A 1,153,433-nucleotide genomic window follows, 5' to 3' on the forward strand; every position below is an offset into this window, starting at 1 on the left:
AATCAAAATCTAAAGAGAATGCAAGCTCCTCTGAGATGGGTTGGTTCCTGATAAAAGAGACCAACATTCAGGCATATTGAAGAGTCAGAACAGTAAGTGATATTGCGAGCTGGTTTGACTTTTGGGAGTTGGTCCCCTGACAAATAAGGAACTAGGTCTCTTGACAAATTCAAGTGCACATTTGTGAGTCAGACCATGAAACAAAGATAAATACATTCACTCTTAGTTCTAACAGGAGCACATAAAAATTCAATTGGATATCTTAGGATATATTTTTGCCTACAGTTACTCAATGAACAATCATGGGTAACATGTATATTGAATGTACGTATTTTCCTCCCATTCTACCATTGCAATGTGCATTTCAGGTAAAATTTTCCTATAGATGTTCCTCAAATGTTTTGGGTGCTGCTTAACTCAATATGATCAGTTACAGTCTCTTTGGGTTAGACCTGAAGTGTAAAATGGGTGAAAGTTTTGAGAGCTGATGTGAACAATTTATATAAATACGACAATTGGCTCACTTTGCTTCTAAACCACTGATAAATATAATGCCAAAGTCCCATCTTTAAACTATTTATTTATTGTGCTTACATTTTTATTCTAAAATTCCTCTTGGTTGTGTTTACTATATAATCATTGAGCAATACAAATTCATGATTTGATTTATATACTATTTGTGTACTCCCACATAGTTTTGCTAGCCAATTGCAGATCATGTGTTAACAAACCACCTGTAATACTCCCATTTAAACCTTTATATGAAAAAAAAAACGGATTCTTATCTTAAATAGCTAAGCGTGGATGTTTTATTGATATTTGAGGGAATCAGAGTAACATGGCAAAAACTGGTGTCAAGATAAGAGAAGCATGCAAACTCATCACAAAATGGCCTGAGCTGGCAATCAAACGGAAAGACAGACACACTAAACATCAATTCTATCTTAATGCATACACATTATTAACCGGGAAATAAAAAAGAAACAACTCATTATAGGAGAAGTGCAATACTGCCAATGTAATAGGTTCTTCCAGTGGCCTTTTGTATAGTTGCCAGCATCTAGGGCAGGGGTAGGGAACCTATGGCTCGGGAGCCACATGTGGCTCTTTTGATGGGTGCATCTGGCCCTTTGCTAACCTGTGAGCTAAAAAAAAATGGAAATTGCTGGTGACAGAACTGAGATATTACATCTAGAACTGCTTTAATCTTCTTTTTTTTGCTTTAATCTTCTTTTTTTTTGCAGTAGTAGCAGAGTGGAATGCATCCTCTCCTTGATTAGCAACAGTATAAGAATCTTTTTAAAAATATTCCTTATTTTCCACTTTAAAAATGGTGAAATTACCCCAAAAAAATGAAAAGGCACTCGTTTACATGTATGTATTTTGACTTTTAAATTTGTAGTATGGCTCACAAGGAATAACATTTGAAAATATGAATTGTTTGTGGCTCTCTTCGTCAAAAAGGTTCCCGACCCCTGATCTAGGGCCAAATGATAGTTTAAGCCAGGGGTAGGGAACCTATGGCTCGGGAGCCACATGTGGCTCTTTTGATGGGTGCATATGGCTCTGAGCTAAAATATGGAAACCGGTGGTGAGGGAGCCGAGTCCCAAACGGACCAATAGGAACGTCACGTCGGAACTGTGGCATTGATTTGAGTCTTCTGCATTCATTCTCTCATTGATACTCATTGACTTCATTGATTAGCAATAGCGTAATAATGTTGTCAAAAGAATTCAGAGACTTTTTGTACTTTAAAAGTGGGAAAATGACTAAAAAAAATCGCACATTTTCATGTATTTTGACTTTTAAATTGGGAGTATGGCTCTCAAGGAATAACATTTGAAAATGGGAATTGTTTATGGCTCTCTCTTTCAAAAAGATTCCCGACCCCTGGTTTAAGCAATTAACTGTTTTCAAACTTTGTTCGAGTTAGCAGCGTATATCCTCGAGATGCTTGCATTTCAGGAAGAATTATGAAAGATGAAACGTGGGAAGGAATGAGTGCTTATACAGTACAAAGTAAGTCCCTCTTGTTAGAGATAACCATGTTTTTGGGAGGCAAAACAGTGCACTAGATACAAAGGTGTTAAACTCATCTTTGTCTTGGGCCACATCGTATTTATCGTTGCCTTTGGAAGTTCATTAAATCTGCCAATTAGGGCTGCCACAATTTAACTAGCAACTCATTGATTATCATCAAATCAAGCAACAACTATTTTGACCATATGGTCATTGCTAAGAGACATCATTGATCTAGAAAATGTCCAAATTCTCTTTTTCAAGCCATGCAATAGAAAATAGCTTGTTATCTAAGTTTCATTTGATTTTTTTAATTTAATTATTTATATCGGTTTAATTATAATAACCAATAAGGATACCCGATCGTTAAATTTAGTTTTTGTTATTCATTGAAAAAGGGAAATTTGTAAATATTCTGATTTTAATTGTTAAATATTTTAATTTATTTAGAATATTCCAATTAGATTCATAAGTCACTCACATGATTCCAATGAAAATAAAAAGTGGAAAAAACAGTACATATTCTTTTTAAAATTGTTTTTTTATATTAAAAACAACCCAAAAGAAATGTATTTTCTTTTTCCATTTATTATTAGTTTTTAAAATGTTTACACATTTTTGAAATTCATATTACATTAAAACGTATTTTATTTATTGAGGACAAGTATTTAAAAAATATTTATATCATTAAACATTTTACTTGAGAATGTCACGTAAAATGTTCACAGGGGGTGCTGGAGCCTATCCCAGCTGAGGCGGGGATACCCTGAATTGGTGGCCAGCCAGTCGCAAGAGCACAGGGAGACGTACAACCATTCACACTCCCACTCATACATACCTAAGGGGAACTTAGAGTTTTCAACCAGCCTAATTGCAGCTTTAAAAAAACAAAAAACTGGAGTACCCGGAGAAAACCCATCCAGGCCCGGGAAAGAATTTATATATATATATATATATATATATAAATATATATATATATATATATATATATATATATATATATATATATATATATATATATATATATATATATATATATATATATATATATATATATATATATTTATATTCTGTTGAAATATTTGGTAAATGCGGCAAGTATAGTCTATATAAAAATGTCTATATGAAATGCTAATCGGCGTCATCCGATGCGATGACGTAGGAATCCGTTTTGACAGCACTTCCTGGAGTGATGTTTGTTGTGGGAAATAAGCACGGTGGTGCACTCCTGGGACTGGGCCCACGTTAACGGAACAAGGGCAAAGCAGACACCGTTCCCCTCTTTTCCCGTGGAGATGTGACAGCTTTCTGCAGCGACCAGATAACCAAAAGCGATCCGGGACCGGAATCGGGACCGGGACAATTGTCGGATTGCCGAGAAGCAGAGAAGCGGCGACAAGACAGCAGCACGGAGCTGTCGCGATGCGGTAGCTAAAACATGGACAGCAGAGTCAAGTAAGGCGTTCTCATTTTTTTTTACAAAGTGAAATAGACGTGTGCCTTGACATAGATCGTGGAGAAGAAGTGCCGAGGAGGAGGAAATGCTAGCCTATGCCCCGTTACTTGAGCCTTTTCCACTAGTGGAATTAAGACCAGCTGGCTCGACAGCTTTTTGGGTCAGTCTGCTGCTCTGTCTGCTTGTTAGCAGCCCTGCTAACCTCTTCAAAGATTTGACAACATGTGCCCGATGTCCTGTTTTAACCATATGTCTGTCTGTCTGTCTGTCTCCATTGCATCAGAGCAGCATTCTGCCATTGACTTCACGAAGATCAGTGGCCACTTGTTACTACCAGAAATTACTATTCAATTACAGCAAGTGGTTGTGTGAGCTGATAATGACAGCTATTCTGTTTCAACATTTATGGCTCCATCCTGTCTTTTTAGGGAGAACCCAGACCGAACATTTGATCTGGTAGTGCGTGTGGAATCTTCAGCCACTAGAAATGGGGGTAAGCGATGTCGTTTTCATCACTGATAATCTCCTTTTCTCATCTCTGACCTCATTTTGTGTTTAAAACTTGCCTGTTCCTATCAAGCTGTTAATTCTGTTCTGCTGAATTATATTGAGCAAACACGAGTTAGAAGTATTAAGATTACTGAAGTATTAATGTAATCACTGCTCATAGTTTTATATTACTGGCCTGCTTACTGCTGTTGGGACATGACGACAACCACTGCATAATAAGACTAGCAAGGGTTTATTACTGAGTTAAGAACAAACCATTTTGATAGGCTATTATCAATTCAAGCACTTATTGCCAATCAGGATGCCCTGCAAAGTCATCAGAAGTACTGTGAGAATGTGACCTGAATTCACTACACTTGTATGAAAATTGCCATTTGTGTATAGTCAAAGGCAAAAGGTACAATAAACTTCCATATCCAATTATAGTCATTCATACCATAAAATGAGTCATGGCTTAAGCCAAGGGTGTCAGACTCTGGTTGGTTCGCGGGCCGCTTTAACGTCAACTTGATTTCACGTGGGCCGGACCATTTTAGATATAATATTTAGATTTTTTAAATGAATGGATTAAAAGAACTGGATTAAAAGCCGTGAATATTCATTTTTTTTATAGATCTAAAACAATTTTTATTTTAGCTTTTTTATATATATTTTTAGATTTTCATACCTGTCAACCTCTGCCGATAACTGCCCTTATAAATGAGGGCAAAGGTTTTTTGGGGGTTTGTAAGGGGAATCATAATCATTTATAAGGGCAGTTATCGGCAGAGGTTGACAGGTATGGATTTTACAAAAATATTTTTGAACTAAACACAGAAAAAAATGATTGAAAAATTACAATTATTGATTTAAAAGGGGGAAAATCAGGAAATTTAATATACATCTATACTCTTCATTTTAATTTGATCCTAAAACAGAAAGTCGGCACTCATGATTTACTTTCCCGGGCCACACAAAATGATGCGGCGGGCCAGATTTGGCCCCCGAGCCGCCACTTTGACACCTGTGCTGTAGTCAATTTGCATTTCCCAGATTTCACGGAATGTACTGTAAATACATTTGGCAGTACATTTAGATAAGATCAGTATTTAATTACACATCATTTTTATTACATTTTTGGTGTGCTATTCGATATTCCCAGTATAAAATGAGTTGCTCAGTTTAGTAATGAATCGTAATTATTGTGTTATCATGTCAGTGGATGCCATATCAGCCCCATGTTGCCTGTGAATTTTATATCAATGCATTCTCACCGCTTGTGATTAGAAGAGAAAAAGCAGAGGGGTCCGGCTTCGCCCGTCCCACCTGCTTGGGCGACAAAGCCTCTCCACTTGGAATCTTCATGGTGCTTTAAATAAACAAACTAATTTTTCTCTAAAAGTGTCACATGTACCAAAAAATGAGCCCAAAGTCACACTTTTTTACCTTAAAAATGTGACTCCCAGTTAGAAAAATTGATTAAAAAAAAAAAACTGGGGCCCAAATTCAAAAATTGAGCGTGGTAACATCCTAAGTCGTACATTTTCAATTTTTAGTTCAAAACCGCATTCAAATAGGATGTACAGTGTCCATTTTGTCCGATGTTAACGGACAAACACACTAACGCACGCACACACACATATTCTCAGAAATAGTAATATGTATATGTGAATGTTTTTGTTATTACCAAACTAAGTAATAGCTTAGTAATTAACACAAATCGTAAATAACATCCATAACCTCTGACTCTTTTGTAAAAAATGTACTCATTTGGGCAACTTAACTTAATATTGCTTACTTAAAATAAGTTTTTGTGTTTTTATTCTCTCTTTTTTTATGGCTCAGGAATTTCTTTGCTTGTAAAGAGTAACGGCTTACTGTGTAATTACAGGGATTGTAAGATACTGCAGACAGGTTGTTGTAATAGTTATAATGTTGGCAGCAGTGTGCACCAGAATGAAAACACAGAATTTACGCCACTTAGACGTACACTCCCTATTGGGTGGCGTGTGCACAAAGACAAGCAATCATGTTTTCGCCATCGTTTTCTGTGCGTCTTGCTTGAGTTTTTCTTGAAAGCAAGGTCAGGAGTAAGTCAGCTGAAACTCAGCTGCAATGCTTCAGTTAGATATTAGTGCCATTCATTCTCCGTCTGTTCGACTGCCCTCCCAGTCTGCATTTTTCCGCTGCTGTTCAGTTTGTAAGATAACCACCGTTCTCGTTGCACCCTGACCCCTCAAAGATTGTTTTGGAAAGATCACGCTTGGATCAGCAAGTTGTATTAACTGTTGTACTATTTGCCATGGTCAAACATTCCTGCGGTCACCGAATGGACAAAAGATGGCGAGGCAGGCCTGGAAAGGGACTGCTGGCTGCATTATATCCTTGTATTTGTGAAAACTGAAAATAAATTTGGCCATATCTTACAACAGTACCTGGTGTCACCACAAAGTCAAAAATCACAGGCAAACATTTTCACTACATTTTACACTGGTTAACTTATTTTGTGCACTCTCCCCTTTGACATTTAGGAGGTGTTATGTAGACTTGTTGTACTGCTACTTTGTTGAAGTAAAGAGTAGACCGAAAGTGGTCTTTGGATCTACTTCTGATATTGAATTTTTAAGCTAACTCATAAACCACCAGCTTGTGGAGTAATAACCCACTTCCTCCACATATGATTCAGGGTCAGGCTCATATCCGGACTCGTGCTCCCTAGAGCACAGCTTCACAGCACTGTTTGCACACTCTGCGGGTCAGACATATGCATTTAGCTGAGTCATTTTACTCAAGGCTGTGGACTTAGACCTGATTGATATATATACGCATATAAAAAAGGCCCCATTACAGTGTTCCCCCCCATTTTAATACTCTACAAGCAAGGCCCAATTGCTGTCATATACTCATTTTGAAGTTAGTTCATATTAGTAAATAAATGAAGGCTGCTCCTCATTATGCTTTACATATTTGTGTTACTGATAATCTTATGGAAGCTGAATAATTGGCTAATCTTGGAATACTACACATTAATTAAGCACTACAGTTGCACTCACTGGTGTGGAGGGCTCATCATATTGTCATAGAAAGGGTTAAAGCTGTGAGTCGAAGTAGAAAGGCTTTGGCCATGATCTGAAACCTCGTCACTTATGGCAATCTGCTTCTTACTCGAAAAGGCATCGCATCAGTTTTGCATGTTCTCCACCCATGACCTTACTCAAGCAGACGTGGCTATAATTAATGTATGATTCACTTATTTGGTTTTTTCGCGATATAGCAGAATAATTCACCTTTTCTATATTCTTATGTGACTTTAGTTTACTGGAAAGAATTTAAAGGGTTAGGGTTGCAAGTGTTTCTTAATTTTTTCCTTCTTCTGTTTCTACCCTACATAGAAATTCAGGTTATAAAGCATACTTAACAGTTACGCCTGAGTCGATGAAAATCTTATGTGGTTTTGCTGATGTTGCTAACAGTTTTTCTGCCTCCCTCGCCACATCCTTGTGCTGCAGTTGCAGTCCCTGTAACTAGATCCACCTATGACACTATCACATGACCAGTCTGATGTACAGGTTAACACCAAAAGGCACAAGGCTGCCGTTTGAGTTGTCAAAGAAAATAACTCTTTTTAAGATGGTCAGGCCTCTCCCTTGACTTCCTGTGTTAACTGGCTTTCACACTTTCTGTAATCAGAACTGTTGTGGCAGACCTCTAGTGACATTATTCTCTATTTAAGAGAAATGACAGCACAGACAGCAGCCTTTCTTTTTGGGCTCTAAAAGGAGCATAACCATGAAATAATTTCTTAGTCATTGTAAATAAGCAGTGTCCATTGGTTATGAGTCTTGTTCTCATTATGTAATATAACCTGGTGAGTAATTCTGAAATAGTTGAAAAGAATGCCCTGCATTTTTTTGTTAATGACCTAATTTCTCTTAATATAGTAAAAAAATGTTAAACACTGCGCACAATCCTTCGTGGGTAGGTGTATTGTATAAACTACACAGTATAACCCCAGCCATCCAAATGTAGACGTCTCCTTAGATCAGGGGTGCCCAAACTTTTTTCTCCGCAGGCCATTTTCAGAAAAAAAAATCAAAGGATACAAGAGCCGACTTGAATCCTCCCACTTTCATTTGTTAAACTGAGGATATATATATATATATATATATATATATATATATATATATATATATATATATATATATATATATATATATATATATATATATACATACACATATATATATAGTGTAACTATACATTTCAATGTAATTGTGTAAATGCTCATGTGGATGATGGATTGAAATGTTTCAATGTTGTATGTTTGGTTCGGTTCACTTGACATTGGTTTTGTCTTATGCCTTCATAAGATTTATTATTAGCGCAAGTTAAGGTCTGCATGGGGAAGTGAAGTCCTGTGGGAGTTTCCGCATAGAAACCGTGTCAAACACTCAGAATCGAATAAGTAGTGTTTGCAGGCACGACAAAAGGTATCTTGGCAAATGCAAGCAAAAAAAATGATCTAGACCTCTTTCTTCACTACTTGCATTCCAAAAAAATTGTAAAAAGGAAAAAAATATGTTCAGACTTTAATGCTTGGAGGAGCTGTATTTTTGTGAGATTATCGATAAAACGAAAATGAGACTTATTTATGTAAATGAGTTATTGAAAAGGCTCTTCGGATAAACAGTGACATTACATCACAAGCCACATACTAAAAAAAAAAGAAAAAAAAGGGAAATAGCACCGCACCATGAACCATGCAAGATATACACTGTTATGTTCAAATGTTCTTTGTTGCATGATGCGCATCTCCAATCTGTGCAGGATGAAAAGAAAATTTAAATACATTAATGGCAAATTTTGCTAGTGTCAGAAATGTTGGTCTCAACTGCAGCTAAGATAATAAGATAATGACCCAATCCAAAACAAGTCAGAAAACATCCAACAAATGACCGAGACAAAGACACAGGAGTATGTTTTTCTTTCTTTATAGTTTATTTGAGCCAACCAAATCTTATGAATTGCCAGTAATGTCCTTTTGATTAAACATTGTTCACATTGGTGAAGAGGCTATCGTCAAGCACAAATGTAATTTCCCAATTTCCCAATGTAAATAGCACCGTTCAGACAGTCGCTAAATGTGAATCCACTGAAATGATCTGTTGTTTTCAGTTTACATTGGACAGAACAACTGTGTAGGAGGATCTCATGAGACCTCTGTGGGTCTCTGATGTTATGCCAACGAGGCTATTGAACCACTCTGAATGCTATAAGTCCTGTACCTAATGATGCGTGACCTTTATGGTTTAAAGTTTTTGTCATGTGTTAGGTTTATGTGCTTTTGGTGTTTTTTTGTTGATTAGAGTCCTCTCTGGTTTTGTGAACAAGTTTTCGTAATTAAAGTTTACGTTAGTTCACCCACATTCCCCATGTCCATTTGCTTCGCGGCAATTGGGTTCAACTGCGGTCTCCGCACGCCTCAAACATAACATGTTTCTGTGAATATAATGCAATTGTTAACGTGAAACATTTAAAGCATGCCATTCAGGAAATTTTGTTTCTGTTAAGTCATGTGGGTGTGTTTGGTCCTTTCCATCCACCTGCCACTTAATTACAGTGGTGTGGTGATGTTATCATTTCTGTGATTTAAATAACTATAGGGTTCCTTGTGGCCTACCAGCAATCGTTCTTTATAAAAATTAATTGACTCGCTAGGATAGTATCAGGCATCCCAGATTCCGATAAGTAATTTCAGGGCGTTTCTCGACCCTATCCAAAACACATTTCAAACCCATCCCACCGTGCCCATACATATAAAAATATACATAAGAACTATTACTTTCACCAACTTTCAATTAGTAATAAATTATTTATTCATTCATTTTCTGTACTGCTTATTATTACAAGGTGCTGGAGCCTATCCTAGACAACAATGGGCACCAGGCCGGGGACACCCTGAATTGGTGGCCAGCCAATGGCAGTGCACAAGAAGACTGACAACAATTCATGCTCACACTTGTACCTTTTGGGCAATTATTATATAAACTATTATTAAGCCTACTGTGCGCAATGCTGAAGTCAGTGTTTAACAGTGCAATTTGGTATGGTGTCGTTATTCTTCATGTTAACTGGACAGGGATATACTTGAAAATATTGTGCTGTAAAGTGAGTTGTATGTTTTCGTTTCTTACTGGAGTGCTTGCCCTGTGGCGTCTCGTGCTGTCCTAACTGGCGCTTCGATGATGGTTGGAGAGGGCCTGTACGCTCCGGAAAAAAAAACACTCAGGGAGTTCTGTTGCTGTCTCCATTCTGGGAGATTTAGGATGTTTGTAGCATGCATCTCTCGATGTATTCATTATTGCAGAAAAAGCATGAAAATAAATCTCAAAACAACAGAAGGAGTGTACATGTGTGGACTTTGCTCTACACTTCTAACCGGGCTTGTGTGAATAGATGACAGACACCGGCCCTTTTCCCCCATGCAGGTCCAGGGAGACTTGGCCTCCCTGTTCAATGCGAGCTCAGTTACGCTTAGCTCTGTTGGCTCAGTGCTCTTTGGATGCTCAGGCTGTGTGCGCGCGTGTTGGTTGAAAGCGTGACTGGCATGCTAGCTACTAGCGGTCCTGGCTACATAGAGCCATATTGATGTGGTTCCAAGATGCTGCCAAAGCTAGCAGATGATGCAAAAGCTGCCAAGGCAGTAGGTGGGGACAGATGCTACCTGTTCTCACCCGTTCCTTTTAGACAGATTGTTTTTCCAGTAATAAAGCAATAGACTTAAGAGATCACCATACCAGTTTACAACTACATTCATGCTGCAATTATGGAGATGGTTTATTCTTTCAAAAAACGCACCTCAGGGAGCGTAGACACCTCATATGACAAGTTATTGCCCGTGTGATTCATTTTGCATGTTCACCCCCCTACCGTGTCAATTAATAGGATGTAAAAAAATTGCAGAGAAACATGAAACATTCACAAATCCTTAAAACTTAATCAACTATGTATGTTTAAACTAAAACGCACTGTTATTCAGTTATACCATGAGATATACATCGGAAGATCTAGAACAGGGGTGGGCAAACCGGTCCTTGAGGGCCGCTGTGGGTGCAGGTTTTGGTTTCAACCGATCCAGCAAAGGCACGTTAACCAATGAGATTTCTGCAGAAAACAAGCTTCTTGTTTTCTGCAGAAATCTTCTGACTGCAATCCACCTATTGCACTTGCAATATTTTTGTGGAATAGTATGCCCACCCCTGATATAGAACTAGGAATTCCCAAATCTTTTCAAACACACCAATATTTCTGTTGTATTTGAAGTCCAGGCCCCAATGATGGACCTATTCATGCATAAAAAATAATATTTTTTATAATATTTTTTGAGTGCAGATCAAACCTTGGAAAACAGAAATTGGCGGTGTAATTCCCACTTATAATCATTTTTTTCACATCACCAAAAATATGCATTTTCAGATACCATCAATTAATTAATGAGTTTTGGTGTGCTCTAGTGTAATGGGAAACTTCTAGTTTCCTAATCACTTTGCATATAACATATATTCTCAATTTATTCTTGATCATGGCACTATTTCTGATTTATAAGATTCATCAATTTGAGGATACATACTGATGATAGAAGTTATTTCACCAAATGTCTATCAACCATAATTTAGGAAAGTAGGAAACTTAGATAACAAGATGTAGCACAAAATAAATTTAAACACAGCATAACAAAATGTTGGCGGTCAGAATGAAAAAAAATAAAAAAGACAACTCGCAGGCCGAGGAGAACTATGAAAAACGTGCAAATTATAGTCCAGAAAATACGATTAGTGTTTAAACGTGCAGACCGGCACTCTTTTATCTGGAAGTCTAAAATTGAAGTGTATAGCATTCTTAATTTGGCCTTTAATCCACATGGCATTTTAGCTTGACTTTGTCCAATTATGAAATGTCTCTTTTGTACTGGGTGTATCCTTAGAGATCTGGAGGTCTCAAAGTGTCACCTACTGTTCGCTAGTTCAATTGCCACCTGCTAGTTTCTATGCTGTAGCCCCTCAAGCAAAACAGTATTTTTATCCTTTCTGTTTTTCACCTTTTGTAATCGTAGAGCAAAATTTCTCTGTAGTAGAACTTTTGGAAAAGGTTGAATGTTGACATTTTTTTAATGGCAGAAGTAGTTCTTGACCCAAAGCACGCTTATTCCTCGGTGTGATTTGATCTTAGCAGCACTTTGAGTTCATGGAAAAATCGCACTTAAATCGGAGGCCATTGACTAACAGATGCCAAGGCACGAAGGAGGGTGTTGATTGGTCATTAGAGAAGCCGCACTCTTTCACTTACACTTTTGAGAAGGCCCCTGGGTCTTACATATTGTTTATCTCACAACCCTTTCCCTTTCTAGTTTGGCTCAACTGTGTGACATTACTAAATTAACTCCTTTACAGGAGATGAATATATTATCAAACACTTAGTTTTCTTTCCTCTAAGTCAAACCATGCATGTTTCCTTGCTCTTCCCGCTGTGTTAATATTGTCTGTAGATGGTTAGCCTGGTTGATCAATTCTGACAGATTAGCAGTATTTTTAAGAGTACATGTGAAATATGGTAAAACATACAGCCTTGCATGCTCTTTAAACCAAACTTTAATTACTCAGCCCATGCTCCATCTGCTACTTCATATTTCTTTCCAAAAGGGAAACTGAACTTTTGAATTAATTTAATAATCTTGAAAAATCCTACTCAGGTCCTTAATACCGATCCCTACTGCATGGACAGTCAAATAGTAAGACCTCACTTTAGCATAACAGCGTAACAGCTTCTCCCCGTGCTCTCTATCATCACTCTTTTGTTCTTGTCTGGAATCCTTTGTACCTCCCCACTGAGAGTCACTCATCCATTCACGAGTGTGTCGGAACCTGCTGTTTGCTGGTTTGAGTTCTTGATTGCCTTACCTAAAAAGATGGGAATGCCTCTCTTTGTATCGAACTACATTAACTCTAAAGGTATTCACTTATCTGCACGGTTAGGAGTTTACAACTCCATTTTTTTTTTTAAAGATTCCCGTTTTATTTTTTTCTTGACACAATTGCCACTGCCATTGCCCTTTTTTTCTTCCTTCACTTCTCTCTGAAAACTGGTGTACTTACTGAAACACATCCAACTCCCTCTGGACAGCGATGTTTTCTACTCTTTATTGGCCTAAGCATATAACGCTAGGCCTGAATGAGAGTGGTTGCATTTTGATGATTTCTGTTCATTCAATAAAAGTTATTTTGTGCATCAATACATTGTGTAACATAATGTAAATGGTCTTGCATATGCCGATTAAACCATGTTTATTCTCCATTTTTCATTTGTATTAACAGCCTCAACTGAACGGGGAAAATATGGAAATAGTTCGAGGCATGGATTATGCTGGCTATTTATAGACGTTTATTCTTTAGTTTGAAAACTGGGGAAATGTAGGGCTTAATCAATAATTTAAAATATGGAGATTATGACGAATGCACGAGCGTTTCATTGCGTCACATTCACTCACAGCTTTACAGAGATGGCAGTTGTTTTTACTGGCTGTTGTTTGTGTGCGTTCATGGTAATAGACCTGAGTGAATATATACCCTTGTGACTGATCATTCTTCATTCTCTGGATAGCTGTTGTCTTATTTATGGTAAAACATGAAATCAATGAAGCAAACGCGAAATGAGGAACTAGCTCAAAGTCTAAGTTCTTCACAAATATGTCAAGAGATGACAGAAATATGTGTAGCACAATAGATGGCATTTGTAATACAGATGACCATAAATGCCTAAATATACACACAATATATCATCGGAAGTCTTCCGAAAAATGAGTGGCTCGTTCTTTTTCATGTTTTATCAAGATGGCCTAGTTCCAAATGAACTGGATTAGTTCATTACGTACTGCGTTAATTGTTCTCTGGTGCTGTGAGTTGGATTTAGTAATAAATAAGCTTTCTTTTTTTGTCGTGATCAAAACAGATTAAAACAAGAATAAAACAGATCAAAGGTGTCACTTCTTAAGGCTACATCTTGAAAGCCTCATCTTATGATATTGGTTTGTAAATCTGGTGATAGACAAATGGCAGGGAAATGTGACAAAAGGCGCAAAAGAAACCTTTCCTCTTGGTAACAATGGCCTGTGGGTCAGATATTAGAAATTACTGACTTTTTAAACAGTAAACTGCTTTTCATAATTAAAGTGTCATGGAATAACTTCAATAACTAAAGGAAATAAATAAATAAAAAGCAACTCAACTTTATTTCTATTGCAATTTAACATCAAACATAGGTGTAAAAAGTGCTGCTGTCGTACACAAATATCGATTGCAGTTATTTAGATAATATTTGTGAAATGTGCCAACCATTCAGGCTGCGTCTGTGCTGAAGCCTATTGGCTGACTTTAGCCAACAATACAATCATTCATTCATTGAATTTCTGTACTGCTTAACCTCACAGGGATCGTGGGGGGAGCTGGAGCCTATCCCAGCTAACTACAGGCACCATGCGGGGGATGCCCTGAATTGGTGGCCAGCCAATTGCAAGGCACAAGGAGACGGACAACCATTCATGCTCACACAAATACCTTGGGGCAATTTAGAGTGTTCAACTACTCCACCATGCATGTTTTTGGGGTGCGGAAGATAAATGGAGTTCCCTGAGAAAAGCCAATAAACCCGGGGAGAATATGCAAACTCCACATAGGAAAATCCGAATCTGGGATTGAATCCTTGATTTCAAAAAGTGAGGCTGACGCACTGGGCCGCCTAAAACAATCATAACTAAGTATATAAAACATTTTTAGAATGTAAATGAATAAAGTTCACTATCTCCAATATCTCCATTGACATTGTAATGTAGACTAGAGGTGGTGCAGTATATTCTGTCTATACTTGCAAGCTATGTAATACAAATAGTACTACTAAATCCCTCGACGACTTGAGCTTTCCCCCCAAATGATATAAGACCAAATAGTGAAATGTTATGCTTTATCATTCTGGTCAGCTGTGAAAGGTAACATACCACTTTGTAGTATTCCAAATCTTCAGAGCTATTTCTTGTAAGGTGACGGAAAATGATCTCAAAGCCACATGATCTAAAAGACAGATATGTACCTTTTTTGGTAATTAAGAAAATCAACCTACTTATTGACATGATATGAGTACTGGTATTCTGACATCCAGACTCTTAATTTAGGCACCAAGACCAAATCCAAGTCATGCAGAACTAGTGGTAGAAGGCTGCTGTCTGTGCTGTCATTTCAGCTTCAGTCCTCACTATTTACATGTCAACAGCTATGCCTCCAGGGTATGTCTCTGTGTTCAAGGCTACCCCAATGTTGCCTAACACCCCACAATTACTGTGAACATGACGGCGTTTACATGCACGTTGTAGCCCTACTGGCCTTTAATTTGGGCTTTGGCCTATTTTTCAGGACAGAAAATATAGGTCAAGCTTGATGCTTTTGTAAATGTCTTATATCATTTATCACTGGAAATCCTGCTATTTGTTCACAGATAGACAGTCTGTGTGAGCATGCGATATTCACATTTAGAAACGTGACAATCAGTGTTGGAGCTCAGTTACTTCAAGTTTTAAATGCATCATGGGTATTGATTGCCTGATTTTATTACCAAGAAAAATGCATTCTTTGGTCATCTTTCTCAGGTTGTGCTTAGTAATTCTCAGGGTTTCAAGTTGGATGCCATTTTAAAAAATGAATAGTTCAAATATATATTAGACCCCAGACCTCTTCCCTAGATCTTGAGTCAATATTTCGGTTGATAGTACTGAAGTACATTCGAATGAAAACTAATAGTTTCCACTTGTACATTTCTGACATCAATCAGTCTAACAAATTTAAAATCCATCCAAATTGACTGCACTCATACTGTATAGTTTTTTTGTCATCAGACAGTACTTAACAGAGCCTCATATTCACTTAAACCTTATCTATGGATCCAGGCGGTACACTGGTGTGTTTTTTCTCCTTCTCCTTTTTAGTAGAAAATGACTTGCTTCAAGCCATCCTGTACATTAATTTCCTAACTTTCTCTTCAACCTTTTTTCATTGACAAGTAGAACTTTTTTAATGTCTCTGCAATTGTCTCTCGGTATTGGACTGTATATACAGTTGAGAGTTTGTTGTGATTCCTCTTGCAGTACAATGTATCACTAGATAATGTCACATAATTGGAAACATTTTCACAGCTTTGACAAGATCAGTGCCCGGAAAACAGGCAACTACGTTCAACACTTCATTCACACCATTGATGGTGCATTTTTGAGTAGAAGCATTAAAGAACGAGGTATATGACCGAATACTATTTTTTCAGCTCGTCTGCTAGCACAAAACCCTAGAGTGCTCGGTGATAGATAATACAGATGATACTTGATAACACCATTGTGTCTTGCAATTGTGATGAAAATGTGTTTCATCCTAACACAAGCATTTAAGGTATGCGGTATCAAAGTCTGGAAATTTGGTGGAAGAATGTAAAAGCACTATATGTTTGACAAGAAAACTCAGCATTATATTATGCCTTGTAAATCTCATCTCATTTTCTGAAACGTTTTATCCTCATTAGGGTCACGGGGGTGCTGGAGCCTATCTCAGCTGACTCTGGGCCAAAGGCGGCTCAATCGGTGGCTAGCCGATCACAGTGCCTTGTAGATATACAAGTAAAAATAATGATCCAATTTTACATTACTGCTGAACAATAGCTACAAAACAAGTTAAAACAAATGCAGTTGCCGCCTGAGCTTACTTCACCATAGGCAAAATTTGCAGTTCTATGTGACTTCATGTCAGTCAGAGAAAATTAAAGACATTTTCTTCTGAGATTTTATTTTATAAATAGGTAATTGTACCATTTCTGCAGCATTTGACATTAGATGCCTCATTGAAATTATTCATTTCTTTTACGACAGGTGAATGAATACTGGTAATTTGTGTTCTACGTTTGTATTGCGTATTAACATTTTACCCACCAGTCCTGCAGAATTTTGAGACTGTTTGTTCCACTGTGTGCTTTTAACGGGTTCAGATGTTTTGTCTTCCCTGTGGGAAGACTGTCTGACTGACTGAAAGTTGGAATGCCTGACTGAGAGCTGTCTTTCTGTCAGCGTTTGCATGTGAACTTCAAATCACAGCTCAGCAGCAGCGTGCATGTAGCCGCCAAAGGCAAGGCTTTTCACTGTCATCAGCACCATGCTGCTGCCTCTGGGTGCTGAGCCATATGACATTAACAGAGATCGATCCGCTCCACACCTCAAGGAGCTACCGTGCGACACAGTGTTTTCTGTGATGCTGCTACCCACCACCTCAAAAAGTAAAAAGAAACCCTACCCTAAGAATCTGCTGCTTGCTGGCAATCACTTGATCGCAGGCTTCCTTAACATTATATGTATCGAAAAACTACAATTTGTTGCACTTCTCAAAATAGAATTCAGTCTGTCTGTTTGTCGTAACCAAGACTGTACAAGCAATCACCAACCCTCTTAAAGGTAATGCAACAAGGCCTCAACGGATTATGATTGCTTACCTGGAAAATTGAGGACATTTTATCTGGAAGCATGTTTAATAATAGAATTGTATGCATACTATTGTTTGTGATTACTACCGGCCAACAGTGTCTCTCCTGATTGGAACCAAGTTATGCAGCCAAATGGCCAAATAGATTTTTGGCTCCAGTTGTGTTAGAAAGAATAAATCAAATGTTTTCAATGTCTTGAATTTCCTGAGTAAAAAGCATCACCCAACTCAAGTGAGCGGGACAGTCCTAAATTGTAAAACGTTCATAAAATCCAAAATGTTGGGGAAATCACTGTGATGTTTTCAGTGTTTGAAGTGGGCTTGAGTGGATATGTCCATGAGTAGTTTTGGTTATGTTTGAAAAGTGGTTCAGTCATTCTGGCATGTGTCATAATGATAGATATCAACATTTTCACACATGCTCACACAAACAGACAGTTGCACGCAATGCCATAATTCAAATTAAGGAGGAAAACTGTTATTACAAATATTTGTTACATATTATTAAAATTAAAATACACCTTTAAAAAGACATCTATACAATATGACGATTTCTCTTCAATTTGATTAGGAGTAACATATAGCGCACCCCCCGTATTGTGCTGATTTTATTTCCAAATGGCTGAGAAATTAGTTTTAGAAATATTCATTGTTAGTTTGGATTGTCCGCCTCAATTACACTGTTCACAGATTTTCTTGGCTATTTCCAGACGGGAAGTTGGCATTTTAGATGTAAATTGTTCAAATATGAATTCAGTACTTTACTTCTCCCTGCTGTTTTTCGTTGCGGTTGTTCTGATGTAGTCAGCGACTGCCTTGTGTCTTACAATTTTGCTGAACGTGGTTTTCTGCTGATACTTTGGCTGCGTAAGGCTTGCCATGGATAGCTGACTCGTATAGCTTTAATGTCTATGATGTTAGTTCTTGAGATGTTGAAACAACTTTGTCCTCAGGCTTTCTTTATTCTCAGCCTTTTCCTACAAGGCTTGCAGATTATGGTTTTGTATCCATGCAAAATCCCATTTTTCCCTTTTGAGTGAACGATCCACAACTGATAGCATGGCTTTTGACTCTGTTCTCTTCATTACTGCCTCCATACCATACTTGTTTATTATGTTATTTCTTGTTTTTTTTTGCATTCTTGCCATCCTCGCGCAATCTTGTGCGGTTCAATGCTCTCTTTGGAAGGAACCGTTAGAGTTACTGTATATTGCCAACCATCATAGGTTTTGTTTAGTGGGAGAAGTTTTGCTGCAGGCGATAATAGTTACGTCCTTCTAAGCTAGCCAAATAAATGCTGTGTTGTGTTGGCAATGCAGTTATGCAGAGGCCCCATTTGATGTAATGTTGGACTAGTATGGAATCTGACTGAAAATATCAGCGCTGATATGTGATGATATGCAGGGCTGTCACAAAGGTTGCGTCCATATGCTGTGCCACTCATTCGTGAAGCTGCGAAATTGGGTTGCATCCCAACTAGCCTGAAGACAGTATCACTTTCACTTCTCTCTTTCCATCTCTGTCTGTGCATTGCTCCGTTTCACCCGCCCCCTCTCCCTTCCTCAGCTCGTCCCACTGAAGCAGTTTTCTCACATCGCTGGGAAAATGAAACAACTAATGTGGCATTATTAGGGTCACATCATCTCAATGCAGCTCTTTCTTTCGTCTTCTTCCAGCGAGACCGAGGCTGAGGCTGTTGTTTATTTTCTTCAGATATACATGAAGAAGTGGATTAGAAAATCCCTCCGGCCATGATCTTCTGCATGGGAAGCTTGCCAGTTGTTGATTTTTTTTCTTCCATTTTCTGTCTAGAAAAGCAACTGCAATCCTTTGAAATCTTTTGCGATTCAATTGTAAATGGTTAACATGTTCACACCTTCATATCTATTTTAACCTAGTATTGGTTTTGAAATGTTATTTGGTCATGTTCTGCTTAGACTGGAGCAGTTTGATTGCAATTACCGGTTAAAAAAATAGTCATCTTAATTTTGAGTCAAATTGAATGAAAGTAGTTTTCACGTTAGTTACCTCAGCTTTTGACAATTTTTTCCAGTTCCTTTCCTTGCCCTCATTTGTTATTTAGCCAGTGTGACCAATCAGTTTTTAATGAATTTAAGGACCATATAATCTTTATTAGAAACCTCTGCCCACTAAATCAGCATGAAATGTAATGCCATTTACTGCGTGCAGGACTGGTTGATTGGCGAAAGCCCCCCAAAATGTTGTAAACGTCCAAGTGTGTTTTCCTTCGGCAGGCCTTTTGAAAAATGCCCGTTAATCTGCTTACTCCTTTGACTGCATGTGGAGGAGTTGGGCCTCCTTCCAGCCAGAATAAGTGTACTGATCCAAAAGTAAAGCGATGACCACCACAGTTATTCCTTCCTTTAGGTTGCACCCCCGCCCCCTGATCTTCTTTAGCCACCCTCTGAGGGAAGAAAGCATCTTCTTCTGACAATGGACATTTTTTGCCATATGTTGGCTTGACATCTTCATCAGGTTCACAGCAGGGTATCTTAGTTAACTTTCACTCCACTGCCTGATGGGATTTTCTCCCTCTTTTTTCCAATCGGTGCAGGCTCAAAGTCTAGACAGCCTCTGGTGCAGGGTCCCTCCAGCCCTATGTCCACAATGACCATATTGTGGATGCTTACCAGCAGCAGCTTCCTCCTGTTACAGCGTCCTGGCTGCTGCTAAAACAATGCTTTTGTACGGGGGCATGCGAATGAAGCCTAATCCACTACATACTGTGAAATAAATCTCTCTCACAGATGAGGAAGCATGCAAGAAAAATGGAGTGAATGAAATTACTGCCAGGGAGGTTAGAGTGCAGCAGTTTAACCCCTGGCCAAGAATAAGGGAGGAAAGCAGGCAAAGGGAGTGAGAGAAAGGAGGAACAAGGAGAGGCAGGCGCTACATCCCTTCATCTTTGGAGTATGGATGGAGAGAGGCTGCCGTTGGCTTTCAGAGCCTGTCTTCTCACTGGAGGAGCTGGTGTTCACCATATGGGATTCAGCCTCCCTTAACAAACAGGCCCCCTATTCACACACAACACATATTCAGTCGTTTGTGGAATGAGGTGAAAAAAGTGCTTTAAAAAAATGTCTTTACAGCAGCGGTTGGCCATAAGGGTTCCATATCTGTATTTGATTCCCACAGAATAGACGATGATAAAGTAGAGGCTTTTATCTTTATATGTATTCACACTGGGTTTGCGGTTAGGTATTTTTCTTGATTTTGACAGAACTTTAAATTCAGGTCATTCAACAGTTGAGATGATCCTCTAGAGATACACTGTGGGTGCATTTCATATTTATCGTTTTTTTTTTCACCAGCAAGAATATGACATTCGTATAACCAACCTTATATCATGTTGAGACTTGCTCTTAGTTTATTCACACCATAGCTTTGGTTTAATATTTTGCATGGAATCTTGTTGGCCAGTGTGAGCTTTCTGACACATGGCATCTTGTGCCAAATTTTTCAACCAGCCAACAGCATTAGGAATGCCATTCTCTTCTGCCAATATCTCCTTTTTTGCCTTGCTTGGAAATCCCAAGAAGCATAAATGTATGCCAAGATGAAGATGCCAGCACTTTTCATTTTTAGCCTACTTGGACGTGCCAATACGCATAAAATTATGAACACAATTGTCAAAGAGGGATTAAAGAAAAGCACAGTTTTCAATTCCCAGTGCAGATATAAAAAAGTGTAATTTTATCATTTGTTTTTTCTAATGATCCACCTGAGTTAGGTGTAATGAGGCATCGTCATCGGCGCACGTACGAGCTTCATCTCACATATTGTTTGGCCTCTCTCACCCTGCTCTACACTCCCAATCCCCATCACCTATTAACCTTGCTCTCACCTAGCTCACTTTCGACCTTTGACTTTAAAGACATGTGTCTCAGGAATAGACAAAGCATTGATTTATTTTATTTTTTTATTTTATTTTAAAAACCATCCTCACCGCCCTTTCCCCCCTAAATGTGCCATTGCTAGAGGCTGGTTACACATTGCCTCCTTGCTAACTCTTGGAGGTCAGCCATGCTTGAAGGCCCCAGGGATTATTGGACATGCTACTGTACATAAAACAATCTGTCATGATCTTGCAGTCTCACTGTAAACTGTTTATATGGACACGTGCACATGGCAAGGTCCGATGGTCACTTATCGCTACATTTGCCCATCGCCATATTCTAGGGTGTGAATGTAGTAATCCAACTGTAGATAGGTGATTTCAATTCAATTCACACCTAACAGGCCTGTTTAGGTTGTTTTCTCCTATCACATAAGCTTCCACCAATACCACTACCAACAGACATCTGTTTTAAAATCAAGGCATTTTTGTCGATTGCTAGCATTTGTGTGGATGTAATTTTCTTTTTGTGTTATTACATACAAAACATATCACATATTACATAAAAAAAATAAACCACTGCCGTGCCACTAAACAACATTTAGTCTCTTTCAGACCATTTTTTTAAATGAAGAAAATAAAATTATTGTAATTCACCCAATTTCCTCCCAAAAGATTCGATTGGGACAAATATTTGCCAATAATTGCATGAAGTTTCACGCTACTCTTAGAGATTTAATATTCCTTTCAACTCTTTATTGTCAGGCCCTTTCAAGTATAGCTACAGTAAATTGCAAACATAGTCAACGGTGACAGTACATGAATTTGTGAATATAAACAGTAAATTAATTTTTTTTATGAGATTACTAAAAAAATATTTTCATATTTCACATCCACAATACTCTTCAACTGTGTTCCATATTTATGCATGCATAATAAAACATTGTACCTCCTTAATTATAGAGACCATCTTTTTATTTATTCAGTCAAGAATTCTGAATATGTAATGCAATGAAATGTGAGCTGAAGCGTTGTAATCAATTCAGATATGAGTGTGTGGTTTGTGAGGAGGTGAGGATGAATTACCCGTTCCAGGATCTGTCATGGTGACATTTGTGTCCCCGGGCCGAGCAACAGGGGTCCTCTTCACCCTCGTAACCTTCAACTTTCAGCCTTAACCCCCTTCAGGCCCCCTCTTGCGCCCTTCACACACCCAGCAAGAGAGTGAGAGAATAATGCGGGAAGAGCAAGGGGGGTTTTACGTTCCACCGGAGAAAGTAAGGTTAGGAAATGCAAAACAATCAGGAGGACCCAAAATTGGGAAAGAATTTGGGGTCTATCTGTCTCAGTGCAATAAAGACAATATATCTTTTAATTTCAGGTCACATTTAAATACAACTTTAGGTGACTCATTATTTTGTTTTTAATTCCAAGTTACTCCCATGATAAACTGTTACTGATCATTGTACTTTTAATGGGTTAATCCACAGTGTCAAAGTGGCGGCCCATGGGCCAAATCTGGCCCACCGCATCATTCTGTGTGGCCCGAGAAAGTAAATGATGAGTGCCAACTTTCTGTTTTATGATGAAATTCAAATGAAGATTGTAGATTATTTCCTGTCTCCTCATTTTAAATCCATAATTGCAAACAATTTGTACTAATTTGAATGTCCAAAAATGATCTATCGATTAGCACAATCGAGAAAGCTGTCAATTTATTAATCGATTAATTTTGGCAGCCTAGTTGGAAGACATAACGGCCCTCCGGATGTAATCAAAACTACCACGTGGCCCTCGACAAAAAATGAGTTTGACACCCCTGGGTTAATCCATAACATTTTGAAATAATTAATTATTTCAGCTCTTAAGATCACTGGGTCCAGGGAAAGGTAGAATTTTTCAAGACAAGGGCATGAACTAATGTATTATGTAAGAAATAATGGATTTCGATGCAAACAGTCATCAATTCTTTCCTTCCTTTGTGCTTTCTTTCAAGTAATAATCCTGACACCATCTGTATTGTTTTACAACCTGCTTGCTTTCTGATTTTTAAATTTATTTATAAGAATGTTAAGCAGCATCCTATTCTTCTTTTCGCTTTGGAAATATGTTTCCTTAATGTCTAGAGCGGCCCGCCAGATGAGTGGTTAGCGCGTTGGGGTCCTGGGTTCAAATCCAGGTCGGTACACCTGTGTGGAGTTTGCATGTTCTCTCCGGGCCTACGTGGGATTCCTCCGGGTACTCTGATTTCCTCCCACATTCCAAAAAAGCATGCATGGTAGGCTGATTGGACACTCTAAATTGGCCCTAGGTATGGGTGTGAGTGTGCATGGTTGTCCGTCTCCTTGTGCCCTGCAACCGGCTGGCCACCGATTCAGGGTGTCCCCCGCCTCAGCTGGGATAGGCTCCAGCGACCCTGAGAATAAAGAGGTTCAGAAAATAAATGAATGAATGTCTAGAGCAGGGGTGCAATCTGCTGGTAGACCGCCAAGGAACTATTGGTAGATCGGTAAAATAGTCATGTCCTCAATAAGCTTTAGCCTGAATCGTTAGTGCATTTTCACCCCCGTTTCTTACTGCTCCCATACATGTTGATAGTGTCTAATGGAAGGTATATTAATTGTTAAGCTTTGAACGTTGGCCTGGAAAAAAGGTAGATTGTAAAAGGTTAACTCCTTGAAAAATAGATCTTACAGCAAAAAAGTTGGACCACCCCTGCTCTAGAGCGAAAGATGGTTAAATGTAATGTGGCGACAGAGTGGAATTTTACAGGATATGGCTCATAACTTTGACCTTACCATGAGTTTGTCTCCTCTAATGTAGGCTTCTGGTGCTAAGATGGTGACTTTAGCACTGTTTACCCCTTTGTTCAGAGATTACCTTTCAGTCACTTTGGCAAGGTCAAGGATCATCCTCAAGGATAATTTGCCACATCAAAGTTCTACTATCACACAATTTTACACACTTATTAAATAATAGCAAAGAGTATTAAAGAAATAATCAAGACTGACACAGATCCATAACTACTGAAATGGTGCAATAATTATTTCCGTTTGCCTTTGCATGGGAGCTCAAGCACCTAATGGATGGTAAACATCTTATATTTACGCCTCTCGACTCTACACAACTACAAGCATAGCAATTTAAAAACTAATCATTTATCCAAGATTTGTGGGCAATTTTAGGAATGCCACAGCCAACAACCCCAGCAAAAGCCTTCTTGTCATTGTTAACAACTTTTCATTGGCAACACGTTTTTTTCACTTGTTCGCGTTGGAGCAATTTCCTACAGAACACCTATTAACCATTGTTTTGTACACCACACGTACAAACCAAACTCCTTTTCCTGGATTTCCTGGTAAAGTACAACTAAAACACAAAAATAATGAAACTAAACGGATGAGGAGGGAGCTAACCGATATCACTAACCGACTCTGGCCATCAGTAAAATTGGATTAAAACAGTATTTTGCACTTTTTTGGTTCACTTAACAAAGAAAAGGACTACGAATTGTGGATCAAGGAAGTTCAGTCTGTTGAATTCAGTCAAGTACCTCCTCAAATGATTACGGGACTTTAAGACAGATGTTTTTATATTGAGTATGGATATTGAGAAGACTGTCAGCTGGTGAAAACGCTGTGGGGATAATGTTAGATGTTAAATACTCTGTATTCCTTTATCTATCTTAATTTTAGCCAAATACTTTATATTTGAAGTTGAAATTACGCTCTCCATCAAGTATTGTAACATTTGGAAGCATGATAACACAACCTTAGCTGTAAAATACGGGTAGAAACATCATGATTTCCAAACAAGAATAAAGTCAATGTTTTTGAGTGGACAACACAAAACTTATATTGAAAATTCATGAGCAGATCTGAAAAAACACGTACAAGCAAGGTGATCTCTGTGTCTTTTAATGCAGTAATGCACTGGCAAATGTCTGGTTTCAACTCAATGCAAGTGTTGTTTAGTACTTGCACTGTAGTTTCATATTTTAAGTGTGAATGCCTTTGAAGCAAATATTTATTATTCAAATTAATTCACGCTAATTAATCCTTCTTGTTGATTATTTAGTTAGTATGTATTTGATTAAATATCAAAGTTTCTGAAATTTGTCAAAGAGAATGTCAAATGACCAATTACCAATTCACTTTGATCAGTGGCCAGGGGTGTCATCACTTATTCTAATATTAAATCGATATAATGAAGACAATAACATTTATAAAATAATCCTCCAGTGGGACAGAAATATACCAATTTATCATTAATTAAACAAAGTGGAATATGTTTTGGCAGAATTGTTTATAAACGTGGATCATTGGGTGTATTTTGGAAAACTATCATATCTACACTGAGAATATATATTTGCATCTTTACGTCACAAACAGCCTCAACACATTTTCTCTTTCACTATGTTCGGCTGCTGCTGTGTGAGTATAAGGTGTGTGTAGGGGTGTGTATGCATGCGTGTGTGTGTTCGTCCGTGTGCGTGTGTCTACAGAGGCAGCAGCCACCCTTGCCCCCACCCATCTCATTAATATGTATGTGTTCTGAGGCAGCTAGCAAAGTCTATGTGTTTCTCACCCGCTGATTAATGCTGTCTGTCAATTACCTCTAGATCCAACCGTGCTGTGGAGCTTCCCCCAGGACTACACCGACCAGGTTGGAACACACTCCGTTTTTTTCATTCTCTCGCTCGCTCTCTCACTCACTTGCTCTTTCGCTCTCTCTTTCTTACTTTCTCTTGCCCTCTTGCTCTCTTCCCTCCTTCCTTACTTACTTCTTGCTCTATGCCTATCTCGCTTTTCTCTCACATCTCTTCCTTCTCTAATTCTCTCACCCTTCCATCCAGTGGACCCCCCATCACCACTGCTCTCCTCATCATCATCACTGCTCCCATTTCCTCTCACTCTCCCTTTCTTACTCTGTCTCCCTTTCTCATTGCACGTCTGTTGCTGGTAATGAAAAGCAGTGAGCGGCTCTTCAATAACCGAGGAATCACTAATTATCATGCAACCGTGACAGGAATGCACACCTTTATCTTCAGCTTCCCGCTTTTATTGTTTTGCTATGTCTGCTGGATTTTTTTCACGAATACAGCATTATTAGGTTAATGCCATTCCTAAAGTAGCTGTTTTGAAGTACAATTTTGGCAGTTTGTCCCTATTAACCAGTAGGAAGTGTTTTGCAGTGTTGAAAAATTTCAACTACATTTAAACATCCCCTCCCTATTATTAATCTGTATAAGGTGAAGCTAGCATATTTTATTACATTACATTTTCAAACTAATATCATACAACAGATACCTGAGACAACTTATAACTTTGCTTTGGCAACTTTTAAAATTCTTAACCCTTTCCAAAAGGCTGATTGGCTGTAGCAACATTCTAATTTGAAACTAGGCAGAGAGGACTGTATCAGATTATATGGGTCCAATAATCGTGAGCAAAAAAGGTATGGTATTATTTTTCTATCTTTGTGTAAACCATTTTCTGTCCAGTTTTCTCACAATTTTTTGTTTGCATTTTAAACAAAATAAAAAATGGTAGAGCAAATATGCTAAATGAAAATATATTTCAAAAAATGTTCATATAAAAAAAATAAATCAAATGAATATTGAATAAAGCAGTGCCACTCACACTGTTATGTGCCAACGCAAGGCTTCCACTGGTCAATGTAGCAGCGGTCGAGGTAGTGTTATGAACACTGATGTGCCTATGGTGCGTCCAGGACTAAGCTCTCATACATGCTCTCTCACAAGCGGGTTCCACATTTTAGCTTACAGGTTACTAGAGGGCCATATGCACCCATCAAAAGTGACATATGTGGCTCGCGAATCATACATTCCCCCCGCTTTTCTGAGCTACGACAATGTGTTATAAATCTGATATGACATGTAGGATATATAAACTATGCCACACCTGTAAGACTAATTTGAATGACATGCTGTATAGAAAAGGGATTGAGTGGGGATTCAGCTGCACACTATTTAATATACACATTTTCTCAAGACGTACTTAAAACGACACAACAAATGACTAGTCTGGAAATAGTGACTTGCACATGCAGCACTGCATCTTTTTCCCCAAAAATGTTTTTGCATCATTTTTTTTCCCAAGGAACATTCCAAATCAAATTTTAAGTATACTAACCATGTAAGTTCAAAAGTTTAAGTGCAAATTTGGAAAAATCTAGCCTGTACCTCAACCACAGTTAAAATTGGGTTTGGACTTGCTGGATTGCTCTACCTCTTAATGGAATGCTAATTAAAAGTATGAATAGTTAAGCTTTTACGTGATGATTTAAGCAAAAACGGCGGTACGGTACGGTGTCTGAGTAGTTGGCATGTCTGACTCACGGTTCTGACAAGAGGAGTTCAATCACGGGCTCTGGCCTTCCTGTGTGGGGTTTGCCCGTTCTGGCTGTGCCTGCGTGGTTTTTCTCTGGTTTCCTCCCACAACCCAGAAACATGTATGGTAGGCTTAATGGACAACTCTAAATTCCTCATAGGTATGATGGCTAGTGTGAAAGGTTGTTTGTCTATACCTGCGCTATGATTGGTTGGCAACCGGTTAAGGGTGATAGAACCATGCACCCCTGCTACCCTGTGAGGATTTTTGATACGGGAGATGAATAAAGCAAAATGATTCAATCAATATTTACACAAGCCTTGAGCAGGAAGCTTGATGCAGACACTGAATATGCTTGCAAGACAAAAAAAAATAGACAGTGATAGTTTGTGTCTGGACCAATGCCCAGACTTCATCTCCTTTTCCAATGTCTCTTTAGTTCAGCTGCCATAAGAGTAAAGTTTTGGTCAACCTTAATTTTCATTCATTCTGTTGTTGATCAGATTGTTTGTGTGGATAAGATGGCCCTTAAGACAGCTAGTTAGTACGCTGTGTACAGAGGGATTGTCCCTTTCCCCTGTATACATAAAGGCTGTATTCACTGGCCTCATTACCAGGATTAAGGCTCTTTTCCTCCTTTGTGGGGCTTGAGCCTGGAGTCCTCTGTACCCAGACTTCGTCTCTTTCTGTGGCTCGTGCTGGCCAGCATATGGCAGCAGCAGCCAACAGTCTCTGCAGAGGGGCTCAGAGCAAGGCCTCCTTTTGTTTCGACCGTTATTGTTGCTCAGCGTAATGACATTTGTAGGCCGTAGGATCGGGGTGGAGGGGTTAGTCCACCCCAGGGGAGAAGGAAGAGATGGAGAAAGAGATGGACAGGGATGGAAGGAGGGGTAGCGGCAAAGACATGCAGACAGACAGGAGTGTGGATTATGGAAATATGAATTGATTTTTTTTCCTGTTCTGTAGTAGAATAGAAAGCTCAAAGGAGAACAGACTGCAGGCTGCCTGGCACGCTGGGGTGTGCTGAGGAAACCTGACTCCGAGAGGCGCTTGCTCCCTCTTTCTTTTGCAAGCTGCCCTTTTTCTTCTCCCCTCCTGCTATCATATTTCTCCCTGAGATCCAAAGTCTTTTAGCGTCCTGGTCAGCTGCAGATGCTACTTGGTTCTCGAAGGAGGAAAGGGATGTGAAAAGGAGAATGAGGGAAAGATGGCTTAAAATGTATTTATAGATCAGATTCACAGATTCCTGCATGTTGAAGCAGACAGATGGAAATCCATCCATTCGCTCTCAGATGTCAGCCCAAAGTTGTAGAGAAAAATGTGCAGACTGAGCATGCACTTATAGTCAAAGAAGCATACAGCACACAGAGAAGTTAATTATAGCTTACCACAGTATGGTGTGACTTCTAGATGGCCCACTCATATGTTCAGAGTGAAGAATAATCTAATTGAGAACCTCAGCAGCCCAGTACTGGTAATGGCAGTCATGAAGTTAACGCTTCAGAATTTCTAGAATTGTCGTGAGTTTTTGCTGAAACAAAAATACAATTGAATGAATTTACAATTGGAAACCTGTGAATATGTGATGTTGCAGGTACAGGTAGTGAAACAGACATTAAGCAGTGTCAGGCCTATGATCCAAGACCTTTGGCACAGAATGATACTATAACTGTATCTGGAGATGGAAGTGACACGGAATATGAATGCCGCCTCAAAATACATAGGATAATATAGTATATTAATATGCAGGAAATCCATTTTTTAATAATCCATCCAGTGGTGTCAAAGACATAAAGTAAAGGAAGGGTCCCCAAACACTTCAAGTCCCCAAAAAGGGGTTCACCCTCCCCACCCTCATTAAAGGTCTTCGTATGTAGATACAAACACACAAACATGTATGGGGTGCTGGAGTCTACCCAACTAACTATTAGCAATCAAAATCGCATAGCACAACGTGAGTTCTGCTTGCTTAAGATGCTCTGAGTCCAGTTTACTTAGAATGGTGAGCTCTACTTGACATATGTTCAACTTACTTAAAAGGTAATGTTTTTGATGATAACTTTTAAATGTAAGTTAAAAAGGTTGACTTGAAATTTCAATTTCTTCTTTTGTACAACCTAAGATTTAGTGCAAAATACCTAAACAAAAAAAATATCAAGAATAATTTAATGTAGGTAGGATTAGGTTGTTGATGTTGATGTGATTGTCACTGCAGCGTTCCACAGGGAGTTTGTGTGGTCTCATTGTGGTTGACAGTCAAAGGATGCTTAACAAGGCAAAAGATGACTCTTGAGCATATGAGGCACCTTTGTCAGACCAATGGAAGGAAAAAGCCAACTTTCTCACCCATCTTCTGACTTTCTAAAAGCCAAATAAAAACACAGAGTAGTAGTGTTTTGTCAAACTTTAACAACACGCAGATATAGTGCAAGTGTTTTATTAAAATTTTCATTACTTAACCAATTTTTGCCAAGATTTAACTGTTTATTAAATAAGAGGAAATACGAGAAAAAAAAACTATTTCTCTAGCATAACCAGAATTATGTATTTGCATGTATTTGTGTCGGTGTATGTTGTCAGTGTCACAGGGTTTTGTCTTTCCCCTTCACTGCACCCTGACAGCAGTGTCAAACAAGGCCTCATATGATCTGTGTTTGCCTTTGAGAATATGTGTGTTTATGTGTCAGGGTTGATAGTGTTTTATTCTTCTTTCTACCCTTATCACCCCCAGATCCCTGGGGTGTTCCAGGGTCTTGACTAATGGACAGTCTTGCCCCACTAAGCTGGCCTTTGGCTCCGGCACTGAGCTAGATGCCTAACTAGAACCTTTTGTTGCTTGTGGGTCCTGATAGCGCTGATCTCTGGGCTAGCTTCCTGGGAGATGAACCATAGAAGAAAGTAAAGAAAAACGAAAAAAAAATATTTAGTAAACTGTCCTTTTTATATCATTTGTGGCCTTCCAAAAAAAGGAGGTGGTAAACTTTTGGCAAAGCAGAAAATTGCAGTTGAACTGCCAGCAGCAACAGTACTGATTACAACTACAGATGAAGCAATTAAAGCTGATTCACAAACGGGATGCTGGCCCTACTGCATTACTAATGCTAAGAAGGATTTTATAAGAAAATGTCCGTCTGATATTCTTGCTCAGTCAAAACATCATATTTTAACTCGGAGGGACAAACTTATCTTTTATGCCAATTAAGATACCAATGTTGACCAGCACAGCCATTATGAGAATAAAATTACAAGTAGACGTTCAAGTTTATGACTATGATTATCTGCAGTAGCAGGAAAGTTAGTATAATCTCATCCAATTTTCAAATCTATTTATCTGTACACTGGGCAGAGGGTGGAGTTAGGGAATAACCATGGATTTTTTGTGCAGATGGAGGAATTTATTTTCACATTTAGAGGTTTCATTCCTTTGTTCTTTTGTGCCAAATGGAGCGGGGAGACATTACAATGAGCAGATAAAGCTAAGGTGGACAAAAAAGCTAGTTAGTTAGTTGCCACTCTTTTTGAAATGTGCATGAGTTAAACATACAGGTTAAATGGTATCACCCAGGAGATAAGTGGTAGATTTTTTTTAGTTGAGTTAATTAGGCAGATATGGTTTTAGGGTTGTCAGTTTTTTTTTCACTTGTGGTCACAATTAAGAAATTACTGTAATTGATTATGAAGTCTGTCTTCAATGCAGGTAGTGTGGGTTCAGTTGATTAGGAGTCAGGTGCAAAAAAATGTGATTGGGACATCCCTAGTATCATTTTAATCTTGAATTTTAACGTTGACCCCCACACGACCCCTTCTCTGTTCATTCAAATGTTTAGAAGCGAGGCTTCCACCATTGCTCCATTCCTGAGCCAACTGTATACATTCAGTATCTAGATAGGTGTGAGGTGGCATGTGTGTCTTACGCCATGTGTTAGAGGCAGACCCACATCAGGGTTCTTACGGTCAAGCTATGCCCAGTGGGAGCTGAAAGCTTAAAGAGGAAAATCCCTCCCGGCTGCTTCGTTTGCGTGCACGCTTGTGCTTCCTCTCTATCCCTCTTCCTCTTTTCCTGGCACTTCATTAATGAAGCCCATGCTTGTATGTTTGGGCATATGCAGTTCTCTTGGCCCAACACTTCCAACTGTATGTGAATGCGTGTGCACATGAGTGTGGCAAGGAGTGAGACATCTCCCCATATCATTTGCTAATATATTCAGAGGAAGATCTCGGCAGAGGCATAATATTGCTGCTCTTCCCTCTCTGAGCCCATCTGTGATGCGTATAAAGGACATAAGCAGGACAGGGTATTAGCACTGAAATCATGCACACTGTTGTTGTTGATGCCATTTATTTATTCTCTAAGCTTCTGCCCCTTCCCCCAACAGCATTAATGCTGTATTATATCCATTGCAGTGTCTGAAATGTAATTATTTCAATGCAATGGTTGCAATCTCGACTACTTCAGCAGAGTTTTGTGTATAAGTCGTACAAGAATTTTTGCACTCATTTTTATAGATATTCAGTAAAATGTTCATTTCAAGCTTTTCCTAAAAAAAATGGCCAATTTACCCTGGCTGGTTGTGGTTTTATTGTAGCTTTACTTAAACCTGTAGCTATCTTTAAAATTGAATTTTTGTAGTCGACTATATAATAAACATAGAAATAGATGAATAATTGTTTATGGATCTTGAAATCAATATGTATATGTACCCTATCTACAGTCCATAGTCAGGTGGAATAGGCTCCATTACCCTGGTAACCGTTTTACTCTTATCTAAGGTCCCTAGGTGCACCACAATGGCCCTAACTGGGCCCTGAGGTGTGCAGAGCAGCAACAGTATATTCAACAAAGGACGGCCAATGTAATAATTGCCAGCACCTTTAATTTCCATTGATTTCCTCAAGTTTGTTATTTCACCACTCTTATTGGTAAAGGCCCGGAAGTACAGGTTTGAAATTGATTGTATAGCCATGGGTGTCTCTATGAGACACAGATGCACACTTACTGTGTTCCTGACAAGTGTTGGCAAAGTGTTTGAAGAGGCCAGGAGATCAATCTGCCACCTTCAACACCTACTGAAGAATGATATTGGCAACATGGGATGCTGTTAACCAAAATAACTTTAGTCACTGCAGACTCCCCACACCAGAGGGGTCACTGATGGAGGGATTTCATCAACTCAAGAAAGACAAAATGCCCTCTTTCCCCCCTCTTCGCTCCCTGAGCAGCTTGGTTGGAATGAGCGAGAATGTGAAAATGTAACACCCCCGCCCCGTGTCAATTTGAAAGTGCACCACATCAGCTCATGCTCATGCACCCCTCATCTTTCTTCCATCTCCCCCTACACCACCACCCCCATCTCAAGCAGCTCTGTTGCTTTGGTCCGGCTCTGAAGGCCGTTCTTATTACCGGCACATAGTGCAGGTCAGAATGGCAAGCCGGCAGCATAATATTAAAGCCTAATGAAAGGAATCTCTGCAGGGCCTGTGGTCGGCAGCGGACAGAGGAGACTTTGCTTCTCTGCCTATTGTTTTTCTGCTCCTTTTATTCTGCATTCTCTGCTATATTCACTGTCGGTGCCTGTAACTATCTGGCTTTTTCCTGCACTTTTTAGCTTAAATATGGTTTTATTTAATCATAGCTAAGGCTCCAATAAAATATGATTAATCAGGAGTAAAGGGTCTTCGGTGTCTGACCGTTTTATTCCCATAGAACTGATGTGATCCTCATTTATACATGACTGAACACAATGTAGTCTATCGTCAACTACTCTAACTAATTCAGAAGGCATGTCATAACAGTAATTACTGTGTAATGACTCTACTTTGAGACCATAAATATGAAGAATCCATCCATCCGTTTTCAACACCCTTTATCCTGCTCAGGTGCCAGAGCACCGTGCTGGATCTCAGTTGATGTTGCGCAAAAGATGGATTACACCCAGAACTGGTTGCCACCTTGTCAAGGGGCACATACAAAGCATTTGTTTTTTTCAAAGTTCATATTCATCCTTAAATCGCCAGCTTTCAAGTTGTAACCAATGTGCATGTGGAAGAATCTACATGTAAAGTCATAATTTCAAATAAAGGGTGAGTCATGTTTTCCCCGTCAAAATCCACCACACACCCTAAATTATATGCCATCATGAATCTGGAATACAAATTACAAAAAAAATAATGTTTAAATAATATTTTATCTGATTTCCTTTTCAAACCTCACACTTGAGGATGTTTGGCAGACAAGCTACTATTGGTTAATGGGTACAATGTATGAGCATAGGTGGCTCTTTTTCGCTTTTCCGTAGTGTTCCTACGCCATAGCTGCTTTTTTAATATGGGTGAATATTAACTAACAGTCGTAGCAGCTGGGGTTCTTTAACAAAGAAACTAGCCATTCATTACAAGGAAACACACAATACTGCAATATAAAATTTATTTATATTGGAATATAAAGTTTTGTCAATATTGCACATCAGCAGTATGAATTGTCATTTCGTCTTTTCCAATGTGGTTTTAATGTACCAGCCCGACCCATCAAGATTTCATGCAATCATACATTTTAACTATGCATTATTTATTTTTTCAGTCTCTTGAAAACCAAAGCTCAGCTGTCCTTGTGCCTTTACACACTGCAAATGAATGCATATCCATGCAAATTCTTAAAAAAGGAAGGCTGAGAATTTGAATATTTTGCTTAAAGCTGCACCCAGGTCGACCCTACCATTCGACATTTTAAAGCAGTGTGTCTTTTTGAATACTGAGTCTCTCTCTTTGTCATGTTAGCCAGAGGGGCTTGAGGAGCGGACCAGTACCGGCAGGATGGGCAGGCATCGGATGGGTTGCTGCGCACAGACAGACTAATTGGGAAAAGGGGGGGTCAAAGGAAGACAACGGGTGTTGGTGAGGGTGAGGAAAAAGGTGGCGTCTCTAGAAAGGGGGGAATTTAAGAAGATACCCTTGGGTTTAGCAGGATGGTGAGAGAGAATAGTGAGCAAGGGAGAGAAAGTGGAGAGGTGAAGGTAGCGTGATTTGAAACTGTGGTTTGATGTGAGAATGTGAGTGTTATGCCGACTGTCATTAATTTAATAGACAATGGCTAGATTTGGCATTGTGGCCAAATTGTTACATTTGTATGAGTTTTCAGGCCAATACTTTAAAAAAATGTTCTTGTGTCCAAGTCCAAAGATAATAATCAGGGTTAATAACTTTTTACCGCTATTGAATACGCGGGGTAACTTTAAATTCTAAATTGTAATCATTTCAATATATGGATATATAATGATAAATATTTTTGCTTTGAGTTTTTCCCACTGCAGTGCAACATAGATCGATACATCACTCGAAGCCCCCTTTGTGGAATGAAATCGTAGCAGACTTCATATTGCATATTGTTGTCCAAAACTTGCAAAAACATTGATCAACATCATCAAGTTTTAGCATTATTTTGTTCAAAATAATGATTTAACATTTCAGCAACAAAAAATAATCAGTATGTTTTTATTGCTTTCAATGAAATGTAACTTATTCTGTTGAATGCATACAGATCTTATAAAATCAATAATGGATCTTTTTGTGACTGACATTGTACTATGAGAAAATATATTACTGGTGTCCAAATATATATGTAATATTTTATATATTTGTTGCCTGTAATATTGGTAAACCAATTATTTTTTCCAAATTTGCCTACTGCTATTCTTCCATGAACCAACTTCCTTGTAGAAGGCTCTAGAGGCCGAACTGTCCTGAAGTAGGTTGAGTAACTTTGGTCAGGCAGCAAGACTGATCTGGCTGCAGTAGCCAGGGGAATATAAAGCAGAGCAAAGGCTTAAAGTCTGATTCCCTCAAGGGAAGAGTCCTTGCTGCAAGGGGAGAAGGGCATGAACTGAGTTCCTTCTATCTTCCTCCTCTGGCCGCTGTATCTGCACACTGAATAACTTTCCATCACTTCTGTGGTAACTTATGACATTCACTTTGTCTCTGTTTCTGTTTCAGCCTTCCCCATCTTCTGTCCTTTCCCTTCGTGCTTGATTATTTTCAGCATGTTTCAGCTCACACTCATTCTTTTTCCACACCCGCCTTGGATTCACAATTCTTTACCATTCTCTTCTGCTTCCCTATGGGGTATTTGAAAGCTCATGGGCGAGTGCATATTGCTCATGAAGTTCACACTCAAAATGAAACACCAAGTCAAATGTGTTGGCTATGAAAAATGTTTATATGAAGCAGTTCAAAATCTTTTAAAGCTGCTTTTTGCCATTTTATTCCCATTTTAAGTAGCAAAGAGCCGGGCTGAATCTGTTGAAGGAACAGCAGGCAAATTGGGCTCACATTGTTGTAGCCATCAAATCCCCCAGAGTAGTTTCTGTATACAATGTTAATTTTTACAGACCACAATCTCTCCTAAAATAGTGGGTATTTACAGATAATGTAACAATTTAAGTTTAGACCCATTTTTAGATGAAATAAGGCAACCTCCCTTTGCTGAATGGTTTTAGCACCTCCCTGTTGTACCATGTTATTTTGCACAGGGCTGCTGTTGTAGTGTTGCGGTGCGGTGATAGCAGGCTGGTCCACTGGGGAAACCCAGATCATTCTGTCTCACTGAGTGATACCCCTGTCACCACTCACGATAAACAGCACACACGCATACCAGCGTCTGCCAACCTAGCAGCACTTTCCTCCCTCACTGCCCCGCCACCCTTCTTGCACATCTACAAATATACTATCTGCTTCTTTCTTTTATTGTCTTGGGAAAATAGCAAACAGGGGGGTATGCATTTGCGAGTGCTGTTATTGTGAGGAGCTTTGGGCTCTGCACAAAACTGGGAAGGAAAACCCTTTGTGCATTTCATATATTGTCATCACAGTGGGGCCAGGTATAGAAGGGAAGACCCTTAAACTGAGTTTGCTCCAATGTACGTGTAATTTAGTAAATTTGCAAAGCAGATGAGGACAGTTAGATTTATTCGCTTGGGCTTTTCAGACAAAACTCCCCAAAGCAGGACATTGCTGTACCAGAAGTACATCAAGAATTATCAGAAAATAAGAGAGGGGCATCAGTGATAGAGCTAAAATTGGATTAAATATAAAGGGGTATGACCAGTGATAATTGGTTTTCAACATCACACGCTGGGCGATGCTGGTGGCTTTCCGCAATGTAAAAGCTCTCATTTGACATCACAAGCTGTCAGTTCAGACCTATGGATTACCCACCAAAACTATCAAATGACATTTAATTGATGATTAAAAATGTGTCAATCATACGGATTTCAATGTTATTTGTTTCATGTTCATATCAATTAACAATAATAATAGTAAGATATCATAGTTCAGTACATCTTGAAGTTTTTGGGGATAATAGCTTTTAGTATGTGGTAACAATTAGATAACGCAGATTGCAGGAGTATTTTTTTCCTCAATGACAGCTGCTGTGTAGGAAGCACACTATAAGTAGACATAATGTTGGAATGTTGGTACATTTCATGAAGATGTAGATCACCAGTGACGATACAATACAATATCAAGTCTTTTGCCAAAGATACAATATTTGCACAAAGGCTGTTATGATTCGATTGAAGGTCCTATAATTCAATTTAATAGAGTATTACTTACACGTACATGTCCGCTAAACCAATCTAACATGCAATGTTATTTTGACGTTTACAACCATTTTGTTGTTGAGGCATTTAAGACATTTCAATCTAAATCCTTCTTTTTAACAAAACTGGATTCTAAAATCTGTTATTACGATATTTATTGATTTCAATTTGATTGTGCTTAACAAATCAATATATTGATCACATTGTTAGATTATTATGTCCACTTCTATTGCTTAAATAACTTGTTTCATTGTAAAATGTGAGCACATAAAAATGTAAATGATTTTTGTTGTCTCCCGATGAGTTGAGTAAGTTCTGAAGCCGTTAATTCCTTGAACTGGTAAAGATGGACGTAAGTGAAACTAGAAATACTCTACATTTGAATCCTTGAATAGACATTGGTGGATAAAAAAGAAGGCGTTGTAAGATCTTTCCCGCTGACGTAAGATAGCATTTTTTTTAACTGTTTAAGACAGAGGATTGTAAATATATGATGTCAATATTCTTGAGGATGGCAATCTTATATGTTGTTTAGCCCTTAGAAATATATATATAGCACACATCTGCTGTTTCTATGTCACATTATTCACACGTACAAACGCGCACATTCCCGATGGTCCTGTATGAGATCAGAGTCTCGGCAGTCCCTCGACTGTCACTCAAGAGCAGCTTACCTGATGGGGGCGGGGCTGTGACAACTCTCAAATCTGGCAAGTCAAATGTTTTTATTTGCAGGCAAAGCGAGTCCCAGTGTGTGTGTGTTTGGATATGTGTACCATATGCAGTGCGCCAAGGAGGGCTCTCTGGAACATATTGGTGCTTGTACATGGTGGTTAATAATAGTAGCAAACGCACACAGCGATGGCAGCTCTGATGTGTGTGACAGTTTTTCAGCCGCACACGCCAAGACACCTACACACCCACACACACCCATGCCTGCCCGCACACACAGACCTTCCCACCACCCAGCTCTCTGTATTTGTTGACTTCTCAATTCTATCACAAATTCTGAAAAAACACCGACCTCCCCTCCCCTTACCCTATGCTTCATTTTGGAGCCCATGCAAACAAAATATATTGGCGAGTTGAGTCCAACCACCCGTAAACCAAAACATGTATACTGTGACAAATGCACATGCTTAACCCCCTCCATCCATAAAAAGGGAAAAGTCCTTGAGGCAGGCAGAAATGCACATACATCATACACAATACGCTCTAACTCCCCCTCTGTCATAGGACATTGTTGCTTTTGCTTGCGTGTCTGTGACAATGCTTGTGTTGTACTGGAGTGACAGATTTATGGTTTGTTAAGGTGGGTGGGGGGCAGCTTGGGATGAGGATCAGTGATTGCTCCCCATGGTGAGGTCTTAGCAACAGTAGGAGCAGCAGACACTCAACCTGCCTTCCGGATCAGTTTATTTGGGCTGGCACAGGGAGAGACCAAGTGAGAGATGGCTCAAGTCTGGGCTGGGACATCTCTCATCAGAAACAAAAAGGAGACAGACCTTGGACTCGGTAGCCAGGCTTTGGCAGACATGGTAAGATAAAGAAAGACGAGTGAAGCCAGAGCATTGAGAGTCACCAGGATTAGTTTCTGGGCTTGGCGGCAGCTAAAAGAAAGGTTAGACAAGCTGTGACACAGACTGTATAAAGGACTCCACCGTCCCCGTACCTTTTAGGAGCCAGGATAGTCAAGAGAAAGGGGCAGACGCATAGACACACAGAGTTTGAACCCGGTGCTGGGCGGCTGTGTGGCTGTTTTGGTGTGGTTCACCCCATATGGTGCTCTGCTCTGTTGCTGCTCCCTGTCTAAATCCATATGCTGGGGCTGAAAAAGGTGCCCCCCACACACGTCCCCCCCTCCCACTTTACTTGAAGAGCACAGATACCCTCCCTTCCTCCTCCTATAAGCCACAAGGGAGGTGTTGGGAGGTAAAGCCCTGAAGGCTTGTACTCCCCACCACCCCCCTTACCTCTTAACCCTTCTGAGCTGCTTAGCCCATTGTCGCTACAATCTGCCACCACCGTCGCTTCAGCCCACTGTTCTCTCTTTTTCTCTCTCTTTCTACATCCTTTCATCTCCCCTTGGCACCCCATAATCGATGAACTTATTAACTGCTAATTATTCAAGCTGTGGACTGAGAATCCCTGCCTATCTGTGGAGAAAGGGACCATTACCACTTTGTTTAGCCACGTGAAGTCGTTGATATGGCCCATTCATTTGGATTAACTGCATTTAGGAGCTACTGTTTAGTACTTGTCTGATTGTAATCAGAAGTGATTAACATTAATCCTCATTTTGTTCAACCACTTGATAGTGCCCAAGAGAGTTTTATGATAAAATACTCTGTGAGTATTTGTATTCTCTTTTTGATGTGTGTTTCTCTAAACTGTGTGTCTGTTTCGCTCTCTCTCAGGAGGTGCTTCAGACGATACCAAAGTTCTGCTTTCCCTTTGACATGGAAAGGTATGATTCCACTCTCTCTTGCTTTTTCTCCAACCCCCCCCCCCCGTGCCGCCGCATCTCGGTTTCAAACCACTTTTACTCTCATAAACACAAGTACATACGCTCACTCACCCCAAAAAACATGATTTGCCTTATGATCACTTCTACGAAAAACCTCAGGATTTGTTTCATACAATATACATACAAAAACACGTTTAGCCTATGATCACTTCTCCAAATTACCGCAGCATCTGTCTCATACAACTGCATTGTAAAATATATTTCTTATAGAATAACATAAAAATGAGTTTAACTCAATTCTGGTGCTATTTAATGAGTAATGTGTAAATTCTTCTAACTGGCTGAATCAAAATGTTAAATACAACTATTTATGCTGAATCAAAATGTTAAATACAACTCTTTATAATTAAGTGCAATTATACACAACTGCAAACTAAACCCATAGTTTAATTTATACGTGGAAAAATTAGGCCTTTTAGGTTAATTTTTGAATATTGGGACACATCGATTTTATAAGTAAGTAAGTGGTCATAATGTTATGACTCTATAATGCTCTCTTCACACAAAGCAGCGCACCCATTAAAAAGGAAATTAAAAGAAACTATTTTGACATGTTTAAGTTTGCTTTACAATTTTCTGAAAGTTACATTGTAATGGATATAGGAATGATTTTCCCAGTTATAAATAAATAAATAAAAGAAAAGAAACGATACTTGGCATTTTCTTGTAAACACACACTATATAATTGCTGTTTTAATGCATTGCCAAAACGTGAACATTTATGGGCAGACATTTTCAGACACATGAAACATTCAGGCCAGCATTTAACCTGAAGGCAGTAGGCTTTAATTTTTGGCTTGGGAAAAGGCAGCATAACCATTCCCATTACCAAAACAGTGAGTGAGACTGTGTTACAGTGTGGAATCGCTTTTTCCACTGAAGCTGAGTTGCTGCCATCTACTGGTACTCGGTTCCTGTGGCATTTATTTTGTGTGCTCTCGCTGTTTTCAGTTTTTCAACGTACCATATATAAGATATTAGGTGAACAAGATCATCATTATTTATAATCTTTGCATTATTCTCAAGATTGCATGTGCCCATTTGTTTTGAGGTTGTTCCTCTTTTATGCATGATTGTCCCTCTTTCAGATTATCCCAGAGTCACATTGGCCAGAACTTCACTTTTGTGCTGACCGATATAAATGGCAAGCAGAGGTTCGGGTTCTGTCGACTAACTCAAGGTTGTCGGGTCTGCATATGTCTACTCAGGTAATGCACTCACTCAACCTCCCAACACACACTTAAAAATAAAGATCTTTGCTCATTTGCAGCATTGAGATTGATATTTATTTAATAAAACCTTTTTTATTTTGTTTGTAGCTAAGTTTTTTAGATTTAGCTTCTCTCATATACAAAACTAGTTAAAGAAAAAACTAATATTGGAACACCAGAGTATGATACACATGTTTACCTCAACAATAGTACACAGTAATTGCATTGATATCTTCCTCGGAAAGTACTTTTTTTTTTTTTGCATTTTTATCAACAAGGCTAAGTTTTTAAAGTAACTCTTTGTACAGGTGTGCCTATTGTTGTGGCCAGTTGATGGAGTTTTCATTGATGAGTGTGAGCTTGTGATGTAATGATGTCTAATGGCGACAAGAAAAAACAATAAAAATGAATTCATAGTTTATTGTTCAAATAACCCATTTTAAATGTGCAGGATGAGAAATCGGTTCCTCATTAATTCAAATATCTGTGCTGAATTTCTTGTACATACCAGGTGTATATAAAATGTTAAAATGACATCATTAAATCCAAGTTTTGTCATAATGTCCAGAAATATGTAATTAGCCAGGTAAACTGTAATTGATATGGGCCACTGATTTCTTGTGTTATTTTCCCCTGCATTTATAAATCTCATGAGAAGAAAAATCTGAGAAGCACATATTTTTAGACAGTTTATTTCTTATCCTTAGGGTTCATTCTGAGCTGAACGTAGGCAAATTAGGCAGTTTATACCCACACAAATGTCCTTGTGGTTTCTGCACGATTATCCAAGAGTTGAACTGTTTTTGATATTGTAAAAGTGGAATTATTCTATCACAGCAGTCATAAAAGAGAACATCAAACTCTGCAAAACTTTAGATTCTTTGCAATTAGGGTTATTATTTAATCCGCATGTAATAGCATGTTAATAGTGTTTTGTGTGTGTGTTTTTTTAAAACATATCTTCAATGACAACTAAGAAACAACACTTTGGTGCAAATTTCAATGCACTTACAAATAAGCTTGAAAATCAACCCATTTTTAACTTGAGCATGAAACAGATAAACTACTAAATGGCGAAAATAGCACAGCTTGTGTGTGTGTGTGTGTCTGTGTGTGTGTGTCTGTGTGTATTTTGGGTGGACAGTCGTGATTTTGTCGCTGTTATGATGAGCTGCTGTGAAAAAATAGTGTCCAGCCATCATACACCCCCCCCCCAAATACCCCCCCACACACATACATACATAGACACACGCACACACACAGACTCCATGTCTTTTGTTCCCCCCACCCATCTTTCCCTTATAGTCTCTCTTTCTCTCGCTCCTCGTTATTCCGCTACTGCCACGGTGCGACAGCAAAGACGCTCTCGGTCCATAATTATGCATGAAGCTTTGCTGCCAATTAGCAGAGGCTTCCCTGTCCCTCTCGCTGAGTTAGACATGCTAATTCGTTTGACATATGATGTATGAAATTCATTATGCATTCGGAGGATTTTCATGACTTTTTAACAAAATTATGTATAGGCATCTTATTTTTAGTTTTTATTGGATTGCATCATGACAGCTTTTTAAGTGAAAATATTGAAAGGGCAGCAGTTTTTTTGAGGGGAGGGTCTATATTTTCGGTCTAATGTCAAGCAACAAATATATTATCTTCTCTTTGATTTTTATTGAACGGTTTGATTTCACAAATTTAAACCAGCATTTAAAATAAAAACTTTAATGTGTCTAAAGAACTGAGACTATTGGACCTAAATGAATATGTTTTATTTGAGGAGCTCCCGTAGATTTGAAATTAAAGTGATGAGGAGTGTTCGTGCCTCTTAGATTGTTCAAGTGCTGGGACAATAAAATTGTCACCTCTGCTCGCATGAGGAAGTGGCTTAATGAGGAGGGCAGTTTTATTTGGGGGGTAGCGGTGCTTTTAAGCTTGTGAAAGCTTTACTAACAAAAGCGTCATAGTGTCGTTTCAGGTAGCTCAAACGCAAAAAAAAAGTTATTTTTATTACTCCAAAACACGATCATATATGACTCTAAATGGAATATTTGTTGGCACCGATTGGATTATTTTATTGATGGCGGGCAGGGATAGGCGGGAATTGGATTCCTGCATTTTATTTGATACCGCAGCCGGTAGGATACAATTTAGCGATGGCACTGCACTGTTTAGTGGCCATTTTAACGGGTTCCTGGGAGGGCGGCAAGTACCGCTTCCTCCCCAGTGTGTAACCTTCGACCTGCAAACGTGAAGGTGATATGAAATCTTCCACTGAGCTGTTTCCAAAGTGTAGAATAACTCACAATGTTGGGTGCCTGTTTGCTTAGGGAGATTTAAAACTGCAATAAAAGTCAGCACCCCACAGGTGATTGAAAACTATTACAAGGACTAAAAAGACTATAGCATTAATCAGAAGGTTGCATACGCACAGGAAATGCTGTATATTCTTACAAAAATTAGAACATATCAAAGATATTATTTCTTTACAAGATAATTTGTGAATGCTCTGTAATTTAATTGTTTTTATCAAGGGACTGGTTGCTCTCTACTTTTTGATGCATTGCTTTTTTAGCCTAGGCCGGATGGATATGGCAGGGCACTTTGACAAGACATGTTTCAAAAGGCATGGGTTGTGGGGCGGGGGTAGGGGGGGGCAGTTAGGTGATGAATGACTCTCACCCTATCAGAGGATTTGCCTTGCACAAACACATCTATCTGAAGAATGAACTGTGACGAGTAGGAGTATATCTCTGAGCGTTCCTAACTTAAACTTTGCTATAACAAAAGAATTAAGTCGGAGAATAACCAGAACAAATGATTTCATTAACAGCTTGTGTTTGCGATACAACTTGAATTTTGAAAAATAGGTTGGGTTCTTTCACCAGTAATCATGTTTTACTGTAAACCAAAGATTATGTAGTGCGGCGTAATGATTGTCATTTTTGGGAGGGTTGACCTCTGCTCGGCAGGCTTTTATTTTTATTTTTTTTGAGTTTCAAATGCAAAATAAAAAAGAGAAAAATATGATGGATTAATGTCTGGAAGCCAGAAATTTAAAGCAGGAGTTGTGAAGGAGTCAAACAACAAACGCTGTGTTTGCCTCCTTAGTTTGTGACATCAGTGTGAAGTTTTATTTCTGCATGGCTTAAATGTAAACTGACCTCATACGCAAACATTTGCGCTGTATGTTGTTTGACATGGCAGAAATAGGCTGATATGCAGTCAGCATGTGAATGAATCAAAGCGTGTTTGATTTGGTCACCCCTGCAAGTGTGACCCGATTGCAGTAAATCTTCATGCAGATGTCAAAATATAGGCATGCTAAGAGGCTGATTGTTTCAGACTAATGGTCACTCAGCCCCTCTGATTGGTGCGCTTGGCTGCACTTACCCAGGAACCCGGCCTGTCATTGGCCCCTCACGGATTTAGCGATATAAAAATTTGCATTCGCTTCACTTTATTGTTTTCTTGTTGTGTGTTAATTCCAGTCTACAGAGCAGCCAGTGACCCATGGTCTGGAAACCCTTCAGTCTTCAGCCAACTGCCAGAGCAGGACTTGACTCAGACTCAATGATAATTATTATTATTTTGATTACAAACACTTTTAATATGAACTTAAAGGGTACAGTGTCCACTTTTGATCCATAGGCCCAGTTAACCTACTACTATATTTTCAAATGATTTTTTAAACCTCTTGCATCAAGGCACATTAATAAGGCATTAATGGGAATTTGTGTTTATTTAATGAAAGGATGTCCTTATTGGGAATAATTATTCATGCAGTTAAATCCATGTTAAAGCAAAAGCGAAAAGAAATTCAATATCTTGATGGAACATCATGTTTTTACAATATGGTAGTTGCATAATATTAAATCATCAGAGGCTTCAGGGCCAAAAGAAAGTGTTGGCCTTCTTCCACCCAGAAAGCGACTTGGCCAAGAAAATGTCAGCTTGCTAAAGAGACCCATACTGTAGATGCTTTAAGCTTATGGTGGCTGTACCTAATGATACACTTCAACATAAAAACCAAGGCACACTATATTATGCTGGTTAATTAATTCATTTTTTTGCCTATTAATTATAAAAGGTAACATAGTTGTATTGTTTCAAGGGCATGAAAATGGGGAGCATGTTGGAAATTAGGAAAAGGCAGGAAGCATCTGGCAAAAGCATTCTTGTGAACTAGCATTTTACCTCACATGAACATTTTAGTGTTTTATTTCTTTTTCTTTTTTCATATTGAAACCTCAGGAAGAGTGGTTAGCACGTAAGACTCACAGTTCTGGGATCAAGGGTTCAATACCTACTACTCTGGTTTCCTCCCACATCCCAATAAACATGCATGGTAGGTTGGTTGGAGACTAAATTTTCCTTAGGTATGAGTTTAAATGTGAATGGCTGTTCATCTCCCTGGGTTCTGCGATTGACTGGAAACCAATTTAGGGAGTCCCCTGATTAACTGTTTTTAAAAGTTGTCAACTGAGAGAGGCTCCAGGATCCCCCTAACCCCTGTGAGGATAAGCTGTATGAAAAATGGATGAATACTAACTAGAACCAATGTTCCCTCTGTCTGGGCATACAGACAACTTCCCCTGAGCACACTGAGGACCACTGTGAGCAACATCAAAAGTGCTCTTAATGGCCACACACCAGTATTACACCTCCTATCAGCAGATGCATTTCTGCTACCCATGAATGATCCAGTCATAATAAAATTTAATGATAAATATTCATAAACAAAACATCTTAGCACATATATACATACATACACATAAATATACATGCATGCATGTATATTTATGTGTATGTATGTATATATGTGCTAAGCAACACGCTTATTTATATATTTTATATATATTTATATTTATATATATTTATGTATTACATATTTATATATTTATTCATGTATTTATTCATTAACTTACTTTTACCTATCTATTTGTCTAAAATGCCTTTCCTATTCCTGCATCCTCACCCTGTTGCTACTGTGACAACAAAATTTCCCGAATACGGGATGAATAAAGTTATCCAATCCAATCCAATCTTAATGTCACTTAAATTTTACCTTATTTTTCATGTCTGTCCTTCTTACTTTTTATTTTCGTTTTTGTTCATTTGAATGACTTTTCTGCTGAATGTGTCTCTTGAGTTGGTCTAGCTTCCATTTAGTCCATATGTTTCCATCGGAAAACTCGCTCACAACTTTAGCTTCGCTGCATGTTTTGCAGAGCGGACCTTTCTCACTCGATAAAGAAAAGATCAAACCCAGTTTCACTGCTTGTTCTTCTATTTGCACATATTCCGACAGCCATTTCAAGTAAAAAGAACCACAGTTGTTTTTTTACTTTGGTTTGGGGAGTCGACGTACAGCATTCACTTCACCAGAGTTAGAATTAGGCTCACTTAACGCCGTACTGTCAATGCCGCGATTGGCTGCGTAGCATAATTGCATCGTATCTGATGATTGGTTGGACACCTGTCATTCACTGAATTACACAGCAAAATGATACAGTAAAAAGTTAAATATATATATTTAATTCATTTGCAGCGCGTTCACTGCACTGGATAGCTTTTCTTGCCATATTTTTGGGGTTCCCCTTACAGGCTTGTTATCATACAATTTTTTTGGGTGCGTGTTTATCTTATTGTATTTCATTATTACATTCAATCATGACCTAACCCTTACTTTTCTATTTCTAAAACCAACATTTTGGGAGGTATTTTTTACATGGAAGGTGACGAACTTTGCACATGACCCTCATTCAGGCAAAGTGGAGTCAATGCTTTTTATATTGCTAATCAAGTTGCTGAACTTTTCATGATTTTTTGGGGGGTAAATTCCTTTAGAAACATTTTGAATTGTTTCACTTATATATGTGCCATTCTTTTTGAATTGCAGTTATCTTCCATGGTTTGAGATCTACTACAAGCTGCTGAACACCCTTGCAGATTACCTTACACGACATCTGGTAATGACCTCGTTTGCACATTACCTAACCCATTGTTATCTGATGATGTACAGGTAGTGATTGACAAGTGCAAACAAGGAAAACAAGAAGGTGGTAATGAAAGCACAGCCCCCTTGAATGAAAAATACATTTAAACAGCAGGAGATTTTTTTTTCGCACTCACTGGTGTATTGCTTGCCATCTTGGGCTCAGCTGTGTATATTTTCCTTGTTATTTCATAGACCAAACACTGATCTGAAAATGGAAGTTATTCCTGATGATTTACTGCAAAACAAATCTTTACCACACAAATGTGCACGCAATCGTTCACCACTCACTTAAGTCTTTTCCCCTGACTATTCCCTGCAAAATATCAGCAAAGGGAGGGAAAATGTAAAATATGCAACAAAATGGAGAAATATGCAACATGTAGCGCAGAGAGGGCTTAGGTGAAAGGAAGAGGGAGGGAGAGACATCACGCTGTGGGACTGCCTTCACTTGTCATGTAGTTGGTGTTTCTTCTGAGAAAGTCTTGTTAAAGGAGCCCAATCAGGAATGCATGCGCCTTGCGTCCGCGTTTTAAAATAAACCGTCTCTGATTGAAACTGACTCACTCGCATAGTGCATTAAATAGGGAGGCAGCCAAGTCAAAGCGGATAGTTTGTGTGTGAGGACTTGCTGGCAATTCTGGACGCCTTATCTGTTAGTGTGCATCATTTGGTTCCTATTTACCCCGTTGTCCGTTCCAGGCGAGAGGGAGATGTTGACAGACAAGGGAAGACAGAAGAGCAATGAGGGTTTTACGGCGAGGGCTAAATGAACTGTTTCCTCAGGCCTTGTTGCTGACCATGCGTGTGAGCATTGAGCCTCTCATGACAGGAGGCTGGTCGATTGCACACACCCGTACACAGAATTCACCCCCCCCCCCCCCCCCCCCTTACACACCTCCGCACTTAATGTATATTGGCTCACTAGTGCAGTCACATACAGTAAATACATTTACGCATTCCCCAAAGAAGCAAAGGCTCGCAGCCAAAACCGAAGTAAAGTCCACTGAGACGAAAGCATATCAAATGAAGAAGAATCCCAGTGTTCATAGCAGTTAAACTGCAAATGGCAAAGTGTTGTCCTCTTCTGATCTCCAGCAAGAGACCCAGCAGTATAAATAGCAGTCTTGTCATGGAGCTCATAAATGCCGCTGGAATAATTCCTGAGCCTGTTTTGTGGTCAAATAAGCTCTGAAGGTTTCTTAAAGCCCTTGTCATTGAAGTGTGGGTGGAGGGGGAAACCCTTGCTTAATTATTGACAGCCCCCTTTTGCCTGTTAGTCAGCAGTGGTGGAAAATGGGCATCTGCAGCCTGAAATCCAGCCTCTTTTAGCCTTGCCGATGCTCATTACGCTGATGCTGTTGGTTGAAAAGTATTTAGATGCCCGGCAATTGCACTTTCATTAATATAGTAGAAACTATAGTGTTGTTGTTTGTTGTTGAATGTCATGGTTCTCTTGAGTTTCTCTAAACTTATATTTTCTCTGGGAGCATATTAGAACAGATACATTTGTCACACACAATAACTAAATAAATGAATAAAAGCCTGAAGGGTGGGTTTGTCCTCAGTTAGGTGTTCCACCAGCAAGGATAATGGCTCCAAACACACATCATAAGTTGTATTGGAATAGTGATTTATTTAGCCATTAGATAGAATCAAGGTTTTAGAATGGCCTTTCCAAAGTTCATGTATATTTCGACTCCTCTGATTTGGTCACATTTTCTGTTAACCCCATGAACCAAACTTCATGAATGCTTTTTGTGACAAATAAATATTTGTTCCACTCTCTCTCCAGATAAAAATTGAAATTGTAGAAATAACTGGAAACCAAAAGACTGATGACATGAAAATGTATTAAACGTTTGATAACAACTGTACACTAACAGTGGCATCTACCAAATAAGTACACAATTCTCATTTATCTGTCTACCTCCCACACAGAACAATGACCTGAATGATTTGCTGAACTCTCTGTACGATCTTCCTGTGCCAAAGCCCTTCACGCCAGTCAATCTGAGTGTGGTAAGAAAAATAAATTCAATATATCTTCTACCTTCCCTAAGATTGAAAGATGGATCGATTGGATTTGAACATTGAATATTGTTTACAGATAGTGATTAAACAGTGAACCTATTTAAAATTCCTGGACTTCCAATTCTAATCCCAATTCGTGCAAGCATCGTTTTGAATTTACTCTGTACAGTTCCAATTTTTCCCCACGCATGCATCCCATTACATACTGTATAAGTGTCAAGTGGCACCAGCTACTTTGTCATGTATGATTTCCCAAAAGGTCTCTCTACCCCAGGGATACAGTGGAAATGCTCACGCAAATACTGAACCTTGTTGAAATGTGCCGTTGGGTTATTCAGTGACACCACATTAACACAGGCACAGCATTATGTTGAATCCACAATTTTAGAATGATTAAAATACTGAGACTCTTAATTCAGTAGCCCTCAAATGAACAGATCTCTATCAAGCAACAGCAAACATATCAGATCATGTCATTTAACCAAATATTCAATTCTCCCATCAAAGACAAGGCCATCACATTACAGAACATTCATCAGTGCCTCATTTCTCAACTGAGATTCTTGAAGTTTACTTTTTCCCAATGTCAAAGCATGTGCTCTTACAGAATAATTAAAAAAACAAACTTATTTATATATATATTTTTTTACATATGGAAGGTATAATCCTAGTGCACCCTTACAAGTATATTAAAAGCAGCTGCTGACTGGTGTGGTATTCCTCAATTTACGTTTAATCAGATTAGACGATTGAGTATTTACCAAATATTCAAAATACAAAGTATTTGGTGAATAGTGAATATAAAAATGGGGCAACATTATTTTTATATAAAAGTCCTTTCCCTGTAGTTATCCAGTAACTCTGGGAAACTACCGGGTTTCAACTAATGGTAGTTGCCATATTTGCCAATGAGCACCAAAGGTAAATGTCAACAAAATGGAATTAGATACTCCATATCTTAAACAGATTTTTTTCAAATGTTGTATAACTTGTGCATGTATATAGATGAGTACTGTACAAGCAGGCAAAAAAAACATGAATATAAAGTTTACCGAATTATAAGGTGCCCTCGAATGCACAAGTTTATTTTCTTACATTAGGCGCATGTGATTATAATGCACATTAGGGCATTATTGCACTGCATTTGTGTTATTTATTTTTGCCATTGCAGTTATTGTATTATTCACAAATCTATCATTTGTTTGTTTTGTTCGTGGGTTTTTGGAAAAATGAAAATATCTTTTGATCACTGGATCAGTATAAAACAGTTATAATCCAACAAAATAGGTTTGGGGTTTTTATGCAGGACAGGAATTCATACATAAGGAGCATTGTCAATTTTGAGCCAAAATAAAGGATTTCAACTGTGCTTTATAGTCCAAAAAATATGGTAACCGGCCGGGGCTGGCAAGTAACCATCTGTTGCATCAACATTGGATTGGATAACTTTATTCATCCCTATTCGGGAAATTTCATTGAGGCAGTAGCAAGAGGGTGATTAGACAGAACAACAAAGCAAAAAGTACAAAGCAAATCAAAGTAAATGGGATCATTAAGAATCACCAAATCAAATCATTAAGACAGAAAAGCAGCAAAAACACAAAACGAGCAAGCGTGGACGGAACTACCGCCGCCGGCTGCCACTTGAACGGCGCCATCTTGGTTGCGGTAGCTAAATGGTGAGAACAGTTGACTTATACAGTTGAGCAGCAAAGACAGGCAATGACAAAATATATCACAGGAAAAGAAAGTAAGTAATGAGAATAAAAACTAAAAAAAAGAAGCTAAAAGAACATGACACAAAAAAGTACATGGGTGAAAGATGGCATGGAGACAAATGGGCAGAAAATAGTGGCTAAATGAGGAGAGTTGCAAACTAGGAGTGAGAGGACAGGGACGGCAACGTAGGAGTAAAATAGAGAACAACAGGAGAATTAAGATAAAAGACAAGAAAGGCCCCAGACTCTAGTTTGGAACAAATATCTCTACCAAATTTTGGTGCGATGACCAGTTCCAAAATTGACAACATATCTTGTCTCCTACTTCTCAAAAAGAGAAACGGTTTAACAAAGCTAAACTCTTCAAAATCAAAGTGTTTTTTGTCAACTATTGAGATAATCTCCCCTCCTGTGTTTCCATCTCATGCATGAACACACGTTCTCAAACAGGTGACATTAACGTAATGGTTTCCAGTGAGCATTTTGTGCACTATTGTGTTAAGCTTGCTCATCCCCCATTCTACTGTATAAAAGCATCACCCACGTTCATTGTTTTTAGCCTTTGTTCTTGGGGACTTCTCCTCCTTTTATAGCCAATTAAACAAAAACACTCCAGGTCCCCTCAAGGATAAGCATCTAATTATAAAGATAGATTTACAAAATAATGACTCAAATATGATACAATCAACATAACTATATGGGACGTATCAAGTTCAGTTAATATTCCTTTTGATTTAGTCTTTATGTCAGCGCTACAAATATCTTTTCTTATGAATCTCAGGGCGTCATAGGGAAAGACGCCACAAGAACAGAGGTGATAGATTCATCTTTTTTTTTTCTAGAGAAGCCACTTGTTTGATAATTAATTGATGAAGCGAGTTATTCCCTAAAAGTGTGATATTTTTTTTTTTTCATAGCTCATGCTAGCCAAGAAAAGGCACCCTGTCCCCTTTCATGTATGAACCCTCTTTTGCTTTTTTCTCTCCCTCTCTCAATTGTGCAAGAATGAGCAGTTGTATATTGCCACTGGGCAAGTACTGAGAGATCAGCGAAGCAAGGAACCGGTGAGTGAATGGCAGAAAGGGAGGCGGAGGAGGAGGAAAGGAGGCTGCTGTGAAATGTGAAACCGCGGCTGTACTAACCACTTGGGAGCTACAGCTTTCCAATCTGGCCAAATAAGCCGCGCTATCTTTTTAAACATAACAAAAACAAACTATCCTGGGCCTTGGTGTGTGCTGCTTCTTCTCTGGAAAACAATCAAACTTTGTGAATGATTAATGCCTTTCCACATTGCCATACTCTCACCATGAATATCAAAAGTTTTTTTTTCTTTTTAACATTTTATGTTTAAAGCAAAGGCAATTGTGCTCTAAAAATCTCCTTGATGCTCATCCAGTTAACCCACTTTCAATGTTTTCGTATAAACATATCTTAGAAAGAAGAAGAAGAAAGCAGACAAGTGAGCAAGCAGCCGTTAAAAGCTTGGTTTGAGTTTCGCAACTTGGTTTGTTATTTCCATAATGCTATGGATTTGTAGACCAATGGGAAAACCTAATCTAGCACATAGAACACATGAACAGAAAGAAGGGATGCATAATAAAGTGTTTGTTCTCTACATATCTTGTTGTAGGACAGTTAATAGTAGGTGCCTTTTATCTGTGAAGGTTTTTGATTGGTTTGGCTTAGTCGATATAATTTTTTAAATTAATATGAAATGCCACTTGATGATGTTAGAATTTGTATATTTGATCAAATTTGGTAAAAACATTCACCATTATTGCTATCAGCTACAACTATCTGGTATTGACACTCCTAGAAAGTGTAGGGAAATAGAAGTAGTCACACAGTCATCATATAGAAATTGATTTTAGATATCTGTTCCAGTACAATACAAGTCATATTTAGTTAAGATGAGAAATTAACTCATCTAAATGAGAGTTGGGATTTTTCCACATTTTATTGTTGTGCTGCATCTTTTTGCTTTATGCAACAACAATGACGCTCCCTATTGGGAAAATAGCAATTTTAACAATACTATGTTAATAATTGTTTTGTCAGTAATATACTGTACTGTAGAAACACAAGGGAGAGGAATATTTTAGGCTGTTTACCTTTGCATTTTCCTGCGTAATTACGCAGATTTGCACAATCTTTTACACTGTCTCCTATGAATGTTTATTACCCCGTTGGTAGCCTTTCGACTAAAGCTAATGAAAAATGGAACATTTGGATACATTGTAAGTATGTTAATAGAGATGATGAGTTTCTCTGGAATTGACTATTCGTTGTCCTCAATCCCAAAACACACATTACTAACATAATGTTGACTTCCTCCCTCTTAAACTATTGGCTTTTCGGGGGTGACTCAAATTTCTTACATAAAACTTACCGTATTTTCTCGCATATATGCCATACTTGTCGCAAAAAAATGATGACTGAATCAAGGGTACAGCTTAAATACGCACATGTTCGACTTGACATGCACGAAACTGCATACGATCATTTATTTCAAAATAGAGAAAAGGTAAACATTAAACGCTAAGCAAAATTTATTTTGGCGTCTATGAATGAAATGCAAGAAAAAATAAACCGTATCTTGCATAAAATGTGAAAAAACTCAATTATTTGTGCCTGCCATTGCTTGCTCATTGTGCCGCCATCTTACCTAGACCTAAACTAGACCGCTACGGATACACTTCCTGGTTAGTACTGCTCACGTGGCTTCCCTTTGGAATTTGTTTATGTGCAGGCAACACCCTTTAGGAATGTGCAATCCAGCAGACAATTCATGCAGTATCTCAGAAATACCACGTGCGATTTTTCTCAAGATTTTCCCTTCAAAGTAACACATTTGTACTCCCTATTAAAACCATGAATTTGGAATTGCAAATTGTGAATCAGGGGCCATTTTATATGAGAGAAATTGTAAAATTCAACGATTTTAAGGCAATTTTCAGGGTGCCGATTATACACGGAGGCGGCTAATATGCGAGAAAACACGGTACTTACTGCTCATTAATACTTATGACTAAGCTCTCTATAAACATGCATTTTGACTCTTCAATACCTTTCATATGCCTAAGCATAATTGTATTTTATTTATATTCATTCCATGAAATATTACTAACTCCTGATATAGTGTGTTTAAAAAACTGTGGCTTTCTTACAGCTTTTCAAATGAGGTTGAGGTATTTCTCATACTAGATCATTCAAGTGTGCAACAGAAGGGTGATTTAATTTTGTCATTTAAAAATACCAATAGGAAAGACTAATAATATTAATTGTAAATAAAAAATGAATGACTTGAATGAATAATGGCCTGATAATGACATATACAATTGTTTATGATTTTTTTTATTCAATAGTTTGATGGGTTTATTGGATTAATCGATGGAATAATCAATTTATTAAATTATTTTGAATATATTCAATAGTGACCACTCTAAAAATATAATTTCAGTCTTTTTAATACTCCAAGCATGATGGGAAGGATGTTTACATTAGTGTGCTGTTATTATTGTGGTGTTCACATTTTTTTGTTCAATTATCTCTGCCAAGGTTAGAATAGAAATTCTAATAGCAAACATTAAACATTTTAAAGTGTATTTTGATATGATAGTTACTGTTGATTGTGCGATTCAAATGATATTGCCAAAGTTCCAGTTTGTCCTGGGTTTAAAGGACTTTCTGGCAACAGATGGTTTAGCGAGGTGGAGAGTGCGGTTCAGTTGGTGCTTTACCTACCCGTCTCCAGACAGAAACACTCTCCGGCCTCTTTGATCGGAACACCAAAACTGCCCTGCTCTGCCAAAGTGAGACAGGCAGCTCTGTGATCCTCTAAACAACCTGTATTTGTGTGCGCGCAGACTGGCACACACAAGTGTTTGCCGTTCCACAAGCTTTTCTAATGCTTAAATAAAGACTCCGTTTTCCACCAGAGACATCACCCCAGTATGCTTCTGTGGGGAGATGAGGTTCTATTGAGCTTTCTCTGTTCTGTACGCCCGATAAAAGCAGTGCCACAGTTCAGACACCAGCTCAGCAATTCATATAGACAGAACTGAAGATGAGCTATAAATCATAGAACAAAGTCAACCCCCTCTTCCCTCATTTTCTTCTATGTGAGTGGTATGCTTCACTTGTGACCTTCTCTCTTCTTTCTCCTGCATGTTTGTGTTTTCCGCAGCATTCCTACTTCATCGCCCCGGATATCAATGGACTGCCAACTATCCCAGAGAGTGTAAGTATTTGTGGAAAACCAGACAGAGAGAGATAAAATGAGCACTCTCTTCTGGAAACATCTCTGCCTCTAATCGTGTTTAACCAGATACACTTGTCATCTTTTGAAATTATTGCATCATGCTCTTGTTTCAGTTTTGTCTCCTGGTGCTGATACATTTCATGTTGAAGTTCAGTGACTTCCATGGGTATTACACCCTTCATATTTTGCACTTTTCCCTGTTGATTTTTATATTTAAAGTGGTTCTCTGTTAGGCATCTGTGCATGCACTCATCTTAAACTCTTTTATTCTGTGTTGGCTTTTACAACAAAGTAATAGGTGCAAGGTTGTAGCCGGGTACAGTATGTCTCTGCTGAGCACACCTTCTAAGCATCTGAAGCCGTGACACTTTTCTGTAACATGTTGTACAGGGACTTTTTGTTATGTACCTGCATATATCCCTCCTTTTTTGCTTCTTTGCAGAGAAACCTGACAGAATACTTTGTGGCTGTGGATGTCAACAACATGCTGCAACTCTACGGCAGTATGCTTCATGAGCGGCGCATCATCATTACCTCAAGCAAGCTGAGCACTGTGAGTCCACTATCTGGGATCAGCTACTAGAAGAAAAAAAAGAATAAGAATAAAAAGTGTGGCACAAATTGCCAGTTACTCATCATGCGACCGAATCAATTGGGCAAGGATTATTCCAATTTGAGGCCATTGAGATTATGCAGTTTGAATTACCTTTCCATTTCATCTAATTCATCCCCAGGTAGCACAGTTGGTTGTATATTCCAAAGACTTAGTTTTAGTGTTGGGTGTTGAGTCCTACAGTTATGATGTCCTTGACCTAAGACATTTCGGCTTTACGGCCATCCACTGCCATCTAGTCCCCAGCACCAGTTTTTCTTCTTAACTAGTACATAAGGCTTGTCTGCTTCTGTGCACCGGGAGTATATTTTCTTTTCTCGCCCTCCTTTTTTCACATTATGACCCAAAATACTAAAGTTGGGTGTCATACTAATCCTGGTGCAGCAAAGAGAAAAGCAATTAACATGGAATCGAAGATTAACATCATTAAAAAGAACTTAAAAAAATAAGCGACACTGATGAGCATCAGTAAAAATGTATGCTGCGTTCAGACCAAAATTAAACCGATGCGTGAAAACGCTATGCTTGAACTATACTAGACGTCGCCAAAAGCAGTTTTGTGTTCACACAGACCTTATGTCGCCAAAGTTGGCGAACATATTCATGCTCCCTCAGCAATAGCTCTAACAGCCTCCCTTCCTTCTTTTAATCTACTTCCCAGCAGTACTGGTAGGTATAGCATTTTTTTTCCATTTTAATGTACTGTAGCGTCTACAAGGACATCACCAACTTTGTTAGTTTCCTATGGTTTATTTGCAACTGAAAGCCATAGCTGACACAAACAAAAACAAAACAGCCTTCACACTCTCGCCCAGCCCTCCCCCACACTCTCCTGTCAGTCATACAGTCCTTTAAGGGACAGAATTTAAAACACCATACTCCTCACATTGACATTGCAACCTGAATAATACATGCAACTGAATCATTACAATATATATTTTTTTCTAAATACAAAATATTTTGACATACATTTCACTGTAGTGATGAAATCCTACTTGCGTGGATTTTTGGGTTACGTACCCAGCGTAGGACCTGAACTGGTGCCTGGAGGGCTCCCTGTTTTTGATCTTACACCCAGAGCTCAAATACAGTTAGGGCCACCATGCTTTGCTCGGCAGTATATCGGCAGTGTTTGAACTTAAACTAATTTCTGACTCCAATCCCTGTTAAAGAAAAAAAATAAGCGCCATGACATGAGTAAGAAATACCATTCTCCACTTTCTCACCCTCAATATATGGCTATGTTCTAATTGACCAACCAACTTTACAACAGCCCCAGTTCTGGAAATCTGCCAGTTGCTCTAGTTTGTCACAAATAAGAGAATGAGAAAAGCTTTACTCACATAATATCCATTAAGGAAACCAAAAAAATGTAATCATACATTTACTATCTGAAAACAAACTCTGTAACTACATAGTATTCGTTTGCACCCAAATATTTTCTTGTCATTGATCAGCCGTGGTTAAGGGTTTTTCTTGTTTATTTATTTATTTATTTATTACAAATCAGTACCCCCCTCTCAATGGAATAAACTAAAAGACACAGATTAGTGATCTTTCAGAAAATTTCAATTGGGAAAATTATGTTAATACCTATGAATGACGTTGCCACCTTGGTTACGGAACAAATTAAATGTGTAAGTCAAAATGCCCCCTTTTTCATTAATTTACAGCTTCTGTGGCTCAATTTCTTTGACATCATATGGAATTCACTTATTAATTCAGCTGGAATGTCTATTTGATAGAATGTGAAACTTCATCAATATTCCAGCAGAATATCAAAACCCTAAAAAGTAGGATGAGACTATTACTCTGACATGCAATGCTGCTTGTGCAGAAAGTTGAACACCACCCTGCAGTCAAACAGTTCTGTAAGTAGCAAGCTCTGATAGTCACTCCTAAGATGGATTATGTTTGACTGTTTTTCAACTCCCAAATATTACTGGACCAAAAGCCTTAAATTAGTACTTATTGCCTGTCTTAACTTCCATTTAAATCTAACATTTAGAGCTACTTCTGTCTGTGTCTATAAGAGAAGAAATGTTTCTAATTCTTCCCCCCTTTTGTCCCCGCCTCTGTACTTCATTCCGTCCCTCCCAGCCTTATCTTTATGTTTGGCAAGGCAGAACTGAATGTTTATGACAGATGAGATGGAGAAGGGAAGTGATGTCATCTCAGTCCTATCTGTATCTCTAATGTTGTTGATCCTGCCTGAATATCAACATTAAACAGCCGCAGAGCCCCGCAGTGTTGATGGGTGCTGGCAGCACCCAAGGTCTTCCATAGGAGACGAAACTGTAAAATTCAGCCAGCCGTCCTAGGTTTTCACCTGTCTCCCACCAGCCCCAAAACAGGAACACCTCCCCACACCACGGTTACACAATGAATATTGTCAGTTTCAAGAGTGAAAGTTCTTTTTCTGCTCTCTCCACCTGAAAGGGTGTCTTTTTAAATTGCTCAAATTTAATTTATAATGTTCTGTAACCTCAAGACAAATTTGGCTTTTATTTTCGGGATAAAATATGCCAATAGGATATTTTAAGAGATTCCTCGTCAGACCTTTACACCTCTCTCAGCCTTTTATCCTTTGCAATCCATCATCCACCCATCTGTCTATCCATCTTGTCTTCCTCTGGGAGAGCTGTTTTGGTTTGGTAGCGGTATGTCAGGGACTGTAATATAAAGGTATTTTCACATCCCCGCTGGGATTACTTGCAGGCCCTTGCATTATTGCTGCTTCTGTGATGCGTTAGTATTTTTTATTTTTTTGCTGTTGAGAAGAATGACCTCCAAATACAGGAGGAAAGACTTTCCACAATAATGCACACTTAACTGTAAAGAATGCAGCTCATTATCCAGCCCATTGCCTGGTGATCAAATACCTTAACAGGTGAAATATATATAATTCATGTCAGTTTGTCACAATGTTTCTGAAGTGACTGTTGACAGTCACTCGATGGACAGTTATTTTTCAAAGTCTGTTGTCTAGAGCGAGGATTGTTATGTCAGTGCTGAAAGACGAACGCTCACACGAATAGCACTGGGTGTAAAAGATACTTTCTTATTCATTTTTTTATTGTGATCAATTACAACGCCATTGCTCATCACATCAAACATACAACATAAATGGTGATGCTCATTAGGGATAGGTGAGGTGAACTAGACTCAAATCAAGCTGGAATCGTTCCTAAAAAGTGTTTCGTAGGCATGGATCTCTATATGTTTAGTTTCCAAAGGTGGACACTGAAGACACTAATGTATAGACCAAGCCTGAAGGGTTGCTGTAATACAGCGAGAGAATATCACACGAACACAAAAGATCTTCCAGCATAGAAAAGAAGCAACAATTTATTTATGTCCAACTATTGCTACCAGAAGCTCTGGAGAAGAAAAAATCTTGACACCCTGAATCGGTGGCCAGCCAATAGGTCACAAGGAGACAGGCAACCATGCACACTCACACAAATACCTGGGGGCAATTTAGAGTGTTCAATCAGCCTACCATGCATGTTTTTGGAATGTGGGAGGAAACCGGAGTATCCGGAGAAAACCCACACAGGCCCAAGGAGAACATGCAATCTTCACACAGGTGGACTGACCTGGATTTGAACCCAGGACCCCAGAGCTGTGAGGCTGACATGCTAACCACTCAGTTGCTGGGCCGCTTAAGCAATGAAAATAATTGTAAGATGCTGTTTTTGACAGTTTTTTAGCTAAAACAATTCACACATTTGAATGAAAAGCATTCGGTGTAACAGAATGGCATTTCTTAAAGATTACAATGTTGATGGATATTAAGTATTTTGATTGATTTGGAGTTGGTTGGCCATGACCACTCGGTTTACTGTGCAGAAAAGGTTTAAAAAAAAACATGTCAGAAACACTTCGCTGTCTTTTCTTCTTTGTAAAACTTTGATCTACGCACTTCCACTTCTAGACCCTGACTGCAATTTCTGTAATAGCCTGTAAGGCCTTCTCTGAGGGCCAAAATCAGAGACCTCTGCTATTCACATATTTTTCTTCTCGATGAAGCAAAAATTCCCATACACACACTCTCCCTGTCATTAGTCTTTGCAGATGAGTGGTATCTTTGCTAGTTGGCAAGGTTTGAGCAGCTCTATATTTTTTGAATTTCACTTTGTGTAGAAGCATTGACCATACTGTAGCACAATACTTAATGTGGAAGTGTATGTCAATCCAGTTGGGCTAGCACATCACAGAGAAATAGTTGGGTAGAAGGTCACATACACACACACACTTAAACAAACGTACTGCATTTATTCTTTCTGCTCCGGGTGATGCCTGTCTTAAAGCCTCTGCTGAAGCCAGCGTGTCAGTCTGTCGGTACATGGCCAGTGCAGCTTGCGAGCAGCCAACAGCAAAGGAATAAATCATTATTGTACAACAATGCATCAGTTGACTTTTTGCTGTTTCTTGACCAGAGGTGAACACCACTGTTCTTTTAAAAGGCTGGTCAGCAGTGGCGCAAGGGGCGGGAGCCAACAGAGCATGCGGCCTTGTCATAGTGCCGTATAATGGGGCCGCATCAGCTTTTCCTCTAACTAGTCAGCTGGGAGCCCCCCCTACCCTCTCCCCTTCTATCCATCACCACTACTGCCCCACCACCTTCCACGTCTTTCATCTGCTGAGGCCCCCCCAGTTCGCAAGCCCATTCTCTGCCATGCCTATCGCCCAAACTCACAGAGCCCAACCCCAGCATGGTCTGACAGCAGCCTTCTCATCAGCCTGTCAGGTCTATGCTAACAAGGCGCTATCCGTCCAGCCTGCCCTAGAGTGCCAGCTGTCTCTCTGTTTCCTGCCTTTTCCTCTGTTCTTCCTCTCCTCTCCTTGCCTGCCTTAACTGTCTCCCGACTTATGCTATCTTGGTCCTCTCTGACATATCTTTTTTTTTTACCCATCTGTCTCTTTTTCTCTCTGACTACACCTCTTTTACACCCGCTCCCTGTGTGTCTTTTCCCTCAATAGATTCATCTCAACCTCAAGCCATGTGCTGTGAGTTGCCATGTGTGCTTTTATTGCCGTAGCCACAAATATACCGATTTGCATGTAGTAGGTGTTTGTGTTTTCTTGCATCCATACATCTGTTTGTATGTGCAGGCACTTGGAACCTGCACCTTTTGTCTTTGTGACGGAACCTTTGTCACTTTGTGTGGGAGGCCTGGCGTTAGCTGTTGCCCATGGCAACACGTTTGCCCTAGCCCTGTCTTTCTGTGCCACCTACTTGTTGCAAGGCACACTAGTGTCTTGCTAGGGCTGACCTCTGGGTAAGAAAGTAGACTGATTAATTAGAAACTGAGTTGGTAGAATGAAAGGCCCATATATCAATAAAACTAACAGTCAAAGAAGGTTGGAGCAGGCAGAAAAAAAAAATAGAAAACGGAAAGATAGCAGATAGGAGTTTCTTTAAAAATGAGTATGTGGCAAGAAAATGTGTTACTTTTAATAGGATTAACTCTTTGTCTCTGAATCATCATGAACAAAAAGTTGTTTTTGGTAGTGATTTTTAGATTCATTCTTTTGGTGTGGTTGTTCTTTCTTATTTGTTAATGTATTCAGCTTCCCTGTCCATCGGTATTGCTAACAGAAATCGGGCTATAAATGAGTAGAATTTTTGTCAACAAAAAACTTTTCTTTCATAAATTTGACAAAATTTAAATGTTAGCGTTTCAATAAATACAGCCTTATTTGGCATTTTAAAGATGTCTCATCCAAAAAGCCTATGTAAATATCAGATTGGAATACACAGAAACAGTCTAGTGCAAAGAAACTAAAGTCAAAGGTATCACACTGAGTAAATTCCAATTTAGTTCAATTAAAAACATCTTTAGGTGCATTTGGTAGCCCATGATTTGGACTAAAATGTTGAAATAGGACGTGTTGCTCATCAGGTGCAAGACCTCTTCTCTATAAGAATATGCAATTATGGATGTATGAACTCTCCCCTGACCACCTTAACTCAAGTCTTGCTAAAATAAATTAATAAACCCTTTACAGTTTTTTAAATCAATGAAAATAGAAATTAAAAAGTTTCTTATTTTTATGACTTAACTGTCTGAGTAGTGTTGTAGGTGATGATGAGGGTGAAATTGCTTTTTCTTGTTAATCACATCTGTTTATTCTCAGAAATGTTATTTTAATTCTTTTTTAAGTCCCATTTAATTTTTTGAATGAAAAGAAAATACTTTATTTTACTACCACTCTTCAAATTTTCTTTTTGTTTCTTTATGTTTTTAACCTTTCGTGAAGTCTTTCAGTAAAGACATGGATTTAAGCTTTGCCATTCATGGACAGCTTTTTGGTTGTGGCATTTTAGCCAGCTGTAATACACTTATAAGCTCTTGTATTCCTCCATTTTTTTTAGTATTCTAATCTCACTGCTGTTCAGTATCCATTTATTTCTGTCCGTTAGTCCGATTGTGAATGGGTCGGCAAGTACCAAGTCTTTATGTTTGGGCTTCAAGTGTACTAAAAAGCTCTCGGGGCACAACCAAAGACCTTGACTGCTTTTGAAGCAGTCTGTCGCTGTATAATCGCTTAGCTTCTCACAGCGGATAGGCCAGCACACATACGCACCCGCGTGCGCGCAGTGTGAGAGGCAGGCAGCTCCTCATTACCGGGCTGAGCCCCGGTCCCCGAGGACTGGACCCAGCACCTAATCCTGTATTTGTTCTTGAGGACTGTATCTGTGATTCTCTATTGAATGGAATATTAAGCACCCAGGTCTTTTGTGGAGCGTGTAAGCCATTTGGCTCCACTCATCTATTATTTATCAGACTGGCAAATATTTTATCAGCCTTAGCCTCTTATGGCCTACTGTCACGTGCGCCCCCAATCCTCTGACCCTCCCATAAATAACTCCTTGAATGAAGAAAAAAAGTGTACATTTTATTTTATTTTTTATTTTTTTTTGTTCAAGCTGTTGTTGTAGTCAATCAACAAGTTTTAGTAATTCCAAAAGAAAGATTGACATCATTTTTCTAGAATTGCTTTCAAGGTCACTTATCGCAGTCACAGCAAATGAAATAAATACAAGTATCTCAGAATCTCTAACCTCCTCCATACTCGGGTAACTCCCCTAAAAGATCCAGTGGGTGTTGGGAGAAGAAGAGTGAGAGACTCCTTTTTTCTCTTTCAACCTGCAAGTAAATCAAGCCAGTTGGGGGGCTCACCTTGAGGCCTGGTGTAGATAATTGGAGTTGGTTAGTGAGGTGTTCTGTGCCATTACCTCCTGGTACCAGTGAATGGCTGGGGCTTGTCTCACACTCCCAGAGGAGGAATATTCTTGCCTGTTGGATCTCCACTTTGTGTGTGTGGATGTGTGTGTGTGTGTGTGTGTGTGTGTGTAAGCCCAGTCAGACTGCTGACCTCTCTTTATCACAAATTAATGGCCCTTTATCATCACTTGGTGGAGGAAAAAAAAGAATGTGAGGATTTTGATAGCGACTCCTCCACCAAGCGCTTCACTTTCCCACATTAATATTCATAGGATTGATTTACTCACAGAATTAACAAAAGAAGCCAAACTGTTTGCGAGGGAATTAATTTTGACAGGAGCGTGGCATTGTTGTGTTGCGTCTGAAGATGGCGGGTAGAGGAAATATGCATATTCAGATACACAGAGCAAGACACCAATTAAATGTTGATTAAGTCTTAACTATTGTGGGACGGCTGGGTGAGAGATTGCACCGAGACAACAAATAGTGATTTTTCTCCCCAGTCGATGGGAAAAACGAATGCAGTTTAAAATAAACATGGAAGGAGTGTGGCACATTTATACACATACACACAGCACACATACAAAAATTTAAATAAAAAAGACAACAACAATGTACATGCACTCACACAGAGACACTTAGATGTTCTGGCTTGATTTGAGGTTCCATTGCATGGTGTGGGCGGGTTGCACTCTGTTTCTGGCAGCGGTGGTTTTGGCTCTTGGCCGGTCAATTGTGACACTTTGTGTGTCAGTGAGCAGAGGGTCTCCTGATAGTTGGGTGTGTAGGTGTGTGACAGTGTGTGTCCGCTTCACACATTGACTGTGAAGCTGTAGCAGTGTAACAGCGGTTGCTGCTCCGGGGTCCCCGTGGTATTGGCCTAGCCCGCAGTCTCTCTTGGCTAACTCATGTTTCATTCTTTGGCAATTTGCCCTAATGAAGTCCCGCAGGAGCCCCTCAGACCTCTGTTCTCTTTCCATATTTAATCATGTTATTTTAATCTGGGGGATGAGCTAACGCCTCGTTCCCCCGCCGTGCCTGCGTGTGTGTTGCAGGTCATTACTTTTAGCTCGTTTTTTTAAGAGTCTCGGTGTCAAGCGTGGGTGAGGGAGCTAGGAGGTCTTGGCACTAAGACAATGGGAGACAATGATTTACATTTTCTGTGCGCTTTGGTTGAATGTATAGCGAGTTGAGCGTCTTTGAAGAGCAATGTCATCTTCATTTTATTGAACCATGTCTCTCTCTAAAAAAAGTTGACTTCTTTGGTTATTTGGATTCTTCAGAAGTGTGTTCAGATCCTATTGTTGTGGTATTAAGGTGAGAAACACTTGATTAAACGGCATGCTATATTCTTCCACGGAGAAGTATTGGTGCCTCACACACAAAAAATAATAATACTGATAGAATGGAACAATAAAGCATTAAAAGAATGAACATTAAATTCAGAGTTTTGAATTAAAAAAAATGAAAAGATCAGATAACTGTTTAGATTTTTTTAAGGTCTGATTTTTTGCCCTGTTGCACTTTGATTTGTGTGAAAATTTAATGTCACGAAGTTAGTCAAAAGGACCACAAACACTTTTATTATTTTAACCCTAGCGAAAGAATCATGATTCCTTAATTGAAAAAAACTGATGTTTATTAGTTGAGAAAAATGTGTGCCAGTATGATTTCAGCCAATCAAGTGAGTATCTTAGATTGCCTGCCTTCCTAGTGACATCAGTTGATACCCATTGTTTCATGTGTTAGAGGCAATGAGTGTACTATACAGTGGTACCTCGAGATACGAGCTTAATCCGTTCCGGGACTGAGCTCGTATGACAAGATTCTCGTAACTCGAGCGGAAGTTTCCCATTGAAATGAACGGGAAACCAATTAATTCGTTCCAACTCTCTGAAAAAAACACTAAAAACAGGATATTGGATTGAAAAAAATGTTTTATTTCTTATAATTCGCCATATATTGACAAAGTAATAAATAACGAGTGGTTTAATAGAAATAAAGTGTTTAATCTAACTAAAATTGGGCGGATTTCGTCGAGGGGAGAGGGGCACAAAAGGGGCGGGGGGCTTCGTTTTTTTTTTCCACACAACGCACTCGTAAACGGAACAAACACTCCACCCTCACGTTCGCTATCGATGGGCTGTTTGCTGTCGTACTATTCCCTTCAAAATATTCCGAAAATGATGCACACAAATGTCCTCACAATTGGATAACGCATGACCACTTGCCAACGAGCAGCAGTCTTTTATCAGCGATCGCGCCGCTGCTCATGGGAGCTTCGGGGGCGCTGGCTAGCGGCTCCTTTTAGCTTGTAGCATCTGTGTTCGCATCCCCTCGAACGGCGCCTATGATAGAGTGCCATTGCCTGTCGGCGTTGTGCGCACGAGTGTACTTCATTACCCAGAAAGCCCTCTTTTCCCTGCACATGCGCGTTGTGCGTTTCCTGGTCTGAATAACTCATCCGGTGCTCGTAAATATTGTTATACACGAAAGATATGCAAAAAAAAAATGCCATGGCCACCTGGCTTGGTCGCATCACGAAATTTTGACCGCATCACCGGCGAATTATTCGATCGAAATTTCCCCCGTAAGACGAGCATTTTGTATGATGAGCGGTCGTATGATGAGGTACCACTGTATTGTGTGTGCATTATATATTGATGTCAAAATGCATACACTAACTAATTTGGGACATTTTGAACAGTCCCTCAAAAAGACTCCAATCTTTTATCAGCTTTAATTTGTTTATTACAATTGGTTCATTCCAACCCAATGTCAAAAATAAAACTAAACCCCCAAATTTTACATAAAGAAATATCTTATTTTATCTTCAAGTGGCTGCACTCGGAAGCGGTGTCAATTCTTTGTGTTTAAACATTGAACATTTTCTGCATTATCAGATTGACGATTTTTACGCTTAGATAATTCGAGCAATTGTCTATCACATGAAGGTAATTTATACTAGGTGATGCCTGTCCCTTTAATAAGTTAATTCAGTAAGTAAAAGCAGCTAATTTACATTTCAACAACCATGGAGCACATAATTGTTTTAATTGACACAGTAGGGGAGCTATTAACGGTATGATTCATTGCAATCGTAATATCACTTTATTAAGTAGTGGTATTGGCTTACCACTTAGCAAAATTTAAACATTTTCAATAATAAACATTGTGAAATGTTCAGACATCGTCATCAAAACAGGTGGTCTTATCTTTGCAGATCTCTTAATCTGTGGTTTTGGATTTAAGTGTTTTGTTCATTGTACAACAGGGCTTTGAAAATATCACAATATTCACTGTTCTTATTTAGGGTTGAATGAATTACTTTGTCCTTTCTCCTTTTTTCTGTAGTTAACTGCATGTGTCCACGGTGCAGCTGCTCTGCTCTTTCCAATGTACTGGCAGCATATCTTCATCCCTGTGCTGCCCCCGCATCTTCTGGACTATTGTTGGTAGGTTGTTGCTTCCATACACACATGCAGACTCAAACACATTTACATACTGAACATATAGCGTGATTCACCTGGTACCCTAACTCATTAGTCTGACTTTGTTTTTTCCCAGACTTTTAGGGAATTCTTAATGCCACCCCCTATATTTTAAATTTTTAGGTCAACTTTGGTCATCAGCCGTAAAATGTTGAATAAAATATGATATTGTCCTGCTGGACACTGACGAATTATCCAATGTTTATGGGGTTTAATTGGTTTATTTACAATCAAATCAATGTCAATTGTAACACTAAACACACCAAAGGAATCAAATGTTACATGCAGTGCATTAAAAGAGAAAATACATGGAGCCTCTCCCAGCTAACTAAGAGCACCAGGCGGGGGAAACACTGAATTGGTGGCCAGCCCATCGCAGGGCACAAGGAGACCATTCATGCTCACACTCATAACTAGAGGCAATTTAGAGTGCCCAACCAGCCTACTATGGATGTTTTTGGGATGTGAGAGGAAACTGGAGTACTTGGAGAACATGCAAACTGCACATACAAAGGTCCAAATTTGGGATTAAACCCTCAATCTCAGAACTGAGAGGCTAACGTGCTAACCACTCCTCCACTAGGCCCATGGTTAGCTGCAATAGGCTCCAGCACCCCCGTGAGCCTTGTGAGGCGAAGCGGTTTGGAAAATGATTGAATGGATCTATGACACAATAAGAACAATTAAGGCTTACCTGGCACAATTCTTTAAACTAAAATGTCCTGCAACACTAAAATCGAGGAATGGAACTGAACTGTATTATTTTCTGCCACCTAATTGAATGGACTGAGAGAATTTAACATCTGTTACTCTGCAGTTCTGCCATGTGGATTTCAAAACCACATATTTTTTTAATAGAATCAGGTATGATTGGTGATAGCATGCACTGTGAGTACAGCATCTGCCTTTAGCAGCTCTTCATCACAGACTGTAAAATGTGATTTTCAACACTCTGGGAAGACTCAGCAGCAGTTGATTCAATCACAGGGGTGTCCTATGAGCACTAATTACAAAAATAAAATTGTATTAGATGACGAGCATGTACCCACAGTACTATGTTCCTGGATGTACTGGTGCGCGCATATGAATGTTTTTTGATGGACGATAGTGTCATAGCTTAGTCTATTAGACTGCAGAGCTACGATCCTGCTGTGTGTTGCTGGGTTGCATTAGGCTTATTATGAGCATGCAGTCCCTGAATCCTCTTGGGCAGAGGTGATCTGACACAACACTATTTAATAAGTGTGTCTGTATTATAGTGGTAAAATGTGTTTGTGTATTTATATGGTGGTTTTGGATGACAGCCATTGCTCAATGATTCAACATGTTCTTTTCAAATTTAATAAAAACTTGACACATTCATGCCAGAAGTATTTGGTTATTGATAAAGGACATTGATAGACACCAGACTTAAGACAGGCATTGACTTTAACCTTTAAAATATACATATTGTTGTGGTTATGTTAATTATCATCCACCAATTAGCACCATTACTTAATTCATTCACTTGTAACAACGTTTATCCTGGTTGGGGTTGTGCGATGCTGGGGCCTATCCCAGCGTATTCTCTGTGCTTAATTTGCTCTTTTCGCTCAAATACAAGCACTTTCTCGTCGTTGTGTGATATGCACTCCTTTTGCAATTTATCTAATGTTACAAGTCTTATACAATTCTCAACCAATTGGGAGTAGTAATGCACGGAAAATTATGATTGGCTGCTTGCTGTCCAATCATAACAAGAGATGGGAACAGCTGAGAGCAATTAATGACAAAAACTAAACTTTTGTAAACCAATTTCAAAAAAAATTGCTAGCCAAATTTCTCATGATTCAACTGGTTACATTCGTAAACCAGGAAGTGACTCCCAACCTTCCAGGACATCGTAGTTATGTTGACGTAGAATGTGATTGGACAAAAAGCAGCCAATCAGAATTCGCCCTGCTTCCCTATTCCTAATTGCTTGAGATTAGTGTCGGATTTGTAACATGTAATGAATCGAAGTGCGTGTCAGACACGGGAAAACCTGCTTGTATATGTCCAAGAGGGGCAAAGCAAGCACCGAAAATAACGTTTTGCAGAGAATTTATACAAAAACATGCTCTCAATCACATGAAACACATCCTAGTGCGGACAGAACACGCAATAGGGCGCTTCAAACAGATTTTATTTCGAGTATTTCGAATAATCCATTTGTAATTGTGGCATGAAACTAACGTCATACAGTCAGAGAATGTCCTACTTATCATATCCATTTCGTACCTACTGTAACTTGAGTCTCATGACACAGAATCCGAATGAGTTTCAATGTGAATTTTTTGTTCCAACTTGACCCTCTGATGTTGAGTGCTAAAAATTGTTTTCCTCTCCATCTGCAGTGCCCCCATGCCATACTTTGTAGGAGTTCATCTTAGTCTGCTGGAGGTATGTTTGTTCATTCTTTACTAAGAGTACGCACAAAAGTGCATGCAAAAATATGGACATGATTATGTTTATGTAGGATTGTGCACAGCTGGATAAAGTTTGCAAAGCAAGCAAATATATGCAATCGCTTCCACGTTTCAATTTACCTTTAATTCACTGTTAATCAAGTAAGAGGCTATTTCTGGGTGAAAGTAAATGTGGTCCATTTTACAAATCTACTATAATTTAAAAGGCTTTTTATCATGGGCGGGAGTGCTTTAATGAATTCGATAGATTGGATTTTGTTAATTCAAAACCCATAGTTCTTTTCTTTGACTTGAAAGAAAACTATACATAATCGTTTTCCTCATCGTCTCTGTGGGTGTGCTTGTTTTTAAATCTTAAATTTACAAGGAAGGGCAAAAAACAGAAAATGCAAATAAACTCCATTGTTCCAAAAATGTTTATTTGGTATGGCAGGCCATCCCCACTGCTATTGTTTGTGAGCTCCTATCGCAAGCATGTTTGCATGTGCATGTGTGTGTGAGGGGGTGTGCGTGCGCATGTGTGTGATATTTGTCTGACAGTTGTGGCAGTGGCAGTATTTATCACACTCTGCATCCATGACAGACCCCCTTTCTTGCCACTCCATAATTAGTCCAGATCAGCATGTGAGCTTCCACTGCACAGCCTGTCACAAAAGTGACAAACTAGAAAATTCACACAATAACCACACACACACCAACCCCGAAACACATAGGCACTCACACATACACCTGCTTGTATCCTGCATCACAGTGAAATAATTGTTGCGTTTGTCGCCATCAGGATGCATGCAGTGTTGCGCGGAATCACTGTGTTGTTGATGCATGAGATTCTAGTGCTGAGGAGAATGTACAATTCAAATATCCTTTCTCAGTGCTATTCTTCATGCAGTGTGTGTGTGTGTGTTTGTGTTACAGAGATTATCTTCCATGGCACTTGTTTTTAGTTTTTTAATATAGCATTGTATTTTTCTCCTTGGCATGCTCGAGAATAGCACAACAGATTGTGTATACGTAACATGTAACTTAAATAACCAATTCATCAAAAACTTGTGGAAATTATCAAATCAACGTATAGTAAAAACAAACTAATAAGTAATTAACCAGAGCTGTACAGTAAAGCATATTTTATCGAGCGTACCACAAGGTAAACGCCGAATAATCTTATATTTAAATTGCTAAACACTACCAACTTTAAATTCAGATTGCCTACATAGTATGGCAATGCCAATACAGATGGTTACAGAAATGTGCTTTGCAATGGTATCGATTTGACATATTCAAGCCTTAAATATCTACATTTATATTACTTTTTATTTTATCTATTAAATTAAATACATCCCAAAGGGAAAATTACATTGGTTGAGTGACCAGTGCACATCATTTTATCTTGAATAAATGCATTTGTGGGCTGGAAACTTTTGTTGCCCCATTGAAATGCAAGTTATGCCATTTTTTAAAAGAAAATAAATAATCAAATAGAAATGACTAATGCAAGTAATAAATAATAATAATAATAATAATAATAATAATCGGACATAGGCCCTGTCGTCATTATCACAACACAAAAGCCTACTTGTCATCACACGCAGAAACTGCGTGTGACGAAATTGATGGTGCTTCTCCATAAGCTACGTTTAATCGGCAAAAGACCTAATAAGTGTAAGTTACGGACGTGTAATTTGTCATTCCGCTGTTGAGGATACAGGTCGCTTACCTCTCGCTTACCTTTCACTGTCTTCCACTTACCTTTCCTCAGTCAGCTAGTAGGAGGCAGATCACCAACCAAACATCTGTGCGTCATTTATTTTTCTTCATCACATTTTCCAACAAGAGAGCGTATAAGTTATGCTGTACTGTAATTGTGTGTTTAAATATAATATATATCTCATTCCTTTCTTTGGCACTTCATTTATTATACTTACAAATGCACATGGTCACACACTGCTGTACCACCAAAAATTAAAAAGCATTTTCAGAAAGGTTTTTAGTTTTTCTGGACCTAGGAGACCTTGCAGTTACAGCTGACAGATGTTTTTGTTTTATTTAGTTTTGTTATCCAAATTCAGAAAAGTGTAAATTTGAGTTGACTGGGGGAAATATTTTGCTAAATGTCACATTCTCAGCACAGACAAACTCCACTTACTGTGTAAAATTAGCCTTTTGGATAAGAGAGGCAAGACAAGCAGTTAGAAGAAAATTAAATTCCCATTTACTAGATTTTTTTGCTGATTTTTTTTGTAGCTATATTGTGCAGACTTTAATTGAAACATGAGCACTTTTTGTTTGTTCTGTAATTGTGAATATGCTACAAAAGAGCACTTGAATTTTCCAACGTTGTCTATTTGGTAATATGGCTGTTAATTCCTTCCTGTACATGCCAGGGTTAGTTTGTCCATTTTGTATGATTTGTGTTGGATTGTTGACAGACACGTCATTTCTCTGATATGCAGCTGGCTGAGCATTTTTCTTGGCAGATGTATTGTCATTAGAAATTCAGAATGGAAATGACTTATGTGATCCCAAAATGTAGTTGTTTCCCTCACATATCCCGATGATGTGCAATCATTAGTTTTTCTTTTGTAGAGAGTACGCAGTCGGTCCCTGGAGGATGTGGTCATCCTGAACGTGGACACCAACACACTGGAAAGTCCTTTTGATGATCTCCATAACCTTCCCAGTGACGTGGTAAGAGCTTATTTTGTGCAATCAGCTTTTGTTATATTTTGTTGTTGTTGTTGTTGTTGTAGTACAGTAACAAGAGTGGAGGCACTTTTTTTTTTTAAATCTCCACTTCTCCCTAACACTGACTTATTCATAGTGCCAGAAGTTGTCATTGCATTATTCCGTCCCCTTCCCCGCATCATTAATAACTGCAGTACTGGCCCCTCAGTTTGCGGCTGTCTTAAGTAAACTCCCGTCGCGCTGTTCAACGCTTGAAGGCAAACATCATTCCCTGACCATCAGAGGCTTATGGGAAAACTTGCAACTCCCTTCCCCTTCATCTTTATCCATTCATATCATTATTTTACCAAGTCTTGCCTTGCTGCCTGCCCACTGGCACGTTTCTGAGAGCGAGGGGTAGGAGGTGGGAATGAGGCAGGGGGAAGAGGCGATGGCTGATTTTCAAGGGGGAGAGAGTGGGAAGAAGGGGGCCAATTACCAGTGTGGGCCGTGAAGCCACCTGCCAGCCCGTCGTCTCTTTAATTAATGGAGCAATGATACTGTGGAGATGCTTCCTGCAACGGTGACCAGCTCCAGGGTCACTCACGCATTTATACTCACACATAGGTATATACACACCCCCACAGACAAATACATACTCTATGAAAACAATACACAACTTGTCTTGCCTTATCTCTGTCAAAGCAGGATTGTTTGTTTTTCTGTTTCCAGCCGGTGCGTATTAAAGCCGGGCATGGGTACACCCTGCTGCGGCTGCACACACACTATTAGAGCGCAGTGCTAACAGTATAGACTCTGATTCCACTGCATCCCGTTGTCCGGTCACAATAACTGTATATAATTTAGTCGGCTACTGAACCAGATAACAAACCCTCACATCTTTCACAGTTTCAATCATTTCTTACTCTGCTTACTTGCTTATGGATTTTTTTTTCTTTACTCCACCTCACTCTTAGCAATGAATTTATTAATAATAATTACTGTATTAGTATTGCAGATTTTTACGGCGTGATGACGAATTGAAACAAACATCTGATCCAGGTTTAAAATACATAATTTTCTTTTTGAAGGAGGGCTGGGCCTTATGGCCTAAAAATAAAATCTCAGATTTATTTTCACCGATGTTTGATTTGAGATTTTAGACTCCCTTTCACTTTAAGGAGATGATAAGAGAAAGTACAAAGAAATCTCAAAAACAAAAAAGTTAAACCAAAGTCATGTATATACCGTGCAAACCTTCTGTGTTGATTATCTCCTTCTCTCCTCTTATTTTGCTGTCAGTCCCCAAATACAAAGTAATAATTACTCAAAGTAACAAGCTCTTATGGAATAATCTATTGAAGAATAGTGGCTAAAGTTCCATTATTTATATATATATATATATATATATATATATATATATATATATATATATATATATATATATATATATAACTCTGAAATTAATTGTAATTAATTAATTATTTTTCAAGAAAACCTATTCATAATAAATATATCAATTATCTCAGAAAGCTACTATTGTTAATTTGGATGGGAAATGGTTTCCACAACCTCAGAAAAGTATGCAAAAGGAAATACAACCATCACATATTATTAGTAAAATGCAATTTTACTGAAGCATAAATCCTCCCAGCATTGGGCAGCTAATGGGTTAAAGTTACTTGAAAAGACTTGCAATGCCTGACGCTAAGGATATCATTAGTAATCATTTAAGGCTAGATTTCAGACATAAAAGGAGAGCTGCCATCCAATCATAAATGTAGAAATTCCCCAAATGAAGGGCCTTGTTGTTTCTGCTAAGGCACAGTTGTGTTGGAACGGTAATGGGCCTTCCCTGTTCACGCATGATTTGCAGAATAAAATTGTCGGAAAGAATAATGAAAAAGAGAACGCAGTCCTGACTACGTTGGCTGCCGTGTGTTTCTTGTCCTGCTGCACTGGCTACCTCTCACTTCTACCTGGCACCCCGTAGTATTCTGCAGTGAGGGAATGGGGCCAAAATTATTTGCAAAGTGAGTTTGTCATTAAAAAAAAAAAAATAGTCCTGATTTTTGATAAGCGACAGAAGCCAAGAGGGAAGTCTTTGTCTTTGCCGTGTGATAAATTAAGTGGCAGACTCTGAGGCTGTTTTGCTTTGATCCAGTGCTCACTGTTTTTCCTGACTAATGACAGAACATAGCCCGCACGTCATGTCAAATTACACCACCTAAAATGGAGAGTACACCGCCATTAATATATTTAACACTGCAAACGACTGTTGTTGTTTTCAATCCTATTCTTTGCTTTTTACTGCCTGCTCTCATCTTTTCATCCGAGCTGCCGGATTAATAAGCAAGCGAGCAGGTACTAATTAAGTGGAATTCCAGGTCTCTTGTTAGTCAGCTTGTTAGCGATGAGGACATGCCACGTGGCATTTGATGTTTGTGTTTACACACGGGGGGGATGTTTGAGGCATTGTGTAGTCAAACAGAGGCCTACAGTCTTGATTAATGCTGAGTGATTCTCTGCCTGAGCTTTGCAGCCACGCATTGTTTGCGAGCCACTGAAGCCACTCTTCATTTCTCTCCAAAGCCTGCTGTATTATTCCCACTTTAAAGGCCCAGTGTCACTTTGTGTAAATGTATAAATCGAGTGAAAGAGATTCAAAGTGCAAGGCCACAGGCAGGATTTTATGTCTTATTCCGAGTGTAAATAAGAGCGAAAACGAAGCACTCAGATGTTGATTTAAGCAAACCTTATGAGATCCTGCTAATTAAAGCGGTACAGGCTGTGAGCACATGTGGACTGTATTACGCCAGCCGACTGACCAGTGGTCGTGCTTTTAGCAGGTTCAGAGTTCACAGTTGTACCGAATTAGCCGTCCTTCCTCAGACGGGACCCCTACACCGGCTCCACGACTGCCCGCCCCCTTAATAGTCTTTCCCCACAACTTCACACATAATATTTTAGATTTATTGACTTTCACAAATGCTACCATGCCAGTAGCAGTTCCGTTTGCTTAACAAAAAGCAGAACGATCTAAATGATGGAATATTGGTAATAGGACTCACAAGGCTCTATTTTTTCCATTTTTAACCAAACCAGTCTTTTTTTGGTGTGTTTGTTTGTTTGTTTGTTGCTATTTTCTATAGTTTTACTTTTGCTAATTTACTTTTCTTTTCCTGAGTTCAGATTATATCTGAAAACAAAGGATATTTCTAGAGTTTGCCAAGAATTGAAGTTTGAGTATTTCCTATGCATAAATAAACAATATTAATTGCACTGAAACCGTGCTTATGTCAGTAAAATCAATGTGTTGACAAGCATCCTGAAGAGAAAAATAGTAAATATCTGCGTGTAGATCAAGGTATTTTGGTTTCTTCTTCTTCTTCTTCTGAGACACACCGCTTCTCCTCTGTATAGACATTGTGCTGATAACATTATAATTGGCTTTTGGTTGGTTGGGCTGTTTACCCCACTAGTCATTAAAAGTATCCAAGAATAGCAGATTAGGAGTCTGTTAATTCTGAAAACAAACAGCGTGTGACTGAATCGGATTCTTATTTGATCCCAGCAACTGATCTGCTACCAATTTTTCATGTATTATTCTTTCTGTGCCTGGTATTCAAGGTGAGGTGCTACAAGGCAGCTTTGCATCCCTCTTTTTCAGATGCTCCCTCACATCACAGCCTAATTCCTTCTATTCTCCTACTTGCTGCCTCTCGCTACTTTGCTTGACACCGTGTACCCATACACTCGTGCATTTGATCATCTGTATTCCCAATCAAGGGGTAAATATACAGCATACACTCCCACTTCCTGTATTTCAAGCCTGTGTTTGGAGGTTGACAAATGAATGAGGGGGCTGAGGTTTGTCTGCACACCTCTCTTGAGATCACCTGGCACACTTGATCAAACATTGCACTTTCAATTTGCTGTTCGCTTCCCAAAACACATCTACATCATCTGAATTGGGCGGCCGGCAGACTGACTGGGAATATTTACATTCGCAAACACAGACGTCCTCTTAAGTCCGAAACTTGCTCACATTTCCTTACGTGTAAATGTTTTTTTTACTCTAGTATTACCCTTGTTTCTTTTAAAATAACTTTGCCATTTAGGATTTGAAATGGGTGTGAATCAGATACACGTACACATGCACACACACACGCGTGCGTGTTTGTTACTCACATGCCTTCATTATGAAATCACGGTTTTGTAGGCTAGAATTAAAAAAGGGACTCTTCCATCACCCACTGCGTTGTTTCGACAATTCTAGAGATGACATTTAGCCATAGTTAATTATGTATGCAAAACTCCACTGCTCAGCTGCTATAAGAGGTCAGCTTGACAAAATAGCAACATATTAGGGAAAGTCTCATGGCAATGCCTATTAAAACAGTCCTCTCTGATTTATTTTTATGTATTATTTACTGCTCTTGTGCATCATAACGCCTGTACTACATGCTGTGAAACTACGAATTAGACCTCTCACTGCTCCTTAATTGCATCTAATCGTGGTATTATTTTAACCTGTCATTCATCAAACCCTAACAAAGGCCTGCTTAAAAACGTGGAATTTAAAATGATTTCAAATGAGGAGATTTTATTTGTGCACATATGTGAGAGGACATGCCTGTTCAGCGTGTCTTTGTTCATATTTGTGTGCACGCATACAGTTCAAACTGCAGCACATCAAAAGAAAGTGGGAGATTTTCATAGCTATTTTTTTTCTTTGTAGTTCTTTAATTGCGTCCCCATGGCTTTCTTTCCATGGACAGAATCTTAAACAAAACATTCAGAGGGTTTTTTGTCTGGATTTTTTGGGGAGGAGGAGAAGAAAACCCAACTTTTTTTAAAACAACACACAAGAATTGGAGCTGAAGCCTCATGCTTTGAGATTCATTTTTAAGATTTGATGCACATGGTACTTTATTTTACTGTAGTTTTATAGCAACATAAAAAATAATTTAAATGATTTATTTTTCTTTAGGCTTACCATATTACCATTTTGAACTAAGTCCTTTTATAGTGAATTCATATTTTTTTTACATTCAAATTTGATTCATCTTACATGGCATCTCGGAAAAATCTAAAAATCAATCAAGTATCATTGCCAACCAGTGAAGCAATATTTTTGCTCAGGGATGTAAGTAAACAATGTTTTGTGATTTTATGCAAGAAATTGTGATTAGCTTTACATTTTTTTCCCACAGAAGAAATACAATTTTGTTAGTTTCTAACACATACATACACAGAAATGGAACTTTTTTTTGTAATGACTTAAAAGACAAACTAAGCCAAAGCATGGATCTTATACAGTTTTGAGTGATGATGTTTTAAGCACTAGCTTAATTTAATAGGAAATGTCAATGTCCAACTTTTAACAGTAAATGACCATTTAACAGAGTGTATGAAAAATATATTTTTAAGCATCGCCTGGGCTTCATAATGTGTTGCATTTATTTCAACAAGTTATGATAAATTTTTCAGCCATTGCAGGCATTCTAAGGATTTGTTTTAAAAATTCCCCTGAATGCCAGCATCTCTCAGGAATCGGAGTACTTGTTTGGTATCCATATTAATGCATTTCATCGCACGCACACAGATGTCTGATAGGACGGTATTCTCCCTTACAGTCAGGCAGCGACCATGATTGCACCTGCTAATTACCGTCTCCAGCTGGAGAGTTAAATGGAGATCTGTTCGTCGTCTGACCTTTGACCCCCTGCTCTTTATGCGACGCACTTCAAACCCTGTTTGGGGCTAGCTGGGCCGGGCCTTAATGAGGCCTCGTGTCTGCCCTCTGTGGGCTGCGCGCCTCGGATGCTCCTCTTTCATCCACGACCATCCTCCCTTGATGTAAATTGAAAAGATCACAGCTATGGGGAGAAGACCTGGGCTGGAAAAGCCTCTCTGCATAGATTATGAATATCATAACTCAACAGTTTTCTTTAGCTCCCCCAGCCGCCCACTCCCCCTCTCCCGCCGCCACCTCTTCCCTGCACAATGCAATAGTTCTAATTGGACCCAATGGGGGACTCTCTGGCTTTGATCTCATCACCGCCACAGTGACTTTACACTAAAAATGTCACTGCCAAATAGGGTTATCACCTGTAGAGCCTGGCCTTCCTCTGATGCCGCTACGCGTCTCGTTAGTTTCACTCAAACTGGAGAAGTTAATTAGTTTGACAGCACCATTACCGTGGAGACGCACCTGATGATTGCGGCGTGGGCTTCGCAGTCAAACTCCAATTACCAAACACACTTATTTTCATGCGATATGCAAAAGGTACATACCAGTAGGGCGGCTTGGCTTTCGTTTGACGACCTACCGATATATTTGCGAGTGTTCATTGATCACTCACATGTGACACAGGAGGAATTTTCATTCCCATTAAACTTTTGAAATTCTACTTTTTCACCCCTAACAATGAGAAAAAAGAACACAACTGATTGTGTCCCCACCTCATTAAAAAGTGTTTGCCAGCACGATGCTCTCAGCCGTTCAAAGCTGCTGCACACAACTAACTCTGTGTGCGTCGTAAACTCAGCTAGCCCGTCTTGTCTGACAGTCTTTGGGGTATGCCTCCCCCACTTAGACTGACATTGTGTTCACTTTGATTCACCCCCCCACCACCAAATAAAGGAGGAGGGGGGGAGACATTTTAATGAATTGCAAGGGTGGAAAAAATCTCTGAAAATGCACATAAACATGAAATATTAATTCTAGAAAGAGCTTTACACAAACATAAAAGCATTTAGCACAATGAGTGAATCTGGAGATGACGCTTGTTAATTTAACTGTGATAAACTTTCTGTTTGATGCCTGGGAGCATTCGCAATGGCAGCACGGGGATGCTGTGGAGAGTAAGAAAACCCAGGAGAGATGAATCGACGCTGCTCATTTTGTTTCTGTCCCAGTTTAAGACTGACATTCTCTCCATCTCTCTGTTGCCTTCTTTCTTCTCTGTTCCTTTCCGCCTGTCCCCCGCCTGAGCTCTCTGAACACTTTGCTTCTCCTCCCTGAAGTTTTCCCAATCGGCTGATTGCAGATACAGCATTGTCTCGGGATCGCTGCCGCTTCACAGCGTAATCATTTGACCGTCTCTCATAACAATTGTCCCAAAACAGATGAAACTCGGGGTCGTTTAGGGACGGACACAAAGTCCTGTTGCTGGCATTTTGCTTTGCTGCTTTTAGAAAGGCGATGTTATCTAGACTCTCAGTCTGGAACGAACAGCAGGGTGTACGAATTGAACTGACTGTATATTTTTTCAATTGTTCTTAAACACTTCTATTAAAAGAGTGTTCATATGTGACACTAATTCAAATGCTTTAGATTAAAAGATGCATTGAAGAGTGCCGTGTAGGAAGGCATAGTTTTAAAAATTTGCTGGCTTTTACACAGGCTCTGTAAGACTTACTTCTAGTGGTCACATATTGGAGTTATTGTGTTTAACGAATTATCTAATCATGTTATGTCATTTCTTTAAGGCTGAGCTACGTTCTCTTCAGCAATCAGCAGCCATTTTTTTTCACTGTAGTCTGAACCTTAGGCTGGTCTTTGGTTCCCTAATGTAATCTGGACAAATAATCTTTCTTTTGTTATGTGACCTGAAGAAACAGGATTTGCCACTTTAGGAGCCCAGAGTTCCTTACCATAGGGAATCGTTGTGAGGTCTCCAAAAAGACCGAGTGTCCCCTGAGTGTTTTTTTTCTTTTTATAGCAAGTATATGTAGGCAAGTTAGGTGTAAATACGCCTGACTTGCACTTTAACAGCACCCTTATACCTTATAGCTGTCTATACTTATTTTCCCTGACATCATACCGTGAAAAATACCTGCTTGGGAATCATTTAAAATAACAATTTAAAAAGTGTCCCTTGTTAAATGGGTAAACCCTGTCATCGAGATTCCTTTTTGTACTTCTGTCAAGGAAAATCAGAAGCGGATCAAATGTTTAAGCTCATAAAAAGATGTGCAGTGTGCAATCCTGACAAGGCCCACACAGAGAGTCGTAGTCCTTCTCTACCTCCTCTTCCCCGCTCAGTCAGACTGCAGCTGAGGAGTGAGGAGAGACTCTTGACAACTTCTTTCCCAGACTCCCCGGGGACCGTGGCCAGGGTGAATCTTTTGTCATCCTAAAACAAGCTCGGGCCTGCTGCTCCTCTCCTCTCGCCTGGAGTCTCAGAGCCGGGGTTCGGAGAGGAGAAAATAATTAAAGACATTTTATGTCAAGAGGCCCTTTCTGGAGGGAACTGGAAGAACCAGCGAGGGGAAGGGAACACAGTGGAAGTAGAAGAGTAAGAAATAGAAGAACTAAAAAAAAAAAGCAAAAAGGTGATGGAGAGGAGTGTAGCTACGGGAGGAAGCGCATGGATGTGAGTTTCCATTTCCCCTCGCACCCCTTCCCTTCCCCTGCTCAATTAGCAAAGCAGCAGGTGCTCTCAGCAGCACAACTCCGAGGCATGGTGGAAAGGCTTGAGCGTTCCTTTTTCTTTTCTCCCGTTTTCCTTTTTTATGATGCCCTGCAAATGTGATATTTCACACTCTGAATGGGCTAGCTGCTTTCCCCCACCAATTTCAGAGGTGATAATTTAACTTTTACCCCTCCGTATCCTTACTTCTCTCACTGTGTTTCTTCCATCATGTTTTCCACCAGGTGTCCTCTTTGAAGAGCAAGCTTAAGAAGCAGTCAACAGCAACAGGAAGTGGCGTGGCGAGGGCCTTCCTGAGAACGCAGGCAGCTCTTTTTGGCTCCTACCGGGACGCCCTTCGGTATAAACCGGTAAGAGTCGATCCACATTAACAACCTGCCTTCCCGGGTGGTGTCACAACAGCTGGACTTGTTGACGGGTCTAACATTGTTAAAATGCTCTATTTAATTAGTAGCTAAAATAGACGAGTGCTTAAATTCTTCTGCGAGCATCTTGAGTATGCAAATAGCTTTGCTAGTTTTGATGTTAAGAACTTCTTCAGCTTATTCCTTAATTATTCACAAATCTGCGAGAATTGTTCTTCAGGGATGAAACTACAACATTGGACAGATGAATTGCAGCCCTGCTGAATATAGGCGTGCTAAATTGAAATTTAATGTGACATACATCACCATACAAAGACACGAGTTAAATTCTCAATAAGTATACTGAAGTAGAGACAGACTCATGAATACCAAAGAAATGTTGAACTGGATTGGATGGAAATAAGATATTTATGGAATTTATGGATGACAAATTTCATTCCTACTTACGCTTATGTGTAATCATAAACCGATGAAATTGCAAATAAAAAGTGCTCGTTTAGAAAATTGGGGTTTTGATCATTACAATTATTTAAGGAATTACTGTCAAAAAACAAAAGTAAAAAACAACCAATCATTTGGACAGCGGCAAAAGATCCCGTGAAGAAAGTAACTTCAAATACCTCCGTATAGTTTTTTTTGTTTTTGTTTTAACAACCCTGCCTAACTTGAATGGCTAAAAGTTACCTTGCGTTGAATTTCTTTTCTTTTTTTGTTAGAATTGTGAGATCTTTTTTATAGATGAAACTGCAAGTTAAGGCACCCCAATGTCTTTTTGACCCTAGAGATGTAGGCTACATATCGCATACATTGGCAGTCACAGTTATGGTGAATTGAGTCAAATGTCAGATTTGAAACAAGCCCGTTTAGATTGCAGGTATGAGGTGAGTTTGCAGGCAGAGTGCAAGTTTAAGGTGGGCCTGTCTGAAACCGAAACATTTCAACAGATCTGAAAAGACTCATGACGTTTCTTTTGAAAATCTCTTTTAGCCACCTTTGGAGTTTGACTTTTCTGTGCTAAGCCCTGCTAACATCATTTTACAGAATCTTTTCAGTGGATCAGGTCTGAGTCGGAGCTGCGCGTACTACAGAGCATGTCCTGTTTGACAAATAGCGAAGCCTTTGTTCCTTTTAGCTTTGAAACTAATTGGACTTTGTGGACTCCCACTCGCCAAGATGCTACATTATTGATGCTGTCTTGCTTTTCTGCGAATACAGACGGTACATGAACAAACTGCCTCCCCTCTGACACAAGCTCTCACAGTCAATGTTTTGGGTTTGTGTACATGTACATGCAGTGATTTCTCACTGGTCTCTTACAGACAGCATTCTTGCCAAAACCTCTGTTAACATACAGTATGTGTACACGAACTGTTCAACCTTGTAGTAGGCATTTGTGGAGTAATTCTTAACAGATGCGACTGGGTTCATAGCTGAGATACACGGCCCCATATGCCTTGACAGAAGGAAGGGTGTGGAAACTTGGCGTGAAACTTGCAGAATTGGAAATGAAACACCGGCGGAAAATGTTAATGCGAGTCCAAAAGCAATGTGATGATGAGATTTTCATAGGTAAATCATTTGCGTGTTCTATAAAATGTCCATCACTTGCTAAAAGCAGCATAGGAGCTAAAGAACATTTCAAATGGTGGGTTGGTGCTTCCCTTGTTTCTTGCGTCCCCGGACGTTTCGTCGAATGGACGCTTCGTCGCCGGACAGTTCGTCGACCGGACACTTCGTCGACGGACAATTCGTTGCCAGACAGTTCGCCTAACCTTAACCACTAACCTTAACCACTATTAAAGAAGACAAAGGAAATTCACATATTCTTTATTAAAGAAAATAAAACAGCAAAAACTTGCTCGAGGTTGGCATAACAAATTTTTTTACATAGAAGAATACATTTCTTACTGTTTAAGATAAGTAATATTTCACTTTAGTAATAAGCATGAATTCAAATAAGTTCTCCAGGAGACATCATTTCAGGCATCGGTAAAATAATACGGTTTAATGTTTAAATCATTAGCCGCTGATGAAATTGATTGACAAAAAGATTGGCTCTAAAAGTGAACTGTTATTACATTGATCAGAAGTTAACTTTTAACTTATAACACTGAAACAAAGAAAACACATCAATAATTTGATTGTAAATGACTTCATAACATCAGTCATTTAAGCATCCACTAGAGACACAAAACATACATGTTAGTTGCTCACGCAATTGCTAAGAACAAATTTGAATACAGAACTTTTCAACATTGAAGCAAACCTGCTCGCAAGAACATCAAAAACAGAAAAAAAGGTGCCGGTGTGGACATTTAATTGCAACTGTCCACCATACCTAACAAATGTGCACAATATCATATTATTTTTATTACTAAAGAACACATGTCAAATTTTAATCAGCTCAAATAAATAAAATTTTATCAAGTGAGATGTGGTACTGCCAAGTTGTTAACATCATAAACTTATTTTTCGTAATAGATGCTCAGCTTCACTTGTTAAGTGTCGACATACCTCATAAGAATTTCCCAGCATGCTGTTGAGTTTTGTTTTGCTCATTTAGGCCCAAGGCAGCAGCAGCCAGATAGGGCCTGGAAAAATGATTAAACTCTACTTTATGAGAGAATGAGCCTTGAAAACTTTTTTGTGACTTAAGTGGAGCATTATTCCTGTGATGTAATGTGGGCCACTGCTATCATCCGCCCATCCCTGAAACGGGGTTAGTCTCCAAGTGTTGTTGTTTTTTTTCTGTGTCACATTGCGCTAACAGCCAGACCACCAGACAACACGCATTGTTTTACAGCCAAAGAATTTAGAGCATCGTTGCAGTATGTGAGAATTATGTTAATTATCAGAAAGCATGTGTTGAAAAATGACTTGGGGCTGCGTGTGATTGGCCTGCAGTGGATTTGTTGTCATCCTCTGTGTCTACAGCTCACAGGCCAACAGACATGATGTAAGGAATCGTAATAACGTGTTCATGTGGAACACTGTGGAATTTACTGGGACTGTGTACCACTCTGCCAAGGGATCTTTTTTTTCTTCCTTCCTCTTTCCGTCACGTCCCCGCTCAGACATTTATTTCTCAACGCATTAATGAAGAAATTTGTTGAAATTCTTACTTATTGAGGAAGTTTTTAAGCTTATAACTTCATCACAAAAGCTGTACTCTCAAGTTTTCTAACACCTATTCTACTCCCTATTTGGTTTGTTTTTCAATAATGCATTTGGATTCAAATAAAAGAAAAGGTGTAAAAATGAATTATATTGCCATTTTTGAAGGGAAAAAATGTCAATACTGTCTGTGTACTCTTCAGGGTGAGCCAATAACATTCAGCGAGGAGAGCTTTGTGAGTCATCGCTCAAGCACAATGAGGAACTTTTTGTCCATGGCTGTCAACCTGCAGCTCTTCAAACAGGTACTAAAAGCTGTCTGCATGTGTCTGTAGCAATTGGATTACTGTATTAATAAGTTACACAATTATGTTGGCCGCCTTGTGGTGTAGGGGTTCACTCGCCTGACTTCGGTGCGGGCAGGCGCGGGCTTGATTCCCGCTGGTGCTGGTATGATTGTGAGTGCGAGTGGTCGTCTGTCTCTGTGTGCCCCATGGCTCACTGGCAACCAGTCTAGGGTGTAGTCTGCTTTTCGACCAAAGTCAACTAAGATAGGCTCCAGCAGCGCCCGCAACCCTTGGAAGATAAATGAATGAATATACAATTATGTTGTTATATTTGTACATTAAACGTAACTTATCCCTTTCTACAATTATCGTTGTTTTATGAGCTCTACAATATATATAGAAAAAAAATGGAAATTTACAAATTTATATAATAATAATTTTTCAGTTAGAGCACGTATGTCAAAGTGGCAGCCCGGGGGCCGAATCTGGCCCGCCGCATCATTTTTTGTGGCCCGGGAAAATAAATCATGAGTGCCGACTTTCTGTTTTAGGATCAAATTAAAATGAAGAGTATAGATGTATATTAAATTTCCTGATTTTCCCCCTTTTAAATCAATAATTGTAATTTTTTAATCCATTTTTTCTGTGTTTTTAGTTCAAAAATCATTTTGTAGAATCTAAAAATATATCAAAAATGCTAAAATAAAGATTGTTTTAGATCTATAAAATAACTGAATATTCAGGGATTTTAATCCAGTTCTTTTAATCCATTTATTTAAAAAAATCTAAATATTATATCTAAAATGGTCTGGCCCACATGAAATCGAGTTGACGTTAACGCGGCCCGCGAACCAACCAGAGTCTGACACCCCTGAGTTAGAGCTACAAAGTAATTTAACAAGGAAAATCTCATGTAAAATAATATACATAAATCATTAATGAATAATTTTATTTGACTTGATTTAATTTTTAGAAGATATTCTAATTTCTGTTCTTTAACTTCATGAATGCCAGTGATGGTGAGCAAAACCGTAAGGCAATCCTCAACCATTGCCACAAATAGGTGATGGCTGAGACCTAGTATTTCCCAAACATTGTGACGTGACCGTGTGTTACAGTGCATGTATGTAATGTCATGGATGCATTTTCTACACATTGCGAGTTGCATATGTCTTTTCATTATGAACAGCTACACACACACACACAGACAAATCGAAAATTGGAATTATGAAAGGGAAAAAAAATCTGAGTTAGCCTTTTCGCCCTGCGGTTTGAATGTGGCCCTAGCTTTCAGGAGACTTTACTTTGTCTCATTACCATCATCTCTGTCTGCCTTTCTTTTTATGTGTTAAATATTTTTTCATGTTGTCTCTTGAGGGTTTGTTCACTGCAGTTTATATCTCTGGCCCTGTGCTTTTTTTGCACAAGGTCGGTGCATAAAATACTCCACGTGGACACTTTGATGAGGAGAGCGTCACTGTAAGCTCCTGTAATGGATGTGCAATTACACTTGATTCTGTTTAATAAGAAACAAAAGTTTTCTGAGGTCATGCATGCAAATGCATTCAACCCACTTTTTGACAAGTGTGTCAGATCAGCAAGTTGAAAGAAGGGTTTAAAAAACAAAGAGGGGGAAAAAAACTAAACACTGAAGTTTTTCTGCATTGATGACTATCCCTCCCAAAATTAAAATAGCATTTTATAGACGATATTCTACCAAATAATATGCAATATTTTGAGTTGTGCTGATCAGTTCGGCATGTAGAATTTTTTTTTCCTCCCCCAAGTGATGACATTGAAATCAGAACCCTGGGCTTTTTGATGGTTACTGACCTCATGAAAATGTTTACAGTGCTTATCTCGGCATGCTCTCTTGCCAGTGGAAGAATTTTATCTAAGGTAATTAGTAATAAACAGCTGAAAAGCCATATTCCTCTGTGGCTTTGACCATATTCGTGTTTAAGTACTTTTTGTCTATGTAGCTGTCCTTTATTCTCCCAATCACTCATGTATACTTTATAGTAGTTTGTCCCCTCTACTATGCTAAACAGAGGCATGTCAGAGTCAAGTGGAAAGACACCCCTGCAAAAGAGAACATTTTTCTTCACCCTATGAACTTTTCTTTGTGATCTCTGACCCATGATAGTAGTGTGATTTACCCCCTAGAGATCAGCATAGGGCCCCTCAATCAGCCTTTTGTTTCTTTGGACACTCCGCTCCATCTATAATTTTCCCAGAGCAAAGCAGATAGTGAGCAGTAGTTCAAAGCCTCCTCCCGACCGGCTCCTGCCTCCGCGCTAACGTTGGGAAACGGGCCCTTATCTTCACTCCAGCACGGGGGATGGGGATGGTCTTATCTCCCCCACTCCTATTTTGACCGAGATGCCAGTGGCGTGCGGGAGCTCTGCACTGACCATGACCCATATCTGCTCCAACAACACAAAAACATTCATTAAGTGGAACACTCAACTAGCGTAGCTTGGCTGCTTTATATTACTATTAATTCTATAAATTGTACTACTTCTGGGTTCTGGTATCTCATTTCACAATATGGGCCACTTTATATCATGATAGCAATTTGCCACGATTTAGTATATTTGGATTGGATTGGATAACTTTATTCATCCCGTATTCGGGAAATTTTGTTGTCACTGTAGCAAGAGGGTGAGGATGCAGGAATAGGAAAGGCATTTTAGACATAAATAGATAGGTAAAAGTAAGTTAATAAATAAATACATGAATAAATATGTAAATAAATAAGCGTGTTGCTTAGCACATATACATACATACACATAAATATACATGCATGCATACGGTAGGTCTCAACACAGCCATTTTTTTGTTAAAGAGCCTGACAGCTGATGGGAGGAAAGATCTGCGGAAGCGCTCCTTCCTGCAATGAGGGTGCCGCAGTCTATTGCTAAAGGAGCTTCGGAGGGACTCCACAGACTCATGCAGGGGGTGAGAGGTGCTGTCCATGATGGACATCATCCTGGTCAGCATTCTCCGCTCTCCCAGTTACTAAGTTTAAGTTATTAAAAGAGGAAGCACTTATGAAAAAGTACTTGTTTGATTTTATTGATGGCTAATTCTTCCCCCCTATAGTTGTATTTGCCATGTTTGTTCTCTATATTTTACTCATTCCGTGTCGTTGCTAGAGAGAGAATTCCAATCCATTTCACTTGGGACCTGGTTGGGAGTTCATGGCTTAACTTTTTGAGTTATTTACGCACCTTATGTTTGTGTTGTGTAGTGATTTATCAAACTCCATGTTGGCTAGTATGTATATAGTCATCTACTGGACATGTCAGCAATGCAGAGATGAGAAGAATGTCTTCCTACATATTTGATTAAAATGATAGTTATTAGAGATGATAGAAGGAAGATTTCAGGTTACACGGTTTACCATAGTTTCGGAGATATATATTGTTTTTTCAGCTCACTCTGTCGACTTCTCTAAGAAATTCGACAGTGAAGCTTAGTAAAAAATAAGTTAAATTTACTAACTATCTGGAAATTTAATGATTTCACCCCTGCAGATTCTTTAGCAATTTTTTATGCCAATTTTGTCCATTAATTTTTTCGATGAAGTCATTGCTATTAAATGATCATACAATATTCAAATGCCTAAAGTACCATTTGAATTTTGCCCTTGTCCCCTTTCTTTCCACAAATGCTAGAATTTTCCTCATCCTAACCGGCCATCGCTTTTTAGCAAAAATAAAGAATGCGGGGGAAAGGTCAATGGCATTAAACTGCTTTCCATCAGCCATCCATATCCCCATCAAACATGCACACACACACGCAAAGATACAAATTCTGCTAGCGGAGTTTGAGTCAATGAACTCTCTTCCTGAGCATGATAAATCTAAACCGCACACAGTTAATTTGAGTGTGTGAGGGACCATTGTCAAGAGCTTCTCTTCACACAACTTATGACCCATCAGCCATTAATCATCCATCAGCCTTAGAGTCCACCTCTTTTCTTTTTTCAGAAGTATTTTATGTCTCTTCACAAGTGAATTACTTGGGAAAATTTATGTACAATGGATGGAATCAAAGAAATGGATGAAGCAGTTAAAAGGGAAATACAACTGACATGAAAAGCAAATGTCCTGGATGGAGAGCAGCCTGATTTTAAGATGGAGTTTTTGGTTTAAAAAAAAAAGAGAAAAAAAAGTGGTCAATTTTAATGAGTGATTAAAACGGTGGAAATGCAGACTAAGTATAGTTTGACAGATGTCCAATGTTGATGGTTTTCAAATGCTTGATTACACTCTAGGCGAGGTAAATTATAAATGAAATGAATGCATGCAATGAAATGAAACACATAATAAAGAAAATTAGACATACTGTGAATTAAAATACATTTCACATTTATTTGTTCCCAAACTACCATTAGCTTAACGATACAATAGAAGACACATTGTTGCACTCATCAAAATTAGTATTGTATCACTGTATTTAATCCTAAAAACAATTTCCGTATTTTTCGGACTATAAGTCGCAGTTTTCACACAATGTGATATCATTCCACCTGTTATTTTACACTGAACCGCATGATATTAATTGAAGTTGAAATGATTAAATTATGTCACTGTTTACTTTTTCTTAACTGGAAAAAGCCTATATGTTTAGTAATTATTTTTATATTAAGAAAATAGTTATCCTCTAGTTAAAAAATGTGTGCTGTTAGAGTAGACTAAGATCAGTTTTGAATTCCACAACCGAAAATTTGTTAAAACAGCTGTTCGATCTAATTCGAGGAAAAAATTGCGTTCCCCTGTGTAATGATTACTCAGTGACAAAAGCATTCGGATTATCCCTTTATTCATTTTACAATTTCTTTTAAATTTCCATTACTCTGTTTTTTTATTTTGCACTAACCTGCTCACAAGGTTATACTGGATACCTTGTTGATGCACATCAAGACTGACAAATATTTTGACAAACTTGTCAATTGTCCAATCTCATTTTCTTTGTTAGTTAGTTAGTGGAGGATTGGTTTTGTACTGACCAGTGTGTCTAATTAATCCCAACAGTGATTCAGGTAATCACCCCGAGTGAAATAAGTGGCAGCTTTGCCCGGTGATGATTGGGGTTGATTATGTGTGCTAATTGGAGCAGCCAAGTAGCCGAGTAGTCTCTCACCTCTCATTAAAACGATCTAATGATGAGTTTCCAGCCCATCTGACCACTGAAGCCGGTGGCTTGCTAGTTAGCAGGCAGTCCCAGAGGACACATGGCCAAAAACAACCTATGCTCCTGTTGCATGTTGGACACACTTGCAAAGATGAACAAATTAGGCCCAGACTATCGTTGGGCAATATGGCCTTAAAATAGACCTTCACCCTACACACACATACAGACAGACAAATCATTAAAGAATGACTTTTGGTTTTTATTGGGAAAAGTAGTGATAATATTATTTTTATAATGGAAACAATGGGCATTTAAACACAACCTTTGGACATAATTAAACATCCTTTAATAACCATTTAAGTTTCTGCCATCTCTCCCTTTTATAAAGATTATGGTCTATAAATACTCATGTTAGGCATGCATACACTTTAATGGTGAATTTGTCTTTATTTGCATATCACATGCACTTGTGGGGTTTCCTGTAGTGTGTACTGTCATGGCTGTTGACTTCATGTTTACGACGTTGTGTTTTACATATTCTAAAGAGCGGAAATGAAACTTCCTTGTGTCTCAGACACTATTCTGCATGCAATCTGATGTACTGACGCCTCACCTGCTCTACATTACCCGAACCCTATTACCTGAAACCACCTAGTCTTTAGTTTGCGGTTCTGTCCGCCAAGATTAATAACGAGCCGGTGCTGCCCCAATGATTGACTCTGCGTGCACGTGTCTGTAATTCACTTTAAGTGTGTACTACTCGCCCCTCCTCCTCCTCTCCCTTAATAAAGCAGTTGTAATTTATGTTTGTAGTTCATCGACGGACGGCTGGCCAAATTGAATGCAGGCCGCGGCTTCACTGACGTGTTTGAAGAAGAGATCACAGAAGGGGGGTTCTGTGGAAGTAAGTTGTGGCAGACTTGTCTATCAATTAGTCACTAGATTAACTTGCCATATTTCAGGCAATGCATAAGGTATTGTCGTCAACTAAAAGGGTCCTCAATGAAGCTACGCGTCTTAAAGTCATTCAAGTGACATGAAAACGTGAAACACTGCATTCTATGAACAGATATGATCCCAAACTGTTGGATTGTAATTATTATTGACATAAGGGACAACATTGAGCTTTGAATAATGCCATGAAGTGACACAGAAAAACTCCCAAGTTTGAAACAAAGCAGCTCCTTTTTAAAATGTGTAACAATTACAATTCTCACATACAGAGGCAATAGATATCTTAAATTGAAGCATATACCTAAAATAAAATAAAAATGAAATATGTAAATATGTTTCTTCATTGTAGAGGTGCATTAAATATAATTTAAAATAGAAATTGTATTACATCTGTGTAAATAATGACTTATGAGAAAGAACACTCCTATCAATGGCTGATTCATCCATCAGATCTATTCATTTATTTTTTCCATTCCTTTATTACTTCCATATTTAGTTAGCAATTAGAGAAAAATAGCATTTATTGATTGTATGCAACTGTCTGAATGTATTAACTACATATGCACCATTATTATGAAATCCACAATGGCTCATTCATATATCTTTACTATCTCTTCAGGTAATGCAAAGTCCTATCAGCAGTGGATGCACACAGTAAAGGTATTTGAACTTGCTCTTCATACCATATCTGTCAATATATTGTATTTATACAAAGTTAAAGCTCACTTTTCACTCCGTTTTCTTCAACGATAATTAAGAGTGTGACTGACACAACTCTGGACTCTTAGAAAACGGGCAGCTGCATTGCATTTAGGGTGCGCGAAGTGACGTGTGCAGCCGGACAGTGGAGACAGAAGTGATTTGACATGACAAGTTGATCTGGCAGCAAACATTGGCGTTACTGCGTTAAACCAAGGCGGGAACATAGATCCCCTTCCTTCTTCATCGCTCTTTTTCTCGCTGTCTGTCTCTCTTTATCTCGCTCCGTCGTTTCATCTCTGTCACAGACCCCCCCACGCACACACACACACACACATACACACCTCCCAATTCAAGCTCTGTCTCTTCCTCTCACTCACTACACTGACTGTCTCTAACTCTCCCCCCGCTGTCAGCTGAGGCTGAATTAGTTCTCTAGAGTGCTCTTCAAAGGTTTGTTAAAGTTCACATTTCCTGACTGACAGGGATCTATAAGAGAGGCCTTCACCTCAGCCCCCCTCCTCGCCATCTCCATCTCTGCCGACTTCTGAAACACTTCCACTTTCTCTATTTAGCTGTTTAGCCAGCGCTTTGTGCTTTTACTTGAGACCTAAAGGGAGCACCAACGAGACGACAAAGGAATTAGGAATGGCGCAGCGGAAGACGGGTTAAGAAAGATATTGGCTTCCAAAATGTCAGTCTGCTGGCCTCAAAGTGAATATCAATCAAGTGATGTCCCTTCCATCCACAGCTTCTAAATAAAAACCACCATAATGCCTTGAAACGTGAGCTTTATGCAGTGATTGGTACTTTGCCAAGTGTCACCAATGCTACTCTCAAGTTGTACCGCAATGCTATTTACAGCTGCTCACTGGTGACTGTGATATTGAGAATCACAGGATGAAAAGAAATGATTTGTTTTTTAATAACGGGAATAAATGCGTGTCAAAACATGGCATGAACCTTACAAATATTTTGTTCGACTGGAAGTTCAGTAAAACTTTGGCACATCACCATAAATGTATGTCTTAGGACAAATATATATTGTCCTGGCTCCTCTGCCGTTATTATAGGAGACTACAGTCCCCATGGCAACACCGGAGACATATGTGCAGCTTAATGCAAGCTGGTATCGTCCAGTTTGGCTTCAGAGTTTTTCTATTCTGAACATTCTGAAATCACATTATATAAATTATATATATATATATATATATATATATATATATATATATATATATATATATATATATATAGTTTGTGTTTTACTACACATTTCATATATCACTATCATTACATTCTAGAGCAAGGGTGTCAGACTCGGGTTGGTTCGCGGGCCACGTTAACGTCAACTCGATTTCATGTGGGCCGGACCATTTTAGATATAATATTTCGATTTTTTTAAATAAATGGATTAAAAGAACTGGATTAGAAGCCCTGAATATTCAGTTTTTTATAGATCTAAAACAATGTTTATTTTAGCTCTTTCATATATATTTTAGATTTTACAAAATGATTTTTGAACAAAAAACAGAAAAAATTTGATTAAAAAATTACAATTATTGATTTAAAAGGGGGAAAATCAGGAAATTTAATATACATCTATACTCTTCATTTTAATTTGATCCTAAAACAGAAAGTCGGCACTCATGATTTACTTTCCCGGGCCACAAAAAATGATGCGGGGGCCAGATTTGGCCCCCGGGCCGCCACTTTGACACATGTTTTCTAGAGTCTAGAACCTAGACCATGGGTCTATATATAAATATTTATAGGCGGCCGAGGGGTTAGCGCATCCGCCTCACAGTTCTGGGCTTGTGGGTTCAAATCCAGGTCGGTCCTCCTGTGTGGACTTTGCATGTCCTCCCTGGGCCTGCGTGGGTTTTCTCCAGGTACTCCGGTTTCCCCAAAAACGCATGGTAGGCTGTTTGGACACTCTAAATTGCCCCTAGGTATGAATGCGAACGTGTATGGTTGCCCATCTCCTCGGGCCCTGCAATTGGCTGGCCACCAATTCATGATTTCCCCCGCCTTGTGCCCACAGTCAGCTGGGATAGGTTCCAGCACGCCTCCGCGAACCTTGTGAGGAGAAGCGGTTCAGAAAATGAATGAACGTGTTTGGCTAGGGTCAGATGTGTGTGTATACTGTCTTCTGACAATTTAATTGTTTTTTTCTTTCTACAGAGAGGTGGAGCACTCCTTAATACAGCAGTGACAAAGGTACATTTCTTGCAAAAATCAGTTTATTATGCGCATACACTTACTATATCACCTACAGCAGTAGTTCTATCAGTGTGGTCCATAAGTGGTAGCCAGGCTCTCTCTTGTTCGTGAAAGATTGCCTGAATTAAATTTTCACATTTTTTTTAAATCCAGAACAGCGCATTTATTAAGTACAGTTCAAACTGTATTCAACTTACAATACAGAACAGTGGCCTCCAAACTATTCCACAAAAGACAACAGAGGGTGCAGGATTTCAATCTAACTAAAGAGGACACTTTTCATCAGTTCTTACGAGTGAAATCAGTTGATCGCAGTCAGGTGCTGTTTTTTTTTTAGCAGAAACCTCATTGGTTGAACTCTTTTTGTTGGATAAGTTGTAACAAAATTCAGAATCTACAGCAGTCTTTGAGGACTGGTTTGGGGACACATTTTTAGATCATGGGTGTCCAAACCAGGTCCGCAGTGGGTGCAGGTTTTCATTCCAACCATTGAAGAGGATACATTTTCATCAATCTGGTGTCCTAAAAGTGGAATCAGTTGCTTGCAGTCGGGTGTCTCTTGTTTCAGAAGAATCCTTATTAGTTAAATTGTAACTGCTAGATCAGTGGGAACAAAAACCTTCACCCATAGCGGCGCTTTGTGGAATAGTTTGGAAACCACTGTTTTAGATGGTGTTACACTGAACCCATTTTATGCTGATGACCATTGTAGATACAACCTCTAAGGGTAGGCTTAAAACTGAGTAAATTGTTAATGTTGAACCTGTGGGTTAATACATATTAATTAATTCTACTCGGAAAGCCAAGTACTTTTTAAAATGGTACTTGCTGTACAATGTTTGAAAACTTTGGACCTACATTGAATTAAAGTTAATGGCAGATGAAAACATTTTGGACAAGAAAAGTAGCTGCTATTTCGGTATTTAGAACAAATTTGACCAGTGTTGTCCAAAAACTGTAAAGATGTGTTAGCTAAAAAGGTTGTTTAAAACGTTTAAAATATCTTACGTGATCCTGATAAGATATTACCAAAGAAATCACTCCATTCTGTTTATTTTTTTCTATTCATAATTAAAGTGTATGTGTGTTTTCTCTTAGGCCAAAAGTCATGCCAAGAGAGGCATCCGAGATATTAAGGGACGACTTAAAGCACGGGTGAGCAGCGCCACTGACCTTCGCATTGACCTGTAGAATGCATACACACCCATACACACGAGGTTGTTATGAGGCAGCCGGGCATAGGGTGCGACCCTCATAGCATCAGGCAGGAAGGCTGCTTTACATGGAGTATGTGATTCCTGTGCAGGACTTCTTAATGACTGTTGAAGCCCGCGCAGCGCTTTGTTCATGCCTGTACATTTTTAACCAACGCCCCTCTGGCTATGGCTTGTCATGTCACCCCAGCCCTTCTTTCTCCTTTATTGTCTGCATATTTCATCAGTGAGTCTGTGATTTCCTCAAAGCTAATGTAACAAGGTGTATGTTTCCATAAGGCTTCAGGATTTGATGAGGCAAAAGCAGTTTGATCTGTCAATGGAGCACTGATTATGAGTCGTAACATGAGCCAGATGCAGCCCTCACTAATATGCTCACATAGTCATCATGACAAATACAAATACAGAAAGCTCTTTAATTTCTTAGATTTATGGAGAATATATTTGCTCTGTTGTTAAAAGACAATCAGGAATTCAGTTTTCTTTTGAATTTTGTGTCAGCTGCAAATGGACAATAAGCTTAGTGAAATTTAAACTGGGGAACCATAATTTAAAAGGAATTTAGACCAGTTTTATGATTGTATCATAATTTTAAGAATACAGTAGTAAATTTACTTGCGAAATCAATTTGTTTCAGAAGTGGTTTTGTAACTTGGATTTTTTTCATAAGTATGTATTTTACATTGGATTGGCATAATTTGTTAACGATCTTTAATATTATCCCGTCAAAACCCTTTAAAAATGATAAAAAGTATATCATTTTTTGCATGAAGGGGTTAAATCTAATATTCTATTATCTAAATCTAAGTAATCTAGTATCTAATATTAATTATAAATTCTTCCCTCTCACTGTCTACAATTGCATGTCAGTACTAGATGCCTATATTATAAAGAACTTGTGTAACTGTTGGTATGCAGCTGACTATACTTAATATGTACATACAAAGAATATAACCACAAATTATATTATGCACACACTGCACACCATCCTACTGTAGGAATACGTACAAAATTTGGTTTGATTATAATCAAGCTTGAAATTTATTATTTTTCTGAAAACTTTAACTAGTTATGTTGAATGTTTTCTATATGTGACCAACAAATGAGATTTTCAATATATTCCCTTTCTCTCGCACCTTCACAGGAGGAAGAGGAGGAAGGGATAACTATCCGTGCAGGGTCTCCCACTAGTACCAAGAGCTTGTCTCCAAGGCGACTGCAAAGGATGAGAATGGTATGACACGCACACGCATACATGCGCCCGCGCACACACACACACACACACACACACACGTAAGTAAATTATTTAACTACCACTCCGCTGGTCATACCATCTTGACTACTGAAGATGCAGCATTTCACCTCTGCTATCCTTTCGCTCTCCTTTCTTCATGCTCACAATCATCTTACCTAGCCGTCTGCTCTGTAGAAGCTCTCAGTAGTTCTTCACTTTGTCAGAGTGCCAAAAGTAACGATAAGCATTTTATTTTCTATCAACGTGCTACTGTTGCAAAAGCTACTCCTATGCAGTTCAGCATTTCCTATGAAAAAAAACTTGCTTGTCCACTGTGTGCATTTTCTCTTTCTCTCTGTGTCTACATACAAACACATTCACTTTTCAGATGATAATATTAGGTCTCCTAGTCACGCCTCCTAAGGGATACATAAGTTTTCTTAAACATCGTTCTATTAAAACACGCCGATTTCCATTTTCAACACAATGCCTGCATGTACATAGTGACATTTAGGTCCCACTCGCGTAAGAATGTAATTAGGGGAGATTGTGGGGTCCTTAATTAGCATTGTGTGTCCATTGTGTGTGACCGGGCTGGAAATTCTTTACACACAAGAAGGTGCGAAGGCCTGAGGGGGGAAGCAAGGGAAGGGCAATTAGGGATTTTTTTCCCTAAGACCTTCTCTGGGTGCATACAAAGGATGCTCGCAGATGAACAGTTAACATGCAATATATGTGTGTACGCTCCTACCAACACACGCATGCCATATTAAGGATACACACTCTCTCACCCTCCTGTCCTTGCTATTAAGAGCTGCTCATTGCCACGGTAACGGGCCCCTGGAGACCAATGGAGAAGGGTCACTTGGGACTCAGGCTTGTATGTCCCACAGCTGTGTTTATTAATCACTGTCCAGCAGTACATCCTCACTATGTAGATATTCGGTCTCGTACCTGAACCCCGAGCTATATAACAATCAAAATGGCTAATGGTAAATTGAGTGAACTGGAGTATTTTATTGTCATCACCCAGTTTTAAAAACCTATATATTTAATTATTTGAAAGCTTTTTTGAATGCAGGCATGATTCACCAGCCCCTTTTAACCTATGAATATTATTAGAGTTCCTTTACTATCACCTGCTATGGACTTATATATTCATCCTCGTTATTCTTAAACTAGTAACAACTGCTGCATTGTTGGGAGAGTGAGTTGAACTATGCCCAGTAAGGAGAATTCTCAAATTGACAAAATCCCTGTTTGTTGTGATGACGTCGTTAGACGCCAAAAGCAAACTATCGACACAATTATTGACAATGTGCTGAGATGGCCTTTATTGACCCACTGCCAGATTCATTTTATGCTTACTAGCTGGCTAACTATCCTCGCTAATCATTATTTTTTGCACTGCTGGTGTTACAAATTGCCACGTGAATTTTGCTGTTCAGGGATCACATAATTTAACATTTGAAAAAAGTCAAATGCAGGTTTCATTCAATAAGACATTGGTAAACAAATCTCACCCTCTAAAACAAAAGAAAAGTTTTGCAACTTGTATCAAACTGAACTGTGTCATGCCCATAGGAAGTGTGTAGGAATCCAATGTCTGACAAGGGGTGACCATTCAGACTCATGAATTCAATCATTTTTGGGTTGTTTTTCTTTCAACTAATCTCGTGCGGAAACTCTTGCCTTGAAAACTCGATACGTTGCCAAGTCTTTGTTCTTTAAATCTTAAATAAAATTAGTTGTGTTGAAGCTTTTTGACGTGCTTCCCTGTGAGGTATCTTTTCCTGACGTGCCGGAGGCTTGACATCAGTCTCAGAAATATTGTAGAAGTTCCACAAAGCAGTTTTGTTTGTTTGTCTTTATTCTCCTGAGTTGTGTGATGCAAGGGAGGCAAGGGTGTGGTGTCTCCCAGAACTGGGTTTCAGCCTCACTAGCTGCCATTTGTGCCTAACGAGAGAGGTGAGAGTGTACTATCCCTGAAAGATTATTAGTAGGCTTGCTGACCTGCATGAAAGATACCAGTGATTGTGGTTTGATTGTAAATAAAACGCTTGAATTGTCAATCACCTGGAAATCAGCCGATAATGATCAGAGGCAGATCGATTGAAACCCCCTAATATACAGTAGGTTGTATACAGTAGATGTAGATACTGTATTTTAATTAAAATTTTGAGTCTGTATGCTTCCCCATAGTGCCCAAAGCACCTAGGTTTTTAATTTAGGGAGGGGGTATCCAAACTGGTCCTCAAGGTCTGCTCTGGGTCCTGTTATTTTTTGTCCTTCCGATCCAATCAGGTTTCTGCTAAAACAAGCAGCACCAACTGATTACACTCGTAAGACTCCACATTGGTCTCGTCTTGTTTGATCGGATTGAAATCCTGGTTCCACTGCGGCCCTTTGTGAAATTGTTTAGAGACCCCTGGTTTAGGGTGTAAAACAGCCTTTGTTGCTCATCCATCTTATCTGTTTGGCTCTTCCTGCTGTGTTATTCCCCTCCACAATCCACCATGTGAAATTGTGATAGTATTGTTTGATCTAAACCAGGTGTTCATTGCAACACAAACTGACTTCATTGGGAATTCTGCGTATATTCATTTATTATTTATAGGATGAAAGAGACCTATCCCCAATACAGCCCCAATTCCAGTGAACTTGGGATGTTGTGTTCAACATGAATTTAAAAAAAAATACAGTGATTTGCAAATCATGTTCAACCTATACTAATGCTCACCAAACACCCATTTGGAACATCCCACAGGTGAACAGGCTGATGGGATTAGGTGGGTGCTATGATTGGGTACAAAGGAGGTTCCCTGAATTGCTCAGTCATTCACAAGCAAAGATGGAGCAAGTTCCTTTCTTTGTCAACAAATATGTGAGAAAATAATCATCAAAACCGTTAAAGAGCTCTGTTCCTCAACGTGCAATTGCTAGGAATTTTGTGATTTCATCAACTACAGTTCATAATATCATTCAAAGTTTCAGAAAATTGAGAGGAAAAGAACCATCCATGCTGTTATTGACACAGTTAAAAAACCATTAACAAGTGATGGTATGGGTCTGTATTAGTGCTAATAACGTACACATCGTTTAAGGCACCATTAATGCTGATATGTTCGTAAAGGTTTTGGAGAAACAAAGCTTGCATAAATCTTTTTCGTGGACACCAAACCCCTGCTTATATCAGCCAGATAATGGCATACCAGATACTACCTGTGTTCTACTAGACTAGTTTAGCCCTATCTACCATTGAAAATGTACGTATGACGCGTAATAAAGCGTAAAATATGTGTTGGAATAATGATTCAAACCTTTTAAATCATTATTAGTAATATTTAATTAAAAAAGGAAAAACATCTTTCAACAAACTCTGCTTACAACTTGCAAGGAAAATGCGATGCGACGCCGTCTTAGTCCACAGTGCATTCTAAATTCTAGTAACTGAATCATTGTATTTAATCGCGACATTCGAAAAACATGGTTATGTAATCAGTACAATAACACCCTCGCTGGTAAGAAAACAACAGTGTGAGGAATGCTTTCAAGGTAAACAAAGCAAAGCCGTATTTTCAAACAATAATGCGATTATCGCCATCTTCTGCTGGAGTCCCGTCAAAACAGTCCCGTTGTGTTCTGCCGAAAAGCGTGTGTGAAAACAATGTGTCCTCGAGCTGTGGGGCCTTGAGAAGACGATGTGGAGGAAAAGTGTCCATGGTTCCATGAATTGGTTTATAGCCTTATTACTTATTGAAAAATGCTTACAACACATATAGAATATTCATAATAATTCTAACATTCCCTCCTTTTACTATATGTTTGTTATTCATTTTATGACAAATTCAAAATAGAGGGATATCACCGTTGGCTGTTTTAATTTTACCCGCTTAGGCTCTACTCGTTCGGCAGAAAATAAGATCATTTTCGTCCAATCCATCCTCGTAATTACCATGCTCTTGGAATTCACTGTTAGTGTCAGCACTTCAGTAGGAGATATAATTCATGCAATTTGGAATTTGTAGGGGCAATCGCAGTGGTTATAAGTCGGCTCATCAAAGATCTTAAGCAGGGAATAATACAACACCCACATAATGTCAAAATCGTAGCAAAAAGGGCTACCACAAATTAGGCCAAATCATTATTAGTGAGGCCACAAATCTGTCAGCGGACATTATTCTACTCCAGGATGCTTTTTCATCTTGCGGTTTAGGGTCTGCAGGCCATCGTTGGCCCTGGTGTGGGACCCAGTGGGGGGCGTGTTGTTGAGTGCAACATTTTCAAACGTTGCATACGCCCCCTGCTCCTTCAAGAAGCATTTCAACCGCTGCACGATCCTGGAACGCCGTCAGACTAGTGGCTGCCAGTTGTTCCTTTATCGCCACAAATCCCTGTTCAGTATAATTTCCAAGTTTTTGGACATTGTGATGCAGGTAATTTATCCAATCAACATTTTTGTTTGGAGTAATTAAAAGAAAAATATACTCCCAACCTGCTGCGATCTGATTAGCCAACTTATACTCATCCTCGTGGATGCCAATCGCATCAATGTATGTCGGATCACCCTCTCTCCATGCGACGCCGTCGCGAGGGGCCCGCCATCATACCTGATTTCTGTGCGGCCAATTGTATCTCCTCTACTGTAGATGGAAAAACAGACACTGGTAATAGCAGTGAGACCAAGGCCCAAAGTCCTGCTGTCATTTTGGCAGGAGTCGTATAATTTGTTTTGACCCCACCACCACCATAGGTCAGAACGTGGAATCAGGGGTGTAGTCTGTTTTAGGACGTGGGCACACCACGTCACATTTATCGCTCCCAGTGCCGGTCCGTGCCCTGTGAGGACTAAGCAGGTAAAATGATTAAACGCGACATGTGTTGAAAAGTTAGGCTTGTCCTTTGCTGCCGTTGTAACTGGGTAGACATTATTCCATTTCATACATTTTGGGCTTACATCTTTTGTCAATATCAATTCTTTGAAAAACGATACAGTATGTACAGATATTACAGTCTGGCAAAATTCGATTCAATCCAAGATCAATATATGAGTACAGTTCAATGAGCCTTTATGCCACAATAATTGGTATAAATTATTGTAATAAATATTGGTATAATTCTAATTATAAATTATTTCCTCTTTTGTGTAACACTTCTAAACAGAACTTGTAGTATGAGACCTTTATATAACACTAAAAATTTTGCATTATCTCCTTTACACAATCAGGGGTAATTTGCGCGGGTACTACTCTTAAGAGAGGTCGGCCCCCCATACATGTTATACAGGTTTGATACAGGTTTGATACAGGTTTGATTTATAATAGCTGCATTTTTCATCAACAATAACCAATTATTTCTTACCGCCTCCCGTTTGGGAACTCCCCGTTGCAGAAATGAATTCTCTGGTCATCTCAGATTTTAATTTTACTATGGCGGATCCGGGTGTTTCCATCTCCGACGACCTTCTTACCCATGGACTTAGGAAAAACGTCAGACAAAGATTCACAAGTTAATTTGTCAGTCTGAATTATGATTTGTAATGCCCCACCGTATGGGTTAATTTTATCGAAGGCCTGATGGTTTTTGCACACGTGTGTCATCCAAGCTTGCCAATCTAGACCAGTTTCTGCAACAAGGTTTCCCCAATCTGTTTTAGGATTATGTACCACACATATTCCATGTGTATCCCTTGAAATGGATACGTAGCTTTTGTAGCTTGACATAAGGGGGAATCGCCCGTGTTTTTGCCATATATCTGCATATAGATTGAATATATAACCTCCCCCTTTTTTGAGGCATGAAATTTACCATGACTCAAAATGGCAGCCCTCCCAGATAAGTCTTTTGTTTTTGTTTAGTCCCCCAGGTTCCCAAAATTCCCCATTGCAGAAATCAAAAAATTTCATTTGGCGAAATTCTTTTCTTTTTGTTTCTGTCCTACTCTGCCACCGCCGTCCTTGAAAGGCTTATCAGCGATTTCAGAAATATTCCACCTTGATATTAGAATATTGATATATCTTGGTGGCCAGCCAATTAAAACACAAAAGACAGACACTCATCCACGCTCGCACTCATAATCAAGGAATTTGCCTTGAGTGCTCCCCCAATCATCCACAATTTTGGTTTGTTGGAGTAAAACTGGAGTACCCAGAGAAAACCTACGAATTCTTGAGGACACCAGGAATACTCCACACTCCGGAAGGTCTGGATCCACTCCGCATTAGTAGATCCTCGAACCGCAAGATTGATGCCTGAAGAAACTAGATAATTAATGTATTAGATTCACATGCCACATATCTAAAAATAGAAATTTGTTCAATTGCCACCGCCCCTTACCCCATTCAGTCAGCATGTAGATTGCCATGCGAGTGGCTGTGATTAACTATCTATTCGCCAATAAGGCAATAACGGAAAAGTTGTGACACATTGAAACACACACACACCCCCTTTTTGTATTTTAACCGTTTGTAAAAACTTTATCTCACCCCCTTTCAATGTTATCGAATTTTGCCCATTCTAATCAACCCATCTACTTAAAGCATTTCCCCAAGGTTGATATTTTATAATTTGGAGATGTTATTTTTAAAACATAGACATTATTTCATCACTTGTTTCACACCATGGAAGGCCCTACCTGAATTTAGATTTTTTTGTTTGTTTGTAGATATTCCCCTTTATCTAAGCTTGTTATTGCCCATCGTTATCACCGTAACATTCAGTTGTATTAACCCCATAATTGCAATGCAGTAAGTTTTGGCTAAATTCTTAATTTGTATGCCCCTAAAGCAATAGACAGTAATAACGTCCCAATAGTCATCAATATGACCTACCAAAGCATACGCCCCCTTCAGGTCAAACAAGGAAAGTCTTTTGTGCACCTAAAGACGCTCCATGTTTCTTCTAGGGAAACTATGCCTATCCTTAACCAATTATCTTATCTACCCCAGCCAGGTTCAATTTACCTAACAATTTGGACGAATGCCATGAAATTTCTCATTTCCGCATTGTTAATTTCATGTCTGATTTCTTTAACAACCAAATAACCCTTAATACCTAAGACATAAATTGCACCCCATATTATGTTTACTTAAGATAAGAGCCATTTCTTATAGCTCCCTGTTACCACAAGAAAAATCTACAATAATTAAATTAGTGAAATCCACCTTTTACTAGGCATTTCCTAATTACAATTTTCAATGCTTAATAAAGGACCCACAAATTGTAACCAATATGCCATAATATTGTAAAAAAATCCATTCATTTTTCTTTAACCAGCCAATCTCCTATATTAAAGTAAAAAGAAACCAATAATAACAGTATTATTCCCAATTCCAAAGCCAAACAGATCTTCTATCACCTTGAAAGACATTTCTGATTAAATCCCAAAAATAAATGCGAAGATAATCGCGGAACTCTGCATCCCTTGCAGACCATGTTTTGTTCTTATTCTGAAATGTTTAAACGGAAGCGCGCCCTTACCCGCTGACTGTGACCTTCACGCTCGCTGCAGAAGCAGCTTATCAATGTTGACATTCCTAAGTGCTCTCTTTTCTTTGTGCCCAATCCTTCCCCTCTTGTGCCTCCTGTGAGCAATTATTTTTTTAGAGAAGACTAAATTACAATATGCTGCAAGCACAACTATATCATAGCAAAACCCATTTCTGCCCTCAAGTTTGCTTCAGCACCCCCAAGGCCAATTATTGTAACATTCAGCCGCATCAAAACAGAGCGCTCCCCCCGCAATCAAAGCATTATTCGGCAAGTTTAGAGTCTGACCAAAACGCAGTTTTGGCAACCCCGCTAAACATTTAATTTGCTGTTTTGTATTTCTGTTAACCAAAATATTCCCGCTAGCAGACGGGAACGAAACCAGGATAAGCCACAATAAGCCATTTCATTCCAGTACATTGACAGTACATTTAGTTACTATTAACAAGTATGCCTAGCAGCATCACACAAAAATTTTAATTGCATCCCATTCACGAACAGTGTGATTTCAGGTTTAATTGTATCAAGTGCCAATATCTCCGCTAAATTTAGTTCCACTTCCCTCTGCTCAAATCCATTTCTCGTTTTGAGCAGGCCCCCCGACTAGTCATGCCGATTTGCCTTCACTTTTAGAGGCCCTGTTATTTGGGCAATCGCGGGATATATGACCTATTTTCCCACAGATCCAACAGATTTTCTCTCTGTTACCTCGATTTCTGTTGAACTTCCCTGCGTATTTTTTTTCATTATCCCTGTTAAAAGGTTTACGTTCACACCCCTTATTTTGGTCAAAAATCCCGTCCTCGTTAGAGGGTGCCCCCCCCTTTCTTTTCCCTTTCTTTTTTAAAACCTCTTCAGCCTGGACCGCCTGATTTACGTATTGTTCAAGCGTGCCCGTAGGCCTGTCTATCATCCAAATTTGCTGCGTTTCCACCCCATTCAGGTGATAAAATCTAATGTCCTCTTTTCTGTGGAATAACACAGCCTCTGTGTTTCCAGTCCCACCGTTATCAACCGATTTAACGCATCCATCACTCCGTTCCCTTGCCATCATAAACCAATAATAGGTATCATTATATCCCTCCTGCTCCATTTTGCTAAGGTTTCCCCCATGCTTAGCACGTATTTTATCCTGCAGTATCAATATCTTATGCATATTAAGCTGGCCAGCAAATCCATATTTATTTATCCATAAGTTTAGGTGTTTAACCCTTGTAGCGCTTTGATTTTCAACAAATTTCCAATCTTTACACGGCAGACGCATCTTTGGATCGTCAATAGCCGCTTTACTGTCTCCACTACCCATTTTTGGAGTGGATTTGTGTGCCCCCGTAGTACCTTTTTTTTTTTTTTTACACGGCAGACGTTTATAGACCACACCGTGTCTACCTGCTAGTGACTAGTATCCACAGGGTTTTTTAAAATCGCTAATCCCCAGGACGCGAGCCTTACTTCTCAAAATAAGGCCTTCGCGTGTGATGCCCTTCACGCACTCGGAACCCGTCAACAATATGCAGCCATCACACGCGGACTCGGCAGAAATGTCGAAAGATGCTTACCAAGAGGATAGTCGTCAACCGATTAGAAAACAGGCGCTGCTGAGAAATAGTCCGGCCTGGAAAAGGGATTCTCGCCGTGCACGGTCACTCCAGATATTAAACCGCAGCGTCTGGATTCCCTATCGGTGTGTTGACCCCGGCTACTCGAAGGACCAAATGTTGGAATAATGATTCAAACCTTTTAAATCATTATTAGTAATATTTAATTAAAAAAGGAAAAACATCTTTCAACAAACTCTGCTTACAACTTGCAAGGAAAATGCGATGCGACGCCGTCTTAGTCCACAGTGCATTCTAAATTCTAGTAACTGAATCATTGTATTTAATCGCGACATTCGAAAAACATGGTTATGTAATCAGTACAATAACACCCTCGCTGGTAAGAAAACAACAGTGTGAGGAATGCTTTCAAGGTAAACAAAGCAAAGCCGTATTTTCAAACAATAATGCGATTATCGCCATCTTCTGCTGGAGTCCCGTCAAAACAGTCCCGTTGTGTTCTGCCGAAAAGCGTGTGTGAAAACAATGTGTCCTCGAGCTGTGGGGCCTTGAGAAGACGATGTGGAGGAAAAGTGTCCATGGTTCCATGAATTGGTTTATAGCCTTATTACTTATTGAAAAATGCTTACAACACATATAGAATATTCATAATAATTCTAACATATGACTACAGATACACTGGATTGTTGAGCAACTGAAGCTTTGCATTAACAATCAATGTCCTCAGTTCCTAAACATGAATTGAATGTTGTTTTATTTCAAAAAAATAAAAGGGGAATGAAACTCAGTGGTAAACACGGCCCTGTCATGTGTTTCTGCCATAAAATTCTGAGTTACGTTCATGATTATTTGCTAAAAACAAAGTTTACCAGTTTAAACATTGTAAGTTCTATCTTTAGAATAAATTCAATTAAAAATAGTAGTTAGAACAGGATTTGGAAATAATTGTATTGTCTCTATTTACCAGTGTGTATAACACAATGTCCAGACTTCATTGGAATTGCTGTTGTACATTTGAAGCAGCAAAAATTGCATTCCAGGTACACAATCCAAATTATTTACAAATATTTTGTTGATCCGATTTTTTTCTTTATTCTCTGCTGGCTTTGCCATCTTTGTGACCTGAGAAGCATCCAGTAGCAACAGGACTTATACAATTTTGGTTTGATGAAAAACATTCCAATCTGCTCACTTTTAAACAACACTCTGCTCTGGGAAGGAATGAGATGAATGAAGTTCACACTGTAATGTATGTGTGTTTTTCTGTCAGATTTGTGCACAGTCCAGCCATGTGCAGTGTGTGTGTGTGTATGTGTGTGTGATTTGGAGCGTTTTGGAAAGTTTGTTGATTAGGAATGTAGGAGGAATCCTTTGGTTTGATGAACAAAAAAAAAATGTTGGCTTCAAACAGAAGCTTCTGTTTTGACTCCTGTGTGAGTGTTTTCTTTTATTGAATGTCCATTGAGAACGGACCCTGAATATTGGTATTGTGCTGGCAACCTTTCTGTCTTGTTGGTCAGGCTATCTGGCTGTGACATACATATGTACGTACATATGCTGTACACAAGCTAGTCAGTCAGAGGGAACAAAGTGACAGCTGTATAAAGAGCAGCGGTGACTTGAGACCCAGTCACGGACAGGTCTCCTCCTCACTCAGAACATAGTTTTATAAAATGCACTCAGTCAGAGAGGCAACTCAGTATGTCTATTATACATGCGTGTCTGGGAGTGTGTGAATTGAATAAATGCATGCTTGGAGATGTGTGTGGATTCTATCAGTAAGAGACTGCTCATATATTCATGGTGAGTGGACGCAGTCACGATATAATATGTACACATAACTTGACACCCGCTCTAATGTGGAAAATGTTGTGTACACACAAACACACGCTTATTGTACATCATTTATACCATGCATGCATACAATAGTATTTGGGTGTTGATACACTGTGTGTATGTTTTGTGTTTTTTTAAATATGTGTGAGGATGTGTATATAAAAGAGAGGGAGATAAAAAGAGTTGATCTATTTTAGTAACATAACCAATTGAAATATACTGGTAAATTGAGTTTGAGTTTGATTTATTTAATAAAGGGATAATACATATTAATTAACATATACATGTAAATATATAAGATTATATCCAAAGGCTAATTTTCATCTTTATTCCCTTGTGCAGGTTGATGTTAAAAATACAAAATAAAATCAATAAGGCAATAGTAGGGAGGAAGAGAATTTAAAAAAAAAAACAGGACAAAAGACTAGAAAGCAGCATAGAAACGATGAGACATACACAATTGGCACAGGTCTAGGCAGTGTTGTAATGTATGTGTAAATTTCTTGTGTCATAGTATCTGAAAAGGGTACAAAGTAGTGTTTTATTGTTCACCATTATGTGATTAAAAAAATATATATTTTATGTAATAAAACAAGATATTATCGAATCATTTGCAAACATTCTTTCACAAGTATGGCCAACAGATACTATGATTATAGCCAACCAAGAAAGAAACAAGGACTTAAAAACAAATGCAAAATGGAGCAAGTTATGCCCCAAAGGCATCAATTTAAATCAAGTATATAGCCTTGCCCGAAAAAAAGTTAGAAAAAAATTCATAAATCATACATCTCAAATATGGGCCCCGAACAGTTCCTGATACGCTGTCCCTTTTTATCATCAGGAGAATCTTTGGTTTTAACTTTTACATAGCTATTGACTACTTTTTTGTCGTCCTGTTTTGGATCGATCATAATTCACGGGATAAATGGGTGTTTTGTTGCTGCAGAGCTCTCGTATTCCCTACCCTAAAATGTAACACGTAATTGTATTTAGAATGCATGAAATAGGATTTGAAGCAAAAGTACATTATGGAACAGTTAGTCTTGTGTTCAGCTGTGTCACTGGTTGGATTTCCTTTCTGAAACCAAAGTGCCATCTGCAGGCGATGACCGTGCACTGCACTGCTGCTTTTCTCACTCAGCTGGGTGAGACTTTAGGTACAATAGAATACTTTAGGTATAATAGTTTACGCTTTTTATATATAGCTATTGCTTTCAGCGATAGCCAGTTGGATGGACGAGCACTGGAGCTTGTCTCAAACAGTGTTTTTCTCCTCCTCTTTGGAGCGTGCTGTTCTTAAACAGGCAGACTTGGCCGGCCTTCTGCAGAGTCTCTGCAGAGTTTGTTTGCATTTTACCGGCATCATTTTACATATACTGCCAAGTTGTGAGATCAGTGGGCACTCAGAAATACCTTATGAAATATATAATGTAAAGAGGGCTTTTAAGGCCTGCTAGTCTGGACCCGCCACAGAGAATGTTGTTTTGCATAAGTGGTCGTGCAGGGGGAAGGTTTGGGACTTCAAATGCTCTTGCTTAAATGGATGCTGAAGATGTGGTTTTCCTCTTTAACGTCTTGCATTGGGGCTGTGAACGTGGTGAGGACAAGGTTAGAGTGTTTAGTTCATAATTTACTCATTCGTCCACATGCAGTGCTGAAGGATGCCAATCATTTTTGCGCTTTCGCCAAGCACGCTGGAAATGGGATCAAAGCGCCGAAATGATAACGAAAAAAAGAAATGTTCCTGTCAGAGAGACAAAAAAAGTCAGCATAAAAGCTCAGATATTAATCATTCTTCTCGATGGATAACGGACTCCCATTCGAAATGCAGGCTGGGGGTAATTTTGGTTAAAGGGTTACACATTTGGGTTGCACTTTTCCTGGTGACGCTACGCAGTCGAAGACAAAAGTGACGACGACAGAGTGACAGAGGGAGAAAATGTGAAACAGGGACCCAATGGAGGAAGATGATTTTTTCATTTGCACCTTTCAGCTTCTTATTAGCCCACAGCAAGGAGCTAATGGAGCAGCAGTATGATAATCGGTTGTTGTTCTGTTCTTTGCCGTCAGGCCTGGGGCTTGACTATATTTGACTCCTGGGTGCCTCCAATCTTAAACATGCTTTTGTTCTTTACATTGGTGCAAAGTGTAGCAGAGTTCACCAGTCAGACAAATAGCTGCTGTTGAGGAACTCTTGGCAGAAAAGTTGTTGGGAACACTCTAATTGGATTGGGCTTCGCCGCCAAGGGAAGCAATGACAAGTTGATGAAGCCGCGAAGCAATGGGGCTGTCGTCCTTTTACGGCTCCCCCGTGCAACTTCCTCTTCGGACAGACGGGACTAGAGTTGTAACCGAGATCACAGCGGCAAGCGGGCCTTGTGACCTGTGTCTGATTGTGTTTGGCTTCGCCTTGCTTTAATAAACACCTAGCTTTGCGGAGAGGCCCCGCTTGGCTGAGCGTGCTCAAACGAACAGCCTGGTACACACAGTACACGCGTGTGTGCGTGTATCACAGGTGCATCTACGCTCTAGTCGGCGGCCGCGTCGGACTGGACCCAGATTTACTACCCTGACACAGGAATCCATTAAATGCTGTTTAGGGATCCCGGGCCGGAGCCCCCCTCAAATCTCTTTCATTATAGCTGCAAGCTACCATGGAAGGGCAGCAAGATGCCCAATCAGCGCTGGCGCCACATGTGTTCCTGTTTAGGACCACGACTTGAGAGGCTTAAGGGACTACTGCACACATTTTAACTTGTTGTGTGCGCGCATATGCTGCGTGTTTTTATCCCAAATGAGGCCACGCCAGCCACACGTCACATTTCGTCCATCTGGCTAGCACTGTGTCCACTAATGAAGGCCAGCTCGTTACATGTATCCGAAGCTGTCCTTCCTGTCAGCCTTTGAGGAACCCTCACCTCAAATTATTTTACCTCTTATTTCTTTTGTGTGTTTGCATCCTATCCCCCTGTCTTAATGGTTTCTGTGCAGTAAATGTACCAACACTCCAAAGCACCTTCTGTGCTCCTCTCACTTTTGGTTTTAGAGGGCCTTTGATAGCAGAAGAATAAGGAAAGTGTGTGAGCATTTGTTCCTTATCCTTTCTTCTGTAAATTATGGCAATTTTTCAAGACATATTCACGATTTAGGCAAAAACTGTGCTTTTACGGTTGCTCTCACAATTTTCACACTAAGTACTAAGTGCCATCTAAATATATTAAGAACAAACTTGATCAATTCAAATACACTACCCCCAAAAGTCGCCCATATTTCCATCCACAGTGGATCCAAATAAATCTTTTGACATTGCAGAATCTTATCAAAACAATGTCAATCAATGCCTGCCTGCCGCAATCAAAGATGAAGGTGGACCAACCAAATATTAGAATGCCCTCTTATGGGGTGAGGGTAGGGTGTCTGTAATGATGTTCAATATTATTCAACACATACTATCGGATGATGTTGTAGCAAGTCTGACATCCCCCCCCCCCCCCCCATCTCATTCATAAATGAAGATCAAATAAGAAGTCATCATTTATACAATAAAATACATAAATGTTATATTATAACCCTCAAAAGTAGGAGGGTGGGAATAATTTTGAATTGATGTGTACAACAGCAAACACAACAGAGCCCTTGGTTAAAAAATTAAATAGATACACGTCTCCTACAAGGAATGTCAATGGGAAGGTGAGCCGTGATGGTGCAAGAAGAGCGCCTACACTGGCGGGGATGCAGGAACATGTGCATAGTGGTGGAGGCCATGTTAATAAGTGGCCCGCGGCAGATGGAGAGTGCCCCGTGTTGCTGTGTAAAGCTGCTGTCTCTTCTTGAACCTGCACATTAAACATGTTACACAGGTGGCTTATTAGACCCGCTGTGTCACTAAACGGCACCACATACTGATCATTCAGCACTTTGCTCTGACAAATACCATGTGCATAGATGTTACGACGCAATCGTTAATGCGCTTAAACGGGCTTGCTCTCTCAACAACATGGTGCTTAATTTGATAAAATACTTCTAAACATTCTCATCTCCGGACCCCAGTGTGACTAATAAAGTCCAAACTCTTAGGGTTCTGGTCCAATATAACACAAATTGTCCGATTTCTTCCTCTAATCGTCCTCTATTTTATGCTGTTGCATTTCTCTTTCTTTTTTTTCATCCATAGCAAAATTTCAACAAGTCTCCTATGAATACGGGCCCTCGAGAGCTCAGCTATGGGCTGGATGATGACGAACTGGACACTGCGAGCAAGTAAGTGCTTTAAGAGGGGAAAAGATGCTCAGGGTAAGTTATATTTTTTAAGTCGTGGGCACACTGCCTCCAAGCGGACATTATTGGTAAAACTAAAGTCACCTGAACATATCACAGTAATAAATTAATACATTTTTTTGCGAGTTAAAACTAAAATTGGCATGCTGATTCATAATTTAAATAGCTTTTTTTCTAGTATTCTGCAGCTTACCTCCTTGCAAACTTGTTACTACCTGGAAACAACTCGATTACATATTTCTATTAAAAAAATACAAAAAATGATCTTCCCCAATACTAGTTCTAGGCTATTTAGTGCTTAGTTAATGTCTTTTCTTACTGATATTTTACATGCAAAACTTGTTTATCTAGATGTCCATTCAAGTAATACTGAGTGGTTCATCTAAAAAAATGTTAAATCAAGTCTATTTCAGGAGTTCAATTGAACACTGAAATTCAAATATTTTGATCTGTAGGATGAATACTTTTAACAAAGCCAATGTCTACCTCATTTTCATGCTAAAAAGTATTTTGATTGTTTTTCATGTTACATTTTCCTGAGAATGAGGTCTGGCTTTTCATTAGTCGTTAGCTATCATCCAAATGCTGAAAAGTTAATTTAAGCACAAAATGTTATTGACCGTTTCAATTTCTGAAAAGTTGATTGACTGATTAATATTTGTATCTCGTGTTTCCAATGTAGGATCTCGTCAGAGGACAGTGGCGATGCTCCCTCCTACGCGGAGGACAGCGATGACTCCTATTCTTTAGAGTTGGACATGGATTCGTCCCAGTCAGGCAAGATGAACCTGCTGGAGGAGATCTTGGACTCGTTGAACACCAGCACGATAGAGCAAGGCAAGCTCAGTGCTGCAAAGAGCCTCGACTTCTTCAGATCCTTGGAAGACCTGGACTACCAGGCCCCGGTATGAGACACATGGTACTCGCTCGTTTGGTCGCCCGGAAGGTTATTGATAATTACCATTTAAATCATTGCTCAAATTCCCTAAATACAAACTGTGAATTATTATTTAGTCATACTTAATGCCCTATTAATTATTAGGCTGAAGAAAAGCTCCAAATTTCCCGTACTTTTATTGTGTTTTGTTGGAGAACTTGTTAAGACCCTGACTAGCGTCCCTTCCTAAGGGGACAACTTATGCACATACAAACTCTTATACACTCACATGTCAGCTCAGTGAAACTGCTAAGGGCCATTGTTGGCTTTTATTGATGCGTAGACCGTGTTGTTTTACCTTGTTTTGTCGCCGGACTTTTGGTCGCCAGACTTTTGGTCGCCGGATGTTTGGTCGCCGGTTGTTTGGGTCCGGGCGACCAAACGTCCGGCGACCAAAAGTCCGGTGACCAAAAGTCCGGCGACCAAAAGTCCGGCGACCAAAAGACCGGCGACCAAACGACCGCACACGGAGACACATTGTGTATCGCAGTGGATTAAGTGTGTAGTAATGTATCTACAGTAGATATAAAGTATAATACACCTCCCTGTCTACAAAACAAAATCATCGTGGAATTGAGAATCATCTGTGCTAAAATGCCAAATTCTTGTTTCAAATTTAAAGGATGGATGGTGATTTCTCATTTGCTTTTGTCTATTAATTTTCAGAGCAAGGGCAAAGCCACGGTTGACTTTCAGCCGTCACAGGAAAGCAGTTGTGGTGGAGGGGGGGACCAGGGGGGCTGGAACATGGGTCAGGATGACAGCGCGGTCCACGGTAAACACCTCCCACCCTCCCCACGCAGGCAGCCCAACAAGAGCAGCCTAAAGAAACATCCCGTGCTCGCTGTGACAGATGAGCAGGACGTTGCAAATCCTCTACCTCCAAGGAGCAAGCAAGCGGTAGACCGCTTCTCCTACTCTCCCTCGACGTCTCACCGAACAACACCCACGACGCCATCTCCGACTTTATCTCACGCGGCTTCGCTCCCCAACTATTCTCCACTGCTGGCGGCCCGCGCTCGGACCGTTTCCGAGCCCCGGGCGTGCCCCGAGTCCCCTCCCGCCCAGAACCCGACAGGCTCCACCGGCATCTTGAGGAGGAAAGTGCTGTCCAAGGAGACGGTGAGGCACTACAAGGAGAAGTCTATGCAGAGGCAGGGAAGTAAGGAGGCCAAAGCCAGGAATAGCCATTCTGTGCAGATTCCCTGGGAGAAGGATTACAAGGAGGGTCTACCCGTTGTGGGTCACCCTATGCAGGATCAAAGCCTCTTGGAGGAGATTGAGACCATGTGCTGCGTCGGGCCGGTCCTCCACACTGGCCTGCAGCTGTCGCAGGTTCACTGCAACAACCACAGCAAAGCTACAGAGCACTCTTAACCTTCTACCAGATGGTGTTAGTCTCAAAATCTGCAAAACCTGCAAAAACCTGCCACAGATCCATTCCATGTGAACACCAAGAAGACTTAAAAGGAGAAAATGTGAGGACCTGCAGGTAGACTCATGTAAGAAGATATTGGTTATGCACTTTTCAGATGCATCTAAATAAATAGAAATAAACATTTATTCCAGTAGCTCAATTCAAAAAGAATTTTTAAAATGGAGTGTGAGCGTGAATGGTTGTCCCCCCGCCTGGTGCCCCTAGTTAGCTGCGATAGGCTCAAGCACCCCCTGTGACCATGAGGATAAGCGGTTCAGAAAATGAATGAATGAAACTACCATTGTCAGTGGCTTCGAATTAGGTCATTGTAAATTTCACTCCTATCCTTTTGGAATCCTGAAAATATTGCAATATTGTTGGTACCAAAAATTGTGGTGGATGTGAGTTGAGGAGCTTTTTTCGGATATCCGGATGTCTTAACAGACATCTTGTTGCCAAAGAACTGTAGAAGTGAGTTTAGGAGTTTCATTTGGAAAAACAATTTTCCACCGTTGTATGACATTTCTAAACACAACTTTTTTTCGGTTCGTGGAGAGCTTTAGTTCCTATCTGGAATGAAAGTTGGCATTCACTTTATTCTCTAAGAATATGATTTTTAATATTGAAATTACGTTACTGTAAATTCCACACTATACGCTGCACCTCTCAATAAGCTACAAAACCAAAATGTAATACAATTTTACACAAAGAAAGAAAGATGAAAGATTTAATTGAACTCTTCATGAACTTAATTAACACCATCAACATTTTGAGTTGCATCTGCCTCATTTATATGCAACGGACTTTCAGGGCATCAAACTCTGTTACAGTCCTACTGGTGTGTGCAAAGTCTGTTTGAATCAACAAAACCAGTTAACTTGAAACACCAAGCCACTTTTACAAATAAAATCCAGTTTATTTTTTTACCTTTTAATGCTTGCAGACTTTCCTCATCTCATCTCATTTTCTGAACCGCTTTATCCTCATTAGGGTCACGGGGGGTGCTGGAGCCTATCCCAGCTGACTCAGATCGCAGGGCACAAGGACATGCACACTCACACCCATACCTAGGGGCAATTTAGAGTGTCCAATCAGCCTAAAATGCATGTTTTTGGAATCTGGGAGGAAACTGGAGTACCCGGAGGAAACCTACACAGGCTCGGGGAGAACATGCAAACTCCACACAGTTGTACGTGACCTGGATTTGAACCCAGGACCCCAGAGCTGTGAAGCCGACAAGCTAACCACTCACAGACCTTTTTATGTCCCGATAATAACTTGGGCATAACGGTTGTCTGCAGTGCACGCCAGCTTCTCCATAGAATGCTAATTTTGTCTGTTCTTTTCAAAACTGTTCAAAAACGAATCAGTAATGTGTGTAAACGACTAACCACTACTTGACTACTACAACCCCGGTTTCCTCCCACATCCCAAAAACATGCATGGTGGCTGGTTGAACACTATAAATTGTCCTTAGGTATGACTGTGAGCGTGAATGGTTGTGCCCTGTGATTGGCTGGCCATCACTTTAGGGTGTCCCCCATTTGCTGCCCATAGTTGGCTGGAATAGGCTCCAGTCACCCTGAGAAGAGAAAATGAATGAATGAACTTTTTGAATTGATCTACTGTGTTTAAACAAAACAAGCATTTTTGTGAAATTATAAATGATTGAGATGCACCGTTTATTGCACAGAAGGTACACCAATAGATGTAAAGGAAATAGGAGAAGGTACACGATAGCCAATCCCTACCTACTTCTATGAAACTATGTATTAACGGCATTCACTCTGATGGGAAGACTGCAAGCTGAAGTGTCTGTAACAACTTCTGTTTATTCATCCATAAGAACATCCCATAGGTGTTTCCTGCCAGTTTCTGTCTCATCAAACGCATCCCAGTCTTGCTGAAAACAAACCTTTCGGAAGAAGAAAATGTCATTGGCGGACCGGCGTCTCTGGTTGTGTCGGTTTTGGAATGTTTTTTTTGGTCTTTTTTTATTTCTGTTTAATAGAAGAAACATCTCATTTCATCGTCATGTCAGGTCCTCACATTTCATCAAAGCAAAATACATGTTGTGAAGGTAAGCCCTTTGTGTACAAGTTTTTTTTTTAAATATCGAAGTAAAGAAACAACAGTTCTCATGAACCTTTAGAAGTGATTTGATGCCGTTTCTATCACCATGCCTTAAAAGGACATGCTATTTGTTCAGTTGTATCTGTTAGAAAGCAGACGTGAACGGTACTTGATCTGTAGTTGTGCCCAGTACGTCATGACCATGTGTTACACATAATTAACTGTCCATTGTTTTTTTTGTCTTTCCCCCCTCATTCCATATGATGGCTTTTGATTGTTCTTTCTCTCTCTATAGAAAACTGCGTGAGCACTTATACAACATCTTTAAGATTCAGATTAAGGTACGCGCACTAGTTTGTACTGTTCTATTATTATGAGAACAAAGACCATACCGTACTAGTGCATGAACTTTACACCGGATATCAAAGATATGGAATAAATGCCACAACGACGTTCCTAATCTCTCAGTTTCCAGTCCCACACTGATACTGGCGTGTATGATTGTAATATAGCTCAGACTGTAAACACACAGGTGACGCGTTAAGTCCGACTCTCCTGTGGAGAGTAATGCTGCGTGCAGATGCCTAAACAGAAAAGAAAAGAAGAAAAAGCTTTTTTTTCCCCCTTTGCTGGGTTTGGTGCTATGCCCGTTATTGTCGTGATTTAGAGCAGACGCCAGTCAGCCTGGCACTTTAACAGCAGCCGTTTCTCTGTTTGCTGCCACAGCCCCGTTTATGCTATGCTCGTAAAGTGGTTGGTGAGCATTGAAACCGGCAGGCGTCGGTAGTCGTAACTCCCCAAAAAAGGAAAACTCTGGAACCGCCTCTGCGCCGGCCCTACTCATTGATGCGCATTGAAACACATTGTGACTATGCAAACTTTTCCAGCTCAAAAAGTAATACGTTGAATTGCTTGAAATTAAATTAACAATCAAATGGGTTTCTAACGGGAATAAGCCACATGTCGAGTGTGTCTGTTTGTGTGTTCAAAAGTGTGCGGTGTGCCTTATGAGGTAGGTACAGTATAGGAGAAAGGAGTATGCAATGTGAAGTCAATGTGGTCCTTTGAATGTTTCATGAGTAAAAAAAAATAATAATAATAATAATAAGCGTGTTTGTGACCAAATGACGTGAAGTGAACTCAGGCAATGTTTTTGTGCTTTTTCATCTTTGGTTATGTCTTCATATAGGTAGACACTTTTTTTTCATTATTCCATTAGTTGAAGACTTTTGTTTTAATTACTTTGATCAAAACTTTTAAAAGGCATTAACATGCTTTCTCAGAGGAGCTCAGAATGAAAAAAAAAACTGAAAAATCAAATATTTTGAGCTGACTAGACGTATTTTCTTGGATATATTTTACATGAAAAATATATATAATTGGTGTTGTGTATTGTAAATGACACCCAATTTGAATGTTATAAACATTATTTTTGTGGGACTAATCCATTGAAAAGACAATGCAATTATAGAAAAATGTATGGCCTACAGTCGAGTGCTCACTCTTGTTTCTGCATGAATGTTTAGTACCTTTGTCCAAGCAGACTTTGCTCTTAAAATTTTGACAGACATGCTTCATTCATAATTATTGCTAGTTAGCATTCGAAAAAATATAAGAAGAATAATGCAAATATTTGGCTTGGCCTTGAGTTGAATTGCGATGTATTTAAAAATGTCATCTGCCTTGTTGGAGAGTATTTTTTTTACATTTATTGGCTGCTGTAAATAAACCATGGAGAAGAAATAACAGGGCGGACAAGTACTGCTGTGAATAACGTAAAAGCAATGGTGATTGTTTACACTAACGCTGTACGATGATGACGACAGTAGAGTGAGGGAATCCACATTTACAAATGGATTAGAACAGACCTTTTGGTGCTTGTTGTTATTCTGCCAGTAGCCGAAAGTGCTAATGTGGTATTACAGAGCGCAGACAGACATATTTTCCTAACTGTATTTTAACGCCAATTTCCATAAGTTGGGAACCAGCCCAAACTGTTCTGAAATGCAACATCTGTGTAGCAGTATAGACATGAATCAACTCTTGATGGGTATTGTAGCAATTACGTTTTCCGGTACACGCTTGCATGTTCTGGTCAAGCTCATGAGGTGTTGATGACAAACGTGGTACAACTGCACATCTTGTATGCACTGTGAACTCAAATAAATACTATTTCATGCATTTTTTTTCTTCTTAACATTACAAATATGGTCATCGTGATTTCCAGGGAAAGACAAATGCTCGTCCTTGCTTTCTCAAGCTGCTGCCACAATATATTTCAGCTGCTTTTTATCCTTTCTGCTAATTTATGTGCCACTCGCTGTCTGCTTTCCAACATTGCCATGTGACAGACTTGCTTTGTAGTTGTTCCTCCAAATGACACTGTCCTCGTCTGACTGAATGCTTTCATGTTTTTCAAACTTGCTTACTGCTGTATGCCAGTTTTTAAAGCCACCATTCATTTAAACGACATATTTCAGCTTTTTGCCAAATGCCTAACTAGCAAAGAGGAAAGCATATTTTCACAAAGAACGTTATATCTAAAGTTTTTGAAAGTTTTCTTTAAATCACTGTTTTTTGTGTGCCGAGTCGAGTCACTGTTTAGTGCACACATTTCTCTTTTTCTCACAAAATAGGAGAAATATCTTGAGATGTGACTGCTTTGATTTGGTGGCCGGTCTTCTTTTCTTCAATGCTCTCCCTGGACTGCTCTCTTATCTCTTTTTTCTTGTATTGTCTGTTATCATTTCATCTGTTTCATATTACAAACTGCAATTTGCTGCTGCAAATTTTGATCATCCCTTTATTCATTCTTGAATTATCTTTAACACAAACAAGCAGACATTCAGAACCGAATATACACAACATCCTTTCAATTTGATCATAGCATATTATGATAATTATGTAATATGTAAAGTGACTCATACCTTAACCTGGCTCATTATTGTTGGATTTTTTTTAGTACAACATCCAAGCGGCTGTATTTTTTCCCCTCTAGTGTTTGTCTGTCTTCAAAATCCCTAATACCGCCCTAAAAAGCCACTAGATTTGTTTCCAGGCTCTTTGTTTGTTTATGTTCACTTAGTAGAGAGGTCAGAAATATAGCTTGATACAGTAGCAACTTTGGCACTAACTCTTTTGCCTTACAATTGTGTGAACAGAGGATATTAAGTATGATTTTATTGTATGGATGTATGTAATGCTTTGCATTTCATAAAGAAAGGTCGACAACAGGACTAGCCTTTTACTACAGTATTTTATTGGAACATAAACGGAAGAAAATCACAACAAATCAGTCAAAGGCTATATTGCCACTAAATTACAATGAAATAAATAAAAATGCACCAGCAGATGTTACAATGACATACCTCACATTGTAAACAAGCAAAGACACGAAGCATGATGTATATACATGTGACACCACAGTTCAGACTCATTTTGATGGAGTCAGCTCAAAAACAAACATACTAATGTTGCCCCATTTATTGACGAGCGACTAGTCCAATATGTCGTCTGGTTTTGTCAGCTTTCCCCGACCCCCAAACTACATACGGAAAGAGTTTAGACAAAATTCAGATACCTCTCTGATTAAACAGATCCCCCTTTTTATGAGGGAGTAGTGGTAATTACTTGTACTAACAAAAACAAAAAAAAATGTATTTTTATACACATGATCACTGTCCACAATGTTTTCGAATATTTTACACATACAGTCTAGTAAACGCTTAAGGTGTTTGGCACATGGAATTCAAAATTACGTCCCACTACTTTTTCTGTGGGACGACTTTGAGCGTTACCATTCAAGACTGGAAATAAATAATGACATCAGCACTTGATTAACGTGTATGTTGCAAATATAGATTACCGTATTTTCACGACTATACAGCGCATCGTATTTTTAGCCGCAGTATCAGTAACGAGTGCTATTTCTGTATTTTAAACACAAAGGACGCACCGTTTTTATAGACGCAGCCAGGCATGGCAAAACATACACCAGCTTAAACATGCACGCTACACCCACAGGCTAAAAACACGTTTTTAAAAAGGCAACGGGAGCAAAACTGAGTTCGGTTGTACTTTATTTAGCCATTTTACAATGTACTCACGTCATCATCACCCACAAATCCATCAAAGTCCTCATTTTCTGTGTCCGAATTGAACAATTATCCAATTGAGTCTTCCAAAACGCCGGGTACCAACATCTAGCGGCAGGATTTCTTTTGTAAATCCAGTCGGAATGACGGCGAGCACCAAATTAGTGTGCTCGCTGTCACACTGTGTGTATTGACAAAAGAACTATATATACCAGCAGTCACTGCGCAGTACTTTTTCTACGGGAAAAATAGTAGAGTCGGGGGCTGCTTGCCGTAGTTGTGAGAGCGGTAGAGGATGGTGTACCCTATCGACTGATTTATTTTATTTTATCGTGATAACAATTTTAGTATTGGTCCATATATAAAGCGCACTGGATTATAAGGCACTCTGTCTATTTTGGAGAAAATTTAAGACTTTTATGTGCGCCTTATAGTCGTGAAAATACGGTATGCCAAAAAACTATATATTGTGAGCACAAATCTATTTCAGATGAAGGATACCTAGTCCGGCAGGTGCTGCGACTCCAAGCAAGATGGATGACTAACGTTGCCCTACAGTTTTCCAGCACGTGCATATGCAAATGTGAAGGCCTCCTTCACATGTGGTACGTTCCCAAATGACGCTGGATGATTTCCACAGCTCAGATGAGCCTCTCCATCGGCGGAGGCAGGCTGATGCTCCACATCTCCACCCGAGAGCCGTCCTTTTCCTGCCGGCTGGGGCTGTAGGTGCCGCGGGTGGCTCGTCGGTTGAGCGCGAGCGCCAGTCCAGCCGAGGCCAGGATGAGAACCAGCAGCAGGATGACGGAAACCAGACTGATGGCCAGAAGAAGGTCAGGGGTCACGCCTTCAGAGGTCAACTACAAATGAGAGGTAAACGGGTTAGCGTGACACCCGGCGTTCCCTCACCGTACCGAGAGTCGCCGTTTGGCCCCACTCACACACACTAGCAAAATCTCCCGCCGACTCCCACCCCCGCGGCTAGACCAGGCGTTCCACGCGTGCGGCCAAAGTGCCGATGGACGTGTCCCAAGGCTCGGCGGGTGGGCTGCGACCCGCGGAAGCCTGGAGTCGCCTGAGACTCAACACTGTCACCGTCTGCCGCCTCCCTCTCAGTTTGGCGCAGGCCAGAGCCAGCGCCAGGCCGAACAGACACGGCGCCAGCACGGTGGCCACCCGAGAGCCGTGTGGAGCACGCGCCGTCTGTGGAAGATCACACACAAGAGGCTGCCTGATGAAGCCATCGGTGTTCACTCTATAAAACACCATCAGATGTGAAGCGCAAAACAGCTCACCAGTGGCTCATTCGTGCGGAAAATCCAAATCACAAATGCGCTCTTGTTTTAAAAGTTTAGGGAATCTGAAGCCAATCCTTTGTTCCTTCTAAGATCAACAACCAAACAGCTTCGCCGAGGCCCGTGGGACAGTTATGGTAAGTAATAAAGAACAAAAGGGTCATTCTGGAATTGGAACACATTTTGGCTTTTATTTGATAGTTAGTACTATATTTGGAATAATGATTGGTTGCAAAACCGTGCTAATATCTTTTTCTCAGGAGTAAAGGATTTTTTTTACATGTTGTTAATGCTGATCCAGAGGACCCACTTACATATAGTTAGTATTATATTTGGAATGATGATAGGTTGCAAAACCGTGCTAATATCTTTTTCTCAGGAGTAAAGGATTTTTTTTTACATGTTGTTAATGCTGATCCAGAGGACACACTTATGTATACAAGTGGATATTTTTTGTAATTGTCTTATTCTCATATGTATGAAGTAGAGTGAGGCATTTAATCAATTGTATTAATACATAAAAAATAGAGGCGGGGACATTGTCTCATTTTGGGGGAAAACTGCCTAATGGTGTCAAGTTTCTATGTTATGTTACTCATAGTAGAAGGGAGTCCTCATCATTATTTTTTTTGTTTTTATTTGTTTGTTTTTATCTTAAATATTCACTTGTTTTCTCAGGTTCAGCAAAAGTTAAGCAATTGTTTTTAAATGTTAATTTTCAATAATGGGGAGATGTCAATGATGTTTTAATATTCAGTTTACTTTTAAAAACACTGACACTGATATCCGACAGGCTATATCAATAATGTACCACATATAGATAGATAGCTTCAATATCAAAAGTTAAGAACCTTTTTAAAATCCTATACCTATTTAAATTGTTGTATCGGCTGCAATTTTGGACATTAAGAAAATGACATGGAAAATCTGTTTCACTAAATTATGAATATTTTCGGGTAGTAAATTTAAGAGCCATATGTAATCTTGATGGCAAGAAAGAAGAAATTCCATCCGGGGTTTGGCGCCGCAATAATCTCTTAAGGGATGTTTGGCTTGGCGTCAAATGTCCCCACATTCTTAATCCAGGTAGTGTATATAAAAAGGTAGAAAAAAAGCTTTGTTTCAATTGTTCTTGTGTCCAATTCCGAAAACTACTCAACATCAATTCCAAGCAGTGGCTAAGCATTAACACCAAACTGGGCCTTAAACTCAGACGAGATCCAGTTCATCTGAATCACAGCTTTTGTGTAACCATCACCAATAAAGCAAACAATAACTTGCAAGATGAAACACAAGAAATAACTGCACTTTGTATGTGGCAATTGCAACTATCTTAACCACTCTTATTACACTTGGCAATCAACAATCCCGGTGAAAACACAATTAGCAAAGACAACATTTAACTCCTGCCACTATGACACCTTTCTCTCCTGCACACAGGTTCTTTGGGAAAGCGCTTACCTGTCACTGCAGCACAGTTTGCTGTCAGAGTGAGTGCGAAACAAGCAACAGCCGGCAGCCAGGACCCACCATCAGTCACCCACCGGTACACACACACACACACACACACACACACACACACACACACACACACACACACGCACACGCACACGTCACAGAGATGTCTAACTAACCAGTCTCCGAGGTACGCGGCAAGGCCACCGTGAAGCCTCGAAGCAGAGGCAGCAGCAGTGCCACCCTGCTGTCAGCATTAGCAACCTGCTTTGTGTGTGTCTGTGTGTGTGCCAGATAAGTTGCCCTCATATGTTTTGCGAAGCAGGCAAACTTCTGTGAAAGCCACCAGCTTACTGCTGAAACTGCACTATGGCGGCCGATGCTGATTTTTCACCGTCAAAGCACATTTCTCCTTCCTCTCAAAGGATGGCCACATTAGTGCAGACCCCCCAATCCTTCCCAACTGCCTGGGACAAGAGCCACCTACATGCAAAAATAAAAGTAGGATGGAAGTGTAGAAGTAGGGACCGGGGCCCATAAATGGCCCACTCTTTTCTTCAATCAGGCCCAGAGAGTATTTGCATTGCTAAGCTTTAACATGCTGGCATTTTTGAGTATAATTGTAATTAATTGTTGGTATAGTTTGTATTTGTAAGGAAGACCTTCACAAAAAAATCTCCATAGATTTTTTTACTTTTTTTTTATAACGATAAATCAACAATTGGCCTTAAATCTGCAAAGGTCTTGATTTTCCCCAAAATCATCAAGAAGGGTGCCAAAATTGCCCCAAAATATTAGGAAGTGACCCGGAATTCCGCTCAAATTAATAGGAAGTGACCAGGAAATGTCCTCAAATCCACAGGAAGCCACAAAAAGTGATCTAGAATTGCCCTAATATCAACAGGAAAATGAACAGTCAACCTGTATTGAAGCAGTACTTTGTTCTAACACCCCTGCAGTAGGTGTACCTTCCCACAAATGTATGCTAGAAGTACAATCAGAGGATTGCAGTCAGGTGCTTCTCATTTCAGCACAACCTCCATAGGTTAAAGTGTCTGTGGAGCAAAAAGCTGCACCCGTAGTGGTCCTCCAGGATCGTTTTGCCCATCCCTGAATTCTAACCCTAAAAGCAAAGTAGCTTGCGGGAGGTTGGCTCATTGAAAAGTATAGTTCTTGGAGCAAAAAAAGTGTGAGCGCCCCTGGCCTATAGGTTAGGAATTAGCCTTTAATCTGTATAGTGATGTAACAAAATCCTATTTCTTTAAAGTGTTGCTCATTATCAGCAAATGGTTGCTTGTTGTGAAGTGAGTTAGGCAAAATGCTATCATTTATCACAAATAATCTCTCCAAAGTCAAAAATTAACTATTGTATTAATGCCTAATATCTCAAGACAATATTGTAACTGGCCAGATGGCAACTACTTTTTATTGTACACACTATGACAATGTCAATCAATGGTAATGTTGCTGGAAGGTTTCAGATTTTTGATCCACGTGTGTGCACAGGAGCTTTCATTATTTTGGGATACAATCGCTCCATCTTGTTAAAGGAGATTACGTGGCTATTTAAGGTGATGGAGCAGTCTGATTTACAAAACACACACATCCAATTGACCGTCAGGTGAGACGTAAAAGAGTGATTCAAAGAGGACAGACATCAAAGTCAACTAATTAAGGAGTTTGTTTTTATTAGTAGACAAGACAAAGACAGACAGTGAGTCACATAAAGACAGTTTTGATGGGGCAGACGGAAAAAAGACAACACACATATGAGCATGTAGTAGTGTTATCATATGGACAAAAGCACACAAATGAGGAAGAAAATGATGGGGATGGAGAAATATTTGAGGCTATAAACGGGTGACCACTATGGCCCAGGAAATATTTTGTCTGAACAGCGTGGCAGAGAATTTGGGTTTAAAATACCTCAGGCAGAAACATTTCCAGACAAGAAAAGAGCAAAACAAAACATTGTGCAGCTGTCAGTCAATCATTCGCTGACGCGAATCACATCAACAACAAAGTGGGACGTCATGTTGTCTTCTCACACTTGTCACTGCCTTCAGATCTAAAATATGTCTTTACACCTACGCTGCTTGAAGCGTCCCAAAATTCCAATACAAAAGACTGACAGGATATCCTAAATGGAAAAACATTCCAAGACACCTTAACCGCCAAAAAGGATGTTATGTTGGTTGGTTGTGGATCCTCTTTTTGGGTGACATGGTGACATTTGTGTCATGCTGATGCAAGTTATTTGTTTTATTTTTTCTTAATTTCCCAAAACACTCCATAGGAGGTTTAACAGGGAGCTTTTTAGGATATATTTGGCAATATGAGGGAAACACAGTATTTGGTATTTTTCTTTCATATCTACAAATGGATAGGTATCATTTTTTTCACGGTTTGGAGGGCCTTATTGTGTTTATTTCTGAAAAACTCAACCATGTCAAATAAATATAAACACCCCTGTAATAACAGCAGCATAAAATGGTTGGGCTATGTACGTACTATGCTGTCAAAATTCTCGCAAATTAAGCTCCTCTCAAACAGTATAATGCTGCAAAATGTTTTAAAACTACATTCAGGGTCATCAACTAGCTATTCTTGTACGAATATTCTGTCTATTAATTCACGTTCACTCATTCGATAAATGTATGCGTGTTTAAAACTGCATTATGACATCTTGGCGCCCCTTTGCACTCACAGATTTGTAATTGGTGCATACAAAATTGCTTGCCTGATGATTGCAAGACGTGCTCGCATGTATTTAAGATATCAGCATATTCACCTAAAGTCAGAATTCAGACTTTATTCCAAGTATTCCCACTTTAAAGTAAAAATTTGGACTTTCTAAGACTTTAAAGTCAAAAGTCTCATTTTATAAGTGAGAATCCTACCAAATATTTTTTCCCTCATCCTCCTCCATATGTCGGCGGGGCGTATTTCCACAAATTGTGCCAGATTCATAGTCAGTCTGTTGACAACTACGTTCACACTGCAGGAAATGATGCCCAGTTTGTATCTTCTGTTCATTCCAATTTTTCTTGTGTAATTGTTTCTATTGTAAATTGTAAAAATGCAACTTGAAAGTTCCAACCACACAAAACATAACGTGTCAGCTGCTGATAACGTTAAGATTCAATTTGCATGGCTAATTGCATTGCTTGCATATCGGATTCATATCCACATACAAAAGGGGCCCACATCAGGTTTGAAAATATTAGAAATGGACCGTTCACAGTGCATGACAAAATATACAAATATAAAACAAATCAAATAAAAACAAATAAACCATCCTACGTGTAACAAAGAAAATAGGCAAAAAAATGGAACTGATCTGCAGTGAGTGTATCCTGAAGCCTAAAAGAATCCCTTCTTATATCTTTTGGGTGCAAGTGAAATTATCCATTTGTGAAAGAAAAAATAAGTATTGTGTTAAAAAGCTCCACCTGTGGGGATTTGACTGGACAATAAATAATGCTCAACCAATGTATTAGTGCATCTGTCATAAACAGAGACCAAATCACATCTAATATTGTGAATGAAATGCCATTTTAGCATCTTAAATGGCAACTGATACATTTGGGGCATCGCATTGGGCTACTCAGAGAATTTAATTGAGCAAAAATCCAAAAGTGTTGTGCACTGTTGTGTATCTTACTTTTAGTAATATTTATCACATTACATGAGGTGCTTGAGATAAGGCACAAAAACATAAACCAATGTCACTCGGCGAGACATAAACATGCCCCCTCAGTTGTTTTCCCCCCATTCCACCTCGGGCTCGTCGTCCAATCTTAGGATGAGGTAGGAAAGGAGCTGAAAGAGGTTCTGCCACAATAACACAGCCACGTAAAAGTAAATGTCGCTTACGTCCGTCTGGCACATATCTCCGGCGTAGCTCATGTCACAGACGCAGAGGAATTTGTTGACCAGGTTGCGGCAGTAGCCTCCGTTCAGACACGGGTTGGATTTGCACTCATCCACCTCCTGCTCACACCTGCAGCCACATACAATAATGGAGTGACACTCTACATCCACTGGATAGCATTTCTTCATCATTTATACTGATTGTTCTGCATCGGATAGTTACTATTTCAAGTTTTCATTCAATGTATACACAATACTTTGAGCCAAGTATTGACATTACTGCTGCTGAGTATTGCCTCTTTTTGCATTTTTACACCCGAAATGCGTCATATGCAACGTAAAGTATTGATAGTATTAATGAGATTATGTGAAGGTGGTGTTCAATTTATTTTCATCAATTCAGTAATGGACAAAAATGCTCCTCAGATGCATTTGCATGTGTTTATAGTTTCTAATAAATAGATAGGTTAGCGTTCTTATTTGCATTATTTGGATTTATTATTCATGTACAGATGTAGTAGCTGTGTATACACGCAATGCCGCTCTCATATCTGCTTAGTTTTATTTTATGATATTGGAAATGTAAGTAAGAAATGTGTGCATATGTCGCTATAATGCAAACTTTATTTTGAATGACTGGAAAAAGCTTTTCATATGATCAAAAGCAGTTCTATTGTAAAAGTGAAAGTGATAGAGAATCACTCCACATGGAGAGAAATATTTATGTTATTCTATTTTTTTAAATGATTTTGGCTGTTTTGGGCTGTTTTGCCCACAGCTTGTTGTGCCTGTACGGAATTCGATCCTACGGTTCTGCAAGCCCCCCAAACTGACCTCACAATATGTTTAAGTGGCAAAAGTCAGGGCAACCAATCTTATTGTCCCATCATTTTGATAGCAACTGTGATAACGTAAAAAAGGTGTTCATAAAAATCATCCCCTCAAATCATGTTTGGAGGCTTGCCAGCCAATAAAAGATATCTCCCCAGCCATTCAGGCAGAAGTTTCCTTTATGTAATTTATTTGCCTATTTCCAGCCAAAAACCACCACTATGAGACAGAATTATTCTGTTGTCATGCCTGATTGATAGCCAGTGTTGCTGTAAAACTATTTGTTCCCTATATTAGAGATGTACCCTGTTTTCGACCATGTTTTACCATAATGTGTAATTTATTGTGATTGGTACCTATATTTAAATATATATATATATGTATATATGTGTATATATATATATATATATATATATATATATATATATATATATATATATATATATATCAACTTCAGTGATAAACAAGTGCCCTCTCTTCATCAAAGTTAAGCAACTTCTAATGCTGAATGGTCTTTTTGTGATAGGTGACCTCAAGTCAGCAACATTAACAATCAAACTGTTGTAAAAATAATAATAATTTTACCAACGATTAACAGAGCAGTTTATAATTTCATTGTAAACTTATTCAATAACTTTTCAATAACCCTTCAATTTCCACCACAATTCTAAGCTGCGGTTAATCATACCGGTGTCCGGTGAAGCCAGGCGGGCAGTCACATGACAATTCACGGTCACTGCAGTTGCCACCATTGAAACAAGTGTAGTTTTTGAAGTAATCTCCACATACAGACACAGGAAGCTTCGGCCGCCTGGGAAAAGACATGCAGGTTAAAAATATCAACACGTATCAATCACTTTCATATCCAAAGTTTCAGATGGAGCAGCAACCACTGGGGACTTCTTAAATATGCTGAGGAATAAGAATCTTAATAAACTGTCTAGTATTTCAGATTACTTACCTATGACAGAAATATAATCCCATGTATAGGAAAGAAAATACCATAAATTTCCTTGTTGGAGTAGTCAAAAAGTCTCTTGGCAATGGCGAATTCTTCCTTAAATAGTTACAAAATGCAAGTATTTCTTTCTCTCTGGTACAAGTTTGGGACAATAATCATTTTGGAACCACATCTGTCAATCATTCTTGACAGGTGGAATGTGTTCTCTAAACAAACACTGGTGGAGGCAGCGTTAATATTAGCTTTGCTTGGAAAAATAAGATGTTGTGCATGACACTTGTAAAACAAAACAGGAAACAAACAGAGAGCGCTTGACTAAAATGTGGAGGAAAAAATACTTACACATTCCTGACAACAATGTACCAAGGAATTTCTTCAACCCGTTCACTGGAGAGGAGCACGAGGAGAGATGGGGGAAGGAGGTAGAAAGCAACACAAACATAGCAAAGTCATTTTGATGAAAACTTTACAGCAGTGAAGGGAGACGTGCGGCTTCACTTGTCGGGTGGCTTGCTTGCAAAGGTTCCAGTGCAGTTAGAAAAAAAAAATATGCAAGGAGCTGCATGTTTATGGGATAAATGGTTGGCGGCGTTCCCCTGCCTCTTCTCTGAGGCAAACAGGAGATGAGAGGGAACGAAAGTGGCGCCGAACCAGTGAGACGACACAGCAGACAGAGGCCTTTTCTCGCTGACACTAGAATAGAAATTCATCTTCAGACGAGCTTACTGCGGCGTAGGCAGCGATGGAGGAACATTAAGAAGTCTGCCATCTCGTCTGTCTTATGGTGCGGTCCCTCCTCTCAGCAATTTAGCATCATTTATTTGTGTTTGCTAACCAAGCACGCTGATCAAGCTGTTAGTGACATAAATTACCTGCACAGGACCTATTGTCTCCTCTGCCAATGCCAGCCACATGATAAGTGATTAGCATCGTATGAGCATGATGTAACAATCCACGGGTTGCAATAAAAAAAATAAAAAAATGAATATATATATGTATATATATATATATATATATATATATATATATATATATATATATATATATATATATATATATGTATGTGTATATATATGTATGTATATATCTATGTATGTATATATCTATGTATGTATATATCTATGTATGTATATGTATATATGTATGTATATATATATGTATGTATATATGTATATATATGTATGTATATATATGTATGTATATATCCATGTATGTATATGTATAAATATGTATGTATATATGTGTATGTTAATATATATGTGTATATGTATGTATGCATATATGTATGTATACATGTGTATATATATAGTATGTATATATATACTATATATATAGTACATATATACATATAGTATGTGTATATATAGTATATATAGTATATATACACATACTATATGTATACTATATTTATAGTATGTGTATATATATACTATATACATATACGTATACATATAGATTTAGATCTGAAACAATAGTGCTAGTATACCTAACTAGATTTACTGTATTACTTACTTGCAGAGAGGTCCAGTGTAATTCTCAGGGCACAGACAGGCATATCTGTCAGGGCCATGCAAACAGGTTCCTCCATGGGCACACAGATGGTTTTCACATATGTCCACCTCCTCTTCACAGTCAACTCCTTCGTATCCAAGTTCACAAGAGCACTCGTAGGCCAGCCCATTGACGCTGCAGTTTCCGTGGACACAAGGGTTGGAGGCGCACGTGTTGGCGAAGAAGCCACAGTGCCTCCCCACCCAGCCTTCTGGACAACTGCAATTGTAGTAGTTAAATAAATCTTGGCAATCCCCTCCGTTCAAGCATGGATCGGGTGTACACACTGTCGCCCCGCTGCAACCAACTAGAGGAGGATTGAGTGACGTCTGGATGAATTGTTCCTCTTGCAAACGTGGAAGGTTCACCTGGGACGAGCTCAAGTAAGGTAGAGCAATAGCGCCTATCTCCACTGTGCTCAAGCAACCGGCTAGGGACCACCCAGCATCTGAGCCCAAACCTCCAAGGAAGATATCAACTCCTTTCCTGAGGAAGTCTAGGTTGCCCCCTTGAATGCTGGAGGTGATGGCGTCATCTACTTCATCATCCAAGACCAGAGTCCAGTGAGACCCATTAGACCACGGTGCAGTCATGAACAAGTGGACACTGTGCCACTCGCCATCACTGATTGATCTCATGCTGTTGAGGCTGACTGTGGATGGCGCTCGCTTGTCTCCCTCCACCCCTTCTCCATCACTGATGGAGCTTTGAAGCTCCATGAAGAGGAAACCATCCTGGACAGAGACCGTGACAAAGGCCGAGCCCTGCTCAGCGTGCAAGATAGCTGCGCTACGTTTGCGGGTTCGCACATTGACAGAGATGTTAGTTAGGTTGCGGGATACGTGTCCATTTCCTCTATAGACCAGCACAGTGCTGTCATTCAGGAAAGTGCTATTGGAGTAACCTGGAAAAGCAAAAAAACACACGTGAGCTTTGAGTAGGGAGTCCATATTTGTATTGCGCAGGACATTTAAATGTCGCTTTCTGCATCCTGTGCAGCCTAAAGCAGGACACTTTTTCCTTTTTGTCCCGTCTTCTTTTTAGGAGCTGGACATGAACGCAACATGCTAACAATTAGATTAATATATATCTTATCTCACATATTAAATATATATATATATTTTTGACTTTTTTGAATGAGTAGTTTATGCCTTTATTTGCTTGCCGTATTATAGTAGTGTTTGATAAAATGGTTCAAATCTGTCTATGGGAGGGAGTATTGTTTGTTTGTGACAATGAGAGTGAGAGCGAGCAGGCGAAATAATAACTCTTACACCATGTGTTTTAATAGCCTACTTCAATCAGATTATGCAGGCACGCAAGGGACATGGAAGGAGAGAGCTGTGCATGGTGCGTGTCTGTCAACAGGCAGGGCAGCTTGCGTGATGGTAGCGTACACATCTACCAGTAATAAACCAAAATAATAAACTCACATTATAGAATAATCTAACTAGAGTATTTTCCTGCTTAGTTAAGATGAAGAATGATGACACCATGACGAGTTGCACTGTGTGCAACAATGACTTCACTATTACCCACTGGGGAATTAATGATTAGGAATTAATTAATGAGGTAGGATGAATTTTCGCATACCATTACGGAATTTTTATTTCATTCAGTTAAAGGCTGTTATTATAAAATGTTATTACAATAATAATAAAACATGTTATTTTAAAGCGCCTTTCAGGACACTCAAGGACACTTTACAACCAAATATACGAAGAGATACAAAACAAAACACTCATTAAACGCAAAATCACTGTAATAGGAGTTATAACAAAAACGAAATGGAGGATCAAGCTGGGTATGATAATTAAAGCAGGTACCTTTGTGAGGATAAACAATTTTGAAAATGAATGAATGAATGTAGGTTAATAATTGGACCTGGAATTTATAAGAGGTCTGTACCAGATGGCAGATTTTATCCCACTTTTTTCCCCAATATTGTGGCCTTTGAGTACATGCAACCATTGTTTATTCACACTTGAGTAGTGGGAATGCCAGGCCCCATCTTATTTTGTACACCCTGAACTAGTTGCCAGCCAATTGCAGTGTATTAAGAGCACACTTTCATGTACAGTAAATAAAAGTGGAATGAACCTCAGCAAAGGACTGATGACATTACTTACATTCATATCCTTGATGGAGCATCTTGCACTCAGTGTCGGCAGGACACGGAGACAATTCGCACCATCTGACCTCTTCACAGTGGCGCCCTGCCGTGCTGGGTGGGCACGTGCAGGTGAAATCGTCCCACATGGAATAACACATTCCGCCGTTTAAACAAGGGTTTCTCTGCAGAGGAAATAAAGAAAAGTGAGCTGCTGTATTCTCACTTCGAAACCATGATGTAAATAATGTAATGTAACTGACATTCTTGTCCACTTACATCACAGGTATTGTCTCCAGAGCAGCCAGCAGTCACGTTCTCCATGACTTCCAAAGGAAACGTTCTCATTGATGAGTCTAGACCAAAAAACTGCAACCTCCTCTCGTTTATCTGCAGGTCTTGGATGCATCCTTTGAAATGACCCCCATAAAGTGCAGTGGAATCGCTTTCCAGCAAACCTCCAACATAGACAGTGTCTCCTGCTAGAACCCCATCAGTGCTGACCTCTATCTCAGCTTGTTTTTGAGCAGCCACGTTCAAAGTCATGCGCCCGTTGGACACCTCCACATTTACAAAGTGAACCTCCCCGTTATTGACTGCGCTTTCTCCCGTCAGGCTCTCGAAGTCCCGGAACTGAGCTGTGACCACGCCGTTATCCAGCCACACGTGCAGGAACTGCCAACTGCTGTTGCCCACAGCTAGCAGGAGGCCGCCAGGCTTCCGTGTGCGCAAGAAGAGAGAGATTGAGAGGTCCTGACCTGAGTCGTCCGTGACATTGAAGGCAGCGTAGCTGAGTGAGTCCTCGCTCCCGAAGCGTGCGGTCACATGTTCTGAAGGTAAGGACAAAGACAAATACTCCTATAGCAATGGTGAGCCAACACATTATTCGTGGGTTCTCTGGCACTACGTCCATGTCTAGAATAGTCTACTTGATCAGGCTTAATATGCTGACATGTTAATCATATTTCTATTGTCCTTTCCATTCTTCTCACAATGTAGACATTCCACTCATATGAAATACTTGAAATAAATGTTAAGATAAGTATGTGAATGTGGGCTTTCCAGTCAGACAGTGTGATCACTAATCTAATCAAGCAACTATAGATATCCTCTGAGGTACAGCACAAGTAAAATAGTTGAATACATTTTCCTATTGTGAGGTACCAGATCAGTGGTTCTTTACCTGGGTTCGGTGGAGTCTCATCATTGTTTTTTATCTAGTCCAGTAATTCTTGTATGTTGACTACCATTTATGGTACATGGGCTCCCATACATGGTGTGCAAAGAAAGTCCAAAATCTATTAACTATATAAAATGTGCAGTACATAAGTGTTTTTTTTACTTTTCTTTAAATATCTAATTAAATGCATTTGTTAATTTCACTCCAGATGTATTTAAATTAGAAGTAAAATACATCTGCAATATATATTTTTGAATGGTTTCTATTCAAACACAATTTGTATATTTATTTTATCTGAAATACATTTAGTTAAGCATTGTTTTTCTTTTCATATACAGAATTAACAGATAAAAGTATTTAAGTAGTATTTGAGTAGATCACCTGCGATTGGCTGGCAGCCAATTAAGAGGGCACCCCACCTACTGCCCATATTTGGCTGGAATAGGGTTCAGCACCCTTGTGAGTATAAGTGGTAAGGAAAATAAATGAATGAATTACAAAAATTAAGCCCTACAAAGAAATCGTAGTTTAATCTTGGTAGTTCTGATTATACATACATATTTTTGGAGGTGATGTCAAAAGTTAGAGAACAACCTATTTAATCTAATTCTTGCATGCAAATTAAAAATAATGTTTCAGCAATTAAAAAGTAGGTCAAAGAACTATTATTGCCAACAACCGTCTGTTGTAAAGTTGACATAAATATATTTATAATAAATCCTAAAAGCTCGCTAATGAAATTAATTCAGAGGTACGATAGAATTGAAGGACATTTTTGCCACAATTATTTAGTTTTAGTTCTTTTCGTGCCATTTAAATGTAGTTTTAGTTGTGTTTTTTTAACATTATTTTTAGAGGATTTTTTTTCCATCTCAATTTTAACTTGAATGTTTCGCTTGGTTTTGATCTCCTCTATATATGATGACTACGGTGAGAGTTAATCCCAAATTACCCTCTCACAGCCCCTCATAAGAAAACATACCCTCCTCACAGTCTTGGCCATCGTAAGGTCTTGGACACTGGCACTGGTAGCTCTGCCACAGGTTGACACACAGCCCATTGTTTTGGCAAGGTTCATCCAAGCACCGATCCCGGTGGCTGCAGCCAGGGGAAACATTGACAGCAGAGTCGCTCAGCCACTCCTCAGGGACGATCAGTTGCCAGTCCACCAAGACATCCCTCATGCACCCAATGAAAGCTGGACTAGAGGGCTCTCCTCTCGAGTCTTTTAGTACTCCGCCAATGAAAGTGTTCTGAGGAGGTGACACTTGACCATTCATGTTACTTTGGACTGCAGCCACCTTGTAACAAAGCTGCCTGTCGCATTTGTCTGCATCATCCAAGAGTCTCAGACTGAGTACCCAGTTTGTGAGTACGGCCTCTATAGTGTGCCACTCTCCGTCTGTGACCACGTGTGACAGCTCCAAAGCACCGATTCGACTCGGTACTTGGAGCCCAGTGGAAGCTTGTCTTCTCAGTGTGAGGTGAAGCATCCCTTCTTGCAGCTCCAGGCACAACAGCAGCCCCCCGATGGTCCGATGGAACAATATACCCCTTGGCAGTGCAGTCTTGAAACTGAGGGTGATGTTACAAGAGATCTCAGCATCCACAAAGGGGCTCTGTAGCAGAAGGTAGCCACTACGTTCAAATGAGAAGGTGGTAGGCGTCTTGCAGAGGGGGCCGGTAAACCCGGGTGAGCAGGAGCAGGTGTAGCCGTGAGTTCCGTCCAGCAGGAAGGGATTGCAGCAGCCTCGGTTCTGGCACTCGTGGCTGTCACAGCCCACCAGCTTCACGTCACAGGTTGCGCCTCCATAAAGGTGGCCATTCCTATGCTGTTTATTGCAGTGACACGTGTAGCCCCCATCATGGCTCTCACACCGCCCTCCATTCTGGCAGGGGCTAGGATCGCAGTGATCCATTAGCTCCTGACAGAGGGAACCTGTGAAAAATAATTAAAATCACTGGAATATAACCGTACAAAAGATTTTAAATGACATTTTAACTGCTTATTCTCACAAGGGTTGCGGGGGTTGCTGGAGCTTATCCCAGCAAACTATGGGCAGCAGGTGGGGAACACCCTGAATTGGTTGCCAGCCAATCACAGGGCATGGGTAAAAACAAAGATACTAAATTATATGATTTTTAAATATATTCAGTCCAACCAGGTGCAACACAAGAATATTTAAATATTGCGACCTTTTTTGATGACTATAAAAACATAAAATAGAATATAAACACACAAATATATATAGTGTGTATGTCTGCGTGTATGATGCAAAGGACTTTTCTTTCATGATTAACATTTAAAGATGTTACATGAGATGGAAAGTACTATAATTGAAATTGTAAATATTTCCCTCCCATAGTAGGTCACACATTTGAAATCGTTGCTCCTATAGGTTACAGTACACAAATAGGTAAAATACATGAAGAATAGACTTACTTTTTGACCAATCACACTATTTATTCACTATTGATGACTTAAAAGTCATTCTAGGGATTAAACCAATATTAGTGATACAAAACAATACCACCAAACTCAAAACTAGTTATGAGAATTAGTGTTACTTTCTTTACAAGACCTACGATAGCCAGTTAACTTGCCCGTGTAGTTTCTTATCCCTCCTGTGGTCTGTATTATCCTCTTAACATTCTTGCTCTCAAACATGTTTACTATAGACTTATGACAATATAAAGGGTAATTACCCGCAGTCACAGACCATGCTAGAGAGAAAATAAATAAGTTAAATAGATTCTACACTACACCACACTTTACCCACTATACTTAATTATCATTACCTGTTCCAAGCAACAGAGCCGCCCATATCCATGGTGTGTGTGTCCGCATCATGCCGTCACTCTTTACCCCAGAGATGCCTAAACATGTCTAAGTGCACCATATTAATGTGAGTGGGCACAGGCTATTGCAACGGAGGTCTGCTCCTTGCCCTTTTCAGTGCAGCCGTGCTAGGGCTGACTAGGTGGGGACCAGCAAAGCCAGATCCTGAGGATTACACTAATGCTATTTGTCCACCTTACTGAGTCAGTGCTGCTGGCAGGGAGCTCATTTTCGAGCAACGCTAACCACAGACTCATTTACCTTCATTGCAAAACAAGTCTTGTGTAAAGTAGAATAAAAACAATCAGCTTTTGTAACCAGGAGTAAACAAGTCTGAGAACAATGCACCAAGAATGTAATGTTAGTGTTTATCAAACCATTGCGGGTACTATTGTCCATTGCCATCACATGCGGTGTAAAAATTTGATTTATGATGTTATTAAGTTTTCCATTATTTGAGCTTTCCTTAATGTGCATTCAAAGTAACATTTCAGTGTTCGGATTCATCAGGATGGATTACCTGTTGTTCCTGAAGGGCAGCTGCAGATGTAACCTGCAGCGTTTTGAGGGTCGTAGTGTTCGGGTAGCAGTGGCTCAATGCCAAAAAGAACCTGCCACGACCTCTCAATGCAGCGGCCCTCATTTAAACATGGATTACTGCCGCATTCATTGATGTCTAGTTCGCAGAGTTGGCCCTCAAATCCTGAAATGAAGATGCAAAACAAGGGTTTAATTAGGTTTAACAATGCACTAAATGGAATGACCAAACTAAAGCAACAACACAATATAACATTGTTGATTATTGATGGCCCTGTATGTATTATAATTACTTTAAATGATCTGAAAAGAGGATTATAAAATGGCAAAAATCAAAAATGTTTTTTTTTTATGTTTGAGAGCTGTTTTAACTAAAACTGATTATTTTTCTCTAAATGTTTTTCTCCACAACTCACCAATTTACAATTTTGTTACTTCATGCAGATATTGAGCCATATTCTTTGTAAAAACCTAATGGTGTCTGTTTCTTTCACATCCAATTGTTTTCCAAATAAGCACATATTTGTGAATAAAATGTTTTTCACATTTTTAAAACAATGTTACAATAGTTCAAAAACTTTGACCTAAAAAAAAGCTGAGGTCAGTTCTAGATTCCACACCCATTGTTTAATAACAGCTGCTAGTTCTAAACCAATAAAAAGTCAAATTGCCCAATGTAACATAATAATAGTCACACACTAAAAAGTGCAACTTGTTGAGGAAATTTCCATTTATTGCAATATCCATGCAGTTACGATAAATTCAACCCATGTACGTAATAGACTCAATATTCAAGCAAAGTTTACCTGGCAAGCATTGACAGGTGTAATGACCCTGAATCTCCACACAGGTGGCGCTGTTAAAGCAGGGCTGAGAGTGACAGCGCTCCCTCCCACATAGTCTACAAGTAAAAGTAGCAAACACAGTTTATGAGCCGTCACGGCCGACCTGCGACACACTCAACATATAAAACCATCTTTGCATAGTAATCACGTTTGTGCAATATGATTATAATACCTCAGAAGGCTCCTCTTACCCATTCACTCCATTTGAACACGGAGCTCCATTTGGGCAAGGCTCGTCTTGACACTCATTGATGTTGATTTCGCACCGGTGTCCTTGGAAACCGGCCAGGCAGGTGCAAATGAAGCCATCAGCGTTGTCGTGGCAACTGCCACCATTGAGACACAGCTGTGATTGACACTCATCAATCTGTACCCCACAAGTGGCCCCTTAGACACAATGAGCAACGCGAATGTCAGACTACAAAATAATAGAGGCTTTTATGTGGATTGCCTGTGATCATCCATGCTTTTACGCTACAGAAGTCTGCAGCAACAACAAACAATATTGTCAATGTTATGGTGTCACTTCACTTGATGATGAATGCCTTCATTGTGCTCCATGCTATAATCAAAGCTTTGGAAATGTTTGGCCCATGTTTTTGGCTGATAAAATTGAACAAGCTCATTCTGATGTTGTCAATAGAAGCTCTCTGTGGACTATGGCTCATGTTTTAAGATATGCAGAAGCGGTTCTTGACACAGGTGCAGTGGGTTGTTGTCCACGGCCCCAATTTGAGTTGTTTTGAGCGAATTTCGTAATTGAACTTTGTATATACAGTCATACCTCGTTTATCGCGATTACTAGCTCCCAAGACCTTGCGCAATAGGTGAATAACTGCGATGTAGTGACAGTGTTTTATGGTGTCTATTTAATATTATTCCCACTTTTTAAAGCTTCTCTGTACTATTATTTAACTCCTGAAGGTAGACACTGCCCATAGTGCCCAGTGAAACACTCTCCAATTTTGTCTTTTTGACTCATTTCATGTTCCTACACTATCAACTTTATACATATATTTGGCGGATCTAAGCTGTGATGTGGTAACTAAAGTCAATCTGCGAAGTGGCTGAGGTATTAGTGAATGTGGGGTTATTGAAAAGTAACTACCTATTTTAAAAGGTGTAACTTTCATATTTCAATATTTTCCTAACTTGTGTATGTATGAAGAAATATAGGTATTGCATTTATGTTATTTAGTTTTCATTTATGTTTCTTTTTTTTGTTTAAAATTTAAAACCCAAGCAATTGGTCGGTCATCCTATTGTACAAGAACAGCATAAGTCGAGGCATGTTGCAAAGTTTGACGTTGTTAAGGTGCAAAGATGTTAAAGAAAGACATGCTTAAGTTAATCCTAAGGCGATCAAAAAACCCTTCACTACAGAATCTGTGGCTAATAGTTGGCAGTGATATATCCATGTACATCATCGAACATAGACAAAAAAATGGAAACATATCTGGATATATAAATATACTAAGTAGTATTTGAAAATCACCTTGTTTATGAAAGGAAGTAAAAAAAAACATCCTTTGTGTACATAGATATTAACATATAGGTATTATATTCTTTATTATCTATAGACAATACAATTTGATGTCCACAGACATCAAATGCATTCATAATCAATACTATTAATACTGTCCTGAAGAAGTTTGTACTCTATATGTTGCTTACCAGTAAACCCAGGGGGACACAGACAATAGTAGTGTCCCACTTTGTCCATACAGGAGCCTCCGTTTATGCAGGGCTGGGAAATACATTCATTGACATCAATGTGACAGTGGGCACCCTGGAAACCTGGCACACAGAAGCATGCATAGCCACGCTCACGCCTTTCACACAAAGCTTGGTTTTGGCAAGGATTTGGCGTGCAGGGGTCCACAGCAGGAGGAAGCCCTAAAAGCGTTGTACCTATAAACAAATTATATATCATTACTGAATATTTTTTTTCAATTAGTATCACCTCTACCATAGTACATATATCATCTATATAAATAAATATAGAGAAATACCATATTTTTGGGCCATGCTGGAAACAAAAGATGGTTAAATCAAAGTCAATCAGTCCCCTCGCCACACATTAAATAATTTGTTTTCTATTTTGATTTCATTGCCCCTGGCACAATGAATCTTTCATCTTTCCAGAGGTTTATGAAGTGATGTTTCTTGGCAAAGCAAGGTCTATAAATATAAAGCCCTTAACAACTTGTGATTTCAGGCTTTTCCACTTTTTTATGTTAATTTTCCAGTGAAAGTGGCCTGGAGCTCTTCACCTAAGTCAACCCTCCCCTGAAATACTAATTAGAGGATCACCAGACAATTTTCTTCAGGTCGGTTAGTTGAATAGTAAATAAATTCATTTATCCTCACAGAGTCACGGGGGTGCTTTTAATTTTTCTCTCATAGATTTAGAAAAATTACCCAAAATAATTAAAATACAATATTAATTGCATTGTGATTGGCTAGCCACCAATTCAGGGTATCCCCCCACCTGTTGCCCGAAGACCCCTGGGATAGGCTCCTGCACCCCCCACGACCCTTGGGAGGATAAGCTGTTCAGAAAATGAATGAATGAGTGTTCATTACACATTGAAAAACTGCTCTGAAAAACATTGACAACACAGTTGTTGCATATTCAAATCCCATTTAATGACCACATGGAAATCGGTTTACCGTCGAGAAAATAGTTTTGAATATATTTTCAGGATCCAAAATAAAGTAAATAGCAGAATGTAAATAGAAGAAAAGAACTGAACTAACTGGAAACATGGAGGAATTTTGGTTTTATCTATTCCACACTGAATAGCACAGTTGAAACTGATTGAAGTCGCCTTTAGTTATAAATAATAATAATAATAAATGAATACACTTGCTGTTGTTGTTGATTTGCTGTGTACCAAGTTCTTTAAGTGAGCAGTTGAGGGCTTTGGGATGCAAAAATGGTGCCTGTATTGTAGTTCCTACTATGCCCCCATCAAATGCGTATAATGAATTCATTAATCCTCTATATTGCCTAGACAAACTCAAGGGTGTTGGAGCCTATCTCTGCTGACTATGGGCAGGAGGCAAGATATACCCTGAACTGGTTCCTAGCTTATTACAAGGCACAGAATGTGTTTCATGCAGATAAAATTGAATAAAACAGAATAAATGCTCGTCATGACACATTTAGGACCCAAAGGGACCCAGAATCAAGTAAGGTAGTATTGCATACAAATAGATAAACACTGTTGACTATTTCCTTTGATTGTTGAGGGCAGCAAAGTGGTTGTTGCATAGATATGAAGTGTGTCTTGCATGACAAGTATGATCGAATTTGCTCCATAATGACGAAGCTCCGGCGTGCAAGTGTAGGCACAGTAATCCTACTTCAAGTGTCCAATCAGGTTGAGTGCAAAACAAGAGGCACGTGTGCCTCATGATTAGTGAAGGATGGGCAGATTTAAAGAGCTTGCAATGGTCACCAAGAGCAGCTCTGTCTCGACATGATGAAGAAAATGAGGGAAATATATATTTGTTCTATTTAACGACGTGTTTTGTTGTAGTTGTTGTTTCTTTCATCATTAAATAACATACTATTTGGTGTGGTATATCCTGTGTTATGACAGAATTAATATCCATTGAGTGGAGGTTAAGGGTATCTTCAAAAGGTGATATGTTAAATTATGACTTATGTGAGCGAATGATGTATATTGAATTACAATTGCTTATTGTGACTAAACTTCTTTCTTTGCTTATGTGTAATATCTAGTGAGGAAATGAGTTGTGTAGCCTGCAAAGCTAATAGCCAGTAGAAATGATCAGTAATTTATATCAGAGGAGCTTGAAACAGGTGGTCAAGTGGCCTTTCACAATCCCCCAGGAGCAGATTTCACTGGATTCAAAGATCAGAGACAGTTCCAACCAGTGACACATCTCCTGCCACAGCACGTCTTTTTAAATGTAAATTGACTCTAGGGTCTTTGTTTGGCCCTATCTTGAGACCCTCAAATGCCACATATGGGGCACCGGACATCTCTTTCAGCCTGTTGCGTAAATGCTGACGTATCAGCTTGTCATCTTGTGTGGTTCAGGGATGATAAGAACATGGGTGGATTGCAGTGTTTCAAAGATGTATAGTGTCTGCCTTCTGTCCCTGCCTTTTACCCATGCATGAGCCGCCCCACCTCCTCCGTCATTAATTGTCAGTGTTGTTTCAGTCATCATCACTGTTGACAATGTCAACTCACAGCCTTGCAATAGATATTCTAATCAAGCATTTGCAGCAGCTAATAAATGAAAGCCACAATAATATTTTGAAACAAAGACACTTAGAAGTTTGCATGTACTTTATATTCCTTGTACAAAGTGTGGGAGTAGTAGCCTAGTTTTTTAAGGAAAAATCATCCAAAATATCTCATTGCATCCTTATATTTGTTATAATGCAATGCATCGTTAGACACATTTCCTGTAAGCTGATAAACATCTCAATTAATAAGAAAACATTGCTGATGCGTCACTCCAAGCTGAAAATGCTTGGTTGTTACGCACATTTTTGTTGACACGCAGCATGTGTAAACACGGGTTCTTGTGGACAACAAACAGGTTGAATAAGACAGAGAAATCCCTTACCATGGATCAAAATCAGTGAAGAGATCAAAATTTTCCAGGTAAGTGATTTGAAACTGAAATGATAAAGTACATCCATACTCAGGACAGGGAACCATCCTGCTTGTCTTGAGCCTCAGTGTGCTGTGATACAGGAGATTTATCTGATGATGCTGCTGCCTGCAGTGTCTCATGTGGTGTCACCTCCAGAACCACTTCAACACGCTTTTCTTCCACGCTAAAGGACCAACAGGACCCTCCATCTGGCAAGGAATAAAGAGTGTGGTGGGTAAGGAGGTGTGGTTCTTCCTTAAGGGAGGGGTTTTAAGTCATTCAGTGAAATAATTAATAGTTCATTTTATAAAAATACTAAAAAGGCACAATAAAAGTTAAAAAAAGAAACACGTTAAAAGAAAAAAAATCACACTGAGTACCGTATATTTTATATATTTATTTTTTATTTTGTTATTTAAAAAAAATAAAAAAAATATTTAATTAGATTTTTTTTAAATTACAACTAACTAGACTTCTAGACTGGGTGGGGGGTGTTTGGTCATTCTGGTGAAAACAAAATGAGGGCCCTGACTTCAAGCCTTTTACTTTACTTTTATGGTAAAGAAGGACATTATATTCTGGCGTATGATTTTAATCAATTGAGTTTGATGATCTATCTTCAGATGCACTTTGAACTGAGAACTTAATCTTTTGCTGGATCTCCAGTAAAGCTGGTGGTCGAACTTACCAGCAGCAATGATCAACAGCCTCCAGCAGAGGTCGCTAAGATCTTGTTAAGTCTTTTGTATTATAGAATGCATATAGTAACTGGGCACGAGTCAGTATATATTGGATTTCCATTTTTATGTTTTTTTTTATTGTTTGTTTTACCAGAGGAATAAAAATGAGTCAGAACATGTATTATTGAATTTATAGTACACCTGTTGAGTGTTTTCATTTAAGTTAAATGCTTTTCCAACTACAAAAGACCTTTACACCTAATTATTCCATAACATTCACAAGTTAGTTGTGAATGATGATCAATTAAATATATCACAGCTACTTACAATATATTATTCATGATATTGAAATCACCAGGTTTGTAAATCTATAGTGTTTTGGTTAATATTGAACACGTTTTAGCTGGCTAATGAAGTGCCAGAGACGAATGATTGTTATTCTAATCAGGCACTTTAGGCCAGCTAAATTGATACCTTCAGCAATCTTTGCACACGCACCTGTACATTTTCAATTTTCTCGGCGAGCTCTTCAATAAAATCTCACCCCATCATCAACCTAAGGTAAGCAAAGAGCATCGTTCACAATTACATCTTTGTGAACAAAGGATGACTTGCCTAAAATGAATATACAAATTTAAAAAATGGACTCACTGGTGCCAAACTGTTCCCAATTAAAGGATTTGGGGAGTCAACGTCTATTCAGACACGATGCGTTCGCCACAAGTTGTCTTAGTTGTCGTAGAAGACCTCATATGTAATTGTAGCACATTTGTTACATATCTTTTTAACTATACATTTTATCATTTGTCACCATAGAAAGGCGCCCATGCGTTTGCTAACTATAAGCGCGTGTGATCATTTGTATGTGAGCATGCAATGAATTTCCACTAACTACAACGTGTACATTTGAGGATGTAATTGTAACTATATTCGAATTAAACCGTGCTCATAAAATATGAATGCCGTTTACCAGTGGATTTTGATGAAGCAAGAAGTGTTCCCCAAGTCGTATTTTGGTCGCGCATGAATAACGAAGGCCTCAGATCTTGCTAAAAAAAAAGTTCAAGTTTGTCCGATCCGATCCGTGTATTCAACTTGTATCGGAATCCTTCACTATAATCGCTTTGTGTCACTATCCTCGGACAGGCATGTTGGAAAACACCGTTGATGTGTGTGGTGCTCACACTTAGAAAAATTTCTGGAGCTCGGGAACTCAGCGGGGGCTTCAGCAACCCATATCCGCTCATGTGAGCCTATCCTCGGATAGGCTCGGGGAAAACCCCCGCCGAAGTGTGTGGTGCTCACACTTAGAAAAATTTCTGGAGCTCAGAAATTCAGCGGTGCATTTGGCTCTGCTGTTAGACTCGTCGGTATAAGAAAATACTCAACTAAATAGTACACAATGTATATTCATCGATATACTGTCATCCGTAAATTGCACGTGTAAATGAAACCAGTTTATAATATTGAGAAACTTCACTTATTTCTGTTCCAAAAAGTTGAGAATTCAAATTATTTGATAGAAGCATTGTATGAGATAAAAACCCCAATATTTTCCAGACAAACCTCCAATAAATTGCAGCATAAAATGTAGAAAATCTTAAATCGTTTGGATCTAGAATCAAAGCAAGGAACTGGAAATCCAGTCATTGCAAGATGATAAACTTGCTTGGTACTATTTTGCACAGTCTGGTCATGTTTTCCTGTCCTGCTCTAAATGTCTCCAGGCAAGATGAACCACGACAGCATGTTGGAAAAGCTGAGGAAGAATATCCACTCTTTACTCATTTCCTCTGGAGTGGATATGGACGCTGACATGTTAAGAAGAGACTACGAAACTATGATTGGCCATCCTCTGCCTCTGAAACCTCTGGGCTTCCGAAATGTCATGGACATGGTATATGAGATGCCTGATGTGGTGTCAGTTCATTTGAAAGAGGATGGGAGGACAATATTGAAAGGTAAATAAGAGTTGGAAAGTCCGTATTTACTGTTTGTACGTGTGAATATTTTGAAGGCTATCTTTCTGTTGGCAGCTGTTGGCCACGAGTCCACGCGGCATATTGAGAAGCTGGTATCAAAGCAGCGTACATCCGTTGCAGGCAACAGACGGAAATTCCGCAACAGTCACCAGTCAAAAGTGGTTCCTCCCAGGCGAGGTGCTGCTCCTCTGGCGATTCCTCCCCAGTTTAGGGCACAGCTACGCCTCCTCCTCTCACAGGTATAACCACAGCAAACTAAATTACGTAACATTTAAACTCTTAAATTCACGGTATCAGGCCACAAATAATGAAGTATGTCCAGACATTTATTCGAAATACTGTTCTAGGGTCCTTTACGGTTATCAGAACTAGAGACCAGCTTTCGTCAACGCTTTGGATCCATGTTGCTTGTGCATGATTTGGGATTCCACTCTATTGGAGAGATGCTGGAAGCTGCTACAGATCTAGTCACGATTCAACAGGGCAGATATGGCTCCATTCTGACTCTACGAGAGCAAATGATGCCCAGACCATTTAACATGCAGCAGAGCCACAGGGCAGTACCGACCACAATGAATGCAAGTGTGGAGATCCCAAGAAAATTCCAAGGTATAAAATATATTCTTGGAAATATTGCTCATCTCTTTGTTTTGCCATTGACAGCAATCATTTGCATTGAAGATTATTTTACTTGCCCTTAGAGCAGTGGTCTCAAACCGGTCCTCAAAGGGCCGCAGTGGGTACAGGTTTTCATTCCAACTCAACAAGAAGATACCTTTTGCAAGTGTAATCAGTTAATTATTTGATTGCAGCCAGGTGCTACTTATTTTAGAAGACACCTGATTGGTTAAAATATCGGCACTGGATCGGTTGGAACAAAAACCAGGACCCACTGCGGCCCTTGGCGGAATCAGTTTGAGACACCGGCCTTAGAGGGTAGTGTCTAACTTAGGGAGTTAAATAAGAGCACAGAGACGGTTTAACAGTGCAAATAATGTTGACTAGCCACCATAAAATCACGGTCCCTACATTGCGGATATTCACCTATTGCGGCAGGTCTTCAGACCTATTAAACGCGATAAACTAAGTATTAGGAGATATATGTAATCGAGACCTGGTGCTTTAATCATTGTTCAGACTAGAAATCAAAATCTGATTTTTAGCCCATCCAGATTGAAACTTAAAGGCTCTTTTGTAGTTCGAATAGTCACAAAAATCAGAGACCACATACGGAAGGTAGTTTCATATCTGATATGGACAAGATGCCTCTCCCTCTGAACAGCTCCGACACTACACTGGACGATGCCTTATTTTCCCCCCCAAAAAATACACCTCTGTTTTCCTCTTTTGGATCAGTAGCCGCTGGAAGTTCTGGCAATGAATGTTCATCAGAATTCAATGATAATCTGCAATTGACAGACAGGAATCCGGAACCTCAAGCTCTGCTTTGCCCTAAAGGCCAACACTTCCATGAGAGATCCCTAAAGGTCTGTTTCTGAATCAATCGTGAGTTAGAATGTGCGTGAGGATTTCTGATGGATGTTTTGCTAATTATGTTTTTTTTCATTGTTATAAGCGGCAAGAACAGTTCCGTCTGAAGATTGTTGAAAATGGACTTGCTGCCGCCATTTGTCACAAGTTTAAAGAGAAACTGCTCAAGGTCAGACAACATTCTTGATGCCAAACATTTGTACACTTGGCTAATCACTATAACATCAAAATATTATATACAAACCCAAAATGGTTGATATTTGTATTAATTAATTGATAAATACAACATTTTGAGATGTATAACTTAGACTTCATTAACAATGAAAATAAACAAGATTATCCCTTTCCAAAATGGCATAAACTTACCGTTATGGTATGTAGCTTCGATATGAGTTATGTACTACCAGTGATTGATCACGCAAGCAGCACAGATTACCACTTTTAACTTGGCCAAATATATGAAAATTTCACAGATAAATAGTAAGTTTTATGGTTTCTCAGTGATTGTATTAAATTGGTTTCTTACTGTTTAACCTAGTGACAGAAGGAATAAGAGATGAAAATTAAATTCGATTTATTAAAGGGTAAACATCATATGGATGTCATCTTAGGTTTGTTAAATGAGCAGTAAATAATGTATGAAAAAAATACATATAGACCTCCTTTCTGAGATTTCAATTCTGTGTACGTGGAAAGTATGTACTATTTGACTTTACTGTATATTTCTTTGTTAAATGTGAAGTCTTGTATGAATTTTTTTTTGCTGTCAGGTCATCAGTCAAAGTAGCTGTGAAATATCAGTCTCCAATCTCTCGGAAGAGTACAAAGTAAGATAATAGTTTACCAGTGCATACGAACATGTTTGAAAAATCCATTAAGTTGTGCGTATCCAAGATTTTCATCCCAACCAGTAAATTTCAATCGTTTGCATGTTTTTAAGTAGAATAGCGCTGTCCATTTTGGAATTGTCTTAAATATATTCACAGAGGTTCTGGGATGAGGAGTTACCACTGAAAAAAAACGGCTACGTCAGTGTCACTGAGCTGGTTGACTCCATCAGTGACATTGTCGATATACGATGCGTAGACGAGGACGGTAAACTCAATTGGACCGTTAACAACATTCAGGTCTCTGCCCCATTACACTCAGGTAGGTTAGTTATTGGGCAGTTGCAATTTTTTCTACTTGAATATTTAATTTTGGTTCATGCTGGGAGTAAGAAAAACACATTTGTTTAAATTTGAAGATGATCCCGTTGCAAACCAGCCGGAGACTGGTTTTTCCACTACAGAGTCTCTTTGGGAATGTGGAAGTGACGATGGGCACAGCGAATCACAGGATGAGAATAAAGATGACGAACAATTGACAATGGCGCATCAGGTGAAGCAAGAAGAGGTAAATGTTACCTTTTCAAAGTGCTTTATAAATTTTATTTTATTTATACCATTTGATTAAAAGTATATTTAGTGATATCCTGGTCACTGATGGGATAGTGGTATGTTCGCGTGACTGGCATAGGATCAAATCCCACTCAGAAGCAGTGTAATTGTGGGTAAGAATGGTTGTGTCTAATCCACAACTGACTGGGGACCAGTTTCGGCTGTAGACCTCCTTTTGTCCGCGCTCAGCTGAGATAGGATCCAGCACCCCCATGTCCCGAAAGATTGTTAAAATGTTGGCTGTGACAAATGTGCATGCTAGAAAAAAATATGAAATAAATTTAGAAAATTTCTCCTTTCTGTAATTTGCTACAAATGTGTTTGTGTCTTTATTCAGATATTTGAACTGTGCGCATCTATCTCCGTGTGTCACACCACCGTGCCTCTGGACGCTCTGCAGAATCAACATCTTAAACGGCCGACAACACATGATGCTTTTGAGGTGTCACCAGTCCGAGTGGTACACGTGGAGTCCCCAGCACTCTTCTACATCGCCTTCATCGAAGGCTGGGAGACCCGAACATTTGAGAACATGAAGGTAGAGATGAGGTAAGATCATGTTAGTGACAGATTCCATTTTCCCATTTGCAGAATTTGATGTGTGCACCAATCTTGTCTCCGTCCAGAGAATGTTACTCCTCCCCTGACGTGTCAGAGCGATACCGCCTCCCCAAAGAATTTGTTCGGCGAGGGCAAGTCTGCTGCGCTTCATCCAAGGGCATGTTGTTTTCCCGAGGGGTGATTCACCAGGTCATCAGTCCCACCAGCGTTGAGGTGTACCATGTGGACTTTGGCATGGTCACCACTGTGCACACCGCTCACCTGATGTTCCTGAAGTAGAGACCTTATCACAATACTCATGATCATACAGTGCAGGTTTTACAGCTGAACTGGATGTTTTTGTCTTAGGGCATACTTTAACATTCTTCCAGCACAAGCTGTTCCATCATCACTTTTCGGAATCAAACCGACCAGTGTAAGTCTTCAGTTTGGGAAGTTTTACTTTGAAGTATCATAAGTCAACCTCGGCCAATTGCTCCCCTTATTATTGATTGCAATTCGCCTTATTAAGTGATAATAAACCGTACAAATACAACACGGCACATATTTAATCACTTAACTGGCATGATTTTTTTTAGTACAATGAATAGATATTTTCCATTCTGTAGGCATCAGTTGATTAGTTAATTAAATACGATTTTCGTCCATAAGGGCTTTGCTTTTATATTGTTCAAAGATAAATTCAAAATACACACAACACGATTCAAACAAAAATATAATAATATAAAAAGTGTCAAGCTGCAGGTGGCTAACCTCTACTCGGATTTGTGATTCCCAGGGTACCTGGACTTCCGAGGCTATTTCTTCGTTTGTTAGTCTTTGCTGTAATCATTCCCTCATGGCCGGTGTGGTCTGCTATGCTGGAGACGTGCTCCTACTCTACCTTTCTGATACCCACACTGAAGAGGATATCTTCATCCATCGTGTCCTTATCAACCAAGACTATGGGGAGGCCTGCAGCCCCTCTGCCAGTAAAGTAGTAAGTATTACAATGATGCAGTATCAATGTGGCATCAAAGTATTTTTCCTCTTTTTCTCAAAGGTATGCTGTAGGAAAAGAAATTAAGTGTCAGGATATAGATTATTATTATTATTTTTACTTTGACCCTATTTTTTCAAGTATCATATTTTGGTGATGACAACCTAATAGCTATATTTTTAGACAATTTAAAAATAACTCAAAAGTAATGCAGCCAGGAAATGATTAAAGCAGGCCCAGCTGGTACCTTCTGGAGAAATATTATTTACAAATATTACGCGATATTTTTGTAGTATCTTTGATTTCTAAAGAGACTTAGGACCACTCAGGAATTTACAATAGCCGAAAAGCGTGACGGTGCCAAAAACACATGAAGATGTGATCGGATTTGAGCTCTGAAAATATTATTGTTCGCAAATACCTGGTACTGTATACCTGGCCCGGACAACTCAAGGCAAAAACAAAGTATATAATGTAGACTGCAACACTTAAAAAAAAATTACCTGTCAATCATGTTGCACCTTTAAAAATGTCTAAATGTCTTTTTGTACCATGGTATTATAACACTTAACCTGCTTATATACTCACAACTTTCTTTTTTTTTTCCAGATGTGTGACCATATCAACCCTTTAAGTCTGTACTTAGGGGAGGGCACATTTTACTTGCCAGAAGTTAAAGAGGAGACCACTCAATCAGTTAAAACATCTAATCAGTCATTGCCAATCACAGTGGAGGAAATCTTTATTCAGCACACATTTTTTGATGTAAATCTTTTGTAATTATTTTAGCTTTCCTGAGACTGAATGTTTTTTGTTTGTTTGTTATAATCACCTTATCTCAATCTTAATTGTTTTGTAGGTTGAAGACAATGAAATGCCAGCCTTAGAGTTGATTGAAAACCAAAGCATCAGCGTAAATTACCAGGTACTATTCACTATTTTTATTATTCCTGTGAGCAAAAGTTGAAATCTAGCATGATTTTGAGCAGTGTTCCTCATTTTTCACGGGCTGGGCGAGGGCATGACTAAATACTAAAGCTGGCAAACGGATACCGATTGGGAAAAATGTTTTAGAAGAAATGTAATTATTTTGATGCTCTTTAGAATCCTTCACATATGGAAGAAAAACTGGAGTTTATTGGGATGGGGCCACATGAGAAAATCAATGACCCAGTCTTTCAGGGTAGGTAAAAACGGTACTCGGACGATTCGCCGAAAGACGTTTCGCCGACGTTCTCTCTCTCTCTCTCTCTCTCTCTCTCTCTCTCTCTCTCTCTCTCTCTCTCTCTCTCTCTCTCTCTCTCTCTCTCTCTCATGATTATAATTTTGAGAGCGAGAGATTACCTGGTTGCTCGCTTTCAACAGTAAACTCTCTGTCTCTCTCTCATAATATGACAGCGAGCGAACCTGGCGACCAAACGTCCGGTCGACGGCCCGTCCGTTCTACCAAATGTCCGGTCGACGCCCATCCATTCTACCAAACATCCGGTCGACCAAACATCCAGTCGACCAAACGTCCGGTCGACGCCCATCCGTTCTACCAAACAGCCGGTCGACCAAACATCCAGTCGACCAAACGTCCGGTCGACGCCCATCCCTTCTACCAAACATCCGGTCGACCAAACATCCAGTCGACCAAACGTCCGGTCGACGCCCATCCGTTCTACCAAACAGCCGGTCGACCAAACATCCAGTCGACCAAACGTCCGGTCGACGCCCATCCGTTCTACCAAACAGCCGGTCGACCAAACATCCAGTCGACCAAACGTCCGGTCGACGCCCATCCCTTCTACCAAACATCCGGTCGACCAAACATCCAGTCGACCAAACGTCCGGTCGACGCCCATCCGTTCTACCAAACAGCCGGTCGACCAAACATCCAGTCGACCAAACGTCCGGTCGACGCCCATCCGTTCTACCAAATATCCGGTCGATCAAACATCCAGTCGACCAAACGTCCGGTCGACGCCCATCCGTTCTACCAAACAGCCGGTCGACCAAACATCCAGTCGACCAAACGTCTTTCGACGAAACGTCCGGTGACGAGAGAGAATATGTAAAATTCAGGTGTGGAAGGTAAGTGCCTTACATACAGCAGTTGCACCAATTGTAAAAGTTAAAGTAATGTAAACACAACCAAATTTACTAAAGCATTGGTCATTTACTGTGCATTAACAGGTTGGGAACATGAAGAAGAGGAGAGAGGAGCTCGTTGCAATGTGACGACATGTTAAGTTTGACTCGTTTTAGTAATGCTACTGCACATCTTTTTCTATTTGGATTTTGCATTGAAGCAGAATGTTTTTTTAATCAGTTCACCACGGCACATGGTAGGTATAAAAAGTCAAACAATAAGTTTAAAAAAGAGGCCAAGTTCAACAGTTTGCTAACATTGATATGTACAACGTCAACTTATTGAGTTATTTTTTTTTAGATGATTAATAGCAAAATTGGAATGCGTATTGTAAAATTCCACCTAGTTTTTATTGGCACATAATTTAACTACAGCATTGGTCAGACAATAAGCCACACCCAACAATTTGTTGATAAATAGGCCCCACTGGACAATGAACCAAAAGTTTCCTATAGTGTTGCACCAAATTCCGATTTAAACATTTGACTGCACCATACATCGTAAATTTAAAAAGAAAAGAAAAAGTTTTTATTCATTCATTAATTTTCTGTACCGCTTATCTTTACAAGGGTTGCACGGGATGCTGGAGCCTATCCTAGCCAACTACCGGCACCTAGCAGGGGACCCCCTGAATTAATGGCCATGCCAATCGCAAAATTAATGAATGAAAAGTTTTCAATTAATACTAAATTACTGCAAAGTCACTGCAGTGTCAAGTAATGGTACCCGGACGTTTGGTCGTCGGACACTTGGTCAAACGTCCGTTTGACGAAACGTCCGGGGACCAAGTGTCCGTCGACCAAACGTCCGTCGACCAAACATCCGGTCACGCAAGTAATTATTATAATGACTTGGTCAGACTTAACTCGATGTTTGCCATTGAAGGTGCTCGACGTCTATTCAAATTGAATTGAGGGGTGTGTCTAGATTTGTGCTGCACAGGAAAATGAGTCCCCAGTATGCTTACAAACCCATGCTCACAAAGAAGGTGTTAATCCCGAATGCATAGTTTTGAATGTTGATCTTTCAGTCCTGCCTGGAAAAAATCTTTGTGTTGTACAATTTGTTTACTGGCGAAAGGTAAATTCTGATCATGCTGTTTTGAGTGATTCTTTCTATTTTTCCTCTTGAAAAAGATCTTTATCGAGTTGTTCTAGATAGTTTACTGGTAGAAAGGCTTTTACACATAATAGATTGGTCACATTTATGCACATGACAAACCACGTGCTACAAAAACTTTCCGTATGAACAGAAGTGTGTAGATGTTCATTGTATGTTTAAAGGATATCAAAATAAAAAAACGCATGTTGGACTGCACGTAGTTTGTGTGTATATAATGGTTGCTCAGTTATTGCATCCAACGTTAGATTTATGACATCCGTGTACTTAATTGTAGCAGTATGCTAATAAACAATTTCGTGATAAAAGATCCGTAAGGTAATGTAGTGAGTTGGGCACCCCTACAGTACCCAGTCAATTAATACTCTGCATCACTGCTTCCTTCTATCAATTAGCTTATTAAATGGGTCATTATAATCACCTGTACTGGGAAAAAAAATTAAAAATACCTACCGTATTTTTCGGATTATAAGTCGCAGTTTTTTTTCCATAGTTTGCCCGGGGGTGCGACTTATACTGTGGTGCGACAAATATGTATGTGAAATTATTAACACATTATAATATCATTTCACATGTTATTTTCAAAGAGTGAAATATGCAGCTGAAAACGGTACTCGAGCAGCAGAAAGAAAGTTTGGAGTTAGCGAGAAACTTGTAAGGGACTGCCGAAAAGCAGAGGTTACTCTTACTGAAATGAAGAAAACAAAAAAAAAAGTTAATTGCGTCTACCTCCCGAGTTGGAGTTGTTTAAAAGTGACACTGAGGATGAATATTTCATTGGATTTAGTGATTTGGAGTGAAACTGATAGTTTGGTAAACTTGTTAGCATGGTCTTTATGCTAGAGTTATCTGAAGAACTCTTAATATGTTACGTCGTTACTAACATTACCAGGCATGTCAGTCATGTAACGTTAGTATACCGTACACTTATTCAGCCTGTTGTTCTCAATTTTATTTTAATTTTAAATTACCTTTCAAAATGACATGTTTTTGGTGTTGGATTTTATCAAGTACATTTCCCCCAAAAATGTGACTAATACTTCAGTGCGACTTATGTATGTTTTTTCCTTATTAATTACGCATTTTTGACTGGTGCGACTTATACTCAGGTGCGACTTATACTCCCGAAAATACGGTATATAAAGTGGTGTGCAAAAGTTTTGGGACCTCTAATGATTTTCAAGACTATCCTTTTTAAATCATCGGTTGTATGGATCAGCAATTTCTGTGATATATATATATATATAAATTAAACAGTACACAAACTGTTATTTTAGAAGTGAACAAATTTATAAACCATTAATAAAGGGAACATGTTAAATCATTGGGATCCCCAAACGTTTTCATATCATTGTAATGTTCCACACATGTTGTTTAGGTATCATCTTTACTGGTGATGCATGTAGTCAACAATCACAGAATGTACATGGGCCGCTATTTGCGCACCAATGTGCAAGATTTCATTTGTCATTGTACATGGAGGAAGGGCCTGGTCAGGCAGACGCACACTTAACCATATTAAAGTGAGAGAAGTAATGTAGTTGCAGGGCAATTAGCGTGTGTGCTGAATGAAACAGCGAGATGTGATTGCTTTGAGTTAGTCTCAAAACCCGAGGAAGAAGGCCCTCTCACGTTTTTTCCAGCAAATCTATTTTGTTTCCTTGGCATCAATCAAAGCTGCATGCACATCCTGTTTTGTGTTTTTTGTTTAACTAAATTGTACTGAATTTATTCCACTTGGCTGTATTTGTTCTGGTTTTATTTGTAGTATTTAATGCAGGTACAGTACTGTTTTTACAATAGTATTTTTAGTCTCAAACAAACATTTGATGCACTTTAGTAAATGTGCAAACTCCTTTTTTCAAGAGGTTCTTATGATCAGAAAGCTTGCTAAATATACACTAGACTGCATTTAAAAATATTCTGGAGAATTTTGAATTAATTCCAAAGTTATATTACAGTCACAAACAAATATAGAAATACATTTGGTTTCCAGAATGAACACATTGTAAGTTGCCAAAATATGTGGTAAATAAAAATAACATCTCACAATGACTGCCAATCTTAAAGTCACAGAAAAAAATTGGACCCTTGTTGGTCCAATGTAAATTTTCTAAAAAGTTATTCAAAATTTGTAGTAACTGTAGGTTGTCTGACATTTCTGGAATTATCGGAACCAATTCACTAAGGCTAGAAGAGGTTGCTGCATTGCATTATGCAAACTATGTAAACATAATACATGCTGAAAGGTCGCCATGCATGCTGCTGACATTTTGTCCTCTGAGGCTCTGTGGACATTGACAATGCAGACGAGTGCTGCTGCCTCTTTCTTTAAGACCAGCTGTGAATCTGTTCTAGCCTGATATGATGTATGGCTGACTTTTTTTTGGTGGGCTAATCCTACAGTGTTATACAAAACTGCAGATTGACTACAACAAAAATCGAGACATAACAATACTCATCATTGGTTGGATTGGTTGGAACATTTATTTCTTACCGTATTCGGAAAATTTCTTGATTGCAGTAGCAAGACACACAAGACATTGTAGACCTAGGTAAAAAACTGGAGCCACACACAGGAAGTCCACAAGGCGGGGACCTTCTGCAGACTGAGACTCAGGTTTCCCTCAGTAGTCTTGAGGTTTTAAAGATCATCTTGACACCATAACGTACAATCTACAAAGGTTTGCCGTCGTTTTACTGTGTATTGTATGAAAATTGCTATTACGCAAATATTTTGTCAATAATGGCCTTTTTCTATCGATTGATGTGCTGGAGATCTCACGATCTGAGCTCACCAGAAATAACAGACCAAGATGATGGGTGGTCAAGTCCAGGACGACACTAACACCTTCAAAATGTCAACTGAACCAAAATTGTTCTCAGGTAAACAACCCTACTAGATATATAATATGTATTTGTATTTATTAAATAAATATATAATATTTCCAAATATAAAATTCAATTACCCTGGTGGGTTCCAACTTTTCTGTGTGGTGTTTGCATGTTCATTCCGAACCTGCGTGGGTTTTCTCCGGGTACTCTGACTCCCACATGCCAATACCATGCATGCCAAGATGGTTGAACACTTTAGATTGTCCTTGGGTATGTGTCTGAGCATTAATGCTTGTTTATCTGTTTGTGACCTGCATTTGGCTGGCAACCATATCAGGGTGTATCCCGCCTATTGCCCCTAGTTAGCTGGGATAAGCTCCAGCACCCCTCAGGTCCCCCGTGAGGATAAGCGGAACGGAAAATGATTAATTATTGGGCCAGAAAAAAATACTGAAAGTTAAAATTTGAGTCTCTTTGTCACATTTGCATGGTTAAAATGCATTTGAGATCCATTACTGTCAACGGCAGAAAATGTATCAATTTTGAGAAACAATTGAGACAGTACTGTATGATGAAAGTGACAATGCTTACAGTCTGTACTGTGACTGCACATTGCGCTAGGATGCATAACGGGGACCTGCCGTCATATCTGCATATCGATTATTTGCGGCTGCCATAAATACACTTTAATGGAAGTGTCAGAGTGTGCGATTGCATATTAACTGGGGTGGGGGCTCAGCTGTAGCTGCAAAAGAACACAGACCACATGTGAGAGAAAACAGGTACCAACTGCATACTTGATGAAGATGGACATCGTTTGTCTCTTTAAATTTTATTTTTTTTCTAGTTCGTTCCATTTCCAGGTATTATCTGAGTTTCTTTCACACGTGTGAAGAAAACAACCTCAAAACAATGATTAAGTTATTTTATATGCTTATTTGTAGTGTAAACATATGTAGAGTGGTGAAAAACTATACCAAACTAATACAGCCTGCCTTTTTCAAATTTGTACAGTTTTTCAATCATTCACCTGTGATATATATATCCATGGTCATGGTATAATTTATATCAATTATTATGAAGTTTATTTGTGTTCTTTGAAGAACCATTTTTTTCCTGGTCATTTACACTAAACCTTGTCTTTGGGCTTTGTCAGGGAATGGACAACACCTAGTATAAATTACCTTCCTTTCGAAGACGGTTGCACAGTTGTTTTTATATTGTATGCAATATCACGTTGCATCAAATGGCTAGAGAATATGTATGTCTTCAATTTTGCATTCACTTATCCTCACAAGGGTTTGGGGTTTGCTGTAGCCTATCCTTGCTTGTATGTTTTTTATTCTCATTCATGGTCACTCAAAGTGGAAATAATTAGTCATAGGATCCTAATTCATAAATAAAACCAATCAAGGTATGCATCCTGTTTGTGTGTTTTTGCAACAGGACCATCGTGAGGACCAATTCCATTTTGACCCTAGTGCAGGGGTGGGCATACCTGTCCTCGAGGGCTGCTGTGGGTGCAGATTTTTGTTCCAACCAATCCAGCACAGACACTTTGACCAATGAGATTTCTGCAGAAAACAAGAAGCACTTGACTGCAATCCACTGATTGCACTTGTAGGACACCAGATGTGTGAAAAGGTGTCCTCTTTATGGGTTGTAATGAAAACCCACACCCACTGCGGCCCTTTGTGGAATAGTTTGCCCACCCGTGCCCTAGTGTCTGGTTTCGATGGAAGGGTTCTTGTTTGGGTTCAATGCTGCAGCCACTGCGGCCCTTTTTGGAATAGTTTGGAAACCCCTTGCACTAAACCCTATTGAGCACAAAATGTACATGGATTGATATTCTCATCAACCCTACTCTGCCTTGTTTGGACTGCCAGGTCCACTCTGTCGATATCTGCACTGACTTGCTTGTAACAGTAAGTAGATTAAGAGAGCTGTGATTGAGGGCAAATCAATTACTATAGCTCAGTGGTCTGTTAGGGTTGGCCGACTGTAGTCTGTATCATTGCATTGCAGTTACACTACATTCTTTGTTGAAATGACGTACCCTGAACAAACGTCATTACCCTGAAAGTCATTGTGTTCTCTCATTGAGCTGATTAGTCTACTGATTATTTTCAAATATTGCCCGTACTAATCAACATGTCACTGGTAATGGATCTATATTGAGCCACATTCATTCTGGCTGGGAGCCGCATGCGGCTCGAGAGCCGCGTGTTGGCCACCCCTGCCCTACCATTACCCAGCCTCGTTTACAAACGCAAACTGGCACCCCTAGAGCCCAGGGAATTGTCACCCCAAGATCCAACCCTGAGTATTGAATTGAATTGAATGCTTTTATTGTCGTTATACAAGAATAATGAGATTTAAAGCCTGTGTGGAGTTTGCATGTTCTCCCGACCCTGTGTGGGTTTCCTCCCACATCCAAAAAAAACCAAATTGCCCCTAGGTATGAGTCTGATTGAGGGTGTCCCCCACCTATGGCCCGAAGTCAGCTGGGATCGGCTCCAGCACCCCCCGCGACCCTAGTGAGGATGAAGCGGTCCAGAAAATGAATGAATTATAATTGATAAATAAATAAACAAACAATAAATAAGTAATACATAATGCAAAAGCACATAATATTAATGAAAATAGTGAATTTGGAGGACACAAGCAGATTAATTTGATTTGAATTCATCGCAGCGGAGAAAAATTGGTTAAGTAGACACGAAAATTGAGCTTAGTTCAGTTCAACTTGTAAATCAAAGCCCTCTTGAAGTATTTGGAATTTATCGGCAGCTGGAGGCAGGCGCGGAGGTGAATAGAAGTGAATTGAAGAAGGCGGCTCTTGTCTTTTTTCACTGCGCTGCCTCTTTCGCCATCGTCATCACTTGCATACGTTTCCACTTGCGATTTTCTCCAGTACAAGGGTCCGTCCCCCCGGCACCTCTTCATCCTCTTGGAGACCCTCCGAAGTCGCGTTGTCTTCATTCCAACCCGCGTCAAAGCTCTTCTTCGTGTCGCTCCTCTTTTTTTTTTCTTCATAGGACGATTTTTCTGCCTTTGACTTTTTTTGTAGTCGCCCAGGTTGGACGTGATTCCCGGTTGCGACTGGTGCTTATTCGCCGAGGAGAATGCTGCCTTGACTCGATCAAGACAACCGAGCAGAAGCGAGTGCGCCATGTAAAGAACGGAAGGTAGGAATAAAACTATTGTTTGTCATGGGGGAAAATGTCTAATTGTCTTAGTTTGGGAGTGTTGCTTGAATTTAGTCATTTGGGCGATTTGGTTTCTAGTTTGTGGAAGTTAATGTGTATTGCAGAATTTTTTTTCTTGAGTCAATATACAGTTCATTGAGTTAGGGAATTACTGAGGCCATCTGAAAAGGTTTCCTGTTTTGAAGGAATATTCCACCCTTTTATCACATTAGGGAGGGCGTGATATGATGGCCCTTCAAATATGTCTTTAATATGGACATCTTGGTTTGTCATTCTCTGGCTTGCAAGAAATGTGGGAGGTTAATTGATTACTTTCATGCAGCTTTAGCCCTTCCGGTATTTTTTTCATTTCTCCCCATCTTCCCAGTCTTGATTGGTCTGATCTGACATTTTTAATACATTGCTGCCATCAAATTAAAAATGTATTCATCCATTTTCTGAACTGCTTATCCTCACAAGGGTCACAGGGGGTGCTGGAGCCTATCCCAGCTAAGCCAGGCGGGGGATACCCTGAATCAGTGGCCAGCCAATCGCAGGGCACAGGGAGACGGGCAACCATTCACGCTAGCACTCATACCGACGGGCAATTTAAAGTGATTGACCGTGCCTATTCTGCATGTTTTGGGGATGTGGGAGGAAACCGGAGTATCCGGAGAAAACCCACACAAGCCCGGGGAGAACATGCAAACTCCACACAGTGAGGACCTGGAATTTAACCCTCAACCCCAAACCTGTGAGGCTGACGCACTAACCACTCGCTCACCTAATTTAAAAATGTGTTTAAAAATTAGCAGTAAAAAAAATCCCCTAAAAACATTCAGTAGATTAAACATAAGATTTATTTTCCTTGAAGTGCAATTAAACATAAAAGAATAAATATTATAAATTTCTGGATTTCCATTTTATTTTCATTCTACTCAATGTCCCAATTAAATTTGACAACATTTACCAACATCTGCCACCAAAAATCACAGTGTAAATGAGTGTAGATTATACCCACTTGCTCCCTTAAGAGTTGACAGAAAATATATTAATAGAATGAATAACCTGCGTCATTTTTTTTTGTTTAAAGTGACGGTGCGTGTCTTTTCTTGCCCCCTAGCCTGAAATTTTGAATTGCGAGAACGCACAGTAGTTGGGTCTTGATTTGGCGTAGGTTTTGCCACAATACGGAATCTTTCGTTTATTCTGTTTGCAAGCACAACCAGTCACTTAAACAGATTACTATTTGGAAAAGGGCATTGTTGTTGCGTTGTTATTTTCTGCAACAGAAATGCATAATATTTTTCAACCGCTGGATCCCACTCCTTTTCCCATAAAGCCCCTGATAATGCTGAGTTTTGATTGATTAATTGATATGTCAGAGATGCCTTAGAATTGTGCATTTAACATTGTTTCTTATGGTACACCACATCATATTGAAATGTTTTTCTCACATTTGGCTTAAACTATTTCATGTCAAGTGGGTTACACCTTCGAAGGTCTTGATATGATCATTTTTCAACCCGCTCATCAACATCAGGGTCATGGGGTGCTGGAGCCTCTCCCTGCTGACTTCGGGCGAAATACTGACTACAGCCTAGAATGGTCGTCAGCTACTCTTAGGACACACATAGAGACAGACAACCATTCGCACTCATGATCACACCTCCACCGAGCAGGAATTGAGCCCACACTGCCCGCACCAAAAAAGGCGAATCAACTACTACACTGATAGTATTTTTATTTTATTTGATACTGATCATTTATTACGGTTGCAAACTCTTGTCATTTTTATTGTAGTGGGTAACTCGGGAGGCATGTCATACAAACAATCAACACAACCACTTGTGCTTAGGTTTGTGTCTGGCAACCACACAAGGTCATTTTCTAGTTGACTATCATTCTGTTACATGTCAAAATTGCCACAAACTGGTACAGATAGTACCGTATTTTCACGACTATTTGGCGCATCGTATTTTACGCCGCAGTGTCAGTAACGAGTGCTATTCTGTATTTTAGACACACAAAGCACGCACCATTTCATTAGACGCATATATATTATATATTATCTATGGATGAACATCGAAACGCAATAGCGCTGGCTACCGGAAGCAGCTTATTTCCGGGTTCCGGTGCGCAGTGACTGCTGGGAAATATAGTTCTTGCGCGCAACACCCACACGCTAAAAACACGCTTTAAAAAGGCAACGGAAGCAAAACTGAGTTCGGTTGTAGTTTATTTAGACATTTTACAACTTACTCACGTCATCATCACCCACAAATCCATCAAAGTCCTAATTTTCTGTGTCCGAATTAAACAATTGCCCAAATGAGTCTTCCAAAACGCTGGGTCCCACGGTTCTAGTTCTTAAGCCTCCGGGAATGACGGCAAGCTCCGAGTTATTATATATAATATATATACATAGTTCACAGTCTAGCTTTGAATGCTCTGTTGACGCCAACATTTAGCGGCAGGATTGCTTTTGTAAATACAGCCGAAATGACGGCCAGCACCAAATTAGTGTGGTTGCCATCATACTAACTGTATTGAAGAACTGGGTGTATTAAGAACTCTATATCCCAGCAGTCACTGTGCAGTACTTTATCTACGGGAAAATAGTAGAGTCGGGGGCTGGTTTCCGTAGTTGTCCTATCGACGGATTTATTTTATTTTATCGTGATAACAATTTTAGTATCGGTCCATATATAAAGCGCATTGGATTATACGGCTCCCTGTCTATTTTGGAGATTTTTTTTTACTTTTATGCGCGCCTTATAGTCGTGAAAATACGGTATTTCAAAAAGACCCTTTATTCACATATTACATGTTCAGTAATTGACAGCTGGTTGAAACTTAAATGAAAGTACTTTTAGTACTTATTCAAATATCAGTATGCAGTATATGTATACATGGATGGAAGCAACCTGAAATTTCGTGACATGTACACTGACCTACTTTTGACTAAACAAAAATTCAGCTAAATTAAATGAATGTTTTTCACAGCAAACATACCTCCCAACACACGCACACACATACACACCACACAATTTAAATCCTCTGCCCCTGGTAGATGTGATACAACAGGAAATTGGATGATTTCCCAGAGGTGTCTCCAGTCAAGCCAATTGCATGCGACAATGGAGCCATGGAAAATGTATGTTGAAGCAAAACTTTGGAAAGGATATTTTTGTGTCTTGATCAAGCCCACTCAGGCACAAACGAATGAGTAAACACTCAGCTCATCAGTGAAGTCTTCTTTTATGACTTAATTTAATAATGTTAGTCAGAGAAAGGAAGCCCATACAGTATACAATATGAAAAAGTTCATCATTTTATCATTTTCAACACCTGCTTTATAAATCATTGTTTGTATTATTCTGCAATTCCAGGTAAATAATATCATATAGCAGAAAAGCAGTAATATTTGTGAAGTGAAAAAAATAGGAGTTAGGAAAGTGTGCAATAATTATTTAAAGAAAAGAAGCCAAGTGGCTGGCACTGTATCCGAGTGGTTAGCGCATCGGCCTCACATTTATGAGATCACGGGTTCAATTCCAGGTGAGTACAAAACTTCCTGTGTAGAGTTTGTATGATCCCTCAGTACCTTACTTATTCCAGAATGAAGATGGCTACAAATGTGCTTCGGATTAAAAAAGTAGCTCTGTTTGCAGCATGTGGACAAAGTAGGCAACGTCTCGTTAGGTCTTTGGAGCTCCTTTGTGGGTCGAGTTTGACTGTTCTCACCATCCCTCGCCCCTGCTTATCTCTGATTTTTCTTAGCCTGGTAGTCAGGAAGTCCACCCAAATTTGTGGTCATACTTTTCCTCACTATGTTCCTCACAGTGGAAACAGACAGCTGAAATCTCTGCTTGCTGTTTGTATCATTTCCCAGAAATCGTTGTTTTCAAGAATTACAGAAATTAACCAGGGCTTAGTCTAAAAAAAATCAACATATGGACAGTAAAAATAAGTAAATGATCACATCAGATGAAGGTGAGGACAACATGCCTGATTAAAATAATGTTTTGGGCACTTTGTGCCACAATTGTTTTCAACATTGCACTTTTGAGACAGTACCACAAACATGAAATAAAGATTGAACAGATGGAATTGGCACTAGTACTGTAAGAAAAACAAACTATTGTGGAGTGTTATAGAGAAGAATTATATTACATCCATAATTTGGTGGTTGCAAAAATCCCATCTAAGTCATGTTATTTTGTTTTAGCTCTGTCAAGTTTGTGACAGTAGATATAACGTGTTCACTCTGCATTAAAAGTTGTGACACCACACTTAAAATACTGCGCTAGGTGGAAGTAAACAAGGTCCTTTGTGTAGTGGTGTGCGAGTGCGGATGGTTGTTTAGGGTTAGTGTGTAGAAAACAAGCTAGAGAGAGGGAACGGTTTCTGAAGTGCTAGATAAATTATTGAAGACCCCGCAGAATGGCTCGTTTGCGGCCTTCTTGCCATGCATTTGCCGTTGCGCCTTGTCACACAATGAATAGGGCAGGAAAGAATGGCGTTTAACTCTATTTTCCAACTGGCAGCCTCATTGGCAGGAGAATTTCTGGTTAAGAAAAAATGAAATCAGAAATTTCAGTTAAAATGAACTCGTTTAAAGAATAGCTACTACCATTTTTGGTTGGATCCAAGAATGAAGACTATGGATGAAGCAGACTACATTTCACAATTGAGATTACGACATCCAAATCCGTAACCTTGACAAGAGACGATGTAGCTGGTCCAAAATTGGAGACTTCTAAAAGTTATGTAGGTTCCTTGACACTTCTCCTCAATTGTTTTGCTAATGTCATTTTAATGTCAAATTCCAACAATTGTATTGGGAGTTATTTTGTGATTGTAGCTGCCCTTTTTCTTACAACACAAGCTATTCAAGAACAGTACTCTGCCCTGAGCATCCTTCCGACAATAATTCATCCGCTTTCGGTGGATGTGTGTGTGTCTGTAAAGCAAAATAAGTCGGGGTGAAAGGGAGGTCAGTGAGAGCACTGCATGTGGGTGGAGCTCAAGGCCATTGGAGCACAGAAATCTGCAAGTATTAAGTAGCTTTACTGCATCATGCACACACATTTAGGACATTTGTGGGCATAAAACGACTCTCTGTACGCTGTAGTATATTCAGAGGCTTTCACTATCTGTTAAGAACTTATGTAAATAAAGAATTCACTTAGTTGAATCAAAGCTGTATAATGTCAGAGTTTAAAACAAATGTATCAAATATTTACTTGTAGCCTTTGGGTACAATGTGTAAGACATTTCCTCTGGATTCCCAGGCACGAAATCTACTTAGTCGGAATTCAACCACATGAGAATAGAAAAGGAAAACAACTTGCTACTCGGAGATGGGATGAAGTCTCTTTGCCCCCCGAGGTTACTGAAGTTGTTACTATATTGAAGCTCCTTAACTTTATTTGACTTCATCAGCACCGATCTTGTAATAGTTGTCTTATGCAAGCTTTGTTTGAAGCTAAGACAAGAGAATTTTTTCCCCGCCGCTAATTGCCGGAGTGGTTCTGAACCACAGTCCACTGATCAGTTATGGATGTGGCAAAAGAAACACGTGGGAAGAAATCACCAAGATTAATTCAGAATGTATTCAACATGAATGAAAGTGTTGCAACACGATCCCAGTGTGACCATCAGACTCGATCGTTATTCACAAACCCTAAATTTCCATCAATTTCCATCAATATTGTCATCTTTTAGTTAAGCCGTTTTGTGAAAAATATTAGTTCTTTCAAATGGTTGATAAGTTTTAGCATCATAATTGCAAATATATATATATATATATATATATATATATATATATATATATATATATATATATACATATTTGTGTGTGTGTGTGTGTGTGTTTATTGGTACTTCATATCAAATTAGATTGATCGAAAGCCTTTAAATGATATTTATGGAATCATGGCAGACTATGTAATAATGTATGAATGGTCCAAACAATTGATATCGTATGACGTAATTTATCACGCTAGTCATTTGTTGTCTTTGTAATATTTGCATTGCATGACATGGTCACTGACAATTCAGAAAAATAATATATATTTCCCCCATTGTATGAGTAAACCACTCTCCTGTTTTTCTATCAACATAATGTTTTCTAGATAAACACAGAATTCTGGATTCTTTGGAATGACCGACCGATATGGGATTTTCAGGACTAATACTGATTATTAGTAGTTAGAAGGATACCGATAACTGATGTTTGGAGCCGATATTCAGTCTAAAAATTGGTGTAAAAAATAATAATGCAAGCCCTGAACTTGATAGAACGTTATTAAATGTAGATCTATTCTACCCCTATATTTATTAAGAAATATATTGAGGATTCTTACAATTTATATTGATGTATGTTATTGAATGTACAATTCAAGAACGTCCTAAATTCAGCCTTGGATAATGACTAATAAGCTATCAGCATCATGTCTAAAGACAAATCCTGTGTTATCTGATTGTCGGATCGACGAAATTTCCATTGCTCGCTGTGATACATCACACTTATGATAAAGTATTGCATCACTATGCCTTTCTTAATCTATTCTCTGTTTAATAATCTCATTAATGCCGCCATTTTCTATGCCACGTATCTTCATTAGGGTCATGCGTGCAAGTTAACCGGGAGAGAGCAATATTATTATGGCTGTTATGGTAAAATACTGGCAGGTGCGGATGCCAGAATTTGTCATCAATGTCCTATTGAGCTGAGTATCATTTGTTACTCTGCATACAGTACATTTTACAGTTGTTTGCTGTAAAACAAATGTACATAGTTCTTTTTACAGTACTTTGTTGTTCATTTGGCCGTATTATTTTACAGTTATTCCGTTTATGGCTACTAAAGCTGCCTTTATTTTATTGTAAGTTTTAAATTTTCTTAAATCATGTACCCAGAGAAAACACGGACAAGCAATGGGAAACCACATAATGGGATTTAAACCCAGAACCTCACAACTGTGATGCCAATGTACTGTCAAGCTAACTACTAGTCCACCATGGTGTGCATAATATTATTAATTTTAACAATGAGTGCGATTGAGTTTTAGAACAGCTATTGTTGATTTGGAATTGGAACCTAAACTACATATTTTAACTGAGATTTCTTTCTACTGATCATTTATGGATGACTGGTACTTTCAAGAAGGGGAACACACTGTCACGGTTTGCAAAGACATTATAAGGAAAGAGAAATATATTGACTGCAGATATCATAAAGAAATGCCCTACAATGATGCATTACTATTTACATATATTGAATACCTTCCCTGAAATGAGTTTTAGTGTCTAATGTCTGAGCAATCCTGTTTTCTTTTCTCAGCCTTTCTTCCTTTTGCAGTCAACCTTTCACTCACTGTCACACACGAGATGTCCAATGAAAAGTATGCTAATGAAATAGTGGTAGTGGTACATTACTCCCTCAAAGATAGAAGCTGGACCATTTAATTTGCTTTTATGGGGCAATGGTGCTGACCAGCAGAAAGGAAGAACAATAATTATACAGCATCCTGCTGTCAGCTTCACTTTTTTTAAATTTCATTCTGGTTGTGCGTGAAGTGATGCAGCTAAGTGTTGAAGAGACGTTGGTGTAACAACTGTAACCCTCATAAAGCAGAGTAAAGCACAGTTGTCTGCAGAACCCGTTTCCTCACTAGTCTTGCAACACAAGGCGAAGAAATAAATCAATGCTTTCAGTTTGAAGCATGAGCAAGATATAGATTATGATAATTTCATTTTAAAGAAGCTGAACTAGCCCTGTGCTAATTTGAGAGAATTATATTCGTGCCAGTGTGCTTTAAGCCTACCAATTGCTTCAGGTGCTCTTCACATATGCACACACCCCCACGGCCGCCAATGGTTTTTTTATGTCTCATAAATATATATTCCAACTTCATTTCTTTTCCAACTTGGCCCTGCACGGTTTTGCTCTGGATTCGTTGCTATTTCTAGTGACTGTAGTCAGCGGACTTTTCCGCTACATAGAAAATTGAGAGGGTTTTCCAGAAGAAAGGCTGCCCAAGCAAGGTTGAATTTGCAAATGCAGAGCTGCCAACCTCCATCAACCCCATTTCAGGAGTATCCTTGTCCCATTTCCGGAGTTTATCCGGAGTAAATCTGAGATTCACGCAAAATCGATATGCGCTGAAGTCGCAGAAGACAAATCATTCGTCAGTACTTGTAACTCGGATGATTCACAATGCACTCTTGTTACCGAATTCTTCCGGTTTACAGTGCAGTTGAATCAAGATGGCGGAAGCTGTAGCGATGGTGTGAATTTTGAGGCTTTTGAATTGGAAAATTAGTACTTTTCTGACGTGACTGGACGTTTCGTCGAAAGACGTTTGCTCCCCGGACGTTTGGTCGACCAAACGTCCGGTCGACCAAACGTCCGGGGACCAAACGTCTTTCGACGAAACGTCCGAGTACCCTTTTCTGAAATGGTTGCTTCAAAAAAATGTAGGTGACAATTTTTGGGGGATTTCCGGAGTTTAGGGAGGTTGTCCGTATTCCCGGAGTTTGCGTTGTAAACTCCTGAAATTCCGGAGTAGTTGGCAGCTCTGCAAATGCTATTCGCATTGTGTACGGTCTCATTCATTTTCTGAACTGCTTATCCTCACAAGGGTCAGCTAACTATGGGCAATCGCAGGGCACAAGGTGAGGACAATCATTCACATGTCTATGATGGAAAAGGCTCCAGTACGCTGTGAGCATGACAATGACGAGCAGTGTTGAAAATGAATAAATATCATATAGAATTACTCTTTAATTTCAAATAAGATGCTAGTGAATTTAAACATGCGGCCCGGCGGATAAGAGGTTCGCGTGTCGGCCTCACAGTTCTGGGGTCTTGAGTTCAAATCCACCTCGGTCCACGTGTGTGGAGTTTGCATGTTCTCCCTTGGCCTGAGTGGGTTTTCTCCGGGTACTCCGGCTTCCTCCCACCTTCCAAAAACATGCATGGTTGGGGGTTAGTTGTGCGCTCTAAATTTCCCCTAGGTTTGTGTGTGAGGGGGAATGGTTGTCTGCCTCCTTGTGACCCCGCCTCGTGCCCGAAGTCTGATAGGATAGGTTCCGGAACCCCTTGCAACCCTATTGTGGATAAAGCGTTTCAGAAAATTTATGTATTTAAACAGTATTCATGTCAAAATTGTATTGTTTTGAACAAATTATCATTTTTTTAAATTACCACCATTCATTTAATCTTCCATGGACTTGTTCATTATTATTTGCTATGAAATGCAATGATTTTTTACTGCGTGTGCCAACTGAAACGTTTTGTCTGTTGAAATGGATGCTTTGTGATTCCCTAATTCAACATTAGTGCATGTTTGTGAATGTGTCATGAGTCATGAGTCATATCAGCATCCAGGCAATATGTGGGACCGAGGGGCTCTGTAATCTAGACCATGGCAGTGACTGATCCAGCCCTTCTGGTTTTGCTCAAAATGCATGCATGCGTGTGCAAACTGTACACGTGCCTGCTGGCTCATGGAACGTCCCCTATCTCCTATCAAAAGTGATGCAAACATAAAAATGAATTTAGGTCTCTCTCTGTGTAAATTATGAACCTAAATTCAAAATGCATCCATTAATTCTGACAGGCTACAGGGTGTGTTGGCTCAGAGATTGCAGCCTCTGCAGAAAGTTCTGATGCCGAATGATCTTGAGGGGAATCTGCTATTTGTTCTCCACAAATAATTGAAGGTAAAAGTGCCATGTGACAGCAACATTAGCAGAGCGCCCGTGGTGTGGTGCAGCAGATCAGAGGCTGTGGTGCATGCGTTTATTTATGGATTTTTTTTTTTTGTCTCGGCAGGCTGTTTGAATCTCTTTGCTGTTATTGTGTTTTAATAAGCAAATTCACTTTAATAATCATCAGGCAGATGTTTGCAAGACTTTCTGTAAGTGTAGGATTAGATAACCAATTTAAAATGACAGGCATCACATTGGAAAATCCAAAAAGCGAATCACTTTCAAGAGCTTGCATGCTATCAGCAGAACAAATTTTTTCTTAAAAGATGTGGAATTTGTGCTTGTGCGAACGCTTGGAAGTTACTCTATTATATGTGTACTTGTATTATCTAGTGCAAGGGTGTCAGACTCGGGTTGGTTCGCGGGCCGCATTAACGTCAACTTGATTTCATGTGGGCCGGACCATTTTAGATATAATATTTAGATTTATTTTTTATAAATGGATTAAAAGAACTGGATTAAAAGCCCTGAATATATCATTTTTTATAGATCTAAAACAATGTTTATTTGAGCTTTTTTTTCTTAGTAAAGGAAAATCTCTTTTAATCATGATGTTCCATATTAAAGTGGAAAACAGAAAATATTTGTATATATTTTTAGATTTTACAAAAAGATTTTTGAACTAAAAACACAGAAAAAAAAGATTAAAAAATTAGAATTATTGATTTAAAAGGGGAAAAATCAGGAAATATAATATACATCTATAATCTTCATTTTAATTTGATCCTAAAAGAGAAAGTCGGCACTCATGATTTACTTTCCCGGGCCACACAAAATGATGTGGCGGGCCAGATTTGGCCCCCGGGCCACCACTTTGACATCTGTGATCTAGTGTATTCGTGCTTTTGATGTTTGGAATATTTTTCCCCGAACCTGTCAATGCACTTTCTTTGAAGGGGGCTGGAAGGTTAGTTGTTGCCCTCTATTTCAGTGGTCCCCAACCTCCGGTCCGCGGACCGGTACCGGTCTGCGAGCTACATAGTGTCGGTCCGTTAGAGTAAAAAATATTAACATTTTCAATCTCGCCCTGCTACTTGAAATGTTAAGTTGTTTTAATAATAATGATAATAAAGAATTGCTAAAAAAAAAAAACAAGCCCCAAGCATGGGGCTTGTTCTTTGTTTATTTTTGCCGCTGTGGGTGTTGTTCGTGCACCGACCCCACACCCACACAATTTTGTCTTAAGTTGTCGCCCTGCTCTATTTTACATTAAATATTGTGTTAAAATTTAATTAAAGAAATTATGAACTGTAAAAAAAGCTACATTAATGTTTATTTCAATCACACACACACTTCTAAATATGTACGGGTTTGGTTTGGGCCGAGGTTGGTAGGTAAAAATTAAGTTTTCTTTAAATGATGTTTTTTGACTATTCACGTTATATCCGAAAAAATAATTTCTATTTTACCCAATGCATTTTTTCATATTTCACATCCTTTGGTCTGAATGTGCATGGTAATGCAGAGAGATTTCATCTTTCTTTGTTATCTTGCATCATTATTATCTTTTGGTGATCCTCTTGTGCTCTTGGTCTACCAGAGGCACTAAATGATCAATTTAGGTCCTTCACTGCCACCTTCTGGGAATTTGGCTAGTGGAAGGAACTAGGGTTAACACTAGCAGATTGAAATGACTTCAAGTGACATTGGAATGTTTGTTATGTCCACAGAGATGTATCTATTCTTCTTCATCCAGTGATGGAACCACATCACTGACCTCTGATCTGGCTTTAATTAACCATTCAGTTACCCAGGGACAATCTTTTGATGTAAGTACTTTGAATATTTGTTGATTATTTATTATTTATCATTATTGTTAATTGCCTTTTTATTTTTGCACTTCATGGGGAAGCTTTAAATCTTCATTTACTTGTAAAATGACAATAAAAGCATTCAATTCAATTTAACTATGACTGCTTTGAATTGAATTGTTTGACGAGACGTCAGATCTAGGTTATGCTATATAGAACCTTTTTGACGGAGAGAGCCATAAACAATTCATATTTTCAAATGTTATTCCTTGAGAGCCATACTCAAAATGTAAAAGTAAAAATACACTAAAATGTGTGCTATTTGTAGTCATGTCACCACTTTTAAAGTACAAACGTTCTGAGATCTTTTGACAACATTGCCGCGCTGTTGCTAATCAATGATAATCAATGGGAGAATGCATGCAGAAGAATCTAATGGAAAAAAAAATGTTTAAAGCCGCACTAGCGGTAGTGTCGGCGCCACAATGATCACGTAATGCTACTTTTGATCCATTCAGGGCTGAGCTCTCTTAACAGCGGTTACCATATTTTACCTCACAGGTTAGCGGAGAGCCATATGCACCTATCAAAAGAGCCACTTATGGCTCCCGAGCCATAGTTTCCCTACCCCTGCTATATAGGAAAGAATAGAACGTGAGGCAAAAGTACTTGAATAATACATAGGTGTGTATGTGTGTGTGTGTGTGTGTGTGTGTGTGTGTGTGTGTGTGTGTGTGAATTTCAAATAGCACATGAATAAATAATACATTAAGACTAAGGAACACCATACTATGCGTATGTCTTCATCCGGTTTGTGGGTCATCCCAGCTAGAATACTCACACAGGCACAGTGAGCAGAGAACATGTAAAACTCTACTCAGAAAGACATACTGTAAGTCAGGTTTTAACTCAAAACAGTGAAGTATATATGCATACTATAATGATTTGAAGATGTCTTTCTTGTACTTTGTCACAGTTTGATGGAGAGCTGGTCGGATGACAGCTGGAACTGTTGTCATAACTGGAGGAATACTGGCCACAGTGATACTTCTGTGTATCATAACTGTGCTCTGTTACTGTAGACTCCAGGTACACTTCCTTTTTATGTTTTAGTAACTCTGACCAATTTCAAAAGGAGAACAAAGTGGGACATATTAGATCCTGACTTGATGAAAAGTGTAAAAATCTATTTTTTTTAACATTAGTTGCTTTTGAGAATGAGTTGCAGGCTCTTCAAAGTATGAAAAAAGGTACAACTTATACTCTGTAAAATGTGGCACAGCCATTTCTCATATCACTATCTATGCGATTTAATACACTGCTACCCAAAATGGGATGTGGAATTATGTTGAATGGACATGCTATAACAAACAGCGTGACCGGACATTTCGTCGACGGACAATTCGTCGCCGGACATTTCGTCGACCCACAATTCGTCGTGGGCTAAACGTATACTAAGACTTTTATTTGTTTAATAAAAATGACCATGTAAAGTATTTCAACACCTTGCTGTATTGCAAGTTCTCTCACTTAGAAATGTACATCATAGGTGCATGGCCACTGTGAGAGAGGTAATCCAAAAAGGAAAAATGTATGACTTTTTAGCGATTTATTTGCGTGATACCGCTGCAAATCAGTATTTGCACACCTGTCTATCAGTTAGAATTCCTCAAAATAAATGACCATAGATAGTAAGGCTTTTTTTCTTTAAATCGTCGCGGACTAGGGGATAGTGGTTAAGGTTAGTGGTTAGAATTAGGGTTAGAGGATAGTGGTTAAGGTTAGGTTGAGTATAATTTTGAGAGAGAGAGAGAGATTACCTGGTTGATCGCTTTCAACAAATTATTTATGCAACAAAACAATCGTTCGCGGGGAAGCAACCATTTGACAAAAACGCTCTTCGACTAAATATCCATTCGATATATAGTCCAGCGACATGTCTGTTCGACGAACTGTCTGGCGATGAAGTGTCCGGCGACAAATTGTCCGTCGACGAAATGTCCAGTCGACGAAGTGTCCGGCGACAAAGTGTCCGGCGAAGAATTGTCCGTCGACGAAATGTCCGGGTACCACAAACAGATATCAATATGGCCGTTCACCCAAGGCCCCTCAGTGAAGTGGAACAATTGTTATTGTCTCATCTCATTTTCTGAACCGCTTCATCCTCATTAGGGTCGCGGGGGGTGCTGGAGCTTATCCCAGCTGTCTCTAGGCCAGAGGCAGGGGAAACCCTGAACCGGTGGCCAGTCGATCGCAGGGCACGAGTAGATGGACAACCGTGCACACTCACACCCATACCTAGGGGCAATTAAGAGTGTTCAATCAGCCTACCATGAATGTTTTTGGAATGTGGGAGGAAACCGGAGTACCCGGAGGAAACCCACAGAGGCCCGGGGAGAACATGCAAACTCCACACAGGTGGACGTGACCTGGATTTGAACCCAGGAACACAGAGCTGTAAGGCTGACACACTAACCACTCACCCCACCGGGCCGCCCAATTGTTATTGTATTTCTAATATATTTCATATTCAAATGAACGTCACATTAATCTTTAGACAATTGTCTTAAAGGCTTGTGAACCTTTTTCACAACCTTATAAATCCATTAATTCATTTATCTTCCATACTGCGCATCCTTGTAAAGGTTGCGGGGGTTGCTGTAGCCTATCCCGGCTGACTTATATGACTAGTACACCCCAGACTGGTCACCAGTTAGCTGTAGGGCACACAGAGAGACAAACGACCATCCACACTCTCAATCATACTGCCTCCAATGGGAATCGAGCCCGCGCCTGCCCACACCGAAGTCAGGCGAGTGAACCTCTACACCCTGAGCCGGTCTTATAAAACCATAATCTGAAAAATGCATAATATGCATATTAAATTAATAATAACGCTGACAAAAAAGAGTATTACACACAAGAATTAGCGTACTACTTGTTAATAGATTTTAAAGACCAAAAAACTGTTTGCCCCTGCAAGTGATTTTGCCCCTTTTTATATGTAGTGAATAAAATTGAATTTATCCTTAATATTATGCACTGCAGCTTTATGCTCCAGAATCCAACCACAATAATTACCCTTTTCTGTCAGTGAAAAACTGAATTAAAATGTCTACAGCTCTAATTAGATTTCGCTGGTAAAAGGAATGCCATGGTAAAAGTATTCTTGCAAATGGTTGAAATGCCAGTTGATAATTCAATGTTTCTGTCACATGTTGATACTTGTTTTCTGTTCAGTACTACTGCTGTAAGAAGAATGGCTCTGACAGTGGTTCCAATTCTCTGCAACACTTTGAATGCAACACCTGCAGTGTGTCTGGCCTGGACGGGACCATCGGCACCTCATTGTCACTTTCACCCCCAGAGCCAACTGCACCCTCCAAAGCCAGGAAAGCCACAGTGGAACGTCGCCGCTTCTGCCCCAGCTGCTCCCCGCATGACTCGCCCTTCTTCCTCCGTACGGCTGATGAGGTGCGCAATGGCGGCGAGCGCATCACTTACATGCCCACGCACTACGAAAATCAGGCGTTGGCCATGCCGCTGCCCGCCTTACAGGGATCCCTGCTGAGGGACGCATCACGGAGCAGAGCACCCGAATTCTACACCAACACCCGAGCCATCAGCACACAAGTGTGACACTGCAAATACCAGTGTTGAAGTTATGGACACTTTACTATGGCGGATTTAGACACGGTAATAATTTATTTGACTTTTTTTTTAATGTGCAGTATATGCAGTGTATGTTTGTAAACTACACTGTAATTTGACTGTTAATTGATTTTATAGACTGAGGGCTATCTGACCTAAATTATTGTTTACATATCTTCCCAAAAAAAAAAAAAAAAGTAATGTTGTAAAGAATGAAGTGAGAGGCTGCTGTCTCATCCTACCTATATAAAGTTATGGATGTTATTAGTGCATGTTTTAGTTTGAAGGAGGTTCTGTCTCTATGCAAGATGTTTTACAATTACATTTCAATCCACTTTTGTTAGGTTTGAGCGCTTGCAACCTCATTCGATGATCATTGCAATATGCAGTTGATGGTTGTAGATATACGTACATGTAAACAAATATAAGGAATCACAGGTTATTTTAAAGCCCTCTGGTTTGGTCGGTCACTTTATTGAGTTTCCATTTTGTGTCCTTAAATGTGCATTTTGAAGAAAATCCTCATATCTTCATCAGTGTTCTTTTTATATGTCCACATAAGTGGAGTAAGCAGCCACATTGGTAAATAAGAAACTAGAGACAACGACAATGTCTCTCTCACGTACAGTGTGTTTCTCTTGCAGGATGTAACCTGCCATTATTCTTTACTGACATTGATGCAAAAAATTTCACCACAAAGATATGATTAGTAATAATTTGTGTTTTGTTTGGAAATATGCAGTGTTTACATGCATGTGTGTATGAGTGTATGTTTTGCTGGGAAGGTTTATTTTTCTCCTTTGCTATTAAATGTTGAGTCAACAAATGCCTCTCTATATATTGAGATTAAATCCACTTTTGCATAGTAAAAGAAAAGTCATCTATGTTCGTGAACGTTTTTGTGATGATCCTGATTTTAATATTTAGGTATAGTTCTCTCAGAATCCATTACTGTTTACATATTGACACCGTTATTAGCAGCAGGTTTATTTTGCATGCATTTTTCATCCGTATGCTCGGCAATGTTTTGTATTTGTTTTATGTGAGTGGGAGCAGATGCAAATAAACTTGTATAAAGTTATTACTCAAATCAACAAGAAACGTGTCACGTGTTTATAAAAGTACAAAATATCAGGACAAACTGTTACAAATAATCCTATCCTGTCATCACTTATTGTGTTCATACTAAACTATTTCATTAAAAAATAAACCGATTGAAAAATTATTTGACAGTGGCAGGGATACATTTTGACAAATAAAGGTTTGTAATTGCTTGGAATAAATGTGTCGGGTTATTATTTGTATTATTATTTTTAAACAAAGTGGTTGGTTCAGGGTGTCCCCTGCCTCTGGCCCCTAAGTCAGCTGAAATAGGCTCCAGCACCCCCCGCGACCTTTGAAATGATAAAGAAAATGAGATGAGATGAGAATGCAACACAAAAGTTTACAGCAATGTGGGCTCAATTTCCTCTGGGAATCCATGTCATTTTATTAAATTAATTAGAATATTAATAGCACACATTAAAATAAATGTAAATAAACAATTCTTTATTTTCATCCTTTTTCCATGTTATTTTGTTGAACCTTATCTCGGGAACGGAAGCATGTGCGCATCCGTGGCATCACGTGATCGCAACAAAACCGGAAAACGTGCAGTTTAGGAGTCGAGTGATGCGTCCTGTTCATATTGACGATCTTCGTGGAACTCTTGACAGCTAGCGGCCAGGGAACTCCGTCCTCGGCGCTCCGAGCAAGTAAGTTGACAGCTTGTTTGTCAACAAATTGTGCGGATTCCAGTGACACTGGGACGTTTTGACGCTGCGGGCTTATGGAATTGCATTTGTTTTCAAATGGAGGGCGATTCGGGTGTCGCCGCCGTGTCGCTCCTCCAAATAAGGAGCCAATGTTTTGGACTTCGTGCTTCTTGGCGCTAGCAAAAACGTTAGCATCGGTAAAAGCTAGCGCCCCCGAGCCTGGCACTGCTTGGAACTTCCTGATTAACTCGCACTCATCTTTTTCTGACATCATGCTGCACGATTGCATGTCGACTTGCTTTTAAAAACGTCTGCAACTTTCCCTCACTCATTTTTTTCTAATGCCTAAATTGTTTGCCCCGAGGACGTTGCCGCTCCCTGTTTGGTCTGTCCTGAATTCACTATTTGCTAGTTTGCCTTACGTCATCTAATTGCCACGATGATGACAATAATCATCATGATGCAGGGAGAAGTTTGGTCAAGTTGTGCAGAACATCGGGAATCTGTAATAAATCATCGGAAGAAATTTAATTCTATATTAGAAATAAAAAAATAGACATTTTCTCTTGGGAAAGACTTCAGATCCTTTTAATGAATTTATATAGTGAAAGTATATGGTTGACCTTTCCGGATTTCGATCAATAGTGTTTGCTGACAGGAGGAAACAGTTTTAATGTTGTTGATGATAAATGTTTAGTGCAGTGGTTCTTAACCTGGGTTCGGTGAGTCGGTCTCAGGGGTTCGGTGGACCCTCACAGTCAAGACACATCGACTCATCATGTATATTCACAATAACATGCCCCGCTTAACCATCACTGGCTGCAGATGATCACGCAACATTGTTTGGCCATTCAGTACTCCGAGTAATTTATATATCTTGAATTTGAAAAAAAAAATCCTATTTTATTTTACATTAAAGTAGGGTTCAGTGAATGTGCATATGAAATTAGTGGGGTTCGGTAGCTGCAGCAAGGTTAAGAACCACTGGTTTAGTGTAATCTGTGTAGAATGCTTTTTGTTTTTAAAAATGAAAATGATGTGTAATGATCTAAAGCACTGGTAGCCAAGTCCGGTCCTCGAGAGCCCCGATCCAGTCTGTTTTCCATATCGCCCTCCTCTACCACACCTGAATCAAATGAACAACTCATCAGCAAGCTTTCCAGAAGCTTCATACCGATCCCGATTATTTGATTCAGGTGTGCTGGTGAAGGCAGACAAGGAAAACAGACTGGATAGGGGCTCTTGAGGACCGGACTTGGCCACCCCTGATCTAAAGATAAACATTGTGTTCTCTTATTTTCTGGATTTTCTAGTTGTCTTTGCACATGGTTTTGGTTCACTGCCCAATACAGGTTATCACAACAATGTCATTCATTCATTGTATGTGGGTAGTCATTCATCTACTGTAGATAGGCATACATTTGTTTTCTATGGTGTATTTTCTGTGGTATATTTGCCCAAGCAAATGTGATTTATTACAGGAGGATCAAAAGAAAACTGCCTTTACAAAGATAATGGACCCTTTTGATTGCAACTGTAAGAGCACTACTAATGGCAAGATTGTAAAAATACAAACAATAGATGTTGGTGTTTTGTTTGCTAGGAGGGGTTTTTTTTCATAGGGAAATGTTATCTTAAGTTGCAGACCTGGATTAATGATTGATTTAGTAACAGTTCCAAGAAAGGTTTTAACATACTAAATCTGGACACTTACAATTGAGTAAATAAGTGAAGCTTACAAAACATTGTTTGTCTTGAGATTTGCCTGCAATGAACAAAACTCCCTTAATGTGAGTTTGGCAATGCTCCAGTTTACATGAGAGGATCATGCACTCACCATTAGGCAAGTGATGGATGCGTTTTAAGTTCTTCTATCAGATGTACACATTATGGATTTCACTGTTGTGTGGGGTAGCGCGGTGCAGTGAGTGGTTAGCGCGTCGGCCTCACAGCTCTGAGGTCCTGGGTTCAAATCCAGGTCACGTCCGACTGTGTGGAGTTTGCATGTTTTCTCCGGGCCTGCGTGGGTTTCCTCTGGGGACTCCGGTTTCCTCTCACATTCCAAAAAACATGCACGGTAGGCTGACTGGACACTGTAAATTGCCCCTAGGTGTGGGTGTGCGTGGTTGTCCGTTCTCCTTGTGCCCTGCGATCGGCTGGCCACCGATTCAGGGTGTCCCTCGCCTCTGGCCCGGAGTCAGCTGGAATAGGCTCCAGCACCCCCTGCGACGTTAGTGAGGATAAAGCAGTTCAGAAAATGAGGTGAGATTAGATGTTATTGTGTGTTTTTTAAATCTCAAAGTAACTGGAGAATTTATCCCACAGACTCCCCAGTACACACGCCCTACCTGATGCAATGCAGCTTGTTAGGTTTGTGTATTTGGCCGTTGTCTAGCTGCCTAGCTTTGAATCACGTATTACTACTCAATGTTTCCACTTAAAATGTAAGTGGTGGTTGGGTTGCACTGCTGCCAACTGCGCTTGACTAACTGATGACGTTTGCAGACGGGTGCTAATTTAGATAATTTTCCACCAAGAAGTTTTGTTCAGTTCACTTCAGATTAGTTTGGTAGTCTCCCATTATGAGTGCATAATGCTAAATATTATGTTATGGGCTATTACCATAAGACTTTTGTGACTGAACCAGAATATTTTGTAAACATGGAAATCAGCGGGATCACATTATGATGTTAAATGTGCTCTATACATTGATGCTTAAAATCATGTTAAGTGTGACATACTTCTATGTAAACCATTTGGCTGAACCCAGACAATTAGAAGATTGAATACATTTTTTCACTTGTTGTGTTGTTTCCTCATGTCGGTTCCTTTAGAAAGTAACCCATTATTCGCCAGGGTTATTAATGCTCTAATTGAATGAGTATAATTGGAGCACATGGTCCAGTTTCTATCCTAGTGTCTGTGTGAATGTCTTATTATCACTCGTCATGTTGTTCGCTAATCAAATCATGTGTTTAGCACGAATAAAAGCATCCTTTTATGTGTTGCTTCTGATACAAATTGGATTATTCATGCAGATTGCTACAAATTCCTTCAATCCAGAACGTTGTGCAGTACAGCTGCTTGGTTGGTCCATCTTTTTTCCTTAATTTATTAAGATTGTGACATTGCCCTGATTATACAATAGACCAGATTTGTGCACTGAATTGTTGAACAATGCACAGTGACACCATAGATCTCCACCAAAATGATGTTACTGTTTCTTGATGGTAGTCTGTGGGTTTTTTATGAGAATTCACGTCATCCTTCACCTTGGAATCTCTGATACCTCTCTTGTCTTGCTACTTCTGGCCTTGAAAAATGTGTTTTGGGTCTTCCATTTATCATTCTGTTCCACGCAGTGGAAGTTGAAATGTCAGAGGTACCTTTTCACTAATTTGACTGCTATTTCGAGCCGCTTAAGGTGTATTGGTTGGTATTTGGCAATACAATTCGTATCACGTTTCACACAATCCGGATTTATCTAGATTCTACACTTTAAGAGGATTATTATAACTCAAAATGGACATGGGTACATTTATATCAATTTATTTCTGAAACCTCATTCAGCACTAGAGTAAACATTTTTATGTTTGAACAACATTTGGCCTTCATTGTATCATTTTTTCAGTTTTTAACAGTCTGAATGTGTTGTAATATAAGATTATTTTGTGTCCAGAGCTGGCTAACCAAGGGAGGAAAGGCAAGGGGGTCAAAACTGGTGTCCCCTGCATTTCCTGAGAAGAAAGCAGACCATGGAGGACAATTCCTCTCTGTGCAAAGTCAGCAGTTCCACGGAGTCCGTGGCCACCGTCACCAGTGAGGAGTTTGTTTTGGTACAAACCAGTTCCACTGGGTCACCTCAAGGCTCCGAGCAAAAACCGAAGCTCAAGGTCAGACCACCTCACTGACAGAAATAACATCTAATCAATGCTTTGTCTTAGCCAAAATAATGATGGTGACTATTTTAAAATGATCTTTGGCATGTATACATGCATTTACTTTGCTAACAGATAAATAGTGGCACAGTTGGCATATACAGTAGTACCTCGTCATACGACCGCTCGTCATACAATATTCTCGTCTTACGACGGAAATTTCGATCGAATAATTCGCCCGTCATGCGATCAAAATTTCGTGATGCGACCAAGCCAGGTGGCCATGGCACTGTCTTTTTTGCATATCTTTCGTGTATAACAATATCTACGAGCACCGAATGAGTTATTCAGACTAGGAAACGCACAACGCTCATGTGCGGGAAAAAGAGGGCTTTCTGGGTAATGAAGTATACTCTTGCACACAACGCCGACAGGCAATGGGACTCTTCCTCAGAATAAAACTTTACCCACAATCAATACGTGGGTAAGCTCAGCTGCTGCATTTCCTGTTATCTAATACGAGGAGTATTATATTACTTCTCGTTCGCTGCTCATAAGAACATCAGGGGCACTGGCTCGCAACTCCCCGCAATAGCATCCCCGGTAGCAACTCTATCATAGGCGCCGATTGTGAGGACATATGTGTGCATCATTTTCGGAATATTTTGAAGGGAATAGTACAACAGCAAACTGCCCATCGATAGCGAACGTGAGGGTGGAGTGTTTGTTCCGTTTACGAGTGCGTTGTGTGGGGGAAAAAAAACGAAGCCCCCCACGACTTTTGTGCGTCTCTCCCTCTCCCATCGGCGAAATCCGCCCAATTTTAGTTAGATTAAACACATTTTATTTCTATTAAACCACTAGTTATGTGTTACTTTGTTAATAGATGGAGAATTAGAAGAAATAAAACATTTTTTCCAATCCAATATCCTGTTTTTGGTGTTTTTTCAGAGGGTTGGAATGAATTAATTTGTCTTCCATTCAATTCAATGGGAAACGTCCGCTCGAGTTACGAGAACCTCGTCATACGATCTCAGTCTCGGAACGGATTACGATCGAATGTCGAGGTACCACTGTATAGCATCCATCTTTTTAGTGGACCAAACTAAAGTATTCTAGTTTTCTACGGTCAGTTGGGGATGTTTGGCTGCCAACTGAACTGCTGGCAGTTGCTTTGTATTTTTTTTAATAATGCGGCTGCTCATACATGCAACGTGACAAATACTGAATTGGTTTGGGCTTTTTGTCTGCTTACATTCAGCCAAATGCTTCACAACATGTTGAATGGTAGTTCATGTATTTCACATTGACCTAAAGTATCCTGTGAAGAAGTGCTATAGAGCTATAATCCTGAAATGAATAAACTTTAAAACTACATGACATTATCCTTAAAGCTTTGTAGTTTGTTAGTCCCATTTTTTTTATTTCATTTTTTCCCTAAATAAATTTACACTTGTGCTCAAAGGTAGTACAGCAATGTTAAAACCTTGTGTTCACAGACATGTGCACTGTGTCCTTGCTGTGAAACCTCAAAACCTGTTAATTTGTTGCAACTCGCAGTATCAATGTATTACAAAAATGTGCTAATGTGCTGAACTAAACCAATGCAAATAATATTCCACTTTTTAAAAATAAGTCACATTTAGGTGACAGCTATAATGTAAATGATTATGGTTTATTATATCATATACGGTGATATATTCACACACTGTATGACCTAGTCCTTTTCTCTTTACCCATCACCTCAGTAAATATGATCTTTCCTCCATCAGATGACTTTGAATGGTAGTGAGCAGCTGGAAAAAGCCATGGAGGAGGTGCTGGATGATGATGACGACCACAACGACGTAAAGGTGGAGAAGTGTAGCTTGGAAATGATGGAGAAGCACAGCAACTCAGAAGTTCTCGAGCCCCAACCGCCAGGTAGTTTTCAGCGGAAGTTGTCCTGACCAGTTGTCTTGGATTAGTTTGGAAAGCTCTGGTCCAGACGGTTTATCGAGAACCTTCACGATCTGAGATACACATCTAACAGCATAATTACCATCGCTGCTTCTTTCCTGCTGAGTGAAATAAGAGGAAATGGAAAGCATATTGTCAAATAAAAGCCAGTCAGCAGTGGGAGTTCTACTGCTGTGCTCATTGTTCTGTTTCCTGTTTTGGAAATTAAACATTGTAGGTCATTATAAAGAACTCCCAACATTATTTGGCAATCAGGGACTTAAAAAAAAATTACTTACGTTTTTACCTTGAACTCTCATCTGTCAGTGGTGTGAACTCGATAAAATGACCCCAAAAATGTCATTTTATGTCTCATCACCCTATACAGCACCAGTTAGCCCCACGCGACAAGAGGAGGACAGTGTCCAGTTCAACAAGCTGTCCTATCTGGGCTGTACTTGGGTCAAAGCCCCTCGTAATGAAGCAGAAGCACAAAGGGCGATGGCTACCTTGCGGGATGAGAGTGCCATCCCCATCCCTATCACACTACATGTTCCCTGTGGGCCAGAAGGCTCTGTGAGGTAAGGGATTTTGTGAAAGGAAAACATGTTTTTGACAAAAGTTTCAGGATGATTTTGAGAGATGATGATGGATGATGGTTAGCATCTGATCCATACAGTGGTACCTCGTGGTACGACATGCTCGTGGTACGACGAAAATTTCGATCGAATAATTCGTCCGCGATACGATCAAAATTTCGAGATACGACCAAGCCAGGTGGCCATGACATGAGAGGCTGTTTATCATTGTAGCGCAATGTCTTTTTTTGCCGCATCTCTTTCGTGTATTACAACATCTACGAGCACTGAACGATTTATTCAGACGAGTTTCGACCAGGAGACGCACAATGAGCATGCGCGGGCAAAAAGAGGGCTTTCTGGGTAATGAAGTATACTCGTGCACACAACACCCATAGGCAATGGCACCCTTTCTCAGAATAAAACTTCATTATCCACAATCAATACGTGGGTAAGCTCAGCTATTGCATTTCCTGTTATTCTTTCTAAGAAAAGAAGCTCCCGCGATTGCTCATTCAAGACTATTACTCGTTGGCAAGTGGTCGTGCTTTATCCTATTGTGAGGACATTTGTGTGCATCATTTTCAGAATATTCTGAAGGGAATACAACAGCAAACAGCCCATCGATAGCGAAGGTGAGGGTGGAGGCGTGGCAAACCGCTAACCCGGAAAACGAAGCTAACAAAAGATTAAAACAAAATTAGAATTCAGTTTTGGTAAAGTTACATTAAACGTATGTTTGAGTGTGTCTGTATATATTTATCCAAGTTCATTTAAATTTGTTCGTTTACGAGTGCCGTGGATACAGTCCCCCCGAACACCCCCCGCCTCCGTGTGTGTCATTGTCTCTACCCTCCGCAAAATGTGTCTAATTTTACTTCTATTAAACACATTTTATTACTATTAAACCACTCGTTATTTTATTACTTTGTCAATATATGGCAAATTAGAAGAAATAAAACATTTTTTTCCAATCCAATATCCTGTTTTTGGTGTTTTTTCAGAGGGTTGGAACAAATAATTTTTTTTTCAATTCATTTCAATGGGAAACGTTCGCTCGAGTTACGAAAAGCTCGACATACGATCTCAGTCTCGGAACGGATTACGATCGTATATCGAGGTACCACTGTATTTGGATCATGTCACTCGTGTAGATTCGATTAAACTTTATTCATCCCGTACTCGGGAAATTCATGTAGGGCTTGTCTGTAAAAACATTTTATAAAATCTTTCCGCAGGGTTGTGGACCAAGCATCCGGAACTGAGATTTGTTCTTTCCCCATTTACAAAGTCTTGTTTTGTGCTCGTGGACGTGAGGGTTCAGTGGAAAGCGACTGCTTTTGCTTCACAGAAAGTTATCGGAGTTCTGAAGACTTCCAAATTCACGTCTTTTCCTGTCACATCAAAGAGGCGGTAAATATGAATGATGCACACTGCAGCCAAAGCACTGTTTTTTTCACTTCACCTTCATGCAGAGTTTCACTTTGACTCCGAGCTGAATTTCCTATAATGCAAACAAACCTAGTCCAACCTGTTAGCCCCATTGCAACAAGCTGATACAAAGAATAAAGTGTGATGTTCCTCAAAATTTTTAGAATAATCTTCAAATATATGCAAAAAATGAAGCCCATTAGATACATAGTTTTTAAATGTCATCTACCAGAGCAACATTTAACCCATTTACAAAGCAAGCAGCGAAGGCCACACATTCTCTTTCGCCTTCTCACTTGTTATTCAATGCTTTATTTCATTTTTATTGATGCTAAATAACATTTATCACATGCAGTAGTTGTTCTCAGTTTTCATAATATTTTTTGCTGTCATGTAATTCCCGTTTTACTTCTCTCTTTCAATCTACCTAACAAACAAATTGGTGTTGTTATGGTTTTGTCCATAAAAATCTAACTTAGGTGTAATATTCTTTTGTGTTTTTCCGTGTAGGTCAGTAGAATATTATACAGTTTCTCCACAGCCTTTCGCCGCTCTTCACGGCCAGCTGAAATTAGAGACACACCACTCTTGAGTCCACTTGACAGTAATCTCTTTATTTTTACTGTCACTCTGGAGGTTAAGGAAGATGATGGCAAGGGAAACTTCAGGTATTTGGGCAACACATACATATTCATATGCATTTGTCCAGCCCTCCACCCCTAAAATAATATAATAAAGTAGCCCCAACTCATTTTGATAATGAATTAGCATGATTTGATTCCTTTACCATCTTGTAATGATTCATATCATAAAAAAAATCCTATAAGAGTTGAATACAATTTATCCTTTGTTTAATAACCTAGTCTTTCTTTCTTCATTTTTGCAGTCCAGTCCCAAAGGACAGAGAAAAATTGTACTTCAAACTGCGACAAAGTACTCAGAAGAAAGTTGTAATTACAGTACAACAGATTAGCAACAAAGAGCTCATAATTGAGAGGTGAGATGCAGTCTCATGATCCAATATGTCATTTTTAAAGGCAGAAGGTGAGGCAATTAACCAACTCAGTTTATTTGCATGATATTTGATTTGATAAACCCTCTGCTATTTTTAAATGTCAGACAACTGGGCTAATATACATAATACCTTAGGTGTGTGTGAGTGATTTTTTTTTTTATTGTCTTCCTAAATGTCAATGACTAATAAATAAAACTGCCTTGCTTAATAAAATCCTATCAAAATAAATGATGCGTGACCAAAGCCTATCTCATAGAGAAATTTGTGACCATTTCGCTGTCCCTGTGCGTGAACAACAATAAAAAGGACAAGTTCGGCCTGTAAAAATGCCATCATCAGAAATGATTCCACAACAGTATAGTGTTGTGTGCTTGAACCACTTCCTTCAGTTTGCTACATCCCTTCCTTATTGTGCTCATACATTGAGACTGCATGCCTGCACCAAATAACTAGGTCATCTTCACCCCCATTTTTTGACTTCCCAGTCACTCACCTGCAATTTCCCTCATCATGACAGACACCTGACTTTTTATTTTCTGAGGCACTGTACATTTCTTTTTGCTTGTATTTTTTTGCATCACCCCTACACAGTTTGTTCATTTTATCACTGATTTTATCATCAATCTCTTACTAATCCGTGTACTAGGAATCCAACAAAAATATTCTCCAATATGCTTGAATCATGCTTTGGTCACTAGATGAGTAGTATCTTATAATTTTTGGAATGTTTCTAAATATTTGTTGTTATTCCCGTGCTAACCACTGGATGGCAGTCTGAACATTCAAACACATTCCTGTACCTTGTAGAAATAGCTGCTTAAATGTTTGAAATGGTTTTTGAGTAGGATATAATAGAATGAAATATAGAATCAAATAGAAAAGAAAAAAGCTAAGGTGTCCATTTTAAATACAGCTTACTTTGCTTTAACTGAAATATTGTGGATGCAATGCAATATTGAAAATACAGTAGTTGATCCAAATGCAAATACCTAAACAATAATAGAATAAGAGTTATTGTCTTTTAACTATTTCAACTTGAGTACAGTTTCTGTGTCATCTCTTTAGGTGCTTCGGAATGCTTCTAAGTCCAGGTCAGAAGGTTTGCAATGGTGACATGCATCTTCTTGACATGGTGAGCATCGGAGAGTCATGTACTGGATCTGTGAAATTTAAGTGGATGATGATCGTGTGTCTGCATAGGATTAGACTGCCCACATCAGCTGCTTACTGGTTTTACTCTGAATTTGGCAGTGTGAAATATTTTAATCTATTAACATTACAATAATCATACAGTTTGTATTATTCTGATATTGATATTTCAATATACATTCTATCATCAGGAGTCAATGGGGAAGAGTTCTGATGGAAAGGCATATGTGATCACAGGAACATGGAATCCTAATTTAGCAGTCTTCCAGCCTCTTAATGAAGACACACCTAAAGGTTTGAATGAGTTTTGTTCCAAATAGAATGAGTGTTTAATGCAAGGGTGTCAAACTCGGGTTGGTTCGCGGGCCGCATTATGGTCAACTCCATTTCATGTGGGCTGGACCATTTTAGATCTAATATTTAGATATTAATAAATGAATAGAGATGGATAAAAAGCCCTAAATAGTCTATTTTTTTAAGATCTAAATGTTTATTTGAGCTTTTTTTTCTTAGTAAGGGAAAACTCTTTAAAAAAAAAAAATCATTCCAAAAGGAACCAAAATAATTTTTAAATTATGTTCAATATTAAAGTGGAAAACGGAAAATATTTTTATAGATTTATTTTTAGATTTTACAAAAGGCTTTTTGAACTAAAAATAAAGAAAAAAAATTTGATTAAAATTGCGATTATTGATTTTAAAAAGTGGAAAATCAGGAAATATAATATACATCTATAATCTTCATGATCCTAAAACAGAAAGTCGGCACTCATGATTTACTTTCTCGGGCCGCACAAAATGATGTGGCGGGCCAGATTTGGCCCCCGGGCCGCCACTTTGACACATGTGGTTTAATGCATCGCATGGTTTCCAAAAATATTCAAATGAACTTAAAAAAAAAGAAAGGAAAAATACCGAAAAAGTTAAGGAAACATGCTGCAAGGTTGCTACCGACTTGGGTTTGATTGGTCGAGACAAATTTCCCAACATCCCTTTTTGTGAAACGCAGCTAGTGGTCAGATAATTTATGATTCCAAGTTCTTTATGGAAAACTGCCATGTCATCCGAACCAAAGAGAACAAGAACAGCCCAAGTTGTAAAGAGCACTCATGTTAAAATCCTGCACGTGTGAATCTGTGTGGAATGGGAAGCTTGCACATCTAGAAATGCACAGTCACTGGAGAAAAGGTGTATTCGGTTTCTAGAACAACATATCCTCCCATCCAGACGTTGTCTCTTTCAGAGAAGACTTTGAATTTTTCAAAATGATAATGCCAGTAAAGATGCAGCAATAATTACATCGTACACACACGTACACGTACGCACACGCACACGCACACGCACACGCACACGCACACACACACACACACACATTCAATCTTGTTTTTCAGTTCTATCTAAAATGATATTAAACATCTAATTCAAAAATTATGATAAAATATTTTGTTTTTGTAAGCAATAGTAACAGTAAGGTGCGAGGAAGGTTTTAACCAATAAAAGACCAAAGAGTCATTGAAGATATGCATTGTCGTTTTCGTACACTTTTTAACCTCCCGGTCTCTAACCAACTGTATCTGTTGGGCTGGTGTGTAGAAACAGACCAAACAGTTCAACGGGGGAAAAAAAAGACAAAAACACAGGAAATCAGCCAGTCAATTGAAAATTATCATTTAATTTGAGCCAAAAACATTGCAGTTTTCATATTGGATTTTATAATGATTGGATTTTCTAGTTAATGGGGGAATAGTTGCACATTATGACCCAGTGCTTGGCACAGCATGGCTGCCATATTGAAAGCTTGCCTCACTGAATCCATTAAAGCTAACAAATTATAGAATGTGGCAATTTTCTGGCTGGAAGGCTCATAGAGTTTGAAGTCCCAGAAGTGGCTGGTCAGTCAAAGTCATCTACTGAGGTGCTAATGTGTACTGTATATTCTATTGCACAAACACATACAAACTGGAGGCAGCATACAATAAGGACACAATGTCTTTATTATGTGATTTAAAAATGGTTGGATCAAGGATAATATTGATCTGTTTTACTCCCTTTTAACATTTTTTCTAAAATCTCATAGTAAATGCCTGACCCACATTATCTCATGCAGATAAGCAAGTCTACATGACAGTTGCAGTGGACCTGGTAGTTACTGAAGTGGTGGAGCCTGTTAGGTTCCTGCTCGAAACTTTGGTCAGAGTTTATCCATCAAATGAACGTTTCTGGTACTTCAGCCGCAAGACCTTCAGCGAGACTTTCTACCTCAAACTCGGACAGGTATATTAACTCTTTACATTTGTCAATATAGAATTACAAAACTCTGCCTTGTCTTATGTTGAGTGAAATGATGACAGAGAACATGAATTCTATGAGATTAGAGTTGTAACCAAAGCCTTTGTTTTAACTAAAGGCGGCCCAGTGGACAAGGTGATAATGCGTTTTTCAATTTTGGATTCTGACTTATTAACGAGTCTTGACTTCTGTTTACCACTCACTCATATGTCTCTTGCTGGAATCCATTCCTTTTGTTACGTCTTCAGTTTGAACTATGGCGAGGTTTTCAACTTTGGATGGGAAATCGTCTCCACAATATCAAAAAATTATGCAAAGGAAGGAAATAGAATCTTCCTATATTATAATTAAATGCAATTTTTCAGTAGCATAAATCCTCCTAGTATCGGGCAGCCCAAGGGTTAAACTGTGCTCAGAGACAAAAAAATTACTAACTAGCTTCTTCTGCCTTAGTATGGGGATAAAAACAAAATTCAGCTCTACTCAAGTGAGCCATCCGGGACCTGGCAAGGCAGTAGACTGTGGGGAAGCTTTGCATTGTAGCAGGCTAATATGTGGCTCTGTCTCATTATTGATGTGTTGGTAATTAACGGTGGCAGGCTGACTTGTACGCCTGATTGCCTATGGAGTTATCTCCTTAGTAAGTGGAAGACTGGTGCACTGGTTAAGAGCTAATTAAAAGATAATATTGCATGTTTTTTAATTTTTTTAAGAAAGATGTATATCAGGAGCTACACACTTGTGTGTAAAATATTGTTCGTTATCTCCTTAAAATAGTAATACTTTTATACAAATACTCCTGATTCTTAAACTAGTATGTTACACAGGAATTGTGTAGTGCAACTCATTTTTTGTGCTTGAATATGCCTTCCAGATGATTGGGCTTGCAATGCAATAGTTCACAGTATATATCAGTGGTCCCAAATGTTTTTGTCAAGGGGCCCAATCCAGTCCATATAGCATGTTCTGCCTTTCAGGCAAGTTTGAATTCATTTCTATGTACAGACAGTATTTTGAAAGTAATGCATTTGTGCTGTGATATATACCCTGTGGGAGAAAAAAACATTTCCAATTAACTTATGCAGCGAGAATCTTACTCCTGAGGCAATAACATAAGGAGGCACTAAAGCAATATTTCCAATCTTTCAAACAGTTTCAAAATATACAAAAGTCTAAATTGGAGTGTGACCTGGTTGAAGTGTGTAAGATCTGTGTCGTTGTTTATTTGATTGCAGTGTGTTTGCAATTTAAATCAATCTGCATGCAAAACTTTTGAAATTGCTTTTGGTGTGATGTCACAGAGTGGCTTCTTCTGCAAGTATATGCCCTCTTCGTTCTTTCTCTACGGCCACTAATACCGTGACCCGGGAGAACTAAGAAAAGCTGTCTGTAGGTTGCCATGTCCTGCTTCTAAAACCCGAGTTTCAAACTGCTGGCCCAGAGGCCAGATCTGACCTACCACATCACATTTTGTAGTCAGTGACAGTAACTCATGTATCAACTTTGTACATGTTTCATGCTAAAATTCAAATGAAGAATATGGAGTTAGAAAAATATTTACTCTTTTCCCTCTTTTAAAATAACTTACATTTCCATTTTTCCCAGTTTATTTTTAATCACTAAAAGCATTTGTAAAAATCTAAAAATTAAAAATAAATTAAATACACTGAATATTTTCTCTGTTCCACTTTTGAAAATGAAAATACATTTAAAAATAATAAAAAAAGAAAAGATTTAATATTTCCCCCTTGTTTTATTAAAAAATGAAATACAGACGCTCCCCTACTTACGAACATTCGAGTTACGAACAACGGTACATACAAACATGTCTGCAAATTGCGTTTATGTCGAAAAATGTTCGTAAGTTCGATTTTGTATTGCGCGCCTTTTTCCAAGTAGTGCTTCTTTCCGGCGCTAATACCGACGCCTGGCGCTGTGAGAGCTCAGCTCACCTAGCATCCACCTTCCTCTGCCCAGTTCGTTGCAATGTGGAAGTGCGTGAACGTATCTCCAGTGCGCAAAGAACCTTTTTCATTTGTATCATTAAATATCTCGTACATCCATTATTGAATATGGTTGGTGAAAAGCGAAAGGCTTCTATTGAGGGAGGTGCAAGGAAGATGCAAGTCATTTCATTTGAAATGAGTGGCAATAATAACGAAGCTTGATGCGCCTCAGAAAGTGGTGAGCGTTGCACGTAAATACAACTTGAATCGTTCGACCGTCAGTACCATCTATAAACATAAAGATCGAACAGCAGGACCCAAATATTGAATGTTGCACAAAGTTTGCAAATCAATTGAATGATGCCATACAGTGCTACCGCATCATTTATGATGAAAAAAACAAAACTGCAATCGTCATTAGATAGCTTCTTTCGGCCAGTTTCTAGTAAATCTCTCTTTCTAATGTATGTATACAGTACTGTATGTATTCTCTCCATTTTATTAAATGTTTTTTTCAGTACAAACCAGTGTGTGTTACTTATACAAGCCGTAAACATACAAATGCACGTATATAAACCTTCAATATACTTATATAGGCCTTAAACATACATTATAATACAAAATATAGCACTGAGCAACTTATGAACAAATTCAACTTATGAACAATCGCTCGGAACCTAACTCGTTCGTAAGTAGGGGAGCGTCTGTATAAGTGATTATTTGCTATTAAGAGCCTCAAAAAGAGGAGTTGGACCAATTCCATGTCTATTATTGATCTATTCACAGTCCGCAAGCTGTCAATTCATTAGTCACTCAATTATGGCAGCCTACTTGCCAGACATAATGCCCCTCCAAATAAAACCGTACGATGTGGCCCTTTGACAAAGCGGAGTTTTACACCCCTGTTCTAAAATATGCCGTATTAGGCATCCAGTATTCCGTTGCACCACATGATTAGAACTTCATTCACACTCTGACAGACAGTTTTCTCGTCCTTGAGCTCTACTAAAAGTTGGCCTCCTTGCATGGACCTCAATCGATGTATTATTTTAATATACGTATATAACCTGTGGGTCCCCTGTATATGCCTGCAAGGAAACAATGACCTCCAGCCTTGACACACCGTGTGAGTGTGCTGGCATCACGCGAGTGTTTAAGGAGAAATATTAAAGGAATATCTGAGACTTTTGGAACCAGAAATTTCTACTATAATCTTTCTTCCTGACTGATATACTCCTCTCTGTACAGAAGCGTGCAAAGAACCCTGATGAGAAGTGGTAGGCTGGTTGAACACTCTAAATTGTCTGTAGGTATTCGATGTATGTGTGAAGGGTTGTTTGGCTCTTAGTTCCATGTGACTGGTTGGTAACCAATTCAGGGTGTCCCCCGCGGTACTCGGCCGTTTGGTTGCCCAGAAGGTTATTGATAATTACCATTTAAAATTGTTGCTCAAATTCCCTCAATACAAAATGTGAATTATTATTTAGTCATACTTAATGCCCTATTAATTATTAGGCTAAAGAAAAGCTCAAAATTTCCGGTACTTTTATTGTGTTTTGTTGGCTTCTTAAAGGGACAACTCATGTACATACAAACTCTTATACACACACGTCCGCTCAGTGAAACCACTCAGGGCCATTGTTGGCTTTTATTGATGCGTAGACCGTGTTGTTTTACCTTGTTTTGTCGCCGGACGTTTGGTCGCCGGACGTTTGGTCGCCGGACGTTTGGTCGCCGGACGTTTGGTCGCCGGACGTTTGGTCGCCGGACGTTTGGTCGCCGGACGTTTGGTCGCCGGACGTTTGGTCGCCGGACGTTTGGTTGCCCGGACGTTTGGTCGCCCGGACCCAAACAACCGGCGACCAAACGTCCGGCGACCAAACGTCCGGCGACCAAACGTCCGGCGACCAAAAGTCCGGCGACCAAACGTCCAGTCACGGTGCCCCGCCTACTGCCCAAACATGGCTGGAATAGGAACCATATCTTGAGATAACCGTTGTTTATACACCTACAGCATTTAATATATTTATGCGATCGTCAGGCTCCGCCACCCTTGCAACTCTTGTGACAGTCAGCGGTTCATAAAATTAAATGACAAAAAAGGGTAGTGTTTAACAACAAACAGCCTGTTTTGTGTGAGATCATTTCCATTAGCAATTTAACTTGAAGTTTTATTGAAGGAAATCCTTCCTGTCATTTCTGTCTCTTTGGAAGTTTTGTTCTAAAAACTGAACTTATGATATATTTTTTGTTCTCCTCTGTGACTTGAATAAGGCATTCAATCCTACGGGGTGGGCGGATCAATATCGCATCAAAGCTCATTGATCCACGTTATTAGCTGCAGGCAAGGGGCTAAAGCATTACAGTTAGTGACTTGACTCAAAATTAACATCACCTGTTTGTAACACTCAAGGGCATGTGACTTTTGTTATATTTGATGTTAGACTTTCTTACGTTTGTTTCAGACATTTTCATTACTGTACAGTATATGCTTAGTATGAAATCCAGAATACTGCCCATTGCGGCTTTTCTTGCATATAAAAAAAAAGAAATAAAAATGCATATTTTACTGTTTTATCGGGTGCTGTAACCCATTAAGCACTCTACATTTCAATTGATTTTAATGGGGAAGAATTATTAGAAATTTGAATGAATGAATGAACACGATGATAGAACAGCAGATTTATGTAGTAGTTTAAAATGTTATACTTTGGGATTCCCGGATAATGATAGTAGTATTTTTGTCCATACAGCATACACAAGAGAGGACCGGTCAAAGTGATGCTCTGTATGAGGTTGTAAGTCTTCAGAGGGAGGCAGAGAGACGCAATGAAGGGAAAGGACAATTGGTCTCACCCACGGAAGAGGAGGAGGCTGATGACGGTAAGAGTAACCACTTACAACTCCTACTTACTTTGTTTGGATACGCTGGTTTCTTTTCAGCTTGTTCTGCATTCAGAAATTGTATTAATGTTTTACATTTCACAATATAGCTAAATCTCCAACTTTTGGATTTTACAGCTCCACTGTCTTAAAAAAATCACTTGGTAATACTGAGAAACAAAGTTCTCTTCAATTTTCATTATCGATATTTACTTTTAAGAATTCAGTTAAAAAATATAATATTGAGAAACGATGTTTAACGATCCAGCACATCACTCATTAGCAACTGAAGGGTAAGCAGGAACCCTGTCAACATCTTAGCGTCACATCCTTTTCTAATGTGGCAGGATGCATGACCAATAACTGATCGGCATCATTTTGCCTAATAACAATACTAGAAGAATTATCACACCAAATATTCATCAAACTGTACCATTTTTCCACAGGAAACATTTTTTTACTGTAATCTGAGGCACGCTTAAAATCCCTTAAATTTTAAATTGCGCTCCATTGCGTGGAATAGCCTGCAAAATGTTTTGACACATTTTTTTGCAGATTTTATTGCTGAGGTTGGCTGTGAAAATCCATATTTCTGGCTTTAAAATGTGTTTCAGGTGGTCTCGCAAAGGTATTAAAAAGCCTCAAATTTCATTTGTTGAAACTTGCAAAAAAACGAAGTAAAAACCCTGACAAATTCAAATGCATAAAAAATGAATCAGTCATGTAATAAGGTTTGAAAATCAACAAAAACGGCTTGCCTTCTCAGTGCTTGGATTCTGTGGGCGTGCCCGTTACTATCGGCATTTCCTAGTGTTGATGCTCATGCAACGGTTAGCATCTTTTCTCTTTCAACATCTGCATGTTTGAAGAGGTGCTTTAGTAGGGCATCCGTACCCCTTTGTTACAGTTGGTATGTCAATGTTACTAAAGCTTAAGAATGGGAGAAATAAAAACATTTTCATGTTTGTCCTTTTGCAGTTGCGAATGTCTTTATCCCACTTGTGACAAATCTGTTGTATAATAGAGCAAACGGAGCATACCAATATTATAGGTCTCCATCTGCGTGGCTCCTAATGAAGTTTTTTCTTTCTTTCTTAGTGATCTTTCAGTAGTTTAAATGATGTCATCATTTTGCTTAGTGAATTTTGGATTACAGGAAATGTGCATATTAAAGGCAATGTGGTATTGGTCTTGGCAAAAATGGAAAACCAACTGATATATTAGTGGCAGGGAGCCAGTAAGCTCTGCCAAGACTCTGCTTGGGTATTGTGACAAAAACAATGTGTCTTTTAAACATAAACTGGCAATATCGGATCAAAACATTCGGTATATAACGCACTGATTCAGAACTCACTTGTTCTCAGCTTGTGCCGATGTTGTCAGCACTTAATTTCAAACTCATTAGGTGTATTTAAAAGAAAATTATTAAAATGACTTTACGGCACCTTTAATAAAAAATAATCTAATTAAATGCGTGGCTGAATAATCCATCAATTGTCTCAATTGTTTCATATACTTCTTGTGTTTAACATATTTCTTACAAAAGGTCAAAGAAGCTGTAAATTAATACCACTGGGAATTACCCAACTATTTTCTTGGCAATGCAACAATACAGTATTTGATTCTACAGGAGCATTTGAAACTTTGGCTTTGAGTAGAGCTCATTGTTTTCATTGCCAGTCTTCTCGAAATGATCACCTCGTATTAACGGAGAAGGAAGACATAAAAAATCCCCATCCGTAATTATTGACACACTCAAAGCCACTCTTTTGCCAGAGCTGATGGTTTTCAACTGTCACTGTGGGAGCAATTCAGTAGGCTTTTCTGTACCCTCCTTCCTCCCCATGAGACAAGAAAATAGAGACACATTCAGTGCAAGGGACATGGAGTTGGAGGTCAGCCTCTTGTGAATAGAATTGAATATCTGCAGATCGAAGAAGCTTTTTTCACACTTAATTTTCTTCTTCTTTGAGGCTTCAGAACCTGAAAGGGACATATTTATTCTTTCTCAGTGCAATTCCATCCACAGCACTATCATTGTTGTCGAGTGTGTTGTTGTCACCCTTCCTACACGCACATAAAAAAGTTACTTTTTTGTATGCATCTGCCTTGCTAAAGTTGAACAGATCTATGTGATACAACACAATAAGTATGCCTTTGATTGAAATACTATATCAATACAGATTTGCGTTCAAAACCTTTCAAAAAGGGAGTAAACTCATTGAATTACTTGTTATAAGAACAACATTAAGATGGGTTCCCTATACTGTCATGCATGTAACATACACTGCACATTTGCCACTGAAATATACAAAACACTTTTTGACTTCTCCCTAATTTGTGCCAATACAGCAAAGAAAGAAAGAAGATGATGAAAACCATAGAAGAAAATTAAGAAGAAAAAAAGGACAACATTTAAAGACTTTTGGGTTACTAAAATCTTAATTCAAACTTACTGTCGTTATCTGCAATGAAATTGCACCAATTCACTTATTTAAATAGATCGCTTTCGTCGTTGTCAGCTTAAATACATTTTATGAGGTCTTGCGTGCATGAAAATTTAATTTTGTTATTGCTGTTTACAATTTGAAAATATTTGTACTTGATTGATTTATAATATTTTGTATTCAAAATAAATCTTTTTGCAATGCTTTCAGTGTGTTTGTATATGTTCACTGCCACAATATCCAGATGGAGAAAATGTATCTATGAATGGCATCATAGAACATATTGTGGTGAATATTGTTCAGCTTTTTCGTCTACCGTTTAATCTTACGATTTTGTATTAAAATAACTATGTACTAACCCTGACCCTAATTTGATTCACAGAAGGCCTGGGCTATCCTGACAAACAGTCTGTTACTTTACCCCCATGAAATCATACATCTTGAAAAAATTCAACTCCCTCCATGATTTCTAAGTGGAGGAATTTGTAGCCCCTCAATCTTGCAATATTTTCAGAAAGGGCCAGCTCACAACATATTTACCCTGTTTGTTTTTTTTAGTTCTTCTCCTAATGGGCAATTAAGCACTTTCAAGAAACCATTTTGTATTGAAGCAGTTAAAAGGCAAATATTCCAAGATATTGATTTAAAAAAAAGTATTTAGCAGCATCTTGCTGAACTAGCCTTCTCCTTTAAACATGAGTAGTAGGTAAATCAATATGAATTAGGAAGTGAACACATTAAAGGGAACCACAACACTTGTGAAAGAAGCAAACGGCACATTTCTTAAACCACTCATAATGGAGAGAATAATATTTGAACCACCCAAAAATGACACCACTTACTAGCGCAGCTATTTTGTGATATCATTTACAGTAATCCATCGAATATCGCGGTTAATGTAGACCAGACATGGTGCGATAATCGAAAAATCGCAAAGTAGGGTGACCCCTATTATAACTTTTTTTTCTTCAGTACTGAGTCCTAGTAGCAAGCGAGGCTTCTGCTTACGACTTTCAGCATGGATTTTCACCTTTTCATGAACTTAAAAAAAATTTAAAAAATTCATAATACCGGAAAAAAATCACAGTAGTGAAGATGCGATATTCGAGGGATTACTGTATTCTAATACACAATGATATGTGATGATTTATTGACTAAAATTGCTGCCCCTACGTCGGGGGGCTCTACCTGGAAATACTGGCTTTTATTTGCTTTGTCTACTATTACAGATAAATAAATAAATAAAGAAATAAATCAGTTTTTTTTCCTATTTATTAAATCCAGATATTTTTTGCTGGCATGCACAAGATAAAGGAGCTGTCTTTCCCTTTAAAATTGCATTTTTTTACTGCCATGTTCATCCCAAGGTCTATAAACCTCTACATGGTGAGCATAGATTAGACTGGACTGTCTGTTTGTTCTTGTGGGTGGCTTATGTGTGGGAATCAGACTCTTCAGCAGCAGAGCAGGGGGCTAGACAGGCAGTTAATGTTGCTGCATCCACGCACAAATGTTTTGCTGTGCTGATTGCATCGCGTTTGCCTTGCAAACTGCCAGATGGAGAAACATTACAATAATGGAATGTGTAGGCCCAGTAGAAACTCTCCAACTCCTATTAGATTGTGTGCTTGGCACATAAAGGCACAATTTAAATGCTTAGCACGAGATCTTAGATTGAGTTTTGTGTTCTCATTTGGCCAAACGTCACAGACATCAAGGTCACTCTTGGAGACGAATGTCTAATAAATGTTCTGTGGTCCATTTGTGTTGTATGTAGATAGTGACAGTGAAATCTCCAGTGGGACCGGAGATGTTTCAAAAGATTGTCCGGAGAAAATTCTGGAATTATGGGGAGCAATTCTCAACAGATGGTAAGAGCCAAAACCTCAAGATTTAATCATGTATTTTTAAAATAATATACTGCATTTAAACTAGTACGTCTTTTACACATTCCGTTTCATGCGTTAGTTGCCTTTGCATGATATTAGGTAATTTATTTAATTTCTAGTCATATCAAGATACTGTATCTGTGTAGCTACTTGTGCTCAAATATATTGCTAACATTTCCTCCATCCATATAAAAAGTAAAATCCAGTTCTACAGAAACAATACTGTTTAAATATACGTTTCAGCAATACATATTGATTTGCTACTACAGATCAATGTTAAGTCTCTGTAATATACATAAAAAATGATTATAATATGATGGTTCATTGTATTTTTTTTAAAGTAATATATTGTGTGTATGGGTGTATTTTAGGCATGGAAACCTGTCCAGTCGTCCAAAAGGTTTGCACCCATTGGTCCGTAGTGGCATTCCAGAGCCACTGAGAGCTGAAGTATGGCAGCTGCTGGCCGGTTGCCACGACAACCATGACCTGCTTGAACACTATCGTATCCTCATCACCAAGGTAAATAAATGACACACCACTTTGAGTAAATTCCTGTTAAAAATGTCATTTTAGCTACAAAAAATAAATAATTGGTCTAGCCCAAATCAATAAAAATGGATCAAAACGTAAAACATTAGCCAGATTCACATGCAACCTTTTTCCATTCTGATTGTAGATCTATTTACATGATCTAACTTGATCTGGTGTTTACATATGGCAAACATTTAATCAGAACAGCTTTTTTACAAACCTGTGATTCATGCAGCTCTATTAAACGGCTCATGATTTATCAAAGATAGAAGTATTTTTTTTAGTAAACAAATTAGGAGTCAATGTTTTTCTCCTTTACTAAAACAACAGCTTGCTTCTAACGTGCTTTTACTGGAAACATTGAACTCTGGCCTGTCTAGAACATGACAATAAATAACATTACATAACATCGGAGCAGAACGACACAGTATGTTTAAAGGATAAATTCAATATTTCCGGGCCCCTTCCAAGACTAGCACTGGTGCCACAAATGTGTATATAATGTATGTTCCCAGGTCCATTTTTAATTTACACTCAAGTATGGTATTCTATATAGTATTTTTGCTATTTTCTAAACTACAAAGTATTTTCATAGTCTTGAGTTAGACCATTATGTAGCATTTTTGTTTGATAGCACTGTTTCTGTTGTTTTTTTCTTTTTTATTAATAGAGGATCTCAAATCTCTCAAAAGTTAGTTGAGAATCATCTTTGTTTTTGAGTGGGATATTTGTTAATCAGGGGGCAGAATGACAATGCCTACTGTGAGAGGTAGCAGCAACTAGGAGGTGATGGGGTGATATAAACATTCAAACAGGACAAAGATCTTGGCTTTATGAGAAATACAATACTCTTTCTCAGCTGCAGACCAATAAGTAAATCTACCAACATTCAAAAGGCACAAAGGATGAAGTCAGGATAGTCTGGTGAAAAAGATGGAGTGAGAGAATAAAAATGGACCCATAAATGTTGTCACTGAGAAAAGGATTAGAGGGTGGGAACTCATGTAAACAACCCACAGTCTGTCAGATTTGTCTCTTTTCTGTTTCACTTTTATACTGGTATCACCTGTGTATGTTTAGGTTGCTATCTTTCTAAAGCTATTTCTCTTTTCAAGGCTATACAATTCTGCCTTTCTCTTTCTTAATAATTCACCCCCCTGCACCAGAATCTTGAAATATTTTCCACCATCACAAAGACAGCCGTCTTTTCTGTAGGCCGCTCCATTCTTGTTTTGTTTCAAGAGAGAGTTTTTGTCCCTCCCTCCTTACATAAAACCAAGCCCTTTTCTCCCTCCGATGATTTATTCTCAAGTCACTGACTGGTGCACACCCACCTCCTGTCTTGCTGTAGTATGGTATTGATAGGCGGGTGGTAGGGCTATTAATAGCAGCACAGAATGAATGGATGGAACTGAGGGAATATAAAGGAGAGAGGCAATGAGGGAACACTGCTTGTCATGGCGAGGTTGATGTGGAGCATTTTAATGTCGATCCTATGGGCTCAGTGACAACATTAATGATAATTGAGTTCTAAGTAATTGAACTGTTGTCTTTATTGGAAAGGTTTAAGCGTTAATAATAACAAGTTCCAGATAGATATCCCGAGATGGCTTTTGTTTGTGGCTATTGTACATCGCATGAATGGTAATTAATTTATAAATTCATTCATTCCTTTTTTTTAATTATAATTGGTATTTTTCATGAGATACAAAGTTTCTCTGTGTTGACCATAGAATGGAAGCAATTATAAGACACAAACAACCACAATGAAAATAAGCAAAGCAAAAAGCAGAACATTTCTAATAAAAATAAATACATAAGAAGACAGTCTATTCAGATTGACACAAGATAGCGTGGATCATGCTTATGATAACATTACTCGTACAGCCACAGATACACGATTTGTTACAACTGCAACCCCCCTTCCCTCCTCACACACACACACACACACACACACACACACACACACACACCATGGCTGTAGGGTATCTGATACATTTTCAAATAACTCTGTTGTATCAGCACTATATTTGTAGTAGGGTTTGGTGTTGGCTGGTGACATTTTAACAACCTTTTCATTTTTCTCAAGCTGAACAAGCCCAAATTCTGCTAGTGCAGTTGAACCACATCTTAAAAAGCTTGGCCACCTATTTGTTGGCTTGCTTTTCCAAAGCCCAATGACACAAACCTACTCCATCAGATGGCAACCAACAGTTTCATAATGAGGATTTCTATAGGCTTTACAAAATCAGGACATTTAGTTCCAATTTAAAACAAAACAAACACATCTATCTGGTTGCTTTTTGATTCTCCTTTTGCCAATGTACTTCTCTGTAAAACAAATTGACTCGTGGAACAAACAGCCTATGCTTAATGTAGTATACAGTAAATAGCAGAAGTCTTGGAAATTTGTATGTGGCCTTCAAGGTTTAAATTCTCATCATTTCCACACAGCCTCTCAAAGAGTACAGCACTCTACCCCCCTCACACAGTTTAGCCACACAACAACCATCTTCCCCACTTTGCAGCATCGTTCTATTCACAGCCCCCTTCCCTATTATAGCTTTCTGTGTGTCTCTTTAATGTTGCCCTCCAGCTCCTATTCCTATATCTATTGCATGAACCAGTAAACACCATAAAAGGAATTCCTACTCTCCCTTTACAACCATAAAAGAATTCATCTTTTTTATCAGACGCATCCCAGCAAAAACAAAAGAAAAGAAACAACATTTTTTGCTATGTGACAGTGGAGAAAATTGTTAAAACTGTTAAAATAAATTAAAATCGTCAGCATGCTGAGTTACATCCTATTCATTATTTTGCACCTGGCTGTAAGTGTAGTCTAACTAACCCGCTGTCACCCCACTTCACTTACAAATAAATCCACTTTACATTTACATCTGAGCTTTCAGAGGATGGAATCCTTAAAATACCAAAGGTGCTTGATAAAAGTTGTCAGTGCTGGCATAGTAGTTTGTTCGTTGCACACTGGCTATCAAATCAAAGGCTTCCTTTGCAATAATATCCCTGAGTCCTCGTTGAAAATTGCTAGCCGTGTGTCGGTACTCAAGTAGCATGGAGCAATGCCCTTTTTCTGAATTTATTTATTATATATTATATATAATACATTATATTATATATTATTATATATCATATTATAATTAATTAATTTATATATCTAATTTATTTACTTATTTATTAACGTATTTATTACCTATTTGTTTATATTTCAAATGTATTTTCCCGTGTCTCTATTCTCACCCTCTTGCTACTTTGCGAGTGAAATTTCCCCGAGTACGGGATGAATAAAGTTATCTAATCTAAATAGACTTTGTCACTATAAGAAGTTCACCAAAATTAAAATGCAACATATTTAGGGAGTTCACACATTTTAAATATCAAATGCACACTCAATTTCACAATTATTAGATTCCTGCTCTACCTGCATGGTAGATCTTGGAAGAGGGAGTGTCTGGGATGGCTGCGGTCTTTCACCATTCTTTCATTTTGAGGCAGCGGATGTAGTGGAGGAGAGGGCAACCAATGATTCTTTTTTTTCTGGGCTGTGTTGTTGGATTCTGTTTCACCACCCATGGTTAGTCTTAAATCATTGTTCTGTAGCGACGTCACGCATTTGAAGGAGCCTTATCTCAATAAAATCCCCAGAGTGTTTGAAGTGCGACAAAGCGACTGGCTAGCTTTTTCAGCTCTACCAGCCAAGGGTCATTCAAGGCAAACACTGTGTATCCATTCTTTAAAAATATTTCTAACCACCTTTGGATAGCCTTGTAATCAATCTTCTGTAGTGACGCCAAGAGTCTACTCATTATAACAAGTTGACATGTACCTGTAATAACCTCACCTTCTTACAAACGGAGCCTTCTTTTCTTTGGGTCTCCATTTGACAGTGGACTCCCTCTGTGCACTGCTATACTCACTGTGGTTGGATCATAGAAGTTACCCTCACTATAAGGTCCAGGCTTGAAAGCAAACTTGGATAATTGAAAAGATTTGCTTTGTGATTGAAAAGATTTGCTTTGTGACAGGGAAGCATGAACCTTGTTATCCCATAAAATACATAAATTAGAGACTTCATTATTAAAGCCTTTGCTTTCAAAGGGAGAGAAAAATTGGGCTTCTAGTAAGAAAAAAACAATTCATATGAATATTACATTATGTTAGGTTGATATCCATTAGTCAGTATTCTTATTGTGGTTGAATGATAAGGGGTATTTAAGGTGGAGGCAGAGGATATAACACAATTCTGTCCTAAAACTGTTAGTGTGTGTGCACATGTGGTTCTTCATGTGTGATAGCATAGCCTTCTAGCTATTCTGACACTGATATGACAGCTCGGATTAAGGAGATTCAGCCCAAAACATCTTCTGTGGTCACAGGATTTCTGTGTCATATTTCCCCGCTGAGTATAGTAGCAAAATGGTATACAGTATCTGTCTCTTCCTCAGAGTTTTATTGAAATACAATGTTTAAAATACCTCAAGTGTGCGTTTTGTTCTCAGTGATTTCAGAAGATTGAACCGTTAAACCTTGACCATTGCTCAGCCCTAGTTTTATCGTGATATGAACTGAACCTACAAACACTGGGTAAATTGTTGCATATTTGAGTTTTTAAAAGACCAATCAATCAAAAGCAAATATTCAACTATTTGTTTCTCTTGGATAAAATATTTACACCTAACCTTTACATATGAATAAGAGATGCTTCATGACCTACATGCAGCAAGGACAAGATGAGTGAGAGTGCGAGTGAGAGAATAATGAATATAAATATCTATACCTGAGTGGTCAGAAGGATTTTTACCACAGTGTGGTGGTTAACTGTTACGGATTATGATTTCAGCAAATTGTCAGTTTTTATTCATATTAATCACCAATTTCTTGAAGAGATTCTTTGAAGAACAATACAATATTGGCTGAAATTTTTAAGTCTGTCATGAATCGATTTAACAGGCTTTGATTGACTTCTATTTATGTCCATTGTTCACAGATATAACACAATTACTTATATTTCTCCCAAATTAATAAAAATACAAAATAATATGGAAAAATTTGAAAGTCTTAACATTTTAGGCATTTCAGTGAAAGCGCTCGTAACAAAACTGCATAACAAAAAGATGATAATACTGATTGATGTTTTGTGTTTCGATTCAATTGTATAAGGCACATCATATTTTAAGCCGCAGTGTCAGTAACGAGTGCTATTTCTGTATTTGACACAAACAAAGGACGCACGGTTTTTAAAGACGCAGCCAGGCATGGCAAAACATACACCAGCTTAAACATACGGACACACACTAAAAACACATTTTTAAAAAGGCAACGGAAGCAAAACTGAGTTCGGTTGTACTTTATTTAGCCATTTTACAATGTACTCACGTCATCATCACAAATACATCAAAGTCCTCATTTTCTCTGTCCGAATTGAACAATTGTCCAAATCAGTCATCGAAAACGCTGATTTTTATACGTTCGTCCAGGCGGCCACAATCCATTCGCAAATAGTAGCTAGCTAGTACCTAGTGTAACTATTCCGGCGCTGCCTGCCACGCTTCGTAAAGCTGTGTTGATGTCGATGTCCAGGCCACAATCCATTCGCAAATAGTAGCTAGCTAATAGCTAGTGTAACTATTTCGGCGCTGCCTGCCACGCTTCTTAAAGCTGTGTTGATGTCGATATCCAGGCCACAGTCCATTGGGTGTATTGACAAAATAACTATATATCCAGGCAGTCACTGCGCAGTACTTTTTCCACAGGGAAAATAGTAGAGTCGGGGGCTACTTGCCGTAGTTGTGAGAGCTGTAGAGGATGGTCTACCCTATCGACTGATTTATTTTATTTTATCGTCATAACAATTTTAGTATTGGTCCATATATAAAGCGCACTGGATTATAAGGCGCACTGTTTATTTTGGAGAAAATTTAAGACTTAAGTGTGCCTTATAGTTGTGAAAATACGGTACGTTCATAAACAGCATGCAATATCCTGAGTACTCTGCCTCACAAATGAGCAGCAAAAAAGCGTTAATTCTTCAGAGAACAATCCTGATTCTGTGGACATCCATTTTTGATTCTCAACCTTGAAAGTTGTTTTTCCACAGGAAATAAAAACAACAATTTATAAGGCAAATTATTTAAATAGTGATTTAAACTATATATATATATATATATATATATATATATATATATATATATATATATATATATATATATATATATATAATGAAAACATTCGTAATACCAAAACAATGCAAAACATTATGGTTATGAATTAATAAACATGAGCTTAGTCTTGGGCACTCTTTCTTGCATTATGTATCAAGTGTAAACAAATAAAAAAGATGCAAGTAAAGTACTAGCTATCCACTTGAGATTGACATTGTAAACGTACTGCATGAGAATATATGTTTGTAACATCCATCACTTGTTACACTATTCATACTTGATCTTTAAGATTTATCTATATCATCTCCAAGGAACTAAATTGAATTATATATATATAACTCTCGAATAGAATGTATTGCTTTTGTTCACTTTTTATTGTCTTAACCTTCATACAACAAACTAAAGCTAATTTTACACAAAATATTAAAGTTTTTGCCTGTGAGTCTTAATAAGAAAGGATACAATAACTGCAAGTTCGATCTTGTATTGAATAGTTTTTCTTTTCTTTTCTTTTTTTTCTTCTCTCTCTCCCCAAGTGGCCACACTGGCTCAGTTTGTCAGAAGAATGAATAATTAACAGTTGCCTTCTGGTCATGTTTTTCATCAGTGTCCACATCCAAAGGTGAACAGCTCTGTGTTGAGGACTCCATTCACAAGCTCTTTTCAGAGAGAGCTGTTCCATTTCTATTTGACTGACCAAATTATTCAAAATGCTAGCTATCTTAAGAAAAGATATCCAAACTAACTGAATCTGATGAGAAACAGTACAGATAATTCAGATTTTTTTTTTAATGTGTGTTATTTAAAAAACGTTCATGACTGGTATAAATCAATGTCTAGATTAAGTCTTCTGCATACTAAGCAATCTGGCAAAACCTGATTATAGTCTTTATAAGTTAGTTTTCATTAATGGCCAATTGCCCAACTACTGCTGTGATGTGATTCAAAACCTGAATTGCAGTTATCCAATGTTGCAACTATCCATTAAAACTGCAGAGTATATACCTTTCCGGGTTTTATGGTGCCTGCTGTCCAAGACCAGGAAACACAATCTACACTATAGCTTCTAAAATATTTGTTCAAAGGCTATGTATGCCTTTCACGTGACATCCCATTTATAATCCATAGGGTTTATTACCACTTGTGTCCACCTTCTGCAGCTATAACATGTTCAACTCTTCTGGGAAAGATTCTCGCATGAATTAGCACTGTTTTTCAGAATCTTTTACAGTTGCATTTAATTGACCGGTTTAAATGATATGGCGTTAACCTTTTTAGTTATCTTAAAGGTGTTCTGGTGGTTAGATGTCAAGGACTTAAAAAAAAGAAAAAACAATATAGTTAATTTAAACAAAACTTAACCATGTCTCTAACTGACATTGTACACTAATGCAAAGTCATGCTGGAACAGGCTATACCAAGTTCGCACAAAGTTGTACTCTCTTGATTTCATCAAAATATTGCCCCAGTAAAATAATTCCATGCTTCTGCACCTTTGTTGGTAACAGTTTGGTGATAGCACGCTGACCGCACCAGTGCTATGCTTGTCTTCATCTTGTCTTCCCCTCAGCTGGTCTTGGTCTCGGCTCTCTAAAGTACTGGTCCCACACCTTTTTATCCCCGCTAACTGGTCAGCACATGATCATTTTCCCCTACGGCCTATGCAACATTAAGGCAAAAGACTTCAGCAAGCATCAGTTTTTCATTGATGCACAAGAAAGCTGCCACTTATTTTATTTCAAGGATGGAGGCATAATTATGAATGCTGTGGAAATGGCTTTATTCATTGTGGCAAGAACATGAAGATGTGAGAGACACTTTTGGAGTTTCCCATTGCCATTGGCATTGCACCATCTGCACAGTATACAGTGCTGTTTACAGCACACAAAGCTCGGTTAGGACTGCTATGAAATACACGAGTTTCTGAAACGTGCCCACAGTACGCTCGCTGCCATATTTGTTGTATGAACAGGGCTTGCACAGTGAGTCTGTAGGTGAAACAGTGTTGCCAGATTGGGTGAGTTGTTGTTGCTCTGTCTTTTTAATCTGGCGACCCTAAAGTGCAGCGCGCCATTTGTTTCTGATCCTTACACTTGAGTGTCAGTGGCGGCAGGTGTGCGCCGGGCTTAAAACCAAAACACTTACCAAGGCGCACTTAAAAGTCTTAAATTTTCTCTACTCTCTCTCTACTTCATATATGGGGGAAAAAAATTAAAATGTGTCATTCATTGAGGGTGCGCCTTATAATGCGGTGCGCCTTATAATGCGGTGCGCCTTATAGTCATGAAAATACGGTATTTATTTTACGGCCTAGTATCTATACGTAGCCCGTTGGTTGGGGAACCATACCCTAAAGTCTTGTTTTGGTGTCAGTGAGCTCAGGTCTCAGGCAACGTCTTGGTCCTATATAGTTTGATCTTAAGCACAACATTGGTTTACATAAAGATGCATGTACAAAATAACACCATTGCACACAAGTGTTGTGGTAGGAATACAGTTAAATGAATGCATCCCAAGGTAAGAAACAGATTGTATGTGGGATGAAAAGGTTTTCAGAATGAAACTAACTAAAGTGAATAATAGAGAGCTGTGGTTTGTTATTAAAATAAAAGTTTAGCGATATTGTTAATATTTATCATAAGTGCATGTGTACCTACCACTAAGAAAAGGTTTTTGTGATGGACAAAATAATAGCATTGAGCCTCAGGTAAAGCTGTGAGTAGAGGAGTTCGTCAGTATAAGCAAAAGGCGGGTGGGTGAGTGCACTTGCGTGTGCGCGTCTGTGTGCGTGCATGTACAGAGAGAGATTGAGTGTGCGAGCTAAAAAGAGAGGGAGGGAGGTAGGGAAGTGTAAGCCAGTCACAGCATCTCTCTTTCTTACTGCACCAGGGCTGAGGGACTCTTCATCCCATTGTTTCGCTAGCTGCAGAAATAGCACAATTCCATCTGCGCAGTCATCATTTTTTAATTTGCTTTTTACTTACTGTATTCCGCTTCATCTCCGTCTTAGTGCCAACTACAAAGGATTTACACATGAGTTATCCTGCTACGGAATTACTGGGTACGTTTTCCAGAGGGCAGTGCTTAAAACTGGGATCGTGATTGGGACTTTTTCTTTTTGTTTTTTACCTTTTTTATGTTTGTATGTGGAACACCCCAGCAAGTATTTTTTTTTTCTCCGTACTGAGACAAGAGTTAAAGGAAAGCCTCTGCTGGACTCCATCCCGCTACAACTAGCATAAGGTTACAAGATTCCTGGTCACAATGATAACTGGAAGAAAATGGGCCAAATCTTTGATTTTCCGTGCATCAAATTTCAACAGGAAAAAATGCAAATCAAGAGTTTGTGAGATGAAAAACGTGGTTGGCAGATTGTCCTTACACCTGCTCTCTGTGTGACACTGAATTGCTGAGGAGTCAAAGTGAGTGGAGCACTGAGTTATTCAGCTGGCCTCTCATTGCTCCTAGAGTCTGCTCACCTGTCTGCATGGGAGTCTAACATTTCATGCCCTACAATCTTTTTGCTTAATTTTTTTTTCTAACTTCAAAGTCCATAATTTCATAAGAACATTTTGGACTCTTGGATTACCACTCAAAAGTTGAATTCCTGGAACCCTTGTGTGAAAAAAACATTGTAGTATATATCGGACTTCCTTTTTTTAAACACATGGATACCTTGACACTGCCCTCCAATACGCTGTGTGTGCTGAGAGACTTGTGACATTATCTTCTGTGGAGATCCCCATGTTTTTTTTAGCCTGTGTCTGTGTTTTGACTCTCACAATGGTTAGACATACATGAGCTCCAGACACTGACAAGAGGACCACCAAAATAAGAGAAGCTTGCTGTTAAATGACAAACACAGCAACGCCTTTATACAGTAAAACTTGTGAGTTTATTCAAGATGTGAGTGACATGTGAATGTTGTTTGAGAACTAAGACAGCCAGGAAAGGATATCCACTCACCAAGAAATTACAACGGCAGCTACAGTTAGCATTTTTATTATCTCTGTATTAAATATCAGTCAATATGTTGCTCACATATTTAATTTCTTCTGGGAACCAGTCAACCCTAACAAATATTTTGTTTAATACATTAAGCAATTGATAAGACTTCTTCCCTTCGGAACTTCTTATCTCCTTCTTTGTGCAAACAGCTTATAATCACAGCCTCTTGGTGTTAGCCCTTTTAAAACTGGACGATAAAGCCCACAAGCTGGCAAGCAAAGCTGCTCACCTTGATGACAGATGCTCACTTCAGCTAAAATTCTGTGCTGCTAACGGTGTGAGAACCCCCCACCCCCCGACTCCAAAAAGCAACACAATCTTTCATAAGCCATGCTGTGCCAGTGGAAAACAAGGGCATCGTCCTATCCCTTCGAAAGCCCTAACGATTTTTCTCCTGTCAGTGTTCCCTTGATTGAGACTCATCAATGTGAGAGTCAGGCAAAAGAGAGCAAGGATAGTGTATTAAGTTCTATTAAGTGAAGGTGGCTACAGGGACCTGGAGAAGAGTGGGAGAGGAAAAGGCAATTTGCAGTTTTATGCTGTTGCCTTATGGACGTTGCACCATTAACCTGTCCCACTTGGATTTCAACCGCGAACAATGAATCTGTCTGACACGACGACTGACCCGATGCTCACTCTAAATAGCAGTCATGGAGACGTATTTTCCGTCCGTGCTTCGAACCACTCCTGTCCCTTAGGCTGGGGGCTAAAAGAAGGCTTGGAGGCTTGCATCCTAGAGACTGCTGTTGTTGTACTCCTGACAGTGCTGATTATAGCTGGTAACTTAACGGTGATCTTCGTATTCCACTGTGCCCCGTTGTTGCATCACTACAACACCAGCTACTTCATTCAGACCATGGCTTATGCAGATCTTCTGGTAGGTCTCAGCTGCCTGGTGCCCACATTGTCTCTGCTCCACTACCCGCCAAGTGTCCAGGAGCCGATCACCTGTCAGGTCTTCAGCTATGTCATCTCTGTTCTCAAAAGTGTTTCGATGGCCTGTTTGGCATGTATCAGTGTGGACCGCTATCTGGCTATAACTAAACCGCTATCCTACAACCAACTGGTAACGCCGTGCCGGCTACGAGGCTGCATCACCCTCATTTGGGTTTACTCTAGCCTGGTCTTCTTGCCCTCTTTTTTTGGGTGGGGCAAGCCTGGCTACCACGGGGACATTTTTGAATGGTGTGCACGTTCTTGGCCAACCTCAGCCCTCTTTACGGGGTTTGTTGTCTGTTTGCTATATGCACCTGCTGCACTTGTGGTCTGTTTTACCTACTACCACATCTTTCGGATTTGCCAGCAGCACAATAGGGAGATCAATGAACGACGGGCACGTTTTCCAAGCCAAGAGATGGAAACTGTCGAAGGAGATCGGGATGGCCATCAAGGAGGACATGGACCTGATCGACGCTATGCGATGGTGCTCTTCCGAATTACAAGCGTTTTCTATATGCTCTGGCTACCCTACATCATATACTTTGTGTTGGAAAGTTCCCATGTCCTGGACAGCCCAGCGCTTTCCTTCATTACCACTTGGCTAGCAATTAGCAACAGTTTTTGCAACTGTCTCATCTACAGCCTGTCCAACAGTGTGTTTCGCTTAGGCATGCGCAGGCTCTCACAGACACTTTGCTCCTTCAGCCACTGTGCTGCTGATGACCGGGACCTTGGAAAGCCAAAACCAAGAAAACGGGCGAACTCCTGCTCCATCTGAATTTGTGACTTTTTAAAAGTATCACGAAATGGACTGGACATTACAAACCACGTACATCACATCATTATTTAATTCAGAGTAAAAACAAAACAAAGTAAGGTATGTTTTTAACTTGATACTAGTGTTATTCCTCTGGGCAAGATGCTTTAAATTTTGAGTACAAGTGTGAATTATTTACATTGAAAACATTTTCAATTAAAGAGTCAAAAATTGGGAATTCTTGCACTCGATCACATAGGATGGCTTCTTTGACATCAGGCCTGGCCATGCCACTGATTTATTTCCAGATTTTTTTTTTAGAATGTAGCATCAAATGAATATTTTGGTTGAAATTAGCTCTGCAAAATCCCCTCCCAACATGCCTATGTATAGATGTATTTGGAGGTTGTTAATGACTATTAATCTGTTGACAGCCGTGATGCTGTTTTAGCTTTTGAAATCCATTTAAGATTATAAGGAACATCACGATATCTGCCACGTCTCAATCCACATTTTTAATTGGTTGTCATTAGCTACAGGATATTTAGCAATTTAAAAATTCAGCTGTTTATTCAAACTGAAACAGAAAAGACCTTCAAACAACACAGTGACAACAATGTGATCGGATATACACTTCAGTATTAGCAAAACAAAATAATTGGTTTTAGGACTTTAATGAATAGGCTCCTGACATATTTCCTCTTTGTTGTAATTTTTCAAATTATATTCTTTAACAGTATAAACCCTTTATTCTTATTTTGATTACTGAAGATGAGCATTCCATAACATTTGGCAATTGATAGACAAGAGTTGTCATGTTTTATATTTATATAACAGGTAAACTGAAGGTCAATCAGAATTTTTGAAATGCTTTTTAAATATTAAAAACAATTAAAATATTTCAGAGCAATTGCTTTCTTGGTATTTAAACATTCAAATCCCTGTATCAATCCATTTGATATAAAACCTATCTTCACTAGTGTTGTGGGGACATATCTACTGATTCTGAGACCGTTGTCTAAATTTCTTTGTCCTCAGAAGCCAGAACCAGCTGTAGTAAATTAAAATAGTCAAGATTATTGTTTGGAATTATTAATATTTCAACATTTGAACACAGTTACACCGTCTCCTGTTATGCAGAAGCTGTACATACAGTATGCACCAATCTGTCTTGTCTTTACACACTTTTGAACATGAGCTTTCTTATTTTCTTTTTTCTTTTATCAAAATGGTTCTGGGCCCAATTTAGTTTCTCTTAATTTATCGTTAAAGAGACATTTTCATCTCGGTACCTAATTGGGAAATTCATTCTCTATTCATGTAGGTTTTTTTTCTGTTGTTGTCAGGTTCGTAAAGAGCGGTCGTTGAAGGCAAAATACATGAACATGTGATCATTGTCTACTAGTTTCATGCACTATGAATGCTGCATTGGTTTTTGTTTTTGTCTGGTTATCATGAAATAATTTTGCGAAAATAGGACTATTGCATAATTATGTTTAATAGCATATTGTGGATTTCTTCTGTTTTGCCCAAAACCTGTGTTTGGTGAGAAGTATCTTTGACATTTCCCAATTTTGCGTGTTAAACAATTGAAGGCGTATCCCAATTCTATGTGAGGTTTATTATATTAAACTTTACACTACATTCTGCTGTGCCCAAAGCCATGACAATACTGTTAACTTCATATTGACCAAAACATATATGATGTGTTTTTACAGATTAGTTTCCTAGTCGTATATTAGTTTGAAAATCTCAAAAATGTAACTGTCAGACCAACTTATCATAGAAGCCTAAACAATAGTAAGATTCCTATTTGGCACACAGGAGATTTAAATGCTGTAGTTCCTTCAAGTGGACATATGGAAAACTGTCTGATGTCAGAACTGTTTCTTAAAAATAAATAAATAAACTTAGTCTAGATTCTGTGGCAACATGACATATATGAGGAATACCAATTGATTAACACAGAATAGCTGTGTTAAATGCTATCTGTTCTGTTAATGAATTTTTATGAAATGTGCTCTGAAAACGGTACTCGTGCTTTGGAGTAGATCATTGATGGAGCCTGAATATTTGTATACTCGTACGGTAACAACAATGTAACGTTAGTGCAAAACTTTTAGATTTGGTACCAAAATATCATCCAATTCAAAACGTAGTGGGTTTATAGTATTGGGTCAGACGTTTCCAAAATCCTTATTGTTTTGTTGTGTTTTTTTTTTAAAGCTAATTTCAATTTGTGTTTGGCTATCTGTCTCCAAGGCCCATTAAATTCATAGTCAGGAGCAATGTCTGGAAGAAGAAAAAAATCACATTGGAAATTTTGGGAAATAAAGGTGCAGTTAAAAATGTTTTTGAATTAAACTATTACAGTATTTATTGAAAATACTGTGTGTAAACCTTTGCACAATCTGTAAATGCCTAAAGTCTATGTGTGTTTAAAACCTATTGTACAGCAAATAAATTAAAAAAAAAGATATTGTATGGAAGTAATAGGCTACTGATGTTTTGACTATAAGAAACAGTGTGTTGTTAGGACAGTATCTATTTTTTTATTTTGGAAATGTTGTCAAAGGGATCTGTTTTGCTGTTGCTGCCAACCAAATAAAGGTGACAATAACAGTAACTGGATTTGAGTTACTTGGGTGCTCATTATATTTGAAATAATATAGTGCAGTGAACCAACCTTCCGCCTACGCACAATTGACAGTGTTCCCAACAATCCACATAGCATTGTAAACTCCCCAAAGGAAGGTCACATCCTGGGTGTGAACCCCTGATTTCATAACTGAGGCAAATGGGGCAAATTAACAATCATGAATCCAACTTTAACATTTTAGTACTGGGTTGCAAATCCTTTGTTGTCAATTTAAGCATGGAGTGTACAATGCACAGACCAGATGTTAGATTTCACCACTGGTGCTTTTACGCTCCTCCAGGCTTAAGGCTGTCTTCAGTTCCTCATTATTCTTGGGGAATTTTTCCTTGAGTTTTATCTTTTAAGAGTAAAATGCATGCTTAATAAGATCCAAGTCAGCTGATTGACTTGGCCATTCTCCGACATTCAAATTCTTTGATTTCTCTCTTGTTACGCTTTTTGTCTTTATCCATCTGCAAAAAGCTCACTCTAATGAGTTCTGAAGCATTTGGCTGATATTTGTTTATTATACTGCCCAGAATGCTTTAGAATCCACCCTGCTGCTTTTGTTAGCAGTCACATCAAGAAATACAGTAAAATACAGGGAACACGTTATATTGATAGCTACTGTATATACATGCCCACCTGCCCATGTCTAACCCAGTTATGTTCAAAAAAAATATTTACCCTAGCAGTGTGTAGCAGTCTTGTAAATAAGATTTAAATATTTATTTTTTTAGAATATTTTAATTTCATTCATTCAAAATGGTTTAATCTTTTCATTTTCAACTCTGAAAGATTGTATTTTATGCTAAGAATAGGGAAACAAAATCCCTGCTCATATTATTCAAGCAAATCAACAGTAGCTCTCCAAGCTGAGATGTGCTCAGTATTCATGACCTCGATCATATAAGGAATTCCCTTTTATATCCAAAATTGGCTTACGTGCACTGCTTCCTGCAGCTTTTGCTCATCTTTCCGTTTTTAATTGAACGAGACCATCTGACCTTCTTTGAGGTGGGGAAGTCATAATTTAGGGGAAGCCACTTCTTTTGTGCATGTGATTGCCACTTGGTGGTTGCACTGCAACATTTTTTTTTCAAAACTAGATGTTCAGTTTAACAAAAATCCAAATAATTGCAAGAATTTAAATATGTGCTAGTTGCGAGCCGCCTCGTGGTCTTAAAGTTCACTCGCTTGACTTCGGTGCGGGCAGGCAAGGGCTCGATTTCCGCTGGTGGCGGTATGATTGTGAGTTCGTATAGTCGTTTGTCTCTCTCTCTGTGCCCTACGGCTGACTGGCGACCAGTCTAGGGTGTAGTCTGCCTTTCGCCCAAAGTCAGCTGGGTTAGGTTCCAGCAACCCCTGCAACCATTTCCAGGATGCGCGGTATGGAAGATGAATGAATGAATGTGCTAGTTGCAACCCCCAAAAAAGCGGCGTTTCTGATTGTCACTTTGCACTATGACACACATCAGTTTCTTTGGCCTATTTACACAAAAACAACTACTCCTGTTCCCACGAAAAGTCGTGCATAAGTCTCTAAAAAATCTCAAGATTATGTTACATTTAGATTTTAGACCAATCACAAATAGTTGCTTTCCGGAATATTTGTTGTGGTTTGGCACATCCTATTATATTATAAGCATAAATGCACTGGTATACACAGTTGAAAATGACAAGCACAACATATCTATTACAAGGCCAGTAGTTGTTCTTAAGCATTAGCTTTTTCTATCTTGGTTCACAGTTCAGTGGTTACTCATAGAGATACCAGATATGCCAACTTCCATGTTCACCATTTTCCATTGCCTGCTCCTTTTTGGCTTGGCTCCAATACTAAGTGAGACCTGCCTGTGTTGTTGAGCTTGGGGTGCCAATAACAGCCACCTGTACTTTTACTTTCCCACTGTGTATGACACAATACACATTTTTGACTCTCATGCCAATTGGATGTGACAACAACATTCACCAGTTAAAGTATTTTTTTATAAATACATAATGCCTGTCCCCGAAAAATACCTTGACTTCAGTTCACTTCTACTTACAGTATATCAATAAATTCACAATAGTTTTTTTTCTATAATTATCTGCGGGTTCCTCTAAATACCTTTTTGTTACTGCTCAAACATTTCACATTTCGATTACAAAAGGATCACCTTGGCAAACACTGGCAGATGACTCAGAAGCGTAGTGTTTACCTTATACACTTGGGTACTAGCTCGCTGCTGTGGATTTCTCAATTTCTCTCTCGGGATAATTTAATTTCATCATTTGACATAAAGCAATGAAACGACTCCCCTGGTCACAGAACCTTTGCAATTCCTTAAATTGTAAAAGATGTTTAAAAAAAATAGTCGCTCCTTTCCTTATCACTTTCATAACATGGAGAATACCAACTTTAGGGTTATCAGCATAAAGATGACCTTTTGCTAATTTCATACCCATTTTAATAAATCTAGGACAATGCGTCAGGATTTTCCAAAATATTCCCATCTACTCAAGCCGGCATGTTGCATTCCAAAGATTTTGGCATCTGATTGCTTTACGTTCGTATACAACCAAATCTATTGGGCGCTGATTAGATTATTTTTTACCCATAATCCATTTTGCCATATCTGGTTGTAAAACACTATGTGACTCTAAACTGACTTCACGGGTAGGGCAAACTACATGCTTGAAAGGCATTTAAGTGGCCTCGGATGTGCCGAATCTGAAATGCCAGGACAAATAATTACCTTATGAATACCTTGAGTAGTAATACTCAACGAACTTTAAAAGTGTAGAAAAGCCTTGAAGCTTACAAGTACTTTGTGGTAGAACTCATAAAAGAGGCTTTATTGATGAAAAACCCCTCAGACTCATTGCTCTCATTTTAATATAGCTAGTGCCATATGGCATAATATTTCTAGAATAATAAAAAGCTATCCGTGTACATTAACTCCACTTGTGTGACTGAATATATTCAGAAATTAACTACCTCCTCTGTACATCATTGTCCATAGGCCAGTACATGATGGATGCACATTACACAGAGCAATGTACTCATTAAACAGCACTTGTACAAAAAAAAATCTCTCCATCAACCTTGGGGAAGGACAATAAATATTCATACCTGACGTGAAATGTGTGATTTGGAACAAAGTTTTCCCTTTCATTTGCAGCAAGCTGCCTGACACCGCTCATCCTCAAGGGATATTCAATATATTTTATGACTCCATTTTTTTGCACCCAAATGCAACACGGTTCTTCTGACTGATCCATTGTTTGTTGGAATAAAAAGTCAAGATCCACTAGAGATGATTGACATTTGAAAAATGATGTAAACGTAAAGCGGCGTGTGTTTGTGTGTACATCTACAATCTTTGGTAGATGGCAAGAATGGCGGCCCATTAGTTAGGCGAAAGTGTAGTAACGTCAAATGTAAAAACTCAATTTATATTGGGACAACATTTGTACAAAATATTTTTAGCATCGGTCTGAAATAGTTAGTATTCTTGTATTTAGCTTATTCATTTTGAATTTTCATTAGCTTTCACACTATCTTTACTATTGTTGGTTTGGATGTCACAAACATGGGGTTCTCCAGAAAATTGTTTTTCCATCTGCTGATTTGAATTACTCAAATGTTTCTACTTACGCTCACAGACTGACAATGTATCTCTCTTACACTACTACTGTAGGGTACACGGTCGATTGGTCGCCGGTCTTTTGGTCGCCCGGAAGGTTATTGATAATTACCATTTAAATCGTTGCTCAAATTCCCTAAATACAAACTGCAAATTACTATTTAGTCATACTTACTGCCCTATTAATTATTAGGCTAAAGAAAAGCTCAAAATTTCCCGTACTTTTATTGTTTTTTGTTGGAGAACTTGTTAAGACCCTGACTGACGTACCTTCCTAAGGGTACAACTCATGTACATACAAACTCTTATACACTCACACGTCGGCTCAGTGAAACTGCTCAGGACCATTGTTGGCTTTTATTGATGCATAGACCGTGTTGTTTTACCTTGTTTGGTCGTCGGTCTTTTGGTCACCGGTCTTTTGGGCGTCGGTCTTTTGGTCACCGGTCTTTTGGTCGTCGGTCTTTTGGTCACCGGTCTTTTGGTCGTCGGTCTTTTGGTCACCGGTCTTTTGGTCGCCCGTTGTCGCGGTCCGGGCGACCAAATGACCGGCGACCAAATGGCCGGTGACCAAAAGGCCGGCGACCAATCGACCAGCGACCAATCGACCACATACGCTACTGTAGATAATGTTTCATATGTAGTTTGTCCTAATGCTCCCAGAAATGTACAGAGCAAACCATGCCTTTTTCAATAGTTGAATTTTACAATTTGGATAGCAGTTAATGAGACCATTGATAGACAGGTAGTGAAACAAACAAAAGGCTTGAAACCTGAAGTAATGAATAAAATTGGAGTTAATGTATTTTACCTTTCCCCGTAATGAGCAGAAAGTGGTGAGTATGGCTCAAATTCAAATGTCTAGTTACTGATGGCAAAGTAGACTGAGGCAGGTGTTAGATTATAAAAAAAGTGTTCCTCCCAAATCTGATGTCCCTTCATTTGATTTAATGTTCCATGAAAGTATTCTGTTCATCCTCTGATTTGTATATTCTTTCTTGCTTATGTTGTGTCCTTGTATCAGTTATTTTCTGAGATGAAAACTCATCATCCATTTTATGCTACTCATTATTCATATTTGTAGATTTTACACGTTTTCACATTGTTGAAGACGCCAGCACTTTGCCAATTTAATTAGCCATTAAAAGATACAGCTTGTAGTAGATTAATGATACCACATGGAAACATGCCTAAGGCTGATTGAAAATTAATGCAGCTGCTCTTCATTGGTGTTTAGATTGTTCTGTGTATTGAATTTGGTGCATTTAGCCTTGTGAAACAAAACTATATTGTAGAATATAGGAAAATATCATCCATTCCATTAAATGAATGAGATTTAGTATTTGTGTTATACAAATCATGAATGTTTGTGTGCAATTGACAAAATATTTAATGTGGTGAAATTCATAAGAATCAATACAGTAATCCCTCGAATATCGCGGTTAATGTAGACCAGACAATCGATAATCGAAAAACTAGGGTCACCCCTATTATAACTACCTTTTTTTCCCCCTCCAGTGCTGAGTCCTCGTAGCAAGAGGGGCTTCCACTTACGAGTTTCAGCGTCGATTTTCACATTTTTATGAACTTAAGAAAAAATATATTTTTTAAAATAATTAATAGCAGAAAAAAATCGTGAAGAATTTAATTCGCGATAAGTGAAGTTGCGATAATCAAGGGAAGACTGTAGTTCAACGAGGCTGACCAAACCATTATCTTGAGGTCTTATCACATAATCATCTATATTCATCTACAATTGCCAAAACAAAATGTTTTCGATCAATAAACCGTGAAATTGCTGTCAATTTACGAATACTTTGGAGAGGACCATATATTTTGAAAATAACATTTTATGACTAATTTACTATATATAATTTAAAACTGTTGTCGTCCTTTAATAACGTATGTGAGTCCAAAAAGAAAATAAACACAGGTTGCTTAATATCAGTCATTTTGAAATGTCAGGGTTTTTGGGAGGGGTTCAATGAAAATTACTAATGCTGAGATAACCTGCAGTAGCAATATAGCCATCATTTTCATTAAAACGATGAGTTTTATTCTAGTGCACAGCTATCAAACTCAAGGTCGGAGGGTCAGATTCACCACAACACATTGTTTTGTGTGGCCCCCAAAAGCAAATTCTGTAATTGCCGCACTATAGCGCACAGCTGACTATAAAATGTAAAAACCTAAGAAAAACAATCCATTCATGTATATTAACTAAATTAACATGAACATGCCAAGAGTGTCCTCTGCATACAGTGGCTTGTAGAAGGAGCCACAGATCACAAGTCCCACTAGTCAAAGACAGTCCCCTAAAACAGTTAACTAAAAACAATAAGTCACTATATTTCTAAAGGCAACAAAATAAAATCCCCATGGCAGGCTACTTGGTTAACTATTGACTAATCCCTGTCAGCGCTAACATAGCTGCTTTATTGCCTACTGTTGACATCTGTCTTTTTTAAATTTGTCACAACACCCATGACTAGACTTAAAATATTCTTCTGTGATGGCATTAAGCATCGGGCAGAGCCTTCGTTGTCAATAATGTCCTCTGGGTGCTGGTTGAAAACAGCTAATCTGCACCAGCACAACATCCTCTTACCTTAGCCAACAGTGGATATCATTCCTTTAAAAGTATTCTTCCATTCTGTATACACAAACTCACGTCCATAGAATATTTGTATCAGAATTATTTCATGTATTTCCATTTTTTGCTCTAACAGAAGTGCATTTCATCACATTTTGTACAATGTATAGTCATGGGAACCTGAGACTTAACCTTGAAGCGTACTCATTTGCAAAACGTAATTTAATCAAAAATATGCAAACCTCGATTAGTTCAAATGAGTTTTTATAACGCTGCATTCTTGCCTGCTGTTAGCTGTAAGCGAAATCATAACTCACATTTCTGTTCACATCATTCCCAACATAGCGTAATGAAATGTAGAACCAGCCTGACCATTAAAATGCCATGGCATAGTTACAAAGGCAGATGAATTAGCAATCTGCTCAGTGGGCCAGATGTTGCCACCCCCTCTAAAGCCTCGAGGGAAGCAGCTTGAAAGTTCCTTGCCAACAACCAAGGATAAAGGTCTCAGGAGTGCTGTTTTTTAATTACCGTACTGCTGTCCTCTTGAATATCGTAGCAATAGCTTATCTCTAAAAGTCCTGTGAAGTAAAGAGACATGAGACGATTGAATCAGGTGTTGCAATAGTGGTCTGCATATGTATAGTGGACCTAACAAGCTTCACTGCACAGTTTTCCACATTTCCCGAAAATGAATAATCTCAAAACAACAGTGGTATTTGAATAAGGAGTGAGTACTTTTTCTACCGACTGTATGTTAAACTTTAGCCTGCAAACTGACTGAGAATGCAGTCTGTATAAATATCAAATGTGTGGAAAGTACATATTGCTCATACATTAGCGCTTACTCTGCATTGTTCATAATATCCTCTGTGTTGCTCAAGCCTTCAAACTATTGTATTGAAAAAACAAAAAAGGTGCCTCTCCATAAAACAAATGGCCTTTGACTTGCCAGGAAAGCACTTTTGTTTGACCTGAGCTTTCCAATGTGTGCTGAGCACACAGTTATTCTCATAACACCCATCTTCATGTCCTAAATATTCCACTCATTGACAATAGATTGGATACCTTTAACCTACTTCCAGTATTCACTATCATAGCCAAAGATGATTTATTGAGGTTAAGGAGGGTGTTTGACATGCCAACATGAGATGATTTTTTTTTTCTTAATTTGTATCTACAGGTTTTTTTTAAAATTTGGTATGGAGTAAATTTTTAGGACTCTTAAAACAATAGAACAACTGCTAAACATTAACAGTTTAGATTGACTCTAGTAAAAAGTGATGGCCATTTGAGGGCAAAAAGAAGTGGTCAGGATGTAATCTACCCGGTACACGGTCGATTGGTCCCCGGCCTTTTGGTCGCCGGCCTTTTGGTCGCCAGCCTTTTGATCGCCGGCCTTTAAATACAAACTGCGAATTACTATTTAGTCATACTTAATGCCCTATTAATTATTAGGCTAAAGAAAAGCTCCAAATTTCTCGTACTTTTATTGTTTTTTTGTTGGAGAACTTGTTAAGACCCTGACTGACTAGCTTCTTAAAGGGAACACGCATGTACATACAAACTCTTATACACTCACACATCGGCTCAGTGAAACTGCTCATGGCCATTGTTGGCTTTTATTGATGCGTAGACCGTGTTGTTTTACCTTGTTTTGTTGTCGGTCTTTTGGTCGCCGGTCTTTAGGTCGCCCATTGTCGGGGCGACCAAAAGAGCGGCGACCAATCGACCGCACACGAATCTACCCATAATGTCTAGTACCTACTATACAATACAAGCCAGTGGGACTAATATTATGGACTTGCTACTGTGAACCAGTTACAGTAACTACCTGACTACTGAAAGTGTCCATTTTACATTTCTTCTTTAAATGCACAGATGTGTTCCTTAACATTCTAAAGGACTTATTATTTAAGATTCAAACAGCGGTCTAACTCTATATGAGAAAAATCAAAAGTCTGGATGAATGACATTGCAAATGAAACCTTTGACTGATTATACTGCCAATATAAGTGATTTTTAACATTTTCTGTTTGTCGCGTCATTTTTTACTTGTGAAATATTGCCATATTGGTTGCCATGGTTATACCATGAGCAGAAACATTTCTGATTTGTGCTACTCTCACTGATGGACTTTATGAGATATGAATGTTCAGCTGTCTGCACCCGGCATCAATCAGTTTGGTCTTGTTGACTTAGCAAAGCGTGCCGCCTCACATCATCTGGTTCCCAGGGGCCCCTTCCCCTCTTGAGAGTTATGTAATATTATCAAATGAGCATGATGGAGTTCTTGCTTCTGTTCATACAACAGAATAATGAGAAAGATGAATTCATGTTGCATTTTATCCCCTGAGTATCAAATGACATTCAAAATATGAGTGCAGATTAGTGGCCTTTGTTCTTTCACGGCACAATATTGGTCAGGAAATGGGCAGACACATTCTTAAAAAGCAAGTATACTTGATTTTTACTCCATACCCAATATTAATCATATTGACTATAAATGGAGCGTCAATACAAACTCTGAATTATTGTTACATTGTCTTTAAAACCAAAAGCTGCATGATCCATACTCTTAGTCCAAAAAACAGCTTTAAATGTTTTTTTTTCTTATGAATTCCCATGGTCTCTTACTCAGATGTGGGTGGTAATGAGTTACATTTATTCGAGTAATTTTTTGAGAAGAAACGGTTTCCTCCCATGTTCCAAAAACATGCACGGTAGGCTGATTGGACACTCTAAATTGCCCCTAGGTTGGAGTGTGAGCGTGAATGTTTGTTTGTCTCCTTGTGCTCTGTGATTGGCTGGCCACCAATTCAGGGTGTCTCCCGCCTCTGGCCCGAAGTCAGCTGAGATAGGCTCCAGCACCCCCCACGACCCTAGTGAGGATAAAGCGGTTTAGAAAATGAGATGAGATGATTAATTACATTAATGAATTGGTGATGTAAAATTGCTACTCCTCTGTTATTGGCAGATCCATCAGCATTAAATTTCATTGGTACATTGTAGAAATGTATACATATCCGATCCTCGGAGACATTTCTATTTTTTTGTCTGCAGACGGATTAATTAGATAATTATAGACGTATTAGTTTCCGGGGTGATTAATTACATTAATTAATTGGGGACTTACCTTTGCCTGTCAGTTCTGACTTAGCCAGTATGGTCAGCCGCGTGGTCGTAGTTCATTTTAAATTTGTTTAGGGAACATTTTTGTTGACCTCAACTTGAACAGGTTGCTGTAGTTGTGATTAATTGAATGCGCTCAGATCAAATGAGCTGAATGAATAAAAGTACACACTAGCACCCAAAATTATGGTATAAAACAATGTTAAGATGGGCAGCAGGTTTGGAAATATCAACAATCTTTGTTTTTAGTCCAAGGAGCCTGAATAATAATCTATTTTTTTACTGAGATGAATGCAGGTTACAATTAGAGCAAGCTTTTGATTCATCTCACTCTCACTCTCTCACGTACCCCCTATTTGTTTCGCCATGTCATTTCCTCTGTCCATTCTCAGTTTTTCTCTTCTCAGCCATTCCTCTCATTCCCTCTTTGTTTCCATCTGTCGTGTTTATGGCCTTCTGTCAATCAGTTTAAATCAAATGCTTGCCAGCCCTCCTAGCCTAAATTGATGTCTAGCACAATCAGTGGAAATTAAAGAGTTAAAGGGAACGTCCAGTTTTAGTCCAGGCCTTTTTTTTATTTCAATGCATATTGCATGTATGCATTCTGTCAATAGGTGGGATCATATCTATACAAGTATAAGGTCACTTCTTAGACTAGTTTGAACTTTTTGTCTTGCTAATATTTGGCTGAAATAAAGATATAATGGCCTATTAATTCTTTATGTAGGACTTTTTTTTGTTTTGTTTTAACCTTTTTTGTTGAGCAAACTAAAAACAATGAATATGGCCCTCAGGCAAGATCAGCCTTTTTATTTTTATTCAGTACTACATCTACTGGCTGCTCTTATCGCAGTCAGTGATTCACTGTCACTCTGTTGCCCTAATCCTAGAATGGAACAAACACACTGCCTACTGCCCTCTAGATCCCCTTGAACATCCCGTCTACTGAATCACCTGTGGCAGCGGTGGATGGATCAGTCACATGGAAGGTCCTTTGGATAGTAGTGATAATAGCGATGATGCTGAGCTACTAGCTTCGTTCTGCCACAGCAGCAGCTTTCAGATTATTCTCCATCTGACTTCAGAATATATTCTTAGCATGCCTCCTTCCTATGGTGCAGTAGGTTCCAAGGAAACCTGCTAGAAGAAAAAACAAACCTTTTAAAAAGTTGTTTAGTTGTTGTTTTTTCTTTTCCCCATTCCTTTTGACTCCCGTGACAGAAAGACATTTTAGAGTCTCACAGGGGTTCCCAGTTAAAATACCAGGATATACATTAGGATACACTAAAATCTTAAAGTGGTTAAATGTGCCCCAATTCTGGAATTACACAAATAGATTAAATTAGATCAGATTAGATTAGATTAGCTAACTTTATTCATCCCGTATTTGGGAAATTTCACTGTCACAGTATATATACAAACACACATACACACACATACGCACACGCACATGCACATGCACACACACATACACACACACACACACACATACACATACAGACACAGACGCACACACCACACACATACGCATAGATGTACATGTATACATACTCTCAACATTCAGACATTTCTTTTGTTAAAGAGCCTGGCAGGTATTTTTTTTTTTGATTGATCAGTTGAAAACAAACTCGCAAGACAAAAACTATGAGTATCGATTGTGTATATCAACAAATTAAATCTAACCAGTGCAAACTCTTGCACATTAAATTGGAATCTGCTTTGTCAAGCACATACAGTATTGAGAATTTCAGAATGTCAGGTGAGATACAAAATAATCATCTCAATTATTCCAACCAAAATGTGATCAGAAATATACACCATTTAGTTATTGTTTTGTGTTGTTTTGCTAGAACTAGCTTTTGTCATTTGATTTGTTTTGTGTTAGTAGAACAGAACTGGGGTGCTGTGACAGAGAATTGATGGTGCTGATGAGGTTGCAATTCCTACTGAACACCTCAGCCCCCCTGCTGAGATTAAAGAGCTGCTGGCATCAGCATTTGCATGTTTCACGTTGACACATTCATCTAAATGAGCAGCACTGAACTCGTGTTTGGATAGAACTTGCCTTTATCATAGTACTTGCCTTCATCTTGGAGACCAAAATATTAGAAACAGGTCTCAAAATGATGCAGTGCATTTCTTCGGCACTGTAAACTATAACTATGAGAACAATGTGATAATATATGTATCCGTCACAGTATTAATGAGACAGGATTTTTTTTAAACAGATCAGTGTTGAAGTCAAAGGTACTTATAAGGGTCAGAAAATTAAAGGCGAAATACATATGTTAATACATAGTGGATGGTCTATGTATGTATATACAGTGAAGCAATCTCAAAACACGTAAAGAAAATTTATTTTCCACTTGTGGAGTTTTTGAGTAATGAAGCGCTTAATTAGCAGTGACATGCATGGTGTATTAAATCAAAAGTGTTTACGACTTTCAATGTCAAACAGATTTGTGTTAATCCTCATTGATATCAGCATACTAACTGCAGAAAAGACTTGTCATTGGTTATATTTCTCTTAAAGAAATTAGTTTTCTAAGACTAAAATTTATGTATGATTTTCATTGGATAAAGTACCTTAAATGTGACTCAGCAAAACAGCCTGCTAGACAATGTTTTTAATGCTTTACATTAAGTTTTCCCATACTCATTTAAGCACAACACACGACCAGACAAAAATACATATATACATCAATATAACGATCTAATTTTAATATACACAGAAAAGCATTTACACACTGGAAAGTCACTTTAGTTGAAGAGGCTTGTCAAGGATTTAAACCTGGTACCTCATGTGGTATTTTTGTTTAAAAGTGTTTTCCATCAACTAGACCAGTCTGGAACCATGTTTGCTAGGTCTTTTGACTAGATCTACGCAAGTTAATTTGCATTTGTTAAAGGATAGAATCGTAATTTGAAAAGCTTTGTTTTCTACCACAACTCATGTCATGCATTTCTTTGAGGGGCTTTCCATTACAGTATAATTTTCTCCGACATTTAAACCCACTCAGTTGGCGGTTAGAAAGTAGTTAATATGCAGGAACACTTTTAGGTTAGTGTGCTCTCTTTACCAAGCTGTCTTAACATGGTATATTTAAAGAGCGGTGCATATTTAGTGTATGTATATATATATATATATATATATATATATATATATATATATATATATATACATATATATATATACATATATATATACATATATATATACATATATATATATATATATATACATATACATATATATACATATATATACATATATATACATATATATATATACATATATATACATATATATACATATATATATACATATATATACATATATATACATATATATACATATGTATGCGAAAAGAATATATACGAATGTTGTGGTGTACTTTCAAAAGCTGAGAAGTGGCTGCTTTTGAATTTTTTCTTTTTTTAAAAGTGCTTGTTATAAATGAAAGACAATTAACGGCGCCAATTTAAAAGTGCCATTGTATTAATTTGTCAAATTATGTTAAGTAAATGCAAGAAAATCCAAAAAAAAAAAAACATATATATATACATATGTATGCGAAAAGAATATATACGAATGTTGTGGTGTACTTTCAAAAGCTGAGAAGTGGCTGCTTTTGAATTTTTTCTTTTTTTAAAAGTGCTTGTTATAAATGAAAGACAATTAACGGCGCCAATTTAAAAGTGCCATTGTATTAATTTGTCAAATTATGTTAAGTAAATGCAAGAAAATCCAAAATACCCTCCTAGTTACATATAATGTTTTGTTTTGAATATCTTTGAGGGAAAAAATTGACAAACGTGCTGTACTTTGTAGTCCAATGCTCTTTTTCAATCTGTTGGTCCTTCACTGTTTTATACAGTTATGGTAGCCTGTGTTGCTTCTAATATATATATATATATATATATATATATATATATATATATATATATATATATATATATATATATATATATATATATATATATATATATATATATATATATATATATATATATATATATATAAATAGTTATATTTCTGTGAGATTAAAACTACGAAAAGAGCCACAGCCTTCTATATATAAAGCATGTTTGTTTGTTTACCTGGCCTTGTGAATTCAATGTACAGTACTTTGTAGCTTTTCTACTCTTCCTAACCCATAATGCACATAAGGACCAACACCATGCTGCAAATCTCATTATAACATTACACGCTAGCTTGCCTACAGCAGGCATTGGAACTAATTGGCATGTAACTCACTATGAAGACATTTAATTTGTATGAAACTTCTGACATTTACAGACGTGTACTGTGTAACTTCCTCAGCATTTTTCTGGTACCTTATTATTCCAACAACAAAGTACAGTACATATTGGGATGTAGTATATTATCCCCCTATATTCACAATGAAGAAAATGAACGATACAAATCAGTAGTCACGTGTATGAAATTTCCCTATTTAGCTCTTCTACTATGACATTTTCCATCCATTCATCCATTTTCGATAGTGCTCTTCTCATGGGATCATGGTTGAGCCAATCTTAGCTGACATGGAGCTTTTCGAATATTTTAAAGTAAAGCTTTCCTCACTGTTCATGTGTGCATACAGCTTGTTTTCTGTCGCCCGGAACACATGGTAGGCGTTTAACATTAATGCTGCCGCATATCGATGACCACAGACGTACAGTACATCCAGAGTGATAAATAAATATCGCCAGTAACATGTAAAGCAAAGTCCTGCAACAGATGGTATGGCCCCAGCAGTGGCCCAGACTAAACATAATCTAGTCAGTTTGTGATTTTATGATTAGATGGATGTGGGCAGCCAAAATCCATAGTAATTTCTGGCAAGAACGTTCCGTTTCAAAAGGAAAGGTGATACAATACAAGTTGGTTGAACTAAAATACCTATGTAAGATCATGTTTTTACTCATAAAGTAGGAATTGGGATGACTTTTGCCTTTTCTACCTCTTGTGTCAGATGTTCTTGGCCTTCATTTTTCTTTGATATACACATCAAGGCTAGTCAAGCTCAGGGTTGGCTTTAGGTGTGGGGGAAAAATAAGTCTGTCTGAGAGAAAATATCAGTGTGTTTGAATATGTTGGAGAGTGAGAGGTGCGAGTAAGTGTTTGGAAACAGGACATGCACAAGAGAAAATGGAGCTAAAAACATGTTTTTGTTCCACTGATGGTAAATAATTTGTTCATACTTTATTTCTCACCAAATTTACACCATAACCAGACGAATTTATAATGATATTACAACACATTTTGTAAATGTTTAATACAGGTTTAAAGCATTTGACTGTAAATTGGCTTTCAGTGTTTGTCTCAATTGTAATACTGTACTGAATTGCATTACACATTTCAGGATTCTGCTCAGGAGGGTGTAATCACTCGAGACATCCACCGCACATTCCCTGCACACGACTACTTCAAGGACTCTGATGGAGATGGACAGGATTCGCTCTACAAGATCTGCAAGGTATGAGGAAAATGTGAAACTTAATTTAAAAGAATGTCAATCAAAAAAATGACTGCCGCAGTTAAATGCTGACTTTCAAATAGACTTAAAGACCCGAACTTCAGATCTAAGGCTTTGAAATTCCTTGGACTGTAGAAGTAACCTGTAATGTAGTGGTTCACTTGCCTGACTTCGGTGCGGTCAAGGGTGGGATTGATTCCGGCTCGTTGACGGTATGATTGTGAGTGTGAATGTTTGCCTGTCTCTCTGGGTGCTCTTTTGCTGACTGGCGACCAGTCCAGGGTGTAGTGTGCCTTTCACCTGAAGTTGGTTGGGTACGGCTCTAGCAACCCCGGAAGCCCTTATATTGTCCTAGGTAAATGCTAGAGACTCAGGTAGATTTTTTTTTGAACTGCCCATTTCATTTTTTGTCATTTTGGAAAAACTGCGTAAAGAATATATACCAAAAATAAATGTTAACTGAATAACAATGGCACAGTGGGCAGCGAGCGGTTTGAATGTGCCGGCCGAGTGATTCCATACCGTGAAATAAAGTAGTTCTGTGCATTCTATCTAGAATGCCTGCAATATTAAAGGAAAAATACAGCACCGGCATGAAGGTTCAGGGGCATATCATGGCGGGCTTGTTTAGTTTAGAGATCATGAGTGGCTGTAAAGAGTTGAATAAATGCCAATCATGAGTTTTTTATGGTGCCAATATTTGCCTTATGTCAAGATCAACTTTTGCTGGATCTTCTGTCTTTGCTTTTTGTTATTTTCTTGTTGGAATATATAAAGGATCGTCTATGTTCCACTACTAGCCACAAACTTTAACGACATTCCACTTTAAATAACAACAATCACTTCAACGCAAGGAAGAATATTCATAGTATTGTTGACGTGTGCTGCTGGTGTTGACCACATTTAACATTAATAAGTCAGGATATTATCCTTGTGACTTGACTGGATTTGTCTTGTCTTTATCAAAATATTCCATGATGAAATTGGTTCATTCTTTTTGAATATATCTTGCATGAAAACTTAGTAAATTGCTAATCTTTAATATCTGTATTACATCATGTGACCATATCTTCACCTTGAATCCATGTTTGAAGGAAGTATTTGGAGAGGGCCAACTACTTAACATAACAACATAAAAAATATTATCTCTTGAAGTTTCACAATTTGTTACTTTACAAGTTTGTTAAGTTCATACAGAATGCCCTACAAGGTTAATTCTTAATGACTCATGATTCAAAAATTGAACTATTTAATGCCAGGACAATTGAATTTTAAGTCAAACACATTTTTTGTGTTGTTTTATCGATAAGCAGAACGCCACACCTTTGTATATTTTGGGCTATCAGCACAGTGGGAGGACCTGTCAGAATGGGTTTACATCCTCCCTGAACCCAAGTAGGTCAGTGGTGAGCTAGCCTTCATTTGTATGCAAATTCATGTAGATTTGCTGCTGATAAGGTTGGCTGGATCTTGAGGCATGAGTGGGTTACAGCACACAGGATCCAGAACCCATTGGAAATTCATCTTCACAGGAATCGACTCGCTAATATGCATGGGGTCCTTAATTTTCTAACCTTTCTTCTCTGAGAAAGGTCAATTGAGCTGTGTGAACTTTGCTTGTGACTTTCTGTTTCATTTTGTGGACGTTCCATTCAAGTGCATTTACATCTAACCTGTGCAAGCCTGACTGACCATTCTTTAGGCCTTCTGCAGCGGTCAGGGTTAAATGTCTCTCTCCTACACATTTTGACAGTGAGTTTATGAGAAAAAGAGAACATTTATTCTTCCTGAATTTCTTTAAAATTGTGTAAGCTCTTGGTTGACTAATTTGGATGACTTTCCAAAACATTTGCCTGGAGAAGAAAATTTAAAAATAACGCAAATGCTTAAATCCGATACTGTCTGTCTGACTGATCACAAATGAGAATACATTAAATCTTTATTGAGACGATCATTTCTTATCCGTTTAACTGTTACCATTCCTCATTTCTCCTTTGAAATATGGTGGAGTCATCTTACGTTACCGCAGTTTCTGGGGCTTATCCTCCTTGGAAGATTGTTCTTCCCACACTTTCCGAGGTGGTATAGTGTAAAAATAGACATTACTTTTAAATAAAACAAAAGTGTATCATTTATAGTTTAAGAGACAACCAGCACTTAATATGTTCCACACATTAGTATTTAAATTTTGCCAAAAGAGTTGCTTTTACCACTTTCATTTACAGCTAATCCTTGTCAGAATAAATGGTTTACTTGGTACTTAGATAAGGCCCACCACCAGCTTGTTTTAATTCCTCAAGTTTATTTAATGACATAAAATGTTGACAGTTTAAAAAGAGCATTAGACCTGTTATGAAATAGGTGTCTGCTTTATATTATATGGTAATACTTCACCCCGCTGCGGCTGTTATGTACTCTGGGTAACAAATTTAGATTTCTCACCCCAGGACCTCCCCCTTCCATCTGTCAACCGACATGTCACCTTGTTGAGTTGGGAATGTGTGAATAGCGCACTCCATCAAGCATGTCAGGATGACTGTTGTAGCCCAGACAATTCCATAAAACATAATCATTACCTGCACATCAAACCTCAAATTAGGCAAAATAATAAAGATAGATTTTTACTCTGATAGGGGAATGCAATGATTATCTGATTGCTCATTCAGTCAAGAACCCAATATCAAAAATATATTGGAATATTTGGACTATAATGCAAACTTTACTATAAGAAGCACACACAAACTTTGACAATAAAATTATATTTATATACACATAAACCACACTGGCATATAAACCACAGGGATATTCTCAATAAAAGTCTTGCAGCTCGTTAGGATTGTAAAAGCCTATATGCAATACAAGCCGCACTGGACCATAAAACGCAGTATTCAAAGCAGAACAGTATATAGTCCAAAAATTACGATAGATTAAAATGTGTGATCATGCCTATTTCTGAATAATAATAATAATCGGACATAGGCTTTGTCATCATCATTGACTCGACAAAAGCCTAATTGTCATCATAACCAGCAATTGCATATGACGAAATTGATAGTGCTTCTCCACAAGGTGCGCTTTCCCAGCAAAAGGCCCAAATAAGTGATAATTTCAGACTCGTTGGCGTTCTGCCGTGATGGATACATCGCATCACCCCTCGAGCGCAACCAAACCCCGGCGACTGCAGAAAAAGTTTGCCTCGCAGATGCCAACAAAGAAAAAAAAACGGATCACTTACCTCCCACTGTCTCCTCGCTTACCTTCAGTCAGCCAGTAGGAGGCAGATCACCGCCCAACGTCCTTCATGTTACGTGTGTCGTACTACCGCAAGTTCAGAGTCCAATTCAAGAACAATACACAACTTCATTTTTTACATCTACACAACTTCACATCATGATAATTTCACATAAATGTATATTTTGTCCTGTTTTTTTAAATATATTATTCGTATCAGAATATTTTCTTATCGGTATTTGTATACACTGTACAAGTATAAGTAATACACAGAGTGTGCATGTCATTGTCTGGTGCAGGGACCATCCAAATAATATTTCTTGTCCTTTTCAAGGAAAAATGACGATGATAAAATATGGAATATTAGTGCAAACGGAAACATTGACAATCTTGCTTACTAGAAGAAAATTGCATCGCTCGTTTGGTGTTTTATGTTTCTTTGACAAATTATTCTGTCATCTTTTTTTATTTCCTGTCTTTAAGGCTTATGCTGTCTACGATGAGGAGATTGGTTACTGTCAGGGTCAATCATTTCTTGCTGCTGTCCTGCTGCTGCATGTAAGTTAAAATTTAAATATGCATACATTTTAACGTGTGCGTGTATTGTAATTATTTCTTTGCAGTTGCATCCCTTGACCACATTCTTTGCTGAAAACATTCAATATCTTTAAAGATCACCAAACTATGTGAAACTATGCATCAGACCATTTTCATTTGAGAATAATTTGGGATTTACCATTTCACAGCAATGTATATTATTATACATCCTTCCTGTGTTCATGTTTTTATTAAATTAGATACTACATTCTATTCAAAGAAACCAGTTGGAGACACGTGTTGGAAGAAAGGCCTACTTGATATCAGTTTTTAGTGATTTTATTGAAACAGTGGTGGAAATTTGGCTTGGGTCTAAAAGACGAGCATCCAAGGTTAAAGAGGAGAAAGGTTGTGGGAGACAGGAGATGTCAACAGGGGGCCCCATCAGGAAAGACAGTTGGGCAATAAGTGAAAAGATGAAGTGATGGCAGTGAGCTGTCATTGGAGCCACATCAGGTACAGGTGCCAGCAAAATGAATGTGGAAAAATGGAGCACGAGTGCAATATAGCCAGTTAGGTTGGGTGGAGGAAGAAGGAAGACAGGTTAAAGGGAAGAAAGAGGCAGAGGTTACAGAAACCGATCTCAAGAATATTAATCGCCGCTCAGGTTCACCTGCAGCACATTCAGCCCCAAACACACGCAGTCACAGATAAAATGCAATCTCATACCCTCTGTGTGCCAAGGTGTGTGTGTATGTGTGTTTGCAACTGCTGGGGTGTGTACATGAAATTGAGAAATATTGGCTGTCTGTGAGACGCACCAAGCTTCACATTTTCATCCAGCAACAACAACAACGCAGTTTTGTCTTCATGACTTCATATCAGAAAGTTATAGCATTTTTTTGTTAAAAATAAACATTGTCTGGAACCTTATGTAACAAATATACAGACACAAATTTCAGCAATAAAAGCATCACTATACGTATTACTGTTGTTTCAGATGCCTGAAGAACAGGCCTTTTGTGTGTTGGTGAAAATCATGTTTCAGTATGGCCTGAGAGCTCTCTACAAAAACAACTTTGAAGATCTTCACTGCAAGTTCCATCAGCTTGAGAAGCTTATGCAGGTAAACAGGGTTACAATTTTTTTGTACACGTGTGAAATCTAGAGTCTGATTTAATGCTTGGTCATATTTAAATGTTTAGGTGTATAGCTCCCATAATACTCTTTAGACAGCAGCCATATATAGTCCAGTGCGCATTTTTCCAGATGAATAAGCAAAGTTGAGGAAAAATAGTTTTCAAAAATTTGGTATAACAAATGTGTGTATATATATATATGTGTATGTGTGAATATATATGTATGTATTTGTGTATATATATATATACACATGTACATCTGTGTATGTATGTATATATATACATGTACATCTGTGTATGTATGTGTATATATATTTATATATATGCATGTATGCGTATACTGTGACAACGAAATTTCCCGAATACGGGATGAATAAAGTTATCCAATCCAATATATATATATATATATATATATATATATATATATATATATATATATATATATATATATATATATATATATATATATATATAAATATATGTGTACGTATGTGTACGTATACGTATATGTATACGTACACATACGTATATGTGTATGTATACGTATACGTATATGTATATGTATATGTATACGTATACATATATAAATAATTTTCCCATACTCTTGTTGCTTTTTTTTCTAGGAACAACTACCTGATTTGTGGGTTCATTTCCAAGAACTAAACCTGGAGGCACACATGTATGCCTCACAGTGGTTTCTCACCCTCTTCACAGCCAAGTTCCCTCTTTGCATGGTTTTCCACATCACTGATCTCCTGCTTTGTGAGGTACAGTTGTAATCAGTGTAATATATTGTCCCCTAATTCCTAGGATAGGTTGTGGGGAAAGAACCCAATTTAAGTCAGGGGAAATAGTGTCCACCAGAGAAATAAATTTTAACGTTTTAAACCTCACGCACGAGGTACTGTAGCCCCTCAAGTTTGGCGATCATGAGCCAATGGCGCACTGCACCTCAGAAAAGAAAAATATGTTTTGCATTGATTCCTTAATCATCATTTTTGAAATCATCAATATCATTTAAAATCCTTAGAAATATTCAAAGCTTTAATTAGTACATATACACTGCCTCACCTTTTAAAATTAAAATATCGGTCCCGCCCTGTCATTCAGCGTTGGTTTCTATATTTTCTCATTTACTCTTCTTCTGTTCCTCCCACTCTTCCTGCTCTCCCACTGGCCTCAAGCAGAACAATAAGACGCGTCCCAGGTTTTTCTCAGCCAATGAACCGCATGATAAGAATCTGTTCGTAAAACATCCATTTTCTTCTCCTGCTACTCCGACAGCTGGTCTTCTTATGTATCATTTTCTTTCCCCCATCACCGTTGCCTTCACTTTTCCTTGCGAGTTATCCTGCCTAGGAAATAATTAGGTACAGGTCAAATTGTTAGAAAATCTAAATTGCCCTTAAGTATGAGTAAGTGTAAATTGCCCTTAGGTATAATTGTGCGCGTGAATTGTTGTCCATCTCCTTGTGCCCTGTGATTGGCTGGCCACTGATTCAGGGTGTTCCCTCCCTGGTGCCCATCGTTATCTAGGATAGGCTCTAGCACCCCCCGCGATCCTTGTGAGGATAAGTGGGTCGTAAAATGAATGAAATACTCACACACAGCCAGTTGTCCAGACCCTGAAGTAGCAAAGCGGCCTTCTTTTTCCGGTAATGTCATTTGTTTTATGTTAAACATATTTCTGTAAAAGACATGGGAATGGGGTGCCTGACTGGTTTTGCGGGTTGTAAACATCTCACCTGACTTATATACACGAGACAAATTCAGTTAATCCATCTGGAAATTACAAAGACATCAGTAGGTGTGGCGTATTACAGTAATCAGGTGTCAGACCAGCAGAATAGACACACAATCCAGTTCTGTCAATCTATTACAGAAAAAAAATACACTTGTGGAATTCCTTCTTTTGGAAGCGCACTAGGTTGGGTGGTCCATTGTGATAGATCTACTGTGACAGATTTCATTGCTAAAGTTTGAAATATGATCAAGCAAAGCTCAGAGTTTTAGCATCCTAATAGCATCTTCGATTAAACACATGCATTTTACATTCATTACATTAAGCACATTAGGAGATGTTTAGAACACTAAATCCAGATTGTTTGATTACTCTCAACATTGAAAATATTTTCCTTTGGACTTTATTTTACCTTTACTCCTGTTAAACTGCTCTGTCTCATTCCTAGGTTATATTTTACGATTACTAATCTCGACCAGCCACCTGAGGGTGCAGGTGCCTTTCGCCCGATATCAGCTGGGATAGGCTCCAGCACCCCGCAGCCCTGACAAGGACAAGCTGTTGAAAATGAATGAATGAATGAATGAATTAATAATCTTGACCACAGTTTCTGTTTCTGTATCCTTCCCTTCCATAGTATAAATCAATTTAATTCTCTCACGCATTCATAGGCTGTAAAAACCAAAAGTACCTCCGGAACCTCTTTGATCTTGACTTTGCATTGTAGCGCCATCTTGAGGGAAAAGAGCGTGTGCTCCCCCTCGCTTTCCTTATTTTTAGGCATGTCTGGTTATTTTTAGCTCTGTGTTGCCATGTGAACTCAATCACAGAGACCAGGGAGATGAGGTCTTCCCGCAGAGCTGCCAGCTCTACATCATCTGCATGTTTCACAGTCACGGTTGATGATGAGAGACAATCATCTCTAAACATTAATCTGAAAATCTGCTTTTATTTTGTATTCCTGATTTTAATGTGACAGTACATAAAATGCATTTAGTTGATTCTATGACCTCTATATTATAATGCTGTATTAATATTTTTCTACTTTTTTTTTTTACATTGCAGGGGCTCAATATCATCTTTAATGTTGCCTTGGCTCTGCTTAAGGTTTGTAGCTCAATTCATTCATGAACACTTCTCTTGTTTTAAAGGAACTGATTTTTTTTTTTAACCACCTAAATGCAAAGTTGCATCTATCAACCATTAGTCATGGGAATATGTAATACTCAATACAGTGATATAATGATGCTTTTGTTTAATTGAACTGCATCAGTTTCATTTGGTATCTGTCACCACCTCGTGTCCGGTTATCGGAGCTACAGCTGATAGTTAGGGGCTATTTGTGTTCTTTTCTTTCCTTTTTTGCACTTTTAATTATACCAAGGGGACATTAGTATACTCTTAACTTCCTTTTTTTAAAGAACACTTATTGGGTCATTTGATTGCCTCAGCAAGCAATATGTACCTCATTGATCACCTCACAGTTGCTAGCGTGCACATTTTGGGGTCTGTACATTATTGTGGAAAAAAAACAATAGTATAGGTAGACAAAAACAAAAGCCACAACTTTATATAAGTGTACGTACGCTGTTTTTCTGAACCCCTTTGCATTTGTCTTAGTGGTGTGGAATTCCTGTTTGTTGTGCTACAAGATCTCCTTGAGGTTGCTTGTATCGATTCGTTCAGCACAGTCATCTTGCATGTGGATGCTTCATTGTGCTCTGTCGTCAATCATCTCTGCTAATGCATTGTAGGCGTGTTAAAAGCAATGGAGATCAAGCCATGCGCTGTCATATTGAACCTTTTCTCGCTATCTGATGTCAATTAATTCTTGAAGAACGCATTTGTTATTTAGGATAATGAGTGTGTGCTCATAAATTGCAATCTTTTTCCTCATGTACACTGTTTTATTGCACATATGGTTGTTGGACATTGTCCAAAATATTCAAAATCCTTTTTTTTAAATCTAAAATCTTAAGTGTTTTCGGGAATTCTGATGGGCTCAATAAATAGACCCTTCCTAGTTTCAATTAAATAGATTTTCAGTGAGAGCCTAATTGAAAATGAATTTATTAAACTTTATTATAATTAAATTAAACATTTGACCATCTCAATTTGAGGAAAATGAATTTCGATACAGGAATGCAAGAAGGTTCATTTATCCACAAATAATTCTCAATTATTTTCAACTATAATTCGCATACCATTAAAAAGAATAGAGCTGCGCAGCTCAACACACAATTGCATTAAAAATAAATAGAAACTTCTATATTCCACGTATACCATTTTTCTAATACACTTTTTACATAATCATAATAAAACCATTTGAAATTTCTGTTCAATAGCTCAGCAATAATATTTTCTGTACCAGAAAGATGCATACAAAGTGGATGCATTACTGAAGATGGGAAACAAATGAGGATGTGAGGTGTGTGAAACAAGCTTCCGTTCACAGCCTCCAATTGGCCAACTATGACGACATTCTATCCCCAGAACCCCCTCCATCCCGTTCTCCTCCACTCTCATCCCCCTCCCGCCATCTGGGTCCACCTCCCTCCCTTTCCTGCTTTACACTCATCACCCACATCCCTCTTCACTCCCAGAATGTAAGGTGTACTGTTAGCTCTCTGAACGTGCAGGAATTAAGCTTTTTGTTTTCCCGACATTCTTTTCTTCTTTACCAATACACATGCCCGTGTGTGTGTTTTAATTCTATTTTTATATTTTGAACCGCAGCTTCTACCTCCACTTCTTTAGTCATGTGTTGGAAATATATTCGTTTGCCGCACGCTACCTCGGACTACATACTGGATGGCAATAGAGATGCCCAGCAAGCTGCTAGCCAATAGCGGTTAGCATCACAAGAGAGAGGGACAGTGGTCTGGAAAACAGTGTGTGTTTTGATGGGGTTTTTTTCCCCTCTTGATTTGCCTCGCCCCAGTTGCTGACCAGAACAATTGCTCAGGGTGGCACAAGCCTATTCACGACTCACAGATGCATCCATTTTAGCCTGTGTTGTTGAGAATCAAGTGGTTTTCCATTTAAAGAAGCCGCCTTCCATCTACACGATCTTCTGACTGCTACAGATCTGCTAATGATCTGTTTTCTGGAACTGTATTTATTTTACTTAGATGATCTCTCTCTAAAGAAGTGCCACAATATCATGCTTCTTCCTTGAAAGGATTCCGATTTTTACATTTTTTGCTGATTTTCCATTTTGAAGAAATTGAACTTTAAAATTCCAACAGAGTCTAGAGCATTTTCAGCTTTTCCGTCATATTTGCTCAAAAGGCTTCCCCCCTGTTTGAAGTCTGCTAAAGGAAAAAAATAAACAAGAAAAAGGTGGACTACTTGCTCATCACTGCCATTTGTTGGAGCAGAACCCACGTGTTGAGCCTTCTTTGTTGCTTAGCAACGACACACTGGATTGCCATTACTAGTGCAGCAAGTTAAGAGCGCTTTGCAGGTAGAAGACATTAAGGCGTTATGCAACAAACAGCAGCATCCCTTGCTAAGTTTTGGACTGGAACAATCACACAACGAGTGGTCACTTCTGGGCTCTGACGGCGGTGGGATGAAGACTCAGTCTTCTTATTCCTATTATTAGTAATAATAATAAGGCTGTGACAGTGGATGTGTTCATACTGTCTTCTGACCTAATAGAGTCTTCATCAAACAGTCTGTATTGCCACCAATTTACTTGCCCCTCCCACTTCTCAAGACCAAGTGTGGAATTTCTAACGACACGCTGGAGTCATACGCCACCTTAACCCCAAAGAGGGATAGCCCCTCTCCCTTGCCCTCTCCGACCCCACCGCTATCTCCTCTACCATCCCCTTTGCCCTCTCCGCCTCCTCTTTCAAACCTGAGACCTCCTCTGCAACTTCCAGCAGTGCGAAGGGCAGTGGAGGATGGCGACGCAACGGCAGAAGAAAATGGCCAAAGCAGTCAGGCCACAGCGGATTCCTTTTGCAAAGTGATGGATCTCCTTGGAATGGGACATCGCCTCTTTGTCCCCAAGCTGCTGGCGGTGAGAGTGGGCAATGTTCATAGTTGGGAAGCAATAGGGAAATGGACTTTTGCATTAGTGCAGTCGACATCTCTGCGTCCACCTTATATTGTAATATAGTATGTATCTGATTCCAAAACTAATATGTTGTAAGTCTGGTTGTTGGAATGTGTCCTTTAAAGTTAGTTGTCTAAGATAGGCACACGCTAGATATAGTGTTCCCCCACAAGATGGTGGTACTGATGTGTTTCATTTGGCACTTGCCATATTGTTATCATTATTTCAAATAACTTTATACTCCTAAGACCCAGACTCTTGCAAGGCATGCATTTTTATTTTCTCTTTGATATTTAGGCAAATGAGTGTAAAAACAAAGAATTATCTTTTTACATGATGTCGTTTTTGAGAAAAAGGATCATTATGACATCATAAGTGGACGCTTGGCCCATGTAGTCCAAAATTTAACATTGTAGTCTTTGACAACCAAAAATGTGATGTCCACAAATGTGGACGCCAGGTCATAGGAGGTTAAAAATTAATATAATCCAAATGAAAACAAAATACAAATACAGGCATAAATAATACTCTAAAGGTGTTGTTTTTTTCATAGTGTTTTTTTACTCATTCCACGACATTGACAGCGATCGATGTTGAATCCATTTTGGCTTCAAGGGGCAGAGGAACAGTCCATTCGCCCCTCCCCGATAAAATAGAATGGACTTCTAATGCTGTCATTGGCAGCCAGCGGGAGTTCCACGTAAGGTTAAAAATATCATAATTTGTGCATGAAAAGGTTAAGTTTGATTTTTCAACCATTGCACATTACATTGTTATTGATTGTCCATGTGCTAGTGTGATCTTAATTGCATTTTATTTGTTTCTTGTATTATTAGTTTGAGATTGCCATGCCAATATAGTGTTTTAAATTCTTACATTTACTAATCTTCATGAAGCGTCTTAAGTATTGGGTTTTTTTTCTGGTAGGTCTAAATTCTTCAAATTGTAAAATGGTTTTAAAAAGCTTTATATGTAACCTGTAGGAAACCTACTCTAAATGATATGATTATTTTTTTGTCACGTTCAGAGATCACCGATGTCAGCTATTTAGCTCAATATTGCTATTTTCCATTAGGAACTTATCTTTAAAATCATCAACGAAACGTGAAGAGCACCTGGGAAATGGCAGCACGCTAAATATGCTCTTGCCCGCCTCCTCCACATTCTAACATTAAATTGAAAACTGTTCATGAAGCTCACTTTTCATAGTAAGTAGGTGATGGTTTGCTTAGCTGACAGTTGGACAGTTACACTGGTGATAATGTTACGTAAGATGTGTGAATGTATGCCAGTAAAACCCTCCACCTCTGAGCTTTCCAAAGAGGGTGCTCTCGATGCAGTTAGCTCCCAGGGCACAAAGTGGTTGGAAATCTGGGCTTTCCTGCATTAACCTACTTCAGTTTGCAACCAGACTCATGATACGAAGAAGCAAATTGATGGATGGAATTTCACCCAGTGGAGTGAGGTTTTCCTTACAGAGGAATAAAATCCAAGGTTTTTATTTATTAATTTGTTTATTTTTGCTAATGCTGATTATTGGAAGTTATTAAATCCCTCAACTTTGACTAAAGCACTGAAGCAAGCAAAGGCATAGATGGAAGTAAAGTACACCAATGTGATTCATATCAGTCCACATTGATATCGATATTGCAATATTTTAAAATTTACCTTGCCAGGATGTGACTCATTATATTTTTATATTACTTATGTTTTTTTTTTTTTACTGGGAAAACGCACTTTGTGGAGTAGCACCACCAATTTCGTCATATGCAGCTGTGTATGATGACAATAAAGGCTTTTGATTTTTGATTTGATTGATTCTATTCAAAGAAAATGACCAGTAGCTCGGTGAAATTTTACAAAAACCTACCGTTCCCTGTGAATTCAAGGTTTCCATATTGGGGGGGGAATGTTGATGTTTTTTTCACCTATCGAACCTATAGAAGTAGTCAGCTTTTACACTTGGTGAAATTATTGTCATTTATAATGTTAAGGGTTAATTTACATTGAAGTTAAATACATAAGTAAATGGTACTAAAATTCAATAAAAATTGGCTTAATTAACATTTGCGCTTCTATCTCCACCTGACCCCACTCGTTTCTCCGCAGACTTCGAAAGAGGACCTCTTGCAAGCAGACTTTGAAGGAGCGCTCAAGTTCTTCAGAGTTCAACTCCCTAAACGTTACAGAGCTGCAGAGAATGCAAGAAGACTGATGGAACAAGCTTGCAACATAAAGGTTTGGCAGAATTCTAAACGTGTGCAAAAACCACTTGTTTGTTAACCAAGCAATGACTTCAGCCTGGAATGTGTTTAACTATTAACAAGGAATATAAGGGTTACACCCTTATTAATTTCAAAGCGATTCAGCACTGTTGCGTATTCATTCACGTGCCTGGTACAATCTGATTCATGAGAAGCTCAACAAGTTATATCCAGTTTGTTTTTGACACTACAATTACTGTAGATCTTCAAGAAAACAAGTTAGTTTGCTGTTTGTGCGGAATTTTGTTCATTTTCTCAGTTTATTAGTATATGTTGAGGAATAGCATTCATCGTTACTGACTTTGTTGCAGTTTTATCAGCTAGCGGCTTGCATGGATAGTGGTTAGAATGGTTTCTCATTGATTTTTCTCTTTGACCCTCACACAAACACAAACCTTATCATCATCATTCTCCTGGCTTTTAGAACACTTTTGGCATTTAGGGAATTTGCTGAGGTCACTTGAGACCCAAACTGCTACACAGTGAAATACATTTAATTTTGTCCTTGTACGTGTGTGTGCATTTGTGCGTGTACATGCGTGTGTGTGCGTGTGTGTGTGTGTAAGAGACGGGCATGACAGATATCTTGTTAGGGAAAGATATAGAATAGATAACCCCACCGCATTTCTTGTCTTTTATCCAAAGGCAAAGGTGATTTACTAAAATGTTTGGGTTACTTGTTTATATGTTGGGAAACGTCCGTTTTGGGCGTGCTTCTAGAAAGGTCAAGTTTATTGCTGCTAAAGATTCATTTTCATCTCCTATGCAATAGAGTACTGGGAGTCCTTGCGTTACCAGCGACTTCCATTCCTACACTGGCGTTGTAACTCCAATTTCCACGTAATTCGGATTGCACTGTTAAAGTAGATATTTACAACACACAAAGTAAAAAATAGCAAAAATATTTTACAGAGTTATTACATGTGCATTCGCACCGACTTTTGTCGACATAAGGTCTGTTTGAATACAACATTGCTTTTGGTGTAATAATAGTAAATGTAAGATTGAAATAGTTGTAATGTGAACTGTGAATTGTTTGGGTTTTACGGACTTTTGGTCAATACAAAAATGTTTTGTTGTCAGGTTTCCCGTGAGCAAGGCGTTTTCAGGCTACGCTGAGAAGTGTCTCCCTTTTTCCGATCTTTTTATGATGTTTTACTTCGTTTCCATGATCATTGCTTTCCTGTTGGCTGGACCAACATCGCTAGAAGACATGGCTTTCTTCTTTGGGGCCATAATGTGACAAAAGAAAGGATAAATAGCAAAGATAATCTTGGCCCAAAAACAAACAAGCACTACGCAATAGCTAAGCACAAACACTGGTGGATTCGAAGGTGAATGAGGCACGGGTGTCGTAAAGTAAAAAATTCATGGGTCGAGGACTTCGTAACCCGAGGACTCCCTGTTTCGAGCAACATCCATCTCATTCTTTCCTTTAACATTTAACTTCCACTCCCAAAAGAAAACATTATTAAACATTTTATGTTACTAGCTAGCGAGAACACTCTTGTATCCTTCGTTTCACGTCCATACTTTGTGAGCTTGAGTTATTTCAAAGCATTGTTGTGTAATACGAAGCACTAATTAGCCGCTGGAAACCTTCTTTTGTTCCAGGTAAAACCTGTTGTCCAACCTTTTACTTTAAAAAATAGATTTGGGGGTGATAACGCTGTATCTGGTTTGTCAAGGTGCATTTTTGTAAGCTTCTATCCCTCTCTACTTTTGGACAAGTCACACTTGCACTTGTGAAATAAATTATTTCCTGTGGGCAATTCTATAGCAAGTTGTTAGGAGACATCCATTTTTATGTGACAAATGACAAGAAAGATCAGAGAGAAGGTGTATTTATGTGGTGATGGAACAATGAGTGTTAGAAAGGGGGACATAGGTTGACATTGAAAAGTTTAATACAATGTGGCAATCCCTAAGAGACAAGGTAATGAAGTCGATTAAGATTAATTACCCCACTGTTCCAACGATCTGTTTTTCCATTGAGGAAAATGCGTGTGGAGTTAATACGTTGTTTGTTTGTGAAAAAAAAAAAACCCTTAAGGATTCCACTGTATTTTCAAGAAAACTCTTGGCAACCTTACCATGTCTAAAACCTTTTCTCTCTTCAGGACCCAATCTTTTTATGTTTTTCTCTGCCAACGTATAAAGCGGATCAGCATAACCCTGTAAGCTGCTTAAAATAGCGAACACATTCCTTACCACCCTGGCTTGATCAGAACGAGGAGTATACTGGCTTAGTTTTTTTTGGGAGGATTACTGCAAGAATCTGAATTTCTCAGCATCTTAGGCATCTTTTGGACTGAAGCTCAGGCAGTGACTTATGTTTCAAAAGTTACATACTTAAGGGTTGGTGACTGGGAACCGATAAATTTGCTACTGGTTCTGAAACAACACGTGGTAACTGTAACAAATACATTCCAACATTTTGGTGCGTTAGTTGTATTTTTTTTTTAAATCAGCTTGCTTGCAAGCAACAAGCGTGACCTCAATGACGCTATTTACAAGCTACTGAGTCAGACAGCGTAACGTCAGTGGCGCTAGTATATTTACAAGCTACAGAGTCAGACGACATATATTTGTGTGTGTGTGTGTATGTGCATATATTATACATATATTGCTCTGTTTTCAGTTATGTTGAAGATAGAATACATTTCTTTTATTATTCCAGCTCAACAGAGAATACCTACTTTACCGTATTTTCATGACTATACGGCGCATCGTATTTTTAGCCGCAGTGTCAGTAACGAGTGCTATTTCTGTGTTTTACACACACAAGGGACGCACCGTTTTTATAGACGCAGCCAGGCATGGCAAAACATACACCAGCTTAAACATACACGCTACACCCACACACTAAAAACACGTTTTTAAAAAGGCAACGGAAGCAAAACTGAGTTCGGTTGTACTTTATTTAGCCATTTTACAATGTACTAATTTTCTGTGTCCGAATTGAACAAATGTCCAAATGAGTCATCGAAAACGCTGAGTTTTATACGTTCGTCCAGGCGGCCACAATCCATTCGCAAATAGTAGCTAGCTAGTAGCTAGCGTAACTATTCCAGCGCTGCCTTCCACGCTTCGTAAAGCTGTGTTGATGTCGATGTCCAGGCCACAATCCATTGGGTGTATTGACAAAATAACTATATATCCCAGCAGTCACTGCACAGTACTTTTTCTACGGGGAAAATAGTAGAGTCGGCGGCTGCTTGCCGTAGTTGTGAGAGCTGTAGAGGATGGTGTACCCTATCGACTGATTTATTTTATTTTATCGTGAAAACAATTTTAGTATTGGTCCATATATAAAGCGCACTGGATTATAAGGTGCCCTGTCTATTTTGGAGAAAATTTAAGACTTATGTGCGCCTTATAGTCGTGAAAATACGGTAATTTGTATTTAAGTGGTGTCACTTTTGTAAGATACTGTAGGTACTTGTTAGTATCAATTCTTAATATTATTTGAAAGATTTATCCTAAATTGTGATGAATTTGACACTGTAAAGTAGGTGGTAGGTTTTTTTGGGGGGGGGGATGTATTTGAGGACTATAGTGTGTTTTTTGGGGGGGTGTATTTGAGGACGATTGTGTGTGTTTTTTTTGTTGTTGTTAGAATCAGTTCAAGAACTGTTGAAGCACTGGAACGGTTTTAAAAACTACTAAGTAGTAAACAATATCAAGTAAAACTCATTCATTACACAACCCTATTCACATGTACTGAATCTTTTGGAATGCTGATTAATCTTTTACTCAAAATACGGACAACGACTATTTTCAGAGTCGTGCTGATTTAAATTTTTGTTTTGAAATTGTTCTGATGGGTTAATAAACATTTATTAATTATGTATTTGTTTATCACACACCAAAATAATGTACATTCTATTCTGTAACATCCTAAAAGCAATGTCCAGTCAACGTAATTATTAAATTGTTTTGTAAGGCGAAAGTAAAGACTTTTGTGAATAAGCCTCCCAAGGTTACATAAATGAAAAACAATACAACAAAATGTGTATATGTAAGAAGGCTTTAAAAATAAAGAAAGCTTCGCCTGGTAATGCTGAAATTCTGGGGAATGGCTCATATCACTTCCACCAGCAGAGCATACCAATTGTTCCCAAGAGTAAATGGGGGCTTTCCATCCTACGAGCTTTTTTTGGTAGTTTAAAAAACGTCACTACGTTGTTTCGTGCAATTTGGAATCCAGCAAATGTGGATATTAAAAGCATTTTGGTATTGGTCATTTCTAAAATGGAAAACCAATGCACGAAAAATCAGGAAAAGCCACCAACTGCATGCTAAGGCTTGTCTAAGGCTAGGAGCAAGCCAGAAAGCAGGACATGTGGATACCGATTTCAATTTTAGACGCACCTAAAAAATCATGGCAAAAATCCAGACTAAAAAAATTCTGGCTACAACACAGAGATTCACCACTCAAATTTTCTCAACTTTTAGCACGGCGCTTGTTTTCAAATATATATTTCATGTATTTCAAGAAAATCATCCAAATGACTGTACAGTGCCTTTAAAAATTATACAGACGCTCCCCTACTTACGAACATTCAACTTACGAACAACGGTACATACGAACATGTCTGCAAATTGCGTTTAAGTCCAAAAATGTTCGCAAGTCCAATTTTGTATTTCGCGCCTTTTTCGGAGTAGTACTTCTTTTCGCCGCTAATACCGACGCCTGGCGCTGTGAGAGCTCAGCTCACCCAGCATCTACCTTCTTCTTCGTTGCAATGCGGAAGTGCGTGAATGTATCTCCAGTGTGCAAAGAACCTTTTTCATTTGTATCATTAAATATCTCATGCATCCAATATTGAATATGGTTGGTAAAAAGCTAAAGGCTTCTATTGAGGGAGTTGCAAGGAAGAGGCAAGCCATTTCATTTGAAACGAGTGGCAATAATAACGAAGCTTGATGCGCGTGAGAGTGGTGAGCGTTTCACGGGCATTGAATCGTTCGACCGTCAGTACCATTTATAAACAGAAAGATCGAGCAGCAGGACCCAAATATTGAACGTTGCACAAAGTTTGCAAATCAATTGAATGATGCCATACAGTGCTACCGCATCATTTATGATGAAAAAAAGAAGAAAACTGTGCAATTGTCATTAGGTCGCTTCTTTTGGCCAGTTTCTAATACATAAATCTCTCTCTCTCTCTACAGTACTGTACATATTCTCTCCATTCTATTTTTTTTTTTCAGTACAAACCAATGCGTGTTACTTATACAAGCCTTAAACATACAAATGCACTTATATAAACCTTCAATATACTTATATCGGCCTTAAACATAAATTATAATACAAAATATAGCACTGAATCAACTTACAAACAAATTCAACTTATGAACAATCGCTCGGAACCAATTGCGTTCGTAAGTAGGGGAGCGTCTGTAGTTGGCATTTATCACTGTCAATCATTACAGCAACAAAAAAGTTAATTGTTCACAGTAGTTAATTCATTGCAACACCCAGACTAACTAACATGGGATACAGGTTGCACTTGCTTGATGTGTCAGACAATTCAGCTTACCTCTTCAAAAGATGCAGCATTTAATCCATTTTTTTATTTAAAAAATCTGAAACTGGAATTTAATCGGCAATATTTATGTCACAGTGGAGAGAAGACCCGTTGTCAGGTTGTTTTGACATCTAGCACCTATCATGTGTAGAAAGGAACAACAAATAATTTCTCTTGACAACTTCCTTGTCTCTTCTATTTGTGTTAAGAAAGCGTTTGAAAATACTCTGGTGGTATTTGTTTGAAGTAAATACATTTTTCAGACTGCTTAGAAAGAAGAGAAAAAGAGGAGGAATCGGTCAGTGGGAAATAAGAAGGACAAAAGTGGTCATCATTCTTTTGTCATGCACTGCTAGTGTTTCATGGAGTGAATGGGGGGGCGGCTGAGAAACAAACAGGTGTGTTGTACTGTTCCCTCACTTCCCCCGCCACCCTCCGCTCAGTGGGCAGGGCTCCACTCCTGAGACTCTTGAAAGCAACCAGTCGCCTCCTCTTTTATCAGAGAGAAGCAAAAGCTGTCAGCCGCACTCCTCTCTAGTCGCTCTCTGACGCGTTCTTCCTCATCTTCGCTCATTTCAACCGCTTCCTCCTCGCTGCCGCTTACAAACGAGCAGGAAGCAAGATGATGCAGGAGGTGTCCATCGTGGTGGCTTACGACGCTCATGTTGTCGAGCGGCCGGGTGAAGATACCCTGGCCCGTTTGGTTGCCCACTCCAGACCTGTCAAAGCTCCTCGGCCTGTGGTATGTTTGCTCTCTACCGATTCTACTTGGCTTCATTCACTTTTAATTGCTCTCCAATTGCATTTCCACTGTTCATAAGAATTCTAGGCCAAAAGGGAAACAGTTGTTTATCTATCTGGTTGTGTGTCGGCTGTAGTTTGCAGTGGCAAAGCTATGACAGTGAGTCCTATTCGAAAGGGAAGTTTGTTTCAATTACAATTAATTACATATGAATTGGAATCAATGGAGGCCTTGTACGTGCATGTGTGTGTACGTGGGAGCTGGTTTGTTTGCCTCACGTGGCTAATTGAATTCCATGCCCTAGTTTTTCCGGGATGTCCACTTGCCTTTGTCCTTATTTCAATATTCAAACTATTCTGGACTGCCACAGGGCCGAGGCCTCATCACCATATGTACACGCACGCGGACCCGTGCCAGCGCACACAACTTTAGGATAAATAAAAACCAGTATGGCACCACTGCTACAGCATGTGATCTCATCTTAGTGATTTGGGACTCACTCCATTTTCAGTTGGAAGAATCCAGGTCATCTCAAAGTGAGCCTGGGACCATCAAACACAACATATAGAGAATCCCTTTTCCACAGTCTTGATCCATTTTTAATAGATATCGCAGTAGTGTGAGAGTGGCCAGTTCTAGGACTCGTTTATTTAACGGTAACGCAAGAATGAGTTTCAATGCTTACACCAGCAGTTGCTATATCACTCTATCGAAACTGGGGGGTGCGTGGGAAGCCCTATCAACCTGACGTCACATCCGTTCCTAATGTAGCGATGTACATGAAAATAAACCAGGGGGAGTCATTTAGGGACACACTAGACTAGGCACAAATATTCTAAAATCGGATATCTATCAAATTGTACAATATTGCTCCAGGAATCATTTATGGTTTTTCAGCTGACCACTGAAGGTACGCATTAAACAGAGACTACCGTTTTTGGGGGGGCTTTTTTTTTTACTATAAGCTGGTATTGACCCTAAACTATGTGGTAAGCCATAGTAGTTGGATGTCAGCTTTAGTAGTTTGTCTCCAAAAAGTTTAGTGGATATCCGCCTTTACATGAAACTCATCTACTTTGGTTACTAAGTTCTACTTGTGACTGGATCTACTGGATCAAACTACCATTGGACAAAAAAAACGGATGTAAACCGAAGTAAATTGTTTACTTTCTTTGGTAAGAGCACTTTTTCAGTGGGTATAAGATGATACGTTGACAAGTTGCTAGAGCAACACCAGCAAGAGCCCGCGATAGGATACCCTGATAACCCAAACTTTGAACTTGTGAATTAGACTACTACTGCATTGGTCCAAAATGTATGTCATTCATTCAGCCAGGTATTTTTTATTTTATTAAAAAAAATGCTCTCAACACAACGAAAAGTGATGTGTTTTGTTTTAAATCCTCAGTTGCAAATAGTGACTTTAGATGATGTAAAAACATCTCCACCTCTTTTTCCACAGCTATACTCGGCTCTACTTGCTGCTTTTTTTGGAAGTCTGTCTTGCACTTTAAAGTCGCATCGCTTCAGCAATCATGAGAAACTAAAACGAAAAAAAACACTGGGCTGAATCAGTCAGAAAAAGACATTCTTCGCATGTGTGTAGGCCATGAAGGGAAAACAGAGTAGCACGAAAACAAACACTGCAACAAAACACCAGTGTAAGATAAGATTCTCCTGTATTCATTGGTATAATTTCTTTGCTATCTATACTAACATCTTACATACTGATGACAAAATTCTTTGCTCAAGCTCAAGTGGTGTATTAATATGTGCATGTACTGTTTGGGTCACTGTGAGATTTGTCAAGCACATTGGAGACTGTGATATTTAAAAATATATATATATTTATATTATAAAACGGAGTGTCCAAACTATTCCAGAAAGGCCCACAGTTACTGTAAATGTTCATTCCAACTGGTCTGGTGTTTTACCAGTGTCATAAGTCGATTACAGTCAACTGATGCTTATTTCAGCAGATACCTCATTTGTTTACTTGTCTATGCTGTATTGGTTGGAAGAAAGCCCTTGAGGACAAGTTTGGACATCCCTGCTGTTAATCATGTATAGGTGTAGATAGAAATGTTAGATATAGTGTCTTATTTGAATGAATTTTGAGTCAACCCAATGAAATTACATAATGAACAGATCAATTCCATTTCCAGTTCTGAGCTCAGCTCTGAACATTTGCTGTACAAGAAACACCCTCAATAACAACATAACTTGTTGTGGAGGTGAGGCAGATGCTTAGCACAAAAAATGGGCACGAAGCAACAACCTACTTTCAGAAATAGACCAATTTTTTTTCTGCAGGCTTGATGTTCCTTTGTGTGCACCTGTGAGAGAAAGTTTGTATTTTGTCAACGTACAAATACTCTACCCATCCCTTTGTCTATCAGCAGCTTTGAAAACATACATTTCCGATGGTCCATTCAAATGTTATTCATAGAGAAGATCATAAAGGCTTAGTTGGCTGTCATATATAATGGAGATTTCTCCTGAAAAAATATTTGATGATGATGATTATTAATGACTTTAAAATTTTGATGGGTTCATCAAATAATCATGACATAGCTACTCGAATCATGTACTCATTTTTACTACTGTATTAGTATTACTACACTTTCAGCTTTCTCTTTCTCGTGTGTTTTGACCCTCTTTTAAATATTTATGATACAATATGCAATATTCCCTCTCTTTGTTACCTTGTTAGGCTTCTTAACCCATGAAAATTTGGTTAAAAAATATTTTTCTTGTGCTCATTGAGGGATTTTCCTATGATGGCATACTCCTTTTAAATATTAATCATGTTTTTTGTATCACTATTCCCGCTGTTATTGTCTGTTCTCTCTGTCTGTCCCACATAACCACGTCTATCCAGTTCCTTTCTCTGAATATTCAACAAAAGATATCAACTCTAACACCAAAATGCAAGGTGGCTCATTAAAACTGCTCACCCTATAAAGACTGTGAAGCAGCTCAACGGAACTGATTGAAAATTAGGGAATTATCATAAATTAATTAACAGATTAATGTTGTAAGTTGTGGGCCCACTGTACTCTTCTGCAAGTCCACACAGTTGATCTGGACATCTTTTTGTCTTTAATGTTTTTTAATGACTACAACATGCAGAGAAACATCCAATTCAATTAGAAGCTCAACTCATTTTGGATTGTCTAAAAAAATAGAAGCGCCTTTTTCTGAGATATCATGTTAACCACTGAGCCGTTGCGGTATCTTCATGTGATATTACATAATATGTGATCTTGGTTTTTGCCAATTCATTTCCCTTAACCTTTATATGTGAGCTAAAAGCTAGATGCATTATTTGTTTGTAGTTGTGTGAATGTGTATGTGCTATTTCCACTTAAAACTTCAAGTCCACCTGCATAGTTTGCAGGTATATATGTAGTGCACAGTAAAACAATCTTTTGACTTGATAACACAAACAACACAAGTTGGCAGAGGAAGAGTGCAGGACCACAATCCCCAGATGTGACTGTTGGCACTATGGCAGTTTCGTTTCCACACAAGGGAGATCAAATTACCGCCCACTTGAAACACGCATGTAGAAACAGCTCAATTTTAGGTCAATCTATAGGGTTGTCTCAAATGCTTCCTGGGTGATTTTGGTGAAACGGCTCGGTTCAGTTCAAATAATGACATATACAGGTTTATATGTTCCATATTTTCCAGACTATAAGTCAGACTTTTTTCATACTTTGGCTGGGATTGCGACTAATCCTCAGGTGCGACTTATATAGTATGCGTATCTAACATAAAATCCTATCATAATTTAATATTGTATTCAAACCTATCCACTACTTAAGCATGTTCTAACATTACCTTGAATGGCTTCTGGTAGTAAGCTTTGAAGATATTTTGCAAAATTCAAGACTAGAAACTGCAGCACAAACTGTTGCTTGCGGTGATATTTGAACATTGCCACAAGCAACAGTCAGTGGTATCAGTTTGTTTTAAAATATTTTTCATTTCACTTTATTTTTGTTTATCGCAGGTGTCAAAGTGGTGGCCCGGGGGCCAAATCTGGCCCGCCGCATCATTTTGTGCAGCCCGGGAAAGTAAATCATGAGTGCCGACTTTCTATTTTAGGATCTAATTAAAATGAAGAGTATAGATGTATATTAAATTTCCTGATTTTCCCCCTTTTGAATCAATAATTGTAATTTTTTAATCAATTTTTTCTGTGTTTTTAGTTCAAAAATCATTTTGTAAAATCTAAAAATATATTTAAAAAAAGCTAAAATAAACATTGTTTTAGATCTATTAAAAAAAATGAATATTCAGGGCTTTTAATCCAGTTCTTTTAATCAATTTATTTAAAAAAAATCTAAATATTATATCTAAAATGGTCCGTCCCACGTGAAATCAAGTTGACGTTAAAGCGGCCCACGAACCAACCCAAGTCTGACACCCCTGGTTTATCGTATTACTCTGGTGTTTAGTGGTATTACTGTAACCAGGCTCTATTGAGCTCATTATCGAAACTGATGATACTGCTCAGTTTCGGTTGGCAGAATCAGAGTGATGATATGTTTTTGACATTGGTATTTTGGGGGGAAGTGGACTGAGATTTTTCTAATAATTTTCTCCTCTTGTCTTCACCTTTATAGTAGTATGCAGTGCTTCTTTTTTTAATTTTACTCTGAACATTGTTTTGTGTTTCTGGTATGCTAATATTTTGCCTATAAAAATACACCGCATTTTCTACAAAATTGAAATATCTAGAAATGGCTTCATATATCAAATTAATTACTATTTAAATTATGTAATCATTTGTTTTTAAGTTAAATTACGCCAGCCTTGTGTGTACATTCATTGTGCATTTATGTTTTTAGGTTCCAACCAAGAAGCTCAAGAAGTTTGAGAAAGAATATCAGACATTGAGAGAAAGCCAACTCCAGCAAGAAGACCCCATTGACCGATACCAGGTACAAATACACACACAAACACACACACACACACACTGACACCCAGGTAAATTCTGCATATTTCTACTGGCTAAAGGCCTATCAATTTCCACTCTGTAGTTATTGGGGTTTTTCTTTTTGTTCTTGTGCAATCTGTTATACATGAACCAATCATCTTGAAACTTGGTAACCATCAAGCATGTGTCAATTTAGCCGCCATCAGAGCTCGAGTTTCTTTCTATCAGGGCTGATTAATTATGGAATTTGTGCTGCCTGTACGATGCAAGTTAACCAGTAGAGGGCATGTTTCCTGTTTATCCGTAGTGTGCTGTAGCACCCTCGTTCTTGTTTCCCCAAGTAATCACCCTATCAGGTTTAAGGGTGAAATATTTTCTTGTTTCTTCTGCTGAAATAAGGTTATTCCCCAGCATCGTTTTAAAGTGTATTTATCAAAGTTATAATTAGCATCGATGCTAAGATTAGAATTACTCCAGTCCTGTTTTATTTATTTATATTCTTGTTTTTTTTTTTTGCCAAACATTTATCTCATCTATTTTTGGCACTGTCAGAGCTTTTCTCCACTTTAAAATGTTCCGACTGAAAGCGCTGCCATTGTGTGCCACTTAATCTCAGTTGAGCAGTTTTATTGGACGGTTTTATATTTTAGTCGTTTCTAGATCCGTCATCATAAGAGGCGGTTAAAGCCAATTCATTGTTTTACTTGGTGATAGTGTTTTCCTAGAGGCCCAGTGGACGGGTAGTTAGAGTGTCAGCCTTATACAATTCTGAGATTGAGGGTTCAATGCCAGGTTCGAACCTTCCCGTGTGGAGTTTGCATGTTCTCCTTGGGCTTGCGTGCATTTTCTCCGGGTACTCTGGTTTCCTCCCATATCCCAAAGACATGCATTGTAGCCTGGTTGATCACTCTATATTAGGTATGAGTGTTCGCGTGAATGGTTGTCCGTGTCTTGTGCCCTGTGATTAGCTAGCCCCCCAGTCCCCCAGGCTCCAGCACCCCCCACGACTCTTGTGAGGACTAGCGGGACAGAAAATTAATGCAAGAATAGTCTTTTCCACAGTCGTCACAATAGTTCAATTTCAAAATTCAATGTGTTCTTTATCATTTCTTAAATTATGTACCCTTTCTTACCACTGTTATTTGGTCTTCCAGTACAATGTTCTTGCTTTTGGATTAACGAAAACGTGACAAAAAATATCTTATACTTGTGAATCCTCTTAAAAGTGCTGAATACATGCATATAAAAGAGTAGAAACGTAAAGCTGCTGTTTTTGGAAAGAAGGAAGGAAACGTTTACAACTGATAAGATGTTGAAGAAACTCATTTCCTCATCTGCCAATAGAATGTTTTTTTAAGCAAGAAGGGGGTTTCTTTTTGTCGACCACCACTTTGTGGTGGGCGGGAGGCATACAATTTAAAGCATTGTTCTTTAGTTTAGCAACTCTTTCTGTCTTGTTGTCATTGTGATATTTTACTTAACGGTTTGACTTTGCTTATCTTGAGTCTTATAAGTGAGAAAAACCAGAGGGGAGAGAGCAGGGGAGATAGAAAGGGAGGCTGGAACTTGTTGGAGCGAGAAGGGAAACTCCTATCAAGATCTTGTGTTAAAGTTTAGTTTGTGGTGCTGCAGCCTTGATAGGAAGATTCTCGATTGCATATTGGGGTAAGATTTTTCTACTCTCTTTAAAAAGTAAGATAAATCAAACTATTGCATAGTTTTCTGAAGTTATCAGCACAATATGTGGGACTGGTGTGCTAATTTCTTCCAATTAAATTGTAAAAAGTTAAAGGAATTGTAAACAACTTGTAGTATTGGAAGAGATAAAAAGTCACATGCTGGCATCTAGTATAATATAGCAACAGGACCTCGCTTTCACTGTAATTGCCTTAATTAGATGTGGTTGTTGACAGGAAGCAACAAATTGGACCACACGAGTTATATTCAAGTACCTCCGTTACTTCTAGGGACTGATGGTTTTGTGAGCTAAATGTATGCAAGGAATGCACCTCGAACTCAGTATCAATCCATAAGAAGTTATTTCAACTCCTGGAAAATGAGTGTTTTTGTTGAAAACTTATGGGCATCATGTGATTTTGACAACAATCGTGTCTTTATTAAGTCAATGGTGTCACGTGAGGGACTTTTTAAAGAAGTCATGAGATTCCAGTGATGGCTAAAATTGTCATGGCAACTTGGTGTTGCTGTTGCCTTTTAATTGTGACTGAGATATTTGTGTGTTTTGGGGGGTGGAGATTCTATTTAATATTTTCTGTTGTGTGCCTTTTTAGTTTCTAGTGGATTTTAATTATGTTGGAAATTAAAGGACACAGATTATAAGGCGCATCTTCAATAAACAAGTTAATTTTCATATATGAGGTCCGCCTGATTATTAGACACATAGGTGCACCAATCTACTGCATATGTAATTTGTTTTTCCTTAAACTCTAACACTTAACATTATGATTTTTGTTTTATTGATTATTTATTTGTTTTATTTATGTAATATTTATTTTGGCTGGGGTATGATCCAGCACCCCATCAACCCTTGTGAGGATAATGAAATGGAAAATGAAAATTTAGTGAACTGAACCTTCTCACATTGTATATTTATTCATCTTTGTAGAGGGAGAACCGGCGTCTTCAGGAGGCCAGTATGCGGTTAGAACAAGAAAATGACGACTTGGCCCATGAACTGGTCACCAGTAAGATTGCATTAAGAAATGACCTTGACCAGGTAATTACAATTATAAGACATTCACTAGTATCCCGAGACCCATGTAGGGTTGACTGGATGTTTGTGTGTTTATGTGCATTCAGGCGGAAGACAAGGCCGATGTTCTGAACAAGGAGTTGCTCAGCACAAAGCAGCGTCTGGTAGAGACGGAGGAAGAGAAGAGACAACAAGAGGAGGAGACTGCCCAGGTAACACTGCCTCTCTCGCTGAATTGGCACACCCAAGCGTTTACTGTCGAACTAGCATTTGTGCGCGTGCATCCTTAAACGTCCTGTAAGGTTGAATTCAAATGAATATATTGTTGGCTTGAGCTAAGGTAAAGACTGTTGTTAAAATTTGAATGAATACAAAATAATGAGCACATGTTATAAGGCTTTAAAGGTCCTGATAAGTCGAAATTAAAAAATTCTGGCCCGCCCATCCCACTATTTAAGTCGGTCGGCTTTCCATTTTAGCTAGGAACAATAGCACATTGCCTTCTAACGTGCATATTTCCTGGTTGCCACAATGCAGTAAACAACAGGGTGACATTATTTAAAATACTGAAAAATGTGGGGATAAAAAAAGACTTGAGACCCATACAAATTCTACAAATCCCCCCCCTACCACCACCGCCAAATGCATACCTAATAGTTTTCCTTTTAGCAGCAGTGTTTCTTGTTTCAACGAGTCACACAGTGAGATTTTTCTTAATTTAGATTTTTAACTTCGGACATCTCAAAGAGCAAAGATGAGCTGAGAAAGAACCTTTAATGTTACACGTTAAATGAGAAGATACAGAGTATTGTATAGAGTTCTTGCCTAGTAGCTTCCCATGATGAATTGCGCTTTGGTCGTCATGGGCACAAGAATGGGAGGGGAGATGGAGATTAATTGTTCTTACCAGTGTTTTATTTTGCCATAAATATTTCTTTTGCTATTGTTCACCTCCTAAGCTAAAGGAAGTGTTCCGGCGAGAGTTGGAGAAAGCCGAGTTGGAAATCAAGAAAACCACTGCCATCATAGCTGAGTATAAACAGGTCAGATATTGCACTTTGCAACTTTCAACACATTAAACAATTGTATCGAGCGAAATCAAGGCCATTGAAGCTGTTGCGTCCGTGCTGTTTGGATTTTGGATACATGGTTTCTTTTCTCTAGATAAAGGTCAACAATCTGGCAAATTCACCAATGTGTATGCATCTCTAGAATGCCGAGCAAATGTCATGTTTTGTTGCAGTTTGTTGGGGTTGGTATGTTTTTCCTTGTGTGTCCTGCCCACGTGATTGTTCATCAGTGTCACCTGCCGCGTCTTTTCTGGCTCTCATGTGACCCTGGTGTTTGTGATTGTCATCAACCCATGTCTGTGTATTTAAACTCCGTGTTTTTGTTCATTGGTATGCAATTATTTTTCTATGTACCATTATGCTGCCTTTCGTTGGTGTGCGTCTCCTCGTCTTTAGGCTTCCCCGTTTAGTTTTTTCCTTTCCCCCCCTCTTTTCTTTTCTCTAAAGTTTATTCTGTTGGCCTCTTTGAATTATACCTTACATTTGTAAAATTTAAACCTGAAAATCTCTACTGTGTGACCAAAGAAAAATATTCTGTTTTAGTGTTTTAAAAAATTCAAGAACAATCAATCTTTAAACTTTCATCATTTTTTTTCAATCTTTCCTGTTTTTTTTTTCTTCAAATTACAATACATTTGGCCTTGATTTAGCTCCATACAATTATAGCATCATCACTGCTTTTCTCAGGCAAGGTCCAACACTTTAATGATACTGCATCGGTTATCTAAAACATTCTGTTTTTTTTAGATCTGTTCTCAGCTTAGCACAAGGTTAGAAAAGCAGCAGGCAGCATCAAAAGAGGAGATGGACCTTGTGAAGGTGAGATTTTTTTTAAACTCTCAGGGCACTTATAATGTATTGTTATCTTGAACTGGAGCGGGCCTGAAAATATTTAGAATACCTAATAAAGGCATGGTCAGAAACGTGTGATGGTAATGTGGTAAGTAGATTTTACAGACACTTTACCTGCAAAAACATTGTTGTCCTCTAACCTGTTAATGTTTTTTTCTGTGCAGAGTAAGGTTACAGGTTGTGACCACTGCAGAGACCTGTTCAGCACCCTGGGGTCCCTCCAAGTGTCATCCCCGAGCCGTGACAACGCCACCTCTGAGCCGCCGGACGAGGAGAAGGACGGACTGAAGGAGCAGCTTCGGCAGATGGAACTGGATCTGGCACAGACCAAATTGCAGCTTGTGGAAGCTAAGTGTCGCATTCAGGTGAGCGTTATGGCAATCGATCTTGATGGTGGGGATCCTCCCCCATACATGGCCGGGGCTTAAGTGCATGCTGTCACTGTGGCAGCCAATCGTGCTGACTGCTGAGCTAAAAGCAGTAGCTAGCAGCACGTCATCTTGAAGGGATCTTGAGTGTTGTTTCACCTACTTACACTTGTTACATTAGAGCTATACTAAATAAAACTGACTTGAGTAGTCTTGAGATCATACAAAACACAGCTGCTGCTTCTTTTGCCCACGCAGGAGCTGGAACACCAGCGAGGAGTCCTGATGAATGAGATCCAGGCGGCCAAGAACTCTTGGTTCAGTAAAACCTTGAGCTCCCTCAAGAGCTCTGCGTCCTCTTCAACCACCTCGTCATCCCCAAGCCCATCTTGCTCAAAGGAAGGCCCGCCAACTTAGAGGACTCTGTCTTCGTGGCCTGAGCAAATCATTGCAAAGAGGAGGAATGCAGTGTTCCTTTTCCCAGTAGGGTAAGGTAGAGAAAAGTGGAAGACTGGACTCAGCCTGATTATATCCAGACAATGTTAAGGCCACCTTTGCACGTGATGCACTTTCACTTCTGTTTGGCCCATGACAGCCCACTAAGGAGTTGAATGACCTGTTGGTGATCTTAGACTGCACAATTATAGTGATTTCAGTTCAAATATATGGCGGTTTAAGTAGCTAATGCTAGTCTCCAAACATTCTTATTGTTGTCTTTGGTGACACAATGGTTTTGGATGTACAGCAAATCTCCTCTGAAAAGGAATACTGCATTGAACTATAACCAAGAACAACACAACATTTGTGTTTGTTCTTGATAGAATTCTAACTTAAACAATGTCCTAACAAAAGTTTAAAACTATTGTTTTTTTTTATTAATCCTGTACAGTTCTTTTATAGTTTGAAACGGGAAAGATTTCGTTTTTTTTCTAATATTTGAAATTTTATTGTTATCTTTGTAAGCACAGCGTGCCATTGTGTAATTCAGTCGAATCGCTGGCAAGCCAAAACCACATGCACGAACCCTCTTGCGTCTGTTTCACTTTCGAACCGCCTCGTTTCTCACCGTGGGTTTTCCTGGACTCCAATCCTACATTTAATTCATGATCCACACATTCACTTGGTGCCTGCCGGTATTCCATCAGTGTGCTTCATGAAAGCAAATTCTTAATCAAGCCGTCACTCACGTGCTTTGTTCCAAACACCATAAAATATGTCCTGGCTGTCCTTTTGATACCTTAATTCCATTATACACTGCCTGGCTAAAAAGAAAAAAAAGGTCATAAGCTCTAATAATTCATTGGACCGCCTTTAGCTTTGATTATGGCACCAATTCGCTGTAGTATTTTTCTCGATAAGCCTCTGCCATTTGCAATAAGAAGGCTTTTCACAGCGGTCCGACAAACATCACATTGCAAGATTTTGGTGAAAATTGGTGCGACACTGGATGGAAATAAATCTTATGATAAAAGCATGTCAAAACATTTCCACAACAAAGTTTTTAACAGTGTAAATTCCATAAATCATAAATTGACTAAAGCTTCACCATTTTACTGCAACTTTTTAAATTCTGAACTTTTAATTTTATCCTCCACTTTCTATAATGTCAAGATTCCTGCTTCCATTTCAGCAAATTAAACAGTCCAAAACAGCAGACAACAGTATATATATGTATCTTAGGTGCTCAACTACTCAGTATACCAGTGGCGGGCGGTGCATTTTCTGGTAGCGCCTTCAACGTATCAATCCAACCCTCAAAAACTATTTTATGGCTATAAAACCTCTACTGCAGCTACAGCTGCGACACATAAAAAAAAATCAATAAATTAATGCACAAAAATGGGGTAAAATCCACTTCCTAGCAGCATTTCATGATTAAATACAAATACTGGAGCTTTTTAGACATTAAAAACAGGCCAGGGGGTGATTTTCCCGGGAAAAGACAGCGATGAACATCAATGGCGTATGGGCAAACATTGCCCGAAAATGGGGTAAAATCCAGCCAAAAACAGCATTTATTGATTAAATACAAATACTGGAGCTTTTTAGACATCAGAACCGGGCCCGGAGTATCATTTCCCCGGTAAAAGACAGCGATGAACGTCGATACGTCCATACGTGAAATGACAAAAAATGCACTAAAATACTAAAATTAGGTAAAATCCACTTCCTAGCATCATTTATTGATTGAATACAAATACTGGAGCTTTTGAGACATTACAACCAGGCCAGGGGGGTGATTTTTCCCGGGAAAAGACAGCGATGGACGTCAATGGTGAAACGCCAAAAATTAAACCTGGGTAAAATCCACTTCCTAGCAGCATTTTGTGATTAAATACAAACACTGGAGCTTAAATACAAAAACTGGAGCTTTTCAGATATCAGAACTTGGCCTACAATTGAAATATTATTTAGGAATATAGCCATATTTGTAATTTTACTCACCAAAAATCCTTTTTACACAATATCCATCCTCCTTTCTTTCTTCCTTCTTTCCTATCGCCATCGAAGCTAATGATGAAAGTCGAGCCTGTCCTGTCATATTTCCGGCATAGTCCGTTTTGAAAATGGCATTAAATCAACACAACAATATACTATTTGCTTGTGGAGCTAAGTTAGCGCGCTGAAAGTGCCCCACACACCATTTTCCCGGCTGTAACAGGCTTGCTTGCTTCGGAGTTGACCGCCCTTTCTTAATGATGTCCATTTTTTTCCTTAAGAAGTCCGTCTAGAACAGAGGTCTCCAAACCGGTACTCGAGGGCCGCAGTGGGTGCAGGTTTTTGTTCCAACCGATCCAACACAAACAGTTTAACCAATGAGGATTCTGCTGAAAAAAGAAGCACCTGACTGCAATCCACTGATTGCACTTCTAGGATACCAGATTGGTGGAAAGGTTTCCTCTTACAGGTTGGAACGAAAACCCGCACCCACTGCGGCCCTTTCTGGAATAGTTTGGGGACCACTGGTCTAGAAAATAGCTTTGTGAGCAAACAGAATCTATTTGTTTTTGCTTCTGTCGGCCATAGTGGGTGGAGTTTGCGATCTCGGCTGCCTCGGTACTGCTTTGGCCCGCCTACTAGCCAATCATAGTTTGTGAAAGCAATGACATGTCCCAGCCAGCAAAATGCGAACGCCTATGAAAAATCATTGTGGGGTTGCCAACTCGAAATCTGATTGGTTAAAAGCAACAGTCTAGTTTAATGCAGCAGAGCCCGCAAGGACTGATTGTGCAGGCTTTGAGGCAGATCTGATCTGGCAACAAATAATGGCTGAAATGTGATTGGTTAAATGCTTCAATATGAAAACACACATCTGGAAGCAGTGCAACCAGGGGGAAAAGCGATGAAAGGAAGCTAACAGACCATTTGGAATAATAAGTACGTATTGATGGACAAAATATAATATGATTCAGATATTTCTTAGGCCAGCAGAGAAGGCCTTGAAGGCCCTGACGGCCCGCCACTGCAGTATACACATTTAACTCATTGGTTGCCATTGACAGTGTTAGAAAACATATCAGCTCTAAAATGAATGTTTGTACATTGAACACACAGTATCATTGGCATATTACTATTTACACCACTGAACCTAGAGAACCAAATCAACAACCTTGTCCCTCTTGTTACTTCTCATTGGCTGCCATTGACAGGGATCGAGGTCCAATTTATTTAGACTAAAAGGGCTACCAGCGACATCTATTGCCGCCAAATGGCACTGAAACAAGATAATTCAATGCCAACCGTCCCAGTCCAAATGTCTTCGATGTCTGTAGCTGTCAATGGCAGTGAATGCGTTAATATACCAAATACAGAATTTGTTTTGTTTTTTATTTAAAATCAAAATATTTGCTTGGTGGCGTGCTTGTTTAGCATGGCTGCCTCTGAGATTTATTGTTCCAATATGAACCCCTGCCTTACTGTGTAGAATTTGCATGTTGTCCCCCTTTTCTGTTCGGTTCTTTTTCCAAAAGCAAGCATGTTGGCTTCATCTTTATTGCAGGAATCAACAAATGGGGGAAAGAAAACTCAAGCTCGAGGTATAGCAGGCTGACTATTAAATGTTTGTGCCAACATAAGCATCTTATCCTGATGACATTGTGATGGATGCGCGTGTGAACCCACAGTATGTATGTTTAGGTGGTTTCAATTCATTGCCTTTTTGTTTCTGACTGAAGTAGTCAGTCGTGCCATAGCAATCTCCCTGGTCTCCTTTGTACGCTCGTAGTATCCAGTAGCCATCGAGGGGTCAAACTGGACCAGACGCACCAAAGGGAGCCCCTGACGTTTCCGTTCACATTCCTTGTGTCCATCCCGACAACAAGTGCAGTCATGTAAATGTTAGCCAAGACAAACTCTCATCATTTACATGCACTCGCTCTAATGCCATTTGAAGATGTCATTTGGTTTCTAAGTTCTATGAAGCACAGAGCATATACATATTTTAATGTTCCAGACAGGAATTTTATAATTCATTCTAACTGTTCACTTTAAGAGACTGTTGTTGTTTGCTGTTAAGTCGCGGTCTGATCTGCGTTAATAAATGTCAGTGCTTCTATTCATTTGTGCGCTTTCATTGAAGGTTTTGTTCGTGTTTTGATTGTTTCTGAGCGGTGTGAATCAGAAAAAATGCCTTACTAAACATGGTCATTTTTGCAAAAAAAAAAGCCTTACTATACATGGTGATTTTTGCAAGAAAAAAAGCCTTACTATACATGGTCATTTTTGCAAGAAAAAAGCCTTACTATACATGGTCATCATAAATATTCATGGATGAAATATAATAAACATCAATCTGTGTTTCAGATACTATTTGCCTTTCGGACGCTGACGGTCGACGAGCACGCCAACGAGGTAAGGAATAGAGCAAGCAATTCACTGGCCGAAATGCGTTTTTATCACGCTATCGGGAGATTTTTCAGCAATCAATTGAGCCCAAAACACCAACAAATATCTTAGTTTAATGCCAGGTTTAGCACACCGTCGACAATTTATGTTTGCGCTTCTTTTCCTCACCGGCTGTGTGCCGTATGTTACTAGTTAACATTAGCGTTAGTGTCACGATTTGACTTCAAAAGTATGTTGTCCGTTTTCTCTCCATTATTGAGTCGTGTGGCAAGACGTTAAATTTAATCAAACAACGCCGAGTCATCAACCGACAGTTTGCTGGGTAAATGCTCAGTGTTGTATGTAATGATAGTTTTCATTGCGAGTGCTAAACACCCGTTGCCGATTTGTAATTGCTCTGTTTTTACAAAAAAGATCACTTATACAAAACTGTTAAGCCAACTTTCTCCTAGCTGTTAACGTCAGTCTGTATATTTAATCGCCATATACAAAACTATTGAGCCAATTTTCTCCTAGCTCACTGGTGTCAAAGTGGCGGCCCGGGGGCCAAATATGTCCCGCCGTGTCATTTTGTGCGGCCCAAGAAAGTAAATCGTGAGTGCCAACTTTCTGTTAGGATCAAATTCAAATGAAGATTATACATGTATATTATATTTCCTAATTTTCCCCTTTTAAATCAATAATTGTAGTTTTTTAATCCATTTTTTTCCTTTTTGTGTTTTTAGTTCAAAAGGCATTTAGTAAAATCTAAAAATGAATATATTTTAAAAAAATCTGTTTTCCACTCTAATATTGAACATATTCCCAAAAATATTTTGTTTCCTTTTGAAATGAAAAACAAATTATTATAAGATATTTTCCCTCATGAAGAAAAAAAAAGTACAAAAACATTTTTTTAGATCTATAAAAACTGAATATTTAGGGATTTTGATAGTTTTTTAATCCAATTTAAATAGAAAAAAATATCAAAATATTATTTCAAAAATGGTCCGGCCCATGTGAAATCGAGTTGACGTTATTGCGACCCGCGAACCAACCTGAGTTTGACACCCTTGTCCTAGCTGTTAACGTCAGTCTATATTTAATTGCCTTGTCTGGAAAAGGAAAAATAGCACTTGGCACTCGCCAACTAATTTTCATTCTTTATCTTGATTGTTTATTAAATTTCTTGTAAGATTTCTCTATCCCGTAATTGTTTGGCAACCCCCAAATACCTTGGTTAAATCAAGTTTTCCCTGTTTAGCATCAAGATAAAACTACTTCCCCCAAAAAACAACTAAGCCTATCTGTTATGCTTTTTTGTGTGCAAATTTTCCCTGTTTAGCACCAAGATGCAGCTCTTCTAGCATGCCTAGAGCACTATTGAGGTTATAGAAGAGACTGTGCCAGATCAAGGTAAAACTACACCCCCCCCCCCCCCCCAAAAGTTGAATCTCCATTCTATATATTCAAACTTTTGCATGCAACAGGCCTGAGAGATCTTCCTCGCAAGTTGCCCACTTGAATCATATGGTGTCTCTGTACTTCTGAAAATACAAAATCATCATGGTGATGTTTCACTGGCCATTCATTTCCACAGCTCTTTGACTAAATCATTAAGGAAAGAAGAATCTCAGTTAATGTTAGAGCAGGAATTCTAAGTATTTATTCCCAATTTTATTTTCTGTGTTTATTCCCCAGCTTTTTTTCCTAATTTTTTTTTTCCAAGTGTATAATTGTTTTGTGAACCTTTAACTAAAATCTTGTCTTATGTCTACAGGTGGACAAACTGGCTACACCAATGAACACTTCAATGTAATGCCAACTAAGTACTATGTTAAAGTTGAAATGTTTACCTGTAATTTTTTTTTTTTAACTTGGATTGTTACTTGCATTTTTTGTTAGATAAAGACAAACATGTATACAGTTAACTTTTATTTTGACATAGAAAAACAGGCTCGAGAGGTTCGCGCAGGCCCTCCAGCATTTTTAAAAATCAGTTTTGCCTTCATCCATTTTCAAATGGACAAAGAAACTCCCCTTGGCACCAGGTGGAATTCTGGAGAAAAAAGGGGTCAATACACAAAGTTAAGTAAAACACCATTCGCAAGGTCTTACCTTTTATTTTGAAAAAGTTTGGAGATAGGTTCTGGCGTAACACCGAGAAATGAGGGGGTGCATCAGCCTATCTCAACATAGGCAGGAAACCTTGGGTGGAACTCTGGAAAACAAAAAGGGGTCAAGGCACAATAGATTAAGTTACATAAAAAAAGAAATACAGACTAGGGCCTAATTAAGTCAAATTAACTAAAAAAAACTCTTGCATTTAGCTTTTTTCTATAAAACATCAAGTACCCATTATTCAGACACTGCAAAAGAGGGCAATATTATTTCTTTGTCTGCTGCAGAGAGACAAAATGATCTGAGTCTTTAAAGGCTCCTATCAGTCTATTTTTCATGTTTTCCTCCACAAACAAATAATCAGGATATTGATGTGGTGGGAAATATAGAAAACACAGTAGTGCAGGGGTCGGGAACCTTTTTGAAAGAGAGAGCCATAAACAATTCCTATTTTCAAATATTATTCCTTGAGAGCCATACACACAATTTAAAAGTCAAAATACATGAAAATGTGCCAATTCTTTAGTCATATTACTACTTTAAAGTACAAAAAGTATTTGAATTCTTTTGACAACATTGCCCTGACCTTCAATTGCACAAGGATTATCACTTTTGCTCATTGCCTTCAGAATCATTATCTTCAGAGAATATTTAAGTGTCTCCATTGAGTAGGATGTATTTTCTTAAATGTATTTTTTTTTCATGTAGCTAATCCTGTCATTCCTCCTTTTAATATAGGTATAGGTTTAATGGCGAATTATGTTATGCATTATGCACTCATGAGGAAAGTCAGCCCAAGTGCTGATGAGCAATACACAGAAGGGATGGATGAGGTACTGTATTTCCACTAGAGGGAGGTCTATTATCAAGATAACATTTGCAGACATCTAAAACATCCACTTCTGAATAAGGTGAATGGTTTATTCGGAAATGAAGAAATGGTCGTTAAATAATTTTAGTCCTTTCATCTCCTTTATTGAACAGATAGATTCTGAGTGTCAAAGTTCATTTTATCAAGAAGTGTCTAACTTGCTTATTTTAAGAGCAAAAGGCCTTTGCCAACAAAAGGCTCAAATTGATCTGAGCATTATATTTATTAGACCTGTTCATTGGTTATAATGACAATAAGAAAATCACAATCAACATTGCGACAAAATGTGACTTCCAGAGAATTGGGAGTCCTCAAAATGGATAACAAACATGACATTTACATGTGATAATATCTAATATTCATCATTTTGTCATTTTGTGGGTGGGAAAAGGCACGGTAAAACCTTATCTTACATTACAAATATCAAAGACTGATTGAGACAATATTAATGTATACTCCCAGTCATGATGTTAGCAGTCTAATCACCTATTTATATCCATTTTAGTTCCTCATTAAATATAACACTGCAATGCTATCATGCCACAACTTTCTTACATCAATTTAGCATAACATGAACTCGGTCCTCATTGTCTGGAGTTTGCATGTTCTCCTCGGGCTTGCGTGGGTTTTCGCTGGATATTATGGTTTCCTCCCACATCCCAAAAACGTGGAGGGTAGGTAGGCTTCAATAAATTCAGATGAGATTGGAAACAACACCAGAGATGTCCAAATATTGTCCAAAAAATTACAAGGGTCAACTCAGAATCTTTGCACTTTTATTTGTTGTATAGATTGGAATCCGGTCAAAAAAAAAGTGTTTAAGTCAAATTTATTTTAAGTTTTTACTCCTTGGTTACCATTAATGGTGATGTATGTTTTCATTTGGATTAGGAGGACAATAGAAGTTATTTTGCAAACACTTGAGATATGGAATCTCCCGTTTTGTGCCTGAATTTTTTAACATTCATTTTGTTGATAACAAATATTGTTTTCCAAATTTAGTTCAGCAATGAGTTCCTTACACAATAACAACATGATGACCTACTTTCATCCAGACAACTCCCCCTTTGTCATGTTTCAGCAAATTGTTTTGCACTACCAGACACGCCAAGTCAAGTAAGTCTTTTATGATGCATTCTCTCATTTAACTTCCAAAAAAAACACATAAAAGAATTCATAGTAAAGTTCCAAATTTAAAATCTGCTGCCCCTCTCACAAGATGCTAAAATTTGTGTAACCAGAGTGCAAAAGGGTCAAAAGAAAATGGAAAATGTTTGTCTTCACTAGAACATGCAAAAAAAGCAAACATGCAAACATTTATATGCATGGTTTTGAAGGAGAACTCCTATAAGAGCTCCCCAAACTGGGTCAAATCTTGAAATCATTCACACACAGACCAATAAAATGTTTAACTATATTTTGTACAAATGTGTAATTATCCAACCATCCCTTTCTGCCACAGCAAAGAGTAAATTTGGATGTTAGAGTTAGCTCACACACTCTTACGGGCCCGGTGGGGCGAGTGGTTAGGGCGTCTGCCTCACAGCTCTAGGGTCCTGGGCTCAAATCCATGTCATGTCCATCTGTGTGGAGTTTGCATGTTCTCCCTGGGCCTGTGTGGGTTTTCTCTGGGTACCCCAGTTTCCTCCCACATTCCAAAAACATGCATGGTAGGCTGATTGGACACTAAATTGCCCCTAGATATGTGTGTGAGTGTGCATGGTTGTCTGTCTGTGTCGCTGTTATCTGAACATTTTAACATATCAACCAAGCAAATATTAAAAACTTTTTTTTTGTGCGTAGGCATGAAACATCATCTTACGATAAAAATGTGTGGACTTTAAATTCCCCTGAGGTTATTGTTAGCGTGCCTGAGTCACGTTAGTCCATATAGTAGTAGTCCAGAACATCGAAAAAGCAGACAACAAATGAAACCCTTGTGCTTAGATTGTGGCAGCTGCAGGGTGAGCAGTACATGATGTTCTCTGCTAGTGATCAGGTTCACAGCCCTGTCATGTGAAGACCACCGATACAACAGACTGTGCATGCTGCTATCTAACGGTCACCATTCCTCCTTGCCAGACTTAAATGGGCCAGGATGGAAAATATTCATGAATAAATAAATATTTCCTGAGAATGTAAAATTGCATAGCTGCACACATTTGAAAAAAAAGATGTTTATGCATATGATTTCATCTGTGCTTCTTCCGCTGAGCTCATTTTTTTTACACTTCTGCCAGACAGTCTAGTTCCATTTTACAACAGTAACCAGATCCTATACATGTGTCCAAGCTCAGGACCGCTTGAGTCTGTCTCCCAGCCATTGAAATACCACTTTGCATACCCGAGTCAATGGAAACAGATGCGTGCACAGTCCAGTCCATGCTTACTGACTTCTGCACTCCACCTCCACATAGCAACTTCCTGACTCAGCAGGAAGTTGGACATCCTGATTTACAGCTGCTGCGCACGTGACGCCCACTGCTGAAGTAGCCCCAAACACAACTGAGCAAAAACAAGTCGTAACATAGAAACATCAAGATAAACAATAGTTGCACAACAGAAGTTGTTGGCCGCCCAAGAAACCATAAAACTCCCACAATTTCTCACCGATGGTAAACAAGCCTTAATAAGAAAATGGGGCTGTTAGATTTGGAGCTGACATCTGAGCTCCGTGTTTGTGCACATGACCGTGGCCACGAGAGCCTTCAAATAACGACCAGAAAAAGCATTGGATTGAATGTGTTTGCGCTGGATATTTAAGCACATGAGAAGCGTTACGTAGCTGAGCCTGAGAGCTGCAGGGGCTGAAAAGGGAAGTTTGAGTAGGTCATTGTGCACGTGCAATGTAGACACTTGTGATTCTCACTTTGCTGATGCAGTTTTGATGCTTGCTTCGAATGTTAGTCTGTCAAAGTTGAGTTGCAGCACAGTCTGTTGTTGCTGCTTGCAGCTTAGGGGTGCAAACTTTTTTTCAACCAATGAATATTGACATCTACAACCTCCATAAGGTGAACAAACCTGCCACTTTTTTGCTATATTCATTCATTCATTCCTTTTTTGTACCGCTTATCCTCACAAGGGTCGCGGGGGGTGCTGGAGCCTATCCCAGCAAACTATAGGGACCAGACGAGGGACACTGAATTGGAGGCCAGCCAATTGCAAAGCACATGGAAATGGACAACCATTCAAGCTCACATTCATACCTGGGGGCAGTTTAGAGCACGTGTCTAAGTGGCGGCCCGGGGGCCAAATCTGGCCCGCCGCATCATTTTGTGTGGCCTGGGAAAGTAAATCATGAGTGCCGACTTTCTGTTTAAGGATCAAATTAAAATGAAGAGTATAGATGTATATTAAATTTCCTGATTTTCCCCCTTTTAAATCAATAACTGTAATTTTTAATCATTTTTTTCTGTGTTTTTAGTTCAAAAATCATTTTGTAAAATCTAAAAATATATTTTAAAAAAAGCTAAAATAAACATTGTTTTAGATCTATAAAAACTGAATATTCAGGGCATTTAATCCAGTTCTTTTAATCCATTTATATAAAAAAATCTAAATATTAAATCTAAAATGGTCGAACGTGAAATCAAGTTGACGTTAAAGTGGCCCGCGAACCAACCCGAGTCTGACACCCTTGGTTTAGAGCAGGGGTGTCAAACATACGGCCCGCGGGCCGGAACCGGCCCCCAAGGAGGTTCGATCAGGCCCGCAGGATAATTTGAAAGTGGAAAAAAATGCATAAAAGACATGGAATTAATATTTTTAATTTGTTTTGTAAAAGGATAGTTCATTCAATTTCAATATTTTCCTAGTGTTCTTGTGCTTCTTTACACCAAAACAAAGGAAAGACATGATATTTTGGTTATTTATAGCAGAGCATGGTATAATTTTAATGGTCCGGCGCACTTGACATCTCCCTAGGCCGTATGTGGCCCACGATGCGAAATGAGTTTGACACCCCTGGTATATAGTAAGGCTTTTTTTCTTTAAAAAACGACATAGTATAGTAAGGCTTTTTTTCTTAAAAAACGACATAGTATAGTAAGGCTTTTTTTCCTAAAAAACGACATAGTATAGTAAGGCTTTTTTCGTAAAAAAACGACATAGTATAGTAAGGTTTTTTTTCTAAAAAACGACAGTGTATATAGTAAGGCTTTTTCTCTTTAAAAAAAACGACATAGTATAGTAAGGCTTTTTTTCTTAAAATAAGACATAGTATATAGTAAGGCTTTTTAATTTGTAAAAAATGACCATGCAAAGTAAGGCTTTTTATATAAAAAAAAAAAAAACGAACACACTCTTTTACAGCATCAAGACTACAAAAATGGCGACTATAGTACGTCATCTTCCAAACATTGTCATTGAGTCGGGAGGACAAATCACCTCCTATGGGCGTGGTTACGCCCATTGGTGACGCAGGTGCTTAAATTATGCACCTGCGCAGCAGCTCGCCCTTTGGCGCAGCCAGGTCCATGCCGTCGGTCGAACGACTAGCACCCAAACGAGGTAAGCCCTAGACTAGAGCAATTTACTGGCCTATGTGCATTTTTAACACCCTACCGGGAGATTTTTTTAGGAATCAATTGAGCCAAAACGCCAACAAATCTGTTAGTTTATTGCCAGGTCGAACACACCGTCGACATTTGAAGTATGGGCTCCATGGCATGTCACTAGCTAACTTAGCATTAGCCTCACGACATTTGACTTCAAAAGTATTTTGTCCGTATTCTCTCCATTATTGAGTCGTGGGGGAAGACTTCATTTTATCAAACAAAGCCGAGATATCAACGGTCAGTTTGCCAGGTGAAGGTGTGTTGAATGTAATGATAGTTTTCACTGTGATTGCTAAACGCCCTTTTCCAATTTGTAATTCTTTTTTAAACAAAAATCATTGATACCAAAATGGTTAAGCCGACTTTCTCCTAATTTTTGACATCAGTCTGTATATTGAATCGCTTTGTCTGGAAAGGGGAAATTAGCACCGAGCACTCACTAACTTATTTTCATTCTTTATCTTGATCATTTACTTTAAGATTTCTCTTTCCTGTAATAATTGTTTGCACTTCCCAAATATCTTGGTTAAATCAAGATGAAGCTGTTCCCGTGTGTCCAGAACCATGCACACCCTTGAGGGGAGAGGAGACTGGGCCAAGGTATCAAGGTAATACTAATGACCAAAAAAACCCACCTAAACACATTTGTTGAATCTCTGTATATAACTTTTGCTCTATTTTTTTGCATGCACCAGGTCCATGGTGATGTCCAGACCCTGGAGGACCAGGTGATCTTCCCAGGTTGCCCACTTGAAGATGATGCATCGTCTCTGAACTCTGCTCTGAGGTTAATACCGTATTTTCACGCCTATTTGGCGCATCGTCAGTAACGAGTGCTATTTCTGTATTTTAGAGACACAAAGCACGCACTATTTCGTCAGAATTAAGATCGAAATGCGATAGCGCTGGCTACCGGAAGCAGCTTATTTCCGGGTTATATTGTAATGTATCCAAGTCAAAACATTCCAATCTCACATTACTTTATTGACTAGAGTTGCAATTTACTAACCCCCTCTTATTTTATAGGTGATGTCCCGATCCCTAAGGTGAGGAGGATTTCCTTTTTTTTTTTTCCAATCAGAAATTTTAATAAAAGAGATTTGAGTGTCATTTGTCTTTGTTAAAACACTTGGAGAAAAAAAGACCCAAGACCCTTAATGGTCTTTTTTTTTTTGGTGTTTATTCTAAATGTTTCTTGTCTACAGGTGGAGTGTTCCAATGTATTTCTTTGAATAAAAAAATTCTAAAATGTCATGTTGCTTGCATTCCTTTGCTATTTCTATGAAGAAAAATACATGAGTATATTTCAAAGGTTTTATTTTCACACAAAGGGGTAATTAAGAAGTTCACAAGTCTTCCAGCATTTAAAGATGAGGTGGTGTTTCCATTGATGAATCTTCTTGGCACTGGATGGAATTCTGGGGAGGAAAAAAAAAGAGGGTCAAAGCACAATAGACTAAGTCCAACATTAAAAAAAAATAGACTGGGGGCCAGTTAGGTCAAAAGATTTGACCAAAAAACAATAACACTAAGTTAGGTTTTACCAACATCAGATGTGGTGGGAGATATGGAAAACATACTGGATAGGGGCTCTCAAGATGTTGGTGTCAAAGGCTGTGCCACACTCCAAAGTCACCTTTCTTAAGTGTTGATTTGGTAAACTTGGGTGGACCTTGAAGAGAAGCAAAATAGAGTATTTTTAGTACACATGACATGAAAATAATAAATCAAATAACCTGAAAAACAGGTCTTACGTCATACACGACTTCTTTGGTCTTGTAGATTTGGACAGCTTCCACCATCTCCGTGGCTTTAAACCTCTGCAAAACACCACAGCATGATTATGTCATTGTTTATTTAACCATTTTGATGCACAAATGACTCCCATTCAATCAAAAAAATTAAGATACGTCTCACAAAGCTCTTAGACGGAGGAAAAATGGTTGTTTAAACGAGTCAAAAATGACCCCTGCGCTACGGTTGAATGAATGTCTCGCTTAGGTTTTGTCAAAACCACAATTAAAAATCAAAAGGTTCAAGCCCTGAAGTCTTCCTTTAGGAAAGGGAAGGGCAAAGGTATATACGTATTCTAGAAGTGTACTGTTTATTCCTTAAACCTCCACTTGATGGCACTAGTGTGAGTGTGAGTTACCCACACAGGAACTTGCTATTAAAAATCAACGCCAACCCAGTTTAAGTGTCTTCATTCAAAATTGGAGTGTATCATGATGCTAAACAAGCTAATTCAGGAAAGCCGTGAACACTGGTCGCTGATATCTAAACATTACTGTGAAAACAAAATTTCCCGAATACGGGATGAATAAAGTTATCCAATCCAATTACACGGGTAGAGGAATTAGAAGCTATTAAAAAAAGACTCACTTTGCCGACAAACTGCTCCTTTTTGGCCGTTATGGCCACATTCTTGATGTTTCCCAGCAGTCTGTCCTCGTTGAGGGACTGAAACACACAATGGAAGGGTTTCTTTTTAAACATTAAGAGCAATAGGTGATGCAATGTAGCCAACTTGCTAGCAAACATTTGTGTTTGCATCCACGTCGGGGCTACATCACGCCAATGAAGCACGTTCCCGTCAAAAAGCACTCTTGAAATGAGAACGGGGGCTACGAAATCCCCAAAAGACAAAGTACCGAACGCGCTGCATTGTCCTAGAAGAAGTTTGTCGGGTCTTTCTTCGGGAAATCGTCAATTCTGAGCGGCTCAGCAGTCCAACGCGCCCAGCCTCCGGCTCATCCGCCATTTTGAAAAATGGCGACGTGGCGGCGGGTCTTTTGAACTCTGACCACAGCCGCGCCTCGGCCACGCCTATTACACATAGACACAAAAAAAGAGATCGTTTTCATCATAGAGTGCATTAGTCAGGGGACTGGGGCTGCAAATACTTTTAGGTTGGGCATTAATACTTCAAAACAAATACATTGTTTTCATAATAACGTACTGTAAATACTTTTTGGTTGGGCTTTAATACTTTTAAGATACAATATTGCACATTATGAACATTGCGGTGACATGCACTTCAGTGTTTGTTTTTGACTTCTAAGGTTACATGCTTGGATATGCTTTTTCAATTGGGATTCATTTGGCTAAAGCAGGGGTGTCAAACATGCGGCCCGCGGGCCGGAACCGGCCCCCAAGGAGGTTCGATCAGGCCCGCAAGATAATTTGAAAGTGGAAAAAATGCATAAAAGACATGGAATTAATATTTTTAATTCGCTACAATTCATGGATTATCCGCTAAGGGGCGCACTCTTTCCATCAGAGTAGAAGACAAGCCGCATCACTGAGACAGACTGAAAACAGCAGCAATTCCATAAATTTTCAGTATGTATTGTATGTGTATGTATGTTTCATGTATGAAGTTTACAGATTTACAGGACAGGCGAACACTTTCTTCATTACACATTTAAAATCACTCTCCTTAGTTTGTAAGGTGCACGCAGGGATTACATTTAGATTTTATATGCGTATGTGTAAGTGGTTTAAAAATTCCTTTCTTTAAAAGTCTCATTTAATCTTAAAGTGCATGATTATATTTTTCAGTACCAATTAAAGTTTTGTGCCTTTGTACAATCAGTGGGATCAGTTGCAATGCATATTTGTGAATGATAAAAGTCAATTGCACATTTGTCTAAGGTAATATGAGGTGTTTCATGAAATGTTTTGAAAAAGGATAGTTCATTCAATTTCAATATTTTCCTAATGTTCTTGTGCTTCTTTACACCAAAACAAAGGAAAGACATGATATTTGGGTTATTTATAGCAGAGCATGGTATAATTTTAATGGTCCGGCCCACTTGACATCTCCCTAGGCCGTATGTGGCCCACGATGCGAAATGAGTTTGACACCCCTGGTTTAGAGAATTCAACCAGCCTCCCCTGCATGTTTTGGGGGTGTGGAAGGAAACCAGCGTACCCAGAGAAAACTCACGTCAACCCAGGAAGAATATGCAAACTACTTATAGGAAGGTCGAAACCTGGGATTGAACCCTCAATCTCAAAACTGTGAGGCCGACGCTCTAACCACTCAAGCCGCCCAGCCTTTGTTTCAATAATTCTAGTTTCAATATCCATGTCCATTGAGTTCAAGTTTTCTGCAAAGAGCATGTTTTTCTGTACACAAGAATTATAAAACAAGTCATGATCACTTATCTCATGATCTATTGGGCTGCTGAGACAATGGCATGAAGACAGGAAACTAGAGACAAGAAAGAAGGAGGGTAGGGGTGGCACTGAATAGTAGCAGAACCGGTCTGATCCAGTGTGGGCTGCGTCAACTCCCCCCGACCAAGTTGCTTACTCGGGTTATGATACTGCCTCCTCCCTCGGCCATCATGTACTAATGGTCACCAGAAACATGTTGGACACATTCCCAACAAGTGGAAGAGGAACGGGAAAGTATTTGACTTGCCGTTACGTAAAGGTGACATCTGTAATTCATACCAAATGTATTGATGATCTTACATACATGCCCCACATAGCTCTACATGGACCCTGTGGTACTTACTATGAGCCTATTTAGTTTGCACTTATATCTATTTATACACTGTGTGCTTACTAGAAAGTTACAGGGGGTTCATACCTGCTAGGGAAAACAGGCATGTGGGAAGGTCAGAGATGAGATTTAAACCCAGAACCTCAGAACTGTGAGGCCAATGTGATCACTACACTGGACAGCAATGAGGGGGGAAAATATTGTTGTGCTAGCTCTTACAGCTGTTTTTAACTATTTTTTTATGTGCAAAATCCAAAACTGATCTCATTTTTTTTCCTTATGTTGTCAAGTTTTTTTCTCTCTTCACAACATACCAACTATGTTGTTATTTGCTTCATGCACGCAATAAGCATTCTAAGAACCTTTTATGTTGTATGTTTCTTATAAAAAGAAAACATCTGTTACATACATTTTTTTTCTTTTTTTTTTTTTTTTAAAGAAAACAGGGATCATTAAGTTCAGAAAAAAACTAACATGATGGATAAAAACTAAGACCAGGTCTGGATTACATTTAAAAAAATCCATAAAAAGATTTTTTTTTTAATTCATTCCTTTTCTGAACCGCTTTTCCTCATCATGGGTCATGGGGGGTGCTGGAGCCTATCCCAGCTGACTTCGGGCCAGAGGCAGGGTACACCCTGAATCAGTGGCCAGCCAATCGCAGGGCACGAGGAGACGGACAACCATTCACACCCACATTCATACCTTGGGGCAACTCAGGAAGGCAATCGGAGTACCCGGAGAAAACCCACGCAGGCCGGGGAGAACATATAAACTCCACCCAGGAGGAACGACGTGGATTTGAACCCAGGACCCCAGAACTATGAGGCCGATGTCCCACTGGGCCAATCAAATTAACAAATTAAATGAATAAAATAGAAAAACAAATAGATGTATTTTATCCAACCAACTAAAAGCTTATTTTCATGCCCATACGCAAGTTTGTGGACTGATTGAAACACCCACACAATGGGATAAACTCCAGATTCCTGTAATGCTGAATTGAATAAACACTAGTATAGGTAATGGTCACTTTCACAGACAAAAAGATTTATTGGCCTGATGGTGGTGCACCGTGACACATCATAAACGAGGCTAGTAGCAGGTTGGCGAGGTCGCGCTGGCTGCGCTGCCTTGACATCATGAGAACTGATACTATTACGGGACAGCTCAGCCAGCTGCCAGATCCTAAAATTATTTTTATACTAACCCTTCTTCTACTTTCAGCCAAGATCAGACGCACATACGCTATAAATATGTAGTTTACAGTTCCAGTCATCTTTACCATTACAGCAAATAGGGATGAGCATCTCCTATTGTCAACAAGTGGGGCCTATGTCCAAAAATGTGGCTTTGTTTATTACCTAACAAGTATCGGTAGAAAACTTTTGTCTGATAAATTTGCCAAATGTGACTTTTTTTCATTTAGAAACAAAGCATTTGTGCAATGACCCTTTAATAACTCTTTGAGAAAGCAAAGTGAGAAGGAAGCTGGTTTCCGAGCAAAGGTCTTGAGTGTGCGTGGACATGAAACAGCTCACATGACTCATTGATGAATACTCGTAAAAATCAAGTGCTCATTCTTAAATTACAAATCTGCCTAGTTGCCTGATTCAAGTTGTGATTTTTTTGTGAAAACCTCCCCCTCAAACATGGCTAAAAAGTCACTTGCACCTGGACAAGGATGAGGTGGTACCACTGATTTTTTCCATTGCAAAACATGCCGCTGTGTTTACATCATTTTTCCGGACAATTAAAATATCGCCATTTCCTCTAGACCAGCCAAGTATATTTTATGTTGGCTCCACATCCAGCGAGAAATGTTTTAAAATATTAATGTTTTTTTGTATTTTGCTGTCAAAGCTTGAATAGAGCCTTCAAGGCAGGGCCTTATGTTGTATTTGTCTTGGATTGACTGTAGCATTTCGAATAAGTCCATTAGCTGCGACATGACTAACTTTTTTGTGTTCGTCCGACCGGTGCCATCAAAATATTGTCATGGCTTAGCAATGTTTGACTAATTCAATGTGGATGCTTGGAATGGACAAAGGTATTTAAACACAAAACTGCAACACTTACAGGTAGAAAAATATTTTTGTACATGGTCAAAGTTTACAATAAAACAATTTCAGGGCACCCAATCCCTAAAAAATGTACTGTTTAGTAAACGTACTAAAAGAAAAATGAATGTATTCTACTCACATTGGGATGGGCCAAGTGAAAAATGTGGGCTTGTTTAGTTAAATTAAAGTGACCATTTACCGTAGATGAAATAAATGAAAATAACTCCCACCGCTCAGCTTTTGCAGCAGCGTTTGACAATCACGGCCCTCAATAATACTTTCAGTAGAGAATGTCAAATGGCCCTCCAGTACATTTGAAACTGTGCTTCTTCTGGCACAACAAAACCGGTATAGATGTAAACCTTCCTGTTTACCAATTCACCAGGTATACACAACTTGAGTGGAAAATGACGGCACTGAATGATTTATCTGCGGTACTCTTAAAACCAAAACTTTGCAACAAGTACATCGTGGGTGCTCTGGGAGAAGCTCGTGTAAACAATTGCTGTGTTGATTCACAGATTGAATATCTGCATCACCTTTTCCATTGGAGTGGTTTTTGCATATCCACAAAGGTCCAGCGGTCACAGTGAGACTAAATCGGACGTAGTTGAACTCATCTCTGCATAGTGCATAGATTGTAGTTGACAAATGTTACTAGAGCAGGACATCGCTGAGTTATCAACTGGCTCGTGTGGATGTTCTAGCAGTGACTTTTTCTAAAATATCCTCAGTTTTCACCAGTCAGTACGTGCATGTCTCCTATTAGGAACAATATGGGCTATTTTAAAAGTCTTATCATGACTGCCGAATCTTTCGACATAGTTTCTTGTCCAGCACGGCGCATTTTTCCTCTCTAAAAAGGGGAAGTGGCATAAAGAATGACACTATAGGTCAGAGTAGAATCACTGTAAAAGTGGGTGAAGTTTTATTTGCTCCAACAAAAACATTGCCAGCAACTAAGCCAGCAGAGCTTTGCTCCAATTGACCAAAAGCTGGTTTTTCGATTGGAGCTATTTTTCATTAATAGTCATCAAGACCTATTTTGGTTATCAGTGACACAGCCTTTAATATTTAGTTTTGTCGCTAATGGGGTAGCGGTTTACGTGTCAAAATTCAGAGCAGACAATATGAATTCTGCTCGGTAATGATGTGAATCTACTCAAAGCCAATCAAATGTATGTATACATGTGCATCTATGTGTATGTATGTATATGTATATTTATATATATGTATGTATATATGCGTATGTATATTTATATATATGTATATATGCGTATATATATATATGTATATATGCGTATATATATATATATATATATATATATATATATATATATATATATATATGCATATATGTGTGTATGTATATGTATATTTATATATATATATATATATATATATATATATATGTATGTTTATGTGTATGTATGTATATATATATATGTCTATGTGTATATATATATATATATATATATATATATATATATATATATATATGTGTATGTATATTTAGATGTATGTATATATATATATATACACACACACATATATATATATATATATATATATATATATATATATACACATATATATATATATATATATATATATATATATATATATATATATATAAAATGACTGTGTCTGTATTCTCACCCTCTTGGTACTGTGACAGTGAAATTTCCCGAATACGGTATGAATAAAGTTATCTAATCTTGTCTAAAACCAAGGAATGCAGGGATATAATGTTTATCCAAGGTCTTCCAAAATGACATATCCAGATGAAGGTTGGCACAATAGACCTATCTCCAAAGAGTCCATTGCTTACCAAGCAACCTCAATTAAGTGTGAATATTTTTTTAATAGGTCCAAGTCCCGCAGTACCCCAATAAACTTTCAAGGGTTACATGGCTCCCCTGGACTGTGAACCTCTTACGGTTGCCCAGAAGGGGTTGGAAGGGATTTCTGCAGAAAGCATGCCAATACGACCCACATGGTGCCACTTGCTTCTACAACCTAGATACTTCAAATTGTCAGCTGGAAAGACAGCCAATGGGAAAGAAACAACATATGCTCGCTTGATGCTGACCGCTTATTATGGCAACGATGCATGAGCCAAGGTTGTGAAAACTTTATGGGATAATTGGGCCTTGAAACTTATTCTCCTCCTAACTCGCAGCCGAACTTAGGCTGGCCGAGCCAGAGCGAAGCAGCGCAAACCGGCGTGAGCCAGTGCTGGTGACTGCATCTCTTCCGACACCTCCTTCTTCCTCTTACTTCTTTTCTCCCATACATGCACGCAGGCACGTGCTCATAAAAGCTCACCATTGTTTCTTGTGTAATGTCCACTTTGACATTTTTCGCTGAATACATTCCTTCATTTCAAAGTATGGACATGAAAAGGGTTTTTCTGACTCTCTGAGCCTGACTTGTCATACATTCAAGCCTTTGTTCATCACTTGTGCTCTGACTTGACTTTTGTCAAGAAATTGTCTGGGTTTTAAAATACGTTGTGTTTACATGCTGTTACAAGAAATTGAATTATACGGTTATCCGGACTCCAAAATGTTCTAAATTAAATTTCTCATAGTTGAGCTCGCTCACAAAACGGGATAATGTGATTAGAAGTCAAACTACTAAAGCACATGGACAGCAAACTAGGAACCAGCCTGATTCCCCTTCCTGCTCAAAGTCAGCAAAGGCCTGATGTAAAGTGGGTGAGGTGTTCAAATTGTCATTTTGTACATCCCTGCTGCACTCGGGTAACGGACGCAGATGTTAAATATTCCACATTTATAAAGTCGACCGATCCAAGTACACTCTTATCTCGGGTACTCAATCAAAATGAGAACACACTGCCCCATGTTTTGCAAAGAACGCGACAATTCCTCTCTTCAGTTAAGACTTGGCCATAAACCAAGGGGAGCCCCGCACTACAAGATCATTTGACCTTTGAACTCTTGCATAGCATTACCCACTACAGCAGGGTACAGGGTCGATTGGTCGCCGGTCTTTTGGTCGCCGATCTTTCGGTCGCCGGTCTTTTGGTCGCCCGGAAGGTTATTGATAATTACCATTTAAATCGTTGCTCAAATTCCCCAATTACAAACTGCGAATTACTATTTAATCATACTTAATGCCCTATTAATTATTAGGCTAAAGAAACAAAAAAGACCGGCGACCAAAAGACCGGCGACCAAAAGACGGTGACCAAAAGACTGGCGACCAATCGACCGCACACGCTACAGCAGTGGTCCCCAAAGTATTCCAGAAAGGGCCGCAGTGGGTGCGGGTTTTCGTTCCAACCGGTGAGATTAAACCACCAATCTGGTATCATAGGAGTGTACTTAGTGGATTGCAGTCAGATGCTTCTTTTTTCAGCAGAAACCTCATTGGTTAAACTGTTTGTGTTGGATGAACTGGAACAAAAACCTGCACCTACAGCGGCACTCGAGGACCGGTTTGGAGACCTCTGCACTACAGGATTATCATTTGAGATTCTCTTGTCAGAAAAAAATCTTGGTTACTCTACATAACAGGATTCCGGATTAAGTTGGGGCAAAAAAACATAATGATGCAGATCCACGCAGTGAAAAAAAAATCCTTTAAAGGTATTTGTTTTTAAGTAGAATGCTTAGAACTACTTTCTTTCCCAGCGTGGAATCACTTCACCTGCATGTGCAGTGTCTCTAAGCACTAACAACATTTATCCAAAAGGTTGAGCTCGATAAAAATCCAATATTTTAAGTAGAGTTTAATTGTAAATGCAACAATAAAGCGTAGTTCTCCACATCCATTGCAATGCATGGGACGTTTTATACTTTGCTCTCTATATAGATATAAAATTAGTACTATAAAATGAGCATCTGCACAATCACTGCACAAAGCGAGAGGTATGAATTGCAGTGATGAAACTGGATTTTTTTTTTTAACAAGGATTGAAAGAAAAACTTAGCAAATCAGAGATCAGGGAAATTCTACCAGATAATAAGACAAAGTAATGTCTACCAAAACATAAAACGAGGGAGTTACTCATGATGACTATTTATTTATTTTTTAAGTGTGCTGGCAACAGTTCTATCAACCAAAAAAAAGATTTCTGCTTACCTAAGATTATCCACAGGTGAGTGTAACATCTTCTTCTTCTTCTTGATATCATTGACTCTTGACACCACTCAAAAATCTGCACAAGCGCCATCTGCAGGATTTGTGTGGAAAATCACAAGTTTAGGCTTTCAATTGGGCCATCCAATAAGAGTATTAGTACATGGTTTTCAACTTATGAGAACTCACAAGAGTGAAACAGTTAATTCTGCGTGATATATTTACACCAGGATGCCTTTCCTGACTCAACCCACACGAGCGGGAATCGAACTCGGGGGCCCCCACGACACCAGCGGGGTACTTTGACCACCGGTACTTTTGTTTTCCATTTATGAACAATACTTATAAGTGACAAATGTTTGCTCATCTTCAGTGAAATGGCTGTGAATGGAAATTTGTGGTTGGTCTGTGTCCTACTAGGGAAATGTAAAAATGTTTTCACAGGCAAACAGACTTCAGGAACTCAACAACTTACATTACACAATTATATACACATAGAACACAGGAAGCACTTTTGTACCACTTTTGTACTACACTCATCAATTTGCAGCATTCAGGCAGCCACTGATGTTATCACCACTTAAACATAACTAACCCTGAGAACAGCAACGTGACATGAATGTTTTGGTTTGCTAAATATAACTCAAGAACTAAAAACCACATGAATGCACCTAAGGTACAAATTCTTTCTCAAAAACAGAATAAAATATTGGGATGCAATTGAGATACAAAATTCAAATTCAACTTACTTTTGATTTAGTTAAAAATCTCATAGTGTATCCTCTTGTATTTTTTGTAATAGTTTTCCCAGAGGTGCGACTAATAGTCCAGTGCGACTTATGTGTAAAATTATGCACACATTATTATATGACTTCACATTATATTTACACCGAACCGTAAGAGGAAGCTCTACGCCTGTGTTGTTAATTTCAACATTGGCGGTTGGTGGACTTTTGGCTTATCCCCTCGGGGGTCACCACGGCAAACCTGTAGAATTGCCTGTAACTTATAAAAACAACTGAGAAGGGCTTACCAAAAAAATTTAATCACTTATTTTTTTAATTCCTTTATGTAATATAAAATATATTCAGCCTGTTGTTTCCTCTGTTCTTATTTCATGATTGTTTTTCTTTCAAAATGGCATGTCTGTTCTTTCTTTTGTATTTAATCAAATAAAACTCCTCCAAAATGTGACTTATACTCTAGTGCAACTTTTTTTTTTCTTTCATTGCGCATTTTTTGGCTTGTGCAATTTATACTCAGGTGCAACTTATAGTTAAAAAAATATGTTATGTAGGTCAGACTCCAAATAATGTGTATGGTCTTGTTGCATACTGCTCTATCCATTAGAAACTGCATTCTGTAAAAAAAAAAATCATTCGCAATCTGTCTGTGGTCATAAAACTATTTTGATTTAGTATTACTATAATTATCATTTAACCATATCTTTCCTTTTATGGTTTTTACTTTGCAGGGAACTTAGACTTAACTTAGACAACATACTATAGCATACGGCAAACATTCCTGCACTCATTGCACTTTTATTAATGTTTGTAAAGAAGAAGTCTTCTTTTGCTTTGAAGGTGGCAATGGAAAATTTCAGTTGTAAACAACTTAATATGTATCCGGGACATGAAAGAAGCAGAACTGGCTGGAGGAGTCTCAACTTTCAATTACCACACCGTATTTAATTACCTATGTTGATTCAAAAGCTGGGTGGCCCGGTGGAGCGAGTGATTAGCGCATCGACCTCACAGCTCCGGGTTCCTGGGTTCAAATCCAGGTCCGTCCACCTGTGTGGAGTTTGCATGTTCTCCCTGGGCCTGTGTGGGTTTCCTCCGGGTACTCCAGTTTCCTCCCACATTCTAAAAACATGCACAGTAGGCTGATTGGACACTCTAAATTGCCCCTAGGTATGAGTGTGAGCTTCTCCTCATGCCCTGCGATTGGCTGGCCACCGATTCAGGGTGTCCACCGCCTCTGGCCCGGCGTCAACTGGGATTGGCTCCAGCACCCCCCGTGACCCTAATGAGGATAAAATGGTTCAGAAAATGAGATGAGATGAGATGAGACTCAAAAGCTTGATGGCAGTTTTCTAAACAGTCAATGATAAGACATTGTGTTTTTTAAAATGTTTTTTTCTGTATCGTTTTGGCTGTTCCTCTTGACGTCAACACTGTCATAACAGATAAGGTGTTGTGACAAAGGCCGAGGGAACTTCTAGCTTTGCCCTCATTGGTTCAACACCCAGTCGTGGTTTTCATTAAATTCGCATGACAACAGCTTGGCCAATGAGAAGTGCGTAGACATTCAACAGCTGTCTTGCCAGCAGACGTGCGTGCACACGCCAACACTTTGGGGTTTCATTTCCTTTTCATTGTTCAACCTCAAAACCAGTTGGTCCACTCTTGGCAAAGCTCAAGTGAGGGGAGGAGAGAAACAACCGCTAGAAATAATTATCAAAGAAAAACATCTTTCATTTGTGTCTTTTTTAAAGAGAGATCATTTAAAACACTACTATAAAATATGTATGAATTCTCTGCAAAAGAAGCATTTCAGTTTATTTTCCCTTTGTTTGAATGATTATTAATCGTGCTATTTTTTTCAACAAATTACATTTATTTCTGTATAGTGTTATCATTTTCCTAGTCGTTATCGATATATATATATATATATATATATATATATATATATATATATATATATATATATATATATATATCACAAGTGATGATATGAAATGAAATGCAATTGTGCCAGTAAACATAAAGGTTGGTATTTAAAGAGCAATTGACACTCACTGTTACAGTCCTGCATATTTAAGTTGACACAGTGTGTATCTGACAGTCCTTTATGCATAAAGTACATTTGCTATTAATATGCATCCAACATGCATGCAAGGCACCTCTTCTATTTGAATGTTTACTTGGGTTGAAGATAAAGATATCTTTCATCATAAATCATTCTGTTTGTCGAATTTATAGTTGTAGTATAAACACTAGAAATGATAACAATATAAAGTTAACAGTACTTGAAGTTTCATGTCAACCGAGTTCACTGGCATACACAAGATTTGATGGAAAATTGCTTAAATAGTTTGCTGTACTTATGTGAAGTAAGCAAAGCAAAAAAATATTAAATAAAAGTCAATTGGATTTGAGTTTAGGTACATGTGCTGTATATTAGAGTCATCCAAAGCTGTATTTTAATAATGTTCCATTTGATTGACAATATCAGACGTATGAATATAACACTGCGCTCTAATAAGGATGTGATTGATCTGTTAATATTTCAATCCCACCATTTTTATTTTGTTGCAAATGTGCGTTTGGCTATTTTTTGAGGGGGTGCAGTGAGGGATTACATACAAATTTTCGTTTGAGTTCAACCATCTTGATATCTGTGGATACTTTCGTTTTCTTTAAGATAACTTCTATTTCCCAATAGATATTCTTCTGCTTTGAAGCATCACACTAAATGCAAATGTCTAATTTCCAAATCAAATGTGGATCTGAATGAAATACATTCACATTCAACTGCATACATTGAATTCCTTGACAGAAAGTCCGTGCGGGTGGGACGTTCCTCTGAGCACAAGTACATCATGTTCTTATTGTGGCTCAAATGATTTTTCTCTCGTCTGCTTGTCCGTTTAACCCGACTCAGATCGGAGCCGATCAAATACTTCTTGTGGAGTGGAAGATGAATCACTGAACTACTCACGGTGAAAAAATTCCTCATGCTTCGGTGCCATATGTAACTTTGCAGACACAACAAGTACAAGACTAAACAAACAACACCGATTTCTTTGTTTGCCAACAGCTTTCTTTTTCTAGTTGTACTTGTTAACCATCATCCCGTGTTATATCCCCAGAGGTTGTTTTTTTGCTGGAGGAGCCATGGGTTTCATAATTTCTCTCTTCTCCACATCACTTTTCTCATGTTACAGTGTTGCGTGACCTCAGACTTGTTGCGTAATTCCTCAGGGCTGTTTTTGAAAGCTTTGTATTTCCTATGTTTTTCTGTGCATTTGACGGGCAAATGAGCGAGGAGCGCTTTGTGTGTAATGCAACGCAGACACAACTTTGCTTAACTCACTGCAGCTTGTATGGAGCCCTCACAAATTAATGACAATAATATTAACCCTATTCTGATGGTGATGATTAAGTCTCATGTCCTGGTCACATCAACACAGGTTATTAGGAAAGGCATTGATCATTGACATTGCATTGAATGTTTTTATTCAATATTCAATGGGTTATTAGGAAAGGCCAGGGGCTGTCAATGTTTTTACTGTTAAGCCTTATTTTGGGTTTTGTTTTCCAAGAAAAAGTCACAGAAACAAACCATTCACCAGACTATATTCAACTGAATTCCATTTGAACAAACAATTCTCGAAAAACAAATTTTAGAACAACCTCAACATAGGAAAATGGCTTTTTTTTCATAGCATTGATCGTTGAATAAAAGCATTCAATTCAATGATTAATGCATTGATCATTGAATAAAAAGCATTCAATTCAATGATTAATGTATTGATCATTGAATGAAAGCATTCAATTCAATGATCAATTCTATGAAAAAAGCCATTCTTCTAAAATTTGCAAACACTTCTCGAATTTCTTTTAGACGAACCTCAACATGTGAAAATGGCTTTTTTTCATAGCATTGATCATTGAATAAAAACATTCTATTCATTGATCATTGAATAAAAGCATTCAATTCAACGATCAATGCTATGAAAAAAGCCATTTTCACATGTTGTGGTTCTTCTAAAATGTGTTTTTCTAGAATTGTTTGTTCAAATGGAATTCAGTTGAACATAGTCTGGGGAATGGTTGGTTTCTGCGACTTTTTCTAGGGAAAAAAAATACGGCTTAACAGTAAAAACATCGACGGCCCCTGGCCTTTCCTAATAACCTGTGTGGATGTGACCAGGACATGAGACTCAATCAGCTGGGTGACCGTATGATCTCCCCAGCTGTTCCACAGAATTCAGATTCAAGAAAATTGAAGGAGGGGGCCGGGAGGGGGGTTTTCCCATGGGTCTCCCATGCACGAGTGCCGGCCGGGTCAAATCTGTTTTTCACAAAAAGTCATCAGTCTAGCATACCTTTTGCCCGCCCACTCAGACTTAAAGTACATTGAATATCAAAACAATCCAAACATGTGATGATTCATAACTCATTCTATTTGTTGACTTTCTTACATTTAAAACTATGCAAGACCCTTCCTGCCATCTCCTTCATTCTACTGTTGAACTTAAGAGCACCGTTTTCCCTTTTATAAATAATAGAGAAGTGTGATAAGAGATTGAGGTGTTTTTTCAGTAAATAGTAAAGTTATTTCCCCAATGTTGTTTTGGGGTTCCTTTAGGTAGAAATATATTCTCTGTGTGTGTATGTGTGTGTGTGTGAGACAAAGAGTTGAATTTCACCTTGAGATATAGAATGCCAGTGTAAGGATTTTGAGGAATACTGTACTACATTTTACATTCTGGATGGCACAGCACATGGTTGGTTGGCATCTCTTCCTCACAGTTAAGAGGTCGTGGGTTCAAACTCAGTCTTCCTGTTTGAAATTTGTATGCCTACGTAGATTTTCTACAGGTACTTCGGTTTCATTCCATGTGACCAAAAACATGCATGATAGGTTGATTGGAGACTGTGTGTGTGTGTGTGTGTGCGTGCGTGCGTGCGTGCGTGCATGCGTGCATGCGTGCATGCGTGTATGCGTGTATGTATGTATGTATGTATGTATTTTTTGTATGTATGTATGTATTTTTTGTATGTATGTATGTATGTATTTTTTGTATGTATGTATGTATTTTTTGTATGTATGTATGTATTTTTTGTATGTATGTATATGTATATGTATATATATATATATGTATATATATGTATGTATGTATATATATGTGTATATATATATGTATGTATACATATATACGTATGTATATATGTGTATATATATGTATGTATGTATGTATGTATATATGTGTATATATATATGTATATATGTGTATATATATGTATGTATATATGTATGTGTATATGTATACATATATATATATATTTCAGCAACACACTTATTTATGTATTTATTTATTTATATATTTATTAATTAATGTATTTATATATTAACTTATTTATTACCGATATTTTTATGTCTAAAATGTCTTTTCCTGTGTCTGTATTCTCACCCTCTTGCTACTGTGACAATGAAACTTCCCGAATATGGGATGAATACATTTATCTAATCTAATGTGTTTTTCTTTACACTCTGGCTTGCAATTGGTTGGCGACCAGTTATCAGTGTATCCCGCACCCAGTCCTAAGTCAACTGATAGGTCTTCAGCGCACGATTAGAAAAATAAGGTGTGCTTAAGCCTATTAAGTTTTATGCCGTAAGTAAGATGCTCTCAATGGCATGACAAAAGTTTCCTTTAAAGATCCCTTGGAATTACAAAACATGATGTTTCTTCTATATTGCTCAATAGGAACGAGTGCACCAGTAATTCCAATATTTTTACTTTTAGGTGTCCTTTGACACAATTTAATAACAGCTCATGAGAAAACTAAAGCCTAAACGACACATGTTGTTTACTAAACTTTCCAGCTCACTCCAAATCACTACCAAATACAATATATGTCTTCCAAAAACAATTCTACCAACTCTGGAAATGGAGCCAGTTTATGAATAATATGATACATTTTGAGAAAAAGCAGAAATACAATTCTGAAGTTCAGAGTTTAAATCTTGGCTCATAGTCGATAAATTTATTAAAGATTGGTCGTATACTGTAATACTAAGAAATACTGTGTTTACAGCAAACGCTGACGAATCAAATGCGTCATCGCAGTAGAACGTGTTTTTGCCCTTTTAACAAGCAGCTTGCTCAACTGGTTTCAAAGCTGAAAAACAGACAAAGGTTGCACCTCAGTCTTTTTTTTTTTGAGGAAGGACTCCCTATGGCCCACTCAATCAGGAATGGGAGAAAAACAGGCTCATCATATTTTGGTTTCTCTCTCAGGATAGAGAAGGAGAGGACTGAGGGATGGGCTGCTGAGGGAAAAGCCTGTTTTGTTGCCCTCTGACATGGAAGCAGCATGAACTTCTCTGAAGTAGCACGATGCTGTGAGACAGTGGGTGGATGCGGCCCTCACCATTGCACCAATTCACATCCACTTGCCAAATGTCTGAAAGTCTACACGCCAAGACAAGCATCAAATCCACACGTGCCAAAACACCTGAGGCGTACCTGAGCTAAATGTTGAATCTTCGTGATATTTCGTCTTCACATTTTAACATTACACCTCATATTCAATTTAATCCTTTGATGACATGTATATGACTAATACATAATTGAATTGAATGCTATTATTGTCATTATACAAGTAGAAAGAGATTTAAAGCTTCACCACAAATTGCACAAATAACAACAACAAACAAACAGACAAATAAATAAATAATAAATAAATAATAACAATAAATAATAAAAGAGTAATTTATAAGTAAAAAGAAAATAATAAATAAATAGGTACTCGTATAATAAGTAGTCAACAACATAAATAAGTGGGGAAGTGCACAAAGAACAACAACAAACAAACAGACAAATAAAAAAATAATCAATAAATAATAAAATAGTAATGAATAAGTTAAAAAAAAAAGGTACTCGTATAATAAGTAGTCAACAACATAAATAAGTGGGGAAGTGCACAAAGAACAACAACAAACAAACAGACAAATGAAAAAATAATCAATAAATAATAACAATAAATAATAAAATAGTAATGAATAAGTAAAAAGAAAATAATAAATAAATAGGTACTCGTATAATAAGTAGTCAACAACATAAATAAGTGGGGAAGTGCATAAAGAACAAAAACAAAGAAACAGACAAATAAATAATCAATAAATAATAAATAAGTAAAAAGAAAATAATAAATAAGTACTCACATAATAAGTAGTCAACAACATAAATAAGTGGGGAAGTGCACAAATAACAACAACAAACAAAAAGACAAATAAATAATAACAATAAATAATGAATACGTAATGAATAAGTAAAAATAATAATAATAAATACTCAACAAAATAAATAAGTGGGGAAGGGCACAAATAACAACAACAAACAAACAGACAAATAAATAATCAATAAATAATAAGAATAAATAATAAATAAGTAAAAAGAAAATAATAAATAAATAAGTACTGGCATAATAAGAACTCAACAACATAAGTGGGGAAGTGCACAAATAACAACAACAAACAAACAATAAATAAATAAGTTGTAGTCAACATAGATTAGTAGTCAACATGAATAAGTGGTCACATAAATAAGTAGGCATAAAAGTGACTAAAGTGGTTAGCAGTGGTGTAGGGGTAGGTGTAGGGAACCTGTGGCTTGGGAGCCATGTGTGGCTCTTTTGATGGTTGCACATCATGAGTGAATGAATGACTAATAAATAGAAATAAATACAAAAATATCAAGAAAATACTTCGCTTGAGTTTAGTTCATTTGTATTTTTTTCTGATATTTGGTAAATAATCAGCCATTGACAATGATAAAAAAAATCTGGCCATTCAAGAGAAGCATTACTGTTGATTTCATCAGATTTTCAATGTGCAGATTGCTCAACCCTGAAGGGGATTTCCAGCAATGGCTGGTCTCATGCAGTACTCCATCTTTTTTTCAGGTAAGAGACAGCAGTTAACATGTATTAATAAAGATAGATGATGAAAGTGTTGGTGGTAAAATGTCAGCACATGAAATAAAAAGGCTGTTGCGTGTTTCAAATGAAAGCCCCGCAGGCAATGTTTCCACTGGCATCAGCAAGTTCAACTTAAAAATAGCAACTTAGATCTTTGTTGTGTCAATTTGACATTGTTCAAACAATGTTATGTAGCTCGATACTTGTTTTTGTCTAATTTACTTGTACTGAAACATCTCAAATAGAATAGTTGATTTTAATGTCAAGGCACAATTTCTCAGATCCTTGTGGGCGGCATCTAATATAGTAATACAATAAGGTTTTATAATACAAAATCCTGTAACAATGAACTAGAACACAGATTCTGTGTGTTTTAGGCTGTTGTGTGCTAATTATACGATGTATAAAATGTGTGTTTTTACATTCTATAATTAAATAATAGAATGTTGTCAGCGTGTTGGAAAAATAAACTAGCCTAAAGACACAGACAAATCCATAGCTATTAAACTAAATATCGAACTAAAAAATGTGTGTAACGATGTCGATTAGCGTTTAAAAACCGACATAACAGGAGGACAAGTTCCAGCAGAGGCTGTATGACTTAATGGAAAAAGTTTAAGTAGATGAGTAATTGTTTTTCTCACGCAACAAGATCGAATATGAAATTGAAAGTGAGTCACAGTAGGTAATTAGCCCTGATGAACTTGGGATTTTACCACTCAAGTTGAAACCGAAGGCAGAATCACTATAACTATATCACGGAAGCTTATTGGGAGGCTTCATTAACATTGGACCTACTGAATGGTAACTATCTTACATTTATAACCTTGCCCCATCAAGCAGCCATGGGAATTGAAAAAACAATCATTCATCATCTGAAATTAAATATTTCTAGTGCTCTTTTAGCCAATTGCCATTTCATTGTCAACTTTGGCACGTAGCCCACATGGCAACCATCACCGTATTTTACGACATATTTTACTGCTGTTTAGCCCAAAAACAGCCCAATTGATTGCCCACATGTCATTTGTCATATGGTCAAAGCCGTCTTGAGTAAAATGTTTGGATATAAACAAGATAATAGGTTATTTAGCAGCTGCTCCACTTCCTTCTTTGTGCTTAACTCACCGCTCTCTACAATTTTTCCTACATAACATGTTTTAACCATTTTCAAATAGAGTGATTGCATTTTTGGGGAAAACCAAAATAAATCAAAAGTGTTGGGGCTCAAAGAAATCCAATCTATTGATTCCAGTAAAGTACCCCTTGAATTAATAGTATGTTTTTAAGACCTACAGATTGGGACAATGATATATAACAAGGGTGTCAGACTCGGGTTGGTTCGCGGGCCGCTTTAACGTCAACTTGATTTCACACGGGCCGGACCGTTTTAGATATAATATTTAGATTTTTTTATATAAATGGATTAAAAGAACTGGATTCAAAGCCCTGAATATTCAGTTTTTTATAGATCTAAAACAATGTTTATTTTAGCTTTTTTTAAAATATATTTTTAGATTTTACAAAATGATTTTTGAAAAAAAATGATTAAAAAAATACAATTATTGATTTAAAATGGGGAAAATCAGGAAATTTAAGATACATCTATACTCTTCATTTTAATTTGATCCTAAAACAGAAAGTCGCCACTCATGATTTACTTTCCCGGGCCACACAAAATGATGCGGCGGGCCAGATTTGGCCCCCGGGCCACCACTTTGACACGTGATATATAGCTTTTATTTACATCCTCCTCGATTTATCCTCCAGTCAATTTTATAAGATTGGACACGGTGTACATTTGACTTAATGGATTGTCATCCACTATCAGTACAAACTAACCATAAATGTCCTTTAAAATGATTACTCAAAACGTAAGCTCTGATTTACCATTGCAAACACCGTGCAACATAATGGGTAAACATTAAAGCAATTAAAAAAAGATGTGGGTAGATGTAGCTCATTTTCTTTTATTATTGTATACTTTGTACATTCAAGCTTACCGTCATGTTTGCATTGGCTCTGTACATATTGTGCTTGTACGTAAATAACGTGAGCCAGCTGCGATTAGAAATTCACACTGCAATCTATCTTGCAGGTTGACTGAACATTTTAGTAATCCAGCGCATACAATATGTAGTCACCCCACCCACATAATTTCTAGTCACGTGAGGGAAGCACGGACTTGATTTCTAGGAAACATTCAGCCAGGGTGTGAAAAAAATATCCAATATCAGACACTTTTGTCCACTATGTAAATGTGCTCCAGTTTCTGTTGAACTTCACACTGACGCTGTAAAGTTGGCCAGTGTGAGCCCATTCGCGTCAGCCCACGTGCACAACTCCACGTGCACTTTTAAACAGTGAGTCATGAGAGGTGGAAGCCCCACTTGCTTCTCATGATTCTGCGTGAGCCAATAGCAGAAGGAAAAATACTCTTTTTTTTCTCGCATTCTTCAGTCTCAACCTTTGTGCTTGGTTTACTAGAAGAGTTAACGTATCAAGCCAGTTTTCTGAACTGCTTATCGTGGGGGTGCTGGAGCCTATCCAAGCCAACTATGGGCATCAGGTGGGGGACACCCTGAATCGGTGGCCAACCAATCACAGGGCACAAGGAGACAAACAACTAAGCTAGGGACAATTTGGTGTGTAATTAGCCTACGATGGATGTTTTGGAGATGTGGGAGGAAACCAGAGTACCCGGATAAAACTCACGCAAGCCTGTGAAGAATATTTAAAGTCCAACCAGCTGGTATCGAATCCTCGGCCCCAGGCCTGTGAGGCCGACACGCAAACCACATGCCCACTGGGCTTCCATTATTCCTATTTAGAATTAACTTAGTATTTGGACTTCATTTGGGATTGGCTTTTAGTTGGCCAAAACAAGTTGGTTAACTTTAAAATGGTTAAATTGTGTCTTTAATTATCAGATAGAAATTATTGCATTGTTATGGAATATTTACACCAAAATACATTGAAATTTAATAGCCTGTAAAAATCAATACATTAGTCGCAGTGGACAATAAAGTGAATTGCTGCACTTTTAATTTTGACGACAGCTCTGTTTACTTGAGGCGCTTCCCTCCCTTAGCCTGTGTTGACTTACCCATTAAATCTTACGTCAGATTCCAGCCTTTTCCTTCCAAGGCAGCATCATTAATAGATAAGAAGTGAAAATTATTCAAAGCCCAAGTGATAATGTTTGTATAACTACCAGTCAACATATTTGGCTTCAAATTTGATAAAGAATGAAGAGCCTGTTGGTGGTGGTACCAAGCCAAAGGTTAAAAGCTTATAACCTTAATAGAAATTTGATAAGGTTTTAGGTGATAAGTCATCTTCACATGACATAAAGATAAAACGGCTATGAAAGTATACTTAAATTTTATTATGTCAAGATGTGATATTTGATTTATTTCACCATGTGCCATTTTTTAATTATGTCCATTACATTTCTGTCATGAACGCAAATGGGGTCAAAATCAACTGACAAATCAATCAGCCTGCAATTTGTCTATCTTCACCCCACTGCTTCAAGCTGGTGATGGCAAAATATATTTATAAACAGTACTGTATAACAAACGTGGGTAAAGAGAATTAATACTTTGCACTGCCTAAAGTATAATATCTTGCTCACTAATTCACTATTTTGTTGATAAACATCCCACAGTTGCTCTTCTTTTTATCATCATATTAAGTTCTTTTTTTTCATTTTCTGAGCCTCTTTATCCTCACTAGGGTCGCGGGGGGTGCTGGAGCCTATCCCAGATGACTTTGGGCCAGAATCTGTGGCCATTGACTCACACTCATAGCTAAGGGCAATTTAGAGTGTCCAATCACCTACCATGCATGTTTTTGGAATGTGGGAGGAAACCGGAGTACCTGGAGAAAACCCACGCAGGCCCGGGGAGAACATGCAAACTCCACACAGGTGGACCGACCTGGATTTGAACTCAGGACCCCAGTGCTATGAAGCCGACGTGCTAATCACTCAAGCATATGTAAGGTATTCAATGGAACTTTGTTTTTGCTGGAGAGTGTACAGTATTTCCAGTTATTCCAGTGCCATCTATTACTATACTGTTGAGAGACCCATAGCTTTTCTTTCTAATACTACAGTACACCGTGTCCCTTTTGCTCTGGTAAACACAATGATTGAGCAATACATTTAGTAAGTGGAAAGATACTCCTCTCATCCCCTAACCTCGGCTCTTGTCTTCTTTAAGCTCTGCCTCAAGACAAAGTGCTAATCTTGTGCCGTCTCTCAGAAAAATAAATTCCTCGGCGCTGATTTGTTGTTTGTCACATAAGGGCAAGAACGTTTTTCATTCCACAATTGACATGCTGCCAGCTGGCTCGTCCAAAACATCCTCACCATGCGCAAGGGAGGAGAAACCGTTGCAGTTGTAGTATGCCTTCGACACAAATAACAGATGGGAAAAACATCCGCACCGTCTGATCCAAACTGGTTTTGAACTGATCCACTTTGTGCTTGCTTCATCATCGTGCCCTCGTCAACATGGATTGGACGTCGGTGGCAGCCGATGTGTTAAATGAGTGCTCTTTAAAAGGTTAAAACAAGTCACAATTCATGAGGTTGACCTGAGGCCATGAGAATGAAGTCTAATTCAACACTTGTAGTATTTCTATATAGCAGGGGTGGCAAACACCCGGCTCCCGAGCCACATGTGGCTCCCGGACAAAATGAAAATTTTGCTTTTTAGCATATTTTGTATGTACAGTGACTCTTTTCCTCGTTTCACGCTTCGCTTATTTGTATTCTCTCTTAAAACACACTCAAATTTATCTAGGCACATTAAAAACAAATAATACATTATATTTAAAAAATAATTTGGTAGATGTTATGGTGAATCCTTTCTGTGCAATAACTTCGGGGTGTCCAATAACAATGTGCAATATCTTAGATTATGCAATATTTTAGAATTTACCTTGCCAGGACGTGACTTTATATATTTTTATATTACTTATTTATGTTTTTTTTACTGGGAAAACGCACTTTGTGGAGTAGCACCACCAATTTCGTTATACGCAGCTGTGTATGATGACAATAAAGGCTCTTCTTTTTTTTTTATTAATAGAGTTTTAATAGTATGTTTTTGTGTGTGTGTTTGTCTGTTTTGGCAGGTCACTGCGTGGTGCGGGTCTTTGTCTCACAGTTTAAAATTTTGGTTCTTTGTGTCTAACTTGTTCGCCATGTATAGAGTTAGGGATTGAAAACATAAAATTACACATTAAGTCTTTATTGCTCAGTATTTGGACGTGTTACTGCGCACATTAGGAGTTGGTTCACTTTTACTGCCTTGGGTGAACAAGTGCTGTTAGACAGGGTCTAAAATAAACTGTCTGTCTGGCTTATCCGTCATAAATAATGCCACATTAAAAGTCGGTGATTTAATAGTAAGCACCTAGCAGTTCTTTTTCATCTTTGGTTTTCCTCTCTTATAAAATCTAATTTCTGCGACCTGTCTTTGTAGTGATGCCTCTCCAAGTCTGGAATTTGTCTTATCAGTTCAAAATCTTTTTTTTGTAAAAGTGTCAAAGCACAATCTCAAAACGGCATTGTTTGATTGTAAACAACACACGGGATGGATTATAAGCAAGTCAGCTTCTTTTAGGATGTTGTTCATTCCAGCATGTCCCCCCAAACCCCCCTCTTCCAGCATATTCTCCTGAGGAACTTTATGTGCAGTTCAGTACTGTGGCAAAAGGGGTGTGTTCTATTTAAGCCCTCTGAAGTTACAGATTTCCATGAAGTCTCGAATCAAAACGGGAAGTGCAAGCCGATCCCCACGTCTCTTTGGAGTCAACAACCTCCTGACGTCACATCGCCTGCGTGTGGACCGTTTTCAGTGGGATGTGGGCGTCCGCATACGGCCCTTTTATTGGTCAGATCATCTTTTGGCCTTCTCATCAAAAGAATACTGTAATTCATAGCAGGCACTTCTGAATCTCCTATTCATCGCACGCAGGGCAGAGACACACCAACGACTCAGTGTCAAATTGAATATTTACTGAATGGTGAACAAAATACCTCTTTATAAATGAATTCATTGAAAATGACTTCATTGCCAAGCCCATCTTACATGACCAGGCTAAGTTTGAATTCACTCAATTCCCAAATCATCAGTGCGTGCCCATTAAGTACATTTGAATAGGAGTTAAAAGAATGCAGTATATACTGAAATACTCGTGTGTGCGTAAAACTACTGTGTCACATACACGCTGTAGAGAACTCACATATATACATTTTTATAGTTATTACCCAAGTTCATTCTGAGAGAGACACTTATGACTTTTGGGGTCATTCCAGAATTAGAGGATATTTTGGCTGTGAAGTCCTTGAAAAATAAGATTGCATTTTTCAGATGTTTTGCTGTGTATGAATCAATAATAAATCATAAATTATGCCTTATTTTTGAACAAATAAAAGCCTTAATGTACATGGTCTTTTTGTTTACAAAGTATAGATGGTCTTTTTTAAGACAAAAAAGGCTTACTGTATATTGTCATTTTTTTCTAACTGATAAAAGCGTTACTATAACACGAGTTCTGTTTTTAAAAGAAAAATCCTTACTATATATGCTATTTTTTTGTGAACCAATAAAAGCACTATTAAACATGGTCTACCTTTGTTGAACGATTACTAGCCCTGCTATATATGGTCTTTTTATTTTTCCGAAAAAATCCCTTACTATACATAGACTTATTTGGTAACGAAAGAAAGAATATGTATAGTAAGGCTTTCTTTTCCATAAAAAAAAAGACTTGCTATACACGGTTATTTTGCTGACAAATAAAAGGCTTGCCACACATTGTCTTTTTTCAACCCTTTTTTAAACAAAAAAAATAGCCTTACTATACATGGTAATTTCTTTAAAAGAAAAAACACCTGACTATACATGGTCATTGCTTTTAAAGAAAAGTCTTACATACATGTTTTTTAAAGAAAAAAAGACTTACATACATGTTTTTTAAAGAAAAAAAGACTTACTATGCATTGTCATTTTTCGAACAAATAAAAGCCTTATTATAAAATGCATTCCTTTTTTAAAAGAAAAAATCCACCTATAATTGCTATTTTTTAAAGCCTTGCTATATATGGTAATTTTTTTAAACAAAAAAAGCCTTACTATTCATGGTAATTTTGTGAACCAATAAAAGCCTTATTAAACATGGTCTACCTCAACTACTAGCCTTGCTATATATGGTATTATTTTAATGAAATTACAATACATAGGCTTTTATTTTGTAGAACAAAAGGGACTATGTATGGTAAGGCTTTTTTTCGTTAAAATAAATAAATAAATAAATAAATAAAACATTTTTTTTTTAAAAGACTTACTATACATGTTGTCATAGATGCACCTCGGGTGTGCGGCGGAGTCAGACCCAAAGATGCAGGAAGTAGACGAAAACAGGAGTGCTGGTGCACAAAACTGAGGGTTTTAATAAGAACTAACTGAAAAACTTTACAAACTTAGGACTTAGTAAAAATCAATAAAGAATCAAACCTAATGGGGATACAATGTATGCACACTGACAGGGAGACAACATGACCAAATGCAAGGATTAATCCAACAACCAAGGAATAATTATCAATCAAACACACCTGGTCACATAACGAAGGGAAGCCGAGAGGGACACACAACACTCAGACAGCACACAAACAAAACATGACACATGGTCATTTTCCTGACAAATAAAAGGCTTGCCATACATTTTCTTTTTTCAAACTTTGTTTTATTTTCTTTACAAAAAATAGTCTTACTACACATGTTCACATTTATGAACAGTGGTGCCATAATCACTCCAATAGGATGTTAACAAAGCAGGCCAATGGTTAAGTTTGGAATGAAATGGCCTTGTGTAACACTGATCTGTCTCGTGTGCAGCAATTTAGGCCAAAGTTACAAACTGAAAGCAATAACAAGACTTTGAGTGCTTTCACTACACTGCCAACATTTTTAAAACTGCTCAAATAATAAGATCATGTATGTATTTAGTCAACAGTAGTAGCTAAGATCATGGAAGGAAAACTCCCTGGATGTATAAACACTACAACTGCAACATACTGTACTGCACTGTACTGCATTTATTGCACTGGACTGCACTGTATTGCACTGTACTACACTGGGCTACACTGTACTGGACTACACTGCACTGGACTGCATTGTGCTACAATACACTGCACTGAACTGCATTGTACTACAAAGTACTGCACTGGAATACACTGTACTGCACTGAACTGCATTGTACTACAAAGTACTGCACTGGAATACACTGTACTGCACTGAACTGCATTGTATTACAAAGTACTGCACTGGAATACACTGTACTGCACTGAACTGCATTGTACTACAAAGTACTGCACTTGAATACACTGTACTGCACTGTACATACACAATACTACATTGGACTACTGTATTGATATACTACATTGGACTACTGTATTGATATACTACATATTGACTACTGTATTGATATACTACATATTGACTACTGTATTGATATACTACATATTGACTACTGTATTGATATACTACATATTGACTACTGTATTGATATACTATCATATACTACATATTGACTACTGTGTACGTGTACTGTAATGCACTGTACTGCACTACATGCATTGTACTGCACTGTACTGCACTTAACTACTACACTGAACTGCAGTGTACTGCACTGCATGCACTGTACACTATACTTCACTCTACTACACTGGACTGCACTATTACTGCACTGCACTATACTGCATTATAATGCATTATACTGCATTTTATGCACTGTACTGTATTATATTGCAGTGCATTCCAGTACTACACTGTACCACAATGTACAATACCACATTGCACTACACTACACTCAAATAAAATAAACTACACTACATTATACAATTCTGTAAAGAGTATTTGTTTTCTTGTAAAATATCCAACAGGGGAAGGCCAGAGTTTAAGTTCAGGATTTCCCATTTATGTTAGCTACCCCCTACTCCCTACCCCCTTGTGAGGATAAGCGGTACACAAAATGAAATATTTTAGTCAATCATTGTAATTTATCTTCAAAAGATCTACATTTCACTAGTTTGAAAAATTCTAATTGGATTTAAAGTTGGTTATCTTATGTTCTCTAGCAACGTCCTTTAGAGTCATTTCTCTGTGTCTTATATAAATAAGACACGCACAGGACAGAAATAAGGTTGTTTACAATTTGTTCTGTGACGCAAAACGTGGACCCTCAAAAATGTAATCAGTGAGGGAAAGGAAGTCCGTCATAGTAGTAGGTAGTAGAATGACCATCAAAGAATACTCATGCCCCAATCTTATTCATGTGACTACCTAAAGTGCATTACCCATTGGACAATGAGTGGGGTTGAGGAATGTCTGGGTCGCACCATGTTTAAAAAGTGCAATGCATAGATTTCCTGTATGCTATCACTGACTAAATGTTTGTTTGGCTTGATTGTGTTATTCAAGATTGGTTAGCACTTCTGAGATCGAGGATTCGATCCCCATTGTGTTTCGACCTTCGTGTATGCAGTTTACATGTTTTGAAGGCAAAAGTCACTACCGTAAAAATAAAATTACTGTAAATATAAAAAAAACTTTTTACTGGTGATGACTGAGTTGGTGTGAGTTGATACTTTTACCTGATTCAGTGGAGGCAGTGTGGGTTCATTTCCTACTCAGTGGTGTTCTGAAAGTGAGGGTGACACAATATACTATACAATATACAGTATACCATATACTAACAAAATGTGTAGTAAGGCGGAAGGACACAAAACCACGTTTTCGTGCAGAACAGACAGATAAACACTTGGGTTTTTTTTAGCTGACATTTCATCTTGCGCATCACTGCTGGAGTTAATTCCCTGTAAACTCGGCCCCCAAAAACTCACAGGTGGGGAGAAAGTCCTCCTTTTTATATATATTTATTTTAAAAATTTTTTTTAAAAAATGTGTGGGAGGGCTTGTGTGGTCTGCTTTTTCATGCATGAATTTGATTCTCATTAGTATTATTATTATAGCCTTACAGGGCACTAATTTATCTCATTGCCTCCTTTGACATTTGGTCCGCACTTCCCAGTCAAAATGGATTGGACTTTTGGCACCATGGGAAATATGGGAATGAAAGATGGCTGGTCTACACAGTTTAAATGAATTTGAAATCTATATTTTTATTAGCATGCAATAAATTAAATCCCATGAAAAAAAAAAACTATACTTTGGGCAATGACCTGTTATTATTGCTTTAAATTTCACCAATTCAACTTTTAACATTTTGTTCATTTTCAAATGTAGTATTCATTATAATGAGAAAATAGAGAAAGATATAATGATTACTTATTGTTTTAAAAAGTAATAGAATACAAATTGCTATTATTTGGCGTTTTTAAATGACCATTAATAGTCACTTGATCGACTATAATTGGTGAGAGATCTTAAGTGTCAATTTTTGAATAGCTGTTAAATCAGTGTATAAAGCACATGGACCAGAACGTGCTGTTATACATCATTTTTATAATCCACTTTATAATATACAGTTATAATATAAAGTACTATATGTTATGCAAACTCAACACAGTGAGGACCGGCCTGGGATCGAACCCCAGAACTGTGAGGCCGACTCGCAAACCACTCCTCCACCAGTTGGAAGCAGATACTCATTATGTGCGTGTTTTTAACTAGACAAATAATTTCCGGCCAAATTTAATAAGAGAATGAACAGAGAGATCTTATGCTGTCTTTAGCAAAGGTTGAAAAAGGTAAGAAACCTTCTCAAGTAAAATACATTTTCAAAAGTAAAAAGCCACCATAAAGATTACAGACATCAGAAAAATCTGCCTAATAAACAGAGGGTTGATATTGTGTTACTTCCCACCACTTTTAGTTTCTGTAACTTGGTCCTGAGCCACGTTTATTGCTTTACGTAACACCGTTTAGAAATCAGTGAGCTGTGTATACGTTGTTTAAACACCGTAAAAATAATCGGGATCAGCGTTGAGGTAGAACAAACAGTCCAAGAGGAAATGAAATCCACATTTCATTCAATGTGACATGAGGCTTGGCACCCTCGGACATCTGCACGTAGGTATCGGGCTTCTCTCGGTGCACAAAAAGAATTGTGAGTGCCACCACTCGGGCCTGTAATTGTTGATCCACTGGGTGTGGCTGCTCCCAGTGCCTCTGGCAAGAATAGAGTTGGAGTCATTTCTCTTCTGAACACCGTGTCCCACTTCACTCTCATGGAACATAAGAGGCACACAAGTTAATTCGGAATTGTTTATTTGAAAACAAAAATAAGTCAAACCTTTGGTAAAATTGTGATTCAACAAAGCTTGTACACAAGTACATTCATTGCATGTTCCAAGCATGACAATGGCATGATATAGCTGACCCTGAAGACTTCTTTCCTGCTCATTACCCTTGTGTATTTTTGGAAAATGAGGGAAAATTCATAATCCCAGAGTCACTTTTGGAATGTTCCCTGTCCGTACACTCCAGAGGCAACTCCGGCTTAAAGCTCGTTTTAAGCCATGTTCTGGTGTATCTTCCCGAAGCGGTTCAGAGCAACGAGGCATCTGGCTCCCATCAAAAGCTACCAACCACACCGTTCAGAGGTCTACGTCGCCTCCTTTTTATTAGCAGCTAGGGGAGCTTATCAGCTTATCTTTGCGCACTTTTAAAAACAAAATTCTTTCTTTCTGCTAACAAAACTCAACATTCACTATCTGGTTTTTCCATGTTGCGCAACACGACTGTTTTTGTTCAGTTTTTTTTTCTTTCCTAACAACTTCCTCTTTAACAACGGATGTTTAAGGCATATGTACTTTTCCCTTTTACAGATTTCTTACTGCATGCATGAAACACGTCTTTCTCCGACCATCAGTACACTTTCAGTTACAGTATGTGCTTGGTTAACCATGAATATGGGCTTTAATTGTATAGCCCGTTAAAATGGACGGAGAGACTGAACAATAATTGCACTTCTCTTTACACCATCCAAAGATGACAACGTGATTGTAAACATGTCAAATTACAACAAGGCACTTGATCGCATCCCCTCAACGTGTCCCAAATTCCTTAAAATCTCAATGCAGGCGAGGGAATTGTTGATTAGGAAGTGTTTGTAGCTCAGCTCACCAGGATTTTAAAAAAATACAGATAAAAATCACTGATGCATAGCCACTGCTTCCATCTTAGCAGAACCGCGAAGAGTCCACGTAAAGACTGGAAACAAAGCAGGGGGTTGCTCCTCTGTCCAAACCCCCGGTGGTGGCGGCGCCGCCAACTTTCCCTTGTGGCGTTCACCGCAGTCTCTCAGTGACACAGGTACCACCGGTCGCCACTTTTCAAAGAGGAAGAATCAGATAGATCTCCTGATTCATGGGATTAATCTAAATCGCTCAACACTCCGGCAAGCTCTTGCAGTTCAGCACGTCATGCAGCGAGGCCTCATGTTGAAAGGCTGAGGGTTGGGATCGACCTGTAGAAATAAAGAGAATCCATGTAAAGCCAAGTTCCACATTAAAAGGAAAAACATTGTTTTAATGGGTTGAAAATAAGCAATGGCATTAAAGAAAACTTTCTGTATACCATGCAAAGTGGATTAAATGAAAAATTTAAATTCTCCATTGTAAGTATGATGTGAACCCAACAATCCACTGGCAGCGGAAACCAAATGTGTAGAAAAGTCAACATCTTTTTTTCTATCGTTTAAAAAAAATCTCATGTGTAGTCGATCCAGTTAAAGTAAGCCAACATTGAATGAAGGCGCATGTTGTTGGCGGTCTCACCTCGCTGTACACAGGCGGAGGTCGGAAACGGAACTCCTGCACAAAAGCCATGAGGGGCCGCTCGAGGATTCCGCTCAGGTCTTCTGCCGGCTGAGGGGCCGCCGCGTTGCTGCCGCCATTGCCGTCGCTGTTGCCCCCGCACTGCTCGGCCTCCCCTTCCGCTACGACAGAGCTGTACTCTGGAGGAGCTGTGTGCACACAGGCTAAAATTTTAGTAAACTGGTCTGACCCTGAGCAGAACAAGTCCAAATGCTGCCTCAGCACTGCATTTGAAATACATGACAGCTTTTTATTGCCTTTTTTTCATTAGCAAATGAATGAGTCTCATCAGAAAAGTGTGCTTTTATGTGTTGGCATTGGGTCGTTGGGCTACTAAATGCCAAAACGCTGATTCAACTTGGCATCAATTGATAATTTGATGAATCAGAGCAACTTTCTCTTCTCTTAAATGATCTTGTATGAACTAAAATTATTCATTTATATTTTCTGGACTGTATGCCACTTTTTGAATAGTTTGTCTGGTCCTGTGACTTATATAGCCTTTTTTGTTAAAAGCTGCGAGAAGGCTATAGGATTGGTCCTGAGTCATAGTGAGAGCAAGAATTTGTTAAAAAAAAAGTGTTTTTTTTTTTTACATTGTTTTATAGTGATCTGAAAAATTGTCAATAAGTTACGTTGACAAACGCCTATTTTACCTTTTGCTGTTTTATTATTATTATAATGTATAATTTGTGTTCTTTGTCTCTGATTAAATAAAATTCCTATAAAATACAACTTTTTTTCTCTTAATTGGGCATTTTTTGGCTGGTACCACATGACTCAGGTGTGAATTATAGTCCGGCAAATACAGCATGTCAACAAAAAAAAGATGAATTGACTCATAATATCTTGCAAAAAGGGTCTTGATGGACAACAGTAGTAAAAAAAAAAAATGAAAAAAAAAACTATCAATGTGAATATTACACATACTTTGTAGTCTGACTACTCAAGTCCATACAATGAATAAAACTTACGCTCAGACTGCTCCGGGATGGCCATACGCAGCCAATCCAAATTGACGCTGTACTGGCTGCTAACACTCGAAGTCCTGCTTCCAAACGGATGGAGTGGAATTGTGCCGATGACTAAAGGCAGCTCAAGAAATAGCTTGGAGTTTCCAGGAACATCAACGCACACCTGTTGATCGAAGACGGGGGAGAAATACCGGTGAGTTCTGTACGGGAGGCAGCTCCAAAACAGACCAAAAAGGCAGATCGGGTGACTTAGCTCACCTTTAACATGTATTCCACTTTGATGATGCGGCATTGGAGGATGGACGGACCCACAGGCGGGATCTTGATAGCGCGACCGTGCCAAGTCTCCCTGCACCTGGCGCCCACCACGTCGCCGCCCAGCGTGGCCACCACTGAGCGCTTCTGCTTCATGGTGCCGCGGGCGATGAACGTCTGAGTCTGAGTGATGTAAGCTTTGGGCACGATGGACCGTGATGTCGAATTGTCAAACTCTGCAAAAACGGGTATGACTTCCCCTGTTGTAAGGAAAGAGAATGTTCATTGTTAGTTGCGTCAAGTTAAAAAAAAGTTTCAAAAATCCTGATTATAGCTTTCGAGCTATTTTTAGAACGGGGATTTTATTTTCTCATGTTTTTAAACGGTACAGACAGGTAACCCTAAGTTTATTTCAAAATGATAAGAGAGAAAAGGTAGTAATAATGGTTCCCATACAGCAGAGAATATGCTGCATATTGGGTGTCACTTCTCTTTTTTTCAGGAGCTGGCTTATTTCTTCTTAGCAAGAGAGCTAGAACAGCACTGGGCAGAATTAGAATTGCACGTGTTGTATATTAAGTTTCAATGTGGGGGAGGGTGAAAATATTTTATATGTCACAGGTACGGGTGCCTGGACTATTGTTCTGAATCTTGAAGAGAAATTTAAGATTTCCTTTGTGTTTCTGTTCAGAGATATTTCATTTGTAAGAGTTAAGTTAAGTGAAATTGTGAAAGACAAGCTAGCTATGTGACGCACTTCCTGTTTACTGTCTCGTACCAAGCGTCTATTGTTAAACCACATGGCAGACCAATAGTCGCAGCTTTTTGTGTACTTTATTTCAACACAGCATGATGTAAGCTGTTTTTATGTTTATTGTTTTACACTTCTTTGGAGTCATCTCAATGGTAATTGAACTGACAAGAATGACCAACAGGTGTTTTCTTTGGTGGAGTATTGTTGTTACCAAAGTTAGGATGTAGCGAGATATACCATTTATAGATGTATAATATATCTTTTTATGCTGCCTGACTCCAGCTTGTGAACGGTGCCATTGACGTTATTCTTGTAAAGACTTTTTTTTAACCCGGGCAACACAATGTTTTTCAGTGTAGTTGCCATTTTCATGACCAAACTGACACTGTGTTTCGATACCCAAACCTCATCGCAGCCAGTTAACTGGGACCATGCATGTAATGTTTTTACTTTGAGCCCAACTTAAGTTAATATAGTGATAAAGTTGATATGATCTTACCTGGTGTATAACCTTTGCGGTCAATCTTTGCCGTAACGGAAACTTGTCCAAAGTTCCGGTACCAAGTCCGCGCCATCTTGTCCTTGGTTCCAGCTTGTGGTGCCTGAAAGTAGTAAACACCATCCAAAAAAAATGAGCAATTGTCCTTCAAAAATGATAAAAGCAGAGGGGAAATAACAATGAGGAGGCTCACAAGTAATGCTGGTGTGTTAATGTCAATGGGCTCGATGACGGTAAACTCCTTTTTGATTTTCCGGACGGTGGCCCAGGGTCTGTGCAGCTTCACTTTGACCCAGTAACGAATACTGCCATGTTTCCCCTCAAAGGAGGTGACCAGTGTCTCCTCTGGCAGCTGGAAACTGAAAGGGAATTCATGTCTGCCTGCAGGAAGGATGGTCACTTCCCCATTATCTGAGAAAGACACATAAAAAAACCCATCAAATTTACACTTCATCTTTTATGTAAATTCTGTTTAATTACATAAATGGTTTTCGCCCGAAACGTGTGGACTTAAAAGAATACAAACCATTAAAAAAAGTCAATACTCCTTTAACTTGATTCTCTGGTTTAGCATTTACTAATTCCTAAACCATCAAAATTTGAGGGCAAGATAGTTAAAGAAATCTTATAAGACTTGAAATACAAGTCTGATTCTCCACAATCACATTGGCCTGCTTTGTCTTAGTTGGCAGCTCCGGCGCCCTTGTGCTGACAGGGAACATGTTTTCCTCGAGCACTTCTCAACCGCTGTTTTTTTTCCCCACTCGCTGTCAGCGACGACCCACGAACACGTGTTTTTGTTTAAAACACGCCATGTGTTTTCGTCCCTTTGTTACTCGAAGCTCCCAATTGATTTCACTGTCAAATTGTATTGGTGGTTCAAAACAGGCACGTGCGCATTCAGAAATGTACTTTTACCCCTCCATTTCTTAACTAGGTCTACAATGTCCTTTGTGTCTTGTGTCTGTCTTGCTAATGCAACCAAGAAATTTCCCGATTACGGGATGAAATAAAGTTCTATTCTAATCTATTCAAAGAATCAATTTAAGATGTTTCTTTGCATCTCAATTCGAGCAGATTAAAAAAAAATAATAAAAAACAGAGCAAAAAAAGCTGAGCGCCCCACAACAACAAAAATGAAGCCTTGGCAGGGAATTTCCTGTTTACGTTTTCCCTAATCGTGTGCCCAATGAATAACAGAGCAGACAAAAACAACTCAAGATCAGTTTAAAAGTGTGAAATCTGGACTATTCCCTGACAGTTGTATTCATATCATTCAAGCAAAAATTAACTTCACTGATAAAGTCATTTTGAAACAAAGAAAACACATCTGAATCAGCAGTTTTGATTAAAGGGGACACAAACAATAAAAGCATTCGAACTTTTGCCAACCATTGACGGCAGTAGACGTCCAATCCCTTTAGTGTGACAACTAGTAGAAGCAGTCAAGAGGGATTGGACGTCTAGAGCCGTCATTCCTCCTAGGTTAAATGAATTAAAGTTCCATCCATCATTCTCAATGCCTTGCAATTGAATTAAAGCACACTTGCAGTTTAAACGCAATATCGGAGGGGGAAAACAACAACAACAACAAACGCTATAAGTCACTACTCCTAAACAAGTGGTCTCCATCCCCCTATTTTGATGCAGATGAGGGGATGCAGGATTTAGGACTAACCTGCCTGCAGCAGCACCTCTCTCCGGTTCAAGTACTCCACCTCGTCGCTATAATTCTGCGTATAAGCGGTGCTGGAGCCGGCCGAGCGAGATTCGGTCCAGTGAACTTTGGCAAAACCTTCGGCGTGGAGCTTCAGGGAGTCCACGCGGGTCTCCCCGGTGAGATCCAGCACCACACGTCCGGACACCACGTCCCCGCTGCTGTACACGGGAGGACAGTCCACCTCCGGGGCGTCGAAGACGATGTCCAACTTTTTCAACTTGTCGAAAATCATGTTTTCCGGCGATGAGAAGGTGGTTGGTTTTGGGGTCGCGAATGGGATCGAGTAGATGTGCAAGAGGTCTTGCGCTTGCTGGGTAACAGTCGAGACTGTTTTGCAGTTTCGGTCCGAGGCCTATTTGGAGGAGGAGAAAGTGGGCGGGGCGCTCTTCGAGATTGATTATGTAAGCCTCAGGAGGGCTTGAAGGCTGGGCGATGATACCTTTACGTACTGCTTCTTCGCAAAGACTTTTCACAACTTGTTTTCCAACAGTCGCTCTATTTATTTTTCAAACTTCAATGTCTTGGAAAAATCTAAGAACATTTTCTTTTACCATTGCTTGATTACTCTCTTGCAAAAAAATAATAATGATCAACTTATTTGCCTGCGCTGAGCTCCATAAACAAAAACTCCTTAAAAACGTGCCCGGACAAAGCCCCGAAACCGAAAAACCATGTGATTACAGCAGTGTTGTCGGGCGTAACATAACTGAAACCAACTACACAGACGACTGATAAGTCTTCCAATGAACTCGTCATCCTTATTTCCAACTTCTTGAAACTTCTTCACGATGTAATTGTGAGAGTTTGGAGCTAGTGTCCTAACACACAAATTTCCGAGTAGACTGCGAAGGCAGCATTAAAAACATAACAGACTGCCAGACAGGGTGTGGAAGTAGCATCGAAGAAAACACCGCCTTGACTATCATCACTGGTTGTTCCAGGTTTTTCGAAGAAAATAGGCGTATATTATAGGAAGTATGTTCCCTAAACCAACCCCCAGAAGAGGAAAAAAATCTATACTAACGCTGTTTACGCCGCTTCATCCGTCAATTTTGGGCACACTGCCAAGCAACCGCACACTTGGACGACAAAAGTATGCACAAAAGCATGTCTCCTTGGAAAACAACTGCTACCACATTTCTTTTAAACCACAGGCACATTTACTCTTGGATCCGATATTTCCAGAAATAATTAAAGCTAAAGTCTAGTTCACAATAAGGGTGCCTGGAAAAGGTCTATCCAGGGCTTTGAATAAGACGTCCTTTAAGGCAGACCACAGGAAAGCAGGATAAATTTCAAGAAGAAAAAAACCTTGCAATCAGAGAATGAATCACTCGCACTTCGATTCAGTCTAAATCAATTCAAAAGTGAAGTCTGGATCTTGGCAAACAAAGTTGTTTACGCCGCTGTTCACTGGGGCAGGGAGCTAACTCTCTAGTGCCACCTGGCGTTGAGTTGAAGGGAATTCACAACTGTAGACCCCGACTTGGCTGGGGGGGTTTGAATGCGGGAACAGTTGAGGAAGCCTGACACTGTTCCCTTCTGAACAACTGACCTTTCCTCTTCAGTATATCTATTTGTGGATTGTACCAACCAAACTAGCAATGAACAGCACCAGTGTCAGTGTTGCTGTGTTTTATTTATTTATAAATAATTGGGGTTAGGGAGAATGACTGCATCATGGTGGATAAATGGTTAGCAAACCTGTTTTTAATTTTAGGGATTAAATTTTTTGTGTGGTGTTTATATCCTCTCAATTAAAGAAAAGCATCCTGCATTTCAAGTTCATTAAAGTCTAATTTGTACTTAGTTGTTCACTTGTATAGGTTATTTAAACTCGTACCATGCCTGTTTACTTAATTTAGTGCAATCGGTCCAATTTGAAACGGATTGGACGTCTATCACCGTCAATGACAGCCTTTGCATTAAAGGCATGAGAAGCAACCTGTGACAACCTGATCAACACTTGTTGTGACCTAGAGAGCTAAGTTCAAAGATTTTAATCATTAATCTCAAGTCACAGAGGTTAACTGCTTGAGTTGTGTTTATATCTACACAACTAAGAATAAGATTTGCCCAAAAAAAACAGAACTTAATAAAACCAAGAATATCGGGAATCGAGATTTAAACAAGACCAAAATTGGGATAAGACCAGAACCAAATGTCTCAATTAAAATGTATAATGTGTAAAGATTCTCTTTTCTTCAACATTTTATAAACATTTAAGACAAAAATTGTCTGCAACTCCTTTCAGACCACATCATGCATGCATTTTTTCCCCAACTAAATTCTTGCAAAAACTACATCAATCATGTCCTCTTGATTATCGTATTTTTCAAAATGAGGGATAGCAGATCTGTACTACACTTAACCTGGTCCCAACAAAAAAAAATCACGAGTTCAAGACAAGAGTAAGCCGTAGAAACGCAACTGTAAAAGATGCAAAAGTACCACAAAAACAAAACTAAGTATTTTGAGTACAGTATAACTTTTTGACTGTACCCTAGCCACGTCATTAAATCCACATGGACAGTAAACAGAAAAATGTAAAGTAAATGACCAAATTCCATCAAATTTCATATTGTTCTGGAATGGTTAAGTAGAGGATGTCGAGTTTATTTTTAATTGTCGCCATGGTAACGCATCCTATATTTTTCAAACTGTGTTCCTTCCTTGTCACACTCTATCCTCGTGCCCTGTTTCGACCAGCTTGTAAACATTAAACTAAAAATACTTACATCAGTAAAAGACAAAAAAGTGCCCTTTGTCCCAACTTTGAATGTTCACAAATAAAGAAAAGGTACAAACAGAAACTGGGTCTCTTGATAATATTGTCCCAAGTAACTAGGCCATGTTTTATAGTATCTAGGTCATTTTTATGCAAATAGTAAATCTTAACTAGAAAGATCATTAAACTTTTGCATTCACATGGGAAGTTTAACAGATCAATCTAAGTTGCTGATAAAAGAAAAAAAGATTAATCATTTATCTATGTTTGTGTACGGCAAAAACATTCCTATTCTGATCAGACTGTTGATTAAAACCAAACTGATAAGTTCAAAGCATTTTATAAAAAAAATAACCAGCATCGATTTTTTATTTATTCGGTATATGAAACTTAAGTAAATTAACATATTAGTGGAAGAGTATTGACTTGGTCACCCCATCATTAAACATACGTCCTTAGTACATATTATTTGTTGTAAAGACGTAATATTTGGATCAATTAAGTGAAACTGGGTCACTTCCCACAGCACGTGTAACTTTTTAATGCGAAACATTGCGGTTGAGAATGACACATTGCAAAACAGGCGAGTTTATCCAAGTAGGTTAACCGTTAAGGTTAAATCTTAAATTAGAGTAAAAAAATGTCATCAACAATCGGTTACATAAATCTTTGCACTATGCCTAATAGAAGTAATGTAGTAGTAATAACTTGACCAAAAAGCTTTTCCAAGTGAGTATAATTATTTTTCAGATTCTCTAAGACCAATTTGACAACCAGCTCTCGCAGTCAAAACTGATTGAACGTCTACATCCGACAATGGGTGGTTTTTTTAACATACCGTATTTTCCGCACTATAAGGCGCAACTAAGACTTCAATTTCCTCAAAATCCGGCAGAGCGCCTTATAATCTGATACACAATTATAAATGAATCAATATTGGTTAATCATTGTACGAAATTCCCTTTAGCACAGCTCTATCTAGTTGATGTATAACATAACTCCTAACCACTACTATTACTACTACAGCTTCATTTAGTGGATGTATAAGACAATCCCCTACTACTACTACTACTACTACTACTATACTACCACCACCACCACTACTACTGCATCTTCTGATGCGGCTTAAATATGAAACAATTTTTAAAATAGGCCATTCATTGAAGGTGCGCCTTGTGCAGTAAATACACTACATGTAAATCTTTTTTTCCCTCTTAGTATGTGAATAATGTAACTTTATACTTTGCCTGGGAGTAAATTTTCCTCTGGAGACACTGTTCTGCTCATTATCACCATCCATGAAAATAAATACGATACGTTGTTAACTATAATATGCTCTGAAACCTAAAATATGAAAGCATTTATTAATTTTTAATGTTTTTTAAAGTATATATGGATGCCAGGTCTTCAGTACATTCATTTTTTTTAAATCTTTTGCCCCGATTTTTATTTTTATTTTTGTGGTCTGCTTCAACTACTAACCTCGGATCAGATGTTGCCTTTTCCTGAAGTAAGTGAACCGGGAGGTGTAGTCGTTATAGACAGAGTTCATGCCACGGTTCTCCAACCAGTGTGCCGTAGCGACACCCCGTCCTTGCACCTTCATGGAGTCCACTTTGGTGTCCCTCCTGAGCTCCAACAACACTTGGCCTGACACAACCTCTCCTGCAGTGAAGGCAGCATCTCCCTCACCATCCAGCTCCAGTTTGAAAGACTTAATTGGGTTCAGTGACATTTCTTTGCAGGTCAAGGGAAATAACAGGGGGAAGAAAAAAAAGACGACATTAACACAATGAAGGTCATGTGATTTTCAGAGTAAACATCACAATAAAAATGCCTATGAAATTCAGAAATAATAAAATTAAAATAAATTAAATAAAAATACACATTTCGCGAGTTTATACAGTTCAGTCCTACGGAAATAGCCATTGCAATACATGTAAGCACTCAATACTATTTTTGTCTCAGACGTTCTGCACGGTGTAGACTGTAATAAACAGGAGTTTGCATACTTCCACGAGCCTATGAACGGATTAAATGGCAATGTCAGATCTCAGCCAATCAGGTTGGAGAAATGGCTGGACGCGTTACAAATGCAGACAGCTGTTAACGACACGCTGCGGCTTCACTGCACTGTCAAACAACTCACCAGCGGCACATGGAGAATTCTCTCGAAGAACCGAAGAGAGTTGGAGCAAACTGTGCATGGCGAGACTGCACCGTTGCGTGCTTTAAAGCGTCATCTTTAAATAACATGTCTGTCTTGTCAGGCACGAGCGCCCAGTAACACTGTATCGCTTATCCTCCAATCACAATTGGCGCATGTGAGTCATATCCGCCCACTGAACAACGGAAGTCGATTAGAATGTTTTGTCATTTCGTAGTAAATTTTGTTGTCGGTGAGTTATGTTACATATTCAATTCTTTAAAAAAATAATTAAATGAAAATAAGTTATCATAATTTACTATGAACATTTGTGGTAGTAATTTTGTAAAATAAATCCTGTTTTGATTAATGTCGATGCAATGCACTTTGTTTTGAAGGTGTCAATTTGTTGTTGATATCTGGCCTGGATCATTTCAGGTTATGTCTTTTGCCCCCCTTTTTCTTTCTTCAAGTTACTTACACAAAATGAGTGAAAAAAATGCCTCTATCAATCTATGTGTGTGTGTGTGTGTGTGTGTGTGTGTGTGTGTGTGTGTGTGTGTGTGTGTGTGTGTGTGTGTGTGTGTGTGTGTGTGTGTGTGTGTGGTTTTTTTTAAAGCACCACTCATTAATTTATTATTCTGAGGATTTTTGGTTTGAAAATATGGAAATCTAGAAGTTTAAGGAATTGCACCTCATTTATGTTATTATTGCTCCTTAATGTTTCTGTATGTATATTGACTAATTTGTATCCCTAAAAAGGCTCTCGGTTAGAACTACTGAGGACTACAGTTAGTTGTACGCCGATTTTATAGGGGTATCTAGAGACAAAAAAAATATAACAAATGGCAAGGATTACACAAGCCATAGATAAACCTAAAATTTGCTGGATGCAAATTAAAACAATGAAAAATTATTCCATACATTATTCTAGAAATAGTAGAGCAAATAAGAGAAAAAATCAATAAAAGTAATACATTAAAATAATAAGGAACATACATTTAATAAATCAGCGGCAATAAAAATATAATCTGGAAAAACATAAAATAATCCACAATGAATAATAAAGCATTTATGTGTAAGTGCATAATTTCTGGATGTTTTTATCAATTTGTTAAGCAAAGTGATTTTGCTATATTTTTGGGGAATCTTTGATTCAGCCCAAACACACCCAGACTTTTCCAGCTCTAAACGTCATTAGTACAATAAAAAATAATTTAGGGCTAGAGTCATTCATAAAAAATAATTTGGTGTTAGCATCTATTTACAACATAACAGATGCAACTAATTTTTTGGTATCCATAATTTTACAAATGTATTTATTATCACAATTTTTAATGTTGCCATGAACCTCACTTGATGTTTTACTGTAAGCTAATCCTTTTGATAAAACAACCGCAAAGTAGGACTATGTGCTAGAACGACCTTAACCAGGAAATGCTAATTTATACTAGTGTGATATGAACTGTAATAACCTCGCATAGACGCTATTACTTTTATTGGCTATCTGCATCTGGACTTAATCCTAAACTGCTGCTGCTTCAGGTCAATGAACTCACTTTATTTACATTTTTTGACAGGCAGTTTAAATAAAAAATAAATTATAAGCTTTTATATTGAGGTTAAGGCTGTTTCCTCCACAACACAAGATTGTTTATGTACGAAAGTAGTTAGTCATGCTCGAGAATTCTTCAGCAAAACACGCCAACATTAAACTTGAGTTGACAGTGCAAACAGAGTTCAAGTAGAACACTGAAGTAGGACAGTCAGGGCAGAGAATGTTTCCTTGAATAGTTCAGAAGAGGTTTATGTTTAAACCAGATAACAACAATGGTTGGACAATGCACTACTTGCATATGTATTTGCATCTTTTCCTTCAAAATGCTCACTTAATGATAATCCAAGGAAAGTTCTGCATGCATAAAACTGATATACTACTATAATATGTGAGTTCCTGGAAATATGGGAAACAGTAACATGAATTAAAAAATATTAAACCCCTCAATGTTAGATGCTTTTTATGATATATCAAATATGATTTTAATAGCACATATATTTTACCTTTAAAAAAAATATTTTTGGAGTATATACCACTACATTTTCCCTCAACTTTGAAACTTGCAGCGTATAGTCCAGTGCAGCTCACATGTAATTTTGACAGGCTAATGAGCTGCATGTCTTTTGGTTTAAACATCCCATAATACAGTGTTTCTTATTTATTTTCAGTTACAAATAATTTTACTCATAAATATGTGATTATTATTCTTATTCTTATTCATCACACTCTTTCCTAGAGTCAAAGTAAAGTGTTTAACCACCCTACCATTCACACTCATACCTAGGGGCAATTTACAGTGTCCAATCACCCTACTGTGCATGTTTTTGGATCGTGGGAGGAAACCGCAGTACCCTGAGAAAACCCACGCAAGCCCTGGGAGAACACGCAAACTTTACACAGTGAGAACCGGCCTCCCCAGAACTGTGAGGCCGACACGTTAACCACTTCATTTGAACAGAAGGAATGTCCATTCAATGCCAATAAGTTATGAGAATGCCATTGTTTCTATCTCTTATCTAATTTAATAAGTTTAGCTTAGGCACTTACTAAATGTCATAGGTGTATATGTAAAAATTGCATCAGAACTCACCCAGTTAAAAAATAAAACAAAAAAATAGTTCATAAAAAGTTATCATTAGCTGCTATCAGCCCAGGTCACAGAATATGTGTTGTGGTAGTTAGTAAAAGAGGAACATTGATATTGAAAACTCTTATTGAGGGCACTAGACTTCTAATCCATTTTTGGAAGCGATCGAATGAGGATATTTGTTCATTAGCCCCTCCCAGTCGAAATTGATTGGACGTCTGGCGTCGTCAATGGCAGCCAATGACTTAAATAAGTAAGGATTTGAAAAAAATACGTGCGTCAAATGGTTAAGGGTCATTTGGGATCTGGAGCCTAATCACTTTTAACCTGTCCATTTTTTTCTGTATGTTTATGTTCATTACTTTATATAAATCAACTCAAATTACGGATGGTCTTGAATATACCACCCAAGACTACACTGGAAGGTATTTACCATCAGTGGGGGTAGCGCTGTATATTAAGGAAAGTTATGTACTCTATGTACTCCGTTACTTTTTTATTGACGTTCACTCTGGGAGGGGGTATACCTACAGTTACTTTAATTTGAAGGCGTGACAGTGTTAGGAAGTGACGCATAACTCTGACAGCTTTTTCCGGTCTCTTTTCGTTGAGGCTCAGCTAGCGGCCGGGTGAGTACACATTTTGTCCAGTACTTATTTACCCCTCTAAGTTATCGAAATACACATTTTTGAAGAAAACCTCACATCGCGTTCACCAAGGTATCAGCAAAGTCCTATAGTGGCAAATCAAACTCTTAATTTGTACAGACTCATAGCCGGAATACTTTCCACGCTAGCAGGCAGCATGTGGCGCGGCCCTGCTAGCATTTAGCTCAAATAGCTTTTGGTCGACGTTAGCTTTTACTGGAAGCTCCTTCTCAAACTACGCCGTCCATGTCATAAAGTCCGTGACTTTGTAATCGAAAACGTAAGCGTATAGTAATAAAGAGAACGTATGTGGGCTACCACCGCGCGTGTAAATTTAAGATGCCACCCCGAAACGGGGTGCCTGGAGAGGTTAGCCGCATCGCTCCAACTTAAAACGCACTCCTTGTAACTCCTCAGCCTGCCAAGATGCAGATCTTCGTGAAAACATTGACAGGCAAGACCATCACCCTTGAGGTCGAGCCCAGCGACACCATCGAAAATGTCAAGGCAAAAATCCAAGACAAGGAAGGTAAGTACGCATATCTGGTGGTAATAAATCTGGTGCATTAAGGGATTCAAACACCCAAATTAGACTCCAAATGTTGCAATAATTTCAATGTGTGTAGGAATCCCTCCTGATCAGCAGCGTTTGATCTTCGCTGGTAAACAGTTGGAAGATGGGCGCACTCTGTCAGACTACAACATTCAAAAAGGTACGTTTTGTTGACTCAACAATGAGTTGGTCCTCCTAGAAAAGTGCTTCTGGCTATGTATTATGAATTTAAGCATTTCAAACTGTCCTCCAACAGAATCCACTCTTCATCTGGTGCTGCGTCTGCGTGGTGGCATCATTGAGCCTTCCCTCAGGCAGCTGGCTCAGAAGTACAACTGCGACAAGATGATCTGTCGCAAGTATGTTCTGCAAACTTTTTGTGATGTTGCCTTGCATGGTTTAATGGTGGATTTACTCGCTTCTCAGGTGCTATGCCCGTCTGCACCCACGTGCCGTCAACTGCCGCAAGAAGAAGTGTGGACACACCAATAACCTTCGCCCCAAGAAGAAGCTGAAGTAGATTACGTTGTACTGCATCAGCTGTACATTGTGTTAAATAAATTGGGAAAAAGACTTGCTGTCTGGTGTGGTGCATCTATTACAAGGGTGTCAAACTTGGTTTGGTTCATGGGCTGGACCATTTTAGATATAATTTGATTTTTTTTTTTTAATCTGATTAAAAGAAATGAATCAGAAGCCTTAAATATTCAGTTTTTATAGATCTAAAACAGTTTGAAAAAATTCGATCAAAATAAATTGATTTTTGAACTAAAAACAAAGAAAAAATGGATAAAAATTTCGATTATTGATTTAAAAGGGGGAAAATCAGGAAATTTAATATACATCTATATATATCATTTGAATTTGATCCTAAAACAAAGTCGGCACTCATGATTTACTTTCTCGGGCTGCACAAAATGATGCGGTGGGCCAGATTTGCCCCCTGGGTGACACCTGTGATTTAGTATATCCTTAGTTACTCGTATGGTTGCTAAAAAATACTTCTACATCTTTGCTAATCTTAGGAAACTATAGAGGGGAGTAAGTGATTTGGGCAGCTTTGTCCAGCTTAGATCATATTCAGAGGATGCACATATTGGTGAAAATATTGTTTGAAAATTTGATGATCATCCAATTTATTGTGACTGGGAGAGTCCCCAATCAAATTGGATTTGATGTTCTACTGCCATCAATGGTAGTGAAACACGATCACTTAATGCCATTTGACAGTGAATGAATTAAGGATCACAAAGATAAGGATATTCCAAAAATCAACAATATATTTTGTACCATTTTTATATGTATATTTACACTGTCCAGCATCAGCAAAAACAAGCCAAGAAAATGACAACCAAGATAGCTCAATTCATCACGTATCAAAAATGGTGGGAAGTTAGTGGACTGTGACAGGAGTGCCCATCGACCATTACCAAGAACAGATGTGTTAAAGCATGAGTTTAATTCAATACCTTTACAAATATAAGCAATTCAATCACATAATACAAACATTTTCAAATTCAATCATGAGAAATTGGCATCGTGACCTCTGTTTCTTTACCAAGACGGAGGGAAAAATATTTAATTGAATGCAATGTATACAAATAGAATAATAATGCAATTATCACAAGCAAACACTATTCTACCTTTTATTTTGATAGTGGTTTCTAAATTCCAGTTAAATAGTGATACTGTTTTATGGCAACAATTCACACAAAAAGGTGTTTAAAAAACTTGACCGCACATTTGTTATTTCCTATCTTGTTTTGCCACTTAATCGTAATGTGACCATGACATCCACAGATTAGTAAAAAAAATGAGGTGGCGTCCACCTGGTGGATCAAATCAACCTGTGAAATGATGTTCAGAAGAAATTTCTATATAAAGTTTGTTACATATCACCAATCAAACAACTTATTCAGTACCCTTGACAGCAATGTATTTCCAATTTAAACTGTGAAGCAAATGATTATGCCATCACCAAACAATGAACCCTCCCTCACTGCATTGTCAATCCATAAAACAACTCTTATAAGTGTAGTATGTATTCTAAGGAATGTCTAATGTATTAATAATTGGCCCAAAAAGAAATGGAACATTTTCTTTTTAAGGTACTGGTTCATGAGAATGAGGACTTTTGTGGAATGTAATTGTACACGTTTTTTTCCCTGTTCTGGAGTATTTTTGTTGTTGTTTTTAGATTACACGATGAACAAATGTCTCAATAAAAGTGTCATAATCATGCAAACAAATAAAAAATAAAATACATGCCTTGCCTTTTATTTTCACCCTCAAAAACTGTGAAAAACAAATTATATAAACCATAAACATTATTGGTAATTCAACAAGCTTACAAGTGGCTGCTAAAATCAGATAAAGCTGACTTGGCTGAAATGATTGCAGTTTTTAATGAGGCAGATGCCCACAAGATGTTACGGGTAAATTAATATTCTGACCAGTACAGCCAAGAGGCAAAGTAATATACACCTTGTCCACTAAACAATTTAATCATAAAATAAGGTGAAATTCTAGGTTTTGCAATACCTCTGTTTCTAATCACATTTAAAGTAAGTTTAACACAAGATCTGCTAGGATTTCCTGCACCTATTTGTACCCAGTTGAAGTTAAAATAAAGACTACGGTGCATTATTAGGTAGAAAGCAAAACTTGTAATGTTGTGCATCAATTTCACAATGCTGACAAGGAATTGAGTTCAGTACCCATTTAGTAAAATACTGCAGTTGTGCTTTTTCTTTTGATCAGTCAAGTTGTGCGAATACTACTCACATATTTCACAAAGTTTCACATTACTCAGTACTGCAGAGTCTTGTGAGGAGTGTGCTGCTGAAATGAATCATTGCAATACTGACATGTAAACAAAATCAAACTTGGCACAAGCATGAATACAGTGCAAGGTGCAGAGACGAGAAAGTGAAGCTGCCATCCTTGTGCAACTTAGCAACAACTTCATCGCGGCCGAGAGCAACGCTATTGATCTACATGAATAATGGAGGACGTGAAGAGAAGAAGAAGAGAGGAAACAAAGCGAGGGAATAATGTAGATTGGTGTCACGTGGACGGATCGGGGTGCTTGGTGAGAGTCTGGCTCCTGAGGGTCCAGGACAAATCGTGGACGGCTGACTTGTAATCGGGCTTTTTATCTCTATTTGTCCTTTTGTTGACATTGTGCCCATCGAGTGCATTTTCCACGGTCATGGAGGATTATGATAATATTATGGAAGAGGATTAGGGCCACCGAAGACAAAAAAAGGTGGCCAAGATTCTGATTTTATAGTCAGACTTCTGAGATTAACGTCAGAATTCGGAGAAAAAAAGTCAATAATAAGAGGAAAAGGTCAGCAATCTGAGGAAAATGTCAAAATCATGAGATAAAAAAAGACCAAAATTCTGATAATGTTGTCAGAGTTTTGAGAAATAATTCAGAATTGAAAAAAGTCCAAATTTAGAGGAAAAAAAATCAGAATTCTGAGGGAAAAGTCAGAAATCGGAGAAAAAGTCAGAATTGTGAGGAAAAAAACAGTCAGAATTCTGAGAAAAAACTGTCAGAATTTTGAGGGAAAATCAGAAATCTGAGGAAAAAGTCAAAATCATGAGATAAAAAAAGCCAGAAATCTGAGGAAAAAGTCAAAATCATGAGAAAAAAAGTCAGAATTATGCTAAAAAAAGACCAAATCCTGACTTTAAGTTCAGAATTATAAATCAATGCTGGAAAAATTGAGTGATGATCACTAAATTCACATAAACAAATGTTATTGTTCTTCAAAACTAAAATTGTAAGACACCTGGGATTTCTTCAAAACAACAACCAATGCCATGTAGTTGCTGCAATTGGCTATTTTTTCTGCCAAAATCTCAACTTCTTTGTTTTTATGTAGACGAAATTAGATATATACAGCTGGCGTTATGATCGAACTCTGTTCCAAATAGCAGTGATTGGTGTTATGGCACTAAATGTTTGATTGTTGCTTGTTTGTCTGCTATAAATTTGTTTGAATATGTATTACAGATACTGTCTTCAGTGCATTTTTCCAATGAGAGGTTTCTCATGCATGCCTTAATCTTAAGAAAATGTAAACTTCTCTATCAGTATAAGCCAAACGAGTTCAGAGTAGTGAAAATGTGTATTGACTGTGGAGATACAAACGGCTGTAATTGGGACTACTTATCGACCAGGTTTGCCAGACTTTGTCTCAAGTCACTCAAGTCGCAGATTTTCACATCGAGGGCCTCGAGGAAACTTCGGACTTCCACCTCGGCCTTTTCACGTTCTTCCCTGCTGGAGTTCAGCGTCTTTTCAGTGCTTCTGATTTGACCCTCCAGCTCGACATTTCGTCTTTCAATGTCCTGCAAACAAGCCTTAGTTAAACACCTGCTGACTAGAGACTTGCCCTATTTGTAAAAATATAGTTCTAAAACAATGTCTGATATTTCTTTCATTCATGGTGAAATGCCCTTTCTTCATAGTTGGTACGGAATATCAGCTTTCTCCAATCATTGTCCACACTATATAATGTGTAAATGAAATTGTGTTGACTTTAGTAATGTATTTGCTTTTCCTTGACACACTTGTACCACGACATTTGTCCAGGACAAAATAATGAATATCTCTAGTCTCTAGTCTCAAGTGCAATGAATTGTATTGAGACAGACAAGTTTAGTTTCAACCTGAACCAGTTGTTGCCTTTCTGCTTTAAAGTCAGAACTCTTGCCTTCTTATTTCCCATCTTGTGAAATTTTACTCAAATTATTCCTGGCTATTTTCTGTCCATCTGTTTATAAGATGTAAATTTGCACTTGTGCTCTTTATGAGGACGATTGAGTGGTAAATTCTCAAAGAAGAGGCAAGTTGAAAAGATGATGCATGAACATAAAAACTGCATACCTGTAAACCTCTGCCGATAACTGCCCTTATAAATGATTATGATTACCCTTACAAACCCCCAAAAAACCTTACAAACACCGTACGACTCGTACGGTGTTTTATATATATATATATATATACATTGCTGTTAACATGAATATGAATATGTTCAGGGCCTGCGTGGGTTTTTTCTGGGTACTCCGGTTTCCTCCCACATTCCAAAGTGATGCATGGTAGGCTGATTGGACACTTTAAATTTCCCCTAGGCACGAGTGTAAGCGTGAATAGTTGTTACTCTCTTTGTGCCCTGCGATTGGCTGGCCAACGATTCAGGGTGTCCCCCGCCTCAGGCCCGAAGTCAGCTGGGATAGGCTCCAGCACCCCCCGCGACCCTAGTGAGGATAAAGCGGTTCAGAAAATGAGATGAGATGATGGTACAGCTGGCAGCACACTGCAATTCCCCATTGTACCAGTAGAGATCAGCAGTATCCAAAAAAAGCAAACAACCTTTAAAGAAAAGTGATGAAATTGAAAGAAAACTTAATGTACCTGCAAACCGTTAAAGGAATTATAATGTTTTTAATCAATTGCATCCTAGAAGAAAGAATAATGTTTAACAAATTGAAACATAAAGGATTGGATTTGTTTGCTTTTAAATAGTGGAGGAACATCAACAAAGAGCAATATTTCCAATGCTAATTGCTGTGTGCAGCCATTTTTGAATGCCAGAAGTGTGTATCGTAGCCAATCAAATGCGTGTATTACAGATAGTTTGCATTGTTCATGATGTCAGACACTCAAAATGTCCTAGAAGGGTGTCAGACTTGGGTTGGTTCGCGGGCCGCTTTAACGTCAACTTGATTTCACGTGGGCCGGACCATTTTATATATAATATTTAGATATTTTTGTTATATATAAATTGATTAAAAGAACTGGATTAAAAGCCCTGAATATTCCGTTTTTTATAGATCTAAAACAATGTTTATTTTAGCTTTTTTAAAATATATTTTTAGATTTTACAAAATGATTTTTAAACTCAAAACACAGACCAAATGGATTAAAAAATTACAATTATTGATTTAAAAGGGGGAAAATCAGGAAATTTAATATACATCTATACTCTTCATTTTAATTTGATCCTAAAACAGAAAGTCGGCACTCATGATATACTTTCCCGGGCCACACAAAATGATGCAGCGGGCCAGATTTGGCCCCCGGGCCGCCACTTTGACACGTGTCCTAAGATATTGATATCGCAATATTATTTTTACATGAAAGTTGTCCCATTTAAAGTTGCACATACACTGTGTTGACAGTTTGAGTCTATCAGTGTCTACGCCTGAACGCTAAAAGTACCTGCTAAATTTGTTCACAAAATCTGAATATTTGTAATTATTTCATAAGACTGTGCAGCTGCCCTTTGATTCGCTTTCACAGCCAATACATACTTATAGATGAAGGCAATTCATTCGGCATTTTTATTTGATTCATGGACCAAAATATTTAACGCCGCAGCCTTCTCTGCCATTCTGACATGCTGTCCGTAAGTTATACCTCACCCACAAAAGGACTTCGGTGTATCTGATTTGACATTTGTTTCAAAATGTCAGGACCAATAAGTTTGCCGTTTTCAGTGTTTAAACATTCTTTTCTCTGTTATCATAGTTCTAAGTAAATCGCGACTGGCATATATATATATATATATATATATATATATATATATATATATATATATATATATATATATATATATATATATATATATATATTTCTGTTTCTAGAGCAACCATCACCAGGTCATTTGTACTAAAAAACAATCACATACGAGGAGAACACACGGAAAACCGGTTGAAGCTTTTAGTCAGAACAATTAACAATGGTACCCAATTTAGTCGTTGAAAAGAAATGTATTCGTCCTCATTATTCTGCACAAGTTGTTAACCGCAATGTGATGCAGCTTGGGAAAAAATGGGGGATAGAAACAACTTTACCTGGAGTCTCTCTATGGCCTCTTCTCTTTCCCTCTCTAGCTCCTTCACATCACATCTCTTGCTCTGCAGACTGTGTATTTCCTATAAATGGTTACATCAAAAATGTCACAAGGGAGCCCTTACTGTGAATATTAGAGAGAAAGTTGTTATTTTAAGCAAAACAACAACACAATTACTTTTGTCACGTCTTAAAGTAGTATGGTCCTGTGGGATTTTGGACTGTGTTTATCTGTTTTGACAGACATTGTAATGTTAACCACAAAAGCAACAACTCGAAGGGAATCTCTTACTGTAATTTCATTGTCAATTGTTGTTTTATTTGAAGTAAAAGAAATCTGTGTTTGCAACATATTTGCACTTCTGTAAAACGCAAGGCTGACATTTTCTAATGTTGAGAATCATTTATTATTTTGGTTTCTGTTTTAAATATGGAGTGATAAGATGTAATGTTTCGATACAAATACTGCATACTTGCCGAGAACTCTCTGTTTCTAATGTCATGTTACACTTGAATATTATGAGGAAAAAATGGAAGTGTCAATGTTTTGGCACATCAGCACCAGTAAGGGCGGGCCGTGTAAAGAAAAAAATGTGCCAAACCAAGCGAGTGGCCCTGACAGGACAAGAGCAAAGTCATAACAATAACATTTGTCTCACTGCCTCGTCTGTGTTTTCTTTTTTCCCCCCATCAATAATTACATGAGGTCTCTAAACATGGCTTGCACACTGAGATGCGTTTGTGAATTTAGAAAATAATTTGTTAACATTATATCTCACTTTTTAAAAATACAACAAAAAAATCCTTCGAATATTTCCAAAAGTTTGCACGGATTTGAACTTGACGCGGTTAAAATCAAGACCCGAGCTATCCTGCCACACATTTTTTTTGTGGTCCGCTTTTAAATTCTCGACCAAATCCATGAAAATGTATTCAACAATAGTATTCCCAGTACAATTGAATCTGATATCAAAATACAAATCCCCAGAAATATTTTGTGATTGAGTCATCTGTGTTAAGCCATTGATGTTGAAAATGAAAGCATCAACCCTGATCAGGATCTTCGTTCAAACAACGGATTCCCTTCACTTCCAAGTTTTTCAGTTTTCCACTGCGTCATTTGTTTCCCATGGGCACTGAAAAGCGATTCTCTCTGACTTGATTGAAATAGACATTTAAGCAAGATACTCCCAAGCAATGTTCCCTCTAATTTTTTGTTTGTCTGGGCAGAAAGACAACCTCCCTGAGCACATCATCATCATCATTGCTCGCTATGGGCACACACCAGTATCACACCTGTCTTAAGCAGGTGTATGTCTACTACACATAAATGATTTAGTCATAATAAAATGTAATGATTAATATCTATGAATGGGCGGCCCGGCGGATGAGTGGTTCGCGCGTCGGCCTCACAGCTAAAAAAAAAAGGGGATTTTATTTTGTGCGCTCCATATGATTTGCTGTGCGCAGAGAAGACGAGAGTAGTGCGCAATTGCGCACGCGCGCAGCTTAGAGGGAACATGGCTCCCAAGATGTCGCTCTTGTCATTATTCTTACAATGTCTATCACATTATCTAAGAAAGGTCTTTAAACATGCAGTTGCAACTAAATTACCTCAGGCCGCTTTAAGGTGTAGAAAATTACAGTTGGTCGAAACTTTCTCAATGAAGCCAAATTAGGATAATGAGCAGAATTGGATGTGCGGCTACAGAGTGGATTGTGTCTTATATTTTACCTGGTCTTTGGCACTAAGCAGGGCTTCCAGCTCTTCCAGTGAGCGGCTAAGCTCCTGATTGAAATAGACATTTAAGCAAGATACTCCCAAGATGTCGCTCTTGTCATTATTCTTACAATGTCTATCACATTATCTAAGAAAGGTCTTTAAACATGCAGTTGCAACTAAAGTACCTCAGGCCGCTATAAGATGTAGAAAATTACAGTTGGTCGAAACTTTCTCATTAAAGCCAAATTTTGATAATGGGCAGAAATGGATGTGCAGCTACAGAGTGGATTGTGTCTTATATTTTACCTGGTCTTTGGCACTAAGCAGGGCTTCCAGCTCTTCCAGTGAGCGGCTAAGCTCCTCTTTATCAGCGTGAGCAGCAGCAGGATGGCCAAGCTGTGCCTCCAACTCTGCCACCTAGAAGATAACAGATATTTAATAGAATCTCACATTTCATCATTAGGATATTGATCACAAAAAGATGGGTGCACGATTACTGTGTTCTTGTCGGTTCATTATTTAACAATTACTTGCTCTATTTGCGAGTACGCTGAGGATAAAGTCAACCCAATGTTTCTAAGTACAGGTAGCATCCATTTGATAGTATTTTTCATGAGCCCAATGCCATACAGTCAACAAAGTCCCCTAATTAGTGAGGTGCTTAATTTGTCCTCATCTAAATATAGCTGCTGTTGTGATGCAATTTATAAGCAATGTCAAACTAAACAAAGCACTGCATCAAATACGACTTTCGTTTTTTCTGTCGTAAAATCTGTTGCCGTTAGTAAATCTGATTACCGAATTAGAAATTAGGTTAGAGATCATCATCCATCAAGCTATAGAATTGATCTCATTATGGTGATTATCCACTGAGGGGCTTTGAGGAGGTTTATCAAGCCTAATGAATGGTGTCATTTACAAATGACAGATGGCAGCTCACGTCCTGTTATCAGCAGCCTGCCTACACACCTACAGATTGTTTATATACAAAATGGATTTTACGAAAAGAGAAAATTTGGAACAGTCACGCTTTACCATCATCCAGAACATCACTGAAGACTACAGCAATATATTCCATACGGTATATGAATCATGCATACTCTCTTGATCCATTCTGCCCCTTGTTGTCTGACTGGCAGTAGTCACGGCAATGAAACATCAAAATTGACATAAAGAACACTTATGTAAGATGCTTTCCTTATCTAACTTACTTCCAATTTTTCAACATATTTTTTGAAAAGTCAGAAAGGTGAGCTTTGGTGTTATTTAACAACTAATTCAATTCTATGGTTTGCACTTATCCGTCACGGCTCAGTGAGCACAAAGCCGAATGGAGCATTGAATTCCCATCTGAATAAGTTTACCAATAAAACACAGCATTGTAACGATATTGAATATTGTATATAAATTACTGGTTTACTTACGGTTCACGTACTTACAGCAATTACATGAAAAGTGAATGAATCTTTCCAATCTGATATGAAGTATTTTCTCTATGTTCTGTGAATTAATAATCCCATTTGTTTAGTCACCTACAGAAAATGGAGCTGATGCGAAACTTTGCAAAGCAAGTTGTTAAATCACTGTACAAAATTCTGCACTGTAATTGTAAAAAGCTTTCCAACAGGCTTACATTGATATGATCGCCCATATACCATTGCGATTCAAAATTTGAGGGTGACTCTTGTCTTGTTTTAATTTCCCTAAATTGGTGATGCATGAAATGCCTATGTAATTATTTGCTTCAGCACGTGGCTAATGAATAGAGTGGTGTCTGGAATTGTAACGTCCATGCGAAAAAGGATCCTGTCATATTTTGAAAAATCACTATTTCAAATTTCACGCTTATACTCCGAACTTGGCAGAAAAGCCATGCAGATCTTTGTTTTTGTTTTTGACGATCTCCCCAAAGCTCCCTCTTTCTCTGAACTCCACAGGGAGCACTGTGATTGCTATCAAACTGACAGTCAACAAGGAGAATAGGGAAAAAAAAGAATGGACACTTAAGACTTGACTAAATGCATCAAGCTGACAAGCACGAGTTCGTATCAATATAGTGTGGAGCAGTTTCAGAATACGACAAGCTAAAAATCACAATAATCAAAACAATAAATATAAAATAATCATCTCTCACTGTCAATCAAAATTCAAATGTACCCTTTAAAAGAAATATCTTCTCCACAGTGTCTAAACTGAAACTCATTTGATGGTGCCATGACATAACATACCATATGACAAATTGTAATGTACAAAAAATGTACTTGCCACTTCTATGCAGAACATTGAAACATATGTGACAAGGGATTTAGAAGGATCCCTGAAGTCCTAACAGTAATTCATCATGTTCCTCTAAGTGGGACAGAGAGGATAGGGAAGGTGGACAGTATCGATGTCTGCCCTCCACTTTGCCAAACCCTGGAGGCCTGCTCTAGTTCCAGCCACCTGGTTGACTTTGCGGTAGAAAATGCCAATGTGTGTCTCTATTTGGGGATAACATTCACCTGGACTCTTGCTAATGGAATAAGCTGTTGCGTGGGGGAAGAAAAGGGGGGAGTGTTTTATAAGGAGGATAGGTTTTTGACAAAGGTCAGTTGCTGCACCAAATTGTTTAGTCACCTTGAAAATGATTGTTTTGATTGATCTAGGCCAAGGGTGTCGGACTCGGGTTGGTACACGGGCCGCATTAACGTCAACTCGATTTCATGTGGGCCGGACCATTTTAGAAATAATATTTATAATATATATTTTTTTATTTGTTTTTTTTTTATAAATGGATTAAAAGAACTGGATTAAAAGCCCCAAATATTCCGTTTGTTCAGATCTAAAACAACGTTTATTTGAGCTTTTTTTTCCAAGTAAGGGAAAGTTTAATCATTTGTTTTTCATTGTGAAAGGAAACCATTTTTCTTTTATGTTCCATATTAAAGTGGAAAACACAAAATATTTGTATATATTTTTAGATTTTACAAATTGATTTTTGAACTAAAAACCCATAGAAAAAAAATGGATTAAAAAGTTCAATTATTGATTTAAATGGGGGAAAATCAGGATATTTAATATACATCTATATCTATAATTTTAATTTTATCCTAAAACAGAAAGTCGCCACTCATGATTTACTTTCCCGGGCCACACAAAATGATGCGGCGGGCCAGATTTGGCCCCTGGGCCACCACTTTAACACCTGTGATCTAGGCCATATAACTTGCGCATTGAATTAAACATGAAATACAGATCCTACAATTCTCACGAGACCCTGTCAAAAGAAATAATTCCACCTCTCCACATGCTTATGAACAAGCGAAGCAACTCTTGGCAAAATGCATTGCAGTTGCAACATGTCAGCTCCTTCAAATGCACAATGCATGTTTAAGAGAGATGAGGAATTTCATGAACTGTACTTTTTTGCCATCGTCAATAGCATCAGCAGTCAGAAGTCAGTTGTAAAGATTTTTTGTTGTGTCTATTCCTTTGCAATAACTAAAACTGTACCAAGAAAACACAAATCCCTGCTACTTTCAAATCTGGTTAAGGGCTACTAAAGCTTTGCAATTGACCCACCTGCTCTCGAAGTCGGTCCGTTTCCTCCTGGTATTCATCCAACTGTTGCTTCCATTGCTCCACACTCCCGTTGGCCTCCTGCAGTGCTGCCACAAGCTTGGAGTTACTGTCCTGTAAGGTGAAAAGTTCTGCCTCCAGATTGATTTCACACATGGACCTAGGTGGCAAGAAGTTTTTATTTTACTTTCAGATGACTTCAATTTTCATTTTAGGGTGAAATAATAAAATGCACGTGCCAGCACTGAGCATAACATTAAGGTATTCTAATGAAGTTCTAATGAGTTTGTGATATCAACTTGAACAAAGCCAAATGATGAAATATTGCAAGTTGAGTTGCACATTCACTGTTAGCTAGCTCAATAACTGGAACTGACAAATGTGTAGCTTGTCACTGCTAAATCATTAATTGTGTCTAGTTATGGTAAAGGGAAAGAAACTGTAGCACGATACAGTGGTACCTCGACCTACGATCAGCTCTACCTATGACATGCTCAAGGTACTATGAAAATTTTGATCGAATAATTCGCCCTAGATACGATCAAAATTTTGAGATGCAACCAAGCCAGGTGGCCATGACATGAGAGGCTGTTTATCATTGTAGTGCACTGTCTTTTTTTGCCGCATCTCTTTCGTGTATAACAGATATCTACGAGCACTGAACGATTTATTCAGACGCGTTTCTCCTACGCATCGACCAGGAAACGCACAATGCGCATGTGCGGGCAAAAAGAGGGCTTTCTGGGTAATGAAGTATACTCGTGCACAGAACACCGATAGCCAATGGCACCCTTTCTCAGAATAAAACTTCATTACCCACAATCAATACGTGTGTAGGCTGCTATCCCTTCCTTAGCCTGTTAGCTCCCGCGATCGCTCATTCAAGACTACTTCTTGTTGGCAAGTGGTTGTGCGTTATCCTATTGTGAGGACATTTGTGTACATCATTTTCGGAATATTTTGAAGGGAATACAACAGCAAACAGCCCATCGATAGCGAACGTGAGAGTGGAGGCGTGGCAAACAGCTAACCCGCCCAGAACGAAGGTAAAAAAATGAAAACAAAATTAGAATTCAGTTTTGTGTGAAGTTACATTAAACGTATGTTTGAGTGTGTCTGTATATATTAATCCAAGTTAATTTAAATTTGTTTGTTCCGTTACGAGTGCGTTGTCGTGGAAAGTCCCCCCGAAACCCCAACCCACCCCCTCTGTGCGCCTCTCTCTCCCGTCGGCGAAATCCGCCCAATTTTAGTTATATTAAACACATTTTATTACTATTAAACCACTAGTTCAGTGTTACTTTGTTAATAGATGGCAAATTAGAAGAAATAAAACATTTTTTCCAATCCAATATCCTGTTTTTGGTGTTTTTTCAGAGGGTTGGAACGAATTAATTTGTTCTTAGTTCATTTCAATGGGAAACGTTCGCTCGAGTTACGAAAAGCTTGACATACGATCTCAGTCCCAGAACGGATTAAGATTGTATGTCGAGGTACCACTGTAGTTTCATGTACGGTATTTTACGGACTATAAGTTGCGCCTATGGGGCAGCAGTATATCTGTTAAATTAATAGTAAAATATGGAACAGCAGAGACAATACGCAAAGGTGGGCCCAGCCACACTATGAAACAAGTACGACTTAGTCTGGAAAATACTGAATCCTAAACATAAAGTTGAAGCCTGGAAGTGCAAATTTACACAACGGTGAATAATAAAAATTAAATTAAGCATGGCTACCTCTATGGGCAAAAAGATCCAATGTCTTAAACGTTATAATCCTTTTTTACAATTATGTCTTCAAAATGTCACTAGCATATAATTAAGACAAAATAGCTTATATCCATTCTAGTATATAATTGCTGCAGAATGTACCTGAAGTGCTACTAAACGCACAATAAAGCTTTGTGCAGTATACCTGTAAAATGAAACCAGTAATTTCTCTTAGTATACTTACAAGTGTTACTGACCTTGTCTTTTTTGGTCATATTGCATTTGCATTTTTTTTAAGAGTGGCTTTAACAAAAATAAATAAATCCGTATTAACACTGTGGGGAGAACAAATGGAAAAAAAGGGCAAGAAACTGTAGTAATAACAGTTTAATGTAGTTTCTTAACCATAAAGCTGAGGCCTGGATGATCTATCAGTTTTTATTGAAACAAAAAAACTGATCTGAATTAGATTATGGCCGATAGTCACCATGAAGTGATATGTTGGTGAAGGTCAGGATTTAGTCAGGATATCAAATATACCAGAGGGCTTTGAAATGCATTACCGTAAGTCATATCTTTCCACAGCTTAGCAACCATACAGCTATTCACCATAGCAACAGAGGAAAAGATCCTGCACAGGCTGATAGACTCATCAAATAAAAGCATCTGGATTAGAGTTGCTCATGACATGTTTTGCTTTTTGCTAATCTCATACAAACAACTATGAGGACTGTGGCACACAAACTAGATGAAGACATGTATGAAAATTGGGGATGCCCACGAAATGGACCAATTAAATGCGAGTTTTGGGTTTTTTTTAACTCAAGAACACAAGGACAAAGTCTCCACTAGGCAAATCTGTTTTTCTTGAGTAGAGCACTTATTCAGTGCTGCTCCACTTAAAAATATGTTCAACTCATTATATTTCGACTGCGTAAAGGAAAGCTTGTTGTATAATAGTTTGCCTAAGTAGTTACAATTTTCACTTCAGTAAAGTGCATGCACAAATTGTGACCTTCTAAATGATAAGTGGATGATGATCCACTGTGAAATCAGTGGCAATCAAGATTGGATGCGTCGATAAAACGGGCCAACTTGTCTCACAACCAGTGCATGACAAAATAACCTATATTTGGCAACTGCATTAATCAACAAATTCTCGGGTTTGTGACACTTTAGGCTCATTTTAACTTTCTATTCTCCTCTCAGTAAGCCCTTTTTAAGTGGTACTAATCCAAACCTAAAATACCCGTTTGGCTCTCAGCTCATCTATTGGGGGATAACAGTGTTTTTAGGAGAGACTAGACAACATGGACACTGTTTACGCATTTAATTGTGTTAATTCTCAGGGCTTTAAATTAATCCAAAGTTGCTTTATCTAGTCAACGGGTGAACAGAGGAACAGTATATAAATTATTCTGCCTTTAAGATTTAAGAAACATGTCCGTGTGAGAGCGTATTGCAGTTTTCCATCATTGCGAACTACAAATGCAATATTGAACAAATTCATATTGTTCTGCCTATTGATTAAAATAGAGTGTTATCATTTCAATACATTTTAGCTACAGCTCTTATACTGTCATTGAAATTGTTAAATTGAATTTATCAATTTCAATAATTACTTTCAATCTGGACTCTGACATAAATGATGAAAATTAGAAGAAAAAAATGGTAGGTATGGTTATTACCCTTCAGACAACATCTTCTTGACCTTCTCCTTCTCCACTGTTAGTTCCATTTCTGCACTTTTACTGCGAAATAACTTTTCCTCCCCTGGCCCGTTAACTGTCAGCAGTGGTGGAGAATGACGGTCATCTGACAGCTCCTAGACCACCCGCAAAAATACAAACAATTTTGCTTAATAAGTCACCAAAATGATTGTTTTATTGATGTCATGTTCCTGGAAACACAGTAATTTGCCAATCTGCTCCAAGGTGGAGGATAGTTGGATTTGAAAGTTGCCTCCACTTTTCTGCGTGGAGTTTGCATGTTTTTCCCGTGGTTGTGTGTGAGAATTCTACAAATACTCCGGCATCTTCCCAGATTTCAAACAGCTTGGACAGGATGTGGGTACACTCTGATTTGGTCACAAGCCAATTAAAAGAGAAATATTTTCCTTTCGATGGCCATCTACAATCTCATACAAAATCATGAATAGCTCAAATTATTAAATACACACAATATATTGAATGATAACTGGTTGAAAAATCAGAAAACAGTTAAATCCTTTTGTTGTATATTCAAAATTTAGGCTTGTGAATCCAAAAATCAAGATCCCAACTGTTGTTTTAAGTGACAACAATTTGCCAGATAAATATATACATAAATTAACAAAATTAATAAATATAATCTAATTTGTTTATGGGTGTCATACAAAACGATATGGTGTGGGGATTATGGGCTTGATAAAGCGATAAAGAACAAAGGACACGAGTAGAAATTATGTTAAATTCAGCAACCCTAATACATACAGTATCATTTTTCATCCTCATAATGTCATAATGGTAGTCTTTCAAATAATTCCAAACACTATGACACTGAACAAGCTGAAAACACAAATGGTTGAGCACATTCGTTTTACTCTGATTAAGATGAAAATTAAATATTGATTGTGACCGCACACCCTTGGGGAACCCTTCAATGTAGTTTGTTTTGCACATTTGAGTTCCCTGTCCACTTATTTCGTTTTCTGTGCAGAAAGCAAAATAAGACACCAAATAATAGCTGAGGCATTACACTCTTGCACTTACTTTTGAGAAGTCTTGTAATATTAATTACATCGAGCCTGTCAGTATTCCCCCAAGGAGGATAGTGTATTATCTAGTACTCTGCAGCCCTGACTGCCCATATGGAGGCAAATACAGAAATTAAACAAAAGGCCCGCAGATGTAGAGAAGCATGAAGCCCCGTGAGTAAAATCAAAATAAAAGACAACTATGGTCAAGCTTTAAAGCCAAAGTATTATCTGTGCTTATAATGAATTTAACAATTCACTCTGTGGATCGTATTGTATATATTATGAATGGGATTAAAAAAGCACATTTCCCTCCATGTTGTTTCCTAACAAGCTGAGTAGGAGTTACGGTTGCACCATCTACCAAGTAACATCTCATTAGTCAACTTCAAAGAATTTGAGAATTCCTTCTCTCGAGGGTTTTTAAACGACTAGGGAAGTATATCAGATAGATTTTTACAGATATGAAACATTTCGTTAGAAGTTGCAACATCGATTGATAAATTCTGACATGGACAGAACAAATTTGGACGACATAAACATCTAAGTGGTTGAATGTGATTTTACAATTTGAATTGCTGCCAAATAAAAAATATATATACACTGGAAGATCGAATCTGAATGAAGCCTGTTTGGCCATGTTTTGATCACACAGCCTGGCTAGGATTTTTAAAGAGATATGCTTTTTGCAGGGCAGCGCAATGCCCTAGTGTTTAGCATGCCAACAGTCCTCAAAGGGCAAGCTTACATGTTCTTGTTATCTTGTGCATGTTCTTCCTCAGTACTGAATACATTTCATGTCAGGGGATTGGTAGGATGTAGAATCTAACCCAAAATCAGATGGGAGATTCTTCAGCCCAGCCATGACCCCTAATGAGGACAAGCACTACCTAAAATGGATGGATGGATGCCTTTACATTTTTATTCATAACAAATGGCAGAGATTTGTTCATGCTGCTCAACAACAAACAAAAGGATGAGCCAAAAAAGGATAAACAACCCAATGTAGAGGAACTCTTCCTTGTAGAGGTAATTTGCACTTCAGCAGCCAGTGTTAACAAAGGCAGTTCTCTTTGTGGACAGCACTAGCTGTGTTCTGATGTTACATTATGCTCTCAAGTCAGATTTGATCAGACTTCAGATTAATTATTCACCAAACCCATCATGCAACAGAGATGAATAACAAAGAATACCATAAAAATCTGCCTTAATATTGATTTACTGTTAAATTTCACATACCCGAGAGAGCTGATTGTGTGTCCACATCCCATGAGGCAGCAGTAAAATAAAGACAGAGGAGAAAAATTAAACAATGGTCATTATGTGTTCTCCACAAGGTGACTGATTGGTAGGTAATCTTAGGATGTGCAGCACAGTCATAGGTTTGTTATTAAATTCTTTTTTCAAAGTTTTATTATGAAATTATGACAGTAAAATATGGCAGTGAAATAATATATACTATATAGTGACGAAGAGTTAGACAATTTATTGTGAAATGCAGACCTGACCTAAAAGAGAATGAACAAAGGCATCGCCGTCAATGAGATCTTGGCAATTTTGAAGATGAAGTTGCTCTTCTAAAAGCTTTTATCGTGATATGCCTGCACCTTTTTTTTTGGAAGTACATTACACTATTGACTTATTTATTCGAGCCTCAGTCCATTTTGCTCTCTGAGCTTATATAAAGCTCTTGTCCCCACATTCTCAGCTTCATTGAGACCACAAGCCTCCTTCATTTATTCATGGCTCCAATGCATCAGTCCATGCAAGGCTTCCCTCGATGTACCTGTGTCCCTCACAATGCAACACACAACTTCTAGCATGGTTTCAATGGCAACACAATGTTATCAAATATTGATTAGTGGCATTTCAACTGTATTTCTGCACCCATCTGCATATATAATGTGCATGTTGTGGTATCCAATCAAGAGGCAGAGAAATACAACTGCTTCGACATTCATAAATGCTGACAATGTGTTACCACAGGGACAAAAGTATTGGGACACTTAATTATCCAGTCTGTATCCGTTTTTGATACCGCAACCAAAATGGCGCCGTTCAAGTGGCAGCCGGTGGCGGTAGCTCCGTCCACTCTTGCTCGTTTTGTGTTTTTGCTGCTTTTCTGTCTTAATGATTTGATTTGGTGATTCTTAATGATCCCATTTACTTTGATTAGCTATGTACTTTGTGCTTTTGCTTTGTTGTTCTGCGGCCTTTGCGACTGTACTGTCTAACTTATAACTATGCCTTTTCTTGCTACTGTCACAATGAAATTTCCTGAATACGGGATGAATAAACTTATCCAATCCAATCCAATTCAATCCAATATGAGGTAGTGCAAATGGTCGCCGGTCTTTTGGTCGCCGGCATTTTGGTCGCCGGCATTTTGGTCGCCGGCATTTTGGTCACCGGCCTTTTGGTCGGCGGTCTTTTGGTCGCCCGGAAGGTTATTGATAATTACCATTTAAATCGTTGCTCAAATTCCCTAAATACAAACTGTGACTTATTATTTAGTCATACTTAATTCCCTATTAATTATTAGGCTAAAGAAAAGCTTCAAATTTCCCGTACTTTTATTGTGTTTTGTTGGAGAACTTGTTAAGACCCTGAGTGACTAGCTTCTTAAAAGGGACAACACATGTACATACAATAATAATAATAATAATCGGACATAGGAACTCTTATACACTCACACTTCCACTCAGTGAAACTGCTCAGGGCCATTGTTGGCTTTTATTGATGCGTAGACCGTGTTGTTTTACCTTGTTTTGTCGCCGGTCTTTTGGTTGCCCGTTGTCGCGGTCCGGGCGACCAAAAGACCGCGACCAAAAGACGGTGACCAAAAGACGGTGACCAAAAGACCGGCGACCAAACAACCGCACACGAGTCCAAATAACTGTTTTTTTTAAATCATCCAAATGTTTGTAAGGCCATCTTTGTTGGACCTATGAGAGGTTTTTTGAGCTCTATTTTCTAGGCCATTTCATGTTTAATAAGCATGAGGCCAGTGTCACAAGTTTATTTTCCCACAGCAAACTCATCGATGCTTGGTTTTTAATTTCCTTCGTGGGCTCGGCATAGCCAGGCTGGGACAGACAAAAGACTTCCCCAAACAAAGTTTTAAGCAAATACTTGTCTGGGTAAGATAACGAAATAAAATTCCTGTTTAGAATAATAAATATTTCTGACACTGGACCTTATTGCCTGTAGCCTTTAAATCACAGATGCTCCAAAGTACACATCTGCTGTTTTAACAGAGCAAGCCCAAGTGAAGTGGAAAAGAAATAAAGACTGACTTTTTTTGCCAGATGTATTTTTTTCACATGTAGGTATATATATTCTCTACAGCAGGGTTGTCAAACTCATTTTCTCACAAGGCACAGCTACCACATTAGGGTCGTTATGAATGTGAACAATTATAGGCCACATAGGAGTGTGTCATATTATTAACCGTATGGAAGGACTGGAGATATAATTACTGCTGCATAATATAATACTAAAATACTAATCTGTCATGATATATTCTCTGACAGTTGGCCCGTCTAGAAGTCAATGAATGCTGATATGTCCAAGTCCCTGTTTAAAACCTTGTACCTTGGATTTCCTGGTTTCCATGGTGAGACAAGCTATCGCCTACAATGGCATCTCAATGTCATTCATTCATCTGCTGAATTCCTAATTTGCTTGCTATTAAGGATAATGATTATTTTTTTCCAAGTTTAGTCCTACAATAGAACAACAGGGATGTTTATGTAAGTGCAGATTTTTCTAGACTGTACTCACTGTTGCATCCTACAGCAGCTATTGTATGCCAAGCAGACATGTGGGGGCAGGAATTTCTTTTCCCATGAACAATATTACAAAATACTTCATCTGTCCAAATCCACTACAAAGATTCTTGAAAGAAAATCAATGGCAGATTCATGCCTTGAATGGTATGACTTGATCTTTGTGAATACGCGTCCAATGGAATGTACCCACCGAAATGCCCCTAAGGGGGATTTTAGCAACATGGGTGGCTTTCATTGTGGTGCCCAGAACACCACCTTTGATGCTGTTATTTTTGTTTGATTAAGAACTATTTTGATAACTGGTTAATTGTTTTGAGCCTATTTTGGTCTAAATCTTGTGATTTCAACCTCTTAACATTAAATACAGTGATTTTCCTAGTCTTCCATCATGACAAGACATTATCAAATATCTGCTTTTCTACAAAGAAACATTGATGAATATACTTTTTCTAAATTCTGTAATATCATAAGCCAAACTACTAATGCAATAATTCTCAACATTCTTTTACTCATTCATCTTCCAGACAGCAATAAATTCGCATGGTTGCTCAAATGGAACAATAACATCAGTGTAAATAGGTGCTTTTGCTAACCTGTGGGGCAGCGATGCTAAGAGCAGGATTGGCTAGTTCGTACCGCTCCTGGGATTTCTCTCTGGCCAGTCGGGCTGCCTCCTTGACCTCCTTAAATTGTTCTGCAAACTGAAAATGAACAAAGAGTGCAAACAGGTGAACTCACAGTCTGCCTTTAAGCATTATTTAAAAAACATGTTTTGAAATAAACATGGATCCAATCAGTCATTTCATTCTGATAATATACAATACAATAATATGTATTCTATTCACTTTTCAGCAGGAGTGACCCAACAACAACAACAACAACAGGCCTACACAATAGAAAGATTGCATCTTAAAGGCCTCCTCTCACATTGGGGTACTTTACAGAATTTGACAGATTGGATTTAGCTGACAACCAATATTCTTTATCTTTGTCAAATAAACCCAAAAAGTGCAAAAAAAAGTTTTGACATCATGGGTGGACTTCATGCACTACGTCCTCTTCCGTTTAGTTTCATTGTGGCCAACATTTTAGCCCTGTGATTGGCTGGCCACCAATTCAGGGTGTCCTTCATTTGTGGCCATAGTTGGGATAGGCTACAGGACCCCAGCAACCCTTGTGAGTATAGGTGGTTTGTAAAATGGATTAATTAATGAATATTATTTTTATAAAAAAAACAAAAAACAACTGCACCTGATTTCAAGGCGGACTTAACCTCCTATGACCTGGCGTCCATATATGTGGATATCATATTTTTGGTTGTCAAAGACTACAATGTTAAATTTTGGACTACAAGGGCCTGGCGTCCACTTATGATGTGGACATCAATTTTCTCTGAAACTACATCATAATTCTTTGTTTTTACACTCATTAGGTCCCAATTAGCCTAAATATCAAAGAGAAAATAAAAATGCATGACTTGCAAGAGGCTGGGTCTTAGGAGGTTAAACCATATCTGACTGTTTTACAAGGCAGTGAATCTGTTTTAATCTGGTTGGATAACTTCGTGCTTGAATGTAACTGGGTTAGTGGGGTGGGGTCGGCAATGGCCCTGGGTGACAGGAAGCACACTTGCATTTGGAGGTTACACCAATAAAGTGTTGACAACTGGAAAAAAATGAGTGGATGTCTCATAGCTTTGGCCTCAACTTAAAAAAAAAAGTTGTGCGACTTCTAGTATGTACCAAGATCCTCTCCAAAAGGCAAATTAAGCACATTTGCGAAAACTGTTGCTCAGAATCTGCACTTTACAATCATTAACTTTTCCTTATCAATTTTGTTTTTTGGTCTATTAATAAATAAATCATTCTTCAGTTTGAGGCGGCCGGGTGGCGCCAGTGGTTCAAATCCAGGTTGGTCCACCTGTGTGAAGTTTACATGTTCTCCCCGGGCCTGCGTGGGTTTCCTCCGGGTACTCCGGTTTCCTCCCACATTCCAAAAACATGTGTGGTAGGCTGATTGGACACTCTAAATTGCCCCTAGGTATGAGTGTGAGCGTGGATGGTTGTTTCTCTCTTTGTGCCCTGCGATTGGCTGGACACCGATTCAGGGTGTCCCCGCCTCTGGCCCGGAGTCAGCTGGGATAGGCTCCAACACCCCCCCTGCGACCTTAACGAGGATAAAGCGGTTCAGAAAATGAGATGAGAGATGAGATTCTTCAGTTTTTTTCATCTTACCTGCTGCAGCTGCAGCTCTGTGGAGAAGCCGAGGCCATATACTGTATTAGCCCGGCTGTCGGCCCATTGACCAAACTTTTGGGAGGTTTTGGTGAAGGTCATGTTAGGGGTGATGGTGCTGTTTATGATAGCCTATTAACGCAAAGAACAAAATAATGATTCAAGTGACACAGAACTTCAATTGTAAGTACACTTGAACCTCGTTTTACAAATATAACCAATTCCGTGACTACTTTTCGCAAAGTATAAAAATTCCCTAGAGTCGAGATCATTTCTTAACCGATTTCTTTCATTTGATGATTCATTCAAGTTCATATTTTGGGTTTGAAAAAAACAACTTTATATTTATAATGGATGCCAATTATTCATTATTTGTCCTTAGGCCCTATCCATTTTATCCGCAAATACCGAGGGTCCACTGTAGTCTTTGTCGGATGGTAAACAGATGCAGTACAGGAGCAAATCTGCTAGCCAGCTAGGAGCGAGTGGTTGTAGCTCATGGCCTGACAGACCTGCCAGCATCCATTCGCAAGATATGCTCTTTGAACCAGTTCATGATTTTTAGAGCAAAACTCCTAAATAATGCATGTATTTATTTATTAAATTTATCCAGAAAGGGAGGTTTATATATTACGAATAACAAGACACAGATTGTAGGTCTGCACCCTTAAGTTTAATAATAACGTATTTATTGGATTTTTCTGTTTGCATTTTTCTCATAAATCTGCCAACTAAGTCGAAAGTAGTAAATTTTAACATTGCAGCACAGTTAAAAATGATAAATTAATGAGATAGGACTTATACAAGATTTCAATTGTAGTAGTGCAGTGTTCTCAGGTGCACCTCATTATTTTTGTCTTATTGGATGAATTGTTGCCTTTTTCTTTCTGTGAAACTTTGTCTTTTTTATCGACTGTTGAAATAATTAGAATCCTCCTCATTGATTTTGATGCAGTTATGTCGACAATTATTTAATAATTGCTTTTACAATTGATTTTCCTCCAAACATTTATTAATTAGGTATTATTTTCTTATTTTTTAAATGACATGTCTGTCAACTGTTGGTCAATTTTGACTCTTTTGATGATTCATGGCTCGGTAAATGAAGTGTTCAAATCAAGCACATGATAAAGTTGGATATAGTTTGTTAAAATGATGTTATATTTTAAATAATTGAAGTCGTAAGCACTTGAATTATTTATAAATATATTCATATAGAGTAAATTCTAAGACCGTTGCATTGCAGTATATCGACTAAATCTGCACTGTACAGTATGTGCTTTGTGATAAAACTAGCAAAGAAGTTTCCATGATTTCAGAGACACGCTATTATCAAGCTGTTTTGCATTGGCTCACCGAAGAAGGTCGTTTCCAATGACACATTATTCACAGGCACTGCATAGACAACTGGAGACACATGAATATATATTTTATATACCAATCTCAGGTTCAATTTGATTGTTTTTATTCTTGTGTGTCTCGAGACCTTGAAAAAACACTTTTGTATTTACATTAATCTTCATGCAGGTCACACAAATAATCTCACTGAAACTTTATTAGCCTATGTTCACAATACAGAGCGTGACACCAAATTCATTTTTCCGTAAATTCCAACCTTTAGGTGTAGTCAAACGTGATTTGTGTGAAGGGTCTGAATGTTTTGTCAAAGACTGTTGACACATTTCACTTGTTGATGACTTATACAAATTAAATGTCTCTGGATTTAGCATTCATGATGCAGAGGCATTGCGTACATGACTGATTAATATCCATTATCCACATTTGAAAGTGTCCCAGGTTGGAGTTGGAAAAAAATCGTAATTGGGGTGTTCATTTTATATGCAAATATAATACACGCACTAGAGCAAGTCTCAAAGTGGCGGCCCGGGGGCCAAATCTGGCCCGCTGCATCATTTTGTGTGGCCCGGGAAAGTAAATCATGAGTGCCGACTTTCTGTTTTAGGATCAAATTAAAATGAAGAGTATGGATGTATATTATTATATATTAGTATATATTTCCTGATTTTCTCCCTTTTAAATCAATAATTGTAATTTTTTAATCCATTTTCTGTGTTTTTAGTTCAAAAATCATTTTGTAAAATCTAAAAATATATTAATAAAAGCTAAAATAAACATTGTTTTAGATCTATAAAAAACTGAATATTCAGGGCTTTTAATCCAGTTCTTTTAATCCATTTATAAAACGTCTATCTAAGTTTATCTAAAATGGTCCGGCCCACATGAAATCGAGTTGACGTTAACGCGGCCCGCGAACCAACCCAAGTCTGACACCCCTGCACTACAGCAAAGAAATCGGAATGACCTGAGATGTGAACTTTGCGTTAGTCATGCAAAATCCTAAGAAAAGCACTGTGCTGCTAATCTAGTGATATCAAGATGAACTCTTGACTTCTCTCGTAACATCAATGTAACAGTCTATGATATCTTTACCACTGTGATCTAAGACTAATGTTGAAATAAGTTCATATGTGTGTGAATGGTCATACTCACTTTAGTTCCGCCCACGCTAATGATGCGGTAGACGTTACGGCTGGCATCATAGAAGAAGGACACAGTGACGGCATGCTTGCTGGCCGGCAGCCAATTGCGTTTGGTAGCCGGGTCGATCTGGAACACATGAGCTCGGGCGCTGAAGATGGGCTGCTCCCTTTAAAATACATTGATGTTTGCATGTTAATGGCTGAACTTATTCACAAGCTCCGACAAAGGCAACATGCTTGATTTTGATACAGTGCAACATACTTGCCTTGAATAGCAATAATGTATCTGTTCCTACCACATTTCATTCTCAACATAGCTACAATGTTTAGGAATATGCATAGACTACTTTAAATACATAAAATCAATCTTCAATATGGTTATTGTCACAATATCCACTTTAATATTCCAGGCCACGCAGTAGTTATCCACAATACACCATTAACTATCTTATTTTTTATTACAATTTAATATATATTTTCATAAAATACATATAAAAACAACAATTTCCCATAACAGCTATCTATTATTATAACATTGTAATTGTTAATAGTTAACAATAATATAAGAATCTATCCACAACAATAGATAATCTTGCATAGTCATGCTTTAAACTGATAATTACAGACCCTGGCGATTAACAAAATTCCTCTTACTAGTGGAGAGGATAAGGTTATTTTTCTACTATTTTACAATTGGACATTGAAGCCGATTGTTGTCTGACTTACTCAAACTCGAATTGTTGTGTATTGTGGTGTATGCATTTACTGTACATGATGAATGGGTATTGTTATTAAATTTCCCTCTTAAATTATAAACTGGCAGCAGCTTAATAGAATACGTAATTGTACAATTTTAAACGTCACAATCCTCTTTTTGTAGCAGTAGAAAGTTACAAATAAAGTTACAAATTGAAAGTCGTACCCTAAGAAAAAAAAGAATACATTGTGAAGAAATAAATGTTTATAATTGAACTGTATGTTTTTACAAAGAATATGGTCAGTTATGGATTACACACCTAAAATGGGTTAAAAACCGCTGTAGACCTAAAACAACAACAACCAATTTAAAATTGTTGCTTAGTATTGTCATCCATGCATACAATGATGTTAATGAGGATAAAACAGGTCAGCGAAAGCAACACTCTTATTAAGATACTTTTCTATATGGGTCAGCAGTGGCTATATGATGTATTGTTCTACATGGATTTGCTTTGAATTACCCAACATTTGCATACCAACAATAGCCATTGTTGCTGATGCTGCAGTATTAGACAGAAGCAGCAGAAGGAGATTCAGTATGAGTAACCAATGAAATAAAATAATGGTTTAAAAGAGTATCATTGTAGAAAAAAACTAAAACTACTGACTACATTGGTGGGCTTTACACATTAGTAGGTAAATGTTAAACATTTGCCACTTTAGGAGTTAATGGGTAAATAAGGATAGAAAACACTATTCATGATGCCTGAAATAAGTATACAATTTATTTTATATTCATTCAAGATTTGTAGGAATATAGGAAGTACATTTTTAAAAATGTCAGCAGTTGCTGAGAAAAGGTTTTATTTGCAAAATCCAGCTCACAGATGGGAGGGATAAGCACTATGGACTTGGTAAAAAGCTGAAGGGACAACATTTTTGGCTTTAGATAAAGTATTTCTACAAGCAACAAAAAGATAGAGGAATTGGCATGAAGAGAATTCAGGAGGCATTCAACCAAACAAGCCAGCAGAAAAAAGAATGCATACTGGGATGAAAATGCAGCTAATGCTGACTATTTTTTTAGATTTTGATTGCATAAAAGCCAAGATTGCAGATTTAAAAAACAAAACCATGTAGATAAAACCAAAGGTCCCAGTTGCCCAGGCACAGTTTCTTCAATAACGTATATTGATTTTTAATTGTGCCCCCCAGAAAAACTGATAGAGTGACAAGATAAAAAGCCAAATTCTGTTTATGTCCCTTATACAGTGGTAGATGTGAAATACTCCAGGGTTGATCCATTCACTTCACAGGGCTAAATTTAAAGTTTTTAACAAAGCTAAGATGTCAACTTTGGGATTGAGGGAAGAAGGTGGAGTACTCAAAGCCTACACAAATATCATTGTTATATTGTCATATGAATTTACTTATTGTTTGTTGAGGGGGAATAGTTAAATATCCACATTATGTGCTAAATTGCTGTACTCCAATAAAATATGATTCAACCTTAGCCAGTCACCATCGCTGATGCGGTTGTAAAATGTCTTCTGATTACAAATGTGGATGGTCTGATGAAAAAAGCTTCAATAAGATAACTATTAAACCAATGCAAAACATATTTTGCCGGGAAAGATAACAGCCTTATTGTTTTAGAAATAGTAACACAATCAGTAATGCTGGTTATTTAGGATCGCAGATGGATAACTAATTATGAGGTGTGTCCTCAGACTTTTTTCCATCAAAGCCAAAAAACAACTGCAGCAGAATCGCAGCAATACACAAAATTGACAGACGCAATCGTATCTCCAATTATCAGGCATGAAGAAAATTAAAACAAGCTTAAAACAAGCTTTATTTTTCTCAGAAAAACCAATTACCTGCCTGAATACCAGACAAAAGAAAGTGTGAATTAATTATCATCTCAGCAAACGAGATGCAGCCAAAATTTCCACTTTATCGTCCTCTCATCTTAATGAGAAGCGATGATTGACAGCTCATCAGCTCCCAGTTGTCACACCCAATCACACGGGGAATGGAAATTTCTCATTTATTTGGCTTGTCTTGTTGTTGCCTCATGAAAAGCCTCTCAAACTAATCAACTCAGATGGGAATCATCACTCGGTGGTTCGAGGAAACTAATAGAATCAAATGATAATGTTTTTTTGTTTTTAATTTCAGCAACAGTGAAGGTTATCCAGAGGCCGAGTGCTTGGTGCATCGGCCTCATAGTTCTGGGGTCAAAGTCTCATCACCAATTCAGGTGTCCCTCACCTGGTGCCCGTACTTAGCAGTGACAGGCTCCAGCACCCCCTGCAACCCTTGTGAAGATAAGCGGTTCAGAAAATGAATGAATGTGTTGTCGGCCATCTTAATGGATGGCTATGTGTATAGAAAGATACACTCATATTAAGCTACTATTAGATGACGGTAAAAAAAGAACATCTCAAAATTACATTGAGGCAATCATTCTGTTCAATTGTAAATGACTTAAGTAATTAATAATTAAATAATAACAAAACTTATCACTGGCAATAAGTGATCACTTGCAACCCTTCAATTAAAATGGATTGGACATCGATCCCATCAGAGGCAGCCAATGAGTGAATGAATGTCATAAATTAATATCTAGTCTTACTAGTGACTTAACAGTCATGTTAAATGTTTATGTAAAGCTAGTTATAAATGAGGGGTGGCCCGCTGGTGCGAGTGGTTAGCGCGTCGGCCTCACAGCTCTGGGGTCTTGGGTTCAAATCCAGGTCATGTCCACCTGTGTGGAGTTTGCATGTTCTCCCCGGGCCTGTGTGGGTTTCCTCCGGGTACTCCAGTTTCCTCCCACATTCCAAAAACATGCATGGTAGGCTGATTGGACACTATAAATTGCCCCTAGCTATGGGTGTGAGTGTACACCACCAATTCAGTGTGTGCTCCAGCACCCCCTACAACCCTAATGAGGATAAAGCATTTCAGAAAATGAGATGAGGTATTTATAAATGAAAATATTTGATACAATATACTGTCTTTTTTACATTCTTTCAGAGGCTTATGAAGGACTAAGGGTAAATCTTTTTACAGATCCCTTGGCTATGAGCGACGGTCATCAAATTTGTGACAGGTCATCTGAATCAATCAGATGCAATCTTTTCACGTCATACATGCATCCGTTCCTCCACCCCCTCCATCATACACACTCATTGCTGCTCATTCATGCTTGAGCGCACCGAGCGCATGCAGATTACAGTTCAGTAATTAAAGGGGTCACAAACATGTTCAGTTATGTTTATTTAAAGGATTTTGTCTCTACTGTTACTTTGCTATGTGAAGGCCTACTGTGTTTTTTTCCTGCCCTATGATCACAGTCGAAAATTATCCCCTCTATATTTTCCCTCGCACCTTGACATCATCTTCCACTGTGTGTGTGTAGGCGGGTTGTGCCAGTGGGAAAAAATCGTGAGCCCCTCCACATGGGCTGGAAGAAAAATTAAATATGAACACTCATACTTTATAATAGCTCCACAAATCATAATACAATATTATGAAAACCTATCCACACTCCTTTGCACCTGAAAACTGGGCCACCTTTTGGGGACAGCGTCACTCACCTGTCACCCCCCTAAATTCCACCCCTGGCGGGCACGTCACTTTGGTTAAAGACAGGGATTGTTGCTCATACTTCTAATATGACCTTCAGTTACAAAAATAACCACGGACAAATGTGTTTAGTGTTTTTTTTAAGTACAAACAAGGAAAATTATCTAGTAAGATACAAGAAGAATGTATACACTCAGGGAAAGGCACCAAAAACCCTGTGTTGATTATTAAAGGTAATTAGTGAAGGAAAATTAAACTTTTAGCGAAACTTGGCCGTAGGCTATCAGTTTATTATCTTTATACAAAACCTTTTTTCAGAAGAGCTAGCACCACTTGTTTGAATTTACGTGTATTTTAGGGTTTAAACAGCTCTACAGGGATTTCAGTCCTACAACAGAAAAACTAGATGGCGTAGTGTCGAACGTTTATGAGAAATATTCTTTCATAACTTTTGCACGAGTGCTCACAGTTCTGAGATCAAAAGTTCAATACCAGGCAGGTGGGTCACCTTCCTGTGTGGAGTATGCATGTTCTCCTCTGGCTTGTGTGGGTTTTCTCCAGGTATTCCAGTGTCCTCCCACATCACCAAAACAGCCACAGTAGGCTAGTTGAACCCCCTAATTTGCCCCTAGGTATGAGTGTGTGCGTAAATGCTTGTTCGTCTCCTTCTGCGTTGTGATTGGCTTGCCACCAATTCAGGGTGCCTGGTGACATTAGTTAGCTGGGATAGGCTACAGCACCCTTGGGGACCCTTCTGGGGATAAGCGGTAGGGAAAATTAATGAAGGAATTGACTTTCTGTGTTAGTTTGTTTGCATTTTTTTTAGTTATGGGCCTACACAAGCCAGTGTCAGTCTGACAAAGAGTGGCATTTGGAACAACTGAATGACCTGATCAGGTGCCAGCTGATACTTGTAGACTATTATCTGGGTCATGGAAACAGCTCTTGTCTGACTTTGAAAAAAAACAAACATTGTTTGATTCTTTGCAATGGTCAAGACAAGCTTAACATCTCATCAACATGGTTAACATCTCCTTTAAGTCATTAACTCCGTCTTCAGGAAGTGTAGTTAGCTTGAGGCTGTTAGTGACCTGCTACCTACATGAATAATTAATGATCATTAAACTATCAGATGGCTGGGGGATGTGGGTATATACTATACACAGTATGTCGGCAAAGATACTATGCAGATCCATGAGGCTCTTGAAGACATTTGAGCTTAAGATATTCCATGACAATGCCCCTAATTCAAAACACGAATCTAAAATCAGCTTTTAAAATGACTGGAAATGTGATTACCAGTAATCATTTCCACAAAAGACAAAAAAATGTGCTCACGTTGGCAATGAGTATGTTTTAAATAGCGCTCGATAATATTGCTATAAATGTAATAAATACAGGCCGGCCTTTCTGGTGTGTCTGTCTTGGCCCGAAAAAGTTTTGACACAATACAAATAGCGAATCAAAACTGAATGCACAGACATGGAAGTGCCAAATTTCAATATTATATTCTCCTGTTTGGAAATGGTTTCTTCTATAGCACGATGGATTGTGTTTACCAACAAAGCTTTATTGAATATAATATCCTTTACAGCTAGAACTCATTATGAACTCATGGTTCCACTGAAACCATAAGAATTCCTAGGTAGTACCAATCTACATACAGTACATTACATTTAATGAAATACCATGCTTTCACCAGTCAGGCCAGGTTTTATATGTCCTGAAACAGACCGGTGCAATTGCAATCCTTAAATTACAATAATTAAAAAACCCATTTTATGGTTGTCAGGCTAATAATAACAAACTATATTTACCCTTAAGGGTTTTTTTCTGTCCTGGATACTGTATACCTCCAACATTAAAGTCTAAATGACGGGATCATTTGCACGGATAATTTTTAGCATCGCTGCTTTAAAAAGACAAACCTGTTCCCTCAAGATTTGCGAATTTTCGGGGGTGATGTTGTTTTGGAAGATTTAGTATCAAGTTTATTTCTCGAAAAGTGTTGTTATCCTTTGAACATCCAGCCAACTACGTTGGTTCATTCATCCAAGAGAAAATAAACACTTTTGAAGCCAAAGTAACATTGAGCCACGTATGCGAACAACAACATAGAATTTGGAGTTGTTTATTGTATGGGAATAATAATTCTAATAATATATAATTATAATATTAAGTTGTATACAACCAGAGTGTGAACAAAATTGCCAAGTAGATTCTGGGTCATATGACCCGGTAACGTCTCGGTATATCATGTTTGAAAACAGCTACATAGGGAAGAAGAAATCTTTTAAAAAGTAGAACGTACTTTGTACATGAAAGGTCAGCCAGTCATGCACGAGCATTGACATCTTTTCTTCTTGATATTTCCCACCCACTGTACAGCTAGTTAGGCTGTCAGGAGCATGTGAGGACTCAGTGTGCTAAGTATATTTCGGTCATTATGAAACGAAATAACAAGGTGTGTCAAAAGTTCCATGACCTTTGTAGCAAACTAGTTACTACAAACTATGTTATTCTTCTTTAAAGCAATCCGACATGAAATCAAATGAACCTTGCCAGATTTCTATTCTAAACCTTCCAGCATTTCTGAAAAGATGCTTTCCACAGCTCTTTCATCAGAACCATCTTGATGTTCCTACCATCTTCAAAGTGGGTCTTCTTGATGACCCAACTGAACTTGTGAAAGAGGGTAGGGGGGAGGGGCTATCACAAAAAGCCAAGTTGGGTGAGTAGGGAGCTTGCTAAGGCACGCTGATGATATTCACAGCTATGCCCTGCCAGATGGATATTGGGTGGAAGCTCGGATTCAACATGAAGCAGCCACAAAATTTCCCTCCCACAACTTTTCCATCATCTCATACTAAACAACTCAAATACAGAAGGCAGGCATGCAATTGTTCATAAGGCCCACTTTGAAAGGCCAGACACATGATTCTAATTTGGATTAAAACATACATATTAGTCCAGGAACGTTCTGAAACACCTTGTTAAATGAGGAAAAGTAAAAAACTGACAAGATAAGCACAGTCCATAGACTCTTAATCATCAATCTGATTAGTAAGTTAATTGATCGTCATTGAGTGACTTTGCGAAACACGGCATGCAACCTTGGATTGTTTAATAAACCCATAAAGTGCAGAGGTGTCAAAAACTATTAGAACAATGGGAAAACTGGTAGATAACTAGTAGTACTTCAATATTTTTTCCCATCGTACAGATTCAAGATTTAAATGAAACACAAGTTTAAATCATAAATACAAACACACTTCACAATGACAAGAGTAGACAGGTGAAAGGAAAATAGTTATTTCATGAAGTAGGGATGGGCATACTGATCTCATTAGCTCAAGGGGAAAAAGCCCTCTGGAAACAAATTAAAACTACAAAATTTGATGCAAATTAGTGCTGCCATGTGTTGCAATCCTGTACTAGAGGATCGATACAAAGTGGCAAGAAAATATGAGACAAACATGATCTGTTCACTGCAACATATTCATTATAAATTGTCTGCCAGAGCTTATATGTTTGATTAAAAGTTATGTGATATTCATAATCACCAGAGGCATCTTGATCATTAGTGAAACAATATAGCTAATAATAGAGTAAAAGGTTATTACACATCACTTGTTGCCCATCCCTGTCATGCATTGCAGTGAGATAAGGGAGGCAAGGGTGTAAATGTACCTTTCTCGGTGTAGTGGGTACATTTTAATGCTGGGAATGAACTCCTCTGCAGCAGAACAAGAAGAAAGTCAAGGAAGGACACACAGTGACAAAAGTTAAGATTGTTAGGCAAGCAATGACATTTTACACAGTGTTATTATATACTAGAAACCTCTAAATTGAACAATTTAACTTTGATTCTTTTTATTTTATTTTATTAAACAGGCGTCATAAAGGTTGGTCAAAGCATAACGGTTCCGAAAATGAATGAAAACGGATTCTATGCTATCAATATTAAAATGGAAGTTTATTGTTTTGGCCTCTAAATCATTTAACAACGTGAATTCCTACATTGGATTTTTTTTGGTTTTTTTTCCCCACACAATAAAAAACGCAATCCATGCAATTGACAAACAAACTGAGTATTAAAGGCAACTTTTGGTTTTTATTTTACATTTGCATTACTGTTTAGACCAGTGGTTCTTAACCAGGGTTCGATTGATTTCTAGGGCAGTGTTTCCCAACCTTTTTTCAGGTGCGCTACACTTTTTGCAAAACTTTTTTGAAAAAAATCTCAAGGCACACCACTGGCTTAAAATCTAATTTAAAACTTTATCCCCTATAGAAACAATATAAAGTTGTTCTCGTCAAAGTTTTATCAACCGGAATCATATAAACCCCAAAACCTATTCCGAAATCTTCCAAAATTTTCACACCGATCAAATGTCACCAAAAGTTGATGTCTACGGACCCCAAACAACTTCCGGTAATGTAAAAATAAGTAATGTAACATTTGTAATCTCATAATTTAATGACTTTTACTCCCAATATTTCTTAAATCTCAATGTTCTGCTCATACAGACTTTACTTCGCCAAAAGTTGATGCCCTTGAAACCAAACATCTTCTGTTTCATGTAACGTAAAAACAAGAAAACAACTTAAATCTCGTAACATTACGTCTTTTTTTACTCCCAATATTATTTCAATCTCCTAACATTATGCAAAGAGAAGTTCTGTGGTCACAGACTTAACGTCAACAAAAATTGAAGCCCATGAAACAAATTCCTGGTCATGTTACATAAAAATAAGCAACAAAATACACTTAAATTTCAACATTTTACAATTTGAATCTTGTAATAGTACAATTTTGATGTAATGTTCGTCCTATTTCAATTTGAATCTTATAGTAGTTCGATTTTAATCCCGTCACATTAAGATTTTTCTCTCGGAATATTACAATTTAGGATTCCTTGTATATTCTTACGGCACACCTGACCATCGCTCACAACACACCAGTGTGCCGCGACACAGTGGTTGGGAAACACTGCCCTAGGGGTTCGGTGAGTCTGTCTCCTGGGTTCGATGGAGCCTCTGCCGCGGAGGTCAAGACACATCATGTCTATACATGATAACATCCCCCACTTGACCATCATTGGCTGGAGATGATCACGTGACAATGCGTAGTCAATCAGTACTGCTTTTTGGTGGCAGTCATCTGATTCTGGATTGAATATACATTGCAAAGGTTGAACTCAATGGGGAAAGTGCTTGAGTCTCCCAGGACAAATTGTGTTCAACCTGTAAATTATGGTGTGTATATATAGCCATACGTCCTATAATATTTCTCCCCTGGTGAATGCCAGATATTAAAACGGAAATCTTCATCGCCTAGGTAGAAAGGGGGCCGAGTCAAATAATCACACTGCTTAAACAGCTGAATGTCAGTGCTGCCTGACATTTGCCTTTTTGGGACGTGGATTGGCATTCATAAATGCCAGTGGATTTGGATTATCTGATAATGAGTCTTATGTTTGTGGAAAGAAACCCGATGTGATTTAAACGGGTCAATGTGAACTGAGTTTCAATAATAATGGGTTTACTTGACTTGATTGTTTGATTTCCTGCTCATATTTCCAATAAATCTTACGGCTTCATGAATCATGGCTTTGGTTGACTGAATTTTGCCCATTGTACCCATGTGACGGTTGGAGGTCTGACTATTATGAGGAAACTGGTTGGGTGCAGAGGGCGACAGTGTGATTGAAACAAACTATTGCCAGCATGCATAATCCAAACCAAATTTACACTCCCCAGCTGAAGAGACATGCAGCACAGCTTGCGCTTCCTCTTGCAAACAAACCAAATATATCCACTTTGCAGCATGAAGATCAAGGGTGTCAAACTCGGGTTGGTTCGCGGGCCGCATTAACTCGATTTCATGTGGGCCGGACCGTTTTAGGTATAATATTTAGATTTTTTTTAATTGGATAAAAAGAACTGGATCAAAATCCCGAAATATTCATTTTTTTAATAGATTGAGCTTCTTTTTTCCTAAGTAAGGGAAAGCGACATTTAATCATTTGTTTTTCATTTCAAAGGGAAACATTTTTTTTAAATTATGTTCAATATTTAGGTGGAAATATTTTTATATATTCATTTTTAGATTTTACAAAATGCTTTCTGAACTAAAAACACAAAAATGCTTTTTTAAAAATCGCAATTATTGATTTAAAAAGGGGAAAATTGGGAATTACGATATACATCTCTAATCTTCATTTGAATTTGGTCCTAAAACAGAAAGTCAGCACTCATGATTTACTTTCTCGGGCCGCACAAAATGATGTGACGGACCAGATTTGGCCCCCGGGCCGCCAGTTTGACACCAGTCCGGGAGATACACCTGGAAATTAACATCCACCTTTTCTTCTATTTTTAAAGATTTGTCCAATTTTTCCGAAACTCTGAGCCGATTCCTGAGAACGACAATCTCAAAAATTACCACACACCTGATACTGCAGTGGTTGTTGTTGTGTAATAAAATTTAACTAAAACATTGTACACTAGAATTTGTGTGTGCGGTGGAAAAAGAACAGGAAATGAGTGGAGTCACTGCAAAATGCACATATGCGTGACCGCTACTTCTGTGTTTCATCACGACTGTGAAGTTGGACAATCTGAAGCCGTGTTCGAATCCTTGAAGTTCCTCACATAGTCAAATAACACTGTCTACTTTTCGACGTCAGCCATGTTTCAAGACGACGTTCTTGGGTCACGAGGGTCAAGATGCAAGTTTACAAATGCAGCCTTTTCAAAAAGGACGACAATAAAGAGAAGTAGCAATCGACCACAGACCACAGCGGAGGGAAGATTACACGTCAAACTTACCCCATGCTCGGAGTAACCGACTTCATCCGAGAGGAGTCCCCTCTCCTCAAATCAGTTGTTGTAGTCCAGACCTCCAGCCTGCCTCCCTTTGTCCGCGGCTTTCCTCATTCAACAACGCCGTGGCTACGACTCCGTGCGTAATTACGCGCCGGTAACTATTTGAAAGCAATATTACCCACGCAAAGGGAGGAATGACGACCAAAGACGGGATACAGAGCGCTTTGGGCCAAAGTTCCACCGGGACTTGAGCTCGATTCTTCTCCCGTCTCTGCTAAGTCACACTGGGATGATCCCACTACATTCATTGGTGGGACCTTTAGTCGTTATCACCGCCACCTGGTGGTTGTAAATCGTAACTGTGCGCTTCACCCCGCCCCCAATTCCATCTCCAATGTAAATGGAATGAAAAATATGAACATTAAATCAGATGAAATCCAAAACAAGTTGTTCATCCCATTTCTGCAACTGTAACTTGACATGTCATCATTTCACAATGCGTTTATTATTCTGTTTATATTTAGCAGTTTTATTGGACTGCACTGCATCATTCTGAAAATTTGTTTCTAATAAAATGTCCTTATGTATATTTAGAAAACATATCATACAATCATATTTTGGCCATATCACATACAAAAAAATGGTGCAAAGTCATCAGAGGGGTTTGACTCATTGTTTATTTATTCTTCACAGTCCATTTCATCCCGATGAACATTCCGGCTGAGAGATGCTTTAAAAGAATTAAGCACACCTTATTTAGTATGATTTGAAGAGACAAGCAGCTTTGCTTATGGGAGTAAAGCAGAGGAAAAACGGGACAGGAGAACAATGCAATAATTTTGATTTACCTTTTTTTTCTTCCAGTGGTGGCTTTTTTTACAAGATACTTACAAAAATTAGCTCTTGTTTCCAATAGGCCAGAGGATTAACTAAACCAGGGGTAGGGAACCTATAGCTCGGGAGCCACATGTGGCTCTTTCGATGGGTGCATCTGGCTCTTCGCTAACCTGTGAGCTAAAATATGGAACCCCCTGGTGACGGAACTGAGATACTGCGTCCAGTGCTGCTTTAGTCTTCTTTTTTGCATTAGACTCTGCTAGAATGCATACTCATTGATTAGCAACCGCATAAGAATGTTGTCAAAAGTATTCTTTTTTTCCACTTTAAAAGTGGTGAAATTACTAAAATAAAAGACACCCATTTACATGTTTTTGACTTTTAAATTCGGAGTATGGCTCTCAGAATAACATTAGAAAATATGAATTGTTTATGGCTCTCTTCGTCAAAAAGGTTCCCGACCCCTGAACTAAACCAACCAGTCCAAGCTTTTCACAGGGAGCCAAAAGTGATAATAAAAACATGTCTTTTTTGTTGATGACATTTATTTATTTCTCTTCTGTTCCACTTATTCTCGCAAGTATCACGGGGGTGCTGGAGTGCCTCCATGCTGACTATGGGTGGGCAGCCAATTCCAGGGTATACACACGTACGATACTAGTATATAGACAAACAACCTTTCACACACATAATTACACCTACGGAGAATTTGGACTATTCAGTCAACCTAGCATGCATGTTTTGAAACCAGAGTACCAAAGGGAAACCCACACAGGCAAGGGAAGAACATGCATATTCTGACACACGTGTAGGCAGGAGCATGAGATTTATCCCTTGATCTCAGAACTGAAGACAATTTCATTCAGTAGGTGCAACAGCAGTTTCTCCCAAAGTGATGATTTTAGACTAAAATAAACATAAAGAAACTTAATGTCTACAGGCATAAAACAATAAAATGCTGATTTATTTGAAGCGGTAAAAATACATTTCAGTAAGGCAAGAAATGAACTAATTTAGTTGCATGAGTTCACATCCAAAATTTAACCCATGCAACTCCATAGGGACTCAATAAAAACAGATTTGAGTTTTTTTTTCATTTTCTGAACCGCTTTATCCTCACTAGGATTGCGGGGGGGGGGGGGGGGGGGTGCTGAAGCCTATCCCAGCTGACTTCGGGCCAGAGGCGGGGGACACCCTGGATTGGTGGCCAGCCAATCACAGGGCACAAGGAGACAAACAATCAGTCACGCTCAAACTCATACCTACGGGCAATATAGAGTGTCCAATCACCCTACCATGCATGTCTTTGGATTGTGGGAGGAAACCAGAGTACCCGGAGCAAACCCACGGAGGCCCAGAAAGAGCATGGAAACTCCACACAGATGGACAGACCTGGGATCGAACTCTCGGCCCCAGAACTGTGAAGCCGACGCGCTAACGGCTAACCACTTGCTCACCGGGCCGCCTTAGACAGACCAGAAAATGGTAAATGTGAGTATCTTCAAAGACTGAAACTGTTTGAATGTGCCACTTGGGAGTTTAGTGTACTCCCATTGTGGTTGCTTATTCAGAGAATGCAACTAGGCAGAAACTCCACACAGGTGGACCAACCTAGATTTGAACCCAGGACCCCAGCGTTGTGAAGCTGACGTGCTAACCAATCAAGCCGTATGGTAATGACACTTGGGAAGAAACTCTCCAGTCTGTTTGTTTGGGCTGTTATGGTCCTGTATCGCCTGCCAGGGGGCATCAGGTTGAAGAGATGGAAGCTGGGACGTTCCATATTGGTAAAATGGGTGACAACATTCAGAATTACTTCTCACACACATTATACCCAAACCCTCTCCTACTGTAGTGGTACATGTATGGTTGCATCCTATTGATCACTGATTTTTATAGACGTTTGACTTTTGCGCCTCTACATGGCCAGAAGCTGTCAATACAACAATGGGCGGACCAGGGCCATATGAGATGTCGTCACCGTAACAACAAAGCTGCAAGACTGCAACAACCGACCGCTTTTTACCTTTGAAGTTTGAGAAGTCGTCCGCGAAGAATTAACACATTTATTGCAACACAATGCCCTGACTGCGTGTCCCATTCATTTTTTGATGATATCTTACAAAATGCCTCATGAGTTTGCACCTGTGCTAGAAGATGGCGAAATCGGATGGTGGGGCTATCGCATCGGCACCTTCGCAGAACAGGTGAGTTAAGTCGATGTAAGGTTATGGATAAGGTTATTAACTGCTTGTAAGGTTATTAAATGTTTGTAGTTGGGCTTGGGCAGATTGGTGCTGCTTCTGTCGTACTTGGTTTAACTGTACCCGTCTTCACAGAGGCAAGGCTAGAATACAGGAAATGCCGAGGATCTATTCGGGCCTCCACACTTTATTGTCAGGCACGGCTAGGCTAGTATTAGCAGGAAATATTGATGGCTAAGAAAGATATACATACGTACTATATACACCTTTATTCGTTAGATGGTGATCGAATACTTGTAGGCCTAGCCAAAACAGTACACTCAAATATTGCGAGCATTTCCACTGCAGTATTAATATTTCATGTTGCCCTCATAATTTATTAAAGGTGAAAAGAAATACTTGGTGTGTAAGGAATAATAAGACTTTTCACACAAATGTTTAGTGAAAAGGGTATGTAATGATGTCTTAAAGACCTATGTTTGTGATTATCGTGGTATACAGCCCAAACTCTTTCTAAAAGTTTGAAAAGGTATTTTTAGATATGTTTAGTAAACTTAAACGAGTCAAAAAAGTGAGACTACTGTACTGTACTACATCTTCTGGGTGACCTTGAATGGGTTGCTAGGCAACCAGTAGGCACAATCAGAACAAAAAGCATAATGGATCAGTAGAATAGAAACGTCATACGAGTCGGATTGTTGTGGAACAATAATGGAGTGTTAATTATAAACTAAAAACTTGTGTTCATCCATTTTGAAGAAACAAATTCCTTATCTGGCAGACCTTCGATGGTGGCATTGGTTGGGAATTTGAAAGTTATACTCAAAGGTAATTTAGGATTTCTTGTTTCACTCCAAGTGACAAGGCCTTTTTTCTTTCAGTATGGCTTGCAAGAATAGCGCCCTCACGTTTTCAGCCCCCAGCCACAGTGCTACGCTCCTCCAGGGCTTATCGATATTAAGGGCTCAAGGCCAACTTCTTGACGTGGTGCTGGCCATCAATGAGGAGCGCTTCCACGTCCACAAAGCTGTGCTGGCAGCTTGTAGTGATTATTTCAGGTCCGTATGTGTCACAGGACTTTTTCATTGCCCATCTATCTGTTAATTCTTGTTTTTTTGTCCAACTTTACGTCTTTTTGAGTCTATCCGTTTTTACTACCGAAACTCGTAGCTTCATAATGATCCCATTGACTTTGATTTGCTTTGTACTTTCTGCTTTTTGCTTTTGCTTTGTTGTTCTGCGGCCTTTGACTACTGTCTAACTTATAACTATGCCTTTTCTTTCTACTGTCACAATGAAATTTCCTGAATACGGGATGCATAAAGTTATCCAATCCAATTCAAAGCACTTAGCTAGCACTCACACTCAAAGCAAAAACACTTATTGCAACCAGACTAAAAGAAGTTTGATGGTGAGGGAAATTGAATGCACTGGAAAACGTCAGGCATACAACACTTGAAAATTATGTTGTTCAGGGGAATATTTTTCCCTACTAGTATATTACTGATGAATATTTAAAGAGCTCATTTGAGCATTTTCACTAACAACTGGAGCCAATTGTTTTACAGATGTTTGTCAGTAATCAACAAATATTGCATAATTATATATTTTTTTAAATACTACTTGTTTTACAAAAATTTGACTTGTGCTGAGTCAAATATTAGGGACAAAATGCCCTAGTTTAGGCTAATTCTGGAGACCCTGTCTTACTTCTACCACAATCTACAATGATGGTGGTAAATTGAACTCTTCTGTCTTGTTTTAGCGTCATAAGGATCTACTATCAGGGATGAAAGGATGGAACTGGGTAATATTTTATCCTTATGAATGCACGATGACTCAAATGGCCACAAATACACAACAAATGAAATGATGCTGGTTTGTAAACTTCGAAGTCATTAAAATATTTTTTGTTCGCTTAATATTCAGTGTTAAATGGAGATTTGTCTTGAATTATAAAAGTGACAATACTTAATTTGTATTTTAGTAAGAACTATGAAACCGATGCACATGATTTGCTTTTGTAGGCCACACAAAAAGAGTGATATGCCAAATTTCTCCCCCAAGCCTTCAATTTCCCCCCCTGCGTTATTGCGAGAAGGGAAGCCCCTTGTAATAAAAACAAACAAACAAAAAACAGTTCCTTTACCTGACTCTCATGAATAGGGACTTTGGTCTTTTTCATGGAAACTGGGTACATTACTCATCTATGGTCATGAATTGTTATAAAAACTTGCCTGTTGTATTTGTTTTTGTGTTGCAGGGCTATGTTCACTGGAGGCATGAAGGAGTCAAATCAAAACACTATTGAGCTGAAAGGGTTGTCTGCCCGGGGCCTGAAGCATATTATAGACTTTGCTTACAGTTCTGAGGTCACTTTAGATCTAGACTGTATTCAGGATGTCCTTGGAGCAGCTGTCTTCCTCCAGATGGTCCCTGTTGTGGAACTATGTGAGGAGTTTCTCCAGTCAGCCATGAGTGTTAAGACATGCCCCCACATCGACCAGATGGCAACCACCTTCAGCTTGTCTTCCCTCAAGGCATCCGTGGATGCCTTCACCTTTCGCCACTTCCTCCAAATAGCTGAGGAGGAAGACTTCCTGCACATTCCCATGGAGCGCCTTATCTTCTTTTTGCAAAGTAACAAACTGAAGAATTGTAGTGAGATTGATCTCTTCCATGCGGCAATTCGATGGCTGCGGCACGATGAGTCTCGCCGCGCTCAAGCCAGTAATGTGCTCTGCCATGTCCGTTTCCCGCTCATGCGTTCATCCGAGCTGGTGGATAGTATTCAGAGAGAAGACATCATGGTTGAGGATGTGCAATGCCGGCAGTACCTCCTGGAGGCCTTCAATTATCAAATTCTTCCATTCCGACAGCACGAGATGCAGTCACCACGCACACTCATTCGTTCTGACGTCGTGTCCTTCATCACCTTTGGCGGGACTCCGTACACTGACAATGACCGGACAGTGAGCAGCAAGGTGTTCTATCTCCCTGATATCGCTTCTCGCCAGTTTAAGGAGTTGACTGAGATGGACACAGGATGCAGCCACTCCTGCGTCGCCGTCGTTGATAACTTTGTGTACGTGATAGGCGGGCAGCATTTACAGTACCGAAGTGGCGAGGGCGCTGTTGATAACTGTGTGCGCTTCGATCCGCACTTGAATCAGTGGCTACGCATCCAACCCATGCAGGAAGGCCGCATCCAATTTCACCTCAGTGTCTTGAACGGAAAACTTTATGCCACCGGAGGGCGCAATCGATCCGGCAGCCTGGCGTCCGTGGAGTGCTATTGCCCAAAGAAAAATGAGTGGGCCTATGTGGAGCCATTAAAACGTAGAATTTGGGGTCATGCGGGAGCTTCCTGCGGAGAAAAGCTGTATATCTCCGGTGGTTATGGTGTCTCTTTGGCTGACAAGAAAACTCTTCACTGTTATGACCCAACGACTGACCAGTGGGACTATAAAGCGCCTATGAATGAACCGAGAGTGCTGCACGCCATGATTGGCGGAAGGGATCGGGTCTATGCGTTGGGTGGACGCATGGACCACGTGGACCGTTGTTTTGATGTGTTGGCTGTCGAGTATTACGATCCGCAGAATGACCAGTGGACCACCGTCAGCTCCATGAGAGCAGGGCAGTCTGAGGCTGGCTGCTGCTTACTGGATGGAAAGATCTACATTGTCGGCGGCTACAACTGGCACCTGAACAACGTCACAAGCATCGTCCAGGTGTACAACACAGAGACCGATGAGTGGGAAAGGGATTTGCACTTCCCTGAATCATTTGCTGGTATTGCTTGTACGCCCGTTATACTTCCACAGACACATGTTGAATATCTGACTTCTTGGCTCTGATAATGTGTATAATTCAGCTTCATTTGCTGAAAAACATTACTGAATTAGGTTTGTTTAATTCTATTATGTTTTTTCCCCCTCAGAGATAATTTAAGATGTATATTTACAAACAAAAATATTTTGTCAAAAGGATTTGGCCAATTTCTTTTAGAAAGTCGTGATATTTTGATCACATTATATTTGATTTGGGGCAATTTGATATCACTAAGTGGCATTGTTTACCAACAGCTACATTATTAGCAACTTGATCATTTATATTATTAAATAAATCATTAATATATTCTAATTATAATTTGGGTCTTAAAATCTGCTCTTTAATTCTTGAGATATTCTTGCATTAGTTTTTTTTAATTCAGGTGAGAAATTAACTTGCTAAAACCTATACTTTGCATGCATTGCCTTGATACTATCGACTGTACATCATTAATATACTACTATATTGTATTGAGAATCACCAAGTCCTTAAATTTTTATGTTCCTTTGTGCTATTTTTTTCTTAAATCATGTTTTCAAGAAGCTAATATGAATTGTATTTTTCTTTTTTTCTTTTCGTTTTTTTTTTTTTTTACAATTCTTTTGTATGGACTGGACACAATTGTGTCCATTTGAATGTCAGCACTCAAGTGCTTTTTGTCCTGTGCACAAAATGTTGACTATTTCCTCTGCAATAGTATTTTTATCTGTTGCACTATTTTTATTATTTTGAATTTTAGAGTTGATGTTCCTACCCAAATTAAAATAGTCTATCATTTATTCATTTACCTATCATCATTCTTTCACCCTGTCTCAATTTGGCTTTTGACTGCACTTTCAAAACAGAAGTCACCTTACTCCCATATCTTTTAAAAAACATTTGAAAATTAGAACAGAACACCATGAACAAACAAGTGGCTGTCAGGATGTTGTTTTCCACCAACACACCTGAATCAAATAATTGGGTTCGATATGTAGCTTCTGGGCAGCTTGCTAATGAGTTGATCATTTGATTCAGGTGTGGTAGAGGAGGGAGATATGGAAAACAGACTGGATAGGGGCTCTCGAGCGTGTGCGGTCGATTGGTCGCCCGGACCGCGACAACGGGCGACCAAAAGACCCGCGACCAAAAGACTGACGACCAAAAGACCGGCGACAAAACAAGGTAAAACAACATGGTCTATGCATCAATAAAAGCCAACAATGGCCATGAGCAGTTTCACTGAGCCGTGTGCGTGTATAAGAGTTTGTATGTACATGCGTTGTCCCTTTAAGAAGCTACGTCAGTCAGGGTCTTAACAAGTTCTCCAACAAAAAAAACCAATAAAATTCCGGGAAATTTGGAGCTTTTCTTTAGCCTAATAAATAATAGGGCATTAAGTATGACTAAATAGTAATTCACAGTTTGTATTTAGGGAATTTGAGCAACGATTTAAATGGTAATTATCAATAACCTTCCCCGCGACCAAAAGATCGGCGACCAAAAGACCGGCGACCAATCGACCGTGTACCGTATTATGGCATGCTTATTCCCTAAACTGGAAAATAATGAGAAAGAGGTTAATCTACCAGGAAACTGTGGTTATATATCTAAACACACACACATTTATATATGGGTTTAGGGTTGTGCCATTGACGACGATCGACGTCCAATCCTGTTTGACTAGGGCAGGGGTGGTGAATAAATAAGTTGGATCCAAAGAGCCAACATTTTACACTGATAGAGTGAAAGAGCCACAACCGCTTTATCCTCACTAGGGTCGCGGGGGATGCTGGAGCCTATCCCGTCTGACTTCGGGCCACAGGTGGGGGACAACACCCTGGATTGGTGGCCAGCCGATCGCAGGGCACAAGGAGACGGACAACCATTCACTCTCACACCCATACGTAGGGGCAATTTAAAGTTCAATCAGCCTACCATGCATGTTTTTTGGAATGTGGGAGGAAACCGAAGTACCTGGAGAAAACCCACGCAGGCCCAGGGAGAACATGCAAACTCCACACAGGTAGATCAACCTGGATTTTAACCCAGGACCCCCGAGCTGTGAGGCCGATGCACTAACCACTCAAGCTGGAGCTATTTTACAAATATAATTTATTATTTGTTTTTTAATGGGCCCTGATGAATTTGAGTGTGTTTTAAGAGAGAATAAAAATAAGAGAAATGAGGCAAAGAGCCACAGTATATACAAAATATGATAAGATGCAAAGAGCCACATTCATTTTGGGCAAAGTTTGGACACCTCTGCCATAAGCAAAAAGGTGAAAATGTGGTCATATTGACCACGAAAGGGTCGGCGTTGATGCATCGGGCGACCCTGCCCCACCTCCCCGCTTTCGGAGACGCCGTCTGTGCGTAATGACGACAGGAGAAGGCCCCAACGTGGTGCGTAACGTAACATTCCATTCAGAGAAGAGGGAAAGATGGCGTCCTCTAACAATCCTCGCAAATTTAGCGAAAAAATTGCTTTGCATAACCAGAAACAGGCGGAAGAAACTGCGGCATTTGAAGAAGTCATGAAAGACTTGAACATCACCAGAGCTGCACGGGTAAGAAGCGAATAAAACCGTTTTTCGTCTATTTTTTGCAACGCTGTTTGGCAGCTAGCGAATGCTGCGAAAAGAAATGGGAACGTTTGTGCGCTAAAAGGCGAAGTGGATGCGTCTGAGGCAGCAACCTTGCAATTGTTTTTAATGACAGTTGTAACAGTAAATGTGCAAGTTAAGGACTAATAATAATACAACGACATATCCATGTTAGGTGCATTGAAGCTTAGAATGAATGTGCACCTGTCCTCTAGCTGCTTGATGACAACTGGCAACGCTGACAGTGACATTAATTAGCAAATGAATCGTATGGCTTGTAAATCACGACCTGACAAGGCAGACGATTCATTGGCGATAAACTGTCGGTATTGATGGAGAACTCTGAAATGCTTTTGTTTGCAAGATGAGCTTGTTTTAACGTCAATGTTAGTCGCCTTCTCCAGCTGTGGTTTGTTTTGATCTCGTCCTCTACCAGCTACATTAGCACGCTAGCGCAGCGCGCATTAAATGTTCTTATTAAATAATCTCTTTTATGGTTAATAATTATTTAAGTTGGGTAGCCACGTTGTGCTTCCAGCAGGTGAGCTGTCACTGCAAGTGTTGTTGTTATCATCCAAAGCGATTTAAGTCAATATTTTTAATAACTACACATTTATAGCACTTTCAATTCATGGTAGTTTTTATCTGTATTTTATTTTTGGGGAAAATCCAAATCCACACGGTGTTATTTGAAATCAAATTCTCTCTATTTCTGTATTTTATTAATCGTTGTCAATCAAAAAAATGATACCTGAAGACTTAATTAGTAGGATATTGCAGGTGAATTATGTGCAAAAGAACACCACAATATACAATTTTATGCTTTTCACCCGATGAGATTTCAACTCTGGAAATTGGCTTAAAATATTCATTCATTTTCTGAACAGCTTTATCCTCACAAGGGTCATGGGGGGTGCTGGAGCCCATCCCAGCTGACTTCGGGCACGAGGCAGGGGACACCCTGAATTGGTGAGCAGCCAATCGCAGGGCACGAGGAGACAAACAACCATTCACGCTCACGTGCATACCTAGGGGAAATTCAGTGTCCAATCAGCGTATCATGCATGTCTTTGGAATGTGGGCGGAAACTGGAGTACCCGGAGAAAAACCATGCAGGCCCGGGGAGAACATGCAAACTCCACACAGGTGGACCGACCTGGATTCAAACCCAGGACCCCAGAACTGTGAAGCCGATGTGCTAACTACTCAGTCGCCGGGCCACCTGGCTTAAAATATAGGTTGCCTAATTATAAATATCTCGAGAAATATTGTTAAAACAACAGGTGATTGGTCTCTGTTTCCATCTGTACATTTCATTCCATTAGCACATATTATATTCATGTTGACTGGTCAGAAAGGTCACAATCCTTGTTTGTGTAAACTTGAATGAGTTTATTGATACAGTATATAAGGAAACATGTTTTTTTCATATTAATTCATAGCATATTTCCAGTTGTCAGGCAAGTCATATTCATTTACTACAGAGGGTTTTGTCTGAAATTCTTCCCACTTACCATCCCCATATGCCCTTGTGTCATCAGTCCACCTGTCAGTTAATCTATTGGAACTGGGAGGCATCTATCATTTTTTTGCATGTTTTTCTACAGTCAGACCCACCATGCACTCATGCTGTCATGCAATTTTACTTTGCACAGTTGCAGTTACAGAAGACCCAGTATTTGCAACTAGGGCAGAATCGTGGACAATACTATGGAGGCTCACTGCCCAATGTCAATCAGATTGGAAATGGCAACATTGACCTGCCTTTTCAGGTGAGCCCTTAGCCTTTCTCGGGTGGTTTGTTTTTGTCATGAGAAACCTTTGGGAAAAATAATGGATGGTATTTAATTGGTTTTAAGATAACAAAATCCAACCCAGTCTTTTATTGGAATGAACCAATTAATACCCTTTGATACAGCCAAATTCAATTTTTGAAATTTGTAGTATATCATTGCTTGTCATGGCTTTTCATTCTAAGATACATTTGCAAACTCAAGCTTCCGTTTGGCCCCCATGGCTTGACTCATTTTGAAATGAACACATTTGCACCATTAATCCTGAGACCTTTCTGGTACATTGACATACATTGTTGTGTGAGAGGCTGTATTGTTGCTTTCAATGACCTGTGAGTATTTTCATTATAGAATTCTGTGTTGGACACCAGTCGCACAACCAGGCACCATGGTTTGGTGGATCGTGTTTACCGTGACCGAAATCGCATCACGTCTCCCCACCGCCGACCTCTTTCGGTTGACAAACATGGACGCCAAATATCCTTTATTTAGGAGGAACATGCACCAAATTATTTACTTTCCTTAACTGTTTCATGCATAAGATATATCAAAATGAATGTGTTACCCGCCGAAAATCTGTCATTTATTTTGGTTATTATTTGATTGCAATTACTTCCAAAGTCTAAATACATTAAAAAAACGGCAGGTTTTAAATTGATGACTGTGTGACACCACATTATTTTCCTTATTCTGCCATTTGTTACATGCAACTTAAATATATAAACAAACAAACAAGGATTGAAGATATTTATTGTACAAATGTACACATTTTGGCATATAAAGTTGTTTTTGTAGGTTGGTACTTAGCATTAGCATAAATTATGCCTTTTTATTTGCTTTTGAAGCGAACAATCACGGAATTCTGTCGTTGATTGGGTCTCTTTCATCTAATGACCCGAGAGGTATACAATTAAACTCTGGACAATTTTTCATTCCTTCTCCTTTATTAGCCGTAACTCGATTCACATCGACAGCTGCCCTTACAGCTCAGTTTACCTCTCCCCGCCACCAGACACAAGCTGGAGAAGGTAAGCTACCTCCTTTATACAGTAAATTTTTAACTGAACAATTCTTTTCATTAGTGGGATCTTTTAAGTACACTTGCTCTATTAGAGATTTTGAAGCCAAAAACGAAAGTTTATTTCTCATACAGGACAAATTCAGACTCTGCCTTACACCAGAGCACTATGAATCCAAAACCCCAAGAGGTGTTTGCAGGCGGATCTCAGGAGCTTCAGCCTAAACGAGGTAAACGAGTCTGTAGTTGGAAAACACAAAACTACATTTATCCATTCATTGCGGCTCTTCTCAGACATGCCAAATGTTATACAGCTTCATGTTGTACGCTAAGGGAACAGGTCTTGAGCATTTTTCAAATATTTATATATTGGTAGCTGTAAAGATATAGTTTGCTGCTTCAGCATGCTTCTGTATTTCGCTGCCTCCAGCGGAGCGGAATCTCTGAATGGAGCTGACTCAAGGTGATCAAGTGAGGCAGATCAATAATTCACAGATCTTCCAGGGATTGTGTGTGAAGCCCTGATATAGTGAAACCTTAATTGCTTGGCACGCAGCCAGTCTGCCTGGTGGTCACCTTGCTATTTTTAGTCTCCCCCAGAATCATGAGCACAGCACTGTATTCTGCTCGACTGTCTTTGATATTGATGACTCATTTCTTGCCCTGATGTGACTCATTATGCGTTTTGTCATAGCAAGTATCTATGTCTGGCTGTTTTGCTAATTAATACTACTGCTAACAGTGCCTGGGACAGAGAGCTTGGAGACAAACGCAGACAACGATGCACAGGAACAGCTATGGGATGACGAGAAGGTACTGATGGTAAAGGAAAGGGCAGCATGCTTCATGCTATGCGTTGTGTAAGTTCTTTTATACAAAGCTTTAAATTGGAAGTTGAGGTTTGTCTCTTCATCCAGGGGGATTCGCCAAACCACAACACATGTGATGTGCCAGGAATCAAGTGAGTTTCTATCGTACATTACATGATCTTCTTAAAGATTGTCCACTCATTCTCATAACTGATTAAAATGTTTTTGTAGCATTTTTCCATCCCCAGACCAGGAACCAAACACAGTGGTGCTGCCGGCTGCACATAACACAGGCGGCTCTTTGCCTGATCTCACCAACATCCAGTTCCCTCCCCCCCTCTCCACCCCACTGGACCCTGAAGACACAGTTGCCTTCCCATCCCTCAGCTCGTCCAACAGCACAGGCAGCCTGACGACCAACCTCACCCATCTAGGCATCAGTGCAGCCAGCCACGGTATTAAATGCATTCTACAATGAGGAACTGCCAACAACAACAACAAAAATAAATAAATAATTAAATATACATTGGTATATAAAGATGATAGTAAAGGCGCACTCAAAAATCAGAACTAAACAGCCCAATTCAAATGGGCCTTGCAACTTTTGATCTCAATTATACCCCAAAATTTAATCACCTCTTCCATTCAGTATTATAAACATATATGGCAATTTTAATTATAATCCCTTTTTTAGTTCTTGAATTGTCTTAAACACAAAGATACAAATTCAACGTGTAAGCATTTGACTTTATTTGTTCCTCATGTACTTTGATTTGTATATAATTTCTCAAAAGATCGATAGCAGTTTATGTGGATGTTTTACTGGATTTTACTCAGGAGCAGTTAGCACATCGTAGATATTGTCGGAATTTATTGCTCTTGAGCTGTTTGCTGTACTCTTAAACCTCACTTTAAATTGTTTTTCCCCCCAAGGGATCGCTACTTCGTCCCAGCCCACCATGACTGTCACAGAACAGAGACGCCAGCCACCCGTGATGCCACTTACCCTAACCACTGACATCCGTCTTCAGACGTCTACACAGCAATTGTCACCCACCATCTCATCACCTGTTAACATCACACAGGTAATGTTAGACTGGTTAGTGAATTTTCAATTTAACCTGAATTTTTTTCCCCATTCATATTTTTAATGCTGTATTTTGTATTGGGTTCACTAAGTTGACAAAATGTAAAACATTCAAATGATAACATTTTGCATGTGACATTAAGCATTGAGAAACTTTCCCTGCTAGACTTGTTACAAGATTTTTATTATAGGCCAGGGTTGGGAGCAGGGGTGCTGGTAATGCGGCCAGGTGGGTGAGGGGAAGGGCTAAAAATAATGCATGTTGATGTTTAGAGCTCTAACAGTGTGTTTAGGCGGCCATACATATGGATTAAAGTTTTCCGTTGTATCAACGGAATTCCGTAAGGAAGGACTGAAAACTCCTTAGTCACCTTTCCTTTCCCTCCAGTGTATTTTTTGTGCTTCGTTTTAAAGCATTGATGCAATTGGTATGCACCAGTAGTTTTTTTTAACTTATCACATATACTATTGTATTGTATCTTTTTTTTCTGTGTATATTCTCGGTTATCCAGGTCATGGTATGGTGATTGAATTTGTGTTTTTCTTGTTTTATCAAAAATGTTTTTGACAATTATGTCATCATGCTAGCAGAATGTTTGTTTAAAAATGAAGGAAATTATGAATCTATTGTAAAAGAGCATGAAAGAATACTAGTATTGAGGTGCATCCTTAATTAGTGTTAAAATCTCTTGACATTGTAAAATGTACAATGATAAAGGAGTCATAAATGAATCCTAATCAAGTCAAAAGGTGGCGAGAGATTCCCAATCCAACTTCAAAGTCATCTTGTTTATTTAAAAAAAACTGAATGACGTCTGCTACCTGTGGTTTTCCTATAGATATTTCCAACAGAACAGCAAAGCCTAGAGCAACAGCTTTCTCAGTTCCCTCTCTTCAACCATCTGAGTGCTCAGGCCCAAGCTCAGCTGCTCATCGACCTGCAGAAGCAACCGCCCCAGGGTATCCAGCTCATCACCTTGCCCACTCCACCATCCACTGGTACAGTCCCCGCTACTGCCAACAGCCCCTCCTCGGACAGCCAGACCTCAGCCAGCATTAGCTCGGTAAGATGGCAAGAAAACCGAACTCATTTAGAATAGAACAACCATACTCCATTTAATGTTCTTCCAAGTGCAACATTTCCTACATGAAATGAAGAGGGGTTTTATTGGACAATCACATTTGTAAGGACTGCCAATGAAGTGGGGATCAGCTTTCCGTTATACATAGTGCAATGAGTCGAGCCATATCTGGAGCCACCTCACATTCCCGTCCTTTGAGATTGTGTGCGATTGGCATAGCTCTTAGTACACGCTAACCCTCTTCCCTCCAACAGTATCGCAATCAGACTGGCTCACCAGCCACTCAGTCTCCAACCTCCCCAGTCTCCAATCAAGGCTTCTCCCCTGGCGGTTCTCCTCAAGTAAGAGCCCACCCACCAAGCCAGCTGCTTTTTGGAGAAGGGCTTTTTTCCTGGGGGCAAAGCTTATACACTGCTTTTCATTCTTTCGCATCAACATTGGTGTAATTAACTCATTTCCTCATCACAATTATCGGTGTTCACTGTTCACGACACCACAGCCATTTTTCTGATTGAGATTCCCATCTATAGACTTCCTCAACAGCGGTTAATTGTTGCCCCCATGTCATTTGTAACTCATGGAAACATTATTTTAGCACCGAGTTGGAGCCCAATTCTCCATTACATCTGCTTTTAACATCTAACCATCTCCATCTCTTTTGGCAGAAAGCCCTCATATTTTCCATAAAACATTTGGCACAAGGATTAGGGATGTTGCCTATGTTTTTATAATTTCTCCTTCCACAGCAAAGCTAAAAATAAAGGAAATGATTTTGTCATTACTAGATAATCTTAGGGAGCTTAATTTTAAATAAATAATAATAATAAATTTTACACAAACGCAGGGCTGGTGGGCTCTAATTAAGGCTCCAACCTTTTTTTTTATTACAAATCCTCCCTGTACCTGTATAGGTTATCTTCGCGTATTCCAGTTTCCTCCCGCTTTAAAAAAAAAGAAGCATTTTAGGTTAATGTGCCAAGAAATCAGTTCACTATGTAGCCCGCCTCTCTCCAAAGGTCATGTGCATATGCACACACACACACACACACACGATTGCTTTTTGCCTTTATTAGGCCAGTTTGTTACTTTGTGGTGGCATCCACATAGAGAAAATAGGTACAACTTGGTGAAGGTGAATAAGGGGCACGTAAAAGAAACAAAAGTGGTTCCTAGAGCAGTAAATTCTGGGGCTTGCCAAATGAAAAACTTACCTTGTTCATGCTTTGCACCTGAAGAATACTACAGAAGCGGCCAATTAATCGACTCCCTTCAAAGTGGTCTCTTTGTAGTACGAGTCTTCAACGTCACACCATTAACAGTGCAAAGGAGTTATTCGTGCATCTTTCGTAATGCTTGTCTTCATGAGGGTCGTGGGGGTGCTGGAGCATATCTATCCCAGCAAACTAGCAGGCAGCGGGTCACACTCTGGAGTGAGTGCCTCCCAATTCCATGGCACATGTAGAAAAAGGTGCATTCACAATCATGTGAATGGATGTTTTTGGTATGTGGGAAGAAACCGGAGTACCCAGAGAAAACCAACACTGGCAAATTCCAGACAGGAAGGCCAGTGCCTTAGATTAAATCATTGATCTCAGTATGAGACGACCACTATGAGACTGTGCCACAGAAGATTTTCTGACTCGACAACCTTGTGTCTTTGATACAACTCGACTTGAGAACTTGTGACTTGACTTGACTCCATTTGCCCCCAAGAGGAAAGACTTGGAACTTGCTGGACCAAATGAATTACAACTCACTTGTGACTCTCATCAAAAGACTCAGTATTCTTCTTGACATGCTTTCAGCCTGTAAAAATTTTAAATCTTAATCCTCGCAAAGACATTACATGGCACTACCTGTTCATTTCATTTCTCACTTGTGTTCTTTTGGAAAAATAAACACAGACAGGCCCCATGAGCATCATCCGCTTTTCTCACTGCTCCGTGCTATGATTCTGAGTGAACTCACCTTTTGCTTGCTTTTCTGTTGCTTGTGCTGCCTACTTTTTAGGCCCGAATCACCGTACAGTGGACTAATATTACTTTTTTAATGTGCTTTTCTTAATTTGCTTTCTGAATCATGTGGCTCCTGTGTTTTGTGACAGCACATTCCTGTGGTGGGCAGCATATTTGGCGACTCCTTCTATGATCAGCAGGTGGCATCAAGGCAGACCAATGCTCTTTCTCATCAGGTGATTTTTTTGGTGCCCTCCGTCCACAGCAGTGGTCACCAGCAGTTCTTGTAGTTATTTCACTGGACCTCTACATTTACTCAATTTCTCTATTTTATAGTTGGAGCAGTTCAACATGATTGAGAACCCCATAAGTTCAACCAACCTATACACGCAGTGCTCCACTCTCAACTACACTCAAGCTGCAATGATGGGTCTTAGCAGCAGCCTACAAGACTCTCAGCAACTTGGCTACAGTAGCCATGGCAACATTCCCAACATAATCCTAACAGGTAATTTGTGTTTTTGTCTGACTGTGGCAGTGTTGTGCAACCCTTATCTTTTAAGGAGTTCTGATTTCTTTGTTTATGCGCAATCAGTTACTATCTGTCTGGTCTGGCTAAAAATGTGGGAAAGTGGAATAGAGTATTCTTTAAAAACAAGGATTTGAATACAATTATATCTACCAAGATTTCAGATGCTTTGAGCCAGAAAAAAAGTTGCAATTTTGATACATACAGTATCACTAAATAGGATGCACAATTTACTAGGTTTAAATTACATTGTACATTTTTAGGATTTGACAGACATTCTTGTGAATTCATTGAGTGTCAATACAATTATAGCAAGAATATGTCCTGACAGTATATTGAAATTCCTTCAACCATTAACGGAGTGAGTTAAACCAACTACCCTTATTAATTCGTTTTTATCAGGGCTATTTTGCCACAACTTCCAAGGAGATGCTGTTACAACAATTTGAATTTCAAAAACAAACAATTTGTACATTTTAAAATATAACATGTTTAAAACAAAATATTATCATTCCTATTGTTTAATCGTTACTGCAGAAACCTTTATGTATGTAAAATATTCTTAGCTGTCATTTAGTTTCTTTTTAAAGCGACTGCTATTCGTCAATTTGTGGACTTTAATGGGAATAAACACACAGGGACACCAGCACCGACGCAAATGTAACCCTATTTTACGTTACCGCCATACAAATAAAGTTGAATTGTATGTTCAATAACAGACATCAACATAAGTTGTAAGAATCCTCAATATATTTCTTAATAAATTTAGAGGTAGAATAGATCCTATTTGGGATTTAATAAAGTTCTATGAAGTTCAGGGCTTGCATTACTAAACATTTTTTCACCAGTTTTTGCACTTACTGCAAATAAATATGGGCTCCAAATATTAGCTATAGGCCTCCTCTAATTACTACCTAGTGCTTCTATCGGTCGATCACAAGTTTACACCATGCCCAAACCTTCTCCAGTCACGGGCGAGTCTCCGCCCAGCCTCTCCAAAGAGCTCACCAATTCACTGGCAGGTGTTGGCGACGTCAGCTTTGATGCGGATTCTCAGTTTCCCCTGGACGAGCTAAAGATCGACCCCCTCACCCTGGATGGGCTGCACATGCTCAATGACCCCGACATGGTGCTTGCTGACTCCGCCACTGAGGACACATTCAGGATGGACAGGCTGTGACGCGACACACTGACTGACTTGGCGGTGAGCAACACATAAATTGAAACTCTAACTTTTGAATGGAGAAGGAGAGACAAAGGGCGGGCAGGGTTGAACCCTCTCCCTTGTTGCATGGCCATCCAGCGGTCCGACCACGACCCGAAAAAAAGCCCTTTGACACAATGATGCGCCACCAAAAGACTGCAGGGAAAAGGACGTCGTGTGGCTTCAGGCGAATGGCCTCGCTGTTCCTTTTAAGAGAGATTGGTCGCTCAGCGCTTTTGCTAGCACGGCTGTGTTTACAGTGTACCATTAAATGCCACATGTATTCCAAAAACGCACATTTTTTTTCATATTCACTTGAATATTTTTGGTTGTTGTTTCTATTTGCTTGTAGCAGGAAGCTGCAGAGACTTTGAACTAAACCATTCGTATTATACTGGCCATGTTAAAAGGAAAAAAAAACGATCTGTTGGTTTTCTTACCTGCGTCAACTTGGTCAGGTATCCAACAGCTATCACTCTCAAAGCTTTATTTTTGACAACCAAATGTTTCTTTTTTTTTAAATCATGCACTGTGTTTTGATGCTGTTTGTAATGATGTTTTGTTTTTATTTATTTTTGTATTTAGTCATTCAGTTTCCCAAATGCTCTCGGTAGGCATAGTGTATAACAATGCACTGGTCTCATTTGTTAATTCATGAATTTTTAATATATTTCAATTGTATGCGTGTGTCCGATGTATTTATGTTTAAGCTACTTGTTTAATGAAGGAGTGCAAAACCTCCCCATAGTTGCTTTTCAGTGTTCGATGTGCCATATTTGTTGCTGTAGCCCAGAAGTGACGGTCAATTCATCCTACCTTGTGCCGAAAAAACACAGTCTCCAAAAGCAGGGTTGTTTTTCTAAAGATCAGGTATAAACCACTTAACTGGAAAGCATAATTAACCTTTTTTTGAAAACGAAAAGCCAACAGACTGGTCTTTCAGGGAAGGAAGCTGTCTGTTTTTAAACCGGCAAACTCGGTAAACTTAAATCTTTTTGAAGTCGTCACTGTGAAAATCACCTGATTTTGCCTTACATGAGTATTCTACTGTTAATTGTCTAATGTTATAACATATTTTCGTAATTTCTTGTAACATTTGATCCTATCTGACAGAGGCATATGTTTTGTTCAGTGCTTTTTGTGATTACGTTGTGTAAAGTCGGACAAATCAATGTACTGTATTTTGTAACGGTACACTTTATAGACACATTATTGATGTTTTATTAAGTGGATGGCAAAAAAGTGGGTAACGAGAAGGAGTGCAAATATGGGGAGGCTTTTTGCTCCTTGATAGGGAAGCTCTAACAAAAAACACTGTTCAACTTTACCACACGAGGCAGACTGCGCATGCCGATGGGCATTTTCTTACCAATGTGCAATTCCTAGCAAACATTTATATCATATTACCTCTATTGAGAGTTTCTTCGCATAGGAAACTGCAAGATCTGAATTTCATGGTCTTTCTTAGAAACATTTAGCACATTTAGATGTACAGTATAATGGGCCATTTTTCACCTGACTGATCTCCATTTCATGTTGTAACCAACAAGAATGGTCAATAAACAATCAGGGATATGGTTGAATCAAGAGCTGTTTACAGATATTCCAATTAATGTTTACAAAGAGTTTATCCAGCGACAGTAACATCAGCCCGCTCTACATTCAGATGGAGCTTTAAAAAAAATGACCCATGGTGGCCTTTTGTCAGAGTTTCCCTGAGAGTTGTTTTCCCGCGCAGTGTGATCTTGTTTTGTATATTCTCGCATTTGTGTACTGACATGCTGATCATTTGTGCTTATTACTCAACTCTTGGGATCGTGTCCTGGCTCCATCATCACATGGGAGTCACTGCAGTCTTCTTACTGTTTAAGCATGGGTCTGCTGTTCTGCAAACAGGCATGTGGTTCCTATGCAAGCGAGACTAAAACAAGGGGTTTCAAGGGAAAAATCCAGCTCGGGGTTGCTACATGCAGTCTGGCATAATTTACTAGAAAGTTGTTTGATCTCATAAATCCTATTGATTGAGCTCTAACATTGTGATATGTTCTTCAAGTGCTTTGGAAGCCATCGACTTTTCATGATGTTACTTGAGTTGTGCATTGCTACTAGTCCTTTTAGCATTCCAAATCCGATCGAGAGTGTTTAAGCACATAAAAACTGCTTTGGCGAGATGCAATTGCTAAAGCAGATGTTTATGCAGCATAGTTTTAATGGAATACATTTTTTCCTAAACTTTGGACATTTTCCGTTTGATGCAATCATTGCTTGGCAAAATAGTACAAATGAATTTTAAAAAAAAAAACTAAACAAAAACAAAGCCCAGATCATGTAAAGACAACCTGAGCTGGATTTTTCTTTTTTTCTTTTTTTTTAGGCAAATGTTCTTTGCCGTTGTCAATCAACGACAGCCTTTAGAACGTCTCCGTCCTTTGTGTCTGTAATGCTCAATAATCCTTACTGTACCTTGTACATATACACTATAGCAGAAACAAAATGCATGAAAAATCTGACAGTTTAAACCTCACGATGGTCTTGATAGCTAGGTGCTGTCGTAAAATCTCGAGGGATGCATGTAAGGTTTCTCTTGTGCGGCAGTTATAATTCTATCCCCCCTGTTCAGTGACCTCCAAGTCTATTCCGCTACTTCATGACTCATAAATGAATGTACTAAGTTTGGCAGTACCCTGCTTCCCAAACGCATCCATCCTTCTGTTTTGATCTTTCGCTTCCTGCTGTAGCATTTTACCGCATAGGAGCACCTTTTTGCCTAAGAAAAATGTGTCCGACCTTTGAGCGCTGCAGACTCGGCGAAGAAATGCACACGGGACTGTGTCTAAAGGGGATGGCAGTTTGGCATGTGCACTGACTGATTGTTTCGCGTTCGTGGACCTGAAGCTTCTGCGTCCCCGTAGGCCGCATGACCTGATACATAATAAGTAGATGTGTATAACCATGTACACTATCACTTTTCGGCTCTTATCTATGCTCAAGTGACATCCGATACGATTGTTGTTTTGACTTGTTTCCTTATTCTGTATTGTTGCCTTTCCTGTTAGGGCCATGTGATGTCTAATCTTCAATGTTTCGTCCTCTAGTTGCTTCGCACTTTATTTGTGACTTCCTAGCTTTTGAGCAAGGACTTATTTGCCTGATTTGAATGCTGACTGTTTCGAACCAGGTGTATACTTGGAAGATATTTTCATGTGGAAAAAAAAAAGATGAACTCTATTTTTTCTTTTGTAAACTATATTTCGGCTCGTCCCGTTGTCGTTGGTTTTTTATCCGTGAAGACTTTAGGGGATGCAAATATAGAAAGGGCTTACTTTGGTGCAGCTTGTGCTCTTGTGTTGTGAAGGAACGTCACTCCGAATGTAATTCTTGTAGGTCTTTTAGCCCCTTCTACATAAACTTACACCAAATCACCTCAATCTTTATGTCGTGGTTATCTGTTTAAATAAGATTTGCAAATTGAAAAGAAAAAAATCTTGGATCAAGAATTACCAAGACACAAACTGCCTGATTACAGTGCTACAATCTCACTTCAAAGTTAGTGAAAACTCTGTTCATGATGTCACAATAGCACGCTTTATATCTGAATCTTGCTACAAGAGATGCTTTCTGAAAGAAAACGCTAGGTTGTATTTCGTTTTTATTTCGTCAACACTTAAGGTGCTCTTCAGCTACCTGATAGAATTTAGGACTGCATCATTTGGAACAGAAAAGCTTGGCAGCTAATACAATTTTCAAGTTAGAGAATGGAAACTAACTTTGTCATGTGTTCGCAAAAGCTCATTTGTTTGCTACTGTCATATTTCTCCGGAATCTTTTCAAGAGCGAGATCACGTATGAAGTTTGCAATATTTGGTGTTTGTGGAGAAAAGCTGATGATGGCAAAAAAACAGGATGTAAAGTACAGGGTAGACAGATCACCTCCAAATATTGATTTTACGATATTTTGGCTTCTCTGTTCTTGAACCGCAGGACTAGATAACACAACATGCCCTCATTTGAGCTTATTTCAGAACGCAGAGAAAATGCTTTCTATGTTTTGAAGGTATACTTCAGTTCATCCTTATCGCTTGTATGTTTTTGTCTGAATAAATGGTCCCTTTAATTACACGCATTTTTCTAAAGAACTGTACAGTTCGTTGGAAAGCGTAGGCTTCAGAAAAATGCAATTTAAGTTCCTCTTAAAGCTTCTAGTGCAAACAGCATTTTATCACTGTTGTCCTGTAAGTCGTAGTAAAGAATCTGTAGGTATTTATTTGTTGCCATGTGATTCTCCTAATGTGACCGTTTGTTTATAAATTGAAAGAAAAATGTCAATTAAATTGAATGTGGATGACACGTTTTTCTGCACATAGTCTTGATTTGCAAAATGCGCTGACTGCAAAAACGTGGATGTGCATGAGATTCCACCCTGCTGTATATACATTGTCTTTTTGTAATCTGTATTCACCAATGCAAGTCTAAAAGATTATTTTGATATGTGCATGCTTGTCAAATTTTGATTTCCACTAAAAGCTGTTGAGTTACAAAATGTACATGTTTGTTATTTAAAGCGGATCTTTCAGCTTTCTGACTGCAATGGGAAATTTCGTCATTCATTTCGAATTTTTTTTGTCTCTGGGTTTAATAATTACATGAATTAATTGCAGACCTATTACTTAATTCATGTTGAATATGTTTTTGTGTTTTTTTATTTAATGTATTTTTACATATAGTTATTAATTCCAAATTTTCAGAGGACTTTTGTTGATTAGTTATAATTGAGATTAATTTAATATCGTGCCCCAGCAAAAGAGGAATGAATTAGAATCATAATCTAAACAAATGCCAAAAACTGACCTCATTTTTAGAATTATATTTGGATTGCCATGCACAACATGTAAACCACTTGACTATTTATAACATTTAAATTCTACAGTAGCCGTGGCAGAAAAATGTGGAATATTAATATTATAGTTTGCATGTATTGAGAGGCAGGAAAAATATGACACCAAGCAGGTATATCTTTAGTTTAAATGTGCATATTTATGGAAGACAGTGTTATTTTTCGATTTTAAGAGTATGCTTTATCTGAACAGTATAGTTTGACATTTTTTAGCTTGTTTGAAATGTACCTACAGTTGAAGAAAAAAAAAGGGAGGGACTCTCAAAATGGATTTGAAACACTGCAGTTTTGCATACTTCAAACTACAGAACAGTTATTAAAAGTGGAGTCTGTGACAAAACATTATTCAATATAAATGAACAAAGTATAGTACAGGTAAATTGAAATATTTAGCAGATGAGTGCCTTCAAAATAGTTTAATTTTGTTACATAAACATTTTTTCTGCAGTAATCATAAAATAGAAACAAGTAAAAGGCTTGAATTATTCATCTTTGTATGGCAAACTAATATACAATTCTTACTTGTCAAAACACATTTTTGAAATAAATGGAGTTTCTATTTTTTGGGGGGACACATCTCTAATTATACCAAAAGACGTCATTTACCATAGTTTGTGACAACCGCATCCTTAAACCAGGTAATAATTAAAAAAAAAAAAAAAAAGTTGATTACTCCTTAAACAAAAATGTCAGATTTCCTGCATAATTTTTTTATCAGCTGAATGTATTTTATGGTTATTTTCCCATAGATTACAGGTTGTTCTCTTCATGCCACCAGTGGAACCTGCTTTTCATGATAGTTGTCGAAGTCTTCTGGTATGGTGTCTGCAAAATAAATAATAATAAAATAAAGCAAATGAGCAATAGCGTAGTACCCGGTGAAAACCCACACAAGCTTTCAAATCCTAGAACTAGCGCCACGCTATATTATAGCTCTGTACATCATATTATGTTTGTTTTAGACTATTCCCCTCACACAACCATCCCCTTTACACCCACAAGTTTAGACCCCTAGAGGTCCAGGTGCGGCCACTTCAGTTTACCAGCTCAAATGAACTTCAGTCTTTCTGACTACGGACAAAAACCCAACAAGGTTTAGAAAACTTCTAATCGTCGTGTGCGACCAGATCCAGGTAATGTGATGTAACATTCAAGTCAAAATTGTGGGCAAATGTTGGACAAATTTGCGTGATAAACAGTCATGATCCCAACCCCTGGAAGAAATCACCATTACAAGACCAGGCTCACCATTGCATCGGTATCGCAGGTTGGCCCAAATAATGTTTTCCTGTGAGAAGCAGAAGACACCAAGTCGACCTCCCCTCATTGTGGCATCTATAATGACCCCTGTGTCCGCTACCATCTGTGTACCCTCGTAGAAACGAACCCTGTAATCCAAAAGGCCAGATTTTTTTTAAAAAGTAGAACAAAGGTGAAAAGTTGCTGGTTCTGCCTGTTGCGAGAACTGTACCTGATGTATCCATCAGCAGGTCGGTGCTGGAGGAACCACCGATAAGACGTTTTGTCCTTCCAGCCAACATTCCGAGCGTCTTTCCACAGAAGTTTCACCTGATTGCCTGTGTCGCCGGTATGCCACAAGGCGTTCCTCAGGTTCTCGCCAGGGCCTGTGTTTGACTTTACTGCCTTCTCAAATCAACACATGATACTTGTGTGAGTTTAAGTCACAGACGTAATGTCGATTAGGCCGAGCAGATGATTCAGAAACATGTAAAAATGTGTCCATTCTGTCACCAACTTCTCCATGGAATTAAAAAAATGATAGCAGCATAGTACTATAAACAGTAATATTTACCCATAGTGTTAGAACAGGGGTGGGCAAACTATTCCACAAAGGGGTGGGTGCAGGTTTTCATTCCAACCCATAGAGAGGACACCTTCTAACCAATCTGGCATCCTATAAGTGCAATCAGTGGATTGCAGTCAGGTGCTTCTTGTTTTCTGCAGAAATCTCTGGTTTAAAGCAGGGGTGTCCAAACTATTCCACAAAGGGCCGCAGTGGGTGCGGGTTTTCATTCCAACCCATCAAGATGACACCTTTTCACCAATCGGGTGTCCTACAAGTGCAATCAGTGGATTGCAGTCAGGTGCTTCTTGTTTTCTTCAGAAATCTCATTGGTCAAAATGTCTGTGCTGGATCGGTTGGAACAAAAACCTGCACCCACAGCGGCCCTCGAGGACCGGTTTGGCCATCCCTGGTTTAAAGTGTCTGTGCTGGATCGGTTAGAACAAAAACCTGCACACACAGCGACCCTCGAGGACCGGCTGTGTTAGAACCTAAAATTGATTTTGATTGCAGGGAAAGGGCATGGGACACCCTGAATCGATGGCCAGCCAATCGCAGGGCGCAAGGAGATGGACATGTTTTTCAGACGTCAGAAGAAACTGGCGTACCTGGAGAAAACCCACGCAAGCCCGGGAAGAACATGCAAACTTCACACAGAAAGGTCAGAAGCCACCTGGGATTTAACCCTAGATCTCAGAAATATGAGCCCGATGCGCTAACCACTCGCTAACCGGGTTGCCAGATTTACCAATTACCAAAAAAGAGTAGAATGTGATACTCTATAATGGAAAAAATATTCGCCTGACTGCCTTTAATTGAATGTGAATTAAAGTAAGATTCAAATCAAAATTGGCTAATGGTTAACTCGCCTGACTTCGGTGTGGGCAAGTGCAGGCTCGATTCCCACTGGCGGTGGTATTATTGTGAGCGCAAATGGTTGTTTGTCTCTCTGTGTGCCCTACGGTTGACTGGTGACCAGTCTAGGGTGTCGTCAGCCTTTTGACCGAAGTCGGGTGGGATAGGCTCCGCAATGTGGTACAGAAGATGAAGGAATTAGTGCATCTCATAGTTTGATAATATGTTTATCCGTCACAAAATAAACCTACGTTTGGCTAATGGTGGGCAGGTTCATACCTTGAGTTGGATGCCCGGTTCTGCCACTGCTCTGAATGGGTTAGCCCGCCAGTAAATCTGCTCCACCTGTTTCCACATGACCACATAAAAACTGGAGCTGTCCTGATACCCGAAAATAAATCCTGCATAGTCATCGTCTGTCACTGTGTTGACATGAAACGTCCCTTCGAAATCAACACCACTGAAAGCAGTGTAACCTGGGGAAAGATGTGCCACGTGACCATTCATTGAATATATAGATGCCTCAGACATTGTTTAATATATGTAATGAAGGAAGATAACGTCCTTAAAATGACTATAGAAAAGAATGTCATGCCTTAAAGTCATAGGTGTATCGTAATCCCACATAAATGTATGAGTATAAACTACAGCATTGTTATAGTTTGCGTGCTTAAATAAAATGTTCTGTAAATCCACTCTTTCATTTTAATTGCCAAACTAAATCTTACCAACAGCCAATCCAGGATCACTATTCATTGTCTGGACAATCTCCCTTCCCTGCAAAATAATCGGATGACTATTTCAGTGAATATATGTAAATCTTGGCCATGTTGATAACATATTACCGCTTTAATGTAACATAATTATTCACTCATTCATTCATTCATTTTCTAAACCGCTTTATACTCAAAAGGGTCGCAGGGGATGCTGGAGCCTATCCCAGCGACCATTCATGCACACAATCATACGTAGGGGGAATTTAGAGTGTCCAATCAGCCTACTGTGCATGTTTTTGGAATGTGGGAGGAAACCGGAGTACCCGGAGAAAACCCACACAGGCTCGAGGAGAACATGCAAGCATCACACAGGTTGAATGACCTGGATTCGAACCTAGGTCCCCAGAAGTGTAAAGCCGAGACGCTAACCACTCAGCCAGCGGGCCGCCGTAGCATAATGTCATCATCCAAAATAGTGAATAGAATGAAACTGACCTGGTCCAGCACCACCCAGTTGGGGTCAATCTGGGCGTCACCCTCTGGGTCTAAAACCACAGTCTGATACTCCCTGAAGTCAGTGAGTGTGACCTCGGCGTTCTCAGGACAAACATCGATTGTGTCGATGATGGTGTCGTTGTCAAAATCCCTTTCGCACACATTTCCTACGCCATTGCCTAGAAGGATATAAAGAGAGCGCTGTGAACGTGAAGGATTTATTCACTGTGGGAATCCCTACCGTCGGAGTCCTCCTGTAAAGGGTTAGGGATTAAGCGGCAGTTATCGGGACCCGGCGGCAGCAGATCCGGAATGCCATCGTTATCGTCGTCCTCATCGCACTCATCTCCTTTGCCGTCCTTATCGGTGTCCAGTTGGGAGCTGTTAATGACGGCTGGGCAGTTGTCACGAGAGTCTTGGTGACCGTCACCATCGCTGGGGAAAATAGTCTTTGATTGGCAGGATTTGGATCATGGTTGGTCTCATTCAATCAAATGGTACCTGTCTTTGTTGGTGTCGCAAGGGTCTCCGATCAGGTCGTTGTCTGCATCTAACTGGGAAGCAATAGTTGCTGTTAGGTTTTAAACAGAAAAGGATAGGATCGCTAGTTAAAGCAGGGGTCGGCAACCTTTTTGACCGAGAAAAAAATGAATAAACATGTAATTCCATATATCAAGGGTGTCAGACTCGGGTTGGTTCGCGGGCCGCTTTAACGTCAACTTGATTTTACACGGGCCGGACCATTTTAGATATAATATTTAGATTTTTTTCAAATAAATGGATTAAAATAACTGCATTAGAAGCCCTGAATATTCAGTTTTTTTATAGATCTAAAACAATGTTTATTGTAGCTTTTTTAAAATATATTTTTAGATTTTACAAAATGATTTTTGAACTAAAAACACAGAAAAAAATGATTAAAAAATTACAATTGATTTAAAAAGGGGAAAATCAGGAAATTTAATATACATCTATACTCTTCATTTTAATTTGATCCTAAAACAGAAAGTCGGCACTCATGATTAACTTTCCCGGGCCACACAAAATGATGCGGCGGGCCAGATTTGGCCCCCGGGCCGATACTTTGACACATGTTCTAAAGAAATACTACATTATCTTACTTGGTCTGGGTTGGGGTCATAAGGACAGCTATCACAGGCATCTCCAACACTGTCTCTATCACGATCTTTCTGGTCAGCATTGGGAACTGTTTTGCAGTTATCCAGGTAATTGGGAATTCCTGAGATAAATACATTCAACCACATGTATATATCATGTGAAAGATGTTTCATAGTTCTATAACTATCACACTCAGTTAAACTTGACGCGTACTAACCGTCCCCATCAATATCCTCATCGCATTCATCGCCATATTTGTCCACATCGGTGTCCTTTTGGTCGTTGTTTTTGACAGCACGGCAGTTGTCGCAAGCATCGCCGAAATCGTCCTCGTCGAGGTTTCTTTGGTCCAGGTTGGGCACCAACACGCAGTTGTCCTGCAAATAACCACAGGGATTTTTTTTACGAGATCCGTTGGAGAGAAATGAAAACAACCAATCATTGAAAATGTGATATTCCTATGGAATTTAGGTTTTACTGCTTTACTTTAGGAGACAAATTCACAAATCACGCTTTGAAAAGACATTTGTATTTTGTTGCACAGCATTTTAAGGCAAACACTGCACTGGATGATGATTTTAGTCACTTTTAATGAGACTTGTGCATCTTATCTGATGATCAAAAACGATGAACTGTGACTGAGACAAAACTTTCTGAACCTGTGTATTAGGGATTCCATCTCCATCTGCATCTTCATCGCAGGCATCTCCAATTCCATCATGGTCAGCATCCTCTTGACCAGAATTTGGCACAGTGAGACAATTGTCCTGCAAAGAAAAAAAATAATGGAAGAGGAAGAAAAATGTAATTCCTTCACATATTTGTGAGTCTACCGTAAAAGTGACCACTGACCTTGGCACAATTTCTCTGAATACAGTCCAATCTCTCATCTGGGAAACCATCAATGTCAATGTCAGGCCCACACAGGAACCCGTTGCCTGCCCAGCCAACTCCACACTGAAAACATGTCCAACATTTTACGGGCTCTGCTGTTTTTCTCAGCATTAACTGTGTTTAAATGCAAGCCCTCCCATTCACAATGTACATCTGTGTGTTTGGGTTCAGTCAAAAGGAGACGAAGAAAGCTGAATTTACTGACTTGACATTCAATCTTGCCATCTCGATGCATGATGCATTCTGCACTGGCGTGACAAGGGCTGGGCTGGCCATTCCCGCATGCCCTCTCCGGCTTGCAGCCACGTCGCTGGTCACCTGTGAAGCCTTTCTTACAGGGGCCACATCTGAAAGAGCCCTGGAAAATGAAACCTCACACGTTATTGTCAATAACATTAACTTTTCTATCCTCTTACAGTTGTGGCATGCGCTTTTGGTTCTTAATTTTTGTGTTGAATTTGACCACAGATGGAAGCATCATAATTTGCTACATGGGGGATTTTATCATTTTTTTGGTACATTTTGAGGATCTTGATGACAACATTAAGACTCGGGTCACTTAGGCTTGGTAGAATCAGTACTTACTGGAGTGTTCATACATATGGAATTCTCTACACAGCCACCATTTGTGTGGCTGTCACACTCATTGATGTCCTTGCACACCTTTGTCAGGAAAAAAATCGTTTTTAGAACATTTTACATTTCTGCTCTTCAAAAAAAATCTTAATGTATTTGAATATTGTGGAAAGTTTTAAAAGGTGAATCTCACTAAGTGTAAAAATAATTATTGATCATATCTTTTAAAATCAGAATTATGACATTTTATCAAGCATTTACATCTAAGGAGATTCACATGTATAGAAAATTACCGTATTTTCTGCGCTATAAGGCGTAACTAAAATACCTACTTCAACTATCTCAAAAGGTTCGGTTTGGTTAATCATAGTATGAAATTCCCTTTAGCACAGCAACATCTAAAAAACACTACTGCAACTATTACTATTACTACTACTACCACCACCACTAGTACTACTACTGCTACTATGACTACTACTATGACTACTACTACCACTACTATTACTACTACTACTACTATTACTACTACTATTACTACTACTATTACTACTACTAATGCTACTACTACTACTACTACTTCTACTACTGCCAGTACTATTATGACTACAACTACTACTTCTGATGTTACTATTACTACTATTATTACTGCTTTTACTGAAATTATTGTTACTACTATACTACTATTACTAGTACTGCTACAGCTCCATCTATTGGATGTATAACACAACCCCAAACTAAAACTACTACTGCTAATATATATATATATATATATATATATATATATATATATATATATATATGTATATATATGTATATATATATGTATATATGTGTATATATGTGTATACATGTGTATATATATATGTATACATGTGTGTATATATATATATATATGTATGTATATGTATATGTATATGTATATATATATATATATATATATATATATATATATGTATATATATATAATATGAAACAAAAAATTGAAAATAGGCCATTGATTAGAGGTGCATCTTAGACCTGATGCGCCTTATATTGCAGAAAATATGGTACTATCCCAGATAAAAGTTGGGAAGCATATACACATACAACTCTGAATACTACATTTATAAAAAATAACCATAAATCCTGATTCAAAGCAGAACTAACGACAATCCTATTTACCTGCTTGTTGGCAGTGGCGTAAGCAATGCCAACGCCTTGTATTTGAGGTCCAGTGTATCCTGAGGGACAAGAACCACAGCGGAACCCCGGGATTGTGTTGATGCACCGTACCCCCATGTGGCATGGTTTCACAGAACACTGCACGCGTCATTTCAACAAGACGTTTCAAGACGAGAGAAAAGATGCACAAACAGACGTGGTAATCTCAAACGTGATTGGCAATACTCTGTAAAAGGAATACTGATACTCTGAATCAGTTCATTGATCAATATCAGCAATATTCATCAACAGTTAAGGGAGTGGGACAGGATGACAGTACATATACTAGTAGTACTTGAAAATGTTGAATATCAAGTCAAAGTTGTTTTATTTGGGCAATTTAACATAACATTAAACCAACCATTTTAGTGAGCCATTACACACAAATGACTAATTTCCTAACTGGGAAAATTAAGAATACTGCTAATCTGACAGGAAATTCTAATTTTCTGAGTAGTCCTACAGTATTTTTCCGACTCTAAAACACACTTTATAGCTTGTCTGGGCCTGCGACTAATCCTCAAGTGTGAATTCTCATCTTTTTTTTTCTCTCTGACCTCCAAAAGCTCATGTTGTTTTTTTAGGCTATATAGTTGTCTGAAAAACCTTTATGTTAACAGATGCCTATTTAGCCAGTTGTTCTCCATTTTACAACTGTTACTTTACCGTATGATTGTTCTTGGTTTTTGGTCAAATAGAAAATTGCCCTCCCATGAATGCAATACTTCAGTGCGCCTTATATATACTATATTTTTCTTAATCATTTTGTTTTCTTTGGCTGGTGAAACGTATAATCAGAAAAATGTGGTATCTCTTGTCAAAATGATTAAATCCTGAATCACTTGAGCTAAGATTTTTAAAGCAATGTATTGAATTGCATATCTGTTTACCTCATCCACATCAGTGCAGCGGGTCCCATTACCCTGCATGCCTTCGGGACAGGGTCCACAACTTGGTCCATGAGGCGTCTCCAAGCATTTTACACCAGGGTAGCAAGGATTGGGTACACAAGATGGCCGAGGTAACCCCCCTCCCATTCCTGGTGAAGGGTTTGAATCCAACATAAAGTCAGAATATTAAGTATTTAGGTGAATCTTTTACATATTAAAAAAAATCATACTAAAACAAATTGATAAAAAAAATAACATTCTTATTATACTGTATTTTTCCCCTGAAAATTACACATTTATTCTAAAAAGTATTGAGATTAGACATACAAAAAAAGTTAGAACTGCAGCAAAAGCAGATTTACAATAAAATTATAGCAGGGGTTTGAGTTGTTTCAATACGAAGATAAGGAGGTATAATTACATTATCATTTTTCAGTTCATAATTCAATACTTTTTATTAATATTCTTTGTATACTCTTTAAAAAATGATTTGAAATAATGTATGGCAAGTTAATTTAAGTACTCATCATGGCAACTTACCACAGGCTTCACACTCCATCACTGTATTTTTGAGAAATACCATCTCTTTGATCTGGAACATACAATAAATATATATTTTAAATTATTATTATTATTATTTTATTGTTTTTCCACAGACCACAAATACTCAGTTGTTTTTCTCTTCGTTAATACAAAAAAAAATCTGGGTTTTTCTAGCATCTACACAGCACAAATGTATCATTTTCATTAAATTCAAAGACTGATGGCAAGATTCAAAAGTTTGAAAAGTAAGGAAGATTTACCATTTGTTTCAGAAGCTCCTTTATCTCCAAAAGGGCATGGTTTGACATTTTAATTTGACTAATAATTTCACCATCTAAAATTGGGAAAAACAGCAGCAATTATTTCACCTTGTTGGAACATATATATTATAAAACAACGAGAAAATCTACAACCATCACCACATACTAATAGTTTATCCCATATGTATTAACACAAATGAAGTAGATAGCTGACAACTTGACAACTCACGTAATTGACATACTGTACATGAATTCTTTCTGTCGGTGCACACATGTTTTCCCAAACACGAGTATTAAAACATTCCAGAAGTACTGCAAGACTCACTTGGGCCACCACCTACGCATTGACTACATTTTAAAGAGCAGACAGAAATGCCGCGATGGCAGTTGCATGAACGATTTAGCAGATAAGGACGTGGCACAAAAGGTTTTTCCAAAGTTTTTTAATCTTACAAAGAGCAAAAGATTTCACAACCGTTGCTGTCGTATTCGAATTGAAAGGGAAAATGTTATCATCTATGGTACAGTAGATGTTTTTTGTTTCTTTTGTGTTTTCTCTTTTTTCCTCACAGTTTATGTGTAATAATAAGTTGAAGATTTTTTTTTATCTTCAAGGGATGCTCGAGCTCAAGCCATGTTGTGTGAATTCCTAACATGATTGGCTGTCGGGACCAACTGACCCAAAGACCTTAACGTGAACTAACCTGAAGTTTTGACAGCAAAATTGTTGTTAACTTAGGCAGTCAGAAAGACAGCACTGTATATTGGCTGCATGCTCTAGATCAGGGGTGTCAGACTCGGGTTGGTTCGCGGGCCGCTTTAACGTCAACTTGATTTCACATGGGCCGGACCATTTTAGATATAACATTTAGATTTTTTTAAATAAATGGATTAAAAGAACTGGATTAAAAGCCCTGAATATTCAGTTTTTTATAGATCTAAAACAATGTTTATTTTAGCTTTTTTTAAATATATTTTTAGATTTTACGAAATGATTTTTGAACTAAAAACACGGAAAAAAATGATTAAAAAATTACAATTATTGATTTAAAAGGGGGAAAATCAGGAAATTTAATATGCATCTATACTCTTCATTTTAATTTGATCTTAAAACAGAAATTTGCCATTCATGATTTACTTTCCGGGGCCACACAAAATGATGCAGGGGGCCAGATTTGGCCCCCAGGCCGCCACTTTGACACATGTGCACTAGATAGTATGTACTATTAATGCTATTAGCTATGCTAATATTTATCTTATTTTTTCTGTCCAAAAAAAATTAAGATCCACTGTATATATGGTTGAATGAATGTATATTTTCACATTGGCATTAGATATAGTCTTGCTTTAGGAAAATGCAATCCCAATTCCATATAACAACGATAGCAATTAATTATCTTATCTCTAGTCTTATTTTTGCTGTTACAAAGCATAAAGACCCACTGTATAATTTTACATTGCACTTCTTGGGCATTATTAAGTCAGAATCTGGCTTTAGCAAAATGCAAAGCAGTTCTCAAAAGTTCCAAATTGATGTCACAATGATTCCAGTAAAATGTTGCTCCTAATAACGTGAACGTTTCAATGCATGACATAATCTTTGACCAATCTGATCATAATTTGGTTTCTAAATAAAGGCACCCATTGACTCTTGTCAAGAATCTATAATTTCACGTTTGAATGCGCGACTGATTTTTTTTCTTATTTATTTCCCAAAATAACAACCAATTATCAATGTAAAAATGTTCTCTTACCTCTTTGTCCTGCAGCTTGTCCAATGCACAGCACGCAGGTCAGCACCATAAAACTGAACATACTGTATTACTCTTGTTCACCTTCCGTAAATCTGCTTCAAAGTGAGACTCACTATCTCCTCCCCCTGCTTTGGCTTTTATACCCATTGGGCGAACTTTGTTATATATAAAAATACAGCAAAAAAAAAAAGCATCAACAACAAACTGTCACCACCAAATGTAGCACTCAGCCCCCTCTGCCAAAATTCCAGGAAAAGATCATGCTCAGGTTTTCATGAACAACAACACATGCATCAATTTATGGTTATGTTCGTGTAAGATTTAATACATCACACAGAATTCTAAAAATCCTGACAGCAGTGTGTCATCATTGCCAATTTAAAAGCCAGCTACACATTGTATAGATAATATAACTGACCTGAAAAATAATGATGGAAACATGTGTTTGTGTGTGAGTAGTTTTTTTTTGTCTAATGGGCTGAGCAGATGGAAACTAACATTCTTTTGCTACTGATCACCTTGATGATCTCTCAGTGTCACTGGGTGTTTAGAAAAACTAAATGTGACACTTGTGATTGAAAATTGTCCAAATCATCAGTCAGCCATGAGTGTAAAAATTGCCAGATGGAATGTTAAGTTAAAAGAGATGGCGTGTGAAAGTTCAACCACCTGCAAAGTTCATCAGCCTTGTTTCTGAGAGGGTTTGTCACTAGGGGGCTTCTGTGTTCCTTGGTGTGGACCTTGGGTTTACTGTGGATTTTTCCTGTCATCATGAAAACACACACAGGCGACACATTGTTGTGTCTTAATTAATTATAATACCAACCGTATGTATACATGTACATCTATCTGTATGTATGTATATGTATGTGTATATATATATATATATATATATATATATATATATATATATATATATATATATATATATATATATATATATATATATATATATATATATATATATATTTCAGAAACACACTTATTTATTTACTTATATATTTATTTGTTTTAGTTTTTATTTTTGTATTTATTTATTACCTATTTATTTATGTCTAAAATGTCTTTTCCTGTGTCTGTATTCTCACTCTCTTGCTACTGTGACGATGAAATGTCCCAAATACAGGATGAACAAAGTTATCTAATCTAATCTAATTTTAAACAATGAACACAATTATGAACACTGTTGACCCGTTTTTGTTGTTGTTTTTTTAACCTGTCGTGTTAAGATGCTTAATATGGAGAATGGGATTCTGGGATTGTCTTTATAGGGGGAAAAGTTTGAATAGACAGTTTAGTGTACTCCCATTGTGATTGTTTCTATTTGCTTATTTTGGTGTTTATTTGAAGAAAGTATAGGCACAGAGAGAATCGAAAAGAAACAAAAGACAAACACAAAAAAATGGGGGAGATGCCACCGAGTAACCGAGGCATAAGAGTAGGGAAGGTAGGTCGGACAGGAGCGTGTTGGGGCAGGCCGATAATGTCAAATGAGGAATCCAGTATTAAGACAAATCATCTGTGAGTATTAATGAATCAACCTCCTCCTTTTTGATATCTGATTTGCTAATCCTGACACCAACAGTTATGGTTGTCTGAATATATCTGATTGCACCTCGTGCACACACTCTCGTGTTAGTCATATAGAAAATGAAACTGCTGGCATTAGATTAGATTAGATTAGAATTTTATTTCATCCCGTATTTGGGAAATTTCCTTGGTTGCAGTAGCAAGACAGACACACAAGACATTGTAGACCTAGGTAAAAAACTGGAGCCACACACAGGAAGTCCACAAGGTGGGGACTTTCTGAACACTGAGACTGAGGTTAAATATGTAGAATAACTCTTTCAAGATGGTCTGGAGGTTTTAAAGGTTTAATTATTTTTTTTAATTGTAAAATTTTAATTTTAAAACACAATTTTTTCGCCAGTCTGAGTAAATTGAACATCATCAAGGAAGTCCTCCAGAGGCACATGACCTTTAACTACATGAATGCTAATTGTGATCAAATGCTCAATGTCATCCACAACATGAAGAAAATACAAGACAAACATTTTTTTCTGTATATTTATTCAAATATTTTGATTTGTCCTACACGTCAAGATAAAAAGTTCTTTCTTTTCACATTATACGTACGTTATTCACCTTTTTCTGATTGAAATGGACTTTTTCTTTCTGTTCAGAAACCGGTTAAATGGACCGATAGAGAACCGCTCGTGAGGACGTCCGACCTGAATGTGGACGACTCCATCAATTAAGCTTGGATGATAATCTTATAAATAACTTTCAAAATGAATAGGGGAGATTTAGAAGTGGACGGTTGTATTTACAGAGTCCTTGTGAGATGTAATGTAAAATTTGAGCACCTTTTAGCTCAAACAGATAGCGTCTCAATCGTTGAAAGCGCCTTCGCTTCAAGAAAAGAGAGTGGCCGTGGAGTGAAGATCTTCTTGTGGCGGTCTACTCGGCTTTCTTAGCTTTCCTTTTCCGAGCCCCCTCGCTCAGGTCCTCTTTGGTTTTCAGCGACGAGGTTGCCGGGGCAGCCGGAGGGTGATGATGGTCTTCTTCAGGACCACCCAGAGGGGAGCGGAAGAGCAGATGACAAATCCAGGACTCGATGAGGGCGAACGGCGAGCCGTGGGAGTGGCGAGCAGTCATCCACACCTTAAGGAAAGCGGAAAATACAGTGACTGGTTGACAATTAATTGCTGTATCAGGGAATCATACTGTAATTAAGTTTGAATGATTGGCTTTGATGTGTTCTGTTTAGGGCGCAAACCTTGCTGGTGGCCATGAAGAGGGTGAAGGTGATGATGAGAATGCTCCTGGATACTGGAAGCCAGTGAGCCTCCTGCATGGTGAAGAGGATGGCTCCATATAGGCTAGCTTTGGTGGGGCTACAAAGGAAAAAGAAGAAAAAATATGATGATTATATTAGTATACTTTATCCACATGACAATGAATGTTTCATTTTAACTGTAAGAACTGTGGTGGAAAAAACAATTTCATATTTTACCAATAATAAACATGTTTCCCAATACCTGCAATTTCCAATTCATATTAGTAATTCATTCATAAATTATAATGTGACTTGCTAGTACATACTCAACAGATGAAACTTGCTGGATAGAACAAAATGAGATGGTTAGACGTTACATAAATCCTGGCAATTCAATTTTTTAAGCATTTAAACAGAGTCTTGTACAATATATTGCAATCTTTTAGCATTTTCCACATGAAATCAAGTTGAATTTTATTTTTTATTTTTGTTTTCCTCTTATTAAATTGGTTGATGATTTTTTATATATATAAATACGCACACACATGCAGTACGTATAATTCAAGTAAAACAAAATATTGCCTTGTTTCCCATGTTATTCCAAGCTCTAAGTAGACAGACAAATGAGCTAAATTTAATTTAATTTGATGTATATATATATACATATATATATATATGTGTATATATATATATATATATATATATATATATATATATATATATATATATATATATAAATTTAAATATACATATTATTTTGTCTATGTCTACTTAAAGCTTGGAATAACATGGGAAACAAGGCAATAGACTCCTAGAACTAATATATATGCAAAATTTCACTGTAAAAAACAAAAAAACAACTAACGGTATATTGTAATTGGAAAGAAATGCATTATTTAGTTATTTCTGAGTCTATTATGACTTTAAATGTCAATGATTATTTCCGTTAGTTTTTTTTCTACTGTTTTGTTACAGCTGTGTTTTCTAAAAACAGGCTTAACCGTGTATGAATGATCAGGTGTTAACATTTTAAACAGGCGGTCAGTGACAGCTCTCAACCTACCAAATGGTAACACACTGATTTTTTTTTTACTCCTACAGGATCCACCAATTGGAGACAGGTGGGAGTATCAGTGCAGAGGCAACTTACAATGACATTTTGAGGATCTCGTTACTCTCGGGCCTCCACACGCCACGCAGCAGCTGCTCAAAGTTAGAAATGAGAGCCACCCCGGACCCTGTGAGCAAAAACAGCATCCACATTTGCAATATGACTGCAACAATTCCCACCGGTGTGATCGTGTGTTTCGCTAAATATTTGACCTTTGACGTAACCGACGATGACCATGATGAAGAAGCCGTGGTGGTAGGCGTGGTGGGCGTGGTGGACGCCGGCGGCAATCTTGCGAGCACGGACGACTTCCTTTAATGCAACCAACACCAATTTGACAGGTAGGAAAGCCACACATTTGTAGAAGAGGTTCAGCGGGCAGTAGAAGATGAGGTACCTGTGTTAATATATGACAAAGGCAGGTGTTTCAAAATATATATTCCAAACCCCAGCTACAAAGGGTTATACTTAATTTATTGCACAATAAGGGATGAGCATCTTACAGTTCCTAAATGTGACTTCTTTCCCCATTTGACCCTTTTTAAAGTCTTTCTGTGTATTTTCTACACAAGATATCAACGGAATTAAATCTATCTATTCTAACAACCATTTTTTATCTGCTCCAGTGTACTCATCAAAAATAAAGTTCAATTCTATCTACTAATCTGATATATAAAAGATTCACATTTGATGTTTAAGAGCTGTTTCTTGTCAAATATTTAGAAAAAGAGACAACTGCGCTCCATGTAAATGACATTCCTGATGTGAAAAAAAAATTGAATTGGACTCGGTACTACGTTACCATTTCATTTTTTATTTTTTATTCATTCATCTTCCGTACCACGCATCTCCGTAAAGATTGCAGGGGTGCTGGAGGCTATCCTTGCTGACTTTGGGCAAAAGGCAGATGACACCCTAGACTGGTCGCCAGTCAGCCGTAGAGCACACAGAGAGTCACACAACCAATCGCACTCAGAATCATACCGCCACCGAGCAGGAATCGATCCCACGCTTTCCCATCCTGAAGTCGGGCGAGTGAACCACTACACCATCAGGTGGCTTACCATTTATTTATATTTTTTTAAATATAAGTACAGCATTAATGCTCAAATTGTGTGGTTTTATTTATCGACTAAAAGGTCTAACTTTGTTCCTGACCATTTTGGCCTATTAAGTGGACGATTGGTTAGCACGTCGGCCTCACAGTTCTGAGATCGAGGGTACGATCCTAGGTCCGGACCTTCCTGGGTTGAGTTTGTATGTTCTCCCCAGGCTTGCGTGGGTTTTCTCCGGGTGCTCCGGTTTCGTCCCACATCCCCAAAACACATACTTGCTAGGCTGGTTGAGCACTCCAAATTGCCCCTAGGTATGAGTGAGTGAGTGAATGGTTGTTTGTCTCCGTGTGCCCTGTGATTGGCTGGCCACCGATTCAGGTTCTTCCCTACTTGGTGCCCGAAGTCAGCTGGGATAGGCTCCAGCACCCCCTGCAACCCTTTTGGACTTATGATTGTTGCCTGGGATTGTCTTGAGCTCCCTGTACCTTGAAGAGCATAACATCAATTGGATAAGTGGAAACCTATACCTATACACTAGAAAAAAATGGGACTAAAAATAAATAAATAAATAAAAACACTGTATTTGATGTGGCTCGTGGTTAGGATTTAATTTTCGAGTGAAAAAAAATGTGTCTCACCAGACAGCAGAGGCTAGCAGGATGTGACTGTTGTGTTGGAAGTAGTCAATGGGGCTTGTTCCCAGCATGACGTCGGCCAGAATGTAGCTCCCAAAGCAATAGAGCATGGCACAGAGCCACGATGCCACGGGACTCCTGCGGGAAACTTCCACTGAGCCTGCACAACACGTGGAGAGAGAGGGTGTCATCAGAATCACAAAATAGGGATCACCGTTGTATCTGATCTTGAGAAATACAAATTAGAATCTTACTCCTTGTGAATAGGTATTGCCTCAATATTACATTTGGGTTGATATCCTGACCCTATATTAACAATAACTGTAAGTACTGTAATGAGATTACAAGGTCTTAATATGGGTTCCTGACAATTTATCCTCATCTCATTTTCTGAACCGCTTTATCCTCATTAGGGTCGCGGGGGGTGCTGGAGCCAATCCCAGCTGTCTCCAATATATTAATTACCCTTACCTCTCCTGTCTCCACTGTTCATGTCCTATGGGCAATTGACTTGAAGTCATTTTGGAATGCTGATTATTGCCAGGTAGCATATATTTTCCATGTTATATTTTCTTTTCCTTTTCCTTGAAATCCTCTTGTATCTAGCTGCATTTCCTCACAAGGGTCGCAGGGAGTGCTGGAGCCTATCCCAGCTAACTACATGCACCAGGCAGGGGGACACCCTTAATCGGTGGTATCGAGCCCTCAACCCCAGAACTGTGAGGCCGACACGCTAACCACTCGGTCCCCGGGTCGCCTTGTTTGGGACTTGATGCAGCAAGAAAATTAAAAGTTAAACATGACTTTATTAAACAAAAATAAAAAAAGTTTATCATTTAGAAGGTTTAAAATCATGTCTCAGTAGCGTTTTCAATTAAACACAGGGTGAAGCTGATTTAAAAATCATGGTAATCATTCTTTTTCCGTTCTGCTTATCCTCACGAGGGTCACGGTGCTGTTGGAGCCTATCCCAACTAACTACGGGCATTGGGTACAACCTGATTTGGTTGCGAGCCAATCACAGGGCACAAGGTGACAGATAAGCATTAAAGGACACACTCACACCTACAGACATATTATATATTATGAGTCCGAAATTATCACTTATTTGGGTCTTTTGCCGGGAAAACGCACCTTATGGAGAAGCACTACCAATTCCGTCATACGCAGTTTCTGGGTATGATGACAATTAGGCTTTTGTCAAGTCAATGATGATGACAAAGCCTATGTCCGATTATTATTAGAGCAAAGGTGTCAGACTCGGGTTGGTTCACGGGCCGCGTTAATGTCAACTCGATTTCATGTGGGCCAGACCATTTTAGATATAATATTTAGATTTTTTTAATAAATGGATTAAAAGAACTGGATTAAAAGCCCTGAATATTCAGTTTTTTATAGATCTAAAACAATGTTTATTTTAGCTTTTTTTTTAAATATATTTTTAGATTTTACAAAATGATTTTTGAACTAAAAACACAGAAAAAAATGATTAAAAAATTACAATTATTGATTTAAAAGGGGGGAAATCAGGAAATTTAATATACATCTATACTCTTCATTTTAATTTGATCCTAAAACAAAGTCGGCACTCATGATTTACTTTCCCGGGCCACACAAAATGATGCGGTGGGCCAGATTTGGCCCCCGGGCCGCCACTTTGACACAAGTGTATTAGAGGATTCATGGTCAGCCAACCATGCATCTTTTGGGGATTTGGGAGTAAACCAGAGTACCCAGAGAATACCCATGGAGGCATGGGGAGAACATGCAAATTCCAAACAGAAAGCCCCAACCCTGGGCTTGAACCCTTAACTGTGAGGTGGACTGATAACATTCATCTCTGATGCTACTGCAAATCATTGAATGTAGTATTTTTAAATTTATGTTTAACACAACATCCCAACTTAATTGGAATTTGGGTTGTAAGCATAGTGAAGTTAGATTTGCTCAATTGGATTGAAGTATTTATTGAATATTATTCAATTTTTATTTATGTGTATGAATTGGACCTGAGATCAATTTTCCTGACATTCATTCATTTTCTTAACCACTTATTATTAAGGGTCGAGGGGGGTGCTGGAGCCTATCCCAGCTAACTACGGGCACCAGGCGGGGGACACTAGCCAATCACAGGGCACAATGAGATAACCATTCACGCTCACACTCATACCTAGGGGCAATTTAGAGTCATTTTCCTTCCACAGTTAGTTAATTAATTAGATTAAATTATTGAAACACCCACACAAAGACAATAAAAATGACCACAGGGTGATACGAGCATTCTCTTTTTGCTCATTTTGGTATGTGGTATTTCTGTTACTTTCTGTGCCCTTAAATAAGATACTTATTTTGCAAGTTGCTATCAGTGTAAACCACGTGTGTCTATGTACCGCATCTGCGTCCACACCCAGACCACCATCAAGTGCATGCTCTTGATAGGAAGCTTTTATCATGCCCTATGAGTTGACTATTTACCATTTTATTTAGTGCAATAAGCTTTTAACGAGAGCAGTGGTGAGAAAATGAATACATCGTATGTATTAATTTATTGATGTTAATTCGAATTACTAGTTGTGAAGTACATACAAATACAGCAATCAATTTCCATATGCTAAAGTATTTACTTACAGTATTTTTTTAAATGTCAGTGTGATTTCAGCCCACTATGCTGTAACAGTAATTGCACATAGTCAACACACACACATAGTTAATGAAGCAGTGAGCAGAATGTATAACTGTTTCTCACAAATCCTCAACAACAGGTGTGTGAGGGTGTTGTGGTGCTCACTTTTAAAGCAATTCGATGCGAAGAAATGTCACCCCAAGAATAGATTCTTCTTCACTCTTTCCTCCCCCACCTTACATCTGTTGGCTGTGTCCTAAATCCTTGACCCACCCCAACACTTGTATCTCCTATCCTTATACCATAGTTGACCCTCTTGATTTCTTACAATGTGTTGTACAAGGAAGTCATGAAAAATGAAATCATGCAATTAAATGGCAGCATGAGTCATTTGACTGCCAAATTTTATTTCTGAACAATACACGGCACAAACTTAAGGGTTTTATTCACATTTGAGCGCAGGATAGACATATGTTCTTTTACTTAATTAAAAAGGTAAATCTAATTAAGTAGTGTATTTTCAGATAATAAAATATTCAACTTTTAGCACAACTACTAAAAAAAAGTATTCCTTTCATAGTTTACAGTGCCCTGTGTTCAAATCCAAATCATTTCTGTTTGTGTGGAGTTTGCATGTTCTCCCTGGGCCTGCATGGGTTTTCTCCGGGTACTCCGGTTTCCTCCCACATTCTAAAAACATGCATGGTAGGCTGATTGGACACTCTAAATTGCCCCTAGGTATGAGTGTGAGCGTGAATGGTTGTTTGTCTCCTTGTGCCCTGCGATTGGCTGGCCACCAATTCAGGGTGTCCCCCGCCTCTGGCCCGGAGACAGCTGGGATTGGATCCAGCACCCCCCGCGACCCTAATGAGGATAAAGTGGTTTAGAAAATGAGATGAGATGAGTTTACATTGCTCAGTATTACAGTAATGGCTTAAATGAAGAAGAAAAAAACGCAAAAAGATCTCTGTTTCTTGAAAATTGTTGCAGCAAGGCAGACTTTAACCCCCAACCCATACCTGAAGTTTTACAGTAGTGCTTCCAGAATTGTGCTATCATGTTAAATTTCATAATACATTTAAGATTACAAGTTTACTAGCTGCCTTTGAAAATGATCCTACAAGTGGACGATGCATCTATTTTACTACAAACTAATATAAATTCACATCAGAGTGATGAAAAAAAAATCCACATATGGCTCCGGAGCCACATTTGATTGTCTGTTTATAATTGTCAATGACACTCAAAGAGTTCAATTTGAATGTTGTGTGTTGTATGAATAACATAGTGTGTCAAAAAATGATTTTATATCAATGTAGTGTTCCTACAAACTAAGGAGCAACATTTCCTTCAGTACAAAGCAGAATAAATTGTTGCATGTTTATTTAACATTCAGTCCACATCGCACACAGTTTGTCCTGAAACCTACAAGAGTAAGGGGGGCTTCGCAGGCCCACTAAGATCTATTTCAGACCTTTCTATTTTTACCCAAGTTTCTGGCATGCGTGGTTCTTTGCTCACATTTCACCCACCTAAGGCTCTGTCACTCAAGGGTCTTAAAACATGGACAATGTCAATTCCCTAAGTGCTTTAATTCACCGGAGTAATTTTCTCCGTGTACGTGAATGGGGTCAAACTTTGTCTCAGACTGAAGCAAGCCGAGCTTTCACAACACAGCTGCACACTTTATGTAACAGGTCAAACTGTTTATGGAAAAGGAGCCCTTGCCGTGTAAAATCAGCAGAAAGTCCTTGTAGGGATATTTGAAAATATACAGTGCTTGTCAAGTATTTTAACTACGCACTTTGACTTTAGGATGGCAAAATCTAGGCCTGAATGGAAATGTATTGCATTTAATTGATCTATTTACAAAACTAAATAAGTCACACACAAAAAAACTGTTAAAATTCAATTCTCACCTGGCTCATACTTGAGGTAGAGGATGGACACGATGTAATAAGCCACATCAAAGATTGGAAACATTCCCATTTTGGAGAAGGCTTGAGCTAAATCTCCCAAATTGAGGGCATCCAGCACATCCATGTTGCCCGTTTTATTATGCCACTGATTCCTCACTCGTATTAATGGCCAACTGCACAATCCGGATCGGAAGACCCCTTTCCCGCACCCCGGTCCAGGGATTCTCCACACAGCCCCCCAGCCTCGACAGAGAAAGACTGAGTCACTCAAGCCTTCCTATTAATACCATTCATCCCCCCATGATCATCATCATCTTCATCATCATCATCACTATGCTCACCATCTTCATCCTCATCATGGCATGTGCTGAGGGGCAGGCGCTCCAATTTTTAGGTCTGCACAACAGCTGCTGACGTCTTCACCACCCACCGGCGCTTTCATGGGGGGTGTGGGGGTCTTAGTCCTGCAGAAAAAAAACATGCATCGAAACAAACTGAGATAATTTATCATTTTACTTATTGGAGTGGATTAAATATGACGTTCTTAGCACATGTAATGGTATAATCGGATATTCATGCGCCCCCCGCGATTAACCGAGACGCTAAATATTAGAAATATAAACAAACAAAATGACTCGCCAGAAACTGACACTAGGTGGCACTGATGCACCAAATGAATAAACAATTGAAACCCATCCATGGAGCTATGCATCAATGTTGAAATTGGACTATACCGTATTGTACGCAGTAGAATATGAAGTTTGATATGATAAGTATGTAACATGTAATTGTATGAAAAACACATTTAATTTTTATACATGAAGCTGGAATCAATAGTGTCACTACGGGTTAGAAATTATTAACACAATGTAATCTATAGTAATTATTGTTGCATTATATACATTGTACTAATTATAAATACATTTATAAATAAATACAATATTCATATAAACTGAATTATTTAAATTGTGAGCATAAGCGGTATGGAAAATGAATGAATGAATAAAAACAGAAATGCACTTTGTCATGTCAAGGACGTATGACCCATGATGTTTTTAATATAGTCAGGAAAAATGCACAGTGAGACACAAAAAACGTGTACACCCCGCATCAATTGAAATACTGTCCAGATACAAGATGACAATACAGATGTGGGGGGAAAAAGTTTCCTTGATTCAAACCAAACTGTCAAGGGAGCATTGAATTGTTTAATGAACGGGAAAACACTTACCGTTTTATCAAGTCAATGTTAAATTTGTCACCTGAATTTATGGTGTCACATAAAACGTTTTGTGTAACAGGTTTTAGCTCAATATTTGTTGTTCTAAGCCTGGGGCATGTTTCTCTGGGTGTCATGTTCCAAAAGACATTTCATTAAAATAAATAAATAAAAGTTGTCGTATGTCTTTGCCCTGTTTTTTTTCTGAAAATAAAATACAAACAAAAATATAAATAAATCCCAGTTTGAGTTGCAGATTTTAGTGTCCTATTTTGGTCCATCGCATTTGTCTTGCAAACAAAAATCAGGGTTTAAATCTTGCACTGTTTTCGAGAATACTGAACTTCTATTGGCCGCATTTTATGATGACGATTACGGAAGTTCGCCAATATCTAATGTTGACACGATGATCGGAGACCTGTTATTATTTGGGTAATGCGATTTATTCACTCAGACAAACGCGCGTTTAACACGTTTAAATGGTATAACTATGTCTAATATTCGTTTTTTTAATACGTATAACGAAATCTATCTGTGTGGCATGCTAGTTAGGGCCGTGCCTGCCACCTCACCAACCGCATAGCTGATGCGTAGACAAGGCAGTGATAATAATAAAATATCTTTATATTTACAGGACTTTGTTGATCAATGCAGGAGCTGTGCTTAATTTTAAACTGTGGGTACAATTATTTTTAATTGAATCAAGTTGTATAAATCTAGTGTTCTAGCTATACAATAACATGGGCGTTGTTTTGAATTGTGTTACAGCAAAAGGAAAGAATCACACGGTTTCGGGGATGATTCAGGAAGCCCAACAACTGGTGTGTAATAATGTGTAAAACAAAATTAGTGTATGCATTGTTTGTTTGTTTGTTTAACCTATGAATCTCATTTAGGTGACAACATTCGCGATTTCCTTCTCAGCCTGCGATACTTTCGCATCTTCATTGCGTTGTGGAACATCTTTATCATGTTCTGCATGATTCTGTGAGTTTTTACCAAAAAAATCCTGTGAAAATCGATTGCTATTGTGCTAGTATTCTTAAAATTGTCTTAATTTTTTGCAGTTTGTTTGGGTCATGAACACCAGTGGCTGTAGCTGGACTACCACCATGTGATGGATATTTCAAGATGGATGGTCAAAATCACCTAATTCAGATTTATTTTTTAAATTTTAACTTAAATCTGAAATATTTCTGTGTTTTCCCATACCCCATTCAACTGTAAAACGTCAGGAAATTTATAGATAGCTGTATTTATTTCATCCTACACAAATAGAGGGATTTACATTTTAATCCTTTTGTTATTGGTTAGTATTGTGTCTCATGTTAGACTCGACTCATCATTGCATGTAAATTAATGGGCTTGTTTCTGTTTACATTTTCTCTGTCTTGCCCTACTGAATTACATCAAAATTTGGGATAACCACTTCATAGTGATATACATTAATATTCAAGTTTTCCAGACATACTAAAAAAATAAATTCTCATTTCTACATGATCTACATTTAAAAATGGACGCTATATTGAAGCATAATACTTCTTCAATTGTCATCTCATTTGCATATTGATGCTTTGTTTAGCCTCAAATAGTAAAATTGTTAACTTCTACTTTGTAAATGTTTCCAAATAAAAATGGATTATTCAAGTAACATTTTGACTGACAATGAATGATCACAGTGTCATAGACATTTATCACAGTCAATGGCAACCAGTGTTAACTAATTCACTGCCACTACCCACATCCAATCACATGGACTTCTGTCTCTCTGCAGTTTGTAGGCTTTTTTATTGAGCAGAAACCTCACGCCTTTCATTTACAGTTGAACAGTCTGTGCCACATCACGAGTTGATTCAATCAGTTGACCAGTTAATCGCTGATAAGGAATTCTGTCTCATAATCTGTTTCCTTGAGTGTTTGTTTCCATCTTTTGTTCGTAATCCGTTAACTCACGATGCAAGCATTGGGTGTTCACACTTGACTTGTATACAAATGATTATTCAAGTAGGATATACAAGAGTTATACATGATATTAAAACAAAGTATATTATATCAAAGACAATTATTCTCACAGGTTTTAACAATTAATCGATGTGGATCATTATATAGATTTGTTAGGCGCAATTGACTCCAAGTCCAAAATGCAAAATGATTATAATTTCACTGTGTGCACTAAATTCAAGATTCTGTCGATATCGCTGTATGACGCTGATAGCTTGACTGTCTGGGGACATTGCTGAGGCGCTATATTTATATAGTGAAACGGGAATGCGTGTGTGCATATGCTTAAAGCATGACAATATTAGCAGTCACCGATGACGTTTTCATCTGCTACCATTGAACTGTGAGGCCGACGCGCTAACCACTGGCCCCACCGGGCCGCCCTACTTGAAAAAATCACATACAAAAGTTGTTGTACGGTGTACACAATTTGAAATGATTAAAAAAACGGATAAACTACAGGAAAACGTAAAAATCGGCAGGTATATTATACAATCATTAAATATTTACCGCCACCTCCAAAAGTTTCCGTCCCCCTCTCGCCCCCCTGTAAATCGCATTCTAGATCCGCCCCTGCACGCTCTCAATATACAAACATACAGTGGCGGGCGGTGCATTTTCTGGTAGCGCCTTCAACGTATCAATCCAACCCTCAAAAACTATTTTATGGCTATAAAACCTCTACTGCAGCTACAGCTGCAACAAATAAAAAATAATCAATAAATTAATGCACAAAAATGGGGTAAAATCCACTTCCTAGCAGCATTTCATGATTAAATACAAATACTGGAGCTTTTCAGACATTAAAACCAGGCCAGGGGGTGATTTTCCCGGGAAAAGACAGCGATGAACGTCAATGGCGTACGGGCAAACATTGCACGAAAATGGGGTAAAATCCAGCCGAAAACAGCATTTATTGATTAAATACAAATACTGGAGCTTTTTAGACATCAGAACCGGGCCCGGAGTATCATTTCCCCGGTAAAAAGACAGCGATGAATGTTGATACGTCCATACGTGAAATGACAAAAAAATGCACTAAAATACTAAAATTAAGTAAAATCCACTTCCTAGCATCATTTATTGATTGAATACAAATACTGGAGCTTTTGAGACATTACAACCAGGCAAGGGGGGTGATTCTTAATAATGTCCTTTTTTTTTAAAGTCCGTCTGGAAAATAGCTTTGTGAGAGAAATCTGCAACAGAATTCATTTGTTTTTGCCACTGTCGGCTATGTGGGTGGAGTTTGCGATCTCTGGCTGCTTTGGCCCGCCTACTAGCCAATCATAGTTTGTGAAAGCAATGACATGTCCCAGCCAGCAAAATGCTAACGCCTATGAAAAATCATTGTGGGGTTGCCAACTCGAAATCTGATTGGTTAAAAGCAACAGTCTTGTTTAATGCAGCAGACCCCGCAAGAACTGATTGTGAAGGCTTTGAGGCAGATCTGATCTGGCAACAAATAATGGCTGAAATGTGATTGGTTAAATGCTTCAATATGAAAACACACATCTGGAAGCAGTGCAACCAGGGGGAAAAGCAATGAAAGGAAGCTAACAGACCATTTGGAATAATAAGTATTGATGGACAAAATATAATATGATTCAGATATTTCTTAGGCCAGCAGAGAAGGCCTTGAAGGCCCTGACGGCCCGCCACTGCAAACATATATACATTTTGTTTTGTTTTTGACTTTTTAAGGCGCGTTTTAAACTGGCGTGTGTCTGTCCTCTTCTCGTGGTGACAACCTGCAGCGTGGCCCTCGTTGGCCAATAGAGGCAAGCTTTGATTTCGACGTGTTCTCCTCTTCGGCGGCGCAGCAAGGAAGAGAAGCTCGACGCCGGTGACGCGTCACTTGACTCCGCTGCTGTGAAAGATGGCCGCGGTGGAGCGGGCTCAGGTCAGGGAAGGCTTCCGGATAGTTGTCCTTTGCGTGTGCTGGTTCACTGTCAGCTCGGGGGGCAACGTCATCAACAAAATCATCCTCAACGGATTCCCCTACCCGGTCACGGTGTCTCTTTTTCACATTTGCTCCATTGTCGTCTTCCTCCCACCGCTGTTGCGGGCATGGGGAGTCCCCAAAACAGAAGTGCCAAAGAGGCTCTACTGGTGGAGTATTCTCCCTTTGGCTTTCGGTAAATACTTTGCATCGGTCTCGGCTCACTTCAGCATATGGAAAGTCCCCGTCTCTTACGCGCACACCGGTAAGTTATCCATTTAAAGTCATATTCTTGGGGATAGCATCACCTGACATTTAACGTTAGCTTGGCTAAAGCTGGGCTGTCTTTCTTTAATTTAAGTGTGCCTTTATTTTTCAAACTTTACTTCCCTGATTGTGTCCAACACGTGTGGCAGCTTATAACAATGCTGGATTTTGCACATAGTGTCTTAAATATCATATATGTTGCTGTCTCGAAGCATAAGTGCTAGCCAGCTAGCCAACGTAATTGTGCCGAAGCATTGATTGATCTAACTTTGGAGCAGTGGTTGTATTAACATCCAAAGTTATGTTACAATTTAATGTCAATCATATGTTGTCACATTTTCCCCCCATGACTTCAACACAGTACTACAGTCAGGACAAAGGTGGATGATAGTGACAAAATGATGTTTCTTCATTCATTTCAACATAGTTCCTTCGCACCTATTGCCAAAAGATGGTGGAAAACACCAACTTTTTCTCAATAATGACTTAATCATGTACATCCTAGGAAAAAGAATGTCATTTCTCATCTCATTTTCGGAACCCCTCTATCCTCATTAGGGTCGTGGGGGGTGCTGGAGCCAATCCCAGCTGACTCCGGGCCAGAGGCGGGGGACACCCTGAATCGGTGGTCAGCCGATCGCAGGGCACAAGGAGACGGACAACCATGCACACTCACATCCATACCTAGGGGCAATTTTAGAGTGTCCAATCAGCCTACCATGCATGTTTTTGGAATATGGGAGGAAACCAGAGTACCCGGAGGAAACCCACGCAGGCCCGGGGAGAACATGCAAACTCCACACAGATGCACGTGGCCTGGATTTGAACCGAGGACCCCAGAGCCGCCCGAATGTCGTTTCATTTGTATATATTTTAATGTGTATATGGAGCAAAAATATATAAATTAAAGCCGCTGTTTACATGGAGACTGGGTGTCCTAAATAGCCCCCTTTATATGACGTCATCATAATGGCTGAGCTTCTAAGCAATATTTTTTTCATTATTTGAAATCTCAGAAATTTGCCAGTTTATAGCCATAAATACTTAACACAAAAGATTTACATTAGGTATTGTTTCTCCCCTTAAAATACCCATCATGGCCTCTACAATAATTTCTTCCTGCTAGCAACACGTGTTATGATGTCAAATGTACCCAAGAGCAATTAGACTTGCGCCAATCTCTGAGGCAAATACATCCATCCATCTGATGACGGTAATGAGTTTTCTAAAGAAATTGACAACATGAATAGTCCTCAAGCTGCTATCCAGATGTGTACCAGAAAGTATTCCATTATACTTATCCCAGAGGTAATGACATTGAATACTACACAGAGGTTTTTCATTTAGAAGTGTTTTATTATTTTCTGTGGCTGCACTTTGCAGTGTTTTAGAACCAAATTGTTGCGCACAGTTCCTCTTTATTCCTTGCATGTGTTCTTGAATTTATAGTGTTCCCAGTTGTATCGCGCCGTGCATTCCGATGAGGACTTTAACAGCGGAAAGAATTAAAATTTAGGTTACCGTTGTATTAGATTTGAGCGTGTGTCATTTCCCAACCTCATTGTCTACAACTTATTTTTTTAACCTCCTTTGCAGTCAAAGCCACAATGCCAATATGGGTGGTTCTCTTGTCGAGGATCATCATGAAGGAGAAGCAAACCACCAAGGTGAGTAACTTCGCTGCAACCAGGAAGGCTTTTCCTCTTTGGCCCTGCACTCCTTTTTGCTGTGGTGACATGGCACTGCAGCTCGTATTACATTACAGGCATGAGAGCTTATAAGGTTGGGGTTGGAGTTCATCTGAGAAGTTTTTATTTCCCCTTGTGACTGTTCTTAAAGTCAAATCTATGCTTTTTATTTTAATGGCTGACTAAACAAGCCGACCCGTAATCTTATGACTTATTAAACTTAAACCTGACTTCTTAACGGTTCAAGACCCTTTTGGAGTTGCTGATGAAAACTGAAAAATATTAATCAGCATAGTTTCAACAAGGAACTGCTTACGATCTGTCAATTTCCTTGTAATTGCTAAATGAAATGTGTTGGGTGCCGGAAAAAAGAACAACTTTTACTGATTAATCTCATTTTTTGTGTAATACTGTGTTTGTGTGTGCATGTGTGCACAAACCCTTTTTTTTTATTTAATGAAGGTATTCTTTTTAGATGAAATGTGCTATATATAATCACATTATTTCATGTGGCCATGGCATTGAGGTAATGTCAACTTCAGTTGGATTGATATACAAAAAATTGGAACGAAACATGCAATTAAAGTGTTGTTTTTTTTTACCTTGTTCAATAGCTGAAGTCTAAAATTCATGCTTTTCTAGCAAATTGCTATATAATCTTGGTATGATTTTATATATATAAATATATTTATCTAAAAAAGCCCATCTATCAATATACAATCAATAACATTAAAAGCTTATCTTTTACCTTTCCTACATACTATGACTATTCAAATGGAGAGTAATTTCGCCATATTGTGTGAATGAATGCAACCTTTTGAGTGTTGCGTGTTACATCCGTGTGTCATGTTTACTTTGCACTCAACTGTTCGCACAGACTGAAATGTAGTAGCTGAATATGACGCCTTAGTCCACAGGTCCTGTTTGACTTCAGCTAAAAGAAATGGAAATGAAATGAAATGCAGGAACATTTCGTGGAAAAATAGACGGATTAAATGTGATAGAAAAAAAAGTTTACTGGAGCCAGTTTCATCCACTTGAAAAAAATAAATGTGTGTGTGTGTGTATATATATATATGTATATTTATATATATATATATTTATATATGCATATATATATGTATATATCCATATATATATGTATATATGTATATATATAAATATATATACATATATGTGTATGTATATATATATAAATATATATACATACATATATACATATACATATATATACATATATACATATACATATACATATATATATATACATATATACATATATACATATATACATATATACATATATACATATATACATATATACATATATATATATATACATATACATACATACATACACACACACACAATCTCATTATATTTGTATAATGACAATAATAGCATTCAATTCAATTGACTCCCATTGTCGGTGATGGATGCACAATCAATTTTGACTCAAATTTCTCTAGGAAACATTTCAGTCACAATGGATTGAGTTAAGAGATAGATTTGTGTTGAAAATAAAGGTATTTTTTTATGCTGCCACATTGGAAAACACGTCTATCAGTCAGTCAAATCACATTAGTCAAAATGTTTTGACAACTTTATATTATAATTCCTACTTACTCAGTACTCTTCTACGTCAAATATGTCAACTATGTTTTGTTGCTTGTGTCGTCTAATTTTTGTGCCGTCCCCACGCAAGGTGTATGTATCTCTGATCCCCATCATTGGCGGAGTGCTGCTTGCCACTGCGACGGAGTTGTCCTTTGATGTTTCGGGCCTGATCAGCGCTCTGGCTGCCACACTATGCTTCTCACTGCAGAATATCTTCTCCAAAAAGGTACACGCATTGAAAGTGTAGACACGTGTGTTTATCAGTTCATGATGTAACAGTTGCCTACAGGGCGGACGTGTGTTTTTCCTCAAAAATTTCCACCAGACGACTTCATATAAGATGGGTCAAGTAACAACGCAGATACACGTTTTAAATTAAAACCAGACTTTTGAAGGATTTCCTTCTCCTCACATGCCGCAGTTTCTTCTTCAAGTTTAATTTGGAATGAGGTTGAATAAAATCATGGGAGGATCTGCGTGTAAACAAGTTTTATAGCATGTTCCCTGGCAGGAGGGTGTTTTATGAGGTCTTTATTGTTTTCTAGGTGCTGCGTGACACACACATCCACCACCTGCGTCTTCTGAACATTTTGGGCTTCAATGCTGTGATTTTCATGCTCCCCACCTGGGTGCTGATCGACCTTTCAGTCTTTTTGGTCAATGATGATCTGGTACGAATTTGATCGTTTTTTTGTTTATTTATTTATTTATGTATTTATTTATTTTTGTCTCGTGCTGTCCTCGCAGTGGGACATGTCGGGTTGGACCAGAACCGTTGTTCTACTGCTCATCAGCGGCTTCTGCAACTTCGCTCAGAACGTCATTGCCTTCAGCGTGCTCAATCTGGTCAGCCCGCTCAGCTACGCCGTGGCAAACGCGACCAAGAGGATCATGGTTATCAGCATCTCGCTGTTTATGCTGCGCAACCCGGTCTCGCTCACTAATGTGCTGGGCATGATGACGGCCATCGTCGGGGTCTTCCTCTACAATAAGGTGAGGATTTCCACGTCAGTAATGTCACGTTAATATGTTTCAAATCAAAGCAAAAGCAAAAGAAAAACATTCCAGTTACTGAGAATTCCTTTTCTGATCCCTGTGACCTTTGACTTGATTGTCCCAAAATGTAATCACATTTTCCGTTTCATATTACAAACATGCTGCAAATGTAATAACTATCCCTTTCTTCATTCTTGGGTTATCCTGAATATTAATTTGCAGACAGATATACAGTAACAGTACCATAGGTTTCACTTACTGGTAGAGGTAAACTAGCTAAAATAATTGTGTTATTTACTTTTCAATCATTTTTATACTGCAGGGCAAAAGAGACGTCTACCCTGGTGTTGATAATTTCAACATTGGCAGTGGGTGGACTTTGGGGTTATCCCCTCAGGGGTGACCACGACGAACCCATAGAATCGCCTATAACTTATAAAAACAATTGAGAAGGATTTACCCAAAAAAATGAAATACTTTTTTAAATATATTGAGCCTTTTGTTGCCTCTTGTTATTTTTGTTATTACTTTACTTTTTATTTTAAATACCTTTCAAGATAACATCTGTTATTTGTTTTGGATTTTTTCAAATAAAATCCCTACAGTGTGACATTAACCCCCCCCCCCCCCCCCCCCCCTTTTAATTGTGCATTTTTGGGCTAGTGCGCCTTATAGTCCGAAAAATGCGATCCATATATTTTCTCTTTTTCTAAATTAAGAAATGTCAATAAAACAGAATAAGAACCTATTAAAAAGAAGGATTAGGGCATTTTTTAAAGTCAAGAACATCCCTAAACACAGTTCACCAAGCATCCAAATAGTTGACAATTTACTTGATCCTGCACTTGTCCATTAATCAGCCCCCTAGTTTCCACACTGTAAGACACCACTTTTTTGAAGAACTCTTCAATTCAGTTCCAAATGTAAACATCCCAATCCTCTCTCCAACAGGCCAAGTATGATGCCAACCATGAGAAGAAACTGCTGCCAAGCAGCAAGCAAGACCTGATGTCCTTTGACAACCCGGCGTTCCAAAAGCATCAGGCCAACGGCTCGCAAGCTTCGCTGCAGCAGCAACACAGTTGGAACACCGTCCTGACTGACCACTTCCAGTACAGTCGTCAGGCCTACACGCCAAACTCCAGCGGCAACCAACACCAGTACGTGGTGTAAAAAAAAAACGGGCCGTCGTCTGCTCGGGCTCGCCCTCCTATAGACGTTAGCGTGCGCGTTCGACGCCATCCCAGCAGTACTTTGTCACACACCAGTGAGTGTTCCACACCGGAAGAGCGGGACAGCAATGACCTGACCTCTCCCATGCTCCTCCGCGTCCAAACCTTGCTGAGTTTTCCAGTCTCTTACTTCAGTTCAGAGTCTTTGAGCGACCGGGTACGGCGCAACACTCGGATGGGACATACGCGCACACAACATAGGATTGGACATTTTTATTTTCTAAGGGAGTCCTGTCATCTGCAACTGGGACCTCACACATAACATTTGTCATGTTACTTTTGGTAACAACAGAAACATCGTGAAAAGCCTTAATGTTTATTTTTTTCCTTCTGAACGATGTGGTTGAAATCCAACATTTTTTGAAACATTCACGTTTCAAAATGTTCAGAGCCCGTAAAATATTAACACGAAAAATGTTTCCCACTCAAACACAGAGGAAGAAAACATATCTACTGTTTATAATTTGATTAGTGCGAGACGAGTTCTAAACGTCCAAATGGTCCACTCGCTCTCCTCATAACACTCCAATGCGTATCATGATTCTCATACATGTTTGGAAAAAGAAAAGTTTTCTTAGTAAATTATCTACACCGCTTCGAATTACAAAGTTCATTGCTTCATCTTTCCAAGAAAAAAAAACTATTTCTGAAGGGAGATGAAATTATCAATACAAATCAATCCGACAAAGTGGGTTATTTTCATGCTTATCACTGATATTTATCTTTTATCAATGGTTCTCGGGCAAAGCCAGGCAAAGTATCAACCTGAATCACAGTTTGGCATATTTCTTTTTTTCCCCTTCATAAAAACGATTACTATTTTGCACACTATCAATAGAAGTGTTCTCATATGAAATGTCCTTTGATATCCATCTCTAATAGTCGCTGGCTACATGTGTAAAGGAATCAGAGGTTTGCTTTGTGCAATAATCAACTGAACTGCCAACTCAGATGGATGATCAAAAGATTATGCTCAATTTGAGTGTCAATAAAACCAGTCATCAATCATGTATTTATTAGAAATTGACGCTGAGCATTGTTTAGCAGCAATAGAAAAGGCGCTCCCAAGGTTTTCTACTGTATTTTCTAATTCTGTTAAAGTGAATTTACTTTTTGGTTTTTGTGTGCGTTTTTGCTCGTGTAGTCTTTATGGAATGGAACATTTTGTTTTATCGAGGAAGTCGAACTATGCTAAATAATGGTAGTGTATAAAAATGGTTCTTGTATCACAAAACCAAATATTATTGGCTGGAGTTACTGCTCTATTTCTTTGTGACGCTTAAAAATTTGCAATACCTTTTAAAATCAATTCTAGCTATGTTTTCATCTATCAGTTAAAGTATTGTTTTTGTATTTGTCTCATGAAATTCTCTCGCCGATCTGCTTTTCATTTGAACTGGAAAGTGACAAACTAAAAGGGAATTATAATGGAGGGAAAGAAATACTCGACATTAAGCTTGCATTGTTGTACATGTCAAAAGACATCATAGTCAAACCTTAAACATATTGTTTTAAATGATCAGTTTCAAAATGCATGTCAAAACTGGAAGAATGTTTTGCATTGCATCTTCTTGGATCACATTTTTGCAGGAATTGGGAGGAGTAAACTCAGCCAATCATAAGTTCAACTCTCAATGCAGATGGCTGATTTGAAATATTTAGTAATGTGTAAAATTCTAAATCATCTCTTGAAGTTTGTAAAGATCTATATTTGACCTCACTTAAATTTCTAATATTCTTTCCAAGTTTGAGTCAGGTTGACAATTTTCTGAACTAGGATATCGGCTTGTATTAAAAGAAGTTGCTCACTGGGATGTACAGAGAGGTGTTAATACGGGGATGGATTCTTTGTAAGACTTGTAGGATTATTTGATGGGTTTTTACTCAGCTAATGTTTTTAGATTTTTATTTATGGTTGTCATGGTACAAAAATGTTTTGGAGCGGTGCAGATTTCAATGGTTGAGTCTGCTTCTGATGAAAAGATGCTATTTTTAAATGTTTAAAAAGTAATAAAATAGAATACTAGACTGCACCAAATGTTGCATCTCCATTACTGTAAATTCATTTTGAGTTAGGAAAGCAGCAAATGATATCAATATTTAGGTTGCACATGCTGAGACTATTGAGTACAATAGTAAAGCACAATGGAAACAATACATGATAGAATTTTATTATAAAAATAAAATGGAGCAGCGTTTGGGGGGGCTATTGAAATACACATGGTTGGCCACGAGCCACCAATTTTTTTCTTAGCTTTCTCATCTTGATATCATGCATAAAGCTTGGCGCAAGATCAGAATTCCAGAGTCTAATCTTATTTTAATGTTCCCTACAATGGGAAACGGCACAGTTCATAGACGATCGCGGTGGTTTCCCACCAAATAACAATTCTCAATACGTTGGAATTTTATACTGTTCTAGTTTTGCAAACTCAAATTATGACATCTTAAACAGGAAACATGATTTTCAACCACCAACAATGCAAAAATAGTGATAAATTGCTTAGGGCTTCACGAGGAGTGTTGTAAAAATAAATAGTTAAAGTACTTAAAATGAGAATCAATACAATTCTATCTATGACAATGGAGGGCATAAATAAATACATACCTGCTGTTATGACACTCAGATTTTTTTAAACCATAAAATAGAAGCCATCACCCTCTGAATTTAATATCTACAAAGTTCATGCGCGCTACTGAGACATAGGGTAAGTCCTGATGCCCATGCACATTGTTTGACCGAGCGTATTGCTGTCCTTGGCGTCTTCGGGATAAAATAGACGTCCTCGCTTGGTCAATGTGCTACTGCTGTGAGTTCGACATCGCCTAGATAGGCTTAGTATTCGTCGAAAAAGAGACCTCCTGAGCAGGATGTAGATCCAAGGGTCCAGGATGGGGTTGACGGCTGCGATGCGAATGGCCGCCAGATCAGCTTCGGGGTCATTTTCCAACATGATTCGGTTGGTGAACACACGGACCTGGAAGGCAAAAAAGCGTTATGCCATATGAGCTGAGATCTGACAATACTGTTTCACAAATTTCCAAGGGATACCTCAATTATACTGCCACATTTGAAATTTGTTTTATTCATTCATTTTCTGAACCGCTTATCCTCACAAGGGTCACGGTGGGTGCTGGAGCCTATCCCAGCTAAATCTGTGGCCAGCCAATCCCAGGACACAAGGAGATGGACAAGCATTCACGTTCACACTCATACTTAGGGGCAAGTTAGAGTGTTCAACCAGCATACCCTGCATGTTTTTGGGATGTGGGAGGAAACTGGAGTACCCAAAGAAAACCCACTCAAGCCTGGGGAGAACATGCAAACTCCACACAGTGAGGACCGACCTGGGATCGAACCATCAACACCAGAACTGTCATGCCGACGTGCTAACCACTCGGCCGACGGGCCACCCTAAATATTTTTACTTACATGTTATTGTTGCTGTTATTATTATAAATAATCTTATGATTACTATTATTAGTGCAAAAGATATCATAAAGTTCCTCTCGTGTCAGTCACGTGTTATTTTGTGGATTCTAAACACATCTCAAATTGACATTGTTAACTTGATTATAAATAGTTGTGCTAACTTGAAATTTAAATTTTGGGGGGGGCAAAACATACATTTTAAAGGCCCTTAAAAATATTTTGATCAACAATATCCCGAGCTAGATGTACACAGTATACACACATGTAATTTTAATACAATAACGATAATACATAATATCAATTGCAAAAATTACGATAGGATTGTGCAACATTGTCTATTTTCTCGTATCTAAAAAAAAAAAATCAGTAGCAATATTCAAACAAGGGTCCATGCCCATGTTTTTGTTGTAAGGTTTGAGTTCTTTTGAGGTTTTGATTCTTCTTTGGCCTTTTCCTTTTGCTTGACTTGCACTTGTGATTACCAATTGCTTTCACCTGTTGTGATCTGCCCACTTGCGTTCTCAGCCAATCCCTGCCTTGTCCCCAGTATTCCTCTAGTGATGTTTGTTTTTCGTTGTTCTAATGCACCCGTGACCCTTGTGAGGATAACCGATCCAACCCCGGTTCGCTCCCCCTCCACGGCAAACTTAACAGTAGGTCTGTTCCTTCCTATGTCATGTTTCCCTGCATTTCTAATTTTTGTATTGTCGATTTAAGAGATTAGCATTTCCCCTAGCCACTTGCGTCCTGTCAAGGTGTTCCTCGTCATGTGAATTTTTATGATATTTAGTTCCCTGCTTTGTTGTGGTGTTGATTTGTTCATTGGTGCTGTTCTAGTACATGTGGCCTACTAGTTTCAGAGGTTGTGGGGAGATTTCAATGTAATGACTTTAAGATATACTTTAGGCTGAGTAGGGAGAAGTTATAATGTTCCCTTTTGGGGCCCCAACGCTCAAGAAACAGGGCTTACAGTTTTCTCCTCAAATGTTTTCAAAAAGAATTATCGTTTACTAAACAGTCCCTTATAGTTGTATAAAACATCATGAGTGTGTTTCAGCAGGAATGTCGGTGACGGACACGAACTTTAAAAGTAGTGTTATTGTTAAAATATTGACAAACCTACCAAGATCGTTCGTATTCTGCAAAATCCATCATCTGCCACATTTTCCTTTGTGTGCTGGTTTTCCCTCAACTGAGTTTTCTGCATTTAAAATGACATTAGTGGAGCCATTTTTCAGTGTCCACTTTTGATGGTTAATGTTCTATGTTCTAATTGATTCGTTTATGACAGACAGTGGTGTTTTAAGTTTGTTTTTTAACCTGACATATAGACAATAAGTAGACAAAATGAACTTAATAAAACTACTATTCATCTTCCATATCCATCCATCCTTGAAAGGGTTGCAGAGGTTGCTGGAGCCTCACCCAGCTGACTTAAGGCAGTCAACAACCTAGACTGGTCGCCAGTCAGCCATAAGGCACACAGAGAGACAAACAACCATCCACAGTCACACTGTCAGTGGGAATTGAGCACACGCCTGCCCGCACTAAAGTCAGGCGAGTGAACCACTACACCACAAGGCGGCTTACGACTATGTGACGGTTAATGTTCCATTTATCTTTTTATTTTTATTTTATTTTATTTTAAACTCAATGTTAATGATCATGATCATGGTGACCCAGGGATTGAGTGGTTAGGGCATTTGCCTAACAGTTCTGGGGTCCTGGGTTCGAATCCAGGTCGGTCCTCCTGTGTGGAGTTTGCATGTTCTCCCTGGGCCTGCGTGTGTTTTCTCCGGGTACTCCGGTTTCGTCCCACATTCCAAAAATGTGCATGGGGTCGGGGCACGAATTATGTTGACGACGGCATGACAAAACAAAACAAACAAAAAAGAAGTTCCAAGCATAATAGGATTCATTCATTCATTTTCTGAATCGCTTTATCCTCAGAAGGATTGTAGGGGGTGCTGGAGCCTATCCCAGCTGACTTTGGGCCAGAGGTGGCGGAAACCCTGAATTGGTGGACAAACGATCGCAGGGCACAAGACGGACAACCATTCACACTCATACCTAGGGGCAATTTACAGTGTCCAATCAGCCTACTATGCATGTGTTTGGAATGTGGGAGGAAACCAGAGTATCCAGAGAAAACCCACGTAGGCCCGGGAAGAACATGCAAACTCCACACAGGTGGACTGACCTGGATTTGAAACCAGGACCCCAGAGCTGTGAGGCAGACGCCCTAACCACTCAGCCCACCAGGCAGCATGACAGCAATTACATATTTATTATTATTATAACAACTTTTCTCATTTCAAGTTAGGAGGGCAAGATTGCAAACGTTAATATTTATTACTCTGACGGTCCGGCACCAGGTGGTTGAGGACCGCAGCTCTAAATTGCCCTTAGGAATGTGCATGAGCATGTATGGTTTTCCATCTCCTCGCTGGCCACCGATTCAGGGTGTCCCCCGCCGTGAACTGGGATAGGCTCCAGCACCCCCCACGACCCTTGTGAGGACAAGAAGTTGCAAAAATGAACGAATGGCAGTGATCCATTCCGAATGGAAATGACGTCCATAGGTGCACTTCCTCGAAGGGTCCCAGCCCACTTACCACGAGCGGAGCCGAACAGGCCAGCACGACCACCGAGGTCATGACCAGCACGGTGATGTTTTGTATCTCAGCCGCGGAGGAGAGCGCCCTCCACCTGTCTTTTAGGCTACTCCGGCAGCTGTCGGTGGTCCGCCGGGCGCCCCTCCGACGCATGAGCATCAGCGCCCCGCACACGGCCACGTTGAGCGCAGTGGTCCCCACGATGAGAAGCACGCTGACCGCCCCGTACAAGACCGAGTACACCGCGGCCAGGGGCTCGGGGGTCCTCAGGTCGATGAAGCACCAAGTTTTGGACGCTTGCAAGCGGCTCCTCGCCGCGCCCATGGCCGGCAGGCAGCAGAAGAGAACATTAGCGGCGTACACGAAGACCAGGAAGATTTGCGCAAAACGCCGGTCCACCCTCCAGCGCCGGTACAGATACGGACAGCAGATGGCCAGGTAGCGCTCGGCGGCCATGGCGCAAATGATGCTGAGTCCGGTGAGACCGAAGAAGAGCAGCAAGAACGCGTGGAAGTCGCACAGCGTCCCGCCGCGCAAAACCTGGTCGTCCAAGTAGTTGGCGATGGTCAGCGGACTGGCCAGACACGTGCCCAACAGGTCGGTCACTGCCAAGCCGCACACCAGAGTGTAAAACGCCGAGCTTTTCCTCTCCTGCCTGGACAGGGAGAGAACGACGATGGCGACGATGTTCCCGACGGCGCCGCCGACGAACATTAATGTCGGTAAGGCGATTCTTTCGCTCCGAGGCTCCTCTGGCCAAGTGGCGTTTTGGGTCCAGTTTGGACTCTCGTTTGAGAGCATCCTGGTGGAGATCTTTGCGCTTGAGGGCGATGAGGCGCACCGCTATGGTGCCTTCATGGCTCCACTATATAGGTTTTAGTGGATCTTTCCGAGGCTACCTCCCATTAGTGCAGTGATTGGACAAGAAAAACGCTGTGCGTTCCCCTTATCCGTTTTTTTCGCCCCCATGGCGTCACTACGCCCTCCAATGTGGTTTTGGCAAACTGTCAATGGGGATTGCACGACTGAGGTGACTTCTTCTCACCACATGGCTTACAGAGATGAATATTGTGTTGTATGAATAAATGTGCAAGTGCTTTCAAGACCACACAGCTTACCCTGGGAACCTCAAGGGTCGCAGGGGGTGCCGGAGCTGACTACGGGCACCCTGAATCAGTGGCCAGCAAATTGCAGCGTACAAGGAAATGGACAGCCAATCATACATATCTCATTTTTTTGAACCGCTTTATCCTCATTAGGGTCGCGGGGGTGCTGGAGCCTATCCCAGCTGACTCTGGGCCAGAGGAAGGGGACACCCTGAATCGATGGCCAGCCAATCGGAGGGCACAAGGAGACGGACAACCATTCACACTCACACCCATACCTAGGAGCAATTTAGAGTGTCCAATCAGCTTACCCTACATGTTTTTGGAATGTGGGAGGAAACTGGAGTACCCAGAGGAAACTCACGCAGGCCCGGGAGAACATGCAAACTCTACACCAGGGGTAGGGAACCTATGGCTCGGGAGCCATATGTGGCTCTTTCTACGGGTGCATATGGCTCTTCACTAACCTATGAAGTAAAATATGGAAATCACTGCTGAGAGAGCTGAGTCCCGTGCATAATATATTTGATACTGATTTATTAGCAACAGCATAACAATGTTGTCAAAAGAATTCAGAGACTTTTTGTACTTTAAAAGTGGTGAAATGACAAAAAAAAATCACACATTTTTATGTATTTTTACTTTTCAATTCTGAGAATGGCTCTCAAGAAATAACATTAGAAAATATGAATTGTTTATGACTCTCTTCGTCAAAAAGGTTCCCGACCCCTGCTCTAGGGGGTCAAAAAAGGCACGGCTTAAAATTGAGATGTCGTCTGTAAAAGGTTTTGCGTCAGCAAAACGTGCCTGCTACAACTCTGTGGCCAACACATATTAGTACAATCTGTCTTATGTTTATAATGAGGTGCATTGCTGAAGATCTCAGTCTGCAAACCGCCTTAAAAGAGCACATAGAACACTTACTTGTGAGGTCAGGTTTACATCCTCACTGCTGCAGACAGAAGTGAGCTGGCAACTTCTTGAGGACAACACAGCACTTAAATAATGCCAAAGTCTGGAAACTCTAGTATTGCTGCCTGGAATGTCCCCGAGATGACACTGAATCATGGCATGAACAAGCCCTTTCTCTCTGCTTTATAGTTCTCCACAATGTTGTAAAAGTAGTTTAATAGCCTATGCACTTAAACTATGCTTTATGCACCAATAATTTCTGCTGTAAATGTGAAGCTTTTGAACAGCTATTCATGTCTTGTGAAAATTCATAGTGGAATATGCTAAAGCAGCTAAAATTAGAAATGAATAAATACAAGGGAAAAGAAAACATCTATCGATACAAAAATAAGAAGACACAGATTAAAAACAGATACTGAAAGATTTATAAAGAAATCAAAATAAGTTTTTAAAAAATGTGAAAAAGGAATACAACATCAATGTGGAAATAAATTAAATATAAGGATTTAATCAAATATCAATCAATGGATAAAACTCTTTTGCTTTTTGAATTATTTAAAATGTTAAGACGACAAGCTGGGACAACGATACCACTCAATTAGAAAATTGATTGAATTTGAATAAAGTTTATCTACTATTTCTGTTGATTAGTCTTGATCAATGATAACCAATTTTCATAAACTCAAAAGCATTGTCCTATGATTACGACCAATTCGTATAATAGCAAAACCAACTATTTTCTGACCAATTTGAAAATGGATTGGATTTTAATCCATTTTTAATGAGCATTTTCATGGATTAAGCCTTATATCGATGATGCCTTTCCATAAACTGTTAGGCTGTTCTGACTGTATGCTTTCAAACATGAGTATTTTTGATAACCTTTAAAATTGATTTGAGTAACAATAGTAAAATGGAGAACAACAGGCTAAATAAGCATCTGTTAACATAAGCCTTTCAAAAAGAAAAAAAAATGTCAGGCTGTCAGTCCTCAGAGAGAAAAAAAAAACATATAAGTTGTACTTGAGTATTAGACACAGGCCAAGCCAAACTATGGGGGGAAAAGTGACTTATAGTCCGGAAAATACGGTAATCAGACAGAAAGTCCTCTGAGCATTGATTATATAAAACAAATAACTACCAAATTTTATTCTGGGCCGTGCATGATTAACAGAGACGAGAGGGAAAATGCAGCGTAAACAACCCCGTCTACATCTATGTCCTGCAAAAAATAAAAAATAAATAAATAAAAAAGTTAGGATCGTAAAAATCGTCAGGTTTTTCTACACTTGCCTGTTTGCAATTGATATTTTTGAAGTCATCCATATCAAATAAATGACTCAATTGTTTTGGGATAATCTTGTAAAAAAATTGCACAACAACAAATCCCTTTCTTGCAAGGGAACTGACTGCTTTAATGTTTTTAATTAAATATGGCAGCAAATTTGATATATATTGTTCATGTGTTTTGGTTCACTTGGTTTATACATTCAACATTGGTTGCAAAACAGCTCTCACACAGATGTTAAAATATGAAGTATACATCTTTAAAAAAATACTTAGCATAAAATGTACACCCCAAAAATGCTTCTGGTGTCATTGCACTGTATTTCAGAGATATATTTTTGGGATTACATTTACAGTAAATGTCAACAATCGGGCTTCCTCCGGGAAATGATTCAAAACATAGGGTGAATCCCAAGGCAGTTCAAAATTGGGGCCGGTTGGGTTAGATAAGCGTAAGCATAACTTTAAAAGTTGGATCCAAGTTTAGGTTAAAGTTATAAATAAGGGACTGGCCATGCCATCCGTGATTGTATCAGCAGTAACACATTCACAAGTAAACTTGTATACTGTTAGAGGTCAATTTGTGTGAAAAGGCAAGTAACCTGGAAATGCTACGATAATTGTTTTGGCATCCACTTCAACTTTGAATATGCAACAGTAGCACAACCAAAGTCTTAAGCTTGTGGCTTCCCAGCGTGGGAGAGGATTGCGAAATGTTATTAGAAGGATCTAATTACATCTGTTAGGCATTAGTGTTTTCAGGCCAGGATGTAGAATGATTTTTAATTGAATGAATAAAACAGTTGAAAGAATATTTCAGCCATGTGCAATAGCAGTGGTTCAGTCGTGCACACATTGTTTGTGGACATACAAAACAACGTAAAACACTGTAATGCAAAAAAAAAATATGACTCAACATGGTGATGATTAAATTAAAAATAAAATCAGTTTGACCATATTTATACATTTGTTGCTCAAAGGTTATACTGATCTAAGGAACCCTTCAGGAGGAGACTTTTCCCCCAATCTGGTGTCCTAAAAGTACAATCAATGATTGCGGTCTGGTGCTTCCTGTTTCCACAAAGATCTCATTGGTTAAATTGTCTGTGCTGTGAATCAGTTGGATAAATTGTCCCCACCCAGAGCGGCCCTTGAGGACCACTTTGCCCACCCCTGTGTTAGGTAAACGGACTTTCAGTATGTAGATCATAGGTGTCAAACCAATTCCACAAAGGGCCATGCGGGTTCAGGATTTCATTCCAACTGAAACAGCATGGATAGCTTGACCAATGAGGTTTCTGCTGAAACAAGCCGTCCTTGACTGCGAGTTTCACCTGCTGTGTCTCTTTTGGCTGTCCTTACCTTGGGTGACCCAGGTGTTTGTGATTGTCATCAACCCCTATCTGCGCATTTAAACCCTGTGTTTTTGTGCATCCGGGTTTGCGTATTTTCCTGTCTTGGTTATGTTGCCTTTTTCTTCTGCGTGCATTTTTGTCCATCCTCGTTAAGTTTGTGTTCGTTGTTAATTTTACCCAGTTTTATGTTAATAGTCGGACTCAGAAGCACAAAAACACAGGGTTTAAATACACAGACAGGGGTTGATGACCTGGTTGGGAGGGAAACCTGCATCCATTGTGGCCATTTGTAGATTTGGTTTGACATGTGTGTTGTGGATAGTTCAACAAGCCCATGACAAAACTCCATTCCAGTTGTTATGATGAAAATATATCTTTCTTTTCATCTACTACTTAAAATATTACATTTTGGTCCCATTAACCATTTTTTTGTGTTATGTTTGCAAAAAATGTATCTTGCTGTTCTTTACCATTTTACATTGTGGTTGCAACATTATGCACATTTGCTGTTTGTCTGTGCCATTTCCTGTCAATGTTGCTGCACTTCTTGAGAGTTTAATTAAAACTAATCCTTCTCATTTAGAGAAGATTTGGGAATCCAAACCCTTGCCATTTCTTGGAATTTGAGATTAATTAGCTGAGTTTCGTGGGAGGATTGCAGGAAAACCTCTTGGCTATAACCCAGAAAATTCACAAAAGTCTCTGGTATTAATCAAATCTTTTATTCCACGGAGTTGCCCAAAAGATGGTGCAATTATCAGAATGCATAATGAACAATGTACATTTATTTTTTTGAGTGCTCACCCTCCGCCTTACCACACACAATCTTCAAAATCTTTCCGTTTTCCCAGCCAAAGCCCGTCCCAGAGAGAAACTCATGACCAGGCCATGATCTACCACTCCTCTTCTAGAGGTCTCACAAATGTGACCTTCCCAGCGGATATTCCTGAATCACCAATGAGACTGTGGCAGCCTTTGACCCTGAGCCATTTCAGCCTTGAGGCGAGACAAGTAGCAGACACGAACATCAGGTAAAACTAACAAATCTCTAATTACAAATTTAGAAGTTGTATGCCTTGAAAACGAATGGACAGATTTCAACCCTTAACCCTAGATTTCCACTTTGTTTTTCTACAATGTCTATGGACTGAGGAATTCCCAGCAAGTCTTATGGTAATGGAGACCCGGTAGTCTTCTGGGGGATGTCCTGTGTTCCAATAAACTGACGTCCAGACATGGCTGTCATCCAAAACATGAGGTAAACTATGGCTGCTGTTGACAGTAACGTCACACAGTAACTATCAACCCACGCTGAGCTGCTGTCTACGTTTTTATGTGGGTTATCGCTGCATGGGAGTAGGGATGTACTGATGCTGATTTTTTAAATTTTATTTTACGTCCAATCCTATCTGATTTTGTTTTCTATGATTTTTTTTGCCTTATTGCGGCCCGGCGGAGGAGTGGTTAGCGCCTCGGCCTCACAGTTCTGGGGTCCTGGGTTTGAATCCAGGTCAGACACCAGTTTGCATGTTCTCCCCAGGCTTGCCTGGGTTTTCTATGGGTACTCCAGTTACACCCCCACATTCCAAAAACATGCATGGTAGGGTGGTTGGACACGCTAAATTACCCCTAGATACAAATGTGAGCATGAATGGTTGTCTGTCTCCTCGTGCCCTGCGATTGGGTACACGGTCGATTGGTCGACGGTCTTTTGGTCGCCCGGAAGGTAAGTGATAATTACCATTTAAATTGTTGCTCAAATTCCCTAAATACAAACTGCGAATTACTATTTAGTCATACTTAATGCCCTAGTAATTATTAGGCTAAAGAAAAGCTCCAAATTTCCCAGACTTTTATTGTTTTTTGTTGGAGAACTTGTTAAGACCCTGACGGACGTAGCTTCTTAAAGGGACAACGCATGTACATACAAACTCTTATACACTCACACGTTGGCTCAGTGAAACTGCTCATAGCCATTGTTGGCTTTTATTGATGCGTAGACCGTGTTGTTTTACCTTGTTTTGCCGCCGATCTTTTGGTCGCCCGTTGTCGCGGTCGGGCCGACCAAAAGACCGCGACCAAAAGACCGGCGACGAAAAGACGGCAACCAAAAGACCGGCGACCAATCGACCGCACACGCTGCGATTGGCTGGGTCCAGACACCCCCCCGACCCTTGTGAGGATAAAGCGGTTCAGAAAATGAATGAAGGAATGTTTTTCCCTTACTGATCTGATATTTTTAAAGCAGTAAGAATAACACTAATAATGCTAAAAATGTTACCACTAAATGACACCCCGCCGGTACTTCCTCAAAAAATGTTCTTTGTACAAATGTTACACAATGGCTCTGTTATTATCATTAGGGTCTAAAGACCACTAGTCTCACTCAGCAGACATCTACTATTTGCTTAATGATTTAAGTTAGGCTGAAAAACACGATAGTACTATGACAAAATGTTGCCGTTATGTTAAGCGAAAGCGGTTTCACAAAAGGTGCACGTATTTGTTATTAATACTTCGGTTACAGTTTGAATGGTGAGCACATGGATCCGTGCAAAACATTACAAGTGACCTAAATTTAAAGTTGTTTTTGGTACACGTAATCAAACTTCTTAGACAGTGTTTGTCACATCGCAGAAAGTATTTGCGTTCAGGGTGTCCAGTGGTTCGGTCGCTGACGTTAGCATTACTGGAATTAGGAAGCTTTGTGAAAGAGACAGCTGGAACTGCTTGTCTGAAGGTAAATCATGTGAGCACCGGCACCATTTAACAAAACCTGTGTTTATTCTCCTGTGAGAGTTGAATGCTGCTAAACAGTCCCTTTCACACAACTTAAACACTTCTGGTTACGAGCAGTGACGATTTTAAAAGAACATTGTGTTTGTCAAGCCTATAACAAGTCATCCATTTGATTGTGAAGATTCTAAATATAACACAGCGTCCATTTAATGAAGAAAGGACAAAGCAAAGTCAAAAATGGAGAACTGCATAAAGTCGATAATGAGAGGTGAGAAAGAGGTGATGCTGCCCATTATTTTCATTGGCCCTCACCAAGCACAAAAGGAGGACCATATCACATTTTAGTCTCTTAAAATCATCTGATTTGCTCATTTAGATTTGTCGTTTTCTAGAATTTTTGTGGGTTCGTGGAATATAACATGAAATGTGCGGTTAAAAGCTAAAAATATTTCATGTACATTCTGGGATGGTGGAAAAAAATGATGAGTGCAGTTGTTCTTGGTCAAATGGTCATCTGTCTCTCTGTGAGCCCTATGGGTGACTGGCGACCAGTCTAGGGTGTAGTCTGCCTTTCGCCAAAGTTAGTTGTGATAGGCTCCCGCACGACATTGAATACGAATGAATCAACAAATATGTAATGCTTAGCTACCCTGCAATAATCAATGTTTATAGTCGAGAATTTGTTTGAAATGTGTTTTTCATAGACAAAAAAACTCTCACAATTACCTCTAAAATACGGACAGATACATTAAAAAAACAACTTTTATTTGTTCATTTTCCGAACCGCTTCTCTTCACAAGGGTCGCGGGGGGTGCTGGAGCCTATCCCGGGGGGACTTTATCCACGGCAACGCACTCGTAACCGACAAACAAATTTAAATTAACTTGGATTAATATATACAGACACACTCAAAGACGTTTAATGTAACTTTACACAAAACTGAATTCTAATTTTGTTTTAATTTTTTTACCTTCGTTCTGGGCAGGTTAGCTGTTTGCCACGCCTCCACCCTCATGTTCGCTATCGATGGGCTGTTTGCTGTTGTATTCCCTTCAAAATATTCCGAAAATGATGCACACAAATGTCCTCACAATAGGATAACGCACGACCACTTGCCAACGAGCAGCAGTCTTGAATGAGCGATCGCGGGAGCTAACAGGCTAAGGAAGGAATAACAGGAAATGCAACAGCTCAGCCTACCCAAGTATTGATTGAGGGTAATGAAGTTTTATTCTGAGAAAGGGTGCCATTGGCTCTTGGTGTTGTGTGCACGAGTAAACTTCATTACCCAGAAAGCCCTCTTTTTGCCCGCACTTGTGCGTTGTGCGTTTTCTGGTCCATGTGTAGGAGAAACTCGTGTGAAGAAATCGTTCAGTGCTCGTAGATATCTGTTATACACGAAAGAGATGCGGCAAAAAAGACAGTGCGCTACAATGATAAACAGCCTCTCATGTCATGGCCACCTGGCTTTCTCGCATCTCGAAATTTTTCTCGTATCTAGAGCGAATTATTTGCTCGAAATTTTCCTCGTATCTCGAGCATCTCGTAGGTAGAGCTGCTCGTATGTAGAGGTACCACTGTAGTTTGTTTTAATGAGGAGATTGCAGGTATTCTTGAACTATAACAGACAAAAATACCTGTTTACTTATTTATTAAATAACATGCCGATATATATTTGGAAAAATTCGTAACATTATCCAAAAATATTGTGTTGTAAATCCACCACTATACTACCTACCGAGCATTTCTTTACTAACATTAATTGCTTTTTGCATGTTGTTTTTAATAAATTAAAGGTAAAGAAAAAAAACACCTCCAGACTACTGAGGGACTGCACGGATCATCTTGAAAGAGTGATTCTGCCTATTTAACCTCAGTCTCAGTCTGCAGAAGGTCTCCACCTTGTGGACTTCCTATGTGTGGCTCCAGTTTTTTTTACCTAGGTCTACAATGTCTTCTGTGTCTGTCTTGCTACTGCAACCAAGGAAATTTCCCGAATACGGGATGAAATAAAGTTCTAATCTAAAGAATGCCAAAATGTTTTCTCATACTCAAATGTGAAAAATGTGGACGTTGAAAGTTAGGGTTGCTTTTCAGGGAAAAGAGTTTGTTGAAGAAAAAGGACAAGCACAAACGGAGCATTTGGCTGAAAGTCTCATGTGAAGGCTTGCAGATGGTGGACGAGAAAACGGGTGAGCCACGTGACATATATTTCTGTTGACTTTGTGTTTTTCCAGTGTACACTTAATTGAAGTACCGCACTTAAAGCCAGTTTCTGTCTTAAAAGGTTAGGAAATTTCCACAATTTCTTTTAAAAGGGGCGAAAAGTTTTATTCTCAGCAATAGAATATTTTTTTTTAGGTTAAAATACTTTACTACTAAACCTGCCACCCTCTAAAAATGAAAATTTTAAAGTATTATTGATAGATTATTATTGATTGCCTAACACAATGGTATAGAAATATGTTGGAAGATTGAATAAGTAAGAAAGTGAAATATAATGAAAAGCTAAGCAATTTTTAAGCAGCCATTGTGCAACGTTTAAATATTTGAGTGATTTAGAATTAAAGAAAAAATAGATTTCAGGCTCTGCAACATGAATGGGGATCAGTTTCTTTTCTAAAAATAAGCAGGATGTAGGATCTTTGGCCTGAAGATAACAAAAGCCTCTTCTATGTCAAGATGGCCCATTTCAAAGCCACACAGGAAACAGTTATTTTACTGTTTCAAGTTTTTGCTTGTTGGTTTTGTTGTTAAAGAATGTTAGTTTTCCATGCTAAAATTTAAGAAAAAAAATGCATCAATGAATTACAGTGAGCTCTTTCACCTCAAGAAGAGGTTTTTTTTTTTTTTTTTTTTTAACACGTCCAATAATTTAGATCAATTCATTACAGAACATTTTTTTAATTTAACTGCACTCCAAGCGACAATTTACTTCAAAGTAGTCTAATAAGTTGTTGTTTCTCCCCTAAAGGAGAGGAGCATGACTTTGGTAACTACTGGAGGACATTAAAAAACTATCTTATTAATGCAAAATATGCTTTTGTACCCAGACATCAATTTTATTAGTAACTTCAATTCATACTTAAAAGAATGGTACATTTAAAAAAATACGCAATTTGATCATTGTTATTGTCCCATTTGGAAGTAAATCTGTTATACACTATGCTTCTAAACTATTTAGTGTCAGGTTATTGTTTATTTTTGTTGTGTAAACAAAAAGTTTGCACCCTCATTTTGGTGCTGAACAAGTGATTTACAAAAAGGGTATTTGTTACTGTTTCTTCCTAATGATTATAATCTTTGGATATATTTTTTTCTCCTCCTTAATACATTTATTTCATATCGAATCGAGACTCGATATTGGCAGATCCACAAATTCAAGTCACTCAGACTCACATGCAAAAATATGTTATTTCAAAGTTATTTTTTCTTAATATATACTTGTCTGCCGGACATACCAACATGAATTATAAATGATGTAAAGTAGGTCTGATAAAACCATTTTAGCAAGGAAAACCCTGTAAAAATTCTAATATTACCATTAGATATATTAGTTGGATAATGGATATGTTTCTTGTTGCTTTTTAAAAATATTTCTCCCTATCTGTTATGACACGATCTAGGTGTTTTTCATTTTTTCACTTCCTGATGTGCTCTCACACCATTCTCAACACCTCGTAACGACATAGCTGCACAAGATGGAACGTTTTGTCACCAACATAATCTGACATTTCCAAAGAAACTGCATGGAATTATGGTAAGATTACTTCAAATTTCTCTTCTTGTATCCTAAGATAACAGAGCTATGTCGGTTTATTCATCCATGAATTTTTTTTATGCATAGATCTGTCCCCCAAATACTCTTGTCTATGTTTTTTTTTAAATTATGCACCTTATGCAAGAGTTTTTTTTAACTTTCATTTTAAATTTTACAATAAAATGCATATACTGAGGAGTACCTAACTTTTGAGTGAGTAAGTGCATTTGAATTTAAGTCTTGCAACTTTAGTGTAGATACATAGAGAAAGCAAAGTTTGCTTCCGTTTCCTTTGTTCAATGCAGTTTATTAGTGCAGCATTGCCATCGCACTTGTACATGCGTATCCATAGAAACCGGTGCAGGGTGGTGACTGGGGTAAAGAAGCGTGTGGTTGCAAACATTTCCTTTACATGATCTTTGCTCTCCAAAGGATACAACTTTAAGACAGTCACACTTTCTATTATGCAATGTTGTATTTTAAGTTGGTTGGTCTGATTTTCATTTCAAAAATGGGATTTACAACCTGTACAATTTCATTTTTTAAACTGTTGGATGGCACAATAGTAGTTTTATACACATCAATGGCTCACTTTGCCTGAATGAAATTATATAGCCTTTCAGAGTTCAGATGTTTGCTCACTTTTCCATTCAGGAGTAGTCTAAATGTCATCTTGTATGCAGATACATCCCTCTTCAGGCTACTCCACTGATGTTCAGTTTATTTTAATTCTTGGCTCTGTCGTGACTCCTGTAAAAAAAAAAAAAAAAAAATCAACAACAAAACATTTTTTTTTTTACCCCAAAATTTCTATTTTTGGGCGGTGGACGGTGTTGTGTTAAAACAGCCTGTTATTGGATTCTGTTTATATAAAAGAACATTTTTCTTCAACGCAAAGGTGAATTAATGAGAGGTGTAAACTAAGAAGGATCCTGCACAAAGTTTGTACACCTTTCTCATTCACGTCTGATGATTTTTGACATTCAGACCGCTGGTTTGAATCCGAAAAATGCCTTTTTGTTTTTCCTTTAAGACTACATACGACATTAAGTGGTATACACGGCTAAAGAACATAACAAAACACATTCATCAGACAGTACGTTTTCATTTTTTTCCTGTAGTTGGCACTTGTTAAACATATTACATTCCATAAAGGGTTCTAGCCCTTTCTAAGATGACCAGTATGGAGGATGAATGAATGAATAATGGACATCTAATACATTTTTTCTGCCAGCCTTTGTTTGTCCAAATGGATTTGATGTCCAGCGCCATCAATGCCACTGAAATGAGGATTCAGTCAGTCCTCACAATGAGTTAAATAGCATCTAATTTAAAAAAAATACACAACTATAAAGTGTTCTAGAGACCCATAGCCTTTAGTGTTTCATTTTGCTTTTATTTATATGAACGTTTTTAATTTTCTTTTGATTATCATTTTATGTACAGTTAATTTGTTAATAAAAATGATTTATTAACTAAAAAAATAAGAAAACATCTTCACCAAATGAAGGCACGTGCACCACTTCACCATCAGTGACATCACTTGTAAACCAAATCTTAATATAGTAGCCTTCCTAACTCAAAATATAATGTCCACTGATAGACTTTATGGGTTTAGGTATTCAGCAGTCAGAAACGCACCATTTTAAAAATGGGTTTTGCTTTTTTTGTTGAGTGGTGAGCATGAACACAACTAAACTAATTTCATTTTTTTTTTAAAATCAGGAAGACAATGTTAATGTCCAGGCTCTGAGGGCTAGGTTCAGCAGCAGAAGCAGAAGCAGAAGCAGCAGCAGCAGCAGCGCCAGCATGCCCAACACCATTAGCAACTCTCCACTATCCCACTGGCCTGCTTTGGTGAGACCAATCCCCTCAACAGCAGAGAGGAACAATGTTCCTAAACCAGACATGGTGAAGCACCAAAGAGGAGAAGCAAAGGCAGCCCCCACTCCACCTGAGCCGAATACAAAAAAACCTACCCCATACCCGTCAAGTGCTAATAAGGTCAAACACACAGGGGAGATGCTAGAAAAAATGATGTTGGGGAAGGCGCTAGTAGGTTCCATTGCTCCCTCTCCAGTGCCAACTTCAACTCGGCCACTGCAACTGAGGAGCACAAGTGATGTCATTCCACTTAGAATGCCGCTCCCCCCAGAAGGACCCCTTCCCTTGAAACCTAAACGACCTCGCAACATTCATCTTCAGCAATTCCTGAACATCAGCAGGCCTGCTTGGCCACCGCTTGCTCACAAAAGTGAGTACACCCCTCACATTTTTCTAAATACTTCAATATTCTTTAAAGATATGATATGCTCTTGAATGCGTCATTTATAACAGGGGTGTCAGACTCGGGTTGGTTCACGGGCCGTGTTAACGTCAACTCCATTTCATGTGGGCTGGACCATTTTAGATAAAATTTTTAGACTTTTTATAAATTGATTAAAAGAACTGGATCAAAAGCCCTGAATATTCAGTTTTTTATAGATCTAAAACAATGTTTATTTTAGCTTTTTTAAAATATATTTTTAGATTTTACAAAATGATTTTTGAACTAAAAACATGGAAAAAATGGATTAAAAAATTACAATTATTGATTTAAAAGGGGGAAAATCAGGAAATTTAATATACATCTATACTCCTCATTTTAATTTGATCCTAAAACAGAAAGTCGGCACTCATGATTTACTTTCCCGGGCCACACAAAAGGATGCGGCGGGCCAGATTTGGCCTCCGGGCCGCCACTTTGACACATGTGATTTATAATGTTGTTTGGTGCTCCTATGGCGATAGTTTAGTTCGTGATTGGCAGATGTCATCCAAGTTTTTATCAGTTGTACTTATGGCATTTATGACACCAAAAATGTAGATTTACTATAACACACATTCTCCCAAATCGGCACATTCAATTTTTCTAAAAGCCTGGTATTCGGACCAACACACTAATGCCATTTAAAAAATGTGATGTGACAGCTAAATTAATGTCATCAGAAAAAAGCAAAGAACAATATAAAAATTAATTAGCATGCAAAATATAATAAATGGGCAGCCCAGTGACCGAATAGCCACCTATTCAGGGTGTCCCCTGCCTCGTGCCATTAGTTAGCTGGGATAAGCTCCAGCACCCCCTGCAACCCTTGTGAGGATAAGCAGTACAGAAAATGAAGGTATGAATAAGATAAATGTATATTAAGCAATTTTGCAAATATGTGAGGTTTCCCAGGTAGTCCACCTTCCTCCAATATTTCCAAAGCACACATTAGGTTTATTGAAGTTTATTGAAATTTCCAAAGTGTTAATGTTAGTTTCAATAGGTGTATTTTTCCCCCTAACAACATATACAACAGGTGGCATTATGTTATTTTTTAGAAAATCATCAGTTTTCTGGTGCTTCCTCTTTGTTTGGACTTTTTTTTGTGCTGGTAATTTTCCAAAATTGACATAACCACCCAAAATGATTCCTCAGGCTCAGAGCCAAGACAAATATCTGCAGTTGCAGTGACCGCTCCATCAAATCCCCTTCCACAAACCTTCAACCCAAGCAGGCAAGAGAAGCAAGTGACCTCTCTGTGAGTATAGTGTATTTTGAGACATGTTTGTGTAAGATTCATTCCTTTTCTTTGCACAATTTAATGAACCTTTTGAATTTAACTTAGCATCTCATTCACTATACCTGCCTACTTTAAACCAATTGTAATTCATTTGTAAGCTGCGAATTGAAAGCTGACAAATGAATTAAAATTTGATCTAGATTAGATAACTTTATTCATCCCGTATTCGGGAAATTTCATTATCACAGTAGCAAGAGGGTGAGAAAACAGACACAGGAAAAGACATTTTAGACATAAATAAATAGGTAATAAATAAGTTAATAAATGAATATATAAATGAATAAATAAATAAGTGTGTTGCTGAAATATATATATATATATATATATATATATATATATATATATATATATATACATATACATACATACATATATATATATATATATATATATATATATATATATATATATATATATATATACTTATACATATACATACACATAGATGTACATGTATACATACGGTTGTTCATAACATCCATTAAAAAGAACAGGATGTATTTAAAAAGTCAAAAATCGTTCATAGGATGTTTTCTATGCCATTTTACCTAGATCAGAAGAATGTACTTATATATCAAACTAATTATTAGTGTCTATAGTGCAATTCACCTCTAATTTGATACCCTTTAAAAAATAATTGTCCTTCTACAGGCACGTCAATAATGGCAGTTATGATGACATTGCAAACTTGGAGGAAGCAGGTAAAATTAAAATTGTAATTACACATGAAATAAGATTTAATTGAGTCAATTTCCTTGTCACTCTTTATCCACAACAACGTAGCCCAGGGGTAGGGAAACTATGGCTCGGGGGCCATATGTGGCTCTTTCCATGGGTGTATATGGCTCCACTAACCTGTGAGGTAAAATATGGTGACTCATGGCTGAGTCCCGAACGCACCAATAGGAGCGTCACGTCGACACTGTAGCGTTGACACTAGTCTAGCACCACTTTAATCATCATTTTGTTTTTCATTACATAATTTCATTGATACTGATTGATTAGCAACAGCATAACAATGTTGTCAAAATAATTCTTAGACTTTTTGTACTTTAAAAGTGGTGAAAAGACAACAACAAAAAATCACACTTTCATATATTTTTACTTTTCAGTTCTGAAAATGGCTCTCCAGAAATAACATTAGAAAATATGAATTGTTTATGGCTCTCTCTGTCAAAATGGTTTAGAACCCCTGAAGTAGGCCTTGATGAGCATTGATTTAAATTGATTAGATGTACATATTTTGAATGTTTTTCACTGTATGACTCCCACCCGCCTCCCATTTATGTTTTGTCAGAATACTGGAACAACAGTAGCTCACATGGGACAGAGAGCGTAAGTTCAACAATTTAAATTTTAAAGTAAAGACCACACAAACTGGGGTCATAAATGTGTGCGTGGTTGGACGTGCCTGTGTGTTTGTGTATAAAATAAATACAGATCAGCCTTAAATCTTACATAATGTAAACATTTCACAATAACGATTCTATTCTATGCAATAATGCATTTTGCGGTGTATATCTTATGTTGGGAAGTGCCCTAATTTTATTTCGAATTTGTCTTGCAGGGTGAATGGGACATCTATGACCACATTGATGAGTAAGTTTACCTCAAAATTGTTTGCCCATATACCAAAAACTTCTCATTTGGAGGCCCCTACACTAAATAATAATTATTAGCAGAACTAGAAATTCTAAGACAAGAATAGCAAAACTTCTTTCACCTAAATGGGACTTAAGGGAAGTAAACAGAATGTAAACTTTTTTTTAAAGCAAATTGGACTTATATATTAGTGTGTGTGTGTATATATATATATATATATATATATATATATATATATATATATATATATATATATATATATATATATATATATATATATATATATATATATACACATATATATAAAGACTCAGAAGCAATGCAATACGTAAACAAGTGCACTCCTTTGAAGGCCATAGGAGTAAAGTTAGGGCTAAATTCATACAATTTAGTATTTTTAATTTTCACAATTTATTGTTCATGTTCCGTTTACCTTCAAAAGTACGTTTTGCTCCAACATTTGAAAATGTAAGCTATCTCAAACCATTTAATCAAGTTATCAGCAACACATGTATTTGTTTATTTATTAATAAACTTATTTATTAATTAACTTATTTATTAATTAATTAATTTATTGACATGTATTTATTAACGTATTTATTAATTAATTAATTTATTAACGTATTTATTTTTTTATTACCTATTTATTTATGTCTAAAATTTATTTTCCTGTGTCTCTTACTACTGTGACAATGAAATTTCCCGTATACGGGATGAATAAAGTTATCTAATATAATCTACCAATTTTTACATAATCGGATGAGTTACAAACGCTTAAAAATGTACAAATCTTGAACATCGGAGTTATTCTTACTTAAAACACCAAGTTAGCACATTTTTTGGCAGTTGTTTCTCTTACAGTGGAATGTTTCTATCACTGCCATGGCAAAAAATGACCACTTTAGTGATCTATAAAACTGACCAATATGACTCAGTTTTGTGCTCTAGAGCATGTGTCAAAGTGGCGGCCCGGGGGCCAAATCTGGCCCGCCACATCATTTTGTGTGGCCCGGGAAAGTAAATCATGAGTTCCGACTTTCTGTTTTAGGATCAAATTAAAATGAAGAGTATAGATGTATATTACATTTCCGAATTTTCCCCCTTTTTAAATCAATAATTGTATTTTTTTAATCAATTTTTTTCTGTGTTTTTAGTTCAAAAATCCTTTTGTAAAATCTAAAAATATATTTAAAAAAGCTAAAATAAACATTGTTTTAAATCTATAAAAAAATGAATATTCAGGGCTTTTAATCCATTTATTAAAAAAATCTAAATATTATATCTAAAATGGTCCAGCCCACGTGAAATCGAGTTGACGTTAACGCGGCTCGCGAACCAACCCGAGTCCGACACCCTTGCTCTAGAGCAGGGGTAGGGAACCTATGGCTCGGGAGCCATATGTGGCTCTTTCGATGGGTGCATCTGGCTCTTCGCTAACCTGTGAGCTAAAATATGGAACCCGCTGGTGACAGAACTGAGATACTACGTCCAGTGCTGCTTTAATCTTCTTCTTGTTTTAGACTGCTAGAATGCATACTCTCATTGATTAGCAACTGCATAAGAATGTTGTCAAAAGTATTCTTTTTTTCCACTTTAAAAGAGGTGAAATTACTAAAATAAAAGACACCCATTTACATGTATTTTGACTTTTAAATTTGGAGTATGGCTCTCAAGGAATAACATTAGAAAATATGAATTGTTTATGGCTCTTCGTCAAAAAGGTTCCCGACCCCTGCTCTAGAGGGACGAATAAAAAAAGTGCCAATTTATTAAATGTGCTGTTTTTTTGTGGTTCTTCTTTTGGTTGCACCTATTAAAAATATTATATGATACAGGGACCAAGTGAGGGTGAATCTTGACAAAAAGGTGGAGGAACAGAAAAAAGAAAACGAGCATAGGAGAAAATTCCAGGTAATTTTCTAATCCTAATTTTACCTCTTATTTAACATCCACTGGCTGTTTTCGATGACTTTGGACGAGCAATCCATTATTTTTGAGAGGGTCTGCCAGCAATTATACACATCTTCTATTTCACGCTAGCTGCACGCTGAGGAAGAAATTCTTTACACTGCCAGAGCTTGCCACGACTGGTACGGTGGAGGCAAAGATGACCTCAGGGTCCACCAAGGTGACAGTGTAGAAATCCTCCGCGTAAAGAATAACCCAGAGGGCAAGTGGTTGGCTCGTTCCGCGAATGGAAAGTGTGAGTGTCTTGGGGAACGTGCAAAAATACATAGCGGTCAAGATCCTTTGTTAAAAATAGCCTTTTTCACCCACAGATGGATATATCAGCAACACGTGTGTGGATGTTGACTGTGAGGCTGCAAAGCGTGAATTCTTACAGTTAACCAGAAGAACAGAGGCAGCAACTTTACCTCCTCCACCTCCTGACCCACCGCAGGTGTTCTACATGGAGTCCAATAACAGGTGTAGTGTCGTCTTAGTCTAGGATTATTCGGCAACTTTTATCTATACTTCATGAAACGTGTGTTTCTTTATACTTGCAGTTCGATTCCCAGTGCAGGTAAGTGACAGTGTAAATCCTGAACAAGACAAATGATTTTTACTATTGAATCAATAACACAATTTCTAATTGCTTTACAGATTATTTCTATGATGGTTTTCATCTATCAACTGACAATTTTCCGCTGCCGCCAACAAAAATGAAATGATGTAGAATTTTTTTTTTCATCTTGTAGTTCAATGAAAAGTAAATTACCTATGTATGCCAGCTGTTGTCTCACTAGTACATATTTCTGTTCTCAACAAATTCAAGTTTTAGCCTTTGTTTTACATTTTAGCAGAGACTATAGAATTATTTTAGTTCATAATTTTTTTTAATTCATGTCAAGCAGTAAATTATTTTATTTGGAGTGCATCTCTTGAGTTTTGCATCTCATGCTCACAGTTTTTTAATTTAATAAAGGGACAGTACATATTAATGAACATATGTTATTTACAAAAAGTCTTAATAAAATATCCGACACCTTTCTCTAAAGATGTGCAAGGTAAAACTAATAGTTAAAAAATAGTAAAGTGATGAACAACTTTCTCTCTCTATAATAATGATTTTTTTACAACCAAAAAAAATGATGATTTTTTCTTAATGTTTCGGGTGAGACGTAGACTTTTTGTCCGCTAGAGGGCAGTAATTCCCCGTTACAAGTGTGAAAGTAGAAATGCAGACGTTTGGTGAGCGACTAGTTTAGTCTGAATTGTTCGTGTTCAAAGTCCAGCTGGCGAAAAGCAAAACAAGGATGTAACGTGAAGAGCTTTGCGTTCAAGGATAACATTCTCCTCCAGTTAAATTGTTTATTTGCCAGCGTTAGTTTTTGCCTGTTTTTGTGTATGTTTGTGTAGTCTACATGTGTTTGTGAACATGCAGCACTCCGTCGACTCGCTTGTTCGGCTGCTAGAGTCCTACAGGGGAAGAGATAAAGTCGTGAGTAGTGTCTCTTTCTTGGTCATGCACCTTCACAGAAATTCAGAAATGTACAGTATTTTATTATTAGGAACTTGGTGTGAAAAATATGTATACTGTAAGTCATGTACCTGTACTTCTTTGACTATTTGCATCTTTGCTGAAAGAATAGTTTCTTATATATAAAAAAAATGTTTATGTATTGTGAGAATTTCATCTGGTGAATGATAGTGGTTCATGTATATTTTTAGTTTTTTAAAAATTATTCATTTTCTGAACCGCTTATCCTCACAAGGGTCGCGGGGGGTGCTGGAGCCTATCTGACTACAGGCACCAGGTGGGGGACACCCTGAATCGGTGCCTAGCCAATCGCAGGGCACATGGAGAAGGACAACCATTCACCCTCACACTCATAAATAGGGACAATTTGGAATGATCAATCAGCCCACCATGCATGTTTTTCAAACTCCACACGGGAAGGTTCAAACCTATGGGGATTGAACCATCGAACTGTGAGATGTACGTCATTGTGACGGAATCCAAGAGAATTGAAGAAGACGTCTTTGGTACAAAGGTCGCTTCTAGAATGCCAACTAAATAATGACTCCGAAACCAATATCACATACACGAGATTAAAGTACGAATGGCAACATTATTTTCTTGTCTTTTGTGCTTGCAGATCAGGACTTTCTGCTATGGCTCCCAGTTGATCGGAGGCATTCTTTCACGTAAGGAAGAGGCAGATGCTTCGTCCCATAACCTTGGGAAAAGTCTGCTCCTGTTTTCTGCCCAGCTAAGCCACTGCAGGACGGTGCTGAGGCTGTTCGATGATATATCCATGTTGGCTTATTCCCACAGCTATGGATTTGGATCCCAGGTTTCTGCTTCTTCTATTATTGACACATTTAAAAAGTTGTCAAAATAATCTTTTTTATATGCTTGAAAGGTTCATCATATACAATAATACCTCATTACTTGGCGGATTGACTATGGCAGATTCACCAAATTACGGCTTGTATCTGCCAAATATTTATGAAACTTTTATACTGTAGGAACAATAATAAAAACATGAAACGGGTTGAAGAGTGGGGCGTCCAAGTCACAATTGGAAAGGAAAGGATTTCACTAACCATGAGGGCCCAGTGTCTACATACAGGAGTTAAATATTTGCACAGAGAGGGATTTAAAAATTCAAATGATATTAAATCGACACCATAAAAACACTCTCCCTCCATCATGGTTATTCACCTATTGTGGCAGGTCTTGGAATCTATTCACGGCGATAAACGAGGTATTACTGTACTTTTCATATGTCACTTCAGATAGGTTCACCTGCACACGTAGTGAGAATACTAGTGTGAGGATAATGGGTGGATGTTGGATTATGTCAAGGTGCTTTCAGGTGATGCCACAATTTACTCATTGCATGTTTTCTGAAGGAAAAAGATGGAATTGTGCGCTGGATATCAGTACTGACAAACATGGCCGACCAGTTCTACTACCCATGCGAACACGTGGCCTGGGCCGCCGATGCTCATCTCGTTCGAGTCAAGTCGGAAAGATGGTGGCTCTTTGGCACGGTGCTGTGGGGAACTTCACTACTCTTGGGGATACTCAGGTAAAGTCATCCATCCTGTAGGACACGTGTCAAAGTGGCGGCCCGGGGGCCAAATCTGGCCCGCCGCATCATTTTGTGTGGCCTGGGAAAGTAAATCATGAGTGCCAACTTTCTGTTTTAGGATCAAATTAAAATGAAGAGTATAGATGTATCTTAAATCTCCTGATTTTCCTCCTTTTAAATCAATAATTGTAATTTTTTAATCAATTTTTTTCTGTGTTTTTAGTTCAAAAATTATTTTGTAAAATCTAAAAATATATTTAAAAAAAGCAAAAATAAACATTGTTTTAGATCTATAAAAAACTGAATATTCAGGGCTTTTAATCCAGTTCTTTTGATCCATTTATTTAAAAAAATCTAAATATTAAATCTAAAATGGTCCGGCCCACGTGAAATCAAGTTGATGGCCCGCGAACCAACCCGAGTCTGACACCCCTGCTGTAGGACGTCGACCATTAACTATGCTAACAGTGTTAACGAAAGCATAACCTATTTTTAATGACACCGCTCCTCAATAGACTAAACACGCTAAATGGCTTGAATGCTCATTTTTATATTTTAGGTCAATTGCTTACAAATAGACTCCAGTCAAAGGGCTCTCCACTGTGAATAGATTGGCCATTTTTGGTGACATTCACGGGCACGTAAAAAAGTCAGACTTTTGCAGATTTTTCCCAAACGAAAAAAAATACACCCGATGATGGAGTTTGGTTCTCTTCAACTCATTTCCCATTCAATCGTGATGCAATGCGTGTGTTTGTGTGTTTCAGGTCAATCCGAATCCTGATGCTGCTCAAGCAGAAGCTTAGGAAATGTGACAAAGATGCAAGCAGGTGCTTTATTTATACCTTTCATTTTATGGTAGATATACCATGGTCAGCATATTGAAGGACAGCACGTGAGATGTTTTTAACACATATTTTGGATGTTTTTTTTTCTTTTCTTTTCCAACTCGCACAGCCGCCATCAGATCCACAAGCGAATACAAGTGGAGTTGTTGTGTATCTTTGGATGTCTGACTGATCTCAGTAACGCTATCCACTGGATGCCACGTGGCTTCCTGTGGGCCGGACAATTCCCTCCCTGGCTCGTAGGGTTGATGGGCACTGTCTCCTCTCTCGTTGGTTTGATCAAGCTCCAAGTAGACTGTGATCAAACGTGCGCTGCTGAATGATAGATGTGTGTTCTGTAATGAACGCCTTCTATTCGCAAATTCTTTATTTCTCTTATGTGGACAGAAGAAGGTACAAAATTGATTCTCAGACAATAAAATGATACAAACTAAATCAAATACATTTAAAAAAGTACACATTAAAACAGACCAGGCTGGCGTCTTATCCGCCACTTTTAGTCTTATCAGAACAGAAATAAGTGACAATTATGTCAAACCTTTTTCTTTCTTCCTGTATTTTATCATAGGTAGATGAATTGATAGAATATGTGAATTTCGCCTATTAAATCGAACTATTACAACAAATACAACCTTGAAGATAGCTTTATTTAGGGATTGTCTTTTTAAAAACCACAATAGTAATAACATTCTAGATCGATGTGTTCTTTTTCTACTGAGTATGACTGCGACACTATGGTGACGTGATCTATATTGAGCTCATGATGCATTCAAATGATCGCGTATTCTTCACTTTTAATTTCCTCCGTCTTATATATTATATATATATCGTACAATACACATTTATGGCGTGACGTAAATGTATTCGATCCTTTTGATTACAATTTTGAGTACTTACAAAAACCTAAACAAAAGTTAGTTATTTGTCTTGCGAGGTGCCCCCTTAACTGGAAAACTAGTAAAAACAAAAATACATGAACGCACCATAGACAGTTCCAGCGCAGCGTCAGCGACTGAATAATAAACCCATTTTTTTTAGCATGCTGAATTTGCATTTAAACCCGAACTGCGTCCTTTTTTATTTGTGAGATCTTTTCTTTAGGTTTTTATGTTATCCATGTTAGTATGGTGAATATAATCACATTTTGGATATGATCCCGACACGTCAATATATTTGTCAAGCTTCGCCTGAGCACAAAGAAAGTGCTATAAAGACGTGATCTATCAGGTCAGATGTAATTTATTTACTCTTATTATACCACATGTACATTTTAGTTTTGTTGAATTTATATCGCCACACTTTTGGAAGTTCTCTGCAAGTCCTCGGCCATTGGCAATTAGCTCACGGCTCATTTCAACTTGTTTTTAGTTTCAAGCTACCACGTTGACATCCAAGAGCACCAAAAATTAAACAATTACAGAATTATCTTATGACAAGACCCATTTAATATCATTTATATTCATTTAAGTACACGATTGGCCTGCTCCCAATTTAGAGTTATGTTTCAATAGTGACATTTATTGGTACATGATCTCTAAATTACCTTGCAATTCTCGTTTCACATGTTGTGTCTGTACTTTGGGCTTCTTATCTTGATGGCCAAGTGTTGTAGATATAGATGTATAGATCAGGCGTGCCTATTACGTATATCGCGAGATACCGGCAGATCGGCAACGAACTATTGGTAGATCCCACGATAATAATGATTTGATCCCTCCACTCTGTCCATTTCCTTAGCTAGGCTCTTATAAATTTGGCTTATCTGCACTAAGCTTTAGTGTGAATCGAGAGCTTTCTGAGGGCCTGTGAAAAAAGATAGCTCATGGAAGGTTAACTGCTTGAAAAGTAGATCTCGGAGTAAAAAAAGTTTGAACTGCCCTACAGTAAGTCATGTGTGATACCTTTCCACAAATGTAGCATGTTACAAGTGCAGTCATTGGATTGCAGTCAGGGGCTTCTCGTTTCAGCTAACCCCCGTTGGTTAAAGTGTCTGCGCCCACAGCAGCCCTCCAGGACCCCTGAATTCTAACCCTAACAATAAAGTAGATCACGGGAGATTGGCTCATTGAAAAGTAGATCTTGGAGCGAAAAAGTCTGAGCACCCCCGATGTAGATATTAACCTTTACTTCCATTCCCGACTAACTCTATGGGTTAGCATCATCCTCCAATATTTTTGATTACATTGGAATGTAAATAGATGCTGGTTTTGTCTGAATTTGCAAATAAAGTAACACATGTGGGCTTTCAACAGGTACAAAAAATGGACCCGTGCTCTGCTGTATCATCCCCTGCAACATCAGACACTCATCCTTTGACTTCTTTTGACCGAGGGCCTGATGCGATTGAGGTCGATTCACAGGTAGTGGAGTTGGACTCTTACAACATGATGGAGCCTCCTCCCTTAGACTGGAAGTCCGACTCCTCTGCTGAAATAGGTTCCACGGAAGAACTGGAAGATGGCAACTTCCCCTCTGCAGAAAAGATCAACTCAGATGAGGTTCCAATAGACGATGCCAGCGTGCTTTCCGATATAAACCGACAGGAGCCATCGCCAGACCAAACCAATTCCGAAAAGAACAATCAAGTGCAATTAAAGGAAGATGGAGATGACCAAGAGAGAACTTCATATGATGATTATGGAACGGAAGTGGAGGATGAGGTAGCCAAGCAAATACAAGTTGATGAAGACCACAACCGTATCCAAAGGTTGCTTTGCCAACTTCAGCTAGTGGATAAAAATGATGATTCTTGCTTCACTGAGCATCAACAGTCGAATCTTGGCGATCTCGAGCTATGTTCTTCATTAGCAAACCTGGCAGATGACAGCACTGAAACCACAGGATTGTTGTTTTCTGAAAGCCACCAGAGAGACGTGATGGGGTTGCTGCAGTGTGTAGAAATTGGGAACACGTCCCACCCCTGCTGCAGTCCTCTCAAAGAGGTAATGGATGCTGTTGTGTCAGTTTCATACAACCAGGACGATGCCCACAGTTTCTTGGAACATTATGAGGATAGTCAACAGGGGGCATGCAGGGAAGAACCTGAAAACTTTTCACCAGTTAGTGACTCACCCAATCCAGTATGGGTGAAACTGGGAGAAGAGCCAGGAGCTGCTGCTGAGACTGAACAGGTGGGTCAAATAATATAACTGTATGACTATAACTGAAATGTGAAATGTATTTTGCAATGTAAATTGTAACAAAACACCTCATCTTGTTTTTTTTCTTTCACTATGACATTTGTTTTAAGAAAATGTAATTCTGGTGATTGTTGTTTTGAAGTCAAAATCAGAACCAGTCGTTAAGATGCACCCACCAAAATTTACATGAAAATTGGGGGAATTTACAGCAAATTTAAAAGATTGTAAAATCAATAACTACGCCACACTGGACTTAAATCACATGATTCAAAGTGAGGGGAAAATAATTATGATAATTGTTGTTTGGGTCATACATTTTTAAACTTAAAGTAATTTCATTATCAGAAGTGTGTTGTACTAGACCACAATGTTATTTTACTTTTCATGCATCAACTCAATTGTGGGATGATTCTGTTGCTTTTACAGAATATCGATAACCATCCTTCATACAAAGATGGTAAGTCCTTCTTTGTTTCTTATAATAAAGAATGCATATTTTTATTCCTTACCTTGAAATTTGGGCATACTAAAATGTTGTATTCCGGTTTATTTTTAAAAAAATAAGATAATTCTTGACACTTCAGTCCTCGAGCATCATCATGGAGTGAGTAAGTGACCATTTGGAAAAAGTTTTTCCCCAAAATATGCAATTTCTGTACACAGTGATTTTGGAAGGGGGTCCTAGACCTTCTTCTTTGTCTTTAGCCCGTGAGAAATAGAAATACAACCAAAAACTCTACATTCTTTTTGTGAGTATTTGGACAACATGTGACAATCATATCATTGAAAAATCAATAACAGCGAGCTTTCTTCGTTAACAGCTATATTTATCTGTGTATAGCTGTAAGTGATAGTGAATAAGTTATTATTATGTTCACAAATCATATTACCGCATTTTCACGACTATAAGGCGCACCACATTATAAGGCGCACCCTCAATGAATGACACATTTTAATTTTTTTTCCATATATAAAGTACACTGGATTATAAGGCGCCCTGTCTATTTTGGAGAAAATATAAGACTTTTAAGTGCGTCTTATAGTCGTGAAAATACGGTATTTGTGTTTTGCTATTGTAATGCTGCAATTGCAGCCATGAACCAATACAGACAGAACTACATTATCACTTGTACTGAAAATCGAGAGTTGATGCACATTTTTTTTATGCTTTACCTTCCAGTTCCCGGTCCGTGTGAGCCCGAAGACCTGTTAGATGGAGTTATATTTGGTGCCAATTACCTAGGCTCCACGCAGCTCAAATCTGACAAGAACCCATCTACCCACGCCCGTATGACGCAGGCTCAGGAGGCGGTGGACCGTATTAAGGTGAACTCTACTCTGCCTTCATGCTGTAAACCGTGAACCAAACATATGACATCAGCTGTTTGATTAAAACTAAATATGGTCTTGTCATTATTTCTGGCTAATTTGTTTCAGGCACCAGAAGGGGAAACCCAACCCATGACCGAGGTGGATCTGTTCATCTCCACTCAGAGGATCAAAGTTCTCTCTGCTGACACAGAGGTGGGATTTCCTGAAGAAAAAAATCTCACTTAAATGTTTTTTCAGTTTTTTTTCAGGGGGGAAAAAACCTTTTTGCGACTGCAAGAGTTTGCTTGGACATCTCACCATCAAATGAGAGTTGCAATCCCTGTTTAGAAAATGCATCGTATTCTGCTGTTCCCCCCCGTGACGCGTGAAATTATGAATGATATGGGAGTAGATTAAAAAAAATTGCTTCTACTAAAACATGTTCAAATGTCCCATAGCGTTAAAATCACCAAAGCTATTTTCAAGGCTAAAGCATGGTTGCACGTGGGAGCATATATATTTCTTTTTTTTCTTTTTTTAAACAATTGTTGATAATCTATTTTTTTAAATGATATCCTATGGTTGCACGTGGGAGCATATATATTTCTTTCTTTCTTTTTTAAACAATTGTTTATATTAATCTATTTTTTTTAATGATATCCTATGGTTGCACATGGGAGCATATATATTTCTTTCTTCTTTTTTAAACAATTGTTTATTTTAATCTAATTTTCTTTTAAATGATATCCTATGGTTGCATGTGGGAGCATATATATATATATATATACATATATATATATATATTTCTTTTAACAATTGTTTATATTAATCTATTTTTTAAATGATATCCTATGGTTGCACATGGGAGCATATATATTTCTTTTTTTTTTTTTAAACAATTGTTGATATTAATCTATTTTTTTTATTATATCTTATGTCCACCCAGGAGGCCATGATGGATCACTCTTTGCAGATGATTTCTTACATCGCAGATATTGGTGATATTGTGGTCCTTATGGCACGCAGGAAGCGTAAAGGGCAGGGAAGCGCCTCACCGCCATCGTCCGCTTCCGCCTCTCCCAAACCTCAGAAGTGCTTAATGATCTGCCACGTCTTCTCCTCTGTAGACGTGAGTTGCTTTGTCACATGGAAACAAATTATTTCTTTCGTTTGAGATGTGTTAGTAACAGTAGTGGCAGTAATTCCGTATCGGCCCGAATATAAGACGATCATGTTTATAAAACGACCCCTCTATTTCAAGACTCAAGTTTGAAACAAAAAACTGTCTATCACATCGTAATACATTTAAATATGTAAACTAAAGTGCAATAACATTTGTAACTGAATGGCTACTGGTTTTTGAAATGTAAATTAACCAATCTACTCTACTAAAACAAAAATAATTGCAATAACTGCATTAACCATCAGTGTTCAGCAGTTGCTTTATAGATATCTGACGCTATCTAGCGTTGTGAATGGGTATAATGTGTCGGCCCTGAATTTAGGGCGAACGACACCTTCAATGCAAAAATCACCGTCTTATATTCGGGCCAATGCAGTGGTAGTAGGGGGTTGTGTTATACATCCATTAGATCGAGCTGTAGTAGTAGCAGAGGAGTATGATTTGAGTTATAAATACACTATATGAAGCTGTAGTATTGGGTGATATACATCCTCTACTAGTAATAGTGTGTTGTGTTATAGATCCACTAGATGGAGCTGTAGTAGTGGTTAGGGATTGTGTTATACATCAACTAGATAAAGCTGTGCTAAAGGGAATTTGATACAATGATTAACCAATATTTGCATTATAAGGCGCACTTTTGAGATAATTGTCGTCTTTCTGTCGCGCCTGAGTGCGGAAAATACGGTAGGCAAATAATTTGATTTGAGGATAGCAGTCTGAACAACTTGTGTGTCACCTTGCAGGCTCAGGTCATAGCTCAGGCTATCGGTCAAGCATTCGCGGTGGCCTATCAGCAGTTCCTTCAAGCCAATGGCATCAAGGCTAGTGATTTGCGGCCTGGCGAGTACAGCGACTACCTCGAAAGCCAGGAGCTTTACAATGGAGACCTGGCACACTTTTCTGACTCCCAGAATATCAGAGAGGTCGGTACAAGCAGGGTTGGCATCTAAATGATCATCATTAAACAATATGTTGGCTTTGTTTTGAATTATGACTTTTTGCCTTTGTGGCTCAGGTTGTGATCACCAAGGCCCCAGGGGAAATTTTGGGGTTGGCAGTGGTGGAATCAGGCTGGGGCTCTATTGTGCCCACAGTGATGGTGGCCAATCTCCTTCACGGAGGTCCTGCTGAGTCCTGTGGCGAACTCAGTATTGGGGATCGCATCATGTCCGTCAATGGCACCAGCTTGGTTGGTTTGCCTATCACCACGTGTCAAAATATCATTCAGGTAAAAGCCATACTTCTAAAATCCAAATATTATCCTGCCACCAATCAACATATTTGTATTAATTGTACAAAAAGTGGCCATTTTATTTTCATCAAGAGAATAGTCATAAAATGTCAATCATTCTAGGTAAAGAATCCATTTGATAAGTGAACATGACCTGATTGCGCATTAACTTTGACCACTCAGCTGTTCATTCCATTTGTGTATGTGGAAAATCTTAGGACTTGAAAACCCAGAAGTACGTTAAACTCAACATTGTCCACTGTCCTCCTGTCACCATGGCGATTATCAGGAGACCGGAACCCAAGTATCAGTTAGGATTCAGTGTGGAAGATGGTATCGTAAGTCATGTTCATGTTTTCTTGTATTCTGTCTGCTTGCCCCAAAGTTGAACTTTTTCTATTTTTATTTAGTCCCTTTTTTAAAATATAACAAAAATATTTTTTTGCCCTCAGATTTGTAGTCTGATGCGAGGTGGGATAGCAGAAAGAGGAGGCATCCGAGTTGGACACCGTATTATTGAAATTAACGGACAAAGTGTTGTCGCCACACCGCATGACAAAATCATTCAAATCCTCACTGATGCGCTTGGCGAAGTAAGTCAATTAAGTTGGAAGGTGTGTACTTTAAAAAAAATATATATATATATATATTATTTCCCTTCCAGATTCATTTGAAGACCATGCCCGCCTCAACATATCGACTCTTAACAGGACAAGAGCAGCCAGTGTTTCTTTGATTAATAGAATTAATCACTCTAATAAGATCCACAAATATTTTCTAAACTAGCATTATTGCAATCGCAGCCTCGCCATCTCGAACACATCTGACTGAGTATAATACTTTCTATTTTTGGATATTATTTTTGAGCAAAGTAAAAATGAGCGAGGTGAACTCATCTCATCTCATTTTCGGAACCGCTTCATCCTCATTAGGATCGCGGGGGTGCTGGAGCCTATCCCAGCTGAATGGCCAGGAGCGGAGGACACCCTGAATCGGTGGCCAGCCAATCGCAGAGCACAAGGAGACGGACAACCAATCACAATCACACTCATACCTAGGGGCAATTTAGAGTGTCCAATCATCCTACCATGCATGTTTTTGGAATGTGGGAGGAAACCGGAGTACCCGGAGGAAACCCACACAGGAGCACATGCAAACTCCACACAGGTGGACCGACCTGGACTTTAATCCAGGACCCCAGAGCTGTGAGGCTAATTCGTGCCACCGGGCCACCCTCTAGCAAAATTTAGAATGCTCGGATAAGCAACAAGGTTAAGTTGATTTGATGTTTATTGTTGAGGCAGTGTTTTTTAATTCATGGATTTAAATAATTAGGATTACTGATTGGCTTATTGTGCCTTTTGTGTTTTCTAATATTTTTTTTTTATCATGGTGCTTCTGTGTGCCAGACCTGAAAGGGCTGAAAGAAAATAAGTGCTACTTAACCCGGCCTCATGTTTTACTCAAAAACACTCCGGTTTTCATTTATAAATGAGCTACCAGATACTTTTTGCTGTGAGTAAATGAGCATATTTAATGACAACTGCCATTTAACAGAATACTTCTATATTTACATGTAAATACCCGTTTTTTAATGATTATTACACAAATATGTGCTATTATATGTACGTAGTTTTCTTCTTTTTTTTTTTTACAAATAATGATGTGATAAGTGGACTGTTATTGTTGAATGAATTAGAATGAAATTGAATAGGTATGTTCTAGGGATGTACACGCATCAATTCGAGGAGCCTGATATGGGTTTTTTTCAGGCACTGTGGCAAATGTCGTGAAAATGTGTTAAAACGTTATTTGCTTAACTCATTCATTGCCAGCCGTTTTTTTAGCAATCATTCAAGCCCCCTCCCAGTAAAAATGGATGGAATGCTTATTGCTGCCAATGGCAGTCAAAGATAGCTATGTGTAGTCACAAGTGATTTCTAAAAATAAAATATAAAGTTCCCAGAGCAAAATATACACGGTCCACACTAATTAAAATGTATAGATTGTTTTTTTTCCCCCTCAACCTTTTGCAATTTTTTTTGTTTTAATTTAAGTTGTCTTTTTTTTTTTAAATTCATTTTTCAAATAAATTATCTTATTGAATTTTATTCATAGTTTTTACTACTCATGGCTTTTTTTAAATTTGCGTTTTTCATAAATATATATTTTTATTGTCCATTGCAAAATTCACGCAATACAACACTAATACTACAAATGGATGACAAATGAGGGCTGCAATTGGCCCCCAGGTATCAGGATGAAGACCCCTGTCCTATACAGGGTCACCTAAAAAAATACAGCCCCCGAATTTGGATAGGTGTCCTTTTAAAAAAAAATGTAATTTCAAAATAAAAAGAGACAGTAGCTTCATATAACTACTGTATTTTGATTTTTTTTCAGAACATCATACAACATAAACTTATCGCAAACTCTATTCTGAAAAAATGGGGGGCTGTTTTTCCCTGTCACACTATGAATGTAGTAAAAATATGCAAGAAAGAAAACATGAAAATTTTAATTGTGGATTATTTCATTGGCTATTTATGTAATTCTCCCAGTTCTCCTTAAGATGGCAGTGTCGCACCGGATTTTATTGTTATTATTGTTATTTTTTTATTTTTTTTCTCTTCACGCATGTGATTTTTTGTTAGTTTGTTTTTGTTTTGTTTTGTTGGATGAGTGGGAAGGATATTCTGGTTTGCAAAAACATTTTCTATATTTATGGAAAGGGAGTGAGACCTCCTTCGTGTCATTTTATCTGTGCAGGGGGCGGGATGCTGTTTCAATAATACCACATTTGTTAGCCACTGCTAACGTCAGTCCTGCCACCCTTTAACCTTTTGTTTTGATCGCAGAATTCCTTCCTTTTCACCAGACAACCTATCCAAATTAAATCCCTCATAATAAAATGGTCGTTTTGACAAAACAAAATGAAGACCAGGATTATATGTGAGTAAGAATGACGCGTCGTGAGTGCTTCCAGTGAACATATAAAATCGGGCCCGTATTACAGAAGATTAGCCGTGCTAAGATTTTGTTTGTTTTCTTCGCTAAATAGAATTATCAGAATTAATGCCGTTATTTTTTATTAAACTTAAATTCTGGCCCTGCTGGGCACTCTTTTTCAGGTTTATTGACGTTGAGTTTAACAGGGGACAAATACACTTACCATCTTTAAATGGCCTTATAATGTAATTATTCTTCCACTTAATTAACACTTATTTGTTTAGCATATTAACAAACATTTTGTTCCCCCAATTTAAGTTGAGTAGTAAAAAAATAAATAAACATTGCATCAGCCACTGCATTACGACACCTACTGACCTACATTGAGAGGACATTTCATTGGGTACACCTGCATAAAATGCATACAAATGAGGAAAAACGAACTAATAATCAGCATTTGCAGACATAATAATGTTAATTTTGCATGACATCGACGGAGAAGTTCCTATTCTTTAAATGTTATGAAAATATAGCAATAGTTCTTGTTAAGGCGATGCATGCTCAAGTCATGTATGTACATGTAATGTTTTCTTTCAAGTTTTTGCATTGGGAAAAAATAGTCTTAACACTATAGGTGAGTTATAATACAAAATAAGGCTAACGATTAAGATGAAATCTGATCACATAAACCCATTCCCCAAATTCCCAGACAACTCCTTTGCAAATATAAATATGGAAATGTAAATGATTCCAAAAGGTTTTCCTGCAATGTCGACTTTTGGAATTTGTTTTACTAACTTCTCTTGACACAGAAATAATTTTAAATTTCTGTTGGATTGAGCTGCATTAACTTTCACATTTTTACCCATTTTTAATCCATTCCGGTGGATATAAATTCCATTCATTGAAAATATTTGTACAAATATATAGTTTTGATGATACGACGTTCAAACTTTAATGTAAAAAGAAGTCAAATTAAATGTCTGGTCTACACTTCTCTATTTCATCTATTTATAGAATAGTTACCCAGAAAAAAGTAGCTGAAGAAAGTGCTGCAAAGACTTTAAAAACAACGAAACTTAAGCATAAGAAACAATGCATGCATAAAAATTTTTTTAAACCAACAAGAAACAGCAAATTTGAATGAAATCTTTCTTTCATAAAAACATTAATTAGCAATATAAAACCACTCTTCCACATCTTTCTGTGCCTGTACTTTCTCTTTATGGAATGTTTTTATTGTTGAATGGAGAAGGATTAAAAACTAAGAAATTACAATAATTCAGGCTGAGATTAATCATCATCTTGTTTTGATAAATAGAGGTTTCTTGTTTTGCCAGCCTGATTGAGGAGCGTAAATGCACCTCCCTACCCAACTCTCCTTCCAAGCGAGCGTGTCCCAGCAAAAAGAAGCAGTTCTACATCAACCAAGCCATCCGCAACTCTGACCTCACGCCGAGAGCCAAAGGAAAGAAGAGCCTGCGCAGGCAGGAGAATAGTAAGTTTCTTATTGTCATGACACAAGAACATAGGAATGACAGTAACCCTACTTTTTCCTTCTTTTTAATGCAGGAAATCCCAGCATTAACTTTAGCCCCTCTCACATTCACAACCACGATCTTGTGGCAGGGTGAGAATAGGCAATATTATGACACCTGTCTAGTCCAGCTCTAACCCAATACAGGGTCGTGGTACCTCGACATACGAGCAATTTGAGATACAAGTAAAATTTCGGGCAAATATTTATCTTGAGATACTGGACAAATTTTGATATACAAGCAGACAGCGGACGCGAGAGGCTGCTCATAGGTACATCATGGCCACTGTTTCTCTCCCCGCAACTCCCTCGTGTAATGTCTCTCTGGTCGCAACTCCCTCGTGTAATGTCTCTACGAGCACTGGGCGGAGCGTTGCATTTTTTTAGTGTTTTTTTCCCCCGTTAGTCATTGCGAATGGCGAGGCGATCGCTAATACGAGAGTTATATATACTATTTCGCGTTGGCAAGTGGTCGTGTGTTATCCTATTGTGAGGACATTTGTGTGCATCATTTTCTGAATCTTTTGAAGGGAATACAAAAGCAAACAACCCTCGAGAGTTTGAAAGTCAGGGTAGAGGCGGGGCAAATAGAGCCGGGAGAAGAAAGGTATAAAAATTTAAAACTAAATTAGAATTAAGTTTAGTGTAAGGTTAGATTAAACTTATTTTTGAGTGTGTCTGCATCGTAATCCAAGTTAATTTAAATTTGTTTGTTATGTTACGAGCGCGTTGCCGTGCAAAAGTCAACCCCCTCCCCCTCTCTGTCCATCTCTCTCCCCTCTGCGAAATCCGTCTAATTTTAGTGCTATTAAACATATTTTAGTACTACTAAACCACTAGTTATTTGTTACTTTGTTAATAGATGCAGAATTAGAACAAATAAAAATGTTTTTCCAATCCAATATCCTGTTTTTGGTGTTTTTTCAGAGGGTTGGAACGAATTAATTTGTTTTTTGTTCATTTCTATGGGAGTTACGAGAAAATCGACATACGAGCTCAGTCCCGGAACGCATTAAGCTCATATCTCGAGGTACCACTATACAGTCATACCTCTATTTACGAATGGCTCTAGGTACAAAATTTTCAGGTTACGATTTTTTTTATTTGCAAATGAGTGACTCGAGATACGAAAAAGATCCAAGTTACGAAATACCCTCAAGTGAATGCATTTACTTATCCGTTATTTTATTTTGAAAATATTGTCGCGGATGCGTTGATTCTCACTTTAGTTACATTACATAGATAGAATCTTTCTAAAAAAAAAAAGAAACAAGATGCACACAAATTGTGATGTTTTATCGATTAAGAACTATATTTGGGTTTATTTAACTTTCATTTCATTTTGTCCATAAAAAAACAGCACGCTTTCTTGCCAATCTTCTGGAGAAGGATGACGACTGTCCCAAAGATGAACTGGAAGTATGCAGCACTCCAGCAATCCCGTCTATTTTCACAGAGGCCTGGACCAATGACAACTACATCGAGGTAGATATCCACTCATTACATCGTTGAATTGTAAAGATTCATGTTTCCTCTCTGTTTCTTCTGATCTTTCTTTCCTTTTTTAATGGTAGTCTACTAACTGTTGAATTGTGCCTTTGTTTTTTGTTTTTTCGATACTACTTACTGCTGGATTAGTTCACTGGGTATCAAAAATATTAACTGACTGATATTTTTCTTCTCTCAGCCATGGAATGACTTCATGAATTGTTCAGGAGAAGAGCAGGAAAGACTTTTGTCTTTGCTCGAGGAGCATGTGGCCAACAAGAAATTTGCCAATTGTCTTCTTAAAGACCAGAGGAATGGTAATTTATGTTCAAGGTTCCCTCGGATTCTTCAGCCTTTTTGAACATATTTCACCAGTAATATTGTGTTTTCAATTATTGGTGAGTGTTTGACATTTATCCAGGTTAACAGAAAATAATTGGGGACGCTGAGGTCATTAGTATATAGTCAGAAAATTGTTTTGTAATGCTTCATTGTGTATTTTCATATGACTAGGTCTGTTTGATAACATACATACTTTTCACAACAATCATTCTTTAAATGAATCAATTATTGAAAAATCTGATTCTGCGGCACAAATTAACCGGTGCACTGGTTGAATTGTGCCACAATGGAGGACGCTGACTTCCTATATTTTGCTCAGGTTTAAGCTATCCTTTCCTCTACCAAGTATTCAATTATTTGTCAGCCTCTCTTTTTTTAAATTGATACTGAAATATGAAAACAAGCACAATTCAGTGAGGTCTTCCCCCAACACTTTATTGAAGATTTTTGCTAGAGTTTCAATGAATAAGTGAATTAAAAACATCTCGCATGCGCGCTAGGCTTGCAATTATAGAAAAACCTTGATAAGTACGCCAAAATACACCTGAAGTCAGGAAAAAAAACTGCTTCAATTTTCTGGTCCTATCTAAATTTTCTTAACTACTCAAACAAACAAGTTGATTCATTGCCAGTTGTTTGTGTTTCCACAGTACATCCTGCCTTCACAGCTCAGGAATGTTTCCAGAGAATTGACCGAAGACTGCGATCAACTCTGAGACGGAAACAAATCCCTGTTGTGAGTGTGCTGTAAATGATGCAAAAACTAAAACCAAGAAAGAAAAATGAAATCGGTCCTTGCAGGGAACTCTTGAAGTGCTCGAGGAAAGACTTTTGAGCTTCTTCCTCTCTCGACCTCATTCAGTTTACACAGCCATTCTCTCAAGCAGGTAGCTAGCTATCTTTTTGTGTACAAGTTGTGAAAGCGACTCACTGTGATGTTTATTTTCTTGTTTGTGGCAGCTTTGAAAGACTGCTTCTCCATGCCGTCTGCCAGTACATGGACCTTGTGTCTGCAAGTGAGTGTGACTTTTTCATTTTTCTACCGGCAATAAATAGAAAACCATCCGCACACCCAGGTGTAAATGTCAGATTTTTCCCCACATATTAAAAATTAAAGCGAGGTGAATCATTTCTCAACATGTCCCACCATCATTGTGACCTGCAATACAAACAACTCAAGGGAAAAAAGTTTTTCCTCTTTTATTTGTGATATTTTTTTAATAAAAACTACAGTTACGAGATAATATTGCACTCCGTTTAGTATTCAATTCTATGTTGAACATGAGTCAGCAAACATTTACCTCAATATGAAGTGTCTATAATTGACCACAAATTAAGATATAGTGCTAATGTTTTTTGCTTTCTGGTATTTTTATGATGTAAAGCTCCCTGTCTTTGTTGAATAATTACATCACCGAAGCGTGCAAGATTATTGAAGTCAGTATTATGTTGAATTTGGGAATATGAGTTAGTATAATGTTAGTCTAGTTCACATGTGTCAAAGTGGCGGCCCGGGGGCCAAGTCTGGCCCGCCGCATCATTTTGTGTGGCCCAGGAAAGTAAATCATGAGTGCCGACTTTCTGTTTTAGGATCAAATTAAAATGAAGAGTATAGATGTATATTAAATTTCCTGATTTTCCCCCTTTTGAATCAATAATTGTAATTTTTTAATCCATTTTTTCTGTGTTTTTAGTTCAAAAATCATTTTGTAAAATCTAAAAATATATATTAAAAAAAGCTAAAATAAACATTGTTTTAGATTTAAAAAAAAACTGAATATTCAGGGCTTTTAATCCAGTTCTTTTAATCCATTTATTAAAAAAAATCTAAATATTATATCTAAAATGTTCCGGCCCACATGAAATCGAGTTGACGTTAACGCGGCCCGCGAACCAACCCGACTCTGACACCCCTGGTCTAGTTGGTGATAAGCAATGTAGTTTGTGACTGATATACCAACCATGGAAGATAAACATTTACCGTATTTTCCGCACTATTAGGCACAACTAAAAGACTTCAATTTTATCTAAAAAAAAATTCCATTTTACAATTTTAACTAAAAGACTTCAATTATAACAAAAGCCACCAGTGCGCTTTATAATCCAATGCGCTTTATATATGGATCAATATCGCACGCAACTTAAACTGGGCTCCATCTAGTTGATGTATAACACAACTCCTACTACAGCTCAATCTAGTGGGTGTATAACACAACCCCCTCCTACTACAATCACTATCACCACCACAAATACTACTGCGTCTTATAATCCTGTGTGTCTTATATAGGAAACAAATTTTAAAATGGGGCATTCATTGAAATTGCGCTTTATAGTGCGCAAAATACAGTAGATTAAAGCGATTTATTAGTTGAGTGGTCAATAAATCCTAAAAAAAAAAGTTCAACCAGGCTTCTTTTAGAACATGTTTTGATCCCTCAGGTAAAAACTTGAATGGGTCTCGTCAGACCGAAGTGATGAACAAACAGGAGGACTTTCTGCCTCCTGCACTTCTGTTGTCGGCCTATTTGGACCAAAGAAGCTGAGAAGAGTCCTTTTTTCACCTGCCTGGCCTTAAAGTACTAAGCAGGAGTTGCCAAATAGCGGTACGGAAAAGTAGGCTTGAATGTCATCACAATAACTCGCAGTTTGGACATACAAAGTCAGCCAATGTCCCTAACCCTGCTGTAATTTAGCACAACGTACATCTAAAAGGGAAGTGATTTGGAATTATCATAGTGGTTATTATTATACTGGGATCAGATCAAGTTTAACGGGGATCATGTTACTTTTGTCATTTTCATAGCTTTTTGGCTTCTTTCTGTGTGAGTTGCCAGGTTGAGAGGGTGTCTTAATTTGACATAACTCTTTTTAACTTCTTAATATCTCTAATTGTCAACGTATCCACTTACCTGATGGGTTGCATGAGAAAATCCCCCAAATATCTAGTTGGATATATCTGGTCATCTATGACCACACATTTCCATGATTTAATAGTAAAATGTTCTCTCTGTGCATTTATTTATAATTATAAAAACCGTCAAAAGCACTTAAGACGAGACCTGCAACTAAGGATGATCGTACTTATCTTATAATCAAATTATTATTAATTTTGATTAAGAAAGGAATTGGATAAGATGTGTTCATTTCCATCCTTTCTTTTGAAAAACAGTATAATGAAGCTTCTCATTCTCGGTCACCAACGCTTACGATTTATTCAAATATGTTTTTGAATGTTGATATGGTAACATTGCTATTTAGTTTGTGGTGTTGGGGGTGTCTAAAACAAAAACTATGTACTAGTAAGTGGCGGGTAGAGTTAAAACAATGTACTGTATTTAGTGCATGACTATTGGTTAAATGTTTCACGCCTTGCTGTAGGTCAAGTAGAATGTGTTTACAGTATATCAGGTCCAATCAAGTAGTTGAAAAATATCAATGTTGCCCCTTCTTTGTTACATTGGCAAAAAAAAGCACTTGAGAAAATATTTTCAGAGAGAAAGCTGTTCTGCATTAGCGTTTTTTCAGTTTTAGAAATACTTTCACATGGAGAGTTACAGTAAAAGCTTTCATTTGCGCCTCATGAAAATCGTCTGCTTTTACTAGAATAATATATAAAATATCAAACCCAAGACCTGCTCGATGTAAAGTTTGAAAAATCACTTCTGCCTTAGGAAAGCAACTCATTCTCACCATTTGTACTTTACTAGATTTTAGTAACACATCCAGGTTATTTTTAAGAAAACAAATAGTCCCACATTCTTTTTGTAGTGTCTTCTTTAAATAACACCTGAGCTGTTGGCATTTTGTTGCCAACAACCAAAGTTTGTATAAAAACTGATTTCTCAGGCTTGGATACTTTTTGTCATTCTGAATGTCATGTTGGCATTTCACTTTGTGTAAATCTTTATCTACATCTATACACAATTGTACTGTAAATACTAATTGTGTGCCAAAATCTAGATTACAACGGTCTTTAAGTGTGGCAGTTTTACACACGAGTGTGTATGTACGTATCTGTGTTTACTATGGTGCTCATTAATCAACGGATTATTGCAAATGTTATTACTTTTACAGCCATACGTGTATAATTTTCTTTTTTTGACTTGTGCATGAGAATAAGCCATGTCTGAAAAGATGCTTAATAAACATTACTTCGATGCACTTCATTTTTACCTTTTAAATATGGCACGAATTTGAGCCAAACTGCCATTTTGCTTATGTCCACTAGAGGTCAGAAATGCCCGCAGAAAGAATCCTACAATAGTTATGATGTACGTATACTAAAGATGTTTGATTTGATGTACTATCTGGAGATAGTTTTCATGTCGGTGCCATTATTTTTATCAAATACTAAGAGGAACTGCACTAGCATTTTGAATGATACCGCATTTTTTTTAAGAATGCAATATCCTAAGTGAAGCCTTAGAGAAAAATCTGATTTTGTTTTCTCCAAAATGTGACTTACTGAGATGTGTTGTGAAAATGCTTAACAAATGATACTACAGATCATTGACTCCTCCCATTCAATTGACAGAAACAACAGGGCAAAATAAAAATAATAATAATAAAAATAAATCATTTGCTTTAACTCCGACAGCTTTTTAAAATTTATTTAATTTAATTTCTCGGCCAGTTCTTTTTCTCCACAGTTCCTCCAAATAGGGATTTACCACATGTACAAAATTAGCCATATCTTTTGTCAAATCATAATTGTGTTAAATATACATTGGCGTCATGCCTATTTCATGATATGCCAATTTTTGCACTTTTTTATAAAACAAACGTATGTTAAATAGTGTTTTTCCAAAGAAAAACAAGAACCCAAGTGTTGAAATACTTGACTTGATAAGGAAAATCTTGCCATCAGTTTCTGTCTCTGTCCCCCCAAAACAAATTATGCACAACTGTGACACCTAAAATAACAAAAGCGTTGTTCCCATGGTAATCACTGTATACAATCTGTAGAACTGCATCACCTTTCACCATAATGAACACAAACTATCGGTGTTGCAATTTGTTAGAAATAAAGGCCTAAACTAAAAATAGTTGATATGATTTTGAAAAAGAAAAAGGAAGAAAAAAAATCTTAGTGCGTACATGTTTTAAAATTTGACAATCTTTTGCTTGAAGGAAAAACTAATACTGGTTGTTTGCAGGTTTATTCATTTAAATACTGTTAAATCTTCTCCTGTTTGCACATAAGATAAGTAGTTTGATATTTTGCATTTTGGTCTTTGCCCTACAGTGACAAATCTGAAATAAATGTGCATATCAATTCACATATTTTGTATTTACAGAACCTCAAGACTATCCATAACTCCAAATAGCCACTGAAATAATTGACTTTAAACAGAATACACATTGTGGACATAATGTGCCAGTTTTTGAACAAATATACTGATTTTTCTTTTCCTGTCTCGTCACACCGCGAGGGAAATAGTATTTTGTACAGAATATATATAGTATAGGGCTGCAGGGGGTGCTGGAGCCGATCCCGGCTGACTTCAGGCACGAATTAGTGGCCAGCCGATCGCAGGGCACTAGGAGACGGACAACCATTCACACTCATACTTAAGGACATGTTTAACATCCAATTAGCCTTGCGTGAATGTTTTTGGAATGTGGGAGGAAAGTGAAGTACCCAGACAAAACCCACGCAGGCCCTGGAAGAACAAGTGGAATGACCTGGATTCGACCTCAGAACTGTCAGGCTGATGCGCTAAGCCAGGGGTGGCTAAGTCCGGTCCATCGAGAGCCCTGATCCAATCTGTTTTCCATATCTCCCTATTCTACCACACCTGAATCAAATGATCAACTCATCAGCAAGCTGTCCAGAAAGAAGCTTGATACTGATCCAGATTATTTGATTCAGGTGTGTTGGTGGAGGGAGATATGGAAAACAGACCGGATCGGGGCTCTCGGTGGACCGGACTTGGCCACCTCTGCACTAAGCACTCATTCGCCGGGCCACCCCTTAAAAAACAACAAGAATAATAAAAAAAAACCTGGGCTAGTGTGACTTACATTTGATTTCCCCAAAAATATAGTACTACGTATACTGTGACTTAAACTGGCAGTGAAGGAGTTAACGAATCTCACTTTTGAACATCGCCGTCATTAGCAGCCAATGACTTTTTGGAATTTTCTGCAATTTTTCATTTATTTGTTTTGCTCACAGAGAGCGTATACATGCCGGAGCACCCCCCGTACACGCCCCCCACCCTTCCCGTTTAGTTGCCACCGCTGCATTGAAGAGCGAGCGAGGGGGTGGGGGTGACAACCGACCGAGGGGGTGGGCCCCTGCTGATTCAGAGGTTAGGAATTTGCATTTGATTGCTGTTTGTCAACCAATGGCCTGAGTTGTGCAGGCCAACGAGACCATCCCACGCCCCCCCCTCACACGCCTCCGTGTGTCGACGTGTGTGCGCGTCCACGATCCGGGCGCTCACATCGACAATCTCCGAAAACACAATTACACGCCAAAGCTGAAGGTCGCGGTAGATACCATGCAGTCACATGCAAGCTGTTTACTTTTAAGAGATAAACACGGGAGCCGTCGCTCTTCTTTGTGTTTGCGGGGCTTTTTATTCCCCGTGTGCGGCATTTAGGGGAGTCGGGGAAAATCAGGAATGCGTCTTCCGGTCCCAAAGAGTGTCAAAAAACAGCGGAAGTCCAAGTGGTAAGTTTCGTCTTTCATTTATAATGTCGCCGAATCCATTTATTACTGTGTGTTTTTGGAGCAACTGTGTTTGTTTATCAATGTTTTGCTCGCCGAATGTCCATTTTCCATCGATGCGTTATCATACCGTCTGATCGATAACCAATCGCCCCGGCGGCGGATGAATCCAGAGCCATATGTCACTTCGACAAATACATTTCCACCTACGCCGAGCGGGGCACTAGTTCGTCACCCCAAAATGGAGCTTGAATGACATTTCAAGCAGAATCGGGCTCGAACCGTCGCCCTGTTGGAAATTTCTAAGAAAGTGTCATTTCATGGATGAAACTATATCATCCGTTCGCATTGTTTACGCTAAGTAAAGATGGTTAAGCATTACCAGCTAACATTTCCGATCTCTTTTCCCCCCCCTTCATGACAAAACTGCCCTGTCAGTGTATAACCACAGCTCGGCTCCAACAGTTTAAGCAAGCCGATTATTAACTGTATTATCCCCTAAGTTGGAGGCTAGATAACGGATAAACAAAATGCTCATTGTATCGGATTCCGTTGGTAATACTGTGAATTAGGGTGTTTTCTCATGCATTTTTGGTCTTGGCAGCTGGCAGGCGCGAGTTAAAAGTCACCAATTAACCCTTTTTAGGAGAGTGACTTTTTGGGGGGTTAAAAGAAATAACTTAACCCCATAAAGACGTGGAGTCCATATATGTAATAACACATTTTGGGTTATATATAGGCTATAATATTAACTTTGGTTGTAAATAAATGTAGTCTACTTCAGGGGTCTCCAAACACCGGTCCGTGGGCCGGTACTGGTCCACGAGCCACCTGGTGCCGGTCCGTCAGATTAATAAATATTAACGTTTTCAATTTTGCTCCTACTTGAAATGAGAAAAGTTGTTATAATAATCTCATCTAATTTTCTGAACCGCTTTATCCTCACGAGGGTCGCTGGGGGGGTGCTGGAGCCTATCCCAGCTGACTCCGGGTTAAAGGCGGGGGAAACCCTGAATCGGTGGCCAGCCGATCACAGGGCACAAGATGGACAACCATGCACACTCACACCCATACCTAGGGGCAATTTAGAGTGTCCAATCAGCCTACCATGCATGTTTTTGGAACGTGGGAGGAAACCGGAGTACCCGGACAAAACCCACTCAGGCCCGGGGAGAACATGCAAACTCCACACAGGTGGACGTGACCTGGATGTGAACCCAGGACCCCAGAGCTGTGAAGCCGACGCGCTAACCCCTCACCCACCGGGCCGCCCTGTTATTATAATTATAATAATTAATAATTGCTATTATGCTTGGGATTTGTTTTTTTGTTTTGTTTTGCCGTGGATGTCGTTCGTCACCCGACCCCACCCCCCACAAAATGTTGTCTGAAGTTGTCGCCCTCACCATTGGCCGGTCCGCGAGAAAATAGAAATGGCATACTGATGTCTTAGTGCCATTGACGGTGACAGATGTCCAATCCATTTTCCTCTGCCAGTCAAAATGGACTGGACGTCTAGCACTGTCAATGGCAGCCACTAAGAGAAATAAATACCCTATAAAGGTTTAAGAGTTGCTGACTTCGCAAATGTCATGTGCCATAAAATTGTGCAACCTCAGCCCCCCCGAGTGACTGATATAAAAGTCATGTGACAAACTACAACTCTTTACTTAGCATTTCTTGTCACAGGTTGACTTGGATTAAAAATTTAGCCAGGAAATTTTCAACCAGGCCTTTGCAACTGTCAAGTCTATAATTAGCCCTACTTTGTCCCTTCACATTTTTGCCTGATGGACAGAAATTGATTTAGTATATTGCACACCTGTTTCTTTTAATGTGGGTCTTTAAGCAAATATGTGTGCTGAAGGTTTACAGTCATGGATACAAAAAGGTTGCAAGTTAATAGCTCTAATATCTTTTTTTTATTATTCGGGTCTATAAAAACCCCAATATGTGTCTTTTTTCCATTTCAGAATGTGCACAACTCTATTGTTTAAGTGTAAAGTTGGAAGTATAGTGGCTTAGATGGGTGGAAAAGTTAATTGCATTAATCCCTTGATTTTCACGGATAATCGAAAATCCGCAAAGTAGGATCACCCCTTTTTTTACTAGTACACATCAGTGGGTGAGAATAATGAAAAGTCAAATCAAAAATCCACTCAAGAAATTCAAAACATCAGGCGAAGAGATCCTTTAATTGCATTAGTGCCATCGAAACTATACAGTCTATTTACTGGGTTGATGTTACAGGAATTTTTGAAGGCCGGGGAAATTTTTAATTGCGTGGCTAGGGTTCACAAAAGTCACATTTTAATACAAATGACAGCTCAAATGAAGAGTGTGGATGTCATAATGATAACTGTGCATGAATTGAAAATGAGTTTTCATTTAAAGTTGTTTCTCATTGTTAAATGTGAGCCATTTTTATGCTGCCTGGCATTTGGTTTGTGGGTGGAGTAATGCTTTCTCAGTGTGAGTGGTTGGGGCCGCAGGAAGCTGCTCTCATGTAGGTCTTAAAAGTATAAACCATTAAAGGGTTCTTGACTAATCTCCATTCTGGTACTTGACCAATAGTGCTTGTCAACCTTGTCTGTGGCCCTTGTAAACGTGCAATATGTTCTCTGACACCACACAAAATGAACAGCCAGTTCTGGATTTGTTATTATGGTGCAACATTTAAGTTACAGGCTTCCATTCTGTGCAAGTGTGCATTTCATTCCACAGGAACCTGCTTTTGACATTTCCTCAGCATGATGAAACTTTACATTTTAACATACGAGCGTAGATAAATGTCCTGCAAGTGTTAAATCAAGAAGTAGTGGTGCACCGCTACTGTTCCTATTAAACATTTACCAACAAATGTACACGTGTACATTTGCTTTGCTAAAAATGTCTTCACCCCCACCGGTGTCCAATCACCTTATAGGCTTGCGATGAAGTTGCCACACTAATCTGCCACGTCCAATCTGGCATATGCTATGTGTTTGCTGGCGCCAGCAAATTCTTGTAGCTTTCCTATAAATGTAACAGTTCTAATGTGTGTGTCTATCTGGACACTTTTGTTGTTTTAGTTGCTTATTTCCCTGGAGTGCATTTACGTTGCTTTCGTCCTCAACATGTGAACAGCTCCCCGCGGTCTCTTTTTACTTTTTTTTTTCTCTCCACAGCATGTTTTTGAATCAGTCCTCCATTTAATTTGACTTGCCTTCACCTTCGGAATCTATCTCATCGTGTGAACCCTTCACTGATGTTTGCGGGATTTATTACTTATTATTATTATTTATTGATGGAGGCCCAGGGGTGAGTGGTTAGCGCGCAGGCCTCACTGTTCTGGGGTCCTGTGTTCAAATTAAGGTCGATCTCAACCTGTGTGGAGTTTGCATGTTCTCCACGGGCCTTTGTGGGTTTTCTCCGGGTACTCCGGTTTACTCCCACACTTAAAAAAATATGCATAGTAGGCTGGTTGGACAATCTGCATCACATTAAGGTCAATCCACCTGTGTAGAGTTTGCATGTTCCCCCCGGGCCTTCGTGGGTTTTCTCCGGGTACTCCGGTTTACTCCCACATTCCAAATAATATGCATATTAGGCTGGTTGGACAATCTAAATCACATTAAGGTCAGGCCACCTGTGTGGATTTTGCATGTTCTCCCTGGGCCTTCGTGGGTTTTCTCTGGGTACTCCGGTTTACTCCCACACTTAAAAAAATATGCATAGTAGGCTGGTTGGACAATCTACATCACATTAAGGTCAATCCACCTGTGTGGAGTTTGCATGTTCCCCCCGGGCCTTCGTGGGTTTTCTCCGGGTACTCCGGTTTACTCCCACATTCCAAATAAAATGCATATTAGGCTGGTTGGACAATCTAAATCGCATTAAGGTCAGTCCACCTGTGTGGAGTTTGTATGTTCCCCCCGGGCCTTTGTGGGTTTTCTCCGGGTACTGCGGTTTACTCCCACATTCCAAAAAATATCCATATTAGGCTGGTTGGACAATTTAAATTGTCCCTAGGTATGAGTGTCAGCGTGAATGGTTGTCCATCTCCTCGTACGCTGCGATTGGCTGGCCACCAATTCAGGGTGTCCCCCGCCTCTGACCCATAGTCAGCTGGGAAAGGCTCCAGCACCCCCCGCAAGCCGACATAGTGAGGATAAAGCGCTTCAGAAAATGAATGAAAAGGATTCTTTATTGATTATTTATCTATTTGTTGTTGTTATTTGTGCACTTCTACTTATTTATGTTGTTGACTACTTAATATGTGACCGCTTATTTATTTGTTAATTATTTATCGATAGTTTATTTGTCTGTTTGTTTGTTGTTGTTATTTGTGCACTTTGCGGTGAAAGTTTAAATCTCATTTCACTTGTATAATGACAATAAAAGCATTCAATTCAATTCATTAAGTAGCTGAAGACCGGTGGCCATAACAGATTTTCTAATCTCAACTGGAGGCTGTTTGAGAAAGCAGCAAATGTAATACGCAAACATGCTCTGTGAAATGAGCTTGGAGCATATTTGGCCTCTAAACTGGTTAGCGTCAGTGAATAAATGACTCGCAGACATGTGCGGACTAGACAAACTGGTCTGATGCCTGTTTGATCTGTTATTATCACACTCTTATCCTTGGCAGGCCTGCGTAGACTGTCATCTTGTCACGACATTCAAATATCCCTGCAAGATTTGTTAAGGGTGTGGGCCAAAACTTGCTTGAATGTTCCAGTAATTAACCCCGTGTATGTGTCAGACTGGATTGTATTTCAGTCAAAGTCAGTTAGCTGTGTTTTTACGCTGGGCCCTAAAGAAGACTGAAGCAGCTTGGCACCTTTTCAGCTGTTCTTGTGCCAAAAAAACGAGTTTTTTGGAAGGGTTTGTGCAGCGTGTGGACGGCATTATGGTGCCAAAAAGAATAAGTTACTTCACCACTTGGGCTAGAGCCATAGGGGAATCCCTGACCATGACGTAGGCATCGCGCAGCCAAAGGAAAGGCCATGCAGCCTTGGGATGACCCACATTTTTTTTGTGTGGTAGTGAGCTACTTGGAAGAGGTCTCGTTTCACTCCATGTCTGACACGGGGATCTGCTCAAGCCATAGTGTTCGATTTTGTTACTTGTCTGCCTAGATACTAGCCTGCTTTAGCATCTGGCAATATGCTCACGTGTCTGTCAAAATGGCATTTGTATTTCATAGCATTGTAGTTTTGGCAGATTTCCCGGTCCTGTATACATAATTATCGTAGACTGGCGTCTTTGAGCAGACGTGATGGAAATGTTGCACATTACTTGCTTATACACTCCACGCAACGTATTTTTCTATAAGTCGCACAAGCCAAATTATGTACAATTAAATGGAAAAATATATCTATATATATCCGCCTGTCTACCAGGAAAAAAAATGTTGTCCAATCACTTTTATTTTGAAATTCCCCAATCTATGTGAAGCAATTTGAATACTGGAAAAGAAATTTGGTATCATTGGAAAGCTCTGAATGCGATTGGAAGCATTGGGTGGGAGATATTTAGGTTTACAAATGTCCTCTATAGAGGACAAATTTGAACTACTGGTAGTCAGGAGGATATAAGTCGCACTAACCAAATAATGTACGATGAAAGACAAAAATTAAATAAGTCACACTGAAGGGTAAGTTGCATTTCTTTTGGGGGGGCAGCTTTTAATTAATAATAATAATAATCGGACATAGGCCCTGTTGCATCATCAACAACAAAAAGCCTACTTGTCATCACACCCAGAAACTGTGTATGACAAAATTGGTGAAATTTTCATTAAATTCAAAATTCATCAGAAACCGAGAACAAACATTATACCTTAAAGTAATAGTTAAATAGGGAACAACTGGAAACAAATAGCACCTGTTAATGTAACATATTAACCAATTTTGAATAACTAAAGCCTTAAAACACACACATACAACATGAAAAGCTGTTTGTGGTCAGAGTGAAAAAAATAATACAGTTCATGGTGTATGTAGATAGGTGGGATAGGCTCTAGAGACCCCAACAGTATGTGCCACAGTCAGTTTTCTTACTGTCCTCAGTTTCCTGCGTGGATTTATAATTTTGAGTCATCATCCTAATAGTGGTAAATTTGTTACTTCCTCTTGGGCCTTTGTTTCCCCCTGACTATTTCTGGCTTCAAGACTGACCGTCTTGTATACTTTGATGTGTTAATTAAGAAATCCTGCTTGAAACCAAGTAGATGTTATAAATGTAGGACGAAGGCATACTGGTATTATGTGGCTTAAGTAGTTTGTATGTCAACAAGTTACTGTTTTGTATCCATAATATCCATCATCCTATGGCATGCTGTCATAAAAGTATGTAACAAAGGTGTCAAATCACATTTTACCAACAAGTAGTTGGACTCCATTTATGACATCATTTTGTCTCTGTGCAGCAAAACAGCAGTGTAACCAGGCGTGTGATCCCGAGTAAGCCATTTTGTTCTGGATGTGTCCATGTTGACAACATAAATCGGTGTCAGATATGCACTTACCAAAACAAAATAGCTTGACAATGAAAAAGAATGGAAAAAGAGGACATATCACAGCATAACAGTGGCCATATAAACGCAACGAGTTAATCCAGTTAGGGATGTGTTCATGGCATTCCAAATGAAGTTAACCGCCCCCACTTGCCTTCCCCCCCAAAGTAGACATACTACCGCGAGCTACAACATGCAGGCTACGTCCTTAATCTTTTTTAATAGCAACAGCATTTTGAACACAAGAGGAATTTACATGGCTTTCATTTGGAGTGTGAGAAATGTAGTAAATATATATCAAATAAGCACATTTTAAGAGCCCCATTTATATTAAACGTTGAGCATAACACTAAAGAAATAATATCTCTAAATAAAGCATTTCATTTTTTCTTGTTTTGGCGTTGTAAAATAACAGCCATTTTTCAGTGGTCACTACAATGGACAGTTATTCAAAAGTTGCGTTTTCCTATATAAATGTAAGTACTACTAATAGTTAAGACTGTTACCCCTTTATAGGTAAAGTGACAACTTTTGGTAATTAAAACAAATACAAGCTTAAATTTAAAATTCCCATTCATTCATTTTCTGACCCGCTTATCCTCACAGGGGTCACGGGGGTGCTGGAGCCTATTCCAGCTAACCATGGGCAGGAGGACACCCTAAATTGGTGACCAGCCAATCGCAGGGCACCAGGATACAGACAACCAATCATATCTTGGAGTAACTTAGTGTTCAACCAGCCTACCCTGCGTGTTTTAGGGACGTGGGAGAAAACCGGAGTACCCGGAGAAAAGCCACGTAAGCCCGGGTAGAACATGCAAATTCCACACAGTGAAGAACCCTACCTGGGATCGAACCCACGACCCCAGAACCGTATGGCAATATACTCTCCCGCCAATTTAAAACTTAATTTTCGCAATAAGTATTGTTTAGGTGTGTGCATATACTATATATGATTTATTCATCCATTCATCTTCCGTAACGCGCATCCTCGTAAGGGTTGCTGGAGCCTTTCCCAGCTGACTTTCGGCAAAAGACAGACAACACCCTAGACTGGTCGCCAGTCAGCCTTAGAGCGCACAGAGAGGTTGACGACCATTCACACTCACAATCATACCGCCACGAGCAGTAATCGAGCCCAAGGCTCCCCGGACTGAAGTCAGGCGAGTCATCCGCTACACCACATGTGTCAAAGTGGCGGCCCGGGGGCCAAATCTGGCCCACCGCATCATTTTGTGCGGCCCGGGAAAGTAAATCATGAGTGCCGACTTTCTGTTTTAGGATCAAATTAAAATGAAGAGTATAGATGTATATTACATTTCCTGATTTTCCCCCTTTTGAATCAATAATTGTAATTTTTTAATCCATTTTTTCTGTGTTTTTAGTTCTAAAATCATTTTGTAAAATCTAAAAACATATTAAAAAAAAGCTCAAATAAACATTATTTTAGATCTATAAAAAACTGAATATTCAGGGATTTTAATCCAGTTCTTTTAATCCATTTATTTAAAAAAATCTAAATATTATATCTAAAATGGTCCGGCCCACATGAAATCGAGTTGACGTTAACGCGGCCCACGAACCAAGTTTTTTTGTATTTCAATAATTAATATGTGTACTATATATATATATATATATATATATATATATATATATATATATATAGTACACATTAATTATTGAAATACAAAAAAACTGAGCTCTATCCTGGTGTAATGAACAACATTTATTTGCCCCTCTTATTTAAAATGAATTGGACGTTTAGTGTCGTCAATGACACCCAATGATATTCATGGATTAAAAAAAACTGAATTGTGCATGAAATTCTTAAATTAATGACTATTTTCTGATATATGTTTTCATTGAGCTTCTTTTTTCCCACTCATTTAAACAAAGAAAAGTATAAAACAGAATGGCCAAATAATGAATATAATGAATAAAATACATCACATTTAAAAAAAACAACATTTGAAAATGCCAACTAGTAATCCATTAAAATTATTACCACCCCACAACTTGTGTACTATACGTCAAATCTGGCTTCAACTACGTTGATGGCTATTGAAGAACAATGAACAGAGCGCGCTTCATCAAGCAACACACAGACACACAATGGCCTTATACATTCGAGTGTCACGTTATTGTCCAGAGAAAAAGACACAAAGTGTTTGATTTGAGTCGCTGTGCCATTATCTGCCTCCAGGGGTACCACGTTGCTTTCCTCGAGCTGTCATCCAGCATATTTGATAGTTTTTGTAGTTTTATACTTTGCTCCCGGTGTGCCACAGTCACTTTTTCAAACTAATGGTGGATTCCCACCAAGGCGCGGTCAATATCTGCCAGTGCAGCAGTCAACATAAACAGGAGAACATTTGAGCTGAATCAGCAGAACATTTCGTTTCTCGTTTATCTGATGACGCTGCTTTTGTTAAATGTTATGTTCTTGGCTCAAGGGCTGATTACAATGTTTGCCTTTCCCCAAATAATTATTGCATATGCAGTATGAATGGGGAAAACAATTTTCAATATTGAATAGCAGCAGTCAACGGATTTGTGTAAAGTTAAACGTCGACTGTATTCACAAGCGTCATTCGTCACAACGTTGACTTGATTTGTTGATTCATTTCTCACACATGATCTTTTCCAACATCTTTTTTTTTAATACTGTGACTAAAATCCATCACGCTCACAGTTTATTCCCCATTGTTTAATGGAGCATTGGCTTGCACTAACCTCGTAGTAGTTAATTTAACACTCAAAATTTACCGAGGTCGCGGAGTAAATTGTTGTCGGTCGACTTAATGGATGAGCTGCGATTGGCTGACAACCAATTGAGGGTGTAGCAAAGTCAGCTCGGATAGGCTTGAGTACCCAACCATACTTGCGAGGTCAAATAATGGGCGTATGTGCTCCCTACTCTGAAGTAGATCACAGGATTATATTTGCTGTATCCCCATTTAATTCATAAAATAGCTGAGGCTAATCAGATTTGGCTCACTATGTGGCCGTGGCTCGTTGGAAGAGGTCAACGGAAAGTGCGTGACCAGCCTGTGCGACACTTCTTCAATGATCTTGTTGTTGGGGCACCCGAGCTCAATGGAGCCTGTGTTATTGCCATGCGAGGTAATACTGCAAAGAATGTGAGAGAGTGATGCATAATCGAGACCAGCACCGTTGACCGACTTCTGGTCCTGATCTTGTTTTTGTCACTCTAATAGATGGTCATTAGTGGCTACTGTTTTCCACTTTTTGCACAAAAGCTACTTATGGGTAAACACCCCCTTCCATATTTGAATATTATTTGATTTAGTTTCAAAAAAATGGCACTCATTTACTAACTTATTGAGTACTCTTGTTGGTTGTAGACATCGCCATTTTGACTGGGAAAATTTTCCCCCTTCCCTGTCAATTTATACATTTGGGCCATAACATAGTGTATATCGGATATTATTCATGTTAATGTAATAATTTAGCTTAAATTAAATCAATTCAGGGTGTCCCCTGCACCCTCGCAAACCTTGTGCGGTTAAGTGGTACGGAGATGATTAATTATATCATTAATTTATATTTATAATTATATAATTAATTCATATTTATAATGTTATCGTTAATTTATATATATATTTATAGTTATATCATTAATTTTTATTATATTTTTATAATTACATGAAATTAAATAATAATGAAACATAAATAATACTCAATTAAAATATGTTATGGTATAAATGAATGTATTTCTTTATTTAAATATATAACCAGTAAATAAAAAATAATAATCATTATTTAAAAGATTAGAAATTATTAAAAAAAATGTGCGTTTCGGCAAAAATATTATTTGTTGAAAGGAAAAACATTGTTTCCTGCCCTGGACAAGTACAGCTTTATTATTATTATTTTAATAATCATGGTTCCCTTTTGAAATATGTTCATATAAAACTGGCAAAAAAGGAGCACAGTCATCATTTAATCGATTTTGAATCAAATTTGATCACTTCTAGTTGACTACAAATAGCCAACTTGCTGAAACCCTAATTTGCTTAACCTCTTCTAACAGTGCTTCATATGCATTTTGTATCTCACAGCATTCAAAGACATAAATACTTCAGGTCCTTTATACATGTGTGCAAATATTTATTTCTACCAGTCCAGCCGCCTTCGAGTAAAAAGAGGCCAAACAAATGTCCGTCTTTAGTTTAAGTGCTATTTTAGCCAAAGGGAAGAGTTCAAACCTCTTACTTAGAATAAAATAAATATGGCTTTCTGTACACAACCTACCAGTCGTACCTCTACTTACAACATTAATTGCTTCCAGAACTTGTTTCGTAACTTGGATTTTTTGTAAGTAGAGCAGTACTTTATATGAAAATTCTCGTTAATTTCGTTAAATTCGTTTAACGGCCCTCAAAAAATCCCAACTAAACCCTTTAAAAATGATCAAACTGTCCCAAGACGTGAGAAACACAAACAATGAGAGAAAATGATAAGAAAAATTATCTTAATGTTTATTGAAAAAAAAAGACATTTGCAGACAATCACTTTTACTTCTCAAGACATTGATGAAAATATCTATTTTCCATCATGTTATCAAACTACTAACTGAATCATAGTCCATAGAGGTTGTGCATAATATTAGTACGAAATTATGTCGTTGCGTCCATAAATTCATATTTAATGTGAAGATATAGTATGCAGTGTGTGTGCATGCATTTTAGGCTGTGCAGGTCTCTTTATCTAGTTGGAGTTAGACCCTTAGCTCAACTTCTTATCACTCTGCCCTGTTTGCTTAGACCTTGCAATCTTCTACTCGAATGTGGGTTAAAAAAAAAGAGGATTAGCCCATTAGCTGTCATCGTTTCAACTTCTTTATCCGTTTAGCTCCTCCCATCTTCCATATAGGAAGCTACTAACTACCGCTGTTAGTCGACACCACTTGAGCCAATTAAGGTGTTAGCCAGGGGGTTGCGTTTTTGAGAATGTGTGTTTTTCCCAAACACATCTCACATACGTCGCTATTTTTTGAGATGTTTCATCATAAACATTAAATCAATGTCATTCATTCGGATAGTTTAAACCTAAAAGCCATCTGATGAAACCTGGGTATGTTTGTTTTTTGCAAATAAAAGATATTTTTCTTAGCTGCCGTATAAACTTGAATATTATCTAGTCATTTTTTTTATCCAATCGTTATGGTAACTTTGGTCAGCTTCAGTTTGGGGAAGATGAGCGAGCATACATGTGGTTAGTGCAATGTTATTTGCACCATCTGTCTTGTAGGATGAATCGTGGCATGAAAAAAGCAACCACTTCTGCTTCCTCCTGACCAGGAAGAAACAACAATGAAAAATATAGCTGTAGTTTATTGATTTCTGTCTTTTCAAATGAAATATGTAATGCTATGTGAGAGGAGGAGTAATATAGTGTCCATACAAAATACTTTCGTTTCATTTGGCAGACATTAAAGGCTTTTAGAGTTGCCTCTACACAGTTTATGCACTGTATTTGTGCAATTGTGCAGTGATGCTTGCTCCTCCGTGCATACCAAATGTAGCCCGCCTACGTCGCTGTGTAACAACTCCAGGCATTCTGCATTCATCCAAGTTGTCAGAATGCACTGAATCAATATCTATAGCCTACATGGCATCATCTGCTCCATCAGTTGTCGCTTCCTTAGCCTTGGGAGTATCTTATTTTTTTGATTCCCACAATTCAGCCCCGTCACATTGATTTAGTTCTGTTACGCATTTCTTTGAAGCAGCTAGCTGCTTGAATGTGTTGGAAACTAAACTTCTGACATATAGATAAGCCTGTCACGATATGCAATAATTCAATGAATCCCATGGTAAATAAAAATGACGTCGGTAACTTTCCCGGGACGCAGTGGACCCCGATCTGGCGGTTTGCCTGCTCTCCCCGGGCCCGTGTGGGTTTTCTCCGGGTACACCAGTTTCCTCTCGTATCCCAACATGCATGGTAGGCTGGATGAACGCTATATTTTCCTTCGGTATGAGTGTGAGCATCAATGGTTGTTCATTTTCTGAACCGCTTATCCTCACAAGGGTTGTAGGGGGTGCTGGAGCCTATCCCAGTCAATCGCAGGGCACAAACAGACAGACAACCATTCACACTCACTCTCGTACTCAGAACTGTGAGGCCGACCCACTAACCACTTGGCCACCGGGCAAAATAAAAACAAATTAAAAGCCATACATAGTTTATTAAACATAGTGCACGGTTAGCATTGCTACATTGATGTTTATGGCAACTGATGATGTCGAGTCATACTAACTACCAGACTCAAAAATTGACACTTCAAACATGAACATTTGCCTTTTTTTTAATACAACCAACAGAATTTTAGAGCTATAATTTACAGGAGTTCTGTTTGCAAAAATGAAAGATGTGTTGACAATGAAACGAACACCTGAATGGAATAACTGGCTGAACAACTGAATGGGTTTGTTCATGTTTAACCACATAATTACTAGTATGTGAATTCAATTTGTTGTCAGTGGTGGTGCAATCAATCTATAAGTCATAAACCATAATCATGGAATTTTAAATGACTGATTGTCTTGACATTCATTGCTCAATGCTTTACTGAGTATAAAATGTACAGTGTGTACTGTTTTGCAATATCTTTATACTACCTCTGGATTATATTGTTGCTTGTAGCCCAGTGTGATGCTGCCAAGTGTCGTCATGAATATTACATCACTACGGTATCATCATTTCCTGTGCAACAGTTTGTCTTATTTTCTTCAACCCGCAAACTCCACAAAATTATTCAAATTGAAATAGCTGCAATTGTGTGTGCAAATCAGAGATGACAAAAAAGGCCTTTATTGACTAATGTAGTTTAGAAATACCTGCTCTGCAAAACTGAGAGCAGATGCGTCACACCACTCTGTGTTTACCGACATTAGATTTGCTTTTTGGCTGAGTCTCATCTTGGGTTCAAGCCAACCAGGCAAATACTAGAGCAAAGTGTTTGCTTCTTTTTGTCAAGTTTGCAATCTTTCTTTCTTGTGTGAATTTGCGTGAGTCACAACAATGAAGCTGTCAAGTCTTTGATTCCATTTTTCTCCCACGTCGGTTATGTTTGCTTGTGAGAACAATTAGTCAAAATAGCAAGTCACTTTACTTTGCTGATTTTTATCTCCTGTCAACAAAATAATTGTTGCGCTGTCATTTTGCGGGGCTTAATGCAAATCTGACCTTAGTTGGTTTTTATCCCATGAAAACTTGCGTTGTTTATCTTTTTGTGCAATGCTAAATTATTACAAAGTTATATTTTTAACAAAGTTGGTATATAGTTTCCACTTTAAGAAAGTAACAATACGTGGCAAAATAATATCATGTGCATAGTAGAGAGGTCTCCAAAATATTCCACAAAGGGCCACAGTGAGTCCAAGTTTTGGTTCCAACTGATCCACCACAGACAGTTTAACCAATGAGCTTTCTTATTCCACTTGTATAAGAATATTATCGAAGATTAGAAATCATTCATTCATTCATTTTCCGAAACGCTTATCCTAACAAGGGTCGCGGGGGTCTGGAGCCTATCCGAGCCAACTATGGTCACCAGGCACGGGACACCCTGAATCGGTGGCCAGCCAATCACAGGACAGAAGGAGACAGACAACCATGCACGCCCACACTCATAACCAGGGGCAATTTAGAGTGTTTAACACGCCGAACATGCATGTTTTTGGAATGTGGGAGGAAAATGGAGTACGTGGAGAAAACCTACGCAAACTCCCACGCAGAACATGCAAACTCCACACAGTGAGGACCAATGCTCCCTCTAAGCTGCGCGCGTGCGCAATTGCGCACTAGTCTCGCCTTCTCTGCGCACAGCAAATCATATGGAGCGCACAAAATCAAATCCCCTTTTTTTTTTTTTAGCTGTGAGGGCGACGCGCGAACCACTCATCCGCCGGGCCGCCCCATTCATAGATATTAATCATTACATTTTATTATTACTAAAGTAGTAGACATGCACCTGCTTATGGCAGGTGTGATACTGGTGTGTGCCCATAGCGAGCAATGATGATGTTGCTCACACTGGTACTCAGTGTGCTCAGGGAGGTTGTCTTTCTGCCCAGACAAACAAAAAATTAGAGGGAACATTGGTGAGGACCCATCTGAAATCAAACCCTTGACCCCACAGCTGTGAGGCCGATGTGCTAACCACTTATTCCACCGAAGATTAACCCAATCACCTTTGATTCCACCAATCTTAATTGACATTTTGTTCTTCTAGTCATTGCCATTCTATTTGTTTTTTGATTGCTTTGGTTTGCATGCAATTTCATTTGACTGAGTGGCGACTAAATGAATGTTCTTATGTCTACTTTAGCTTTAACATTATCAACATAAAGGTATCCATCTGACACCATTTTTCTGTGTCGCACACAGGTTTTGGTAGCCGTTGTCAACAAGGTCTCACATCCCTAATTGTTCTTTCACTGGCTGCGCCACTTCCATCGTTGCTCTTCCGTCGAGACAAATAAAAAGGTCTTCTCCTCGCAAATAGGACCTCTCCTCATTTGCTTTAAGGACAACAACTTTGTCATCCCCTTCAGCTTCAATAGTATTCTCCAATCTGCTGCGCCCTACTGACGCAATCTTCCAACATCTTTCTCTGAGGAGAAAGCCCAGCCATCATCTCCAGACATCCCCCCCCAACTGGTGCTCCCTCATTTGGGGAGGGAGGGCAAGCAAGTCAGTTTAACACTGTGTCATACCCTACAGAGATGAAGCTGCAGGCCGTGATGGAGAACCTGCACAGGCAGCAAAGGGCCAAGTTGTTGATGGAGCAACAGCTTCAGCAGCAAGCAGCCATCCAGCACTCCCACGTTCGCCCAGGCGGAGGAACGGGGGGCGACTCTATAAGCAGCCAGGCTCCTGAGACGGAGCAAGCCCAGCTGGTGGCACTGGCAGCCATGCGTGCGGCGGCGGCCGGGTTGCAGAGGGTGTCGGACAGCCACATGTCGGAGCGCAGCAGCGGCAGTGAAGAGGAGGGTGATGACGATGAAAATGATGGGGAAGAACAATACAAAGATATGATGGGGTCGGATGAGGAGGAGCAGATGTAAGGACTCAATATTTGACTTTATTCTTGTTGGAAAGGGGCGCCTTGATGCACGGGTTTGATAAACCTATTGATGGGCATAGATGTCCAATTGCTTTTGACTGCTCAAATTAATCGAGTCAAAACGGAATGAATGTCTATAAAATAATTCAAAATATGAATAAAATAAGCCACAGTTTTTGTCCAAAACACATGAAAAGTCGACAGGAAGTTGGAAAAACCAAGGGAGAGGACGCCATTGCGTGGGTAAGGGTCTTCAAAATAAACTTCTGGCACGGTCCAAATTGCCCAAAAAAATTAACAAAAAATATTCAAAATTAACAAAAATTAAATAAAAATTTAAATTAACAAAAAAATGTAAAAATGCCATTTGATATGACTTGCTGTTTTTAGTTTAAATAACGACGTCAACGGGAGGATAAAAAAAGTGTCAGTGCAAATATGTTTCGAGTGAAGCGTCATTGGCATTAAAACATGAACATTCAACACCACTTGTTCCAGTCCAAATAGATTTGATAGCTATTGTTGACAATGGAGGTGAATTAAGCAATTCAGTGACTTAAATCAGTTTGATGTCAAATCAACTTTTATACATTAAGATACAATGGAATTAAATAAATCTGTTTTTAGCTTCTTAAAAAAAATAGCGGTTATTCTCAAAAAACAAGAGCTATCGGGGAAAAAAAAACTGATGCGAACACAACTATACCTGCAAGTTTTTCCACTGCAAAGAAACCAACAAAATGGTCAGTCAATCATTGGCGAAACAAATTTGTACATGCTAGCATCAATGGGCCCTTTCACATAACTGTAATCTATCGGAACTTTGATGTAGCAAACTGAGCAAAAATATCCATTTCACTAAAATGCAATATTTCCTTTTCAACCCTCTCATAGCAAACAAAAATGGGACGAGGAGGACTTTGAAGGCGAGATGGAAGAAGACTTTGATGAGGACCTGGCCGAGGAAGGTCTGCCCACAGGCCACAGCGCAGTCGTCCCTGGGAAAGGCATCCTCCTGCTTCCCCACCGCCAGCTCCACCCTCATTCCCAACTGCTGAAGGCTCGGCCCAGTGTTGACCAAGAACCTCGCATTGCCATATTACCTCCACACGCCACTCACAGCCATCTGGGGCAAGATCATGGGGATTGGACCTATGAGGAGCAATTCAGACAGGTAGGATTGTATATTCTGACTAATGTACAAGCATGTATGCTCTACTCTACATTTGACACCAAATCCCACCTCCAAAAAAAACTACAAATAAATTGTGTATTCGGCCAAAAAGTAGATTAGATTAGATTAGATAGCTTTATTCATCCCGTATTCGGGAAATTTTATTGTCACAGTAGCAAGAGGGTGAGAATACAGACACAGGAAAAGACATTTTAGACATAAATAAATAGGTAATAAATAAGTTAATAAATAAATAAATATATGAATAAATAAATACATACATAAATAAGCGTGTTGCTGAAATATATTTACATATACATACATATATAAATATACATACATACACATAGATGTACTACTTAAGTAGAACTACTAATCTACTCTACATTTGACACCAAATCCCACCTCCCAAAAAAAACTTCTAATAAGTGTATTCGGCCAAAAAGTACATATACAGAATATAATTATACGAGTGAAATAAACTTTGTAGCACATAGAGACCATTAAGTCAAGAAAATCACAATCCATAGAGCACAATTTTGCATTATTTCTTATAGAAATTTAAAAAAATTGTCTTAAAAAATGAATGAAAGTGGGATGAATCTTAAGCCCAAAACACTGCATAAAAATAGCCATTTTCTTTCCAGCATGACTGCCCCAAGCTAAAAACAAAACAAAAAAACAAGGTCTAACAGCATTCTCTATGAATTACCTTGTATTGTATATGATTTTCAATATTTCTTGTCTTTTTTGTGTCTTTATCAATGCTAAGAGAGGTCATTTGTATCCATTTTTCAGTTGCGTGTTAAACCAAATTCAAGAGTTAGAAATGTATTCAGGATTTTTATTGACACCAAAAACTGTGATGAGCTATGCAAGATGCTCCATTTACCAGATTTACAAAGAATTCTCATGTTACAGGTAGATCGTATGCCATAAAACGATGTAGGCAGGTTTGTGAATAACATGCGGTTGGCTTTTACTACACAACTGCTTAGTGTAAATACGCAAGTGGACTGAATACTATATGGGAGGCCTTGGTGAAATAAATGGTACGCGTTGACAAGAAAACAGTCAGTGGACAGGGCTCCACTGGGTTGTTGAGTAAGGTTAGGTTAGGTTAGAACTTTATCTAGAACTTTATTTAGAACTTAATTTCATCCCATATTCAGGAAATGTCTTGGTTGCAGTACTAAGACAGACACAAGACACAATAGACATAGTAGACCTAGTTAAAAAACTGGAGCCACTCATAATAATATAATAATAATAATAATAATATAATAATAATGATAATAATAATAATAATAATAATAAAAATGATGATGATAATGATAATGATGACAATAATGATGATACACACACAAGACATTGTACACCTAGGTAAAAAACTGGAGCCACTCATAATAATATAATAATAATAATAATGATAATAATGATAATAATAATAATAATGATGATGATAATAAAAATGATGACAATAATGATGATACACACACAAGACATTGTAGACCTAGGTAAAAAACTGGAGCCACTCATAATATAATAATAATAATAATAATAACTAACCATTATCAAAATTAAAATGCCTTTCAAATCTACTCACAATAATTATATTTCGAATTTTCACTTTTGAATGCGTCTTTTAAAAGCGATTGTAGCTGAATCTGCTGATTGTTTTTTAAAACATTTTATGGTCATAACAAAATGGCAAACACGTTTTCTTTTGATTTACTGGTGTGGTTTTATGAAACACATTTTAGGTTACTCCCAATTTCATGGTGTAAACCTAAATTGCTGGTTACCCATGAAGTAAACTGACACTTTCCTTGCATGAGTGCATGTGGCGTAAAATCATAAAATGTGTTTGACAGATAAAATATCTGTCTCTGACAGCTCTTTTATACCAGCAAGCTCTATTTTCTCTACATCAATGTGGCCCGGTACTGCGTTTGCAGTATGCATTTCAACTCATTACTCCCACTGTACAAGTGTTCACTTTTAAACCGAACCACACATTCTGTAATTTCAGACGTATGTCTTGTGATTATAGTCTATGCAATTTAACGCCCTTAAGACCTATGCTTTGCTTTCTAAATAGCTTGCCACTCCCTCCAACTTTGTGTGAATGTGGTGAATTAATACACTCGCCCTGCAGTTGGCGGTTTCTGTACATCAGGTTCTGTATGTTTTTATCATTACATGTCAGTCAGTGGCTCAATTCACGAGCAGTTGAGTATCAAGACAGCCAGCAGTTTAGCTGACAAGATAGGATTGATTTAAAAACTTGCACGGTGAAAAGTTTTTTGCTCAGACAGAAGAAACACATCATGTGTACCATATTTTTGAGACTATAAGTCGCACCTGAATATAAGTCGCAAAAAATGCACAATGAAAAAGAAAAATAACATAAGTTGCACTATAATACAAGTCTCATTTTGGGAGAATTTTATTTGATAAAATCCAAAACAAAGAACAAACAAAATGATAATAAGATAAGAAAAGAGGCAACCACAGGCTGAATATAATTTTTACCTAATAACATTTTTAAAGAAAGTGATTTGGTATGCACTCAGTTCTTTTATAAGTTAGAGGTGATTCTATGGGTTCGCCGTAGCGACCCCTTAGGGGGATAAGCCGAAAGCCCCCCCCACCGAAATTATCAATAGGTGTAAATATAATATGTGAAATGATAAAATAATGTGTGAATAATTTCACACCAAAGACGCATTGGATTATAAATCGCACCTCCGGCCAAACTATTTTAAAAAAAACTGCGACTTATGGTCCAGAAAATACGTTATCTTTTATAACAAGGTTAAAAAACAAACAAAAAAACTTTTCATTCAAATCTAAACCTAACACGCACTTAGCGATAGTGGGATTCCATTGTTGCTGTCACATTCACACTAGACTTGTTTAGCCCTGTGATTAGTGCTAACTGCAGATGTGACCGTTGATAATACTTCAGTGTGAATGTGACATGCCTTTGTGAGTAACGTTTAAAATGACCTACCTATGATAGTATGGGCAGTTTTTCCCATGATCATTCTAACCTCTTACTCTATACTTTGGACTGGTACTTAGGTTGCCTATATATTTTTGTGGTTTCTTCTAATCATGTCAAGTCTGTAGTTAACGTGAGTCATCTTGCCAAATAGTTGCTCAAATGTTCAGTTATTTCATCAGACAAAATGCTTTGCAAATTTTCCATGCTTAGAAAGTTCACCCTTACGATGTCAACATAAATTTACCTTTATTTATTACCTTTCAAAGGGATGCTTTCCCAAAATATTCTTCTTCCAATGAACATTTGGTCAGGCCCAAACGTGTGTTCTACAATGTAACCCTCCACATTTTATATATAATACATAATTTCTTCATTAAACATGCAAGAGCAGTGGAAAAACATTTGGCCGGGCTCTAAATTTTATACTTATTATTGTAAAAATTGTAAAATTGCTCTTTTGAAAGCACTTTGCTGTTTAAATTCCAAGCAGCACATAACCTAAATATAGTACTCATTGCTTACAGTACATGATTTAATGTTTGGGTTGTGCACTTTGGGGGCACTGAGTGGAGAGGAAAGAGTTAAAGCTGTTTAGTTTATTTTTGGGCAGGTGGGTGGAGGCTGCTGGAATGTGCCCGAGGCAGGGTGATAATATGGCCATTGGAACCTCAAATCCTCGGTAGAAACCTTATTTACGTCTATCATTCAACGGCAGTTTAGAGTGCTTTCAGAAAAAAAAAAACTTTTGTTTACGGCATATACTTTTCGAAAATGTATACATATCGCAAATGGTCTCAAATGATGTTTTTAATGGTAAAGAAAAGGAATAGGGCAATTAATGTTGCATTAAATGAACGTAGGTCTACTCATTTTATTCCTTTGGACCTTAAAATAAGAATTGTAGTTCAATCCACCACTTATTTTAAGAACATTGAAAAATAACCTACCAAAAAGCTGGGACAAGTGTTATTGTATGTACTAGAGCATTTGTGATAGGCGGAGAGGTGAGCATCATGACTATTCTTATGTTTATGAATTCCATGGGGGTGGTAAAAGCTAGTCCCAGATACTTCTCTTTAAAACAAAAAGAGAAAATATATATATTCTCCGATCGCTGAAATTTAGTGCCCTGTTGAACGATTCTCCTTTACACAATTAAATGCATGTAAATATTTCACACCGAAAAAATATACATGACAGATTTATCACATTTTCGATACTCTAAAGCAAAAGGCAAAAAGTGGGTGTTAAGATTTCCCTTCTTCAGTCCCTGCGACTATTCTTGTTATGACAACATGTGTGCAATGGAGGGTGTGTCAATTACCAGACGTCACCCCCTGTGCTGCCTCAGCCAAAATGTACACATGCAGGTTCGGTGTTATGTTGATGTTTTATACCAAGAGTGCGTCTGTCTTATTTTTATTTGTGATGGTACTTAATTCAATCTTTTAATGTCGGTTTGTCTAAATTATTTTTCAAAAAAAAACATTTTGTAATTGTGGCTAGACAAAGCACCTCCCACTGAAATGCACGGCTGTTGCAACATGGTTGCAAATAGCATGGGGGTGAGTTTAGTGTAGTGCTTGTAGGCGAATTTAGAGTGTTGAACCAGCCTACACTGCATGTTTTGGCGATGTGAGAGGAAACCAGAGTACCCAGAGAAAACCCACACAAGCCCAGTGTGAAGCCTAACCCTAACTCCACACAGAACTTTGAGGCAGATGCGCTAACCACTCACCACCGGGTTGCCTATATAATATGTACTACAATCACTTTACTATATCCTACATACTACTTATGGTGCTATATTTTTTTTTTCCAAAATGGCGGCGTTCAAGCAGCAGCCAGTTGCAGTAGCTCCCCACGTCCTCACTCGTATTCTGTGTTTTTACAGCTTTTTTTATCTTTTGTTTTTACGGTTTTTTTTATACTTTAAGACAAACTGTATGTATGTGTATATATATATATATATACATACACATACATATACACACATATACATACATATATATATATATACATATACACACATATACATACATATATATATACATATACACACATATACATACATATATATACATACATATAGATGTACATGCAATTTCAGCAACACACTTATTTATAAACTTATTTACTACCTATTTATTTATGTATAAAATGTCTTTTCCTGTGTCTCTATTCTCACCCTCTTGCTACTGTGACAATGAAATTTCCCGAATACAGGATAAATAAAGTTATCTAATCTAACCTAATCTAATCTATAGCATACATACTAATAACTATACTATATACCCCATACTACTAACTATACCATATAGTATACTCCATGCTACTTGCTATACTATATACACTTGCACGACACCACAACATACTATAGCATACGATAGGTCGCTTGATTCGTGTAGAAATGGTTCATGCCCTCTTAATAAGCAGTATCCTCATCAGGCCAGAAAGGTTCAGAGGCCAGGCAACGCCTTTGAAGTTGGTTTGTGTGGGCCTTAAACACCAGCAGGAAGGCAGATGGAGCCCAGATGGACAGTAAAGAAGGGATGTCTTTAAAAATTCATGGCACTCACCATGATCAGGGTGAGTGGAGGGCATTTGGCATTAAACATTAAATTGTGTGTGCACACACTCGCGTTGTGAAGAAGGGGGATGGGGTTGACTGAGACTACAGGAAGTATAGCTTGAATGAGAGCCAAGTGGGAGCGACACTTATTGGGATTGCCTGTCGCTTTTTTGCTGACACAGCTGTCTAATAAGTGCTTGTTGGTTTGTATTTTACTAAAGTTAGCAAAGAATCGTTTAAATCTGCCTTGGATGAATTAATTTGACCACCTTGTTTAGGTTTTGGCGACATGCGTAGCACTATCACTACCAAGATGTCGTGGGTTTAAACCGGACCTCATGCTTTTCTGTGTTGGGAGTTTGCATGTTCTCCCAGTGTTTGGGTTACTTTTTCTCCAGGTGTTCCAGTTTCCTCCAACATTCTCAAACGGTATTCTTGGTTGGTTAGTTGAACACCCTAAATTGCCCATATCTAATCACCCACACTTCTCATGAGGACAGTTGAAAACGGATGACTTACCCACATGGGTTCATAACAATAACAATGCAAATAACAACAAATACTATGATGTTTAGGAATTTAAAGCTGATCTTTTGTTTTCATTTTTGTTGCTTCAGCACAGGCCGGATGCCATTTAATTGTCTTTTCCCATCCCTGTACAGTGATATGGATTTAACTAAAGGGAAACGAGGTTTAATGGGCATTGTTGGTGTCGTGAAAACAAAAGGTAGAAAAACAAAGGCAGTGCTTGCACGGGAGGACCTGTAAGATTCTTCCTGTTCAGTGTGAAAGGGTGTAAGGGTGGAGATTTGGAGGGGGTGCAGTATAAGAAAAAGAGGGGTAGCTCAGAGTTACAAAACGACAGCCAGTTGGTCTTGAGCTTTGAAGCTGTGACAAGTAGAATGCGGATTGCAAGGTCGCTTTAACAGAAGCACCGTGCGGGATTTGAACCACATATACTTTGTGTCGCTGTTGTCAAAAAGTGTGCCATGATTGAAAACTGGCAACTGCTCAAAAAGGAGGAGATTGATTCAATGAATTTGAATAAGTTGGAGTTCCGTACCTTTTTCTTTCGTTTCTGGAACATTTTCCAGCAATTGTCACCTCTGGTAGTAACTACAAAAGTTCTCATCAGAAATGAGGAAATGGCTATTTCTTGAGGAACAGTCAACTCATAAATAACCCACACTCTCTATTGTCTTTCGGACCATATTGTGTGGCAAATTTCTTTTCTCCCTAAACAAAAAGAGTAGTTGCCTTGTGGCCACGTATCTTAATACAAACCTATTCACTGAATGCAGAGTTGACGTGACAGAAGTTGCGTGTTCTCTATGTATGCATTCATTTGAACTAAAGCTTTGAAATTGCTCACGTGCCTTCAGATATCCCTGAAAAGGTAGCGTGAGATGAAAGCACCAAGTCTTGAAAGAATCAATTAAGTTCTGGGTCAGACATTGAGATTCTTAGCCACACGTTTTGAAGGTCGCATTGGCGCTTTGTACTAAATGTCACTGGATTAGAAAGCAGGAAATTGATGGCATCTTCTCCATATGAGTGATTGCATGTTGAAAAGATCCAAACAGGAAGAAAGGCATAGCTAACACTAAGGAACCCATTAGGTGTTTTGATCCATAGATATTGTGCCTTCTGAAAAGCTCTTCTTTTTAACAGATGCTCAACAATGAAAATACAGCCTCGGTTTGTGAATATACTGCATGTAAATGGTAAATCTTTTATTGTTACGATGCATTTGTCACCGCCAATGTGCAACCTAAAAGTAACAGGACAGGGTGCGAGTGTTAAGCACATAGACATCATGGGTTTGATGCTGTAGGTAGGTTAAAGTCCGGTTCCATGTACCCCTATGTGGATTTAGCATTTTTGTCTTGTGCTTGGATCCATTTTGTGCCAGTTCTCTGTATTTCCATCTCTCTCACATTCAAAACCATACGGTTTAGGTTTCTTGAAGTGTAAAGTCATTCATTCAATTTCCATGCTGCTATTCTTTTTGAGGGTTGTCAGGATATCTGGAGCCTATCCCAGATACTAACAACACCCTGAATGGTTCTCAAACAATAGCTTTAAGTGAAAAGCATAATATTTATATTATAGAGCAGTGATCTAAGATGTAGGAAACTCATTTCAGTCGCTTCGGCCCAGATCTTGTTATTTGGGTCACAACCCACAGCTTGTGAGTGTAGGTATGTAAAGTAAATAAACAGCTACTCTCTTTACCACAACGGAACGAGACAGAGTCCACGCTGCAACAATCCTCCTGTCGAGGTCCACGTTCCATTCTTCCCTCACTTGCAAACAAGTACCTAAGATACTTAAACTCCTCCCCCTGGGGATAGACTTCGTCCCTGACCTGGAAAGTGTATCCTACCTTTTCCACCGACTAAGGACCATGGTCTCAGATTTGGAGGTGCTGATTCTCATTGCAGCTGATTCAAACTCTGCTGTGAACTGCCTCGGCGAGAGACAGAGATTGCAGTGTATTGATCACATCATCCGCAAAAAGCAGAGATGCAATACTAAGGCCACCAAACTGGACTCCCTCAACACCCCCACTCCACCTAGATATTTTTGTCTGGTGCAGTCCAATGCTCACTAGAAACAAATTCAACTGCGGCAATGCAGAACAAACTCTTGACACGGGTTGTACAAGGACCAAATCACCTGTATCAGAGGATGTGGTACAGAACCCCCTGCCAAGACATCTAGAGAGACACGGTCAAACATCAACCAAACTTTGAAAAAAATGTATGATTTCTAGTTAAGAAAAATATGGTAAATGATTAACTGTACATGAGACCTTGATTTTAGCAAGTGTGCAAGCATTGGAGTATCCTAGTAATGACCCCTCTTTTTGATTAGTGGTGGACCAGGCAAGACGGCCACAAAATCCCCATCTTTGATGAGCCCCACAGATATTAGAGCTGCATTTGGGCTGGGTCGGCCAGATATATTTTAAAGTGCTCAGCTGTCAACCATTAAAACTCAACACACTGCTCATCTATCACAGAGTGACAGTGTAACTAAAACCTCAGTTATTTACCCCTCACGGGTTGGATTAAGTATCTGCATGAATGTCTTCATGTTAGTTTCTTGTTAGCATTGGTTCGTTCCATGTGATGGACAGTTCGCCATCTGCTAAGCATCTTCTCTGCTGGTTGTGAATAAATAACTTCATCAAAGAAGCCTAATTTAAGGATGATATACCTTATTCATTCAGGCACTGACGTTAGGAACCCTCCTCATAGATAATTGACAGCAAGATTATACTGTTGTGTTGACGTGTGGCGGTATTTGACTTCCATCTGCCCCTCTGCTCAGCGTAACTCTCCCCGAGTTTTGGCCTCAATGAGTGGGTTTCTCGTCTTAAATTCAGCGGTTAAAAACATCGCCCGCAGATAGACAACGTCTGTCTGTTGCTGGCTTGGGAAAACGGGTCTTTGTTTATTTCTGATTCTTATCCAAATGTACAAGACATGCTATCTGATGGGAGTGTAGTGGAATGCAAGCATAGAATACATGTTCATGATGTCCTTTTCTTCATACACCGAATTTCTCCTGTCAGAGCTTAATGGGTCAGTAACAACATTGTTATCTGAAAAAAATGTGTATGTGCATGTGTGATGTTGGGGTTGTTTCAAGAGCTGAGGAAAGCTGTTTGTGAAAACATGTTGTAAAGATTTCTAAGTGTGTGTGAGTCATTTCACAAAACAATAGCGGCCATGTGATCGTTTTTTTGTTTGGGCTGTACAGATTAATGGGTTAATAATCTCTGGTTAAAATTTCTTAGATCCATGCAGATGCGAGCAGACAAAAAAATTGAGACAATCATTTTTAAATTTCATTTTTTTAAGACATTGTAACTCAAGTCGTCACATAATTGACAGGAGTCATGTCAGTATTGCTGAATTACTGCTATCATGGCACACGGTGGAATTAAAGGGACTGCAGACTCAAAAGTAAAAATGGATTTGAAAAACTATTGAAACTGTTTGTATGGTAAACAAGTGTAGCAAGTTATATTCATACTGGCAGAATGTTACTACATTAATTCCAGATTATCTAATTAATTATTCTTTGCTTCTCAGAAGGATCTAATAGTGCACCTCATTGAATAATTAAAGCATTTTTAAAATGAACACAATCGATTTAGAGGATTTGATATAAACCAGTCACTCACATGTATGTCGTTCATTGCTACTCCTACACTCGTTTCTTATTGAGTTAAAAATGTTTACCATTTACAGTGGTGTTTTACTGCACTTCTTATTAGGGCGTCAAATATCATGTGTTATTAAATCAAAGAAAACTCCCATCCATTGGTTTGAGGGAGATTAAGGGCATCCATAAATTCACTTGTTAAAATCCACAGTTGGAAAATGGCTGATTGTGTTCAAGTGCTGCATCAACTTCATTTCAGGACCTCTTTTAGGTACAATTTCCCCTCCCCCAACTTTACGAGTCACTAATGTACTCAGCAAGTTTACCTATTGAGTGTTTCACAATCCAATGCTACCCATTCCAGATGAGCACAGTTTGTTATTAAATAATGTTTATTATTTTTGAAGTTCAAATACAGAATTGAATGAGCAAATAGTGTACTGCATGCGATTGGGCAACCACATTTTGAAACTCTAATTTATGTTATCTAATAACGCCAATATGTTCTTCATACATACTGAGTGTAATTCGTACACGATGTACTACTTATTACCAGCAATCTTGTAATTTAATTACATGACTCCTTGCAAGAACACTCAGTGACTAGACGCACAGATGGCATGGATGTTTCACAATAACGAGTCAGTATTTAGTCATATACACATGAGAAATCTAAGTAAAGCACAGTATGACTGTAAAACATCAACTAACTTCTCTATCTTGAGAATACTCAGGTCCTTTAGAGAGGCAAAAAATAAGATTCATTGGAGAATTGGAAGACATTTTGCTTTCAAGATTCTTCATGTTTAAAAATGTCTGCTATATATTCATCAACAATTGGTAATAAGCTACCAAAGACTGTTTAGCCAAACTTACTGAGCAATAGTAAAATTTGGTATTATAGTTGTCATAGTAGCAGGGTTGCAAATCTGTCTGCAGAATTTATTATTATTATTATTATTCTTTTTTAAATCAGGAATAGACTGTAGTAAACTGGCTGTTATACGGCTTATGAGAAACAAACCATATAGCCGCCAAGTCTGTTGTTAATGGGACCACATTAAAAAAATAAATAAATAAATAATAAACCACCGAACCCTTCTTTGGAGCTTGTGGTGTTATAAATGATACTCCACTCTCCGCTAGGTTATGGTTTTCAGTTGCAAAGGCCTTATTTATGTGTTATGTGACACTGGTGTTCCACTGGTTTACTACTAACACCCATTTGCATTAACAGTTGAGCCCCCCACCCTTTAGAAATAAATAAATCCCCTCCTCAAACAGTATTACTTTCCACAACATGTTGATCGCAGCAAATCTACAGCAACAGGCGGTTCTGTAGTTACTGATTATTTTTACCATAAACCATGTTTTTTTTTCTCCCTACCTTTGAGGCCTCCTTTATAAATTATCAGCAAAAGGGCAGTTGCTGACCTACATACAGGGATAGGGTGGGATCCACCTGTTTTACACCAAATTAGTATAGACATTCAGTAGTTGTAAAGTGGTAAATGCTGTCAATTTGATAAAAAAATGTTTCCAGGGAAAATATACCAAATGTATGTTCCGTTTTTGTGTTGTCATTTAAGTGAAAATGCATGTGCTCACTTTTACATACAATTATTTTCTTCCTGGGACATGAACTGATTCCCAGTAATACCAGTTAGACTGCCTTTATAGTCGTTTTTGTTAATTCTGCTTGTTTATCTGAATACCAATGCTTTAATCCAGGAGGGGCCCAAACCCCTGCTCACACGTTGGGAACATGAAAACCTATAAACAACAAGTAAGTCTACACCAACCACACCCAGCTCTGCCTGATAAGGTATGTGTGTGGGGGTGTAGGTGGTGGCAGGGGAGATATAATGTGCATTAGCAGTATCATAGTCACTGAACCGGGGAGAATGAAGCATAAAACAATTTAATCTCATAGCTTTGGAATTGGAACAGAAATGGAAAAAGGGTTAAAATGGTAGCTAAACTGGTTGTCATAAACAGAGTCGAACCAGATGTAGAGTTAAGGTTTATGGTTTAGATGAGTAATTTGGTGTTTAGTAAAGATAAGAGTGGAGAGTGGCATGCATAATGCAGGTTGTTCTTTTTGGTAAACCAAATGTCTCTTTTAGGTTGAGTACTGTGCCTGCAGAACCAAATTGCATGGCCGCCAATGATCGTTATAATTAATTGTTTAATAAATCATATAGAGGTTCTTTTTGTTTGACAGATAAATTAGCATTTTTTAATTCAGTGCACTTTTGCATTTTTGATAAAGGAGATACCATCATCATGTATATAGTGTATGTATGTGTATATACATGTATATGTGTATGTGTATATATATATATATATATATATATATATATATATATGTGTATATATGTATATGTATATATATATGTATGTATGTATGTATATATATATATATATATATATATATATATATATATATATATATATATATATATATATATATATATATATATATATATATATATATATATATATATATATATATATGTATGTATCTTTTACATGGCAAACCAAGAACTCTATTAGTCAGCGCACAATCATGCCTTGTTTGCTAATTCTTAACCTGTGACAGCAAAATGACAACCCGAATTGTGAAGTGGCATGAATTTGACCTGAATTGTCAGGCATTCTGTAATTGAGGTGCGCCAAACCTACCCTGCATTCAGATCTCTTAACCTCTAATTGACGAAACTTGCTGTTATCACATCCAGTCTGACACAAGGGATTATGTATGTCTACATCCGTGTTAACAGTGCGTGCTAACTAGGACTTGAAAATGGATACTGAATAGCCAAAGGGATAACTGCACATTTGACACAATAAAGTCTAGCTGACAATTTCCCCATTGTGCACTGAAACCTCATACATAGCGAGCTCACATCTTTTACAGTTAATGAAAATCAAAGGTAAATACTATAGATATTAAGGCTTATCATTAGCCTTGTATCAGATTCATTAAATCTGCGCTTTGCTATATTCTCATCATATTTTGACACGAATTCCGTGATGCATCCATTAGTCATGATTGTGAAGGCATACCTATAGTGGTCAGTTTTTACACAAAAGACGAATTCACTCCTCCAATTTAATCATAAAGCAACAGAAATAAATGAACATTTGAGTGATACTTTTAGAATGCTGGTGTGGAATTTCAACATGATGGACTTTTTTATGACTAAAATATTTGCCACAGTCACTAGTTGCTTGGGAAATATTTGTTGTGTGATATAAAGAGGGACGAATGGAGAGCAAATAAAGAGTAGTTGTGTGGTGGGGGATGGGAGAAAGGGGGTCATTTCAAAGATTTATGGTGCGGCACTTCACAAAATGCATGCATCCTGTAATTAAAACTCCCCCCTTGTCTCCAGCAGCCCTGTACATTAGCAGGAGCCCCCACCCCATCTCATTTTGGTGCATTCATTCTAGCAACCCCCTTCATACACACACACACACACATAGACACAGATAATAAGATCTGATGGCAGTAGCTTGAAGTCTTTAATGAGGGTTGAACAATAAGGGCCAGTCTGTTGCTGGTTAGAGGCCACTTCTTTGACATCCTACACAACTTCAGCTGTGCAAGCTTTTCATTTCCTCTCAGTGTCAGCTTTGGGCGAGAACGCGACAGCAAGTGCGCTCCCGTTTGTACAAGTTGACATCGATCACATCACAACAAGACCCCAGACAAACTACAACTTTAGTTTTGCCAGTGTCAGTCAGTCACACCTTTGTGGAGAACTTGCTCGTTCGTGTCAGTAATGTGGCAATTATTGGTCACAAGACTATAAGTAAATTAGGGTAGTTGATAAAAATAGAGTGGAGTTGTTGTTGTTGTATAGAGTTTTGTAGTAGAATATTTTCCAGACTATGAATCTAATGATCTAATCCCGTATTTTCTGGACTATAAGTCGCACCTGAGTATTCGTCGCACCAGCCCAAAATGCATAATTAAGAAGGAAAAAACATACATAAGTCGCACTGGAGTATAAGTCGCATTTTGGGGGGAAATTTATTTGAACACCAAAAACATGTCATTTTGAAAGGCAATTTAAAATTACAATTAAATATAGAACAACAGGCTGAATAAGTCTACGGTATAGTAACGTTACTTGACTGACATGCCATGCCTGGTAATGTCAGTAACAACGTAACATATTAAGAGGTATTCAGATAACTCTAGCCTAAAGAACATTCTAACAAGTTTACGAAACTATCAGTTTCACTCCAAATTACTAAATCCAATGAAATCTTATCGGGAAAGTAAATCATGAGTGCCGACTTTGTTTTAGAATCAAATTAAAATGAGGAGTATAGATGTATATTAAATTTCCTGATTTTCCCCCTTTTAAATCAATAATTGTAATTTTTTAATCCATTTTTTCTGTTTTTAGTTCAAAAATCATTTTATAAAATCTAAAAATATATAAAAGAAGCTAAAATAAACTTTGTTTTAGATCTATAAAAAAACTGAATATCCAGGGCTTTTAATCCAGTTCTTTTAATCAATTTATTTAAAAAAATCTAAATATTATATCTAAAATGGTCCGGCCCACGTGAAATCAAGTTGACGTTAACGCGGCCCACGAACCAACCCCAGTCTGACACCCTTGGTCTACAATATAATTTTTCCATTTATTCCATTATACGTGGGAGGAGCATAGCGACATTTGGTATTAATATTCTAGGGATGTATATGCTTTGATGGAGACCAATTTGTTTTATTTTTTTTTGAAGCCTGAGTAATTCATTATAATATAATTTATTGTCTGTCGATTTGGAGTTAGCCACTGAAGGGCATGTGCAGTCTTTGTTACAGACTTCTACCTGTTGTAGCGCACTAGTGCTTGTTTGGTAAATTAAAGGAAGTGCGCCATCAATTCCAAAAGATACAGTAAATGAATTAAATATACAGCTGGTTCTGTGATTGTGTATTCCTGCCCATTATAAACAGTATGTGAAACATTGTTTTGCAGGTAATTTCAGTTTTGAGAAAGTATGGGCCAAAGATGAACCCAGGAAAACAATTATTACATTGTTGTTTTGTTTCATTGTGTTCTTTATATATTCCATTGCTTAATGCAATAAAAGAGCAAAAACAGATCATTAAATTGTTTGTTTTAAAATTACTGTTAATTGTTCACAAGAATGGTTGATGAAAGATTTTTTTTCTGTTGGAAAAATCAATAATCATTTCAGCTCAGGGAGGTTAATGTCTTCCTGTGATGTTTGTTCTCCTAATTATGCAACGGAAGGGTCAACCTGAGGTTGGAGTTCCTCAGCTTTCTCACTGATGCAATATCATTTTTATGCTCATTTATGCTCGGAAAAAAACAACATTTTCTGCCCAGATCTTTGCATGTTTTTCATTCTTTTTTATGTACATTTGAGCTGGCAGTTGGATTCCCAAATTTTCCTTCTTTCATTTAAAAAAAAAATATTTTCTTACATTTTAAAACAATTGTTTACAATGTGTGTTTTGTTGCTCTACTTTTTGTCAAATCTGAACGTTTAAAACAATTGTTTACAATGTGTGTTGTTGTTGTGGCTCTACTTTTTGTCAAATCTGAATGTTTAAAACATCATTTCATCTTCCACCTCTTTTTTTTTTTTACAGCTGTACGAACTAGATGGTGACCCAAAAAGGAAAGAATTTCTGGATGACCTTTTTAGCTTCATGCAGAAAAGAGGTGAGCAGTATACATAGCCACAATAAATGTTACAGAGAAATGTAATATATGTATATGTCAAATAAGAACATGCTACAATAATTCAATAAAATAATCAGAATAATTTGTAAAGTTAGTTTAAAGTCAATGTATTACTAGATTATTATGATTTTGTTAATTTAAGAAAAATAGACCGATCAATTTAAAGAATGCAGTTAGGCGAATCAATGCGTATCGGATGATTATTGTTTGAGGAAAATGAACTACAATCTCTCAACATTATTTAGCCTGCGGTGTCAGACTCAAACTCGCGCTTTTTACGGCCGTGTACGGAGAGGGTGATCCCTCACATGAGGCCCACCTAGAGCTGTGTGCTCATCTTTCTCCCAGCTGGGTGGGGTCTTTATTCAATTCAGAGATGATTGCTTGATGGTCATATAGCCTGGTTCCCAGGATGTGCTTGCAATAAAGACATATATTGTATCAAAGCCTGGGCACAGATCAGTTTCCATTCACATGCTGAAACACGCACACACATTCTGACCTAACAGCCAGGTTTGAAAAAGGAGGGTGAACCATTACATTTTACCAGTTTGATAGTGGAAATGCTCAGTGGTTCCGAACAAAAAAAACAATACCAAAAATACCAAATACATTAGTGTGACAGCTTGGTGATTCATGAGAATTAGATCAGAAGTCAACAATACAAGATGGAAGACAAAAGATGTGTGTGTAGTATAAGGGAAAAATGCCAACACAACATGATGTGAGTCATAACTTGGTGGGCGGGTCTGCTGAGTTGAATGTGAGAAGCTGACTGCGCCCTCTGTAGGTCATTAAGGTTTTCATTGATACACTACAATTCAATACCTGACACCTGATTGATTGATCAGCATCAATGTTTGTATGATTTTGAGTCCGAATAGTCTCTCTGTGTGCTCGATGACTGGCGACCATTCAAGGGTGTAGTCCCCCTTTTGCCCGAAGTCAGCTGGGATAGGCTCCAGCACCCCTTGACCTTCACAAGGATAAACATTGTTGTAAATGGTTGAACGGGAAAACTACAATTTAGAATGAAAACATGATTTTCTAGGAACAATGTTAATATAACTTTGAAAGTTGAGCGCTGACTGAAGATGTCTTGTTGCAGGAACCCCTGTGAATCGTATTCCCATCATGGCCAAGCAGGTGCTGGACCTGTACATGCTCTACAAACTGGTGACGGAGAAGGGCGGTCTAGTGGAGGTCATCAACAAGAAACTTTGGAGAGAGATCACAAAGGGACTCAATCTGCCTACCTCAATCACCAGTGCAGCCTTCACCCTTCGCACACAGTCAGTAACCACACACACTTCATGCCCGTACAACCATTTTATGAAAACACGATCCACACATCCTTATATTTCCATGCACTCCATGTGTTGCAAATGAGAGTAGTTGGAAGTGTGGCGAATTGGATACCATGTCTATTCTCTGTTAAGCCTTTGACTACCTTATGCACATTTTTGCACAAATTTAAACATCCTTATGACAGGCCTAAAATACCAGAAATGCACCGTACACCAAAAAACGTTTTCAAGTTAATGGCGATTGAGGGCTGAGGTACCAGCTCACCTGGTACCTGGATGACGACAAGTATCTTATGATGTCAAAGCTTTGCTGATGACCACGTTTAACTGTTTTAGATTAGATTAGATTAGATAACTTTATTCATCCCATATTCGGGAAATTTCACTGTCACAGTAGCAAATAAGATAATAAACAAATAAATAATTTTACATAAACATACGGTTTGAGTGGAGGAAGGAAACTGGTGACTCAACTCAGGAATCTTTTTACGGTTGGTGTAAGTTTTTAAAAGTTTGCGGCAGGTGCTGTTTTATTTGAATGTTAGCTTGCCAGAAAATATATCTCAATACCTTATATAGACTAGCTTTATTTTCACACTATTTTACTAATAACTCAAATTTTTAAAGAGCAAACTTAATTTTGTCATGGTGCACACTACTGTCCAGTGTTCCCTCTAAGCTGCGCGCGTGCGCAATTGCGCACTACTCTCGTCCTCGCTGCGCAGCAGCAATCATATGGCGCGCAGTAAAAAAAAAAAAAAAAAATCGGATTTTTTTTTTTTTTTTTTTTTTTTTTTTTTTTTTTTTTTTTACCCCTTTCCCCATGATGGCGCCGTTTAAGCGGCAGCAAGTGGCAGTAGCTCTGTCCACTTATGTTTTTCGTGTTTTACAGCATGTTTTACATGAAAAATGGACAGGTCGCCGAATGGACGTTCCGCCGAACGTTCATTCGGCGACCTGCCCGTCTGTCAAACGTCCGTCGGCGAAACGTCTTTAGGCGAATCATCCGAGTACCGATGATGTCGCTCACACTGGTACTCAGTGCGCTCAGGGAGGTTGACTTTCTGCTCAGACCAACGAAAAATTAGAGGGAACATTGCTACTGTCTATTAGATGTTGTCTATTCATCTCATCTCATCTCATTTTCTGAACCGGTTTGTCCTCACTAGGGTCGTGGGGGGTGCTGGAGCCTATCCCAGCTGACTTCGGGCCAGAGGCAGGGGACACCCTGAATTGGTGGCCAGCCAATCGCAGGGCACAAGGAGACAAACAACCATTCACACTCACACTCATATTTTAGAGTGTCCGATCAGCCTACCATGCATCTCTTTGAAATATGGGAGGAAACCGGAGTACCCAGAGAAAACCCACGCAGGCCCGGGTAGAACAATGCTTACTCCACACAGGTGGACCGACCTGGATTTGAACCCAGGTCCCCCACTGTGAGGCCGACACGCTAACCACTCAGCCGCCGGGCAGCCCTTGTCTGTTCATATAGTGTAAAAATCACTTGCTCGTGATTGTTTCATTATTTGAATTTGATTTTTCGCTTTCTATCAGATACATGAAGTACCTGTACCCATATGAATGTGACAAGAGGGGGCTGAGCAACCCCAACGAACTTCAGGCCGCCATTGACAGCAACCGCCGAGAAGGCAGACGACAAAGCTTTGGAGGGTCTCTCTTCACATACTCTCCCAATGGGACACCCACCATGCTGTCTTCACCCAAGCTCTCCACGCCCAGCATGGGCTTGACCGTAGGCACCAACGGTGCCTCTCTCACCCCAATCCAGAAGATTAAAAAAGGTGACAGCATGACACTAATTATTTTTGGAAATGAGGAATGATGAAACACTCTATACACTTTTGAAACGAGATACCGACACACATCGGTAAAGGCATGCCCCGTTCAGATCAGAGTGGTGTGGTCACACAGACCTGACGTTGCCGATAGTCAAAGTCAAACAACTTCCGGTTCACATTACCTTAAAATAAGGGAAGAAATGTAAATAAAATCGGGTAACATGTACGCTCCATGTTGCACTGTTGATTTGTTAAGCGTCCCTAAACACACCGTGCGTCTGACAAACTTTTGTTTGCATATAAACTATTAAAAAGCCTTACTACGCTCATTTCACCCCTAATGCTTTCACCATAACCTTCAGAATCTTATTGTTTTATTTTAAACTATTTTAGTTTTTTTATATTAGGTATTTGGATATAAATTTAAATCGGAAAATTCGGAACCCCGTCGTAAACTCAGAGAATCTGTATATTGTCAGAATTTAAAATCATTTATATTTATACTAAAAAGCAGTGAAAACAGAGACGTGTGGAGAGGAATCTGATAATTAGTAGTCGGCGGTGTAGTACTTGAACACGTTCCATGAACCAAAAGTTGGGAACTAGTCTATATTTTGAGCACATGTGAACTCAATCCAGTATGGGTTGGCTTCGTTCATTTTAGTTCCACTCTTCAGATTGTCATTTAAGAGTGCCAGGTTTCATTAGAGTAATACACAGGAAGATATTGAACCCCGATCTCAAAATTGTGAAGCAGACGTGGCAACCAATAGCCCACCAGGCCGCTCATATTTAAAATTTAATTTGTAAAAAAAAAATAGACTTAGAAATGAAGTAGTTTATTGTCATGTCATCTTATTTGGATGAGATCAAGTCGTTCAAAAGCTAAAAATGTATTTATTTTGGAGCCTCGTGGTGTGAAGTATATTTTTGAAAATGTGTTTTCCTCCATCCAGAAGAAGAGGGCGGTCAGGCTTACCATGGAGTTGGTGTACCTCGCATGCCAGTGGGAGCCCTAGCGGGTCACTCGGTGGCTGCCGTGCAGGCGGCGGCCCAGGCGGCCATGGCGGCTCAGGTTGCAGCTTTGGAACAGCTGAGGGACAAATTGGAGGCGGGAGAACCGCCGGAAAAGAAAATGGCAGTGCCAGCAGAGGAACATCATCGGCTGCTGCAGAGAGCGCTGCAACACAACTTGCTGGCCATGACAGCCCAGATCCCTATGAACATCCGAATCAACCAACAAGGTAATGGGGCAGTGTGGGTGATGATGTGGAAAAAAATCTAGCGAAGGTTGAGATAACGGATTAAATCTGAGGATATCGTTGGATTCGTTCAACACCGGCTTAATAATAGAAAGAGAAAATGAGAGGAAGAAAAAACTAACTGCTGTGTATGTAAATGTGCAACACATGAAAAGCACCAAAGTACTTCTTGACACCTTTTAGGTTGTCGTTATTTTGCCGTTTTACCTCAGAATTTTGTGACATGCGTTCAACATACATTTCTGGTGTTTAAACACATGCTTGACATGTTACCTCAAACCCCAACACCTGGAGATGAGGGAGTGGACCTAAATGTTGACCTGTTTTGTGTATGGAATGTGCACACAAACATGCAACCACGTGTGTCGTGTGGGGGGGGATTCCCTATCTTTGCTAGAGAACACTTTCCTGCTTTCCTGCCGTTACCGTTGGTTTCATGTCTGCAGATGTCTGGGTACAGATTTTACTTGTCACTCTGGACACATGATAAATGTGTCTACACTTACAGTTATAACTGAAGTGACAAGTGCGAGTCAATGATGCAGCTGGCTGACCGTTGATTTTGTTCATCAATACTGCTATTTAACTGAAGTTTGTTATTCTTATAGCCCAAATGTATGTTTGGTCTCTTGGTTTTCCTCCAAAAATGTATGCAAATAGGTTTTTCCTTCACTCATGCATGTGTGGAAGATAGTTGGTCTGTTTTTCAGAAAACAATCTTAATTATTCTAAAGTACATTTTGAAGCTGGCAATCTTCCACTCCACACTTCGAACAAGTCGAATTAGTAAAAATGCACAAATGAGCTGTTACAGAACAAGTTTTACCAAGTACTATAATGACAAATTTTTGGAAATGTGCTTATTCATTAATATATAAGTGGATATTTATAATTGTGTGCCCCAAAACTTCAGGTTAGAGGTGACTATTATCCTAAATGTAATTCTGTATGTATCAATGTACTAAACCCTACTTTAAAGGTTAAAACAACCTACCCAGGCAGGATTGGACCCCCACTATTTATTCCAACTGTGATCCCCGACAAACAAATACATTTTAACATTGGCCTGATTGCATTGTTTTTGCTAATACAGCTTTTCCTATTGGGTTGTCATGTTTCAGATGGCAGGCAGGACACTGCCATGAATCTCGCAACCAATGGCACAAGCAGCATTAGCATGTCAGTCGAGCTCAACGGAGTCATATACACTGGTAAGTTGCTCCACTTCAGTTCACAGCTATTTTCCATTCATTTAAAATGAGTAACTCTAAATGCAACTTTAATCTGATGTAACTTTTATTAAAGGAATACTATAGACAAGATGTTATAACCTATATTTTAAATGTGCACATCTTCTTTATCAGGCTATGTTTACCTAAATATGCATTTTAAGTAGATGCAGTAACAAGTTGAGAGAGTTCATTAAAATATAAAAGAATAGTGGATAACAATAATAATAAATAAATACATAAAGCTGACATAAAATAATCAATAAAATAAATTATTATAAAAATATATACATATACATGATGCAAATTAGCGAGGCATCTATGGTAACCAAAAAAAAAACATTGAGGGTACTTTGATCTGGAATGTGGTTATTTTTGCAACAAGGGAAACAAGGGGTCAAGAATGTGACATATAATTTCCTTATGTAGTTTTACTATTTGTCAACAAAACCATATGCAGTCGGCTGGTTGTTAAGCAATGACAAATCGCATATCTTCGTTCTCAGAAACAAGACAAACAACAAAACGTCAACATTACCAAACATATTTTCAAGATACAGTAGTATAAAGTAGGGACGCTCCAATTAATTCATCAATCATTAATCATTATCATCCAATTTACGGGTGATCACTAATCTATGCTTTTCATTACCCATGTATTATACATCATTTACTGCTATTTTCCATGCATGCAAGTTTTCTTTTAGGGAATACCGCACACTCAAATTCCAGCTGCTGAATCTATAAGTCTTCATTCAGGGTACTCCGTTCAGTTTCTGCATTTTATGCTAGTATTTATTATTATTGGCTGAGATGCTGTTACGTAGAGTTTTTTTTGTTCAAGTGCCAAATTGTGTAAAAACATTGAGAAACAGTAATTTAGCGAAAACAAGTCGGTTTAGACCTGAGTTTGGGTTGATAAAACAGCAAACTGCTTTAAGTCCAAGTTAATGCCTCCTTTTCGGAATTTATTTCTTAATATACTTATAATTAAAATAATTTATTATTTAAATAATTTATTACTTCATTACTGTCACAAATCTGGTCTTTGAAAGAGAAGTTGTTTTGTGTAGGATTCAGTTTTTGCCTTTTTTTTCTTTTTTTTTCAGGTGTCCTTTATGCTCAGGCAGGAGCTGGGTCAGCCCCTGCAGGTGCGTCCCTCTCAAATAAGCCCGTCGGCAGCCGTGTATCTCCTCATCATCTGCAGCAGCAGACTACACCTACCTCAACATCCAGCAACCCAGTGTCTTAACAAATCCTCAGCCTTTCCCATTTATTACTATTATTTTTTTTACAACCATGCTACTAAAGCCAAAAAAAAACCCAACCTCATTTTCTATATAGTCTATGCCAAAAAGAGGACGCATACGTAAAAGATAAAAACTAACTCAATCACTTGAAGTACACTCTCAGGTTCTGTCGTAGACTCACCTCTTTTGTTCTTGGCCACCGTGATTTTGGAGGAACATATCCCAACAGAGAGCCAGTATATGTTAAACAAAAATGTATGTACAACCTGTGAATTATTTATTTCTACATACATATACAGTTTATGCAAGAACAAAAGAGATGGCTATAACCAGAAAGGGGTCATGCACTGTTTACACTCGCAAACACAGCTACTGACTGACAGTAATATTTTCTCCTCTCGGGGGGAGATTTTCTTCTGCCTTTTGTCGTTTTCTATTATTTCTACTCTTTTATCATTCAAAGCTCTCGCTGCAGGAAATCATTTATATATTTAGAATTTTATCAAAAGAACAGATTGCAAATGATCTTCTATTTTTCACCAGAAAATCTTTAAAATGATATGTCCTTTCTCCAGGGTGCAGTTCTTTGCACCACTGTGACCTACTCGTGTGCAAACTAAATACCTTCTTTGCACAGCTGCCGTGGTTTATCGGTCATTAATAATATATTTGCTTGGACCGGGTGAAGCGACGTCCTCGCTATGTCCACTTCATTGTGCTGGTTATAGAGCTGTATCGAATCTGCTTTTTCTGCACTTCAACATGGCATCTCCATTATGTTCGTGCATACGTCACATGAATGAGACTCGGATTGTCTACGTGCTTGGAAAATGTTTCTTTCCTTTCCTTCCTGGTCTTACTCTTTTTTTTTCTTGTGAAGTGATTGTCTTGAGGTCAGATGCATGCTTTTATTGGTAGGTAAAGAAAATAGATTTCCTTTCAGGAACGCACAGGACCTGTCTGTCCACGTAAACAATTGTTGTCATGACGATGCTTGGACAATCAGGTGTCAGGATGTGCTAGCGGTATCTCAGAGGACCTGATGGGGTTTAAAGTTAAATATGGTGCTTTCTTGTTGTGATTTTGTTATAGGTGTCAGATACATATGTATTTTGTGTGTGTGTGTGTTTTAAGCATGATTTTGTGCTTCTCATCTAAGTGCTTCTTATCTTATACTGCTGTTTGGAGGACCAGATCATCCTGAAAATCAATTCAATCGTTGAAATTGTGTTACGTCTCTGGCGTTATTCAACTGTACTCGGACGTTTCGTCGAAAGACGTTTGGTCCCCAGACGTTTGGTCGACCGGTCGTTTGGTTGAACGGACGTTTGGTCGAACGGACGTTTGGTCGCCGGGTTGTCACTGTTGAAACCAGCTCTCAAAATTATAATCGTGAGAGAGAGAGTTTAATATCTAATATCAAAATATCAACAGTAAACTCTGTCATAATTTGACAGCGAGCGAACCCAGCGAGCGAACCCAGCAACCAAACGTCAGTTCTACCAAACGTCCGGTCGACCAAACGTCCGGTCGACCAAACGTCCGGTCGACCAAACGTCCGAGGACCAAAGGTCCGGGGACCAAACGTCTTTCAACGAAACGTCCGGTCATATATTCAGCTATGACAGCACTTCACCAAACAACCTGATTCCGACAGAAAACTGGTAGTAAAGTTAAGTTCTCTTGGCTTATATATTCTTTTTCGGAGGCCTTACACAATATGAGATGACACTTTGTCTCATTGTACTTTTGCAGGCACATTTATTATTCGCTTTGAGATTGTTTTTTCACCATCAGCTGCTTCACAAACATGTCTAAGAGAGCACTGCATTGCTCACACTGTGCTTATTAGTTACTAATTTTGCTTCTTTTTTAATGACAAATTGAATTTACACATGAGTACTATGGACGTGCTCAAGAGTAGACAAAAAAATTGCGTTTTGTGAAAATAAAGTTATACATTCATATTATGAGGACCATGTGAAAATGTGGAGAGAGGAAAAATAACCTGTTTGTATAAAGTAGCGTTAGAATAAGTACAAAGTACTGGCTGCAGTGTTCAAGTCATTCATTCGTATGTCTGTTTCGCAGCCGAGAGGTTCTGTTTTAAATCTCTGCTTAGTGTGTGTGCGTAGTTTGTATGTTTTCCATGTGCTTGCTGAGTTTTCTCGGGGCACTCCACATTCCTAAAACATAAATGTTTGGCTAATTGCAGACTCTAAATCGTCCAGGCAGCACAATGGATGACTGGTTAGTACATGCGCATAACACATCAGAGGTTGTATGTCCAAATCCAGGCTATGTTCTGTTCTGGGTTCCCCTAAAAAAAGAGTGGTAGTTGGAAATGCGCATTTTTCTCTTCATATTTCTGTGAATGTCGACATGATTTTTTTTCTACACGTACGACCAATCTTAAGGTGTACAATGCCTCTCAACTCAAGTCAATTGGCATTAGTTGTAGCCTAGGAAAACAAAACGGATGAAATTTTGACTATTTTTCAGACTGTTACGTTTAAAGTCACGCATTTTAAAACATAAAATCATTTCCCTTGTTGTAGTATTCAACTTCATTCTCCTGAATGGACAATTTTGTAAAAAAGTTTTAGTTCCCCCCCCTCCTTTTGTGTGTTCCTATAATCCTCCTTGCTCAGAACATACAATGAGAAAACTGCCCCCCCCCCTTTTTTTACCACAAATGACCGCTGAGTTTAGTCATTGCCAAACCAGATGTGAGTAAGCGTAACATAAAGCGCAGCTGCTTGTTGGTGTCACAGTAGGTCACAGTGTGTTTTGAGGGGTCACATTTCATAAATTACCACCCGCTACTACAAGACAAGAACTGATTAAACACGTCCCTAAACTTCTGTTATTCCAAGTGTTGCCTGGAAACAGTGTTTTGGGGGTTTGCAACTCCCCTAAGAATAAAAATTAGGTATTCCGAAGCAATTTTCTAGTGGTAACTTAAAAAAAAAAGTTAATAATAAAAATCATGTGGGCGAGTATATATGCATCAGTCGGCAGTACTGTTACATTTAACAGTATCGGTCAATACAAATATACATTTTTAGCAACCTCACTTTCACTCAAGGTGTGTTGTAATATGCACTAGGATTCCTAAAAACATCAAGTCTGGTTTAAGGAGCAGATTCTGTGAAGGTGAAGTAATAAGGACAGATAGTGCCTTCTAGCTGTGGACATTAGTACAGATGCACTTTGAGGTAGTTGTCACATTTACTAAAATGATCAGTCTGGTGTATTTTTTTTTTAAATCAAACATACATATTAGAATGGGAACTAACTATGGGTTAACCTGCTGGGATTTTCTTACATTGCTTAAACTGTTGCGCCGTGTTGTGTATATTATGTAGAAGTACCTTATATTACATTTGGGAAATGTTTTTGGGTTTGTCTTAAGTTGCAGAGATGTCAGAGAGATGCTGTAAAGAGCAGACAATCAAATCAAAGCGCTCTTGTAAAAAGCATCTATTTGGTGGAAAGGATGCTGGGGGGGAAAATCCATTCATATTCGAGCTAAAAGATCAACATTGCTTCTTTTTTTCCCATTTTTTTTTTCATTTGTCTCGCTAACCTTTCGCCCCATCTGCCTTATTCCTTCCCGTATAGATCTGTTTGTTGGGGCAGCTCTGTGAGATATTTACATTAGAATAGTTGCCTCTTCCTCTCAAAACAGTGAATCGCAATGTGGGCATGCCGTGATTTTTTTTTGTGCATGCTGGTGACAATCAGGGGAAATTGTAACAACACTGTATACCTCCATACACTCTTGAACATCCCTTCAATGACTGTTTCAAAATCTTTCTACCTCAATGACTTTGACACGCTGGAAAACATCCTCTATAATCCTCATATTGATAAAGTTAGCGCTATACTAATCAAAAATCAGATATCAGCCAATTGGTACCTTCTCTCTTGATTTGTTGCCATGGCCTTATAATGCAAAGAAAGGTTGTGGTTAGAGCTCCTCCCCTTGTGTGTGTTTGGGTAAAAACACTTTGAAACCAGCATATTCAATATGGATCTGCATTGAAATTGATTCTTCAATTGTCATACTTCATTCTTGCTTGTCAAGCGGGATCTTCCGTATATGTGTAATGGAACAGTTCTGGAAAAAGTCTTAACTGGGCAAATAATCGTTATTTCTTGTTTTGTTATTCATGCAGTTCATTTGGATTGAATGCAGTTTTTGGTGCATCTGCAGCGCTTTTGTGTAGTTTGTTCAATTTTGTTTAATCCACGAGCTGTGTTAAAAAAAATATATATATCCGACATAAAGACTGTCATAACTTGAAATATTGCTGCTGTCAATCCCCTCATGGACCATTCGCCACTACTTTAATGGGACGGAATGCTTCCGGTACATTACCACTGCTTCCACCTCGAATAACGTGGAATGCAGACGATGATGCCGTCAAAATAACAAGATGCCTTCTGCTGTGACAATTGGATGAATTAACACGTATTACTAAGTTTCGTGGAGTAGGATATTTCTGGAAAAAATGGCTTTTTAGGGGCTATGAATTATTATATGAATTATATCGTGCTTTTTTTGTTGTTGTTGCTATTTCTTTGCTTTTTGGATGCTGTCACAAGCCAGCACACAGATGACATTTTAGAGCAGATTTATTAATGAAGAGGTGATGTTGGTGTTGATGATAATGTGACTATTTTAGGGAAGCACGTGTGCTGCTCATGTCTTTGGCTAACTTCAGAACTGCAGGAAACGAGGCAACGTGTCTTGTCTCTGAAAACTTCTCAGGAAAATCTACCTCTACCTCCAGTTGGATGCATTCAGCCCAGTTGGGTATCAACTTCCATTTTAGTGGGTAAACAAAATGGGCGTGTTACGGCCCAACTTCGCCTGCTGATGCAACAGCAGGGAAACCCACGACAGTAGTACTGCTTTTATATTTCCACTGTTAGCACTGCAAGTAGTCTTCAGTACGTTCACTCGATGTGTGCTTATTCCTTCTTTATCTATATACATACATGATTTTAATGAATGGGATGTTTCCTATAACTGAAGTGAGAAGGCAATGCAACACTTTTTTCCCTCTGTTTCGAATGGTGAGGAGTTATTCTTGCCTATTTACTCTGTGTTTGTGTGAATACTTTAAATTAGAATCTGAAATTAATAAAATATCAACTTTCTTAAGTGTCACCACTGCATATGGTGTTGTATTTTGGTGCCGCCATGGGGGCCGAGATTTATTACTCATCTCAACTCATTTTCTGAACCGCTTTATTAGGGTCGCATGGGGTGCTGGAGCCAATCCCAGCTGTCTCAGGTGGTGGACAACCTGATTGGTGGCCCTCCGAATGCAGAGTACAAGGAGACGGACAACTATGCACACTCACACCCACACTTAAGTGCAATTTAGATTGTCCAATCAGCCTACCATGCATGTCCACACAGGTGGACAAACCTGGACTTGAACCCAGGACCCCAGAGCTGTGAGGCCGACGCACTAACCACTCGTCCACCGGGCTGCCCATGGGATTTATTTCACGTAACGTAAATTAATTAACCATCTTAAAACAGCAATGCAAAATGTTCCAAATGTGACCCCTGCTGGTCGAAAAATTAAATCAAATCGAGTGTTAAATTCATCATAATATCATGCTACATTTGCAAGCCCTGTTCTATTGTACTACAACAATTGTAGTGTCTTATAAGATGCCGACTTTCTGTTTTAGGATCAAATTCAAATGAACATTATAGAAGTACATTATATTTCCTGATTTTCCCCTTTTTAAATCAATTGCAATTTTTTAAATCCATTTTTTCTTTTGGGTTTTTAGTTCAAAACGCATTTTGTAAAATACAAAAATAAATATATAAAAAATATGTTCTGTTTTCCACTTTAATATTGGTCATAATGAAACTAAATATTTTGTTTCCTTTTGAAATGAAAACGTAACGATTAAAAGACGTTTTCCCTTACTAAGAGAAAAAGCTCAAATAAACATTGTTTTAGATCTATAAAAAAAACCTGAAGATTAAGGGCTTTTGATCCAGTTCTTTCAGTCCGATTTTTTTTTAAATATCTAAAATGATCCGGCTCACATGAAATCGAGTTGACGTTAATGCAGCTCGCGAACCAAGCCGAGTTTGATAGTTATTGACGGTTATTCGTGTCTATTTTTAATGTGCATGACTGAGGTCAGAGTTCAACTGGTCGCCGCCTATCTTCAAAATGGTGGATGAGCCAGCAGTGGACTGCCCGCGGGCCGTATGTTTGACACCCCTGCTTTAGCCAAATGAATCCCAATTGAAAAAGCATATCCAAGTATGTAACCTTAGAAGTCAAAAACAAACACTGAAGTGCATGTCACCGCAATGTTCATAATGTGCAATATTGTATCTTAAAGTATTAAAGCCCAACCAAAAAGTATTTACAGTACGTTATTATGAAAACAATGTATTTTTTTTTGAAGTATTAATGCCCAACCTAAAAGTATTTGCAGCCCCAGCCCCCTGACTAATGCACTCTATGATGAAAACGATCTCTTTTTTTGTGTCTATGTGTAATAGGCGTGGCCGAGGCGTGGCTGCGGTCAGAGTTCAAAAGACCCGCCTCCACGCCGCCATTTTTCAAAATGGCGGATGAGCCGGAGGCTGGGCGCGTTGGACTGCTGAGCTGCTCAGAATTGACGATTTCCCGAAGAAAGACCCGACAAACTTCTTCCAGGACAATGCAGCGCGTTCGGTACTTTGTCTTTTGGGGATTTCGTAGCCCCAGTTCTCATTTCAAGAGTGCTTTTTGACGGGAACGTGCTTCATTGGCGTGATGTAGCCCCGACGTGGATGCAAACACAAATGTTTGCTAGCAAGTTGGCTACATTGCATCACCTATTGCTCTTAATGTTTAAAAAGAAACCCTTCCATTGTGTGTTTCAGTCCCTCAACGAGGACAGACTGCTGGGAAACATCAAGAATGTGGCCATAACGGCCAAAAAGGAGCAGTTTGTCGGCAAAGTGAGTCTTTTTTTAATAGCTTCTAATTCCTCTACCCGTGTAATTGGATTGGATAACTTTATTCATCCCGTATTCGGGAAATTTTGTTGTCACAGTAATGTTTAGATATCAGCGACCAGTGTTCACGGCTTTCCTGAATTAGCTTGTTTAGCATCATGATACACTCCAATTTTGAATGAAGACACTTAAACTGGGTTGGCGTTGATTTTTAATAGCAAGTTCCTGTGTGGGTAACTCACACTCACACTAGTGCCATCAAGTGGAGGTGTAAGGAATAAACAGTACACTTCTAGAATACGTATATACCTTTGCCCTTCCCTTTCCTAAAGGAAGACTTCAGGGCTTGGACCTTTTGATTTTTAATTGTGGTTTTGACAAAACCTAAGCGAGACATTCGTTCAACCGTAGCGCAGGGGTCATTTTTGACTCGTTTAAACAACCATTTTTCCTCCGTCTAAGAGCTTTGTGAGACGCATTTTATTTTTTTGATTGAATGGGAGTCATTTGTGCATCAAAATGGTTAAATAAGCAATGACATAATCATGCTGTGGTGTTTTGCAGAGGTTTAAAGCCACGGAGATGGTGGAAGCTGTCCAAATCTACAAGACCAAAGAAGTCGTTTATGACGTAAGACCTGTTTTTCCAGGTTATTTGATTTATTATTTTCATGTCATGTGTACTAAAAATACTCTATTTTGTTTCTCTTCAAGGTCCACCCAAGTTTACCAAATCAACGCTTAAGAAAGGTGACTTTGGAGCGTGGCACAGCCTTTGACACCAACATCTTGAGAGCCCCTATCCAGTATGTTTTCCATATCTCCCACCACATTTGAAAAGAGAGATGGGTCCTTCTGATGTTGGTAAAACCTAACTTAGTGTTATTGTTTTTTGGTCAAATCTTTTGACCTAACTGGCCCCCAGTCTATTTTTTTTAATGTTGGACTTAGTCTATTGTGCTTTGACCCTCTTTTTTTTCCTCCCCAGAATTCCATCAATGGAAACACCACCTCATCTTTAAATGCTGGAAGACTTGTGAACTTCTTAATTACCCCATTGTGTGAAAATAAAACCTTTGAAATATACTCATGTATTTTTCTTCATAGAAATAGCAAAGGAATGCAAGCAACATGACATTTTAGAATTTTTATTCAAAGAAATACATTTGCACCCTTAGGATCACATTGATTGGCGTAGCTGGTGTTCTTCACCTGTAGACAAAAGCAACATTTAGAATAAACACCAAAAAAAGGAAGAAAAAAAAAAGACCATTGAGGGTCTTGGGTCTTTTTTCTCCAAGTGTTTTAACAAAGACAAATGACACTCAAATCTCTTTTATTAAAATTTCTGATTGAAAAAAAAAAGAAATCCTCCTCACCTTAGGGATCGGGACATCACCTATAAAATAAGAGGGGGTTAGTAAATTGCAACTTTAGTCAATAAAATAATGTGAGATTGGAATGTTTTGACTTGGATACATTACAATATAACCCGGAAATAAGCTGCTTCCGGTAGCCAGCGCTATCGCATTTCGATCTTAATCCATATGAGTGACGAAATAGTGCGTGCTTTGTGTGTCTAAAATACAGAAATAGCACTCGTTACTGACACTGCGGCGTAAGAAACGATGCGCCAAATAGGCGTGAAAATACGGTATTAACCTCAGAGCAGAGTTCAGAGACGATGCATCATCTTCAAGTGGGCAACCTGGGAAGATCACCTGGTCCTCCAGGGTCTGGACATCACCATGGACCTGGTGCATGCAAAAAAAATAGAGCAAAAGTTATCATATGCAGAGACTGGAGATTCAACAGACAGGTTTAGGTGGGTTTTTTTTTGTGGGGGGTAATTAGTATTACCTTGATACCTTGGCCCAGTCTCCTCTCCCCTCAAGGGTGTGCATGGTTCTGGACACACGGGAACAGCTTCATCTTGATTTAACCAAGCTATTTGGGAAGTGCAAACAATTATTACAGGAAAGAGAAATCTTAAAGTAAATGATCAAGATAAAGAATGAAAATAAGTTAGTGAGTGCTCGGTGCTAATTTGCCCTTTCCAGACAAAGCGATTCAATATACAGACTGATGTAAAAAACTAGGAGAAAGTCGGCTTAACCATTTTGGTATCAATGATTTTTGTTTAAAACAGAATTACAAATTGGAAAAGGGCGTTTAGCAATCGCAGTGAAAACTATCATTACATTCAACACACCTTCACCTGGCAAACTGACCGTTGATATCTCGGCTTTGTTTGATAAAATGAAGTCTTCCCCCACGACTCAATAATGGAGAGAATACGGACAAAATACTTTTGAAGTCAAATGTCGTGAGGCTAATGCTAAGCTAGCTAGTAACATGCCAAGGAGCCCATACTTCAAATGTCGACGGTGTGTTCGACCTGGCAACAAACTAACAGATTTGTTGGCGTTTTGGCTCAATTGATTCCTAAAAAAATCTCCCGGTAGGGTGTTAAAAATGCACATAGGCCAGTAAATTGCTCTAGTCTAGGGCTTACCTCGTTTGGGTGCTAGTCGTTCGACCGACGGCATGGAAATGGCTGCGCCAAAGGGCGAGATGCTGCGCAGGTGCATAATTTAAGCACCTGCGTCACCAATGGGCGTAACCACGCCCATAGGTGATTTGTCCTCCCGACTCAATGACCATGTTTGGAAGATGACGTACTATAGTCGCCATTTTTGTAGTCTTGATGCTGTAAAAGAGTGTGTTCGGTTTTTTTATATATATAAAAAGCCTTACTTTGCATGGTCATTTTAAAAAAAAATAAAAAGCCTTACTATACATGGTCATTTTTTAAAGAAAAAAGCCTTACTATACATGGTCATTTTTTACAAATTAAAAAGCCTTACTATATACTATGTCGTATTTTAAGAAAAAAAAGCCTTACTATACTATGTCATTTTTTTAAAGAAAAAAAGCCTTACTATATACACTGTCGTTTTTTAGGAAAAAAACCTTACTATACTATGTCGTTTTTTAGGAAAAAAGCCTTACTATGCTATGTCGTTTTTTAGGAAAAAAAGCCTTACTATACTATGTCGTTTTTTAAGAAAAAAAGCCTTACTATACTATGTCGTTTTTTAAAGAAAAAAAGCCTTACTATATACCAGGGGTGTCAAACTTTAGTCAGTGAAACCTCACCATGGAAATATAATTCATAAAATAGATCTGATTTCACATCATTGAGCTATATAATGTTTTAAGCTTTTAATTTGGATGACTACGTGGATATTCTACAATAAAAAAATTAACCTCTCAGAAGACTGCCAGCATGCTCCAAAGTGCAGAGTTCAGAGACACCACATGATGCAAGAGCGGCATCATCTTCAAGTGGGCAACCTGGGAAGATCACCTGGTCCTCCAGAGTCTGGACATGGATGGGCCTGATGTGTGCAAAAAAAAAAAGCAAAAGTTAGCAAATATAGAGACTGGAGATTCAACAGAACGGCTTAGGTGGTTTCTTTTTTGGAACTAGTTTTATTTACCTTGCTCTGGCTCAGTCTCCTCTCCTGTAAACACTCGGGTGTGAGTCTTATAGGAACACAGAAAGAGCTGCACGTTGATGCTAAACAGGGAAAACTTGCACAAAAAAACAAACGTTATCATGTATAGCAGCGGTCAGGAACCTTTTTGACAGAGAGCCATAAGCAATTCCTATTTTCCAATTTTATTCCTTGAGCTATACTCAAAATTTAAGAGTAAAAATGGGAAAATGAGATTGCCATAGTGCCAACGTGACTCGGCTCAGTCACCAGTGGTTTAAATACATATTTTACCTCACAGGTTAGCAAAGAGCCACATATGGCTCCCAAGCCATAGGTTCCCTATCCCTGATATATAGGACTAGAGATTCAACAGATAGGCTTAGGTGTTTTTTGGGAACTGCCGTATTTACTCGCATAGAAGCCGTATCCTTAAAATTGTTGAATTTTACAATTTCTCATGTATAAGCCACCCCGATTTACACTTTTCACCTCCTTATTCATGGTTTTAATAGAAGTACAAATGTGTTACTTTGAAGGGAAAATCTTCACCACGTGGTATTTCTGAGATACTGTATGAATCAAAAGCACATTAGGGTTAATATCATGTGAATATGCTTGTCTTTGTAACGAATACGGGATGAATAAAGTTATCCAATCCAAATCAAAAATATCAAATTATTCAATTTGAGAAGAAATAAGTCTATCTTGATGAGAACCTGATGCTTTCTAATGACAGAAATTACAATTTCCTTACCAGAAGTTTATGTTGTGGCAGCCATATTGCTTCTAATGTCAAAATATCTAAATTCTTACAACGGTTCATATTACTGCAATAGTTGTCACTTTTGAACAAGAAATAAAATGGGAAAAAAATCAAAGTGGAATTTTGTTTTATTTCAAAATCAAGACAACTCGTGTCTGGCCAGTCAGAGCATGCTTAACTAGGTAAAACGGCAGCACCCTCAGCAAGATGGCGGCCCAAGGTAAGATGACAACGCCCTGAACGAGCAGTGACAGGCACAAGTCATTTTTTTCACGTTTTTTTCTTTGATTTCATTCATAGACGTCAAATTAAATTTAGCGTTTTATCTGTTTATCTTTTCTCACTTTTGAAATAAATGACCATATCATCTGCATTGGCTTGTGCCATGGCATCATGACGTTGTCAACTTAGTTTCGTGCATGTTGCCTTTTTATGCAAATATAAGCCGTACCCTCGATTTAGTCACTATTTTTTTCGGAGAAATGCGGATTATATGCGAGTAAATACGGTAGTTTTACCTTGATATGGCTCAGTCTCCTCTCCTGCAACCTCAAGGGTCTGAGTGTTCTGGGCATGCAGGCAGGGAAAACTTGCAAAAAAACAAAAAAAGCTAAAGTTATCGTGTAAACAGACTGGAGATTCAATAGATAGGCTTAGGTCAGGGGTGTCCAAACTATTCCACAAAGGGCCGCAGTAGGTGCAGGTTTTCATTCCAACCCATAAAGAGGACATCTTTTCACCAATCTGGTGTCCTACAAGTACAATCGATAGCTTACAGTTGGGTGCTTTTTTCTGCAGAAATCTCATTGGTCAAACTGTCTGTGCTGGATCGGTTGGAATAAAAACTTGCACCCACATCGGCCCTCGAGGATCGGTTTGGCTAGCCCTGGCTTAGGTGTTTTTTATTTATTTATTTTTTAACTAGTTTTACCTTGATCTTGCCCAGTCTCCTCTCCTGTAACCTCCAGGGTGTCAGTGTTCTAGGCATCTTGATGTGAAAACAGGGAAAACTTGATTTAAACAAAAATTCGGGAGTTGCCAAACAATTATTACAGGAAAGAGAAATCTTACAAGAAATTTAATAAACGATCAAGATAAAGAATGAAAATAAGTTAGTGAGGGCTACGTACTATTTTCCCCTTTTCCAGACAAGGCGAATAAATATATAGAGACTGACGTTTACTGCTAGGAGAAAGTTGGGTTAACATTTTTTGTATAAATGATATTTTAGGGTGAAAATAGAATTACAAATTGGAAACGGGTGTTTAGCATTCGCAGTGAAAACTATCATTACATACAGCAAACTGCCCGTTGATGTCTCGGCTTTGTTTGATTAAATTAAAAGTTTTTCTACACGGCTCAATAATGGAGAGAAAACGATCGTCGTCACGCTAATGCTAAGGTAGCTAGTCACATACGACACACAGGAGCCCAAACTTAAATTGTCGACGGTGTGTTCAACCTGGCATGAAACTAACAGATATTTGGGCGTTTTTGGCTCAATTGATTCCTAAAGAAAAACCTCCCGGTAGCGTGATAAATATGCACTTAGACCAGTAAATTGCTCAACGCCTCACCTCGTTGGCTTGCTCGTCGTCTGTCGGCATGGAAGGGCTGTTGGAGAAGACGAGGCCCTGCGCATGTGCTTAATTTACGCAGCTGTGTGATAATAGGCGTAACCACGCCCATATTATCCCGCCATATTGAATGTGGAAAAGATGGCGGCTTGCTTACCGCGCCGCACTAGGTGGTTTGTCAACTCAATGTCCATGTTTTGAGGATGACGTAGAATAGTCGTAATTTTTGTGGTCTTGATGCTATAAACAGTATGTGTCTCATCTCATTTTCTGAACACACACACACAGAAAATACAAAATCTAGATTCTTTCATCCATTCATTCGGTTTTAACCGCTTCTGGAAGGGCACATTCTCGTAAGCCCCGCCCAACCGGCGTGTCAGTAGTTTTGAACCAATCGCATCCCATCATTTTCAAAGCGCTTCAAAGAAGCGTTCGATACGAGACGAAAGGAGGATCGGTGAGGCGGAGCTAAAGCAACTCGTCGAACGAATAACACTCCATGGACTCATAACAAAATACTAATCAGGAAGTCTAACGGCTATAAAGCTGTGAAGAGTTTCGCGATTAAGAACTTAACTTTTGACAAAATAACACAATGAGACTACGCTCACAGAGAACCTTGGTCCCCTACACGGTAACGCCGAGGAAAAGTCGTCAGCTGGCCAGCGACAAAACTACAGATACACCAAAACGAACTCGTCAATCAGCATCAAAAAGCCCATTGCAAGACAAGGTAGTAAATACGTAGATTTTTTTTTATCAGTACGTTTTTATGGCAGTGAACTTACTTAATCTAAACTACACTTATTTCAACTTGGCGTGTTACAACTTGATCGCCTTAGCCAACTGTGCTAGGTTAGCATTCTAATGTTGTGGTCGCAGGGTCTATATCAACGTGGTCCTTTTTGTGTCAACCGCCTTATTAACTAAAAATCCTCATGAACTACGAATAACCACCGAAAAATCTACGTTTTTTGTCCATTTATACAGTATACTTACATGTACACGTCATGGCTTCATGGTATGAATAGACGAGCAAACTGGCTAGACTGTGGCAGCTTTAAATGGCCCAGTTCAACTGATGCTAGCTAGTAAATAGGTCAATACCAACATTCATCCTTTAGATACTCTAATATTGTCCACACGTGTTAAAAATCAGAAGTATGTGGCACTGATATTTTGTGCGGGGTATGTTTCCAGTAGGGACGAATCTCTGGGTTACGATTTTGATATTAGGATTGTGATTATTTCACGATATTGAGATACAACAATTATCTATCAACGGGTTGGAATATAAATCTTCCTCTAAAACAGACTGTTTCAGTGCAACCTTTCTGTAAATAGATACAGCAAGACTATAAGACTGCAAGATTCTTGTAAATAATTTAGTTATTTCCCTAAATAATTTCCCGCCGTTAACCATAATAAACGTCCTATTCATTCAAACTGGGAGGGTTGGCTGTGAATACTCATCTTTCAGTGCTGTTGATAGGACCAGACCTCCAATAATAAGGTCAGTTTCCAACAAAATGTGTTATTGTGTAGGTCGAAGAGACGACTGTTGAAGATGTCCCCATATTGGCGAGGCGCCTGCTTTCTCGTGCACGGCTCAGGAAGAGACCCACGCCTGCCGCAGCAGGTAACACCTCAAAACCTGTCCGTGTTTATCATGAAACTCGGTGCTTGGATTCAGCGTCTAATTCGCTGACACTGTTCTTTAAGAATCCACCTTAAAGCCCGCAATCAAGTCCATCTTGCGACATGAAAACGTACTATCTGAGATAGGCTCGGTGTCTCCTCAAAATTCACCGGCCGGAAAGATCTACAGCCCCGTTGTTCGGTTCGTCACTCCATGCAAAGAGAGTAAGTCCTAAACTCCTGATTTGAGTCCTTCTCTCAATTGATGTCAATGTTGTTAATAGAGAAAATATTTTGTCTTCATTAAAAAAAAAAAACCAACTCACAGATTACAAAAGTCAAGGACAAAATCTGTTGGTGAGCCCAGAAGAAGGCGTGTTTAGTTATGGCTCCATGGACCTTCTGGTGGGAGAGGAGGATAATCACGTCTTCAGTCCGTAAGTTCTGTCAATTTATACTAATGTATATATGCCATAGAAACGAATTTATATGAGTTATGCTCCATATAAAAATCTGTAAATGAGTCAAATCGTGAATACATTTTAGAGCTGTCAATTGAATTACCATGATAGCGCAGTATTTCTGCTCAAGGTTATCTGTCATACCAACATAGTCCGATACCATCCCATCCCTAATACCAAGTGTCATCCTTCCTTTTTGCCTAATTGTTTTACTATCATTTTACCACGACTCATGTTTTTTGTTATCACTTTTACTCAGTTTCACGTTCATGAAGAACTTGCCATCACGGTCGCAGTATTCCCAACCCAGAATCCCCGACATCCCCCCTAAAATCAGGAGCACCCCAGAGGCGACACTTGTGTTAGACTTGGTGAGTTCCATCTTTTTAGATTGTCATAAATGTGATCTTACAGCATGCAACCCAAACCAGAAGTTGACATCTTTATTAAATCACCCAACAAACTCTTAAGCCTTGGCAATAGTCCTACAGCTACTCTTTTAACCTAGTGCAGATCAGCCTAGCATGTTGAATTATTATTCAATCCAATCTCTAATCCTTGTGCTTTCAGGAGGAAACATTGATGTTCGGATCTCTGAACATGATAGACAATGCTGAATACACCTTCCTCACAACTTTTCAGGGTCAACAGTACAAGGTGAACTAAGACTGACACCCAAAAATGATATGAAAGTCTATGGTTGATAATAGTTTTTATCTTGTGATGGCAAATGATATTGTATTTTGACTCATTCACTGTATACTGTGTAGTATTGACTCGTGACAATCATATTTTCTCTTCTGTTATTAACAGGTTTACATGATCCTACGACCTTATTTAAAGGAGTTCCTGCAGTCTGTGGCAAAATCGTATGAGGTGTGTTTCTATTTTATAAGCTGTATTAATCAATGTTTGTGCTGGTCAGAATTTTCTTATGTAAAAAGTGTTGCGTTATCATGAATAGAGATGTCCTCAATTCGAACACGGCAAAGATATTTTTCGGAATCCTGTGAAAGAGATTACGTTTTAAAAGTGTAGTTACTGATTTTCTTTCAAAATTTTAAGGGCTGCAACGCGACTAAATAATTCAAAGCTACAAAGAGTGAAGGGGGAAATATAGCATCATGTAAGAGTGATAATGTCTGCAGGAGTGTCATAGTTTACTTTTTAGTCTCTTAAAATAGCACACTCACTTACTCAAACATGTGGATTTAAAATCCTCTTGGTTTTTATTTGGTAACTAACTGCAGACCAAGGAAAACCGGGGGAATGATCGTTTTATTTTAATTGTCAAAAACATAGTAAGTAGTTGAGCACTAGAGGGCAGTCGTGCTATTGGGACGTCACGCGACAACCTTTTTTATTTTATCAAGTTAATCCTTTATGTATATTCAAGACGCAACTATTTTGTCTTTCCTCTTGGCAACGAGCTATTGCAATACATTTCTCAAATTATCTGGACGATTATTACAAAAATAATAATTAAACAAAAACTTTTCAACTATTTTTTTAATTGGGGTATAGTGTAATTTTACAACTAAAATTGTAAACCCAGAGAATGACCTTGATTATAATGTAGTCCATCATTTATGCATACATTTCAGAAATTCTGCTCCATGCTGTGAATTAAACCATAATCTTCCCACTAACTGTCTTGCTTTCATGTTTCTGAATTTATGGTGCAGCTCTTCATTTACACCTGTGCAAAGAAGGAGTACGCTGAGAAGATTCTGGACATCCTGGATCCTCGAAGGAAGCTCTTTCGGTGTGATTTCCTAAAGTCTGCTTTCACCTTTCACATTGCCACTTGTAAAAAAAACATGCACCTCACTCTGTTTCTCCAACAATTCCCTTTGCAGCCATCGTCTCCATCAGGATGAGTGTGCGTGTGTCCTCGGGCACTACATTAAAGATCTTGGCATACTGGGAAGAGATCTTAGCAAGACAGTAGTTCTGGACAACGCACCCCACACTTACCCCTACAATGTCAGTATTAAACGAATTACCTGCCGTTTTTTTTGTTTTATTTTGATCCATCTTACGATGCCATTTTAATTTTGCAGTTGATGAACACGCTTCCCATCAAGAGCTGGTCTGGTGAGCCAGATGACCGGGAACTGCAGAAGCTCATCCCTTACATGGAGAAACTATCTGCCACGGTTTGTGTTTACGCTTCCCTCCACGTGTTTAGTACTTCTTTTGTTAGGGTTGTTTTTAAAATTCTGGAATCACCCTATATTTTCCAGTTCCGTTTGATTTAAAAACAAACAGAAAAAAAGGGTTATCGGGGGCAGAAGATTTCCCACTTCCATTGCTTTATAATCTCATGTTTTTTCAGGAGGATTTTCGAGAGGTGCTGAAAAAGAGGAAGGATCACTTCCACCGACTGCTGTCAGAGGACTGACATGAACAACCCCCACCCACTCACCCTCTTCAACTACCTTTCTTGATCCACAGATTTGTTTGCACTTTTGCTGCTTAAGTACTGAAAGCAGAAATCAGTTGCCTCGTGCATCTCGCAGAGTGGTGGCGGACCCACATGCTTGAAGTCTCCCCTCTCTGTTCTTGTTGAAGCATGACGCATCCAAATTTTAAACATGCTGCTTTTCGTTTTGCTCCGCATTTTCCTTGAGTCATTCCACAGGGCAATAATCTGAGAGATGAGACTTAAAATGTGTTGTAAATAATTACCCTTATTTTATGGATTTTTGACCTAATTTCCTTTGTTTTCAATAAATAAAACTATCCAAATAGTCAAGCGTTTTCTTTGTCCATGTTTCATGTGATCGTGTCAAATATTTAAGGCATTTGACGACAATGCTCTTAAACAAACAACAATGACACATTCGCTTGAAGTGTCCCATACCATCATCACCCCTGTGCGCCTCTCATGGGACTCCCAAATCATGAATTATTTGTCGGCTTGTGGCGCAGCTCTGTCTCCTCGTGCTCTCAAACCCAATACAAGACCAGTTTGTAAAAATAGTCTTCCCTTCCCGTTCAGAAGAAAAGACCTAACTTAGCAACTATTAGTGGAAAAGATTTGAGGAACAGTTGATAACCACAGTTCCTCTCTAGCTATGCAGCCATTTGTTTTAGCTTTTTAGAATTAATTCTTATCTAATTTCATTTTCTGAACTGCTCATCCTCACAAGGGTTGCAGGGGGTGCTGGAGCCTATCCCAGCCAACCAACTACGGGCACCAGGTGAGGGAATTGGTGGCCAGCCCATCGTAGGGCACAATGAAACAGACAACCATTTACTTGGGGCAATTTAGTGTCCAATCAGCCTAGAATGATTGTTTTTGGAATGTGGGAGGAAACCGGAGTACCCGGAGAAAACCCACACAGGAGAACACAATCTCCACACAGGTGGACTGACCTGGATTTGAACCCAGAACTGTTAGGCCGACGCGCAAACCACTCATCTACTGGGCCACCCGAGAAATACCCACAGTACAAAAATATGACAAGAAGCAAAGAGCCACATGTGCCTCAAGAGCCACGTGTTCGCCACCCGTGCCCTACATGTAATTAAAAAAAACTTTTAAGGGGAAAAAAATCACTATTCGTGCGTGAAATGTTTCAAATGATGAATAGGTTAAACGTGTAAGCAAGTGATTAAAACACTATTAGTCTAGTGTGTAGTCTAAAGTGTTCTTGAAAGTTTGTGTTGGAGTTCCCAGTTGGCCTCAAAGTGGAAGTTAAGTGCTTGCCCTCCTTCTGCTGCATCTCCTCTGCTTTATTTGCTCCATATGGTGTTTGACATGGTACCCGGGAAGGAGGGTGCTGTGGGCGGAGGGAAAGCCTAGTATTTTGTCCGTCCTGAAATTTGATTCAGAACTTCAGGATCCTGGAAGACAAAAAGAAAAGGCAGAGGGGGAGGGAAGAAAGCATTTCTTTTTCTAACTACCCCAGGCATAAACCCAGCAAAAAGCCTGCAAAGGACTGGAAAAGTAAGTTGTTCTCCAAGTTTTCTATGCAAAGGACCAATTCATCTTCAGAGTTTCTCTCCATTTGTTGCGACAAGAGCGCACTAAACAAAAGCCATCTGAGTTTAAGTGGGCGCATTTTGTTTGCTTTTGATTCATTTCGGGCGCAATGTTTAAAATAACTTGATTCGAAAGCAGAAAAGTAGAGTATACGCGCATTTTCCACGTTAGACAACCAGCGTTCATGTGGTTTTAAAATCATCATCAAAAAGAGCGCGTGCGTGCTTCTTGTCGTTGTGACGTCAACGTTTTTTATTATTATTATTTTTTTAAATCATTAAATACAGGCGCACAGGGTCATTTGGTTTGCTCATTGTGTTCGTTGAAAAAAATATAGTATTTAAAAAAAGACCAAATGCAAAAAAGGAGAAAATCACGTATTTCCTGTTTCAGATTAAAACCATTGGTTTTTGTTTACGGTTTTATACCCAAAAAAATGCATTGAAAAGGTATTTTAATCAATCTAGGAACAGTGACCACTAAAAGTTGATATTTATTATCTTTAAAATGTATAGAGCAAGTCTATTTTGAAATGGCTAAATTGAATGGCTTTATTGCCATTATACAAGAATAATGAGATTTGAAGCTTCACCATGAAGTGCACAAATAAATAATCAATAACTATGTAGTCAACATAGATAAGTAGTAACCATGAGTAAATTGTCATATAAATAAGTATGGTCAGGTACAAAAAGGGTCTAAAGTGGTTAGCAAGTACTATTACATAGTTTTTCTTTGTTCATCATTAATGCATTTTGAATTATATTTTTATATCATTAGAAAATTTCTAATGTAATTTCTAATAGAAATACATGTATAAAATAAAAAAAATGGCATGAAAGTAGTAAGTGCAACACAAGGTACCTGCAACCCAAGCTTCAATTTTGTCGATGTTATAAGGCATTTTGGTTTTGCAGTGGATTAATACATAGTGGAAACTATTTTTATATCTTCCATTAGCATATAGTTGGATAGTGGTAGTGCGTTTTGTGTATCATTAATCATTTCATGTTAAAATTCCATTTACCTCTTTATAGAAAATGTCTCAGGGTTAATAATTAGTGTATATTAAATATGATCTATTTTTTTCTGTGCCGATATATGTTTTCATAAAATTATACATCAAGATAATGTTAAAATTAGAATAAATAAAATTTGAAATATACTTTGGTTATCGTACTTAATTACCTTTCAAATAACAACCAATGGGTTAAATAAGTGTTATAAAAAAGGGTTAAATGCTTTTGTGCTGTTGTATTCAATAGACAGGGGCTAGGCTACGTGACGATGAACACGTCAGGGCTTCAGGCCAACGACGGGCAGAAATCCAAAGAGCTGGACACCATGAAGGAATCCATCAGTGACATTATCAACCAGCTTCAAGACATCGACCCATCCAGGCTGTCCTTTTCCCCGTTCTTGGACCTGGATACTCAGATCTGCATGGCGCCTGTGTCAGATAGCCCAGAGTCTTCGGTGGAGGAGCTGCGCTCATCCTCAGGGTCGAGGGGCTCACTCGAGCCGCCACCATTGGCTGAAGAGGCAAAGAGTGAGTCCCCAACTTATATCTATATATATGTAACTGCTACTTAACTGAATACAATTAAACTGCTAAATCAACCAATGTGAGACAAAGAAAAGCAAAGTGTGGGATAAGGGTTAGAAATTAAACTGAATAGCCTTTTACAGTATATATATGCTAATTGTGGGCGGTCCGGCGGATGAGTGGTTAGCAAATCGGCCTCACAGCGGGGGACCTGGGTTCAAATCCAGGTAGGTCCACCGACGTGGAGTTTGCATGTTCTCCCCGGGCCTGCGTGGGATTCCTCCGGGTACTCCGCTTTCCTGCCACATTCCAAAGACATGCATGGTAGGCTGGTTGGACACTTTAAATTGCCCCTAAGTATGAGTGTGAGCGTGAATGGTTGTTTGTCTCCTTGTGGCCTGGGATTGGCTGGTGTCCCCCATCTCTGGCCCAAAGTCAGCTGGGATAGACTCCAGCACCCCCTGCCCCCTAGTGAGGATAAAGCGGTTCAGAAAATGAAATGAGAGTTGAGAGAGATATGATAATTGTTATAGACAAGTGGTTCTCAACCTGGGTTCCATCGAACCCTACGGGTTCGGTGAGTCGGTCTCAGGGGTTCGGTGGAGCCTCTGCCGCGGAGGTCAAGACACATCGACTCATCATGTCTATCCACGATAACATGCTCCACTTGACCATCACCGGCTACAGATGATCATATGACATTGCTTGGCCAATCAGTGCTGTGAGGAATTTCTATATCTTGAATTTGAAAAAAAATCACATTTTATTTTACACTAAAGTAGGGTTCGGTGAATGAAACTGGTGGGGTTCGTTAGCTCCAACAAGGTTAAGAACCACTGTTATAGACAATACTTTTACACAAGTAGCAACTTTTTCGATCACGTTGCAGGCAATTTAAATCTTACATATTTATATCTCTCGTACAAACTTGATACAGGAAGGTTGAAGCCTGGATTCAAACTCACAACCTCTTGACTGTGATAAGTGCAAAACAAACCAACCATCTACCCAATCAAACAAGGCACCAAAAGGTCCTCTTTTGTGCTTCCTTTTTTGGTCAATGTTGGTTCCAAATTCTTTAATGGAAAATAACCCCAAACTCATTACTATTATTATTATTTTTAAAGCAATAATTACGAAATATTGGAGTATTCAGAATTTGTTCATCTTCTCAGAATGTGTTAATATCTTGGGAATTGATGGGATATGGCAGGGCAGATCATTTGCTCTTTTGGCTTCACTATGCATTCATCTGCATGTCTACTATAGGAAGAGATGTGAGTCCTATAGAGAACTGACTTCACTGTTTGCCTTTGGATATTGTCATAACATGTCCATCTGGTTTGAACAGATTCAAGCCCCTGCCTCCAGCAGCCCAACAATGGCCTTTGCGAGGCAAAAGTGAAATCTGGAGTGCACGCGATCTCTCTTTCCACTCCGGTCACCACAAAGCACACTTTGGCCACTCCAGCGGAAAACTGCCTCGGCGGTCCAACCATGTCTCGGGGAGACACCCCCAATGGCAAAAACACAGTGAACTGGAGTTCCGAATGCCCTCAATCCGACGGCGCTGCAGATGAGGCCCAACTCCTGGTTGAAGCACCTCCGGACAGTGTGGCACTTTCAGTGTGGAGCCCGGAAGGCGCGTTGGACCCCACGGGAGACCCACCCGAGGCGTCTGGCCCTTGTCAGCGCGGTTGCTGCTTGGGGAAATGCTGTCTGCGAGGAAGAGTCTGCGCCTTTCTGTTAATGCTGGCCTCCTTCTTTTGCGCACTCGGGATTCTCAAAGCACTCGACACCTACGTGGTCATTAATCTCCCCGACTGCCCCTCCGAGGCCTGCCGGGTCATCTTCACCCTCTGCTGCTGCGCGGTTGCCACCGTCCCCGTTCTGCTCGGTAAGTATCGCTCAAAATGCTAAGCTTAAAGATTAGAGAGGATTCCGTTTGTCTGACCGCCTCGTCTTGGAATGTTTTAATGTGGCTTGTCCCTTTTCATTTTGGTGCACTTTCAACCTCAACAAAGCAGACGTCTGCTCGTGTCTTTGGGAGGAGCGTTTCCTTGCTTCCTGTGTCTGTGACAAGCTATTTATTTGCTATCCTTACAGTAGTATTTTGCTTACTAGTAAGACAATTCAGCAGATTAGTATTTCTAAGGTTGATGTGAGATTTTTTTGTTTTACTTTTCCACTATTTCTAGGCATTTGCTGAACTATAACTATATATTTTCCACTACAGAGCGAATTTGACTATAAGCTCTATCACTGAAATTGATTACAAATGAAAGAAAAATACACCTGTGAACTACACCTACAGATGCCCAAATTCTAATACAGGTTCATCTATATCAGCAGAAAGTTTAATGGAAATCTTTTTAAGAACCAAGTTTACATTGAGGGTTTGATTCTAGATTTGGCCTTTTTTGTTTGGAGTTTGAATGTTCTCCCCGGGCTTGTGTGGATTTTCTCTGGGTACACCGGTTTCCTTCTACATCCCATAAACAGTCATGGTAGGCTGGTTGAACACTCTAAGGAATTCAACATATCTAAAGAAGTTAGAGCATTGTAAATGTATTAAAATATATATCTATTATGTTGACTACTTATGTATTGATTTATCATTATTATTATTATTAATAGTAGTAGTAGTAGTAATAGTAGTAGTAGTAGTAAGAGTAGTAGTAGTAGTAGTAGTAATAGTAGTAGTAGTGGTAGTAGTAGTAGTAGTAGCAGTAGTAATAGTAGTAGTAGGAGTAGTGGTAGTAATAGTAGCAGTAGTAGTAGGAGTAGTAATAGTAGTAGTAGGAGTAGTGGTAGTAATAGTAGCAGTAGTAGTAGGAGTAGTAATAGTAGTAGTTGATCTTTATGATTAGTATTAGTATTATTACTATTATTATTACTATTATTATTATTATTACTATTATTATTACTATTATTATGACTATTATTATTACTATTATTATTATTATCCTATTGTTACTCTTATTCTTATTATTTTTATTTATTTGTTTGTTTGTTGTTGTTATTTGTGCATTCAGCCTCACAGTGGGTGACCTGGGTTCAAATCCAGGTTGGTCCACCTGTGTGGAGTTTGCATGTTCACTCTGGCCCTGCGTGGGTTTTCTCTGGGTACTCCAGTTTCCTCTCACGTTCCTCCCAGAGATGCATGGTAGGCTGATTGGACACTCTAAATTGCCCCTAGGTATGAGGGTGGGCATGAATGGTTGTCCGGGTGGCCACCGATTCAGTGTGGTGCATAAACTTCGCTGGGATAAGCTCCAGCATCCCCTGGTTACAATTTGGATTTAGTTTCCAAATGTTATGGACTTCACCGAAATGTTGCTTTAAAATTTATTTGCAAGGTTTAACGATACATTTGAGCTTAATGATAAAGAGGCAATTCTCCACTGCTGCTAAAACCTTTCACATGTATCCTCCCCCACTCCAGCAATGATCCTCGGAGCAGTGTGTCGCTTCTGCACCGCCTCGTTCGGGTTGCAGGATGCACCTCCCAAAAGACACGTGATTCAGCAGCTGTGTGTCACTTCATCCCTGGAGCTGTTGTTCCTCTACACTCTCAACCTTGTCGTCTTGGCTGTCTTGGTTCCTGAAGAGGAACTTAAGATGGTACCATTCATGGTGGTCATGTTCATTCTGGGCAGGTAAGCCTGGGCTCTGTGTAGAGCTCATATTTCAATTTTTCAATGGATTTGTAAAATATTACTTAAAGAGTCACTCATTTTAAACATGAAATATGGGTATTTGTTTCATTCAACAATATAGAGTGTCTTATGTTAAAATATTACAGGAATCTTGCTAACTTTGGTTGGTGTGTGTGGAAACTAATCACAAAAATCATTTTTTAATGATGCTTTTCCTTCATTTAGACGAGAGTACCAAGTTTAAAGCATGCAATCGGGACCTCACTGTGCATATTTCTCAAATCTAATTAATTATATGTTTGTTTTTAACCATGCAACAGAACACACAGTGGACAAATGTTTAAAAGTTTCCGAGTTGAATGACAATTCTTTGACTAAGAAAACAATGTGTGATAATTAACAGTCAGGTCACCAAAAATTGTGGAAGAAAAGTGTTAGGTTCATCCAATTGTAAGTTTATCCTTAGGTTTTTCCAATTCAGCTTTCAATAAAAAAGGCATCTGTAGTCACATCACATTTAATTCTTGCAAGAAGAGAATACATCCGGCAGCTCGGCCCACCCAAGATTATTCTAAAGAGCGGCATTATGTCCTGCCTATTTAAGGCTTCAAATCAAAACAATTACAAGGTTATCGATTCCATTTGCGTAAGCAAGAAACAAAACAATTCCATAATCAAGCAAACCAAGCGTCAACCTGGCGTCACAAATTAAAACAATATACAAGTTGATTGATAGCCATCCGTTGAGCCAACAACAATTTAAGCGTCCTTCACCGATCTTCCCTGTTGAACTCGCATCTGGGGAAGGGGTCGACGCGTATCTTCCAGTAATCAGTCCTCGGAGCAAGAACTCAGTGGATTGTTTTATGTCCTTTCGAACTTGTATCTCTCGCTGTCCTGGAGAGCGACCTTGGCGCAAGCGTTTGCTTCACATATTAATTCAACTCTAACATAAAGGCGATCAAACACATATATATATATTGTTTAATATAGTTACACATTTAGGATGAGCAAATATATTGATTAATATAGTAAGCATGTATATTATAAGGCTCTATATTCATTGCAAACACATTTATAATAATGATTACCCCAACAAAAAGGCAATATTTTAATGAGAGGGAAATAACATGCTCTTTGAATAAAAACTCAAAATGAAATTGAAAAAAAGACGGCCAAACAGAAGAATCCCATAAATCGATGATGAATGAAAAACACCAGATGCCGAGTGCAAACAGGGCAGCCTTACAAATCCATAAATCAACAAAAACAAAAAAGAAAATAATGCAAGCGCAAAGAATTGAAAGTGCAAAAAAAGCAGAATTTTAGGAACCACAACAGAATAATTGCTTTGAATTACACAAAACAGTCATTGTTTTGTTTGCTTGGTTACAAAGCCATGAGATTTTGCTAGTATAAAAGAAAGTGCCTCGCATAAATAAAGTTTGTTGACACATTAGATAGGGTAATGAATTTAATTATGCCTGCGACTGAGTGTTTTAATACTTTTTTTTTTTCGCAGCCACCGCTACTCATGCGTGTGCTGTACTCTAGAGCTGGTCTATTTTTTACTTTAAAAAAAACCACAATTACAATGTCATATCCGAAGCCAAACCCTAAAACCTAAGTCAGACTTATACTTGCCCAAAATGTAGCAGCTTGACCATCTTTCACATTAAAATCCTTTTGTTAACTAACTTGTGCCAGGACTGTTTCCTTTTATGAAATGCTGTAGTTCTGTTTTTAGGAATAAAGTATCGATGTTGCTTTATATATTTTCTGCCTTTGTGTTTGTTTCCCTATAAACAGGCTCGTGTACTGGGTCAGTCTGAATGTGTGCAGTTCCATGCGAGGCTTCGGCTCTGGTCTGACTGTATTCCCACTCATCGCCCTGGTGGTCTACAATGCTCTCCTGATGTACAGAATGTACCTGAAAGAGCCGCTTTTTGCCTTTGAGACCCCGACGATCCAGACAGTGGTGGTCACAGAAATCCCAAATTCCCAGTGATGATCCCTGCACTCTTAAAGGAGGAAGTCTTTTCAAAATGAAGTCATTCCTGTGTTTTGCAGTCCAGGAAAGATGCAGAAGTTGCCATGATAACTCTGAGTTCTTGATAGCTTCACTTATTTAAATCCTCCTATTGGACTTTGGATAAAGAGCTCTTTGCCCGATGCGGTGCTGGACATCTTTGAATCATGCACCAATTCCTTCATGTTTTCTTTGACCAATTTTTTGAGTTCATAAATATAAAAATGTTCAAATGAAGACAGAGTAACTTCCAGTTGTTGCTGGCTACTTTTACATAGTTGGTGAATAATTGGCCTTTTGCAGACTATGAAACTATGAAAAAAGTGCAACTTATAGTCCGTTAAATGCGGTATTTATATAGGGATGACATTCTAGCAAAGTATAATATTCCAAAACAGTAACTACAACTTTGATATCCTCTTTCTTATTCTTGCCTCTACAGATAAGTTAGGCAAGAAAGCTTATTACTTAGCCTCTGCCTTAACTAAATCTTACTTACGCTCGCTTATTTTTGAGACTTTTAGCTTGGAAAGACGCCGGACGTCCAGACTCTTGAATTCATTGGAATCTATTTTTTTTTTTTTTGCTTTTGGAATAGAAAAAGGACAGCATTGATAATGAATACTCCTGGGGTACCTCGTGTCTGATTTAAATATTCCTTAAGCGCTTTGGTTCACCATTTTGGATGTCCGCAGCTTGATGATCCTTTTTGTCTTCTATAATGATTTGTGAAAATTGACAATCTCAAAACTACCAAATCAATGGGGCCACCAAGAGTGTCTGATCATGCTCAAACATCAGTCTCTCGGTTCGTATTATTAGTCGTTAGCCGTTTAAGAGGGAGTTTGCAAAAGGTCAATTCAGAACAAAACGTATGCGCAACATTGAAACTCATGTGCTTCAATTTTTGCTGCCTGGATTTCATGTTGCTGCTATTAGTCATCTGTATGTTCTCCCGGTTATGGAAAATGTAAATAATAATAAAAAAAATAATCAAAAGACACTTTTCTTTCTTGATATAAAGTAGTTTTCCCCATTTTATGCAAATGTTACAAAAATCTAAAAAAGTTGTTAACTTGGGTTAAGCTTCCTAATCGTCTTTTTTATCCTCAAGACGCTATATATCCAGCGGATGAGTGGTTGGCGCGTCAGCCTCACCATGGGAGACCTGGGTTCAAATCCAGGTCGGTCCACACCTGTGTGGAGTTTGCATATTCTCCCTAAGCCTGCGTGGGTTTTCTCCAGGTACTCCGGTTTCCTCCCACATTCCAAAGAAATGCTTGGTAGGCTGATTGCCCCTAGGTATGAGTGTGGGCCTGAATGGTTGTTTGTCTCTTTGTGCCCTGGGATTGGCTGGCCACCAATTCAGGGTGTCCCCTGCCTCTGGCCCGAAGGCTCCAGCACCCCCCGCGACCCTAGTGAGGATAAAGCGGTTCAGAAAATGAGATGATATATATCACTTTCCAAAGAGTATTTTTGATTAGAAAAAGTGATCACTGTTCCCTGTAAAAAGTGCTGTTCCAAATATCAATTCTGCAGCTATACAATTAATCGTGCCAGAACTCCGATTAAAAATAATGCAACAACAGTGCCCCCTCGCGGCCTGAGCGCGCTACTAACTCATACCTGTGACGTAAACCCAGTTTCAAAGATGGCGGCGTTGGTCGGTACGTAATGTTTTGGATGAAATTACGCACTTTTCTTCATTTTACGGAACTTTTTTGGCAATAATTTGCAAATTGGCTTTATAACTGTGTACACCAAATTACACGCCGTCGGGTTTAGACTGCATCAACATCCGGAGAAGGATCTTTTTAGTGCATACGTACACTGACCTTGCTTCCTCTGTATTTTAGCCTATTAGCTAACATGAAGTGTAATCATTTTGTGACTTTGGTACTGTAATAGTGGAAAAATCGAAAATACTAATTTTATACTGTTATATTGCAGTTTCCCGCCTTGCTATGTCTGGCAGATTTTGTACAAGGTAAGTGGATCAAATTGAACGTGTTCGCATGGAACAGTTTTAAAGGTTCTGATCATATTTTGCAATTGAAGCTTATTCTGATAGACGCCTCTATCCATTTTCGCAGTTCTTTGTCAATCTTTACGACCACTAATTTTCCTATAACTACGTCCATTTCACTTTTTCGGTTTAGTTTAAGGTTATGTATTGAATACCTCTTGCTTCTGTTTATGGGGAAGCACATTTCGATGGTTTCTCTACCTATCAAAAACGCTCCCACTACTCGTTGACTTAATAAATCCATGATATTCACCTCCATATCGCAGTGAAATTATTCGCAGCTACTTTGCATGCATTTTCAACTTTTCCCTTTTATTTAGTCTGCTAGTCCTTAATGTTTGAGAGCTTCTTAAAACAGGGAGCACAAAATGATGGACCGAGTAGCAATTTCTGATGGTGTGCAGATTGTGTCTGAACACTGGAATAAATTCTAATGTTTATAATATGATTTTGACGACTTTTCCGCAGACCGATTTCATCAGTCCTATGTCAACATAAGGGTCTGCACAGCACCGCTCAAAGCGAAGCCTCCATCACAAGGTAAGATCCTCAAATTTGGTTTGATCGTGGCCCACTTTGTTGTTACAGTATGGTAACTGAATATGGCTAGTTATATTGTTAAAACCACAAATTAAGATGATCTGTAAAGGGACGCTATAAACCACAATTCAGATTTCTCAGCGGAACCTTTATAGTCACATCACCCTATTATTTGCATACATCTTAATATGCTTGGTATCATTATAATAATTGTGCCCTTCTTGCAGCATCCTTCCCGTCCGAGAGAAGAGCACCGCTGTGGCGGCTGCCAAGCCATCGTCCGTAGCCAGCAGTAAGGGGGAATATGTCATCACTAAACTGGATGACCTAATTAACTGGGCACGCAGGGTGAGTCGACAGTCTTTTGGCTTTGTCCATTGTTGCAATTCCACTTAAATTACAATAATGAGTAAAATTATTAATATTACACGAATTGTGACATGAGTTTTGGTACGTTGAAGGAAACATGAAGGGCACGTGCTGGAGATTCAATAATTAGTTAAATAAAAATATAACAATTCTTGCCCACCAACACTCAAACTCACCAAACAGACAATTTGTCCGAACAGTTTGACATTTTAGCCAGTCAGACAAATATAACACTGAAATTATTGTTATGAAAACATTTTAAATGAAATTTATGGTATGATTTTGTGAACTCATCATTTACAAATTCTAGTTCCTTGTGCTATTACCTCCCTTAAGAGCTGCTGTTTCCTCCATTGCAGAGCTCTCTCTGGCCTATGACCTTTGGTCTGGCGTGCTGTGCTGTGGAAATGATGCACATGGCGGCACCTCGCTACGACATGGACCGCTTCGGTGTGGTTTTCAGAGCCAGTCCCCGACAGGCTGATGTCATGATTGTGGCCGGGACGCTGACAAACAAAATGGCTCCAGCTCTGAGAAAGGTATTGTCACGGCATATCATGGTCTAATCCAGGGGCGCTCAGACTTTTTTGCACCAAGATCTACTTTTCAATGAGCCAACCTCCTTCCAATAGTACCCTGGCATAATTTTAAAACTTTTTTGAGCCTTTGCACATTTTTTAGGAAATATCCTGTGGGACACCAGCAGTTGTATTTAAACAACAACAAAAAACAATAATACAAATTTTCAGTGTATATTAATAGCATAGTCATCATTTAAAAATATTTCTACTCACTCAGTGTGTTCTGCAATGTGATAGCTAGCATTAACGTTCCACTGTCATATTAACAGGTTTACTTTACTGAATCAAATAATGCCACATAGTCATTTTGATCATAAAATAAACCGGCGCAGCCTCATATTTTCAAAAAAAAAAATCATACCCCGTACTGAGGACATCTTGTTTCTCGGCCAAAATCGACCAGGATTAGCCCTAAATTTAACTCTTAAATTTTAATTTTCCCTTGGGTTGCAAGCAGGCTAGAGACAAAAGTCTTTGTTGAAAAACTTAAAATAAGTTATTCATTATGCGCACCTTTTAAATATTTGATGCAGTAAATACTTCTATCCCATAGGTGTACGATCAGATGCCTGAGCCAAGATACGTCATTTCCATGGGAAGGTAAGGCTAACGCACCGCTTTCCAAAGTCCGAACAGAAGAACGTAGTATAGAAATCAAGCCTTTTTTTTTATACTGGCCTTCTCTATCCTGATTTTTTTTTTTTTTATACTGTTATTAGCAGTGATGTTTTTTGTCCTTCAATTGACTGTCTTTAAAAAAAGGCCTGACTTATGGTTGTTATGATTTTGTTCATCCAGCTGTGCCAATGGAGGAGGTTACTATCACTACTCTTATGCTGTCGTCAGAGGCTGTGACCGAATTGTGCCAGTGGACATTTATGTTCCAGGTATACCACTGACTTTTATAGAACATTTACATCCAATATAGATATAAGAACAATATAATATAATTTGAGATGGGACTTGCGGGAAACAGCTCCACCTTACATCCAAGCAGTTACTACATATCTGCATACTCCTTTGTGCAGTTATTTCAGCAGATTGCAAGACACAGTGGCTGGGTGCTGCTCACTAGTGGAAGTGAGTGGAAGTGTCACCACCTTTTAGTTCATTTTCACCAAAAACATGTGTAAAGATTCAGACAGAGTTTGAATTGATACGAGTGGTGCTACTTATCGCGATTTATTGCTGAATCAAATTTTTAAACACCGTTAAAATTTTATACATATTAATTAAACTGTTTTTATGAAGCATTATTACAGAGAATGTCGCCCAAGCTGTTGCACTTTTAGTGTTTTGTACCTTTAAACGACATGTTCTCCTTGGACAGTGCTCTTCATACTCAAATGTTGATTTAGCTTCCACCCCCTCCTCAGACCTCTATTCTGCTTTGTACAGGGTGCCCCCCCACTGCAGAGGCTCTCCTCTATGGGACATTACAGCTGCAGAAGAAGATCAAACGTGAGAAGAAGCTGGCAATCTGGTATCGGAAGTGACGAGGCATTATGTATAACTGTTTGTGAGTCCCTGAGTTTTAAGTGTTGTATTCCCGCTTTCATTTGGAGGATGACTCCTCATTGTAGAGCATCAAGAAATCAACTCAATAAAGTCAATGTTATTTAAAAAACAAAAAACTGTATTGATACTTGTCCATTTATTTTGGTTTCCCTGTCTGCAGATTACTTTTGGATTATAAAAAATTCTAAGTGGTATATAAACAAGGAATTTTAGATTCATATGCCGTAACCCTTGAGGGGATAAGTGGAATGGAAAATTATGAATGAGCAGGAAGGGGAACCGAAATGCAAATTTTACAGTGTTACACGCTCACTAGATAGCACACACTCAGTTTAATGATAGATCGAGCGGAATCAAAAACATAACTACTTTTTGTATCCAGTGCTACAACTTGTGCTTTTTTTAAAGATAACCTTTCAGAACTTTTTGAAGTATTCCACAGCAAAGAAACCAAAGTCACATGTCTTATGTCTAGCATGGTTCCATGGTTTGTCATTATGCGCCAATATAACATTTCATTGGATACACAGCTCTGAAAAAAAGTTAAACACTGCTGCCACCTTGTCAGATTCTCAGCTTTTGCTAATGATATTCATTTTCTGATTACCATTTAATCGCAGAAAAGGAAATCCCCAAAATGTCTTTTCTTCTTTTCGGCCTCGTTCTTTTTGCTAAGGAGTTTATGCAACTATATGTCTGTCTACTGATGTTAATAATTTGCTTTTCACTCATGGTGTACATGTTTTGATCCACGTGTGCTGGTTAATTTCGTAACCAGCTTTGCACACATTTCTATACTCATAGATTTCCCAGTCAACTTTTTCTATCCATCTAATAACAAATTTCATGATGTAACCATGTTCATGTGGCTTACATTGTCCCAACATTAACTACCTTTTGTTGACTGGTGCTTGAATTGAGTCAACTGCGAGTTTAATTTTCCTAATTAAGTGATCACTGTGTGGTATAAAAACTGCTGTTTTTACGTGATAGGCGAGCATAAAATGAAAAATCGAATGAACCAGAGAAATAGCTGGTATGGACTTGTTTTATTGAAAGAGGTCAAGGAGGGTCAGGAAAGGCACAGTGGAGTGTAAAAAAAAAAGGTTACAGCAGTATTTTGTACTTTACTCTTTGATAATGGTGGGGGTGATCATCTTATGGAACGAGTAGTATTTGCACTCAGTGGGAGGTACAATGTCCATGGTGGTAGTGCTTATCTTTGCTCTCTTGAAGCCGGCTTCCAGCAGATGAGGTACCTGGGAATCCTGAAATCGTTAACAGGCTGTCAGTACGTTGCGACTGCGTTTATCAATAACCTTGAACTCATTGCAGTAAGTTTTACGTAACTTTGCTCTGAACTCAGATCACACAAATCCTTGGTAGGGATCATAGATAAACTGACATACAGGACCGGAACAAATGATAGATTACCATGACATTATCAGGAGTGAATGTTTACCCTTTTAGTAGTCAATTGTAATGGTCAGGGTCTTAGCTTGGCTGTCAGGTTCTTTACATAGCTAATCAAAAATGAACTTTGACTTGCTTTTGCCTTTCAGTACAGTACACGTGTTTCGAAGATAGACGTGGCATGTTAATCTTTACAATATTTTAAATGTTATATCCACTTAAGGATAACAGCTCTCAGCAAGCTACAAAGTTACTCTTTTAAGTCTACAGTAGTATTTTTTTTCCATTTCATCTTGTCGTGAATATTCTCAGATGACCAGTCAATGGACAACAGTCATCTATTTGACCCTTGACACTAAACTAAAAACTAATCCTAACCCTGCCACCCCAATGAAAGTTTGTACAAAATGTTTAAAATTAGAGCAAAAAGTTTGGTGTTTCCCACTAAAACAGGTTATCTACATTACAAGTTATATTTAATGAGAAAAAAAATTGACCTGAAACATTGTGTCAATGTTGTCATATTTGCCCTTGAGCAAATCGCCCCAGGATGTCAGGTTGCAGTACGTCAGGATTCCACCAGGCTTAAGCAATCGGTGAGCATGACCCTACAGACGTAGATAGAGCAAACCTTCAATGTAGCTAAAACACATATTGTTATGTATTATGTTAAAATTACTTTTTATTTTGTGAGTCAAATCTGATTGTGTACAAAGCATCGTATTAATTAGCTTATGACTTAAGGCCCATGAATTAAATTAGCTAAACAAAGTTATCATTTTGCACTCACAACTACATTCAAAGCCCCCAAATAATGTGGTTATTTTATACCTAAATGGGGTACCAACCTTGATAAAGTCAAACTGGTGAGTGTGCCATGTTTCCTCAGACAGAGGGTATGTGTCATACAGGATACCTAAAAGCGACAGAAAGTGCAACTATATGGGCTGTTTACCACAATTTCTATGCAACAGTTGTGATTTCATACCATCAAAGTGGTTGTCTGGCAGAGTGGGGACGACGTCCTCCCAGAGACCCTTGAGTGGGACAACCTATATCAAGCCCCGCCCCCCAAAAGTTACTCAGTTACATCTTTACGTGTCACGGCAAGAGCAGTAAACCTATAGATCAAGCTTCTAAAAAATCCTTTTGAGTAGAGTTCTATGAACCTTATGTGGTTGAGACTTGGCCCACTCCTCCAGTCTGGCAAAGACCCCATCATTGCACTCGATGATCCAGTGTTCCTCGATGGGGAATGACTCCACTTTAGTGGCAGCAATGGCCATGCCGAAACCAATCTCCAAAACCCGACCGCCTGAAAAACCAAAACACCGACCGAAAATACTGTTAGAACATAAATATAAGCACACAGATGGGGTTTTAATTGGGACATTGTTTTTTTTACATGAAAAATAGCCAATGCTAGAGAAACAGAAATGGCTGTTGCATTGATTTTGAGAAAAATGTTTTATGTGTTTCAGTTAAAGGAACCGGAGTGATTAGGTTGTGGCTGGAAAGCTTATACGGTTTCAGGAATATAAATAGATGTGAGTAGAGGCTTGAAATTTGTTGCTGGGTTCCTTATGATTTATTAGCCTTCATTCACAGTCGTAGGGGTGAAGCTGGCATTTGAAATTTTAATTTCAGTAAAACTGCTCTTAAAATTGCTTTTTTGGGGGGAAGTGACAAGAATTCAACTCATACAAATACATTGTATAAATCAACTTTTTCGCAATAATATTCCTCACATGCACGTCGTGCAAACCATTTACATTTTTCGGGCAACTACGAATGCAAGTGAAGCAATCCAACTTTTTAAAAACAGAATGCCGGAAAAATTTCAGCACTGACACTTGTCCTCATTTGTGTCTATTTTCACACAAAGCAAGGATGAGTTGAGCTAACTTGCCCCTGCAGACAACTTGGCCAAATTCCACGACAGCTGCTCTCTCTGTCCACCTCTGACCCCCCGCTTATGTTAAGTCAGCATAAAGAACAACTGCATCCATTTTACACACCACTGTATTAGTAAGTGCACTCCCCAAATATTTAATATTTAAGAAAATGTGTTGGAGGTGATTTCTTAGTTCAGCTCTCTGCTTCCGTTGCTTTGTTTGTGTAAAGCACTGTAAGCTACATTTTGCTGAATAAAAAGTGCAATATAAATACAGTCTAATAAATATTTTGGTACCCTTTCAAACAGTTGCTTCCTAATAAAGGCAATCAACTGGTGAGTAATTCATACTGGTTATAACAAAAAGCACTGTTAAAGTCAGGCCATATGAAACTACATGACTAAATCTAGGGACTAAAAAAAAGATTAAAAAGTAAATCATTACTGCCCAAGTGCTTCAAAAGATAGTAACAACATATTAATAACATTACAAGAGTGCTTTACTTTGAGTAAAAAGTACAATACAAGCATTCTCCAAAGTTTGAACCTAACACCGTGCGGAATGTTTGCAAACAATGCTTGTCAGATAATGGAACACTTCCTCATTCCCCAACTTTTACCTTTGGAGGCTGCCACCGTTGCCAAGGAGTGCATGTAGGGGGTCTCCCAGCGCTCCATCACGGGCTTGCCCATAATCTCCAAGTGTGTGTCAGCTTCATTGTAGCCGGCACTGGCACCATGCCATGAGGATTTGCAGGTCTCTCCCTTGGTGAAAATAGGCTGATCGGTTGAAGCGGGGGTGCTCATTCTGTTCCTCGGAGTTGGTTGGGCCCGATTGTGCCTGCTCACCGAATGGGGGACGAATGACAAGAGAGCCCGGGTTTATATTGGCTCCGGAATGCTGACGCGAAGGCACAGAGGTCAAAGGCACAAGCGAGGAGCTGTGGTCACTCAGTTCTGAGATTGTCTCGCCTTAAGATGCGTCACTCTGCTGAATAATTTTTACAGATGTGATCAAAAAAAGAAAACTTAAATCAATTCTTCATGCATTATGGACTGAGTGAAAAGTTGAGTGATCATTTTGAACATGTGTAAAAAAAACTGACCATACCTATACAATATAAACATACTATGCTTCCATATGTGGTGAGCAGATCCTCTTCACTATTGCAATGAAGGCAGTGGAAGTTTCGGCTGGTGAGCCTGTTAAAAGTTTGCATTTGTTCCTTGTGCTTGACTGGGTTCTCCCTAGAACACAATGAACATTCTGAGAAAAACAGTGCAAATTGCTATACTACTGCATATTGCATAATCTTCTGTCCAATCGATGACTGAAACGGTCACTCCCTATTTTCAAGTACTTACGAATGTGAACTCTACTTTAGACAACAAATGAATATTTGTAACATTGACTGATTTTCAAGGAACTCTTGTGGAATGGAAGACAAACGTTTTCAGTTCTTAAATTCTTGCAAAGTTGGTGTTTTAACAAAGAAGATTTGTAAAAAGAAGTTGCCAAAGTATGCAATTAATTACTGTAGTCGAGTCAGATTATACTGATATCATATCTGCTTTGCAGTTCTGAGATCTAGGGTTCAATCCTGGGATCACATCTTCTTCACGTTTGGAGTTTGTATGTACTTGTTCCTGAGTGGGTTTTCTCCTAGGATTTATACCAAAAACATGAATTGTAAACAATTGAAAACTCTAAATTCATTATACATGTGACTGTGTGCGTGAAAGGTTGTCTATACAGTGGTACTACAATTTATGAATGTTTCTACATACGAAATATCTGTTACGAAACACTTTGATATGCAAATTTCTGTTACAATCTACGAAAATAAGATCCAAGTTACAAAATCCCCCAAAACATCAATATATTTCCTTTAAAAATCCTGTATTGTTTTATTTTGAAATTGTGGCAGTAGCATTGCACCCTTCTTGACAATCTCCCTACACTCCGCTGACCTTGTCATTATTATTATTTTTAGTTTTTTGAGTGTGGTTAGAGCAACTTTGTTATTTTTTTTAAATTACTGGTGGGAATGAAATAAATGAATGTTATTCATGCATATTTAATGCTAAGTTGTTTTGAATTCATAATTTCAAGTTGTTTAGATGCGTGTTTACGTGGTCATGCTTTGTCTGTTGGCCTAATGTTAGCTTCAATTAATTTTGTGAGTAGCAGTACCACCTCTACTTACAAAATTAATATATTGTAATTAATGTATTATATTAATTATTGTAATTAATTACAGAACCGTTGGATTTGCTTTGCAGTTGGCTGGCAACAAGTTCAGAGTTTACCCAGCTTTTTGCCCATAGTTACCCGGCATAGCCTTTAGCACCCTCGTTGAGGATAAGCGGTACAGAAGCTGGATAGTTGTTTTTATTTGGAAAAAGTTCAACTGGGCCTCAATCTGACAATTTCCCTATCAGTGATCCAGACCTCTATTTGGAGTTGCCTCGTATTATGTCATATATCATTTGCTTTGTAAGTGAGTGTGACGTGCGTGACTGTGATGCGGTTGTCTTCGTGATGTGTGTGCTACATAGTCTTTGTCATGTTCATACGAGCATGGAGTATTTGCGCATCATCGTGTTTCTGATGAAAATGTCTGGGGCTAGGATAATACTTTGTTTACCAAATGCATGAAAAATGCTCTTATAATAATTCCAACATATCTCTTGGTTCATTATTCTTCATCGATATTTGATGGACTTCAAAATGACATAATTTGTATGTGTGGTGTTGAATGAAGCTTGTAAGATCCACTTTTGCGTGCATAGATAAGTTGTGAAATGATGTTATGATATTAAGTTTTATTATTGGGTTATAGGGGGACTGGTTGCATTCTTTGCCTATAACATTGTTCAGATATATTTCCAATCCCACCCCTGTTCCCAAAGTGCCCTTGTCTTGCAAGCCGCAGACAAATTGAAAAAAGACCCATTGAAATCTCTGTTGTATCTGATCATCTGATATCATCCAACAATGACTTTTACTTTCACCTCTCTCAGTGAGGCTTGGCATTCTACTTTGGCATGATTTAACTATGCGAAGCAGAATGGTAATGAATATGTCTCTGTTAATTCATATACTTTACAGTGTGCATATTAAAATAATTATGGGTCTTAAGTAGAAGAACATAGAAGATAAAAGTGAACTGCTATATTTAAACCCGTGTTCACAGGCATGCTTGTGGTATATAAACGGTTATTTATTTATTAACTTATTTATTACCTATTTATTTATGTCTAAAATGTCTTTTCCTCTGTCTGTATTCTCACCCTCTTGCTACTCTGACAGTGAAATTTCCCGAATACGTGAGGAATAATCTAATCTAAACACATTAAATACAAATTACAAACTTTAAATTTTGAAATATAGTCAAACGTTGGATAACAAAGGCTGTTTCTCTGTACACCCTGTCCAAATATATTTGTATTCTAGTATAGTACTTTCCCTATTTACCTTTCACGTACACATTTTGAGGATAGACAGTTCACTTGTTTGAATTCCAACCCTCAGTGTGCAAAAATAGTGAACATGTCTTGATTTGATAACACAAACATTGCAGGTATTGATCTTGTAACTAATAATTATATAGCTTGCTGTACAAAAACACAACGCTATAGATGTTTAGGCTTATGTACCAAAATGAGACCCTGATTTGTGAGCCACCTTAGAAGGAAAAGTATTGGTTAGATTTTTCTTTTCAAACCGCCACAAAATCTGAACGTTAAAATGAGTGAAGGTCCTATTTAACATAAACATTTAAGCCTTTCCCTTGTGCAATATTACGCGCAACACAATAGGAGTATAATGGACTAAAGAGATCATATCGTCCTCTTAACGTGACCTCTACTACCGTTACCTATCATGCACTTCAATTACATTAGGCACGGCTGAGTAGGGTTTACTCCTCACTGAGGGTCCTCATGCAGACAGGGTTTTATTTCCACCTACCTCGCTTACCTCACAGCTTTTGTATATTAATGGAAGAGCTCGTAATCATGCTTTTCTATTGACGTAGGTGCAAAACCCATTGCAGGATTTTACCTTTTGATTTTACGTACATAGCTAATTGAGTAAAAAAATGTCAAAGCTAAATAAAGGTATCATTGATTATAAAATATTAATAATGTACTCTATGGCTACTCATGTAAAAAAGTTAGCCTTTCCTGAGAATTTTAGATTTTACAGTTGCTCGGTCTTCTAACATGCAGCGAATGTAAATGATTCTTCCTATTCAGTCTTCCAAATTCCTGAAAATAAAGACACCCCTCGGAATTGTGCCAGTGTGACTGTGACTTCAAGGGCACCCCCAAAGAATGTGGCTGAGTTTATTGAGGCAGCAAATCAGGGACAACCTTTGTTGACCTAGGGGACTTATTTTACCTGAGAAACACCAAATTACAAAAGAAAAAAGAGAACTCTAAAAAGTATCATTATGAATCAAAGACTCCCTTAATGGAATTTCCTTACTACACACTTGAGTCAATCTGTGCTGGTTTAATTTAACATAAAGCTGATGTAATCTAAGGAAAGCAAGAGTAATTTTATGATTATAACATGTGGATCCACAGGTTTATTATATCTACTCTTTAACAATATACTTGCGAACTCTCCTAGGAATCTGTCCCCAAAAATAAAAAATCCGCTTTAAACAGATTATTACTCTTTCTATCACAATTGGGGTTCATTTAAAGGGACACTACAGCATTTAAGACCTTATTTTTCCCCATTTTGAGACTTCATTAAACTAATTTTGCATTTTTTCATTCAAATTTGGATGGTTTGATATCTATTCCAATAAATTAATTTATCAATGTTGTCCCTTTAATTCTTGTGCTTGTCACAATATTTGTTTGTATAATTATCATCTGTATTTTGATTAACACAATAACCAAAATGCCTATCCCTGGTGGCCTGACATAGATAGATGAAGATGTATTTGCAAAAGTGCCAATAATCCATTTGCTAATTAACAATGGCCCAAACACCAATCACAAAATGATACACTTTTAACAAATGACAATGTTTGCTCCTCTGACCCTTCAAATCAATGGTGACATTTTACTGCAGGGGCTCTTTGTGTGTGTTTATATTTTATTACTTCCAGCCTTCCAGAATGTGGGACAAACAGCTTTCCTCAGGATTGTATTGACCATCTCAAACCAAAGTTAGCGTTCGGTCACCAGTGGTAAAGGCTGAATGGGTATCTTCATGAGTACATGATGTTTATCATTATTATTATTTATTTCCTTGGCATATGGGTTTTCTCAAAGTAGAAAAATATTTAATTCATGGGGTGTATGTTTTTTGCTATTTTTTGTTCAAGGAATTGAATATATCTAAAGAAGTTAGAGCATTGTAAATGTATTATAATATATATCTATTATGTTGACTACTTATTTTTTGATTTATTATTATTATTATAATTATTTTTATTCTTATTAATATTATTATTATTATCATTATTATTATTTATTTGTTTGTTTATTGTTGTTATTTGTGCACTTCGTGGCGAAGGTTTAAATCTCATTATACTTAGCATGTCGGCCTCACAGTGGGGGACCTGGGTCCAAATCCAGGTTGGTCCACCTGTGTGGAGTTTGCATGTTCAACCTGGCCCTGCGTGGGTTTTCTCTGGGTACTCCAGTTTCCTCCCACATTCCAAAGAGATGCATGTTAGGCTGATTGGACACTTTAAATTCCCCCCTAGGTATGAGTGTGAGCGTGAATGGTTGTTTGTCTCCTTGTGCTCCACGATTGGCTGACCACCAATTCAGGGTGTCCGCTGTCTCCTGCCTGAAGTCAGCTGAGATAGGCTCCAGAACCCCCCGTGACCTTAGTGAGGATAAGGCGGTTCAGAAAATGAGATGACAGTCCTATGTATTCCATGTAAATTATAGCCACCAATACAGTGGTTTGTGGCCCCCTCTAGTGATACATAAACGAATTACACCTAGAAAATAGAGTTCAGTTGTATTGAACATTTATTTTGTAAGAACGGGGGTGCTGGAGACTATCCCAGTCAACTATGGGCATTAGTTTAGTCCCAAATAATTTGGATTATTTCCCTTTATTTATTTCGACACTATCCCTGTAAATCACTGGGTGTTGTTTTCACCATAGTGAGGAATCGCCGCTAGACCTCGCAGTCCAAACGGATTGGACGTCTATCACCGTCAAACGTACCTAAAAAAGAGTTCATTTGCCATTGGCTACTAGTTTGGCACTCGAGAATGAGCGATCTTGCTCATTGTAAGTGATGAGGCTCAGGATTCGTAAGGTGAATTTCTTTGGAATTCTGATTATTAGTATTCTTCGAATCATTAGGAGAGCAGTAAAGCGATGGAATTGCGGTGGTGGTGGATGAGTGTTCCTTTAAAGGCGGTGCATTCTGCAGTGTCGTCATTGCGCAGAGCAGTTTTGAACCAAAAAGCGGAGTGACCTTCCTTCGCTCTCAGTCTTGAGAGGGGCAGCACTCAAGCGAGAAGCCGACCACTGCTCACGCAGCCCCGCCGCTCGCATCCTCCGAAATGAACAACCATTTAGTCGGCGATGAAATCGGGTAAGCTCCGTCCCACGCGGATGTGCTCTTACACGAGAACCTGGGAGCCAAAGTCTCCAACTCTGCTACCGGGCTCGTTTGACAGCTAGCGTTCTCAAACGAGCTAGGTTAGCGAGACCGCTAGCGCACGCCAATAAAGGCAAAAAAGTGACATTTTACGCTGGAAGTCTCGCGGGGGACAGCCCAAGCGGAAAGGCTCCACTTCGGCGTCGGCTTTTGTCAAATTGTTTGCTATGACAAGGTGCAAAAGTGGCACGGTATCCACTTATGCCGGTTCCGAGCTTTTGAGCTAGCCTAGCTGACGTTTGCCAGCGAAGCCCAATTATGACCGGCCGGACCGACTTGGACACAAGAGGACACTTAGCGGGCATCGCATCGTTTTTCTCCCGGTCGTCCTCCACGGATGTCACGGTCGTCAAGGGTGTTCTCGACGCTATTTACTCGGATGATGAAGTGCTCGTGAAGTTGCAGCATCCGCGGAAAGCGCTCCGAACCCCGGCAGCATCTCTAACCCGGACCGCTCCGACTGGATGCAGCCGGCTCCAGCCTGTGTCATTTCTATATGTTTTTGGATGAACTGGACTGGGAAAACTATTATTCGAAATTTAATGTCACACGTACACACTGTACACCCATCTGCACTTCCGTGCATTTACTGAACTTCTATCTCCGACTGCACATGCACATTTTATAGCAGGAGTAGGGAATTTACGGCTCGGGAGCCACGTGTGGCTCCTTTGATAGGTGCATATGGCTCTTCGGTAGCCTGTGAGGTAAAATATGGAAACTGCTGGTGAGAGAGCTGAGTCCCAAACACACCAATAGGAGCGTCATGTCAGCACTAGCACCGTTATAATCATATTTTTTTTCTCCATTAAATTCTTCTACATGCATACTCTCTTTGGTTTGCATAGATTAGCAACAGTGTAAAAATGGTGTCAAAAATCAGTTTTTTTACTTTAAAAGAGGTGAAAAGACTAAAAAAGGAACACATTTTCATGTATTTTGACGTCTGAATTCTGGGTTTGGCTCTGGAGGAATAATATTTGAAAATATCAATTGTTTATGGCTCTCCATCATAAAGGTTCCCGACCCGTTTTGTAGCTATCCTATCGTACACTGTTGACTGTTTACAATTGTTTGCCTAACTGTGTGTAGCTGTACCATTTTCCCCTGTTGTGGCTTACTGTTTAGAGAGATCTATTTGACTATTAGCTATTTAATATTGTACCATAAAGTGACTTTTTTTACACTTGCGCACGCTACTCTTGTGGGCTTTTCTAGTCACGTTGACTGTGTAATACACCTGTATTTTACACTGTTCACCTGACCCACATAAATTTAAGTATTTGAAAATTTACGCAGTTTTTTCCTGACACGACTTCTATATTTACAGTGTTTTGTGTGCTCTTTTTTTGTAGAAAATTATTTGTTGGTGGGCTGGACTGGAGCACAACACAAGGTATGTGTCATGAATGTCATTCTCTTTTAAAGGCCCAATAGTATGCAACACTGTGTGATTGAACAGCTATTTGTCTCCAGAACAAAGTGGCACACTTTCATTCATTCATCTTCCATATCGCGCATCCTTGTATGGGTTGCGGGGGTTGCTGGAGCTTATCCCAGCTGACTTTGAGTGAAAGGCAGACGGCACCCTAGACTGGTCGCCAGGCAGCCGTAGGGCACACAGAGAGACAAATGACCATTCACACTCACAATCATACTGCCACCAGCGGGAATCGAGTCCAAGCCTGCCTACAAGTCAGGCGAGTGAACCACTACACCATCAGGCAGCTAAGTAGCACACAAAAGAGAACCTGGCATCTATTTTTTGCAGGTTAAGCAAACACAGAATTGGGATGTCTTGCTAGGAAACTGAAAGGAAAGCATGGCTTATTGAAAAAAAATGGTGCCTTTTGAAAAAGTTTTGTTTAATACAATCCAAAACCGGACTGCTGTGTTAGTAATGTTGCATTGCAGAAGCTTTGTTCATTATCAATGAAAACAGAAGCAGACAAAATTTAGTTCATGTGTCACACCAGAGCTTTTATGTGCACAAGAGAAATTTGAATGTTTAGAATCGGGCTAATTTACATGACCTTTTCTAAAGGTTAGCTGCTTTGGTCTCGGTACACAACATCCTTAGAGAGAAGTTAGTCTAGTCTAGCCTGTGCCTAGCTCTTCCTTGGTGCTTGCTTTTTTTGACCACTGTGTATCTATGGACGTGTGTGTCTTTGCGGCACTGTACGATAAAGATCACAAGCACGGACGGCACCGTGGAACTCGACTTGTTCCCTTAGCATTTTCCCCAGGGCTTCCAAGCAAAGAGAAGAGCAATTACAGACTCCTCATTTGTTGAAACTTGCTCACTTAGTCAGAATGGGTGTGTGCTGGCATCCCAGGGCTGTGGCGTCTGTTGTGCTAGGTGATAAGGGAAATTTTATTGGATCAGGTTTTTAGGAATTTTGGATACATGGTGTCTCATGTTTTCACATTTTGTTGTACTTCTGTTTTATTTGCATTGACGATAATTATATGGATAAATAAATAATAATTCACTTCTCATTTTGCTCAAGGTATTTCCCCAAACTTTGTTTGTGATGTTAAAAGCAGGCGTACGCATTTCTGTTCAGCTCCTGCAGGAGGGAAACAGGGATGATTCATGTCTCATTGCACGCTTGCATTGTTTTGGTGTTGTGCTTTATCATTATTTTCATCTTTTTATCTTTTTTTTTTCTCCTCAGAAACCCTGAGAAACTACTTTTCACAATATGGGGAAGTGGTAGATTGTGTTATAATGAAGGACAAAACAACTAATCAGTCGCGAGGCTTTGGTTTTGTCAAATTCAAAGACCCCAATTGTGTACGGACAGTGCTGGAGACAAAGCCACATAATTTAGATGGAAGAAATGTAAGTATTACATACAAAAGTACTCCTAAAATTCGTGCATCTATTAAGAAATGTGTAGTATGTTGCAACCAGTTAAATTGTATTTGATTATTCACAGTAGCTAAATGACTAGGTATGAATACTTAATTGTGTTCTGGAGTATACATGATACTGAAAACATATACATATTGGCTTGCCCTACAAGACTTACCTGTTCAAAGTCAAATGAATCAACTTGACGGTTCATATTATAATTCTGACTGTGTATAAACACTGTTATTTTCATGTACTCTGAGTGCAGTCCCTTTCAGACAAATGTGAAAAGCCTTTGACATGCTCTGTTGATGGTTAAAACTTTCCTCTCTATGCTCTTAGATTGACCCGAAGCCATGTACTCCTCGAGGAATGCAACCTGAAAAATCTCGAACTAAGGAAGGATGGGTAAGGAGAATCTGATTTCTTCTTGTCTTTTCAATATTAGGTATTGAGCCTGAAATACGGAAGGACTCATAATGATTATTATATAGTACTGATAATAGTAAACCACACATTCTGCAGCTGAAACTTATTTTACAAAATTTGTCCAGACCATCGTATTTCTTTGTCAATAGTACGGTGCATTTGTGCTCATTCTCGTACTTGGTCTTAAATAAATAATCAGATACTACAACACCTGATATGTGCCTGAAATTCATCTAATCAACCGATTCATGACACACCCAGTTGAGGCTTGAAGTGAAACTAACCAAAAAATAGGACTTTTACTCTTAACTTGTAATTTAGATGTCTTTCTTTCATACCTCTGAGGGTCAGGAATCAGAATTCATTGGCATCATAATTTTTTATTATTATTATTTTTTACATGAAATTTATGATTGTATTTTTAATTTGCGTTGGACTGCAATTTGTTTTGAATACTTATGTCAATGAAATTTGTCAAGTTTGAAATATGTGAATATATTTCAGTGCACTTTGATAGCAAATCCTTCAGATTTAAGAATGAAATTCAGTCATTTTGGATATTTGTTATATGTTCCACCTGTATCTACTGGTAGTATGCGACTGAAATATTCCAACATTATCATTAAGTATGAAGAAGAAACTGGCCTATGACTGAAACATGAAAATTATTTTCTCGATTGGAAAGCCTTATTTACCTGAATTACAATTATAATATAACTCCCCTGTAGTAGTGAAGATAATTTCGAAAATGTCGTCACTGGCATAAAAAAAAGAAATTGTTCAGTTGTTCCCCTATTCATGGAACATAGACATGTTATCCCATTGAGTAGCAGATAATTAATTGTCTTTTGTCACATACTGTATCTGTCTTCAAGCATGGGCTTTGAATGTCAGAGGCCATTGTGAACGAGGCCCTCGAGGTCGTCACCGTTTTACTGGCTAAGCAATAGATGCATTTGATTAAACTCTTTGTTGTAGAAGCCGCCTCCAGCCTTTACAGTTTGAGTGCAGCGCAGTGCGATTGTGAAGGGAGTGAGTGGAGGAAACCATGTTCCCTGATCTGTGCAGACTAGTGTTTGCATTGACATGACACGTTAAGAATTATACCCCAGGGCAAGAGGAGAACCTAATTTCCTCTGCACTGCCTGAATAGATGACGGCTAAGCGGCCCTTCCCAGAGGGATCCTTTTAACAGGCACTGTAATCCATACACTCCTTGTTTTCTTTCAGAAGGGCAGCAAAGCTGATAGCAATAAATCAAAGAAGATATTTGTAGGTGGAATCCCCCATAACTGTGGCGAGCCTGAACTCAGGGACTATTTCAATAGGTTCGGAGTGGTGAGTATTGTTAATGACGTCATCATCAATAGTATTTGAGCCCACTGATTGATACTTGAGTCATAATAAAACCACATTTCATAAAAAGTGAGATATTAATTTGATTAGTTGTATGCATTTCTAAATGGCCACTGTTTCCTTTTCCCCCCAATTCAAGGTCACAGAGGTGGTAATGATCTATGATGCAGAGAAGCAGAGGCCCCGAGGTAAAAGCTGATCTTGTTTTCAACCCTCCTTCCATTCATACCTTGCCATCTTAAATCTAAAGACAAATTATTCTGGCCCAAAGAGAAACAAAACCATTCGGCTGTCGAATTGACAGTCATTTTAATCACTGCAGCTCATGATTTGTTTTCTTGCACTCCAATATAGTCATTCCATGTTGTCATCATGTATACAAAACAGAAAGTATCAAATTTGACATTGAATTCAGAAGACATCAAAATGTATTTCCAAAATACTTTTCTACCTTTCATGGACCAATTTTATTTAATTACTATTTTTTTTTCAATGAATCTACCCATGTCAAAAAAGATGCAAATTTGAACTCAACTAGCTTTATTTTGAGTAAAAAACATCTCAATATTTATCATTTAAAAAAAAAATCATAATCACAAACTTCTTTATACAACCTCAATTCCAATGAAGTTGGGAATTTGCGTTAAATCATTAAAAATAAAATACATAGATTGTTTACTCTATTATATTCAATTGAATACACTGCAAAGACAAGATACTTGATGTTCAAACAAATTAACTGCATGCAGTAATTTGTATACATTCTCTGAACCTTTTGGGGGATATTGTGCACCGTAGATGACGAAATTACTAAATTATTTGCAATTGTACATTTAGGAACATTGTTCTTAAATGTTTTGACTATTTACTCATGCACTTGTTCACAAAAAGGTTAACCTTGTCCCGTCTTCTCTTGATTGAGCAATTCAGGGAAACTCCTTTCATAGCAAATCATGGCATCTACCTGCTCCCAATTAAGCTCCGCACTTGTGGAATGTTCCAAATGTGTTTGTTGAGCTTTCCCAATATTCTCAATCATTTTTTTTCTACCCTTTTTGAAACCTGTTTTGGTCTTAAAATTCCAAGTTGATTGATGTTTATTTGCTAAAAAAAAGAAATTTATCAGTTTGAACATTGAAATATCTCTGTAGAGTATGTATTCAATAAAATATAGTTTAAACATGACTTGCCAATCACAGTTTTTTTTAACTGTGTATATACACACTAAAGCATGTACTGTATCTGTTTCAACTGTGTTTTGACATGTTGAAAGGAAAACAGTAATGAGAACCACCATATTTCACAAAAAAAACTTTCCAGAGTTTGGATCACTCTAATGAGCCAATTTAGGAGATATCTTAAGTAGTAAATAACTCATTTTCCAATTTAGATAACTTCTAGAGAAAAAAAGATGCCCAAAATTCATACAAGTCCTTACCAGCTGCTTTGAGAGGCAAAGCATCAAATAAAATGAGTCATTTGAGGTGGCCAGATGGTTACAGTGCAAAAGGCAATGAGAACAATTTGATTTCTGGGCAATATGTCCTTCACAGGTGCCTTAATAATGAAAGCAATAATTTATATTCCACAAGAATAAGTGTGTATTGATTTGCTACGCAAAAAAGCAATCTTACTAACTCAGTGACGCCAATAACCAATACCTATACTACGTAAGAAATCAAATATTATGAAGCTGTAGTATAATAATTATATGATTATGCCAATAATACTTAATTGATGAATTTTGTTTTAATATCAATATGATGAGGAGATATCACCACAATGCCTATAGTTCATTATTTAATAAAATCAATGTCGTAATTAATGAAACCAAGATTACATATTTCTGATTGCTGGTAAATCCTATATTATCCTAGTGACTCTTTTAGTAAGAATGCCTAACTGGGAATCCAACCTGCCACCGGCAATGTTGGTGTCAGTCTCTGCCCACTGCGCTCCAGTCACATCTGTTTTGTCTACATTTGTCCTACATAGCAACGATGTTGTGACCAGTGACCCACAATGTGTCCCATGTTGCTCCTCCTTCATTCCGTTTGCTCTCTGTTGGGGAAAAACACAGAATAGTTTGTCATTGGAATTTAATATGATGAATGTAACAGTTAACATCATTGCACAATCTATTAGCATAACTTTAAAACATTCCAATCATAAGATGTCTAGTCTTGCAATAAGTTTCCTTCCCCTTGATTTTGCACATGAATGATAAAATGCTCCCTTAGATGGCATAGTATGTTTTCCCAAATCTAGAACGCAAGTATTTTTTGTAAGTGAGCCCTCTCTATTTTTCTTTCCTCTGTCCCCCTTCTCCTTGTGAATTGTTTGAATGTGATTAACTGTGTCTTTTAAGATTTGTCTTTTCTCCTTTAGGTTACTGTACATTGACTGGTACCACAGAGGTACAGGCCAATATCTTTAAAACTGCCCATATGCTCAATTGGTTTTTGGGGTGTACACAAAGTCGTGGCCTTTGTGAACTGGGGTGAGGGTCTTCTATTCTGATATGTTAGCTTCCGCATCTAATCAATAAATATCGAGCAAAAACAGAAATATTATTTCATTCTGTTTAAAGCAGTTGAGTGAGAAAATGTTTATATAAATAGAAAATATCTTTAAACTTACTGGATATCTGACTCTTGTAACATTATTGTAATGTTACAGCAAAAAAAATCCAATTTGTTATAGTGTAATGTCATTACCAAGTGTTACTTTAAAAAAATATTCATAGCATGGTTCTAAATTCAGATTTAGGACAGGACATTGACAGATGCTATTAATATCAATAGGCCACACATCTTGGGGATGCTTGGCTGTAGGTCTCTAAAAATTGTTGTCTCCTAGGACGTTAATTGGATTAGGTTAGGTCCCCTAGTAGAGATGTGTACTCAACCTACTTCTGCCATAGTGGAAATTTATTCGAATTGAAAGTAGATCAATGTCGCACTTTGAAAGCTATTTTAGCAATTTCTCAAATATCGTCCTTTTTATTTGGCGTAATTGGTGACCCTAATGCGTTTAAAATAAAGTTATGTTTCTCTTGCATTTCCTTAACTTAGTTTTGTGTGTTCCTGGTTGTCTTTGTATATGCCCCATGAAAACCTCAGAAAACATGTCATTTTTGGGGAGACCAATTATGGCCTAATATCTTTGTGTTGCCATATGCAGTGTTTTATTGTTCAATTTTCGGCTTTTCCTGCCTGACTCAAAAGTCACATGATTAATTTGGTAAAGCTTGGAGAGAACATTGGTCATTCTACAGTTTATGTTCTTCACATCTTTGTAATGCTTTATCAATGGCTGCCACGTGTGCTCCAAAGACAAATAACTAGAACAATTTAAGGTGGTGTTTGGATGAAACTGCACCAAAGATATGTTTGTTGTATTATGCTAGTATAAAATCTAAAGCATTGTGAATTCACTGATTTATTTTCATAATTCATCATGTGAAGAATTCTTATAATGACACAGAGTAATGTTTCCTCCAAACCACCAGGCTATAGTATAAAGGAGCCTTGGAGGTTGTGTTGCTTTGGGTTTGTGCGACGTCATCCAAACCCCAGTAACACTTGCTCAATCTTGACACATCCTTACTCTGCCGAAGCCCAATACTGTTCTTCATCTTGTGTTGTCACAACCCCCCCTCCCCCTGCTACCTTGATTCACTCTTGGTCGTTGGCTAGGTTTTGGATTTATTACTTTCGAGGCTGAACAATCAGTGGACCAGGCTGTCAACATGCATTTTCACGACATCATGGGCAAAAAAGTGTGTAGATGTAGTTTTATTTTAACCTTCAGATAAAACAGAGGCTTGGGCGATTGACTTTACAAAACATTCCAATGAGCTGTTGGATGTTTGACTCATCTTCGGCTTCATACACACACACGTTGATTAGTTTGATGCTCAACATAAGCATTTTCTATATATCCTGATTAATGCCAACATATTTTTTTATTTGTGATCTTGTCACCCAAGGCTCTGTTTAAAAGTGACCACTCCTGTAGGATGTTAGTTGCAATTACTAAGTTTATCCAGGAATTTCATTCCCAAAAGTATTTAATTTTACCCCCCAAAATCTACATTTATGTGTAAATGTATTTCTGAGCATACATGATTGTATTGAAAAAATGTCAAGCTAATTCATCCACAACTCACTGAATTCTAATGGATAATTCACCTAAAGGATTGGTCCAATCACTTCTGTTTATTTTGATTTTGTTGGTATTTGGTTGGCAGGTCACTATCACGTCAACATATTCTCTTATTTTAATATTAAAAAAATATTTATATATATATATAACAGTGACCTCAATCAAAGAATCTCCATACTGTGTCCATTTACCTGCCAAATAAAAAAATAGTTGATCTCATTGAAGCCATTGTCGAGAAAGCTGACAGTAAAAAATAAAATATAAATTAAAGTCAGTGTGTGCCAAATAGAATGTGTTCAGTTTTGATAAATTGGATGGTTTATACCAAGCCTTTGCCTTGAAGAAAATAAATAACCACTTTACTGTGGTTTAATGTAAGCCTATTTTGAATATTTCGGCGTAATGGCTTCTGCTGTTTTTTTTTGTAGCAACCATCACCCAATCGGGGCCTTGACTGAGAATAAACAAATCTATCTTAAATGTGTAGTTAAGATTAGGGTAATGCAGTAGTACAAGAGTTATTATATCCTCAGATTCCTTTTAAATTGACTCAATCTTTTTACATATATTATGAATGACCAACTCACAGTGGACACTCGCTTTGTCTTCATTAAAACATCACATTCTCATTATATCCATGCTGAGTCTAATCTAATTGATAGCCAAACCGGTAAATTCTCCAGTTAGACAACCCTCTTGACTTTGCCCTGATTTTCCAGGCTGGCATCAAGGCTCTACTTAATCCATTGTTCTTGACTTGACATTACCTTCCACTGGAACTTGAGGGAATTTGGGAGGTATGCATTCCAAAATTAGAAAATGGAGCACATCAAACTGAGGTACAAATCCCAATTCTGCTGTTGGGGACTTAGCACAAGTCATGGTATCCATCACACGAAGCTGTGATGCCCATGGGATAAAGCACTGTGGTAGCTGCCGGCGGCAGCAGGGCAACTACCAGACATGCACATAATTAGGTCGACAGAGAAAAAGAAAAGAGGGTGGGGTTGCCAGCAACACCTTTAAAGCTGGGTTGAATTTGTGATTCATTTTCCTCCTGCAAGGTGACCCCAATAACTCAAGCCCTCAGTCTATTTCTGGTTGGGCCCCCTTAGTCTTTGCCCGTTTCCTTGTGCTGTTTAACTGGTTGCTGGTGCCCTGTCATGCGGGTTTTATAATTCAAAAATGGCCTGTGGCTTAAGGCAAGGAATTTATCGTACACACATCTTTGTTAAATGGATAGAATTGTACAGTGGGTGATGAACTGTAACTATCATAAAACAGAACACGTAATATTGGATTGGAACTTTATTTCATCCCGTATTAGGGAAATTTCTTGGTTGCAGTAGCAAGACAGACACAAGACACACGACATTGTAGACCTAGGTAAAAAACTGGAGCCACACACAGGAATTCCACAAGGTGGGGACCTTCTGCAGACTGAGACTGAGGTTACTGCACAGTCCCTCAGTAGTCTGGAGGTTTTAAAGATCATCTTCCTTGCCTAAATAATGAATGTTAATGAGTGGAAATGGACGGAATATTTTATGAGGTGAAAATGAAATGCCGATTTGAATGGAACATTTAATCTTTTACCGAATAACACAATGTACAAAATGAGAAAAACATTCATTGTTGGTTTTGGAGTGATATTGAGAGCTAGCTATACAGATACTCTTTCCATATTTGATTGTCGGATGCACCCGAGTCAGTGTGCTGGTGTTCTTAAGATTTTTTCACACTGAGTAACGGTAAACTAGTCCAGGAGCAATGCACAGCAACAAGATGTCGGAGCGCTGTCATTCTGACATCCGCCTCCAGAAATTTGGACTTGCGCTCTGTCAGGTTTTGCTCCCTTGTCAGATTTTGCCACTGAAGCTTTTTCAGATAGATCTGTATCTATATCAATTTTTTGTTACTTGCCGAATTCTGATACCAGAGTTTTCCAATATTTGAGTAAATTATAGTTGTGACCATCTTAGCACCGTAACATTACTAAATGAATACATTTCTTGCTTCTGTTTATGGAGATGCACATTTTGATAGTTGCAATTCACCCATCAAAAATGTATCCTAGTACTCAATTCATGTAAGAGATTGATGACATTCCCATCAATACCGCTGTGTTCCCTGTAACAGTAATCACAGCTACTTTGATGCGTTTTTAATCGTTGCTTTTCTGCGAGGACATATTTTGATGGTTCCATAGGACCCTGTCAAATAAATCGTGATGATTGCTCCACTCATTGATGATTGAGAACTTCTGGACAAAGGGAGCAAAAAATGATGGGCGTAACACACAATGTATACATGCATTCAGAGAACTGCAAAGTAGCAATTTCTGATGGGTAGACGAGCACTCTTGTCACACAAGAATGCCACAATGTTTCTCATTTTAAGGAGGAAGGGGAGATTACAGAAACCATAAAAGAAATGTACTAGCTTTGACAAGCAGCAAGCGTGCTATGTTGTAAATTCACCCCCTTTACCCTGTACAATCGAGCACTACATAAGGAGTCACGACTACGCAGTGAATGAATTTACATTAGTCAAATAATGTCACCATGTAATGAACAAAATGACTAGCAAACAACCAATCAGATGTCGAGGATTTATCTAGGCATTATATAAATCTTAATCTCAGCAGTCAGATTGTTTTTTTGTACAACTCAGAAATTAAAATATTTATTGGCGTCGTTTTTACTTTTGAGAATTTTTTTTACTTTTTGACACAGTATGAAGATTCAGTTTTATACTTAAAATGTATATTTTATTCTTTCTGCATGTTTACTTCGTTATTATGTTGCAATTGAGAAACGATTTTATCTCTACATCCATCCTCAGTTAAATGTATTCTAAAGAGAATAAATTGAGATTATTCATATGCATTAGATGGAAAAAGGTAAGTTGGAACTTTATATTAGTGTATAATCATTTTTATAGAAGGCAGTTCATTGTAAAATAATCTATGTTTCTCAGGTACATTATTCTTAAATGTTAAAGACATTTTTAAAGTGTCACAGCTTTTGCACAATGTGGCATTTTCATTCCAAGATCCATCAAATTGGGACTTTTTTTTTCCATTTATTTTCTAGTACCTGATCCACATAGCACTACTTGTCTCCTGGTTACACAATAATGTTGATTGAAGACTTCGATCCTTGCTATCGTCCTAAAGTGAAACCATTTAAATTGGCAACAAACAATGTGATAAAAGTCTTAAAAATTTCAATTAGGATGAATATGACTAGGTGGGGGACAATATGGGCCATTTGCAAGTATTACCAAATGTGCCCTCCTTGTCCTTTTGTCCAGGTTGAAGTAAAAAAGGCAGAACCCCGAGACAATAAAGCTCCTGGCCAGCTTGGCCCAGGCCAATGGGCACCCAGAAGCATCTTGAGTGCAACTAATGGTTGGCCAGCAGCACCTGTCCAGGGTTGGCAGCAGCCATATGGGCCACAAGGTGAGTGCCTTAGTGCAGTTACAACTACTTTCTTCAAAAACATTGTAGCTTGCGTGTCAGTTTACAGGCTCAACTGGATTTCGATTTTCAAATGACAATTTTGTTCTTTTTCTAAACCACTTCTTAAATGTATTTTCTCCCTGAAGGCATTTGGGTTTCCACCACTGGCCAACCAATAGGTAGGACCTCAACATCTGATTAACAATAATGACTTTTACATCAAGGCAGTTTTACCAAATAATGCCATAATTAATTCAAATGCGTGAATACCACTGGCTCATTGGTAATTAATTTACGAGCAGTTTCTCATTGGGATTTCTGAGAAATGAATGGTAGGTCCTATTAAAATGTGATAAAGATAAATGTTCTGTTAATTTTTGGCCACATTGCAATGGATGAGCCATCTTCAGAGCTGCCAACCTCCGTCGACCCCATTTCAGGAGTACCCTTGTCCAATTTCCTGAGTTTATCCAGCGAATGCGATTCACGCAAAATCGTTATGCGCTGAAGTCGCACAAGACAAACCATTCGTCAGAACTTGTAACTCGGATGATTCACAATGCACTTGTGTTACCGAATTCTTCCAGTTTACAGTGCAGTTGAATCAAAATGTCGGAAGCCGTAGCGATGGTGTGCATTTCCAGGCATTTAAATTGGAAATGTGTTACTTTTCCGAAATGGTTGCTTCAAAAAAGATTTTTGGGGGATTTCCGAAGTTTTGGGAGGTTGTCCAGAGTCCCGGAGTTTGCCTTGCATTTCCGGGTAAACTCCTGAAATTCCGGAGTAGTTGGCAGCTCTGCATCTCAGAAAGGATACCATAACATATACATATTATAATTCTCAGTGTTATGCCAGTAATTGTTAACTGACAGCACAATTGCTTGGTTGGACTTAATAGGGAATGTGCCTTTTGAAATGTTGTTTTCTAATTGATCAGGTGCTTATGGACCTACGTTAACAGCAGGCCGGGGAACCCCCGTCCAGCCCCCTTCACCTTTTAGTGCATTCCTAGTTACCACCCCAGCAGGCAGCTTTGCTACACCTCAGGCCTACACTTCACAGGGCTTCAGCACAGGACCTCAATTTGGTGAGTGATTCTAACATCATAATTTAGTAGGATGAGTATTTGAAATAACAATATACAATAGAGGAAGAACAACTTGTGGAATGGAGGTTGAAGGATACTTTATTTTGGTATTGTTGTTAAACACAATATATGAGCACTGTTGTTACGATCGCGCCGAGATGTCGTGGCGCGATCGGAGGGATTTGGACCCAGTAATGGGGAAGCAGGAGGGGACAAGACGAACTGTGCTCATGATAGTAACTTGACTCAAATGTAATGACTCAAATCGCCTTACAAAATAACAAGGACTTGTACATCCCAAAATGAAACATAACCGGAGCATGGAGAACAGTACCTTTGCAGCGATGTATGCAGTATCACGCAGTACGATCCGACCATGAATAGCAATTCAGACGTGTTTAAATACACACATCCGGAAGTAATCATGAATCACTCGCAGCTGCTCGAACCTAACGGCAAGCCAGGAGGGACAAACGAGCTGCTCCTGACAACTGTACATATTCTATTTATGTCTAGGTTGGTGGATCGACAGCTTGCTGGGTACCAGGAAATGACTTTTTAGTTGCGTTAAAGTTTTAAGAGTTCTTTTTTGATTATGTGGTTTCTTCGAGCACTGTTTCAAGACCCACTAGATGGCACTCAGGGCTGGGTCCGTACATATTATTTTGAGAAACACAACAGTTGTCAAAGGTAAGTCACAAAGTGGAAAGAACCAGATTAACACAATGCAAGAGCAGTGCTGAACTTGAAAGTTTGGTTTTAACGATGCACGCTAAGCTGACATAGACAATTAATGAGCTAACTGATGCTCAAATCCAAATCATTAGAAAAAGGTTATTAAAGAATATAATTTTATTTTGGAACAGGTTACACTTTTGGCACTCCTCAACCAGAACAGTATGTTCAGACAGTTCCTCCTCCACCTACTACTCCAGGAACGGCAACACTGGGCTTTGCCCCCACCAGTACACCAACTCAGGACTTGAGCAAACCTTCCTCTGGACAGCCTGACTTTCCGTATAGCCAGTATGGTAAGAAAACTACAGCATTGTGGATATGTTTAGTCGCAAATTAAGTTACCGTAAAACCTCTATTTCAACGGAATGCTGTTCTATTTTTCAAACTTTCCCCGTAGTGCCGTTCAATTAGAGGTGCCTTTCAATTAAAGGGTGCCGCCTAGCTGGTCAGAATTTTGAGAAGATGCAGTAAATTTTATGGATGAAAAGACAAACCAGGTAACATATACATATACATTATTTAACAAAAGACACAAGTGCAAGGCGATTATTGGCAAGTAATTAAAAATTCACTGGTGAAAATCAAGTGACACGTCGCTGTTGTAGCTGTCCTCGTCATTCACATCACCTTCCGCATCAGCGTCGAGTGTCTTGAGTGAGTTCACGTTCATCGTCGCCAGCATTGGCTCGCACTTGCTGGAGAAGTTGCAAACCAGTCTGAATCGGGCCGTCTGACCTGAAACAATGGATCTGGCAATCCTTCGAGCCGTCGAGAGCGGTTGGTGCTCGCATGTTGCCGAATTTGGTGTAGCTCTTCTCGCCGTGCAACATCCAGTACTCGTAGAACTGTCAGACGTTGGCCTTGAATGGGGCGTTCCAGTAGACCTCGGAGGCCTGTATAAATTTGATGCAGCCTCCTGGAATCACGGCCACACCAATATGGAGGTTCTTCAATTTCTTCTTGGTGGCATCGCTAATGTGACAACAGTATGAATCCCAGGCAAGAAGGCGCTTGCCATCTGACCACCTTCTCCGGTTGAGAAAAACCTCTATGCCGCTCTATTTTTCAAACTTTCCCCCGTAGTGCCGTTTGATTAGAGGTGCTGTTCAAATAGAGGTGCTGTTCAAATAGAGGTTTTACGGTATTTAAACCCATTTTGCTGCTATTGACAGCTGTTGTCAAATCGATTTTCGCTGGGAATGAATGTGTCAAATCATTTGCTGCTATGTCAGCCTTAACAGATGACAAGTTAATGCATCATTTTTTTCATTCATTCATTTTATGAACCGCTTATCCTCATAAGGGTCGCGTGGGGTGCTGGAGCCTAGCCCAGCTAAATACGGGCACCAGGTGGAGGACATCCTGAATTGGTGGCCAGCCAATCGCAGGGCTCACATACCAAGGGGAAATTTAGAGTGTTCAACCAGCCTACTCTGCATGTTTTTGGGATGTGGGGGGGTTAACCGGAGTACCCGGAGAAAACCCACGCAGGCCCAGGGAGAACATGAAACTCCACACAGGAAGGTCGGAAATGGGATCGAACCCTCGACCCCAGAACTGTTGCCTGCTGGGCTGGAAATGAATTATTTTAATGCTGTTAACATTGCACACGTTCTGTTGTAATAATTTTGCTTTATCAGGTCAAAATGCGTCACACTTTTTGCATACATGAACCCAACTCCCAGATAAGCTGAGAAGTTACTGTTTTTATTGCATAGAATTTCTCCAGTAGGACGCATTGTATGTGTGTAACGGTTGGTAGGTTTAAATTAGATCATCCTGTGTTGCAATGCTTGTTTTAGCACTTTTATTTCATTGTTGACAAATTGCTGCATCCAACTTTTTAGAACTACATTTGATTCATTATCCATTTAAGGTTTTTTTTTTGTTCTCTTTAACACTTTCCTTACTTGAAAAAGCGTCATTGGCTATTATTTTTTTTTAAACATGAAGATTGCAAACATGATTTTTGGCTTGATTAATCTCAAATATTGAGTGCCATTTGACATTTTACAACATGTCTGGCATTTGTTCATAATGTCAAATGTGAGTTAAGTGAATGGCAAATGCTATGAATACAGTGTTAAAGTATTTAAGTTATTTTAATAACTGCTCACTTATTAGCGTACAGATAGTTTACGTGAAAGTAAAAAAAATGTGTTTATTCCTTGATGCATAAGAATGAAATCAATGCCCGCTTCACTTTTTGACACAAAATCAGATCAAACTTTTCTTGATTTTGGTCAGTTTGATAAAAACGTGCTCAAAGGTGTGGTGCAAAAAAGAATAATTCACAGTGATCACAGTAATAACATAATAAAATTTTAAAACATCAAGTTTGAAAACTGAAAATTAATTTATGATAACCACACATTGGTTTGGAATCTTGGGTTATTTTACGTTCTCTATAGTAGGGTTCTCCATAAACACTGTGGATTTAGCAGAGAGCAATACTCTATTCAAACATTTTGTTTCAACAGTACCCAAGGTAGAAGTTTCATGTTATGCAGTTCAGTTACATAATGTTTGCTGAATAATCGATACGTATGGTCTTTCCACTGACCTGACTACATCACCCTGTCTCAAGTTTCCCATTACTCATTGTTTTTTGTATCACCTATGTGCATTTCTTACAATCAACATTTTTTCACTCAATATTCTTTCTTCTTCAGACCTCTACTTACAAACATTTATATTTGGGGCTTCTGCAGTTTACGTCAAATATGCCACACATGGGAGGGACTTTTTTTCTTGCATATTTTACGAGACCAAATTCGTGTGACTGAAAAGGCAAGCAACCAGGTTAGCAGATATGTCACTTGTGCATCTTTTAAATTAAAAAAAAAAAAAATATATATAATTATTGATCAAACCTAATATTAGTATTTTGTGTACGTATATAGTTTAGCACCTTAATATCAATACAACACCTCCCAAAAATGATGTGCAATTTCCAAATTAAGCAAAAAAGCTTTTATTTACGCTGACATTGACATAAAATAATAAGACACGTCACTAGTGTCTTCCATTGCCAACAAAGCCTACGATTTGCAAAATGACTCTATACTTCACAAACACACACGTCTATGGTTGCAGCATCTTCCTCAGACTTATTTTTAACACAATAAATTAAACAATGAGCTAATCAAGTAGTGAAAAGAAGGAAATTAACTACCTTCATGCGTGAAATGCTTCTTTCTGTCACGAACTATATGGTTGAGGCCACCTGATGCCACAGAAGAAAAAGCATTTTTTTTGACAGTTTTAAGTCGGTTTAAGTGTAAAAAAACACGTTTTTCAACACTCTATTCTTGGTTGTTATGAAGGGTTAAAATCACCAATTTCATCATGATATGAAATTGTTCAACGCTATACTACAAAGTTTGTCATGATTTCTCTAAAGTGCCTTTGACTGATTTAATGAGATATTATGGACACATATAGATATTCTTATATATCTGTACATATAACATATTATTAACACGAGTTACGTTTCACCTACTTAATAAATGGATAAAAAATGTATTGAACATTTAATTGTTAAAACATTTCACACATTTGGCTGAAAATCATTTCACTCAATAAAACAGAATATACTTAAAGATGACAATGTTGATCATGTTTTGCGTTTTGGTTGAATTGGATTGAATTTTGCTTTACCAACTTATATTTGGCCCCAAATAAATAGCTCTCTCATTACACCCATAGTTATTATATGTAAAAAATATCAGATTAGTGCAGGACAGACCTTCGTATAAATTTGTGCATTTCGCTTTTAGTTTCACCCGACAGTGACATAATGCATGTTAGAAAATATTTGGACTTCCAAAGGACGTTGAGAAGTGAGGCATCACCAGAAGTGTAAACCCAGTCGATGAGTAGAACTTTAACACTTTATCAAATTCAAGTAAGGGAGATACTAATTAGCCAGCCAGCAGTATCTGGGTTCAGTCAACGTGGTCTCCTCGTCTTCCTGATAGGCTTGGGTAACTACCCTCAGGACCCCTCTGCCTACGGACCAACGCGTCCTCACACTTATGGTCAGGATGATCAGGGAGGATATAGTGCAGGTAGGTGCCAATATCATATTTCCTAGCTACAGAACTAGCATTTCCTCACTTACTGTAGAAGTGTCTGTACAAGTGCTGCAACCTGGTTCATTCATTGCCTCTTTTGCAAAGTAGTATTTTGCATGTACGTACATTAAAATTTCCGTGCGTAATAAAACATGGCCATTAGTCTGGAGTGTGTTTGAAAGTAATTTTCATTCAAATTCACTGTCAGAGATTCAAACATTGTCTCTCGCTGTGCTTACAATACATAAACATCCTATTTTCATTTTTTGTTTGTTCTGTCTGCATTGCCTTGCTGCTTAATGGTCAAAAATACAATTTTCCTTGCTCAGTCGTTTTTAACTATCAATAAGCATTTACCCAGAATGCTCCCCTCCAAATCTTAATCTTAAAACATTGTGTAAAATGTACACAATTACAGTACAGTTATACCTAGGTCAAAGTATTTTTTCTCTTGTATTAATTCACTATACTTCCATTACAGAGTGATTGGTTTCATGTATTTCTGTTTGTGACCTAGAAAATGTTGTCATATATAATCAGCAAGATTTAGTTTCTTTACAGGCTGCTTAGTCCTTTTTGTTTACTGGGTTTTCTGTCGGTGATTCTAGCCCCATTTTCAGTGTGACTGTGCCACCAAGTGTACCAGTAGAAGAATGTTACACTGAATAGCCAGGATGATTTATGCCCTTTTGAGTATTGTTTTCCCTTGTAATGAACAAGTAAATATGCAAATAACATTGACGCTCATTTATCATGAAGGGTTATGGCAATAATAGTAGAGTAGCGAACCACACTGTAATGCAGTATGCCAGGATGCTCTCCACAGTGGTAACCTTCTATAGAGCCACTGGAGAGCATCCTGGCATACTGCATTACAGTGTGGTACGCTGGAAGCAAGGCAGCAGACAGAAAGGCCATGCAGAGAGTGATCAACACTGCCCAGAAGATCATTGGCTGCTCTCTGCCCTCACTGGATGACATTGCCAGCCCTCGCTACCTCTGCAGAGCCAGAAACATTGTCAGGGACCAATACCACCCTGGTCACAACCTGTTCCAGCTGCTGCCCTCTGGCAGATGCTACAGGTCTCACAAAGCAGGGACAAATAGACTTAAGGACATTTTTTTCCCACCGCCATCAGGACTCTGAACTTGCGTTAGCACGACACACAATCCCTTCTGTGCAATAACTTCGGGGTGTGCAATAACAATGTGCAATATCTTAGATTGTGCAATATTTTAGAATTTACCTAGCCAGGATGTGACTTTTTTATACTTTTATATTACTATTTGTTTTTTTTACTGGGAAAATGCACTTTGTGGAGTAGCACCACCAATTTCGTTATACGCAGCTGTGTATGATGACAATAAAGGCTTTTTATTTTATTTTATTTTATTTGAATGCAAAAGGTATGCTTTTTTTAATAGCTATGGACTTGTCAGTAGTAAATTAATCTTAATCTCCCGCAAATATTCTCATCCACTGCAGCCTATGCTCAGGACCTGACTGCATTCAGCCACACCTTCGCAGACCCTAATCAGACGACACCCTCGTATGGCCCAGTGCAGCCCGGCACTGTCCCACAGTCTGTCGCCAGCACATTTGGAAGAGGGCAGAACCACAACGTACAAGGCTTCCACCCATATCGACGTTGACAGTCACTTTGGGAGAGGGATGTTATGTCAAATTCTCAAACAAAATAATCTTGGGGGGGATGAGTCAGGGAAGTGTGTGTTGAAGCATTGGATGGATTGTTTTGAATGCACATTCTGAAATGGAAACCTCCACGAAAGCAGGTCTTCCAGTTTTGTCAAAAGAGTTGTACAAATATTTTTCTTTAACTAATTTAAGGAAAATTCTTGACAAAGAGGCTTTTATGTCCGATACTTCGACAATGTTTTATAGTAGAACTGAAACAACTTTGCAATAATTTTGATTGTCTCTTGAAACACTAGCACATAGAATATATGGAAAGAAACTTGCATATAAATATGTATATTTATGGTTGACACAAATGAAAACAGGGTTTCTCATTTCTCCAGCTTTAAATTCTGGGGAAATTGTTTTTATTTGGTCAGTATTGTTTACTTGGAGCCTTTCAAGTTTATTTGAAATTGAGATTATAGATATATATTATACACAAACTGTGCAATTTTTTAAAAAGGAATTTTGTACTAAAATGTACACTTTGCTTGTTTTTTTTTTATTTAAAGGTGTAGACTTCCCTCAGGTGGCTGTTGTGGGTGCGTTTTGCACTTATGCAAAAAGGACAAATTAAAACAAGTGGTAAGCATGTATTGTGCCCTCATTTGTTTATTTTTTAAATATATTCTATTTAATTATATTTTTTATTATTAATGAAAAATACACTTAATGAACAAAATAGATTTTTGTAAGGTTAGTCTGAATACAATACCACAAAAATATTACAGAACATGTTATCGAAATAACAGTTAAGACAGGGGGCATACAAATGTTTATATGGTTCTGATTATTTCCACTTATGCCCAGGTTACCCAGGTTTGCCTTTACAGCTTCATTAAAGGTGAGAGCATTGGTTTGTTATGATAATTTACCGGCCTAGTTCCAGAAAAATCGCTGCTCGTGATGTTATTTGGGGTGTGTACACTTTTTTTGTGGGCATTTCTCTGTTATCTGTGGACAAAGCAGACTTATTTTTGCCTGTGTCTTATGGGTTGACCAGTAGGTTGGTTGAACATTTGTATATTTCATGTATATTCATGCAGCCCCAAGCAACAGAGCAGTTTGCAGTATACAGTGCTTCGTCAAAAGTATAGTGAGTGTGTTACATTTGTCAAAGTACTGTCACAGACGTAGCAGAATTGATGTCACACGCAGGCAGACTCCAAAGCACGATCATCTCGCTGGACTTTTGGGCCAAGAAAGGCTGAAGAGTCACGGCTCCACGATGAAGCAGGACATGGACAAATTCTCACAATGGACCCACCAATATAGTAATGGAAAATTTAAGATGATTTTAGATGAGTTCAGGCATTTTCTGTGTAATGTTTAAGTTAGAGCAGGTTGTTTGTCACGCTTTGTATTTTAACGTGTTGACTTTATTTGATTTTAGCCCGTGTGTGTTCTTTAGGGAAGCAAAATTGGTTCATGGCCATCGAGCGGTTCATGCATATAGTGAAGAGGCTGAAAACCGAAGACAAAAAAGAAGGCAATCGGGGCAGGTCTGGATCATTTTTCAATTGATCACTTATTTGTTTTTTTTTACAGGAGAATTGCCAAATTTTAAAACAGTCCATTCCATGATGCTGCATGACTTTCTCTGGTGTAACTAGAATTTTAGAAGAACTTAACCACCCCTTCATATTAAAAAAATAAAATGTAATAATCACTAATACAAGGTGGCTAAAACCCATTTGCTGTGATTGAAACATGACACATTTTGTGCTTTCTATTTACTTCATGGGTATGGACGGTTAAAGGAATTGTGTGGGTAGCTCTTTTTTGGACCTCCCACTGTATCTCGGAAAATCTCTTTTTCTATCCAGCTTTGATTGTTTTCTGAATGTCTGTCCACAGCATTAACGAGGTGCTGTCAACCATTCCGGTATTTGACGAGCTCTCGGACAGCATAGAAGTTGTGGAGATGGAGGATGTGATTTCTAACAATTTTCGAGTGCAAAAGCACACATGGGCTGGTCTGCAAAAAATAATTCATGACACCCACAAGAAGACAGGTTTCCTGATTAACATGCCACAAGATCCACATGACTTCCAGTTTGTTCAGGGCAGTTCACGTTCCCCTCGGCTCTATTATCTAGGTGAGAGGCAAAGACCAAAAACTGTAACTGAAGACGATTGTTTGAACGATGGATATGGGCTGTCTTTATCAAACAAGGTTGAGAACACGTTACAATAAGACATAAAAGGTGAAGTGGTTCAATTACAATTAGTCAAAAGCTTTCACACAAAAAAGTAGACTGCGAGGGGATTCATTCACATTAAACAGACTAAACCCAACCAAATGAGAAAATCACAGGTCAATCTTGTTGATATATTATAGTGTTATAACTGCTGTCATACCAATTTACACCTATTTAAGAAAATGATGAAGGTAGATGTTCTGTCTGCATTTCATAGTTTTCTTAATTTGTCTTTTTTTTACAGAGAAACCAAGAATTGACTCATTTTAGCTTCATTTTTCCTTTTTTGGAGTAAGTGAGAATGTGTGAAACACTTTAAATATTCAAAGTAAGCTAATAGAAATTGTAAGGAATTGTAAATAGAACTGATACACTCAATCGAAATATAGAAAAGACTTGCACCCATTTCCTTTTATGGTCGTTGGTTTTAGCGTTTCAGTTTGTTTTTTCCTCCCTAAAAACTACGGTCTTGTTTTTGTCTCAATCGGTGACTGACTGTAGTGGAAAGGTTGTGTTTTTTGTTCTTTTCCAATAGCATTTAACGTTAAGTACGAACACGGAAGAACCAAAACGTCCGGAGAAAAGTTCTCTTTATGGGTAGAGTTCACATTTACGTACATAGACTGGAGAACGTCCACGAGGAGCGCCTCGATGTTGTGTATGCTCTGTATCCCACTAGAATAGCCAAATATGATCTATATTAAGCTAATGCAATTTTGACATGGCGCAGACATTGGGGAAAAATTTTGAGTCTTTGAAATGTGGTGTTTTAGATGCTCTAGACCAGGGGTGCTCAATACGTAGATTGCGATCTACCAGTAGATTGCCAAGGTACTACTGGTAGATCGCACGACAATAAGATTTGTCAGTCTGTTGATTCCCTTAGAAATATTATTATAAATTTGGCATACTATCTGCAGTAAGCTAGTGTATAAATGGGGAGTGGATTTTCACCCCTGTTACTTCTCACTCCCATACATGTTGATAAATCAATTGTGAGCTATATCAACATACATAAGTGCTGAGCTTTGTCGGAAGCCTGGAAGAAAGGTAGATTGTGGGAGGTTGACTCTGAAAAGTAGATTTTGGATCAAAACGTTTGAACACCACTGTTGCACATCATGCCAATACTTGTATAAGGTCTGTAATATAATATGAATATACTAAGCCTAACTCCTAAAGTGTGAGCGCCCCTGCTCTAGACTCAGGGGTTTCAAACCGATTCCGTAGAGGGCCGCAGTGGGTCTTGGTCTGTGTTCCAACCGATACAGTGCTGACAGTTTAACCAATGAGGTGTCTTGTAAAATAAGTAGCACTTGACTTCAATCGACTGATTACACTTGCAAACGGTATCCTCTAAACTAGAGTCTAATTTATGATCACTTTTTTCCCTTGCCCTCAGGTATGCGGTACCCCCATAGGGAAAATTATTTATTCTACTCAGACATTCCCGGGAACATACAAAAGGAACCACTCCTCATTTTGCCAAGCAAGCATCTACTCGATCCCTTTCAGGTATGCATATTTATATTGTGATACACACAGTAAATGTTAGTGATTTAGTGACACTGAATACAGGTCTGTTATTGGCCTCAGATTTCAGGGTAAACAGGTTTCAATGCTCCAACACTGAACCACAATCCCTGTTAAGTTACCTTGGTATTAACTTGGATTCAGTCTGACAAATACAAAGTTTCTTCCTCTGGGATTTGATTCATTGGCAAGTGTGGACAATTGTTTTGTTAAGTCTGTCTATGGCCTGGAGTGATTTTGAGATGCAACAAGTTAAGGGAACATAACCAAACAGAAAGAAAATACTCATCTGTAAAAAAATTAAAATACCCCCACTATAGCATATGTTTCTCTGATCCTATGATTTTAGGCGAACTCTCACATTTTTTCCCGTAAGAAGGAGCTACTGCCAGAGAAGATGCACTTAGATGTGTCTGGCATCACATCCTATCACTATCACCAAACGACAGGACTGGTTCTCTTCCAGGCCAACGGAAACCTATACTACTGCTTTGACAACTCAGACTATGATTTCAAAGTGAGTAACAAAATGTTAATGTTTTTAACACTATGTAAACCCAGGGTTTCACACCTAATTCTTTATAAGCCTGGCGGCCCACCAGGCTCTAGATCACATGTGTCAAAGTGGCGGCCCGGGGGCCAAATCTGGCCCGCCGCATCATTTTGTGTGGCCCAGGAAAGTAAATCATGAGTGCCGACTTTCTGTTTTAGGATCACATTAATGAAGAGTATAGATGTATATTAAATTTCCTGATTTTCCCCCTTTTAGTTCAAAAATCATTTTGTAAAATCTAAAAATATATCTAAAAAAAGCTAAATTAAACATTGTTTTAGATCTATAAAAACTGAATATTCAGGGCTTTTAATCCAGTTTTTTAAATCAATTTATTAAAAAAATCTAAATATTATATCTAAAATGGTCCGGCCCACATGAAATCGAGTTGACGTTAACGCGGCCCGCGAACCAACCGAGTCTAACACCCCTGATAGATGCTCCCACCCTATCCGCCGCACTGAAACATGTGAATGAAAGTATATAAAGTATAAATTAACAGCACCTGACAATATGATTAAAAGTGTAGTAGTGACATGTTATGGTTAATATGTGAACAACCGATCCCGGCTCTTTGCCATTACACTAAATCGTGTGGTATTTTTTCGTTTTGTTTTTAAAAATTGTATTTCAAGACTATATACATTTTGATAAACTACATTTATGATATCTTGAATTGAATTGAATGCTTTTATCAATGGCTCTTAATAATACATAGTCATAATTTGAACATTTTTATCAATATACATTAAGTTAGCTGGTTTAAGTAAAGATAGTTGTGGTCATTCACTGCCAACTTGAAATCTATTTACTCATTAGTTGGCATTGACGGAGATAGACGCCCAGTCCATAGGAAGTGCCAAACGGATTGGACGTCCGGATTGGGTGTACAGCCAATGACAACCAGGATTAAGACAAGGGTGCACACAGTGATATTTACCTGTCTCTCTTTTTGCATGCAGCAAGTTCCAATGACCCCGCATGAGATTAGGACTCAATGTACAGGGGCACACACAGATGCCAAAATCTGTCCCACCGAATCCAACTTGATCAGCTTTGTTCACAAAAATGACATTTGGCTTACCAACATTGAGACAAGTGACGAAAAGAGACTTACCTTCTGCCATCAAGGTGAAACTATCAGACGGTCTCACAATATAGCTTTTCTTTGGTGAACCGAATGACTTAGCAATATAATTTCAGGCACTGGCAAACCAAATGAAGATTGTAAAACTGCTGGTGTCGCTCCTATTGTCACTCAAAAAGAATTCCACCGTTTCACCGGATACTGGTGGTGTCCAGCTGCACAAAATGGTGAGCAATCATTTTTAAAATGTTGCCATATTTTACAAATCAGGTCATTTTTTTTAGTATCAGAGGGTGGAAAAATACTGATGATTTTGTATGAAGAAGTGGATCAGTCTGAAGTTGACATCATCCACGTGCCATCTCCAGCTCAGGAAGAAAGTAACAGTGATGTTTACCGATACCCACGTGCTGGTACTGCTTAGTCACTTTTGGCTTTATTTTCTTGTATCCCATTAGAACTTGTGTCTCCCTCCATCCATTAGTTTTCAGAAGCTGTAAGTTGATGTTTCCTCACAAGAGGGCGCAACCACTTTCGATAACTTTTGTCCATTGCATGTCCAGTGGTATACTTCTGTACTTACAAAATTAATTGGTTGCAGAAGTGGTTTTCTTAAATGAATTTTTCATAAATTGAGATGCATTTATACATGTAAAAGCTTTAATCCAGTCCAAAGTCCCCGATACTACCAACTAAACCCATTAAAATCTCCAAGGGTTTAAAAAAAAAAAGTATATAAGAAAACCACATAAAAAGAGAAAAAATATCAGAAATATATTTATTAAGTCATTAAAAAGAATAGCAAACACATTCAAAAAAATTATATTATTATTGAAGGGGAGTGCATAGGTAAGAGAGGAACAGGCAAACATTTGGCAACTGACAAAACATATACTTACACACGCACGTAAACACAACTTAACAAATTAAAATGATCACTTCAACAAACATAACTTTCTTGAAGCTCAAAATTAAAAAAACAATCTTCATTATTTTGAGATTTTAATTTTGGCATAATTGGTCAATAGATTATAGATTTACCAACACTGATTCTTATGATCCTAAACAAGTCTTAATTTGTGGTTTATCCTGTAACAACATACAGTATGTCGGTATGTAACCATGCTTATTTTCAGGCTGCAAGAATCCAGCTGTTACTCTAAAATTAGTAGAAATCAAGATAAATATTCTTGGCAATGTAAGTGTACACTTCTTTTTAAGAGTGCACAGGTTTTGTTTGCATCCATTCTGAATCACTTCCATATTTGTCCACCTCTAGATTGTCAGCACACAGGAGAAAGAGTTACTTTTACCCTTCACAAGCTTGTTCCCCACGGCTGAATACATCACCCAAGCTGGATGGACTAAAGATGGTCGATAGTAAGTTCTATTACAGTAAGCACTGTTATTTTGGTACTCGGACGTTTCGTCGAAAGACGTTTGGTCGACCGGACGTTTGGTAGAACGGGTTCGCGATTCCCAAAGTTTGAGTCACGAGACTTTCATTTGTTTAACCCTAACCCTATTCACTCAATGTTAAATAATAGTCATTAAATCCCTATTCACCCAATGTTAAAATCTATCAATTGCATGCGAACCCGTTCTACCAAACGTCCGTTCTACCAAACGTCCGTTCTACCAAACGTCCGTTCTACCAAACGTCCGTTCTACCAAACGTCCGTTCTACCAAACGTCCGTTCTACCAAACGTCCGTTCTACCAAACGTCCGTTCTACCAAACGTCCGTCCTACCAAACGTCCGTCCTACCAAACGTCCGTCCTACCAAACGTCCGTCCTACCAAACGTCCGTCCTACCAAACGTCCGTCCTACCAAACGTCCGTCCTACCAAACGTCCGTCCTACCAAACGTCCGTCCTACCAAACGTCCGTCCTACCAAACGTCCGTCCTACCAAACGTCCGTCCTACCAAACGTCCGTCCTACCAAACGTCCGTCCTACCAAACGTCCGTCCTACCAAACGTCCGTCCTACCAAACGTCCGTCCTACCAAACGTCCGTCCTACCAAACGTCCGTCCTACCAAACGTCCGTCCTACCAAACGTCCGTCCTACCAAACGTCCGTCCTACCAAACGTCCGTCCTACCAAACGTCCGTCCTACCAAACGTCCGTCCTACCAAACGTCCGTCCTACCAAACGTCCGTCCTACCAAACGTCCGTCCTACCAAACGTCCGTCCTACCAAACGTCCGTCCTACCAAACGTCCGTCCTACCAAACGTCCGTCCTACCAAACGTCCGTCCTACCAAGCGTCCGTCCTACCAAGCGTCCGTCCTACCAAGCGTCCGTCCTACCAAGCGTCCGTCCTACCAAGCGTCCGTCCTACCAAGCGTCCGTCCTACCAAGCGTCCGTCCTACCAAGCGTCCGTCCTACCAAGCGTCCGTCCTACCAAGCGTCCGTCCTACCAAGCGTCCGTCCTACCAAACGTCCGTCCTACCAAACGTCCGTCCTACCAAACGTCCGTCCTACCAAACGTCCGTTCTACCAAACGTCCGTTCTACCAAACGTCTGGGGACCAAACATCTGGTCACGGTTATTTTGTATTAAAGCCCTTGATTACTGAAGTTCAGATAATGAGTCTTTGTCACTTGATAGTGTATGGGCAGCCTTGATGAACCGACGGCAGCAGCATCTCCAATTGGTCCTCTTTCCTTTGTCACTCTTCATTCCCGTGGACCTGGACGTGACTACTAGACTGAGGAGTCTTCTGGCTGTTGAGAACACAACTCACCCGCTCATCATTTACCAAGTCATCAGCGACATATGGATCAATGTATGTGCTGATCCGGAATACACAGACCCCTGTCACATATGCATATATGGACATACGACACAACTGCAATTTGTTTCATGTAGGTCCACAATATTTTCTACCCATTCAGCCAAAGCAGTGACAACGAGATTACATTCATCACTGCAAATGAGTCCGAAACAGGTTTCTGCCACCTGTACAAAATCACAACATTGTTGGAGCGCTGCTGTTACAGTTGGGCCAGTGGTTACACATACTCTCAAGGTATCATTGTGCAAAGTCGGCAGTGTCTAATTCTAAAAAGGTCACGTGGTTTGCTAATTTTCCTTATTTTCCTTATTTCCTCTTGTGCTATTTTCTATCAACCACAGATCATTTCAAATGTCCAATCAAGCAGAAGGTGGCACTCACGAGTGGGAAATGGGAGGTGTTGACCAATCATGCAGTAAGGGTTGTTCCTCCTTACTTAATTGACTGTCTCTCTTGCAACCGTATGTCGAGTCAAGGATTCAAGAAAAACACAGAAATAACCCTGCTCAAAATAACAGATTCAGAAAAACAGATTCATAGGATTACTAGGTTTCTCAATCAAAAAGGTTGTATTGATAATAATAATGACAACAAAGGCCCATGGGTTAGTGTTTATGCGTGTCAGTCAAGAACTATGGAAAATTGATGGATATTCTGGAAAATTGCTTTCTTAGATGTGTTTCTCACTCACTGTACTCTCCACAATAGGGGAAATCTTGAAAACAGTGTTTTTTTAACATCAGAAAGGACTATCACAGTAAAACAGGCTGAATATAACAAGGCTATGAAGCCAAAGTGTAATGTTCACTGTAATTTTTAATCTTTGGGGTGGTTTAACTTCGACCAACATATACCTGGGAATATTTTTTTAATTAAAATTTTACATATGAAAAATGTGCTCACTAGAACTCTAAATCATATGAAAAAGATTTATATTTAATGCGTAAATCTTCACAAGAATATGTTTTTTTTACAGTCAAACATAATGAAGATTTCCCTTCCTTTTTAAAATCTTGGGTTTGTTGTGTTTGATCCAGCGGCTTTCCAGTCCTCGTATTTGGATAGATGAGACAGAAAAGCTGGTGTACTTCCACGGAACAAAAGACTCCCCTTTGGAACATCACTTGTATGTGGTGAACTACGATTCGCCGGGAGGAATCGTCCGTCTTACTAAACCTGGTTTCTCTCACAGCTGCACTGTGAGCCCTGTACGTACACGTAACACAAACAAATAACACAATACACCACAACAAGCAAGGGCATATCTTTGCTGCTGAGGTAGTTTTCTGTATAGACATGCAGCTCCAGTTAGTTGATCAACTGTGCAATGGGGTCGGAAGTTCTCCAATGCGTTGCAACTCCCTGTGTTTGTCCATGTGCGCAGACATTTGACATGTTTGTGAGCCACTACAGCAGCCTGACCAGCACCCCTCGCGTGAGCATCTACAAGCTGAACAACACTTACGGCGACCCACTGCGCAAAAAGCCGGAGTTCTGGGGAAATCTGATGAAGCCTACTGGTGAGCGTGAATGGTTGTCTGTCTCCTTGCGCCCTGCGATTGGCTGGCCACCAATTCCCACCAAAAACTCCCCCGCCTGGTGCCCATACTTGACTTGGATAGACTCCAGCACCCCCGCGACCCTTGTGAGAATAAGTTCTACGAAAAAATTAATTAATGACGATATAATATATTATCAAATAATTAGGAATATTGTAGGAATATAAAAAAATGTTGTCTTTGTTTCTGTTGTTTTTATTTTCCTTTATAAATTATTATCAGATGTATGTATTCACTTTCAGGTCATTCACCTGATCCCACGCATCCTGAAATTTTTAGCTTCATGGGGAAGTCTGGCTTTCAGCTTTATGGACTCTTGTACAAACCTCACAGTTTGGTCCAAGGGAGGAAACATCCCACTATCGTCTTTGCCAACGGCAATCCTAAGGTTTGTAATCCTCACCCTAACTGTAAACAATTACTACTCTAGAATCTAGATGCATTGAAGGCTAGTCACTAGGGGACGCTAGGACACCATCATCTCGCTCAGTTGAAAGGGAGAAAAATATATACTGACAATTGGGAGTAGAATTTAAATTAAATGCACTTAAAATGTATGTAAAATAATTTTAGATGAGCAAAGAGGTCTTTATAAAATTGAAATATGGATGCCTCTGTCTTTGGCGTTGGTGGGTCAATCAGAGTGAGGCGGCTTTTTACTTTATTTTTGAAAGCAGCCGCTGTAACAAGGTAGGACGTTGTATTTGTGATGCTCATGTCAGGGGGGATTGTTGATGACTGTTTTTAGTTGCTGCAGCTGCCTGTAGAAAGATTTGCCCCCCAAAATACAGTAACAGACTACTTGAACTGTCAGATCTTAATAAATACAATATAAACAACCACAAATATATATCACACTCCCTTGTGGCACATTGAAACTTTTTCAGAATTTAAAGTCTTTTGGGATTCCAGTATTTGAGTATAAGTACCAACAAAAAACGACTGCTTGAATTTGTAAAAAAAATACATTATTTGAGAATGTTTTTTCACACTGCTCCCAAAAGTATTTCAAATCACAAGAATCACTCTACACTCTTTCATTTGAAAAAATACTAACATTACTTTTGTATTGAGGACCTAATTTAGGGATATATATAAATATATTTTTTTATCAGGTCCAGTTGGTGAATAACTCATATCAAGGCATAAAATATCACCTTCTGACCAAGTTGGCGTCTCGTGGTTACGTTGTGCTTGTCATTGACGGTCGGGGTTCCTGCCATCGAGGACTCAAGTTTCAAGGAGCTTTGAAGAAAAAAATGGTATTTAATTATGAATTCATCTGAGGGCAAAGCATCTCTTGTATTTTCTTCATTTTACATAGAATTTGGGACAAAAATAAGGGTGTCCATCCTTCATATTCTATACCTTGTATTCGTTTAACAGGGTCAAGTGGACGTTGAAGACCAAGTGGAAGGTTTGCACTATATAGCAGACCAATACAAGTTTGTGGACTTGAATCGCGTTGCCATCCATGGTTGGTCATACGGAGGCTTTGTTTCTCTCATGGCTCTGATTCACAGACCTGACATTTTCAAGGTAAAACAAATAGATGTTTTAGACTCAACATAAATTCTTGAAAGGCATCTGGTTTGTCTAGGTTGCTGTTGCAGGGGCACCAGTGACATTGTGGACGGCGTATGACACTGCTTTCACAGAGCGGTACTTGGATACCCCTGAAAACAACCAGGAAGGTTACAAAGCTTGCTCTGTTGCACTTAATGTCAACAAGTTCCCTAATGAGTAAGACTTCATTTCCAAATCAACAACTTTGGTTCACAATGCTAAACTAGGATATTAACATAAAACATGTCTAAAACACTGGATTTATTCTACATCTCATTTTTTTTAATCTAAAATCGCCAGTTGGTAGAAGTTTATTGGCTTAAACTATTTTTTTAACAGCACTATGAATTATTTGTTAGAAAGAATCTTATATTTGCCAATTTCTTGGAACAATTTTGGTCAGAAACAAAATTGATGATAGCTTTCATCACATTTGCAAAATAATTTTTCAATAGTCACAATTATTCAAATTTTTAATCACATTTATGAGAAGTAACCAATGGTATATGATGTTTTAAATGTTTTCTAGTCCCCAACAAAATGATTTAAAACAGGCCCAGCTTTGCTAGAGCAGAGAAGGCTGTGCATGCTTGCCATCTACTGGCTAATTTGTAACCTACAGGTAACACAGGCACCAATAAGTCCATAATTAATTAAACAACCCTGATACACAAAATGAAAATTTTAGCTTGCTGATCGATAGATACTACTATCTATACTATAGTCGTGTGCGGTCGATTGGTCGCCGGTCTTTTGGTCGCCGTCTTTTGGTCGCCGGTCTTTTGGTCGCCGGTCTTTTGGTCGCGGTCTTTTGGTCGCCCGGACCCAAACAACAGGCGACCAAAAGACCGGCGACCAAAAAAACGACGACCAAAAGACCGGCGACAAAGCAAGGTAAAACAACACGGTCTACGCATCAATAAAAGCCAACAATGGCCATGAGCAGTTTCACTGAGCCGACGTGTGAGTGTATAAGAGTTTGTATGTACATGCGTTGTCCCCTTAGGAAGGGACGTCAGTCAGGGTCTTAACAAGTTCTCCAACAAAAAACAATAAAAGTCTGGGAAATTTGGAGCTTTTCTTTAGCCTAATAATTACTAGGGCATTAAGTATGACTAAATAGTAATTCACAGTTTGTATTTAGGGAATTTGAGCAACGATTTAAATGGTAATTATCACTTACCTTCCGGGCGACCAAAAGACTGGCGACCAAAAGACCGGCGACCAAAAGACCGGCGACCAAAAGATCGGCGACCAAAAGACCGGCGACCAATCGATCGTGTACCTACTATAGTTACTACATAGCTCCCAAACAGCTCAAACATCTTTTTATGGCGACCACAGCAATCAGATGTTACCTCATGGCTACTGTATGTACAAATTAGTGTCCACATGTTTTTTGTCGGGATTTCTAGAGGATTTACCATTATACTAACTAGGATATCTAGAGATTTACTGTTTAGGTGTACATTGACCACTGCATAGAATCTCAAACCCTTTCGCTGTGACACCCCACAGACCAAACAGACTTCTGATCCTGCATGGATTTCTTGACAAGAATGTTCACTTTTTCCATACCAACTTTCTTGTATCCCAACTCATACGCATGGGGAAACCATACAACCTTCAGGTAAAAGCATTTCCTCAATGAGGTTTGTCATTATAAGAATCCTAACTGAACAAACATTACAGAGTAAAATAATATTTAAAACATCAGTGACAGACACAGCTACGGCATTAGTGATTAACTCTGGCTGTTCTATTCTTGATAAGATAATTATGTGAACGATGCAGTGCCAAAATGTCTTGACGAGGTAAGAAGTGAAGAGTTTTGCAATCCAGCTTTTGTTTAAATATTATGGTTCCTTGTCTTTAGGTTTATCCCAACGAACGACATAACATCAAGTGTTCAAAGTCTGCAGAACATTATGCAATTACGCTTTTGCACTTCCTCCAGGAGAACCTCTGATAACACTGACGTGGAGTTTATTTCATCAGAGCGAGGTGCTGTTTTTATTTTCTTATTGCATTTTCTTGTTTTTATGAAGGGCAAAAATAGCAAATCAAAGTCAGCATTCCTCTGGCTTTAACAATTCTTGCTGGGAAGTTTTATGGAATTTTATCTCTATTTATTGATTTGATAAAAAAAACTGAACTGTTCCTCTTTTCGAGCACATCATTATTTTACAAAGAAACTTCAAGTGGTTTGGCCCTTTCTTACTTTAAGTGCGGTAACATTTCGTAAAATGTAATTATCTCTTGATTTATGTTTTGGAAATGGTGAACATACTATTTATTTTTCATTGTGGTGGTAAACCATTATGATAAAAGATACAAAGTATTTTTTTCTGTTTTGTTTTATTCCTTATTTCTCAGTTATTAAAATGATTTTGTCTCATATTTCAGCTGAAAACAAATACATTTGAATGACTGGGAGTGGCTTGAAACAGTGGGTATCTTCAAATATAGACTCATGTAAAGATAAATTACATTTTTCAAGCCTGCCCTGTAACACCACCTTATTACTTCAACATGTACATTAATTTGCTTCACATTATTTTAGGGTTAAACTAAAATATTAAAAAAACATTTATCATGCACTTCAACGTTTTGCTGTGCAGTGAACAAATGCGAAACTCCGCTCCCAGCCGCCATCAGTGTTTTTTATTCATTTGGCAAAGTTCCACAAATGAAGTTAACATACCTCCCTTACAGTGCAGATGTTTATGCATTTTTATAGAAAATCCCCATGTGTTATAATCTTACAAAATAACACTCTTACCACTATCCACAGAGAGATGTTTGTACAGCAATAAAGCATTACAAGCAAATCAAACATTTGCACAAGGAAAAAAAGAGTGCAAGGCACCATCACAGAACTCCTTTCATACAGTCTGTCTTCACTCTCTGTGTTGCTGTCTGAACAAGATAAGCAAGAAAAAATTGACAGATAAAGAGCATTTGTAAAGAACAAGACCACTCCTTGTGTTGAGGCTAATTGAAGTAGTATACTAATACTCTTTGCGTAGTTGTGATTGACCAGTGAGCAGAACACCGTAGAATATTTTAGTACAACGAATACACAAAGCTTTAGAAAAAAAAGCATTATTTTTATTCAATCCTTTGAAATGTATGTGAAACAAAGAATATTGGATAGAAAAACAAATAGCTTATACGTTTGTGTTTTAAGCCCTTACAAAGGGAATACTTGCAACTGTCAATGTGACAAAGAGGAATCTTACAGCATAGCATAGAAATGATTCAGTGCAATAAAAAACAAAGAGAAATGTGCTTTTTTTTCTTAGGTTCAGTCTTTAGTTGTTTTCCAGCTTTCTTTTGTCCCTTGCTGCATTTTACGTAAGATTACTTTTGGTTTATTGAAATGGGGGCAAGCTTCATAAGAGTTGTTCTCAAAGATTGTCTGTGTCCCTTTGCATTGGTCCAAAACATCTTCTTGGGTTGCCACCTGAGCGGACTGGACCTTTTGGGATATTTTCCGTTCAGATTTGAGGCGCCGCAGCTGCTGAACCACCAACCTCCTATAACATAATGCCAAGTCAGAAATTCAGGCTGTCATTCTATCGTGAGTGGAGTCAACATATTAACTGAAGATCTTACCTGAGTGAACCTCAGAACAGTTGACGTCCGCGTCTAGATCATTGTCTCGGTCGGCAGTGGAAAATGGAAGACCCGAGGCTCCTGACAGAAAGCTCTCCCCTTCCACTCCTGATGAAGAATCCTCCTCGAGGTGGAGAGCGTAGTTTTTGTCCTCACCATCAAGATTTACACGATAGCGAGTTGATTGAGTCTCTCCTGCCCAATCGGTGACCTCCACCTGCAGCAGGTACTGGGCTTGTGTGGAAATGATGTGAATGTTCTCCAAGCCCAACCAAAATTCATCTGAGGGGGAAGGAAACAGTTAGTATTTCTCTTAATGGTGTTCTGTGATGCTGATGTGAATGATTTCACATATACTTGTTGGGCGTGGTCTCACCATTCAGACTGCCAAAGCCTTTTTTGTAGCCCTCCCAATTCTGATTAAATTTTTGGGAGCCATCAGTTCTTCTCTGGATGACAGTCCATCCACCTTCTGTGAAGACAAAGATAATTTGAGTTCTCGGGTTGAAAGTTAGCGATCAAGATCAAGGGAGATTTCTGCTTTTTGACTCACCTGAGTTCATATCACAAAAGACCTGGAATGGCCGCGAGTTCTGTGCTTGGATTATGTAGATGCCGCTTTCTCGTTGTCCTTGAACAAACAGATCGTGGCAGTCTCGAGCCGAACCTGAACAAACACAGACGCGTCAGTTGGTTGCAAAACTCTTCAGCTGTTACTATATGCTCAAAAATCGGTGCCAAGAGGAAAGAAAGATAAGACTGTTGAGCGGAAGGCAATTCCCTGGTTTTCCCGAACTTTGGACCGTCTGCAAACAGGCCTTCCAACAAGTCAGGCTTTGTACTTTTAGGAGCAAAGGTTTACTTTTTATTTAAAAAAGGTAGTGCTTTAAAATCGCTGGTCATGACAACCTTTAACCACAACTGTCAAAGTTCAAAGTTGGGTATATTTGTGCGATCGCATAGGGCGAAGTAAAGTATGCCGAAATTGGTTTGTTTGGTAGTAAAAAGACTTTTTCAGCCTGGTAACAATTACCTGTTTTGTCATCAGTGGGCGCCGCGTCTCCCCTCAGTGTCATCTCCTCATCCCTGCGCCTGAGGAATTTCACTGCCCGATGCGCAACCTGGAGTTATGACACACAGTCTGTCAGCGGAAATAAACGAGAGCGCCCCGTTGTGTTTCGGCGCCGGGCGTTTGGAGACGCTCACTTTGTTCTGTAGCATCTGCAGGTATAAACTCTGCTTGTCAAGTTTGTCTTGTTGCTGCCTGATCTTGTCCGCCAGCTGGTCGATGCGTCTGTTCTGCGCTGACATGACTCTCTGGAAATGAGAAGAAACCTTCAACATTAGCATGATTTCTTTCGGGCTCCGAGCGTAGGCCTTCTGCTTTTTTAAATTTCTGCTTACCTGGATGAATGACATTGTTGAATTGTCCCTTGACTCAATTCGGGGTGTCCCTGTTAGCGCTTCGTCCACTTTTTCCTGCAGCGTGTTGATGCGGGAATGGATTTCATCGGACTCTTCCTCCCTTCTGGCCTTCAGGGCTTCATCTTGCTCGCGCTGTTTCCTCTCCAGCGCGGCGATTGTGCCGTTGAAGGCTTTCAGTCGGCCGTTGACATCTCTCATCTGAGCTTTGGTTTTGTCGACGTGCTCTTTGAGGCCCTGACCCAGCTGCAGCAGGCCGTGGGCCACCACGTTGACCTCATCCCAAGAGGCCAACTGGTCCCCTCGGTTAACGGCAAAACCCGCCGTCAGGTTCAGGAGCAGCGCGGGGACTAGGACGACCATCTGAAGCGTCTTCATCTTTGGCTCTTTTTTGTTCGGATTGCTGATCTTGTTGTTGTGTGCCGCAGACCAAATTGGACTATTTTTATAGCTGTGAGCTGCAGATGAGGACGGTGATGATTGGACGGGAAGCTTTGGAAGGGGGCGTAGAGTACAGTTGAAGGCGTGGAAACACTTTTAGTGAACACCACTAGTTAAAATGATGCAATGAAAGCCTGACATTTCTGGCTGACATCATTGAATATTATATGGTTTATTGTTTCCTTCGAATATTGTAGTACTTCATGTGCATCATTAGTTTGTTGTCACAGAAGCATCTTTGTCAATATGTATGAAAATGTGTCATTATTGTGTTTTTTGTTATTTTAAGTTGAAGTATTTGTTTAGTTTCTGACGGAACTTACCAAAATTAAATATTAAACTTAACTTATTGGCTGTCTTTTGACAGATATAGATCTCAAACAAACATAAAAATGATAAGCCATGTAAATATCAAACGCAATATTGAAAAACTCATTCACTGCCCTTGATGATGATAGATGTCCATTCCATTTAAACTGGGAGAGGCTGGCCAGTTTATTGGACGCCTGTTCTCATCAAAGGTGGGCAATGAGTTAGAGTTACAACTTGACCTTCATTTCTCCTAACAAATTATAAAATAATACCTATAGTACATCCATTTACGATAAATCTCTTTTCCATACTACTTGTCATCATTAATCATGGGTATAATTATAATGATGAAGTCATGTCCTTGAATTTTTCATGTCATTTTTCAGATTCCTATTAAAATCACGTAACATTACGCAATCCTCTAATCATTTGCAGCTAATGTTAACCAATCCCAGCTAGTAAATTATTGTTTATAAGGCCAGGAGTTGCTCTTTTTCCAGCGTGAATCAGGAATGCTGGGGAGAACTTTGTGAGAAGTAGGGGAAAGTTCACCCTGCAGGGCTTTTTACAACTTCACTCCTGACATCCAAATTCTCAACAATGGCACGCACGTGAAGACACGCACACAGACACAAGTCACGTGGGTTACGTGCAGTTCAGTCAATGAAACAAACACATCTAGTATAGCCACCAGCTTACCCATTGGGTAATGTATTTAGCTGTTTTTGTTTGTTTTCTTTTGTTTGTTTGGTTGTTTTTAACAGCTTGGCGATTGCTACAAAGCAATATGGCCGAAGATGTTTCTTGATTTTGTCAGCGTTGTCAATAAATCTTTTAAATTTTGAATGGCTTGAGCCATCACGCCACATTATTCTTTGTGGCCCCCAAAAGTAAATGTACGTTCCCACTTCATGTTTCTCGTTAAAATACCAATTTGTAGATTGTCGTCACTTTTTAAAAATGATGAAATGTGTGCAAGCATTCTATTTACTAACAACCCTTTGATAAATACGATAAAATATAATTTTAAAAAACTACTTTTTGAACAATGAGATTTTACTAACTTCTCATTTAAAAACTGGTATTTTCAGTTTATTGTTTTGTGTGATCATATGGAGCGATAATACTTTTATTTGAGTCCAGCAACATGAAATCATCATCTGAGGGAAAATTATTACTGACGTGGCCCATTACAAAAGTTAGTTTGACGCAATTGACCTTCAATATGAGAGGGTTTGGTAAAATATCGAAAGTTGGTATGCTCTCTTCTTAAATTCAGCCCCCCATAAAATTCTATCGACACAAAGGGCTTGCAAACTATTTGCCATATTTTTCGGACTATAAGTCGCAAAGAACACCCAATGAAAAGGAAAAATATATATACATAAGGCCCACTGGAGTAAAAGTCGTATTTTTTGGTAGGGCCATTTTTTTAAATTTGATCAGAAACCAATTAAGTACAAACATAGATGAAAATAACAATAGTAAAATGGAGAACAACAGGCAAATTAAGGCATCTGTTAACATAAAAGTCGCACTTGAGTAGGTAGGCCCAGCCAAACTAAAGTTGTAAAATTTGCTGATTTATATATTACACAAAGCTTTGTTAAATCTGACATATTTAATGAAGTGTACATCAATATAAAATACATAGGACACAGAAGTCAATTATAGATGAGTTTATTATAAATGCAAACATTTTTAAATTAAAACCTACACTTTAAAACATTTTGGAAAATGTTGCACTCAGTTTTTTTTCAAATGTCCATTGATCCAGTAAAAAAATCTGTGTGATGTGAAGAACACTCCAGCCCTCAGAGCTTGTCAAAAGCACGTTTTCTACTGCACGTATTCTCTCGCTCAGCGGACGTGCGGCAGAGAACAGCACCAGTAGCTGATCAGCTGGATGCCCTGACAATAGACCACAGCGTTCCATTTGCACATGAAGTTAATCCTCCCTAGAACAATGTTCTCTGTAGGGGGAACACCAGTTTCTTTAGATGGCAGAAGTTCCAGGGAAGGCAGTTTATTATTCTAGTTTCTTCTAGTATTCACAAGCTCATGTGATGACCATATGCTTCATTATATAATGTCATTCATTATACAATGTCACCACATAATATTCTTCAATTAATCTGATTTAGAGAAGGCTTTCTTTCCATTATGATGAGCATCAACATCCCAAAAGGGAAATCAGTTTATTTCAGTAATTCAATTGTAACATAAATTTTAAAAAAGTACTAAGTTGTACTCATTAAACAAACACCCCAGCCCATTTGTTTTACCCAGTATCAATTGCTACCTGATTTCTATTTCACTAGTTCAATTGTAAAAAAAAAAGTACTACGTCATATACAATATAATTTTATATGGACTCATTAAGCAAACATCCCAGCCCATTTTTTAAACCCAATATCAATTGCTACCTGATTTCTATTTCAGTAATTCAATTGTAAAAATAAAATAAAATTAAAAAAAGTACTAAGTCATATACTACAATATAATATTATATGGACTCATTAAGCAAACACCCCAGCCCATTTTTACCCAGTATCAACTGCTACCTGATCTCTATTTTAAAATTGCTTTGAGGGTATCTTATGCCATTCTCTAATTCCATGAAATTGTGAATTTGTAAGCTTTCTATCACATCAGGAAATATTTCCCTCCAAGTACGGAATCCATATACACTGAGACATTGTTCGTCTCAGAGGTATATACATCAATTATACATGCAATTTCAGTCTCAAATTAACGAGCTCGCTCTCTTTTAAAATAGGACAATTTCCTATTTACCTCACAATTGTGCATCAGACTGCCAAACATTTTAACATATGTGACAAAATGTTTTTTTTTCTAAAGTCCCCTTCAAAGATCCACAAACATGCTCCATCTCTGACAACAACAGCAACATCCCCTCTGCACGTGCACTTTACACGAGTTGCCTTCCACTGGGTAGAATGGGATTTGAGACACCAGTGGGTTAGTGTGTGAAAGGTGAGCCTGTCGTCACGTGCCTAGTCTATTGCATCAGACTCTGTGAAATGCAGCCGCTGGAACACAAATCAGATCTCAGCCAAGGACAATATAATGCACTTTAATACAAGATGTCTCCAAAATGTTACCACAGTCATGGTTTAATAACCATGGGAAATAACAACTTTGTACACTCGTAAACATGCGGGCAAACCACTAAAAGTTGCATATAATGGAATTAAGCCACTTCTTATGAATTCTTAGTTATTTAGAATTACTAGTTAGTTTTTAACTAGTTACCTCTGGTTGTGCAGATATTGGCCAGTGTGTCCTACAGAAATCCATAAATGTACTCCATGACCTCCCAGTGTTCAAAAATACAACTTCTTTAATCAATGAAAGCAGTTACCCATCCAAATTCAGACCTTAACTGAACTGCATCAAGAATTATATGCCCAGTATAACCTTGTTACTGAATTCTGACAGAGCTATATATATATATTTTTTGCTCCGACCACATCAGAAACAAGTGCCGTATTTTTTGGGACTATAAGTCGCACCAGACAATACACAATGAAGAGGAAAATATATATTTAAGTCGCACTGGAGTATTAATCGCAATTTTGGGAAGGCAATTTTTATTTTATCAGAAACCAAGAACAAACATACATTACGGTTACAAAGGTAAAATGAAGACAAAGGGTTAAATAGGACAGATAACTAGTATAACCTAAAAAAAAAAAAAACAGGCTGCCGGGGTCAGAGCAAGAGGAAAAAAAACATACATAAGTCGCACTTGATTATTAGTTCCAGGCCCAGCTAAACTATGAAAAAAATGCGAATTATAGTCCGGAAAATACGGTATGAAAATATGGTAAAATACTGTATGTATACTGATATTGAGAAAAATAGGTTTTTGTGACCTAAGACTGGATTATCACAACACTTTTTAATAGATTTTCTGTTTAAGTCAGTTTTTTGTGTGGTGTGATGACATTCCAACACCCATCATTGTTTTGTACAATTTTGGGATATTTGCAAACCAAAATGCAGAAAACCAAACCAAAAATCAAAGCAGACTAGTTGTTTTAGCAAGAAATGGAAAATGCCCCCTATATATTTTTATGTTGTTGCCATGAGGAGTTCATTTCCTCTTGGAACCCAAAACAGCTGCTATTTGCACTCCAATGGTCGAGTCGTCTTCATTCATTCACTTACATCGTAACGACCTTTTACCCAGTTTCCACCCACTGAGTCGGTATCCTTGTGTCCCAGCTTGTTCTCTTTTTTTTACAGTCCCATTCTCCAGTATGCACTTTAACCCAGAAAACAATGCTGTCTTCCTAAGGTTTCTGCATGACACCACACGTTTGTTGTTGTTGTTGTTAATGGTTAGGATTTTACAAAACACTGTACATATATGTATTCACAATGACTACATTAAAACTCCAATCAGATGACAGCTTCATAGTTTAGCATTGTGTAGCTGTTCAAATCCATTTCTAAGCATTCTCGTAATTTAGTGACAAAATACATTGATTGCCAAATCCCATACTTTCCACTAATATGTTCAATTTTTTCAAACCGAATCGTGAACTGAATAGGAAAAAAACGGAGAAACACATACAATCCCATGTAAATAAGACCTTTCACCTAATAAGTTGGCAAGTTGTATCTTGACTTATGTTGAGATGACTTTCATACCAAATGCATCACAAGTGGTATGTTATATTATTACGCACATCTGTTTTCCACGACAAATGACAACATGTTATTTTGTTGCTTTGGCGGTTTGGATGGCAAAATAGTACGTCTTATCATTAACAGTAACATCTCTATTTGTGAAACAACAAGCCCCATTAACTATTCTGATATATACTGTATATATTTGTGTGCTTCTGGTGACCTTTGATAAGTTCTATTTTTGTCTGTCCTTTAACTTGCATCCAAATACTTGAAGATATTCTTATTTCTCTTATCATATCAAGCCGCATTCTGATGTTCTTAAATACTCATATGTTGTATTTTATATATATATATATATATATATATATATATATATATATATATATATATATATATATATATATATATATATATAATTTCATTTTCTGAACCGCTTTTTCCTCATTAGGGTCGCGGGGGGTGCTGGAGCCAATCCCAGCTCTCTCCGGGCCAGAGGCGTTGGACACCCTGAAACGGTGGCCAGCCGATCGCGGGCACGAGGAGTTGGACAACTATACACACTCACACCCATACCTAGGGGCAATTTAGAGTGTCCAGTCAGACTACCATGCATGTTTTTAGAATGTGGGAGGAAACCGGAGTACCCGAAGTAAACCCACGCAGGCCCGGGATATATATATATATATATATATATATATATATATATATATATATATATATATATATATATATATATATATAACAGTATTCAGTATAATTCAATATATTTTGAACTTTCTGTCTTTTGCTTTACTGTAGGAATCCCGCAAAGTGAAATTCAGTAAACAGTATACATAGATAATAAACCAAGTATTAAGTGGAATGCGGGTGCATTTTAGACCAGAGTTCTTCTTGTTCTTTAGCTCAAGACATGGACTCCCCTCGCCCCCCTCCTCGTTCATTGACGCACTGTTTAAGCCACGACCTCAGCTGTGAGGCAGGCCCGATCCTTCCCTCACACAATTTCTTTCACCTTTTACCTAGAAAGCACCGAGCCAAGGGATGTGAAGAGACATGCTGATCTCTGACTATTAGTTGCATGTTTGTGGTATTTAAAAAAATAAGTCAATCACTTCTTGTGAAATTAACAATACACGTCAACGTCAACTATTACTTTTTAAGGATCATCCTTAGTATCATACTTAGGTCTTTTTGGTTTTTATCGGCATTTGTTTTCACCATCAATCTACTTTGGAAAAATCTTTGACTCTCTAATAACAACTCTAGCCCTGAAGCACACACTTTTACTGTACTTTTTTTTTACTGTACTTGTAGTACTGTAGTGCAACTTCAGCGGATTCGTTAGAGAGCATTTTTTTACACGTGAAAATGTTGTAACTAATAATATCCGAAAACTTCTATTGATCATTACACTGAGAATAACTCGACGATAAACCTCACCAGAGCATTCACCAATCACCTAGTAATTAGATAACAAAGCCATTATTTCCATATTTTATTACTGCAAAGACTGACTGATGTAAAATGTGTAAAGAAAGAAAAAAAAGAATTTAAAAAAATGCCAAAATAATACACTTCACTACTCCAAGTTAAAATAGTTTAGACATCAAGCGCCATCAATGGCAGCCAGTATGTTAATGAGGCTCTGTAACTGTTAAAAAAAATTAAATAAAATCATAATTTGTGCATGAAAGATCTAATGAGATTCAATATATTCAACTTTTTGATTAAAAATATATCTCTGATGCCTAGTGTTTACTGGCCTGTTTTCAAAAAGTAAAGGGTAAAAAGTACATGCATATTTGTTTTAAAATCTACAGAGGAAAAGTATAATTATGAAAAAATAGACGAGAGTAAAAAAAAGACAAAAAACATCATCCTGTAAAATAGTATAATAATGTGATTTGTGTTTGTTTTTATCCAATGATTTAAAAGTGTTACCTTTTAGTTGCGCGTAAACTTTTTTTTAATTGAAGAAAGACTTTGAAACCAATACAAAGGTATTTATAACCTGTTCCTTGTTTTCCAGTGGGGCTCCTAAAAAAAAATCAAAGGAACGTTGGATCATGTTTTGCTGCCAACTTTCATGGACTTTGATGCACGCACAAGTTTACAGTTGGGTATTGTGCTATCCGCCGCCTGTTAGCACAGCGGCGGTGTCGCTTGGGTGGGTGGGAACCGTTTTATTGTTCTGATAAAGAGCTGCTTGTGTTTTGGCCTCAAACGTGGAAGGTCAGACGGTGCAGTTTGCACAACTCGTCGAGCAGTTCGAAAACAATTTTAATGAAAACAACCACTTGAAGGAGTCAATTGCTCTGTCATCAACCTCTCATTGCTGATTGGAGCCACAAACAGTTCATTAATCCACCGCTAGAAATTCCAGGGATCTTTTGTATCTTTAGTTTTGACTATACTCAAAAAGTGATAATTGACAGATAAATAACCACAAAAAAACAAATTACCGTATTTTCACGACTATAAGGCGCACATAAAAGTCTTAAATTTTCTCCAAAATAGACAGGGCGCCTTATAATCCAGTGTGCTTTATATATGGACCAATACTAAAATTGTTATCACGATAAAATAAAATAAATCCGTCGATAGGGTACACCATCACTCATAACTACGCCAAGCAGCCCCCGACTCTACTATTTTCCCCGTAGAAAAAGTACTACGCAGTGACTGCTGGGATATATAGTTCTTTTGTCAATACACCCAATGGATTGTGGCCTGTATACATCAACATCAGCACAGCTTGACGAAGGGTGGCAGGCAGCGCCGGGCTAGTTACGCTACCTACTAGCTAGCTACTATTTGCGAATGGATTGTGGCCTGGTGATCGGCATCAACACATCCTTGCGAAGCATGGAAGACAGCCCCGGGCTAGTTACGCCAGCTACTAGCTAGCTACTATTCGTGAAAATACGGTGTGTGAATTGGATAAAAATTGCAGTGGCGGTCTGTACATTTTCTCGTAGTGCCTTCAACGGGTAAAATCCACGTCCTAGCAGCATTTAATGATTAAATACAAATACTGGAGCTTTTCAGACATTCAACCGGGCCGGGGGGTGATTTCCCCGGGAAAAGACAGCGATGGACGTCAATGGTGAAACGGCAAAGATTGCACTAAAATGGGGTAAAATCCACTTCCTAGCAGCATTTAGTGATTAAATACAAACACTGGAGCTATACAGATATCAGAACCGGGCCCACAATTGAAATATTATTTCGGAATATAGCAATATTTTACTCACCAAAAATCCTTTTTAACTGTACACAATATCCATCCTCCTTTCTTTCTTCATTCTTTTATATCGCCATCGAAGCTAATGCTGAAAGTCGAGCCTGTCCTGTCATATTTCTGGCATAGTCCGTCTTGAAAATGGCTTTAAATCAACACAATATATTTGCTTGTGCAGCTCGCTCCAAATACAGTTTGGTAGCTCTGGCTAATCACTAGCCAATCATAGTTGGTGAAAGCGATGACTTATCCCTACGCCTGCGACAATGCATTGTGGTGTTGCCAACTCGAAATCTGATTGGTTAAAGCAACAGTCTTATCGAGTCTTATCTTGTTTAATGCAGCAGAGCCCACAGAATTGATTGTGAAGGCTTTGAGGCAGATTTATGACCCTTCAACAAATAATGGCTGAAATGTGATTGGTTAAATGCTTCAATATGAAAACACACATCTGTAAGCAGTGCAACCAGGGGGAAAAGCAATGAAAGGAAGATAACAGACCATTTGGAATTATTTAATAAGTATTGATGGACAAAATATAATATATGATTCAGATATTTCTTAGGCCAGCACAGAAGGCCCTGACGGCCCGCCACTGAAAAATTTTGAGACCTTTTGAGATTCTAATGGGGTTTTTTTGCCATTTTTTTCCACAACTGTAAATATTAGGGGACAAAATCAAAAGAATTGCATGAAGTTTGGGAACATTTCCAAGTTGGAATGGAGAGAATTGTATATGTGGGAACTTTGCAGAATTATATTTTACCCATTGGATAGTACATAAAACAAAAGTAACTGTAGGCCAACGACCTTAGAACAGCAATTGAATTTGGCTGGTCGTAACTGTTTGTGTGTTTTGGATACTTGGAGTCAGTGGCATTTCCAACATCTGGGCGAGAGGTCAGTTTGACCGAAAAAAAGGAAGGTGATGAAAACTTCCTCCATCTGTGCGACCCATTAAAAAACGTTCCATGCAAACATTGCAGGTGCAACCAAAAGACTGATGTAGTAAACCATTTGGGGTTTTTGCTAGCCAGGTCATTTTTTTCTTTCTTTTTTTTCATGGTAGGCCTCAGTATTTAAAGTCAAGTTACAGTAAATGCATTTGAGAAGTTTTACCAACTGAAACATTGCATAAATAAATCTAGCAGAATAATGAAACTCATGTCTTGTCATTACCGATCAATCAGCAAAACAACTACAAAAAGGACATACTTAGTCAGTATTAAAGTGGCTTGAGGACAACTTGAAGTGGACCCAAGATGTGTCAACAAACTATTCAAAGTAAGTGTAACCTAAATATTTTTGGTAAACAGTGTGGACAAGGATATGAACATGGTGTGTTTGTGTTGGATGTTAAAAAGCACTTGACCTGTTGTAGTGCTGACAAACCATTGATTAATATTTTATTTTTTATTCCTTATTGATTTCCTTCTATCGTTAAGATATACACAAAAGTCATCATCTTGCTTATCATCCCTGCCCCGTTTTAGCTCAAGTTCTTAATAAATAAAAAAATAAAATAAAATCAGACTTAGGCTTGTCGTCATCATTGACTAGACAAAAACCTAATTGTCATCATACCCAGCTGCGTATGACGAAATTGAAGGTGCTTCTCCACGAAGTGCACTTTTCTCAGGCAAGAGTTCAGACTTGCTGGCATTCTGCCGTGATGGATACATCGCATCACCTCCCGAGCGCAACCAGCTCCCGGCGACTGCGAAGGATTGCCTCACCGATGCCAACAAAGAATAAAATGGATCACTTACCTCCCACTGTCTTCCTTACTTACCTAGTCAGCCAGCAGGAGGCAGATCCCCGCCCAACGTCCTTCATCTATCCTCACCCCGAAGTTGTTACACCGAGGGGATTGTGTGTCGTGCTGCTGCAGTTTAGAGTCCTGATGGCTGTGGGGAAGAAGCTGTCCTTAAGCCTCTTTGTCCGTGCCTTGTGAGACCGGTAGCGCCTGCCCGAGGGAAGCAGCTGGAACAGGTCGTGACCAGGGTGGTCCGGGTCCCCAGCAATGTTCCGAGCTCTGCTGATGTAACGAGGGCTGGCAATATCTTCCAGTGAGGGCAGAGAGCAGCCGACGATCCTCTGGGCAGTGTTGATCACTCTCTGCACTTGTCTGCACTTGTGTTCAATCAGTGTGTCACAATTACCGCTTTTATTTTTTGCTTTTAAAGTTCAGATACGCATCATGGACATAGTAATCAAAATGCATTGATTGATGATAAATTATCAACTTGAACAGTTAAAATCATTGACAAAAGCAACAAATGAAGTGCTATGGAGAAATGCCTTATTTAAAAAAGAAATGTTAACCATTTTTGTTATGCATGTTTTCTGTATTCTCTTGAGGGATTACATTGTTGTTTTGAGGATGGTATAGTTACCAATTAATGTGTCAGATGTCTTCTTGCTTCTGCTAGGTCACCGTGACGCTGCCAAACACTACATTGTTCCTCTACACGCCAGAGGAGATCCAAGATTTCTTGAGGGATTACACTGTTGTTTTGAGGGTGTGATAGTTACTTATTAATGTCTCAGAGTTCCTCTTCCTTCTGATAGGTCGCAGTGACCCTGCCAAAATCGCCATTGTTCCTCTCTACAGGCCAGAGGAAATCCCAACACTTCCATTACACTCACCGGTTTGAAATCCAAATCGGATCGCATGTTATGTGCATGTTCTCCCCAGGCCTGTGTGGGTTTCCTCCCGGTACTCCGGTTTCCTCCCACATTCCAAAAACATGCGTGGAAGGCTGATTGGACATTCTAAATTGCCCCTAGATATGGGTGTGAGTGTGTATGGTGGTCCGTCTCCTTGTGCCCTGTGATTGGTTGGCCACCGATTCAGGATGTCCCCCGCCTTTGGCCCGGAGACAGCTGGGATAGGCTCCAGCACACCCCGCGACCCTAATGAGGATAAAGCGGTTCAGAAAATTAGATGAGATGAGATTGCATGTTATGATAAATAGTGAAAGAAAAGGTAAGTGATAAAAAAATTTAAGTGATGCTATTGGTTTCCATAATAACAAAGAGATCCAGACACCACCCCATTGTGTGTATTTTTATTTTTGTTAACTGGAATGTTGTCTTTAATGTTCTACTAATTCACATCACAAATACGAGCAATCAATTGCCTTTACTTTACTGTCACGGTTCACCCTTTCATGCTCGAATGATGTTTTTATTTTTTATATAAATAGATTTTTTTAACACTTTCAAAGCACGCTTGTGTACCCCGACTCATCAACCGCTGCCAATCGAAATTGATTGGACGTCAAGCCTGGTCAATGGCACTGGAACGTGATCATTTACATTCAATCTTCCCATTTCAAATGAACTGGACTATCGTCAAAATTAGCACATCATGAGTTACATTCTAAAAGAAAAATCAAGTGTGTGTCACTTGGAATTGGGAGCAGTGTGCATTTATGTTTTCATTCTTTTTAATTGACATAATTTTGTTTTGTTATTTACATTGTATTATTTATAAATTAATGTGTATAGTAATTCAAATGATACATTCATTTTCTGTACCGCTTATCCGCACAAGAGTCGCCGGGGGTGCTGGAGCCTATCCCAGCTGACTTCGGGCACGAGGCGGGGCACACCCTGAATTGGTCGCCAGCCAATCGCAGGGCACAAGGCGATGGACAACCAATCATTGGCAATTTAGAGTGTTCAACCAGGGTACCCTACATGATTTTGGGATGTGGGAGGGAACCGGAGTACCCAGAGAAAACCCACACGGTGTGGACCCACCTGGGATCGAACCCTTGAACCCAGAAGTGTGAGGCCGATGCGCTAACAACTCGTCCACCCGACCGCCTCTAATGATTATAAAAATGATGTATACTTACTAAAATATAATAATAATTTAATAACTGCAACATAAAGGGTTTAACATCTTAAGGGTCAAAAAATAAAAAAGGCAGCAGCTCCCTCTACTGTAGAAATTACATAAATGCAACCGAACATCACAATTGAGCTACTGAAATAAAAATATAATAGAATAATAAATAAAATAAAATTTAAGATAATAAATACATTTCTCCGGGTAGTCCTTCCTGTTTCCACCCAAATGTAGATAAATAAAAGATGGAATGGAAAAGAAATTAAAATAAAGATCCCTCAATGTAACTGTCGTAGTTGAGCACCCTAGGCATTTGAACAGGAAATATAAGCATTCTGATGTTTTAATGATGAAATAATTTGATTAAAAAAGTTATAAAAAAATTTCACATGCAGTTGAATTAAAATACCACTAGACGGCAGAATGGGTCTGCGGCATTTGCCTACCGTGACTATTGACCCTCAAATCAGTGTTTTTGCGCCTGTTGACTGCTTTAACTAACATTAATTAAACTTTTGAATTAGCATGATGCCCTTATGAATTTATTTTGATTCATTTTTACGTCACTATAAAGTCTGAACTCTTCCATGAAAGTGTATCTATATATGATCCTGATTATGTCCCTATATGTAGTATGTACATGCTCTTATATACATGCGTTTTACTCTAGTCTTGATAGTTTATATATATTTCAAAATAATATGGTAGCAAATACAAGATCAAAGCAATTTGTTCCATGAAACCCTGTACAATGATAGTGAAAACATGTTCTTAGTTCCATTCCTACATACAGATAAATAGACTAAGCATATATAGGAGTTTATGAATCCCAACCCTTTGAACTCCCAAAAAGATAGAATAAACCCTTGTTTTCCCAATATGAATAGGATGAACCCTCAAAAATGACAACCTGGTCTTTTTCTTTCTTTCGTAGATTTTTTTTAACAGTTTAACGTAACTGAGTTACGTTTTTATCAGGCCACTGTGTTTTTTATTTTGACAGTCCAAAGCGGAAACGCAGCCCCTTCTCCTCTCAATCGTCACTTGTGCTGAACTTTTTAAGGGGACTGTGAATTTTCTTTCTTTTCCCCTCCCGAAACATTCCTCGCTTTCCTCTCACGAGAAGCATGAGCAGTTCCAGTGTGAAGGCACGGCCCCGAAGACAAGTCAGAAGGTAAACCACATACACACCGATACACAAACAAACACACAAACAAACAAACACACATCGATACGCCAAGATGATTGATTGCTTGACTGTTGTTGCTTTATACTCTCCATGCCCGATTTAGAAGTGGACTTATTGTACGTGTTATGGTGAATTAGCGATAGACTCATCTCATCTCATTTTCTGAACCGCTATATCCTCACTAGGGTCGCGGGGGGTGCTGGAGCCTATCCCAGCTGACTTCAGGCCAGAGGCAGGGGACACCCTGAATTGGTGGCCAGCCAATCGCAGGGCACAAGGAGACAAACAACCATTCACGCTCACACTCATACCTAGGGGCAATTTATAGTGTCCAATCAGCCTACCATGCATGTCTTTGGAATGTTGGAGGAAACCGGAGGACCCGGAGAAAACCCACGCAGGGCCGGGGAGAACTTGCAAACTCCACACAGGTGGACCGGCCTGGATTTGAACCCTGGTCCTCTACTGTGAGGCCGACGCGCTAACCACTCATCTACCGGGCCGCCCTAGAAATAGACTAAAACACAATTTTCCTTGAGTTTTAAAAAAGCCAATGTTTTAATGTTAACAATCAAACAACTGAGAGCATTACTGCCCTAACATCATCGTTTACATCGAGGACACATAATTGTTTTGTTTACCTCGCCCCCAAATTTCAACCTAATATCTTCCCAAAGCATCAACATTTTCCCCCCATTTTGGAAGATGAATTATAAAAATGTTTCCCACACATGCTGTTATTCTTGCAAAAATGTTGAGATGGAATTAAACACAACATTCCGATTCAGTGCCCAGCTCAAGGGCAAAGTTATCAGGATGCACATGTATACACAAAGTAGTTTTTCTTCCTTTTGCCCTCTTCTGGCCCAAACAATCCAAATTTGTCCAACGTATAAATTGTTGAAGACTACAATCCTACAACATTCACAAAATTCCAATATTTTATATGCATTTATTTGGTAGAGCATAGCAGGAAACGTAAGGAGTGTCGATTTCTGCTGAGAAATTCATTACTGTTATCTTTCAATAGCTTGAATCCTGTTTTATGATTATGATAGAGATCTGATAGTGGTGCTATAGCAATATTTGATTCCTTATAGTCTTATACTTTTATCTTCAGCATATACACTCTTTTCCCTAAAGTCTGACAAACTTCTATACCCTGTTTTTTGCCATTTCTTATAGCGATGTTAAAAGTCCAATCATGAGATCTGGGTTTTTAAATGTATGCATTTATTTATAATTACTAACTCACTGTCATCCAACCCATTTTGACTGGAAGAGCTGATGAACTCATGTAAAATTATTGAATTTGACATATGTCACTGTCAATGGCAGTGAAATATTATAACTTGCTGCCTGCCATCACATTTGAACTGAATTTGATGTCTCTCACTGTCAATGGTGTGAATGAGTAGAGGATTATAAGCAATTTACACTCATGTAACAAACTACCAAAATAGTTCAATTTAAACAACTAGTTTTTTTATACAAGTTTGTTCATGTCAACAAAATACTGTATTTTGTTTGCAACAAAAAAGGGAATTTGTGATTTTTTTTTTCCTCATCATTGAAACTACTGCTGTTGTTATAAACATTTTCTATGAATATAAATTTAAGATAGTTTTGTTCAAATTGTGGACGTTTGCCTGTGCTTTTTTTCCTCCCTTAGAACATTTCCAAGGATTTCCAATCGGGACTTGGTATCGTCAGATCTTCAAAATCAGGTGACTTGAACTCGAATCGTAATAAAAAGTGTGTGATTGGGACATCCTTGTTCCTTCAACTAATGCTAAATTAAAACAGTATATATATATATATATATATATATATATATATATATATATATATATATATATATATATATATACATATATATATACATATATATATATATATACACATATATATATATATATATATATATATATATATATATATATATATATATATATATATATATATATAACATATAACTGGTTCTTCATATGTAACATCACCTGCCATGACAGCCGATGCTGCAGCCCTCAGAAAAGTACATTCAAACTATATTTTCCGAGTATTCCATGGTACAATGTCATCATTATTTCAGTTGATTGAGTGTTTACACAGTATGAGGTGGAATGGGTGTGACTCTAAATGAAGAAAAAAAAACACCATTGAAGTCTGTCCGTTTTGGTGACCTCACAATTGTGTGCTGGTTTTATCAGGCCATCAGTACAAACAATGTAGGATTGAGGCACCATAATGCCATACTTAGAAGTCATGTGTGGCTTAATGAGTTAATGTGAGTTTACTGAGTGATATTTATACAGAGGAAATTCAATTTCTTGTTTTCTTTTTGAAGTTTTGAGCTCCTCAAGTGGTTAACGTTCTGTTGTCTTTTATCTGTAATGCTTGGACTTGCAGTCAGTTGGCGTGAGGAAATAACATGACTATGAGCTATACTGTTTAACCTGTCAGTATAAACAAAATCTCTTTTGGATGCTGGCCAAGTGGTTAGCACTTCACATTTCTGAGGTTTTTGGATTGTTTTTTTGTGTGTGGAATTTGCATGTTCTTCCTGTGCTTGCATATTTTCTCTCATTTTGCTATTCAAAGTCTGCATGTTTTACTTAATAGAACAAACTAAATACATGAAGATGTCTGTGTGTTTCGTCCTTTATGCAGGACACACATTTTCAGAAAGGCAAAACACTTTACACTAATTATGCCACAAACACGTTTTAATGTAAACTCAAGCAATGATTATTTTTAATAAATTTGCACATTTTTAATGTATACATACAAAAATACTATTGCAGCATCTGAAAAAAATGACACAGCCAAGGGAACTAACTTTTTAGAAAATACATAAAAAAGGTCCCAGGACACAATGTCTACTGGCTGGGGTTGGAAGCTTCTCTGCTGACATTGCTGCCCTTGCAACCTGGACTTAATAATAATAATAATTGGACATAGGCTTTGTCATCATCATTGACTCGACAAAAAGCCTAATTGCCATCATACCCAGAAACTAGGTATGACTTGGATGAATGGAAGGATGGATCTAATTCATTCATTTTCCGAACCCCTTATTCTCTTCCCACACAATTATTTTTTTTCCTCCGTATCCTCTTATGAGAATATATTGCCCTTTTAAGTTACAAACACATAATACACACAATGATTGAATTAAATCTACAGTAATCCCTCGTTTATTGCATCTTCACTTATCACGAATTCACTACTCCGCGATTTTTTTCCGCTATTATTTTTTTTTAAATAAATTTTTCTTAAGTTCATAAAAATATGAAAATCTACGCTGAAACTCGTAAGTGCAAGCCACTCCTGCTACTAGGACTCAGCACTGAAGGAAAAAAAAATTATATCGCGATTTTTCGATTATTGCGGCCATGTTTGGTCTACATTAACCGCGATATTCAAGGGATTACTGTATTTGGGACAGGACGTGAGGAGAAACGTGCTGTAGTTTTACAGTGTAACAACATTGTACCGGTCCGTCAGGCGTATTTATGCAACTGTACCTTGGCTTGAGATTCAACTTACTGCTCGGTGCCCCAAATAGACGTTCTGTAAGTTTAGTCAGACATGTCAAGAGGCCAGAGGAACTCTGCTTCTGCAAAGACAAACACAGGGCAGCATGAACATTCCTCTTGTGGAGAGAGTTAATTTAATCAAATGCTATTAAATTTAGCTCTGTGGTTATGGACTGTTCTGATGAAATGAAGCTCATTACCATTTTTAGCTCTATTATGGGTTAATGTTATCAACTGCACTGTACAAAGCTGTCGCAAAGTAAGCAACATTTTTTTTACCTTGTTTAGAACTTGGAATGCCTGCAAAGATTATACCAATATGTGGAATGCGGTGTTTGTGTTTCATTATCTATATTATTTAGTTAGCATGTTATTTTGTGATTTAACCCCACACTTGAAACTTAACTTATTCGCTGCCACCGATAAGAGCATTTGTGAATGAGAATAGAAACGTTCACTGCCATTAATGAGTAGAATCTTTAAATGTCTTTTAATGGGGAGGTCTAAGGAAGAGAAAATTATGATTTTTATACTTTATACATTTTTTTTTGCTGCCATACTGATGTGTTGTTTGGAAATCAGATCAGGCCAGTTTATGAGTTTTGGCTCCATTTTCCTTCCTTTCCTTCTTCCCTTTTAAACCAACCCATGTTTTAAATTAGACATTTTTTTCTTAATATGCCGAGAAAGTCCTTTTTTCATTTGGCAGATCAAGAACAAATATAAAAGCATTCCAAGTTATTCTTAAAATAATGGCTACAGCAAGAGCACAGTACATATGGTATAGCAGTATCCGCCCAGGTGGGATGAACTGGTGAGGCATAATATTGCAACTGTTGAACTGGGGCAGCAGTAGATGATGTGGTGGTCTAAATATGTAGATTACGCCCCATTATTCATTACATTTTCAGTCTGATGTCACTAAATGTTCAAGCAAATCATGTTTCGAATTCGATTTTTAATAGCAATTTCAGATGTGCTAGTAGTTTTTCCTCAACCATCACAAAAAATGCAGTTAATTTTGTACTTTTTCTGTGGTATTCCGATTCTGTTACCATTTAAGTAAATTAAATTGGTCTGGAGTTTTGTGGAATTCCACTTTCAATAACCTCATAGCCTCAGGTTTAGTTCTCTCTTATACACAGAATCTTGTTTGCCACCCCAACAACTTTTCTTTGAGGAAAAAAATATCATCAAAGGATGTGTTAATGCTATTTGAAATTGTCATAAGAGGGGGGCTTAGATTTTATTACATAGTTGTGATCTTCATTTTAGCAATTTAATCTTTTATGCATTTTACAAAGGGAAATTGTAGAATGTCTGCTTGGCCTGATGTATATGCAGATCATTGTCAATCAGCCATAAGACAGTTATAAACTACAGAATTTAGTTTACATTGAGCTCAAGGTCAAGTTCATTGCACAACTTTAAGGAGTACACGATAACAAATGTCTTCCACAAGCTTTCATTTTATTTTTGCTTTAAATGTTTCCGCAAACCATGTCCATTGATTGCAATTAAAGGCTCATTTTAGACTTGCTGCATTTTAGACGACTACATAAAGAGTATAAATTTGTCAAATAAGCATTAAAATTCTCTCATTTGGTCTTGCATTAATAGTGACAAAGATATCTTAAAAAATATTGGGACTTCTATGGTTTTAAAGTGTGCCGTTAAAAGGAAGTGATGTTCTTATGTTTGGGAAACGGTAATTTATTTTGAGGTGCACTTTCCAAGTACTGTGTGCAGTAGTAAGTGTATTGGTGAGTATGAAAATAAACAGCAGCGCTCATGTTGAAGGGAATGCTGGAGCATGTTGGCTGATACGTGAGACTTACTGATGTGTGTAGTAGTTCTTGACGCAACTGCAGGTGTGGGTTTGAGTTATTCTAACTAGTTACAGGAGTGAATTAAAGTCAGCTCAGCCATTATGTGATGCTGTTCTTTTGGTTGCTAATGACAGCAATATTTAATTAATGGTTTTGTTTGTTTAGTGTGCTCCAATTAGACCTGTCTGCTGCTGTGACCGCGACATGCTAAAAATACTTGTTCTTTTAAGTACTGGCAAGAATTTGGGCATGAGACGTGTGCCTACTGCTCAGTGTCTAACTGAGTGTCTGACTAAAGATTTACACTCACCATGGAGTGACCTATACACTTATACGCATCTGCTGGTTGTAATTTTTGAGTGCAAAAGGGTTTTTGCGGAGTATATCACTGTCAGTACACCAAAGGATTGTGGTTTGACACTAGAAAGGGTCAAATCTAAACCGCTTCCTTCATGGGAGAATGAATGAAGCCATGACTGGCGTATTTACCGGTTGTAATTTTTGAGTGCGAAAGATTTTTGAGGAGTACATATCACTGTCAGTAGAACAAAAGATTGTGGTTGTGACACTAAAAAAGGGTCAAATCTAAACTTTGCTTGTTGGAAGAATGAATGAAACCATGACTGTTTTTAGAACTTGGTCATGACCACAAACAACTTTTTCTTCTTAACAATACTACTGCTGGTTTTTCTAGTTGAACATCAACACAAAATCGGTTTGCTTTTTCTTATTGTTTTCTGTTTGGTTTTGAACTGCAGTTAGGGAGATCATTGGGAGCAAAATTGAAGACAAGATGCCTGGAAAAAAAACACACTCTTGATGGAAGAGGAATTACTACCTTGGATTTCTCGAGGGAAATGCATGTCATTTAGCAGAGATGGAATGCAGGGATAACACCCATTGAAAACATTCCCAATGAAACATTAACCTTAATAAAAGTCTGTACGGGCAACAGGAGTGTAGTTTACAAGATTTAGTTTGAAATTCTTCGATTCATTGGCTTCTCATGGAAATTTGTCGTTTATGGAAAAGCGTATCTGCCCTATGAAGTCATTACAGAAGGCTGAAGTTGATGTCGACACTGCTACAGCAGTAAAACTAGTGCCAACTCATAGTCACATTATTACTTTTTTTCGAAATCTTTTAATCTGATCGTTTCCCATTACTCTACCATTTCAAAATAAAATACATCCAGTAGCTTCCTAAATGTGGTACAATATTTGAATATTATGTTTTATCTGAAGCAAGACCCTGTTAAAATATTTTATTATAACCTCTGCTCCCTCACACCATATTTTCATAAAGCAAATGAGACGTAGATGTAAAACTGACTTAAAACTTACTGTGGTTCTACTATGTCTCTGCGACAAAATGAAAAGACAACAAAATGAGAGAAGGTAACATTTCTCTTTGTTTTCTGTCTGGTTGCTTTTGTTTAGTCTGCACACAAACCTTGATGTTTGCAGCAAACTGTCGGGGGTCAACACAGTCGAGAGAAATCACTTCCAGATTGTAAACTGTTTGACAGGATAAAACAAGCAAAAGACATGTTTGACAACCAAATAGAGATAAAAGTAATTATCTTATTATCTGACGTCAGAGTGACAAAGAATTCCAGTTAAACATTAACAGAATCAGTCATTCTGAGAAACTAAATTACAAAGAACGTCCCTTGTTTGAGTTTTTTTATTTATTTTTTATTTTTTACTGAGTCTCAGTGACAAAGATGTATACTTTTTGTCACTGTACATCTAGCTAGTCATTACTTCAGCCCCTCAATCAAAGATGGAGAGCAGTACTGTAATTGTCAGAAGTTAAGGAAATAACATACTGTACCTCTGTTGTTTCTGAATAGAAAAAACTGCTCCCATCTGGTTTGTTTCCGTAGATGTAAGATGCAAAACATCTGGAAGTCGCAGCTGCTACTGTTGCGAGGAAGATTAAAGTCTTCTAAAGACAACTCTGTTAAGCACATACTCAGGTCAACACAAAGATGTTTGACTTTTGATGTACGCTCACTAAAAAATGCTTAGAGCTAAGATGAGGAGGTAAAATGGAAATCGGAGACAACAGCCACTAGCAAGGTGTGCGTATTTGTATTTCACGTTCAGCTGTTAAAAACATCACATTTCAGATCAAGCCTGTTTGCATAAAGAAGGGGGACACGGGTTAGTGTGGTCCACAATGTACTGTGACATCACTGATGTCGTAAATTGGGATAAACCTGATTTTATAATGTCTTTTTTCCTTCACTGAAACTCAGTGGCTTTAAGCAATGGGACATCGTTAGCCACAAGATTCAATGTTGCTACTGCGATGCAAACTGTGAGCCCGTTTTAAATGAAACAGAATGCCAGGAAATGCCATTGTTTTTAAAATAACAGACAAAATGTTGCTATCCTGGGGAATAATTCATGTCTTGTCAGCTTCGGTTCCTGTGGTAATACATTTTTTTAGAACATTATATCAAAAGGCACAATGCTTTGCCCACACGCAGTGCTGCAACTAGAACGTTATCTTTATGTCATCATTTACACTTACATTTAAATCTGTCACTGAATTTGTTTTCTTCCAAAAAATATTTGTATTTTTGAGCGTTGTTGAATTTTGTGATACGATCAAATGATAAACAGGTTGTTAAGGTTGGCCCACCCATTACTTTTCTTGACAGTTCAAGGAAACAAGAGAAACAGAAGAACAAACATGCTGCCTTTATTGTAATTTCTTCAGTATAATCAACCTGTTTGCTGAGCTTTGCATGAGAAACACCGATAGGATAATAGGACTTGTGTCAAATTGCCCAAACACCCTTACTGAACACTGCTCAACTTGATTAGATTGACTCAGCGACATTATGAACCTGTCGTGAGAGAAAGAACAGGCCTTCTGCTATGAGGGGAAACAACGAGTCTTCACAAAACACTGTGAGAGTGTCCCCAGCAAAGCGGCATAATGCTTCCTTGTCCAGCCACAATGTGCTCAATTGTGCTCACTGGGCAATCTGGAAGGAAAAGGGAGACCCTGCATGATGTTTCAACTTCAAGTCAGCCTGAATGTTGGACCGCACAAGCAAATGGCATGTATGCAGAAAAGGAAGTAGCTCTTTGTCATCTTTAAATGCGTACTGGAAATGGACAGAGGTGAGCATGTATACTGTGGAATGAACATAGTATGGAGTTACCGTACGTGACGAAGAGCTTTGTTTGACTTTTTTTTCACAACGGTGTGTGTGTGTGTCTTGGCCATGCTGGCTCTGTTTGTTCAGTGCTGACTCTTTTGCTTGTCTTTTCGGCAGTCTTTTCCTGCTGCCTTCAGGAAGCAGCTTTCAGGACAGCCTGATGGGCTTCCTGTTCACTCTTCCACCTCCCAAACCCTCCACAACTTCCACCCTGAGTCTTACTGGGAGACAATAGCAGGTCTTCTGTAGGGAAATAAAAGGGTGGGTTGGTGTACCTGAGTGTCTTTTTTTTAGGTAAAAGTGGTTTTCCTGTTTATATGTCGTTCTAGATCAGATCAGATTAAGTAGTCGTGTTTTCAGTACCAGAGTGCTTTTCGGCTGTTGTAAATCAAGCCACTTGGGAAACATGTCAGCTAAGTGTGTGAATGATTGTCCATCTCCTTGTGCCCTGCGAGATTGGCTGGCCACCAATTCAGGGTGTCCCCCGCCTGGTGTCCATAGTTGGCTGGGATTGGCTCAAGCAAGCCCCGTGACCCTTGTGAGGATAAGCTGTGGAAAAATAATTGAAGAATATTAGGCTAAAATGATATGAATACTCGTTCTCCCTTAAAGGCAGTATTTCTCAATGAGAATTTTGTTACCTCCCCCCTAGGAAGAATTAAACGTTTTGCTCCGAACTGAAAAATAGTATTTTTCTATAAAACTTTAAGTACAAAAAGGCTGTTTGTTGTGTCACAGGATCCCATGACACCAATAAACCACCCACTCACCTCAATCTGATCTAGTTTGACACATTACTGAAGCAAGAATAAATTGAAGTCTTTAATCAGGTTTGTGATTTATAAGCTTTTGCAATATGTGTCATTGTTTCATTTGTGGAAAAGCATAAGTAAACTGAGTAAAAGCAATAGTTGAACGGTGGAAAAGAAAAATGAATTGATTCTGTCTGCTTGGACCAGAAAACTCTGGCAACATGTTTCACCCCAGAAACGTGTGCGTGCTTGTGTCCGTTTACGTGAGTCTTGTTCATTTCCCTCTGAACTAAGAGGAGAACCAGACCAACACAGTGACTAGAAACACTCAGTATCTGATAAGAGGACACGGCACAGACTTCCAGACCTTTCATGTATTCTTGTTTTCCCTGCCCACTTGGGATTGCTCATGAATGAGTCCACTGTTGGTAATTGACCGGAATCCCTTTCTAATTATCTTGCCTGTTGTGGGCTTTGTGGTTTTGTTAAATTTGACAGCAAACGGTGTGAGTCGACAGGTGTGCGTGCGTGTAATCTGTAGTCAGTCAGATACAAGGACGACTGGCGTGTTTCAACAGCATGTTGTAGGAATGTCCCTGAGGCTGTGAGGAAACACTTTGGTGTGTTTTGGTGTATGTGTGAGTTTCAGGGTGAATGACTGACTGGATGTACACCCTAGGTCAAAGGTTTTGAGACATCTCATCATTCTGTCGGATGACAACGTGTCTCAAAACGTATGACCGCATACGTACTTGAGAATTTGTACGTGTTTGTTTTTGTAGTGGCCTCATGATGTACACTGTAGAGGTTCAGGGTGCGGGCGATTCGCGTTGGTGGGGATATGATTCTGTGTGCGTATGGTCGTTTGTCTCTCTGGGTATCCTATGGCTGACTGGCAACCAGTCTAGGGTCTAGTCTGGTCTTCTCTCAGATGGGATATGCTCCGGTAATCCCTTACGAGAATGTTCGTTACAGAAGATGAGGATTTTTGTATGAGAAATGTTGTTCAACTTTCTGCTTTCTGAATGTCTTTGCCTTCTTTCCTAGGGAGAGGAAACTAAACTGGAATCTTGCTGCATGAATCCTACATTTAGTCTGAGCGTGGTAAGTTCAAACTGACTAGATTTCACTCACGATTTGACAGTTGCAATGCGCAAACTTGCCGATGGCAAGAATCTGCTATATACTGAATACAATTGCGGCCTACAGTAGAAACCAAGAGGTCACTAGATTGACAGTCTCTTAAGTGATGTCATACTGTTGAAATGCTATTTGCTGGTATTTAAGTTAACAAAGTTCAATGTCAGACAGTCTCACAACGTATGACAAAGCAGCTTTATGTAAACAAACCTTTATGGACTTTGCTTTACATTTTGGTCTCATTTTTCTTTCAAGTTTCTATTTAGGCAAACAGGTGGATAAAAGAGTCAACATTTTCTCTTCATGATAATGTTAAGACGCATAACATTGTTTAGTCAGTAAAAAGAGGCTGTCTTTTTTTTCCTATATAAATCATGCTAAGTAAGGGGAGTACTTTGAACATGACATCAGTTTTGCTTCCTTGTCATTGATGACAAATGTGTGGATCATGTCGCTGTTTTTTTTAGCCAGGCGTTTATTGAGGCAGTGTGTGCTGAAAGGTCCTGCACCTGAAAGATGACTCAGTCAGTGCAAGTTAACCCAAAGCTACCTGGTAAGTACATTTACAGGTCATTCAGTTGAAATAAAAACCCTTTCCAGTCAGAATATACCTTATTATATATATTTACTATATACATATGAACAATGGTTTCTTGAGTCAAAACCAAGCAACATTATAACAGTCATAGGTGCCATGCTATTGTGAACATACATTATTGGATTAGTCCAAAGATATAGACGAGGAACATCAAGTAATTAATACCATTTTCTTTAGCGATATTGGTTTTGATACCCAATTTTGGGGATCACATTGTGGTATAATTTTGTTGACTTAATTTGGGCTGTTGAGAAAATGTGGTCTACACTTGTATGTGTCTGTGTGGTTTTCAACTACTCACAGCTTGGGCTGTCAAGGAAAGGAATGCAGCTTCCACATATACTCTGTAATTTGCTGCCTCTTATCAAATCAGACAGGGGTGAATTGTATGTGTGAAGTTTAACAACTGTCATGTGAGATGAGGAGGGTAAAAAGTCTGGAGTCAATGAGAAGAATTATGTTAAAAGGAGTGAATGTTGCCAAAAGAATTAGATGAGGACAAAATGGACACATTGTGAAATGTGCATGCTTTTATATTGGGAATTGTTCTACAAAGTTGTTGCCTGAAAAGTTAAACATAACTGCGGAATGAAATGAATTGCCTCAACATTATTACTTGGAGGCTTTGTTGTAGTTCATGCCTATTGTGTACGTAGCAGAGATACATACATTGTCTACATACGACGGTTTGATACTACGGCTCGGTGGCCGAGGTGGGTACCCCGGTTTCCGCGCACATTCCAAAAACATGTAGGGTAGGCTGGTAGAGCACTCTAAATTGCCCACAGGCATGAGTGTGAGCATGAATGGTTATCTGTCTCCTTGTGCCCTGCAATTTGTTTAAGTGTCATTTTTGTATACAAGTGTCTGGTATTTTTTTTTCAGTCATGTGCCCTCTTCCTTACAGGCTCTCCATTTCTCTATTCTAGTCAAGAGGAAGTTGACCAGCCGGCATCTTACTCTGTCCAAACACCATATGGTTTCCAGCTTGACCTAGATTTCCTCAAATATGTGGAAGAGATAGAAAGTGGGCATAACATCCGCAGGGCAGCGGTGACATCTCGCCGTTCTGGACGAGGCCTTAAAATCTCTCAGAGATGTGCCGGGGGTCGTGGTTGGACATCCACAGAGTCTCTTGCCTCTCCTGGTAGCGAGGATGGCAGGGTGCCACCCCTGCCGCCGCCAAGAAACCGCCTTGGCTCTGCACCCTGTGAAGTGCTTTCTCTTTCCCCTGTGACTATCCTCAGTGTTCCCCCACTGTCTGCCGGTGCCAAAGTACCACCCCCTCCGCCACAACGCAACCCTAGAGTTGAGCGAACTCTTCTGGAAACAAGCCGGCGACTACAGCAGGAACAAAGCCGCCACAATGGCGGGCGATTCCAGCTTGCAGATCCCCCCAAGCTGTTGTCCAGCTCTGCATCGAATCAGCCGTTGCAGAGCAGCTGGACTAAAGCTAGTCCTCAAACCTCTGGACTCAACACTCCTGCTACCGGCGCTACGGTGACGCCAGTTCCTCCAAGCCAACTGCAGACCGTTCGAGAGCAGATGGCCACAGCCTTGAAACAACTGAAGGAGATGGAAGAGCGTGTTAAAGGTGTTCCGGCTCTTGAAAAAGAGGTAGCGGAGCTTCGTGCTGAAAAAGACATGCTGTTGTTAGCGCTTCAGGAGAAGAAAGCAACCATCGATGTGATGTCTGCGCCACATAAACGATCAGTAGAGTCTTCTACCCAGACTACAGAGACCTCCCAATCCAGCCCTAGCATTCAGAATCGATCAAGTTCCCCCACCTCTCCAGGTCACCAAAGCCACGAAAAATCTGGGGAACTGAAAAAGCTCGCTGAGAAATTTGAGGGGAAGGAAGAACGTACTGCTGAACTTTCATCAAAGCTTGTAGTTAAGGTTCCAGGCAAGCTTTCTGTTGACAAGAAGTCAGTCGCTGTGGGAGATGATCAGCCCATGGACTCAATTGTTATCTATTACAACCACAGTGTGGAAGATGTAGCTGTGGGTACCGAGCTCAACGTTTGTGAGAGGGGCACGGGAACGGAAAACCTTGTGCTCCTCGAGGAAGGGACACAGGTAAGACCAGAGACAGAGGAGGCTGGAGTTTGGGTTATGGAGTCACTGCTAGGGCTGACGTCTGATGCACAGCGTGAAATGGACACGTTACAGGGCACCATTAAATTCCAGCAGGACTCCATTATGAGTTTAGAGGGCCAGTTGAGCAAGGCAGACAAAGATCTTGGAAGTCTTCGAGCACAGATTGAGGAGATGACTTTGAAAGTCACGTTTGAGAAGGGAATACTTGCCAAGCCTGAGTCTAAGCAAGCTCAGATCCAGACTACATCCGCTACCCTAAAGGATGTCGCTGTTTTGTGCTCTCCAGCTGTGATGGATGTATGTGTAGGTAACCATTTTCAAATGAACACGATTGAGCAAAATACCCAAACGGATTCTATTGCAACAGCAGAAGAACCAGAAATTGTCGTAATGGCCACCATTGGTTGCCAATACGAAAATATGGATGACAAAAAGACTGAAGAACAGAAAGTAACCGTCTTAAAGAAGAGACAGTTGACAGTAAATGATTATAAGATCTTTCCAGAGGAAGCAGTTAGTATTATTTCAGAGGAGAAAGATGAAGACCAAGAAGACACAACAACACCGAACAACATAAAGACAGGTAACTTTAAGATTAGTAGAATCATTTTGCTCTTACATCTAAATCAGTTGTTGGATTTGAAAACGTGTTCTGTTTCCCAGATAGATCTGTTTATTTTTACAGAATAAAATATCCAAGTGAGGTGTTTTGCGTACAATAAACCACAAGAGATTGTTTTTTTGTCATAAAAATGTAAACAGATTTTGTGTATCAAAAGATTATGACAGGTCTACCCAAAAACAGCATAGATTATAGTTGCCTTGGCTTGAAAACTTTAATGTTTATGTAAGTTCCACCAGACTGAAATGCTCACCAGGAAATAGCCAAGTGCAATATACAGACGCTCCCCTACTTATGAACGCAATTGGTTCCGAGCGATTGTTCATAAGTTGAATTTGTTTGTAAGTTGATTCAGTGCTATATTTTGTATTATAATTTATGTTTAAGGCCGATATAAGTATATTGAAGGTTTATACAAGTGCATTTGTATGTTTAAGGCTTGTATAAGTAACACGCATTGGTTTGTACTGAAAAAAAACATTTAATAAAATGGAGAGAATATGTACAGTACTGTAGAGAGAGAGATTTATGTATTAGAAACTGGCCAAAAGAAGCGACCTAATGACGATTGCACAGTTTTCTTCTTTTTTTCATCATAAATGATGAGGTAGCACTGTATGGCATCATTCAATTGATTTGCAAACTTTGTGCAACGTTCAATATTTGGGTCCTGCTGCTCGATCTTTCTGTTTATAAATGGTACTGAATGTGCAACGCTCACCACTCTCACGCGCATCAAGCTTCGTTATTATTGCCACTCGTTTCAAATGAAATGGCTTGCCTCTTCCTTGCAACTCCCTCAATAGAAGCCTTTAGCTTTTTACCAACCATATTCAATATTGGATGCATGAGATATTTAATGATACAAATGAAAAAGGTTCTTTGCACACTGGAGATACATTCACGCACTCCTGCATTGCAACGAAGAAGAAGGTAGATGCTGGGTGAGCTGAGCTCTCATAGCGCCAGGCGTCGGTATTAGCGGCGGAAAGAAGTACTACTCCGAAAAAGGGGCGAAATACAAAATTGGACTTGCGAACATTTTTGGACTTAAACGCAATTTGCAGACATGTTCGTATGTACCGTTGTTCGTAAGTTGAATGTTCGTAAGTAGGGGAGCGTCTGTACTTCCAGAGAAAATGATCCTTCAAAAATAGACATGATGTTACCAGAAGATATACATGACAAAACTCAAATCCACATCATCAACTTGCCCTGAAAAAGTCTGAAAATATAATCAACAATTTTAGTTTAATACACCAAAGCGTGCTTGAGATCAAGATATCAAGATACCTAACAAGAACTATAGTTAAAATACATTACGCATCATGCCTTAGTTGTTGAAATGTTGTGTTACGATTTATTATTCTTTTTATTTCACCCTTAATGGAAACAGGTATGCTGAAATCCATTATGAAGAGGAAAGATGGCAATGGTGCAGGTGAAAATCGCACAACAGGCAAGAAGAGCCTGCAGTTTGTTGGCATTTTAAACGGCGGGTGGGTGTCCGAGCTTCAGGAGGACTTAATACATTTCGTAAAAACGGTGTCTGCTATCTGATACCATTACGTAAATAATAAAAATCAAACTTGAGAGATTTTATGATATTTTCATTCATTAGGTACGAATCGACGTCCAGTGATGATGAAGAAGAAGAAGAAGAAGAGGAAGAGGAGGAGGAGGAGAAGGAAGAAGAGGAAAGCTCATCCGAAGAAAGCGGAGAGGGCGACTGCTTGGACAGCACGGAAGATGATGAAGTGGATCTGGAGGAAGAGACATCAGAGGAGGAAAGAAACATCAACATGGATGAGAGCGACACTGATGAGGAAATTCTGAAAACAGAAAATGTTTCATCTGATGGTATCAAAGAGAAGTATGTTGTGTCTATCTGGATTCATGCATCGCCCAAAGTGTTTCCAAATTCAAATCGTTATCGGCCATACAACGTTCTGTTTTTGTTGCAGATTTGAGCTGAGCTCCAAAATGCGCGAAGCTTGCCTCATTCTCAAGGGTCACCTCAATGATGGCATCCAATCACTGAAGAGTAAGGATGTGGTGCGTCCCTGCATGCTTCCTAAACCATTTACAGTAACAACCTGAAAAATGTAATATCTTTCTGTCTTTACTGATTTTTTTTATTGATAGAATTGAGACAATCTAAGGTGCTGTAGCAGGAATAATTTGAATTATTTCATTACAGTTAAAAAAGGGAAATTAACTGAGCAAATGCTAAAATTGAGGGCTTCTTTTAGCATCCAATAATTTTTTGATAGTAAATCCACCCATGGAAATGAGCTAAGCAGATAGTAACACTGAAGAATTTTCTTCACACCAAGTCGGTTGTTTGGTAGGATGGAAGAAAAAACATTCCACGCTGTGAAATAACATCCTGATGGAAGTTGTGTTTGCAAATGTACTTGTAGCTTACCAGCACTCACATAGTCCAGCTCGAGTGGTTCCGCGTTTCCAGCGCCAAAACGGCTCAGCCTCCACGGGTGTCCGACTACCTGATGGCCTTCTCTGAAGTGTCTGCGTTGCTGTTGGAGCACGTGGTCAACATGTGTGATGGGAACGGAAACACCGCTCTTCACTACAGTGTCTCACACTCCAACTTTGGCGTCGTGGATCTGCTTTTGGACACGAGTGAGTGGCCGCAGCTATTTAGTGCCGGACCTTTTATTGGACACGCTAATGCTCAATGATATTTCAAGCAAATGTTGTACTATGTACTATATATACAATGACCAGACATTTCATATGGCCCTCAAGTCAACAAAAGAAATTCAATATAAAAGCTATTTTAGAAATCCCCCACATTTTAATATGTGGTTTTCATACTTTTTACAACTGCCGTTTTTGCCGGTCGGAATTTGGGAGCACTTTGTGTGTAATTTTGTCGCATTTGTGACGGACGTTGCATTGTGCCACTCACATTAGGATATTGAGCCGCCTTGTGGCGTAGAGGTTCACTCGCCTGACTTCGGTGCAGGCAGGTGCGGACTCGATTCCCGCTGGTGGCAGTATGATTGGGAGTGCGGATGGTCGTTTGTCTCTCTGTGTGCCCTGCGACTGACTGGCGACCAGTCTGGGGTGTAGTCTGCCTTTACTAAACGACAGCTGGGTTAGGCTCCAGCAACCCCCGCAATCCTTTCGAGGATGGGCGGTATGGAAGAGAATGAATGAATGAGTCCATTCATTAGTATACCAATAAAAAATATCATGTACTATGTATGTATTGTCCAGACAAAATCATACTGAAATAATGACAACCTTACCTGAAAAAATTGATTCATATATTATTTACTCACTGTGAAATTGTTTTGATTAGTTATTTAAGCAGATGTATAGGGTAATGTTTTTGTCTGGTAGTGTGTCAAGAGATTTCTCAGCCACAAATGACCAACAAAATTGCAGTCTACCACCATCTAGTGTGAGCAAACTCAGGGGCTTCGTTAGGTTTTTTTTGATAGATAGCTGGGCCGTGTGTTGATTAGTATTTAAAAAAAAAAAAGTTAAACTACCGTATTTTCACGACTATAAGGTGCACTTAAAAGTCTTAAATGTTCTCCAAAATAGACAGGGCGCCTTATTATCCAGTGTGCTTTATATATAGAAAAAGTGTCATTCATTGAGGGTGCGCCTTATAGTCGTGAAAATACGGTATGTATACTACTTCTAATCTAAAATTCTATTATAATAAATGTAGTTAATTAACCAATTATTCAAAGTTTTAATCAAAATAGGCTCCATGATGCATTTTTTTACCATATATCAACCAACTTATTATTAATAAAGTGGGGGAAATAAAGCAATAAACGCTGACTCATACATAGGAGAAAGGCAGCTGATTATGTAAATATTCACTGGGCAGTGCAGGATGGAGACACGTTGGCTGAATTTGATTTTTTGTTAAAAGCACAACTTTTTTTGACCCAAGATCTACTTTTCAGGTAGCAAACTTCAACCATGAAAAATACCAAAAAAATAAAACTTTTTCCATTTTTTTCCCTACTCTCCTTGCGGTTGACCTTGGCATCAGTCCGTCGCATGCCAGTAGCTCGTGATCCACTGGTTGAGCCCTCTTTGTCTCGTGTATTTGCTTGCTTGGTCTCATGTTATGCGATTGGCAGGCGACCAATTCAGGGTTTACTCCAATTAACTTTCTGTCAGGGTTGATAAATACAGATCATTATTATTATAAAGGCAGAGTTTATATATTGGAACTTACATGACTTTGTTGTCGCCTTCACACGAACGTGACCATTGTCTGTTCCAGATATGTGCTGTGTGGACAAACAGAATAAGGCGGGCTACACGGCCATCATGTTGGCTGCTCTTTCCACTTTGAAGAAGGACGACGACATGTCCGTAGTCAAGAAGCTTTTCAGCAAGGGCAATGTCAATGCCAAGGCCAGCCAGGTATGCGATCGTTATCATTGTCTCTGTCCCTGTGCCTTTAACTGTATACATCAAGTCCATTGAAAAGGTCCTGCTGTAGATTAAATGTCATCAAGAAAATGTGTAGCATATGAGCATTGAGAATGCTTGTGTTCTTCTCAGATGATTTAATGAAATTATGAACTGTACGCAGCTGACAAGTACTCACAATGGGAAGTCATAAGACTGTCTGGCGTCACGGCCTGGCCTTTAAATCCAATTAGTTCCCCTTGTTGTTGCTCTGAAGAGGGCAAAACATCGCATGCAGTCAATCTTTACACTGGCAGGCTATTTGTCATTTCCTTTTAATTTGCCACACAAAGTTTTCTATTTGTAAGATCTCAAAATTGACTGGTTTTAGAAGGACAAGGGTGTCTTCATTTATCTACTTCAAGTAGATCAGTAACTGTGCCTGAAAACAGAAACTACTCAATTCCAAGTGTAACTAATGCCATTTTGGTCAGGGTTTGAATTCCGCTCCTTTCCACCATCAAGTGGTGAACCAAGAATGTGTAAACACAGATGTACTCATTAATCTAATAGAGAATGTGACCGGGCTTAACCCTTTGCCCAGGACATTTTCAACCCAATGGCAACCACTTACATTTTTTCCCTATACGTGTGTCATATTTATTATTTTTTTTCTGGATTTGCAGGCAGGTCAGACGGCACTGATGCTAGCAGTGAGTCACGGGCGGCAGGAGATGGTGGAGGCGCTTCTGGAGTGTGGCGGTGATGTCAACGTACAGGACGATGAGGGTTCCACGGCTCTGATGTGCGCCAGCGAACACGGCCGAGCCGAGATTGTCAAACTCCTCCTCGACCAGCCTGGTTGCAACATTTCCATCGTTGATAATGTGAGATACTCAACATCTTTGTTCACTTACAACCAATTTTGGGAACGCAAATTTCCACGTAAAGTTAAAGGTCAACATTAATGCTCTAATGACATTAACATTTCTTCATCAATACACCACAAAACCACACAAAAAAAACCAACAGAAGTAAATTGGTAAATTAGTACTCTTGGTCACAATTTTCAAATCCTCATTTTTGTTGATATCATCTGGTCCATCATTTCTCTGAGAAGAAGTTCAAGGCAGGAGTCCAGAGTTTGTGTTATAGCAAACCCTGAAAATTTGCAACTGATTCTTTAAACTGTGGATTGTAGTAAAAGGGCCAAATAACAAAATTACTGGATCTTTTTTTTTGGTTTTTTGAATTTGGATTTTGGTTAAATATGGTAAAAAATAAATAATCTGTGGTCTTTATAGCTCGTGGTGGAAAATGGAAACTTTTTTTTTTAAACGACAGTACTGACGTGTAATAACCCTAATCTAGTTGATGTATGACACAACCCTTATCCACTCAAATACTTCTACAGCTCTATCTAGTGGATGTATAACACAACCCCCTACTACTACTACTACTACCACCATTAGCACCACCTACACTACTGCGTTTTATAATCCGGAGCACCTTATATATGAAACAAATTTTAAGAACAGCCATTCATTGAACTCCGATCCGCCTTATAGTGCGGAAAATACGGTACTTGTTCTTAAACAGTCAATTAGCTGGACATTGTTTTGGTGGCGAATACTTGTTGCACAGATGTCAGCAGCTGAGCTATAATGTGTCTGTTTACAATTGTGATCATCTTTTTTCTGGAAACAGCTTGTGGGAGTTTCCTTAGTTGCCTGGGGGGGTTGCTTATTTATTTATTTATTTATTTTTAACGCTATTAATTCAATCTTGGCAAGACCGAGCCAAAATCCACTGATTTTTTTCCTGTCTTCACTTTACCATCAAATTGTACACATTTCTGAATGTAATATTGATGAATGAAAGGTTAACTTAATGAGGTTTCAGTGATCCATCCAGTTAAACCGAAACGTTTTTATTCAATGAATCATACATAGTGAAAAAAAAAACATCCTGACAAGACGATATTTCCAAGCGGACTGTTAGCCAGAATAATTTGGCCTCTGTTGGATTGGGTTTCATTTTTGCACAGCTGTGCTGACGTTGGGGGGAACTCCACTCTCACTCAACGTGAGAAAACCCGACTCATGGTATTAAAAAAAAATGTTCATTTCAGATGTCTCACGGTTAGATTAGGATTTTTTAAAAAGCTTTATTTGGCCGTAAAGACGGAATGAGTGGGCGAGTGTAGGTTCTCGAAATAATGTATAACGATGCGTGTGCTATAATAGTGTATCAATGGTGAAATTTCTCTGCCCCCACTCGAGGGGCCTTATTCACATTTTTTTCTGCCACTGGTCCAGATTGCATAGTTTAGGAATGATGCTAACTACTTTCTGATTCAATATTCAAGTTCACAGGAAATCTGTAGTGTCAAGGTTCACGGGCAGCAGGAAATCAAGGAAACGGAGCAAAAGACAGCGAGATGGAGCAAAAACTCAGGGTGTTTATTCATTTCCACAAAATAAGGATTAGTGTTGAAAAAGTACAAACAAGGAGGAAACTGTAAAACCAAAATACGAAGTAGCAAGCAAAACTTGGGGAACAGGAAAAGAGGAGCACTCACATGACAATGACAACAAGCCAGATCTGCCCAAAACTGAGCAAAATCTCGGAAATTACAGTATAACGAGACAATATATGGACAGAAATTTTAATTATTTATTTAGACTATTTATTACTTATTGATTATTTATCTGTTCTTTTGTTTGTTATTATTTGTGCACTTGTTATGTTATTATGTTGACTACTTATTACTAACTTACTAACTGATTATTTAGATTATTTATTTGTCTTGTTTGTTGTCATTTGTGCACTTTATGGTGAAGCTTTAAATCTCATTATACTTGTATAATGAAAATAAAGCATTCAATTCAATTCAAAACAAAATCATAACAAACCAAAACACAGACCCTAACATCTCATCTTTGCGGGACTTAACTCATTTCTTATTGTCCCTGCAGGATGGTAGCAATGCGCTCTCTATCGCGCTGGAGGCGTCTCACAATGACACTGCTGTGCTGCTCTACGCCCATATGAACTATGCAAAAACTCAGTGCGCTGTGGTAAGTGCACATCCTGATTTGTTTACCCTTTGTTCACAAAGAAAACTAACAGCATGATGCCCTGGTATACGATTAAAGTTCAGGTTTTAGCAACAATTCCATTTGTTTTCCGTATCTTTGTTTGAAAATGTGAAATTTCCCAAACACGGATTAAATAAAGTAATCTAATCTAACCTAAAAATGATTGTGCACTGCTTTGCTGACCCCTACTGCCGTCATTATGCAATTGCATCGCTTTTTAATTTTTTTTTTTAGGTATACCTAACATTAATTGGTTTGAAATGTGTTGTTTTATCCTTGCGGAAGTTTCTCAAGTTAGGAAAAAACTAAGCTTAAAGAATCATGGAGCAGTCTAGGTGTGTTTTATCGTTTTTGCTGATCAAATTTTGTGTCCAAGTGAAAAACAGGAAAAGCATGAGCAGTTTCACTTCATATTCGACCATTTAAGAGAAAAGTATTTCATTTTGATGCTATCTAATATAGTTGAACAAAATATATTTGGAGTAAACACCAAATATATTTGCAGTAAATGAATGATTTTTGGACAAATACTTGAAATTGGCTTGGTTTAATATACTAAATGAAAATTTGATTTTGTATTGATTGAGTCTCACTAGAATATTTTCATTGTTTTAACATTATGATGTTGAAATTATTGGGTGGTATTTATTAAATTCAGCACGTTGTCTACATTTGCCATCGCTACTGATAACCACTACATCAATTTACGGACTACCCAGAACACATTGCGACCTAAACAATGGCGAAATAAGGCTTTTCATACATTATTAAAGTGTGATTTGTTTTACAAAGTTTATATATCGTAGATTAATTTGTAACATTAAAGGAAAAATTATAGAACCGACTTGTCTTAATAGTTTCACATATAAACTGCTCTCGAATCTAAGTTAAAAACCCGGCCCAGTTCTGGAAAACACGCTGATTCGTAGCCCAGAAACATACCTTTATAATTTCTGAGTCACCTGATACAAGATCATCATTTATTGTTTGTGACGTTGTTTGATGGTGGACGCTAACGCTCGTCTAATGTTAAATATGTCTTGGCTCAATTGAGGTTGGGAAGAATTGCTTTGCATTTGTGTTTCAGGGAAGTCCAAACTCTCCGAGAAGCCCAACCAACAGCCACAAGTCATGGCCTGCTGAGTGACATCGTCGTGGCAACAGCAGAGAAGCTTTATTAAAATAAACTGGATCTGGGTTTTGAAAAGCTCCACTGGAATTGAATAAAATTGCAATGTAGTATTTATACTTTGTAACATGCCCTGCTTTGTATTGTTAATATGAGAATATTATTTTTAAGGTTATACTATTTCCTCAAATAAGGAGCTTTTTGCATGTCAGTTACAGGAGATTGTTACTATTTGCACTCCGCTAATATTTTATACTCAAGAGGCAACAGATATATGAACATAAAATGTAATGACAAACGTGAGAAATGCTTGAGAAAGTTAATGTGAATGAAAGATTAGCAGTTGTCAATAAGTGAGATGTACAAGATATCTTGTCCCGTCAAAACAGATAATTACACATTTATTCACAATTATCACTGTTAAGATGGGTTATATTGTTTAACCGGATGCACGTCAGTTTTCAGCTTAGAATGCTTGCTTATCAAGTAAATATAGGATATTTTTATGTGCATTTGTTTTCCAGTATTCACATAAACTACAACTGTATCCTTGCTTTTCCTTGAGCCGTTGGCTTACATTTTTCAGCCCAGTCAATTTTACAAATGTGAGTGCAGTCTGTTTCTATATACACTAATATTTGCCCTTTGATTGACTGGGAACCAGTTCAAGTTTTTGTCTGCCGTTCACTAGAAGTCAAGGAATGAAGAAAATGTACTTTAGTGCAATACATTTTGTGAAGTTGAAACATGACGCAGTGGCGAAGTCTTTTTTTTTTCAAAATTTCCACCTGTAGGTAACCCAAATGTTCATTTAAATTTCAACAATGCAGTTACTTGTGCTGGTTTAGAGTCAAATGTGGATCAAATGACTCAAAACAAGTAATTATCGCGCTTTTGCCTCCCTTCGATCAGATGTCTATTAACTAATAAAATTATATCGTTATGCATATAAACAATGTATCGGGATTTTTCTGGGAAAAGTTTTCTCCAAAGCTATCTGCACATTACCTTCAATGACGAATAAACATCTCAATATTTAATGTTATAGTTTCCCAATAAAGTACATTTAACTACATTTGATGTCATTCATCAGTTTTTTTTTTGAGGAATCCTTATCCTGATCCCAATCCATGATGATTGTTATAATCTTTATAATGCCAGATATTTATACAACACTTGTTTGGGATATCATTACCGATTTTTTATTGTTTGGCTGGGCCTGGGACTTGTGTGTTTTTTTCTTCTCTCTGACTGACAGGCTGTTGTGTTTTTTAATTTAAATATTAGATTTAAATGTAAAAATGTGGATGAATTTCTGTTAGGAGTTGGTTTTGTTATGTTTTATCCCCTGTGTGACCTGTCCATGTGATTGCCCATTGATTTCACCTGTCGTCTGCCTCTTGTGTGACCCAAGTGTTTTTGATTATCTCGTCAACCCATGTCTGTCTAGGTAAACCCTATGTGTTTGTCAGTCCCCGTCAGATGGTCTGCGTTGTTATGTCCCGTGATTCTCCTTTTCCCCACGTCCTCCTCGTCAGGTTTGATTTTTTAATTTCATTCCAAAGTCTTTGTTATTTTCTGAATATTCCGCAATAGTTATTTAAGTTTTTGTTAGTGCACGCCACTATCTGTCCTTGTTTGCTCTCCACGTTTGGGTCCTACAATGCTAAATCGTGACAATCGTGCTGAGAGCACAACACCAGTACTGTTACTAGTGTCATATTGGGAGCGTTTAAAGAAGAATCCAAGACCAGTAAGGAGTTCCTTACCATCACCATGACTAAATGAGATTTTTATTTATTTATTTTTAAAACAGCCAATCGTTAGTTTGAACAAGAAACACATAACATATCAATCCCAACTGATACACATCGAGGAAACTTTTTCATCAAATAAAGTGTATAATGAGACAAATATTCTTAAATTTCCCATCTTTACTCATTTTTTAAAAATCAATATCCTAGGACAGGGGTGTCAGACTCTGGTTTGTTCGTGGGCCGCGTTAACGTCAACTCGATTTCATGTGGGCCGGACCATTTTAGATAAACTTAGATATACTTTTTTATAAATGGATTAAAAGAACTGGATTAAAAGCCCTGAATATTCAGGTTTTTATAGATCTAAAACAATGTTTATTTTAGCTTTTTTTAAAATATATTTTTAGATTTTACAAAATGATTTTTGAACTAAAAACACAGAAAAAACGATTAAAAATTACAATTATTGATTTAAAGGGGGAATCAGGAAATTTAATATACATCTATACTCTTCATTTCAATTTGATCCTAAAACAGAAAGTCGGCACTCATGATTTACTTTCCCGGGCCACACAAAATGATGCGGTGGGCCAGATTTGGCCCCCGGGCCGCCACTTTGACACGTGCCTGAGGAAAAGCATGGATGTCCAAAATAGTTTTTTTCACTTAATTGTAAATACAAATATTTGACTGTTTTCCCATTCAAATTGCTAATACACAAAATTATAGGATATACTATGACCTGCAATATTAGCTGGCCAATTGTCTCTCAAGGCGGTAAAGTGCATTTTTGCTCCTTGGTTAAATTGATACAGAGACCAGAATAACTCGATTAGATTAAATGTTTTGGAAAAAAGTGGATAAAAAGCAAGCATTTTTTACAAGGAAAATAGTGAACATCTATTTATCCAAATTTTAAAAAAGCAGTAACAAACCATTAGAAATGACAGCTCCAATATTTTTGGAAATGGATCATTCTATTGAACAAAGTAAAAAATGGTATCTTCTTGATAAAATGTGCTGTCCCGGATACCAGCAGGAGAAAAAGAATTCTGGAGGCTGTCTCCTCTTTTGTCTCCGATGACCTAACGATTTTTTTAACCACTTCCTTCCACACCGCTTCTTTCATTATGTTGATCTGTGAAGTGGAACGTAACGCCGTAGAGAGGTCAGGGGCTCCCACTGCCTAGATACATACAGTCTAATATTAGAACATTTCCTTGATTTGTTCGCAGCATCTCTGCTGCCTCCTAAGCACATGGCAACAAGCCGGCCAATAGAATTTCAGGAGCCCACTAAGCATCTCGCTCTGTATAGCAACAGTGGCATCCTCCCTTTATTTATTTATTTTAGAGCTTTTTTTTTTCTCCTCTTCTCCAAGCAACTCATTCTCATGCTTCTGACTCCCGCTGAGCTGACACACTATGCTTTTCAACTGGGAAAAGAGTTCCAGTAAGATGAGAAAAGGGCAGTGCGGCATTTATCTTTCTCTCACTTTTCAAATACTAACATCCTTCTTCCTTTAAAACCCTTTGGGGTTCCATTTTTTTTTATTTTTTGTGTTTTTTTTTGGATCAAGTCTGAAATGTCAGGATTTTTAACTCTCCCCCCGGAAAAGTTTAGTTTTCCTTCTTCTTTTCAGGCATTTCAAAGAATTAAGAAAAGTGGGCAAAACGCTGGGAAAGGCTGGTGGAACACGAGGACGTTAAATGTCTCGGTGGAGTAGGTGAGACGAGTCCGGGAGGAATGACATCGTGGGAAGAAGTTGTCTTGATACGGGACATACAAACACCGAGAGGAGACATTTTTTAAAGATGGAGGATACAGGAGGAGAGGCGCTACAGGATAGGAGGAGCGGAAGGACATGAGATGGCGTGAGGACCCAAGCCGGTGGTTGGTTTGATCGGAGCCACGTGTGCGTCCGGCAACGACTCTTTGGCGCTTCATGGATGTCGACGAAACGCTTGCTTCCTCTCCCGACGATCTGGACCAGGTAAGTGGGTATTCTTGTCCCCAAAGCAATGACAGTTACATTTTTGATGGCAAATGGGGGATCTGCTCCAAAAAGTTGCGATTTGAGAACTTCTCCGTCAATTTTGCAGTCACCGCGTACAAGTGGCGTTAGGATGAGCACGAAGGCTTCATGCAAATATGGCGAATGTCAACCGTCCCGTCTGTAGAAACCATTCCATCCTTGGTCCATTTTAGCTACTCGGTTAAGTCATTCCTGCCAAATGTAGTTATTTCCTATTTCAATTGCATTTTTTTTTCTTTTTTGGTTGGTTGGGTCAATTTCCATCGATCTTTTTATGGAATGAGTACGTCATAAAAAAATGGGTTTCCTGAACAACCATGCTTGGTTCAAGTCGGTTTTCATCAAAAAACATCTTAACTGCATGTCAAATTTTTGGCTTCCCAGCTGCCATTCAAAATACAAATACTACATCGTTAGGTGATGGTAAGAACAGGGTCATTACTAAATCGGGATTCAACTGGGCCCAAGAAAGGGTCTTTGAAAACTGCGTCATGGCCATATTTCAAATTCTCAATGTATTTGTTGTGCGATCGACGTTCGTCCGTAAAAATGGACGCAAAAGCTGTGAGCAAATGCGAAGTATATTTGACGTCAAAAAGCAAATAAAATTTTGAAAAACAGTCGCTGTATAAATACAGATTAAGAAATTCAGTGACCTGGTTAAGGGTTGTTGTCATTATTTGTGGATTCACTGTTGTTGTTTTTTCAAATTCAAGTCAAAATCTATTTTTTTGAACAATTTAATCCTACTATGATTTCATCGTATAGAATTGTTATAAAAAATAACTGCATATGCGAATGTAGTTCTTGTTTTACGTCAAAGCAAAACGAAAACCCAACACGTCAAATCGGTTTGCTACTTATTAGAAACGGTAGAGCATTATAAATTGCTGACTAATTCCCGAAGCTTGGGAAAAGATTTCATGGTATTCCCATGATATTTATCATCTATTTTTGAAATGCCGCATGATGAGTTGGAGATTTGTGATCCCGCGATATTAGTCTTATATTGGAGAATCCAAAAAATAATTCAATCTTTGCCGTCATGTTCTCATTTTGATATTAAAAATTCAACAATATTACATCTCATTCACCGTGGCACTAATTTTTCTTTGACTACTGCGTCAAGAGGCTCAAATGACATGAATAAAATGTGTTATTTTATCGAAGCTACACGCATAAAATGTTCCGGGGGGATTAATATAGGAATATCAGTTTTGATGAAGGGAGAAAATAACAACAGCTTTTTTTTCCGCAAGGAAAGGCATTTCCACAATGATACAATTAAAATGAAGGATCCCTTTTATTAACATTAAAAGCAAAAATGGGGTTACATCAATTATGAGCCAAAGCATGACTTTATACAAAGTATAGTATGACATATATTAACAATTTGTACACACTGTTAGGTATATACTGTGAAGGAAATAAAAAAAAATGCAAAAAATGTATTCCCTTCTCCTAAATGTACCGTTTATATGACGTTGATTTAATTATTGTGCTTTTCCTTTTTTACAGGCTATTCATCGGTCACTTTAGGGCCACTTTGCAACTGATATCCCAAAATAAATAAGCCAAATGGAAAGCGAAGGATCAAGCTCTACCGACAATGTGGCTCTGCTCAAAAATGTGGTTTGACAAAGAATTTGGGCAGAAAAAGGAGCACTACATCGTTGACAAATAGCATCCATGAAATCCGCACCGTCACCCTCTCCTTTATCGGCCATGAGTGTCACTGGAAGCTGATAACATGTGATCAACGGCACTGAGGCACCCAGCATCTTGCTGCTGTCACCCTGCAATAAAACCTAGCCGTCTGTCTTTCTCGGGGAAAATGGCAGAGGCGGGTTTGCGGCTCCGGATGGAGGACAAGCTCCAGGCTGCAGATTTTCCGACATCACAGTTCAAATCTCTCAATCTGTTGGACGAGAAGGCCAACCCAACGGGTGATGAACCTCCACTCCATTCTGCAGGGCCTCTGATGACGTCATCCTCACGCAGCCAATCGCAATGCGAGACCGAAATACCTTCAGCTTCAAAATCTAATCCGTCACCAACAGATCAAGGTAAAAAAAAAAAAATAACAATGCCAGAAAGTGACGCATAAAGCTGATCAATTTCAGTGGAGTTTGTATTTTAGAAAGGAATAGGATACTTTATTAATGCTGAAGGAAATGTATAATTAGTGCATACCTATGCAACATTTTATGTGTTTTAAAGCTATTCGGAGGAAATTAAAACAAAAAAGGGAGGAGGGGTCTTAGAGTTTCTTACAGCTTGGCTACTATTGTTTTGGATTATGTATTAGTTTTTTTATCAGTGCAAAAGTGCAAATTATCTCGATTAAAGAGACTCCATCATAGATTAATTTGCCATAATCTTCAACACGCATTGTTATATTTGGCGGGAGGGTTCATTTTGGCAAAGGAGGAACATATTCAACATATTTGTCAGGAAATAGATCATTCAAATGGTTATTATATTGAATATTATAATAATTGTTATATGCTTGTTATGTTTTTGTTGTTATGCTATACTATAACACACACATGATTGTCAGTTTCGTTCCGCTCTAGGTTAGGTTAGGTTAGGTTAGAACTTTATTTCATCCCGTATTCGGGAAATTTCTTGGTTGCAGTAGCAAGACAGACACAAGACACACAAGACATTGTAGACCTAGGTAAAAAACTAAATACCAAATTGCAATTTAAAAAAAAGACAAAAGCAGCAAAAACACAAAACGAGCAAGAGCGGACGGAGCTACCGTTAGCGGGTGCCACTTGAGCAGCGCCATCTTGGTTGCGGTAGCAAAAACGGATGCAGACACAAGAAAAGACGTTGTAGAGTTGGATAAAACTGGCAGAACTTTTTGAAGTGCTGACATCAAATTACAGGAAAAAGAAAATGTGAACTGTCTTAATTAACTAAAGACATTAATATTCCCACTAAATACAAATATTTGACTAAAAAAAAAATCACTTTTTAACCACTTTATCCTCCCGAGGGTCGCGGGGGGTGCTGTAGACTATCCCAGCTAACTACAGCCACCAGGCAGGGGACACCCTGAATTGGTTGCCAGCCAATTGCAGGGAACAAGGAGACAAAAACAACCATTCACGCTCACACTCATACCTAAGGGCAATTTAGAGTGTGTGGGAGGAAACTGAACACCTGAGAAAACCCACGAAGGCCTGGGGAGAACATGCAAACTCCACACAGGTGGACCAACCTGGAATTTAAACCCAGGACTCCAGAACTGCGAGGCCAACGCGCTAATCACTCATCACCGGGCCACCTCTGAAAAAATCAACGTATTAAAAATAGAACATGACAAGTGGATGAAAATGTTGGCCTACAAATATGAGCCAAAATATAATAATATAATATAACACAGAGATTTTCAACAGCTGGGATGATACAGTCAAGAATGCTCAGTGAGAGCATTCACATAGTGTTAACATTTATCAAACAGATGGATCAGGCGCTTGATGGCCAAGGTGAGGGGTCTTTTGAATAGGTTGCAGATTAATAAATTAGGGCCTTTCTAATTATAACAAGTCATCCATGATATTTTTTCATACAGCTTGGATATATCACTTAATGAATCTCTTGGCGTGCCATCAGCAAGTGTCAAAGGTGTAAAGTGTAAACTTTCATCGTGTGGTGGCCTGCGCACACATAAAGGTCACCCACGCGATACAATTTAGCGGAGAATGAAATCATTTCTTAAATAGACGCCATACATATATGGAAAGAGGCCACATTCGAGACACAATAAAAGCACAGCGGCAGCGTCCGTCTCTCGTTGTAATATGAAATCGCAATGCGGGCAGCTGTTGTTTGTGAGGCGAGGCAAGGCGAGGTTGAGCTCCAAGCAACATGATTTCTGGCGGCCCGTCTGCCCAAGCATTGAGGAGTGCCATTTCTGGTATTCTAGGAAGTCAGACAGTGTCACCTGTCAGTAGACGAGTCGAGGCAGCGTCTCGTCCGTGTCGTAGTGCGAAGCGACGTAGTCGTATCCCTGTCAGTAGCACATCGGTGGGTGTAAAACACAGATGCATGCTTAGTCCAGTATTGACAGCATGGCTAACGCTGGGTTTTTCTACATTTTGATATCGCAGTTTTCATCGAGCCAAGGATGAATGGAAATGACGGCGAGGATCGATGTCTGGAAGAGTTTCAGCAGGACCTTTCCGCCATCGAGGATTTGGACAATGATGTCTTTCAAGACTTGGAAAACATCACCAAGGACGACGGTACGCTCTTCACGCATTTTTTTTTCACTCACTAGGTCTACAATGTCTTGTGTCTGAATACGGGATGAAATTAAGTTCTAACCTAACCTAAAGCAAATATATTTTGTGTCAAAGTGAATTTAAATAATGGTACTTTGCTCAAGCTATGGAGATTTTACAACTATATATATATTTTGTCTTTCCTTTGTTTACATATGATCTTAAAATAACGACTACAAAAATATGGAGATTCCCTTAACAAATATGGAAAATTGTATTCCTAAACATTTTTTTTTTCTGGGCAGGATCGCAGCCCAATAACATCATGACTAAAGCGATGGCAGTATGTGATGCCTGTTTGGAGCAAAAGCTGTTGGTTGATGCAGAGTGGTACTGGGGTAACATTTCAAGGTGCGCACACACTCTTTTCTTCGTTTAAAATAATAAAAAAAAAAAAAAAAACATTTGAACTTGATTCGGTTTTACAGAAACTTTACAGTTCGCTTTTTTAAATGTTTTCACTGCCATCAGTGTCTATAGAAGTCAAGTAGTAACCATTTTCATTTTGAATGTTAGCAGTAAAATAAAAAATGCTTGCTTTTTTTTTTTAGATAAAACTATTACGACTTTAGACAAGTTGGGTTAATAGGCATTGATTCTGGTAAGCAGGTTATTAAACAAATGCAATATGGATTTATAATTATAATTAATGATTATATTAATAATAAAAGATGTGTTGTAGACTGCTGTCTCCAGGATTATCTACCTTTTGAAAGAAAATTGAAATTTTGATGTATTATAGTGGCAAAAAATGTAAATAAAAGCCATTATTTTCAGAATTTTCCAATATAAGGGCAGACATTTTGGCAAAAAAATGTAAATAAAAGCCATTATTTTTTGAATTTTCAGTATAGGAGGGGACATTTTATATTGCAGGTTAATATATATATATATTTTTTTAGCCAATCAAATGTAAGTATCCAAGATTGTGCACATCCTCATTATGCGATTAATTAATTTCAGTCTCATCCAATTTGTATTACAAAATGGCTTCAATATTTTTAACAGGGTTCTAAGATATTTGTGGTTTAAATACTTTCAGCGACCGCAGTGTGTAAATATATTTGACCGTAAAGTATACCTGGTCAAATAAAGATTTTTTTTTTGTAAATGATCGCTTGGCTACAGTCAAAATTGATCAACGGTCTCTCTTTTTCAGGGACAGTGAATTCAATAGCTCATATATAGTAGTAACACAAATACTGTAAAAACAAACAAAACATAGTTACATTCACAGTAAAATAAGGGTTTCCAAAATGTTGCCATTTAAAAAAAATGTAATAGTACATTTTACAATTGATTTTTGTAGATGTATTTTTTTAACTGAAAATCGTAGAAAAAAAATATAGGACAATATATATTACAATTGATATGTAAACAGTCTTGTTGAGGGTTACATCATGTCAGACCTTTTCGCATTGCCAGTCCGGGTTCAAACCCACACTATTATTTTAGAAGTCTAATGTGTTATCTACTGAGCTAGCACAGTCCAGCTGGAAGTAGAGTTGAAAAAATTGGAAAATAGGACTCCCTGGGAGCTCAGAAGAGTGCTCATTGGCAGTCAAAGCTAGACTGTGCTATTGGCTCAGTAGTCAGCACACTTGACTGCCACAGTTGGAGAAGAGGCAGAACAAGAAAGGAAGAACTGTGATGAATTATTTTTATCTGAATGAATTAATTGCTGTGTTGTTGATCAGAGATGACGTGAATGGAATGATGCGAAACACACCCGATGGTACATTCTTGGTCCGTGACGCCTCCAGCAAGGTCAAAGGAGAATATACACTGACATTGAGGTAAAGATTTCTAGTCCTCTTTGTTATTAAGACCAACCGTATGTATACATGTACATCTATGTGTATGTATGTATATGTATATTCTTATATATGTATGTACATCTGTGTATGTATGTATATTTATATGTATGTACATCTATGGATGTATATGTATCTATATATATTTCAGCAACACGCTTATTTATTGATTTATTTATATATTTATTTAATTATTTAATTATTACCTATATATTTATGTCTAAAATGTCTTTTCCTCTATATCTGTATTCTCATCCTGTTGCTATTGTGACAGTGAAATTTCCCGAATACGGGATGAATAAAGTTATCTAATCTAATTTATACACTTTATTAGGATATATACTTTGTTATATTCCATACAGTAAAATGATCTATTTCAGGGGATTTGACTGATTTGATATTTCTAATACTGCTTGTTTCTGTATGAAATGTTTGCTCTAGTTAGATCTAAATAAATCAATACCTTTTCATACAGAGGGAAGTTAATATTATATTAATAGTGTAGTGTAAATGTATCGTATACTAATTACACTGTTTTCAAGAGAGCGTAATCATAATTTTCAACAAAAATGATAAAATTTGCTCAGTCATAGTCATCCTGTTGTTACAACCGTTTTTACGTTGTTTGTGGGGACATTTCAAAATTGGGCTATCTTAAGGTAGGCATTTCTGCACTGATACTGTTTTCAGATTTCTCAATGAGGAAATTACCAATGTTGATGTACTTGATTTTTGCAGGAAAAATGGCACCAATAGACTGATCAAGATCTTCCATCATGAGGGGAGGTATGGCTTCTCTGAGCCATTGACCTTCTCTTCTGTAGTGGACCTTATTCAGTATTATCAGAACAAGTCCCTGGCCCAGTATAATTCTAAACTGGACACACGGTTGCTCTTTCCGATCTCCAAATATATGCAGGTAAGTCTGTGGTTTGCATCATAATTCATTCATGCATATTCCGTGCCACTTATCTTTAAAAGGGTTGTGGGGGGTGCTAGAGCCTAGCAGACACCCTTAATTGGTTGCAAGCCAATCGCAGTGAATTGGATTATAATGCACTGTTTGCTTTATTCTTGAAATTGTTTCTTTTTTTTTCTCCAGAATTAGAGCCAGGGAGAATAAATAATCTAGAGGGAAACAAATGCAAGTCAATGATGACTTATTGGCGCCTGTGTTGCCTGTGTTGCACCCTGCATTTAATCTTAAAACACAGGGAGATAAAATCAGAACAGTGATCTGTTGTTATTTTTTCAATCCAACTTTGCTGTTATGAGACAACTCTCCCGTGTTCCAAGCTATGTGCAACAAGGCATCAGTAATCGAACACCGATACTCTCTTTAACATGTCACACTTGCTATGTGGATCAAGGCATCAACAATCGAACACCGATAAACACTCAATCCAAACCAGCCGCACATCCTCAACACGCGATCACCAATAAATCAAACACTCTAGCATGTTACACCTGTATCTTACGATTTAGCCTGTAGTGTTTTATATCACACTCCTACTTCATTTTCCTATTATCTATGTCTCTTGCAGTCTTACTTTTCATTCGTGTTAAATATCTTGCCATGTTTTCTCTTGGGGGTTCATTCAAACCACTCCATACTCTCCCACTCTGTGTTGTTTGTGCACATGTTAGCTACATAACAAAGAGCTAACGGATTCTTCAGATTAGCATAGATTTTCAGTCATTCATATTCCCAAATTTCCCGACTTCCTAAAATTGTTTTCTTTAGCTTTGAAATAAGCACACGCAAAATAAATGAATGTTGGTGTGTTCCACTTTGCACATTAAATTTCATTAAATTTCAATGTGATTTGAAGCATCCAGGGTGGTCCGGTGGATACGTGGTTAGCGCGTCGGCCTCACGGTGGGGGACCTGGGTTCAAATCCAGGTCTTGTCCATCTGTGTGGAGTTTGCATGTTCTCCCTGGGCCTGCGTGGGTTTCCTCCGGGTGCTCCGGTTTCCTCCCACATTCCAAAAACATGCAGTGTGAATGTTTTTTGTCTCCTTGTGCGCTGCGATTGGCTGGCCACCAATTCAGGGTGTCCCCCGCCTCTGGCCCCAAGTCAGCTGGGATGGGCTCCAGCACCCCCTGCAACCCTAGTTTGGATAAAGTGGTTCAGAAAATGAGATGAGATGAAGCATCCACTGATTGCATGAAATGTTAAAATGCCGTTGAAATATGATATCCCAAAACTGAAAATGAACTCAATGAATAACATTTTTGTTGGCATTTCTGCAGCAGGCTGTGATGGAACTTAACATTGAGGCAGTTGGAGAGCGCCTCAAGGTATTTCAGGACCAATATGAAGAGAAGAGCAAAGAGTATGACCGTCTCTATAAGGAGCTGAACCAAACATCCCAGGTACAGTTGTACTTTTTGTAATAACACAATAGAACGATGAGAGTATGAGGAAATTGTCGACCCAATGGAAAATATTCTCTCTTGTGTAGGAACTGCAGACTAAACGGATGGCCATTGAGGCTTTTAGCGAGATCATTCGCATTTTCGAAGAGGAGTGTCAAACGCAGGAACGCTATAGCAAGGAATATATCGACATGTTTTTCAAATTAGACAACAACATGGAGACTGACAAGTATGGAAATAAAAGCTTGCTTTATAATACGATGTCATTTACATTTACTCAGCCTGAATGATGTTAATGCCTGTACACAATCATTTGTAGATTTGAGTTTCATGTCATTTTAGAGCTTTTTATAGACTATTTGCTAGTATGTCGGATCCTGATTTTTTTTTTCCACTTCTGATCCGATACATATTTTGGAAAATATGTTTTGCCGTCATTGATCTGATGCTCATATTTTTAGACTAGTAAAAATATTACCAAAAAAAATGCCACCAGTAAATGATAAATGATTTATTTTTATGTCTTAAAGTAAGATTTGCTGGTATCACCTCAGGAAATGCTCTGTTTACAAATATTACATGATACTCTGTTATTGTGATTGGTTTCTTAAAGAGAAATAGTCCCACTCAGCCAACATGTTTTTGATCTACAGCAGAGGTCTCCAAACTGGTCCTGGAGGGCCGCTGTGGGTGCAGGTTTTTGTTCCAACCGATCCAACACAAACAGTTTAACTAATGAGGTTTCTGCTGAAAAAAGAAGCACCGGACTGCAATCCAGTGATTGCACTTCTAGGATACTAGATTGGTGGAAAGGTTTCCTCTTACCGGTTGGAACGAAAACCTGCGAACCTGACGACCAAACGTCCGCTCGACCAAACGTCCGCTCGACCAAACGTCCGCTCGACCAAACGTCCGCTCGACCAAACGTCCGCTCGACCAAACGTCCGCTCGACCAAACGTCCGCTCGACCAAACGTCCGCTCGACCAAACGTCCGCTCGACCAAACGTCCGCTCGACCAAACGTCCGCTCGACCAAACGTCCGCTCGACCAAACGTCCGCTCGACCAAACGTCCGCTCGACCAAACGTCCGCTCGACCAAACGTCCGCTCGACCAAACGTCCGCTCGACCAAACGTCCGCTCGACCAAACGTCCGCTCGACCAAACGTCCGCTCGACCAAACGTCCGCTCGACCAAACGTCCGCTCGACCAAACGTCCGCTCGACCAAACGTCCGCTCGACCAAACGTCCGCTCGACCAAACGTCCGCTCGACCAAACGTCCGCTCGACCAAACGTCCGCTCGACCAAACGTCCGCTCGACCAAACGTCCGGTCACGTAGGAAAATGAACACCATGACAGAAATCTAAATCTTTCTTAAGAATGCTATTCTCCTGCCTGTTTTCAGGATGCAAAACAGTTCTGATGAGTTGCAATCAAGAGTGGAGGAAATACACAACAGCAAAATCAAGTTGGAGGAGGAATTAAGGAGTAAGGTGTTGGCCCACATGGAGGTTGACAAAAAAATTCATCACTTGAAGCCAGACCTCGTGCACCTCCGTAGGATCAGAGATCAATATTTGTTGTAGGTTTCACTTTCTTTCTTTCTGGTTCATTCCAATGTAAGTTGCGAAAGGAGAAATGCTGAAAATTACAGATTTAGACAGATTTGTGAACAGTATTTATGGGAAACGGCCAAATTTTAGATCTTAGCAAGTCCAACTTGCAAAAAAAAAGTATCCTGCTCATATTGTTATTCAGTTGAAACGGTAGGAGAGTAAAAGAAGGTTAGACCGGCTTCTGTATGATGTAAAGCAAATAGGTTGCGTACTGTCCTCGTGTGTTTAATCAAGCAAAATACAGCAACTTTGCTCTCTGTTACAGCTGGCTCTCTCAGCAAGGCACCAGGCAGAGCCAGATTGATGACTGGCTTGGTGTGCGGAATGAAGAAGAGTGAGTTTCATTATTTATCCAGAATGGATGCCTTTGAAATAACATTCGCAATCCTTTTGACATGGGGTGAATAATCAGTGACATTGCCGCCACTAAAATACTATATTATCTAAAACTCCATCCAACTCCTGGGGAAAAACAAATGGGACACCTCATTGGCTGAGCCGGGCGGCCTGATAACGATCACCCTCCTTTTTTTGATGATTTGACTCAAACCTGAATTATTTAGGTGCATATTTGAGTAATACAAGCACATTGGAAAAACAATAATCAGCAATGTACATATTTTGAATTAAATGCTTTTATTGTCATTACACATGAATAATGAGATTTAATGCTTGGCCACAAAGTGCACAAATAACAACCAGACAAATAAATAATCAATAAATAATAGCAATAAGTAAGAAATAAATATATATTCAACATAAGTAGTCAACAACATAAATAAGTAGGGAAGTGCACAAATACAAACAACAAACAAATGAACAGTATTTATGGGAAATGGCCTATTGTGTATGTACAAATACATTTTAAAAAATGCTAGAATAAAATCAATATCTGTCCTGCTTAAGGTGGCATGGTGAGGGAGTGGTTATCACGTCCGCCTCATAGTTGTGAGATCGAGGGTTCAATCTCGGGTGGGTTCCTATGTAAAAGTTGAATGTTTTCTCTGTGCCTGTGTGGGTTTTCACCGGGTACCACAGTTTGCATAATCCATCAATAATCTCTGGTGTAGGAAACGTGTACGTTTGGGAAAAAAAAGAAACATCTATGCTGCATTTGTTTTTTTGGTCATCCATTTGGCTTCTGTTATCCTCATGACATGAGACAGTATCTCGACCAATGAGATGTACAGAATTTGCCAGGATGTTTTTTAAACGCTCCCTACCAGTATTCTTTCATTCTACAAATTGGACACTAGGATCATAAATTCTGGGTAATGTCACGAAAATTGTAAACAATGTGTACCATCACATACAGAAGAAAAAACACTGCATTTCTATAGATGTCTATAGATTCATCAAGAGCCAAGTGTGCAAAATACAGAGATTTCCCTTTCCCCGCAAAAGGAATTTGAGCATTAAAGAGGTCACCAAAGGTTAAGCTATTAAAGTAGGTCTGACAAATTAAAAACTCACAGATGATAATGTGTTCCAACACGACCCTTGTACTTTCCCCTAGCCCGTACACTCTAGCAGACGATCCTCACCATGAGGAGACGACTTGGTATGCTGGAGGCATGACCCGGAGGGAGGCAGAGGAGCTTCTGAAAGGCAAACGCGATGGAACCTTCCTGATCAGAGACAGCCAAAGTCAAAGAGGGTCCTTCGCCTGCTCTGTTGTGTGAGTATCTGTCTATTTCGGTTGGAATTCTGTTGGATGCCATTATTGGTAAAGATTCAGCTTCCAAAAGGTGACAGCTTTCCTCCCGCACAGTGCGGACGGCCACGTAAAGCACTGCGTGATCAGCAGGACATCCACGGGGTACGGTTTCGCCGAGCCCTACAACCTGTATTCGTCACTCCGAGAGCTGGTTGTCCACTATCGCCACACGTCCCTGATCCAACATAACCAGCAGCTGAATGTAACCCTGGCATGGCCTGCTCTCAGCCAGCAGCCCAGCTGAGAAACCACCAGCATGTCACACTGTAGCACTTTCAACGCTTCACTGTAAGAGCACCCCGAAAAAAAGCAGAACACTTTCAACCAGCTCAAACAAAACAAAAAAATATATATATAACAAAAAAACATCAGCAAACAGACAAAATAGTTTTATAATGTTTTTTATCCGAAAAATCTCATAATATCAAACCTGTATGATGTCAGATCAAAAGACAAAATGACCCCTAAAACATTATTTTCAATGTCCCATTACATGTTCTTTTTTTTTGCAACATCGACATTAAAAAAAAAAGAATTTAATACTTTAGAGCACATGTGTCAAAGTGGCGGCCCGGGGGCCAAATCTGGCCCCCCGCATCATTTTGTGTGGCCCGGGAAAGTAAATCATGAGTGCCGACTTTCTGTTTTAGGATCAAATTCAAATGAAGAGTATAGATGTATATTAAATTTCCTGATTTTCCCCCTTTGAAATCAATAATTGTAATTTTTTAATCCATTTTTTCTGTGTTTTTAGTTCAAAAATCATTTTGTAAAATCTATATATATATATTAAAAAGCTAAAATAAACATTGATTTAGATCTTTAAAAAACAGAATATTCAGGGCTTTTAATGCAGTTCTTTTAATCCATTTATATAAAAAAAATTCTAAATATTATATCTAAAATGGTCCGGCCCACATCAAATCGAGTTGACGTTAAAGCGGCCCGTGAACCAACCCGAGTCTGACACCATTACTTTAGAGTGAAGACTAAAATTGGCTGCCATGTTGTCGCTCGTTTGCCAGTTATATTGATTAATATTCCTGGAGCTCCATTGATCATCTGATTTAACAAATTCTGATTAATTGTCAGTGAAAGCATTGTTTTTTGTTTAAATTCTATTCATTCATCTTTCATACCATTTCTCCTCATAAAGGTCGTGGGGTTGCTATTAAATATGGGCAGTTATTTTCTCGCCATTAAAATATTCCTCCCAAAAAACAAATTCGTTTTCCTAAATCTTCAAATCAAAATCAGGAATATTTTCATTTCCAAATGACAACAACCTGAAAGAGATCAGATAGTGGATGGCTCTATTCTATGAATATATTTTGTGGCTTTCCTTTTAATACCGTGCTTTCTCAAAGCCACAGTAGCATTTTCAGTTTTTAACAATTTCACAATATACTACAAAGTTTGAAATTTAGATAATATGACACATGTGTAAAGGTGTCCTTTACAAGTGACAGGCCCAGTAATAGCTCTATTAATTGATGTATCTATAATAATGATCAATCATTAGATTTCTTTCACTCACAAAGTTTATTTGACATACTCAATGAAATCACTGTGGATTAGAGTCATTTTAACTCGTAACTTTTTTTCAGAGGCATTTAAAAAATAACTGTTCTTGGTCATGCTGTGTTTTTTCCATTTTGGCCACGTTCATGTGATAAGTTTTTTTTTAGATTAAATTTGATGATCCTCACCGTCATATACAGTAAATAGGGTTTTGTCTTTTGGCATCTGTTCTAAATACATGTTGATATAAATTAACAGATTCCTTGCATTGCGCGTTCTAAATCATAAGTGAATTGGAAAAAAAACGTATTTTTAAGTTATGCCTGTGTGTGTAAAAATATCATTTCCCTCATAGAATGAATAGATCATACAGTTTACTATACATCAGTTAAGAACATAATTTAGTGTGGGGGAAAAAATGTTGTCATTACGGCACTGTGATGAGTTCAAACATAATGAAAAGGATGCTATTTGAGCTCTCAGAATAATATAATGATTACAAATGACAAAATCCTCATATGCTATATAGAAAATGTCCTTTAAGATTGTGACTGATTCTAAAGCATCTGCATTTATAGAACCATTTACAAAGATTTGGACCGGCAAAACTAATCCAGAAAATCTTCCTGGAGGAATTCATGGATTAAAAGTGCCTTTGGGTGGTTTTGTATATTGCAATTTGCACAGAAAAGCACAACACAAAGTTTATTGGCAGTATTGGAAAGTTTGCTTTGAACTCTGCCACCATTTCTGCAATTTCAGGAAGCGTTTGCATTTCCTTTTCTGTCGACGAGCAGAATTCAACTCCAATAACGTTGATGGATGCAGAATAGCAGCGTCGTGATCCATTTATTTTGTTTTTGTGAGGTACAATCAAATCAAAAGTGGTCCGTGCTAAGGATTCTTAGTCTATGTAAATGTGTTTACATTTTAGATCTGTCCAGGTCCTGTGAGTCCTGGATGGGTTTACTCTCTTTGATTGTGCTCTTGGAGGTGGATTGGTGCTCATTCAATAAGGGTAACGCCGAATCTCTCAAAATTATTTTTATAGTAAGATACTAACACCGTAAAGACGTCTATGGGGTGGTGATTTGTTGTTGTGCGTCACCCTCACCACGTCCTGTTGTCATGTTTTTAGAGCAGGATGTTTTTAAATTACACAGTTTGTGCTGGTCTGTGTTGGACTTTCAGGATGCTCTGCTTGAGAACAGAATTTAAGAGTGCTCAGTAACTCTTGAATCTGTTGGAAAATGTTAGATTTGCTTGTCTGTGGGGGTCAGGAATCCATCTATTTCCCCACAAACTCCCTTCATAATTCTAAGGTTTTTTAAAAAGTTATGTTAGTCCCAATTAATGCCATAACAATAGCCATTTTTACACGAAGGGGAAAATGACATCGTATTCTTGTAACAGAATTTGCTATATTTTTTAAAGGATTAATGTTATAAGAGTCCAATCAAAATAAAAAAATAAAGTCAATGTTTTTTTTTAGGGAAACAAACAATATTTTTAATAGTGAATTTCAAAAATAGAACATAGGTCTCAATTTTTAAGCAAATTTTGATCATGATTATATTCTTATAGGAATGCTTTAACTAGTTCAAAATGAAAAACTCTAATTAGAAGCCCTACATGTGAAAGAGGATAGTATCCAAATTGCTATTTTTAATTGTTTTAACCACAGGTGTCAAAGTGGCGGCCCGGGGGCCAAATCTGGCCCGCCGCATCATTTTGTGTGGCCCGGGAAAGTAAATCATGAGTGCTGACTTTCTGTTTTAGGATCAAATTAAAATGAAGAGTACAGATGTATATTAAATTTCCTGATTTTCTCCCTTTTTAAATCAATAATTGTAATTTTTTAATCCATTTTTCTGTGTTTTTAGTTCAAAAATCATTTTGTAAAATCTAAAAATACTGAAAATTCAGGGCTTTTAATCCATTTATTAAAAAAAATCTAAATATTATATCTAACATGAAATCGAGTTGACGTTAACGCGGCCCACAAACCAACCCGAGTCTGAAACCCCTGATTTAAACCCACTAAAAATGACAGTGCTCATTGCACTGCCATTTTGTCACAATCTGCAATACTTGCATCTAATTGGCTTCTATTTATGTTTTTCAACCACTTTTACACATTGGAAAATTCAACTCTATCTATTTTCCAGTTATTATTTGATTTTTATTCTATTTTACCGGGATTCACGCAATCCCCCAAGGTTAAAAAAATAAGTCATTTTATTAATTACCAATTGTAGGTCATTTTGAATGACCCAATTGACCCTCAGTTTGAGAACTGGGGGTCTTGCACGCGACATACCCACTCTGTTAGTCTATTGGGTGTCCTTATGTTCATGTTTCTGTTCCACAAATTATACATAGTATGTTTTAAATAGACAAATGCTTGATGAAGGAAGATATATGTTTTTGCTGAGGAGCTCAAAACAAGGAGGAGCAAATATTTTGCACTAATGCATCTAAATTGATGTAGATGATGATGATGGTGGGTGCGTTCATGCCATCGTGTCATGTTGTCTCGGGATAAAGCAAGTCGGTTTCTGATGGTGCTACTGACTGCATTTGGTGGTGTCATTCATGACTGACTGAGGCGGTGTTAGTAATTTAATTATTTTATGCAAATAACTTTGTATTTGTGTGCTCCCTCTTTACGTTAGTGTTGTGTCTTTTACTTTAACTGTTTCATCCGAAAGCATAATTCATTGCACCTAAAATGATCACTTTCCTTTTTTTTGCAGCGACTTCACACACACAAGTAGATGTTCGCCGACTAAAGTCATTTAAAAAGGAAAGCCATTGAAATGTTCTTTGAAATACCTCGGATTTTCTAGCAGGTTAAATAAAAAAATACTCAGGCCTCCAAATTTGATTTTTGTTACATAAAATGATGAAAGATAGGGTCATGTTTTAAGGGGTGAAAAAAAAACATTTGTAAAAAGGCTACAGTTGTATTGACAAGGCCTCTTGTGGGAGTACAGCAATTATTTTCATTAATTCCACTAAAAAATGTGAGCCAGTTAACTATCATGTCAACAAAACTAAATATATTTAAGACCTTATTTGTCAAGAAAATGTCCCGTGAGTTTTATCCTTTGAGAGAGTTTTATTTCACTTTGAGCTGTGCATATATGATCAAAATACCTCTTTCTTGTTTCTGTAGTACACAACAAAGTAGTTGCTGATTTTGTGACCTTGGCTTGTTGCTGTTGTGACGGTAAGAGTTTGTCCCTCTGCTTTAATCCAAATCCTTTAGCTGCACTTGATAGTTTATTGCTGTGAAGACAAAATATGTTCATGTAAATGTTTGTTTGATGATGCAAAGACACTGTGCGTTGTGTCGCTGTAGCTTATCTTAGTTCTTAGGAGTCAGTCATGGGAAGAAATGTGCTGGTTTATAGACGTTTTAGTTGGTGTAAAACTCTTGTCCTTCTTTGCCTTCTTACAGAGTAACCCTATGTCCATGTAAGCACTTTAATTACCAAATAAAGACAAAGACTTGTGGGTCTCTAGCTTGTCAATTGGATTATTTCAAAATGTTTTGTTGCCACCAATCACTAGATATACCTCAAAGAACATTCGTGTAACAGAAAACCAGATATTATTTCACAATAGTGAAGGAGCAGTCTAAGCCATTTGATAATTTATTTATGAGCCCTGATATGGACATTTAAAAATTGGACTACAAGGAAGTATACTTAAATACATCCCGAGAAAATACCCAACCAATTTCATTATGAAAAACGGTGTAAGCGTAGTAACTTTATTTGTCTTTTTTTTTAATGAGAAAAAAAACCTAAATATACATGGTCTTTTTCACAAAAAATAGTCAGGTTTTTTTATTTTTTATTTTTTAAAGAAAAGATAAAGCCTCATTATATATGGTCCACCACTCTACTTTTATTTTTTGGAATGAAAAAAAAGCCTTACTATACATGGTATTATTTTTAAACAAATAAGCCTTACTATATATGGTCTGCTTTTTTATGATTAGTATTTTTTTTAATTTTTTTTACAAATAAAAAGCCTTAATATACATGAGCTATCTTTTTTATATGTAAAATAGCTTTAAAAAGATAACTTCATTTAAAGTTTTATTTTAAATCTTGTTTGTTGAGAGATAATGCTGAAATAGTGACAAGAGTTGTTTTTCTCCTCGTGCCCTGCGATTGGCTGGCCGACAATTTAGGGTGTCCCCCACCTGGATTTTGTGTACAAATAAAAAGGATTTTTGGTGAGTAAAATTTAGCTATATTCCTAAATAATATTTCAATTGTATGAGGTTATTATTGATGCTTTTTATGTGTCACAGCTGTAGCTGCAGTAAAGGTTTTATAGCCATAAAATAGTTGGATTGATTCAGACGTAGCAATACTGAAAGTGTAGATGTGAGAAAAAATAGACGCAAAAATACATTGTTTTCATAATAACATGTATTAGTCTAATACACGTTAGTATTCCATACCTGTCAACTTATACGTTTTTCCCGTATTTTATACGTTTTTTGATCATTTCAAATTGTGTACGCCGTATAACAACTTTTGTACGGGATTTTTTTTTAAGTACGTTTTTTGTAAAACGGATCTCGTTTTACGCATTTCGGCTCTAATCCGGATCGTCTCGGTCACTGGAAAACGTCATCGTCAACTGCTAATATTGTCATGCTTTAAGCATGATATGCGCACACGCATTCCCCTTTCACACGAAACAGGAAATGATTAATGATCATTTCCTGTTTCGTTATTTAAGCAGCTATGAGTCATAGCGCTTGGGTCCGAATACATTCACGGTCGCGTCACGACAACGCGGCGCGACCATAACACTTTTACGTCCACCCTATGTGAGTAAATATGTGCCGCGTTGCATTTGTACGGTTTTCTATTGCTTAATACGGGGAATTCCAATCATTAATACGGGGAGGAATTGGCCAAGGTTGACAGGTATGGTATTCTGAAAACAATGTCTTTTTTTCGTGTCTGTCTTTAATGCGCATGACCGAGGTCAGAGTTCAACTGGCCGCCATACTTCAAAATGGCGGATGAGGCAGCATTCAGTAAGGCAGTGGACTGCACAGAAGCTCAGAAGTGACGATTTACAGAAGAAAGACCTGATAAAGTTCTTACAGGACAATGCAGCACGTTCGGTAAATTGTCATTTGGGGATTTATAAGCCCCAGTTCTCATTTTAAGAGTGCTTTTTGCCGGGAGCATGCTAAGTTGGAGTGATGTGGCACCACATGGATGGAGACCTCAAAATGTTTGCAAACAATTTGGCTACATTGCGTTACCTATAGTGCTTTATGTTTAACCAGAAATCATTCCATTGTGTTTTTCAGTTCCTCGACGATCACAGACAGCTGGGAAACATCAAGAATGTGGCCCAAACGACCAAAAAGGAACCGCTTGTCGACGCCATAACGAGCTGTTTGTTAGCAAAGTGAGTCCTTTTTTAAATACTAGTTTCTATTTTCTCTGTCCGTTTAATCATTAAATATCAGCCTTCAGTATTCAAGGCATTGCTCAATTAGCTTTTTTATTTTGAATTATGCTACATTTAAATTTTGAATGAAAACACACGAACTGCTTTGGTGTTTATTTTTAATAGTAAGACACCCGTGTGGTTAACGCGCACCCACACAAGTGCCATCAGCGGAGGTGTAAGGAATAAACGGTACACTTGTAGAATGACTATACCTTTACCGTGGGCTTGGACCTTTTTATTTTTTAGTTTTAAATGTGGTTTTGACAAAGCCTAAGTGAGATATTCATTCAACAATAGCCCAGGAGTCATTTTTGACTCAAGTTTAAGCATAAGGCAAAATAACCATTTTTCCTCAGTGCAAGTAGAGAAAAACGGATGCAATGATGACTTTGGGGATATATATTTTTTAAATTAATGGATTTGAAATGATTCACTGAAAAACATCCAGGATGAAATAACATGGGAAATGAATGTTGGTCATTTGTGCATCAAAATGGTTAAATGACCAATTACATAATCATGCTGTGATGTTTTGTAGAGTTTTAAAGCCACGGAGATGGAAGAGGTTACAAAGCAGGTGAAAGCTGAAAAAAAATTGAGAAGACAAGGCAGAAGTTGTGGATGAGGTAGGATCAAGTGTTTCAACTTATTTTATTTCTTATTTTCATGTCGTGTACTAAATCTACTCTTTATCTTGCTTCTCTTCAGGGTCCATCCAAGTTTACCAAATCAACGCTAAAGAAAGGGTGAAATGGTAGTCTTTGACGCAAACGTCCCCTCAGAGCAGGGGTCTTCAACTCTAGTCCTCGAGGTCCCCTGTCCAGTATGTTTTCCATATCTCCCACCACATCTAAATCAAATGATCAACTAATCAGCAGGAGCTTGATCACTATCATTTGTTTTTGCTGTGTTGGAAGACATGGGAAATAGACTGGCTAGAGGCCCTCATTGACTGGAGTTGGAGGTTCCCGTTATAGAGACTCTTATTTCTGAGTCTCTCTGTAGCAGTCAAAAAGAAAACCAAGCCACAGCTTCAAAGTCATCAGAGAGGTGTGTTTAATATCCTTTTATTTTCCCTCCTGTGGGATGAAGGTCTGCTGACTGAGTAAAGGAGAGATGACACTATGGGAAGAAGCTTTTCCTGGTAAATCTCTGATAGAAAATACCTAACTTAGTACAAATTTGTCATGTTTGTGACTTGTCTTTTTTCCTTCCAGAATTCCACCCAAGGGGAAGAAGCTTTTTCGTCTGGTTATTGAAGGACTGTTGCATTGCCCTACGTGAAGCTATCTTGAAAGCTGCTTATTTGTGGAAAAATAAATGGTTTTAAAGTGCATATATATCATTCTTCATTTATCTAGCAAAAATGCAAGTAACGTGGTCAGTCAAAGTTTTTATTAACAGCAAAATATTTTAACTTGCACCACATTGAAATGTTGATTAGTATGGCCAGTATTTTCTCCACCTGCAGACAAAATGACATAGTAAATTTATAAGGGGGAAAAAAGACTTAGAATAAAAACACAGGAAAATTAAAAGAAAAAAGACCATTAGGTCTGAAGGTCTTTTTTCTCCAAGTGTTTTAAAAAAAAATAAATGCTGCTCAAATCTTTTTTTGCCAACATTAAATGAAGTATAAAAATAAGAAACCGCTTACCTCTCACTTTGCCAGCATGAGCCAGAGAACTCTGGACTTTACCTATATAGAAGGGAGGGGAAGTAAATCACAAGTTACATTCAGTGAAACATGTTTTAATTTGGATGAATTCTTTGATATTCTACAATAAACTAACCTCAGAAGACTGCCAGAGTTCAGAGACACCACATGATGCAAGAGGCATCATCTTCAAGTGGGCAACCTGGGAAGATCACCTGGTCCTCCAGAGTCTGGACATGGGCCTGATGTGTGCAAAAAAGCAAAAGTTAGCATATATAGAGATCCAACAGAAAGGCTTGGGTGATTTTTTTTTAATTAGTTTTACCTTGATCTGTCTGGCCCAGTCTCCTCTCCTGTAACCTCAAGGGTGTCCGTCCGTGTTGTGGGCAGGTAGGAAGAACTGCACCTTGATGCTTGCTACTAAACAGGGAAAAGTTTATTTAACCAAGCTATTTGGGAGTTGTCAAACAATGACAGGAAAGACAAATTAATAAACAATCAAGATAAAGAATGAAAATAAGTTATTGAGCGCTGCGTGCTATTTTCCCCCTTTCCAGAGAAGGCGATTAAATATACAGACTGATGTTAACTGCTAGGAAAAAGTTGGGTTAACATTTTTTTGTATAAATGATTTTTTTTGTGTGAAAACAGAACAATTACAAATTGGAAACGAGTGTTTCACTCGCAGTGAAAACGATCAACAGTGTAGATACAACACACGAGGAACGAAGTCACTGGATGTCATTTTTGAGTGATCCTTTACCCAGCAAACTATGCGTTGATGTCTCGGCTTTGTTTGATTAAATTAAAAGTCTTTCTAAATGACTCAATAATGTAGAGAACGCGACGCTAATGCTAAGATAGCATGTGACCACACGCGGCACACAGCCAGTGGGGAGCCCAAACTTAAATTGTCGACGGTGTGTTCAACCGGGCATTAAACTAACAGACTTGTTGGCGTTTTTGGTTCAATCGATTCCTAAAAGATGTCCCGTTAGCGTGATAAAAATGCACTTAGGCCAGTAAATTGCTCTACGACGCCTTACCTCAACGTGCTAGTCGGCCGTCAGTATGGAAATGGCTGTTGGAGAAGACGAGGCACTGCGCATGTGCTGAATTTAGGGCAGCTGCCTCGGCAATCGCCGTAACCACGCCCATGTTGTCCCACCATATTGAATGTCAATTCAATGTCCATGTTTTGAAGATGACGTAGATTAGTCGTGATTTTTGTCGTCTAAATGCTATAAACAGTATGTGTTAGTACACCAATTTTACCTTAGTATTTTACATCAACTCACCTTTATTCCAGGCCACCTGACTCCATTAAACGTCTAACATTTGAAACGCAAAGAATGCTTCTTTGTATTGTATAGTACAATAACTCAGTGGTGGACCATCAGGGTCAGCAACGTCTTCTCTGCTGGCCTAAAAAATATCTTAATCACAGACTGATGTTAATTATATTTAGCCATGAATGCTTATTAAATAATTCCAAATGGTCTATCTGCGTCCTTTCATTGCTTTCCCCCTGGTTGCACTGCTTCCAGATGTGTGTTTTGATATTTAAGCATTTAACCAATCACATTTCAGCCATTATTTGTTGGGTCAGAAATCCACCTGGGGGACTTCACATTTAGTTCTGCAGGCCCTGTAGCATAAAATAAGCATAGGGATACATCATCGCTTTCACAAATTATAATTGGCTAGTGATGAGGCAGAGCTACCAAACTGCATCTGTCGCGAGCTGCACAAGCAAATATATTGTTGATGATTTACCGTATTTAGATGCAAATAAGCCACATTTGTCAGGCAAAAAAATGATGAATTAATTGAGGGTGCATGTCTTTGAAATGTGGGAGGAACCCGGAAAAAAACCACGCAAGCCTCGAACCCATTGGAGAAATATAAATCAAAAAGACAGTCATTAAGTTCCATGTAGTTTATTGGCAGTTTCCCCCCAAACTCTGTTAAAGTCCTGAAAATCATTTGGTTTAAAATGAGAAATTTGTCTCTGACAGAAATGACAGAGTGGCAGATCAGTTGTACATTTGATCTTCAGGCTCAACATGACTACATTTAGAAGGTCTTCCCATCCTATTTTGTGTGAGATTTCCCCAATACAAGTAGGAATAAGAATAAATAGCATTTGAGAAGTTTGCACGACAACGAGGCTGAGCAACATTACTAACATGAGGACAGTAAGTGCTCAACACAAAAAGTGAGCAATAACACACGTACACATTTAATGCTTTTTGGCACTTCTCTTGGACATGTGAAGAACCGCAACGCAGAATTTAACCTGCTAACATTTTTTGCTGATTTGACTTGTTGAAAGCCTGCTTAATTTATCCTGGCGCACTCATTTTGCAACTGTAAGAAAGCAGAAGTGGTCAAGTCATTTCCTTTTCAAACTTTTGTTGTTGTTTTCAGCATGTCAAAAACAGCACTTTGGTCCTTAAACATCTAAGGGCGTACGTTCTAAGTCCCATGATCAATAAAAAGGCCGATCGACTACAACATGATCATACTGTGTTCTTGGAATGCTTTGAAACGAGTGTTTCCTACCAATTCCTGAACAAGAAGTGCAGTAAAATGTGTTGAAAAAAACAAAACAAAAACACTGGTTAACTTCTTGCCCCCATTCACAATATCACTGCTGGCCACAATGTTCATCTACAGTATGGACACACACAGACAGTCCTAAAACTACATATTAAGTCTCAGTTTTAGATTAGAAAGGTGGGAGGAGCACTGCTTCTAAATTGCACAAAAAAACTAATTTGTTTTAAATACAGTCATCATTGGTAAAAACTATCACTACTAAGTCAATGACTTGGATACAATCAATCCAATCCCAAGCTGTAGTGTAAAAATATAGCATTGTAGGCTGGCAGGTGTTTAAAAAATGAAATAAAATAATCGCGCACAATTATTACAGTAAGGTATTGACTTCCTAAAGTTTCAATTGACTTGTGTTCTTTCTCGTAGTGATCAAAACCACCTCCCCACACTGTCTGGGTAAGTAATAAAGAGCCCAAATTAATTGAAATAGTAATATAACAACATTCATTTCAGTTTGAGGTCTGTTTCATGAACTTTGGTCCCGTCTTTTCTAGGTGAAAGGAAAATCAATTTCGGGTTTGTTTTCAATTAAAAGGACTGGTGAGTAACCGCTCCCTTTGAACGTGAAACCGTTTTGATTTGCAGTGCTGACAAAAGATGGAAAGAAATGATAAAACAACAGTGGTGACTTGATGCTTCATTACAAACTAGGCACTGTGGTTATGATTATCATGACTTAACAGGTGAAGGCGGAAACGCGCTAATCGAAGTGACGGTGAGAAAATTCAAATCCACTTTGAGGAAAGGAAAGACATCCGTTGTGATCTGATGTTTTGGCAGAATGGCAAAATGTGCTGCATTATTTTTGGATGTGCACTGTTTGTATTCAACAGTTTTCCATTTGTTTATGAATTTGCAAGAACGGGTTGACAATAGCAAAAGTTAAATCCTTCAAATACGTATTGCTTTTCACTTCACCCCCCCAAAATTAAAATTTCTTGCAAAACACAAACTGCTTTTACTAGTCAGCAAAATTATTCTTTCTGAGTCGCTGACCAAATATTTGGATTGTGTATTTGCATCAAATTTAAGACAAATGAGCTCATGACAACACTTTTTGGTTCTCGCGTTTGGCAACGAATGGAAATTTCTGTCCTTTTTTTGGTGCCGGATTATATTGTTCTCCCATAAATTGAGGTAGAATGGATCCATATTAAAATTCCAATCAAGAGGATTTTAATTTTCCCACCTGTCTTTATGTAACTTGTACTTGATTCTATGATGCGCAGGCCTACTTCGGCTAAAGCCCTTTTGGGACACGTAAGAGCTGAGGGGAAGAACTGGTAAAGTGCTACTGTGGACTGGAGGCACCCTGACAAAATCAAAAAAATACAAATTTAACAACATAAAGACAAGAACAGCAAATGGACTATGACGTATGTCATAACATCTTTGAACAACATAAATTAACCTCATGTTCAAGAATAATAAAAATAAAGTTCAGGCTACAGGTGGTGTACTCTTCAGTCCTCAATCTGTGGTGCTACACGCTGGTTTCCCAATATATTGATTGCTTGATGTTCCTAATTTAAAGGGTTTCAACTTGTAGTGCTAAGAGGTAAATTGAAATAAGGAATGACTCTGTTAAGGGATATGAACATCCTTGCTACATTCAATGGGTGCTTTCTCTTCATACCCTGAGGCGTAGGTCCGTCAATCCTCTCAAATGTCACCTCAAATTTCTTCCAACAAAGAAATGTGTATGTTATTCAACAAGGTTAGATAGCGATTCCGATTAAAATTTGAAAATGGTGCAAAAAATAATTCTCAAGGCCCTGTCATACCATTGCAACTCTTATTTGCTCGACTCGTAGACCCTTTCGCCAATGAGGTTTCTGCACTTGTAAGACACCAGATTGTCCTCTTAAAGGGGGTTGGAACAAAAAAAGCCCTTTGCGGAATTGTTTGCCCACCCTGATTTAGAGGAAGACATTGCTTTTAGTACTTTTTCTCATGGGAGAGAGTCACTCTACAGTATTTCCCCAGCCAAGTGAACCTCCCAAAGCAGGGTGGGAAATAAACATAAAGCAACCAAAGAGAGGCCAATGAATATATAAATATGAAATAAAAAAAAGAGGGGGATCCCCCCTCTGTCTACAGAGAGAACGTCTCCAGTGTAAAGGGACTGTGGTGACTTTACAGACTTTATTGGTAGGTAGATAGGTAAAAGGCCTACCCTGCCTTCCTCTCAGGGTTGCTGTCTGTCTCTTAGGCAGGGCAGGTTGTGCTGGTTGTTATGAGCCTTCGTGCAGGCAGGGGGCGCTCTCGCCCTGCTCCTCATCGGGTCCTTTGCGACTTGGTGAACTTGTCGTCCTGTGGGGATGGGGGCACTGCAACGTCAGATTGTGCGAGGGAGGGCGGTACCTGCCGCGGGCGTCCGGAGACATCGAGGGTGAGGACGAGTCCTGGTGTCGCTCCGTCCCCAACTGGGGGTCGTCCTCCAGCGGACTCTCCAGGTCCGACTCTAATTCCTCCTCCTCGTCCTCCTCTTCTTCTTCCAGTGTCAGTTCAAACTGGAACTTGTCCCCACTTACCCCCGTTGACGGATTAGCTCCGCCCAAACTACCTCCTTGTCTGAACTCGGCGTGGGACTCGTCAGGACTGGAAGGCGAGGGGCTACGTGGGATCATGCTCTGGTACCACTCTCTGTTGTCTTCCAGTATGTCGAGGATGTCCTGAGCATCGGGGTGAACCAAATCTGCCCACGTCTCCCATAGAGGGTGAACAATGTAGTCAATGAAGCCCACCTACAAGAGAGACATGACAAAGCCTTGACAACTGACACACAAAATGAGATCCCAAAAAATATCAGCTCTGGGGTCCTGGGTTCAATTCCAGGTCACGTCCACCTGTTTGGAGTTTGCATGTTCTCCCCGGGCCTGCGTGGGTTTTCTACAGGTACTCCGGTTTCCTCCCACATTCCAAAAAACATGCATGGTAGGCTGATTGGACACTCTAAATTGCCCCTAGGTATGAGTGTGAGTGTGCATGGTTGTCCGTCTCCTGGTGCCCTGCGCTCGGCTGGCCACTGATTTAGGGCGTGCCCCGCCTCAGGGCCGGAGACAGCTGGAATTGGCTCCAGCACCCCCCGCGACCTTGATGAGGATAGAGCGGTTCAGAAATGAGAAGAAGATTATTATACCCACCCAACATATACACTGTATTTTCAGACTTTCCGCTACTATTCCCGGCCAAACAAGCTTCATAATATTCATTCAGTTTCTGTACCGCTTCTCCTCACAAGGGTCGCGGAGGTTGCTGGAGCCTATCCCAGCAAACTATGGGCACCAAGCGGGGGACACCCTGAATTGGGTGCCAGCCAATCACAGGGCACAAGGAGATGGTTAAAAATTCACGTTCATGCTCATACCTAGGGGCAATTTAGTGTTCAACCAGCCTAGCGTGTGCGTGTGGGAAAAAAACGGACTTCCCAGAGAAAACCCACGCAGACCTGGGAAAAAAAACATGCAAACTCCATGCAGGAAGGTCAGAACCCCCCTGGGCTTGAACCCTCGATCTCATATCTGTGAGTTGGATGTGCTAATGACTCTTTCATTGTGCCCCCTCTCTCTCATGTACACACAAGACACCCACAAATTTGTAAATAATATAACAATTCAGCCTCATAATAGTACGCATAATAGGAAAATATAGTACTTCAACAAAAAAAGACAAGTATGTTGCTTAGGTACCCTCTCCATCTCATAGCATGTAGCAATGGGGGTTACCTGGCTCTTTTCAATTGAGGCGTTGTGTTTGTCACACATGGGACTGATCTCCATGCCTTTATCACGTTCCCTGTCCCCCTGTGTGAAGAATTCCACCATGATGCGGTCGGTCCACTGGCGGTAAAGTTCCAAAGGCTTGGTTGGGTTACTCAGATCGGCACAGTGAACCATGTTCTGAAGAACCTAGAGGAGAAATGTACAGTATTTTCAAAAGCACTTATTAAGTTGTGAATTCATCGGATCCTCTTATGGCCTCAAGTTAACAAAACATCACATTTCACGTCAAGCAAGTTCACTCGAACTTTCAGCTTTTGATTGAAAAAAAGTTTAAGCAAATTGGATTTTAGTTCAATCATTTGACAATAACATTAATTTTAATAAACTATATGACATGGGACATAAGGGATACTTGAAATATTTGTTAGATGTTCTGGTTGGTAACTTTTTTAAAGGTACTGCATTGAAATTAAATCTTGCCATTTTCTGAAAAACATCCCCGTTCATCTAACACATGTGTCAAAGTGGCGGCCCGGGGGCCAAATCTGGCCCACCGCATCATTTTGTGTGGCCCGGGAAAGTAAATCATGAGTGCCGACTTTCTGTTTTAGGATCAAATTCAAATGAAGAGTATAGATGTATATTAAATTTCCTGCTTTCCCCCTTTTAAATCAATAATTGTAATTTTTTAATCCATTTTTTCTGTGTTTTTAGTTCAAAAATAATTTTGTAAAATCTAAAAATATATGTAATAAAATCTAAAATAAACATTGTTTTAGATCTATAAAAAACTGAATATTCAGGGCTTTTAATCCAGTTCTTTTGATCCATTAATAAAAAGTCTATCTAAGTTTACCTAAAATGGTCCGGCCCACATGAAATCGAGTTGACGTTAACGCGGCCCGCGAACCAACCCGAGTCTGACACCCCTGATCTAACAACTGCAATCATGTCAAAAGAGGGCGCCCTAACCTGGATTCTGTCTGAATAGTTGTCTAGCAGCAAAACTCCTAAACTGGTGACTTTCTTGGTCTCCACCATCGTCTTCATGTCTGCCAAAAAGTTCATATGTTTGGACATATCTGTGGCCAGCACCTGATGACAATATCAGAGGCGATACATTACAAACATATTCACTAGGAAAGACAGCTGAATATATTTCCTACATCAATTATAGTGAAAAGGCTGCTTGGTGGCTACTGTTGAAGTGCCCTCAAGCAAGACAAGGTATTGACCATTGATTGAATATTGCAAAAAAATAAAATAAAAATAAAAATAAAAGGGGTTAGGTCTCTCACCATGTCTATCACCATCTTGCGGAGGGAATCTCGCTGTTTCTTGCTGAGGTTCTGAAAAATGTCACAGTTGTCACCTTGAAGGAGTTTGAAGCCCACAGCAAGGTGATGGTTCTCTAGCACTGAGGCATCATTATACATTAATGCCAACTCGGAACCTGTAAAGGGAAATGGGACACTTCTTCAAATACAGGATGCGACTAAGAGATTCACTCAACAAAGTTCCAGGCTCTCACCAAAAATAGTAGCGCTGATTCAGTAAATTTTTAAACCAAAGAATCCCCCTTTGACTGACAATCAAATGTAATAAAGGTCTACTTTGTGATGCAGCTCATGTTTTGTGAGACTTTTAACAAAGATCTTGCACCATGGTTAGAATATCATCCATTGACAGTGAACACCAACACAGCATTTCATTGCGGATCGACTACCGCGGAACCACCACATCGCAGTTTTGATCCAAATATTTATGAAAAGTTTATAGTCAAGGGACAGCAATACAAACATGAAATAGGGGAGAAAAGGCAAGCCACAATTGGAAATTATTTTATTAGCCACTAGTGTCGAATTTAGGAGTTAAATAATACAATCGCATTTTAAAATTCCCCAAAATCTAAAATAGACACCATAAAAACACTGGCGGTTATTCACCTATTGCGGCAGGTGTTGGAACCTATTAAGCGCGATAAATGAGGTATTACTGTAAATTTCTTTTTCAAATCTAAACTAAATATGCAAAAAGAGCTTGGGAACCTACTTGTGTTGATAAGGAACTGGTTTGTAACACCAGGGTGGTCCACATCATGAATGGCACTGGCAAACAAAACAGCCATGATTTCTAGATCTGTGAATACAGCCTGCAAATAAGTGGGAGAAGAGAACACATTAAATTCAAAAGGACTTACTCATACTAGATTTTTTTTATTTTTAAGTATGACTTGCATTTGATTACATTTGACCAAACTGTTAGTTCACCTCTAGAGCAGGGGTAGACAGGAGGACATGGGTGGACTGCACAACATCTGCTGCATGGATGTTGTTGTGATAAGCTACATCAGCACGGTAATGGTCCTCTAAAGTCATCATGAAGGTGATGAAGGTGTTGATGGGAATTCTAAATGTCTTGAGTAGATCTCGTTCCTGGCAGGATTCAAAGAGTTTATGGTGACAATATTGACAAGTTGAAGGGAATTACACAAATACTGTGTTTGAAAAAAAAATCAGTTGTTTGAGGCTTTAATTATTACAAAAGCTATGCTTATTTCCTTTAGCCGGTTTTTATTTTCAAAAAGTGTGTGTGTTTTTTTAATATGATGTCTATGAATCCCAGATTTTGGCTCATTATGATCAAGTCAGGAACACATTTCCCATGATAAATAGGGGTTCAGTGTACAGACGCTCCCCTACTTACGAACGGGTTAGGTTCCGAGCGATTGTTCATAAGTTGAATTTGTTTGTAAGTTGCTCAGTGCTATATATTGTATTATAATTTATGTTTAAGGCCTATATAAGTATATTGAAGGTTTATATAAGTGTATTTGTATGTTTAAGGCTTGTATAAGTAACACACATTGGTTTGTACTGAAAAAAAAACATTTAATAAAATAGAGAGAATACATACAGTACTGTATACATACATTAGAGAGAGAGAGAGAGATTTACTAGAAACTGGCCAAAAGAAGCTATCTAATGACGATTGGAGTTTTCTTTTTTTCATCATAAATGATGCGGTAGCACTGTATGGCATCATTCAATTGATTTGCAAACTTTGTGCAACGTTCAATATTTGGGTCCTGCTGCTCGATCTTTATGTTTATAAATGGTACTGACGGTCGAACGATTCAAGTTGTATTCCCGTGCAACGCGCATCAAGCTTTGTTATTATTGCCACTCATTTCAAATGAAATGGCTTGCCTCTTCCTTGCACCTCCCTCAATAGAAGCCTTTCACTTTTCACCAACCATATTGAATAATGGATGCACGAGCTATTTAATGATAAAAATGAAAAAGGTTCTTTGCGCACTGGAGATACGTTCACGCACTTCCGCATTGCAACGAAGTGGGCAGAAGAAGGTAGATGCTGGGTGAGCTGAGCTCTCACAGCGCCAGGCATCGGTATTAGCGGCGGAAAGAAGTACTACTCGGAAAAAGGCGCGAAATACAAAATCGGACTTACGAACATTTTTCGACATAAACGCAATTTGCAGACATGTTCGTATGTACCGTTGTTCGTAAGTAGGGGAGCGTCTGTACCTCTAAATTCTCTCTATTTTCATACTTGTCCCAAAACTTTGGTGTGTTTAGTGTAGTGGTGTCCTTACCTGAAAAATGGAAAACATGATGACCGTCAGAGGGCGGTTTCCAGAGTGCTCTGCTATCTTGAATACATCCAAACCCCAACGATTAAGGTCCTCTATCTCCTGAGGAAGTGAAACATGGCATGTTATTAACACATTCTTTTTGTTTTGTCTGTGTTTGTTGGTCTTTATAGACGCACGCTGGCTAGCAGGTTTTCCTGTGGAGTGGTGACTCCAAAACGAGGGATGCAGGTAGATACAAGGCTGGGGCTCTGTGTGACTTTTTTCACGCCACTGATCTGTGACATAGGTCTCTTCTTCTTCTCCTTCTCCTTAGGCGGTGGAGACAAGATCTCCACATCATGTTGTTTTTCTGCAATTAAAACAAAATGCATTATAGAATAGTAATCACAAAATATTACTGTACTGTAAGTATTATACCTAGGATTCTCAGCCTCCTTTGGATATGTAAAAATGCAAGTTTTTGGAACCAATCTCACGGAGGTACACAAGCACCGTATTTTCTCGCATAAGCCGCCCCCTTAAAATTGTCTTAAAATCGTTGAATTTTTACAATTTCTCGTGTATAAGCCGCCCCTTGATTCACAATTTTAACCTCCATGACCCTTGTGAGGATAAGCGGTTCGGAAAATGAATGAATGACTGACTAAACCAGAAAATGAATCATGAGCCCTTTCTGTCTATGGCAGAAATCATTGTAATACAGCTGTATTACAATTATTTTTCAATCAATTTAAATGATGACTCATATTTGCATCTGTTTACTAAATTAATTGATGGAAGAGAGAATTATATATTTAGAGGTACAGCTCAAACAGAAAAGAAAGTCAAGTTAATGAGTTTGCTTTATGCACAATTGACACAAATGTTAAGAGAAAAATAATTGATGTCAGTAACTTGGCCACCCAAAACATATCATATGTAGTGAATTGTTGAAATATATTAGAATTGGGGAAATAAACTGCATTTTTTTACTTCTTCCATTGAGGGCACATACCTGTCAAATACTCTTTCTGATGCCACACCTCAAATGTTGGTCACATCGTATATTTGAAATAGCAATGTGTTCCCCATTGGCCTTTTCCACAAACCAAAACCTTCCAACCCCATCAAGACAATCTCAAAATATTCTGAAAATCTTGAAAACATGACCATATGCAATCTAGACACCCCAAAAACCAAGTTTAACTCAGTATTTTCTACCATTACATTGTACCCTATTCAGTCAGTCAATTTCAAGTAGAGCTTGTCATGCAAAAATGCGGCAATAACAAAAAGAAAGCATCATTATGACCACCCCATCACGATGGCACGCTTGCTCTTAGTGACTCATCTTCTTTCTTTATTCCGTGCCAATTTAGAGTCGTAAAATCAGACGAGCTTTTTAGATCACGTTGACGTATGCAAACTCCAGAGTATTTACAAAGGATGGCTTTCCCTACTACGTAATGACATCCGTATCTGAGCCTAGAGACACACAAGATACCACAAGGCAGCGCAGAGAGGAGTGCTGGAATCACACAAGGCGATGTGTGGCCCCACTCACCTCTCTCATAGTGCCTTCTTTTTCTCACAGCGGAAACCATGGTGGTCATCTCCGAACAGAGCCAGGCTTGAAGTCGAGGCGCCCATATCAAAACATTGCGTGACAGACAGCTTATTTGTCTTTAACTGCCATCCCGCTGGCGGGGCTGATGTGGACTGATTCTCTCCTCTATTGATGCAACATGCCCTCTAATAATATTGCACCCTGTTGCTATGACAACGCCACACAATGTGTCCGGGAATGTTGTCTGTCACCACACCCCCTTATTTTAAGATATGAAAAATGCTCATTCTTTATGTTCACTTGAGAAGCAATCCTCTCATCTAGAAACAATCCGAGTTGCGCTCCAGATCTTTTTGGTGTTCATTTTTTTCGGACCGATCTGAATGTAGAATCTTAAAATTCACCAGTAAGGAAGAAAATGTAATAGTCCAATCCAATGGCACCCCATTTTCTGCTTGCAGACACAACACGTTGACAAAAAAAGAATAATCTTGAGTCCCACCTTCAGTACAGTGAGACCTCGACTTACGAAATTGTTTCCAGAACTTGTTTCGTAAGTTTGATTTTTGGGGAAATAGAGCAGCGTTTTTAGAGTAAATTCTATTAATTAGTTCCAAAGTCTTAAAATAAAACAACAACAAAAAGCTACCAGCTAAATCCTTTAAAAATAATCAGTATGCCAATTTTGGTGGTGGTTGTGGTCTTTAAAGCGTCGGGACAAAAGAAACTATAACAACCACTGACTTTAAAGTCAGAATCCTGACCAAAGAGTTGTATTTACTTATCGATATTTTATTACATCTATGAATAATTCCAAATGAACTATTGTGCATGTGTATTTCAGGCAAAATTTTAACAGTACCGTATATTTTTAGTTAGAGCTGAGTCAAAGTGAAATGGATGTCCCAGGGTGACAAGAGTTGTTAACCATTTATCCCGATTATCACTCATTTTGTATTCTTTTCTTTATCAAATACCATACCACTACTATGATTGGCGGAAACTTGTGTATTTTGTGTGTAATCATCCCAAATGTGTTTTTTTTTTATAGTGTATAAATTCCTCCAGACTACGGGTAGCAAAACCCCAAAATACATAACGAATAATTTAAATATACAAAGCAGAAATTTTATGAGGAAAGTTATTTCGGAATATTGAACCGAAAGAACAGATGTTTCTTTTGAGCTTAACTTAAAATATTGGGATGATTGACGTGGGGGGAAAAGAATGTAGACACTGATTTTTACTCTCACAGGCTGCTTTTGAGTCTAATACCTCACAAAACTCCTAAAAAATGCAGCAAACCTTGTCTGGAGCAACTGACCAATAAGAATACATAGTAGTCTCATGCCTCCCATCAAGTATTAGGGCATTCTGAACATAAATAGCGTTTAAAGGTCTTGTTCTGTGCTAATAATTTCTTCGGTTCCTGTTCCAGTTGTGATTTTTTATTTTCTAAGTATGGTATTTAGCTTTTTGTTATGTGATCATTTCAGTTTTGTGATGACACTGACTGTGCATGACATTTGAGGTAATGACCAGTCATTTTTGGTCATTTTTGTTTGTTGAGATGATCTCCTTAAATGATATGCTGCTTTGATTATTAGGAACAGACATGATTGGTAAGTCCCTTCAATAATTACACATATATGATACTCCAGATTTTAAATTGCACCTCTCGCTAAACTATAAAAAATGTGTTACTTATAGTCTAGACTACAGAATATGCTATGTGATATGTCTTCTGATGTAACAGAATGTTTATAAAACAGCAAATGGTGACTTTTGCTTGTAACAGTACTTCGTTTTCATTGGACAGCAACATTTGTATGTCATTTTTCATTGTTTTTAATCGTTGTTTTAATCGGTTGTGAAAGAAACCAATAAAGTCAAATTTTTGGATGTGGTTATTTTGCATGTTTGGCTTATGTCCAATTATTATTATTGTCCGATTATTATTATAAAAAAAACTCACCGAGGAAGGTATTGGCGATGAACTCTGACACCTGATTTCCTGAACGACTGGTCTCTGACAGTTGAGTCAGTTCTCGGTTTAGCATTCTCTTAAACTGTGTGAACACAAAAAAAAAAACAATAAGTTGGTCAGTGCAATATTGTCTCAATATATACAGCAACTATGGTTTATACCAGGGGTTGGGAACCTATGGCTCGGGAGCCACATGTGGCTCTTTTGATGGTTGCATATGGCTCTGAGCTAAAATATGGAAACCGATGGTGAGAGAGCCGAGTCCCGAATGCACTAATAGGAACGTCACGTCGGCACTGTGGCTTTGACTTTTTTTTCATTAAAGTCTTCTGCATCTATTCTCTCATTGATACTCATTGATTAGCAACAGCGTAACAATGTTGTCAAAAGAATTCAAAGACTTTTTGTACTTTAAAAGTGGTAAAATGACTAAAAAATTGGCACATTTTCACGTATTTTGACTTTTAAATTGTGAGTATGGCTCTCAAGGAATAACATTTGAAAATAGGAATTGTTTATGGCTCTTTCTTTCAAAAAGGTTCCCGACCCCTGGTTTATACAATTAAATAATAGGCAAACACCACTACTACCCGATAACATAGCAAAGGTCAATCATAAACTATGATTTAATTTGTCATTTAGTTGCAGGGAACGATGACACAAAGGACAGGGTGTGTGAAATGGAAAAATGCATTCACTGTGGCGACCCCTCACGGAACAAGCCTTAAGTGTAATAGTGTTTATTATGTTAGTAAAATAAGATGCAAGATCATTGTTATGTCCTTCCAGGAACACAGAATCTGAATGCACCACATGGAGGATGTTGTACCTAATTTCTCCCCCAAATCTAGGCATTCAACATTATGGTGGTACCACAGCATTAGTGGTTATGTAACATTGACGGCACGTGGTACGTGGACCAAGAGGGAGGATATCTTAATAACTGAGAAAACTATCATGGTGCAGAGGTAACAGTAACAATGTGTGCCATAGTCGCAGGCACACATTTGCATAGACGATAATTCCGTAGCAATTTATCTAGTTTAGTTCATTTGCATCTCACTCCCTCTGTCATGTCATTCTTGAGTTGACTACTGTTTTCACCCCTGTATATTTGGTAAAAATGTCACATGCTAACAAAAAAAATGCAAAATTTTCAATATAATATAAAGCTCTCTCCCCCTCATCATCTGTTTGTGGGAATTTGCCACACGGCCCACCGCAAACTCTGCACTAGTTATCATACAAATGACAATAAACATGTAAACCAAGGCGTGCTCACCTGTCTGAGTTTGTGGCACACACAACCCCCGAGAACCAACACAGGCATGCCATCCCATGCATGTTGATATTTCTCTGTTTATAATCCAATTCAATGGGCAGACAAATTCATTGTTTGCTCAGTTGCAGCAGCCCACAACTACTCCCAGCACAGCAGTTGCAAAAAAAAACAGTAACGTAAATTTCCCCAATCTTGATGGTGATGCAGAGGTTGGGTGGGTTTTCAGAGAAAGAGCGGGGTGGGGGTGCAGAAGAATGGAAACGGGAATAATATGCGCTAAAGGGGAGAATAGGAGCGACTGATGTCGCCCATTCAAGTACTTTCAAAAACTGTCAATGGGAGAAGCCGAGTGAGGAATGGAAGCCCCTCCCTTAGCCTACAAAGCGTGTGCTCCCCTCTACCCAATCAGATTGGGATCCTTCAGAGGCTGGGCAGGAAAGCGCGAGCTGACTCGCCAACTCAGAAACAGAGGAGGAAAGAAGCTATTAGGGACGGGGTTAACTCTTTCAGTGTTCGCATACATGCAAATATACACATGGGTTCTACCTCAAGTCTGACTGAAAGATGAATGTGTGTGTCAAAAACAAAAGCAGCACAAAATATCAACAACTGTCAGAACGACACTTCCACAAATGTAACCCAAATGACTTTGTTGAGCAGTTGCTGTTTGAAATGTAAACATGTTACACTATTGACTCTTTGTCATTTTGATTTTTACTATCAAACGTGTCAATGCACTTCTTAAAATGCATCTTTTCATACATATCTCTTTTTTCTCGTTTCGTTTTCATCTAAAACAGACAAACCAAGGTGGCCACACAGTAGAAATAGAAAAATTTTCATTTGATAGTCTCCACATTTATATTCGCTAATTTCTCTGACCCTCGCTACAAAAACGAGCATATTGTTACCTTATTAGATGCCATCTCGCTGACAGAGTGTCTTGTCTGTAGTGTCTCTAGCTGGTCCAGACACCAGTCCAGCTCTTCAAGAGTCTCCACTGCCAGTTTCTGATAAGGCTCCTCTAAAAGGACCAACACAGATTCTAGATCAGTGAAACATTCTACATAAGTGCTTCCTAATTGTTTTAATGTTAGAAGATGGCTATAGTTCAAATGGATTAACAATGATTCAGATAACTATGGCTTAAACACCAAATATCTTAAAAAGAAAAAAAGTATTCATCGTGATCTTGACTTCTGAACAATTTCTCATATCTACCAGCATGGGAATTTAAAAAAAAAACATACAAATTTCTTCAAAATTATTCAACCCTCACTGCACATTTAAAAATAAAAAACAAAGACTTATAATCAGATCATATGAAAACTTTTAAGATTTTAGATTTGTCTTTACTACGCATGCATTTGGTCTGTTTATGAATGAGATAAAAGAAAAAGCCTTGCTAAAACACTATAGCATAAACTATTGTTTATAAATCAAACCTGAGTATAAGACGCAAGCCCAACCAATCCACGAAAAAAGTGTTATTTTAAGTCGGGAAAATATGGAAATCTTGACACTGCTTTACTTTTCAATTCAAAGAAATGTCTTCTGCTTTTATTAACATGTTTGTTGCATGAAAGAGCATAATTATGTTTTTTATTTATTTAGATTTTTATATATATTATATATATTTAATTGTGGCTCCAGTTTTTTTTACCTAGGTCTACAATGTCTTGTGTGTCTTGCGTCTGTCTTGCTACTGCAACCAATAAATTTCCCGAATACGGGATGAAATAAAGTTCTAACCTAACCTAATTATAGTATGAAACCACATAAATCATTAGCCTTTTGAAGTGGTAGCGCTAGCACTGACCTGTGTGACATGGCTTACACAGGGGTGGCTGGTTACTGCTTGGTGGCCACCTATAACAAGCAACAATTAGGAAGATTAGGTAGAAAACCACCTACAGGACATTTAGGCCTTTAGCTTGCTCTTACTTGTTTCCAACACGATCTTGCAAATGAGTAAGAACCGCAAAATTACTTCTCACTGTGCGCAGACTGGCAAGAATCTGAAGAAATCAAAAAATGGAATCAAGATGCAGTAATGAGGATAAAACAGTATTTATTTAGATATAAATCAATCACATCATTTTGGGTCCAATTGTCAACATCATTATCTGTCATAACTAAAGCTCCAGTGAAGGAAAAAGATTTGAATTAAAAACAAAACAGCATTTGGTTTTAATTGCAATCAAATTTCAAAACATGCTATAGTGTAAAAAGCAGGTCTGTGGGGTTTAATGTCTGTAGCTCAGATCATCCATGTTTGTGCATGTATTTGGAAATACTACCAACCTGTGCAAATGGAGTAACGATCATGTCTTCTCCATGCCTGCAACACATTCAAATATAGGCTTGTAAGATGTCATTTGACTTTGAGTTAAAGTGTGAGAACCACTTGTTAGATCTCTTTAAACAAGTTATATCTTTGTGCATCGATCGTTGTATATATGCGTAATTGGCTGAATGGAAGCTGATGTAAAGATCTTAGAAATTAGGACACAATCTTACAAATGTACATATAGTATATGTTCATTACACAAATATGAATATGTTCATTAATATTAAATATCTTCAACTCTTTAGGCATTGCTATATTAAAGTATTCTTCATTTACCCTTTTATAGTTTGTTAATATTGGCTCTAGAAGATTGTTTTCATTATTGTCAAGAAATTTGGTGATTTTCATGCATTAGGTTCTGCAAAAAGCCATGTTTTGAAAGTTTGAAGTTGATTTTTAGTCATAGCATGCATGTGTATTCACGGTAACAGGGGAGTCACATCAATCCAGACTGTATATCCCACTTTAGTAAACACGTTGACATGAAATAAATGTCTGCCGATGTGATATGAGATCATGATCAAGCCCAAAAAAGTTTGTGGGCAAAATAAAGTTTTGAGTCCTACAAAACCAGTGCGAAATTAAAAAAAAACAATAAAGGCCATTTTATTTGCAGAAATATATATACACACCCATATCTATATCAGCATATGCATTTTTCTTCATGTGTGGAGAATTTTCATTTATGTGAAATGTGTGCGTGAAAATTAATGTTGCACCTGAAGGTTTTGCATTAAAGAACCTCAAGACAAGTGGCACCTCTGTGAGACTGAACACACAATTTCAAACTAAATTTACAAGGACAAAATGTTTTTATGAGCACATATTAAGGCAAAGAAAAAAAAATCATGCCATTATCATCCAATCAGAACATTGCTTACTACCTAATAAGCTAATGACTGATTTGTTAGTTGTAAACGAACACCTCCGTCATTGTGATGACGTATATCACAAGTGAAACAAATCATTTATATAACTGGAACATTTAAGTTCAAAACACACCATATTTTCCTCACCCTTGATTTTTTTTAAATGATCTGAAATTCACAACCATGTGCCATTTCAACACTATGCCAAATGCATGCTGGGACATTCCAATATCTTGTACGTGGCAAGGCATTTAGATGCAGTGGGTGTAAATTCATCAAACCAATCTTAACAATTTGTCTCACCGAGGTAGCCAACTGACTTCCCATTGCTTCAATCCCTCTTCCCTTCGAAAAAAAATGATTGACATACATATATATTGATGGACCGGGCACCACTTATAACACAGATGGGGTTTTCATTTTTTGTTTATAATAAAAGGGGGAATATAGTACCATATAGATAAACAAAAAACTTACAAGTCACTGGCTGTGGAGGAGTTTCGTGACATGGTTTTTGGAGAGACATCGTAGTCCGAGTCGGAGCGGTAGAGGAAGGACTCGCGACGCTGACTGTGGGGGACATTGGATTGTAGGACCAGACCAGAGCCCGGGCTGGTCTGGACGTCCAGAGGACTGCGACCCACCGACAGGCCATTTTCCACATCAAAACTAAAAGAAAAATCACAAAGAGAGGTGCCGAATTCATGACATTGTTTGTGTATATTCTACCAAGAATATAGACAGGCAAAAAAGTGTGTAATGATATTAAAGAATTGTGGTTGAGCTCGCTTAAGGGGTTCAAATATGAGGAGTTCCTGCAAACACAGCGATAAAGCATTGTTACTACGGGTTGTTCAAATTTGAATAACGTAGTTAAATGCAAAAGGTCCCTATATTGTGTGAAAAATATTTTCACATGGAGGCTCAGTATGAGGCATGAAACACATTCTTGAACTCGAAAATTATGCGAGGATCTCTTAGATGTTGATATAAGTTGCTTTTCAGAACGCCATCACACGCACACCTTTTCTTCTCGCTACCTCATTACATCAATATGACATCAACACTGACGTGAAGCGCGTTACGCAAGTTGCACTCTTTACCCACATAACCTCGCTGCACCCTCCACATTGCAAATACCTCGTCACCACCTTTAAAAACTATCTGTGTACACTATGCAACCCTCATCAAAGTGTATAACATTAAAAAAACAGTTGTGCACCATCACTTCTGTTCAGATTACCTGATTTTTTTACAACAATGCAATGAGATAACAGCACACTCAGGAATAAATAATCCTTCCTGTTGTATTTGGTAGAAAATGAATGTGTATTTTTCAGCATTCTCTCCTGCTGGTAACAATAGAAACCAATGCTCTGACAAAGCAAGTGAAGGTTCCTAGTGTCTATTTTTAGCCCAACCTGTACCTTGCTCCACTTATAGCAATGGCTGATAAATGGAGGGTTGCCATTATGCAAGTGATGCTGAATGAACCAGCTCAATTCACATAAGGGAAAACTGAAGAGGACGGGGGCTCCAGGAAGGCTGTATCCATCCGAAGCTACGCAGAGCACCATCTCGCACCTGATTGGTGTGACGTCACCCCTGTGGGTGGAGCTTTGGCAGCACTTACCTCAATGATGATACCCTCTACCTAACCTAGCCATTTCCCTCCCCACCCTTGCCTGCTCAGTGAAACTGGCCGTGACGAGGCTTCATCAGAGGAGGCCAATGACGTCAGAAGCTATAAATAGATCCGCCTGGGGAACTGAAGGAGCTGTGAGAGAACTTACGTATGTAGAATAAAAAAAACAAAAAAAAACTTCACTAATTGATTTGAGAGGAATATTTACCGTATCAACTTGTGGCGAATGCATGAATACATTTTATGTGCATTCTTAATAAGACATCTAGTCCAATTCAGGGTGCCCCCCGCCTCGTGCGCCAAGTCAGCTGGGATAGGCTCCAGCACCCCCCCCCCCAAGTCCCTTGTGAGTGGGTCCTAAAATGAATGAATGAATGAAATGCAATTTTTAGCACAAAAGTCCATGTTTGTCAGAAAATATAGGTTAAGGTTCAGTCTTGCCTGCTTGGTGTTCAAACAAACGAGATGGCGCCTCCTATTGATTAATATGATATACTACAACAACTTCATTTGCAACGCTAAACCGCATGTTTCATTAAAATAAAAGAAAGCACCCTTAAGAAAAGCCCAAAAGATTGGTGGACCAGATGAGTTGATTCATGCAAATGGATTTATAATTACAACTTTTTGTGAGTGTACAAGATTATGACTAATTTAGATGAATTTTTATATTATTGAAAACTGCCATACCCAAATATTAAACAGTTGTTTTTTATGCTGACATTCATAACTTTAAAACTTAAACTATACAGGAAAAAAACTGAGCACGAAAAAAGAGACAGGCTGGCGTCTTGTTCAGTCACTTCCATTGCATACATAACAGGTTGACCTTGGTGGTCTTCTACCTCAAGCATTGTTTTTCAGTTCTGACGCAAATGACAGCCCCCCTTTTTGCTTTTTAAATTGCTTCTTGTCAACTTTTCTCACACACCCACATCCTAACCTCGGCTTTTGTTCCCAGGATGTGCAGTGTGTTCGTTGCTAGGCCTTCCCTCAGTTCGCTTTGAAAACCAGTCGCAAGATTTGCATTTGAGATTTAAGTGTGATTTCTATTGACGTTTTATTATTTAGATCTAGACTAACTCAATTATCGAATTAGTGCACAGTAAAAAAAATCTACATTGGCTTATTGTATTACACTGATAACTTCCAAAAAGTAGGGAAAATAAAACGAATAGCATGATAACTACAAAAGTGCACTTTTTTTTACTCCTCTGATTATTTCTTATACCTAATAATACATATATATTTTTAATTATTCCATTACTATTGCCACCAATGCCCATATTGACTAAAGGTAGGTCTTTGGTGGTAAAATTGAGAGTTTATTTCTTTTGATATCTAATTGTACGCAATGAAAATTGAACATCACCACTTTCCATTGAAATGAAACTAATCTTTCCTGAATTCCGACAACTAAATACAGATTTTTAATGTTTAATTTACTTTACTAGCAATAGCTCAAACTCCCAGTGGACTTTTGAGAACTCAATGACTAATCCTAGGGAGACCTTCAATCAGTCATGGAGTCCGTGCAACTATGTTAAAAGTCAGAATGTCATGATGGAAAATGACAACCAGTACGTGAGTGTGTTTGTATTGTACTCATGGGAACCGGGGCTGAGGGATTTAAAAAAGATTCTCTTGTGCATACTATAGAGCGATACAGATGTTATTTGATTCGGAATAATACAGGACCGGTGTCAAAGGTCAACCCACACATATCTAAACACACGCTACCTCCTGTTTTCATTTCTCGCAGCGTGGGAATTGCCTGGGAGGGATCACACATTACACCAGGAAGGAGGCAAGAGGTGAGGAGGAGAGATGCAAAACAGATGAGAGAAGGCTGCCTGGAGTGTGTTAGCGTGACAGCTGTTAAAGACTGCGTATTGTACATTCAGTAGGATTTGTTTTCTTTGCATTGGAAAAAAAATGTACATTCTATCCAAAATTAGCAAGGGGGGAAAGCATTATTTGTGTCATGTTCCATGTTTAACTGGTAATTTGTCTGACTGTGTTGAGGTAGGCAGAGTAAGCCTACAAATAATGCCACAATTTATTATTATTATTATTATTTTAAAAACTGAACAGATCCAGTGAGCCAAGCATCAACGCAAGGAAGCCATTGCCGCCCTCTGCTGCCTTCACATAGTAAAGTCTCATCAGATGAATGAACAAAATATATTTTAACATTCCCTGATATAGAATAAATGCTCCTTTACAAATGTGTTATATTACACGCTTAGGTGTCTTTTATCTCGGCACTTTCACATTCTCAAAACGTGCATGACACCATCATTGAAGCGTCTAAACCACAGGTGTCAAAGTGGCGGCCCGGGGGCCAAATCTGGCCCGCCGCATCATTTTGCGCGGCCAGAGAAAGTAAATCATGAGTGCCGACTTTCTGTTTTAGGATCAAATTAAAATGAAGATTATAGGTGTATATTATATTTCCTGATTTTCTCCCTTTTAAATCAATAATTGCAATTTTTTAAAGATTTTTTCTTTTTTTTTAGTTCAAAAATCATTTTTCAAAATCTTAAAATATATAAAAATATTTTCTGTTTTCCACTTTAATAAGGAACTTAATGAAAAATTTGGTTTCCTTTTGAAATCGATTAAAACATTTCCCCTTACTAAGAAAAAAAGCTAAAATAAACCTTTTTAGACCTATAAAATCGGAATATTCAGGACTTTTGATCGAGTTCTTTTAATCCATTTATAAAAAACAAAAATCTAAATATTATATCTTAAATGTTCCGGCCCACACGAAATCGAGTTGACGTTAACGCGGCCTGCGAACCAACCCGAATCTGACACCCTTGGTCTAAACGTTTACATGAGTGACCGTGATCATGGTTGGTAGTTATATGCCCTGCAATTGACTGGCAACTTCAGCTGGGTATAGCCAGCCTAAAGTTAGATTTAAAAAAATTCCACCTCAACGGCAACCGTAATCAGCACAACTGGTGGCGAAATTGGATCGAAAAATACTCTTCATGTGTCTTTTCATGTTACAGAAATGCTACAATACACTCTGATGCCTACTTCAAGCCAGAGAGCCTTGTTGCACCCCTCATTCGCCAGATCGACCACAGTGGACCACTGTTCAAACAGCAAGGGCTCAAAGCTCATCCAACGTCAACATCTGATCTCCGAGCAGCTACAGGTCTAAAAATAGCTGCGGCGAGGACGTGATCACGTTCAAGGCATGTCATTAGGTCTGCTTATTATATATATACACATATACAGTAAATATAAAGGTCCAATTCTTCCTGTTTAAAGCTTTAAAGCTACTCGCTTCCTTGGGTTGAAATCCCCACAAGGTTATTAGAATATTGGGTCACTGTCCAAAGCCTAAAAGGCACAAAAAGAAAGAATAAAAGAAATTTCTATAATTCTTTATATTGCTGAAAAATGCAGTACAAACAAAAACTGGATTATAACGCATGTGAATACTTTTGAGCAGAATTCAAGGCTAAAATGCTAAAGTGTATGTAATGTGTATAATATTACTTTTTTGTTTGCATGTACAGCACACCCACACCCACACACACTAACTCTAACAGATTATGTATATTATGAACATATAATTGCCTGTGTCTGTATGTCTGCTTATATTGGTTGAAATAAAGGTTAAAAAGCTAACGCATAAAGCAAAGTAAGTCATTAATATTTGTGAGGGTAATTTGTCTCTCATCTCATTTTCTGAACCGGTTTATCCTCATTAGGGTCGCGGGGGGTGCTGGAGCCTATCCCTGCTGACTCCGGGCCAGAGGCGGGGGACACCCTGAATCGGTGTCCAGCCAATCGCAGGGCACAAGGAGACAAAGAACAACCATGCACTCTCACACCCATACCTAGGGGGAATTTAGAGTGTCCAATCAGCCTACCGTGCATGTTTTTGGAATGTGGGAGGAAACCGGAGTACCCCGAGGAAACTCACGCAGGCCCGGGGAGAACATGCAAACTCCAAAGAGATGGACGTGACCTGGATTTGAACCCCAGAGGAAACTCACGCAGGCCCGGGGAGAACATGCAAACTCCAAAGAGATGGACGTGACCTGGATTTGAACCCACGACCCCAGAGCTGTGAGGCCGACGCACTAACCACTCATCCAACGGGCCGCCCAAGGTAATTTGTAATGTATAATATATTATATATCTTTTAAGTAACTAATCCCAACATTGAGTGTAACATATTTAAACATTGTAATCAGAAATGTGAGGAGAAGCAATTTGATGATAAGCATCCCTTCACTAGTATTTTTATAAGCTACATACTGTAGAAGAAGATATAATAGAAACAACCTGATATGAAAAATCTTTTTATACAAGCGCAACGCTCCCCACCTCTAATGATGGCGTATTGGCAGAGCAATTGGGCCATTCCTTGTCCATGACGTTTATAAAGACGGTGCAAGTTCCAGATTCCCTCAGAATTCACACAATGATGACTCTGAAAATAATTTGGCAGTGAAATTGCACCTCATTTTTGCAGTCTGACCGTTTATATATAATCAAAATGGATTTTTCTTGACTACCTCACAGGTTGATTCAATCCATGTAGAAATTGATCATAAAGTCTATGGGGAGCGATTACTAAGTCTGTCAGTCTAGTAGCGCAGAATTCAATACAGTGACTGATCAGTATTAACATCATTAGAAGCTGGAACGGATAGTCACATACTTGGCCAGAACCACACAAAAAAAAACACACACACACACAGTGCAGTGATTACCCACCCGGTGGTCGAGGCTGAGTTTTGGCTCCGCCATCGATCCAAAAATCAAAGAGCCTGACATCACATTGATACGCAAACTGGGAAGGCTAGTCCAGACCAAAGTCACACGCAGACACACACACAGACACACAAGCAAGGACTCTACCTGGACCGCTAACTGGCCATGCTGCACTCTGCTCTAATCAGGTTCATATAGGACTAATTGGCGCCTTTCGGTATACAGCGATTGCGTCCGACAGAGAGTCACGATTGTGCCACATCTCCCTATAATTAGCTAAAGACAAGTAAAGAGCAGCCAGTCCTCAACCTCACAGTGGGACAGATGCGACAAAAACACATTGAGTCTGTTTTCTTTAAAGCCTTTTCCATCATCTGATGTGTTATTCTTTTCAAACTGATAACCCTTTAATGAATGAGGACTGTTCCATATATCCTGCTGACTAATTATCACTTACCGCTGTATTTAATAACCGAAAAAAAGGGACACTATTTTACTAGTTAATAAAGCTGCTTGTAATTATGTACCAGTTGTTGACTTATTTAACCAAATACGCACCATTTGATGTATTACTCTTTTTTTCATTTTGACTCTATTGCTTTTTTTACATTGTTTCATTTTTTTATTCGCACACTAAGACGAAGTATTCCAGTTTTGTTGCACAATACAGTCATGAGAAAGGGTATTGTAATGGGTTCCATACAAAAAGCCCATTAAAAAAACACTGCTTTTCTCCTTCTTTAACATTTTAGAACAGTTCATCTTTTTTTTTGAGTTGATAACTAGTGAGTGCGGATACATGCCCAAAGTGTATCAAATTGCCAGGTTCAAGTGGTTGCAACCTCTTTATTTCATCAATAAGAAACCCAAGTCTGATAAGAAACAAATCTCTTTGCTGTTTTCGCAAGTGCTTTACGAGAAGTTGCCATCTTCCCTTGATCCAAGTATTGTTTATTTCCTGGCCTTCTCCTATGCAGTATTTTACTTCATCAGATCTGCGTCAGGAGTGCCGGCGAAAATGTACAGTGTAATCCGTAAAGAGACAGATCCGCTGTGAAACGGATTCGTATCCCGGCTATGAAACGAAGACCATCCTCTTCGTTGTGCGTTTTGAATCCATGAATCGTACATATGTCCTCACAGCATGATTAGATCAGAACTTTATTTCATCCCGTATTCGGAAAATTTCTTGGTTGCAGTAGCAAGACAGACACAGACACACAAGACATTGTAGACCTAGGTAAAAAAATATATAGCGTTCATGCACATAACGCTCACAAATCGACCAGAAAGTGCATTCAAACGTGCCCATTGATAAGTCTAAGTTGCATTCTCACTTTTGTGGTCTACAAACTAAACTCAACCAACAATGCAATGAACAATGAATGACCAAGCCTGTCTTTAATTTCTATTTTCCTGATTCTGGTCATTGGCTGCTTTTTTCCCCCACCAGATACGTAGAACACAAAAGATGATTGAAATGCCTTTGTATTACATTCAACTGGTGTCTCATCAGAGAAGCATTTAAACTAAAGTGCTGTTGGCACAATATATGCTGCTGTCAGTAAAGCAATGAACAACCATAGAGTTAGAGCCGGGAACTCAGCAGGTTCAGTCCAAATGAGTACCGTCCAACTGGCTGCACCAAAGCAATGACTTGTCAATTACAATCATGTCTGACTCATTGAAAATGTGGGTGCTCTTGCAAAACATGTTGCAAGATGCAACATGTTTCCTACTTCTGCATCCTCACCCTCTTGCTACTGTGACAACGAAATTTCCCGAATACGGGATGAATAAAGTTATCCAATCCAATCCAATTACAGCAACTAGCCATAACATAATGACTGGTATACAATGCCTTAGCACAGTGGTGTCAGACTCGGGTTGGTTCGCGGGCCGCGTTAACGTCAACTCGATTTCATGTGGGCTGGACCATTTTAGATATGATATTTAGATTCTTTTTTATAAATGGATTAAAAGCCCTGAATCTTCATTTTTTTATAGATATAAAACAATGTTTATTTTAGCTTTTAAAAAATATATTTTTAGATTTTACAAAATGATTTTTGAACTACAAACACAGAAAAAGTGGATAAAAAAATTACAATTATTGATTTAAAAGGCGGAAAATCAGGACATTTAATATACATCTATACTCTTCATTTTAATTTGATCCTAAAATAGAAAGTCGGCACTCATGATTTACTTTCCCGGGCCACACAAAATGATGCGGCGGGCCAGATTTGGCCCCCGGGCCGCCACGTTGACACGTGCCCTAGCACGTAGGAAACCATTGACCATTATTAGGTGAATATTAAAGTGGTACCCCTACTTACGAAATGTAATCATTCCAAAAGTGTTTTAAATCTTGGATTTTTCGTAAATATACATATTTTACATTGAATTAGCATAATTCATTCCACAATCTTTATTACTACCCCTTAAACCAGGTGTCTGCAAGACAAAATGTTTAAAGAGCTATATTGGACCAAAAAATATATATATCTGGAGCTGCAAAAAAATTAAAATCCTTTGCAAGCCTTATAATGAAGGCAACATATACTGTATGTATTTATATTAGCTTACAATCACAATGACTTAGTTGGCTTCAAATACATCATGAGCATTCATGAACAAATGTTTATTTGTATGTATTTTCCCTACAGTGCATTCTGTAGAGCAGCGGTCCCCAAACTTTTTCTCACCGCGGACCGGTAAAGCTCTTCCTATTTTCTCGCGGACCGACGTATGGGGAGGGCGACAACTTAAGACAGAAGTGTGGAGGTGGAGGGGGCTGTATGTTCGACGTCCACAATGGCAAAAGATAAGTGCCAAGCATAAGAGCAATTATTTATTATTATTATTATGAAAGCTTTTCTCGTTTCAAGTAGGAGGGTGAGATTGAAAACGTTAATATTTATTTCTCTGACCGGTACCAGGTGGCTCGCGGAACGCTACCGGTCCCCAGCCCGGTGGTTGGGGACCCCTGCCGTAGAGAACGCACAACGTGACTGCTCTGTCAATGTCATCTCAAGTTTAACTCCATTACAATATTAATGAATTCTGTTTAAATGCATTGATTAATTTAAAGAAATCCGAATTTTGATGTCATTATAATTTTGAGAATTCGACTAATCCACAACAAAATTAATGAACAATGGTTTACTGTATAGTTGTTTTGATATCATCGTAACATTGTCAATAAAAACGTAACGTTGTTTAGTACAATTTGATATTCATTCATTAATTCATTTTCCACACCGCTTAATCCAGGGGTGCTGAAGCCTATCCCAGCTGACTTTGGGCAAAAGGCAGACTACTCCTTAAACTGGTTGCCAGTCAGTCGTAGTTCACACACAATGACAGACGACCATTCGCACTCACAAACACACCGCCACTGAGTGGGAATTAATCCCACACTGCCCGCACCAAAGTCCGGCGAATGAACCACTACACCGTCAGGTGACTACAATTGGACTACAACTTTTATATTGGATTTTTAGATGAAACAAGTGGTCATAATGTCACTGTATGGCTCGGTATGTGTCACAACATGACCTCTAATCTCCTCAGCAGAGAGCTGTGCGTCATATCTCAGTATGATGACAGGCTGAGGCCCAAAGAGCTCGCTAACCTGCTGAGATGTCACCAAAGGTCACAGCTCATTGACAGACAGCACAGCGTGTGCGGACATGGGATACCCACACAAAGTATTGCATGTGACAGTTCACTGCCTATGGTAAAAAAAAAAATAAAAAAAAATAGATATCTGTGGTGTCCAGTAATAATATTGTGAGCACGACGTTGTATTGGTACACGGTCGATTGGTCGTCGGTCTTTTGGTCGCCGATCTTTTGGTCGCCAGTCTTTTGGTCGCCCAGAAGGTAAGTGATGATTACCATTTAAATTGTTGCTCAAATTCCCTAAATACAAACTGTGAATTACTATTTAGTCATACTTAATGCCGTAGTAATTATTAGGCTAAAGAAAAGCTTCAAATTTCCCGGACTTTTATTGTTTTTTGTTGGAGAACTTGTTAAGACCCTGACTGATGTAGCTTCTTAAAGGGACAACACATGTACATACAAACTCTTATACACTCACACGTCGGCTCAGTGAAACTGCTCATGGCCATTGTTTGCTTTTATTGATGCGTAGACTGTGTTGTTTTACCTTGTTTTGTCGCCGGTCTTTTGGTCGTCGGTCTTTTGGTCGCCGGTCTTTTGGTCGCCCGTTGTCGCGGTCGGGGCGACCAAAAGATCGCGACCGAAAGACCGTCGACCAATCGACCGCACATAGTTGTATTAGTCAATAAATATCTTACTTACAACAGAGTCAAACACGAACATTGGATTAATTGTCAAGTGGACCTGGCTAAAACGACATGAAGCTACATTTTCATGAACAAATAAAATATGAGCATGGATAAGCATGAAGTTTAAAACTCACACAATTTACAGTGGAGATGAGTCCTACTTTTAAAGCATATGAGCCAACTAAAGTCAGCTGATATTATCCACATGCGGTTTATCCATCAAGCCCATAAATGTAAGCGAATGAGTGAACATTAGCCTTATCTTAATCATTTTATCAGCGTTACAGGCTGAATTTAATTTAAACGTCTTTTCTCCACACAGAATTAAATGCCTTTATATTGAAAGCAACGATTGTAAACATAGGTCATACTACCTTGCATGAACTGGAAAGCAAAGACATCTATTTGTTGGCAATGGTAAAATACAATATTGAAACCATGCTTTCTAAAGTAATTAATATTATAATGATACCTAATTTCACATGGAACAAGGCCTTGTTAAACACGCTTGAACATAATTTAAATTGAGCACAATTAACACCACATGAGGGATATTCAGGGTAAAATTAAAACTGGTTAGATTTCATTCTAGCCAAATTCCTATCTATCGCATTTTTAACACAAGTAACTGCTTCACAGGAATTGCTTGACATTGTCTGTCCATTGTTTACTTTTTTTTCTTCTAATGCCAACTGTAAAATAAACGTCTCTTCTTTTTGCTGGGAGATTATGTGAAATAAGAGATTTTTACATTAAAGAGCGATCTCGTGAGAGACTGAACGCAGCTGTCATTATTCACACATTCCTTTCAACCTTTAACTTTTCTCCAACCAAGTGTTTGATTGAAATGCTGCCAATTCAGGATAAGGTTAATCTTTTCTTTGATTTAAAACCGATAGTTGCTGGTTGTTGGTCAGAAAAGTCCTAAATCTTACAGAATGATCACACATCCTTTGCTATTATGTTTTACACCAATAATTTATAATAATTAATTTTGTATATGTGTATATATATGGATGTATAGGAAATATATTCTTGTAAAAATGACTGAGTTGCCTTAGCGGACTGAAATAAATATTAAGATTATTCAAGCAATCAAAAAACTATACATTTCATTCAGTGGCCACTAAATCTAGCATACTGTACAAGTTAGGACTATCCACAAATGATATAATTTAAATTTTACTGCCATTAAATAACATTGTATGTGTCAAAAAGAGTGAGTGTCGAATAATATGTTGTGTATTTGCATTTGACGACACTGAAATTCAAATTTTGGAGAGAAAAAAAGCTAGTATTGTACAAATACTGATGATTATTAATGATTTGAAAGAAAAAACATTGAGTGAGGGACCTCTTATTTTGTGCTATTTACTGTGTATGTTATATTGAGTTTCGGTTATGATTTAATGGTTGGAAACAGAGTATTGCAGTTTATCCGCTGAGGCTATATCTTGCCTACCGTCTTCGTTTCTGCACGATATCGATGGGTCTATTGACAGCACACGGTGAACCGCCGATATTCCCATTGCGGATTTTCAAGTATCGGTCCTGGAACGATGGAGCCAGATACACACAGTTATTTGGCAAACTCATGTTTGCAGTTGGTGGTCAGGCTGTCCTTCCTTTCTTCTCCTTCTCTGCTAATCCTCCCCTTCCTTTTCTCCCGGGCACTCCGCTACTCCTCGACTCTCGTGGGCACTTTCCTTTCCCCTCACACCACACCGGGTTTCCTTTGACGCACGGACAGATGGAGGAAAGCCCTCCAGGGTGTGTTTCAGATGCATGCCTCCAGTCCAAAGCACAAAAAAGCCAAGATAATGCTGGTTTTAAAGAGCCATTTCCCCAGCTCACTGTTTCATTTGGTTCTAAAGAGGAGGAGAAGAACCTGATAGAAAGATCTAGGCGGCTAGTTTCAAACTAAAGTGAGCGGAACTCTCTGAGATACACTCCTCCCTCTCTCTGCTCCTCTACTTGTCTCCTCCTTCTAAACACATGGCCAGAGTGTGCCTTTAAAAAAACATGAAATATGCGCATGTGTATGTACAGAGTGGGTTTGTGTGTGTTGGTGCGTGCATGAGGGTGTGTGTGAAAGAGTGGAAGAGGAGGGTCTGTGGTTGGGTAATCAAGTGTGTTTTTCTTTTTTTTTTTGCTGTTGCTTCATGAGCAGTAAGTTGCAATAAAAAGTGAGAGTACTGTATGTGAAATGCTTTTAACGGTCCAGAAAGTGACTTTAAATTAATATTACTACACAGACACACACACGCATATATATAGTGTGTATATATATGTATATATATACACATATATATACATATATATGTATATGTATGTGTATATATATATATATATATATATATATATATGTATATGTATGTGTGTATATATATACACACATACATATACATATATATATATATATATATATATATATATATACTGCTGTAATTATCAAGATGGAAAACTTTGAGCAATTAGAACGTTTGCACATCTAATTAGCATCTCTAAATTTCAGCCTATGAATAATCCAGTGCGTCGTATCTTCCTTTATGGAGATTGCATCTTTTTCCTAGGTTACTAAGGTTTTCCTGACCAACCATGCATTATTTTAGGAATGTTCCCAAAAATGTGTGACTTTTAGGTGAAATTACAACTCTAAATTATGCAGAATTTTGTATATGAGTGAGAGTGTTGGTTTGTCTGAATATTCCTGACAAGGTTGTGATCGTAGTACAGAAAATTAGAATGGAAGGATGGAAATGCCTTGAGTAAAAAATCTTTAAATGTGTTTGTGTATGCACAATGAAAGGGAGCTGGACAACACTGAAACTTTGGCAGCACTGAAATAAAAAAAAACCTACAAACATAAACCGACACACCTTTTACAGTAATTGATTTTGAATAATGAAATCAAAGCCACTTAGTGTCCATTTCAAACTTAATTTTAAAGTTCAAGATGCACTTAATGCCAATGGGATATACAATGAAATCACTTAAATAAAGTTTATATAAGACCATTAGGAATTTTCTATACTCCCATTCTCATTTAGGCCAACTTCAAATGACGCAGCCTTTTTTATTTTGTCGTCTCCACAAATCGTGATCTATTTTGCAATTTAAAGTCCTTACATGTGGTTATTGCTACGAGTACCACTACATATAACTTTACATGTACCATGAGACCATTGTAGTTTACGTCAATGACTATATTGTGTCCAAATAAATTAGTATTTGTTGTTGTCCGTTTGTTATTAGATATCTGAATCTATCCCCTTTAAGGTGCTACGAGAGCGGATCACGCATGAGTTACTCCTCAGGAATGAATTGACTTGCTGGGACTGGCATGTCATCAAATGACCAGTTCGGTGCTGTCGCCATCACAGACAAATATTTGTCTTTTGAGGCATAGGGCAAAGGGTTGACGCAGACGTGTTGGCAAGCACATCGTAGAGAAAAATGGGTCAAGAGGGGAGGGACCCTCAAACAACCAAAAACCTCAAACCACTCAAGCCGTGACGGAAATGATGATTCCAAAAGTTCATTGAACTTTGGTACAAAAAAAATATGAAAAAAGACCGTTTGTGTGTTTATGTTTATAGTTATTGGGTTCACATTAACCACATGTGGTTAATGCAACAGAACTGAGATTGAATAGGGATTTTCAAGGTTCGAGGTCTACTTCAGGGTGTGCTTTTAACTCATTACCTAATATAATTAAACAAAAAAATCTAAATTTGTGTACATACATACATATATATATACATATATACACATATATACATACATATATATATACATACATATATATATACATATATATATACATATATACCTATATACATATATATACATATATATACATATATACATATATATATATACATATATATATATACATATATATACATATATACATATATATACATATATATACATATATATATATACATATATACATATATATATACATATACATATATATACACATATACATATATATACATATATACACATATATACATTTATATACATATATACACATATATACATAGATATATACATATATACACATAGATACATATATATATATATACACATATACACATATACATATATACACATATATACATACACATATACATATATACATATATACACATAAACATATATACACAAACATATATACATATACATACACACACATATACATGTATACATATATATATATATACATACATACACATACATATATACATATATATACACACATACATATATATATCTAATTATATATATACATACATTCACATACAGAATTATATATATATATACATACATATATACAATTATATATATACATACATACACATACAGCATTATATATATACAGACATATACATATATAATTATAAATATATAATTATATATATATACACATACATATATATTATATTTATACATACATACACATGCATATATATAATTACAGACGCTCCCCTACTTACGAACATACGACTTACGAACAACGGTACATACGAACATGTCTGCAAATTGCGTTTATGTCGAAAAATGTTCGTCAGTTCGATTTTGTATCGCATGCCTTTTTCCGAGTAGTACTTCTTTCCGCCGCTAATACCGACGCCTGGCGCTGTGAGAGCTCACCTCACCCAGCATCTACCTTCTTCTGCCCATTTTGTTGCAATGCGGAAGTGCGTGAACGTATCTCCAGTGCGCAAAGAACCTTTTTCATCTGTATCATTAAATATCTTGTGCATCCATTATTCAATATGGTTGGTGAAAATCGAAAGGCTTCTTTGAGGGAGATGCAAGGAAGAGGCCAGCCATTTCATTTGAAATGAGTGGCAATAATAACAAAGCTTGATGCGCGTTGCACGGGAATACAACTTGAATCGTTCGACCGTCAGTACCACACAAAGCACAAAGTTTGCAAATCAATTGAATGATGCCATACAGTGCTACCGCATCATTTATGATGAAAAAAATGAAAACTGCAATCGTCATTAGATAGCTTCTTTCGGTCAGTTTCTAGTAAATCTCTCTTCAGTACAAACCAATGTGTGTTACTTATACAAGCCTTAAACATACAAATGCACTTATATAAACCTTCAATATACTTATATAGGCCTTAAATATAAATTATAATACAAAATATAGCACTGAGCAACTTACGAACAAATTCAACTTATGAACAATCGCTCGGAACCTAACTCGTTCGTAAGTAGGGGAGCGTCTGTATATGTATATATATATATATATATATATATATATATATATATGTATACATACATACACATACATATATATAATTATATATATACATACATACACATATATATATATATAATGATATATATAAAAATAATGATTCATTCACATTCCCACAAAATAGTTTTGGCCTTGTGTGGGGAGACCACGATACTTGGCAAACATTTAGAACACACTATGCTGAAAACCTGCAGATGAATTCCAAACCCTGAAACTAGTCGAACAACACCACCAACTGAGAGACAGAAGTGCTAACTAACCATGCTGGCTGCTAAAATGGAATTGCATTGGATATTATTTACCAGTCGTTCAAGTCTCACTACTGGATTAGTGAAGAGTTGACATAACTCCATCCTGTTTACCAATTTGCCCCTTTCTGCTAAACCAAAGGCACCATCTAGTCCTTCCCCTCATGGCCACTTCCTTCCTTGTGTAAAAAGGCGCTTGCAAAAATAAGCTTGGACCTTAAAACAGATGTTGGGTTGGATGGTAGTTATGCTGGTGAGGCCACAGTGTAACTGAATCCACATGCCAAATGGCTTCTGCAACCCAGCTGGATAATGGCTCCTATGACAACATTATTTCTGCTAATTAAAATAGGCGGTGACGGGCAAATATTATTTACGTGAAAGTTTGCATTTTGGGGATCACAGTGTGTACTACTGTGGATACTTTTCTGAACATAAACATTAATAAAAAAAACTGACTTGATCAATTATACAGAAAAAAAACACAAATACCAAGTTTTAAGATTCAGTGACATTGTTTATAGAAAAAAAAATCCCAGATATTCTAAGGATACTCACTAACTCTGTAGTTTTTTACTTTATGTTTCACAGTATTTGGCGAAAGCATACACATTATTTTAGTCTCTCTATCTATCTTTTTTTACTACAAGACAGAACAATTTGAAATGAATAGCTTCGCAGCAAGTACATTAATTTAAAGTCCATGGTGCATGTGGTATCTTTGGAGGTTTAATGACAATGATTCAGTTGCCTGATTGGCTAATTTGAATTTCAAAACATTGCAAAGAGTTATGGCACAGAACGAGAAGGAGACTGATTTGATGTCACGAGCGATTATTTTATATTTTAGTAATTGCATCTATCTACATCATACAAACAAAATTCTGAGTTTTGCATAACACTGTCAAAGATTTAGATGAAGAACTGTATAGTGTGACATGACTGATCTCTCAAACACATATCATAGCTGAATTATTCATACAAAACAGTCAGTATTTGCAAACAGCTCTTATTGATATGCAGTACAGTCCTATAAAAACAAAACTTGCATTTTACAGAGCGTTGCTCTAAGTCAAACATTATTATGTTTGACACTGAAAGGAAAGTACAGCTTATGTTATTAAATTGTGTAAGTAGTCATGAAATTGTATCTGGCTGATGTAATTTAAACAACAACCATTACTTTGGTAAGAAAAGACAGATCAATCAAGATCTTTATCTTGATTGATCTGTGAATGCTAACAAACTCAAGCATGCATTATCTTAAAAGTGTACAAATGATACATTTACTTAGGCCCACTGTACCTACTTGTTAAATTACGAGGATATAATACCTTAATGGTCTTTAAGTCAAGAAAACTACATTTTACTTTGCCATTCCTTCCTATTCAATAATGAAAATGAATCAAGATAAACCATGAATTCTGTGTCAAAAGAAAGTGTGTCTAATTAACAATCAGGTGGTTGATATATTCATTATTTCCCCATTCAAGACTGATGAACGTCTTATCATGTCCCTCCCTTAAAATAAACATCCAGTTCAAAGGGGTGTTTCCTTGTTAGATTGTGGTTTCAATATTTGTCTACTTGTACAATAGACTATGTAAACTTCAAGTGATGATGCAGTAAAGCACGTTGCTGACAATAAACCAACTTCCAGCAGATGTCACTATAAGCCAGGAAAAAAATAGACAGTGAAACTAGACTTTCATTTGAAGAGCAATCATCACAGAAACTGGCTTCTCACACATTTACCAGCATTCACTATAAATGCAGCAACAACAACAAACACATATTTGGCATCATAATCATATCTGGCACAATTAATACCCTTTTGGGAATAGTGACAGACATGGTTTGTGCTCAAGTGTGTGTATACATGAGAAACAACACATGACAGTTTCACGTGTGTTAGGCAGCCAAGCTGGTGGTGCTGAGAAACTATTCCAAGCATGGAGGGTTTATTTTTGGGGGGGCCTCTTCTATTATTGCCCCTCTTCCCCCGTCATCATTCTTACGCTTGGTGGGACTGGCTACAGAAATTGGGAAAGAGTCTCTTACTGGGGAGCACTGGAGATAGGATAAGGTACAAAGCAGCCCACGATTCAAATTTTTGGGGGGTTCACACATTCATCTAATGTATTTAATTTTTCAAAAAAACTGAAATGGAACTTATCATTCAGGCATTTGTAGGGTGTTCAAAATGATCATCTAAATGACCAATTGGATTCAAAGTAATCCGGGCATGAATATTTTGGGATTGTGAGAGGAAATCGGAGTATTAAAATCAGAGAAAAGCCCCACAAACTGGAAAAATGTGCAAACAAAAAACGATGAACCTCAGATACATTGTTATAAACAAATATGCTTACCACTTGTAGACCCCCCTCATCTTTTCTTAGCAATTTCTGAATTTTGACTAAAACACCACTGCTCCTTTTTGATTACAACATTAAAAAATACTGAAAATAGCACTATGCTGTGGACAGTAAACTGTAATGACAACACATGTAATGGCAGTTTTAATCATTGCTTGTAGTGTTGATGTATGCAGCAGCTGACCCAGCAGTCAAGCAAAAAGGCCATTAATCCCCTTTCCCATACAAGCACAAACTTGCAATAAAACTCAGACACATGTAAGCTGTGTCAAAATAAATAAAAACATATTGGTTGAAGTGCTTAAAAAATATTTTGCTGACAAACAAAAAAAAAGACATCACGTCAATCAAATATTCTAAAACACAAGACATTTAGTATAACACCACCTAAAACATCTCACTACTACAACATACCATCCATATTAAGTGGCACCCTGTACATTTTGTACTTAATTCTCAAACGATAGTAGCACATGTAGCTGAGAGCGGTATGAAAGTCCCCAAGGCAAACATTTGCCACACCTGTTAATTAGAATGCTTGGTTTTGACGACACACTACTTTACCCTTCCCACTTAAGGAATGTGGTTTATGGTCACATTAACTCTTAAATTGACGATTACACCAAAGGGCAATAAATAAATGTTATTAAAAAAAACAAAACAAAAAACTGACAAGATTTCCAAAATGGGGATTGAACTTGACGGGATTTAGTGAATGACAATGACCTCATCTCCAAGTCACAAGACAAGAATGTCTTAGACAATTGATGAATGCGATTGCAGTGCAACACCCTGTCTAAATTATACTACAAAGCAAATGAACCTACCCCAAGCACGAGTGCCGTCGACCATGTCCAAACCCTGCGGACCCCCCTTTCCTTGCCAGTCTAGAGTCTTTGTTCATTGTCCCACTCGACCTTTCATTCACACTCTAGGCTGCAATGGCAGCAAACTGAACATCTGAACCGAGCCTCTTGGGGAAATTCTTCAACTTATGTTGTTTTCATCAATGAAGCAGTGGATGGGTGTGGACTGACTCCATGACTTTTCTTTTTTCTTCCCCCAATCCAAACAGGTGAGACAGAGAAAAACTAAAGTAACACAAGCAGATGCAAGATCTGAATAATCCTTAGGGCATTGGGATCCAGGGAATAAATAGAGGAATGTTTAACAGATGATCCAGAAAAACAAGCCAAGACTAGACTGACTTGAGTGTGAAAATCAATTTCTTTCCAAAAGGAAGTAAGGAGTGAGGGATTGTTCTCACTTTCACTCAAAGCGAGTGAGATTATTCAGAATGCGGAGCAAGTAAACTGTCGTTTAAAAAAAAAAGAAAGAAAAGGAAGAAAGAAAATTGCAACCACAACAAAATAACTTTGTCATGCAATTCTCTAAGTTTCTTGTGAAAGAGGAAGATTCAACTTGTTGCTCTTGTGCAGCAATATTCGCGAGGGGTAACCTCTTGGTCCGAGAATGTGTGCAGACAGTCCCCTCAGCTTGTTGTGGAGGACTGCCCACTAAGTCACCAGTGCCTACCAATGAGTGGCAGGGTGGTATCCAGTACCGCATCAACCACGCCAAGCCTCAACACTAAGACTTGGCATCAAGTTACAGGGGATTATCTTCAACAGGCACTTTGTGACGACTAAAATGCCAAAACGCTGACATGCAGATTGAGTCTGGTAAAGATTGAAAGACTGAAAATATTCCAGTAATTTGACAGTAAGCACAGTATAATTGGGTGTTTCAAATTGCCACAGCGCGAACTGACATGATTTCACATCTGGAGATCGTTTTTGTTGTTGTTGTTGTTTGGAGTGGTAACCTATGCTTTGCTAATAAACATCGGTCTTTGTGGTGGTTTCTGTTTGGACCAAAGTTATGTATCATAATGTTTTGGCTGCCCTAGGTGCCTCTTGGTGCCAAGGACCTATGCAGAACTGAGGGGATGAAGTCTTATCCATTGTTTTGCCGGTAAAATGAGCTTTTGCTGCCATCGTGTGGCATTTAAAGTTGTTTTTAAACTGGTTTTAGATGAATGTTAAAAATTTCATTTTGTTTTCTTTTCTTATCTTTTCAGACATGACTACTGACTTGGAGTAACAACCCCAGCATAAACCATAATACATACTGAATGAAACTTGATTTTCTGCTTGGATTCAGAGTACAAAATTGATGAGAAGCTGACATGCCTTAGCTGAAGAATTGCAGCCTATTTCTAGTAAAATATGTAGTACAATGCATTGCCGCCTCGTGGTGTAGTGGCTCACTCGTCTAACGTTGGCGCGGGCAGGCGTGGGCTCAATTCCCGCTGGTGGCGGTATGATTGGGGGTGCGCATGGTCGTTTGACTCTCTGCGTGCCGGTACTCGGCCGTTTGCTTGCCGGACTTTTGGTCGCCGGTCTTTTGGTCGCCGGACGTTTGGTCGCCCGGAAGGTTATTGCTAATTACCATTTAAATCGTTGCTCAAATTCCCTAAATACAAACTGTGAATTATTATTTAGTCATACTTAATGCCCTATTAATTATTAGGCTAAAGAAAAGCTCCAAATTTCCCGTACTTTTATTGTGTTTTGTGGAGAACTTGTTAAGACCCTGACTGACGTCCCTTCCTAAGTGGACAACTCATGTACATACAAACTCTTATACACTCACACGTCCGCTCAGCGAAACTGCTCAGGGCCATTGTTGGCTTTTATTGATGCGTAGACCGTGTTGTTTTACCTTGTTTTGTCGCCGGACTTTTGTTCGCCGGACATTTGGTCGCCGGTCTTTTGGTCGCCCGTTGTTTGAGTCCGGGCGACCAAACATCCGCGACCAAAAGTCCAGCGACCAAAGAGCCGGTCACACTGCGTGCCCTACAACTGACTGGTGACCAGTCTAGGGTGTAGTCTGCCTTTTGCCCGAAGACAGCTGGGTTAGGCTCCAGCAACCCATGCAAACCTTTCGAGGATGGGCGGTATGGAAGACAAATTAATGAATGAGTACAATGCATGTTGACAATGTGAAATTGGAAGTACTGTAGAAATACATTTTAAAAATTATGACTACAAAACGCTTGGAGGACGTTAAGGTTGGTCTATTTAACCTTGGGAAAGCTGGCTATTGAAAATAAGCAAATGGCTGTACAAAACACTGTCATGGACAAAGTATGTGATCAAGTTACCACTGCTCAATAAAAATGAATAAAGTCGAAGCACATCAAAACCTTGGGAATTTATCAGAGAATACTGCAGTGTTTGTGAAAAGATTGTAAAAGTAATGTCAGGTTTATTTTTGCAGCTTCACATGCTGAAGTTTCTTGTAAGCAATCACCATAAAGTTAAAATCAATAGGAAATGATCCAAAATTTACTGCAAGTCACCTGTAAGCACCCTAAAATGCTAATGAAAAATTAAAAGAAGTGATGCAAAATTAACTCATTGCCTGCCATTGTCACTGATAGATGTCCAAATCACTTAAACTGGCTGTGGATGCTCATCTTTCAGTATCACGTTCATTTGCGGCCCTTGAACAAAACTGATTTTGATACCCCAGGTCTAGAACTAACTCAGGGGATTTTTTTCATCTCACTGAAAGAGGCTTCAAAATGGTATATTGCGCCCCTGTATAGCTTTTATCATGTTCGCATGCTGATCAGAATAATGAAACTGAAGTTGAGCTAATAACGATAAATTTCATAGAGAGGATGAGAGGCCAGGTTTTAAGGGCACTCTACCTGACCTTAAGTGGACAAGCCTCAATTATATAGATTCATATCATTGTTGTACTTCCTACAGAAGAAAATAAGCAACAAACTATTTTACATCTGTTTCCTTCTTTATGCATTGGCGTACTAACATTAACCATTGACTACAGCTGGGACTGTAAATACCAGAGCTGTTTTGTGTCAACAGGCAGCAGCTGAGAGAGACATTTTCCATCTGATCTGTCCGTGCACCCCTGACTCTAAAAACAGAGTCAGCCTTAGACAAAAGATAAGAAGTCACAAAATGTCATCTCAACCTTTACCTCTATCTCATGGGAAAGCTTGGCAGGCTGGCTACGGGATGATGGAAAATTGGTCCTAACGTGCACCCATGCTGGATGATGCAATACTACTGAATTTTTGCCAAGATCAAGTGACATGTTCATACTGTTTATCTATGCAAACCGCACTATTAAATGTAGTCATAAAAAGGGCTTGACTAAAAATTAACATCATTCATGCAACCATAATATCACTGTTCCTGTGTTCAGAAAAGAACATTATTTAAATATTTCAATTCATGATTGATCTTTTTGAAGGGTTTGTCCAACCCAATGTTGATTTAGTTAAACTAAATGCTTAATTTTCATATCATAACAAGTATTCAGTACTTAAAAATGGGCTCCATGGAAAATATGCAAGCCACATGTTTAAAAGGCTTTGTCTATGTTTAATTCTATCTGGAAGTAGTAAGTGGAAGAGGTTACAAAGCTGGAAAAATGACCACAGTCAAACCACACATGCACACACATAGAAGATGATCATCGGAGGAAAGTCCTTTTGGAAATGTTCTACTATACACCGTGTGCCTCAAACTAAAAAAAATGATTTGACTATGGGGTTGAGAAATAATTACAACACATTTTGAACAGAAACAGGCATGCGCTGAATCCCATTTATCTGACATTAGCAGGGATTGGAACTGTTTACTTGAGTGAGTCATATAGCCTTCTTCCCACCACCGCACGGACACAAAAAGCCATCACAAAGAGACACAAATTCATCATCAAACACATCAGCGAATCCATGTCAAAACACCTGATAGGCCTTGGCCTTTCAGTGGAAATTGAAAAGCAAGCAAAGCAAAACATTCAGCAATGCAGTCTCTAGCCCAATTTCAAAAGCTTTGTACATTATGTACTGCTCTAATAAGTCCAAACTGTCACGGTGATGAACTGACTGAGGAGCAAGCACAAGGCATGCATAACATTAGTCATTGTAATAAGCTGGTTTTAGAGTAATACAATATTTCCTGTATATATATATATATATATATATATATATATATATATATATATATATATATATATATATATATATATATATATATATATATATATATATATATATATATATATATATATATATATATATATATATATATATATATATATTCATTCTTTCATTTTCCCATCCAACTGTGGGCACCGGTACTCGCACGTTTCGTCGAAAGACGTTTCGTCCCCGGACGTTTGGTCGACCGGACGTTTGGTCGACCGGACGTTTGGTCGACCGGACGTTTGGTCGACCGGACGTTTGGTCGACCGGACGTTTGGTCGACCGGACGTTTGGTCGACCGGACGTTTGGTCGACCGGACGTTTGGTCGAACGGACGTTTGGTCGAACGGACGTTTGATAGAACGGACGTTTGCTCCCCGGGTTGTTACAGTTGAAACCAGCTCTCAAAATTATAATCATGAGATAGAGTGAGTTTAATATCTAAATATAAAATATCAAAAGTAAACTGTCATAATTTGACAGCGAGCGAACCCGGCGACCAAACGTCCGTTCGACCAAACGTCCGTTCGACCAAACGTCCGTTCGACCAAACGTCCGTTCGACCAAGGGTCCGTTCGACCAGACGTCCGTTCGACCAGACGTCCGGTCGACCAAACATCCGGTCGACCAAACATCCGGTCGACCAAACATCCGGTCGACCAAACGTCCGGTCGACCAAACGTCCGGGGACCAAACGTCTTTCGACGAAACGTCCGGTCACGGTGGGCACCAGGCAGGGGATAACCTGAATTGGTCGCCAACCAATCACTGGACACAAGGAGAAAGACATCCATTCACGCTCACACTCATATGTCAGGGCAATTTAGAGTGTTCAATCAGCCTACCATGCATGTTTTTGGGATGTGGAAGGAAACCGGAGTCCCCGGAAAGAAAAAAAAACAGTCAAGCCTGTGGAGAACATGCAAACACCACACAGGAAGGTCGGAACGCACCTGGGGCCGCCGAATATATACGTAAAGTGTTACCTCTACTTACGAATGCTTCTACATACGGAATTTTCAGGTTCTTTTTCCTTCTATTTTCATGTGCATGTGCGTATACTGCACAAGAGCTCTAACTTGTGATCCTCAGGACACAAGGAAACACAGAAAGGATATGAGCCTGTTAAACTGTAGGGTTCGGATCACTTCAAAGCACTACAAATTTTTCAGCATTTCCATTGGTGAGGGTCGGTCCTATAATACTCCATTTGTACAGCTGCACTTTTTCTTTGGTGTATCGGATGCATTAGTCTGCTCCAGTTGTCCACATATCAAGGTTGAAAATAGAAACACTAGCATAGCATGATCTACTTTCTTTTCAGTTAACCATGGAATATCATAAAGTATCAAGAAGAAAAAAGCGGCATTAATACAGAGAGATGGATTTGTGCTTTATTAATGTCTGGTCTGCATGGCTGTTATTTTAAATGTCCTATTTTCATTGCTTTGATGTGAAGTTAATTTTGTCACTGACGCATGTATTTACATTCTGGAGTGGAAATGCAATCCAAATTTGGATTTAACTTTGAAACTGGATTATTGGAAAATAAACGTAGGTGGACCAGCTGGTTTACATGGGTATTTATGACACACAACTGCTCTAGGAACTTCTCAGATTTCTCGAGAAGATGGGTCAAAGAGAAGTATTGGAAATGAATCCTCGACTGTGCCACCTGCGACCCACACAAGGAGAGGAAAACCAAGGCATGAAAATGATGGATGGCCGGAGAAAACATTCATATGTTTGGTCAAGCTGGTCATTACAGATATGCTATTTGTACCTAATGCTACTCAGACTGATTTCTAAGTTATGAAAATCATATTCATAATCACAGCTTGTGGCATTTTTCCTTCACTATATATTAAATACACAATGTATGTGCATCTGGAAAATGCATCTTACCAATGCGGTTTTATTTTCAGACATGGGCATTCAGGGTACAGATTTTTTTTAAATATGCAAACAATCATAAAGCTTTTAAAAAGACGAACTCAAAAATAACATGAGCTGGCTATTCCTTACAGCCTAATACATTTGCTCTATTTGTGGGTAAGATTAGAAAATAAAATCTAGAGAAAAATGAATACTTTTTGTTCAATTTTGACATGTTTACTGTTGTTTTAATTTTAAATATAATACTATGTAGGTAATCTTATATAGTATTTACATAAAAATTTTAAAGTGATAAGAAATACCTTGATCATGTGCAAACCAGCAGAAAAAAGTGTGATAAACTGAAAATACAGAATATTAATATTCTGGTGTGTAAAAGTAGAGCAAAATAAATAAATAATTACAAGCCAATACTTCCTGCAAGTAGTTGATACAGTATTAGCAAACATTTTAAATGCATGTAGCATTTTAGCCAATTTGAATGCGAGTTTCTCAGATTGTCCCGATTACTTGTCATACATTGGCTACCCACTGTGCAACACAGAGTTGTTAGAGAAACAAGCTTTAATAGACCCAGATGTGAGGCTTCGTCTGACTCTCAGATGGACAGAGAAAAAAAGAATAGAACAGAATAACCTATAGTGTCACTGCGTCAACAGATTGAAGAGCTACAGAAGCGATCACAAGTGCCTATTTTCTCAGCTACATTCTACCTGCTTTGAGTCTAGCAACGCTTATCTATTCTGTACGTGTGGCCTGATTGATATTATGTTAGTCACAGAAACGCGTGTAAACTGTGTACGAATTTTGCAGGTTTAAACACTTCCTCCATTATCGGAGGTCTGAAATTCCCTACTTAAATACTTTGTGTAGCTGTATTTAAAATAAAGCTCATTTATTCTGGATGTTATCTATTACTTTAAAATGCATTGCAAAAGGTAAATCAATCATACTGAAAAAGTACGGACCCAAAATGGAATTTCCACAAGGCAGGGCAAGATGGATGGGTTGTGCAGCAGTAATTTAACAATGTGCCAATATGTTACAGTTCCTGTGTGCTGCAGTGGTGTAGAAAGAACAGCAGCATGGCATCAACTCAGTGCATCTATTTATTGAAGACATTGGTTACCGGATAAATTGCATACTTATACTACTTATTTATTATGTTGACCACTTATTTATCTATTACTATTCAGTGATTATTTATTTATCATTACTATTTAGTGATTATTTATTTATCATTATACTATTTAGTGATTATTTATTTATCATTACTATTTAGTGACTATTTATTTATCATTACTATTTAGTGATTATTTATTTATCATTACTATTTAGTGATTATTTATTTAGCATTACCATTTAGTGATTATTTATTTATCAAATCAAAAGCCTTTATTTTCATTATACAACAGCTGCGTATAACGAAATTAGTGGTTACTCCACAAAGTGCGTGTTTCAATTATCATTAGTATATATTGATTTTCTGTGTTTCCTTGTTTGTTGTTGCGTCCATAGACCCAGCGAGCGGTGCAACTAGGCGCCGTATGTCTCCAAAATGGTGGAACTCATCCTGCACTTCAGATAGAACAAGCCCGCTTCACTCTGATCACCTCTCTTGGACTACTTATTTATTGATTATTTATTTGTCTGTCTGTTGTTATTTATGCACCATGTGGTGAAAGCTTTAAATCTTATTATACTTGGATAATGACAATAAAAGCATTCAGTTCAATTCACAATGTAAAAAAAAAAACGATGCAACAAAGAATTTTGTTGGTTTTGCAAACACCCGAGAATCAACTGCAGACATTACAAAGCGTATACAAGGCAATAAGTAATATTTTCTTTCAGTTTATACAGTACTAACCTTGAACCAAACAAAATCTAACACCACTTCTGCTGGAACTTGAGGTTTAATCTATCTACCCTATCATGACTGTGTCAGCCAGACCTCTTCAAGCGACTCAATTCATATCATGTTTCAAGACTCTTGACTAAAATGTTTGTCTGGCTCTGGAAGATTTCCCTGGCAACCAACAGCTTGTCAACAATAATAGTTATACAAACACCTTGGAATGGAAACTTTATACTTGAAAAGAAGGGGTTATTAGTTTTCTTAAAATTGAATAAATATTTGTACATTTTACATCACACCGGGCATCAACTTTGAGGTCCACTTTGCTAGTACCACGTAGGACCCAATTGTGCCTTCAGAACTGCAAAAACCCTACATGGTATTGAGTTATTGTAGTACTGGAAGCATTCTTCAGAGTTTGCTCCCAATTGCACCGATAGCATCATGCACTTGCTGCAAATTTGTTGCCTGCACATCTATGATGCGAATCTCCCATTCCACCATATCCCAAATGGGGCTCTATTCGGATTGAGATCTGGTGATTATGCAGGACATTTGAGTACAGTAAATTCATTGTCATGTTCAAGAAACCAGTCTAATCATTAAGAAGACATCTCTGCCCCCAAAACCACTGCTTACTGAATATATTCTCATTTGTGTGTAAACCCTAGAGAAGGTTGGGAATTAGGATCCCAGTCCATTAGCAGGCCAACTCGTTTAGAACCAACAAACATGTCATGTTCAAATTCGCATCATGCTCATTTTTTTCCCCATTTTGATGTTTTGTTTGGATAGCATCCGATCACCTAGACCACGATTACATACAGTGAGTTGCTGCCATAAGATTAGCTAGTTAGAAATGTACTGATATAATTTTTGGGTCAAAAAGAGTTGAAAGAAACCTGTGTACAACTTATGAGTGTAGTTAGTAAACTGCCTTAGTGATGCGTAATGAGTGCTAATAATACAAATACTGTACAACGTATGATATTTAATTATTACTCTCATTTCGGTTACATGATTTTTTTTAAAAGAGCCAATCTTGAAAATATCGTTGTTTTCATACAAACAGAAAGATAATAAACAAGGGAACATTTTATGTCTTTCCAATATGGCAAATAACCTTATTTATTTTACGACACGAGGTATTGTATTATTGTGAATAGCTGAATAAAATCACCCACCCTATTAGCACTCAAGGATTTTCTATACTGAGAAGCGGCTGTTATTCACTACCGGGATTGATGATGATTTTTCTAACACCTGAAGATATCAGCAGAATAAAGCTCAGCTGTATTCATGCTAACAACTTCAACATATCCCTTCCACTATTTATTTTGTCTTTTTCAGAGTAACCCTCCCTAGGATTTTACTACCAGATTTCATAATCGGGAAAATAAAATGGATTTCTACTCTCAATGTCAAATATGATCATGTCAAAAGAAAATTGGCATCATCAACATAAAAAAATACACTTAGGATTAAAAAGATCCCTTCCATTATTATCTTTAAGAAGTGTCATTGTGTATAAATACATATACAGTGGTACCTCGTCATACGACTGCCCGTCATACAAAATGCTCGTTTTACGGGGGAAATTTCGATCGGTGATGCGGTCAAAATTTCGTGATGCGACCAAGCCAGGTGGCCATGGCATTTTTTTTGCATATCTTTCGTGTATAACAATATCTACGAGCACGGAACTAATTAATTCTGACGAGTTTCTCATACGACCAGGAAACGCACAACGCGCGGGCAAAAAGAGGGCTTTCTGGGTAATGAAGTATACTCGTGCACACAACACCCATAGGCAATGGCAACCTTTCTCAGAATAAAACTTCATTACCCACAATCAATACGTGGGTTAGCTCAACTATTGTATTTCCTGTTATTCTTTCTCAGGAAAGATGCTCCCGCGATCGTTCTTTAAAGACTATTTCTCGTTGGCAAGTGGTCGTGCGTTATCCTATTGTGATGACATTTGTATGCGACATTATCGAAATATTTTGAAGGGTAGACAAAAACAAACAACTCTTGATGCGTTCGTTTTGAAGACCTCGGCGGAGCGGCCAGGTGGTGTCAACCCGTAGAACTACGTAAGGTAAAAAAGATTACAACAAATTTAGAAATTAGTTTTGTTTACGAGTGCATTTTTGCCGTGGATAAAAAAAAAAATTTTTGCTCTCATTTCCACCTTCCTTGAAATATCTGTAATAACAACTTGAGATTGTAGCAAGGACTCTTTCACATCCTTCAGCGAATCCAACAAGATATTGGATACCTTCTATCAGTCTGTCGTAACAAGCTCAATTTTCAATGCCTGCTGGAAGAGCTGCATCTGTGCCAAGAATGCCATCAGGACTATTAAATAGAGTACAAGTGTGGTAAAAGACTGGTAGTGAGTGAATATGATCACTGTCACTGCCACCCATAAGTGACAGATGAGATTTTGCCATCATCTGCTTCATGACAATGTAGACTAATAAAGTTCTATTTTTAATAAAATGGCCTTATGTGTTTGCTTAATCTTTTTAAATGTTGTGTTGTTGTTTTTCTACAGCCAAAAATGATTTTTCAGGAAACAGAAATGTGAAAGGAAAAGAACCAATATTCTGGCTGAATTAAGCCAACTTTCTTTCAAAAACATCAATTTACTTTTCAATATACTTGTTGTCAAATATAAACTACCCTGTTGAACTTGTTTCTGCACATTCATTATGGGTTTATTGTTCATAAATGCTATAATCAACAATATTTTTACTATAAATTATAATGACGATACACGGAGAAAGGATGTGAAATTAAAAAAAACATGATGGAAACCTCATCATACTTTGGTTTGACAATTAAACCAATAATCAGGAAGATTGAGCTTCATAACCATGCCCATTGACAGCTATAGTGCTATATTGTTCTGGAAAATTGCCTCTGTGTAATAAAAAGATGTAATTTTGTTGTCCTTTTGTCTGAGACTCATCAACAGCAATGGTGTGATTAACCAGATCCATTAAGTCAACATATTTAATTACCAATAATTTCTTATTGTCAATACTAGTCATGCTCAATGACACCATAACAAACACGAACAAAATAAACTGGTTAATTATCTTCTTGTTTTTTCAAATGCACTAAAACGAATACAATAAAACATATTGGCGCTAGATTCCTATGAGTTGTTTTAACTTGAATTTACTTCTCATGCTCCTGTACAGATGTGGTAGTGTTTTATATGACCACAAGTCCTGCAAATGGAATACAATCTCTATTTGCTGGTGTGATTGCTTTTGTTCTCACTGATACATGGACCATCCCTGAACAAACCCCACCTAGGACAAATCAACTTGCTGATATTTACTGGGATTTAAACCTCACCGTGATTAACGGATGAAACAAGTTATAAGTAGAGAAACTTTTTATACCAACATTTCCCCCATGGATTTAGCCTGACATTTTAGTTCTTTGAAAATCAGTTTGGCAAGTATGCAACATTCAGTAGCAAAAGGTGTTAACTTCAAAACAAAGGTTGGATGTGTGGATTTGCTAAGCGGACATAATAATGCTTGCTCATCAAGTATAGAGGAACCAAAAATTGAAACCTCACCATCCAACCAATAGTTTAAAGCATATCATGCAACCATTGTCCTTTGCTTCCTTCGTATATCGATTGCACAAGTCACATTTTCATTGTCCTTCAACTTTGTTGTTAGTAACGATAGTGTGATGAATATCTACACCTGTACTGATTCCGAGATTCTCATTTACATTTCTCTAACGGGGAGAAGGACAATGACAAACAGTTTTGTGAAAGAGCAAATGGGCATCAGACGGCCATTAAAGTCCGCATCTGCCTCCAAACTAAATTGAACAAAGCAAGCAAGCATACAGTGGTTTCCTAGAAACGCCTAAATGCTTTCTGCTACGGATGAATGATTTTAAATGCCGTTAACTCTACGCTTTCAGCCAGAGCAAGAAAGAAAACTTTAAAAATAATAACAACATTAACAATGGTTAACGCTTTACTTTGTTTGTAAAACTAAAGCTGTTTGCAAAGGGTTAGAGAAGTCATGTCACACTATTTGTATTCAATATAAATTGCTTGGAGCACAACTGTTATTGTGGTAAAAAGAAGAGTTAACACTGATTTTTAATTGATTTGATTTGAAAATGACAATAAAGCCATTGCTAGCAATGACCTATATTTTTCTGTTAAGGACTGAATAAATACATGGTTATAGAAGAACCTTATAGCATAGAATTACATGTTTCAACAAATACATAATGTATCCCATTATGGGTCACAACAAGAAAGCTCAAGTCTATTCCAGCAGATTGTATGCTTGTGTGTTCATACATAACGGATGACCTGTCAATCACAGTTGACGACTAAGAGGATTTGTATGCAGAACTGAATCATGTTGAACTAACACTCAATATAAATGTTCTCAAAGTGGACCAAAGAAAATTGCATTTGTTCTGAGCTTGAAACAAATTTTTGCACTTAAATGAGAGTGCGGCAGATTTGGATCAAAATGGGTTTGCTCAGGGAAAGGTCAACACACTTTGTGTAAAAAAAAAAAAGTACAAGCAGACCTTTCTCTCATGGGCGCTGTATAATGTCAACTTGGCACTCAGTTTAAATCAGTTAATGCCTAACCTATTTCACATAATGTGGCTAGATATAAACAACATTCATTAATATAGGTTGTAGGTTATATACAACTATTATTATCATAGTAAATGGATGTCCCCTAATCAACTCACACCACCAAAATAAATCTTTGAACTGCTACTGCTCGTGAGGTCGTGGGTCAGAAAAAAATAAGCGTCAAGAAATAAGCCCGGATTCCTTTGAGAACCGCACAGAAATTGCCAAGTGCACCACAAGTTGGAGAGTATATGAACATGTTGAAATTACAACTGTAACCTTTATGGTGCCCTCATACAAAAGAAGCAGAAAGGTGCAGACTATAAGGGGGGAAAATGTATCACCAGGATGAGTTTTTCCGGTTCTTTCCTTTCCATTTTCATTGTTTTTCTCAACATTCTAGATATAATGCTATCTGATCAGATTATGGTCTTTAGAAAAGTAACTAAATTAACCATTTATACATCAATTACATTTTCATCATCACGATAATTTGGATATCAAATTCCGGAAACAAATCTCATTCATGCAAATAATTGGCAGGCTATAAATTGAATAAAAAGAAAATAAATAAGAGTTAGTCTGGTATTCTGAGGTTTTCAAAATCCAGGCAAGAGTGGGGTTGACAAGTAAAGACTATACTTGAAAAAACAATGACAGAAACGTAAAAGAAATGATAATTGCCGTTTTTATGGGAAAATTCGAAGAGAACTTCATGCTTTCCAGTGTAGAGTACTTATTTTTTGAAAAGAAGAAGAAAAATGTCAATTTGAGATATTTGCAGTGTTAAGTCTGCCTTTGATGCTGGGTGCAAATTTGTGCATAGTTTTGGTTCTAGAATCTGATATTGTTTACATATTTGCATTTCTACCAAAGACATGTAAGATGCCTGATGCTGGTATTATAAAATACAAAACAGAAATATTCCCTACATCCAAAATATATAATGATATGAATAAACAAAAGAGGCATTCACACAAAATGCTATGGTAAGATTATAAATTCGAACATTACCATGCAAACGATTAGGGTGAATGTACTTGAATGTAGTACTGCAAACCATATTAACTATAGTTGCCGTTACCATATACACCTCTCAGAAATATCTGACAAAGGAAACTGTTTAATGTGATAAACTAATTATATATCAAGGGATTAAAAGTTCCTTTTCTGTGCGTGAAATGGGCTGAAGCTGAAATTGTTGACAACAAATGTCATCAAGAGTGCTGAGCTTGAATGCCTGTCAGGCCCCATCAACTCTGCAGAAACCAATCACATAAACAATTTTAATTGAAGCCTTTTGTATTCCTTTGTCGTGCTTAACAAAAGCTACTGCACTATAGGATGTGATAATTGCTCAATCACAACATTAAAGCTTGTCATTAATGAAGATAAAACAATTGACCTTAAGCTCTTTTTAAGGGGCCATCAGTTAAAGCCCACATATTATGCTTTTTTTTAACCCCCGGGAAAAATCTTAAGTCATTATTTTCAACTGAGTATATTCCCAAAGCCTTTGATTTTAAAAATATGCACCTGAGTTTTCAACGCCCATTTCAAAATACTTCATTTTCTCAAATTCCTTTTTGAAGAAATTCTTGACATCCTAGCGCACATGTGTCAAAGTGGCGGCCCGGGGGCCAAATCTGGCCCGCCGCATCATTTTGTGTGGCCCGGGAAAGTAAATCATGAGTGCCGACTTTCTGTTTTAGGATCAAATTAAAATGAAGAGTATAGATGTATATTAATTTCCTGATTTCCCCCCTTTTAAATCAATAATTGTAATTTTTTAAATCATTTAGTTCAAAAATCATTTTGTAAAATCTAAAAATATATATAAAAAGCTCAAATAAACAGTTTTAGATCTATAAAAACTGAATATTCAGGGCTTTTAATCCAGTTCTTTTAATCCATTTATAAAAAAAAAAATCTAAATATTATATCTAAAATGGTCCGGCCCACATGAAATCGAGTTGACGTTAACGCGGCCCGCGAACCAACCCGAGTCTGACACCCCTGTCCTAGCGAATGAATCCTGGGATTAGTTTGGCATTGAATTCACGAGGGAATGACTGACATCCTGGGGAACCAATGATAAATTTGGCGTTGCCAGAGAAACCTGTCAACTTAGGTGAAACGGTGCTTTTAAACTGTAGTATATTTGTACTAATATTTTTAACCAATTTATCATCCATTCATTCATTTCCCAAACCACTTATCCCCCCAAGGGTCGCGGGTAGTAGATTTATACTATTTTTTATTGAAAACTAATTCATCAACAATCATCATTTAGTCTGAATAAACAGCCTAATTATGGCCTATCCCAGCCAACTATGGACACCAGGCGAGAGTCATCAGCCAATTGCAGGGCACAAGGAGACGGACAACCATTCACACTCATAGCAAGGGGCAATTTAGAGTGTTCAATCAGCCTACCATGCATGTTTTTGGGATGTGGGAGTACCCTGAGAGAACCCACACAGGGAGAACATGTAAACTCCACACAGAAAGGTCTTAACCTGGGATTGAGAATCCTCGTCTCAGAACTGTGAGGCCGATGCGCTAGCCACTCGTCCACTGGGCCGCCCTCGATACCATATATTTAGTTTAAATATGGGGGAAAAATATAACAGTTGGAATTTCAATCTGTGGTTCCACAAGATTACAGATATTATATTCAACATCAGTATGAATAGCAAATGTTTGTCCTGAATAGAAAAGCATTTGCTATTTACTTGTGAGCCATGTGGAACAAAATATTTATAATTCTTTATTAAAAAAAATCATCACATACTAAAACTTGTTAACATTTTTGTCACACAAAAAGAGAGCAAGAGGAAGAAAACCAAGAGGAAGAACAATCGATCTCAACCCCTCCACTCACTGTCCTTGTGTACACAGCAGCGAGGGATGACAGAAAGAGAAACACAAACAAGCAAAGGATCACCTACATCACGATAATTGATGAGGACCGTAAGGCAGTTCGCTGTTAGTGAACCAATCAATCACAAAACTGCATCAGCTCAGTGTGTACAAAATATAAAACAGTCAACATCAAATATAAGTCACTCATTATCAAATAATTGCCATTGGCATTTTCTTTGCATAGTTGCATGGAGAATGTGTCATAAGAGAGGGGCTAGCTCCCCAAACATAATTAGGCTGTCTATTCAGACTAAATGATCATTGTTGATGAATTAGTTTTCAATAAAAAAATTGTAAAAATCTACAGTTTTTCATGATTGTACATTTACAATCGAATGCATTTCTCATTGTTATCCAGATCCATCCCAATGCAAATACCTTATTTGTGCAAACACAAATGAATGAATCAAACATATGATTCATGCGGTCATAAAACCAATGCAAAGAGATATTTCTACACAATTATTAATCCTTTAAAACCAAAGCTTACTTTTGCCATATTTCAATGCTTATTTCCTCTTCTCTTTACCACATTAAAAGATGCCCTTGATTTTTTCCAGCAGTACTTCATCTAAATGAAGAAATAGCTATTATTTCACTCTAACCCACTTTATTGCCATATTAGGCTTAAAAATAAACAAAAATCTGAGAATTTGATGATACGACAGTCGTTCCAAAATGCCACCTGTTTTTCTTTTTATTCCGCCCCGAAAGGATTAGGATTGCAAATTGCATTGTTATGATTACTGAATTTATGCATTAATTCATGACCTGAAGGTTTAAACTCTCTGTTGCAGATATTGATGGTATAAGACTCCAAACGCCTAATAAAACAACTTCAGGCAAAATGCAGACTACATCCTTGACAGGTCACCAGTCAGTCATAGGGCGCACACGGAGACAGACTACTAACTATTCGCGCTCGCAATCAAACCGCCACCAAATGGGAATTGACACCACACTGCCAGAACTGAAGTTAGGCGAAAGAACCTGGATTCTCCGATGTGCAAATGAGACACTGTGAAACAAGTGAGATTTAACTAACTATACAAACTACATCAAATGATTTCTAACTATATACGATGGGCCATAAATCTTCCAACCCCAAATGACTGGTGATAAAGTACATACTGTACAATCTGTACCCGAAATAATGACTGGACACGCAAGGTTGACATAATGGCTATCTTGAGATTATTTGACTGAATTTCAGTTTCATGGTGGGCAGGATAGGAGTGTACACCCTTGGGTGACTATGAACGTGGTAAGGTTCTTGGTACCAAATGGCTTGTTTGACGACTTGAAAAACTGCTGAATTGCTGTGATTTTCACACACAATCTCTCAGCCTTACACAGAATGGTCTCACAAAGGGATATCATCCACGGAGTGGCATTTCTTTGGACCAAAGTGCCACATTAATGGAAGTGGGCAAAAAAAGAATGGCCAGATGGTTTGAGCTGATAGAAGGCAATGGTGATGCTAATGTCTTCTCTAGAGAATATCTTTACCCGATATCTGTAAGGCTTATAATCTTTTGTACAATCTGGTGATAGGGTGCAAAATGGTGGAGATAAATAAAGAAAAGCATGGTGTCCTTCATCTCATTTTAAAGGCTCTAGCTATTTGTAATGTGCAGAACATTATTTTGCTCCCTATTACTAATTGCGTCTTCAAGTCCCATCCAGCAATGCAATGTTGAGGCTTTAGCAATTAAACAACGCAATTTGCTTTCCTAAATATATTTACAATGAAACAATCAGCTGTGACTGGCCAGGATAGATTGCAGCAAAACTGCGACCCTCAGAAGGATAAAAGTTACAGTATATAAAACAAATCAAATGCAAATGAAAATGTATTTAGATATTATAGTGGATTTAGGTTAATGTTATGTGCACAAGTTAAGTTTTAAGTATTTATACAATGAGTTATTTTTCATCAAAAGGATTCTTACAGTTTGAATAAATAAAAAAAAGGAAAGAAAAGGAAGTTATTTTGATTCTACAGCATTTTTTGAGCAACTGTGAAAAAAATGCTGACTGTGTTGATCATTTGTTCACTAGCGCTTACTGCTTTTGTAAAGGAAATAGACATTACTAAATAACAGCAAGAAGAAAGGAAGACTACAGGGATTGTCTTAGATTGTATTCTCCAGTCTACATAATATACATAGAAAGTGTAACTCTATCTCTATATGGAAGTAAATGGCAGTTTTGGTAGAGTCTAGTGCCATTTGAGTGGTGTCTCGTCTCAGATAGAACACTTCTCACACCCAAAATTGTCTGGGATTCTTTTTTCCTAGATTATTCAGGGGGAAAATGAACTATTTGGAAGCAATTGTTATAATGATTTGTAAAAGAAAGTTATCAAATAGTGATAATAAAGACTTAGTAGAGCATTTTAATAAAGTGAAGACATGAATATCCTTCCATCCATCCATTTTCAATAGTGATTATCCCAGTCAGGGTCATGGGAAGTTGGAGTCTATTCAATGATTTCAGAAAAATCAAACTGTTAAATACACATTTGTGTTTTTTTTAAAAAGGACTTTTTTATATGTACACTTTCACAGTTGGCTGGGATAGGCTCCAGCAATCCCCGCAATACTCGAGAGGATAAGAAGTAAGGAAAATGAATGAAGTATACAATCTAATATCACACAATAATATATATATATATATATATACATATATATATATATATATATGGAATTGAATTAATGCTTAAGGTTGAAGACATTGTAGTTATTGCTTAAACAACAGTTTGTTTTAATGTTTGAGTTATCTCTGTCAATGTTATGAAAAATGCAATAGACAGGGTTGTTACTAATATTTTGTAACTAGACGTGGCAATCTCTCAAAAGCATCTTTATTAATTTTTGAAAGACTATTTTTCAAATAGAATTCTTAAATTAAGGCTTTGGTGTAGTTTGCCGCTTTCAATTAAGTTTTGGGCAAAATAAATAGAATTTGGAGACAAAGACAAAGTGGTTACCGTTTGAGCGAGGAGGGCCAGGAGAATCGGGGGGTTTTGAGTACGGGTCGGAGCTTCTCCAGGGTCCGGTTACGGCACAGGTAGCGCTCGGTGTCCGAGTTGAAACGCTGTTTGATCCGTATATTTGTTCTGGGCTGTCGCCACAAATGCTTTGGTGGTTTTGCCAGTCCGGCTCCCTCTCTGCTCAATGCTGCGCACTCCATACTGTATATTGTCGTTAGTCGCGTAGTATGTTGTTTTCTTCAGGAAACAGGATGTTTTAGGGGGGGGGGGACTAAATTTGAAGTGGAAGTGCAAGGAGACGAGCGCGTGACATAGCGCGCTGCTGTCCACACGCCAAACTGATGAAGAGACTACTGTGCAGCACTCTGCTTTCTCTTTCTCTCTAGCTCTCGATTCCCTGCCTCACTTGGTCTTTGAGGCACTCTCCACCCTTCTGAATCCAAGCTGTTCGCCATCTGCTCATCAATTGTGTCAATAATAAGACTCGTTTCCTAAGCTTTTTAAAGCATAGCAATTTATGGGAGTACGTATTTCCCAATATTTACATTATAGTGGCTAAGCAAAAAAGCTTACGTGAGAAGAACGTGAAATCTTGCAGCGCACCATTAAACAAGTGTAAAAAGAAAATTAAGAGAAAAATAAAGAAAAATACATTATATTAAGGCCGGTTTTAGGACTGGGTGAGAGACTACTATAAAATAAGTAAGAATTTATTGCTGAAATATCTCAGTCAGCATTTTCACCCGCTCCCCGATTGCCTGGGCGTCTGTAGGGAGGGTCCCCCATATTAGGAAAGGGGGCCCGTAAGGAAAATCTCACTAGCAACTACCCCTCCATCTGCCAGTAAAAAAAACACTTAAATCTCATAAAAAGGTAGCAAGGGCTGAAAATTGAAATTTCTCCTGCCCTGTGAGTGGTGGGGGTCCCAATTGTTATGGCGGTGGCGAGAGCGAACTAGGGGGGCTGTGGTGCGTTTCCTCGTTCTCTCCCTGTGGGCTGTTTGCAGGAAACAGGGGTGGCTTGGGGGACCACCCTACCACCCAGGGGGGCTCTGGTGGCTGCAGGTAGGAGTACATGCCGTGTTCGCTCCCTCCTTGGTTGGCAGGGGCGGCAACGGGGCCCCTTTACGACCCTCAAACAGCAGTTTCATTTTTCTGCATGACTAATTCGTCGGAATGAGTTCACGCATGGCAACGTGCAACTAGGCAATGAGAGTGAATGCATTAGTGACTAGATAGCAAAGATGTCAAATCATGAACCTTTTACAGGTGATTTTCAAAGTAATGGCTTGCCCACTTCATATTGCTAGTATTGCATACACCCCACCCTACCCTATAAGATCTCAATCTGACTAATTATCTCCCCTTCTCTTTTCATTCAGGCATAATCACAATGGTAGCAAGTGTATCTCAATATGTATTTTTCTTGTTTTTCTCATTTGTGTCTGCACTTCCTTTTCTTTGTCTCCTCAAAACCCTTCTTGTTCGCTGCTTTGTAATAAATAAAACATCAACACAAATGGAGAACAGCAAACTCACACAGCACCTTAAAACTATTCATTCTGTGAGGATACACAGATTCCCATTCTTTGTGATAAGCAGCTGAACAGGACAGGTTTGAAAGACGAATACAACAAAAATAACTAATAAATAGAATAAAATCACAGAAATAAAACATTCCAATTTGTTTATCTGCACTTTATCCCACATGTAGAATTCTGTATCTACATTCCATAAACTATCCAATACAATGTGTATCGTTTTCTTAAAATAACAAAAATGAGGTGTGGGTCACTAAATATGTAAATGAAATTAAGAAAACTCAATATATCTAATAGATGTCTACCTCTAGCTAGAGTTTTTGAAACCTGGTATGTCGTGCAATTTTTTTTCATGTTGTATATTTACATGAATGATGTAATACACTATGAAGCGGGTAATTGTGAGACCTTTGCGTCTAAAAAAAAAAGATATATATATTAAATTGATTTAAATCTGAATGATGTAACTTTTGTTTTACAAATTGAATGGAAGAAGTAAAATTGAATTGAACTTATATTTAAATACATTTTCATAAAATTATTCACATTCAATTTTGAAAGCAGTGATTCAAATAAAAGAAATAATACAATTTCAAATTATGTTTTTCAGATAGAGTTGAGGATTTTTAGCTTCAGTTTCTGATAGCACAAAAAACATCAGATAAGCGGTGTTGTAAATGGAGACTTAGACAAGCATACGGAACAAATTTTACTGCTAAACTCAATGTAAAATTAAATGAGACACTAGGAACATGGACATGGACAATAACCCACCAGTGAGAGAAAGCAGAGAACTGAATACAATGAGGATCACCTGGACTGGATAGGTGTGGCTATAGTCATTAATTGCTTAAATGTGGATGACGCCATTCATCATCCAAGTTATTGAATGCAAGTTGATTGTCACCTAATCCTATCTTTTGTTTCTTTGGGCATGGCTAATTCTTCTTTCCAACAATATAATTCTAACATTGCACATCTAATGAGGAAAACATGACCTCATTATACACTATAAAGATCTGTCCACAGAGATCTCGGCAACAGCAATTCAGCACGAGCAATGGTTGTCCCATTTTCATATTTGACCCAATCCCTTGTTTTCATAGCTAGGTGAAACAGACCAAGCTTGAAAATAGACATTTTGGATATTTCAACACATAATCTAAGCAAGCAGTAAGACCCAATATATGAAAATAAAATAAAAAGATGGAAAGGTACCTTGAAAATGTAGGTGTCTTCATTCACAGGAGGTGGCTATTTATCATTCATAATTATATATAGTGTAACAAATATAATGTGAGCAAATGAAGTATTTTAGATTTGGTTTTAAACCAGTAGGCCTTCACGTTAAATCAATATACCCAAGAAGTACCTTTCAGTTCAAAATGTTTTATGACCCCTGTGGAAATAATCTGGCCTGGTGGCATGAAGATGAGATGACTATTTTGAAATATTTCATATGGTTTCTTCTGACTAGCGGGAACTAGAGATATTTCTGTACATGTACAACAATTAGTCTGAGAGTTGGATGTAATGAACAAAAACTTACCGGTGCTCATCATGACTGGCCAAAGCTCGACAGTAGAGAGCCTCCAGGCGATGCAACGATAACCCATATGGTGTGGAAAAGCGGTGGGTTTCAGAATGGTGATCCTGACACGAGTGTCTCCTCCGCAAAGGCGGGAGTAGCAACGGGCCTGAGTAGCGTCGCCTGACCACCTGGTGGACCATGGGGAGCGAATCCCGACTACTCTGCAGGGGCAACCGGAAAAAGAGCGAATGAAAGTGGGTTGTGGGATATATTTGTGTTAAACATATAGAAAACAGAAATTCCAAAGTCTATTTTTCCAAACCATTTAACAGGAGTTAGATAAAGAACAAAAACTGCATAAAGGTAGTCAGATTCATGACTCAATTCATGTCCAGAGCCCTTATTTGTAACTGTCAATCTGGTCTTGCGAGCCTGTGAATCATCGACTTTATCCTACCCTCCACACACATCCATGTATACCATTATGCTAAGTGGTGTAGACCCCTCGCAGGGATTGTATATTGACTGTGTACATAAATAACGGGGTTTAATGGTGACATGCATGCAATAAAAAACATTGGGCATGAACAAAATATAATAATTTAGTCAAACACCAGTGAGAAACTGTAGTTTGTCTACCTTATAATTGGATGCTGTGTCTATTTACACTGAGCACCCCAGGAAACCACATTCTAAATGTGCAAACAGACAGGTAGCCAGTGATGGGTGAAGGTCAATAAAACATCAGCCCTGCCCACAGCGATGAGACCACCACGTTATTGTCCTATTACTCTCCTAACAACAAGGTAGTGTATATTTTAAACATGATAATTACCACTTTAACTGCCTCGAGCTAATTTTCCTCAAACTAATTTGGAGTCGCCTAAATTGAACTTAAAAAGTCATTACAAGGAAGTTGTTGTGTATAACAAATAAACCATATCAAAGGAGATGAAGAAACATTTTGTATATTAATATATATACTTATATTTTATAAGTACCTATTTATTGTTTCTTGAATTGCACCTTTAAAAAAGGTGTAGGGTTGCTTACAAATATTATATAGTATGATGTTTTCATTATTATAGTAAAATAAAGCCTGAGATTAAAATTGATTAATGCGTTCATGTCTTTAAATTCATATTTGTAAAATAGGCAATGAGTAATACACTAATACACAACTTAAAAATATACAACTTAGATCGAATTAATGGCAGCTGACAATCAAATCTTATGTATGATCTCTCACAAAGTAAAAAGTCTAAAATATAGTTGAACCTAAATATTGGCATTCCAATTTAAAAAATGTCCAAAATAATTATTGTTTTTTCGGAAGCCTTTTATCATGTGGGACAAACATATGAATCTGTAAATATTGCAAAGAGGCCCATTATTTTGCTTTTGTAACCATTGAATTGATCATTTTCCGCATAACCAGCTCTTTTGTTAACATGGCAAAGGTAAAAGACATACTTGAATCGGGTAGCATTGTCTGCTAGAGTAATGAGAGCGTGACAAATCCATTATTGGTTTTTATATATTTTTTGTGAACAGTACACCAAGTACCCTATTTGAAGTGTCAAGATAATGCAGGTGCAGTCAAGCAAACAGACAACCTTAAAATCAAGTCCCTTTGGCATGACCATGCAATTTAAAGCACACACTTTTTTGGTGGAGGGGAATTAAAGGAACCTGTGAATAATAAACCTACATTTGAATTTGGAGGTTTGCATACATTGTGGAAACAAATTTCCTTCTTTCTTTCATTCTCATTTCCTAAAGTTAATTCATTCATTCATTTCGGAAACCGCTTATCCTCACAAGGGTCGTGTGGGGTGCTGGAGCCTAACCCAGGCAACCACGGGCACTAAGGTTTGGTAGACAGCAATGTTCCCTCTAATTTTTCGTTGGTCTGGGCAGAAAGACAACCTCCCTGAGCGCACTGAGTACCAGTGTGAGCGACATCATCGGTACTCGGATGATTCGCCTAAAGACGTTTCGCCGACGGACGTTTGACAGACAGGCAGGTCGCCGAACGTTCGGCCAAATACTAGTATTTGTATTTAATCATTAAACTAACAAATACTAGTATTTGTATTTAATCATTAAACTAACAAATACTAGTATTTGTATTTAATCATTAAACGCTGTTTGAACGAACGTTCATTCGGCGATCTGTCCGTCTGTCAATTGTCCGTCGGCAAAACGTCTTTCGGCGAATCATCCGGTCACGACATCATCATTGCTTGCTATGGGCACACCAGTATCATACCTGCCACAAGCAGGTGCATGTCAATGTTCCCTCTAATTTTTCATGTAAAACATGCTGTAAAACACGAAAAACATAAGAGTGGACAGAACTACTGCCACTGGCTGCCGCTTAAACGGCGTCATCATGGGGAAAGGGGTAAAAAAAAGGGATTTTATTTACTGCGCACCATGATTGATGCTGCGCAGAGAAGACGAGAGTAGTGCGCAGCTTAGAGGGAACATTGGTAGACAGGCCTTTTCATATCTGACCACAAATATTCGATGGGATTCATGTAAGGGCACCCTGACTTAGTTATCCTCAAGCCAAATTTGAACCATTTTGGCATTATACTTAAGGTCTCTGTCGATTTTTCACTCAGGGTTTTGCTTTCTCGGTGATTACTTGAGATGTTGCCTTCACCTTGTGGACGTCCTGTGTGTAGCTTCAGTTTTTTTACCTAGGTCTACAATGTCTTGTGTGTCTTGCTACTGCAACCAAGAAATTTCCCGAATACGGAATGAAATAAAGTTCTAACCAATCCAACCAACCAACCTTGCTCTGTAATGTTCTTTCTTCATGATGCAGGATAAAAACATCACCACAACATGTTGCTGTCACTGCCATGCTTCATAGTTAGTATGGTGCTCCTGGGTCTACAAGCTTCCCTTATTTTCCTCCAGATGTAAAGTTAGCCACCATGGCCAAACAGCTTCACTTCAGTTTCATGGGCCAACAGAATGTTTTAAGATCTTGATATCGGTGTATTTTTGCAAACAGTAATCTGTTTTTTCTATCGGCATAATGGGCTCATTCATCCTGAGTGGCCCTTCAGCCTTGCTTCACTATGGAGAATGACACTTTCTTACCAGCTTCACCAAGCATCTTAGTGAGGTCTGTTGCTTTTGTTCTCGGGTTGATTCACACATTTTGGACCAAAACATTCATGTCAGGGACACAGAGGCCATATCCTTGCTTACTGACGTGATTTCTGGACATTCCTGAGATGTTCATATCAACATGTATATCATTTTTGCACTGTGTACCTCTGTTTTTCATAGTATGAATATAGTATGCATATAGAACTATACATAATTTTCTCTCTATCTGACAGTTGACACTCTAAAAGAGAATAACAACATGCCAAAGCTGACATTTTGGAAGTACACATTTTACATTCAGAATAATGTGTACATTATTCAAAGGGCCTTCAGCATGCAGAATAATGTGGATACATTATTCATGTTTTGTGTTAGTTGCATAAAATGTTGTCTTCCAGCAACAAAGCAGCAGGAAGAAAGCAACTAGTGTTATCACTAGGCTTGTATCCTGCCACGCGACAAACAAGGAGTGTGAATGAGACCAAAGCAGGAAATGTGTAATCAAATGGGACAAAAGATACTCAGCAGTTTTCAGAAACACAGGAGACAATTAAGCTTGGACTTGCTGCACTTCCATACTAATGAATAAGGTGCTGTTGCTTAATTGAGGTGTGTACGTATTTTGGATAGAGAAAAAAAACATTTCAGTTCATGGCGGTAGTTTTCTTATTTTGACATGTCTGTCAGGTTTAGCTTCATTTTTACTTCATTTTGCTTCATTTGGAATCATGCTCTCATTTAATTCAAGCTGTTGTTTGAATGAGACACACTAAAATCCAGTCACTTGTTACAATAGTGATATTTATAAAATTGATCTTAACCATAACAACTAATCTGCATAATTTTGGCCATCATTTTTATCCGAAAATAGAGCTTTCTGTGCGGTCAGGAGCCCCTGTGAGGGTGGATTTTTATCAGAAATGCGAGCCCAGTGCAACCTTACGCCGTGGCACACACCATTTCAGTATGTACCAGCATCATGTAATCAGAGATGAGAACATTTCATCAAGACATGCTGTTATTCTAAAAACGCTAGAGGAGCAATCAAGGCTGCTGCTATTTTCCTAATTGGGAAAGTGAATGTTAATTGATCATTATGGCAGGAAAAGCAACCTTGATGACCTTCACACTGGGTGCCTGATGTTTATGAGCATGTTTCCAAGCAGGCAGCCAGAAGTGAAGTTGCAAAATCTTTAAGTATATTGAATACATTATCACTTCCAGAGGTGTAAAGAGTAAATTCGTAGCACTCCAAGAATAGAGCTTGTTACCACAATTTCTTCCTCTACTTTTTGCGATTGATCCTGTGTATGCATTTGCTAATTGGCATCCAACAGATGGAAATATAAGATATTCTGGAATATTACAAAGAGAAGGTGACACATTTGGAATGCTCATATAAAAAGTTATATGTCTGGCTTTATATCAATGCATGTTCATACAGGATATTTTTTAATAAGCATATCCACTTGTCAGTAACAAGGTAATGATTGCACATAATATATTTGTTTGTATTAATGGTAGTTTTAACTGCCAAATGGGGAAACTGCTTTATTTCAATATAAAACTGGGAAACGGCTAGGTGTAGTAATAACATTTTTATGATTTCTGTGGTTGTGCAATTTGATTGGACATTACTTTAGAAGTGAAAAAATAACTTCTAAAAATGGAAGAAGCATTTTTGTTTAGGCATATATTGTATGGAATTGGAACTATAATTAGTTTTGAGATGAAATAGTATGTATACATACCAACTATGGACATCCAAAAACTGGCACAGTTAAGCAATTGTGTCAAATTAGTATCTTATTGCTTTACTTTATTAGATTTTGTGACCCCGTGATGGGTGGTGTTCGCAGTTTTGTACATGTTGCTTACCTCAATCCGAGACATTGGTACCCTTTAGTTGTTGCAGCAAAGCAGCACCTGAGAAAAAGACAAAAGTAAAATTGATATAGCATTTACTAGAGACTCCAGAAAAGGCTTAGGATGAAGAAGTACTCCAAAAACACATTCATATTAATTCCATTTATCTCAATTGGTTTTGTGGGTTTTCCTTTTCATGACCAGCTTTGATGTACAGCTGTTCTAAAAATGATAGAGGCCCTAATAATGTTATGTTTAATGCCGCATAAAGGTGAAAAGCACTTTACGGTATTTAATATATCCATATTTTATTGCAACGACATACATATTAATTCAATTTCCCTGTTGACTCATCCCAGTCACGAACATAACCCTAACCCTAACCCTTGCCGCACGGGGGATGCCGTGGGTGGATGGCTAATTTCCTACCATTATCTACAGGATCTTAATTGGAGATAAATAAACTTAATTAAAACGCAGACCAGCAAATACACTGGTTGAGATATTTAAATTGTTCACACGGGACATTAATATGTCATTAGACAAAACAAAGGACAAAGAAAATATTTGTGAAACGAGGTATCTGGTAGTATTTTTGTGCCAGAAGGAAATTTTCAGGATTTTTAATGAAGGTGTAAAAGCTCTGTTTATGATCAAACATGGATGGATTAGGCCAACTGCATGCACTAATTACACAAATTATGCAACACTATTCGACATGAAAAAGACTCATCAAGATTTTAATCACTATAACTTACTTTGCAAGAGTTGTCATGAGCTATTCAGTAATGTAATCAAGTTTGCTGCATTAGCTACTGTGGCAGCATTGGAGCAGCAGTATGCTGATGATGAATTGAAAAAAGGTGGAGGAACGTGAAAGACAACACGGGGACATCACAAGCTGTTTCATAGAAAGGGCATATTTGATTTTGACATTCTCTTTCACAAAATTAATGGATTTCTCTGTGCTACGCACCATCCTCTCAGTTGGTACATCAAATTGAGGAAATCTAAAGTAGAGAGTATTGATTCGTTTCTTTTATGCTTTTGCAACTTTTAAGAAGAAAGAATAACATCACAAAAAAGGAATTTTAAACATAACCATTCTGCAAAATGAATGGGAACATATGAACCGAAGAGACACTGTCAGTTGAGTCCCTTAGCTTATTAGAGGTTAATTGTATTGAAACGAGTGAATGAGCAAGCAACAGAGGCCACTGGGATTTCAATCTGAAAAAGCTCTCCTTTGGTGTTGATTTGTTTCCCATTCACTGCGCAAGGCATAACAACAGCCATATAAACGGGCCCGAATTACAGTGTCGCCACCCAAAAAACAATAATAATACATGAATATGTATCATGATTAAATGTTAAGTACCACTTGTTGGCTTGGGTGGAAAGGACGTCCATTGTTTTAAATGTGTGCAACCTCTAAATTATGGTAATCATAGTAATACAATACAGTGGTACCTCGACATACGAGTGCCCCGACATACGAGCAATTTGAGATACGAGTAAAATTTGGAGCAAATATTGATCTTGAGATACGAGACATATTTTGATATACGAGCAGACAGCGGACGCGAGAGACTGCTCATAAAAACATCATGGGAACTGTCTCTCTCCCCTCAACTCCCTCGTGTAATGTCTCTCTGCGAGCACTGGGCGGAGCTCAGCATTTTTTTCAGTGTTTTTTTTCCCGTTAGTCAGTGCGAATGGCGTATATACTACCTTTCGTTGGCAAGTGGTCGTGCGTTATCCTATTGTGAGGACATTTGTGTGCATCATTTTCGGAATATTTTGAAGGCAATACAAAAGCAAACAACCCTCGATAGTTTGAAAGTCAGGGTAGAGGCGGGGCAAATAGAGCCAACCCGGCCGGGAGAAGAAAGGTATAAAAATTTAAAACAAAATTAGAATTAAGTTTAGTGTCAGGTTAGATTAAACTTATTTTTGAGTGTCTGCATCGTAATCCAAGTTCATTTAAATTTGTTTATGTTATGTTACGAGCGCGTTGCCATGCAAAAAGTCCCCCCCTCTCTCTGTCCGTCACTCCCCTCCGCGAAATCCGTATAATTTTAATAATATTAAACACATTTTAGTACTATTAAACTGCTAGTTATTTGTTGCTTTGTTAATAGATGGCGAATTAGAACAAATAAAAATGTTTTTCCAATCCAATATCCTGTTTTTGGTGTTTTTTCAGAGGGTTGGAACATTTTAATTTGTTTTTAGTTCATTTCTATGGGAAACGTTCGTTTGAGTTACAAGAAAATCGACATCCGAGCTCAGTCTCGGAACGCATTAAGCTCGTATCTCGAGGTACCACTGTACTAGTTTAACTAAATGCAATGTGATGAACATTTGATGAATCATGATGATATGCTTTAATGCTCGTTAATACTGTGTTGATCCTTTCAGTTCTTCCCAGGAAAACTAGGGAGCATTTCAAGTTTCTATAATTACAGTGGCATTTAAGGGTTTGGGTCCCCAAACTTTTGCATCCCACATATACTTGAATGGGGAACCAAAAGAATGAAACAGTGGTACACAAAGAACTTGGGTGCTATGAAACTTTCTTGTGCCACTGTAATAAAAGATGATGTCAAAAACATGCATTGCTTAGAGGGGAGCTGCAGATGTGATTATCACCAGACAACAATGGCGGAGTGCAAAGTGGTTCTTGTAGATATATAGGTCCATTTACGAAGCTTTGTCAGAAATATACTCAATTTCTTCAGAAAAAGACCAGCAAAGAGTGTCAATAAAAGCTTTTTGGACAGAAAACTATGTGTTTGCTCTTCTCCAGACCAATGTATGTAATATTGTTGCTTAATGTGAATTGATCGGTGATGTGACAAGAGGGCCATTGTCCAATTAGCAGCCGGAGCTACTTGATACGTGATATGCGTGCCAGGTTACAACTTTCCAGGATTTTTTGCAAAAATAGTTTTGAGAATATCAACATAACTCATGAGAATTCTATTAATTGATGAAGACGCCCACAAATAATGTTGGTAGATGTATGACATCTCTTGGTGCAAAGTAGTAACTACATGGGGGATCATATTTGCATCTGACTTGTAAAGTCAAAGCAAAAAAGGATAGATTGTTGAATTAGGCAAAAGTAAAGATTGATGTTAACAACCCTGGCAAATATGAAGGAATAAAAAGAGAGAGAAAAGAGAAAAAAGGCTTGGCCTACGGAAAACGAAGCATTGCGACAAAATCCTATCAAACAAACTTTACTAGGGTCTGACAGCATGTAATAATGTTGATATTAAATATTCAGAGCAAAAGTAGTATTTGAACACAGCCCTTGGCAAGAGTCAGTTAAGATAAACAAGGAACAAAGATGTCCTCTATGTAATTCTTCTTTCACACCTTTAAGGTAAAAGAAGACATCTTGTGATAGTATCGAGTCTCGTCACAATGACGTAAAACGGATAGCATGGGCTAATACAAGCTGATAAGGGTCTGTGCAATGTTCACGAGTCATCAAACAATAAATTTGCAAAGAGAAAAACGTGATTATGCCCTGCAAGGCAAAATAAGTGTTACAATGATCAGTGAAGTCTTTAGCTGTGATTGGCTGGCCAACAATTCAGGGTGTCCCTCGCCTCTGGGCCGAAGTCAGCTGGGATAGGCTCCAGCACCCCCCACACCCCTAGTGAGGATAAAGCGGTTCAGAAAATGAGATGAGTAAAGTCTTTAGGTTAAGAGGAAGTGTTTTTTGCTCCAATTAATACAAAGATAGACGACGTAGACTTAGCCGATGTTTAACCTACTGAGGCTCAGTACATTAAGCAACTAGCCAGGCGTTTAGAAAGAAAGCAAGACATGTGGGAAATGCTGAAAAGGGTGATTAGCTGCATAAAATTACATATATTGGTAGATGGGAAACCCCTAAAAAGAATAATCACATTTGGGTAAGGTGGGGAAATAGCAGTATCGACAAGATCAATAGTAGTTTGTCAATAATTATTGCTGCATGGCCTGGTGGAAAGTGATTCTGGTGTCGAGGGTTCGATCCGAGGTGGGTACGGTATCCACACAAGGGTTATATGGGGTGCTGGAGCCTATCCCAGCTAACTATGGGCACCAAGCAGAGGAAAACTTGAAATGGTGGGCAGCCAATCGCAGACCACAAAGAGACGAACAATCATTCATGCGCACACTCATACCTAGGGGCAATGTAGAGTGTTCAATCAACCTACACTGCATGTTTTTGGGATGTGGGATAAAACTGTAGTACTCAAGAGATCCCACCTGGGATCGAATCCTCGACCCCAGAACTGTGAGGCTGACGTTCTAACCACTCGTCCCCCAGGCGACCTTCTTAACTGTCTGTCCAATAAAATATTTTATTTTATTTTTTAAATGCTTATCTGAGCAAAATTGAAAAATCAACAATTTTCAGGTTCTTGAGCTTCTACCAAATAGGCAAAAAAAAGCAGTGTTGTAAAACTTCCAATCCTAGAGCAGCGCAAATTCAATAACTGTGATAAGTGACTTTTTTTCCTAATGATGTCACAAGACAGATGGCATTCTAAGATTAAAATGTGTTTGTGGATGGGGGGCAAAGAAAGGAACCATAATTTATAACTTTCACAGTGACAAGACCGCAACAGCTATTTTAAAATGTGTTATACAAAAAATGTCAGTCTGCTCTTTTTTAAAATGTATTAACTAAATGCTGAAAAGGTAGGGTTTAGCATGCCTAGAAATTTTCACAGGTACACTAATACTAATGCAGATGCAGCAGCAGAATGCCATCTGTTGGACATACAGAATATTCACTCATTTTAAATACAGCTTATCCTCACAAGGGTCGCAGGGGGTGCTGAAGTCTATCCCAGCCAACAACGGGCACAAGTCAGAAATCGCAGACATACTGTTGTACAAACGTGTCGGGCAAGGGTGTCAGACTCGGGTTGGTTCGCGGGCTGCTTTAACGTCAACTTGATTTCACGTGGGCCGGACCATTTTAGATAAAATATTTAGGATTTTTTTTAATAAATGGATTTAAAAAAAACTGGATTAAAAGCCCTGAATATTCATTTTTTTATAGATCTAAAACAATGTTTATTTTAGCTTTTTTATATATATTTTTAGATTTTACAAAATGATTTTTGAACTAAAAACACAGAAAAAATTGATTAAAAAAATACAATTATTGATTTAAAAGGGGGAAAATCAGGAAATTTAATATACATCTATACCCTTCATTTTAATTTGATCCTAAAACAGAAAGTCGGCACTCATGATTTACTTTCCCGGGCCACACATCAATGATGCGGCGGGCCAGATTTGGCCCCCGGGCCGCCACTTTGACACATGTGGTTATTGTGGTACATGTGGGGTATTATGGAAAAGAGCATAAGTGATCTAATTTTGCTTTTAGGTGAAACTTTACTACAGCATGACAGCACAATGTATTCATCTTATTCAATTATAGAATATTAACTATATTTTCGTAAGCCTCCTTTTATACAGTTCCTTTAATTGCAAGGGATATGTTTCAGATAGTGTAGTGGTTCGCTCGTCTGATGTCAATGCGGGCAGGCGCGGGCTAAATTCCCGCTGGTGGAGGTATGATTGTGAGTGTGAATGGTCATCTGTCTCTATGTGTGCCCTATGGCTGACTGGCGACCAGTCCAGGGTGTAGTCTGCCTATCGCCCAAAGTCATTTGGGAATTTTTATTGATCAATCAGCCTACCCAGCATGTTTTATTTTTGGGATGTGGGAGGAAATCAGAGGACCCAGAGAGAACCCACACAAGCCAGGGGAGAACATGCAAACTCCACACAGAAAGGTCCGGACCTGGAATCGAACCCTCAATCTCAGAACTGTGAGGCCACCGAGCCTTCCCGGGTTTGAGTTACAGCAGCCTACAAGAACTATTGAAAAGTTTTCAATAGTTTTCAACGAAAACACACGCGACTCATGGCTTGGATCCGACCTCGTGATCAAATCCGATACTGTCCGATACTCCGAATATTTGCCATATCGGGCTCAGATGCCAATACTGAACTGGGACTTGAAGCGGACCAAGACATCACTAGTATGTAGTGTGCCTTGATAATAAAAACTCTGACTAGCACGACTGAAAATAAATGTTTCAGTGCCATTGACAGCCATGGACACCAAATCCATTGTGACTGGCAGAAGCTGATACCTGCCTACCCTCTTAAATTTAAATGAATTGGATGTCTAAAGCTGTCCGTGGCAGGCAATATGTGAAGTAAATTTAACTTTTTTTTTTTACAGTTATCATAGATAAAGTGTGTCTTGAAAATTGACTTTTCTGATGAACACTGCTCAGACGAGAAAAACGGTTTTGTAGGAGGTTAAGAGTGGACTTTTTTTTAGGGTTTTCCTGTAATGATCAACATTGGAGGCGAGCATTCTGTCTTCCCTTTATGGGGAAAAAAAAGAAGAAATTATCCACGCCAAACCCATGTCTTTTTGTCTTTCTTGGGGCTTAACAGCAGAAGAAAGGAAGCAGATATGGTGGAAGGAAGGAGATAACAAAAATACAAAAAGACAAAAAGACAGGAGGAGGGAATGATTCATAGTCTGAGGACATTCATTCCCCATTTTTTGCTGACATTACAACACAGTTAAAACAACGCTAATATTACACAGTGATTATATACTTTGCAAAATTAAGAATAATGAAATCAGTGAAATATCGGCAATGAGAAATGCGTAAAAACGCTAGAATCAACTCAATGTGAGCGTAAATGAAATACCGATGGATTGAAATAACGTGTTTAAGGGACATAGCAACAGGTTTGAACACGTATGAACACGTAGTATGCGTTTGCTGGAACAACTTTTTAAAAAGTCTCTTTTAACGTTGAAACGAATTGACTCTTAAAAAACTCACCGGTATAAACCTCGTGGTGACGGCGTCTTCTGTTTTCTCCCTCGCCGTGGATAGTGAAAAGGTGTCCCGTGTCTTGAACGTCTTCAAGACAGTCCACCGGGCAAGACGGTAGCTCTTATCGCATTTTTGCATTTTTTATTGCTGCGCCCGGTTGGATTGTTCGACTTCAAACTCTTGGAAGTGTTCAAACTGTGCTACGCACGGCGCCTAGTGGCCTCCGTCAATGTGACGTCTCTCAGAGATCACATGACAAGACGTCCAAATACAAAAATAAATAAAAACTACAACACGAGCGCAAGAAGACGGATCTATTTGTGCGATATTAGTTCCCGTTTACGCCAGAACACTACAAAGTCAAACCACTGTATAGAAATGACTTTACTTCATTTTTTTTTTAATTCTGTGAAGTGTTTTGTGACATCAGGAGGCGATCACATGAAACGACTCTTATCGGTACAATAGCGCTTATGATTTAATAATGCAGATATGGCTTTATTGAGATGATCGCTTTGTAGAGGCGACAAGCGATTTTTGCAAAATGGAACATTTTGTGTGTGCTTTGCCCTCTCGGGGAAATCATGAGTTAGTCAACAGTTTTTAAAACCCCTTTGTGGCTGAATTATGATTTAAATAAATAAATTATGATTTCAATACATTAATAAATAAATAAAATAAATCAATTGAATGGTCCTTTTGGGGAAGGGTGGGATTCGTTATTCAAATAATAATCATTTTGAAAAATAATTTTAAATGAACTATTAAAAAAAGGAATAGTTTTCATGTGGCCCGGTGAATGAGTGGTTGGTGCGTTGGCCTCACGGCTCTGGGGTCCTGGGTTCAAATCCAGGTCACGCCCACCTGTGTGGAGTTTGCATGTTCTCCCCAGGCCTGTGTGGGTTTCCTCCGGGTATTCCGGTTTCCTCCCCGTTCCAAAAACATGCATGGTAGGCTGATTGCACATTCTAAATTGCCCGTACGTGTATGTGGGAGTGTGCATGGTTGTCCGTCTACTTGTGCCTCTGGCCCAGAGACAGCTGGGATTGGCTCCAGCACCCCCTGTGACCCTTATGAGGATAAAGCAGTTCAGAAAATTAGATGAGATAATCATTTTTTTAAAGAATTTTAAATGAACTATTAAAAAAACTAGTTTGCATGTTCTCCCCAGGCCTCCGTGGGTTTTCTCCGGGTACTCCGGTTTCCTCTAACATTCCAAAGACATGCATGATAGGCTGATTGGACACTCTAAATTGTCCCTAAGTATGACTGTGAGCGTGAATGGTTGTTTGTCTCCTTGTGTCCTGCGATTGGCTGGCTACTAATTCAGGGTGTTCCCCACCCTTGGCCCGAAGTCAGCTTTATTGACAGTAAATGACTGAGTGCCTTTTGCAAAAAGGAGAAGCAGAGGCAGAAGTATTCATCATTCATCGTAACGTGGTGTATAGATGTTGAGGACATTGCGCATGCAGTTGCTGTCAGACATCTCTTGAAGTTGTGCAAGTTATTTAGAGTAGCGAGCAAATGCGGATCCTTCATTCATTTTGTCCTGAAAAGATAAACAAACCAAAAAAATTCAGCTGATAAAATTATGTAAATGGATATTCTCAATATAAAAATATTTAAAAAATATGTTCTGAGAAACTGGATGATTATAAAGTTTACTTTCTTAGTTTGCCTTTGCACTCACTTCAATAAATTAATGACGCAATCAGTCATGTTGCAAAAATACAATGAGCAAACAAGAAGTCCATCTAAATTATGTCACTTCGACTGACATGGACAGCTTGTTTTGTGATATCCTTTTAATATAACAAGAAACAAGTCACCTCCAACTAACCGACCTTCAAGCAACTTTTAATTTCCTCCACTTTTTCAAACGTCCCTTGTACTGTACCTCAGCGAGCACACAACTGCTTTCCTGGCTCTCTAACTTTTTTAACAACAATCCAAGCAGCTTTCCCATTGACGTAGAAAAGTAAGCAGAAAAAAAACACTGAGGGGCAAAGAAGAACAATGAGGCGAATGTGTTGTCAATGCCATCTTTCATTCCCCGCCACGGTTGAGCGTTCAATTCTCCTGTGGAGCTCGTCACTCGACAACAGTCACTATTCATTCACATTTGGCTGCAGCGTACACATCCCCCTCGGATCACGGTGGCCTCGGCACGGGGAACACTGTGATCGAGAAGGTAACAACTGGCCACAAATGCTATAAACACAACCTGATTTAAACAGTAGTTATATTTTCGAAACTTGCACAGTAGCAAATTATAAAGTCCTTTTTTTCCAGACAAAATGTTTTTTTCACAGCTAAAAATACAGTCTGCAGAGGGTCCCCACCTTGTGGACTTCCTGTGTGTGGCTCCACTTTTTTTACCTAGGTCTACAGTGTCTTGTGTGTCTGTCTTGCTACTGCAACCAAAGAAATTTCCCGAATACAGGATGAAATAAAGTTCCAACCTAAAAAAAAAAAAATCTAATCTAATTGTGTGTGCAGGCAATGCTCATAATTTCATACAATATTACTTTAAAAAGGGGTTCTGGGTTCAAACCCAGGTCACGTCCACCTGTGTGGAGTTTGCATGGTCTCCCCGGGCCTGCGTGGGTTTCTTCTGGGTACTCCGATTTCCTCCCACATTCCAAAAACATGCATAGTACGCTGATTGGACACTCTAAATTGCCCCGAGGTATGAGTGTGAATGGTTGTCCGTCTTGTGCCCTGCAATCGGTTGTCCACCAATTCAGGGTGTCCCCCGCCTCTGGCCTGGAGACAGCTGGGATTGGCTCCAGCACCCCGTGACCCTAATGAGGATAAAGCGGTTCACAAAATGTGATGAGATGAGATGACTTTATGAGTAATAATATTCTCCGTCTCGGTAAACCTTGGGCTTAATTTTTGGAAAATTACTCCCTTTTTGTTGTTGTAATATTACAACATCCGCCATATAACCAATGTCTCATTGATGATAAACAGTGACACACATGATTAAGAAGTCATCTAAGTTGTACTTTAATTTTTTGCCTCAAGTCAGCAGGATTTATAAAATGGACTACACTAAACGCTATATTCCTCAACCAAAACAATAGCAGAAAAAGTGGATCGTTAATCTATTGTTAGGGATTGTGAGTATCACAACCCTCAATATATTTGCTCTGACTCACCATGGGCATGTCTTCAAGCCTCTCAAAGTCGCCCCTCGGCGATTGGATGCATTTCACTGTGGCCACAACGAGCGCAAGGGCAACGATGGTGCAGAAGATTGTGATGATGGCTACAAGGCCAGGGTTGGTCCTTAAATCCTCCTCACCAAATTCTTGAGGGGGAGCTCAGAGAACAACACATATACATTAATTAGATGTTTTTCTTAAAAGTCATTTTGTGTTCTTTTCCAGAAGAAGGATGCATTTTGGTGAGCTTAAGTCAAATGGAAGCAGAGGTGTCCATATTGGTGTGGGTGCAGGTTTTGCTTCCCAAAAATGAACAATAATTAACATTTCCAATGGCATTAATAGTTATAAATTGCATTTTGACTTTGTGTGAAATGATTTTTGTCAAAGAATTACTAATGGTGTGGTTAGCAGTGGGAGGATGCAGTATGTATATCGTTCCGTCTTTCTTGATGTAACAAACAGACCTTGAGTGGTTATGTTTTGTCGAGGCGTGACTTGGGTTGAGGTTGCCGAGAGTGTCGATAGAAGAGGTGTTGTCTCTTTGGATGTGTGCCTGGTTACCGCAGAGTAAGGCTGCTGTGTCCTGGTGGATGTTTGCGAAGGCAATGCTGAGGTTTGTGATGTCGCTACAATAGTGACTTGCTGCTGCTTTGCATCTGCAGAGTGGCTAGTCCAAGTCTCCAAATTTGTCTTTATCAAAGTAGTGTTCGTTATTACTTGATTCTGTTTAACTGTGGAAGAGATGTTCTTTCCTGCAATAAATTAAGAACAATCTTTCTATTTCTATTTCATTCGTACGCCCAAAGTTGTTGCTGTTGTTGTTTTTTTGTCAACAAAAACTAGGTACTACTTCTAATCAATGTTTCCTCTAATTTTTTGTTTGTCTGGGCAGAAAGACAACCTCCCTGAGCACACCGAGTACCGGTGTGAGCAACATCATCATTGCTCGCTATGGGCACACACCAGTATCACACCTGCCATAAGCAGGTGTTTGTCTACTACACATAAATTATTTAGTAATAATAAAATGTAATGATTAATATCTATGAATTTAAAAAAAAAAAAAAATGGGGATTTTATTTTGTGCGCTCCATATGATTTGCTGTGCGCAGAGAAGACGAGAGTAGTGCGCAATTGCGCACGCGCGCAGCTTAGAGGGAACATTGCTTCTAATCAAGATTCCAGTATAGTGCATATTATTTCTGTCACCTAATCAAACTCATTCTTCACTTGTGGAAGTTTAGAAAATGTATACAAGAGGAAACAATAGGGTGTTGTCCTTTGCAAAAGTGACCTGTAAGTACCCTAAAATGGCAAGGAAGTGACAGAAAATTGACTCACTTCCTGCCATTGACAAAAAAAATAGAGGTCCAATTCATTTAAACTGGCTGAGGATCCCATCTTTCAGTAGGATTGATGTCTAGCACCATCAATGGTGGCCATTAAGTTATACCTTTTTATGGCCCAAAATAAACTGGTTCAGTTTGACACCCCTGCAATAGATGTACAATACACCTAAATCATCATATCTCATATCATCACATATAGATTATTAAGTCAAAACCAGGTAATACAGTGATTTGGTGTTTGTTGTGTCATCCTCGTAAGTGAAATCATTAAAAAGACATTTTTAACAAGTAGAAAAGTGAAAACCAGACTTACCCTGACTGAGGGTGAAAGTCAACAGGGAGATAAGCAGAGTCAGACGCATCACTGCTGACATCTTGAAAAGGAATAAAGCTGGCAGAAAGAGACTGCACACACAGACATGCACATCCTCAAGAGCAGGATACGTTGAAAGTCTGTTTGGTCAACACGTAATCTCCTTGAAGCTGGTTCGTCAATGTTTGAATAGTAGCTGAATTAGCACGTCAGTCTCCGTCCCTGCTGCTTTGGAACCTCAACTCTAAAGCTGACACCATCCCAAAAATGCATCGTGATTTCATGATTTTCTTTACTTAGCAGGACGTTATTCGTGAAATGTTTTAATTAGATCCAATAGAAATACACTATATATTGTCAAAAATATTTGCTCACAGGTCGTGTGACATCCCCGCTCATAATACAAGGGTTTAATACAATGTTTGTCCACCTTCTGAATCTATAACAGCTTTAATTGTTCTGGGAAAGCTGTTCACATATATTACATTACAAAGTGTGTTTATATGACGTTTTGACCATTCTTTTTTAGAAATGCATGTGAGGTCAAGGCCTGGATCTTCTTTTCTCGTCAGTTTTTTTCCAAAGCTGTTCTATTGTGCTTCAGTGAAGATTTTTTTAGGTTATTTTACTCTACGCCAAGCTTTCTCATCCATGTTTCTGCCTTACTTTGATTAAGGAAATTTCAGAACAGGAACAGGCCATCCCCAAACTATTCCTATAAAGATGGGAGCATAAATATTTTATTTATTTATATATTTATTTATTAACTTATTTATTTATCTCTAAAATGCCTTTTCCTGTGTCTGTATTCTCATCCTCTTGGTACTGTGACAGTGAAATTTCCCGAATACGGGATGAATAAAGTTATCTAATCTAAAATTGTCAAAAATAATTTTTGCTGGATGCTTCAGCATTTTGAAAAAATTGATAATTTCATTTTTCTTTCTTTTTACATTTTTCAGTTTAATTGTCATGAGTAACAACATGAAAATAAATAAAACGAACAAACGGTCTGATTTACCAGATTTTATAAAAGAGAAAAGTGAAATGATTCATGTGCATTCAAATGTGGTTGTTATGTAAATACTATAAATGACAATAAAAATACTTTGATCATATTGGCTTTTTAATATTTTGATATTTATCAAATTACAAATAAAAAGCACAGAAACCAGTTTTCTTAAATATGCTAATGATTTTTCAACTAACAATTATGTTGAGAGAACTAAGCAACACATTGCTCCAAGAATGTATTATGAAATGACAATGTAGTCTTATGATACAGTCATAAATAAATCTTAGCTAACTTATGTCTTACGTATCATATCACCAGTATATAAAATCAGGGAAAAAATAATCAGTAGGTCGCTAGATAATCATTAACAAATCATCTAGGGGGAAAAATGCAGAGATTTCAATCAGATTGAAATACAAACCATGGCAATGAAAAATGAACCACTATTTTCCCAGCAACCCTTCACCTATAAATGCACAAACCGCTTTGGTAGATAAAAGAAAATCCCTACCAACTGAACAAACATTTCCGTATCACCCAAATCCTTTTGTTTGAATGAACAAAATGCAGTTGTGTGAAAAATGTTATAAAAATATTAACTCAAGTCAAGTTTTTATATTTTGCATTGTGACATTGTCTAATGTCAATCAAATTCATTTACATCTCCTATAACAATATAAAAAAATAAACAATGTTCTAGGAATCGCAGTTTATAAGTTATAGTTTACAATTATTAAGTTAAAGTTTATAATTATAAAAGATTCAGAAATTTGGGCACATAAAGTGTATACACTGAGTTAAATATTTGGTACTTAAATGAAATTCCAGCAAGGTGAAACAGTATAAATCTGTTACACAATAACCAGAGTCAACTGGTGGTTGTCATAATATTAAATCTGGAAAGACCACTTCTTCTTCTCAGAATGTCCACAGAGGACAGGACAGGTATCACACTGTCGGAATACTTACATGAATGGAGTATAGCTAACATGAACGTGGAAGAAATTGTCCCAGCAAATTGACTTTAAACCTCCACATTCAGCGGGTTTCAGCTTTCAGGCATTCATACTGTAGCCCGTCCTTGACTTCACCATCCACTTTTCTCCTCAGTGGGTTTGGTTGGCGGCAAATCTTCCTGTTGCACTTCTTCCACACCGTCAGATTGTGGCTGTGAGGGCTTGTTGTCACATTGCAAACACAATACAAACAAGTGAGTAAAGTAAGCAAAAGTACATTTGTCACGTTCAAGGAAAAAGAAGCGTGAAGGAGAAAATACTAGCAAGGCCAACTTACTCTGTGTTTGAGATAGGAGAGGTAGGTGTCCCACCCCAAAGTAACAGTGTTTACGTAAACAACACGGAATTTGGGTGAGAGGAAATAAAAGTTGATCATCTGTGCCGCAGGCCAAACGCACCAGTCAGCCTGTCAGAATGCAAAACAACACACAAACCTAAGAAGATCAATGTGTGCAAACAAACTGTTCTATTTACAAGCAAAATTCTTCTACAAAGATGTACAAAAAACGGAGGCTCAGTTTGCTGTATTTGATCATTTTTAGCGTTTCAACGGGATAAAACCAGAAATTCACATAAATGAAAGTGGGCTCTCAACATAAAAACAAAACATTTATATTCATAGTCTGAAACATTTGAAAAAAATAGTGAAGACAGCCACGGTTCAACTACTTGTCACATCACATTACAAGCACGTGCACTTACTTTATAAAATTCCCAGAATTTATCTTTGAATTCCCCCCATCCATGGGATAAAGAGTGTCCCTCCATGACCCCCATACCTACAATAAACACAGTTGTGAGTCAGATGTGCGTAAGCGGGTCGGGTAGATCAAGACAAATTTCAGATAAGTTACACACTTAGAATGAGCTTGACTCTAATAAAGCAATGAATCACAGCACCAAACAAAGTACCAGTCGAATTTATTACACTCAACCTCTGAACTCTTTCTGATATGAAGAAATAAGGCCTGTTGTTTTACTCCAACTGTATCGAGATCTCAACCTTTAACCTTAAACTCACCTGTCTTATTAATGTAAATGTTCTTGAGAAACACACATTCAGGATAGCTACATTGCAAATAAAAATTAACAACAGCAACATTAAAAGACAGTTCTCACCTAAAAAATACCACATGCCAAGAGTAGGTGACGCAATCATCTGATCCACCAGAACTTTCTTCACCACTGTCTTCAGAGCATTTCCCACAAATCTTGTGTCGAGCCATGTGTACCAAAAGTGCAGCACAGGACCCATGGAGCAGCCGACTATGAACATACGACCTTTTGGGAGAAACACAATTATTTGGAATTATTATATGATTTTTTTTAACAATATATATATATATGAAAGTTCATATTTCAAGAGCCTGAAGTTAGTGCCCAACTACAATATTTAATATGGAAAAGGGCAGCAATCCTTGAAGATCTCTCATTATTTTGCTGCATTGAGATGTCTCACAGCGGCCCAGCGGATGAGTGGTTAGCGCGTTGGCCTCACAGTTCTGGGGTCCTTGGTTCAAATCCAGGTTGGTCCTCCTTTGTGGAGTTTACATGTTCTCCCCGGGCCTGTGTGGGTTTTCTCTGGGTACTACAGTTTCCACCCACATTCCAAAAACATACACGGTAGGCGGGTTGGACACTCTAAATTGCCCCTAGATATGAGTGTGAGCGTGAATGGTTGTCCGTCTCTTTGAGAGCCTGCGATCGCCTGGCTACAGATTCAGGGGTATCCCCCGCCTCCGGCCTGAAGTCAGCTGAGATAGGCTCCAGCACCCCCTGTGACCCTTGAGGATAAGCGGTTCAGAAAATGAAGAAATGAATGAGATGTCTCAACCATTATACAGCTTAGTGGCAATCTCTTAAGATTCAATCGGACAGTAACTTTTGATTGAATTTGCCGCACACAACACATCAATTAGCCTCTCCTATTCATAAACTGTGCATTTAGATTATTAAATAAAATATTATGTTTTATTAATATTACTCTAAAATTCCAATAGGGATGAGTGTGAGCTCCTTGTGCCCTACAATTGGCTGGCCACCAATTCAAGGTTGCCGCTCAACTGGCGCCCATAGTCGGCCGGGATAGGCTCCAGCACCCTCTGCAGCCCTTGTGAGGATAAGCAGTACGGAAATTATTTGTGAACCCATCGTCTTAAAACTTTGTAGATTTGTAGCATTAATTGTGGTCATATTGTCGATGTAGGTTTACATATTCTTGTAAATTATAGTGTGAGCAGAGCGAATTGACTAGGAAAAGTAATTGCAATGACATTTTTAAAAAATACAATAAATGCACAACACCCTTCAACCAGGCCACACACATATTGTTCATGAAACTGTTAAGAATAATCAGACAAAGATTTTATGACACCTTCACGTGTAAGGTAAGTTTGGTCTTAGGGGGATGCGGTAATATTGGGTTTATTTACGAGCGGGAGGGGTGGCCATCCACATCCAATATGGCGACCACGTAAACGCATCCCAATAACGAGCCAGTCACGCGCTACAACATGAACACGAACCACACTAAAAATCCCAGTATCGGCGGCTCTCCCTTTTTCCTCCCACCTGTCCTGTTCCATTCTCGGATAATGGTCGGGTCCTTGTGCTTTTCCCGGCTCTGCTGCAAAAAGTCCCCCAGCGCCAGCATGCCACCTCCGCTAACCGTGTTAGTGAGCAGGAGGTAGCGACCCTGGAACATTTGTCGCCACGAGAATCGGATGCGGACAACAAATTCTTTGCCCGCCCGGGGAAACATGTCATTTAATTTAAGTTTTTCTTAATGGCAGGACTCCAGCAACACCCTGAAAATAAAACGTTTCCCAATGACAAGTGACGTAGAAATTAAGTGGTTCGAAACTAACAGAATACACAATTCAAGGTAATGTATGACTGCTAAAGGAAGAACGTAAATGTTATTTCGCCATCTGCTGGTCTGGAGGACTAAAGATTCGGGTTATTACTATACTACTAGTCCTTTATTTACGACTAGGCTGGCTGAACATTTCCACTACACTCAAAAAAATAATGTATAGTTTTATAGTTATTATTATATTATTTATAGTCAGGAAATAAAAATCACAGCATTCTAACGCATGTTGACTTCCCACAATAATACTATTTACTACATGTTAACATTCACTCAACCAAATGAGCGAGCATGAAAATCAATAAATGAAAAAAATACTAATCCTATTTATTTATTTATTGAACTTTTGTGTAAACAATGTAACATGTGCATATAAAAAAGAGAAACGGTTTAAAACACAATACTGCATTAACGTAATGTTTTTTCTTAATTTACTCATGCTGGAACCATAGTGGTGCTGCCAATTATTAATTCATTCATTTTCCATGCATGCAACCTCCATACAGTAAGACCGGAAACCCCTTGGTATTGAACCATCGATTTCAGAACTATGAGAGCATCACCCTATCCACTTTTCCACCGGTGCAATTAATTTGACTTAGAATGATACATTTTTCCCTGGTAGAAATACTTAAAATATATATTATAAATTCGTGGGGATTCGCTAAACAAATTCCGACGTCAATGTCTACACGTTTATTTTGAAAGTCCAAACGGAATGTGAAACTCCCCGCTTTCCAACTTGTGCAATTGTGCTGTCTCTGCGGTTGCAGGACGCGGTGGAGGTGGACAGCAGCCGGACAGAAATACAACAAGGTGGGGTTCATTTTTGTCTAGAATGGTAAAAGTATATAATTGTACCGCTTTAAAAAAAATAACCCATGCCTATACAACTTGTTATGATTCACAGTTTTGTATAAAATGCATTGAAATCTATATAACATATATGTCTAATTGGTGTCAAAAAAGATGCTTGTATATTTCGACATTTTGTATTAAAGGCGAAACTCAAAAATTGGGCGTTATTATTCGTTCAATGCATGCTTTGTTCGAGCTTTGGATCGACGTTGGGGGCAAGTGTAGTGGGTTGTGTTTGGAGTGATGCAGGGCATCCATTGTCGGATGCTACCAATCGAGATAATGGATTCTAATTGATCTGAAAGGATGACTTAATTGAGCCACATTCTACTTTTGTAATTACTAGCGCGTGTAGATGAAGCTCCTCTTTTGCTATTGAATGATTTCAAAATATGGCGTGACGTGCCGTGTTGCAATATCAATTGTTAATTTGGTGCTATTTAAGATGAGCCACGAGAGGCGTTTGTTTTCTCTGTGATAGGTTGAAATATTTGTCTTGTGGATCTGAACCAATCAGATCAAGCCAGAGTATATTTTGATAAAGCTACATTTTTTTACGTAATAAATGCGTTATGGAACAGGCACAGGTAACATCAACATTTTATTTTACATGATTGACCTGATATGAGGTATCAGGTTGCCATCCATCCATATTCTATAGGACCAGTCCTCATTAAGGTCAGGGTATCAGTAGCCTATACCAGCTCACACACTGATTGGTCACCGGTCATTCACAGTCACTAACAGGAAAAACAATGCATATTACATTAACATTACTTTAGAGTTAAAATAACATTTTTGTATTGGACATTTTCAAGGAAAATAGTTATGTATATATAGTGTGTATATATATATATATATATATATATATATATATATATATATATATATATATATATATATATATATATATATATATATATATGCATTGTTGGACCTAATTTTAAAATCAGTCATCAATGTTCGTCATTCTGATGAGGAGAGGGGGGAAATTGCATCAGGTTTCTCCATTTTAGTGACGTACGACTGACGTACATGATCAAATTAAGTGCTTCTTTTCAGTGTGGCTGTTAGACAGTGATTCATCTAAAGCTTCATAAAACTACATTTAGATTTTTAAGGCTACATATTGGAAAGTGGTGGTCTAACGCTGCTATATACATACATACACATAGAGATAGGCAGTTTGCTATTTCAAAAGTAATTGTCTAATCAAAATGTTACATTTGTTTTAAATAATATATATGTAGATGACATGCCCAAAAGCTGGTTATCTTATTCTCGCCACAGTTCAAAGATCATGGGTTCAATTGTAGGATTTGACTTCTGTCAAGTTTGTATGTTTTACATGCTTGGTGCTCTAATTGGAAACTCCAAAGTAGAGAAAGAAGCTATACCAAAAGTTTACCGTTACTGAGATGATTTACGATGACCGACGTAATTTTGACTAATCTAGTAAACTCGTTTTTTAAAATAAAAACAAGAAAAATTGAACTTTTCAGCCCACTTTGACTATGTATATATTGCTATGCTCATTCACAGCCAGCTTGTCACTTGCATACCTGTCAACCTCTGCCGATAACTGCCCTTATAAATGATTATGATTCCCCTTACAAACCCCCCAAAAAACCTTACAAACACCGTACGACTCGTACGGTGTTTGTAAGGTTTTTTGGGGGGGGTTGTAAGGGGAATCATAATCATTTATAAGGGCAGTTATCGGCAGAGGTTGACAGGTATGCACTTGGCTATCGCAAAATCAAACAAACAGAGGCACGTTGCCATCAACCGGCACTGTCCAATCAATCTATCCACACTGCTGTACCTTTGCATGCAAACAATCATTCACTCTTTATCCAACTAATATGGCTGGCGGCGCACTATGAGAAAGCTGCATTTCCTGATTTTTGACGTGTCAGTTGGTTCTCCCTAACTTGTAGCACAGAAACCCATTTAGTCTAAATATTGGTAGGGCCGTTACATATATGCGTTTTTTTAGGTTTCCCAAGCTTTGGGATGCTTTAAAAGTGGCTTTCACTCCCCGTTTTCTCTAAAATTAGTACAGCCAATTTAATCTCGCCCTCCTACTTGAAATCAGAAATGCAGCAAATTTCTTGTGCAACAATGAAAAATAAATGCAATTGTGCTTGTGACTTGTTTCTTTTACCGCAATGTTGAGTTCCACGCCTCTGTCTTTACGTTTCAGTCCTTCCGTTTCCGTTACAGATTTTCAAATTATATAATAGTTTGCTCAGGCCAATTAATCGTCATTTATTGTTTTCCAGGTAAATCTTTTCACTTTACAGTATAGGAGATCGCCACTAAGCTGTGGAATGGTTGAGACATCTCATTCATTCATTCATTCATTTTCTGAACGGCTTATCCTCACAAGGGTCACAGGGGGTGCTGGAGCCTATCCCAGCTAACTTTGTGCACCAGGCAGGGGATACCCTGAATTGGTGGCCAGATGGAAGATGAATGAATAAATGAACAACAACAACATTGAGATTTTACGATAACCATTTGATGAATGACATCACGATTTAGCATCATATTGGGAAAAATATGAACATGAGAGTGGTATTTTAGCACTGTATTTGGATTCGTCTTTGCATCCAAAATTCCTTCCAACAAACCTGCACCACTTTTTTTTTATCTGAGCTGCCCCACTTTTCTGTTTGCTGTGCAGAAAAGGAAAAAAAAGATGAAGCAGTGCTATTTATAACTTCCTCCTCCTCTCATCTGTATCCGCACACTTCCTAGAAAAGGAGGCGCGTGATTGGAGGGAATGGGGGAAATGCTATCTTCCACAACCTGTGAGGACAGCCGCTGAATTATAAGGAATATTGTGATGTTCAGAGTTACATCACCGGTGGTCACGTGATGAGGCACGTTTGAATTTTCATTGAGATGGTTGCATACTGTAGGACAGGGGTCGGGAACCTTTTTGAGGAAGAGAGCCATAAACAATTCATATTTTCAAACATTATTCCTTGAGAGCCATACTCAGAATTTAAAAGTAGAAATACATGAATGTGTGCATTTATTAATCATTTCACCACTTTGAAAATACAAAAAAGTCTCTGAATTCTTTTAAGAATATTTTTTCACTGTTGCTAATCAATGAGTATCAATTAGAGTAAGCATGCAGAATAGTATAATGAAGAAAAATTATGATTAAAAAGGCGCTAGAGATAGTGTCGGCGCCACAGTGTGATGCTCCCATTGGTATGTTCAGGACTTGGGTGGTCTCTCACCAGCGGTTCCCATATATATATATATATATATATATATTATATATATATATATATATATATATATATATATATAATATATATATTATATATATTATATATATATATATATTATATATATATTATATATATTATATATATAATATATATATGTTTATTTGCGCTTTTTTTTCTTAGTAAGGGAAAACATCTTTTAATCGTTTTTCATTTCAAAAGGAAACCAAATCTTTTTTTATCATGTTCAATATTAAAATGGAAAACAGAAAATATTATATATTTATTTTTTAGATTTTACAAAATGCTATTTGAACTAAAAACAAAAAAAAATGATTACAACATTGAAATTATTGATATAAAAAGGGGAAAATTAGGAAATATAATATACACCTATAGTCATTGGAATTTGATCCTAAAACAGAAAGCCGGCATTCATGATATACTTTCTTGGGCCACATAAAATGATGCGGCGGGCCAGATTTGGCCCCCGGGCCGCCACTTTGACACCTGTGCTGTAGGACAATGTTAATGCAGACCAGTTTGGCCCAGGTCTCGTGGGTCTTAGAAGGACAAGGCTATAGAAAATAGATGGTTGTTCACATGAGTGTGAAGCTGTAAAGTAGCGTCTAAAAACATTTAGGCACTTCAGTTGTTTTCTTTGCGTTCACTCCAGATGTCACTGTCAGGATTCTCAGCTGTTTCTTGGTTTTTCCAACAGGAAACTGTGTGGTCGATCCCAGCTGTGCTAAAACTGGCAGTCTGCAGAAAGGAATCCAATATAATTAATTAAATGACCCTGACTATGTGGCGGCAGCACTTAAGTGTAGTACAATCCTGCTCATTGCTGATGAATCTTCTTTAGTCGACAGATTTTAGGGAGCACCTTGTGATGTCATTTCCTGGGCAGAATTTTTGTTTCAAGACTGAGTTACTAAACGGACAAAAATCTCAACTGTGGCATAGTTTATTTCTTAAGATGTATTGGTTCAGATCTAACTATGGAAAGAAAAAGTCGGACTGTGAATTGGTGGCCAGCCAATGGCGGGACACTTACGTATACGAGGTCACAAGTGATCACTTACTTACGGGTTTTAATAAAACAATGAAAGCGTGCGAACTTGCCAAAAGTTAGATTTGTAATTAACTTGGGAAAAGAACCATTCACAGTCACATTCACACCTATGGGCAATTGAGGTGATCAATTAACTGAGCATGCATGATTTTGGAATATGATCCAAACTTTACTCACGGAAGATTCTGTTATTCACCGTGTCAGAAGCAGTTTATTTAACTGCTAAAATATGAAGAGGAAAAGGTAAATTGTGAGAGAAATATATATATATATATATATATAAAACAAAAGATGAACTGCACACTGAACCTTTGCTGTCATGATTGCCATTTTGACCACTTTTTGGACACCTCTTGGCATGAACCCCAAAAGATATTGACTTGAAATGTTTCTTTGCCTCTGTATTGTTGCTTCTGACGTTGTTTATTTGCATGTGCATCAGCTAAATGTAGAGAGAAAAAAGATAATACTGTATGTAAGAATGCCAGAAAGTAAAAAACAACATGCATATACAGCAATTGGTTATAAAGACTTGTCTGTAGTTTGGCCAAAACAAAAGCACAGTTCTCAATTACAGTCACACACCTTAACTTTTGGGTTCGTGCTTCTTCATTATTTATCCTGCATCACTGTGTTCTTTCATGTAAGCTGATAGGAGTATGCAGTTGTTTTGCCCCATGCTTGGGGCTCTCAGCATTCTAGTGTTGCACTGCAGCAAGTCAAGATAACACTCTAAACATAGATCAGGCCATTGGGACTCTGAGGAAGTCTGAGTATGGGCAGAAACGTCAACATACTCTCAAGGTCTCCAATTTTTCTCACTTTCTATTTGCTGTGTCCTTGTGCTCAGTATCATGCATTGAAAGATAGTTCAGCTTAGTTTATACTGTTTAAGGGACATTATGAGGTTGATTTTTAACGATGACTTCATTTAGGAGTAGGCAATCTTTTTTTTTAATAGTTGTTGATGTAACATTGTTAAAACTAGCCAAATTGCAATAGGATAAGTACCATAGAGTATGAATCGATGGATTTATTTTTATTTTTTCTTACTCTTTTTGAATGTTTTGGCTTATTCACTGTGGGATTTGTTTGACTGTGTCTAACAGGCCTCGGTCGAGACATTCTATTGTACTCAGGTACTGTTACATAACCGCATTTCAACATGATCTTATCAAAGCATGAGTGCTTTTATGAAACAAATTTTCCCGTTTAATTTAACAAGCTTCTTTATCGTCTCTATTACTTATGGAGGGCACAATGACATAGTTCTTATTTACCATCCCTTGTAACGAGGGTCTAAGGCACTTGTGTCAAAGTGGCGGCCCGGGGGCCAAATCTGGCCCGTCGCATCATTTTGTGTGGCCCGGGAAAGTAAATCAACTGCCAACTTTCTGTTTTAGGATCAAATTAAAATGAAGAGTATAGATGTATATTAAATTTTCTGATTTTCCCCCTTTTAAATCAATAATTGTAATTTTTTAATCATTTTTTTCTGTGTTTTTAGTTCAAAAATAAATTTGTAAAATATAATAATATATAAAAAAAAGCTAAAATAAACATTGTTTTAGATCTATAAAAAAAAACTGAATATTCAGGGATTTTAATCCAGTTTTTTAAATCCATTTATTTAAAAAAAATTCTAAATATTATATCTAAAATGGTCCGGCCCACGTGAAATCAAGTTGACGTTAAAGCGGCCCGCGAACCAACCCGAGTCTGACACCCTTGGTCTAAGGCAGAGATGGCCAAACCGGTCCTCGAGGGCCGCTGTGGGTGCAGGTTTTTGTTCCAACCGATCCAGCACAGACATTTTGACCAATGAGATTTCTGAAGAAAACAAGAAGCACCTGACTGCAATCCACTGATTGCACTTGTAGGACACCCGATTGGTGAAAAGGTGTCATCTTGATGGGTTGGAATGAAAACCCGCACCCACTGCGGCCCTTTGTGGAATAGTTTGGACACCCCTGGTCTAAGGATTTTGAAGCCTTTGCTTAAAACCCTAAATTTAACAGTTCCACTTTTTTGTCATTAGTTAGGTTACTAAGTATTAAGTTAGGTTATTTGTTATGAAGTCAAATTGATCATCCACTGCAACCTCTTTCCCAGTAGCTCAAACCGTTAAGCCATGAGTCTTTTGTGCTCTATATCTTTTTTATCAATTGCAGCCAAAGGTTAAAGAAATTGACTTTCCTTTCCTCCATCTTTTTCCACAGATGGCATCGGCCACAGCAAACTACGGACAGAAGGACTCATCAGACCAGAACTTTGACTATATGTTTAAGATCCTCATAATTGGCAACAGTAGTGTGGGCAAAACCTCCTTCTTGTTCCGTTATGCTGATGACTCCTACACACCCGCCTTTGTCAGTACGGTTGGCATTGACTTCAAGGTGAAGACCATTTACAGGAATGATAAGCGGATCAAGCTACAGATATGGGTTAGTCTGTTATTTATTATAGAAAAAAAACCCTGCATTTAAAATCGATTTTAACTCCTAATTTTTTAATGTTGTGTGTGTGTTCATTCCCATATAAGAACTCCAAAAGGACCCACTTGTTATTAACCTGACAGAGGTAACATTTAACATGTAGAAGTAATAGTCATAATAACAGACATTAAAGTTATTAACTATTACTTCTACATGTTAAATGTTACTTTCCTTCGATTTCAATATTCATGTATCAATTATTTTTGTCCCACTGGCCTAATGTCGCCAAAAGTTGTAGTTCGTGTACCCAATAATATATAGTTATATGTATTTGACAGCGATCAATGTTTCTTGTTAGTGTTTTATTGACAGACTTTATCTGTGAAAGCTTTTGATTTCTTTTATCATAACGTCAACAATTTGTCTGATTTCAAGGACACAGCAGGTCAGGAGCGTTACCGCACCATCACTACCGCTTACTACCGAGGTGCCATGGGCTTCATTCTTATGTATGACATCACCAACGAGGAGTCCTTCAATGCTGTCCAGGACTGGTAAGTGAGAAAGGCAATAGAAAAAGAAATACTACAACCTACCCCTAACTATTTTTCATATATATATATATATATATATATATATATATATATATATATATATATATATATATATATATATATATATATATATATATATATATATATATATATATATATATATATATATATATATATATATATATATCGCTTTATCCTCATTAGGAGGTGCTGGAGCCTATCGTAGGTGACGGACAACCAAGCACACTCACACCCATACTTAGGGGTTATTTAGAGTGTCCAATCAGACTACTATGCATGTTTTTGGAATGTGGGAGGAAACTGGAGTACCTGGTGGAAACCCACGCAGGCCCAGGGAGAACATGCAAACTCCACACAGATGGACATGACCTGGATTTGAACCCAGGATCCCAGAGCTGTGAGGACGACGTGCTAACCACTCGCGCCACCTGGCCGCCCTTAGTTAACATAATATATTTATATTTATATATTTATATATATGTTTATATATATATACATACATACATACATACATACATACATACATACATACATACATACATACATACATACATACATACATACATACATACATACATACATACATACATACATACATACATACATACATACATACATACATACATACATACATACATACATACATACATACATACATACATACATACATACATACATACATACATACATACATACATACATACATACATACATACATACATACATACATACATACATACATACATACATACATACATACATACATACATACATACATACATACATACATACATACATACATACATACATACATACATACATACATACATACATACATACATACATACATACATACATACATACATACATACATACATACATACATACATACATACATACATACATACATACATACATACATACATACATACATACATACATACATACATACATACATACATACATACATACATACATACATACATACATACATACATACATACATACATACATACATACATACATACATACATACATACATACATACATACATACATACATACATACATACATACATACATACATACATACATACATACATACATACATACATACATACATACATACATACATACATACATACATACATACATACATACATACATACATACATACATACATACATACATACATACATACATACATACATACATACATACATACATACATACATACATACATACATACATACATACATACATACATACATACATACATACATACATACATACATACATACATACATACATACATACATACATACATACATACATACATACATACATACATACATACATACATACATACATACATACATACATACATACATACATACATACATACATACATACATACATACATACATACATACATACATACATACATACATACATACATACATACATACATACATACATACATACATACATACATACATACATACATACATACATACATACATACATACATACATACATACATACATACATACATACATACATACATACATACATACATACATACATACATACATACATACATACATACATACATACATACATACATACATACATACATACATACATACATACATACATACATACATACATACATACATACATACATACATACATACATACATACATACATACATACATACATACATACATACATACATACATACATACATACATACATACATACATACATACATACATACATACATACATACATACATACATACATACATACATACATACATACATACATACATACATACATACATACATACATACATACATACATACATACATACATACATACATACATACATACATACATACATACATACATACATACATACATACATACATACATACATACATACATACATACATACATACATACATACATACATACATACATACATACATACATACATACATACATACATACATACATACATACATACATACATACATACATACATACATACATACATACATACATACATACATACATACATACATACATACATACATACATACATACATACATACATACATACATACATACATACATACATACATACATACATACATACATACATACATACATACATACATACATACATACATACATACATACATACATACATACATACATACATACATACATACATACATACATACATACATACATACATACATACATACATACATACATACATACATACATACATACATACATACATACATACATACATACATACATACATACATACATACATACATACATACATACATACATACATACATACATACATACATACATACATACATACATACATACATACATACATACATACATACATACATACATACATACATACATACATACATACATACATACATACATACATACATACATACATACATACATACATACATACATACATACATACATACATACATACATACATACATACATACATACATACATACATACATACATACATACATACATACATACATACATACATACATACATACATACATACATACATACATACATACATACATACATACATACATACATACATACATACATACATACATACATACATACATACATACATACATACATACATACATACATACATACATACATACATACATACATACATACATACATACATACATACATACATACATACATACATACATACATACATACATACATACATACATACATACATACATACATACATACATACATACATACATACATACATACATACATACATACATACATACATACATACATACATACATACATACATACATACATACATACATACATACATACATACATACATACATACATACATACATACATACATACATACATACATACATACATACATACATACATACATACATACATACATACATACATACATACATACATACATACATACATACATACATACATACATACATACATACATACATACATACATACATACATACATACATACATACATACATACATACATACATACATACATACATACATACATACATACATACATACATACATACATACATACATACATACATACATACATACATACATACATACATACATACATACATACATACATACATACATACATACATACATACATACATACATACATACATACATACATACATACATACATACATACATACATACATACATACATACATACATACGCATACACGCATGCGCACGCACATACATATATACATATATACATACATACATATATATATTTTTTTTTTCTTGAAATTTATATTTATATTTTAGGCCGTAGTTATCTGGAAACTGTTACTTTAATGTATCTTTATTCTTGTTTTTAAAAATATATATATACTCCAGGGTTTACATATATTTCCTCTTATAGTATACTCATAGTCCGAAAAATACGGTACATGTTTTAAAATCCCGCTCCTTAGTATGTCAGAGTTTCTTCATCCCAAGTTTCTTTGCCTCCAGGTCTACTCAGATCAAGACATACTCATGGGACAATGCGCAGGTGCTGCTGGTTGGAAATAAGTGTGACATGGACGATGAGCGCATTGTGAGTAGGGACAGAGCCCGACAGCTGTCTGAACATCTCGGTGAGTACACACCTTAACTATACATCTTTCTACAGTATATTCAGCCCGTTCGGATGGTGTTCAAATGCCAAACTAGGGATTTGTTATTTAGCTAGAATTCAACATTTCATTCTAGGCTTCGAGTTTTTCGAGGCCAGCGCCAAAGACAACATCAACGTAAAGCAGACCTTTGAGCGCTTGGTCGACATTATATGTGAAAAGATGTCAGAGAGCCTGGATGCCGGCGATCCTGCCGTCACTGGGGCCAAACCGGGACCTCAGCTGACAGAGCAGCCTGCTCCACCACACCAGGACTGTGCATGTTAGAGATGCCTATCTACCGCCTTCTTCTTCTCCTTTATGCTCCAATCGAGTCTATTGCCCAGCCCCCTTTTCACCCACTTTCTACCTTACTTCTTCCTACTGAGGCCACTGGGTGACTGTCCAGAGGACCAGCTTGTAAAAGGGTCTGAAATTCTCTGAGCATATGATTTGTGACTTGGTCTCACAATCATACATTTTTTAAATTTATTTTCACAATGTTTCAGACTGTTTACAACCTCGGGTTCTTTGGTCTTCTTTTGTTGTTTTTATGTGTGTTTAAAAGGATTTGAAGGCTTTCATCCACTCTGAGTGCCATTTAAAAAAGGTGAAAAGAAGTCAACAGTGGAGTTATATTTGAAGTAGGAAGGATCCATCTGACTACACAGTACAAAATATCATGTGTCTTGCTTTTTTTTTTTACGTTTATGGCACTTTTTTTTGTATTCTGGTTTTACTTATTCATATTTTCCTGCATCAAACACTGGGTGGATGAAAATAATAGAGAAAAGGGAGTTAAGACAGAATAGAAGTTTATTTATGTGTTTATTTCAGATGTATATGAATATTGTGCAATATATGATACATACACTACAGGTATGCATTTCTAAAAAGTAAATTTGAAAAGACTTAATATCCCATGATGACAATATTATATATACAGTATCTATGAGGTCTTTGTTGTCAAGTTTTTTGGGGTGGTTTGTGTACCCTTGACTACTTACTGTCCCTGTTATTCAGTCTCATATTCGTTTGCGGAGATTTGGCAAAGTCACAAAATTGACCCTCCCAAGGAGAAATTTGAACTTTTGAAATTTAAAAAAGCTAAGATTTAGAGCCATTGTCTTTAGAGAATATACCAAAGCTAAAAAAAAAAAAATCAATTTTACACAATCAATGTGATGATTGTTTTAAAGAATTTTGTTCATTGCCTCATACTGTCACAGAATGGTAACATAGAGTACTGACAATGATATCTCATTCAAAACAAACTTACCTCTTTAAATGCAGATATATTTTTACCTTATTTTTAGATGCTTAGAAAGGCGGTTCATATAACATCCACATGCACTGTAATTCAGGATTTAGTGAAATGAAACTAACAGTGTTGTAGGTTGATCAATATGTGTAATGTCGATTGACTGCACACTTTTTGGGTCATTTCATCTTTTAAAAAAAATCTAACATATTGCATCTTTTTGAAGTTCAAGCAGAATCCGACTGCAATCAACCGATTACACTTGTTTAAACATTTGAAATGTATCCTTTTGTTCGGTCTGGGGCAAAACTTGCACCAACTTTGAGACTTTATAATGTAGCAAAGCAGACATTATTCCAGCCTTTCTGTTTCAAGGGACAATTTATTTTTCTTTTGTCAACATGTCAAGTCGCATTATTTCAATTAGAGGGACTGATTATTTTTGATGCTGATAAGAGAAACCCAGGAGACTATTTATGGTGGTGACTGTTTCTTTCCCAGATGTTAAAACAATCCCTTATCTTATGTCTTCCTCGCTATATGAACCACCCGTGTAACAATTGTACCTTATATGTTGTCTTTATTGTATTGACTCAGGCTTGCAAAAAAAAAGAAAGAAAAGAAATTGGGAAGAAAAAACTGATGTTAACAAGAGCCATGTTGAGATCTGTCTGTGTTCTTATCACCTGGCCTACTTGTGAACAAATGTTAAACTCTGTTAAAAGCAATAGAGAACCTACAAAAATTGAATTTCCATCAAGCTCGGCAGGGGTTTAGATGGAGACTTGCGATTGGTCATGACTCACTGCCTCTTCAACCCAGCCCCTTATTCAGTTTGGGCCAGTAAGATTAAAGATTATGCTGTGGGTGTTTTTATCTGTAATTTGTGATAAAACAATAAAAGTACTACTAACTGGATTTGTTTTGGGGGAATTCTGAAGTTTAAATAAATTGACACTATGGCCTGTCCATAGTATTAAGTTTTATATTGAGGGCATATGAAAAATGTATTTGAATACACAGTAAATTCAATAGTTTATAAGTAACTTCATTTCCATTTGAACTAGAAAACCTGTCGTTTCTTCTTAAGAACATGAAGCAGAATAATTTTCATGTGAGACTCTTGTGAGGATTATTTTAGTGCATTTTAGTTAAATCAAAATATTGTGGTTTCTGTGTGAAACACCTTAGGAAATAATTTAATTATTTTCTAGCCAAGGGTTAAGAAAATTTAACCAAAAATATCCATATCTGCAGCTACCATTACAAAATAATCATGCAGCCTAATTTGAAAGCTGATGGTAGAAAATGGGTGAATATCTTTAATTACAAAATGTCCTAATAACTGCTCTATAATCTGGAGTATTCTAGTTTATAGTTGCTGAGGCATCCAGCAGATGGGAGCAAAAAGCTGCATGATGTTGTGACGCCAGGGATAAATAAAGCTTTTGACAATTTAATAATAAACACAGCTTATTTCCAGATTTATCTAAATTAGGCAAAAAGTGACTAAAAACAGTATAACAGTTGGTTCAAATATAAACTAAACACTAGATCACATATATTTTTTGAAAGTTTATTTTTAAAATATAATGGATTAAATTAATATATATAAATGTATATCCTAAGTCTTAAAAAAACACAAATTCCTACATTAAAATATTATAAAATACTTATTGCTATATCAAAATTATGCCCCACTGAAACAACATTCAGTGTTATTTTGTGCATACTATATATAATACTGAACATTCCACATTAAATTCCTCTTCATTAAAAAAGAATGATCTAAAGGGCCTACCCATCCTTAAGCAAACAATTAACATGTTTACAAAATGAACATAAAGAGTCTTTAAGAGAGCACAATTTATTTCACGTTATACAATGTTAATTATGCTCTGGGATATCCAGTCAGAACTGGAAAATAGAACATTTGAAGACCGCATGACAAGTCATACAACAACAAATGAATGCACATAGTGACACTGAGTTCTGGCTACATTCAAGTTTGTCAAAAACATGCACACAAACACATTTCAACATGTGTAACTCGACAATATGATCAAATACATATTTATTTGTGTAGATGCGAAACTGCATTGCATCATACTTAATCTGATTCAGAGGGTCCTTTGATTTATTTTTTAGGTCACTGACCTTACCCCTAAAATAATTACATTAAATATATGAATTCAAAACACTTCCAGGCCATAAATATATGGTAAAATGATTAAATAAGAAGTAGTATCTCAGCATCCCCAAAATTGTTTTTACCAAAGACCCATTGTAATAAATACTGTAAATGTGAATGGACATATGGTCTTTACAGCCAGCATGTTGAGTACTCAAATTTGAAAAGAACACACAAAAATCTGCTTTTTTATGTCAGTCCCAAAATGTTTGATATTGAAGTGCTTTTTTGATATATTTTTTATAATAGCTGCCTCGTGATACAACACACAGTGTCAAATCCAAGGTAGTTTGCAGCTTTCCTGTATGGCGTTTGCATGTTCTCCCCAGGCTTGTGTGGGTTTTCCCCCGGGTACACCGGTTTCGTCCCCCAAAACATGCTGGTTGAGCACTCTAAATTTCCCACATGTATGAGTGTGAGCGTGAATGGTTGTCTGTCTCCTCGTGCCCTGCGGTTGGCTGGCCACCAATTCAGGGTGTACATAGATAGGCTCCAGCACCCCTCGCGACCCCTGTGAAAATAAACGGCATGGAAAATGAATGATTATTCCAGATGTACATTGTTCAACTATCTAGAGGAGACATTGACGGTGATTGTCTTGCGTCCAAACTGGGAGGGTTTGAACCCGGACAGTTCAAAGGCATTGGACGTCTATCGCTGTCAGTGGTAGCCATTAGATAACGAGATATTTACCATTTTACCATCATTGTTATGAACAATTATCACGATGCCAGAAGAATGTATATGCATTTTGCCATCCTTTTTTTAGATGGCAAGCAGTGGGGGTTTCCAGATGGGAAATATGTGGCTAGTGCTGGGGAAAAACCCGGTCTAGTGCACCTGAACCTCCTGTGGTAGCAGCTGGCAGCCACTGCTAACGTGGGTGAGGACCTTCTCCTTGAGCTGGGCCACCTGCTCTCTGAGGACGTTGGCCGTAGAAGCCAAGTCGGTGTTGTGGCTCTTCAGGGTGGTCACCTTGTCCTCCAGCCGAGATATGCGCTCCAGTTTGCGTTTGCGACACTTGGAGGCGGCGATCCGGTTCCGGAGCCTCTTCCGGTCGGCCTTAATGCGCTCCTGCGAGTCCATGTCCAGGGGAGACAGCGGCGGACTCTCCCCGAAGCTCTGCACGTCCGGCACCGTCTGAGGCTCCTCCTTGGGCGGCTGCACTCGGCTCGAGAGCTCCGGCTCCAAGCCGAAATGTTGAGGCGGGGGTGGGAAAGGGACCGTGTCCGTGGAGTAGTTGACGGTGGTTCCCGTAGCCCCGCTGCCGTACGTGTGGAGGTTCGCATACACGGGCGGGTCCAGCTGCGTCGGAACCGGGGTGACGATGCCGGCGCCCAAATCCGTTGTCCCCAGGTTCTGCTTGTGAAGGTCCTCCAGCGCCTTGACGAAACCCTCGGCGAACTCCTGCTCGTCCGTGACGGGTTTCGGGTAAAGGAAGTGGCTGCTGGTCGGCGTGGAGCTGGACATCCCGCTAGACTGGATGATGAGCTTCTCCAAGTCTGGTGAGGACAGTTTGAGCAAACCCAAGTCCGAGGAACCCAAGACGCAGTCCACTTGCTGTTTCATGTCAGGGTCGGGCAGGCTCAATTTAATCTCCTTCTTCATGGTTCTTTGGAATGTAGTCTCTTGTATTCGACGCACCTTCAGGGCTGCGCCCTGGCCATAACCTGACAGACCGGCCGCGGGGCGAACCTTCTTAGGGATGTTGACTCGCGCTGCTGGCAGTGAGTGCAATGCTACTGGCGCTGTAGCTCCGCCTCCAGCCTTTCTATGTGCCGAATTACTGCTACGTCACCCAGCGCATGCGCAGAGGTAGCCTATCACGCCGTTCTGGTGTCGTCAGAGATCTGGTCCAAGGAGGAGGTGTCACTTCGCTTAGTTTTCGCCTCGGTTATATAAACGTCGGGCCTGGGGATTCAGGGGGTCTTCCTTGATCTTTTTGGGGGTTCAGATCAGTGGATGGTGTAGTTGGATGTCAACTGTGGGCCCGTGTTATTTTTATTTTTATTTTTTTACATTCTGATTGGACATGGATCTAAAACTTGTAGCCCAGGGGACAATTGTGGGTCTAGGGACAATATTTCATAGCCCCCATTTTACAATCAATTGTGGTATTAGTGTTGCCTGATTGTTTTTTGGGATAGGAATAAAATAATTGATAATTACAAATAAAATGCATGAATGTATTAAATAGTAATTTAGTTAAAAGCCATGGATAATAAAAATACAACCAAAAAAAATCAATGTAATTTTCATTAAAAGGTTTGCTTTAAGTGCCACAACTACTCTCTCTCAGCTCAAGGGAGAATAGGCTTTTGTCAAGGATGAATAAATATTGTGCAGGAAAGCAGCGATTAGTTCTACATATGTTTTTCATCTTGGTATATTTTGTGCCCATTGATAAAAATAGTCTTCTATCCTGTGGGAGGTGATGACGTCTCCAGCTTGCCTGCATCAGCAACCGCAAGTCGCCTTCACGCCTATTCTGGAGGATGAAGTGTGTGTTTTGCATATGTTACCATGGCAACAGGATGCATGACGCAGGTTGGAGCATCAGAACAGGAAGTCAGTGATTGGCTGGGAAAGACAGCAGGAGGAAGGATGGAAATGAAATGAAGTCCCTTCATCTAAATGACACACTATTTTTGTTGATTGAACCTCATTTATGGGATTGTGTTACAAGGGAAATGATCTTTGTGGTGGTCTAGAGGAAAATAAGCTTTTTATAGGGAAAATGGAATTACGCAAAACAGGGAAACACTCATTATCACTGTTATATACTACTACTCCAAATGGATGGAGAATAGAGGGATTTAGTGACACTCTTGACAATATAGAAAAGACATGCAGGCGTTTCTATCCGAGCGTACACCATACAAGGTGTATCTTCATTTTAGCATGAATTATATTTCAAATAGAGATGTGCAGTTGTCCAGTCTTTTGCCCATTTAGTGTTGGTGTATTGCATGACGATTGGATCAAATAGATTAAATTACTGCAACGCTTTGAACAAAAGTTTTTATTCCCATGTTTTAGTGGACACAATTTACCACATTCCTTTGTGGGGACAAAAAAACATTCTGGACTAAACAATAACTTTTTTTCATGTGTGTCAAAAATATTTTTCCTAAATGGTTCAACTCAAGTGTGGGAGTGAAACAAAAGGATATTCAAGGGAAATTAGATTACAGCTCTGTGCTGTAACCTCCCAAAAGACAAGCTAATAACGGAAAAACACCAGAAACTAAGTAACGCATTCCAGTGCACCACAAGACAAAAACAGTCATGTGCACACAAAAAAACAAGAAAACATACTGCCAATTTTGTCAACAAAGCTTCTGCCAGTTGGGAGGAATATTCTGAGAATGTTTAAAAGTTTAAATTAAAAAAAATAAAACAATATTATGGCAGTGGAGGCAAAACAACAAAATATGGGCATCAAATTTCAGACTCGTCAAGTGATGGTTGGTTGAGTGCTGACAAAGTGGCTCATTTGTGTGCTGATGACTGACAACAGGTCAGTGCTGGTTCTTCATCCCCTGCGGTTTGCCAGGTTTCTTATCCGTCTGCTGCTGACCTCGCCCAGGACCGCTCATCCCTCTGCCGCGACCACCAAACACACCTAGCAGTGGAAAAAAGAATAACAGTTCAGTTCAAGGCAAACCTGGTCTTAACATTTTAGCAATAAAATTACAATGCAACCAAAAACTCTGCATAAACAAACACATTTTTGTTGTTTAATTATTGTTTTTTATCCATCCTTCATATAGTATAACTACAGCAACAAGAACATCCTCCTATCACTTACCTGCAGTTACTTTGGTACAATACAGCATGTTTTTTTCTTTCATTTAGCAATATCCTTGTATTTCTGGACTATATTTTTGCTTTGTAGTACTCTGTAGTATTCTCAATAAATACATCCATCAATGTAACCTGGCTTTGCTTATATTTGTGTTTAGGTGTTGCATGAATAATAAGTCAAAATAGTTTTATATCCATATCCACGCTTTCTACAATGAGTAAAAATCACCAAAACACACAGTAGTTTGTTTTGAGGGTGAAAGGCTGGAACCTGTCACTGGCAATTCCATTCCTTTGTGATCGCTGACTAAATAATGTGTCTTCTCGCTCATGAATCTTGGATAATTCAAGCTCACCTCGGCCCACTCCACCTCTTCCTTTGCCCTGCTGTTTGTTCTGTTGGGCTCCCCTCCCTCGGCCCTTGGACACCACCTCCTCCTTCACCATGTCAATGATCTCATCCGGGATGCGCAGATACTTGATGGTGCTTCCTCGGATGTAGCACTCCGGCATCCGCCAGAACTTGTCACCGTCCTTTGAAAGACAAATGAACTGATTATTCAATGTACAGTGGTACCTCGACATACGAGCAATTTGAGATACGAGTAAAATTTTGAGCAAATATTTATCTTGAGATACGAGACAAATTTTGATATACGAGCAGACAGCGGACGCGAGAGGCTGCTCATAAGAACATCATGGGCACTGTCTCTCTCCCCGCAACTCCCTCGTGTAATGTCTCTCTGGTCGCAACTCCCTCGTGTAATGTCTCTGCGAGCACTGGGCGGAGCGTTGCATTGTTCATATTTGTCAACCTCTGCCGATAACTGCCCTTATAAATGATTATGATTCCCCTTACAAACCCCCCAAAAAACTTACAAACACCGTACGACTCGTACGGTGTTTGTAAGGTTTTTGGGGGGTTTGTAAGGGGAATCATAATCATTTATAAGGGCAGTTATCGGCAGAGGTTGACAGGTATGCATTATTTCAGTGTTTTTTTCCCATTAGTCAGTGCGAATGGCGCATATACTACTTCTCGTTGGCAAGTGGTCATGCATTATCCTATTGTGAGGACATTTATGTAAATCGCTTTGGGAATATTTTGAAGGGAATACAAAAGCAAACAATTGATAGGTTGCATCTGAAAGTCAGGGTGGAGGTGGGGCAAATAGAGCCAACCCAGCCGGGAGAAGAAAGGTATCAAAATTTAAAACTAAATTAGAATTAAGTTTAGTGTAAGGTTAAATTAAAATTATTGAGTGTGTGTGCATCCTAATCCAAGCTCATTTAAATTTGTTTATGCTATGTTACGAGCGCGTTGCCGTGCAAAAAGTCTCCCCCCTCTCTCTGTCCGCCTCTCTCCCCTCCGTGAAATCCATCTAATTTTAATAATATTAAACACATTTTAGTTATATTAAACCAGTAGTTATTTGTTACTTTGTTAATATATGGCGAATCAGTCAAATAAAAATGTTTTTCCAATCCAATATCCTGTTTTGGGTGTTTTTTTCAGAGGGTTGGGACGAATTAATTTGTTTTTAGTTCATTTTATAATAGGTGGACATGAATAAAGCCAGGACAGAAGACAAGCAAAAGAAAGCCATGATTATACCCGAGATGTGCAAATGACTTCTCGCAAGTTTATGTTCATCCAGTTGTCACAGCTAACCAGGTGGCCGTTGTATGTCTCGCCATTCTTCAGCTCCACCAGCTGTTCACAATCAAAAAATCAAAATGCTTCAATCAAAGATGTTTAGAGCCAGATGTCTTCACAACTATTGTCCGACTAATGCAGCCTCACCATTGGATGGTTCTGAGCAGTCTTCAGCAGAGATAAAGGAAGCTGTAAAGAAAAGGTATGTTTGACAAAGTAAACATTATTAATAACATTCTCACGCGGCGGCATTCAGTATAACAAATCACTTGCTCAAATCCACGCAACACCGTTTCGAGAAAATTGGTCGTACAAGAAGCTCAGTTTGCTGGTTGATGTAGAACACTAACATTTACTCTACAGAACAATATTGCATTAGCAACACCTTGTCCACAATACTATTATGACTTCGAAGCTAACGCGTTAGCCAATGGGATCTTAAATTATTCTTTGTTGCCATGCCACCACTGCAGTTAGCTCCTTTACGTGCAAACCAGCCTGTAAATTATTGTTGACTTTAACATTGCATTGCATTTTCGAAAAAAAAGACATCTTACCATGGTGATAAAGTCTCGTTTAGGTTTTGAATCAGACTTTTAGAAGGTGGTCAGGCGCGTCGTCTTCTTCTCAGAAAGTGTTTGGAGTCAGATTATGGTTACAATGTACGATGCTGCCTTTTAGAGGTCAAAGTAGATATTGCAAGTAGACAAGACTAGGAAAAAGTGCTCAAGGCCACCAGGGATGGATTTGTAGGTGTTGAATTAATTAATTAATCATAAAACCAGGGTCCCTACCACCATTTTCTGTGTACTAAAATAAAATGAAGCTACTAGATTGTTTTCCAAAGCAATAAATACGTTTTTAAATGTATTTTATGAATGGTTTTATAATTGCTGAACAAAATTTTATCACTGTAATGTAGTCTAAACACTCAGGCACAGAAATGGATGACCTCACACTGACTGAATGCCACAATACTGTTTTTAACACAACCCTTTAAAAAATACCAATTGCACATCCTTTACAGTGAGTACATCATGAATGCCACAATACTGTTTTTAACACAACCCTTTAAAAAATACCAATTGCACATCCTTTACAGTGAGTACATCATGAATGCTGGGTCTTGTTGCATATAGTACGTCTACATATACTCTATCATCCTCTGTACAGGATGAACTCTTTGGACAAATGTGATGACCATGAATTCCCTGGTCGTCAAATAAAGACAGACACAGAGACAGATTCTGACTTTTAATGGTGCCCTTTGAAATAAAACAAACATCATGCTTTTATGACATATGTAGCCATCGATGAAAGGCGTCTATGAATTAATATATTCTTTTGAGTTATCCAAAAGCGGCAAAGCCAAATTTCATCCTCACTGAACTATTGCAAAGAATTGCAAACAGTGTATGCCTGTCTAACTGTAGCCACAAGAAATTAGACACTCCTGACCAGCTGCATCGCTCTTCCAAACCTCTTCAGATACTGTGATGGGCTGACAAAACACAGTTATAACATGCCTAAAGATCTCCACACACATTCCAGATCATTCATCACCTCTTTTATTCATTAGGTCTGATCATCACCAATGTCCTTTTTAACATTTAGTCAGAGAAATACTGGATAGACATTTACACAAGGAATAGTCACATTTGAAGCAGTTAATACTTAAAATTTAGCACAAGGCAATTATCAAGGGAAATAACAAGACGGAACCAATTTTTATGTTTTGTTTCATTAGCAGCACAGTGGTTGAGTGGATTGCATGTCAGAATTCTATGTTCAAGGGTTCGATCCCAGGCCTCGGCCCTCTTGTGTGGAGTTTGTATTTCTCCCAATGCAGCATTTCTCTGGGTGCTATGGTTTCCACCCACATCCCAAAGCCATCCAAGGCTGGCTGATTGACCACGTTAAATTCTCCTGAGATATGTGTGCATGGCTGGCAACCAGTTCAACGTGTACCCCACCTTTTGCCCATAGTTAGCTGGACTAGACTCCAGCACCCCTGTACCTTATGTGGAGAAGTAAAACGGAGATGAATTAATATTACATAACACCTATCTATTTTTGTCTTCTAGAACACAAGATGAGTTTCAGCTAATCATTTCAATATTAGATTCATGTAAACACAACTTAACAACTTAAAATGTTGTTACACACACTCCGAAAAACCCAAGAAAAAACATGTTGGAACTCCGTGACCAACGAGGATCGAAGGCAGACAAATCAGGAACTCACCGCCAACTCTATGACCACAGTTGAGAAAAATACTGGATACAGAAAATGCATTTTACGTTTTGGGGGACGTTTGATTTCGTTTGACGTATTGTAGCTTGGATTTTCTTCGTATCTTGGGTTTCCAATCAAGGCTTTTTGGAACTTGAATATTTTGTACATAGGTGGAGGTACTACTGTATATGGATGTTGTCAAGGAAGTGGGCTATTTGGCTGTTGTGAAATTGCACATTGAATACTGCATTGTTTTGGCGGTATTTGAAAAGAGAATGTTGTCATGTAAACGCAAATTTGCAATGGGAAATTTTCTGTTTATTCGGTTGGAGCATCTGTATATGGTAAATTAAACACAAAAAAACTTCAAACAAATAGCACATACGACAAAAATACTTTCACATTAAATGGTAATGATATGTTGAGGTGTTTTGTATAACATTACAATTTCTTCTCTTTCATTCCTTTTTCATTTGATTGGATTGGATAACTTTATTCATTCCGTATTCGGAAAATTTCATTGTCACAGTAGCAAGAGGGTGAGAAGGCAGATACAGGAAAAGACATTTGTGACATTGGTGGTAGAGTACGCTGGTTGAAGAGTCTTATTTATGTCATATTTTTTTGACTGCAATCTTGTTTGCAAGTTAAATCGTTCTGCAAATGTTAGGTTTTGAAAATGGTCACAGTGTGCCATCACACCGTGCCTTACTACACAAGTACTGTTTTGGTAACTTTGCATTTAAGAAAGGACTATCCAATCATTCAAAGCAAAGTCTTTGAATATTTATTCGGATCGCCAAATAACGTGAAGAAAGACTTGTCAATCTCTTGTCTACAGGGAAGTAAAAACAGAAACCTTGGTTGGTTATTTAACCTTCCCGTCATAGGTAATGAAAATACATGATCTGCTGATTTACTCATCAAGTTACTCAGTTATACAGTGAATGTGAGGAGGAAACAAATGTCACTCAGAATGCTTTCTATGGGGACCAAAGTTCACGCAGACTTGGGGATCTAATCCGATAATGGAGAAATGTTACAATTTAGTTCTTTTAGGGTTCATTTTGGTTTTTGTGTCTTCTTGGGCTTTTTCGGTCTGTGTGACTTGGTTAGTTGTGATCACCCACTGCTTTCACCTCTTGTCATCTGCCCTCTTGTGTCCTCAGCCAACCCCGCCTCTTTTATGACCACCACCTTTGCTCATTGTCACGCCAACCCCTTTCTATTGAAATCCGTTGTCAATTTCTGCACGTGGGTCCCTCCATGCTCCCTTAAACTTGGGTAATGGCTGTCATAGAGTTAAACCTTTTCCATTTCTTGTTTGTGGTTATCATCACACTTGTTCAGTTCCATCATGGGTACGCACTCTCTTTCTGTAGGCATTTTGCCCTAAAAAAAGAGGAAATAAAGTTAGTGATTTAAAACTGATACAAAGATATTTGTGAGCCAAATAAACATGGCTTTTTAAAAACTGTACGTCTATATTTTAAAGTAAGATCAAATAAGTATTCAGGCCAAAACCACTTTAATGAGTAATTAGTGAATAACTTTATGCATTTAATTTTTCAATCCGAGCATAAACGTCAAAGTTTTTTTAAAATTAAAATTATTTTTTTCAGGAATATCACTAATTAAAACAACAATACATTAAATGCAAAGTGCATTCAGTCACAATAAGTCTCAAATTTCATTAACTCATGAAACACAAAAGGTTCACGAGACAGATAATACAAAGATATGCAGAAACAACTTCCAACAATATTAATCGCATTTTAGAGCATTTGGGACTGTGACATCATCACTTACGCTGCATTGGGATTGGATGACTGCTGGTTTCTTATTCAAATCCCACCATATCAAACCCTCTTTAAGATCACCTCTCTTCATCGGTCCTGTACGTTAAGAAAAAAATTGAAAAATATGGCATAAAATATCACTATACAACAGACCTTGCCATAGATGGATTCTATATTTATGCGGTTTTAAAAACCTGGACCACACAGCAAACACTTAGACCCAAGAATAGAGGAAATGTGCGAGAAAATCACGTGTTTAAATTGGAGAATATATCACACTCCTTCCTTAATTTATTAATGTTGTTGGAGTGTCTTGATATGGTATGCTTACCTGTAGCATAACTCACAAGGACACCAATTAGTACGACTGAGCTTGTTGCCACGACACCAAAATAGAGATAGGAGATGGAGTAAAAGTTATGAAGGCCCCTAAATGAAGGAAAAGATAAGCATTCATTTGTTGACCTTCTTAATTCTTGCGCTTACTATTTAGACAATAGCCAGCAGGGTTGAGCTTGCCTGGAAAATGAACACATTTTCAGTTATATAGTTTAGTATTATTGCATAGTATTGGCTATTTAGTTTAGTCCTTCATCACTGAAAAAGATAATTGCTTGTGACGTAATACTGACCTTGGGTTGCCAGGTTGAAGTGTTGTTGAGATGGGTTCATGCTGAGTACCATTCAGCGTGATGTTTCTCAGTTCGCACTCTGCTGCATAACTAGGTAGCACACCCATGGTCCTTGAACTAGGCGGGTTAACAGTGGATCCAACAGCCAGCCACAAAGAGACACAGTAACCCACGGCGGTTCCTGCAAATGCCCCCTGAAACATCAAAAGATGCAATCAACCCTCTCTTGGTAGATGCCCCTAAGGTCGTACAATGCATATTTAACAAAAACATGCGAAGGACAAAGATAAATAATTATCTTGGCTTGAAAGACTGCAAAATATAAATGATTTATTTTTTGTGTGTGTGATATTTTGGCACTTTTTGCCACCCGTCTCCCAACACAAAAATACCAAAACCTATGAAATAAGACTGGTAAAAGCTCACTCGAACAATGATGTGGAACTGAAGGCCGAACGTTTGTAAATATTTTCAAAATAAAACTGCAAACACATTACCAGTTTATTTGAGGCGGGAATAAATATCCCCAAGATGAATACACCAAGTAATGGACCACTGATCACAGCCATGACTGTAAAGGACCCCTGAGGACATAGTAAACATGAAAAATGATATGAAATTTGAGACACGCAAGATGTGTTTTGGCGTTAATCATTACATCGACCACAAAAATTTTCAAAATAATAGAATGGTTGAAGCAGGAAGCTGAGTTTTTTTGTCATACCACATAGCCCAATATTTTTGTTGTTGTTGTCCCTCCCTCTTTCCAATGGTGATATGAATTTTAAAAAGTTTGTATATCTTGTGAACTAATAAAACAGGCATACAGAATGAAACATGTTGATTAAATTGAAGACACATTTGTCATTGCACTCCACAACCAATTACTCCTTAAAATTGGGTTATAGGCTAATCCTACAACCTTTGGGTTTGTAGATGCAGTAGACCACATGTCAACACTTCAGCAATATAGGGAGAGAATTGTCACAAAATAACAACCACCATCCATCCATTTACACAAATACTACATCCATGTATTCAAATCATCCATGAGCAAACTCCGCTTTCGTTACCTTCTCCAAAATCAGCTCAAATCGGGCGATAAAGATTTAGTGGATTGGCATACTCTTTCACACAGTTTTGTGACATACTTGGCCTGCAATTTATTTATTATTGTTAAACTTATTTATCAACCCTTTTATTACCTATATATTTATGTCTAAAATCTATTTTTCTGTGTCTTTATTCTCACCCTCTTGCTACTGTGACAGGGAAATTTCCCAAATACGGGATGAATAAAGTTATCCAATCCAATCCAAAAGCAGACCTTGAACTGAGGGTGTAGAGGCTAAATTAGGACACAGCTATAGAGTTCTTAACCCTGCCAAAAAATATATACTTGTTTTCTTACCTGAAGAACTCCCCAATCCAGCAGGGAGGCTAGAACAGCTATGATTATACAGGCAACTCCATAGAGGAAGGCTTAAGAAAAGAAAAGAAAACAAAAAAAGTTGTAGTACCATCAGCATGATGCGGCACTCGTTACCACTAACCAACTTTATATTTGACATTTGTTGATTTACAGAATAGGGTCCGAAAGATGGAATGAATGCGTAGTACACTACACTTACTGAGTCCTTTGGAAACGAGGACATGTTTCCTCTGGCTCAGGTGGCGCAGGTACGGTCGGAAAAGGTCCTCCATCGTTACTGCAGCCATTGCATTAATACTTGTGGAAACTGTACTGTGAGATAAGTCTTTCTTTAATAATTCTTTTCAACCATTACAGTATGGAACATGATTTGTGAGTTGAATTACGCTGAACTTGTAGGGGTGGGTTGGTGACATGCATTATCAACATTTCTTGAATTCTTGACTTAGCACACAACCTTTTACGTATGATGTTCGTTTTTCCCTCCCTTTAAAGATTTAAAGCAAACTTTGATCATTCTGTCATTGAGAGATTCACATTCCACCAAGGTTTGTGGCTTTTTTATGTGCCGAGAGAACGCCCGTAAAAAACAAAGGTACATGAGCATGCATGGTTTATGGTCATATTAGTGTGTTTTATAGCACTGTACACACCTTGGAATGCAAATGCAGTAGTGAACACATATTTAACTGGAATTGGGATGTGTTCTTGGTATAGTCGTGTTCAAACATGTGGCTAATGGTCTATCGCTGTCTTAAAAGACAAATGCATGATTGTGCGGTGAAAGAACTCTTTCTATTGACAAAGTAATCCTACGCAAATGGAAGATAGTGAGTGTACATGTATAAACTAAAAGCTCAAATTGAAATACCTCAGAGTGCCACTATATGCGCAAGCCAAGAAGAGACCTGGAAAGCCAGTATGGTTCTTGAATATATCCAACACAAAATATGGCATATACTGAAAAAAAAAGACAAACGAGAAAAAAGTATTAAGTATTGCATGATTCATTTATTCTTCATTGCTCATCCCTACCACAATCTAGTGGCTAAGGTGTGGTAGGGATGATGAATGAATAGGCTTGGGCCTGTGTTAATACTACATAATCCAATTTTAACAGTTATGACAATTCTACTTCTGAGCAGGCTACAATTTACAAACTCAGACAAACCGAAGCTATGGTGACCACTACAAAAAACATGTTACCAATATTCTACAATGCAGCAGAACTTCTATATTACAGACTATATTTATCTTTTTGTCAGGACTGTCAATAAATAAAAAAACAATGAATGGTATGACCAGTGCTCAACTTACAAGATCAGGAGAAGACACTCTGCCAGATTTCAGTGGATCACAATTGAAGTAATAGGCGAACATGACAATGCCACAGGTTGCCGCACTGCCCACAATTAGGCACAAACCCACTTGGTTGATAAATAATGCCCTGAGAGAGAAATAAACATAAGCGCTACTAAGGCTTGTTTTCTGAAAAATGAAATAAAGTATTTAAGACAATGAACAAATGTAGTTTTCATGAGATTTACATTCCTTGCAATGAAAGCCTTCATCACTGTATTCTTACTCATACAGTGGTTTGATATAGCAGACATTTGACAGACATGGGTCTCCTTTTTGCAGCATTGCTATGTTGAACACTGTTGAATAACACATTGAAAAATTGGCACAAGTATGATTTGATTGACCCACCACTGGGCCTGTCTCTCGTTTCTACAGGACACGTAGCGTTGGACTTGTGCTTGGTTTACACCATACATGGAAAGCCACAAAAGTGAACCTCCAACAGTCAAGCTCCAGAAGGTGTAACGTCGTCGAGGGTCAAAGTCAAAACTGGAAAAAAACATCCGCAGATAGGTAAGTGGTGGAAGTACAATTTGTACAATATTGTACAGTTCTATCTAAGATAGCAATATACAATTGGGCTTGTACTAATCCAGAAAATCACATTTTGCATCTCTTGGCTCTCAACCAAACTGGTTTTGTTAAGATACTAACAGAATCCCTATCTCAATTGGATTTAGCAGTAGCAATATGTGAGGTTCTTAATGAAAGAACAACTAACTTATTGACCATATTTTCCTCAATGTAATGCGCAACTAAAAGACAATTTTCTCAAAAGTCTGCAGTGCGCCCTATTGTTAGGGATCGGTTTTGTTATGATTTATCGCATATGATTGCCCATTGAGTTCACCTGCCGTCTCCCCGTCCCTGTTGTATCTCCTGCTTGCTGCCTCTTGTGTGACTCAGGTGTTTTTGATTGTCTCATCAACCCATGTCTGTCTATTTAAACCCTGTGTGTTTGTCAGTTCTTGTTGGATCGTCTGCGTTGTTATGCCCATGTCCCGTGATCCTCGTTTCCCCGCGTCCTCCTCGTCAGGTTTGATTTTCTTATTTCATTCCAAAGTCTTTGTTATTTTCTGAATATTCCGTCATAATTATTGATGTTTTTGTTAGCGCACTCCACTCCCTGTCCTTGTTTGCTTTCCCGCGTTTGGGTCCTACTTCGCATCCACGATCCAGCTGAATTGTGACACCTATCGTCCAACACGCCTAGTATATTGATCAAGATTGGTTAATCATTGTATGAAATTCCCTTTAGCACAGCTCCATCTAGATCAGGTTTCTCAATCCGATTCCGCATTTACTACTACAACTCAATCTAATGGATGTATAACACATCAACAACTACTACTATTACAACAACTCAATCTAATGGATGTAAACGACATCAACATCAACAACAACTACTTCTACTACAACAACTCAATCTAATGGATGTATAACACATCAACATCAACAACAACTACTACTACTATAACTCAATCTAATGGATGTATAACACATCAACATCAACAACAACTACTACTACTACTACTATAACGCAATCTAATGGATGTATAACACGATCCCCTACTACCATATCTCCATCTAGTGGATGTATAACACAATTTTGTACTATTACTACTACTACTACTACTACTACTACTACTACTACTACTACTACTACTACTACTACTACAGCCCAATCTTGTGGATGTATAACACAATCCACTACTACCAAGACTACCACAGTTCAGTCTAGTGGATGTATATCACAATTTCCTACTACTACTACTACTACCACCACCACTACTACCAATACTGCAATTTATATGTGTGTCTTATATATGAAGCAAATTTTATGATAGGCCATTTATTGACGGTGCATCTTATACTCAGGTGTGCCTCCTAGTGCGGAAAATACGGCACATAAAAAAAGTATTCTTCAACCAATAACGTATTTTTGACTTACTCATTAAAATTAAGCCGTGAACCATTATTGGCAATTCTTAACACTGTTGCGGGACCACCAACCAGCACGGTGCCATGGATGACAATGGCCACAAAGCCAGCAAACATGACAACAATCTGGAAAACATCTGTCCAGATCACAGCTTTTATGCCACCCTATGAAAGACCAAAAATACAGGAGACACTTAGTCACACAGATGTATACAGGGACATGGATTGAGTGCATATACTGTACAATAATAGTGTTTGCCAACATTTATTGAGCACACACCACCACAGAAAGTGGATACAGAGGTTCTTTTGGTATATCTCCTGCCTTCCTGTTTTTATAACCCGAAGACTGAATTCAAGGATACTGTTCATTATTTCAGGTACTAAATATGAACAATTTGATTTCCTATGTCACCCTGGTTGGGAGGGACTGTATCAGTGCATATATACTTAAATGCTTTACCAGAGTTGTGTAAACGGTGCAGATAATTCCAGTTGAGAAAAGAGACATCCACATGTTAAGTCCAGTTGCTGTGAGGGCATATAAAAAAGGAAAATTAAAGATATCGTAAGGTCATAAATACATGAAATCTGTTTGAAAATAAGTGCTAAAAACAAGGGCGCAAGCTAAGAACAGGTGAACTCTTAATCTCTGAGTAATATAAACTGTTTTGATCTAATTTATGAAGTTTTTGTTTTAGGTGGGTTTAAATCATAAATTGCTATTGCATGAGCAAATTAGCCATGACATCTCCACAACAATGGTTGTAATATGACAATTGTTCCTTTATAAAATACAATATTTAGGTACATTGATTCACTTTGTTGATTTCATTCACCATTTTATATATTGTACTAAAGATTAATTTCTTTTTCTTTAAAACAAGCGACACAATATGTGCACACAGACACTATTCTGTCTTCTCCTTCTGAATTGTATTCTGGCTCGGATGGTTCAAATATGCCAAAACATGTGTTTGTAGAGAATTAATGCTAAAGACATTAACATCAACTCTAGAAAACGCCAGGAGTGTGATTGAGAATTGGTTCGGACATAATTACAGAATCCTAAATTTCATGGATTCATCCTTTTTAAAAAAAAATGAATTTCATTCAATCGTAAGAGTTGACAACAACAGTCTTTAATTTGGCCCAATACAATCATTTATTCATTTTAATTTGACCTAACCGGATCTTTAAATTGCTATAGTCCAAATTTAGTAGCTTCTAAACCACGACACCCCTTGAGTTGCAGAAGAATAAAGGTTATAAAGTTAAATTTAACAAAATTTTGGGAGTCATGTCATGTGAGTAGTTATCTCACCCACCTTGGTTGAGGATCAATGCTGGCGCATAAATGACCACACCTGTGTATAGAAGCTTGAAGAAAAAATATAGAGAAACAGAGAGTGACAGATGTTTTTGTTTAGTCTTTCTCAATATTAGGTATCATACACATCTATGTGTATGTATGTATATGTATATTTATATATATGTACTATGTGTATGTACGTATATATATATTTCAGCAACACGCGTATTTATTTATTTATATATTTATTAACTTATTTATTACCTATTTATTTATGTCTAAAATGTCTTTTCCTGTGTCTGTATTCTCACCCTCTTGCTACTGTGACAGTGAAATTTCCCGAATACGGGATGAATAAAGTTATCTAATATAATATAATCTAGTGCAGACCCCTAACACTGGCTCTCTTCTCAACATTACCTTTCTTAAAGACAGGTTATTTATATATATATATACTACTAATTATAAAGTAACGAACATTCAGTTTTAACTCTTCAACATTCAGAATTTCACTATGATACTAAGAAGCAGAAATAATTTTCCTGCTTTTATTTGATAGATATCTTGTTGTTTTGCTTATTGTTGTTGTTTTTTGCCATCAAAGAAGGGGATTTAGTACGTACACAAAAAAATGTGTTATGGGAATACTTTAATTTGATCCATCCATTTTTACGGGCTAAGGAGTTACACTTATCCGGCAAGTAGTAATAAGACAAAATGTATGCTTCTCTTACTGTGGCCACAAGAAACTGAAGACTTCCCAGAAGCTGCATCCCTCGGCCGAACCTCATCTTCAGATACTGTGACAGGCAGAGAGGCCTTACTTAACAACACGACATCACCCAATATCACTACACAAATCCAGGCACGCACACACCCAGACATGCCCTCCAATCAGAAACATTCCTCAAAGGTTTTTTTTATGTTATTTTATATCATGTTTGATCATGACCAACATTTTTTGAGCATTTTGACATTAAGGTGAGGTACACTTGAGTTCAAAGTTGGGGGATGAGCCTTAAAAGCGAGAGAAAATGCCATTTTAATCGCTACATTCAATAATTATGTTTATATAATTTGCAGTATTGCTTGTTCACTAACTAACCCGTCAGTATACATCTCATTATACTTGTATAATGACAATAAAAACATTGAATTCAATAACCATTGAACATTCGGAATATTTTTATCTATCCAATTTGGGACTGTTACATTAAAAAGGCTATAGTCAAAGTAAAAGTAGTCATCCAAAAAAATATAGCCAAGAACAAGTAAAAATAATATTAAGTGAAAAGAATAGTCAAGTAATTGTAACTATCAGATTTTGTTTCCAGGACATCATCTATATGAACTACCCAAAATCTACTCAATGTAAAACTGACGAGTATAATTTGGTAAAACTTCTCTCAGAATTATATTTTTCTCAAAACGTTACCCGATTAAATGTAATGAAGTAAATGGAACCTATAACGGCTGACTTTTAGCAAGAAGGAGGGGTCTACCTTTTTTTTTTTTGTTGCAAACTGGAGCTAATGTTGCAACCATAAATCCCATAGCTGTGACGTGAAATGCTAACCAGTTATCCAGAATACATTTTATTTTGAATTTAATTTGTGAGACATTGCTCTTCAACATGATTGTGCTATAACCTTGATAACATTTGTTCTCGCCACTACTATCTGTCAATTAACCATCGGTTCTGAAGTCACGAGTGTGAAAGGGTCGAGGGTTCGATTCCAGGTTGGTCCTTACCTTGTGGAGTTTGCATGTTCTCCCCGGCCTTCCGTGGGTTTTCTCCGGGTACTCCGGTTTCCTCCCACATCCCCAAAACATGCAGTGTAGGCCGGTTGAACACGCTAAATTGCCCCTAAATCTGAGTGTGAGCGTAAATGGTTGCTTATCTCATTGTGCCCTGTGATTGGCTGGCCACCAATTCAGGGTGTCCCCCGCCTCTGATCCGAAGTCAGCTGGGATGGGCTCCAGCACCCCACGCAACCATCGTGAGGATAAGCGGTTCAGAAAATTAATGAATGAAAACATTTGACACCACTGTTAACAATACACTCCTCTGTGGTGTGAACAGGAAAGTCCCGAGTTAAAAGGATAAAGAGTTGTGAATTCCGATTTTTTTAACCTTTGTTGCCGTGTGAGTCATACTAAAATTGCGTTTAACCTGATTGGTGCTTGTGATGCCGAGTCGAAAGAAAACCGGCAGGAACAAGTAAGCAGTCATCAGAGAGTTGATGCTTTGTCCCAGGCACATGTAGAGGAATTTGAATCCGTGGCGATAAGCTTCAGATGGAACTCCCAAAACCTGGACAGCTGACATAAAGCTGGCACAGAGGGAGAGTCCAATGGGAACTGCTGACATATTGCGACCGCCAGTGAAGAAGTCATCAGTGCTGGCATCGCGTGGCTGCTTCTTCAGGGCTTGATACAATCCTATGATCATGGAAATCAGGAGCATGACAGCGAAAACGGCATAATCGGCTGCGGCAAAGGTCTCTGTGGAAGGATCACTGGTTAACTGTTCCTCCATCGTTCTATGAGACCAAACAAAATCTCATTGGAAATTTGCATTTGGACATAGCTCCTTTTATTTGTTTGCTGCTTCTTTGAACAGTGCATCTCATTTGGCTGTTCAAAAACGAAGCTTGTCAATCATTGTCAACATTTTCACAATGTTCACCACGTAGAATAAATTAAGAGCTCGGATGATATGCCTTTGTTAATACGATATAACAGATACTGTATGCTCCAATGAATTTTGGATACAAAAGCTTCACTTACATATACTTGAAAGCAGAGTTGTAAAAGATCATTCCATAGTAGAAAAGAGAATGTGAAATAAAGAGGAAAGGGTTCGTTCAAGGGGAAAAATGTTTCGGGTAAAGTGTACTAGAAGTTATTGAAACTGCTTGAAAAAGTGATGAACTATCATTCATAACTACTGCGCGACAAGAATAACATTGTGTAATTGGGCAGGCTCCCTTGCAACTCAGTAGTGATAAGAAATTTGAAATGATTTAATCTCTTTAAAAACTCACCGAGCGTAGGTGACAAGTTTATGGAGTCTCTCAATGGAATGTGTTGATAGTCTCGAAAGTAGCTCTCCTGAGGTAGGCACTAGTAGGTGTGTAGGTGGTGCTTTTAAGGGTTGCAATTTGGGATAAGCCCAAAAAGTTAACCCCTTATTAAACTTATGAGTAACCTTATTGAGATGCTCTTCATCAATTGTCAGTGTATATAAACTCATTATGATCATCATTTTCTGAACCGCTTTATCCTCACTCGGGTCGCGGGGGGTGCTGGAGCCTATCCCAGCAGACTTCGGGCCAGAGGTGGGGGACACCCTGAATTCTTGGCAAGCCAATCACAGAGCACAAGATGAAAAACAACCATCCACGCTCACACTCATACCTATCAGCCTACCATGCCTGTTTTTGGAATATAGGAGGAAACCAGAGTACCCGGAGGAAACCCACGCAGGCCTGGGGAGAACATGCAAACTCCACACGGGTGGGCGTGTCCTGAATTTGAACCCAGGACCCCAGAGCCGTGAGGCCGACGCGCTAACCACTAGCTCCACTGGGCCGCATGCAAACTAGTTTTGTTTGTTTTTATAGTTCATTTAAAAATCTTTTTAAAACGGATTATCATTTGAATAATGAATCCCACCGGTCCCCAAAAGGATCATTCTATTGATTTATTAAATTTATTTTTTAATGTATTGAAATCATTATTTATTTATTTAAATCATAATTCACCCACAAAGGGGGTTTAAAATACTCTTGCCACTCGTGCCACCAGGCTGCCCGCAAATCTTTTTAAAATCTTAATTCTACATGTAGTAGCAAACAGTCTAGAGCTATTCCACAAAGGTCCGCTGTGGGTGGGGTGTTTTGCTCTGGTCTGCTTTGGACATCTTTTTTCCAATCTGGTGTCATACAAGTGCAATCAGTGCATTGCAGTCAGGTGCTTCTTGTTTCTGCTGAAAACTCATTAGTTAAAATGTGTGTTGGACCGGTTGGAACAAAAACCTGCAGCCACAGCGTCCTTCCGCGACCGGTTTGCCCACCCATGGTTTAGCCCATAAGTGGGCAAACCGGTCCTCGGGGGCCACTGTGGGTGCAGGGCAACTGATCCAACACAGACAGTTTAACCAATGAGATTTTTGCAGAAAACAAGAAGCACCTGGCTGCAATCCACTGATTGCACTTCAACCATACCAGGTTGGTGGATTCTCTTATAGGTTGAAACGAAAACCTGCACCCACTGCGGCCCATTGTGGAATAGTTCACCCACCACTGGTCTAGCCCATCCACCAGATTGAGAAATTCTGAGTTGGGCAACATAACATTGCACCAGCCCTAATAAAATTTGGTGATGTATTTTTTCTCACATTTTTCACACCATGATGAGCATGTTGTTGAGGATGTACCAAGATTGCTGAACAGTTACAGGGGCGGCCCAGTGGCGTGAGTGGTTAGTGCATCGGCCTCACAGCTCTGGGGTCCTGGGTTCAAATCTAGGTCATGTCCATCTGTGTGGAGTTTGCATGTTCTCGCTGGGCCTGCGTGGGGTTCCTCCGGGTACTCCGGTTTCCTCCCATGTTCCCAAAAAAACATGCATGGTGGGCTGATTGAACACTCTAAATTTCCCCTTGGGTATGGGTGTGGTGAGTGTGCATGGTTGTCCTTCTCCTTGCGCCCTGCGATCGGCCGGAGTCATCTGGGATAGGCTCCAGCACCCCCTGCGACCCTAATGAGGATAAAGTATTTCAGAAAATGAGATGAAATGAGATGTGATGAGATGAGATAAACCGTTACAATATATCTCAAAGTAATTGAATGGTAACACAATGAAAAAAAAATGTATTCATTTTCCATACTGCTTATGCCCACAAGGGTCGCGGGAGGTGATGGAGCCTATCCCAGCTGACTTCAGACACCAGGCGGGGGACCCCCTAAATTGGTGGACACCCAATCGCAGGGCATAAGGTGACAGACAACCATTCATACTCACACTCATACCTACGGGCAATTTAGAGTATTCAACCAATTTGGGAAATGGGAGAAAACCAGAGTACCCAGAAAAAACCCACACAAGCCCGGGGAGAATTTACAGACTCCACCGAGGAAGGTCGGAACCCACCTGGGATTGAACACTCGATCTCGGACATGGAAGTGTGATTTCTTGCTAATCAATCAACCAGTAGCAAAAAATGAATTTGCACTTTTTTTTGGCAATATGAAATTATGCTTCCATATATGCATTGTTCGCTATAGTAATTAAAAAGAAAACGACGTAGCAATAGAGAAACATTTTAAAATGCATTTCTGAAATGCTTGCCATTTAGAATGTGTGGTTGTTCCTGTGACAGGAAACTACTAAAAGCCTCTCTACTGAATCGGGAAACCACAGCAGTCAGTTGCTTGTCATTTCCTGTAAGACCAGGTGCTATAAACTATTTTTTTCTCGTGAGGACAATTTATGTCCGCTAATACATGAATATGTTCAGAACTGCACCGTTAGAATCCGGCTATTAACATTTGCACATGATATAACATGGAAATGCATGTTTTGGAATAAGCTCAATTGACCGATATCTAAATAAAAACTGAGCCACTGATCGCATGACATCAGCACATCTAAAAAGGAAGACCTGTCAAAGACTTCCTGCATTTGACACGCAGATAAATAAAAAGAAGAAATTCCAGCACAAATGAGACACCTGAGGACCTCTGATGTACAAATGCAATAAGGTAAAAAGGGCTTGGTTGATTTTTTTTTATTCCAAAAGTGTTTTAGTTTTTTTAAGAGGAACCTGAATAGTTTGCTCATTTCACTATTAGCAAACACTTCTGGAGTTTGTTTCACAGTAATTATAATGCTTGCTAAACATCATTAATTCTTCCCTATTACATCCGTGTATTTCTAGTTGTGAGAAATAAATGACTATATTACATCCATGCATTTTTAAGTGACATAATATGAACCAGTAGAATGCTTTATTATATTCTTGCTATTCCATATCATGGATAAGATGTAATAACTGATAAACATTTTGACAGAGGATATGGGCCCAAATATATTCATTTGATCAAGTTAGTGATGGCTAACAGACAGTATCTGTTCTGCCAAGTCATTTTCTGAATATAATGTTATCTGTCCGTGTCCCAAACAGTTGGTTTTAAGAGAGATAATTTTATCTTCAAAAGCATCCATGAATCTCCTCGGCGAAGAAGAGTTTACTCCTCTCATGATCAGAGACCATGGCAGCCAAAGTTCCAGGTCTAGCACAAGTTCTGGTCTCCAAGTGCACTTTTATTTCTTTCCTCCCACTAAAGATGCTACCACAATATATATATCAACTGGGCAAGTCTCAGCTGAAAATGTTTGCATGGAAGCAGCCAAAAGATGCGGTAAGAAGACAATATGCCTGTGTAAAAGTTTCTTTTATTGACTCCTATATCCATGCTTTGATTTAAAAAAAGACGCAATTTTTTTCCCTTCAAGGAATTTTGCCAGTTCACCAAAGTCTTTTTGGTTTAGCTTCTGCTGATCTCACATTCTGGTACCCTCCATCTCACATATTCAACACAGAAGAAAACATACAGGTCCATTTCAGAGTCAGGTGCGTGCTATTGTGCAATTCTAAATAAGGTAAGCCATATTAGAACCGATTTAAGGGTTGCTGTGGTTTTACCGAGTATTGTGAACCCCTAATTATTGATATGAGTATATACCTAAAATAATGTATTACTACTTATCTCAGATGAATATATAGGAGAAACTCAGAATAGCAGAGGCCATTTTCAATTAACGTTTTCTATTTTTTATTCTTCATAAAGATTTTAGAGTTAGGTGGTGATTAATCCTTGGGAATTCATGGTAAATTGTGAAAAAGTGATTATAAATATTTACAACTCTGTTGCTATGATTTATGCCAAGTATTACAAGCAACAAATACATCATGTGTATATAATATATTTTAGTCATTTTGACTGATGACTTATTTATGGACAAGCAATAATATATAGATATATTTGTTTTCTTTATATATATGTGTTAGAGATGTATTGTAAGGAAGTTGTGGTTTTATAAGCTCTGCTTTATATTCATCACTTGAACTGAACCTGCTTACGTCCATCAAACACTAATGTTTTCATATGAAATAACTTGTTTTAATAACTAAATCTGTGACTAACAATGTGTGCCATTTATACAGGTTTTTCTTTGGAAATTGGTATGGACAGGGAACAAGAATGTCATACCGTTACAGTCTGAGCAGAGACAGAATTAGTCCTGCGCTTGACTACTCTGTCATTGACTATCTATTTGCCCAGGTAAAAAAATGAAGTGATATATACAGTACAGTTGCTAGATGCTTAATATTTGTAATCATTCTAGTTTTAATGAGCAATATGAGACAATGCTCGATACAGGTGCATCGCACTACTTAGAAGTTGCTTTGTTTTTGTGTGTAATGTGGTGTAATAATACCTGATTATCATAATTTTTAAACCTTATTTGGTCATAAATTCATACTCCACTTTGATTGCCCATGAATGACTATGAGTGTGACTAGAGCACTTGACAATGTCCATTTGTCACAACTAGGTAATAAAATGACACTTCAAAAATGTATATGATATTATCATGGGGTGCAATTTCAATATGACATTTCATAATCTTCTTACCGTGGACAATTTCTTTTGGAAAGGGAACAAAAAATATTGTTAACAATATATTATGTTAACTAAGGGCGGCTAAGTGGAGCTAGTGGTTAGCGCGTCGGCCTCACAGCTTTGGGGTCCTGGGTTCAAATCCAGATCACGTCCACCTATGTGCAATTTGCATGTTCTCCCCGGGCCTATGTGGGTTTTCTCTGGGTACTCCGGTTTCCTCCCACATTCCAAAAACATGCATGGTAGGCTGATTGGACACAAAATAATTATAGTATATATAGTATATAATTTTGATTATTTTTAAGGAAAAATAGACTACATTGAGGGCTTTATTTTCCCCAAATTGTGCTGTGCATCAAAGTTTCAGGTTAAAAAAATAACTTGCTTCTATATTATTCATTTGGAAGTTGCATGTTTCTTTTGAAATATAGGTACGAAGTGACTTTATCACAGGTGAAGTGGTAACACCATTAAGTGTTCAAGAGGAATGTCTCGGTCTGGCAGTGCTGGACTTGTGGAGAATGGCGAAAGAGCAGCGTCGGACTGTAACGGAACTCTGCAAAACTGTCAGGTAGTTTTTAGTTTTTTCATTTTCCTAGTTTGCGGGAGTGTAAATAATAAATGAAAAATTGCCCTGCCTATATATGTAATGTTTTCTTCTTCGTCGTGCCTTATTCGGCTGATGCGACTTGTACTCAGGTGCGACTTATAGTCCGTAGAATACGGTACCTAATGTTGTACTTTGTATTCATCTGTGAATTACTTAATTGCATCGTTACACGCGCTTACTTGATTATGTGCCTAAGACTGGCTTTGAAAGTTCATTTTGTTTTAAAACTAGATAAGAATTGTATTTTGATGGATTTCCTTTTTTTTCCATGCAATAGTCTTCACTAAATGCAAGTAAGAATAGGTGTGCTCTTTTCCCCCAGCTACAAATCTTGTCTTCCTAAGGTGCACCAGCACGATATCGAGAAACGCAATCGCCTGGATCGCTACCGAATCAGAAATACTCTCAAACGATTCCTCAAGAAGCTTGGAAGTTGCTCAGTGGAAGCGTGTAGCCTGAAATTGAAGTATTTGGTCGAAATAGGAGGCATCGTTCCCACTTTAGGAAGTGAAATCTATCAGATTTGCACTGGTTTCTCCCATTCCAGTGGAATGTTCACCCACATTAAGGTCACTGGGGAAACTGGCATTCAAACCAGTGGAAGTTGTCATCCTGATGGTTCTCTGGTAAGCTCAAGATGCGTTATTTTTTCTTGTGACCTATGCCACACCCTTTCCTTTACTTTGTTGGTGATAAGGTGGATTAAAGACCTATCTCCAATATATAATGTTTTGGTTTTGAAACCCGATTTCAGCCTTGCATCCTCTGTGCAGCTTGGATGGGTTTACGTCCAAAATTCTAAAAACATGTGCATTTTAGGTTCATGGAAAACTCAAAATTGTCTCAACCATTTCAAAGGTGTGAAAGGTTATGAATAATTAAATTAAAGTCAGCTAATAGGCTGCAGCCTGGGAAATGATCAGCAATAACTGCTGTAGGAAATTGGTTAATGGATTATATATATATATATATATATATATATATATATATATAAATAAATACGTATTTATTTATTACCTATTTATTTATGTCTAAAATGTCTTTTTCTGTGTCTGTATTCTCACCCTCTTGCTAATATGACAATGAAATTTCCCGAATACGGGATGAATAAAGTTATCTAATGTAATCCAATCAAAAACATGTATATTTATGGATAATCGTCTTCCTTTGTAGGAGTGGCAAACTTTCTGTGACTTCCAGGACATACTCGCCATCAGTATAAAATGTCACGAGCAGGAAGACAGCAGGATGGTGACAGTGTATCGACACGACGACAGATGCATGGTAAGTGAGTTTTGCAGAGGTATGATGTCAAACCGCGATTTCAAAAAACTACACAATTACAATAATCAAAACATTTGCCGACATTCCCGATCTATTTGAACCCAAGGAAGCCAATTTCACGAGCGTCAAAGAAGCACTCTCATTCGTGTCGCTTGTTGATGGCTACTTCAGACTGACCACTGACTCCAGCCACTTCTTCTGTCAGGACACTGTGCCTGAAAGCCTTCTTGAAGGTTTCAAAAACCATTTACATGGCCCAATCACGTAAGTCCATACACAGGATAATTTTGCCTGCGACGACGGCATTCATGATATCTCCAATCAAGGTCAGAGTTTGCAGTCGACAAGTTGAAAAAGCTTGGTGTTAAAGATGGAACATTCCTACTTCGACAGAGCCCTAAAGATTTTAATAACTTCTTCCTCACGATATGTATTCAGGTAAACTGTGCTTGAACAACATTCTCTACCTCCCAATCACAAATCTGTGACCATTTGGTGTGTATATTTCTTAAAGACTCCACTTGGACTTGATTACAAAGACTGTCTCATTATTAAAAATGGCCACTACCGCCTTCCTGGTGTCCAGAAGTCCTTTTCCAGTCTGAGAGAGCTCACCAGCTTTTACCAAAAGAACAAACTTTTACTGGATAACATTCCTGCCAAGCTAGGCCGTTGCTGTCCACCCCGACCCAAAGGTTGCTTCCTTCTGAACTGAATACTACTTAATACTGTATTTTCTGGACTATAAGTCGCAATTTTTTTCATAGTTTGGCTGGGCCTACAACTAATACTCAAGTGCGACATGACATATATGTATTTTTTTTCTCTCTGAGCACCAACAGCCGTCTGTTTTTTAAATAGTTATCTGAAAAACTGTTATATTAACAGATGTCTATTTAGCCTATTGTTGTTCATTTTAATCATTTTACTTTGACAACTTACACTCGGGTGCTAAAAAGAGTACGAAAATTACAGTACGGAGACAGAAGACCCATATTGAAAAGATCTTGAATCAACATTCCATTCCGCTGTTGATTGTTTATCGTTGAATCAACGCTGAATTGTCACCCACAATTAATGTTGTTTCGACTTAAGAATACTTGCAAAATCTTCTCGGTATTTCCTTCAATCATTCCTTCATTTCTCGGTCTGTTTATCCTCACAACAGTCTAAAGGACTCCTGGCTAGTCACGGGAGCCCTGTGAGGATACGCTGTACGAAAAATGAATATATGAATATAGTAGTTACTAGTAAGTATTTTTCTGGTTCTTCTATAGAGCTCACAAATCTCATCATCATAAGAAATGGCATCCCCGTTGAGGCTGAAGGGTCCCCAACACCCGAGCGGACAAAATTCAGTCATATCCAGTTCCACATGATCAAATATGAAGACCTAGAATGGGTACGTTATATTAGCGGTAGGAGCTGTGAAAATGGTTTCTTACAAATGCAGTTTCCTTCAAGTTGTCCCCAGGAAATTTGAATGGCAGGCTGTTATGATTCTCTTTACCCTCATTAGGGTGAAAGTCTTGGACAGGGATCCTTCACTCGAGTCTTCAAGGGCTCCAAAAGAGACATTCGTGATGGGGAGAAACATGTGACGGATGTTCTTCTGAAAGAATTGGACAGCAACCACAAGAACTGCTGGGAAGTGAGTTTTACCCAATCAGATCCTGTGTATTTTGTGAATTGTTTGAGCTATTATTGACTTCATGATTAAAGTGTATTTATTTTTCTAAATGTAGTCATTTTTTGAAGCCGCCAGCATTATGAGTCAGATATCACACAAACACCTCCTCTTGGTTTATGGCATCAGTGTCCATGGAACGAAAAGTAAGTTTCAAAAAGACAAACTCAAAGTAGTAGGTTATTCACATTTTTTCATAACTTTTAATCCATTATATCACAAATGTCACGTATTTTTCGGACCATAATTCGCATCAGGCAAAAGTACGTAATGAAGAGAAAAAATATATAAACAAGTCGCACTGGAGTATCAGACACATTTTTGGGAGAGCATTTTTTTTGTTTTATCATAAACCAATAACAAAAATACATAAAAGTGACAAAAGTAAAATGCAGAACAACAGGCTAAAAGTGTTTTTAGATACATTTTCCCTTGGAGAAAAAAAACAACAACATATAAGGAAAAAAATATTTGAGTATTAGTCACAGGCCTAGCCAAACTATTTTTAAAAAGTGAGACTTATTGTCCAGAAAATACGGCACTTGACCAGGTTTTCTTAAATGTCATGCAAAGGTTTCATAATGTGAAATTGTTGTTAAAAATCATATTATTTTTCCTTTACATCTCTTGTACTGGTGCACATTCTATAAATAAGTTATTTGTGCACTTCCCCACTTATTTGTGTTGTTGGCTACTTTTTATGTGAATACTTAGGTATATATTTATTACTTATGTATTATTTATTTATTATTTATTTATTTATTTATTATTTATTTATTTATTTATTTATTTATTTATTTATTATTCATTTATTATTTATTATTTATTTATTATTCATTTATTATTTATTTATTATTTAGTCATTATTTATTTATTATTTATTTATTATTTATTGTTTATTTATTTAATATTTATTTATTATGTATTTATTATTTACTATTTATTTGTTATTTAATGATTTATTAGTTTGTTTTCTTGTTGTCATGTCTGCACTTTGTGGTGAAGCTTTAAATCTTATTATATTTGTGTAATGACAATAAAAGCATTCCATTCAATTCAATTCTAAATGATGGCAGCCTTTTCCAGTTGCTTTGGGTGAGCTGTTAAAGCAACTCTTCTTGTCTTTGCAGACATAATGGTCCAAGAGTTTGTGAAGTATGGGGCCCTCGACCTTTATCTGAAGAGGGGGAGATCCATGTCAGTGAGCTGGAAACTTGACGTGGTCAGACAGCTTTTGTGTGCCCTCAACTTCCTAGTGAGAAAAACGTAGATCGTGAAACCCTTAAAAACATGACAGTTTTTTCATGAAAACAATGGTCTTGCAGGAGGAGAAGAATATTGTCCATGGAAATATCTGCGCCAAAAATATTCTACTGGCGAGAGAAGGCGATGTATATCAGGGTAGCCCCCCTTTCATCAAGCTAAGTGATCCTGGCATCAGCGTTGCAATGATAGGGAAAGATGGTATGAATTTGCTCTTGTCTTCTTTTTGTTGGAGAAATGCTGAAAAACTGGGCACGTTAAAATGACATCATTGGAATAATATATGCTTTGTTGATTTCAAATTCAAAAGAGAAAACAAATTCTGAAAGTAATATATACACTGAATATTTGTATTTCCAAATACCGGTGGTACATTTTATAATGTTGTATAGCCAATAATATGATTATTTCAGTTATCCTGGACAAAATTCCCTGGGTCGCCCCTGAGGCTTTGGACGCTCCAGACAAGCTGACTATAGAGTGCGACAAGTGGAGCTTTGGTGCCACTGTGTGGGAGATTTTTAACAGTGGCTCTACTCCTCTACAAGACTGGGATCTTCTACAGGTATATGTGCTTCATCAATAATAATATGAGTATTGATAATCGGGAAAAAGTTGAGTACAGTTCTTTTATTTATGTTACCATTCAGTCAGATGACATATTGTATCACTGCACAATGGTTAAAAAATAAATAAATAAATAAAAGCTGAATGAATAGTGTATTAAAAAAGAAAGAAGCAGATAAGCAGTAAACATTATGTATATATAGGGGCATATATATATATATATATATATATATATATATATATGTATATATATATATATATATATACATATACATATATGTATGTATGTATATATGTGTGTATATATATGGATATATATGTATACGCATATGTATGTTTTATTTATTCATTTGACATTTTTTGATTAGTGTGACTTATATTCCGAAAAATACGGTAAGTTAGAGACTTACATTAAGCTTTTAATAAACTTTTGAATAGTGTATTTAAAAAAAGAAGAAGCAGATAAGCAGTAAACATTATGTATATATAGGGGCATACATATATATAATTTATATGGATATATATATAATATATATATGGAGATATATATATTATATATATATATATATATATATATATGTGTGTGTGTGTATATATATGGATATATATGTATACGCATATATGTAGGTTTTATTTATTCATTTTACATTTTTTAATTAGTGTGACTTATATTCCGAAAAATACGGTAAGTTAGAGACTTACATTAAGCTTTTAATAAACTTTTGAATAGTGTATTTAAAAAAAAAAGAAGCAGATAAGCAGTAAACATTATGCATATATAGGGGCATACATATATATAATTTATATGGATATATATATATATAATATATATATGGATATATATATATATATATATATGTGTGTGTGTATATATATATGGATATATATGTATACGCATATATGTAGGTTTTATTTATTCATTTTACATTTTTTAATTAGTGTGACTTATATTCCGAAAAATACGGTAAGTTAGAGACTTACATTAAGCTTTTAAATGTCTATATTGTGTGTAGAAGCAGCAGTTTTATGAGAGTTTCCAGCAGCTGGCCCCCTCTCAGTGGCCCGAGCTAGCCGAACTGATCAACCGTTGTATGAACTACGAGGCGGCTTTTAGGCCTTCATGTCGCAGCCTCATCCGTGAACTCAACAGTCTCATCACATCAGGTGTGGTGCAGTATTTCTCGTCCTGTAGGTGTAGGTCGCGGCGCACATTTGGACCAAGTGGCCCGAACAAACCTCTACTAAACTAAAATGAATTGTCTGGATTTTTGGGCAGACTATGTAATACTTCACGCTACTGAGCCTGTTACACTCAACACAGCGTCATATGCAAATACTGGTCCCGCCATGCCTGATCAAATATTGTTTGAGGAGAGACACCTTCGATATATTTGCCTGCTGGGGAAGGTATGTGACTCAAATAGGTTACATAAAATAAATGATGAAGCTAATCCAATATAATTTAATTCCCTCAGGGAAACTTTGGAAGTGTTGAACTGTGCCGTTATGACCCACTGGGAGATGACACGGGTGAGATGGTTGCTGTGAAAAAGCTGCAGCCCAATAAGCAATCCACCCTGGAAGACTTCCGTAAGGAGATCAAAACACTCAGCATGATGTGTTGTGACTACATCGTCAAGTACAGAGGGGTCTGCTACAGCACGGGTATTCAAAATATCTTTTACAACTGTTATAACTTTTGCAAAACCCGCCATTTGCTTCGCACCCAATCACACCTGTTGGAGTCAACGTCATGTTTACACCTAACAACTAAACTTTCATTTTTGCTGGATGATGTGGTTTGGTTGAGAACAATTTGGCGAAGATTTACAATTGTTCAAGAAATGTTCGGTAAAGAGGAATTTTGTTTTTTAGGGCGGCGCAACATGAGTTTGGTGATGGAATATTTACCACATGGAAGTCTTATTGTATATACAGAAAACAACAGACACAACATCAACACCAGGCGCCTGCTACTCTTTGCTTCACAGATCTGTAAAGTAAGACTGATATCTTTCAGAATAATGTAAGACAGGGGTGTCCAAACTATTCCACAAAGGGCTGCAGTGGATGCAGGTTTTTGTTTCAACTGATCCAGTACGGACCATTTAACCAATGAGGTTTCTTCTGAAACCAGCAGCAGTACCTGACCGCAATCGACTGATAATACTTTTAAGACACCCGATTGGTGAAAATGTATCCTCTTCTTCGGTTGGAATGGAAAACATGAAAAAAACTGCACCCACTCCAGGCCTTGAGGACCGTTTTGGACACCCATAAGCGTTTAAAGTGATAGACAACACCATGGTTATGTGCATCCCAGTGGAAAGCATCTTGTTTAAATAGTGAAACAACAGACAGGATTTTTTTCCCATGTGTCATCGTGGAAAACAAAAGCCGATAATTTCCAGAAGGAGGGGAAATAGCCATTGTCAGACTCAATGAATTCTTTTTGAATTCTAGTACTTTTTTAGCCTATCAAATGATGGCATCCCAGATTTTCTCACATACTCACTCAATGGAACCAGGAAGTGAAACTGGCCTTGAGTTTTTTTTCGACCAAGAAAGGAGAAAGTTTAAAAACTATCAAAAAGGTTTTCTTTTTAATTTTTTTGCCACAGTTTATCTTTGTGTTTGACTAATGCACACACAATGGCTGCACTCAAAAATGGTTTTGTCCATTTTCACATCTAAGAAATGTACATTCTGCATTCTTAAAATATGTTAGGCATTTATACTAGGTGTTGTCTACAATTTAACCACTTATTACAATAAATTCGTGAATGTAATGTTGATTGTAATTAATGAATGAATGCAAAATACTGTACATTGATGAACAACTTTATGGTCAGCGTGTTTGGAAAAATGGAAACTGTATTAACAGCACTTCACAGCATTCTATGGTCACAGCCAAGTAATATACTACATTATGATTTTCTTATGTCAGTGCTTGAAAATACAGACTTTGCAAAATTTATGTTCGTTAGAAGCAAAGTAAGAGAAATGTCATTTTCAAGTGTAAGTGTGTAAGACTTCATCCTGCTGATCCCAAGACAGGATGTGTAGGCAGGATGGTAAAAGCTGTGTAAATAGTGTGATATCCTGGCAGGGCAAAACCGTGTCATGAATTTAACAAAGAAGAAAGAAGAGAAAGGCAACAGTGGTTATTTGGCTAAAAGGTAATACATTTGATGAGTAAAGAGTACCTGGAGTGTGTCTTAAAAGGAATAGATGACACCTTTAGCACATGCATCAAAGTGGATAGAATCTCATTTAATTAATTAGGAAAACAGAATTTCATTTTTCTGGCGTGTAACAGTAAAGCAAATGTTTACACGAAAGCCTGTATTCCCAAGAAAATGCTGTCCTGAGTGCAGGCAGTTATGTTATTAGATTAGATTTTAGATGAGATAACTTTATTCATCCCGTATTCAGGAAATTTCACTGTCACAATAGCAAGAGGGTGAGAGTACAGACACTGTAAAATACATTTTAGACATAAATGATTAGGTAATAAATAAGTAAATTAATAAATAAATAAGTGTGTTGCATGAAATATATATATATATATATATATATATATATATATATATATATATATATATATATATATATATATATATATAGATAGATATATACACACACACATATACACATGTATACATAGAGTTGGGCTCATCAAAGCTGATACTATTTTAGCCAATCATTGTGAGTATTGAGCGATAGTCTGATAGTCTCAATATGGTTGCAATCGTAAACTATCATTTTTGGGTTTTATATATATATATATATATATATATATATATATATATATATATATATATATATATATATATGTGTGTGTGTGTGTGTGTCTGTGTGTATATATACATATATATATATACATATATATATATACATATATATACTATATATATATATATATATATATATATATATATATATATATATATATATATATATATATATATATATATATATATACACATACACACACAAAACATCAGTAAAAATTGGGACCGTAAGAAAATCAGAATTAAATGTCTCGAACAATCTGCTCGTGTGGATGATGATCATTTCTTGCTGTTCTATTATAAGTACTAATAATATTGATATATTGTATACTAACTTTACTTATAAATTCCAGGGAATGGCATACCTGCAGACATTACGGTACGTGCACAGAGACCTAGCAGCCAGAAATATCCTCGTGGCGAGTGAGTCACTGGTGAAAATTGCTGATTTTGGACTGACTAAGATTGTTCCATTGGACAAGGCGTACTACAGAGTCAAACAGCCTGGAGAGAGCCCCATCTTTTGGTGTGTACTTTTTTTTTTAGATGTAAAGTGAAATCAAGTCCTTTTTATTCTGTATCTATTTATAATTCTGAACACTTTGGATTTGACATTGAATTATTTGACAAGATCTGGCAGAATATCTTATCACAATTTAGAAAAAACAGCAACCAAGCAAGTAAAAGTACCTCAATGTCAATGTCGATTTAGATTTGGGTTTTCACCAGTGCAGATTACAGTTAGATTAAATAGAGGTTTTGTATAATTATTCATCATTAAAACCAAAGCAGATTGAAGGCTGTAAAATCAAAATAAGATGCAAAAGAAATGTTAGTGGCATTGAATTTAATTGAATGCTTTTATTGTCATTATACAAGTATAATGACATTTAACGCTTCACCATGAAGTGCACAAATAACAACAAACAAACAAATAAATAAAAATAATGAATAAATAAGATGAACAGTTGAACTACCTCATCACTGTTATGGTCAAAATAATCAAATGTCATTATGTAGTTCAATTTAACTGGATCGGTGTTTACGTTATATACCTAATTTCTGTTGTAAACTAAAAGAAAAATTAGGAACTACTATACATTATATCACTAAAATATTCTTGTGTGATCTCATATATTCTCCTATTTTATTTTGTTGTTGTTCTCTTTATTCATTATTCTCCATGACCTTTTCATCCTCAAAATAATAGAGTTGCTCTCTAATGGGCTAAAGCCCCTCTGCTCTGGGAATTAGTGCATTATGGAAGGATCCTATGACTATTTTAACTATTTTGGGGTGTTTAGGGGGCCCGGTCGTATTCCTTTTTCCTACCTCTGGTAGTACTCACACCACACTTTGAAAACCACTGCTGTAGAGATAACAAATATATTTGATCTGCTAAAGAGGAGCATAAAGGGAGACACCCCCCCAAAAAACCAGTGAAAGACTGTGGTGAAAACTATTGCTGTGCTGCAAGTTATTGCAATTCAGTTTTAATAATTTGGCGTAGCGTTTCAAATATTGTTTTTCCTTCTATAGATACTATACCTTTTTAAAAATGATTTCATCATTCCAGTATTTTGAGAGGGAAGTCATGGTTAATCATTCCACTGTGCTCCATGCAGGTTTGCGCCAGAATCCATCAATGAGTTTCGATTCTCCCAAAAGTCGGATGTGTGGAGTTTTGGAGTTGTTCTTCACGAGCTCTTTTCTTATTGTGACATGAGCTCCAACCCCAAAAAAGTGAGCCTACTTGAATAATGTGTCGTAAACGCATGGATATTTAAACACTGATGTATGTTTCAGCTTTGCTTGCAGAAGATTGGAAGCAATGTACATGGACTATCAATTTCAATGCATTTGCTCAATATCCTTAAGGACAACTGGAGGTTGCCTCCCCCGCCAAACTGCCCGCTAAAGGTAAGCATATTTTTTGACAAAACTGAAATCCCTCGATTATCGCAGTTAATGTAGACCGGACATGGCCGTGATAAACAAAAAAACGCGAAGTAGGGTCACCCCTATTTGAAAAAAAAAAATTACAGTTGTACCTCGAGATACGAGCTTAATGCGTTCCGGGACTGAGCTTGTATGTTGATTTACTCGTAACTCAAATGAACGTTTCCCATAGAAATGAACTAAAAACTAATTAATTCGTTCCGACACTCTGAAAAAACGCCCAAAACAGGATATTGGATTGGGAAAACATTTGTATTTGTATTTATTAAAATAAACACATTTAAATGAACTTGGATTACGATGCAGACACACTCAAAAATAAATTTAATCTAACCTTACACTAAATTTAATTCAAATTTTGTTTTAAATTTTGATACATTTCTTCTCCCGAGTTTGCTCTATTTGCCCTGCCTCCACCCTGACTTTCAGAAGCAACCTATCGAGGGTTGTTTGCCTTTGTCTTCCCTTCAAAATATTTCGAAAATGATGCACACAAATGTCCTCACAATAGGACAACGCACGACCACTTTCCAACTTGCCCGGGAAGTAGTACTCCTCTCGTATTAGCGAACAAGCTCCGCCATTCGCAATGACTAACGGGGAAAAAAATACTGAAAAAATGCAACGCTTCGCCCAGTGCTCGTAAAGACATTACACAAGGGAGTTGCGACCAGAAAGACAGTGGCCATGATGTTCTTATGAGCACCCTCTCACGTCCGCTGCATGCTCGTATATCAAAATTTGTCTTGTATCTCAAGATAAATATTTGCTCGAAATTTAACTCATATCTCAAATTGCTCTTATGTCGCGGTATTACTGTATTTTTTTGTTACTTAAGTGCTGAGTCCTAGTAGCAAGCAGAGGACAGGGGAGTGGCTTCCGCTTGCAAGTTTCAGCGTAAATGTTCACATTTTTATGAACTTGCAAAAAAAATTTTTTTAAATCCACGATGTAGTGAAGCCGCGATATTCGAGGGATTACTGTAACATGAACGAGAAGCATTCATTGTACTTTTTGTTGGCCAAGCTTTCAACTCATATACATTGACCGATTCCTGAAAATGTCACTGCCACTCCAGGTGTACGATTTGATGAGGCAGTGCTGGGTTTACAACTTTGAGGGGAGGCCGTGTTTCTCCAGCCTTGAGGATCAAATTGAAATCATCATGCGAGAGGACATAAGAGGCTGACTGGGAGGAAGTGCCTTCTAAAAATGGCCCGTCGCCATGCTCACAGCTTCTCTGAGCAAGCGTTGTGATTATCTAGAGACGCAGTTGCAGCCACATTTAAACGGTAACAACGGACACACATGCGCAGAAAAGACATATTTTTTTGTAATTTTGGTCTGCTGATACAGTACAAGGAAAAAATATTTCAACCACCATAGAAATGTGACATTAACATATAGTATGTAAGCATGTTTAATAAAAATGCTGAATTTCCTTTTCATGAGTTGACTTGAGATATGATGTGATTATATCCAAATTCAATGCAGAAGTATTCTTTATGTGAAATGTCCAGGCTAAATCAAAAAAGTCAATATCCTTTTCAACACTGTTAATCCTTATCAGGGTTGCGGGGTGCTGGAGCCTGGACCAGCTGACTTCAAGCGAAAGGTGGACTACACTCTAAACTGGTCGCCAATCAGTCATAGAAGACATAGGAGATACAGACAACCATTTGCAGGCATAATGATACCTTCACTAAGGGTATATCAATGCCAAGCTGCGGTTGATGATGAACCGCCTCACAGAGCTTTAAACGCACAGTTCATAACTGATCTCATTTCAAACTGTCGCCAAATCTTTGCAACATATTTAAAACTTACACAATTTTTTTGTATTTCAGAGTTATTTTGTATCTGTTGCGTGTCCTAAAAGCCACTCACACTATTGTTTGTTGTGAAAAAAAATTACAACAACTTACATGATCCAATTATAGTATTAGCCATGATAAATGCTATTATGTTAATCGACAGCATTGCTGTAAAGATGTATGTCAACACCTATAAAATAATCAAATCAATCAGCTATACATCTCCAGACAAATATTGTTTTATTTTCCCAAAGAGTTATTGTAGCTGAATTTTTACATCAAATTAGCTTTTGGTTCCATTTGATATCATTTTCACGATACCTTATTTGATTAAATACATTCCGGTGATGTGAGATATATTAAAAAAACAGCAAACATGATAGAAAAACTAAAATACAATGCACTAGTTTATTCAACAAACTAAAACGCATATTCACATAGAAATCGTTGTGACGTAAAAGCAATAGAGCAGGGGTCGGGAACCTTTTTGACAGAGAAAGCCATAAACAATTCATATTTTCTGCATTCAGGACTAAGCTCTCTCAGCAGCCGTTCCCATATTTTACCTCACAGTTTGGCGGAGAGCCATATGCTCCTATCAAAAGAGCCACATATGGCTCCCGAGCCATAGGTTTCCTACCCCTGGTCTACAGTTGAGTTCATGGCTGAAGGAGGAGAAGAAATGGATTTGGTTGCAGATTTACTTTCAAAGCCATTTTCAAGACAGACCTTTAAAGAAAAGCTGGACATCATTAAGAAAGGTCGGACAACTCCGAAGCTAGCAGGCCTGTCACAACCTGGAAAGGACATTTTCAGCCCTAAATTGAATAAAAACTTAATATGCGAGAAATACGACAGGACTTGCTCGACTTTCAGCATTAGCTTCGATGGCGACAGAAAAGGAGGAAAAAAAGGAGGATGGATTTTGTGTACAGATAAAAAGGATTTTTGGTGAGTAAAATGTGGCCATATTCCTAAATAATATTTCAATTGAATGAGGTTATTATTGATCAGTGGTGGGCCGTCAGGGCCTTCAAGGCCTTCTCTGCTGGCCTAAGAAATATCTGAATCATATATTATATTTTGTCCATCAATACTTATGAAATAATTCCAAATTGTCTGTTAGCTTCCTATCATTGCTTTCCCGCTGGTTGCACTGCTTCCAGATGTGTGTTTACATATTGAAGCATTTAACCAATCACATTTCAGCCATTATTTGTTGCCAGATCAGATCTGCCTCAAAGCCTTCACAATCAGTTCTGCGGGGTCTGCTGCATTAAACAAGACTGTTGCTTTTAACCAATCAGATTTCGAGTTGGCAACCCCACAATAATTTTTCATAGGCGTGAGCATTTTGCTGTCTGGGATACGTCATTGCTTTCACCAACTTTGATTGGCTAGTAGGCGGGCCAAAGCCGAGGCAGCCAGAGCTCGCAAACTCCACCCACAATTCCGGAAATATGACAGGACAGGCTCGACTTTCATTATTAGCTTTGATGGCGATAGAAAAGCTAATTTTTGGTGAGTATAATATGGCTATATTCCTAAATAATATTTCAATTGTGGGCCCGGTTCTGATATCTGAAAAGCTCCAGTGTTTGTATTTAATCACTAAATGCTGCTAGGATGTGGATTTTACCCCAGTTTGATTTTTTCCGTTTCGCCATTGACGTCCATCGCTGTCTTTTCCCGAGGAAATCACCTCCCTGGCCTGATTGTAATGTCGCAAAAGCTCCAGTATTTGTATTCAGTCAATAAATGCTGCTAGAAAGTGGATTTTAACTAATTTTAGTGCATTTTTTGTCATTTCACGTATGGACGTATCGACGTTCATCGCTGTCTTTTTACCGGGGAAATGATACTCCGGGCCCGGTTCTGATGTCTAAAAAGCTCCTGTATTTGTATTTAATCAATAAATGCTGTTTTCGGCTGGATTTTACCCCATTTTCGGGCAATGTTTGCCCGTACGCCATTGACGTTCATCGCTGTCTTTTCCCGGGAAAATCACCCCCCTGGCCTGGTTTTAATATGTGAAAAGCTCCAGTATTTGTATTTAATCATGAAATGCTGCTAGGAAGTGGATTTTACCCCATTATTTGTGCATTGATTTATTGATTATTTTTTATGTGTCGCAGCTCTAGCTGCAGTAGAGGTTTTATAGCCATAAAATAGTTTTTGAGGGTTGGATTGATACGTTGAAGGTGCTACGACAAAATGCACCGACCGCCACTGTTATTGATGCTTTTTATATGTGGCGCAGCTGGAACTGCAGTAAAGATTTTATAGCATAAAATAGTTATTGAGGGTTGGATTGATTCAGATGTAGCAATACTAAAGGCATAGATGTGGAAAAAAATATACGTACACAAAAAATACATTCTTTTTATAATAACATGTATTAGTCCATACCTGTCAATTTATACGTTTTCCCGTATTTTATACGTTTTTTGATCATTTCAAATTGTGTACGCCGTATAACAACTTTTGTACGGGATTTTTTTTAAGTACGTTTTTTGTAAAACGGATCTCGTTTTACGCATTTCGGCTCTAATCCGGATCGTCTCGGTCACTGGTAGCAGACGAAAACGTCATCGTCAACTGCTAATATTGTCATGCTTTAAGCATGATATGCGCACACGCATTCCCCTTTAACACGAAACAGGAAATGATTAATGATCATTTCCTGTTTCGTTATTTAAGCAGCTATGAGTCATAGCGCTTGGGTCCGAATACATTCACGGTCGCGTCACGACAACGCGGCGCGACCATAACACTTTTACGTGCACCCTATGTGAGTAAATATGTGCCGCGTTGCATTTGTACGGTTTTCTATTGCTTAATACGGGGAATTCCAACCATTAATACGGGGAGGAATTGGCCCAGGTTGACAGGTATGTTAGTCTAATACACGTTAGCATTCTGAAAACAATGTCTTTTTTCGTGTCTGTTTTTAATGCGCATGACCGAGGTCAGAGTTCAACTGGCCGTCATACTTCAAAATGGCGGATGAGGCAGCAGTCAGTAAGGCAGTGGACTGCACAGAAGCTCAGAAGTGACGATTTACAGAAGAAAGACCTGGTAAAGTTCATACAGGACAATGCAGCGCGTTCGGTACGTTGTCATTTGGGGATTTATAAGCCCCAGTTCTCATTTTAAGAGTGCTCTTTTACGAGCATGTTTCGTTCGCGTCATGTAGCCCCACGTGAATGCAGACATCAAAATGTTTGCAAACAATTTGGCTACATTGCGTTACCTATAACTCTTTATTTTTAACAAGAAATCATTCTATTGTGTGTTTCAGTTCCTCAACGATCACAGACTGCTGGGAAACATCAAGAATGTGGCCAAAACGACCAAAAAAGCAGCTCGTCGACGCCATAACGAACTGTTTGTCAGCAAAGTGAGTTATTTGAGAAATACTAGTTTCTATTTTCTCTGTCCGTCTAATCATTAAATGTCAGCGTTCCGTTTTTGCTCAATTAGCTTGTTTTTAATTGATACATTCAAATTTTGATTGAAAACACAATTTAGCTGATCTAGTGTTGATTTTAATAGCAAGATCCGGTGTGGAGATAACTCGCACCCACAAATGCCATCAGTGGCGGTGTAAGGAATAAACAGTACACTTGTAGAATATATGTATCCCTTTATCCTGGGCTTGTTTCTCTTCACTTTATTAAAGGAAGACCTCAGGGCTATGATCTTTTAATTTTTAGTTTTAAGTGAGACATTGCTTCAACAAAAGTGCAGGAGTAATCTTTGACTCAATTTAAACATATGGTAAAATAATAATTTTTTCTCCGTGTAAGAAGAGAAAAAGGGATGCAATGATGACTTTTTGGGATATTTATTTTAAAGAATTGGATTTGAAATGATTGACAAAAAAAAAACCTCATTCAGGATGAAATAACATGGGGAAAATGGTTAAATAAGCAATTACATAATCACGCTTTGGTGTTTTGTAGAGGTTTAAAGCTGTGGAAGAGGTGACAACGCAGGTGAAAGCTGTCAAAAGTGACGAGAAGACCAAAGTCAAGGCAGCAGTGGTGGATGAGGTAGGACCCAAGTGTTTTGGGTTATTTTATTATTTTCATGTAATGTGTACTAAACCTACTCATTTTGTTTCTCTTCAGGGTCCACCCAAGAAAGGTGACAAGACAAACTTCCCCAAAAAAGGGTGCCATTGAGATGCTGATATATGGACACATTGGAGGACGTCACATTCTTTGACACAACATCCCCTCAGGTTCTCCAGGGCCTCTCCATTATGTTTCCCATATTTCCCAACCACATCTAAATCAAATCATCAGCAAGCTGTCCTGGAGCTTGGTCATTTGATTTTGGTGTTGAAGGAAGACATGGAAAATAGACTGTTTAGAGGCCCTCGAGTACTACAGTTGGAGACCCTTGTCATAGACTCAGATCATTTGAGTGTCCCTGCCTGTGCAGTGGCAAAGAAAGCTACTGTGCTTCAAAATCATTAATGGGGTATGTCTAGTTTTTTCTTTTATTTTCTCTTATGTGGCTTTAATGTTGCTTGCCTTCTTTTGCAGTGGGATGAAAGTAGAGATGACATTATGGGCAGAAGCTTTTCCTGGTAAATACCTTTCTGATAGAAAATACCTAACTTAGTTTTTTTTTTGTCATGTTTGTGACTTGTCTTTTTTCCTTCCAGAATTCCACCCAAGGGGAAGAAGCGTTTTCGTCTGGTTATTGAATTGCCCTATGTGAAGCTATCTTGAAAGATGCTTATTTGTGGAAAAATAAATGTTTTTAAAATGCATATATATCATTCTTCATTTCTCTAGCAAAAATGCAAATAACATGTTCAGTCAAAGTTTTTATTAACAGCAAATTATTTTGACTTAGGATCACATTGAAATGTTGGTTGGTATGGTCAGTGTTTTCTCCACCTGCAGACAATGACATAGTAAATTTATAAGGGAAAAACACTTAGAATAAAAACACAGGACAATTAAAAGAAAAAAGACCATTGAGGGTCTTGGGTCTTTTTTCTCCAAGTGTTTAAAAAAAAAAATGCTGCTCAAATCTCTTTTTGCCAACATTAAATGAAGTATAAAAATAAGAAACCTCTTACCTCTCACTTTGCCAGCATGAGCCAGATAATTCTGGACTTTACCTATATAGAAGGGAGGGCAAGTAAATCACAAGTTACATTCAGTGAAACATGTTTTAAAATGGATGAATTCTTTGATATTCTACAATAAACTAACCTCAGAAGACTGCCAGAGTTCAGAGACACCACATGATGCAAGAGAGGCATCATCTTCAAGTGGGCAACTTGGGAAGATCACCTGGTCCTCCAGAGTCTGGACATGGGCCTGATGCGTGCAAAAAAGCAAAAGTTACCAAATATAGAGATCCAACAGAAAGGCTTGGGTGATTTCTTTTTTTGGAACTAGTTTTACCTTGATCTGTCTGGCCCAGTCTCCTCTCATGTAACCTCAAGGGTGTCCGTGTTGTGGGCAGGTAGGAAGAACTGCACCTTGATCCTAAACAGGGAAAAGTTTATTTAACCAAGCTATTTGGGAGTTGCCAAACAATTATTACAGGAAAGACAAATTAATAAACAATCAAGATAAAGAATGAAAATAAGTTATTGAACACTGCGTGCTATTTTCCCCCTTTCCAGAGAAGGCGATTAAATATACAGACTGCCGTTAACTGCTAGGAGAAAGTTGGATTAACATTTTTTTTTGAATAAATGTTTTTTTTGTGAAAACAGAACAATTACAAATCGGAAACGAGTGTTTCACTCGCAGTGAAAACTATCATTAGATACAACACACCAGGAACACTGGATGTCATTTTTGAGTGAGCCTTTCCCCAGCAAACTGTGCGTTGATGTCTCGGCTTTGTTTGATTACGTTAAAAGTCTTTCTACACGACTCAATAATGTAGAGAACGCGACGCTAATGCTAAGATAGCATGTGACTACACGCGGCACACAGCCAGTGGGGAGCCCACACTTAAATTGTCGACGGTGTGTTCAACCGGGCATTAAACTAACAGACTTGTTGGCGTTTTTGGCTCAATCGATTCCTAAAAGATGTCCCGTTAGCGTGATAAAAATGCACTTAGGCCAGTAAATTGCTCTACGACGCCTTACCTCGACGTGCTAGTCGGCCGTCAGTATGGAAATGGCTGTTGGAGAAGACGAGGCACTGCGCATGTGCTGAATTTAGGGCAGCTGCGTCGGCAATCGGCGTAACCACGCCCATATTGTCCCACAATATTGAATGTGGAAAAGTTGGTGGCTTGCTTGCTTGCTTGCGCGCTCCCAACTCGATGTCCATGTTTTGAAGATGATGTAGATTAGTCATGATTTTTGTGGTCTTGATGTTATAAAACAGTATGTATTAGTACACAAATTTTACCTCATATTGGGTAACATTTTTACTTAGTATTTTACATCAACTCACCTTTATTCCAGGCCATCTGACTACATTAAACGTCTAACATTTGAAACGCAAAGAATGCTTCTTTGTATTGTATAGTACAATAACTCAGTGATGGACCGATAGGGCCTGCAAACCCTTCTATGCCGGCCTAAAAAAAATCAGAATCACAGACTGATGTTAATTATATTTTGTCCATGAATACTTATTATATTGAATAATTTTAAATTGTCTTTCAGCTTCCTTTCATTGCTTCCCCCCCTGGTTGCAATGTTTCCAGATGTGTGCTTTCATATTTAAGCATTTAACCAATCACATTTCAGCCATTATTTGTTGCCAGGGTCAGAAATCTACCTGGATGCTTTTACAATCAGTTCTGCAGCCTTGCAGCATAAAATAAGCCTTACTATACATGGTCTTTTAAGAAAAAAAGTTTTACTGTACATGGTCATTTTTTTTAAAGAAATAAAAGCCTTAGTATACATCAAGAAAAAAAGTCTATGAATTATTTTGACAACATTGCTATACTGTTGAGTATCAGTGAGAGTATGCATGCAGAAAGGTCTACATTAAAAAATGATTTAAGGGGGGGGCTAGAGGTAGTTTCAACGCCACAGTGCCGACGGGATGCTCCTATTAGTGCAATTGGGACTCAGTACTTTCTATATTTGACCTGGGAGAGCCATATGCAACCCTCAAAAGAGCCGCATATGGCTCCCGAGCCATAGGGCCCCCCTGCAATACAATAATATCTCGTTTATCATGGTTAATAGGTTCCAAGACCCTCCCCATTAGGTGAATAACTACGATGTAGGGACAGTGCAACTTCAAAGCAACTGCTGCAGCAGTTCCTCATGGTGTCTTTACTTACGTCCTCTCTGGGTCTCCTTAGTGAGGCTGATGCAAAACAAAATTGGCCAGGTACGAAGCCATGTTTGCACAATCACCCCCAGGCCATAAAGCCTGCCAACATTCCTAATAGGAAGTGGAAAAATCATTTTTTTGAAAAACTGGGGCCTAAATTCAAAAATCGAGCACAGTAACGTCCCAGAGCCGAACATTTGCAATTGTTTGTTCAAAACCGCATTGAAATCGGATGTAGTGTTGTCTCCATTTTGCCCGATGTTAAAAGACAAACACTCTAACGCACACACATTCTCAGAAATAGTAATGTGTATTGATTATTCCTTTTTAATGGGCCCTGATGAATTTGAATGTTTTACAAAAATAAGAATATATACAAAATATGATGAGAAGCAAAGAGCCGCATTCATTTTGGCTGGGAGCCGCGGATTCCACACCCGATATAGTATATCGCAAAAGGCCTCTATTTCCATCTAAATAAAACATTACAGCAGAAATTCATTGAATGTACCAACCCTGAGTCAAAATTAAAACATTTTACAATAACTGAAATGAATTGTCTTAACTTAAAAAATGACAAAGCCTGTACATCAGTACCTGCACATAAATATACACTGGAGTACTTTTAAATATCAAAACAAGCCAATATCATATGATAAACATTTAGAAAATTGACATTCAGTTGGTGACAACAGTTTAAAAGAAAACAAAATAAGTGACATTCAAAAGGACTCCAGTGGAACTCGACATCTAGAATGTAAAGAAGTAGATTAAATAAGATAAAAAAATAAAATTAACATGTATACATGCGAAACAAGATTATCTTAACACATTCCTTCATCTTAAAAAAAATTCACCACACCTTATTGTCACTTGAACCCAAATGTACATTTCCTCTGTTAAAGATGAATCAAAATATTACAGATTAAATGTCTGCCACTTTTTGTTGCCGTGGCGACAGTATTGCTCGTGGAATATGTAAGGATCATTTTCTTTGTTTGCTCTCTCACTCGATTAATGGAAACAGATGAGTTGGCGAATGCTTCATTACACAACAAACGATTAAGCACAGCGACAAAAATCAGGTAACGTGATGATGGAAAGAGCAGCAAGTTGGAGACGTTTTGTTCACAAATTAGCATCGACTCCAGTAAAACTTGTACCGAACATATTATAAATCTGTTAGTCTCCACGTTTATAACAGTTAATTGCGCATTTTTTTTCAATATGTCATATTTATGCCAGCTGACTTGGGAAAAACAGACAAAAAGTGGGTTGTGTTTTGGAATACACTAAAATTGAAACATTAACTAGTATGATGATCAACTGGTCAAGGTTCACACAGAACATGAATACAGTAATCCCTCAAATATCGCGGTTAATGTAGACGAACACATATCCATTTTAAAAATGCATTACTTCAGGCTTTTTTTTTAGCATTGATTAATTTCAATATCCTTGGACATTAAACCAAAACATGACTTTTTTCTGACAATGTTTGTTGGGAATATGACGAGCGTTCCAAAACTGCAGCTATTTTAAACCCAATGATCGCGAAATAATGCAGTACAGTCTTCTCTCGAATTCTGCAGATATTATAGACAAATAATCATATTTTCTCTTTTGATAGATGAACCAAAAACACAATGAATAAATTAATAAATTCGAGGAGTATCTATGAGTAGCTAAAGTGTTTGAGTTTGAAAGCCACTATTATGTGATTGAATAGATACAATAAATAAAAAATATCAAACCCCAAATAATGGAAAATTACCTGCACACACAGACATTCAATCCGAGATTATAGTTTAGCAGCAGGTGCAGTATTTTTTTATATGATCAAAGCATAAAAAAATATGAAACTTTGGGGTTTTTTTTCAATGCATCCGCTTGCAAGCCAACTTTGAAGTGAAACTTTCTGTGGTAAAGGTTTCGCCAGAAATCTTTACATTTCCCCTAAAGGGGCTTCATATCTGATTTTGACACTTTATGAAAAGCATGTTTTAATGGTCACATATTATGAGTTGAAACTAAGGATTGAGTTTTTCTCTTGAATTTTTTTTCCTGATTTGACCTGTTTTTTTTTTCTGATGACATAATATTCCAAGAGAAACATTAAAATTATTAGGTTAAAATCAAAATATGATGAACATTAAATCTTAGATTGTACTATTACAAGATTCAAGTCATAATACTAAAGTCTTAAAGTCATTTTGTTGCTTCTTTTTCTGTAATGTGATCTGGAAGATTTAAACAATATTAAACAATATTGTTAGGAAAAAAAATAACATTATTAGATTAAAAATGTTACATTACTTATTTTTATATGACTCGAACTGGAAGTTGTTCAGACATTAAGTTTTAGTGACACTAAGTCAATGTGAAAAATTCAATTTTGGAATAATTTGGGGTCTTATTTGATTCCTGTTGAAAAATCTTTGATGAGAATGATACTAGTATATATTGTTAATTTATGCAACATAGTTTTAAACGAGAAGATTTTCAGAAAGTAGTGTGCCTTCAGATTTTTCTCAAAGCAAAAACTGTCCCGCAGTTCAAAAAAAGGCTGCGAAACACTGAGTTACAGCGCCACGCATACGTTTGTTTTAGCCCTTCGCCTCACCTAACCACACCCCCTTTATGTCCGCAATGTCAGCCCTTTAACAGGCCCGGATGTGTCGCCACCCGTAACCCTCACCGCAAGTTCCACCTCTGTTTAATAAACACATTGCTGGGCTTGGTCGTGTATTCTATGCCACAAGAGGTACATTTCAGCCGGTAGGAATCTGTGAACCAATAGCATATCTTTGTAGAAGCAGGGATTGTATACATCTAAATTGTTTCCACGGATGTGAAGTCCTGCCGTCTTCACCCCGATATGGGAGCTTGGTGCAAGTCCTGCTTTAGCCAGACACATTCCCAGATAAACATCATCGATGGGATGGATGGTAATGGAACGGGACATATTTTTGACGACTAAGGCAGTGTAGCCTGACAGCAGGAAGCCGCCACCCCCACAGTAGGGATGATAGGAATTGGACTCCTGCACCTGAACGGGGATGTAGTACTTGCTATTCGGTGACCTAATGGGCCCTACGTTTTGGATCAGATGACCTGTATAAAGGTGTTTGCGTCCGTCAGGGTTATTTAGGCTCTGAAGGTATTCCACCATGTTGTCCGTGTTGGCCAAAACGTCATCATCGCCATTTAACAAAAAGCGAGCGTTTGGACAATTTATTGCCATCCATTCCAGGAAAAGCACTTGCTTCAAGGTGAGGTTGTAGAAAGAGTCCGTAAAATCCCATTGGAGGATGTCTTGGTACTCTCGCTGCTCTATTTGGAGGAGCTTGTTCGTCCTCATCTTCTCAAAGCTTTGGCCGGTGGTACCAGCGAGGAAGACCCTTCTGATCCAAACCCCATTGTGTAATCTCTCCTTCGCCCAGGTTTTTCGCAGCACTTCTCTGCGCTCGTAGTTCTTGGGGGAGCTTTTGATGACCAAGAGTAAGAACACATCCTGCGATCGATCATCTCCGCCGCATTTATGCGGGACATCAAGTAGCATGGGGAAAAAACGACAGTGGCGGTAGTGCAGGAAGTCTTTAATGTGACCAGGAAGAGCTGCAAAGCCTGAGATGTTGGCTACAGTCACATTTTGTTTGCAAACTTGCTTGGGCCATAGAAAAGCTTTGCTCTTGCTGGTGGGTTCCACTTTCGCTTGCAGGCCAATGTCACTTTGGTCATTACGGACTATCAAGAGATTGAAGATCAAGACACTTCCCACTCCAAGCAGCAAGCACATTCGGCCTTTTAAGTTTCTCATCCTTGGAACTCGGCTGAAAGATAACATATGCCTTAGTTTATCTACAACAATACAGATGTACAAAACAATCAATGGACGACAGAAAAATAATTGATTCTACGCGGAAGAATGACTGTGTATGAGAGTCATTGCTGTGACAACGTTGACGCCAGATATCAACATGCACTAAAACCATAATAGACTTGAACACAGGTGCATGTGACAATGGGTCCAATTGAAATCATGTCTGCCATGAGTGGTTAGCGCGTTGGCCTCACAGTGGGAGACCTGGGTTCAAATCCAGGTTGGTTCACCTGTTCCTGTGTGAAGTTTGCATGTTCTCCCCAGGGCCTGCGTGGGTTTTCTCCAGGTACTCCGGTTCCTCATTCCAAAGACAGGGAAGGTATATATATATATATATATATATATATATATATATATATATATATATATACCGTATTTTCACGACTATAAGGCGCACATAAAAGTCTTAAATTTTCTCCAAAATAGACAGGGCGCCTTATAATCCAGTGCGCTTTATATATGGACCAATACTAAAATTGTTATCACGATAAAATCAAATAAATCAGTCGATAGGACAACTACGGCAAGCAGCCCCCGACTCTACTATTTTCCCGTAGAAAAAGTACTGCGCAGTGACTGCTGGGATATATAGTTCTTTTGTTAATACACCCAGTGTAATAGCTTTGCAGGTTATATAACTGTTAATATATCCATAACAGTAATAGACGGCCGAGCCCGGGTAAAACACGTGTAGCTCTTTATTGCCACAGTCCAACAACACACACACACACAAACCGGACACACAACACTACTACGTCCGGGTTACGCTGTGCTACCCCACGGCTCCAGGTGGCGTGGTTAAACACTTCCATAACCCGAGGCAACTATCATTATCAATATATTACACCCAGTATGACGGCAAGCACACTAATTTGGTGCTCACCGTCATTTCGGCTGTTTTTACAAAAGAAATCCTGCCGCTAGATGTTGGCGTCAACAGAGCATTCAAAGCTAGACTGCGAACTATATATATATATATATATATATATATATATATATATATATATGTATATATGTATATATGTATATATGTATGTATATATGTATATATGTATATATGTATATATGTATATATGTATGTATATATGTATATATGTATATATGTATATATATGTATATATATATATATATATATATATATATATATATATATATATATATATATAAATATATATATATATATATATATATATATATATATATATATATATATATATATATATATATATATATATGTATATATATATACACATACATACATATATATATATATACACATACATACATATATACATACATATATACATATATATATACATACACGTAAATATACATACACATACATATACATATATATTTATATATACACACATTTATACATGTACATATACATATATATATATATATATATATATATATATATATATATATATACATATACACACATATATAATATTACATATTTATTACCTATTTATTTAATGTCTAAAATGTCTTTTCCTGTGTCTGTGTTCTCACCCTCTTGCTACTGCGACAGTGACTTTCCCCAAGTAGGGGATGAATAAAGTTATCTCATCTAATCTAAAAAAGAAAAAAAATGACCCAACAGCTGTTGCTACTGCTGTCATTTTAAGGAGGGTCTTTGCTGAGTAGAACAATAGTTGAAAAGGGAGAGAATAACGGATGAGGAGACTTACTTTGGGTGGGAGCGTCTTCTGTGCGTCCTCGTGCTTGTGCTCCTGGACTGGCGACTGGCTGGGTAAAGCCAAATGGCCACTCAATGGGTGTGGCCAAACTGTGTTTGGGGAGGCGCACCATCAAAGCGCTATCATCACAACTGTTTATGAAGCAGGAGAGTAGATGCATTTTCAACTAAAAACCTTAAAGCATATCATTATTGTATCTCAGCTCTCATCAAAATAATCACTGATTAATTAATTAGTTACCTTTTTTCTCCCGCGTTGGCTCCATTTGCCCCGCCTCCACCCTGACTTTCAGATGCAACCTATCGAGGGTTATTTGCTTTTGTATTTCCTTCAAAATATTCCCAAAAGGATTCACACAAATGTCCTCACAATAGGATAACGCATGACCACTTGCCAACGAGTAGTATATACGCCATTCGCACTGACTAACGTGGAAAAAAAATACTGAAAAATGCAACGCTCCGCCCAGTGCTCGCAGAGACATTACACGAGGGAGTTGCGACCAGAGAGACAGTGGCCATGATGTTCTTATGAGCAGCCTCTCGCGTCCGCTGTCTGCTCGTATATCAAAATGTGTCTCGTATCTCAAGATAAATATTTCCCCAAACTTTTACCCATATCTCAAATTGCTCGTATGTCAGGGCACTTGTATGTCGAGGTACCACTGTAGTCCCCATAATAGGAGGTTAAAAGAAGATATAAAGACACATTGCAATTTCTTCCGGGTATAAAGTATTAGATTCCAGATATGAGAGCAAAGGTTCTCTCTGGCTGATATTACATTGCCCTTGACTAATGTAAAGTCCAGTTACGGGAAAAATCAGTACTGTCCATCAGCTAGGCAAAGATGTACGTATGATCTAGGCAAGGAAGATGATCAGCTTCAGACTACTGAGGGACTGTGCGGATCAGCTTGAAAGAGTGAGTCTGCATATTTAACCTCAGTCTCAGTCTGCAGAAGGTCCCCACGCTATGGACTTCCTGTGTGTGGCTCCAGTTTTTTTTAACTAGGTCTACAATGTCTTCTGTGTCTGATACTGTCTTGCTACTGCAACCAAGGAAATTTCTCAACTATGGGATGAAATAATGTTCTGATCTAAAAAATATATATATCCTACAAAGGCGCGGCATCTCAAATACCATCCAGGCTTGATCATCTCGATTGGTCTGTCATGCCCCTCCCAGGAGGTCTTTCGATGCCCATAACGGGCTGTCAGGTTCCTGTCTGGTCCAGGTGATATCGCCCTCACCTTGGCTTTCATGAGAGCAGATTTGCAAAAAAACACACGGCCATTCTTTCTGAATGCCTGAGATATTTTTCCTTCTACAGCCTTGTTAATAATACGTGAGGACTCCTTTTGCAGATTTCTGAGATTTTTCCTTCTGTTGAGGCTTTCGCTAGAAAGCTGTACCTTATTTACACAACTAATGAGCCATAAATATGTGATTCCTTCACACTGGATGCTCGAGAACGACTATCCTCTTCCTCTGCAGGACCAAAACACTTTCCTATCCGGTTTCGAAGGCGCCTGCGGAGTTGCAGGCGTCGTCGAACTGATATGGTGTTGTACTCTTGGGCCTTTAGCTTCTCATAGTAATCAGAAAATTTGTTGAAGAGAAAGGAAATGGGCATTCCGTTCAGTATGATTCCAAATGAGATGCAAACAAAGGCCACGATGCGACCCAGGATAGTCACAGGGACCACGTCACCATAACCCACCGTAGAGATGCTGACCTAAGAAATGTAAAAGAGAAAAATCAAATAAGAGGGCAGGGTTACTATTTCTTCCACATAAAATTATTTATACGGATCACTCCCTTGAAAAAAAGCCCATCTGTGAATCCAAGAAGCAAAGTCTAGGCCCACCATTATAATCCAGCCCCAAAAAAGGAAAAAAGTTGAGTCCTGCCAGTTAAAAATAAGTCTTGAGAACATTATATGGGTTTTCAAACATACGATATTCATCTGTGGTCTACTTTGAAACGTCGTAAAGGGAGTCTAGAAAATGGTTGCATTTGTTGCTCATTGTGCCCTTAAAAAACGCGGAGCTTTTCTAAAAGTCGCGAAATACAGTAACAATACCACTTAGTTATCAACAATGGCAAACTCATTTTATCATTAAGGATTACCCACAATTCTTGTCTGCATTTTCAAAAATGTGAGACTGTATTTTATTTTTTTAGGACAACAGGGAAATTATAAGTTTTTCTCCTTTACAGGATGGTTAAACATTAAAGCAACAAATCTAATTCGTATAAAAGTCCTTCATAAAGGGCTGAGGTTATTTTTTTCTTTACCTAGTTCCACATTGTTTAGCATCTGCAGTCACAGGACTTGATCAAAACTAAAGCAAGTTTGAAATGCAATATAGGGAAGTAACAGCCTTTAAAGAGTTTCGCTGAGCTTGTATTTCAACATCTTGTGTTATGTTCAGAAGCAGTTTGGGATATTAGTGAATTTCAATTCCCTACAAGATCTAACTGTAATACTCCTCCAATGTGGGCGTGGCTATTTGGGGGCAGACGTTTATCTCTTCCACTCGACATTTTGTTGAGGCCCGATATCAATAAAAGAGAGTGTTGCAATATCACAACATACAGTGGGAATATTTTTTTTAATTTATTTTTCATTTCTAATATTGAATTATCGTGACCGATATTTGAGTGGCATTGTCGTTCTCCATCAGGTTGCTTTTTAACCACTGACAGGCATATTCAAAGAATTCAGTACAATTCAAAAACCTTTGCCATATTTTGTCAAAACAGAAATATTATATACAAATCTCAAGAATTGGCGTATGTTAAACTGCCACTATACAGTGTGTTACATGACGTCAGTACTTTGAAGCCCATAATGATTGTGCCTTCTTCTTCGACTTGAGTTTTGGTCTGAACTTTGGTTTTTGTGGTTATTTAGCTATGGTATGCAATGTTCACTTACGTATTGTCTTCAGGCTTGGTAAGTTAGCATTTCAATGTATAACTGATAAGACTATAATAGGAAGTGATATGCAGAACAATCCAAGTCCTTTCCCAACCACATTTTAAGTTTACAGTACATTCACACGGCAGAGCGTGATGCCCAATACAGACTTTTGTTCATTCCAAATTTTTTGTGTCGCCATTCCCACTGCGAAAACAAACGAGTATAAAAGATATGTTTTTTGCCTTTGTTGGCCATTGCTGGTGAAAATTTTCATAATTTGCATAATGAAGGGGTGCAAAAACAATATAAAAAAGGTCAATCCAACTAGTATACTTACAAGTGGAATCTCAAGTGGCTTAGTTAAGATAAGTGAGAACATAAATTCCAAAATAGCACTAAATATAAGTGGTGTAGTTAGACTAGTTAGGCCGGTAACGCAGCGAACTACAGTACAATTCTTACTAAAATAGTAATAGTGCTGCTCTATGATGTAGGTAGATGTGTCAAGTGGTTATCTTCATCTGATGAACTCATAAAAGGCAGAATTATATCAGAAGTGGTGCACACGTGCATTACATCTATACTCACTGCGGCCCACCACCAAGCGTAGGGAATACTGCTAATGGGAGAACCCTCCGTTTCCCTCTCGGCAGAATGCAGAAGAGCGGAGAAAGTGAATATCCCCATGGCGATAAAGAGTAATATGCAAGAGGCCTGTTGGTAACATTGGCGCAGGGTGAACCCAAAGGCCCTCATGCCGGTGGAGTGTCGAGCCAGCTTCAAAATGCGAAATATCCTCAGCAGTTTCACCACTTTTAGGACATGACTTAACTGGCTGAAGCTGGCCAGGGTTTTAAGGTCACCGGGTGTATCGCCGTCCTCTGCGCCAAAGGCGGCTTCCAAGATGATCTGGGCAAAGTAAGGCATAACCGCCACCATGTCAACAAAGTTGAGCCCACTGGTTAAAAATAGTTTGAGGTTGGGCGTGGCGCCAAGGCGAATGAAGTACTCCAGAGCAAAGAACACAATAGTAACGATCTCCACCCACTCCATGTAGGTTTTGCCCCAGACACGATAGTTCTGAAGCTCTTTCACTGTGTTGAGGGACAAGGCCACGATGGAAAGGAGAACAAAGAGGTTGGAGACCACGCTAAAGGCTTTAGCCCACATGGAAGCGTACGGATTCTCCACAATGTCCCACAGACGTTTCCGAATCTCTCCGAACGGCATTCTCGCGAACACCTCGTCGTCATATTTGACTTCGATCTCGGCCATGAGCTCCCTATCCACCTGCAGGTTGTCTTTTATTTCATCCACCTTCTCCTCAAACGCCATGCAGCAGCAGCGCCTAGTATCCTTCAGACTCAAGCCCCAGTATGCAATCTCTTCCTCAAAGTTGATCGGGCACATTTCCCTGATCACCCACAGCTCTCCGCTGGCATAAAAATGGCAGACGTGATGGAAAAAAGCCGGGTCATGGTCAAAGAAGAACTCATTCTTTTTAACAGAGTAGTCATCGCAGAGACTGACGAGTCGCGCTTTATCTGTGCTGGCCACCAGGGAGCCGATGCGGGTGTGAGGATATTTCAAGACGCACTTTTTGGGGATGTGGAAAACTTTTCCGCCGACATTAACCTTGATGTTGTTGTGTTCCTGGGTGGGCTTTTCTTCACCTGGCGGGCACTGGGGAGCATCCAAGCTCTCCAGAGAATTCCACGCCTTCACGGCATTCTGCTGAGAAAACGGGAACGTCTTTTTGTCATTTCCGCCCTGAGAAAGGCAGTTGATTGTACTGCGGCGGCTTTTCAAACGTCTCTGCAGTTGAACGCCGTCAACCGCCATTCCACCTGCAGTTAAAAGTAGGAAGTCAGCTTTGGCGCCACAAAAAAAAAAAAAAGGAAAAGGCATAACAGGAAGCCCGGCAGGAAAATGAGTGTCCGGCGCATGCTGACTTGCTGAGTCGTCCAAAAAAAAAAAAGAAAATCCTTGTGGTCCCGCTTGCGTTGATATCCCAGTAAAAGCCAGTCTTTCCTGTTTCCTGGTTAGAATCCCATGCAGCCCCCCTCACTGAGGACACAAAGGCATTTGGAGTGTTGGTTGAGCAGTCACAGGCAGTAATCGAGTCACTTAATCTTATTGGTGAGTCTCCAAGTTTCCTTAAGAAGTTGTAAGTATAGTGGGGGTGGCAGAGATTAGCAGACAAATTTGATTTAAGGATTTGAGTGATAAAACAGTGCCATTTGAAGATTTATACTTTGGGTTGTTCCCTTTTTTGAACTCAAGTTCCCATTTCTACTGTAAACAAGTGAAAGAATACTGATGATGATGAATGATACTGTTTCTATAGTTGCCAAATTTGAGGTGGAATTCCACCAAACACCCAATTCAGATGATACAGGCTGCTGCAGTACCCCATGAGAGTCCATACTTTGCCACATTAGCTCATTATAATAATTATTTCATACCAAAAATGTAAAAAAAAATATTTTTAAATTAGTTCTACACTATAATTATTCACTATTAATATTATAATTTCGCCTCGGGTGCATTAGCAAAGTGCAACCCAGTTTTCATGAAAAACAACCATAAAAATAATGTTAAAAAATAGGACAAGATTAACAAAAATATAAACTTAGCAGGGGAGACATGCAAACATCACTCACCAGGAAACAAAACTCCCACCAGGATGTACAAAAACACGGGGTTTAGATACACAGAGAGGGGTTGATGACAATCCCAAACACCTGTGTCACAAAAGGGAAGCAAAAAAGGGCCAACAAGTGAAACGCATACAATCCCATGGACAGGTCACACAAGGAAAACACATCTATCCACCCACCCCAACAATTAAAACTCTTCTGTGGTCATTTCAGTAAAAGATACCAAAAAAATCAGGAAAAAGAATTGATTCACTTTTAAGTGAAAGTCCAAAAATGTATGCAATTATGGAATTTAATTTCATAATTGCATACATTTTTGGACTTTCTCTTAATTCATGACATTTTCTTCAGACAATTACACTCAAAACAACAATCCTGGTTGTCAGGCAAAACCTAATTTGGGATTTTAATGGACAAAATGGGGTAAATTGGTTATTCTTCAGGATTTTTAAATGAAATTCATGCCACCTGAGACGCGCAATATGTGGGCACGACGACACAGAGGATCAGGTTGAAATCAGCGTTTGCACTTGAAACGAACTTTTAGCACAAAATGTGTTATTCTGACGCAGATTGTGGCATTTACTATTGATCTGCAATGCACGGCTAAACTGTACAACCACACATTGAAGTCTTGTTGTGGATTGAAACGAATGGGAGATTAATGTAACCTGAACCCTGATGCACTCCTCAAGATACAGTGGTTGCCCATCAGTGGTAAAAACATGTTGTACATGTCCAAAAAAATGAAGTCTCTAGAGATTGGGTGGAAAAAAAAAGACAGTTAGATTATGATCAGAAACAGTCTATGTTATCACAGTGAACAGGATGTACAATTAACTTTTTTTTTTTAAATTCAAGGCAGCAAAGTGAAATGAACACTTATAGCCCAAAAACTTTAATAGATTCATTCTTTACAGCCTACTTTATTCATAGTGCAAGACAAAGATGCTATTACTAAAAGAATCTCTGCAATAAATAACAAAACACAGCAGTTTGTACCAGACCTATTTAAATATCCGGACTGTTCTACATAATTTAAACTCAAAGCAACTTAACGAGGAGTTTAAAGAAAAAAAACAAGCTGATACTGGGATACAAAGCAAGCATTTCCAATCATCAAAGTAAGTCTTTCCACAAATGAAAGAACCCAACATTGAAGAAACTGAAAACTAAACAAAGGATACGTGTTTGGGTACCTTCTGGAAGACATGCTCATCCTACGTTAGGAATCAAAAGAATATTTGAATTAAGAATGTCTGGGCTCAGGATTTAAGGCAGTGTCATCTTGCGTAATTGTTCATAAAACTATCATTTCCAAAAAATGGTGGAGCGAATGAAAATATAAGTTGAAAAGAGGTCATCCTCACCATTGAAAACTTGAGTTCCTGGATTCAGAACTGAACTTTTTCAAGTATCAAACCAACACAAGCTGATTGTCAGTTCTTGATGGATGCAGTTTAAACACTTTTGGAAGGTTTTGAGGTAATTACTACTACTATTCAGAAGTACATGGACACAATACGCAGCCGTTTTAGGAGTGATCAAACTCGACCACTCCAAACACAAGGAGTGAAAAGTGGCGACAGTAATAGTGCCAATGACCTTCTGGCTTGTCAAACCTCAGATGGATATTTCCAAATGGGAGCCCCCCGGTGATAACTGGGCCACAGACGAGTAATCCGCTGGTAGTCACAACAGCTCAAGAAAAGAAGGAGGACCAAGGCATCTTCATTCACTCTCCAAGTCCAGCTTAAGAGTTTCCTGGCGGATGAGAGTGCAAGGCTTAGTTGACACAGTGAACCACATTAAGCCACATTAAGGTTGGGATGGAGGAATCCAATTGCGTTCATAGGCAACTCCTTAGTACAAAACGCTGGACATGTCATTGGGTTAACACAGGGGTCGGGAACCTTTTTGACAGAGAGAGCCATAAACAATTCATATTTTCTAATGTTATTTCTTGAGAGCCATTCTCAGAATTGAAAAGTAAAAATACATGAAAAGTGTGATTTTTTTTTTGTCATTTCACCACTTTTAAAGTACAAAAAGTCTCAGAATTCTTTTGACAACATTGTTATGCTGTTGCTAATAAATCAGTATCAATGATATCACATACCTGTCAACCTCTGCCGATAACTGCCCTTATAAATGATTATGATTCCCCTTACAAACCCCCCAAAAACCTTACAAACACCGTACGACTCGTACGAGTCGTACGGTGTTTGTAAGGTTTTTTGGGGGGTTTGTAAGGGGAATCATAATCATTTATAAGGGCAGTTATCGGCAGAGGTTGACAGGTATGATATCATGCATGCAGAAGAGTAATAAAAAACACAATTATGATTAAAGTGGTGGTAGAGGTAGTGTCAACGCCACAGTGACGCTCATATTAGTTCGTTTGGGACTCAGCTCTCTCACCAGTGATTTCCATATTTTACCTCACAGGTTAGTGAAGAGCCATACGCACCCATGGAAAGAGCCACATATGGCTCCCGAGCCATAGGTTCCCTACCCCTGGGTTAACACAATAGCTATGCAGTGAAACCTTGAATTTACAAAAGAATCCATTCCAGGCACTCTCATTGACCTCAGCTTGTTTTTGCGTTTCCACCTATGGAAAGCCAAATGATCCATTAATAAATTAAAGGAACTGCATCAAGAATTATAGCTCCAAAGAGAATATTGCTGAGTTTTGGTTTACAACCAGAGAGGTATTCATTTTATGATATGCCAATTGATTTGGTGGTCTTCACAACTAGTGTCTAATTGCATAGCAGAATACTGAGAACTATGTTGGCACTCATGTCAATATCAATTCATTGGAGTGTTCTGTTACCATTCCCAGTTTTAGGTCATTAATGTCTAAGAACCCACTCTGCACCAGAGATGGAAAAAAAAAAACAACACTTCCAGGAAACACCTGCTCAAGAAAACAATAGTGGAGCTAACAAAGGGCGATATGATACGATTGTATATATTTGATTCAAGAACAATGTTTGACACCCTGTAATCTTTCTCCAAAAATCCCAAAGTATCATAGTTGATACGTGATTTTTTTTACCCTAAAAAAACCTGATGTCATCAACATTTTATGAAAAACACATTTATAGGGCTCCTCGAGGCTATGAATCAAGATACCATTTTAGTCACATGGTGCCAAGCAACACTTTAGTGATGCACTTTCAAACATCTAGTGAGCTTATGCGAAAAAGAACTAACGCTGTCTCCTTGCCGTACATAACTGTGTATTTGTGTGTCGTGCCGCCTTGCCTTGCTCAGACAGGCATGTGGACGGTGAATGAGGGGATCCTGGGACTCTTTGAGGCAAAAACTTTGCTCTGTCAGGTTCCTTGTGGGCCGGAACTCATTTCTCCACCACCACAGAAGTGTTCCCACCAGCAGCACGCTGAGAAACACTAATACAAACACAGGCAAATGTGTTACTACTACGTGTACTAGTAGAGTAACGTATATGACATGCCAAAACATTATGATCTACTTAAGGTGTCAATGTGGCGGCCCGGGGGCCAAAACTGGCCCGCCGCATGATTTTGCGCGGCCCGAGAAAGTAAATCATGAGTGCCGACTTTCTGTTTAAGGATCAAATTCAAATAAAGATTAGAGATGTATATTATATTTCCTGATTTTTCCCTTATAAATCAATAATTACAATTTTTAATCCATTTTTTTGGTTTTTAGTTCAAAAAGCATTTTGTAAAATCCCAAAATAAATATATAAAAATGTTTTTTGTTTTCCACTTTAATACTGAACATAATTAAAAATATATTTTGTTTCCTTCTGTAATGAAAAACAAATGAAAGACGATTTCCCTTACTAAGAAAAAAAGCTCAAAGGAAAAAAAAAACAATATTTAGGGATTTCTATCCAGTTCTTTTAATCAAATTAAAAAAAAATCTAAATATTATATCTAAAATGACGGCCCACATGGAATCGAGTTGACATTAATGCGGCCCGCAAACCAACCCGAGTTTGGCACCCTTGACTTAATGGGTAAGAACAAATCTATCCAAAAAGCTGTCCATAGAGATATAAATTAGACAGCGATAGCAACACCAAGCCAGCAAGGCCATTTGTTTCCTTTCCTATAGTTAGCCTTTAGTAGTCTGCTTAATCAGTTGTACGACAGCAACGTGAATGCGCCATGTTTGCCACACGGTAAATGTTTTGGGGAATCGCTACCGTGGAAACAGTGTTTCCACAGCTCTGTTAGAAGATCAGTCACACAAAGACAACAGCGGATTTAGCTTCAAATAATGGGCCACTATTTTAGGGATGTTAGTGAGTCGATAGAAAAGCAGGGATATGAGTTACAGCACGTAGAAATGATGCCTTAAAAATCAAACAAGCATAGTAAAATGTTAATCCTGCTTGAAATGAGAAAATCGTTGAACAATGCTCCAGTGTTTTTTTTTTCGTCCATTAACGATGATAAGAACGAACATATCTTTTCATGACGATGATGGGATGACGATGAGCTAAAATTGTGTCTTGGTTCAATGCCTGTTTTGTAAGTTCTGTCATATGTTCACAATGCGTGATGTTTTCTATAATCGAGATGTCTCAAGGATTACTGTCAGTTGACAGTAAAAATGCGGAATCCTGTTGTTTGCTTGACTGATAGTTTAAATGATGGCTCGATAAACGTTATCAGTACATGAAACCATGTTTCTTATTTAAAAGTTTGATGTGCTAAACCAGCATACAATCTCATGTTTTTTTAATTTGTCGTTCCGTATTAAAACTCGCTACTTTCATGTCAAATTAAGCAACGGAGTGCCTTATTGAATTTAATCAATCAAAACTATCAAAAACTGGCAATATTGTATCACTTGAAATGAAAAAATATAATAATAATTAAAAATCATTTTGAACCTGTTCTATGATGAAATAAATATTAAATTAGAAGACTCCTCTTCCTTTTGCAATGGCAGTAAATGAGTTAAAATGCATTGAAAACCCCTTCTAGCCCATTAACTTAGGCACAAAATGGACGAAAAAATAAATAAAATAAGCCATACTTACCAATAACAGAGAGGATTCCAATAATTTCATGATGAGATAAAAGGGAAGCAGGAATGGTGCGAGAAATAGCAGGAATGCCTTTGGATGGATTGTCCCCCTTTCCAGAACAATGGAAACTGACAGTCTCTGGAAGGAGATCAACAACACACTTGTGCTCGCACACTTTCCCGGGCTTGCCGCACGCCGCGCTACCTATGGACAAGTGGGACCCACAGAAAGTTTAGCAGTGAGGCCAATGTCATCACCTGAGTAGAGTAACTTGTCTAAAAATGCTCATACGGTTAGGTTGGAGAACAGGTTGAATAATGGCGATGCCGGCTGGCGAGGAGACATTGGTTAAAAGTAGTTGGAAATCGCTGCCGCTGTGCTTGTTGGCTCTACAGACGGAGTTTGTATCTTGGTCACTCCAATACACAAAGCCCTAGAGCAGAAGACACGAGGTACAATAAGTAGTAGTTCTTGGTGGACTTCAACGAATCAAACTACTATATGAGTGAATATGTGAGAATTAACGCGATTATACGTAATGAGTTAGCGTGTCATTAATTTAATAAGGGACACCACATATTAGTGAACATATTCATATTCATGTTAAAGAACATATACAGACGCTCCCCAACCTACGAACGAGTTACGTTCCGAACGATCGTTCGTAAGGTGAATTAGTTCGTAAGTTGCTTCAGTGCTATATTTTGTATTATAATTTATGTTTAAGGCCTATATAAGTATATTGAAGGTTTATATAAGTATGTTTAAGGCTTGTATAAGTAACCTAAGACACACACAGTATGTACATGTACGTAATAAGATAAATAAAATGAAGTTTAACCTACTTTTGGAAGAGGTACTCGATGCTTAAGGAGATGATGGAGGAGGAGGAAGAGGAAGAGGCCGAAAGAAGCGATCTAACGACGATTGCACAGTTTTCTTCTTTTTTACACCATAAATGATGAGGTAGCACTGTATGGCATCATTCAATTGATTTGCAACCTTTGTGCAACGTTCAATATTTGGGTCTTGCTGCTCAAAGAGTGCGATGGCTTTATCTATGAGCGAAAACCCCTCGGCCAAGAGTTTCGTCTCGAATTTCTTCATGGGGACAGGCGTTTCTTCCTCCTGCTCCTCGACACGTTGCTGAGCCTCCAACTCCATGCTCTCACAGCGCCAAGCGTCGGTATTAGCGTCGGAAAGAACCACTACTCGGAAAAAGGCGCGCAACACAAAATCTATATTTCATACGCGCAGACATGTTCGTATGTACCGTTGTTCGTAACTCGAATGTTCGTAAGTAGGGGAGCGTCTGTATTTGTAAAAATGTAAGATTGTAGTCAAGGGCTAATTTCCATCTTTAGTCCCTTGTGCAAGTTGAAGGTAAACGATGACACATATGCACGCGCACGCACACACACACAAGTAGCAAAGTTTTAGACAGCGTTCTAATAGCAATTTTGTTCGTTTAACAGCCAGGCTGACATATGGTAATTGGTAGGGAGTTCCAGGTATATGAGGCACGGACAGAGAAGGTGCTTTATCTGAATGCACTCTTTTTGAAGGGAACTACACAGTCACCTCTGGAGCCAGCTGTTGTTGATGTGTTGGAATTTTTTTGTACAAAATGTTGCAGTGGAGGAGGAGCTATGTGATGGAAGATTTTGTCAACTAAGGTGGCATATGCATGTTTAAGTATTGTGCTAGTTCGGGTGTTTGTGTTTTTTTAAATATCTGACAGTGTAATCAGTTAGAGTATTACACTGGGAGCGAATGTTTAAAAATGGTTTTGAAATAATGGATTTCAATTCTATCTACATTTGAAAGTGTCACGTCATGCAATGCGACTGCAGGGGACCCATTGTACGATAGAATGGAATTAAATATAATTTCGGGGTAGTCATAATACTTTGAGAAAACAGCTATTACAATTTCATCAGGGAAACATTTTAAGAAATCTTTTCAACATCATTTGCAGCCTTGAAATATCAGACCCTCTTAATTAAAAAGTACCAAAAATGGCCTTTTCCAGACATTCTATTACCAATATAACCAATGCCCTGTATTTATTATTAAACACACTATAGTGTAGACGTGAGCGTAAGATTTAAATGAACTCTAAGGAACCCCATTCAATAACATCAGACAAAAGAATGTTTTTCAGCGAACTGTTTTGAATACTGGAAATGGATGACTCCTCCTTTGTTTTCATTTTAACGCTTCAGTTTTTGACCCTCGACCTGACCTTGGATAAGCGGAAGAAGATGAAGATGAAGCACCAGTTTTATCGGTTTACCTCGAACACCACCAGATGAAAAGGCTGATCCAAATAGCCGTTGGACTCAACCACCGTTTTACGGTGATACCCATCTAGAGTCACTCTAGAGATGCTTCTCATGCCCCTATCGAGCCAGTACAGCAATTGGCGAGGCATATCTAGGGAGGAAAAGAGCAGACAGGCCAGATTATACAGCTAACTTTAATTTCCATCACAACGGAGCTGGAACTTGTGACACACTTACCCAAAGTAAGAGCGACAGGGTGCTGTAGTAGAGAAGTGACCAAAGTCATTGTGTCCTGGCCATCTAAATTAGCTCTCTCAATCTTTGGGAAATTCCCACACTGGGCCCAGAAGAGCAGTCTGGAAAGCAAGAGCGATTCAGTTTTTTGCACATCTTTCTGTTCCAACAAAGAAGAACCAGTTTTAAGACATGACATTATTGTCACATACAGTAAACAACCAAGCATGGCCAAAAATTCCAGATACTCCAGAGTTGTTGCATTTTTTTTTGTATTCTCATCCTTTAATCCATTTTATGGGGAGTACCTGATTTTAGTATTGTTAATTCACTGTTGTGCTATGTTTTATCCATTTGATAGGAAGTGTTTTCAGTGGTAAGATTGAATTTCCTTGAAATGTTTTCAAATTCTTCTCAACTGATATACCACCAAACAATAGGAGGTGCAATGATTACATTACATTCATTTTACATGAACATCTTAAATTCATTTAAAGAAATCAGAGACAAGAGTGTGCTGGGTGCCATTTTATGTGCGTTTTATGTCATTTGTTCACTGATCAGAACTCGACCACATCCTTAGTATTGTGGAAACTTGTACAACCACGTGATCTCAGTGGTTTATTTTACTTCCCTTTGCTAATGTATGTATGTATATATGTATATGTATGTATATATATATATATATATATATATATATATATATATATATATATATATATACATACATATATACACACATATATATTCATATATATATATACACATAAATATATATATATATATATATATATATATATATATATTCATATTATAGTTTAATATGATTTGTGAATAATAGAGGTTACATTAATGGCGTACAAAATTTTACAATGAATTTCTTGGTCTCAAATTTAAAAGTACAGACGCTCCCCTACTTACGAACGCAATTGGTTCCGAGCGATTGTTCATAAGTTGAATTTGTTTTTAAGTTGATTCAGTGCTATATTTTGTATTATAATTTATGTTTAAGGCCGATATAAGTATATTGAAGGTTTATATAAGTGCATTTGTATGTTTAAGGCTTGTATAAGTAACACGCATTGGTTTGTACTGAAGAAAAAAAACATTTAATAAAATGGAGAGAATATGTACAGTACTGTAGAGAAAGAGAGAGATTTATGTATTAGAAACTGGCCAAAAGAAGAGACCTAATGACAATTGCAGTTTTCTTCTTTTTTTCATCATAAATGATGCGGTAGCACTGTATGGCATCATTCAATTGATTTGCAAACTTTGTGCAACGTTCAATATTTGGGTCCTGCTGCTCGATCTTTCTGTTTATAAATGGTACTGACAGTCGAACGATTCAATGCCCGTGAAACGCTCACCACTCTCACGCGCATCAAGCTTCGTTATTATTGCCACTCGTTTCAAATGAAATGGCTTGCCTCTTCCTTGCAACTCCCTCAATAGAAGCCTTTAGCTTTTTACCAACCATATTCAATATTGGATGCATGAGATATTTAATGATACAAATGAAAAAGGTTCTTTGCACACTGGAGATACATACACGCACTTCCACATTGCAACGAAGAAGAAGGTAGATGCTGGGTGAGCTGAGCTCTCACAGCGCCAGGCGTCGGTATTAGCGGCGGAAAGAAGTACTACTCCAAAAAAGGCGAAATACAAAATTGGACTTGCGAACATTTTTGGACTTAAACGCAATTTGCAGACTTGTTCGTATGTACCGTTGTTCGTAAGTTGAATGTTCGTAAGTAGGGGAGCGTCTGTATCACAAAAGCTTTCATTCTTGCAAAATACAAATACGAGCCTTCCTACCCATGCAGAGGGTCCACCGTGAGTGCACAAGGCGAGTCCAGTCCTGTCACCAGTTGGCGTTGCACGGAGCCATCAAGCAGGCTGACAGTAATGCAATCGCTCTCCAAACTGGTCCAGTAGAGAAGATGATGGATCCAGTCCACAGTCAGCCCCGAGACAGGACTGGGAACATTCAGTAACAATGTGGCATCCTGGGCCTTTCCACTAAAGTCGACCCTGAAATGAACCAGAAATCAAATGTATTGAACGTTTTTTCTTCTTCCTTGTTTGCATATTCAACTATTTGAATTCTACGCAAGAAAGTCATTATATTTCAAAAATGGGATTGAATGCATCACTTTTTTTAATACATGTAAATATGTTTTGAGTGTACAAGTCATGATATTAGTGATAGCCTGCACCTTTCACTACAGAAATAAAACAAATGGAGTGTTGTATAAATAGGGCCAAAGACTTGTGTATATTTGCTTTGTCTGTGACCACTACCGGATGTAGACCATAAAACGGATTAAGAGAACTCCTAGTGTATTTACAATTGAATGTGACATGATTATTGTGTGTTTTCTTAACTATCAGCACACACTGAAAGATAATGTCTAGGTCTGCAGTGCAAGATTTTCCATTCTAATACCAGTAAATTAACCCCTGTCCTAATGGGGCCAGGTACAGTGTGTTGTTGGAGCCCAAGACTGCCAGAGGCCCAGGTCCTAATTTGTGAACTGCCAATATCCTGGATACCGCACCACCGAGAACAAGCTGAACAACTCCTTGGGACGTGGACACGAGAAGCTGGGCATCTACCCCTGCAGGGACATAAATGGAATTGTTTTATTATCTGTATATTTGTCCAGTTATGTCACTTTCCCAAGAATGGAAAGGTGGAGGGAGCCACTCTATGCACAATTTCAGCGTGCCCGAACAAACATATTACATGTCAATGATTGAATAAACAGGCTGTGCAAGCATATTGCAAATGGCTTAATTTAGTTCAAATACGACACTTTTTCTAAAAATTCAGAACAGAATTTACTTCTGTTGCCAAACTATTTAGAATGTTTCCTATGTGTGTAAAACCGAACATGGAAAATGGTTTTGGAATCAATATATATTCTGTTTTTATTTCAGTTCAGCACAATGTCCCTTCATTTTTTCCCCTGAAATGGGGTTGTAGTTTCATTCAGTCATTCATTTTCTGAACTGCTTCTCCTCACAAGAGTGGTATTCGGTCGTTAGGTCACCGGTCTTCTGGTCGCCCGGAAGGTTATTGATAATTACCATTTAAATCGTTGCTCAAATTCCCTAAATACAAACTGTGAATTACTATTTAGTCATACTTAATGCCCTAGTAATTATTAGGCTAAAGAAAAGCTCAAAATTTCCCGGAGTTTTATTGTTTTTTGTTGGAGAACTTGTTAAGACCCCGACTGACGTAGCTTCTTAAAGGGACAACGCATGTCCATACAAACTCTTATACACTCGGCTCAGTGAAACTGCTCAAGGCCATTGTTGGCTTTTATTGATGCGTAGACCGTGTTGTTTTAAATTGTTTTGTCGCCGGTCTTTTGGTCGCCCGTTGTTTGGGTCCGGGCGACCAAAAGACTGCGACCAAAAGTCCGGCGACCAAAAGACCGCACACGCACAAGGGTCGTGGGGAGGTTGGGGCCTATCCCAAATGACTTCCCCAATAACGCCTGGAATCTTTTAACACTAAAGGTGTCCGACTCAGAAGAGAAAAATACTCATTTGAGCCAAATTTTGAGATTTATATGTTTAGGGTGCGGTCACTTTTGTTAACAGTTTCGACATGAATGGCTGTCTTTCGTTGGGTCATTTTGAGGCACTGACAAATTGATATTATTCCTTGTTGTGAAATATTGTCAACATTGCTCTCAAAAGAGTATGCCAGGAGGATGGGCCACCAGTGGTGAAGTTTACTCCTCACCTTTGGCCTTGCAGTCTCTTCTCATAGGGGTCATGTGATAACCATCGATACAGTCGCAGGCGAGAGTGTCATTGGCGTGAATGCACAACTGGTCGCAAAAGTCGTTCTCCAAGCAAATGTTCACCTCTGTGTAAAAAAAAAGGAACAATTGTGTGAGGATGTACCTCTCAATCTCATCAACTGCTAATGCAGGTTATTGTCATTTTGAAACCTCCATTAGTAAGACTGAACCTACACTATATATAACATGGGTTATCATGCCCTTGCTACATTGGTGAGGCACGGTAAAAAAAATGTGTGGTCTGACTTTTCAGTTTAGCGGAAGTAGTGCCAAGTAGTGCAAAAGATATCTGGAAAAGATGCAGCATAACTGAAAAGAGAAAAAGTAAAACGCACCTTCGGGGATACAGTTAGACATTTTGCTATTTGAATCTATATATATCCTAAAAAGAGAAGCAAAATTGATGCTAATTTCCATTTCACCTTCTATTTTGCATTTTATATAATAGCATAAAGTCAGAAATTAAATGCCTGGTGTGAACATTAAGTTATTAGACAGCTTACCAAATGAGTGAAAAATTCAAAGACATTTTACCTCTATTTTGAAGAACGACAAATAAGAAAGGTGATGAAGAAATGCTCAGTCGTTTTAGTTTCTTTGAAGTGTTTTCATCAGTTAAAATGTGTTTAAAACATGTAAGTGATGATTTTTTTTTAAAAAGCCAACTTTACTGACAACAATTATGGACAAATTCTACAGTTATAGTCCTAGCAAAGAGACAAATACAATTTATAAATTGGTCTCACTATAATCTCAGTTTTCACAAATAAAAGGTGGTTCACTGTGTAATGAACCTCTAAATCTTAACCTCACATTGATTTGAGTGACTAACCCACCTTCACAGAAACTATTCCCCACAAGCCTCATGTGGTCAGGACATTCACAGTGGAAACCCATCGTTGTGTCCACGCAGTGATGAGAACAACCTCCATTATTGACCAGACACTCATTTTGTTCTACAAGGACAAAAGTGACATCATTAGCCCTTGTGGTACACGGTCGATTGGTCGCCGGTCTTTTGGTCACCGATCTTTTGGTCGCCGGTCTTTTGGTCGCCCGGAAGGTAAGTGATAATTACCATTTAAATCGTCGCTCAAATTCCCTAAATACAAACTGCAAATTACTATTTAGTCATACTTAATGCCCTATTAATTATTAGGCTAAAGAAAAGCTCCAAATGTCCCGGACTTTTATTGTGTTTTGTTGGAGAATTTGTTAAGACCCTGACTGACGTACCTTCTTAAAGGGACAACGCATGTCCATTCAAACTCTTATACACTCACACGTCGGCTCAGGGAAACTGCTCATGACCATTGTTGGCTTATATTGATGCGTAGACCGTGTTGTTTTACCTTGTTTTGTCGCCGGTCTTTCGGTTCTCGGTCTTTTGGTCGCCGCCGGTCTTTTGGTCGCCCGTTGTCACGGTCGGGGCGACCAAAAGACCGCGACCAAAAGACCGGCGACCAAAAGACGGCGACCAAAAGACCGGCGACCAAAAGACCGGCGACCAATTGACCGCACACGAGCCCTTGTAAGGAAGTATTGCACTGGCAGAATGAATGCTGAAGCAGGAACAAACAGGACGTCACATTTCAATACAGAGATCAAATGAGCCAAACAACTTTAGGTTGAATTTCACTTCCAAATAGTGTTGGTAGTGAGAAAAGCAAGGGTCTCAGTAAACTCTCTTGATAACATTCACATCAAAATACAGAAAATAACTGGCTGCACAAATGGAAATACGAGTGAGTTCGTCTACAGATAATAGGAAAATCCACAGCTAGCTAATGTATGCGCATAGTATGCTAAGAAATGCTGGCGACCAATGTGATTTTAAAATCAATAGTCACCCAAGTCTGGCCATTGTGTTAAAGTAGAACAGAAAGAAATCAAGTGTATCCGACAGAGTGACTATGTCTCCCTCTACAGGCCAAATTATCACTCCTAAATTGGTCAAAACTGCAAGAAGTTTCCTACTTAGACTTGTTAAAAATAGAAGCACACATTTACAAGTCATCTCTTACTTACCACAGTTCTTCTCATCGCTGGCATTTGCACAGTCTGCTTTGTTGTCACATCTCCAAGTGTGGAGGATGCATTGGCCGTCACCACAATCAAACTCGGACGCCGAGCATGAGGGATCACGCTGTGGACGACGTGCTCGACGCAAAGCGCAAAACTCCTGGATTTCATCCCGCCCGTCCTTACAGTCCGCATGTCCATCACACAGACGGAGCATATGCAAGCAGCTGTCTGATGGCCCGCAAAATAGGCCAGAGGGGCAACTCGGACAGGAGTCTTCGTCACTTTTATCACCGCAGTCGTCCACTCCGTTACACATTAAATGTGAGGGTAGGCAGCGTCTGCTGTTCAAGCAAGAGAACTCGTCCTCTTGACACCTCAGTTGACCTGCGAGACATTTCCAGCAATAATGCACAACCTTTTAAAGGCCTAACTCTCAGATCAAAACCAACAAACAGCTAAACAATTATTAAGTTATGTAACCTGCAATTATACTAACATTTTAAAAATACAGAAACAAAAAAGTGACATTTTTCAATAATTGAGTAAAATTGAAAAATGTCATTTTTTTTTGTTTCTGTATTTTTAAAATGTTAGTATAAGTGCAAGTTACATAACTTAATAATTGTTTAGCTGTTTGTTGGTCTTATGTCGTGCTCTTGAATAAATTATTACTGCTCCTCCAATAATCTCTAATCTTTACCTTCTATCCTAATGAGGACAAGGTACAGTGGTACCTCTACTTACAAATGTCTTTAGATATAAAATATTCAGGTTACAAAAGGCAACAGGACATTTTTGTATCAGGATATAAAAGAAATTCTTAGTGCGTCACATAATTTTAGGTTGTTAAATTGTGTGTTTACAGTTAACATGCAGTTACGCATGTATACTCAGCTGCCAAACGTACACTCTCCCATCCACCCCCATGAGAAATGTCTTTGCATGTCTTGTTAATTATCCTAATTATTTTTTGTCTTAATAAATCGTTTTCTTCTCTTTTTTCCCCTTTTTGTGTTTTGGACTTATCTCATACAAAATATGTATATCTTTATCATTTTTATAGTGTTTCAGAGAGATTTAACAGCTGGAATAAATTAGAGCATTATAATACAAAATCCGTTTCTACTCAAGTAAGATCCAAGTTATGAAACCACTTCTGGAATTAATGAATTTCGTAAGTAGAGGTACCAATCTATTTAATTTTACAAAAATCTGTTGAACAAATAAAAAAGAAAACAGTGCTATCTACTGGATAAGGTATACCTAATATTCATTGTTTGTAATTAATCTTTTAGATGAGAGCTGAGATGCGATCTCAAAAGAAATTTTAACACCTTGGAAGGCCTGAATCGTGTTGACCGATAAAAATATCATTTCATATGAAAATGACTATATAATACAAAGAATAAACATGTGCCATTATTTTCCTGTGTGGAATCCATCAAAACTCATTTTTCAGGATTCAAACTAAGAGGTCAAATTAAGCTTTGGGTTCCAACAAGTCGGTTTGGAATTCACTTAAGAGGATTAATAAGTATGTTCTCACACAGAAATGGAACAAGTGGAGAGTGGGGCCACATCTTATGCTTGATCAATTTGATTATTGTTTGATATTGTGAACTAAACAGATATGAACAGACACTCACCACAGAGCTGTTCATCTGATCCATCGTCACAGTCGTTGTGTTTGTCACAAAGCTTCTCCCTTGGAATGCAAGTTCCATGTTTGCATCTGAATTCCAATTGCTGGTGACAGGCAGGCAGTGTGTGAGCTGCAACACCCCAAACATACAGTTTATTAAAAAAAATCTTGGCATAATTTCAACCGGTAAACTTTAGAGTCCATACAGTTACAGATGTTTATTGTTTATGGAAGATCAACAATGAGTATGTGCTCGGATTTGACTATAATGATCAGAGATCATCAGCTAAAGATGAACGCTCAAAAGAGCATTTCATTTTTTTTAATCTGAGAAAGGTTACACTTCAGTAATATGTGCAGACAGTTATATGCATCTTAGGCAATTTCTTTTAATTTAAAATCTTCACCTCTATTCACAATGTTTTCGATTGAATCATGTTTGAGGGTTATTGATGTAACTCCCATGTGACGTCACTAATGACGCTTTACTCAATTGTCTGCACATGGCATCATTGCAACATGAATTAAAAGCCAACTTCTGGACATTAATGTCGTGAGCGTCTTGATGGATCTCTTCAACAAGGAAAATTAGGAAAACTAAATGGCGCTTGCAGCATTTCAAAAGACAAATTCATTCAAACTGACGGGCTTGAGTGTCCATTTTTAGTCCTGCATACGCAAAAGAAAACGCAGAAAAAATATTTCACCAACAAGGAACTTCGCATTTGGCCTTAATAGTTGTTAATCATTGTTTACCGATAATATGATGCCGGGTGATGCAAGATATGAAGATAAATAAACCTCCAAGGTGTCCCATGCTCGTTCATGTCCTCCAGACTTGGCAGGTGGCGCGGAGAGATGACGTCAGAGGGGAAAATTAACAACAAACGGACGCTTTCTTTTCCGTACCGCATATCCTCACAAGGTTCTAAGTTTCAAATATGTTATTCTCTTTATTATACAAATAGCCCGATTATAGAAAACCGTAAAGTTGCAGCTGTACATGCTCGACTTGCTGCTAAAGCAAGTAATCTTCGAAAATAAAACAAAATTAAAGTACGGTTATTGTTAATTATTATCAAACATATGGTTAATTACGCTGATGCAAGACATTTCAAATAACAGATACAAAATGTAAATTTTTAACTCGCTATCACTGTGATATTCCTGTCACTTTTTTTCTACATTATGTATTTATTATTTCTATTCAATTTGTTATCCTTAATATCACATTGTTGGAGTTGCCCCACAGAATGACAGTGTTTTTATTTTCTATAGACGTTTATATTGCATAAATAATTGTGACATTACCAAAAATATTCATTTTCAACACCGCTTATAGTGGTCAGGGTTACAGGGTGCCGGAGCCTATCCCAGTGGATTTGTGGAATAACCCCATAAATATTACATGAGAAAATTTAAATCCTTGATTTATCTGGATTATTCCTTGCAAATTGAACTCAATTGTTATTTTTTTTATGGTTATGCATGTGCTCTATCTTGGGTTTAATAAATATTGTCACATAAAAATAAAAAAGTACAATACATAAGGGATGAAACATTTGTATTTTCCCTTGTACAATGTAAGGATAAATTCAGAAAATGAAGAAATGAGTATTGAAATATACATGAATAACTGGATTAAGTCACAATCAGCGTTGTGTAGCATTATCTTTTGAGGAATTTGAAAATGTGCTGTGAAGGCAGTAAAAACTGAGGAAACAGTGAATGACACTAATAAAAACAACAAGGAAAAAAACAACCGACTGAGACGAAAATAAGCACAGGGAATTTTATTTTGCTTTATAATACAAGTTGCAACCACAAGACTGATGAGTCGATGATGCTCATAAAGGATTTTTGCTGAAGCTCATAGGTAAGGCTGGTCTGTGGAGAGTTCTGGTTCCCTGTATACTGCACCAGGAACCACTGGAAGCTTTGCTGGTGTAGTACCTTGGCTGGGAGAAACAATTGGACACACACAATTACAATGACCAACTTCATTCCAAATGACCAATGCTTGACATAGCCTAGCATTCTATGACTGGCTCTTGTTATAATGTCTCCCTGAAAAAGTGGTTTTGTGAGTGGAGGTGAAACACGTATACTTTTTTTCCCTGGAGGATTAACCAAAGCAACTTGCAGCAAGCGTTTTCATGTAATTAGTCTTTTTCTTTTACTTTTGTATTTCTGTCCTCCCATGTTTTAAATCATATTGATTTTGAATCAATTGTAACAATATATCTCTATTTACTGTATATACTAATAGCCAACTAACCTAAAGAAACAGTCACTGAAATGTAGGCAAGAAGTATATTTGTACTGAGGTAGATTTTACATTAGCGTTGGAAAAATAATTCCAACATCAACATGGAATGCATATACAATAATAATAAATCATCCATTTTTAAATGGAATTGAATGCCTTTATTGCCGTTAGACAAGTATAATGAAATGGAAAAAAAATCACCATGAAGTGTATACATAAATAATCAATAAATAAGTAATAAATGAATAAGCACTCAACATATTATGTAGTGAACATAAATAAATAGTCAATATAAATAAGTAGTCAACATAAATAAGTAGTCAAAATGAATAAGGGGTCCTATAAATACATAGTCAAATACAAAAGTGGCTGGAGTGGTCAGCAGCCTATGGAATTTTAGTACCCTTGTATAATTTTTTCAAATATGTACATATAATAATTGATGTCTAATGAGTTTTATTATGATTAAACTGTGCTACAGCGTATTAATACAGCTGCCTTGCCAAGCTGGCCTACTATCGGCATAAAAAATTTAAAAAAAACACCAGAAATTTCTCTTTACGTGTTTCTACAAAGTGGTTGAATAATTTCTTACTTGTATACTTGTGAATAAATCTTGGAAGATACCAAAATAAGAAGTTTGAGTCATTTATTTACCTGCCAGCAGCGAGCGCCTTCTGTGAAGACATGACAACCGTGGCGGGCGTGGATTCTCTGCGTCCATCTCTGGTACAATAGTAGTTGTCTGCAAATTTGTGGCTTGGCCCAACAGCCAACTTTGGTGGTGGCTGCGTCCTACAGAAGGACAATCATTATAAATAACATATAATCATTCGTATTAATGTCCTTAACTCTCACTTAAACCAATACAGTGGTACCTCGTCATACGACCGCTCGTTATATAAAATGCTCGTCTTACGGGGGAAATTTCGATCGAATAATTCGCCCGTCATGCGATCAAAATTTCGTGATGCGACCAAGCCAGGTGGCCATGGCACTGTCTTTTTTGCATATCTTTCGTGTATAACAATATCTACGAGGACGGAACGATTAATTCAGACGAGTTTCTCATACGACCAGGAAACGCACAACGCACGGGCAAAAAGAGGGCTTTCTGGGTAATGAAGTATACTCGTGCACACAACACCCATAGGCAATGGCAACCTTTCTCAGGATAAAACTTCATTACCCACAATCAATACGTGGGTAAGCTCAACTATTGTATTTCCTGTTATTCTTTCTAAGGAAAGGAGCTTCCGCGATCGTTCTTTAAAGACTATTTCTCGTTGGCAAGTGGTCGTGCGTTATCCTATTGTGATGACATTTGTATGCGACATTATCGAAATATATTTTGAAGGGTAGACAAAAACAAACAACTCTTGATGCGTTCGTTTTGAAGACTTCGGCGGAGCGGCCAGGTGGTGTCAACCCGTAGAACTACGTAAGGTAAAAAAGATTACAACAAATTTAGAATTTAGTTTTGTTTGAAGTTACATTAAACGTTGAGTGTCTGTATATAGTTATCCAAGTTAATTTAAATGTGTTTGTTCGTTTACGAGTGCATTGTTGCCGTGGATAAAGCCCCCCCGAACAGCCCCCCCCCCCCGCCTCCGTGTATGCCGCTGTCTTTACCCTCTGCGAAATGTGTCTAATTTTACTCCTATTAAACACATTATTACTATCAAACCACTCGTTAATTATTACTTTGTCAATATATGGCGAATTATAAGAAATAAAAAAAATTTTTCAATCCAATATCCTGTTTTTGGTGTTTTTTTCAGAGAGTTGGAACGAATTAATTTGTTCTAGTTCATTTCAATGGGAAACTTCGGCTCGAGTTACGAGAATCTTGTCATACGAGCTCAGTCCCGGAACGGATTAAGCTCGTATCTCGAGGTACCACTGTATTTGTATGAAGAACCAGGCCATAAATGTAAGACATTAAGCAAAGGCTTGTAAAGCAGCATGAAGATGCATTATTTAATACATTTTGCACGTTTTAAAACCATGAAATATCAATGCAATCATTTGTAAACAGTCTGTAAACAACTCAAAGCCAGTAACAAAAAATCTGAAGCAAATCTAAACAGCTTCTTGCCCAAAATCAGTTGGAATTCACTCATCTGAAATCTTTATAAGGAGTGAAGGAGATTAAAGTTTTGTTTTTATTATTAATTGAGAGGATGGCCGTTGCAATGAACTTGTTCAGAGATTGCTTGCATACAAATGTAAATTGGCATTTGGTAGTTTTACCAAATCATAAACTCACCTCTTTGCGATCTCTTCATACCGCAGTTGGAGTTTCCCTTGAAGGTCATGCTGTAAAATTAAATTATAATTATAATTAAAATTCACCTCTGACATTTATATATCCAATTTGACAGGAAGGCCGTCATTTCCAGACGAATTCAACAACTCAGCAACTCCCACCAGAACATTTGAAAGCTATGTTGTGGTCGGCTTGTCATGTCATGAATGAATCATAAATCGATTAAAACGCTTACCCCTGATAAAAAATTTCGAAGCCTTTGAATAATTTTCGTGGCGGTCGCCATGTTTGCTGTTGTGAAGGACACGCAGCTTCTTCTTTTCAATAACTGCGTTTCTCAACACATTACTGCCACCTTGTGGTCTTATTGTGAAGTACTTTTACCATTAGTTCGAAAATATTATATATTTAATTTTCCTTTTTTTTAAATCGTGCATGGATCAAATTATTTTTTTCCATCTATATTCGAGCATCCCCAGCCTAATTATGTCAGAGCTGAAAAAATATGTTAATTTAAAAGGACATTTTGTTATTGAATTGAAAGCTTTTATTGTCATTATAGTATGAGATTTAAAGCTTCACTAAAAAAAATTACAAATAACAACAGAAAAATAAAAAAATCAATAAATAACAACAAGTAGTAAACAACATAAATAATTAGGGAAGTGCACAAAAAAAACTAATAAACGAACAGATAAATAATCAGTAAATAATAATAAATAATCAATAAATAAGTAATACATAAATTACCTGTTGCTTCCGATGTTTAGTGAGTGAACCTCACAATCTCGGCTTTGCTTCCTTGTTTTAATAATTTAGGATATTAAATTGACCATGTGCGGTTATACAGTTACCTAATTGGAAAAAAAAATAGGCACAATACAAAATTTGCTCAAAGAGAAATACAAATTTTATTTTTCACAAGAATACACAGTACAGGGCGACAGCGCCAATATACCATGCAATCAAGTATTACAGATGTGTGCTTGTTTCCATGCAGCATGCGTTGAACAGAACAGTCCACGGAAGAAAACGTGCACATGTACAACAATGTGCCACTGACGTTCTGAAATTGTGCTCCTGAATTCCAGCATCCATGACATTAAAACTGGATTGAAGTAAACTGGAGCCATTACTGTTTTTTTAACCCACAAGATAGACCTGAAGAACAATTTTTGTCAATTTTTGAAACACATTTGTCATCGTGCGGTGTTGGAAAATGACAAGACACCCTGATTTTCATGTTGAGAAGACTTTGCGAAGAGTTTAGGGGGGAAAAAACCTCACATTACAGCTGTGCTTTTGACCAAAAAGGCATGCTTGGGTGAATTTGATGTTGAAAAACTTGACCTTAAATGTGTCCCAATACTTTTGTCCAGTGATGCTAATTGTAGCAACAGAAGGATTCAATAAATACATTTCATAACAAGCTAAATTCAGCCTTTTCATCCTTAATTTTGAAGTTTAATACACTAAATGTATTGCTGTTTTGATCTAAATTTTGATCAGTAGTTTTGTGGACACTTTGCCAAGAATAATGCATTTTTTAGTGTCAAATTTATAACATTTGGTAGTTTTGAAACTATGTTTGTCATCACAAAAATATGACACCCTTTTCTCTGAGTCATTTAGTTGAGTTTGGATTAAAAAAAACTTGGTGGTGGGGATCCATTATAAAACATCTATTAATATAACTTTAATTTAACGTATGAAAAAATGGTATTTCCATTATTACCGAGTTGAGATATGTACAACACATACCAGATTTTGCGTAAACAGTTCCATCACAAACTCGCTAAATTAAAAGTTTGTATAACGGGGAAAGAAAGCTAAAATGTAAAAGTGACAACAACAAAAAAACTGTTCTCAAAAGCTGGCGCATCAGCTTTGGTTCATGATGATGAATATTTACGTAAATCCATTTCGAGAGTTAAACAGTTCATGAAAATGGCAGGTACCAACAAGTTATCATCCCTCACGCCAAACTCTTGCAACGCATCGTCATCGTGCGTCTCGTGTCCTTTAATATGGTTCAAACCTTTTGAAAATATTTGAACATAAAACACATGAATAGCAAAAACTTGTATTCAGATTCAACACTTGTCTTTCCCCTCTCAATTAGATCAAAAGTACAAAAATGTCTGAAACATGAGTGCATTCCCATTTGCACTGTAAACTTTAATACACTGTTAGTAAAGTAGGAACGAGGAAAGGTGGCTCACACGTGCTTGTGTGAGCAAAAATACAAAAGCAACACACTAGCAATATTTGTTGAAGATGAGGGAAAAAAACAACCTAACGTTACAAACAAACAATGCTCCAAAAACTCAACATTGCAAAAAAAGACAAGACTTTTGAAGGTAAATGTGTCAAACACATCACTTTGCATTGAAGACATTTAGACATCACACCTGTTTAGAAAGTAAACAGCAATGATTTGATTCAAAAATATGGCTTTGATCACCTCGTCCTTACAGATTGGTTTTATTGGAGAAAATAAAACATGACAATAAATTCACAAGGTCACTATTCATTCATCGTCCGTACCACTTATCCTCACGAGGGCCGTGGGGGTGCTGGAGCCTATCCCAGCTAACTACGTGCAGGAGGCAGTCAATTGCAGCGCACGGTCAACAATTTACCAGTGATTTCTGCTACTAAATCAAAAGTTGTATTCTTTTAGCCATGTTTTAGCAGAAAATCGGTCTCAATATTATTAACGGATTAGAAAAAAAGGCTGAAAATTGTTTGCAGTTTTCCAATTCTTTTTTGTGCAGTCAACTGAGCCCCTGGTGTGGTGGTCTTGAACTTTGGGAGTCCAAAGAAAAGCAGCAAAAACGACGAGTTTGTGTCGCAGGGCTGATTTTAGTACTCTATATAGCCAAGAGAAAAAAAACAACAACACTGTTCTTCACATTGTGGATCAAACTTTGATGTTTGGAGAAGTCTTACTAATGGAAGTTGAAAGACAAAAAAAAAGTTGGGATATGTATTTATAAAACAATATACATTGTAACATTCTAAAATACCCTAGTACATTTTGGTCCAATAACAATTTCCAGCATTATCAAACTACGGGGTAGCACATCTATTTAAAAATAGAGACATATATAAAAATAAAACAAATAAAAAACATCCAGTCGCCTAGGCAAAAAGCACATTTTATGGATACAAAATATCAAACTATTGAAAATGTCCCTCCCTCTCGCACGCACGCTTGTAACAGCTGTAATAAATACGACCGACGGGTCCACAAAGCAAATATGTACAGTACAAAATTCAAGTAAAATCTGCCACTATTTCACCACCCTCACTTTCTCACGTTTGCTTGCCGTGGCGTCTCCTGCGTCGGTGATTCGACTTCGGCGGAAGTGGCCGAGTCGTCTTCTTGACTCCGGCTCTTATTTTGAAGGAGGTCCACTTGTTGCTCTTGCGCCTGTGGCTGAGCGGACGTGACGTCCAGCTCCTGTTGGGCATCCTCCCCGTCCGAACACGGCTCCCACTCGTCCTGTTCTTCGCTCTCCGTCGAGCCCTGCACGGCGATCTGGGGCACGAGCGTGAACCTCCTCACCGTGGGCACCTGTAGCTCCACCTCTTCGCTGTTTTGCGAACGGGGGGTCCGCTGGCGCGGCTGTTTCTGGGCTTGCGTTTGTTGAACGGCCGTGGCGCTGCTCTTCTCCTCGGGCTCGTCAAAGCTGACCTCCTGCACCGCCTCCTGCTTTTTAAAGGAATCGCGGCGCTCCGATAGGTTGAGTTTTCGCATCACCACCAGCTGCTCCGACCGCTCCAGCCCGGAGTCCCAAATTCTTTGACCCCCAAGGTAGCTGCAGAGTCTGGTGTGCTCGACCCCCAGGTGGGCGCCCGTTAAGCTCCCCTCCGCTTCCGAGTCGATGAGAAGTTCCCCTTCGCTGTAAAAGGGCACTTCAAGGGTGTGCCTGCGGGGGGTGTACGACTTCTTATCAATGTGGTACATTCCAGACAGTTTCTCGGCCGACTGGACCCTCTTGAGGAGGGGAGATCGAGGCGGTTCCGCACTGCGGGGGCGTACGATGTGTCTAACGATGGTCGGCGGGGACAGGGTCTTCCCGTGGAAGGGGTGAAGCGTCTTGGCGAAGCCGGGCAGGGGTGAGGGCGAGCGCTGAGGAGAAAGCGGCTGTGCTGAGGAAGAGGAGCAGGCGAGAGGTGAAGGCGGGATGTTGCTGGTTGACTTCCGGCGGCCCACTTTGGTGTAGCGCTGCGTGCTGAGCTTGGAGCCCAGACCGTGGAGAGAGCTGGGTCGAATGTGTGCGGCGGGGGAACTGGGAGAACTAGAGCACGGGGATGTGCTCTGGGGGGAGTGATCTAGAAAGCAGATGGGAATAAACATCCAGAAATCTGGATTAATACATTCCTGCATTCAATGGAAAGTGGGGGGCACGGAAAAAATCCACGCCATTATGGGAAAAATACTGTCAGCCATCATCGTTTTCATCTAGCACTAGGATTTTACTCTGTTAAATGCCAGGTGCCATTACGGGAGAACATTTAAGACTGGCTGCAGGTGATTGGACAAATTTAAAGAGGGCAGAAAGAGACAGTGAGCAACAAAGCTGCAATTCTAGCGCTGATTTCCCCCTATTTAACAATAGCCTACCATAGGGATTCTTTGGGAGGACTTTGTTCACTCCAAGCATAGAGCTCAAGGTAAAGAGGATTTTATATTTTCTTCTTTTTAAATGTAGTGGCTTTTATCTAAGTGTTTTCACTTTCAGCCTGCCTCAACAACACAAGTGAGCTTAATTTGGTGAATACATATAGTATTTTGATCGATCAAATGTGTCAGTGATGTATCACTCTATCTGCTTATCGTCACGTGCAGCATGTATGGGGATTTTCTTCTGAAATGTATGAAAATTTTGGCCGTGCGGCTTATTGTCGGCTACACTATGGAAACTACAGTGGATGTATACGACAGTAAATTTAACTTGACACAGAAAGGAGTAGATACAATGAATATTTTTGAACCTTACAAATATCCCCAAATAACCTTGGAAGGACCACATTGAACCAATTTGTAAGTTGCTTTTTTTGTTTCATATACACATGTAACTATACAAGGCTCGGCAGACCCACCAAAGGCCTGATGTTCAGGCGCAGGGCTTCTACACGGCGTGGATGGGCCCGGGGAGAGGCTGTGAGTTGGGGAACCTGGAAGACTCTCACTGGAGGAAACGGAGTGATGGAGACCTGACGAGAAGCTGCGACTGCTATGCATGACGGTGTTCTGCTTAGATAACTTCTTCAAGATGCTGCGTCTCCTGCGGAATAACAAGTCATATACAGTTCTTTTACATCTGACTGCATCCAATTTTTTGGTATTACAATAAAAAAATAGTAAAGTACATTTGGACGCTAAATCCAAAACACTACCAGGTAAATAACTACTTTTAACCTCACCTATCATAGTTATCTCTCCTCCTGCTCCTTTTGCTGCGACGGGCCATCTTCCCTTTGTGTTTAGTCTTTCGGGAGGGGCCAACTTTGATGGATGTGTTCTCAAGGGCTATAGTTTGGAGTGCCACCTTGCTACCACCCTGAAAATAGTATTTGCATGATAAACAAAACCGAAAACCTAAATGCGTACAATAATCCACAGAAGACAAGCATAAAAACTTGGTTTTTGCTCCCATTTATCAATAACTGAGCTTTGACTTATATTACCCCGACTTCACAGTGCGTCAATAAAGCACAATCAAACCCAGTTTTTCTCATGTTGCCTTTTTAAAACATGCGCTAGCATGCAAGCTAGCATATGTGTCATGCTGGCCCAACCATTGCTGCGTCCATTGAGCCCAAGAATTTTTTTATGGGCAAAAAAACAGAACTGAGACAGCCCACTTTCTTGGACTGAAATGTAAAGCTTTCTACTGTTTCGTACCTTCAACAGTAGCTCAATCATCTCGGTGTGAACCAGGCCCTGGACGGACTCTCCGTTCACATGAGTAACGAGGTCTCCAGTACGTAGGCCTGCCTGGTAGGCCGGACTGCCTTCATCCACGCTCTATTACGGCATCACAGATGAATGGAAAAAAAGGTAGTTATTTACAAGACCTGCTTTTCTCTAAAAGGTTAAAGGAGTCTGGATTCTTGAAAGCACACCCACCGACACCATGTGATGCACCGTGTAGACGTCACTGTCCCCCATGTACACACGGATGGCCTGCATTGTGAATCCGTACTTCTTGCCCGACGTATGAACAATGATGGGTGGCTTCAGGCTACCGGGACTGAAAGACAGGTCCCGATTGGGGGAGGAGTCACGGGAGGAAGGGTTGGAAGACAGGGACCGTGGGGAGATGGGACTTGGCTGGAGGCCACTGGGGGAGTCATCTGGAGTAAACGTGACAGGACAGATTGACAAAAAGTCTTGTTAAATCTGTGTCTTTTTCACCAACTGGAGCAAGAGCCTTTTTAACAGTACCCGTGGTTATGATGAGCGACAAAGCTGAGACAGACGCAGACTTGGGAACTTTGCCTCCGCAGGGGAGCCTCTGTCTGTCCGGTGTCTCCAGTTGGTTACCGAATCGTCGTAGGCCCGTCGGCTCTTTGGGAGAGGAGTGTTTGGCGCCTGTACTGTTGCTGCGGATTCTGATCCGCCGAAGTTTGGAAACAACTACCTCAGCTGCGAGCAAGAGAAAATGTTGTCTTAGGCAACTTTTAACACCATGAAAAGTTGTTTTGGGCAACTTTTAACACAATGAAAAGTTCTCTTTACCCTCGTCATCTGTGGAGACAGCAAAACGGGGCGTCATTTCTAGGCTGTGGGTGCTACTCATCACTAGAGGGCTGGCGCTCCTCTCAGACTGGGAGGAGTTGGGTGATGCCTGAGGGCATAGGCTTGGGGAGAAAAAAAAATCAAAAACAGGTCGCACAGGTTAACATAAAACTGCAAATTGGACTTCATTTTCACTGAACAAAAAATATTAAATAAATGAGGAAACCTTTTTCAGACCATACATACTATAGCGGATATCGATTTAGTGTATACCTGGCCATGCGTCCTGGAAGTCTCGGCTCCAAAACGGCCTCCGCAGGGCCCGTGTAGGGACTCAGACCCCCAACGTCTATGCGGTCCTCTTTGTCCTCACTGTGACTACGGTCAGATGAGAAGCTCAAATTGGATGGTGTGGCCAAATGTTCTGTGCTGCTGTAAACCTGGGAAAACGCGCAACAAGCAAAGTCCAAATCAGTATTCAATGTTTTTGAACTCAAGAAGACATTTTCATCTTTATATCTCTAAGTTTTGACTCTTTGTCCTTCAACTATATGGTGAAAAGTCTCAAAACGTATAGTCTCAAAACTTATGACCGCAGGTGTGCAATTCTCTAGCTTCTAGTACAATACCTTGCTGAAACGATGCGACCAGGAAGAAAACTGCCTGATTTCCAGGGAAGACTCTTCATCATTGGTTTCCTCATCTTCATCCGAGGCCAAATGATGATATCGCTCCGATCGCGCTGAAAAAAGATACACAACAACAAGCGGAGATTTACTTTCTCATTCTTTACAGAAGATTTTTTTTAAATAACAAAAATGTCAAATGTAGTTTACTGTCAAAATAGCTTGTGTCATCCTCTGCATCTAGCTGAGGAATGAATTCAGCTTTTTGTCGTAACAGTCCATTCCAGTCCAAACCCACGAAGAAAGGGTGCTGTTTGACCTCCGAGGCTCCACCTACAACAACAATGATATCAACGTTGTGTGGTGAAATAACAATATTCAAGTACAGTGCTACTTATGTAATGAGTGGTAAACATAGTCGCACCAGTTCCCAGTCGTTCCAGGGGGCTTTGCCTGAGGAGATGGGTAATCATGTCCTGAGCATCCATTGGTAAAGCGTCATCCCCTTCAGGCCAGATTATATCATCTGTAAATTACAGTAAAAGTCACGAGTTGCCAACTAATTTCTTGCTTACCAATATTTCAGTCTAGACGAAATTTTGCTTTATTGTGTGGCTTATAAACTTTAATGCTCTAGATTTACCCTAAAGTCAGCATATCAACCACTAGGCACCATCACACATTTTCCTAATTTTCTCACTCTAAAATTGTGTCCGAAATAATTCCACACCTTTAAAATATGCCTTTCAATTTTTTATCCTCTTTAGTGCCTTTCTAAATTCAAATCAGTTAAACAAGTTGTTCTCAAAACTAAAAAATAACTTTGTAATAATGGTAATTTGATTTTCTCACCACTGACAACTTGGCCAAAAAGCTCCTCTGGGGTATCCCCAAAAAATGGAACGCAGCCAACCAGGAACTCATAGAGGATGATTCCCATTGCCCACCAGTCTACTGGTTTCCCATAGCCCTGCCTGAGAATCACCTCTGGAGCAATATACTCAGGAGTGCCACACACCTGCACAAGCAAACCCCAAACAAAGAAAAAATAATATTTTTACACTCCTCCTCCCCTCAAAAAGGCAACAAATGTAACAAAAAAAAAATAACAACCTTACCTGTTTATCAACAAACTCTCTTGTGTCCTTCTCCATGTGACCCTCATAAAGGTTGGTGGTCATGTTCATCAGACCAATTTTTGACAATCCAAAGTCTGTTAGCTTAATGTGACCCATGGATGTAATCAGCAAACTGTTAGAAGAGAGAATATATAAACCGGGAATTTCAGCAATCTTTCCAAAGATCAAAAAAAGAGTCAGGGTTCTTTATTTCAATACAGTAATACCTCGACATACGAGTGCCCCGACATACAAGCAATTTGAGATACGAGTAAAATTTCGGGCAAATATTTGTCTTGAGATATGAGACACATTTTGATATACGAGCATAAAGCGGACGCGAGAGGCTGCTCATAAGAACATCATGGGCACTGTCTTTCTAGTCGCAACTCCCTCGTGTAATGTCTCTACGATCACTGGGCAGAGCGTCGCATTTTTTCAGTGTTTTTCCCCGTTAGTCAGTGCGAATGGGGGAGCGATCGCTAATACGAGAGGAGTATATTCTACTTCTGGTTGGCAAGTGGTCGTGCGTTATCCTATTGTGAGGACATGTCTGTGCATCATTTTGGGAATATTTTGAAGGGAAGACAAAAGCAAACAACCCTCGATAGGTTGCATCTGAAAGTCAGGGTGGAGGCGGGGCAAATAGACCCAACCCGGGAAAAGCATGTCTTTATTGTGGGCCACAATGTAGTTACGTTTTCTTTCGGAGGGCCAACTAGTCATCCATAATCTTATCATCAACAATTAATGGATTAGCAAATGAATCAAACACTATTTATTAATGGATTCATAAAAATAAAATCTCATTTTAGCAAGAAACAAACTCAAAGCACATAATTGACTTTTGCAGCCACACAAAATGATGTTTTGGGGCTCTCAAGATGCGTGTTTGACACGTGTAGTATAAATGATCTATGTGGGTGGAAACTGGATTTTTTTAAAACTCACTTGGGATTGGGAGGAGGGGGGATCAATTTCTGTGGAGGTGGGAGGGAGTTTTTTTTTTATAATGCTCACTCAGGATTGGGAGGGAACGGGGTTATTTGTCTTGGAATGTGAGGGATACAGTATTGATGTCATGGCTAGGTCACAGTCAGAATGTGATTTTATTGGGGGAGGAATTTTTTTTGGAACTTAATCTTGGGTTCTTACTTGTCAGGTTTGAGGTCTCGGTGCACTATGCCGTAGTTGTGGAGGTACTCCAGAGCCAGGACAGTTTCGGCAAAGTACATTCTTGTCATTTCCACAGGCAGTGGACCCATATTCTTGAGCAAATTGGCACAATCACCACCTTTAAACATTGCAAAATCTGAATTAAAAAGTGAAGCATTCGATGATGACAGTCTGAACTTTGTAAATAGTGATTTAATGCACATTGTCTGTCCTTTTTCCTCTTACCCTCAACATATTCCATGACCATGCAAAGGTGGCGTCTCGTTTCAAAAGAACAGAACATGGACACAACAAAGGGGTTCTCAGCAAAAGTCAAGATGTCCCTCTCCACAAATGCCTGTTGAATCTGGTTCCTCAAAACAAGGTTTTGCCTATTTATCTTTTTCATGGCAAACCGCTGGCGAGTCTCCTTGTGGCGGACCAGATAAACAGCCCTGTCAAAAAGAAAATATGTTTTCCACATCGAGCTTTTTAACAATGATTTTACACTGAGTATTTTCTGTGACATTTTTGTTTAGCGTGCATGTTTTTTTGCATGTGGGAAGAAACCGGAGTACCCGGGGAAAACCCACAAAAGCCCGGGCAGAACACGAAAACTCTACACAGTGAGGACCCACCTGGGATCAAACCCTCGACCCCAGAACTTTGAGGCCGATGCGCTAACCTCATACAAACATGTATTTCATATATTTAGGAGAGTGAACAGGAAGCAGCTGCATATTCCTCTTACCCGTAAGCACCGTTACTGATGAGCTTAATGGTCTCAAAATCACTCTCAAGTGGTTTTCGTCGTGTTGGGGTCACCGCCTGTTGGGTTTTATTCTATAAAGAAAGCAGAAAAAGTAGTGAGTTATAAAACTTCAACAAACCGAGGGAGAAGTGACTAAGACACATTATTGGAGATTATGCTATAACGCAAACTAGCTGTTGCAGCACATGGACTAAAATCTTGACAAAAAGGATCAGAATTGTCAAACCAAAACACAAATTATTGATACATAGACATCAAGAGAAGGGCTTGAGATCAAATGTTACCTCAGCATCCTGCTCGATGGAAACAGAGGGACTGCAATCGTACTGTTGAAGCTGCACCATGTCTACAAATACATGAAATATATTGGAAAACGAAGGCAAATAACACTTTGCCCCTTGGCAACTGCCAACTTATTAACAAAAAAGACGAGAATTGTTCTTATTGCCATAGCAAGACTTGACATTTTTTACCATTACACGCATAGAACATTCCTTCTGAAAAGATTTGTATTTAAGTGCAATTGTTTTGAAATGCAAGGCAGACATTCCTCTGACACTTAATTAGGTTTACAGTATGTTTGAGATAAATTAATTACCCTCTATTGGGTCTCGCGTCAAACCCAACTGACTGATGATGTATCGAGGGATGTCCGACTTGATTCCCTGGCCGACTTTAGCATGACCTTCAGCTGCTTCGAGCAAATGATAAAACTCTTCTGGATCAAACTCCTACAAAAAATAATAATAATAACTTTACAAGAGGAAACAGATCGTAAAATAAATGACTAGCTTGACATATTACCAATTACAAAACCGAAACTCAGGAAACAGATCAACAACCTGCTTACAGTTGTAAATATCAATATGGCACATTTTACCTGTAAAATGATCTTTCCATTCTGGTAAAATAATATACACATTCAAGTAAAGTTGCTGCTGATTTCAAGTTGTTTAACACCGCATAATTTAACGGTAGAAACTTTCTACGCTTCTGCTTACCAGACACTCGAGGAGGCGAGCTGGGCGGGAGATGATGATCAGGATTTTCCTCACCAGCTGAATGATGACGGTGACTTCCTCGCTTTCCGAGCGCTCGTAGGCCTGGAAAAGACCAGACACAGAAATATGTCAAGTTGATTCACATTATATTAGCACACCTTGCATAGATCCTCACCTCATGAAGCAGCTTTTCTAACTTCTCTTGCAGTTCGGCAAAGTAGCGAGACGTTACCAGACCTTTCTGGGACTTCTCTAGACAGTCACGAACCAACTCGACCAACTGGTGCTGGATGAAGCCCAACACCCCGTCGGCCAGAGGGAGGGAGCTGTCTGGAGAACAGTGGGTAACAATCTCCAACAATCTCTCCTCCATCTGGGCCGTTGCCTGAAAGCAAGGAAATAAAAGCCATCAACACATTGTAATTCAAGTTTGTTGCTTACTACAACACTAAAATACTGTGGGTAGGATTCTACAGTTGTTGAAAAATTAAAAATGATAATTTTGCGGTTTGGAATTTTCTCCCTTTGCAGTATCTTTTTTATTTAATGTCATTATTGGCTTAAAATATTGCTGTGAGCAATAGCATCATATGGGGGATTTTGATGATAACACACTTGATCCAGTGATCATTTTTTGACTTCATTTGAGATGAATTTATTCAATGACAATACAGACGCTCCCCTACTTACGAACATTCAACTTACGAACAACGGTACATACGAACATGTCTGCAAATTGCGTTTAAGTCGAAAAATGTTCGTAGGTCCAATTTTGTATTTTTTTCCAAGTAGTGCTTCTTTCCGCCGCCAATACCGACGCCTGGCGCTGTGAGGGCTCAGCTCACCCAGCATCTACCTTCTTTGTTGCAATGCGGAAGTGCGTGAACGTATCTCCAGTGGGCAAAGAACCTTTTTCATTTGAATCATTAAATATCTCGTGCATCCATTATTGAATATGGTTGGTAAAAAGTGAAATGCTTCTATTGAGGGAGTTGCAAGGAAGAGGCAAGCCATTTCATTTGAAACGAGTGGCAATAATAACGAAGCTTGATGCGCGTGAGAGTGGTGAGCGTTGCACATATACAACTTGAATCGTTTGACCGTCAGTACCATTTATAAACAGAAAGATCGAGCAGCAGGACCCAAATATTGAACGTTGCACAAAGTTTGCAAATCAATTGAATGATGCCATACAGTGCTACCGCATCATTTATGATGAAAAAAAAGAAAACTGTGCAATCGTCGTGAGATCGCTTCTTTCGGCCAGTTTCTAATACATAAATCTCTCTCTCTCTCTCTATACAGTACTGTACATATTCTCTCCATTTTATTAAATGTTTTTTTCAGTACAAACCAATGCGTGTTACTTTTACAAGCCTTAAACATACAAATGCACTTATATAAACCTTCAATATACTTATATAGGCCTTAAACATAAATTATAATACAAAATATAGCACTGAATCAACTTACAAACAAATTCAACTTATGAACAATCGCTCGGAACCTAACTCGTTCGTAAGTAGGGGAGCGTCTGTACTGCTTAAATGAAGTGAAGATATTCATCTGTCCAATTTCCAATGCCGTTGAAGTTTGTACCTGATTGTCTTGTAGACTAAAATCCTACTTAATCACATCAAGATAATGCGCAAGAGGTCTGTCTGTGTCTGTAAGGCTTCATTTTGAGAATAAGGTCATCAAAATTACTGGAGAAATTCATCCATTTTGGCCAGGGGGATTTTTTTTAATGTTCTTTTAGGGTGTATTCACATCAGGAAAGAACATACCTAGTTAGCTTTCTTTAGGAGGGGTAACACGGTAAAATACAGAAGTAAAACATCTTGGAGCTCCATTTTACAGCCCTTTTAATTAGATTTTTGGAGGAGGGATAATTATTGCATGACTATTATTATTACTTTCGTTACAGGTGAGTGTTGCGCTGAAGAATACTTTGTGTGTGGATTATTATAAAATTAAATGGGTGTAACTTGTGTCCGGTGAATACACAAAACATGCATTCACATATTTTATAGTACTATTAATTTGATTAATGTGAAGGTGGTATGTGGTGAATAAATTAACTGTGTTTTATTACTGTCATATAGAATGTACACACAAATACAAACCTTATAATTAAGGTTTTGGATTTTCTCAGTATTGGGGTTAGGTCTCAAATCCCAACATAGTAGAAGGGGTTTACTGTTCATTTTTATCATCTCCGTTGCTTAACTACCACTATCTTAGATAAGATAAAATTGAGACAAGACAATATGCTTATCTTTTCTGTACCAATAGGAACTGATTCTTTTTTTTTAGCTTACCTTCGGAAATCGCTCTCTGTAAACATGGTTCATCATGACTATCTCATTGTCAAAGGAGACGCTTGATCGCCCAGGGCTGAAACATGAATGTAAAAAATAGATTATTAGTACATTTAATAAGCTCAAGAGTGGCATTGGCATTTGTTAACAATATAATGAAAAGTTGCTTTGAACTGAAACACTTTAATTGAGGCGATGTCAGCAAGAACAAAGTCAACAAAAGAATTATGTGTTTTGACACTCTGTCAATTCGCCTTAAGATTTAAAGTTATGGGAATTAGGAACGTGTTAAGACTAAAGTTGATAGTTTCAGCAGTCTATCTTGACGATACAATGCTGTCCTGTCAACTACCTCACTGCAGGAATTATGTAATAGTCCATTAGTCTGGCCTCAAATCTTGTCTCAAATGAAACATTCTAATCCGATACTTTAACATCTGATTTCAAGCCACAGTAGAGTGATTCATTAATGGCCAAAAGCAACACTTGGTTTTCAGCTGCACAACAGGCTGCATAAAGCTGATAAAAGCTGTTATCGGAGCAAATTTCGCAGTCGTGTTTTAATGCATCTGTTGGATACGTTTTTTAAAATATCTAAAGCAGAGGTTTTCCTTAAGCCAAACTGTGACTCATTGGCAGTGTTTGGTTATTCGTCGACAGCCTCATAACACCGGATTTAGAAAGAAATTGTTTGATTTTTTTTCTTTTAAAGAAAACAAGCTTTAAGCAGAACAGATGCAAAGGAAACCTATCGTATACCACCATGCTTTCTGTTGTCATGAAAGCAGCACACACTGCTGCAGTTTATTGTGGCACGAAAGCCCTCCCCCAATCCTAAACCACCTCCGCCCTCAACTACAGTTCAGCAGCAAGATCCCTGCGGCACTCAGTAAGCCAGCCCGCCTACGCATGGCGCACCATGGTGCCAGAACACGGAGCACTCAGCCATCATACAAACAGTGCGAAGCAACACACAACAGTTATTAAAAAGCACACAACTAAATCATCAGATAGCCACCTGCCCGTCGGCCTGCCTGTATAATCAGCGAGAAGTGACCAACGGATACTGATTCATTTCTATGTTGGTCAAGAAACATCTTATCATCCCAAACACATTTCCACTGTACTGAAACCAACTGGCAACACCAAGGGTTGTTGCAATACATTCTAATGAATTGCCTCAACTTTCAACATGTTTTTGTATGTACTGGTTATCAGTAGAGTACTTTCAGACATTTCATCATGAATGCATTGATAATATATTTTTGTGGTTGATTTAAGAAACCATTTATATGTATATAGTAGTTCATACTAAAGCAGGGGTCGGGAACCTTTTTGACGAAGAGAGCCACAAACAATTCATATTTTCCAATGTTATTCCTTGTGAGCCATACTACGAATTTAAAAGTCAAAATACATACATGTAAACGAGTGCCTTTTCAATTTTTTTTATAATTTCATCACTTTTAAAGTGGAAAAAAACTGAATATTTTTTAAGTTTCTTATGCTGTTGCTAATCAATGAAGATGCATTCCAGAAGAGTCTACTGCAAAAAAATGAAGATTAAAGCAGTTCTAGATGTAATATCTCAGTTCTGTCACCAGCAATTTCCATATTTTAGCTCACAGGTTAGCAAAGAGTCAGATGCACCCATCAAAAGAGCCACATGTGGCTCCCAAGCCATAGGTTCCCTACCCCTGTACTAAAGAATGTGGTGGTGTAAAAGTGTTGCATCAAAATAAGTCTTGAGACCACCAAGTGCGTTTGAATCCGTTATCGTTTGTCTAAAGTAGATTATTTGCATACAACTGTCAAAAAAGAATTATGCATAATTGGTACAGATTCCAAAAATATAGTGATGCAGCAAAATACATCATCTTTCATTTTTCCTGTCAACAATTTGGTGCCGATCTCCAAATTATAATATTTATTTAGTTTTGACTAAGATAACTTCCGGAGTAAAAGTTTTTATTCATCATTATATGACAAGATGTGTCTTTTTATTTAAAGCAAGGGTGAGACTTTAAATCTCATTATACTTCAATTCAATTCAATAATTTCACAATTTATCCAAGCTTCTGAGTGACAGGGAAAAAAATAAAAACAAAAATCAATAACACATCACCATTCAATGAAATTCAGGCCATGTTTGAAATTGACTAAAGAGAGAATGATTACAAACTTTTCCCCTTTGGGTTCTTTTTTAACTATATTGGTGTTCGGCATGCTTACTACATGCAGAACATGCTATTACATGTTCTCTTGTTCTGATAAGTGGATTGGGTATGGCAGCCAATGTGTTATATATATTCCAGTGGAGGTGTTACACACACCATTGAAAAGCAAACAATGAGGTTGATCTGGTTATACAGTAGCGTATTAACAATCCCTTATGTTGAGATTCTCTGTAGGTAAATTTAGAAAAGATACCTCAGGCTCCGAGAGCGAGGCCGCATGACAGTTGTTGGCCGGCCATCTTCGTCGGTTATACTGTCTGTGCTGCGGAAGTGTTTGAAAAGGAAGTGCAGCTCATCTTGGGTTGGCTGGTAGGGAAGTTGATGAAGGCGCTCCTGGGACGATGATGAGGACTGCAGATAAATCGGTAACCCATCAGTCATGAAATTCTGCTAATGGTGACTATAAAAAAACACTGGAAATAGCAATGACATCGAAAATCTACACCATTAACACTCAATTTCGTGTATGGCAATGATTGATTTGCATTAAAAAAAATATATCTACTATTTTATTTTATTTACTGGTAAAAGTGTCTTTAAAAAAATGTTAAGCCTTCTTTTTAATAAGAATTGTGTTAATTATTTAGATTTTTTTTTTAAAGTTGTTTGGTCAAAAATATCAGCCGAACACACCGAATCAACCAATCAGCTTCCAACCACAAGTGTGCAGTCATTTGACTTCCTAAGAACGTTACTGTCAACTGGTTCTGTAACAATATTCATAAAACGAACAAACAAAAAAGTATGAAAAGATCCCAAATAATAGGACTCTTGAAGACATGAATGGAATTACTGTTGACCATCATGCCAAAGACAAAGGAATTTAGTCTGGAGTTCAAATAGAATATGGGGATAGGTCATCGTAGTCAAGACTTGGGTCTACTGACAAGACAACGGGGTCATGCATACATCAAAAAGTTCTTCTAAATACCAAAACCAAGGTGGCCTGCACAGAGCCCAGATCTTGATTTATTGGCTTCAACCGTAGTTATTGACCAAATCCTTGTTGTGCTCAATGATAAAAGGAAATAGGTTTCTGCTGCCAGGCCGTCAAAATGAATCGACGAAAACTAAATCTATTTTGACAAACATTTAATCATTCACAGCCTTAGAAGCAGACTGCTAAGATCCATTCTCCACACTGACATTTCGGTTTATCCCTGTGCCCGACAATGAGTTTTCTTTTAATAGCAGCACGTTAGTGATCCACCATGTGTGAAATCCTGGGTCCATATCTTGGAACTATTATGGGCTCATCATTAATGCGTTATTATCTGTCATCACTCAAATGCTTTCAAAGAAAAAAGTTCTTAGAACTGAATTCAAAATCATGTCTCATTTGACAATTATAGAAGAAAAGCTATGCATGATTTAAAAACCGTGATTCATGGAAAACAAAAATGTAGTTCTTTAACAAGAAATTGCAATGGCGCATCCACAAGCAAATAAATCCCTTTAGAAACTTGCTCAAGCTCCACACAGATTGTGCCTTTTACTTCTAACACTGTATATTCCACAGACTTACACAATGACTCAGTCAAACAGATGATGCTAGAAAACAACTAGCAGTTTGTCAATTCAGTGTTGACATTTGCTGTTCCTAGTTCTAGAAATTAATGTACAATTGGGCTTTAACGGAGTGTTAGAAACCTAATAACAGGGAAGGTGTACATTGGGCTTTAACGGAGTGTTAGAAACCTAATAACAGGGAAGGAAGTTGCCATTTTTTGTGTGTGCTGTTGATTTTTTTAGTTACTTACTGAAACGGTTGAGCTTGGCGGGTTGGTTCCATAGCCTGACGAAGGGAGGGACGCCAGAGACCATCTACGACCCTCAGCTCTGAAATATGATATGAAGCAACAGTTACCATTTCATGTTTCTGTTGCTACAGGAGCTTGTTATTGTTCCTTGTGGTAACATTGCAAGTGGTTAATTTGTCACACAATTTCTCTTTTGTTCTATACTTACATAAATAAAATAATCTAAATTACACAATCCCAGTTATTCTTTGGGTGCACCTGGAGAACCTAATGACAGCAATATACAGTACGGACTATTGCCAAGTCTCAAAAACACAAATTTAAATGTGATTGCAAACAGGGATACATTCAAATAACTGTTTCAAATAATGTAGACTTTTCTAAGATGAGGTTTTTTTCCTGCCCTCATGTAATGTAGCTGAAACAGGCAAAACAAAACCCCAAAGATTATGTACACAATTACCAGAGAATACAGCATTTTTTCCAAAGGTTTTGGATTCGATTATAACGCATCTAGATACCTGATTTTTTCTTATTGGAAGGATAATTATTTATAAAGAAAATTGACTTTCTATGCCACAAGAAAATGTACCTGTCTGCGCGAGCCAAGTGACTGGGACGGAAGCAGAAGAGAGATGAGAAAAGAAGAAAAGCCAGAGTTTCAGTGAGACTGCAGTGCAAAAGATCCTATGACCTCTGGCATTTATTTGAGGAATTCATCTTGACAATGTTGCTATCCCTGCCACTTTCCATTTAGCCAGATAAAAAAATAATTCTCAGGAGCATTTTATGTAACAAGAACAAGTTACAGCAACATTTTAGTTCAGGATAAAAGTACAAGTACAAAATCTGACCCCCCAAAAAGTTGGGACGTTAGCTGACATAACATAATTAACCTATATACGCACATATTCTTAAATCAACAGGTGTTTTTGCTGCTGTATTGACCACAAGCAGTTTAGTGTTAAGTGTCTTACCTAAAGACACATTGGCAGTAATGTTCCCTCTAACTTTTCATATGTCAGGGCATACAGACAACCTCCATTAGCACACTGAGGACCAGTGTGAGCAACATCATAATTGCTCGCGATGGGCACACACCTGCCATAAGCAGGTGGATGTCTACCCATAAATGATCTAGTCATAATAAAATTTAATGATTATTATCTATGAATAAAACATCTTAATAAATTTCACGAAAACATGCACAAATCTGACTTAAATTTGACCTTATTTTTTACGTCTTTCCTTCTCACTTCTCATTCAAATGACTTTTTTGCTGAATGTGTCACTTGAGATAGTGAAGCTTCCATCTATATGCAATATTTTTCCATCGGAAAACTCGCTTACAACTTTGGCTTTGCTGCATGTTTTGCAGAGGAGACCTCAGCCAATTTTAACGTTTGATCTTCTATGTGTAAGTACTTCGACAGCCATTCCATCCATCTTAATAGAACCACGTTTTTTTTTCTGTGCCTTGCTGAGTGGCTCTGCCACAGCCCGGTCGTTTCGCCATGATAAAGCAGCTCCAATGAACCGTTAGCTAAATGCTAACCTGCAAAACAGGCATAACACATAACTAATGCAGCCAGTCAATGTCGTTAACATTTACTAATGCCGCGGAAGTAAATGCACGTGACATGAACCGCATCATTTCATTGGCTGGACACAGTGTCAGTCATAGTTTTATCCGAAATTACCGTTTCTCGTCGTTTGTCAGTGAGAGGCTGCCACTCTCTCAGTTCCGTTGCAAAATAGTACAGAAAAAAAATAGTTTTTTTTTTTTTTACAGTTCAGGTTGGAAGATGGTGTTGATGGTGCTCGGGTAGTGTAATTGCAGTTTATATTTCTCAAATTGCATCGAAAGTTTTTATTATTATTGTTGACATAAATTATTTGACAATTATTATCGTTATCGTTTTATCGCCCAGGTCTAGTTCCAGCCTACTTTTAACTTTCCTTATAGGCTGCACATGTTTGTAAGAGAAACACGTTCCTTTAGGAACTGTGGTTATCAGTTTATGACATCAGCAAACTCATCCTTGCCTTGAAGATTTGGCAGACGGAAAGTTATGCATGGTTGAGGCCGCGTTAAGCTTGAAGACACCAAGTCTCATAGGGAGGAAAAGAACGTGTGATAACACTTCTTTTCTAAGGTTTTGTAAATCGCAATTAAAATTAAGTGCTGTAAATTATGTCACAGGATTTTGTGGCAAAATATGGAGCCTTCCTCAGACGCCAGATGCAAAACTTCAGAATCTAAATCTCCTCCTGACTACCAGGAAAAAAATGTTTCCAATCACATTTATTTTGAAATTTCCCAATCTATGTGAAGTAATACTGCAAAAGAAATTTGGTATCATTGGAAAGCTCTGAATATAGAGTACAAAAGGAGTTATTGTGATAGGATGCACTGGGTGGGAGATATTTAGGTTTACAAATGTCCTCTACAGGGAGCAAATTTGAACTACTGGTAGTCAGATATTGGGTCCAATACCCCCAAAATGGTGCAGAAATATGGAAAAACTTGGAATGTTCGGGAAATTTCAATTGTTTCAAAGAATCTTAAAATAATATCATTAATGGAAATAGTACAAACATACCTTCGGGCAAAAGGAAAGTTGAGGCAGGCACCAGTTGACACATTCCGAGGGCTGTCCAGTGGGCTGCTTGCAGCTGAATGAGGACAAATTTTAGGTTACTATCAGTTGTGATTCACATCATTATCAAAGAGTCCAAAATAAACTATGACTGCCAATTGCCATTGGCTAACTCAGATCCTATGGGCAAGCATAAGCCCACAATTAACTAATATAAATAATCAGCCCCAAAACAAAAAATAAAAACAGGGCTAGAAGGATGAATATGTAGACAGCCCTAGATTATACCCATTGTCACATAAATAATGGAGGAGTAGCGATTTTAATTTTGTAGTTATTTAATCTAATTAACCAGACCTGAAACCAAAAAAAGTCCAGCTCCGAGGAGCTTTGCGTATACATCTTAAAAGTACTCCTACTGAAGAAGAAATTTTAGTTCCCCAAGAAAAGGAAGAATAGCAATGTGGGTAAAAAAGTTGAAACCTCCCTTTGCTCATTCTAAATACTTTACACAGGGAAAATAAAGCAAATTTGAAGGTACCACAAATGAGCAGGTGGCAGTATTCAATGACTTCATGTTATGCATAAACCCTCAATCACTACAGCAACAATCACATCTGAATGATATAAGACAATTATTTTGGTATTACTTTTCCAAACATCACAGCACCTATTTATGAATCACCATAATTGGGGAACGAGTGTCAGTCAGACAGGCCTAAATATGTTGAGCACCATTTGAGACCAAGAGATGAAGGCGATTAGAGATGGACAGCACAGTTATGAGATAATCCTTGGCAGATTGTGCATCCACACACTGGTGGCATGAAGAGCTTTGACTCACAAGCCTTTACAGTGAGTGCAGCTGCTTCATACCATTAAGTTTACTGTCAACAAAAATGTCAATAAAGATAAACTGGCCATATAACCAATAATCGTACGAAAAATGGTCATGGACTTTTTTAAAATGAATTAATTCTATAAATCGATTCCAAAAAAATGTGGATAATAATAATAATGATGTCCATCATGGACAGCACCTCCCACCCCCTGCATGAGTCTGTGGAGTCCCTCCGAAGCTCCTTTAGCAATAGACTGCGGCACCCTCATTGCAGGAAGGAGCGCTTCCGCAGATCCTTCCTCCCATCAGCTGTCAGGCTCTTTAACAAAAAAATGGCTGAGTGTTGAGACCTACCGTATGAATGCATGTACAGTGGTACCTCGTCATACGACCGTTCGTCATACGGAATGCTCGTCTTACGGGGGAAATTTCGATCGAATAATTCGCCCGTGATGCGGTCAAAATTTCGTTATGCGACCAAGCCAGGTGGCCATGGCATTTTTTTTTGCATATCTTTCGTGTACGTATAACAATATTTACGAGCACCGGATGAGCTATTCAGACCAGGAAACGCACAACGCCCATGCGCGGGGAAAAGAGGGCTTTCTGGGTAATGAAGTATACTCGTGCTCGCAACAGCATCCCCGGGGATGCGAACACAGATGCTACAAGCTAAAAGGAGCCGCTAGCCAGCGCCCCCGAAGCTACCATGAGCAGCGGGGCGATCGCTGATAAAAGACTCTGCTCGTTGGCTGCTCATAAGAACATCGGGGGCACTGGCTCGCAACAGCATCCCCGGTAGAAACTCTATCATAGTCGCCGTTCGAGGGGATGCAAACACAGATGCTACAAGCTAAAAGGAGCCGCTAGCCAGCGCCCCTGTAGCTCGCATGAGCAGCGGGGCGATCGCTGATAAGACTGCTTGCTGCGCGTTGGCAAGTGGTCGTGCGTTCTCCGATTGTGAGGACATTTGTGTGCATCATTTTCGGAATATTTTGAAGGGAATAGTACGACAGCAAACAGCCCATGGATAGCGAACGTGAGGGTGGAGTGTTTGTTCTGTTTACGAGTGCGTCGTGTTGAAAACAAACCGAAGCCCCCCGCCCCTTTTGTGCGTCTCTCTCTCCCCTCGGCGAAATCCGCCCAATTTTAGTTAGATTAAACACTTTATTTCTATTAAACCACTCGTTATTTATTACTTTGTCAATATATGGCGAATTATAAGAAATAAAACATTTTTTTCAATCCAATATCCTGTTTTTGGTGTTTTTTTCAGAGAGTTGGAACGAATTAATTTGTTTCCCATTCATTTCAATGGGAAACTTTACCTCGAGTTACGAGAAACTTGTCATACGAGCTCAGTCCCGGAACGGATTAAGATCGTATGTCGAGGTACCACTGTATATTTATGTGTATGTATGTATATATGTGCTAAGCAACACACTTATTTATTTATATATTTATTCATGTATTTATTTATTAACTTACTTTTACCTATCTATTTATGTCTAAAATGCCTTTCCTATTCCTGCATCCTCACCCTCTTGCTACTGTGACAACAAAATTTCCCGAATACGGGATGAATAAAGTTATCCAATCCAATAATAATAATAATAATCGGACATAGGCTTTGTCATCATCATTGACTCGGCAAAAAGCCTAATTGTCATCATACCCAGCTGGGTATGACGAAATTGGTAGTGCTACTCCATAAGGTGCGTTTTCCCGGCAAAAGACCCAAATAATGGCATAAATAATGGCAGTTTGAATGGTTATGTGTTGATCCAGCTGTGTATGATGACAATAAAGGCTTTTGATTTGATTTGATTTGATCTGATCCACTCCAAATGGGTAGGAATCAGTACAAAGCCTATCACCTACTAGTGAGGACCAAACATGCTGGATGGAGGATATGAAAAATTTCAAATATCAATGCAAGTAAAGTTGAGCAATCGTGCTTGAGTTTGGAGCTCTTTTCTACAGAAGATCCCACAAAACTGTCACATTGGAGGCTCTCTAATTCCATTTAATTAATTATAGCTCAGTGTCTTGCTTTGTTTTAAGCCTTCCTAAAGTGCAGTCATGTTTAATTGGCTGTCTATAGAACTAAAGGACAAGTTCTCACGGTATAGGAAAAACCTTTCGTGACACCTAAAAGTTGCTATTCTAATCTGTAGAAATCTGAGTCAGGAGGAGGTTTTGTCAGGTGAGGACATGTTATTTATTCTTTTTAGAGTGTAAGATGACACGTGACGTCCATTTTTTTGGCAGAGCCTATAGGGGATCTAAGGCAACGTGACCTTCTTCACCCATAATAGAGGAAACAAAGATCTTAGCGTTTTGAAACCGGAGAATCTACACAGTTCTTGTATATCAAAATGATCTACAATAGTTTGCCCAACAATGTGCTGAGCAGCACAGCTCTGTAGATCCTACTGAGCTAAAATTACGTTAAATGGTATTGAGACTGGTTCAACAACAAACCGCCTGCTGCCACAAAAACATCTAACCGCTTTGTGTAAGACAAATAAATTGCAACCAAACAACAGGGGTGTGGGCGGGTGTGTGAGTGTAAGCGCGTATGTTGGTTGTTGAAACTTAACAGATAAATAATGGAATAAAAAGCAGAAAGCTACCACACCAGATTCTGTGTTACATGAGAGAAGGATTTTACACAAGGTTAATTGCTTTACATTGACACTTGACATTAAAGCAACAATGCAACTCTTTGGTCTTTCAATGATAATAATAATAATAATAATAATAATAATAATAATAATAATAATATGACAGCCTATTGCTTTAGCAGTATGGCTCAGTTCAACTTTGTTTGTATTTGATCACATTCATTTTATTCAGAGACCAGTCGCAGTGAAACTCTTCGTTTTACTTGAGATGTAGAGCTATACACACTGCTATCTGTTGATTGGTCATCAATCCCCATTATTACGTTAATTAACAACGATTCTTAACCACAAACAGTGACTTCAGATGACAAACATTTACATGCCGTCTTGCAAAGACGTCACGCTAATTATATAATTATATAGATGACGGAGTATTGGGTTTTCAAAGTTCCAATACAACTAGCAATCCAAAGCTTTAAAAATTAGCAACCGCTCTTTCCTGATTGATTGACAAATTTAACGTTTGACCTGTTGTTACAAGTCGCACTATGGGTCTTACCTGTGTGGACAGAAAGAGGGGACAGGGGTCTGGACAAAGTGGGTGATGGTGTTCCAACACAGAGGCTCTTCCTGTTATTGCTGCGACAGCTGGAACACAAACAGAACAGAGAAAAATTAAGAGAAACTTCGAGCAATCAACATTCAACGGGCAGAGGATTTTTGGACAGGAATCTATTCGTTTTCTATACTACAGTAAATTAACAGTATTGGTAAAACACATGACCTAAATACTCTTAAACTCTATCTCTATCAAGCAAGATGCTACCACTTCTTCCAACTTAAGAGCCTTAGTCAAATTGTACAGCGAAGCCGTACGCATGATCACTTAAGATTAGTTGTGTAAAAGAATATAATATAAAATCTTATCTCTTAAAAATCTACCAGTATGCTAGCAGAAAAAATCCGATCCGAGAACCCGACTGTTAAAATACTCAATCCAAGCATGTGTCGTTTAGGTCAACTCTGTGTAATAATTTTGGCATTGGTAAATGTTACTCTTATGCAATGCTCGTGTTAACTTGCGTGCACATACAACTGAAATATGAAGCTGAATGTGAGTAATGACACTGCACGGATTAACAAAAATTGACCTCGGGACTAGCTGGAATCCACTAAACTCTGACCTTCAGTGGCACTTAGTAAATCGTAATAACGTCAAATAATACTTTAACCAGATGTGGAAATGCGGATGATTAGGATGATTTTTAAGTAAGGGGGACACAAATAGTGACCATATTATATCTGGGTTCCATATTTGAGTCTCTAACACAAGGCCATGTACAACGTCAACGCTGTGGAGTTAGCAACGTTACGGCTTGAACGCCAGGCTGACAAGAAATTGGAATACTTTTTCGTGCCATCCGCTAGAGATCTAAAGCAAATGGCGAGATTATTACAGTCACTCAGAGCAGATCGGCCTGGAAGAACATTTACGTAAGTACAACTCTAATCTACAAAATACAAAGAATTAACCTTCTGTCAACAGACTCAAGGCGGATGGGAGTGGGTGCAATGACAGCAGTGGGCCCAGCTTGAGCTGAAAATGTCCAAGAATGATCTGTGTGTGTGTGTTTGTGCATGTGTTCATGTGTGTGTGCATGCGTGTGCATGCGCATGTGTGTGTGTTTTGTGTCCAGGGAGGGGAAGCTATAATCCCCCAGCTCTAAAAAAGAAAAAAAAAAAAGGCGCAAACGAGGACCATAAACTTCACCATGAGCAGATGTTTCACTGAGAAGATTCTAGTGCAACAATACATCACAGGCATTCACCTAAAAAAGCATGAACTTGTTTCAACTATTCAAGCAAATATTACATTTTAGCCCACCATAAAAGAAGTACAACTACTTTATTGCATTCATCCATCTTGACAATGACAGCTTGGCAACATTAAAATGACTTGCATTGCATTATATCATACTCAACATTCATTTATGGCAATGATAATGCTACCTGTGGTCAGAACAAATAACAATATACTATGTCTTTTATACACCACTGTTTGTGTTATCAGGGTAAACAAAGTGATGTAGCCTACTGATAAACATACATTTGATGAGCTTCATTATCCTGGCCCTAAAATTGTACCGTTCACGGCATGATGTAATCCTAAACAAGACTGAAACAAACCCCATAGGGGAAAAGTGACTTTATTGGGAGGACAAATTAATATTTTAGATTGTGCACACACACTGTGGTTTACTTACATTAAACCGCCCTGAATGAAAGTAACGCATTGTTAATATAATGGGGGATTTTAATGTATTTTAGAGCAACTCACACCAAAAAAACAGTGTACTACTGCCAAGTATGAGTCGGCTAATAGGTCAAAAGACTATTTAACACAATTCTCCAGTAAATAGTTCCCTCCCAGACAAAAGCCTCAACTCGAGTCGCTGTACGTCGGATTAACGATGGAACATTTCTCCCAAGAGAAGAACAAAAGATAAACAAAGTGATGACTACAAATCGTCCAGGTCAATGAAAGCATTTCCAATTCAAACTACAAAATCCCAACTTCTACGCACTAACCTTTTTGAGCGCTTCAGCAAGGCTTCCGAAACAAAATGGGACTTGTTCTGGCTCGGTTGACTTGGATCCGACATATTAGAGGATTTTCTTTCATAACCTTAAACGTTTTGGGAGACTGTCAGTATACTGGAGGTCCTCTTCTGGTCTCCCCACCATCGTCTTTCTCTTTTAGGTCGGCGTCTCCTTTTGTATTCAACGCCGCCTACGTCTGCCGCGTGAAGTACGATTCAAAGAGGTTTCGACGATCCTTTGCATGTTCTGCTTCGCGATTCAACTACAGTAGCTTCCCAGAAACATCAACCCCATGACGGTGTATAACGCAGATGATCGAGCAGCGGGTGGGCAACCATTGAACCGCTGTACGTTGTGTTTGACTGAGTCTGTCCGTGTGAGGAACGTGGATTCTGATGCTGCGTTCAAGTGTCGCTCGGTTTCTTTGGCACCCACTGCTGTCTTACTGTAAAAGCAACAGCCGCCATAGACCGACGACTCTTGTTTTGGAGGCAACTAACTTCCCTGTTACTACAACACAATTTTTTTAATGAATAAAAACTTAACTGACTGTGCAAACAACTGTATTGGCCCGAATATAAGACGATCCCAAATATAAGATGATCCTGATTATAAGACGACACCACTTTTTCAAGACTTCACCTTTGGAAAAAGACTTTCTCATCTCATTTCATTTTCTGAACTGCTTTATCCTCACTAAGGTCTCGGGGGGTGCTGGAGCCTATCCCAGCTGACTCCGGGCCAGAGACGGGGGCCAGCCAATCGCAGGCCACGAGGATACTGACAACCATTCATGCTCTCACTCATACCTAGGGGAAATTTAGAGTACCCAATTAGCCTACCATGCATGTTTTTGGAATGTGGGAGGAAACCGGAGTACCCAGAGAAAACCCACACAGGTCCGGGGAGAACATGACTGTATTGCATTGGTATTATGACATGGAATTGTTTTAAGCCTACGTATGTAGTTTTCTTTGAGACTTTTTGTTGTTTCTCTTTCTGTTTAATTCTACTGTCACAGGAACAGAGTAACCCAAGACTCGATGGTGCAATTCTACAGTTTGTGGAAGTGAAACTGAATTGTAAACCACTAAAAAAATATGCGCTGTCGTCTTATACTATCTGATTTGCATCTTGAGTGACGCATAGCAGGTTGATTGTCATATACTTTCAGGAATGAGTTCAGCAGATGACCATTCTGTCATGCTGTTGCTGTGTCAACACATTATGTCAACGCGGTTGACCAACCGCGTTGACATAAAAAATGAAGACACTGTATGGCTCATAGCGATGCATGAAAGTCAACCTCTGCTCATACAGAAACACGTTGGATGCAAACATTTGTGTTTGCAGTGTCTCCATCCTCCAGCGCAACCATCATCGTTGCCAAGCAACCGACAGACTTGGAGAACCAATAAGTGATGGGACTTAACTGTTCAAAAAAAGAGTTCTTAAAATACAATTACGGGCATTATTATTGTGTTAGGTTGTGTCTTTTAATTCCTATATATAGAAACATAAACCTTATTTACATAAAGTACAACATACTATTGTGTACACTGTACCCTACATAGAAATTGATACCAGAAAAAAACTTCAGGTAAAGTCAGTCTTAAATACACGTAAACCTCGACAAATTGCTCCCCTTATTAATATTGCAATTCCCCTTATTAAACGATAAAAAAACGTACAAATGTAACGCGGCACATATTTACTTACATAGTGCGCACGTAAAAGTCTAAAATTTTCTCCAAAGTGGACGGCTTTCTGACACGCTATATTTATATAGTGAAAAAGCGTGAAAGGGGAATGTGGGTGCGCATATCATGCCTAAAGAATGTGAATACTATTAGTAGTCGGCGATTACGTTTTCATCTGCTACCAGTGACCGAGATGATCCGGATTAGAGCTGAAATGGGTAAAACGAGATTGGTTTTACAAAAAACGTACTTCAAAAAATCCCATAAAAAGTGTGTTATACGGCGTACAGAGTTTGAAATGATAAAAAAAACGTATAAAATACGAGAAAATTTAGAAGTTGACAGGTATGGTCTTACACTCTACTGGTATTAGTACCTCACATTCACAACAACAAAAAACAAGATATTGTATACTCGGCTTTGCTCTGGTGTGTCTACAAGCATCATTTTCTGGTCACATAATCAAAAGTATAAATCAGAAGCCAGAGGGAAAAATTAATTCCCATGAGAAAGCATCAATTAGAGGTGTTGTGGATTCCAAACCAAAGGATTCACCAATTTTCAAGAGTCAACATAAAGGTAGTCAGTGACAAGCTTCATTTGGGGGAGGTCAGAAATAACTTTTTGCAAACTGACTGGAAGGGAGGACACTTTAAGCATAGACTCTGTCTTAAATCATCATTTGAGCTTGAAGCAGTATGTGGTCTAGGCATCTTACCTCCAAGGATGAAGTGTTAGTAAGGGGCTGCAAGGGCTGCACGGGCTGCATGGACTCAGGAGTGTTGGGCTTTGACAAGTGGGTGATAAACTGAAAGGCAAGATATGGTTGAATAAATTAGTACACTGGCCTATAAATGCTGCCATCTATGATCAGTGAAGATTAAGGGTCTAAGGAAACCCTTGATTAATTTAGATCTAGAATAAAAGACCAAAATATTTTTTTACTGTGTATAAAATACTATGTATCTATATGAAAACTTTGAAATGTTAAAATAATAGGTTGATAATCTTGCCAGAGTACAATAGTTACAATTAGGCAAGTTTGTTGGGAAACTTACAGTATGAATCACTGTTTATATAATGTTGAACATTTTACCAATCATGTTGGCTCTCATTTTTGACTGTTCATGTCATTTGGACGCGATTGCTAAATTACTTTTAATGTGTGTCGCAAGATCCTAATCTATATAATGAATCGTTCTCATAGATTTTGTCAGAAAAATTGATTCGAGGGTTGCCTGGTGGATGAGTGGTTAATGTGTTGGCCTCACAGTTCTGGGGTCAAGAGTTCAATTACTGACTGGCTTGGGTTTGAAAAAAAGTTCTGGTTATACTTTTAAAAAAACTCAACCAATGAAATACACTAGGCCCTCAACTTCATTATAAACCTCATTATGTTAGTGACTTTCTTTCTTCAGTTTATGACACATTTATCCACATTCTTGTGATCCCAGGACGGAGAATTGATCTTATCAGAAAAATGTCAAACAAAATTTCATTTCTCTGAATAAACTCAAACTATATATTCAGTGAAAAATATCTATTTTTTCAAACTAAAATGACTCAAACCAAACTACTGAAGTACAGAAAGTGTTTCATCATCAAGCCAATGAATAACATTTTCAATCAATGTGTGTGCAAATCAATGCAATTGGTGCATTGATTTGTTCTGGTTTGCTTAGTTTTCAATTGGAGGGTGCAGGTTACAGGTCATGTTGATTTCTTAATCTTTTTTTTTTTTTTTTTTTAAATCAGCAGTGTCATCATCTGTATAGCAACACACTCGGCAGGATGTGTCAACAATCGACCAACACGTTAACACTTAATGCAATCTTTGATGAGCCAAGACATACTGTGAAATTCAGTTGGCCTGTCAAAATAACAAATTTTAATCGGCAATATATATTCTCTCATAAATTATTGCCGATAAGCGATATAATTATTTAAAAAATACGTAGTTTGTGCGTTTTATTTAATGAATACTTCAATGTGCTGTATTTGAGATATACTAAAAATGACCAATAAATCTGCAAAAGGAACTGGAGTTTCATAGGCAATCAATCAGCAAAGTTTTACACACACGCCATAAATCGCAGCCAGGGAAATTATCGACTCAATTTTCATTTACAGTGCGATTAAATGACTACAGGCTTGATCCTCTAAACATACCCTACTTGGGTGCATTAACTTGAAATGTGTCAGCTAAGCCTGATATACTGAGTAGTTACTGTTTTCCTATTGATTTGCCCACTCAGATGTAAACATTGCCTTTTAGAGTATACACTACAGTTATTGTTTCAGCGCTGCAGAGGCTTCTCGGTGCAAAAGCAACTACCAAAACACTAATAAAAATGTTTTCACAGTAATGTGATGAGGTTGTTGGGACTTGCACAATTATCCGCCATTCTATAGGCTAGGATATAGTATGTAATTACACACTTGATTGTGCTTCATTTTGCTACAAAGAAAGCTCCTCAAGATCCCCTCACCAAAGCCCCTTAAAGTGCCATCCTGATGAATCACATTTTTATATAATCAGCACTTGTGTATTGTAGAAAATCCTTCAGTGACTCATTGGTGACATTCCATCGAGATTGGCACAAACATTTAACGCGCAGATAACAATAAAAGCAAAGCATTTATTGGCAGAAATGGGAGTAAGCTTAATCCTTCATAACAGTGTCGTTATATCTAAAAAATCTATATATAAGAATTATTCTTGCTATATTCAGAAAACAACGCAGCGTGATGCATTGCACTTCTAAGATAATATTCATTTCCAAACCACTTATCCTCACTAGGATCGCAGGGGTTGTTGGGGGCTACTCTAGCTAACCAAGGGCACCAGGTGGGGGACACCCTGAATCGGTGGCCAGCCAATCGCAAGGCACAAAGGAGGCTGACAACCATTCACGCTCACACCAGCCTACCATGCGTGTGTCTGGGATGTGGGGGGAAACCCGAGTACCCGGCGAAAACCCATGCAAGCCCGGGGAGAACATGCAAACTCCACACACGGATCGAACTCTCAATCACGGAACTGTGAGGCTGACGCGCTAACCACTCGTCTGCCACTTCACAGATTAGATTTCAAAAATAAACTAAAACTAAAAAATAGGTATATTTTGTTGGAAAGTCCACTCTGATCGATGAGTGATGCCATCCCTTTATCTCTTTAGGACCACCATAAGAGGGTCTTTAAAAGACAATAAAAGCAAATGGCGTGTGCTCCAAAGTGAGCTCATCGGATGGCGAGGAAGATTGATTCTATACTCTCCTACGTCTTAATAGCTCAGCTCGTAGGTTGCACATACCCTAACTCTGTATTTCCCACTACAATTCATGTACTGGAAGAGTGGGCATGTACTGCTGTTATGAATGCACTGCATTTCTTAGACAATAACAAAATCACATCTTAAATTGTGGGGTAAACAATTAGTCTTTGGTGTTGAATGCTGAGGGTATGCGTGATTAATGAAGAAATGTCGGATTGAGGAAAATAGTTCAATTCTGACAATTCTTCAACTGGATCACGTCATCTCAGATCTGATTAGACTTTTCAGTTAATAGATTTGCCAAATTCACCCAAACTCTCATTGTCCCTGGCGATGAATGTTGGAGTTGCATCTCTACTCTGTAGTATCACTTTCCCAAACATGAACAATAAAACAACGTGACCCTTAAAAATCTAAAAAAAAAAAATGCTGTCTCCCAATTGTGATAAAATGGGTTGAGGATATAAAAAAACAAAAAAGGATGACTTACTCCAGAGTCAGAGAGGGAATCTTGAGTTTATCCCGTCTGGACTTCATGTTTGGCAGCAGGGTAGAGAGGCGGCTCCTCTCTCAGCACAGTGCGGCACGACTCGCGCTCTCTGTCGGCATCAAGTTCCGAACACTCGTCGCTCCATGCTCAGTGGCTCTAAATAGAACCGCTTCGGTGACAGCGCGTCGTTTGGCAGCTGCTTTTCCACCTGAAATGGGGTAAAAAAAAGCTCACCCAGAGAAGCAATGCAAGGGCGGCGAGAGAGAGCGAGAGAGAGAGAGAGCGAGAGAAAGCGAGAGAGAGCGAGAGAGACGGGTTCACCTCCATGTGACTGGTGGGAGGGCAGCGTGGGGGGAGGCGGGCGCTTCACACAGTCTATTGGCGGACGAATCCATTTGGGCGGTGGGGGTCTGTCAGAAGTAGGAACCGGTGGCTGGACCCCATGATGTAATTCGCAGCTGCTTGCGCTTTCCGCAAAGCATCAGTCGGCCTTCATCTGCTGTCATGTCAGCAGAAAAACGTCCACATTCTCACATAATACTTTGATTGTGGTTAACTTGTTTCGTGAGCACGCTCTTGCCTTCCTTCCTTTCATGTCAAAAGATCTGAGAATAACCAAACTGAAATGTGTTTAAAACTTTCATTCATTTTCTATACAGCTTATCTTCACAAGGTTCGCGGGGGGTGCTGGAGCCTAACCCAACCAACTATGGGTACCAGGTGGTGGACACCCTGAAATGATTGGCGGCCAATCGCAGGGCACCAGGAGACGGACAACCAATCGATGTATAGGGGCAATTTAGAGTCTTCAATCAGCCTATTCTTCATGTTTTGGAGATGTGAGGGGAAACCGCAGTACCTGGAAAAAACCCACGCAAACACATGCAAACTCCACACAGTGAGGACCGAGTTGGGATCGAACCCAGAACTGATAATTATTAAACAATATTAAAAGGCAATCAATCCCCTTCAAAGGAAACTCATCTAATGCCACCTGATGGTGTAGCGCAGGGGTAGGGGACCTATGGCTCGGGAGCCACATGTGGCTCTTATGATGGGTGCATATGGCTCTGAGCTAAAATATGGAAACCAGTGGTGGGAGAGCCGAGTCCCGAACGCACCAATAGGAACGTCACGTCGCGACTGTGTCATTGATTTCATTGATACTCATGGAACTCATTGATATTCATTGATTAGCAACCGCGTAACAACGTTGTCAAAGGAATTCAGAGACTTTTTGTACTTTAAAAGTGACAAAATGACTACAAAATTTCATGTATTTTGACTTTTAAATTGTGAAAATGGCTCGCAAGGAATAACATTTGAAAATAGGAATTGTTTATGGCTCTCTCTTTCAAAAAGGTTCCCGACCCCTGGTGTAGCGGTTCACTCACCTGACCTCGGTGCCAGCTTGATTCCCACTGGTGGCGGTATGATTGTATGTGCGAATGGTCATCTGTCTCTGTGCGCCTTATGGCTGACCGGCGACCAGTCTAGGGTGTAGTGTGCCTCTCGCCTGAAGTCGCCAGTGATAGGCTCGAGCAAGCCTTACAAGGATGCATGGTGTGCAAGATGAATGAATGAAACTCATCTATTCATTTTTTTGTGCACACTGAAATCTTCCAAATTACCACAGGGGTCCAAAGCTCTAAGATTAAACTTGGACAGATTGCAAGGACTTGTCAAAAAATGTTAATTGAGAAACTCAAGGTCAACTACTTTTCACATTTTGATTCATATTTAGATTGATATCTTTATGACTTGAGAAGAAAAAAAGTGCAAGTGCATCAGATTTCCATCCCATACTTTAGGTTAGCGCGTCGGCGTCACAGTGGGAGACCTGGGTTCAAATCCAGGTCGGTCCACCTGTGTGGAGTTTGCATGTTCTCCCCGGGCCTGAGTGGGTTTTCTCCGGGTACTCCGTTTTTTTCCCACATTCCAAAGACATGCACGGTAGGCTGATTGGACACTCTAAATTGCCCCTAGGTATGAGTGTGAGCATGAATGGTTGTTTGTCTCCTCGTGACCTGAAATTGGCTCGCAACCAATTCAGGGTGTCCCCCGCCTCTGGCCCGAAGTCCGCTGGGAGAGGCTACAGCACCCCCTGCGACCCTAGTGAGGATAAAGCAGTTCTGTAAACGAGATGAGACTTTCTTCCGAGTGCCTTTTCTTGTGCTCAAGACAAAATGTGAATTTGCTGCGTTTATTTCAGGTGATACCCAGTACGCTATGAAATCAAGGGGAAGGCTGGGCTGCGGATGGGGGGCACCACCACAGAATGTCTCCAACGGCAACTGGCGACAGAGATGACCGTGGTGTCTGACTAGTTGCTAGGGAGCTGCTAATGGTTTGCCTGGTTGCTAAGTCATGTGCCAGCATGAATACACATTTGCAGAAGCCCATTTGTTCACTTCCTAAAAAGGGAAAGTGGTGTAAAGAAATGGATGGATCCTTGCATTAAACATTTATTTTGCCATTTTTCCCATGACAAATAACAGTAAAGCTGACGTACAAGTCTTTCCGAAGAGTCAAAGTGACGAAACGGCGTCCTTGAGATAGTGTAATTATTAATGTACTGTGAGTTAACTCCTAGCCACCTGATAGTGTAGTGGTTCATTCGCATGATTATCGTTGAAAGCAGTCTAGAATCCATTCCCACTTGGCTGCGGTGTGATTATAAGCACGAATGTTTGTCTGTCGCTATGTGTGCCCTACGACTTACTGGCGACCAGTCGAGGGTGTGGTTCACCTTTCACCCAAAGTCCCCTGGGATAGGCCCTAGCACCCCTTCTAAAGGAATGGTAGTGAAGGGGTTCCCATTGCCGCTTAGTAATTATTTTGTTTTCAGGGAAATCTTTTAATAAGAGAGTCTGTGTCAAAGTTACCATGGCAACAAGGGCTTTCCTGCTCCGTTCATCGGCTTGCGCATTCAGCCCAGCATTGCTGTGTAAGAAGACACTCATGTTAAGGTGATTTCACCCTTTCAGCACTTGCTCCTCAGCATCATATTAATTACTATGTTATGTTTTGATTCCGCCATCTTGAAAAGAACACATGCAAACTCGCAGAGCCCGGGATTGAACCCTTGATTTCCGAACTTTGTGAGGCAGACGTGCCAACCACTCAAACACCGTGACGCCCTACATTTCTATAGATTGTGAAAATAGAATCCAAATTTGTCACGGTGGAAATTCAGACACTACAGGATCCTTGAGGAACTGATTAGTTCAGTCCTGAGGTGGCAAGTCATGAATAAGCCTGCTTACAAATCTATCATAATTGCAGTAAAACCGTCATATTTGCTATTTAATTTTGTCAAATGTGCACAATGTATCAAGTACTTTGCTATGGTGCCATTAATCTTCTCCATGTTGTATTGGTGACATAGCTACATTAAAAAAAAAAAAAAAAAAAAAACATTCTGAGAGAGCCAAAAGTGCAGCCTTGTTTTTTTTCTTCACTCAAAATTTCCTTTAGCAAGGCAATATATGTTTCGATTTACCGTATATACGAAACAAGGATTATGTTCGGTGAATTGCATCTTCACATGGACTACGTTTGTGCTATTGACAAATGGGAGCTAGTTTTATCCATTCATTCCTTCTCTGAACCGCTTATCCTCACAAGGGTTGCGGGGGGTGCTGGCGCCTATCCCAGCTAACTACGGGCACCGGGCGGGGGAAACACCCTGAATCGCCAGCCAATAGCAGGGCACAAGGAGACGGACAACCATTTGCGCTCACACTCGGACATAAGGGCAATTTAGAGTGTTCAGTCAGCCTACCTTTTTGGGATGTGGGAGGAAACCGCAGTACCCAGAGAAAACCCACGAAAGCCCGGGGAGAACATGCAAACTCCAGTGCACATATAAACAAGGTAATTTCACTTGGATGATCCAATTTTGTCCACACGGGGGCACAACAAAACCAATATGAAATAAAGGTACTTTACATTTTGTACTAGGTTAGTCCACTTTTAACACAGTGTATATAACACACTTTGTTTTTCAAGATAATACTGCCCTTCAATGGTTTACAAAAACAACATTTTTTTCTCCTTCTGGTAAAACAACCATGACTGATTTTTGAAAGGGCTAAGACTCCAAGTACTAGTGTAATTGTTGTTCGTTCCAGGAAATAATGTATTGACAAAGGTTTGAAATGTTTCAAATTGCAAGCTGTAATTAAAATGCCCTTTTTTCTCAATTGATTTATTTTTGTATGAATAATTCATTGAAATAAATATATGAGCAAAAATAGTTACTTGCCCTATAAATGAATAAAACACACACACACACACACACACGAAGTTACAGAAATCACATTTTGAATGATTTTCTTTAAGGGACAGTGTGAATGCTAGAATATTGAAAAGTAATTACACATTTTAAATACATTAAATTGTTTGTTCTAAGCGATCAGATTAAAAAAAAGTAGAACGTCAACTCCCTAATGCTCACATGTGATTTTCATATTATAATAATATTTAGGATTCTCCACTTTTCATTACTGCCAATGCTCACGCACGCACTCACGATGAATGAATGACTAATAGTATTTAATGATATATTTGTTTTTCTATCTGTTCTTACTTTGTCCCCCTCTCCCCAAAATACTACTAATAAACAACACAATACAAACAAACAAATTAGGTGTATACTAAACTCCCACATTCAAACTCTTCAGCATATAAAGACATTTAGAATCCTATTCTCCATGTCTTAGCAGCAAAACAGGACAGGTTTTAAAAAATATATATCTATTAAAATTACTTGGAATTAGTAAAAAGAGCTTAACACGCTGGTCGATGAATCCTTTATATTCTCCGATTTCTCTGTCTCCTGAATATATACGTTTTTTTGGGACACTCAAGCTTTTGTGCTTACATCATGACCATTTCGCTTAGATGAGAGGAGGTGTTGCACTTTACAAGCTTGACAATCGACGTATATGTGCATTGTTGTCTCATTCTATTTCCTTTAGAGACCCTTGGCCACTCCTATCAGGCTTACAAACCCATTTGCAATGAAAATATTAAACACATACACAGAGGTCAAGGAAATGTTGCCCGAATTCTTTTGTTTTGTTTTGATCGTGGCAACACACAGAGTCATCACTGGTAAGTTTTATTTGAATTCACCTAACGTTTTCCTATTTGCAAATTGATCAAACCAACAATGTGTGGTCTCCGAATCTTTTAAAATCAAAGCTACATATTCTTAGTTGCCTAAATATGTGGTTCAGAGGAGTGCGTGTTGTATTGTTATAGTAATGAGATTTTTATAGTGATGAAAATAGTAATGAGACCTTGATAATTACATGAAGAAAAAAAATGAAAAAAATACATTACCGTTCAAAAATTAGGGGACACCCAACAATTGAGGTTTTCATCATAGGTCACACGTATTTATCAAATGAGTGGCAAAAGCAAGAGATTACTACATTATACTATTTTAGAGTGAAGACATGGAAAAGGTTAGAAATAATAATCACCAGATCTCAACCCTATTGAGCAGGGGTGGGAGCACCTTGACTGTTGGGTGAGCAAGAAGTGTCCATTAGGCAAATCCAATTCATGGGAGGGGGTTCTGAAAGCGTGGGGTGACATTTCACCAGATAAACTTAATATATTAACTGCTACAATGAAAAAAGGCAATGCTGTGATTGCTGGAAAATGGAGTAATCTTTGCCTAAGGCACATTAAAAAAAAGGTTTTGAGCATTGTTACACAAATGAACATGCAAGCGGTTTGCTTTAGTCACCAATACGAATCAACATTGTGTGTATTCTGTCCATGCATAGGGCAAAGCAGAGCAAGGGTGACTGGGACCCTGGGCAAAAAAGTCACCCTGCAGTTCACATTCAACACCAGTGTCAGCAATGACAGCCATTTTGCAATGTACCAAAATTACAACAAGAAGGCTGAGTACTGTCCTTTGAGAGGTTGCTCAAATGAACTTGGTTTCGACATCTACTCTGAAAATGCATTTGTATTTGGCCAAATTACAAACCTCACGCAAGGTCACAGTGGAATTTACTCGGCCACACTATTCCTAGAGGATGGCCGAACTCAAACGAGTGGTACAGTGGATCTGATCCTTCGGGAAGAGAAGAGCAACGATACAGGTATCAAGTACTATGCCTTGTTCGGCAGACGATTATATTCTGTTTCTTAATCTATGAAAAAGGTAAATCTGCTTCATAATTGTTCAATGCTGTAGAGAAGAGCGGAGTGGGACTAAAGTAGAGTAGACATACAGTGGTACCTCGACATACGGGTGCCCCGACATACGAGCAACGTGAGATACGAGAACAATTTTTGAGCAAATATATATCTTGAGATACGGACAAATTTTGATATACGAGCAGACAACGGACGTGAGAGGCTACTCATAAGACCTTCATGGGCACTGTCTCTCTCCCCGCAACTCCCTCGTGGAATGTCTCTACAAGCACTGGACGTTGCATTTTTTCAGGTTTTTTACCTGTTAGTCAGTGCGAATTGCATATATACTACTTCTTGTTGGCAAGTGGTCATGCGTTATCCTATTGTGAGGACATTTGTGTGCATCATTTTGGGAATATTTTGAAGGGAATACAAAAGCAAACCCTCAATAGGTTGCATCTGAAAGTCAGGGTGAGGCGGGGCAAATAGAGCCAACCCGGCCGGGAGAAGAAAAGTATCAAAATTTTTAAAAAAAATTGAATAAAGTTAAGTGTAACGTTAGATTAAACTTATTTTTGAGTATGTCTGCATCGTAATCCAAGTTCATTTAAATTTGTTTATGTTATGTTACGAGCGTGTTGCCGTGCCGTGTTGCCGTGCCGTCTCCCCTCTGCGAAATCCGTCAAATTTTAGCATACTATTAAACACAATTCAGTACTATTAAACCACTAGTTATTTGTTACTTTGTTAATAGATGGCGAATTAAAACAAATAAAAATCTTTTTTCCAATCCAATATCCTGTTTTTGGTGTTTTTTTCAGAGGGTTGGAACGAATTAATTTGTTTTTAGTTCATTTCTGTGGTAAACGTTCGTTTGAGTTACGAGAAAATCGACATACGAGCTCAGTCCCGGAACGCATTAAGCTCGTATCTCGAGGTACCACTGTAATTAAAATAAATAAAAAAAAACGCACCCCAAATGTAGAATTGGTCACGCTTCGCAAACTATGCATCCGTTTCACAATTTATCGTTCTCCCCCCACAGTTTCTAGCGCACCAAAGAATGGAAATACAACCCAAAATCAGCCAAGTATTTTAACCAGTGTCATCTTTGCTGTAATTGGGGTTTTACTGGTGGTGCTGTTGGCAGGAACACTGACCCGGTTCTTGTGCTATGACTGGGCCAGAGGTATGAACTTCATTTCATATCTATATTTTCTATGTTATATGTTTATTTAATGTATTGACAAAAATAGTCACTTGCCTTATAAATGTTTAAATTATCCCCCCAAAAAGTGTTTTTAATTATTATAAATAACATTCAACACCTCTATAAAGGGATAAAAGTCTTAAGTGTTACTTTTGAATAGCTATCCACTTTCGTTATGAAATGGTTAAACACAAATGTGACAGCTCACAATATTAACCACCTATGAACCTTTTTCAGGTAACATATTTATGGGATAAACCTTTGTGCCAGTCTCACCATTAAATCAACCAGAACCTTTGCTAAGGAAGTCTGATTTTAATCTTATTTTCTTTTGTATTCTGGAAAACCACAGAATAAGGACGATAGATACGTAACTTGTCTACTAAAATGCTTTCGGATTATGATAGTGAGGTTAAGCGGCATTCTAGTTCAGCAAAAGTTCTAAAGTTGTGAGACAAATGACTAAAAAAAACAAAGAGAATATTTTCAAATTGTATCGAAGCCTATAGTTTTTTTTAAAGAAACCGTTTTGTTGTAGTCACTTTCGCCAGGTTATTGAAAATACCACATTGGTGCATTTGACCTTTTCAAAAGAGCTTTACCACCTAACAAGCCAACAACATTTTCAGACAAATTACCACATGTCCTCAATACCAGACAAATCAGAGACTGACAACGGATGTGAAACAATACTTTCCTCTCCACGATCATGAAAAAAGGACAGTATGTATTTACATCTTTAAAAGAAAGGCATTGGCTTTCTAAAAAGTCTTTCCAAGCCTCAACACCGCTTATCCTTCACAGGGTCACAGGGTGCCAGAGTCCATCCCTGCTGACTTTGGCCAAAAGGCAGACAAAACTGCCCAAACCAGTCAGTTGTAGGCCACATACAGAGACAGAAAACCAGTTGAAAAGTTTTTTCCAGTTTTTCAAGGAAACATAAGATTGGTAGCCAAAAATGGCACTGTAACCAAGAACAAAATTTCACGTTTGGATTGCCAGATATGCGCTTTGCAATGGAGAATCAAGCTGCGTTTTCATAAGAATGTTGCATTTTAATCAGAAAAGACTACAGAAGAACATTAGCAATGATCACTGACAGAATCTGCAGTCTAGACCACTGTTCCCTCTAAGCTGCGCGCGTGCGCAATTGCGCACTACTCTCGTCTTCTCTGCGCAGCAGAAATCCTATGGCGCGCAGTAAAAAAAAAAAAACGGATTTTTTTTTTTTTTTTTTTTTTTTTTTTTTTTTTTTTTTTTTTTTTTTTTTACCCCTTTCTTCATGATGGGCTCGGTTCTAATGTCCAAAGAGCTCCAGTATTTGTATTTAATCATTAAACGCTGTTTTCGGCTGGATTTGACCGAATTTGAGAGCATTTTGAGCTGTTTGGCGAATGGACGTATATAGACGTTTTTTTGCCTCCATCGCGATATCATCACGACATTTTACCAAGGAATTCACTTCCCTGGGCTCGGTTCTAATGTCCAAAGAGCTCCAGTATTTGTATTTAATCATTAAATGCTGTTTTAGGATGGATTTGACCCGATTGCTGTCATTTTACGGCTCGGTTCTGCTACATCTGCCCGCCCAAGAGTGCTTATTCCCGGGCTGCCATTGATGGTAGACTAACATTGATTTTTACTATAATTTGGACAACACCGGCGGCGGGCCGGATTAAAAATCCTAACGGGCCGTATATGGCCCGCGGGCCGAGGTTGAAAAACTTGTACACACACGATCCGGGGGCGGGGCGAGCGCGCGAATCCCGTTTCGGCGAAACCTCCGTTCGGCCGAATGAACGTTCGGCGGAACGTCCATTCGGCGTCCTGCCCGTCTGTCAAACGTCCGTCGGCGAAACGTCTTTAGGCGAATCATCCGAGTACCGATGATGTCGCTCACACTGGTACTCAGTGCGCTCAGGGAGGTTGACTTTCTGCTCAGACCAACGAAAAATTAGAGGGAACATTGGTCTAGACATGAACTGTCCTCATCAGTTATCTCCATTGATCGAAGACATCTCCAGTGCATATTCTTGTTTACGTATTTCTGAATTTGTCAAGACTCATTTGACATTTGGAACATTTTTTTTGTTCTATGGGTACACACAGTGGCGGTCCGTGCATTTTCTCGTAGCGCCTTCAACGGGTAAAATCCACTTCCTAGCAGCATTTAATGATTAAATACAAATACTGGAGCTTTTCAGACATTACAACTGGGCCGGGGGGTGATTTTCCCGGGAAAGACAGCGATGGACGTCAATGGCGAAACGGCAAAAATTGCATTAAAATGGGGTAAAATCCACTTCCTAGCAGCATTTAGTGATTAAATACAAACACTGGAGCTTAAATACAAACACTGGAACTTTTCAGATATCAGAACCGGGCCCACAATTGAAATATTATTTAGGAATATAGCCATATTTTACTCACCAAAAATCCTTTTTAACCGTACACAATATCCATCCTCCTTTCTTTCTTCCTTCTTTTCTATCGCCATCGAAGCTAATGCTGAAAGTCGAGCCTGTCCTGTCGTATTTCTGGCATAGTCTGTCTTGAAAATGGCTTTAAATCAACACAACAATATATTTGCTTGTGCAGCTCGCTACAGATACAGTTTGGTAGCTCTGGCTAATCACTAGCTAATCATAGTTGGTGAAAGCGATGACGTATCCCTACGCCTGCGAGAAGGCAATGACGTATCCTATGCCTGCGACAAGGCATTGTGGTGTTGCCAACTCGAAATCTGATTGGTTAAAGCAACAGTCTTATCGACGCTTGTTTAATGCAGCAGAGCCTGCAGAACTGATTGTGAAGGCCTTGGGGCAGATTTCTGACCCTGGCAACAAATAATGGCTGAAATGTGATTGGTTAAATGCTTCAATATGAAAACACACATCTGGAAGCAGTGCAACCAGGGGGAAAAGCAATGAAAGGAAGCTAACAGACAATTTGGAATTATTTAATAAGTATTGATGGACAAAATATAACATATGATTCAGATATTTCTTAGGCCAGCAGAGAAGGCCTTGAAGGCCCTGACGGCCCGCCACTGGGTATACATCATCTTTAATTCTGACAGTGAATGTGGTCGACCACAGAGCTGTGACAACCTGAACGAGGACTAAAAAAATGTTTTCATAATAGAAGGCGGGACATCTATAAATACAGAATCAAAACAATGACAACTAATTTGACTTTTAAAATGAAAAAATCTCATCTTAACCATTGAGAACAAAAGCACAAATCTCCTTTAATTAATCTTTAATTCAATGACTTGAATTAATTGCACCCCTCCTGCAAAACATATTAAGATGCACCTGCCCTGATTCTTGTTTGTATGCTGACATGTCAAGATTATTATTATTGCATTACTAATTTCCTGAAGTTTTGTTTTGTTAAATACAGGCACTAAAACACAACCCGACTCCCCACCAATACCAGAGGTGAAGACACATTCTACTATAAGTAAACATAAAACATTGTTTAATTTTCAATTTTGTCATCTTCTTAGGTAGCAAGTTTCGAATCCCATGACATAGCTGAGGGTGCCTTGGCCTACAGTGTGGTGTACATTTCTAAAAGTCGACATGCAGTCACACAGTTGGATAGAACGCCAGAAGTCCAGTATGCCGAAATTTGGGAAAAAAATTACATGAGGAAAACCCCCAACAATAAAATATTTATTTAAAGAATACAAATGACATCTTTTTTTTAACCAAGAAAAGTATGGAACTTGAACAGTTGCCCCATAGAAAAGTCCATTGGTTGAAATATTAGGTAAAAAATAAGTCGTGTATTATTTAAAAAATATATATATTGTAATAATATATAGATTATGTAGTTCAGTTCTGGAGTCCTGGGTTCAATCCCAGGTCGGTCGGTCCTTCTGTGTGGAGTTTGCATGTTCTCCCTGGGCTAGCGTGGGTTTCCTATGGGTGGGTATACACCGGTTTCCTCCCACATTCCAAAAACATGCATGGTAGGCTAATTCAACACTCTAAGTTTCCCCCTAGTTATGAATGTGAGCGTGAATGGTTGTCCGTCTCCTAGTGCCTGGTGCCCGATCAGCTGGGATAGGCTCCAGCACCCCCCAGCACCTTGTGATGATAGGCGGTTCAGAAAATGAATGAATGTATTATATATAAAATTAAGTAAGTATCGTACAGTTGGGTGTTTCCTCACTCAAATTTTGAAATTGGACGACAAATAGGAGGGAATTGTACATCAATTTATCATCAAATGATACACATTTTTACCCAGTTTAAGCTGCTCTCTTATATCAAGTTGATTATGATTGAAAAATGAACTGTCTTAATTGTTGCAGAGAATATTGAAACCCCTTAAGTCACATAAGAGCTCATTGATCAATTGAACAGACACTGCTCTCTAGTGGTAGTCAAGTACAGCACTGTAACAGACAAATATCATCACAATATAATGTCTCCTCATATACCAAAGGCCAGTGTTTTGCAAATGAAATATCATCTTGGAGACAAAGCACAAAAACTTGTCGCATATGGTGAGAAAAAAAATGCAACAATGAATACAGCTATTTTATATCAAATCCATCCTTTCTATCTTCAAACTGAGAAACTACGTACCTTCATAAATTTCTTCATTCTTGTTAGGACGGGCCATAAAGGTAATAGTTCCGACTTTTATGTGAGACCAAGGAAACAAACACCATTGAGGAAATACTGAAATAAAGACATTTACATTGTCTGCATGTAGTGCGTGTGGTTTTTGTCCGTCACCTCATAGAAACCCAGACCTGAAACTTTGACATTTCGGGGAAACAGATCTAGGTTGTGTGAAAGCAGGCTGAATAGAAACAGCACATACACGCTCGCACACACACCTCAGACAAATGCTATCTTGTAGATAATATCATTGAAACTCATGGAAACCTTGAACTGGAATACACTACTCAGATACATTGCTGCATGGCTTATATTTCCTACAACCAGCAAAGGTAAATGAACATGAATATCATTATTATTCAATCTAAACTGATTTCAATTAACCAACTTCTATCTAGAAGCGTGACCCTACTTAAATAAAGGTGGGATGCTCATCAAATATGTACTGCCAGAGGTTTTAGGGCCATTAATTTTTATTTCCTTCTTGTTATGAAACTAATGAAACCTGTTCTGCCAAAAAGGTTCGGAATGTGTGGCTCCTTCACGTCCTCAATGCTACAGAAGAAACAGGATGATGTCTGTTTACAACTGTGACTGGCGCATGAATACAACACAAAAAAATGTGACATTTCACCTCCACACCAGGAAAGGTCAAATTCATAAGTAAGGGATAGGTCATATATTTACTTTCACAAAACCTAGCAAATTGTCAAGTAACATCCCCAACCCCCCATGTCCTTCTGTGCGTTGATCTTTTTTTATAGATTAGATTAGAATTTTATTCCATCCCGTATTGGGGAAATTTCCTTGTTTGCAGTAGCAAGACAGACACAGAAGACATTGTAGACCTAGGTAAAAAAAACTGGAGCCACACACAGGAAGCCCACAAGGTGGGGACCTTATGCAGACTGAGACCGGGGTTCAATTATGCACAATAATTCGTCTATCACTTTGTCTAAAACTCTAAATGCTTAAATCTGCAGTCACATAATATAGTGTAGAAGGCTCATACTCGGCGTGAGATTTTCCGTGAGGCAGCTGAAAAAGTAGGATCTAATTTCACACCTGTCAACCTCTGCCGATAACTGCCCTTATAAATGATTATGATTCCCCTTACAAACCCCCCAAAAAACCTTACAAACACCGTAAAAGTCCTTATAAATGATTATGATTCCCCTTACAAACCCCCAAAAAACCTTACAAACACCGTAAGAGTCGTACGGTGTTTGTAAGGTTTTTTGGGGGTTTGTAAGGGGAGTCATAATCATTTATAAGGGCAGTTATCGGCAGAGGTTGACAGGTATGTAATTTCGTTATTACGCTTTTCCGTCACTTTTTGTCTGTTTTTTTAATACAAAATATGGTCTGCTATCAATTTAGTCACTTGCTGTCATATTTTAAAGCACCTTTGAAAGAGTCTACTCGCACCTGACATTACCATACATGTCAACCTCTGCCGATAACTGCCCTTATAAATGATTATGATTCCACTTTTAAGGTGAATCATAATCATTTATAAGGGCAGTTATCGGCAGAGGTTGACAGGTATGCATTACCATCATGAGTCAAGTTACACGTTTTACAGTCATTTGAAAAAAATAATTAAAATGGGCATTTAGTTTCAATAGATTGTTGTTAATTTACTGTAATGTTTCTACAGTGTTCCAGTATTTTAACGTAGGTTAAACGGGTTTCTAACTGTTTTTTTGCAGGGTATTTCCGAGTGGTATTCTAGAAACGAGCATTGAAATTAACGCGGAGTGTCTCATCCAATATTCACCTGTTGTGATTTGGGTGGAAGCTCACGTAGGAGACTCCGTGTGCATGTCAACAAATGCCTCAGTTACACTCAATGAAACAGGTGAGAACACCATTTCAGGTTGGTAAGGAATGACAAAAAAGCAAATTCAATGACATGCAAAATAAATGGTGTGTTTGTGACAACAAGAACAGTTGCATTGAAACAAAAACGTCTGCTCCTCTTCAACAGTTAAACACAATGCCCCAGAAAGCATTTCAGTGACCCGCTTTCAAAACCACCTCAACCTGACTTGGAAGGCTTCAGAGAATTACCCGGCTTTAGCAGAGGTCTTGTTTCAAGATTATGCAAGCAAGCGGTGGGAGAAGGTAAGTGTTTTTTAAAATTTAAAATAGAAAAAAACTATTTTCCTATTCTGATAACCATTTCTTATCTTTTATCTTTTACAGAGATTGAACAGGACAGAAATCGTACACAATAAAATGGCATGTGAGTGATCTCGAATCTTTTTGAAAGTTGAATCCCACAAAAAAATAGTGTCTGGTAGTCTTCCAAATTTTTTACATTAGCAATGTATGCTTGCAAGTTCAGTGTATCTTTATCTTAGATTCCTCCTCAACTCCTCTTATTTTTGCACAATTAAGGCAGGTTGAATAAGGGCAAGCATTAAATTACAGTTTATGCAACCAAAGATCAGATCATTGAAAATATGGATATTTTATTTTGTGTGTTTCCTACACAGACCATTTAATTGTGGAGAATCTACAGAAACAAACATGCTACCATCTTAAAGTCAGACAAAAGCCGACAGGGTGCCGAAACCCGCTCTGGAGCGATTGGTCTCAACTAGTGATTGTCCCTGCAGGTCATAATATACAGTATAAGGTTTTAGGACTATGTATTGTCACATTTAGCCGCAAACACTAATAGGCTGATCGCCTTCATTTGGCTTTCCACTGCAGTGCTTGAAGATGAGCTGGAAGTTAACATGACATACAAACACTTTGAAGGTTCACGGAAGGTCAAGCTCACATGGAAGGTAAGCCTGAATTGCAATGCTGGCAGAATTTAACTGTTGACTTGTTGTTTTTTGTCACTGTCACTTAAGTTTCTCCTCTGTCTGCCTGTTGGATCATAGTCAGATGTCATAGTGGGTTATTTAAGTGAAACTGCGATCTCCTCTCTGTTCCTCAGCCAGTTCACCATGCCGCAGCAGTACCGGAAGTGAAGTACACTGTGAGGGTCACGCAGTCTAACGGAGGATGTCCGTGTACGGAAAAAAAAGCCTATACTACTAACAGGACTGAATACACGGACTATATTTCCTACTCTCCAGTCAACTTCTCTGTTATTGCCACAAATGCAGCAGGCTCTTCTCCCCCAGCCATTGTCCACATATCAGCGGAACCCGCTGACGATTTAAAAAGTAAGAATGAACAAAGCCAAGCTGAAATGAGTACAGTCATACCTCTACTCACAAATGCCTCTAGGTACTAAAGTTTCAGGTTATGAAATGTTTAATATGCAAATGAGTGACTTAAGATACGAAAAAGATCCAAGTTACGAAATCCCCCAAAAAGTAAATGCATTTCCTTATCCATTATTTTATTTTGAATTCCCCGATTAAAAACTACAAATACAACGTGGCACATATTTTCACACACACACAGGGCACATGTAAAAGTCTAAAATGTACTACAAAGTGGATGTCTTTCGATATTACATCTATAATGGCCGTGGAGGGGGATATTTTAGCGGCACAGGGCACATTGTCATATGCATTATTTATTTTAAGATATTAATAAATCATTTCCTTATAATTTTCTCTCATTTTTGTGTGTTCTTCACATGTTTCATTCAAATTTGGGACACTTTGACCAATTTTAAATGGATTAGTTGGCAGTTGTCTGAGGACCGTGCAACGAATTAGAGAATTTACATATAAAGTACACCTCTACTTACAAAATTTTCAAAGTCTTGGAACCAATTAATTTCATAAGCAGAGGTACGACTGTATTTTGATCAATGATGATGTTTGTATTTTGCAGCTTGTAATAAAACATTAATGGACAAAAAACTAAACAATGGCAAGTGCCTGGAGTGGTACAAGCTTCAAGACGGTAACCCGGTGCTAGTAGCAAGGAATACTAAAAGCGACATGAAGTCTTTTGAAAACAGTAGGTTGCTTCATTTCCCAAAACGTGCATTTTACCAATTTGTTATACTTGGTCTCAAACCCTTACTCATATTAACAACGAATCATTATTTACGTTTTGTTTTCCTCTGTGTTTTGACACATAGGAATCGAGGACTATGTTGAATACATTTACTTTGAGCATCTGTGTGTCAATGAGAGACCAAAAACAGTTAATATGTGCCTCTATTATAAACAGGAAAACGGTAGGTTATCATGAGTTTAATTGTCTGGGCAATTGCACTTTAACAAATTTCAAAATAACACAAAAAGCTGAGTTGTCCCGTTTTGTTGACCGTTGTCCCATACATTTCTTTCTGTCCTGTCGTCCCCCACAAATAAATTCTTACCAGTCCCAAAAGTAGCCCCCCCGGACTTCTTAGCCTTCAATGAAACGCAAAGTTCTGTCCGACTGTCTTGGAAAGCTATTCCCAAAGAGGATAGGCAAGGTTTTATTACACATTACAACTTGTGCAGTGTCCAACTAAATGCAAAGGATGAACGCCATCGTGAGTAGTTTACAACTCTCTCTCTATTTCAAGGTTTTCTAATTGTTTACACTGTAATATTTTCTTACCTCCATTGATTTCAGAATGTCACAGCATAGCGCCGTCCATTGTGGAATACCAACTAGACAACTTGAGACCTGGAAGAAAATACAACATCACTATCGCTGGGGTGACAAGCATAGGAGAAGGGCCAAAGGCTACAGTCATCTGCAGCACAATGAATTCAAGAAAAGGTACACATTTTGCCAAGCCTTCACACACTATGCATGTAAAAAATGTCAATAGAATTGTGTCTAACATGATTTTCCCCTCATCAACAGAATGGCTGAATCTTGGCTTGGCCATGGTATTCTTATTCATTTTTCTAATTGTCGGCACATGTATCTGGAAAAGGTGGGTGAGGCAAAAATTATTTTCTTTTTTTTTAGGCTACCCATAAAAAACATGTTTATTTAATGTATTGAAATATTCAGGCCATTTAATGAATAATTAAAGTGCAAATCGTAAATAATCGTCCTTTAGCAGCACTAAGAATTGGATAGTTATACTTTATTTTAGTTCTTTTAAACAGTTATGAACTTCTTTGTATTCAAATGACTGAAAATTATAATAACTTATTATCATTATAACATTTTTTTTAATTCAAACAAACGATAATCAGGTCAGCAGCATAGTTTGTGTTCAATTGTTAAGGTTTTCTACAAGAAAGTCTTCAACACTGATCTTGAAATTATATTTGCTTTTTATATTCATAATTTTGCTAAATGTGCTTTTTATACTCAGAATGAAAAAGAAGATACTTCCTCCTGTACCAAGGACCCCTATTTTAGATTTTGACACTCAGCAAAAACTCCCTTGGGTAAATCTTATACCGCTTTATTTTCGACATATTTTATCGCTAAATCAAATGAATCACCTTCGCAGTTAACTGATATTTCGACCATGAACAGGACATGCTTGAGGTGAAGGAAATAAGGGTGCACGATGTGACGTTGCAGCAGCTGCATCCAAAGGGCCACACTCAAAATGAAGATGATGATGAACCATCAAACACTCACATCGAACTGACAACGCTGTCCGACGATGAAGCTCTAAGACCTCTGAGGGGTCCCGAAAATGCGGAAATTCCAATTATGGAACAAGAAGATATGCTCGGTTTGTTTCTATACAGCAAAGGATTAGTCTTTGAGAAGAGGACAGATGAGTGTTAAATGAATATTTTGAGATTTTGCATTCTACATACAGTTCAAAATTGTTTAATCAATTGTCCTAATTGCCTTTAAAGTATGTCAAAATGAGGAAGGGGTTTAAGGTGTTGTCATTTGTCATGAAATTATCTTGAATTTTAAAAAGTGCCTTAAATCTGACCTTTCTCCTGTTGTGTGTCTGCCAGGAATATAAAAATAATATAATTATGTACTTAACTTATACCCTGAATCAGTGGCCAGCCAATCGCAGGGCACAAGGAGACAAACAACCATTCACGCTCACATTCATAAAAAGGGGCAATATAGAGGGTCCAATCAATTGAACACAATTGTCCCTGGCAACCAATTTGGGGTGTCCCTCACCTACAACCCATAATTGGCTGGGATAGGCTCCAGCACCCCTGCAAACCTTGAGGACACACGGTACAAAAAAATGAATGAATGAATATTTTGACTCCTTTATTTTTATCCCTCAATTCGACTTTGTGTTTACCTGATACAGAAAAGAGAGTACTACAATTTTCCCACTAGAGGAACCCATGAGCACTCATGATATTTATTCATGAAGAAGAAGAATGTCATCCATGTTGTGAACGTGGGTAATGCATATGGTCTTGTTATATCTCAAATAATTTTTCATTACCTACGGTCGTTCCAAGCGCCACAGGCCGAGATCATTTTCAAGATGAGTGACTTTTCGTCACTCGGCCTTTCTGACTGGCTTATTAATCAGTGTAAGCAGTTAGGCATAAACAAGCCTACTCCTGTCCAAGAAAACTGTATGCCAGCTATTTTAGAAGGTAAGACAATTTAAATACTAAATGACTTAAATACTATACAACTTTGTATTCCGGAGTGGAATAGTTTTAACTGTAACGCATTTTTTTGATAATTCAAAGTGATTTTTCTGTCGCGTCTGCCTCAAGAAGCACTTACGTTTGTTCTCCCCTGGCGTTTACTAATGACGTCATATTCACGAGACAAGCTTCTATCACATAACAACAAACAAACAGACAAATAATCAATAAATAAGAACCATAAATAAGCAATAAATCGTCAACATTATAAAATGCAGAAGTGCAGAAATGACAAAAACAAACTAAGACATAAAGAGATAAATAATCAAAAATAATAATAAATAATAAATAAATAATAACAACCAAACAGGCATTTAACTGTGAATGTGTGTTAAACACTTCTAGACCTTAAACACGACAGTCAAATAAAAATAGTAAAGTAAAGCACATTTAAAATGACCAATGTCATTACAGTAAACAGCCTATATGGAATTTTATTTATTTGTTTGTTGTTGTTTTTTTAATTCACATAGGCCGTGACTGTATGGGCTGTGCCAAAACTGGAAGCGGTAAGACGGCCGCCTTTGTACTTCCGGTTCTCCAGAAACTGTCAGCTGATCCTTATGGTATCTTCTGCCTGGTCCTGACGCCCACCAGGTTGGTGCTTCTATAAGGGAACGTTCTTGCGTGTCAGCATTATTTTTAAAAAAAGCTACAAAATGTGCTGCTGTGTTCAAGAGTCTGCTAACCCAATGAGTGTCACTGTCCTCTGGTTACAGGGAGTTGGCGTACCAGATTGCGGAGCAATTTCGAGTCTTGGGGAAACCGCTGGGTCTACGAGACTGCATTGTCGTAGGTGGAATGGGTGAGTGGCCACAGTGAGAAGCAAATATTTGAGCACACCTAATGCGCCATGTTCGCTTGCAGACATGATGACTCAGGCACTGGAGCTGTCCAACCAGCCTCATGTTGTTGTAGCAACGCCGGGAAGGCTTGCCGATCACATCAGGAGCTCCAACACCTTCAGTATGAGGAAGATTCAGTTTCTGGTGAGTGCGCTGAAAGAAAGGGGAAAAAAAGATTTAATTGCAAACCGGACTTTTTTTTTTTAATTGAAACCTTCGCCCGCCTCGCGACTTTGTGTCTGACAGATCTTGGACGAGGCAGATCGGCTGCTGGAGCAGGGCTGCACGGACTTCACCAAAGACCTGGAGGAGATCCTCGCGGTGCTGCCGGCCAAACGGCAGACTCTGCTGTTCAGCGCCACGCTCACCGACACGCTGCAGGACCTCAAAAGCATCGCCATGAACAGACCGTTATTCTGGGAGAGCACGTCCGAGTGAGCGGGGGGCAGAAGACGGCAGGTGGCGCTACGTCAGAACCACCTCACCTTACGTACTGCCTCTTGTTATCAGGACACGTACGGTGGAGGAGCTGGACCAGAGATACATCCTGACGCCGGAGAAGATAAAAGACGCCTACTTGGTCCACCTGATCCAGACCTTCACAGACGAGCATGACGACTGGTCCATCATTATATTCACCAACACGTGCAAGTAAGAATTGAGACTTAAACTTTGACCATTTTTGAGCAAGTGACTATTTTTGGTCATTTAAAAAAAAAAAAAACTTGAATCTTCCCAATTCTTATGTTTACTTTTATATTCTTTTTGTAATGAGCTAACAGAATGTGAAAAAACATACTTTGTTTTAGGTCTGACAGTTTTAATCTCAAACTAGTATCAGGTCAAGTATTTTGTCCACAGCTAACCTATTAATTACCTTGTTACTACTTGCACATTACTAGCCATATACTGTGTAAAAACATAAGCCGTCAGACAGTCAAACATATGTTCAAGTAGTGTTTTACAAATGTAAGTAAACGGGGAGCTTATAGTTTAAAAAAAAAGTTGATGTGATAAATAAAAACAGATTGTTTGAGACCCAAACAAAGAAAAAAAATGTTCCCCAGTGTATTTTTGGGTAGTGTTTTTTTAATTTAAAAATGCCGTTGTTTTGATCTTCCACAGAGCCTGTCAGATCCTCACTATGATGCTTCGCCGATTCAACTTCCCTACAATCAACCTCCACTCAATGATGAAGCAGGTCAAGACCTTGTCATGGTTCCGATTCTAACCACAGACCTTCGCCTATTCTAGAGCTCACTTGTGAACACTTCCTCGCCCCTTCTGATTCACCAGAAACAGCGATTTGCCAATCTCGCCAAGTTCAAGGCCAGCGTCTATAAAATCCTGATTGCCACAGATGTGGCTTCCAGGTAAGTGGAAGCTGATTGGAATGAAACAATTCCAATACAAATTCTTGGATTGATTGCCTTTGATTTTCCAATAGGGGCTTGGATATTCCAACTGTTCAGGTTGTCATCAATCACAACACCCCTGGCTTGCCCAAAACCTACATCCACAGAGTTGGCCGGACAGCCAGGGCAGGTCGTCAGAAATGCTCAGCACTTTTCATCTTGGCCTGAATATAAGACGACCCCCCCTTTTTTTCAAACTTGAGTCTTGAAAAAGACATTTGGTGACTTTTTGAACATCAAATTCTTATTTCAATACAAAATATACTGTCTTATATCCAGGCCAATACGGTACTTTCTTTCTGGGTTCTACATTCCGTCTATCGCTCATTATATGTTGCTTCTCCACCACAGGCAGGAACGGGGTGTCCATCACACTGGTGACACAGTACGATATCCATCTTGTCCACGCCATCGAAGCACAAAGCCGTAAGTCACTAATTAGTAGCCCCCTCCCAAAAAAGTAGCAGGTGTGTAGTGTCCAAAAGTTAGCCCATCGCGTCAATGCAAAAACTTGTTTTTTTCCAGAGTGTAAAATGAAAGAGTTTCCTGTGGTGGAGAAAGAAGTCCTGAAGATCCTCACACAGGTCAACGTGACCAAACGAGAGTGTGAAATTGTATGATCTTTTTGTAATATGCTGTCATTTAATGCACTTTTTGGTGTGTTCAGTTTTCACGTTCAACTTTTTTCTTTAAAGAGATTGGAATCTACAGATTTTGACGAGAAAAAGGAGATTAACAAAAGGAAACAAATGATCCTGGAAGGAAAGGCAAGTGTTTTTATTTGCCATTTCAGATGCACATGCAAATGGATAATATGTGATATGTTAATCAGTCATGCTGCTAATTTTAAGGGAGAAATGCTCAGAATAGACAAAACTATACCTTTGGGGATTGTTTTTTAAATTGAATGCCTTTTATTGTCATTGTACAAGTTTAACGAGATTTGGATGGTTCCAGGATCCAGAAATGGAGGCAAAGAGGAAAGCAGAATTGGAGAAGATTCGGAAGCAGAAGAAAAAGTTCCAAGAGACGATTCGCAAGAAAATTGAAGTGCACAAAGAAGGACAAGTCAAAAGGACATTAAAGCGCCAAAATATGAAGAAAAAGAAAAAACAAGAAACAAATTAACGAGTGGTTTCTTTTATTACTGTGCAATGCCAAATATTGTCATACTTGTGACCATCATCAAATCAACATGACATTAACTTTATCCCATGTATGAATAAATGACAGACTCAATTTTTGACAGTATTTGTTTCCATCACTTTACAGAACATGACACTGCTTTTATACTTCATATTTACATCCTATCAATGGATGACTCCCGTTAAGTGCTGCCTTGAGATGGTGATAAAAGTTTCTACGGATCACTACACTCAGACGATGCAAACACAGTAGCTCTGATGACAACTTAAGCAGTATTTTTTATTTTATTTCTAAAAAGCATTACATTACAAACAGATCAAGCACAACCTGGCCGCGAAAATAACTATCTTTATGCTAGATAAAACGAGAACTGCAAACAGTCTGAGAATCTGAAAGACATTCCTGTAGCTACAAACTAGAAAAAGACACCTAACTGAGCAGAGAAAAAAATAAAATCAACCTGAAATCAAGAAGCAAAGGAACTCCACAAGAAATACACAACGCAGGCAAAAGTCTGTGATGCAGTCATCCAAATTCAACAAAAGCAAAATATAATAATAATAAACAGCCCCACCTCCTGTATTGATTTCCCACCCACAGAGGAAGGTGGCTTCAACTCATCACCCGGTTTTGATTCTATACTGAATGTATCAAAATAAAAGTTGAGCCCTATAATGTCTGACAGAGCTTCTATGCTGGTTGCTTGGACGTGGCAAGTATACAGAGCATTTTAATGTGCTCATTTTAACAAATGTATAGGCACTGATTCCTGGTCCAAAAACTGCCATCGGCGCAGTGGGCCTCGTATTCGGTTTCTCTCGATTAAGTAAACTTGAACTCGTTCGAGGAAATTAGGCTGCGTTAAGAAATTTGGTCTCTAGTCCATGTTTCTTTTTTTCTCTCTGTGGTTCAGCGACAACTATCCTACATGATCCACAAAGGTAACAAAAAAAATTGTGGGACCTAACTATCAATTGGTGTGCATTTCCCTCCAAAGCCACCTTCCTCTTCTCTCTCTCGTGTGTGTGTGTGTGTGTGTGTGTGTGTGTGTGTGTATTGCCTCCTTTCACATGCCGTTTTCCAATGAAAGCCTATACAGAGTTCATGTGTGGTCTAGTCACCATAAGGATAGCCTTGACTCGAACAAAGACATGATATCCAATGCTGGTCAGGTTGGATTAAATAATACCCTTTTTTATACATCTATTGTTCTTTTTTTTTTTCAATTTTGTGCTCAGTGATTAGAAAGCTACTTCGGAGAAGAAAATGGTCTCAAGAGTGAGGCATGGGTAGGATTTGTATGCCATGCCTTGGAAAAAGTCTGAAATCCCCTAAGCCGGTCCACCACTGACGCGTGGTGCAAAACCACTCCCATTAAAAGACCTTGTAAGAGAGCCGTTGGTTCCCAAGGCAAATGGTAGGTTTTTTTTTAGTTCCAGACTCCAGATCGTCAGTGACAAGCACAGAAATTGTTTCTTTCCTTTCCTCTCTGAGGGAGAGAGAGAGAGCGCTAGAATGCGTGTCGACTGCCACTTTCCCTTCAGAGAACGCTGAGGATTTGGGGGAACCTCCTCTCAATTGTTGAACCAATTTAGATCATCAGTCCAGGATGATGGCTTTTGGACCATTTTTGTATGAGGATTTTTGCGCTGCCTGTCGAACCACTTTCTGCGATCCTGCGTCAAGCGTGAAGAACAAATTCTTCAAATTCAGCTTCGAGTGTCACCCGCCGTCTGCGAGGTGAAGGATGGTGGGTTTTTTTGGACATTTGGGTTGGCATTTAAGCCCGGAGACCGTCTGCGCGTCCCCTCGTTATCCCTCGGCCGTCTCGTCGACTTCCCTCCTCGCACCGCCGTGGGTGCCCGCCCCCTTCTTGCCCGTCCAACGGCCTTTCGCCTCCTCCCCGCCCGTCTCTCCGTGCCCTCGTCTTCTACCCTCTTATTTCTCTCGCTGGTCATTGGTTTGCTATTCCGTCGCTTTCACTCGGTGGTGCTTCGGTTGTAGCAGAGGAAAACAGGTATCCATTTAATGATTTTATTATTTCCCAGATTAAAAAGCTAGTGAACTAAGCTCAGCTCAAGCCTAGCTCACTTCTTCAAGCAACCTGGAAAGATTAGAACGCACAAAACAAACTGTAAACAAACAAAACAAAACAAAACACTCGATCGATGATACAAATCCATCTTAGCAAATTTGTATATCGTACATCTCTTTGATTGCAGAAGCTCAATATCAATGTCGGAGGACTTACACTCTAGTACTGTGACAGGCCGGTCACGCCACCATGCTGGTATGCACGTTCACCCTGGTAAGTCGAGTCCTGGGACAAAGCTACGTCGATTTGGGACTTGAACTCATCGCCCAAGTAACTGTCCTGTAAGGCAACAATGGAGGGTGGGGGGAATATTGGTTGAACGAACTAAGCGAAGGGTCAGAATTTTCCTTTGTGTGGATGCAAGATTTTTACTTCACCAGTCCAAATAAATCTAAAAATGAAGACCAAATAAGCTTTTTGGTGTGCATATTCAAACTGTATTCGAAACAAATGGGCACACTATAGCAACTGTGGATAAAAACTTAATCCAATCTGAATAGCGTTTTTGGGAATACGTTTTGTTGCATACGTTGTCCAGCCCTACATAACACACAGCTTTGACTTAAAAGATGGTCCCCCCATGACACCGACCTTGCACAGACATTACCTGGGACAGTTCCGGTTGGGAGAGACCAGGCTGGCTCATCTGGGAAGGCTGACTCATGGAGATGTAGCCTTGAGTCAGAGGGCCCTGCGAGAAGGACTGGGAGGCCCCATCCTGGCTAGCTTGGCTGTTTGGTCCATGACCGCCACCTTGAGTAGCTGAGCCACGAGGTCTTTGGCGCCCACCGCGTCCCAGCTTAGTGCCTTTGATCGCTCCACGGCCTGAATGGATCACATAGGACAGAGGTGCTCACGCTTTTTAGCTTCACGACCTACTTTACTGTATTGGCCCGAATATAAGACGGTTGTTTTTGCATTGAAAAAGTTTCAGTCGTATTAAATTCAGGGTCTCAACATTAAAGCCCTTCACAATGCTAGAAGGTGCCAGATATCTTTAAAGTGAATGCTGAACACTTTGACGGTTAATGCAGTCGATTTTGTTGTTTTATCACAGTAGATTTACATTTAAAAAAACAGAGGCCAATCATTTAGAAATGTGATTGCAGTTTGGTTTACTTATTTAAATGTTCAGATATTAAGATGTGCTAGACAGTTTTTGCATGATTGGAATGAGGCAAAAAAAAAAATCTCTCGAATATAGTCATAATCATTTGTTTCAGGTGTACTGTAATTATTTTCTGTATAAAAATTTAATTTGGTGTTCAAAAGGTCTTTCAAACTTCAAAAAGAGGGGATCGTCTTATATTCGGGCCGATAGGGTAACCCTCATTAGATACGACTGTCTTTCAAACTGACAACCTGAATCAAAGAGTTATTACCTGCAGCGGGGCCATTAGTCTGTCCTAAGTAGCTGGGCGGTGGCATGGGGGGCATGACCAGGTTGAAGGGTATTGGGAGATTCATCGCAGCCATGTGACCAGGACCTGTCCCAATCATCCCAATCTGATCGTGGGTTTGGAAGTACATGTTTGACGGGCGGCCTACTGCAGAAAAAGGAAAGAAAAGGAGATTTAACCCTGAGCACTCATTTATCCCATTGATGGCACAAGACAGCCAATCCATTTGGGCTTGGAAAAAAATGGAAGCAAATGATCAAAATGAATATGAAAACATGAATATTCACAGCCTGTCCTTCCAATTTAAATGAATGCAGCAAAGAGTTAAATACTCTCAAAAAATATATAAAGCTAGGAAAAATGATATCACACTACATGTCCCAAAGATGTGATAACCACATATGCGGGTGCCAGATTTTCAAAGAGGTACGTTTGTATTTTTAAATGAGTTGGTTAATAAACAAATTAGTTCAAGAGGAAAAATATCATATATCCATGAAAGATTCACCGGTATTGCTGCGGTCATACGCAGAGCCAGGAATGAGAGCTTCGCGAGCATCATACATCGCTGTGCTCATGAAACGGCCGCCCTAAAATAACCAAGAAAAAAAAAGAATAAGATGATTAGTGAAGAAAAAAATCTCAATGTTACTCAAAAACACAGAACAGCCAATGACTTTACAGAAACTCACAGGATTGATGGTGTTAACCAACTTGCGTGGCTTGCTGAACTGCATGAGACTCTCTCTCAGGTTGTTGAGGGGTCCCTCCACAAGGACCTTCTGCTCCTTGTAGTTGTTCAGCAGGTTGTTCCACAGTGGCTGCTTAGATAAGGCCTTGGGATTCCCCACAATGATCACTCCATATCTTCACAAAAAGCGGAAGAATATATTTTTTCATGTAAATGAGCACATTTTCTACGGGATTTGTCCAGGAGAAGTGGGCATTTTGTGTTTGATCATTTGAACTATGGTTCGGATTTACTTACTTGGCTCTGGTCAAAGCAACATTAAGTCGACGTGGATCATTCAAGAAGCCGATGCCCTGGTGCTCGTTGGCACGAACGCAGGACAGGATGATGAAGTCTTTCTCTCGGCCCTGGAAGGCGTCCACACTCGCAATTTCTACTTGCTGTAGTTGGGGGGGAATGGCACCACAATAATGTTACTCCCTTGCGTGATGTGTTAGAGTGGGATTTGCTCCAGAGCTGTGTGATTTACCTGATACAGTTTAGTGTGCAGAGAGCCACTGAACTGCATGTATTGGACCAGGTAAGACCGCTGCCCCTCATAGGGGGTGATAATCCCTATCTGGTCAGGTTTGGCACCTGCCTTCAACAGTCTAGTGGTGATTTTCTCTACATTTGCAGCCTCAGTCCTTAAAGAAAATAATGTATTAATTAATTTCAACTAGAGGGAAGAGAAGATAAGACTGCAGGTTTTTTTATGTGAAGAAAGCTTTGCTGACAATAGTTCAGAATAAGACAAGCTGTCGCAGAGACCAGCAGATATGTATTGTAAACGGTTACCTGTTCAAGTAGGAGGTTCCAGAGCTAGCAATTTCCTCCTGGCCTTGAGTAACATAAAAGAACATGGGTTTGTCTGGCTGTGGCCACTGGAAATCAAAGCCCTTCTTGATGCGATCAGCTGGGAAGAGTAGAACAATTCATGTTATTTCTTTTCTCAAATTAGGGAAAAGTAATGTTTTAATCCAACAACACTGCAATTCGATGGAGACAAACCTGCTGTGACGCCATTCTGCAAGGAGCCCTCGTAGAAGATGTTCGATGGGAAGGCGCTGAGAGCCGGATGCATTCGGTACTGGACCTGAAGGCGAATTGGTCGGATTCCCAGCACCACCAAACGCTCAAACAAAGACTGAGACAGCCCTGCTTTGGCAGCCTTCTTGCACATAACCACAGGACCCAGCTGGCAGTGATCACCTACCAGGATGAGCTAGAGCAGGGCAGAAACAGTTCAGAGTTCAACGCAACAAAAGTTCACAAAGCGTTTAATAATGCCATTCATATTGACTATAGTTTTACTTTTGTAGAATTAGAGTTTTTAAGATACCCAACTTAAAAAAAATCTGAATGAAAAGTAAATTCATTCGATCATTTACCATGCAGCTCATCTTCACGAGGGTTGCGGGGATGCTGGAGCCTATCCCACTGCCCCTTAAATACAAACATTTATATGGGGTCCCTAGTTTAAGATGGAGTTGTATTCTTATGCTAGCTCCATAACCAAACATTTATGAAAATAAATATCAATACTGAGTATCGGATCAGGGCATCACTAATATTAACAACTAATTCATTTCAACTAACAAAACATGTGACTATACCAGGCAGAGGTAATTCCATCTGTAAAGGAGAGCCTAAAATATAAACTGGTTGTTTAAATGATAGTTTGGATCTTGAGCACAGTTAAGGTACACTTGATCAAGACGCTGACCAACTCACGCCTATCTCAAGAGTCAGTGTAATGTTTAAAATAAAAATACAGGAAGCTAAGAATTGACTTCCCCCTTTGTGAGATAAAAAGTATGATTTGTGAGCATGTTGAAAAAATTAAAAATAAAAAAACGTTGTGCACCATTCATAAAAGCACATATTATTACTATGATGAACCACCACCTCTCCTAAAGAGTTGGTCACGTATGTCGTGGCTTTGAGCCCTATATCCTTGTTATTCTGAATAATTGGTTTTAAGAATCCTAACCTGCTTGGCTCCGAGCACAACAGGCACCATGCACTCAGGCTCAGTGGCTTGGGTGCTCTCATCAATTAGAATGGAGCGAAACTGCATCTTGGCCAGGCGAGGGTCCCCTGCACCAACGCAGGTGCAGCAGATCACATCCGCATTCTGAGGAGCCAAAGGAGAAAGATGTAAAAAAAAAAATCGCTTAAAGGCAACTTTTGCCATGAATTAAAAGGGTCGTAGGTAGAGATCAACCGAGAACCCACCATAAGCAACTCCCTCTCTGCAGTGCGTTTTAAGGCTCTGTAGCGCTTCTCATCGGCAGAAGACAGCTCACCGGTTTCATCCTTCAGTTGCTGAAGTTTCTGAAGTTCCGGCATGCTAAAATTAAAACACCAAATGATGGAAAATGATCAACATACACAGTCAACTCTTTGTTAGCCAGCACAGGGCACGCGCACTACTTTTTGGGTATGTTTGTTATGCCTATGGGCTGATGAGGCGTTTAGGGAATCCTGTGGTCATAGAACTTGTTCATATATACTCATCGATTTAACTTATGACTTCACCTGGAGAAAAAAAAGACAAACTAATTTCTCAGGGAAGGAGAGAAGATTCCCTTTGCCTGACCTGTCCATATTGCTGATCTGGTTATGCAAAGCCAGGAACGACACGGGTGACTCAATAGCCTCACGGCTCTTGGCACACAGCCTGACCACCTTGAGCCCAGTCTTGTCGATCTTCTCGGTCAACTGGTCCACAGCAATGTTACTGGGAGCGCACACCAGAACTGGTCTAGGAAGATACAAAGAGAGAGAGAGAGTACATAACAGACACATTTAACAGTGACTCTCCTCAATTACGAAATTCAAAACTGATGAAAGTAGACCTAGGCGATTAAACGATAATTATCGTCAAATATTTTTTGTCAACAAGAATAAAAACTTTTTCACCACCCAAAAGCAACAAAGAACGGCGACGCTGATTCAACGTGAACAGTAGTTTCAGACCAACGTTCAATAGATGAAGATTCATCTTTTAATTCTAGTTTATTTATTTTTTAAATTGTGATAATTTTCTAGATGTAAGAAACAATTGTGAATGCCTTATACCCATTGCCCTGTCGTGACAGGTGATAGACAATAGTGGCTGAGGTGACAGTCTTGCCAGTCCCAGGAGGACCCTGGATCAGACTCAGAGGTCGCTGCAGTACCGTCTTCACAGCATACACCTACACACAAACGGAGGATTAGTAGTTAAGTGGGGAAAAAATAAACAAGTGATTTTCCCCCCAAAAATAGCTGCAACCCATTGAAGACAACTTTGATGAGGGCAAAACAAAAACAAGGAAGCAAAAGCAGATAAGTCTTACTTGTGAGTGATTGAGATCGGGTAGGCCCTGGGCTGTGAAGCGCTTGGGCAGCTGACACTTCATGGTAACATCTTCTACTTCGTGACCCAGAAGCTTATGGTAAATGTAGCCTGATACTGAGGTTTCATCCACTGCAAAGGTCTTCAGAGCACTTTGCATCCTGCACGAACGAACGAACATGCATGAATGGTTAACATTGGCGATGTACAATATGAAGTCTATGTCGCCCAGGTCATCATAAATTAAATTTTCTTTCATTCCTGTTGATACAACTTTGCTGAGTGACTTTTTATTGTAAATGAAGGTTACTTAAAAAAAATCAGCAGGTGGTTTGCTTGGAGATTTCCTCAATCCAAGAAGTGTGCTAAAGACTAAATTTAGACTATATTTTCTCCATATAAAATATATTTAAAATGGAAACACAGAAATAAACTTTCTGAACAGGTTTTCATGTAGTAGTGTAATTTATCACGAACCTGAGCTTAAAGGGCAATTAACTTTTGACCCTTTTATAACAGAAAAAATAAAGCAATTATCTGACCTAATGCTTCATGCTTTTGTCTTTTAAAGACACATTTTTATGACAGATCACAGTCACAGGTTTTTAGCCAGGAAGACCACTTGATTGTCATACAAAAACTTGACAGGCACATTTATTAGTATTCTGAAAATCACTTTACAGTAGACAAATTAGATATAAAACAGCCACGGTTTTATTAAAGAGGGGCAGACACAATTAAATCTATTTAAAAATTAAAAAAACTGAATCCACCCTACCTGTCAAAAGAAGTAGCCTTCCACACAAAATCCACCTGGAAATTATGTGGAATTTCCACAGGCGCTCCAACACTGCTTCGCAGTTCAATCGCAATTTCGTCACCATAGTCTGTAAAAGCACACTGTTAAGGAGCTCTAGATCTTTTGATAATTGTCTGAAAATAAAATGTTTGGATTGGATTTCACAGCAATGACACAAAGTGAAGAAAAAGTTGATTGTGAGATCCAAATAGGGCAAATTCAGATGGACAGACTTTAATGTGTACAAAAGAATGTTGTGAATATACAACCATTTCTCCCCAGCTAGAAAATGGTTGTCTCTTCTGCTGGTCGAAAACGGGGAAGACTTAAGAATGAACGGTGAAACGGCCAATTGTGAAAAGGATACTGTCCGGAACCTTGATGACATGGCCGATCCCTTTCCACAGTGGGGCCAGATCTCCTTTGTAGCGCAAGCAGATCTCATCACCTTGCATCAAGCGCATATCTGATATTGGCAAATGAATAAAAGGGATATTATTTTAGAGTGATTCACAAATAAAGTAAAAAATAAAAAACACGGGGCTTGCTACTGAGTGCAATGACACAATCTGCAAAAAAATAAAAAACACTGAACTTGACTGAAAACAGACAAGAATAAAATTACACATGCACTCATGCATGCTACTAAATGATGACACTTGGTGGAAGTTGTGCGCAGTCAGTGGGAGGGGATATGAGGATCTTTCTGCATGACTGGGAGGAAGAAAAAATCTCACAAATTACCACCTGAATCGGTCTTCGGCAGAGTGAAATATGCAATCCGCTTCTTATTCAGGCCCAAGTCCCACCTTACTGTTATATTATCTTGAGTCTGCGAAAATGAAACATATGAAAACATAAGCTAATGATGGACTTCATCAAATGGAAAACAAACAGAATCCATTGAGTTTGGTTCATCTTGTATTTGATTAAACAGCAGTAAAAGCAGTGTGCAATAAATACGCAACCACTGAGTAAAGATGCGTATTAAAATTGACACAACAGAGACCTGAGACTCTTTGAGCTTCTTGTCATAATCCGCCTCCAGTTTAACCAAAGGACCAAAAATGTTTTGGTACTGGTAAGCATCCTCGTAGCGCAGCAACACATGCTGGGGCTCCTCGTCCACACCGGGCTTCTCCAGGTCCTCTAAGGTGGCAGTGGGGTTGTCCTAAAGGAAAGACAAACAGAGAAAAATAAGGCATCGTCAACTTGAAAACTGCCGCAACGCTGATTGACATTAGTCTTCCCCGAGAAACGCCGACTTCCCGCTTTTAAAATGCCTTTTGTCGTTCAGCAATGCTTCACTGGCTCAGTCAACGGGCCAAGGTTTACCTTCCAGAGTTCCTCCAACTTGTTGATTTGCTGTGCTGTGATCTGCCGGGCACGCAGCTGCTCCTGTTCCGACGGAATCTTTACCAGCCATGAGAGAAAACAGCGGTCCTGAATCAGCGGCTGCCACTGGGAGCTATCCCAGTTGATATCTTTCAGGCTACTCTGGCTGGCACAAGGCTGTCTGTGAAGAGATGTCATGTTCAGGCAGATCGCACCACAGAAAACTTAAGCCTTCCCCACTTTCAACCAGCAGAATGAAGTTGTATACATGTTGTATTATAAAATAGCAGCCAGTTGCAAAAGTTATCTGGTTATCTAATTGAGCATGAATCATACACAATCGGCTCCCTATGAGAAAGTGAGGACAAATTCCGAACAAATCTGGTATTAAGAGAGACGTTATCTACACTTTGTTTCGGTACGACTCAGCCAAGTTCACTCACCTACAAAGCAGCACCACTACAGAATCAGCCTTGGCAGGGATGAAACCCAAGAGGAAGACGTTGCGACATCCACAGTTGTAACACTCCAGCACGGTCTCTCCCAAAGGGCCATCTTTGTGAAGGGTCACCTCTTTGCATTTGGCTCGCACCAAATGGTTTACAATATGGCTACAAGTAAGGAGTTGACAATGGTGACAAATGCGTATTTCATGTATTCTGTCATGCATTAGACCCGTTGGGATTCAAACATTTTAAACTGCAAAACAATTGAGTTTTCACACTTTCACAAATTCAGGGAAAGCATGTTCGATTTTAGGATTTTTTTTAGAGTATTTTTTAGGGAGGTGTAGGCAAGTGCTGTATCTTTTGAGGTGCATTGACTTTTGCCTGAGGCATTGTCATCAATCTTATCTCATTTTCTGAACCGCTTTATCCTCATTAGGGTCACGGGGGTGCTGGAGCCAATCCCAGCTGTCAATCAATGCAGCAAATATGAACAGCAAAGGGGGGCTATGATGACTGTCAACATTAAAATGAATAAAGTAGCATATTGCTATGTCAGTCAGCTTTGATTACTACACATTTATATGTGATCACTTTTACAGTATTCAACCCATTTTATGTTTTCATTAGCATTAAAATTAACACAGCGCAAAGTGAAGCAGCCTTCAATAACTACTCTTGTCATCGCCTTCAATTTGTGGTGTATGATAGACACATTTCGGGTGAGCAATGCTATCTTAAAGCATGTAACTTTCAATAATACTTTTACATTATTTCTGACTGCATGATAGTCGTGTGTTATTAACGTTGCAGCGATATGGCTCAGAAACAAGTAACTTCCTATGGGGAACCATTTATTAAAAAACAAAGCTAAACTGAAGTTGATAAGCAGATTATCATTTAAGGTTCCACAAAGCGACACACACCTGCCAGATGTATTTCCACGTCCATTGCAGAACCACTTCTTGCTCGTGTTACAATACACCACACAGGCCGGATCATGAATGCCACAATAGCTGAAAAAACAAAAGCATTAAGCAGCATCTAGCTTTTATTTCATGTATTCAAACCATACTGTGTATACACAATGAAGGCAAAAAAAACAACAACACTTGGACAATTACAGTACTATAAAAGAAACTAAGTGTAATAACATTTGCACGTGTTCATTATTTACAGTTTCTAGTGGACTATTTTCCTAGGGAAAAAGGAGATAATTTGACAGCGTGCATTTTAAATCCAACGTGTAGCAGCTACGAAAGTGCTCTGCAATATTTCTGCTGTCAAGAGTACCTGCAAGCGTGTACTGGCAAGTCTTTCGTGTAGTATGCATCTTCTTCATCCTCCTCAAAATTGAGCTCCGCCAACAACTGACTGGCTTTGGCCACAGAATCCTCCACTCCCCCGTTGTGGAGACCCTCATCGGGACCGTTCACCTGCGAGGGAACCCTAGCTTTAGCCTTAGCATTAGCCTCAATCCGAACGTGTTACGCTAACGGCGAGGAATCACATTGCGGAAAAGACGCCACGAACAAAGTTTCGTTCTGATCGCCATATTGTCAAGGCACGGTTTTCCCAATAAAGCATTTTAGTAGACACGTGAACGAGCGTTTCTCTGTACAATTTTGTCAACAAACGAAGGCGTACATCCATTCCTTGCGGGTTGTCGGAAGGATGGCTTTAGCAAAATGCTTACAGTGGCAGCTAAAGCTTTTAGCCGCTAACTAGCCAGCTAGCTAGCTAGCTTGAGCTAACGTCAGTGAGCCGCGCGTTGTCGTTTCTTCCCAGCGAACGAGAGACACAAACCTGGCTGTCCAGTTGGCTTTGGGTCTGTCCCTGGGTCTGAGTCTGGCTCGGAAGTGTGAAGTCGGTGAAGTCGTATTCGGAGCCCTGTGTATCCGCTCCTAGCAACTCCGCTTCCTCGGTGTCCAGAAAGGTGAGGGTCTGGGAGCTCGGCCCGTACGCCTCCACACTCATTTTGACTCAACTTTCGATTCCCTCAAGTGTTTTCCGGCGTTGATCGCAAAGTTTTCGAATCCCCCGACGTGTTATGCGTTTGTCGCTACGTGGACGTGAACTCAGCACAAAAAGCCTTGGGCTAAAGCCGGAGATAAAATGGTACCGAACGGAACCTCGATGCCTTGAGAAGGTCCAATAGCGACGGATGTGTGTGCGTCGCTCGATGTGTGACGTCCCTTACGTTTACAGTGAGCAGCAGAGAGAGGCGTGCGAAAGAAGAGCTCTCACTCAGGGCTCGTTTCCGGGTATCGAAAGACAAACGCAAAAAAAAAGTTTTGTCAACCAAACATCAAAGACATCTAAGCAATTCAGCATTTCTCTATCTCAATGTAATGATTACAGCCCCCCTCGCCAAGGTTTCCAAACCCAACCCAGACTTCAGTTTATACATTTTTAAAATCAAATATTAATTCATTCTCTGAAGTGCTTTATACTCACTAGGGTCGCAGGGGGTGCTGGAGCCTATCCCAGCAAACAACCACAAGGGCAATATAGATTGTCCAAAAAGCCTGCCATGCATGCTTTTGAATGTGGGAGGAACTAGGAGTGCCCAGAGAAAACCCACACAGGCCCAGGGAGAACATGCTAACTACACACAGGTGGGTTAACCTGGATTTGAACCCAGGACCCTAGAACTGTGAGACCGATGAGCTAACCACTCATCTGCCGGGCCACCCTGAAATAAATTATTCAGGTCATTTTTATAATAGGGGGCATGGTAGCGCGAGTGGTTAGCGCATCGGCCTCACAGCTCTGGGGTCATTGGTTCAAATCCAGGTCAGTCCACCTTTGTGGAGTTTGCATGTTCTGCCCGGGCCTGTGTGGGTTTTCTCCGGGTACTCCGGTTTACTCCCAAGTAGGAGTAGAGGCGTTGCTCCTCTGTACAGAAAGATGAGGCGGCTTGAGTATGTGATTAGGTTGGCCTCCAGACACCTCGCTTGTGAATAGTTCTGGACATTTACCCGTGTGAGGAGGGCCCAGAGTTGACCCAGGAGACAATGGGAGACTACGATGTCTCGCACCTGGCCTAGAAACGCCTCAGGATCCACCTGGATGAAGATGCTGGTAATAGGGAAAGTCTGGGCTTCCCTTCTGAAACCGACCAGGGATGAAATGGAGTTAAAATGTTTATTCTTAGTAATTACATTTGTAATACTGTGATGTGATATAGAAAATAGACTTGCAGTAACAGTCCAAATTCAACAGTCTTTCAGCAGTGTTCAACTCAGTAAAACTTAGATTTTTATTCAGTTGCTTCCATTTTGAGACTAAACAGTAGTGGTGCCTTTTGAGGAAATTATACTTTGGCTATAATCTTACATATATATATATATATATATATATATATATATATATATATATATATATATATATATATATATATATATATATATATATATATATATATGTGTGCATATGTTCATTAATTAATGTCTTGTCCCCTTCATTAAATAAATTAAACTCAAACTCAATCAAGATACTCCAGAGTGATCGCAACAATAAATTGCACACACGAACGCTTTCCTCATTACTAGAAAGCGAAATCCTGTTATCAGTTCATTACGCTCCACTTAAGACCATTGTTGTGCCACCCCCATTCCCCCAAGGACGTGTCACATTTTGTTAGTTTCTGCTAGTTAACCGTCACTGGATTTTTATCCAAATATTTAAGACTCGTTATACCGTTACTGTTGTTTTCCCGGTAGTCTAGCCATACCAGCACCATTGAATGAAAATGAACTGCTGTGTTCAAAATCTGCACATTATACCACTCTGATGAACTAATTTACAAAAATGCTCACTAAGCCAAAATAAAGTAAACTTAAACATCCAATTCCCGTTGCCCCAAATTTAAACTGGCTCCTTTCACATCACTGGATGTATTTAAATGTACTTTGATGAAAGTAGAATCCACTTTTTTTTCTCACAAAATTATTCTCTTTCTTATCTAATTGCTAATTTCACATCTCATTTTATTTTCTGAAACACTTTATCCTCATTAGGGTCGCGGGGGGTGCTGGAGCCTATCCCAGCTGACTCCAGGCCAGAGGCAGGGGACACCCTGAACCGGTGGCCAGCCAATCACAGGGCACGAGGAGACGGACAACCATGCACACTCACACCCACACCTAGGGGCAATTTAGAGTGTCCAATCAGCCTACCATGCATGTCATTGGAATGTGGGAGGAAACCGGAGTACCCAGAGAAAACCCACGCAGCTCCAGGGAGAACATGCAAACTCCACACAGGTCGAGATCGACCTGGATTTTATATATATATATATATATATATATATATATATATATATATATATATATATATATATATATATATATATATATATATATATATATATATATACGTATATATACACAATTTTTGAATAATAAATAGTAATAGTGATTTATTTGACTCAATTGGTAATGCCCAATGACAATGGTGAGCAGTTGCAAAATGCTTTGGTTCAATAAAAATGTGACACAAATCATTTTTTTTACATTTCAATTATCTTTATTTAAAAGCCTATCCTCTTGTAACGCCAATCTTGCTATCATAACAGTGCTTTGAAAATGTCAGAAACAGAGAACATGCCATTTACAGACATGATCTCTCACAGAGGTACAGTACTTATAACTCACAGTCAAAATGTTGATCCCACATTGATATTAAAAAAGTTTTGAGGTAGCCACGCATTTGCCTAAAATATATCAAAATATACCTTTGAACTGACCAGCCACCCAACATTAAAGGCCTTACAAAAGAAAAATAAATAAGAGCAAGGCACTGCGTTAGATGGGTTAGAAGTCACTTGGAAAAACAAAACAAAACTACCTATTATACATTTGTTAGCAACAATTTTGGTACGTTTTGTACCATTCACATACTATATTTGCGCTCACAATGCTACAACCTCAGAAAAATTAACACTTAAACACACACTAGACTAAGATGAAGTCTCATTGCCATTGACGTTGATAGACGTCCAATCATGTGGTTCTTTTTATCCTTCTGAGAGTTTAAATTGGCTTGTCACTAGTAGAGATCTAATCCACTTGAACTGGGAAGGTTGGCAGCAAATGAACATTTTCGTGGATTGAACGTCTGTCGCTGTCCATGGCAACCAATGAAAATGATGAGATTTGCTACCATTATGGATAATAGTAATAATAATGCGCTCTTTCCTATTGTATATTATCTAGGCCAAGTTACTAGACTGGCTAATCCCTAAAATGGAAAAAAAAATATTTTTTTGTTTCTGTTCAGGAATAACTAAAGTTTTACACAAAGAAAATATGCATTTTTAAAATATATTTTAGAATCATACGTTAAGCACTATCACTTTGGTTTTAATAACTTCTAATTATATAACTGGCATGGACAGTATAACATGAAAACATTAGTAAAAAAAAGTGTAATTAGAACTGCTGTTTCTTAAAATAAAGATTCAATAAAAATGTTAAGCATTGTATAATACTCAGATTACTGGTTGCTACTTTAGGGCAAGAAAGGAAAAATGACTGGTCTAATGTATGTCAAGTATTGTTGTAACACAAACGGTTGAGTTAGTTTTCAAACCAAAACAAATGACTCCATCTCTCTCTCTCTTGCTTTCCCATAACATCCATTTGGGGGATTCATTCATTCATGAATTCATCTTCCATACGGCACATCCTATTAAGGGTTGCCGGAGCCCATCCCAGCTGACTTCAGGTGAAAGGCCGACTACACCCTTGACTGGTCGCCAGTCAGAGCTAGAGCACATTTGGGGTATTCAGTTTGCAAAAACTGTACATGATTAAAATGCAACTAAAAATCTAATTATCATGTAAAGATGATGTGCCACTAATGTCAGTGAATGGCTATTGAACAGACACCAAAAACAAAAACAAAAAACAAAAATACAACAATAAAAAAAAGTAGCAATACTAGAAAATCACATTTACAATTGGTAGTGGCAACAACATAGACTAATCAAATTTACTACGTATTAATGAGAAAATAACTCAAAAATACAACATTAATTGGAAACACATTAAGTCATTGATGTTTCCCTGCAAACTAAAAACAGTGCTAACAGTGAAAACAAACCCTTAAAAAATGGGTGAACAAGAATTTTGACTATACAACTAACACTAATCTGTGTTTAAAATCTTGTGAATCAGATTTTGTTCAAGTATAACCGTAGCCATAAACTATTTTCATGTTCGTGTTTTTTTGACAAAAATACATTTGTTAGAAGAAATATATTTTATAATCAGCATTTTGTTGTGTTCTCTGCCACATTAAAAACTAATTGTGAGTTAGTTTTGTTTAATATTCAAAGGGTTTTTGAGTGTACTTCACATTGAGCAGTGTGCAGTATCACAAAATACCTAAAATGGGAAAGCAAAGTGCTGCAGAAATGAGACTTGACTTCCCAAATCTGATTTGACACAATTTTACAAGCATCCATATATTGTTTGAGCAAGTATCAATAACTTGTGATAGCTGTTCAGGAAACTATTTTCAGACTACACATGATGAGGAACGAAAAACATTGTACAAATAATATTGACACTTGTTTTTAGAGTGCAGGAAAAGTTTATCATCGAGGTATTGGTTGACCTTCCACTCATGTTATTCATTTTCTGTACCGCTTATCCTCACAAGGATCACGGAGGGTGCTGGAGTCTATCCCAGCTGACTTTGGGCACCAGGCAGGGGGACACCCTGAATCGGAGGCCAACCAATCACAGGGCACAGGTAGACGGACAACCATTTGTGCTCACACTCATACCTAGGGGCAATTTAGAGTGTCCAATCAGCCTACCATGCATGTCTTTGGAATGTGGAAGAAAACCGGAGTACATGGCGAAAACCCACGTAAGCGTGGGGAGAACATGCAAACTCCACACAGGAAGGTCCGGACCTGGGATCGAACCCTTGGCCGGGCCGCCCCACTCATGTGAATCATTCCAATTTTGGTTACTTCCCAAAGATTTAATCCACACGTTGTCAGTTAACAATGAAGAATAAAAATGATAAATTTCTGTCCTTTGATTTTCTGTACTGCTCATCCAGTTACGTTAGTGGGCCCATCGCATCTTACTTTAAGTGCGAGGCGGGGTACAACCTCAACTGTTTGCCAGGCACATGTAGACAGCTATTCACGCCTGCAGACTATTTCGATTCTTCAATTAACCTAAAATGTCCTAATCAATGGTCCACCGCGTAGCAGACTACCTTCACTAAAATATTGAAGATTAAAAATCAATCACAATGATTTTCTTTCTCAAACAATTGTGCAGCTTCAGGATCCAACAACACGAGAGAATATCAGGATTATTGGCTATTGGCCAGAAATAGTCCACAAACTGGGGGAATGTGAGCTGGAACCAACCCGTTCCCAATTTTAAATCACCTTTGTAAAAGAAGGTATATTCACAAATTCTTATAAAGAAAAAGAGTCCAGAAACAATTCAACATCAAATGTAAAATAGCACAGTAAAGAGAAGATGGCGAAAAGACGTAAAATTACTTTTCTCATGCTAGGGACTAGGCTATTATCTGAATACATATCTAAACATGTATTAGCATTCAAGCTATTTACTGACATGTGTATTAAAAATTAAAAAACAATAGCCTCAGAAGAAACCTGGAAGTTGTGGCAAAACAAGAATAAGGATGAAATAATTCCTAAATCGACCAAAAATGCTGCCAAATGTGACTTCTGTAACCATTTCAGTAACCCTAACACTATAAGGTGCAATACTAGTAGCCACATTTGGAGTAATGCTGTGTAGAATCTGCTGCACTCTTCAGAAACTTTGTTTTTTGGGGGGAACTACAAAGCAAAGCTTCCCGTGCATTGGAAGTAATTCAAAACAAATTCACACGTCCGCACCTGGAAAGTATGAAAACCCATGCTGTTATTAAAGGGGCTAAAGAGAAAACTGAAACAAGGGCAAAAAGTAAAAAATCTCCTGACACGATGAAACTTTCTTTACATCTGGCAGGGTGGGAAAAATAAAGAACTTGGCTACTTGTGGTCGAGTGCAATTTGTCTTGCGTGGCTGAAGAGGCTGGCATCGAGAGGTCACTTAGTGGAAGTGCTGCTGGCAGTGAATGGTCTCCTTGGCATTACCTATAAGCTCCAGCATCTCCCGGACAATGGCCTGGAGCGCACGGCCCAGGTCTTCACCGCTGTACGGCTTCCCAAGAGGAGGCACGTGAACGAAAGCCGAGCGGCCGTGGCTCATGTACAGAGATGTGTAATAGGTAAAGTCACACAGATACCTGGAAGAGAAACAAGTGAGCAAAGCGTATGGTTGTGAAGAAAAGACCCAACAAGATGAGAGCATCCATGGTGATCAAGTCAAACGTGACTTATTTATTCATGTTATCTTATCTTAAAAACCCTTTACGACACTAAAGAAATGATAGCATTTTGCCCGAGTATCCCAAAATAAAAATATCAAGACTCACAGATCCATAACTATTGAAATTTTACAATTAATTTTTTTTTTAACGGTTTGCCTCTGCATAGTTGAAACCGATGACTTTGATTAAGATTCTGGCAGAGACCACAGATTTAAATGGAAAACAGTAGTTTTGGCAAATGGCAGCCTCCCAGTCAAAATGGACAGGGTGCCTATCACAGTCCATACCTCTGAACATTTTTTGTGCAATATTTTATAATTTACCTTGCTAGGATGTGACTTTTTATATTACCGTATTTTCACGACTATAAGGCGCACATAAAAGTCTAAAATTTTCTCCAAAATAGACAGGGCGCTTTATAATCCAGTGCGCTTTATATATGGACCAATGCTAAAATTGTTATCACGATAAAATGAAATAAATCAGTCGATAGGACAACTACGGCAAGCAGCCCCGACTCTACTATTTCCCGTAGATAAAGTACTGCGCAGTGACTGCTGGGATATCGAGTTCTTAATACACCCAGTTCTTCAATACACCTAGTATGATGGCAAGCACACTAATTTGGTGCTCGCCGTCATTTACAAAAGAAATCCTGCCGCTAGATGTTGGCGTCAACGGAGCATTCAAAGGTAGACTGCGAACTATATATATATATATATATATATATATATATATATATATAATAAATATTAACTCGGAGCTTGCCGTCATTCCCGGAGGCTTGAGAACTACAACCGCTGGACCCGGCGTTTTGGAAGACTCATGCACATAACCAATGATGGATTTGTGGGTGATGGTGACGTGAGTAAGTTGTAAAATGTCTAAATAAAGTACAACCGAACTCAGTTTTGCTTCCGTTGCCTTTTTAAAAACGTGTTTTTAGCGTGTGGGTGTAGCGTGCAAGAACTATATTTCCCAGCAATCACTGCGCACCGGAACCCGGAAATAGGCTGCTTCCGGTAGCCAGCGCTATTGCGTTTCGATGTTCATCCATATATAATATATAATATATATGCGTCTAAAAAAACGGTGCGTGCTTTGTGTGTTTAAAATACAGAAATAGCACTCGTTACTGACACTGCGGCTAAAAATACGATGCACCGAATAGTCGTGAAAATACGGTACTTATGTTTTTTTTTTAACTGGGAAAACGCACTTTGTGGAGTAGCACCACCAATTTTGTTATACGCAGCTGTGTATGATGACAATAAAGGCTATTGATTGATTTTTTTGATTTTGATAATCATTCACAGCCAGTTCTCCACAGTTTAAGTGAATTGGATGTCTATTCTTGTCAGGCAATAGATTAAGGGAACATTCCAAGGATAGTACATTACTTTTGAGCTAGTTAGTGAAAGTCATTTTCTTGACCGTACATGCAATATAATGGTAAATGCTTTGGTTTTGGTATAGCTTTCTATTTCACACATCCAAAGCTTTCCCTATAACACATTGCTGGTTGAGTAGAACAAAATAAATTGAAAAATACCTTCCAGCGTCTTTCGAGACAGACACAGCAACTCCCAGTCCAGAGGCAGTTACCCTCTTGCAGACTGATTCCATGTCAATAACGGAGTCAATACAGTCTGGGCCCCCCACAACGCAACACTGTGAATCAGGGCAGAAGCTGCTGTTGTCCAGGCCCTTATAGCCATGATTTCTGCCACATTTCTCTAATGTGACAGTGGTGGCCATCCCCGACACTCCGACATGAACAACCAGCTGTAAAATGAGAAAAGGGGACAACAAATAATCGACAATTTGAAGTATTGAGTAAAATATCTCCAGAAAATGCTGTTTTATACTCATCACTGTCAGCAGCAATTTATCTAAATTTTGCAAACTGTTTCTCACTTACCATTGGATGATACTTCTTCCACAGCGACGGTACTAAACTCTGCACAGTCTGGTACTCGACAGGAACCTCGTACACCTGCAAGTCCACTTCCGTGCCGAGTCCAAGCTTCTTCAACTCCTGACCGGACATGCATACGCACACAAGCATTTAGGTTCGCATACTTGGACCCAAGACAGATCTCTATTGATGATTTTATCAAGATAACAACATGGAATTATACGAATAGATTTAAATGAGCCAAAACAAAATCGCAATCGTTATACTCACTCCTTCAAATTACTATAATGATGTGGATATTTACACAACCGGTTAGGAAACGAGCAATTATTATATTTTCGATCATTTCTGATGTCTTTTTAGAAAACGCTATTTCTTTTAGCACCGTTGTCTATTTCCAGATATTGTAACATTAAATTGATAAAAGAGGTGTGTATGGAACACTTAGTAATTAGGCAATGTCCAATTTGAAACTCATTTTGCCATGCCAGGTCACATATGAATCAAAGAGGTGTACTTGCTGCTATTTAAAAAGCAATGAGGCACAAACAAGACAACTGTGTGTCAAATCACAGACAAAGGACCAATTCCTCCCCCATCGACTTTTAGGACAAATGGCCCTGGAAACTGACCCCCACTGCCCATTGCTCGTTTGACCACGTCTATGACCCCACCACAAAGCTGCCTTCTGTATGCCTTTTAAATCTTTATCAAGTTCGTCTAGACACCCTGACAACTAACATCCACCCAACTAGACGCCCCCCCCCACACACAAACACACCAGCAGTACCTCAAGACACCTGCAAAGCTTTACTGTGTGACAAAAGCTTTATTCAATTGGCGTACGGATAGTGATTCAGTACATTTATACATGCCTCAAAGATCAAGTCTTACATGTCACACGAAGGCTGGTTGAAATTAAAATAGCTTAAAAATGTTAACCCCAACAAAGAATGTTACCTCAATCACTCACCTGTACTGCAACCCAGCTGGCATTGACTGTGTGCTCTCCGAATGGCCCAAAACCTGCAAAATGTTGACTTGTTATTTCAACAGCGTGGAGATATTTAGTCGTGCAATTTTTATCAAAAGGCCAATTGATGGCGATGTGGTTCGTCAGCCTGACTTCTATGCAGGAATAATTGTGTGTGTCTCTCTGTGTGACATACGGCTGACTGGCGACCAGTCTGGGGTGTAGTCCGCCCTTCACCCGAAGTCAGCTGGGATAGGCTCCAGCAACCCCCGCACTACGCGGTTCGGATGGTGAATAAGAAAAATAATTGTTAGGCTTTACATACATTTTAAATATGTTTCAGATGGACACAAGGTAGTCAAACTTGGGCTAAATAAGTTTTTCCAAACCAATTCATTATTAAGAAACCTTGTAAGATTACAAAGCATGAATTATTCATTCATTTTCTGTACCGCTTATCCTCACAAGGGTCGCGGGGGGGTGCTGGAGCATATCCCAGATAGCTATGTGCACCAGGTGGGGGACACCCTGAATTGGTGGCCAGAAGGCGGACAACCATTCATGCTTACACTCATATGTAAGGGCAATTTAGAGTGTTCAAACAGCCTACCATGCATGTTTTTGGAATTCGGGAGGAAACCGGAGTACCCAGAGAAATCCTCCAAGAAGAACATCCAAACCCCACATAGGAAGGTCGGAACCCACCTGGATCGAACCCTCGATCTTAGAGAGGTTGATATGTTAACCACTCGGCCACAGAGCCTTTTTAGAATATTCTTTTATTATTATTTGTTTTTATAATATTTGCATTTTGCAATTTTGGAAGTTGGAACAGTGGTGAGAAAGAGGAATCATCTCCGGTTTGGGAGTTTTTTCACCTCATTAAGTCACAAAAAGATTTGGCTAGTAAAAATCCAAAATATAAGATGTTATTAATTTCACAATGGAGACATTCACTATTACGTAGCTCGTACATAATCAAACGACCAACACATGAGCGCTGTTCTGAGCCATATTAATATTCTTAAGAGGATGAAAAATATCTACCCTTCATCTTTCTTTGACCTGCAAAACTAGTAGCGACAGGCGAGAGGCCCCCCCTCCACCATCGCTCTAAGGGTCAGCGGGTCCCTGGGGGTTGGGTGGAGGGAGGATCCGTCTGTCTGACATGCTGCTGAATAGGAGCAGAGTGAGGCGTCGCTAGTTGCCAGCCGGCAAGCTATTGTGAGAAGGCCATTCCCAGGCGTTTTACACATCTAGCATCGGCTAAGACGCCTTTGTGTCTGGAAACAGAATCAACTCACTGCACATGCTACTTCTCTTTACATTTAACATTATGAGATCGAAGCGCAAATGCTGGATGCTCAATCGCTAAAGAATATATGTATATTCTTTTGAATTTGAATTGATTTTGCTAAGGGAAATGAATGTTTTTTATTATTATTATTATCCTACTAAAAACTTTACTTTTACCTTCAGTTGTAAAGATGGTTCAAGTTTGAGCTCACAAAGGAATCACCATCTCAAAACAAGATATATAAACAAAAAGGGAAAAGAATGTTTAAACCTCAAAAGAAGACTTAAACGTCAAAATAGAATAGGTGGCATTTTGATGTTTACATTTAAAAAAAAAACAGTAACCCAAGCGATCTCATCCTGGGGGGCTAATGCTAAATCAACCTAGCCATGAAGACCATCTCTAAGACATCAACAGTCAAGTAACAACAGAAGCATTGACACAGTGTAAAAAGTTTTGGCTTTTTTTGCAATTTTGTTGCTGAAACATTTAAAAACATTTCACTAAAAATCAGTCCTTTTAACAAAACACCATCTAAAAGAGGACAATGTTGATTCATCTTTTGTATTTTGACCGATTTAATAAATAAATATTCCAGGCCCGGCGGCTGAGTGGTTAGCCCGTCGGCCCCACAGTGGGAGACCTGGGTTCAAATCCAGGTCGGTCCAACTGTGTCGAGTTTGCATCTTCTCCCCGGGCCTGCGTGGGTTTTCTCCAGGTACTCCGGTTACCTCCCACATTCCAAAGCCATGCATGGTAGGCTGATCGGACACCCTAAATTGCCCCTAGGTATGTATGAGCGTGAGCATGAATGGTTGTTTGTCTCCTTGTGCCGTGCGATTGGCTGGCCACCAATTCAGGGCGTCTCCCGCCTCTGGCCCGAAGTCAGCTGGGATAGGCTCCAGCACCCCCTGCGACCCTAATGAGGTTAAAGCAGTTCAGAAAATGAGATGAGATAAATAATCCATATATCACCCCAGGTTGGCTAACTACATCCACGACAACATAAACAGTTCCAGAGGCACTTGCTCTATTTCACGCATGCTATAATATGAACTCATTTCCTTTGACAGCAATAGACGTCAAATCCATTTGAACTGAGTGAGGCTGGCAGCAATCAATGACTTAATTTTGTTCTAATTTTAAATTGAAAATGTTGATTCTTGTATCTCATTGCCTATTTGAATATCAATTAGAATTATACCACTCAATTTGTTGACGGCTCCATTGGCAACAAACATACAGATGTTAAAAAAAAACTAGTTTGTTTATTCGTGTTTTCATCATGTCATATGAATGTATTTATTGTACGATTGGTTTTAATGTACTTGTGTTTTAGGTTACTTTCGTTGGCTTGCGTTGTGAACATTAGACAATTCGTTTAAACTGGAACTATACTGGCCTGTAATGCCCATAATTCAGTGCCATTGACGGCGCTAGTCGTCCAATTCATTTTGACTCGAAGAACCAAGTAGCAAATGATAGCTGTCAGGTCTCTCGGTCAAAATGGATTGGACGTCCATCGCCGTCATTGGCAGCCAATAAGTTAATCATCGCATTTTAATGCAGCTGTGTTTATTTATTTGCGTGCTTTTCATCAAGTTAAAATGTGATGGTAACGGTTTTTTTAAAGAAAACATTTTTACCAACATAATCGCTGCATACATTGCAAAAAGTTGCGTAATTACAACTACTAGTACACCCTCGTTGCAGATTCACAATCACAACCGTTCAACTCATTTGAGTTGGATTTATTTAATAAAGGGACAGTACATATTGAAAAACATATACATATTCGTGTTCATGAACATATATATGTAAATATGTAAGATTATAGCCGAAGGCTAATTTCCATCTCTCGCTTTGGTTTCTTGACATTGTAACGCGACGTACGAGAAAGCAGACGCCATTCAAGTAAATTCATAAGGACATGTAACGTGTTAAAAACACACTTTCGAATGTCTACATCGGCAGGAGTGAAGCAGAAACAGGCCGACGCCATTAGCGTTCGAGGCAGCTGTCATCAACAAACAAACAAACCAACTTTTCCACGAGTTCCACACTCGAACTAGCTGTGAGCAACAACAACAACAACACCAACCACAAAAGAGCCATAAGAACCCACCCGTGACGACCACAGTCCGTTTACTGTTGTCCATTTCGCTCGGCGTTTCGGCGTTCTAGTAGTCGGTGTGTGTTGTCTGGTAAGACCGTAAAGTGTCCTCCGTTCACCCCCGGCTCTCTTTCTCTTTCTCTGCAGCCCAAGTGGCAACAACAAGAGGTCGGCCGCTCGAAAGAAGCGTAATGGCGTCACCGAAGACGTAACCACGGCTACGGCAGCTGAAACGTAGCATGTCAAGAACAATAACAGCGTCCTATGGAAGTTTTTCATGGCAAAAAAGGGGAAACCTGTCTACGTTAGCAGAAGTAATATTAATATTGATATCTATCGCCACTAATGGCAGGCACTGAAACGTGTTTTTTCCCATTCAATTGAATTGAACGCTTTTATTGTTATAATGAAGTGCACAAAAACAACAACAACAACAAACAAATGAATAAAAAAATCTATACATTATATAAAATAATAATAATAATTAATAATCAATAAATAAGAAGTCAACATAATAAGTTGTTAACAACATAAACAAGTACTCTCACAATGACCCCCCAATACCCCTCAAAATTCATTAATCATTTCATAGTATCAGTCATTTAAAAAATTCAACCTGTATATCATCAAATCTACGTTACGATATGTTTCATTGTCCTAATTTTTGACCCGCTCTGTATACACATTTAACACAACCAGTTTCATTTCCCCTATATATATTTTTTTTAAATAAATAAATACAATTGGAAAAATATGAGGAACTTTGGTGCTGGATTTATATGCTCTTGTGGAGCTCAAACTGAAGGTTTTTGTTTTTGAATCAGTTCGATAATATTCTTCAATAAACTTTCTACAGGTTTAGCGTTATCAAGATAGTGTTTTAGTCGTGCCTTGTCTTTGTTATAATTTTGATGATTATTACTGTTGTAATAACAATAAAATCTGATTATTATCAATGCTTTTCGCAATTGATGTTTTTTTGTGGTAAAAATGTATAATATTATATTACTTTTAAAATGTAATCTGACTAATTTGCAAGATCAATCATGCATCCTGGTTAGTCGTAGTGATACATTGTGAAGTTGTTTGCAAACTGCCAACAAAACCGCTAGGAAACGAAGAAGAGAAACACGAAGAAGAAGAAAAAAAATACACGAAGAAGATGAAGGAAGCGGAAGTGTGCGAATATCAACCGCGAAACCTGGCGCGGAGCAGATTCGACAGAAAACTTGCACTAGTTGCTCCCACTATGTCTTCTAGGCAGCAGACTATCTTATCCGATGAGCAACTTTATAGTAAAGTTCTTGAAGTCATCGTCAGGTGTGGAGACTGCAACGAGAGGTAATCGGAAAAGGTCTACTTGGTAAATAGTAAGAATAATGGATTACAGTGTGAGTAGAAACAGATAGTCTACATGAAAGTAACACTTTCATGTGTGTAGATGCAATTAGTCTACATCAGGGGTCGGTAACCTTTTTGAAAGAGAGCCATAAACAATTCCTATTTTCAAATGTTATACCTTGAGAGCAATAATCACAATTTAAAAGTCAAACACATGCACATTTTTTTTGTCATTTTACCACTTTTAAAGTAAAAAAGTCTCTGAATTATTTTGACAACATTGTTAAGCTGTTGCTAATCAATGATAATAATAATAATAATCGGACATAGGCCCTGTCGTCATTATCACAACACAAAAGCCTTCTTGTCATCACATTTCTGCGTGTGACGAAATTGGTGGTGCTTCTCCATAAGCTACGTTTAATCGGCAAAAGACCTAAATAAGTGTAAGTTACGGACTTTTAATAATTTGTCATTCCGCTGTTGTGGATGAATGTCAATGAGTTCAATGTGTATCAATGAGAGAATGAATGCAGAAGACTAATGAAAAAAATATCAATGCCACAATGTGAAGTTCCTATTGGTGCGTTTGGGACTCTTTTCTCTCACCACCGGTTTCCATATTTTAGCTCAGAGCCATATGCACCCATCAAAAGAGCCACATGTGGCTCCCGAGCCATAGGTTCCCTACCCCTGGTCTACATGAAACACACGAAAGTAACACGTATAAGTGTTAGTACAATCTTATTGAAATTTGATGTGTTATTGCCAATTGATAGATTTTAACATTAGGTGAATAGGGATTTAATGACTATGTATTTAATGACTATTATTTAGGCCAGGGGTGTCAAACTCATTTCGCATCGTGGGCCACATACGGCCTAGGGAGATGTCAAGTGGGCCGGACCATTAAAATTATACCATGCTCTGCTATAAATAACCAAAATATCATGTCTTTCCTTTGTTTTGGTGTAACAGGAACATTAGGAAAATATTGAAATTTAATGAACTATCCTTTTACAAAACATTTCATGAAACACCTCATATTTCCGTAGACAAATGTGCAATTGACTTTTATCATTCACAAATATGCATTGCAACTGATCCCACTGATTGTACAAAGGCACAAAACTTTAATTGGTACTGAAAAATATAGTAATGCACTTTAAGATTAAATGAGACTTTTAAAGAAAGGAATTTTTAAACCACTTACACATACGCATATAAAATCTAAATGTAATCCCTGCGTGCACCTTACAAACTAAGGAGAGTGATTTTAAATGTGTATTGAAGAAAGTGTTTGCCTGTCCTGTAAATCTGTAAACTTCATACATGAAACATACATACACATACAATACATACTGAAAATTCATGGAGTTGTATGAACAGTAGAATTCCACCACACAACTTTTGTTTTGAAGCTGCTGACTAACATTAAAGTGCACATTTTTTAAATCACCACAGTAAGGATTCATCTTCACAGAGCTGTATTCTTTCAATGCAAACAGTATCTAAGGCAGCATTTTAAAGGTGTTAGTCTAGTCTGGACTTGTATTTGTTCCTGAAACTTGGCATCTTTTGGCCTGTACAAGTGCATCGACACCAGGGGTCATGTCCTGACTAGCTGTCACTTTCAGAATGTCATTTAAGTGCTTGTTTGTGAGCCTTGAACAGTGATGCGGCTTGTCTTCTACTCTGATGGAAAGAGTGCGCCCCTTAGCGGATAATCCATGAATTGCAGCGAATTAAAAATATTAATTCCATGTCTTTTATGCATTTTTTTCCACTTTCAAATTATCCTGCGGGCCTGATCGAACCTCCTTGGGGGCCGGTCCCGGCCCGCGGGCCGTATGTTTGACACCCCTAAGAAACTACGGCTACAGAGACACTGCCTAAATTTTAGGCAGTGTCTCTGTAGCCGTAGTTTCTTACTATTTACCCCACACAGAATTATTACCGGCGAAATAGCCATATGGGGCCATATAGGCTATATGACCGGTTACCGGCTAAGGAGCCACTGCCATTAGTAATGTCGATGGCCTTTTATCCAATGTAGAGGAAGAGGAATTACAGTTCAAATACAAAAAAAGTCCAAACATCAAACAAAACATTTCACACAACAAAGTTAAACGCATACATGTTTTCCATTCACTTTCCATGTTCCATTCATTTATGTATTAAAATTCAAAACCACTAGTCAAAGGTATTAGTAGATAACAAAATACTGACACATTTGACATTTGTGGCTGGTCAATTCGATACCAATTTAAAAATACATGTAAAACTACATTATATGACATCTTGATATAATGTATAATATTGTAATAGATTATTTTCTATATCGCAGAGCACTATTTAATTTTAATCCAACAATCTATTTTAAATATTAGTAGAGAGAAATTATTCCTGTATTCACGCTGAAACCAGTGTTTTATACTTACAGAAAAACACACATCCGCATCACCATTGCACTTCAGCCGAGCAAAAGTACTCTTCAAAAACACGTGAGTACAGCATTTTTTTTTAAACATATAAAAAAATCCTGTGCTTTACTGTCTTCATGTTAAATAAAAGTGTCATGAGAAAAGTCTTCAATGTTGACAATTAGTGACATTACAGATGTATGCAAGCTCAAACCATCGATGTCTTGTTGCCAAATTTTTTTTACATATGGAAATACCATGTACTGTATCATTATTATTTATTTTTAATCATTACTCAAACATTTTGCAAATAAAAATATAATTCTTCTTGGACATAAAATGTGTGTTGGCATTATGGAAGTTGTAAGCAATGTATCTATTTACCTTTTCTTTTCGGTTTAAGGATCTTGTTGTGAGATTAACCGATGACACGGACCCTAATTTCCTCTTTTTGCTCATACTTTCCGAAGAGGACTTCCTAAGGTCTGCCTGGGAAGAATTGAGCAGCATTGCATTCCATTCAGTGTGTCATTTTAAAACACCTTTATTTTATTTTTGTGTGCAGTTTTAAAGAGGAACAGTTCTTTTTTATTGAATTCAGGTCATTTCCAGAAAAGCTGATTCAGTATTTTGAGAAATGTCGGACCAAGCAGAGTTCCAGCGAGTCCAGGTACCCTAGGTTCTCCTCCTTTCGTTTAATCTCCTAAGGAATGTGCACCCTAAGAAGTATTTTTCTCTTTTGTTTTGTTCCGCAGGTATTTTTTGCGGCTCTCGTGCAACTCTCCCACGCTGGACGGCCCAGCCAAATTGACCGTAGTGGAGAGCACTGACTGCAGGAATATCCCTCAAGTTTGTTTGAGGCTCATACCGGCCTCAGACAAGTACTTCAACGAATACCTGGTGAACTGTGTGACTTTGCTCAAGGTGACGTGTGATCAAACTGTATTATGTAAAGACTAACTGCCTCTTTTCGCTCATGCGGGCAACAGCACCTGCATTGTACCACATGTTGAACACATTGCTAGGGACACCCCTGACTTGGAGTGAAACTGGAGCACATTTTCAAAATAAGGGGTGGCGAACAAGTTACACAGAGCAAAAATGTTCAACTGTGAGAGTTGAAGAACCACAACAGACAGACAGACACAAAAAAACAAATAAAACCACATTTTTCACCTTGACTGTCTATGTACATTGCTTACTGACACTCTATATTTATATAGTGAAAACGGCAGTAGTGACTGACGCGTGGGTGCATATCATGCTCAAAGCATGACAACATTAGCAATCGACGATAATGTTTTTGTCTGCTACCAGTGACCGAGACTATCCAGATCAGAGCCAAAATGGGGAAGATGAGAACGGTTTTGCAAATAATGTCCTTTTTTTTAAACTATTTTTTTCTCGTACAAAGGTTGTTATACGGCGTACACCATTTAAAATGATTACAAAAGGTATAAAACACTGGGAAAATGTATACATTGACATGTATGATGTTGTCTTTATGTCACAGTCAGAAAAAGAAAGCCTGGAGGTTAAATTGCAGAAGACAGAAGAGGATCTTAATAACACCCAGCAGGTGGCTTTTTATGTCCACTGTCAAGATAGCATACTGGAATTAACCTTTAACATTGCCCAGAGATTGAGATTTTGTTTTTAGTCCATGTCCTAATGTGCCATTAGATGCTTTTTGAGAAGAACAAAGAGATGGAGCGTCTGCGCTTGGAATGGATGAGTCAAAGCAGTTTGCTAACAAGCCGTCATTCCGACGAGCTGCGGACTGAGCGGGAGGGCTCGGCTGAGGTAAGGCCCTGCTCGATGCCATCTTGTGGATTGGTGACACACCATCTGTTGGGACCACGTCATAGGCGCAGAGCCGCTTGCAGCTGCAAATACAGCAGCAGCAGCAGGTACAGGAGACCATGAACCAGCGTGACAGCCAGATGAAGGAACGCCTGGAATTCCTTGAGACAAAATGCAGTTATCTCACTAACGAAAGGCACAAAGATGAGGCGACCATCATTAACTTAAAATCCAAAGTGGCAGACACGGAGGAGGTATGTCGTCGAGCATTAGAATTAGAATCCACTGGCTTAGACATTAATTTAAAATTCAAGTTACGAAACCACTTCCGGATCCAATTAATTTCATAACCAGTGCTACCTCTGTACTTTTTGTGTACGAGCATGCCCTTGTTTTATTGGATTGGATTGGATAACTTTATTCATCCCGTATTCGGGAAATTTCGTTGTCACAGTAGCAAGAGGGTGAGGATGCAGAAATAGGAAAGGCATTTTAGACATAAATAGATAGGTAATAAGTACGTAAATAAATAAATACATGAATAATTTTATATATATATACATATATATATATATATATATATATATATATATATATATACTATATATATATATATATATATATATACGTACACGCGTACACATGTACACATGTACACATGTACACATATACACGGTACTCGGATGATTCGCCTAAAGACGTTTGACAGACGGACAGGTCGCCGAATGGACGTTCCACCGAACGTTCATTCGGCCGAATGAACGTTCGGTGGAACGTCACCGTCAAATCCGTCAGGCAAAGAGTACCATCCTCTGGATGCAAGTTTAATAATGGGTCATTTGGGAGTAAATAGACATGGTTCAAATGAATTACTCAAGGGCCAGTACAAAGATAATAATTTTACTTGCTTTTTAATATTAAACGTCACATACTGTTCTGCGTGATCTCCAAATGGCTACTACTTTAAACGCAAGGATAAAATAAAAAATATGAAAAATTGGCAGCACATTGTAGTGTAGTACGTACTTGTATTTAGAAATATGTCCAGCGGGGGGTAGTACATGCCCGTGTTATTCCTAAATGAATGTTATCTGTAACGGCCGTATATGGCCCGTGGGCCGAGGTTAAAAAACTTGTACACACACGATCCCGGGCGGGGCGAGCGCGCGAATCCCGTTTCGGCGAAACCTCCGTTCGGCAGAACGTCCATTCGGCGACCTGTCCGTCTGTCAAACGTCCGTCGGCGAAACGTCTTTTGGCTAATCATCCAGTCACGCATATACACATATACACATATACACATACACACATACACACATACACACATACACACATACACACATACACACATACACACATACACACATACACACATACACACATACACACATACACACATACACACATACACACATACACACATACACACATACACACATACACACATACACACATACACACATACACACATACACACATACACACATACACACATACACATACATATATGTACATGCATGCATACGGTAGGTCTTAACACAGCCATTTTTTTGTTAAAGAGCCTGACAGCTGATGGGAGGAAGGATCTACGGAAGCGCTCCTGCAATGAGGGTGCAGCAAATTAGATTAGGAATTATTAGCGCAAAAATAACCTTAATGTACGACATTTATTAAACATTACCGTATTTTCCAGGCTCATACTCAAGTGCGACTTATGTTTTTCTCTCTGACCACCAAAAGCCTGTTGTTTTTTTAAGCTGTATTCTAGTTATCTGAAAAACTGTTAAGTTGACAGATGCCTAATTGGCCTCTTATTTGGGTTTGGGTTAGTTCTTGGTTTCTAATCAAATCAAATATTGCCCTTCCAAAAATGCAACTTAATACGCCATTGCGACTTAGACATTTTTATTTTGTCTTCGGTGTGTTTTCTTTGGCTGGTGCGACTTATATTCAGGTGCCCTGGGAAAAATACGGAAATGTTTATTGACGTTAATGCACTACTGTTGATTTATTGTAATTTATGTGCAGGAAAATTACAGAGAGAAACATAAAACTGGTTATTCATATTCATTTTGATTCCTTTGCCACGTTTGCACAATCATTTTATGTGATGTTTGGCAGTACGACATAGCTATGTAAACTTTAAATTGCAATTTGAGGAATATTGGTAGCGGTCACGTTGCACCTTGGTTTGTGTGCAGGAATGCCAGCGCGTCAAGCGGGAGGAAACATCGCTGAAGTGTAAGAATGCCTCTCTGAACACGGCTCTGCACGAAATGGAGCAGCAAAGAAATCGAGCCAGGGAGGCCCAGAAGACCACCGAGCAGCAGAAGGTCAGCGGTTCCTTCCACCTGCGGCATTAGGGGACCGCTATCGCTTATGCTCATCACACTCACTTTTCCTCTCAGGAAATCTTCAAGGACAGGGCCGAGATTCAAGAAAGTCAGATAAAAAAGCTGGAATCAAAGGTGGAGTTTTTATCTGGCGATGTGACGAAGGTTAGTAGTGTTTTTAGTTGTCATGTGTAATGTAATGTGTAATGTGTGGATTCTGATTGATTGATTACCTACTATGAACTGGAAAAATGACGCCATCTGACGTTCTCAGGCTACCGATATAATAAGGAAGTATCAGTACGACGTTGCTGTTCTGCGAAACAAGAATGAAATGAAGAACGAGGCGCTGGTAAAGCAGGAGGACGTCTTGATGGAGACTGAGGCAAAGCTGGAATCAACAGAGGAAAAACTGCGAATCAAGGACGAGGAGGTAGCCACGCCCACACCATTTTTTCTTCTTCTGAATAGTAGACACAAATCAAGCTCTGTAAGTGAACTGCATGTTCCATTTTTTTGTGTATAAAATCTCATAGAGAAAAAACTCAATTTTCTCTTTTTAAAGATGTTTTTTATTCTCTTAAATAAGCAGATGACGATTCACAACAAATCAAATGAAGAATTATGATAAAACATTGACCAAAGTATCAAATTGCCTGAGAACAAAAAAGCAAGGAATGATTTTACAAAGTCAACAATTCAGTAAACAAGGGGATTTTTTCAGTATAAGGACTCTTATTACAGATAAAAGTTCAAAAAACGGCAGTCTCCCAGCATTGTCACACACTTTTACCATCTGTCCACAAACTTCCTTATTCCCTCAATCTTGAAAAAAAAGTGTCTATCTTTATTAGTAGTTGTAACGAAAAATTCACAATGAATAAAAACATCTCAATAGTACACATCATCGTATGAAAATGTAACCCTTCAAACTGAATAGGTCTGCATCTAAGTTTGCAAATACACGTCTGTTTATTTGCACGTCTCTCTCGCTCATGTGCGTCAGAATGTGAACTTTAAGAAGCAGCTGGAGGCGAGTTTGCAGAAGCTGTCCGAGAACAAGACGGTGTTACAGGACAACGACAACAGTGAGGAACATTCATTTTCCATCGGCGCCGCCGCAATCTGACTCTTTGCGTTGTCCTGTCTTTGTCAGTGATCCAATTTCTGAACAGAGAGCTAAACAAGAAGTATATTCCCGAGCCTTCTGAGAATATTTTAGCAGGACCTCGGGTAAGTCAAGTCGCCGTCGTCGCTCAGAGTGGATTTCTCGGAACGATTGCCGTCTTATTTTTTTTCGTCCTTCCGGCAGACACACTGTTACGCTCAAGCGGTGAAATCCACCCCTATAGTCGAGCCCATTCACACACACGCGTGAGTTGAGACGCCTGTAATATAACTTGAAACGTGTATAAACGTATATAAACATGAGCGTCCCTCACAAACAGATTGGATGACGGCGGCGGTCTGGACGAGAAATACTTTACCAGGCAAGAAAGCATCATCGCCGTTTCCCGGTTTCCAGACGCTTTCGTTCCCAAAGGTGACATCACAGAATCACTGTCCTCATTATTTTTCTTACTTGATATGGTTTTCCCATTTTATCGAAATGTTCTGAAAACGTTGCAAAAATCTAAAACTTATCTTGCGTTAAAGTTAGGTTAAGTTCATCCAACTTTTTTAGTTCATTTTTTTGTTAATGGCCATATGTGAGGTATATTTAATGTTTCTTTTCATTTGGCTGAAAATAGTCTGCTTGCCAATGGTGATGTCTTCACTGGATTATTTATTTATTTCATATTGCACAGCAACTTTTGCTTTGAAGGCGGATTTATAAAAATAAAGATGCCTGTCAAAATTTTAAGGAGGAAAGTAATTGATTTACTTATTCGCAGAACTTTGAAGTTTCAAATTTGAAACAAAAGTGATCCTTATCCTGATAATTATCCATAGACTGATATTTTTTTATCGTGACAACAATTTATATCACCCAGCTCTAAAATATCAACATTTAACATTGTCTGAAACTAAAAAAAATACTAAGTGCATCATTTTTTTGTATGCCATTATATATGAGGCTAACAGTGCACGCTGGTTTACTGTAGTAATGACACTAGTTTTATTCGAATTCATTAGGTCACAAGCTCGTATCGCGTCGAGAACAAAACTGCCATTTTAGGGAGGAGTGACATGCATTGAGAATTTACAGTAATGCATTTAATTTTGAGTGGCATTTAAAGTTTGATTCCTGTTTTTCTTTGTCAGAGTGTCCACCACCTCCACGTACCAAGGTGACTTTGCCATCAGCGTATTTCCCCAGTTGAACATCCGGTTTTTATTTGGAAGTTCCTCAGTCATTTTCTGCTTGTTGACTTTTTCCCACGCCCTTTCAAGCATGTACACGTTTGTTACTTTAGTTGATTGTCCTTATGATTGTCTGTATTTTTGTGTTGTAATAACTTAATTTTCAGATATTTTTTTAAATAAATAAATAAAAAATCCAGAAAAACCCACCTTTTATTATTGTCCAATTTGAGTTAGGTTATTGGTTCCTTTCCTAGTTGAACACAAATAATGACTTCTGTGTGTACTCAACAAGGACTTCTGTTTGAAGAGAATTATAGTGCACCAATTAAGTTCAAAATGAATTTTAAAACATCAATTTAGCTAAAAACTAACTTAAACCACAAAACATAGGATAATGGATGAATCATTTAATTCTAAAGTTGTTTAAAGCCTCCCAATAATAAATATTTTCATTATAATCTTTACTGTAAACTGATTTGTCTGAAATTGTGGCAATAAGGATGCAGTTAAAAAAAAAGATGTTATCAATTTCTGGCTCGGAAAGTTACTGCATCCAGTCATATTTTCGAATTTAAAGAATGTAAAGAAGAAGTATTGACCCAAAAATAATATACACACTCCAATGAACAAAAAAAGCCTTATTTTAATCAATCAACTTTGTTCCATTAACTTTAAAAGAAAAATTGAGACATTAAATCTGATGGAACATTTAGCCTTTCTGCAAAAAAACATTAACTCTTTCAATGCTTCTGACGACGATAGACGTCCAATCACAGTGCTCTTTTCATCCTTCATATTTTTTAACTGAAAGACGTCCAATCCATTGGAACTGGGAGCAATACAGGTGAACAAACGTAAGGTTCGACATCTCTCGCTGAAATTGACAGCCACAAAATTAAAGCAAATTTGAAGATTCAGCCGTCGCCCGTGTACAATTTCCGGCAGATTATAATTAAATTGGTTGTTAAACAACATTGTTCTTGGTGGATGGGAGTCCCGGGGAGTCACCACTCATCTGCGGCCCTGTTTGAGTCCTCGTCGGCTACGGCGCAGTCGAGACGCTCCACTCGGGGAAGCGCCAGGTCTCTTTCGTTGAGCTTCTCCAGGAAAGACGAAAGCAGTCTTTTGTTCAAATGGTCCGTGAGGGTCCTCTCTTCCTCGACGCGTACCGTCTCCACGTTTTTAGCCGACTGAGTGTCTTCCGCCTGGGGTTCCGAGGGGGCCGCGCGGTGGCTCAAGGACAAGCCGTTTAGTTGCTCTTCCGCGGCGGCTAGGTGGTCCGACGGCCTCGACTCGGCTTCCATTCGTGATATCAACGTGGTCTGCAGTGCGGCATTTTCCAGCTCTTTCAGTCTTTTACTGTCCATGCCGCGGACGGGAGATTGGGTTCCCATTGGGGGGCAATTTGGGGGAAGCTGGCCGCTTTGCTCCATGGTTTCCGAGCCAAAATACGACGTAAAAGAGGAAAAAGATTCTTCTGCGGTGGATAATGGTCGGTGGTGCCTCCGTGTGGACGTTCGTGACTAGCACACAGTGGGACCTCTACTTACGAAATTCTGTGAATATTGAACTCGCGGCGTGCCATTGATGTCGATATACGTCCAAATCGTGTAAACTGGGAAGACTGGCTCTCATTCGCCCCTCCCAGTCCAAAGGGATCGGACGTCTAGCGCTGCCAATGGTAGCTAATGGGTTAAAGGAGTCGCCTGTGACATACAAGTCGGAGTCGGCAGCGTTGGTAACTGGCGGCCATCTTAAAGCAGTGTTCATCTTTAAGGTGAGTGATTTTCTCCAGTAAAATTGGCAAAATCTCAATTTGGTTTTCATACTGTTTTGTTTAATGTGTCTATAATTTAAGATGTAAATTATCTATTGCAATTTCCGTCGTTTGTGAAAACTCAAACTGGTGTGACAATTGAGTAATTTATAGCTAGTTTAAAGTGCGCCTACTATTGACTATAGTGACATGCTTATTGAATAGCACCGACAAAAAATGGCCGACAAGCAATTACAGCCATTTGGGTTGCATATCTGAGCAGATGGTTCGTAGTTATTTGTATGCCAGGTCCGTGCCTATGGCTGGAGCTAGTCTTTACATCCTCATCTCCCATTGGTCTATACCTGAGTAAAGTCATCTATGATTGGAGGAGCAGCGTTGACGCTCCCTTGTAGAGCATCTTCGAACGCGACTGATCGACTGGTTTATCAACAGGTAACCAATAACGACTCTAAACACGAGATACGATATTATTCACGATTTTTAGCTTCATTTTGAACTTTGCGTGATTAAAAGAACAGAATAAGTTAATTTATGCGCTGCAACACCAGGTCCAAATAGCTATCAGTCCAAACTAGACTCTACTGTACGAGGCAAACACAATTTGCAAGTGGGAATGTGCATTAAAAAATAATCAATTCAATCGCAAAATCGTCTAAATTCGAGAGATCTATATATCGTGAGTCAAGAGTAAAATGGATTCTAGAGCGATGTATGTATTCGCGATCGAATTCCTTGCGTTCTCTTGGTAGCATGTTTTCCTTACACAATAGTACATGAATTATTAACACCGACATTTATTGTAATGTATTTTTCCCCCTATGCAGACGAGTGAAGCAAACCCAGCAGTAAAATATGTCTTTCAGAGATTTGAGAAGTAAGACGTCCTTTGTAACACATGCCTAATTTTTCTTGTAAAGTTTTAACTATTTCCGTCCCATTGACGATGACAGATGTCCAATAACGTGCCTCTTTTCGTCCCTCTTTTACAGATTTTACAGAAATGATGAGAGCTCTGGGCTATACTCGCTTAATTTCAATGGAGAATTTCAGAACACCTAACTTCAATCTGGTGGCCGAAATCATGTTGTGGCTCGTTAAAAGGTACATTGTTCTCTTCCTTACTTCCTTTTTAAAAAAATCTATCCATTGTCTCTCTTTAAAAGAAACACTGGGATTTAGAAACCGATTTTTAGCAACCTTTTTTATCAATCCAATTTGATTGAGTTGTTGCGATTGACTGCCCACCGATTCAGGGTGTCCCCCACCGAGTGTCCGTAGTTAGCTGGGATAGGCTTCAGCACCCCCCACGACCCTTGTGAGGATAAGCGGTTCATAAAATGAATGACTGAACTTGAAATGGTGCTGTTATTATTTGTGTTTTGATCGAGAGAGAACTCCAAAAGCAAATGTTTCATTTTGCACCCCAATCCCAACTCGTAGATATGAACCTCAGATGGACATTCCTTCAGATGTGGAAACAGAGTCGGACAGAGTATTCTTCATTAAGGCTGTGGCTCAATTCATGGTAATGTGCCGTCTCAGGTATATGAAGAATTTAGATGTTGTTTCATGTAACAAACATGCTGTTCCTTGCCGCAGGCAACCAAAGCGCACATCAAGCTGAACACCAAACGCCTCTACCAGGCTGACGGCTATGCAGTAAAAGAGATGTTAAAGATTACGTCCGTGCTATACGGTGCAATGAAGACCAAGCAGATGGACCTGCAGGACGTGGTGGAGGAAGACAGTAGCAAGTTTAAATTTGACATTGGATCACGGGTATGACGATGATTCATAGAGTATCAGACTTTTACCGTATCCACAGTCCTGTATCAGCATTAGGAATATGAATGGGGTCCCTAAACCCGGCGAGTCAAAACCATCTATTTGAAGTGCGTCTGAAGAATAATGAATCGATGAAAACAAAAATAGTGCAAAAAGTGCTGGTTTTAGTCTGTTTTTTCCTCCCAGATTTCTGACCTCAAAGAAGCTCGGCAGCTCGCATCAGAGGTTACGTCTAAAGGTGCCTCCCTCTATGATTTACTAGGAAAGGAGGTGGAACTTAGGGTGAGTGGCAAGTGCACATAAACTTTGAGCGATTTGGAATCTGTATTGTTCTGTAGAATATGCGTGTGTGCATCCAAATTATGTTTAGGAAAAAAGAACTGCGGCCATTGCCAGACCTCTAGAGATCGATGTGACTGAAAAGGCCTTGAGAGGAGCCATCAGAGAGGCGTTGGTTAGTGTTATGCTAGCTTTTATTTGACTGCAATTTCCCTTTTTTTTCACATTTTCAACGTAAAAAAAATGACATTTGTGTTTTTCACCCAAGGAAATGGTGGAGAAAACCAAAGAAATGCTGAATAGTATCGTTTCAGACGAGGCCAGTCTAGATGCCAAAATAGATAAGAAAAAACAGGACCTGGAGAGGAGTCGGAAGAGACTTCAGACACTGCAAAGTGTACGGTCAGTGAACAGTATTGCCACAAATTAAGAAATGAACTGTATTAGCTAAGCAATTATTTGGATTTGGATTGATAAAACTGACAGATATGTGAGTTTCATCAACTTTCCTTTAAGGAAATTGTGTGGCTAATTTGTTGTCTCTAAGTGTCACTGTAATACTGCGTTCAAATGCTACGTAGCATTCAGAAAAAAAAACCTACATCGCCAAAGTTAAAGTCTGCATTGATGTTGTACGGGCACCAATCACACGACAAGAAGAAAAAAAACATGGCGGGTCGGAATGCAGCATGTGAGAAAATTCAAAGTTAAAACAGTGGACCATGATCCTAGATTTTCATCCATTTGTATGTCGACAAATTTGAGTGCTTATGAACACAGGAGGTATTTTTTCTACTCCCTGTTGTGTTAGACCAGCATTCATGGACGAATATGAGAAGATTGAAGAAGACCTGCAGAAGCAGTATGAGATTTACGTGGCCAAGTTCAAAAATCTTTGTTTCCTGGAGTCCCAGCTCGAAGATTACCATCAGATGGAGCAAGAGCGGTTTGAGGTGAGTGCCTGTATTTATAATACGCACGCTATTTTTACGCCACAGTAATTTGAGTGATTAACTTTTTAACATGCAATACTTGGGACGCCTGCTATTTTTGTTATGATCCAGCTCGTTTTGGTGCCACGTTTTGAGTTTTTAAACTGTGACTGATGGGTGCAATGATGGAAATAAGACCACAAACACCCAATTTTAATGTTACCTTTGTATTAAGATGTCGTAACAGCTGGCAATAAAACTTCACTACCGTATTTTCACGACTATATGGCGCATCATATTTTTAGCTGCAGTGTCAGTAACGAGTGCTATTTCTGTATTTTAAACACACAAAGGACGCACCGTTTTTTAGACGCATATATATTATATATGAATATCTAACCGCAATAGCGCTGGCTACCGGAAGCAGCCTCGGACTCTTTTTCCGGTTTCCGGTGCGCAGTGACTGCTGGGATATATAGTTCTTGCACACTACACCCACACGCTAAAAACACGTTTTTAAAAAGGCAACGGAAGCAAAACTGAGTTCGGTTGTACTTTATTTAGCCATTTTACAACTTACTCACGTCATCATCACACACAAATCCATCAAAGTCCTAATTTTCTGTGTCCGAATTGAACAATTGTCCAATTTAGTCATCGAAAACGCTGAGTTTTATACGTTCGTCCAGGCGGCCACAATCCATTCACAAATAGTAGCTAGCTGGTAGCTAGCGTAACTTTTCCAACGGTGCTTTCCATGCTTCGTCAAGCTGTATTGATGTCGATGTATACAGGCCACAATCCATTGGGTGTATTGACAAAAGAACTACTACATATCTCAGCAGTCACTGAGCAGTACTTTGTCTACGGGAAAATAGTAGAGTCGGTGTACCCTATCAACTGATTCATTTCATTTTATCGTGATAACAATTTTAGTATTGGTCCATATATAAAGCGCACTGGATTATAAGGCGCCCTGTGTATTTTGGAGAAAATTTAAGACTTTTATGTGCGCCTTATAGTCGTGAAAATATGGTAATTTGAAAACCAAGCAGCTTACTGAAAAATTTCATGTGAGAAAATGTTTTTTTTATGTGGCTACATGTAGCAGCCTTCTTCCACAAAACCAACTGGGATTGACGCTAGCTCATTCCCAACAGTAATGAGGTCAAGCGCTACTGAAATTATTATTCAATTCTGCGCTCTCTCATGTTCTCCTTGTTTTCCTTTTAGGAGGCAGAAAACACTCTGAGAATGATGCAGCAAAATCTGAAGGAAGAGGAGGGAGATTTCATGAGGAGCTCACGTGAGGACCACACATAAAGCAAAGCATAAATAACATCTTTAAATAATGTAAAGATTCAGGATGCAACTGAAGTTGGGAAGGAGTCGTACCCTATTGGCCCGAATATAAGACAACCCCCTTTTTGAAGTTTCAAGTTTGAAAAAAAAAGAGACTTTTGAACACCAAATTCAATTTTTATACAAAAAATGACAGTACCTTATCTGAAACAAATGATTATAATATAGTCGAGAGAAAAAGGATGTTATTTTTGCCTCATTCAAATCAGGCAAAAACTGTCTATCACATCTTAATATTTGAACATTGAAATATGTCAACTAAATATGCCAATCAATGGAAAAATCTAAAAATCAATGAAAAGTAAGTTAACCAATCTACTGTGATAAAACAACAAAATTGCATTAACCAAAGTCGTCAGCATTGGCTTTCACCATATCTGGCACCATCTAGCCTTGTGAATGGGTATAATATCCAGACCAACACCTTTTCAGTCTTATTTCCATGCAAAAAAAACACTGTCTTATATTCAGGCCAATACGGTATTAGTAATTTGAGCCAATCTATTCCGGTCAAAGACGTGGACTCCGATGTGGACGTTCTTGAAGATGAAGACGACATGGACAGTGAGTTGGAAGAGTCACGGCCATCCAATCCACGGCCCATTCGAAATGGCTTAATGGCGGCTAAACACACCAGCGATTTGTTCAGTACGTCAAATATATTTTCTGGAGCATTGATTCAATTTGAACTATTCTGCCAATCTAAACCTGATTATTTTCATTGTGTTTAATGCAATTTGTTTAAATCAGTGAGCCACACTACTACTGATAATAGATGTAATGAATTCTTTGCAGGAAGAGGGACAAGATTTATTGGGAATATGCAGGGTGGAGACAGCGATGAGGTAAATGCTACCTTTATGAAATAGAGTACATATGTCCAATTCTGGTGCCCAAAAATAGGATATGATAATATGTAAATTTTTCATTAGTTGTACGCTGTTTTGTTTTTTTTAACTTGAACTTAAAGTTATCTCATGTTTTTGTGGTATTAGTATTTTAGACTTTTTTTCCTGTATCTCACCCAACTCTTTGCACTCACCTTTGCATTTAAAGCCCAAATTATGCATTTCCAGAAGGCCAATACAACCAAAAGCACAGGTTTGTGAGAACCCTAAAAATGTTTTGGTGTTTATTGAAAATCGATAGTCCTGAAATGTGTAGCGTTTCCATCTCAGATGTCCCTTATTGAATTAGCTCACTGTTTAAATTGGATCCATTAGTTCCAAGTTATACACAAGCATTTTTAGTCATTTAGGTAGTTATTGTGTTTGATTCCTTTAAAGATAATAATTACTAACTGCAGTGTGTAGTTTTTGTCATGGGTTTTCCGTCTTTTTTCTATTTCAGTCGGAAGGCAGTGAGATAGATGTAGATGAAGAGGATGAAGGTGAGGATGAGAGCAAAGACTTGGACGACGACAGTTTGGAGGACCGTGTGTCTCGGGCAACTCATACAACCAGGGGACGCAGGAGACCACCTCTTTTTGACGAGAGCGACAATGACTTTTGAACTACCCATTCTTTACTGTACTGAGATATTGAGCTACTCTGTCATGTAATCAGTTTCATATTACAGCTACTCAAAATGTGAGATCTTTTAGGTTAGGAGACAGAGAAGTGGTTAGTTAGCGCGCCAGCCTCACAGTTCTGGGGTCGTGGGTTTGATCCCAGGTCGGTCCTCACTGTGTGGAGTTTGGATGTTCTCCCCGGGCTCGTGCGGGGTTTCTCCGGGTACTCCGGCACTCTAAATTGCATCTAGGTATGAGTGTGAGCGTGGATAGTTGGTCATCTCCTTGTGCCCTGCGATTGGCTGGCCACTAATTCAAAGTGTTCCTCGCCTGGTGCCTGTAGGGATCGGCTCCAGCACCCCCCCATGACCCTTGTGAGGATAAGCGGTCTCAGAAAATGAATGAAATGTTTAACAGTGTGGGTAAAAAGTTCCACTATATCTTAAAACAATAACAGCCACAATCTGTTTCATTATTAACATGTAGTATGTGCACAATTTATTGTATTATATTATTTTAACATATTTAGGAATCTCCTTACCTGTTGTGTTATGTTTTTATTTTTCAATATTTTTTTTCTAATTTGTCATTTGTGCCTTTCATGGAAAGGTTTGAGGCTGGTGGAATAAAAACAAATTTGAATAAAGTACATTTAGTAGTCTATATTTATCCTTACATAACTGAAACAAACTTGGGGGGGATCTAGCTGGCATTTAGAACATCTTAATTAGATATAGTGATTTTTTTATAAGCCTCAACTAAGAACTTAAAAAAAACGTAATAGTTAATAGCATGAGTTTGGAACCTACCTTAATTCTGAAGCAAAAATCGGACGGATATCATGTTTATTTAAGTATGCGCGCCTGTTATAGTCTTAATACATTCATTGGCATGGCGACAAGTCTTTAGCGTCTATGACGATTTTCCTTGACCTCGATTTTTTTGCTAATTTAAACGTCAATGCTCATCCATAGAACTGACATATACATAAATTTGGTTGTCTAATGTTCACTAATCTCTACATTTAAAGGTGCCAAATGACGTCAACGGCGCTGTCTTGGTTGCACGTTGCTGTTGTGAATTTTGAGATACGCTTATCTTTTTCTTTTCAGACCTCTGCTGCATTCTTTTTGACGACAAATTTAAATAAAGAAAACACAAAAATAGCACTTAATCCGTTGTCGAATGTTTTTTTCACTGATCAGATTCAATGAAATATTGAAGCAGATTTTTTTTTTTTAAATATAGGACTATTTATGAATATGAATGAACAGTTTCATATCTTAATCTTAATTCAAAAACGGAATACTATTCTAGTAGTTAAATAGCAGAAAAGCGGACGCAGTTATTACCATATACGTCATCATCGTGCGCCGCGAGGAAGTGGCAGATGCCTCTTCGAAACATCACATCAAGTTAGAACCTGCATTTCGCCTCATACTGGTATGACACATTAGATTTAAACATTTTCCGTCTACATTTATTGTTGTCTTCTCATATTCCATTAACACAAAAGGAGGGTGGGAAGTTATAAATAGGTTTGACATGTTTGATCAGTAATCACCCGCTAGCAGTAGCTCAATTTCTACACTGATCAGAATCGCCGCCCTTCATAGTAAAATCGAAAACGAAATTATGCCAGTCACTTTGTTAGAATATTATTTTGAGGCTAAATATAGCCCGTCATATTTTTGCCTATAAAAAACAAGGCACCGACCATTCTCATTTTCGCATGAAAATATTCACGTCGATTGGCTTAGCAGCTTTAAAACACAAGTCACATGACAAAAACATGGAAATACATGTTCCCTTATATCTATCAATACACAGTCGATTTGATATTTTCAAAAAATACATTGCGTATGTGTATAATTGATGATCTCTCATTTTAATATCAGGTGAACAGCGGCTGCAGGGATGCCGAAGAAGTTCCAAAGCGAAAACTCCAAGGCGGTCACAGCCAGAGCCCGGAAGGCTGAGGCCAAGGCGGTGGCGGATGCTCGTAAGAAGCAGGAAGAGGATGATGCTCTGTGGCAGGAAACAGACAAACACGTTCTCAAAAAAGAGCAACGGAAGGTTGGCACTGAGCCTAAACTCATCTCTAGCACTTTATATACCACAGGTGTCAAAGTGGTGGCCTGGGGGTCAAATCTGGCACACCGCATCATTTTGTGCGGCCCGAGAAAGTAAATCACGAGTGCCGACTTTCTGTTTTAGGATCAAATTCGAATGAAGATTATAGATGTATAGGGAATATTTCCTGTTTTTCCCGCTTTTTAAATCAATACAGTAATCCCTCGAATATCGCAGTTAATGTAGACCAGACATGGCTGCGATAATCGAAAAATCACGAAGTAGGGTCACCCCTATTATAACTTTTTTTTTCCTCTTCAGTACTGAGAACTAGTAGCAAGAGTGGCTTCTGCTTACGAGTTTCAGCGGGGATTTTCACATTTTTATGAACTTTATAAAAAAAAATATATTTTTTTTCTTTAAAGAATTAATAGCAGAAAAAATCGAAGTAGTGAATTCACGTGAAGTGAAGATGCGATAATTGAGGTATTACCATTGTATTATTTTCTTTTGGTGTTGTTTTAGTTCAAAAAGAATTTTGTAAAAATCTGTCAATATCTAGATATTATATCTAAAATGTTTCCTCTTTCCCTTTTCATTTTTCTCTGTAAATAAACAGATTTTTAAAAGCACAATATTAACACTTTTTCCTTTTAAAATAAAAAACTAAAGGTTAAAACATGATAGAATTAATATTTGCCCTCTATACTGATGGAAAAAAATGTAAATACATTTGAAAAATTCTCTACAAGAGAATATTTGCTATTAAGAGGCTCAAAGAGAAGATTTGTATTAATTTTAATGTCCAAAAAGGATCTCTCCACAATCGGAAAATCTGTCAATTCATTAATCGATTAATTTTCCCAGTGAAACTACGATCTGGCCCACAACAAAAAATGAGTTTATTGGTCAACTGAATTTATATATATCATGGCTTTGCAGGATGACAAGGAGAAGAGGAGGCTGGAGGTTTTGGAGAGGAAAAAAGAATCCCAGCGACTATTGGATGAGGAGACTGCCCGGATAAAAGGCAAAGCCCAGAAAGAGGGTGGAAGTGGCGGAAAGGTGACCCGAGCCCAGATTGAGGAGGCCATTTCCAATGTCCCTCAGCCTCAGCAGTTAAATCCAAAAGGTGAACTTGAATAGTACAAATAAAGACAATGCGATGTTCGTAATAGCTGGTATTCCTTAATATAACATCTTAATCTGACAAATCCCATTTTTAATCCACAGACAAAACTCACCTGGAGATTCCGCTTGAGGAAAATGTCAACCGAATTATTCTAGAGGAAGGAACAGTGGAAGCAAGAACAGTAGAAGATGCCATTGCTGTGCTCAGGTAACAATGTTTTTATTGTGCTGTAGACACTGACAGTCGTATCAGTGATGATGATGATGATGCACTTTCATATTTTGCTTTTTCTTGCCATCACACCTGTCAGGGGTGTCTAAAGTTTTTCCTGCTAAACTCAAGGAGGCAAGGGCCAAACATGTCGACGATATATTCATTCAGATTCTACGGTCTCCTTAAAACAGGGGTGTCAGACTCTGTTTGGTTCGCGGGCCGCTTTAACGTCAACTCGATTTCACATGGGGAGGACCATTTTAGATATATTTAGATTTTTTTTAATTTTTATAAATGGATTAAAAGCCCTGAATATTCCGTTTTTTATAGAGCTAAAACAATGTTTATTTTAGCTTTTTTAATATATTTTTTGAGATTTTACAAAATGATTTTTTAACTAAAAACACAGAAAAAATGGATTAAAAAATTACAATTATTGATTTAAAAGGGGGAAAATCAGGAAATGTAATATAAATCTATACTCTTCATTTTTATTTGATCCTAAAACAGAAAGTCGGCACTCATGATTTACTTTCCCGGGCCACACAAAATGATGCGGCGGGCCAGATTTGGCCCCCGGGCCGCCACTTTGACACATGTGCCTTAAAAGAATCATCTGGTTACATTTCTAACATCCACTAGGCTCGCCAAACTAAAAAAATGATCTTTTTCTGCCAAAACCAATCAGATTTAGTTCGTTATGTAGACTTGAGTTGACGTTGACACCATGTCTTTTAGGTGGTGTAAAATCCAAAATGGATTACTATTTCACCAATGGGCAAACAAAACGCTCCAAGCAAGGGAGCAAAATAGCAAGGTTAAGTTTGCGGGTTCAAAAGCGAGGTCATGGCACGATTAAAAGCGAGTACGCTCCTATCTTTCAGCATCGCGCCCGAGGACCTAGACCGCCACCCGGAGCGCCGGATGAAAGCGGCGTTCACAACGTACGAGGAGGCCAACATGGCCCGCCTGAAGATGGAAAACCCCAACATGAGATTGTCGCAGCTTAAGCAGCTCCTGAAAAAGGAGTGGATGAAATCTCCAGAGAATCCCCTCAATCAGAAGTTTACTGCTTACAACGCAAAGTGAAGGCACTGGCCGAGACCTCCGTTCCCAGTGTCAAAACTCACATTGGCATCTTTTATGCACCTCAGAGACTTTTAGTGCAAACCATCATCATTCATCCAAAATTGAGCTTTGCCCAACACAATTGGATTTTCTTCATTTTCACACTTGAGTCCTTTTAACACTGCTTTCCATTCAGAAGTTCTGTTAATTGGTCCAGCTTCTTTCATATGCATAATTTATACCCATGTCTGGGTGACGTATGAAATCTGAGTCAATTAACAGGATGGGGAGGAAATGTCGGATGACCCAACTTGAAGAGGTTGCTGTGCCCAGTTAACGCTTCTGGTGGAAATCAGAATCTGTAACATTTCCAGGTATAGTTCAACCGTCTTATTTGTTAAGACCAAACGCCAAACGTTCATCTTAGATGGACAGTGTTAAAGGTTCTTGGACAAAGATTTGTTAACTACTACGTCTGTTGAAGACTAATGTGGGATGGCATTGTCATGACTTTGTTTTAACACCATTAAAAGAGAAGTTGAGTTTCACATGAAGATTGACTCATTGAAGTGAAGAAACTAGTGAATATCGGCTCTTCATTCAGTAAGTAAAAATGGGAATCCTGTTTCCCTTTTGATTCCAGTGACTAGTTTTTAATTTCCATCATCTCCAACAGAGTGGCCATTGATTTTCTGTGATTTTTTTTTTTTTCATTCTCCCCAATTATTAAAATAGATGTTGCCATCTGAGTTGAATCGAATGGGTGAGTGACTTCTTTTTAATTCAAGATTTAGCCAAACTGCTCAATTGGACAATTTGTAGTGGCACAAAGTTTGACAGATAGAAGTTTGTCAGTGTTTGTTTGAATATTGACGGAATTTTAATTTATTTGAATATTGATGGAAATATAATTTATGCTAAACATGTATACACACATTTTGAACGGGTTTAATTGGGGTCAGCTAAAGTGTTGTTGTCACTCACAAAGGATTTGTTTTGTTTTTTAAATCCCAGCAGCATCCACACAAAAAAAGCTGCTGACTTGCAGGTTTTGTAGCTTTGCCTCGTGCAAATAAGGTAAGCAATGAAAAACCAATTGAGTTTACCTCACTGACTGCCATTGACATCAATAAATATACCAATTACTGTAACAAAATTAGAACAACTTCTCATTTGAGATCATGCATGTAGTTTGGAATTCGTCACAAGTGCAAATAACTGATTTTATGGTAACATTTGCTTATCGTGAGATGTCCTTGTTCTCACCCGTCTGATACATTCACGGGCCGATTTAATAATGGACACTTTTGTCCGCCGTTAGGCTTGTGTCGGGCAGATAAGAGATTCTGGCAAAGGCCTTTGAACAGCCGAGCTTCAGTGACGAGTGCGAGCCATCTTTTATTTGCCACTTTGCTTTGAAAGCAAGGTGTTTCTGCTGATCAGTGGGAGCGCTGATGTCTTTGAGCTTGGACTTGTGATCTTCTACTTTCATGCTCTGTCCTGTCTGATGCAGGCTGTTGCTTGCATCTTAACCTGTCGCCCATTCCACCCACCTCCATTTGCATGGCAACCCTCTCCTAAGCCAGCTGCCCTTACCCTTTCTTTACACGGAATTCTAATCATTACTCTCAAAGGAGACCGTCTCCAAAGTACCTTGATCAAGTGCACGCACTGGAGGAGGACGGACGCACTCCCTCCCTCGCCTCTTCTGAACACTTTGCTTCTGGAAGACTTCCAAGTAGAAGCCCTCTACTACTCTGCAGGAAGATATCACAAAGAGGGTAAGATCTTTTTTTCATAGCTCGCTTCAATTTGCAAGTTGTGATTCGGTCATTATATCGAAATTTGACGGTTTTACTGCGTCTTATCAGATGCTTCAATTCATTTTGCAATTGCTCACACTGGCCTTTTGTATTAATGTCCATGTGAAATGTTGCTACATTCAGTACTCTGGCTCATTTTTCTAGAGATAAATGTTTTATAAAATGCGGAATAGCAATTTATACTGTTACAAAGTCGTTTTATTTTTCCCAACTATTGTTAAACAAGCAGGGGGGCCTGGATTCGCCGGTCCCACCTGTGACAAAGTCGTTTTATTTTTCCCAACTATTGTTAAATAACAATTTTGTGGAATAAATCGACAGGTGACAGTTGTCGTTTTTTTTTTAAATTGAGTGTTAAGGCAAAAAAAATCTAAATAATATCAGGCAGAAGTTGTCTAGAAGTCGATCCAAATACTGTCACTACCTTAATTTCACATGTTGAAAGGACTAGTTGCATTACACATAATAAAAACATCTCTTGGAATAATAACAATCCTAAATGACTATAATAGTTTCTTCCCCAATTTATTTTGACCAAAGTTCATTGTATATCCTCTTAACACAGCAAAAGTTTATGGGTCTATAATTCATTAGTCTTTTAGTACTTTCTGTTCGCATTTCAAGCCTGAGGATTCAACCAATAAAACAAATTGCCAAAAACTAGCCAAGTCTATATCGCAAGTCTTGCTTGTGTGCTGCGATGAGTTAAAAGTCGACTGTAGAAAACATAAAACACATGGAATAGTTCCTTTCTTTCTATAATGATTGTGTTTCTGTTGTTCAGAGATACCATGAGGTTAATCCTGGTTAAACCCACCAATGCAACACGGCGCCTCGACACAACAGGTCAAGTATTTTGCGACGATGACCACGAGGGTATCGCCTCGAGACATCCATCACACCCGACCAAACAACTTGATGGGATGCATGAAGAATATTCAGAAACTCTAAAGGGAGTGACTTCCCCAACACAGGGTACAAATCCTTGTTGTGGTTCTTCTGCCATCTACGCAACTTCCAATGGGGTCATTCCATACCCGAGCGCTTCCCCTCTGAAGTCACAGCTTCAAAACGAAGATGTGACTATATCGCAGCTCAGAAATCAGGACTGGTTGCTTCTTTGTGGTCAAGTCAGCGGTGAGGGAGCTGTTTCTGGCTCATCTGCAAGTCAAAGACCAGACACCGACATGGGACGTCCAAACCACAACGACGAATGTGGTTGTTCCTGTACTGGTGCACAGCAGCGACAATCAGATATCGCAGTTTCTCAACCCTTGTCAAATCACACTTCAGTTCAAAGTTGCCTTTTGCACAAAACCGGTCTTTCATCTACACCCAAGTCACACTTATTCCCTCCATGCACCCAAGTTTCTGACAGCGGCCAGGTTTTTCCACATCAAACAAACCAAAAGGATGTCTTAACATTTCCCAACAAACATTCTCGTAGTAGTTTCATGCCTCAGTTTCCCACCCAAAAAGTGCAAAAGGCTCTTTTCCAACAACCAGCTTGCAATCATCTAAAAGGTGCCAATTCAAATTTCAACATCCCTCTTTCCCCCAACGAATTTCCAGAAAAAAACAGGAAAACTATCCAACATGCTATCGTCAGTGGTGACCCCAACTGGAGAGAAATGCTTCAGAACCCTGACGGGCAACACGTACATTACTCTGTCAGCGAGGGTGAAACCTGGAAGTCTCAAGAAGGTCCCCCGGTCATCCTCAAATGTGGCCACCTCTCATCTAACCATGTGACCAGGACATCCAGTGTCAAGAGGTCTTCTACACCAGCAAATAACCACAGTATGCAGTCCTTCTCCACCAGCCAGTATAGCTCACTTGACAATCAAGACTTTGTAGAGGAAGCAACAAGGACCCGATACAGTCTGGTATGTTACCAACTATACATGCTGAAAACTTTCATGACTAGCAAGGCAATGAACAGAGAAGCTACCCACGAAAACATTCTTTTCCATCACCAGGTTTCCGTCATTTTTTAAATGGTGGATGTGTTTTTTTTAAATCTTTGCCAATGGATGAAACCTATTGAATTGATTTTCCATCTGTTTGGCTGTTTGTACATTTGTGTCCAAGATAACTCAAGAATGGATAAAAGGGTCAGCTTGTAGGATATGCTTCCCGTATTAAATGGAGAAAAATGATTCCATATTGGGGTCATGAAAGGTCAAGGTTCACAGGGCTTAAAGGTCACAAGGCCAAAATTGAATAGTAATATTGGTATTCTACATAGCTCAAGAACGAATAAGCGAATAAACATGATTAAACTTGTATTCTGAACAGATTATGCGCTTTGGCCAATTAAAAATTTTCCTCAGGCAGATCAGACAATACCACCCCAATTTAACGCATCTAATCTAGTCTTCTCTACTTATACTCTCTTTTTTTTTAGCAAAACAGTGGCACCAAACTCGTGCTTCCAAAGCGTGTCACTTCCTCAGAAGTCACAGGAAGTGGCCCCCTTGGCAACGGTGATGCTGTGGGGTCACTGGTAAGCCGTGACACAGCGAGATCCAGTTTGACTGATCTCCAACCAGGACAGCAGCTTCTTCACAGCACCCTCCTGGAGGACGCCTTCTCCAAAGTCATCAGAGAAGATGGAAGTAAGCCTAATTGTGACACCAGGGAGGAAGGTAAGATACCACAGAAGAAGGACATCAGCTATAGACTGGGTCGGCGCCGAGCTCTTTTCGGGAAGCGTAAACAACTGAGTGACTACGCACTGGTCTGTGGGATGTTTGGCATTGTTGTCATGGTGATTGAAACGGAGCTTTCTCGAGGATATTACAGCAAGGTATAAGAGATAAGGAACATTAAAGTGTGAGCTACATTCATTGTGCTAATGCGTTTGTCTCTGTTACAGGAGTCGATGTATTCTTATGTGCTGAAAGGCCTTATCAGTGTTTCCACGGTTATTTTACTTGGTCTTATTCTCATGTACCATGCAAGAGAAATTCAGGTAAGGAGATGACGATGTTGTTCATTCTTTTAACTTAAATACAACTTTACTATATTGTTTGGTTCATTTTTTTTAAAGACACAAAAACTATCAGACATTTTTTAAATGGTAATCAGCCTCCAAATGAGGTGATTATAGAGTCAAATAGAAAATCGCTGCTTGGATATACTACTAAAAAGAAACATTAACATAAACACACAATATGGTAACTCTTCATTTAGTGTATAAAGTCTTGTTTTTCTTTCTTTCACTTGAGTGGCCTTTAAATTTAATACACATCCAAAAATGTGGAATTAAAGCAGCGTGTATAGGTTTTGAGGTAGATATGCTATTTAATGGAGGAAAGAGCAATATGAACTTTTTGTCTAGAATCAAGTGGCCAACCAGAGTTCGGAATGTCCAAGTGAAAAAAATCTACATTTGTAAAAAGTACTATAAAATAATTACTTTGATTCTTCAGCTCTTCATGGTGGACAACAGTGCAGATGACTGGAGGATTGCCATGACCTTGGAGCGAATTCTTTTTATTGTTTTGGAGATTCTTGTGTGCGCCGTTCATCCCATCCCAGGCCAATATGTCTTTCACTGGACCACACGAGTGGCCTTTAGTTATACCACACTGGTGGCAGACGCCGATGTCGATATTATCCTGTCCGTGCCTATGTTTCTGCGCCTCTACCTGATTGGCCGGGTCATGCTACTCCACAGCAAGCTCTTCACGGACACTTCATCCCGCAGCATCGGCGCCCTCAATAAGATCAGCTTCGACACTCGTTTTGTTATGAAGACTTTGATGACCATCTGCCCTGGCACTGTTCTATTGGTGTTCAGCGTATCCTGCTGGATCATCGCGGCATGGACTGTGCGCATATGTGAAAGGTATCAACAATAAACCGATTTTCCTCTTATCGTACCCCTTCACGTTGTAAATCGTATTGAAATAAATGAAGTATATTATCTTTCAAAAGGTACCACGATGCACAAGGGGTGACCAGTACATTTCTTGGGGCAATGTGGCTGATCTCCATTACCTTTCTGTCCATTGGTTATGGTGACATGGTGCCTCACACTTACTGCGGAAAAGGAGTGTGCCTATTGACAGGCATCATGGTGAGATTAATGCCAATCATACACTTATAGCAGACATCGATGAATATTACACTTCATAGAAAAACTATAGTATTTTTTTAGTGTTGTCTTTTGACCTCATATCCACAACACCACATGCTCGTTTTCTGTTTGGAAGACTGACGAAGAAATACAAGAGATATTGAGAAGTAGGGTCAGTTATCACAAACCAGCATGGTTTTATTGCAAGAGTGACAACTCTTCAATATCTCACTCCAGTTTATATATCCTTGTTCATTTGAATATTAGTGGGTGTGTTTCAGTTTAGGAGAAACTTTCCAAATATGGAGATGTTTCCTATGCCCCGCTAGTCTATGGAATCAACCTCCCCCAGAACAGTTGTATGATATCTGCCCCAGGATAAGAATGGGATTGAAATGCCTATTGCAATTTGTAGAACAAAGGAACAAATGTTTTGAAAGCAAACACAAGGGTCACATTAAGGGAGTAACACATACGTGTGACTAGCTACGCAACCTGAGTGACAATACAAACAAGAAACTTTGATCAGCGTGAACGGAGCCCAAACGGCCATAGGCCTGCGAGAGCATACCTTTGAGTATATATATAATATATTCTAAGCACAGTTTCTAGTTAGATAAGATAACTTTATTCATCCCATAAGCGGGAAATTTCACTGTCACAGTAGCAATAGGGTGAGAATACAGACACAGCAAAAGACATACGCATGCAAACACGTTCTTTTCGTTTTTTATGTGCTTGTATGACTATTATTTCTGTTTTTGCCACTTACTATGGAATGATAAAACATCTCCAAATGCAACAATGCTTCCAAATTCTCAAGGTTTTATTGTATCTTGCTTGGTTAAACACATCGTCACCCATCAGCAAATCAGCCTTTGAACTAGAGATGTCCCGACACAGATTTTTTTTTCTTCCTAGATGTTGAACCGATCCCGATAGATGCACATTTTCCCTTCAAAGTAACACATTTGTACTCCCTATTAAAACCATGAATATGGAAGTGAAAATTGTGAATCAGGGGGCGGCTTATACATGAGAAATTGTAAAATTCACCGATTTTTCAGGCAATTTTAAGAGTGCGCTTGTACGCGAGTAAATACGGGATTCACAACTGTTTAATGACTTTTCTCAAAGTCAACTTTGCATTATTACAAATGTATTGACGAGCATTTCTACTCTAAAAAGTCATCATGCTCTAATTATGCGTCGGTCCTTAGGGAGCGGGCTGTACAGCGTTGGTGGTCGCTGTGGTTGCGAGGAAGTCAGAACTGACCCGAGCCGAGAAGCATGTCCACAACTTCATGATGGACACTCAGCTCTCTAAAAAAGTCAGTGTGATTTACCCCCCCCCCCGCATTGCACTGATCGCCTTTCAAAATGTTCAAAGTCACACAATTTACCCCCGTTTTGCCCTCAGGTAAAAAACACAGCAGCCAATGTATTGAGAGAGACATGGCTGATTTACAAACACACTAAGCTGGTGAAGAAAGTTGATTATGCGAGAGTACGCCACCATCAGCGTAAATTTCTCCAAGCCATCCACCAGTGGGTAAACTTATATATATAATACATTTTAAGGTCAAGTTATTGAAACATAAATATACTGCACTTATATACAGATGGAATGCGTATTGTGAATTATTGAGTTCATTAAAATGCTTTACATCTAACCACACTTATTTTATATGTATTTATTTAGATAGAAAGAAACAAGTAAAAGAATATGATTAATTTCTATCAATTTAATTTACATTAATAAAATAAAAAATAATATTAATTAAATTAAAAATAATATTAATATTAATTAAATTAAAAATAATATTAATATTAATTAAATTAAAAACAATAGTAATTAAAATATATAACTTATTACCTATTTATGTCTTAAATGTCTTTCCTGTGTCTGTATTTTCACCCTCTTGCTACTGTGACAGAATAAAGTAATCTAATCTAATGTATTTTTTTATATTTAAGACTGCGAAAAGTAAAAATGGAACAAAGGAAACTAACTGACCAGGCCAACACCATTGCTGACCTTGCAAAGGTACTCACAGTTCACTAATATTTTATTTTATGCAAAATTATTGCTATTTATCTTCATGTACTGTCGCTAATTACTGATTTACACATTGTCACTTACTTTGTGTGGCTGCATATGTGGCAGCAGATATTTCCGCAAACACAAATATAACAATTTTTCCTCAGCTTGCCCTCTTTAAAGTTGATAAAGGAGTGTCAGTGTAACTTTTTTGGCCAGTAAAAGTTTTTTCCTGCATATTTTCAATCATCTCTAGACTCAGAACATGATGTACGATTTGGTGTCAGAGCTGCAGCATCGAAATCAAGAGCTGGACAGGAGGATTGTAGCCCTTGAGGATAAACTCGACTTGATGCTTCTCAACGTGCACTCACTTCCTGATGTGCTTTCTCAAGCAATAACAAAATTACAAAAAGATTTTCTCGATGACCTTGCCTGCCGTGTGCACTTCCTGTCATCCTCCTTGAGTTCGGAATGTTGCTCCGTTCCAGCCAGGCCACTTTGTCAAGGCCCCACAACATCACAGATGCCGTAAAAAGAAATGAGCAAAAAGACTTGCCAATTGCACATTTCAACTTCAGTGAACTCTTGTTTCATCTTGAAATTTTCCACAAATCTTTATTCCAGAACCTGCAAAGAGGTAAAATTTGTTCTATATGCTTTGATTTCTTTTCTACCAAAAGCTCATGATGACAAGATATTTGTACTTCCTTGATCCTACATTAACTTCCCTGTCTTCATTTTGTATTTGGGTTGAGAAAGTACCATACAGTGCTAAATGTACATACTATATTTATATACCCTTTTTGAAAATGACTTTTTTTCACATGATGAAAAGCCTCACATGAAATTTTATTAACTAAAACGGGTAATTTCTTGCAATGGTAATTCAATTTATTGTATGATGTAAAGAATGACAGATCTCATTTGACATCAGTGCCCCAAATTAGTGGTCATATTTTACGAGAGAAAATGAGATTTCTGAGATCTATCTGATTTTGTTTAGATATTTTTGACAGATAAATTACCTTATTCAAGTTACAAAGTAGTAGTTGTTGTCGAATTCGTTTGGTTCGTAAACATTTTATATTTTAAAGCCAGCTCTGGCCTTCCTATACTATCTCCCATATTTAATAATTTTAAAACAATTTATTGGACAAATTATAATTTTGGATATTGAAAATAAAAAATAAGAAGAAACATCACATTGTGTTTCAAATATATTGTATTCCACAATATTTACATTTGGTACAAAAGTACAAGCCATCCTACATGACTCAAGTAATAATCTGATATATTATTGTTCGTCATAATTATTGTTTAAACATGTAAGTAAAATTATACATTTATAAAGTGTTTATTGAAATAAATTTCATAAAATGGATAAAGCCATAAATACACAGGGTATCCAATACAGTCTGTAATAAAATTTGAAATTATATTTAAAAAAAAAAGTAATTAACTGAAGAAGTAAAAATACGTGCAGCTAAATTCATCACATTTGTGGCTTATAATCAACAGCCATAATGTTGCCATAATGTTGTTTACTAGGTACTATACAACCAAAGCACGCCATCTGCTCGGGCCCGAGATTTAGGACATCGGATCATCTCGCGAGACCTCCTCGGAAGGGCGCTGTGCCCACGAGATCATCGTTTCGCGCGCTGAAACTGAGCGCCATTTACACGGAAGATTGACGGTGGTGCTAGCCAACCAAATGCAGGGAGTGTGAGATAAGTAGCCAATAGGAGAAAAGAGTTGTAAAATCAGGCGGGGTATCAAAGTCTTGAAGAATTACTCATTGAAAAGAAGCCAAAAAGCGTTGGAGTTGTGCATTCTGGAGCAGTTGGGATTTTTACGGTAGTGAAACAAACATTTTAACGTTTTCGATTTTTCGCGGAGACACACAAACAGGTAAGTTCTAGTCCCGTGCTTACGAAGTCTTCTATTTAAAGCCAGTTTGGAGCATAATGGTTAGCTAAACTGGTCGTCACTACCTTCTTCTTTGCGAGTTTATAACAAATAATGACTCAAATTCTCGTACGAATGTGAAACTTCGAAATCGCTTCCTAGTTTGTCGGGCATTTTTAAAACCATGGAAAAAAACTAATATATTTTGACCTAATAACCACCTTAAAACTCAGTGCAATTTACTTTGTTGTAAAGTTAAGCAAGCCCAGTACGTATTATATGCGGGCGAATGTTGCTAGGCTGTCGTGAGTTGCTTTGTGATGCATATATAAATTCTTAGTTACTTACTCGCCCCAAGAAAACGTGATTTTAATCTCCCCCAAATTTTTGGTTATGCCCATTTTCAAAAATTGGCGAAAAGTGTACGTTAAAAGTGAGGTAATCTTGTGGAATTGAGCGAGTCTATTGTGATTTGTAGTAATGTCCTCCTTTACATGCAGCGAATTACAGAAGAGTAGATGCCTAACACCTGGCAAGGAATTTCACACCACCAGGCGCCGGTGCACGCACACCATTGCCAAGTTGTTCTAAAAGACGCCGAAGGTTGTGTTGAAGTACGTTTCATTGTTGCAGCGGCGCCACATTGTTGGCTAGCGCTCTCTCGCGCCCGAAGGCCGGAAGTGCTTATCTTTTAAAGAACTGGGCGTGGCCTCCACAAGTTTCCCGCACTGTATTTAAATGAGGTTCCTTTGTCATGTGTGGTATGCTAATCAAATTGATCTTCTACCCCGATAATATGTTTCTACAATGTCTTAAATGCATGATTAATATTATACACTGGTTATTACACCTTTCCCCATCACTTAATTTTGGACAAACATGTCGCTGTTATGAAATAATAATGATAAATGCTCCAGCATCAAATGTAAATGGTCCTGTACCTTTTTATTTGTATTTTTGTAAGAATGCAGGCATCTTAATTATTCACAAGTGATTGTGAGTGTTAAGATATTTTTCTCCATTTCTGAACCGCTTCATCCCCATTAGGGTCACATGGGGTGTTGGAGCCTGTCCCAGCTGACTTTGGGCCAGGGGTGGGGGGCACCCTGAATTGGTGGCCAGCCAATCGCAGGGCACAAGGAGACAAACAACCATTCATGCTCACTCGTATCTAGGGGCAATTTAGAGTATCTAATCGGCCTACCTTGCATGTCTTTGGAATGTGGGCGGAAACTGGAGTACCTGGAAAAAACCTATGCAGGCCCAGGGAGGGAGAACATGCAACCTCCACACAGGTGGACCGACCTAGATTTGAACCCAGGTCCCCCACTGTGAGGCCGACTCGGTAACCACTCAGGCCCCGGGCCGCCTTTAAGATATTTTTAACGTTAAAAAAAATCTAAATATCATTTATAGTTAAGAGTAATGAATCAAATGGTGTTGTCTCTCTGTTTGGTTGAACACTGATTTTAATTAATTTATTGCTTTCGTTAGTGGCTAATTTCTTAATGTCGTAGAAGTTAGTATGCCTATTAACCCACCATGATTTTTCATTGTTTGTTTTATTTCTAGATCACGTATAAGGGTGTAACAATACTGAAAAAGCAATAAGTTCAAAAACAAAACCAAGAACAGCGTTATGAGCACAAATTAGTTTATATCGCCTTGATGGAACGGGAACTTTTCTCAACAAATCATAAGCACACTGTCAAATAAATAACTCATTTGTTAATGCATTGACAGCGTCCACAAAGATTACTCATCTCCAATGTAAATGTTTCGAACTTGTCATGACTGGTAGACGACGTTGTTAATTCTTTACATAGCCGACAGACCTGCAGCAACCCGGACGAAGCCCCCAAAAAATCTTGTAATTTGCCAATTAGAGGAGGTGGGGGCATCCCTTGTAAACACAATAAGTACAACAGTAACTACAATGTTCTTTCTAAAAAACATGTCTGATGAATGTATTCATTTTGTGCAAACCTTGCATACGGCTATGGTAAAAGCACTGTTCCTGAATGTAAGACATTTTCGGTTTCACGCAAAAAAATGTGCATTTTAGTGCCACGCTAATATTGCTTTACAAAGCCCGTTCTGAAGCTTTAAATGTGAAATTAAGTTTTTCATCGGCATCTGAATGCAGGGCTGCTGCAATGTGGATTCAGGTGCGAACAATGGACGGCAAAGAAACCCACCGGGTGGATTCGCTGTCCAAACTAACCAAAGTGGACGAGCTGCGCCTCAAGATTTCGGAGCTCTTCAAAGTGGAACAGGATAGAATGAGGCTTTTTTACCGCGGCAAGCAGGTGAGGTGCAATCACTTCATTTCAAGAATGTTTTCTCCATCTGACCAGCGGTTAACACCTACTGAATTATTTTTGTTAGATGGAGAATGGGCACACAATCTTTGACTACAACGTGGGCCTTAATGACATAGTGCAGTTGCTTATTAGACAGAACACACCCCATGTCGAAGTCGCCAAAACCAATGACAAAGACGCCAAAACCAAGGACAAAGACGCAGAGCTTTCCGACTCTGATTCTGGCTGCGGCTCAACACAGAGCGAGTCTGACAAGAATTCAACCCATGGTGAGATGGAGGTTCAGACTGCTGGTGTATCTGCCCAAACAGATAACACCCAGCTCCTGGATTGTGGATTTGGATTTTACAAGGTATGTTTTTAAAACCAGTGGTAAAATTATTTTTGTATACTATACATTAAATGTTTCCAAAAATTGCTTTTCATTTATTGCCCAACTGTGGCTTTTCAAATGAAATGCACGCCAAAATACAAAAATATTATATCTACAATTTCCTGTTTTCATGGTATTCCAATTTGGACCCATGTTTGCTGTTTTAGATTTTTTTATTTTATTATTATTATTATTTTTTACAGGTGAATGAAATGGTGGACGCAAGGGACTTGAATATGGGAGCGTGGTTCGAGGCTCAGATTGTGAATGTCACCAGGAGTCCAAAAACTCCCAAAGAGGATGGGGTGGATGAGTCGGAGCTTGAACAAGAGGAGATACTGTACCACGTGAAATTTGACGAGTATGTTTAAATGTGCAATTTGAATCCAAATCATTTATATTTAAAATGAAAATTCATTGAGCTTCATCTTTTGGTTGGGTAATGTCTCAACAGAAAACCACTTCTTTCTTGAGAATTCCTATTGGTTTAACTCTTACAGTGTCCCATCGAATGGCCTTTTACATCCTTCTATGAATTTGAATTAGTTTGTCATTGTTCGACGTCCAATCCGTTTGAACTGCGAGGGCTGACAACGAATGAGCAAGTTTATGTTCCGTTCAAATGGATTGGACGTACATCGCAGCCATTGCAAAAAGCAGTTGCCTACGTTTTCAGTTTAAATGTAACTGCACCTTACCATCATTCAAAAACTACAGTATTAGTGATTAACTGTATGTATTAGTATGAAAATAAAAATTCTTAATATTTCACATCACAGTTACCCAGAGAACGGAGTTATTCAGCTTCTGGGTAAGGATGTTCGCCCAAGGGCCCGAACTGCGTACCAGTGGGACCAGCTGGAGCCTGGTATGATTGCTATGGTCAACTACAACCCAGATGACCCCACTGAGCGTGGCTACTGGTACGATGCTGAGATCCAGAGAAAAAGGGAAACACGCACTGTGCGGGAGATTCATGCTAAGATTATTCTAGGGTGAGTTCAATATAGTAATATTTAAATGTTAATGTTTGTAAGTTACAGGCTGTCATAACTGTTGTCACTGTCTGTCCATTGGTGGGCTAAACCCTGCAGCCAATGTCTTATTAGTCCCATGAGGTAAAATAGGTAGTCATTTGATTGAAGCCTTAAAATTTGTTTCTTAATTTTAGTGTCTTCATGCTCTGTTGTGAACAACCTAGGGAATGTTACAATTTTTTTCAATCTTTTTAGGGAGGCAGGAGACTCTCTCAATGACTGCCGGATCCCGTTTGTAACTGAAATTTATAAAATTGAGGAGCCCGGGTCTCAAAGTGATACACCTGCAGGATCTGAGAGCCCAATGAAGAGTAAGAGTCACTTTTGGTTCAATTTGAAACTTGTTTGTAGTATTTTGACGTTCAACAAACGGGGCTGACGTGTAAGAATGCATTTCTGCTTTCCAGGATCAAATGGACCAGAGTGCAAGCGTTGCAAAGATGATCCCGATAAAAACTGCCGATGGTGCAATTGCAATGTTTGCGGCATCAAGCAGGATCCTGACAAACAGCTCTTATGTGATGAATGCGACCAGGCTTATCACATATACTGCCTGAACCCACCGTTAACCTCCATCCCAGAGGATGAAGACTGGTTAGATGGAGTAGTTGTCTTATTGAATTTAATTCACTTTCTAACATTTCCTGTTTTACCCCGGTCAGGTATTGCCCAAATTGTCGTAATGACTCAAATGAGGTGGTGCGTGCGGGCGAAAAGCTAAAGGAGAGTAAGAAAAAGGCTAAGATGGCGTCTGCCAGCAGTTCAAGCCAGAGGGACTGGGGCAAGGTGAGTCCGAGACCTTAATCAGTGTTATTGTTGTTGAAATACGCAGTTAATTCAAAGGATTAGTCGACTCGACCACTCGCGCATTGAGGATTTCAACATCAATAAAAAATATTGTCTGGCACCAGGTTCCTGAACTAATTCTTATCTTCCCAATTTTAATACAAATTCCCTGTTGACCCAATGAAATGATTTTCACTATAGTTTACATGAGTAGAAAGGTAAAAATACACAGGTTTGTTTTGACACAGTATTTTCTGTAACCCTTTCTCAGGGAATGGCCTGTGTTGGTCGAACCAAGCAGTGTACCATCGTCCCTTCAAACCACTATGGCCCAATCCCTGGTGTTCCTGTTGGCTCATCGTGGAAGTTCAGAGTGCAGGTCAGTCCATCAAGCCTGCATCTAATGCATAAAGAAATTTCAATGGTGTGCTAGTACTTATTCTAGAAGTTGGCCTTACCAGCGTGTTGAAGGTTTTCTTGGTTTTTATATCCATTGGTTGTCTATCAACTTTTTTTTTTCTAATTGATGATTACAGGCCAGCGAGTCTGGTGTCCACAGGCCACAAGTAGCTGGGATCCATGGGAGGAGCAATGAAGGGGCCTTCTCCTTGGTTTTGGCAGGAGGCTATGAGGATGATGTGGTATGTTTTTCTTTTTTTCTCTCCCCTCTTTTGTTAGTGGTTAAAAAAACTCTGATGTGAACGTTTACTTTGGGTGCCAGGTGTTTTCTGAAAAGACACACCGAGAGTGCTAGGCAATTTTTAGCATTTTGTATTGTCTATGTGAACATAGAGGGTTATTATATCGATTGTTTTACGATCTTTCATCAGAAAAAAAAAAGCAAGGGCCACACCTCATGTCGTTCGTTAGTAGTGGACATTTAAGAATAGATTAAATCAGGAAAATAATGGGATTTTGACCCTAGGGCATGTCATTTATCCCACATAGGATGACGGGAATGAGTTTACTTACACTGGTTCTGGGGGACGAGATCTTTCTGGGAACAAGAGAACGGCAGAGCAGTCATGTGATCAGACCCTTACTCACATGAACCGGTACGTTCACACCTCATTTTGTTCAAATTTCTATACAGCCACATTTTCAGCGTGTTTTAGGAAATTTTAATTATTATTTTTTTGTCCTCACCAGTGCACTTGCCCTTAATTGCAATATTCCTGTCAATGCCAAGAATGGTGCTCAGGCAAAGAATTGGAAGGATGGAAAGCCAGTCAGAGTGGTTCGTAACTGCAAGGGTCGCAAGCACAGTAAATACTCCCCCGAGGAAGGAAATCGATATGATGGGATATACAAGGTAATATTAAAATGCAATGAATTGCTTAAGTGAATTAGGAGATTGATGCATCTTGAATTTTAGATTGTGAAGTACTGGCCAGCCAAAGGCAAATCTGGTTTCTTGGTTTGGCGCTACCTCCTGAGGCGGGATGACGATGAGCCAGCACCGTGGACCAGAGATGGAAAGGAACGCATCAAGAAGCTCGGTCTTGTCATGCAGGTAGTGATCGGCACAGCAAATATCATTTCTTTCATTTTTGTAATGTCAAAACTATCCGCGTAGACTTTGCAGTTACACTCACTTGTCTTTCTTGCATAAATGTGGAATCCACTGTGTTGTGTGGCAGTATCCTGCTGGTTATCAGAAGGAGAAAGAGAACAAAAATGAAACTGAAGAGGAGGAAACACCCACCAAGGCAAAGAGAAAGAGACAATCTCAGAGCAATGGTAAATATACATTACCATAAGAGTGATTTAAATGCGTCACTTTATGTTACACACTACAATCATGAATCAGACTTGCGTCGTGTGGATTCCAGTGCTGGCCCAAAATAATCCTGTTTTTTAATTTTTCAAAGTTTGTATCAGGGGAAAAAAATTGAATTACAAAATTATAATAGTTTTCTCAAAGTAAACCTGTCCTGTACAAAAATACACATTCTTAAGGGCTCTTTGTACTCCCGCGTTAACACCCACAAGGCATCACTGTAGTGATCCTGCACTCAGTTTGTCGTCACACTTGGGCTTAAACCCTGTGCCTTTTTTGAAAATGTGCTGCAGTTTCCCTTGAAGTGTGACAGGATTTTTGCGGTTCATTATAAAGCACAAGAATCTGATTTTGTGAAAATTCGGGCATTCAATTTCATGCGACATTTTATTTTTATTACATGAACATCTTAATGTAATTTTGATGAGATGTGTTTAGCGATAGGTGATGTTGTTACTCACAGAAGTATTGACTCACTGCACAAATATGGCGACCGCTCACTAGTGTGGAGGCGCCTTGCGGTCGAAAACACCTGTAATTCGACAGCAAGAGAAAATGTTGAAGGATCGTGTGTGTGTATTTGGAGTTTGAAATTGGCATGAAATTAGTTTAGACTGCCATGAAATAGCATTAAACAAGATTTGCTGATCCCGGCAAGAACCTTGTCTGAGTTTGCACCGCATTCTATGGCAGTTTTTTTCCATTCACCATTTTTACAATAAAATCAGTGTGCGGAGGGAGACATGTATGACATGAAATAGTCGAGCAGGTGCTTTCCCTGACCACCGGCCTCTCCATTCCTTCTGGACATTGATACAAAAAGAAAGAAGTGTGTAGCATTTGGTTCTTAGTGAATTTAGAATTCTGTTTTTCTTTCGACAGACTCCGCCAAAAACTCACCAGCCAAGAGTCCCAAGAAAGTGAAGGTGGAAGTTTACAAGCTGTCAGGACAGCAGAAGGCATTCATCAAAAATGACACTCAAAACAAGAAAGTGTGGGATGAAGCTATGGAGTCGCTTTCACTTGGCCCGGTATATACATTGTCTGCTTTTCCTGGGTCACATTTGAGGGAAATGCAGCATCCTCCTTGCCTGATAATTAGTTTTCTTGTAACCACTCCTGGAATGATGCAAGTATAGGCCTTTTACAGATTATCATTCGTTTACTCACACGTATTTTTTCCCTTGCAGAAATTTCTGAACAAAGTTGAAGAGATTTTCCTTTGCATTTGCTGTCAAGAAGTGGTCTATCAGCCCATCACCACCGAGTGCCAACACAATGTGTGCAAGGTAAAACAATTAAACAGTTGTATGAAAAAGTTGGTTGTATCAACAAAATGACTTAATTTTTTTATTTTTTATTTTTTAAATTTTAGGAATGCCTTCAGCGTTCTTTCAAAGCAGACGTACACACCTGCCCGGCTTGCAGACATGACTTGGGCAAAAACTACTCCATGACTGTCAACAAGCCACTGCAAGAGATCCTAACTCAGTTTTTCCCAGGTTACAGCAGTGGCCGATGATCAGTGAGCCCTACAAGACAGTCATGGTGGAAAGAATTACAAAAAAAAATTGAGGGCAATTTCCATTTGATGATAAAGAATCCGTTTTTCTTAATATATATTTTTTAAGATTTATGAAATTACCAATTTTTTGGGACTTCCTTGATACTATATTCCCTGAAATTCTTCAATGATGATTTTGTATTGTAATTGAATTTTTGCTTTCATACATTGCCTGAATTCTTTGGCCTTTGCAACCTTAAAATTTGGTTTCACAGTTTTTGGTCAATTAACTTACGCTTATTAATTCTACCGTTCTATGTGTTTGTGTATATAAATAAAGAGTTTTGTGCCTCTTAAGAGAGCTTCATTTGACAGTCCATATCTAAAAGTGGCGGTGGCACATTTTATCAAAGTTGTTTTTTTAGCTTACTTATTACTTACTCCCTCTTTTTCTGGTTCCAAGACACCAAATCCTAATATATGTTTTGGATTTCGCCTTTTAGTGTACATGTCTGATTTATTTGGTTGCGAGGGGAGCAGTTTTAATTCCAAAGAAAATGCTTAGTGTATTGTAGATCTCCCATTTAACTGTTGCTTGTTGATTCTAACAATCACGTGTACACCCATGCCCCAATCTCTGTTCAGCCTTTATTAAATGAACTACATAATATTTTTTAAACTAATGAGTGGATTATTATAAATTGTCAATGTAGATGGTGAATTGAGTTGTTCAACAGTCAAACTAACATGTGTACTTCCTGTTACCTGCTTGGCTTGTATGTAATTTGCTTTTATTTACAGGAACCGTTTCAACATCCAAAACGACAATATTCTGAATCAAAAATGTTTAATTTAGTTTTGATGTTTTAGAATTTCCTACACCTACACTTGCCAATATGTTGTTATTAAAAATAAAACAGGAAAATAACACATTAAGCCTTTCCTTTTTCTTTGGAATTGACAAGAACACTTGCCAATATGTTGTTACTAAAAATAGAAAAGAGACAAAATAACACTAAGCCTTTCCTTTTTCTTTGAAATGGACAAGAGAGAAACAGTCGTTTTGATGCCATCTACTTTTTTTTTCCTAGTCTTTTGGACGCATTAACGACGAGTGGTCTACGTGCTCGCCATAATCAGCAACTACACACGCAAACGCGCTAAGTGGCAAATTTGCGCCGGCTTTCATTGGCTGCCAAGACTTCCTTTAATGTGGCGAGCCAATCATATTATTGAGTTGAGGATAAGCGCTCTATTATTGGCGCCGTCCAACCAATGGTAAAGAGTGTTTTGGGAGATGGGCGTGACGCAAAATGGCTTTAGCTTGCCAAGTGCTAGAGGAAGATCGATCCGACAAATTGTAGAAAAAGACAAATCGACTGGAAAGTACTGAGAGAGGGGACACGTCGCCGCAGGAGGTAAGAAATGCTTAAATTGCACCCTTACTTTTCCGCGTATTGACTTTTTTTATTCGTAAAAACACGTCTTGTTGCTAAAGTGTTTTGTTTCCCCCTTCATGTACGCGTACCACATAGCTTCACTTGAGCTAACATATTTTCGATAAGGGCACCGCCAAGTCGAATTCCATGTGAAATGCGATCATTACTACGTGCTATTTATAATTGCAGTATATATTATAGGCTTACGTTTGTTTGATTTTCGTAGAAAATCGGTGAACAGAGTTAATTCTCTTCTGCACACGGGCAATGCTAGCGCTCGTCTCAATTTCACTGCTAACCAGGTCGTTAGCAACTGATCAAGGAGCATCCCCCTAACCAATGTTATCGAACCCTAGTTAAGATATTATGAGCATTTCTTTAGCTCTATTAGGTGACATGAGTAGAAATTCATCCCCACGCCGAATGCTCATCACACAGCTGAAATTTAAAGGGTCTGTGTAGGCCGACGTTTGTTTTGGTGTCAACGAACGACGGTCACTACTCCTTAAGATGGCAGTTGTGCTCATAGTACTTATCCTGGCAGTGTAATGTTCACCATATGCCGGTCTTCTGTTGACATTACGCCCACACAATTGCACAAAATAATGGCCAAAGTGACTTAATGCACGCAATTATACTATGTCGTATACATGGTTAAAGATTACACGATCGCTGTTGGTTGGGTTTAATCAATGTTATGTTATCTGAAAACACCCAGTGTGGTCCTCAGCTGTTGGTGGTCCACAGCTGTTCAAAAGTTTCTCTTTGAAGGAGCCACGTGTAAGAACTGCACTTGATTTATTCTTTACTTGGCCATTAAAATAATATGGTGTAAAAGGTATTGTTTTGGTTCTGTTATGGATGGCCTGCTGTGCACCAAACATCCAATTTTGAAATCAGTTCTGTGTCTGCATCTAGTTTGTCTGTAGGATAAGAGAATAAATTACCACTACTTTTACAAACAGTTTGAATAAACAATGTGATTTTCCATTACAGGGAAAAAAATGGTTATGAATTTTAAATGAGTCACAACAACAATAGCAGAAATACATCGAGACAAATTTTAACCATCGGTTGATAAACCTATCAGTTAACACATAAGCATGTACCAGGTCAAGACCAGAATATTTGTTGACTTCAGAGCATGTCTTAAAGGGGCATGTAAATACAGAAATGGTTAATTACAAGAATTCAATAGAATTCAGAATGCATTTCGCTTATACCAAATCACATCAAACGTGTTTGTTCGGAGACCACACTGATAAAAATAATAGTTTGGCCACACAATGCAGTTGAGGTAAATTGAAAATGAATAAAATAAACAGAGCAATTATATTCTTCTCAACTCACTTGTCTGACAACTAAATTAGCTGCTGCTCTTCACTTTTTTTCTCCCCCATTGACTGCATTGCTGTGCTGAGTTGTCTGACTCGTTGCCTTTTAATCTTACTACTAGTGTTAAACACTGAACATTAACATTTTCTTCTCTAGGTTACCTGCAACCCAAAACTCTTACCCCAATGGCGACCAACCTTGTTATGAACACAATGCCTCATCCTATTCCAGTCTTGCCCCCATCTTCCGCGGCTCAAAATGGGTTTCCAATTCAGGACCCAGTGCTGGGTAAAATACCCGATACAGCTATTACTTTGAATCCTATTCCTATGGCAGTAGTTGCAGAACCTCAGCCACCACACCTAGATGTCGCCAGTGGCCCTGCTACTGGTTCTGAGGTTCCCCTTGAGCCTATGCCTTCATCACCCCCACCATCCTGCACAAAAAATCCCAACTGCAAAATTATGACCTTTCGTCCAACCATGGAAGAATTCAAAGACTTCGCGAAATATGTTGTCTACATGGAGAGTGAAGGAGCTCATCGTGCTGGTCTGGCCAAGGTGAGGACAAGTCATGTACTTTGTTATTTTTATTCAATTGTTGTGTCCTTCGTTATATGACAGTTTACTTATTGGAATTTCAGTCCATCTTTAAAAAAAAAAATGTTTTCTAATCGCATACACACGTGTTTATATATATATTTTATATATATATATATATTTATATATTATATATAATGTTTAATATTTATATATATATATATTATCTATCTATCTATCTATCTATCTATCTATCTATCTATCTATCTATCTATCTATCTATCTATAGATATAGATATAGATATAGATATAGATATAGATATAGATATAGATATAGATATAGATATAGATATAGATATAGATATAGATATAGATATCTATATATATATCTATATATATCTATATATCTATGTATATCTATATATCTATATATCTATATATATCTGCAAATGCAAGAACAAGTGGTAAAACTGGGGGACATCTTTTGTTTTTCGAGAGAGAAAGGTCTGTTCTGAAAAACATGCAGCGAAGGTAAAGTTGTGAGCGATTTTTCCAATGGGAAAATATGGACTAAATGGTAGGTAAGGTAAAATTAAAGTCAGATTTGTGCAAATTCTTGTAACATGTTATCTATGGGTATTAATAATGAAAAATTAGAGGGAACATTGTCTGCAATATAATGTTAAATTAAAATATAAAACAAATCTTAGTCTAATGTTCAAGTGTCTCATCTTTTTACCTAACCAAGTACTGTTGGATCCCCAGTAGCTCCTATTATGTACAGTCAATATAAATTGCATCCATGCAAAAATGTTCTGAAGATTATGACTTTATAAACACATTAGAAAACGTGAAATATTAATGCCCCCACCCAACTAGGTAATTCCACCTGAAGGTTGGAAACCTCGGAAATCCTATGACGCTGTTGAGGACATGGTGATCCCAGCCCCCATCTCGCAAGTTGTGACTGGTCAGTCTGGTCTGTTCACCCAGTACAACATCCAAAAGAAATCCATGACTGTGGGAGAGTACCGCAAGCTGGCAAACAGCAAGAAGTAAGTCAACATCTTCCACACAAGAATAATTTAAACGATAAATAATGTCGCTTTCCCTGTTTTAGGTACTCCACGCCTCGGCACAAAGACTTTGATGACCTAGAGAGGAAATACTGGAAGAACCTGACTTTTGTGTCACCCCTCTATGGCGCAGACGTTAGTGGGTCAATTTATGATGAGGTGAGTGTTGCCATAAAATAGGAAACTAACAAACTAATGATTCATAAAACATTGCTGGCCATCATGTGGTTCTGTATAATTTCCCTCTAATCGCTGAGCAACCTTGAACATGTTTGAATGACGCATCAGTGGCAAGAACAAACTGGGGTTTACTGTATTAGCTTGAGGTCATCAATTGCTGAAGATTTTCAGTACCATGCAAGTCAGTACAGTGGTACCTCGAGATACGAGCTTAATCCGTTCCGGAACTGAGCTCGTATGACGAGATTCTCGTAACTCGAGCGGACGTTTTCCATTGAAATGAATGGAAAACTAAATAATTCGTTCCAGCCCTCTGAAAAAAACACCAAAAACAGGATATTGGATTGGATTTTTTTTATTTCTTCTAATTCGCCATCTATTAACAAAGTAACACATAACTAGTGGTTTAATAGTAATAAAATGTGTTTAATCTAACTAAAATTGTGCAGATTTCGCCGACGGGAGACAGAGACGTTTGGGGGCGTGGGCGGGGGGTTCCTTTTTTTTCCCACGGCAACGCACTCGTAAACGGAACAAACAAATTTAAATTAACTTGGATTAATATATACAGACACTCAAACATACGTTTAATGTAACTTTACACAAAACTGAATTCTAATTTTGTTGTAATCTTTTGTTACCTTTGTTTTTCGGGTTGGCGGTTTGCCACGCCTCCGCCCTCACGTTCGCTATCGATGGACTGTTTGCTGTTGTATTGCCTTCAAAATATTCCCAAAATGATGCGCACAAATGTCCTCACAATAGGATAACGCACGACCACTTGCCAACGAGAAATAGTCTTTAAGGAACGATCGCGGGACCTTTCCTAAGAAAGAATAACAGGAAATGACATAGCTGAGCTTCCCACGTAGTGATTGTGGGTAATGAAGTTTTATTCTGAGAAAGGTTGCCATTGCCTATGGGTAATGTGTGCAGGAGTATACTTCATTACCCAGAAAGCCCTCTTTTTGCATGCGCGTTGTGCGTTTCCTGGTCGTATGAGAAACTCGTCTGAATTAATTAGTTCCGTGCTCGTAAATATTGTTATACACGAAAGATATGCAAAAAAGACCTGGCTTGGTCGCATCACGAAATTTTGATCGCATAACGGGCGAATTATTCGATCGAAATTTCCCCCGTAAAACGAGCGGTCGTATGACGAGGTACCACTGTATTATACTTTTTGGTTTTGAATGTGGTGAAGACCACTGTGCTTTTACAAAAAGGAGCTCAAGGCTGTTCCACCATCTAGTGGTGTAACCACAAATGTAAGCTTTAGTAAGTTGTTTAGGAGCTTTGTTTGGAACTGACGTTATTCTTTCCCCGATCAGGGCATTGAGGAATGGAACATTGGCCATCTAAACACACTGCTCGATATGGTGGAGCAGGAGTGTGGGATCGTCATAGATGGTGTGAACACTCCCTATCTGTACTTCGGCATGTGGAAGACCACCTTTGCCTGGCACACTGAAGACATGGATCTCTACAGCATCAACTACCTTCATTTTGGACAGCCCAAGTCTTGGTCAGTCGCTAAATCAATCGATCCATACCATGTTTAATCACACTAAGTTGTAACTAAAAGACTTCAATTTTCTGATGTGCCTTTAAATATAAATCAATATTGGTTAATTATTGTATGGAATTTCCTTTAGCACAGCTCCATCTAGTTCAGGTTTGGTGAACAAGTTAGACACAGAGCAAAAAAATTAAATTGTGGGAGTCAAAGAGCCACACCATGCCATGAGCTGCCAAATCAGACAGACACACACACACAATTAAAACCGTATTATTCACCATAACACTTTCTTCCCTTTATTTGTTATTGTTCTTTTTTAATTATTTGAGTGTGGTTTAAGAGAGAATATAAATAAGAGAAACATGAAATGAGGCAAAGAGGCGCACTATGTACAAAATATGATAAGAAACAAAGAGCCGCATTCATCCCCCTGCACACCAATTACTACTATTTCTTCTTCAAGGGTAGAAAAGCACACTGCAGTTTGCTAAGATGCCACTCATGGCACAGTGACCTAGAGTTGCACCCGCTACAGATATACAGACTATACCCTACTTTTTCTCCTCATCAGACATTCGGTTGCCATAGAAACAGAACTCAAGGTGGTTAGGATTGATCTTTTTGTATTTTTATAAGTTATCTAAATGAGTTTAAATGTATTTTATAAAATTATGTTGAAGGGAAATCAATTTGAAGAGAACAAAATGAAATTCTACTGAAATTAAAAACAAACCATTGGAGCATGTCACCACAAGATTGTACCAGGCTCTAAAATATTAATGTACTGTGAAACTATAGTCCTTAAAAGTGGAATATAATTGAAAATTACATGATGATTTACTAAATATCCCAATGATTATTTAAATCTGAATTGAAAACAACAGATTTGAACATTTAATTGTAATGTGAATTGCACAGTATCAGAATCTTAATGGCAGTTGTGCCAAAACTTTACATGCACACATAGGTCTCCACAACAAGCACTTTTTTTTGTTTTGGTTATGAGACAAAATTTGGCAGTTACTCCTGGACCAATCAGGGAAAGAGAGACATTTTATTATCAATAGTGTCTACATTTAATTGAAACTACCTAGTGCTTTTTAAACCTATAGGCATATCAAATTATTTGCCTGTTCTCTTTTGTTTTTCATCATCAATATTGCCAATACCCTTTCCAACCATGGACAGAAATGTTTTGATTTTAGTTTGTTACAAAATTGGTAAAGTACTTTGAAAGCTGAAGCTGTCACATCAACCTACAGATGGCAGTGTGCCGCCTTGTCTCTATCTATCTCTGACTGAAATGAACTTTTGCTCCCTCATATAATTTAGATCTATCTCTCAAAGCCTGTTCTTCCAGCTCATTCTTTCTGTCAGTGCTGTTGTGCCCGCGATCATTTTTGTTCTGCTTTATTTTATGTCATGTCACTTTATCCTCGTATTCCAAACAACAAAAGGCTTTTGGAAAAAGCGTTTGTGCTCAATCTCAATTTTAAGAGAATTTGAGCAAACATATTTCTTTAGCTGTTGACCAGATACTGAAAAATAACATTTTCTTAATGAATAAAATAATTTCAGGTAGATGGCACTTCCGCCTCATAGTTTGTGTTTAATTTTAAAAACATTGTAATGGCTTGCCTTCCTATGTGGATTGGTTGGCATCCAATTCATGGTGTACCCTGCCTACGTCCTGTTGTTGGCTGGTTAGTCACCAGCATCCCTTAGAGAGGATAAGAACCCAGCATTCTTATAAAAGTTGCTCACATTCCTAAAGCTAATGATTCCGTCTCTCATCATTCAGGTATTGTATCCCACCAGAGCATGGCAAGAGACTGGAGAGACTGGCACAAGGTGAGACCTCATTGTGAACCATTTATTTTTGTTAGATTAAAGTGTCCTTTGCACTACTCTTCGTATTGTGAAAATAAGCGACATAGGGGAAAATATTCTATTCCACATTGGTCAATCATGGTTTTTATATTTATACAGTGGTGCCTCAACATACGAGCACCTCGACATACGAGTAAAATTCCGAGCAAATAATTGTCTCTAGATACGAGAAAAATTTCGAGATACGAGTAAGCCAGGTGGCCAAGACATGAGAGGCTGTTTATCATTGTAGCGCACTATCTTTTTTGCCGCATCTCTTTCGTGTATAACAGATATCTACGAGCACTGGGCGGAGCGTTGCATTTTTTTTCAGTGTTTTTTTCCGTCACTCAGTGTGAATGCCGGAGCGATCGCTAATACGAGGAGTGTAGTAGATTACTTCTCGTTGGCTGCTCATAAGAACATCAGGGGCACTTGCTTTCTCCCCCAAAACTCCTCGTGTAATATCTCTGGTTGCAACTACCTTTTTGTAATGTCTCTGGGAGCACTGGGCGGAGCGTTGCATTTTTTCAGTGTTTTTTCCCCTTAGCCTGTTAGCTCCCGTTAGCGGAGCGATCGCTAATTCAAGACTACTTCTCGTTGGCAAGTGGTCGTGCGTTATCCTATTGTGAGGTCATTTGTGTGCATCCTTTTGTAAGTCCAATTTTGTATTTCGCGCCTTTTTCAGAGTAGTACTTCTTTCCGCCGCTAATACCGACGCCTGGCGCTGTGAGAGCTCGGCTCACCCAGCATCTACCTTCTTCTTCGTTGCAATGCGGAAGTGCGTGAATGTATCTCCAGTGTGCAAAGAACCTTTTTCATTTGTATCATTAAATATCTCATGCATCCATTATTGAATATGGTTGGTAAAAAGCGAAAGGCTTCTATTGAGGGAGTTGGAAGGAAGAGGCAAGCCATTTCATTTGAAACGAGTGGCAATAATAACGAAGCTTGATGCGCGTGAGAGTGGTGAGCGTTGCACATATGTACAACTCTCTCTATACAGTACTGTACATATTCTCTCCATTTTATTAAATGTTTTTTTCAGTACAAACCAATGCGTGTTACTTATACAAGCCTTAAACATACAAATGCACTTATATCAACCTGCAATATACTTATATAGGCCTTAAACATAAATTATAATACAAAATATAGCACTGAATCAACTTACAAACAAATTCAACTTATGAACAATCGCTCGGAACCTAACTCGTTCGTAAGTAGGGGAGCGTCTGTATATGAATTGAAAAGTAATTTGCGATCTTTGGCATTCGTTTAAATAAATCGTTGCGAACAAAATCTAATGACGCCTTCTGAATTCTGAATACCATTTGAGCTACACTGTGATTTTAGTGTCATCTGAAATCCATAAAAAAACGTTGCAGAGACAGAATATAGAGACCACCTAATCTTTCTCCTTTCATCTTCATCCACCGCCTTGTATGCGTGTTTTGATCTCCGAGGATTACCTCGTGGATTGCATGTCATGCAAGAGATGAAAGTGTGACAAGAGTTGCACAATCCAAACTAAATTAAAAGCTACATGGTTTGCCCTTCTCGGTGCTTGGAAAAAAAATCAATGTTGTTCTCTCCCGCCTCTTGCTTTTATTGTAACTATGACTGACATGTTAATACAACCATTGACATTGAATGAAATATGAACAACCCCAATAATGACTATCTGCCATGTCTATGTAATACCTAAGCAATATATTAAAAAATTGTGCACCTTGATCTATATATCCACTAAGATAAATGGAAAATTAATTAATTTCTCATTTTAAAAATACATTAGCTATTGTAGGACTAGTTAGTGTTGGCACATAAAAATAAATTCTTGCAGCAAATATTTAACGTTTACTTTAAAGAAAAGTGTAATCTTTTTGTTAAAGTGAAAGTGTATTTGTAGCAGGCCAGAAATGTTTGCGCTAAAGCCACCGCTGAGCCGCAGTGTAGTTTATAAACGATTATATACTGATTTTTACCTGGAAAATGACATAAAAAAGGAAATAAGTATCCTTTTGCCTCGGAACAGTAACAATGTGTGTAATGTATGATGAGTAATCGGTCTTCAAATTGATTTATTGGTAGCTTTTATTTATTCTTCTCTCAATGAGGACACTAAATATAATGGTCTCGGCTTGGCTTAAACTGTTAACCTCGCAGTCACTATGGCTTCCAAGATGTAATTTGAGGAAAGACTTAATGCTCTAAGTAAAGAACTTCAAATGCCATTTTAATTTGCCTCGCGGGCCAAAATTTACAAGCCCGCAGGCTTCTCAGGCATTCGACATCCTGTCTGACAGTCAGTAAGTTATGGCTGCCTCAAAGGAATTTGAGTGTGTTTCTTGTCAAACTTTGCCCAAAATGTCAATTTTGTCTATTGTCATAGTTCTAACAAATTGACGAAATTTAGATTCTTTCAGCAACCACATTTCACATGATCATTTATACTAAACAAATACTATTTAATCAAGGAATATTTATCACTACTATTACTATTAACTGTTGACATAAATATTATACACCTCCATAAACTCACATGCGACTTATTATTTAAAGTTTTGCCCTCTTTTAAAAATTTTGAGTGAACATAAATTCACATGATTTATTTTTTGTTTATAACATCTGATATCAACAACAACAATCAGTGTTCTAAAGTTAATTTCTTCAATTTTATGTGCAGCTAATTCCTTACCTATTTTGATATAAACAGTTCGCTTTTGGTTAGGATCAAATTACATCCTTTTCTTTTTCCAAAGCAGCTGGCATTGTACATGTAAAGTGGGAGAAAAGGGGTACTAACATTATTTAACAAGCACCCACTGACCTATAAAGCCCCAGTCTGCTCATGCTGTCACCGTTTACGAGGTCCTAAAAAAAGACAGTTATGGGTGTCCTAGGAATGCCTAATGGGGCTGTCACAATGGTTTTGTTACTTGCAGACCTCTTTTGACATTTGCCTCTATGGCAGTTGCTGTTTTAATTTTATCTTATTTTTGTTTTCCACTTTTCCTTCACACATAAATATATTCTATTAGTTTGCTGTCGTAGACTGAAATGATGAATATTGGTGCATAGTTTTAATTGTCAATGATTTGAGTCGGGTCTGACTGATAACATCAACTGGTATTAACTCTTATTGGCTGGCCTTATGTGTAAGATACAATATTAACTTGAATGATGCGGAAACGCGTGTCATTTGAGATTCCGTCTGACAGTAAAATTGTGTTGCTTGTCATTGCAAACATTAATAACTGCTGTTTTTAACACTAACCACAAGAGATGTGTAAGATTAGGGTAGAAACCACTGGGCGCCTCACGAGAACAAAGCATTTTCAGTACGAGTCCTGCAATCACAATTCTGTTGCTATGTGGTAATTCCTCAATAATTAATACTACAGTCTTCCCTCGATTAACACGATTTCAATACTTCACGATTTTTTTCCTGCTTACTTGCAAACCTCTTTTGACATTTGCCTCGATGGTAGTTGCTGCTTTAATTTAATTTATTTTTTTGTTTTTCCACTTTTCCTTCACACATAATATATTCTATTAGTTTGCTGTAGTAGACTGAAATGATGAATATTGGTGCAGTGATGGTTTTAATTGTCAATGATTCGAGTCCGACTGATAAAATCAACTAATATTAATTCTTATTGGCTGGCCTTGTGTAAGATACAATATTAACTTGAATGATGCGGAAACACGTGTCATTTGAGATTCCTTCTGACTGTAAAATTGTGTTGCTTGTCATTGCAAACATTAATCACTGTGCTGTTTTTAACACTAACCACAAGAGATGTGCAAATATGTTGAAGATTAGGGTAGAAACCACTGGGCGCCTCATGAGAACATAACATTTTCGATACGAGTCTTGCAATCACAATTATGTTGCTATGTGGTAATTCCTCAATTATTAATACTACAGTCTTCCCTCGATTATCACAATTTCAATACTTCATGATTTTTTCCTGCTATTATTAAATGTTTTTTTAACTTAATAAAAATGTGAAAATCCACCCTGAAACTCGTAAACGGAAGCCACTTGCTACTAGGATTCAGCACTGAAGAGAAAAAAAGGTAGTTATAATAGGGGGTAACCCTACTTCGCAATTTTTCGAGTATCGCAGGCATGTGTAGTCTACATTAACTGCGATATTCGAGGGATTACTGTACATGGTACAAGCTGCACATCTCACATGCTCTTAGTACTTGATGAAAGTGATACGGCTTGTAAGATTTTGTTTAACATGTACACCGTAAATCTTTTTCTTTGCTTTTCTTCTTGTTGTTTTATTGGATTATTTGTGTTCTCTTGCAGGTTTCTTCCCGGGGAGCTCCCAAGGGTGTGATGCTTTCCTTCGCCACAAGATGACTTTGATATCTCCGTCAATCCTGAAGAAATATAGCATTCCCTTTGACAGGGTAAGCAGCAACTTCCATAATCGAAGGCTAACATTCATAATATTTATCATGTCCTTTGTTTTGAGTTTGATTTATTTAATAAGGGACAGCACATTAATGAACATATTTATATTCATGTTAAAGAACATGTGTATGTGTATGTAATTATGTAAGATTGTAGCCGAGGGCTCGTTTTGATTCTTCTTTCTTTCTTTCTTTTTTTTTAATGTGAAATTGTAGCCAGGTTAACCCCCTTTAAGTTTACTAAACACGTGTACCAATTTGTAGTTTTTTGTCACAAGGTAACATGAAAGTGTCTTTTGCAAATTGTTTTGACTGTATTTTTCTTAAGTCACACTTTTTGCAAGTTTTGTTGATGCAAGGTAACATGTTTATTAAATTCATGCTCTTATGGAAACAGGTAACTCAGAAGGAAGGGGAATTTATGATAACTTTTCCTTATGGATACCATGCTGGCTTCAACCATGGCTTCAACTGTGCTGAATCCACAAATTTTGCCACTCTGCGTTGGGTTGACTATGGCAAAACGGCTACTCAGGTAAGCTGGTTCTGATAAAATCTTAGTGTTTATTGGATTTGTACATATTGCATACAAAGACTATATAGCACCATTGTCAAACTACTAAAAATAGCTGTAAGTCTAACACAAGCCTTCGTTTGGAACTCAAGTTCAACTTGCACATACATATTTAACTTGGCACCAAACTTTAAATATGCTGGCCTTCAGTCGGGCAAAATGAGACTGACACCTTTGTCATGTACTTGTAAGCGTTTATTAAATAGATTTACAAAATGAAAACCAACACAAGTATTGATACTGCACACACTGTGTGGTGCTTATCAGCTGGTTCTCATCTAAGCAGCCCCATCATTGTTTAGCAAATACTTTACCTTGAGCAACATCTGAACTTTGAAGTCCTGAACAGAGATAGTAGTGATGATGAAATAAATTAGCCTCTATTATTATCAACTGTTTCTAGCGTATCATTTTGGTGTCTAATAATTGTCTTGCCCAGTGGACTGAGTTGAGTGTTCTAACAAATTAACGAAACAAGCAGTTAAATTGATAATAATCAAAGAAAAAAGTGCAAAATTGATGGCTTCTTTGTGAAACCTCATTGGGTTGTATGCTAGAGCTGATCCCAACTGACTTTGGGCCAAAGGGTACGTGTCGGCCACCAGTCAAAAGTAGGGAAGGAAAATACAACATTAAATTCAAACTTTATGATTTGACTAGCAAACTTGCATTGGAGTTTTTATTTTTTTTCTCTCTCCCTGCCACTAAAAATTTGGGTAGTGCTACAACATTATGTACTGTACAGAAGTATTTAACTTGTAAATGTTTTACTGTGTATCAACTCAGCTTACTCAAGTTCACTGACAAAAACTTGTGACATTGCTTCTAATTCTCTCATTATGGGGAAGGTGAAATGGGTAATAATGATAATCAGAATCACACTGCAGAGGCTCATAAAACATGTTACGGGCCAAAGGCTGCCTTTGCCACACTCAACTCCGTATATTGCAAATATGACTTGAAGCGATTTTAATTTGCAGTTTTCAGTATTACAACTGTTACTGAGTTCACCTCCACTGAACCATATGGTTTTGAGGAAAAACCTTACTCTTCCTAAGTCTTGTATCTTTCTCTTGGAAACTCATTTTGTCTTAAATGTGTGGCCAAATGGCTGTGGGTCTTTAACAGACTTGACATTAATTCAAATTTGAAGGTTATAGATCATTCATTTCTAAATAATAGCCCTGCATATAATACGTCGTTTGAACATTGGCATCGCAATGAATAAATGTGCAGAGTACAAATTTCATTCCAGGCTATAGAATCCACCAAACTTGCATTCAAGTTTCTGAAGTTGATCATATGTTAGCCTTTACAATGATAGATTCAAATTTCAAACTATAGGAGCAGATACACAGGCATTTAATAGTTTTATTTGAAGTGGTAACTCAATGATTGAAACCTTTTATCTATTTCTTTCTCTCATGGTGTTACGTCAACATTGCTGTTAATGTTTGTGCCAGTCAAGTGATGTCCAAATACAATGTTGGTTGGATATTGTTTTGCTGGGGAGTGCACCCCATTATGTTTTTCAGTAATTGAACACGAGGCACAACGTGAAGGCCATAAAATGATACAACTTGAAAGTAATACAGCAAGCCAGGAAACAGAATATTATTATCTGCCTCTAGTCCAGCATCATGTTTTAATCATTCCCCCTTTCTCTCTCAATCGTATGTCTCATTGGGATATTTTTCTCATGGTGCTGTTTCCCCTTCTTATATGGCATACTTAATCTTTCCCATTTTTCTCCCAAACATATTTCTCATTTGGATGTTTTCCAAACATTATAGTCCATTTTTGACACTTCACACAAGAGTAAGCAATCTAACTTTTGCTTGGCTTGAAGAGCAAAACTTTGCTTTTATGCCAAAGGAGTCTGTTGAGTGTATGCAACTGGGTATTAACTTGGCAAAGGGGGGGGGGGTTGGTGGAAGTGGGGTGCACTTATGAACGCACTCATTTTTGGTAAAATTTTCCATCTGGTTTGACATTTGTGAAGCATTTCACTGTTGCGAGACATTTAGGGTAAAAATGGAAATGTTCAATCTACTCCTGTCCTTATTGTGTTTCTGACATATCAAGTGCTTTTCTTCCAAGGAAAGATTGGGAGGTTTGGCTTTGTGGGTAGGTGCCAAATCGTTCTGTAAAATAAAAACACTTGTCGATGTCAGGAAGCATGGTGCGCTCTAAAAGTTTCTGGTAGACTGTAATTTTTAAGACTATGAACCTACAGCAGCAAATGATATGACTGGTGGTAAAACTCCTCATGGGTGAAGGTACATTTTTGCATGTCAGTTGGAAAGTCCACCTTGTGTAGGTACTGCATAATGTAATATGGCACCACTTGTTTTTTTCCTTAGTGTTCTTGCCGCAAGGACATGGTCAAGATCTCCATGGATGTTTTTGTGCGATGCCTCCAGCCAGATCGGTATGAACTTTGGAAGCAGGGAAAGGAAATCATATCATTGGACCATGCTCGGGTCACAGAGCTCACATCCCCAGAATTGGAGCACTGGAGACAGAATCGTGTTACATACAGAGCCAACGTTCTGCGAAGGTGAGCCACATATCTCCATTTGTGATCCAGTTTTTTTCTTTCAAAAAGAGGATAATGTCAAGCATTTTGCTCAGTGGTTTCATCTATGATTTTCAACATTAGAAGATTGAATCGGAAAATGGCACTTCCATTTTTCCCCAACAACCCCTTACTTGTCCACAGCAACTAATATGGTTGTAATTTTTTTTAAAGTGTTAAAAATAATGACTCGAATGTTAATCTTTTCAGACCGCCAGCTAATTTTCTTGTTCAACGGAGCTTTCATCAAACCCTGATTCATAACACGTACTTGGCTTCACACTCATTCTTGTCACAGAATTATGTGGACACCTGTTCAGTCCACTGACATGCATTTGCAGTACCATCCAATAAAAACAAAGCAAAACAGTCTTCAAAATGGGGGTGAAATTAAATGGGGATTCCTCATGTGGACATTTCCAATAATGATGCAAATCAGCAATTGCCTTTTAAAAATAGACATGAACCCTAACTCTCTACTCTGCCTTGAAACACCTTTTTGTTTCATAATTTCTGGGTTATTTTCGACTCCTTTAGCATTGCCAGGCATACAAAACAGAAGTTGTTTGCAAAAATTTGATTTTTTTCTTCTCTTTGCCAGGGCCATGCAGAAAATGAAACGGTTGCGCCGTCTTAAGGTGGAGGAGGTGAAGGTTTTGGCAGAAGAGGGCATTGAAGTAAATCCTGCTGAATACCAACGTCAAGTGGAAGAACGAGAAGCCCAACGGAAGCAGGAGAGAGACGAGCGTCTTGCCAGAGAAGCCATGATAACCCTAGAGGCTATAGAACGTGAGGAACTGGAGGCTGCAGAAGCTGCTTCAAGGGCAACTGAATATTCAGCTGAAGATGGTAAGAATGTAAAGAACTATTAGGAGCTTGAATACTTTGCTTCCGGGTTAGATTTAAATAAACCAATATGCACACCCCAATCCAGAAACAGTGGCCGAGCAGCAGAACGTGATGGAGAATACGACAGAGGATGTCAAGGTAGAGCAGAAAAATACAGCCATTACTGGATTTCAAGAAGCGTTTGAACAGTTTGCTGCATCACGGTCTTTCACCTCCGATGTTACAGAGGAAACCGATTGTGATCAGGTACTATACAACGTAAAGGGATATTGTGCTTATAAAAGACCTGTAAAATGTCATGATTTGTATTGATCGCAGTACAGAAACAGCCTCTTCAATGGATTAAATAGTAATATTCTTTTTTTTTTTTTACATTTAGAAACAGAAAACTGCTGCGGAGCCAAGCTACACCCCGATGAAGATGACTAAAGTTAAAAAGAGCCGACGCCACCCCCTCACCAAACCGCCCATGCGTTCTCCTTTGTCCGTTGTTAAGCAATCTCCAAGTGGCTCCAAAGGTATCATCATTTTTGTTTGCTATTTGGATTTTTGTTCATCAACTGTGAATCTAAATGTAACATTTTTATCCCTTTACTAATCATCCACATTTAATATATTCATCCAGTCTTGCTTTTCCTCATGCTTATTGGTCTAACTCAAGCCACTAAAATACAGCATTTGAAATATCAGCGAGCGTTGTTCACCGCATAATTGATTGTGATCAGTGGTTTTCAGATTATAGCCACTTCAGTTTTTATTGGCCTGCAGAAATTTACTATAATATGAATTGATACTGTCCCTACAAGAAGCTTAAATGCAGCTGTTTCACTTCTTTGCTTTAACACTAGTCTCTTGAACAGTGTCTCTCCAAAACCTAAAGTATTGAGGTCAATGTAGGAAACTGTAGAATTCACTAGTGTAAATTATAAAGCCACCCCTCCCAGTCAAATTCGGATTTGACATCTATCGCCATCAATAGCAGCCTATTGTATTTTTTATTTTTTACCCGATCCCGAACCTTTGTTTGACAAATGAAAGTGGAACGATTTAAAGTTGGCCGTTGTCCTTTTGATTTTTCTGTAAGTGGCCCTCACAAAAACAAAGTTTGGACACTGATGGATGGAGAAAAACAAACTAAACCGCTTCACCATGTAGAAATCTATCAGAGACTGTATGCCCTTTTCTTGCTTGTTTGTCATAGTATACCATAAGTGTCATTTTTCGATCTCGGGATTGTGACTTAAGTATTTGGTTTGTCACATCAAATATAAGACCGAAGGCCCAACTGCAGGCTGTGAATAAAAGGAAAAAGAAATTGATTTAATGAGAGAAGTTTAATTAAATGGAAACTTAAGAAATCTTCCTTTGTCCTGTCAGAGCTTATGTATATTGTTTGGATCAGTAGCTTCAAGAAAATTGATTAAAACATGGATTCTCAGCTTATGAGACCAAATTGTTTTAGCCACTCCTTCTTACATTTGTGTCCAATCAGAAAATGGTATTTCCAGTGTTGAGCAATACTTCCAAACGTGAAGAGTTTCTTGTTTAAGCCGGTTGAAACAATTTTGGAGTGTCTGTCATATAGTTTCTATAAAGGAAAATATGATATATGTGGGTTTTATAAATTAAGAAGAAGGGAACCTTGAGATTTCTCAACAGGATTACATTTATTTTCCATCAGAGTTGCCCTCATCCTTGACACTGAAAAGCAGCATGGAGAAACAGGAACACCTCTGGCAAAGTCGCTCCCGGAACTTCTTGGCTGAGAAGGCCTTCAATTCTGCCGTGTCGGTACTCCAGCCGTACTGTGCGGTCTGCTCCATATTCTGTCCATATTCAAAGGTACCTACACAGAATTCTACATAATAAGTTGCCAAACACTGGTATTGGTTATTACTGAATTTAAAGCCACAGAAAATAAGAGGTTTTCATTGAAAATGCCTAAGAGGAATGCCACATAAATCGTTGTGTATATGTCATAGGAGGAAATGTTGTCTTTATAATAACATGGAACTTCTATATTTAAGAGTTATATTTGTTCAAATTGGATTAGATTACATAACTTTATTCATCCCATATTCGAGAAATGTCATTGTCACAGTGGCAAGAGGGTGAGAATACAGACACAGGAAAATACATTTTAGACATAAAATCAATAGCTTTTTTGGGATATTTGCAGGATCATTTATATTGTTTTTGTCTTGTTAGCCAATGAATGAACAGGTCGATACAAATGAAGGCCAAAAGACCTTAGTTCCTCAACACGGGAGTCGAACCCGACCAATAGTCCCTGAGATGTGCTTCAGTGTTGGCACAGGCAGCACTGAACCTCCTCCCACAAGCAACTACATTGGGGAGGATGGAACCAGCATCCTGATACGTTGCTCCTCATGCAACATGCAGGTTCATGCCAGTAAGTATAAAAAAACATTTTAAACAACTAGACGGAACACTTGTAATTTGGCTGCATTTGTCCAAAATGGAGTAGATTTTCTTCCAATTCTTCACATCTGCACATCACCGTCTGTTATTTCTATTCATCACCGCAGTTGAATTAAATGTAAAAAAGAAGCTGATTGTATATCAGACCCCATTGTGGTGCTTTAAAAGGTTATCTTGTCACAATAATTGTAATGTTATACCTGTTGAATGTGGGGATTAACAGTAGGATTCAACAAAACTTTCAGCAAATTGTCTGACTTTAATTTCAAGTTGTTTTATTATATTTATTCCATTAACGAATAATGTTTTGAAGCGTGGAGAAGACTCATGATCACAAACCTCTTCTCGTGCCAACTAGATTCCAAAAAAGGTTGACACCACAATTTCAGAATACAAAATGACAGCCTCAATGTCAGCTTGAGTTGTATCCTGCTGCACAACAACTATGTTGATGAAACAAAACCTCACAAATATCCAACAATCTTCCTCCGCTCTTATTCTCCCTAGAGCCTCATAGTCAATATAAAAACAAGAGTTCATTAGTTGCCAACTTAAGCTTGATAGACATTTTAAAAACAAGAGTTCGTTAGTTGGCAGAGGCTAAGAAAATAAACAGGCATTGAAAATATTCCTTTTGTTCTTTATCAATTTGTGTATGGTTTCTGAAGTAACGTGGTTTCTCTTTTGCAGGTTGTTTTGGTGTAAACCCAGACACCGTAAAAAAGGAGTGGAAATGCTCCAGATGTGCGGCAGGTGCCTGGGCAATGGTATGTGGCACTGATTTCAACAAATCCAATAATTTATTGTTTTATAAGTGAAATTATTTTTTTAAAAATCCATAATTTTGTCCTTTCAATTGTCATTTTCAGGAGTGTTGCCTCTGCAACTTACGAGGAGGAGCCTTGAAGGTTACAATTGATAAGAGGTATTTTATTTATTACATAATTATATGTTTAAAAAAAGTGTGGAGATGACTGTCCCACTTTGCAACAGAAAGCATTAAGAGTATTTTTCCTGGACACTAACAAATCTCATGTATTTCATTAGAAATATAAACATCTTTTCCATGGTCTAACCATGTAAACACTTTTTTACATATGTAAACATATTCAACCCGTATCATTCATAAAAGCAATACATTTTTTTGTGGCACATTAGAATTTCCTAGAACATTATTTGTGTTTATTAAATGTAAAATGACAAGTACATCAAATAGATTGTTTAAAGAGGGTTCATACATTTTTAGTGATATAAATATCAAAAAGAATAATAGTTGTTTGAAGTGGAATGTTGGCAGATCAAAGGTTTTTGTTTCATTGATTTATCTACTCTTGAACTAGGTGGGTCCATATCATCTGTGCCATTGCAGTGGCCGAAGCTCGCTTCATCAATGCCTCCAAGAGGGAGCCAGTGGACGTCAGTGGTGTTCCAGATAAACGGAAAAATCTGGTAAGTCACGTTGAACACTCCCCAGGCAGGCAGGCGTCAGTAGAAGCTCCCTGCATATTGTAACCAAACTCCAGCACTCATTTCTCACTGCTTACTGATATCTGATGAGCTTATTTGCTTGATTAAAATCGGCGTTCATATTCAGGTGAATGTTTGCAGAATTGGGCTGATAGAAATCATTCTTAGAAAATGCAATCACGCGATTGCCAAAGTTTTTCTCCCCCCTAGTGCTCCTAAGTGACTCATTGCTCCTGCTCTCCTGCCAAGATCACTAAAGAGAAGCCGTATGCCACTGTGTGACTTTTGCCGGCCCTTCACACAAACAACTCGTAGCTTGTTAAAAAATACAACATAAGAAATTGTTGGCTACCCAATATTCTCAAACAGCACTCACTGTATGGTGCAAAAGCTAACTTTTTAACCAAGGCTTTCCTCTCTTCCTGCAGATAAAAGCGGCTATTGGTATTACTTAAGGGGGAATAGGAGTTAGCATACCTGTCAACCTGGGCCAATTCCTCCCCGTATTAATGATTGGAATTCCCCGTATTAAGCAATAGAAAACCGTACAAATGCAACGCGGCACATATTTACTCACATAGGGTGCACGTAAAAGTGTTATGGTCGCGCCGCGTTGTCGTGACGCGACCGTGAATGTATTCGGACCCAAGCGCTATGACTCGTTGCTGCTTACATAACGAAACAGGAAATGATTTAATCATTTCCTGTTTTGTGTGAAAGGGGAATGCGTGTGCGCATATCATGCTTAAAGTATGACAATATTAGCAGTTGACGATGACGTTTTCGTCTGCTACCAGTGACCGACACAATCCGGATTAGAGCCGAAATGCGTAAAACGAGATCCGTTTTACAAAAAACGTACTTGAAAAAAATCCCGTACAAAAGTTGTTATACGGCGTACACAATTTGAAATGATCAAAAAACGTATAAAATATGGGGAAAAACATATGTTGACAGGTATGAGTTAGAAAGAGAATTATTCATTCATATTCCATACCATGGCTCACAGGGGGTGCTGGAGCCTATCCCAGCCAACTAGAGGCACAAGGCGGGCGACACCCTGAATTGGTGACCAGCCAATCGCAGGACACAAGGAGACAAAGGACAACCATTTAAGATCACACTCATACCAATGGGCAATTTAGAATGTTCAACCAGTTTAGCAAGCATGTTTTGGGATGTGGGAGGAAACCGGAGTAGCCGGACAAAACCCACGCAAGCTAATGCTAAATGCTACGTTTTCAAATTTTACTGTTCTTTTCTCTTTCCTTTCTTCTATCATGCTCGCTGCCCCTCTCTTTCTCTCTTGGATTTTGCTCCCGCTCTCCCTTTTTTTTAATCCCACTTCACAGGCAACGTCATTGCACGGTTGCTGCATAATCACAAATAATGTCACCTCTCTCTTTTTACTATTTTGTGAATAATCTATCAAAAGACAGGCTAGGTGACATTTACATCAAAGTGCTGTCAAAGCAGGTTTTCCTAGCGTGTCTTAAAAGATCAAGGGAGATAAGAGACATCTCTGTTCGCGTGATTTGCAAGACTTGGCTGATCAAATGTGAACACTCAACATGCGAGTTCGTACTATTCAGCAACTTGCAATATTCAACGAGAACTTGGACTTTCAATACTTAATAATAATGTTCTTTGTTACTAATATACTTGCACAAAATAAAAATATCGACTCATCAATATTTTATTCATAAGGACCCTGAAAATATTGAATTGACAATAGAAGTCTTCAACTCAAACTAGTTGAGTCTTAATTCCAGACATGATCTCAAACCAAGTGTCATTTTCTTCCCCACCTTGATTCTCTTATTTGACCATCATACAACTATACTTATTCTCTTACGCTAGCATTACTTCCTAACTTCACCTGGACAACAAATATGCTATACTAATACCAAAATAATAATTCAATTCGTTCATTTTATATTTACTTTTAGGACCAATAACCAACTGCCCACTCTAAAGATTTTTGAACACTGTCTTCTAACACAATGATTGTTAAATCCAGACGTCCTCAATACACTGTATTGGAATCAATTCTATTCAATGATAATTTTCTTTATTGTGAATTACAAAGGTACTCAATACACTATTGATAACAACTTTATCATATGAACAATTTTCTTTCTGGCACCTTTTTGTCTTCCTGCTTAGTTGCATTTAGTGTTTCTCTTTTATTTTCTGGTTACATGTGAATGGTGGAACGACTAATGCTGTGTCTCTGTTGAACTAAAGTGGGGTACAAATGGAGCACTGAGGGTGCCCAAGGAATTCTTGTGATTGGAAAATGTTTGTGCCTGGAATGAGGACTCATTTCAGGTATACTCAAATTGCAGCAAAAGCCAGAATTGTGGGAGACTTGGGGCTATAACTTGGGGCTTTAACTCCCACAAAGAGTTGAGGAAATAAAGCAATTTGTACAATGGATGCCCTCCAAGGGCTATTTGTAAACATGTGCAAGAGCTGTGATGCAGCAGGTGATGCAAGACTCCCAAAAGGACGCCAAGATGGGAAAACATCATTGACTTTTTATTCACATGGTACCAATTACAAAGTCCTTCACAAATCGTTAAATGGATACTGTGCTTAGTGTCCTTTGTCTTTTGCCCTCTTTTTTATAGGTGTGTGTCTTCTGCCATGGCAAAAGTGACAGTAAGAACCGTGGTGCTTGCATCCAGTGTTCAGAGGAGAACTGTGCAACATCTTTCCATGTTACCTGTGCCCAAATTGCTGGGGTTATCATGAAACCAGCTGATTGGCCCTACGTTGTGTCGGTCACCTGCCACAGGCATCGGACAGGGATGCTCAAGGTATTAGCAATCAAATTTTGAATGTATACTGTGACATTTCCCGGGCAAGCAGGAACCTCTTTATGTAGAATAAACTTAAGCATTTAGACCATTTTACCATCACAAACGGTACAAATCAGTTGAAAGCAATTTCTTCAGATATAATTCGATAGGGGAAGTAAACATGGAACTGGGGATATGACTTTTTTTTTTTTTAGCAGTGAATTAATCCCTTTCAAACCCCTGTTCAATACAAATCAGCACACTTCTTCCACCATTTAGAGCTTCAAATAAACCCTGACTGTAGTTCAGGTGTTATAATAAGCTTTTTGTGACATTTTCGCAGTAAATCTTGAAGTGCAAGTGATCGTATGAATAGAGATCCCACAAATCCGCAAGGATCACAATATCTACAGGTACAAAGCTGGGCAGAAAGGGCATTAAAGAATTTCCAAGGCATTAAAAATAACCCAGAATTTGAAATGGAAATGGTTTAGACCCACTACTGATTCTGATTCTATTATCGGTCCTACATATTGATCGGTTCTCTTCTTGATTCTTATTGGGTGATGCAATGCATAATAGGAATGTGTGTTTAGTTTAGAATTTTATTTCATCCCGCATTTGGGAAATAGTAATAGGATAATAATAATAGGAATGTCTGCTTAATTCAATTCTAATTTTCCATAACTTTGGATTGAAGCAATAGCCAATAAAAGAAAAGGTAAAGGTTTTACTTAAATCTCAAAAGACCAAAAGTGACAACTTGCAGTTGAAACCTATGTTAGCGCACTTCCAAATATTTGTGTATACCGGTATTTGTGTATACCAAGGTGTTAGGTGTATATTATTATTTGACCTATAGTATTGCAGGGTAGTGAGTGAGCGAGTCTTTGTCATTGACTGCATTTTTATTCGTCTCCAGACCCGCACTCCAGTCAAAGTCCCAAAAGCCCCTAGCCTGGGTCAAAGGGTAATTGGCCGCAACACGGATAGCTGGTATTACCATTGTACCATCATCGGCATGGCAACACAAACCTTCTACGAGGTCAATTTTGAAGACGGCTCATACTGTGACAACATCTTCCCTGAAAACATAACTGTGAGTCGCTTACCTACAATGGAGATGTGTGGTAAAAATACAAGGCATACAATGGAGCTTCTAAAGACCTCCATCTGACTTTTATTACGTTATTTGTGCGAGTTTAGTAATATGAATCTCATCGGTTTTCTTTCTCCTGCAGAGTCACGACTGCCTGCAGAGAGGTCCGCCTGATGTTGGCGAGGTGATTGTTGTCACTATGCTTGACGGTCAAGAACTCAATGCTTCTTTTGTCAGACAACACACACACAAGGTCTACCAGGTAATCTTGAATGTGTCAATTGAAACTTGAATGTCCTTATTTGGAGGGTAAAAAATACCTCTAGGCTGCGGTTGTAAGATAGTTTAGTATTTACTATGCTGAAAGATTAATGGAGTACTTGCTAAAATATCATTTTCTCTGGTTAAAGCGCAATAATGAATGCACGAGTAGATAAACTTTCACCTCAAAATTATCGATTGTTCTTCTTAACAGTTAACTTAAAGTTAAATTATACACGGAGCAAATTTTTACTGTTAGGCCATTTCAAACAACGAATGAAAATAATAAGACTTCATTTTAATTAAATGCTAATTAGTGCAACCTCAGCATTTCTTGTTGAGGGAAAAAAGGGATTGCTTTATAAAAAACATTGTGCAATCTGTTTGCGACTTCACGTGAGCAGGTTGCTCAACATTTGAAAGATGCTCTCAACTGGGATTTTTTGAGTCTTTATCAGCATTTACAATTTTCATTTATTGAACGTGTTTATCTCTCATTACAGGCATTTGTCATTCCTTACATTTCTCAAACCCCAAAAATAAAACTTCACTCTTTCCATTGTGTAAAATTAATACAACTCCATTTACTTTGCAACCATCATACCATGGGCCGTTAGTACATCTGCCCCATAGATATCACATATAAAAGGCTAGATCTCGAAAGGTAGGTTAAGTTAGTGGTGTAATGACCATCTTAAATCAGGGGACCTCTTAGGTAGGCTCTTTTAGAGGGGATATGAGTTGAGTGATTTCTCTGCTAAAATACTCTTAACCTGCTGAGCCCTAGACTGACTTTAGCCGTGAAAAAAATTGAAAAAAAAATGTAAATATTCTTAAATATGAATTACAATTATACTCCATCTGGTAGGGGGTGCGTTTTTGTCAAAGTTTGTATCCAGGTGTTTTTTTCTTTCTTTTTTCAATTATTGGTTCACTGGAATTGTCTTAACAAGAAGTACTGAGTGGTAACTGGTAACCTTAACAATACAAATCCCTAGTGATGATGAAAATATCTAAGTTTGTATGTTATATATTTTGCTATATTTCACTTCTCTTTTTGCTGACTGAACATAAACATTTCATTTTGACAATCATGTTATTACATTAGCACTCGTGTGTCAATGACTTGTTGACCTCAGTTGATGACACGCAATATATTTGCGATTTGCGCCAACTTGAATGATTAAATGGTAGCTTTGTCATAATGGGCCTCAAGATGCATTAAAACATATTAATAAAAAAATGACTATGATGTGCCCAGGTTGAGTTTCAAGACAAAAGCCAGCTGTTGCTAAAACAATCAGAGATCCATCTGCTGGACCAGGAACTCCCCAAGAGGGTCAGGACCCGTCTTGTGAGTATTGTTTGATTTGATTTAAAGGGGACATGGAAAAGTTACTTTAATCGATACCCGCTGTTCAAGCTGTTTTGTCTCAGGAATATTATAGCATCCAGGTCTCCCCTGCTGTGCTTTATAAGCCTGGTGGGTTCACGGCCCACCATTAAAACATCCTTTTTGAAAGAAATGTTTCGGTATGGTCAATAAGTGGTTAATGAGTCATAATTTTAAGATTTCATTTTATGATATCCAATATTTTCTGATATTTTTATGAAGTCGCCTTCAAACCACCTTTAATGAACTTGAAGAATTCCTTATTTATAACAGAAAGAACCAATTTTTAATGCACAAAGAATGTGGCAAATAACCAATTATTAGAGACAAATTAGACAAAAAAGACACAAACTATTTTAGAATTACCTTTCTGGGCATGACTTTTTAAATTATGTTTTTATCGGGAAACACGCACTTTGTGGAGTAGCACCACTAATTTCGTTATACATAGCTGTTGTATAATGACAATAAAGGCTTTTGACTTTGACTTTGAAATGAATAATTACATTGAATTAAACTAATTTTGAAGGGAAGAGCTGATGTATTGGATGCTAAAGTCTGTATATATGTATTTCGTTTCAGGCCATACCTACGTCCCAGGAGGATACTTCTTCGTTAACAGATGAAGCAGGAGCAGCCAAGCGCCGCTGCCTGCCGTCCACTTCCACCTCTACTCCGCACCCCGAGACCCCCGCGGCAACGATACCCCCACCCCAGCCGACCCTTCCCGTAGCAGCGCCAGCATCAAAGCACTTTGGCATCACGAGCACCGTGCCGGCCTCGCACGTCCGATCCTCCGCCGGCACGAGCTCATCCTTAGGCCCCGCGCCCCACACCGCGACTCCAATGCTTCCGGGGACGCTGGTAGACACGGGTAGAGTCTTGTCCCACGTTTTGACAAATTTGAACACTGACCCCGCACTAACAACCCATTCGGTCCCTTTCCCCTGCCACTTGAACTCCGACCCCCTTTTCTCCACGCCGTCCCCTGCTCCGCTTCCGCCCATACCATTGCCCGCGACCGTGCAGAACATGTTGGACAATTACATGCCAAGCAGTGGCTACGTCTCCTACATGGAGACCCTCCTTCACTCACACTTCCCCCAGGATGAGGGCTTGTTTTAGACAACTCAACTCTGCAACACCAATGTGATGGACGTTAATAGAGGTGGAGGCATTACTGGACATGGACATCTCGCACTAGCTCTCCGAGACATAAAAGCACCCTTTTAATGCACGTTACTTTTTTTGAACTGGTTTGATTGCAGTGGTGCTTCAGCAGCAGATAAAGGAGACAGGGCTTCCCCGCCCCTTTTTGCCCCTACTGTTATTACAGCTATTAATATTGTTATTGGTGTGGTTGGTGGAGGCAGTCATTTTCTTTTTTTTTTTGTAATTTTTTTTTTTTTTTTTTTTACTGTATACTTTTTTGTTGTCTCTGGGTGGTGTCAACTCAGTACCTCATTGCAATATTCGTTAAGCAGAGGTTCACATCATTGGGGACAGGTGTAATAATTATTTGGTGTGTCCTGTACATAGTTTTCTGTTGTTTTCTTTTTAACAAGTAACCAGCAGCAAATATATATATATTTGTTCCCCCCGTCAAACTGAGTGTAGCCTTTAAGCTACAGCTATTTACAATTTCATACAGGATAACATTTTCACTCCAGTGTTTTCCCTGCGAGAGGGAAGAAGGATTAACGTGTATTTATGGTAATGTCAGTATTTAAATGTCTTAGATATTGAGTAAGAGGAGATAGAAAGCATATTCAGATATTCTGAGTTAGCCCACAGAAGGAATTGCTTCATTTGTGAACATGTTATAATAGTAAGCAAAAAAATCTTTGTATTTATTGGCATTATTTAGTGGTCATTTGGTGACTCCCAAGTTATCACTTGCAAACATGTCTCAGGGTTTCTCCATATACAAATATAGTTGAGAGCTTTGTACTGCTGATGTGATAATCTTAGTTCAAATAGGCCATTCAAATCATATAGGAAATGTGTTGTATAAGCATGGAAACCCGGAGGTGTGATGATCTAAAGTCCTATGTATAGTCTCTATGTCGTATGATTCCAGTTGATATATTTTTCAGTTTATCTTTTCAATTGAAGTCACAAAATGTTGTCATTTTAAACATTTTTACAAGCTAACCATGGCAGATCACTTTTGTAGCAGCACCCCAAACCCATGGATTTTGGACCACTTGTGCTGCAGGGATCTTACCTACTGATTGACTTACTACTTTCCCAAATTCACTTTGTACATATGCACAGGTTGCATCTTGCAACTTTTGATGGAAATCTATAAATGTCAAACATGAAACCCCCCTATCTGCCCATCATACCCCCCTATCTGCCCATCATACCCGAGAGAGCATATTTGGTTTTGTGTCCAAATGTGAAAGATCATCATGAAAGAACCTGCATTTCAAATTAAAGTTGCTTGCTTGTCACTAGATCATCTGTCTTGTCTTTATTATCAAATTGTTTTGAGTACTAATATAAAGAGGGGAATGCAAAGCTAGTATCATTTGGAAAATGACTAACATTTTAAAATAAAATGTGCTGATGCAATAGCAAGAGAATGTGGCTTTACACCCTGGTTAAACCTTTTTCAATTTCACAAGATGCCAGGCACTACAGGACCATAACAGCCAAAACAAATAGACTCAAGCACAGTTTCTTCCCAAGAGCTGTCACCATACTCAACTCGAGTTCTGCACCTAGGAGGACCTCATCAAGTCTTATCTTGTACTTGCACTAAAAATCCATAGGCTGCTAACCACTTTAGTCACCTTTGTACCTACTTATTTTGGTGACCACTTATTCATGTTGACTACTTATCTATTTTGAATTGACTACTTATTTATGTTAATGACTTATTATTTTGACTACTTATTTATTACTTCCTACCATTATTTGTTATTTGTGCACTTCCCTGCTTATGTTGTTGACTACTTATTTATTACTTATGTATTAATATTATTATTATTTTTGGACTTCCCTACTTATGTTGTTGACTACTTTTTTATTATTGATTTTTTTAAAATTATTTTTTATTTTTTTGGTTGGTGTGCACTTTGTGGTGAAGCTTTAAATCTCATTATACTTGTAAAATGACAAAGGCATTCAAACTCCATTCGATTTAGTTAGTGATTAATAAGAACGGTGGACCTATTCATTACAATTTTTTTGTCCTGGTTTGGAGAGTTTTTTAATTTAATTTTTATTTTTTTGAGTGACTGTCACAACCTTTTGATCAGCTGCTAAACGGCATATTTCAGTATACTCGTTATTTTCAATAAATAAGTTTTTCAAGTGCTTTTTGTCACGCCCTCTTCTTGCTTTACCATATTGTAGCTTTACCTAAAATTATTTATTTATTCAAATAGGCTTCGTATGCAAGGTCGGTGAGCATGCAATGCTCTTCCGTATCGACAGGTGGCAGTCGGGAGCTAATTATTTTGATGATTGATGCGTCTAGTGCAGGTGAGTGTCTTTTGGATGAGCAACTAGCAAACAAACCTATACTAGCGGTGAAAGAAAGCCATGGAAAGATCTTCACTCAGAAGTGGATCCTGGACAAAATTCGGAGCCTGATGAAAGCCCATCGACGAGTGGCCAATGTAGCTTTCATTTCATTTGATTTTATTTAATATAGTATAAAAGAAGAACTAGAAGTTAACAATGATGCCTACCTACTCCCATGCAACAAGCCCAGTCGTTACACTGAGTGAGTAAAATTTGATTATAAAATGTATTTTACTTTATTCGATTTCGATTTGATACACCCCTTTATATTTATAATTTAGGCCATTTTCTAACTGAATTAAAAAAAATTGTGTTTGGATCAAATCAGTTTGAAAAACATTGATACTGTATAATCAATCAACTCTACAGAAGTTTGAGGTCACCCAGTGCATTTTGTTTTTATGAAAAGGTAAGGTCTCCTATTTTTCTTTCTTTAAAACAAATGATTTGCAAAATGAATGGAGGGTATAGTCAAGACATTAAGATTTTTTTCATTCATTTTATCTACCGCTTATCGTCACGAGGTTCGTGAGGGGTGCTGGAGCCCATCCCATCCCATCTGATTTCGGGCACCGGGTGGGGGACACCGTGAATTGGTGGCCAGCCAATCACAGGGCACAAGGCGACAGACAACCATTCCTAGGGAAAATTTAGAATGTTCAACCAGCCTATCCTGCATGTTTTTGGGATGTGGAAAGAAACCGGAGTACCTGGAGAAAACCCACGCAAGCCTGGGGAGGATATGCAAACTCCACACAGTGAGGACCGACCTGTGATTGAACCCTCAACCCCAGGACTGTGAGACCGACGCGGTAACCACTAAACATTTTATATTACATTTGTGAATTAAAATTGAAATGTTTTTGCTCCTTTGGCATTTATTACATTAATAATATTTGTGTATATGTATATATATATATTATATTATATAATAATATAACAATATATAATATTTAATATGTTGAGGTGATCTGGAGAAATTTCCTTGCATGCTTTCAGGAGTCTTTTCCGTAAATACTACTCATTCAAGCTGAAGCCAAAAAAGTTCAAGGTGGTTTAGATCTGGTGACTGTACTGGTCATTCATGACAGATAGAATGTCAGGTACCGGCTCTCCAAATAGTACTTGCATAATTTGAAGTGCTTTGGGTCACCGTGATGCAGTGGGTTGAAATTGGCTTCAATCAAGAAAGGTCCACAGGCTATGGTGTTGCAAAATAGAGTGATAGCCTTCCTCATCCAGTCACATTTGTGCTTCAGGTCACTCATGCTGAAAGATGAAATTCTTCAGCTATCTAGCCCAAAGATCCTGAATGATTATTCCTCACACCATGATGAACGCCAGCTGAAGGAAAAATGTCCCAAACCTGATGCTCCGGCCACCATGCGCCATTGCATACAAACATAGAGTATGGTGTTCTTTTGATGATGAGCGGTGTTATTTTTGCAAATAAACTGTGGAAAGTGTGTGCTGGGTACGATTTAACATAGCCTGGCAGCTGAGTGGTTAGTGTGTCAGCCTCACAGTTCTGGGATTCTGGGTGCCAATCCAGGTCAGTCCTCCTGTGTGGAGTTTGCATGTTCTTCGTGGGTCTGTGTGGGTTTTCTCCAGGTACTCCGGTTTCGTCCCACATTCCAAAAATATGCATGGTAGGCTGATTGGACACTCGAAATTTCCCCTAGGTCTGAGTGTGAGCGTGAGTGGTTGTCCGTCTGCTTGTGCCCTGCGATTGGCTGGCCACCGATTCAAGGCGTACCCCGCCTCGTGCCCGAAAAGTCAGCTGAGATAGTCTCCAGCACCCCCCGCGGCCCTTGTGAGGATAAGCGGTTCAGAAAATGAATGAATGAATCTTATCACCAATTGCAACCATATTATGCAGGTATTTTATATTTACTTGACCTGGGTAAAATCTTTGTGGAGGTAGTAGGTTATGTTAATGATGGAAAATGTTTTTTCATTCATCATAGTTTATTTTTTTTATTTGAAATAAATTCCGTATTTGATGGATTTGGTGGATTTTATTTAAATCCATTGACAGGTAGGTATTTTTAGACTTAACATTGTAGCAATGAACATGCGCTAAAACACCCTCTGTATATCCTGTGGAATAATTGCAGTGTGACCGGTAGTCCAATGTGTTACGCTATATTTATGTTCTGTTTCCCCTACATAATTTATTTCACTGCCATTTGGGAGTCAGATATGCACTGTAATGTAATAATAAACTAGGTCCAAAATGCCACTCTTTCCAGTTCTCCCTCTGACTGAAAACCTTGTGTTATAGCATGCAGGGTGTTTGTATAAAACTTGAAATGTATCCGTGAACAAAAATCACGTCATTCACATTGCCAGCCAAAAGGCTAAAAATAGTCGGAAGAGAAGCTGAGTGGGCTAATGAGGAACTGTTTTCCTGCCTTAATGTCTGGATGCTCCGGGATTCACTTGAACTAGTTGGCGTTAAAAGCTCATACATTTGGGAAGAAGCCCAATGAGGACAACATGGAAATAGAGAGAGAAGAAGAGAGAGAAAAGGTCATTGGTACAATAACCCCCCACCACCCCACCCACACACATTTTCTCTGCTTGTGGCTATGCATATGCCAAAACGACTTTGCCCTCACCGGCTCAGGGTGGCCATTAACATTCAGAGGGGCCTGCAGTGTCTTTGCAGAGGAGCTGGGGATGTGCCAGCTTGGCAATTACAGTAACCGCTCCCACAGTTTGAGTTCTCCATTCAGATGAGCCTGGCCAGAGGCTAGAATGAAGAGATGCAGGCGCAAAAGGAGGACTCAAAAGGACAAATGTTTATATTGATCCAAATGGACTTGAGAGGAAATGCATTGAGACCATCACTTACCTCAAGGAGATGAGGGAATGTCTTCTACCGCCAAGCTTTTAAAGCACCTTTAATATTCAAATGTTATTGTTTTCCTTCTCCGTAGCATCCTTTCTTAATGAAAAATTTCAACAAATCAAACCCAACAGTATTTTTTTTCTTCAACTCTTGCCTTCATTAGTGTCATGGCCGAGGAGCCCCAAGGAGCGAAAAGTTAGGCAATCAGTCCTAAAAATGTACATTGAAATGACTAACATTTACCCATTTGGGTGGTTTTTAGGCACAATGCAATAACAATAGAGTACTATATCCAAAACAAAATTGTCCGTTGGGGTGAATGTAAGTGTCAATGATTGTTTGTCTGTGATTGACTGGCTCAATCTCATCTCTAATGAGGACAAGCACAACAGTGGATGAACAGCGTTTTATGGAGCAATGATGCCATCAATTATTCTATCTAAATTATGATGGTAATATGAAGCGTTATTATCCAAATCGTGCGCATTTCTAATTGCTGTCGGTAAGCATCTATCATCTTTTCACAGGGTGTGCACATATACAGTATAACTCAACACACATATTTTAAACAATTCACAGTATTTATTTAATATCAATTAAAAAATATGTAGTTGTAATCAATAAATTAGAAGTCACAGTTGCAATCCTAATATTTTAAACAGGGAACCCAGTGAGCGTATTTACTCTCATATAAGCCGCACCCTTAAATTGCCTTAAAATCGTTGAATTTTTACAATTTCGTGTGTACAAACCGCCCTTAATTCACAAATTTCACCTCCATATTCATGGTTTTAATAGGAGTACAAATGTGTTACTTTGAAGGGAAAATCTTAAGAAAAAAATCATTTCACGTATTTCTGAGATACAGTACGAATAGGGTCAATATAATAATAATAATAATCGGACATAGGCCATGTCGTCATTACCACAACACAAAAAGCCTACTTGTCATCACACGCAGAAACTGCGTGTGACGAAATTGATGGTGCTTCTCCATAAGCTACGTTTAATCGGCAAAAGACCTAAATAAGTGTAAGTTACGGACTTGTAATTTGTCATTCCGCTGTTGTGGATACAGGTCGCTTACCTCTCGATTACCGCGCACACTTACCTTGCTGTCTGCCACTTACCTTCCTTCAAGTCAGCCAGCAGGAGGCAGATCACCAACCAACCATCTATTCATATGCCGCAGAAGGGAATGTGTGGTATGTTAGCGCGAGTTTAGATGTCTGATGGATGTGGGGAAAAAACTGTCCTTAAGCCTATTTGTCCGAGCTTTGTGGGACCTATAGCGTCTGCCAGAGGGCAGCAGCTGGAACAGATTGTGACCAGGGTGGTAAGGGTCCCCTATGATGTTCTTGGCTCTGCTGAGGTAACGCGGGCTGGCAATGTCTTCAAGTGAGGGCAGAGAGCAGCCGACAATCCTCTGGGCAGTGTTAATCACTTTCTGCATGGCCTTTTTGTCTGCCGCCGTGCTTCCAGCGTACCACACTGTGATGCCGTACGCCAGGATGCTCTCCACAGTGGTTCTATAGAAGGTTCTCAGAAGATTGGAGCCCAAGTTGTTCTTCCTAAGTACCCTGAGGAAATGGAGTCGTGTCTGAGCCTTCTTCACCACTGCCGTGGTGTTTGTAGACCATGAGAGCGTGTCCGTGACGTGGACCCCCAGGAATTTAAAGGACTGGACCCTGTCTACACATACTCCATTTATGAGGAGTGGGGCCAGATCTGTGCCGTGTTTGCGAAAGTCCAAGATTATTTCTTTAGTTTTCGTGGTGTTCATTGTGAGATTGTTCACCGAGCACCACGAAGACAAAGTGTTGACCTCATCTCTGTAAGCCGACTCATCCCCTCCTGAGATGAGTCCGACCACAGTGGTGTCGTCAGCGAATTTGATGATGGCGTTAGACTGGTGGGTGGGTGTACAGTCGTAGGTGTACAGGGAGTACAGAAGAGGACTCAGTACACAGCCTTGAGGGGAGCCAGTGCTTAGTGTAATGGAGGAAGAGAGGTGGGGACCAAGTCTAACAGTCTGTGGTCGGTTGGTTAAGAAGTCCTTTATCCAGCAGCAGATTGAAGAGGATAGTCCAAGGTGGGAGAGTTTGTCAGTCAGAATGTCCGGTTTTATGGTATTGAATATATAAGGAATTAATTCATCCAGTAATGGTTGTTTTCTTACTGCAAAACAGAAAATAACCAACAAATAGTAAATGTTACTTTACCAACATATACTGGTGAAAATCAATATAGCAAGTCTTGTGCATACCCTTGACTCAGTCATCATTTTGTTTTAGTTACAAATACGGCTTATATGCGAGAAAATACGGTATTTCAAACCATTCTTTCCAACAGTGTTGGTAAGCTATTCTACTTGTATTATATTCATTTCTTTGACGTTAGTGTATTTACCTGAAGGTCACAATCTGTTAAACGAACGAGTATGGCTTAAATACAGTACCAAACACCTGTGAGTTCCATGTTGCGATTTCGTCCTTGAGGACGGTGCTGCGAGCTCTTTCCAGTCTGTGCTGAATGTTTTACCGTGGGATATAATTACAGTTGAAAGTGGCAATAATGTTGACAAGCTGCTTTATATGACAGACTTCATTATAGCCTTAAGCTCATATTACATCTCTGCGGAATAAATCGCATCACTGAAATAATATTACTTGTCAATATGTCAACTAAACCCCTCCTATAAAGGACAAAAAGACCAGCATGCACAACCTGTTGAATGTTGCATTTTAAACACCAAGTGACCATAATTTTGGCAGCAATATGTGGAAAGATACCCACTGAATTCAACAGTTTAATTGCCCTTATGTCTCTTGACTTAGACGAATTACATTATTCATGCGCGTCCTCAAGGACCTTGGATGCAAAATAATGTCAGCGGGGGGTGTTCTTCTGGCAACTACAAGTAGTATCTTGGATCTAGCAATATTGTACATGTTGGAAGGTTTTTGTAAAATGGTGCTTGAAAAATGGAACCTTAATTATGAAATATTTCCCGTCTTTGGTGCGTTCCACACCAAACCCAACACGGGTTTTCTGTATGACTAGCATATTATGCAGTATCGGGTGTGTCAGTGGAACAGAGTTGGTCTTTGAATTATTTTCTCAATCTGTCTCAGATCATGTTCCTTTCTCATTTCCCATGCGAGTAATGAAATCCACCAGAAGTCTGACAAACCAGCTCGTAATGCCTCTGAAATTCATAATCCGTTTGCGACATTCTTTTAATGAATTTCCTTTGGTTGTGTGTCTCTTTCTACGCAACAATCACACTTTAGAAATCTTGTTATTAATCCTTTTTTAATGATTTCTTTCTTTCACTTTTTAACTAGAAGGTAACTGGTATTTTAACTAGAAGGACATCATTTTTACCATTCAAGGGTCATATATGGTTTTTCCCCATTACCGATGTCTTGATTGAAAATTCCAACTATTCTATTTATTTATTAGATAGTATAATGATTTAAATTCACTTTGTCTTGAAGCCAATCAGATGAATCGGTTCGAATCATTTATTATTTTTTTGTCAATCAGACCGGATTGTAATCGAGATATAAATCGAATCATATTTTCAGTTAAAGATTCACTTGCAAGTTACACCTTATTGTAAATTCAGCAAGACATCCTGTAACAATCAATATTAAATTAACAAAATGCTTTCTAACAGCTCATTTTTGGATTCCTATGCAACCGCACAAATATGACTTGCCAATGGCTCCATCAGTGTCCGTTTGTGTGATTGTTTGCAAAAAAACAACAAAAACCGCAAGATCAAACTCCATTTAAAAAAAAAAAAGTAGTTTATTCCTTAACTGGAAAGTACAGCTACTTAATTTTATGGCTAGCAATCACAATCAAGCGTCCCAATTCGGTGACACAGCTTTTTCTCGTTTGCCGTGCCTCATCACTTTCCTCTCTTCATTAATTAATCAGAGAACGAGAGAGCAAAGAGGCTTTGTCGAGAGCAAGAGAAGAGAAGAAAAAACAAAGCTTGAGAGTGCCGGGCCTTATTAATGAAGTGAATCTTCGTTCAGTCACACATGGCGAATAAACGTCCGCCCCCTTGAAGCTCTTAATCGGCCCATTAGTCTTTGAGCGACCGCTGCCCGTTTCTTTTTAATCTCCCAGGGGGTCTCTCTCAAAAGAGTCCACCTTCATCCATCAACTCATGTTTGCATGGTGTCCACACCTGCTGACAGCACGCTCGGAGATGCTACATCATAATCACTGCTTACTTGTGCATTCGCACATTCATCAATTACACGACACACGTGCCCATCTCGATGAGACAAACAAAATGATATTCTTTATATAAGCATGTACGCCAGTAACTTTGTCAAGGCCATCCCTCCCTACTTGAACTCTTTCACTCACTGATATCATGTCACCAGGCTTACTCTTCTTTCAGGAGCCACAGAATATTGTGTTCTACGGCTTTATAAACGTCAACAACATGTTTGTTGCATCTCTTAATTGAATTGCTTAATTTCTCATTGCACTTACAAACTCATTAGAGCACCGTGTATCGAGTATGGATGGATTTCCCTCCATTCATCCATTTGTATTTTCTTCTATTCTCTGATGAAGATCATTGTTCAGCTAACACAAAAAGGGGTTTTGATCATTTACTGTAGAAAACAAATTAAGGAGGATTCAAGTGAGCCCATTTGGACGCTGTTCAAATCTTTTTGCTTGTTGCTATGCAATGTTATCAACGCTACAGAGAGCCAGTCTTTTGCTGTCGCTCTCTCTTGCTCTCTATCGGTCTTTTTTTTCATCCTTACAGGGACAGCGGTCACTCCAGTGGACATATAGTCGAACATTATCATCATCTTAACTCATTCAATGCCAGCTAAACCACGATATCAGACATTTATTGCTGTCAATGGCAGCCTAAGAATAAAGATACAATATGTGAGGTCACATGTGAGTTATTTAAGAAATACAAATGTATAATAAATAAATTAACAAAAATACACATGGAACACATTTAAAAAAAAATTGTGAATTAAATGTATTTTTAATTATTTACATATTTTATTAATCATTCTATTTTTAATCATTACTATTTCAATAATTGTTTTCCTTCCAAAATTTATCCTTCAATTTATTCAGTCACTTTATTTTAAATTGTTTATATATATTTTTTTATATTACCAATCACAAAATACAGGCAGGAAGACTAATACGACCAATGTAAGTCAAATAAGAGTAGAATTTTGCGCTTTGGCTGTGAATTTGAATTCAATCAATACAATCTTGATATATTCAATGCAAATTGCTTGGAAACTACAATTAAATGACATCAAGGGTTATAAAAGTTGGAGAAAAAAAACACAATAGGTCACTGTTTTCTGTTAAAACAACAGAATATATACTGATTAACACCTCTGCAATTGTGTTGACAGCTGTAATTATGCTAACATAATTGCATGTACGTTATGATAGTTATAATCTTTTAAACACACTTCAACACATACTGAAAATTTCAATGGACACCCGCATGTCTCGTGTCCAACCATTTAGAAGTACAGTACAGACACTCCTCAACTTACGAACGCAATTGGTTCCGAGCGATTGTTCATAAGTTGAATTTGTTTGTAAGTTGATTTAGTGCTATATTTTGTATTATAATTTATGTTTAAGGCCTATATAAGTATATTGAAGGTTTATATAAGTGCATTTGTATGTTTAAGGCTTGTATAAGTAACACGCATTGGTTTGTACTGAAAAAAAAACATTTAATAAAATGGAGAGAATATGTACAGTACTGTAGAGAGAGAGATAGATTTATGTATTAGAAACTGGCCAAAAGAAGCGACCTAATGACGATTGCACAGTTTTCTTCTTTTTTTCATCATAAATGATGCAGTAGCACTGTATGGCATCATTCAATTGATTTGCAAACTTTGTGCATCGTTCAATATTTGGGTCCTGCTGCTCGATCTTTCTGTTTATAAATGGTACTGAATGTGCAACGCTCAACCACTCTCACGCGCATCAAGCTTCGTTATTATTGCCACTCGTTTCAAATGAAATGGCTTGCCTCTTCCTTGCAACTCCCTCAATAGAAGCCTTTAGCTTTTTACCAACCATATTCAATATTGGATGAATGAGATATTTAATGATACAAATGAAAAAGGTTCTTTGCACACTGGAGATACATTCACGCACTTCCGCATTGCAACGAAGAAGAAGGTAGATGCTGGGTGAGCTCTCACAGCGCCAGGCGTCGGTATTAGCGGCGGAAAGAAGTACTACTCCGAAAAAGACGCGAAATACAAAATTGGACTTGCGAACATTTTTGGACTTAAACGCAATTTGCAGACATGTTCGTATGTACCGTTGTTCGTAAGTTGAATGTTCGTAAGTAGGGGAGCGTTTGTACTTGTACATATACCGTACTTTAGAGTACAGTAGTAAATAATGCTGAGTATAGCACTGTAGGTGTTTAATGAGCCCATATAATGCATACAGTCACATAAAACGCCGTAGCTATGAAATATAAATACTGCTCGCATAACAGATCATGGAAGTGAGGGATGATGGAAAAGAAAATGTGCCTCATGGTATATTGCTGCCTGTAGGAAATGATACTCAATTTGTGTTAGAAGCAATGCAGTATATTGAATGGGTGCATATTTCTCTGTTCGCTGGCATTCATTAACTATGCACATACTAAATATGCATTATTAGGTTTATGAGTGATTGCGCATCGGTGGCCGTGTGCCCAAGTCTTGCACTATTGTGAAGACTTTTGGTTAGATAATGCGGGCCGGTGGAAAGATTAATGGTTGTAACTAATCTCCGCATCAGCGCCATCATTACAAAGATTTCATCTGAATAACACCAGAATTAAATCGGCATTAGAAAAACAAAACAAACAGAGTCAAGATAAGCGAGATAAAGGAAATAATACATAGATGATGTTTGTTTCTGTTGATGGGAAAGTGATTATTATGTAGTTTCAGTATGTCAGTGCAGTAATGGAATGTTTTTTACAGTTGATGTTTCTGTAAAATGTATTGCAATGAGGATCAAGTCTGTTTTTACGTGAGTATCTATGATTTTACCATCTAAGTGTGCGTGCTATATACATACGTACTATACAAAAATACCAAATTAGTTTCACGTCAAGAGGATCTTGTTTATTTCAAGATAAAATGTCAGAGTTTGGTTTATATGGTACCAATTACTATTAAAAATGTATTTTAGTACAGTAAGAAAACTAGAAACAGCAATTACAGTTCGAGTAATGTTTGTGTAATTTTGCAACCATAGCGCTATCAAAGGAAATGTACCATAATTCCATATGGTAAGGGAGCACGTTTGAGAGAGCAACAAAATGTGGGTCATAGCTTCCTTTATCACCCCAACACACACCACTATCAGACATTGATGTATTTTCTTAAATGGGTCCAAATTACTTGGAACAGGGAAGGTGCTCGGTCTTCTTCAGCACAATGAAACAGCCACATGCGCAAACACGAATCGATTCACAATTTGTTCTCAGCTGTTATCAAAGTTGTTTTCAACTTCTATCTTTTCAGGCGTCAAACACTGCAGTATCAGATTGGTAGGAAGAATAGCAGCCCCCAATACCACTTCCTCATTTTCATCCGACAATCAACCACTCTGTTACAACCCAATTTCAATATCCTCCCAATTTTTCTTTCAAAATGAATGCATCAAAAGTTTTCCGGTCCTCTGTTTGAAAACTCATCACACACCAACAACACTATTTTCATGCAGAGTCCTCTTTGGATTGGTGGCCATTCAATAAAAGAAACAACATTGCAGTTTTGATATAGCTGTTACTCAGCCTTATTACGCTTGCGTATGTTAGAACTCCAGGCAAAAAGTCTGGAAACAACAACATTAATTCAGTCCAATCACAATATCTGAGACACAAATCTGACGTTCACCATCAGGTTGTCATCTCTTGTCCCGTCCCCCAATGATTGAAAAAAGGATGTATATCATACCTGTCAACGTCGGCCAATTGCTCCCCTTATTAAGCGATAAAAAAAAACGTAGAAATGCAACGTGGCACATATTTGGTCAGCTGGGATGCACTTAAAAGTTTAACATTTTCTCCAAAGTAGACGGGGTACCCAATCGATATGCACTTAATTCAAGATTCTGTAGATCAATGACGCTGACAGCTTGACTGTCTGGGTACATTGCTTGCTGACGAGCTATATTTCTATAGTGAAAAGGGGAATGCGCGTGCGCATATCGTGCTTAAAGCATGACAATATTAGCAACTCGTAAATTTTTCTAATGCAAAAAACAGAAACAATTTTGTGACAGCACAATGCATTCTGGGCAGGAATACAGTAATACCTCGACATACGAGTGCCCCGAGATATTGCTACATTGCAGCAGTCGACGATGACGTTTTTGTCTGCTTCTAGTGACCAAGACGATCCGCATTACAGCCAAAATGGGTAAAACGAGATTGGTTTTACAAAGAACATGGTTACAAAAAATCTCGTACAAAAGTTGTACACAATTTGAAATGATCAAAAAACATGTGAAATACAGGAAAAAAACGTATAAGTTGCCAGGTATGGTATATTCACATCATGAAAGTCCATAGTTTCTCGTGTTTGGTCCGGACCAAAATTCAATACAACCCTTTTGATTTGGTGCGGTCCCTATTCTCATGGCAATTCTCACTACAGTCCTAGGACTTGATAACAAACCTACATATGTGCAAACATCGTTTAACGGACAGACAAAACGTCTGGGCGGGGTAAAATACTATAGTGAAAACCACAGAGCTGTGATGCTAACAACATGGTGCGGAGACAAACAAAGACGATCCCTGGTGTGTTACAAAAGCCCCCTTTCACATGGTTACTTTCCCTGAATTTGATAGATTGGACTTCGCTGAGCCACAACCCACAGTCCTTTTCTTTGTAAAAAAACAAAAAAACAGTTTAAATCCCATTTTGCTCTAGGCCAGAATACTAATGTACTACTACCAATAAGCCACAGGAGTGTAGCTCGAATGTTATGTAGCCATAATGTACTTGATGGTGAAGCTTTACATCTCATTGTATTTGTATAATGACAAGAGGCATTCAATTTAGTGTGTACTTGATTTGAACATCTGCCATTCTTTGTAGAGCTTGTCCTCATGACGCCATGCCATGGTGCCTCTTCTACTTGATTTTGGGTAAAGGTCTGGTACACCCTGGCTGCCATACAATTAGGACACATACAGACATACAGCTATTCAGACATTGGTACCTGTGGACAATTTCCACTTGAGTTATAACTGTGACAGCCCTGACAAGGATGCTTTTTGATTGTTGGACGAACCGGTGTACCTGAAGAAAACCCACGCAGACGCATGAGGGAGCTTGGCATTGCAGAAGTGTGCATGGTTTAAGCAGTAAACTGTCCTCCCACTAGCTTAACTGTGAATTCTTATTGTTGTTCTGACTCCAGGCACATTCATTTGACAACACGAAGAAGGGAACAATTGTCGTTTTAGAGTCTGCGTTTTGTGATGCTTGGAACATCATTTTTTTTTTAAACTTGGTATCAACTGTGCATGTAGCCATATACTTTATTCTTGCAAAGTGACATGTGCCACACACACACACCACAACTACTTCCTACTTTTCCACACCAAAACTACTTCCTACTTTTCCAAGTGACTTCCCAAATGAGACACTTGCCTAGAAGCTCATCCTTCCTTGCATTCCATCATCATTTAGCTAAATTCATTACTTCCACAAAAGGCCACAGTGTTTTTTTTCTCCACTTTGTGCCCTCCCAGCAGCACATGTCACCACAAAGCTACTTCACAAAGGGAGCTGGGCGTTTGGATAATTAAATGTGAAATGCTGGGACATATTTATTAATTAAACACTAATCTGATGAAGTGTGATAGCAGGACAGAAGTTTCCTTTAAGGGAAGAGAGGCCTTTGTGTTGAGGTGATTAATAAACCCCACAGGGTAAAAAAAAATATAATTGGTTGCACGTCCCTCCCAGCTGTAGAACATTGCAGAATTTTTAATTGGAGAAGTGAATTTTTTGATGACACGCCTCATTCAATCACATTTACATTATGTCAACACTCACTGGCCTTCATGTATAATACATATAGCCACTCTACTTCAAGACAGATGTCAGTGAAATAAATCACACCTTGAGGCATGTGAATGCCACCGTGGTCTTATTTTTTTTGTCCTTACAAGGGTTGCCATGCTAAAAAACACGAGTAATATAATGGAGGAAGTTGATGTGGCCAACTAGCCTGAAATTTGCAATGTTGTATTTGATAATCTCGTCCAACAATATTCCTCAATGCTAAGACTCCCCGTAAACTCTTTGCAACCCACTGTGTTCTTTTTACAACCCACAATAATACATGTTGATTAGCCCACAATTTCCCTGTATTCTTTGTGCCTAGACCTAGAGTATTGAGTCTGTTTTTAGTGTAAATCAACACTGTTGATTTATTGCAAAATCAATCTCTTGTTCGACTGTAGACTCCACTGAGCACCCATAAAAAATAACCAGGAAGCCAGAGTCCCTAAATACTATTTAAAATCAGTGTCCTCAGATATAACATCCACACGCTATAATATCTTTGTTGTGAGCTGTTAGAAGAATTATACTTGAACATAATAAATGTGTTCTGATGACGACAACATGATCATGAATTTTGCTCCATTCTATTTGAATTGGGCTCATCGGTCACAACTTTGTGACTGAGGAAAGACATTTTTTTGTGTACTGCAAAAATAATGGGCATCCAATATAACTGAGTTGCAGCAATAGTAAACAGCTGTATCCACAAGTGAAGGAATGCATGCATGTATACTATAATTGGATTCACTCCCTATTTACTTCAATTCAATTTTGTACAGAAAGTCTGACATTTTGTATTGTATTACCCTCTGAATTCCTAGAGAGTACAAGTTATGCTTTCCAAAGTGCCATCCCACAACACGTTTTGAAAAGTTGTGGAGAACCCGTGGTCAATAGAAAAGCGATATACAGTGGTACCTCAAGATACGAGCTTAATTTGTTCTGGGATTGAGCTCGTATGTCGATTTACTCGTAATTCAAATAAACGTTTCCTATAGAAATGAACTAAAAACTAATTAATTCCAACCGTCTTATAAAATAACAAAACAGGACATTTTTATTTGTTCTAATTTGCCATCTACTAACAAAGTAACAAATAACTAGTGGTTAAATAGTACTAAAATTTGTTTAATAGTACTAGAATTTGTTTAATAGTACTAAAATTTGTTTAATAGTACTAAAATGTGTTTAATAGTACTAACATTTGTTTAATAGTACTAAATTTTTTTGCGGAGGGGAGAGAGAGCGGGACAGAGAGAGATGGGGGGAGAGAGGGAGTGAGAGTTTTTGCACGGCAATGCGCTCGTAACATAACATAAACAAATTTAAATGAACTTGGATTACGATGCAGACACACTCAAAAATAAGTGTAATCTAACCTTACACTAAACTAACTTAATTCTAATGTAGTTTTAAATTTTATACAACCTATCGAGGGTTGTTTACTTTTGTCTTCCCTTCAAAATATTCCCAAAATGATGCATAAAAATTTCCTCACAATATGATAACGCACGACCGCTTGCCAACTTGCCGGGGAAGTAGCACTCCTCTCATATTAGCGAACAAGCTCCGCCATTCGCACTGACTAACGGAAAAAAAACACTGAAAAAATACAATGCTCCGCCCAGTGCTCGTAGAGACATTACACGAGGGAGTTGCGACGAGAGAGACATTACACGAGGGAGTTACGGGGAGAGAGACAGTGCCCATGATGTTCTTATGATCACCCTCTTGCGTTCGCTGTATGCTCGTATATTAAAATTTGTCTCGTATGTCAAGATAAATATTTGCCCGAAATTTTACTCCTATCTCAAATTGCTTGTATCTCGGGGCACTCGTATGTCGAGGTATCACTGTATTCCTGCCCAGAATGCATTGTGCTGTCACAAAATTGTTTCTGTTTTTGGCATTAGAAAAATTTACGAGTTGTAGTTTGAAGGTTTTATTTTTTTTAGTACGGTGCAAGTCTCGCAACTATATTGCAACATGAATGAAGCCTACTACAATAGCCACACTTATCATTTGTTGTTGCTGTTTTTTTTCTGAAGGGATGCTAGTTTTCATAATTTTTTGTCCCTTATGTGAGCTTTAATAAACAGTTTTCACAATACTGGACATGACATTAATTGAAGGAAAGCATTTGTGTTTCATGGGAGTACACACTTGATACAGTACTGTTTCTGTACTGGGGAATATGCCTAGTATTTGATTGTCAGCGTTGATGGCCGCTAGGCGCCTGTTGTTTTTGCGCTTCAATGCTAGACAAAACATTTTTACAACAGCTTTGTGCACTTGGTGTGTGGTGGGGTCGACGCTGTGGTATATCACATGAGATAGCTGGAATTGCTGACTAGAAGTGAGGTTCATCATTCCAGTGGAGATGTGGAAAAGAGGATTGGTGTTTAAGGAATTGAAGTGAATCAGTTCTTAGATGAGACTGCAAAATTGGATCATTCTTTCTGCATGTTGATGTTACTTACAAAAGACTAGTGCATTTAGATTTTTAATTTCTCGTTTGTTTTGTTAGTAGATGTGAGTGTCAAGCGCACCGTGATCGTGTAGATCGTTGATCGACTATAAAACGATACTGCAAATGCCTCCCTCTTTCATGAAAAACAGCTTGAAAAATGAAAACCATGGACGAAAAATGAGAAACCATACTTGGCCTTCCTTAGTGTTTAATGCAGTGATCATTTCTGTTTTATGTATATTAACCAAGTTGATTTGGATTGAGTTAAAACTGTCATGTAAATGCATTGTATTTATTTCTTTTTAAATATTACAGCTCGTTAGTGGCATTTTTTTTAAATCAGGCAACAGGGACCTCTTGATCACATGGGCGCTAGTGTAGGAGCAAATAATAATAAAAAAATGGGAAAAATAAAGACGTACTCCCACTCCCAGTCATGACACTCTCACACGTGCACCCGTGTATGCACGTGTATGTAAATTCCTACAGTCATAAGGTACTATAGACTTAATGAAAGTTTTCAAATGCAGCCTCTATATCAGATTGAAGCCCTAATAAATGGGGAAAATGCTTAAAATCTAAACAGACATGATGGGAATGTTAATGATTATAGTCATTGTGCAGTCAATATTTTTTCACATATGTTGTAATTAGATGATATTTGCTTTTATATACACAGATGACATACAGTGTCATTTTTCTCCCTCTTTTACCCCTTTTAAAGCTTTTCCTCCAAAACACTCCTTTAAAAAAAAATTCCTTTCACACAATGATCTTACAGGTTTAGATGAGGTTTGCACTAACTCTAGGGGGCAGTATGACTCTATGTGCATGCAAACGTATGCTTTCACAGCCCTTTTGCCCGGACTCTTTTTTTCTGTCAAAATTGTTTTCGTCTCATTGTGAATCCTTTTAAGCTAGGAGTAAAGCAATTACACGTTGAATTAACCATTTTCAATCTCAAAAATGGGGAGTTTTCTCTGCGTGCATTTGACTAGATGACTTGTATACACCAACGTGAGTGAGCAATGTTTGGTTTCCCCATTTCGACAGTCTTCTTAAGCGTGTTTCAAAGGGCCAGGGCAGCAAAACATGTGAAAAAGTATCAGTTCCTAGACACACTCAAAATGGACTTTATTTTGGAATTGGGTAAACCAGATACAGAAATAACAGCCTCAAAAACATTGTCACAATACTTTGACATGGGCACCTCTCTTGTTCCCATGGAAACCTGGGATAACATCCTTTCGTTCTAGCTCTAACATTGTAGGACACCTTCGGTCTTGTGTTTGAGCTGGTTCTTAAACCAGAGGTCACCAACCTTGTTGAAACTGAGAGCTGGGTACTTGATTAACGCAAATGGCTCCCATAAATTCATGCTTATGACATTACAAATGTACCGCTGTCCTGTTGGAATTTGCTTGATGCTTAGCAGTTAATTGCGGATAAACCTATTGATGTGACCGTAACCAACAATGTTTTTCTACACACACACAAGTTCATGTGAGTGTTTACTTTTTTTCACTTGCTTCCTAAAAGTGTGAGACAAAATTGCTAAGGCGCCCCATAGTGTTCTTTTCATGACTTGGAATTAAAGTTGACTGAGTCATAATCCTGGAGTAATACACCATCTTCTCTCAGACCGACTTATGAAAAAGGAAAAGAAGTGGAGGATGTTGAGAAAAATGAGGAAAGCGTAATCGTGATGGAAGTGTGAGAAGGTGTTAGAGCTGAGAAACAACAAGGAGAGAGCTGAAGAGGAAGCTGATGCAGTATCTACTTTATGTAGTTCCTACGGGGCTGAGGGCTGGTTTGAACGCCAATATACATGGTTATGATAGAATTGTTGAATGGCAATAGAATATTTTCCCCTGTCTTTGGTGAGCACAGGACAGTTTTCAACTGCCTTTCTGTCTTTGTGTCAACTTCAGACCTTTTTGCAAACATTCCTGGTATGACAAATTAATAGGAAAAACACTACAGGTAGCATAATCACATGGTATGAAAAAAGTTATTATTATTTTTCTTTTTTAATAGGATGTCACTATAGTGTGCCTCATTATTTTTGGGCTATTCAGAGATGATATCATGTCAGATAGTTTCAAAGGTCTCATCTCATTTTCTGAACTGCTTTATCCCTACTAGGGTCGCGGGGGGTGCTGGAGCCTATCCCAGCTGACTCCGGGCCAGAGGCGGGGGACACCCTGAATTGGTGGCAAGCCAATCGCAGGGCACAAGGAGACAAACAACCATTCACGCTCACACTCATACCTAGGGGTAATTTACAGTGTCCAATCAGCCTACCATGCATCTCTTTGGAATGTGGGAGGAAACCGGAGTACCCGGAGGAAACCCACGCAGGTGGACCGACCTGGATTTGAACCCAGGTCCCCCACTGTGAGGCCGACGCGCTAACCACTCAGGCACCGGGCCGCAGTTTCAAAGGTGTTTTCCTCAAATTTTGATTGCAATATGTCCCATTCTAAGCATACAGACGCTCCCCTACTTACGAACATTCGAGTTACGAACAACAGTACATACGAACATGTCTGCAAATTGCGTTTATGCCGAAAAATGTTCGTAAGTTCAATTTTGTATTGCGCGCCTTTTTCCGAGTAGTGCTTCTTTCTGCCGCTAATACCGACGCCTGGCGCTGTGAGAGCTCAGCTCACCCAGCATCTACCTTCCTCTGCCCAGTTCGTTGCAGTGCGGAAGTGCGTGAACGTATCTCCAGTGCGCAAAGAACCTTTTTCATTTTTATCATTAAATATCTCGTGCATCCATTATTCAATATGGTTGGTGAAAAGCGAAAGGCTTCTATTGAGGGAGGTGCAAGGAAGAGGCAAGCCATTTCATTTGAAATGAGTGGCAATAATAACGAAGCTTGATGCGCGTGACAAAGTGGTGAGCGTTGCACGTGAATACAACTTGAATCGTTCGACCGTCAGTACCATTTATAAACATAAAGATCGAGCAGCAGGACCCAAATATTGAACATTGCACAAAGTTTGCAAATCAATTGAATGATGCCATACAGTGCTACCGCATCATTTATGATGAAAAAAAGACAACTGCAATCGTCATTAGATAGCTTCTTTCGGCCAGTTTCTAGTAAATCTCTCTCTCTCTCTAATGTATGTATACAGTACTGTATGTATTCTCTCCATGTTATTAAATGTTTTTTTCAGTACAAACCAATGCGTGTTACTTATACAAGCCTTAAACATACAAATGCACTTATATAAACTTTCAATATACTTATATAGGCCTTAAACATAAATTATAATACAAAATATAGCACTGAGCAACTTACAAACGAATTCAACTTATGAACAATCACTCGGAACCTAACTCGTTCGTTAGTAGGGGAGCGTCTGTATTTGAATGTGCGGCTTGTCAGCAGACACTAATCAGCTTATCTTAACACCACTGTAAATATGCAAATAGTGTTTGATGATTAATTGACCCCAGTTGGACAGAGAGGGAGTTCAGTGGAAGAACAATATGATGCATGAGGACGGAAGCAATAGAGAAAGTCACCGGAGTTAATTGATTGTATGTGTGTGTCAGAGTGCGTCTGAAGCAATATTCTTTTTTTCCCACAAGAGACCATTTTTTTGGCTTCTTGACTGATCAAAATTAATGTATACCCTTTAACGGCACAGCGATTGGTTATTAATGTACTTAAGGATGATTTTCTGTGCTGTAATGTGTATTTGTGTAATTGCTGAGTCTTTAAGCTTACTATACAGATCTACTTCAGCCTGTATGAATAGTCGACTATCTGCTCATTTATGATATAAATTAATCATATTTGACACTTACCTACTTAACTATTACAAGGTAAAACACTGCTTAACACATTACACATTAATTTTTCTAAAAACCTCCACTACAGAACGTATTTCTTTTATGCGCCTAACATGTCAGATTCACAAACTCAATTGTCAACAACGGAAATTGAATACTAAGCAAACCTTCGTTGTCCCCATTTGAGTACCTTGTGTAATACTAACATGTTACCCAGGATTAAAAAAAGCAGGCAAATTTGTCCCACCATTTTGTTGTAAAGTTTTGATTCATGAGGCTGTTTATTTATGTTGTGTTCACCAAACATAGCTCTCCACTATAATTGAAGTTGTATCACTTGGAGTGTAAATGTTGCCTCTCCAACCCTCTAATTTGTTGTTTTAGTCGCCTTGATTTTCATTCTGTCAATAAATTGCATATTCAGAGAGAATGAAAGCAAGTGAGCGAGACGAGGGAGTGATTATTCAATATTAACATGCTGGTGCTGTCTGAGACGTTCCCGTGGATGATTGTATTCATAATGTAGCTGGCTGTGTGGATGACTTTGAGCGTGGAGGCCGCTTCAGCTGAGAATGAAGGAAAGCAAATCGATTGGGCGTCTGTACAACCCTCTGAAATTGTCTTGGTGCTGTTTGTGTGTTTGTTTGATTGTCCAATTTTCCGTCCTCTCATTTTCTGTTGTGTTTCTATACATCCACTGCACCAGCTTACCCAGAGCACATGATCAATTTTCTCTGTTATTCGTCCTCCTCCTTTTTGGTTCTCGCTCCCAGCCTTCCACCTCACTCCTGGAGTCTCTAGAGAATCAGCATTTTATGAACAACTCGGAAGCTTTTTACTCTGCGGTTGGCAAAAATTGGTTAGCAAAAATAACTTGAAATTGCAGCAGTTTCTCTGGTCTTTGAAATAATAAATAAAACAAGACCAGATTTCTTTTTGTTTCTGCAACTTTCCACTAGTGTTTTGTCACACAAACAGTTGTGAGCATCGTTACCATTTAGTAAAGATTTGAGATCAATCCCGCCCGCAATGGTCATATAAGCTTTTAGTTGATTTTGGTGGATCTCAATGCACCTTTACCGAACACAGTTAAGAGTAATTTACAAATGTTGCAAGACAAGAACTAAGTGCATACAAGCAAATGTTTAATTTGTCTGCATTTAATTGAGAACTGTAATTGGCTTGTGTCCTGAAATCTTGGTCAATTTTGCATGCTTTTGCTACTTCTCTGAGCCAATTAGTCTTTTTCAACAGTTAGCTTAAAATTCCTATTCCCTTCAATCGTCTGCATGATCTGCAGCCAGGGATGAAACAGTTGACCAGGGTTCATCTTGTACACCCTGTACACAATCCTCTTTAGATAATAGTTCAGTTAGACTATTTTTAGATCATCCCTAAAATATTAATAAACATATTAGTAAACACCACACATGCTCTGTCCACTTTTCTCGTCACATTACATGCCATAATGCCCAAACAATAAGTTCCTTCTTTGAAGTCCGTCAGGTTTTACAACCAACTTCCCTCCCTCTTTGGCACAGTGGGTAGGGACTATTTATTTATTGGTCATTGGTTTGTATCCTGTGGCAATTCTAGGATAGCCCCTATGTGTTTGGATTCCCTTGTGATCCTCCCTCTGTATATATTACACCACACTGTATGAAGATTTGATTTAGAAATACAACATGGCATGAGCATATCACATTTTATTCATCCTAAGCGTTGAGCTCAGTCTAAGTGTTTTGCTAGTACTTACCTCCCACTATTGGCTGGTTCCCATAAAGCCTCCTGTTGGCTTTTCTTCACTTCCCTGTTAAGTATGTACTTGAATAATGTTTTTAAAAAATGGGTTTAATTAAATGAATATGAGTCTCCTTGTTTTTAATTCTAGTTTTAAAGGATTCTCACTGTGCTAAATACTGTTAGTGCTGTTTCAAATAATAGTAATGATAGAAGAGCTTTCATAAAAATGACTTGGCAGAATGTGGTTATAGTTTTTACATTCATTTGTTTTCAACACCGATTCTCCATGTCAAGGTCGCTGGATGCTGTAGCCCATTCCAGCTGACTTCAGGCAAAAGGCAGATATCAATCAATCAAAAGCCTTTATTGTCATCATACACGGCTGCGTATAACGAAATTGGTGGTGCTACTCCAAGCTTTTCAAAGTGTGTTGTTACCCTAGACTGGTCGCCAGTCAGTCGTAGGGCACACATAGGTTAGATTAGAACTTTATTTCATCCCGTATTCGGGGAAATTTCTTGGTTGCAGTAGCAAGACAGACACAAGACACACAAGACATTGTAGACCTAGGTAAGAAACTGGAGCAGACAACTAATATCACTCACAATCACACCACCACTGAGTGGGAATCGATCGCACGCTACCCTTATCTGGAGAAAACCCACACAAGCCCGGGTAGAACATGCAAATTCCACACAGTGAGGACCGACCTGGGATCGAACCATCAACCCCAGAACTGTGAGGCTAACCACTCGACCGCCGGAGCACCATTCTCAAAAAAAAAGAAAAAAGAAAAGACAACCCATGTTAATACATATACGCACACATATGTATAAATATACACCTATACACACCTTTTATGTCCATGTACACACACATATACACGTAGCTGCACAGTGGAGTGCACAATGGTTCACAACCACACCATATATACACTATCTTGACATCCTACTCTCTCCACAATCCCTTTGCCAGATAGTGACAGGGTCGTATTTGGAGCTAAAACATTATCTTTCTGCTCATTAACCTTCGACAGAGATCCCTTTCCACCCGGCTGATTCCTCCCACAGCCAGGTCTGACTTCACCTCCATCTCCTTTCCTGTCGTCCTTTTCGTCCTATTTGTAAAGGTGCTCGCCCAAATGAGACAGGACCCTTTTAAAATGTCTCCTCTCGGCACTTGGAGATCGACTTATCTGGACAATTTGTCCCACAAAGTTTTCATGGCACTAATAGGATCATCCACAAGTATTTCCAGGGGTTGATGTTGACCGGTAAAGACAAATCTAAAAAAGCATCTAAATAGTTTGTTGACCTCAGCCCTTCGTGGCACTGACAGCTCCCAAAATTGTCTGGATTTTTAGTATTTCTTCCAATTTGACAGTATACGTTTCTGTTCTTTGCAACATTTGTTTTAATGTACAGTATATATAGATGCATGCAAGACCTGGCAAACTTTATATTGCTGATAAACTAAACTGATTATGAGCATCAGTCATTGAATGGTTATCATTACTAATATTACATTGACCCAATTTATACTGTTTGCAATGTACTTCCAATTCTATTGAGATGACTTAATGACATGAATTAGAAGCCACTATTTTACCATTGCTTCTGTCCGCCAGTTTAAGCGGTGGGGGCAGAGGGGTTTGGGGTCTGTCATGGTTTGGGGGCACCTCCTTATAATGTCACCCATTTTCAGTTCAGATCACTTAGAAATATGATTTTGTTTGGTTTACACATTGGCCACAAGTTGACTTTAAGAGAAACTGTCAGGTGACACCCTATAAACTGCCAAGTAGACTTAAATCAATCTTAAAATGATAGCTATTTAATTCCTATTAAAGAAAGCAGAATGCATGACAAATTGACATGGTCATTTTGCATGTACAATCTCATGCTCTTTTCCTCTTCCTTTCCTTCAGTGCCCAAAAATTATAATGCATTTTTTTTAAATAGAGACAGAGATCCTTAATTCTCGCAAAGTGTGTCAAGGGTCTTCAGACACATGTATATTGACTATTCTGAAGGCTTTGGTTTTGATAAAATCACTCTTATCAGGTTGAGCCAGTCAAGTGTACCTGGGAATAATTGGGCCCACTGCCAACACTATACTACAATATTGTTACCTGGGGGAGTTTGCGGCTGCCTGCAGGAAATGCAAGCGCACGAAACAGTAATGTTTTATCTGCTGACCACAGAGGCTGAAGGAATTCATAAGTCAAGTTTAAGGCGGTGGGAGAGAAATTGGAAATGAGGTTTGCATTGACGTTTTGCTGTATGTTTTGGATACAAAAGGAGGAATGTATTCTTAAAATGATTTGCCTGTTCTTGTCTCTCTCCGTGTCAGAACAATGTATGGTTATACGTACATTGTTTTTTTGTGTCATTGTGAGGTTTGTTTTTGGTTTTTATAATAACCATATCAACATTGATTTTCTGCCTCTTGTCATCATGAGAGAGCTTCCAAGCACATTTGTCATAAAAATGATTGCATTGTTAACCTTAGTGGACAGTATACATTCAAAATAAAGTAAACGTATACTTAACAGAATCATAATGATGAATTGAGGCATATAGCGAAAGTATATTCAGCAGAAAGTGCTCTGCTGGTTTGCAAAAAGGTACTTGGTAAATTTAAAGATGCTGTAAGGTCAATTTGAAGATTTTTGTCTAAATACATGAAATCTGTTTGCAAATAAATGCTGAAAATATGAATCTCCGATTTATAAACAGAAACACTTTTTGAAGTTTTTGTTTTAGGCAGGTTTAAAGCGCCTACTTGTTATCACGACCAGAGCCCAAATAAGCCAGTCGTTTTTCCATTTTGACAAAAAAAAATACCACACTTACTTTAATATGCTCATTTCTTGGAACCCACAATGCACTAAACAACATGGTTACATAATTTAAACAAATAAATAAAAAGACTTCCTAAGAGCCCACACATGGAAACCAGTTTTATGGGGCACTACTCGCTTTTTGGAATTTATTTATTCTTATTTTTTTATTTATTCTTTTGAGAAATGGATGTGGTGGCATAATCCTCTACGACCCGGTAAAAATATCAACAACATAGTGTCAGAAATGGGATAAAGAAATGTTAGTAACTGCTAAAAGATGAACGAGAAAAGGTTTTTATTTCTCTCATTCTCAAATTGTGACGATGCTGCGGTCCGCTAATGGTGCATAACAGCTGTTCCGATTATCAATAGGCGAATCTCCCCGTGTTTGCACCGAGTGAGCATTTTAGACATTTATACAACATTATAGATATTTTCCTTACATTTAATATTCCTCTAGTGACATTGTCGTTTGATGTTGTGCTTTGAAGATAAATGTATAGAAAGGGAAAATGGGTTTTATTCTTATTTAAATGTAAGACAGGAATCTAGTGACAAAATGTTGTCCTGACAGGCTGTGTTTTATGTGGGTAGATGTATTACAGTATTAGGACTTCTTTTACCTCATCCCTTTTGGATGGAATGTCCTATTTTTGTGAATATTACATTTTGTGAATGTTACATTTCTTGGAAGCGACCCAAGTGATGGATACCAAGCAACACTGCTCATCTGCTCTAATGTGCTCGCTCACTCATGCACACAAATGATGGCTTCTTCAAATGACATATTTTGATAATCGGAGACTCTTTCGCTTGTGCAAAACACGTTTTTAATTTCAAGTGGGAGCTGTTTCCTTTTTCACTTCATACAGTTGTAAAATTACTTTTTGAAATAGTATTCCAGACAGTCATTAGGCTATATACTGTGTATATTGCATATATGCATTTTCTCCTGTGTATTTCTCCGATTGCAGTTTGGGTAAACACCACATGTTGCCATTATAAGTTAATTTAATGTTTAATATTTTATATCTGCCACTACAGTAATCCCTCGATTATCGCAACTTCACTTAGCGGGAATTCACTACTTCGCAATTTTTTTTCTGCTATTAATTATTAATTTTTTATTTTATTTTTTAACTTCAGTGCTGAGTCTTAGGAACAAGTGGCTTCCGCTTACGAGTTTCAACGTGGATTTTCACATTTTTATCAACTTTAATACATATATATATATTTAAAAAAATGTTTTAAGTAGGATTACTGAATATGTTACTTGAGTTGCTTTTAACTATCCACATTTTTGGTCCACATAAATAATTGAAATGATCTAGTGAATTGTCAGGAGGAACCCTATTTTTTTCCTTCTTCCCTCTAAATCCTTTCCTTTGGTTACAGCTGCAAAGCAGCCAGTCAATCACAACGTTTGGTTCCTCTAAGTTTGGTGCAGAACACAACTAAAGGAGCTCAAACTTCTCAAAGGACTTCCATTTAATTATTTTTTATATATATAAATATCTATTCTCTTTCCACTGCTGCCCAGAGAATTAGCCAGTCAGCAGAAAGCAAGTCAGGGGATTGCTTTGTGGCATTGCTCTGTGATATGGAAAAAAGGAGGGGTGTGGGGGCATTTTGTCTGATAGCTTGCTGTTCTTTCATTCTGGTGACAGATAGCAGCAAGACGCAGAACAAATGGCTCTCTTATCTGGAGAACACTAGAAAGTGCCTAGTATCATCTTACTGTACATACCTTAGAAAACAAATATACAATGCTTTACTTGCAAGGCATGTTTGCACATGTGATTGTTTACAGGTAGTTTGTGAATATTTCTACTTTCAAATTCCTCACTGTGAGTAGAAATAAATTGATTTTACATCCACATCTCATCAAAATGATTTCAGATGTTTTTCCGCTCTTGGCCAAAACCATCAGACATGCAATTAGGGTTAGTTTGATGGCAGCTATGGCCTTGCATTATTCACAGCCGACGATCGCATCAACCCTGAAATCTGTTTTACCGAATAGTTTCTCTTTTGGCCATGGAAGAATACAAAATGCCCTAAGACCGTTTCTTTTATTATCAAAAATAAAAAAGGTCTCATACTAAATGAGCATTTTAATTTTCGAGCAAATTGTTGTTAAAGCTAAAATTATTATTATAGTTGATTTGCTCTTTGTGGTTTTAATTTCTTTGCAAGAATTAACTATTTAAAAAAGGAAACTGAAAAGCAATAGAAAATGAAATAATATTTCGCTTTATTTTTGTACGCGTCATTGGTAAATGCCACTTGCAAAAAGGGTCACAAAATCTGAAAATTCTCCTTACCCACATTTGACAGCTGTGAAATAGCCAAAGCTTTGTGGTGATGTCACTTTGACTAATTGTTTCTACTTATTAGCTATATTCTGATTATGTATATTGTGTTTTTGCTTGTCAGGACAGTTTTGTTAAAACCTCTGAAGGCCGAAAGTACAATTTTTAGGGGAATACGAGCAAGACCAAGACCAGACTTCATTGAGGGCACCGGCATTGTTAGGGTTGTTTCAGCACATGCACAAACAGACAAACCTGTGTTGGCTGGAGTATCCTATATAGTATCATATGTCTTAATTATATCAGATATAGTCACAGGGCAAAAATCCACATTAGCTAAACATAACAATCAAAAACAGGCAATAAAACCCTTCTCTATCCCCAACTGACTGGGGATGCAATAATGAGAGAGTCGACGACACGCATGTTGTTCTTGAGGCTCTTCTGCTTTTTAGGATGAGTCTTTGTCTGTATAGTCGTCCAATCCACTTAGAGGGAGGAAACAAATGCCAGCAATATATTTAATACCCCCCGAGATCCTGTAGCTGCAGGCCGGAGACGCCTAATCGTTGATGGGGACTTACGGGCTGCCGTGAAAATAAATAAATAATTCAATATCGAAGGGGAGTGGAGCATTATGCTTTAGTGGGCAATAAAACATGTGGCGCGTCAGACGGGGTGACTGCTCTGGAGAAAAAAAATGAGGAATACACACAATGGTATCTATGCTCTAGGGAGGAGGAGCAGCAACATCAACAGGGATAAGGGCGATAGTGTTTGTGCCAAATCAACATCCCGTCTCGTCGATAAAAGAAACACTGAGTCAATTACATTGTGCCTTCATCCAAATCAACAGTCCATGTCCTATTTGGTGGAAGTCAAAGGACAAGCAGACTTTGAAGGCCATTAAACAAGTCTTTCTGGAGAAATAATGTGGTTTCTTAGGCGACGCACCACTATATCATGTAGGAATTTAGAAGTTCCAGTTGTCATGAAGCACGTAAAGTATGCTGCGAACTTGAAAATGATAGAAAAAAAAATGCCAGTGTTCATAACAATTGAAACGACATTCCGTAACAGGTTTTTGCTACGGTTCTTTTTTGTCTGTGGGAACTGACAACCCATTCATTTAGTTGCATAGCTCGTCAGCAATGTTATAGATTGTGGCATGACCAGAGAAAAGAAAAAAGACCACAGGCATTGCAATGTACTTCACATAAACGATGTAAAGGTGCTTTCATACAGGACAGTTGAAAATGCAAAGGCATCCAATAATAGAATAGAGCAGTTCAAATGGTCAAACTATATCAGAGGAGCTTGACCTCTGTAGATTGGACATCTTTCTTGATGGGGGTAAAGAAAAGAAAAGAAAAAAAAGCACCCACCAAGGTAATTGGTCTCCTCGCCTGGAGCCAGAGAGACTGCAAAAAGGACAGAATTGACTTTAAAAAGCCTTGGTTGATTTAAAAAAAAAAGACCTTAAACACTATTTGTAGTAAGGGATAGCTTCTGACTATTTTGACAGAGATGGCCTTTGATGGTAAAATGTGCCAATTTGACCTTTGATCTCTACGTTATATGTTTTTCAATCGAAACTTACAGTGTCTTTAAATCTACAATACATCTCAAGAAGTATTTTGGCCAGTTGAACCCAATGCCCTTCAGGGAAAAATGGAAAGATCTACTTAACTGTAATACCATGGGAAAAACCACAAGTTAGAAACAAAAACTCTCTCCCTCCCTCTGAAAGACAAATTTTATCTAGAGATCATCTAGTACTTTAGATCTGGAAGCGGGGAAGCCGGGAAGATTCTGGCACGTCCATCCGTTGATTTGATGAATACATTTACTCGGTGAGACTAAGACTACTATCGTCATGTGGGGACACTGAAATGTAGAATTGTGTGTGTGTCATCTGCCTAGGTGTGATAGGAGATGGTGTACTGTTCCATAATCTGAGCTGAAGGAAGCCTAGAGATAAGTGGTGTTTAAGTTTAACCAATGAGGGTTCTTCTGAAACAATGTCGCACTTGACTGTAATCAACTGATTACGCTTTCAAGACACCAGATTGGTGAAAATGTATACTTCACATCGGCCCAAAGGAAACCTGCACCCACTGCTTCTCCTTAGGACCAGTTTAGACACCCATGATAGAGATGATGATTTCAACTACTGAAGCGCAGTGTCAATGAATCCTACCCACTTTTCTAGTATGCTGATTAGTATGTTATAATGAACCCAAGAATGGCGGATTTGAGTTTGGCCGATTATTACTAGTAATTGACATGGCATTTAGATGAGGGTTTTGTTTTAGGTTAGGTTAGAACTTTATTTCATCTCGTATTTGGGAAATTTCTTGTTTGTATTAGCAAGACAGACCCTAGACACACAAGACATTGTAGATCTAGGGAAAAAACTGGAGCCACACACAGGAAGTCCACAAGGTGGGGAACTTCTGCAGACTGAGACTGAAACTTTTAGAAGTTTGATTATTGCAGTTTTCAACGCTGGTGGAGACTGCTGTTTGGGGAGAAGTATTTATAATGTGCAGTATGGCTACGACTATGCAATGGAACTCATTATTAAAAATTCTCGAAAGAGAATATCAAGGGAGCAAGTTGTGGGCTTTGATTTTTCACACAATTTCTGTCAGAATGGAAAAGTCCAAGAGGCTAAACTGTAAAGATTTAAATTGTATTAATTGCTTTGTAAAAATGCAAAATTGTTAGAGGTTACTTACTCTGCCCATGCAGCTTGGTTACATGACTAGAAATTAAATAGGACACCAAATGACCTCAGATTATAGTACATTAATACATCGTTTATTTTTTATGTGTACTGTGTGTACATACTTGAAACTCATATTTGTGTCTGAAATGATGGCAATTGAATATGCTTCATTCATCACCTTTTTTATTCTCTGTACAAATAAAATGAGATCTGGAGGCTCAATTCAGTGGAGTGCATGTTCTCAATGTCCAGGTGACGACCCCAGCTGTGTAAGTGTACCGTTTATAGCACTAACCTTCAACTAACTGCTAAGGGAAAAAAACTCAGTGGGAGACAGGTACACTGTTTCAGTTTAGCAGCAGTTTGATTAAGAAACCTGGGTGTGAATATGTTCAAGTCTTTGAAAGTCTGTACATGTCATTCAAATCATTCTACATGTTCGATGTGTAAAAAAAACTGAACCCTTACGGAAGTAATTTGGGTGAAAGAAAACAGAGGGGCGACTTGGTTCAGTGGTAGAGTTGTCATTCCCCAACCCGGAGTTTGAGTGTTTGATTCTTATGCCCTGGTGACCATGTCAAAGTGTTTTTGGGGAAGATACTGAACCGCACATTGCTAACAGTGCTGCCTCATCAGTGAGTGAATGAAGGTATTTGCCAATAAATTTGCACAAATCTTTCGAATGATTTTAATTTAAGGCATTGCTGTAAACAGTTTATTTCCAACATGTGGGTCGTGTGTTTAGTAGTGGGCACTGAACTGGTGCGTTGTGGTTGTGGTATGTGCATGTTTGTGTTTGGCTGGATCCATGGTGACATGAATAGACCAGCTGTTTAGAAATATTAATATACATGAAAATATATTGATATTTGCTTGGGAAAAGATCAATCTTGAAAGGGGTTAGGGGTTGTGTGTCGGGGATCTTGACAGGCTGTTACAAGAGAGGCAAGGAGGATTTTAATCTTGCAGAGCAGATGTCCAAAGGGCAAAGTTGAATTTTATTCATTCACATTCACAGCTGGACATACAGAGGGGGATAAAAAGAACACTCAAGTGTGTCTTCAGTAAAGATACTATTGAAAATATGGATATAAAAAATCTGTTGCTCCTGAGCAAATGCCTTTTATATTTTTTCTATTTCCAGCCGTCTCCTTGTTCCTCGCCTTAAAACTTCATGACAATTCCACTGAAGAGAATATACAGAATATCAGTGAAATTGATTCATTTTAAATAGCAAGTTCTCATATTAATTCCCGTCACAAGTCTACCTATCTTGATCACAATCGCACGCAAAGCGAGCGGCACATTGAAAAGGTCGGTTTGCATTATTGTAAGCTCGAGCAACGCGGCCAATCAAAGTGAGTCCTCTCATCTCCTATGAGTGAACCAGTTACCTACTGGTGCACTGCTAGTTTGTCAAAATGTTTTTGCTTCCGTAAGCACAGTTTGCTTTCCATTTCTTTCTCTGCAAAGCATTTGTCTTTGCTGCATCGCTGCATTATGTCACAATCACGTTTGTCATCCTGGTGAAGTTGTTCCTTTATATATAAGTGAAGTTGCAACCAAGAGAGGAAACAGATGCTTCTGAAGTCCTCTAGGACTCCTCATTTAACATAATAAAGATGCCATCTGACAGCTCCGGCTGTCAAACTATGCTTGTACACAGCCTCTTCACTCTGGGCCCTAGTGTTTTTTTTTGCCTACTAGTAGAAAGCACTCGTTCTCTTGAGAATGATAACAGAGTCACAGGAGGGAAAACAAGACTCTCTACGTTTAAAACCCTTTAGTTTTTCTTTCTGTAAGAGCAAACAGTAGAACGTTTCAGGGCACACCTACGTTACATTTGTACTACATTCTAGTCCCCCGTGGACCAATGCTCCAGGTGTGCCACAGCAGAAGTTGACGGATGCTGCTGTGAACAGCAGGGAACAAATAAAGTAGCAGTATTGAGAGCATGCATCTGGAGCCGTTACACCTGCAACACCTTGAAGAATACTCGGGGGCTGAGCGCTAATGAGGTGATAAAGTAAAGGGATGGAAGTGGGTGCCAGGGCAGATGAAAAATCACCACAGTTCCCGTGTGTTATTTTCCTTTAAATCCATGTCAAAGACAGGGTTTCACCCCAGGGGTCCTCTCACTGGAAAAAAAACAAATTAAAGGAGGCAGAAGGCTCATCAAATCCTACATTTCTCCATCTTTCATCTAGAGTCCATTAAAGTTTAACGTGTGACGCTGTGATTGGTTTGTGCAAAAAAAACACAAAAAACACACAGACACATTGGCATTTTGACGGATGTCTGAAATGATCAAATTTTGAAATGAATAAGCAGTTTTTATTCAGTAATGTTAAGGAAAATGTCGAAATCGGAGTTGTGTTAGCACTTCCCTTCTTCTCCTGACTTCATTTTGTGAGCCACAGTTTAGGAGCCGCAGTGAGGTCTTTATCTCTTTAGATTTTTCAATTAATCAAGTCTGCTTCATGGCTCATTGGCCAGCCACACAACATTCATCTGTGCTGAAGGGAAGTGAGACAACCCAAAAGCAACAAATGATAAGATATAATCAGCAGCAAAGCAACATGATCGCTGTTGTGCTACAATGGCTCTATTATGATCCTTGCAAAGACTCAAATAGCAAACAATGGCATGATATCAAAGAATGTAAATTTGTTCACAAGTGCCTGCCAACTTCACTCGTGAAGTTTGTGATCCTTTGACATGACGCATCATTTGCATGTATTCAACCCACTTAATATTCTACCAAAACAACAGGAGTGTGTGTGAGCACGAGTAAAATAATGGAACATATCTAAGGCAGATTAAATTGGTATTTTACATACAGTTTTGGGAGTGAAACCTACAAAGTCAAATTATTATCATGATCATTTTAAAAAATAGTTCAAAATTCCAACTGATATCGTCTCCACTTTAAATAACCATGACAGTTACATACTGCTGATTAGTTTCATGTAATTACATCATGTCATTCCTATCATAAATCTGAATTATCAATGATCATCACGGCTCAGGAATTTTTTTTCTCCATTTTTTTAACTTACTTTGCCCATAATTGCCATGTGGTATTCTAGCTAATTAGAAAATATAATGAGATTTCTTTAAATATATTATAATTTGATTTTAATTGAAGATTTAAAATGATTAACACAATTGTGTGGATGTGTAAATATAATGAACAGCACCTCAATCATGTTTTCACCCCGTGGTCACACCCTTTTTTCAAAGAAATAAGACACTTAAATATCTTTCTATTGTATAAACACATTTTAGCTCTCAAATAATCCACTTTTCTCTGTGTCTTATTTCTGTTGCATGTATGCTAGCCCGTGGACTTCACACATTCACATTGCAACCTGAAGAATACATTGAACTTGATTCATTACAATATTCCTTTTTTTTTCCTATACATGAAGTATTTTGATGTAAACTCTGACCCACGTGGATTTTTGTGTTACATTGCTTGCCAGCGTCGAAACTCAAACGACTCGACTCCCTATTGTGTGTTCTCTGCACTTTCTCTGACTTTTATCTTTAGAAATACTTGCGGGGAAATCATTAGAAAAACAATTCCAGGAAACAGTCGTTCTTAAGTGCAGATTTGTCTTTTACTTTAATGGTAGCAAATTTAAAACTCACTCAGCATGTGTCCTTGGAGCACAAACGCAGGAATCCTACCTCCACATTGGTGGACCTTTTCGCTTTGATTAAATGAGTTCAGAACACCATGGACGTTAGTTAATTGGCTATTAGCTCTTCGTTATACATTTGAATTAAGTACAAATTAACCTTGCAAGCTCCATAGGGAGTCAGTTGCAGATTTGGATACACTATCACAGATGTAAAAACAGCACAGTTGACATTGTCCATTGGTGTTTCTATCATCTTTCTACAGTCTTCTGAACAAAAACAACAACCACACTTATTACTTATGGAATGCATTACTTGATATTATCTATGTGTATGTGTTTTTCTTTGCACATCTCTTTGCCTAATTAAAGTAAGAATTGTGACAAGAGGGGCCAAGACAGTTCATCAAAGCAAAAGGCTAATGATGCAGCTGCATAAACCTTCTCACAATGCCCTACAGTTTTTAATAAGCAGGCTTCTCATTTGTCATCCAAAGGTTTTCAGCAGGCTGAGCATGGACGGTCTCGAATAACAGTCACAAACCTCGAGGCAACTAAAATTACTGTCAACAATTCACCATGTAACACCAAATCAGTCGGTCACGGTTGAAATACAGTATATGGAACATAAACACTTAGAACAAAACAATGTGGGGTCGTCTATGATCCCTTGAAAACTAACAGGGGTTTATTTTTACTTTCTCGAAAAGTTGGCCACCATAAATGATCATAAAAGACAAATGCTGTCCATGAGATGACCTCAAGTTCCGCTACATTGACCAATGGGAGCCTCACGTTGGCACATCCCAATGGCGCCAACACTAACCTTTGCGCCGCTACGTCGACCAATGAGAGCCTCACGTTGCCACTCAAATTATTTTGTGTGAATTGGGCTGTATTTGATGCTGGAAGCTAGTCCATGGATTTGCATGAAAAAATGAAGTTTTTCTGTATTTAATGTGATGCTCTACAGTCTACATAAATTGTATTCCAGAAAAAATAACATTGCTCACGCCAAATAGCCTCTTGATGAAAAATCATATAATCATGCTAATGCGCAGATGTTCAGGAGGAAAAATCACATAACCATATGATAAATACAGTTATTTAAATTGCCTATCACTGTTAAATAAATTAAATATTTTTCATTTTTAAGTGAACTAGATAATGAACGGACTAGATAATGCCAGCTTTCTATTCATTTGTATCTCTCTATCTGAAGTTTTCAAGTACTATTTCCTTTACTTTTTTGCGCAGTATATTTTAGAAGTCTTTAAAAAAACAGTAGTTTCTGTATGACATAAAATTTAATTTGCAGCCATAATCATGTGTCTGGATGTTTGTGCCCCTCATTTTGCAATTTTTCATTCTCAATCTCAGTTTTATTGGCAGTTACTGAAATCTAATTTGATCAAATGTGCTATTTTTCCTCTATGGCATTACCAAAAGTTGAGGTGAATGTTACTTAGTTAATGTCTATTCTTAGACTGCGCTCCACTGACTCTTTGCACACACACACACTCACACACACACACACAGCTTTTGCTCCTTATTGTTCATCTCCATTCCTGGTGGATTGACATTGTGGCACTTTATGAAAACTTTTCCTTGCTGCACAGTTGGTATGCCTTTGCAAAGTTCGAGCTAGGTATAAAAAAAAAGTAAGGGATTTCATTTTGTGAGGGTGTCTGTCACACTTGCTGAGTCATTTGAATATGGTGAGTTGTATGTGATGTGTGTTGTACTTGAAAAGGTTCTTCTAACACACAGATGGTGCCATTTTCTCATTCTGTGAGAAACACATGGATCTCAAAGGAAAAGCACCAAACACTCTTTCCTTTTCCCCCACTCGGTGCATTATTTCTTAACTTTAAGTAATTCTCTAATTCTCTAAGTGCAGAATGCATGGATTTATATTACAGTTATTGAGTTCCTTTGGGAATTTTTTTATATCTTTTTTTTTCCCCATCAGACTGACATGATACAGTTCGTTCAATCATCTTTCGGATAGTCTTATATCACATACATTTTGACACGCCAACATCATTGTGAGCTTCTTGGTGGATATTTTTTAACTGAAACTTGTCAGCTAATCTTCAAAGGGAGGATGAGATATATTAGGGATAATGAATGACATGGCAGATATGATAGACACTACACCAGTTTAGTAATTGATAGTAATGAATGGACAGCTGCAAATGAGACTTAGAAAAGAGTGACACAAAGAATATCATTGTGCGCATACACTTCCATTTGTTTTAATTTAAATTGCATTCCACAGCAATGTTGAGCTCTGGGTGGTTGTTTTCATGGTCATTTTCCAATGTCTTTCTTCGATTTGAAAGCTCATTTTGTAACCTTTCTTGTCTTTAAGAGAGCTGCATGGGGGTTATTTTGTTTTCCCGGTGAGCGCTGTCAGTAAAATGCAAAATTTACTCCAACTAGATTGTGCTGTAACTTTGTAGTTGATTAGAAGATGTTTACGCTCTGAATACATCGTTTGATGTGTTTGAAGCAGCAGGGCACAAATACTAACATAAAAAGAAAAGGGCTTGGCAGGAAAAAAAATTAAAAAAACAACACAAAATAACATTCATTATTTTTGAGTGCATTGGTATCACAAATTGTCTATTTTAAAGGATAAATTTCCAGAATACAAATTCCAGATGGATATATGGGAATTTAAAGTCTATTTGTTGTTGGTTTTCTTTTTTGTTTGCTTTGTGTCATCAAACTTAACATGTTTGAAATTAGAAAACCCAAGATTGTAGTATAAGGATTTGTAGCACCAGCGAATTTAATGTTCAGTCCGCCTTTCAATCAATCAACCCAATCAAGTCTTCCACCCTTATGTTATTTGTGTACTTGTGTAAAAACTAGCCCATTTTTAAGTCCTTGCTCGTAACCAAATACAATTTTGTCGCTACATAGACTTTATCTCGCTGCCAGTCAAAGTCAAACAACTTCCAGTTCACGTATCCTAAAAATATGGACTGCAATGTAATGAATTTAGCTTGTTTGTACGCTTAATGTTGCACTGTTGATATGTTGAGAGCTGTGTTTTTTGGGCTGTACCTAAACGTATCACGTGTCCTGACTAGCGAGAAGGCTGTTTTAGTTTGGTTTAGTTGGTATTGGCTATTGGCTACTGGCCTTCAGTAGTTGTCTTCACTGCTTTCAGTTCCAAATAAACCACTGAAAATCCCAAGTCTTGTAACTAGTCATCACTCGAGGACTAACATGTTCATCGCCTCCTGCATTTCCTTGCATTTATCCACAAAATGACCAAAACCTAATCTAAAAGCGACATTTATTCGGGCTTTTGTGTATTATTTTGGCCCCTGCCTCCAAGATAAAGGCAACATAATCTTAGTAACATTCTAGGTAACGACCAGACCTTGCTGTGGCTTTGTGAAGTTCTGTATGTTTGTTGTGAGAAGGAAATATATCTTTAGGCGTCCAGCAGTGATGCACAGTGTACTTGTGGGCTTTCACAGTGAGGATAATGGGACCCATTTTGTCCTGTTGTGTGATGTGTGACGACCTCAGTGAAATCTTTTGCCGTTGTTCTAAACACATTCACTGCACGCACACCCCCAGACATTAAAGGACAAACAACCACGGGAATTGTTTGCTACTTGGATCTTTTGCATCATTGCATTGTGACTGAACAGACTCATTGGTCAACTGCTAAGTAACAAACATTTGAATTGATACCTAATGCTTTTTATTGATTGGATTATTCAATAGCGATTTATCTAATTTCATATAGCTTCTTAGTAACATTCTTATGACCTTTGTTCTGCCCTATCCAGGATCTGCACATTCTGTATGCATTGGTTTCACTCTTCAATCGTTTTGGCTTTGTTCCTTGTAGCTTCGGCATCCCCAATCTTTCATCTGTTGTCTACTTAAACATCTGTCAAAGTGGCGGCCTGGGGGCCAAATCTGGCCCGCCGCATCATTTTGTGTGGCCCGGGAATGTAAATCATGAGTGCCGACTTTCTGTTTTAGGATCAAATTAAAATGAAGAGTATAGATGTATATAAAATTTCCTGATTTTCCCCCCTTTTAAATCAATAATTGTAATTTTTTAATCATTTTTTCTGTTTTTAGTTCAAAAATCATTTTGTAAAATCTAAAAATATATATAAAAAAGCTAAAATAAACATTGTTTTAGATCTATAAAAACTGAATATTCAGGGCTTTTAATCCAGTTATTTTAATCCATTTATAAAAAATATATCTAAATGTTATATCTAAAATGGTCTGGCCCACGTGAAATCAAGTTGACGTTAAAGCGGCCCGTGAACCAACCAAGTCTGACACCCTTGGTCTACTTAAACATCAACATATCTCATATTTTACTGTGGACATGATGACCTAGTGTTTGTCAACTTTACTGACTCACTTCAAAATGCACAAATAAAACACCACACTAGTTATTGAATTTTCTCATTCTTCACAAAATGGCAACTCTAACAGATTAACGCAGTACAAAAAAATGCCCGAACTGGATTGTTTAAATTTGTAGTTATAGTCAGTTCATTTCTAGTTTCCAATAATGTATCTCAATATTTGACATTTTAAGCCATGCAATTTCATGCATCTTAGCCTCTAAATACCTCAACTTTTAAACTTTGGTACCTCATGGATGAGTGCTACCAGAGAATGACGTTTTGCACCTGGATGAATAATGGTTTACATTTCCACACTTGTCTCCCCACACCAGCTGATATATAAGGTTACTCAGGTTATTCACTAGCCTCCACATCAGCAAAACCTGGTAGTCCTGACCTCTTTCGCTCTCACTTGTACTCACTCACTTTCTCTCTGTCCGTCTCTCACTTTCTATTTCATTCTCTCTTTTTATCAGCTAAATATTATCCATGAAAAGTGTTGACAATCATCTCAGTTAAATCTGGTCGTCATTTGTCAATCTGTCAACTTCTCTAGTCTACAAATACTCCACAACACCTGTTCCAACTGTTCTCACAGTTCTTTTGACTAATAATTACAGTCACATGCAGTCGTTTTTCAAACACACCATTGGACAAATCAATTCGTTTTGAGAAAATTAATTTCTGTGAGGAAATGGGTGCAAAGTTTTGAAAAGTCAATAATCTGTGACAATGAAATAGAGGTTCCATTTGAACATAGTATGTAAAACTAAAGTGAAGAAGTATTCCTTTGTAGCATTTTAAACAGCAGTGACCAATGGCCTCTCTTTGTGCTATATATCTATCTCATTATCAAGTAGTAAAAACAGGCAAACTATTGCACAAGCATGCACTCGCCACACTGCAAGGCAAAGCATTAAATTGTAAAGGTTGGCACAGCTACTTGAATAATCTTGCCAATTAAAATGTTTCTTTATTGGTATAGACCAATGTCCCCGTGTTTCATGAATATTTGATCATTACAAACAAAACTCTGCTTTCCTGAGGAATTTGTTTATTCTAGTGGAACGAGTTACATGAGGATAGTGATGGTCATTGTACTGAAATATGCATTAAAAGTGAATAAAACTAAAGCAAACAGGCCCGTTTTAAAAGCAGCTGATTAAAAAGTTGGATGAGAGCTTTCAGCTAAACTCAACTGTATTTAAATAACATTTTAACTATTGCAACAAAGTGCAATGCATAAACGGTAAGAGACCATTAAAAGAATGAAAAAAAAAATCAATTAAAGAAATTGAATATTTATTTCTCATTAAGACTAGACAGAAACGACAATTACAATGACCTTTAGCATTGAGGAGGAGCAGAGTTGCATTCCATCTTTTTACTTGCTGTCTGACGCTTTTACTAGAAGAGAGAATGAATAAAGATTAAAGTCTTCATTGACACCACATTCTTGCTGAAATAGTAATCTCACAATAGTGCCTATTTCCATCATGGTTACTACAAGATGATTTTGAAGAGAAACAACAAGGAACTGTGGCTGATAGTTTGTCCAAAATTCACTATTTTTTGACTCCACTTTACATCATTTTAGTACTGTCTTATATAAGTGGTTGGATGATACTTGTATTTTCACCATTATAGACAACCTAGTTTCAAAGCGGGGAAATTCTCCACTCAGTCAAAATCGGTTTCCTGTTAACATTCTGGAAGTGAAGATGATGAACAACAAATGCCAGAGAAGGTTACAGCTGTGGTATATTCATGTCTTAAACTATTCACGTACTATAGTATTAATCCTTTTCAAATGTGCTGTTATTGGGCCAGATATTCCAAGCCTTATGCCACATTCAGTTTGATAAATTTCAGCTTCATAACAATGTTGAAGGGATAGAGAATAGAGAGAGACTAAAATCACTTTGTTTTTGTCCAGTATTATGGAGCACCAAGGGTTAGGCCCATCCTATTATGAATAGTAATGTAATATTAGAAACTTCAGTTCTTGGAGGAGAAACTGACAGATTTGTAAAACAATAGAAAACCTCCCACATGCCTTTAAAAAGCATGCACACTCCAGAGAGCATCTGATCCGAACACTTGGGCTGTTGTCACTTGATGCATGAGTTCGATAATAATAATAATAAGAAGTCAACATGATCATTTTTCGAGAACTGGATCAGAAGAACTACTTAAGCATTATATTACTATCTTGTTATCTCTCAGGGACCTCTCTGGGTACTGGCATGCGGATTAGGTTCCATCAAGTATGTTCGCGGGCGAAGGGCCGCACCTTGCTGTGTATAGTGCTAGGAATGCAAATCGGCTCCCGTGCAGCATTTCGATTCTCTGCATGACTAACACACGCATCCGAGTGGGCACACACATGACGAGGTGTTACTAGACACACCGGTTCAGAAAATGGTAATGCCAGGATTAGCGACTGCATAACTAAACGTACGATGCCAACTCATGAATAATCATGGGTGATGTGTCCTAATACTGCAGTCCCCATTACATCCATTACACTCCTGTCGGATCAAATATTTCTCCTCTTATTCTTTGGTATCCCCTCCAAATTGAGTATCTCCATAGCAGGAATAGTCAAATCGAAATAGTATCGCGACTTACATTAGGTAGTATATACATTCGATTATATTTTACTTTTGTATTGTATTCCCCCTGTTCTTTCTTTCTGTCTGCTCCCCAGAAGAATTTTCCTATCCAGCATCATTCTCTGAATAAACAACCACAATGGCAGTACACCAAACTCCCATATGGCACATTAAGACTGTTCTAGCTTCTAAAGATACTCAGATTTACAATTTTCCTTGTAGAGGACTGTTGATCTATGATCTTTATTCATAGACCTATGCAAAAGGTGAAATTGTCCAGACTCTCCCAAACTACATCTAGTTTAAGAAAAATCACAATATTGCAAAAAAAAAAGACAATCCAGGCACTTACATGATTCACAGTGAACATTAAATGCCCCAAAAGTGTAGAAAAGTACAAATGGGGAGCTGTTGTAACGTCTAACTCAAAGGTTTCGTCTTTGATAACACTGCTCTCAGTACAAGGTCTTTCTGACCCACTGTGAGTTTACAAGAATTTCTGGTTATTAGGTCGGACTGCTTTCCAATTGGAATCTTGAGATATTACATGGGTATGTTGCATCAGACATTTGGAAACTCAAAAATACTTTGTTAATTAGTGTTACTTAAGAGTAAATAGCTCAACGTGCTGCCCCAATTTAGGAATTGACATGAATATCTTTTCAACAAATCACAGATACTGAGTAAATGTTGACTGTTTGTTGAACGAATGCTGATCACAGGAATGGTTTTGATTTTTAGAAAACAACATTTTAGTAATATTGCATTTTTTTTAATTTGCAGAATATATGCATATCCTTCTCCATAGCTTAAATGGTGGTGGCATAGTTGAGATCTCACACTAAGTGAAAAAGCAGAGAAAATCCACAGTCATGATGCACAATAAAGGCTGCAATAGTGCCTCAACCCATTAATGTTATAGGGGGATGTGGGGAAAGATAGGAACGCTAATGCATATTAAGCATCACGGCAGTGCTGGCAATGGCCATCAGCGGTCTTCATGTGAAAGCTTTTAATGGATCATTGATTAAACCATGAGTAGGCACACCACAAATAAGCAAATCAAAGATTGGAGGCAGGGAAAAACAAGAGCCGTCTATGGAGAGCCTTGTGATTTGTGAATGTATGAATTCTTTTGTTTATCTAGCACACTACTGTATCAAACCCTATCCATTGTTATGTGTTTTCTTTTCAAAATCTGGACCTCTTGCTGTGAATTCTGTACATGTCACAATTTTAAACAGTTTACCACACTCTTTCTTTGACTACTAAAGTGTCTGTTCGTCATGTGCAGTGCCATTTATCCAGTAATTATATATTTCTCCATTTATCTAAGTATATCCAATGCATTAACGTTCAATCGTTCCAACCAATTCATTGCTGCACTTTTGTCATATGCGACGATGCCTATCAATCTGCACCCTATACTTATTGCACTAAATGAGCCTTAGCTTTAGTTGGAACCAGTTAGATCCATCCATTGTGTGCATATGTATGAATATTGCAAATATGATGATCAAAATACTTTGTGCTTTTGCATCCTTTCACCCTCCATTTTTTTAACCTGGTTTCACTTCAGCTGTTACAATTTATCATCCATTCTTTCAGCTATTTGACTCTTTATTTACTCCTCAATATTCATATCGCATTAGCGCTAGGCTTGTTCAAAGTCTCAACAAGCTTGACCTCAAAGCACCACAGTCACCCTGGCTGGGACCTTCCTCCCTGGAGAGAACATTTCAGTTGGAGTAATACAACAGACAGAGCCAGCAGGGATTTGACATTTCTCTGACATTTTCAGTCTCCTCTCTGCATTTTTTGTACATACACGTGGTTCTAAACAGTGTGATAGCTTTACACAAAGGTTTTTTTTGTTTATTTTTTACAAACAGTCGCTGACTAGGAAGCACATGACCTTTAACGGGTCACTGTGTGCAAAATTCAAGTCTTCACAATCTACTCCTTTTAGATATCAATCTCAATTTCACATTTAATTGCCTAAAATATATGCGAAAGTGTTTTCGTTGCTAGGGAACAATGTGAAAACATTAGTTGTGTGTGTTACCTCTGCAAAGAACATGAAAGTAAAACTGAACATTATGTGCGTTTGTAGAAAACACTGAAATTTTTCGGGTGATTCTTCTAACAACATACTGTATCAGGAAAAAGAATAATTCTTCATGCAAAATAAAACAAACAAGCCCGGCAGAATTGAGTAGGAATAGAAATTAAGCCTACAACAGTAGGAATGCCTCACAAACATTCAGATGATGTCTGTTTTAGACCTTAAAAGGTCAACGCTGTCACATTGGCAGTGACTTAACAGAGGATAGAACTATGCAACATGCATGGTTGGCCTAATGATGAAAAAATACCGTCTCCTAATTCAGACGTGCTGTGCTGCCAGACAATGCACTGTACATATCAGATTACTATATATTCATTATGATAACTTAACAATCTGCAGAGCAGTAAAAGGTCAGGACAGACTATCACACAAGTGAGCATCTCATAAGGTACATTGTATACATCATTCATACAGCGAACAATGTAAAAAGCTCATTTAGGATATTTATTTTTTTGTTGTCTGTTGTGTGTACTGCATATCCAATGTTTGGACTTGTTTTAAGTACACACTAGATTTAAAAAATGAAGATACCCTTTCATTCATTTTTATTTACAAATATATTTAAAATTCATTAATTCATTCATCTTTTGTAGCAGCTATGCTTACAAGTATTGTGGAGGCGCCAGAGGCTATCCAGTTAACCATGTTAACCATGGGCAGAGGGGAGGTCACACTCTGAACTGTTTGCCAGCTAATCACAGAAAAATACATATTTGTAGAAGGAAATTAGTTATGTCTGTTTAGCCAAGAGTGATAATTAGCTTGGCAAAAATCGCAAAACTCACAAATTTGGTGGTGCATGCTTTTGAACACCAGAAGATCCGCTTAGTGTCTTTCATTTTATGACTTTAAGATGTGACCTAATTTCACCCTGTTGCATCTTATCCAAATTGCATCGATTTGATATTTTAAAGTTTCAGAATATGTGCTCATGATTTCTTGCCTGGTTGCTATTTTACCATTCATGTGAGCCTTCTAACCCAGTTTTTCCAATTTCATTTACATATTATCTACTTAAGGTCTGCTAGACCTGTCAAAAATGCTGTGTTCAACATCCATTTTTTTCTTCCTTATCTTTTTCTTTTTTAATCGACACCTCTTTCTTGTAACGACTTGCTGCTGCAACAGTACTTTCCCCGCAGGGATCATTAAAGCTGCAAAAGTTCACATACTGGCAGCTTATAATATGAGTCAAAGGCAAACATGATTGAAATGTTTGGAACTCGAGCATTTTCATAGATAATGTCTGCAAGATGCCCCCAATACGACCCCACAACTAATCTCCATAAACAGGATTTTAAGGCGTACCAGTGATTTTGTAGTACTGAAAATACAAATATACAGTATACATGTGTCATTTCCCCTGTTGTTTAAAGTAAACTTAACAGCGTTTGTCAGGATTTCTTTCTTCAGAGCCAAAGGCAGTGTGTAATTGTGTGAACATGTTGGGGAAGTCAACCAGCTGAGCCATCTGTTGAGAGATTGAGAGTAAGAGTTTGATTTAACTAGCACAGCATAACAACGAATTCTCAGAACAATGCAGTACCCATCAAATATAAATTGCTTTGACGTGCCACACTTTGTCTTGTGTAATACAACAGCATTTCCACAATTTAAGAAAAGTTGTCTTAAACGATTGTCGGCATTGAAAACATTATGTGCATTCTCTACTGGCTTCACATTTATGGTTAAAATGTCCTCACGTCTCACTGCTTTAATCGCTCACCTAATAGATTTTCAAATGCAATTAAGTAGGTGCTGTATATTACGGCAATGCGACAATGTAAGCACTGTCTCGCGATGGCAGCTGCTCACGAAAACAAAGTAAATAGCCTTCATTGGTTGACATGGAGAAAACACCGTGGAACAAATGTACTGGGGTTGCTATAATACACACTAAAGGCAATTTGGTGCAAACTGGAAGGCAGGAATCTTTTTTGGCTCCTGCTAAGGATGACTGCTGGTAAAAAGGTGTGATAGGGAAGAGAACGACTGCAGTGAAGATAGATTTTGTGGGATAGGAAGAGAAGCAGAAGACAAAGAAGAAGAAAAAACAGAAGTCATCGACAAAGTAAGAGTGGGAATGAGAAAACCAGTCACAATATCACAAAAATGCAACGGAAAAGGGGCAAGCAATAGGGCAAAAAACATGATTACCAAAGTGATTTGTATCCATCAAAATTGGATATTAGTGAACTTTAACCTTACAGAACCACGCAAGATTAAAATTCTAACAGTCATTTTATCACATTTTAATTGTGGCTGTTCATTACCCAACATTATGAAGCAATGTAGTAAATTTGTGGCTAACAGTTAAATTCATAAAAACAAATTTAGTTCTGGACATTTGGGCCACTTAAAAGAATCATTGTAAACTTAAGGAAAAACATTATACATTTTTACCTTGTCATCAATGGCCATTTGAGCTTTCCTAAAGATAGCTTTTTTGACTTCTGAAACTGGTGTTAAAATAAACACATTCCAGTATAGACTGCGTCAAACCAATTCGATATAATCGTAAACTTAAACAGCAGCAACCAGTGAATTCATTGACAAACATTCTATCTTTATATACATTTTTTATACCAATAATATATAGTATTTTGATAACTGAAATAAATAAGGGCTATTGTTATTACTTTAGAAGGCTGAATACTGGCCAAGGAATGTTTTTTTAGCTCAATGGGGCTATATAATGGCCATTGACTCCGTAAACCATATTTTATTAATATTAAATTTCCCCCAAAAAATAAAAACTGACACCAATTGCTACATATTTAAATGGATGGATGGATTGCACTGGGGAGTCATAATAGTCGTTGAACTCAGATTTTGGGTTTCAAGTGGGCATGAGTACGCATTAGCTGGTGCGAGTACATCCTTAAGCTTTGCGGCAAAGTGCACTCAGGAATGATCAAAGGTCAATTACAAGAATGACATGTCGAGACAAACTGTTTTTTTCCTGATTGTGAGAGCAACTTGCACTTGCAGAGGGAGAACATACATTTTTCCCACAGAGGCCACAGCGATGATTTAATTCTAGTGCTCACCCCAAACGTTGTTGCTATGAGACATCACTGCTAACTCTATACAGGAAAGTAAATGTATTGAATGCGCCGAAACATTCGAAACTCGCAGTTAACAATTAACAGAAATTCCCTACGATGCACTATGTTCTGTAAATGCAGCCAAGAGAGAAAGGTGAAGGGGAATGAAAAGAGGAGGGTGCTCATGACTTTAGCGGAAAAGGAGAGTGAGACAGACAACCCTAAGATAGCGAATAATCTTGCCGCAGTCATGCAGTGTTCAATCTGTCATGACAGCTCCAACTAAAGTAACAACGAGCACATGGCGATATGAGTCCAGCAGGTGCAGTGGAACCTTTCCTCACCTGGGCAAACACATACGCGCACATTTAGTTATGCACTTGAATGTTTCTTGTTCCTCCTCTTTCCTTTCCTGCAAAAATAAAGGTGCTCTTCCCACCTTCAGAACATTGCCTTCTTTTTCCCCCCGCAACAGCTTCACGAAAAGCTGCTCAGTAGATGCAAGTCACTGTACTTTGCAGACCCGCACAGATTTACAGAAGGGAGATACTTATTTTCTTCACATAATTTTCCATCTATCGTCATCACGGTATATATTTATTATGAGGTAATGTGGTGACAAATTTTCTTTTAATTTAAAAAATAGAGCAAATGGCACTACAGAACCTTTTTGATATTTTAAAACACACACATGACACATATTTCAAACAAAATTTGATTCTTAATGTTATGAGGGCATCATGATCTTCAATTTTAGAATGACTGCATGTAGTTTCATAATTTTAAATGTTATATTGACTTTAATACAGAGTTACCGGTCAACGGGTGGGTCACAAGTGTTTTTGGAGAAGAGAAAGGAAAATATTCGGTGTGTGCATGTGTGAGACAACAATTTTGCTTCGGTGCACGCCGCAACCCGGAAGGGGATCCAGTGTCCATCAATGGAGTCAAACTAAGTTAAAAGTAGCTCAGTCCCAGTTGCAGTCTTTGCTGAGTGGCTGTCTTATGTGTTATGACACCAGTCGTTCGCAAGAATCAATCTCACTTGTTTCTTCATTTACAAGTTTTTTTAACCACTACTTCTCTTATGCAATCGCATCACATCCATTTCATCTATATCTAACAGGAGTTGCACATGAATCAAAATCGACGCAGTTGAAAATTTTACTTTGATGTATTATTTCTATCCTTATTGCAAGCTGTACTAATTACTCGATTACTGCCATAATCGGAAAAACGTTATATATAGTGGTTAGAGAAAGTACTATTAACATTTCTTCTATGTCCGATCTAGCACCCATGAAGGTCTAAATTAGTCATTCAAATTCTACTCTATTGACTTAATTTTGCCATCCATTTTTTTCTTTTAAAATATAGTAATATAATTTTTTTAATTTATTTATATATATGTTTTGCCTTTCTTCCCCCTTCCATCACACTGAGCATGCAATCATGGTGAAACCTAGAAACCATGCTGCCTCTCAGGCACAGTGGAAGCCATCTGACACGGTCCATTACATTGTGCTTGTTCCAATTAAATATGACACCATTTGCTGTCAAGTGCATGATGATAGCCTGCAGAAAGGTAACCCGCCACTGTTGCCCCTGCTGCCCAGGGGTGTAAGTGTTTCTGGATGTATATTATGTGGTTACAAAAAGATCTATAATGTCAGATGGCTGTCCAAAGCTCTCCTCACATCTGACATGTATTATGTTTTACCCCATGATTGAACAATGTATGGGAAAGGGTCTTAAGGCTGTGGTAAACATGAATTTCATTCATGTTCTGTTGCAGCAGCCAAAATGCTAAAACACTCAAAATGCAGTGTTAATGGGGAACTTTGACCATACATGACGACGTTACCATGGTTAGTGCGCCAATCTGGGAAAGAACTGACTAAACTTGATAAGTGCTTTATAGAGTGAAGGCTGATTGGATGTGACATTATAAACCTAGACTTGTGAAAATATCGCTATTTATTCAATCTCATTTAGTGGGAAGTTAAAAGAAGTAATGAGGAAGAAGCTGAGCTATTTCTACGTAGATCTCGAATGTCAAAACTTCATTGGATTGAATTGTTAGGCTCAAAACACGAGCAACAAAATAGGAGACCGCATCATTGAAAGTGGAAATCTCTTTAAAATAAGACAGATTTATGCTCTGGAAATAATTAATCAAATTGCCTTTCTAATGAATTTAATATACATTTCATAACAAATGATACCTATAGGAACTGGTGCATCAATGAGTTATTCTTTAAATAAAAAGGTAATGAGTGGGCTAGACAATAAGCCAATTTCTTTATTAAGGGTATTTAAAAATCCTGTAAAAATGGTTTTATACAGTAAATAGGTTTCCTCGAATATCATTTCTACACAGGGTCATTTACTTTTGACTGCATAGAAATAGAAACTTTTCGGAATGTCTCTTCAAGCGGAATCAAATTAATGTTTAGAACCAGGGGGACTGGAGAGCCCTCGTGAATACCATCCTTTAGGTACTCCAAGCAGAGTCTGGCGGAAAGTTAATCAAAAGGCCCCTTCTTTGATGAGATGACCCAAAGTAAAGTTCTAGAGAAGCTCAATATGCTTTTTCCTGCAGCTCGGTGCTGGTCGACCAACCAACCAGAACCAATCTGAGGCTTATGATGGCGTGGGGTAGAAGATACATCAGGGCTCCCTCCGCTGTGTAATGAATGGAACTAATGGGAATAGGCACTTCGCATCTATGCTACTAATATATGTAGAAAATTACTGACTGCAGCCATTCCTATTCATGGGAATGTGTGTGTGTGAGGTTAGTGGGGTGTTGTTGCTATGTTTGACTGTATGCGTGTGTATGTGTTTATATATATATATATATATATATATATATATATATATATATATATATATATATATATGTGTGTGTGTGTGTTTGTATATGTATATATATATGTATGTATATATGTATGTATATATATATATAGTTATATATATATATATATATATATATATATATATATATATATATATATATATATATATATATATATATATATATATATATATATATATATATATATACAGGGTGACCCAAAAAGATGCGTACCCATGAAAATTTCAATTGTGTCTTTGATTAAAAAGCTATTTATTTCAAATTGCAACCACACATTATTCAGTTTATGTAAGACCATTCACCAGAGTTTCAGCTATTTCTGTCAATTTTTAGTCAATTTATGGCTTTCCCAAGATGTGTTCCAAATGTCCACCATTCCTTTGCAAGCAAACCTGTACTCGTCTGACAAAGTTGTCAATCACTTTTACACACTTTTACACAACTATAGCTGAAAACGATCATCCATAGGTTCACCTTTCACGTCCTGCAACAGAAAAGACATTCGTTAAAAAATGGATTTTTTATCGAATAAAATATGTACATATATACATATATATACATATATACATACATATACATATATATATACATGTATATACGTATATATATATATATATATATATATATATATATATATATATATATATATACACATATTACATATAATGGAAAGTCTAAATGTTTATTTAATTGATTTTAAGAAATACAAATAACAAAAGAGAAGCTCTAATTTTAATGACTGACAAAGCTTTTATGCTAGGTTGAGATATGTAGCTCAGATCTTGTTCATAACTATATGTTACTTAAGTAATACATTATGCAGTTTCCATTGGACTGATGTGATTTTTTTTCTATTATCTTTTGAAAAAGAGACTTTTGAAATACAAGTCCATGATTTAGCTCTCCCAGATCATGAATTCGCGTCAATATCTGGCCCACACAATTAACCTTCCACTTAGTGGAAGTAGGGTGCGCATGGAGAAAGGGTTGGGCAGTAAAAGTATTATAACCAAAGTCATCAGGGTGATAAATTAGATCCAAATGAAGTGTCTTGAAGTTTTAAATGATGCAGCTCTTTCTTGGTTCCTTCTGTAACACTACAAAAATAGCAGCTTTGTTATGTAGATGAGGTCGACGGGCCACCGTGGGTTTGGTCATCCATGAGAGTCTCAGAATCAAACTGCTATTCCTCCTATCAAGTAGAGCCAGATAAGGTGACCTAGGGAGCACATTGGGACGCTTCCTGGATGCTTCTGTTAGGGTGTTCCAGCCACATCACACGGCTGAAGAGACAAAATCTGTCAGCTGGCCTGTAAGTGCCTCGGGATAACTCCTGGAAGAACTGGGTGAAGTGGTTGGTGACAGGGAAATGTGGCTCGTCTGAGGCTGCTGCCCCTGAGATTCAATATATAGTATACTGAAGAAAATCAAAGAAGATTAAGACAGTGCCAAGGTTATAAAAACACTATTCCTCCTATACTATTGGTACAAATGACTGGTTTAATAGACACATAACAAAACATATTTTGTAGGTAGTTCAAACAAAACAGAGCAACAAAGAATAACACATTTAAGTGCATGGTTTGAGAAGATGCACGTACTGACATGAGCTCTTACTTCATGATCATATCCTGCATTTGTGTTCACTGTAGTATATGGAGTTATGGTTCCAAGTTGGGGACAAGTTTCAGATCAAAACGAGCCCATGGTCTTTGTTAAAGAATTCTTGTATGTAGATCATGTCTTCCCTAAGCCTAAAATCTACAGGTTTTGAAACGGCAACATTAGCAAAAATACAGTCTTATCAGTTTTTGTAAACCCAGCGCATCATTCTAGAATTCGCTATTTTTATTCATTTGTCCTGAAGGGGAAAGAGTAAAAGATGATTAGATTCTAATTTGAAAGCTATCCTAATTTAACTGTGCCAATTATGATATCAATCACTTCAACTCGATACCACAGTGAAAAGAGTCACGGTGGAAAAGGGTTAGTCAGTATCATTTTTTTATTTTTTTTAACCTAACTACATGACCCAAAAGAACACGGCTTGTGTTACGTCAGACATAATGTTGTGATCAACAAGATTACTTCTAAATACAAGGTGGAATTAGAGATAATCCTTACAAAACAATGACAGCAGAGGAAAGCGAAAAATGTGTTTTAAATTTTGTGAGAAATCTTTGTATTGTTTACAACATTTTTCGTTGTCTGGAAGGCATACTTTTTGGACACCGTCTTCATGATGATTTTAAAATGTGTAAACTGGCTGTTTGGGCATCCAGTACAAAAAAAGGGAAATGACAACTTTGTATAGTTAAGGTTGTAACTTGACATGATAGTCAGAACTCGTAAAATTGTGTAACTAAACCACCAGTTGTTTCTTCATCATAGATTTAGAGAAAAAAAAGAACAAAATTGCTTATTCAGTGTGCCAAAATACAGAATATCCTTTCTTGATATAAATTAGGTCTATATTTATAAGCAGGTCGGTCAGTGTCACCTTTACCCCAGCTGAGTACGGCAGAATATGAACTGGTTGGCAGCCAATCGCAGGCCACAAATAGACAATAGCCTTTGACACTGATATTACCACCTACAGGCAATTTTGCATTGTCAATCAACCAATGATGCATGTTTTAGGGTGGGAAAGTAAAACAGAATATCCTGATAAAACCCACATTGGTATAAGGAGAACATGCAAAACCCACACAAGAAGGACAACGCAGTATTGAGCGAGTCCATTATTTCAAAACTGTGTTCAGCGGTCTATCATGGCACTGTTTTTCTTTCATGATAGAAGGGTGCTAACATGATTGAGCTTTTATACTTGAACTTTTTTTTTAAAACGAGAGATTTCTAAGCTAGTTCAACAAAGAACACCATGATTTTATGAGGCCGAGGAAAACACTTTAGTCAATATGCTCATTATTTACAAGACAGTGGACTCCACCATCAAATTGATACTTCAATTAAAGTTTTATGTTCTACTTTCTGTACAGTAGGCCTATTAATACAAAGACAACAGTTAGATTTCAGTACAAAATGTACCACAGGAGTTGCAATATTAATGTAACCCAACCATTCCAGGAATCTTACTGTTCCTGAAAGATTTAATTTTTTATTTTTGTAAATGGCACACATAAAGATCGCTGTTTTTTCTTGTCTTATGCAAATGTACAGGCATCTGCCATCACTTGTTGTTTTCTTCAAAAAAGAAAAAAACCCAACAACCAGCAGGTGAATTATTCAGAGATGCCAGCAATGTGGGCTGCGGAGGCATCATCCTTCCTCGCCATCATCTCACCACATACTTTCATTCTAATGCGTCCATGTTTTGTTTTCCTTTTCCTTTACTGGTCCATCACCTTACATGGCATTGCTTTGATTGATGGCTTGTCAAAAGCAAGCATCAGTTGAGCACTGTACTGCAAGTCTCTTATTAGATTGCAGTCCACTTCTTAAGGAGTAGGTGGATTTATGCATTTTCATCAAGTCAAAAGCATTCATGCAATAACTGAAAGGAAATCAAATTCATGGGAGGCTCAGTTCAGTGAGGGACTTCTACATGAACTATGTCTAGTTTTGTAGTTGCTGAGGATTTTAGGATTTGGACTCTCCATGACTAGTCAGCCTGATTTAGTTGAATGCCCTTGCATTTTCCCGCAGGTGGGACTAGGGTTTTATTTCGATGTCCTCAAAGACATATATTTGATTGATTTCATTTTTGTTTACACTTGACGTCAACCACCTCTGTCATGCTCAGTATGCTACCTTGCCACCCAGTGTCACTGTGAACGCTGTTTCCACAAGATTGATGGGTTAGGGAGGAGGGCAAGGAGGCTGGTCCTGTAAGAGGCTTAAAAATCTCCTGGAAGCTGTCATTTGGCTTGGGACCCAGTGCCGTCTTAGAATTGAGTTGCTGCTTTATCTTCGCTCAGCTTCGTGATTCCAGGCGAATGTCTGACCACCATGGCTCTGCTTGGTTGCCTGTGGCTCCCACACACACAACTATGCACGTACACAGTCTTAACTCCATCTTTAATTTCCCAGTTTAAACTTGGAGGAAAGAGTAACAACAGCAGGGATCAGAGAGTAAATATTTTCCCATTTTTTTTATTAGTCGAGGAAAGGATTCACGAGGCACAGACGTACAGCTCTTCTATTTAATTTTTTAGTTTTCTTGGTAAATTTTTATTTTAGTATCTGAAGTGCAAGTTTAATCGACACACAGAAAAACACATACGCACGAACACCCGTGTAGAGAAACATGCACACAAACAAATTTGCTTGCAGCGTCTTTATAGAGATTTTCAATTTACAATGCAAATGAATTCAGTCAATCAGTCAGGTGACTAGGCCAAATTGCTTAAACACTTTGCTCGAAGCTTGTTTAAACACCTTGTTTGTGTATTGTTGCCAAAAACAACTGCCAGTTTAGTTGATGGACATTTTTCTTTCAGTAACTGGAAGAGATTAATGAACGCAGGGGTGGGTATAAGGCATTTTCTGGACACAGCAATGCAGCAAAACATGACTCAATTGGACAAGTTTAAGTTCAAAGAGGAGGACACCATCAAGTGGTTGCCAGCCACTTTTTGGTTTTGATCTTTTATTTAGTTTCCAGATCTCTAAATTTCATCTTATTATTACTCCGATTAAAATTTTCATTTTAACTGTGACTATGATAGGTATTATACGTGACAAAATTTTGTTCTGTCTATCTAGTGTGCTGGTTAGCCAAGGACTGCAGACTCTAACGTTTGAGCTTCCCTGCTGTAGTGTCATATTTTCTGCCTGGTTGTTGCACTTGGTCTTTCTCCACATACCGTACACTTTTCACCTTTTGACTGTCATTTATGGAGAGGCATTGTATTCACATGTGGTTTGCCTCACGCTGAAAGTGGAATAGTCAGGGGTCGGCAATACATAATTGGTACAACTACAACCATAAATATATTTTCAATTGGGCTTTCACAATGTAAATATATTTATGTTTATGCTAAAAAATTATCAATTATTGGTTGCCAAACCAAAATTATTTACAATAATTTTCCTCTGCCATTTTCCGTAGCGTGCGAGAAATTCGCAAATGCATGCGCTCAAAAAACACGCCTGCACGCACATTGCGCACATTATGCATTCAAGGTCAAATGCTGTGTTCGGTGTGCACAGTGCACACACGTGCGCACATGCATGTATTGCATGTGCATGTGTAATCCGTGTGATCACAATGTGGCTAATTATTGGTCGGGACACTTAGAGCTAGTTGATTGGCTCATGCATTTCCACATGTTGACCGCACGCTTTGAGCTGCGCACCAAATGCGCTGGTGAGACTCCATTTTGGGATCGTGAGTTCGTCTCTCGTATCGTATCATCCAATGCTCCTTCGGACAGTTGCCCATAGTTTTCCATTTTTTCATATGAATCTACAACTGCGAACACAAAAAGCGCAATTTTCTTCTTGATTTCGGATGGGAAATTCGGGGTTGTAGTCCCAGGGTCATCAAAATTTAATTTTGGGGATTTAAATCTATTTTCCCATAAAAAATAACTATTTTCTCATGCTAAGCGCCAATATAAATTGCGCCCAATTATTGAAATGTATTTTGATTAATTCCTTCCAGTGTACAGCGTACCAAGGAATTTTGCGCCCCGGAGCAAGTTCTAGACGATGAGGGCGTGCATCGTCAATGTCAGAACTCAATTATAAAGATAGCCAAATGTGATAAAATTCCTTGAAACTTAGCGAGTTACACAGCGATTTTCTTTTCAAATTTGCAAAATATTAAAACCTGGATTGACAAATATATTGTAATAATTTTCAATGATTGTTTTCTACGGCGAAAATTTTAATATATATATATATTTTCTGAGGCCTAAATTAAAATATATTTATTTTGTGAGACAAATATATTTCTGACACAAAAACTTCTATTTTCCAGGCCCTGGGAATAGGAGCTAGGTCTCAGACATGGGAATGACGTCTCCTCACGAACCAAGAAAGCACATACAGTTGGTAAAATGAAGAAAAGTGCGAAAAAGAAAACCTGTTCTCAACAAAAACAACAAGTAACATCTATAAAAAGGAAGACCAGCCCTGAAGAAGTCTTGTTATGCATCATGCAGGCTATATTGTCACCTCTTGTTCTATACATGTGATGGGAGACCACAGTGATTATTTACATGTTCGGTTTGACTCTTGATTTCGCCAGCTGTTCAGGCAGCCGAGTGTTCTCTCAAATGTGTCTCCAAGTGAGCTGAGTGGTGGAAATGAGCAGCGTCTGAGTGTAGCACCCTTCATGCTACAACTTCACCGCAGGTAAGAAGCACTTAGACACACACTCGCTTGCGGAGATATGTCTCGACGTGCTTATACCGTAATACTTGATTCACAGGGGTCGCTGATAATTGATGGAAATAATCGATATAGACTGCTTTTCATAAATCATGAATGGTATGTTGAAGTATAATGGAACATGTATTAACCTACTTATTGCATCTCAAGTTTAACCCAGCTAGCCATGAATGAAATTGAAGCTCAGGTCCTTTAATTTGTACACCTTGATTATAGTTCAATGTTGGATTCATTCAACTGAACATGGATTTACTTTCACTTCGACTATACATATTGGAGCAAAAGCAAATGTAGATGACATAATGAGTCTTTGGTGTGCTTTATAAACTGTTATTTCTTGTACCGCTTATCCTCACAAGGGTTGCTGGGCTTCTTGTTTAGATGACAAAAATCTTCAAGAAGAAAAGCCCCCTTATTTAACATTTATGTGATGTGATATGTACTACAAATTGGGAGAAAGTGCTGTATTTTTAAACACATTGATAAAAATGTATTCATTATATACAGAGTTTTATTTGGGGTAAAATATACCTGACGGTACTGATGGGTTAGCAATGTAATGTTCTTGTTAGAGTATCAAATTAACATTATTAGGCAATTGGTGGGAAAGTAAACTTTCTCATCCCTGCAGCTTGTGTCCCCACTTTGCCTGCCTAAGAGACTCTGTATTCCGACTTTGAGCGCTCCAATTTATTCCCACAAGCAAGGTTCGTAAGGCAACAAATATCATGCAGCTGCAAGGGCAGCCTGAGACACACATAGAGACGTGTTTTCCCAAACACCCATGCTTGGTGTGGCAAATGAAAACAGAGAAAAACACAATTTTCATCCTATCACAGAGGAAGTTCAAATAAAAATATTAGTCATTGACTATATTGCAAAAAGGAATCAAAAATAAACAGGGAGCTTTTGATAACAAGTCTAACAGCTAAGCTATAAAAATGACAAAATAATTTCAAAAGAACACGAGAGATCAACGAATATATTGTAGCTGTTATGGATTAAAGCGAATTTTGTCCGGGGACATGCTGCATAATATTAAGTACCGTATTTACTCGCATATAAGCCGCTTTCGTCTGACAAAAAAATGATGACTGAATCGAGGGTACGCTTATGTGTGCATAAAAACACGACATGCACGAAACTGCAAGTTGACGACGAAATGGCGCCGTGAAGTCATGACGCAAGACAATGCGGTCAATACAGCCAATTATTTCAAAATCGAGAAAAGATAAACAGATAAAATGCTAAACAAAATTTATTTTGACGTCTGTGAATGAAATTCAATAAAGAAACGTACGTATCTTGCATGAAACGTGAAAAAACTCCCGTGCGCTAACTCACGTGCGTAAGTGCGCTAAGCTTAGTATTTGTAACAAATTGAATTGTATTAAGTTGGAATTGGTTGTGTTCCTAGCTCATTAGTCTGAATGGATGCATGTGCATATTTTGTATTCATTCGCGGCACATAGACGCACAAGACATATATCGTACGTGCAGTATTTTAAGTGTTTCTATGTATGTAATGGCACTGCTGATGAGGTCTGTATTTAGCCCCTTGTTTCTTTAAAATTATGCAATTATTTATTTAAAGGCCAAAGAATGCATCTTTTATGCATTGAATTATATATGTAAAAATTTGCACATTATACAAACAATGATAGCAATAAAAATGCTATGGGAAGGTTACGTGAAATAATTAGCCCCAAAACATAATTTAGATGCCTTGTTGCGCCAAAGGAGAGGACTGGAGAGAAACATTCCACTCTGCAACAGGGGGCGCTATTGGCATTGTGCACATTACACCCAAGGCACCCACCAAGCAAGCAAACGTGTTGCCTGGCGTGGTCTGCTGCCCTCGGAGATTAAACAAAGAGGGTTAATATCAATCAGCGTGTAAACACCCTCATAACTCACTTGAGTAATGAAGCTGTGAGTCAGCCCTTTTCCTGTATTGCGCTGTGTGTTGGTGTGCGTGGAGAGGGGAAATGGCTGCATTAAAAGAGTAAGCACATGCTTTATGATGCTTAAAAAAAACTTAGCAGGGCCACTTCAAATGCCTTAGGTGAAATTTACGAGCCAAGAGCTGCATTCTTATGTGTTTAATTTTACTATGACAGATATTTGATGTTGCATGAGGAGGAATTTGAACTTGGGGTAAAGCATGAACTACACATTTTATAATTTGTGTTTGTAAATAGGCACCGTTGTATTCATTTTCTGTAGCCTCCAGTTTTGAGCAAGAAGCGATGTAAAGTTACAATTAAATCAGTTAATTAAAAAAAACAATATCTTTTACTAAACCCTTTTGAGGCTTTAGTATCAGACAATATTTAAAATATATATTTTTTATCGCTGAATTGACAGAGCACTTTATATAAGAAGGTGCTTAATGACTACAAAGCTATTTTGTTGAAACTAATTGTAATTATATTGCTCCAGTAAAATGTTCCCGACATACATTCATCATTCCACAAACCCACAATTAAAAATAAATGAGTAATAAATAAAACAATAAAGATAAAATAAAAATGCAATACAGTGATGCACTAATGCGCCTTATAATCCAGTGCACCTTATACGTAGTTCCGTAAGTCCCCAGCATCTCATCGAAAAACTTGTGAGAAGCATCTGTTTCCGTAAGCTTCTCTATACATGGAAATACAACCATTAAAGCTTAATAGCACTGAACCATTAGTATAACCATACACCATTGTGTAACAAATATACAAAACATTTTCCAACGGAAGCCATTAGTCAATTGCAATTTAGCTTGTTTTATTCATGAATTAACTGATGTTATACAGTACAGCAAAAGTGGAGCAAATGTTCTCTGTTACTCCTGCTAAACAGAACTGGGGCATCCACAGAGAAAGTCTAAGGTCCTCCCATTCCAAGTTCACAAGCATGACAATCATCTTCAGGTTAGAAGTGTATTTTTAGTAAATGTTTAGATGAAAAGCCTTAACCATTTTAAAAATAGTAAAAAGGGTAAGATATGTTCAGTTCTTAAAGGGATGGATTAAATCTTCCTTTTTTCTTATGAAAACACATTTAGTGGCTAACATTTATCGCTGTAGAGTCAAGTTTGGAAGTTTTTTTTTCCTGCGGTCAGAGATAAATTGGTGTACCTGTGTGTACATCTCTGGTCTCGTGCTGTTCAGTTTTGAAGACAATTGATATCATATGAGATAAAAGATATTGGAGCATATTATCATCCTTCATGACGGCACTAGAAGTTTTTTTCCCAACCATTGCTCTTACTACAAATCTATAGAATGACAAGGTGTCCCACTTTTGTCCGAGAATGAGTTTTTTCCATGTTCTGAAAACTGAAATACTGACCCGCATCCTTGTTACATGTCGCTGTTTTGTGTCATGGAATTAAGATCCTGCAAAACCTGCGAGTGATGGATCTCAAAGATAGTGTCCGTTGATTGTGCTCCTGTTTGAGGGGAAAAAAGAAGGAACCAATGTCATTCCTCCTGTTCGATTGACATACATTTAACGCTTCAACCTAACCACTCTATAATGACAGTTAGACCTTGATGCAGATTTTTTTTGTTATATTAATAACACCGTCACATGGCAAGAAGCAACAGGTGAGTAGGGTACTGGGTCACTGCAGCAGAGCTATGTGCAATTGTCTTTCTTTATTAAAGTTTATTTTCAAATATACAACACAGTAAGGACACGTGCTATGCAAAGCCATCTGAAAAGACGCAATAACTCTAGTTGACAAACAGCCCAATTCTCCAAATGCTGTCTGGTTAGAAAAGGAAAATGAGAAAACATATTAGCCTCTTCTTGGATGATGAACTGCGGAAGAGTAGCAGTCGATGAATCTTTCTTTGAGAGAATGAATAGTTGATATTCACTATAACTACTCTCCTTCAAACAAACATTTAACATATTGTTTAATAAAATCCAGCAGTAGTTGACTCCTCCTTCCAGTTGCCCTTGACAAAGACTTAAAACCAATAAAAAATTGTGGACATTTGCCGCTTGTAGAAATCTGGTAAGAATGCATAGGAGACGACTCGTAGCAGAATCGCAGCAGTACAATGTTGCACCGGAATTCCTCCTCTCATTATTTGTTTCTTAATTATAGTCTGAAACTGAGTAATAGTTGTGTTGCGTAGATTGCAGTAGGAGTAATGTGGGAACTCCAACAGTTGTCCAGATGGTGAGTTGACAAGTAAAAGAATGTAATTGGTGGCCAACGTAATGTTGACCACCTTGTACTCATCCACATCACTTATGTGTTTAAATAGAGTTAGCATTTATCTTTACCCAAGATGCCTGATCGAAAATGTAATTTTGATACATATCCAGGGCACGTGTCACAAACTAATCCAAGACTCAGTTTGTGTGGGCAGGTGGATGTGCTCGGTATCAGTATATCTCACTGTATATTCAATTACAGTCGCCCACAAATTACTTCAAGTATCTAACCAAGCGTGAGCTGCCAACCACCTCCACATACAAACACAATTGTTCTCCACTTTACCATGCTTCCATCTCATTCCATTTTTTGGGGGTAATTTAAAAATCTGTTCTGGTCTGTTGCTTCACAAAAACCTCTTTCCACTTGCTGCTCTGTTCTGTTGTCCCTAACTTTAGAGCAGCGGGAACACCCATTTAATGAACACGACTATTTTTACTCCATGACCTTGTGTTAAACATAATGCCCCAGCCATGCCCGGCCATGATTAACAAAGCGCAACATCACACTGCACGTTCAGCAAAGATCTCACAAATTGTTCTCTAACACAGACAACCTCAACGTGGATGTAGGGTGGTTTTCAGTGTGTTCTCTCCATCTTTCCTACTCGTTCCGTCACTCTCCAGGGTACCCGTTACAGCAGCTGAAGGAGCCGTATGAAAAATACAGATGATATGCCGCAAAGGGGGTTTTGGGAGTGAAAGAGCAATGGCTGTGAAGAGGAAGCTAAAGAGTTGGTTATGTGGTCTGATAGGCTATCGCATCATTCCAAGCATATGTTACACTAGACAGCTACATATGCCAGGCAGTTTAGCAGATGATTGTCATTGCTGGTGGCCTCTCATGATTGATTTTGCCCATGATTTACGAATTTTACTAATTGTTGTCTTATCTCCAGTGTACCATTAAACACTAACCTCCATGAGTGAAATGCATGGTAAAACTGTGCCGCTATTTGTAAATTTCTAGTATACATGCATCAATTGATGTACCGTATTTTCACGACTATACAGCGCATCGTACTTTTAGCCGCAGTGCCAGTAACAAATGCTATTTCTGTATTTTAAACACACAAAGGACGCACCGTTTTTATAGACGCAGCCAGGCATGGCATATATATTATATATGGATGAATATCGAACCGCAATAGCGCTGGCTACGGGAAGCAGCCCCAGACTCTATTTCCGGTGCACAGTGACTGCTGGGATATATAGTTCTTTTGCCAATACACCCATGATGACGGCGAACACACTAATTTGGTGCTACATGCACCAAATGCACGCTACACCCACATACTAAAAACATTTTTTTTTAAAGGCAACGAAAGCAAAACTGAGTTCGGTTGTACTTTATTTAGCCATTTTACAATGTACTCACATCATCATTTCATTTTCGTGACTTGGTCGCAAATCAAAAGTGACGGCGAGCCATGAAAAAAGCCATCCGGTCGCTTGACATACGCCTCACGTAGCCATAATCTCATGTTGCGGTTCAATATTCATCCATATTATATATATATATATATAAATAAATATATATATATATATAGAGAGAGAGAGATATAGATATATATGGCTAGTTCGCAGTCTAGCTTTGAATGCTCTGTTGACGCCAACATCTAGAGGCAGGATTTCTTTTGTAAATCCAGCCGAAATGACGGTGAGCACCAAATTATCACCGTCATACTGGGTGTATTGACAAAATAACTATATATCCCAGCAGTCACTGCACAGTACTTTTTCTACGGGAAAATAGTAGAGTCGGGGGCTGCTTGTCGTAGTTGTCCTATCGACTGATTTTATTTTAGTATTGGTCCATATATAAAGCGCATTGGATTATAAGGCGCCGTGTCTATTTTGGAGAAAATTTAAGACTTTTATGTGCGCCTTATAGTCGTGAAAATATGGTATAACATCACCTAAAATGTTGCCGAGATTTGGACATGGTGTTATTTTGTGCTGGAACATTTTAGCCGTTTACAATAAATCAAAATTGCTTTCTCTTGAGAGAATAAGGAAAGTCTTGTTAAATGCAGTATTGAATGCTATTGTAATCCAAGTCCCTTTCTTTACTGAGTACCCTCTCATCTACTGGCCCACTCAATTTTATGAGGGTTACTGCTTTCACTCCTGACAAGCCGCCACATCTAATCAGTAAAATGAATTCTAACGTTTTGACTGCCTGTAATTATCTGTGCCGTTTCACCTGGGTTAATGACTCGTCATCATCTTACCTTTACAAATACATTGCTGAAAGGCAAAACACATAGCATTTACATTTTTATCAACAATTGTATAACACAACTTTTATCCGTCTTTTTTAAAATGGGTGTGTTTTATCAATCTATTGACTTATTTGTAATGAAGAATCTCAAGCAGGGCGGCCCGGCGGGTGAGTGGTTAGCCCGTCGGTCCACCTGTGTGGAGGTAGCATGATCTCCCTGGGCCTGCGTGCGTTTTCTCTGGGTATTCTGGTTTCCTCCCACATTCCAAAGACATGCATTGTAGGCTGATTGGACACTCTAAATTGCCCTTAGGTATGAGTGTGAGCGTGAATGGTTGTTTATCTCTTTGTGTTAATAACGGTTGTATGATGTCTGCTAAATTGAGTCTTTTAGACACAATGTCAATTGCAAAATCTGTCTGAAATCAGCAAATCACCAGACACTTTCTTAGTTCTCTCTTTTGTTGAGGTTAGAAAATAACATTGAGTTTAATTGAGTTGAAAAAATATCTGTAGTAGTCTCGTATTGATCAATACCAATATTTCATCCTTCAGTAAAGAATAAGGTCAATGCATGGTTTTCATGTCAGCTTTAGTTGAATATCTATGTTTTAACTGCAAGAGAATATGTGCATTCCTCCCCCCTGCCTGTTGCAGTGGTTAGACATCCAATATTCCCATAAGGCAGATGCTATTTTCATTTGGGGAGGAAAATGCCCCCAAGTGTTTAACCCGCTACCCACCCCTTCTGTGATTGGTTACTTGTGAAAAAAAAGGTATCTCCCATTCCTTTATTGATTGAAAAACTCTGGGGAAAGCTGGCTTTAACATCAGATACCATGGATCCGCTTGTGGATTGTGTTTGACTGTCGGCACTTAAAATTGCCACATGGACAAAACAGCAAAGATGGAGTTAAATATGTCAGCCACATTTAAAGGTTGTGTGGAGGATTATTACACGGGACTATATAGCAAAATAAGGAAGACATACCCAGAGGAACTAAAGTAGAAGTTGAGCAATTTATTTTTTGTATTAACAGTTGCAAAGAAACTGGGATGAATCTCTTCTTGATACAATGCGTAACTTATTTGCAAAGAAAAAAGTAACGGGCAGAAAAGTGTTCTTTGAAACTGTTTTAGGTTTAAGCCAATTAAATACATTTTATTTTATTCCACATTGTAAATGAACTTGCAGAGGTTGTAATAACAAGCTCTCTTTGTGGCACATGAATCCATATTGTAACGGAACATTTACATTTGGTCAGTGCGACTCCATTCATTTGGAATTAGTCATGTCAGAACAAATGGAGGCGAAGCTTCCATGACAATTCTCACTGCCTTTCAACTACCCGACCTCTTTCAATGTTGTCGGAGAAAGGAGCAGAGGTCATTGACTTCTGCCAGCATACTTACCTTTGAGAACTATTTCCACCTCATGAGGGTGCCCAGGAAATGAATATTTATTGGCATAGTTGAAATGGATTGTCGTTATTCTTGGTAACCTGCAATGTAATGATGAATGTAAGTGTGTGATTATGGCTGTCGGTGAAGGACAAACACATGGTAAATGCTGGAAAGCAGTGTGCTCTGGTGGAGGTCAACCTTGTGAATGCAACACAAGCCCTTCCATAGATTATGCAGGGGATAAAACTAAATATTTTCAATTCCATTCAGATCTGTAGTTTTATCTTAATGACTGGAAAATGAGGGCAATGTCAAATATGATGATGACATGAGCATGTACAGATTCCCTGCACATTAAGGCATAAAAAAAGACCTTGGTCAAATGCATCCCAGTGAAAAGAAATAGATATTTAAAAAAATACGTGATCCAAAATGCCTTTTTCCAAATGTGTAACATTGGAGAAAAACATAAACATAGAGCCATTGTTAGACATTTTGAAATGACAGTAGTACTATTTTAGCCAATCAAATAAATCTCATATTGCCCCTCCTACTCATCACTGTGCTTTGCAATGTCCATGACCTATACAAGACCGACCAAGGATCGAGTAAGGGAACCAAGGTCTCGTCGGAATCTCAGGCGGAGAAAGACAGACATATTGCACCTCTTAGTAACTATAAAGCGTGTGTGTCTATATTCTTTGCTACTGTGCCTGGTGTGATTGACGTCACATTTGTCAATGGCTGCGTTCGCGAATGGTGTCATTTACTGTTTTGAGGCATTATTCACTTAGTTTGTATATTTAGATTTTTTAGCAACATCAAGTGTTAGGGCTATTAAATTTATACATATGGCTTCACACATTCCATCCTGTAACTTCAATTTCATGCTCCTTTGGTAGAAATCTATACATTATGTTGTAATGTCCATGCATTAAAATCGGTTAGAAATGAACCTCAGTAAGGAGGGATGCTAAAGTGATCTGATGTATGTTGTCCATAACTTTGAGGGTTTTGTCCAGGAGAGGACACAGATACATTTCAGATATTGATAGGCTTAGCCTTTGTGTTTAAAGTAGTAAATGATAGTTTTATGCATTTATTTATTTCAAAGGCTGCCCAGGGCGGCTGCTAATGTCACCTGTATCCAAACCCCAGCACTGTATAATGTACAGAGGCAATGTAATCCCACCTGCCAGGTTGCTGAATTCCATTCATTGCACACCTCCCGGCTTTTCTTTTCTTCCCTGCTGAACTAAAAGCTCTAAATCTTATTCATGTCTTTTCTCATCCAATTAACTCATGGAGGCACAATGTGCTTGACTGAGTCTTTTGAATCTGCCAACTCCACCACGTTGACTGATTTGACTGGCATCGTGGCATGAAACAGACCTTGCCTAGCTTCAAAATGACTGATCATTTCAATGCCCCAAGTGTCTGAAAATGAATGCCTAAAAAGTTGGCTAATGAGCTGAAAAGGAGAGGAAGAAATTTGTTGTTTTTGTCTGCAATTTCGTTTCGGTTAGGTAAATCTGATGTTTTGAGATCAATAGCAATGACATTGAGTTGGCTGAGTTTTTCCACTAATACTCCGGTTCTGACAGCATTTTCAGAATCAGAAGTGTGGCAGTGTATAAGGCAATGTGAGGAAAGTGAGGTGGGGAGTAAATATAATCAGTTAAAATTCATGTTGTGCCACGTGTGTTCATTAAAATCATCTATCTCACCATTTTTGTACTTATCATAGCCTGGAGCTGTTGTCATTCACAATCAAATCACCTGATTGCGTGATGCCGAGTCTCTGCGAAGGCACTTACCTTTACTGGTTCTGTTTTTAAAAAGCAGAGGTATTTAACTATCGGTATTTCTGAACCTACTTTAATTACCTGCAGTACGTTTGACATTGTTGACAGTTTTAGCTATATCAAAAAGAAGCATCCCTGAAGTCTAAGAAAATCGAAGAAAGAAAACATTAGCTTATGTTTAGAGCTGATATTTTGATTTGCTTTTTGATTTTATTCAAACATGCGTGCTTCCTTGAAAGTAAACAAATTCCAAGATGCATGTTTTAAATTTGAAAACAATTAGCGTAATGGAAATTGTAAAGAACATTGAAATTTACTCACTTCCCAACATGATTGTTTATGCATAGGTTAAAGTATTTTCAATGATGAGAAAAAGAACGTTGAATGAATTGGTGGGGAATGACTTCCAAATGAAAAAAAAAATCAAAATATGACAATGAAATATTAAGGCAATGTAGGTTGAATGATGGCATAATTAAATAAGCACGATCAAATCTCTTCAGATGACAGGAACCGTTCAACTTCATTAGGTAGTATTGACATATTTATTTCTCACTTAATCGACTAGAAAAAGCAAGGCTACTTAGTCTTTTAGAGGGTGTCGATGGATTTTCATGGCTGGTCACCTCCAGCAAACCTCAAAGTAGTCACCACACAGAAGTACATCAGTCACTGATTTAAAGTGTAATTTCTCTCAGTTGGCCTTGACATCGAGACAGCCAAGGATAAATGGATCTCTTTTGTGAAAAGGCACCAATGCAAGTGTATTTTTTTTCCCGGGGGTCAGGTGGCCTTTACTGTTTAGAGGGGAAGCTTATTTTCTGACAGTTTGGAATTTGGGGTGACCGACCTAATCCTGATCCAGTGATATGAGAGGCACATCAATTTTTCTATATCCTAATATTTGTATTACATGGTACTCGGATGATTCGCCTGAAGACGTTTTGCCGACGGACGTTTGACAGACGGACAGGTCGCCGAATGGACGTTCCACCGAACGTTCATTCGGCCGAACGGCTGTTCGGCCGAATGAACGTTACGGTATTACATGAAGGGAGCTACACCCTAAGATACTCGCAAAGACACTTTCAATGCACACAATTGGTACGCGTATTCATTTACGGAATAATGTTATTGCTTTGATTTGCGGAGACATTTTCATTGAGTGGTATTGTGCTGATATTTCTGTCAGCGCATTTTACTAGTGTACTACTTATTAAGACATCACACACACACTTGCCTACCATGTCTTTCATGCAATGTATACATAAAAAAATAATTTGAAAACTTCCCATTTCAAATAGTCAACTTACACACAAAAATAGATGGATTTTTATTTAGTTGACAAAGGTAGTTTATTTTACAAAACCAGGTCATTTTACATTTTTGCCTACTCCTTTCATTATCTAGAAAGTTTTGTCAGGTTTGAGTAACATCTGCTATCTACCAAATACAGGCTACTTCAGTTTGAGCGATACCTTTTGAATGGGATGAAGACCTTCAAAATTTTTCTTAACAGTCTGGAATGTCAAAACGCTGGCGCCTATCTTGTCCTAATAGAAATGGGCAGCATTGAATCTTGAGTGTAGTGGCTTTCTCCTAACACCATGTTCATAAATGTCATAGTTATTCAATTTTTTTCCTGATTTTAGACGCATGCCCATTTGTTCTAGTTGCTTGGGTTGGCCTTCAGCTATTTTTCTATTGCCTCTGGGAGATTCTTTAGATCGGTGCTCACTTCTTGGCAGAATTTCCATCATGTTGAAGGACCCCATTTGTAAATTATTTGTCTTCCAGTCAACGGAATTGACAGAAATCTTTCGAGTGATTTCATAACCCTCTTCAGATGGATGAACTGTCAATGCCCTTTTCTTCGTGGCCTTTCTCTTATCTCCCTTTCTCTCTGCTGTAGCTGAGATTTATGGTACCACAGGAATTGGTTGCTTTCCTCCCTCTCTTAATTGGTAATGTGGGCCAAATCCTTTCATACCGATGTGTCATTTTAATATGTCTGCTTAATTCATGACATGAACCCAGACATTGACTGTTTTAGCTGCTTGACAAAACCAATACATTTGGAGTTCACTTTTTCTCATAACTTTTTACAGTAGTGATTTTTAAAAATGAAACTTTACGGCTAGGACACAAATGTGACCTTTCATATATATACTAATAACTGCAGATGATATAAGAATACATATATGTGTCACGGTGTTCTGTACATACTAAAAAAAACGCACCAACTCCCCTACTCGTCAGAAATTTAGAGTGTCCAACCAACCTACCATGCATGTTTTGGGAATGTGGGAGAAAACTGGAGTACCTGGAGAAAACCCACGCAAGCCCAGGAACATGCACACAGGAGGACCGACCTGGAATCGAACCCAGGACCCCAGAACAAATTAAGGGTTTAATATCAATTTAAAATGGCTTTTCCTACTCCTCAAATGAATAAGGTCCATTAAACAATTTGAAAAAGAGCTCAATACCATAATCTTAATAGTCCTTTCCTCTTGGAAAAAAGTACTACTCATGGTGGAATGAGTTTAACGGTTTGTGGCAAAGGTCTATGTGTCAGACTGTCAAAAAGTGTACTATGTATTCACTTCAGTCTGACTGTCAAAAAGTGTACTATGAATTCACTTCAATGTATTATTATTACATTTTGATCTTTGCCATGGCAATTTTTATATTATTTTCTTATAAAATGCAGTAGCATGTAGAAAATATTATTATTAAATGATATTCGGTCCATGCCAAAGCCAAGCCCTGATTACCACAATCATATGCCTATTTCTTTGTGTGTGCCTCTCTTCTGTTCTCTGCTCTCTCTCATAATTAACTATTTGCATACCTCATGTCCAAATATCATAGACTATAGGCACACTGCTAAACCGTTTTGGATGTCTGCAGCTTGTAGGGGCTTTCCAGGCCTTCTGTAAATTTAAATGGCAGCTGGCAGTAAGGTAACACTTACAGTAACTACCAATATAATAATTGAGGGACTATGGATTAGCACCAGTTTCTAGGACATGAAAGGTCAATGACTTTTCTGGGGGCAGGGTTTGCGATAGGTCACAATGAGGTTTCCTTATGGAAATGAATCCTTACATGGATTTAATAATTCCCATTAATTATTATTCAGTCCTTCATTAAATTGTAGACTGCATTTTAATAATTAATTATGACATGAAAAAAACACTGATTTGTTGAAAAGAAAATCCACATTCTTTTTTTTTATTTTTTAAATGAAAGACTGTTTATGTTCTGCCACTGTCACATCGAGTTGAATAATGCTTCTTGGTTTAGTTGAGAAAATTAGTTACTTCCTTACTTTTCACAAGCTGCAAAATCCTTCCAAACACAAACCCGCCCTCCCCTGCACAAACACACACACACACATACACGTGCTGAGAAACACAACAAGTGAAAGGAAACACCATTATCACAAGTCTTTGTTCATCTCAGCTATGAAGCTCTCGCAAATATCAGCATTAATCAGAGGGTGAGAAGATGGAAGAAAGCAAGGCAACAATCCAACCTGAGAATACACCGAGGAGGGCACCAAGTGGACCACAAATCACACTCTTATCTGCACGGGATGAAAGACTCGTTTCCCCTAGGCCAGTAAACACAATTTTGAATTGGAACACACTCTCAAAGGCCATTCATCAGCAAATCTTCTCCATCTCTAATTAAGCCTAATAGAAACCAATAAGTAATATACCCAAGCGGGTTAGTCAAATGTTACCTCCTCAGACACATACAAAACTGCATCACCAATTTAATTTGTTATTTGTAGCATCAGGGAAAATTTCCCAAAGTGAATGTTAATGCGATGGGTTATAAAGCTTTAGCTGGTGTCCGGGCTTCAATAGATGATTTTTTTATTAGTTCTGTACTGTGAGAAGAAATATACCTGTTTGGATAGCAGGCATATTGCTGGTTGTGGTTGATAGCAAGCCAGCCATTACTAAACATTTAAACACAACTGTATTGGATTGTTGGCTAGACATTATCCCTGTGGTCATTAAAAATGGAGTGAAATTAAAAATAATAAACCAAGAATGATCATGATAGCAATTATTGGTTTTATGATCCCGCAAAAGACAAAACATAACATAGTTATACCATTTCTGACAAACACCCACACAAGACTGCCCCTTGTGAATGAATGCAAATGGCATCAATCAAAACAACACGAAAAATTCAGCTAAAAAGATACTTGACATTCCACTTAGATCCATTAGGATGGAATCAATAGAGTGAGTGGAGTGTGGAGTGATGCCAACGAGCCTCCTTGCCAGGAGGTAAACCAAGTGAGATAAAATGCTAATTGCTTGAGCATTTTAACTATTATTTGAGTCGTGCGGTCACACATAATTGAACCTGAATAGGATTGTATGTGAAAGACTGAGTCTGGATACATGGCCAAAATAAATTAAACGCCCAAAATTCCTCATCTTTCTTCAAAAAAGCCCATGTGTGCTATATTTTAGATTTACAGTATGTAGTACTCTGTTATATTGGCTTAAAATTCAATTTCAATTTGAGTAGTTCTCAAATTGGGAGCATGGCAGCAGGGAAGGTGTTTATGTTAGTTCTAATCTTAGCGCGTGCTAGAAAAGGTGCCACAATTGCAAGAATGGGCATATTTCTGTCCAACAATGTTTTTGTTTGAACACATGCTATTAAATGTACTGTAATATTTGCACTTTAAAGCACATCTGATTATAAGCCGCACCAACCAAATTTTACAAGAAAACAGTATTCGTTCCATTACCGAATAAATCACATTGTACTATGACCCTCAAGGCAATTCACAACAAAATTCATGTAGCACATTAGCCTTTAAAATCAATGTAGAATAAAAACTGCACTAGACTATAGCCACAGGGTTCAAAGCAGGGGAAAACATAAAGCCTTACAGATTACGGTAGTTTGAGTTTGAGACCAATCAGCATAATAACAAAAATAAATAACAGGTATTTCTTACTGGCATCCTTATAAAATGTGCTTGAGGTGCTTGCATTCATCAAGGCACTAAAAAACGACAACAAATATTCTATATATAAATATATTTATATATTTGTCAGTGTGGCATATCACAGTCCAAGACAAGGCGACTGTTTCCACCGATTACTACTTCTTGGTCGTAGACTAGAGTAACAAGGTTCTATCATTCTGTGGACTCTTCTTTGTCCCCTGAGATTTAATGAGGTCTGTTGCACAAGGCTGTCAGACTCGTGCTTTGATCTTGCTAACTTTGTTCACTTGCCGTCATCTATAGAATGGCTTACTCCTTAAAATCAATGACTCAGCCTGACCACTTAACATTGGGATTAAATGTCTTCTTTAGCTTTATAGATCGGCTCATCCCTCCAAACATTTCCTCACTTTCTTTTCAGCTCACATGTAGTATGTTACGTGTTGAGTTAAAGGGAAAGGAAGCATATACTAACAATAACAATATATACATTTGTGTGATGATACAGTATTTTCCAAACTTGACAAGTTATGGAAAATTAATATGCTGGTTCGTTTTGGTGCCCACAGTCTTCAGTGAGAATATTCTACTGTAATAAATACAAGTGGAATGAAATTACTTTCTACAACTATTATTTGACTCTGCAAAGTGCAAAGGTAAACTTAGTTTTCCTGTAACTTTTTGAAATACTCAGTAATCTTTCTTGAAATGTTTATGTTTACTTTTTTTGTGTATCTACTGATTTGGACGTCTTCATTTTTTATGCTACATTTGTTGATTGGTGTGTTAAATTGCTTTGTTGTTATCCGCAAAATTGACAAAACAAGAGCTGCAATATGTTGCAATGCAGTTTTCAAAAAATGTTACCGTCAATATATTATCTTATGTTTCTATATTACCACATGCTATACACCATGGTGTAATTTCAGGTAATTGCTTGCCCTACTCTAACAATTTACCATATTTACTTGCATATAAGCCACACCCTTAAAATTGCCTTACAATTGTTGAATTTTACAATTTCTTGCCTATGATTCACAATTTTCATCTCCATATTCATGGTTTTAATAGGGAGTACAAATGTGTTACTTTGAAGGGAAAATCTTAAGAAAAATCATCACACGTGGTATTTCTGAGATACTTTATGAATCAAAAGCACATTATTAGGGTCAATATCATAAGGAAGTTAATATGCCTGTCTTTGTAAATGTAAAATATCAAATTATTCAATTTGAAAAAAGAAATAAGTCTATCTTTCTGAGAACCTGATACTTTCTAATGATAGAAATTACAATTTTCTTACCAGAAGGTTAAGCAGCTGTATTGCTGACAATTACTGCAATAGTTGCCACTTTCAAACAAGAAATAAAACAAAACATGTTTTTTGTCCGACAAAAGTGGCTTGCATGCGAGCAAATACGGTATTTCAAATTTGACTAGCTTTCTCGCATTCTTTTGCATCAGTATTAGAAGCGTTAAAATCTGTGGAACATTCAAGCTTTCATTGTAATTTTATGTATAAAGATTAAGCCTAATCAGTGATTGGTTGATTGTTTGCATACCTGTCTGAAAGACAGTATTCAGTCAATATAGTGCAAAAACATTAATCATTGATGTATTAATGTAGAATCGAATCTAGTGCTACATACTTGAGACCAGTCTTAATTGATCTTGTTGGTCTTGAAAGGTACAGTCGTGGTCTCTATCTGGTCTTGGTCTGGATTCCCAAAAGTCGTTATCTTTTCTTTGTCTTGATGATTTCTGGTTGCAGGGCTGTCTTGGCTTCAGACAGCTTGTAGTCTTCAGCCAAACATTTGCCTGTGGCTCTTTGAAAGTGAGTTGGAATTGCGAAAAGCCTCCCTTGAGGGTGTGGTCCTCTGTAATGGGAATGAGCTCAAACCAGTGGTTGACCAGCATTGATTGTAGTTGTAGTGTAAATACACTGAAAGACTTTCTCTAGAAGCCAAACCACAACATTTTTTGCACCTCGACTCTTTTATACAACTTCTTTTAAGTATATGACTTTTCTAGTTCGGAAGTTGCTAATGGAAAATAGTTTCAGACATTGTAAATGATGTATAACATTATTGATGTCCGGCGAGTAGTCTGGACTTAGCAAACAAAATGTTTTTACTCATAGTGCGCCTACTTGGCTGCAGAAGTAGGTTCATTGCAAATGTAAGCTGGCGTCAGCGTTTGGAGACAGAGAAGCTCCCTCAGCTCCTCTATTTCCATTTATTGGCCTCTCTACTGAAGGAGTGGAACAGGTGAATATTTCACGCTGACTGCCCAGAGCAGGATGAGGCATATGGGTGACGCTCAACTCCATTTATAATGGATGGTTGAAGAGAACCAGCTTTTCTCACAGACGGTGAAAAATGTTCCACTGAGACATCCTTCTTATGTCCGCCATCTTTACTTTGGGTGTCATCTTGATCTTAAAAGTGTTACACTTTTTGGGGTCTTTAAAAAAAAAGAAATAGTACTTATTTCACGCTTTTTAATCAACAAACTAGGCTCAGGTCTGAAATGCAATTTATCCTGGCCTCAATTGTGTGTAAAAGACTTTGCCACTAGAGACGGGCTAAATCGAGGTCACCGGGGCAAAGGTGTTGCTTCCTTAAGCCGCAAGGCTTTTTTGCACTTTGATGCTTTTCATTTCTCTTTCTTTCTCTTGGCCATTGTGCACACAGGTGTTGAAAATGGTGACCAAGGTTCGCAGTGGCAAGATGCAATTTTATTGCTTGACGTCAAGGTGCTTTTTCGAAGCGTTGTCATTGATATTTCACACTTGAAGAATGTATCGAAAAGAAAAAAAAAGGATCATGCTAAATCATGGCCCTAAATAGGAATTACTGCATTTACCTTACAAAATCTGTTGTGATCATTGTTGACAGTGCCTGCTCCATCTTCCTCCATGGTGCTTTAGTCCTTTTTCTTTCCCCCTGACAAGTCTCTAACTGCTCAATCTATCAACTGATCAATCACCATAATTTAGCAATTGATTTCACCTCCCTCTATCGTATTTACATTTTGTTATCATTCAACAAGGTTGGAAGGGGTACTTAGCCAATTATGACACGGTCCTTATGAGTGGTAATATACATATTTTGCTCATTATGTGTTTTTGCTGCTTCTCTGTCTTAATGATTTGATTTAGTGATTCTTATTGATCCCATATACTTTGCTTTGCTTTGTACTTTGTGCTTTTGCTTTGTTGTCCTGTGGCCTTTGCGACTGTATTGTATAACTTGTAACTATGTGTAACCATGCCTTTCCTGTATCTGCATTCTCACCCTCTTGCTACTGTCACAATGAAATTTCTCGAATAATACGGGATGAATAATATAACTACTATACTATATGTATCTATCTACGTATATATATATATATATATATATATATATATATATATATATATACATATATATATACATATATATATACACACATACATACATATATACATATATACATATATATGTATATATACATATATACATACATACATACATACATACATACATAGATACATATAGTATAGTAGTATGTAGTAGTACTATTACTAATGCAGATTCCCTCTTATGGAGAAAAACTGAAGCTCCTTCTTTTTAAGACAGTTTACATTTTGATCATTTTTTAAAATTGAAACTCTTATGTCTCTCTTTGTGGGATTATTTATGACACATATGGATGACAAGGGTTAGTGTGATAGCTGAAGAATCTACCACCAGAGGATTCTCCTCAGATATCTTGTCTTCTTTAGTGTGCTTATAAAATATTGAGATTTGACTGAAAATACAGGACAGCCATGGTTGCCTCTTCTTTTGCTTTGGGCGTGTGTCTGCGTGTGCATGCATGCATGCGCAATATGGCGCAATGGTAGACACACGGGTATGTTTCATTGGTGGGGTATTTTTTGAAACCAAAATAGATTCCAAGTCATAGAAAATGGAATCAATTTAGATGCAAAGGTATATAATGGTCTTGGGTCAAAACTTCCCATAACCTTTCAAGGCTGAATACTTCACTGGGCGTCTGCAAATTTAAAAGTCAGTGTTGACTGTGGACAGACAACTTAACAGACCAAAATAGTTGGCAAGTGTGGTGGAAGAACACAGATATCAAGGTTAACATAAGGCAGGTACTGTAAAACTTTTATTTTCCCTGCATTTTTTTAAAATCCCAAATTCCAGAGTTTGCCAAGTGAATTTTCAACATCCTCAACTCTCCATTTTTACAGCTCATTTTGATTTCTTTCTTCGCATGCTTTTATTCTGCTTTGTTCTCAAGACAAGTGAGAAATAGCTGTAGAGAAGAGGTACAACCACAGCCCAATCTTCTCTCACTGACAAACATTGGAGGCACTCACATGTGCACAAAATCTTCAAGGCTGATGGTGATGAGTTGAAGCTGCCTTTTGAGTTGACACATACTTGGAGCCACATGCTGTTTTGACATGACAGAAACAAGTTTGGAATTAAAACAAGATCAGAACAGAAGGTTTTAGAGGGAGATGTCAGTTTTTCAAATTTTATGACTTCAGTTTGTATGTGAATAAAAGTTACAAGAAACTGGAAAAAAAATAGGATTTGTGCATAAAAGCAAGAAAATTGTAAGTGTCTCGCTCTTTTGTACCTTTCTGGTATAGTCTTTTAGATAGCCATAAACAATTCATATTTTCAAATATTTTTCCTTGACAGCCACACTCTTTAATTTAAAAGTAAAAATACTGTTTTTTTTTAGTAATTTCACAAATTTTAAAGTAAAAAAAGTCTCTGAATTATTTTGACCACATTTTTACAGTCTCTAATCAATTAGTATCAATGAGGGTATGCATGCAGAAGTCTATTGACCGAGAAATTATGATTAAAAAGGCGCTAGAGGTAGTGCACAGTGCCAATGTGATGCTCCGATTGGTGCGTTTTGAATTCGGCTCTCTCGCCAGCAATTTCCATAGTTTACTTCAGAGGATAGCCATATGCAACCATCAAAAGAGCCACATATGGATCCAGAGCCATAGGTTCCCTAGCCTTGTCTTGGCTGCATACTCAACCTGTATTTTCAAATTCCCCAAATAATGTCTGATTTCACTTTTACACAATTTAATCTGGGATGCTCCTCTTTACTCGTTTTCGCATGTGCATTTGAAGGAGTGTGCCTAGGCCTGCTTTAGTCACGATTGTGCACTCCATTCCCAGCCAATGATCACATTCTCAGGCCCTTTTTATGCAGCCTGTTCAAGGCAGACTGGTATTCCTTGACATGACAGTGTTAGGCCTTGGGGTGGGCGCGTGTGCATGTCTGTGTGCCTTCCACTGGCAGGTCCAGCACTTAACACGACCCTTTGTTCTCGCCCCAGGAACTCACCTTTACCTACATCTTGATTAGACGAACCATCCCCCTGAGCCACTTGGCCTGACCATCCATTTTGCCTCCCTTCTTGTACCTTTGCCTTGACTCCCTCCAGACTCCACAGATCTGACCTCTTGCTTTTCCACCTACTTCCCGAGTCCAATAAACTTTCATTTTACCTCACCCTGTTTACATTCGGATCCACTGCCCATAACAAACTGAAGAAAGAACTGATTTACTTGAGTCTTTGTTGTACAAGTCGTATTTTTTTGCCCGAAGATAGCTATTGTCAGACACCAAATTTCACATAAAAAGGGCCAGCCTTCAAAGAAACTCCCTCTTTCCATGGTTATGCCCTTTTTTGGCACAGGCTGGTGTGCCAAAACAGTCCAAACAGGTGCAGTGACTTTTGCAATGGGACTAAAGTCAAGATGCTCTGGTCTTCAGCCTCAATCACAAATGTGGAGCCCTCTTTCTTAATTCCAAGATAGTGCCGAAGAGAGTTTAGTTGCAAATGTCTATGACTTGGCTCGCCTTTTTACAATGCCACTTTCATAAATTATTTGAAGGAAAAAGGAGCAACAGAAGTGCAAAACTAGAACAGTGATTTATGTGTCTGTCTTTTACTAGGAAGACCCATTCTTTGCGGGGCTGGGCTGCTGATCCCCCCTTTGTGACATGACATCATATTGACTATACAATCTTTGTGTACAAGTTTTAGTGTGTAACGGCAATATAAATTCAGTAAGTTATGTTTTTACCTCAAGATTTAATGCAAGCAATTTGAACACCGCTTTTGACTTGTAAGGGTGAGAATTTTTTTTAGGGCAAATGTTACTGGCCAATTTTACAGCAATATACAGTAATATAGCATTTTTTTGCCTCAACATTCAAATAATTGACAACAGATTCTTAGCATGAATAATAAAACGAAAAAACATGATGAAATGTGAATAATAGATTGTAAATTGTATTTGTTGCATTATATCTGCTTAGATTTAAAAAAACATGTTCACCTAAAGTAATGACAGATGTGCACAATTTAACGATACTATTTCAAATTATTATATATTATACTATATTAATAGGTTAGGGATGGCATCAATCTTGTGTATCAATTCCAAAACCAAACAAATTCCATCTGACCTCAGATATCCTTCATTGGAGATTGGCTTCCTTTGGTTCTACAGACCTTAAGAATTCTTATTTTGCTGACGTGTTCTTTTCCAAGTTTTTTAATTGGTAGGTGCATTTGAGGTGATTGAGGTAGAAAAGCACTATAAAAGTAAAAGTCCATCTACCGCAAGTCTTTGTTTTTAATCACGAATCTGTTAAAATATTCTTAAAAGTCGCTACTTTTATTGCAAAAAGACATTTTCAACCGAATATTATGAGTATTTCTCTGTTCACTCAACATTTAAGTTTACTAGCGCTATTAACAGTGGCCATCTGTTCATGAAAACAGTCACTTGAAGAACACTTTCCCACCTGGTTGCTGTTTACAGTGGTGTCAAAATTCTCTGCATGCATTCATTTCATCCTTGCGTCACGGCTCTTGCCCTCCAACTCTTCTCCGAAGTCATACACACTCAGTTCATTAATTGTAATCACTGTTGAGTGCGTTACTTCAGCCAGGACTGCCTTACATTACTTTATTACTCCCTGCGGAAAGTAATATTAATTATATTACAAGATACTGCAAACTGCTATTTTTTAACACACCTCTTTCAACATATTTCCCAATTGCAAAGCATTAAGAGTGTGTACATCATGAATTCTGGGTCTTGTGTTAGTTTTCTGATAATTTACTGCCCCTACTGGTAAACCTTTCTGACATGTAGCAATAAAAAATGTCTTCTGAAAACATAGGTAAATCTAGTCAGTATAATTGCTACACACTCTGCTATTATTTAGACCACTACTGTTGCAACACCACTTGCTGATCACAATGTCATTTAGTTGTGTAAATGTCCAATCGAGCAGCATCAGAATAAACAGCAAGATACTATTAAAAAGTAACACAATTTAACGTATAATAATAAACCACTGCTATTGTTAAACCTAACAAAGTAACGTAAGATGTTGCTTGGTGGATACATGGCTTCAAAATTGGTTGATGTGCATCCCTCCTTTTTACAAACATTTATTACCACACAATCACTGTAAGAAAAACATTGATGACAGTTTCACAACCTGGGGTTCATGTGCTTAGATTTTTTTTTCAAGATAAAAAAGGGAAGATAAAAGTCATGGTCATTAGTCTTGACTTTGAGGGACTCTATCTTCCTGGGAGACACCTAATGTATCTTATGACATTTGGCTACATCATTTTGAATGATTAGCACCTTCTTAGAGGACACAGGATTTATCACTGCTTCTGTCCCGACACCCTCTGATGCCACTTCGAGCGTAACTTGTGAGTTTCCTCCAGGCGAGCTGTGACCAGCAGCCTGTGCAAGGCAGGAAAACACTCATTAGCTGATATGGAAGGTTTATTTTGGACACTCTCTCAGATGCACACACTTTCACGATTTGTGATTTTCAGTTACGGTACAGAAAAACGCTTATTTTCAAATGAGAATTTGAAGGCGTAAATGTACCTTTTTATTTGTAGTTTATCATTTTAAATGTGGTTGTGTGTTATGGTACACCAAGACGTCTGTAAGGTCGTCGAGAAAGGGGAATATCTTGCATATTTACTTTTTTCATGTTTACAAACACATTTATTAACACTCAAAAATATGTTGAAAATGATATTGAAAATATTTTGTTATTGGTTCACTAACAGCCTCTTTGTATTTAGTTTGAACTCTTTGTAATATATTTTCATGTTTTCTCTTTTTTTGTTTCCATAGGTTAATTAAAGGGATAATGTTCAAACTCTACTTGGAATGGCCCTTGAACGCAACATATGCGATGAAGCGTTGTCAACGTGACAAATAGGTAGGTTGTGGTTACCCATATGCGAGAACAAGAGCAAAATTAAAGTTTAGTATTCTTAAAACACAAAGTTGGCTTAGGCATTGACGATACATTCCAAATCGTCACGTAACTCATGCCTGCCAGTCTTTGTATGTAGTAACTATGTTTGCCATCCAACATCCATCACTCCCAAGCCGTTCGCAACGTGCTTCTCCCGGGCTCCTTCGTGTCGATACATAGCTTACTTCCATCTTCCAAGCTTTCACACATGCATCCTGTTGTCATTCATGCCTGGCCTTTCCTCTGTATAGCTATAAACTGTTGTCTCTTTGACTATTGAGAGTGTTTTTGAGGTTTAAAAGTGCTACAGGCACACAGAAGTCAACTGCCTCACCACTCGCTTGGGATGTTTTAAATGGATTTACCGTAAGGCTTGAAGTACACGGGCGGGCTATTTTAAGGGTCTGCTCATTTGACCACAAGAACATGAATGTCCGCTGGGTTGACCGCAGTAAGTAGTGTGTCGGCAAAAAAAGGAATGCAGTCAGTCAAGGGGTCAGGGTCATACAAAATTTTGAATTTAGTGCAAATAGAGCCGCACACCGACTGAATGGATGCAACGTCCATTCTAAAGTATATTTTATACTTTTAAGTGTGCCCCATCGGTGTGAAAATATAATATGTTGCCTCTCTAGTTGCAAGAGAAGTCCATGCTCCAAGCTCTTTGCTGGCTTCAAAACAAGTTTTTTTTGTTTCTGTAACTTTGATGTCTGTTCAAATGACACTAAATCCGTGTAAATATGATGTAGCAAGGTTAAGGGCAGTGCAATCTTACAACGCCAGAGCCAATACATGCACAAATGGTAAATGGCAGCATGGTTGTCTTTTGTTTGGACAGATTGAAAATTAGAATTACTAGTTCACAATACACTGGCCTACGAAACATTGAAATATCAACGTAACGCCAACTAGGAGCCACACTAATGTAATTGCACAAATGACCAAGAAGGACACCCGATTTATTGTATATTTTTGTATTTTATATCCAATGTTGCCTTTGTTTTAACTAGGCATTTCATTTTTATGTGTGTAAAAGATAAATGATAGAAAAATTAGAGATACAAAGTTGTATATTTATCAACATACCACATAATCCAACCGAAAGAAAAACGCCAATTAAATTAAGGGCTTTATTGTAGGCTATGTGATGTTCTGTCATTTAGAGGGATTAGGTAACTGTTCCCATATTCATATTTTTGTAATTAGTTGAGGTCTAGGTAAAAGGTGACTGCACAAACAGTAATTAAAATAAGTGGATGGACTTCACACATTGTACAAGGTCCCACAACAAAGCCCAATCAGTAAACTTTATCACACAGCGACATGTTGGTGAAGGAAGTCTTTCGATCGAACCTTGTATTTTCTCATATTTGTGAAGGTGTGACTCAGCCTTCAACTGTACCCACAGGAAAAGTATTGCACAAATTGTACCATGGAGCCTAGTGTGTAAAGAATGAATTAGGGGAATTCTATAATTGATGATGTGGGTTATTTCCCACTTGTCTAACAACTGTTATGAAGTAATGATTAAAATATATAATATATCTAATTGGACAGAAATGTCTGAAAAAGATAGAGTAAAACAAAGTACCATTTCAAGACCTTTTAACATCATTTTTAGATGACCATGCTTTTTACAAATTCTAAAGACATGTATTTAAGTATATAATGTCCAGTACTCATTTTATCCATAACATTCACGTTCGTCTTTGAAGGCTTACTTAATTGAACACAAGTAGAAAACAGTCCCTCCAATACTCTAAATTTGACAAGTGTATGACTTGTTTTTGTAAAAAGGCTCGAGTATGATTTAAAAATTATGTTAATAACGATTTCAAAAATGCAATTTGCACTTTCATTCAAACCCAGTATAGAAATTGAAACTTGCTAACACTGTCAAGCGAATTCCCTACATGCCAAAAAATAATTTAATGGTCTTAGCACATAGGAGCTACCCAATAATCCACGTGTACTTTGCAGTTAGACAGTCCAGATTCAGAAGTGAGCTAGCTGACAAAAAATTGTCAGCCTCATTTGCATAGTGTATGCCCGGTGGATTCCCTTGAATCGCATATGCTGTCAGATTCTCACCAGTTTGCAGTGAGTTTATGTTAGCATCTTTTAAAGGCTGAAGATATTCCCCTGCATGTCTGTCACTTCCTACACAGAGCCAGTCATGCATCCTTTTGATGTGGGAGTGCTGACTCACCATTCCTCCTCCAATGGTGGATATCTCTAACATCAAGTACTCACGTGTACTTTGACTGCGCACTTTGCATCCTTCAACCTGAGCCAATGAAATGCCTCAGTCCCCCCGTGGCTAATTAGAAGCCGTCTTTAAACAAAAGCGACTTTCGGCTAATGACGGAGATTTGAAAGTATTGTGGTTGGAGTGAGCTGGGAATCCCTGACAAAAGGAGAAAGACCAGATACCGCTCTGTCAGATCTCTTTATAGTCAATTATATTTGAGTCATTGCCGCTTTGGAAGATTTACTAACGTGTTAAGAAAAAAACCCTGAATATAACCAGTGAGGGCGTGCAAAGTGATGGAATCCAATTCCTTCTTTTGCCCACGTATAACCCTATAAAATATCCATGTAATCTTTAACAACTGTTATGAGATTGTGGTATCCATCTTGAGAAACCTTAATACATTTGATATTTTGCTATGATTCCTTGAGATAAAACTTATAAACATGTGCTCACATCATCTATCATCTCTCATAATGAATTTCAGACCTTTTCTGTCTGAATGTTGAGGAGAATGTAACATATCTTCTAAACTTGTACCAGATACAGTACTTTGGTTATGTACAGTAAATGAGCAGCACCATACAATACCTCGGAGATGTATTGTGGTTATCCATGACCATCTCATTATGTATATATGTATCTGCACCTCATTTATTGACATCTGCCCATTACTAGCGCAATATGAAATTGCGACCACTAATTTATTTTTTTGTTACTGTGAGTGTTTATGAATGATTAACACTAGAGTAAATATAGGATGGCGATGGGAAGTGAAGATACGTCTCCATATAAGTTAATAAAAATCTGAAAAAACGTAGTGTTTGCCCTCACACCTCCCCATCCATCACCCACCCTCCCATCAAAAACTGTATATCCACCTTGAAAACAAAATAACTGCACCAATTGGGTGGATTTTTCAAATAGCTTTGCAGACGTTTCCTCTGATATCCTGTTTTTATAAATTGCTAAAGCTCATCCAGATTGGATGAAGATTCTGCGCAGCCATTTTTAAGTATTGCATGAATTGATAATGAAATGGAAGTCTAGACTTTGCCAAGGCCATTCTAAAACATGAATATTCTTTGATCTAAACTAAGCCAATGACCATTTAAAATTTAGTTTTTTTTAGCTACATTTTGGATAATCATTAATGGAAAGGGCTGCTAGATTTATATAGGCTTGTAATAATCACATTTTAAAATTAAATCAAAATTATTAGTATTCATATACATTAATGTAATGTATATTGTATAATAATGTATGTAATGTATATTGGATTGAATAAAGTTATCTAATCCAATATACATTAAGCCACTAATCTTGTTAATAGGTTAAGGAAGTAATTAACAATGATTTTGCATTTTAATAAATGGCTGTCTTAATAAACAACACATGAACAAACCGTATGAACAGTAATTTTATGTAACATTTCTTTGTTGCATTGGGGTATTGTAAATTACAAGCCAAGTCGGTTAGAATTTTCCACTGTGATATATAAAAATCGCAAAAATCATAATAACCCTTAAAGTGTAGTATCGGGATTAATCGGAATTCAATCTGTCCTGTGAATCGTGATACGAATCGTATCACCAGATATGAGCCAATACACACCACTAGTAAACACTTTACTATTTCACAGATGGCTTTCTGCCTCAGTGCTCTATTGGATGGCCCTTGCCGAATGATACGAGTCACTTCCAAGGGAACACTATAAAACCAGCTCGGCTTGCCGAGATGGAATAAAGTATCCCAGAACAGACACGGAGAGTAAATATTTAAAAAAAAAATCTGAATAAGGAAACACCAGGACGCAAAGAAAAACAAAACATGCACACACAACGTGAGAATCATGGAATTTAAAATCTAAGGATGACTCGAGTGACAAATGTTCGGCTAGCAAAACAAATCTTGAACAAAAGCAGTTTGTGGTGACCTAGTACAAACTTAATCAAAAACAAAATCACAGTGACATTGACTACAATGACAATGCAAGCTATCAATAAACCATACAAAGAAATGACGCATACACACGAAAAAAAATGTTACCACATCAATAGAAAAATAATTAAGACAGAGTCAGAAATTCAAAGACCACTGTCACTGATATCACACCATGTGCTGTCTGCAGCAAAGATTTTGTAAAGAGTTGATGTATTACTCACTATTTTGTTATGATTGTGTTTCACATGGTGACGTATCTGATAGAATCTACCAGACAGATGAGATGTGGGCTTGGGGTGGGAAACGGCAACTTCTTCCTCAATTAAAAATTGAATCTGAATGGCAAATTCTGACTGGCTGTCTGGCATTACCAATGCCATGTCTATGGCCAAGCATGTCTCAATCACAGGGTTGAAATGTGCCTGTCATTTTCTGAGTGAGAGCGTGGCCATGGTGGTAAGAGTGTTTGGTTTTCAACATCCTGTTCTTTTCTTCTTTCTCTCTTCACACTACTCGGATTGAATTAGTTAAAAAACTGTGAAACTCCTTACATTGGTGGACAAATATCAATTGGGTTGATTAGAACATCTATTTTTTTTTATAGAAAAAATCCTTATATTGTTTTTGATTTGATTAGAATTGATTTTTAGACAAAATCCTTATATTGTTTTTGATTTGATTAGAATTGCTTTTACATTTGGAAATCAACATTTTCAGCATAATATCTATATTGCTTTTGAAAAAGGCATTACTTTTTTCTCATGCCTACTGCAAAACTGGCAATGGACCATTATCTTGAAAGTTGGAGTGCAAAGGGCACCCCATGAAGCGAGTATACAAGATGGGAAACCAAAGATGATAACATTTGGACTTTAGTTGAAATAATAAAAAGAATGACATTATGAAAGGTTTGTGCCTCCAATGCAAACCTTTCAAAACCTTCCTCTCCTAAATCACACATCTCAACTCCTGGGTCTGCACAGTAAAGTGGGTCGTGGAGCCATTTGGATGTATCAAAGAGAGTGAAATACAACTTACAAGGGGTCCCTCTGTTTAGGATTTCACCTTAATACTTAAATAAAAGGCAGGTTATTCGTATAGCCCTTTCCCTCAGTGCAAAGGAGCTCATTTTTGTTACATGCATGCTGTGCTTTGGCCTCTTTCCAGGTGCTCTGAAAAGCACGCTAGCCCAATTGGCTATGTTTGAAAATACACCCGTGAACAAAACATGCCTTTATTATTAATTTCTGTATATGTGCTTGCGACTTAGTGAGCATAGAAACGTATGGGTGCCTGGGAGAGCTCTTTATATAAATATGAATGCATTTGAAAAATCTTTGATTCAAACTGCCTACTTTATTTTTAGAAGTGTAAATATTTTTATCTGTCCAAAATATTTTTTGTTACTACTTGATTTTAGAAAGTCAGGATTTTTCCACAGTATTTTAGCACTTGCTTGAAACTTAAAGTTATCTTAACCTATTAGTGTTGTATTTATGGTAGATAGTTGTTTTCCCAGCTGTTTCATACCCATACAATGAAACTATGACTACAACACATATGAACCTTTTAGACGCACTCCCATGTAAATGTTATTTATGTGTTGGGGTATGTTGTTCTGCATGTTTAATTTCCATCATAAGCCAAAAGTCCACCACCACTCTTTCAGTCAAAGTGCGTTCTAACATAAAAAAACGTATTACATATTGATGATGAAAGTACAGTGGTACCTCGAGATACGAGCTTAATCCGTTCCGGAACTGAGCTCGTATGACGAGGTTCTCGTAACTCGAACGAACGTTTCCCATTGAAATGAATGGGAAACAAATTAATTCGTTCCAACTATCTGAAGAAAACACCAAAAACAGGATATTGGATTGGAAAACATGTTTTATTTCTTATAATTCACCATCTATTAACAAAGTAATAAATAACGAGTGGTTTGATAGTAATAATGTGTTTAATAGGAGTAAAATTAGACACATTTCGCGGAGGGGAGAGAACAACACACACGGAGGCGGAGGGGGGGGGGACTGTTCGGGGTGACTTTCTCCACGGCAACATTGCACTCTTAAACGAACAAATAAATTTAAATTAACTTGGATAACTAAAAAAAACAGACACTCAACCTTTAATGTAACTTCAAACAAAACTAAATTCTAAATTAGTTGTAATCTTTTTTACCTTACTTAGTTCTACGGGTTGACACCACCTGGCCGCTCCGCCGAAGTCTTCAAAACGAACGCATCAAGAGTTGTTTGTTTTTGTCTACCCTTCAAAATATTTCGATAATGTCGCATACAAATGTCATCATAATACGATGATGTGCGACCACTTGCCAGTTTGTCAGGGTGAATCGTTTCTATCAAATCCGAAACCTCTTGCTACTTCGCGAGCATGTCTTTGATATCTTTTGTAGCCGCCTCTTCCACCGCCTCCTCGCTACTAAGTTCCGGCAACAAATGTTCACGCTCCTGTAGGTCGATTAAATCCTGTCATGAGTTCTTCGTGGTGCTCGGCGATTAGGTCATTCACATCTGCCTCATCAAGTGCTCTTTCCAAAATTCACGAAGGGTTAGCTCTGTGTCATCTGTCACATCGAAGCATTTCTTGAATAAATTGTACACCAGTAGTGGCTTAATTTTACAGTCACCGCTGGCATTAGCACACAACGCTAGCGTTAAGCGGTCTTTCATAGGTTTGTGTCCCGGTAATGCCTTCTCTTCTGCCACGATGAATGTTCGCCTGGGCATTTTTTTCCAAAAAAGACCAGTTTCATCGCAGTTGAAAACTTGCTGGGGGTGTAATTCTCCTGGGCGATAATCAAGGCAAATGTCTTGATAAATTCCACCGCAGCTTTCGAATTGCAACTCGCCGCTTCTCCGTGTCGGATTACAGAGTGTATTCCAGATCGTTTTTTAAATTTTTCGAACCAGCCATGACTCGCTTTAAATGTTTGTGAAGTTGTTGAAGGCTCTCCTTTCGTTGATATCAAATCTATGTAAATTCAGCTGGCTTTTTCACAAATGGTAGACTCGGCCAGGCTATCTCCTGCTAATTGTTTATCTTTTATCCACAATAAAAGAAGGTTCTCCATCTCGTCGTGAATGTCACTGCGCCGGTGGGAAATGATAGATAGTCCTTTGGTCGGCCTCTTCTCCTTAATTGCGTCCCTCTGCGTAAGGATGGAGGATATGGTTGACGTATTCCTCTCGTATTGCCGAGCGAGCTCGGTAACACGTACCCCACGCTCATGTTTTTCAATTATTTCGCGTTTCATGTCCATTGTCAACGGTCGCCTTTTCTTAGCAAAACTTTGCCGATCCATTGTAATACGTATTGTTTACCTGGTATGTAAATGTAGACCAAGTGGGGGGAAAACGGGTGTGGAAATGCAAAGTCCGCCCACCAGTGCTCGTAGACATATTTTTTACACGAAAGAGATGCAAAAAAAAAAAAATGCCATGGCGACCTGGCTTGGTCGCATCATGAAATTTTGACCGCATCACGGGCGAATTATTCGATCGAAATTTCCCCCGTAAGACGAGCATTCCGTATGACGAACGGTCGTATGACGAGGTACCACTGTACATGCTGTATGCCGCTAGATGAAATTTTACTTATCTACAAACTCTATATTCAAAGTACTATATCTAAATGCCTTTATTGTGACAACACTTGCATGCATCTGGAGAGTTCCTACCCTTCAGCGCTCACTCCCACAGCGGTACTCCTTGGCTTGCCTGCACTTTACTGGGCCATACTACTGTGCTCACTAGGGGATGTACATAGCTAGGGATTTTGAAAAGAAAGAAATCTTATATTGTGATTGAAAGCGATGCCACTCCCACCTCTGCATCCCTGCTCCCATTCTCCGTTTCTGTGTATTCCACTTTTCCCCTCTCTGGATTTGTTAGGACAGACAACACAATGCTTGCATTAAACAATATGAGTACTATGCTATACTATTTACAAGTAGATTTAGTGCTTGAGTTGATAACTGAAAAAGTGATGAACAATCATTTGTTCTGGTTAATTGTAGGGTGAGAAAACTACACGAGCACCTTATGTTCAAGTTTTTTTTTCTAAATGAGAACATGATTGGAGTTAGATTTACATCTCATTTTCTGAACCGCTTTATCCTCATTAGGGTCACGGGGGTGCTGGAGCCTATCCCAGCTGACTCCGGGCCGGAGGCGAGGGACACCCTGAATTGGTGGCCAGCCGATCGCAGGGCACAAGGAGATGGAAAACCATGTACACTCACACCCATGCCTAGGGGCAATTTAGATTGTCCAATTAGCCTACTATGCATGTTTTTGGAATGTGGGAGGGAACCGGAGTACCCGGAGGAAACCCACACAGGCCCGGGGAGAACATGCAAACTCCACACAGGTGGATGTGACCTGGATGTGAACCCAGGACCCCAGAGCTGTGAGTTAGATGGACATAAAAATGACAAAATGTTTTAGGGTATTTATTTACTGCAAGTATTTTGCAGTGCATTATTTCTTTTTGGCTCTTTTTCAAACTCCGGAAGATAAAAGGATCACAGTTACCAGCTGGGTTTATATTTTTAGAATTTTCTTATGTTATCATAATTTGAGGAAACGTCTCTGTCTGTGTACCTGATGCGGGGAGTTAATGAGGGCGGCATGTTTAAAAAAATACAACTAACATGATCATATATAAATCAGTATGAAATAAAACCCAGGCACAAAATGTAACAACTTTAGAAACTTTTTAAAACTGAAAGAAGTGGAGGTTGTAGATCATGTTGAAACAAACAAACAAAAAGTTGCGATTTCAATACTGAAAACTTCTTTTGAAGTATTGGTTATATACATTATATATTACACATCCTCTGGTTATCACATATGTAAAAGCAGGATATCTTTCCACCAGATGCCATCCCAATAGCCTGGAGCATATCGACAACAGTAACTTTCACGCAGTCTGATCTTTCGAGAGGAAATGCTTAATTGATTGCAGTGTATGAGGTCCATTAACGGATGTTGTTATGAATGCAGGAGTCGGTCAAATGCAAAATACAGTGATATATATATATATATATATATATATATATATATATATATATATATATATATATATATATATATATATATATATATATATATATACTTAATTATTAATCACCGTTCAAAATGTAACAGTGCATTCTTTTCACAGCTGTGTTGTGTCTCCTGCAACCACCACATGGTAGGGCTACTTGGTGTCAGTCAGTGTATATGTTCTGAGGCTCTCATGAATCTGGTATTCTAGGCAGAAAAGTATTCCTGTTGTCAGAAACCCTGCTCTCAGTCGTGCGTCATTGGTCTCACAACAGGATAATAAATAGTGTTGCGCCAAAACTGTTTTGTGGCCAGTACTGTGCGGTATTGGCCGGTATTTGCAGTTCTGCAACAGAGGTAAATTGAACAGTTAAGATCAGGTGACTTTATTTTTACATTATGACGTTGGTTTGCAAAAAACAGGCTTCTTCTAAGTCATACAAATATTTATTTATTTAATGAATAATCAAATTGTATATGTATGGGCAACACTGGCCTTTTGGTCAATTGTAATCGATGAAACTGCCAACATGTGCCTTATCTTACACCCTTTTTCTTCACCACCACCAAGTAGCTGATTATTTTACACAAGGAGATAGAGAATAAGGCAGCACCAATGAATGTTGATGACGCATAATTTATCAGGCTCTAAAAGGCACAATTGTTGGCTATTTTATGCAGTATATCAGACGATAAATTGGTATATAGTAAAATGGACAACAATAGCCCTGGGTTATTTATAGATATAACTAGTATACCCAGTGCGGAAAAAAAATGAGTACGCCACTGCCTATCCATACTTCTACACTCAAGAATAATATCATAAAATATTTAGGGGGGTGTGAGCATGTGTGGTAGATTAGTGTTCGTATTAAAATGTTAAATTATCCAGCAGCTGAACCACTTCAGATGAGAGAGGCCCCTCTACTTATCGTCTAACATCATCTGGTTTGTACTATATTGTCCAGTTTACGTTGCACTGAATACCTTCTAATAGCTTCCACTCCCCTTGAGGAATCTCATTTAAATGAAGCACTTTGCCATTGACTCCAGTTTGTGAGTTTCAGGCACTGGCTGAGGTCAAGAAAAGATCAGGTCATTGGGAGTCTTTGAAGGAGACTAATGTAACATAAAAATGTGGAATATTTTAAAAGTCCCTTCATATTTATGGCTCCAGCAGCTTAACGTAGTATTCTAAATATGGCAGTGACACAGGATATGATAGGATGAGAATTTATGAGACCAATATTTTTATTGTAATGTCGTAATGCAAATGGAATGAGATTAACTAAATTAAATGAGCAGAGTGATCTGGCAGATGGTGATAGTCTAGTAATTGAGGGGTTACAAGGTCAAATCACTTTAATTGATAATGTGTCTATCCGGCACTATGTTTCATGCTGTATGTCCTTGAAAGGGAGAACAAGTTCTCCCTTATTTAAATGCGTGGCCGTGTCTTCTATCAAAAAGACAAAGTTCAACTATCTGGGGAGTTTGCAGTAAGTATTCCCACAGAAATTTTTCTAGCATAAATACTTGAATTCTACGTCAAGGCAAAGTTCACCAAGCCAGTCAAGACAATCAGGCTTTCTTACATTATTTAATTTATGCTTTTCATAAACCATGTACCATTAACGTTTTTCTCTGAGTTCATGCAACAACACAGTGTTTTTAAGATTATTAGTAGTATTTGTACATATAAAATAATTGGAAAGGTTTCCAGAAGGAAATATGTACATGTTTAACTCGTAATCAATGACTGACATTTGCATTTCAAACAATCCTACACATATTGAGGGTACCATTCTTTTGGGGCTATTTGGTACCCAAGCCTACACGGTAAAGGTAATTGATTGATACTAAAAATCTACCGTATTTTACGCACTATAAGGCGCGCTGGAGTATAAGGCTCATCTCATTACATGGCCTATTTTAAAACAGTTTCCATATTTAAGACATAATGCATTTTCAGGGACAGTAGACGTTGTAAAAGTAGTGGTTTGGTCTTACGTTATGCATCCACTAGATGGAGTTGCACAAAAAGGATTGTCATACCATGATTAACCAGTATTGATCCATATATAAGGCACATCAGATTATAAGGTGCATGGTCGTCTTTTGAGAAATGTTCAGTCAATATGCTGCACATTACAGTACAGAAAATGCAATAATCAAAATCTGCCTTTTTGCAACCCTGTAGACTAAAGCTTTCTTTTACAAAAGGATGACTGTTTGTGACCTTTTACTTTTTTAGGCTTATCTTTCCACCTAACTTTGAAATTTATGACTCATGGAGTTGTTTTACTTGTCTCAGTTTCCTGTATATTCTTGGCAGTGTTGTGACTTTGGTCTCTCACCGCCACATCCTCAAAAAATAGTTTGATCCAAGATGAAACCATGACTCCCATATGGTGGAAAATCATGTTCAAAGATAATCAGGAAAACAGACGCACCAGCATGCTGTTGGGCTGTTCTGTCCCGTTTGGTCTTTGCAGGCATGCCGATGGACAGATGTCATTATGGACTATTCCAATTTGTTCGCTTGTATTAATGTCATCTTGGTGAGTTGCACCAAGACTTGTACAATATTAGACAAATCAAGTGTCATTTGCTTCGAAGTTTTGTCTGGAAACACAAACACTTAAGATATACCAAAACCAACATGCCACACATGACACCTTTGCCGAACTCGGTCTGTGAGAAAAACATTTGGTTTAGGACTTTACTAACTTGAATCAGAACAATCTTTGTAATATTTGAACATTCAATTGCTTGTCTTTGCACTCGTAGTGTCGTTTATTGCATTTAGATTGAACATGGTTTGCAAATCATTCTATTACTATTACTTATATACTTAACACAACCTCCCAACTTCAGTGGCGGTATCCTTCATGGCAGCCAAATCGTCAAATTTTCTAAATATAGTAGTCTTACTTTCTAATGTTAAACAGGTTTTTGTACATATCTAACAATTAATTCCACTCGCATAAAACCTTTTTCTTGAGGTCAGACTCAACCTACCTCAGAACATGATTGATGCTTTTACATACACACACAATAATAGAAACAACATTTCACTCCAGCCTTGTGTTAAATTTAAGGGCCAGCCATAGACAGAAAAATGGATCAATATCATAAGCTGACTCGACATTTTTCAGAATAATGCTGTTTGTAAAATGTAGGTGTAGAGAAATCACTAACCAGTTTTTTTTTCTTCGTCAGCCTTTTGCTTAATGCAGGTGTTTTATGAGAGTCCGACATTGCAGCTAAGTTAGTCGAAGCCAAGAAATGATTACTCTTTCAAGCTTGTGAAATAGTACACTGCATAGAAGCATCATGCTGATTTCGAACGGCATGCAATGTATATATTTACGTATATTCTTACTAATTACACTGGGTGACCCACATATTTTATTGTTATCCTGCAGCGACTATGTATGTGTCTATTCATAATTAATGAGTATATAACTTAAGCTTATCAGCAAAACGTTACACACACTAGTTGAAGTACACATCATTTTATTTTCCCTATTAACAGATACAAATTAATTTTAAACAGTCCGGTAGGTTTAATTTTTGATGGAAACAGACATAGTCCTACGTATACCTCAAAGGAAATGCGTGGCAATTTATGAATTTATGTAATACTGGCTATTTCTCCACCATCTGTTGTCTTTGAAGGAAATATGTTAAATCCATACTCAGGCAAAGCTGGTTTAATCTGTGAAAACAAAAGTTTCTCCTTACTAATGAATGTCATTTTTCTAATCAACGTCAACTAACATGCACTTATGTGGGCGAAAACTTTTGGTGCTTTTTTTCCAGTTTGAAAACTTGCTCTATAGCCACAATGAAGCCAATGGTTAAAAATCAATGTTATAATAGACATTTTGCACTAACAATCCATTAAATTTATAGCTTTGTAATTTGGGAAAAAAACAGTTTGTGTCCTCATGTAGTCTGGTGGACGAGTGGTTAGCGTGTTGCCCTCACAGTTCTTGGCTCGAGGATTTGATCCCAGGTCGGTCCTCACTGTGTGGAGTTTGCATGTTCTCCCTGGGCTTGGGTGGGTTTCCTCCAGGTGCTTTGGTTTCCTCTCACATCTCAAAAACATGCAGGGTAGGCTGGTTGAACACTCTAAATTGCCCCTAGATATGAGTGTGAGCTATGAGTGTAAACTATCATTTACACAAACTAGTAAATGCAGTATGCAAACTAAACCATCCTAAACATTGTTTTTCTCAAGAAACCACAGACTACCATCGGATACAGAAAAAATACTGGGAGGATGGAAATATGGTCCATAGGAATTTCCTAGATTGAACTCCATAACATTCTCTTTCACTATACAGCTCTCCACCAACTAACGCCAGTTTATTCAAACAACTGTTATTCTTCCTGTTTTCCCTTATATATGTGCCATTGTAATATACAAACATTTTGTGCTGACAGACTTATTTCCTATCCCCTTTTCCATTTTTATCTGTATTGACTATTCATGGTGTTTAACCTATAAAAGTCCACCACAGCAGTTTATGAAAGTACCCTTCACTCTCTGTGGTGAAGTAAATTGATTTTTTTTCCCTCATCTGTAGCTCCTGCTTCAAGACATTGTTCCAATTAGAAAGAGTCCAATGGGAAAATTTGTATACCAGAAAATCAAACCATGCTGTCCATATTGCCATGAAACACCTATGTGGAGCTGACAAGAACAGAGGATGTGCAAGGTAAGGAAACTCTTGAGAAACCCATAAACACAAACAAAGCTCAGAAAGTGACATATAAAGTAAGAAATATGAATCAGCTTACCCATGATCTTTCTTATTAGAGACCTCTAGTGACATCAATTTCCTGCTCTTGTCTCTGCATTTAGCCTTTTCAAAGTCATTTTAAATAAATCATTATGCGCAACATCACGGGGGACCTGTCTTTAAATGGCCTAACAGAGAACTGCATTAACACTACTTTCTCGGTACTCAGACACTAGTGGGTCACGGGAAAGAAATGAGGTGATGATTGGTCATTTGAACTTCACTTCCAAGAATTTCTTGGGAAAAAAAGCAGATTTTTATAATTGCAAACTAGCCTCACTCTGCAGTTCTTTAAACAACTATTTCTTTTCATCTTTGCATCGATAGAGCTACGGTATCTTAATGGACAGAAAGTAATTTCCCTGTTCTATCGGCGTTCCTGAAAATGAAAAATGTGAGATGAAAGTGACAACTCGCGCTTTGGCTCCTATGAAATATCTATTAAAGTGTTTTTGATCATTAAGAGATTATGAATTTGAATAACACCAAATGACTGGATTTGTACATTGGTAATGTCAATATTATTCTGGCCAGTGCCCTGTCAATAGTAGTCCCAAATTAGCAGGTTCCATAGTGGTTCTTGAGCACAAGAAGTGATATATCTTGTATTTGAAGAAACTGTGTCTATTGGATACTTAGCTGAGTCCGTAAATTTATACTTCACTGTTGACGGCAATACTTGAAGACAGTTAGGGTACAGAAAGAAAGAAAAAACGCCTCAAATTGACCAAATGCTTGGTCAGCCCAACTCCAATGTGAAATACTAAAGTTGCTCCTGAGCGATGCCTTGCCATAGCTCTCCAATCATTCATATGGGATATTTAGCCACGTACTGCAGGCACTAGAACTCCCGCCATCTGGTCATCCTGTCTGCGGCTCTCCTCTGCTGTCACTCACTCCTGCCCCCACAAGTGTCACTCAGCAGCCTGCTGGGGGCTGTGCTTGTGAAGCAGCATGAGGACATTTGCATCCTAAACTCTGAATTCAGGGGTTAACAGTTGACTGTCGCCGCGCAAATACTTCAAGGGTTCTCAATTAAAGCCTCACTCAGTGGGGCAGCTTCACTAAATGTTAAAGCGCACCATGCAGCGGGCCAATCTTTATTCACGTTGGAAAATGTGAATATAAACTCACTGCCTGAGACACCAGATGGTTTGTTTCATGCAACACTTCCATTCACAAATCCATCTGGGAGAGCGCTGATATTGTCAAGGACATGAACTTTTAGAAAAACTTGAAAACTGATTGGGTGAACCAGAGTCATGTGATTTCTCCTGAGATGTCAAAGTATCTCACAAGACCCGATTCATTGAGCATGAGACTATTAAAGGAGCATTATGTAAGATTTGGACTTTACTTATTAATTGAATGGCCCAAATATTTCAATTGATATTAAAGAAACATTAAAAAATATTCTTTTAGTTTCTAAAAATTCACTCAAGATGCATATTTTTTCAAAATTCAGATATTACATGAAGTACGTAAAACCATGCTTAATTTAGCTGAGAGCTCTAAAATGGTGTTAGTATAAATCATTCTATTGATTATAATTTCACGTAGGTAAAGTTAAAAGACTCTAACCCTAAGCCTCATGACGACGGAAAAGTACGTAGCATCTTAAATAGCTACATTAGCCCTATATAATAATACAACTTTATTCTCGTACTAAAAGTATCATTTTAATCTTGCGTATATAGTACAACTTTTTTGCTCATACTAATAGCATGACATTTTTTTGTCATACTAATTAACACTATTCTTTTACTAATACTACGACATTAATCGTGGAGTCCTCTTTTTTGCATTTTTTGTGCAAATTTTCCCCTCATACTAATAGTAAAACTTTATTCTTGTACTCATACTACGACTTACATACTTCAATCCCAGAGTCCTATATTTTTCTTCTCCTTTCTTTAGCTCTAATAATCCTTCGTTAGGACTGTTCCGTAAACTGGAATACAATTTTATGATAGCCTGTCCAGTGAAGGATTTCAATCCGGACACAAACGCATACATTCAGTAGCTATTCCAAAGCTTAGAAACACACCGATTTTTCTATTTGTTATTTTTAGAGGTTCACTTTATAAGCTGGTATCTTCCCTTGCAGTATCAACATTCACATGGATGCATTTGTTTATGTATATGTGCTGAGATGTAAGTAGGTTTTGGTTATTTTGCTCCCATCTGTCCCTTCTGCCTAAATGTAATGCGCAGTCCAATAACGCAATGATTATCATATCGCTGCGGTATTAGCTTCTATCACTGCCTGGCTTAAGATCAGTATAATTGTCGTCATGCAGAGGAAATGGGAAAGGAAATTACATCTGCCTTCACAAACAAGTTTCTTTGTTGAGCCTGAGGGAATCTAATGACCCTTTCAATGCGTGTGCATCTTAACTTGCATATACTATACACAAATGTGAAAATGGTGAACCACACCCTCCTTTACATCACTAACCATCACCATCTCCTCTGACAAACCCTCAAACCTTTCCTTTGTACGTCTTTAAAATACTGACATGGTTTATCATTGGATTCAATGGATTGGATTTGGATAGCCAGAGAGAATCACTATTGCACACTTGAATCTTCCAATTTGTTAAGATTTTCACAAATTTTAAAGTGGTAGTCCTCCTATTATGTTATAGCCCTGCTTTTGCTTGGTCTGGAGAGTACCGATTTTAAAAAGCTGCTCTAGTACCAGCTACAGATTTACATGTTTTCTAAATGTACAGTATATTCACTTGTAGGGAAACAAAAAAAATCCAAAACAGTTCTGATTTGGAGACAGTATTCTATTGCCATAAGGACTTTGGAACTTTTAATATCAATGTGTTTCACCCCACTGATTTGTTGTTAGTTTCACGTATTCTTTTATTGTAGACTGGCTTCCCTTGGGAATGTTAAATGAATGTGTCAGGAAGCTAATGATTCTGCTTTTATACGTCTAAAGAGGAGATCCACTGAATTGTACTGCTCGTGCAAAGAGTTGAGACTCAATGTCATATTAAATGTCTCGCTTCCGCTTAAAAGGTTTTCTGACTGGCAGATCTGTACCCGCATTTCAGGCACATAGTAAATTTAACATAATGCTAAATTATTTATTCGGTACTTGGACTTCCAAAGGAAAAGTATACAGTTGTGGCTATGCGGTGACATGAAGTGACTGAATTGCCAAAAATGTATCTAACCATTATCGCTGTGATGTCAGGAACATTTGATTATATAAGAAGTAAAATATTTTTTTTAAAAGTGAGGGAATCAGCAAACTATGTAAGCTTCTTGCATGGATTACTGAAATGGTACTACTGAAATTGTGACACCATATTAATCATTCATTCAATTAAGAGGAAGTCACGATCCCCTTTATTATTTGAGTTTATTGTTATTGGATATCTGATTGTTTAGTTGATTAACTGGTTTACACTTTATTTCAATGCTTCGTATGACAGTCTTAGAAAATTTTGATACTGATACAGGAATATAAATGAATGCTGTGATACATGTCATTAAGCCCCTTATCAGACATATAATGAAGCTCCATAATATAGCGGCATTTGTCCAGCACATGCATCTGTAGATGTGTACAATAAACCAACTTGATTTCTTCGGCAGAATCTAAAAAAGGAAACATTTAGTACATCCTTCCTTTGCCAAATAAAGCCTCTAAACATTTTCGATGGCTTTCAACGAGGGTTTGGATTCTGGTTGAATGTTTTTTTTGGCCGTTGTTTACAAAACATATCCAGTTCAGTCAGGTTTGATGGTTTCCTAGCAACAGCCATCTTTAAATCACAATCACAGGTTTTTAATAATATTCAGGTTTGGCCATTGAGATAGGGATTGTACAATATTATACCCTTTCCTCTGCATGAATCCCTTTGTAGATTTTGAGCAGTATTTAGTCTCGTTGTCTTATTGAAGTATCCAGCCAAGGCGAAATTTCAACTTCAAAAGCTAGTTGCTCTTATTTGAAATTATATTGAAATTGATCAACAGTGGTGTAAAATCATTACACCAAGGGACTCAAGTTCAATAGATTTCAATGTAGAAAGGTTTGTCTGTTCCTGCACCGAATGTCATACATTTTCACGAGGAAATTGTAAAACAGCACCAGAAAGCACGTTTAAATTAAGTACTGAGTCTTTTGTTGTGAGTGTGTGTGTGTTCGGGGTTGGGGTCATTTTGGGGCAAATATTTTCAGTTTAGATTTGAAAGTGGTGTGTGAAGCTGGATTCCAAGGACTGGAAGTAATAAGTTCCAGATCCGGGGATGCTGAAAGCTCAGCTCCCAATAGTGTTGAGATCGCAGGTGGAACTGACACGTAGAGCAATAAAGTGGATTAGAAAATTAAGCCCCATGTATAATTATGTGGTGTTGTCATTTGCAGTGGTGTCAAAATACACTATCAAACTGAGGGCTGTTATTGTGTACGATGATTTTGTTATGTGGCCTATTTTCTTAAGTTGTGCTACTCAAATGTACTGAAATGTGACGGTGATTATCAATCATGATCATGATTATCAATCAATACTGGAAATACGGTTAGTTTTTGTGCAATTATTGTGAATGTCAAAGTTCAGTGCTGGACTCGTGGATTTACCTTCACCCTGAACCTTGTGATTCACCTTTTAATGGAGACAGGTGACTGCAGAAATTTGTTGTCATGCTGTAAATGCTCCGGTGACCTTTCCTCTCATCAGCATGGCCTCTCCTCACTTGTGCCTCCACGCTACACCACACGGCGCTGACGTGTAGAACCCGAGGGAGCTGCGATACAACACTATGATAGACGTTGCTCCTGCTGCGAGTTGAACATGTTAGGTCCACAACACCACCTTTCTCAATCTTAATACACATTGACGTGGACAAAATGGTACTAGCTCTGTTTACTAATGTAGTAATGCTGATAATAATAATAATAATGATAATGATAGTAATAATAATAAGACCACAAAATAATTTTGCAAAGGTAAAAATATAAAGTTCTGGAAACAAAAAGAAAACCAAAACAAAAAACCTTAAAAGTAGTTTTGCTTGGATGATTGGCTGGCAACCAATTTAGGGTGAATTTGCTGCCCATCGTTGGCTGTGATAGGCTCCAGCGCCCCCAAAACCCTTATGAGGGTAAGTGTAACGGAAATTGAACGATTGAACTCTCTGGCATGATTTTGGTTCCATATTATCCTCTACGCATGAATTACACTCTAGAGCGTATATTCCTCATGCCCTTGTCCCTCATTCTGAGACCTCCATTGAATCAGTATTGACCACACTGAGTCTAATCGAAGGCCCCCATTGCCTTCCTGTTGGTTAATGGTGACCCGCCTCCTTCCCTTCCCGGGCAGCGTGGCTGCTATCTTCCGATTCCTAGTTTCGTCCCTCTCTCTTTGTATGATATTCTCTTGCATGATTTAATGGGCTTGGCCTCCTCCACATCTTAATCTTCTTCTACAGGAAGATTTACTGATGTTTTTGTCACATGCCCAGCATGGGGTTTCGACATTATTCCAGTGCACTAGTGAACAATTGTTTTTTTTTTAATTAGAAGCACACACATCTCATCAAAACATTGTTTATTGTATCCTTAAAGAAGGATGGAAATTTCTACCAAGGAAATTAAATCTCCAGAGTATGATTCTTCATATTTTTCAATGCACGTCAATAATAATAATAATTATAATAATAACAATAATAATGATATCACACAGAGGTCACCAATGTTTTCACAGGTCAAAACGTGACCGAATATTCCTTAAACCAAATTAAGTAAATCATTCGTATTTGAGTTCACCAAAGCTGATATTTTATTGCCATAGAGAATTTTGCATATCTACAAACATACAAAAAAACCATTGTATAATCTGGCAAGAAGCTTGTATTTTTGGTTGGTGACACGCCCAAAAAAGAGAGTTTTAAAGAATGTTTTCCCCGTCATCTGATTTTATGTTTAGCATCTCATTTGTCATTTTTTTTAGATGGAACAACCATTCTTTTTCTCTCCAAGTACTGGAACATTTGCACGATCAGGGAGCCAAGCAATCTGTTGGGCTTTTTCAGATATGGAATGGCACCCTAACACTGTCCTCCTGCAACCTGCAGTCCTCCTCTTTTTTTATTTTTGCTAAGCCGTTTTCCTCCCACCTTTCTCTTCTTTCCTGAGTTCACTTTGCCTCCAGTGCTGCATACACAGCAGCTCTCATTTTTTTGTTCCGTTATCCATTCTCCAACAAAGGTGAAAGCAGGCCCATAAAGTGCCATTGAAGATGTATCACCACAGAAACTTACATTTGGCTCTTTATTGCCAGCCCACCTCCACAAATTAAAAAAATGTGTCGGGATCATTTCTAGGACACAGTTTCCCTCCACATCTTCAATTTAGTGGCAGATTATTGAGATTTGACTCAACTTCTTAAACCTTATTTTCATTTAAATTTAAATTTATAAGACACCTAAGTAAAAAGCCCTAGCTTCAAAAATTAGAAGCTGCATATAGCTGCTTAGTTGAGGTGACACAATTACATGTAAATATTTCCATACGAAATGGAGGGTTGTTAGCCAGATTTCATACGGTACACTGTATTATTGTGACCATGATATAGAAACAACCATTTATGCTTTTAGATGACAAAGAAAAACATTAAAAAGCTGAAGCTGAAAATTTAAATGTCACAAAGTTCGGGTGAGCCAGCATGAAAAGATTTAATTCAAATTATTTTTATGGATTTTCTGAACCGCTTATCGTCACAATGGTTGCGGGAGGGCTGTAGCCTATCGCAGCTAACTATGGGCACCAGACTTAGGACACCCTGAATCGGTGGCCAGGCAATCGTAGGGTACAAGGAGACGGACAACCATTCTCGCTCATACGCACACCAAGGCGCAATTTAAAGTGTTCAGCCATCCTACTCAGTGATAGCGATGTGGAAGCAAACAGGAGAACCTGGAGAAAACCCATTCAAGCCCAGGGAGAACATACAAACTCCACACACTGAGGACAACCTGGGATCGAACCCTGGACCCCAGAACTGTGAGGCCGACAAGCTAACCACTCAGTCATTAATACATCTTAAAGTCACATATCAACTCATATTAATCTACATTGCATAACTTTTGCAAAAGCCATAGTTCATCCGCAGGCAAGTAACATATACATTTAGCGCAGCCTTAAAATACATGATAACTGGGCTGTATTTTTACAAATCTCACAAGAATTGAGGCTGCGTCTAATTTGGTGGCAGAAGTGGTGCATGATATTCTTTTAGTTCAAGTTCAAAAATCAAATCTGATCCCTGCCGAGTTGCTTGCAGGACGGTCAGGAGCCCACAAGGCCTTCTTGATCCCTTTCAAAATTATTTGATCTTTATCTGGACCGGCTACCTTTGGAGCAGCGTCGTGGGCGCCCGAGAGAAATTCAGCCTTTAATTGGATGTAAAAATGCTGCCTTTTAAGGTACAAATCAAGGAGCACTCCACGATCATACCATTGCAGTTCAGCTGTGACAGTCTTTCTGTAATTCTCCCACAAACATGCTGCTGTGAAGGACAGGAAGGCCCAAAATTCTTAAAAGCTTCCACCACAGCTCCACAGGACATTCAATGATGAAAAACAAATTAAAGTAAATTGAAATTTAGCAGATTCTTAGAGCATCAACTTTTTTTTCAAGCACATGCCAATCCATAATGTCACATTAATGTTGGATATTTTCACTGCCTGGTGTTTATGCATCTGTACTATAGTAGCATATAGCCTAAAACACAGTTTAAGATTACAGTATACACTGTTAAAAGCAGTCTTTTAATATCTCATTCAAATACATTAACACGTCAATATAAATCTGTGGACTAGCCACCTGCATGGAACCTATTTATGGCTGCTTTAACAAATGGATCCATTTAAGTGGTTGCCATCCTGTAGACAACCTGCAGAGATTAGAAGTTTCTTCTCGCTCCGCTTTCCAGAAAGAATAGTCCAGACATGAGGAGGAAAAGGAGGCAATCTGCCTCTCAGCTGATACTTGCAACAACACACCACTGCTGTCCTAGTCATTGCTCCCATATCTCAATCCTTTACTTCCCGCCTTCTCAGTCTCATCATGCCTTATCTATAGTCCTTAAGTTATCCAATATGTGCTCTTGAACCTTTCCTCCTCTTCGCTTAAATACCGCTGTTCACTCTCAGGAAAACATTTGCCAAATCCAGCCGCATCTCATTGCATCACTTGTGCCTGAGCTCCATTTCCCTTCCTTCGTGTGTTACAGTATCAGTATGAAAATTACAGCCGATTGCTGGTGTACTTCTGTATTTGTAAAAAAATAAAAAAAATAAAAAATAAAAGTAAATTAGTAACTAAACATCAAAAAATCAGATATAGAATTAATAGAATCCAACAGATCTTAGTTTGCTTTTTCTTTAAAATCCAATCTCAATTATTCACTAACTTTACATTCGTAATAAAATATGGTTTGGCTCTTAAAACTCCAATATGAATTCATCTAATACATCTCTTCATTATGTCAACTCGCCTTATTGTAATGCACCTGTACAACATGCTATTAATGTTGGCTATTTGTTCCATCCTCTGGAATATCTTCATTTTTAAATTAGAGAGATCCTTCACGTTGTGAGAACAAAATGCGGACAAGATACTGAGATTCCTGCCAGTGCACAGTATCGTCCAGCCACAGATGTGACAACAGGCTAAGCACACCGTTTTCCTCCAGAAATGAACAAATCTGGTCTGCACAAAGAACAGGCAACTGAGGAGGCTTTGCATTAGTGCCACTGTTTGCCTGATGTTGCAGTATAAGGTTATTCCTTGCTCCCAGCCAAGTCCTCTTTTTGGATTTTCTCAGTAATCTAAAACAAGAGACCCTGGGTCTCTAACCTATTCCACAAAGGGCCCCAGATTTTATTCCAACCAAACAAGGCAACACCTTTTCACCAATCTGGTGTCTTCCAAGTGTAAACTGTAGTGTTTGCTTGTTTTAGGAGAAACTTGATTGGTTAAATGAGCTGTGGTGGATCAGTTGGAACAAAATCCCTCAGGTTTGGAGACCCCTGGTCTAGACAGTCATTGGAAGGAAATGTAATTCACTGCTCACTGACCCAACAATTTCTGTCAATCATCACAGGCAGTGCTACCTTTCAGTCCTCTAGGAGAAACAGCCTTTCACATTTCCTGGAACTTGTATACAGCCCAATCAAATCATATGGGTGCCTAGCCTTCTGTGGCAACATCCACATTTGACAACATGTAAAAACTGGATGAAGGAGGGGAGATTGACTCAAGATTGCAGGGTCAAAATGGTGATGAGGCTGTGAGACACAAGTTGATGAACCACTATAAAAGAAATCCAAAAGGAAATGAGTTACTGCTTAAGGACACTAATTTCTCCCACAAGGCGAGTTGGAAAGCCAAGCACGTTCGAGTGAATATTGGGGCGGGGGCAAGGGGGAGGTGTTTAGGGACTAGGTTTTAAACTACATTTCCTGCAAATCAATATGACTTTGCATAGCAGCTGCAAACTAAATCAATGTGTATCCCATAATTCTTTTTAGTCTTTGCATTGTATACATTTGAATCAGAAAATGATGGCTGCTAGTGTCCCCATAGTTTCCATGCTATATCTCAAAGCAAACAAATACTAATTTACACCCTGTTAATGTATTATATGGCATCTGCCCCAATTATAACCGCGCATAATGGAAAGTCCCTTGATTGCATTGAGGGCATCCAAACTTGTACTGGATGATTCTCCTAACAAATTGGGACTGATACTTTTGCACATTTTTGCTAACAAACAAATTGAGTAAAGTAAATAATTCCATCACCATTGTTTCTAGCAAATGCAAATCTGGACGATGGCTCAATATTTAGTGAAGGAAGCTACTCACCCAGATGAGAAACTACCGTGTATAGACGCAAGTCCCTTTATAGTAGTCCCACAATCAGTCAGCCACATACTCAATGCCTCTGTATGCAAAAAAATGAGCATGCTTTTTGACTGATTAAACTTGCCAAATGTTACAAGTTAGGTCAGGAGTTTGCAAAGGCTTACATGCCTCATTAAAATGATTATAAAATGCATGTTTAGCTTGCAAGTAAATGGAGATACACCTGCAAATGAAACCAGACAGGAATTGTAAGGTAAACCAGTGTAAAACATAAAATCTGCAAATTCATTGTGGCACCGGGCCTTTATACTTACCAGAAATTGAATACAACAATTAGACTCTATTCTCTTCTCATTGGTATTTTCATTACAATTGTGCTGAGTAAATAGTCAGTGAAATAAATTGAAGGGAAATAAGACATGGTGAAAAAAAAACAGAGAGAGACTGAAGGAGGATGCTAGAAGGATGTATTCATTCTTTTTCAACTTCAAGTGCACTGAAGCACTTGACCAGTACCGACAGGAGGGCAGGTGAGAAACCTTCCACAGGAAGCACCTCACTGCTCACAACACAACATCACGACACTACTCAGCAACTTTGAAATCTAACACCTACACTCACACTTGTCTTTTTGTTTTAGAATATTTCACCTGCAGAAGAGAACTGTTTTGCTCCCTTGAGATATTACGGAGCTCATCCAACACATATAGTAGACCTACCGTAACAAGAAGTGTTTTAACAAAACTATTAACTTTAAATATATTCCCTTTAACATTGTGGATTGTGGACTGATGTCATCTGCAGTTTGCTCTTTGTAAATTTAGAGACATCACTCATGCAAAGTTCAGTGCCACAGTGCACAATACCACGTACAAACTGTCTAACCACTAGTCTGCTAACACAAATAACTGCAATTGTAAACTCATAGATACGCTATTGTAAGCAATCGTGCTGACATCAGAAACTGACTTACAAGTTCACAGCATATCAGATGGTTAGGTAAAATAACCCTTCCCTTAGTTTTTAACATTGCTTAGGCAGAAGGCAGACAAATAAGTGTCCTGCTCGAGGCTGCTTCGAAAGCTGACCGAGGCATTTCAATGGAGGACTGTCCTAGATAACGCTGGACGTTTGGCCGTATTAATCTGGATTGCAATCCCTAATTAATTTAAAATGTGTTTCTAAAAGAGGTTGAGAAGAAAAAAGTGCCTTATTGTATCCAATAGCAACTAGAATGTGGAGTGCCGTTCTTTGAAGTGGGTGTGGGCGGCTATAATAACGGGGTGAACAAGAAAAACATCACACCAAAGACAAATCCACTTTTCTCAGAAGCATAGACACTTCTCTCATGATAGATTATAGTCATGATATCTTTTCAAAGTACTCAATTAAACTTGAATATTGTATGTGTGTAGACATTGTGTTTGGTATGGATATGATGTTTTTGTGGCTATTAATAGGTATAGCTACAAAACTACAGTGACAAATATTAAATCTAATGTCACACGTGCTATATAGATGCCTTACTTCATTTGCAATCATTTTTGTGCACCTTATAATGGAATTATAGCTTATTTTCTTCAGTGCTACTGCACTCTAGTACCTGATCACAAACAAGCCAAAGTCATCTAAATCTTTTCATAGCAGCACTTGAATGTTTTGCTGTCTTATTAAGCTCTTTAACCATGTTTTTTTATTGACACAACTGTCACAATCCCATCTGGTCTCTGTCTTTCAGTCAAAGGCACTGTGTAAAATTTTATATATTTTATAGTATTTTCATGATTTTTGCAGTTGGTTTGCAAGAATTAAAAAAAAATGATACTAAAATAATGTGCATGGTTTTACCAAAATTAACGTCATGTCTCTCATGTTGTTTTAAATTCTTATATGGCCTGACACCACTGCACCCCTCTGAAGTTCTCCTTTTTAAAACTCTTCTTAAAACCTATTTTTATTCTTAGACCTTTAACACAGCATGAAACTCATTTGCTTTATTCTATTTCATGTTGTTTTATTTCCATTTTAATCTATTATATTTTATGCTTTTATATCACTTCACTGAAAGAATACATACCAAAAGAAGTCAAACACATATCCAGAACAAGAACATTGCAAAATATATACTATATATTTTTTTATCATAAGGTCCATAAACCACCTGACCATCCAGTAAGCATGTCTTTAGCTAGAGGCCAATATGAAAATATGTGAAAGAGCCATTTTGCATGTTCTTCATTTGAAGTGGCTATCTTCTGCTCACAGTCATTAGAGGTCTGATCCCAGGCCACAGAAATTGCAGAACAGTAACAATCAGAGACTCCAGTCTGTAGGGATGTGGATTCTTATGATATACAGGTCAATTTATATTTCTCCCCTCACTTACAGTCAGTGAGTTTTCACCACAGGGTCTTATGCTGTCATTAATGAGAAGAAGCTTGGTCGTTGAAATGGTGTGACTCAGGGATCTCTTCAAAATGCCTTATGGCCAGGTCCCTGGTGTAGTATTCCATGTATGTCCCACTGATAGCACCCAGGACAGGCGACCTGAAAACATCTCCTGATAACCCTTTGTTTTGGGAAAGGAACTCAGGACTTCCCTCTGTTGTGAACTCAGATTGGCAGAGAAGATGATGGATGAATGTTTGTGCTTTCAATTTAAAAAGTTTGGGCACACATGAATATTTCTGTTTATGTAGAATACCAAGACGTTAATATGTCTATGCGCTATAATGAATGTTGAAGCTCGCAGATGCCCCTGTCTTCAGTCCAGTTGCCTGAGCGGCAGCTCCAGTGTTTGGGCTGAGCACAGGGCAGCCTTTATGGCTGTGACAGATGGAGTCAGTAGAGATGCAGTCCTATTACTGAGGACAAAGAATGGGTGTGTGTTTGTCTAGGTGAAAGAATAGACAAGGTAGAAATCCTTCATGGAGAGTGAGAAATAGAAGTGAAAGGGGAAAGTTGAACTGGAGAATTATAGCAAAGAAGAGACAGTGAAACAAAGGTGAACGCAAATTAGATTTGGGTTGAGAAGAAGAGTTAGACAAAGAGGCACAATGTCAAAATGTTAAAAGGATCAAGCAGACTTAAACAAGGAATAAGGAAGTCATTAGTGGGAAGTGTTTTGGAACAATGCCGAGAATGTCATTGGCTTGCGAACTGGATGATTGTTAGTTACTGTTTTGTGAAATATTGAATCCAGAACATTCACGTTACTACTGGATCCAATTTTTGCAAAAATTGAATCGAAATGCCAACACAATTCAATGGTTTAGAATATATTTATGCTTAGATTAATCTAATAACAAAGAGGGAGTGCAGGCAGGTAAGGTAATACATACCCGGTTTTATTTTTTTACTTCCAAGCAACTTTTCAAGGGCCAGTTCAAGCCAAGCCGCAGCTCAACATGCAGTATGCATTTTTTTCAAGTGTTGTAGCTTTTATTTTTGGCCACTAAAATATGGGTCTCTGGCCACAGGACGTAAAATGGCCATGTCTGGTCTGACCACTAGTGTTCAAACACAAAACAACAACAAACTGTCTGTCTGCCTGTAGATAGATTGTAAGAAGTTATGTGAGGAAAAGTAAAACTGTATAAAATGTCATTAAACAGTGCTGATTATGAAATTAAAAAAAGAAATCAGTACATCTAATTTGAGAAAAACTAATTGTTTAAATTGTGTTTTCAAAATTTTCACTAAAAAGACAATTTGTTTTTGATTTTGATCACATGTAGACTCCAGCTATCACAAATAAAAAGTTCCACACTTCAATGTCATGCAGATTGCAATTGTGGCAAAAAGAAATCAAGCTTGGATAACCTTAACTTCCACAATTTCACAGCGTAGTACATCTTTTGCGGGGGTTAGGTATTTTGCCAATTTAATGCCAAGAGAACAAATTCCACCAAGACAACAACGCAAAGATCAATGACAGTGAATGTGCCTTCACACGATTACATTCTTATAACATCCTAGAGCATTTGAAATCTTCCACTGTTCTTTTTTCTTTCAGTTTCCTCTCTTGAATCCTCTAAAGGCTGCTTTCCTCTGAGGCTTTTGCACTCTCCAAATACAAACATGCACAACATTGTCCACTCACCTCACCGCTTCAGACCACATCAGTGTTTCTATGCCATGCTACGTTTACCCTTTTTGGCTCGCAACTGTGCTAACAGCTCACCTAGTCATGGTGGAAAGTCACTGAACTGTCTTGCCCCCAAACTGTGGTCATCACCCTGCACTTCAACTGGTATTACTGTCAGAGGCAACACAAAAAGGAATATAACCAAAAATAGGAATTTAACCTAAAAGGAGAGCTTGGAGCAGTGATTTTTAGGGCTGGAGATGTCAGAATCAAACGTCCTTTTTGGTCCACTTACATTATTCAATTTCCTGATATATATGTTTAACATGTCATCATAAATGACTTACTATTTCAGATTTTTTTTACACGTTATGCGGAGTTATCATGTTCAAGAGCTATTGACTGTAGTCACTGTACTCTTGTATCTGTGGTTGGATCATTGATGGACACCGAGGTCCACTTTGACTTAGATGCCAGAAAGGTGGAGGTTGGGAAATGGTACGGCAGGTATTAGTAGAGATGTGCTAGTTGAACTGTTTTGGGGATTTAAATGGACTCAAAATCAACTCTCTGACCTAAATTTTTAGAAAACAATCTTCACGCCATAGCACAGAAATATGTACCCATCTTTAAAAAAAAACGACTTTTATGCAAGACAATGCTCCATCTATCAAAGTACTTCACGTTATGGCTGGGCAGTAAAGACCTTAAAGATGAAAATTTAATGGCATGGCCCCCTTCTTAAGCTGCCTTAAACCCCACTGAGAACTTGTGGGCCTTTCCTTAGCAGGGAATTTACAGTGAACGGAAAAATTGCACTTCTTGAACAGTGTCTTACCAGTTCAAGAAACGGACTGATCCGTGAATAGGACTCCTATTACCTTTATTAAAAAATAAATTGGGCTACATTGGCCTTAATGATTTTTTTATTTGATTTTTTTCTGTTTATTTTAGGCATGGTATTTTGTAAATTCAGAGTTTTTTTTATTACTCTCATTTCAAAAGGAAAAAATTGAGATGGGACTATCTTAGTTTTTCAATTTTGCTCCATAATGATTTGGGATGCTAGTAGTTGCTTATTAATGGTGATAAGAAAGCATTCCCTTTTAATACTTAAGTGTATACCTTTGGTAGAAATTTGATTGAAATTTGATTTACCTAACCCAACAATAACCTCAGGAATACTCCGTAATGTGATAAAGTGATATTTTGCTGTAGTGTGCATGAGAAAACAAGAAAACTGACAATATATTCAACCAAGGTCAGGGCTCACCGCACCCAGAGAAATTCTGTGACTATATGCGTTTTAGTTATGTCAAAGTGCACATACACAGGAGATGTAACCCAGAATTGGGATTAGATAATTATCACAGAATTATAAGATTCGCTTAATTAATAGATCTGACTCCACACTGCTCTTCTAAAATTACTCAATATTATTTAGTTGGGATATATTTGAATCCATCTTAAATTTGTCAACAGTTCAGTCAGAGGTCAGAATTTGCTGTCGGTGCTGCTTAATGAGTCTTATAATTCGTTAAACTTTTCATTTATTCATGAGATTGGCGGCACACTGGCATACACTCAGCATGCTTGGAAACCATAAAGGAGCTAATTAATTGCCGTTTCTGTGTGGGCTCCAGACCGTTACACAGTCTCTTGGTTAGGTAGCATACGTGAGGAGTGTCATCACAGTGCTAGGCACTGCTGTGAAGAGGGAACCTTAATAACTGCAAAACGTTTTGCTTCCTTTTACCCTCTCCCTAGCGTTCTCTCGGTGGCCCTAAGGCCATAAGGTTTGGCGTGCTGGGCTGGAAGGCTAGAGGAATGGTTGTGAAAGGGTTCCCAAAAGAGTTAAGACAGGTTTTCATGTTGTAGCAGGGGTCCTAATTTTCCAGCAGCTATTTAAATCTTAACCTTTCTACACAGACGTCCCATGATACCTCCACTTAGCATGACTGAAATTTTTATTTAAGTAAGATAATGATTTAATTTTGTTTTTACGGGCAATGGGTATCGACTTTATTATGTCATTTGTTTAATTCAAGCTTTATATTAGATGTACAATTTAGAGGAAATCGATGTATTTTAAGCATTGTTGAGCGTGTCTCATATAATCCCTGATCACTTTGTTTCTGCACAGGGTTAATAAAGTGAATATATATACATTAATTGCTCCCTCATTTCAAATTTTCCTCTAACTCTACCCATTATCTTTTCAGACCCAATTATATGGAAATAAATAAAATAAACAAATAAGTTTTCCCCCCCCATAAAATGTGGTTATTCTAAAGGGGAAAATGAACCCAAGAACATACTGTGTGTGCTAGCACTATCCAAAGCAGAGCACCCTGTTTAATATTGTATCCATAGAATATGAGTCAAAAAACTTCTGGCGGATGAAAAATGAGAATTAACATTGAACTCTGTCACTGGAATGGGAACCAAAACAACGTGGCTTTATTGTTGCCACGGCCACATTCTCCAAAAGCGCATCAGTAGGATTAATTTCAGAGGAGTAATTATTACATTTTTAATCACCAGGGAGTTAGAAGTCGTAAATGTAAGATATTCAGGTATTCAGTAACTCCTATGTGAATAGAGCCTAAGATGCGTCCTGGACTGTTTATCTACTTTTAAAAGACAATTTATATGGTACAATCTCGTGTTCTTCGGGATTTATGACCCACGTTTCTTTTTGTATTCCATGATACAATAATCTGTAATATTGGAACTTTAAGCATACTAGACAAGAAGGTGGGCCCATCCAGGATCTCACACATAACCACAAACCAACATAATTTTGGTTGAGTAGACCTTGCCTAGCCTCATTTGTCCTCCATTTTTTTCTTTTACGATGATACTCTAACAAGGCAGGTGAGCGATGGCTGGCTGTTCTGTCTTCCTATGAGCAGATGACTCCCCATATGGCAAATTATTCTCATCGGTTCACCTTCCAGGCGGTTGGCAGCCACTTAGCAGACTTACGTTGTCATAGGTCAACCCTTGACACTCTGTAAGCCCTAAACTCTAACTGCTGCGCAGCAAGCCAAAAAACAGCTGTCTTCTACTTTGCCTGGCTAATCATTAGTCTCAGTTTTGAAATTATACTTCACATTATAATAACAATAATTGCTAAAGTATATTTTACCATGCAGGTTGACCATGTAGTCGCTTCATGGACCCTATATCAATAAATAAGAGAGAGAATAACAACATGTGAATAGTGATAACACGTTGTTATATCACACCAGAATCACTAATCAACATTTTGTGATCATTATTGGTCATTATTGCTAAAACAACAACTCCTGTGTTGGTTTTAGAACATCTGCAGTGATTTGATAGTTTTTTTAAAAGACACTTTTTCTTCCCTTGTTTGAATAAAAGTATTGCATTGTATTTCATTACCGTAACAGTAGTTGTAATAATAATAACAAACATTCCATGCATAGATTGATAGCTTAATGCGGAATGTTTTTCTTTCACGTCAACCCTAACCCGTCAACATCGGTTGCTAGGAGTCATTTGAACTCTTTTAATATTCTCCGCCCTGCCTTACCCAAAAATATTGTGCACAGCTGTGGTAATTCATTGTTTTGTTGGAAATTGAGACAAGAATGATTGTCTGAAGGGGCCTACATTCAGACACCAAAGAGAATAGGGAAAAGACACTTGAATTATTGATTTTGACATGACAGCACTACGGCCCCATTGGAGCACACTTTATCAATATTTTCCATACAATTTAACCCAGTGCTGCTAGTACATGTCCATACATAAGTAGTTTCTGAAACGATATCCAGCACACGGTCATTCATGCGTGCGCATGATTCTGTAACATGCACACACACGTATATTTTTGCGTCGTATTCCTAAAGGTGTGTATCCTCTAGATCTGCAAATGGGATGTGGATATAGTACTGGTGTTTAATGCCCAATAAGGCTGTCTCTGAGTCATCCAATTCATCCTCGCATATTCTCTCAATTAATTGCATAGCCGGCGAACCAGTGCAAGAAGACAAATCCCAGCAGAAATCAGCCAACAACGAATGGGGATGCTTTGCTGTTTGGAGTTGTGTGACGCTAAGGCCTTGGTGCTAAGATACAATTTGTTGTTATGAGCGTAGCCCCAAGTGTGTTCTCTAGTCGTGCTTTGTATTCGCTGGCAGAAATATTAGCCAGGGCACTGCATGTTGTTTGTCTCTACAGACGTACAATATATGCAGATCTTTGCACAATGTGGTGCTTTTATATCCATGATTAGCAGGAGACTGGCAAATCTTGCAAATATTTCCCTATTTGTTCTAGCCACTATAAATGTGGGTTGAAATAAAAAAATAAGTAAGAGACAACTCATTGCTAGAGCCCAATAACAGTCAGCTTTTTTTTTATTTACTTACCAAACCTCAAATAATTGGGTGCATATTTGAGTGATATAAGCAAACCCATAGGAATAGGAAAAAATAGGATCGGTGATGCATTTTAATAATAATAAATAAAAACTAAGTGTAAAATATCTGTCCCTTGGTTTAACCTGCCCTGGGCATCTTGCATGGTTTAACCTGCCCTGGATATCTTGCATGGTATAATTCTTCTCAGGATAACGTAATCTATATGAAATTTTATCATTGCACTTTAACCTACTGTATTTATTATATTACTAAAGTAGGCCAATAAATGCACAAATCCCTCCTTTCTACCATGTTCTGTGCCCCATTGTGTTTTCACCAGTAAGTTTATTCCTGTTATCTTCCATTTCTGGTAGTTTTTTGGTTATTTTCTACTTGTTGATAGAGTATATATATATATATTTGCACCATTCTCCCCTCCTGCCTTGCATCCTTGTTCTCTCCTTTTGAGTACACACGTCTGCTTCATTAACATCGACAGTCATATAAGGCATGGCAGAAGACATCCAAGACAATGTTTTTCCCTTTGAACTAAACAAATTGTAGTATAACACACTTTCCCAGCCTTTTTGCCAAACCTTCATGCACTCGTGGAAATAGTTGTTCATAATTCTCCTAAGCCCTATCTTGACGCCCACATGGATACTGTCCCTTGATGACTCCTTGAGCTTGGGGAAGAAGGAAATAACATAAGGAGCTGGCCAGTGTAGGTTGCTACAGTACATCAATTTCTTTTAAGCCCTCTAAGAGCTGCTGAATGCTCAAGGAATTAGAAGCTGGTGCATCGTCCTTGTCAACAGCCAAATGCTGTCCTGTCGCAACTCTCACCTCTTGTCATGTGCTGACTGGAGCACAGGTTGCCCGTGCTCTCCGTAGATGTGCTGGTTGAGAATATGGGCTATAATAAAGGGTGAACATTTGATTTTAGCTTGGGCTGGAAATACTATATCATTTGTGAGACAAGATATTGAACTTGTCTGGCACATTTAATAGGTGTAAACTGTCGTATACCCTGAGAAGAAGAAAAACGTCAAGGGCGGGGTGCTGGTGTGAGTTTTATTGTACGTGTACTCTTCTGTATTGAATGGGTTGTGAATGGCATCAACTTGACCTCGCTGAAATATTCTTTTGTACAATGCTCAAAAACTCAGGTTCACAATTGCTGTTATTATCAATATTTTTTTAACATGAACTTGTGAAATTTTAATATCTAATGCATTTTTATATTTGTATACATACACACACCAACATATTGAAGATGATTGACAAAAAGATTCTATGTGATGCAGGCACTCAATTCTTGTTTTTCATTTTGAGGCTTTCAATCTCGATGCCCCCATTGGTGCGTTCTTTTCAACCTGCATCGTTTTATTATAAACATGGTTTCAGTGTCGGCTGTAATTACCAAGGCTTTTTACAAAGCTGCTTTTGAAAAACATGTGCGTCACCATTTGATTATACCTCACCAAGTGTCTGGAATTTGAGATTGTGGTAAACATAGGTGCCAACCTCGGCATCAATTTCGAGATGTGTTCGTACCTTGGCACAGTCACTTGGTACATGAGCAGTTACATGGCTCTGACCTGCTAAATACAGCATGACTAAAAAGCGAATAATGAAAACCCTTTCAGGTGTCATACAAACCGCTTATCCCACAGCCCAGGCTTACAACAGTACCATGTCCATGTCCTTGCTTCCCTTCCCTCACTGTCTTTTTACTTGAGCCAGGAGTGATAGGAATCTCCATGGGTTTCTTCATTCTCTTCACTGGCCATCCAAGGTTCTGCTTGTCCGCTTTTGTACTCTCTTCTCTCCAGATATTTAAGCATTATTGCACCAATACGTGATTCCAAAGGGTCTTGTAGCGGAGGTCTGCTTACATCTCTTGAGCTGAGAAACAGAGAAATGAAAGGGGAGGGTTTGCTTATCAGCCTTAAACACCCGAGTGTCAGCAGCTCCCCAAATGCTATGAATATATCTGCTTCCGCGTGTGTTTATTAAGCAGCAGAAAGGGGAATTGTGCTTGTGTATGTGGTGACATATATGGTGTTATGTGCACTTCATTTCAGTCTAGCTGCAGCCTGTAATAGGAATGCAGTATTAAAAGCTGCACCAGATTCACACAGCGTCCAAAGAGCCATGTTGCCTTGGATGGAAAGAGAAGCACAACTGATCTGAGTGAGCTCAACACAGAAGGGGAATAATTAGACATGATAGAGGATTTACTTCTGACTATTAATTCAGGAAGAATGATGCGCTTGTGGACAGGAAATTGGCAGAATGATAAATAATCTTTAGGAACACTTGTATTGATTTGAACAGTGTTTCCAAATCTTTGTTGAGCTAAGGCATCCATTTTAAACGAGAATCTGACAGCACACCACCAGACACAAATGTCACAGAAATGAATAAAGCTACTGAAATAATGATCTTGTCTTTATGTACCCTTAATTATATCTCTTCAGTGTAAAATTGTAGCCAGTTTGTTTGGACACAGACTTTATCCACATAATAATTCATTTTTATTTGCAATAAGACAGGTATACTATACTTTACGCAACCTGATGGAAAAGCATTTGACTGTCCTCTATTTTGGTCTTCTAGATTCATCATTAGCATGCATAACTGATGAAATATATATTTATAATAATCTATTGCTCATCCTCACAAGGGTTGTGGGGGGTGCTGCTGGTGCCTATTCCAGCCAACTATGGGCAGCAGGCAGGCGTCACCCTGAATTTGTGGACAGCCAATCGTCAGGCACAAGGAGATGGACATCCATTCATGCTCACCCTCATACAATTTAGAGTGTTCAACTAGCCAACCATGCATATTTTGGGGATGTAGGAGAAAACCCATATAGGCCCAGGAAGAACTTGCAAACTCCCCACAGGAACTAATATAAATCGATACCACAAGTATATATTTCGTTTTTTTATCTGTTCTTCATGGCTCTGTCAGGAATGCCTTAATTTCAGGTGAGAAAAAATAAAACTTGAAAATCATGTTTTGAATGGGGTCAGAAAATTTAAGATATAAAATACATACTGTTGTTTTTCTGCCTAAATGAGCTCAAACCATTTGAATGTACATGACAAAGCTGGTGGACATGATCCCTTGATAAGACATAGTTCCACATTGAAAATAAAAGTGTGAAAGTGAATCCTTATCCCACTGGGGAACATTGCCAAGTACCGAACTGTGACTGACTGGCAACCAGTTCAGGGTGTAGTCTGTCTTTCGCTTGAAGTCAGCTGAGATAGGCTCCGACTCTCCGTGACCCTGACCAGGATAAACAGTGCTGAATATGGATGGATCTTCACTGTTTCACTGTAGCTGCTTGAATGTCTCTTTGTCTTTGTTGTTTTCATGCCTAAATGGGCAGCACTTTAAAAAAAATGTTGCAATATTTTACAACACCCTTGTGTGTTCAATGCTTTGGACTGTTTGAGATGAATAGGCTGAAGGAATTTTGTTAAAGAAAAGAAATGAATTTAGCAATTGCAAATTCAGGAGTATAGTCGTAGTAAAGAGTAATGTGAGAAGCTTGATCCCCTGCCAGGAGCTCGGATTGGAGCTGATTCTCCTCCGCATCAATAAGAACCAGATGAGGTGGCTCGGGGCATATAATTAGGATGCCTCCCTGGTGAGGTGTTTAGGGCACACACCACTATGTTGAGGCCACAGGGGACGCTGGTGAGTCTGTCTCCTGGTTGGCCCGGAAAGGCTTTGGGATCCTTCCGAAAGCGCTGGATGAAGTGGTTAGAGAGAGGGAAGATTCCCACGACTTGACCTAAGACAGGTGGAAGAAGTTGGAAGAATTAAAGAGACACTAATCTCAAAGTAAATTGAGAATTGTTATTAATCAGTCTTAGCTTTAGTTACGGGAGGTCCCTCTTATACTGTCGGCTGCTAGTGAATGCGTACATTTGGCCACAATACTTCCAACTTACCATACACTGAATTTCTAGGTTTCTGGGTCTAGCAGCAGAAATAAATATGACCTTCATCTCCAAAATATAAGATATATCGTCCGTCGGGTTCATATGCCCTTTATGTCATGTAGGCTTAATAATGCACACCGTAACAGACTGCCAGTGGCAAACAACACAGCAGGATCCCCACGCTCTGGGAGGTCCTTCCTTTAGCTCCAGCCAGCGGTAGATGCTGCTGAATGAGCCACCGCCTGCCTGCGGAATTCCTGGGTCACTGCTCGTCGCTGACTGGCTTTTTCACTCTCACTAACCCCTGTTAATGAGAGAGATCCTTCTCTCCTGTTCAAAACGCCTTGTATGAGATGAGATTCACTTTGTAACAAATAGACATTTAGCACTAGAGTAGGCCATTGTTTGAACACAGTCTCTAAACATGTCTAGGGGGTCTAAGACTTTATTTTTGCCCATTTTTAATCCTTATTAATGATAAGTAGCAATTGTTTTTATTGTTGAAGTTTGCCGGGGGTTGTTAATGGCTTTCTTTTCTTTGTCCCAATCAAGTTATTTATTAATACAGTATTTACTTTTACTGCAGTGTCCCTTTAAAGACTTGTTTTCTCACTAAATTTTCTTTTCTTTTAACAAACTTTGAGGGGGCTAACACATTATTTTAAAGGCTTTCAAAGCACGACATCCAAATATTTAGAATATAATTTTAAAAAATATGGAGACAACCATACTAAAATGTGATGGGTTTTCTCTTGATTGACCTCAAAAGCAGACAGAGGAGGTAGTTTTGAAAGGATGGGTGGGTGAGTCCTGGTCTTGAGTCCAGACAAAGCGAGTTGTGGTTGCGAGGGGGGGATTGGAAAGAAAAAGGAGGCAATGAGGTCACAACAGTCGAAAACAGGATCAACACGTAAAGTTTCAAAACTATACTCAACATAGGGAAGAGAGCTCTGTGACAGCAGTCAAAGCTTCAATCCACTGGTGCCGGTTTTCTCACACGCCAGAGTTTTAAGGCTCTGGTGCAGCTTGATTGATAGCTCAGGCCTGCATGGCTCACAGGCAGCAGCTCAATCAGAGAGGGGAGGTAGAGAAAATGAGTCATTATCCACCCCACATAGGAATTGCCATACCAAATCCTTGTGAAAATCAAGAAATTAAGAATCAAAATTGTTTTGACTGAAATATGCACAGTGATGTAACCTTCCTTTAGGAAAAAATAAAATAAACACAGCAAACCAGTGGGAGAGTGATGAGCACGTGGGTTTCGCGCTTGGCTGGTTGAACACTCTAAATTGCCCCTAGGTACGAGGTTGTCCTTCTCCCTGCCCTGCGATTGGTTGACAACCAATTCAGAGTGTCTCCTGCTTACTGCCCATAGTTGGCTGAGATAGGCTCCAGCACCCTCGCAACCTTTTTGAAGATAAGAAGTATAGAATAAAAATTAATGAATAAAATAAACTCCAACACAACACTCCAAAGCTTTCAGTGTTTTGGGGGTTGGGAGGTGTTACATAGTGGTGGGTCATGCATTTCACACCTAGGCCTTTAGTAGCGCTCTGTCGGAATCAATCCCACCCTCAATAACTATTTTATGGCTATAAAACTTTTCCTGCAGCTACAGCTGCGACACATACAAAAGCATTGATAATAACCTCATAAAATTGCAAAAAATGATTTGTAAAAAAATCCTTCCTCTTTTCTTTCCTCAAGATTCCAAACACTGTCGTACAGATTATACGTGCATTGTAGTCATTCCCCGAAATCAAATTTGCCGCTTTATTTTTCTCTATTTTTCTTCACCCTTTAGTTATGGAGCTCCACTTCCCTGCGAACTTGCTTACTCGGGTGTAGAGCCACTCCGGTTTCCCCAAAAGTTTTGGAGAGCATCGTTGCTGGTAAGTGTCCGACAGTGCTTTCGCATTGCTTCCTGAGTTCGGCAAGTCAAATGTAGCAATCCAGTTTTTGTCCAAACACCATGTTGATCTGTGGCCAATAACAAGCACTCCCCAGCAATACAATTTGCAGTATTCCTCGGAGCCCACGAGCCAGAGATACCACTCTGTAGTTAGTGGACTGAGTGGCGGACAAATCCTTTTCTCTCTTGTGTCAGGCTTGCTAGATTCTCAGCTTTCTTTAGCTTCTCTTGAAAAGTCTTGATAGTAAATCTGCAAGCAAATCCATTTCTTAAACCTCTTTCAGCTATTTAGGGTTGACAAAAACACTTAAGTAAACACAATAACATATTTGCTTTGCAGTATTTTAATTTTAATTGGTTCAAACAACTGTCTGACCAGCAAATATTCTATGGGAGGGGGCCCGGAGAACTGATTATGAAGGCCATTTATTTAGTAGTAATACGTTCTGTCCATTTTTACTCTTTCAAATTATTGTTTGCATTTGGGATACAACACACATTACACACACTGGTGACATTTATTATGCAAAGATAATGATGTGGTTCTAGTTACTCTCTAGACTTGATATCATTTTAGACCATGCTTTATATTTTGATATATACATCCCCTTTGGCCCATTCAACAAAAAACATAAATTTCCCCCATTGCTTCTATAACACAGATGCGTTATTTGAAATACATTGTTACAAGGATATGAAACCATTCATAAATCTTTATGTACATAATGTTTGTGATAATTTGGCCATGTTACCTACCGTTGTCCTCCTTTCTCATTTGTTTTAACATGCAGCAACAAAAACCGCAAAACACAACGAGCAGCTGTCGGCCGCGACACAGCAAACAAGTAACCACTGTCGTATGACGCTTTATAAAGCTGCACTGACAGCATGCGTAACATCAATCTGATTTTAGGATTCCTCCCATCCGCACCTTTGCCTATAGTGGTCTACTGTGTCGATTACAGATGTTCTGAAATGGATTAAAAGAAAGGAAACACTACCATCACGTCTTATTGGCATAGGAGTCACAAATGTGAAGTCTGGTGTGCCTAAGAAGAGCCGAGGATTCCTTATAGTAAAATCCAAATAGAAGCTAACTATCAACTTCCACTTTATTAGCAGAAATAATCAGGAAGTCGTGCTAAATTTAAACCCACTATATAATCATTAAGAATTTTATATGTTTCACACATACCCACAAATATCTCATCCAATTCTAACACTCACTTCATGAATCTTTGCAGTTTCCATCTGTTCAGATGAAATATATTTGGCATCTGGAGAATGCCCCTTAGCATTGAGAGACCATATATCTTACAAATATCAGGCGCTCAAGTGTGACTCATGAAATATTTATTGAAAAAAAAAGAGAACATGGTGAGGGTGTTGTCAACAATACTTAACACGAACAGGTTGGGCATCCAAGTTTCACCAGATGTACACCTTGTGACAGGCCTGGTGCTCAGCCAATACCAGTACTTATTTCGTTTGCCAAACACTGGAACTGATCTGATCACATCTGCTTGTCTTGTCCAATTAATTAATTGTGTTGGTGAGGCCAAAATCAAACTTTGATTACAGCTGCCATATTGACTTAAAGAGAATCCCCAAATGTTTGTTTGTGTGTTGGACGATGAGTACAAAGATGAACCAGTAAAAAATGTGATGGATTTATTGTGTAAAATTGAAGATGTTTTTGATTAGTGGTTCTCATTTGTCACCCTGGGACCTGCATTTTGCAGTGGTCCCAATAACACATGCAAAGATGTTTTCCATTCCATTTGTGAGTGAAAGCTAGGTAAACATACTTATACATCCATGCAAAAACACTATTTAATAACTTAAAATTATATTACACACCCTCAGAAAAACTTGCATATTTACATATCTATGTTCATTAATATGTGATATCCAATGTTCCCTCTAAGCTGCGCGCGTGCGCAATTGCGCACTACTCTCGTTTTCTCTGCGCACAGCAAATCATATGGAGCGCACAAAATAAAATCCCAATTTTTTTTTTTTAGCTGTGAGACCGACGCGCGATCCACTCATCCGCCAGGCCGCCCATTCATAGATATTAATCATTACATTTTATTATTACTAAATCATTTATGTGTAGTAGACATACACCTGCTTATGGCAGGTGTAATACTGGTGTGTGCCCATAGCGAGCAATGATGATGTTGCTCATACCGGTACTCAGTGTGCTCAGGGAGGTTGTCTTTCTGCCCAGACAAACAAAAAATTAGAGGGAACATTGGTGATATCCCTTATCTAATAAATCAATCTCAAATCCAAGATCAGGAACTCACTGCCGGCCGGAGCTGCTCCACGATGGTTCCGGAAAAGGATTTTAAAAAAGTTTCCAGAAAAGGTGCTTTTGGTCGGACAGTATAGCTCATACTCCAATAGGGGCCTCTACCCCAACTAGAATGGCTCTTCCCTATGCCTAGAGTGCGTTGTTTTCGAGTCACCTGGCGCCGGTTTCCCTAGGCGCAAATGGTGGCCACGATACTGCTCGAGTCGGCTATATTGGCTGCCTACAGCGAGCTAACCTCCGTTGGTGTCATTGAGACGAGGCTTCCTTCTAGCTATTTGGAAGCCAGCGACGTGTTGGGGAAATATCCAATGGGAAATTTAAAAAAAGAAATAAATCCTGGCTACCGGAAGTGTATTGATAGGTTTCGGGGATGATAGATTTCGTTTGATGATTTGTAACTCAGGTTTCTTTTGTATCTTGGGACAAATTTTTTCCCATCGAGGCTTTTCGTAACCCGAATATAAGTAAAGGTACCACTCTAGCATACCACCCTAACTCCCTAACTTTCCTTTATTTCCTTATTCTTTGATGAAGAGTGTTAAATCTGGTATGCCATATTTAATGTGACATTTTGAAACATATAAATTATTTTGAAACAAAGCATATTGGAAATGTTGACATTGCGAGTGCAGAATAAGGGCTTGAAATTGAAGCAGTGCTTTCTATTTAAATTATTGTCAGACAGCAGCTTTCATCATACGTGACCTATGGTGGTTATTAAAAACGATACAACAATGATCAGAGTTGCTGTCACTGCTCTCTGAGTGAACATCAATAAAAAAGGCTCTCTTTTCTCCTGGGAAAATATGATATTCGTATATAGTGCAGTACATTCTACAACAAAGGTATTTTATGCATTCTTTGGTTCCTTCTTCCTCTCAAACCTAACATTGCTTACCTTTCCTTAAATACACTTGTGCTTTTGACCTGGGGCAATCCAGCAATGATATTGGCAGTTTGTCAGTCGGCAGGAATTGAACCTTCTCTTGGTGTCTTATTTCTATTTCTTTTACAAAGTTGTAATCATTTTCCTTGTCTTCTCATCACTCTATTTGCTTTGGTAATTGCCTTTTCCTGCTTTGTCTTTGTCACAGTGTCCTAACTCATATCCTTACAAATTATTGTATATTGTGTACATCCTGTATCCTCTTAGAGTTCCCCAGTACTCCGGAATTTGATTATAATTTAGATAATGACTAATTATGTTTTCTTAAACAATAATACTTGTATGTTCTGAGTTGCTGAAAAGGTTTGACAGGTTTTAACAGACATGACATTCCCTTCCAGGGGAGATATCATTACTTAGCATAACACGTGCTTAATATGATGATGCAATATATTTCTGTCAAAGGATAACTCCATTACAAGGCACTTGGGAGTCCATAATTAGAAATTCTAATCGAAACTCAACGGGATGCTAATTTTCCAGGATATTCACATGAAAATGTGTTGCGAGAAGAATTGTTTACATTTACAAGGCAAAAAAGTAACTGGCATCGTAATTAAAGTTTACATTTTCATAGAACCATAAATAATAGTAACATCTTATAGTCCAAACATTATGGTTATTTTTTAAAGGGACAGTATTTAAGAATTGCACTTAAGTAATTCATTAATTAGCACTAATATTTCAATGGACATTAATGAAATGTGTTTTTGGAAATACTTCTAATACAGCTCTCAATGGTTAGGCTGACGTTCCCATTTTAGAAGTCCATACTCATCCCAGTTTAGTTGTATTGTTTTGATTTGGTGTTTGCAACCAATCAGCCATTTATGAGATGATTTCTTTGTCTTTGCCCAGATCATCACTCAAGTTAACTCAAGATTTAGAAATATATCCACACCCTTTTCTTAACTGAGCCATACGTTCGGGCACTGAAGTACTGTAAATCCTAATGCTATATTAAAACACTTGAAGGCCTGTCATATCTTTAAACAGAATACTGACCAAATATTGGAATTGCATAACCAGTATGTGTTTTGAAAGGTGCTTCTATCTTTCCTCACTCCAAATAAAGAATATTGCCAAGCTCAGACTTTATGAATGTAGCCATATTTTGGCCCAAGAGATGCATCGTGGAGAGACGCTGACAGTCTCGGCCCTTGTCTCAAGGTCGGATGTGCCGATTGTTTCGTGTGACAAATATTGAATTAATTAATTAAACCATTTCATATTGGATAGTGGTTGTGTATGTAGCTGTTTGACACTTTGGCTAACATCCAACTTCTTACTCGTCTTTATTTTTTTGATTAATGATCCTCCAGAGGAAATAGAGAGCTGTGCCCATGACAAATAAGCACATTAGGGGCATTTTTTTCACTTTCATGCAATCTTATTTATCACCACTTAATGACAACTTAGACAAATCTGTCACTTACACAATGACTGTGTCGTGGCAAACCCAGGGAGGAACTCGCGAAGTGAGAGCTACTTAAAGCTTTGTCGTGCGTGTAACCAAACTAAATTTATCATTAATCTCCTGCGGTGCTGATTTTTGGCATAAAAATCCTTGTTTGCTTGATAGATTCCATTATTTACCTATTTGCCACACATACACCCTGCATACTCTTGAACAAGTTGTGTAGAACTGCGAAAAGGTAAGCAACTAACATTTTCATAATCCACAGTTTATATTTTATGAGACATATAGTATCTCCTTTTTAAAGAATGCTACTCTTTGGCTGCTTTATGCTTTGCATATGTAGTTATCAATAGAGAGTTGTATGAAGTTTGTGACTATTGTTCGCTGGTGTATGGGAGCTGACCAATTTTTATTGGGCTGTGTCCTCCTGTCTGCTACCGTTCTGTACCAGTCTGCTTCAATTGTTGCATCTGTTGTACTATTGCGTCTTAGCAATTGGCATTCTTGTCAACATGTCTACTTCCATAGTATTAGTCAGCTTCCATTGTCATGCTTTTCGTTCTTGTTATGGCAACTGGCATTCATGTTTTGTGTTCCTTTTGCAAAGTGTTGTGTATATGCAATTTACTTGACACTTCTCGGCTACCGTAAAGTACTGCCTAAAACTCCAATTTTTTATTATTTTATTATCACCAGTCGCCCCTGCTTGTGAACTGCTTTATGGGATGCTGAGGAAGGGCATTATGGCTTTCTATCCTACTAAAGAACTTGGGGTTGGAATTTGTTCACTTTAATCTTTGCTAATAGCACCTTGCTAATGGTTTCTATTAGTCTTTTTATAGACAAGTGTACCAAATTAAGAGAAATATATTTTCAAACAGTGTCACATCAGTCATAGTAACTCAAACTGTCAAAACAAGACACCACCATCAGAACAATGTGACGCATATCACACGATACGACAACAAAACATTTGGCACTCTCAACTTAGTGTCCCACTCGCCCTTCTTTGATCGGAGACAACAGATCATAGACAAAATTTCTGTAGTCCGAACTCTGCATTCGATTATTTGATGATTTTTTTGTGAATGCTATTTTTAGCAGAGACAAATCAAGCTGACTGACCTGACAATAGAGAAAACTCAACGGAACTTTATATATAGATCGCTTAAAAAGCAACAACAAAAAAACAAGCATTGCAACACCATGGAGGAACTATGTAATTAAACTTAGATCAATTGTAAACTTGGACCACGGTAAACATAGTAAAAATATTATCAGTAATAAATAAAATATTATTTTCCTACCACAACTTGCATTGTCATCACATAGACCCACATCTCTTCTCTCTCATGTCACGTCTAATTGTGTAAAATTGTCGTAGAGAACGACCAGAGAATGACCCAATTAATGTATAAATTTCACCAAACTGATTTTTTAAAAATGTGTTGCAAACGTTGCAAATGGCGCAAGAAATGAGACTTGTCAATACTTACCTTCCCACCTTAAAAAACACAAGCGCTAGCAACCGGTGACCCTAACTGTGTGTGTCGTCGGATTAGTTATTCATCTCTAAAGAGAACAAATTATCACAAAACACAAATTTTCCTGGATATTTTTTTAAATACAAGCAGCCAAATACAACAACAAAAATATTTGATATTCATTAGTCTTATGAAATTAGGGTCAAAATGCCCTACAATGATGTTTGCCGTTGAGTTAACAGGGTTAGTGTTTTGAAGTGAATCATGTTTTATACAAGAAGGCTTTACAAAATGTTAATGAAATTAATGCTAACTGTTCCACATTAAAGCTCCTTCAGCCTTTAAAGACACTCATATGTCCCCCCCCCGATGATGGCGTATACAAATAAGCAGTTGCATGATAAAGGCTAATTATTCCATGCATTCTCATCAACTTGACATTACTCACCCATTCACATAAAAGTATTTGTCAAAATGATTTTCTGCTTAATTTACATCATGGGTAGCTTATTTTGTACATTTAATATATTTAGATCTTCCTTATTGGCTACAAAACAAAGCAATTGCCATATTGTTTCTTCTCTAAAAGCAACAGTATTCAGCACACTCTTTTGGCTCATTGCCATTTTTTTAGTCCCTTACTGCCAATACAAAGGCAATGCTTAGGTTTACGGGCACCTGGATCTGGGGGAGAAGAAAAACTGAGGCATGGAGAAGAAAACATTAAATTAATCCTCTAAAAGCCTTTTAGCAATATTGCTCTCCCACAGCGATCTGGTTGCACACATCAAGACCACTTTCCATCATTTAATTTAAGATGAAATTTAATTTAGTCCAAGAGCTATTCATTTTGTTAAATGAATGCACCACCCACCACCCCCAAAGCTCATACATATGTAACAGATGCAAACACATACCTCTTGTACATTGCAAATAGATGTGGGACTGTATCACGCACACATACTAGCACAAAGTGAAATGTACAGTCATGAATGACATCATAATAGCCAATGTGTTGAGTCATTCAGCATTTGTGCTTAAGTGCACTTCTAGGAAGGCTTTCCACATTTTCCCACACATGTCCATTGGGAAACTGCTGTCTGTTCCAAGCATCATCGAGCAGAGGCATTCCCCTCTTCTGCCAATCGCCACGATAATTGCTAGGTAATCCTCTATAAAATTAATAGAAATTCTTAGGAAAATGTCATCTAACCCAAAAAGGAAAGACATCTGATGATTCAAATAAAAACTGATACTGTCAACTCCGTCAGTTGTTTCATAGAGCTTTGTTTGTTTGTTATTGTGTTTTTCTTCCTAACTGTCTCTCTTTTTTTCTAATTTATGATTCTTTCAAGATCCATCTAGATAAATGTTGTTAGTAGTCCACATGTTGACAACATCTTCAAATTATTCTTTTTTTGCACGGAAAGCGAAACCTTTTTATAGTTTGTGAGATTTCACTCACAATGATGAATGGAATATGTTGATTCAAAACTTGGACATATAATTCAGAGGTGTCCAAACAATAAGAAAAATTGCCACAGTTGGTGCAGGTTTTCATTCAGACTGATCAAGAAGACATCTTTTTACCAATCCGTTGTCTTAGAGCAGGGGTGGGCAAACCAGTCCTCAAGGGCTGCTCTGTGTTGTTTTTTGTTCCAACCGATCGAGCACAGACAGTTTAACCAATGATGTTTCTGGGGTAGCAAGAATCACCTGACTGGAATTTACTGATTGCCCCTGTAGGACACCAGATTGGTGAAAAGTTGGCTTCTTGTTCGGTTGGAACAAAAAACACGCACCCACTGTGGCCCTTAGTGGACTAGTTTGCCCAATCCTGTCTTAGAACTTTAATATTTTATTGTGAGATGCTGCATGTTTTTGCAGAAAAGCTGTCTGTGCTGTATGGGTTGCAACCACTGTAGTTCGATGAAGCATTGATAAATCTCCAGAAAGAGAACAGCGTTTAATGTGTCTATGAGCTATGACCTGCGTCAGACATTGAATGACAAAATTGAAGAAAGTATTGTTCTCCTTTGTTTGCTATTGAACGTGGAGCGGTATATGGGCTTGTATAAACAGACAAACAAACAAAAACATACGTGAAAGAGAAACAGTATCTTCTGTTTATCTGAATCCTACAGTTACTTTCGAATCATCTATTTTACCAATACTTTTTTTAAAAATATGCTGGCACCACCTGGTTAGAAAATCTCCACATCAAACACTTCTCTAGATAATTCGCCAGCTGCGTGCCAAGAGACACGCATACACACCCAAACACACAAAATGATCAAAGTCTGCATTTGAACTTTATTCATAGGGATTTGTGCACTGGCTTCTCCAGAAATCGTTTTTTTTGCGTGTATTTGTTGACCATTTACAACCCTGAGGTTATTACCTCTAAGACTGCAACCACTCTCATCTCAAGATCCCTAGCAAGAGATGGACTAATGACCAAATTGCTATTTAAGATGGTAGGAAGGTAGGAATGAGTTGGTTCATAAAACCGGTCCTCAAGGGCCACATTGGGTGCAGGTTTTCATTCCAACCAAAGAGGGGCTACATTTTCACCAATCTGGTGTCTTAAAAAGTTTAATCAGTTGATTGCCGTCAGATGCTGCTGGTTTCAGAAGAAACTTCATTGGTTAAACTGTCTGCTGGATCAGTCGAAACAAAAACCTGCACTCACTGTGACCTATGTGGAATAGTTTAGACACCCCTGGTTTACAGTTCTCAATGAATAAGAAAAGTATTTGAAACAGTTACTGTATGTTGTGTAATATTTTTTTGCTCTACCATATTTAGCATCACAGAGTATAACATTTCTGCAGGTATCTGCTAATCAGTACTTACAGACCCATAGACCCATGAAAGACTAGGAGCAAATAACAAGATAAGGCAAAAAAAGTTTGTCTTATTAATGGATTTCTGGATTACAGCCAAACTGAGTAAATTTGGCATGCTCCAACTTTTTCATTATTTAATTGAAAGAGGCGATTCAATCTCACAAGCACCAACGTGTCTTGCAGTTTTAAACAGTCTTCTACGTTCACCAGATGTTGCTGGCTAGGTGTTTTCTCCAATTGCCGGTGAGCAGGTTGCTTCTAAATTTTGTTTCCCTTGACATGCTTCACAATGAAAAAAAGGATTCAAGAGTTGAATGGGGAGGTCATAACTTCCAACTAAGGTATGTCCTTATTGGAACTGGAAGATTACATTTTATTATCAGGTCTTTTTTTATGGCAGACGAAAGCTTGAACTGATCCTTAAATTGTGTCAAAATCTACCCACTTCGCCTGCATATTAGAATGAAGCATTGCAAAGGTGTGATGGCCGTGGGCGGCTTGCCCCTGTTCCCTCCACAGTTTGTCATAGCGTGTCTTTGAAAGGGTCAGAGAGTGTCAACATTTTTCTGACGGCACAAGGGAGTGCAAGACAGTTCTCTGCGAGTTGATGTTTGTGTAAGGTGTGTTTTTGTCATTTGGTTGGGCTCACTTTATTTTCTAAAAAAGAGCATGTTCTTTGTGTAACTTCCGTCCAAGTAATCTGTTGTTATTCTGGTCATTTTTATCTCAAGGACTGTAACTTTAAAATATATATTAGAATTTAATGTTGTGTTCCCTAACAAAAAGGGTGCAGTTGTTCTTTCTTGAGCCTTTTTTAACGTATGTTTATCAACCATTAGAGTGCATACACAGTAAACTACATAAATAAGTAGGGTAATTTAGGTTTGTTAATGAAAATATATATAATATATGTTATACTTGCAAAATTCAATTTTATTTCTTTTATTAAAAAAGAATAGACACCATACAACAAAGTATAAAACAGTAAACAAATTCAAACATTCACTGAATCCAAATAACAAAAAATGTATTTTGTGGTTTTAAATCCTCAACTAAAATGAAATGACAAATTGCAGACAAGGTTATACTTTATTTTTGCTGGCATGATTTGAGGGGCAGGTTTCTTCAAAGCATTTCTGGTTGATGGTTGCAAAAAGATACTTTAATGCCCTGAGGGTATCCACATTGGTAAGGATAAGACTGGAATACTAACATTCTGAATTTGGTAAAATGCATCTGGACTATATTTTTGGCACATGAACAGAACATTTGAATATGTGGAAATGAATATAGATTATAGAGACATATTATGCAATAATTGTATTGTGTACTTTTTTAACTATTTATTTTATTTCACCTGGTTCATTGTGGAATAGATTTTAGGCTGGGTGTTTTCTCATTTTCAACTTCTGTCACTCAATTCATTTGCGCCCGAAAGTTGAAAGTTTGTAGCATTGTGACATACCTAAAGTTACACTGCAGAAACAATATTATCCCGACACACCTCACTCAGTCATATCCACTACATCTGCCATTTTCTTCTATTTAAACGTGAAAACCTTTACAGAAATTGATAATTATTATTTATAATTATTATTCATTTGATTATGTACTGTACGGTATTGATGAAAAATGAAAAAAAAGCTGCACGGCCCAGTGCGCAAGTGGTTAGCATCAGCCTCACAATTCTGGGATCGACCCTAGGTGGGTCCTCACAGTGTGGAGTTTGCACGTTCTCCCCGGGCTTGTGTGGGTTTTCTCCCAGTACTCCTGTACTCCTTCAACTAAAACTTTTTTTATTTCTAAAATGCTCACATATTTCTTTCTTATTTCTACTTATTGAGGATTAGGGGAACAGAAAATGAATGAAGGGATAAATAAATCATTCACTTGACACCAACACACCGAATGCTTCTAGAATGGGGAAAAAAAATAGTTCATCGAGGGCTAGGTGAGGAGGCCGAGTCCTTGTGACGAGCAAGCTGAGTAAAGTGGCTCCCAGCTGGGTAAATGGCGACTGGTGGAGGGGGTGTGAAGGTCGAAATGAAAAGAAAAGTGACAAAAAAAACAGGAACTGAGCCACAGAAAATGCAAATGCTTGAATTTAAATATTGCTATTTTTATCCTTATTTAGGCTTATCTTAAAACCAGGAAGTGGCAACAAGCTTTTACCGCACTTCCGACATCAGTGAATGTGGAGGAATAACTTTTCTTGCTGTTGAGTGACTGGGGGAAAGGAAAGTGTATATATCTTCCCTAAGATCGTGTTCGTGCCAAACTATTCGGAGACAAACTGTCCAACTCAATGCACTATCCTTTTGGGATCAACGATGAGACGTGTGCCAACCATGTATAGGAATAATGAAGAACATTTACTCATTTTTTGTTATGTGGACAGTAACTTTTATGAAGAAAAAATGTGACCACACTTAATGTAAATGTTCCTAAATACGTGATATACAGAAATAGTTTATATATTCACAACTATATGAGTGAATTTGTGTGTGTGTGGTGGAGCTCAGGGTTAGCTGGATGGGATCCTGAATATTTTACATTCTTTGCTCGCCCTAACCAGTCCAGCACTCCATGCAAGCCACATTGTGCAATTCAGACACGTCCGGCAGGGTATGCTTTTTAGTTTAACCTTGTCATACTGTCTCAAAAAAAAAAGCATCGCAGTGCTGGCAGGGGCCACCTCCAACATCGTTGTTGTCTTTGGCAAGACTGCTCCCATACTGGCCCAACGTTACCACATATAGCTCTGTGTCTTTAAGACATGATCTGAAGATAAAAGATGAGAAATACAACACAAGCCTTCGATGAAATCTTTACAAGAGCAGCTATTGCATTGGCACACATTATCCTATTCCCTATCAAACGTTGTATATGTATACAATTTTGGGGGGAAATGACCTAAACCGTTTTTTCCAAACCTATGTAAATGGTCATCATTTCTGAGGTGCACCTAAGCTTCGAATTAGCTCATTATCAGCCTAATTGGTTAAATTAGACTGCCGATCAGGAATGCTTTGGCTTTCAGAGGAACCGTTAAGTGTGTTTGAAATTGTCTGCTGTCTATGTTGGCGATACAGGACAAATTTGCCAAGTGAAGCGAATAATTGCTTCAATTGAGCATTAAGGAGAGCTGGCAAACAAAAGTTTCGTGCCACCCAGCTACCACGAAAAACTGCTCTGCAGGCCTTAACAAGAGTTATGATTTAAAATTTTTTTAACAATAACGGCAGTTGCACGTAAATTAGTTTGTTGGATTTGAAAACAAATTTTAGTTAAGGGGGGACAAAGATTTTTACCCTAGAACCAATTTGATGTAATGTGATATTTTATTGACACTGCCCTGCTGCAGCATCCAACAAATGTGTGTTTTGTGTTAGCCTGACAATCACGAAACTACAGAGACTGTAACCAAGCCGTGCCACACTATTTAACCGGTATTGACCCGTATTCTACCCCTGTTTATGTATTGCAAGCATCCAGAGTCCTATGGGCATAGCAGGAATATATAATAACAACAAATTGTATTATAGTAGTGCAAATAAGACTGAGACTGTGCAGGTATTCACTGTACTGGAATGAAAATATAGCATTTTACCTTCCAGTTATATGTATTGAAGATGGGAATGTTGAATTGGTCACTTTACTCTTTCAGCTGTATCACTTAAAGTTAGGGCAAGGGCATGTCTCGAGAACTGTCAGCAGGGTAATCGTGGACGCATTTTTGGCTTGGCGATGTGAATAAAAAATCTCATTTTTCTTGTCACCTTCACATTTTCTCATCCAACTAAACCAAACACTAATCATCTCTCATGCAGTACTTGCCAATTGATACTCCTGTGAAGCACGTACTGTATTTGCAGTTGTAAGGATATCAACGTAACTTAAATTGGCCAATAATTCTTCTTCATAAAGTTTTTTTTGTTCATTTGTTTTTTTTAATAATCAAAGATCCAAGAAATGTGTGATTTGCAATACTTTGAGTAACCATTACATGAAGTCAATTCATACTAGGTGTATTCCCCTTATAAATATCACATAATATTCATTTATTTTCAACACTGCTTATCCTTGTTCGGCTTTCACCGTGTTGGCAGACTACACCCTAGTCTGGTCAGCCCTAATCAAATAATAGTATATTATCATATATAATTATTAAGTCATTTTCTCATTCTCTGTAAAGCCTCACAACAATCGCAGGGGTGCGAGAGCCTCGCTCAACGCCATAGGAGGTGGATTACTGCTCTAAATATTTTGCCAGACAGTCGTAGGATACAAAAAGACAGAAAACAAACGTATTGACTGCCATTCATATACCTAAGGGACAATTTTGACAACAACAATAAATCTGAGTATTCCATCAAAATAGCATGTCTTTTGGGAAATCGAGCTTAAACTGAGGTACTGAGAAATTTCTTTTAGCTTATTTATTCAAGCCATGAACAATAATGTGAAAGAAAAAATCATCCAATGTAGAAACACTGCATTTAATCAATTTACATATGATGATCATGCAAAGCGTCATGTGTCTGGACCGATGTTTAGAGCCTACATGGGAATATTCAATAATTCATTTCCCACTCTTAGAAATGTGGTTTCAGGCCACAGGTGCACAATGCCCTATATAATAAAAGGCCCAGTTGGTTCAGCTGGCGTTGAAGAGACATAACCTAAAAAAAATGCATAAACGAGTAAAGAACACATTGTGTCACAAATAGAAAAATGTCTGCAGATCTAAAGCTAAGCCATGCGTTTAATTTACCCATTGCCTTCTTTGACATACCTATTTATAATACATGATATTTTGTCTATGCATTTTGTGTCTATTCCAAATTTTAACTTATCTTCAGTGCACAAATGACATTGGACATCCTCCAATTCAAAAGTGTGGCTGCTCATTAGCAGTCCTCTTGTATCTCACATGAGACTGACTACAAAGAATAAATCAATACTTATTTAAAGAAATGCTCCAGAGACTATGATTTCCATTGATAAAGCTTGACATAGTTTTGTCCTCGCTTTCATCTAAAGCTTCCAAAAGGAGCAGACAACACATAAGAAAAATGGATCCATTAAACAGTAAAAACAAATGTGACGCTCATTGGATACAGTATTTAAGGCATTAGGATCCAAACATGGGGAAAAATGTTTTACTATGTTGTTGTTGAGACTTTTTGACAAGTAGGCAGCTTGGCGTATACAGTGGATATCTCTCCTCTTGTAAAAGTTATATTCTGCATAAATGAGGCCAGACACTTGGGTGACCTCAAGGTCTAATGGATTCAGGAAGTGTTCCTTAAGCCGCAGGGTATTAAGTGATTTCCTTGTGTCTTTCTCCTCACACTCGCCTTTGATTCTTGCCAGGGATGCTCTGTTTTTGATGAGAAATTTAGAAACAACTGTCAACCAGAGGAATGAAGAAATAAAGATAGTGACGGAAGAGATAATAATGCTTGTATCATGACTCAAAGTTAAGTGCTTCCCGAAAAACACTTGCGGCCAAGAGCCCTTAAAATAATATATGCTCGATTGGGCAAGCAAATAGAACAAAGAACACATGGAAAATGTATTTTTCTTTCTAATGCAGCAGGCTGCTTGTCTAAAAGAGGCGCTGGCCTGTCATCTGTGCATGCGCAATTGTGGTCATTCACTTCATTGTGTGGTGAAACTTTTTCGCATTGAGCAAACAAAATTAACTAATGGGAAACATGTTCTTTGCTAAGCAGTTTTGGAAGGGATGAGGGCTGTAATCATTGAACTAAAATCCCTTCCTGGTTGTCAGTGATTAGTGGGTGGCGGCGGCCGAGCAAAGTGCAGCTGGAACCGACCGGGGCCAGGCAGGGACCCGCTTGATAGCTGCACTCATAACAACTTGGCGTGTCAATGCCGCAGGGTCCGAATTTGGGGGTACATGCAGGGCCGGCTGGCAACTTCCCCCGGCACACTTGCAGACACTGCGAGCATTTCTCCTTGCCTTTAAGTTCAAATGCTGTGAGTACATGCAGTGCACGCACATGCCAGCATGCGTAATTCGCATGATCGCAAAGCGGCTAATTATTGGTCGGGACACTTAGGGATAGTTTATTTGGCTCATGCATTTCCCCAACCATGTTGAATGGGTTAGTTGAATGTTTTTTCAGCCTAGCTTCACTTGTTTCTGACAACCGTAGGCGTAGCATCTACCCCAAGTGCTTGGAAATGCAACATTTTTTTCGCACTAATCACCGTTTTTGGGATCGTGAGATCGACTCCCGTATCATTTCATCAAATGCCCCTTTGGAAGGTCCCCCATAGTTTTTTTCTTTTATGAGCAAATTTATTTTATCTTGTAAATCCACAATCGCAAATTTAAAAAATGCAATTTTTTTTTTATTTACGATGCAAACTTTGGGACTACAACCGTGACTGCTTGGACGGGGTATGGGAATCATTTAATGGTTAGTAGTCAGACTATGGCTATCAGAATCTGTTGTTGATTTTTCAAATTTTTCACTGATTGTAAACAACGAGAGGACTTTTTTACACAGCAAGTTAACCACCAATTTTCTTTTGTAAATGTGCAAAACATTTGTTGAAGTTGTTACCACTGTTACCTCATGTAAAGGTATATTGTGTAAATGTAATAATAGCCAGCAATAACCTTACCAAATAATGTAGTCTTTAAAAATATCATTTCACTTAATCTCTTTCGACCAACCAATGAATTCCAACAAAGTATGCAAGATAATAAATTAGTTGACATGGAATATTGTATGGATACACACAGAATCAACAACACAAACTAATTGGACATAAAGTATTTTTGGAATTATTGCAGACTATTGCTTTAATGCTTTCAGTGAAGCACTTGTGTTATTCTTTCCAATTAATGCCACTCAAAAATCATTTTCTTAATTAATGGTCCTCACTTTTTAATACAATGCATCCTATCACCGTGGCATTATTGGATAGGCAAACAGACTAATCGTGTGTTGGTACTCCAGCCAGCAGTTGCGACCTAAATGATGAAAATATTTAGATGTGGCACGCTCCTTAAGTACATTATGATATTGGTTTTTGAAACGTAAGACTGTCAGCAGCAAACAATATTGACTGTGTATTTGTGGGTGCAGCCAAGTCTCTGAAGAAGAGTTTAATAAATGTCATATTCACCACATATTTATTTTATTTTTTAATTTTCCAAGCCCTTTCCAAACAATAAATGGGACACCCAGTATTTATTTGACAATTAGTGTGTGAGATTTTAAGGTCCACATACTGTGTGTAAAAAGTAGCAAGTGGAAAAGGAGGCAATGGAACATGCTCTCCCAAACAGTGTGAGAATTTAATCATTTATCTCTGTAGGTTTGGAAGCAAAAAAAAAAACAATTTAAGTTAATTTTATTTAATTACTGAGATAACTTGATAAGGGGTAAGTGATAGGTTAATTATTTTCATTGCCAGATGAACCAGAAGACTTAATATTGTTTCTTTCTAATCTCAGTTGGGTCAGATTTAAGCAGTGACATTTTCAGTAAATCCAACAACTTTTTTTTATTGACCACCGATTACTTTTTAATTAAATTACAGGTCTTTTCTCATAATTGTCTCATCATCAAGTGGCAAAAGTCATCCAGACAGTTTTATTTTTATACCTGGGTAGCTGAGCGGGATAAAAGATAGTTGCACATTTGCACTTTTCAAAATAAAAATCGCAATTTAGGTTTGAAAAACAATTAAATATTCCCCACTGTCCATGCAGCTATTCAAAACATGTTATATTTTAAAGTTATAGTATTCACGATCATTTCTGTAACCATCTCAGCCAGAATTACACATGCATAAAAAATAAAAACAAACAATAATTTGTTGAATGTATTGGCTTGGCAAATAATTTTGAAGGAAAAAAAAAAATAACGGCATGAACTGCGCAGAGAAGCCACTTCTTCCCTTTATTTGAGATTGATTTGGCATTGGGAGGCATCAATATGTATAGGTCACATGCACCATTCAAACATCATTTAATAACTAGAATATAACTCATCTCTGACCTCCAATCTTACATTATTATTATCATCATATGAATAAACTACAGATACATCTAAGGCTAAGGTGTAACGCCATAGACTAGAGAGATATAGATTCATAGATTTCAGCGATGTTGAAGCCTTCTCAAGCACAGATGCAGTCACTCACACTCTAAGCTCAATGTTGTTGATTTCACTTGTCTGTCTGTCCTGTCATATCACTGTCATATCATTCTGCACTATGAGAAAAATGAAAAAGCTTTTCTGTCTTGACACTTTGGTGTTTGACCAGTAAGCTTGCTTTTGACAACATTCTCATATAGTTTGTACTTGTGCCCAGATTAGTCACAGCTTTGACCAACCAACAATTTCTGTAACTGTGTTTAATGATTTACCTTCACCTGATGTTGAAGCCATCATTCAACTTGTCAGTCAACTTGGTGCATCACCTTTCCAAAGTGTAACCTCTTCTTTTTAACTGCAGATCAAATTTGAGGCAGGAGTTAGGTATAATAAATTCAATTTTATAGTGTGGTCCCATATTTGTTTCCTCAGAATTCACCATTGGTGATAAAACACAGTATTTGTTTTGTAGATTTCTTTTAGTGTTTCCTAAAACCATAAAACTGCCATTTACATAACTTTTTTAGTGGGGTCATTTTGATGATTGGCATTATTTTTCAACTTAGTGAAAAACCTCAGAGACTGTTTTTATATATAAATCAAATTTCTCATATATTACTCATCAAATTAGTTGGAATCAATATTGGTCCTTTAAAGATGGTGATAAGTGCAACTGTCAGACAATGATACATTTGCTATCTATTACATGTAAACACCATATGACAGCTATAATGATAACGATACATAAATAAGTGATGGATGTTTGTTGATTGATGATAATGTCGCAGACGCTATTTTCTGGTTATCGTTTTTTTTCGTGTGTAACAAGAACAGAAGAATGGTCATGCGCATGGTGGAGTTTATCCCCACTAAGCATGGGTTTAAAAAAAACAGATTATCTTAAAAATGTTCTTGGAAATTTCAACACAAAATCATTTATACAGTATGTTTACACCTAATAGTATATTGTCGTGTTATAACAGATTGCATAGTTAAGTAGAAAAGACAAATGGAGATGAAAGAAATGTTTGAATTCCTCATTGATGTATCTTAATGACATTCTTAGGAAAAGTAGCTAACTTCCTCCAACATTTTAATGAATATCCATTGAATTACTATACATAAAATCTCGGTAGTAGAGGTATGTAAGAGGAAGCAATTGATTTGAAGTTGCCCTTGGCTCATATACAATTTCCTTACTGATCAGGCATTGTGTATTACACAGGAATCCAATCTCTTTGACCAATGAGAAATTGCAACTGTGGGTGTACCCTTGAAAAACTAACCGAAGGTCTTTAAATCTTTCTTTGAGAATGCTTATAGATCCGCTATGCCAACTGAACAGTAGTGCAATCTATTTCATGTTGCGTATACGTACCTCTTTGCTTGAGCTACCACGTCACTAGAGGCCAGAGAATAAAACAAATGTACAGATGAGGCATTTATCTGCAACCCCTCCTGGATTGTGTGACAGGCTGCAGTAGTGGAGAGATCCCATCAGTCTGACACGCGACTTCTTGCAGGGGAAGAGTTAATTGCTCTGGGACCAATGTAGCTTTCAACATACATCAACAAAACTTCCAACTTGGTGGGGTTTGAGGTTTAGAGGAAGCACTGAGATGGAATGCAACCATGGAGGGCCGTCAAGGGCAGAGCGGTGTTGGAGAGCTCTGATTTCCTTTGGCTTGTTGCAAATAACCTTCAAAATAAAATACTGTGGTTGAGCTGCACATTGGATATACAAAAATGGTAGATCTTATAAAGCGTTCATAATTTAATTCACACAGAAATAGAAATCCAGTTGATGTTAGTTGATTATATTCTGTGTACATGTACCGAGACTACCTGATTTTTTTCAGTACCCTCCCCGCCATCCAGTGTTGTAGAAAGTCAGGTATTTATTTTTGTGACTCATTAAAAAGGTACCAAAGCAGGGCTGTGGCAAGTATTCCACAAAGAGCTGCAGTGAGTGCAGTTTGTCCAACTGAGCAATGCGCCACTTTTTCACCTAAAACAGCAAGAATAATCAGTTGATTGCAGTTGGGTGCTACTTGTTTCAGCAGAAACCTCATTGGTTAAACTGTCTGTGCTCCAAAGATTGGAACAAAGACCAGGACCCACTGCACTCCTAGGTGTAATAATTGGTTACTTGTGGACTAAAGCGTAATCTACTGTAGAGAACAGTGCAACTGTCTACTGAGTCCTACTATGAATAAGATAGAAAATAAAATAATGTTGTACTGCAACGCTAAACTAGCAAGGCTATTAAATCTGTGGTAAATTCCGCAATCACAGAATTGATGATCCCTTGGGGAACTTGTTGGTTTTGTTTTTTGTTTTTTGTTACTCCCTCCTTGTGTCATTGCGCTTTATTTGGGTTTCATACATTTTTATTTTTTATTTTATTCTTAACGTTAGTACTGATCATCTTGAAGTATTTCGAATAAAAATGAATGATAACATCCCCTGTCCTAAACTCCTAGGGTACAACCTCTCTGGGTAGAGTTAGCTTCTATGTCAATTTGGTAAACCTACAGTATAAATAATCTATGATTTGACCAGTGTGGTTGCTTGTAGCCATCTGGGGAACAAATCCACCCAGGAGTAAAATTGAGCGTTCCGACAAGTTGCATAAACATCAGCTCATTGACTCCACTTTTCATGTCTCGCTCTATAATTCAGACACTGTTAAAACAAGAATGCCTCTGAAGACAACTTGTAGGATAACTTAAGATAAAATCTTCACTATTTCTATCTTCCATTATAAGATACCTAGTCAGTAATGGTGTAGTTCATCTACCTTTAATGCAGGCAGTGTGAGGTCAGTTCCCAGTCACTGAGTGCGAATGGTTGTCTTACTCTATAAGTATGGACATAGTGACTGCCTGGCGACCATTTCCAGGTTTAGTCTGCCTTTCTTCCTTGGCCAGCTGGAATCGGCTTGTGCACACTGTTACACTGCACAGGATGAGCTGAATAAAAAACATAGCTGGTTGAAGTAAAGGATACAGTTATACTAAAAAAAAACATTAACACTTTTGTTTTAAATAATATATTGGTATTGCCCATTTTCTTACATTGAGAGCCGTTTGTCGGTATGCTTGGTCAAAATATCCCATTAAATTTTAATCAATATAAAATATATAAAAATACTTTTAACAGCGCGTTAGGAAAAAAATAATGATTGGTTCTGTTTAATGGAAACTAGCCACTGCTGATGCCACCCCCTCTGCTACAATGTCTTCCATCACCATTATGACTTTGCGTTACCATAACAACTAGATTTTCTGAGCCCCCAAAATGTTACTTTTTATGGGGAAAAAAACATGCAGTTGTCACCTTATCAACAAGCTGTCTTGTTGTACCAGTCAGTTCGTGTTGCCATGACGATTGATCTAAAATTATGTAATACCAGTATTTAAATGCCAGTTCTGACATGTGAGTAGCTTGTGTACAAGACACAGCTATTTACTGAATGTTGGCGTTGCAACAAATAGCCATTTCTCAGAGTCAAACACTAATTGAGGGACAATTCAATAAAATGTGTACTTAAACTGCTACATTGAGAAGCTAATGCAATTTTATTCCTTCTCACAAAATGACAACAACCTTGACGTGAGATGACATGAATCACTTCAGTGTACTTTGCAACCTTATTGGAGGTCGAGGGTGACAACATGTGAAAATATTTTATTTTTCTCCCAATTCCCACTTTACTACTCTTACCACATTTTGCCTCCACCCGCACATGCAAGGCACGCTACCTTCTTGAAGGTATGTCGGTGCTGTCTCCTTGTTTTAGCAGGTCCGGAGGATAGGTAAGCCACTTAAACTGTCATTTCAAATTATGTTCACAGTGGCAGATACTGTAGGACTGCATCCTCTGTTGGTTTAGGACAGAGCAGAGCACTCTGGCTATGTAGAGTCAGTCATGGTGAGGGCAAATGGGAGACTCACTTGTAGTTGACGGTAAACAAAGGGACAATGATGATTGTAGGATTTGTTGAGTGTTTTTCCCAATGCACTTTTTAAACTTTTTTAAATTTGCTATGCAGTTGAAAATATTTTGGGGTGCAACTTGAATGAAAAATTAAAAGAATTACAAAAATAATATTTTTGGGAAATCTTTTATAATATGTAATACACAACAATTCACTCTTCCAAAGAAGCCATATTTTTCCCCACTAGCTGTCCTTATGAAAAAATAAAAATGCTATAGAGTCACATACATTTGTCATCTATGTTCTTTGGTTGGATGCAGAATTCAAGATGAAGCAGTTACAAACCCTACATACTCCAGCTTTTAATAATCAAAATAGGACCAACAATTCAGCATTAAGTTGTGTGTGGTAGCACATACAAAAATACCCTATTTCAGGTACTGCTTATTATTAGGAGAAACATATGCTAGCATGCATGGAGTACACTTTAGAAGTTAAGTTGCCAATGTAAACTAATAATTAAAAGAGGGAACAATAATTAAATAAGAGATAAATTGTCCTGTTGTCTACCGGTTGCACACAAAATGCTACTTCAACTGAGTAAAGCTTAGCATTTTGTGATGATTGAATCAAACCATGACTAATGAGCAATTAAATGCTGTGACCTGTACCTTCACAGACCTCTGATACTTGAAACATTGGGTTCTATATATCTTCTTTTAGGACTGCTCCAGCGCTCTTAGATCATCATTAGAGTGAAACAATTGCTGGTGTAAGCCACAACATATACAATTCAAACAATATATACGTAACAGGCACAAATAAAAACGTGTTACATGATTACCTTGGTGGTCTAGTGGCCACCATGTCTGCCTCACATTTCTGAGATCGAGGGTTCCTGTGTAGAGTTTACATGTTCACACTCGAGGTTGCGTGGGTTTTCCTTAGTACTCCCGTTTCCTCCCACACCCCAATAAACATGCTGCATGCACGTTAGGCTGGTTGAACACTCTAAATTGCCCATGCTAGATGTGAACATGAATGGTTGCCCTACGATTGGCCTGCAAAAAACATAACCTTGTGAGGTGGAGTCCTCCAGAAAATGAATATCTTTATTTCACTGTCAATCAAAACTAATAACAATCCTGCAGAAGGTATGTCATAAAGACCTTGCATTGAATTATTGTAGTCTGTATAAGCAAGCCATAGGATATGTAGTATTTATATATGCACTCGCGTGAAGTTGTTAAAATCGAACTGCAGAAGGCAACTAAGCAACTGATGTTGTCAATCATATTTTCTGCAGTTCATCTGCACAGTCATTAAATGAAGCTGACATTTATCCGTTCCACACTCGTATAACAAAAACAACCTCAAATTTAATTACTGATGTGCCACTGTACGACTGGTCCTGAACTTCAGATCTTTATCAAACCTATATTTTATTACTTTGTTTGACAAATGAGTGTGCTGTAGAAGACTTGTTAAATGAAGATTCATATCACAGATCAGTGATTCTTCACCAGTGTGCCATTCCTCAGCAGTGTACCATAAGAAATGCTCAGGGGCGCCTCTGGAAATGATCTCATTCTCCTAATTTGTCTGAAAATTATTGCTAATTCATTACAAATCTTTGTTCTCCTATGTATGCCCTTGGTTGTAACAATTGCAAGAAAAAAACGTGTTCTATTAGGTGGAAGAAAGTAATGCACCTGTCTCATTCATTCAACAAATAAGTTTGTGAGTACATCAGCTTTTAAAAAAAAATAAACCCAGATTTACCACTTTGTATTTGACACACGCAGACAATTATTTCAACGTTTTTTGTGGAATTTGTTTTAGGTCGTGTGCCATGGCATTTTCTAGAATGCACACCGTTGCCTTGACTAAATAAAACTAATGAGCGCAACCAATCATGCATCCATTATGTGGTCTTCACCTGGACAAGGTTTGCTTTTGCAATTCGTATTGACATTTGATATTTTAGGGAACGTCTTGTTATTTCTGCCTTGAGCTGCCAGTCCTTAACTTGAGTGCCAGATAAGGCCTCTTTGCTCCATTCTACTTCATAACAGCAAGACATAGAGGTGCTCTATAAGCTCATTTTAGACATGTGGTATTATTCTAAAGCACATTCAAGTAACATTTTTACCTTGAGTTGTTTTGTGAACGCTATATATTCTATGCACGACTTGGCTCCTTAAAAAAAACCTCGCCCCCTCTTTTTCTCTCCACCAATGCTTCCCAACTGTTTTTGAGCTGCAGCCCACTTTTTGCATTGCAAAAATCTCTAGGCACACCACAAGCTGAAAATATTCTAATTTAAAACTCTGTTACCTATATTTACAATATAAAGTCATATTCATGTTTTTTTCTTTTCAATAGGAATCAAAGAAATACACAAAGTATTTAAATATCTAATGTTTCACACTGACCTCATATTGCCAAAATTTGAAGTCCACAGATCCTGAATAATTTCTGGTTAAAGTAAAGTCAAAATAAGTAATGTACCAATTTTATTCTCGTAACTTTAGGACTTTTTCTCCCAAGATTACTTTGATCTCTTAATATTACGCTTCATTGCCAATATTTGGGGTGAAAATAGAACGAGATAGAGTCACGGTTTGAAAAATAAAACCATTAAAGTACATCACACTCAGCATAGGTGTGCAACTTCAGTTGATGTGCCCTATCAATCTGTCATGTTTCCTAACATGGCTGAATGATGTTCTGCTTTTGTGTGTGGGTGGAGTGCAAAACCAATATTATTGGACTGGAAACTCCATTTTTGTCAGGAACATTCAAATAAATATTACACATTTTTCAGTGTATTGTTTTCTTAAATCTACCTAAATCCAGTACCTGTTATCTGCACTCTATCTGGATAGTGAGATCATTGACCTTGATGTACTTGTTCTTTCCTACTGTGTAGTTTATTCCAATTTTTTTCCATCGGCTCTTCACAAAAAGACACTTAGTTATAAATGTAAAATTCTGATTGGGATCTAATGGGTGCTGGAGCCTAACCCAGCCAATTATGGGCATCACTCAGGGAACATCCTAAATTGGTGGCCCGCCAATCGCTGGGCACAAAGAGACGAACAACCATTCACACACCCACTCATATCTAGAGGCAATTTAACATAACCATGCTACCCTGAATGTTTTGAGATGTAGGAGAAAACCAGATTTATGTATATACCAAATCTAACTCATCCAAAAGCATTTATCATTTAGTTTGATCTTCAAACATGCTTCACATTTAAAAAATAAATACTAAAAAAATAACACTCTTTACCCATCTCGTCATGTCAGGAGCCAACACGAAGCCAACACCAGCCTTCCTTGTGAGCCACAGTAAAACACGTTTCCTGTCAACACCCAATTAGAGCCGGAGGGGGCAAATTAACACAACAGACTAGAAACCCCAATTAGCACTGACACATTGATTTGGTGGTAGGTTGATCATTGTCCTAAAATTAGAATTAATCAACACGGCAGTTGTCTGGTTGAAGATCTGGCCCCAGAAGTGTCATTGCTCACAGAAAACTAATAATGTGGGCTGAGGAAAAATAAAGCAGAGAACAAAGATAAAGTGAAGTTGATTGGTAATTGGTTTCTGAATAAAGTAATTAATACATTACTAAATATATTAGATTTTACATTAAAAATATTATTCTAAATTATTTAGCTACAGTCTGATAACACGTTGTTTGAACCTAATATGGGCTCATGACTTGATGGTTTCAACTAACCTATCCCGGTTAAGTTATTATGATACCTAGTATCTTTTGTTTGATTTTTAAGCCATTGAAATTGCCTTAATGTGTATTTCTATTTGACTGATGTTCTAATATCAACACTGCATGCATACCATGGAGAAGTAATCTAACATTTGACTCAGAGCACTAAAGGTCGAATCGTGTGTGGTCGATTAGTCGCCAGTCTTTTGGTCACCGTCTTTTGGTCGACGGTCTTTTGGTCGCGGTCTTTTGGTCGCGGTCTTTTGCTCGCCCGGACTGCGACAACGGGCGACCAAAAGACCGGCGACCAAAAGACCAGCAACAAAACAAGGTAAAACAACGGTCTACGCATCAATAAAAGCCAACAATGGCCCTGAGCAGTTTCACTGAGCCAACGTGTCAGTGTATTAGAGTTTGTATGTACATGACTTGTCCCCTTAGGAAGGTACGTCAGTCAGCGTCTTAACAAGTTCTCCCACAAAAAACAATAAAAGTACGGGAAATTTGGAGCTTTTCTTTAGCCTAATAATTAATAGGGCATTAAGTATGACTAAATAGTAATTCGCAGTTTGTATTTAGGGAATTTGAGCAACGATTTAAATGGTAATTATCAATAACCTTCTGGGCGACCAAAAGACCGGCGACCAAACGATCGTGTACCAGGTCGAATAGACACAAGGGAAGAATGTCACTTAAAAGTGGCCAGAACTATAACTTTTCATGTAGAAACTGTTGTAATACATGTTGGACACACAAATAAATTAAGTCTCTGATTGGAGGAGTTAGATGAGAACGTCATTATATGAGGAAAAGAGAATGGCATAAAAAAATCATGAAATATAAATGACCTTCCCTTGTTTTTTATACGAACATGTAGTATAATTCATGGGTACAGTGAATAAACTTACTGTAGTTTTCGGACTATAGTATGCATAAGCCACACCCTACAAATTGTACAAAAATATATTTGTTCACGTACAGTATAATCCGCACTGGACAATAATCTGGGGTTGTTCACGGTAGGTTGCTTACATCAAAAGGCATACATCTTATCAACCTGTAAAAATACATAAATAAGATGCATTGGACAATAAGCTACAGGGTTCAATGCACTGATCCCACCACCACCCACCCCATGTTGGTTGATTTCCCGAAAATTATGCTGTTTTTGAAGGGTCGTTTTGGGGTAGGGGGCGTACTACTGTATACGAGAGCGTGAAGAACACAAGATATTACTCCTCCCAATGGATGTAACATGTACTATATGTAATTGTGACCATTACAAATGAGAGGATAGCTATTCTTTGAGTACCATTGGTTGAGAGGATGTTTTTGTGAAAGTACTAACAGTTGGAGTGCTTCTTGAACAAGCTACTTCAAACTCATATCCACTGAAGACCTTCTTTTAGGGATTAATGATCAACTATTGCTAAATTTGGATAACAGACAGTCACATTGACACACCTACAGAAGGCATATATTTATGCAGAGAGGCTCAGAGACTCTTACACATGAGAGCACACTGGTACACTGCACACAGGCAGAAAGATGGCCAGTCTCTTGTGGCCTCATGATAAGCGACAGGTAGGTAAGTTGCAGACACATATTCTGGTGGCATTTTTGCAATTAAAGTGAGCCCTGTGGCTATCTTTCCACTGAGTGCACAAGCCAAATATCAGGGCATGGTGCAGTGCTGCTTTGCTCCCCTAGTGGAACTAATTAGATGCTCCCAAAGGACAGCCCTGTCATCACATTGTTCTGGTCACAATACAGCTTTAGTGGCTCTGTAAAGGGAAGGGAAATAAGCCAATCATTAAAAATATATGTACTATATAAAAGCTCCCATTCCAGAATTAGCACTGTGTTAAGTATAGAAATGTCAACACTTGTATTAGCATCTCTTTACTTTTTTTCAGGTATACTATATTAGACATTAAAATTAAGACCTAAGGATCCATGGGCTAAACTGTGATTTGCAGATTCAATAATCTCCTCCTGTATAGCTAAAGCAGGATAAAATAGATAAACTATTCATGAATTCTTTTTAAATTCAATGTTTACTGAGATTTTGTGCACAGTTCATTATTTGAAGTGTTTCCTATTAGCTCCAAATAATTGGATGTTTCCCATCTATGCTCGGTGTGACTCATATGTTGGCTGAAACAAAGCATCAGTAAAGTGAGAGGACACACAATGAGCCTATTATTTCTTTAGACATAGCTATTTGAGAGGCGAGGAGTAGAGTTGGAGCATGTGAAGTGATGTGTAGGTTCTGGACTATTGTTACATTTCGACAAAAATACTGTATTCCTTTTTATCTCCTCTCTAGCAGTAGGCAATTTGGACATTTAATGATAGTAATAATAAAAGCAAGAAAGCAAAAAATTGAATTTGTATGAAGTTCACCTAATGTTTTAAAGATGCTGTAAGGTCATTTGGATGATTTTCTTATAAATACATGAAATCTGTTTGAAAATAAGTGCTGAAACAGAAATGCTTTTGTTCTGATTGTTTTTTCTCTTTTTTAGGTGGGTTTAAAATATCAGCTGTTGTCGTCACGAGCCGAAGCCCACTGTTGACCCTGATTTCTGGACCGGCCTTTCCACTATGTAAGTCATTAATTCGTCTTTCCATTTCAGCAAGGACCAATACTACAATACCTTTTAATATACGCATTTCGAATGCACTAAAACCATGGTGACATGATTTAAACTAGTACTTAAAAATGAGGATATAAAAGAGACTTCATTAAGAGCCACACAAATAGAGACTTATTTTACAGGACCCCCCTCACTCCGGGGTATACTCAGTCTGCAAAAGTGATGGACTGCCCTCACAATCTACATACAAAACAAGCATTGCATGCCATCAATTCTGATGGAAATATTTTATTAGAAGTTACAAACAAATTTGAGGGTCAATGATATATGGTGACCTTAAACATAAAATTGACATTGTCTTAAACCATGTAGTGCCAAAGCTTTGAGATATAGATTAAAATAGATTACTAGGTGATTCAATGTTTTAAAATATGCTCTTAAATTGACTATTCTATGCACATTCATCCTTTTATTGGAAATGATGAGACAAAAAATTGAGTGAGAGAGCAGTTAAAGTGGTGAAAAGGACTGAATCAGAGGGAACAAAATGTAATTTGTCATCCTATTCAGAAAGCCAACGCATGGAATAAGAATTAACATTGGATGTAAAAGACTGAGCTTTAATTGGACAAGACCACTCTTGACATTTCCAAGCTAAACTTCAGCCAAGATAATGGGAGCAGAAAATCAGTCACAAATACAAATGTTTCTTTTCGGCCACCAGTAAAGCAGGACAGCTATGAAAAACAATTACCTACATGCACGCCACCATAATCTCTCCCCCCCCCCAGGCCCCCACACACACACACTTTTGCTTACATGATGTTTTATTTAAACTAGTGGTAGACTACCATTGATGGTAACTAGGACCATATTTATTCTATCTATACCCATTGTTGCTCCACACTTTCAATGTATAGCACTTTAGCATCACAGTGTACTGTTTTTCCATTTGCAAGGTTTTTAGTAAACATTTCTTGCTAAGGTGTTCATTATTTGGTACAAATGACCTCTTTAAGTAAATTAAAATGGGGTCTATGGGATCAAAATGAATATTTTGGGTAACATACTGTCCTCCACCTTTCTGCCTTAACTCTGTTGAAGGTGAAAAATGATCCAGAAGTTGTGTTGAATAGCAAAACAATGAGCTACAACAGTAAAGCCAAAGGGAGGTTAAGACACTATTATTTTGAAACTATCAATTAAGAACACGGTCATAAATCCTTTCACGACATTTCCATGGAGATTACAAGCACTCAATGTGCACACTTGCACATTCTCTGTTCTTTCTTAAAAATATTTTAATCTACAATCAAACCAACATTTATATTTTCCTGCATAATATACTCGAATACTATAAAAAATATATATTTTTAGCTTTTTAAGCTTTAGCTGGAGAATTACTGTCCCACATTTCATTTTTTAATTAAACAAAAATATGTTTTCTAACTTCTTTTAATGTCTGACTTTTGGAATTAAACTGTAATAGGCTCTAACTGGTTAAAAATAATAATAACTTATATAAATCCAACTTTTAAAACTAGGCTAAAGGGAATGCTATGAAGGTGCCTTTGCAAAAAATGTGATCATCTGAATTTTGACTCACCGTGAAACTGAGATATAATAGTCAACTGTCTGCACCTGATAGTGAGGTAAGCCGCAAATATGATTTAAAATATATCTGATATTTAAATTATTTAACTATTTGTGTATCTGTGTAATGGCAATAAAAATATTTAATTTTAAAGAAAAAAAAGTGAATTTAACTTTTGCTAGATTGCAACCATTAATAATAATCGGACATAGGCCCTGTCGTCATCATCAACAACAAAAGCCTAATTGTCATCACACCCAGAAACTGCATATGACAAAATTGGTAGTGCTTCTCCATAAGATGCGTTTTCTTGGCAAAAGACCTAAATAAGTGATAGTTTCAGACTCGTAAAATTATTATTATTATATAAATACAGTATACCCAATCCATTCCATTCTCATGAGGCTCAAGATGATGATGGAGCCTATCCCAGACTTGTTTGAGAAAGACCCCACACTATAAACAGTACTTCAACATTATAACTGGCCTGATGGTGTACTATTTTATTAATTCATATATATATATATATATATATATATATATATATATATATATATATATATATATATATATATATATATATATATATAGTCTGAAACATTTCAGAACAAAGAAAATCCTTTTGGTTTTACGATAATAAATGGAGACTACAAAAAAGCAAATGTGCGTGAGCACATCACAACAATATTCACACATTAAAACGGACTGAGGTGTTTCAGAACTATCTCTCTCTCACACGCGCATTCACACACACATACACACACACACTTAGACACAATAGCTGTCACTTCAGCACCAATGCACCCATTTGTCTGTAGGGTAATGCAGCACATCCAAGCCCTGCGTGGTAAAATACTTGTTGTGCTTTGCTTTCATTTGCATGCTGGGTAGGAGCACCTGTCCATTTGCATATCATCATTTCAGAGTTTTTATACAGTGGTGGGAAGGCATGAATACAGTTCTCGTGACATATTACTTTAATATGCATGTGATATTACTCTATAATTAGATCAAATATATGGAAAATATTCAGGAAAAAGTCTATTTGCACTGGGAAAAAAATAATCTCAAGTTTTCCTCGGGACAAATTGCATTGTTAATGCAAATATTATTCCATATTTTGAGGTGCAAATACCCTGATTAGCAGAGGATTTGAAGAATTTGATCACCTTATACAGTGGTACCTCTACTTCCGAAACTAATTGGTTCCGGAACCTGTTTTGCAACTTGAATTTTTTGTAAGTGGAGGAGTATGTTATGAGTAAATTCTCTAATTCAACAAACCTCCCAACTAAACCCTTCAAAAATGATCAGTGTCATAATTTTGTATGAAAGATGTAACCAAGTGTTCAATTAACTACCATCTCACTGTCCATTATTAAGCTAAAAAAGAAAAAAATAAGCCTCTCCATCACAGTGATATGTTGGTATATAAGTTGTAGTTCATGGGTTTTCAAACCGGTCCTCAAGGGCCTCAGTGGGTGCAGGTTTACATTCTGACAAATGAAGAGAATACATTTTCACTAATCTGGTGTAAACAGCTGATTGTATTCAGTTGCTGCTCATTTCAGAAGTTCAACTGTCCGTGTTGGAACATTTGGAACAAAAACAGGCCCCTACTGCTTTGTGAAATAGTTTGGACACCCCCGTTGTAGTTGCTAAGTTATCTTGAATATTAACTATTACAATGAGATAAACAATATCAACTATAAATCCCTGAAATCGTGTTATGTGGCCGCTTCTATGTATCCTCCATTTAAATATGGTTGGGTCACAAAATTAGGAGGATATCTTGCCTGTCTCTAATGCCATAAAATATATCCCTTTCAGTATCCAAAACACTTAGCTGAAAACCCACAGCATCTTTTTGTGTATGCAAGATCTGGCACATGATGATTTCCATTACAATCATTTGGGTGAAAATATTCAGCAGGCACAAACACATCAATTTTAATGTGATGGTGCAGCTCTATTCAATTACATTCGATAAAATATTTACACAGAATCCATACCAGCCAACAGACTGTATAAGTTTCAAAATGCTGGATGTTTAGGGTGTGTGGGTGTTGGTGTAAATTGTGGCCATGCTGGTATCTTTCATTCCTTCAAGAACAATAGGACTTCACTGACTATAAAATGGTAACTGCTCAAGTTAATTACCTCCAGGTCCAATTGGACTCAATGACCTTGCCCTGCCTGTGGTCAAAATTCTGGCAGATATGGGAATACTACTACTGACAGGGGACTCTACCAGATGTTTACAGCAGCCTCTTACAATATGTTTGGGGTCTGCTAAATCGGGCCAGCATCTTGCCCCACCATTGGAGCTAAAAGATGTTTGAATTTTTTTATGATGATTATTTTATGATTAAATTAGATGTTAATAACTGGCAAGGGGAATATTAAATTTTGTTCGTGATTTTTATTTGATTAATGAGTTTTTCTGAATTTACCATTGTGTATATTCACCTGTTTTGGATTGTGAACACCGAACAAGTATAGGACGGGAGAGAAAATCCATGTTTTCCTACAAAAAAAGCAAACATTTCACAATGTGACAACAAATACATGCGCCACAGGGACGCTTCAATGAATGCTGATGTGGAGGAGCTGAAAATAAAATCTTCTGTCCCACTGACAAACTGTCACCCATCATCATTTTTGAGCATAAATCATATTCTGTATGTAATGTTCTCAGAATGAATAACATTGTGTAGCTGTAGGAATGTACAGTCAGCTGGATAGTAAAATTCAGGAGGGACAAACCAACTCGATCACAGTTAAAGTGTCACCCTACTGCTAAAAACAGATTTCGAGTGTGAGTCTTCTCGAGTCTTCGTGTTGGATTTTAAAACAAGGACAAAACTTGTTGCACGGAAAATTGCATAAGTGCCATTTCAAGTGCCTAAACACTTTGCGGCCATCTGATGACCGAGCCAATCAGGAGACAGAGGCGACAGGCTTGACCGGGTTGAATACAATGTCAAAGTGTAAAGCAATTCTTGTAGACAGGTCAATTTTTTATTTTTTTATTTTTTATCGGAAACACTTAATTTTCTCATTAAAAGAAGAGCAAACCACTTCACAAAAAAGTGTTTTTGATAGGAAACTTTCTCAATCCAATAATTCTAAATTCACTTATTTCCCACTGTACCTCTGACATGCAGACGTTGACAGCTGTGGTATTGCTCTGGATTATTGAGATCACAAGCAATGTCTTTAGGACGCTGCACATCGCTCACTGAACAAATATGTGCATCGAAATGTACTCTTTTTCATCTCTAATAAGGGTCTTCTGGTATCAGGGAAATACAAAAACAGCAATGTGGCTTCAGATGCAGTCAGATCCTGTTCACTCCAAGCCAAACATGCTCTCTCTGTTGGTAGCCATATGCACTTTCTCAATTCATCTTGCTCACAGCATGGGATTTAGTGAGCAGTCTAGATATTCAGAGGCAAAGGAACTGAAAAAGTTCAAATGCCAAGTCATATCAAAACAATCAGAAATACACCCTAGTTTGTTAACTGAATGGTGTACAGTGCAATCAAGATGATCCAAAACCATGCAAATCAATTTTAAATATATAACAAATAAAGTTTATGTTGTTACAATTGCAATTGTTCACAAAGATATTGGCTAAATTTCACCTTCCACATCGGCTCCATTTGTTCATTCGTTCCTTGCCACTTCTCCCTCTTCTCGGGTTCTTGCTTCATGTTGACCTTTGGTGCATTGCCCCATCTACAACCATTACATTCTTCTGCACTTTATCCACCACCCCAAAGTCTGGTTGGTTAGCTATGAGATCTTTGTCAGTCTGTAAGTTTAACTCCCATGGACCCTTGGCCTTGCTGTTCTCAGCCACTCTTTGTGATGTGACCCATTGGGATCTGGACACTTATATTCCATACTGGTTACAGATGTTCCTTTATCCTATCCCAGCCCCTTGGTTGTGCCTTTCCACATACATTTATACCGTGCTACAATGTGCTGGACAGTCCCCAGAGCATCTTTGAAGAGCCTGCCCCTTGGGCCTGATATCCTCTGGTAGTTCTATGTCTCTTCGGCCCTTGTGCTGCCATGATTAGTCCAGCTGTGTTCTTTGTGAGCCCAGCGTTCTCCAGCCACTGGTAGGATTTCTAATGTAAGATACTTCAACTTGCTAGCGATGCATTCCATGTGGGGGCTTGCCCACCTAGGTTGTCTGCCTCTCCTCTCTAGGACTGTCATGGGGTCTTCAGATGATTTTTATCTGTCAGGAATGGTACCTGTTGTGGTTTTCTGCTGTTGTAGACCAACTTCCTCAAGTATCCGTGTCTTTGTGTGTTCAATGATGTACTTTTCTAATACCTACTCTTCTAACAGCCATCTTCTAACTTTATATTAATTGTATCAAAAATACATTTCTACAAACATTAAGACATTTTGAATGTGTGAATGTGAAAAAAAATACAATTTCCCCAAAACGATCTTTTCACCAGTCTCAATTCGATATTAGAAAGTGTCAAAATGTTTTTTTCTTATTAATATAATAATAACGAACAACCTAAATAGTAGTTTTTTTCTTCCATAAACCAAGGTCGATTGAAAATAATATGCAGATTCTCAAAGTCGAATTTCATCAACTCACAAAATGTTTGTAACTTTATAATTGACTTATGAGATGAAGGCATCTTTTACCGTGTGATTCATGTTTCCCCTTTAATTTTTTTTCTCTTTGCCTCATGTTCTGGGGTTTCAATAAGGGTAAATTGTATCTTTTTTCTCTCTTTTTCTCTTCACATGAACTAGATCTCAATTTGCCTTTTAATAAGCCTCATCACAATCTCTGCACAATAAAATCAAGCCTAATGTGTGACCGTGTCATGCTCATCAGGGTGTGAAACAATATACAGTAAAGGACAGTAAAATGTATAATACATAATATAATTAATGTAAGTACACACACACACACACACACATACGTAAATATACTATATGTATGTGTGTGTGCATAGTTGGACGGTTAGATGGACGGAACAACAAAACAAAAGCAGTTTGATTAAATATGTCTGTTGTGGAGGAGTGAGGGGTTACATGTAAAATAAAACTACCTGAAAAACATCTATATTTATGAGGGAGTCGTTTCACACATTCAGTGAATGTTCACGTATAGAATGGGCAGCCTGCCACTGCATCGATGACTGTAGAAATATTGCTCAATGCTGCAACAAATAAATTCTAATTCCCCCTCCAGCTTTCGCATGAATCATCCAATTTCAAGTATGCGTTGTTTTCCCCGCCGTGTTAATTAGCTAGGGTGTGTGTGTGTTTATTTATTTATTCTTCGAGGCTTCCCACATTTTACGCCTTACTAATGGGCCGTGTCAGTAGAATAAGTACTAAATCACTACTCGTGTAGTTGTATTGATTTTTTTCTTACTTTTCTTCCTGGCTGAGAATTTCCATAACAAAAACCTGAACTTGTTACAGCTGGGCAAATTTAGTTGATTCAATCTTTCGAATCACTTGATTTAACGGCTAATTTTCACAGAGCTACAAAGCTGCAGTCTTAAGATCAAATCTTTCATTTCTCTACTATACTATATGTACTGTATTTACACAACTCACCCTATTCACTTTCATCCTTTTTGCCTTTGACCCATGGAAACCTACACCTCTCACACATTATAGATTTGCGCCTTTTAGGCACTCACTCACAACTCAAACACATAGTCGTTCCTCCATGTCTACCAGGTATCTGTTCTTTCACAATCCCCGTCTACTCTCTCGGCCACTTCACTACAATTTGTCGGCTGTGCAAGACATGTTTGTACTTTGCATATTAGATGTGGGTGGAAACAAGTGTTTTGTATTCTAGATTTGAATAGACGATTTCTTAATTCTCTTTATCCTAAAATGAAGCTGCCTGTGCCTGTTCAAGATGCTATCGCTGCTGCTTTAGTTTTTCGACTTCCTGCTTCCTGCTACTCTATATAACCCATAGGTATGAGTGTTAGCGTGAATGTTTGTCCGTCTTCTAGTGCCCTGCGATTGGTTGGCCACCAAATTAGGGTGTTCCCCGCCTGGTGCCTGAGGTCAGCTGAGATAAGCTCCAGCACCCCACATGACCCTTGTGAGGATAAGCGGTTCAGAAAATGAATGAATGAAGTTCCCATTGTGCCTGGACAAGGCTCACATGGGCCTACAAGGTTGTCTGGCTCTTTTTCCAGGAGCTATTTGGCCTTGATGCTTCCCGCAGAGGAGATTCAACAATCAGATGGATCGCAGCAGAGGCAAGATAAGTTTGCCTTTTATAATTGCACCATCTCTGACTATACTGTTATAAAATCTTCCTGGGAAAATTCTCTCAATACTGAATGACATATTTTACACTATCCTATATATATTGCAACGTTACAGTTGTTGAACTAATCTTTGTCAACGCTGGTGGAAATACCTACCAGAAATTCATCCATAATCGAATCAGACACAGTCATTTTTTCCTTCCATAAAAACACTCAGCTTAGTCAACTCACACGGCATCATGTATCGTGTACACGCATATCACTTGACAAGATGCATATGTGGCTGTAGATGTCACTACACAATTGTTAAACACGTAAAACAAATATTTCGGTTTTTGATTTATTGGCTATTATTATTATCAATGTATTATACAGTGCAATAATCACAGGATCTCTAGAACTCCCATGTTTTTTTTTTCGATGCGAGTTCTAGTAAGAAAACCCATTTGGTTTACCACTGGTAATTTTATGTAGCTTGCTATTTTAGACAAAAAATGCATTTTTTTTCATCAATCTTTGCATATCAGAAGCCTTTTGCTGATTATATTGTAGATTGGCTAAGCAGCTGGCAGTTGCTTTCAAATGATATGCTGATGGAAAACTCTTGTTGCTCCACTTCAACATGGCCAATTAAAAGAGGTGAAATTATGAGACATTACTTGCGGCACATCTGTCAGAGGCAGAAATAATAAATGAAGCTCAGTTTCTTTTGTTACATCAAATGCAATATGCACCCAAATTATGTTTCAACTGTTTAAGAAGCAAAGACCAAAAAAAATATTGCACTTGGCTAATAGCCCGCTGTTCATTTGTCTTTAGTACCGCTAATCCTCACAAGGGTTTGTACGTATAGACAAGCAACTATTAACACTCACAATCAAATCTTCTTGGTTGCCCTTCCCATAAGTTTAATCATGAGTACAACCATAATGTACATTAAATTTGTCATTTTTGTTAAACGTTTACGTACCGCTTGTCCTCACAAGGTTCATGGGGGGTGCTGGAGCTTATCTCAACCAGCTATGGACAGCAGGCAAAGTACACAGTGTGGGGACGCACACCAACATAATGCGACATAACTCAAACATAACCTCAAACAATACTCCGACCCAGGTTGATGACAACACAGGGTTTTAATACACTGACAGGGATTGACAAGACAATTAGAGACACCTGGGTCACGCAAGGGAAGACGAACTGGAAAGACACAACAGGTTAAACTAATCGGTAATCACATGGACAGGACACATAAGGCCAAACACCTAAACCACAAAACCAGAATTTTATTCTATTTACTTCATCTGGTGACATTTTTTAAATTTGTTAGAGTCTCTATACTATACACCGCACGATCCTTGCAATATATTAGAAACATTAAAAAGTCAAAATCTCAGTTTTTTCCCCGATATCATTAAGCCATATTTTTGTAGCATAAATTGTTAGTACAGTGCCTGCTTTTTTTTAAGCATTTGATGTAGCTATTTGTTTGACGCGGCACACTACAGCGCTTCTTAAATTTGACTTAATTATCATTCTGTAGCCTACTGTTTAGAATATGGTGTGCGAAACGAATTGTAAAATCCCATCCATTGCGTGCAAATGCCGCTTTCTTGTTGACAGTCTGTAGCCAAGTGAGAGGGCTCTAATTGCCTGCATTGGTTCATGCTACATTTTCATGGTCACTGAAGCAACCTTGTGCAATGGCAAAAATCGTATTCTTGGGAGTCCTGCTGTAAAACATGTAAAAAAAAATAAAGCCATTTTGATGCCATTTGCAAACACAACTCTTTGTATGATGGACACATCTTAAAAATAATTGAGCCATGCTTATGTATGTTATTTGAATGTGTAGAAAGCACAACAGGAGCATGGTAAGGGAGTCATGGCTTTTTTTAGGCATTTGGTATCATTCTGAAGCATATTTAAGCAAAATTTGACCTTGAGTTGATTTGTCAACGCTATACATTTCATCTAGACTTCATATAAAATTGTCTTTGCATCATGGTTTTCTCAAATGGCCGGAAATGGGAATCTGCCTCACTCTAACAACTGACCAGCTACCAGAGCATATTAAAGAAAGTTACATGTTACAGGTGAGAGTGAAAAATAGGCACAACTATGATATGCTATGGTTGAGAAAGCCCAACTTATCAACACCCAACTGGCGTAGATGACAGGAATCATGCATCCAAACAACAGCATAATTTAGGCTTATTTAAAAATTAACATTTCATTTGCCAGATTTTTCTGACCATATGTTGCAATGGCAAAGGAGGAAAACCACATAAGTTCTACCTGTGTGTAAGTCATATTTGGGAGGGGAACATTTGTTTGATAAGACCAGTATGCCAAATTCGAAAGCATTTGTGGCGACACAGAAATACAGTTTTGTTACCTTCTATCGTCCCCCAATTTCAGTTCGAACCTGGGATCTGTGTAACAGCTTATACTATGTCAGTCAGTGGGTTGTGATGGTGTGAAATGGATTTATATTTTGCTCCATTAAACTAATTGCTGACTTAAGCGACAATATCTCGTGTCTGCCAAAGACCCTGTGGAACCCTGGGGGGGCCGCTTGAGCTGCACAGCTGACATATACTGCTGTTCAGTGACTCTGTGGCTCCAACTGTGCCAGCACTTCCCATCAGGGGTCTTGTACACAACTTATCACCCACCCTCCACTCAACCCTATATGCCTCCTTTGCTGCCTTTTCTTTAGGGAGACTTGATGATGTTCATTTAACACTATTACAGTTGTGCATGTAGTGAATACACGATGACATATAATCTATTAAATAATATATTTCTTCACCCTCACTCCTGCTTTGGCCTTGCTGCGGTAACGTTAGTAATATAATAGGTTTTGCCACTGAGAGATTCCTATGGAAAACAAAAAAAAATCCAAAGCGTGTCAACAAAGGTCTTTTTTTAATGCACGTTTAGACTGGGACACACACAGATGTTTGAATAAAGATCTAGTCAAAATATGCATACACCATGGGAGCTAATTGGTGTTTCCCAGTCCTATTATTACTCCTTCCAATCTGTTGCTCACATGAAGATATTTTACAACTGAAACCTACATAGGGTTTATGAATACAGATTTTAAATTTGCAGCATGGTGAGAGCTCAAAAAGTTTTTTTTTTTTATAATGAGAAGGCAGGAACGGTACACTGGGGTTTGCCAATGGAGCCATGTGTTCGGGTTGAACAAAAGACTTAGGTCTTAAAACTAAAACGCTTCTGGCAGCCACAATACAGTTAGAAGTAAAATTTATATAATAATACAGTCAAGGGCGGCCCAGCGGCCGAGTGGTTAGCATGTCGGGCCCATAGTTCTGGGGTCGTGGGTTTGATGGAGCACCCTCCACAACCCTTGTGAGGATAAGCGGTTCAGAAAATGAATTAATGAATACGGTCAAGGTGTGAACATGTCACGTTATATATTTTTGGTGGGACAACCTATATAGTAGTATATACGTATGCCTCTGCAACCTGACATCAGGTAAAAGCAAAGAATATGGATGGATGAAAACTAAGCAATCTTTGTGTGAGTATTCTGTTGCATGACCCACTACCTGTGACTGAGACCAGGCTTACTTTTATGTGGCAGCTCATTTCTCTCATTGATAGTCTTGAGATTTCATTGTACCCTGGACAGATTGAAGACACACTGTGCCAGATGTAGTAAAGTATCCCAGAACAAAATGGAGCTTCCTCCATGTTGACATTCGGGAGAGTGTACATTGCGATAATCAGCGTGAGTTCCAAAGAGGGGGACTGAACCAATTTTGGCACGTGTAAATGATAAAAATGTGAGAATGGAATTTTCCAAACTGCATCAAGACACAAAGAATCAAGTAGAATGTGCTATCATCCTAAGGATTAGCAAATCCATTCTTGTTGTTTTTATTCCAAATGCTCAGGCAGGATCCTGTTGGCCAGAGCTCGTCCTCAGATTCCCCAGCATTCAATTTTACCGATTGTTGTTGGATATGCTGTGTCGCCCACAAAAAAACGGTGGCCCTTGTAAAAGCACTTAAATATTTACTGCTAGCTAAATTATTGAATGAACAGCAGCAGGTTTAATCATTAACGCTGCAGAGGTTTCATCCAAATCTGTCTTCAAATTTAATTAGAGCTGTAACAAAGTGTAATAAAGAGATGTGTATACGGGGGTAGAGCTCCAAATGAATTGTGTGACTGAATCAGTCTTTAATATGGACCGATAAGTTGTTTGCCATGAAGTGTGCTGGGAAAACCATGACCTGCTGATTTCAAGGAATTTGGATAGAATTTACAATTTAGTTGGGATTAGGAATTTGCTATGTAATATATTTAAACAAACGTCTATTATGTCTCACTGCATAAACAGCTGTCCTCTGATTATAAGCAGCATATGACACAATAGAGATCAGCAAAATCAATTGGTAGAGAACCACTGGGTAATCAATCACTGACCTTGATTCTTTTGTATTATGCTGAATGTTACATCTTTGGACATGACCATCCATAGCAAGCCAACCTCTGATGGATAGTTGGTTTGGCTATGCGAAAAACAAATAACTCACAGTTCATACAGTAAATCCCTTTATGTAGACCTCAAGCGTTATCATTATTTTTATCTGCCCTCGCACAGAGAAATAAAGGTAATTTGATGTTGAAAAAGCCAATCCTGTTCTTGAGTCCAGCAGCAGCAAAGCCATTCCCTTGGCCCACTCTTTGGCACCGTGATAGGTTAACAGGACAGCTGGGAATATCCTCAGCCTGTGATAGAAACCAGATGTTCCCCTTGATTGCCCCCAACTTGCCTTTTTCGTTTTAAAATTATATTTTTCTTCTTCCAATGGAGGGAAAAAATACACAATTTAAATCAGAAGTAAGTTCATTTAGTTGTCAAAATGCGCAAATAATTCGGGCTCCGGACAAAGGATCTTTTTAGTGTCAACTGTGTAAAAAGACAAACCAATGTTAAAATATATTTTGCAATGTTGTACAAGTCTCTATGATACAATATCTGTCTTCTGGGGTTATATGTTAGGGCAGGCTTTTTAAATTCACATAATAGCAGATAGTAATATTTTTTAGGAATATGTCTAGATATTTTTAAAGTGTCAGAGTAATTCTCTATGTTATAATGAATATAGAAAAACAATAGAAAACTGTAACTGAATAACGATTTTATGGACACTAAGAGAAATATGGCACATATTTATCTTTTATTTATTTATAATGAATTGTTTTTGTTTATTTGTCTGAATTTTAATGACAGTGAATGTTGATGCACATTTTCATGGAGATATCAAGGTACAGGAACTCATAGTATTAGCGTATAGTATACGCGAAGTTCTATACGTTTCTAACATAATTGCCAGACTACAAAATACCCTAAATAATATGGAGTAAAAACCAAAAATACAATTAAATAGGATAAACAATGCACTGATAAAAGCAAAATCAAGGTGACAGTAAAATAAAATAAACAAAGCACACGCTAATCACAAAATGACAGAACAGGGAGACATTGAGATGCAGACAAACAGTGAATCATGCTGGATACGATAATTAAAACTTGTGTTTTGAGCCGTGTTCTTCTGAGTGAGACGGAGGTAAGGAGACAGATATTCGAGGGTAGGGAGTTCCAGAGTTTGGGGGCAGTGTAAATAACTGCTCTGTAACCAATGGTAGCAAGTGGGTACGGGGAACCAAACGGTAGAGAGAAGAGGAACGGAGTGGTCAGGATGGACATGCTAGGGCTAATGAGGTCAGAAATATAGGATTGAACCAGACCATGAATAGCCTTAAAGGGGACAAGGAGGATCTTGTACTTTATTCTTTGTTTGCCCGGAAGCCAGTGAAGTTAACGGAGGATGGGAGTGATGTGATGTTTGATATAGGTTTGTGTGATGAGGCGTGCTGTTGAGTTTTGGTGGAGCTGTAGTTTCCTCAGGGTTTTGTTTGGGAGACCAAAAAGCAAAATAAGAATTTTACTGTGGTAGTTGAACAAGGAGTAATCCAAAACTACAGTTGAGCATTAATTTTAAGTTTTGTCATGTTCGATAAGCCATGAATATTGGTTCAACTATATTACATTGGTGTACCAACAATCACATCCAGGCCTATTTCACAAGTTTAGTAAAATAATTCTCTTGAACTGGATCAATGTCTGAATTTGCTTAGTTTATTATCATGAATATTTTTGTCTGGTTAATTTATTTGTTTAAAAGTGAATTCTGTGGCCATTGTAGGTTTTTCTTTCATTCACCAAGGCGTAGCAACAATTCAATCTACGTTTGCATTTTTGATTACCATTGTACATTCTTACGTTGTTGATCTTGAGAGTATACTGTATGGCTGTGAAACTTTTTCAAACTGCAAGTCTTCTAGCTAAGAGTTAGTGTAGCCATAGCAACAACAAAAAAGACTTTAAGCAACAGTCAGCATACGTATGGCATCCTATTTTAAAGATCAGAAGCTCTTGATCGGCACCAAAGAAAAGAAGTTTAACTGAGGAAGCGCTTCTACAAGTATCAATGTGAAAATATATCTGAATAATTTATAGAAGATAGCAAATAACATAAGATTTCAAATGCTTACTGGAAATCAAATAGTCTATAATATGATTTTGAAAGAAAACTTGAATCACCATCCTTTTTCATCTAAATCTCTTCTTTCCCTGACTTTTTGCTTTGAATTTGATACCCCATGCGCTCATGTTTTAATTATTTGTCCCCAATACTACCTATACAGTGCATACCAGACTGTTCTCATTTTCTGCATTTCCCTCTCCTGATGCTCTTCCTTCTGTTGTGTTGCCACTAACCATCCTTTAATCTGCACACATTGGCTTCATCTTTGGCAGATAGCTGCTTCACTGCAGAGAGCTTAGGCTATTAGCTTTTTCCTGTTTTGCTGACCGAAAAAAATAACCACAATGAAAACAGCTCATACATTTGCAGACTAAAGGAAAACACCATGATCAGCTAAGTGAAGTTGCTCTGATCCGCATTCTCCGCATTCTCCTCTTGGTTTTTCACTACAAAGCACGCAATGTAAAAATAAAAGACCAATTGATCTATAATCTCCCCTAAAGTTTAATCAAGAAAATTTAGTCAAATTGGCATCCATAACACATGCAATAAGAAGACAATCCATGACTGTCTGCTTCCTCACACTTCCTACACAATTTTGCATGCACACAAGCATAGATTATGATTTTCTCTTCCAGTAAAAGTGAATCTGGTTGTGCTTAACATTACAGTCATTCCAGTTTGCAGTAAAGTGTGGGATCAAATGTACAGTGCATTCATGTGTTCAGTGGCATAGCATAAAATAATTGCTCATAATACCACGATGACTTTAAAATGCATCTGTCATCAAAAATATATTGATTCCATCAATCTTGTAATAATTCCTCTGTGACGAAGAATTTTTCCATGGTGTTAAGCACATCAGTTTCAATATTTAATCATTTCCTGTAAAATGAATTAGAAAGGATCAGCCATGATTTGATCTCCTGCTTCCAAACAGTATCATAAAGGAAAACATTATGTCCTTTTCCCCTGACTTGATACAGGACTAATAGTATATTACTTAATACTCAGGAAATGGGACCCCCCCAACCTATGCCCCAAAAATAAGAGGAAATTGTGGTCTTAATTCCTCAGTAATTATAAAATAATCATTTTGGTGATTGATAGATCCGAGACCAAATGATAAATGATCAATTTTACAGCATCACTCACAAGTGTTTACTCAATAAGGCAAAAGTAAACACAATTTACATCTCTTTTTCTCAGCAAGCAGGATTTTCCGGGCTAGTTTATAATTGAGTCTAGTGGTGCATGAACTTTCTACAGCTGCATTCTGTCTGAGTGCTACAATTTCTCCTTCTGTGGGGCTTAGCTTGCCTTTATTGAGTGTGCGTCATGTTTCAAGCAGGCCCTATACGTGAGCGATGTTGATGAAAGCCAAATGTAATTATTAGTGAGGCACTAGGCGGGTGGTGGCAGTTCTTTACATGGTTCAGCAAACAGTACACCCTCTGGTTGATAGAAGAACAAGTCATTTCAAGAGTAATTAATTTAACCTAAAAAGTACATACACTGCATATTTTTGGGAACATATTATTAGCAACACGATTACAAAAATATTTTTACATTTCTAAATATGAGCTTTTCCAAATTCGCTTACAAGTGATTAGACCATCCAAATGTTTATTATTGTCATACAATGTGTTTTATACCAAAACGAACTGTGCAATGCCTGGTGAATTACCAAGATGCAAATATAGAAAAAAATCTTGGAAAATGCTTTCTTTCCATATCGCTGAAGTTGATTTATATGTTGTAAACTTTTTTTTTTTTACAGTATTTCACTTTCTATTGGCCTCAATAATCCTAAAGCCAGTAGAATAGACAATCTAACACAATATTTTCTTGTAGATGAGTATAAAGTGGCACCTCTACCTATGAACATCTTTACATACAAAGTATTCGGGTTATGAAAATAATTTTAAATTCTGTCTTTACATGCGTGTGTACATATATTTTCTCAGCTGCCAAACGTGTGCCTTCTCTTTCCATCATTAACTTCACTTCACTACACGTTCACCTTTCCACCACCATAATAATGGCTTAAAAAATAATTTCCTTCTTTATTTTTTCCTTTTCTTTGTCTTTCTCCCATATTTCATAAAAAACTGTGATACTTATAATCATGTTTAAAGAGTTTATAGGGTAGTATTGGGAACTTTGGTACGGATTAGGGCATTTAAATGCAAAATGCAATTCTACTACAAATTCAAGTTACGAAACCATTTCTACAACAAATGATTTTCGTAAGTACTGGTACAGCCGTATTTTCCTAATCATTTGTTCAAGCTACAACAACACTGCACTACACATTCCTCTCATTTGTTTTAGCTAATTGCTGCTCTGTTAATCCATGTTAGGTCATCTGCTGGGCTTTAAGTCCAACAATGGTAATAGGTCTGAAACAAATTGTCTATTTCCGTGCACACCTTAATGGATGCCTTTATTTGATTTAACTTTGCAAGCACCTTCTTTAAGGGTGAGATTAGTGTGAGAGCAATAAAGATTTAGTACTTGTGTCTAATTGTTCTGGAAAACTCCTTTTACTCCACAAAGGTTACACCAGGATTGACATGATGGTGATTTTCAGGGGGTGAGTGGTGGGCCAGCCAGTTGAGGGAATTTGGAGTTGAAGAAGTCTTTGAATCAACCAGTATTTAACAGCATATTCACACCACGAAAGTGCATAGTTCATTTTCTTTGTTTCGGACCAAATTACATTTCGTGTCGACGTCTTTTGCAAGCAACCTAAGCCTTTATTATTCTGGACCTTAAAACAAGTCTATGTAACAGGACACCTGAGATTATTTTCTGTTCCCCCTGCTGTTGTTGGGCATGTTATCATGTGGACACTGTAATGCCTTCAAAACATGAAAAGTCTGCAACGTGCCAGCCCAACAGCTTTATCGTTTGTTTGTTTTTCTTTCATTTAATTTCAGATGTTTTATCAATTGTTGCGTAGTGCCAAAGCATGAATTGTAAATATTTGCAAACCACGTAGATTTAATTTAAACATATGTCATTTTTTCTCAAATACGCTGTTGCGTGTATTCAGAGATTTGTTTCTAAATTGTGCTTGTTCCGTGCTTGTGCTTAGGTTAGCATTGGTCCTTTCTGTTTCCCCAAACCAAACACTGCCTGCAGGGGCAGAAAACAGTTGCTTAGCAGGCACCACCTCCTTTCTGGTCAAATAAGGGCCAGCGTAGCACTAATTATGCCAGCGGGTGGGGTTATCAAGACAAAGCGGATGTTAGAAGCTCATGCAAGGAAACAGCAGTCGAATGTTTTTTTCCCGACTTCAACGCTACTTGCAGCCAGCGTCCGCCGTTGAGATATTGACTGTAGCTGGGGATGTTGTTGGCTGGCTTTTGTACCCTCAAGCTCGTAACTAGCGGCCTTGAGGTGTGGCTGCACACCTGGTGCACCCTGGTGGCCTTGGCTAGACATTCACAGCCTGCCACCACCCTCTGCATTGTCTGGTTGTTGGTTGAAAATACAGGCGCTTATCACAGAGAGTAAGAGTCATTATCTTTTTCTGTAGGACCGCTCCAACAGAGTCCACAATTATCTCCATCACAGAAACACACTTCTTTATGAGCCTGTCTAGCTGATTCACGTCTATGTGGGTCATACTTCCCATTCTAACAGACCACCCCAAAAACAAAGTGGTGACTATTTGCAGAAGATTTGACCTGTCTTATATATGACCTAAGCCTGTAAGCCTGTAGAAATGATTGCTTGTTGTCGAAAAGAACCCCAAAGTACTTGCAGTATACTTCAATGATCTTGATCATCTTTCCATGAATGATGATCGGTGATGTCTGGGATTTCTCGTAAAATCAATAATTATCTCATTGGTCGTTAAAGATTTTATGATTAGACCATTGGTCCTAATACACTCTATAAAGGAGGAAATGACGCCCCAGTATTCCTGTAGTCCATTAGATTGTTTCTGGTTATGCTGTTCAGCTATAGGCATGGTGCACATTGTGAAGTTTGAAGAAAAAAGGCAAAGCAGTCCCCTCTGGCACCTCAATGATGCTCACTAGGGTTTGTGAGACACTGATCCTCTCTCTAACATACTGCAACCTCTCAATCAGTTAGCTAAGGATCCACATGCAAGCCAGCAAACCACCGGCTTCAGCTGTGTGACTCCAAAAGTGTCATGCGTCGCTGGAGCTGTACTGACCATTCGGTAATCCGTTTTATAACCTAATGGTCAGTACTTTACTTCAGTAGAACGTTTAATTTTTTTCTTAAATTGGTTGACTAAATGCTAAAATAATTAATGTTGTGGCAACACCAAACAATCAGACGGCTGGCTAGGCCAGTATATTACTCTTGCCTCATTCATGAATTGGACTACTTAATTGTTTTGATATGGACATCAATCATTTGCCTGCAAAGTTCTTTCAGAGAGCTATGCATTTTGTAAATGGCTGTAAGAACACAGCAAATAAGGCACATACGTTTATTTTAAATCATTGAAGTTTGGGGAATATACTCGGGTGCACATTGTGCATTCAGAGGATAGAAAGAAAAAAACATTTAACTTGGCTTTGAGTGTCATTCTGTGTATTTTGTCAATTTTCATGAAATTGTTTCAAATGTCTTTGGGTTAGGATTCGCACTAAGAAACATCTGTCATTCATTCATGTTCATTGGTTTATGCCAATGTCCCATGAAGCATTCAAATTGTGTTTTATGTTTATCTTTTTCCTTTCTTTTTTTTCCCTCCACAAAACATTTGAGTAATTAAACAATCATTTTGACATCAGTACAGTAACTGTCCAATGTAAAGCTTCAACTATCTACATAGAATCCAGGGATTTTTTTAGATTGGTAGCATATGTTGCAAACGGAGTGCTTCATCTTTGCTGCAGTTAATAAATTCTGGTCTAAATCAAATCCCCCTCATCTGATCAATTGCTCAAAATAGCGCAGCTCCAAAGGAAGGCAAAGCAGGCAGAACTTCATTGTGTTTTTCAATGACGTTACCCCAAACAAAAGCTGTAAAATAACCATGTCTTGCTTAAGGGAGGGGGAACAAAAATGGGCATTTCTTCCCAGAGATGCCAGAGGGATTTTTCTCCCTGTTCTTTCCATTTCCCTACCGTGACCAGGTTTTCTGAGGAAAACATCAGTGCTGTTAGCAGTGAGTGCAGTGAGCGCTAGAGGCCAAACAGACGAGGAAGCAGCACTTAATATAAGGGAATAGTTTAGAGAGACTGATTTGCCTGAGAGGTGAAAGAACGGCAAAAGAAAAGAAAAGCTGTAGTGAGTGAATGTGAACTAATCTGATTGTGAGCATGTAGTAATTTTCTCTCTGCACCAAGAGATGACCAGGTCCTAATTTATTTCAAGCATTTTTTTAATCTAAATTTAAATGAAAACTGTTTAACTGCTTTGATTGTATTATTTCTTGACAGTTGAAACATAGTGTACCTGATACAAATGGTAATTAGCTGTCTGTCGGAGGTTTAGCACACATTTATGTTAAGATCGTTGATGTATGTATTTCTTAGATGTGACTACAACCATTCATGTATGTACTTGGCTTTAATTACAAACGTATACAGAAATGTAACTCACTGTTTGCCAGTGTGTATTGGTATATATGACAAGCCTGTGGGGTTGTGTCAGAGACTAGGATGTGGTAACAGGCTTACATTTATTGCCTTCAGCGCAAGCTTTTCTGTGTCTTTGTTCCGAGCTGAAAAGACAGACTTGTTCCTCCAGAGAGGCTGCGAATGCAAAGCTTGCCCCAGATCTTTGAAGCAAAACACACCCACCATGTTGTCATCAACATAGTCCAAAAGTACCATGTTAATCACACAATGCAATGCACTTTGCATCACCATCTCTGTTTGAGGAACGTATACTTTGACCCCTAACCTGACAAGTCGGGTCTTGCCAGCAGTCTGTGAAAATGAAACTGGCATGGTAACAGTGTGATAAACGATAGGCTGATGGAGTTTATCATTTTATTCCTCCGCCTACCGCAATCATGTGCCACTCTGTCATTTGTCATAGTTAAATCTGTAAATTAGTTCTGCAACAATAATAAGCACTCAAGTTATTAAATAGCATCAACAATGCAGTATGTTTAAAATTATTTCTTTGACACTATGCCAAAATGTGAAGTAAGGGGAGCAAATTAGATATGTCTAATAAATTTATATCTCAGGTCCCTTTTCATTCCCTTTAGTGTAATTACCACAAACAGAGGGGAGGGAAACATGGCTAGGGTCTGTGCACTACATTATATTGCATGATTGCACATACTTGATCATGTCTGTGACATGCCTCTGTTCAAAATACCCTAATAATTAAGATGTATGTCTCTTTTTACCCTTTTAGAATTTCTGGTGTAAGCAAATAGTATGTGGTACTATAGTCATGGCATGGTAAATGAGCCAAAGCCAGTTCTGGCGTTGAGGGTTCGATCCCAGGTCGGTCCACACTGTGTAGAGTTGGCATGTTCTCCGTGGGCTTGTGTTGAATTTCTCCAAGTACTCTGGTTTCCTACAACATTCCAAAAACATGCATGGTAGGCTGATTGGACACTAAATTGCCTCTAGGTATGAGTGTGAATGGTTGTCCGATACCTTGTGCCCTGCGATTTGCTGGCCACCAATTCAGGGTGTCTGTAGTTAGCTGGGGTAGGCTCCAGCACCCTCTGCAAGGATAAGCAGTTCAAAAAATGATAAATGATTATAAATAATTTACATCCTTCCATGATTCCACGAAAAGTCACCAGTGCTCATCTTTGCATAATTTAATAATGTACATTTTTATATTCAGTAAAGAAATTCATTCATTTTTAATGCAATAGTCATTCTTTAAATATGCAGTTAGAGTGGATCTGTATGCATGCAACTGTTTGCACTCACATGCGAGGGTGGGAGTTATGCTGCTTTGCCTGAGGCAAAACACAATGTAAGCATAACATGAGTAATGAAATAATGACTTAAATGGTGTGACAGGCCGTCACTGCAAATGCCCGACAGGTGCTTGCTAGTGTCTCAAATCCCTACAAGGCTGCCAGAGAATACATAATGAGAATTTTAATTCTAGCAAATATCCTGCCTTTCTTTTAAATACAGTGGAACCTTTACCTACAAATGTCTCTACCTATAAAATATTCAAGTTACAAAAAGGCTCAATAGGAACATTTTTACTGTAGATACAACCGAAATTTCAACTTACCAAATGTGAAATATAAAAAATTCTAACATCATCTTATGGCATCCTGTATTTGATTTTGAAATTGTCGTGATAGAGTTGTTCTCCCAATGGCTGTTAGTGGGCTAGCGGCCACCGACGGAATATAAGCCCGGACGTCCAAAAAAATCAAGGGCAATCGTCGTTGGATCAATATTTCATCAAATGTAACGTTAATTTAAGTTCTTAAATTGTGTTTTCGTGCATGTGTACATATATTACTCAGGTGCCAAACGTTTGCCTCCTCTCCTGCCCTCACTCATCCACCCAAAGGAAAATATATTTGCATGTCTTTTTCATTTTAATAGCCTAAAAATAATATTCTCAAATTTATGTCCTCATGTTTTGTCTTTTGTACATATTTCATACAAAACTGGTGAACTTTTATAATTTTTAAAGGATATGGGGGTATTAGGATCTTCGAATGGAGCCTATCCGAAGGTAACTGATTGTTGTGCAAATAATACTGTTTTTGTATCTCAAAGTTTCCATTCACTATTAAATATGTGATATAAAAAGGAATAGCTGATTACACTTGCTACTATGCAAAGTAACTATTTTTTTTCTTACTACACTAAGACATTTTTTGTGTGCTTACAAAACTGTCAGCATAGCCATATTGTGTGCGTGTCAGCGCAGTTATTTCCTTGCCCAAGGACATCTCAGGTGGCAAGAAACGATATCAGCTAATTAGCATTTCATGCATAAATAAACTATATATAATAATCATAACTTCTTCAGCATCTAAACCTGTGATAGCCTTTTTGTACATGTCTATTGATAAAATATCTTCATTAGCAAGGCCATCTTTCCATCCAACTTTATTCTTTTTTTTGTCAATTTCTGACATTCACTTCAATGTGCACATTCAGGCAAAAATAAAAACTCGACAATATATAATTATTTTCCGCTCATCATCATAAGGGTCATGAGGGTGCTGCCAACTATAGGGAGTAGACTCTTAAGTGACCATGCATGTTTTTGAGGTGTGGGAAGGAACCAAATCGGAATATCTGGATAAAAACCACAGATATTTTTTTAATTATTTTATTATTTACTCCATCTACACTGATACATTACATACTGAATATAACAAACAACATGCTAGCTTCCTCATTACAGAATGTTGAAATGCGCTTCAGCAAGGCGCTGTCCTCACCTCTCTCTAAAGATGCGCAGCTGTGTTTGACCCTTGTTTCACCCTACCATGTTTCCATGTATGATCTAGAATGTGTGGTATTTGTTTCTACTTATGTCGTGTAAAGTACAAAATGTACAGTAAATTATTTTAAATATAGTCTTGGATGGATTATAATGATTATAGTAAATAAAAAAATATATATAATTGCCAATATATACTTTTACACACTTTAATAGTCATAACATTGCTTGTTGAAAGGTGAATTGATTGTATTAAATTAGAAACTACATTAAATAATTTTATGAGGAATGAAAACATGGCAGTTGTTTTTCAGTTGAACATGAATTGAAACAAATTCATCTCACGTTGTCAAGGCAAAGGATTTAAGAAAAGGGGACTAAGTCAATACATAAAGAGTGAAAAGCAGACATTTTGTCAAAGCCCATTATTAAAATTAAACAATGTGAGCAGCCGAGGTCACAGTCCATCTAAAATTCATAGGATGGTGTCAAATACAGAGACTCGTCAACTCAGTAGAGAGTAGATTCATGTTTTAATTAATACGTCTGTTTCAACGCAGTAATTCAGCCATCTCAATAAGTGCATTTACATATTGTCTAAATCGTCATGAGTGCACGCCTGTTTATGTTTCCAAGCTTTGTGATTCTTCATGGCAGATGTCAGTTGAGTTGTATTTTAAAGACTGGGAATCCATAATGAGAATCTCCACCTGGATTTGAGGCCAGATATCTGATTATCCATGCTTGAGTGCCTAGAATATGCAAAATTAAATTCTGTTTTAGAGCTGCTTCTTGTTGGCGAGGAATAAGATCTGCAATGTCTAACTTCTGAGTTGATTAAGGAATATCTGCAAACAGCTCCTTGTTTACTTGTTTGCACTTTTAGGCACATTATCAAACGTGTCTTTATAATTCTTGATGTTTACTAGTCTATGATGGCTACTACAGTATATACCTTCTGCTGGTGCCTAATGTGCAGCCAAAATCTGCAGGGAATTTTACTTCATGATTGGAATTCATCGACAGTCTCTGCTGCCGCTTTGAATTGGCACTAACATAGCATTTGTGTAATAAGTCAAGTCTGGCAGGTAAACACAAGGACATGAGGTCACATCAGTATATAATGTGAAGTCAGGAGAGCAGCATCACTAAACTCATCGCATTTTCTGAACCGCTTTATCCTCACTAGGGTCGCGGGGGGTGCTGGAGCCTATCCTAGCTGACTTGGGGCCAGAGGTGGGGGACATCCTGAGTTGGTGGCCAGCCAATCGCAGGGCACAGCATCACTAAACTTTATAATATAATTAAAAATATATTTTAATTCCTAAGGGCCCGTCGGATGAGTGCTGAGTGCATTGGCCTCACAGTTCTGGGGTCGAGGGTCCAATCCCAGATTCTTCCCGGGCTTGTGTGGGTTTTATCTGGGTACTCCCATTTCTTCCCACTTCCCCCAAACATGCACGGTAGGCTGGTTAAGCACTCTAAATTGCCCCTAGGTATGAGTTGTGAGCATGAATGGTTGACCGTCGTCTTGTGCCCTGCGATTGATTGGCCACTGATTCAGGCTGTCACCTGCCTGGTGCCTGTATAGTAAGCTGGGATAGGCTCCAGCGCCCCCCATGTTTGTTGTATTTACATCACCAAATGAATAAGATGTCCATATTATAATAAAAAGTATATAGTAGCAACTTTTGACTTGAAAACCGTTACATTTCCCATAACCAGGAGCATATCTTAATAGCAATAACCAATGACAAGGTGGGCAACCACATACCAGCATGAACAAAACATAAACATTAGAGCTTAGGTTACAGGCAATATAGGATCACATTAATATTGCATGAAATCTCGTAAAATGTGCATGTAGGTCCAGCGTTCAGAATATTCGTAATATAAATCAAGATTTGTATGATTTATATCTTAAATGTTAGGATCTTTTTTATATACATCATAAAATCCTCAACATGCAGGAAATCAAACAACACATATCAAAAAAGATCATTAAAAGTAAATGTTATGAATCCCTAAACAGTAAAAGCTTATTTTCTGCAAGAATGCCATCAAGAGAGATTTAAAAGAAAGTACAATGTTTGTGAAGCCATAAAAATGTGTTGATGATATAAAACAAGAAGGAAAAGGGTAATGTTAAAAAAATAGACAAAAGGGGGCTACTTCGGAAATGATAAAAAAAAATCTAAAAGCTGCTTAAGCAGATAAAAGGTAAAACAATAGCCATAATGAATTACAGTAATAACAGTGCAGTGTAAATGTAAACATATTTGACTTTACTCAATGATTCAGGCACAAGCATGAAACAAGGAAGAAAGACAAATAAATAAATCTGACTCTTAAAAAAAAACACGAAGGAAAGAAAAAAAACAGAAACATGTATTATATAATATTGAACAATGGACTCATGCATCTGCTATGGACCGTAGCATTAAGACCCTGAAATATACCAGAAGTTAGCTCAAATACTGGTTGAATGTACACCAAGCCAAAACGTCTTGGAAAAGCAAGTCTTTTTCAAAGTACGGTGATCATTCATTACCTTAAACTGGTTGCTGAATTGACTCAACTTTAACTTCGGCTATACATCTCCGAGCCAGCAGATTCATCGGAACCTAATATTTAATTAAAGAATAACAAATATGACTGTATTATTTAGTAGACTTTTAATACATGCTTTTGCCACCAACTATTGTACGTTCAACAATAAAGAGAACACCAAGGAAGAACAAATCAATGCTAACAAGACCCCCAGACATATTATATTCAGAGTGTGCAGAGTAATTTAAGTTTAGCAAGATATAAAAACAGAATGTCGCTTAGGCCTCACAGTTCTGGCCTCAAAGGTTCGATCCCAGGTCAGTTCTCACTGTGTGGAGTTTGCACGTTCTCCCTGGGTTTATGTGGGTTTTCTCTAGGTAATCCAGGTTTCCTTCCACATCCCCCCAAAATGCGTGTTGGCTGTTTGAACACTCTAGATTGCCCCTAGGTATGAGTGTGAGGGTGAATGGTTGTCCGTCTCCTTGTGCTCTGTGATTGGCAGGCCACAAATTCAGGGTGTCCCCACCTGTTGCCCGAAGTCAGCTGGCAGCCAGCAGCCCCCGCTCTCCTTGTGAGAGAGGATAAGCAGTACAGAAAATGAATGAATGTCCCTTATCAGGCATCCCAGACAAAATTGATTTGTACAGTAATGCAGAAGCTGTGAGGACACAATCACACTTTCTAAGAAACGGTTAATACTATACTAAACATATTGTCGCAGGCATAATAACTTTCACATGTATTGCTTCCCTCGTTCAGGGGGAAAACCAAGGAATGTGTCGTCTTGTCTGCCAATATACCAAATCTAATGTTACCAATTTCCATCATTTCTTGTGTGCATTAGGCATATTTTTATGCTTCCAAGAAAAATAATCTTAACATCGTGCAAGCATAATTCAAAAAATCATTTTCTTTGTTTAGTAAGCCTGTCACAGCAATAGGCGTGTCAAAGTTGCAAAGATCCTGTCTCTGAGTATGTTCATACTAAAGAAGACAAATCTTAATGTCGCTTTCAGCAACCTGTATGATATGAGACATCTCGATTCATACAAATTCAAAACATTTCTTTTTGTTTTTTTGTGACTAACTATTATCTTGATACTGTTTTTTTCTTATAGTGAGCCCAAAGGAGAGGAATACACTCAACAACAAGTTTTGGAGATGATTTTGGATAGGTAAGGTAAGTGTTTTAGACTCTCACACTTCCAAAGTTCCAGTTCCCAGGTGCATGAATAGAGTTATGTTATAGGGCTTGGATACTCAACATGAAAATTTGAGCTATGGTGGTCAAAAAGAGAACCATAAAAACAAAAAAAGAATAGGGCTTGAAAAACTTTCCCATTACTTTTCAGACTACTGTATTGAAATGTTTGAGTCTATACAAAAAAAGCATACAATGCAAGAGGGCGGGAAAAAAGTTGAGGAATTATGGTATTTTGAATTGGTCAGCTACTTGTTTCAATTATGAACCTCAGAGTTCACATTTGTGATATTTTCTCTCCTAAAAGCTTTGGTCACACATTATTTTCTCTGAAACGCCAAATCTCTTTTCATCTTCATTTATACCTTTGCTTATGTGTGATGTTCCACAGTATCCTAGCAACAATATAATTTGATTTTGTGGGATGTCTTGAGGTCATTTGCATCATTTAAATGACAGTCTCAATTTTATGAGTATAAAAAATAACAATGGTATTTGTCTTATTGTCTCTTTTATGCTTAAAAGACTCATTCTTCAAATTAATTATTAAATTACCGGCAGTTTAAACTGGAGCTTGTGAGCTGAGAGTAGTCAGCTGTTGCCATTTTCGTGCACCTAAACAATTAGTGGCTATGCTGTCAATCATATTCTTCTATTCATAGATTCTGGCAGGCTAAACATATGCATAGTGTTATGCTGCTCTAATCTGTCGTATAAATTTGATTCATTTTAAAATCCTTTAAAGCTGATTTTAAATTAAATTAAAGTGTATCCCCACAAGATCACAAGGCCAAATTTAAGTGTTCCAATATTTTCAAACTTTACCTATTAACTGACAATCTTTATATTCTTGACTCATTTTTGTTAACCCTGCAATTATGTTACTTTACTGATAAAAATTGCTTGTCGGATTATTGTTGGTTTGTTTTAGATGGGTCTCATTAACACACTACTGTGAGCCACATTAAATAAAACAAAAACCCATATGGAGTAGTACGAAATCATTGATCTGCATCTGGTAACTGCAGTGACCATCTCTTTGGAGTACATTTTATCAATGTACTTTTTTTTTACCACGTTTGCATTAAACCAATCCACTATCCTCAGTCAGGATTTTACCATATCCTTTTATTTATGTATTTATTTCTCTTTTGAGCAGTAATCGTAGTTGCTTTTTTAGGCTAATACTGGATTTTAGTTCCTCACATTCTTTTAGAAGCAATTTTAACTCCGGATCGGTAAACAAACATGCACATATGTTCCACACTTACCAAAAATATCCACCCCTGACTTCACAAAGCTGTGTCTTCATCCTGGCTCAGCAAACAAGTTACAAATTAGCAGCTAAGTCAGGACGTATCTTGGCATTTTAGCTGGATGTCTTTATCCGACTTTGTTATTAATACGCCCACAGCATATATCGAAAATGGATACCTGTCAGTTTTAATACTAAGAATTTCTGAAGTATATCTGGTATTCTGTCTATATTTACATTTTATAGAGCATACTAATTGCATTCGAAATGGGGTTTTCATAGAATATAATTTTATATTATGGTTTCACCTGACTCAGTGTCAGAGAACATTTATCCTAGCTGCTACAGATGATTAATGATTGTTGACACAAACACAAGCAGTAGGAAGCACAGACTGAGTGAGACAGATGAAGATAGATAGAGAGGGGTGGGGGGCTCAAATTAAATACCCCCATATCACCATGGAGATGCTGTGGGTAATAGGTCTCCAAAGGAACTTCTTTCTCACCACAACCACCTCCTTCAAATACTAGTTCCAAGTGTTCAATTTATTTGAAAGTGGATGGTCAGAAGGACCAATTTAAGCTGTGCTACTGTTTAAGTATTGCTTTGCACTGGTTTTGTCTACATTCATTTATCTTCTAAACCGCTCATCCACGCTAGTGTCGCAGGTGTACCGGAGCCTATCCCAGCAAACAAAAGGCAGTAGGCAAGGTACACGCTCAACTGGTTGCCAGCCACTCGCAGGGTTGGTATTGTCTTGTATGTAGTAACTTAATCAAGGTCCATTCAAGGAAACCTGTTAATGCTCATGTCAAATCAAGTTAATGTTCTCCACCTAACAGGCAGGGCCCCACTTTTTAATATCTCTGAATGTAATTCTCCTTTTTGCCTGTGTTTAATAATGCAGTTGACCTCAGTGACACTGTCAAATACATGTTAAGTCTCAATTTATTTATAAACTTGGCACGATGAAAAAGAGTTATGTGGCTTCAAGATCTTCCTTTTCAGTGGAATTCAATGGCTCTTTATGTACAAAAGCTTCCTGACTGAATTACAGTTGATACAGAAGCTTCATTAAAGTTTTCAAATTCGGATGAGCCGTCAATCATCATGAGGGTCATGGGGGTGCTGGAGCCTAACTCAGTCAATTTAAATATATTTGAGACATCTATTGTTCTTGATAAACCAACTTAACACAGAGGTTATATATAATATGAATAGGATTTTTAAAAAAAAATGCAAAATACAATATTTATCCTGAGATACTGGCTGGTGGATTTAAATTTCATCAGTGTTGTCTGGAAGTTGTTCCACGATTGCCTTAACTGATCTCCTTCTATCCAGTAAGTTCCCATCAGCTGACCAATAAACCAAAAATGCTTGATATAGTCCTTCTTCAACTTGACAGCTTCCCTTACCAGTGGTGTAAACTAACAGGGTTGCGGATTACTGCCATGACAGGCTTCACCAAATTAACGGCCACAGCTCTAACCTAGTCTGAAGCAGTTGAGGCATAGAACATTGTCCTTTCGGACCCAACCTCATCTCTGGATGCGGTAAAGGTTCTGGCAAAGGTTGGAATTAAAACACAAACTCTGCCAGATGCTCCCACTAGACCCTCACAAAATGTTTACGTCCGCCGGGTCAGACCAGCATTTTTCCCCTACACAATACCAGGTGCTCACCAGTTGACAGCTCTGCCCTCTCATCACCTGCACATCCATGACAGGTGGCCCCAATTCTTCCTGGTCCCGGGTGCACATGCCTATACGCTATGCTTTAACATAGTGTTTATTATGGACAAAACATTTTTCATTTTGTGTGTGTGCGTGTGCATGCATAGTACTTTTGTGTAAAATAAATCCTGGTGTGCAGAAAAATGCACTATGTCCATGAATGCTCCAAACAAAAACAAAAAAAATAGCCATGTTGATGCAAATAGAGCCCCCTTGCCCATGAGCTGATCGTCTGTTATTATGACAAGGTATTGCTATTATTATTGTTAGAGGTAATATAACCTACAACGGTTAAGTCAAATATTATCAATGTGCAAGTGGATGTAGCTTTCCTGATGGTTGAAGTGAGGTAAATAGTGAAGGTAAAGGTTATTTACAGATTATTTTGTGTGTGATTTTTGCATTCATACACAGACATACACTAGAATCCAACAAAATGCCCAGCCATTGCCGGTGCTAAATATTCAATCCCACAGTCATGATATTATGTATCCATACCGGCCTACTCAGAATCATTTTACACCTCGGCATTCTAAATATTCCTTCCTATGGTACTATGCCAGCCTGTGAAAATTTTATATACACACAGATAGCTTCTGTGAGATGATCACACGTTCGCCCACCTCAGTGTCCTGTCGGGATGTTTCTATAGATAACCACAGCGAGTGCTGCTAGAAGGAGATGGCAAAGACTGGGAGCCAAGGATGAGAGGAGGCAAATGAGAAAGATCCGACAGAACAGTGAAGAGTGAGTCTTAGAGAGAGGGAAACGGTGAACAATAATTATCGCGCTACTGCTGAGTTTCTAAAAGTCAGGGAACATGCGGGAGACGAAAAAAAGGAAGGATGGAAGGGGAAGAGCAGGAAAATGAGCTCTGCTACCTGTCAGAGCTTCAAAGCCTTTCCGTGTTAAAGCGAGTGCTCCCATACCTGTTCTAACCCATTCGGTGGCTCCACGTAATGAGCTAAGGGCCTCTCAGTATTCGCTGCTGCCTTCACACTGCCATTAAAACTGAGATATAGATGAATTTATCACATTCTCTGAAGTACCCCTTGTCATTATTTGTCGTCACAGCCTGTATGTGTGATATCACCCACAACTTCTCAGTATGCTGTTAGTACCATCATATCACATGAAACTTTTGTCTTTCTTTTGCAATTTTGTCACTGTCGCTGGTTTTGAAGCATGCAACAACCATTTATATTTTAGTGCCGAAACATGACCCTTAAAATGAATGGATGTGTTAACATACCACCCCCTCAACTAAAAATAATAATAACCAGGAGCACCACTAAATATATGGTCATTTCAAAAAATACATACATATAAACTCCACTTAAAATTGTGTTTAACCATGCTTACCACCATCATCAATACTACAAATTGAGCTAGAGACTCGTCATCAGTAACCTAACGACAATACTATTTTGAACAATAAAGAGTAGTTATTTAGTCATTAAGTCACTGTACTTTCATGGTCACAACATGCTAGGGTTCACTCAGGTACGTTCACCCAAGAGGGTCTAACCCTTTTAAATTCAGTTCAAGGTATGTGCCAATCCTTCTGAACACCGTTTAATACATTGGCAGATGAAATGGCGCGCCAGTTGTGCGGATCGCTTCAATCCCCCAGGTCAAAGCTTTATATTTTTAAGATAGTTTATCAAGTCCTCACGGTCTTGGGTTGCATATACTTTTTGATGTTTAGTGCGCAGAACCCAAAACATACTTTCAGGTATATCTGGAAGAACTTACATTTTACAAGGTTTTGTATGTTTGACAAAATAGTACCTAAAAGAAAAACTGCTAATATGTTTACTTGTATTTCCAGTGATACTTAATCCTGCATTCAAAATCCAGAAAACCTAGTGACTTCTCAGTTGCCTTGTTTAGTTTTTCCTCATCGTGTTGGAGTCTATTTTTATTAAGTAGCTTTCTATTATAAAATGTTTACAAATAGACATATGTCCTTAAAATCATTCAATATTTAACTGCAGACTGGGTTGCCTATCAGTATTATTAATTTTACAATGACCAATGTCTTAGTTCATGTTCATTGAGATTCAAGATAAATATTAATAGTCAAACTGCAGAAATTAAGGAGCTGAAATAGTACACAATGTTTTACTCTCCTTGTTATACCACACAAGTGCACAAATTGTTTTCCTTTTATTTCTAATTGACCTCTCTCTAATACTGCATTATATCAACAATGTAAATTTATTGATGAGATCATTTTATTAAACAAAAGTCAACCAACAAACTCCTTAACCAACAAAAAAAACTAAAAGGTATTATGCTTCCTACATAATTATGCTAACCATCTGGTTAAGATATACTTTTCATTTTTTAATTGTGAAATTACTATAGTTTTAATCATCCTGAAACTAATGAATCATGTTTGTCTCTAGCTTTTCCTTTTAGCCATTTTATTGCTGCAGACCGAAGATGTACTAGTAAAACTTTCAAAGGTGCTTGCAAGATACAAACACGTGACCATTCCTCATGCCACGAATACAGATCTAGAAGAGCATAAAATATAGATCACAAGGATGGTCAGAAGAGTGACAGCTTTCCACAGAAGGGGAGACTTGTTTACCGTCGGCTCTCCGATAGATTCATCTCGTCAAACTGGGGGTTAAGTGCATCAAAACAAGTCTGTGCAATAATGAAGGCATGGATGGACAAAGCCTTGCAACAGCGTACCTTACAGCTTGTCCCCGTGGCCAAAGAGCTGCACTGAAGTGGATGGAAAGGCACTTTAAAATAAATTGATTAAGAAAGCAACTTCAAGTTGATTGATTAAACGCCCTTGCGGTCCTTTTGCTTTCAGTTTTTTTAGTCTTGCTTTAGCAAAGTCAGGGAGCAGAAAAAATCCAAGTTCTTGTGAGAAATTTAAGCAACTTCACAGAGAAAATTATCTGCTAGTCGAATGTGACAGGTGTAAAAAAGAATGTTCGCTTGTAGCCATACCCTTTGAGGCATTCATCAATTCGTTCTACATGCTTCATGTCCTGGTTACATTTCAGCTAGGTCACTTTCGGCAAGAAGCAGGAAACACCACTGACTTGGTTGCCAAGCATTTTCAGTCTAAAAAACCACTGAAATAAAACATGTTTGTTTGGTAGAACTGTGCTTTGTAGTTCTATGCAGTTTTTTTCTTTCTTTGGGGGGTCTGCCCAGTCTCAAATCGCAACAGGAAGATCACAGGTAACTCCCATCCATATAACTGGGTGTGCACCTTTTTCTTATTCATATTCACCTTTTGACACACTCACTGCTTGAAATCAAAAACAAGATGCGTGTGTTTCTGAATTTTGGGGCATGCTGTAAAACATGCAACATGTGTCATTTCCTGATACTGCAAATGGCATTGAAATTCTTTCATTTATTTTTCCTACCTCTTATGCTCACAAAGATCGCGGGGGTGCTGAAGCGTATCGCAGCCGACTGTGGGCAGTAGTCGGGGATTGAATTGAATTGAATGCTTTTATTGTCATTATATAAGTATAATGAGATTTAAAGCTTTCACCACATAGTGCACAAATAACAACAACAAACAGACAAGTAAATAATCAATAAATAAGAAATAAATAAGTAGCCCAAGGTCAGCAGAGCGGAGTGGGCTTGTTCCGTCTGAAGTCCAGGATGAGTTCCATGGTTTTGGAGACGTTCAGCGCCAAGTTGTTGATGATAGCGCACCACTCGGGTCTTTGGATGCAACAACAAACAAACACATAGATAATCAATAAATAGTAATGATAAATAAACAATCACTAAATAGTAGTAGATAAATACGTGGTCAACATAATAAATAAGTTGTATAGGTAGTAGTAATAAGTCTATCATGTCAGGGACAGAGTTGGTGGGCCAGGCAATTACACTCAACTAAATTTAGAGTTTTCAACCAGTCTATTTCAACTAAGACTTTTTAAATCATGATTTCTCTTCATAGTTAAGTTATCTTACACTGATATTGTTTTTGTCAATAATCAACAGCTTGTTCACAAGGACCAATTTGTTTCCTGGTAAAATAAGAACCCCCCGCCACCCCAAAAAAGTCTAAATAATCAGTCTTTCAACATACATTTTGAAGTGTTCTGAGAGAATCTTTCATTCAATAATATATATCACCAAATACATTTTTGTTCTGTACAAAAAATATCCTGAGGTTTGCCCAATCCAATTGTCTCTCAGTTTAAAGTTGTCTACAAATGACAAATATTTTTGAATAGACACTGTAAAACTTTCTTTTACTTAACCATTTTCTTTCTCTTTTATTTCATTGGAGTTATTTTTAGGAGGGAGTGTCCCTCACCAAAGTCAAAAACACATGATCTGGGTTACACTTAAACACGCGCTGGTTTAACCACTGTCTCTTTGCAGTGTAATGGAGCGTGATATTGATCATAAACCTTTGATGTTCTCTGGCCAGCTTTATCTGTAAGAAGCCCCCGCTGCATCGGAAAAGAGAGGGGGGTCAAAGCGGTTTGCAGTCTGGCGAAGCAGTCTGGACCCCACCTTCAGTGAGGTGAGTGAAATGCCTTTACCACAAATTGCTCAAATAACAACAAACACAAATAAACCGTCGATAAACAAGTAATAAATAATAAAAAATAAGTAAATGAATAATAAATAAGTAGTCAAAATAATACGTTATCCAATGTGTTGTGTGAACCACGATGGAATCAGACCCCACCCCTTTTTTTACAATTTACAATTTTTTAAAGCTTTACCACAAAGTCCACAAATAACAACAGCAACAAACAAACAGACAAATGAGTAATGAATACTATTAAATAAATAACAAAAAAATCATCAACATAATAATACGTAATCCAAAGCATTGTTGTGTGAACCACAATGGAATCAGTCCCCTTTAAAAAAAAATAATACTACTTTTCAAAGCTTTACCACGAAGTCCACAAATAACAACAAACCAACAGACAAATAAATAATAATAAAAAATAAGTCAATAAATAAGTCATCGGCCAGCCACCGATTCATGGTGCCCCCCGCCTTGTTCCTGAAAATCAGCTGGGATAGGCTCCAGCACCCCAAACGACCCTAGTGAAGATAAAGCGATTCAGAAAATAAATGCATCAATGAATAAATAAGTAGTCCGCATAATTATACATAAGCGTTGTTGTATGAACCACGATGGAATCAGCCCCGCCCCCTTTAAAAAAACAAATTACTCATTTTTAAAGCTTTACCACGAAGTCCACAAATAACAACACACAAACAGACAAATAAATAATTGATCAGTAATAATAAATAAGAAATAAGTCATCGGCTGGCCACCGAATCATGGTGTCCCCCGCCTTGTGCCTGAAAGTCAGCTGGGATAGGCTCCAGCACCCCCCGCGACCCTAGTGAAGATGAAGAGATTCAGAAAATAAATGCATCAGTGAATAAATAAGTAGTCAACATAATTATACATAATCCAAAAGGTTGTTGTGTGAACCACGATGTAATCAGCCCCGCCCCCTTTAAAAAAATACTATTTTTTAAAGCTTTACCACGAAGTCCACAAATAACAACACACAAACAGATAAATAAATAATTGATAAGCAATAAATAATAAGAAAAAAGTCATCGGCCGGCCACCGATTCATGGTGTCCCACGCCTTGTGCTCCAGCACCCCCCGCGACCAATGTTCCCTCTAAGATGCGCGCGTGCGCAATTGCGCACTACTCTCGTCTTCTCTGCGCACAGCAAATCATATGGAGCGCACAAAATAAAATCCCTTTTTTTTAGCTGTGAGGCCGACGCGCGAACCACTCATTCACCGGGCCGCCCATTCATAGATATTAATCATTACATTTTATTATTACTAAATCATTTATGTGTAGTAGACATTCACCTGCTTATGGCAGGTGTGATACTGGTGTGTGCCCATAGCGAGCAATGATGATGTTGCTCACACTAGTACTCAGTGTGCTCAGGGAGGTTGTCTTTCTGCCCAGACAAACAAAAAATTAGAGGGAACATTGCCCGCGACCCTAGTGAAGATAAAGCAATTCAGAAAATGAATGCATCAATGAATAGATAACTAGTCAACATAATCCAAAGCGTTGTTGTGTCAACCACGATGGAATCAGTCCACCCCTTTTTTTCTTTGTTTTAACAAATTACACATTTCTCTTCACGTTCTTTGATTATTAAAAAAAAAGTGACGGAATAAAGCTATCCAGGGCCACATCCGTTACCTGTGTTAGTTTCTCCCCTCCCCAGCTATAATTGAATCAAAAGAGCACGCCAAGGGATGAGGTGTGGAGAGAGACGGTGGGACTCGGATGTGATGGGGGGGAGGTAAGGAGGGAGGTAGGGGGGAGGGAGAGAGGGAGGGAGGGACGTACGCATGACATCATTCCCTCAGTCAGTGCTTGGACTCGCTTGTGGTTCCTTCTTCCGAGTGCGCACGGCGGCTGGTGCTGAGGGAGCGACTCCTCCTTCCGAACGCAGAAGCGCGTCCAGATTTTTCAGCGTATATACAGCTAAATATACTTATTTATTCATCCCGATAGAGGAACTGGTGATCCGACTGGACCTGCCGCTGGGACGCACTTTTAAAACACAAAGACAGAGCGATCGAGAGGAAAAAAACTCGGGGATTACTGCTTGTTTAAAACATGAAGATGTGACGGCTCATGCGCTAGAAGCAGAAAAAGAACTCCGAGGCTTGTCAAGGTAAGCAGGCTAAATCTTTATTTATTTATTTATTTTTAAACAAAGGTGCGGGATTAACAAAAGAACTACTAGGCATGTGCGCAATATTCGAAACGTGTGTTAATATGTTTAAAAAATAGAAGAAATATCAAATATTCAAGGGAGTAGAACGTGATTCAAATCATTTGATGAGCCACTTGTGATTTCCTGCTAATTTATTACACGTGTGTGCCGAACACCGCGATGTTTCAGTTGTTGGCTTGATTTAATTAGGGGAGGAAACAAAAAAAAAAGCACTTTGAGTGTAATATATACAAAAATATATCTATTTTTTAATTGGTAAATGAGCAAAACAGAGTGCGTATTACTCGTTAGAGACGATGCAGTATTAAATCGGAGGTTTCTTTTATTATTTATTTGTTATGTATTTTTATTTTTTTTGCAGAGGCGTGTTTAAAATGTGAATTACATACCAAACAAATCTAATTGAGCAATATGTAAAGTTGGATCATGATTCTTTTTAATAATCAGCACTCATCCCACTTGCCTCGTTTCCATAATATTCTTTCCTTGCATACTTAAATTATTTCCCTCACCGTGACTGTTGAGCCTCAGGTGTATATACGGTGGACTTTAGATACTCTACATGCAAAACCTTGATTTTCTTTCTGCTCACTAAATATCAAACAAGTGCGAAACAAACATTGGGTTCATTTACTGGATATATTTCAAAGGAGCATTTATGTGGTGCTGCACACCACTTTCATCATTATTTGAGACTTGAGACACTTTGGCGATTATATTCTATATTTGCATGAGATGGAAAAAAGTCCACTCTTTTTTTTGCTCTCATTTCCCCCCTGTAATTGTCTTTCTCAAATTTTAAACATTGTACATTGCATTGCACAGTGGCATTTACTCAAAAAGAATCACACACAACAATTTGAAGGGATGCCCCTCCTTATTCATTGTCGACTGGTACTCAAATGAGTTCCTGTAAAGCTGTTAAAATGCAAAGAATAATACCTTTTCAACACCCCGATTGTTAAAAATGCTTTTTTTAAATTCATTTTTGTCTTCCATCTGGAGTTGCAGCAACTCATTTAAGCTTTTTACTGTGCATAGGAATGGCCCTAAGGCTTGCAGTGCAGTGTAATATAATCAAATTTATGATGTTGCTGTGTGTTCCAATTTTAGTTTAGGCTTTGTCTCATGTAAAATTCTTAATTTCCCCTCAAACCAACAAACCCAGCACACAACCTTCATTGCTATGGTGCCCAGGAGGGGGCATCCAAGCAAGACATGTAACATTCACCAGTGGATTAGTATGCTCACTCACAGGCTGCCTGCACCCAACCTTCCTGGAAATAGTCCAGCCATTTGAAATATATTCTATATTCTGACTCATGCCATCTCAGATTTTATTCTGGCAACTAATCATACGTTGCTGCAGGTTTTTTTATTTTTTTTATTTTCATATTTCACTTTGAATTACACCAAAAAGTTTGGCCTCTTGCAGCGACGTCTTTAAATTATGGACAAGAGATGACATCATGTATTGCGATGGTGCTCACACACCATGAGATTTTTTTCTTAGTACCTATTGTACCATACATGGAGTACCCCTAGAATTGTTTTGCTATTAATTGTAGTACTTTGGAGTTTTAAATCGCATCTCATCTCATTATCTGAACCGGTTTATCCTCACTAGGGTTGTGGGAGGTTGGTATAGGGCAGGGGTGTCAAACCGGTCCTCAAAGGGCCGCAGAGGGTGCAGGTTTTCATTCCAACTTAACAAGAGGATACCTTTTGCAAGTGTAGTCAGTTAATTAAAGTCAGGTGTTACTTATTTTAGAAGACACCTGATTGGTTAAAATGTCGGCACTGGATCGGTGGAACAAAGACCAGGACCCACTGTGGCCCTCGGCGGAATCGGTTTGAGACCCCTGGTATAGGGTAAGGGTTACCTATCCCAGCTGACTTTGGGCCAGAGGTGGTGAACACCCTGAATTGGTGGCTAGCCAATCGCAGGGGACAATAAGACAAACAACCATTCACACTCACACTCATTCCTAGGGCCAATTTAGAGTGTCCAATCAGACAATCATGCTTGTGTTTGGAATGTGGGAGGAAACCGGAGTACCTGTGGAAAACCCACACAGTCCTGGGGGAACACCACTCACCCGCTGGCCCATCCGGAGTTTTAAATTTGAATTGTAATTCTTATGACCATTCACCTAGTGATGTGTCTACTTAAGTCACTATTAAAATGTGGTATCACACAATAATCACTTTGACAGGAGGGAGTCCATCATTCTCTTAGCAGAGAAGCATGTGGACGGGCACCCATTAGAGTCCTTGCCAAATTAATGGTCTGGATACATTTTATGAAGCGTCTACTCTCCTGGTGGTATGTTGGATCATTTCTCTGAGATCTGAAGGTAGTTTTGAATTTAAAAAATATATATTTTCTTTCAAATTTTAGTTTGAGGCTTTTTCATACCAACACATTGTGTCTTCCAAGCTGGATTAAACCAAGCATGTTTTCCTGCTTGCACAATTCTTGACCTGCCATCAATCAAGTAGCCACTCTCTATGTATGAGATGGGTGATTGGAGGGCATGCTCAAGCATCCGTTGTTTTCTCTTGCTGTAATGCACCTCAATCATGCTCACCTGTCACAAGATGGACAGCCAAGATTGTTTCTGAACCGTGTTGGAGGCCACCTACTACTGTTAAAAATGTCACGCAGACGTCCAGGCTCTCTAAAGCTCATACACATTTATTGCATTTACAAGATGAACTATATGTCAAGTTGGCAGAGTTATTATAGTGTTCCGTTTTTGTGGTCATCTAATTTTTGGAAAACGCTGTGATGATGATGCCAATGTCAAATGTTGAATACAAAAAAGGAAGAAGCGAAGACTTGTCTATTATCTCAGAGCATTGACCATATTTACTGTGTACTAGGAGAGATTTCCAAGCTTGTTAGTTGTCATAAGAAAACACAGGAAGGAACTCTAAGGGTGTATCACTCTGGATTCATTATGAAATGAACAATCATGTTTTCTGAACTCAGACAAACCTTGTCAGGAAGCATATGGTCCTGGCATCCATTATTAAATGTTTTTTTGACATTTAAAACTAAAGAAATTGTTCCTGTACTTTTAAGATTGCCGTTCCCAATTGCTCAGACTAGACTTCTTCAGAGAAAGTCTTTGACAAACAGAATGAGGTCACAACATTCACTTTTTACATTTTCCATGAACACACTCTGGTTTGGACTGGTATGGTTTGAGATCACTGTAAAACTTGACACTTTAATGCATTTAATGTGTGCACACTTGCTTAACATGCTTAGCTGTCAAGAATAGGGAGCATACAAAAAAATATTAGCTGGAAAGTATCATAATATTTATATATGCAATGTATACATATATCCACTCACCAGCCACTTTATTCTGCATACCTGTCCACATGGTAGTAGCGCTATATATTTAGTATGTCGACCTGGTCAAGACGCTCTGCTGCTCTTCAAACCAAGCATCGTAATGGGTAAGATAGATATTTGAGTCCCTTTGTATATGGAATGGTTGGTAGATGGGCTGGTATGAGTATTTCAACCTCTAATAAACTGTGATTCTCACACTGAAACTAAGGTTTACAGAGAACCGTGTAATAAAAAATAGACGTCCAGTGAGCGGCAGTTCTGTGGGTGTAAATGGCTTATTGATGCCAGAGGTTAGAGGAAAATAGTCACGCTGGTTTGAGATAGAAAGGCAAAAGAAACTCAAATAACCACTTAATACAACCGAGGTACACAGAAGACCATTTCTATTCACACAATACATCAAATGGGCTACTGCAAAAGAGGATCACAATCGGTGCCACTCCTGATTAGAGTTTTTGCATTATCAAGCCGTTGGACCGGTGTGCCACATAACAAATGTATTCTACATTCACAAAAGAAAGTAAGAAACACCCTCCAATGTATCATTGTCGTTGCCTAGATGACATGAACTTCTAAAAGCCGCCTTCTATGACAAAAACGAGCAGTGACAGCTGCTCCTTAAGTAGTAGATTGATCTTGGACACTTCAAATGTGTGCAGCAATTATATGCTCCAATTCGGTGGCTCCTGGTGGGTCTGACCTGTCTCAGCTGCCCTCCACCCCACCTGGTGCTGAGCGCCCCCATTACAAAACATCCAGATGCGCTATATTAATGTGTATCCTTCAGAAATTCAGTCAGCCAGTTATGGTTCAAATAACAAACCAATTATTTAGACTTTTTCGTCGGGGAGTGCAAATTTAAACGTCCTCGGTGGAGAGTTCTGGTGCGAGTCATTTGCCTGTGCAACCACCAACAAGCCCCTAGGGTTATAAGTCTTGAAGGTCATCGTAGCACTTCACATTCCCCCACCTTTCCTCTTCTTTATCCATGTCTCCACCAGTGTTTTGGTGAATGTGCCCATCCAGGTTGGCAAGGATAATGTATCCATCAACAGCAGTAAAGACAAAACACTGTATTGTCCTGTTTATCTTGCTTCATAGTCAAAGACATCACAGACGATGAATGATTCATACATTTGGAGAAGCATTTATGTTTAATTGAATTTGGAATATAAGTCGCCAGGCATGGAGCAGATTCCAGTTGTGGGTATGTTTTTGAGAGTGAGGGTGAGAAGGAGGAGGTCTTATGCAATATCAAGGCAAAATTAAGATAGAGAGAGGCAAGCATTGTCGGTGTCCTTGTACATTCCTTCTGCAGGGCCTAATAAAACCCTCACAGGCTAGCATTGATCTCTCCCAGAACAATCCATTTAGACTGAGTGTGCCTGGCCATGTGGGGCCTCTTCAATTATTAATGGCAGAATGCTGTGCAAGCTTCCGTTGAGATGCAACAATGTGCTCCAATAAACCTGTGAATAAGGATTTGCAGGAAACTAGTGGAAACAATGAAATCTATTGTCAAATATGCAGGGCACAATACTTTCTTTAAAAGTGACCACAATTCCACGAGTTACTTATGGCATAAGTAAAGTGTACCTGATTAGGTTGGTATCAGATTCATGGCATCCAAAAACCCATAAGATAGCATTTTCCTCATAAATCTAATTAATTCAACAACACAATGCTGGAATACAAAAAAATACTGTGAGAAAGACATTTAAAAAAGAGACACAAAAACAAAAAGAAGAAGAGAAAAATACTGACTATAGGGGGGACAAGACAATTGGAAGACAAAGTGATGATAAAGAAATGATGCTTCTTTCTGTATAGCCTGGAGCATGCAGTTTGAGAGGTCGTAGGAGGAAAAAATACTGAAGCTTTGAACGTGTAGTAAATGAATGAAACAATAAATGGTACATGGGCAAGGACTAGACTAAACTAAAGAAAAAAGGCATGAAAAGGAGGGTGAAATTACATAGATAAGATCGAGAATAATTGATGACTGGAAAGTCCTTGGTTTTCTGCTTACACCTTAATGTTTGCTCCTAGGCCTGTGTGTGGAAAGACTTTGTGGCTTTTTTGCCCTCCATGGGGAAAGGGGACCCATAATTTATTTGTCAAGTTTTTCTTTTGCACTTAGTATCTTTGAAATGCATTCTCTCATCATTTCACTTCAGACATGTTTGAATTGAGTCGTTTCAAGAATTGTGTGCCTCACTCTTTTTCGGTCCACATAAGATCCTGCTGTGTCCTGGCTGGAGTGTTTATATTGGACCTCTTACTTCTGAGATACAGTTGCACAGGTAGAACAGGGTGGCCCAATTTAGAAAGAGTAGTCTGGCATCTAAATTCCCTGTGCGTCTTACGGCTTCTTGAAATATGGGATAACAAGCCAGTGTTTATTGTAGGAAAAAAGTAAAATCCTTTATTCAAGGCCAAAGTCCTTTAAGGAAAAGGTGAGCTGTTCATTTTTGTAAAAGTCTAGAGGGGCCGTATATAACAGCTGTGGGAATCTAATCAGATGGGCTAAATGGTGTAGTAACATAGCTATTTTCTATCGATGGCGTAGGAGCAGATTTCAGTTTAATTAGTAGAGCCTTATTTCCTCTCACTTGTTGTTCTCAGCCACCCCAAATATTCATTGTTTGTCCGCAGCCATTGATTATTGGTTTCTAGTAATTGTTTTGCCTTCGCTTGATTAACAAACCTGTGTTTTCGCCGGAGGTTAACTCAATAACCATTTTTAATGGCCGGGGCAGGCCAAAACCTCTGCTGCTGATAGATGTGTTTACATCCATTGCAATATCTATTCAAATACAATGTAGGATAGTAGTGAAGGGAGAGATGGAAAACCCTTTCCAATTTTGATATGGACTGGAGATATTGATGTACTGCGCACAATTTTGTTTTGATTGAAAAAAACAAAGGTTTCCCAAGTGTACAGGAATAGAGAACTATACTGTAGATGGGGAGGAGATGGTGCAATGTACGCTTCTGCCTGTTTTGCCATTCTCTTATTTTGGACTTTATTCCAATGCTGAAATATTATGACATAAAGGGGAACCACGTGTTACCCTCTGCTTTGATAAATTCACTTTTTTTTAACCTACAAAGTGTTCTGTAGATGCATTTCAAATTTAGCACTGCCTTCCTTCACGGCTTTTTAGCCATTTTTAATGTAGTCATCGGGCTGACTCCATGTCACTTATTATTAAGGGACCACTTGTCTTGATGTGACCGAGTGTGTGTATACATTATTGTTGTTACTCAATCCTAAAGGCCTACTATTACCTTAGGTGTATTTTACTAAAATCGATAAATGGGACTTCACTGAGCCACAACCCGACTCCTTTATTCATTAATTCATTTTCTGAACCACTTATCCTTGCAACGGTCTTGGGGGGTGCTGGAGCATATCCCAGCTGACTTTGGGCACGAGGCGGAGGACACACTGAATTGGTGGTCGACGAATCGCAGGGAACGAGGAGACGGTAAACCATTCATTCTCGTACTCTTACCTAGGGGCAATTTGGAGTGTCCAACCAACATGGATGTTTTTGGAATGTGGGGGGAACTGGGGTACCCAGAGAAAACCCACACAAACCCAAGGAGAAGATGCAAACTCCAGACAGGACGACCGAGCTAAGTTCAAACCCAGGACCCCCAGAACTGTGAGAACTTGTAGGAAAGTGCCTTAACACAAACACTGCCGGTATAAACCTATATGTATTTTTCAATCCAACCAAGCGGCAGTGGAAAAGACTAGTTCAGTGTAAATAGAAGGAAGAAGACCATCTGTTAAATAGAAATATTCTGTTGTTGATCAAAATAGGTTTCTATATTACTGACCAAGTGACAAATGATGTGTTGCCAATCAAGAGTTGTCAACATTGACATAGGAAACAGGTCTTTAGCTGTTCTTGTTGTCTCCATCAAAGTGCACCTGTAAAATACTTGATTAGTTTTTCAATCACTTTGTTTGCTTGTAAAGTTGAGAGGCGTAAATGTAAGATATTTATCATTCAGTAGGCGTAGGGATTCTGATATTAATTGAGCTCATGTCCGTGTCCGATGCTCTCTCTCTATTTCTCTCTCTCTCTTCTTCTCTGACACACATGCCGCATTATGGTGATTCTGCCCCAGTTTGAACTTATATTGTAAACCACTTTTAATTTTGTATTCAACTTATCGCATGTTAAAGACATTTAGTCTCGACTTCTGTTTTCCACTGAGTCATTCGCCACCTGCTGGGTCCTTACCTTCCATTACATTATCGGGTTCAACAATGCAGAGGCAAACAGTTACCGAAATTATTTTGTATTAATCGTTATGGATTTCTATGGGTCTTGATAAATTATCATACGTATACCCTTTGACTAAATTCTGTAATTTAATCAATATGTAAAAACCCGTGATAGTGGGACTTTTAGTGATTCAGGGACGCCACATTGACAAACACCAATGTTTCTGTTTTACATCGAAAGTTTACCTTTTATTCATCTATGACTTTTCTGTTGTGAATCTAATCTAATATGAAGTCAACATTTACAAAAACTGCCCAGGATTATTTTTAAAGCATTTTAGTTTTATTTTACAAGAATAATTTATAATTTGTTTTCTTGATGGAAACTCAGGAATCACTGTTTTCTTTCCCAAGATATTCAATAGTTTTAGTGGACAAATGTATAATACGCATTTTGTAGGAAATTGCTCCAACACCAACAGTGCCGATATAAACCTATATTTAGTATTTTCCCACCTGGCCTAGCGGTCGTAGAAAAGAGTAGTTCAGTCCAAATAGAAGGAAGCATACCACCTGGTAAATAGACTCTTCCTTTCTGTCCTTTCATTAATTAAAGACCATGACAAAACAATTGAGGTGTAATCTATGTCCGTGCTTGTTTATTTATTTTTGCAAATTCACTCTCAGCGAGCTTGCTTTTTCTGCTTAAACCAGCTATCGTGGCAGGAGAAGAATGCTGAGAGGGAAAAGGCTATTTAATTTATTTGCGCTGTCACTTTGCTTGGGTGAAGAGTCAGTGACAAATGCGAGCCAGTTGTTTATGATGCCTGGCTAAGTGCTGGCAGGGCCGCTTTCCTCCGAGGTAGTTGGCTCTTTGTTTAATTCAGATTGTTGGTGTCTGCAATGTATGTGGTCTACAGTGTGGCAGGCTAGCTAATGAGAGGTGAACTTATCTGCTTCTTATTCCTCCATCAGTCGTTTGTCCTTTCTCACGCTTGTTACTTACTGTGTTTTTCTCTCTTTGCTAGCCTCTTTTTCTTCTTGCCTCTTTTTCTTCTTACTAACTCCAAACGTTTGCATAAAATGTGGTGATGGAAGCCACTAAGGAAGTCATAAATATTTGAAAATCTGAAATTAAAACTCTAAAACATGTATAATTTTGCATTATAATACACAAAGAAAGTGCCAATGTTTTTTTTCAATATTGTTTTTATACCTATACTTATTGGTTATGATTTTATAATGGTTTTTGAGGGAGTCTGTAGTTGTTTTTTCCCCTCACAAATACAATGGTATCCATATTAGACAGAAATATTTTCCACATCAATATAATATCAGTGACCACACCATCAACAGTTTCCTTTCTTTGATAAACGACATAAATGTGTTTTGGATGAGGACTATTCAGGACAGTAGACTCCCTTGCTGTATATGGTAAATGTTGAGTAACACATTAAGTATCTACACAACCATGCCCAAAAGCTCTTTACATTAGCACCCATTCACCTACTACATATTCACATGCCATTGGAGCCATGCAAGATGCCATGAACCCACTGGGGGCAGACTAAAGGGGCACTTCGTTGGTGGGGGTCGTAGCCTGGAAACTGTTGACCCTTCGGGACAACTCAATCTCCCAACTGTACCACGGCTGCCCGTGCCAAAATGATAACCAATCTATCATTCAATATTCATTCATTCATTGTCCATACACCTTATCCTCACAAGGCTAGACATGTTTCTCTGGTACTCTATGTATTGACTTATTGACCTTCATTTTTCTCTTAAAGGACTTGAGAATTAACTCCAATCTTGCTTTCTTTCATTCATCTTTCATTTTGTCTTCTCTTCCACATTTACTACCCTGAAACTTCAAAGTCGCAGAGAAAATTGATAAAAGTTTTTGACCCACTAGGCTCCATTTTGTCTGAATGGAAAAGGGGAACACTCTCCTCCATCATTTCTTGTTCAATAAATCAGTCAGGTCTCTGACGAACCCCAAATAGGCTGCCGATTTTTCAAAGCTGCTCTGTTCATCACTTTGATTCCTTTATGTCGACACACATACTCACCATTACAATCTTTATTCAATAAGTGTCAGAGTGAGCAAGAGGAAATAGGTCACTACATTCTGTTTTCAGTGTTTGTAAAGAACATGAGTAATCGGTAGACATCAGTTAGGCTAAACACACGGGAGAACAGACAGGAGACGGACAAGGTGAGCAGAAATGTCAACCCCTCTGCCACTGACTCCACTCCATATAAGGTTGTCTTCTCTTTCTAAGTGACATGAGAGAACAAAAACTGTCTGCCCATCTCAGTTTCATGTCAATTAAGTTCATTTTTACTCCTTGCCCTTTGGCCATAATTCCCCAGTATTCCTTTATTGATTCATATGGAGCTCTGTCATAAATTCAGTATATTTCTTTCATTCATTCCTTTTCAGCACCGCTTATCCTGTTCAGGGTTGTGGGGTGCATGAGTTTATTCCAGCTGATTTGGGGCGAAAGGTTTAGGGTCTACAACCTAGACTCATCGCCAGCTAGTTGTAGGGCAAACATAGGGACAGACAACCATTCACACACAATCACACCACCACCGAGGGGGTATCGATCCCACACTGCCCGCACACAAGTCAGGTGAAAAAACAGTGCACCATCAGATGGCATTCAGTGTATTTAAAACGTAACATATTTAATTCACTGCGATCAATCACACTTAACAAATAATTGCTTTACACTAATTATATATTTGTACAAAAAGTATATATTTTTTTACATTTGTTACTTGACTGATTAAGTATACTTCTCAAAGAGAATAAGAAGTTTTAAGGGGTCTTCTGAAGAGTCAATGATAGTTTGCTGTATTGTTTCTCCAGTTTATTTGTGATTTACACAGTTGCATCTCTTTGATAAAGGACTTCCACGACTGAAGCCATAAACTTGTTGGCTGATTCAGTCTTCCTAAATTTGTTGTGTCCAGTATGATGATTTACTGCATGTCCTTCCTAACTCATTCTTCCAACTTTTCTGGGCTCGCCTCCAGCAAGGACTTTGTAGCTGTCTAAAAGTTGCCAACATGGACAACTGCTGCTCTCAAAGTTCTTGTTCATCACACTAAGATACAGATTTTTTTTTTCAAAATTGCAGATATGTTATTTGTGAAAAAAGCTCAAACTGCTCATTAATACCCAAATTATTATTATAATTACACTGATTGTTAATCCCCCAACCTTTGGGTTGGGAGATGACCACAATGGGTCGATCTATCAGTGCGGCATGGCTAAACTGGTTGAGTCGTCCCCCAATCCTAAGGTTGCATGTTAAACCCTTTGCCCATATGATAATATGCAACTGCCCTTATCAAACACTAACCCTTATGTAAAAAGGTTTAAATAAGGTAATAATAATAACAACAATAATGCTAATGATAATACTATTATTAAAAGTGTAACATTACTGTACTAATAACCATACAAATAAAATCCCATGTTATTCAACTTATTTATCATGTGCCCAATCACTCAATATCTGAATTATGCGTAATCACATCAAACATATTCATTAATTCATTTTCTGAACTGCTTATCCTCACAAGGGTTATGCTGGAGCTTATCCTAGCTGATTTCGGACTCTAAGCATAGGACCCCCTTAATTGGTAGCAAGGCAATCGCAGGGCATGAGAAGACGGACAACCATACACACTCACACTCATACCTAGGGGCAATTTAGAGTGTTCAACCAGCCTATCATGCATGATTTTGGAATGTGGAAGGAAACCGGAATACCCAGAGAAAACCCACATTACAATTGCTTTCCTTAAACCATTTAAACTAATTCATCAGATTTTTACAGTTCAGTCATTCGTTAACAGTTTATACTGTGCTCTTTCATCAGGTTAAGAGTCTCTTACACTTAGACAGCAAATTGTCAAACATTCTTTTGAACAAATGTTACAAGCCTTGAGGTGCAATTCTCACCTGAGAGTAATATTTATGCACTGTCACTGCACAGTTGGAGCTTAGGAAATGTTTTGCATAAAATATGCAATGTCCTCTGACACACGGAATGTCAAGTGCCTTTATTAGAATCTTTTAAGTACTACTGTGAATTGGTCAACTAAATTCCCACACATATGGAATTAGACTATAAAATTTAACAAGAGATGATGAGTGCAAGAGTTAATAAATTTGCCACCCTGCTTTCTAAGAAATTGTTTCCATGTACTGTTTACTATGCTCTTTTAACCGGTGGTGCCTGCTCTAATACTCTAGGCTTTCTTTGTGTATTAGTTACTTGGTGTGTTTTACAATTAAACACCTGAAGACCTAACAATTTCCACCCTAGCAAAAAGTGCTTATAATTTACTGCCATGTTTCCCAACCTTTTTCAACATGCGGCACACTGTAATATTACAATTTTCACTCCAAAAATTGTAATTTGAGACTTCTTGGCAGGTATTTCCCTGCGGCAATCCTGACCATCACTCATGGCACATCAGTGTGCCATGGGACATTGATTGGGAAACATTGACTTACTGATCTCAGATCATAGATGCCATCATTCACACTATGCTATGTCCATTTGAAGTCTGTTACTTGAATGTAGCGACACATGTTACAAATGCAGTATAGTAATAAAGGTGATTTTGAATAAAGATGATATCATAGCAAAAAGGTTCCATCAGATCTCAATGGATCACTTTGCCTCTTTTGGTACATCCATTTTTAAAATATGTGCCACACTTGTTAAATTGCCTGAGTTAAAAAAAATCTTGATCTTTATGGTTTATTAAAATAGCCAATTTTATTTTAAAATTAGAGATTAAATTGAAGTGACCTCTACGGTGTTAATTAAGTCTTTGGACTAAATGTTAACCTAAGAGTGGGCTAGAAAAAAAAACAGGCTATTATGTATGCTTTTCAAGGCCATCCAAACCGATCTCTGATCTGTAGAAATTTGGTACACCTGTCATATCTGGAAGCCATTTTTCCAAAGATGACGTATGCTTGTCCTACCTTGGACACAGAGGCAATTGTGACTTGCCCTTCAGATTACTGGGCGTAACATTAATCTTTAAATGACTGTTGCCTCTTCTATAAGGCCTACAATCCATTAGCGGCTTCATCTTGAGATGGAGAAAGACTGCCAAAGAGTATAAAGTACGCAGGAAGCAGGAAGTCCTAGCTTTCAGTATAGGTGTGGTGCCAGAAAAGATGATGTCAATGACAAAGGAGAGAGAGAGAGAGATTCAGCTAGATGTTGAAGCAACAGAGAACATTGATGACAGTTTTCAAGCAACACATTTATTCTATCAAAATAACTTTGGCTAAAACCAAAATTGACAGTTTGTCGTGTTCACCTTTACTTGTATTTTTTCTTTAATCTTGTATTAAATATGTCTCCCTGTTCAAACCATATCACTTTACATTAGTGTACACACACACTTACAGCAGCGAGAGTCTGTATTTACCGATCTCTTGTTTTTTAAACCTCCTCTTTGCCCTCCATTGCTTTTTGCCCAATGTGTCCCCTCATCCTTTGGCACAATTTCCATTCTTCCTACTTTTACTGTCCTCTTTGCTCTCTCCTTCCACCTCATCCCCCCTGATCCCTCCCATATGCTCATCTCTTCCTTCCTCCCTCCCTTCCATCGTCTCGCTTAAGCCCTACTCGCACCCTCCTAACCACTCGTTTCCCTCCTTCTGCTCCTTCTGAGGTGAGCTATAGTGACTCTGACATCATTACCCTTGTTGTGACAGGTTTCATTTGTACCCTGTGGACCTATACATCAGCCTGAGTGATAGTTTGGGGCCCAGGGCCAGGGGTGCCCCGCCCAGACTGAAACAGAGTAACAGACATACCCACCCCCTGCAAAAAAAGACACTTCAGCTTGAGCATACCTCTAGATATTTTTCTGCTGCTCTTACTGTCGAACTCCATTTGATAGTTGTTTTACAAAAAAAACATGTACATAGGGCTGATATGACAGGTATTTTGTGAGAAGTGCTTACAACAAGGATGGAAGGGTGAAAATGATCAAATTTATTATTCATACGCACGAATGTCAGTACACACAGTCAAGTTTGTTGGGTTTATTCATATTTGTGCCTTAACGTGTCTTGCTTTTGTGATCATCTACTGATTTCGGCTATGGTAGTGTGCTCCTTATGTGACTACCAATCCGTTTCCTCTCTCATCACCCACCTGTTCCTGTTCCTTATTGTCTCATTGTGTTAAGTCTGTCATAGTATGAGCCACCCGCCCCCCACATAATAAAACAATTGTTTTAATTTTATTCTAGTCTTGGGCAGCCTGGTGGGTGAGTGGTTAGTGCGTTGGACTAGCAGTTCTGAGATTGAGGGTTCAATCTCAGGTGGATTCCTCTGGCTTGTGTGGGTTTTATTCCAGGTGCTGCAGTTTCCTCCCACATCCCAAAACATGCATGGAAGGCTGGTTGAACTTTCTAAATTGCCCCTAAGTGTGAGTGTGTGCATGGATTGTTGTCTGTCTCATTGTGCCCTGGGATTGGCTGGCCACCAATTGAGGGTGCCTCCCTGAGGCCCATAGTTGGCTGGAATAAGCTCCAGCACCCCCGATGGCCCTTATGAAGATAGGTGTTACAGAAAATAAATGAATTATAGTCTTATGTCTCAAACTTCAAATAGTAAACATTCACTCTGCTGCTATCATTCCATCATAAAAACAGTGCATTGATTTGTGGTCATATTCACATGTGGCAAGAGCTCACCACATCCATTGTGGTTTGGCAAAAAAAAGAGTGCTTTTAATGGCCTAATTCTATATCACTCAATCCACAAGGGAATTTAGCTACATTCTATTAATTCATCTGGATAGTTGAGTGATTGAAAAGGGCCATTAAGAAAGAATCAAAGGAGCTCCTGAACCTTGGGAAAGGTATTTAAGGAATAACTGACAAACAGAACATCCTAGCCAGTAGAAACACTAAAAGTCCCTTATTTGTTGTAAAATATATATATTGTATATCGTATTGTGTGCTGTACCCATGTTTTTGTAGATTGCTCGTTTTTTATATATTAGTAAAGGAGCTAGTAATAAAATCTTGAAAACATTTGTTAAAATTATTTTAATACTTTTGAATTACAACATGCATTCTGTCAATTTGACACCGGAACATAATTGTTTTTTTCTAAAAAAAATAACATAATAAAAGTGTTAAATAAATAAATAGTAAAAGAACTGTGGCTATTCATCCTTTTAAAACTTTTTGGGGACCAGTGGATATTATCAGATGAAGTCCTATTTAACTATAAAATCTAGTGAGTTTTTGATGAAGGATGATGATGTGGCTGGCACACTTTTCAGCACTAGTTGCAGATGTCTTACCAACAATGGTTGTTCCTCTATGAAGGCACCAGAAGTTCCCGCTTGACAATAAGTTGGCATCCAAAAATTATGGAAATAGTAAGTTGCAAGAAAATTAAAGTGCTGCATAAACTTTTGAGGTTTATATTTTACCACTACGTAACTATATCAATGCATTCCTCACTCTGATCAAAAGTCATGAGTCCTGATCAAATACCTTTATAAAACTAGTACAGAAATGTGTTACTTTTTCTTGAAAGGATAAGATTCTGAAATATCTGCTGGTTTGTAGAGAGGAAAAGTGGTTTTGACAGCAAACAGGGCACATTAATCATTGTACTTTTCTACTCTCGATTCGATGTAGTACAAGTTAAGACCTGATTGATGGCTAGTCTCCCATTCTCACATCCATTGCGACGGCAGAGCACATCGACAGGCCGCGAACCCCCCAGGGGGTCCCAAGCTTGCCTAACAGACCATGCAACCCTGGGTATTCAATGCACTGTCAAGTTCAGCAAAGTTGTTACATGGAGAAGCGAGGAGAAAGTAGAAACTAATATATGTATATACTCTGTTACTTTTACTTAGCTTACTTAGCTTTTTGAGAACAAAAATTACTTCAATTCGAAAGTTTACCATGTAATACTCTACTTTTTATTTGAGTGAATTTGTGTTGAAGAAATGCAACTACTACTCCACTATTTTGGGCTACGATTATTCCACATTGTGTGCAGGACAATGTGATCAGGATCACTTTCAAAACAATCACAAAATTTATTTTAGTCACTGACTTATTCAATAAGGTTGTTTATAGTACCCCAAAATAGGCAATGATGACAAGGATCTTGATCGCAATAATCTTTATCTAGATGAACTTTTATGTGTAAAAACTGGAAAGCAGTAGCATTGAGCTAAGGTCTTGGGGTATAATTAATGTTTACTTTTATTATTATGCTTCTTAATTAAATCAAATAAGGAAAATTAATTTTAATCATGAGCATGTGCAATGTAGTACATTTTCAAACAAAAAACAATTATTTGCATAAACGGTTTCCATTAACTTTGAAGAATGGAATACTTCAAAAAATGGGGAAGGACAAAATGAAAAGAAAATTACATTGTACAGCCAGGAGATCGGTGAGTGTTTAATACTGGATGCAGTGTCTGAAGCAAGAAAAAGAATGTATGCATGTTTACATGTAAGATAAACAAAGCTGAAAATGGAATGATATGCTGATTTCAAATAGCATCAACAAACAATACTGAGTACAGAAAGGCATAGAAAAATGTACGTGACTGAACAGTGTGAATTCCCTCAATGCCTCTCATTCCTCCACTTGTGTCTCAGTTACTCAGAGTTGTCATTCACCTAACCTTGTGACTGAGTGGAAGGTTTCATGGCGCCTGCCAGATCTTGGCACGACAACGCAAGGGAATAAACGTTTCATGATGTGACGTTTAGTAGATGGCTGATGAACAGATTTTTTTTTAATCTCTCCAAGGTAATGTTATGTGTGGTAGTCAAATACTTTCAAGTGTATAGAAAAAAAGATTTAGAAATAATAAATCATTCTAGTGAAGACAATGTAGAACAGATGATGGATTGTATGTTGAGCTGTCCAAACATTTTCTTTTAAAGGTAGGTAATAATACAAAGACAAAAAAATGATAAGTATTATATCTCAGTTTTATTATTAGGTTTCATGTTGTTTGTGAAATCAAGGCCATTTTTGAAAACATGAGCAAAGGGGAAACCAATTGTTTTAAAAAAATCTACATCCACACTTTCTCGACTGAGTAAATATCTATTTTTTAATGTTAGTATTTGCACTTAGTGTGTATTCATATGGGCCAGCCCACATCGTCTTAAGTGAAAATGAGATGTTATTAAAAACTGTACTCTACGTATCAGAATTCATCCAGATTAGCTAATACTTAAGTATAAATTCTTGCCCCCAGCATATGGTTCTTCATCCGACATTCAGCAGCATTGTGCAAAGTAGGTCTTGCTGATAGTTGATGGACGGATAGATAAATGTGTAGACTGAGTCCTACTGGCAAGTAAAAAAATACAGTAGATTTGTGACCTCTTTTATTTTTAAGGTTAATGGAAGATGACAGATATTTATATCAATGCAGACAGGCACAATTGATGCTGATGGTCTGGGTCGACATGTCCTAAGGGGCAAGGAATGACCAACTACAATGCCCAGTACATTGAGGAAATTTCCCCAGGATTTTCCAGCCCTAAACATAACTGAGTCTGTCTCCAATCTAGGTGAATAGTGTACTCCAAAGAGATCAGACATGCGGCTAGAATGTATAGAGACTATACCAAACACTTAAACCAAAATACAAGGAGAACACATTGCCCCTAGGATTCAACTGAACAACAAAAATTGTTTGAATTTGTCCTTCAAATCCAAGGGAAATTTCATTATTTTGTGTAGTGTTACCCCAACAGTCCAAAAACATTTCAAGTTAACTGAGGACTGGAAGTTTGAATTCTGGTGCAGATCAAGGCAAGAAATGATATGTGGTGGGTTTTCTTTAAAACATTTGAGATTAATTCAACCCCAATGTAATTGAGAGAGGTTAGACAATATATTAATCAGTGTTTGACAATGTATCACTATTATTTAATTTCTATGAAGCTGTTGTCTTCTGTTATCTTAATGACAATTGTTAGTACCTCGACCAATGAGATGAGCAAGATTTCCTATTGAAATATTCCCATGAGAGTATTCTATCAGTTTATTGCTCACACAGCTGGTTGAACATCCTCAATTGTGACTAGGTAATGAGTGTGAATGGTTGTTTATCTCATTGTGCCCTTTGATCGGCTGGTAACCTTTTCCGGGTTTTCACGGCCTATTGTCTCCCATAATTGGAGGGGATAGGTAAGGATTAGCGATACAGGAAATGAATAAATTGGCAACCCTATCAGACACACCTAAAATGTCTGAGACCTGACAGGCCATCACTATTTTATCCCATTTTTTAGCTTTATTACATACACGTAGCAAGTTTTCTATTCATGCAAATTTGTCAGGCATGTTAATAAGTCTGTTTTTTTCACCTATTCAAATTATTTGTAAATGCTCACATTGATTGCGCCGTCTCTTTTAAATGTCATTTGCGATTTATTGTTTTGTGTAGACCTGCGGCGTCAGTGGGGCCAACATGTTAATTTGATTTAAATAGGTTGTACAATAGGCTAGAAAAAAGGGTTAAGAGTAGGCATGATTAAGCCTCATCGACATCCACTCACCCACTCTATAAGAATGACACTAGAGTGTTACATCAGGTGTGCTGGGGAAAATACAGCTGAGTGTTCATATTGCTGTAATGTACATGTTTCTACAGTTGCTTAAAATGTAAATTTGCATTGTTTGCTATTGGCGCACACACTCTTCAAGGTCAGGCAAGTTTGGAAAATGTTTTGTCCCAAGGACATTTTTACACGAATCCATTGACAAATATGAAAATAACAACACACTTGGTGTATATGGATTGCATGAATCCTGTTTCTTTTGCTTTACATTTATTTATATTGGCGCTTTTTTTTAGCCTGCCTTACTGAGACAAATTGCAACGCGACCATGAAGACTACTCTGCTGATTAACTCTTTACGGATGGCTTTTCATCTGTTGGCATTTGATGTATGACGTCTTTGTAAGAGCTGTCGTCCAATGGAATCACAGTCCCTTTCATTGCTGGGACCCCCTCAAGATTGCCTGCTAGTTTTCCAGTGAGACCATCATTCAGAAAATATTGACTGCTGGACAGTGAGTGGCCGTGTGTGTACTTTGGGGAGTATGCTTTAGACAGGAATTGTGGAGGCTGTTGTGAATGTCTGCTTGTGTTCATACAAGGAAAATTCAGACTGAAGCGCTGAGAGGGGAAAGGTCACTTGGCTTGTAAACGCAAGAAAGGAAAATCCATTTTGCCCTGATACATTGCCCCCTGTGCTCCATGTTTACACATGTAGTGTCACTCATGAAAGATATCTACAAATTATGAGAGCAGAGGGCTGGACTGCCATACATTACCAGTACACATTTTACCGCTACTGCAACGATAGACGTGGCGCCAAGTATCTTCAAAAGTTGCACCACCATAATTTTGATCTAACCCTAACCCCCAACCTTCACAATGAAGTAAACATTTTTAAATTCTTTTGGCATAGTAAAAAATAGAGCTGTAATGATGTGGTTGTGACAGTATAGCTGGGGATGAGGTTCAGTTCCGAAGTCACACTTAAGAACATTTTGAATGTGAACCACTGTTTAAAGTCACTCTGATTAACCCTAACCAAAGTTTAAATGTTCTAGCTTGCCTTTGATGGGATTTTTGTTGTCACATCTTACAGCGTAAGCCATTATACAAATACAGCATCAGCATCAGAGGGATCCCTATGTTCAAAGGTATCAGTAAGAAAAAAAGTACAAAGAATGTTTAAATATACAATTGAACACTGGACACCGTCATCATCAATTGGACAAAAAATGCATTGTTACCAAGAACTTCACATCACACCAAATTTGATGTAACGATACAGGGTTGCGTCTAACATCAGTTGTTGTTGTTCCCTCAAATCATTTTACTCATTTACAATAGCTTATAGTAGCAGTTTAAACAAATATGTCAAAATGTATTGTTTTAAAGTGCATAGCCCTTCGTGAATAGTAAAAATAATACTTTAAATAATTAATTTTGGCCTATTATCTATCAGTAGAGATTATCTTTTTGTATGCAAACATTTTAAATGTGTGTTATATTCTTACTGTCGAAGCACAATCGTCTGCTTCCTTATAGATTATGTATCAATATATCACTAAGACAGAAAACCTATATTCCCATTGGCATTCTGTTTTAAATCTAGCAAAATGAGATCACACATCTGAGTCTCATTCTGCCTCTTGATTTTTTTTACGAGACCTCCATTTTTTTTCTGTGTTGAATGTCCACATTTGTCTCATGTTGATTGTGGCTGGAACAGTTTGGCTTGAGTATATTCTGAAAGAAACTAATATAATGATAAGATAATGGTGACAGTGATTCCCACCTATCCATTTTCAACATTACTTATCCTGGCTAGTACTGTGGGGTGCTGGAGCCTATCCCAAATGACTTGTCACCAATCAGTCGCAGGCCATATCTAGAGACAACCATTTGCACCCACATTCACACTGTCACTAAGCACGAGATCGATCCTGCTCTGCTTGCACTACAGCCAGACAAATGTAAGGCTACACATTCTTAATTTGCCTACGCATATTCCTAACTCTAAAAGTCAGAGACTCAAATGAAGGTATAACCCCCCCTAATTGTCAGGACCTGTAATAAATATTTTGGAAGGATTCTAGGCTTGGCATTTTTCCAATATCAATAAGGCCAATTAGCTATAATAAGAAATGGTTCTCAATGCTGAGGGAAGTTTCAGTTGTTGAATTAATGCCACAAACATCTGCTGTGAGTTTATTTAACATAAAGACAGCCTCATTAGCTCACACACATTAATTCCCGCCTGTGCTATGAGCTTTCTGCCTGAATGACAGTAATTATTACTTCACTCTTGACGTGGCGGCACCAACACTCTTGATGTCTTTGTTTAATATGAAGCAGGAGGCTTAATCCAGATGCCCACACAAAGATGTGGGCCATTATCAACGTTGATGGTATTAAGTTATGCCTAAATATGAATTTCTGAATTCATCAGGAGGCGACCCAGCGGTTGAGTGGTTAGCGTGTCGGCATCACAGTTCTAGGGTTCTGGGTTCGAATCCAGGTCAGTCCACCTGTGTGGAGTTTGCCTCTTCTCCCTAGGACTGCGCTTTGCTCCCACATTCCAAAAACATGCATAGTAGGCTGGATTAGACACTCTAAATTGCCCCTAGGTAGGAGTGTAAGAGTGAATTGTTGTCTGTCTCCTCAGTCTCTGCGATTGACTGGCCACTAATTCAGAGAGCCCCCCGCCTCGTGCCTGAAGTCAGCTGGGATAGGCTCCAGCAACCCCTGCTACCCTTTTGAGGATAAGAGGTTCACAGAATGAATGAATGCCTTTTTTCAGGCATCTTTACCCAGTGTTGTTTTTTTTCCAATGCATATAAGTTTAGAAAATACCGTAGTATTTTTGTCTGCTGTTGATTGGTTGATACAACTTGAAAAGGTAATAAATGTACTATAAGTTGGTCGATAGCCAAAGTTGCTATTTTTTAGGTACACAAACTACAATCATTAACAATTAACATATTGTTAATTCAATTCAATTTCCCCTAAATTGTTATGCTTGCTTTCATTAAAATTTGCACAAATGTTATACATTCTAGTTTAAAAACAAAAAGATTATAATAACTGCATACAACTTAACAGTGACTAGTAAAGAAAGCTAAAAAGGGCTATCAAGGTCATCTCAGGATTCAAGTTTGAGATGAAAACATGTGGCATCAATAGCCATGTTGCACCTTTTGCCTGTTCAATCTGTTCAACATTATCGGGTGCAGCTGATGGGATGTTGGAGAGACTCAAGGTCTTGCCCTTTTTGACCGTCATGCGTTGCTATAAGGTAACAGCCCCTGGGGTTGGTAATAATGGAGTAATCCTCTTATCTATTGCTGCTTCTCTCGCAGTCTTTTTTTTTCTTGCTTCAGTTTATCGTCTCATGCTGCTCTGGCGCACGGCACAATATTTTCCCAATGGAATTGTCTGCTCATTTTTTGATGCGGATTATACTGACAGGCTGCGATGTAAAAGGGAACTTACACCACCACTGTCAAAGTCAAACCACTGGCTATTGATGTTGAGCTACACTGATATGAAGAGTGAAACCCCTCTCAAATGATTAGGTGATTATGAGAAGTCTCTTATTGTTCATAGTGTAGAAACTCCATTAAAATTGGCTATTGCTACAATCAAAGATTAGAACTGAATGTAGTGTAATGTTGCAGTAAACCAATGTGAGATAAGAACATATACTGCCACATCCATTACAAGGGTTGGTTGTGCTGTGTGTCCGTGACAAGCAGTGCTACTCTAAGAGTGATAAAACACATGATATGATGGAGGAAAAACTCTCTTAATGCTTTTGGTTTCAGCTTCACTGGACACACGACACATCAAATGTCAGTACAGTCATACCTCTACTTACGAATGCCTCTCAGTACGCAATTTTTAGGTTACGAAACCTTTTGAGATGCAAATGAGTGCCTCAAGATACGAAAAAAGATCCACGTTACATAAACGTCAATAGATCTGCTATATCCATTATTTTATTTTGAAACATTCGCAGATGCACTGCTTCTTGCTTGACAATTTCCCTACACTCTACTGAGCTCTCATTGGCTGTCTCACAACAACCCTCCATGTTTCTTTGACCACCATTGCCTGCTTAAACTTATGCTTGCCTAATTTTAGCTTCCTGACACTAATGCACTTGCACTTGAACATGAATAGATTTTGCATGTTTATTCATTTTATTGGCTTTTTAAACAATTTTATGGTCATTCCATCTCATGTTGTGTGTCTTCACACTGTTCCTATAAAATTGGGACACTTGGAATTTTAAGGGTTTATGTAGTTGGTAGTTTTGTGGGGACCGTGGAACGAATTAGAGTTTTACATGGGTATAGTACTGCTGTACTTACAAAATTTTCTACTTACAAAAAAGTTCTGGAGCCAATTAATTTTTCTAAGTAGAGGTACGACCGTATTGACATGCTACTCAAGATTTTTTACTCTTTCAAACTGAGACAGATGTGGAAATATTCCAAGTTTTAATGGGTGCAATTATTTTCCCTTACCAAGCAAGTTGTTATATTTGTTTCATGGAAGAGCTGCCCTACTTCATATCCTCTATACTTCGTCTATATTTAAGTTGTTGGTACCATTTTGGTTTACCTGTCTACATGCATCATATCAAAGGAGGTCAGCTATCCCGCTTCTGTCACGCAACTCAATTTAATATATGCATGGGACTTCAAAAAGCTTTGCTTCAACAATATGATGTGAGTAAAAACAAGTCTAACCTAAAAAATAAAAAAAGGATAGTATAATCAAATTTTCTATTAAAAAAAAGGTGTTTGACTATAATTAGGAATATCATTGAGTAAACGCACCGAACCAATTAACAAAAATGAATTTATTTTTCTTCTGGATTATTACACTATCTGAGTTGAATTAAACTTCTCTTATTTATACATTTCCATCAGTGGAATTGTATACAAAGAAATTTAAAACCTCGTGTCTTTTACATGTGTAAACATTCATCAGTATAATGAGGCTGTCAGCATATACTTGAGACTCTGCAACAAGCTAATACTATTCATTTAACGTAAGACAAGGCAATATGTGCGTTTTTTTTAAAACAACAAAGAAATAAATGCATGCTACTTATATAATAATATACAGCATCCTATTCAATGAAAATAAGGAAAAGAATGAAATTTTCTTAAATATTTCTAGTTAAATTTACTCTTTCCTCACCTGAAAAATAATAACAGCTTTACTATCAATCTATCTAGTAGTTTTGAAACAATTTGACATCAAAAGTGTGAGTCCCTCACTGCTCTTCAAACACTTTCGGACCAGAATGTCACATCACGTTGGCACTATTACAAGGCCACACTTCATTACTATTCCAATAACGCATCCAGCCATCCATCCATCCATCCATTCACCCCGTTTGCCCCTTTTTCCCACGAGTGATTTTCCGTAATAGTGTAATATTTGCCTGTTAAGTAAATTTGGGTCTCTCAGGCTAAGCGGGAGGGGGGAGAGAAGAGGGTAGGCGTTGTGGATAAAGATGCAAGTCGAAAGCTTGCAGGATATCATATACATCTCTGGGCAGAGCCATTTTGGTGTTTGTGAGGAATGTTAGCCATATTTTTAATTTTAATTTTTTTACCGTATTTTCTTGACTATAAAGCGCACATAAAAGTCTTAAATTTTCTCCAAAATAGACAGGGCGCCTTATAATCCAGAGTGCTTTATATATGGACCAATACTAAAGATGTTATCACGATAAAATAAAATAAATCAGTCGATAGGGTACACCATCCTCTACAGCTCTCACAACTACGGCAAGCAGCCCCCGACTCTACTATTTTTCCCGTAGAAAAAGTACTGCGCAGTGACTGCTGGGATACATTCTTTTGTCAATACACCCAGTATGACGGCGAGCACACTAATTTGGTGCCGTCATTTTGGCTATATTTACAAAAGAAATCCTGCCGCTAGATGTTGGCGTCAACAGAGCTTTCAAAACTAGACTGCGAACTATATATATTACATATGGATGAATATCGAACCGCAATAGCACTGGTAACTACGGCAAGCAGCCCCAGACTCTATTTCCGGTGCGCAGTGACTGCTGGGATATATAGTTCTTTTGTGAATACACCCAGTATGACGGCAACACACTAATTTGGTGCTCACCGTCATTTTGGCTGTATTTACAAAAGAAATCCTGTCGCTAGATGTTTGTGTCAACAGAGCATTCAAAGCGAGACTGCGAACTATATATATATATATATATATATATATATATATATATATATATATATATATATATATATATATATATATATATATATATATATATATATATATAATATATTATATATATATATATATTATATATGGATGAATATCGAACCGCAACATGAGATTATGGCTATGTGAGGCGTATGTCAAGCGACCGGGTGGCTTTTTTCACGGCTCGCCGTCACTTTTGATTTGCGACCAAGTCACAAAAATGAAATGATGACATGAGTACATTGTAAAATGGCTAAATAAAGTACAACCGAACTCCGTTTTGCTTCTGTTGCCTTTTTAAAAACCTGTTTTTAGCGTGTGGGTGTAGCGTGCATGTTTAAGCTGGTGTATGTTTTGCCATGCCTGGCTGCGTCTATAAAAACGGTGTGTCCTTTGTGTGTTTAAAATACAGAAATAGCACTCGTTACTGACACTGCGGCTAAACATACGATGCGCTGTATAGTCGTGAAAATACGGTAATACTTAAATTTAGTAAGCTCCTTTTCTCAAATCGCATCAACAAATGAGCAGTTTCAAAGTGCGATATTCAGATTTCTTTCAATCTAGTTCAAACAAAAAGGAATCATTTACTTTATTTCCTTGAACGTGTTAGATCCTAGATCCTAAATTTGTAGAACATCAAGGAGTTATTGAATTCTCCTTCTGCTGTTGTTATAGCCTGCTTGGTGGGAGGTATATTGTCTGTACATGTCATTTCCCCTTGTTCTGCTAATGGGTGTCTGTATTATCCAACTGTGATGATGGGTTGTAACCACCCTGATGTGATGAGCATTTTTCAGAGAAAGGAAATGCCGGCTTCTTATCGTCTCAAGTGTGTGTGCGTGCGTGCACATACATGTGCAGGGGTGTGTGTAGCACGAATGTCTCCAGTAGGAGTGGAGTGGTTCACTTTATACTGCAATTAGAAAGAGTGTAAGAGTGAGTGTCTCATATCTAGTTTAAAAAAACAAAACAATCTCTATTTGTTGTCTCTATCTCTGATGGCTTGCTCGCAAAGTTACAGGGAGAGATGGCCACTGAAGCTAACTTGTGCTGCAGTATGCAGGCACATCCCAGATCATCTCTTGCAAGTAACCATGCATTGGCTGTGCCAGTAAATAATATACGTTTCTCACAAGCATCATTACCACC

General features: G+C 38.4%; 57 protein-coding genes and 5 long non-coding RNA genes across 133 annotated transcripts in view; 37 read left to right on the forward strand and 25 right to left on the reverse strand.

The window, feature by feature from the left end:
- Nucleotides 1-3,192: 3,192 nt before the first annotated feature.
- On the forward strand, nt 3,193-116,958 carry dennd1b (DENN/MADD domain containing 1B). Of its 2 annotated transcripts, XM_077606949.1 has the most exons (23): nt 3,193-3,475; nt 3,905-3,969; nt 26,002-26,045; nt 39,744-39,793; nt 40,942-41,061; nt 46,961-47,030; nt 48,998-49,078; nt 51,813-51,872; nt 54,995-55,048; nt 55,512-55,622; nt 66,272-66,372; nt 68,784-68,829; nt 71,439-71,540; nt 80,182-80,307; nt 83,640-83,741; nt 89,679-89,769; nt 90,439-90,479; nt 92,700-92,735; nt 93,837-93,893; nt 95,097-95,186; nt 110,247-110,332; nt 111,033-111,255; nt 111,954-116,958. In XM_077606949.1, the coding sequence occupies exons 1-23, from the start codon at nt 3,459-3,461 to the stop codon at nt 112,662-112,664; spliced, it is 2,484 nt and encodes an 827-aa protein (XP_077463075.1). In that variant the 5' UTR covers nt 3,193-3,458; the 3' UTR covers nt 112,665-116,958. The 2 variants fall into 2 exon arrangements, with proteins under 2 accessions (XP_077463075.1, XP_077463074.1); XM_077606948.1 differs by lacking the exons at nt 51,813-51,872; nt 92,700-92,735; nt 93,837-93,893; ... (2 more) ...; nt 111,033-111,255; nt 111,954-116,958 and having other exon boundaries at nt 90,439-90,816.
- A 1,210-nt stretch (nt 116,959-118,168) lies between these two features.
- Nucleotides 118,169-142,412, reverse strand: crb1 (crumbs cell polarity complex component 1). 2 transcript variants are annotated; one of them, XM_077606883.1, is made up of 15 exons: nt 142,321-142,412; nt 142,168-142,225; nt 140,960-141,198; nt 138,023-138,259; nt 136,540-136,735; nt 136,310-136,404; nt 135,487-135,669; nt 133,110-134,066; nt 131,227-131,777; nt 130,967-131,132; nt 128,799-129,741; nt 127,629-127,673; nt 127,014-127,136; nt 125,498-125,624; nt 118,169-119,731 (listed from the first exon to the last, which is right to left on the reverse strand). In XM_077606883.1, exons 3-15 carry the CDS (start codon nt 141,033-141,035, stop codon nt 119,513-119,515), a joined length of 3,918 nt encoding a protein of 1,305 aa, XP_077463009.1. In that variant the 5' UTR covers nt 141,036-141,198; nt 142,168-142,225; nt 142,321-142,412; the 3' UTR covers nt 118,169-119,512. The 2 variants fall into 2 exon arrangements, with proteins under 2 accessions (XP_077463009.1, XP_077463010.1); XM_077606884.1 differs by lacking the exons at nt 135,487-135,669; nt 136,310-136,404; nt 136,540-136,735; ... (2 more) ...; nt 142,168-142,225; nt 142,321-142,412 and adding exons at nt 119,817-120,074; nt 134,927-135,123 and having other exon boundaries at nt 119,582-119,731.
- Nucleotides 140,096-151,572, forward strand: tdrd5 (tudor domain containing 5). Of its 5 annotated transcripts, none has more exons than XM_077606885.1 (18): nt 140,096-141,224; nt 143,397-143,630; nt 143,706-143,890; nt 143,999-144,260; nt 145,008-145,138; nt 145,228-145,311; nt 145,913-145,969; nt 146,129-146,291; nt 146,389-146,537; nt 146,919-147,130; nt 147,208-147,417; nt 147,491-147,557; nt 147,921-148,121; nt 148,731-148,886; nt 148,981-149,046; nt 149,226-149,304; nt 149,520-150,197; nt 150,300-151,572. In XM_077606885.1, exons 1-17 carry the CDS (start codon nt 141,128-141,130, stop codon nt 150,179-150,181), a joined length of 3,015 nt encoding a protein of 1,004 aa, XP_077463011.1. In that variant the 5' UTR covers nt 140,096-141,127; the 3' UTR covers nt 150,182-150,197; nt 150,300-151,572. The 5 variants fall into 5 exon arrangements, with proteins under 5 accessions (XP_077463011.1, XP_077463012.1, XP_077463013.1 ...); XM_077606886.1 differs by having other exon boundaries at nt 145,011-145,138; XM_077606887.1 differs by having other exon boundaries at nt 145,071-145,138.
- A 5,467-nt stretch (nt 151,573-157,039) lies between these two features.
- Nucleotides 157,040-173,827, forward strand: LOC144078864 (protein FAM163A-like). The gene is made up of 4 exons (XM_077607281.1): nt 157,040-157,397; nt 168,851-168,949; nt 169,908-170,020; nt 172,172-173,827. Exons 3-4 carry the CDS (start codon nt 169,928-169,930, stop codon nt 172,568-172,570), a joined length of 492 nt encoding a protein of 163 aa, XP_077463407.1. The 5' UTR covers nt 157,040-157,397; nt 168,851-168,949; nt 169,908-169,927; the 3' UTR covers nt 172,571-173,827.
- A 362-nt stretch (nt 173,828-174,189) lies between these two features.
- On the forward strand, nt 174,190-268,405 carry rabgap1l (RAB GTPase activating protein 1-like). 9 transcript variants are annotated; one of them, XR_013301214.1, is made up of 34 exons: nt 174,190-174,336; nt 178,016-178,229; nt 179,987-180,137; nt 180,541-180,733; nt 181,969-182,143; nt 182,672-182,829; nt 183,048-183,158; nt 184,242-184,308; nt 184,517-184,619; nt 186,432-186,598; nt 191,313-191,442; nt 195,667-195,760; nt 196,150-196,300; nt 225,560-225,673; nt 229,388-229,462; nt 230,442-230,567; nt 231,204-231,347; nt 233,387-233,428; nt 238,497-238,625; nt 249,787-249,879; nt 252,502-252,612; nt 252,696-252,800; nt 253,548-253,631; nt 254,406-254,477; nt 254,675-254,875; nt 255,137-255,366; nt 259,682-259,729; nt 261,048-261,118; nt 261,193-262,734; nt 263,697-263,810; nt 267,006-267,858; nt 267,946-268,037; nt 268,106-268,191; nt 268,277-268,405. XR_013301214.1 is itself a non-coding variant. In XM_077606529.1 (26 exons), exons 2-26 carry the CDS (start codon nt 178,092-178,094, stop codon nt 255,293-255,295), a joined length of 3,093 nt encoding a protein of 1,030 aa, XP_077462655.1. In that variant the 5' UTR covers nt 174,190-174,336; nt 178,016-178,091; the 3' UTR covers nt 255,296-259,433. The 9 variants fall into 9 exon arrangements, 1 of the variants encoding a protein (XP_077462655.1); XR_013301215.1 differs by having other exon boundaries at nt 261,193-262,656; XR_013301213.1 differs by having other exon boundaries at nt 261,483-261,517; nt 261,651-263,810.
- On the forward strand, nt 204,847-210,824 carry gpr52 (G protein-coupled receptor 52). Its single transcript, XM_077608050.1, has one exon. It carries the CDS (start codon nt 207,101-207,103, stop codon nt 208,217-208,219), a length of 1,119 nt encoding a protein of 372 aa, XP_077464176.1. The 5' UTR covers nt 204,847-207,100; the 3' UTR covers nt 208,220-210,824.
- Nucleotides 268,406-268,603: 198 nt separating the features above from the next.
- Nucleotides 268,604-272,904, reverse strand: LOC144079013 (uncharacterized). Its single transcript, XM_077607539.1, has 5 exons — nt 272,838-272,904; nt 269,633-269,919; nt 269,005-269,070; nt 268,887-268,922; nt 268,604-268,668 (listed from the first exon to the last, which is right to left on the reverse strand). The coding sequence occupies exons 1-5, from the start codon at nt 272,902-272,904 to the stop codon at nt 268,615-268,617; spliced, it is 510 nt and encodes a 169-aa protein (XP_077463665.1). The 3' UTR covers nt 268,604-268,614.
- A 25,032-nt stretch (nt 272,905-297,936) lies between these two features.
- On the reverse strand, nt 297,937-308,747 carry arrdc2 (arrestin domain containing 2). 2 transcript variants are annotated; one of them, XM_077607685.1, is made up of 8 exons: nt 308,583-308,747; nt 307,916-308,170; nt 302,179-302,396; nt 301,986-302,088; nt 300,736-300,992; nt 300,478-300,640; nt 299,465-299,652; nt 297,937-299,154 (listed from the first exon to the last, which is right to left on the reverse strand). In XM_077607685.1, the coding sequence occupies exons 1-8, from the start codon at nt 308,638-308,640 to the stop codon at nt 299,101-299,103; spliced, it is 1,296 nt and encodes a 431-aa protein (XP_077463811.1). In that variant the 5' UTR covers nt 308,641-308,747; the 3' UTR covers nt 297,937-299,100. The 2 variants fall into 2 exon arrangements, with proteins under 2 accessions (XP_077463811.1, XP_077463812.1); XM_077607686.1 differs by lacking the exons at nt 307,916-308,170; nt 308,583-308,747 and adding an exon at nt 303,664-304,059.
- A 2,964-nt stretch (nt 308,748-311,711) lies between these two features.
- Nucleotides 311,712-312,997, forward strand: uba52 (ubiquitin A-52 residue ribosomal protein fusion product 1). The gene is made up of 5 exons (XM_077607060.1): nt 311,712-311,853; nt 312,289-312,400; nt 312,498-312,584; nt 312,681-312,783; nt 312,851-312,997. The coding sequence occupies exons 2-5, from the start codon at nt 312,298-312,300 to the stop codon at nt 312,942-312,944; spliced, it is 387 nt and encodes a 128-aa protein (XP_077463186.1). The 5' UTR covers nt 311,712-311,853; nt 312,289-312,297; the 3' UTR covers nt 312,945-312,997.
- Nucleotides 312,998-313,864: 867 nt separating this feature from the next.
- On the reverse strand, nt 313,865-348,972 carry homer3b (homer scaffold protein 3b). 2 transcript variants are annotated; one of them, XM_077607552.1, is made up of 10 exons: nt 348,670-348,972; nt 345,526-345,571; nt 337,556-337,712; nt 335,045-335,176; nt 333,404-333,511; nt 327,974-328,110; nt 324,577-324,733; nt 321,322-321,432; nt 319,295-319,375; nt 313,865-316,786 (listed from the first exon to the last, which is right to left on the reverse strand). In XM_077607552.1, the coding sequence occupies exons 2-10, from the start codon at nt 345,546-345,548 to the stop codon at nt 316,601-316,603; spliced, it is 1,092 nt and encodes a 363-aa protein (XP_077463678.1). In that variant the 5' UTR covers nt 345,549-345,571; nt 348,670-348,972; the 3' UTR covers nt 313,865-316,600. The 2 variants fall into 2 exon arrangements, with proteins under 2 accessions (XP_077463678.1, XP_077463677.1); XM_077607551.1 differs by lacking the exon at nt 345,526-345,571.
- A 1,971-nt stretch (nt 348,973-350,943) lies between these two features.
- klhl26 (kelch-like family member 26) lies at nt 350,944-355,827 on the forward strand. 4 transcript variants are annotated; one of them, XM_077608043.1, is made up of 4 exons: nt 350,944-350,994; nt 351,403-351,710; nt 352,589-352,765; nt 353,971-355,827. In XM_077608043.1, the coding sequence occupies exons 2-4, from the start codon at nt 351,661-351,663 to the stop codon at nt 355,565-355,567; spliced, it is 1,824 nt and encodes a 607-aa protein (XP_077464169.1). In that variant the 5' UTR covers nt 350,944-350,994; nt 351,403-351,660; the 3' UTR covers nt 355,568-355,827. The 4 variants fall into 4 exon arrangements, with proteins under 4 accessions (XP_077464169.1, XP_077464170.1, XP_077464171.1 ...); XM_077608044.1 differs by having other exon boundaries at nt 351,434-351,710; XM_077608045.1 differs by having other exon boundaries at nt 351,437-351,710.
- A 2,001-nt stretch (nt 355,828-357,828) lies between these two features.
- Nucleotides 357,829-381,162, forward strand: crtc1b (CREB regulated transcription coactivator 1b). 6 transcript variants are annotated; one of them, XM_077606784.1, is made up of 15 exons: nt 357,829-357,926; nt 358,022-358,090; nt 359,782-359,898; nt 360,271-360,396; nt 360,886-360,947; nt 361,073-361,167; nt 361,680-361,759; nt 361,855-361,898; nt 361,978-362,201; nt 362,680-362,831; nt 363,673-363,897; nt 364,170-364,256; nt 366,020-366,106; nt 366,207-366,378; nt 367,368-371,950. In XM_077606784.1, the coding sequence occupies exons 1-15, from the start codon at nt 357,900-357,902 to the stop codon at nt 367,577-367,579; spliced, it is 1,779 nt and encodes a 592-aa protein (XP_077462910.1). In that variant the 5' UTR covers nt 357,829-357,899; the 3' UTR covers nt 367,580-371,950. The 6 variants fall into 6 exon arrangements, 5 of the variants coding, with proteins under 5 accessions (XP_077462910.1, XP_077462912.1, XP_077462908.1 ...); XR_013301255.1 differs by lacking the exons at nt 357,829-357,926; nt 367,368-371,950 and adding exons at nt 374,815-374,962; nt 381,061-381,162 and having other exon boundaries at nt 357,941-358,090; XM_077606786.1 differs by lacking the exons at nt 357,829-357,926; nt 367,368-371,950 and adding an exon at nt 374,815-375,104 and having other exon boundaries at nt 357,941-358,090.
- comp (cartilage oligomeric matrix protein) lies at nt 372,618-383,821 on the reverse strand. Its single transcript, XM_077606781.1, has 19 exons — nt 383,604-383,821; nt 381,850-381,923; nt 381,587-381,638; nt 381,047-381,195; nt 380,118-380,255; nt 378,966-379,043; nt 378,586-378,738; nt 378,339-378,443; nt 378,146-378,253; nt 377,704-377,863; nt 377,489-377,607; nt 376,869-376,921; nt 376,609-376,802; nt 376,368-376,546; nt 375,885-375,933; nt 375,436-375,632; nt 373,969-374,141; nt 373,746-373,885; nt 372,618-373,322 (listed from the first exon to the last, which is right to left on the reverse strand). Exons 1-19 carry the CDS (start codon nt 383,662-383,664, stop codon nt 373,264-373,266), a joined length of 2,241 nt encoding a protein of 746 aa, XP_077462907.1. The 5' UTR covers nt 383,665-383,821; the 3' UTR covers nt 372,618-373,263.
- A 1,836-nt stretch (nt 383,822-385,657) lies between these two features.
- tmem38a (transmembrane protein 38A) lies at nt 385,658-394,348 on the reverse strand. The gene is made up of 7 exons (XM_077608027.1): nt 394,070-394,348; nt 393,729-393,971; nt 389,190-389,346; nt 387,709-387,893; nt 387,536-387,623; nt 386,386-386,503; nt 385,658-386,270 (listed from the first exon to the last, which is right to left on the reverse strand). Exons 2-7 carry the CDS (start codon nt 393,850-393,852, stop codon nt 386,067-386,069), a joined length of 876 nt encoding a protein of 291 aa, XP_077464153.1. The 5' UTR covers nt 393,853-393,971; nt 394,070-394,348; the 3' UTR covers nt 385,658-386,066.
- Nucleotides 394,349-395,296: 948 nt separating this feature from the next.
- On the forward strand, nt 395,297-396,598 carry smim7 (small integral membrane protein 7). Its single transcript, XM_077607439.1, has 5 exons — nt 395,297-395,379; nt 395,582-395,623; nt 395,716-395,768; nt 395,844-395,934; nt 396,015-396,598. Exons 1-5 carry the CDS (start codon nt 395,354-395,356, stop codon nt 396,028-396,030), a joined length of 228 nt encoding a protein of 75 aa, XP_077463565.1. The 5' UTR covers nt 395,297-395,353; the 3' UTR covers nt 396,031-396,598.
- A 1,706-nt stretch (nt 396,599-398,304) lies between these two features.
- Nucleotides 398,305-406,728, forward strand: slc35e1 (solute carrier family 35 member E1). Its single transcript, XM_077607703.1, has 6 exons — nt 398,305-399,155; nt 400,754-400,824; nt 402,551-402,688; nt 403,008-403,133; nt 403,210-403,455; nt 404,410-406,728. Exons 1-6 carry the CDS (start codon nt 398,828-398,830, stop codon nt 404,629-404,631), a joined length of 1,131 nt encoding a protein of 376 aa, XP_077463829.1. The 5' UTR covers nt 398,305-398,827; the 3' UTR covers nt 404,632-406,728.
- Nucleotides 406,729-406,893: 165 nt separating this feature from the next.
- Nucleotides 406,894-411,539, reverse strand: LOC144079018 (prostaglandin E2 receptor EP4 subtype-like). The gene is made up of 2 exons (XM_077607545.1): nt 410,739-411,539; nt 406,894-407,668 (listed from the first exon to the last, which is right to left on the reverse strand). The coding sequence occupies exons 1-2, from the start codon at nt 411,537-411,539 to the stop codon at nt 407,384-407,386; spliced, it is 1,086 nt and encodes a 361-aa protein (XP_077463671.1). The 3' UTR covers nt 406,894-407,383.
- Nucleotides 411,540-416,539: 5,000 nt separating this feature from the next.
- On the forward strand, nt 416,540-429,838 carry LOC144079227 (uncharacterized). The gene is made up of 13 exons (XM_077607867.1): nt 416,540-416,656; nt 420,235-420,329; nt 421,764-421,897; nt 423,623-424,151; nt 425,361-425,463; nt 426,157-426,206; nt 426,803-426,840; nt 427,073-427,104; nt 428,943-429,018; nt 429,148-429,310; nt 429,387-429,534; nt 429,615-429,631; nt 429,712-429,838. Exons 3-13 carry the CDS (start codon nt 421,895-421,897, stop codon nt 429,777-429,779), a joined length of 1,227 nt encoding a protein of 408 aa, XP_077463993.1. The 5' UTR covers nt 416,540-416,656; nt 420,235-420,329; nt 421,764-421,894; the 3' UTR covers nt 429,780-429,838.
- A 464-nt stretch (nt 429,839-430,302) lies between these two features.
- On the forward strand, nt 430,303-434,226 carry pex11g (peroxisomal biogenesis factor 11 gamma). Its single transcript, XM_077607906.1, has 5 exons — nt 430,303-430,549; nt 431,208-431,405; nt 431,968-432,146; nt 432,917-432,979; nt 433,107-434,226. The coding sequence occupies exons 1-5, from the start codon at nt 430,487-430,489 to the stop codon at nt 433,318-433,320; spliced, it is 717 nt and encodes a 238-aa protein (XP_077464032.1). The 5' UTR covers nt 430,303-430,486; the 3' UTR covers nt 433,321-434,226.
- On the forward strand, nt 434,082-440,824 carry LOC144079247 (amyloid-beta A4 precursor protein-binding family A member 3). 2 transcript variants are annotated; one of them, XM_077607905.1, is made up of 11 exons: nt 434,082-434,224; nt 435,250-436,128; nt 436,564-436,594; nt 437,318-437,463; nt 437,575-437,661; nt 438,395-438,577; nt 439,378-439,557; nt 439,650-439,862; nt 440,084-440,203; nt 440,318-440,458; nt 440,530-440,824. In XM_077607905.1, exons 2-11 carry the CDS (start codon nt 435,259-435,261, stop codon nt 440,599-440,601), a joined length of 2,043 nt encoding a protein of 680 aa, XP_077464031.1. In that variant the 5' UTR covers nt 434,082-434,224; nt 435,250-435,258; the 3' UTR covers nt 440,602-440,824. The 2 variants fall into 2 exon arrangements, with proteins under 2 accessions (XP_077464031.1, XP_077464030.1); XM_077607904.1 differs by lacking the exon at nt 434,082-434,224 and having other exon boundaries at nt 434,475-436,128.
- Nucleotides 440,825-442,111: 1,287 nt separating this feature from the next.
- r3hdm4 (R3H domain containing 4) lies at nt 442,112-450,342 on the forward strand. Its single transcript, XM_077607973.1, has 8 exons — nt 442,112-442,817; nt 444,155-444,312; nt 445,712-445,836; nt 446,039-446,156; nt 446,832-446,917; nt 446,983-447,068; nt 447,142-447,197; nt 448,621-450,342. Exons 1-8 carry the CDS (start codon nt 442,777-442,779, stop codon nt 448,722-448,724), a joined length of 774 nt encoding a protein of 257 aa, XP_077464099.1. The 5' UTR covers nt 442,112-442,776; the 3' UTR covers nt 448,725-450,342.
- A 2,128-nt stretch (nt 450,343-452,470) lies between these two features.
- arid3a (AT-rich interactive domain 3A) lies at nt 452,471-493,272 on the forward strand. Of its 2 annotated transcripts, XM_077608033.1 has the most exons (10): nt 452,473-452,860; nt 467,775-467,873; nt 467,942-468,450; nt 469,348-469,627; nt 485,030-485,102; nt 486,232-486,415; nt 487,991-488,238; nt 489,192-489,479; nt 490,619-490,708; nt 491,836-493,272. In XM_077608033.1, the coding sequence occupies exons 3-10, from the start codon at nt 468,113-468,115 to the stop codon at nt 491,976-491,978; spliced, it is 1,644 nt and encodes a 547-aa protein (XP_077464159.1). In that variant the 5' UTR covers nt 452,473-452,860; nt 467,775-467,873; nt 467,942-468,112; the 3' UTR covers nt 491,979-493,272. The 2 variants fall into 2 exon arrangements, with proteins under 2 accessions (XP_077464160.1, XP_077464159.1); XM_077608034.1 differs by having other exon boundaries at nt 452,471-452,860; nt 467,775-468,450; nt 489,195-489,479.
- Nucleotides 493,273-497,494: 4,222 nt separating this feature from the next.
- On the forward strand, nt 497,495-500,055 carry LOC144078777 (uncharacterized). 4 transcript variants are annotated; one of them, XR_013301312.1, is made up of 6 exons: nt 497,495-497,509; nt 498,530-498,704; nt 498,896-498,973; nt 499,535-499,600; nt 499,684-499,833; nt 499,958-500,055. It is a non-coding gene; the product is annotated as an uncharacterized LOC144078777 (long non-coding RNA). The 4 variants fall into 4 exon arrangements; XR_013301314.1 differs by having other exon boundaries at nt 499,684-499,829; XR_013301313.1 differs by having other exon boundaries at nt 499,684-499,775.
- Nucleotides 500,056-500,101: 46 nt separating this feature from the next.
- Nucleotides 500,102-505,830, reverse strand: LOC144078778 (uncharacterized). Of its 4 annotated transcripts, none has more exons than XR_013301316.1 (10): nt 505,815-505,830; nt 504,167-504,223; nt 503,754-503,824; nt 502,473-502,566; nt 502,240-502,370; nt 501,485-501,679; nt 500,830-500,916; nt 500,454-500,723; nt 500,349-500,368; nt 500,102-500,181 (listed from the first exon to the last, which is right to left on the reverse strand). It is a non-coding gene; the product is annotated as an uncharacterized LOC144078778 (long non-coding RNA). The 4 variants fall into 4 exon arrangements; XR_013301317.1 differs by lacking the exon at nt 505,815-505,830 and adding an exon at nt 504,970-504,987; XR_013301318.1 differs by lacking the exon at nt 505,815-505,830 and adding an exon at nt 504,813-504,898 and having other exon boundaries at nt 500,632-500,723.
- On the forward strand, nt 505,245-509,464 carry ctdspl3 (CTD (carboxy-terminal domain, RNA polymerase II, polypeptide A) small phosphatase like 3). The gene is made up of 11 exons (XM_077607119.1): nt 505,245-505,548; nt 506,361-506,454; nt 506,538-506,678; nt 506,782-506,890; nt 507,174-507,285; nt 507,485-507,571; nt 507,728-507,790; nt 508,600-508,679; nt 508,774-508,900; nt 508,978-509,073; nt 509,253-509,464. The coding sequence occupies exons 1-11, from the start codon at nt 505,411-505,413 to the stop codon at nt 509,316-509,318; spliced, it is 1,113 nt and encodes a 370-aa protein (XP_077463245.1). The 5' UTR covers nt 505,245-505,410; the 3' UTR covers nt 509,319-509,464.
- A 1,316-nt stretch (nt 509,465-510,780) lies between these two features.
- On the forward strand, nt 510,781-518,322 carry LOC144079286 (uncharacterized). The gene is made up of 5 exons (XM_077607952.1): nt 510,781-510,869; nt 512,171-512,454; nt 513,803-514,348; nt 515,897-516,110; nt 517,920-518,322. Exons 2-5 carry the CDS (start codon nt 512,193-512,195, stop codon nt 518,116-518,118), a joined length of 1,221 nt encoding a protein of 406 aa, XP_077464078.1. The 5' UTR covers nt 510,781-510,869; nt 512,171-512,192; the 3' UTR covers nt 518,119-518,322.
- Nucleotides 518,323-519,742: 1,420 nt separating this feature from the next.
- ndufs7 (NADH:ubiquinone oxidoreductase core subunit S7) lies at nt 519,743-523,294 on the forward strand. Its single transcript, XM_077607260.1, has 8 exons — nt 519,743-519,806; nt 520,090-520,126; nt 520,634-520,705; nt 520,933-521,053; nt 521,434-521,613; nt 522,209-522,255; nt 522,454-522,542; nt 523,054-523,294. The coding sequence occupies exons 1-8, from the start codon at nt 519,791-519,793 to the stop codon at nt 523,149-523,151; spliced, it is 660 nt and encodes a 219-aa protein (XP_077463386.1). The 5' UTR covers nt 519,743-519,790; the 3' UTR covers nt 523,152-523,294.
- Nucleotides 523,295-524,203: 909 nt separating this feature from the next.
- On the reverse strand, nt 524,204-527,438 carry gamt (guanidinoacetate N-methyltransferase). Its single transcript, XM_077608160.1, has 6 exons — nt 527,101-527,438; nt 525,756-525,901; nt 525,575-525,638; nt 525,435-525,502; nt 525,084-525,194; nt 524,204-524,441 (listed from the first exon to the last, which is right to left on the reverse strand). Exons 1-6 carry the CDS (start codon nt 527,285-527,287, stop codon nt 524,301-524,303), a joined length of 717 nt encoding a protein of 238 aa, XP_077464286.1. The 5' UTR covers nt 527,288-527,438; the 3' UTR covers nt 524,204-524,300.
- Nucleotides 527,439-532,894: 5,456 nt separating this feature from the next.
- Nucleotides 532,895-553,596, forward strand: dazap1 (DAZ associated protein 1). 3 transcript variants are annotated; one of them, XM_077606964.1, is made up of 12 exons: nt 532,895-533,064; nt 534,486-534,526; nt 535,809-535,975; nt 536,330-536,395; nt 537,647-537,754; nt 537,912-537,960; nt 541,471-541,553; nt 545,255-545,402; nt 545,549-545,581; nt 546,340-546,489; nt 547,356-547,520; nt 551,208-551,547. In XM_077606964.1, exons 1-12 carry the CDS (start codon nt 533,033-533,035, stop codon nt 551,321-551,323), a joined length of 1,158 nt encoding a protein of 385 aa, XP_077463090.1. In that variant the 5' UTR covers nt 532,895-533,032; the 3' UTR covers nt 551,324-551,547. The 3 variants fall into 3 exon arrangements, with proteins under 3 accessions (XP_077463090.1, XP_077463088.1, XP_077463089.1); XM_077606962.1 differs by lacking the exon at nt 551,208-551,547 and adding an exon at nt 552,790-553,596 and having other exon boundaries at nt 532,899-533,064; XM_077606963.1 differs by lacking the exon at nt 551,208-551,547 and adding an exon at nt 552,790-553,596 and having other exon boundaries at nt 532,899-533,064; nt 537,650-537,754.
- A 142-nt stretch (nt 553,597-553,738) lies between these two features.
- Nucleotides 553,739-566,747, forward strand: LOC144078691 (dipeptidyl peptidase 9-like). The gene is made up of 20 exons (XM_077606965.1): nt 553,739-554,504; nt 554,860-555,101; nt 556,606-556,718; nt 557,086-557,253; nt 558,252-558,420; nt 558,493-558,603; nt 558,661-558,789; nt 559,513-559,574; nt 559,656-559,756; nt 560,990-561,167; nt 561,251-561,410; nt 561,518-561,591; nt 562,214-562,384; nt 562,561-562,696; nt 562,978-563,123; nt 563,851-563,997; nt 564,122-564,274; nt 564,336-564,478; nt 565,820-565,931; nt 566,178-566,747. Exons 1-20 carry the CDS (start codon nt 554,431-554,433, stop codon nt 566,268-566,270), a joined length of 2,682 nt encoding a protein of 893 aa, XP_077463091.1. The 5' UTR covers nt 553,739-554,430; the 3' UTR covers nt 566,271-566,747.
- A 198-nt stretch (nt 566,748-566,945) lies between these two features.
- Nucleotides 566,946-569,750, reverse strand: LOC144078689 (angiopoietin-related protein 4-like). Its single transcript, XM_077606961.1, has 7 exons — nt 569,324-569,750; nt 569,126-569,236; nt 568,953-569,040; nt 568,473-568,586; nt 568,296-568,391; nt 567,920-568,201; nt 566,946-567,840 (listed from the first exon to the last, which is right to left on the reverse strand). Exons 1-7 carry the CDS (start codon nt 569,717-569,719, stop codon nt 567,665-567,667), a joined length of 1,263 nt encoding a protein of 420 aa, XP_077463087.1. The 5' UTR covers nt 569,720-569,750; the 3' UTR covers nt 566,946-567,664.
- A 13,076-nt stretch (nt 569,751-582,826) lies between these two features.
- kank3 (KN motif and ankyrin repeat domains 3) lies at nt 582,827-606,515 on the forward strand. Its single transcript, XM_077607768.1, has 13 exons — nt 582,827-583,030; nt 584,718-584,772; nt 593,391-593,447; nt 593,951-594,036; nt 594,989-596,764; nt 598,200-598,302; nt 598,425-598,676; nt 598,768-598,858; nt 599,227-599,446; nt 601,080-601,222; nt 601,897-602,097; nt 604,189-604,290; nt 605,399-606,515. The coding sequence occupies exons 4-13, from the start codon at nt 594,000-594,002 to the stop codon at nt 605,456-605,458; spliced, it is 2,985 nt and encodes a 994-aa protein (XP_077463894.1). The 5' UTR covers nt 582,827-583,030; nt 584,718-584,772; nt 593,391-593,447; nt 593,951-593,999; the 3' UTR covers nt 605,459-606,515.
- Nucleotides 606,516-606,880: 365 nt separating this feature from the next.
- On the forward strand, nt 606,881-626,104 carry LOC144079158 (phosphatidylinositol 3-kinase regulatory subunit gamma-like). Its single transcript, XM_077607736.1, has 13 exons — nt 606,881-606,978; nt 608,840-609,190; nt 610,751-611,298; nt 613,354-613,488; nt 613,773-613,878; nt 615,225-615,323; nt 616,080-616,260; nt 617,597-617,719; nt 617,809-617,951; nt 619,129-619,305; nt 619,605-619,673; nt 620,856-621,017; nt 621,111-626,104. The coding sequence occupies exons 3-13, from the start codon at nt 611,067-611,069 to the stop codon at nt 621,298-621,300; spliced, it is 1,617 nt and encodes a 538-aa protein (XP_077463862.1). The 5' UTR covers nt 606,881-606,978; nt 608,840-609,190; nt 610,751-611,066; the 3' UTR covers nt 621,301-626,104.
- Nucleotides 626,105-627,335: 1,231 nt separating this feature from the next.
- On the forward strand, nt 627,336-767,178 carry LOC144079161 (peptidyl-prolyl cis-trans isomerase FKBP3-like). Of its 10 annotated transcripts, XR_013301443.1 has the most exons (7): nt 627,336-627,432; nt 627,598-627,735; nt 627,928-628,028; nt 628,612-628,699; nt 628,782-628,896; nt 628,991-629,217; nt 629,291-629,409. XR_013301443.1 is itself a non-coding variant. In XM_077607746.1 (5 exons), the coding sequence occupies exons 2-5, from the start codon at nt 765,626-765,628 to the stop codon at nt 766,804-766,806; spliced, it is 348 nt and encodes a 115-aa protein (XP_077463872.1). In that variant the 5' UTR covers nt 765,292-765,510; nt 765,593-765,625; the 3' UTR covers nt 766,807-767,178. The 10 variants fall into 10 exon arrangements, 6 of the variants coding, with proteins under 6 accessions (XP_077463874.1, XP_077463870.1, XP_077463872.1 ...); XR_013301441.1 differs by having other exon boundaries at nt 628,782-629,217; XR_013301442.1 differs by lacking the exon at nt 627,336-627,432 and having other exon boundaries at nt 627,555-627,735; nt 628,782-629,217.
- Nucleotides 629,454-630,722, reverse strand: LOC144079163 (uncharacterized). The gene is made up of 5 exons (XR_013301445.1): nt 630,494-630,722; nt 630,056-630,147; nt 629,867-629,972; nt 629,731-629,772; nt 629,454-629,538 (listed from the first exon to the last, which is right to left on the reverse strand). It is a non-coding gene; the product is annotated as an uncharacterized LOC144079163 (long non-coding RNA).
- LOC144079156 (3',5'-cyclic-AMP phosphodiesterase 4C-like) lies at nt 631,655-701,327 on the reverse strand. Of its 4 annotated transcripts, XM_077607732.1 has the most exons (17): nt 700,653-701,327; nt 693,772-693,819; nt 688,783-688,985; nt 648,205-648,396; nt 646,813-646,849; nt 646,453-646,526; nt 646,328-646,377; nt 645,420-645,532; nt 643,215-643,308; nt 639,870-640,042; nt 639,694-639,792; nt 638,348-638,512; nt 638,130-638,229; nt 637,376-637,530; nt 637,050-637,172; nt 636,081-636,263; nt 631,655-635,099 (listed from the first exon to the last, which is right to left on the reverse strand). In XM_077607732.1, exons 2-17 carry the CDS (start codon nt 693,784-693,786, stop codon nt 634,587-634,589), a joined length of 2,289 nt encoding a protein of 762 aa, XP_077463858.1. In that variant the 5' UTR covers nt 693,787-693,819; nt 700,653-701,327; the 3' UTR covers nt 631,655-634,586. The 4 variants fall into 4 exon arrangements, with proteins under 4 accessions (XP_077463858.1, XP_077463859.1, XP_077463860.1 ...); XM_077607733.1 differs by lacking the exons at nt 688,783-688,985; nt 693,772-693,819; nt 700,653-701,327 and adding an exon at nt 685,691-686,136; XM_077607734.1 differs by lacking the exons at nt 688,783-688,985; nt 693,772-693,819; nt 700,653-701,327 and adding an exon at nt 659,899-660,377.
- On the reverse strand, nt 701,570-705,601 carry cist1 (colon, intestine and stomach enriched 1). Of its 3 annotated transcripts, XM_077607739.1 has the most exons (5): nt 705,482-705,601; nt 704,284-704,571; nt 703,811-703,974; nt 703,216-703,450; nt 702,218-703,108 (listed from the first exon to the last, which is right to left on the reverse strand). In XM_077607739.1, exons 1-5 carry the CDS (start codon nt 705,540-705,542, stop codon nt 703,032-703,034), a joined length of 825 nt encoding a protein of 274 aa, XP_077463865.1. In that variant the 5' UTR covers nt 705,543-705,601; the 3' UTR covers nt 702,218-703,031. The 3 variants fall into 3 exon arrangements, with proteins under 3 accessions (XP_077463866.1, XP_077463865.1, XP_077463864.1); XM_077607740.1 differs by lacking the exons at nt 702,218-703,108; nt 703,216-703,450 and adding an exon at nt 701,570-702,195; XM_077607738.1 differs by having other exon boundaries at nt 702,218-703,450.
- mpv17l2 (MPV17 mitochondrial inner membrane protein like 2) lies at nt 706,587-710,422 on the reverse strand. Its single transcript, XM_077607359.1, has 5 exons — nt 710,084-710,422; nt 708,632-708,793; nt 708,215-708,291; nt 707,790-707,918; nt 706,587-707,673 (listed from the first exon to the last, which is right to left on the reverse strand). Exons 1-5 carry the CDS (start codon nt 710,271-710,273, stop codon nt 707,584-707,586), a joined length of 648 nt encoding a protein of 215 aa, XP_077463485.1. The 5' UTR covers nt 710,274-710,422; the 3' UTR covers nt 706,587-707,583.
- Nucleotides 711,111-724,500, forward strand: LOC144079160 (ras-related protein Rab-3A). Its single transcript, XM_077607741.1, has 5 exons — nt 711,111-711,200; nt 717,785-718,009; nt 718,436-718,554; nt 722,179-722,303; nt 722,419-724,500. The coding sequence occupies exons 2-5, from the start codon at nt 717,785-717,787 to the stop codon at nt 722,607-722,609; spliced, it is 660 nt and encodes a 219-aa protein (XP_077463867.1). The 5' UTR covers nt 711,111-711,200; the 3' UTR covers nt 722,610-724,500.
- Nucleotides 725,429-727,558, reverse strand: LOC144078570 (transcription factor JunD-like). Its single transcript, XM_077606749.1, has one exon. It carries the CDS (start codon nt 727,379-727,381, stop codon nt 726,605-726,607), a length of 777 nt encoding a protein of 258 aa, XP_077462875.1. The 5' UTR covers nt 727,382-727,558; the 3' UTR covers nt 725,429-726,604.
- On the reverse strand, nt 728,780-731,943 carry lsm4 (LSM4 homolog, U6 small nuclear RNA and mRNA degradation associated). The gene is made up of 5 exons (XM_077606750.1): nt 731,795-731,943; nt 731,385-731,426; nt 731,196-731,294; nt 729,937-730,114; nt 728,780-729,398 (listed from the first exon to the last, which is right to left on the reverse strand). Exons 1-5 carry the CDS (start codon nt 731,795-731,797, stop codon nt 729,295-729,297), a joined length of 426 nt encoding a protein of 141 aa, XP_077462876.1. The 5' UTR covers nt 731,798-731,943; the 3' UTR covers nt 728,780-729,294.
- On the reverse strand, nt 733,675-745,049 carry slc5a5 (solute carrier family 5 member 5). Its single transcript, XM_077606751.1, has 16 exons — nt 744,998-745,049; nt 744,124-744,493; nt 742,685-742,750; nt 741,967-742,018; nt 741,102-741,169; nt 740,649-740,803; nt 739,046-739,186; nt 738,653-738,782; nt 738,207-738,295; nt 737,535-737,647; nt 737,315-737,385; nt 736,401-736,487; nt 735,904-736,097; nt 735,603-735,700; nt 735,282-735,367; nt 733,675-734,864 (listed from the first exon to the last, which is right to left on the reverse strand). The coding sequence occupies exons 2-16, from the start codon at nt 744,487-744,489 to the stop codon at nt 734,775-734,777; spliced, it is 1,806 nt and encodes a 601-aa protein (XP_077462877.1). The 5' UTR covers nt 744,490-744,493; nt 744,998-745,049; the 3' UTR covers nt 733,675-734,774.
- jak3 (Janus kinase 3 (a protein tyrosine kinase, leukocyte)) lies at nt 739,176-762,829 on the forward strand. Of its 3 annotated transcripts, none has more exons than XM_077606747.1 (24): nt 739,176-739,210; nt 748,138-748,375; nt 748,470-748,587; nt 749,182-749,299; nt 750,073-750,212; nt 750,574-750,877; nt 751,425-751,535; nt 751,642-751,799; nt 751,862-751,973; nt 752,050-752,230; nt 752,813-752,937; nt 753,055-753,186; nt 753,281-753,368; nt 754,353-754,477; nt 754,548-754,686; nt 754,899-755,050; nt 756,066-756,216; nt 756,329-756,459; nt 756,528-756,717; nt 756,928-757,052; nt 759,200-759,372; nt 760,472-760,589; nt 760,653-760,766; nt 761,884-762,829. In XM_077606747.1, exons 2-24 carry the CDS (start codon nt 748,177-748,179, stop codon nt 761,992-761,994), a joined length of 3,315 nt encoding a protein of 1,104 aa, XP_077462873.1. In that variant the 5' UTR covers nt 739,176-739,210; nt 748,138-748,176; the 3' UTR covers nt 761,995-762,829. The 3 variants fall into 3 exon arrangements, with proteins under 3 accessions (XP_077462873.1, XP_077462874.1, XP_077462872.1); XM_077606748.1 differs by lacking the exon at nt 739,176-739,210 and adding an exon at nt 739,715-739,733; XM_077606746.1 differs by lacking the exon at nt 739,176-739,210 and adding an exon at nt 747,366-747,715.
- Nucleotides 767,176-767,402, forward strand: LOC144079164 (uncharacterized). Its single transcript, XR_013301446.1, has 2 exons — nt 767,176-767,216; nt 767,295-767,402. It is a non-coding gene; the product is annotated as an uncharacterized LOC144079164 (long non-coding RNA).
- A 279-nt stretch (nt 767,403-767,681) lies between these two features.
- On the reverse strand, nt 767,682-770,792 carry LOC144078968 (uncharacterized). The gene is made up of 4 exons (XM_077607469.1): nt 769,063-770,792; nt 768,750-768,975; nt 768,049-768,132; nt 767,682-767,961 (listed from the first exon to the last, which is right to left on the reverse strand). The coding sequence occupies exons 2-4, from the start codon at nt 768,961-768,963 to the stop codon at nt 767,909-767,911; spliced, it is 351 nt and encodes a 116-aa protein (XP_077463595.1). The 5' UTR covers nt 768,964-768,975; nt 769,063-770,792; the 3' UTR covers nt 767,682-767,908.
- A 1,230-nt stretch (nt 770,793-772,022) lies between these two features.
- On the reverse strand, nt 772,023-773,722 carry LOC144078971 (N-acetyllactosaminide beta-1,3-N-acetylglucosaminyltransferase 3-like). Its single transcript, XM_077607472.1, has one exon. It carries the CDS (start codon nt 773,720-773,722, stop codon nt 772,619-772,621), a length of 1,104 nt encoding a protein of 367 aa, XP_077463598.1. The 3' UTR covers nt 772,023-772,618.
- On the reverse strand, nt 773,487-781,308 carry LOC144078970 (potassium voltage-gated channel subfamily V member 2-like). Of its 2 annotated transcripts, XM_077607471.1 has the most exons (5): nt 781,081-781,308; nt 779,006-780,484; nt 775,732-777,226; nt 775,483-775,622; nt 773,487-773,735 (listed from the first exon to the last, which is right to left on the reverse strand). In XM_077607471.1, exons 2-3 carry the CDS (start codon nt 780,323-780,325, stop codon nt 776,909-776,911), a joined length of 1,638 nt encoding a protein of 545 aa, XP_077463597.1. In that variant the 5' UTR covers nt 780,326-780,484; nt 781,081-781,308; the 3' UTR covers nt 773,487-773,735; nt 775,483-775,622; nt 775,732-776,908. The 2 variants fall into 2 exon arrangements, with proteins under 2 accessions (XP_077463597.1, XP_077463596.1); XM_077607470.1 differs by having other exon boundaries at nt 775,483-777,226.
- A 651-nt stretch (nt 781,309-781,959) lies between these two features.
- LOC144079467 (low-density lipoprotein receptor-related protein 8-like) lies at nt 781,960-797,026 on the reverse strand. 3 transcript variants are annotated; one of them, XM_077608249.1, is made up of 14 exons: nt 796,879-797,026; nt 796,127-796,252; nt 794,484-794,864; nt 793,292-793,411; nt 792,395-792,520; nt 791,084-791,255; nt 790,626-790,668; nt 790,453-790,490; nt 788,635-788,753; nt 788,409-788,548; nt 786,404-786,545; nt 786,125-786,316; nt 784,351-784,496; nt 781,960-782,841 (listed from the first exon to the last, which is right to left on the reverse strand). In XM_077608249.1, exons 1-14 carry the CDS (start codon nt 796,937-796,939, stop codon nt 782,809-782,811), a joined length of 1,839 nt encoding a protein of 612 aa, XP_077464375.1. In that variant the 5' UTR covers nt 796,940-797,026; the 3' UTR covers nt 781,960-782,808. The 3 variants fall into 3 exon arrangements, with proteins under 3 accessions (XP_077464375.1, XP_077464373.1, XP_077464374.1); XM_077608247.1 differs by having other exon boundaries at nt 790,453-790,668; XM_077608248.1 differs by having other exon boundaries at nt 790,453-790,668; nt 796,924-797,022.
- An 874-nt stretch (nt 797,027-797,900) lies between these two features.
- Nucleotides 797,901-801,023, reverse strand: ndufa7 (NADH:ubiquinone oxidoreductase subunit A7). Its single transcript, XM_077607433.1, has 4 exons — nt 800,896-801,023; nt 800,661-800,710; nt 799,049-799,186; nt 797,901-798,080 (listed from the first exon to the last, which is right to left on the reverse strand). The coding sequence occupies exons 1-4, from the start codon at nt 800,944-800,946 to the stop codon at nt 797,993-797,995; spliced, it is 327 nt and encodes a 108-aa protein (XP_077463559.1). The 5' UTR covers nt 800,947-801,023; the 3' UTR covers nt 797,901-797,992.
- Nucleotides 801,024-801,547: 524 nt separating this feature from the next.
- On the reverse strand, nt 801,548-832,877 carry LOC144079365 (microtubule-associated serine/threonine-protein kinase 3-like). Of its 5 annotated transcripts, XM_077608081.1 has the most exons (29): nt 832,860-832,877; nt 832,539-832,746; nt 829,492-829,581; nt 825,032-825,120; nt 821,008-821,080; nt 818,997-819,017; nt 818,405-818,483; nt 816,838-816,995; nt 814,408-814,483; nt 812,262-812,471; nt 812,087-812,188; nt 811,684-811,816; nt 811,370-811,431; nt 811,065-811,156; nt 810,560-810,768; nt 810,314-810,452; nt 809,159-809,291; nt 808,893-809,058; nt 808,465-808,566; nt 808,251-808,373; nt 808,044-808,156; nt 807,688-807,854; nt 807,415-807,536; nt 807,121-807,321; nt 806,803-807,029; nt 806,578-806,700; nt 806,097-806,233; nt 805,773-805,957; nt 801,548-805,001 (listed from the first exon to the last, which is right to left on the reverse strand). In XM_077608081.1, exons 2-29 carry the CDS (start codon nt 832,583-832,585, stop codon nt 803,971-803,973), a joined length of 4,410 nt encoding a protein of 1,469 aa, XP_077464207.1. In that variant the 5' UTR covers nt 832,586-832,746; nt 832,860-832,877; the 3' UTR covers nt 801,548-803,970. The 5 variants fall into 5 exon arrangements, with proteins under 5 accessions (XP_077464207.1, XP_077464206.1, XP_077464208.1 ...); XM_077608080.1 differs by lacking the exon at nt 832,860-832,877 and having other exon boundaries at nt 832,539-832,786; XM_077608082.1 differs by lacking the exons at nt 818,997-819,017; nt 832,860-832,877 and having other exon boundaries at nt 832,539-832,786.
- Nucleotides 832,878-837,546: 4,669 nt separating this feature from the next.
- Nucleotides 837,547-844,453, forward strand: LOC144079419 (uncharacterized). The gene is made up of 5 exons (XM_077608174.1): nt 837,547-837,656; nt 838,340-838,663; nt 839,749-839,892; nt 843,319-843,356; nt 843,425-844,453. The coding sequence occupies exons 1-5, from the start codon at nt 837,563-837,565 to the stop codon at nt 843,599-843,601; spliced, it is 777 nt and encodes a 258-aa protein (XP_077464300.1). The 5' UTR covers nt 837,547-837,562; the 3' UTR covers nt 843,602-844,453.
- A 6,077-nt stretch (nt 844,454-850,530) lies between these two features.
- On the forward strand, nt 850,531-854,579 carry ddx49 (DEAD (Asp-Glu-Ala-Asp) box polypeptide 49). The gene is made up of 14 exons (XM_077608090.1): nt 850,531-850,646; nt 850,726-851,023; nt 851,554-851,677; nt 851,800-851,885; nt 851,948-852,069; nt 852,172-852,359; nt 852,436-852,576; nt 853,051-853,126; nt 853,222-853,298; nt 853,373-853,470; nt 853,692-853,766; nt 853,866-853,954; nt 854,036-854,107; nt 854,298-854,579. Exons 2-14 carry the CDS (start codon nt 850,786-850,788, stop codon nt 854,466-854,468), a joined length of 1,557 nt encoding a protein of 518 aa, XP_077464216.1. The 5' UTR covers nt 850,531-850,646; nt 850,726-850,785; the 3' UTR covers nt 854,469-854,579.
- Nucleotides 854,465-866,854, reverse strand: upf1 (UPF1 RNA helicase and ATPase). 4 transcript variants are annotated; one of them, XM_077608089.1, is made up of 24 exons: nt 866,441-866,854; nt 865,928-866,070; nt 865,561-865,650; nt 864,632-864,799; nt 864,189-864,369; nt 863,863-864,024; nt 863,601-863,685; nt 863,221-863,319; nt 862,833-862,941; nt 862,056-862,215; nt 861,796-861,914; nt 861,314-861,478; nt 860,950-861,064; nt 860,705-860,848; nt 859,723-859,936; nt 859,510-859,627; nt 859,202-859,358; nt 858,970-859,112; nt 858,674-858,848; nt 858,490-858,571; nt 857,964-858,125; nt 857,189-857,406; nt 856,738-856,860; nt 854,465-856,590 (listed from the first exon to the last, which is right to left on the reverse strand). In XM_077608089.1, the coding sequence occupies exons 1-23, from the start codon at nt 866,609-866,611 to the stop codon at nt 856,741-856,743; spliced, it is 3,300 nt and encodes a 1,099-aa protein (XP_077464215.1). In that variant the 5' UTR covers nt 866,612-866,854; the 3' UTR covers nt 854,465-856,590; nt 856,738-856,740. The 4 variants fall into 4 exon arrangements, with proteins under 4 accessions (XP_077464215.1, XP_077464214.1, XP_077464213.1 ...); XM_077608088.1 differs by having other exon boundaries at nt 863,598-863,685; XM_077608087.1 differs by having other exon boundaries at nt 857,964-858,128; nt 866,441-866,853.
- Nucleotides 866,855-869,147: 2,293 nt separating this feature from the next.
- On the reverse strand, nt 869,148-879,590 carry LOC144079135 (pyroglutamyl-peptidase 1-like). The gene is made up of 5 exons (XM_077607701.1): nt 879,327-879,590; nt 875,905-875,957; nt 874,935-875,051; nt 874,566-874,798; nt 869,148-872,929 (listed from the first exon to the last, which is right to left on the reverse strand). The coding sequence occupies exons 1-5, from the start codon at nt 879,358-879,360 to the stop codon at nt 872,734-872,736; spliced, it is 633 nt and encodes a 210-aa protein (XP_077463827.1). The 5' UTR covers nt 879,361-879,590; the 3' UTR covers nt 869,148-872,733.
- A 900-nt stretch (nt 879,591-880,490) lies between these two features.
- Nucleotides 880,491-888,447, forward strand: LOC144079020 (spindle assembly abnormal protein 6 homolog; the record flags this gene model as incomplete). The annotated part of the gene is made up of 13 exons (XM_077607548.1): nt 880,491-880,655; nt 883,099-883,159; nt 883,482-883,580; nt 883,615-883,748; nt 883,834-884,002; nt 884,592-884,657; nt 884,762-884,881; nt 884,947-885,135; nt 887,083-887,214; nt 887,290-887,379; nt 887,489-887,647; nt 888,221-888,302; nt 888,371-888,447. Coding segments are annotated over exons 1-13 (1,470 nt in total), but the record flags the coding sequence as incomplete, so codon positions are not given.
- Nucleotides 888,448-888,501: 54 nt separating this feature from the next.
- On the forward strand, nt 888,502-889,727 carry LOC144079107 (uncharacterized). The gene is made up of 3 exons (XR_013301418.1): nt 888,502-888,588; nt 888,663-888,757; nt 889,480-889,727. It is a non-coding gene; the product is annotated as an uncharacterized LOC144079107 (long non-coding RNA).
- Nucleotides 889,728-890,343: 616 nt separating this feature from the next.
- cluap1 (clusterin associated protein 1) lies at nt 890,344-897,832 on the forward strand. 3 transcript variants are annotated; one of them, XM_077607658.1, is made up of 15 exons: nt 890,344-891,298; nt 891,587-891,733; nt 892,126-892,175; nt 892,291-892,402; nt 892,742-892,826; nt 892,901-893,080; nt 893,273-893,368; nt 893,457-893,540; nt 893,634-893,767; nt 894,177-894,318; nt 895,531-895,603; nt 896,176-896,307; nt 896,455-896,504; nt 896,716-896,760; nt 897,010-897,832. In XM_077607658.1, exons 3-15 carry the CDS (start codon nt 892,154-892,156, stop codon nt 897,169-897,171), a joined length of 1,317 nt encoding a protein of 438 aa, XP_077463784.1. In that variant the 5' UTR covers nt 890,344-891,298; nt 891,587-891,733; nt 892,126-892,153; the 3' UTR covers nt 897,172-897,832. The 3 variants fall into 3 exon arrangements, with proteins under 3 accessions (XP_077463784.1, XP_077463785.1, XP_077463786.1); XM_077607659.1 differs by lacking the exon at nt 891,587-891,733; XM_077607660.1 differs by lacking the exon at nt 896,716-896,760 and having other exon boundaries at nt 890,347-891,298.
- Nucleotides 897,833-898,503: 671 nt separating this feature from the next.
- ccdc124 (coiled-coil domain containing 124) lies at nt 898,504-902,410 on the forward strand. The gene is made up of 5 exons (XM_077607542.1): nt 898,504-898,612; nt 899,068-899,245; nt 900,185-900,374; nt 900,476-900,581; nt 901,472-902,410. Exons 2-5 carry the CDS (start codon nt 899,087-899,089, stop codon nt 901,674-901,676), a joined length of 660 nt encoding a protein of 219 aa, XP_077463668.1. The 5' UTR covers nt 898,504-898,612; nt 899,068-899,086; the 3' UTR covers nt 901,677-902,410.
- Nucleotides 902,411-902,874: 464 nt separating this feature from the next.
- On the forward strand, nt 902,875-910,808 carry LOC144079014 (uncharacterized). Of its 2 annotated transcripts, none has more exons than XM_077607541.1 (10): nt 902,875-903,436; nt 904,263-905,364; nt 905,886-906,287; nt 906,357-906,452; nt 906,913-907,331; nt 907,421-907,562; nt 908,783-908,893; nt 908,983-909,114; nt 909,540-909,609; nt 909,860-910,007. In XM_077607541.1, exons 2-9 carry the CDS (start codon nt 904,270-904,272, stop codon nt 909,576-909,578), a joined length of 2,436 nt encoding a protein of 811 aa, XP_077463667.1. In that variant the 5' UTR covers nt 902,875-903,436; nt 904,263-904,269; the 3' UTR covers nt 909,579-909,609; nt 909,860-910,007. The 2 variants fall into 2 exon arrangements, with proteins under 2 accessions (XP_077463667.1, XP_077463666.1); XM_077607540.1 differs by having other exon boundaries at nt 902,881-903,436; nt 908,983-909,110; nt 909,860-910,808.
- Nucleotides 910,809-911,354: 546 nt separating this feature from the next.
- uhrf1 (ubiquitin-like with PHD and ring finger domains 1) lies at nt 911,355-920,248 on the forward strand. 2 transcript variants are annotated; one of them, XM_077607918.1, is made up of 17 exons: nt 911,355-911,517; nt 913,661-913,823; nt 913,903-914,190; nt 914,415-914,572; nt 914,991-915,206; nt 915,444-915,559; nt 915,656-915,842; nt 915,911-916,034; nt 916,306-916,413; nt 916,571-916,675; nt 916,983-917,089; nt 917,184-917,346; nt 917,410-917,547; nt 917,675-917,774; nt 918,697-918,845; nt 919,005-919,103; nt 919,190-920,248. In XM_077607918.1, exons 2-17 carry the CDS (start codon nt 913,671-913,673, stop codon nt 919,334-919,336), a joined length of 2,358 nt encoding a protein of 785 aa, XP_077464044.1. In that variant the 5' UTR covers nt 911,355-911,517; nt 913,661-913,670; the 3' UTR covers nt 919,337-920,248. The 2 variants fall into 2 exon arrangements, with proteins under 2 accessions (XP_077464044.1, XP_077464045.1); XM_077607919.1 differs by having other exon boundaries at nt 911,387-911,462.
- Nucleotides 920,249-920,602: 354 nt separating this feature from the next.
- Nucleotides 920,603-947,635, forward strand: kdm4b (lysine (K)-specific demethylase 4B). Its single transcript, XM_077607453.1, has 22 exons — nt 920,603-920,736; nt 922,249-922,652; nt 923,511-923,686; nt 923,752-923,866; nt 925,219-925,412; nt 927,208-927,257; nt 931,603-931,706; nt 932,107-932,244; nt 934,647-934,843; nt 935,463-935,710; nt 935,796-935,956; nt 936,090-936,228; nt 937,392-937,552; nt 937,919-938,123; nt 938,843-938,919; nt 939,022-939,077; nt 939,493-939,601; nt 942,253-942,441; nt 943,346-943,522; nt 943,665-943,784; nt 945,045-945,137; nt 945,759-947,635. The coding sequence occupies exons 2-22, from the start codon at nt 922,278-922,280 to the stop codon at nt 946,299-946,301; spliced, it is 3,627 nt and encodes a 1,208-aa protein (XP_077463579.1). The 5' UTR covers nt 920,603-920,736; nt 922,249-922,277; the 3' UTR covers nt 946,302-947,635.
- Nucleotides 947,636-1,127,405: 179,770 nt separating this feature from the next.
- Nucleotides 1,127,406-1,153,433, forward strand: part of ptprsa (protein tyrosine phosphatase receptor type Sa) — a 159,568-nt gene continuing 133,540 nt past the window's right edge. For all 8 annotated transcript variants that reach the window (XM_077608061.1, XM_077608051.1, XM_077608057.1 and 5 more), the window contains exon 1: nt 1,127,406-1,127,728. The gene's annotated coding sequence lies outside the window, so the exon portion shown is untranslated. The remainder of the gene's footprint in view (nt 1,127,729-1,153,433) is intronic.

The sequence above is a fragment of the Stigmatopora argus genome, chromosome 8, assembly GCF_051989625.1.
Source record: "Stigmatopora argus isolate UIUO_Sarg chromosome 8, RoL_Sarg_1.0, whole genome shotgun sequence".
NCBI classification, from domain to species: domain Eukaryota; kingdom Metazoa; phylum Chordata; class Actinopteri; order Syngnathiformes; family Syngnathidae; genus Stigmatopora; species Stigmatopora argus.

Bases quoted from the DNA above. Each gene is read 5' to 3' on its own strand.
- dennd1b (XM_077606949.1), top strand. The intron at 47,031-48,997 runs GTAATGACCTCG...CCTCCCACACAG, and splicing joins ATTACCTTACACGACATCTG to AACAATGACCTGAATGATTT. The intron at 111,256-111,953 runs GTATGAGACACA...ATTAATTTTCAG, and splicing joins ACCTGGACTACCAGGCCCCG to AGCAAGGGCAAAGCCACGGT.
- crb1 (XM_077606883.1), bottom strand. From the start codon at position 141,035: ATGGATGTACTTTATCATTTCAGTTTCAAATCACTTACCTGGAAAATT. The intron at 135,670-136,309 runs GTAAACTTTGCT...TCTTCATTTCAG, and splicing joins CACCTGTCAATGCTTGCCAG to GATTTGAGGGCCAACTCTGC. The intron at 129,742-130,966 runs GTAAGTAATGTC...TTGCTTTTCCAG, and splicing joins GCTCCATCAAGGATATGAAT to GTTACTCCAATAGCACTTTC.
- tdrd5 (XM_077606885.1), top strand. From the start codon at position 141,128: ATGTGGTGTCACCTCCAGAACCACTTCAACACGCTTTTCTTCCACGCT. The intron at 147,131-147,207 runs GTAAGATCATGT...GTCTCCGTCCAG, and splicing joins AACATGAAGGTAGAGATGAG to AGAATGTTACTCCTCCCCTG. The intron at 147,418-147,490 runs GTAGAGACCTTA...TTTTTGTCTTAG, and splicing joins GCTCACCTGATGTTCCTGAA to GGCATACTTTAACATTCTTC.
- LOC144078864 (XM_077607281.1), top strand. From the start codon at position 169,928: ATGACAGCTGGAACTGTTGTCATAACTGGAGGAATACTGGCCACAGTG. The intron at 170,021-172,171 runs GTACACTTCCTT...TTTTCTGTTCAG, and splicing joins TCTGTTACTGTAGACTCCAG to TACTACTGCTGTAAGAAGAA.
- rabgap1l (XM_077606529.1), top strand. From the start codon at position 178,092: ATGGAGGACAATTCCTCTCTGTGCAAAGTCAGCAGTTCCACGGAGTCC. The intron at 184,309-184,516 runs GTGAGCATCGGA...TTCTATCATCAG, and splicing joins ACATGCATCTTCTTGACATG to GAGTCAATGGGGAAGAGTTC. The intron at 233,429-238,496 runs GTTTGTAGCTCA...GTTTCTCCGCAG, and splicing joins TTGCCTTGGCTCTGCTTAAG to ACTTCGAAAGAGGACCTCTT.
- gpr52 (XM_077608050.1), top strand. From the start codon at position 207,101: ATGAATCTGTCTGACACGACGACTGACCCGATGCTCACTCTAAATAGC.
- LOC144079013 (XM_077607539.1), bottom strand. From the start codon at position 272,904: ATGTCAAGGCAGCGCAGCCAGCGCGACCTCGCCAACCTGCTACTAGCC. The intron at 269,920-272,837 runs GTGCACCACCAT...AACTTCTTCTAG, and splicing joins CTCGTTTATGATGTGTCACG to GACAATGCAGCGCGTTCGGT. The intron at 268,923-269,004 runs GTAAGACCTGTT...CTTCTCTTCAAG, and splicing joins CCAAAGAAGTCGTGTATGAC to GTCCACCCAAGTTTACCAAA.
- arrdc2 (XM_077607685.1), bottom strand. From the start codon at position 308,640: ATGCACAGTTTGCTCCAACTCTCTTCGGTTCTTCGAGAGAATTCTCCA. The intron at 302,397-307,915 runs GTTAGTAGTTGA...TGTCTTTCTCAG, and splicing joins AAGGCAACATCTGATCCGAG to ATAATGGGGAAGTGACCATC. The intron at 299,653-300,477 runs GTAAGTTTTATT...GTGTGCACACAG, and splicing joins CATCCCGGAGCAGTCTGAGC to CTCCTCCAGAGTACAGCTCT.
- uba52 (XM_077607060.1), top strand. From the start codon at position 312,298: ATGCAGATCTTCGTGAAAACATTGACAGGCAAGACCATCACCCTTGAG. The intron at 312,401-312,497 runs GTAAGTACGCAT...CAATGTGTGTAG, and splicing joins AAAAATCCAAGACAAGGAAG to GAATCCCTCCTGATCAGCAG. The intron at 312,585-312,680 runs GTACGTTTTGTT...GTCCTCCAACAG, and splicing joins AGACTACAACATTCAAAAAG to AATCCACTCTTCATCTGGTG.
- homer3b (XM_077607551.1), bottom strand. From the start codon at position 348,695: ATGAAGTCGGTTACTCCGAGCATGGG. The intron at 335,177-337,555 runs GTGAGTATGACC...TTGCGTTAATAG, and splicing joins TTAGCGTGGGCGGAACTAAA to GCTATCATAAACAGCACCAT. The intron at 319,376-321,321 runs GTAAAATATAAG...AACCATTTATAG, and splicing joins TGCTTAGTGCCAAAGACCAG to GAAATACACAGTCTGCAGAG.
- klhl26 (XM_077608043.1), top strand. From the start codon at position 351,661: ATGGCGAAATCGGATGGTGGGGCTATCGCATCGGCACCTTCGCAGAAC. The intron at 351,711-352,588 runs GTGAGTTAAGTC...TTTTTCTTTCAG, and splicing joins TCGGCACCTTCGCAGAACAG to TATGGCTTGCAAGAATAGCG. The intron at 352,766-353,970 runs GTCCGTATGTGT...TTTGTGTTGCAG, and splicing joins GCTTGTAGTGATTATTTCAG to GGCTATGTTCACTGGAGGCA.
- crtc1b (XM_077606782.1), top strand. From the start codon at position 357,965: ATGGCGTCCTCTAACAATCCTCGCAAATTTAGCGAAAAAATTGCTTTG. The intron at 359,899-360,270 runs GTGAGCCCTTAG...TTTTCATTATAG, and splicing joins ACATTGACCTGCCTTTTCAG to AATTCTGTGTTGGACACCAG. The intron at 360,948-361,072 runs GTAAGCTACCTC...TTTCTCATACAG, and splicing joins CCAGACACAAGCTGGAGAAG to GACAAATTCAGACTCTGCCT.
- comp (XM_077606781.1), bottom strand. From the start codon at position 383,664: ATGTTCAGTTTTATGGTGCTGACCTGCGTGCTGTGCATTGGACAAGCT. The intron at 373,886-373,968 runs GTACAGTTCTCG...TTTGGATTACAG, and splicing joins CCTGCTGATGGATACATCAG to GGTTCGTTTCTACGAGGGTA. The intron at 373,323-373,745 runs GTGAGCCTGGTC...TTTATTTTGCAG, and splicing joins CCTGCGATACCGATGCAATG to ACACCATACCAGAAGACTTC.
- tmem38a (XM_077608027.1), bottom strand. From the start codon at position 393,852: ATGGATGTGCTGGATGCCCTCAATTTGGGAGATTTAGCTCAAGCCTTC. The intron at 387,894-389,189 runs GTGAGACACATT...ATATTAACACAG, and splicing joins CTGCTAGCCTCTGCTGTCTG to GTACCTCATCTTCTACTGCC. The intron at 387,624-387,708 runs GTCAAATATTTA...TTTTGCTCACAG, and splicing joins CATCGTCGGTTACGTCAAAG to GGTCCGGGGTGGCTCTCATT.
- smim7 (XM_077607439.1), top strand. From the start codon at position 395,354: ATGATCGGAGACCTGTTATTATTTGG. The intron at 395,380-395,581 runs GTAATGCGATTT...TTATATTTACAG, and splicing joins GGAGACCTGTTATTATTTGG to GACTTTGTTGATCAATGCAG. The intron at 395,769-395,843 runs GTGTGTAATAAT...AATCTCATTTAG, and splicing joins TTCAGGAAGCCCAACAACTG to GTGACAACATTCGCGATTTC.
- slc35e1 (XM_077607703.1), top strand. From the start codon at position 398,828: ATGGCCGCGGTGGAGCGGGCTCAGGTCAGGGAAGGCTTCCGGATAGTT. The intron at 399,156-400,753 runs GTAAGTTATCCA...CCTCCTTTGCAG, and splicing joins CGTCTCTTACGCGCACACCG to TCAAAGCCACAATGCCAATA. The intron at 403,456-404,409 runs GTGAGGATTTCC...TCTCTCCAACAG, and splicing joins GGGTCTTCCTCTACAATAAG to GCCAAGTATGATGCCAACCA.
- LOC144079018 (XM_077607545.1), bottom strand. From the start codon at position 411,539: ATGCTCTCAAACGAGAGTCCAAACTGGACCCAAAACGCCACTTGGCCA. The intron at 407,669-410,738 runs GTAAGTGGGCTG...TTTGCCTTCCAG, and splicing joins CCTGTTCGGCTCCGCTCGTG to GTCCGTGTGTTCACCAACCG.
- LOC144079227 (XM_077607867.1), top strand. The intron at 424,152-425,360 runs GTGAGTACACCC...ATGATTCCTCAG, and splicing joins GCCACCGCTTGCTCACAAAA to GCTCAGAGCCAAGACAAATA. The intron at 429,311-429,386 runs GTGAGTGTCTTG...TTTCACCCACAG, and splicing joins TCGTTCCGCGAATGGAAAGT to ATGGATATATCAGCAACACG.
- pex11g (XM_077607906.1), top strand. From the start codon at position 430,487: ATGCAGCACTCCGTCGACTCGCTTGTTCGGCTGCTAGAGTCCTACAGG. The intron at 431,406-431,967 runs GTTTCTGCTTCT...TGTTTTCTGAAG, and splicing joins GCTATGGATTTGGATCCCAG to GAAAAAGATGGAATTGTGCG. The intron at 432,147-432,916 runs GTAAAGTCATCC...TGTGTGTTTCAG, and splicing joins CTACTCTTGGGGATACTCAG to GTCAATCCGAATCCTGATGC.
- LOC144079247 (XM_077607904.1), top strand. From the start codon at position 435,196: ATGCTGGTTTTGTCTGAATTTGCAAATAAAGTAACACATGTGGGCTTT. The intron at 438,578-439,377 runs GTGAGTTGCTTT...GTCACCTTGCAG, and splicing joins ACGTCTTCTCCTCTGTAGAC to GCTCAGGTCATAGCTCAGGC. The intron at 440,459-440,529 runs GTAAGTCAATTA...TTTCCCTTCCAG, and splicing joins TCACTGATGCGCTTGGCGAA to ATTCATTTGAAGACCATGCC.
- r3hdm4 (XM_077607973.1), top strand. From the start codon at position 442,777: ATGGTCGTTTTGACAAAACAAAATGAAGACCAGGATTATAT. The intron at 444,313-445,711 runs GTAAGTTTCTTA...ATAAAAAAACAG, and splicing joins CCTGCGCAGGCAGGAGAATA to CACGCTTTCTTGCCAATCTT. The intron at 447,198-448,620 runs GTGAGTGTGACT...TTGATCCCTCAG, and splicing joins CATGGACCTTGTGTCTGCAA to GTAAAAACTTGAATGGGTCT.
- arid3a (XM_077608033.1), top strand. From the start codon at position 468,113: ATGAAGCTGCAGGCCGTGATGGAGAACCTGCACAGGCAGCAAAGGGCC. The intron at 468,451-469,347 runs GTAAGGACTCAA...ACCCTCTCATAG, and splicing joins TCGGATGAGGAGGAGCAGAT to CAAACAAAAATGGGACGAGG. The intron at 485,103-486,231 runs GTGAGCAGTATA...GTCTTGTTGCAG, and splicing joins TAGCTTCATGCAGAAAAGAG to GAACCCCTGTGAATCGTATT.
- ctdspl3 (XM_077607119.1), top strand. From the start codon at position 505,411: ATGAGACTACGCTCACAGAGAACCTTGGTCCCCTACACGGTAACGCCG. The intron at 505,549-506,360 runs GTAGTAAATACG...GTTATTGTGTAG, and splicing joins AAAGCCCATTGCAAGACAAG to GTCGAAGAGACGACTGTTGA. The intron at 509,074-509,252 runs GTTTGTGTTTAC...ATGTTTTTTCAG, and splicing joins TGGAGAAACTATCTGCCACG to GAGGATTTTCGAGAGGTGCT.
- LOC144079286 (XM_077607952.1), top strand. From the start codon at position 512,193: ATGAACACGTCAGGGCTTCAGGCCAACGACGGGCAGAAATCCAAAGAG. The intron at 512,455-513,802 runs GTGAGTCCCCAA...TGGTTTGAACAG, and splicing joins ATTGGCTGAAGAGGCAAAGA to ATTCAAGCCCCTGCCTCCAG. The intron at 514,349-515,896 runs GTAAGTATCGCT...CCCCCACTCCAG, and splicing joins CACCGTCCCCGTTCTGCTCG to CAATGATCCTCGGAGCAGTG.
- ndufs7 (XM_077607260.1), top strand. The intron at 521,054-521,433 runs GTGAGTCGACAG...CCTCCATTGCAG, and splicing joins TAATTAACTGGGCACGCAGG to AGCTCTCTCTGGCCTATGAC. The intron at 522,543-523,053 runs GTATACCACTGA...TGCTTTGTACAG, and splicing joins AGTGGACATTTATGTTCCAG to GGTGCCCCCCCACTGCAGAG.
- gamt (XM_077608160.1), bottom strand. From the start codon at position 527,287: ATGAGCACCCCCGCTTCAACCGATCAGCCTATTTTCACCAAGGGAGAG. The intron at 525,195-525,434 runs GTTGGTACCCCA...CTACGTCTGTAG, and splicing joins ACCAGTTTGACTTTATCAAG to GGTCATGCTCACCGATTGCT. The intron at 524,442-525,083 runs GTCAATTTTTTT...TAACGATTTCAG, and splicing joins ACATTGACACAATGTTTCAG to GATTCCCAGGTACCTCATCT.
- dazap1 (XM_077606962.1), top strand. From the start codon at position 533,033: ATGAACAACCATTTAGTCGGCGATGAAATCGG. The intron at 541,554-545,254 runs GTGTGTAGATGT...CCTTTTGTCCAG, and splicing joins ACGACATCATGGGCAAAAAA to GTTGAAGTAAAAAAGGCAGA. The intron at 546,490-547,355 runs GTGAGTGATTCT...ATTTTGGAACAG, and splicing joins CAGCACAGGACCTCAATTTG to GTTACACTTTTGGCACTCCT.
- LOC144078691 (XM_077606965.1), top strand. From the start codon at position 554,431: ATGGCCATCGAGCGGTTCATGCATATAGTGAAGAGGCTGAAAACCGAA. The intron at 556,719-557,085 runs GTATGCATATTT...CTATGATTTTAG, and splicing joins ATCTACTCGATCCCTTTCAG to GCGAACTCTCACATTTTTTC. The intron at 564,479-565,819 runs GTAAGACTTCAT...GACACCCCACAG, and splicing joins GTCAACAAGTTCCCTAATGA to ACCAAACAGACTTCTGATCC.
- LOC144078689 (XM_077606961.1), bottom strand. From the start codon at position 569,719: ATGAAGACGCTTCAGATGGTCGTCCTAGTCCCCGCGCTGCTCCTGAAC. The intron at 569,041-569,125 runs GTGAGCGTCTCC...TCATAACTCCAG, and splicing joins TGCAGATGCTACAGAACAAA to GTTGCGCATCGGGCAGTGAA. The intron at 568,392-568,472 runs GTGAGTCAAAAA...TTGTCTTCACAG, and splicing joins CTTTTGTGATATGAACTCAG to AAGGTGGATGGACTGTCATC.
- kank3 (XM_077607768.1), top strand. From the start codon at position 594,000: ATGACTCAGTCAGTGCAAGTTAACCCAAAGCTACCTG. The intron at 599,447-601,079 runs GTGAGTGGCCGC...TGTCTGTTCCAG, and splicing joins GGATCTGCTTTTGGACACGA to ATATGTGCTGTGTGGACAAA. The intron at 604,291-605,398 runs GTAAGTGCACAT...TTTGTGTTTCAG, and splicing joins CAAAAACTCAGTGCGCTGTG to GGAAGTCCAAACTCTCCGAG.
- LOC144079158 (XM_077607736.1), top strand. From the start codon at position 611,067: ATGGCAGAGGCGGGTTTGCGGCTCCGGATGGAGGACAAGCTCCAGGCT. The intron at 616,261-617,596 runs GTAAGTCTGTGG...GCATTTCTGCAG, and splicing joins CGATCTCCAAATATATGCAG to CAGGCTGTGATGGAACTTAA. The intron at 617,952-619,128 runs GTATGGAAATAA...GCCTGTTTTCAG, and splicing joins AACAACATGGAGACTGACAA to GATGCAAAACAGTTCTGATG.
- LOC144079156 (XM_077607732.1), bottom strand. The intron at 646,850-648,204 runs GTAAGTTTTTTG...AATGTGTTGCAG, and splicing joins TCCTCCACAGCCAGTGACTT to GCATGGAGAAGACATGATCG. The intron at 635,100-636,080 runs GTAACCCCCATT...TCTCTCTTGTAG, and splicing joins CCTCAATTGAAAAGAGCCAG to GTGGGCTTCATTGACTACAT.
- cist1 (XM_077607738.1), bottom strand. From the start codon at position 705,542: ATGTCAGCAGTGATGCGTCTGACTCTGCTTATCTCCCTGTTGACTTTC. The intron at 703,975-704,283 runs GTCTGTTTGTTA...TTGTTCTCTGAG, and splicing joins ACAAAACATAACCACTCAAG to CTCCCCCTCAAGAATTTGGT. The intron at 703,451-703,810 runs GTGAGTCAGAGC...TATCCTCATTAG, and splicing joins GGCTTGAAGACATGCCCATG to GGTCACGGGGTGCTGGAGCC.
- mpv17l2 (XM_077607359.1), bottom strand. From the start codon at position 710,273: ATGTTTCCCCGGGCGGGCAAAGAATTTGTTGTCCGCATCCGATTCTCG. The intron at 707,919-708,214 runs GTAAGTGCACGT...GCATTCTGACAG, and splicing joins AATTCTGGGAATTTTATAAA to GCTGACTGGTGCGTTTGGCC. The intron at 707,674-707,789 runs GTAAGTTGGCCT...TGTGACAACAAG, and splicing joins TCTCCTATCTCAAACACAGA to CCCTCACAGCCACAATCTGA.
- LOC144079160 (XM_077607741.1), top strand. From the start codon at position 717,785: ATGGCATCGGCCACAGCAAACTACGGACAGAAGGACTCATCAGACCAG. The intron at 718,010-718,435 runs GTTAGTCTGTTA...TCTGATTTCAAG, and splicing joins GGATCAAGCTACAGATATGG to GACACAGCAGGTCAGGAGCG. The intron at 718,555-722,178 runs GTAAGTGAGAAA...CTTTGCCTCCAG, and splicing joins TTCAATGCTGTCCAGGACTG to GTCTACTCAGATCAAGACAT.
- LOC144078570 (XM_077606749.1), bottom strand. From the start codon at position 727,381: ATGAAGAAGGAGATTAAATTGAGCCTGCCCGACCCTGACATGAAACAG.
- lsm4 (XM_077606750.1), bottom strand. The intron at 730,115-731,195 runs GTATAATCATGG...TGTCTTTCAAAG, and splicing joins AAGTCATTTGCACATCTCGG to GACGGTGACAAGTTCTGGCG. The intron at 729,399-729,936 runs GTGAGCTTGAAT...TTCCACTGCTAG, and splicing joins AAGAGGTGGAGTGGGCCGAG to GTGTGTTTGGTGGTCGCGGC.
- slc5a5 (XM_077606751.1), bottom strand. From the start codon at position 744,489: ATGGAGGAACAGTTAACCAGTGATCCTTCCACAGAGACCTTTGCCGCA. The intron at 737,386-737,534 runs GTAAGTGTAGTG...TCTTTTCTTAAG, and splicing joins CCTCGTTTCCAAAGGACTCA to CCTTCCTCTATGGAGTTGCC. The intron at 736,488-737,314 runs GTAAGAAAACAA...CTATGTCCTCAG, and splicing joins TGGATTGGGGAGTTCTTCAG to GGGTCCTTTACAGTCATGGC.
- jak3 (XM_077606746.1), top strand. The intron at 749,300-750,072 runs GTAAAAAAATGA...TTTGAAATATAG, and splicing joins TTGACTATCTATTTGCCCAG to GTACGAAGTGACTTTATCAC. The intron at 752,231-752,812 runs GTTGCTTCCTTC...GTTCTTCTATAG, and splicing joins CTGTCCACCCCGACCCAAAG to AGCTCACAAATCTCATCATC.
- LOC144079161 (XM_077607743.1), top strand. From the start codon at position 765,548: ATGTCTTTTTTCGTGTCTGTTTTTAATGCGCATGACCGAGGTCAGAGT. The intron at 765,731-765,920 runs GTACGTTGTCAT...TGTGTGTTTCAG, and splicing joins AGGACAATGCAGCGCGTTCG to TTCCTCAACGATCACAGACT. The intron at 766,675-766,752 runs GTAGGACCCAAG...GTTTCTCTTCAG, and splicing joins AGGCAGCAGTGGTGGATGAG to GGTCCACCCAAGAAAGGTGA.
- LOC144078968 (XM_077607469.1), bottom strand. From the start codon at position 768,963: ATGACTAATCTACATCATCTTCAAAACATGGACATCGAGTTGGGAGCG. The intron at 768,133-768,749 runs GTAAGGCGTCGT...TTCCCTGTTTAG, and splicing joins CGGCCGACTAGCACGTCGAG to GATCAAGGTGCAGTTCTTCC. The intron at 767,962-768,048 runs GTAAAACTAGTT...TGCACGCATCAG, and splicing joins ACTGGGCCAGACAGATCAAG to GCCCATGTCCAGACTCTGGA.
- LOC144078971 (XM_077607472.1), bottom strand. From the start codon at position 773,722: ATGAGAAACTTAAAAGGCCGAATGTGCTTGCTGCTTGGAGTGGGAAGT.
- LOC144078970 (XM_077607471.1), bottom strand. From the start codon at position 780,325: ATGCCTTTTCCTTTTTTTTTTTTTTGTGGCGCCAAAGCTGACTTCCTA. The intron at 777,227-779,005 runs GTGAGTATAGAT...TACATTTCTTAG, and splicing joins ACGCTTGGTGGTGGGCCGCA to GTCAGCATCTCTACGGTGGG.
- LOC144079467 (XM_077608247.1), bottom strand. From the start codon at position 796,939: ATGGGACACCTTGGAGGTTTATTTATCTTCATATCTTGCATCACCCGG. The intron at 794,865-796,126 runs GTGAGTGTCTGT...AATGTCTCGCAG, and splicing joins ATCAGATGAACAGCTCTGTG to GTCAACTGAGGTGTCAAGAG. The intron at 784,497-786,124 runs GTAAGTATGGCT...TGTTTGTATTAG, and splicing joins TGGAATCCTCTCTGTTATTG to TGTTTCTCAGCGTGCTGCTG.
- ndufa7 (XM_077607433.1), bottom strand. From the start codon at position 800,946: ATGGCGACCGCCACGAAAATTATTCAAAGGCTTCGAAATTTTTTATCA. The intron at 799,187-800,660 runs GTGAGTTTATGA...GTCCTTCTGTAG, and splicing joins TATGAAGAGATCGCAAAGAG to GACGCAGCCACCACCAAAGT. The intron at 798,081-799,048 runs GTAAATAAATGA...TGTTTCTCCCAG, and splicing joins AAGGCGCTCGCTGCTGGCAG to CCAAGGTACTACACCAGCAA.
- LOC144079365 (XM_077608081.1), bottom strand. From the start codon at position 832,585: ATGAAGTCCAGACGGGATAAACTCAAGATTCCCTCTCTGACTCTGGA. The intron at 810,453-810,559 runs GTAAGAGGAAAA...CAATGTTTAAAG, and splicing joins GGTCATGGAATATGTTGAGG to GTGGTGATTGTGCCAATTTG. The intron at 808,157-808,250 runs GTAAACTACATT...ATCTTTTTTCAG, and splicing joins TGACACAAGCTATTTTGACA to CGCGATCGGAGCGATATCAT.
- LOC144079419 (XM_077608174.1), top strand. From the start codon at position 837,563: ATGAAAATATTAAACACATACACAGAGGTCAAGGAAATGTTGCCCGAA. The intron at 837,657-838,339 runs GTAAGTTTTATT...GTCCATGCATAG, and splicing joins AACACACAGAGTCATCACTG to GGCAAAGCAGAGCAAGGGTG. The intron at 839,893-843,318 runs GTATGAACTTCA...TGTTAAATACAG, and splicing joins GTGCTATGACTGGGCCAGAG to GCACTAAAACACAACCCGAC.
- ddx49 (XM_077608090.1), top strand. From the start codon at position 850,786: ATGAAGAAGAAGAATGTCATCCATGTTGTGAACGTGGGTAATGCATAT. The intron at 853,127-853,221 runs GTCAAGACCTTG...CTGATTCACCAG, and splicing joins TCCACTCAATGATGAAGCAG to AAACAGCGATTTGCCAATCT. The intron at 853,299-853,372 runs GTAAGTGGAAGC...ATTTTCCAATAG, and splicing joins GCCACAGATGTGGCTTCCAG to GGGCTTGGATATTCCAACTG.
- upf1 (XM_077608086.1), bottom strand. From the start codon at position 866,611: ATGAGTGTGGAGGCGTACGGGCCGAGCTCCCAGACCCTCACCTTTCTG. The intron at 864,370-864,631 runs GTGAGTGAACTT...ATCTCTTCACAG, and splicing joins GTAGTGGTGCTGCTTTGTAG to ACAGCCTTGTGCCAGCCAGA. The intron at 856,861-857,188 runs GTAATGTCTGTG...GTTGCCTTACAG, and splicing joins CCCAACCGGAACTGTCCCAG to GACAGTTACTTGGGCGATGA.
- LOC144079135 (XM_077607701.1), bottom strand. From the start codon at position 879,360: ATGGACAACAGTAAACGGACTGTGGTCGTCACGG. The intron at 874,799-874,934 runs GTAAGTGAGAAA...CTCATTTTACAG, and splicing joins GGAAGAAGTATCATCCAATG to CTGGTTGTTCATGTCGGAGT. The intron at 872,930-874,565 runs GTATTTTTCAAT...TTTCTCTTCCAG, and splicing joins GTCTCGAAAGACGCTGGAAG to GTATCTGTGTGACTTTACCT.
- cluap1 (XM_077607658.1), top strand. From the start codon at position 892,154: ATGTCTTTCAGAGATTTGAGAA. The intron at 893,541-893,633 runs GTTAGTGTTATG...TTTTCACCCAAG, and splicing joins GAGCCATCAGAGAGGCGTTG to GAAATGGTGGAGAAAACCAA. The intron at 896,505-896,715 runs GTAAATGCTACC...TTGCATTTAAAG, and splicing joins AGGGTGGAGACAGCGATGAG to CCCAAATTATGCATTTCCAG.
- ccdc124 (XM_077607542.1), top strand. From the start codon at position 899,087: ATGCCGAAGAAGTTCCAAAGCGAAAACTCCAAGGCGGTCACAGCCAGA. The intron at 899,246-900,184 runs GTTGGCACTGAG...ATGGCTTTGCAG, and splicing joins TCAAAAAAGAGCAACGGAAG to GATGACAAGGAGAAGAGGAG. The intron at 900,375-900,475 runs GTGAACTTGAAT...TTTAATCCACAG, and splicing joins TCAGCAGTTAAATCCAAAAG to ACAAAACTCACCTGGAGATT.
- LOC144079014 (XM_077607540.1), top strand. From the start codon at position 904,270: ATGAGGTTAATCCTGGTTAAACCCACCAATGCAACACGGCGCCTCGAC. The intron at 906,288-906,356 runs GTATAAGAGATA...TCTCTGTTACAG, and splicing joins CTCGAGGATATTACAGCAAG to GAGTCGATGTATTCTTATGT. The intron at 909,610-909,859 runs GTACTCACAGTT...AATCATCTCTAG, and splicing joins CCATTGCTGACCTTGCAAAG to ACTCAGAACATGATGTACGA.
- uhrf1 (XM_077607918.1), top strand. From the start codon at position 913,671: ATGTGGATTCAGGTGCGAACAATGGACGGCAAAGAAACCCACCGGGTG. The intron at 916,676-916,982 runs GTATGTTTTTCT...TATCCCACATAG, and splicing joins GAGGCTATGAGGATGATGTG to GATGACGGGAATGAGTTTAC. The intron at 917,548-917,674 runs GTAGTGATCGGC...GTTGTGTGGCAG, and splicing joins AGCTCGGTCTTGTCATGCAG to TATCCTGCTGGTTATCAGAA.
- kdm4b (XM_077607453.1), top strand. From the start codon at position 922,278: ATGGCGACCAACCTTGTTATGAACACAATGCCTCATCCTATTCCAGTC. The intron at 927,258-931,602 runs GTGAGACCTCAT...GTTCTCTTGCAG, and splicing joins ACTGGAGAGACTGGCACAAG to GTTTCTTCCCGGGGAGCTCC. The intron at 939,078-939,492 runs GTATTTTATTTA...CTCTTGAACTAG, and splicing joins AAGGTTACAATTGATAAGAG to GTGGGTCCATATCATCTGTG.